Genomic DNA, 1153433 nt, shown 5'->3' with positions numbered 1-1153433 from the left:
TGCGGATTTAATTTGCCTTTTTCCTAGACACCCAGCCCCGGCCCGAAACGTCCGTCAAAGGGGTGGCGGTCGGATGGGCTTTCAACCGGGATCTCCGTGCAGGCCGATGGCAGGGTAGGGTTATCGGCCGGGCTATATCGAGTTTCATTAAGCGCATTGTGCGCTCGTTGGGGGTGGCCGAGCGACGGGAAGGGTTGGCAGAGGAGCGCGGGGCAGGGGCAGCGAGGGGGAGAGAAGGGCTCGTCACGCAGGGGTCGGAGGTGAACGTCGAAAAGGAACGGTGGAGGGGGTAGGGCGTGGAAGGGTTGTCACGCCAACCAAATGACCTCTGCCAGGGATGGAGAGGAGCCTTGATGCTCGTGGCAAGCGGTAATTTTCTCTGTTTACCCCATTGTTAACGTGCCGTGCGCTGCAACGACGCGGTGTTGAATTAAAGGTGTACCTGTGCATCGGTCTGGCCCGCATTTGCATGCGTCCGAACCCTCGCTCAACCCTCGCTACACACCCCCGCGTTCGACCGGCTCCGAGCCGTTGCTTTCGAGAAGTCGGAGCTCCCGTCAAATAGTGCGTTCGGCCGCCGTCGCCCGAACAACAATGACGATTCGACGTCGGTAATCGTTTTCCTCGAACAATGTCGATGATTTTGGGAACAGCGGAAATTCGAAGAATTAAAATTGTTGATAAAATTAACAATAGTCTTAAGTTGGGCCATCGCTGAGAACGGATTTCTTTTATATTTTACACTTTATAATGGTCTTGCTCGCGTTACAATACAGAACTACACGATAAATTTAAGACGAAGAACGTGTTTATACAGGGTGTACCGAAAGTCGTGGTGCAGCCGGCCAGTCAGTGATCCTACGTGCGAAAATAAAGGCGAAAAGCAGAAGTAACATTTTTTCATCGAAGGCATTGTTTTCTTGAAAACTGAGTTGGAAGATGCGTCAAGTTAGCGTGGATTGTTGTACTATGAGAAATAGAACTGGTATTTCATGGCCAGACGCGCCACTTGATTCTAGTTCAATAGTATTATATTTTCAATATAATCTCTTTTAAACGCGACCTTAAATAAAAAGATCTTATTTCTCTTTCCGACTTACTTGTACACGTGGAATCACCCTCTGCTCGGCTGTACTAAGATTTTCGATACGTCCTATATACAGAGTGCCGAAAAAATGTCTCGCAATCCGGAAATAGAGGGTTCCTGAGGTCATTTGAAGTAACGTTATCCTTAGCGAAAATCCGATCTCATACAAAAATAATTCATCGATCGGGAAGCAGTTTAGAAAAATAATGGCGGTCCTCGGATTCGTTGGTAATCCTAAACCTATCAAAGATTCGTCTCTGATACGGTATCAATAACGCCGGATCCTCTAGCTTGCACAGGATGGAGCGCCACGTGATCGCACACCACCCCTAATTCAATCTCGAACGATCCACGGCAAGCTGCCCATGAAAAGACCACGACGCACGCTCCGAAACTACGTCCACGCTCGGTTGAACCGGCGACATAACCGCGGAGAACTGTAGAAACTCGGAAAAATCCCGCGAACTCTATTAAACGGTTCCGATGGCAGGAAAGAACGTCGCCGGGAGTCGCGGGCACTTAACTCGCGCGGCGTTAAACGGAGCGGATACGGTTGTTCGCGTATCGTAATTTTCCCGGAGACGACGCGACGCGACGCACTCGCTCGCAACTCGCGGAGAACAAGAAGAGCGAGGCAAGCGGTTAGCAGACGTTAGTTTTCGAGCGTTTCTGAAAGGCGGAACAGGTGAATCGCGGGGCCACATCGTGGGAAGAAAGCTCGGTAATGGGCGTAGAGAGCGAAGTGGCTGGTAGAGCGCTACTCTCAATGATGATGGATCTACTTATACCGTGCGGCTGGCCGGAGTGGATCTCTGCTCGCGTTAATGGGAGCTGCGCGATGAATGCGCCGTTTCTTCGTTCGGTCGTCGGTGCAGGCCGTTCACCGGGCCTGCAGCAGCCCTGCACCCGTATCGCTCTAATTGTGAACGATGGCGGGTGCCATTCCGCCCCGTCGCGCCGTCATCGTCATCGTCGTCGTCATCGGGCATGCTCGTCTACTTTGATAAATATCTTCGCACCGAAACGCCGTGTTAACTACCCGGCCGAATCGCTGACAAATTGAGCTCCCTTCCGGAATTAATTCCCGGGAAATGGGACAATGTTCGCGCTTCTCCTTTTGCGCGCAGCTCGCCGGCGCTATGTACAGCAAACAGAATTTCTTTCAGGCATGCGAGTGGCAATGAAGTGAAACTAGGCGACGGGGTTTATAAAATATCCTTTCAGGAAGCTTGTTACGTTCCGCACGGGGATGGAGGGTAGGATCGAAATTACAACGAAATATTTCCTAGATGGGATTTCTTGTTCAGATTATTCTCTTGGAGATACAGAAAATATATAATCGGGTATGTAATAAATATTGTATGATATTTCACTTTATATATTGTTGCGAATCACTCCGTTTCTCTCGCGTCGCGGCATTTTATTTACAATATTTAAACTATAACACAACTCGATACAATTATATTTCAGATCTTTCAGTTTGAAATGTTGCTCGTTCGACGGTCCGATCTCGACTCTTCGATTGTCCGTTGGTAACACTTTTCCGTGGCAAACCCTACCTTCTATTATTTTTTAAGGAGTTGTTCACAACAGGCCAGTTTCACATTACAGCGACTTGATTTGGACAAGTCGCCGTAACAATATTCTACAATATTCTACTATAAAAGATATTTGCAGTTTTCGAATCGCGTAGAAATCTACTCCACGGAGCCGATTGGACTACGCTAAAAAAGAAAATAAAACAGGATTCCTGAAGCGGCAGCGATATAAAAGCATTTTTTGGACGATTTTCCAAGTTGAAGGGAAAGCGAGCTCTTTGCTCACTTTTTTCTCACAACGCGAGAAAAACAATTTTCTAGCGTTCGAAGAAAAGTTCAGCTTCGAGAGCAACCTGTTCTGCAAATGTCGCATTTTTTCCAAATTGATCTGAACGTTTGTACTGACACGATCAATGCGAAAGATCGCAGATCAAATATCAACGCTCGTCCACCTGCGACCAAGATGGGTTATCCAAATATCCGCTATCAAATTGTTAATTTCACAAATTTCTGAGCAAACCAAGTGTCATTTAAATCAAGAAGATCACTGCTTTCGAACGATACGAAAGATCAAGGTTTCGGCGGCCTGGTGTTTCTGGAATCGGATGGAAACGGACGAGCGCGTCTTAACGCCGCTTCCTCGATAAATAACGCAAACGCTGCTCTTAATTAATTCTTACTGTGCTCGGACACGAACCGCGGGCGGCTGTGGTCGGCCACGGAATTAACGAATGCAGCGGCCGTTCGTGAATCACGCTAATAGCGAACGACGCGCGCCGACCGTTCCCGTAATCTCCGTAATCATCGTTTCTGATAAACGGGGAACGGTAGCGCGACCGCTAATATCGTGTCGCGGCCGACGCGAAAAGTCCCCGTCGCGTCGCGATTAAAATAAATTCCCTCCTAATTGTGACAGGTGTTCGGCGAACCGGCGTTGCAGGCCGCTGAGTAAACAGCACTCTAGTCTGATAAATTAACGAGCACGCGTGGCCGATGGGAAAGAACGACGTAGGAGTCGGGAGCGTGCCGGTTGCCCACCGTTTATGGTTGCGGTGGGACCGCTATTATGGCAGCTGACTGGAAAATACAAGTGAGATGAAATCGCACAAAAAATACGATGAAATTGTTTGACACCATGCAGATCTTTTTCTAGCAATTTTTGATAGTGTGCACATTTGAACTGTTGCAATTTTGTTTCTGTACCTCCACGAGGTGAGGTTCAACTAACAATAAACGCGATCAGGCTGAGGCAGGCATTTAGACTCAGAAAAGCGTTCGTACATCTTCTAAAATGTAATAATTTTTTAAAACTCAAACAAATGACTTGAATTGTTTTAGATGATAGAGGGATTGATCTACTAGACGATGACTAAAATGCCTTTTTTTAATTCTGCTGTTACTTGGGATGACAGAAAAGAATAAGAAACTCTCGTTTCTTAATTTTTTTTATCTGAGCCTATAACAAAAATTTTTAAAATGCCTTTCGTAGATCTCGGTAAATTATATGCGTGCTGAAAATGTTATCGAGATTGGTTAACCCAGAGTCGAGCTACAGGCGTTGAAAGATTTTAAAAAACTGCAGATTTCTTACAGTTTCTCGTCCAAATCGTGATAAAACTGCGATTTTCGTCACCTTTAATTTGTTATAACTTAAAACAACGACAACTGATTTCGATAAAATTTTCAGCACGCATATAAGTTACCGAGATCTACGAGAGGCATTTTTTAAATTTCCGTTATAGGCTCAGATAAAAAAAAGTTAAAAACAAGAGTATTTTTTGTCATTCCAAGTAATAACAAGATTTAAGAAAAGCATTTTAGTCATCGTCTAGTAGACTAGTCGCGTAATCATCTAAAAAAATTCAAGCCACTTGGTCCAGTTTTAAAAAAATTATTGATTCCTAAGTTTAATTTTCTTCGTTAATTGTAAACGTATGTGACAATGTCACGTGAAACAATGGCAACACGTGTTAACTGACCATTAATTATTACACAATTCTTCTGTTATCTAAATCTAGAAGCGAAAATAAATGAAGACGCACAAGGAACAAAAATGATCTCGTCCTATGAGGGAATTTATTAAGGAACAAAAAGTGGTAAACAACCTACACCTGTAAGAAATCGTTCGTAAGAGTTATCATAAAATCCTATATTTCTCAAACCACGTAAAAGATTTAATTTTTTTTTAAAGATTTAAGTTTAAGAGAAATAAATAAATCCAAGATAACAAAATAACTTCTTTATTCAGACAATCAAGATGTTCACTCAACGAACAGAATATCCGCTAACTTTCAATCGATAGAACTTCATGCGGATGACACGATAATTATGGTTGCCATGACAGTGTGTACACAGGTTCGGGTGGCGACCGCGGCCAAGCTTCGGTTGATTGTATCAATTAGACCCCGCCCAGGGCTTCTTTATACGATTAATCTTAATGTAAAGTTACCACCGCGAAACGACCGGCTCGTTATTGTCCGAATGAAGTGTGCCCAGCGACCGGAGACAATTACGCGGGCTTCGCTAGTGCCGCACCTGCGAAAATGCCGCTTTTTCGACGAATTAAACGCGAGCTGCAACCGTGGAGGACGGACGCGCACACCGTGTACCCCATAAAGACCGACGTACAACAGATTTTACGACCGTCCTATTATTCAACCGGATAGAAGGCGAACGACGCGCGCTGCTCGATGCGCAACCCTCCGTGCTCTCAATTAAAACGGTCCGCTGTGCACCAAATGCTCGATCTAGCTCCGCGAAAATGAGAAAAATTACCGTGAACTGTAATTGCAGAAATGTGACCACCGTGGCCCATTTAGTTTTAAAGAAGTCAATTACCGGCGGAGTTGCGTCTGGCCTAAAGTAGGCCATTTTTCTAAATTAATACAGAGGAAACTGTGACACTCGAATTAGTGACAATTTTAGCGGGTTATTTTAGAGAGACATTCAAAATGTATTTTAGTGTCCCAATAATTATGTTAATATCCGGAATGGGATGATTCTTAAGGTCATTTGAAGTAACTTTTTCCTTAGCGAGAATGCAATCCGCGGCTTTGTTTACGAGTTATTAAAGAAAAACAGTGACCAATGAAAGAGCGAGATCAGGTAGCGCGAAACGGCCGAGCCAATGAACGGAACTGGGCTTCGTGCGCTCGTTGGTTGGACCGCCTCGTGCCAGTCGAGCTCGCCTCTCATTGGTCAGTGTTTTTCGTTAATAACTCGTAAACGAAGCCGCGGATTGCATTTTCGCTAAGGAAAAAGTTACTTCAAATGACCTCAGGGAACCACCATTTTCGAATATTAACATAATTATGGGATATCCTGTATGTAGAAAATAAGTGAAACTTACTTTCGTTTAAATGTAACTTTATTCTACAGATACTCGTATCCAAGAAACAATGATGTCTTTATGCTACTAAAAGGTTATGTAAGATGTTAGTGGTTGCGATCTCCCTTCAAGAAAAGACATGAACTTTTCCGCATACAGCAGTTTCAAAGAATGAAACGAAACGCTTTATTAAGAAAAGCTTCGCATGATGCGATCTATGGCAAGCATATTTAAAAGTCGTCGTATCTCAACCGTACATAGAACTTTCATAAGTAAAAGTGAAATTACTGTTGAGGATAGATGATTTCTGGGAGTACGACAGTCACAGCAGATGCACGTTGGCGATCCACTGTGAACGTCCGAAACTACGGAAATCTCTTTTTGTTCAACATTTTGCTCCACCATGCAGAACTGAAAAATTTCCGGAAGCAAAGTTCCGCCGTACTCGCCGCTAGGCTAAAAGAGAAAATCGAGCGATGCTAAATTCGATCGAACTCGGACAAGGTGTTGGTCGACAACGCGTCGCTGGACGGCGCCGCGGCGCCCGCAGAGCGCGTTCACCGGGGATGACAAAAGGGTTGAAAAAGGACGACGGTGTGCGCGGGGCGCGATATTAAAAAACGATCGAGGAAAATGAAAGCAGCGACGCGGCGTTTAGCAAAGCGTCGAAGGACACGTCGGTTGTCGCTTGTCGAGCGCGTGCTCGCGCCGCAGTGCTGAGTCAGGGCCGTCTGCCATGGCAATGGGAGCTGACCGCGGCTGCCGGCGTTAATGGATTTGACAAGATTGAATTATAGGCCGCTCCGTCGCCGGCAATACGCTCCGAAAGGGAGCGCGGGGGTAGGTCCGCGCATACTGACGGCCCATTCGAAAGTAATGGACCGGTCCCGGGTCCGGGGGAGATCGAGTGGACACGCGACCGCTGCCGATAATTGCTCGGTGTCGGAAATTCCGCGTCGATTTATCGGCGACTCGCGGAAAAACCGAGGGAACGGTAATGAAACGGCCGGCGTCGGTTTATCGGCGGCGACTTCGCCCGAAGACGAAATGGACTGGGCACGACGTGCTCGCGTCTCGATTAGTCCACGTCCACCTCAGAACAACCACCCTCGCTACAGCAACTCCATTTTTTCAGGTAGAACAGAATTTTCAAAGTTAATTGATTCGCCGACGGGGCCCGGTTGTCGGCCAATTAATGTAGGAAAACAAACAGCTCGAGCGGCGGGTGATTTTCTGAACTGCACTTTTCCGATCGTCGTTCTACGGGAAAATAGAAGTTTGATTTAAAGTAGGATTTAAAATATGATGAATTGTAAGGAGAGAAGCACGGTGTTACAGACTGCGAAAATGTCCATTTACGAGTGCAACTTTTTAGTGCAAACAGCAGAATGATATTGGATTTCTCTTAATGGAATTAATTACCAACAAGGCGGACACTTTGCCTGCAATTTTACGGTGAAGCAGAATTTCTTTCTTAGCGTTTGAGAGACGTGGACAAAAATCGGGCCAGAAATGATTATCACGTCTGAGAGACGTGGTCAAGAAATCGGGCCAAGAGGTTAACACTAAACCTGTCTATCATACCGGCAGGTTTCACGTTTTCCGTTTTAAAATTGTCGACACGTTAACTGCCGTAAATCAACGTGAAAAGATCCCGCAGAATCTCGGTAATTTGTTTAACGAAACTGAAACTAAAAAGATAAAACTTTCCATAGCGAGTGGTGTCTGAACTCTTTCGTATTCAAAACATCCTAGTAAAATTCAATTTGTTCGAATATATTACGATAAAAATGAATTTTGTAAACTATTGTAATTAAAAAGTAGTGTCACTCTATATACAAGCTGTTCAGAAAAGTTGGGAACAAACTTATACTGTATCACTCATGTCGAATAGATGAAAAATGTTCATGTAAACTTGTGTCCGAAAATGCTTTATCGAAATGATATAAGCGTTCAAAATTTATACAAGCGTTAATTTATAAAAATATCAGAGAAACAGGAGATGAATTTGTATTTAAATGTACACAATTGTATTGTACAATGTATTTGCATCTACTAATAATTCGACGAACGAATGCCTGCATTTTTGCACTGAGAGGCATTTTCGAATAGTTCTTGGAACTATCACAATAAATCATAAATATCTTCGAAAGCTTATGTCTCGTGAATAAAGCATTTGCGGACACAAGTTTATACGAAATTTGTTCATCTATTTAACCTCAATAATAACACATAGTTTGGTCCCAATCTTTCTTGATACCTTATATAACCGTCGGGACACTTAACACTTATTAAGATTATAAGTAATTCAATTCTCCAATTTTGTTAATTCGAGCATACAGTATAATAAGAATAACGTAATAAGTCCTGAATAAATTCGGTCTCGTCATTCTCCTAAAGCGGCACAGGTCAGTCGCTTATTCAGTACTGTGTAGGTTTAACATTAACAATTCGAATTACCAGAACAATCCATAAATCCGAGCGATTCGGACTGCGAGCGAATCGAAATTAGTGCCACGAAGCGCATAAACCACGGGTTAAAATTAGAGGGACCCGCACGAAAAGCGGGATTCGGTTCCCGGTGGCTTTCCGTCGCGTTTTCCGCGGGTCGGGCGTTTAAGAGGGAAACGTAGATGGAAATTCTCGGACGTCTATCGCTGCGCTTAAGCCGCCGGCAGTGTATGTATGTACGTATGTACATTTGCCATCCAATCTCGTTGCGCAACCCTTTGCTTGCTTATGAAATATCACAAACTGCTGGGGTTGTTAATCAAACAATAATAAGCCCGTGCCGGCGTGCCGCGCGGCGATACGCAGCTCTAACAGGCGGCGCGCGATGTTCCATCGGCCCGGCCCGGCTCGGGCCCGGCTTGGCCCGAGTGCGCGTCTTCGACGACGATTCAATTACGATCGCGTGTTTTCATACTTCGGCCCGTATTTTCCTCGCCCGAGGGATTACGGGATCGTTGTCGCAGTTGGTTGCGCCCGGTAAATATATTAGCGGCGGGGATGCGACGCGCGGAATAACTTATCCGGGATAAGAGCGATTTGCTCCCCGGATCGATCGGCCGATTTTCGGTAGCCGATCGGGTAGTTTAACGCTCGAAAATTAGGTTCCCATGTTAGAAAGGGGCGCGCGCCGGGATAGGGGATACATAAATACACGTGCGGTGCCGGCGTTCGAGCTGCAAGGAGCACGCCGCTCCGGGAAGACCAATTCAGCAGGCAAATTGTTTGAGGCCAATTGAGGTCAGAGCCGCCTCCCTTCTACTTTCCCGTCCTCCTAAGGCCGCCTCCCCGCCTCGCCCTCTCGCCTTTCCAGGGAGGCGAGGCTCTAATGAAAGTAACTGAAATACTGCTACTGAATGTCGTGCTTCGGATCTCATTCTCTTAAGGAAACGCTTTTGCCTCCGTCGCTCTGAGAAATTGGACGCAGCCTTCCTAATTACCGGGAAAGGTTCTAATTTCACTGGATGCGTTTCATCTCGATTCAGTCTCTCTCTCTCTCTCTCCCTCAATCTCTCTGGAAATAATTCCGCTGCACCGTCACTCTGTCGGCTCTTATCAAAAAACGTCCGCGAACATTTTTCTCCCGGGCGCTCCGAGATCTTCGTTCGAAGCGTTCGTCAGCACTTTCGACCGTTTGAATGGTAACTGAGTGGAAGCGTATTGTGGTTCCTGGATCATGATTTACTTGGCTCGCTGCTTTCTTTCCAATCATTCTTATTCCGTATTGTTTGGGCGCCCGATCACGCTTTTAGACTCCAGCGGATTCTTAAATCAAATTTAATCGTCCTATCTTATGTGCCATTGATTTTTATGCGCCAATAAGACTTCTCACGTTTACACGTGTAGTCAGACCCAATCACTCGCATTACCACTTTTGCCAATAATTACTGTCAGATAATCGACCAAGTGGTGTTTCGTTAGACGTATCAGGTAACGCAATGTCTTATTGGGCAACCCAATATTTCGCAGGTTTATTTCAGGAACATCGTCACTTCCGCGACTGTGCCCATATAAACTAATGGATTTTACCCGTTTGCGAATAAATCAATCAAAATAAGAGAAAATTTGAGTTCGCGGTTGGGGATACCGAAAGTCGTCGAAGCAGAGCTTGTTCACGCGGCTAACGTATAAAAGCGACGGAATCGAGCGATATCGAAACAAACGCGGAAGAAGGAGGCCGGGTCGCGCGACGCGGCTGCTTCGGAGGTTTTCCTTTTCAAGAACCGCGAAGTTATGCCAGCGGTTACCGGAACGATAGGATTCCGCGGCGTGGCGGTGGTGCTTGTTGCTAGGTTCGCGCGGAAAAGACCTCGTTTCCAGCTACTCCGGTCTCTCGAACCCGCCGCATTCCGTCCACGCTGGAAACTCGTAGCACGCTCGAACTCGCAAAAATCCGACCGGCACACAGAGAGCCACCGACTTTCCTCGCGTTCTTTCGTTCCTCCGGCTTCAATACCATCTTCGAGAGTCCTCCACGGTTTCCCTTACCTCGGAGCGTTGTTCGGCGAGCCGCAGTCAACCCCTGCAGCTGCATCGAACCCGACCCTCGATGTAAACTTACCGGTAAATTAAAAAGAAATTTCGCTTCTCCCGGTTTTGATGCCATTCACTCGCAACATGCTCCGGGATTGATATTTTCTTGCACGCGAAAAGCTGCTTCTTCGTCGTTGGAGGACAGTGCTTGCCTTTAGTTGACAGCTTTGTCTGCGTTTCTTAATTTTTTTTTATTATCAGCAACGATCTCGTGATACGAATGATCGTGAAAGTTTTCCAGGTCGTTAATATCTTGTTGAGATCACGAGTTGGGAATATGTAAATGCATCTTAACATGCGCTACGCAAACGCGGTACGGAAAATAGGGCACGTGCTCGACAAAGGAAGATACCGACAGCCTAGAAAATATAACATTTGAAAAGAACGTCCAATGTACGACGCTCCAATTAATTCACATTCAGACCCGCTGCACACACGCGCTTTTCACGCTGCGGCGACGCTCGGCGCGTTGCCGCGATTGTGGTCGAAATAAAACGCGTGCATGCGCGTTTCTTAATTGCGTGCTCTACAATCTAATAATAGAATAATGAAGATACTTGGATACCTCGATTTTATCTCTCTGTTCTTTTTCCTCGAAATGATAAGAAAAGACATGGCATGTTTCAATCCACGAACACGTTTTCAGTCGTGGCATCGTGAAATTCGTCGTTTGCTATGTTTCTCGAAATTTTTAAATATCATCTGTTACGCAGGATTTGAATGACTTCGCTTTTTAAAAGGAGCTGGAAAGCTATGGCTTTTCAGCGTATGTTTATTTTACAACAGTCTTATAAAATTGATACATTTAGAGTAATAACTTTTACACTGTGATCGATGTTCCGGGCCGATTATAAGAATGTCACTGCTCGCACACATAATTAATGGCCTATTTATACCTGTGTCTTATCTCTTTAAGAGTGGGGGAGGAAGGGTCATCGTTACAATACCTGTGTCTTATCTCTTTTAGAGATTAAGAGTGGGGGAGGAAGGGTCATCGTTACATCATCAACGATTATTAGAACAAACTGAATTTCGATTAAAATCGAAAATGAAATGAACTTGCTATTTTAAAAGCCGCGCGCGCACTAGATAGATTTGACAGAGCAATGGGTACTCCAAATGGAAGAGTTATACGAGTTCTCAGGAGGAAAAATTTGTTCGATGCTTGCAGACAGTGCACCTGCAGGGAAATTGGATAGGATGGCTCCAGCACCATCTTCGAGGATGCTCGACGACTTCTTTTTCCCCGCAGTATTGCTCGGCGAGTCGCTTTTCAACTTGAACGTCGAAACCGACTTTCGACGATGCTGAAACGTAGCAGCGATCTTTCGACTTCCCGCTCGCGGCCTTAACGTTAAAGGATCGTGCGAACCGCTAAAGCCACCGACGATACGCGAAACATTGCCATAGTTACGTGACGCGCCGCGTTAACGCCGGGACGCTAAGCTTCTTACGCCTCACTTTCCACTGTGCGCGAGCGCGGCATAGTTCGTTGGTAATTAGCACGGAACAACCCCTCGATCGATCGAATATTCCCAGCGATATCGAGGCGCAAACATGCACCGGGAAATGTACGGTGATGCTCGCCTCACCTGGCATACACGAAAATTCCCGCGTTATCCTAATCTCGACGGCTGGAATCAGCTTCTGTGTTCGAGGTTCGATCTTCTGCAAACGGATCCGTAGATCCGCAATGGAAATTGCTGCTTCGTCGTGCTTCATTTTGACGTTTCAAAATGTTGCGGCTGAAGCTCGTACTCGAAAATCGGCAACGTTGCGATTACGAATGCGAATGTTTATGCAAAATAAACATTTGGTGCATCAGCTCCAGGAAATAGGAACTGCATAAACATTCATTCTTGTCTGGAATAATTTGATACAATTGTAATGAATACAATTAAATTGTTAAATTGTTTTTTAACAGTGTCACTGTTTTCTGTTTCATCCACTCATCTTTGTCATAAATGCGTAACATCCGTGATTTACATAGAATTATTGATATGAATATAAACGAGACTGAGAATTTATTTTAGCCGCGTAAAGAAGAGGTACATTGTAAGTACAACGAGAAACTTTTTCCCCTGGTTTTTACTAAAAGAACCAAGGAACAGTTAGAAATGGCTGGATAAAATGTAATTCATTTTACGCATAATGGCGCACGAAAATGTTCGAATACCTTCTAAAACGGAATAACTTCTTTCAAATTGGATGTAGTAATATACAAAATAATATTGTTGATATTGTCTAGTAAACGTGTAAAAAAAATTTCAAGCTATTTAGTTCAATTTTAGAAATGTTATTCCGTTGTAAACAGTGATCGAACACTTTCGTGAGCCACTGTATGTATAATGATATTCGAGAGATGTTTGAGAACACATTGTTACGATTTAAATGCAACTAAGCTGCAAGCTTTTCGTGTACCACAACAACGGTCTGTGCTCGCTGGAAGAAATAAAAATTAAATAGAAATGTAGTTCACTTTTCAATCGTTCCAATAGCTATAACAGCTATAGAAAATAATACGACGGTATTCTTTATGTCTTGAGTACACTTTTAGCGTTTCGTATTTCATTGGCACATTTTCACTGTAAATTGCAGAAACCTCGCAGTCTTTCTTGATGTACATAGGAACGCCACACATATAAACATTTCGTAAAATATACGAAAAAAGAAGACGTTTCACGGATTCGCTTGGAAATGTTTTCGTGGCATTCGCCTCTTTTTTTAATCCAGCTAAATGCGCAACACGGGTCCTCCCGGATTCGCGCTGGCAGTACGGTGGCGGTAAGAACCGAGCACCTAGGGGCAACGTGAACGAAAAAAGAGGCGTTTGCAGGAAGCCCGGGTATTGTTAGCCAACAGGCAGACGCGTCCATCTGGTTTTTTCTCCCCCCTCGAACGAGCGCGTTGCTCCCTTTACGACACATATTTCGCCGTGAATTAAACACCGTTGAGGCGTACCGATATTTCCCGCGGCTTCTGCCACGACACGCGCGCCGGACGACCGTCTCCGTCGTCCAACGAAATAATTATGAGCGTCTTTGAGACACCGGTGGAACCACGGCCTGGAATCCGTGGTCGAAAGTGACAAACTGCGGGCCGAGGGCCGTTTTGCTCGCCGTTTTCGCCCCGGTCGAGAACTTTAAATCCCGGCCGCGATAACAAGTTGTACGTCTTACGATCCGCCGCGACAGCGGCCTGCGCGAGCCTCCTCTCGTAAATGTATCGCGCGAGTGCGGCAAACAAAAATAGTTTTGACACATCGTTAACCGTTGACTGAGCACGCACGCCATGCAAAAGCCCGCGCGTATTTCGACTTATAAGAAGCTGCCTGGCGGAGCGCCAGCCCCCATCCGGCCGATGGCTGCGCACAGATTTATGTTTCAGTAATATCTGCTATGCTTCGGCTCCTTACCCTGCGTTCGGGGACCTTTTTGCTCTGGGGAAGGTCGTCCCGGATAAATTGCCGAAAACGTAAACTGCACGGGAACAAATTCGACGGCGCACGGTGACCGACCCACCCGAGGAATGAAGACAATTTTCTTTCCGTGCTTTTTTAGCTTCCGTGGAAGCCGTGTCTACGTTCTACGCAGATTCTAAAAACGTGACTAATTTTTAGGTATTTATTAAGAATGAACGCGTCGCTAACTTTTAACTGCGTTTTGAAATTAATTTTTATCGTGATGTATTTGAACGAATTAAATGCTTCTGAGATTTATAATATGCAAAAGAGTTAAACTTGTAATAGTTATTATGATAAATTTCAACTATCTGGTTTCGGTTTCATTAATTCAATGATTCTGTGGTATTGTGGACATTTTGGGGATTGATATTCGGCACTTAATTTACCAAGAGACTATTCTGTAATTTTTTAAACAGAACCAACGAAAGGAATCGATGCTAAACTCAATGTCTAAACCTACCAATCTTTATGGAATGTATTAACCCTTTGCACTCCAAGCTATTTCAACTGAAAACATAAAATCATTTTTCTAACTCACAGTATTTCTATTTTATATGAGAAAATGCATTTTACGCATATGTGAAAATTGACTCTTGGGACTCGCGCTACAGTTACACTCTTAACAATTTTTCAAACGTAAACTTTGTTAATATCAAAATTATCTTAAAAGCTGATATAATAAATATTAATGGTGCCTCAGAGTCGCCACTCGAGTGGAAAGGGTTAAAATGTTTCTAGAAGTGGTGACTGTACCTGAAGTTACAGCGTTTTTAGCGAAGTAGGTACAAGATCGTGAAAGAACGCGGAATGGTAAACCGATTTTTCGGATAAAAGGTAAAAGGGGAAAATAGCGGAATTGCTGGATCGGTTCACAGATTTCGACGTTTTCGTCGGTGTCAGTCGGTCTCGGGGAACCGAAGGAGCAGATTTTTCGTGGGGTAAAAGTATAAACAGCGTCCGCGCCCGAGATCCTATTCTCCGTCGACAAGTGGAAATCTAAGAAATGGACTTACACCGTTCTTCGATCTCGAGTCGTTAAATATCGTCCGGGAAAGTAGGTCGAGTCGCCGGAATAAGAAGAATCGACCGTGGGCCGCCCCCGTCCTACGGAAAATAGAATTTCACCGACGTCGTAGGAGAAGAAGCCGTATCAGTTCCTCCCTGGTTGTAGAGAAGTGTATCGACTTCGGAGCGATAACGAGTCGACGATAAAATAAATTTGACGTTTCAATTTATCGATACGCTCGTCCTCGGTGTCCGGGAACACCCGCGGAGGCCCCCGTGCCTCCTCCTCGCCCCTATTCCGTACTGCTATTCCGAACCCCGTTGTACCGTTAACAGTGCTGAATAACAGCCGATGTAAAATCCCCGTCGAGCTGCCGCAAAACTTCGGCAAAGAAGTTCGGCTCCGTGTACACGTTCGACTTCCTTTATGATATTATAGAATCCCGAGGACGGGTAACGAACCAAGTACTCGTCCCATAAGTAAATCAGTGTAACAAGCCGGTCTATCCCTCCGTTCGAGCGGAAGAGCTCGCGACGACGGAACGAACGCCGAGGAGCCTTCAGCCTCCAACTTCTTTCATCACGCCCGGCCGAGTTTCCGCGATTCGATTTAAGGGCCGATCTCGTTCATGCGACGACTACGACGACGACGACGACGACGACGACGACGACGACGCTGGGCGACGAACGACTACGACGACAAACGAAATCTGGGACGATGACGAATTTAGAATTTTAAGCGCGAGCTAGACCGGCCCGGCGACGAGCGCTCCGCAATCTGAATACTTATGGCCTCCGAAGGATCCTCGGAAGTATCTTGCAAACCCGTATCGCATTCAGGACGATCCCGTTGCGTTAAGAATTCTAACTAATAAAACGCCGAATACGGGTCTCCTTCAGCCCCTGCGGCACTCTGATTACAAGGGACGTTTTTCCAATCGTTGCTGCAGAGCAATGTTTACCGTGATTAGTACACTGCGAATTGCGGGCGTTTGTGATAGAAATGGATGAGTGGGATCGTCGTGTAGGTGCGTAGAGAATTTAGGTATTTCTCTGTAATGAATTACGGTAATTTTCCTGTCATAGTCGTAGGACTATGTAATTTATTACTACGTCTATGCTAAGGGTCGACGGAGTCGGTCTGGCATTGTGATGCGACATGCAACGCGAATTACCGAAAGACAACACGAAATGGTCTGTTTGGGTGTAAGTCAGATGAGAAAAGCCGCGGAGCTACAAGATACGTTCGAATTGCCTTCGAATTGTGTCATGCGGCCTCCAAATTGCTTTTGAATCGTGGCAAAAAATTAGAAATAAAAAACTCAGCTCAGAAACTCAAAAAAGCGCGGTAAACGATGCACAAGAACGATACATTAAAGCGATAAATTATTTTAAGCGATAAGCGATAAATAAATTTTTATTTAATTCCCGTTACTTACATCCGATATAGAATATTTTTCTCTTAAATAACAGTCTGAAGCCGAGTGAGACTATTCTCCACAGCACTGTTACTTAAGTTGTTAGAAACGTTTGCATTTTATATGATACTTTTCTAGTCCGTCGTTAATTGGCTCATTAGTTACTCGAATACGTTCCGCATATATCAATCTACACATAACTAAAAAAATACATATACTATAAACTAAGTGTACTATACATATATGCTCTACATATAAACTAAATGTATTATACTATACATATATACATGTACTATATACTAAATACATGTACTATACAAATCGGCAACTCAAAATGGTACCTTACGGAGTCTAAACAATACATTTCTACGTCAAGCTACTTCAAAGGACCCGACTACAAGCCCGATAGCAGACATACGCGCGAAACACTGCGGCAAAGCCGAAACCGTTTCATTCCGTTGCTGAAAAGGTCCTAGCAGAACGAAAACATCACAGATCCACTCAATCACTGAAAGTGCTAAATAAAATCCGAAAAGAACTCCGTTGCATTCGAGATTCCTCTTACTCGCCCCAACGACGAGCGTTCTGTCCCCTGGAAACTTTGCCGATTCGATTTGCGAAACGCTTATCCCCTTTCCTCGAAATTATTCCTGTCGTGACGACCGCCGAGTGTTCCACGTATTTCTCGACGATCCATCGCCGCGTCGCGATCGTACAATCGGTGTCTCTCAGAGTAATGAGCTCGCCGAGAGTGACAGAACCGAGAGCGGATTCAAGGGTGACGCGAGACCATAATTCTCCGGCCCGGTGCGACCTTCTGATACGTTATCAATCCGGCTGGTTTAAGCCAGACGTGAACGCAACGCTCGTCCGTCGGCCGTCTGCTTAATCCTTGAGATCCCTGGATCCATTGGCCCGAATATCCAACGACCGGTGGCCGGCAAAGAGCTCCAGTATCCTTTCCTCTATTTCATATAACCTTGACTCGGGGGCTGGCGCCAGACGGCGAAAATAAGGTGGCCCCGGGACCGGTGTCTTCGCTCGTAGCCAGCCCGGCCCGGCCCGGTCCGGCCGGTTTAAGTCCACCGGGGTTGAGTAATTTACGAAGACGTCGCTTTGATCCGATTTCAAGGGGTTGCGTCCCGCTCGCGGATCTTTACCCTTTTAGCGCCACCATTTAGGCGTTCCCGTCAAATTTATCAAAGGTTGCGCCGGCCTCCACCGGCAGCACAGCTTTCTCAATCTCTCTCTCTCTCTCTCTCTCTCTCTCTCTCTCTCTTTCTGCAAGATCTTTCGCGACATCTAATTTAAGTCGCAGCCAGCGCAGCTCCCCCGTATTACTTACGAGTGTTAAATAATTGCGCTTACGCCGTCCAGAATAGATCATCACCTTTTTGTCGTAAAAGAACTGACGGTAGTGAGAACACGGGCGAATTTTATGCTCGGCCAAACGACCCGGCTATATTTGATTCCGAGAGACCACGGACTTGGTAGCGGACACGTAGACACTGTGTTTAGAGCATGCGTTTAACCTTTGAGGATGGACAGTTGCTGTACTTTAGAGCGATTCTTCATTCATTTTACTTATGGGATGCGAAGCTGTTTGAGCAATTTGTTCGACCACGAAGATCTGACCGGTGCTGTTGGTTGCAGAGGATCTAGACACTCTGGCCTGCTAGAATCTAGAAGTTGTATCGACCGTTGGTGTAATTATGATTAGGTTGCAGAGCTTTACGCGGAATCAAATAAATTGATTGCAACTTTTGCAAGTGTTAGGGACAACTTATTTGCTCCTGCCTTTAAAAATTTCGAGATATTGAGGTAATGCTTCAATACTCTTCAATTCGTTACATTAATTTACAATTTCAGATTGCAGCTGTTCATTTTTGTCGCAAATTCATCAGCGTAATTATGATACGAAGGATTGGAGGAAGCAGACTGCGGATCTTTATGCGAACGGAAATTTTCTGCTTCGATCATTCCGGTCACTTTAATAAGTTGACGATAATACCAGTATATTCTATGAGTAAAAGTAAGAAAAAGATGTTATATAAACATAGATCCGCAAACGCTTTATAAGAATGTTGCAACAAGAATATAGAACCTAAAGTGAATACCGTGTTCGTTGTTGGGACTTCGAAGTGTAATAATAAAGGTATTTATGGAATCTGAAATAATTTAACACGATCAAATTATGGAAACATCCGTACCGCTATGCCGAATAAGCGTGTTATTACGAGTACCGAAATTTCTTAGCGTGTAATAAAGCACGATAATAAAGCGTTCACAGAGTTATGTTCATATAGCATTCTCTTCTCAATTTTACTCGCGAAACATATTGGTGAAGTTTGATCGTTTAATCATGAGACACACTGCATTAACCCCTTGCCCCTATAATATCGTGTCAGACTCGCGGCTTTTAAGTCCAAATAATATATAAATACAATATAAATCCAATGCAATATATAAATATAATATCATATAAATTCAAATATAAAAGTTAGAATACAATAAATATGTCTCGCGCAGGAATTAATCAGTGACAAACAAGTTGTAATCAATGTACCTGTGAAGGAAATTTTTGTGCCAGGGATTAACACGCTATGTGCGAGAAAGGTATTAATACCTTTTTAAAGAACTTAATTTTTTTCAATTTCGTTATACAGGGTGTCTCAAAATTATGCTACTTCAGGGAAATGAGGGGTTCCCGAGGTCATTTAAAGTAACTTTTTTCTTAGCGAAAATTCAATCCATAGCTTCGTTTAAGAATGATTAACGAAATACGATGACCAATGAGAGGCGTATTTTGAGATATTAGAGGTATTTTGAGATACCCTGTATATTTGGCAGAATCCCTCTGTGAAATCCTAAAAATTCTCCCTATATTAAATGCTATATAAATTAAATGTTATATGTATTAAATGTCCTCGTTATACTATATTAAATGCAAATATTAAATATTTCCTCCGTTAGACGCGAACAAAGCTCGATCTGTTATCAACAGATAGTGTGTTAATCATACGTCTATATAAGGATTAATTATGCTTGTATCTTCACGATTTCTTCAAAATCGTGATCTGTAGTTGTAACGTACGAAGATTGAAAATCCAAGAAAGCAGAGAAATGCAGAAAGTACGAAAGGGATTATCGTTTTTAGGATGAAGAAAGAAGTCGCCGGGCGTAATCGTTCACGTTCTAGCGAACGTCGGACGTATCCGGCGAACGGGAAAGATGCAGGGCGAGGAATTTCATTCGCCGGAGTTTGGTAGTTTCAATCGCGTGTACCGCAGCCCGGTTCCGCCGCGCGTAAAACCACGAGAACCTCTTATCAAGCGTGGGAGCACGTTGCTCCGGTAGTGCTATAAGAGGTTCGATCTAATAACTTTTGATCGCGGACCCGAAAGACTTGTAAGCACCCGCGGTATGTACTTACGGTACTTACGTAATCGGGCAAGTTTGCCGCATGTGCGAAGTTTCGCCGATCGATATTATCAGGGAAACTCGTCGATGAAATTAATTGATGGTAATACCGTAAAGAGAGCCGCGTCACGGTTATTAGCTCGAGCAGTCGCCCTAATGGCATGCTTCGCGACGCTGCGTCTTATCAACACGTAAATCCAACGTCGGATAGATTTTGGTCCCATTTCGGAGTCCCTCGGAAATCCTCGGACTACGAGGTGTGATCAAAAAGTTTATGCAGTTTGCTTTTTATCGAAAAATATTTATTTATTTCATTCGATGTCTCCTTCAAAGTGATCCACGTTTGATATAAAATACACTTCTGCCAGCGTTATTCACAGTTCTGGAAACATTTATGGAATTTACTTTTCGACGTAGCCTTCAGTCCTTGCAACGATCTTTTTTCTATCACCGCTATTGTATCGAATCTTCAGGTTGGAGGCCTGTGGTATCATTACTGTGCAGGGCTGCGGAAAATAGATCTTCTGTCACATATGGAAAAAGCATTTCAAATATATTTAACTACATAATATTGATATGTAACTGCTATTTCAAAAAAACAGTTTATTCGATAAATTCTGTATTGCATGAGAAAAAATCAAGATATAGCCTATTTACTGTTACAAAAATCTATTTTTTCCCATCCCTGCTATCGTGTCATTCTTTGTCGGAATTTCGAGAATTACGCAATACAGAGCGATCTGGTGCGACGTATGGTCCCCCATGAGAAATGACAGAAACGTCGTCGAGCACGTTAAAAAGCGTGTAGAGACTAAGCTCCTAAACCAATCAGCCTAGAGTTTAGCACAGTTGTCGGAGAGACAGATGTGCAAGCACTATACTACAGCGAGTAATATGCCGGGCGTTTCTTTTACGTCAGATTAAAGAATAGCACGAACTTTTTGATCGCGCCTCGTACATGTCTATCAATTCTCCAAATTACAGTTCGCTCGTACGTTGCGCGAAAAATGGAGCGCTTGCTAATCCATGCTCGGTTCTTCTGAAAATTGATACAAGTTACTCTTGGCAAGCTGGAGGCTGCGATGATGGCTCCTTTTCTGTCTTATTGTTAGCAATCAACAGTCTTTTGTTACTTCGGTAGAACGGAAAGAAGGAAGCGAGAATCGCGGTAGAACGGCAAGCCAAGATAAAGAAAAGTAGATGCGGAATGTTGAAACTGTTGTACGAAGAGCAATATCGGGCCGAAGCTAATCTACATAATAACAGCGTCCGCGATTAAAAACGTCTGCGTGTGTCTGCGGGGGCTCTAAATTAATATTCCGCTGAACTCGAACAAGTGGCTGGAACTTCCCTCCCGGACGTACCAAGAAACTCGCCGAGTCCCGAGGGTTTCATTAAGACATTTCGGCTGAGCAAACGAGCCTTGCTTATTGCAGTTTTCGGCATTAATTAGTATCCGACGGAGACGAACTTTGGGAGCCATTCGTTCCGCCGCCACGCCGCGCCGCATCATCCTTCCATTTTGCACCGCGAATCTCTTGCATGCGACGTCCGGTCGCTGTTCATCTTTTATCTCTTAAATGGCCTCGCTCCTTATCCGGGTCCTCTTCGACCCTGCTCGTGCTGGTCCATCTTATATTTGTCAATATTGGGATTATGGCTTGGATTATTTCTCAAATAAATATGATATTAATTCTTTTACTTAAAAAGCTTTATTTTACTTTTATTTGAGAGAAGGTGTATGTACGAAGATGACTGAGCGACCAGATTCAACTGAGAGACCGGCAACTGAAAATCGTCTGCTTATATACCCATTTCGGTGTCGTCTTCTCCACCAATCATAGACGGCCATTCATCGCGTCTTACATTGTGTTTTGTCCGTACGTTCGGTTAGTCGCCTAACGTACATGCGCGACCGAACTATTGTACGCTCGATTCGCGCTTCCTACGGCAAATTAATGACGTGGAAGGGTCTCTAGTAGTCTTAGAGAACTTTATTTTTTGTGTTGTACTCTCTGCGAGCGCTGGTGGAAGAATGCTCTTCCAACGCTGGAAAGTCGTGGAAGAGCACCCGTGGATGGAGGTAGATTGTTTATTATTGGTCAAGGCACGACTCACCCCTTGGAGGGGGGTGTCTGCCTTGACTCTTGTTGGGGCCTGAGAGGGTTTCTCCAATGGTGGGACCTTTTTATGGCCCTTGTCTCTGGACGCAACACATTGTATACGCGGTACTGGGGTCATTAACAGTCAGACCATCACCGTCGGTACGCGCTGACGGAACCGGCGGAAACGTAATCTGATATTTTCGAATCTCAGTCCAAAGTAAACTATGGATTAATTTTTGTGTCCGAGGCTAAAGTTTCTTTTTCAACAGTCAATAAATACGTACTTTTAATTCTTCGTATTTTTGGAATGAAAATAATACCGAACGCCAAAACAATAAATCGATCCATAAGCTATTGCGGTTTTACTTTCGATTTAAATTCCCTGCATAATGATTGCCTAACATCTGTGTCTCGTACGTGAATCGATAGCTTTGGTTTACTTCTGGCGTGCGATTGTTTGCTTTCCCGTTGCGTGTGAGTAAAAACGTGATTCTTTTCTTTTCAACTACGGAGTGTCAAGTTAACAAGAGTAAACGTCTCCGACATGTTTTGTTGTACGATTAAATCGTAAATGTTCATTCTCATGATATAACGTGCGAGATATAACTGTTTGTGGCAATTATCAAGCGGGAAATTTACACCTTTATTTATTTAAATTTAAATTTAATTTTAATGTAAATTTATACATTCAATTTTAATTTATATTTAAATTTATATCAATTAAAGTTTAATTTAAATTTATATCAATTAAATTTAAATCAATATTATATTTCGCAGCAATTTTATTTGCGAGCATTTAAATTGAAATCGATACTTTAATGAACACGAATTTCGAATGATAAATGAATGCGTCAAAGGTGGTATACAATGTGTACAACTTTACCAGGAATCATACAATACAACGACGTAACGTTACAATGAAGTATAAATGCAGAATTTAGGGGCAGATATAAATAATGGATCAGTCGTCGGCGCGGGGTTTTTAGTGTGACATAGCAGGCGTTAATGGCGCAGAAAGGTAACGAACGTCGAACTTCGGAAGGGCGCTGGAGCCATCGCGAAGAGCTAAGCTCTTCGAGTTTCTCACAGCCCGAGCCAAGTTTAATCAGACGGCGAATCGATGGCTTTAATTAAGGAAACGTCTTACAGCACGATAGCTAGGTGCGGCTAGGTTAATACCCTAATGTATACATCACACATATATATATATATATATATATATATATATATATATATATATATAGAGAGAGAGAGAGAGAGAGAGAGAGAGAAAGAGAGAGACGTGTATATCCATATTCGTACATGGACGCGACACAGGACCATCCTCGTGGCTAACCCACAGCACAGCCCGGCCACTTCGGTCTGTTGGCAATGTACCCTACGTCTATCGACTCCAAAAACTTGGATCCCGTTCTCTATCTTGCTGCGCATGTCATGACACGAGTCATCTTCGCAGGCAACACTCGTTGCCACCTCAATCGAAGTGCAATTCTATCGAAAACGTGGACAGGAGCGTCGAAAAAGTGGTCGAAAATCAAGAACCAAAAGAGACAGAAGAACGTCGATAGAAATGTTAACAAGTTTATTAAATGAGAAATTCAGCAGAATTGAATATTGACTCGTTCTAGTTTCGGTTATTGTGAACTTCATAAATGATGACATTTGAAAGACATTTCTATTTAGGTCACAATAACTGAATAATTCAAGAATCATTCTAATGTTAATTGGTAATAATATATTAATATTGTAATATAATATGTATGTAATATTAACATAATAATATTAATATATTAATATATTAATATTGGTGATAATTATGGATCTACTTACAAATTAATCACATTGCAACAGTTACCTTTCTACGTTATCGACACGTTTCATACTTTTATTTTTAAGAAAGTATATTTGATCTTTCTCGTAAATTGGCTCCATGAATATTTTCTTAATCCTTTTACGGTGTTTTGGGTCTACGTGGCCTACACTGGGTATCAGACTCGCGCGTATAACTTTTTCATTCACCACCTCGTGGAGTTTCTATAGAATTCTGCAAATAAATTTTTCTTTCCTTCTGTGCTTTCATATTAATTATTATACCCTTTCATATGGTATGTAAAAAGTAATGTATTACAGTACAGTTTCCAATGATATGGACGTATTTTATTAGTCGGTTCTGTATATAAGTTTTTATGAACGCTGTAAGAGGGTTAAACAAGACAAGTATCTTCCTTTTAATACGGATAAATTATCTTAAAAAATTTCGTTATTAACGAAGCGAATGCGACGGGAGCGCTAGAATAAAATACACTCTTCGCTGTTTGGAAACAGTATTTCGCCACTCCATAGCACCTAAAACAAGCGGAAAAGACTGAACCCGTCCAGACAGCAAGGCATCACGGAATGAATTACTTATAGAGGAACATTTCACGGTGGGCAATAAAAAGCAGTAGGAATCGATCTTCCTTCCGATTTCAGAGCGCCTGCTAGCACTAGTGTTGCATTTTCCACCGGTCGTAAAACTATTCTGCGGCGGACTTCCGGTTTTTATTCATGCTCCCCGAAATTGATGCATCTTGCGGCGCTGCTGGAGATTTTATCGTCTGAACTTACGGAAATTGGGCTGCCATAAATAATCATTTTATCAAGGAGGTGTACGAAGATGGTTGCAAGGCATCCAGTTTACTAACATCTCGAAGCAATTTATTTCTAATCTTTTGCCGCAATTCGAAAGCAATTCGGAGGTCACATGCCTCGATTCGACGCGGTTACGTACCCTAGTACCTATCACATACTGCAAATTCTCCCTAATTGACGCTCAGAATGTACACAAAATGGATACGATTATTATGGGAATTCGATTATTCGAGCCTTGCGGCTCTTTTTTATAGTTACCGATCGTCAACAACTACGAAAACGAGCCGCAATATTCGAATAATTGTATCTCCTCTTCCCAAATAGCTCATTATTGTGCACAATCCGAACATCGATTAGGGTAAATTTGCTGTACCTTGTAACTCCGCGGTTTTTCTTAGCTAACACACACCCAAACAGACCATTTTGTATTGCCTTCCGCGAATTCGCGTCGCGTGCCGCATCGCAAGCTCGTGATGCGATCTTCCGTCGATCCTTAGCATCGGCGTAGCAATAAATTATATAGGCGTAGGACTAGCACAGGGAAATTCGCAACAACCCGAAATTTAGCACTTCCGGGAGAAATTACTGTATTTCCCGTCTTTAGATACTTGAAAAATAATCAATGCAAATGAGAATTTGCATAAAGATCCGCAATCTATTCACCGTCCCCTTGTCCCACTTACAGAACCATGCATTCACACTCACCTTCTTACGACCACGTCGCGTACATTCGGAATCACATTTTAATATAAAGAGGAGTCGTAAGAAAAGAATTATTGCTTCATGAGATCTACTTGATATCGTTCAACAACTTGACTGAAATCTACATCTACGTCGATAATTTCCGCACAATTTAAAGTCATCAGATTAAAAGCCACATTTCTCGTAAATTGATGGGTTCTGCCTACAATCATTCTGAGAATCTTGAAATGTTCACGATATACTATTGTATTAATCGCTTAAATGCTTCCTCGCGGTAATTGCGTGTGCTCACAATTCGTCGCATCGTAGGTAAAGAAAACGCGACGGGATAAAACGTGGATTTCAAAGACTAAGTTGGTGGTCACCAAAGGGTTAATGGAAGTAGCGACATAGCCGAGGGCCTCTTGGTGGACAGTAACGTGGAAATTGCCGGGCACGGGGGTGATCGACGACAGCTTGTGAACGAAGCGTTTCCCGCGTAGCCAAAGGGTCCCTGACGCGTTGTTTCCCACGAGCGTGCGAGAACGTCGGAGCGGCAGCTCTCGCCGAAGGATGGAGATGCGTGTTGGATATAGACGAAACGAGCAACACAGAGAGAGCGAGAGAGAGAGAGAGAGGGAGAGATTCGCCGAGAACGGACGAGGCGAAGTAATCCGCTTAGCTCGTCCGACACGCATACCACGCACCGATGTCTCTCTTAGATCTCTGCGTGGTCGAGAGCGCGTTCGAACTGGAAACAAAGAGACAGAGAACGAAAGAAGGAGAGAAAGAGAGGGAGAGAGAGAGAGAGAGTATGTCCCAGCGCCGGAAAATCGCGGAACATCGTGATTTGCACGCGCGTCACACGCCTCTAAGAGAGGATGATTCACCGAGGGTGCGGGCCGAGCTAATTTCGGGGGATAACTCGGTCGGCCAGCGATCCCGGCCGTGGATAATTACGATAATTGCCCCGGGAACGTGTCCTCCCTCTCGCCAGCCTCCCTCTTCCCGCTGTCTTCCCCTTTCCCCGTGGTTTTCAATCGGTTACCAGTTACCACGTTGTTACTTTCACCGTGTGTACATAACCGGCCCGTAGGAGGAGCTCGCCGGTTACATTGGCTTCGTTCCAGTCGTCGCAATTTCACAGCCGAATCGGTGAACGCGCCGCGAATTTTTGTAACTAGCGCGCGCGCGGCACGTTCGGCGAAGAACGAGGGCTGGTTTTCGAGGGGCGCGTTTATTAGCGAACTCAATATCCTGCGCCAAGGTCGCTGCCTTCGGGCCGTTCCGAGCGGTTTCCCTGCCGGATATGAACGACCGATGTCACAGCATTGACATCGACGGATGCGTTGCGCGACGGACTTCGGGCTGTTTTGATATCTCTCCGGCCGGCTCCGATAGCCCCGACACCTGTCGAAATTAATCTAGCGCTGCCTGCGAACGGTCAGGCTAGTTTTGGAGCACCGACCATGATCCCTGAACCGTGCGCCAGTTTTTACCGACCGATTTTTCGAATATTTTCGTCGAGTTCGGCTAAAAATATGGACAGCTTTTGTTATCTCGAGGGTCGCCAATTTGCCCCTTTTTTAAACCCTTTTAGATTATTTTGTCATTCCAAGTAATGACAAAATTTAAAAAATGCATCTTGATCATCGTCTGGTGGACTAGTTCTGCTGTCATTTTTAAAAAAAATTTAAGTCGCTTGGTCCAGTTTTAAAAAAGTTATTACGTTTTAACGTGTACGTACACTTTTGTGGACCACTGTATATCGTTTTATAAGCATTACTTCATATGAAAATATCACTTTTTCATTATTATTATTTATATATATATATTATATATTACATATATATTATATTATATATATATTATATATATATATTATTATTTGTCAACATACTTATGAACGAGGGTGTACAGTCCCGATGTCATCGGTACATCGACATTCGTCCTCAAAGTAATAAATTCATTCGTCTCTATCTTTTATAATCTGCCGGAAAATCGCAAATGCTATTTTTCTGCTGGTATTTTCTGACATCCTTATTGATGCATATTTCTTTCTCTGTTTCAGGTATGCTTCCACTTTCATTGCCAATTTGTACACCATGTAAGTACTAGAATTTTCCATAGTGTATTTTGTCGTGCCATCCAAAAACTACTTTTAAATTTCCATCGTAGGCATTCGTATCTTTCGTTTTAACACCGTATTCATTGTGAAATATTTGCGAACACGCATGTTCTGCAAGTTCAGACGGCGTGCTAACCTGCGTAACACAGATGCAATCATTTGCCACAAATAGTGCGATAAAACGATCAGAAAATAGCGACGGAAATCCGACGGATTAGCGTTCTTTAAACACTTTTATTTTCCATGTTTATTTACTACCGCCAAAGAGTATAAGTTCTCTTCAACCCTCGTTGGAAACAAATTCCGGCTCTTCCGGCAGAAATAGGAACACTCGACTCCATCAACTATAACGAATCCTTCAACCGTGGAACTACTCTAATTGCCTTCATTACATCCAGCATTTTATATCCAGCGTTTTACGTAATCGTTCAAAGTGGCCAGCGAAACTTATCCCTTATTAACGAACCAAATTGCGACGCGCGGTTCCATAGCTGCGCGAACGCAGCGGGAACATTATTTAAACCGATCATCCGACTCTGCCCGATCAAACGTACAGCGTTCGCGCGCGTCAGGTTCATGATGCCAGCTGTAATTATTATTTACCTGCCTTCGCGACGAGCACGCCTGCAAAATTATGATTTATCCGTCGGTGACGCAACCGCGAACAATCGCAAAATGGCCACCAACCTCGATACGCGTTGGCGAGCTCGCCTCGCGCACGGACGAGAGATCTCGTGGATCGACACACCTGCGTCGGTCTGCGCGGCCGAGGTGACGAGGCCGGTATCCGCGGGTTATGCGGGAGGGATCGAGGGGGTTGACAGCAATGCGAGCACGGGACCTCGTGTGTCCTGTCGCATCTAACCCGTCACAAAGGCCACGATGGATCGTGAACCCATCTGAACCGATGCGACGCGTGCTCACGAACCCGTTCATCCGCATTTGTTGATACACACGCGTCCCGCCGCCTAATATTTCACGGTTCGATTCACTAGGGCGGCCTCTCTGAACTAGGACACGCTATTTCACCGGCTCGCCGGTGCACCGGAGCACCTGCAATTAAAGTACCTAACCGCGACGCAACTAGTTCGAGTCCGTTTTCACTAACTTTCCTTTCGCGCGTCCGATCGGACTCGAACAGCGATACAGCGTCTATGGAAAAATCGTTATTCAACTTTCCTGGGCCAGAAGCGAAGGGGAAACTTCCCTCTACGAAGACGGTTTAAAACGAACCGCGATGGAAATTGTTCGACCTAACCATCTTGCGAGGATCGTTCGAACTTGTAAAATTTGTTTAAAAAATCGGCCGCGGCTCTCCGCCGCGTCTTTTAATGGGGATGGACCTCCGGGGAAAATTCAGTTTCGGGACGTTAAAGTAGAGACTCGGAACTTCAAAATCAACTCGGGTAGACTTTCGTGCGTTCTTCTTTTTGCGAAGTTGTACCGGTTTAAACATTTCCTGATTCTTAGAGCTTCGTTCATCGCAAAGATTGTGATGGCGACTGTTCATTCTGAAATCTGTGAAAATCAATTTTCTAATTCAACGAAATCCTTCTTTTAATATTATGATCACCGCAACAACCTCTAAGATTTTGTATATTTAAGGTACTTTATTTGATTAACGCAAAAACTATGTTTTATACGAAGAGAAATTATCTACTAAAGATTTTTATTTTATAGAACGAAAATATTTATTTCATAAAAATTGAGTGACACATTTTCATCAAAATCATCACGTCCATTTTTTCAAAATTACCTGCCAGATTTTACGGTTTTACAGATTTCATCGATTTTTGCCGCGTTTCGCCAAATAGTTGATTGGCACAACATCAATTATTTTTTCAACGTATTCTTGCATTTTGCGGACATTAATGAAATTGGGAAGGTGTAATAGTATACATAAAGTAATTTTCAAATCTGAACAAATAATTCTGTCATCCACATATGAGTGACGCGACTGTCGAAGTGTTAATTCATATTTTTACGTCGATTGATTTCCAATCTATCAAAATTCAGTTTTTAAACATTTCTGTAAGAGATGTTGCCACTCATGATTAACCGGCAGATTTTATCTATTTACGATAAAAATGATTAAAAAAAATAGCAAAATGTAAATACATTGGAAAAATGTCTCGTTTCGAGATATTTACATTGATCGATCTCTCTCGCTGGCCGAACTCTTCTGCACTTACCCTAAAATATATCAATTTTCAATCAAAATATCAAGTGGCCGATGTGACGAGTCGAGTAAAAACAGCTCGGCACGGTTCGAAATAATACGAATAATTCAAAAGACTAATTTGGGAGAAATAAGTAGACAAACTATGAAAAACCACTTTATACTCTATCATTTTTATTTAAATCAATTATTTCCCGTATGAATTCCCGTACGAATGAATTCGAATGAAATTTTATCCAGATAAATTTGTATCTACGTAAAATAATCGAATAAAATTGTATTCATTAAGTCTTCATCATTTACCCGTGATCCGAATTAAATTTCGCCCAGCTCTCGTTTCTGGAAACTCTTTACGAACGCTTTGAAAAACAATTCTCGATGATGTAGTTTTTATTTCAGATCGCTAACTAGGCATGAGTTAATAGACAGTCTGGTGCCCGCAATGAATGCGCCCCGAGCCACGGTGTTCGTACGGTGTTCGTGGAGAGCGACGCCGAGGGTAAACAGCAGGTGGAAAGTCACCGATTGCGTGATCGTCGTGATATTCCGGCACTAGACTTTCATCGTCTCTCGCTGTGTGTCGATGTGCACGAAAACGAGCTCGGGTAATGGATCCATTCGTGGCATGTAATTCGAGTGTTTCGCATTACCCCGGGTAGGAAAGCCGTGTTCGTGTGTACGCCGCGTCGCGTCGCGTCGCACCCGGCACGAACTGCATTCGGTGCAATAGTGCAATGGGCCGGGACGTCGGGACACAGGCCGGGCCGCGCCAACGCGCCGATCTTGAATCGGTAAACCGGCTGGAACCGGCCATGGATTCCCATGATTCCGCGTCGATACGTTTTATCGTACGTAGAAATTGTTTTCGCCCCGGCTAACGGCCGTCCGTCATGAAATTCCTGCGCCGGCCCGCCCGCTAAGGAAAAAGAGCCGCGATCCTCATTTGCATGGAATCGTTTCTAAGCTCGAAGCTCCGACGACCGGTGCGCGCACGTGGAAACATCCCGACGGCCATTATTTTCCGATGTTCATCACGTACGCCACGCTCGATATGGAATTGGATGACCGCCGCGATCCCTCCGGAAGATCGCACGCGAAACTTTGTATTCAAATAAACAGCGATCTCCGATTGCCGGTCTATCGTGCAACTAGTTCCGAGGGGGATCGATCTGTCCGGCAACAGTGTTGAATTCGGAAAAGCGAATCTTAGGATTTTAGGTAAACTGATTTTACTTTTATTTGATCGATATCTTCATGGCACTGGGAAGTTTGTTAGTTAATCAAGACTAGACTGCAGATCTTCACGGAGAAAAGGATCAGCAGCAGACATCTTCTGCATCGGTTGCGAGTGTACTTATTTCTCCCGTTAACCATTTTAATAGATTGCATAGAATATTGTTTAATTGGACAGTATTTCTAATTTTGAACAAATTGTCGATATATCGACTAATATAATTCCGTAAAAGCATCAATCATTTTGCTGTAACATGTTTTTGCATAATGTAACAGGTGGGAAACTGGAGACACGCTTTTTCTGGAAAATGTTACGGATTGAAACGTTTGTAAGTTTGCAGTGGAAAATTTTGTTTCACGACCGATCGTAACACATGTTTCAAGAATGTAATTTAATATGACATCTAAAACTTTGATGTACGATTTTTATTAGTCGCTCTACTGAGCTTCGAATGCCTACTTTACAGTAAAACACAAAATTCACGATTGCTTTACACGACCGAACTTGATCCTGGTTTCTGTTTAGTAAAATGATTAAAAAAAAATCGCACGCCAATGTTTGAGGGGCCATCTTAAAGCGGAAGCTTCAATCTTCAAATTCGTGGTCGATTTATTCCCGAAAGAAATTTTGCAATGGTTTTGGAGACGTTTCAATGTGTAACATTTTCGAGTAAACCGATGTCTTATGTTTCCGGTTTGCTAAGAGTTGTAAAAGCATGATAGGAAGAACTGATCGATGAATCGATAAGTAAAAAAAAAAACATGTAAAATCTGTTATCTTGACTGACACGATAGGTTTACTGTTAAGTGCATAGGATGCGTCTTAAGTCAGCAACAAAGAGGCAAGTGTTTTCGTCATCGTCCATGTCGCACACATCGACGTTTGAAACGAAAGTTCGATCGACATGAAAGCTTTCCAACGATTTGCATGAACTGTCGGGCCAGGGTGCAGCGATGAGATTCCATCAAAAAGATTATAATTGCGTATAATGATTCGATTCACGCTGCTCGTAACATCTGATGTACGATTGGCCACGACTGTAATATCTGAAGCCGGCCGAATGCATCGATCGCCACTAATCGAGTCTACGTAATCGTTGGGTGATTACGGTTTAGCTGTACGTTTATTTTTTTTTTATATATCCCGGCGTGGTAATTTCAGCAGAACTCGATTAGACGGCTAGTGGTTGCACGGCTAGTATAGTAGATCCACACAGAGGACGGTCGCAATTACTCTTCCCGGAAAGCAGCCACGAGCAACTAATATCCGTGGTAATTACTTCGGAAAGTGGAGAGGTCGCGAGAATGCGTGTACACGTGCGTGCAATATTCAAGGGTCACTGAAGGCGGTTCACTTATCGGACACGAGCATGTAGCAGGAACGGTGAGCCCAGAGCTTCACCTTAAATAGTGCTCGTGGGAAAGTCTTAATACGATCGTTTACTGCGATCCTCCTACAATTCATCGAGTACGTCTTGCTCTTGCAAACGCGAGGCAGAATATAAAGCAAAATGCAATAAATTCTCCCTAATTGACGCTTAGTTAGACAAAAATTGGCAATTTGAGAAGAGGAAATAGGATTATACTTTACAGTTTTTATACTCAACGATTGTTAACAAATATAAAAACGAGCCCAAATTGTCCATTTTATTTCCAAGCTAAGCGTCAATTAGAGAGAATTTACTGCAGTGAGAGAAATACAGCAAATTCTCCCTAATCGATGCTTAAGATTGTACACAAAAATGGACAATTTGGGAAAAGGAGATACGATTGTTTGAACCTTGCACCTAATTTTTATAATTATTGACAATCGGCGACTATAAGAATGAGCAACAAGGCTCGAATAAATTAGGGAGAATTAGATGTCTCCCAATTAGGGAGAATTTACTGCATGTGTGACTCGATCGACGCAGTTTCTTAATTCCTCAGCCATGTTACTTTATCACTACTGCATCTGCAACAAGATGAACTTTCGTTAACAATGATTGCTGGCGATTTGTTCAATCAGTTAGCTGTATTCGACGATTATACTCGTCATGAAGAAATAGCAGTATTTTCTGTTACGACGAGTATACTCGTTATGCGTAAAAAGTAGCTACAATTTGCTATTTAAATTGCAATTTTAGTGAAAACTGAAATATACAGTAAATTCTCTCCAATTCTCTCTCAGCTTTTAAACAAAGATAAACAATTTAGGATGTGGAGGTTATTCAAGCCTTGTGGCACGTTTTTTATAGTTGTTGACAATCCGAGTAACTATAACTACGAGCCGCAAGTCTCGAATAATCGTACCTCCTCTTCCTAAAACGTCCGTTTCAGTGTACAAGCTGAGGGACAATTTGGGAGAATTCACTGTATTCGTAAATGTTATGATGTTTTAAAGCATTGGAGGCCAGGGCGGAATAAAACGAAGAAATAAAATAATATAAATAATTGTTATATAAACAAACATCGTATATTGTGAACAAATGCTTGTTCTTTCCTTTGCGATACATTCTAGGTGCACACTTTTCAAAGAGGTCGCAACAGCTAACCGGTTAAATAAACAGTAAGGAATATTTTTAATATATCTGTGGTAAGGGAATTTTGATTCGCGCTGCACAATGAACCAAGTCAATTTTAATGGAAGTCCTGTACAATCAACTTTGATGAGGTATTCAGAGTAGCTTTCGATTCAGGATTGCACTTTTGCTAGGAACTTTGCATTTCTTATTTAATGGACTTCCTACGGGAACACATTTTTATGTAGCTTTAATATTGTAACAGCATTAGCATTAATATTACGAGAAGCAAGCTTCCCAAGCTTCGTGTAGCGTTGATGACCTCGGCTAAATGCATAATATGAGATTGTCGGAAGCTTTTTACTCGCACGTTTCATAGAAAATATTTCAAGCAATGCTTGCTGCACGTATTGTTGCACAAAATCATTTCTGATCAATTCCTCGGGTTCCGTTTCAAAGCGGTGGCCGCAAGTGAACGATTAAAATAAGTATGATACACGTCATTTCTTTTTTAAAACGTAAAATATTGTTGAAACTTTTCATCCTTTCCGTACGTATTCTATTACATTTACAGACACATCAATTTTTCTTTCGTTACTTTCGTATCGACGTTCACTGAAATAATAAATCTCGTTGCCCCGGTCGGCGCTGACGACCGGAGGCTCAGTTCAACATTTTTTTCCTCCGATCTGGAACAAAATATGAAACGGAGCTTTCGTTTTAACATGGAACTACGCGTCGTATGACCTGCTACATTCATAATATTAATTATTCAAACTATGATAATTGCGTGATCAAAACATAAATATTGCACAAACATCATTCGTTCGTGTTCAGAACCGCGCATTATCATTCTTCTCGAACTTTTTTAACACTAGCTCTACAGAACCCGTAAAAATGACATTAATTTTATAATATATGCTCGGATGAAGAAGTTCGTATCAAAATTTCCGAGGAAAACGTTTTCAAGATATCAGGAACTGTAAAAGGAAAAAATGAGAAACCAGTTAATCATTTCGACCGATTTGACAGTTCTATTGTTAGAAAAAGGTAGGACAAATCAAATTGACATTTTTCTTTCTCAAGGATGTGACTGTTGCATTCGCATCGTTCGGTGTATCCGTCCCGCGTCTCCGGCACCGTATGAATAAACCATTAACAAAATTGAACGAAAACACCTCTGCCTCCTGACAGATCGAACGACGTCGCTGTCTGTCGCGCGGCGGTGCTGGTTGGCTGCTGGTCGGGCGGGGGTGGAGGCGGGATTCATCCGGCGAGCAATTGCTCCGTAAAATAGGTGGAGATTGCGTTTGTCTGTCGTAAGGGGAAGGCGCAAAGCCGCGTGGGAGATACTCGCTCGCAGGTCCCGCAATCGCGTAACCGTGCTTTCGCCACGCACGCGAATGCTTTCCCCACCCTCGACGACGACGTGTCCGCCGCCTCCATCCCGGCGCGCGTCCCCGCCGAGGAATTTGCATATTTATGACTGTTTATAATGTATAATTGACGGGAATCCGCATACCATCGCGGGCAAAGCTACCGGGCTAGAGGCTACGCAGCCTTCTGCGAGCCACCAAATCAGATTACCGGCTTTGCATTTTGGCTCGACCTCGGTCACGACCACCCCGAGTCCTGTGCCCGCGCTCATTCATTTCTATCCTCCCCCGCACCTGCTCCATTCAACGGTCAACTCTTCGCGCGACCATTATCTCACTGCGAATACCCTTTCTGGCTGGCCGAGGACCGATTGCTATTTTTGCCGCCGCGTCAGGTGCGGAGAACGTGAGCTCTTATTATACGGAAACGTCCGGACCGCGGTTGAAAATGCCCTGTGTCGTGACATCCTTTGTGTCAGTCTATCGTTGGTCGATATGGCGTAGACGGTCCTGATGGTTGCAAGATGAACGCGTTGTTTCATCTTCTCTAATTTAACGCTAAGTTTGCGGGGCAAACTACAATTCATCGAGTACGTCTTGCTCTTGCAAACGCGAGGCAGAGTATAAAGCAAAATGCGATAAATTCTCCCTAATCGACGCTTAGCTTGTACACAAGAATTGACAATTTGAGAAGAGGAAATAGGATTATTCGAGCATTGCGGCTCGCATTTTACGCCGCTTCGAATAAATAACAAGCATATGTTTATTCAGGCTTCTAGCGATTTTTATTTGGAATTGTGAATTTGGTTTAAATGACAATTGACAATTTGAGAAGAGGAAATAGGATTATTCGAGCATTGCGGCTCGCATTTTACGCCGCTCCGAATAAATAACAAGAATATGTTTATTCAGACTTGTAGCGATTTTTACTTGGAATTGTGAATTTGGTTTAAATGACAATTAGCGAGTGTGAAAGAACGTTTAGAGAGAATGAAGCTTTGAGGTGCAAGAGAAAGAGGACAGTGGAATGTGGATGAATTATTTAATTGTAATAGCGTTTTGAATGTACGCCGAGTGCCGAGTGATGTTAATATCTGTTAATTAAATGTTTATAGTCCGTTGTTATTACGTTGGTTCGCGTCATTACAAATCCAGCAGAAACAAATTTAGTGAATAAATTTTCCGTAAGCGTACCTCCATAATTTCTGTGATCGTAAATTAAACAATTTGAGACGTGACAAATTCACGCGTTTCGTAAACCAAGTCTTAAAGACGATTATTGTGGAAATTGTAATGAAACAATTATAACAATTACAATCCTGGAGATCAGTTACAATCGGGAGAAATTTAATGAAACAAAAGCGTACAGAATTTTGTAGCATACAAGATATTATTATTGAATTATTATGATTATATATTATATATTATATTTCAATCAAATTTTTAACACGCATATAAGTTACCGGGATCTACGATAGACATTTTATAAATTTTCGTTATTGGCTGAGATAAAAAAATTAAAAATGGGAGATTTTTATTTTTCCGATCTCCCAAGTAATAGTAAAATTAAAAAGTAAAAGCATTTCAGTCATCGTCTAATAGACTAGTCCCTCTATCATCTAACAAAATTCAAGTCATTTAGTTCAGTTCTAAAATAGTTACTGAGTTCTAAATTCCGCCTCTTTCAGCAATAACAGCTTCTATTCCTCACGATAGTCTGACAGATAGTTTTTGCGAAGTGTCTTCCTATATTTGCCCTACGTGTCTTGTCCTGAGTGTGACACATTGTAACAATTGAAAACATTGTACAACTCAACGCAGAGGTCCAAACATTAATAAAAAGCAGTTATAGTAAACGAACATAAGCGTCACAGAAAAATCAATTTTGCACCGATTTTATTTAATGCTTTTTCCTTTCTACAAGTGTGCATGTATTAAATATTTATGTCGGTGTTTATATATAGGTACTATATGACCGTCTACGATGAAATACTGAATCAAAGTAATAAAGAGTAATTAAGTTATTAAATAATTCACATTTTTACAATAATGTGGAAGTCTGCGAATACTTCGACACGGTAGTGTACGTAAGGATTCCGGTACATCGAACAAAAGTTTCCTACTTCCTTTGCGCTTCAGAATAGGAAGAAGAAAATCGTCGAATTAATTCGGAGCAGCTTGTTGCACGGCTGCGAAAAGGCCGAAACCGTGGCGTACAGGCGAAAGTGGTCCGCCAGGTCGCTTTTTCACCTGTCGAGTGGCCGGAGGAACGCGAGTTTCGCCGTGGCCGCGCGCAATTATGCGCGGGGAAGAGGAACCGCGCGAGTCGCCGCGCTCCGGCGACGCCATGCGACGCGACGCGACGCGACGCTCTGAACGCGCTTACCGAAACAATGAATTATTCAGCGAGTTGTCGTTTAATTGTTTGCCCCCGACCCGATGCCCCGGAACGATGCCTTCGTCCGACTCCTTCGGCCCTCCGATCCACCGGCGTATTATTAATTTAGCCGCGACCTTTTGTTTCTCGAACGAGAAATGTCGCACACGATCCAGATTACGCTCCTCGTGTAGGTGGACACACCTTTGCTCTGTTCTCCAATCAGCTTATCCGGCTAAAGCCCCTCGACACGCACCGAACAGATTCACGCCCGATGTTGGATCACCGGTTCCTGTCGCTTCTTACACGATCGCTGCCGCGATTTCGTTTGCTCATGGCTACCGAACGTTCCAGCACGTGTAACACAGATGTGACGTTGTAATTTCTCTCAGAGACAGAAGGAATCTTACTTGCGGGCGAACGATACAGAAAAGGAATGGTCGAATTTTCGTGCAACGATTTGTTGCATCTTCGATACACGAAAGCGTTCAAATGTCCGAAGACACGGACAATCCTGTAATCAACGAAATAATAAAAGCGACAGGTTAATCGGAATCATAAAAAATCACTTCGATTTTGATTCTCTGACATATCTCTTGGTTTTTTCGGTGAAAAATCAATTTTCAAATATTTGCTTTAGTTTCGGTTGAATTCGGTCGAACCAACGAACAATGTGAACGAAAATGAAAAAATTGTTATATCATTATGAACTAATTGTTTATATAATTGGTCGTGCGACAATGCAGAAGTAATTTATATGAATGTAGACATTAATTTCCGAAAACATCGATGCAGCATTAGTTACGATTCATGATGTATTTTCAAAACTTACGCCAGCTTTTATTTTCAATATTTTGTTTTGTACTTACAGACCCTACTTATGCGATTTTCAGTCGAATACAAAAATTCACGCGCAGCGGAAATTCGTATAAATTGAGGGACGGGTGTATATCGCCTTTCGTCCAAAATTCTTCCATTTGACCGCACTGTGCAGCATACAATAAGATTTCAACGAAGAATCCCGTTTTATTCTCCAAGTTTACCGAGCATCATTGTATTCGATCACGGAAACAATTTAGCGTCAATTAATCCGACGAGATGAACTGCGCCGTTTGCTATAAATATTCTTAAGTGTTTCGCAAGAGTGTTCCAGGCGTCCATATTAGGTTCTCGCGTGTCATCGGACGGCTTAACGATCTCGCAGGATATTTACACCCCGGAAGTTTTCCTTCTTCGCGTTCGTTTTCCTCTGATCCGCTGTGGTAGGTCCGCGCGGGTATGGCGACGAGCCGGAGGATCGCGAAGATACACGCGATTTCGCCATTGCTCACGCGAATTTCGCGAGAGGGAACCGCAATTACAGAGCAGACCCGGCGGAAACGCGTCGCCTTCCGCTCGAGGCGCGCCGCGTCCCTGATAAAAGGTCGCAAACGGCTAATTTCCTAGTTAACGAGAACGGGCCCGGGTCGTGTGCGCTCCGCGAGCACGCGCAGCCGCCTCGCCTCGTCTCGCCTCGCCTCGCCTCGCTTTTCTACCACCTACGAGCTCTGCCCACTTTAAAGCTACTTAGAGCGTTTACGCGCTCGGAAACTTTTTCTCCGTAACCTCTGACACTAGCCGCTGCTCCCCTGCCCTGGAACCAGAGCCTGCTCTTTGACCCGCCGAATTCCCTTTTCTCGCGTTCCGCTGCAAAAATTCGTACACACGCGCGACCTTTTCGTCACGCCCTCCTTTTCGGAGCGAGATTTGCAGAGGGACAGCTGAAAAGGTGCACAAGTTCCACAAAGAATTACACACTTTGACCCGGCTGTTGCCGTTTTCAGAACGTCCTCTTTTAACGTGTCGCGCGAAATCACGTTGTATACAGCGTCAAGAATAATTCTGTGACTATAAGAAAAAACGGCGCAGGTCACAATCTCAAACAATCTAAGTTGATGCATTAATTGAATAGAAGCATATTTACGTATTCGTCAGAAAGAAGAAAACGTCGTGAAAATAGATAGGTAATATAAATTGCTAAAATTAAGATAAGTCATCCAAGAATTTTCGTACTTAATTCTTAGTTAAATCAGCACAATGCTATAGTTAGTTTGTTGCCTTTTAACAGCCAAGAAATGTAGTTCAAATATTACTTCAGTTTTTTAAAATGGCACCAAAGTGGTACCACCGGCATACAGCAGATAGTTTTTGCATGGCACCAGCGTGGTGCCACCGGACGGCATAGTGTTAAAAATGAATTCCAGAGAGAGAGTCGGATATTCGAATCCGTGATCAAACCGCGCGACTCGTAATCTGGGTTTCGATGCAGAGGATCGAGCGACCGTAAGAACGTCGAAGACGAGAGACGAAAGTAGCTCGGCGAGGATCACGGCAGACGTTGAATATTTCGCGGGCTTCCCTTTAATTATGGGCAATAAAACGAATAGTAAACCGCGGGACGACGACGGGAACATTGCCCGGCGGTGTAACAAATTTTCATGGCTGACGAGACGACGCGCCCAAGGGTGTGTTAAACCGCGCGAAGCGTAAAGCGACTCGCGCGCGTACCGCGCGTATAAACCATGCAACGAGGCGGCGCCGCGACGCGGCTCGGGAGGATAGGAGATATAAACGTGTGACGAGAACCGTGGCTGGCAGAGCGAGGGAGGCGCGGAAAGATTTCGGTAATCGCGTTTCATTGCCGGCAATATGAGGCACATTACCGCGATAATGGAATTTTATACGCAATCAATTATCGTATCGGGGCCGGGCGGACCGGCCGAGAGCACCCTCTGTATTTTTGTTTAATTGAAAATCAATGGCCGGCTGCAGCGGCGCTCGGTCGAACGGTCCTGAAAATGAGCAGGAATTTTTCGACATTAACTATGCGGCCGAACTAACACGCTCCCGGGCACGATTTATCGCGTAAAATCGCGGCGCACGCTTGTGCAATCGGGAAAACGGCGAGGACCGGCGGACTGTGGCGGGGGAAGAGGGGGGCGAGGGTGTTGCGAGGGTGTTGCGGGCGCTAAACGCATGCGGAACGCGCCGGGCGAAAAAGAGAAAACACGCGGGGGCTGAATAGCCGGTCGTCGGCCAGCCCAAGCCATGCGTGATATAACGTGGCGACGAGGTCCGAGCGTCACACGACAAATGGCGAGCCATTTGCGAAATAACGCATCGATAAACCCGCCGGCAAAACGAACGTCAGAAGCGTTTTCCTACGGCCGCTTCCACCCTCGGCCGCGGCTCGAATTCCCCGGGCCCGTTGAACGGGGGGTGTGGTCGCACGACTGTCCGGCAAGAAAACGCCGCACTTTGCATTCACCCGTGAGAAACGTGATTTCGCCGATCGGCTCTGAAACTTCCGCCGATCGAACGCGACCGGACAGAGATCCGGCGAGATCTTTCCCCGGAACGTATTCCGAGGGTTTACCGGTGCTGCTTTATTTTAATCGTTGGCCGATCGTAAATAGAGCCGGATTTGTGGAATATCTCGTAAGTTGACGGCGGAAATTTACGCGTATTTACGCTTTAAAGCCCCCTCCTCCCCCGCAGTCGGGAGAAGCAGGAATCGGATTAAAGCTTACTAGCTCGATAAATATTTATGCCGTTCGCGAAATTTGTAGTTCGATGGACTTTATTGAACGGCGCGTTCGTTAGAGATGCAGAAATATCCGCGGTCTACTAATATAGGGGAATTAATCCACGAGATTCCCGGGATCGCGCGCCGGACGTCGTTGCTGTTATTAGCTGCTGGAACGGCGACGAAGGAATCGCTACGTAAATCCGGAACGTTGCAGCCCTTTTGTTCCGGGACGGTCTCTTTATCCGATGGGGACGTTGGCCGCCGACCAAATTGCGCGGCTGTACGACGTGTCGTGATCGAGAGCGGAGGCAGAGAAAGGGAGGATCGAAAGAGTGCATGCATCCGGAGGACCATCGCCGGCGTAGGTGACGGATGAAAAGGAAGGAAGGCTACCAGGTTCCCCTGGTTCCTCCGGGTAGACATGGGCGTGCCAGCCGGTGTTTGGTCTCGGACCAGAATATATAGATTATAGAGGGTATATGAGAGTCTGGTCGCCGGAGAGTGACTGGATGCGTCAAAGTGAGGGAGGCTGATGTATATGCATGCTACTCCTGGGCCTGGGTCAACGGGATCGCCGGAATTACCATAAACACGCTAGATAGTAGGCTAACTGACGTTGTACCTCTTCATCCTTGCCCATTCCTACGCCCTTATCCTCCTTTGGTCCCGTCCTGCCTCTTTCGATTCGTCAAACTGCACCGCGAATTTCTACCCTCTCATTGTTCGGCGACCGGACAAGTTTCCCGCGACATCTCACCCCGCGTCCACGATCGCCGTCCGGACCATCTGCATCTTCGAAACCGTTCCTTGATCCGAGGGTAAATTAACCCTTTCGGTACGAGCGCGTTGTCCGCCGTGACACTCCCACTGTACGGGGTGCCGCGCCGAAAATGCGCACATAACGCAGGGTCGGTCCACTTTTGTACGAAGATTTTCTTAAGCGTTAAGTAATGACTGTGCTTAATCCGTTTCTAAAAATCTTTCTTTAAATGTTTCCTGTAAACATTCTGTAAAGGGCCTGCAGAAATATGGCTTACATGGATGCCAGATGTATTCGGCACTCGTCCATATTGGTCATCGGATGGATGCCGGATATATCCGGCGCTCGGCCACACTGGTGACCCTTAAATGTCGAGGGAGGAACCAGGCAAGGGAGGAGAATAGGAAAGAAGCTGGCGAAGCGGGTGGAGATGGCTGCACAAACGTTCGTGCAAATCTCTTCTGGCCATCTATAGTTGCGCCTACAACAGCGCTGATGTCTGTGCCATGCAGCATACATTTATTTATATCGACACGTTTCGTTTGCACTCATAAACGATGTTCTAATCCACCTACAGCAGAACTCCATTTGTATGAACTCGGGGGTAGACAACCAGTTGATAAACGAGTACAGTAAATTCTCTCTAATTTCACAATTTTGGAAGTGGAGAGACGATTATTCAAGCTTCGCGGCTTGTTTTTATAGTTGTTTACAGTCAGCGACTATGAGGAAGAGCCGCGGGAGCTTGGATAATCGTGTCTCCTCTTCCCAAATTGTTTACACGTTGAGCAACAATTGGAGAGACTTTATTGTACCCGTATATCAACTGGTTGTCTTCTCCCGAGGAATCTGTTGATCGTAACCTCTATATATAATTTCTTGTTCAAATAAAGGGAATTCGCATTCAGATCAATGAATTTAACCAAACACTTGCTTCGTTTCCCAGGTGATAACAATACCTATTCACATAATCGACGGTACATGGTTCGGAACGGTACATAGCTCAGAGAATAGGAGTTAGTAGAAGTTCGCTAGATCGGGTAATGCCAAAAATTGTATTCCAATAAATGGAGTTCAAGTAAGTTTAGTTCTACTACATGGTATTTAATTAATGAAGTCGAGAAACCACTAATTCCTGACATCGATAATACCACATTGTTCGGCCCAAAATCTTGTGCAACATCTTACTCGAACATCTTGTCTACGATAAATTCAGACTTGCTCGAAACCTCTCGTCAATCGACTACCTGTTTAAGCGCCTTAATAATTTCTTACGAGAGGAGCTTTTGAATAATGAAGAAGCAGTTGAAAACGTCTTTGAATAATTCATCGTCTACGGAGCTCGGGAATCCTCTAAAAGTTCAGATATACCGCTTCAAAATTGATAGTTGAAAAGCATGCTAACACGTTATGTTACACGTTTACACGTTACGTAGAAGTTGTTAGAGGATCGAGCTCTCGCGGGTAAAGATTTTATTAGACCTCCAGGGACGTCTGAGTGCACGGTCACACGTCGAAATTTTATTAGCCCGGAACAGTCGGAGGGCCGGAGCCGCGCAGGTATTAAATATTTGCCGAGTCCATCGTTCGGAATCACTTTGCGGGCAGCCTCTAATTACGGGTTCCAGGTCTGGAGCGGGTAGTCTAGGCGGTAACCGGAGCCCGAAGTGTTTCGGTCTATCTTTCTCGAGTTTCACGATACCCTAACTTTCGTCGTGCCTCCGTCGTCCATCGATCTTTGCCGCGCGAGATCACAGAGGACAGTCTCCCCTTGATGTTACCCCGGCGAGAGCAAAGGGCAAGGCCGGCCCCCGGTTTGCGAGCTTTATTCGTTCCACGGCCGCGTTTGATCGATCCCATCTCCGCCGGCTCCGGAACACCTCTAGTCCAGGTTGTTCTTTGAACCCTGCGGTGACCCGTGACCAACGGCGCAAGACTCTCGATCCTCGGGAATTTTCCGAGTTCGATCGAGGGGGAGCGAAAATTTGATATTCTCCGGGGCGGCTCGGCTTTCACAAAGCTCCCCGCGAGAGGATCCATCGCCGCGCCGCGCCGCGCCACTTTCGGCAAACAGGGAATCCTACGTGAGGCTAATTCGAAAAACCAACTCGGGACTCGCTGCCTAACCTGATCGGGCAACTCGAGCAAACCTCGGCAAACCGAATCTGCGGCGAACCGGAAACCCGGCCGCAAATTTTGTTACGGGCACGCTGCGAAGATGCTCGTTCCCCGCTCGCAACACGCACAAATCACTCTCGGCAGGCACTCGCGATCGCTTACTTCGCGCCGTCGGAATTTCTCCGATCGAACCGCGAAACAAATAACACCGCTTCGAACTGTTCGCCGACCGCAGAGCGTTCCCTCGAATTTCCAGATAGCCACCTCCGCGGCCAGTTTTTCAATTAAATTGGAGAACAGCTACTTTCGAAGTTCCGTTCGAATCCAGCCCGGTAGAACCCGCGGCTTTTCCGCCGGGTAGAATGCATGAAAATCCGCGAAATTTTCGAGAGCGGGAGCCGGAGAAAGCGGGGGGGATTCGACCCGTTCTCGCGGCATGCACGCGATTAGAAACTTTCTGGAGCGGAGATGAAGGTTAATTAACGCCGATCTAATTAGCCGAGCAATGCTCCGGCCGATGGACCAGCCTGTGCATGGTCACACGCCTCGCGAAATTTCTGTTGCGCTCGATTCGCGCATAGTTTCTCTCGAAATTGTTCGCCGATTTTTGCGATCTAGAATTTAGGTTTCCTTGCCTCGCGAAAACGTATTTTCAACCCGTTTCTTTCGGTAAGTGGTATTTCTGCTGTCTCCACTTGAAATCTGCAAAATTTGCTGCTTGTTTTACTCTAAAATTTGCCGAGCTATCGTCGCTTTCAATGCACTGAAAGCTGTTTTAATAAAATCTGAATCACACTGTGTTCCAATTCAAATGAAAAAAAACCACGGAGCTTATTCTTGAATAACATCCGTCGATTTGACGCTCGCATACTTCCAGCCTGAGATGCCTCATCCCACAATCACGTGAAATACATAAATAAAAACACAAAATCTTTTACTTATTAATTCCTGTAGAAGTTCACTGCAGTCCTACGATTTTTACGTCAATTCAATTCTCTGTAACAAAATCACAACTTCTGTAGAATTTTCTCCGAGTTGCTGGTACGTAGTTACATCAGAAAAATCTTCGGAACGCTAAGGGTTGAAATTTCGCTGTACACTCAAGAAGACGTCATCGTAGCGCAAAGGATTAGAATCCACATCGCTGACCTGTAATCGAAATTCTTTGCGTTACATCGCAGCGTAATGGGTGAATATTAAATTTTCGAATAATTCTTGAAATTTCGGATAACTTAGGACCGGTTCGAAGTTGGAGCAGCCAAGTTTCGGTTCGTTACGCGAATTTATCCCGCGGATCGATGGCTTCAAAGGGTCCCGGGAACAGTAGGCGTCTCGGCCGATCGATCACGAGTCCTGGTAGTCGATCGATCATCGAAATTGACCGTGCAAGAATGTAGTCCCGGTGTCGCCGATGCCGTCGTGCACGTGAATGCAATATTGATCGCGGCCTCCCGGCAGGTACGCTCGCAACCGGCCTTGACGGGAAAGTTCATCGTCGGAACGACGGAAAGCACAAAGTGCATCCGAGGAAAATTGCATTCCTTCGAGTTCCCTTCCTGACCCACTCGAGAATCCGGCGAACGCCAGGCATCGTTGAAACGCTTTCTGCACGCTTCGTTGCTCGCGCTTTTCCGCCAAGAGTCGAACCCAAAGATTCGAGAAGTGCGCCCGGGAAGAGGCAGGCCTCGGGCGCCCCTCGGCCCGAGAAATTTCTTTCGGCGCTCCACGGCATGCTCGCAAGGAAACACCGTTGCCACGGACGATTTCTCCCTCGCTATTCCTTTAATTGGCTACACGTTATGCAAAGGACGCTAAATCGCGTCTGCACCCCGGAGCAGTAACAGCGGTCCGCGCCCCGCGAATCCATTCGCGAGAAGATACGATCGAAACGAACGGTGAATGGGTAATTGAACCTCCTGCAAGTTCGACTTACCCTTACGTAAGAAACCCAGCCGCCGCCGCTGCAGATACTAGCCTCCGTTTCCTAGAATAAATTGGGAGCCATGCTGATTTTATCTCTCTTTGATTCTAACCCCATTCTTCGGTTGAGCTGAACGCTTCACTCATTGCGGTGAAAGAATTATTACTCTCAAATATTACTATTAGGTTGTCTAATAAGTCCGTTCGCGGAGCTCCGACACCTTGAAAAAGGCAAGAAAAATTACACGAATTCAAAGCGATGGTTCAAATGAATTTTGAGGTATGTTCCCGTGGGGCTATTTCTGTGCAACTTAGCTTAAATGAAAGCTGAAAGTGTCTACATTAAGAGAGGGTAGATTATATTGCGACAAAATGACGAGATCGATTTAAAGAATTAAGAGGAATCAACCTCTGACATCGTGGTGTTTGCGAGATTTAAAAGAAAAAGATCAGATCGATTTTAAGATACGTACCCGTAGAGCTATTTTTAAGCAACTTAGCTTAAATGAAAGCTGGAAGTATCTACTATAAGACGGGGTAAATTAGGCTGAAATTGTATAAGTCCGTCTGCGTCGGCGACTGTACGGTACTAATTTTCTTGCAGGAAAACGCGAACGTACTTATTACGTACTTAATACCTTAATAGAATCGCAGGGTATTTTAAACCTTTCGACGGTCCAGCCACTGTAGTGTCTACTTACAACTCGGCAAATTTGTCATGAAGCAAGAGACCGTGTAAAGTGCGCTACTGATTTTATAAGTACGGTCGTGAAGATGGCGCGAATGTTGCAAGTGTTTGTAAGTCTCGTGTAAGCAGGAGAGACGGTCCGAGAAAATTTCTGTGACGTTGAAAGCTATGAAGTGGAAAATCTTCGCGTTCGAACAGGACGTATATCAAGTACAGTGGCCCACAAAAGTGTTCGTACACCTTTTAAAACGCAATAACTTTTTTAAAACTGGACTAGGTGGCTTGAATATGTTTTAGATGAAGGCGGGACTAAAATGCGATCTATGAAAGGCATTTTTTAAATTTTTGTTATAGGCTCAGATAAAAAAGTTAAAAAACGAAAGTTTCTTATCTTTTTTCTGTCATCCCAAGTAATAACTTAAAAAGACATTTTAGTCATCGTCTAGTATACCCTCTATCGTCTGAAAAAAATTCAAGTCATGTAGTTGAATTTTAAAAAAGTTATTACGTTTTAGAAGGTGTACGAACACTTTTGTGGGCCACTGTATATCATTTATGCCAAAGGTACCAATGTACACTGTTTAGAAAGTAGAAATAAATGAAGTTACCTTCCTTCTGATTGAAGTCTCAACTGTGTTAGATTTGTACTCTGAATCGCGAGGCAAATGTCATACTTTAACAAAAAAAGATCTGTCAAGCCAAATATACATTGTAATAAAAATTACAGAAAGTCTAAATAAATTCAGTCTTATTCTTACAGAGCAACATACATTCGTCACTTTGAATGTTAGGTTTAGTATTAAAAAGCACCATTCAACAAACTTAACAAAAAAATCTAGAAACTTCGTTGACGAGATCTTTCTGTAAAAAGAATGCACTTATTAATGGATAAACATCGGCATTTTAAGTAGGTTGAACACATTTTCCCTTCATTTAATTCTCGCTCGATTATTCGAATGAATCAGGAATATAACTGTGTTCAAATAATAATAGAATAGAGACTAATATATAATAAAATAGATTAAATCTTTATTGGTTCGTCTGATAACGGAACGGTATTTGCGCTGATACAACGCTGTCCACGCTTATCCAGCTAGATTTTGGATGCTTTGCGATTCAGTTTCATTCACCCAGTGTCTCTCCTACCTTCTCTCCCTCTCTCTCTCTCTCTCTCTCTCTCTCTCCCTCTATCTCTCTTTTGCTTCATTCCTGACGCGAGCTTTGAGCGAGCACACAAGGTCGCAAAGCGGCCATCAGTCTTGTCCTCGAATGACACACGAGGCTTTGGCAGCGCGCCGAGCACGGTTCACGGATCCCGGGGCTAACGATATTAAAGAAACATAACGGCATTACCATGCTGCAGGTGTTTATGCAAATTGGTAACTCGATGCAAGGATTCCGCACAAACGAAAACAAAGGCGGGACATGATTTATTTGATCAGAGGGACTCGGCGCGCTCAAAGCCGGCGATATTTGTGCTTGAACTTTTAAGGAGCCCTCGGCAATAATTGTACGTTAATTTGCATTCACTTCAAAGCTGGGGAATCGCTTAAACAGTGGCGTCCGGCAACGTTAATAATTTCCGCGGGGAGAGTTTAATGGCCGTGTCCGCAAGATATTTCCCGAGTCCCCGAGCCCACGATTGTGCAGAGATTAAGACAAAGCACCTGGAATTACTTTTCACGAGTCGGAATCGTGGTCGACACCTTCCGGCGGCGAGGACCCTTCAGTCACCCTCAACACCTTGAATATTAATGCGGGGCACACAATAAACCGCGACAAATTCCCGTCTCGTCGACGGCTCGCGAGGATTAACGTGAAAAGACGCGTCCGCGGGACGAGGTCGTTATCCACGGAATTATTTTCGAATAAAAATAAGGGTATAAAAGCTTGGACGGGGGAGGGTGGAGACAGTGGCTGAATCTGGGAAAACGCGCAAAACGAGACAACGAGGAAGGAAACAAAGCGTCTCGGACGGAGGCAGGACGAATAAAAAGCTTCGGCCGCGAGAGAGCCGAGTGTCCTCGAGACAGGTGGGACCGAGGACGAGGGAGGCGCGGCCGAGGGAGAAGGGAAACGTGCGACGGAGATCTGATATCCGCAGGGTCGGGAACTTTTGAAAGTTATTTAAATTAAATAGACTGCTGGGAGGAAGACGGGCTCGCGGGCGCGAGGGCGGGGTGGAAATGGCGGATGAAAAAAAGGGATAGCGGCACGGAAATATGGAAGACGAGATAAGGGTTGATCGTAGGGAAAGTAAAGGTTGGCGCGGGAGGGAAAGAAGGAGAGAGAGAGCGGGAGCTACCCCGACAGTATTGATAGCGACAACACCCCCGGATAAAATATAACGCGCGTCTCAGCGCAGGGAATTAAAAGGTGTTTCTGCTCCCTTTTAACGGCCTCGCCTTCGTCCTCCTGTACAAGAAAAGCCAGACCCCTTCGAGGTCGACACCGGAAGAGGGTGCCGTGCCCCTCCGTCCCTTCGAATACCGCTATCTGGTATCTCGATCCTCGCTTCGATCCTTCGAAGGGGAAGAACCACCGATTATAACCACCCTTTATGCTTCTCCTATCTTTTCGGCACGCCGGCTACCATTAGGCAGGCATCGCACACGAGGAATTACAATCTCTTTGACTGTGTTTCGTCTCCGACGAGAAAATCCGACCGGCTTTCATCCACATATTACACTTCAACGGTATTAGGACCGGATTGATTTTTACGACTCCTTTGAATCTTGTTAGATCAGGCACTTCTCTGCTTCGTACCCTGAATGAGAAGCCTCCCTTCAGCTCTCTTAGCCGCCTTTACTAAGGCTTACATTCTGATTCAGTGGACTTCTCGTGCACTCGGTTACGTAGACTAATTTATTACGAGTTCTGAGCACTGTACAACTTTCATTGGTCCATGCGCCCTTCGGCAATTTTGAAAAGGATCACTTTGATCGGCCAGGATTTCTAACCCTTAAACTTAGAATCAGTCCCTATTCCTTCAGGTTTTTCAGTATCTACAGTTTTTCGTTTCTTTTGCCACAGGATAGGTTATACAAATTTATTACGATTTATTACGAGTTCTGAGCACTGTACAACTTTCATTGGTCCATGCGCCCTTCGGCAATTTTGAAAAGGATCACTTTGATCGGCCAGGATTTCTTACCATTAAACTTAGAATCAGTCCCTATTCCTTCAGGTTTATCAGTATCTACAGTTTTTCGTTTCTTTTGCCACAGGATAGGTTATACAAATTTATTACGATTTATTACGAGTTCTGAGCACTGTACAATTTTCATTGGTCCATGCGCCCTTCAGCAATTTTGAAAAGGATCACTTTGATCGGCCAGGATTTCTAACCCTTAAACTTGGAATCAGTCCCTATATCTTCAGGTTTATCAGTATCTACAGTTTTTCGTTTTTTTTTTACCACAGGATAGGTTATCCAAATCGAACGAAACAAAATACAGACATTTCCGAATGATTTTATAAATTCCATTTGCCTGATAAAGGGTTTATTTTGTTCTTACAGGATATACATTTTTCTTGTTGCCTTAGCTATCATTTGTTAACCCTCGTCGGTAAGGTATTTTTTTATTAGCATGGATGGCTAATAGATGGCTCTTGATCTTTTCATTGTTCTAGACTAAAATTTGAAAATTCAGAAAAAGTCTCCCTAATTGACGCTCAGATTGTACACAAAAGTGGACAATTTTGTAAGAGGAGATACGATTATTCGAGCCTTCCGTTTTTATAGTTGTTGACAATTGGTAACTATAAAAAAACTCCTGAAAAATAGCTTAAAAAACTACTTTAATGTACAATTGATGATTAAGTCTTTTTGGTGCTGTAACCATGTGTTTTTCCAGACCTCGGATATTTTTGTACCTAAAACCTGACACTGGGGTGCAACAACGACCCTTCGATAACTTATCCACCGTATCATCAAACTGTTCTAGTCACCGATCGACCGACATTATTTTATGTCCGCGAATCATTCGTGGGTTCCCATGACCTTTTCGCCAGGGTCTGGGCACGGTGTTCGGGCAACAGAACGATCCCAGAGCGTGTAAACTGTCGAGAAACGTCGTCGACGTTCGCCAATCGATCGCGGGGGTCCATTACTCGCGGGCGCGTTGTACAGACTTCGTTTTGTGCCGGCGAAATGCTCGAGGCCGTCGACGGAGTTTGTAAACCGGCGCGTGCTTAGCGAGCCGGCTAACCTGACGAATCGATCATCCATTTCGGTCCCACTCGATTCGTCCGTCGGGGTAAATAGACGGGTATTAAGTTCCCAATATAAGTAGCAGCAATTCCCCGGATGCCTTAATGCAACGCGGATCCTCGGGATCCGGTGCTCGCCAGAGAAAGCCAGACCTCCCGCGCACCCTCTCGCCGAAAACCTGAAGAGATCCAGTTACACCGAAGTTTTGGCGGCAATAATGGAGCCCGCTGCTCGCCGCGCCCGCTCCGAAACTTCGAGTATTGTTTTATCGCCTTTAATACCCGCTACCCGTTCGGTAATGCAAAGTACCCGCCGACCTCGTTCGACTTTCCCACACCGCCGAGCGCTGTTTCTCGTGCAGACGGCTCTCGCCCACACCCTTTTCGCCTCTTTTCATGACGGAGCTTAACGATAAGTGATTTCGTATGCACGAAAGCGACCCGAGGTTCCCTTAATTTCCACGCTCGTAAAACCTGGACCCTGGACCCCGCCGCGCGCACTTCCGAACTGCGACCGGACCATTTTCGGGGACGCAGTTTCGCTAACTTGCCCCACCACCGGTCGGACTTCCTCCCAAGACGGCTGCTTTCTTGCAATCGTTTCGGAGAACCGACTGCTTCGCCATATTACTCGGACCTTCTTTAAACTCTGAAATGCGCGATCTACTTGCGGGAAACGCTAGCTCGATTGATCGATCAAATGCCGTGTGTATCTATGAGTTCTCGCGACGTCGATGCATTCAATCTTCGCAGGGAGAAGACGAAGCATATTTTCCTTCGTATTTACCTGTTTATTTTAATAAATTCCTGGTATACAACGATTATAGCTACATCATCGTTCCCGTAAGAGATGCATAATGTAGAAATTACGTATATGTGTCCATAAAAAAAAACGAGACATTTCGAACAGATGAACGAACTGCGGAATTTGTGCATCTATGAGAAAAATTAATTAATATAAGCGAACGATACAAAAAACAGTATGCACAGAGAAATTATAAACCGTCGAATGGACTATCTAAATTTTGTAATATTTCCCACAAATAACACATATATTGATTAAATGACTCGTAAATGTATCTTTACAATCTGAATAATCGTAAAATAAAAAATTATTGACCCGCCATTTTGACGGGTCCCATAAACCTAGAGTTAAAAAATACTATGCCTCCTCCAAACATGTATCAACAAGACTGACTACTTTCTCTTCCTTTTTTTATAATAAGACTAACTTCAGTAAATTCTCCCCAAATGTTCTTCAGCTCATAAACAAATATGTACAATTATATGTACAAATGTACAAATATGTACAACAGCCTCGCTTCTCGTTTTCCTCTTCCCAAATTATCCACATTTCCTTACAAGCTGAAGGAGAATTGGGAAAAATTTACTGTACTTGGTTACCGAAAGCGAAATCATTTCCGAGAGCTAACAGACTTTCGCAACACTTAATCTATGATGTTTCATTTTCGGAAACTTCATTTGCGCATTCATCGATTCCTCGCAGCGTGGCACCCCGCCGGGCGCAGTAAAAATGTAACAAGAGCATCGCGGCCGACAATAGTCGTCGAGGATGAATCGTTCTGGGACACCTTGCGCACATGTGCCCTCGGGAGGACAGCCCGGATTCACCCTGGAAGTACGGTCAACCATAAAGTCAGTTAGGTAAGCCGCGGCCTTAACAATGGGAAGCCACGCGCCATATGCGGCCCCACATGCTGCGCGTGTCGCGTCGTCCTTGGTTGCATTTCCAGGACGCGCGTGCACCCTACCGAGGTTAGGGTTACGCTCCTCGAGGGTGTCTGCCCTTTTTTTTCCTCGCCGGTCGCCAAGGGTGCGCCAAGACCGTGCCAGTAGGTCGCAATGTTTGCCACGTGATTCATGAGTTATCGTCGATGATCGACGATTACGTGCCTCGAAATCGAACGCGCTGCATTATGCGCCTCTGCTGCACCCCCGGCAATAAAACACCAAGATATTAGACGCATTTTTTTGCCGCAGAGGTATGGGAACAATATTGTTCCATCAAATTGTGAATTCCTTGTTAAAAAAATGCTGCCACCTGTGATTTAAATCGTCCGACCTTAGTTCAAGGGTTCGAGTAATTACGAAATTTTTAATCACCCGTGCTTGTTAGCTGTGAACCTTGCTTCCAGCGATTACTACTCGTGCAGAATTTCGAATGTAAATATAGAACCATGAAGCTCTGCTTCTGCGTTTCAGGCGGGTTTCCTTTCGAATAGATTGAATAGGGTACCCGAAACGAGCTTGCAACGAATGGGATGAGCTCCGGTCGAAATTGATCGGTCAATTGGTTTTTCAGTTATCCGTCACGCAGATTTAGAGAACGAGGTTTCGAGAAAAACGCGTTTAAAGTTTCAAGCTGGTGTTTCGAACTCCGCCGCATCGCGCTAAATGGTCCGCGGCTTCGTTATTTTTGCAAATTCTACCGTGAAATTGCGAGAGCACACTTTTTAAATGTGCTTTATAATTTATACGAAATAAGGAATCGGTTTATTAAACCAGTTACGTACTGAATTCGAACGAACTCCCAACTTCACCGAAGCTGAGGACGCTCGGATATTAGAAGAATTACGTGGCTATAGCGCTACATTACGCCGGAATCTGTTGGGTATATATAATATTTACAATTATAAAATTGTAGAAAGAGAAGATAGGATTATTTGAGCCTTGCGTCTCGTTTTCATAGTTTGTTGACAATCGGCAACAATAAAAACGAAACGCAAGGCACGAATAATCGTATCTCCTCTTTTGAAATCGTCCATTTTTGTTTACAAACTAAAGAACAATTAGAGAAAATTTAATGCATATATGATTTATTACTACAGCAGAACCTCGTTTAACCGATCTAGATTTTCCTCGATCTTTATTATTTAGATTTTTGAATTTTCCAAGTAATAATGATGAAGCTATAGAAGGACCTCGATTAGACCTCGATTTATCATCTCATATATTGTATTGATAATTAATATTGTATCGGTGACTTGCAAAGCCAAGATTAGCAGAAACACATAATTCGAGTTTCAATATTTTTACATTTGTCGATTTTACCATCGTCACTGGAATGGAATAAACAAATTAATACAACGTAGAACATGTAAAACCTTTATATTTGCATAAGAAATTCAAGTTGACTGGACGGGCAAGCCACGTAAAATTAGAGTGGTATACAACCTGTTAATAAGATTTACATTGATATTATAAGCAGACTGCGGATTTGTTTGCTCAATGAAAATTGTCTACGTCAATTACAAAGTATAGAAACTGAATGTTCTTCTTTTCTAAATAATTTAAAATTTAAAAAATTCTTTTTAAAAACCTTTAAATTTTTTTAATTTTTCCACTATTTTAAATCGCTATTACTTGTTTTTGCTACACTCGCATAAAGACCGCAGTCTAATTATAAGTAACCTGACGATTCTATTACGACTGAGAGATCTGGCACACACAGCCACGAATATTCCAAATCACTCGCGTGCATTACAAATATGTGTAGCAAACCACTATCAATATCGACTTGTGCAATGAATCGTGTTGCTGTTTCGAACTGTTTCAAAGCGCCGGGTTCGTTATCCAGTTCGCTATCTAATATACGAGTTAGAAGCGAAATGGTTGTATTTCCACACAAACGTTTGGACACAATCTCATTAAACCATAAATCAATAATCTGAAACAAGTTGACGCACGTGTTCCGTCAATCTTCTCACTCACTTCATTCATCATGCACATACACAATTGCGGAATACAAAGCTCACTGCTACACCAACAACACTGCCTATTAGTAGATTGCAAATCTTCGTGCATTTATGGCATGTGCAGATTTTTAAAATGCAAGGAAATCTATAAGCTAACAAAGTATAATAGCATCTTTACTTTGTTTTTGCAACGAGTAACCTTTCCATTCTGGAAGCAAATTATACTCAAACTCGAATTTTTGTAAAACGACCTACGACATCGGAACATTGCATAAAGATCCGCAATCTACTTATTTCTAGACTGCGGATTTTATGCATTTATGATAAGAATGAACAGCTGAAATTTAAAACAATAAAACAGTAGTATTAATTTGACGAATCCGACACGCGATGGAGATTTCTAGGAAGTACCAGTTAAGTATGAATATTTTTCCGTTCCTTAAAATAAAAAATAAAAATAAGATTCTCTTCTCTTGTCACCAAAATTTAAGCATTCAACAAAATGCAGGCATACGATAAATACAAATTGCCTTTTTTCTTCAAAATTATTACAATCGGAAAGCTACTAATCGTTGCAACTAGAAAGAAAATGATACGGCAAGGGATAAACAGAATTTAAGGGCATGTATGTATTATTTTTAACTCACCGAAATGCATATTTCTAGCAATTGATGAAAATAATTTCTATTTCGCATAAAGATCCGCAGTGAACTTATCGCAGAGGACCAAGCGGATAGACCCCCCAATTCCAATTCGATCGGACAACACCCATTCGAATCTGCGCGAGGAACCTAAGGGCGCGTATCTCGGGGGCGGGGGTCAGAAGCAACCCGCTGCAAAACCAACGCCTTGCGGCGCGTCGGCGTCCTTTATCGATGCGACGCGACAACGCATTTAGGGACGCATATTCATAAAGCGTATATCTTGCCGACGACGCCGCAGCGCGGGTATAGGGTTCCCCTGGATTTATGAACGGAAGGTCTATCGTTGGATATCGGTCGGTTAGATCGGCTGGGTATCGGTCAAGGAACCGGTAGTCGCCGCCGGTGTCTCCCTAGCACGTCTCTAAAACAGCATCCGGTAGGAAAAGGCTCGGGGTCGTGGGTCGTGGGTCGGATCGGGTAACACGGCTGCATGAATCTCCGCACGGCTTCGCTCGGAGTCGCGTCGCGTCGCGTCGCCTCGCGTCGGCGTCGGGGGCCGAAATCGCATTTGAACGAAGCTAAACCCGACGATGTATTCATGGCGGGCGTATAGACAGGCGGAGGTGTGGGTGTACGGCGAAGTGTCGCGGTGTCGGCTACCAGGCTGAGCGAGAGGCGCGGAGAAGGGGCTGAGAGAAAGGAGGAGAGAAAGGAGGAGGGAAAGGGATAGAGGGTAAAGCAGAGAGAGGGTTCGTGAGTTCGAAGGGGTGGGCGTCGGTGTTGTGTGTCGCAGCCGCCACAGTATACAACGGTATCTCTCGCGCATGATAAATCTCCCGTCGCGGTTCGAGCCTCTATCGTATCGCCGTAGCTATTTTAATATTTTAAAGTTCTACCCTAAATGCGCAGTATATCAAAACTTCTATCATAAATTACTCTCCTCGTCCCCCTCCGGCCGGCCTCGCCCCGTCGCGTGCCCCTTCTTCGGCGAGCAACCCCTCGCGCTCGGTCGCCTCTTCTCCGGCTCGCTTTGCTCTTTCTCTGTCGGCCGCGTCCCCCGCTTGTTTCGCGGACCGAAAGGTCCACGCTCGGGAAATTAACGGCCAATGGCGTCGAGGACGCCCGCGCCCGGGCCCGAGCCCGAGCCCGAGCCCGAGGCCGCGCCGCATCCCGGTTTCCGGGGAACAAAATATCATCGCGCGGAAGCTGCGCCAACCGCGCTCCAGCCACCATTGTTCGATCCCACCGGTGGGTTCTCAATTAATAGAGAAGAGGATCGACCCCCGTGCCGCAACCGATTTCCACTCACCCTCGGCGGCCACCCCTTTCAACCCCTCGAAAACCCGAAATTCCATTCACTGGCTGTTTTCGATGGGCCGTTGTTTCGATCGGCGATCATCAATAGTCCTTTCCGCGTTTTCAATGGATCTTATTTGCATTACCGTCTACAACAACGACCACTTGTTCTCGCCGCGCCGGCGATCGTAACGCTCGATTAATTGTCCCCGTTTCGTCCCCCTTCCCCCCGATTCGTCCACCGGTTTGCTCGCGCCACGCCGGACCGTGTGCTGCATTGCGCAACCATGATGACCCACCGGGCCGCGGCCGTGTGGATAACGCTGCGAACAGTTGACCGGTCGTTAGCGACGCAATCTTTAATTGCATCTCTCCTTCGCGAAGACCCAGGAAGCCTCGTCTCCGCGCGCCAATTCCGCGATCACGCTTCTCGGATCGGCGGTAATTGTTTCAATGATTCGGAGAAACGGCCGGCCCGGATATTTGTTGTCCACGCGACGCTGGGAAGCCGATGATGATGCACTCTTTGTGGAATTTCCTGGGCTCGCTATTTGCCGGTACGTCGTTCAGAAACATTTTCATTCTTTCACTGGAGTCTAGGATGACAGAGTTTCGTAGGCTACACAATGCTTTACTCTCCGATTGTCTTGAACGACTGTTCTCGACATTCATGTTCCAGCAATCTACAAAGATAATGATCCTTCCTTTAACAGAACTTTCAATTTAAGCTTTGAAATCGCTCTTCAAAACCCATATTTTGTTTCAGCAACCATAGCAACTCGTCTACGTTTGGATCCGACAGCTTTCGTTTTCTATCGAACTGGTCAAAGTCTTCTTTAACACCGCATCAGTTATATGTGAATGACCGAATTATTTGCTTAGGTTCGAAAATTCATGTTTTCGCTAATCTATTACATCTCCTTGATTTTATCATGTCGAGATAGTGATCGATCCCGTTCAGCTTAACCCTTAATTGCTGCACCTACTAAAACTTACGAAACTAAATTAGCGGTCTCACGGACCGTAAATCTATACCGCGATTTTACAAACATAAAAGTGGTAAATAAAGAATGAAAATCGATTGTTCTTATTTTGCATATGAAGAATGAAGGGATCCAAGTTCGACCGAATAGAAAAGCAAGTGTATTAAAAACGTTTCACATTTTACCATTTCTTTTACAATTATCTTAATATCGGCGCTGACGATTAAGTGATTAGTAGCGGTTTATCATGAGATTGTTAGCGTGGCAAACAGAGTGTTAAACGGACCATTTTCTTCGGCACGTGCTGCGAAACGCGGCATTCCTTCGAAACGAAATATTCGCGTTAGCCTCGGTAACTGGCATTTGCGAAATATTCTGGAAAACGCAGCCACCCAATTTCCAGCCGAGCGTTGAACGCGCCTAAGTAACGACCGTCACGTTCACCGGGCAGATAATTTCGCGAGTTAGCTAGCTGGTCGGTGCCTACGTAACACAGAAGTATCGCTTTCGTTGCCACGGCAAAGAAAACCTTGCCGCCGTTAATTTCCGCGGCGAGCACGTTGCTATCCTCTTCGCTTTAATTGCGTGCCGTGCATCTCATCGCCGTAGGTGTCCTAACAATTGTCGCGACGTCCGCGACGGGTGGCGCGCGGTGGCTGTAAGCGTCACAGAATAAATTGCAGTTTTATATCCGTGATAGTTTTAATTTCTCACACATCACTGCCAGTCGGGGAAGCGGACAATGCCGGGATTCGGCGGGCGCCAACCTTTTTAAAAGTTCTCCGTCTGCGACGGGGGTGGATGGCGAGCGCCGAGTATGAATACGACGTCGGATAGGAGGTGGAGGGGGGGGGGCAGAGATGGCGGCTGTCTGTAATTCACGAAGAAGGACCGGCATAGCAATCAGCGATGCTCTCGAAAAGGAGCGAAACTGGGACGCGGGACATTTAAATTATGCATTCCCGTTGAAGAGTAGGAACTCGATGGGGTGGGCTTCGCCCCCACACCGCCCCCTCGCGCACCGCCCGTAGGAAGTTCGAGAACCGAGCACGCGGGTGCTAGGAATCGTGCTTGCATAACGGACGACCCCGCGAATCGATATACGTGCCGCATTCCCTCGTCGAAACTCAACAGGCTCCGCAGACTCGCGGAATCTCGGCGCAGGAACGCTGCCGAGTGCATCTTGCAGGCCGGTTATCGGGCTGCGCTGACCTGCGGACGAGCGTTTACCTCGTTACCGAATCCTCGAGAATAACGCAAGCTGCCTAACCCGACCGCCAGGTCCCGAATTACCTCCAAAATTCCGCTCGGTCCTTCTGCCATTACGCGCGACTGTTCCCGCTAATTGAGAACACCGTCCGATCCGAAGCCCGATCCGCCCGCGAATGCATTCACCGATTTTTCGGCTGTCCGAGCACATTCTTCTAATTTTTCAACCTTGGCTAGCATCCAATAGGCATCGGCTTCTTTATTGGCTCGTTGCGTTGCTAAAGCAGAATGCAAATTTTTTCCATCGAGTGCAAAAAATTGAATTTTACCTTTTTCTCTTCGTGAAAAATAGATTTATTAATACATCGACTGTCGCGCGACACATATGTGGGAGACGCAATTATTTTCCCGAATCAAAATTCATTTTTGCGTTAGTATACTATGCGTTGCAAATTTTAGGAGAAGAAGGAAGAATATTAGGAAATCGATAGGTGTCGCACGTCTTCGCTTTTCAGTATTTCTTTCGTTAAGTTACACTTTTTTTAGTTTAGAAAATGTTTGAGTTTCTTGGGTCGACAGTCAAAGTGTTAAACAATTTAGGACAGTTGTTGGATGACGAATATACTCGCCATAAATAGCTAACTGGTTAAGTTAAGTAAATAAATAAATAATGGTAAAAAATTTTGAATAAACGAATAAATAACATATAGTAATAAATTTGAATAAAATTGAATGAATGATAATAATAATAATCTCACGCCAACATAATCCTATGTTATAACAGCACACTGGTCGTTACAACTCAAAGACCCGGATCTTTACAAATTCATGGACGTTTAACGAATGATCGCGAACGTTGCGAAAGGATACAAATCGACAAAAAAAATACCATTTCGCAACACGCGAGCCCACGCAGTTTCCAGGAGCAGCAAACTGCAGCGTCCCCACCGGCAGAGTCTGCCGGTTAAAAAGCGGCGCGTTAGCAGCGATTCCAAAGTTTTCCGACCGCGTCGAGCGACAGGATGCAGGGTCCCTGGATGGAAATTCGACTTTCACGTTGCCTGGTTGTCGGCTGCCGGCCTGGCGACTCGACCGGTCGTGTTTCGAAGGTTGATGCACTTTACTTCCGGATAATCAGGCGAGCATTGTTTGCCGAGTTACGAAACGCTGTGCCACGCGAAATAGAGTTAGAGCCGGCACGTTGTGTGCCACCGCCGGCACATACAGAGAGCTACCCTTTGGGACAGGGGCAGGGACTGTACGTCGGCTACCATCACCGAGCAGACAGCCGAGGACAACCGGGACCTTTGAATTGCGAGGATGCTGGGAAAGCATCTCTTCCTCTTCTCCGCTCGGAGCGTTTCCGTTCTCCGTTCTACTCGGCGTGCTCCCCTCTGTGAACAAGCGCGGGGTTCGCGTTACTTTTAGCAACGGCGAAACGATTTCCTTCGACCGATTTAACTCGCGTTTACCGAAACGACGGTAATTCGTTTAGAGGCCTCGTTGTTGGAACGCCGCGCGTTATTCCCTGGTTTACGCGCCTTAATCGCCGGAATTACCCCCTGGAACCAGCCGCCGTGCCCAACTCCGCCGAAGTTCGGTGATACAATTTACCGGGCAGATAAGTGGATCGCTGGATGCCCCGGATAGCTTCGATCGTTTCACTTTCGCTAACAAATCGCCGGTGAAACGGGCTGCGGAAGGGGCGGAGGCTGTTTCTGCTACCGAACAGAGACCAATCGACGCGCCACGATCGAATGTAGAACACTATTACGCAGGTTTAATCATTTGCAGTTAGAATCACGGTTGTTCGACTCGTCCTGAATGAGAAAATGAAAAGATGTCCGAAGAAATCGTTTCGCACACGATTCGCACTCAGATTCGACTGATTACATCGTTTAAAGTACTCTGATATTAGTCGTTGTAATGATCAAGGTTATATTGTATCTAAAAATGGAAATTTGGCGAATGTTCATCCGGAGGAACGAACAGAGATAAAAAATTATATTATATTATTATATAATTATTATTATTAATTATTATTATTATATAAAATTATTTACAGAGATAAAAGATTATCAATTATTTCTTCCGCGAAGCAGGTTGTAACAATAAGAATGTATATAGGGTTACCCAGAAAGGTTGTTAAAAGTTAGGCATTTTCTTAATTAGGCGACGATTCTTGAAGTTAGGCGTTTCAAAATGCAACTAATTTCAGTTTGTACGTCTAAAGCAGAACGAAAAATTTGAGAATATAATTTGATCATTCTAGAGGGCATTGGGTTATTGCGGTTTCTCGATAAAGACGAACTTGTCAATTGTGAAAAACCGCACGTATTTACTGGTCACTCAATGTAAAGATGGTTCGAAAAATGTCGATCGTTTGCGGCGAGCGAATGACAGGTTTCCGGATCGTTTTGGATTCCGGGCGACCGATGATGGCGGCCCACGAGCGTTAAGGGGCGACATTGTTGTTGAAAGCAGCGAGTTAGAGCAGTCGCCATGTAAATGATCAATTTCCTGTAGGTGTCGGATGCATGTTTCGCCGTGCACCGGCCTGCGCGGCGGCGCAGCGGCCGAGGGCCGCGTTGCAGATTGCACGTTGCAGGTTGTACGTTGGCACCGTGGTCCCGCGAGGTTTCGCGGGGAACTTGCCGCCCGGAAATTCAACGGGATCGAGACGCTTTATTGTAATCGTCGCTTGACACAAATTAACGTAACTCGGGCGCAAGTTCGATGTAATCTAAACTTCGCCGACAACCTACTTCCCCGTTAATCCGGCCCACGAGCTGCTCCGCGTCATTGCGCGCGGATGCGTGCGCCATTCACCGTGCTAAAATGGATTTTGGGTAACGGACGACCGTTCCAAACCGACAACACGGAACCGGGGCCGTAATCGAATCGCAGGGAGCAGAGCGAGACGACCGACGAGCGAATAAGAGGGACAGAGACAGAGGAACGCGAGCGGTCGCTTCGAGCACACAAACTAATAATAATTCGGTATAATTTCGATTATCGATAACCGCTTTAATATACACACCCTTCCGATTGGTTTCCATAAAGCCACCGCGCGTTCCGATCCATCCAGATCGAGCCGTGCCCCCCTTTTACCCTACCAACCTCGATCAGCTAGCCACGTTTCCCGCTGTCTGACTCTCATTAATCCCCGCCGCGTCTATTATAGATATTTGCGAATATTCCCGACACCGTTCGAATACACCGCGAACCCCTTCTTATGATCCGTGCACCATGACTAAAAATCAATCGCAAGAAGCGATATATCTTCCTATTTACAGTATTTTCTCCCTAAGAGACGCGGGGTCGGAATTGTAACCGACAGGTGTGAGAATAGTAGGACACGATTCTTCGAGCCTCGTGGATCGGCATTATAGTTGCCGATATCTCGTGAGAGAAAGAGAGAGAAAAAGAGAGAAAGAGAGAAAGAGAGAAAGAGAGAAAGAGAGAAAGAGAGAAAGAGAGAAAGAGAACGATACTCGGGTCGAACGAAAGTACCTGAAAAGGCAACAGCCAGCATACATTACTATGAATACACGTAATGCTAGAATAAAAACGATGACATAACTTTTTTATTTCTAATTTTGTATACATGAAAATTTTTTTAATACATTGGTCAGATTTTTCCAATTAAAATTAGACCAAACACGACATGCTTTAGACCATATTTATTCATTATATGTAGAGCAAGTAACTTACTCTTTTTTTTACGAAAAAAAAATCAATTCCGATCTTCTCACTTCTACGAAGGAACGCACACGATTCCTTATAAATGCTCGATAGGTTCACTGTTACCACTAAATCGACAAAATTATACAGACTTTTTCCCACGAAATGATTCGATAAATTTCTAAATTCGAACATACACTGTAATAAAAATGGCGAGAAGCTTAAGTAAATTCAGTCTTGTCCATCATACAGAGCAATACACGTCAATCACTATTAATGCCCGGTAGATCGAGCGTTGAATGAAAATTAGAGAAATATCTAAATTTCGCATCGTTCCGAGAAGAATGGCCTGTTGGAACAAATATGATCAGAAACGATGGAAAAATTGGAGGGAAGCATCGATGTCTCAGCGTAGCGGACGACGCGTGTACGTGCCGATTCGGAGGGAATCGCGGATGGCGTTTTGATTCGATCCCGCGGCGTGTACGTGGATTGGGTTGAACCGGCTGAACCGGCTCCGCTCGACTCGGCCCGTCTCGGCTCGGTTCCACGCGATTCCAGAGACGTTAGACGTTAGGCGTCTCGGAGGCGTCGCTCGTGCCGATCTAATGGAGACATTTCCCGCTACGAGACTTGATTTACAATTCGATCGGACTTAGCGGGAAGTTTTGCCACCCGGTATTACCTGTCAGGTGTGTTAGCGTGTGCCGATCGGGTCTCCCGCGCTATTTGCTCGTACAAGACGAAGACGAAGACGACAACGACGATTACGAAGACGACGACGACGACGAAGATGACGAAGGGGACAACGACGGCGATGACGAAGAGGAAAACGAAGACGACGACGAGGACATCGAAGACGAGACGAAGACGAAGACAAAGATGGTGACGACGAAGACGAGGACGAAGATGATGAAAACGAAGACGAAGACGAAGACGAAGATGATGAAGACGACGAAGACGACGAAAACGACAACGACGACGAAGACGACAACGAAGTCGACGACGACGACGGTCCCTACGCTTCCAGAAGCCCGCTATACGCTGGCACTGGCATCGAACGGAAACTCGATGCCTTCAACGCGAGCTAAACTTATATCGATAATTCAGCGGCGGGAATTGCACCGCGCTATAGAGTTCCACGTTAGCTGCCGCGAAACTTGAGAACAAGCACTCGCTGCAACTTTCAAGGGAATGACCGACGAATAATCACGTTGCCTGGGAATCGCGGAGAGTGATTTTCGATCGGTTATGGTTACACCATTAATCGTTTACCTGGCTCCTAATATCTTACAGGCTTTTGGAGATTTGAGGCTTACACGGCCCTGTGGCTTTCCCATAATGATAACTATTCTGAGTAGACTGCGGATCTTTATGGAAAATAAAAATTTGTTGTATCAGTTGCAAGATACAGGAGTAACTTAAATGTTTAATTCTTTGTTTAATCATTTTGATCGGTCGAAAGTTGATAAAAGGATGTGTTCACGAAGCAAAATAATACATTTCTTACACGCATGATACAAAAGAAAATAAAGTTCTGATCTTTACGTTACAATATATGTACTTCGTTCTCTAGTTCACATATCGCGTTCTGCTGAAAGCGCCTCCTTGGTGTAACAAACCTTCTTCAAAAGTAGTGTATCGGCGTTATCGCATGTTTCTTATCTTTCTACTGTTTTATTGATACTTATTGTCGTCATATATATACATAAAATTCGTAGGCAAATTATGAGCTACAGAATTAACATTCCCCTCATCGATAAATGTAATGAGCAGCCAAAATAGTTCTCTTTATGGATAATCGTTTTCGGCAATGAAAATGATTTTTTAAGAGATGAGTATATTTCAAAAAGGGGTATTATCATTTTTTTGTTTAATAGTCGAGCTGAAATAAGACTTACGAATTATGAACAAGAAATTACCAAATTATGAACAGGAGATATGAATTATTAGGTTATAACAGTGATTTATGGAGAAAATCGAAAGGAATATTGATATTCATGTTGTCTTTATTCGGTAACCTCAACGCATCTAATTACAGTAATTAAGATCAAGATAGTTGCAGTTATTTTTTATCAGGATCAGTTTCTGTCGGGGCAAGAAACAAAACGTTCAGTATGATACCTTCGCTCTAAGTAAACGGCAATATGAATTTCCAAAGCGCAAGAAGAAATGTGAATAAATAAAAAATAACAATATCATCATTTCATTTCTACCAAAAAATACCTTTTAATTAATGAAAAAGATTTTTACTCTCAGTACAGTATGAAAAAGACAGGAATCGCAAAACAGTGAAAGTGCAGACGCGTACGAAGACTAGCAGCTCGATCGTAAAGTGCTCGCGAAATATGTCGAACACTGAAAAAACCGTACTCGCGACGAACCCGTGCGACAGGGGACGCTGCAAACCGTTCGATGCGAAAATTGCAATTGATTGATTGAAACGCGATCCGACCGATTTCCGGCGCATTACCAATTCGAGGACGGTTCTTTACCGTTATTACGCTGGCCGAGTGATACTTACGAGTTCTCGTTACACCGATTAACATTATTACACGGCCGTCGTCGGGGCTCGTGTTATTGACACGCGACTGGCTTAATTGTTCGGGGCAACGCGTTGAAAAACGAGACGCCCCCGCGGCTATCGTTCCAGCTAGCCGCGCTTTCCGATTCGCCCTTTGATCCGGCGCCGATTTCCGTCGATTAAACCGCGCGGCCGCGGCGAAATCCGCGCGCGGGTGCACGTGATGGACGGGATGGATTAGATTCTCCGCTGGTAATTTATTTATCCCGGTTTTACCGTATGAAAGCGATTGCATCGGAATCGGATAGACGTTCCGCAAAAATCCTGCAGCACCGCGAGGGGCGGTCGCATCGTCGGGGTAGAGGAAGGGCGGGAAACCGACGAAGCGATTGGCGAACGGCCGTCGTGTTCCATCCTGCGAAATTAATTCAGAATTAGCATCGACTTGCCGACTTTCGGTTGCGGTCGTGGTCGTGGCAGTGGTCGCTCGGATATATCCCACATGGAGCAGCCTCGTCACTGCAACGACTCGGTTACCGTGTTCCCGGTCGCTGTAACGTGTCACGTGCACGTACCACACGTGGCTGCCGGCTTGTCGGTTCTGCGTTTGACAGCGTACACGTGCTGGCCTTTCTCACGGACGTCGGTTCACGTGAAGGACGTCTGTCGCGATCGGGAGAAGCGACGTCGAGAAGTCCTTCGTGTACGCCTTTGCCACCTTCGCCGCGAACTGCGGAGCCGTCAACAGGCGCCGAACCGTTCCAATGACGCTGATAACGGCACCAACCGCTGCACTACGGAACAAGAGGCACCCAAAGCGGTACAAAGCACTGCTCTACTATTACTCGATCACCTTACCACAGAAGCAAATTGATACAGTGACCTTCATTAATATTCGGACACCTTTTAAAGCACGATAACTTTTTCAGAACTGGACTAAACGACTTGAATTTTCTTCTTTTTATGATGGAGTAGTCCACTAGACGATAGTTAAAATGTCTTTTGAAATTTTGCTATTGCTTACGATGATAGAAGAAAATAGAAAGTTCTCATTTTTTAACTTTTTATCCGAGCTTATCGCGAAAATTTAAAAAATACGTTCTGTAGATCTTGTAAGTTGTATAAGTGTTGAAAATTTCATCGAAATCGATTGATCTCGATATGATCTGCGAACAATTAAAGATCGCAAAAATCGCAGTTTTGTCACGATTTTTGACACGATTTCGACCAATAAATCTGCAGTTGTCAGAATCTTTTAACGCTTGCAACTTGACACTGGGTGAACCGATTTCGGTCAAGTTTTCAACACGTATATAAGTTATCGAGATTGACGAAATTAAAATTTTTTTTAAACTTTCGTTTTAGTGAGACGATTTACCAAAATTTAAAAAAAGCATTCTGGTCATCATCTAAAAGAAATTCAAATTGTTTAGGGAGCCACGGAATATTAAAGAGATGTCAGTATCGATTTTTGCATCCAGTATCCCACCGTCTAGGCCACCCTATGGCAGGTTACAACCATAACTATGTTAAACAGAAAATATTTTTTATCGATTTTTGGATACTTTCTGCCCTATAGTGTGCTGTTGAGACTGTTCCAGACGTTCGTTGATCGATTGACTCCGAATTTTAGGCTTCTTGCATTTTGGGACGTCAAGCTTGGGAAAGCTTAATGAGATTTTTGGCTTTGACTCAACTGCTAATGGAGTACCGTTCTTGCAACAATTTTTGCAGCAAGGTTGCTTACCTTTTTAATTCCCCAAATTCTTCTTTAGATTTCCCCGAATTGTTCGAACTTGACTGCTACAAGAAAAGCCAAATTGAAATGCAATTGTACGTGATCTTTCTTTTTATAAACCAACATCGGAAATTGGGAATTTGTACGAACGACCACAATCCCTGACCTGTCTGAATTATGCGACGTTCTACAATTCCAGTTAATAATGTGCTCCAGATAATGAGGTGCATAATCAGTATGATTATTATTAATACTATTATGTGATTTGTATTGAGCAGACGCTGGATAATGCTATCATAAATCAGAATAGATAGAATGCAATTATATACGTATACATAGTGTCCTATGCAACATTAAATGCCGGACTTATTTACGACAATATCGAGGTTCCAGAATAATATGATTTTAATGGAATTATTTATCGTATACAAATGTACTTACATTTTCCATAATTCATACAACAGTGAGGGTTTTGTTCTCGGTTTTGACAGAAACGTGCTATTCGATTCGAGGAAAGTCATTTTATTCATAATAGAAACACTGGCTTTCCTTTTCTATTCCAATCACTCCAACCAGATCGTTTGCAGCCATTTTCGGAGCTACTTATGACGAACTTCGACTCTATTTTCTCTGACGAATATCAAATTCTCCAGGCGAAATTAATTAATAGATCCTTTGGATACTATAATTTCTAATCATTAGTTTTTCAAAATTAGGCTAGTGGAGTCGGTTTCTGTGAGGAGGGGGGAGGGCAATTCCTGTGCTTTTGTTTTTTTACTACATTCTTTTATTAAAAAATAAACGAAATAAAAGAATAAAGAGATTTTTTTATTAAAACATAAACAAAATAAAAGAATAAGAAACGTAATAAATTTCTTATTCGATAAATACAGGGTGTTCGGAAAATCGTGGTACAACCGACAACGGGGTTATTCTACATGCAAACAGAAGTCGAGAAAGAGTAATATCATTTTTGTATTTAAGGCTCCGTTTTTGCGAAAAATTAGATTGAGAAAGTAATATTATTGAATAGGAATCAACTATCGCGTCTGGTTATGTACCAATATTACTTCTCGTCGTATTACAAGCCACGCGAATTTGACGCATCTTTCAACTCAGTTTTCTCGAGAACAGAATCTGAAATGAAAACAAAGCTATTCCTCTTTTTCGCCTTATTTTTGCATGTAAGATCATCTCCTTGCCGGATGCGCCACGAATTTCCGGAACACCCTGTATAATGTTAATTACGGCCGAAAACAAACGAAAGGCGCGGCGATTGGTCACGCGACAGTAATCGGTTCCACAACCCTATCTGAACATCTGCGAGGTCTGCCTTGTTATCGAGAGCATGAAATCCGGAACCGCAAGTAAAACTTTCACCAGCCGCAACGCAACGCGCAGAAAATCGCAAGAACCTCAACGATCGGTACCCGCGTAAAGTAACCTTAACCTCGTCGTCTCCACCAACAGGATTAGCCGTGACCTCGAACGGGTCCCCGGAACCGTGGTCAGACCTCTGTCATCGCGGTAGTCCGGCGTTATTCAATTCCCCCGTAGGGTCTGGTCCGCAACTTGGTCTCGAATAACGAAACAATGAAGGCGGAGAACCGGCCTCCCCCCTCCCTGCGCTCCGCCGATGGGAGTTACAAATTTTTCGGTAGAAGCACGCACCGAGGAGAATGGGAATTTCGGCGAGGTGTCGCGGCCCCGGTGATAAATCCTCGTGAAAGATGACCCCTGGCGGCTCCTGGGACGAGGATTTCCTGGCTCGCGTACTACCCTGGACTTCGTTCCGTCTACCACCAGCCCGAGGGGTTGGCGCGGGGGTGGTGTCGTGGACCGGCGGGGGAGGCTTTTGACTCTCTGCCAAGAGCCGGCCTCTCTCGCCCTCTGCACTTCTGGCATCCCGGCGTCCCGGCGTCCCGGCGTCCCGGCATCGCACGCATCGGGATTAGCGACGTACCGTGGGCCCGACCACGTCGGGATTTATGATTGAAGCTCCGCTCGACCGCGGAAAATGGACGGGTTGGAGGCAGAAAACCAGAGAGACCAAGAGAGAGACCAAGAGAGTGAGAGAGCGAGCGAGAGAGAGGGGGGGAAGGGAGCGTTTCCACGGAGGAAAAACGAGGAGACCCGGACCGGATAGGGATCGTGGCTTCGTCGAGAGATGGAACCGGAGAACTCGTAAAATTTGGCATCTGGCGTGGCTTCTGGTCGCCTCCGCTCTACTTCTTTCGGTCCGGTAGGCTCGGAATAGATTCCTCTCGGAATGGGTTAGCTCTCGCATCCTCCGCTTTTACGATTGGGAATCGGGAGTTCCGGTGTTCCGCGCTGTCTCAAGTCAAGTGGCCCCGGACCAACGACTTTATAGACCTCGCTCGCTTTCTGCAGAGAGGCCACGATGCTCCCTTCCGTTTCGTATTCCCTACGCAAACCGTCCCTTCGACGCAACCTGATCGAGGCGACGCGATTGGATTCTTTGCGACGATCCGATCGCTCCGGGTTTATGAGGTGGTCCCGTGGTATAGGTGAAAATATCGAACTTTTACGGACGCTATCTTTAGCTGCGAACTTTCTCGAGTCAGTGGGCGTAAGATTTTATCGGATGCGTCGAGATTGTGGAAGTTGTGGACCCTTGGGTCCAACAGGGTATAAGATGTGATGATTGCTTCGCCACATTTAGAGAAGCATGTTATTATGCTGACAAATACATCTTAGAAGCAGCGGGTATGTACGTCACTTTGTTTCTTTTTTTTGGGGGGGGGGGAATATTCACGAAGGTTCTCCATTTGTGACGGCACTTTCAAGAGTTCGTTGACTGTTCGGAGAATATATATATGAATTTTGAGAATTTTAGTATCAGTAATTAAATTACAGATTTCAATGCAACTTCTCGCACATATTTGCGTATATTTAAACTGACTTCGTGATTGTTTACGCGTCGTAACCATCGAAATTTTAAGAATTATTCAACAGCAATATGACCCACTTTATCGCGAATATCAATGAGATATTTGCAAAATATCAAAAATGATGAAATATCAATCAAAAGATGAAAATATATCAATGAGATATTTGCAAATATCTCATTGATATACGCGATAAAGCGAGTTCGAGTCCCGTGAGTGGTTCCCTCTTTTTTACCCAAGATTTTTTCACCATGCACGAGCGATTGAAACATTTCTGCTGCTAATATGAGCTGTGCCAGGACAAAATCGCTTTCTGAGACTGCCGCATTGTAAAAGAACTGTCGCAAATTTCACACAGTGTTACATCGAAACCGCATTCCCACAGTATCACGTTCTAATATGGTCGACTGTACAAAAATTTGTAAGCATGGTCCATCCGTGTAGAAACAAGTCTGCAAACTTTCGCCAAGAGAACGTCGATTCCTTCATCCAAGAATAATTCTGAAAACGCAGCTTTGTAATTTCATCAGAGAATTAGAACGTTGCTCGTGCAACCTCGATTCGTTCCTTATCATTTAGTACGGCGCTTTACTGTGTCGGCTTAGATCGTGCCGGGGCCACTCGTGCCTCGGTCTCTCGATTCTATCATTCCTCGTCTCCGACTGTTTCCATGAAAGCGACTTAAAGACTGGGAGTCGGCGAAGTCAAGTCGAGCACGGAGTCTCTGGCTGGTTAATCGCGGCGGCGCGGCAGCTCGGCGCATAATGGCCGAGTAAGTCGGCGAGCCGATCGTGTTCGAGTATTAGGGTCGGTCGTTTCACCTGGAGAGGTGTATTACGATGCGCCCCGGTAATACGTGGCCGGTAACTTGTCGTGCGAGGCGGCGCTGCAACGTTGGGAGCAGAGGTCGTAGGTCGAACTGTTCGATCAGACACTGTCGACGGAGATTATTCCGCAACGTGACTGATTACTCGCCGATCGATCGTGCCACCGATTCGCTCGACTCGATTTTATCCTTCGAGCACGGGCCGGAGAGGAACAGCGGAGGCGCTTTGCTATTCATTAACACGGAGAACGAACGAGTCTCGAGAGTGTCCCCCGTAAAAAGTAAATCAATCAGTATTGCCGATCGCGATGGAGCGGGGACCGTTCGAACCGGAACCGCCTTAATGGAGTGGCTCCAATTATTACGGTCGTTCCGCCTAGCGCCGTAGACAACCTTTATTAACGACATGCTCGTCAACGATTCACGAAGACTTGCGTCGATCTCTCTGTCGTCGAGGAAGCTGCTATCGCCGCTGGGAAAATAGCGTCGCTGCGAAATTAATCACGCCCGAATTTTAGGAGCGACTTCGTCGATACATTGATCGATCCGCGTCGATCTTCGGCGGGGCTGGATTCCGTTTTAGTATCCGGAGGATCGCGGATAAAAGGTAATTTAACGGCAACGTTCCGTGACTATCGCCGCGGAATTCGATCGGCGGAATCGATGCTCCAGACAGCGGATGCCTCGTGCAATTTGCACTTTCGGCACGGCCGCCGAGGCCTAAGCAGAATTTCGAGCGCGGTGCAGAATTTTGAAACCTGCCTGGACGGGTTCGAAAGGAACGAGAGGGTCACTGGGGCGAGCTATTTGCGCGACCGGATTAGTAGAATGAAACTGATGTATGGTTAACGGTATACGAGCTCTGAATGTGACTGACGTGTGTTGCTTTTCAAGTAGACCGCGGAGTGTTATGCACAATGAAATTGGTCTGCACCAATTGCAAGAAATTGGTGTTGCATAAAGATTCGCAGTCTATTCATAAAAATGACAAGGTTGAATTTATTTAGGCTTTTCCCAATTTCGATATAGTCTGCTCTTGAATTGAGAAGTTTGCTCAATCGTTTTTTGTGTGAGAGCCTCCATTTACTTTGACACTATTTTCAAGTTTCAGAGTATATTATCCTGCCATTTATAGGAAATTGGTCTCTTTATAACTTTTATTTCTTTAACAAGAAATATATGTCGTAGTTGGGCCAAAAGTGATCTGATTAATGAGTAACGATTATAACTCGTTAGTTATATATAATAATTTATAAATTAGTTATAATAACATTTTTCTCAGTTGGCATAAATTGATTACAATAACCAACGAGTTATAGTCGTTAATCATTAATCAAATTATTTTTTGCTCAATTCTGGTATCTATTGCAACAATATTTACATTACACACCTTTTCTTTTGTCACGAAAGTTCCCAGAAGCTCGAATCTAATACTTCGGAAGTATTTTCTGCCTGAAGAGAAATTGTTTGCCTCTTATTCTTTGCGTTTTACGATGGTATTAATTTGACATGCGAGGGACACATTAAACTGGAAAAATTAGGGCCGAATGAGGGTTGAAATAAAAAATGTAAAAGAATCAAGCGATAACGAGTATACTCGTCAAACACAGAGTAAGCGTCGATGTTAAAATATTGTATCAAAAAGACGGTTCCATTTTATAAAATTATTATTAATATTTACTTATTTCACTTAACATCAACATATACTACATACATAATAAACGAAAAACGCAAGAAAAACCAAATACTTATAAAAGTTAAAAATTCAAATTGCTGCTGTAGATTGATATTCAGCAAAGCGAGGAACGTAACGATGCATAATGACACTTTGCACGTCGAACACCAATCTCGTGAATTATTCCTCCAATTATTCATATTTTTTGTTTGTTTGCTTCTGGCCTCAAAATATTCTGAACATCTTGAAATTTGAGAATACGTTTTTGTTCTCACTAAAATTACAATTTAAATAGTCAATGGTCACTACTTTTTACGCACGACGAGTATACTCGTCGTGACGCAAAATACTGCCACTTCTCCATGACGCGTATACTCGTCAAACACAGCTAACTGGTTAAAACAAAGAGAATCGCCGAGTTAATCGCGTTGAATAAACATGACAGAAAAATTGCAAGACTAGAAAAATAACTGGCAACAAAAACGAGGCATCGTGTCTTTAGATGTCTAAGGACAAGGAGCAGGCGTTGATGGAGAACGCTTACGGCGTTCGAGGATCACTGCGCAGTTCCAGGTGAAGAAAGCAGCCATCGGCTCGGTGAGAATTCTAAGAAATCCGTGAATCTCGTGAATAACGTCTGAACATCGGTCGCCACTTCGGAGCGTAAAATCCACACAAAGGCGTATTTACGCGGTGTCCGCGCGCGGACGTTCGCGTATAATTGTACGCCACCTAAGTTGGCCCTTCGCGCGCGCATAAAGCGCGCGTTTACCACGGTTTACGTCCGCGTAAATATCTAACTACGCGGTAAGTGGTGGGACATGGCCAGCCACGCCAATTAAATCGGTTATGTGCGAACTCCGTCGAACCATAAGCTACGCCATTTTCCATCCATTTACGAACCGGCTCGTTTCGTTGCCTGACACCGTGGGTATCGCGCGCTCCTATGGCGCGACGCCTGAGCGGGATCTCCGCTCGCAATACGCTTCGAATCTCCGATGCAGAACCAGGATGGCGACGTCCTTGGAAACAATGTATGCAAATATTCTGCTCGTAGAATCATCCCAATTTTTTGGGGGGAATTTTTGATTAATTTATGTATATGCACAAAAAGTTGTGTAATAATACAATTATATTTAAATTATGTTTTGTAGTTAAAATATTTTATACTTTTTTAAAATTCCCAAATGGGGATTGTGGCAGGTTGCAGAAAAAGAGAAACTTTTTTTTATTGTATGAAAAACAAAAGACTGAGTAAGTAACACATAGTCACTATAATCTCTAAATTACATATTTACATATGTGTGTGGTATTTAATTACAATATAAAAACCAAACCAAAAATATCATGCTCCAAGTGTGATCATTTTGTTGTGTTCAACTTACAGATGATTTCCAAATTTGTTCACCTGTTGAAATGAAACGAAGGACGAAATACACAGCGTCTGCTATAAACAATATTGACCGATATGTATAAAATGACATTAAACTGTCAAACGCACCTGATATATTCTTCGCGCCAACTGGTGTACGTAAAATTCCAAAATCCCCAAATGGCGATCGTGGCAGTTAATTGATTAACGTCAAATCTATCATGTCGGTCGAAATGACCGGTTGCAGATTTTTTTATTTTAAAATTGTTGAATTCGTAGATACACATTCGTAGAAAATAAATAAATCTCCTCAAGTCAAACGTACGTTGTAATAAAAATGATGCAACGTTTAAATAAATTCGGTATTGTTGTTATTCCTATCGATGGTTCTTGTGTAAAGCATCACACGCCAGTCACCCTTGGTGCTCAGTTGATTTAGTGTTAGTATTTGGTTTGTTACTTGTCACGTTTCCTGCAATTTAAATCATGTTAAAAGACTAGCATTTTGTAAAACCGTATTTTGAGTATGGACGGAAAAGGTCAAATGTGATACCAGAAAAAACTGAATGGCATACAAATGGTCTGTTTTCCTACCACTTCACCTTTTTCATAAACGCAGCGATGCATCTAAACGACGCAAATGCACCCCCGGTTTTTGTTGAATGAAACTGCATGTTGCTTTATGCAGATCGGTTTTTTAGACTCTTGCAAAAGTGGCTGTTTTTCTGAACAACACCGCGACCAACCAATTTTTTCTAAATTCACTTACGTTCGGACAATGCGATAAGACTTGTTAAACAATAGTTACGTTTCCAACATCGGGTTCGATGTTACAACATTTACGTTTACATTCATGTTAAAGTGTTTGTAACAAGTAAATGAATGGTACAAAAAACATTCCAAAATCTGCACTTTTTTCATCGCTTACGTACCTAATTTACTGTAAAATCACGCGAGGCCCTACGAGTTTTATGCAGTCGAAAAGTGACGCCGAAAAAACTGAAATTTTACGTAAATTCGTATCGGAGCTTGATGGAACGGAGAAGCAGTTTGAAACGGCAGCTTCCGAAGGACGTAAACCGTTTTACTGCGACCTTAACTATTTTCGGCGGCGCGTCAAGATATCGCGTTTTAATCGAGCCCTCTAAATCCTGGCGGAGGATCATAAAACAGTTACGCCGCCATTAACCTCCGCGAATTTAAGGAAATTATCTTGCTTCTAGCGTGCACCTAACTGCTCTTATCACGGGCGCAGCGATGAATATCCCCTCTTATTTATCCGAAGCAGGCCGATATATTACGCCCGTTCAGCCGAGCGTGCTCGAGCGGGTCGGCTAGCTTTCCGCTCGATCCTCGATCCTTCACCGGGTTCCAAGTTTACTCTACAAAGCCAAATTGTCCTTTGATCTTTCGACATGAATCAGTTTATAAATCGAATTTTTCAAAGATTTATTTTTAATTAGATTGTACGTCATCTCTGTGGAAAGTGTTTAATCGGTAAATTGACAGACGTTGATCTTCCATGAACTTTGACGTTCACTGATGATCCTGGAAGATTTTTAACACTGGAATTACCAAACCAATCGGAAAAACTGATTTCTGATTTTCTCTTCCACAATTCCTGATATTATGAAAATGTTTTTACTACTTTATGCAAGTATATAATCATATTGTTACACAACTTTTTGCGCATATATATAACTTTCCCTGTCAAAAAATCCCCCCAAAAAGTTTAGCAGTTAATAGGTTAATTGTAATTGGTTAATTGTCTAATAAATCAAATAGCGAAAAGTGCATCAACTTACCTCAATCACCCCTATACTATAGTAGAATCTTGTCATTGTTATAAAACATCACACGCTAGTCGCATTTAGGTAGCCTAGTATTAAATTGCAAGACAAGAAAGCTTCAATGATTCACGAAGAAGGACACATACATATCAACAGTCACAATTTCCTACGATACATGAAAAAGACAAAGGAGGAAATAGGTCAGGGTCAAGAATGACCCTGCCGCCATAGAATTTGCCAGAATCATTCTCCGTGCGGGGTGTTGAAAGGTGTGGGTTAGGTGTCGAGACTCGTCCGTGACTTCCTCGGCGCTCATTAACGAGCCGTAACGGCGTTCACGGAGCAATTAACCGCGAATCGTGTAAATAATCGGGAAATTATATCGGTCGTTACTCAGGTGAGAGGCAGCGGGGCGTCAGGCGATGGGAAATCACGGGGCAAATGTAGCACGGCGGCCGCGCGCGGTTAACGTTTCTATTAATTCTATCGGTGTCCCTAAATAACGGACGAGACGCGTTAATGCTCGCGACGATGCGGTCGTTCGTGCCGCTTGTAAATCACCGCGAGATCGTTCCTCCCAGCCATTCCCATTCTCCGTTTCTCGTAAATCCAGCCGCAATTTCCCGAATTTTTTTCCCCACCCTCCCCCGGGTGGTTCCCGCGCGATATTTCAACCGCAAACCGGGGATTCCAGATTCTAGCAGGACCCGATCGTAAAGACGGCCACTTCGAAAATAGGATACAGATTACCCGGGATTCTGCGGCTCGTATCAATTGTTCGCGGCGTTTCCGGTAGTTCCGCGCGACCGTCGCAGTCTCGGAATAATGATGGCACAGTTGTTAGCGATTCGAGAACAATGGCCGCGAATTGTTTCACTCGTGTCCGCAACTATTCCGATTTCCATCCAGTCGAAAACTCGAAAACGAGCCGGCGTCTCGGACGAAATGCATGCGGTTGCAATGCGAGCCACACGAGTGCGCGAACTATTTTGCTCCCTTTGTTGCCGTTTTTCCCTTCTGCTTATGGTTCCGCCGATTTCCGGTCGGAGATACAGCGCAAGATGTTGCGCACGTGTTCGCAATCACACTGCGTCTGGAAGCATCAAGCTCTTCTTCTGCTCTGCTCCGCGCCGCGACTATAATTCCCCGTTTTTGTTGGCACCTCTGTTTTCTGACAATTATGAATATTTAAAAGATTTCTCCGGTACCGGAATGGCGCGGGGCATCGCGCAAAACGTTCCAAAGTAAATTGTGCAAGCTTGGAGAACGAAGCGAGAGTTCGCTGCGAATAAATCGGAACGAATTATGGGCCGTGGAAGGACTTCATATTTTATTTAATTTACTGCAGCTTGAATTCGCGCGCACCGGACTCCAATGTAGAGATTCCAGCGACGCAACAAAACATCGGGGCCAGCTCGTATATTCCCGCGAAGGACGAAACTTCATCGGGAAACAAAAACAATCGAGGGAAGACAAGAATTGTTGATGCAGTTACAGGATAAAGTCGTGCATCTTGATATCAGCCATTTGTTTCCCGGCAACCTAATAACTCACGGTACCACGGTATTCTCTCTCTCTCTCTCCCTACCTCTCGTTGTCTCTCTGTTCCTCTCTTTCCGTGTCTCTCTCCGCGCCGATGTATGCAAATCCTGTCTGCGAACTTGCTAAGTGCATGCGCAAGTGTATCAGGAACACGATAAATTGTAGATCGAGGGAAGGAAGTGTCGGCGGGGGTCACGGGAAATTCCGGGAAATTGAGTCAACCTCGGTTTCGAGAGTTTTATCGATACAGCACCGACACAGTGGCAATATTTTCGATGTATTTACCGATATTCCGGGCGCAGTTCGATGGCCGTTCGTACGGAAGATCGCGAGCCGAGCTCTACCGAACTTTCCCGAATCGCATTCGCTTCGTCGCGATCCGGAGAGAAAAGTGAAAAGCATGTTGCAAAGTCGACGCGGTAATTTTCCTGCGTCTCGAGTTTGTTTTCCGAGGGGACGAACTCGACGGCAACGAGCACCCATTCGAATGGAACACCCCATCGAGGAACGAGCGCCTCAACCCTTTCCTTCCGCCCCATTATACACGATTCGGCATCTTTAAAACGCGTCTCGCCGAAGATCCTCGCACCCATTGTCTCCGGATGTGTGCTGTTACCCATACTCAAGGTTCCTCTTACCAGACTCGATGGCATTTTAGACGCGGAAGATGTTGCTGGCTCGGATACTTTTAACCAGACTTTAAATCTTTCTACGTTTTCCGTATTTTTAACACTTTTACTGGTTTATCGTACTGCCATTAACGTATTATATCTTACTAATTTTATTAGAATATTGGAAATGTAATTGATATCATACAATTAAATCAAATACTTTCATTTCAAGAGGATTTTAAGGTCATTGGCATGGCAGTCGAAGTGGTGAAACAGTTTTTGATGGAACAAATGTTTAATGAATAAGAATATGTTTCATATGTTTAGCTTATTTTGGCAAACTTATTTTAGCATTTTTGGCAAAAATGTAACTAAGTATGTCTAGGTTGATTTATAATTTTATTTATTAATTTATTCAACATATTTTTTCATCTACTTCTAGGCACGATAGTGTCTACCTTTGAATAAACTTTTATATATATATAAAAGTTTAATATATATATAAATTTTAGTATATATATATATACTAGTTTAGTAGTAGTACTAGTATTATACTATAGTTTTATATATACTAAAATTACAGTCTAAATAGCCAATGGTCACTACTTTATACGCACGACGAGTGTCACTGTCACTTCTCCATGACGAGTATACTCGTCAAACACAGATAACTGATTAAAACAAGAATTCACACTCTGGGATTACATATCTTAAATCTTATAAAAGTACATCAAAAGTACATCGTATAAGACAAAGCACGAGCAGGAATATTTCTCTCTCACATTTCAAGTAACATGGAAATGTTGGAAGCAACACACCCACGAACTCCCGGCATCAATTTTCTCGAAGAGTGAGCTCTTCCTCTTGACTCACTTTCACAGAATCATCCCGTACTCCGTTGGACCCGCGCACCTAGTAAATTCGCAGAAGCGGAAATCGTTCGAACTCGCAGCTTTCATCGATGCCGAGCGAGCCTATCGGGGATATCGTGCAGAAACATTCGAGTGGTAGCTTCTTCCGGATCGCTGTCGTACATGGAGCCATCGGTAATCGCGATACAGCTCGTGCTGCAGGTCGCAGAAACCGCGCGAACTCCGCGGATCCGAGTGTTTTCCTGACCGTCGAACCGACGACCGTCTCTGCTCGGTCCCTTAATTCAATTCAGCCCTGAAAGCTTTCCGCCGCGAGGGTCTCCCGAGGACCTTTTTGATGTTTCGCGCTCTGATTCGCGGGCGGATGCAGCGAAATACCGAAACCAAGAGGCAGAAAGAGAGAGAGAGAGAGAGAGAGAGGAGGGGGGAGAAAGAGCTTATTTACATAAAGATAAACGTTTCAGTTTAAGCACATCAGAGACCGGGTCGAGGAAAGTAATTTGCGGCGGTTAGTCGGGAATCCGATTTACATTTAATGCGAGACGAAAATCCCGTGGACTCGAAACCAACGGACAATTAATGCGTTCCGCAGGTGCGCCGAGTGTGGGGTCGGTTGGAGAACGGGCGGCGATGAAGGGGGCCTTGGTAGAAGGATCGTTAAAGCGTAAAGCTTTCGCCCTCGGGAGAGCAAGAGGTACGCAACAGTAAATTTGCATCCATTTCGGAATACGTGTCGCTCTGTCGGCCTGAAAGGGACCGTTGGGGTGAACGCGGGGATGGTTGTAGCCGCCGCTACCGATGGTGGTAGCGACGCCGCCGGTGGTGGATAACGTGCGAAACCTGCCGCGCCTTTTACGGGAGACTATTCGGGGAATCGAGTAGAAAAGAGGGAGCGCTTAATCGGCTTTAATTGCAAACATCACGGCGCTTCGGGTTCCCGCGAGCATTTCACGGTGTTGAATCGTCGGCGCGCGGGCTGTTTTGGTCCACCGCCGCCGCCGCCGCCGCCGATGCCGCCACCCCCGCGCCTCTAGCGCGACTCCATTTTTCCTACCGCGGCTCCTTTTTTTTTCGCTCGCTCCTTTTTCCCTCCGTATCCGCCCGACATTCGCCATCCACGCGACGTCTGCGTCGGGTCGAACTTCATTTTTCACTTTTCCCGTTCCCGTCGCCGGCATTGGCAGCCAAACGAATCGGGCCGCGTAAATTCGCCCGAGACTCGCGCTAGATATTAATTTAATCGCAGGCTGACAGAGAGAGAGAGAGAGAGAGAGAGAGAACGTCGAGCCGTATCGATGGAAACGCACAGACAAAGAGGAAGCACAAGAATTGATTAGAACCAAGCGACCACTCATCACGATTAGTCGACCTCATCGGTGACGGTCGTTAACCGCGACGAACACGGTCAGTCCCTAATTATTTTTAATAATCGTGATCTCGCGTGTTCCTGCAGACGATTCCCTTTGACTCGGGAAACTAGATGGCGGAATCGTGGATCGATGTTGGCAACGCTCGCTTTAGCTACAACTTTGCGAAAAGAATTGGATCACGGTCTATCTAGGCTCATTTTAAAGAGTAAAATCTGTATTTTCGTCTCACTGGATTGTTTATTTAACTAAGCATGGTCTTTGCGTTAACAATCGAGAAGGAAAGCGAAGTCGATTTTTTTTTCTGAAAAATGTTGAAATCTCACGATTTTGATGGTTTCTGTAGAATTAAACAAATTTTGTTTTCGATTACGACTACACTGATCTCGCGGATTGGAGACTCGCCTTTGCAACAAGCCTTCAAAGTTCGATTTACGATCTTTTGTTGCAGTTTTATTAAATTTTGAAGGGAAACCGTGCACGAATTTTCGGCATCGATCTTGTACACCCTGGAAATTGATATCCAAAAATCATGTTGAACTTATCTAGAAATATATCTAGTCCGAAGTAAATCAACGTAAACGCAGATGAGTTCCTTAATCCAGTCAGATTGATTAACCAAGACCATCTAGTCCCTTCGGGCGCAATATAGAAACCATTTCGGTGTTAGCATCAAAACTTCCATCAATCTGGAGCGAGCACGCTTCGAGTTGATAGCCTGCTACGACTAAAGAGTCTTCAACCGCGAAAGGCTGAAGTCTGCACCATCCATGACAACTTGAAACTTAAAACGAAGATCAGCGCAGCATCAAAGTACTCGCGTTGAAACCCAATGAAACCCTAAGGGTCGTTCAGCAAGGGAAACGATTAGACTGGCGAGCGTTTTATTATCGTCGAAGCAAACTTGCCGAACGATCGCTTTACGAATAAGCACTCCCGTCGAAATACGCTTGTCATAAAACTCTCTTATTCGGCCGGCACGCTTTAACCTAGATTTCCGCTTAACGTCTGTTGCAATGAGATAGAGAGAACCTGCCTACGGCCTGCTCCATCGGTTCTGTACTCTCGATATTTTCCGCGAGATTTCACGCGGATCTATGCGACGATACGCGATGTCAAGTATTGAGAAAGCCGGCTCATTTCTCGTTCGTGGCAAGAACAAATGTTCTTGCTCTTAATCGTTCGTGTAAACGCTACAATTAATCGATGTGCATCGTCTGATATAACTAATTATAATACCAATAATATTATAATATAATACTAACAATATAATACTAATAATATTATAATACTTATAATACTAATAACTCTTTCGTACTCTTTGTGCGAAAGAAAAATTGCAACAAACTGAAGTAAAATAGTACCTTGTTTTCTTTCTTAACATGTTTAATAGGTTGAAAATGGTGTAACAGCATTTTTGAAGATTTGTAGCTAAAGAAGGTGATGCAGGTACCAGCTTGACGCGTGCTGCGATTTTTTTCGATCTTTGTTTACAGCTCATACGATGGTCAACCGATCCCAAGAGTTTTTTTAACGTCGTTTAGTCCAGTTCTAAAAAAGTGATGGCGTTTTGAGAAGTGTTCACATATTAACGGGAGTCATTGTATTTACGTTCCGTAAGGCGTGCGCGATTGGCACAACTTCAGACGTTTCGCGCAACCGTAAAAAGACTTGGCGTGTGACCGACCTTGTTTGTTATTGAAACCTAAATCGTCGGGCAAGAGGTTAAAGCGTGTTTACTCGACTGTGGCACCGCACGGACGGTATTGCATCGCGGGATAACACGTCCGTGGCATCGCACAAGCGGCATTACGCCGCAAGATATCTCCTCTGTGACCTTATGCAAACAGTATCGGCATCGCGATATATACGTCAGAGAGAGGGTGAGAGAGTGAGAGAGTGAGAGAGAGAGAGAGAGAGAAAGAGAGAGAGATATGAGAGAGAGAGATATGAGAGAGAGAGGGATATATGAGAGAAATATGAGAGAGAGAGAGAGAGAGAGATATGAGAGAGAGAGGGGGATATATGAGAGAAATATGAGAGAGAGAGGGATATATGAGAGAAATATGAGAGAGAGAGAGAGAGAGAGAGAGGTATGAGAGAGAGAGAGAGGGATATATGAGAGAAATATGAGAGAGAGAGAGAGATGAGAGAGAGAGGGATATATGAGAGAGAGAGAGAGAGATATGAGAGAGATATGAGAGAGAGAGAGAGAGAGAGAGATATGAGAGAGAGAGATATGAGAGAGAGAGGGATATATGAGAGAAATATGAGAGAGAGAGAGAGAGATATGAGAGAGAGAGGGGGATATATGAGAGAAATATGAGAGAGAGAGAGAGATGAGAGAGAGAGGGATATATGAGAGAAATATGAGAGAGAGAGAGAGAGAGAGAGAGGTATGAGAGAGAGAGAGAGGGATATATGAGAGAAATATGAGAGAGAGAGAGAGATGAGAGAGAGAGGGATATATGAGAGAGAGAGAGAGAGATATGAGAGAGATATGAGAGAGAGAGAGAGAGAGAGATATGAGAGAGAGAGATATGAGAGAGAGAGGGATATATGAGAGAAATATGAGAGAGAGAGAGAGAGAGATATGAGAGAGAGAGGGGGATATATGAGAGAAATATGAGAGAGAGAGAGAGATGAGAGAGAGAGGGATATATGAGAGAAATATGAGAGAGAGAGAGAGAGAGAGAGAGGTATGAGAGAGAGAGAGAGGGATATATGAGAGAAATATGAGAGAGAGAGAGAGATGAGAGAGAGAGGGATATATGAGAGAGAGAGAGAGAGATATGAGAGAGATATGAGAGAGAGAGAGAGAGAGAGATATGAGAGAGATATGAGAGAGAGAGAGAGAGAGAGATATGAGAGAGAGAGAGAGAGCGAAACGGTTAAATTACAGCATTAAATAAAAATACAGCATAAAAATTCAGCATTCTATTTAAAAAAAAAATTATATCACATAATTTAGTTTATATCACGTTACGTCCCCTTACCAAACAACTAACTCTCGTAATTTCCCAAATACCCTGGATTGCCGAATAAAACGGACATATGTATTCTATCTATTTTTTATCGTATCATTCGTGCTACTGTGTCAAGAAGGGGTCGCAAATGAACGGTTTTTCGTAATAGGTACTTTAACCGTAGTTCACGAGCCTGATTCGTCGGCTTGTCGTCGAACAACGGCAGCGTAACCAGCTCCGCCGGAAGCCCCGGGATCCGTGGTTGTTGGTTGAATGGCAAGTTATTCGCAGCGAATATCTCGAGGACGGTCTTAAAAGAGAATCAGACGTCGGGACACGCGGCACCGGAGGCTCCCTCGAAAAATATTCAAATTCCCCGATCCTGTTCGTTGTCGGCGTCGGACAAGGGAGGGAAATGAGAAAGTTCGACTTTGTCGGCAAGAAAAGAGATTTTCCGCGGGCAAATAGCGCGCGGGGGCCACGGTGTTTTTGTCCCGGGGCCGAGGATGCTTATTCGAGGAAAACCTTGAAGCGAGCCACCGTTCCGCGTGTGTGCTAAGAGAGCCGCGAGGAGGACGCGGAAGAAAAGAAAGTGTGTGCACGCGTGCGCGCGCGTTTGTGTGTGTGTGAGAGAGAGAGAGAGAGAGAGAAAGAGAGAGGGAGAGGAGGAAGAACAAGACGGCATTCGGAGTCTACCCCTCCTGGGGGAAATCACATGCTTCCAGGTTTTATGAGGACTCCCACTTCGCGGACGACCCACGGGAAGACTCGCCCCTATCCGCGCGGAACGGCTACAACCACCTTGCTGCCTCCCTCTTCTCCAGCTTTCTTCCGTTACCCTCTTTTTCAACCCCCGCCGCCCTCTATCTCTCGCACTTTTCCCTCCTCTTGTTCTTCTCGGGCCACCGGCGCGCCGGCTCTCGTGGGAGTACGAATGCTCGATCCCTTTGTCTTGCTGGATTATGCCGGCGATACAGTTCGATGTTTAAGACGATACTCGAGCGCGAGGACGAAGCCGAAGAGACGCGAGAAAAGGGGAGAGAGAGGGAGAGAGAAAGTGTGTGTGTGTGAAAGAGAGAGAGAGAGAGAGAGAGAGAGAGAGAGAGAGAGTAAAAGTGAGGGAGAGAGGGTTAGGGGGTTGGTAACCGCGACGACATAAACCCCGATCTTTAAGAGTACTCCCCTAGGTGAGCCGCTCGGCTCTTCCACCCCCTCGGCTTCAAAGCACTGGGATTCTGTGCGCGAAGCATAAAACAGTTTGCTACCGTTCTTACTTTGTTCGAAGCGAGCTTCTTCGGGAATGGGGACTACGCCGAGTTCGTTTCGCCGCGACGCAGAAAAGAACCTCTGATATCCGCGCTCCAGTAGTTCCACGATGCCTCCACCCAAGCTCCGGATGCCGTCGTTGTCCGATCTGCGGCGGCGTTCGACCGGCAGGACGAGCGGAAATTGATGTTAATAATTTCTGGGGGCTCTACTGCACCGTGATCTGACTTCCGACGTTGTTCGAGTGGGATTACGAAACGGGTAGAGGAAGTACAGCGACTGTTCCTTAACTTGTTCATGGGGGAATTATTTTTTGTTCAACTAGTTTCACCGTTTTCCTTCTTTTTTATTGGCTTGGAGCATCTGCAATCAATTCTGTTAAATATTCAGTGGAAGAAAGGTGTGCGAAATGATAAAGAATCTTTACAGAGAGTATTATCGTTTGTTTTATATATATATATATATATATACACAAGTCGCGCGAGCAACGGTCCCCACTTCTCCCACCATAATCCTTATTATGGTAATAATCGATAGATGGCGACGTTGCTATAAATCGGATTTTTAACAAATTCCCACATGGGATTATGAGTAAATTTGTTGACTCTTTACTGTGACATGAGGCGTAACTTAAATAGCTGCATTAGATCATCGTAGATTATAGTATAGTAACTTGTGTCTGATCGTAGTTATATTTGCGATAATATTAGATTTACTTAGTGAAGCTGTTTATTAGATTTATAGAGATGTGTCTTTTTAATCTAAAATTGCTAGTATCGATGGGGACTTTTTTACTCCGCAGTGAGAAGTTATATTATCATGCTTATAATAACAAAAAAAACTCGCTTTTCACTTCTTCATTATTTATTGATTGGATCATAAATTATAATATTGGACATGCACATAATGCATGCAACAACTTCATGCACATAATATTGGATTATAAATCAAATATTTGCAATGCTCCTAATTGCATCGTTCTTAAATTTACAAATATATCCTGTTAATTGTTACACAGTTTCCTTGATTCTATTACACATAAAAAATATTACAGCGGTGTTTAATACTAAACTGTGTAAATTCGAAGTATTACCATATTGTCACGCTAGGTTCTAATGAGACTACGAACGGCGTAATGTGCTCCACGAATTACTTTGTTAAAAGTATAGAATATTTATTGGCGGAATACTGAAATCAAGTGCTTGACATAGCCATGCAAATCGAAATTTGGTTGAAAAACGAAAAATTGCTCTCCGATCAGTCCAATATTTATTTCAGAGATAAAGAGCTTAATATTTTATTTGCATCGATGCTTACTAGACAGCAGAGTTTACGAGAAAAATTAATGGACGTGCACGGGCGATGGAAAGTAGGTATTCAAAATGAAATTGTTGCTCCACGACGTAATCCGTCGACACGGCAGTTGCATACAAATTGCATAGAGATTTTTCAACGAGCAGCCGGCTGCATTAAAATCAGCAGTACATAACGTCGAAGATCCTGTCCGCGCAGCTGTGGCAAAGTAACCATATTCGAGCGACATTGTATGAACCCGTGGAACGAATAACGCAGCGAGTTAACCGGGGGTAATTAACGAGACGATTAATCACCGGCTGGTTCGAACACACGCGGTAATTAACTCTCTCGTCGTCGAGGGTGTCGCCTCGTTTGAATTCTTACCCGGCGGCGGATCGTTTTCCTCGCCGCTTGAGCAGACATCGCTCGTCGAATCCAGGTTTTCCCTGTTAACGTCGCGCGAGACGCTATTGAGCAGCAGATATTCCCTCCCATTGGCCGCGGCTTGGCCAAGTCTCGTGGCTTGTGTACTTTCATATTCAACTTCATGCACGTTCAACCCTCCGCACTTCGATATTCAATCTTCTGCATTTGACTTATGATGATGCTTCCGAGCGTAATCTCTTAAACGAGGATACTTCCATCTGCTATGCTATTCTCTTGCCATTACAAATTCCCAATAAATAGCATAATAATCAATTACTGAAAGCAGGCTCAGAAAAATCGTTGCACTACTTTCGGGGAGCTCAAACATGTTCAACCATACTCGCACGTGTTTACGATACAATGTTATATACAATGTTTATTAGTAGAATGTTTCAACCATAAATCAATTCCAATTCAAAGCAACCCTCTAAAATTGCCATGATCTTACATCCAAAAAATTACACAAACAAAGACGAAGAACTACACAGAAGTTCCCATATCTCACGGTGCGGTTCGTTGTGGATAAAAATCGAAAAATTATTGTTGAACATCATCGATCGATAAGTGAATCGATAAGCAGAAATGGTATAATTCGAAAAAGTAAATTTCTGTATAACAACGGATGAATTAAAAGTTCTGTAAAATCCAATAACATAGAAAATTGTTACAACTCTTTTATGCGAGCCACATTCAAACTTTAACTTAAAATAATAGAGAAAAAATCGAATGAGATATTAAATTAAAAATAACTTGATAATATTAAATCGTGCCAGCAAAAAATTTGTCTTACACCACTTTTGCTTTAAATGGCTCAAATAATCTATATACAATAAATTATCTCCAATTGTCTTGTAAAGAAAAATGGATAATCGTATCTCATCTCCCAAATTGTCCATTTTTGTTTACAATCTGAGGGACAATTAGAGAGAATTTACTGTAAATGGAAACGATAAATCCCGAAAACATTGATACAGCACAAGTTACAAATAAATACAACTCGCAATATAATTACTAGATCGTATGATTTGATCATATGTTTTTCATTAAAATGACATGATTTACCTATATCATTTTTATATGTATTCGTAAAATTTTCATTACTAACTTCATATTATTACGAATATTACAATCTTTCTCCAAAATTCTTCAATTCGTTCGCACAATGTAGCATCGCGTTTCTTCACCGCCACACAAATCGAAATGATTTTTCGAATTCACAGTCGTCTCGCGTTTCAGAGAGCCGTCAAAGAATCGTCCGAAAAATTAATTATCCGTTGCCGTGTACACGACTGGATGTTCCAGTGGCAGGCTGGTAGCCAGCTAGCGCGAGCGTACCGTGGAAATGTTTAATTTCGCCGGCGGGCACGAAGCTGTCCGGCTAAAAAAGAATTTCGCGCGTTGCTATCGACTTCTCCGAGGCCGATATTACGCGGGGAACACGGGCCACGTCCGGATACCGTGAAGACAGCTGGCGTGCAGGGTAGCCAGGGTGGCCAGGTCGGCGGAAAAAGGGCGGAGAATGGAGACGGAGGCCACGGAGGTGGCATACCTACGTGTACCTACTCCATCTTCGGCGGACCGACGGCTAGAATATCGATTGACTACCGGTATCTCGATAGATAGCGGGTTACGGCTCTTCGCTCGATCCTGCCCCCCGACCCTTTTTCTCGCTCTCTCGGAATTCTTCGGCCGCTCATGCATGTCGGTCGTTCGCAGCTTTCCCCGAAGCCGGTCGGAACCCTTCTCCGCGTCGTTCCGACGCTATTATCGCCCTCCACCCTCTTCCTTCGAGCTTGCATCTTCTTACGCGGCTCGACTACGTCGTCCAAGTTTCAGCTCCTACGTATTGTAGCCGCCCGAGATCCCCTGGTCGTTTTCTGCCCTTTTTCCGCCGGCTTACGGACGTATGCTTGCGAATGGAACTCGGAGTCCATATCGTCTTGCCTTCAGTTCTTCGTTCTTCCGGTTTGGCGGTACTCTAAATTATTTTATACGGTTGGTCCGACTATTTTGTAGAGTTGTTCCGCACATAAAATGACAAAAAGTTACGTCCCATCTGTTTTAAAATGATGTGAAATGCATATTATTTTGTTACATTAAAAAGCGAACTATTTATTCAGGTGTAGTTTTATTTTTGCGATCTCGGATTCATATGACGCGAAATCCGGATTTTACCGTGGTAGCTGATTTTATTAAATCGACTGCTACACAATATTTGATTCATTTCATTATAAATTTAATAATAATAAAAACGGGTCTTCTAATTCTTCTACAAAAGTTCAACGTAATAATAATAACAATAATAATAATGATAATAGTAATGATAATAGTAATGATAATAATAATGATAATAATAGTAATAATGATATAATAATAACGAAAATGAAAATGAAAACAATATGATTGCAATACACAAAAGAAACACAAACTAAACATCCTGGCTTCTGAAAAAAAATTATATAGGTGATTATTAAATTTATTAAAATCGTCAATGAAAAAGTATCTCGTAAAAAACCACTGCTTGATAAAATCAATGAATTTTGTAATGTACACGAAACAAATGTGATGTTAAGGCAAAAGTTTCAACTACAACTGCAGCTCGATGCGTTTGGAAGCTGACTAAAACTACGAACGTCACGGTGAAAAGTAATCGTTAAATCGTCAATTAAAAAATACACGGACCAAACTCGCGTAACCTCTGAACTTTGAAAACTGCCCAGTCGTGCGTGTATCCGCTGTCGCGGCCGTCTCTGGAAGCGACACGATGTTCGGCTGCGTTTACTCTGGCTCTCCCATCAACGTGTTTTAATGAAAATTATATGCGGCAAATATTTGAAAGCCCCGTTCAAATTACAGTCCGCGGGATACATTAACGAGACATTTCTCCAAACTTCGTCGACGACGGACGCGTTTCATACCGAGAGCTCCGCGACCGTGTTGATTCGCACGATCAAAACGCTCCGCTTCCCTCCTGTCCCCGGAGCGGGCGAGAAACAAGCCAACGTGCACCGTCCTCGGGGCGAAAACGGTTTGCTAAATCTTATCTGTCTTATCAAGAGCCGTCGAGCTCTGAACGGCTCTCCGAATATACATGGGACGTCTTAATTTTGAGTTGTAATTCCAACCGAACGACGAGTTTTCGAGCGTGCTCCTCTAACAAAGAGATTCTCGCAATTTGCTTGCAAATGGAAACGGTTGTCGAGCGTTGTTTAATTTCAAGCTGAAAAACCCTCCGGACGAGAATTTGCACAATAAAGACACGGTTTAACGTGTCGACTGGCAAGCCGGCAGCCAGAAAAATCCCTCGGAATCGAGGCAATTTAATTAATGAAACAGCAACTGGAAAGTCAAGGCCCATTACAACAACCACTGAATCGTGGATCCCTCTGTACCGTCCGCGCAAAATACAGAGAAACTCGCGTGTTAACCAACATTAATATCTGCGGTTATCTCGCGTTTTCTGTTCTTCCACTTTTTCTTTTCCGTTACCATTTTAACAATGGAGTATATGCGAAGATAAAAATCTGTGTGCATCTTCGTGCATCTCGTAAGAGACATTTTTCGATCCGATAAGGAAACGTATCGATGTTACAGAAACCGATTTTAATGAAACTTAGATGAGACACAACCCTTTAAAAAAGATATTAGGTTCATATTTTTTTCTATTGGCCATCGTCAACATTGAAAGGGTGAAATCAAAATTGTATAGAAAACGAAACCAGAGACGAAAAATACGTATTCTACCTGTTTTTCTTATTTTTTTTCGTAAGGAATCAACCTATGGCAATTATTGTAACAATTAACGACACAAATTCCAGTGTTATTGTTGAAACTATTGTAAAAATGTATGTCATTTACAAAAAGAAGACCGAATATTTTCCTCCGTATATTTAATTATGCTCAAATATTGTTAGGTCGAAGATCGCGCGCACGAGTTTGCATGAAAATTGATTAGCAATAAATAAGGCTTGCAAAGGAAACTCAAAAACACGCAATTTAAAATACGAATTCATTTTTTGTCGGCCGATAGTTTGCGAGATATCTCAGGAAACGTGTTTTTGACTCCAATTTCGAGGGTTGTTTTCACCCCATCGTTGTGGACCATAGTGGATTAAAAATATTTGTGCAGAATATTTTTCGGAGAACTGTATCTCACGTACATTTCATCGAAATCGACTTCTGTAACTTTGACATGGGTGGGTTAGAATCATAGAAGCGCAACTCACATTCCCGGACATTTTGTCTTATGTCTCAAAATTTTATCTATACATGCCAAAATGTTAAAAAATGCAAGTGAAATAAATTATAAAGTTATGTCAAGGTTATATTAAATATATAAGTTATATTATAATATATATAATATAATAAGTTAAATTAATTCTAAGTTGTCTTGACAATATATTTGGTCAGAAAACAATACACGTGTTAGTAAACAATAGCACTTCTTGTTTCTCACGAAGAGGAAAATGTGACTTTACGCCAATCTGTCTCCAACCCACTCATATGTTCCCTTATAAGACGAATCGATTTTACATCCAAGCAAGATCAAGAGGAAATTTCCAGCCGGCGATGATTTTTGCGTAAAATCGAAATTTAACGCGAACGTATCAGGACTCGGAAAACTTGGTCGCCGCGAAGTTTCGAGCATCGAGGATCGTTCGCGTAAAATGTAAAACGATCGCGTTCCAGGACAGTCTGGTTCGTCTCTTTAACGACGATATAGACGTTCGCTCGTTCGGGAACTCTTAATCGACGCGCATTAAGTCCTCGTCGATGGAGGCGGCGCCGGAAACGAGACTTTATGCAGCATCGTCGCGTATAAACTTTGGCGCCGTCAGCTTCTCACCCTTATCGTCTCCTTCCCTCCGCCCTTCCGTCGACTTCGAAAATCACCGTGTACATAAGTCATGCTCCTTGAAAACTTCCGCGTCACCCCTGCGCTGGCTTTCCGAGGGGTGGCTCGCCACCGGGAGGTGGCACGACGGCCAAGATGGAACGGAGGCTGATACACGGGGAACCAGAAGAATTATTTATAAAGCCGTCGGTCTTCTGCAAATGATACGCATTTTTTCGCGGCGCGTGATCCTTCGGGATCGAAGGGTCGCGTCGGGATACTTGCGAACCCCCCCAGTATTTTTCTCGTCTTCAATTTTCACCGACGTCGGGCACCGTCTTCGACGATCATCCTGATTCTACCATCAGACTTACAGGCTTTCTGCGATTGCAAAATTCGTGGAACTATTTATGCTACATCGGCACGTTCAATGCTGATTCTATTTCATGAGCGGATATGACTTTAAATTTTCACACGAAACCTACCGAACAGAAAATGTGAATAACGTGTGTTGCCTTATAGCGATGGAAAGATTACTTACTTAGACCTTTTGTCATTATATATACTATATACGCTATATTACATCTTATATTGTATCGTATTGTATTGCATTATATTAGGTCTACCGGAAAGTTCTGTCTGATAATGTCATTGCAAATTTCAATAGATATGCACATATTCATGTGAGTCATATATTTTTGAAAAATGTTGCTCACAGATTGCCATCACGCTGGCAAGAGGTCATTAGTAACGACGGAAATTATATTGTACAATAAATATTACTAAATTTATGAAAAATCTATTATTTCCTTTCATTCCTTAAACGGACAGAACTTTCCGGTAGACATAATATTACATATTATTATTATATTATATATTATATATGAATTCGTTTAAGGCATCGCGACATTTTTAATATCGAGCAGCACAGTGACGTTTACGGCTTCCACACTGGCGTCAATCGAACGATTTATACTACTGTAAATAATGCCTATCCATTAATCGATCTATTTGAACAATCCCATCGCTCTGTTAAGCAATCGTTATATGATATATCTTTGTAATATCTCGTCAATCGTTATCCGATATCATCCTGTTAAGCTACTATGTCTACATATCACGATTTAATTTTACATTTTGCTAATGAGTCTTTTTCCTGTAAATGAATAAATACATGATGTATGCTTAGATTAAGACATTTATCCAATTATTATTATATGAATTATTATAGCGTCTTTAGAATTAGAACAATTTTAAGAGAAAAAGCGAGAGACGGGACTTTTCGACCAGCACGGTAGGTTTAGTGTTAAACAGTGGAAAAACCTATAGAGACGAAAATGGAAAGTCAAAGAACAGAGAAAATATAGTAAATTCTCCCTAATTGACGCTCAGTTTGTGCACAAAGAATGGACCAGTTGGGGAGAGAAGATACGATTATTCGAGCCTTGCGGTTCGTTTTCATAGTTACCGATTATCAACAACTATAAAAGCGGGCCGCGAGGCTCGAATAATCGTATCTCCTCTTCCCACATCGTCCATCTTCGCGTACAATCTGAGCGTCAATTACTGTACACGTTTAGTTTCATAGCTGCCTCGATACGAATATAATAAAACCCAGAACAAGGGATAATGGGATGTATACCCGCAAACCAGGATCGAAAATTCTGAATTCCGGCCGAAGAAGGTTGAACGAGGGTTAATCGAGCATTTGATTCGCGGGCCCCACGTGGCCGGAGACACCGGCTACAATCAATAAAGATTATCTTCGCGCGTGTAGTCGGAAACGTCAGTCGGGCGAACGGGGTCCCGCCTGCAGGCGACATTGATTACTCGGGATGAGGGAAAGGAAAAAAGGCGGCAGGGTATATGAGATAATCCTATCGACCTGCCGATGGGAGGACGTCAGAGGCCCGGTCCGAGGACGCGGCAGAACGGAGAAGAAACGAGGCAGAAGTTTGGGGTAGGAGGAACAATATCATAAGCGATTCGAGGCACGCTCACCCCCGCGCCCTCGGCGACCCGCCCCGTGCCACCTAGGCATCCGGAGGCTTTCATCCTTCGTCTGACCTCTCTTAATTCCTCGAACGATCATCGGAGACTCCAGAGGACACCGTGAGAATCGGCTCCAGAAGGGAGCATCGTCTTTGGGACATTTTTCTCAAGTGTCGTTGAACGTCTTGCAAAGTTTCGTTGCAATCAATTTTTAGAGCGTATCTTGGCGGAAGAAGTCTCATTAAAGTTCCGTTAAAAAATATCTGCACGCACGACAGTGGATGAAGTCACATCTTTATTAAAAATTGCAAGGAAACGTACAAATTAACAAGGTCTAATAGCAATTGTCTTCTTTTCACAATTAGTTATCTTTCAGTTAACGGAGGAAACTTTTCTTTAATGCCAATTTTAGAAAAATGATATTTCAAGATGAGAATTTACATAAAGATCCGCAGCCTAGACAGTTGTATTGGAAAGAAGCTTGCAGTGTCAGCAATGTAATGATCCTAGACAATTTAGTTCAATTATTATTGAAACAATGAAACAAACTTTTACGATTAGGAATCACGAGATAAAAATAATAAAAATAAAATGTATGTACTTATCTTTTCTATTATCTCTAATATTATTATCTTATCTTATATTATTGCTTAACCGTGATTATGAACTTAATGTGTTTTCCTTATCCTTGTAACCATGAGATTTGATACGTAACAATAATTTTAGTCGTAATAATAAGAACACTTTGTGCATAAATCGCAGCGCCATCCTATTTTGAGTCCATCCAATCCGAATCAATTCTTCATGCTCTATTACGAAATGGTTATAAGATATTTTATGATGGATTGAACATTTGAAAAATTTGCCGAAGATGACGGATCCCTTCTGATCCATCGGGCAGGATTCTCCCTTTTAAGGCTTCCAGCCGAATCGCCGTCTCAGGATGGCATTCCGAAGGGTTCAGGATTTTATTCTGATCGTCGGCCATTCCTCTTCTCCTGTCTGTAATACCGCGACCTCTCCGCGCTGGAATTCCTCAAGAAATGCCACCGGCGGCGGCGGCTGCGGCGGCTGCGGCGTCTGCGGGAGAAAAACGCGAATGAAAATCGTAATTTTCGAATGAGCGCGTTTTAGGAGCGAGCGCGCCGATCCCGTGGCCCGGCGAAGACACCCGTCGAAACTGTATTAAAGTCGAACTCGGCGAGATATCGGAGCTCGAGGATCCGGGCTCCCGATTTCCTCGGATTTCGCCCGGGGAATATTTTCGTCGACTTCCGGATCCCGCGGAAGCCTTCCCAGACACACGTAGTCGTCGCATCGATATCGGCCAGCTTCCATTATGTCGGCAGGCAACGTCCAAAAGATAATCCTCGATGCAATCGGCGCACCCGAGGAGGATAACCGTATCGCGAACGAAAGAATCGGAAAAATCTATAGAGGTACGCGCCGTAACTCTTCATCCTCCGCGACTCGTGCGTCTCTTTTTCTGTCTCCCCGGCGTTTCTTCTCGTTTCTTCTCGTTTCTTCTCGCTCCGTTCGCCGCTGTCTACCGTCATTGTGTGCAAATGCGCCCGCGCACGAGGTGCGACGAGCTCGTAAACGGTTCGTACGCGGACCCGAATCGCGCATAACAGGATACGTCCATTCCGATCCGCAATTCCGCGGCGGAGTCGCGGAGAAATACGCTCCAAATTCCTGTCGTAGAACCGAAATAAAACGACGATCCACCGGCAATGCGACTGGTTTGTATCGCCCAGCCAGACTGTGCGTCGTCCTCGTCGTCTGGTTGCATAACATAAGCTCTAGGAAATCCGGGAGTGTGCATATTCGGTCTTGGCTAAACCGCGGATTATTTGTTGCCGATTTGTTAAATTTCTTCCTAAAGGTGCTTTCCTTCGATGTGTTGTGCCTTTGGAGCTACAGTGGCCCGTAGAAATGTTCGTACACCATTTAAAACGCAATAAATTTTTCAAAACTGAACCAAATGGCTTGAATCTTTTTGAGATGATAGAGAGACCAGTATACTAGACGATGACTGAAAAGCTTTTCTTTTAATTTTGCTATAAATAGTAATGAAAAGAAAAAATTAGAAACCCTTGTCTTTTAACTTTTTTTATGTGAGCCTGTAACGAAAATTTAAAAAATGCCTTTTGTAGATCTCGCTAACTTATATTTTAATGGATTTTAAGGAAGGATTTTTTAAAAACTGCAGATTTCGTACAGTTTTGGGTCGAAATCGTGATAAAACTGCGATTTTTGCGATCTTTATGTAGAAGAACTGTTGACTAAGTTAGAAACTGTTACACAATCCTTACGAGGAATCCCTGGATTTTGCACATTTCTGAAAACACCGAACTGCAAAGACATCGGAAGAATGTAGGAACACTCTTATGGTCTTTTCAATCTATTAACATCATTTATAGAATAAATCCATGCGTAATTTTATTAAATGAAGGAATAATTATTACATTAATATTATATTAATTATTATATTATATATTATCGTCACGATGGTTGCCAATCAACTCACTTCCATCTCATTCCTTGCGCAATCGTTTGCGCTCGTTTTCACACACTAAATGTCTGTATACACGCAGACGCATTCTAACGAAACTGAATTTGAACTTTCATTCTCTGTATGCAATTTTGGATACGTTGTTATCTAACACTTAGTTTTCAGCATCGACAGCAAAATCCTTTCATTCCGCATAAAAATCCATCAGTCTACTCGCAACGCTGCAGAAAATGTGAACGAATCGAACAATCCCAGTACAATATAGCACAAGCCGAGCTTCTGCTTCTTCGGCGACTCCATCAGTCCCACAGTAAAATCCGCACAGATTTCGCAATTCGATCAAAGTCACTATATTTTCCGTCAGCCTAAAACCTCGCACCTAACATCCCCGGCGTCCCGCGTCGATCCCCGAGCTTCCCGGGCTACGTTTCCACCCCCGATGTCTTCGGGAAGCGACGGGAAAGATATATGGCGGGTATATCCGACTGCGTGCCGGCTCGATGGAATTTTCAATTCGCGGACGTTCCCAGAAAAATTGCAACCGACGGACTGGAAGTTAATTTACGGTCCCGGGTCTCGACCGAGCCTCGGATTGTATTCGCTCGCCGGCGAACTAATCGAGCGCCGCGCCACGTCGCGTCGTTCCCGTTCCGGTAGTGCGTCGTCGTCTATCCAGGTACGTCTCAACCCCCGTGCGCCCCTCGCCTAAACGCCATGGGGCTGCGATATCTACGAGCTCGCCGTCGTGGATGAGGTGTCAGCCGTGCGGGATGGTGCATACTTGATGAGTAACCACCAACTTTGCACTTCTGCACAATATCGCGGGGAATTAACCTCGCGTTCATAACCGCCCTCGGGCTACCCCCATACCGCTCTTATGTCCCCGTAACTGGGCTACGACCGACGAACGCTCGGGAGTGTTTTGTTAAAAGATTTAACATCCATTAGACGACGACGACGACGACGATCCGCGCTGACGGATTTGACGGACCCAGCGAGGCGTTCTTACACGCGCCGACTCTTCTTCGCTGTCGTTTCAGAGTTTACCCTCCAATTGGAGGAATTCGGGGTTTCTATACTTCAAATGTTGCTTTTGAAACTTTCTTTGAAGCAATATATACTTTATCCTATTGTTATTTCTTGTGGGAGAATTTACTTCATTTATTTATAAATATGTAATTGTCTTTCTATTAACACTAAATCGACCCTGCTGTTTAGAAGACTCGACTCACATTTCTTCTGCTAGAACTCTTCTATATTTACATCGATATAATGTAACAAATTCTTTTGGAATAGTGTTTAAAAGAAAATGATCCAGCTTCTCTTAAACACTGTTTAGCCATTGGAAAGCTTATTAACAGGTTTTCGGTCAATCAAATGTTAATTGAAGCATACATTACGATAGAAGTGGCGAAAGGTGTATATAAATTCAGTCTTGTAATTCTTACATTTGTTAGGTTTAGTGTTGAAATAATTTTATTATTGCATTTTTTCATTTTTTGTATTTATTCATAACATGTACATTTGAGATCGATTGTAACATCCTCGATGATAAAACTTATTTTTCATTCGTAATTTTTAACCACAATATTTAATTCACATTTCTAAGCTGCTTCTTCGAAATCATAAATATTTGTCTTTCGGTTCAACAAGCACCAAACGTCTTGCATGTACGATTCAATATTTATAACCACCCTTACGCATTGAAATTTTGCTTAACAAAACTCCTCTAATTTCTATCGTGTAATACCGAAAGTAACTTGTTCAATTTGCAAGCCAGAGGTCCAACGATTACCCTCGAGCGTCGACAAACTTCCTGAAGATCAATTGCCATCTCCAATGTTTCTCACCGTTCCAACAAGTGTCCAACAACACCAACCACCGTGCACACATACATAAAATGAAATTCTCGAGGACTTATCAGGGGCGGGGTTCCTTGGAGGGAAAAAATCGTCGAGCATCATCCGGAGTCTCTTTCACTTATCCGGACGCGGGCTATCGCAATTACGAATGCTAATGCCCCGGACAGGAGATACCGACGAACAATTAATCCCGTTCGTTAACATAATTTTGCATGATAGCCAGGCGCATTGGGCCAAGCCGGATATCAGCCGTGCCGGTGCCCGGTGCAAGTTATCTCGGGGCAGCGGCAAAGAATTACCATGTAAAACAACCCCCGTGAACTCGTCAAGCCCCGGCCTTTGAGGCACCGAGCACTTTAGATTTCGCGGTTCTTTTTGCCGTGTCCACCCCGGCCTCTTTCTCCTCCGCATCGCCGTCGACCACCAATTTTTCCGAGCCTGTGTTCTGCCGCGGCTCGTTTGCCGGCCGGTTCGACGGGATTGTGTTGCATCTCGATTGCATCGGCCGATTCGCCGTCAGGCGATGCGCCAGCGGACTCGCTTTTTCCGGCCACGTTCCAGTTTCTGGTACGTGGGTGACGGTTCCTGCGCTCCGCATGTCGGTCAAATAAACAATATCGATGGAACTTTTTCCTTCCATTACGTGTTTCGAACTCTTCCGTCCGTGTCGATGTCCAGTCCGGCGAGTCTGCCGGGATAACTCGCTGCCAGAAGTTCCACACTTACGAACCGATGCTCGGAGGTTTCGATGCAACTTCCGTGGAAACTCGTTCTTACAGAAATATCCGGCACGTATATTTTTTAACCGGCGTTGCAGAGCGGACGTTGAAAGAGTTGCGATGGGGAACGTGTTTGGACTGATATCCTGGAAACTGGAACATCGCGTATTTTACGAAACAGCGATACCGGGCGTTCTTTCATACTGAATCTGGTGTCCAAGCAGATTGATGCGCCCCGGAAATAGTGCCTTAAAAACGCTGCTTCTTTCTTCATTTTACCAGCGAATTTCTAATACCGTGGTCGTAATTTGGAACGAGAAAGAAGGAGGGTAAAATAAAGGACTTAAATTATCCTTTGTCTTGCACTGAACTTATAAAAAAATACTTTAGGGTTATAACCAAGCTGTCCCAAAAATTCCATTGTATTATCTTATTGTGTGCCTTACACAAAAGCAAAATCAGTAGGGGCTCGTATAACACCGTACTTCTATAATGTGGACTAAAAAGTTATTTATAAAGTGAAAAATTGTACGTTCCTGTTGTTTTAAAATGAAATAAAATGCACAGTATTTTGTCACATCAAAGAAAGACCACTTATTTAGTTTTATTTAGTTTTCTGCTCAGATTCGTACAACGTATATCTCGCTTTATAGGAGCTCCTACTGCAAATGTGCAACGTTGCATTAACGTTTTCTACATATTATATCGACCAATGCAAGTTGCTTTAAACTTTTAGTGTACAGTATAATGCAGCTAACTGTAACACGATCTAATAATCTAAATCTAAAGATCTAAATTATGTATTACGTGTTATGTATTATATTTGAATTACTTTTACACCGTATATGCATTAATGGTATTTGAATCCTTCGCAATAAATAAATTTGATGAAATTAGATATTTTGCGAATTTCATTACTGTATTCGTTTTTCTCGTTAAAACCAATATTGACTTCGCAACGTCAACCCAATATCTTCACTTTCCACCGAAACTGCTCCAAGATCGGCTATTAGACGTCTTTCGTTTTTATTCAGGATGCTCCTCCGTCCGAAAAACATCGATATCCCGCGGATTGTGTACGCCGCGGGAATCCGTGGAATTACCGGCCAGCTCCGTAAACCGTAAACTACTTTCCTATAGTGTTTTAACTTCGTCACTTGTTATCGGGTTAAAGCGAGGTACCGCGATAACAGGTGTACGTGAGAACGAACGGAAAAGCGCGCGAGTTGCTGAGTTTCGGTACGTTCTCCGCTCGTATTTCACCGTCAGACGTCGCGGGCCTGACGTCGATTCACGATAACGAGCTCGCCGTCGGATTAGTCGTAAGCCGTTCGACCATATAACTGATTAAAGTTCGATTCACCTGAGTGTGATCGACTCGATTCGACTCGGATGCGCGTGTACGCGTCGCGTCCGTGTAAATCCGTCTTGGACTCGACGAACTTCCGAACACGCGCCTTGGTTTCGAGATAACCGGAGTGTAAAGATAATCGATCTATCGTTAAGTTAGATCCCTGAATGTGTCGACTGAAATAACGACTCCGTTGTATCGAGTTTCCCTGGATAATTGTCGCCTCGAATTCTGTTCTCGTGTTCACGTACACGCGGTGTCCGAAAAAGTTGTGCAGAGCACAATAGCACGATAGTTAGTCGAATTTGGATAGCCGAAAAATCTGCGGATTGCCGGCAGCCTAACCCTTTCCTGTAACGCGTTTTTGGTCCCGATGATGACGTGGAGAATGAACGAAGATCGAGCTTTTAAGGAAATCGTAAGAAAATCCAAATCTTACGTATGTGTTTTCTGTCTTTGTGTAATATCTTACTTGTTTATACAAGATATTTATTTATTTATTTATTTATTCATTTATTTATTTATTTGTTTATTCATTTATTTATCTATGTATATGTACATACGGTTAAGGAACCCTTTGTTGCAGACAGTGAAAAAAACTTTACAATAATGGTTGTCAGACGAGCAATATGCAGGGTATCCCAAAATTATGGTACTTTCGGGAAATGGAGGGTTCCTAAGGTCATTTTAAGTAACTTTTTCCTTAGCGAAAATGCAATCGGCGTTTTTGTTTACGAGTTATTAACGAAAAACACTGACCAATGAGAGACGGGCTTGCCTAGCGCTAATATAACCAATCAGCGGAACAGGGCTTTGACTGCTTGTTGGCTCGGCCGCCTTGCGTCAATTAAGCTCGTCTCTCATTGGTCAGTGTTTTTCGTTAATAACTCGTAAACAAAGCCGCGGATTGGATTTTCGCTAAGGAAAAAGTTACTTAAAATGACCTCTCAGTGATCCCTCATTTCCCGGAAGTACTATAATTTTGGGACACTTTGCATATAAAACTGTACGAAAGGTACTTCGAGATATACAGTAAATTCTCCCAAATTGTTGTTTAGCTTGTAAACAAAAATGGACAAGAGGAGATACGATTATTCGAGGTTTGAGCTGATGAAAAATCACATTTTAATGCCGATTTTTTCAACCAATTTATGTAAATTGCAATCGGGGAAAGATCAGTTGCTTTGTCACTAGCCTCTATTACATTCTAAAGGAGATATAAAGATAATTGGATTCAACGATTGATTCGATAAATATCAGAATTTTGTAGAATTATTTAATAAAGGACAGAGAATATCCAATACACTCCATAATCACTAGATCTACCAAGTACCAAGTACCTTTATTGACTTTATAGATATCATAAACTTTGTCTTTCTATAGATCTTGCCAAAAATGGAATCAAGAAATTCATTTAATCGTTTCCCTTGTAAGCATCCTTACAATTTCAAGCTCGGCAACAGAAAATCTCGGGTCGAACAGGAAGAGACATTTTTCCACGAGATATTGACCTAGCTAGAAAGAGTAAACGTTTCAGTTTCCCCACACACAGAGCAGCGACGGGTAAAAATTAATGGACACTTTCACGAAAGATTCTCGTCCAGGACATAGTGGTACGTCATAGTGGAAGGACGTCCGATCCCGGCTAGGAAGACACGCGTAACGAGAAAAGACAACGTCGTCCTGCGTCGTGTCGCGTCGCGTCGCGTCTCGTCGAATCGCCGCGGAAAAAGTCCGAAGCGCGTGGAAATTCACTTATTCAGCGCCGGGAACCTCGCTGGAGACGAGAGGGCTCGAAAGTCGATGGTCTTCTTTTGTCGTACTGGCGGCACTGTTCCTCCCTTCCGTCTGCAACTCACCCTCGTCCCAACACTCTCCTCTCTCTCTCTCTCTCTCTCTCTCTCTCTCTCTCTCTCTCGCTCTCTATCTATCGCCCTCTGTCTCTGTCTGTCCGTCTCTCTCTCTCTCTCTTTCACACCAACGACGAGACTTGATGCAAAGCACTGCTTTCACGGTGCGGTAATTTCATTTTAGCAACGAACTTACTGGCCTCGCCCCGCTCGTTCGCATCCTCCGCTGTCATTTCCCTCCTCTTCGGCGCCGCCGCCCCCTCGCCGGCAAGGGTCGCTGTTAAGCGCGCAGTTTCATTTACACGAGCCCGGCGCGGCGGGCAGACGTCGCGCCCAGCCCCCTCCGAACTCCCCGAGGATCTCTTCGTCTGCGTCGCCAAACGAATCGATTACGCGCCGATTTTAATGAATCCCTCGGAGGGCAGGCGGTGTAACAATATTATGATAGATCGGAGATTCGAGCCGCTCTCTATCTCTTCCCTCTTCGGCCCTGCTCCCTCCCTTTATTTCTCTCCGCCTGCGGTTTCCTTCGAGAGAGCATTACCGGCTCGAGCACCGTCTGCTTTTTATGCTCTTCATGGTAGAAAATCACCGGCCTGCACCCGCGGGGAACCTGTTTCCGGGGTCGAATTACGAGATCGAATCAATGTAAATTCGCGTAATCGCGCGGACACGCGGCCCCGCGGTTTATTTATGGACGATTACAAGCAGCGATCCCGCGCTGCTCCGGAGATAATCGATTTCGTGGAACGCCGCGTTTATGGTGTTCCCCGATCGATCCAGCTTCGCTTCGGAAGACGTGAAACCTTCTTCTGTCTAGCAGAAGAATGTGCACGGGATTTTTCAGCGACGTTCAATGTCTGGTCAGAGTCGTGTTGTGTCTACCCGCAACTTGTAATCCTTCGATTGCCTCTGTTGCGATTCTGCTTACGGATGGAAACAAAGGCGTAATTTATGAATCTGCATGTTGGAGATCCTGGTGTAGAAACAGATGAGTCGTCGCCTGATTTTTAGCTTCGCGAAACTCGAATCCGAAACTTTGCGAGCTCTCGAAACTCTCGAAACTTGGAATGCTTATTCTTTTCCTCTCTTTTTATTTTCTAAGGAGTACTTATTTTGTCCTTTTGAGTACTTATTTATTGAATATAATTAGATGAAAATTGAATGTAGTTATAATTGAATCATTTCTCGACACAAACGATTGTAACGAACTGGTGAAATCGTATCAATTAAAATGTGTTTAAAGCCTGAACACGAACTGCAATTGGATTGGTGAAATAAAAATAAATTCATATATCGTCATAATATTCTAATTAGTATAAGTTGTTCATATTAATTATTATTTACCTGGGTTTCGAGAGTTCCGAATCACCAAAATAGCCGAAAATTTCGAGAATTCGAAACTCTTTGAGTTTCGAGGGATTTCGAGATTTCGTGGTTTTAAACGTATCATCTCTAAACTACGGGTATGTGTCTGTGTCTGTAAGCAAAAAACGCCGCATGTCACAATTTCAAAACGATTCAGTTATTGCATTTACATTTGAACCGTAGCATATAAAATTTACGAAATTTATCAGAGAAACATCGCGGAGGCAGATCCTAAAAAAATTATGCCATTTGAAACACCGCGAAGCATTAGCGATCAGAACTTCGAGCGGCAACATCTCGGAAATGAAAACGCGCGACTTGCGGCGTTCTTCTTTGCATCCACGGATGATTTCATCGCATACACGCGGCCTCCTAGAACGAAGCAGCGGCCGGCACCGGCGGTTCCGAAGGCTCGCGGAATGGAATTTTTCTGTTGTCTGTTTCGCATAGTTCCAACGCTATGGTAATTCTGCGAGGGACGGGTAGCGGGGGCAGAGGCGTCGGCATTAGCATAGCCGACAAGCTTGCGGGTTTGGATGGAGAGGCTCTCTCGCGGCGAAGATCGGCGAGGGTTGGCCCCGCGGGACATGGGGGAGCGTCAAATAGGTTCAGAATGGCCTGTCTAACGTCTGCGGCGGGGTGTGGGCGTGGGGGGATAGTGGCAGCAGGAGGCGAATGGAAATAACACGGTGGAACGCAGCCGGAAAGGGGTCTCGTAGTTACCGGTTAACGAGTCGACTGATTGTCTATAAAACTTGCTAACAAACTCTCGTCCTCCCCCGGCCCTCCACCCGCGCCCACCCCTGCTTCGACGGTTCCTCGGCTCACTCTCGCTTTCGCAGCTCTAACTGCCACTCCCCGTGCGACCCTTACAGCTAGCCGGAGGAACACCGAGCTGGAGGAATAGCAGGAGGAGGGGGAGGAGAAGGAGGTGGAGGAAGGTCTTCCCGACGATCTCGACAACTCGCTGCAAATTGGAAAATATAAAATGCAAAGTCGCCCCTCGATTGCCTCCGAGGATGCCCTTTCGGAGAGGTCGCTGTTCGGCTCCGAACCGTCCGCGTTAACTCGACGATTCCGTGCTATCTGGCACCGCTTTTTCCATGATCAATCGTTCGACCATGTTAATGGGCTACAAGCCGAAATTCGCGATTTTTTGTCGGTGGTAAGAAAATGTTCGAATGGAAACGCGTAAGTTGTACAGTCCTGTGTCATCGAATTAGGGCCACCTAAAATTTTCAACTTTTTCAACACTTTCGGAATTGGCGATTCTCTGTATCGTTTGACATTCATCGGAATTTCTCGCTGTGTTAGATCATTTCCTTTGAGAAGTATAGCGATGTATGTATGTATGTATGACTTTTTCTCAACTGGTATATCTGCTTGCTTTCCCTTATCAATCTTTTATCTGAAATCTCAACTTCAAGTTCGCTTGTCAATGATTCATATACGTCTGACTTATTTCTTAATCCTGATGCTCTCTGATCGATTTCGCACAGAAAAAAACACATTCCTGATACTGCGAATTTTGTGCAGTTATAATAAAAATATGAGCAGTGGAATCGTGAAACACTTGACACTGTTAAAAGAATTCAACAACTTGATTATATTACTTATAACTCGTAACTGTTATTACTTATAACTCATTGAAATTATTCTAGACAAGAACAAATGTACACATATTCCCTATTTATTGCAATATATGCACATCATTTTGAATTTGCATAAATATCAGCAGTATCAATGCTGCAATATAAACGCACGCTCAGTCCACTATTGTTTGTATTCGAGAATATAATTCTACACCTTTGCAGCATCAGATTGAGGAGTGACGGTAAAATATAAACCGAGTGCTGTGTACGCAGCCATTTTATTTCTAAATAAAAATTTAAGCAATCAAAGACAATGTGCAATTTGTAACACAGGATTATATTGTAGTCAGCGTTGGAGGCCAACGATGCTGTATAATCGTGCGAGACTGAGGCGCGTGGAGCGTTTGTTTTGATTTCGCGTCTTCGGGCGAAGCGCGGTCGAACGGTCGAAGGAACTGTGGACGGTATGACTCAGTCTTGAGTTTGTAAATTTGTAACCGTTCAAGCTTTCAGTTTACTTTCAGTTTCACAGGCTTTTATGCATTGTTACATCAATTATTTTATATTATATTACATTATATATATATATATATTATAATAATATTATTATATTATATTATATTATATTATATTATATTATATTATATTATATTATATTATATTATATTATATTATATTATATTATATTATATTATATTATATTATATTATATTATATTATATTATATTATATTATATTATATTATCCGTTTCAATAAACACACTATCGTAAAGATTAAACTGCAACAATTAGAGAACGGAATTTTGACGGATGCCTCTAATTCGAAGATCGAGGCAGCTATTTGTCCGAGCTCGTGTTCCGCAGAGAAAACAGCGGAGCTACGCGCGGGAGACAATTGCTCTGCATGGAGTTCGATTGATTGGGAACGGTACAGGACCCCCGGAATCTTTCTATTAGACTGGAAGGTGGTCAGATTTTTCATTTTTGTCCACCTCGATCGAGCATTCCGAGCGGCGCGCGGCGTAAATGTTTCCCGCTGTTTGCTCGAGTCGATGTTTACCCTGCCACTCGCAGCCGTCCGGCGTTTACCAAGCGGATAGACGCGAGGAAATGGAACGAGAAGCGGCGTCGAAGGAGCGCCGACCCTGTCGAAACCCTGCCAGGATCCCGGTATTTGGCAACGACGCACAGTGGTCTGGATTGAGAAATTTAGCGACGTTTTGCCGTGACGTTTGAACTGCGATTTTCAATTTAAGCTGATTTTTATTCGAACTGTTAGCTGTTTAGTCGCGCTACCAACTTTCCATTCGCGCGACAGATTGCATTTCAACTAGGTTCTAGCTTCTGGTAGCCAGTTACATCGTTGGCTCTTTGTATCGAAGTCGATAAGAAGATAAGAGAAGTTAAAATCATTGGTCCGTCTTAAAATGATTTCTTCGTGTCCCAAAATCGCTAGCATCCTGAATCCTACGCGTACGCGCTTCACCTACGTGTTCACGGTGTTACTATTTTTTTACGTGTATAACCGTGATATACATGTCTCGGTCGATAATATAGGATGAGATAGATAATAGATGATAAGCATTCGATGCTAATTAACTTCACGATGACATCTACTGACCGAATATTGACCAACGATTCTATGCGTTAACATTTAGATGCAAGCAAGTACTCGATGTAAAATGCATGCATGAAAGTGCAGTAATAGAAATTACAGCAGTTACAAAACGAGCAGATCGCGAACTGTTAAACGTCACCTCGGTGTCAGCAACGTTCCAGGTTCGTCCCTTTCGACCTTTCCTTCAATTTCCCCAACGACACCAGGAGCTTCCCGCTGTCTCGCGCTAATGGATTCGCCGTCGAACCCGCGGCCAGGTCTGATGGCTGGCAATTAATCGTGATTAAACGATAATGCGGCGCGGTGACGTCGCAAAATCTTTTTCGTCGCTGTCATCGTTCATTGTTCCGGCCGCGGTGGCCGGGGCGGCCGGCGCGAGGGACCATAATGATTTTTTTCTGTCCTATCCTCGGCGTCGGCCAAGATGAATCACACGAGCCAGCCGGACGGAAAAAGAGGCGCAAGCCAGCAGATCTTAGGAACAATATTCGGTGCAAATGGATACAAACGAGATGATTGGCCCTAGCCAATCCATCACCGCCGGCCCTGACTCTCGTCGTTCCGCTCAACTTTTTCCCCTTCGCACTCTCTCGGTTTATTCGCCGTTGGCTCATCCTTTCCTCTCGGTTCTTCGTCTTCTTCTTCGGCCCGTTCTCCTTCGACGATGCGGTTCTTTCCATTCTTTCTTGCTCGCGCTCTCGAGAAGGGAACCGAGAAGGGTTTCGCTCGGCGCCCGAAATAAAACACATCCATCATCATCCGTATGCAGTGTCTGTCGATAAACAAGCCCTGAATAACGTTATGAAGCTGCCCTTTGTTTTCGCCGTTTCCATGGATCCCTGGAATAAGCGGGGGCGCGCGCGCGCGCGCACGCGTACGCGCCGGGTCACGAAACAATAGAAACCACCACGGAATAGAAACGCGTTTATCGTTTTTTGATACGCGCTCGTTGTTAATGCACCACACGGAACTGTTTCGTTCCTCTTCTCGATTTTCGCCGATGAAATTCCATCGATGCGCGAACACCCGCCCTTCTCTCACCGAGCTTTCATCCCTTCAATCTTTAGTCGGGGAATTTATGAAAGGCGAGGTGGACGACCTCTCTGACTTTCATCTAAAGGTGCGATTGTCTTAGACTGTGGAGGTTTATTCGTTTGCATCGAATGGAATGTATAACAGACTGAGAATCTTCATTTGTTTATATACAGGGTGTTTAAAAAAGACATTCAATATTTATATGGTATATAGGATACATTGTACCGAGTAAAAAAGCTTTAGTAAACATAAGTCGAAAGGTCAACCGTTTCTGAGATATAAACATTTTTGTTTACTTACGGTAAATGTTACAATAACACTTCTTCAAAGTCGAAATAAATGTCTTATTGTTACTTTTATCAACTAGTAAAAGAACAGCTGTTTTTGTGCTCCGTAAATCTCCAGTGTTAATATTCTGTACAAAAAGCGATTAACCTATTTATGATAAAAAAATCATTATTTTAGGAGATATTTTAATTTTAATGTTGTTAGGAAGTTGTGACTCTCTCGTCAATATTATGAATTCAATGTCATATATATGTACATACGGGAAAACACCCATTAGAGTACGTAATGGAAGATATTTATGCGGTAATTACAACATTTAACAATAGAGATTCCAAAAAGATCAATTACGATGCAGTGGTCATTCACTGGGATAGTAATACTTGTTATAGGATCTGAATAAAGAGAATTTGACTTCAGGTAGTGGGCCCGGTTACTGTGGAGTTTGCAATTGTCTTCAGTTTATTCTCGGGCATAGTTTATATTTATCGAATAAGACATATAACATTTTTTATTCTTTTCTTTTGCTTATTTTGGAATACATCGTGTATATAGCGAGTCAATCAGTCGGTACTTTGAAAAGAAAAGCTTTATGTATCTTATTGTATTTATAATAACATTTTTCAAATACAAGGAAACATTAATTTGTAATCTATCACCGCTATAAGGAATTCTCTAATTTGTACATTGAGTCGGTTCCTCGTCCTGGTTCTTGTCAAATATAATCTGTAAAAATTGGAACACGTTTAAGGCAACAATATCTTTATCAGTACATAACATCACAATTATCCTGGACAAAGCAAAATTTAAAGAAACTTAAGTGATTGGACGAATCATATTCTCTGGGTGACCGAAATGTTCAAAACTCGTTTCTCTCGTTATCTTCGATACAAGAGGTAGATACAAAAAACAAACCACTCAAATAAATAGGAAAAAAAATCGCGATCATGGAACAATTCCTCGACTTCCCCGTTGCACAAAGGATTAATCAGCCATTTCTACGACACGAGCCCGTCACTTCCGGCCGGAATAAACACTATACACGTATCGCGCTCGGTTACAGCCTCACCGAACAAAACTTCTCTGGCACGTTCCCCTCGATCCGTCCCCGTCCTCCGCCCTTCCCGTCGGTGATCTATTCCTTAATGCATGAAAATGAGATGCGACGCTCGCCGGGTATTCCCGTCGAAATAGCACGGAGTGCAGTTGCAGCGCACGGGTCGTCTCCCTCTCTCTCTCTCTCTCTCTCTCTCCCTCTCCCTCTCTTTCTCCTTTCTCTCCCTCTCCCTCTCTTTCTCCTTTCTCTCTCTCTTTCTCTCTCGCTCTCTCCCTCTCTTTCTCTCTCTCTCGCTCTCTCTCTCTCTCCCTCTCTCTCTCTCTCTCTCTCTCTCTCTCTCTCTCTCTCTCTCTCTCTCTCTCTCTCTCTCTGGCAAGCGTTGCTACGAAACGACGAAGACGACGCGGCTTGTCAGCGAGAGCGAAAAAGAGAGAGAACGAGAAACGGTGAGTAGAGAATCTCGAGAAGAGAAAGACACACACCGTCCTCCCGTGGTTTCCGTTCCCGTCGTGGACGAAGAGGAGGCGGGCTGTTGGCTCGCCTGCCTCTAAGCAGAGAATGTATCACGCTCGCGCTGGGGCCGAGGTAAATTCGCGGACCACGCCGCGCTGCGACGTGACCGTTCCCGTCGGCTGTCGTCGTTTACCGGCACAATGCGAGGGCGGTCGTCGACGTCCTCGTCGTTCACCGTCGGCGACGTAAACTCCCTCGCCGCACGCCGGAACGAGAGCCGCGCTCCGCTCGAACACGCCGGACGCCGCGCCGAATGAAAACGTTCGCCCCGACGACTCCTAATTTCCGACGACGACCGGATAATGCGCCGCGACGCCGCGCCGTTTACCCCGATGCAGTCGCCTCGTTCTTCCCCCGTTCTTCGTTATCGCGCCTTCATCCGCGTTTCAAATAAGAATTGTCATTCGTTGCGGGAACCAGGGGCCGCGTGATAAAGGTATTTTCTTCATTAGCGATTTTAACAGATTGACAATTGAGCCGTTTATTTTGAAAGTGGCATAAGTCACTTTGTTTTTAAGTCGAGATATTTAAGGGTTTGCGTTTGAACACGTTTAGAAATATGGATGCTAACTTTCGAGAAGGTTTACTTGTATTTGTTATCTCAGGATACTGATATTTTTCTCGGTATAAATAATTTCGTATAAACATTAAAAGATCGACACTTTTCATTACGGTAAAGTGACTTATGCCACTTTCAAAATAAACGGCTCGATTAACAGGTACACCAGGATTGGGCGAAAAGTGATCCGTTTATGATTAATGATCACAACTAACACGAAGTCGCGTTTATGATTAATGATTGCGATTACTAAGTAACCAAGTAATCGTGATGAATGAGTAATTTAAGCAAGCAAAGCAAATGTAATGGTTCGTCGTGATTAGCATAGTAATCATTAATCACGTAATGATCACTTGTTCGATTATGATTAACTGAGAAAATTGGTATTGTGGTAGTTAATGATAATTCTGAATAGTTCTCAGAAAATCTGTGAGCATTTCATGACTCGACGGAAGACGTTCCTTCCTTATTTATTTAGACTTTATTCAAGTTTTATTATAACATATGCTTGGATGAAGAAATTTAGTAAATCATTTTTTCTGGAAACTCCTTCGTAGCTTCAATAATTTTGGAAGAGAAAATTGGAAAAAAAAATTTACAAAAGACTATAACATCTTGTCCTGAGTGTCCAGAGTCACCCCAATTATGTATACAATGTTTTAACGAATTCCATCGTAACTAATAAAATGTTATAATATTTTAAAAACAAATTTAAATATAAGTATAATTTGTTAGTATAAGTATATTTTATATTTTATTATTTTATTTTATTATTAGTATAAGTATATCTTTAATGTTTGTTTCTGTTTAATTTATACATTATTGTTACCCTATATTGTCTATACTCGTCATAATTGTATTACAAATAAAATTACTATAAATTACCTCCAAAATCCTGCTCTAATTGAACGAAGACTACGGAAACATGGCCGTCATCCAGATATGGGTGACGTGGACGTTCAACGTGTTGACGTTCAACGCTCTTTGAATTACACTGAGATACACGGATAATACACGATTATGTGCTTCTAACAAAATATTCGAATATTAGATTTTTCAGTAATTTATGATACACGAATAGGTTATAATAATAAGTTATAAATTGAACGAACAGGAATAACTTCTTTAAAATACTGTAACTATTACTATTAGAATATTATTAAAATTTTACTATTACAATATTTCACGGATAATATTTGTGGATTAAAATGATCAAAATTACGCCTACCCCCTTCTTTTCGAAAGCAGGTCGCTTTACGAACGATCGAGCGATTCAACGTTCGCAGATCATCACAAGCTTGTCTTAACATACCGCGAAACGAGATAGTCGCCGACGCTTTTTTTCGTTCGTCCGACGAATTGTTGGCGACCCGAATATAGGAAGGGCTAGACGACAGAGGGTTCCAGCGAAAGCGCCAACCAGAGAGCCGTGGAAACGCGGGTCGTAACGACTTTACCGGTTAATGGCCGGTTTTACACGACACGCGTGTCGCTCGCGTCCACCGTGTACGCGTCGAACGTTTTTCCCTCGCACGGTTCCCTCGCTTCGAGTTACACCGGCTGCAAACGGCCGCGCCAGCGTGAAACGACGGAACGGAATCAAATTAACGAGGATAGATTTACGATGTCCGTTCGCCGGCGCAGTTTTCCAGCGAAACCGATCGGAAAAGACGGAGCCGAAAGGAGCCTCGGCGGGTTGCTGTTGCACCCGTTGCATTGTTGGTTGACCCACGGGACTCTGTAAATTCCGCACGCCACGCCGCCGCGGCGGTAGAATACGGTTAATAAATGGATGAAACAAGCCTGGCGCGTTAACGACGAAGATATAATAGAATTATAATTATCCGCGTCTCGTTAGGCGCGCCTCGGTTGTCCCCGCAGTGTAAAAGTTTCCTTTAAACGTTGCCGCGGGCGGCGAAATTTCTCCTGTTTTTCATATTTTCCCCCGCTGTCCTTTTTTTCGGGCTCCATGCCACGGCCGCGGCGGTAAAGCAACAGTTACGATTAACTCCGCGGGCAAAAGTTGGTGCGCGCGCGAGGCTCTCCCTTTGGGAGACACATTTCATGATAACGACGCCGAGAAAAATTCAAATTTAATTCGCCTCGCGGTACGAAAATTACGCGGGCCGGGGACGCTGTTGGGAGAAATTAATTCCGCGTGAATTCCGGTCGCAATGGTTCGCCCCCGGCCAGCGAAACGGCGGGGATATTTTTTCGTTGGCTCTTTTTTTTGTATCCCGATGCAGCCGGAAACCATAGGTCGCGAGCGGCCGTTCGATTTTCCAGGGAAGTCGATGCACTTGCCGCTTCCGGCCGCCGCGCCGGTTGTTCGCGAGTTGATTTTCGATTAAAATTCGCGGAACACCGGTCTCCGATTTCGACAATCTGGGTCGCGCGGGATAGCTACAGAGTCCCCTCTTAACCCATCCTCCCTCCCCGCCCCTCCCGTGCCCAGCCCGCATTGTTTGTTGCTACAGCGCCGGCCGATGCTGCATCGCGGAATCGAGATCGCAACGCGATACCAGCGTGCGATTTACGAGTGGCGAACGCGGGACACCCGAAACACCGACACCGCATTCAAATATTCCGGTGCGCGGGAACAGATTGCCTGACAAATTTTTTCGCAAGATTCTCACCTCATCGTTCGGTCGCTTTACAAAAATTCAGACGAACAAAATTGCCATTCTGCAACATGGAGGTGAATGTGCGACGGTGGAAATATGATCGAGACGTGATACGGAGGACAGTATTAATTTGACGAAAACCCAAGGTTAGATGAAGCCGATCGAAACGTGGAATAACAAAATAAAATAAAAGCATGAGTTTCTTTCAATAATATTATATGAATGAATTGCGCACAGCAAAGCATTTAATTTATACAAAGATTTTGCTCTGCGCGTTCGTAGGTTTCAATACTTTTTTGACTTGAAGATTTTAACAATTGTTACATTATCCTTCCAGAGCTCAATATTAAAAATAGTTATCTTACCAATTATTTATTATTATACTATTATTATAAATAATAAAGGTAATATATAATATATTAGTAATAGTAATGTATTAGATTAACACATTATATTATTATATTATTTTTTATTATTATTATTATTATTATATTATTATATTATATTATATATTTATTATACAGATATTACATTAATGTATTAGATCTAATACATAATCATATGTATTAGATTACTAATGGTAGGAGTAATAGTATCATATATATGTATAATATTAGCAATATTAACAATAATATTAATAAAGTATTAAATTATTCGCATATTCTTTTATATAAGCGTGAACACATTCTCTTCTGCATAATAAAGCTTTCAGCTTTACAACGGTACGTTCGACAAATGCTATTTTGGCAGCAAGTGCTGTTACCCGATGGACAAAAGTTTGATTTTCTAAAAGAATGGGCGGCCACCCACCGCGTCTGCAGTTCAGTTCCTCTCGGCGCCTCACCCTCGCATTTTTCACCCCTCGACCTTCGTGCAGCTTAAGCGTCGCGTCTGGTCCGTTCGGTCGATCGAACAATTATAAAGGGTCGCAGAAGTTCCCGGTTCAACACTGTTTTCGCAATTACGTAATCGCGGGGAGCTGGCCGCGGCGGGACAACATTCAGCGACTACCTTTATTTCGAATCGGAGCGTAGAAGAGGGTAAGGTGCGCGCAGGTGGCGCGGGCGGTAGGTCGACGTTTAGACAGAGGAAAGAGGAAAGTTTTGTCTTCGGTGGAAGTTCCTTTTGTCGAAGGAATCAAGAGAGCTCGTTACCGATCTGCAGCGCGGAACGATGGAAGTCACTTCGCCGAGAATCGGTCGTCTTACGGCACAGTTCGCGACAATGGAGGCGTCTGTAGCCCGGCACAAGTTTCTTCCATGCGAGTCCTCCAAGAACGGCGGGCTGCTTGCTCTCATCTTTGTCTCTCTCTCTCTCTCTCTCTCTCTCTCTCTCTCTCTCGATTTGCCTCTCTCGCTGTGATTCCGTGTACGGTAACTTCGTTATGGTGGCCACGATGCTCGTTCGCGTCGTCGAGCCCCGGCTCCATCGAGCGTGGCTCTGTTGCGCTCCGCTTATCGCGAATCCAGCAATTATTCGATCTTATTTATCCTGACTGAGTCGCAGGCGAGATTATTACAAAACTTTGCTCGTTTCTGTGTAGCTCGAAACATACTTCGATGAGATGCACGCCCGGGAAAACAGAGACGACCTCGCCCTGGTTCCCGAAGACGCGTCTCAAATTTTTTATGCTGATCTCGAACAATAGCTCTTCCCAAACAAAGTTTGCTCGTGCAGCTACTATTGCAAGAGAACCGTAAAATTTGTTACTTTCTCTCTTTCACATTCGTTTACGAGTTTTCGCACTAGCGAGAAATGATGCGTTTGTGTTTCGACCAGACGGGATATTAGCGTTTCACCTATTCAATGCATTACGCCAGTTTTTCGCTTACATTAAATGATTGTATTGTGTAATGAAAACGATGATGTATAAAATGATAATATAAAAAATGACGCATGTCTGTTATCAACGAAGAAATGAAAATTATTTGCAGCGATTTTAAGATACAGGAACGAGAAGCAGGAACTTATGTATTTCTCTTTCTAATACTTTTAATAAGTTGTATTTAGGGCGATGAAGCCGATTACTGTAGGCTGACTATTTGCTGTTTATTAAACTTTCGTATTCTTTTATTCCATTTATTGTTGGATAAAAAAATGCAATATTTCGTATTCGATAAATATAAAGTTAATCATGCCCGTAAACAAACGGCAGACTCGGCAATTGGTCACCCCACAGTAACCGGTTCCACTAATGTATCAATATCCTTAAATTCTTTGAATCTTTCTGCTGTATGGAAATCGACCTATCAATTTTTGTCTGAAACCGCATCAAATTCGACATTCCAGTTCTCGTTGAATTATCCGAATTGGAGTGTACGCTTGCGACTGTCCGTTCTACGATCGATATATCAAGGGAAGCTGAAATCGCAGAGAATGGTGTTAGCCGCCGGAAGAGACAAACGTGACTCGATGTTCGAAAAACGCGGATTATTTTCACGGAGTCGCGTACGAGGCGCTAAGTAGTTTCCCGGATCGCCTGCACGTGCGAGCATTTCTCTTGGATCGGGAAGATCACGGCCGTCCGATAATTCCTGTCCACACGTAGTCGCTCGTAAGTGCGTTCCCGCCTTTGAACTTCATGCATATGCACGACCGCCTTGTTCGGCAGGGACCGCGTTATCGAGCCATAAAAATGGTAATACCGGAATGGAAAACCTCGGGAATCCTGGTTGCTTGGTGTCGATAGCGTCCTGGTTGGCTCGCGATTACCACGGTGTCCTTTATCGCCCGCATAAATCCGGATTCCGTCTGGAGAGAAACGATCGAACGTACGAACCGAACGAACGAACCAACCGAACGAACTGAACGAACGAACGAACGAGCACACCGAAGATGCGGCGCAGCTCGGCAAACAAAGTCAATCGACTAAAACTCTCCGTGCTCCACGAGATCGAGAAAGGGTTACTTCGATACGATCCCAGCTTCCGATCCGGATCGGTCGTTACCGCTCATCGACGCTGCCCATTACGACCCCCGTAGTAATGGCGGAAAGTCTCCGACGCTGGTTCCGGGGCTCGTCTGCAGTCTGTTCGACAACTTGGCTGGCATAAAGGAGCACGTAGAACCATCACGTACGAATTATACTCGGGGACGATCGCGCGACAGCGATAATTCCTGCCGTCTGAGAAGTTTAATCGAAACGTACACCCCCGACGGTTCTGTCTTTACGGCGTATGCAGCGCTAGATCTTGCAAACTGTAAGCGCGAGCGTCTGCACGCACTGCTTTAGCTGCAATTTCAACCCCTTTCTCTCTGTTCCTCGCCTCCTCTCCCGTCGCCCCCTCACTTTCCATCCCTTATCCGTCCTTCGCGCCGCGTTCTAGCTCGTGTCTCGGCCGTTCGGTCGATCGAACAATTATCACTGGATATTATTACATTATACCTGCTGGAATTACTCTGTTGCACACATGTGTACGCACAGTGTACACGTATAAAAGGATACGAGAGATTCGCTCATAACCTACTTTTCACGGCTTTCGTTGCTGGAACGTTTGCCCTCTGCACTTGTAGAGTTTTCTCGGATTATATCGAACAGCAACTTGAACGTATTTCCCGGCACAGAATATACTTCGGTAATCCTCTTTGAACACGTGAAAACTCGCATGAAGATCATCGGTTTAATTCAACGGGCTCGAATCGTTGCTGCCGTCGCAATCGAGAAACCACGACCCCCGAGCTGGGAAAAGGTTTCCGCATGCCCTCCGCAGCTCGGGGCTTTAATCCAGGGACGAGGCAGCGGCCAACGAGCGGCGGTTTCGTCAAGTATTTGGGTAATCAAAGTATTAATCAAAGCAAAGAGCAGCGGAAGCGTAAAAGTAAAAAGCTTGCGGTCGAGGTCCGTTTGACGCGTTCTTGCCGTTAGGCGCGCTTTAAACTGTTTACGGGAGAAGATGCGGCCTTCGCTGACGGAATCAGGGGAAAACGGTTGACCATCTCGCCGGTGCCGTTTCCACCGGAGGAAATCGTGTTCAAAGAGCGAAAATAAAATTTCGGTGACGGAGTAGTCCTGACGCGATCGTTAAGAGGTTTACCGTGTTTCATGGGGCACGACGTCGGAGGGCCGGGCGTTTTACGCGGCCGACCGGTGTACACTTGTTACCTTGTCGTAGCCGAGGCTCCGGCGGGATTGGCTTTTCGACGGGGGCCGCGGGAAATTGATTTTTCGTCCCGCCTTGTTCGCCCGACGGCTCTGTCCGTCATGCTCCGTGGAAATGAATTCCCTCGCAGCGCAACGGCGACGCGACTCGAGATTTAGCGCGATAGTCGAGCCTACGGGAACCATGAAAGATATTAAGCTTTTTTCTTTTACGACATCGCCGTGCCTCGCCTCTTTTACGACGCGACGCTGCCGTCGACACCGTTGCTGCCTCTACTGCTGCTGCTACCGCCGCCGTCGTCGTCGCTGCTGCTGCTGCTGCTGCTGCTGCTTGTCTTTACCGTAAATCCCTCAATCCCACGGGAGTCAATGGACTTTCTCGTGGGTTACGAGGTGTGGAGACCTTCGTTCCGCAGCTTCCACCGTCGAGTCTTTAAATTCCCCTTTTTCTCTTCGCTTGTTTGTTCATCCGAGTAGTTTCCGCCAGCCCGGTGTTAAGGGAACAACTCGTAAAGTCACTGCCGGGTATTGAGTTCCGATCGACGTCGATGGCTTCGCGCTACTTCGACCCCGCGTGCGGCGTAATAAAAGATGAAACGCGGCTGTGGACCACTGAACAATTATGGTTAATCCGCGAAACTGATCCGTCGCGATCTTTCAGATTTATGGTTTCGTGCTTTTATGTCTCATCCGGCCTCTGTCTTGCGACGTCAGGATCACAGACTCGGTCTTCTCTTCGAAGTTTCCCGATTTCTTGAAGTTTTTCCCGAGTCCGTCGAACGTTTCCTTTCGGCGACACAGCAACGTGTTGCACTAATTTTTGATTTCCCGCGTGTTCGATGTTCTCGGCCCGTATGCAGTAACTAGATTTCGATGTTATATGCATTTATCATGGAAATGGGTTGGTACAATTTAAGACGAAGGAATGTCGATACAACATTTCAGTTTCTTGGAACTGGCGCAGACAACTTTTATTTCGCACGAGAAATGAGTGACACCAGAATGGATGATTCAGATCCAATAACTCGTATTTTTCTACCACTTTCGATTTGTTTGCGTTCTCAACTGTCTCGTTCAAGCGACGTGAAATGAAACACTTTTAACGGCATCTTTCCTACCTAGCTACCGGCATTTCACGGCGATCGTGAAATTTACTAATTCCTTGTATTTTAATGTATAGTAGAAGAATAAATAAATAAATAAATAAATAAATATATATATATAATATATATAAGAATAAATATGTAAATAAATAAATAGGAGAATAAACATGTACATGAATAAACAGACAAATGGAATCTGTGGACCAGGAATGACAATTTTATTTCCCCTTTCGACAGAAACGAGTGAAACCAAGAAATACGTAGCAACGTGTAAATCTAAAGACAACACCATAAAAGTTCACGTGTTTCTGCCGGACAGAGAGGAAGGAGCACAGTGAAGCAAAGAGCAATGAAACTGAATTGGGTGTACAAAGCGAAGTGACATTAAGAGTCTCGAACCGCAATCAAGAGATCGTGTCAGCTCGTGGAGGAGGAAGCGAGGCGCGGATGAAAAGCGTTGTGAGAAGCTACGCCGTTGGTCCAGAGGTCAATTTTTCATACCGTTTAACTGGCACCGAAAACGACGTCGCCCCGCTGTGTCTGGGGACTTTTCAGCTGCGCGCCTCCACTGCCGCTGTTCCGCATTTCAAATCGCTGGCGGATACAAGATCGAGACGATGGGACCATTTGTACGGGCGGAGTTCACGCCTCTCCGCAGCTCTGACGAGTCGAGGCGAAGCTTTCCTCGCGGAATCGGGGTTTTAGCGTGTTCCCGTTGACTGCCGGGAAAGTTTGTCGAAGAAAAGAGGAAAAACTCGGAGACAGAGAGAATGAGAGGGAGAGGGAGAGAGAGAGAGAGAGAGAGAGAGAGAGAGAGAGAGAGAGAGAGAGAGAGAGAGGGAGAGAAAGAGTCGTCGGGAAGCTGGCAAGCGCGGGGCGATGCGTCGCGACGATCAGCGATTCCAAGGCAGGTTGCAGTCTGCCTGCTGAAGGATCGATCCATCCCTTGCCGAACCACCCCTCCAGCTATCTGCACCGATCGTAGCTTCGTTTGCTAATTTGCGGGGCCTCGGTGTAAAGAATACCGAGTGCACCACGAGAAAGATGGTAATATTGCAAACTTAATCTCTTGGTCGAATCATATTTGCGACGAAGACTTCAAAGAAAATTTGATAAGTGCAAATGTTGTTTCTTCGCTTTGTATTCTTTTGTCAGCAATGTTTAAGGGGTTCTTCCACTTTGAAATGTGTTTCCTCTTTTGGTAGGGACTTATTGAATGGGACCATTATCTCAAAAATTATGGATCTTTCTACTATAAAATTATACTTGTCTTGTAACAATATCATATAATATCATATCTAATAACACGTAATTTGAAGCCGTTACCAATTAATACGTAACTATGTCAAACAATTAATCTTCTTATGCTGGAAGGTTATATTTTTCTTCCCATCTCGTAACGTCGTATGATGTTCTGTTACTTTTGACTGAGCTTTTTTTATTCATTGCATTCGATCAGGTATTTCTTCAAGAATGATGGTATTAGCATCGAATGTGATGCTTTTTTATCATAGTAATCAAACGAGTTCAATTTTTAATGTTGTTACTACGACCTCACTAAATTTAGCAATTCGATCATACACTACTGCACATATGTTTCTAAGCCTACATTCTTTAAGAAACTTTTTTTTGGCGTTCCACAATAGTAGATTAAAAGTGCTTAATCATCAAAGTGAACAATAAATATTTTTCTTTGCCTTTTAGTTAAGTATTAGGGGTGACAAAGATTTCAATTTAAATTGAATAGCGCTGTTATTGCGCGAAGTTATTGTGTAAGTTGCAAAGATTATGTCAGCTAAAACCTCGATACAATAAAGGTTATGTCAACTTTGAAGAAACGCAATGCCTGAAAAAAGTACCTGTGGTTATATTATATTATTAAACTATAACTAAAGAGTAGACTTTGAAAAGAAAAGAGACAAATACGAATTTCTATATTTTACTATATTTTATCATTAAACTGAAAGCGGAATATGGATTTCATTAAAATTAAATCAAGCAAACGGAACTTCGAGAAACCGCGCATACCGGAAGTGCACAAGATCTGCTAATCATCGAAGTACCTTCTCGCACACCTTGTTCCCAGCAAATAACTGAATGACCCAAATAGAGAAAGGGCGCAGACTGATTACGATACGGTGATTGCAATTGAGAATCCGTTAATTTAAAATTGATTCGATCTCTGTAGAGATGCATACCTGTCAGCAGGTACCTGCGGGCGCGATTCATGAGGTTCGCTCGATCTCAAGTCACGACCACACGTGTGAAACGTCCCGGAATACGACGTCGTCAAGAGGGAACGATCCGAGGCTGCTGGAAGGAGAGCCGAGACACTGTTGGCAAAATTGGAGGAGGATGCAGAAACACGAAGGGGTTGAAGGGTAGGAGGGTCGCTGTAGGCTCGAGGCTGGCTGACTGAACGCGAGGGTGGCCCGGGAGCGTTTCCTGCGTTATAGTGGCTGTAAATTTCATATGCGCATTCCGCCTGAGCCGCTCCGAACCGCATATACATATCACCGCGTAGTCCGTCGCAGTAGCGGCCACTGGCTGGTTCGCCTCAACGAGAGTCTCCTTCCCGCGAGTGCCTCTGTTTAACCTGCTCCCTCTGGGACCACCCCTTCGACGTCCGTTCATTTCTTTTTTCTTTAGAAAATAAGGCACAACAGAATTCTTAATGAAAAGAAGCCTAAAGAAATTCGAAGATTTAGAACACGGGTGGTAGAGTAAGATTTGACAATTTTTCTTAAGGTTAAAAAAAAATGGAAAAATCGTTAGGTACCCCCCTTGATAATTTTTCTAGTTAAATTTATGAATTTTTTCAACATAGTTTTTAAGACCTTCTAGACACGTTAATTTTTCTACGAATCTTAATAAAACATGTGAGAATTTATATTAATTGTCTGATATTAGATAGTCAAATAACAATATTTGTAATCAGGTTCAAAATTATTGTTTGGAGTGGTTTCTAAGTAAAGAAAAATAGTCGGACTTGACGCAGACGTACTTTAATACAATTTGCCCAGTTGGTTTCGATGCAGTTTCGGTGTAGTTTGCTTGCTAACAAATGAGTGAAACGCAAAGTACCGTGTGCTATACGGCGGCTGTGTGCTAATCATGTGATTATATTTACGTATTGATTAATTAGTCAGGTAAGAGCCCTGAGCCCTGTCGCCGGAATGTTAAGAGCCGCATTAAAAAATCCATAGGGAAGTATTTTGGGCTAAGGCACGATCTAGGATTTTTTATACTTGTTCAGAAAAATTGTTGCATCCTATGCAATTGGACCGTTTATTTTGAAAGTGTTGCAAATCTATTTTTTTTAAAGTTATATATAATTAATCACAAATTATGATATATATCGTTGAAGAATATAATTTAAAAAATATCTCATTAACAAAAAATTAGCCTACATTACTTTTAAAATAAAAGTCCAATTGTGTAAACTTCATACCCAAATTTCCCATTTCAACAATATTTACTTTTTGTTGGACCAATCATGTCAGAAGAATCGGAGGAGTAAATTTCGTTTTCGTTTAACATCCTATGGGATTTTCTGTTGTAAAAAAGCTATAACACCTTTTACAGTAAAATTTACGACGTTTATTTAGAAGTGTTTAACTGGCACTCAAAAATTTATTTGGTTCAAGAAGGTTAACATTGATAGCACTGAATATGTACTCTCAAACACAGTTAAATTTTAAAAAGATCATTACTTAATACCCATAGCCGCGACCATTTTGTATATCGAAAATGAGAAAAAATATTAGATTCTTAATCGGCATGAGTGTAGTTATAGCGCGTACTAGAACAAAAGTCGATAATTAAAAAAATAGCGACACCGAAATCTGTTAATATTCTCCAAGAAAATGTAAAAAAGAACTCGATATTTTCAAAGATTCACGCTGGACTACCTCCTTAATACTTCTCTCCACAATTTGATAAAAATACAGTGCTTTTAAAATGAACCTTGATCTTCGGTGGAACAAGGAAAGATATCAGTTTTTAAAACTTCCAGTCCAAAACACCGTAAGACGGTCCTAAATAATTGCCGAGCGTTGCACGGGCTCCACTTGAACGATAATCGTAAGTTTCCGAAAACGATTCCAAGGAATACCCTTTTAAGGAAGCTCCGTAAATTGGCCGTCTTAATTGGCGGCTCTATCCTCCCGGTGCGCCCCCTTTCTTTCCCTTCTTTCTCTTCTTTCCCTTTCCACTCTCTTTCGTTGACCTTTCGTGCCCTCTCACCCCCACGATGCAGATGTTTCCCCCGTTCAGCAGGTAAGAATCGTTCCGGAGGGCACGAAGATTTATTTTCAGGGGTGGCAGGGTGCGGCGACGACCCTCGGGATCTATCGACGAAAGAATGGAGCGCAATTTAATCCGGCGGATTCCTTCGATGCGTGACGTACGGTCGGATCGTTAATTTTTAATTCGACCGACGGGCTTTTTTTTCATTTTCCCGTTGTCCCGACGAGCGCGCAGATTCGGCACGCGCGAGGTTATTCTAATCCCCCAGGGCGACGGAATTATTACGGCGGGAGACCGTGGCACGGGGGCGGCGACAAAAGGGTACGGGACCGGCCCCATAAATTAGGGGCACGAGGGTTGCGACGGGGGTGACGGCCGCTTTTTTTTCCTGTCGTCCCGATTGCGCCACGGTGCCGCGCCGGGAAAATCGCAGATTGAACGGCCGAAAATCAATAGCTTTTGAACGGGTGCAGATAAACCTACGTCACCTTGTCCTTTCATAAAAGAGTCCTTTAATAGTCAGATCGAAAGGATTACGTTAAATCTGATTGCATAAGGAATTATAAACGATTGTTGAGCGAGAGATGTTGAGTCAGAGTGGTTAACCACAGGATTCTATTGCTGTGGGTCAGAAAATTGATAAAGGTACTGGATGCGCTATAAAAATTAACATGATGGCCCAACATTTTTTCCATTAAAATAAAAAATGAGTTTGTAGAAACATATACATATACAGACTAATCGCGACGTCTCTTATCTGACTAATGAGTCGATATACCAATGAAATCGAGTGATTAGCATATTATAGCTCACTCCTTTCTCAGCAAATAAATTGTATGCGTCGAAACCATCCCTTGCCATACTTTGACGAGACCGATTCTAGCAATAATTTATTGAGTATAGATTTTTTATTCTGTCCTTTAAAATTGGAATAAAATTCTAATCTATTATCATCAATATTTAAGCATCATATTATATAATCATCAATTTTCTGTCCTTTCTAAGAAATTATTGCAATCGAAACATTTCTAATCGCAGAACTACGAAGAAAATGGTATGTCAAGGGGTTGAATTGTGTCTGTGTCGAAACCGATTACATTTCTTTACTAAAAAAACCACTGGAAACGACAATTTCAGCTCAAGCTGTTGAAAGAAAAATTCACGAGTACAGCATCTTCCAAAATGTGCAGCAATTGCGAAATGCAATGGTTAAATTGAATTCCTTCCTTTTAGAATAATAAACTGCTCCTAATTTCACGTATGCTAAACATATTAGTGCAAACTAAATCCCAATCCTGGTGTCTTAGACTGTATTGATACACAAATGCAGTTGAATAAAGTCTCATCGTCTTCTTTCTGGGTACAGTGAACAAATAGAAGAATAAATTGAACAATGTTGTACAAATCTCGGTCGAACGAAGTGTTTATCTTCAAACTTTAAACCAGAAAATATGCGATCGCACTTTATGGTCGTGTATTTCCAAACCATTGGACTAATATCTAAACCATGGGACAGCAGTGGTCCCTTTGTTTAACGCGATACGGTGCCGATTTTTGGGCACTGTATCGGATTTCTGTGGCGCAGCGCGTCACGTAGTCCGTCGCGAAAAACCGCGTCGCGCCGTGTCCATTTTTCCCCGAAACAAACGAATCCGACCGGCCGATTCCTGTCGGTACGTCGACCGCAGTGTTCCCCGCGTTGTTTCCTCGATGGCCCTCGCAGTTTACGCGCGGGCGAAACAAAGATTCGCCGATGCAAAACATTCGGCGGAGCGCACCCTGCAGCCCTCTCGCCGGGATATCGGAAGGCGCAGACAGGAACGAAGAAAAAGTCGAAACCGCAAATCGGGAGCGGCCGAGTTGAGCCGGGCCGGGTCGGGCCGGGTCGGGCCGGTCGAGACGATGGTAAAATTCGCGCCTCGGCTTTTATAATCGATCCGGCCGGCTGCGCCTGACCGCGAAAAAAAATTTCGTGAATATTTCATCGTTTCGTGGCCCTCGTCCTCCGCTCGCTAGGGACCGGCCCTTTTTTTCATCGTCGCGATCCCTTATTCACGATGTCTTAGCTCGCAGAGACTGTACAGGGTGTCCCGTCGAATCCCGTGGATCGTCTGAAAAACTTTCGCGACGTCGACAAATGTTGCGAGCGAAAGTTGAATGGGTTCGAGTGACTCGGAGAACAAGCAAACGTCCACTGAGCTTTCTAAATTCAATTTCTTATTTTTTTCGTGTACATGCATTCATTTCAGAGGCAGTTTAATGCTAGGGTGTATATAACAAATTTGCAGTTACGAGTGTATACATATTCTCTAAAATACAGTAAAAAGATATCTGAAGGATCATAGTCACCAATAACAAATTAAAAAGAAAAAGAAGAGTTTACGTTTCTTGCAATGTTAAATTAATTCAAGAACACTGCAATATTTATATAAAAACATCTTCTAAACTCGCGATCTTTTTTTCATAAATGTCTGAACTTCTATTTGCGGAAGATCATGCGAAAAGCACAAGAGAACGAGTTTCCATGAAAATGAGCGTGACCTGTACGCCTAACGAAATCCTATTTACGTAAAATTTCGTGCCCTTCGAGACCGTTCAGCTTTTATTCGGAGAATTTGTCGGTGTCGCTGGAAATTTCGCAGATATCCGAGGCAATTTGAACGAGACGGCGTGTATGGGGTGGCGGGCAGGTCGGATGCAAATTCCGTGGAAAAAACTGCAGCCCCATTTGGCAAACAGGGGAAAGTATTTCCTCGCAAGGCTGTTTTCAATCTTCCGACGTAGACCTTTCGCCGCGGATCCACCCCCTGGTCCCTTTCTTTCACCTTTATCGTCGCATCCCCTTACGAGCTTCTCCCATTTCGCGGTCTCACCCTTCGAACGGGCGGCCCACCGCGCCATACCATTAGGAGTTATTATGGTTTACGGTATCCTGACGGCGGTATCGGCAACCCGGGCCCCGCATTACACTAGATCCATTCAGGATACCGAAAGCGAACGGTGACTAGTATCTGTTACGTCGGTCGTTATTTGCCCACACCGAGCAGCGTATCTTTCCACCGTGACGCGAACCATGGCAGACGCGTGTGGGTGCGTGCGTGTTTAATGCGCGGGGGCGGCTAATCAAAAGGCGACGTTTTGATCGATTGCGTGAGTCGAGGCATTTATTTCTATTTTTCAGCGGTCGTCTGACAGGGTCAATGGACTGAAAGGAAAGAATTGCTTGCTGTTAGGGAACAATATTATTAATAGACCGCGGATCTGTAGACGTAATAAAAAGTTTTATCATCGGTTACATCAAATATGAATTGAATAAACGTGTATTTCTTCTTTTAATGATGTTAAATACAGTAAAAATAATTCTGCGGTACTTTTAAACTTTTTATTTATATTCACTGCTCTGTTTCGTTTAACTATTTTTGCTATAAACGCATAAAATCTGCGGTCTAATAATTGAAAATCGTTTATGATTTAGTACTGTGTAAAAAGATATTTAAGAGACTTATATGTAGTGTAGATTTTTTACACTTTGGTTTTCATTACGAGTTTTACACAATATTAATGAAATCAATTGTGGTACCCATTTTGCGACTTGGCAGAGTGTTTTACAAAACGTATCTTCATGTATTTTTCTTATGTAAGATTATATCGTCTATATTTATTATATTTATGTTATTATATATTATATTATATTATATATATATACTATATTATATTATATTATATTTATATATCGTGTACGTATCATCTAGAAGCATTTCATTATACATTATAATACTTTACAATTGCATTCTCTACTTTTTGTATAAAATTTCCTTGTCTTAGTTTACATTACAAAAATTTTTTAACAAAATCTTTTACAAAAATTTTCCCCGAGGCATCGTTAACGAGTTATTAACGAAAAGCAGTGACCAATAAGAATCGAGTACGACTGACGCGAGGCGGCCCAGCCTAGCAGCGCACGAAGCCCAGTTCCGCTCATTGGCTCGGTCGCCTCGCGCCAGCCGAGCTCGTCTCTCATTGGTCACCGTTTTTCGTTAATAACTCGTTAACGGTGCCTCGGAGAAAATTTTTGTAAACGTAAAAGTTGCTTCGAATGACCCAAGGAATCCGTCACTCTCGGATTGCGAGACATTTTTGGGACACCCTGTATAATACGTTCAGAGATGCGATGGTTTTTCAAAGTGTGCACAAAGGTGACTTATATGCACCCAGCAGCGGCGGTCGTAACCATACGAATCCGGTTATCCGGTAATGGGGGCGTGGGTAGCAAACGATCGCAGCACTGGTCCAGAACAGGAGGCGGACGCGAACACGACCGTGAAAAGTAGCGGTCCGCGTGCTACCTGGCGCGGTCGTTCCCGTCTAACGTAAAACCGCGATTAACGGTAGAAAGGTGGCCGAGCTGGTATCGCGGCGCTATACGAGCCGTGTAACAAGTATGGACTTTAAACGGCAATCGGGCGTCGCGCGTGAGTCATTACCGCGGCCGTCTCGGCGAAACGAACGTTGTTCTAGAGATTTCACGGCAGTTTGTACGGATCTGTCTAGACTATCGACGAGACGTTGATTCAGACTTTCACACTTCGTGCAAGGACGGGAATCGATAGGCCTCTTTATCTGTCAACGGAACGGCGAATTTCATACGCGACTGACTTGCAACGTCTTCTAAAAATATTAACAAATTATATGCGGGACGGGCATTAATAACTTTCTGAAAATTTACTTTCATAAATGTTGTTATACATTTAAAAGAAACCCCTTTGAAATCCTAAAAATCCTCTTTATATACTTGTTGTCGAAATCTTGTTGTTAGTTTTGAAAATATTAAATATTTTCTAGAAAGTGAATTTTTTCGAACTTCGCTGGTTTTCTTTTGCTAAACGTTTAAATAATGCTCGACCTGTGACTCGCACAAAATGCGTTAACGTTGACAGAACTACTCAATAAATTGAATCGAGTCCTCTGCAGGTAAACATTATACGAATTTATTTATTTGTGTTATACATTGCATTAAAAGCTACATCGCGCGTCAACGAATACATGTTTGTGTTTCGAAACAAAAATTCATTTCTTTCTTATGCATAGCTCTTGCAATGTACTTGTTAAATTCGCATGAAGAGATTCGTACGTTGTGCTCGATGATTGCATAATGAAATATTGCAGATGCATTTCGGCTTAGTCAACAGATTCATTTAGTATAAACTGTTTCCGATACCAAAAGCTGCTTTGGTCATTAGCGAACTGCGGATTTTTATGCAAAATAAAAAGTTTCTGCGAAATAAAAAATTTGACACTATTATTCAGTCGGAAACAATATGACAGTGCTTTTAAATTGTTTGATATGTTCACAAGTTCGTGTTTCATCTACTCATCCTTGTCACAAATGCATAAAATCTGCGATCCAGCCGTGTACGTTCAATTAATTAACGTGTACGTTCTTCGATGAATTTTGTTCAATAAAATAAATTATTTTCCTTTCTACGATTTTCCTTAGAGTAGCAAAAATTTGATACGTCGCAAAGATGAACTCGCCAGATCAAATAAGGAGAATCGTCCAGCCATAGTCAGACCATCTAGCGTGTCTGAAAGACGTTGGCGCAGGTAAATACTGCCAATGATAAAAAGGGGATCTCCAGACGCGATGTCTCAACGGAAACGGTGTCCTTGGACTTGGAAGTGCATCGGGGGGAAGTCCCATGTGGACCGTAATCTCCGCCATGTCAGTCGTTATTTCTTCCGTAACGTTCTCGATCCCAGCATCCCCAGCCTGCGGATGTTGCAGCCCCTATCAAGATCCCTCTAAAAATGGCAAGATTGGAAAGGCGATGGTATTGCTTTGTTGCTATACATTCTCTATAATCTTGCACCGCGACATTGAATTTCGTGCTCAATGGAGCTCGGTTTCTTAAATTGTCCTTGAACACCAAGATGCCGCAGTAAAAAAATATCCTTGGAACCTTTTCACCAATAATTAGTTACAAAATTGTGGCGGTTGTACGGTCACGACGATTTTTTAAATGACAATATATAGAGCCGTTGCATTTCCTTACAGATTTTCAATTAATTTATATATATATATATAGATAATATATGATATATATATATATATATATATATATATATATATATATATATAATAATATTATAATATATATAATAATATAATAATTAATATATTATATATATATTATAATATTATTATCTATTATATTATATTAATATATATTATATAGATTTTCAATTAATTAGCAATCAACGCATAATATTTATTATATAAAAAATTGTCTTTAACAGTTAGACTGCTGCGTCACCCGTATATACGGGTGACGAAATTATTTAATATTTAATCTCCATGCTAATCCATAAAAATTTCTTAATTTCATTAAGATCGATGTCATATAACTTTGCTTTGCAAGCTTAATTTAATTGATTAAAATACTTTAATAGAAGAGATCTTAACTATTACTACGCTGTAAATTGGAATGACTTTTAGAGTAAACAACTTCTGAAATAATCGACTAAAGTTACGCGATGGGGTCGAAGTGGCAATAATTGGGACATCTGCCCTATTCGATTGCAGTTGCACCAAGAACGAGGGAAACGCGAGATCTATAAACTCCATTCAATGGCAAAAGTTTCCCAACGTCGTGAATATTCGAGGAGCTTGACGTGTCGCTAAAAATACGAAACAAAAGGTTAGGATGAACCAGAACACGGTTCGCCGATCAAAGGTTACGGTTCTATTTATTACAATCTTGCACAGCGAACACCCCGGGCGGCGGTTAACGAATAAGAGACACGAATAAACAGATATCGAGCGAATCGAGGAAGCCACGGAACGTGTTTCTCGGAACAGTGAATATCTCGAGCACACGCCACTCGGTGGTCTTCCCCGTGTTTCCGGCTTCAGCCATCGGCTTCAAGCATCCTCTCGCTGTCAGTATTTTAACCGGCCGCTCTAATCGTCGCGTTCGTCTGTCAGCAGCTCGTAGAGAGGTCAGCGCGTCGTCACGAGCACGATGATACCGCGAAATCCGACGCCTCGTGGCGCCCATCCAACGTCTGGTAACGATGTCCTCGTGACCGCCGCTGGTCGAACCGGAAGCGGCGGTCGTCGCCCATCGAAAATCGACTTCCGCGGGCCGTAAAAATCCGTCGAGCCGCGGAGCCGAGCGGCCTTGAATTAATGATGGACGCGTACGGGATCCGCTCGGCCGGTTAAAAGCTTTCTATTTTTCTCCGCCGTCCATCAATGAAGTTTCCACGACGACGACTTGGTAACACCGGGGCGAATGTGAATGTAATTGCATCTTGGAGTTTATTGGATACGAAAGGGTACACTGTCTCGTTTCCCAGGCAGCGTACGTTGTAAACTTGTGGTTCCTGTTTTGCTCATTAACCAGTTAGCTGTCGCGACGAATTCATCCATGTATAACATCACGACTTCTAGATGACCTGGAGCACTATGAATCACGGTTAAAGAATAGACAATGACCTCGAAAGCTCGACTTAAAATGAGCTCGGAAAAGAAGTTGCCCTACTTATATGTATATTCGTCACATGAAATCATGCGACTTTTTACCGACACATTTTCTCCTAACATCGAGCGTGACGCAGATATCGCGTGTGCTCAAGATAAAATGAGCACACTATACATAGTTTTATTCGTTCATTTCATTCCTTGGGCTTGGACTGCAAATATAGAAAACGTTTAAAATTTGGGAATATGTTTTAGTTATTCCTGAAATTGCAATTTGAACAGCAAATTTTTACGCATAACGAGTATATTCGACACGAAATTACCATTTCTTCATAACGAGTATACTCGTCGAAAACAGCTAACTGGACGACGCGTATACACGTCATAAGGAAACGGCAATTTTACATTTTACAACAAAAATACCTACGATTTAAGTTATTATGCTTGTAAAAAGCATTCGTAAATTTCGTACATTTTAGAATAATTCTAGAACAACTTGCCGAAAAAAGCTGCACCCAGTGAGATCGATGAAACGTGTACAAAATTGATCTTAAAATTAGATCAACGTAGCCAAGTAATTAAAAAGCAGTGTTCGTGCAATCATAAGATCGTGTTTTTGGAGAAATGTAAATTCTTGTTGACTGAGTGATCCGTTCGCTAGACATTCGTTTTATGGAACGTTCTTGTTTGTTTAATGAATAAATAGGTACAGCAAGTGAATAAAATTACACAAATGCCTACCTCTGTAATTAAAATTCCTTTCCGAATAATTTTTGAAACGTACAGCGTCTCCGCCACTCGAAGAACCTTCAGCGAAGCATGATTTTTCTTCGCTGAACATGCCGCGGTGTCCGCCATCTTAGCGGTGCTGCTGCCACGCGTTCCAGGTTCATGGGTACTTGCATCCATTCGGCAGACATTTTTCGGCCCACGATCGGCGTTAACCCGCAGGACGATCGCTGTTTGTTTCGACTTTTGATCGCGCTCTGGAAGGCGCTCGTTCGACTCGCTCTAATAATTCAGGAAAGCTCTTTGACGATCGTTACGAGGAATGCGGCGAGCCGATAAAAACGGCGCCGTTACATCCGAAGAGGAAATATTCCGCCGCTGTCGTAAATAAATATGGTGACTTACGGGCTCGTCGGCGGCCGTGCATATTGCCCGGACAGAAATCGCGCAAACGACGAGGGTTGGGATCGGCTCGTAAGATTCTTACGAAATAGAATTCCGCGCGCGTTCCGCCGTTTTACGAGGCTTTATGGGACATCGGAGTTTTACGCGCGCGTCCGCCTTATCCGTACACCAAATAATTCCGCGATACCGGGCCGATATGCAGATCGGAATTACACGTATCTCCGCCCCTCGAGCTCCGTGTACACATCCGGCAGAATTATATCGTCCGGTCGGTGAATAAACTTCGGCATGAAATTTTTATTCGGAGCATGGACGCTGGCCCCGCGATTCGGCAGCGTGTATCGCGCGACTCGCGAAAAACCGGGATCCCGATTCGAATCACGCTCCGTTTCTTGCGGTACGTTCGTCAAATCGTATTACCGCATTGCTGACCCCGGACACGATAAACTCTCGTTTCGAATTCCTCGGATGAAAATATTCAGTAGCCAACATGGCCGCGCTGGCCACTTTTTCACCCTGCGGTAGCTCGTGATCCTAGAAATTGTTTAGTGGGTCACGGTGTGGCCGAGAGATACCGTGATTTAGCACTTCGAGGTACGACGTGGTCGGATCTTTTATTGCCCGGCTTGAATCTAATGCATTTTTAGTGGACGTTGCTGGAATTGTGACCAAATTGTAGGTACGCTTCGATAACGTCATGTTGCTATCGGAATTATTTCGAAATTATTTGCCATCGACGATGTTTGTTGAGGTTTATCGTTCTGGACGGTAGAACTTTAGTTTATATTATTCATTAACGATAAGAAAACATTAATAACATCGAGAATACCGATTAACTACTAGACACGTGTTCGCTGCACGCTTGCTTTGTTCTTACTAGAATGGATACATTTCTAAGCCTAACTTGTATTGCCTAATGTGCAATACAAGTAATGCACATACGTTGCATATTTACGTATCTTATAATTTTACATATATGTAATACGTATAATATATACTTGTACAATATATAATATATTATATATTACTATAATCACTGAACGTATTAAAAGTGACTTGTCCGCGTTGCCTTATAAAAATGATAAGATCGATTTTATTTAACTTTTTGACAATTTTGATAATAGTGTATGCTTGAACAAAGAAATATATTCCAAAATTTCCAGCTAGAGCAGCTTTATGGCATTAGTACTTATGCAACAAAAAACGGGTTATTCGATCTGGCACGTTTTACTGTCGAAAGGACTATCGAATTCTTCTTTCAAAAGTGCCACCGGTTTATATATATCACACAGACGCAGATCGATGTCTGTTCATGAGACGATCGCAGCTGACAAATGACCGACGATTATTGCCGGTTTAAGGGAGCGATCGCGGGGCGGTGGTGGCGTGAAATTATTACCGACGCGCTGACAAATTATTCGAGGATGACGCGTCCCCGCCGGTAGGCGTTGACATCGAATTACGAAGCTCGGAAGTCTTGTCGATCGTCGTGATTATCCTGGCGGGTAGAAATCTGATCCAGCCCGGCCGGTGTTTCGATTTCTAGCGGCGCGTTGTCGACGACGGGCCGACGGAACCGGCAATTGATCGGAGTCGGAAACGCCTGTCGGGGGTATCAATTCCGATCGTCCGTGGCTTTCTTCGCGATAATCGGTGGCTTTAATCGCGGGACCGAGGAGCAGAAGATCCTGAACGTCGGAGAGAGAAGGTGAACGCGTGCGCGCGTTAACATCTGACAACGCATTAGCCCGACCGTCATGTCAGCTCGACAGCCGTCAGGCCTCCCCCGGCGTCGGCTTTCGACTCGTCGTCTACGGCGACGTGTCACTGTCTCGTCAGGCCGACGACATTATATTTAGAATAAGCTGCCTTCTCGAAAACGCCTGGTCAACGGAACGTCGATGCCCGGGACGAATCGTGAACGAAACGTCGATCGACGACGCGCTCTGTAAAATCGTTACTGCCTGCTACGGCTTTCTCAGAATCGCTCTCGGCTGAGCAATCTAGCAACGTCCATAATAGAGCGACTGCAAATAGCTCGACGCCCCGACAATTTAAGTAAATAATGCAGTATCTCGATACTTGCACCGCCAGCGGATTGCTGGTTAGATTTGGGAGTGCGATTGTTCGAAGAATGATTTTAATAAGTCTTCGAGAATGATGGCGGTAGAGACCGCTGGAAAAGTGTCTAGAATGTTCGAAGACGATCGAAATCTTTTTTAACACTAGACCTATCGAGCACTGAGACTGATAGACGCGCGTTGCTTGATAAGAACGACAAGAATTCGTAAGAATTGATTTAAACTCTTTGACATTTTTACTAGAACGTACGCCTGAAACGAGAAATTTATCGAATATTTTCCCTTGAAAGAGTCTTTTTATAGTTTCAATAGTTTTCATTTTATAAACAATATTTCATAAGCGAACAAAAGCATGCATTTATGCATTAATCTTTTCTTTGCGCGCGACAAATTTCATAATTCCCACGTGCACTCGGCGCGAACAATCGTAACGAAAAATTCTGTTCTACGGATTTCTGAACAAGCACGCGCTTGTTTTCCTAACAATGTTAATCGGGTGGAAATAACTCGACCGCGTCTACCGTTTTCGTTATAAATGCATAAATCCCGCGGTCTAGTTATAAACATTTACGCCACCGGAACGAACGTGGACACGCAATCCCCGGGCATAATTGCCGAGTAACTCGATTAATTATCGGCGAGCGTGTTTAAAGGAACGTCTACCGGTGCTGCTGCCGGTGCTCCGTGGCTCGGAAAAGCCGATTTCTCGGTCAGCTCCGAGCAGATCGAATCACGAGGAAGGAAGAAAAATAATGTCGGAGGAAGTCCGACTCGGTGAAGGGCGAACCGATCCGACGTAGACGGACTCTTATATGTGATTGGCCGCGTTATTTCCGGGCCATCTCTCCCGGAGCTTCTGTCCAGCTTTTGCGCCGGTCGGATCTGTGCCGAGAAAATTGGAAGAGCTTCCGAAAAGAAGCTGAACGGTTGCCGAATTTGCTTCGCTTCGCAGCGGACGATTTCTTGCCCGGATTTCTTCCGGCGTATACTGTGTTTACTCTCCGAGTATAATATTCTCTGTGCCATCAAAGACTCGCAATCCCGTCGCGAAGCTCCTGCTGCAGTTTATTCGATTCCCGATTGTTACGCGAAAAGGATACCCCGTGATTCGCGCGGCGCTGTATCAATATTAATTACTCCGCTGCCTCTTCCAGACTGCGTGTCCTTTTACCCGGCAATCTCAGTATGATGCCGGTGTCCAGTTTGCCCAGCGAGATTGAACTCGTTCGTCTCGTAACTCCGCCGCTAACTGTTTGCCTTTATCGTCGGTCGCGTTCGCCTCCATTGGTATTCCAATCGTCTGGAACGTGATCCTCGATCGTTCGCCGCAACGTACTCGCTTTCTGTATCCGAAAATTTCGCTCGCCGGATTCTACGCAGAATATGATCTCCGCCGGGCTACGTGGCAGTCTGGGGCGAAGCCCAGGCCGCTACCAAATAATCCAGGAACTCCTTTGACCTAGATTCCCGGTGCCTTCGGGTGTCTCTCTGCGCGAGGATGTTTCTTCCAGGATTCTTCGGTACCCAGCTGTGCACGCGTATGTGTCTCTCTGCAGGGACACGTACGACCCATCGATACGGTCGATTGGCACGCCTCGTCGAATTCCATTGTCTTCCGTCGTCGTCGTCGTCGTCGTCGTCGCCGTCTTCTTCGTCTTCCTCGACGTCGTTGCCGACGCGGAGAAACTTTGTCGCGCGACTGTTACAACTCTCTTTCCCTCTTTGTCCCTCCGTCGTGCAGCTTTCAGCGCTGTCCGCAGTTTAGCCGGGGCTCGGCCGGAAATGTTTCGAGAATTCCCGGGATCTTTCGTGGAACGTGAATCGCGGCTTTAAGTACAAAACGTCGATAATACCACGGAATACTCAGGCTGCCGTTCCAGTTTCTTCGCCGGGGCCAAAAAGAGCAAAGTTACTTCAAAGTAATCGTTTTGCCAGCAAACGACACCCTGTCGCACGATTTTCGACGTTTATTGCGTCTGATGGCCGCTACGGCCATTAGAACCGGAATCTCCGGGAGTTTGCGCTAGTATCTAGTTGCGGTTGAATTTGTAGAATTTCTCCGGCAGTTTTAGATGCCATAGTTCACCGTTTTCTGCGACCTACGGCAAAAAGTATTCGAACGTCTTTTTAAAGAATGCGTTTCATTGAACATTGCATTTCATCGAAATCGAGTTTTCGGATTTATATCTTCGTTGCAGGTTCGGATAAAATAACGTTCAAAAACGAGAGTTCTTTATTCTTTGTCGTCGTTGCAAATAATTGGAAAATTAAGGACAGTATTTTAGTCATTGTGCAGTGAACATTTGAGAAAGTCATTCAGCCGAGTTTTTGCGTTTTAAAAGGTATTCGAATACTTTTATATCAGTCTCTTCACATCAGCCCCTTCGTGTCGCTTTTTATTTCTTTCTTGGATCAAGTAGTATTTCTTGAATTTTATGTTCACACTTCTGGGGATGCATTTATAAAAAATGAAGTCACTGAGTAAGTGTGTTTCTCCTACTAGCTCTATAAACGAAATCGTCTTCTTCAAGATATACAACATATGACATGGTTTTCTCCAAGTTGTGAAAAAGAAATGTGGATGTAGCTAAACATGTGCTGCGAGCTATCCACAGCTGGAGTGGAGAACAACTTCTAAGAATTAACACAAGAAATAGTCGATCTTTGACAGTTGTCGCTGTAATCGAATATTTTCAAATTAATACAAATAAATTATCTCATAAATTACGGAATTAAGAGTCGGTTGAAAATGCACAGCGGTAGCAAAGAATACAAAAATGTTTATTTATTTATTTTATTCATTAACGTGTATAAACGCTTTGGTACCTAAAGCTGTTATAAATCGTAGATACTATAATGTTCAACGTCTAGCTCGAACTTATCGTTCGAACTAAGAAAATCGATAGGGTTATGTTCATTTGCATTTATGAAAATCCTATTCAAATAGTTGAATATACCGAATAAAGTTCTATGTTGTTTCTTTCGTAAAAAAAGGATGACTTCTTAGATATAAATAAGATAAATTTAAACAAAACTTAGTTAATGTGTCAAAAGAAGTAGTACATCAGGAATAATATACTTCCACCGTATCGAAATGATTGTGATATATGCATAAATTATTTGTATCGAAATGATCGTCGCATTTTAAACAATAATGCTTCATTCCTGCTCTACTATTAACACTACACTTACCGAGCCCTAGAGCAACTAAGTTATATAGCTTTAAAACGATGAGAAGATTACGTTTATTTAAACCTCTCGCCATTTTTATTATAACGCATGCTTGTGTGAAGAAATATATTCAATCACTTTCTACGAAAAAATCTTCACAATTTCAGCAACGCCAGAGGAAAAAATCTGAAAGTGATCATTTTTAGCGTTAATTTCAAGGCGTAAGCATAATTTATTAAATATGATACACACAGCTGTACGAGTATAATACGTATTCATTTAAATTTGATTTTATATAATAAAAATAAAAGCTTCTATCTCGTCAAATCGATGCAAACTTATAAATCGGACAATCATCTCGATACGAAGGGAGTAAGACTTAATGCATCGGAAGAGGTAACACAGGTATACCAAGTGTTCGCCACCGGTGCCGATCAAAATTTCAGGGTCGATTTAACCGACTTAAGACCGCTAAAGGAAATGAACAGTTTGCAGTAGCCGAGCGCAAAAGTTCTGAAAAATTGATCCTCGGCCCCGTTGCACCTCAACGCTAAGCAATGCAGTTATGCGGCTGGGAAACTGGGCGACTTTCGCAGCCGGCCGCAGAACGGCGCGGTGCGGCGCGGCGCGGCGGCGCTCAGACGGACAGGCGAAAAGAATTTACAAACCAAAACGACGTCGCATTCTTCGGCGGGGCCGGCCGGAGTTTCGTTCCGCAGCGAATATTACGGAGCCACAACTCGCGCGAGATAAAATCTCTGGTATGCCTAGCAGTTTTCGCGGCGCTCCCGCCAAGGGTGCTTTCGTCGGCCACGGGGAGCCAGAGCCCCGATGCCGAGAGGGCCGCGATCGATAGAGATCGCGAGCACGCGTGAAATGTGAGCTCCCCGCGACGGAATTAATTTTACGACGCCGCGCCGGTGCCGGAACTTCGCGAAACTGGTCCACGATAATTCCCCCGTTGGCCAACCGCGGGGACAGCGCCGACAGCTGTTTATTTTTTAAAACGCCGGAGAAAGCGGTTCACGCTGCGTCGGAGACGCTGGACCGCGGAAAATGCCAGCGCGAGAGGAATTCGTGGATTCTGGACTGCGGATGTCTGCATCTCTAAAGGATTCTCTGGGGAAGCGACTTCTGATGATCTGACGCCCCGGACGGTCGAGTAGATGCAATAGCTTGTTTAAGAACGCAGATCGCAAGCGTTCCGGGTTCTAGAATATAGTTTTATAAACGGTCTGATATGTCTGTGTTCCGTGAGAATGATTTTCAGAGGTGTTTCTGTTCGATTTGTAATACAGAGATAGTAATATATATATTTAGTTAATCCTATATTTAACACTAGTAAATATCGTTGAACACACAAATAGCGATATAACAAATCAATCATTATTATTATTATTTATTATTATTACTATTTAATAATTAATTGGTGTGAGAGCTTGATACAAGAAGAATCTTAACGCTAAATGTGAGATTCCTCATATATTATGTATCATTCCTTGATTTGCTGAATACCAGTCTACAGCAGCAATTTGAATTTTTAACTTTTATAAGTATTTGATTTTCCCTGCTTGTTTCGTTTATTATGTATGTAGTATTATTATTAATGTTAAGTGAATAAGAAAATATAAGTAATGAAATTGTTAATTTTATAAAATAAAACCGTCTTCTTGTTTCTCTTGTTTCTCGCGACACATACATATATGTAAGTGCGCGCTCTGAAAAGGAAGCGCCGCAGCTAACTGGTTAAGAATCCCCGGACGAAGAAACAGAGAAAGGTGCGCGCGTGGCTGGCGTTTTTGTCCATCGTCGTGCCGATGGCCGCAGGGTAAATACGCGCGGGGGCTAATTCGCGGTGTTTGCTCGAGAATTCGCGTCGGCGGTGTCGAACGGGACAACTGCTCGGAGGAATGTTTCGGGGCGTTTACTTAAAAATTCCATTAGCGCTAGGCCCGGCCGCGAAACCCGCGAACAGTTTGCCACCCGAGGAGTCGGGCTCCGCTTTGTTTGTTTTTATTAATTAAAACGAGGCCGCCGGGTAGCAGCACCGATGTGAGATAGGGAGGGATGGGAGGGGGGTGGTTTCTCGCTGGAGCGCGTCCGATCATCGGTCCGTAAGCTGGGTAAACGTTTACAGGATTTCGAGGCCGCTCGAGGAAAATTGAATTTGACGCTGCCAAGGTAAACCGGGGAACACCTTCGTATCCGAAATAAAGTGCGCGGGAGAGGGGGGGCGGGGTGGACCGGTCCGCCGAAATACAAACGATTCTATTAACTCGTTATGCGAGCCGGTCCGCGGCGGTGCGGCGCGTTGTGCGGCAAAAGGGAAGGAAAAGAGGAAAAAGCCGCGCGGAAAGCGGAAAAACTCGTAGCTACGCAGCGTGCCGATGCGGACGTGCCTTTTATTACTCTGCATGCATTTAAATACAAAGCGTCCCACCCTTTCTCTCTCTCTCTCTCTCTCTCTCTCCCTTCCACCCTCTTTCTCTCGCTTTCTATTTGCCTGTCGACGGCGAGCTTACCACTTCTATGGAATTTGTCGGATGTTCCTGAAAGGAGCACAACGCGGAGCCGTTCCGTGGATGCTCTTTGTGCCACCTCCGTGCCCCTCCCCCCTCCCCGGTTTCCTCCTTTTTACGCGACGTTCCGACGTTATTTTTCTATCTCCGGTGTCTTCTTTTTGTTCCAGGTGAGTATTACGACGCGGGTCCAGGCCTCCTCGTCGTTACACAGCTCGCGTACGAGCTCAAAGAAACCGGCGCGTCGAGCCGCGCCGAGCCGAGCCGGGCCAAGTCCTGCTGTGCCGTGCCGTGCCGTGCGGCGGAGAGGTCTGGCGAATATTCCACCGGCGTGGAGAGGAAATCCGACGAGGCGAGAGGATGATCCGCGTTAATAAAGATAAGAGTAACGCCTCCATCCGACCACCGGGAAACGGCGAAATTAAACGGCGAGCACCGCCGTACCGGGATTCGTAACGAGCTTCTATTTTTAATCGGCCGCGTTACAAGGCGAACGACACGCTACCACGCCGGAACGCGACGATGGCGATTAAAGTCCGCGGGATACCACCTTCCAAGGCGGTCGACGCCACCGTGTAAATTAGACTCTATTCGTTACGCCGGTTGTCCCAGATTTTCGCCGGCAATCTTTTATAGTGATTGCTGCGTCGGTCGTTTCTGCGCGACACAGTCGTTACAGGGATTTAGACGTTCATTTGCCCTGGAACACGCGTTCGGTGCAATTTTTTGATAAGATTTCCGTCGAATCGCCTAGTTTCAATTTCATTAACACGACCTCGGACGTGAATGCTTGTAGCATTCATTTTCATTTATTCCGATGCAGAACGACGTGAACGCTATATCGTTCAAATTTATAAGCAACATTGTCGTGCATTCGATTCTATATAGCGTTCGTTTTTTGAATTTCTATGCACTTGAACGTAATGGCCAACTGGTTCGTTTAGTATTTTTATTTTATTTTCTCTTTCTTTTGCGTACTAAGAATATAACTATGTTATTTCGAGCATTTCTGACTAAACAAAATCTGGAATGTGTTAATCCATTTGCAACACGAAACAATGACGCTATTGGAAGAATTCATTAAAATTATTTGGAAATCAAAGCACAAAATATTTATTTTACATAAACATCCGCCGTCTAGTAATGACTATTGTTTTGTTGAGATGTTCAGGATCTGGAGTTAGACATTGCGACAAAATATATACGAAAAACGGAACAATTACCATGAAACAGCTCGAATACTGGTTAATTTTTTACATATTAATACAGAAGGGATGCCTTTTTGTCCATTTATATATATAATGTATTAATATGAAAAAAAGATTAACCAGTATTCGAGCTGTTTCACAGTAATTGTTCCGTTTTTCGTAAAAGTCCAACACATCGAATTCTCTTTCTGCTTTTCAATAATGTGTATTTCCACCCTCCAATATTTTGCAGTTATCGTACTGATACATTATTTCTTTTGTTCTGTTTCGGATTGGACGGAAGCTTTTAATGATGCAGACGGGTGAAAAATAAATTATTACATATCATATTCCAGGGAAATACAGGGTATACAGCGGACCACTGAACCGCACACGTTGCGAACTTCGATCGATTTAATTTTGTCGATTATTTGACAGTTTTATCCAAAAACAATCATTGTCAGGAGCTTCGCCGGTATCGACCAGTCTCGACAATCGCTTACAGGGTACGCTATTTCACACAACACACTATCCACCATTTTCTCCAAGTTTACTCCTTCGTTCAGCAAACTTCTGTTAATAGCCTAAGAATCTTCATGGAAACCGAGACCCATCCTGCGCAACTCATAAACTATCCAGCCGAACATAAATTAATTTGTTCGCGTAATAACGTTACAAGAACCTGTTTTATCGCGTTTCTTATATGTACTCATGATGCATAAATATTCTCAGCTCGTTAACAAGGAACGTTTCAGCGAGACGAGGAGCGGACATTATCCTCCCATGAAAATTACTACTTTTCTCAACCGGTAACGAGTATCAGTCTTCCGCAACCACTTTGCTAGATGGTTTTCTTTCCTCGATGATTCGGTGCTCAGCTGTCCACCGACTCGAACTTCATAGATCGATATGGTCGTTCCAGGAGCCGGCACGCTTTAATCCGCACCGTCTACTTCGAGTAGACTACCGCTCGAGCAAGCTTTCGAGTGCGCGACCAGCTGAGCCGGAGGTTATAGTATCCGTAGCCAAGGTAATTCGATTAATAAGGTGTAACAGACCGATTTCGGTGGTTAACGAGCCACGAAAAGAGCCCGGCTGGCTGCGTCCTCGACCTGGCTCTTTGACAATCGAACTTTCCGCGTCGCGACCTGATTTTCGGTCCAGAAACTTGCGGAAAACAAACCGCGCCCAGAAGAACCGGCTTTTTCGCTTCTAACTCTTATAAGGAGCGTGATAAAAGGGAATCGATTGAACTCGTGGTTGAGAGATTCCGTCTCACGTGGTGTTGAGGACTCGCGACTTTTATTTGACCTATTCCGATTTAATTATTCATCTCGCTGGGATTTCATGCCACAGTTTCGGGCACCTTCCAAAATGGTACAACTTTTGCTCAAACTGTACCATACGACTTTAACCCTTTGCACTCGAGTGGTGACTCTGAGGCACCACTAAAATTGTTATATCACGATCCAAGATAATTCTTATATTATCAAAGTTTATATCTTAAAAAGGTTATTAAAAGCGTAACTGTTGTATGAATCGCGAGTCATGAATGCACTTTATCATATAAAATGGAAATACTATAAGCCAGAAAGATTGTTTTAGATTCACAGTTAAAGCGGCTTCGAGTGCAAAGGGTTAATTCTTTTTGGGGATGCTAGAGATAGTAGTTTACTGTACAATGACTACAACACATTTTTCTTAAATTTTGTCATTATTTCAAATAACAAAGAAAAATAACAAACTCTCGTTTTTCAAGTTTCTTATCTGAATCTGGAACGAAAATCATGAAACCGCGTCTTGTACATCTCTGTAACTACTATTTTCTAACTACTGTAACAACTAACTATAACTACTATTTTCACGAGCTTTAAATGTTAAAAGCTCGCAACAACATCAATCGATTTCAATGAAATTTTCAGCAGGTACACAAGTTGCCGTGGTCTACAAAATTCATGGTTTTAATTATCGTAGTAAGTTCCGACGAAAACGTTGGAAAAAGCATCGTTTTTTTGATTCTTCAAACATGCCAACCAATTGGAATTTTTTCAAATAATTTTGCAGCCATTGCCTGGCAAACCGATTCCTCTAATATTCCAACAAAATTTGGATCGTTTAGCCCAATCGTAAAAAAGTTATTCCGAGTTTAATAAGGAGTACGATTACTTCGTACACGGACCGTACATTATATAGTGCGCTACAATCAAAAATTTGGTATCATCTCGAATCAAGATCACAGGTCAGAAGAATTCAAGAACGTTGTCCTGTTGTTCACCTCGTGTCGTAAACGATGCTGAGACCAGCCGATCGAGCAATGCGATCGAGTAATCGCGATCAATTTAGCCTGTTTCTAATCGTACTCTCGTTAAATCACGAGGCATACGGTGCTCGGTTGACCAGAGAAAACGGGTCGCTTTTCGTGTGAAGATCTGGCAATAAATCCCATGGCAGAGCCACGGGATCCTATGGCGGTGTCCCGATCGGAACAGGGAATTCCAGCAGGGTCAGCGGTTCGATACGATCTCTAACGGCGGTAATAGAATCACGTAGACGTCACGGTCGTCTTAGCGTCGGATCCTCGAGGCGCATCCCTCCGGGTGCGTGGCTCGCCTTGTGCGCCCAACGACCACGCGGGAGGAGTAATGCGATCTCGTAGAACTGCTCGTAACATAGTTAACGCGCGGGCAGGGTCAAACACGTACGTCGCCGGTGCTGCTAATAACTCCGGCGAGGCGCGATTGTAACGCGAGCTACCTGGCGCAGGTACGCCGGGGCTGCCTGGATCTACCTACCGGTCGCTCGCGTGTTCTCACGTACTTATCGCCCACGCCGGACCGCTACCTGATCCGCCTACCGGGTCTACCTTTGCTCCCGATGTAGATGTCAGATAGGGCCGTCGGCTGACGACTCGATGGACGTACAGTGGACCTTGCCGAACCAACGGTCGCGAACGTTCTACGGTTCTGGATGAAATTAGACACACTGATTGGCCAGATAAGGCCAATCATTTTTACATCGTTTGCCAAAGTTCCCAGAAATGCTACAAACCGCAGATTCGTGTAAGAGAGCGTTAACCTTTCTAAAAGATCTCGAACTTCACCATTTACCATTTGATATAATCGCGGACCAGAAGATTTTATTTAGACCCTAACGAGATCTCTAATAACTAGGAGAGGACGGGTATCCGAGAATTCGGGTTAAAATCGGGTTCGGGTCGGGAGCCGAAACTTTTGGATACCCGAAATCCTAAAAGCAGATTGGGGAGTGTTTATAAATCATGAAATTTGTTAGAAATTACATATCTTGTTATATGTTCCCACGCGAGACTTTTGCTACGTGTTGGACGTATTTGTACTTCACTTGGCCTTCATTTGGACGTATATGCATATTCACTGTACAACGACTTTCGATATACTGAAGACTACAGATATCGTACTCTATTTTTCCGACGTAGATGTTTGTTGTCATTTCTTAATTATCTTGGATGTGAGAATACAAAGTTTCTTCTGTTTTTCTCTGAATTGGAAGGACGCCTGTTTCTTGCGACGCACTATGTGAACGCGATGCTAATGAAATGTCTAAATAAGCCTTCCCGATCCCATTTCGAATACCCGAAAGTTTCGGGTTCCGACGCGACCCGACCCGACCCGATCAATGCCAAACGCGACTCGAGATTCGGGCACCCGAAATTTCGGGTAACCGCACACCTCTACTAATAAATTATTATTATTATTTTCATAAATTATGGCTGCTTTAGTAAAGTTAGCGTTAAATATTGAAGACAAGACAACACAACTTGATTCTGACTTAATTATTCTGATTCCGTCATAAGTCAGACTCGTCGAAGTACGGCAATGGGTTAACACTGAACTCGCGAAGAAGATACTTTCGCAGTTTCTTGCGATTTCGTTAAGACAACACGTGCTAGTCCCTAGTGCTTTCTCCTTTCAAGGAGAAATCCGCCCTTCATCCTGGGAATCCTTGAAAGTTCGGCGCTGGGAGGGAAAGCTCCCCGAAGACAGAGGATCGGACTCATTTTTTTAGCTTATCGGCCTGTTCGGTTAACTCCCCCGAATCGATAAGGGGGAGTTCTAGCCTCCAGCTTATAATCGGACGTTCCTCAGCCAGGCGATAAGACGAATCCTCCCCCTGGACAGGGTAGATTACCTGAGACCTGGGCCGGGAGCATAGTCAGACGATCTCTCTGGGCCTCGATAACGAAAACTCAGGCTCGCGAAGAGTCGACAAGGACTGTCGCATGCTCGAATATGGCAGCTGTACTTAACGTTCTGCCAGTCCGGCGAGACACGCGCTAATGGAAGACGTAGTACGGAGGAGTCTTCGCTGCCTAGAAGGTTGGTCATCGAGCGAACCGACCTCCCAACTGATAGCTCCGAGACACACTTAAGGCTTAATTGAATTCCGACCACCGGCAACTTCGAACTCCACCCTCGGACCCGCGCTCGCCTAAATCACATTGCCATTTACGGCGGGGGCGGCCGGGAGAGGAGCGAGCAGTGCCCCTAGAATATAGGACCTAGATCGATCAGTCGAATCCGCTACTCTCTCTCTCTCTCTCTCCCTCTCTGTCCCCGTAAAGAACGATCGAACACGATTTCTTAGGAGCGAAAGAGAAACTCGGCGATGACCGACGCCCTAATCGGGACGCAAACTTTCCGGGCAGCGACTGTGTTGTGTACTGTTACGAGATCTTCTTCCTCCGAAACGGCATAGTGAAACTTTGGACTCGACGAATACGTTTAAGTTGTACCCAGTTCGATTTAGATTCGCTGGACCGAGTGACTGAGTTTCGGCGTCGTTCAAGGACGACCGGGAACTCGTGGTTCTATATTTTTGCCTCCTAAGAGCAATTCGTTCGAATCGATTCGAAAGTCTAACCAATTGAAGACGTTTAAGCTAGCTGTTGCAATCTATTTGAAAAGCGTTAAGTTTGTATAGTTATACTGTATTTGTTCGATTTTCTTCGTATTTTGTTCAAATGCCACATTTTTATACGGTATATAATTTAATTGAGGATATTTCGAATTATATATCCTTCTTATTAATTATATATCCTGTTTTTGACGAGTATACTCGTCACGAAGGCGTGGCAACATTTTTTGTTATGACGAGTACACTCGACATGAAGAAATGGGAACATTTTGTGCTATGGCGAATATACTCGTCACGAAGAAATGGCAACATCTTATATTATGACGAGTATACTCGTCAAAAACAGCTAGCTGCTTAAGGACATATACCTTGATATTCTCTATTAAATTATATATTTTATAATAGTGCGATGTTTGAACAAAATATGCAACAAATCGAACAAATACAGTATAATTAAAGTAACTTACACACTTTTCAAAGTTCGCTGTTTTCAACGAGTATACTCGTCATGAAGGAATGGCAACATTTTATGCCATAACGAGTATACAAAGACAGCTAACTGGTTAAATTGTTTCGAACAGGCATTGCATCCACTAAATTAATTCTACATGACATGATTCTACACGAGACTGAAACGTTGCTACACGTAAGAAGTAATAGATGGGAGATTGAAAAATTACTATCAGCAAGATCGTATTGCTAATGAATTCTCGGGAGTGAGAACTGAAAATGAAGGATGAGAGGTAAAGCAATTTGCTGGCATTCGTGATGATCCTCGTTTACCATCATCAAAGAGAACGTAACGTTTGAAATGTAACAGATGAGGTTCTCGAATTAGAAGTTAAATTACGACGATGATGTACCGACGTTATCGTGGCTTATCGCCAAAACCATAGATCAGGTGATCAAAGAGTAGATTGAACATAATTTTTGCGGTCACGAAGCACGATCAGGTCCGCTAATTTTCTACATTTGTTCTTCAAATTAGGCTCGTACGTACCGTATAGCATCGCGTTTGAGTCTCGCTCGGCAAAGAATCGATATGAAAGTAAATAAGGCTGTCGAGCCTGTTAATCGTCGAAACCCGCAAAAAACCCGAGCTGGTAGCAATCTGCGCGGTCCCTATCGCAATTGGCGAACACATTTTTCCAAAGGCCCGGCAGAGAACACGGAATCACGCCAAGCCGCTCCAATCTGTTTGTATACTCTGTATCGTGGCAATCGCGGCTCCTTGTTGTTCCGCGAATACATTAACAGTCCCGTTTCCCGTCACGTGAGCGCCGGCGTATCGTGACAGAGGCAATTTTCTGAAATTCCTATCCAGCCGTCGTCGCTGCGTACGAAGATCGATGGGGGTGGCTTGTCAGACGCTACCCGTTTCGCGTCTTCGGGCTCGAGGACAAGCAAACGAATGATCCCGGAGCGGCGGGAAAAAAGAATTTTCGTAAATCGTCGAGCGAACGCCAACGCTCGAACCTTTCGGGATCAAAAGCTGGACTCTAGCTGCTGGGGGGACCTTCGAAACGGGCATGAACCGCAACCCTTTTAGGATTCGACCGAAACAAAAGTTTCTTTCATCCTCTCTCTCGCACGGCAATCTGGAAACTGCTGTCTTGGAGTAGGGATCCTCGTCTTATTCGTTTATTGATTTATTTATTCATTTTACGGGCAAAAAGCTCATTATTATGCATTATGAAAAAACATCAGTTCAGTTGCGAAGTTTACAGGAAAAGAAAAGAACTATGAAATTATGCATCGTATAAGATTAAATAATATTAATCCTTAACTATTACACCTATTAAAACTTAGGCCAGACAGACCGCTCTAATATTAATTGCGTTATTGATATAAAAGTGTTAAATAAGAAATAGAAATGAATTGTTCGTTTGAGCAGAAGCAGATGTATTAAGAACGTTCTTTTTTTACTGTTTTACAATTTTTCTTACAATTACGTTATTACCACAGATGAATAAGTAATTGGTAGCGGTATTACAAATCGACAATAGTATTAATTACGGGTTAATATACAAAGTTTAATCATAGATTGTAGATTGCAGATTAAGCTTGCTTCGAGTAGATTCATAGTCGTGATCATAAATACTCATGTAACAGCCAAGTGTACAAGATGCAAGTCTTAGAAATCTATGTTGCACTTGTTCGATGAGAGTTCGCTTTAACCCCTTGACATACCATTTTCTTCGCACTTATTGCGATTATAAATTTTTCGACTGCAATAATTTCTTAGAAGGGAAAAAAGAATTTTGGAAAGAAATTTACTTGAATGCTTAAATATCGATAACGAGGAGATCAGAATTTTATTCCAATTCTGAAGGACAGAATAACATCTATACTCGATAAGTTATTACTAGAAATTTTCATGGCGAGTCGGACTTGTCAAAGTATGTCAAGGGTTTAAGCTCCGCTTGTTCCGAGTGTCCGAAGATCCTTGTCAGTGAACGAAACAGAACAATTTCTCCGATTGCTCCGCTTACTTAGTGATGCACTCGGGCAGCTACCTCGATCGAAGGTGAAGGGCTGGTTGACGCGGCCGCGTGAAAAAGGTGGCCAGAACGGCCCCGTCACCCTCGGAATCGGCCGGCCGATTACTTATTAATTACGGAACAACCGATCGTTCCGGAGATTCAAAGGGAGACCGGGCTCCGAAATTGGAAGTGGACGAGCTTGTTATTAGGAGATCCATTCTCGCGAGACCGTACGATGAGTCAGCGGGATATTTCAGGGACGAGCATAGAGCCCGCTAACGACATTCCGGTCTCACGCTCGGCTACCCTTCGACGGTCTCGTCCTGTGCATCGGCGGACACTTGGTCGCGAACCAGCGCAAAACGTCCCGGAAACTTAATTAATCCGACGCCTTCGCGAACGCCGCGTAAGGTGAATTTTTTTCGAAGGCTCACCTCCGCGCGAGCCGTGCGCCGTGGACCGGCAAATGTTATCCTTCCCGGATCCGCGCGCTACTTCCTCGGATGATCCTTCACCCGTCGACCATAAATCGGCTGTCCGATTCTCTAATCCGCAAAATATTCAATTTGGACCGGCAACGTATTTGCAAGAAATTCGTTTCTTCTGTTGATGATTTTAACAAATTGAAAATGGCAACTTGCTCGATGGCACCTTTATGCAAATACAAAAAATGAATCGAGAAAAATTGATTAGCGCGTCACATTGAGCATCGATCGCATTGCGCGCGATCTTTAACTGGATTTTGTAATGTAGATTAAATATGGTTCAGTGATAAGTAACATTATATATTGGTCAAAAAAATGATATCGTAGAAAAATTTTGGATAGAAGTTGGCTAACTTTAACTGACGATAACTCCGCGAAAAAGTATCGTAGGTTGATGGTCATCCTTTCAAATTAAAGCTTGAAACCACTGCTTTAAGATATTGTTTCTGGATTTTAAGTTTGATGCACCCTCGCTGCTGCAGCCCTCTAAATGTGTGGCCATGTTTGTCACATTGAAAATTGCCAGATTTGTTAAGATACGGACTGAATACAGATGTATTAAAAACAACAGAAATGTTTTTAATGAATTATTTATAAACTCGATGTTAGCTGTAGTGCTCGGATGACGAAATGAGACAAAACTATGAACTTGAACATTCGATTTCTAGAATGCAAAGGAATGAAACTAATAGCTACTACGGTAAATTTAAACTATCTAATTTCGGTTTCATTAATTAAATGACTATGATATTGTGAATGTTGGAATTGGTCACTCAACGTGTCAAAAAAAGATAAGGATTCTCAGATAAACAACAAACGAATTCACACCTTAACGTCGTCTTTGTAATACCGTTGCATTTGCATTGACTCGTGTCAACTAGTCGTCATCAAATCTGCAGTGAGTCGGCTGAACGTTAAATCATCGCTCCGAGTTTTGCCAGCCCCCCTCCCCCCCAAGAACTTTAATTACGGTTCTTACGGTTCTTCTGTCAGACGTCTTTATCCCAGCAAACCGCGATAATGAATCCCCAATCAATTCGGTTTTTACCGGGTTCCGAGAGCGGAGCTTCCGTCATTAACCAGCAGCTATTATCGCAGCTTTATGCAACGGAAGCTGCACACGCAACTACCCGCGAACTCGGTCCCGCGAGGGATCCACGGCCACGCCTGTATCGCCTCAACCCCGTGACGCTTGTTTCTTCCACTCCTTCCTTCTCCCTTAACGACGTTCCCGCAAAAGGATAATACGAATCCCTGGAGGCACTTCTGCTTTACGATCCACCACCATTCCTCCGCTATCCTCCAGGATTTCCCATCTCCGCTTCTGTTTAGCGCCGCCACGGACACGATTGTGTATTTAGTTACCGCTGGCCCGGCTCAACGAATCATATTTCTAAATTCTCCCACTCCTGAATAGTGCTGTGGCGCCTCGATGGGGTATCATTATCTCGTTATAGTCGCGCGGCTGACCCGTGATGGAGAAAGCGCCAGGTGTTGTCGAGAAATGCTTTCCTGTACTTCTGGCACGGCTTGTTTCCGATCCTGACAAGGTGTTCGACTCTTGGCATCGGGAAGTATAGTGACATTACATCATAACTTACTATTGCCGCTACGCGAAATACATATCTAGTGTAAAGGTTCAGCTGTGTTAAGAAAGCGGTCATTCTGTTTGATTCGCGTTTTTTATCACGTAAAAGAAACTCGCACAAACTTTTCATTAAAATTTAAGACACATGTGCTACGTCGTATATTGGAATAAATGATAACAAATATCAACGAGCAGATAAGTGTGGCAAATAATCATTTATGCATAGGGTAATGGAACAGTTGACCAATTGCTGTGCCTTTGGTTTGTTTCCGGAAACGATTAATTTTATACTAAAAATTTTTTCACCACCCAACGCTTATGTTCTGATCCCAAGTTTACCAGGTGTCCGAAAAATGTCTTGCAATCCAGAAATGATTTCCTGGGTTCATTCGAAGTCACTTTTTCCTTTGCGGAAATGCAATCCACGGCTTTATTTACGAGTTATTTGCGAAAAACAGTGACCAATACGAGACGAGATCATTTGGCGCGCCGAGCCAATGATCGCCAAGCTCGTTGGCTGGGCCGCCTCGCGCCAGTCGAGCTCGCCTCTCATTGGTCAGTGTTTTTCGTTAATAACTCGTAAACAAAGCCGCGGATTGAATTTTCGTTAAGGAAAAAGTTACTTCGAATGACCTCAGGAACCTCCAATTTTCAGATTGTGAAACGTTTTCCGGGACACCCCGTATAATGATAACAGTGACTAACAAGAGGCCACTCGCAGATTATTTGCAGTTATTTCTGGCGCTATCCAAGGAAATGCCGAGTGCCCGATATAAAACAATTACGATCGACAAACAGAAACAGTAAGCAGAGACAATATATACTTAGAATTAGTGAAAAGTGCGGCCGAGTTAAACGAACTCGTACGTTCCGCCAGGAACGCGGACGGCGGTGTTTATTTGTTTGCGATGCAAAGGGAGGAGTGTTCTCCTAGGTCTAGGAAAATGCAGGTTTGGCGTTCGGGCGGCGGAACGGTCGTCGTAAAGAGGGGAAATTGAAACGGGATCGGACAAACAGGATTCCGTTTAATAACAGTAAAGCCTTTTCGCCGGGCTGGCGTGGCTCGAGTGCGGGTCTCGGCGCGCTAGGTTTTCACACCCTTGTCGCGCGATATCTCCCTCGTGATCGTTCGCAGCGAAGGAAGGCCGTGGCGCGCTGTAAAAGCGCGGGGCAAACTGTTACGCTCCGACAGTAAACACGCCTAATCTTGGCCGAGACGAGTTTACACGGGCCCTGGGTGACAGAACAGCGGAGGCAACGGCAGCGTGTAGCAGCAGCAAAAGCAGCAGCAAAAGCAGAAGCAGCAGCAGCAGCAGCCTCGGGAGCGGCTGCCAACAGAAACGACCAGCTGCTATTCTTTCCGAGGCTATTTCGTTACACGGCTCGCGCTTAGGGCGGAACAGCCTATCAAATGTTTTACGACCGCCTTTTCGGCGTTAGCTACCGGGGACAATTACGGGGACGCGATGCTGCCGACTCGTCCGCCGGCAAAAAGTCGATTCGGTCAAAAATTGAATGGCGGATTCCTACGGTTTACGAGGAGGCGGCTCGAAATAAAAGCGCGCGATAGATTCGCGGGGGAAATAAATCGTTGACGATCCCCGGCTCGGCACCGAGGAGCTGTGCTTTTCGATCCCGGGTCACGGATCCGCCCGATAAGGGCGCCAACGTGACCTCTCGATATTTGTACAATTTTCACGGCGGAGACCGGTGCGGAACTTTTGACGAATCTTCTACGACCAAACAAGATTATTCGAATCTTCGAGGGGATGTTACAGGTGTACGTCTAGATTTAGGAGACTTTTGGAGACGGCTCCTGATTGATCCGATTTCGAGCCATGTCCCTGTTGAAGGGTGTGGAATAATACGCATTAACACTTTTTTCCTTTACAGTTGCTGATATTATAAAAATATTTCTAGGAGAAATTGGGTACACTTTTCTTTATTGAAGTATATATTATAATATAAATCGTACGAAGTTTAAATAAATCTAGTCTTGGCATTGTTATAAAACAGTATATGTGAGTCGCGTTTAGGGTAGCTCGGTAGCTCCAGTGATAAGATAACTAATTACGAAGAAATTACTGTACTGGGCTATAAACCTCTGAAACGCAATCCGGATAAAATGTCGCGAACGAGGGTTAGCGCCCGCGATCCTGCAGATGGCGAGCCGATGAATCGGCAGAATAGACATTTCTAGACGGCTCGAAGCCGTCGCCAATTACCGATTCGAAAATCTCGACAGCCTCTATCTCCGTTTCACAGCTATCGAAGGAGCGATCCCTTGTTAGGGGTGGCGGGCACCCTCGAGGCTCGCACACGTAGCTCCCCGTCTCGGATGCACGCGGCACCCGCGAGGAGATACTCGATGCAGGGCGACGATATCTCGAGGCCGCACTCGAGGATCTGCAACGTGGTGAATTCGGGCCGGATGCATCGCGACGCGGTGACAGGAGCCGATGCACCGACCGAGAGACCGTAGATGCTGGCTCAGCAGGACGCGAGCTTCTCTTCTGGCCTCTTCGACAACCGGGTCTCTCTTCTTCTGGTCCGCACCGCTCCGCTCTGATCTGCTCTGCTCGGGATGCCGTTCGTCGTGTGTCGATCGCGAGCGCGGAAAAACCAGGTGAAAGAAGCTGAACGAGCAAGCCGCAAGATGGAGAGCAACGCGGCTCGCTGGGGGACAGGGGGCCCCGTCCGCAAGGCCGACGGGAGACAATGCGGGGCCATCGATCGATTCCTACTCGAGACGTCGCGATGGCTCCCCTACCCAGCCGATACTCGATTGCGACCAATACGGTCCGCGAAATGTTTTCAACGGTGATCGGGTAATTAGCGATCGAGCGGTTTTTACTTCGATAAGCAAGATTCAGCTACGGAGATACCGGCGGCCGGAGAAAGAGGATCGCGAGTCGATGCGTTATCGAGGACTGCAATTAGTTTCCCTCTTTAGTACTTGCTAGTTTATTGTAGGAAATGCTCTGTAAATAATCGTCTTGAACGATTCTTGGAAATGGATCTGTTGAAACACGCCAGAATCACATTAATCGCGGAATCTACTAAGAAATATATATATATAATAATATATACGGGCTGTTTGTATGAAATTTTTTACGTTCCAATAGCGCGTGCCATAAACAATAATAAGATCGGTCATACATCGGGCAATTCACTATTTGGCTGAGCGTTCGAAGTTGCGCAAATCGCAGGCCTATTATGATCTATCTTGAAGCAACTCTTTCCTTCGCGAAAATGCAATCCGCGGCTTCGTTTACGAGTTATTAACAGAATACAGTGACCAATGAGAGGCAAGCTCAGCTGGCGCAAGGCGACCGAGCCAACGAGCAGACGGAGCTCAGTACCGTTGATTGGTTCAGCCGTCTCGCGCTAAGCGAGACTGCTCATTGGTCACTGTATTTTGTTAATAATTCGTAAACGAAGCCGCGGATTGCATTTTCGCAACGGAAAAAGTTGCTTCGGATGACCTCAAGGACTCCTTATTTCCCTGAAACTACCATAATTTTGGGACACGTGTATACACGTGTATAGTACAATTAACTTTACGTTGCAAGATGTCTGATAAATAATCGATCGATTAATGAACATGAAAGACTAGACTGTCTCAAAGTGGGTAATATATTAATAACATTTTTATATTTTAATTTCTGAGTGAATGTCGTGCGTGTAGCCCGATCAGCTCTACAACGTCTCTGAGACGTTTTATCTACATTTCGCACGGCCAAATGTAACATCTCTGACATGACATGTTGATGTTTGGCCTAGTCAGCATATCATGTCTGCGATACGACTTGTTTATGTTTGACCCAGTCCACTTACCACGTCTCTGACACAGTATTGTAAGCTAAGGGGTTAAGGTTGTTGTATCACTTTACAAGAACGGATATAACTTATAAAATGTCAGACAGTTAAATGAAATGATAATATATGTTGCTTCATCCAAAATAGATTTTATTTAGATTAAATTACACAAATAAATTTTATCATTGGATTTGTTGTTTTAAATTGCGTTTCCGCATGTTAGCGTTCCCGACATTTTACGCGCAATCAAGAAAAGGATTATTTTCGGTAATCCGGACGGTAATGTGTTATGGTATATATTAGGTCTGCTGGAAAGTTCTGTCCGTTTGAGAAATGAAAGGAAATAATAGATTTTTCATAAATTTAGTAATATATTTATTGTACAATATAATTTCCGTCGTTACTTATGACCTCTTGCCAGCGTGATGGCAATTTTTCAAAAATTGCAACATTTTTCAAAAATATATGTCTCAAATGAATATGTGCATATCTATTGAAATCTGCAATAACATTATCAGACAGAACTTTCCGGTAGACCTAATACTAATGTCACGTCACGCGAAATCACGTGAAATCACAGAAAAAATAACACGTGAAATCCGTCCACGTGACACTATATGAACAGCATGACGTGATTCTAATCTATTTCTAACGAATTTAAAATAACAAATGTATACGCAGGCTCACAACACTTCAAATGTCACACGATTTCACGTGAAACCGCTGTATTTCTATTATTTTAAATCTGTTTAAAACAGATCAGGATCATCACGTCACGCTGTTCATATATTGTCGCACGTGGATGGATTTCATGTCATTATTTTATCATTTCTCCTATGATTTCACGCGATTTCGCGTGACGTGACATTAGTATGTTTCCACCTTTAAGATGTTCATTCGGTTCGTGTCCAATTGTCCTGCTTCTCGTTTCGACTTAGCAAACAGACGCGTGTTCAGTGAGTTTATCAATAAAGAATACGTCAAATTCTCCACGATTGTCGCTCAGTTTGTAAACAAAAATGGACAATTTGTGAAGAGAAGATACGACTATTCGAGCCTCGTTTTGTATCCCCGTTTCTCAAATTGTCCATTTTTGTGTACAGGCTGAGCGACAATTCGAGAGAATTTACTATACTTCGTCTCTGCAAAATTCCTCCAGTTCCAATGATACTGTTATTTGATATAATTTACAATGCGCATCATTTCTGCAGATTCACTTATAATTTGCAGCGCCTCGGACGTTGTGTTCTCCATCTCCAACGAAATTTCATTCTATAGGAACACCGAGGACTATGACAGTGTGAAGAACCGTCTGCAAATTTTGGCAAGATTTCATCGCGGTCGCTGGAATGCGCCACTGCAACGCAAGAACGCGTGCAGTTTTCCCCGATCCTCTGCGTGTCATTCGCAAAGTTAGCCGCCTATCTGAAGCTACGATTCGAGTTTATTACAGACGCGAGCGTATCACCCCTATCGTCCCCGGAGCACTCTATGTTAACCAAAAGCGATTTCCACGAGGTTAGGTTCTCCCATCCAGTGCGAGAGCCTTCCGGACTCCAGAATCTGGAGGACAGTGTATGTGTTTCAGGGATGGGTCGATCGGTCCTTTTTCGGAGTGGTCTGCGGGATTAGCGAGGCGTCGGTCGAGCAGGGTGTACAAATAAAACGAAGCAAGGTTTCCATTCGGTAGGACGGATCGACGAGTGTCCGGTGTATCGGCGTAATCTATCAGGGCCACTCGTTTCTCTATTTTCCCTTTGCCAGGTTTCCTGGGGGTTGGCGGGCTCTCTCCTCCGTTCCCGGGTTTTCCACGAATGCGAGAGTGGATGTCCGCGTTCCGGGATATCTCCCGGCCACTTTTCGTCCGGCCTTTGCGAGTAGGTGTCGACGGTGGATCACTGGTTTCCCGACTGGTCAGCTACGATACTCTCTCTCTCTTTCTCTCTCTCTCTCTCTCTCTCTCTCTCTCTCTCTATCTCTATCTCTCTCTCTCTCGATCGTTCCTCTTCCACAGAAAAGCGAACGGTCGCTTCACCCACGGCCGTCTAGACGGGCCCGGAGCAATCGGAAAGGTGGAGGCGAGAGCATCCCACGGGATTCGACGGGGGACTTCGGATAATCCTCGTTTCGCTTCGCCTAAGCGTCTCTCACTTATCGGACTTGTATCTCGGCTCCTTTCCCGTGGACACGTCCCCCTGGACCCCTCGATAGTCCCCGTCGCATCTTTAAAAGATGCTACACGGTGATTCGGCCGCACGAAACCCTCTCCCGAAGAATTCATTTTCGGGAATGGACGGTGCATCCATTCCCGCGCACCGAATCCCCGATTGGATTAGATCGTGCTTTTAAGAAGTTCGTCAAACGTGTGTTGCTGCATATTTCTTTCCTTTCCACTCGTTTGCCAGGATCTCTGCTGTTTGATTTTGCAACAGAAATCGCGATAGCCGATTTACGTATTGCTGCACGTTTCGCGAAAAGATCTACCGTTCCTTAACCCATTGCACTAGAGACAATTTTAACTCCAATATGAAGATATTTCTTTCAACCTACAATATTTCCATTTATTTGATATATTATACGGAATTGAAGCTTATAGAAGGCTTCTATTATTCGACGATTTATCGACTACAGAGAAATACATTAATGTGAAGATTCTTTTGAAAATAGCGTAGGAATTTTTAGCGTCGCCTCAGAGTGGCCACTGGAGTGCAACGGGTTAAGTATGTAGATAAACTGTAGATGCGATATGATCTTGACTAATTAGTGCGCACCTTGCGTTACCACCTTTATTAATCATATCGACATTACTTAAGTCGTTCGCGCACTCTATGCTTGAACAATGAATAGGTTTCGAACGGCTTTCGAGAAATATTTGAAGAGAGCCGCGATCTAATATCGTTCCCGTGGGAATTTTTTCTGGTGGCACCAAACGACGAATCTTTTTCGACGCTTCGCTGGATTATTCAGACATGTTTGACCTATATCCAGGTATTTTCGCAGCTTCGGCGTCCGCGAAAGAGGCTGTGTGCCAGCAAGATCGGGGAACCATGTTCTAAGCAAACGACGACGCGGCGCTTTGCAAACATTCCGACACCGAATAACTAAAAGCAGCCGAGCGCAAAACGGAAAAGACAATCGAAAGGCACGCGAGCCGTTGATTTATCCCCGGCAATGAGCCGAGTCTGCTTTGTAGCGGCGTTCCTCCGGGGTCCGGTAATTGCTCGGAAGAAAGACGAATTCTCCGGAACTAACGAGGGCCTCGTCACGCGGCGTACGCGCCCGTCTGCCGCGGCTAAACGATCAGATCGAGCCTATTTTCGCCTAACCGCGGCGCTCCTCGCAGACTAATGGGGCCACGAATATTTTCGCGTATCAGTCCACGTGTCCCGTCAACGGGCCAGGCTAATTTACACGATTCCCCCGGCGTCCCGGCTCGCCCTCTGTCCGCTCCGGGGGGATTCGAGAGGATTCGAAGCAGCTGAACTTTCCTTAAATGCCAGCCGAAGGGCGGACTCGGGATCGGTACGCGCGCCCGGCTAATGGGCCGAGACCCGCTCGCGTCGAGGCGATACGCCGCGAGTCTTAATAACGCCGGCTATTTGGAGCGGAATACGCGAGCGGAGAAGTTCGCCGCGCGAAACCGTAACGCGCCAGATACCGAGGATCCAGCCGCGCTAATCTGATCCAGCTTGAGCGCCGCTGTTTCGCCCCGTCGCGGACGCGAGCTTCGTGAAGGAGCTTCTCGAACCGCTTAATCGCGCCAACCAAAGGCACCGGAGAGCGTTTCGCTCGCCCGGTTATCCGGACAACTGCGCGAAACGCGGGGGCCGGAATGCGACAGCGTATTTTGTTACAATGCGGGACTTTCTCAAGTCCAATTGCGTTTGGATTGTTAATACTTCCACCGCGATCCGACCTGCAATCGTCGGTCCGGGTCAAAGATGACGCTTCTTGCGCTCGAAGCTGCAATGATCGCTGCAGTTGCCTTTGCTCGTTGTCCCTTAAATTGAGAATGTACAGAAAAGGATATCGTTGAATTGCGCGACTTTTCAATGCAGCGTTCTCCATGTTAATTGTCGCAGCTGCAGTAATTTGAACGACAATCGGACCATTTGGATCTGCTAACAGGCTCATCCCCTCGCACTACGATTTCTATTGCAGCTACGTTGATTAGCATTTCTCCGTCCTTAACAATTCCTCCAATAGAACGAGACAATTTTTGTTCCTCTTATTTCTTTACTCATTTTCATTCCTATAGGGTGTCCCAAATCGTTTGAGATTGGTGATTTTCTGAGATCATTATAAATAACTTTTTTCTTAGTGCAAATTCTATCCGTGGCTTTGTTTACGAGTTATTTAGAAATTACACTGACCGATAAAAAGCGCGATTAACTGTCCCGAGCCGGCGTGAAATATCCGAAGGATATTTAGCAAATTTTTCGGAATCGAAATAAGAAACAGTTCAACCGTGACAGCCGTTTTAATTTGCCGGTGTGTATCGCACCACGCGCGTGCCATGTGAAATTTTCATGCCTTGTGTACACAGTAAAGATTAACAACAAGTAAACCCGTCAAAGTGCGTGAAAGATATTTTTGTCGAAATAATTCCGTGTCCGAACGGAGTTTAACGAATGACTCTCAATGCTATTTTTAACACTCAGCCAACCGCATTGGTAGATCTACCCGTTTTTAATTAAGTGGCTTGATGACCGAATGGGGAAATCTCCCACTTTTACCTTAGCAATGCGTGGCCCACATTCTGTTCACTTGTTTTTTGTTGTCATCGATCAGTCTCGACCCGGAATTTTTCGCAATTCATTGAACGCTGTTTCTTCCTTTATAAAACACAGAGTTTTAATTAAACTCTGTTAACACTTTGACTACCGTGTCAGCTACAAATGGGTGACAGAATTGTTTAAAATTTAATTTCTAAAAATTAATTTTTACGCTAATCAACATTATAATTTCTTTACTTTATTAACATTTGCAAGAGGTACGAACGTTGAACAAATAATTGATGTCATACAAGTTTGCGTTGCAATTTTAATTTAATCGAATAGAATACTTTAATTTTGTGAAATCTTTTAGGTTTTTCATTAATAACAAATAACCGCGTTAACGAACGCAAAAGATACGATTTATTCAAGAATTTGATAACAGAAGAATATGTTTCGATATACAGGAAATGAATAACTAATAAATAAATAATCTACAGTAGTAAATCTCGTTGGTTATAGAATTATAGCACTAAAAAGCCCGTCGTTTCAGGTTCTTTACGAGCACTCATGGGATCACTGATTGGAAAGCACAATAAAATTCTTCGACAGTTTCACGGTTTCAACGGAGCGGAGAAACCGATCCGTCAGTTATCAGCCGGCACGAATTTCATTGCAGCGAAAGTTAATCAGTCGCAACGCGAGATAATATCTTCCATGACTGTACGGTCCAGATAATAACAGTGTCCTCGCGGCTTTCGCGAACAGGTGTTCCGCAGCCAGTGAAAGGGCCGATGCCGAGCAGTCGGCAACTCGGCTGACCGGTCTGCGAGCGTATCGACGCTGAATTAATTGCCAGGTCGAGATCATTGGGAATGACTGCCCTGTTAAAACGCTCGGAATTATCGTGCTGCGCCGAAATTCGAGCAACTACCAATGCATTTTTGTGAACGGGCTCTATCCCGATATTTATCTACAAATCCGTAATTTCTCCTTTTTGTGGATGTCCGATCGACCATTTGTCTTAATCGTTCATTAAAAGTGACGCCTGTTATCCATCAGCTAGTTGAACGAGTATTTTACAATTTATCTTGCATACTTGTTTCGGAAACTACGTTTATATTGTATACCTATTTTATATATCTGTATTGCGCACTTATTTTTGTATAATTATTTTATGCATTTCTCTCACGCATTTATTTTGCCTATTTGATTTCAGCATTTATATTCTGCTCGTTCAGTTTATACATTTATCGTAGAAATTTCTTTTGTGCGTGTTATTCTATGGAATTGTTTCATGAATTCATTTTGCTCATTCGATTCGCGCATTTTTTATTCTCATTCAGTTTATACATTTATTGTAGGCATTTCTTTCGCGCGCGTCGTTGTATGCAATTGTTTTATGCATTCGTTTTGCTCATTCGATTCGCGCATTTTCTATGCTCATTCAGTTTGTGCATTTATTGTAGGCATTTCTTTCGCGCGCGTTATCGTATGCTATTGTTTTATGCATTCATTTTGCTCATTCGATTCGCGCATTTTCTATGCTCATCCAGTTTGTGCATTTATTGTAGGCATTTCTTTTGCGTGCGTTATCGTATGCAATTGTTTTATGCGTTCATTTTGCTCATTCGATTCGTGCATTTTCTATGCTCATTCAGTTTGTGCATTTATTGTATACATATCTGTTGTATACGTTATTGTATGCAATTGTTTTATGCATAGATGTTGCTCATTCGGTTTGTGCATTTTCTACGTTCATTGTATATTGTACATTCATTGTATACATTTCTGTTGTGTACGTTATTGTACGCAATTATTTTATGCATTTATTCTGCCGATTTGATTCGTGCACTTTCCATGCTCATTCAGTTTGTACATTTATTACATGCATTTCGTTTGTGTATATTATTGTTTTCGCAAATGATTTTATACATTCATGTTGCTCATTTCATTCGCGTATTTACTCCGCTCAGTCAATTTGTACATATATTGTATACGTTTCTGTTGTGCACGTTATTATACGCAATTATTTTATGCATTTATTCTATCCATTCGATTTGTGCACTGACTCCCGCTCATTGAATTTATACATTTACTTTGCGCATTTACTTTATGCACACACACACACACACACACACACACACACACACACACACACACACACACACACACACACACACACACACACACACACACACACACACACACACACACACACACATCTATATATATAATACGAATATATGCGAATATATATATATATATTGTTTATATATATAGCATATATTCGTTTTACGCAAGCACTTCGCGCACATATTTCATGTATTTCTCCCGAATGCTTATGTTATGCCGCGGAGAATCGCCGTTTGGTCGATTTACGACTGTGAACGGATTCGAAGGAAAACTCGCGGACTCGAAACGGCAGAATCGGCCGTGGCACGATTGACACAGCGAAAGAGAGCGGGTACTTGATTCATACTTTATTCGATCCTCGGGAGAACAGGCCATCGGAATTCAAAGTTCTCCAGTCCGCTCGGCCTGCGTTCGGAACTGCACCTAGGATGTTCCGGCGAGTGCATCTGGATCGTGTCAAGCTCGCGGTTCCCGGCCCCGTTATTGGCCGAATCGTCGGAGAATTCAATATTCCCGTGTTCCCGCTGAAACTGCACTCCGTATCGAAAGTTCCTCGCATAAATTCCGCGGCGGGAGCTCGTTCGCCGCGGCGAAAGAAACCACCCGCTGAACATCTACGGGCGATCGTTTCCCTCGGATCGTGAACGGTCCGGAGCGCTTCGATGGCGCTCTTCCATTGATTGGACGAGCTTATGTCAGTCGGCAAACGTTCTGCACTCCGGTGTTTGTTATCGAGCGATGGGAACAGTGACACGATTTCCTGGTCGTCCCGCTCTGTTTCGACTTGCTCGTGGACTCGGATTGCCGTCCCACATTTGACGATTTCTGCCCCCCCCCCCTCGCTCCCAGCACCCCTATTTAGACAGCGCTCAATTAATTGATTCTGAATCATTTTGGCGACGGATTGCGCCTCTGTCGACGGTAATCGTCTCTTTATTTACTTCTGTCCACGTATTAATTAGATGGAAATACAATAGAACTGCACGAATAAACCGAAATCGAAATTATTCGGACAAGATCAGAAGCACGGTTCCACAGCTCAATTGTTCGTATCTATTTCACCGTACACATTCGGGCGAAATGGTTCGTCGTTCGTTTGTTATCGAATATATGCCGGGTGTGCCTAGCATCAGAGCTGGGAAAAATTTTATTCGGACGACGGACAAGAGATAAAGACCGACGGATAAAATTCTGTTTGACATTATCGAATAAATATTCAATCGAATAAAAATATATCCCAATAAGAATTTATTCACAAAGGAAAAATAAGCAATAAAATGATCGGATATTAAAGTGACTTTTTCATAGTTCATTGGTTTATTTCTTCCGTATTTCTTTTTACAAATGTTGCATCGGAAAGTTTGTCACTTTTGGATAGATTGATGCTTGATGCATAAATAAATAATCTTTGTACAGGTGTAGAGGAAGGAATCGGCAACTGTATAATTCTATAAGTAGTTGAAATTGAACTCTATATATTATAATATTATAATATATATATTAATATATATATATATAATATTATATTACAATATTTAATTACATAAAAACAAAAACAGCCATCGATTGTTCGCATTATCATTCGAGGATAAATATTAATTATTGAAGGATAAACGAAAGAATAATTTATAACGAACCATGAATAATCGTTATTCTATAATAAAATATTTGATTGAAAAGAATTATTAATCTTAGATAGATATTTATTCGAGAAAAAGGCTCGAGCGATGTTCAACTCTGCCTGGCATAGTGCGGCAGTTAGATTCCAGAGAAATGTTACAAAAATCTCGTAACGAGAAGATCAGATTCCGCGCAAACACCGGGTTCGCATTTCGAATACGAACCTTTCTAAACGCAAAAAGTCGCAGGGGCACAGCTGTACGCAATTTTCAAGTCAACCTGAACCGGTGCTGCCTTACGTATCGCTTCGTGACTAGGCTCGTAAGAGATATTTTATCGTTAATAATTTCCTAACGGGAAAAGAAATTATGCATTCATTGCGGTGGTAATTTCACTGTCGAGCTTGAATATTCATAAGCGCAAACCGGGCATTTCACCTTAATCGACGTGAATTAAATATTATTTATGTAGGTATAACAGTTTCTGCTCGAAGATCTCCCCTCGAGGATGACCTAATTTCGTGGAATAAATAGTCAATACGGAGCATATATATAATGAGCCAACTTTAATAGGCCGAGAATCTTTCTGGCATGTGCGAATTCGGCTTCAGCTTCCTATAATTAAAGAGACTCTCGATTAACCTGTTTACCGTGTACGACTATATACATATATCGCCGTACCAGGAAAACAACTCCAATGGACGACATTTTTCGTCATGGAAATTTGTCAAAGTAATATGTGGTGCTTGTTAGGTTTTACGTCGTTCTTATCCATTAAAAACTTAACGTGATCATATGGTAACATTTCGAATTTGCACAGCTTAATTCCAGATACCAAGACATATTAAAGAAAACTATGTAACAACTACCAGGATATGTGTCTGTAATTAACAACGATACAGCTAAGGGACATTGGAAACGTTTATCAAATATTCTGTCAAAGTAAATAATTAATAAGTGAAAAGCCATTTCTTCAAATACTTTAAGCGTGATAATATTAACCCTTTGCACTCGAGTGGCAACTCAGAGACGCCATTAAAAATTGTTATGTCACGCCTCAAAATAATTTTGTTAATCAAATTTGTTTATATTTAAAGAGCTGTTGGATGCGTAACTGTTGCATAGATCACAATATTCAATTTCACATGCATAAAATGCACTAGGAAGAACTATTTTAAATTTTGCGTCAATTCGTCTTCGAGTGCAACGCGTTAACTTCTCACTGCGGAGAAAAGAAGTTCCCATTGTGAAATGAATCGAACAAGTGAAAATTGTGAAGTGAACTCTCCAGTGAACAGACTAATGTCATGCATAATCACTAGACAGCGGATTTTATACACTCATGGCAAAAATTGATAGCCAAAATTTAAAATGGTGAGAAGATTGGAAGAAACGAACAATGTCGATGTATCAATTCCAACTTATAAAGAGTTATTTGAGAAAGAACAAAATTTCCCCTTGGCTCCCCACCGTCTTGCAATTGATGCGGACACTTTTTATTCTGCATAAAGATCCCCGGTCTAATGATCACGCGCGCAATAAATAGAGAGAAATTCGGAAAGCTCGAAAATTGGAACCAACAAATAAGATCGCGGAAACAATGCTCGATAAAACGAACGCTGCGAACGTCGCGGCAGCGAAGCGGCGACGATTACAAAAGAAACGAACAATTTCATGAAGAGAATCCCAGAAAATATTGGGAAGCAGTACGGTACAATTGCTCCGAAACTTCTGAATAAAAAGGTAAGAGCTCCGGAGAAAAGCTACGAGAAACGACGACGACGTCGACGACGCCGTTTCCCAAAGTCTCGAGTTTTCTTCGGCTCGTGCCGCGTCGCGGAGCAGCTCGAGGCTCTTTGTTCGCTCGCCGGAACACGAGACGTCGCGCGTCGGTCGATCGTTTAGGTATCGATGAATCGGTTGTTCGGCGGAAGGCCCGTAAAATTTATAGCGACGCAGATAGCGTGTCGCCCGGCCGCTGAAAAACGGCTTTCCAATAATTTTCCCGCGGTCCCGTGAACGTTGTCGGCTAACATCCGCGCGTCACGCGACCAAACAGCGTTTTGCTCGCGCGGGGGCGTGCATACGTTGACGCGCGAGTCGCTCGAGAATCGTAAAACATCGCCGGTGAACCCGGTGCTTACCGGCGCGCGGCGCTTTCAATAATTTCGCCGACGACCAGGCTGTAAAACAGCCCGGCGAGAATCGGTGAAATCGCGCGTGATATCGCCGATACACCTCGCTCGTTTGTACCTGGAAATTTGCGAGCGGCGGTGCACTTCCTCGGGTGCGCACCGCTGGAAATTGAACAGCCCTGCTCTGCCTCTTTAGGAATTACAGGCTCGGCGGCGTATCGCGACACTTATCGAGGCACGTACCACTTTCAGCGACAATTGAATGCTCGGTTGCAAAGGCGGCGGCTGTGGGCAAAGCTCTGCGATACCGCTTGGTGGGGGGATCACGCGACAGCTCCGAGAGATGGACAGAATTGGCTACCGTGCTTTTGGACGCTTCTGCACTTGCATTGGCAATTTACTGCAAAAGTACTACAGCACTTTCTTCCCCAATAACGATTTTTATAGTTATCGATTGTCAACAACTATAAAAACGAGACGCAACGCACGAAGGATCGTATCTCCCCTTCCCAAGTTGTCCATTTTTGCGCGCAATCTGAGCGCAAATTACGGAGAAATTACGGAGAAATTACTGTGTACTGGGCTAAAATGCTGCATAAAATTCTCAGATAGGATAACCTGGAATACCACTTGATGGTGGGATCACGCGACAGCTCGGAGAGATGGACAGAATTGGCTACAGTGTTCCGCGCTTTTGGACGCTTCTGCACTTGCACTGGCAATTTTTCGAAAAGTACTGCAGTAATTTCTCCTTAATTTGCGCTCAGATTGTGCACAGATATAGACAATTTGGGAAGAGGAGATACGATTATTCGAACCTTGTCAACGACTAAATTGTCCATTTTTGTGCGCGATTTAAGCGCGAATTAGAGAGGTGCATTTATGGTATATCTTAATGTTATATGAATTTCAACGAAAATATTAAATATACTTTAACCCTCCATTGTCACACTCAGTCAAAATGAATTGCATTTTTCTTTTCGATAAAATGAAATTAGCCATTCATTCAATGCACTTGGAAGTGTAATATATATATACTTAAAATGTAATATATAAAATATATAATCAATAGCTATTTAAAATATAAGGCCTTTTAAATAGCTATTGATTATATATTTTATATATTACATTTTAAGTATATATATATTACACTTCCAAGTGTTTTTATTTTGGCGTTCATCTATCCAGTGTTTCGTAAGGTTTTCTACAAGCATTACAGGCTTATTGTAGGAGTTACAAAATAATTATAATTATTTTAGGCACTTTAAGAATGTAAACGAATTGTTTTCAGTCCTAATACATAAATTAAAATTGAATTTCGTTAAAAATGAATACTTTAAATTTCTTGAAGCAAAATTTTGTTAGGTTTAAAACTAATCGTGAGCCCGCAGCAACTGACACATCTACCCTATATTTATTGCTACAGAGTTAGAAGAATTTTAATTTACACAAAAACATTACGATCTGTTACGACATTCTGCATCAAGTTATTGGTTATTTTATAAGATTTATTAGGAATACCTGTTGGCCCCAATGACGGTGGGAATGGGTCAGGATCATGGCGGGGACATCCACGGGACGAGCGACGGCCGAGAAGGCTCGGCGATCGGCCATGGGGGGGCCATTAGAAGGATCGGGCCGTTTAAACGGAATCGATTACAGTGTATTCAGTGGAAAGTTTCGGTTCTGGAAAAGCTGTATGAAACGCCGAGTCTGCAGCCGGCAGCGGCGTGGCGGCTCGTCAAACCAGCGAACTTGTTCGGAACTTTTGACGTCGCAGTTCAAGCCGGACCTTGACTCGCTCGGAAAATTAGGTTGGCTCGGGACGGAGAGAGTTTCCGGCGGAGTCGAGCGGACCTCGCTGGCTCGATCCTGCGATCTCCGAAGCGTCTGACGCGGCGACTAACTGCGCGCACTAGCAAAGACTGCCTTCGGGACTGGATTAATGTCAAACCGTACGCGAGAGCCAGTGTCTATGCATTTTGGACGGCTGCCTGCATTCGGATGCATATCGATGGATACGTCGATCATCGTCGTGCCCGTCGCCATCGTCTGGCTCGTTCGTTCCAAGTTCCGAAAGCCGAGCTTCGGCTTCGCGTCGATTCAGGTTGACGTTCCACCAACACAGCCGAAATTATTCAAAGGAAATTTGAGCTACCCACGGCCAGGGGCCCGAGGCCAGCGAAGTTAGCTCCGCGGCGTACAGCTTTAAATAATTCTCGATAGTGTCGTTTAACACTTTCCATCGGTCGATTATTGGGCGGCTTCGTCGCCGTCGTTATCGGATTTCCGATCGCGTAATCCGGATGCATTCGGTTATATAAAAAGCAATATCGGCGAACGCGACTCGATTATCGCGGCCCGCTGTTCTCCCAACCGTTTAGAGCTCGGCAATCTAACTACGGCTAGTTTCATCTGATAATGTGCTTCGCTGGAACGAATTATTTTATAATTAATAAGCCTGAGAGTGTTCAGCGGGGATACGTGGCGCAGTTAGCATAGCGTGAGACAACGAGGCTAGAATCCGTTGAGCTGTCGTATAAGCAATTTAGATAGAGCAAACGCGATCGTTGCTCTCAGCGAGGCTGATTTTAGACCGGCATTCCCCGCGGTGCTTCGCTGCGAGTTAAATCTGCGTTTTTAATCATTTATTCAGCATTTTTTTGTTACGTCACGAGAAGTCACCTGGAACGCGCCAATCAACCTCGCCTCTCATTGGTCACTGTTTTGCGTTTGTAACTTGTGAACGAAGCCACGCAGAATATTTTCGCTAAGGAAAAAGTTGTTACAAATGACCCCAGGAATCCCTCAATTCCCGGAAATACCATAATTTTGGGACACCCTGTAGAGTCTTAATGAGGGAAACGGTGTCCTGAAATATGTTCAAATTATATTCTCAATTTCTGGGTCTCAATAGTATTGTCAATTTTTGGGTGACAGTTGCTTGAAAATTGTACGACCTACGCGCTTCGAATAGGAAGTGTGACAACGTAGAGTTAAATAAGATATTTTAATTTTATGAAATCTTTAAACGACGCACATCCGTAGTACGTTAACGTGTTAGCTGCGGATCTAATGTTGCAAGCGACAGGAACGCACTGTTTTCGAAACGACTTCTGATGAATGTAAAATCGAGTTGTCGATGGGGAGTAATCTATGTATAATTCATATAAAATCGCCATGACGATAACAATAAATCGTTTTCGACAGCGAGTTAGGGGTTGCCGACTGGAATCCGCGTCACCGCGAATCGGATCCTTTTTTACCGGATGAAAATTCCTCCGCCCCACGTTCCCGCGGGCAATGATAATTTAAATAAATTGTCCTCCGACATCCTGCGGTTTCGGCGCTCTCGGCCCGCCCTCGCCGCCCCTCCGCCGCCGCTCGCGTAATTATTCTTCGGGAGGAACGGCCGTCGCGCCGCGGTCGAACGGCAAATCGAGCGGCGATGTAATTACATAATGTAACGTTCCGTCGCGTTAACGTCGCATTGAGACCCATCGAGCCGTGACATTACTCGCGAGCGACGAGTCGGACGACCTGACCTTTTATTTTTTTTTTCGCCCCCCGTGTCTCGTCGAGCCACCTCCCCCGACACCCCGTAGACCGCCCTCTCGCGTGACCCCGCGAAACAATTTTCTGTTTCCGCGGGCGCTTATCCCGCGGAGCCCCCGGATAATTTCATGCGCGATTAAGCGCTTTATTAATCGGCGGATAAATTCTGTAACAGCCGGGACCGGTCCACGGCAAAATATTGACGCGGCGACGATCGATATCGGGCAATCGAGTCGACCGTCTGTTAGCGGTTACGGGAGAACGTAGGTTCGGGAGCTCCCGTTGGGACCGGTTACCGGTGATGTATCAAATTATTGTCAAAACGGTAACATTATTGCCGCGCTAACGACTATCGATGGATTACCGACAACTATTATCGAGCTGCCCGGTACCGGTTCAGATTAATCGGTGTTCAAGCCGAACGAATTGAAAAACGCAATTTTTCTGTGACGTACGGTGCTGGACAAGAGAATATGGCACCCGTAATTGTTTATATTTAACCCGTTAGCACTCGAAAGGTTTGTCCAAAATTGCGATTCTACCGTACAAAGTTGAATCGTGTTATAGTATCGTTATATTATTATATATTATTATTATCGTGATATAGTATCGTTAGTTATATTATCATTATATAATAATATAATATATATTATTATATAATATAATATTATTTATATATATATACATAAATAGAACGTGTTATACTGCTGTGAAATTTTATAGGAATTAATAAACAGAAGATTTTATGTTAATATAATTTTATGTTATATATATATATATATATATATATTATTATATATATTATTATATATAATATAATATTAATAATATTTAAAAGATAATAATTCAGCGTCACCGTCAAAATGCAGACATCAGAAGATTAAAACGCAACAAGCTATCAGATTTCACCAGATTTAAATAAAGACACGATGTCCCGTTAAATTGTCAAGAGCTCGGCGATCACTTACGTGTTAATTTATAATACCTGACAGGTGATTTACTTATTGTCGCCTGACACATTGTAAATAAATGGGAACAACAAAGATATATAAACAATTACGAAATATGTCGAGTGTCTCATTTTTTTTGTTTTTTACTTTTGCTCCTGAACATTGGGATCTAACTGCAAGGTACGTCAATGAAAATCATTATTGATCGTGGATTTTTATGCAGATTCTAACGTTTGTGTCTCGCGTTATGAAAATTGCAGTCAGGCGAACTAAGGCGAGAATTGATACTACTGGCTGAAAACAACATTGTGCCATCTATGTATGGATAATGATACAGTATTATGAAGTTTGATGACAGAAGAGAATAGTTCGGTATAGCACTCGGCAGCGTTTAGTCGTGCCTTCATTTTCCATAAACTCGACGAACAGGTTCTCTTGACGCAGCAAGTAATATGGGTTTAAATATATTCTTCGGAATCCTTAAAATAGTCGTAATGAAACTGCGAATTTTATGCAATTACGATCTTTTTCGTGGAACTCAGCTTCGTGAAATTTTTAGAAATGTTAATTGGAGGATGAAGTGCGCAGTTGGAATTTCTAGAAATTGCTCGTAAAGATCTACATTTATACAAAAATTCACGGTCTGATTCCAACGTGTACACTCTCGTTGGCAGATTATTTCGGTAAACGCGAAATTCACTTTACACACTAGCTTCTAGAACAATATTTCACATGCACGTTTTACCAGCGGCAATGATCCATATCTACAGAGTGAAAACAGCCTTTAAAGTTCCGGATGAAAAACATATTTTTCTGAATATTTCAAAAACCATTTGTCCTAGGAAACAAATTATTCGAACGAAAATTGTACATTTCCCAATCGAAATTGCAAAACGTTTTTAATACAATTTATACCTGTTATCGGAAACTGCACGGTTCCTCGCGGGAACAATTTTTTGTAGGACGAATGGTTTTTGAAATATTTAGAAAAGTGTTCTTCATTCGCAACATTGAGGGCTGTTCCCGCTAGATAGAAATCAATGGAGATGAAAAATGTACGTAAAATGTTCTACTTTCGAAAACTATTTCGTTATCCTCGGTGAAGGTACTCTATCACGAGCAACGAAAGCCGCATTAATTAACGAAAATCCAGATAAATAGTTGCGTTTCACCGTAACACGTACAATTATTAACAAAATTGAATAATTCTTCACACAAATCATTTTTTTGATGGTTTAAGGGGTTAGGTCACTTTGCGCGTTCAAAAATTACTTGTACTTTAAAACAGCAGAGAAAACCAAACATTTTATTGATTCAAACATTTTGTTTTAAATATTTTTATTATTATAATATTATAATATTAAATGTGTTTTTAATATTACTGATCAAATAATCATTTTATTTGATCGGGCTGCGTCGATCTATTTTTAAGATCACTTCTCGTAGGAGAAGTTTTTTTGAATGTGAATTATGAATTTTATTTTAAATGCTACATATTTAAGTTTTTAACGACATCGCTTTGAATGATTTTTTTTTCAACATCGTCCGACTCTGTGCAGGATTCTCGCCAAATAGGATTACCTGGACAAAAATTCAAAAAATATTTGAAACTAGAATATATTCTCTGAGCACTGTGACGATCGAATATTTCCAATTTTTATGAAAATTGTCGAAACGGCAGCTATTTGTATTTGAACTATCGAATTTGAACGAAAAATTTGTATGTTTTACGTTTGTATTTTTTCGAAAGTATCGACAATTTCGATAAAATCGATCGTCAATGCCTGATACAGTAAATTCTCCCTAATTAATAACGCTCAGCTTGGAAACTAAAATGAACAATTTGGAAAAAGGAGGCTCGAATAATCATATCTCCTCTTCCCAAACTGTCCATTCTCTTGTACACAATCTGAGCGGCAATTAGGGAGAATTTACTGTATACTTTGATATTCTTCATTAAATTATATATTTTATGAAAATGTTGTATTTGAACAACATATGCACAAAATCAAATATCTTCATTGTAATTACAGTAACTTACACAGTTCTCAGAGAGATATCAACAGCTAACTGGATCATTGAACATTAAACCTACCGAATAAGTCAAAATGACCAATTCCACAGTTTCTTTTATTTAAAATTGTCGACTGTAAATAACTATAAAAACGAGCCGCAAGGCTCGAATAATCGTATCTCTCCTTCCCAAATTGTTCATTTTTGTGCGCAATCTCAGCGTCAATTCGGGAGAATTTACTGCACTTCTACAATTTCGCAGCGAGAACAATTTGGAAAATTTGCGAGAAAAATTTGGAAAATTTGCGAGAAAAAAAATGCTAGCAAGCCGTAAGGCTCGAATAATCGTATCTCGTCTTCCCAAATTGTTCATTTTTGTGCGCAATCTCAGCGTCAATTCGGGAGAATTTACTGCACTTCTACAATTTCGCAGCGAGAACAATTTGGAAAATTTGCGAGAAAAATTTGGAAAATTTGCGAGAAAAAAAATGCTAGCAAGCCGCAAGGCTCGAATAATCGTATCTCGTCTTCCCAAATTGTTCATTTTTGTGCGCAATCTCAGCGTCAATTCGGGAGAATTTACTGCACTTCGACAATTTCGCAGCGACAAAAACGTGGAAAATTTGCGAGAAAAAAGAATGCTAGTTAAAATAGAGAAAAAGACCGACAAGAGACCGTAGGCTCCCGTTCATCAAATCGGCACGGGTCGAGCTTGTAGATCACGACCGACAGATACTCGGTTTCCAGCGGAAACGAGCGGGCGGAACGGTTATAAACTGGGGGTCCTCGAGCGCAGATACATCTGCGCAACAAGAGAGCGTCGTTGCCGTTATTTATCCGCGACTTTTCTACATACGTATGAGATTTGCGATCTTCATAAATCCGAGATAGAACAACACGGTCTGCGCGAAGACGAAGGGTTGGGGGATGAACGGGCGGCATTGGGCGCAGTACGCATACACATGTACACCTGTGTGTACACTAGTCCGTATCTGGCGTCGATAAAAATATCCCGGATATCCGAAAGACCGGCGGGTAGGATCGATTGCCAGCCGGCTGGTCCGGCACAACGGTGTCGTCTGTTTCGGTGATTCGTTTCGAGCTGGGGAAGAAATCCCATCGGCAAAGCGGGAAATAAGAACGGGAGCGTGGCGCGCCGATCCATAAAACGCACTTTTTAAGTTTTCGTTATTGGCTCGAATGAAAAAGTGGCCTTAAATTCTTGGAATATTTTCATCGTTTGAAATTTCGCTTATAGATTTTTATTTGAAATGCACAAAATCCGCGGTCTAGTTATTAATGTTTAAAGCTGTCGGAGTCCTTCGTAAAGAATAAGATATCCATCGTTGTGTCTCGAGACTTGAACTTTTTTTAGACGATAGGAGGACTAGCCTATTAGACAACGTCTAAAACACTTTACTTCAAAATTTGCTACTACTTGGAATGACAAAAAAACATTTAAAAAATTCTACCAAATTTAAATAAAAGTATTTTAGTTTTAAACGATAGGAGGACTAGCCTATTAGACAACGTCTAAAACACTTTACTTCAAAATTTGCTATTACTTGGAATGACAAAAAAAACATTTAGAAAACTCTACCAAATTTAAATAAAAGTCTTTTAGTCGTTGTCTAATAGTCAAGTCTTTCTATCGCCTAAAAAAAAAAGAAAATTCAAGACTCGTGACGCGACGACGGATACGAAGATTGTGACTCTGACAGCTTCAAACATTAATAACTAGACTGCGGATTTTATGCGTTTCAAATAAGAATGGATAAGTGAAATTGCAAACAATGAAAATATTCAAGGAATTTAAGGCGATCCACGTATTATTTTCAACTCACCGAAATGATCGAAGAAAGAAACTTCTCTTTCACTCATCTTTCTTGTAATTGACGAAGATAAATTTTATTTTGCACGAAGATCCGCAGTCCAGAAATTAGTTCGAAAGTAGGTCGAGGTAAGAAATGATCTTTGCGCAATTGTGCAAGGTAAAATGTGCTGAAAATGTTCCATTTTGTAGAAATCTGTGACTATTTACGACTCAAAAGATATTTCTCGTAAAACGTAGGGAACGTTGAGAATTTTCTTCATGTCATCTAACTTTGTTTCTTCAATGTATGTATTTTGTACGATAAATTATTCATGTGAAGTATGATTTTTTAGCATGAAGGAGTACCCATTGTATTAGAAAAATAATGCAAAAGAAATATTCATCTGTCATCCTGAGCATAACTCGAAGAAAGGAACCAATTTTTTTCATGCGAAAGTCGCTGCCTTCAAAATGCCCAGCTTCATCTGTTTGTTTAAACCGCAGTTTACGTTTAATTGCATTCGTTTCCTAATTTCGTGGATGCATTCAAGATGTGATATAAATTAATCAAATAACAATAAGAGAATGTTGATTTTAGCGAAATTGTCGGCGAAATTCTCGATCCGGTTCACTGTGTGGCACGGCGTGTTGCATGAGCGTTGCAAGAGCGTTGCATCGCGGCGCCGCGGTTACGGTGCAGTATACCGGAAACGGCGCGATCCGATATATCGACCGGAGACAATGGAAGTACTCGCGTCAGAAGGTCGTGCCCGCGCGAAGACGTGCAAAAGAGAAAGAGGAAGAGGAAAAGAGAGAGAGAGAAAGGGAGAGAGAAAGAGAGAAAGAGAGAGAGAGAGAGAGAGAGAGAGAGAGAGAGAGAGAGGCCATGATAGAGGACTATGCTAGCTATTGAGCGGAGAATAATGCAACGACAGGGCGACGCGCAGGACACGGATTCCGGTGGGTGTCGGGGGTGGCCCGGCGGTGGCCGGCGGGCGAAGGGAAAGAGAATGGAAACGTTTCTTCGTTACGCATTATCATAGAGATGGCGGGAAAACTCTGCTGGGAAATAATAAAAAAGAATTAGAATAGGTGCCAAGTGCATTTCCATAATTCGATGACGGGACGGAAGAAAGAGAGAGCACGGCGGCTGACTGCAGCCGGGTATTGCGCTCCTCAAGTTGGAGGGGGGTAACGATGAATAATGCTCTCGGTCTCGAGGAACTCGCCTGGTTGTCCCCGGCAAACACCGAGTCTCGTCGAACCTTGCTACAACCACCTCCGCCCACACGCGGCTGCACGGTTATTGATAAACGGAACGCGAATGTTTGCGAATCCAAGGAATCTACAGGATTGCATCGGCTTCGCGGTTTCGGCAACCGTGCTGTAATGAATGTCTCGACGTTTCGGTATACGTCGCTCTTAGTAAATGCTTTCCAATCAGCTGATCTACGGAAACGTGGCGTTGCAAAGAGTTAGCAAGTTTTTACTCCTTTAAATTATTTATTATCGATCGACTATTGATCGTTAAACGGATTTTCATTTCCATGCAAGACACTCCGCAAAAATCAGAACTTTTCTTCGTCTACTGTGGATTGCCTCGCTTTATGAATAAAATAAAAATACTATTAGCCTTTGTTAATTTATACATTTCCGTAGAAATCTAGAGAAAAGCAAATTAAAAGCAACGCCGCCATCTAAAGAGCACGCTGATTGTAATGGCAAATGGTGTTGAGAATCGAGGTGTTGAGATTCGTGGTGAAATGATATATTGTTCAACAATAGAGGTATAAAATTAGTAATACAAATTAATAAAAAAATTTGTTTTTATAACTTTTCGACTGAATTTAATAAGGCGTTCGAATACTTATGTTGCACGAAAATTCGATGTTCCTTAATATTTCTTTAATTATGTAGATAACGTTTTACACTAAATCGAAAGTTTGTTGTATTTCGCGACATTTATATACTATACTTTAATATACCGTAAAGTAGTTTTTCTCTTCAATGTATATTTATTCAAATATACGGCGTAGAAAGTCGAAGTTATGCTAGTCTTCGAATAATCTCGTTACCCACTGTATCTTTTTATACAACAGAATATGTACATATAATACATAAATATATTAAACTCTCAACAGGAAGAACATAAAAAAAAGATTTAAGGGAAAACGGTTGCAGAGACAATTCATTTCCAGAAGGAGTGAAACAGACTTTTGCAAGCTTCTTCCGTAAAAAATCGATGTTCTCCTGCTTTCTCTAGTCAATTGTTTTTCGGAAAGCAAACTATTATTCTCCCGCGGAAAAAAAAGTGGAACATCGGCGTGACAGAAACGCGCCATGACATATGGCCAGTCATTCGCGCGCTGTAAAACAGAGAGAAACCGGGACAAACAGGTGAGAATTCCCGGGAAATAGGAAAGATACGGGTCGGTGGTAAAGTCGAGGAAATTAGATATCGAGGACAAAATGATCCAGCGTAGGTCGCACCCTTTCTTCGTAGCCAGAGCTCGATTGCGTCTCCGGTTACCCTACCTACTGGAAACCGCATCCGATCTGGTAGCTCTGGATCGAGGCTCGATCTCGAAATGATTTCTCGCTGCTGTTCCGCGGAATTGCTCGAAGCCAAGTGCGCGGTTACGAAGGGCTAGGACCTCGAGATAAAAAGGACAGGGTTGCTAAATTCTTAATTTTTTGGTGGTTCCGTCTTGGATTTTCATTGTAATAAATTGAACAAACTGAACAATACGGGGATTTTTCGAACGAAAAAAAAAATTGAATTAAGGTTTCTAATTTCGATTTTATTAACACCAGATTTACGCGGCTCTAAGAGCAGCTGTTTTACATTGCTTCATAAAAATAACGAGGATACGTTCATTGAATGATATAAATTTATTTATTTATTATTCATTCAATGATACAAATGTATTTACTTATTATTCATTCAATGGCACAAATTTATTTATTTATTATTCATTCAACGGTACAAATTCATTTACTTATTATTCATTCAATGGTACAAATTTATTTATTTATTATTCATTCGATGATACAAATTTATTTACTTATTATTCATTTATTTACATGTTATTCATGCGATGGAAGAAATTTTCGTCATAAATGTATCTTTATCGTTTCAATAATCGTAAATCAAAATAATTGCTACACAACACAATTTGACGTGCTCCGTGAAGCTAGTGTTAATTAGATCGCTTTGATGTTGCGGGAATTCTTGGAGTTCGTCGTAAATTCTCCACTGTTTCCAAGATTCTGCAGTCCCAGCTTTCGCTACGAGCTTATTGCCCAAGAAGCAGTCGCTCCTACAAACAAACCGACGCGAAGAAGAAAAGCTTGACAAAAGTATACAAGGTCGATCTAATTTCTCCGCACAATAGACATCAGCCGCGAGACCTCCCAGCAGCGTCGCGGCGTTCTGAAGCGAATTCCTCTGGAATCGCTGACAAATCCAGCACCGGTGGCGTACCCGGTATGCCTCGCGAGATTTTTGCCGGGCTGGAGGCCGGCTTGCGTTCGAACACGGTAGCAAGAATCCCGGCGCATTCCGCGGGGGCCGCGTCTCTCGCCATATTTAGCGGCCGAGGCAGCGGCTCGTTGAAAAACCGACAGTTCCCTCGCGGCGCAATTATAAGGCACGTTTTAATCGCGATCGAGATGCATCCTCGATGAGCTAACGGTGAACGGTCGTCGGTTCGGCTCCGAGGGGCTCTCGCGGAAGCTAGATCCCGTCCACGGAAGCGGCACGTTACGATTTTTACGCGACCTAGGCCGCGGATGGATTTTTACGGAGACGCGGGCCGCGCGCAGATGCGCGCCGAGCCGCGCCGGAACGCGGGGCTTCCTTTATGGAACATCCGTGGAGGAAGGTTATGGGAGTCCGCGGTGCTTAACGAGCTCCGGCTGTGGCCTCGTATACGTAGCAGTCGCGGATCCTCTCGGCCCTTCTCCACCCCTTTCTTTTTCGTATACTCTTTCCTGGTTCGATCGTCCAGCCTCCGCGAACAGGCCGGCCCGGTTAGCAGGCGTACCGCTCGGCCGTACACGCTCCTCGTGCCGGCATTCTTAATACTAAAAGCCGGCGCGCCGCGTATCCCTCGCATAATACACGGTGCAACAGTGTCCAATACGCTTCCGCGTGCAGTAGCTATTAAATGACTGGTTACACGGACCGATAGGCGTGCCGAGATCGCTTCCTGGAGGCTACCGAGAGGACTTTCGCCGTGTAGAGTCCTTGTCCGGAGGACGCGGATCAGCGCCCATCGCTGCAGCTAATGTCGGGGTGCTGTAAAAATCTTCGGAGATCCAGCTAATAAGCTGATAGTCGTGTGAACCGGTTAGAATCACAGTGGCGTAAGACACATTTCCGAAGATTTCAACTTTTGTCTTAAAATGTGATCCACCGTGTCGAAATGTTAAAGATGGCAAGCGAAATAAATGATGTAATTACTAGAAATTAACTGAATTCTAAATTAGCACTTAATTCTGAACAGCACACTTTGGTTCTCGCAATGAAGAAAATGTGAGTTACGCCATTATGATTTCGATCCATTTACATGCGTCTGCTCAAGTCGATTATTCATTTTTCAATATTATTGTTCTCTGTCTCTTTTATATGAGCCGTTAAGTCACTTTGTTTTTAAGTCGATATATTTAAGGGTTTGCGTTTTAACACGTTTCAAAATATGGATGCTAACTTTCGAGAAGATTTACTTGTATTTGTTATCTCAGGATACTGATATTTTTCTCATATTTTTCTCATTTCGTATAAACATTAAAAAATCACCACTTTTCATTACGGTAAAGAGTGACTTCTGCCACTTTCAAAATAAACGGCTCTACTTCCCTGGTTCTCGTTTATTCAATATCATCGAGTATTCGTCGGCTCGTAACGCATGTTCCTTACCTGCGGCATAAACATGAACGCTTATGCAATGAAACACGCCGCTCCAGGCAAACGCGAGTCGGTATTGTGCTCGAATTAGAATCCAATCTCGAAGCACGGTGCAACCGCTGAAATCACGGCCGAAATTTTCGCTTCTCGTTATCACGAGCCCTCCCTGTATCCAATATTTCGTCGATGGTCGCCGCCGATTAGTCGTGCATAATTCAAAGTATATCCCAAATAATTCGAGCCGCGGTCGGTGGTCAGCCGTCTGGGCTGGCGGTCGGTCCAGCGCACAGCCCGGGGCTTCTATTTATTGAATAATTGGTTACGTGACCGGATACGCGAACGCCCGCGCCGCGTCGCGCCGCGCCGCGCTGGCCCGAGAATCAGAGATGTTCCCGAGGGAGCAGAAGTAGCGAACTGGGAACCCCGCCGGTTTCACTCGGTTCCACGTTCGCTGGGAAACGTATCTCCGCGTGGCATCTCGAGGAAGCGTTTCCGAATCTCGAGAGCAAGGCCCCCAGGTCCGACGGTGTCGAAGATCCTCGAGACCTTTCGTTCCCGGGCCGTGGAACGTGCCGATTTTATCTGAGAAACTCCTTTCATCCCCTTCGGCCGGCCATTCGGATCACGTAGATTCGTCGGCCGTCTCTCGGTTAACGGCTCCACTCGATCTCACTTGCTCTCATTCGCTTCCCTGCTTCGTTCTTCGCTTGGTTTCTACCTTCAACCTTCCGACCTACGCGCGAGCTCCCGCTATTCACCCCGCCGAACGCCGGAGATCCGGTAGATTATATTCGAGGAGAGCCGAACCCGGCCGTGTGTCGACTAACCGATATACCAGCCGGGTAGAACCTTGACCGGACAACCCTTTCTCCGCTGGATCACCCTCTGATTCGGAATATCTTGATTCAACCTCTCTACCTTTTCTTTGCTTCCGAGGTGGTGCGTCCTCGAGCTTCTTGCTCGTTTCTGTTCACGGCAATTTGGATCGTGGCGGTTCAAAGGTCAGAACTTTCATCCGCTACAGGAGGCCTTGATTATATCGATCCGTGAAACGAAAGGTACAACAAACTAGTCTAAAAATTTTTTCAATTTTTTCCACCGGGTTTTGTTATTCTTTCTTTCGTGTTTTTGTTTTAACAACGGTATTACTTGTATGTCTGATAATCTTCCATTATAATTCCTTTATTATTATTATTGTAATTCCTTTATATAATTATAATACTTATTATAATTCCTTTATATAATTATAATACTTATTATAATTCCTTTATATAATTATAATATTTATTATAATTTATTATATAATTATAATATTTATTATAATTTATTATATAATTATAATACTTATTATAATTTATTATATCTAGTATATACTTATATCATTATATAATAGTGTAGTATATACAGGGTGTCCCATAATTATGTTAACACTTGGAAAGGGGTGATTCCTGAGGTCGTTTGAAGCGCCAGCCAAATTCGCCACTCATTGGTCGCTGTTTTTCGTTAAGAACTCGTAAGCGAAGCCGCGGATTGCATTTTCGCTGCAGAAGAAGTTGCTCTAAATGACCTCAGGAGTCACCTCTTTCCGGGTGTTAACATAATTATGGCAAACCCTGTATAATAAATGAAAACATATTAGACATACAAGTAATACTATTCTTAAAACAAGAACAGAAAAGAATTGATGAAACAAGGCGGGAAGAATTAGAAATCGCAAAATCACTTTCTTCTTTTGTAACAAAGGGTCTCTGTTATCTGTACGCATAAATAAATTATTATTATTATCACGTAATTACACGATGATGATGATGAAGACGCAGAAAACATTGTCCAGCATGAAGTCGTCATATATCAGGTCTACCAGAAAAAGTTGTGTCCGATTATTTCAAGTTTCAATACGTATGCACATGTTCATTCGAGACATATATTTTCCAAAAATTATATTTACAAATTGCCATCACGCTGGCAATAGCTCATAAGTAACGACGAAAATTATATTGAATAATTAATATCATTAAACGCATGAAAAATTTATCATTTCCTTCCCTTCACAAACGGCAGAACTTTCCGGTAGACTTAATACAATGCATCATATCAGGAACGCTTCCTTTATGCCTTTCATTCGAAGAAAGTACGTTCCTCAGAAAGTAGCTGCACAAAAGAACCTAGGATAATACTTCACCCATTCTTGCTTCATACTTGAAGTCGTCAAATCATGTTCCACATAGCGCCACATTCTTTAATAATACGTCTTATAACACGGACGAAACGAAATCAAATATTCGTCGGTATGCAAGGAAAGCGAATTGTGTGAATGTTTACCCCCCATATGGACAAAACAGACGCGATATCTTCGATTGAGAATAAATCTAATCCACACAATCACCAAAAGCGTCTGTCCTGTGATTATTAATCCTCCGTCTACTGTGCCGGAGTTACGGCGAGCAAAAGCGGGGAGGGCCGCAAATATGATTAGTATTGGGTTGGCAACTAAGTAATTGCCGATTTGTTCAACGAAATAAAAAATTTTTTTTTACTTGGAATGAAGTTTAATCTGTAATGTATTTTTCCATTTTCTCTGACAACTTGAAAATGTCACGCTCGTAGAAAGTCTGATCCTTTTCGGCCAAAAACTGAGTTAAGTGAGATTTTACAGCGTCATCGTCGTTAAAAGTTTTACCACGAAGGGAGTTGTCCAGGGATCGAAATAAGTGGTAATCCGATGGCGCGAGATCAGAGCTATACGGTGGGTGTAACATCAATTCCCAACCAATATCCATCAATTTTTGCCGAGTGTGACAAAGACGTGTGCGGCCTAGCATTGTCCTGCTGGAAAATGACACCTTTACGATTGACCAATTCTGGTCGCTTTTCCTTGACCGCTGCATTCAATTTGTCCAGTTGCTAACATTCACGGATAATAAAAAATAACATAATAATAATAATAATAATTTTACAATATATAACATTTACGGATATCATAAAAATGGGAGTGAGAGACATCTATAACTGAAATCGGCAATTACTTAGTTGCCAACCCAATAGAATATCAGTGCGAGTCAGAAACGACCCCAGCATAGGCGGCCGCGCCTCAGTTGTCGGCGGGTTAAGTACGCAGAATTTCAAATGACTTTCTCATAAGCTCGTCTCCCAGAAGGAATTGAGTAGAAAGAGCACAAGAAGTCGGTGGTCGTGGTCGGAATGAGCAAGGAAACGTTCTTTCCTGGCATCGGCTGTAACCCAGGCCAGTCCAGAAGCTGATTATTAGCGTCGTCACGACAAACTGTTTGTAGATACGGGAGACGTCCGCATCAAAGGAGAGCGAACAGGCGTCTCGGGAATGAGCACCGGTCGGGATCGATTCTTTTGATGTTGACCGGCTGCGAACGGAAGCCTGGCATCGCGACGACAACCGCGTCCCTCGCGCATAAAATGGCCGTCTGTTAGGCGTCTCCTACGCGATGTTAACAGGCGGCACGCGTCCGCATCCTCTCGACGAGTTAGGAGACCGTGCCGATGTTTTCGGAGCCCGTTTGTCGGTGTCGCGTGTCGTCAAGAAGCCAAAACGAATCGTTTTACACGGTCAGCGGTTCGTGGGGGAAAACTTCGCTGTGAAAACATCGGAGAAGTCGATACTTGCACCATTTTTTTGAGGTCCGCCTTTCACATCCAGCTATGCATGACTGTTTCGACGGAGGATTGCGGAAAATCGCATTGCCTTTTATTATTTTCTACTTTTTCGGAATGAATATCGAATGCGGCGAACACTGACAGCTTCTTCAAAGATGTAAGCGACATCGAATGGAACTTCGGGTTCGCCGTTGCTGTATTTTATAAAGAAATGTCACTTCTTTCGAATGATATAAATTACACTGACCTTTTGTATCATTATCAAGTTAGACTTGTAATGGGAATGTTTTAATGGGAATTTCTAACAGGATCGACTTGAATGCAGATGTTGTTGACTTCTGCAGAAACATAAGATTCGGTGCTGATCGCGTTATCTATTGTATAACATATAGAACCATGTAAACGCATGTAAATATTGCCTGTACATAGATGAGGTCGTTTCCTACCGATTCTCATCTTTTTATGTAATTACATTAGCGTACATTAATGCTAACTTGTTTGAAGTTGCACGGGGTCGCCGCTGCCATCGTAATCTAATTACTGCTTAATATGAAATTCAAAGTGTAAATATTTATTTACATATAGTACCATGCACAGTGACGGGATACGGTGTGAAAGCAAGAACTTTGTATCCCCCAGCACCTGACAAAAAATAAAATAACTAACTAAGAAAGTACATGCTACTTAATCTGAATATTTTCCTGAGATTACTAGATTATGTATCAAAGACTTAAATAATGATAAAAGTTAACGATACGTCTTAATCGTTTGTTATATACACGGTTAAAATATGCGCTATAGCAACTTCTACGATAAGATGTGCAGTCCTGGTGTCAGCTAAGCAAACAGTAGCGCCGCGAAGTCCAGAATTCATGGTAAACGGGCGATTATGCGAAGAGAAACACGTAGGCACATGCACGGAGCTACGGCGCAGCCATTTCGCTGGCCAGTGGTCCGATCAGCCAAAAATTCGTCGGGAATTGATTTGCCAATCGTCGTCCTGGGTAATTGGAAAATCGAAATCTAGGGGTTGCAACGGGGCAGCCCGGCGTGCATAATGCCTGCACATGTGCGCCAGTGTCCGCTCGTATTTGCGCCCGACAATGCCGAGGGGAGAGAGAGAGAGAGAGAGAGAGAGAGAGAGAGAGAGAGAGAGAGAGAGAGAGAACATTTAGGAGGCAACGTATGGCCGGTGCAGGCCGGAGATCAGGTGGATTCACAATGATGCCGTGGGGGCCTTGGCAGGGAGGTCCTCGAGCCTGGGGACATATGCTGCGGATTTTTATGGGGGTTCCGTCCCCACTCGTCGCGACGTGGCGCGGCGTGACGCGTCGTCGGGGCGCACATCCCCCTTCGGCGAGCGAGCGCGCGCGTGTGCCAGGTCCTCTTTGCCCATTGTGCCCGCACAATTCGCGTCGAGACGCGGGATCATCAGCGCTCATTGTCACCGACTAATCGAATCTGGCACCACCGGCCGAATCGCCGACACGAATCACTCGAACGTGTCCGGGGGATGCGCATAGACGCGGCCTCCGGTGCAACGGCGTAAACGAGGTGCATCGGCGTTTCGTTGCACAGGAACAGGCTGCGCAAACATTGCAGCTTTACCCCGCCGATTTTTCCTGCTGGCTACATGTTGGATGTTGTTCAATCGTGATGCAAATCGTGGGCCAAATCGTGATCCAAATTGTGAGCCATTCGCGACAGCTCGAAGGATCGAGGAATGATGCCGCGTGTTAAGGTTTCGAATTAGAACAATGGGATCTTACTTGTAATAATACTTTAACCCTCGGACTGCGATTTCCGGGTCATTTTCAACCACGGTACTTAAATTATCGTCTAATCGGTCAATTTTCGACAATTCAATTAAATAAATTATTGTTCTTCTAAGAACGACAGAAATGTAAAAAAAACTGTAAAAAAGATGTAATAAAAATTAACGAATACACGTCGTAAATTGTACAGTCGTAAAACTGGCACGCCGTTCGAGGGTTAATTACGAGAGCTTAATTATTCACGTGCTTACGCGAGGCTTGCTTTACACAGTTTGTTTGCTTTGAACGCATACATTATAAATATATTAATAGATGTCCCCTTAACACGCACAAATGTATTCGTCAATTTCCGTGATATCGACAGTTTCGATTGTAGTTCTTATTACCGCGCATGGACCGATTTGCTTTTTCGTGTTTTTAAATAGAGCACAGCTGGTACAATAATCTTGCCGAATAATTGCCGGCGATGCATTCCGTTCATTGTTCCACTGATTTGTTTATGCTTTGTGATGATCGGCTTCGGTTATGCACTAATTGAAGCAACGTTCACAAATCCTGCACAGACAGGCATACAATGAGAACCGATGCATCGTGTAATGTTCTCGTATGCAGGAAAAAGGTATTAAACATTTTCATTAATTGGAAGATACGATTCCAAATAACAATTACCGAAAACAAATTCGACTCTTAATGGCCGATTGTTCCACCCTTCCGAGTCGTTATATCCGCAATGAATTCATCAACAATATAAAACAATGGAAAGTACGTGTTTCCGTTAAAACGCCGCGCGACGAGTATCGCACGACGCGCCTCGCAGCCTGAAATCAATAACGTCGACATCAAGCTCGCAAAATGTATCCGTCCGTCCAAACAACGATGCCGAAGAACAGCCATAGAACTTTTTCTTTCGATTCCCGCGGAACACGGGAAGGTCGACAATTCGGCCGTCAAGTGGCCGCTCGAACACGGAACGCGAACGAACGGACCGATGTTCGTTTCTCCCTTTCTTCGTTCGGCGAGGGTCCGCGAAATTGCTACCGATGTTGCTCCGACCCGATACGAGGGCGTCGGCAGATATTGTGCCAGTGATCGCGCGACGAAATATCGAACCGGCCGGTTTTCCCGCCCGCGCAGGAAAGTGCAGGCGGTTTTAATTATCCTCGCGTTGCTCGGTTATGAGCAGACGCGATTCTCGTTGGAGCGGGAACGACAGCGTTGCAGCCACGGGTTGTCAGGGGAGAGAGGAAACAGATGTCCTTTCGCACATTAACATGCATGGCCGTGCCGGACCGATACCCCACTCGATCAATTGGCATAATTAATTGCTGACTGCCGCGGGGCAGCGGGGCTGGCGGAAACTGAACGAGCCGCGATCGTTCCGCTACGCGAACGAGCCTAACCCTGGCTAACCCACTTAGGGGAGCACGATCTATGACCGGAGGGGGACGGTTTGTTACCCCCAATCCTTTTTCGGCTCTGTCCACTATGAATCTTAAATTTGAGGGCCACTTACGTGTTTGTCTCTTTAGGACTCTCGCCCCCTAACGAGCTTGCCACGCGATACCTTCTACAGTAATTTCTCTCGAATTCGCGCTCAGGTTGCGCACAAAAATGGACAATTTCGGAACAGTTTTTATAGTCGTTGACAATCGGTAACTATAAAAACGAGTCGCGAGGCTCGAATAATCGTATCTCCTCTTTCTAAATTGTCCATCCTTGTGCGCAATCTGGGCGCGAATTAGGGAGAAATTATTGTATTGCTATTGAACATGATCGCTGGAATGCGTTGTTTCCAATGGTTTCAGTTAGAGAAGAAAATGTTTTAACACTCAAACGGCGGACTATTTTGATAAAAATATAACTGACTATGCTGAACGTCATGTTATAATTTTATTTATCAGCCTTTTTTTAACATATTTTTTAAGATACTTCTTCTTAGTTTAGTAGTAGTTCTTCTTCTTTTTTTTGCTTACTAGTAGATAGTTCTTCTTAGTTTCTCTATTTACCTTAAAGAAATATGTGAAAATTTCAATTGGTTATCAGAAACTTGTTAGTCAAATAGTGATTTTTAAATTCTGGTTCCAAATAGAACCCAGAAAATTCAAAGTATATTATTCGCACCGATTAGTTTACGTGTGTAGACAGCTTGCTTGCTTATATCACGTGGTAATCACTTATTGACCCCAAGAGATGCAGCGATTAGATCAATTACATGTTTATACAGAATGTTTAGACGAATACGCAGTTTCGCAGACGACTCACTTCGTGAATTTGTAGGAAATTCTCCGAGCGATGTCTTGAATCGAATGGAGGGAAGGCGCGAATTACAGTGTTTGACTTTGTTTCAAACACCGCATCTGTCCTTCAGATTACAAACAGAACTTGCCTCTTGTTAATGGATTGACTCAGCGATTGAGGAACATTCAATCTGATCGAAACATTAATAGTTAAAGGAACACTGGTTGGTTTATCGACGTACAGAGAAAATGTTGTTTGATTTAGGAATTAGGGTGAAGAACATTTTCCTACTTTCGCAAACGTTTGATACGCTAACGAAGACATTGAAGTGGACAAGTAGAAAAAAACACCCTGTAAAATGTAATTAATTTCTTAAAATATAGGGGCTGAATGCAATAACAAGTATAACCATAAATTTAAGAAACAGGTGAATTCGTCGATATACCTTCCTTGATAATAATGGATAGAATTGATAAAAAGTTATAAAATTGTATTAAAATTATTCTATCTATAACATTATAATTTCATATAATAACATAATAACATAATAACATAATAATTAAAATCTCCTATAACATTATAATTTCGATACAAACATTGTGATCAAAAACAAACGAATGGATTAAGAACAGCTAAATCTATCCTATCGTCAAGAAAAATGTGACCAATTGATACAAGTCCAAATATGAATAGCAGTACTTTATCTTAGTAGTAAAGAATTATTTATATTTATTTTTCACTCTGTCGGAAACAAACGAAAGAATGTAAACTTCGCGTACACGCAGAAAACGGCGTACGTCAAAGTATGATTACATCGGACGGCAGAGATACGATCGAAGGAAACGGAGGCAGATCGTCGCCGGAAAAAAAGACCTCGAAGGCAATTTCTAAGGCCAATGTTTCTCTCAGACGTCGACACAGCTATGTTCCCGACGTTGTCGCGACGTCGTTTCAGCGGAGTATCGTTTCGACAGCTGGATCCGCTCGCTCGTCAGGGGAAGAACTCACCCCGAGAACATTACTGGCACATGCCGCGTGGGCTGCGCCACCTGCCGCCGCCACGGAAATCACGTCCCGGTCGATCATTTGAATAATTGATCGGCCATTCAAAATTGCCAGAACACGCGCTCAATGATTCTCCTTAATGTTCCCGTTCCGATTGCGGTCGACGGCTTCCGCCAAGGCTTTATTCTCCAAATGCATCCGGATGCACACTTGTACGTTTGCTCCCGCCACTGTAATCTCCTGCAATCTTATCTCCTTTTCATTCACTCATATGTACGTCGCTTTGCAAATTTGATAGCATTGCAAGCACCACTCTCCTCGATTTGATCGCAAATCGTTCTATCGTAAATTGTTACCGTTCTCCTGTTGATTTCTAAATGAGATATTTACTCTGCGTGGAAGAAATAAATTGTGCAATAAACAAATCTTCTCGAACATATTCGCAGGATTTTAAATCCAGGTTTACAGTAGTGGACCATTAAGTTTCTTTTCGCGCAAGACGTATTAGATTTTTTTTATTAAGGAAGAAGCAAAACGAGACAATAAAAATTGTTTTATCCAAAAATAAACAAAATAAGAGAATACAAAATTTTAATAATATTTGTTATTCGATAAATATAGGGTTTTCTATTCAAAAGTAAACAAAATAAAAGAATGACAAATTTAATAATATCTGTTACTCGATAAATACGAAGTTTTCTATCCTAAAGTAAACAAAATAAAAGAATAAAAAAATTTAATATGCCTTATTCGATAAATGTAAAGTTAATTACGCCCGAAAACAAATCAAAGGCACAGCAAAATAAGTCACCCTAAAATAACCGGCTCCACTACCCTATTGTGACATACTCGTATTTGAATAAACTAATTTTCACTGGAACTTGTAGATTGTTAACAGACTGAAAAAATAGGGAGAAAAATATTACTTTAATCTTGCGGTATATTTGTGGTTTGGAGGTTCAACAGAAAATGTTGCTCTTTGCCATCTCGAGACCGCAACTAGGGTTCGGGGTACGCAGTGCTTTGATCGCAAAATTAAAAACTTCTATTAAACTCGATTATCCTAGGGACAAAGGCTAAATTGCACTTTTCCATGTCTTAGCTCGTTGATCCGAGGTAAAAAAGAAACAACACTGTGACGGTGCAGTTCATAATACACGATAGCGGAAGCATCCATCGGCTTCCTTTTCTCCGCGAGTACATATTTCACGCGATGGAGGGACGAGGGCAGGGGTGGCGTGGTGACGAGTTGCTCTCTTGTGAAATTTTTAACGAGCCACGCCGGCGAAAAGTTGGATTATAGGTAACCGAGCGAAGACAATGATTAATGGGCTGGCGGAATCGATGAGCGGAATATTAATAGTAACGCGAATCCGCATTGCGGCCGGGGGTTGGAAACTTTTTCGAGCGCGTCCCGACAAAAGAACGTCGCGCGTCGGCGGGAAGAAGTTTTCTTCCTGGCTGGGTTTCATTGCTGTCAGCGTCGTCGTCGTCGTCGTCGCCGCCGCACGGTTTTAATCGGACTCGAGGTATGGTTCGCACTCGCGATCGATTTGTCGGAGGATCCGCGTGAATGGAGACAAAACTTTCCTTCTTCAACCCGTTCGGAAACGGTTCCGCTATATCCGGCAGCTCGGGTATTTTTGGAACTGTGATTCACATTCTTCTGTGATTACTGGCCCGTTTTAATCGCGGCCTCGAGATACGTGTTTTAACGTGTTCGCTACCAGCGTCATTAGCGTACACAGCTAAATTTATTATATTTATCTTATTAAACATAATTATAGTCGCGCCCTCTTATAAAATATGATAAAAATGTCGCCAAAGAAAAGCTATAAATTCTCGAAATATCACGCTGTGCGTTAAAATTTAAAATAATTATATTCACAACATTCATTTAATGTTCTTCGCGTGAAATACAAAATCATGGTCGTCGCACATCTGTGACGCTGCTAGCGAACGGGGTTAATACCGACAGGAATTAATGCGCGCGCGCGCGCGAGCCGTATGAACATATTAAAAAGTTAATTTAATGAATTTGATGTGAATTAAACTACATAATTAAAGTATAAAAAGTAATGAACGCAAGTCACGCAGGTCAATGAGCTGAATAACTGGTAAACCGAAGATTTCGCAAAGTGTGTTTTAAGTGTATAATTAATAAGGAAAAGTATGACAGTTAGAATCATAGTAGCGAAAGTGACATTTTCGAAAAAAAATGTAGACTTTTGTCTTAAAATGTGATCTATACACACCGAAATGCTAGAACGAAAAGTTAAATAAATGGTAAAATTATTATAAATTTACTTATGAACAGATTATCTTAACAATAAATTAGGTCAGTGAACAAAACACATGTTAGTAAACTATAACACTCCGTGATAACGCTCCGATCAAATTTTCAGCATGCATATAAGTTATCGAGATCTATGAAAGGCATTTTTTAAATTTTTGTTATAGACTCGGATAAAAAAGTTAGAAAACGAGAGTTTTCTATCCTTTTTTTAACAACCTAAGTAATAGCAAGTGATAGCTGCCCTATCATCAATTCCAAGGCGTAAGCATAATTTATTAAGTATGATACAGCTGTATGAGCACAATGAGTATTTATTTAACTTTTACACATTTTATAATAAAAATAAGAGACACCATCTCCTTCGTTCGACGCTTTAGTAATCGATGCAGTAGAAAGATCGCTACTTGTAGTGGAGATACGTGTCAAGGTACTAAGTTCGTCGATAGGTCCGTGCCAAAGCAGTAAATATGCTTTTAGACTGTCCACGGGAAGATAAATTGCGAGATAAGATGATGGGCGAGTTTTAAGAGGTAAGGGACCGAACAAGAATACACCGTTTCAACAAGATACGGGAGCGGAAAGAGATTGCCCCAGAATATGCGGGCTGAAGCACGAATTATGCTCATCCGCGGCGAATAACGCTGACTAATAGCGAGAACCGGCGCCGAAACGAGGGTAATTGGCCCAGATCCGCGGTGAGGAGCCGCGACCCGGTTCTTCGGCGCGAAAAGAAACACGTATGCACCTGTGTGGAGGACGGTGCATCGGACAGACACAGGCTGGTTTTCCGATGAATTTATTCCGGGCTTGTCCGGTGACGTGGAAGGCTCGATTCGGAAAAGCGGGACGCGCGCGCGCGCGCCACTTTCCGCGCGACCGCGGTCTACGGAAATACCTGCACGCCCGAAGGTCTCCGATGACCGATGCATTATGACGTCGTTGCCTCGCTCGTAGAATATTGAATCGCGCCGGGAACGTCATAGGCGCCGCATTCGTCACGGCTTTATGACGTACCGGATCGATATCGCGCACGGGTCGTTGAACAAAAGTGCTTCCAGGAGTGTTCACGCGTCGTCGAGACGCGGGCTCGATGGAAATCGAGGCACCTGTGAACGCTCCGACGCTCGCGTGACTTTACAGAGCCAAGCCGTCGTCGCAGGTACGGTATAGAATGAATCTCGTTTATCCGAACGCGTCGGGGGTCTAGGCAGTTCGGATAACCGAGGTGTCCCGATAATAGACGCTCGCTAAGTTATCCCTACTGCCGAGTCTCTATTCATTCGTATAATCGAGGCTGCAGAGTGGATAACCGAGGTTCAAATATTTCTGACTGGAGAAAATACGTACAGTTTCCAATTTACCGTTCGACGTCCGTAAAGTAATGTCAATGGAAATATAGAACGATTTTTATAATTTTTGATATTATCATCAAGAGTTAATTCGTCTTGCTCGTTGTTCTTAAAGAGTTATTGTTTTATGTTGCTAAGAATTAATTGTTTTGTTAATAATTCGATTTCGCGACTGAATTATGCATTTATATATATATAAATACGCGTTCGTATAACGAAGAGTATGCTCGACAGCAGTCTGGATAATAAAGCATCAATTATGAGTTCGCATATCTGGGGTAGAATTTAATTAGAATAGAATTAGTTCGTATAAATAAGATGCAAATGAACGAGGTTCGACTGTATTTTCAAACGACGTCTGCGATAAACAGTTTCACCTCATTGAAGATGTATAATTTACAGATTTCTCGACACGATTTTTTTCGATACCTCGTTCGATGTTTCCTCCGTTGTTGTCACGATTTTGCCAGTGTCACTTTTCTATTCCTAAGATCTCTAGCGAAACGAGACGGCAAGAGATTAACATCTCCAGCCAATAATGATGAAAATAGTTAACGCAATTAGTTTCTCCGAAGTCGTGCGACGTTACAGAGGGAAAGCTGTAATTCGCTTCTCGAGTGTACAAGCTGCATGCAACACGGATTTCCCTGCAAGGCTTGAAACAATTCGAAATCATCTGACAATTAACTGGCCACACGGTAAATTCTGCCGTATTCTCTAGAGAGCATAAACTACAAACGAATGCTCCGGAGTCGCTAGAGAAGGGAGCAGCAGCACGATCGGATCGCGGACGACGCGCAAATATCAGTTTCGGGGAGAGCGAGCCTCGCGTTTCCAATCAGCGAACTGGAAATACGGATTAAAGGTCGTACAATCGTAGCCGGGAGCTGGATCGCGATGCGCAAGGATGGGCCTGACGAAGCGAGCAATTTTAATGTCCTTAAGCCGAGATCAAAGGGAGATCTCTTTCCCCTGATGACAACGAAGATGGCCAAAGTCGGGTAACGAGATTCCGGCGATCCGTCCGCGGTCTTCGCTGGAAAGTATTCGTCGAGTGGGCCGGGAGCGAAACACCGGGTCGTCGAAACGAACGCTGGGTTCAATGGCGGAACGTTAGCCCTGCAGGGTGGAGGTCCTGCGATCGAGGTCTTGTCGGGGGAAGAAGTCCTGCGATTGCTTAATAAGTGGCAACTGTGGAGATCGATGGAAGCTGGAAATGGTAGAACTTTAGAACAAGTATTGGCAAAAATTGCCCTAGGGTAGTGGAGAGCTGTGGGGTGAGCAATCGCTGCGCCTTTCGTTTGTTTCCGGGCATAATTAACTTTATTTTCATCGAATAAGACATATCACATTGTTTTCTATTCGAAAGTAAACGAAATAGAAGAATAATACATTTTTCTATTCAAAGATAAAAATGATAGAAGAATAACAAATCTTTTTATTCTGGAATATACAAAATAGATGAATAACAGATGTTTTCCTTCAAAAATGAACAAAACCGAAAAATAACAAATCTTTTTATTCAGGAATATATAAAATAGAAGAATAACAAATCTTTTTCTTCAAAAATGAACAAAACCGAAGAATAACAAATATTTTTATTCATGAATATATAAAATAAAAGAGTAACAAATCTTTTTCTTCAAAAACGAACAAAACCGAAAACTAACAAATCTTTATATTCAGGAATATATAAAATAGAAGAATAAAAAAGAAATCAGTAATTAGAAAAGAAATTCTGTATAAATACTAGATAGAACATAGAATCACCGATCTACGGTTTGTCAATAAACATTGCCGTTCTCCACCTCGTCCAGTGTGTGTCTCAGTCACTGACATAATATCACTGGCATACTTTCTCAAGTCCACCGCCCACAAAAACAGAATATAACACGAAGCAAGAGAACCACGTCTACCAAATACAATATTCCAAGGATCATCGCGTCAAAATCTTGTCCCTGAAACACTGCAAATTGATCGAACGTTCGAAGCACGTGCCAAAATTAGCCAACCATTTTTCTTCGTTTTCATTTCGCCCGCCGACCTAATTTTCTGCGGGGAAATATTGACCGGGTAATTTTTGTCGCGGTCCTGGGCGTACATTAAATTGTCGGGTAGGGTTGATTCGCCGACGAACTCGGCGAAAGAACAATACCGACGCGACAGATATTGCGGACACCGGCGATTCCGTGGATTAAGGGTGCGAGCGCGGGGGTGGGGGAGGGCGTAGCTTGTCACTGGGTTAGCAAAGTGTTCACCGATGCCTCGGCTCGTTCACGCTCGCAAACGCGCGCCGCGTTTATTTGCACGGGACTCGAAACAAACAAACAGGAAGCGGGGACGACGCGATACGTTCGCGCGACACGTTGCGCGCACCGTATTTAGATATCGTTAGAACAAGTTGCCGGGACCAGTTCCCGGATCCACGTAGGTGGGCCGTCGGAGTCGCTGGATGGGAGAGCACAGTGGCTCCACTGAAACAGTCCCGGTCCCGGAGTAGTTCTAGGCGCCTCGGCTCGAGACTGACTCAGCAGGTAGACTCGACAAAGTCCCTTTTGTCCACGGGTTTTGTCCGTCCATCGCCGGTTCCCGGAATCCTTGAGGAAATCTTCGAGCGCGCCGAGCATCCTCGTCGGCGGACGAGCGTTGGCGGACACTAAAACGTTTCCTCAAATTTGGAAGCTTACACTAATCTCGGCACGAATGCATGCTACGCAAACAACGGTCAAGTGCTTCCGAAGTTACGTCATCGCGTTGCTCAGGTTAAAACCGTTTCGCGCCTCGAAATGTCGGCTCTCCGGGAAACGGCGCGGCGCGGAGAACTGGCTGGAAGGGGTGAGCCATCCGGGTGGCCTGAAATTAACGCAGTCGGAGGCAAAGTGCAGTCATTATCAATTCTATAAAACCCCGTTCTTCCTGCTCTTCAAGCTCGAGCAGGCAAAAAACCTCGGCGATTAGGCTCGAAAGCCCTGGAAGATTTCTGCCGTGCATCCGTAACAAATAAACGTGACTCGCGTGCTTTTTTCTTGGGGAAATCTATCGACCATGTGACGAGAGAGATCTCCGGGATTTAATCCTCGAACGGCCGAGTCTGGGTCACATTTAATCTCGAAAGCATGTAAACAATGTTACGCTCAGAGTTGGGGGAAATAGTATTTAAAATAATAAATGAGAATACTTTATTTTAGATCGTGCATGTATTTTTGAAAAGAGGATATTTTATTTCTTCGAAGCGCAATGCGCTTTCAAAAATAAAATATTTTATTCGTTGTGAAACATTCGAAGATAATATTTCGAATAGTATTTGATTTGAAAAACACTGAAAATATTTGTTCCATGGTTCGGAGTATCTTATTTATTTAATTTCTTATCATCAAATAAAATATTTTTATTTTACTAAATCATAGTGCAAAATATTTTTATTTTTCTAAATCACAGTGTAAATTATTTTTATCTTACTTATATCGTAGTGTGAATTATTTTGATTTTACTAAATCATAGTGTAGAATATAATTATTATGGTAATCTAAAGTCTAAAACAAACGCAATACTTTTCCTCTGCATTATAAACATACATAAAAAATCTACTTTGTTACATGCGATTAGCTGCATTTAAAAAAACAATATATTTCATTTGCAAATATTATAACTTCTTACGTTATCTCGTTTTACATTACGTTAATCATTTTCACAATTTATCTTCCGGTTATGAACTATAGGAAATATTTAATTTCATGCTTTATGTTATTAAAATAAAAAGAAATGTTAGTTTATGCTTTATTGTTCAGCATCGTGCAAACAGTGAAGTACTGTTTTAAAAAGCTACTATTGTATGCATAAATTGTGAAAATAACGAATAAGGAATAATTTTCCCTATAACATCTATCGACAGTTAACTCTTTGCACTCGAGTGGCGACTCTAAAGCGCCATTAAAAATTGTTATTATCATGTTTCAAAGTAATTTTAACATTATCACATTTGTTTGTATTTTGAAAAAATCTATAAAATAAAATTCAATTTAATATGTATAAAATGCACTAAATTATATAAAATGGAAAAGGTCAGAAGAAGTATTTCGAATTTTGAGTTAAAATGGCTCCGACTGCAAACGATTAATATACAGTCAAACTCCATTTACGTGAACTCATCGGTATATAAGCAGTTTATATAATATATGTACATATAATAGGGATCTGAGTACTACCACCAAAGCAACTTAGCGTTCAAATAACTAGAGTTGACGTACAGGCACGGTGGATTCCCGGAGAGCACAGGCTCACAAAACCGTGTATCGACGAAAATTTCGTTCGCATAAATGGAGCTTTACGGTACTGCAAACTTAGAATACGTCCATATTACAAGTACAATACATCCATTTTATGTCTTTCTTGATGGCAGAATGGATGACTGCGAAGGAGATTATCGCGAGTCAAAGGAAGATTTGCCGTTTAGGCGAGCGAGTTGGAGGCTGGTTCTTCGGCGGCAGGAGAGACAAAGGGTTCGAGGGAGGGGGCAAGGGGTTGGTTCTGGGGCGCGACGAAACGGGAGCAGATTTTGAAAGGCGTCGGGCAACGAGGAGGTCGGCGAGAGAGGAGAGAGAGAGAGGGGTAAAAAGAGTGGCTCTGACCTCGTGCAATTTCTATTGTCGAATCGTCGGGAACGAATTCGAGGAAAGAAGCTCTACGAGCGGGGAACAAAAGGGATCGGCGGACAGGGGGCGAAAGCGGCGAAGGAAGCGCGGGAAGAGGGACTCCGGCTCTTGGCAGTTAAGACGAGCCAACTTTTCTGCGGCTTTCGATTGTTTTTCCGCGCCGAACGCGCCGTTGCTAAGCCAATAAAACGTCGTCTGGCCCGAGAGCCGAGGGCCGGCCCGCAGGAAGTATAAAACCGTGAAGAAAGGCCGGCTAATCCCCGGCCACCGACGAACTGGACATTGTCCCCGATTCTACGGTCGCAGCGGAAAACGCTGCCCCGCGCCGAGACGAAACGGAACGGACACTGCGACTCGCCATTATCGCGGCTGGAAGAAACGCGGACGCGGGATCGACCTATTGTTCGAGCGCCGATCAAGGACACCCCCGCAGAGTGATTGATCGAGCGAGGGAAACCTTATTCGCTGGGCCAGATTTTTTCGAAAGGCCGATTTCGGTTTCGTTATGCTCGGCGGCGACGTTCGATTTGGATATCATTTTGCTAGATTGATCGTGACGTCATTATGCGTCGAGCAATGAGCATTCGTCTCTTAACGATTGCTTCAATCGTATATCGTATGCGTCCGCAAATGAGCCAGCGGAGTTTGTAAGAGCCGGCATGATAGTAGCATTATTCAACACTTTTACTACCCACGTCATCCATTATACGTGGGTGGCGGAGTTATTTGCTCAGATTTAAAAATTATTTCTCGCGCTGTTCTATAACATTTTGTTAATTTTATTCGGGTTAGGTTTAGGGAATAGTCATAATTAAAAACCTAATACCGAATTTTTTAGCATTCAATGTTTCAGTATTTATTTACAAGTTTACGGACAAACTAAAACTTTTTGGTAATTCCAGGGGGTTGTTTTAATAAATCAATAATGCATTTAGGTGGCAACAAATATAAAATATATAAAAGAAGATTGTTAGAATAAAAATATGCGATTAAAATTCTGTGGATGTATTTTGACCCTTTCTTAAACATACTAGGGTTGAATAAGCTACTTTAATTTTATGAAATTTTTAAAATTGTTGACGCGGCAGTCGAAATATTAATTGGATTTATCGATGCAAATTATTTGTTGAACTCTAGGCGAATTTGACGATCCATTAACCTCCGGTTGGAGGGATTGGAGTACATTTGGACTTTAACCTCATTTGGATTACAAAAATCGTGCCACGATTCTATGTTTCCAATAACTAGTTCTGACCATTATTATTATTATTATTATTAATGCTCGTCTCAAAAAAAGTGGACTTGAAAACATGCAAAAATAGATTTATATTTAGCCATGGCACTATTACTATTATATCCGTTTTGTATTTTATTTTATCGTATTGTATATTAATTTCTTTCTTACTTACTTATTATCATTATTCCCGTTTTGTATTATATTCTTCTAACTTCTTCACGACCGTACTCGTGTGACTGCTTTTACATCGCCTATGTTACAAAGGCATGTATACATATGCACAAATAAATAATTATTATTGAAATGGTTGGATGCGGCCAGCTTGCGGTGGCGGCGAAACAGCCAATCGATTAAGACCCGAGGACGAAAGTTTGCGAAGGAGTCCTCGGAAAAGCCCGGCGAATTGAAACAGATCGAGGACCCAGGAGACGCATCGAGAGTCCGCAAATACCTTCGGATTACCCCGGCCGGAAACCGCGAGACACGCGAGTGCGAGCCCGGGAGGATCGATCACCGGTTGGTTCGTGTGTCTTTAAGGCGCCACGGCGCGGCGCGAGGTCACAGTTAAATAAACGATGAGACGTCGATGCATCGGTCCCCGGTACAGCTTGTAGGCGGTCCCGGGGATGCTGAATGTACTCCCGCGGGTTGTCAATCGATTACGTAGACCGGGCTGGAGAGGCCGCCGAAAATAGCGACGCTGTCATTCTCGCAGGAATCGGGCGCGGATGGTATCTCGCGCAGCGACTCTCGACATTTCCCAATCGAGGAACCGGGGATCGACTTTATTTCAGGAAACGTCGCGGCGCCCGCGCTCCGTGAATTTACCCGTGATTCATTTTGCATCGGGCCAAAACGGAGGGAACTTGCCCGGCCCGAAATACGGGGCCGGTATCGCCGATGAACTTTACGTCGCGATTCATGAATCCGCAATCAACTATTGTCGTGAGTTGGAACGCGCGCTCGCGGCTGCGGTGTCGATGGAACTTCAAAATTGAATCAGACCTTTCTGACGAGAACTTCGCCGGCCGATCGATTGACAAGAATATTTAATTAAAGGCGGCCCGAGGTGCTGCTCGGCACCGCCGAAATTCCTCGACCACCCCCGCAAGCGAAATGTCCGGATCGCACTGAATTTCGTCGAGGTTTCACGAACTTTGGCTACTTGACACCTTCATGGATAAGCGAGCGTGCTTTTATTTCTTGCGCCGAGGATTTTATCGGCTCCGCGAAGCATTCGATATCGACTTCTAACATTCATATTCCAGCGCGCCAATTTCACGGTGATCTTCGTATTGGAACTAGAACAAATATGTTCGAGTTCAACGATACGAATCGTACTTTCCGATGGAACGTTTTCGATGTGTTGTTTCTTTTATACGCATACTTTTGCCATCCATCTGGATCAGACCAGAGAAACCAGATCACGTTTAAAATGACTTCTTAAAAACATTACTGTATTTGCAAAATATTTTATATTAACCCTTTGCACTCGATGCCATTCTAACTCGAAATCCAAAATAGTTTTTCTAATTTATGGTATTACCATTTTGTACGATTTACTGCATTTTGTACATATGAAACTGAGTCTTGTCACGCATACAACTGTTCAAACAGTTTTTTTTTAATATCAATAAATTCAATAATATACATATTATTTTGGAACGTGATATAATCATTTTTAGTGGTGACTCAGAGTCACCACTCGAGTGCAAATGGTTAATGTCGTTTCTTGATGCTTGTACAAAATTTCATTTCATCTCCGAGCAAGTTGACAATCTTTATCCAATCTGAAATAGAACAGTATTACTTACGAGTATCCCCTAATATGTTGCAATTTATCACCGAATTATATTAATAATATTAATATTATATTAATATTAATAATATTATATATAATATTATATTAATTATATATTAATTATATTATAAATAATATTATATTAATTATATATTAATAATATTATAAATAATATTATATTAGTTATATATTAATTATATTATAAATCATTTCACACGTGACTGCTGGGAAGGTGAGTTTACTTGCAGAACGTTTGTACGAAATTCGTCCGAAAGGAAAAACTTCAGAGCTATTCTCGACCGCAGAAAATAATTTCTATTAACGAACAACGGAAATAAGATAATAACGGAGATGACAGAATAACGAGAGAGAGAGAGCCAACGTTCTCGTCGGTTCTCCGCTGCCTTGCCTGGCGTAATTGAAACCGTGTTCCAATGCTTCGCAGTCTACGAACGTTTAACAAGGGGTTCAGGGTAGCAATGGAATCCGTTGGCTCAGCAGCAGAAAATCATTCTGGTGGCGCGGCCGATCGAACGATTGCGAATTAATTACCGAAATCGCTGCGGAGGGGGTGTGTCGTAGCCACATCCGCGGACATCTGGCGGATTTCGCAAACCGCCGCGGGCCGGGCTGGTTTTTTAAGCCTGTTCGGGCTATCGCTGACGGATATTCGGAATAATGGCGGGCGGGCTGCAGCCTCCGCGAAGTACATTTGCCCGCGACACGACCACGACCACGGCGCGGCGGTGCGGCGCGGCGTGTCGCGTGACGCGCGCCGCTCGTCGCGTTCTGCGGCCAGGCCGTGGGGCCTACCAGCATTGTTCGTGTCCTCGTACGTCGTCAAAGCTTGTCAGCTTAATTATAGGCTGGCACCGCGGACGAGCGATGTTCTGTCGCGCGACACGCAGCCCTCGTCGCGCGTCCGCTTCGCGTATCGTCGTTACGCGACGATCTGCGATTGACGTGCCCCCGCGGTCTGTCTCCCTCGGACCTCTTCCTCCGCCCCTCTCGGCGATCGTCTCTCTGCGCGACGATGAGCATCGCGCCCCGTCAAAACGCTTATTATTATTACCATTATTAGGAGAGAACGCGACGAATTAATCGGCTCTCTCCCCCCTCTGGCCTGCGATCGCGTACGCGCGAGCCAATCGCTCTGTTCGTGACCCTTGACTCGCGGAATCGCTCGGTCATTCGTCAGTCTGCTCGTCATCGCACCCGCCTCTCGATCAGACCCTCTATTATCGTGATTATTATTATCACCGCGGTAAATAAATCCTTTAGCGAGCGACGGCCCACGACCTTCCAAATGAAAATGAATCGGGGAGCTTGTTAGCACGTTCGCGCGAGATAACGGGAAAGCTTAGGATCCGTTACAGTTTTTCTTATTTTCAGGCTAGATTGCGGCGAACGTTCCGTGCCAGACAGCGCGGTCATCTTTTCGTTGAATGCACACTGTGTGCATCGATCGAAGACGAAAAGAATTTTATATAGGACGACCTTTGATATCTCTGGTATGAAGAGGTTTTACAAACACACAGAATTTGGTTTTTTGATAATAATAATAATATGTTTATTATATCATATTGTTAAAGAGAATGTTGTAATAGCGTCGTTAGCACATCGGCGGCCGCGTCGTCGAAGACATCTCAAAATGTCGTAGAATTAAAGTATTTGAACCGATTAAATTAAACATGCGAAGCAAAGTTATGTGACATCGATTACTATCTCAACGTTTTGCCTCTTGCGAATCTTAATAAAATTAAGAAATTTTTGTGGATCGGCATAGAAATTAAATTTTAAACAATTTCGTCACCCGCATACGGGCGACGCGACAGTCAAAGTGTTTTAACGATAGTAATAGTTAAACTGTGGACCTTCGCGCGGCGCCGTTACCCTAACGTCGTCCGATTAACTCTCCGTCAGCCTGATTCCCTTACAACAATAAACAGAACTAAATCAGCATCCAGCTTCGTGCATTTCATTCGAATTTAGCCCACGCTCTCGACTCTGTCGGCCAGAAATTCTCGCCGCGGTGTCCCCAAAGGGAGCGCCTTCGATCATTCTGCGGCCGAGCCGGGCGAGCCGTCACGAGCACGGGTCTCCCGCAGCTCGGAGGCGGCGACTTAAAAACCGTGGAAAGTTGTAGCGTTTAAGATAAAGTGTAAAAGTAAAGAGGGAATAGCAAGTTGTTCCATCGGGAAGTTTCGGTTCGGAAAGTTCCGAGTCCGACCGCCTGATCAGCTAATTAGCGGATCGTCGGCGGGGGGGATCTTGGCGCCGCGTAAAACTGTACAAAAGAGGGAAAAGCGCGACTGCGACGGGTGGAACGGGGTGGAACGGGGTGAAACGGGGTGCCTCGGGAACAGGAAGGTGACAGAGCAGCGGCTCCAGGACGAGATATCTCTTGCCGCCAGTCGCTCCTATTCAGCCGTGAAGACTCGCGGAAGCGGGTATAGTAAGCTCGCGGCGTGCTCCCGTGACTCGGCCGCGATACAGAATGCCTACACGGGAGGGGAGCGGGCGCCGGGGGGGTCGCGAGAAGCGCAAAACGTTCCCTCCAGTTTTAACCCGCCTCGGAGAGTATATTTAGCCAACAGTGTCAGAAGCCAGTCCGCCTGGCCCCGCTTTGGGCTCTCGCGGACAACTCGCAACTCGCGACGTTGTTCGCCTCCGCTATCGTCGGCGAACACGGACTCCCGAGGACGCTTTTGATTCTCGTTACCGTTTACGTCGCCCCGATCCTCCAACCCGGCCCGTTAATTTGATCGCGCTTGTTTAAGCTCGCCCGCCTCTTAGCTCGTTCGAACACGGACGATGCTCTGTTCTCGCGCGGCGAGATCCTCTCACGCCAACGAATCGGGGAACGACGCTTCCACTGGCCGAATCAGAGGCCCGATTGTTCTTATTAATTTGTCGCTGCAAAAATTGTACCGGATCTAATCCGACTTTCGGCGTTAGGCTGCTCAAGGAGCGGCGATGTCTAATTCATTGGGAGTTGAAAAACGTCTTCATGTTAGGGGTATACAGGGTGTACTCAAAGTTATTGTACAAGCGGGAAATGAGGGGTTCCTGAGGTTATTTCAAGTAACTTTTTCCTTAGCGAAAATGCAATCCGCGGCTTCGTTTACGAGTTATTAGCGAAAAACAGTGACCAATCAGAGGCGAGCTGAGGAGCGAGAGGGGAACTGGGCTTCGACCGCTCGTTGGCTAGGCCGCTTAGCGCTAGGCGTACTCGCCTCTTATTGGGCAGTGTTTTCCGTGAATAACTCGTAAACGAAGCCGCGGATTGCATTTTTGCTAAGGAAAAAGATACTTGAAATGACCTCGGGAACTCCTCATTTCCCGTTCGAACAATAATTTTGGGACACCCTGTAATTCTTTGGCTGCAAGGAAGCACGCCGCAAGTCACATGTTTTCACTTCCGAGATATTGTCCCTTAAATTTCTGATCGCTAATGAAAAATTGTTTTTTTCGTCTAGAACGAAATTTGATCTTAAACGCTGAAAATTCTAAAACATCGTCTACCCGACATTGTGCTAAACATTCGTTGGAGATGATCTACGATTTGTTAAGAATGCGATCCAAAATGTAAAGTGTCGATAATATAGAATTTGACGTATATAATCTTTGTACGCCTGTAAGACGATATCTAGTATATTTATTATGCGCATATTTAAGAATGTCACTTCGAGAACATTCCGACTCCTTTGTACTGCGCACATTGTGCAAAGCAAATCTCGTGAATGCACGTGTATAGTTGGGCTCTCGTAATTAAAGTATCATTAACAGTAAAATCCACTGCTCCAGTCAACGCTAGATTTATAGAGCACCGACAACAGCTCTATGTTCCATCAGTTTATAAAACTAACAATAAGACATTTATTCCGATTTTTAACGAGTGTCATTGTAATATTTGCCGCGAGTGGCGCATAATATTCAATAAATAAATAACTCATCCGTGTGTCTTCGCGATCTGAAGAATCGTAATTTCGAAAATTAGTGAGCCGACATTGTAACGGGTTCCGCAAACCTGTCGTTAAGAACCTTAACAGAATTAACTGGCAACTGTTGCTCCCCATGATTTACATCGAACGTTCTCTAACGAATACTTTACGGTATCTCGCGGAGTGTTAGGACAGAAAATCGCCCCGGCATCGTGCTCGTACAAACCAGTGGGCAGGAGTAAAAACGGGCGTGCTGTTATCGCGTTCACGGACACGCTATTACTTAATAGATCGTCCAGCTGACACTCGGGCCAGCGGATACGTTTACAAATCGGCCCGTCGCCGGGAACAACGGTAATACATTATTCCTGATTCCCCGGCGACTGTCGTCGATCCCGTGGCGCCCACGCAAATAGTAACGCGCCGGACCGGCCGTTTACAACGTTCATTACTAAATTGTACGACACGTTTAGGAGCGAGGGCCGCGTGTTCGCGTATTCGCGTCCACGCGCGACACCACGAGAGGATTTGCCAGACACCGAAATAGCCTGGCCGAACGACGATCGTAGCGTTCTCTGTCTGTCGGAAGGAACGCGTGGCCGACAGAAAAATCTTTCGCATACGAGGCCGGGGATAGTCGGAGATCGATCGGTCCGGCCGCTGCTCGGCCGCTCGAAAAGCCGAAGCGGATCCGGCCTCGGAGAAACAGCAATATTGTGCTGAAAAAGTTGGACGGGAACGCATGTAACGAGAAGTTATTCGAGGCAATCGTTCCGAACATGTCTGTAACTAACTCTGACATGGCCGCGACAGCTGGACAGCCGTGTAACCGGTCGTCTTCTCGTTTCCACGTATCGTCATCGATCTTCCGCGGAGATCGCGACGTTCCACGGCACCCTCTCTCTCTCTCCCTCTCTCTCGCTTTTCCTCTCTTTCTCTCTTTGCACACATCGGGATCGGTGAAATCGCAGCTACGTTGCCTCTGGCTCCGGTGATTTACTGACTGCGTGCAGTAAATCAGTAGTCACTGGGCCCGGATTAAAAGCGACTCGTGTCACTTTCTGGGAAATGTAGCCTCGATAACGTGCCTCCTCGATAACTGCACCAACGATCTAATCGCCGCGCACAGAATCCAACGAAATGCAGAATCGAGAACTTCATGGTTTTTCGTTATTTGTTGAGTAGTCAGATCGAGGTGTTACAACTCAGCAGTGAATCATCGCTCTTCGATTCATACCGCTGAAATAATGTTTCAATCGGAAATAAAATTATTAGCGTAGTCCGAACTATTTAGATACGGATGAGAAGACGTATAGTTCTCGCGATAAAAAGTTCAGAATTGGATTCGCTATTCACAGAAAGTGAATGAAAATTGCTGAACACAAATCTGTTTACAAATCTGCGAACTGATGATTAGAGTGCGAATTTCACGTATTTGCCTATACAAAAATACGTGAACAATTCAATGTTATAATACTGTAACTGAAAATTACTTATGTTGTTATTACTCAAATTGCGTTACTATTATCGTCACTATATTATAATAATAATAATAATATTACTATTATTGTTGCTACTAGTGTCACTATTACCAGACTGAGTAAAGAAATTTTTGTGCAGATTAGACACTTTGCTTCTGCGACCTTAGTCCTGATAGAAAAGTATACAAAAAAAAGCATTGTCATTTATTTCCCTTTGTTTGTCCAACCAATCTTATTATTCACACAAAAAGTTAATTACACATTATCTAGCAAGCTAGACCTTCGAAAATTTCAAAAAATTTATTTTAGAACTTTTTCTATTTTTTTTCTATTTTCAAATTTATTTAAAAAATATTACTCTATTTCAAGAAGCGTCCGGATATGAAGTGTCCGCAAAGGGTTAAATCGCGCGAGGAACATTAAACCGATGTGACACGGACAATGCGATCGATGGACAACGAAAGCAACAGATTAATCGCGAATGACCACCGGAGATTCTCGAGAAAAAAAAGCGTGCAATCTGTTCCGAAACGTGGTCCGGGATAAAACTCGCAAGTTTCTTGTGGAGGCGTGAGCCGGGAGTATTCACTCTCGAACGAGTTTGCAACAGCTCTCGAGATTACCCATACATCGTCCCGCGCTGATCTCGGCGTTCATAAATCTACTTTGAGCGCGGCGAGCGTCGCGGAGAGGAACGTGCCTCGCGGTAATTTCGTTCCGGGAACATCGTCGCGAACTGAGACGTCTCGCGTCACGACGCCGAGCTGGCAAGCTTTCCACGGAAAGGGAGCCCCGGCCCGCTAACAGAGACGTCCCGATACGGTTGTCGGAAACCGTGAAAATGGCCCCGTTTACGACCGCGTCCGCGAACGATCGTCGAGCGGTTTTCTTCTTCTCTTTTTTGCGAACGTCCGGACACCGGTGACTTCGACTCGCCGATCCGACGATTACCTGAGGAAGATTGTCTCCTGATTACGCTTGCTTTCGTGTTTGAGACGTTTCCTGGTGTGCGCAAGACTCGGTCGAGGAATCTGAATCTTCGATGCTTGAATTCTTTATTATGTAATTATGTTTCATAGTTATACAATATAACATAAGGTTATTCGTGTAGATCTCGATTTATTATTAATTTATTTATTTCTAGCACTGTATCCAAGCAGCTGTTCCATTGTCTCAACGTTTATTTACGTTTATTTACGTTTATTTATGTGATTAGTATTTGTTAGAATTGAATTAAACTCGAAAATGCTTTTCGAGAAGGTCAGCCCAGTTTGAGTCAGCGTAGTTTCAACCCATTTCGAGATATTTCACGGTACTCAACTACATGATACACCCTGTATATTATGAGACGTTAAGCTATGTCAGACTCTTATCTTCTGTGTACTTGTTCTGCTGCGAGTTAATGGCCGTCGTAGGAGTAATTAGGCTAAGTGTAGGTAAAATAAGATCTTTCACGCGAATAAATTGACAACTTGAGCTATACCTATTACATATTTTTTAATTTGAATATTTATTTTTCTCAAAATATTGGATCTCTGAAAGCACAAATTTCATTAAAAAATGTAATATAAAGAAACCATATGTGTGCATATATTACTGCGATTATGTATCTATTACTGCGAGCCAAATATTGCGGACGTTTCGATATTATTGCTTGTCAAATACTGTGGGCGTTCCGATTACTGCGTGCCAAATACATACTGTAACCTAATTATTATTGCGTGTAGAACAGTGCGAGTGAATAATACAATAATTTAATCTACCTAGTGTATTACTCAGTAAAATTATATCACGTAGGTGTAATATGTAAAAATACATTATATATATATATATATATATATATATATATATATATATATATATATATATATAACAATAAAAGATATATTTATATTTATTTTCATACATGACATTATATACAATAGATATCATTTAATCATTTTTTCACCTTATATTTTTCCTTTTCTTTATGTCGTTTGATACCTTTTGTTCCCTTCCCTTTGACTTCTTGCTTTGTACTTTTCCCATTTTCTTTTAAATACTATAACTAATATATATATATATATATATATATATATATATATATATATAGAATATTAGTTATATATAATAATATATAACTAATATTCTCACTGTTGCACTTCACAAATAACGTATACTTTACCATCAAGCGTATTCGGCTCATCGAGAACTGCACTGTATAGGTTAAGGTACGCAGTTCGGTAAAGCACCGCAGTAATGTGCACACATAGCAAAAAAACTGTGCGCCAAATATTGTGTTAGTAAATAATATTTGAGGGTAGATAATAGTGACACTGTATGTCGCTAAAATGAATAGTTTATTATTAATTACCAAAATATAAATGTCTTTCGAATCACTGTTCACAAAGTCAATAAATGAATTAAAACTGCGATTGCTATTACTTGTACGTCATAAATCATTAATATTAAACACATACAAAATTACGAGATTCATTTTAGGAAGATTACACGCTACAAAATGTTAGATTTTATTACTTTTATAAAATACCGCAGCATTTAGGGCGTCCGCAGTAATACCCACACTCACCCTAGTATCTCTATGTAATAAAGCGACAGAAACGAACTGCAACGCTTACACAGACCCCCGCAGCCTTACATAATAACAGTTTTGATGCCTCGAGCGAGAAATCCGGCGGAAGTTGATTAGAAAAGCCAGGATCAGCGAGGAGGACGATCACCGAGGCATCCGGTGTATGTACTTTTCTGGCAGCTTTCGAATTTTTATCGGCTAGGAATTGGATCGCGTTTGCCGTGCAGATTGGATCGTGAATCACCCATTCACCTGGCGATTGAGTTATCCGAGTGGGCGATATAGGTTCTCCCCTCGGAGCCGTGCTCGCCGTCTGACGTCTCGAGGAACGACGGCTGCCTATACCGATTATCTCGTTTCCCGGCCCACGGAACCGCTGGAAAAGCTGAAAATTATCGTTCGCCGGGATTGCCGCGGCAGCCTATCATCCTGTCGCATCGCGTTCGCCCGTTGACATGCTTTACAATTGGTGATAACGCGTAGACGCGATAACGGGACGTTTACCTCGACGGTTCTCGGCGACACACCGCCGAGCGGTTCGGATCGGATCGGATCGGATCGACGCCGCGCCGCGCTAGCATCGGGTCGACGAGCCATCCTCGGGACGTCAGGGTCTCGTCGCCGTACCTTCTGGCGCAACGACGAGGCGTTAAACGAACAGAGCATTGATTTATGTCCCGGCCCGTGGCAAGATGTGCCACACGATTCGCGCGAGAAACGTGCGAGCCCCGTCTGACCGTGACGCGGATAGACGCCGCGAGATGTATACGTTGATAATGATCCTGCGGATGGCATGGCGGGAGCTCGCGACGCCTTCGATCGGTTAATCCTGTCGTGAGAAACCGGAAGTACGGTGCATCTATCCTTGGCACGTCGCGTCCCTCGTCAATGCTTCGAAAAATTCCGAAGAAATCTGAACAATCTTCGAACGGTTTTTTAGTAACTCGCCTAAAAGCTTTTCAAAATCGCGTAGTTTGTCAGACGATCTTCTTAGATATTAATATCTTCTAGATTAATAATATCTTCTTAGATGTTTATGATTAAAATTTCGTGACCACAATGAAATTCTGCAATAAAACTCTGGGCAACTGGCGCTCGCCAGTTGATAACCCATGAATAAGGTGGAACAATAAATAAAATTAATTTAGTAAATTCCAAAGAACGATAACGCAATATAAACGGTGGCACCGGACTGTTGAAACGTGTTTTGACGTTGATAATTCTCGTTGCACAGAGCTAATGAAACAAGCCAATAAAACGATCAGTTTATCGGATCAGATGGAACAGATTATTTCTTGAGTGTCTGTGAAATATTAAGTAATTAATTATTAGTAATCGTAGTATCTGTTCCTATGATGGTACGTTATTGGGTGACAATCGAAAATACTTTCTTGCCAATATAATATTTATAAACACGAGAACAGAATCTATACGTGTACGAAGTCTTAGCAAAATCGGCGACCCCAAGGCCTCGCGCTCTCCTTGTCAGTAGAATGTGGATTTTTATGAAACAGGGTGGCTGAACAGAATTTATGAAAGGGTGGATACAGCGTTATCGCCTTTCGCGGAGGCTAAAATTAAATAAAATATGGGATCAAGTAAAATAATGTGCGATAAGATAAAATATAGGATAAAATAGATAACGTGAATAGAAACGTAGAATAAAATAGAATGAACACGACTGGAATGGTAAGAAATGATAAAAGAAAGGAAATATGAGACAGAGTAAAATGATAAATAGATGAATAATAAATAATAAATAGGAAGAAAAGAGTGTTAATATAAAATAAAAGTGAAAATGAAATCAATTAAAATACATATTCAAACAAGTAGGAACATTCTTTTCGCACGTGGATTGCGCATCGTTGAGAATAGAATTAAAATCTTTATCAAGATTCAACATAAACGACAGATGTTTGAGTGGCAAGATAAAAATAAGTAGACCACAGTATGCCGTGCGATAGGATAAAATAAAATCAGATAGAATAAAATGAAACGAAGTAAGAGATCAATGTAGCTAAATCAACGCGGCAAAAACGTTCTGCGTCAATCGCACGAAACTATCTAGCAATTTCTTTTCATCTTCGATCGTTCTAGTAGGTCAGAGCAACGTATCGCATGTTCTCGAGCGCATAAAATCCGCATTCCGATGCATAGTCACTCTGGCGCATTACGGTCCTCGAAGAGCAATCAAGGATGTTCTCGGGCCAACTTGAAGAGAGCAGCGAGCATCCGGAGTTTCGCAAGAATGGTACGCTTCGCGTTCCGAACTTCAGTTTTATTGTGCCGGGAGTCGGCGACAAGCCGAGGCCCGCGCGCGTATTGTCGCGGCGTTAACCGGAAGGAGCGTTGATTTATGAACGGTAGCCGGTTCCAGCCGCGACGAGAGCCGGTACACGAGTCACGTCTAATCGCGACAATGCCAGAGCTCTCCTCGCGGCAGCATTGTGAGATGACAAACGCCGCAGGCAGCAGACGTCGAACAGAACGGGACCGACGACGTCGTCCACCGAAACGGAATCATTAATCCTTCTAATTGCCACTCGTAGAGCGGGTCGCGTGTTTTTCCTCGCGGTTCCGCACGGCCTACCGGCTTCTTTCGCCGCTTCCGTCCGCTGTTCTAGAACTCTGGTCCCCGGCAGCTTTGACTCGGCGGCTCGACCAATCAGCGATAGAGGCCTCAGCAACGCGGCAGGGGAGGGGGGCGAAAGCACAACGCCGCGCCGCGGTTTCTTTCGACTCGATCGGAAAGGGGCAGGGAAAAGCCGGGGTGGGGGATATATACCCGCAGCTTGGTAACACATTCGGTCGACAGATGTCGGATTGTTTATTTGATTAGCGCGGCCATTAATCAGACAGTCCGGTGCCACCCTGGAGCGGAGGTGCGTCCTATTAACGAGCTATAGGAGAGAATGCTCTTTCTTTTATTAACGCTGCGTGCCGGGGAATCTCCGGCCCCGACAGATATGAATGCAGTTTTTGCGGTATTTCGGGCTCTGGGGCTGATCGTACCGGGTGACTGGAACATCGCTGGCCAAATTTTTGGAGACTTTGGTCCTTAATCCTTCGCACTGTATCAACGAGAAATCCTTGTGGTGGACGCTTCGTGCATAATTCACTAAATACGAATGCTATTCATTTCTTGTAAATCGAAACTTTGGTTCGTCTGTTATCAAAATAACCTCGACAGGGCGAGAAAAATCTTTATTTTGCGTAAAATCAGCAGTCTATGAATTTATGATCCACGTAGGAAAATATTCTTAACCCTCGCGAGGCGGTGGCCGTGACAATGTTGACCCGGAATATTTGAATCGTTCACTTAATTTCTCAATTTTCGGCAATTAAATCAAATAAATTAAGGACGACAGAAGTCTGCAAGAAATATCTTCAAAAATATGTTTTGAAAAATTGTTGAATAAAGCTCAGAATTGTTACAAACATTGTCAATAGTACAATTCTGAAAATGGTCCGCCGTCCGAGGTTTAATCAACGTGTATCACGATAAAAATGATAACAATGAATAATAAATTCGACGCATTTCGAAGCTGTGCTCAATATCAGTGCTTCGACGTACATCGGGCCCTCGTTTTTCGCACACAATTGGTTTCTGAAAATGTGTGCGAAAGTAGAATGTGCGAAAGTCGAGGGACGCCTGTAGCAACAAATAACAAATAGTCTCTCGAAATAATCAAACTGTGCCACTAACGTTCCAACTTTCACATAAGGTCAACAACTTTCTCGTCACCCCGTACACACGCCCCAATGATTCCATCCATAGGGTGCGTCAACCTCTCGACTATCGCTGCTCCCGACAAATGAAAGTCTAGAGACCCCGTAAGATCGATTGGACGGTTTCCCATGGAAATGGATTATTATTTCCGCCGCTGTTTCGTGAAACCGAGGATCAGAGAGGATCTCCGAAGGCTCCGTCTCTGCAAAACTGATTCAGGAAATTCGAAGTCGTAGCATCGGAACTAATAGCGTTCCATTAGACTCGATACGCACGGGTAAACATTGAGTGGATAGCACGAATTCAGTCGTTCCGGAGGCAGCGATCGTTTTCTTGGCCGGGTTGCGGGAGTGTATCGGCCGATGCCGAAACAGAGGCGCCGCGGGCGACTCGTTAAACGACGGCCACTATATTTACACGACCTGATTCTCGACCAGCCGACGCAAGATTCGGCCGCAAACGAATTCAATTCGGGATGCCGCGATTCGGACTGCCCGTCGTTGCCGTGCATACCGAACGAGGGAGCGACCGAAAAAAAAATTTGGAGTCCGAGCGCACAGGAACGCCGCCGGGAAATTCGGGTGAATTTGGCCGGAATCCTGGGAACGCCCGGCTCGGGAGAGCCCGGAGTTCGGTGCACATGGTTGGTAAAAGTTCACTGGACACGATGGTTAATGAGTCGTCAACTTCGAGATCTTAGTTTTTCGATGTACGACACGGTCTCGAACGCGAGAGTTTCGGCCAACTTTCCAACTTTTTACCATCTAACCATTGGACTTCTGTGTACACTTTTAGCCGTGTTTCAGGAAGCTTCATAAAATTTTAGACAGACGAGACAGTACAATTGAAGTTGTTAGAAGTACACTGCGGATTTTATGCATTTGCCACGAAAATAAGTATATTATTTATTATATTTATGTAATATTTTATTATATTCATATAATGTTTTATAATATTTTATTTATAATATAATATTATGTATTATTTATACTTCAATAACATTATTCGAGACTGGAATAAATATCTATATATATAATATATATATAATAAATATGGTGGAATAAATATCATTTCCTGTTTATTCCAATCGATGCACAAAATGTTTATTTTGCATAAACATCCGCAATCTATTTATAAGTGAATGAGTAAATAGATGAAATAAATAGATGAATCAAAAAGTTAGTTATCACAGTGTATACCTGGGATGATATTTCACAGGATCTACTTGACCGATTTACTTCAAACTTCGAGTGCAGCTTCAGCATACTTGTAACTACGATTAGCATCGGAATCAAAACATTAAAACTCTGATTAACCCTCGAACAACAGAACTTTTCGACAAATATATAATATTTATAATTATAATTTAGCAATTTTAATTTTTAGCATTTATAATTTTATTTAGCATTTTTTTTTCTTGATAATGGTGTAAACAATAGCGACAGGTATGCTGAAGAAACGCAGCTGATTCGAAGTTATTATTCGATCCTCGAATATGGCGACGTCATCGCAGAACGTTTCGAACGTTTCATGTAGCAGATCTTCGCGAGCTTTAGAGATTCGGAGGTTCAGCTCTGGTTGCACGTTTTCCAAGTCCCATTGTTTCACAAAATCCGAATTTTTTTAGACGTCTGCGCTAGAATACCCCGTTCAGGCTGGAAACCTCCCCTCTAGCGACCCCGAGCTAGCAGACGACGAGGAAAGGAGGGAAGAAGACTGGTTCTGTGTCTGAGGCTTATATATCTGCCGGAACTAATTGTCCCATAATTCACTCTGTCCGGTAGCAGCGTTGCTCTCTGCTTATCCACGACCGGCGTTTCTTCTTTCTTCTTCTGCTTTGCTCTTTCGCTCATCCCCCCCCCCCCCCCCGTGCACGCAGCAGGCATTTGGCTTCTGCATGCGCGGCATCCTCTTTTATCGCGGAAACGCGTACGCGGCCGCGATTGTCTCTATTTCCTGCTGGTTGTCGTCCAGAGTCTAGGCTATAGGTACAGTCTGCTACATGTCCTCGTGGGAGCGTTCTGGCTGAGGAGGAAGAAAAATCGAAGCGTCCATTCCCGAGAACCCTCATAATCTACAAGATAGCCAAGCACTCGGACGATCCTCTATTTATCTAAAGTAGATATTGAACAGCAGTAGCTCACAGAACGAGAACCTTTGTTCTATAAGTCTAGACTGGGCGCGGCTTCGTACTTCAACCAAGTCAGGCTTAGAGAGCAATCTCTGTTTAGCCAATCTTTTGACAGATCATGCCACCGAGATGCTACAAAATACTCAGTCTCATTAATTCTTTCGTGTCATTTAAGGTGACTCACATTACAGCATTACACATTAAGGTAATTTACGGTAACCAACGATTTGGCATCCCCACATTTGGATGCAGGCGGACCCATAATCTTACGTGTACTAACACTTTGAACTAAAGTTTTGTTATTATTATTATTATCATCATCATTACTATTACTATTATTATTACTATTATCTTACAGTATTTTGATACCGTCCGTCGTTTATGTTAGAGCAACGCCAACAAAATCAAATGTAGCAAATACAATTGCTATTATTATTATCATCCTCATTACTATTACTATTATTATTACTATTATCTTACAGTATTTTTTGTACATAGCAATTGCATTTGCTACATTTATTTTTGTTGGCGTTGCTCTAACATAAACGATGGACGGTATCAAGTGTTGAACGATCAAAGCAGGCTTCGAGCTCTGGGTCCGAAAAAAAACGAACGTGGTACGGCAAGGGTTAAGATTACCATCGTACCAACGATTCGCAGCCGTAGATTTCTTAAAATGAAATTAAATTACGCACTCATACGTGCTCGCTATACCGTCACATCGAATGTAAAATCCACATTCTAGTAATCACTATATTTTTAAAAAAATGTCGATAAAGGAGCAAAGTAGTCGATGGTCAGGGTCAATTGGTATTTTATGGGCCAGAGGTTCCTAGATCAGGCTGTCCGTTGTATTCAGTCGATACACCATGAAGCTCTGGTAGGTGGAAACAGTTGTGGTCGAAAAATAAATATAGTTGGCCCTAGGTGAGCTGTGGCAACTTCCTCAGGAATCGCAAGCGTTTCATCGTCGTAACGTTCACTCCCCCGTCGCGACAGACCATTCCGCACGGATGTACGGGGCAATGGATTTACCGTAACTTTCGCGTCCCTTCGGAAACGTTATCACGACCCGTTACTTCCGTGAACCTGTCCAGACGGTCCGGTGCTAATGCACTTTTGCGGCTAACTGTAACACACGTGGTTCTTGCTTATCCAGAATAGCACTTTCTCTTCCTCCGAGCCGGCTGCCCAGGCCAGCCAATTGTAAGGGAAGTGTTCCAGCTTTTTCCGCAGCCGCCGCCTCGAGCTCTTTCTCTCATCCCACGCCGCCGCATCCTCTTCAGCGGCGATCGATCAGCTTACTCCGCCGATTGACCAATCTGTTTGCCTTCGTTGATTCATCAATCCGCGCGCAACCCTCCGCTGCACACCGAGTGGAACGCGGCTCGCAAAAACCATGCTTCCCGGCCATGAAGAGAGCAATGATCTAGATTAGATCACCCACGCCGGTAGAACGCTTTCGAGTTCGAAATACCCTTTTTCCTTTTCCCTTGTTCCTTTCTCCTCTCTTACGCCGAGATGGCCGTGTCGTACGTGCTCGGCCAACGAGCGTCACGCGATTCGATAAGGAACAGCCAATTCACGAAATTTACACGCTGGCGATACAAGATTTCGATCTTCACTGCTCTTAAACGTATACTTCAACGCGGACCCGCATAACGCTGCTTACAGAACCTGACATTTTCGGGTTCGATTCTCCCCGTCCCTGATTTCTTTTTAATTCGAATCATTTGTGAACTGGATACATTCCATTTTAGTTAACTATTATTGCTTGTTTCGTTATTTTCCTAATCTGATTTTGACTTTCACTTCTTCTCTTGGAGGTAAGTTGATATTGAAAATGTAGAAAATTAGAACAGCGTTTTGCAAATATTCTCCAATCTTTTCAATTAAACATTAATGCTACGGTAATGGCCTTAGAATAATTATTTCTTTAATTTGCTATCAATCTAGCTCTATCAATTTCTTCATTACATTCGAAGAAAAAATTATTTCGAACAAAATGTGTAATAATTACAGTTGTCTTCGGTAATAAACACAAGCAGTAATATTTAGCAGTAAATATCTCCTGACGGATGCATTTGCGAGCATGCTTCCAGGGGAAAAATTTGCCTGTTGTACGGTCCTACATTCATATCTAAAGTTTCTCGCTTTAATCCTGAAACACCCTGTATATCCGAAATAAAATTGTAGCATTCATTCATGTTGTCTACCACTCATTCATTGAAAGGAGATAAAGTGTCCACATACTTACGAACAAGACTATACGCATGCGGCATGTCGTGCAGGAAAAGAAATATGTTCTTACTGCGAACAGTGCGCAGAGCAAGCAAATTCAAACAACAAATAAAAAATCGTTCAGATTAAACGATCCCCTTCCCGAACAAAATCCCAGACGTCGCTTCTAGGCGGTCCGACCAAGAAACCCCTAAACGGCAGCACTGAATAAAACGGCGCATCACCGGCGTGTTCCAGTGAATGGAAGATTGCGGTTTCGAAAGTTGGTCGAACGACTGGAACTTGGTCCCCGGAAGCGTCCGATCGATCCGCGGACGAGGATTAAACGCGTGTCTTTGCCAAGTTTCGCAGCCGTCCGCGTCGCGGAGTCCCTTCTTGAGTTTTCGCGAAGTTCCTAGGCGGACAGGGTCCGCCGATGGACAGAGACCGAACCGTTCAGAAGTGGACACGTCGGACAGATACTCATCGTTCATCCACGGTGTATGAATAACGTAGAAGTTTGCTCAGAGACGGTGCATGAAGGGGGAGGGAGGCAGACGAGCCGAGGGCAGGGACAGAGGCCGCGCGGGCCGCGCAGCCCTCATACATAAGTAACCGAGGGAAGACGGAGTCTCAGTTTGCGCCACAGTATTTTCTGCGGGGTTAGACCGGCCGCCAGACACCCCTGTTCTTCGCGGGTGAACTTAGCCCCGGCGTGCCGTCGCCCGTGAAAATACGAACCACGGCCGAGAGGCTGCGGTCGTTCCTCAACGAGCCACCCCTGACCACCACGCAACCTATTCGTTTCCAGAGCCGCCGTTCCGCGACGAAAACTTGTGCCTTTCGGTCCGGGCTAGGGGAAAGAAAGTTGCACGGGTAATGCTGCAAATTGTCTCGGGTAAGCTCCAGGCCGAGCAACTTTTTTCCTGCGACAAGACTTTAATTTTTGGACCGCAGCCACCGGGACTCCGAATTAAAATTCGATGGTTATGAATAGACTGCTGATTTCACGCATTTCAGATGGAAATCAGCCGATCAAGTACGAAACGGTGAAAACATTTCATGAATTTGAAGATATCATTCCATTGTTTTCGACTCGATAAAATAAGGAACGAAAGAGATGTCTAGCCAGCTTCGGTATCTCGCAATTAATGCAGGAAATTTTTATTCTGCAGAACAATCCGCAGTCTAGTTAGGAATTTTGATTGAATAATATGTAATTTGTAGACCACGATTTTTTTGTGTATTCGTAGAATTTTAAGTACTAGAATACATCGCATTGTTTTCATGAAATGATTAACGAAAATCAATGAACAAAATTGAATTATCGGTGACGGTATCGAAAAAATTTCAGTTCGTATACCCGGCGACGGATTAAACCACTGCCTAAATAAATAACATTTTAAAACTCTGCTCCCATTTTGAAACTCTACACACACGAACCCTTTCGCTAAAAAAAAGGTAATCTCTACGGTCCAAATTTTTTACTGTGCACAGTTTGCGCTATATGTATATGATCGAACATATTTTTCATCCCCTAACTTCAAAGTGAATTTTTATCGTTTCGAAGTGGACGATTTAACGGATAGAAAAGAGTATAAATATTTTTTTCGAAGCTCCGAATCGCACTGGAAACACCTAAAAATCGTTGCCTGTCATTTGTTTTGATTTCCGGCTGTCAGCTTCGCCCCTAATTGTCGGGGCTCGTGCTCCAGCGCCGCAGCCTTACCAGTGACGGATTAGAGTACGGTACTTCCGAGTCTGGTCTAAGATTTCGTCTGGGAAGTTTGCGAGGTAAATGGATTCGAGAATCATCCTAGCCAGATTAAGGGGAATTTCTGGTCTGAAGCATGGTGTTTCAGAAACGGTCCAAACAGATGTCTGCGCTACATGCGCCAGAAAAAAAGAATTAAAAAATTCACCCAGCAATATAACTTTAATTTCGTGTATAAGGGAATACCTATTGGCCATGTCTGCTGAATTTAAATTAAATCGACCCCATAGTTCTTCAGACGAAAACTCCGCTGTTTCGTTCCTTTCATTATTCGCTATTCTGTCTCACGTTACGCTCGTCTGTACCATAGCTCCGTTAATGCCGACTATGTACTTTCGTATCAAACTATTGTGTCTATAGAGGAATATCTACCGAATACGTCTGCCAAGTTTAAATGATATCGACCGCGCAGTTCTTTAGAGAAAAAGTTGCCCAATGCCACTGTTTCATTCATTTCATTGTTCTTCGCTCGAGCGTGGCTTACGATTGTCTTTATCGTAGCTCTATTAATCCTAAATATGTATATTCGAACCAGACCTCACGAGGACATTTTATGCATTGCAATGATTACCTAATATTCCTTGATACTCCAGATATTTCACAGAAGGTCTAGCAAGAGGATCGACGTTGATGCATTATGAATGATTATGAGTAAGTAGTAAGTAACGATTTCACACACTGACAATAGTAACTGAGAGTTTATGTAGCCATGATCGTCGCGGAATCTGCAAAATGGCCCACCAGGATCCAGCATTCTTCTGTGATCTCCGAATTATTAAAAATTTATTTACATAGACTAATGTAATTTTTTAAACCGTATATCGTCAGTCACCGGTGACTTACGAGATCCGAACGAAAAATTGTTGGAACATGGAAATTAGAAATAAGTACTAATCGCAACATCAAACGTAACCAGTATTTTAAGCCTACATGGTGGGTGTAACATCAATTCTCAACCAATATCCATCAATTTTTGCCGAATGGACAAAGACGTGTGCGGCCTAGCATTGTCCTGGTGGAAAATGACACCTTTACGATCGACCAATTCTGGTCGCTTTTCCTTGACCGCTGCATTCAATTTGTCCAGTTGCTAACATTCACGAATAATAAAAAATAACATAATAATAATAATAATAATTTTATAATACAACATTTACGGATATCATAAAAATGGGAGATGAGAGACATCCATAACTGAAATCGGCAATTACTTAGTTGCCAACACAATATTTCCGTACATAAAGCATCGTGATCAAGTGTAAGAGGCTGCTAGCAAAAATACAGTGTAAGTCACCTGTGACCGACATAACGCTTAACTTGTTAACAGTCGGAAATATGATGTCGCATACGTGAAAGGATACACGTCGCACGCACACATGGTCCCCGGGGGATCTAGGCAGATCGATACGGCGAAAAGCACGCTTTATTCGTTTCGCAGGACGAAAGTCGAGGCGGAGGGACAAAGTTGAGAACAAACGATGCAAGTGTACGAAGTACGACCCCTCGGCGGACAGGGGCTCCGGCGAAACTCTCGAACGGCAGACGGACACGGGAGGCGCGGAGCGAACATTAATCCCATTGTCTTCCTTCGAAGGTGACTGGCGAGAATGGCGCGCGGGTCTTCTTTTCCGTGGAACGAAGACGTACGCGCGCATCACGTGAATATACGCGCGCGTTGCACCACGGACAACCGCACCGAGGAACGTGGTGCTACGTCGCGACTCGCGACTCAGCACTGACGGGCTAGCCTAACAGGATATTAGGGCCGTGTTCGCATTCCTTGCGCGTGCAACGAGAAACAACAATGGCGACCGAACGAGCTCCGCGGTCCAGGAAAATCAGGGGAACCCGGAGGCCTGTTCACTCGTGTTTAAAATATTTCCCTCGAATCCGTGGGCGGCGACGCAATTTTTCCCTTCTTCGAACTTCTGAAGCGAGGGTGGCTTCCGCTGATTGTCTACGTCGAAATCAAAGCAGGAGGAATCTTTTGGCAGCAGGACATTTGCACACCGGCGGCATATGTATACGCAGGAAATCGTTGAAGGGATTGAAATCGAAGCCTCTAAAACGAAATATCAGTTCTTGGAAACGTGCATTTGCTTTACGATTTTATTATAATGAACTTTGCCTTGGATTATGAAATTATCTATTGAATTTATTCAGAAAACTATGTCTTCGACGTGCACGGGATGTCACTGTTCTCGACACTAAACGTAGAGAGGCATAAAAGCAATTAAGGTGTATTGGTTTATACAAACTAACAATCTATATTTGTTTAGAGTTTTCGTCAGTTTTATCATAATGAGGAAATTCAATTTATTCAACTTTAATTTCTGTAATTTCAACAACTTTAAAACAAAAAATGTGGGACCGGCCATTTTGACTTATTCGATAGGTTATGCTCTCTGAAAAGTGTGTAAGTTACTGTAATTACACTGTAAATGTTTGATTTTCTGCATTTGCTTTCAAATACAACACTTTCATAAAGTATATTATTTAATAAAGAAAAAATATATATATAATATATATTTATTATCAAATCAATTTTTATTATGTATATATAGTAATAAAAATTCTATATTTAATTTATGTATATATTAATTTTTTATATACATATAATTTTGATTATTTTTATCATGAAAGTCCTTCTAAACCAGTTAGCCGTTTTTCACGAGTATACTCGTCGCGAAGAAATGGCAACATTTTGCGTTATCACGGCTATACTCGTTAGAAACAACTGTCTGGTTAAATATCCTATTTCACGAAGACCAAGTTTCTTGTATTCGGTGAACAATTCAAGTTTAGCTTCCCAAGAAAAGAGCTTTACTTTTAAAGTGCGAGACGGCATTGCAACGAGAAACGTGGTGGAAATGGTCCGAACACCATTAAGAACGCGCAACAACCGAGTCCGATGGCACGTCTCCGAAGCTGTCGACGTTTCCACATAATTTCGAACAGGTTCAAGGCGATCCATGCAATAACTCGCGTACGAGGTGCCAACACCTGCCAGCTACTTCGCGCGACGAGTCGCAGAGAGGCGTTTCCCTGCGGACCAAGACAATGGGATTAATGTTTGGCCAAGTGGTCCGCGCAGCTTCCGGGGCCGAGCAGCTGGGTATCGACTCGTCCGAGAGACCTGCGAACGCGTCCGGTGACGATGGACCTGCGCGAGTCAGGATTGGTTAGCTGACACTTCCTGGAACTGTTATGCGAAATGAAAAAGCTTCGCACCGCAGGACCGTGAGACGTAAACGCTTCTTGCTTCGAGCGAGGACTGAATGCGAATTGATGACAAACGGGAAAGTAGCATTTTTTGGTCTGCAGCACGGAATTGGTGAGACGTTGGTAGTTGGTGAGACGTTGAAGGCAATGCGCGACATTGCTGAACACGTGCAGTGATCTTCAAAGATTTATGAAACATAGAATTAATTGAGAAATAGACGACATTTCGTGTTTTAACCAGTTAGCTGTTTTTGACGAGTACAGTCGTCAGGAAGGAAATGCCAGTATTTTGTGTTATGACGAGTATACTCGTCACGCGTATTTTACTGTTTAAATTGCAATTTTAGTGGAAACTAAAATACAACGGCCCACGAAAGTATTCGTACATCTTTTAAAACGTAATAACTTTTTGAAGACTGAACTAAACGACTTGAATTCTTTTAGATAACAGAGAGACTAGTCTACTAGACGATGGTTAAAAAGTTTTTTTTTAATTTTGCTATTATTTGGGATGACAGAAAAAGGTAAGACACTCTCGTCTTTTAACTTTTTTATCTGAGTCTATAATAAAAATTTAAAGAATGCCTTTTGTAGGTTTTTATAACTTATATGCATGCTGAAATTTTATCGAAATCAGTTAACCCAGAGTCAAGCTACAGATTTCTTAAAATTTTTGATCAAAATCGTGATAAAGCTGTGATTTTTGCGATCATTAATTTGTTGTAACTCATAACGACGTGAATCGATTTCACCGAGATCTACGAAAGACATTTTTTAAATTTTCGTTATAGTCTAGCATAAAAAAGTTATGAAACGAAAGATTTTTATTTTTTTGTCATTCCAAGTAATAGCAAAATTAAAAAAAGAAAAGTCTTTCAGTTATCGTCTGGTGGACTAGTTACTCTATCATCTAAAAAAGTGCAAGTTATTTAGTTCAGTTTTAAAGTAGTTATTACGTTCGAAAAGGTGTCTTTTGTGAGCCACTGTATATTCGTAAATTTTAAGATGTTTTGAATATTTGGAGGCCAAGACGAAGTAAAACAGACAAATAAAAAGTATAAATAATTATTATGTACAAAAAAAAACTGTATATAAGTAGTATACTATATAAGTAGTATATACCTGCATATAAACCGAGTCAGATAATATACTAGTCATCGCATAAAATTGCGACACATTTTGATATTTTGCAAAATGGGCGTAAATGCATGAGGAACGGCTGTCTAACAACGGCATAATTACGTTCCCAGACATTTTTGACAGGTTTACTGTTTGGTATTTTAATCGCAAACTTTTATTGCAACCCATAAAATCCGCAGGTTAGTAATAACGTTGTAATTTATGCATCAGATTAACGAAATAGAAATTGTACCTCATTTCGTGCATCAGATTACGCAGACGAAAATATTTTATTCCGCACGCAAGATTGTTGAAATAAATATAATTCACTGAAATTATATATCATCGAGTAACGCGATACGATATATAAATACATCTCCGTTTAAGAAAATTACGATCGAGCGTGATTAAAACACGCGGAAACGATAAAAATGCCGTCGAGACAAGACTGTGCAAGAGGAAAAAGCGAGCGAGTACACCGCTCGCTGTCTCTCACCCCACCGCGGTGGCTGCTAAAAAAGTTAATAGACGCGAAATTGTAGGTTCGTTGCCAGCGGGAAGCGAAATTTCCCGGTGTGATGGAAACGTCGCGGACGTTATTTATAGAGAAATACAGTTCCAAAACGAGGACGCACATTCGGGCAACGCAAGAATAATATCTTGATTTATTTCGACGACGTGATGAAACAGTCTGTAGCCAGGGAGGGTGTGGGCGAGCGGCGGGCGGCAAAGAAGAAACGAAAAGAAAAATAGAGGAGCGCCGCTCGGTGAAAATCCTCGACGCGTTTCTCGCGTTACGGCGCCTCGAACTTTTCCGTGAACGAAGAACGATGGTAAAATCGAACGCACCGACGTGTAATTCGCGGCGGAAATTTCGTCGGGAACTTTCGGGTCGGCTGGCCGGACTTTAACGCGGATTAAAAGTAAATTGGTTGTTGAGAAACGCGGCGAAGTCGGCGCTGAGGGGACGAGTCGCTTTGGACGTTCCCTTCCAGACACGGATTCGGCATAAATATTGATATCAATGGTTCGGGAGCGTTCGGAGAGAAGGAGCGATAGGTTTAGCGGAGCCGGGATTAGAGTTGCGAAGTTATCGGGGCGCGAACAAGTTCCTCTTCCTCTCCCCGATAAGAAGCTTTCTCCGGCGAGCCGGCCTCGGTCTATCGAGCATGCACACGCGCGCGTTTTTCCGGCCCCGCGGAACGATCGGCGCGAATAACGCTTCCGCGTCCGAGCCCTCCTCGAAATCCCAGACGACCGGCTGAAAATCGCGAAGGCGTAACTCGATTAATCGCTCGTCCCCGGTGTTATGCCCGAACGAACTTTTCCGCGCCTGTTATTCCCGAGGAAATATCCCCCGGTAGTCGGGGAACCAGCGACGGATCCGGGAAAGAAAGTCCCAGGACAAAGCCCGTCGGAAAGGAACAGGGAGAGAGCCTCCCTCCGTCTCGCTCCCTTCCTCCTTTCTGTTCCTTCCTTGTGCATCTTTAAATCTGCCGTCGCGTCCCGTCGACCATGAAAGGATCCCTCATTGGCAAAGACCGCTCTCCGCAGCCGATACAACGTCTCTCTGTTGTGTCTTCCCAGGGATCTTCTGTTTTTACTTCTTCCTAGGCGACGCGATGCCAGCCAGCTCCTCTCCTTTGACAAGAACGGCCGAGCCGTGGCCGATCGTCTTCGCTCCGCTGTGTATCGGCTACGTTTCCACGGTTTCAGATCGGCGCACCACCCCGAACGAAATCCCCCACCCCTCATAAAGAAGAAAAGATACACCGTCGGCCAGGTGGAAAGCGGTTCTCTTTTCCCGCCGATGGACGGGGCAGACGGGCTCGATTGAAAATATCTACGCTTCTCTAGATACTCAAGTGACATCCGCCGATTGTGATGAAACTTCGACGGACAGTAGTTCTTACAGGAATGTTTCGGGCGTGTTTTCTTGACGGAGAGCAAGCTCATTCGTGGAGCGAGTCTATGTTTTGGGGACTGATGAAGTTAGATACCTCGTAGACCGGAGTTGGGCAGTGGTCGATTATTCTGTGATTTCTTTAGTAAGTATTTTACGAAAAATAATCATTAATAACCATTAATCGGTTAATCGTTACTAGAATAAATTGGTAATCATGATTACATTTCGTAATCTGTGATTATTAATCAGTAATCTGTAATCGAGGATTATGATTAATGATTAATTTATCTTTTCTCATCACTTGCTACTGGGTCTGGATAAGAGGCCCAAATAAAAGAAAGTTGAGTCATGAAATACACGCAGATTTTCTGAAAACTATTCAGAATTATTAACTACCATAATAAAAATTGATCAATGATTCCTGTGTTAATCATAATCAAGAATTGCATTTACTTTGATTGCTTCAGTTTTAATCGTAAATTAAATCAATCATAATTACTTGATAGCCTAGTAATCATGGACATGACTTCACGCTATATAATCGTCATCATCGTTAATCATTCATCAGATTACTTTTTGCCCAGCTCTGTCTTGCGCGTGTGGATCTGAAACATTTTCAGATTGTGAAAATCGTTTCAGGCAATGAATATTTGTGACATTTTCAACGTAAAGAACGCTTTAGCTCGCGTCAACCGAGCTCGCCTCTCATTGGTCACCGTTTTTACATTTTCGCCAAGGAAAAAGTTGCTTGAAATGACCTCAGGCATCGCCCCATGATTAAAAATAATTATAGGACACCCTGTACATATAGCTGCCCCGCAAATTAATTTCACACTCCTGCGTATCAATAATTCACAATTATTTCTAACTGGCGGAACGGTCACATACGACCTGGCAGTAGATTTGCGTACGAAACGGGGCTTGACCCGATGCTCTCCTAGCGTTAATTAGCGGCCGAAACCCTCGGCCAGCCATTATCCAGTTTCTGGACCGCGAAAGTTCGATGAAGCTCGGGTTCTTTTGTTCGGTCACGTCTGCGGAGAAGCGCTCTGCGAGTCGCGCTCGTTCGTCGTGCTTTAAGAGATCCTCGCTCGCGTCCGAGAATCGCCGTTCGGGCATGACGTGGCTGCCATAGTTCCTAACGAGTACTCGAAAGTTCCCGGTAGCTCGCAGGTCGGAATATTAGAGGGAACGTTAGTTAATTCACCGCAGTCTGCGGGCTGTTCGCAAGCCACGCCTGACAGGAGCGTGTGAGAGTTGGGCACACAAGTAAACACGAGGCCGGGTATAGTTGTCACGTGGCTCCGGGCCATGTCTATCTCGCAGTCAGTGACCCCGAGAGGCCGGCCAACTTCGTCTTCTTCGGGGAACAAGCGATTCCCGGCTACCGTTGCCGCCGATCGCTGCACGTTGGCTCACGATCTCCACGAAGAGAGTCCGCGGCTCGATACCTCTCCCGAGATTCGAGAGCAGCATCGATTCTGTCGAATCTCTGCGCTCGACACTTCGCGGAAAATAGTCTCGAACTCGGACGCTTGTTCCAAAAAACGAAGATTTAACGTGTCGGAACAAGCAACGATCGCGATTGAAGTTGTTAATTCGACTCCCAGCAATGGGGGAATCATTGTTTGCGTCAAAAAGCAAAGAGAATACTAATTGGTGAATTACTTGAGCCAAGAGAATACATATACAAGGTGTCCCAAAATTATGGCACTTCCGGGAAATGAGGGGTTCCTGAGGTCGTTTGAAGTAACTTTTTCCTTAGCGAAAATGCAATCCGCAGCTTCGTTTACGAGTTATTAACGGAAAACGGTGACCAATCAGAGGCGACTCAGCCAACGAGCTGTCGATCTCGCCTCTGATCGGTCACCGTTTTCCGTTAATAACTCCTAAACGAAGCAGCGGATTGCATTTTCGCGAAGGAAAAAGTTACTTGGAATAACCTCAGGAACCCCTCATTTCCTGGAAGTACCATAATTTTGGGACACTCTGTATAGTTCAACCATCCGCCGGCGGACGCGAGGTCTCGCGAGACCCGCGAGTTCAAGTGGTTTACTTTCTTCAACTACAACGCGTGAGTCAAGTACTTGAGTCACGCTTCAGTTTCTCTTTTCGTATGTAGTAAAAACTTAAACGATCTAATTATTATTTTTTCATTTTTTTTCCAAATAATTTACTGCATGTTGTAACGAACAACGCCGCTTTTCATTCGTTTTAAAATAATATCACTCTTGGATCGTATTTGACTCTGTATCCGCTGTGCGTACAAGTATCGCGCCGTCTGCGGGTTAAACAGCAAAAATCCCTAATCCTTTAATAAGGAATTCAGCCACTTTTTCAGTACGTTCATTAAAACTCACCCCTCTTCTCTATTTCCCTGGTGTTCGCCCACATCCTTTCTCATCCCTTATTTTACTTAACTCGTTTCCTACCACCCTCGACCATTTAGCTAGTTTCTCTGTTCCCTTCCTCTTAGTAGTTCTACTCTCGCACAATCGCCTCCTTCCACTCCGTAATCCTCTAACAGATGCTTTAGAGCTCCCTCGCCGTTACCACGGATTTCACATATTCTTTCGTTATCTTCCATCCGATATCTATTGCGTTTCCCCAGGCCCGGTGCGTCTTAGCCGAGTAACCTCATGATTTGTAACTCGTCGTCATCTGTCGCAATTCATACGGGTAATTTCGATAACCGAGAAACATTTAGTAATTTTGGAATTAGGCACATTAGGCAAACATGACAAACTAAAATGCCAAAATGTTGTGAAATGAATTATATAATTACTATGAATTAACTTAACTCTAAATTATCTTGACAATAAATTTGGTAACTGCGAGCTGATGCCGCGAACAAAGAGTTAATCTATCAGAGAGTTCATTCTCTTCCGATAAAAGTAAGATACGTAAATTCCGCAGTCGGACACTACGTTTGCATTTACTCGGTAGCTCAAGAATTTTATTTTAACTGTTATTCTTGGAGGTGAAATAAAGCAGAGATTTCGATAGTGAAAATATTATATGTACGTCTTTATATCAAGACAGTGCACTTCTCATATCGGTCATATAGGTCCATAATTATAGTACATAGGGTAATTGTACAGGTGTCGCGAGATGAGCGCAGATTTATTCTTGCCCTATCGATATAATTAATTACTAAAACGAATAACAAGTAAATAAAGTCACCGAACCCCGCAGATGAGGGGTGTCAAACTCGCGGCCCGAGATGAACATTTTTGATGTCAAGTATCAGGACGTAAACAATAATCTAACTTTATATATGTTTATTACAATGTACTAGTCAAAATAAAAATATTTGTTTCTATGAACATTGATTGTTTTTTGCGGCCCACCTAAAGTTAAGCATTGTTTATTTATTATTATAGCCCAAGTTAGCTTTTGAGTTTGACACCCCTGCCGTAGATCTTACCACTTGGAAATTCACCCGAAAACACCCGCACCGAAAGATCGAATCCCCACCAATATATCCGCCACCAGAATCGTCTAATTAACGCGACAATATTTCTTTCTGTTCCAGGTGAGTGCCGAGCCACGAAACACGTCCGATCCGGAGTCCCCGTCGATAAAGCGTCCGGGCCGAGGCGAAAACGACGCGCGACGGCGGTGACCAAGTGCGCGTTAAATTCGCGATGAACGATCAAACGTCTATCGGAGTATATAACACACCGTGGCCGGGTTATTAATTGACCGGACGGTCGGGGAACGCGATCAGCCGGTCGATAAGGGGGAAACGGAGCGTGTAATTATTCCGATCGGCGATTCCACGGGCGATTCGTGCGGCCGCTCCCGGCAGCGGGCCTCTCCGCTCCGCCCGGGCCTCGTCTAATAAAGACGCGTGACGTCTCCTCCTCGGGACCCGGGGACCTCGGAACCGAGGTCCGACTGGGGTAAACGTCTTATTTTTGGGGGAAACGGCGCGCCATGTGGTAAACCGGTTGCGCCCGTCCCGGTCGGCTCGCCATAAAGACATTAACACGCGAAACCCATAATTACCCGGGGCCCCGAGGAACGAGTCCGAAGGTGCCCGGGTAAACGCGACACCGATACCCGCCACTTTCACGCTGATAAAAAGCATCGGGCGCTCGCGTGTCCCAGGACCAGGTAGGACCAGGCAGGACCAGGCAGGAGCAGAGCCAGGGCTGCGACTATTATCGGCGCTCACGCAACGCGTATTTATTAAGGGCGTACTTTCGACACACTCCACCCGCTCGATACCGTCCGCGGTTCGGTTTTCCTCGAAATGCAAACGATATCGATACCGGAACGGGGGAAACGACGTTCGTGTCTCGAAAACTGCTCGCACGGGACCCTCTTTTTCGCTTTATTGCCAGGCCGCGCCGGCCATGCCGTGGCATGCGAACGGCTCCTCGCGTGCGTACGAGCACCGGCATCGAGAGTAATTAAGTGATTATCTCATCCGGAGCAGACACGTCGCCCGTTGCACATCGCGTTCCAATTGCAGACGAAGGCCAATAAGAGCCGCGTTTTTGTTCCGGTCGTTCCACCACCGTGGCTATCGACCTACGCGTTCCCCGCGCTGTGCACACGCCTTCTATCTCCCTCGTATTCTCTCGCGATCCTCTTCCCTGTCTGTTTCCTGCTTCTCCTGCCGGTCGCTTCCATTTTCTATTGTTTTTCTTTCGGGACCCGCTACTGGCCCCCTCAGACTCGTCTCCAACGGACGCAGATACGTTTCGAACATGCTGCGTGCACTCTCGCGACGCAAGGATGCCTGCGAGCTGGCTTCCGATCGCCGCCGTTGCCAAGCAACAACGTTGACTTTTATCCGGTATCCTTGTGTAAAAGTTTTTTTAACGAACGTAACATCGTTCGGATAATTACTAGACCGCGGATTTTATGGGTTTATAATAAAAATGGATAGGTGAAATTTTGGATAATGAAAGTATTAAAAGAACTTAAGGATATCTATGTATTATTTTTAATTCACTGGTGTCGTTAAAACAAGAAAGAAAGAAATTTTTATTCAACTCTGTTGCAATTGATGAAGATAAGTTTTATTTTGCACAAAGATCTGCGGTTTGATCATTACTGTCGTCTGTTTTGGAGCTTCGAGATTGTGTGCAGTTCTAGCTGCATCGTTCTTTTTGTTCCTGTAATGATGATAATGCAAATTTTGTCCTCCTTAGTTAAATTGTCCTAACTAACATTTAATAAATAATATATATACATAACATATAATAAATAATATATATATATAATAAAATGATATAATAAATATATAATAAAACTAGAATCTAAGCATGCATTTAACAAATACTTAGAACTATATAGACATTTCAATAGTATGCCCTCTATTTTTCAGGCTGTCCGTGTTTCTTTTAAGCCAGATCTCTTCGCGGATTCGGCCCGTCTTTGTCCTTTTTGGTCGAGACGAAGATAACGGCCGCGTAACGGATTACAACGGACAAAGAAATATTATTTCTAACGCGGAGAACGTCCACACCGGAATTCCAATTACCGGGGCCCGGTATTATTTCGTCCGGCTATCGCGCGCGTTTCGGACAGCCGCTGGGGATACTCGAGTTATTCCTTGAGCGGACGGTGCCAGCACGAAAAATCCTTTCGAAAATTAATATTCGTTCGACCGCGTTCGTTATTAACTGTTTCCGCCGAAGAATTGTTCAATCTACTGCGTTATTAAAAACAGTTATTGCAAACCTACAGCTGCAACGCCGACGACTTCGTTCTATTGCTCCTTGTCTGTGATTTGAACTCTCACAATCTGACAGCTGATACATTGCGTTTCATTTTGCTCGCAAGGAATCTTATGGCAATTCTTTCATTGTTTCGATTCTTTTTGAAGTATAGTGATCGAATAACTAACGAATGTCAATCGAAGCCTAAAGTTTTTAGCAGTTCAATGAATACTTTCTCTTCCTTTATAAAACACAGTTTTAACTAAACTCTGTTAACACTTTAACTGTCGCGTCAGTCATATGTGGGTGACAAAATTGTTTAAAATTTGATTTCTAAAAATTAATTTTATGTTAATCAACATTATAATTTCTTAATTTTCTTAAGATTTGCAAGAGGTGCGAATGTTGAAAAAGTACTTGATGCCGTATAAGTTAATTCAATTGAATAAACTACTTTAATTTTATGAAACTTCTGAGGTTTTTGGTGCGATCGTGAAAATGCTAAGTGGTAATATTAACAGGAAATAAAAGTCCCGGTTTTCAGAATACAGAAAACGGAAACCCGTTCGAAACAGCCATCACTGAACTCTAAAATCTTGGAATTCGATTTTCGATCGAACTCCGATCAGCTGATTCACGCGTCCCAGAAGCCCATCAGCGTGTTACGCTGTTCCTTTTGACGCGGACAAAGAAAACACACGTTTTCACTTGGATTGTGGGTTACATGTCGGAGAGTGTATCTCCTGTCGAAAGCGCTGCGAGCGTCTCGACGAGAATCTCGACCGCGATGCAGCGCGTTTAAGACACAATAGGCCGGTCAAAGTCTCTCGAGGATCCCATTAAAATTTTTTCTGGGGCGTCGCCTCGCCATCGGACAGAAAAGATCGGGCCTGAAGAGAGCAGAGAGAAGCAGGAGCTTGTACTCGCCTCGGTATCTCGATCATCTCGCTTCCGAGATAGCCTCTCCGCTACCGATCCTGCCGATCGGAGATAGAGACCGACAAATTACACGGTCGTAGCTTAGGTGTCGGCCGGTGATGTTATTATCGCGTTACCGAAACCTGTCGGGTACACCCTGCAACGATCTCGAATTTTCCGGTAGATGTTTCCCGACGCTCCGCTCGTGTTTTTTTATTTGCTCGGGTCGGTGCACGGTGGGGCGAAGTGACGAAGTTCTGTCGAAATCGAAGAACTTCCGACAGAAATGAGACGAAGCGGTGATCCTTTTTTACGTTAGAGCTTAAATGTTGCTTCAAGGGAAAAATAAAGAGAATGAACATCTTTCAACGTTGAAAGTTTATGTTGAACTTGAAATGTTACAATAAAATTGTAATTTATTCGTGTATAGTATATTATTGGATCTCTTTTTATGACACGTTATACATACATCATTTCGCTGCAGGATTTAAATAAAAAAGTCAGCGGATTATCAAATCATTTCGACGAAACAACCACGATTTCGTTAGATCTTTCACTTAAACCGATGTTTTTCAAAATCCTGAAGTGGTAGATAAATTTTGCCATTGAAATCAGCGTGTCAAACTTATGAGAAATGATGTGTAAAATGTTGTTAAAAAATGCAGCTATATATGCTATTGAATAAATCACAATTTTGTTGAAATATTTCAAGTTTAACATAAATTTTCAAGGTTAAAAAATGTTCATACTACATTCTCTCTATTTTTTCATTGTTCTGCAACATTGCATCTCTAACGTGAAGAAAGATCTCGTTGCTTTATCGCATTTCTATCAAAAGTTCTTCGATTTTAACGCAGCTTTATCATTTCACCCCACTGTGCGACGGAATAAGCGTGTTACCGTCTAGGGAACGCTCGCATCCGCTCCCGGACTCGATTTTACCTTGAGAAATCGGTGCCCGGGCGGAGCGGCCCCCCGAGAACGTTCCTCGCCGATGGAGATTTCGACGCGATACGACCCGGCCGCCGGAAAAACGAGGATGCCCACGGATCTATCCACGCGGAAACGCGCGCGGGTCCTTTGACGCTCCCGCGGCACGCGATAACACCGTCGGGAAATTTGATTTCCACGCGACACCGTCTTTCTATACGCCCCCGCAACCATCTCCGCGTCTCGCGCGCGAGCAGACGAATTTTTCTGAGCTGCTTTTTGCCTCGCAGAATAAGCTCTTGCGAGGAACAACGCTGATACTCTGCAGGCATTCGGAACGCTCGAGCTGGAAACGCTCTCGCAACGAATTTTTAACAGAATCCATGGTGGAGATCGTTCTATTCCTGCTGACAGATATTCGTTGTTGCTCTGTTCAGTTTTTGATATCGACTCTATTTTGCAACTTATTGGCACTTAGAATTTGCAGTCCGCAGATTTATTGATCAACAATTGCGGAAGCTACTGTATATACATTTTTGTGAAAATAGGTCAGACTTCGGTATTGTTTTGTATTTAATGCAGGAATATAAAAATTGCATTGTATTGTATTTATCTCACTAGATAATTCACATGGACCGATCAGAAATTAGATAAATAAGGAGCTTGCAAATCAGCTGTGAGGAGATAATGCGACAAATAATGCAAAGTACAATTTATATTATAATTAAATAAGAAAAGAATTGGTATTAATATTTGTTCATTTTATTTAACTTCTTTTATTTTTATTTTTTAATATAAATGCTGCTATCTACTATTTATTTATGAAGAAATCGATTATATTGATTTATCGACCGAAAGATCCTATAATAAAGATAGATTTGCACTGCGTAACTAATTTTCAAAAAAAAAGTAGGCTTACATAGTGGTACATGATTGGCTTCTTATCGAAATTATTTTCTCAGATCTAAAAATTAATTTTCTATGATAATCTATTATATCTTGCTAGCTTCAATACGATCCGCGAAGCATAAAAACGTTAAAAAATTAATTTATTTTATACATTTTAATTTTCAATTTCTTCTATTTATTTTTATCTTGTTTATTTATTCATTTATTTATTTAGCGATTCCAACGGGAAACCCCCTCGTTACATAAGACAAAGAAGTGGAAGCTATTAAAAGAATTCGCAGCACTAAAGATTAGGATTTTATCTCAATAAAAACAAAATTTTAATCACTAAAATTTTAATTATGAGAACGATCCGCAGTCCGAGGGTTAATTTTAATGACATATTCGAGGCTGCGGTGTTGGCAGTCGAAGTGTCAAAAATCGGTCAGTACATGTCAAGGTCCCGTACTCTTGATGAAGAAGTCAGTAACCTCGCGTGGCTTCGATAAGCGGCGGCATCCTGTGGCCGGATCGCATAAAAACAGAAAACGCAGGGTCTCAAGATCGTCGAAACAGGATGTTTACGACAATCAGCTTTCTCGACCGTTAATCGCAGCTTCCGAGATCATCGGAGTGGATTTCCACGGCGAATGACGCGTGTAATAAACGAGCGGTTCGGTGCGAAAGAAGCGGACGATTGGAGGAAACGCGAGGCGCGCGGAACATCCTGGAAACATCGAATCTGATCGATTAAATCTGCCGGGCGTTTAATCGACCGTGCGTTCGCCGAGTGGTCGTGGTTCTCTTCCGCCGTGAAAGCATCCTTCCTGAAAAGGGATCGGCGTATCGGCGTGAACTTCCTTCCGATCGCAGCAGCCCGCAGTCGTACGGGATCCGAGAAGCGAGAGATCGGCGTCCAGCGATGATCATCCGACGAAGAAAGACAGAAATTTGGGAGAAAGGGGAGCATTATGGCGAGAGAGAGAGAGAGAGAGAGAGAGAGAGACGAGGAAGCCAGAACGAGAAGAAGCGATTTGGTCACGTGCGTGAAAGCGAGAGAGGAGATTTTAGGGAAATGAAGAGACCGAGATGAAAGAGACATTGAAAGGGAGCGAGAGAGAGAGAGAGAAGAAGAAGCGATTTTGACACCTGCGTGAAAGTGAAAGATGCGATTCGAGGGCAAGAGAGAGAGGTGACACGAGGAAGCTGGAAAGAGGAGAGGCAATTTGGTCTCTAGTGTAAAAGTGGAAGAGAAGAATTTCAGAGGAAACGGGAGCGGGAGTGAGGAAAAAAAGAAATAAAATGTAGCAGCTGGAAAGAGAAGTAATTTCGACCCTTGTATAAAAGTGAAAAGGAAGATTTAACGGAGAGAGAGAGAAATGGCCAACGAGAGTAAAAGAACGAAGATAAAACGAAGGTGTTGGAAAGAGAGCAAGTAATTTTGTCTCTTGAGTGAAAGTGAAAGGGGAGATCCGAGAGAGTGAAGAGCGTAGATAAAACGAGGGAACCAGAACAAGAACAGCCGGAGGAGAAACAGAAAGGGAGAACTGGGTGGGAATCAAGGAGCAGAGGAAGGAGAGAGGAGCGGAGAGAGAAAAGAGAGAGAGAGAGAGAGAGAGAGAGAGTGAGAGAGAGCGGGAGCCGAGCCGGTACGCCCGCCATATGTCACGAGGTCCTTACCTAGGTATCCTGGACGTATCTTATCTTCCGCTTATGGCCGCGAGCGTAATCCGAGCGGAAGACAAACGCGCACGAAATAAAATCCGGACCGGTTCCAGCGAGACTTCCTCTTCTACCCCCTTTTATTTCTCGACCAGGCGAACGAGGAAACGTTCACGGTCTTCGGGACGCGACACGTTTCGAATTATGCGAGGCGACGACACCGGGACCAAATCGAACGATGTAGCGATCACTGGCAGGAGCCAGACGGGCCCCTACTTTCATGTCTCAGAAGCTGTAAAAAGATGTGAAGCCTGCAGTTATTTATAATGAGATAAAATATCGTCGGAACCCTCGGACTTGGCGTCATTTCGCACCCTCGGGAACGTACGAAGAATTCTGCAAATATTTATTGCCATACTTTCAACTTCGTAGTTCAAGACTGTAAAATTCAGATACTAAAACACATGATTCGTCCTAACAGTATTGGCTCAGATTATCAGCTCTCTAACCGCGAACGGGTTTACGATTTTTCTGTATGAAATTGCGAGTTAGTTTCATTTGTTATGCAGACGCGTCGTAAGAATTAGACGAAGAAAGGATGTAAAAATAGAAACAAAAAAATAAAATCATTTTCTAGAAAATAATAAAAAAATAATATTCTTTAAAATTTTCTATTTCGTCGGATCTACTACAAGATCACCAACAGCACAGGTCCCCTAACAGGCAGTACTAATTACAGGAGTAAATAATTTACTCATCGATTCCACACGCTAACAGGCTGTCTCGCTTAAACAGAACGCTCGGAAAACTAGATTCTCAGGAAGATAGCGTAACTTGGCCCGCGGCGGACGATTAACACGATTCTTTATTCCAGCTTTATTACTATCATTAATCGCGGCGGTTTTCGCTCACCATAATTATGTAATTTGTTCGAGAAGGCGTGACAAGAACGCATCGGAACAGAGCGTGGCCCGACGCGTCGTCGCATGTTTGCACGCGATCAGCTCCGATCAGCTGCCATTATCAACGAAAGTTGGCCCACGAGGAGATTCCGATCGACCCCGGGATAAACGAGCGAGAAAGATAAAGTAGATGAGAAAGAGACGGGAAGAGAGAAGAGAGAAGAAAAGAGAGAGAGAGAGAGAGAGAGAGAGAGAATGGTACGTGCGTGGAACTAGTGCCCCGGAACCGGTTACACCGATCCGAGACAGTTCCTACGATCTCCCCGACCCTTAAATCTGGGGCCGCGATAGCAAGCTAGCTCGTGGAATACGAAAACGCCTCGCAGGGTCAAACTCGTCGAAAGAGGAAGGGAAGGGGGGGCTGTTACGGGGTTACGACACTTTTCCGACCCGTTCCCCCCGCTGGTTCCATGGCCGGAGATCAAAAAGGCCGACCGGTGTCTTTCTCTCGGGTCGCCTAACGAGGACAGGATGTTATCGGTGCATCTGATTAGCATGAACAAGGGCCACGGTCCGGTCCGTTGTTCTCCGGACGAAATTTGTGCCGGCGACACCTGTTCGTGCCGAGCCACCGGGTTCACGGGACTCCGGTCCTCTCGACCCGCCGAAACCGGGGGTAATCGGAGCCTCGAGGAATTCCAGCAGGAAGAGTACCGTCCAGTCCGCGAGCAATTTTGCTTCCTGCCAGCGTCTCCTATAGCCCGCGTGTCCCAGGAAGGATGTTGCTCGCACATTTGCCAACCTATAATCCATGTGTCAGCCGTGGGTATTTCGAAGGTCGTCAGTTGCGCTCGGCTGGCTGCGCTCGACGATGGCAACCAGCTTCACGAGCGTAAATTAGCATCGCTCCTGGACGCGCTTCCTTCGAAGCGTATATTTATATTCATCTCGCGCAAACCCGAACGAGAAACGTAGCCGACGAACCTAGTGCTGCTTAACCCTTGTGTGCTCGACCAAAATGTCCACAATATTTGGAGCTTCGTTGTTTGAAGTATTTTCTATAAATTTCTTTCTCGCGAAGGGTTCGTCGACGTGAAAGTGGAGGAAATATAGGTATCCGGTTTTGTGATATTTCGTCGAGAATTAGTAAAACCCGGTTCTGCACACAAGGTTTAAATCGTACTCAATATTGTCAAGTAGGATCTTTGGTTTCGTTTTAAAATTGTTTCTCTTTACAGGTATAAAGTAGATCGAAAAATAAACGGCGCGCTATTCCGAACATTTTAACAATACCGATATATTGTACTAATACTAATGTATAAAGGCACTTTAGAGGTATACGATCATCGCTGCTTGACCGGAGGAGTGGCGGATGCTTGTTCTCAAATGTTTATGGTTGCTTTACTCTTGCTGCCGAAAATGTATTTAACCCTTATGTCGGTAATCAAAATTGTCAAAGTTATTCTATAACCGAGGTACCTGATTTTATTATTTTATTATTATTATTATTATTATATATTATTATATTATATACGTTATTGTATTCTATAACTTTTATAAAATTATACATTCATTTTTATTTTTTATATTTGTTATGGCAACAAAATATTATTTTCATTAATTGTCTGGAGAATTTATATCCCTCCTTATACTCCATATCCACTTCTTTTATTATTATTTTATTTATGTTTTATTGGTTTATGGTTATTTTTTATTGGTTATTGGACAAACGTGCATTGATCTTTCGAGTCTATAATTTTGTTATCAGGAAAGTACCAAAATTGAACAGTTTTGAGTACGATTTTATTATTGGAAAAGTATCAAAATAATGATAAGAAAATGTACCAAATAACGACAATTTGACCGGTTATTGAAATATTTTACCTGGAAGAATAAATATTTTGCAGAGGATGTGCAAAACAGAACCGAATTATTGGCATAAGGGTAAACAAACCAGGAGATCGCGTACAAAACAGGAGCTCCGCGTACGTAATAGAGCCCGATATTACCTAAAAAACCTACTATGTATATACTACATACTACATATCTAGAAACAGGCATGGGCGAACCATTTGGATCGCGAGCCACAAGCTCCATTACTACTGCGCCATGCACATTGCTACACACATGGACTTCCCCGCGTAAAGCACAGAAGAAACAATGTCATATCGTTTCTCGTGTCAGGTTGAGTGTGCGAAGGATACCTGAAGAGCCACATTTGGCTCACGAGCCGCGACTCGCCCATGTCTGATCCAGGAAATATGTACACTGTGTACACTCATATGTACGCATATAAATCCCTGTCGTTCTCCAGAAGTACCCAAGACTGCCTAGTACAGCCTAGAAGTACAGTAAATTCTCTCCAATCGTAAAGAAAAATAAAGTCTTGTAAACAAAAATGGACAATTCGGGAAGAGGAGATACGATCATCCGAGCCTCGCGGCTTGATTTTATGTCGATTGTCAACAACTATGAAAACGATCCACGATGCTCGAATAATTGTATCTCCTCTCTTCCGAAATTGTCCATTTCCGTTTAGAAGTTCAGGGACAATTGTAGAGAATTTACCGTACTTAGGACAGTATCTCGCAGCAGTACGGAATAGCATAGCAGATCAAAGCAGCATTTCAGCAAGCCGATTCCAATTACCTCATCTCCGATTCTCTATTATACCGATCAGCTGATTCTTCGTCCCCTCGAAACGGCCTTGCTGGATCCCCAGATATTAAGGGTGGATCTCGATAAAGGGAATTGCCCGTACATTCAGATCCTGCTGAATAACGTCGCGATTGGCGAGGAGCTAACCAGCGACCTTCGGTTCCCGGGTGCGTCCTCGGAAGAGTCCTCGGGCGAGGACACCGACGAGCATGGTCGCACGTGCACGCGCGGCGACTGCTCTCTTCTCCGCTCATTCTCCCGCTCTTCTTCGCTCCGCTCCGCTTCTCTCCGCGCCTCTCCGCTCGCCAATGACCAGGAAGAAAATTAGAAATATCTGACCAGCAGGAACCCGGGAACGTGCTTCTCGGTCGACTCGCGGCATTAACGTTGCTCGTGTGTGTACCCCCCTATGGTCGCAGTGGCGGTCCGCACGTTCGGCTCGTCGGAGAAACGGAGACGGCGAACGGAGGAACAGCGGGACAGAGGATCCAGGTACTCGTATATATTCGTACTCGCACGTGCGCCAGAAACGGCGACGTCGATACCTTTTATTATATTTTTTTACGCTGTCTGTCCCGTCCCGGCCGCGAGGCTCTCCCCCCGTCGTGTTCGACGATCGTTCCTGCGGTTCGGCACCGCGGTATGATTTAATTAAACACGCCGGTGCCGGCGAAATTAGCAATTACCGGCGGCGGCGCCGACTGCGAACCTCATCCCGGACCCAGCCGTCCTCCAAGGCTTCCATTCGTCGCGGGACGCTGCGATTTGCTCCGCAATTTGGAATCGGGCGCTACCCTCTCGCCCGATTCCCATATTTTTCGTTCGCGAGCATCGCGAAATACACCTGCCAGCATTCGTTGATCTATCGAGCGGCTAGTTTTGCTGGGCCACGAGTGAAACGACATTGGTAGAATTGAATTGCTGGACATAAATTCGGAATGTTCTTTCGCGGAACATAATATAACCATTTGAGGAACTGAGATGTGTGTGAAAGTAATGTAAATGTGACGATCGTCGCATGCTAATGTATAAGATCAACTAACACGTACCCGACTGTTAAGTATGTATGTATGTAGCTGCAAGTAGCGTAATTAAGTCAAGTTGTCCATTATATCTATTCTATCTGACTTAAAAGACTGACGCGTGTCTTTGCAATATGTGATACTTGATTTAGGATAACTTTTTGATGACACGCGTATCTTCATATTTTGCTGAATGCACCTGACAGAGAACTATTTTGTTGCTACACCATGGACTAGATCAAGTTGAGAGTCTTTAGTAAACATACGTACATACAACTCTTTTATACGAATTCAATGAAACGAACTTTCCAAACAACTGAATATATAGTTTGTATGAAAACAATTTATACAATATATACAAATAACAATATATTCCAAAACAACGTTTTGTTATAATTTAATGCTGAACATTTGCCGATTGAATTCCATTTATTAGGTTGGAAACTATGAAACGGGCGTTCAAAAAAAGTTTTACAGTAAAACAGAAAGCGCAAAAGTCAGAATCGCCCGGTGCAATTAGGCTTTCGATCGGCTACCAGATTAGACCAGCACTTTCAGCTACTACGGTATAAAAGCCGACGGTGTCGAATCCTCTTTGAGAGACGGTCGTTTCATCCGCGATCTCGTTCCCGATTACCGGCGGAACGATCGCGGGCCGACGCTACTCCACAACAAGAAGGAACGGCTCATTTAGCGGCACAGTTTATAATTACTCGTCAAACGCGGCGGCCGGGCCGCCGCGGCGCGGCGGTGGGGAGTGCCACGAGGTTCGGTGTTATTTTAAACGGGAACAAAGCCGTGCCGCGCTCGGATTTCCGCGGCTGCTACGGGTAATGAGTAGGATGAGTAGGATTTCCCAACCTGAAAATGACGGATCCATTGTTCGCGGCGAGTGCGCGGGGGCGTCGTCAGTGGCGCGCGCCAGATACAACAAAACCCGGGGCCACTTTCCTCGGTTTCGTCGGCTTGGAACACGTACAACGACTGCGAGAAAGAGAAGGAGAGAGAGAGAGAGAGAAAGAGAGAGAGAGAGAAAGAGAGAGAGAGGGGAAAGAGAGAAAAGAGTGGACGAAGAGAGGCTGCATGGCGACAAAACGAAGCCGGCGCGCGTAGAACAGAGGGAGCGCAGCCTCGAGATTATAGGTATCGGATTCGACGGCTCGAAAACGAGCCACGCTCGGATTTGGCGCCATGATTGGATGCCGGAGAGGGACCCTCGATCGCTGACCTTCCCTCTCGGAAAGAGTGATCGAGGTTATGCGGGATAATAACGGTCGTAAAAAATAATGGGGTCCGAGGTGAATCCTCGAACCGACCGGATAATACTCCGAGGATCTAATGACACCGAATTTATGGGCCAGGTGCGCCAATCCGCCGAGATTTTGGAGGAAACGATGGTCGAGGAGTGCACGAAGTCCGAATGAAGATGTGATTGGAGAACGCCATCGAAGATCGACGCGCTTTGTTTATTGGTAGGCCACGGGTATTGCGAGTTTGGGACAAACACTCGAGCTATCAGCGATATTTCGGAACATTGTCATTTTTAGATTGCGGATCTTTGCGAGCAATAAAAATTGTCTAAGACAATTGTAAGAAACATAGGCTAGACGAAAATGTATTTCTTTCTTTGATGATTGTAATACATAAAAATAGTGGAATAATATTGTTACATTCTCGTAATATTCTTAAAAATTAGACCTACTCATTTTTGCCATAAATGCATAAAATTCGCAATCTAGTTGTGTTGCTTCGACTTCTCAAAATTATTGAAAGAAGCGCATTCATATATTTATTTTATTTAGGTCTCGCGACCTACTTTCTTCTACATTTCTACACTATTCTACAACTTTCTCTTGTCTTACACCCTGCATTACTATACGGAGTGTCCCATGATTATGTTAACACCTGGAAAGGGGTGATTCCTGAAGTCATTTGAAGCAACTCTGTGCTCAGCGAAAATGCAATCCGCGGCTTTGTTTACGAGTTATAAAAAGTTACTCAAAATGATCTCAGGAATCACCCCTTTCCGGGTGTTAACATAATTATGGGACACCCTGTATAATAAGTGAATTTTAATCTCTTTATTCAGCAATGTTAGGACACAAAATTCGTTATCTCTAACATCCTTAGCGTTTAGACAGAACGGAATTGGGCAAAATGTAATTTGCTTAATGATTCACGATTATAACTCGTTAGTAATTCTAACGTAATTTATAATAATCAACGAGTTATAATACTTAATTATTGATCAAATTATATTTCGCTCAATTACTGTCTGCCCAATCATGATCAATTAGTTGTAATAACTAACGAATTATAATCGCTAATATTTAAACAGATTAAACGTTGCCCAACTCCGGCATGGAACAGAAAACGGAGCATAATTTTTTTAGCAAAACCGTGAGTGAATAGTGAAATATCACCGGAGGATCTTCGGACCACTTTTTCAGAGCAAAGGTCAATTCCGATCAAAGCCGAGCCGGCAGAGATCCGTCCAAAATTTCGACAGAGATACGTAGGTCGACCCGGGTCGTGTGAAATATTAACGAGGCTCTAAGAAAAGAAAAGAAAAAAGGGAACTGACGCAGTGTGTAGACAGTCCGTCGCCCAAGAAAAATGCGTCGATGCGTGTAGGGAAGGTCGTGTGTCCGTAAAATCGAGAATCGTTCGCGGTTCGAGCTTATCTCCTCGCCGGAAGAGGACACCGATAACTCGGTCTCGTCGAATCGAACCGACCCGCCTCGCCTTTATCCCGATCTGGCTCTCTGCTATGAGACGGTAAAAACTCCCCACCCTTCTCGAGAAAGCTTTGAGGAAGTTGTATTTATTATGGGGAGAAGGAGGAGCCACGCGTAATCCTTTCATAAATAACAAAGTATTTACGTAAGGTTTCCGGGAAGGTGAATGGGACGGCGTTTCAGATTATGGCCGGCTACCAGGGTCACGACGACGGCGCGACGAGCATCTCCTACCCTTCGACGGGCCCGTCTCCTTTCGTCCTCCGCGCCCTGCCGCCAGATTCTTCCCCTCGCGACCACTCGCATGTTATACATATTATGCGAGGCTGCGTCCACGCATGCGAGACCTTTTACCGGGTTTACCGTCGCATAATGCTTCCGTTTGAACGGAGGTCTCTGGTAGTAGCTTCTTCTGGTATGGGCAACCACGGGTCTGACCCTTGCGAACTTCTGCGAAATCTACCGCAGCGACGTCTACGACATTTGCCTGGACGCTTATAAAGGGCGAGTCATTTGTTGGTTTCTTTTTAAAATTGCTAGAAAACAAACCGTCTCAGCTTCTTTGCTTTATTAAAAAGTTAAAGCTATATTAAGACTATAACGGAAATTTAAAATACGTCTTTAGTAGATCTCGGTAATTTATATGCATGCTGAAAATTTCGGCTGAAAAAATCGGTTGACGTTGTTACGAGTTAGAGATGGCAAAAAACACAGTTTTATCACGATTTTGACCAAAAACTGGAAAAAGGTCTGCAGTTTTTTTTAAATCTTTCGACGCCTGTAGCTCGACTTTGGGTTAACCGATTTCCATCAAAGTTTCAACGCGCAAATAAGTTACCAAAATCTACGAAAGGCATGTTTTCAATTTTTATTATAGGCTCAGATAAAAAAAAGGTTAAAAAACGAGAGCTTCTTATCTTTTTCCGTCATTCCAAGCAATGGCAAAATTTAAAAAAGGAATTTTAGCCATCGTCCGATGGATTCGTCCCTTTATCATTAAAAAAAATTCAAGTCGCTTAGTTGAGTTTTAAAAAAGTTATTGCGTTTTAAAAGGTGTACGAACACTTTCGTGGGCCACTATAGTAAGCGCTTGATACTATTTCTTGTGTCGACACACATGCCCGTCGAAGTTAACATCGACAATTTGACTTCCGGAATCAATTAATGTTAAGCGTAGCGAAGGTTGAAAGTGGTAGTATTAAAAATAGCATCGAAATAACTTGTTATAAAATGTTGACATGTTAATTGCAACTTGCTAAAATGATTTATGAGAAAAATAGAATTGCGCTTGGACCCTATGCCTTGCAACTGGTGCAGACAATTTTTATTTTGCATAAAGATCCGCTGTCTACTAATTAGGATAGCCGTGTTCGAAAGCATTGGAAAGATGTACAAGTCGAACGAAATATTTTTCGGTATTACTCTCCACCGTGTAACGCCACGAAGACCCGGTAACAACCTTCGACTGGTTCGGGTCTCGAGGAAGCCTCGACTTAGCGACAGTTCGATGTCTATTAGACCGGAGCGAGGCACGAGATGCTCGTTTTCATAAAACCGCTATTCATCCCCGGGCACGAGGACTCCTCAATTAAGTTGGATCAGCGAGACGGACGATCAACACAGGGGTTTCCGCGTGGCTGCCATACTCCGTCATGAAATTTCCTGGCGACCCAGTTCCTTGGCTCTCCGTGACGCTAATAGAGAGACACACGCCAGAGGATCGTCGTCCTCGTCCCCGACCGAGGAGATCGGCCGATTAAGCGTCGCCAGCAAGAGAAGCGCGTGTACGTTTCAGCTTGCGGCCAGCTAGACGCGGTCTTTGTCGCGTCAACAGGTATGCACTTCGTTTCGCTTCTCTTTGGTCAGGTGCTCTTCCTTTGTTCCGTCTAACCCTTCTTCCTGCGTTGGTCCTCCTCTCCTTTGGCCACGTTCCTTCTTCACCGACCGCGTTCTCGTGAACCCGGCATCCCGAGCAGAGATGTCAGATCCGCCGGAGTTATTCCCGGAATGACAGACGGACGTGCCGTAAACGGAGAGGCGAATCGGCGCGGCTCGACAATCGTGCGCACGATGATTATGCTCCAACTAGACCTAGCCGGCGAATCGTAAGCCACCGCGGTGCATCATCGAGATTCGCCGGGATCGTTCGCATAGCCGACGTTTTCGGCCAACGGCCAAGAATACGTAGCGCGCCGCATCGCCGGACTTCATCATCTGGAATATTAGGCCATCGCACGCGATACGTTCGATTTCGCTAGGCTCCGAATCCTCCCCACGGTTGATAAACGGCTAAACTCGTTGCACGTGCAATTTTTATGAAAATGGGTAAGGGAGATTGAGTAAGAATTTAACCTTTTAGGCGCGACGCGCCACTATAGTGGCTTACTCTAGTAGCTCACTTAGTCATCGTTTGAATCAAATAATCGTCTTCGTATGCATTGTTTCACACTTCTTTTGTCTTCGCATCGATTTGCAATATACAGACTTATCTTAGCAATATAACTGTTAACAATACAACTGTATCTTAACAATATACAGACACTCTGTACAGTGTACAGAATCCATTGTTCTTGCCCTGCGATCCCGAGAATAGTAATCTTCGATTCTCTGGAACACTCTATTACGCGGCACTCGTATCCTGCAATTAACGTGGCCGGTTTCTGTTCCGCGGAAAAATCCGCGGCCTATTTATTCCCATAGACCTTGCAACTTTCGCAGAGAATGCAAGTTTCAGCGACGTGAAGTGACGCGGTACGAATAGCCGTGCAAGGGTCGATGATGATCGCGAGCACGGATCGTTATCGCCGGTGAAAGAATCACGAACCGAGTCACGGCTCGAATGTCGGTCGAGGATCCTCGAAATCACGGCGGCGCCGCGCCGGCCGATCCAGCTTCCGGCCGCGAATTCCCGACGGACTCCGCCGGGAGATCGATAGACCCATAAACGGTAACGCTGCGGTGGATTAAAAGCTCGTTTGCCTGGAACTATGGGAACAGGTCCGGGGCTAACGCAGTTCTCGGAACGTGGTGGAGAGTCGTTCGATGGAAGGTGGAACCCGTGTCATGGATAGAGGACGGAGGGGAGAGGCTGCGCGAAGGTGACGATACCGGCGGCGAAGCAGAAAGGCAGCCAGGACTCAAGCTGAGAGCATAATGAGCGGCCGGCGAGTAATGAAGACCGCTCAATCCGCTCTCGGTGCCGCCAGCCGCGCGCTGTCTCTCCCCAAACAGCGTACCCTCGCCACCTTCCCCCGATCCCGACAGCTAATCCGTTTAATCTTGAGGTAATTAATGACTATAACACCTTTAAGGGGCCGGACCACCTTGCCGGCGCGAAAATAATATCTGCCGTTTGCAATTTCTCCCTCGGCACATGGAAGGCTATTAAAAGTCTTTCGTTCAGGATTTTCTGCGACGACATTGACGTCGGCGAAAATATTTTATCTTCTTTATTTATCGCGTACAATGGCGACGCTGTAGGCGTCCCTTCTTTTGTCAACGACATAAGAATGCTTCGCTTTAGTGACGTACCCATCCGAAATAGCTCGATGGATTTAGCTATACATTTTTGTATGCTAAGGAAAAAGTTAATACGATATTTATACGGTTCCCTGCCCTTTTTTATTCTATCTAAACGTGTGCCGTTATGGCTATAATGAATTGATAGAAAATAAACAATATTAAGACTACGGAGCACAAAAAAACAGCTGTTTCATATTAGCTTATAAAAGTAACAATAAGACATTTATCCTGATTTTGAACGAATATTATTGTAATATTTGCCGTAAGTAACGTATAAATTGAATAAATAACTCGTAACTGTATCTTTATGATATGAATAATCGTGAATTAAAAAATTAGTGATCCATCATTTGGGCAGGATCCGTAAATCTAGTGTTAAAAACTATATTTCCAAATTTTGAAATCTTGAATTGTCTTATATTTATTAAGAGAATATTTTATAGTTCTTATATACGATAATGAATTAAAAGCAAAAGGTTTATAAACTTTGTTAACAATAATTTCAGTTATATCAAGAATTTTTTTCTTAATTTCATTGTAACTTAGAGAGATTTATTTAATATCATCCCCGTTCTGTAACAAATAAAATAGTGTCCACATTTATATAAGTATATCAAATATAAACATAAATATACTAGTGTTATTTTGTGACAAATCCTGGCATAGAGTTGCGCTAAATTAAATTGTCTTTGAAAATGAATCGTAAAGCAAGATGGTTAGCCAAATTTAATCTTGCCAGGGGATATTAAATGAAATAAAAAATTTGTTTACCGAGAATATTGTCAGCCGAAAATATTCCCGAAAAAATATTCTGTCGACTCGCTCGCGGAGCGATATCGCGACTCGATCGGGCCCGAGGCTGTCCCAGTTGGTCCAGCAGGTCGGACTAGGGAATAACAGACTGTCACCCTCGAAGTTCTCAGTTCCAGGTGTTTTGTCCGCTTTCTCCAGCGTGAAAGGGACTTTAATGGTAGCACGGCGCGGCGCGACGTTGTCGCAGGAAGCCGTTGGCCACGCAACGTTTGCACAGGATTTTCGAGAAGAGACGGCTTTATCCGTATGTAGGGCCGCGTTTACATCGGCATCGGTGTATCGGGACATGTTTGGAGAACCGACCCTATCCTAAACGCACTCGGCGTTGTTTGAGCAGACTTTGCAGGTCGGTCTTTCAACGATGAATTTCTGTGTGTATGCAAATAAGGAGCGGGCCGCGAGATACCTGAGCCCGTCGGGTCCCGAAGCCCCATGGGAGAAGCGTGGCCTGCGATCCCGATGCAGGACCCCCGAAGCCGTTTATTACCGAACCTCGAAGGTGTAACGCTCTCGTATGCATTGAACTGCGACAGCGATCGCTTTCAGCGGATAACGCGCGATCGGTCTCCATGTTTTTAAACTCTCAGCTGACTGTGTTCGCGATAGTTCCCCGCCCCCCGTCTCTCGATCCCTTTCTCTTCCTCTTTCACTCGCTCGTTCCTCGCTCCGTCTCTTTCTCGGTTATCAAAATGCAAATCGAGAAAGCGTCGAGAGCGGATCGCACGCGGAAACGTATTGAGTCTCTCCCTACAAGTAACGGTGGTTTTCAGGGGATTGGGATGCGGCAGTAAAACCGAACGCAATGTGTGCGGCCATCGACTTAATACGAATCGGGGAGAGCCACAAGATGGGGGCTAGAGGAAAAAATTGCCGCAGAACCTACCGATTATTCCAGCACCGTAATATTCCCACGGCCCATTCCGCGGACTTTGTATTGTCACATATTTTCATTATCTTACTCGAGCCCTAACTAAATTACGCCATCGAGGCAGTTTGCTTCGTGAAATGAAAGCTGGAAGCCGCGGCAGACGACGTTGCCCGAGATGTAGCACCTTTGACCTGTGTAGAAATGTTTGAGAAAGTGCTGGGAATAGTTAGTGAAACGCTCTTGTCTGTATGAAATAATGGTTCGAGATTGATTCAACATCATAGAGATAAGTATATGTCTCGAAAATGATTATTTACGTTGCGATAAAGAAATTCATTGATTGAAGTAATATTTTCTTAAGACGTGCTGCAAATAATTATTTGCAATAGTGTTTCATTTGTCCAAATTTCTGTTAATTGTTTGAGATCCTATCGCTTGCGATTAATATTTATGGGAGAAAATAAACCTACAGAAAAAGTACAAACGCTAGCGTTCGATTTCACGCACAATAAACGAAACATTTATTTCAAGTATGTATCAAATACTTGTTACATATTTGTGAAATCAATTTAGCGCTACAACTATTTCATTTAATACAAAGATAAATTACAATCATATGTGACACAGCTGAGAGGAATAGTATTTGGAGATATTTTTATTTCGTAGTTGAAATATTTTTACTCGGGTCTGCACCGCAGTGACATTTTTATTTTATTTGCAGCTTGATGAAAACATTTGACAGCGTTTAGTGAAATTTAATTCGCTTCGTGTGTCACTTTAAAAGTAGTTTTTTGAAGTGACGATTTATTTTATTATTCGTTTACTGAATTGCCTTCCTAGGAAAACGATCTCAAAGCTTTTCCAACATTACTCGCACTGTGTAAAATACGAAATAAGAATGATCACGTTCAGTCTGGCGCACGACAGCTCTACCATTCGAACAGTCGCGTTTCCATGCTAGCTCGGATAGGGTTGTTAATGAGGTACTTATAAATAATGCGACACATGGCGTCAGTCTATCAGGGCACACGAAAATAACCGTCCCCAAGTTAAACACAAAAAACTACAAAAGAATAATTTTAGAATGACACCATGCATGGGGTAAGACGGGGTGCAACTGTTTACACGTGTCGGAGACACGAGCAACGTCTTCGTCATAGTCATCACCTCCGGCACATGCACACGCACGCGAGCCTAACCTTGGCATTCTAAACACCTAATCCATCCTTCGGGGATCTCGGGCCTCCGGAACAAATGGGCACAGAAAATATATTCAGCGATGTCTCCGTCTTCCTTTCAAGGATCTTTAGTCCTTTCACGATGAGAGCCTCTTTCGTTTCGTATTATTTTGCTCGAGGTCCAGTTTTTTTTCTTCTCGAAAAACTGCCTATCATTTATTCTGAATGAAGCTGTCTGGGAAGATGTCCTTAAGGCGACCCAAATTATGACTAATTGAACGATAATACAGTTGGTCGTAACTATGAAATCAGAGAAAATATGTAATTAGTAATTAATAACATTTAGGACTTAAATAATAAAATAGGATGCGATCATTATTTCGAGAAATAAAGAGTGGCGAACAGTCATCGCTGATCCTTTATCGCTCGAAAAGCAGTCCTTTTTGACAAAAATAAAACCCAGTGAACTTATGATCATATAGAATTTTATTCGTCAATTTTTTCGACATATTGTTTAATGAACTTTTTTCCAGACACGATAGTTTTTCTATAGTCCTGAATGAACCACGTCAAAATTTCGATTAATTGTCAGAAACTAAACATTGAGATAAAAATACTCTGGGTCCAAATAGACCCGAATTGTACTGTTAATAATAACAAGTTAGTTTCACACTATAACAGACAGAAAACAATAATAGTTTAAAGCGTTCTTGTTGAATGAAATCGTGGACTGTTACCAGTCGACGTGAATCTATTAAAATTGTAATAGACAAAAACGAAAATAATAAAACGAACATTTGTGCTCACAGATTGACGAATGAGACAGGAAGATTAATGACAACGGAAATAGGTCACAGTCTGCCAGGTAATTAAATCTAGCCTCCGAACGTAACGGCCCTGTCCGAAACGGTGTTATCGCGCAAATCTTTCCTACAAAATGAATGTTCGTGATACCGGAAACGGATCTTGTTGTGCAAGCAAGTTCTACTAGAAGTCTCAAACTGTACGTCTGAAAGCATTTGTACATTTCGAAAAGTACTTTCGCTGCACGCGAAACTTTCCTTAAGTGTACACCCGGTCCTTCGATTTACGTGAATTTTCGTTCCACGTGGAATTGTTTTATGCGAATGAAATTCGCGTAGAATCTGTACATACAAAAGAAAAAATATCGGACATAAAAGCTAACATTGGTGTTAGAAATACACACTTATTTCAGATGGTTTAAGAAAAAAATAATCACGATATTACAAAAGAAGAAAAATAAATTTCTATTCGGTGTCGCTATCGCTATTGTAATAATGTAAAACGATCAACATTTTCGATTTTAATCGACGCAATCTCATCATCTTCGTCGCTTGAAATACTTCGAAGTTCGACTTCATTTTCATTGTTAACGCAAATTATTTCGAATGATTTCTTCTCGATATTTTCTTCCACTAAGTTTTCTACAAACTTGCTGATATTCGCTGCAACATTTCATTAAATTTTGTCGAGATTCGAAGGCTCGTTAAATGTTCGATCGATATCTATAACGACACTTTTCCATTTGTTGGCAAAATCAAGAGCTTCGCGTAGATTTTCTGTCCGCGCGAATTCGGATCGCGTATCAAAAATACCGCGCGTATATGCATAGCGTTATAATTCGCCCCGTTGAAAGAAGACTCGCGCAAAAAAGCGTTTCATAAATTGAAGGACGGGTGTACTAACGTTACCAGAGATCACAGGGTACGGACTTGTGGGACAGGTGGTACAATGAATCCGCCACTTCCTGAAGACGATCCAGATCCCAGCGCCCAAGACGGAAGGAGCGCAGAGCAGTGTTCATCGGCGTGTTGACCGAGTTATTTATAAACGGAGCCAATGTGCGGGGAAAAAAGGATACAACGTTCCGAAAGGAGTGAAGTCGAGGGGCATCAGCGAAGACCGTGAGGCCCCAGCCGGGCCGGCCGGTGGGATCGGGACCGGAGATGGGGCCCGGCATACCTGACCTCCAATTATCCCCGCATCTCAACCAACTGTTCGCCTCCCACCGTCGTTCGTTTTTCGGCCTCGGCAGGGGCCTCCGCGGCAGATAATTCAGATATCATCCCTTCGATACGGACGGCCGTCTCGTCTCGGATCGTTTCGGATCGGAAGGGGGTGCCCGGGGGCTCGCGTGCCAACTGACGTCTCCCAAAGCGGTCCAGATTATAAACTGCCGATCGCGCGTCCAACCCCCGGGAAGAGACAAGGACGGCGAAGAAGAAGAAGAAGAGACTGGGCGCGAGAGTGGACACGAGAGATAGAGAGGTTCCCGAAGTGAAACAAAGAATTTCGAGGTGGACAGGTCCAGAGGGGAGGCGAAAGAGAGATAAGCCCTCCGGAGCGGAGAGCTCTTTTTCCTCTCGGGAGACTCTCGTCGAGCACACCGGTGCCACGCCGAGCCGAGCGGAGCGGAGGAGAGCAGAGCCGTGCCGAGGGATTAAAGCGTTTAAGAGCGCGCGGATTGCACCGACGACGAGGCGAGAAGCCTCGCGCGAACCCGGGATCGATCTTCTGGGATTTCTCGTGCGTGGCAGCCGATGTCCTCGATCCTCGGCCAGGCTGGAGAACTGGCCGGGAACGACGAGTGGACGTCGGGCTTCCTCACGGCCGATTGAGTCGCGACAAGGAGCTTCGCCGAGATTTCGACGATCGCGTGTAGCTTCTTCTCGCTCGACCACCTAGACTCTAGACGATGCCTCTTCGATCCTGGGGGGGAGGGGGGGCGACGCGACAAGATTCGGGTAGGAAGGTCAGGCACTTTGAGATAGCACCTCCTCGGTGGACGCAGAAGTAACAGATCCTGTCGAGAAATTATGTTTCAAAGTTGCTGACGACTTCTTGACGGCCTGTGATCTCACTATTTTGAAGGCGCTTTGATTTTTATGACGAAGGCTAAGGATAATCCATATAAGGAAACCTTAAATGCAATAACAATGCAACGAAATGCAACCAAATAATGCATTGCAATTGTACCATATAATAATAGATAATACCTTATAATTTTTTATTAACTAGTTGGGCGGTTTTGGCTGTTTTTGACGAGTGTACTGGTCAATGTTGCTATTTATTCATGTGAAAAAACAACTAATTGGTTAAGAATGATATAATTTGATGTACACACAGTAATTTCTCCCTAATTCGCGGTTAGATTTCGCACAAAAATGGATAATTTGTGAAGAGGAGATACGATTATTCGAGCCTTGCGGCTCGTTTTTTTAGTTGTTGACAATCGGTAAGTATAAAAACGAACCGTAAGGCTTGAATAATCGCATCTCCTCTTTCCAAATTGTCCACTTTTGTGCACAATCTGAGCGCGAATTAGGAGGAGAAACTACTGCACTTCCATATTCTTTATAAAATTATATATTTTATACCACTCTTGTACATAACCTCTACCATATTCCAGTGGATGGTTCTTATTCGTTCTACTATTCAACTTCGACAGGAAACGAAAGTTAACCCTTTTAGTGCTGACCAAAAGAATCGTGTGTACCTGAACGAAATATACCAGACCTGTTCGACATAGTTTGATATAGTTTCGGAAAGAAATTATACAAATTTCGTAAAGCCTGATAATTAGAAAATTCAAAACGGAACAAAAATTAAGGAATAGAACTCTGTTGTTCATTAGAAATATTAAGAAAAGAACATTTTCTAAAGTGCAACAACGATATATCGTTGATCTGCACTGAAACAATTAAGCTTCCAAACGGTGTGATTAAATCAAGCTAGCAGAAAATTGACTTACACCACTTCAGGTGGTTGAAATACACAAATCGAGTAGTTTCACTTCTGAAGTGCATTCGGAATGGTACACTACAGGTGAAAGTTTCGGCTTGTATTTTAGCGGAGCCTCTCTCCAGCATTTTTTCGAGCAGCACTCGCCCGGAAACTTGCGAATCCTTTATTTTTATCGGCCCCGTGCTCCGTCGGAAGAACACATTTCCGCACTGCGTAAACGTCGATCAACGGCGAACTCGTTTAAACGAGAATTTAGTGGTTTGTTAACTTTCTAAATAACGCGTGCCAGACGTTGAACGGAACCGGGGGGTGGTTTGGCGAGCAACAGCGGCGGCGGCGGCGGCGGCGGCGGCGGCAGTAGGCGTGTAAGAACGATGGTCCAATTAAGGATGTGCTGCCGGTTACTTTCGGTTAATCCGCGAGGAGTGGGATCCCCGGGGAGCTACGGAACTCTCAACTTCCAGAAAACTTCCAAGTTTCATCGGCCCCGCGGAACTCTTCCGTTTCTACGGCTCCGGGGCCACGAATTATCCAGACCGTTTCCGCGTGTGTACTCTGCGAATATTTTCGCTGCGTTCCTCGGTGTTTAATTAAACGCTCCCCCATTAATTGCTCCCGCGTCGATCTTCGATCCCCCGTGTCTGTGCGGTGGCCGGAACGCCAAGGTGCATTTATTTAAATTCGTTCCTTTGGACCGAGAAAACTGCCGTTAGATTCCATGCATTGTTTGAATATTTCCGGTGTTCAAGACTGTACAATAATCGAACTCCTTTTTCTTTTGTCGAATAGAGACGTGCATTTGTGTCGCTGCAATTCTTTTTTTGATTGTTGACCTCGTACGCTTTTGATAGAAACCGTGTTAAGGACATTCGATGCAGTTGCAAATAATGATAATATTTAGACATGGTCGTTTGAATGGACCAAATAGAATGATGTTGTCCATTTCCCTTAAATCGAAGGAAAATTTTATGATTCCCGTTCAATCTTTCCTATTTCTGCAGTGGAAAACATAAGCACATACTGAACAGTCTATTTTGTACAGCTCATTGTCCGCGAACGTGTCAACTGTTCAACAATAAATTCAATTATTCGAGGGAAAGTCCCGAGGGAACAGTAGACGAATTATCCTCTCGGAAGGTCAATGCTGGCCAGAAGGCTTTGTATTGGCTACCTTCAAGACGACAGGGAAAGCGTCATGACGCATTTCCGACAGATTTTCCAGCAGCCGTGACAAACGCGCGCGATTCTTGCACGGTCGACCGTCGATTAGGCCCCCGTAACAGCGAATCCGTGACGAAACCCTGACACTGAGACCAAATAGAAAAGTATTGGTTGGCTTGGACCGGGGAAAAAGGTCGTTGGAAGCGTGTCGAACTCGCGCGTACCATGCGCACCCGCGATTTCCGCAGGTCTTGGAATCCGAACGCATTGTTCTCGCGCGGAAGACGCCCCGCCGCGGTACTCATCGAGACCTGAATGCTCTTCAAGACGTCCCTCGGTCCCCGGTCGATGGATTTATGAATTTACGGTCACCCCGGTCCACGGGGGGCTAATTGGTGGCAGCGTGAAGCGGGCCCGGCGTCCAGGTCCGCCACATCGGAGCAGAACTAAAGCGGATCGCCGCGCCAGCGCACGCGCGCTCCGCTCGACTCCTCGTGAAAAACCAACGGTCGCGATCATCGCCGTAATTTCCTAGCCCGTCGTTAGGCCCGGCCCCGATGCTCTGCACACCTGAGACCCATAGCGATCATCGTAAACCCGTAACGACTCGTGATTATCATTCATTAAATATTTCCATTCGGAACGGCGTGCCGCCTTCGGCTTCGAACAGGCCCGATCGGCCCGAGGCGCGTCTCTAATTGCTGGCTATGCACGTTTCGTCTATTAGGTTGACCTATAAATCCGTGCCGATTCCGTGAGAATGGGTAATAGATTTTATTTTTAATGGGAGCCGAATCATGGCCGGCGTTGTGTTTCATCGGTTTCATTCGGGGATCCTTTCGATACGATCTCTCGAAATTAATTTGCAGGAACTGAGATACGATTCTGCTAAACCACGAAGCAGATGTACGTCTCATAATATTGTTTACGAAAGCTAAAAATACTGCGAAAGCAAACAGCAGCTATCCTCGTCGATGGTCGCGGTGCAAGAAATTTGTTTTCAAGAAACATCGTTTCATTCCATGCGATAAATATGAAGAAAAACACGGTGTAAATATGTTTTTCTTTATTTTCAATAAAATATTTAGCACAAGAGAATGTTCAACTCTTATTCTTTGATTTTTCACGATGCTGTCAATTTGACACGCGATGGACACATTAAGTTGGAGATATAAGGGTCGAATGAATATTAAAAGAGTATAAGGTTAAAGGTACAAATGCATATATATGAATATATGTATTATATGTAATATGTAGATTGCCGGAATACCTGGTTGTAAGGGACTATTTACTGACTGTAGATGCAAAATCTACTGACTGCAGATGCTAAATATGTATGTAATAATGATAGGGGTGCGTAGAGGAATGTGTTAGAGGATTGTTATGATCTAGGAAGGATTGTTACGGTCTGCACTTTAAAACAGATATTAAATAAGGAAAGAAGTGAAGATATTATATTGTTTAGCGAAAGCATAAATCAAAGAAACACAAGAAAGAATAGGGAGGATGAAAGAAGAGGGGAAAAATGAGCTGTATATGTCCATTTCTTGGTCTTGAAGGTGTAATTAACACTAAGTAATAATAATAATAATAATAATAATAATAATAATAATAATAATAATATTAAAAGCTCATCAAGCTCTATCCAAAGAAGGCACAAATCTCCGCAGTCTTTCTCCAAAATATATTTCTCAAAAATACACCGAATTGGAGAGAGGGTCGAAGTGCTAAAAGTACACAAAAACCCTCTACACGTAAAATGATCCGTCGGCATTAATAACAGCGATCGAATGGCAACTTAGCAAACATTGGGACGCGGTTACGAGTTAGCCCAGTACACAAACGGAGCTTAATAAATCACCGGCCGAAAGAAACGCGGCTGCGAACCTCGAATTAGCATCGATTTGGTTGGACGGATGGGTCGCTCGAAGGGAAGCCTTTCGTCGGATCGTAGCCCGGCCGTAATTTATGCGTTCGGAATTAAAAGGAGCCGGGATCCCGTTAAACGGGGATCGATAACGAGTTATGTACACGGTGTCGGTCGATCGACGCGCACCAGGATTTTCTCTAAGCGCGGGTAATAAAAGTGGTAAAAGCTGCGTCGTGTTTCCCTGCCCGTTGCACATACTCACCGAAACCGGTAACCGATTCGAGGAGCGGAAAAAAGAGGAGGCGGCCGAGGAACCTTTTCTAAGTTGCAACGCCTAGAATTTACATGTCGAGATAAGCTAATGAGACGTCTAACGGTTGGAACTGAACACGCCAGAAGTCTCCATTTCACGAAACTCCCGGCGCGGCGGTTCGAGCGCCGATAGGGACGCCCGTCGAAAACGGACGTTATCGGCCATTCCGGCCACTTTTTGCTTATTCACCCGGGCCCCGCGGCCGGCTTTTAAACTTCCCCGTGGTGCTGCTCGCGAATGTAAAAACGCCTTCCTCTAAACGGCCGAGATCGAAATTCCGGGTTACAAGGTCCCGGCGGGAATTAATTGAACGATTCGACCCGACCGGGAAATTGATTCCCCGCGATTGTTAACCATCGGCTCGTTTCTTGCCGCGTCACTACAGAAATAATTGAGATTTCGATCGATTGGAGTGCCACGAGAGAAAGCAAGTATCCGTTGAAAAGGATGAAACAGTTAGCGATCTATTAGGATAATTTTAATGAGAATTTTACGGACGAGGGAACCGACTGAGTTTCTCGAAGATAACCGGAAAATAATCCTTGTTTAATTTCATTCTTTCGTCGACCACTTTATTGCGCTCGGACGACCGTATTACGCCGTGAAAACAAATTCCTTCAGTTCCAATATTTTGTACAATTTATCGGTAAGTAAATTGATAGAACCTGGAGCAGTAGCCCAAGATAAAAATTATCTTGCACCCGCACGGAGTGCACAATTATCACTGTATCAACACGAACGGAAGCCGCACGAGGTGGTAACAGCCGCAAGGTATGATTTTCACGCACGTAATCTTTTACGATTACTTCGTAGAAGTAATTAGGTGTTTAAGCAAAAACCAGCAATTTTCCAAGTTCATCCGAGTGCATTCTCGGCATTGTTCTTCCTATATGTTTCGGTAGATGCGGCGATAAAAGTATGTACAGTGAAGCCATGATTAACAGGAGCGTGATTGTATATCACGGATAAGAGAAACACTGCGTCGCGCAGCTTAAGATCCACGAGACAAAAGTAATAAATTCAAAGTCTATGTTTTTGAAAGTATTCACAGCCTTCGCTGAGTTCACCTATTTGTAGTTGAAAAAAAACATTGAAGTTTAATACATGAAAACAATGCATTTCTTCGATAATTAGTAGAATATTTGTTACTTTAATCCGGTTTTAATAAGTTGAATCCGGTACGGTAGAATTTAATAAAAATAACAATATATTTTTATAATTTTTCATATAAAATCTTTGTTAACCATTAAGAGACTTCAAGAGACCACGAGAAAGTGCTTTATTGACTTTTTCTATACTACTTCTGGAAACATGAAACTTTTCAGTAGAATCAGTTACATTTGCTCGAATTTGTTCGAAACGAAAATATTAACGAAAATTGTCATGAAGACGTAGAGTGTTCGATCCTCATTAGAAGACTGTGGATTTTATGCATGTATGATAGAAATGAGTCGACCAGATACAAGCCAATAAATACTATTGCATTATTTGCAGCTCAGTTAAATAAATAAAGAAATGTCCGCGTAGCTTCTGTACCTGGAAATTAATACAATGTTCATTTTGCATACAAATCTGCAGTTTACTTATTATCCGCATTAGAAGCTGTAGATCGAAAATGAATTACTTTACAAGTTATTAATTTTTTCTCAAAATTCCCTATACGATCGGACATTCTTCGTCGGGGCGCATATCATTTTTCCTAGTATTATACGTTCGCATCTCTGGCGGCGTTCGCTGCAGATGCTTTTGAAATTCGTCACAACAGCTACTTCGCATAACGTGCCGCAATGAATTATGTCGAGCCGTATCTCGTGCTCGTATCTTCGTTTTTCTCGGTCGTAATCCTGCCCGTGCGCCGCCGAGTTCGTGGTTCAGCCATTTCGATGTTTAGTCGAACGAGCCGGCTGAATTCTGCAAAATGTTTGGCCCGACGAAGAGATAGCGGTGGTTGAGCATGTTTGTATTAGGGGTATTTTGACGATATTAATATTATGCCGTCCGGTGGCACCACGCTGGTGCCTATCTGGTTGTCCTAACTATCCTAACTATCTGGTTGTATGCCGGTGGTACCACTTTGGTGCCATTTTAAAAAACTGAAATAACATTTGAACTATATTCCTTGGGTGTTAAAAGGCAGCAAACTAACTATAGCATTGTGCTTATTTAACTAAGAATTAAGTACGAAAATTCTTGGATGACATATCTTAATTTGGGAATTTATATTACCGCCATCTTCGAAATTCTTTTTAAAATCTAAAATTTCCAAGCTATTATGCCGGCGTCAAACGAAAGAATCGTATCTAAGATCTGCGGTCGGCATAGTGTTAATTTCGTGGAACTCTTGCTAACTATTTCTCAGCACCGGAAAGGTCGAAATCCTTCGATTTTGCTCTCGTGCAAAAGGAGGAGTCATGGAGAAAATCATGCAAAAATGCTGATCGCCTGCTGTTCCTCATTCTCTTAATTTGCATTTAATTAAGAAAAATACTTTCGTTGGTATACCGATACGAAAAAGCACAGTTATTGTGACAAAACTGGGTAAATTTTGGACAAATCTAAAACACGACCGTAGAAATTGCATTCTCGTGATGAATGCAAATTCTACGAACTTTTTGTCGAACAGGAATATTTGTTCGGTGCGAAATTCAAAAAAGCACCGTTTTTCACCGTGTTACGTCAAACTAAACCGTGTGAAAGGAAATTGGATTTTTACATGAAAAAAGTGTGAGACCGAAATGCGAAAAAATCTGTGCAAAAGCGAAATCGTATATGTTACAAAAATGAAAAAAAAAAACGTTCTATCATCTTTTCAATGAAACAGTAAATAAAACACGTTTTGAATCGCGATCATCTGTACCGAGGAAACGAAGGACCACAGCGTAGATATCATATAATTATAATTATTAATACTTAAATGTGAACAGTAAACGTGTGCAATATAAATTCTTGAGTTTATTTTCCCGATTCTCGGGGAACTCGACGCTTAAACAGTATGTCTCTTGAATATAGACGATTATTGTAAAATTTATCATTATATATAATAACACAATACAAAAGTAAGCAGAACTACAAGAGAATATAATATAATGAAAGATTTCAACAAACTTGCAAGTAGCGTCGTTCGTGAAACAAGAAGAAGAAGAATTTAATTATTTTAATTTAATTATTAATTCCCACGGAATGTATTCAAGATTATTCAAATATTGCCATGTAAACATCTCGCAGCACTATCTTAATTTGCATACGTAAACGTAAACGTAATTTGCATAATAAACGTATTATCATCGTTATTATTATTACGAGAAAATGAGGAATCACGTGTCGAATCGCTTGTGAAGCAAAATCGGTATGAAGACGTCGTCGATTTTCAAGCGAAACGTTCGATCGAGTGCCCGGTGATCTAGCGATCCCGCGTCGATCCCTTCACGGCTGGGAATCGCCGCGGTATTCGAACGGTGGTGCGTCTGCGGCCCGGTGCGTCTGCGGCCCAGCTGATTTATGATCCAAAAAGAAATTACGAACGTAGGTGGACGATGATTTATCGTCCGGGAATAAATTGCTTATACCTATGCCTGGCAGGGGTCGTCAATCCGCGGCGGACGACGACGGACGACGGCGCGAAGGTAGCCGGGAGAGGAGAGGAGACAGCTCAGGATCCCCGATAAACCTCGGCCAGGAAAAATCCGGCGGATGTACAAACAGCCGCGAGGACGTCTCGCCGGTGCATATATATTGTTACGAATTACAACACTTCTCCCGCGTCGCGGCATTTTATTTACAATAGAGAACACGAACTATAATACAACTGAATTAGAATATGTTAGAGATCTTTGAATTAGATGGTGTTGATCGCTCGACGGTCCGATCCCGACTCTCCGATTGTCCGTTGATAAAACACCTCCGTGGCAACCCCTCTCTTCTATTTTTCTTTAAGGGGTTGCTCACAACAGGGCAGTTTCACATTACAGCGACTTGATTTGGACAAGTCGCCGTAACAATATATTCGGCCCGGCCGGATGGTAATTCGTGGCCGGCCTCGCGCACCATCGTTTTCGTCCTGTTTCAAATTCACCATTTTCCATCAATTACGGTATCCCGGGAACGATAGGTAATTCAGCGGGCGCCGGCCGGATGTTGACAGAGTATTTTCATGGGCGTCGTGTCGAATGGGCCGCGTTCCTCGAGATCGCTCGTTTAGTCGCATGACAATTTCGAAACGGGACCGTGAAACGCACTCTCCGTTAATGAAAATTTGTCATTTCCCGTCTATTAGCGTATCTATTACCGCAACCGGGGACGAGCGCCGGCGCTGCATCTGCAATATCGTTGGCCGTGTTTGCGCTCGGTCTACCCAGTCGCGTTATGATTGCCTGCGGATCTTTCAGACGCGGCGCAGAACCGCCGTATCCGCCACCTGGTCCACGGTTTCCGGACGAGCATCCGATCGTTAACCGACTTCTACGTTCTCCCGGATTAATCCGGAAACGCGCGACCGAATAGGCTGCCCCGTATCTCTCCCCCCTCTCTCTCTCCCTGGCCCGCGCGCACTCGCGTCTTCATCCCCTAATTAGATCCCGATTAAATCCGACGAGGACGTTAAGTTCATCGCGGCTTACCCGTTCGCCTCGTTCCCAGGGACTCGCAGTCGAGCCCCAATGTTTGGATCCGCGCGGTCCAGGCCGGGCTGATGAAGCATTAGGGTCTACGGCGAAGTTCTAGAACGCCGTCTACGGTAGTCTAGGCAAATCCCAGCCGGTCTGATATTGTTTGCTGAGCTGCGTTTAATAGTTCTTCTGTTCGTCTTTGGCCCACGGATAATTTTAAGCCGGTGTCTCGACCGTTTCGTTGAATCAAGGTTCACTTTTAAGACCGCGACTCTGTCATTGAATCGTGCGGATTATACCGATTAGACGTACTTGACACAGTGGTTCTCCGAGTCAACCGTGCTGCCGCGCCTCGGTTGATCTAATTCGTAATTCATCGTTCGTTGATTGCAATTGTTTTCCAAAGTATACGTATGTCCTAAAGTTTCGTCAAGATATTCTATTTATTCGGGCCTAGTCTAGCAGCATTCGTGCTAATAGAAGAGCTATTTTCTTGTTTCAAGATACATTGAGAAAACTGAAATTGCATTTGACTGGAGGACGCTTTTCTTTTAACCCTTACGCCAATTACCAAAATTATAAAAATGGATATATGTTATAAAAATATATATAAAAACGGGCAATTTTTGGGAAGAGACGATACGATTGTTCGTGCCTTGCGCGGCTCGTTTTTATAGTTTATTTTATATTTTTTACTGCAATATTATAATTGAAACAGGTATCGGGATTAAAAAATATTTTCTAAAGAATATGCAAAACGCTACCCGCCTATCCGTTTATTGACATACGAATTAAACAATTAACTTGTTTTGACGAGCATAAGATAGGGAAATATCTTACGTTACGACGATTATACTCGTGAAGCGTAAAATCTGCCGTTGTGCTAACAATAATCAAACTAAAATAAATAAATAAAACGAGTATATAAAAAAATTTAAATAACTAAATAAATAATTACGAATAAACTGTATTGTATAATGTCCGGCGACTCATTTCAGGTACTCACTTTTCAAAGAGGTCGCAACAGATAACTGGTTAAAGAAGACCTCGTTCAAGGAGAAGCGCAGCTTCCACGATTTCAAGTATTTCAGGTTAAAGAAATACAGCCTCCGAATAACGGTGATCACGTGTGCGAAAGAGTTGAGCACGCAACATTTATCCGATCCCTTGAACAAAAAGGGCAAAGATGCCACGAAAGTGGCAGCCGGGGAAAATAGAAGAGCGCGGCAGGGTTAAAGACGGCGTACGAGGAACCGTTGCCCGCGGCTATATTTCGTTGCGGCCAGTTTCGCGTGTTTTCTCGCTTTCTCCGTGGAACGGTTCGGAAATTACTGGAATTTTGTCGCGGCGTTTATCGTCGTCGTTATCGGGCGACAAGCCCCGTCGACTAAGTGCACGCATCCTCTGGGCGGCTGGAGGAGGCCGTGGTATTGCGGGCACCGTCGCGTCGCGTCGTGGCCCCGATTACCAGCGCACCGGCAACGAGGGATCGATGGTGGCCGCCGGAGCCGCGAGCTTTTAAATAAACATGAGAGAGAGAGAGAGAGAGAGAGAGAGGACCGGTCGTCGAAAGTCACGAGGCTTGTCCGTGGCCGTGGAGTTTCGACCGCGAACGGGCCCCGGAGGATGGGACCCCGAGCATCTCGCGCGCGAGATCGTGTAAAGACGATAACGGGGACACCGATAAGATTAAACGGCCCGGGTACAAAGAGCCGAGCTTGTCCGTGTCCTCCTCCGTTGCCACGATTCTCCCTCGGACGGTGTTCGATCTTCAAAGGCGGCGCCGGTCCCTGTCCATCGGTCAACGAGAAAGTTAGTGGCGATCGGCTGTAAGTCCGAGAACCGGCGCATTAAAATATTGGTACTGTAAACACGGCCTGTGGACGAACCTGCGCACGCGTCTCCCCTTCCGCCGCTGCCCCCACACACGGTCGAGACAATAAAATTGATATTAATGGACCCACGAGAGGGACGCTCTCGCGTTAATTCGACGCGGTCATTTTCGGAGCGGTCCCTTTAACCCGTTAAGGGCGACGATCACCGGCGACCACCAGCTGGCGACCACTGTCTTCTCACACTTCGTTCCCAGCGGGGTCTTGAGAACTTCTCGGCGAGCAATTTCTCCGAATTTAAAATGTGATTTTTTAACGTGTTCTCCCGGGTGCGAGGGCGACTCTTCGAGTGGCAAGTTCGCGACTAAAGACTTCGTAATTCGAGACACCGTTGCAGATTTCACTTTCGTGAAATTGTTAGTTATTGTATATATTATATATATTTTATATATTATAGTACCTATAATAATATAGTACCTTGGACGTTCAAGAGATACTTTAGCTAAACCTATTATTCCGTCATTCGAATAAAATTTTGCCCAACTCTGATTTTAACCTCTTGCCTCGAGTCTTATTCGAGACGAAGATTTCTAGTCATAACCTGTTACCAAGTACGAATTCTGCTCTGTCTTTTAAATCGGAATATAAAATTCGATTCTATCGACTTCAATACTTAATTATTCCAGTAAACATAAGCGCACAATAAATAAATTTTCTTTTCGAAGAAATAATTACAATCGAAAAAGTTCTAACTGTTGCAACTATGAAGATAATTAATAACGGCAAGGTGTTAACACGGTTGCGGGCGTGAATGCTACAGCCATTCATTTTCATTGCGATGCAAAATGACGTGAATGCTGTAACATTAAAATGTGACTTTTTAACGTATTTCGTGGATACTAGGCCGACACTTCGAGTGGCAAATTAATGATAAAGACTTTGTAATTCGAGACACCGGTGCAGATTCCAAGGAGTTGTAATACACTTCGATTTAGGCTTTATGAGTCTACTGCAAGTCTACTGCACGCGCCGCCGAGTGGCAGCCTGTTAACAAAAGTAGCTGCGGCAAACTTGTCGTCTGACAAGGAGCACCTTTGACATGCATATTACAGAAATTCCAGCGTGCTACCAGCGCCACAACAGCAAAGGAAAATCTTAACCGCGTGTTTCTCAAAGATGCTGTTTCCGAAAGACCGCGTCGAGGATAAGCTACGCAACAGTCAAAGATGGAGACTCGAACTGAAAAGTTCAATTTGCTCTCTCTTTAGCATAATTACTGGAGAATGCGCTCCTTTATGTCTGCACCCAGGGTTCAAGTTCAGGAAGCTTTTTACGCATTTATCTGGAACTATTCTATTAGGTTGGTACGATTTATATGTCGGTTTAATCAAAATGTATATATATATATATATATATATATATTAATCGTCAATCGTTGGTCGATAGAGATAATTAATTGTTGATTTGGAATTGGTAGCATATCTGGATGTAATAATACCGTTAAGAATAATCTATTATATCACTACTGTTAATAGGATATAACGATAAAGGATTAACATAATTAAAAAAACATAATTACAAACTACGCATGTGTAACAGTGTTGGACAAAAAATTAATCGCCTACTAACGATGCCTAACTCGGTCAAGTATATATATACTCCATTTGTTTCAATACACTTTTCCCAATGAAATTTTAATGCGTAGATGCCGGTCTTAAAGAAATTATGATCTTTAAAATGAATAAACTCCGATATAGAATTTTTCAGACTGTCTTCATTTTCGTACTGTTTAGCCCGTAAGAGCTGTTCTAAATGTTTAAAAATATAAAAATCGCTTGGCGAAAGATCCGGCGAATAAGCTGGGTGCTGCGAAATTGCATATTTTAATTCATTTAATCCCGCAATTGTTTTGTGCGACGTATGGGGCCGGGCGTTGTCATGGAGAAATATTGGGCCATGCCGGTCGGTTAGCTCGTGCGGTCCAGTTATCCATTTTTTTCATCTTGCCAATTTCAGAAAGGTATCGCAATATTGTTGTATGGTCAATTTCCATTCTGGTAGCAAGTTCCCTTGTAGATACAGTTGGAATCGTTTTCACCAATGCTTTCAGAGCATCATTTTTCACAGACGTTTCGGGTATTCCACGCGGTAAAAATTTTTCCTAGGGAAAAATCGGCAGACCGAAAATTTTCAAACCAACGCTGCACTATAAGATCGTTAACAGTATTCTCCTCAAACGCCTGGTTTATATTGCGTGCGGCTTTTGCAGCATTATTACCAAGTTCATACTCAAATAAAAAAATTACACACGAATATCGGTTGAATTCATATCCTTACGAAATTCAAAGCAAATAACAAAATGGAACACTTTTGAGAAAATCTTCTTCGTTGAAATGTGACTCTGGTAATGGATAGTGCAAATATAAACGAGGTTATGTCAAAATCAAAAGCATAACGAAAACGGGGAGACAAACGTTTACATGTAAAGAAAGTTCATTTCATATGCATCAACTTAATATAATAATAATATTTATTTGGTCAATAGTAGAAAGTCCCTGTGCTAGTATAATACGACAATATGTCGCACAAGTAGCATTTCAGAAAGAAAAAAGAAAAGAAATGATACAATAAATAATATATAAGATAAAAAATAATAGATACAACAAATAATATGCAAGATAAGATAAGTGACGAAGGTGATTGAATAGAATGAAAAATGGAGGAAATAATAGAAAATAACGCAGTAAGAGGTTATTGAAGTAACAAAAAATAAGATACGATAAATAGGAAGGGCGTGAATAAGAAAGAAGCGAGAAATTAAGGTTGGAAAGGTGGTCAATCAACGGCATCGTGAAAAGAAAAAGATCACTATGCAAGGGGTTAAGAAAGAGCTGCAGACAAACGCTTAAAACGATATTAATCACGAATTGGGAAGATTAGGTAGCGGAATAAGGGAAAGAGGGGTATAGGAAAGGAAAGGGGGATGGGAGGTTGTTGAGCAGAGGATGCTCGATTTGCGACGATAACGGGGTCTTTGAAAGTGATGTACGTATTCTAGAACTCTTCGTAGGACATACAAATATTCACAGGACATAGGAAAATACTAGACAATGTCCAAATAACGGAGCACAAAAGGATTTCCCGTGACTTTCGCAGCAGACGCGCAAACATTTTGTCGGAATTTGTAGCCTGGTGTGTTTGTGGACAGGTGAGCACATAAAGATTAAAAGCTCCCAGATCCCAGGATTTTCGAGGGCGCCTGCGGTGGCGCATACCTGAGCAGCATCCATCGAAGACACGGTTCGGTTGTTCGGCATGTTTAGCTTGTAATATCGGCGCAGGTATTAGCGATTTATCGACGGGCCTTCGGCCGATCGACGGAGAGCAACGGACTTTAGGTTCCATGGTGGTTATCGCGTGTTTTCCCGTAGAACCGCTCTTCGCCGGAGATACGACAAGTTCCTCGGTCTATTTGCCCGGCTAGATACACCGGCTATCTCCCGCGTGTTTTTGAGGAAGGTTAAACAAACTTCTGACGCCCGAAAACCCGACGAAGATTACCGGTGTTTGTCGAACGATGCATCATCCCTGGCAAACAGACTGCGCAATCCTCACCCGCCGCGCTGCGAACCGGTGCGGAGCGGCGCGAAGCGGAGCGGATCCACGAACAGGGCTCGGCCGCTCTCCGAACCCATATTTGCTCGTCTTTAAAACTCTTAACCGGCGCCGCTGATTTCGATTCGGCACTCGGCGCCGACTTTGATCGCCTCGATCGACGAACTGGCTTGAAAAAAAGAAGTCAGAGAGAAGGGCATTAGTCGTCCCTCTTAGTCGTCTTAGTCGTCCCTCCCCTAAGAACATTAGCGGCCACCAGTTATCCAGCATCGACGAAAAGATCTAACAATAGCTGAGTACACATCTTTCGACACGTATGAAGTGGATGAAGTGGATGAAAGATAGGTAACGAATGGTTTGATTTAGGACGCGTCAAAGCTGCGGTTGTACTGCGATTATCTGTCTCGTTTGTTTCATTACGATTTCAATTAATTTATGCCGATCTTGTGACAAATTTCATCCGGCTAACCTGTTCGGTCGAATAAGCAGCCGAACATTCTTCCTCCGTATTTTTGTGCGAATTAATCGATTGATGAAATTAATCGTCAATCGTTGGTCGATAGAGATAATTAATTGTTGATTTGGAATTGGTAGCATATCTGGATGTAATAATACCGTTAAGAATAATCTATTATATCACTACTGTTAATAGGATATAACGATAAAGGATTAACATAATTATTAAGTAATTAACATAATTAGAAAAACATAATTACAAACTACGCATGTGTAACAGTGTTGGACAAAAAATTAATCGCCTACTAACGATGCCCAACTCGGTCAAATATTCAATATGTGTATTTTATAATTCTATTTTTGTTTATAAATGTTATTAACAAGAAGATCCTGTAATTCCTTTGTTAATAAAAAATATACTAATTTTGCTTAACTTAAAACGCAATAAATTTCTGTGCAACATGGGTCTATTTTATTTTCTGAAATCTTGTGCCTCAAAGAGTTAATAAGACCCCATGATATACAGGGTGTCCCAAAATTATGGTGCTTCCGGGAAATGAGGGGTTCCTAAGATCATTTGATGTAACTTTTTCCGTGGCGAAAATGGAATCCGCGGCTTTCTTTACGAATTATTAACGAAAAACCAATGACCAATGAGAGGAGAGCTCGGCTGGCTCTCGGTTATATTAATATAACCCTAATATAACCAATGAGAGGCGAGCTCAGCTAGCGCAAGACGGCCGAGCCAGCGACTGGTGGAAGCCCAGTTCCGCTGATTGGCTCAGCCGCCTGGCACTAGTCGAGAACGCTTCTCATTGGTCAGCGTTCTTCGTTAATAACTCGTAAAGAAAGCCGCGGATTCCATTTTCGCCAAGGAAAAAGTTACTTCAAATGATCTCAGGTACCCCACATTTCCTGGAAATACCATAATTCTGGAACACCCTGCATAAAGCCTCATTGAAGAAAATCAAAACGTTGGACATAAATATACGATTCGAGTTAAAAAATGTTCTTCGCCGCACTTGGATACTTTCTGTCCCATCATGCGTCAGGCGAAAACCAATACAGATTAAAGCAGTATCGAATTTCACGTTTCGGACCTTGCAAAATTTTCTGTAAACGACACGCGCAATCGTAACGGGTGATCGCGAGAAAAGGAGAATCCTGAGGCCCCGCCAGTCGAAGCCCAAACAGATCCTCGGCTACACAGGACGCGTTCCGTGTTCCGCGCGGCGGCGGCCGCGTCCACTTTCTCACGGAATGCATTAACGCCTTTCCGTCTCGTAGCCGTCGACGAGGATCCACTCGGCGTCGCGACAACCTCCCGGAGGATGTTTAGCAAACACTCGGAAAATTCGCTGCATCACCTTTCGGGTCGGCGTTCGGCAAACAAGCCGCGCTTGGAGCGCTTCCAGAAAAGCTGTCGCCGGTAGGCGCCGGCGTCCGCGACGAATAATCTCCGCGATCGGAGAGCCCACCTCCCCGCACCCTCTTCCGCCGCGTTCTTTTTTTCCGAATCGGTGTCTGCGGTCCCGGTCCCACCCCCGGGTCCGCATCGGCGAGCGCGCGCGTCCAGCGGCACAATATCGCCGGCAATACAATAACCACAATGGAACGTTTTCGACGCGAACCTGTTCCGCAGAGTCGGGGTCCTCGTTTGAAGTTCCCGACGCGCAGACCGCTTCCCTTCGCGATCCATCGGCCGAACGAAAAGGATTTCTAAATACTCGTTCGCGGTATTTGCGGATATCCGCCGGTAGACCCCGCCGGGTCTCGAAATACCGATGCGCGGAAGCGGCTCGTCGAACAGTGGGCTGCGAACCCGTTTATCGTGTTCAAAATTAAATTGTTCAGCTGTTACATTACGAGATAACTGTTTACGCATTTATTGGTAACCTTGACAAAGTTTCAGAATCCAAAATATCAGCGATTTTAAACAATTACATGTGCGGCGACGAAAGTCGGAACGAAACCTTGTACCATAAAAATTCGTAACCAACGGATTTTAATTATTAATACTTTATATGCAGGGCGTTTCATTTGAAATGACGCACGTAACGTAGTCCGTTTAAAAAAATGTGTCAAATGAAAATTAACCTGCTTTCGAGATTTCAGGACGGCCTTGTTTTCTTTTCGATGGAACTGTATATGTTTTCATGCGAACGGATTGCGCATTTCAGGGTCATTTTCATTAACCGATAACACTTTAGTCTCATACATATTGTTTCTCATACATACAAAATTGAATTTCGTGACGCGTGCAGCAGTTACACTTTTAACAGTTTTTTAAAAAATATAAACAAATTTGATAACGTTAAAATTATTTTCGAACGTGATAGAAGCATCTGTAATGGTATCTTAGAGTCATCATTCGGCTGCAAAGGGTTAACAGGTATATTTTTTTGACGTCGTAATACCTTAGTCGGTGCCGAGACGAATTCAACGACCTACCATATTATGACCTGAATCTTGCAATAACACTGAAATAATTTTGGACACGATAAACGGGTTTGCAGCCCACTGCGCGCCGCGCCGCGGCGTGCTGCGAGAGAAAAGGACGGCACAAGGGGTGTGGGAACGGGGGTGCGACCAGACGGAAAGCCTCTGATGGCGAAGAGTGAAAGAGAGAGAGAGAGAGAGAGGGAGAGATAAAGAGAGACAGAGAGAGAGAGTGAGAGTGAGAGAGAGAGGAGAAACGGTTCTGAAGGGAGGAGGGAACAAGCGACGGGACCTTCTCTCACGGGGCGCCTGCAATCCGATCCTCAAAGCCCATCGGGTAAATACACCCACGCTGCAGGCGGGGGAAGGAACGTTTAATTAATTCCATCCAGTGCGCTGCTACGGCTGTAGAACATAGCCGGCAATTCCGACTGCATTTTCGCGATGCGTGCGCCTTGTTGCGTTTATGCGCGGAGGAGTACGTCGCTATGGCTAAGTGTTTGCCCAGTGGCACAAAGCGGACCGCCGAGCCGCACCGTGCCGCACGCCGCTGGGCTACGGGACTATGGGGCTACGAGGCTTGCCGCGATCCGCGGAAACTGTTCATATTCGAGATGATTGACCGAGCGTGATGCGCCCGGTTTAGCTAGTGACTGCTGGACCAGCAAGACGACAGAATCCACTTGCTTGTATACCTTTGACATTATCCCGGCGCAGAGATTGATTTCATTCGGTTCATTCACTGACCGGGGCTTCTCCGTTGCCGTTGCTTTCCAAATACAGTTAAATTCTCTGCGATCGACGCTTGAATTTTCTGCACGGAAATGAATTGTCAACAATTATAAAAACGAGCCGCAAGGCTCGAATAATCGTATCTTCTCTTCCCAAATTGTCCATCTTCGTGCAGAATCTGAGCGTCAATTAGGGAGAATTTACTGTATTCAGCAACGCGACGATACAGAAACGTCGGTCCCGCGGACTGCGGTGATTTTTACAGAGAAATCCATCGATCGAGGTGGAAGATTACAATTTCCTGAAGACAGTTGTCGAACGTTTGCTGAAATATGTTTTTGTGCAGGACCGACAGTTTTGAAATGCAAATAGTTTTCTGATGCGGCGACAGGCAGGATGCGGGAGAAAAATGCTAATACGTTTGGAAAAGTCGCCGCAAAGTAAAGGAGGCGCCACTTGTCAGGCCAGGGAGGCGGGACACTCGGGGAAATTCGGTACGAGTCGTCCGCGATATTGAACTGTTCCCTATTAAGGCGCCTTTGTCTAGCATAATTGGGGCTAATCAGTGCATTGCGGATATTATGCACTTGTAGGACAAATGCCCAAAGCTTGGCATTGTCGGACATTCAAGAGAGCATGATTCCATTGTCATTTGACATTGAACCGAGATTACCGCTTAGTAGCGGGAATTGTTACTTTCGACCCGGAGAAGACGTTAGAAGAAATAATTAAGAATATTGAGAATAACATTAAAAGAAGTGTTGGAATTTGTGATTGTTTATTTGCTAATAATACAATACGAATATAATACAGTGATTAAAAAAGCACCTAGCGGATATAAAATGTATAATACGTGTATGTGTGATACAAAATGTACTTTATGTGAAGAAGAGTAACTGTATGCGAAGTCGCGGAGATACTGTCTGACTGATCGTCTTCTAGGCTGATGAACGCCTCTGTAGTCCTCTGGGAGGTGTCTTGAACTGGAACGTGCAGTCCTTTTATACTGAGGTCCTTAGATGCAATTAGGCTGCCCTCTCCACTATTCCTTTAGGTAAATTCCAGGTAAAAAAGAATCCTAATGTATACGTATTTCTCCGAGAAGCTCGCGCTTGTACCTGTATTTATTGCCCCTATGTAGACATGTATGTGTGTGTGTGTGTGTCGTTGTATATGCCAACAAGAAGGATATCCGAACATCGTTGCTGACGTTTATAAAATCGAATGTACGTATCTAGGCATTGAATTCTCTTTGAAATTTTATTGTCGAACCGTTCTGGAAAGAATCAACGGTCGCGTAACAGTCTATCGCGTGTCCGCGGGACCACCTGTAATCAGATTGCAGTCCCAGTTCCCGTATCTAGTCGTTCGCGATCGCAGGACCGCACAGCTAGTCTCGCGACCCATATCCCACCCACGAGTTCCGTTGCTTTTTCACGCTGCGCAACGTTCCCGATCTCGTCGCGACGATAAAGAGATGGATGTTCCGTTACGTACCGCCGCCACGCTCTAATCCAGTTTCCCGTGCACGCGCAACGAGACCGGATAACAGTCAACCGCGTGTTCACGCTGCGCGAAGCACGCGAGCCTTTAAAAATAATCACGTTCCACTATCTTCCCGCTAATTTGCTCGAGAATCCTCCATTAGCCTCGCGTTCCTCTTGAAGAATGCAGTTGCGAGAGATGAGACGGCTATTGTTGATCGCAATCGCGGACCCATTTTTATTAATATTGCGACAAGAATCGGACGAGCTCTGCGATTGCATCCGTTAGTCGGACGCTACTCTCATCGACTGCTACGAAAATCCTCGGGCGACCGACTACTCTTTGAAGAGCGACACAAAGGGAAAGGGTGCAAACTTGATTTATCTCTAAAATCGCCGTCGACGCACCCTTTTGCAGATCGCAATCTCGCCCCTCTTTTAGACACTTCCCTGATAACAGATTGTTACGAACGCCACTGTATAGCAATCGTGAGTCTATCGATTGCTCTTTTCGAAAAGCTCTGAAAGAAAACGATGCGAACTCGCCCTGCGAGATCCCCTCAACAGAATTACACGAAATGACTACTGCGCCCTGTGTCGACCAATTCAGCAGTGTTGATAATGAAGTAATCGCTACTGCAAGGAGGACGTAGTACGATAGCGTGCGGTATACAATAATTTCTCCTTAATTCGCGCCTTGCGGCTCGTTTTTATAGTTATCGATCGTCAACAATTATAAAAACGAGACGCAAGGCTCGAATAATCGTATCTCCTCTTCCTAAATTGTTATTGTATTCTGAAATCATTGTATTTTGGAAGATCTATTAGTATATGTCGGATCTAAAAGATGTTCTTGTTATCTTTTATATATAAGACATACATTATTATACATATATATAATATATATAATAATATATAATAATATATAATAATATATATATATATAATATTGAACATATTATGAGTCGTTCCATTATGTCCTCTTTTTACCTTTATTCTCTCTCTCTCTCTCTCTCTCTTTCTCAATGTGTGTGTTAATGGTCGTCGTACGAGCAATAAATTATCTGAGATTAACAGAGTGTTCGAAATAACCTGTAACGCTAAACGGAGTTCCACAACCCTGATAATTAGAAGCGGAACAGCAGGAAACCTCGTAAGAAATGCTCGGTTTATCGATCGCTTTCAAAAAGCGCAGCAAGGTGAAGGAAGGAAATCTACTTGTCTGGGAAATTCAAGTACAAGGAACGTCTGCAGCGGCTGCACCCCATTAAGCGGTTCCAGGATAACAGACAACAGTAGCAAGCGTGACTTCTCGCGACGACTTTGTCCCCATCGCAACCCCCGCGGAATTACCCCGTCACGGCGAGTCCTGTCATTCAAGCGCCCAGCATTGTGTCAGCCCGTCGACACGAAACACCCTTGGGTAAGTCGCGGCCGGGACGTTGGAGGGCACCATGATGCAGGGAAGCGTCGGAACCTGCTCGGTCTCACCCTCCAATCGGCGCGTTTCCTTTTTCTGTGCTCGCGCGCTCCAAAATCTAAAAGGACGAAGTCGTCCTTTCCGTTTCTCTCTCCCTCTCTCTCTCTCTCTCTCTAGCCGCACGCGCTCCCCCACCCCACGGCGATGTCCAACCCTCTCTATCGGTCGCCTGTAAAATAAGTCTGCTAGTCTGCTCGCGTACCCGCGAAGAAAGGCGACCGAGAGGGTGGGAAACTCTAGCGCAGCGACCGTAGAGAGGGGATGGCTCGGTCGGTGGAGGGGGAAGCTGGCAACGTGATAGAGGATCGTAGGGAGGGTGCGGCGGTGGGGGCAGAGACGAAACGGAGCCTCGGAGCGGTCGGGCGAAAGCAGTGAGCAACAGTGTGCCGCGCGCCGCCGACAAGCGAGCGTTGTCACTTTGGGTTTACGGGGACGCAGAGAACCGCGTGCACCTTCTTACGAAAGGATCTTCTCTCTATACGAGACAGAACGTTTCGTCCTCTCGTGTCCTCTCGGATGTCCATCCGTCGAGGTGTGTCCCGTTCGCACGCGTGTTCGGTGCCGCGCCGTTGGATCCCAGTTCGAGACACCGAAATCGGAGTTAGTTCGGATTCGGAGCAGCCGAGTTAGTTCGTCGGATCAGTGAGGTTCCGCGGGGTGCAATCGGTGCTAAGTGATCGTCAAGTGCGACTACGAGTGGTAGTTACCCCCTGGATTACCGTGCTCGTGAGAACAGCGTATGGCTCGATCTCGCGGTCGCTCGATCTACTCGCCGCGACTTCGCAGAGGATCCTCGTCGCACCATCGAGGTTCTCCGAGGGAGGATCGAGCGATTACACCGGTCGAACGACGCTGATCAAGATCATCGCGGATGACCGCGACACGTCGGCCGACACGCACGCCGAAGTGAGCAGCGAAGAAGCAAACGGGAAGTTAGCGGGATCCGTTTCTGCATAAAAAATTATTGTTTCGCGCTGTGACATACGAGTGGTGTGCCAAGGTGGGAAATGTGCTGCTAGCAGACCGGCAAGGTGTCGCCAGAAATCTTGAGGTAGGCGACTTTGCACATTGCCCGCAGAATTCGTCGACGCGTGCGAAACTTCGCTTCCGATCGCGGGATATCTGCGTCGGGAACTGGTGTTTTTGGAACGACAGGATTTGCCCCTTTAGGGTCGGAGTTGCTCTTTGGAGCACCGGAGCTTTCGCCCGTGGGCTTGCTTGTCTCTTTTGACCGTGCCAGCCGGGCACGGAAACCTTCGTGCGACTCTGGTGAAACTTTTGTGTCAGAGCGTTGCCCTTATCGTGTTGACGATAACACCCTTCGGTTGGGCCGTGTATGACTAAGCTGTAAACTTTCCCCGATGGCGTCTTAAACTATTCGAGTGCTAAAGGTCTTTGTCCGTTGTTACTTTTTAATCAGCTTGCGTCGGCTAGGGGTGGAAGACATTGACCCTGCAGGAAGCAAATCATTCTTCGTCGTTCTATCGGTGACGTGTTTTCTTTAAATTGTCCGAGATCGCTGGGCCAGCAAGACGATCGCTCTCTCGTATCTCCTTGCTAATCGTTCAAAGTGTGTGCAAAAATCGTGCAGTTCGTCGTCTCCCACGAAAGTGTTCTGTTACGCGAGATACGTTTCGTTCGAGTTGTCCGAGATCGTTCGGACAGCAAATTCGTTCGGTCCACTCTTTCGTATCTTCGATAATTTCCGCGAAGTGTTCGCACAAATTACGCCGATCGCAGTCTATAGGAATTTTCCGTGTGCCGCGTTCGAATTCTCTCAGCGTTGCTTGGCGGATGAAAGTGGAAATTACCGAGAGCGCGTACACCGTGCCGCGGACACGTGGGGTCCAGATATACATATAACTCCATTCGGCACATGGCGCGCGGTCCCGCGAGATTTTTCCGCGAAAGAGGATTATCCTGGATACGCTCCTGGAAACCGGCTGTTCCGCCGGATATGATTCCGATCGTAAAAGTGGAAAGTGACCCGGCGGGGTATCGATTTTGGATTTGCGCCGTCGGATCGAGTCGCCTCGAAAATCTGTCCGCGCGGGATTCCTTTGTGAGTTCTCGGCGAGAGCAGAATTTTGCCGAGTGAATATTCCGAAAGGTATCGGCGAGAGAGTTATCTCTCCTCTCTCTCTCTCTCTCTCTCTCTCTCTCTCTCTCTCTCTCTCCTGGTGTCCCCCTTTAACGTGGCTAGCATAAAAATGGATGCGCGTGTGGTTGAACGAACGTCCCCCGAACCTGTCGCGACGCAAAAGTCTTTTCGGTTATACCACGCCGCCGGATTCACGGTGCACGGATTTTTCCGCGGTTAGCGTAATGCGATAGCTCGGCCGCGTCCGGATTCAATTCAACGGCGTGGCGCGAGAAACGGGGCTCCGAGCGGAGCCGAGAGGAATTCCGCGTGCGTCGGTCTACTCGTTTCGAGTCGCGTCGGGGAAGCGTGGAACTTAACGCGTCGGGCAAACAAATAAAGCATCTCCGACAGGAATTGAAAAGAGTCTCGACGCTTTCTCTCTCTCTCTCTCTTCCTCTCTCGTTCTTTTCGTTCGCCGAGAGGATCGATACCCGCGGCGGGTCGCGAGAAGCGTCGCGAGATTAACGCGCCGGAATACACATGCAACCACGCTCCGTATTTTCCTTTCCGCGAGTTATCGTCCGGCTTACCGTGGTTCGTTCACCTGTTGGATAATTTCCACCGAATCGCTGCGATGTTTACTCTCGATTGACCACGGTAATGGAGAATTTTCATCGCGGTAATTAAGAGCGCTCACCCAGCCAGCATCCACTAAAACGTGATTTTTACCCCGAAAAAATTGTACGCTAGTCGGGTGGGTTAGTCTTTCAACTGCGGCGTATCAAATGTCTGAAGCGCTGACGGATGTTTGGATTAGATCTCTATTAGAGGAGCTCTGCGAACGAGAAAACTATTAAAGCGTGCGTCGGTGGTGGTGGTGATGGTCGTTTCGTACATCGTTGCAGCTAGAAATCGATTTGACCGTGATCGCCGCGCCCGTATCCTGATTTAGGAATTCATGTTCGTTGCGAGGTTCTTGTACGAGACGAATGCGATCGAAGAATATAATCATCTAGAAAGCATGATTTAAAACGGTTATTATAATTTCGTGGAATTTTTCGGTGCGTTCGTTTGAGCGATCGTCTCGTGAAACGAAGAAATATTTGGAAAGTCCCCTGGACGAACGAATCCCACAAGAAATCATAGAATTGATGCACATCCTACGCTTGTAGCGCAACAATGCCGCAACACTTTTCTGTCGCGATACAGTAGTTTTCCTAGGAAAAGAAAAGTGTTCTCGGCGACATGACAGAAAACTGCCCTGAAGCGGGTCGCGGACCGTTCTTTAAAGCGGGCTTTCCATTTGCGAAATTACGAGTTGAACGTCGCAACGCGCGATACTGTTCGTGCCGTGATATCGCCGTGGATCGATTTAAAGAAGTTTTACCGCGAGAATACAAGCGTCGCCGCAGCTGCGCGGGGGATGAAATTAGAAATAATCTCGAGACCGCCGGGAACTCGCCGGGAACTCGGTGGCGAGCGGGCACGCCTGTCGCTGACAGTTATTAGGAACTTATGGCCGGGGAGTTTGCACGGTGAAAATTCGTGGTCCGGAGTAGTTCGTTTTCTGCTCGGGACGCGGCGCACCGTTTATTTTCACGATGCTCCGAGGCGCGAGCCCAAACTCGCGCGACGACTCTCCGAAAACACACGCCGACCGAGCTGTTTATCCGATCCGTTTTTCTTTTTTTTTTATTTCATAGACGTGCCGATGTAGCAATACCACTCCCCCCCCCCCCATCACCATGACGTCGCCGAAACGATTTCGACGAAAAAAATAAATACAAAAAATAGCCCCGCAAAAAGGAAGGAAAAACCGAGCAACGATTGATACTCGACGCTCTGGAACAATTTCCGCCGGCAAAGGTCGCGATCAAATACGAAGTTCGAATGACGACGAGCGATGCACGCCGGACTAGCGTTGTAGCCGAAACGGATCGATCGGGCTCGAATTTCCAAAAACAGTTCGCTCTGAAGTGACAGGATCTGAAATTGACCGATGGAAAGAGCGGCCTCGCTGCGTTTTTACCCCGATGAAAATTGTACCGTACTCGCTCTTTCGAGCGAGCCGCAAGATTTCGTTCGCCGACCAACCGAAATCGCCGCGAACCCGCGATCGGCGGAATAAGTTCACGTCGATCACGCTCGAATCAGTCGTCTTGGCTGCGCCCTTGGCAGTGAATAGTGTCCGGAAACGGCGACAGATGGAGGCACCTCGCGGGCGCTACTTAGCGAGAATCAACTTTATGTTTCGTTCTACGATTTCTTCGAATTACATTCGAGTTGTAGCGACGGCAATTATTGCACGATAATTAGTAACTTTCTAATGACCTTTCAGCGTCGCCTGGCTCGATAATGTTGACATTTAGAAACTGTTGTGTCTTGACAGGGGGTGGGTTCAAGTTTAGTAGATTGTTAACAGTAGATTTACGGAACTCATTAAAATGACGGGTCACTAATTTTTTAATTTACGTTATGTTACTTACGGCAAATGTTACAAATAACACTTGTTAAAGATCAGAATAAATGTATTATTTTTACTTTTGTAAACTAATATAAAACAGCTCCGTAAAACTAATATTAAATATATATATAAATATATATATATATATAAATAAATAAATATATATATATATATATATATATATATATATATAGTAATATATATATAAATATATAAATATATTAAATATATGATTATAATATTATATGCTCCGTAAAACTAATATTAAATATTATACTTCTTCCTTTATTTTACAATTGTGTCAATGATTCAGATTGAAAATTTTAATCAGATAGTGTTACACGATGTGTCATTTTCCTAAGCTTCGTTAACTTATTATTTTAAATATGTCCTCGAGTTTCTTCGAAATTTTGTATCCATTTTAAGGTCCACAGGAGGCAAACAGAAATTCCCTTCTTCTTTTAACGATTTCAAGATGTTCGAAACTAATATATTGATACTCGTTTCTGTGCCCCTAAAATCCGCAGTCCAGCTATAACGAATCGCCTCGCGAACACAAAGGACGCTTACCTCGACACGATGATACCTCATCTTCCCCACCCCAAATAACTAAGTCCCCTAGAACAGCGATTAGCGAAAGAAAGTAGCTGTCGTCGCCGCCCGCAAACGTGTTGATCACCGAGCCCGGCTTCCAAGAGGTCTATCGGCAACAATTTTCGTAAACACGTCTCGAACAGGATTCGGAAAGTTGCCGAACAGCAAATCCGCCCCAACCCCGACGACCTTACGATAACTGCGAAGTGTACGTGTTTCCAGCCCGGATCGACCTTCGGCCGCGACGTCTCATTCCGATTCAAGTAAAGTAGCGGCAGTTAAAAGAGCGAGAGAGTGAGAGAGGGGGGGGGGGTTGAGGACGCTAATCACGGCAAAGTTAACGACCGATAAAACCGGAGGTTCCAGCCAGCGCACACGCGGACGCAACTACAGCCCTCGGGATCGTAAACCGGTTGAGAAAGGGAATCGCGTCGCCGGGGTTGGGTTTTCGCGACAGGGTAACGCAACATCCACGAGCCGACACCTGCCCCCCTCCCCCCACCGAATACCTGACTCTCGAAGCCGTTTCCGCGGCGGAGGAGGGTCTCGGTTTAATAAAGCACCGGTGAGAAACGTGGAACACGTGCGTGCAAAAGTTCTCCCGACGGAATACGCCGGGGGTGTAATAGCGCGGCTCGGGCGAGGGCGCGGGGTCGAAAGGAGACGGGAAGAAAGTTACGAGGGTGGTTTAGTGACGGCGCGGCGCGGCGCGGCGCGGCGGGAGAGCAGTTTTCGGCGACTGGTTGCGTTCCCTTTCGTCGCGATTCTCCTCCTGCGAGCGCGCGCGATCGACGAGCCGAGTTTTCCGAGCGGCAGGAAATTATTATACCGATCCACGGGAAATCGAGATACAGGACGGTGCCAGCTCGCGGTAACAGGGGCGCAATATCGGTAACGGGGGCAGCGGGATTTAACGGGGCGGCGGAATTCCTCGCAAGTCGCCTCGCCGTATTCGCTCGTTCTCCCGGTAAACTGGGATATTGGAAAATAGAGTGAACTTATGTCAGAATGGGAACGGTTCGCGCCCGTTACCAAGAATGGCCGAGGCTTTCCGACCCCCCCGCCCCGTACGGGAACCCCTAAATTCGTTGCGAAACGCCGTTGAGAATTAAACGGTTCTCGTGTGCGAGACGACCGGCAGCTTTCGCGCGCGACTCCAGAAAACGAAATCCGGCGTGTGCGAATGGCCCTCGTCAAATTGCGCTGCTGCTGGCAAGAACGGGAGAGCCGCGAAAGGGGATGCCGGACATTGTTTCTATGGCTGGCCGGAGAGTTTTGCGAGAGTTTCGAAAACCCAGCCCCACCCTCTCCGGCCCCGGACCGGTCGCGTTCAACTTTTGTTCGTCGCGGCGTCCGGCGATTGTCACGCTCGTGACGAGAGTATCGATGTTGCCCGAGGGGGATGATCCTGCGAGATTGCCGGCTGCCATTCTAACCCCGATCGTTCCTCTGTCTCCTCCGCGTGTCTACAAACACTCTGGGCCGTTGTATCATTGGGGGATCGATGCCAACTCGTCACAGGACAAATATTTAGAGAGCACTCGGTGCGCAGCGGCGACTCCGATTAATGCGTTTTATAAATTTGTCCGTGGAACACGGACGATCGCCGATCGATCTCGAATCGCCGCCCGGCGACCTTTCTGCCCGCGATCTCTTGGGACCGGCGCAAATGTAATTGAAAGATCGCGTATCAATCATTTTTAGTGCACCGGCGATCGGTCAACCGCGACAGAATGCGAAGAACTGGGTCTGTGCTTGTCGGTATCACCCCTGTCACGGTAACTAACGTTATCTGCTTCCTCCTGATGTAGATCAATGATACCGTGAGGACACGCGAAAGAAAGCAAGCGTTCGTCCCACAATTTTAGATAAAATGCGTTTCAGTGTTGGGCAACTGACGTTCGGAACAACGCGAATAACGTTGATTAAGTTACTCGCGAATAAGGAGCACATTTAATTTATTCGGGAATAAGAAGCAAATTTAATTTATTCAGGAACAAGAAACAGATTCGATTTATTCACGGATGAGAAATAAATTTAATTTGTTCGTCTCTCTAATATTTTCGAGCGAAGCGATAATGTTGTTAAGGAAATGGGTAAATATAATAAATAATAGTTATTTTAAACATTCTTTGAATGTAGAGAGAGAGAGAGAGAGAGAGAGAGAGAGAGAGAGAAATAGTAATATTGGTTAAACATTTTCTAGGATTGCTTTGAAATATTTGCGATTTTTTTCGTAAATTCGAGTTCTCTGATTGCACTCTTTTCACATTATAATTTTCGTATTCTTCAATAAAACTGGAATACCGATAACCTTTAATATAAACTTTCTTCGGTTCACATTTTTTACGCAATGCAGTAACTTTCTTCTTATTACGAGAAACGTCCGTATTTATAATATCGAAAAAGTGATCATACATGCAGTTAGATTGCAAGTACTCGATACATTTATACATTGAACGTCGACTAGTACTTCTTTGCCGCTGATAAATTCTTATATAAGTTGTACAACAAACCGTTGCTTAAATATTTAAATATTGATAAATGAAGAGTGTCGAATTTTATTTCGATTTGAAGTAAGCGTATATAACATTCAGATTGAGTTGATTATGTTCGATGTCTTTGTAATGAGACTGACACGGTATTACAGTGGAAGGGGTTGCCACGTTCAACTGGAAAATATTAACAGCCAGGAACTAATTGGTCGTCAAATAGAAAGTTATTATCAGTCGGAATAGATGAAAAGACATTATGAGATTTTTAGTACCAATTTCTTGCTTCAAACTCGATGCCGTTTGTACAGTAGCTCACGAAAGTATCCGAACAGCTTTTAAAAAGCAACAACTTCTTTAAAACTGAACTAAATGACTCAATTTTTTATCTGAGCCTGTAACAAAAATTTAAAAAATGCCTTTCGCATATCTCGATAACTTATATCGCAGTTCTGTCCCGATTTTTGACACTTTCGACCAAAAGCTATAAAAAATCTGCAGTTTTTGAAATTTTTCAACGGTAGCTCGACTCTGGGTTAACCGATTTCGATCAAATATTCAGCATGCACATGACTTACCGAGATCTTGGAAAGGCAGTTTCTAAATGTTTGTTGTAAGCTCAGATAAAAAGGTTAAAGAACGAGATATTTTACTTTTTTTGTCACTCCGAGTAAGAGCAAAATTAAGAAAATGCATTTGTTATTGTCTCGTGGATTAGCCATCGTTTAGTAGACTGGTTCCTTTATCGTCTAAAAACAATTCAAGTCATTTAGTACAGTTCGAAAAAGGTTATTCCGTTTTAAAAGGTGTTCGAATACTTTCGCGAGCTACTGTACGTAACACGAATGCACGAATACCGGCAATCCGGTTACAAGGAATCGCGTAGGTTTGTCGTTATGACAAACCAGTAATACATTCTGCATGCTCTCCGGTTCGTTCAGGTTCGCCGTAAAGTTCGCTTTCATGCTAATTGACGACTTCGGTTCCAAAGTTTCGGGTAGTCTGAAAGGAATACGTTCTAGATCGATCAAGTTCCGCAAGCTTCGTTGCGCGAATTGACACGTCGAGGTCCCGTATAGAAGCGATTGGCAAGTACCGATGAAAATGTTTCCGAGACACCGATGTGAATGGCAGCTTTCCACCGATCGGAAAATCCGTGGGAACGCTCGCTAAATCCTTGGGACCCGTAATTCCGAGGACGAGCGGACAGTTACAAACGCAAGAATTAAACCACCGCTCGAACTTCGTCGCCCTGACAAGCCCTGGTTCGCGTTCGCTTTATTTACGACGCGTGTCCGCGGGTTCTCGCGATCGTTACGCGGGAAAATTATAGCGCGTGGGCGGCCCGCGTATTTTCCGATGGCCGCAGATTTACGGATCGTTAAGCCAAAGCGAATTTACCGGTTTCTTAGCGACCGCTGTCCCCCGGCTTTATTATTATTCATCGCGCCTCGGCCCACGCCCTGAAATCTCGAAAGCCTGGAAACCTGTCGAACGATATAAAATGGAGGTCCTCGGTCGCGAATCGGGAATTGCAATACGTTGAGACGTCGCGACGCTGAAAATCGTTTAATGGGAGAAGCCTCTTGCAGCGGAGCAGGGAGGTCGGCCCCGGAAATTTGAGAACGATCTTCAAGATTGAAACGGAAACGCGGAAGACTCGATCGCCTCGGCACAAAGGAATCCGATAAAAAATTGCCGGGATGAGTTCGAAATAGCAGTTCCACCGATTCGTTGGGGGTTGCCCGGACGTCCAGGGAAACGCACGGTTCTCTCGGCTGTGCGCGGCCGGTGGAAATGTTCTTTTCCTTCTGTGGAAAACGTCGGGATGGGACGAGAAAAAAAGAGAAAGAGAAAGAGAGGAAAAAAGTGCGTCAGACGGCACGCATCGGTCGCAGCACGACGTGCAGCTCCGGGGGATCTTGGGAAATGTTACGAGCACGGGAGATCACCCTCCGGAGAATATCGCCGGGCTCGAAGGTTATTTCTGGATCGCGAAAACTTTTAATAGCTTTCTGATAGCTTATTGGTCGGCCTTATAAATAATTTCGTATCTCACGTCCTACCGCCGGACTGTCTCTCCTCCTTTCTCTTCGAGTGGTCTACCTCTCTGCGCCCACCCCCTCCACCCGAACTACCACCCTCGTATTGTAGGTGATGGCGGCGACCGACTCCCCGCGGAGACACCGTGCTAGAAAGGTAGCGCGATAGGGACGGGAAAGTTTCTTCCATCCGGCAGGAATTATTACCATTATTATTTATTAGACGGGACAAACTGCGCGACATGTGGGAGTATCGACTGCGATCGTGGCGTCGAGAAAAGAGTGAAATATCGCCTGGCGGGCGCACTTCCGGAAAGAATAACGCGTCTGCGAGCCTCTATTACGGAATAAAGTTTCGAGCTTTGTGCTTTTTTCTGCTCGCTACTTCGTGCGATTAGTCATACCGCTAAACAAATCATCGATGCCTCGGGCGGAACGCTTGCTACTCTTGGCCGACTTCCAAACGACGCTCGATCCGACTCGTCATAGTTCTCTCGCGCAGCGGTAAGATTGAAAGGGTCCAATTACGTGTCTTCGTACATTGAATCGCTTTGCTTGTACTTGCAATTGGAAACCTGTTTTCATTTTGTTGACCGCCGCATCCGATTACGCAGAAGTTGGACAATTCGTTAAACCTTCTCTTTAACGCTTTAACGGCCGCTCACACACAACTTGTGTGCGATGGTGCCGACGAAGGTTATTAGAAAAACAAAAAAATGGACAAAGGAACTTTCTTTCTATTTAATAAGCTGTGCCATATTTAACTCGTTTCGTATAAATGAACATTTCAATACCGATTCGATTAGGAAATTAAATTACCACGATTTTTTTACTTAAATTAGCAAGTGCGTGGATTAAAACTAATGATGGTGCGTCGTTCGTCCCGATCCAGTTGAGAGATTAGCCGAATGAATAAAACATCGATTAGTTAAAATATCAGTAATAAAAGAGGGTGTACGAAGGGATTATCGCGTTTGCTATGCGAATAAAATTAAAAAACCTACATATTTTATATGTAAATTTGTTGTATTAAATGTGTTGTTATCGATGTTGCTGTTTTGTTTTTTTGGTTTGCGTGTATGTTCGCACATGTTGAATTATTTCATGAATTTACATACAGTTTTTTCAAATTAATTCTTCAAAAATATTGCCGGCGTTAAAATATCATCGGCAACGATAAATTATAACTTTCCAGATTCAGTTTCATTAATGAATTTATTTTGCTTGCATGGGAATTTTTGGAGTTGATTTTCGACATTCGGCATGTGTGTCGACCCTTCCGTTTGCACTCGAGTTGCGGCTCCGAGACGCTAATAAAAATTGCTGTGCGGCGTTTCGAAATAATTTTAACAGCATCAAATTTGTTTATATTAAAAAAGAAACTGTTACAAGTACAAGCATTGTACGTGCCGATCTGTTCCATTTGACATGTATACGTTGCAATAAATCATGTAAAATGAAAATACCGAAACGTGTTCTGGATTTTCAATTTAAATAGCTTCGAGTGCAGAGGGTTAATGGAAAAAGAAAAATTGCAAAATAATCTTCACGAACGGAAATTCGCATAAAGATCGTCGACCAAGCTGCCGAATTAAGCAACCCTTGCTGTCAAAGCCGGTGTATCGGCGGAAAAATTAATTTTTCGACCCAGACGGATAAATACAGCGAACGTGATAGAGGGTTAAAAGCAACATAATCTCTGCGTCGCGTCGTGCTGCGCCGTTCGCACATTTAATAAACAACCGGGCCCATAAGCGAGCCGTGGAAACGTCGATCCGCGGCGCCAGGATTTCGCGTTGATCGCGAACAGGGGGTTGCCGAGAGCACTCGGCTCCGGAATTATGAAACCGTCGGTGTCCCTAATTAAAACCGAGTCGCGGCCGATTCGAAATCAAACGGGAGAGTCGCACGTGGAGGGTTGGCCGGCGCGTTGCTATTGCGGAAATAATCGGGATTCGGGATTCGCGATGACGGCCGCGCCCTCCGCCGACCCTGGGTTTCGCAAACGCGCCGCCGCCACCCTTCCCGTCGTCCATCTATAAATAACGTCTCCTACGCACGTCGGAGCAATTTTCTCGCTGAGATACTGGCCGGAAACGATCCCAGCTGCATGCATAATCGTAATGAGCCGAGCCCGCCGAAAATTCGGCCGAAATAATTGCGGCCCACCCTTATCGGATGGGAAAAATTTTCGTGGAACCTTCGTGCGCCTAAACGCGTTCCGTCGCCTATAATTCTCCCGACATTATCGGTATCCTTCCCTGTTTCGTTGCTTATTCGACGCTCTCCCGAGGGTTGAGTTCGAGAGAGGATCTTTTCTCGTGCATGATTTAGCAGCTTTAGCGACCAAGGAAAATAGGTAGATTTTGTTAGTTCGACTGGTTAGTTTAGGCGAATGCAATTTGCAATTGAAAATAGCAGACGCGTTGAGGGAATTTAAAAATGTCGACGCAGTATTTTCGATCTATTAAAGTAATCGAAGAAGGAAAGAACTTGTTAGTTAGTTTATTTTTCTCGCAATTGGTGAAGACAATTTTTACTTTCCGTGAAAATTCGCACTACGTTAGTCACTGTATTCCACAATATCTCTCTATTTATTTTGGCGTTCTAGAAGACGCGAGACGCGGAAGTTCCATCTCGTACTTAGTATTAAATACATAATGGCGAGAGAAACGTCGCGATTATCACTGGCACTAACAGATTTAATCTCAGCACACTGTTTCTCGAGAAACATGGGCGGAGCATCGACTTTATTGGCCAATCTTGTGATTCTGAACAGCGTTAAACATCCATATATGGCATGCACGATCTGCTTATTCCTTCGACATTTTCATCGAAAATGGCTTAATAGCCTCGTCAATCCCGAAATCGTTACTTAAAGCAGGTACGCCCAAGACAGTGCTTAATCGAACGAAGAAAAAGATTCGACTTTCCGAAACGGGCAACGATCACCCTCGGTCTCGTTGGCTAATAGCGTACAGGCGGCCGCCTGCGGACTGTCCCCATTAATAACCATAAAATCGTAATAACAGCAGCCGGTGTTCACTCGATAATTACGCGGACGTCAGCGCGAACCGGCCGATCCGGCAGCTTGTCTCCGGCGTTTATCGGCAATTTCAGCGACACACCGGTCGTCGAGGTAGACGCCTGTTTCGCGTCGTCGTTCTCTCCCCGAGAGTTTTCGTCCAGCCCCCTTTCGCGCGATGCAAAACCGGCACACGGCCCGAGCCCGTTTGATTCGGTGTGGTCCGACGAGTTGAGGCCGGTAATCGACGATCCTCGCATAAACGAGCCGCGAAGAGGTGGGAAAGAAGAGTCCGTGGAGAAAGGAGTCGCTATAGCAAGCACCGCCGTCGGCTGCTCCACGGCCAAGGGAAGATTAACATAGAGATGAGGACGCCTTGAGTCTTTTCCGCGTGAGTTATGTTCCCGGTGTGCGCGAGACCTCACTCCCCCGCGATCGCTGTGTTACATAGACAAAGATACTGCTTGTGTGGAATAAGACGGCGTCTACTTCTGCCCGCGAATTGCTGTCCTTTGACCAGTTGTTCGTTTGTTTAAAATATTTTTTACTCGTTGTACTCTGTAAAGCGTCCTTTGACCAGACGTTCGTTCATTTTAAATATTCTTTACTTGTCTCGTTCGCGTTACTTCTGTGTCTAAGGTGTTTTTTGATCAGATGTACGTTTCTTTGAAATATTTTTTATTTGCCCATTACATTTATCTATGTATAAAGCAAGGCTTGTCAAACTTTTGATCGCTACGGGCGATCTGTTTTTTTTTTAAATTATAGACGACGGTCTACCGCCGTGTGTGTTAAGTGATTGTAAGGAAAGCAGGAATCTGAAGCCAAAAATAAGTTTAATTTTTAAATAAACGTAAGAATAGTTACGCGGTCGACGCTTTGGTTACCGTTGGTATAAAGTAACAATTAGACTGCGTAACTTTATATGCAAAATACAAATTTCCTGCATCGATTCTACGCGACAGGAGTTAAATAAAACTGTATTTCTTCTTTTGATAGTTATAAAAGTTGGAAATACAGTCATTTCTCCCTAATTCCCGGTCAGACTGGTACATACGAAGTTCAATGATAGTTGGCGACCGTTTTAATTGGTTTTTAGGAGTGTTTGTGTCGGTATCAAACAGATCGATACCGGCCCAATTGTATAGTGGAAGCGACGACTCCATCTGCTCACCTTTTTTTAATGAGGCAACAATAGAACGATCTCGGCATTATAAGGTACACTCGAACAACAACCTTCATTTCAAACATTTGCTTCCCTCAATCCACGATTCGGCAGTTTGGAATCGTCTTCGTTGAAGCGGTGGGAAACAATCAGCGAAACTAGGTCCGACCTATCGTCCTGTCGTCTGTTCAGGCGTTGCGGAGCCTCGGGAAAATCAATTTCCTAATAATATGGAGAACTCTTTTTTTAACTTCTCCATCCAAACCGACAACAGTCTTCGAGATGATAAAGTTTAAGGATCCGATATTTCCGCAACTTCGAACAAAGAAGTTGCTGCAACACAGCGTCGTCACGAGTTTCGAGCGAGGTCAGAACGCGATCGCGCTCTCGTTCGTTACTGGGCTCTTGTTTTTCCAGTGGTAATTGGAGCCTTTCATTAGGATCGTCGCGCGTCTGCGAGAGAAAAGACTCGTCCCAGCGGAACGACACTCGGCCCGCAATTGGGGCAGAGATACGCGAGCTCCTCGAGCGATTTCACGGGGCGCGGATCGCCCCGAGCCGCGCGGATTCGCACAGAGGATTCACTATGGTCGACGAGCTTTCAAAGCCGACGACGAAAATGGATCCGCTCCGGCGTGGGTCGACCGGCGAAGATCGCGAGAGGACGGGAATTGATGGCTGCCGGTGGACACTGGCCTCGCGGAGAAAGCGGACAAATTGAGAACGATGTGGGTGGAGAACGCCGCGCCGTTCGAAAGAAAACGCCGCGATATTTCATAATCCCGGACGCGGTCTCGCGGATCTCCGCGAGCGAAACGAATCCGCCCGGCGAAACGATAAACCGCGGGCGTAGCGAGACCGTTTGCGAACAACGATGATCATTTTCGTGGCGCGTATCGGCCGCAGCTACCGACGCGTGAGTCGCTCCAGTTTGTATCGCTTAAACCGTGGTAGGGACTCGAGCGGAGCTGACGCCTAACCGGGATAATACGATGCTCAACGCCCGTTGTCCGCTCGTTGTTCGCTCGCGGTTCACGCGCGCCCACGCGCGGAATTACCTGCGAACGGATCGCGCCGACACGCGCCGCGACGCGTAACGGGCAAGCAAATAGTCTTTGGGAAATGAATCAACGGTATCGCCTGTATTTCTAATATCCTTTACGAGTGGCCAGAGCCTTTCTCTTTTATGTGATTCGATTTTCCTGATCACGGTTAGCGAGATCGAGCTGGAATCAGAGATTTGAGACTGCCCGGCCCGCCGTGATGCAGGTCTTACTGTTGAGATTTTCGGATGGAAGCTGTATCTTTTTGGAAGAATTGTCTCAACGTTTCGCAAGCATTGCAGCTGACTATATCGGGGAGTCAACACTGATATTGGCGTGAGCTAGATAGTGCTCTACTCTTAACCCTTTGATTACGGCGTACTCTCGGATAGAACTGTCAATACAGTCGCATATCATTACGAAGGCAATCGTAAAGAAATTCGATATTGATAATGAATAACAAGTTTCATTTAACGTGCTTCGCACAATGATAAGTTGATGCAACAGCGAAGATATTGCAGTCCATAAAATGTAAAGAGCGTATATTGATGCCTTTCGTACATATTGGTATTTGGTGTTCTACACCTGCTGATCGAATGTATCCCAATGTGTGTGTGTGTGTGTGGTGCCTCGGTGTTTTGATATTCCACCAAGTGGAATTTTTTGGAAGATTTTTACTCGAAATAAAATTGTCTGCATCAATTAAAAGACGTCCTTTTTGTCCGGTGATATCATGCTTTACGGGGATCCTGTGGACAATGAATGATACTGGAACATAATCAGCCGTGTCCAATGAGACAGCTTCTGATCCATTTTATTTCCATTATCCAGCGGCCATCCGTTCGTTTTCGAACACGAGCCGGTCTTGTCAGAGAGCGAAAAGCTCTCGTTGATCGGCGAATTATTCATACGTCAAATCGAGCAGGAAAACGTTCGGTGTTTCGCCTCTTTTCCCTGCTTTGGCTCGCTAATGACCGTACGCGCGGAATTACCGTGGCACTGTTACGGAAGCCCGTTTCCACGGACAGCTGCGAACGATATCAGCGACGCGACAATTGATCGCGAGTCGCGATTGTTCGCCGGGACGGGGCCGACGCGACGTCGACGTAAACGCGTCGACGACGAACAATGCATCGCGTCTAGTCTCAAGGTCTGAGATCGCTTGTATCGAATATCACGGTTGCATCAAAGTTGAAAACCTCGGTGGAATCTATTCTAGGAAACCTTCGACGTCCAAAATGATGGATCTTAGCAACAACGAAGCGGACGCTGCGGCGCGACGGCTTAACGATGATAATTAATGCTCGAACTTCGGCGCGTCGTGATCGCGTGCCGGAATACCTCGCGCGGCGCACGAAATTAATCTCGTCTACCTCCGGCTCTTCCTTACCGGTGACTTTGTAGCAAAGTTAGCGATGATCTCTCTCTCTCTCTTGAGAGAGAGAGAGAGAGAGAGAGAGAGAGAGAGAGAGAGAGAGTGGCCGCCCGGCGACCGATGGACGGCGGGAAAATTTGCTTTTTTAAAACGATTAGCCGAAACGTTTCGAGCGGCAACGACCCCCGGAACTGGATTAACGCAATTTCCGCCGCGTTCCCGAGGTTGGTTCGAGCTAATCTGATTACTTAACGTCAGAACCCGACAAGAGCGATTCGCGGGACGGCTAAGTTTTCCGCGGGATTAAAACGAGTTAATTTAAAGTTTCCCGCTGGCGGCGCCGCACCGCCCTGCGGGTTCGGGGTGTCGTCCCGCGAACGTTCGTTTCGCCAAGATTTTTCTGTTGCCGGCTAAACATCCCCTCGCGGTGATCAAGGGGCCTTCGCTATGGCTGCTTTTAATCTCGTAAGAGGTTGCCTCAAAGGTGGTACGTTTTTAACGAACTTTGTAGATACGTTGACGGCGTTGCCAGATTTCGAACGAGCAAACTGCAACTGGGCGAAACGTTGTCCGGAGGACGAGGTAGTAACGACTAATTAATCAAATTTTATTCGACACTATCGAATACAAATGTTTCGGAATTAGATTTTATTCGAATAAAAATTCGTTCGAATACCATTTCATTCGAGTAAGAATTTATTCCTATAGGAATTTATAAGGAAAATAATCGATTTGAATGAAAATGATCGCAATCGGCAATTTTATAATTTTTGTATAAGTACTCGTACTTGAACTGATCCTGAATGTATTACAAAATTACGTTAAAATCGAAACAACAATTATTCGCATTATTGCGCGAATAATTTTACAATCTCTTCGAATTGTTATTCGAATAAAATATTCGACTAAAAAATACTCATTCGGATAATTATTTTAAATAAATATTTATATTCGAAACAATTCGAAAAATACCCAATTCCAATTCAGACGTGGTACATTAATTCGATCACGCTCCAGATTTCGCATTTCATAGCTTCTAATTCGAGTCGAAGCAAGTCCAGGAAAAAAATGTACATTTTCGGAACGATTTTGTCAAAATCATCTATCTCGTTAGGTGATGCCAACTGTATAATAATAGTAGTATAATAGTATTATACTATTTATATAATGTAGTATAATAACCCTTCCACAAAATTTTTCATTTCGCTGTAAAAATATTCCCAACACTGCTGACGGTGATCCATTTTGGGGGGGAAGACGCCACCGTGCACGCATTAATTACCGTTACGCGGATGTAACTCTGGGGCAACCTTTGTTAGAGGATTGATGATCTAAGCCAACCATTACCGCCAGGAGAAACTGCAACGATCGTTCCCGGCACACGCGTCGTCTTTTGTCTCCCATTCTCTCGTCCTATTTCGATTACGTCAAGTGCTCGGTCTCTAAGAAAGTCGTTCGCCGACCGATTTCTCGAACGGAGCGGCGCGTCTCGCAAGCGCGTTAAAACGAATCCGACCGACCATAAATACCAGCCACGACGACATTCGTTTCGTAGGATACTACGCGACGGTCGCCATGAATTTCGGGGCTCGGCGCGGCGCGACAGCGTGTCCTACGGACGTTATGAAATTTCCCGCAGCTCGCGAAAGCTCAGACCTCCTGTTTCGTTCTTTTTCCAGGCTGCCGTTACTCGCGGACGTGCACTCGCCGAACGACACGCGGTCTCGTCCGGATTTTCATAATGAAATTACCGGATGTGTGACGCGCGCGCGAACGCGGCTAACGCGACCGCCTGCTCTCCCACGCGTCCTTACGCCCGACGCCCCAACACCTCGAGAAGCCCTGACTTTTGTGGTTTCGAGGGAATCGCGGAGGCGTTCGAGTGTCATTACGATTCCTTACAGCGATTCGAAAGTGTTGTAAAAGCGATCTTACTCGGTGATCGACGGGCCTGCCATCGAGGTTCGAATATTGCCATTTTTAGTCCCACTGCGTTCTCGGGGACCTCGCGCGTTTGAAAGTACAATGGAGGACAAAAGTATTCGTGCCCCTGTTAAAGCGCAATAACTTTTTGAAAACTGGACTGAATGATTTGAATTTTTTTCAGATAGATTGGACCAGTTCGCCAGACAATGACCACAAAATTGTTCTCGAAAATTGTAATTGCTTTTTTCAACCTTCTTGCCTGAGGCTATAACGAAAATTTGAAAAATACCTTTTCTACATTTTATCGAGATCGATTGACGTTGTTACGAGTGGACTGCGGACTTTTTGCATTTACAAATTGCATTGGCAAATGTGGATAGATGAAACTTAACATAGTGATAAGATCGAAATAAACTAACAAATATATGTTTAGATTATGTATACCTTATCAAAATTATTTCAGGAAGAAAATAAATCGCAATTAGTTCCAGTTGCATTTCATGCAGACGATTTTTATTTTACAAACAATTAATTAATATTTCAGTCGTTCTACGGAAAGCAAGTCGCAAATTCAAATCATTTGGATCGGTCTTCTAGAAATTATTACGTCTTAAAAGGTATACGAATGCTTTTGTCGTCCATTTTACGCAGCTCCAAAAGTACATCGTTTTTCATTGCCGAACAAATCAAAGATCACAGTTGGGGGTACGCGATAATAATTGCGTGAAGTTTGTTTTTCGCTGCTCGCATATTCCAATCTCGAAAAATCCGAGCAAGGAACAACTGCGTCCTGGTCATTGAAAGAGGAGAACGGTCCCACGCATCGGCCGGAATGTAATTAACAAAATCTTTTTGTAGGGTTCCCGATTTTTTCACCGGCAGCTAGGAGCGTCAAATTTTTCCGGGTACAATCCTCTTATCGTCGCGGCACCCGCACTGATTTATAATGGCGCTTAATTAATGGAATAATTACGGCCGCGTAATATCACGCGCGGTTTTTCGTGTTTCTCATTATTCACCGGTCCGCGGTCGGTTCGCGAGATACGACAGATACGGGAGACGCGGCTGATTAGGCGAAATTTCATTTGGTGGCCCCCGGCCTCGGCGAGCCGCGTCACGATAAAGCCTCGTTCGCGGTTTTCTAAGCCGAGAGAACCGGCCGTGCGCGGCCCGGCGCAACATTACATGGTATTTATTATCCGACGAGTGCGTACCGTAAAACGAACGCGATTTTTTCGTCCGGTCCGCGGTCCCGCACAATTTCATTAGGGGCGACGTTCGCTGGACTTTGCCGCGCGTGTCCCCGGGGCATCAGTTCTAATTCTCGAGTTTTCGGCCGTCACCGGTTCGGCCGCGGACTATTTCGAGCTGGCGGGAGCTTGTCGCCGCTCGCAGACGCGGCCGCCGCGAGATTTATCACGCGAAATCGTACTCGCACGCTTCCAATTAACTCCCGAGTAATTCCTGAACCGGGTCTGACTGCTTTACGAGGCCCCGGACGCTTCCTGGTGACCCGCGGAACAATGCCCGATGCGTTACCGCTGCATGATTCACGACCCACGACTATCTTCGATCTGGGCCTCCATGCGATGGTCCCAATTTTCGTCCCGCGATCTTTTTATCGAAATTTCCGTATCGATTTTCTCCCTTCTTTACCAATTGTCTTCGAATCCTTAATAGTTTAAAGCGGGTCGTTACGAGAAACAGCCAGTGTTATCGTTTACTAACGTGTGTACTGTTTCCAAATTTATTATTTATTTAACCGCCGCATATTTAAATGCTTAAAAACCATATGAAATTCTCCAAACTGTTAAAAAGAAATCATTACGATATTCGAACATTTCCTTGGCTTTTTTTTCTATCTAAAATTGTCTCATTATAATTGCAATGAATTCTTAGAAAATGAATAATGTTAAACGGAAATTTAAGTTCAGCTTGCAAATTTTGTTCACGATAAGAGAATATTTTGCAATTTTTATTTAATCAGTTCTATTACCGTTATAAATATATTCAATAAAAACGGAAATATTTTAGCTTTATTTTGTGATTACTTCTCGCGTAGAGTTGCGCCGAATGAAATTGTTTGTACACGCACGTTTCTATGAAAATAAAAATATCTGAGACTGAGAGTTTATCTGCGCCAGTCAGCCTGTGAATTAGAGGGGATCGAAGTCGCGCAGTCCCTGCCATCGGAGGATCGGCCGAGGAACAGAAGTCTGCATTTATTAAATCGAGGACAGACATGTTTCTCCACCCACGCGCCACTTTCTTCTCTTTTCCCGACCCCTATCTTACCCCTACGCTATTGCGCGTTCGCGCTTAGGGTAAAATAGTATCCCGATACCGTCTTTGTCACCTCCCCCGTTCCTCTATTTTCTCGTTTCCTATCTTCGTCTTCATTCCCACGAACTTGTTCCATCTTCGACGCACGGAATTCCCTTGGACGGCGTCGGGACAGTGTCCCACGCGAACTTTGCTTTCACTAAAATTCCCGGAGACGGACCGGGTGTTTGTTCGATGGGAGTTCGCCGATGTCTTTCGACTTTCCATCGGGAGCAGATGAAAACTCGTAACAATACGTTCTAACTTGGTGTCAGCCGAGGAGCCGCGGCACGGCGCGGCTGTCGGCGTGGCGAGAGGAGTTTAATCTTCAAAACGACACTTCAACACGTGGGGGACCGGTTGCCGGTCGATTATGACCCGTTTCATGAGAACAGGATTTTTAATTCATCTCTAACTCGAGCATTTTATTCGAAGCAATAAAATTTATTCGAAGCACAAAAATGTCATAAAATTGAAGAAGGTAGCTTAATTAATGGAATTAAAATTGAACAAATTAAATTGTGTGATGTCAATTACTTTTTGACGTTCTCTTGCGCTTTTCTGATCAAATTAGGAGAATGTAACAGATTAGTGCTAGAATTAATTCCTGAATCTAAGCAATTATTAATACTATTATTTATATTTATTCATGTTCTTTAACGCTATTTATTATTAAATTAGCTTTACGAATCGTTCGTTGAATTCTGTTAGGATACAAAATTATTGAAACAGAAATATCTTTCGCGTGAGTTTAACGAGATTTCTTGTTGTTAATCTTCACTGTGATCGGCTCAATTAATAATTAAAACGGCTGTCACGGTTGAACTACTTACTACATATTTCGGCTCCAAAAAATTAGTAAATATTCTTGAAATATTCTAAAATATGGGTATATTATAAGAGTATTATATTTATTATAATAATAAGGGTTATATTATATTTATTATAATAAGGTATACACGTAATAAAAAAAAATTCGAAAAGTTCACGGTCCGTGACTTGTTCATTACTCCGAACACGGCTCGAATCCGTCGCACTTTTCTGCCAAAGCCACGTGCAGCTCTCTCTCGCAGCTCGCGCGCTCGCCTCTTATTGGTCACTGTTTTTCGTTAATAACTCGTAAAGAAAGCTGCGGTTTGCATTTTCGCTAAGGAAAAAGTTACTTCAAATGACCTCATATGAACCTTCCATTTCTCGGAAATACGATAATTTTGGGACACCTTGTATATGGTCAAAGTGTTAATGTACAAGATTGCACGAACGTCCGCAATTCATCGCTTGCGTTCATTTCAAAGCATAAAATTCTAAGAATATCTAAAAAATTCTCGAAGAAAGGACGATGGAAGGGTTGGATTAACATATCAGTGGGTTAGAATCACAGTGGCGCAAGTCACATTTTAACACGATTTGAAGTTAAGGTTAATTTATAATAACCATAATTTATTTCCTTGTCTGCTTAACGTTTCGGCATGTGTAGATCACACTTTAAGACGCAGGTAAAAATTTTCGACAATATAATTTGCGCCACTATGATTCTGACAAGCACATTTAGAAGGCGCACCTTCGCGACGCGAGCGAAACGGACGAATTAAAACCGCGTGTATCCAATCACGGAGATTAAATCAGCTGTTAGAAGCCGAGCGCTCGGGAAGATAGCTAACTTGCCAGAAATCGGAGTCGAAATTGCCGTCGCGGTCGAAGAAGGGCAGGAACAAAATGGATCACCGAAATATCTCGTCGAATGACGAATAGCCTGGGCCGCGGTATCGGCGGATCGTCTATTCCGTTGGTGGAGGATACACGCGACGGATCCTCGCCGAGAAGGACGCTGTCGGGGCTCCGCGGAGAGGACAGAACAATTAATCAAGGGAATACAATCGTGTGTGCCGGGGCCACCGATAGGAGAGACGCAGACGAACCGTTGGCGTGACTGATTCATTATGAGACCGTAATTAAGTCCCCTGTATTAGCATGCCGACTACCGTGGATCGTTCCACGACGGTTCTACGCCGACTGCAACGACTCGGTACGACCCCGAAGGTGCTCCCTATGCTAACGAGACACCCGGATACCCTGGACGCGACGTGTGGCGCGTCGAAAAACCGACCGTTTAGCCCCGTTTACGGGACAAGACCGTTGTCAGGGTGCTCTCCACACTGTGCCGTCTCCTAATGGTCGCCTACCAGACGCGTATCTCTTAATTAGCCGGCGAATTCCACTCAGCCGCACTCTCTTTCTCGCGTGCGCCGCAGGGGTCCCTGCCCCGTTATCAATTTAACCCGGGGCCACGAACTTTCTCGGAGCACTGCAATTTTTTTTAAGCGACCGGCCTTCTGTCTACGCTGTTCCCTCGCACCTCGCGCCGGACCGCTCGCTGTTTTCCCTCGACGATACCCGGCCGCTAACGAGTTTATCCGAACGATGACCCCTAGTTGTTCCTTCCGTTTCCTGCGGCCTTGCAGAAGCAGAGATACAAGGCTATTGGGTACTTGGGGCTGAGTGAATGGCACGTCGGGCTGTGGAATATCCTGCGGTCCAGGATTCCGATTCCCGTGGGGCTTTTCTTTTTAGAATACAGAAACAAAGACTGTTAACCTGTTGGACCGGGTGTGACGAAATATTTAAGTGCTATTTGAGTACAAATATTGCAAGGTTGCAGAAGAAAATACTCGTCGAAGTCACCTTTTAAAGCAGCCAATATCTGCACGACTATCACTTTGCAATGTTTGCGTTCGAGTATCTCGTAAACTAATATTGTTTTGTGTTGGAACGATGATCTGAACCGATGAAGATAATCAAAATTATATTTATTATATTTGTTTATTAGATTCCGTTTGAAGGAACAAAGTCGATCTTCATTTGCCCTGTACGTATTCATTTGCAGAGAAATGTATTATGTCATCTTGTAACCCCCTCGAAGCTTTTAAATTTCTATGGATAACATTTCTTATGCAGTGTGTAATTAATGAGTTATTTTTATTAATTCATTAAAATCAGATGCCCTGTATATAATAAACCTTCCAAAGCCCATGTTGCTTTCTAAGTATTCTTTTTAAAGAAAGAAACAAATTCCCAAAAAGCCTTTATTTTCCGATCGCCGAAAGAGACACAACCCCTTAAATAGTCCGACGAAGGGCGCAGAATTATAAATGAAATAAAATTCGCCAACCCAAAACGTGAAGAGAAAGATAAAACTGAAGTATCATCCCGCATTACCATGTCCTTTATACTGCAATTTCCGGGAGCGTATAGAGCTAAGCCTACCCGGTGAATATCGAGAAGAATTGGCAGATTTCTCCGACTTTCCCCACGGTCCTCGTTCGAGAGAGGAGGCGTTGGCGAATATATTCAGCGCGTCGATCGGCAGGGTGAAAAAAAAATGAATGCCGCGAATCAGGGGCGGCTCGCGTGCGAGCGTAAACCGTGGGGGGAATAAATTACGGGGTCGGCGCGGCGGCAGCGGCGTCTTCTCCGCGCCGATTAATAGTTCTGTCAATAAGATTAATCGAGCGTTGATTTTCCGTGTGGTTTTCAGCACGCTGAGGTGGAGGATGGAGGAGCTGGAGACGTTGGAGAGCACGGAGTGCCCTGAGTGCCCCGGGCCACCCCCCGAGTTCCGGTTGCCGCCACCACCCCGGCCACCCTTCCTCACCGACGGCACCTTTTGCTCGGAGGAACCCCTCACCGAGATCGAAGATTGCGTCGCCATTCCGGTGAGTTCGATCCGCCATTATTTCGACGATTTTTCGAAAACAGACGGTGCCGTTATATGGCCGCTGCTGCCGAGGGTCGAAAGAGGAAACTTTCACCCTCGTTCACCGCGTGCCGAACTTTCCCCGCTTAATTAGTCCACGCCGTATCGGCTTTGCTTGAATATTCGATCGCGCGTTTGTTAATTCCCGATCGAACTTCGGTCGCGATTACTGTCTAATCTACGGTTCGATCTCTCGGCGGATTACACCGGATTGCAACTTGCTGCCAGGAGCCCCCTTCGAAGGAACTAGTAAGCCTTTGTCGAGCATGTAATATTCCCGGGATTTCTCGTAACGAATAGTTGCTCATCGAGTTTGCGTTATAATAATCAGTGGAGGATTGAAAAGTCTCGAGCTCGAGAGTCGTTTTTACGAATTTTCCTGCTCGAACAACGCGGCACAACTGTATAAGATAGCGGAGCTGGTTACTGACGAGTGGCCAGTTGCTATACTTCCGGTTTGTTTACGGCCATAATTCACTTTTTGTGCACATTATGCATTCGTTTACATTTTATGCAGAAATAAACGGAATACAGTAAGTTCTCCCCAATTTTCCTTCAGCTTGTGAACAAAAATGAACAATTTGGGAGGAGGAGATACAATTATTCGAGCCTCGCTGCTCATTTTTATAAATCCCCATTGTGAACAATTATAAAAACGAGGTGCAAGGCTGTATATAATTGTATCTCCTCCTTCCAAATTGTCCATTTTTGTTTACAAATTGAAGGAAAATTCGGCAGAATTTACTGTACAACGGTACATTTGCTTGCGACATTGTATACGTTTAAGCATGTTCAACCTTTGACCGGATAATGGTGGCCGCGGGCGGTCGGACGCAAGTTTAAACAAGTCATCATACGTTAATGCGATTATTTTAAAAATTCGTGTAATATTCTCTATTAACTGATCAAATTTGCAACGTTTCAACGTAAATTTACTTGCACCTACTGATTTGTCAATATGCAATATTTGCCGAAGCAATAACCGGCAATATTCGGCAGTCCGGTCAAGAGTTAAAGAGGCACGAAGCCAGCGGTGATCGGTGCAACGTTAAATTCAACTTCGAAACAGTACGCAACGTCAAAATCTGACGTTTGTGGAATCAGCGAGCATATTTCTCGTCTGACAAATTGTTCGAATGCGCGAAAGCGGCCGAGTTAATGAAACGGAATCGCAGCGTGAAATCGAGACGGCTGCGAGTAGAATAAAAATGGCTGGTCCATGGCCGGAACAGGTGGCACAGAAGAACGGCACCGTATGAAAGAGCGTAACGCGGTTCCACCACCGCGCGGCCGGCCGATTCATATCGGGAGGACGAAGGATTTTACAGCGGGATAAATTCCGGGCGCTCCCCTTATCCGGCGCCAGCGAATTGAATCGGGAGCTGCCCGGACAAAAACGATCCCGCGTCTCCGTTAATCTTCGCGTTGCTTCTTCTATGGCCGGGAGACGGTTGCCTAACAAAGCGTCGCGCGGAATCTTGGCCCGATCTTCGAGACGCTAGTGGCACAACTGCGGGGCGAACGCGGTTGGTTGGGGGGTGGAACTATTAACCGCAATCCGAGACCACCGAGATACGGCGATTCTATAACTATTTCCCTCGGTTCGATGTGATCTACGGCCGGGAGGGGCGTGGGCAGAGGGCCGCAAAGAATTCCAATTAAAGTTACCGGCGCGAGGGTGGCCCGCGAGGCCTCGCGTGCCCAAACTTTCGAATAAGTTTGCGGCCCGGCGACAAAACCTTTGAAACTCCCCGCGGATTCCGTGACACTGAAAGGCTTCATTTCGCCTCGTTACGCTGCGATAAATCGCGGCCAGCGATTAATCCCCGGGTCTTCGGTTGTTCCACCCGTTGTCAAGCTTCTCCCGACCACCCAACAATCTTCGTGCGACAAAAGTCACGGGGCTTACGACGCGGAATTGGAAAACTGAAGCTCTTGTTTAGCTCGCTGTCTGGAGATCGTATTACTTGGTAATCCCAGAAGATGATGTTAGAAGTAACCATAAATCATATCTTATGTAATATATCAATATATGTATATATACATATATTTTCAGTACGCGTATGTTTCATCAGGATCTACTAAACGCATTTTTTAAATCTTCGTTATAAGCTCAGATAATAAAGTTAAAAAACAAGATTCTTTTTATTGTCTTTTTGTCATACCAAGAAATAGCAAAATAAAAAAGGTAGTATAATCACTGTCGCTAAGGAAAAAGTTATTTCAAATGACGCCTATTTCCCAGAAATACGATAATTTTGGGATACCCTATATATATATGTCGGTAAAATAGGAGCCGATCTGTAAATATTGTACGCATGTGACATGTATTGTCTTGCATTGTCTTTTTATATGTTGCATACAATAGAGATTCTGTATGTTTTTTGTACAATAGACACTGTCCAGAGAAGGATGAGGCACAGAATATTTATCTACGTATATATATATCTATATATACCTATCGTTAAGTTTAATAAAGAGTTTTAAAATTAAAATTAAAACAAAGACGAAAGAGGGCAGCGTTTAACGATAAGAAACCAATACAAATTAACAGATAAAATTCTCCTGAAACGCTTCAAAGTGCTCGTGACGCAGGCTTTATTTTATCCGACAAAAGATTTCAAATATTAGTCTGAGCTTTCGAAGATGATCGAACTCTTAATTGATCAATTACACCGCAACCGTACTCCTTCTATCTTGTCCCGGCGATATTGAGCTAGACGGCTCAGCGAAAATATGTTCAATTTTGGGGATCTCTTGTGCACCGCCATTCCTCCCACCCCGAACGCATGAAGATCCATTTATGCGAAAGACCGCTAGGAAGGATTAGTCCAAGGCCCATCATGGTGCAAATCGAGGTGGGCCGAAAACTGGGCAAAAACTGGTAGCGAGCCCAAGAGAGTGGGATCGCGCCGTGATTGATGTTAAAAGCGGGTCGGGCCGCGGAGACTAATCATAGGAGAGCGGGAGAAAAAAAGTTGAAACAAGCTGCGAGCGTGTAAGTCGCGACGCGGGACAGCCCCGTTTCTGTTATTGTCTTTAGTCTGTCGCTTAAAAACCCGTATTTACTAGTGACAGGCGCCGTAGGTCCGACGACGCCGTCGCTTTTTCGGCTTGCTCGTGGTAAAAACGGCGCGGGCCTATTAATAGAGAACACGTGTCCCCGGGTCGTCCCGTGAACCCTGGGACCCATTATCGCCCGACGATTTTACATCATTACGCGTAATTGGAGAATCTTTCCGGCCGGCGAAATTTATCTTCCGTTTCGTTCCGATTAAACAAGCGAGACGTTCGTGGGAACGGGCCGACCGGATCTCTAAAAACGGCGCGGGCCTTCCGCGCGAAAATAACGATACAGCGATCCCGGCGAGATGAGAATAATTTATATCGGCGTAACGACGCCCTACAAAGAGCAGCCCCGGTCCCGGGGCGGTGCGGCGCACCGACGTGCCGCGGAGCAGGGTGGGCGGAAGGTGATTTCACAGGAAATCGCTTTAATCGCAGTTTCCTCGTAACACACCCGTTATTTGCAGCCCCGTTTATAATTTCTAATTTCGAGCCGGGCCGTGTTATATTAAATCACTTTAATATCGAGCAGTGTCTCGCAGCGAGCGAGAGTTTAATCTAAAATAATTATTTTGCGCGGGAGGCGCCCAGACCGAGCCGGCCCCGGCTGGTTACACCGCCACGAGACACCCACGCCCACACCCTCGCCCGCAACCGCCTCCGCACATTCGCGCACGAACGTGCTTCTTCTCCTCTTCTCTCCTCGCCTCTCCTTTTCTCCTCTCCTCTCCTCTCCTTCTCGTGCACATGCAAATCCCGCGACTTTCGAAAGGAGAGACCCGGCCGTCGGTTTTTGCGCCCCCTCGTCTGGCTTTACGGGGCGTTAAACGCATCGGGCGTCCTTAATTGAATTCTCCTCCACCCCTCCAACCCCCGCGATTCCGCCAAGCCCGCTCGTCCGACGCAGCAGTAACTACCGAAATTGCAGTAAACATTTTGTCTGTCCTCTGGCATTCCTTGACCGAGATCCCGCTCGCCGTTTCAACAGCGGCCCTTCGACTCCTTCCCTTTGCCACCCACTTTTACTTAGCTACTATCGATCTTCGAAGACGTTCCCTCAGGTGCAAGACACGTCGTAGACCCTCGATTTTGCATTTTATTTCGACGCCGCCGTAGGATTCCGTAAACTACGGTTTTTGCGCGTTTAAGGAAATGTTTTAGCCATAGTTTAAACGAACCTTTGGATGCAAGAAGGGCCTGAGAGGTAAAAGTAAATATCGAGAAGTGTCTCGAAACATTATGAAGACAAAAATTTCTTATACCTAATAAAGTTGTTTTAATACTCTTCAGAATATTCATAATTTCAATTTTTCTCCTCTTCATTTCATTAGAGTGACGACAATTGTTGATTATAGTATCCTCAGGCCCTTCATGTATAAAATTCAAAAATATGATAAAAAATGAGATTTATTAACATTATTCTTTGTTTTCGATTTTTATATAATATTTGAGAATATGTACATACAAATGAAAATTGCTCTTCAAACAAATTTAATGCCGAATGGATATTATTGTAACACTTGTGGCAACATGTAAGGACTGGATTAAAAGTCTTCTAATTACGTTTCCAAGTATCCTCCTGAGGAAGTATTCTTCGATCTGCGTTTGTAGATCGTCGTAGTCTGAACTAGAAGCTTGTCCTTTCAGTAAACTACTATTAAAGTTTTTACCATATCCACTGTTAATGCGTCTACACGTCGGTCGGGTTTCTCTCGAAGCCCGGCCGGAAAGTGTACATAAAACCGCAGTCTAAACGTAAGTTGAACCGTGTTGCGCGTTGCATTACACCTAACCGGCAGACAACGTAGCTCAAATTTACCTCTTTAAGGACAAGGCAAGAGGAACCCGCAGGCCCGCGCGGCCAAACATTTGTCAAAGAAAAATATGGTAGCCGCCGGTCTTCGTTTAGCGGCATTTCGTATACACGCGCAAGCATCCGCAGTCTATTTACGACCGCGCGGACAAAACGTTTGTCAAGAAAGAGCTGTCCGCCGCGGTTGCTCCGGTGATTTTCGAGTCCCGCGGATCCATCAGCCGGCTCGAAGCACTCGGCCGTGTCTCTCTTCTCTCCTGATTTACGCAAAGTTTGTTTTCGGGAGCGCGGAGGGGTTGTTTCGGGGCGAGGGTGGAGAAGGACGGAGGAAAGAGGACTCGAGCGGCCGGAGAAGTTCCGCCGAGAAAGAACTGGAGAGAAGCCAACGCGGAAGAGTCTCCGGGCAAAGAATCGTTCCATCTCCGACGTGGAAAAAGCTTTGGGGGCGCGAGGCAAGGGAGCGGAAGAATTAAACAGTGGGGGTTGGGGACGGGAGAAGCGAGCCGGATGATAGTAATTAAAAAGCAGCAGGAGAACACAGTCCGCGTAAGTTGTTTCGAGTTTATTAGAGGACGATACAGTCGCGCGATATTTATTAAGCCACCCTACCGCGCCAGTCGGTTGCCCCGCAACCCTTGGCCCCTGCCCGGGACCCGAGTTGTCGCGATCGTTTCCGTTTCGCAGACACCCGGGGGTTAATTTCTTCGGAGATATTTATCGCCAGAAATCCCGTCTCGGGAGCAAAATGCGAGACCGGAGTCTCGCACGCGAGGAACAACCGCCCCCGCGCCGCTGCGAAAGTTTAAATTAAGTCTCCGAGTATAATGCGACGACTGCGGCCAATCGGACGAGTTTCGCTATGAATTATGGGTCGAGCCAGATTGCGGCCGGAGGTGCAGAGACCGAGATGGGGTCGACTATCGAACGAAAAGGAAACTGGAAGAAATTGGAGGTCGCGGCGAGCTGGGATTCCTCCCTCCTCGGTAACCTTCGCGGACTGTGGGGAAGGGGGAAACGGGTGAAACGGAAAGGGCGAGAACGGGAAGAAGTCTTCGCTGATAGCGTTTTTGCGTCGGAGGGGGGGGGGGAGTGCCCAGTCTCTTTATTACGCCTGGGAATCCGCTTTGTTTCTGCCGATGAGAGGGCGGGGGCGAAGTCCAGGACGGGGCTGGCAGGGAAAGCGAGAAAAAGGACGCGAAGAAAGATGAGCAGAGGGAAAAGAATGCTGTTCCCCTAGGCAGAAGTTTGCGCGACTCGGCTCGACGACGGCGCGGCACCGGGAACTAAAAAGTGAACCGGCCTGGAAAATGGGAAGAAAAAGGGGGTAGTTATTCCCGGAGTTTCGCGGCGGTCGCGTGCACGGGGGGAACACACGGACGCGGATCCGCTCTCTTCAGGAACTGTATCGTTGCAGTTACGGTTAATTACAGCGCCGACGGAATTGGTTTCGTTTATCGGCGCAGCTCGATGGAACGTATCGTCATTTCGACCGGCCAGATAGCAAATCGATGCCAGACGTCGACGTCCTCCTCCTGGATATCGACAGAGGACCCTCGTCCGGATTATCTCGGGCCGATTGTGTCTCTTCTCTTTCGTCGATAGCCCGGATTTCCTGCCTGTCTGCTCGGGGACCGGAGGCCGGTTTGCCTATCGGCAATAACCGGTGCCTACTCGCTGCGATTCTACCGCCAGCCAATCCCGTGTAGACCGAATTTGTCCGCACTCGCCTGCTACTGTTGCTCCGGCTGATACCGCCACGCTTTCTAGTCGACGACGAATCCAAAATGCATTCGCGTAACGCGGAATTATTATCTATTTCAATTTTCGTCCACGGCCCTACAATTAAGAACTGGAAACTCGACTGGGCAAATCTGAAAATTCCAACTCCGGAACGGCAAGCTTTCATTTCTCGTTCAATATTAGCGTTCTGTAACATTTCTTAACACATCGCTTGACATTGCTTAATGCTTTTCAGAAATCTATGATCTACAGCTGCGAATTTTACAACAGAGTTTCTCGAAACGTGCCAACGAATCGATTACAATAACGCAATCGAATCATTTTCTTCGGGAATTGATTTTTAACAGTAGATTTCCAAGCTGCTTTCGAAACAATACTGTTACGGTGTAAGGACGTAGATATTATTTTCCCTAATTGACGCTCGGATTGTACACGAAAGTGGACAATTTGGGAAGAGAAGAGCCGCTCGAATAATCGTGTCTCTTCTTTCTAAATTGTCCATTTTTGTGCACGATCTGAACCCCAATTAGGGAGAATTTACTGTATTCATATCTTCAACAAACAGATCAAAGAAGGCAAAAAGTAAATTACTAAGTTAGTAGTCTATTCATTATGATTCGAAATTAAAAGATTCAATGATGTACAAAAACACGTGACCGAGTAATCAGCAGGTAAAAAAGGTCACGCATGTATTCTAACTGGATAATAAGCCATACGAAGCAAAATTCGAAAACAATTGTGAGTCATATCAACATCTTTTTTTACCTCCGTTGTTACAATCGTTCGTATTAAAGTTGTATTAAAATCGCTTGACTGATTCATTCAAAGAAACATCCATTCGAGATTAATTTCGAGCTATCCTGAAAAACTCTTTCATAAAGTGGCTCTTGAGCAACTCGCATTCTGCTCGCCCCGAAACAAGTACAGTCTTCGAAAACACTTTCGAGAAGCTTCCTGTAAGCAAAGAATTCGTATTCTTATCGTAGAACGTCGTTTAAATAGCCACATTGACGCGAAAAGAAGCACGAATCATTGTGACAGTCTGAACCATTGGTAGCCCGTGTCCGCCGTTTCTTCGGTCCGTGTCGTGCCATGAAAATAGCTGCGGAAAAATCGGAGAATTATACCGAAATGAGTTCGAGCGAGCGATACGCGTACGCGAGCAGAGACCGCGAAATCCTTTGATCCAACCGAAGGTCCTCGGTCTCCGAGCCGTCTCTCTTGTCCCAAGACTCTGTCATGCCGCGGAATAAAACGGCGCGCGAGCTCGAGCGGACAGTTGCCCGCTTTGTTCCCGCGTACGCGGAGCACCGATTTATTTCGCTCGTTCCGCGCGCGCGTAATATCTTTCCGGTTCGCGTGCGCCGCGCGGATTCCTCAACGTCCTCCTTTCCAGCTTTTTAAATCCGATTCTCGTTCGTACGCTTTCCTGGCCCCGACGAGCCGCCCCGCGATCTGCTTTGTCCTACTCGCGGACCGCAATTAAACCTCGCAAACTCTATTAACAACGAGGGGGGACGCGTTGCTTGACACGCGACGTTGATTCAAACGTTACACGCTCGCGACTGCTTTGCCAACGGCTAATTTTTCTTGCTTCGCTGTGATGGAGCTTTAATTTTACCAGTCCGTTGACGAAGAAGTCCCATCTCTGCGCCATGTTGCGTTGATTTTGAAACCGCGACGAATCGCTTAATTACGCTCGCTTCGCTGTTTATGGTTCACAGAATCTACGCTAAACTAACCGACTGCGCTGAAAGCGACTTGTTTGCGCGTATTGCTTTATAATAACGACAAGAACTTGAAAATGCTGTTCAACTAATTCCAACATAATAAAATAATTACAAAATGAAATGAATATCTATGAAGCTCCTGTATTTCTTAACTAATACGGCCAATTTTTATACCACGTGAATCTCCGCAGTCTAGTTATTGTAATTTCGACAACTAGAAAATAAAAAACGCGGAAGCAATAATTTCGACCGGCTCGGTTGGTCCAATGTGCGGTAATCCCTAGAATTGAATTTAAACCCGATGCACCGTGCCTCCGTCGCGGAACAACAACGAGCGGAAAATTCTTTCGCTGGTTAGCGGATCGAGTCGCGTCTCGTTTCACAACAGCCTCCGCTGAAGCAGAGAACGAAATCCAGCGGAAAGGCGTATCCGCGGTGCTTTGTTTCAGCGTTTGTGCAACGAAAAGGCCATAAAAATAAGAACAATGGCAGGAGCAAGCTGCCGGGGACGGTAAAGTTTGCTAACTAATAAAGACGTTACAGCCGCAGTTACAACTGCTGCGAAAGTATCGAGTTCTCGCGACAAGCCAGCTGGGCGAGTCATTAAATCGACTTCCGGCGCGAGCCACCCACCACCGCCACCGCGTGTCCGCATTGCCACGGATTAGAGTCGATATTAAATCGCAACTATGTCGGATGGCGCGGCATGATCGAGCCCGGCGTAATCGGCGCGTACGCGAGCCGCTCGTAAGCGCGTAAAGTACCGGCTGAACCATCCGGTATGCGCATTTACGTGTGTTTCCCCTGTGGGCCAACGGCTGCGGGGCGAATCGCGGCACAGAACGGCGCGGAGCGGTGCGGAGCGGTGCGGAGCGGTACGGAGCTGCGAATGCATTAACTTTCCCCGGCCAGAACGCGTTAAATCATTCGCGTCGCGCATAACGGCGCATGCCGCGCGTCTATGCAACAACCGGTGCTTTATCGGCTGGCATAAATCAGCGACTAATCCGCCGCTTTCGCGGCCTACCGTTATCGGTCTCCTTGCCGCGGTCGGGAGCAGGCGATTTTACGCGAGCACCGCTCGCGAATCGCCGCCGGTAATAAAGTGGGCGGCAACGAAGCGTGAAGACTGCCGCGCATCGAGCGACAGGTGTTTAGATGAATATACCTGGCGAGCCAATTGGAAATCGCACCGCAAACAACCGGTCTAAACGATACCTATGCTTAACCCGTCACTTCCTTCTCTCCAAATCAGTGATAAGGTTTAGAATTTTTTCTTTAGGATTTCAGACGCTAATATGGTACCGTATTTTGTGGTACTGGTAGCTCTTTTTCAGCCGACTCGATTTGTGAGGAAACATTATCAGTGAGAAGAACGTTTAGACAGAAAAATTATATAGGTAGAAAAATTATATAGGCAGAAAAAATATATAGCGAGAAAAAATTATCAGCGAGAAACATTATTTATGATGTAATCTATAGCGTCTAACAACATATCAGGTTTCCTAAATATCTTTTAGGATGATATTCTCCAAAATACGGTACAATATTAGCGTCTTCATGCGACATCATGCCGGTTCATCATCTGAAAAGGTTAACAAATATTTCTATGACAGGTTTCAAGATGAAAAGTCATAAATGCATTTTCTGTTTTCGCGAAAATAGGTGAATATAATTCAAAAAATAAAGATAAAATTGATCGTGTGTAACATTCGCGCGTTTGTAGTTTGTGGAAATTAAGTAAATGTCGGCGAAGCAACGCCATAGCAATCGCTAACCTCGATCGACAGGAAACGATCGTTTGACGGAATGTCCCGTTTACACACATTTATTCTGCCGGAGGACGATGCAAGATAAGGCGGCTGTGGCGGCTAATCACGTAAGGATCACAATTAGCCGTGCGATCGTATGCGAGAAAACGGGACGGAAACACAAAATGAAGTACCGTCCAAGTACATCGGATAGCTGATTCGAAAAGGAAATGACGCGTACGAACGAAAGCGACATATTTTTCGCAGAGAATCGATGCCCCGAGGCTGAACTCCGATCTTCGACACCCTGTATAATTCAGTTTTCCCGTGCCGATTTCCACCCTCCGGCGGGCTATAAGGGTGCACAATGGTGCACTTTCGACACGGTTTATAGCCCCTCCCGCAATCCTTGCTCAAACCCTTAAAAACGACGCGGCGTGAATATAAAATTCTACGATAGCTTAATCCGGGAGATACGCCTACGGTTTCGAACGCTGGACGTAAGGCGCCACTTAATCCGGTATATATCGCGGTGCCGTGTTAGGGGTCTTATTCTTTCGAGCATGGGGTTGAAAGGGACGTTGGATAACCCTTAGCCAGGATATCTCCGCGGCTGATACCGGTCCGCGTCGTTAGCGCCATTATTATGCCCGCGAATAACCGCGTTCCGCTCGGTTCCGTCGGTGTTCACGGGTTTTACTTCGGCATAAAGCCGGCCAATAACCGTACCGTCGTAATAAGATCTACCCTGGCCGCCCTTTGAAGGACGCGATAAATGGACCGCGAGTGCATCCACGTGAGAATCCCTTTGCCGCGAGATAAACCATCGTTGCCCAGTTCGGGACAATAAATCCTGAAGCCGAAGCTCCTCGTTAGGCTCGCGAGGGACACGGAGACCCTAGACTGCTCCGGAGTTTAGGACGGGGATTCTCGAGTGCCCGAGTTCTCGAGAAGTATTTAGTCTACGGTGGCCGATACACGATTAACACAGGACACACCGCGGGGCTCCGTGAGAGTCCGGGAGATCATCCGCAGCGACAAATTATAATTAGACCGGAGACGAGGTCGGACGGAAGCCAGACGCCGCAAAGAGGTCCTGCTTAGGCTCCCGACACCGTTCCAGACGATGCAGGCGTGTTTACATGACGTGGCCCCGTGGAAACCGGCACGTGGAAACTTTCTCGACCTTGCGAGCGTTGCATCGGCCCGGCTCGCGTGGGAGAAAGAGCATCGCCACTTCCGTTGCAGGATTTCTGGTGTCGAAAGATTAGCTAAACACTTGAGCCACCCTTCTCTATTTGTCTACAATCGTCCAGGAAAATATGCGGTTCGAAAGACATTATTGACCATCTTTCGAAGATTCTCCACATCTGCACGGAAGTCTGCAGTCTAATTGTTATTTATCGTGGATCTCGGATACTTGAAGAATGCGTCGTGATTTTGTTGGAATTTGTAATCGTTTATTTGCTAATAATGCGATACAAATATAATACAGTGAATAAAAAAAGCACCCAGCGGATATAAAATGTACTTTATGCGAAGAAGAGTAACTGTATGTGAAGTCGCGGATCTAGGCTGATGAACGCCTCTGTAGTTCTCTGGAAAGTGTCTCGCACTGGAACGTGCAGTCCTTTTATACTATTCCTTTAGGCAAATTCCAGGTAAATGAGAGTCCTAATGTATATGTGTGTATGTGTGTTTCCCCGAGAAGACCGGGCCTGTACCTGCATTTATGAAGCTCGGGCTTGTACCTGTATTTATTGCCCCTATGTATGCATGTGTGTGAGAGAGTATCGTTGTATATACCAACAGATTTTGGAACAGAATTTCTTACGAATCGAAACCGCCATGAGAGCTCGTACGTCCGCCGTTGTACACAAGAGACCAGAGAACGATCTCGACAAAGGTACACGAACGATGATATAAACACCGTAAGAAGGACATCGATCGTTACCTTCCAGTAACGATTATTTCATCATCGACACACAATAGCTATTCCTGCAATCTCGCTGTTGACACTACTTTATTCATGTTTACAGCATCGTAGTAACGAGTCGGGGAGATCGGTTCAGATTCTGCTTCTTTCTGTGGAAGTTGGACGATGTCGTTGCCTCTATAAATGACCACGTGTGTACGTCACACTCACGGATGCTATGCAACTTTCGCGAACAAAACCAGCTACGTTCGCCCGAACCCAACCAAGTTGGAGCGATGAAACTGGACGACCCACCCTACGTACAGTACAGGAGCAAATAGCGGGGCAGTGGGGGCAGCGCGTCCGTGATTGGCCGCTCGATAGACGGCCACTGCCTTTCCGGGATCGTCCAGCGCAGCTACTTACCGGTCGTCTACTGTATATCGGCCGGTAAACCGGTATCGCAGTTTGCTCAGCTTGGATCGAGATTGGCGTGGAAATTTCGTAGACAAGCTCGTTTCGCGAGTCCATAATTTACCAGAAAATAACCGGCTACACGGGATGCTGGCTGTCGGGACGACAGAATTTGCGGTCAACGACAGAATTCCGTCGGCCGGGGGTGGGGACCAGGCGGTGTGGAAGGGAAGGAAGAAGGGCATCCAGCCCTCGGAGGATCGCCGGTCGTCCAAATGTTGACGGGGTTTACGGTTTCTCTCGTTCCGCGCGACGAGTTACGTGGCCGAGGCGGGTAGCTAGCGCCGAGGCGGCAGTGTTTACGCGTATCCGGAATAATCAAGGGCTGGTCGGGGATCGTAACGAGGGTGTAGCGAAACCGCAGCCGCCGCCGCTGCTAAGCCGAGCGCTCTTCGGGGCGAGGAGCCGCGCGAACGCGGGCCAAACGACCCTCCTCCGCAACGATCTCGCTTCCCCAGAGCGTCGTTAGTCGCTGCCGACCGGGTGATGCGGCAAAAATTTGCGGTTTCCTGCCCGGCGCCCGTTCCTGCGAGAGCCTTTTCACTCGATCCGATTGCCGTCATTCATAATTGAACGGCAGGACCGACTTCGCGCGGCCTCGTAATTCGATCAAGACCACCCTTGATGGCGCGAGTTTGGGGCACGTAGGTTGTCCGTTCTGATCATTTTGCTGGCCCCGAGATGGAGGCTTCGGTGTGCCGTTTAGGGTGCAGGCCTACTGGAGGCTCGTGTATTTTGCCAGACTTCGTTAACCGTTAACACAGACTGTTGAGGAACAGCGAGGCCTCAACAGACGATCGGCGGGCGCGTTGGCTAAACCGTTTACGATCCTCGCAATCATCGCACATACGGATATCGCGTATTACAGAACCAAACGAAGACTCTTCACGAGTAAATCACGGCATTGACAACGCGAGACATTGAGACGCAACTTCCACTGACAGAAACATATTGGAAATGTTGACGAAATCGGTAAATAGTTCAGTTCCTGGTAATGTGCGAGATTGAAAGCACGTGTTCGTTTGGCTAGTAAACTACCTGATCGATTCTACAGCTGTCCTGCTAATTATTCTGACCCCACAACGACAGAAACAGTCAACGATCGCCACTCAACTTTATGCATAACAGAACGCGAAAAATCGTAAAAACTGGAAAGAACTAGATAAATCCCGAAGTCGAAAAGAACGCGGTGAACGGACAAAATGGAAACATCGCCAAATAATCGCAATCAAACGCGACTTGTAACACATCTGCTAAGTTTCAAATCATTACATCGAACAGCCCAATTTCATTTCAATGCATAATTACCAAACTCGTGAACCTCGAATGTTAACGGCTTTGTTCTTCGTTTTCTGCGTTAGACGTGTCGCGTGATCGCTGCTCTGTAAAGACATGATAAATACGGTTGATTTATTATCAGTAAGATCCGCTGTCCGATAATTCCCAACAACAGCCGCACAAGTATAATTTTAAACGAGGTTAAGTTTCTAGAAATCAATTTTAATAAATATCCGCGACCGACCGCCCCAAAGCCAGCATCCCGGCTCCGAACGAGATAATTACTTTTGCAAACGATATTCGGCCACTCTTCCCACGAAGCCCGAGTCCCTGAGTCAAGGTCACCCCTGACAAGGATAGCGCCGCGAAGACAGAAAATTAAAGGAGGGGAAGCGAGAGAGAGATCGAGATCAAGATCGAGAGAGAGAGAGAGAGAGAGAGAGAGGAGGAGGAGGAGTCCGGCGCACCGGGTTGCTTTCGGTGGTCGTCTCGCAGGAGCCAATTAACCCCGGCGTAATTAATAACCCATACTCTAATAACTCGGGCTCGCGCAAAAACGCAGATTGCGTCCGTAGCAGGAAACGATGGGCGGCGGAGGAACAGAGCGAGGGCTCGGCAAGAAGCCGAATAATAATGAGCGAAGGGCAGAAGGGGCGGGGAGTGGCTGCGAAGGGGAGTGGAAGAAGAAGAATGGTCGGAGCGAAAACAATGAAGTCGGTCAGAGGTTTCCGCGAGCAGGAATCCGTCGCGACGCGTGTCGCTTAATCGCGGCCCACGATAAAAAAGGGGTCCGGCGAAAGGGAAAGGGACATTTGGAGGGAAGCGGGGGCGAAACGGTTGCCGTCAAAACGTGCCAAACGAAGTGAAACGCATTCCCGGCGGATAAAAAGCTCGGGGAACCGGCGACGGGCGCGGGAATCCGTTGAATCCCGTCGTCCAGGAATCACGAAGGTAATCGTGTCGCGTTGGTTCCGTTTTTTCTGTGCCGTCCCCGTCGCCGAACACTCGGGAAATAATGGCATTCGAGGAACGCTTGCGCAGCCAGCCGGCTCTTGGAATCGCGCGGATCCTCGCCTCGGAACGATTACGCTTTCCTCGCAGCCGGATTCTTTGATTACGCTCGACACCCCCGGCTTTATGCGCGCCTATACTCGGCCGCGAGGTATTCCGAGCGCATCGTTAACGACGCCGGCCCCCGGGTAACGTCTAATGGTATCATTAACTCTTAATGAACACTTGCGCGAACTTTAATGACTAACGAGCCGGCTCTGTATCCCTGTTAATTCCTGGAAATCCCGGATGACTGGGACGCGTCGCGGCGCGGCGCGTCGCGTCGCATCGCGTCGCGCGCCGCCTCGCCGTAGCTGGAAGGGTAAGGAAAAGCGCGCTGGAGGGTGTGGGCCATTTACGAAGTTAGATTCCTCGGGTCTACCCTCTCCAAGAATCGGTCGCTTCCGAGGCTCGATCAAGAACCAGAGAGAAATCCTGCACCCTCGCACGAAATCAGCCAGAGATTCGATATTGGGCGGAAACGCACCCTCTTTGATTGGCGGAGGGTGCTCCGGCCTCGAACAATATCGAGGAACAAAAGTGCCGAGAGCCGTCTTAATTTTCCAGCCGGAAGCCCGACTACGCACCCTTCGGAAACGGTGCACTGCGGAAGATCGCGAGTCTAGGGGATATCTAGTTCTCTCGGATCAAAATGCTTCGAGCAACCTCAGAGCTGGGTTTCCTAGGATACGTCAGACGCATTTATGTCGACGTGACGGAAAATAATGCTTTCGTTTTCCTATAAGCGATTTCCGAATGTCTGTTTCGAAAACGGTCCGGACGCCACCATGTTGTGGTTAATTTCAACGTTTTACGTACAAAAATGTCCAAAGAATTGCTGCCGATAAGAGTTACGATAAAATTTATTTGTTCTATACTCGATCTAAAAGAAGTGCCTACTTGTTTCATTATTCGGAAAACCGGAAAACCGTGTTCATCTCCCGTTTAGTATACATCTTTAATATTATCTTTTTCTTTGTCAAAATTCTCAACAGAATTGCTTCGACATCTCTTTGTTCTTTTAACAGTGGCGATCCTAATCGCAAGCGACGAACGCATACGTCCAGCCGTTTGCGTCCGACGCTTATAGGAAATCCTAGTTTCACGCACATTTTCTCGCGCGAATAGCGAAACGATCAACGAGGGGCTGGAATATATTTTATTAAGAGGACCAGCTCCCAACTAATATCCAATTCCCGCTGAACGAGGGTAGACGAGCGAAAACAACCGGGCCGGCGACGAAAAGTGGATACCGTCGAGCTTTGTTCCGAATTCTCGGAAGTTCGGTTCACGGTCGAGCGGTGTGGAACAAGTTCCTCCGTGACGCGCCGAGGAGACTAACGAGGGTCGGTCGTGGCTTCGACGAACGTTATTTGTCCCGCGCAACTTCCCTGTAAATCAGGGGACCCGGCCAATTTCCCCCGCGGAAATAAAAGAAGCCCGCTCTCATTGGCCTGCAATTAATTTCGAGCCGGGGGAACGGTCCCATTCCGCGCGGCGAGGCGCGATTAAGCTGCGCAAGCTCCGGCTCTCGGCCGAACAAAATTCGGGCTCCATTCCGCGCTCGCACCTGCGATTTTCCTCGAATCAGAGCCCTGCGATCTTTAATGCCGCTGCGGAGGAACGTCAAACCGGAGGGCTGCTGGTTTCAACTTTAATACCTCTGATATTCATCGGGCTCTGGTTCTATTCTCTGCGCCGCTCTGCCGCCGACAAATCTCGGAATTGCACCGAAACTCGTTTTTTCGTGCGAAGCTAGACATTGTGTTGTTCCATTAATTCTGTTCACGAGCGCTGCAACTTTAATCGGTAGACTGTATCGTCGCTAGATTACGGATCTTCGTGTAAGCTCTCTGCGAAACTGTAATGGAGATTCGAAATGAATTTGGGAATATCATATGACCAGCGGGACTGACATATTGGGAAGCCTACTTTTTGTTTACAAGCTGATGGACGATTGGGGAAGATTTAATGGACAATTTAAGAAGAGCAGATACGGTTATTCGAGCCTTGCGGCTCGTTTTTATACTTGTCGGCAATCGGTAACTATAAAAACGAGTCGCAAGGCTCGAATAATCGTGTCCCCTCTTCCCAAATTGTCCATTTTTTGTACAATCCGAGCGTCCATTAGGAAGAATTTACTGTACATGCTATTCTCGTTACGCGAATCGTACCTTCTATGTATTTCTTGTATATTATTGCGAGCTCGCCTTTCTCGCACTATTTTTGTACATCCGCTATGGCGTCAACAAGAGTGTTCTTATAGCTAGTAGAATATATATGTAATTATTAACATGAAACTGTGTCGATTCTACTAAACCTCCAACAGATCCGTAGTCTCCTGACGAAACGAAGTGTCTGCATCAGTTCTCTGGAGCATCGCGCGAGATCCAGGTGTTCCCCAGCGTGCCCGTTCGGTCCCCGGCAGGTGTTGGGGTCCTCCCGTGGTGGTTTTCCGCGGGAAAAACCGCGGGCTCGGTTTCCCATGAATTAATGCCGCTTCGAACTCCGTAAACGAGGCTACTTCGGAACTCGGCCGGCGTTCTGCCAGGCAGAACGCGAGACCGCGTCATCCATTCTCGACTCGACGCGTTTCCTCGAGGGAAAGCGAGAGTTCTCGTTCTTGGCAAGGGGTTGGCTGTGTCGAGCAAGCCAGACTGGAAGGAAGCGGACGGGACGGCGCGATTAGCGGGAAAGCTTGCTTGTTCCCGAGCTTTTCCGAGGGGAAGCCCCGGTACCGCAAGAGGGATCCTGAATCCTGTTTCACGGGTATTTCGTCTTGGATCGTCCTTGAACCTAAATCGCCATTTCCTCGAACTTCTCGCGAGAGAACGGGGGAGAGCGCCGAGCGTCTTTGAACGGCGACGACTGGCCAATAAATCGTTCTTCGCTCTTCGAAAGCGTTCTCTATCTTATTTTTCTAGCCCCGGGATTATCGGGTTGTTTTCCGCATAAATCGTTCCGCGGAAAAACACGGGACTCCGATTGCTCCGGGAAAATGGAAAAATATCGGGAGCCTGGTTCGCTTAATCCTTTCGTTTATGATTTATTCGGCGACCCGCTCCGCGAGAATTATTCCTCCGGTTAATCGTTTTCTGGCGAACGAAGAAATCGCATATTCGCTGCATGTTTGCTGCAATAATTCGATATTCATGAAGACATTTCTGCCGTGTACTATAAACAGCCCGATCATCTTTATGCATTTATCGCATCTGCCCGCCTTGTGAAATCGTTTAGCCAGCGAAATAATGTTTTCCGTGAAAAACGGGGGCGTGCAGTCTAATTATACAGCAAGGCTAAACGATAAACGATAATTCAAGCACGATAAACGATCGGACAACGACACCACTAAAAACGAAAAGCGAGCGTGTAGCGGTTTTATAATCGATGATCCAGTGATTATCGAAATATTCCGGCGGAAAGGGAGCAGAAATCTGTCTCCGGTCAACCCCTCCGCAAATCGCGCGAAGCAACGAGCGCCGTGGTAAAGGTGAGGGTGCACAGGGGCAGCGCGCACCCCTTCCGATCGAGCCACCAAGCACCCGCGATGTCCGCCGGGCCCAGATTAAAGGGAGAATGTATACATTCGAAGAGAATCGCGCCCCCTGCTCGGCCTAACGATCCCTTCGGCGGCCTCTCGAATATCACACGGAAGGCCTCGTGTTCAACGACGTCGAACCCACCCCTGAATTCGTCGCGGCCTGTGAAAAACGAAGATCCGCCGGAGCCGCACCGTCTCCTTCCTCGGATTACTTCATTATCGGGAGCCGCCCACCGGCGACCCCGCCACCAGGAAAAAAATCCTAATCCCGCCGACGACGACGGGAATTTCTGCTCCTCTGTATTCGATTCTTCTCATTGGACACGCGAGTTTCCACCGTACTCGGGGGTTGGTTTCCAAGCTAAAAATACCCCGTTGGTGGAACCAACCTTTCGGGCTCCAGACACCTACGCGCTTTTCTATTTTTAATTCCCTCACCCTTTCGGGTGCTAATTCTGCCACGTACTATTCAGCGGATTTTCAAATTACGCGGCTAATTTGGACCGATCTTAAACTATTTATGGGCAATTGTTTGGTATGTTTAACGAGCTGTTAAGCGACAAAGTTGGGCACTATACTGCAGAGTACATTTTTTCCACAGTAGACGCCTAAGGGTAACATACGTTTTGGTACAAAATTTGAATAAAAATAGAAGTTGGTGTTTTCTTAAACGAAACATTTAATCCTTTTCGCTGTGAAGATTTTTCTGATGCATCTGTCAGCAACAATGTTTACAAAAATTGCGATTTTGATATACAAAATCGAATTTGAAATAAACATCGTTATACCGCTGTGACATTTTGTAGGATAAATAGAAGATTTCGTTATTTTATTTATGCATTTTACATGATTACATTACAGTATCAAAGAAGTAATAATTAAAAAGAAATGCCACCTTTACATGAATATGTGTATAGTATCGCCGTATCGGCGACATCCGAGCGCAGAGGGCTAAGTTTGGAACAAATTAACTCCGATAAATAAATAAATTGAGCTGCAGATACAATAAGTCTCTCGCCATGTACCAGTCAGATCAGTTGGAAACCTTAGAATAGAGATCTCTGAGTTCGGAACTTAGAATGCAGTTGAAGGATTATGTGCCAAATCCATAGTAATTCTGTAAATACAAAACAATATTATGAAATAGGAACTGAAAAATCAATATTTCTTACAATATGGCTTAATATTTCTTACAATATAGCTTATGTATTTTAACCTTAGTTTGCTTGTTTGTGCTATGAAACCATAGGCATAACCTTGACATAATCTTGATATGAAACCATAGGGATTTAATTGTCGTGTTTGGACAACGAAGACTCTCACCTATATTCTTACTTGATACTGCTGGGAAATCCAAGTCACCCTAAAATTAATTAATAACATGCACGCTTTATACAATTCCAAGTATTCTATATAGCAACTATTATAATAAACAACGGAAACGCGGAAAGTACGTGCATAGTATGCAGACGCCGTGTTGGGACCAACTTGCCTCAGCGTCATTACGGCGATAAATCGCGGCGTTGAATACCGACGAAAATAAACATCATTGAAATCAGGCTCGTAATGAATACAAAATTAGCCGCCGGATTTTATGCATTGATTGCAAAAATAGATGAGCGAAGAAATCAAACTGCGGACGTTGGAAAATATCCATTTTCATTTAACTTCCATCGCTTGATATCAACCCGGAGAATTATTCTCTCGCACAAAGACCCGTTTAATCGGCATTAATTTAAGAATTTCAATGAAGACTCAGTCTCCCACGGGTTAAGAGATAATTTCGACTAAATTTCCCCTCGCAACAGCTCTTAAAACGAACACCGGCGCCGCTTTTATCTCCCTCGAACGCTTTCCGCCGACAATAATATTCCGCGCGGCGATTCCCGCTAATTTACCACCTCACTAACCCGTATTTCGGTATTCCGAAGACATGCTAATTCCCGTTTGCTTTAGTCACGGTCGAAATCACGGAGCGAGGCCGCGTCAGCGAACGAGCGCGTGATTCTCGTTTAGATCAATAATAACTGCGGCGTGCGAGTCGCGGGGGTTGCTGCGGGGATCCATATTGACAGAAGTAATACACCGTTTATTGGGTCAGTGGATCGTGATCGAGGGCCACCTAACGAACATCCAGCTCGGCGTTTCGGCTCTCGAAGACAAACGAACCAACTCTCTGTCTCTCTCTCTCTCTGTCTCTCTCCTTCTCTCTATCTGCGATCCGTCTCTACGGCTCTCCGTCTCCGTCTCTGTCTCCACTGCCGCGGTACATCGGTTGCGGGGTGTATTTGCGGGCGAAAGGGTTGCCGAACGGAAAGGGAGCTGGAAAATTACGTGTTGCGTGTAACGAACGTTAAAGCCGGTAACATTGTTCACGGGGGATTAAAGCTAAAACCGCGGGATCCCTATTTCCAGGGGCGAGGCCGTTGCGGCCGCCTTCTTCTCTCCTTCGAACGCGCTTCCTTCTCGAAACGGACCGCCACCAGGTTGGATCGATTTCCAAGGGGGTGAATCCCGCCCTCTTCCTTTTTCTTCTACTGTTCCGCACACCTCTCGTGTCCCCGTGTCCCCTGGCCCCGCGCGGAGAAATTTCCAGGACGAACGGAGCCGGCAGAGATTGACGTTGAAACGATGAATCAGCGTGCACGGAATTTAAATAATGGCCGCCTCGGCAGTGTGACGAGACAAGGAGCCGGAGGACGGGCCGAAAATGATGACCGTGTGTGCCGGATCACGACCTATGCCACGAAATCCTGAGTCGCTGGAACTTCTGGCCTGGTGTACAAATTAATCCGGTGTCGTTCCCAGAGAAATTTCGCTTGTCCGACAGCGCGATGTGCCATGTTTCTCGATCCTACGGACGCTCGTCGTTCTTACTTGCTTCCGAGCACTTTGGACTGTTTTCGAGACGTTGGTACTAACTGTGTGTAATATGAAAAATATTTAAATTCGACGGATAATACGAATAATATCATTGACTTCTTCGTTCAGGATTTTCATGAATTTGAGAATCAATTAATATGTTATCAGAAACTAGGATGCTTAGTTCGTGTTTGCTTTGCATATTGTAATCATATTGTTTTCATTTCCATTTTTACTATTATTCTATTATTAACACTATGCCGCCCGGTGGCACCACGCTGGTGCCATGCCAAAACTATCTGTTGTATGCCGGTGGTACCACTTTGGTGCCATTTTCAAAAACTGAAATAACATTTGAACTATATTTCTTGGGTGTTAAAAGGCAGCAAACTAACTATAGCATTGTGCTTATTTAACTAAGAATTAAGTATGAAAATCCTTGGATGACGTATCTTAATTTTAGGAATTTATATTACCGCCATCTTCGAAATTTTTTCTTAAATCTAAAATTTCCAAGCTATTATGCCGGCGTCAAACAAAAGAATCATATCTAAGATCTGCGGACGGCATAGTGTTATTACCATTATTATCATTATTACTGTTATTATTATTCATATTATTATTACGTTGATTTTTTGTAGAGAAATTTAAAAAGCAACTGGCTCGCTCACGCTAAATAAATTAAATGAAATTAAATGTCTACGAGATCAAAGAGCTGCCGCAAAGATCCCACGATTCCTTCACCGAGGAGCACCGCGAGGATGAAAGCGGATTGCCCCGGTTGGGCCCTTAATCCCCGATTCGTACGAGTATCATTCGCATGCTGGAAATAGAAATGAAATAGGATTCCCGATAAAAGGGAAATTGGAACTTTTCCAAGCGGTAGGTGCCGCATTGGGCGTCGATCTTTCGTGAAGAAGCTAGAGCGGTCGTAAAAAGCGCTCGCCCTTTTGCTTGTCCTTTGTGCCTTCCACATGGGGATTGCGCGAAAGTGTTGAACGTGATTCTTGTTAAAACATGTACCTCTCCGAGACACAATTCCTCGATTTGTGACGCATGAGTCGCAGCCCTTGGAAATGTTTCACAACATCCGTTACATGAACACTACGATTCCACCGTCGTTATTTCGGAATTAGGCCCTTTCTCCTGGGACTAATCAAATGAAGAAATCAAATCACAGTAAAATTAATTCTTGAAAATACAGAAATGCTTTTAATGTGTTATTTTTAAATTGGATCTCGGATGGCAAAATGTAAAGCTGGCTCTGCGAGCAAAAAATACGGAACTACGAACACATCGAGAATATTGTCCCGCGAAACGTCATCCGTATCGTTGAGAACTTCAAACGCGGAGAATAATCCGAAACGTTGTTATTTACATTCGAGTGTGGTTCAATGAGATCGGCTAATGAATCAAACTTTCGTCCCTGCGGCTAAACCGGACCATTGTTGAAACACTGGAAGGAAATAACATGCTCCCCGAAGTGCGGCGACCGCGTGGAGAGTGTGCCGCTAGTGCAACCGAATCTACACAGTGAAAAATCGATGGAACGTCGCGTAGTTCGCGAAGCATCCGACCGAACTTCCACGAAGTCTCGTGACGAACGACGCGTTTCAGCTAGTTCAGCTCGCAGCGGGTTCTCGAAACCGGAACGTCGAAGTCAGCGGCACGCGTCTTCCGGCTTCTGTTCGCCAACCATCGAACGAGAAATTAACCCAGAGAAGGGATGGCGCGCGTTCCCGCGAAGATTTCCATTTGCCGGCAAATAATATGGTTCAATTTGCAGACTGCGCGCATTCTTCTCTCTGTCCTCTCCTCCCGCGTAACCTCGTTTCGTCAGGGACAGAGAGAGAGAGAGAGAGAGAGAGAGAGAGAGAAAGAAAGAAAGAGAGACAAAGAGAAAGAGAGAGGCAGAGAGAAAGAGACAGAGAGAGAGAGAGAGAGAGAGAAAGAAAGAGAGACAAAGAGAAAGAGAGAGACAGAGAGAAAGAGACAGAGAGAGAGAGAGAGAGAGAGAGAGAGAGAGAGAGAGAGAGGGAGCGGGACGGAAAGAAGTTGCGCGCAGTCGAATCGTGAGGGAGAAAGGGACAGAGAGACTTTGCATCGGGAAGGTTCATTTGTCTTCGATTCCCGGAACGCACCTGGGAATAGAAGCTTACCGCTCGTTATAGGGCTTACCGATACGGAAAGCCAGCCAGGCCACGCACGCAACCATCGTCGTTTCCGGTAACTTTGAGGAACAGAGGGCCAGGGGAGGGCTTTGACGAGACTGCTAATCGAAACGCGACCGGAGGTGTGCACGCGCCTCGCTCTGGCTTGCGAACCCGTCTCTGCCCGCGAATTTATCGCTTTACGCTTTGTTCTGCACGGCGGAACCGAATCCTCGCGATTTTACCTCGCCGCGTTTTTATGACCGTTTTCATCTATTTTACGGCGACGAACACGATAAGAATATTCGCTATTTAGTGGTGGACATTTTTGGTATTTAACGCCGGGTTTACGAAACAAAGAACGCGTATCAAATTTTCGGATTTACGACTGCTGAAATTGCACGGATACATTTGTACGGAATTTATTCAATAAATGTGTTTCATTGGACACGTGCTCTGATGAAAATCGCTAAATATCTGAATAAATATATGTATGCTTGCTATTATTATGAAACAGTGCATAATCTCTGTGATCGATGTATTTAATCAATAATGTACTGGTTTCGATTTTTAACAAACTTTCGGAGAAAATATTTTGCCAATAATAAACGGGACTTCTACGAGCATAAGGTTTCAAAGCTATCAGAAACATGTCAAGGAGTTTATTTTTACTCTAAACATTAGAACATCGTCTTTCATTTCCTCGCGAAAGAATCGAACAACTTTCCGAACGATCAAGAATTTTCGAAAATTTTACCGACTCCCTTGCGTGGTTTCGGAGTCATGGATATAGAATAGCACCTGGTAATTATTTTAGCAAATTTTAAAGATCGATCGGAAGCAGAGCTGCGTCCCAATGGCGACTGATGGAAGGGTTTCTCAAAAGCGCGGGCGTTTCAAGATAAAATAAGCTATTTCTTTGTAAGATCCATTTCCACGGCGTCGCAAATATTACTCGAAATAAACCGGGGGAATATATTAATACCACTCGCTGGCTGATTTTTTTCCCCGGCCGCGGGTTGACGTGCGGGATAACGAGTTTTTTTTTCGAAACGAAATTTTCATCCGCGTGTCTTCTGCGCTGGCGGGTTCGTTGACGCAGGATTCAATCTTTCCGGAGCATTTTTCAAGCTGCCCCGGAATCTCGGTCGAATAATATTTTTCCCCGACGACGAGCACGGATTTCTCTCTCTCTCCCTCTCTCTCTTCATCGCACACCAGGCTGCCTACTATCGCGACGGGAAGCATTACCAAAAATTCGCGGAGCGAAAACATGCTCGGCTTCTTTTCAAAGAGTTACGCGACCGAAGAATGGAAACGGTTATCAAGCGAATCGCCGTTCCGACGTCGGAATGCCGAAGTTCGTTGCATTGACGATTCCCTTCGTGCGCTATTGTACTTCGTACGAAATTTATGAAGCGTGATGGGATTCGTGAGAAAAAAAGACCGTGAGCGGCGTCGCGCGATAACCGATATGGGGGAGGAGAATGGACCCATGAGGGCTCGAATCCGATAACCTATCGAATTTTCTATTCTACACGAAACGCCCGAGAAAGGAATTTGTCCAATCTAGGGAACATACGTTCGTCCCCTAAGTTGCGTCCATTTTTATGCTCCTAGCGTCATACTAGACGAAGTAGTAATCGTTTTTAGGCTGCTCGATTATCCTTTAAAATTTCGCAGAAACAGGAAGATTCATTTGTATTTGGTGGACTACGTTAAAAATTCTGATACACTTCGCTCTACTTATCGAATGGAATAGTCTCCGTAATAGATTTATAAAAAAGTAACACTTTCCAGTCAGCCCCATATTATGCATATCAAACAATATTGGAAAACGCAGAACAATCTTCTTTGCTAATATTTTTTAGTTCACTCTACTTGAGCCGAGTGAAACAGCAGGTTTTAGTTATCTTAATTAGCATATTTGTACATGTTGAGCGATGCGATGATGTCGCTTAGTGTTATTCTTGCACTATTGTTAGATAAAGCATCGTTAAAAATAAATCTTTCTCGCTTACTACCCATACAAATTTTTCTAAAATTTTTATTATATTTTATTTGTTTAAAATTATGTTTATATCATATTAATTACCGCTTAATTAATGTTGCCCTATCGGCATAGATTTACAATTACTTCAGATATTCTCGTACGTTTCTGCAACATAAAATATCCTTCGAAAGAATCAATGAAACGAGGAATTCGTCAACTAGATGTCAAAATTAACTGTAGAAACACGCAATTACCATATTAATCGCGAGATCTATTAAGAAATATTGTACACGATCTTGTATCACGTGAATTGTATCAGGTACAAGTTATTCATTTGGTTCGCACACATTTGTCCTGCTTCTCGTCCCGGCATTGCAAACAACCAGGCACGTGCACCAGTGAGCTTACCAACAAAGAAAAATTCTAAACGTCTCTCGAAATTAAATCGTTCAGTTCCAACGTCGTCACGCGACGAGCATGGTAAAAAATATAGCCGGCTCGAAGCAGCGTTTGCAGAACGGAAATGCGAGAACGCGGCGAGGTCGTCGAACCGTCTAAGAGAAAGCTCGCCGGCAAAGAGGACCGTACAGGAAATTTTCATTATCGTCCCGATAACGCCGTGAAAACGAAAAGCTGGCAGAGCGTGACGCGATACAAGGATGCGAGTGGACCGCGGGCGAGACAGATAGAGCCCGGTAAAGGCAGGGAAGAGGGTGTAGCCGGCAAAGGGGTTGCGTTCGTTCCGCGAAAGGCGTTCATCGAAGCGGGACCGCATTCGTTCCGTTTCGAATATCAAAAACAATTCGCCCCACGGCGCGGCCGCACGTGGCCAGCCAGAAGGGTTGGCGGTTCCACGTTCGCGGCGAGATAGGGTGAGTAGATATTAGGCTGGATATCCAACGGGGATGACGGGGACCGACGAGGAACCGTCCCGAATGAGACGGCCAGCTACGCGATATTAAAGCACGTCCGGAATGTTGCTGCTCGTGTCGTTAAACACTCGTACACAGTATCTCTCGTCTTGTACCCCTCCCGGTTTTCCTTTCAACCCCCTGTCCCAGCGAGCCCCCGACCTTCATCCCCCTGCGTTATTGCGCTGTTTCGCGGAGGGGAGAAGATATTATACGGCTCGAATTGCCGTTATCCTGCGAAGCTCCTCGTAATAATGCGTCCGTCCTAATAACGGAGCGATAACGCTCCGAATCCGATCTGTTTCTCGATCTTAATCGGGGCATATCGATTCGACGAGCGGTCCCGGGCAACAAGTTTCCTCGTTCTCGGAAACTTCGCCCGTAATCGCGCTCCGCTGTTTCCCTCAATCTGCCGGATAACAAATTCCCTCTTCCGGAATTTCTTTCGGACGTGGCCCTTGAAAGAGATCCACCCGATTCTGGAAGAGACGACACTCTTCCGCCGATCGTAAAACCGTCGTCGCGTCGCGTCGCGTCTTCGACAGTCGAATTCCATTAGCGGCCGAATGATTTACGACACTCATCGGCGCCCCGATATTAAAGCGCGTCCGGAATGTTGATGCCCGCGTCATTAAACGCTCCTCCGACGTAATCTCCGTCATTTGCCACCCTCGCGGTTTCTGCGCCTCCGAACGATTCCTCCTTCTCCGCGGAATGGCGTCGGGAAATGGTATTCTGCCCGAATTCGAGGTCGCTTCCGGTGGCATTCGTTCCTCCGCCGCGTGGTCGTGGAAATTCTGGGGAATCGAATGGTTCTTAGCGCGACGTTGGCGGAAACGTATCGCTACCAATTTCCTCACACTTTTCCAAAGTGCGAAGCAATTGAAACGTTCACTTAAAACACCCGCTTTTCCCAATTTTCATGATCGTTCTTCAGTTTTTCTTTGCCACCTTGCTACCATCGACGAATAATCGTTGTTGATTCTGAAGTTAGCTTTATATCAGTTGCAAGTAAACGTTATCCGTGAACATGATCGACAGTGAAATCTAACATCGAATCAGGCAGCCATTCGAGTCATACTGAAATAAAAATTGAAATACAGGCTGTCCCAAACTGTTTCCTCAGCGAAAATGCAATCCGCTGCTTCGTTTACAAGTTATTAACGCAAAACAGTGACCAATATATCTGTATATTTACAAGGTGTCCCATAATTATGTTAACACCCGGAAAAAGGTGATTCCTGAGGTCATTTGAAGTAACTTTTTCTTCAGCGAGAATGCAATCCGCGGCTCCGTTTACAAGTTATTAACGAAAAAGCACTGACCAATGAGAGGCGAGTACGCCTAGCGCTAAGCGGCCTAGCCAACGAGCGGTCGAAGCTCAGTTCCCCACTCGCTTCCAGCTCCCCTCTGATTGGTCAGTGTTTTTCGTTAATAACTCGTAAACGAAGCCGCGGATTGCATTTTCGCTAAGGAAAAAGTTACTTGAAATGACCTCAGGAACCCCTCATTTCCTGCTTGTACAATAATTTTGGGGCACCCTGTTATATCACACATCTGTATTCATCATTCTAGCGCCGAACAGCGATATAACATTGTTGGCTACACTTGACAAAATGTTGCTACCTTAATATTTTAATAAACAACGGTCGCAATTCATATTTCTTCTTCCTTTATGGCTTATCAGGTTTTAAAAATGTTTAGAAATTTTATTCGAAACTTCGCCAGAAGTAGCAACTCTTTTGCTCGGTGCTAAAAGGATCAAACGATAAAAACCTGCAAATTTACACATGCTCTGTAAATTGTCGCCGTAACAATCGCCCTGAGCGACTTCAGCGGCGTTCAGTTTCGCAGGGAGCCTTTCGTTCGGTCCGGGAATGGGACGAAGTTTTTTAACCAGCTCCCGGAGCCTCGGTGAGCCAGTGATTTGGATTGGAGCGCGACCGAATCCGAAAGGGCCGTAACCTCTCTCGCAGAGGCGCGCCCTTGCACAGGATTCCATTAGGCGGATCAAATATTTATGAACCGCTTCGCGTCGGCGGCGGCCGTGGAAGCAGCGACAATAAAACGCGCGTGTTGTTTTATCGGGACAGGAGTAAAGGAGAGCGTGTACACGGATTTCACGCGTCCGCTGGCTGCCATTCGGCTTCCTCGGAGATAAAAAGGCTACGGTGGAACGGGGCCCGGCAAATAAACAAGCCGAGCTCCGAAGACCTTTCGTCTCGAGGATGAAAAGCGTTTCCTTCAGACGCGAGTCACTCGCGTTGTCCCTCGTCGGTGATCTTCGCTCCACCCCTGCTAATCCTTCGGCCGGCCTCTTTCGAATCCGACGGGAACGGGTCCCCTCTCGCGTCGCATCCAATTCCGATATTATCCATAATAAATAAGCCTGGAAGCGTCTACCATCGATCGGCAGAATTGTTGCGAGGATTCGTCATTCCTCAAGACCCGCGAGAGGTTTTCCGCGACAGCCGAAAGTCCCGGGCAAACAATTTTCCCTGTAAATTACTCGCCGAAGAGAGAACCCGGGTTACAAAGGGGGAGTTGGACGGAGGGCGAAAGGGAACGAGGCACCGATCGAACAATAGGTACAACCGCGGCGCGTTTTCCACGGGATGAAAGGAACGATCGATGTCGAACGGTGATTGGAAAACAATAAAGAAGAGGTGGAATGGAAAAATAACCGGGAAATATTTACTCGATAAATAGCCGACCAGTCGAAGCGAAACAACGGGGCCACTGACTCTCGACTGGTCCGCCGATCGGCTACCGTATCCAAGGATCGTTGATTTGAAAGCCGGCTGTCTGCAGCTTCCCTGCAAGCTCTAGCTGGCAACGAAAGCGGGACAGATTTTCTCCGTAGTGTCGCGCGACTTGGGAATCGATGCGAGAACCTGGGAGGCAATCGAAGTTACTTTTGTCTAGGAACGAGCGGCGATGAGAACGAGCCTGGAAGTGCTTTCTGAATTGTTCACTCGCAACTAGACTGCGAAGCTTCGTGCAAATTCGCATCAGCGTTAATTGTTCCTCGGAAAAATTAATGCAAACGTCACCGGAGGATTCTCTGCAGCAAATATAGCGCAATTAATCGTGCTCGTACTTTATTGCATTTAACGATGGATCCGAAGAAAGTAATCAATTAGCCGCTTTTTACGAGCATACTCGTTACAACATAAAATGTTGCAATTCATTCGTGACTCGCGCATACTCGTCAAACACAGTCAACTGGTTGAGAAGGATACGGTAATTTCTCTCCCAATTTTTATAGTTGTCGACAATCGGTAATTTTTTCCTAAATAATCATTTCAGAGGCAATTAATACACGATATTAGTTTAAATAGATTGTTTAAATACGGATAATATTGTTATCGTCTTTGAACAATTTTTTAAGAAATCCAAATACACAAAATAGAAATCTAAGAAGCAGAAAAACTATTTACGGACACTTTTCATATATCTAAGAAATTAGTGAAATTAGTATCGTAGATTAGGTTCGTATCTACTCTTCCCAAATTGTCCATTTTTGTGCGCAATCTGAGCGCGAATTAGGGAGAAATTACTGTACATGTTATTCTTTGTCAACGCTACTTTTACCGAACGTGTCGATAGACAACTTTGAATCATTTCTATTTAACGCTATTTCTATCGCAAGGATTCAAGGACATCTTTTAATAATTTCCAATAAAAATTTTCTGTTTTCTGTGTAACCATTTCTCGACATTAGCTATAGTCATCACGAAATTCATTCGGTAAACTGAATAATACAAAATATCGTAAAGATAGTGTCAGATTATACATTTTATATAAATATTGTATTTAAACGAAACACAAAGAAGAACGAACTTACCCAATATATTTACTGTAACTTAGGCGCTTTTCAAAGAAACTGCGACAGCTGACTGGTTAATAAATAACGGTAAACTATTGCGACTATTCCACTATGAATATAGCGAAGAAACTAAACTCGAGCAGCTTTCATCTATCGATACAAACGTACCCAAAGGGTGTTGTGACGTCGCGGCGCTACGGGGAAAATGGTGTGCCGCGCGGACCGGATCGGAGAGCTGTTATGTCTACGGGGTACAATGGAGTCGAACTTCGCGGGGGCAAAGGGGGGTAGAGCGTAGGGGAAAAAGGGAGGCCACGGAATGACGCATCATGGATTCGACGGGGTTACGCCGGCTAGAATCGTCGGTCTAACGAGACGATTTTCAATGGGACAATTTTCGTGGTACGCGAGGTTACAAACGCACAACGGCAAACGTGCCGATCGTGACCCTCTGGGACAGGAATCGGATGCTAGCGGGGTCCGGCCCGGTAGCCGTCGCTCGTTCAGCCTCGTAACGAATCGTTACGAGGCGGACACGTAAACCCTTGGCTGCGTGATGATGGCGTAACGCATGCAAATTCCTGAACAAATGCGTAATTAGCGTGTCCCGTCCGAGCGGAGACGTGTTCCGCCGACAAAAGAAGAGAAACCGGGCAGCGAGCGGAGTTGTTAAACCAACGAGACGATTTTCGATCGACCGATCCCCTCGAACAATCCGTCGTCCGTTTCCCCCCCTCCCCTCGTTCCGCCATTGTCGCGGACGTGCGGTTCATGCTAATGTTACCCCCGGCCAAATCGAATGTTTTACAAGGCTCATGCATGTTCATACGCGTTTTGACGGACGGGAATAAGTTACGCCCTCGATATGCGCATATTTATTTCGGCCCGTCGACGTTTCCGCGTGCCGCGTACGATTTCGAGCCCGAGAGCATCGAAGAAACTGGATCCGTGCACTCCGAGCCGAAACACACCGAGAGACCGCGCTGCTGCGTTCTCCTGTGACCCGTTGTTCTTTCGCGGGCCCATTGCATCGCCGGCCGCGGAGGAGGAAGTCACGAGCGAGCTTGCACTCCGACGACCCTAACGACGAAATTGCTAGGTCTCCTCGGTAAACGATACGAATAAATCAATCACGATGCCACCGCGAGTTATGGAAAATTAAACGTTGCTTCCGAGCCCAACTCCCACGACGCGAGTGTTCGTGGTCCGATAGATCCTCGGCGGTACGTGGGTTCCGAGTTTATTTCAATTTCAGTTACCCAGCTGATATTCATTTTAGGAAATATGTACATAGAATTACCTCCCATGTTGCAGCTTCAAATTTATTTATTTATTTGTTCATCTGCGGAAGTAATAGATCGATATACGCTATGATTGTCATCATGACACTAAGATTCTCTACAAAAATGGACAATTTGGGAAGAGGTGATATGATTGTTCGAGCCTTGCGGTTCGTTTTTATAGTTACGAATTGTAAAAACTATAAAAACGAGCTGCAAGGCTCAAATAATCGTATTGATAAATTTGTCTGCGGTAAATGCCTCTTGCCACATAGAAAAGGTATAATTAAAATTAAAATTGTTTGTTAAAAGTGTTTCGTTATATCATGCTCGAATGTGACAGTTCAGGATGCAAAACATCCAAAATGACACGACAATAACTATTGTTCCGATATACGCGAGTTATTGCGTCTAATATGTCGTACAAGAGCGTGGAAGTTTATTCTCGTAAGCTATTTATTTGGAAAACTGGAATCACTTTTGCAACCCAATAGTTAAGATGCGAGTTCAATTATGTTCATATAAATTCATATAAATTCTTCGCCTTAGAACATTCTTCGCCACATTGAACGCCACGTCACCGATATCTGGGTGACGGCTATGTTTCCGCAATCTTGGAGGTAATTTTTTATATTTATAAAAATTGAAAATATATAATTTATTATATTTTTATAAAATTTTGGAGGTAATTTATAGTAATTTCACTTGTAACACAACTACAACGAGAATAGACAATATAGGGTAAATAAAGGGACAATAAAGTATAAAGTAAACGAAAACAGACATTAAAAATATACTTATATTAATAATAAAATAAGATAATAAAATATAAAATAACAAATTATTAAAAACTAACAAATTATACTTATATTTAAATATGTTTTCAAAATATTATAACATTTTATTAATTACGATGGAATTCGTTAAAACATTTCAAACATAATTAGGGTGACTCTGAACACTCAGGACAATAAGTTATAGTCTCTCGTAAATTTTTTTATTGCTTCGTGGCGTCGGAAGAAACTCTACCGATTCACGCTTGGCGTTCAATGTGTTAAACGTTCGTATTTAATTCGATCAAGAGACTAAAAATCGTAAACGCATATCCAAGACGCAGTCTTACTAGCGTGCATTCGTACAATTGCCTACCATAGCTGAGAACACGAGAACACCAGGAGTTCGAATCGAAGCAGCAGCAGCAGCAGCGAAACAAATCGCAGGCCAAGTGGTTTAATTGGTCGCCAAGTGAATTACCCGACACAAATCTTCGGCCTCTTGTTTACGAGGGTCCCGGTTGATCGATGGGATCCTCGATTCCAAAGTCGCAGTCGCTTTTCCGCATGCGGCGCGGAATCCGGCTGATCCGGTGACGGTTTCGCCACCGCAGCGACGGCCGGGGACTTATCCGAAGGGAACGGGGATCCATTAATAACCGGAATCAAGTGAAATTCAGGTCGGCCGCTGAATCACTCGCATGATAAACGAGGAGAAGCTTTTTGGGAAGTGGCGGCCGTTTTAAGCGGCGAGAGAATACGTCACGGCCGAAAACGGGGGAAAGGGTGACATTAAAATATACGCTAGACGGGGCACGGTGGCGAACGGTTATTTATGCCCGGAACGGACCGCGCGCTTTTCGAATCCACGGACCGCTCCGCACACGGACAGCCCTTGTCCGCAACAACCCCGCGCCGATCCGATACACGGCGAACATAATATCCGCACGGTCACTGCGGCGCACGAGATCGCATTACACGATATCGATTCCACGGGGTCGAGCACCAGAGACAGACGATCCTTCCCCTTTTCTCCGTGGACCCCGCGAACCTCTCCCCCCGTCCCGCCCCGCCGCCGACTCTTCGTCGACCAGGCTTCATTAACCGAGGCACGCTAATTAATCGAGACACGCTGCTCCGCGGAATCAAGATGCTACGAAACCGTACCGAACCGAGCGCCGTTTGTACCGCGGACCCGAAACTCCCGACGGAAGCGAACCCAACGAGGCGCCTTTGCGTCGCCGAACGATCTGATATAGCCACCGGGCTACCTGCGATGCGCGGCCACCACCGCGGACGATAACTCTCGCTCTGTTCTCCGATCGGGGCTTCGATTTCGGCGGAGCTGATCGCCGCTGGTCCCCGCGTGCTCCCACACTTTTCTTTCTCCATTTGCGTCGATCGGCGTCGATTGCTGCTCCGAACGGTGGGCCGCGCGTCAAGTGCCGATGCTGCTTTTCGCATCGCGATGTTAGTTATACCAAGTTATATATATAACTGCTCTTAGATGACCTCTATTATCTGAGGATTTATCGAATATAGACAGATTTAATAATGTGAACATTCTTTTGAAAATGGTGTAGCAATTTTTAGCGTCGCCTCGGAGTCGTCACTCAAGTGCAAACGGTTGAAACAACAATTTAGCCAAGTATGCTTTGGATAGTTTATAATTTTATTTAGCACTCTATTTTAATGCACTTCTCGAGTGATACAGATCACTTCTATATATTTTATAGAAATAATATATTATATATATTATATATATTATTTTATATATATATATATATAATAATATATTATATATATTATATATATATATATATATATATATATATATATATATATATGTATATTATTTTCACTCGTGATCGGTAACTTAACATTTAAATCATGATTTTCATCCTCGGGATCACAATAAACGCGGCTCTCGCTGACCGAGCGTGTTAAGAACTTAATTATTTTACAAATAACTTTATAATAAATCTCGATTTGTTGACACGTGTTACTCTCCGTATCATATTCGATAGACAGAGAGTGAGAGCACGAGACGCTTCTTATTTAACTTCTATAGTAAAATCGAAATTGCCATCGTTGTAAATTATCTGTTTCGTGTAGGAATGAATTAGCGTTAATCAGCGTAACTATGAAACAAATCATGACGCAACGTGGGTTAAGCTTGTAAAAGACCCGAATCAACCGAGCACAAGTTAAGGCAACGAGGCCCGACTCGAGAGATCAGTATCTCGCAGCTACCGGGCGTCGTATCTTCGATGGATACCCCGCCAGAAATGAACCGTACGTTGCAGCAAGGCTCTCGTTCGGTCCCGAAACCCGCTTTACTGCGCCGCATCCGGAGGCAGTCATAAACCCGCGTGGTTGTAAAGCTCGCGACTATCCCGACTTTCGCGAGAGCTCCGCAGCTAATTGTCGTTAGACGCACGCAGACGTTTGGCCCCGGCTGATCCGCTCTAAGTTCTCTTCGAAGATCCGTGGCGGGCCGCGCGCCCGCGCCAACTAATTACGGAGTACTGCGAGGCGTCCGTTTAACGGTGTGTTTTACTTCCGAATTACACGCGAGCCTAGTTGCCCGAGCGGTGTACAAGCATCGCCGGAAAGGGGAGCGTATTCAGACACACGGGACACGTGCGTCCCTTCAAACAGAACGCGCTCGCGTTGGATCCCGCGAGCGGCTGCGAGAGTTTGTCGTTTCTCTGGCTCGCAATTGCTGCATGCTGCAGCCTCCTGGATGCTCTCTCTAGCATGCAGTCTCGTCACGGGAGAACGAAGCCTCGCCTGTCCTAGATAAGACCGGGACACGTCCGGGACTCGTCCGACTGTGGACACCGGGATGGTCGAGTACGCCGGATAACGCGGACTCGGTCAGTCTGCCAGCTGAAACCCGATAGGAGTTTCGAAAGCAGAAACGCCGATCCATAAACAATACCGCGATGGTATCGCCGGGCCGTTGCTCCGCGCGGCCGTGAGGGAATCCACCGATCGATCGATCGATCGATCGATCGCCACGCGTACGGCGCTCGCAACCGAGAGCCACCCTCCGATTAATTGGTATATAGTTTCCCGATTTCAGGCCGTGCCGCATGCTCTCGTAAACCGATCGCCCGCCGTTGCGTAATTTTCTTTATAGCCTCGGCGGAATGCTCGCCCGTGGTCTAAGACGAGCAAAGTTGATTAGGCTTTAGCGATCTCTCGACCGTCCGTCGGAACACCCTAGAGACTATTAACCGACCAGCATGGACATTTCCGGAGACTTTACGGCTGCTCGGATTCACTCCACCGGTTCCTTGTCTCCGAATGAATGTTTTGATACGATTCAGGTAAATCGTTCGCGCTAGACGCGATAGAAACCGTGGGGATATCATTGAATTGCAACAGATCTAGAAAAGGGTGGACTTTCGGAGCAAGCGGTACAATGGAAGATCGATTTTCTGCGATCCAGGTGGTGTCTTTAATTCGTGATTTTATGTATTAACGCTGAACTTATCGTGCCGGTGAAAATGTCTCGAATTTTGTTCTTACGAAATTGTTCCAACCCTCCATAGCATCGATTTCCATAGCATCGCGCAGAATTCAGCCGTACCTAAAAAGTTAAGAGCTAAATTATAAAGACATTGTCACCGGAAATAATGGAATACGTCTCTTAATTCCCAGCGAACATTATGACAAAATGTGGCTAAACGATTAAATAAATTCAGTCTGATTATTCTTATGAAACAACACGCGTCGGTCGCTTTTAGTACTCGGTAGGTTTATCGTTAAAGGAACGCGTACAGTAAAAGATTGCGCATCGTGCAGGACAAAAATGGACGAACTATGGCCGCAGGATCTTCTGTGAGATTATTTCTAAAAAGTCTGCGAGGACACGAAGCTTGTAAATGAAACGGTCTCGCAAACGACCTATATCGATTAAAAGTTCGCTTTCCCGCTAGAAACTGCGACGGTGAATAAAAGCTCCGTGAACCCGAAGCGATGGTGGTCAAGCAATAGGAGAGCCACGACTTTTGCGAGATCGGCAGATTATCAGCGTTTTATTTCCTCGGGAACACCTCGTTATCAGGAGCGGAAGCGAAAGAGTAACGAAGTTAATCGTCAATATTGGAAACGAGCGCACCGTGACTCATTTTCCCAAGAAACCGGTGGACCGGATGAGATCATCGGGGGGATCACTCCCTCGTACCCCATCCCCGGAGCCGGGTCGCGTATCCCAGCCCCCTTTCCCCGGCACACGATACACAATTCCATCCGGAATTTACGGCCGTTATTGCTCTCGTGGAGCCACGCGTTCAGCTATCCTCCAGGATTCCATTAATTGGATCTGGAGTCGGGTTACGGGTTTCTGTTCCGTTGATGCTGAATCAGAGCAGTCGTAAGTACCGCGCTGCAGGTTTGTTGAAACGTATGCTTTCCCGCGCGGCGAATATCGCGCTACCACCCCATCCGCCGCGTTCGCCGATATCGGCGAAACTTGCTCCGTGGTGGCCCGAACAACAGGGACCGGCAGGATGCGTCCGCCTTTGTCCGGGTTTCACGACACGCCGTTCTACTCGCGCGAACTCATAATTATTTCCGAACGTTGTTTTACGGTTCAGCCAAGCTTTGTAAACTAACGCACCTCCGGTGGCCACTTGTATCTCTCTTCGACCGATTTGAAAGCAAGCGGGCACACTCTCTCGCCGATTTGGGCTTTTGTCCTCTGGCTTTGCTCCACGATTATTATCGTGTTACGCCTGTCAGCCTCGCGCAGCGGGGCTAAGGTTCACTTTGTTCCAGAATATAAATACAGTAAAAAGAAGTTGGATTCTTTCGTTATCAAAATCTAGGAATGGAAGTACACTAATTTCTCCCAGGAATGTTTGTAGTCGGAATCGAAACACGCAAATCTGAGAATGCCAAGTCGCGCTAAGACACAATTCATCGAGCCTCGCGGCTCGTTTCTATAGAAACTCGGGGCAATCAATATGAATACTTTGTGCACATTAATATGAATACTCGAAGGCAATTCGGAGGCCACGTGCCACGATTCGACCGTCACGCATCTTGTAGCTTCGCGATTTTTCTTACCTGACTCACACCCAAAACAGATAATTTTGTATTATTGTCTTTCGGAAATTCGCGTCGCGTGCTGCATCACGCGCTTGACCGACTCCGTCAACCCTTAGCATCGAAATTTGCAGGGAAATTCGCAGCAACCCGAAATTTGGCATTTCCGGAAGGAATTACTGTATTGTTATTTTGACTATGTTAGAGGATTGATTAAAGAATCTATCTGCGCGTTGAGCAAAAATACCCGTTACTGAATTATGTAACTCTGGACAGCTCGAGGATCTGGACAATAAGAACGACCCACGCACACACGCACACACACACACACATCTACATATCATGCAAATGTTCCGAACACAAGTGGTTAGAAGTAAATAGAGAGACGTCGCGATTCATTCTGACAGACTATTTCACATGCCTGTCACATCTCTAATTAAAGTTTGTACCTAAACGTACTTCGTTACATTGTTATCGAAAAGGTCACCCCTTCGCAGCAGGCTGGTGGCTGTTATCGCTTCGTACAATAGATCCAGTGGCAAATGGTCTCGAAATTTCGTCCGCCTTTTGTGTAAGTCTACCTCTACGTAGCTCTATATCGAAAGGGCAGTTTCTCCTCTCGCAGACACTAGACTTTCCGTGCGGAGCTGACACATTTGTTGCTCGTTTCTCGGTTCTCGGTTCTGGCTCCCACGCTCAATCTTCGATCGCAGGTGCCTTCTTGTCTCTCGTGTCCACCGTCTGGAATTCTCCGGCTCCAGATATGAGAGAGAGAGAGAGAGAGACTTCGTCCTTCGTCCTGGCCGACGGCTAGCCGCAGACTCGCGGTTTTATCGAACAGAGGACGTCGGCTCCCTACGGAGTTGCGTCGGTTTCCGGGCAAAAGGAGCAGGAATTTCGCCGGGCAAGAAAAGGTCCGTGACCTTTTCCACGAAACGGAGGCGTCCGACACGTTCCGGAGCAAGCTCGATATTCGCCGGCCTTGAAAAGAATCGTTTAGCTCAACAAGCAGCGCCGGGTGTCGCCGCCCTTATCGCTCGTCGCGAGCGAAATCTCCGTCGAGGAAGGGACCATGCATCATCGCCGGCTGCCTTTATTTGCCGAATTCCTCTCGGCGGCGGGGGAGGGGGGAAAAAGCGCGAGTTAGACGAAGGATCCGGCGGAAAGGAATTCTCTGCGGTCGGGACGCTAAGCTCTCGGCTGAATCCATTAGCTGACGCCATTAATATCCCGGTAATGATGAGCGATGAGCCGGCGCGAGATGGAGCGGCGTCGCGGGGAGCAAGACAAGTCGCGTCCCTAAGTGCAGAGGGGGTTGAGGCCGGCGATTCCCTCATGGGGGACCATGAGCTCCCTGAGTCCGCGATCCTATCGAGCCACCGCGCGAGACCTTTGATAAATGCTGCTTCACTTGGCCCGTCGCCAAACACCACGCGCCACGGTATTCCGTCGGCTCCTCTATTCTGCTCGCCGCGCGACTTATCGATGTAATCAAATCGCCCTCTGCGGCTTAACAATCGACTAGCGAAACTTTGCATCCGAATTTATCTGCGGAATTGCTGCCGCGATCCTCGATCTATCGGCTTCTCCGAAGTCGTGCCCCGGTTCCGAATTCGGAAACTTGTAACCCTTTGGCGCCAAACGTTATCGATACATGTTGGTTCATTAGAGAAATTCCGTTGCTGCAGTCTTGCACTTTGTTCCTTATAAAAAGGTTCGGATAGTCGAGGTTCCACTCGACGAAAATAAGTTACCTTAAATTGTAATGTGTTTGGCTTCCTCATTTCCGTCGTAAATGCATAAAAACCGAAGACAATATTGAAGAAACGAAGTGAAATTCTTAGTTGCTAGGTTTATGATTAACACTTTAATGGCTGCTCACTCATGTGTGTGATGCTTTAATAATTATGTAGGCGATTGCTTTTATAATTATCACACAAAGGAAAAATATTAATTATGTTGTATTTTAATGTGTTGTCATTGTTGTTGTTTTATGTGTATGCTCGCACATTTTGAATTATTTCATGAATTTACATAAATATTGCCGGCCCCTGGCGACGTTTGACTGCGTAGACGTGCGTTCATTAAACTGTTAATGAATGTCAATAATTTTTTACTCAGAACTCGACATTCGTATGGCATAATAAATATAGCGTTTTATTTTAAAAGACAAAGTTGCCCGTCAAATATCCGACACACGCTTCCACTTATTAAATAGATAAATAACCATGCAACACACACACACACACACTTGTATACAAAACCGTTTCGTGCAGCACACACTTTGGAAGTTATAGATATGTGCAAGTTGCGTGGACTACCCTGTACATGTATATTACCTGAAATGACCTTTTTCTCACCTAGAATGAGCATTCGTTCCATTGTGCACCGGTGAGAACGATCAACGTCGTCCTTCTGAAACGCGGACCAGTTCCGCAATCTCTTTTTGTACACCTAATGCAGCCGGAGTAATTCCTGCAGCTAGACGCGATAACGAAACCGAGATGAGAATGCATCGCGGGGGGATCGCCTGCGTCTCCCGATCGGCGCGTCTCGCTGGCGCGGAGCCAGCCGACAGAATACCCATCGACTGACTATAATGCTCGCGGGCGTGCTTATCGATACGCATTAAATCGGCGGTCCCGAAGCGCGTCGTCGCTGCCACCCCCGGTCCACGGGTCTCGCACCTTCAGGTAAATGAGTCTCGCGTTCACAATGCGTCGCCGATCGATCTCGCGACAATGGCCACCGACGGAGGCGGCGGCGCCGTCGCCGACGGAGGAAGTTTCTCCGGCACGGAGAGATCTTTCGCTGCGAAATCACTTTCCCTTTTCGCAGGCGCGACACGTAACCTTCGCCCCGCGTTCTCCCTCCGCCACGGTCCTACGGGCTCTTTTTCAGAAGGAGGACGCGTGACGAGCGTTTTTCGTGGAGCTTATGCTCGTCTGCGCGAGTCCTCGCGACGAATCCGAGCCGACGGGACGCGAGAGGCGCGCCGAGATCTTGACGTGAATTTCGAGGAAGTTCTATTCTTGTCTGATCCGCGAGCTTCCCCGTGATCCTTTTCGAGATGATGCGGGGAAGTTTGATAAATGGAGCGCTGCCGCGATCGTTGTTAAATCACTATCCATGGATCTCGAATTGTTCGTTCGCGACGTTGTTTTAGCGTCGCCGGTCCGCTTTAAAAGCCACCATTTCGGTTTAATTGTGCTCTTGTTACGGGGATGTATAAATTTTGGATAATAGCATCAATTCGCGTGCACATTGCAATCGAGTTGTAGATAAATTTCCACCTTAACTGGTTGTCAACTTTGGTCCAATTTAGGTCGCAAAATATTAACGTGCCGTTTACCTGAACGACACTCCGGGCTTGACAAAATTAACGTTGCTGATTTAATTTTCCGTCGGCAACGGTTGTTGCTACAATATTGTAATAGCAGTCATTGTTATTACAGCGTTATTGCATCAGATTACGTAGGATTATTAAAGGTCCTAGTTGGAACAGTTTATTGCAACCGTGTCCCGTTTGCGATCTAGTCGAAAACAAATATCTTTGAAGCGGGCCGCTGTTTTACGCGTTGAACAGCTGTTTCGAAGCTTCATATACAAGATATGTTAATAATAACAGATCGTTGGGACATATCGATTAATCTTGGTTGCGCTAGTCGATGTCGAGGCGTCGATTGCGACTACCGTTCAGTCATTCGTATTCGTTCAACGAGCACTCGCATCCGCTCCGAACACCGCGATAAACGATGTAATTGGCTGGAGTGCCGGATTCCAGGGCAATATTTTACAACAACTGGACTCTCAAGCGTACCATTACTTTTCAGTGTTTCGCGGAGTTGCGAATAAACTAAGAATCTAATCAAATATTCATTTGTTTTTTAGCATTCCCCGCATTTCCATAATTGCGTAAAATCCGCCGTTTAGCAATTTGCATACCGCCCGCGGACCCGTATGCAAATTCCCGTTTCCCTGGACTAATTATTACTATTATTACGTCGCTCTCATTATGCACTTCCTAAAGTTGCGCGATTCAGAGAAGGACTCTGACGAAAATGTTGATGCGATTCGAATTAATCGCGAAAAATACGCACGCATTTCTTTCGCGACTTCGATCTATAAATCGAACAGCAATTTTCCACACTAACCGGTCAGCTGCTTTCTTTTGCTAGTATGCTTGTCATAATAAAAAAGAATACATATTGCCTTTTTTTCGCAACCAGTATGCACATCAAAAACACCCAACTGGCTAAGGATATTTTATGCTTCGATATTCTTTCCTTACATATATCTTATATAAAAGTGCTATATTTACACAAAATAAAAAGAAAATTAAACGTATAATAACACTAATTTACACGCTTTTCGAAGAGGTTGCAACAGTTAAACGGTTAACATTCTCACTAGCTTAACACTAGGTTTACGGAACCCGTCAAAATGACGGATCACTAATTTTATAATTTTATAACATAAGTTATTTATTCAATATACGTGTTACTCGCGGCAGATAACACTCGTTAAAAATCAGCATAAATGTCTTATTGCATCTTATTCTGTATTGTATATTATTTTGTGTGTTATTGTATATCATTATGTATTATGTCTTATTTTATGAACTAGTATAAAACAGCTGCTGTTGGTGCTCCGTAAATCTAGTGTTGAAACATGTGATTTGTTCCGCGAAAATTCCTATCCCCTTGAATCTACCCAACGCGTATGTATCTATTATACCGCGAAATAACCTACTACCGCGCAAAACCTGAAAAGAATGCCGCATCGGGAACCAGTCTGACGACTGTCTTCTCCTTTTTGTTTCAGATGATCGATGCGTCCTACCACACGAACCCATCGCTGCAGAGCACCGCCCTGATCATCACCTGCGCGGTGGTGTTGCTGCTTATGGCGGCGATCGTCTCCGTCGTCTTCTGGAAGTGAGTACACACCTCTGATTCCGAATTCCAGCGAGAATAACAGTAGACTCGTCGTTCTACCTCGCGCGGGACAGGCGAACAAACAGAACATGGTCGCGCGTAGCACCGTTCAGGGTCGTCGAGGCGGCGCGCGGCGCCACCCCAACGGCAATAAAGACCAGGTTTCATTCCGACTGGGCGTCGTAAGGTGTTCGAGGGCTCAGGGTCGTTCGGGTTGTAACCATATTTCAGGCGTTCGAGTGGCCGGTCCACGTGGAAGGTCTCACGGACAAAGAGGGCGCGGGAGGGGAGGGGCGAAAACGAACGATCGAGCAGGGGTGAATATGTCCGCGGCCTCTCGCCGTTCCAGCGGTCACTAAATTAGTCGAAAATTGGCGATTCCGCGTCGGCCCGCGGGCTACCGACACCGTTTGCTTAGCAAGATTACAGTCCTTTCTCCTTCGGCAATCTCCTCGACGTTGGAACCTGTATGAACTATTCAACGGGTATAGCGGCGAGGTCGGAAGAATCGTCGCAGACAGGAAGCCGGTGTCATTGTCATTCCGGGCAGCGCTAAATTAGCCGTGAATAGGCCAATGCGGAAGTTAGTGCCCGTCTGGCATCGGCCGCCCTCTAGACACGGGTCTCGCTCGCTGGCTATAATCTATTGTGCCACCGTGGAATCCTCCCAAGTGTGCCTCGAGACAATATATATATATATCCGTAAGCCGGGACACGCAGGCCCTATAAATTCTCGCGAGGTCCTAATGAACTTTATTTCTCTCGGCGCCCGAAGCCGCGGGAAGCGGTTTTTCCAGCGCAGACGTTGTTGCAGAAGCTGAACACCTTGCAGTTGCACTAGCTTGGCCATTAATCCTTCGCGAATGTTAGCCGATAACTCTATTTTTGAAGTTAGTATAACCGAATTGTTCTCGTTCTAACATTTTTCCGTCAGTTTGCGATAGGAGTCTCTATCTTTTGTTCCTTTCTTCTCTTTGTTTGTACTTGTGCGATTGCTATGTAAAATCTCTTTATTTGTTGTTACATACTTCTTCTGTAACGAAAGGTTTCTTCTAACCGTATACATGAATAAATTATTGCTATTACTATTATTAATTACTATATTAAGCTATAACATCCTGTCAAACTCGTGATGCAGATTTTCAGCAGAATCTTCTACATGTAGACGTCGTTGTTCATCTGTTTGAGATCGAAATAAGATTTAATTTGCTTGTTATCGATTCTTGATCGTTAGAATTATCGCAGACACGTTTCAATTAGAAGTGAAAGTAATCGTAGGCCATGAGATGGGTTTCGCAATGAAAGATGACCCAACTTCGGTTTTAATAACTGATATACTCACGCAAGGAGAATTACAGAATTGAGACAAACGAGAAGAACGATAATTGCGCACGGACCAAATGAACATCTTACATTATCGTGTGGATACAAATACGTAGAATATTTATTAATAAATGCTGCGATTAGTGTGGTTCTGACAGGCGAACTGATTAATAATTTCCTTGCTCCAAAAGGATCGCAAAATTAGATTACATGGTCGACCGTCACTTCGTCGTAAACGATTACACTCGCTGTAACAAAAGCTGTTGAAAAATCTTCAGGAAATCTTCAGCCAAGACTTTAAGAAATTATTAGGACGCTCACCTGAGCCAGTGAACGGTCTAAGGAACGCATCTCGAGGAAACAAGGAGGCGTCGAGACGTCGTTACGCGCCGACTAGCAAGAACAGCGCCGCGCTGATAATCTCCGACACGGTAGCTGGTCTCTCTCCCGCTTTTGCGGCCGCGTAAGCGAGCTAGATCCCCGCGAGATCGAGCCCCGTACAAGGAAGAAATATGCGTCCAGCGAGGTACGCGGCCTCGAAGATTTACAGGGTCCCGCTTTCGACCCATTCGGACATTGTCTCCGTCTGGTTTACGCGCTGCGACGCCGTAAAAACTGAGATACAATGGCGGAAAGGAGGGTTTCTAGAGCCGACTCGCTGCCGCGCGCGCGGCATCTCCTCCCGCGTCAAACGGGAAACGGACTTCCCTATTCGACGAATAATTCACGCGGGCCGCCTTTTGCGAAATGCGCGAGAAATCTCGACGTTGCCTGCGTAAGGTAACCTGCGGTTTTTCCTCCTTATAGCGTCGCGTCATTGCGGCCCCGATAACGGCGCGAGATATAAATCCCGCACGCTCTGAAACAGTTGCAGTCCCGTAAACGCGTCCCATTTTTCGGCGACGAAATTGCTCGGCCGTGCGCCCGTGACTTTCCGGATGGAGAACTGACTCAGCAAATCGGTAAATCATATTCTAACTAGATACTGCATCGAGTCTATAAATTGCGGTACCTTCCAGCCAATGGAGAACGGAAGAACCAGCGTTTCCCGAGTCAAAGGACGTTACAGAAGAGATACTATACGGTTGTTCGATTATTCGCCGGGCAATATTTGTTTCCGGGACGGGGTCTGGCTCAGACAACTGCGAGTAATCCGGCGGGCACGTTGGCAAAAGGCTGCGACGCGATGCCGATGATGCCACGATCGATGAACCCTCTCCGTAACGGAAGGATCGGCAGCGGGCCAAGACGATTTTGGATCGCACAGAGGGCCGCATTCAAAATCAACGAGCCAGCGCGCGCGGTATCTTTAGCTCTGCGAAGCTCTCGAGGCCTCGCGGGTCGCGACAATGTCCGGCCTGTCCGCCCGTGGCCCTCCTTTCGCCTGGTTATCGTAATGGCCGGTCATTATCGCTCGTCCTCGGTAACATCTCAAGCGTGGCTCTTGTACCGACGCCTCGCGACTCTCTTTTGCTCTATCCTCTCCTCTCCTCTCATCTCCTCGCGCTTCTCTCCACCGCGAGAGAAACATCGCCCGCGGAACATTCCTGCACGTGAAACGGCAACCTGCCCGCGCCTCCCATCGACCAGCTCTCGGTCGCACGATCGACGAATAATTTGTTTGGACGGGAACCGTGGTCCGAGGCTGTTTGTACAACAGCGTCTCTCTGTAGCTCGCCGGTTTTTTCAGTTTATCGTAATAGCCCGGCCATTATCGTGGCCCACGGGCGTGCGAGCGTCTCTCTCTCTTTCTCTCTCTTTCTCTCTCTTTCTCTTTCTCTCTCTTCTCTTTCTCTCTCTCTTTCTCTCACTCTCACTCTCTCGAGTGCTCGCGACGACGCCGAGTTCCCGGACTTTGTGGGTGGCATCTCATTCCTTCGGCTGTTCCACGGCTCGTTCGCCGAGGCGGTAAACGCCGCGTCCTGTCGTCCTGCTCCCCGGAACCGTCGTGAACCTCTCTTGACGCGAGAGAACAACCGTGTCTTTCGCTGTAACGGGCGTCTGCGGCCGCATCAACGCTAATGGGTTTCTCGTATCCGCGCGGTTAATAATGTGCTCGAGAGCAATCATCTTTGCCGGCGACAAATAAGTCCGCTCGAGATCTTTATAACGCCTCGGACGCCGCCCCTCGTCTCTGCAGAATCCGTGCTCCGCTGCAGATCGTTTCTTTCTTTTTTTCGGAAAAGGAAGGAGCGCGAGCAGTCTAGATTATTCTGCCGTTGGTTGCCCGATCGAAAATCTTCCAGTGCGGTGTAAGGTAATAGTCACCTGCTATGAAACACCGCGCAATCCTGACAGTTTCTTCAAACAATACAATGACAAGTAGATAGAGAAGATGAAAGTGGATGTAAAAATTCTACCCGTTTTTGGACGTTGTCACGCGACATTTGTTAATTGTGACAACTTCGATATTGAGATGTCTTTTTGCCAGGTTTATGTGTATGTGTGTCTTTGGCAGTCAGAATTCATTTCTGTTCGTAAAGTCTTAACGTGCCATTATTGGATACTGTACTAAATTGTATTGAAAATTAATGTGTCTTGTTAAATCAAGTCCTCTCTACGCTTATTTAACGCTCGGAACAAGAATGATTTTCAATGGTCGCTGGAGACGAATGCAGGCTCGTTTCGACTCATAATGAAGTTTGTGTTGGAAACTGCTCCAAGACTGCTCTTTATAAATTTACTCACACAAATATTGCTATGTAACAGTCAACTTCATACTATAAAAATTTTTTACGAGAAGTTGCGGTCCTCAGAGTCAGCGACATTTATTATCTGACATAACCCTGACCTAACTCTGATCTAACTCTGATCTAACTAACTCTGATCTATCTCTGATCTAACTCTGATCTTACTCTGATCTAGCTCTGATCTATCTCTGATCTAACTCTGATCTATCTCTGATCTATCTCTGATCTAACTCTGATCTAACTCTGCTCTGCACTTTGGACAAGGTTTTAAGAGAGAACGACTCAAAACATCCTGGTATTCTTATCTCGACAAAATCGTCGGATAGTAAATTTTGATACTATAAAAACTTTATCGCGAAAAGTTGCCAACAAAATTTATAGGCATAGCCGATCAACGGTCAATCAAAAATAAAGAATTATTTTTATGAAATCGTATAACTTTTTTATGCAGATCGATGCATCTTTGTATTTTCTTTGACAAATTATTACGGCATTTTGTTCGAAAATTGATCAGCTTTAGGAGTTATGATTTTTGTTCCGGATGCTCATATAAGCGCCGCACTGTGCGCTGGTTCGCGTCCCGAGCAAACGCGGAGAACCAACACGGCCGCGCGTAGTTTGTATGCTAATCACAGCCGTGTTCTCCCATCTCCGCGTCCTCTCGTCCTCGTTCCGTCCGCGCGATACACGCTCCTCTTCACCCTCCTCGCCGTGGTCCCCGGATCTCCCTCTTTCGCTGTGCATCAGCCGCGTGTTCCCTCATTGCCGGTTCTCTTTCTCCTCGGCACGATGCGATTTCCTGCCCGACGCCGCGCCGTCGTCGTCACAGTTCCAGCCAATTCGCGATAATTCGATGCCGTTGCTTGAAACGGCCACGCGAACGGGACGCGATTCTTCCGTTCCCTTCCTCTTCTTTGCCGCCGGCCTCGATCATTGCAATCGAGAGCTGCGACAAATTGTAAGTGGACGTAATGCTCTGCCGCCCTCAGCTCCTTTGGCGCTTCCAGCACCTCCATAGACAGTTGTTCGTTCCGTCTCGTGCCATCAAACCCTATTTGGTTTTAGTGTAGAGGGCGTTTTAACGAGTTGACGAGCTTGCAATTAGGCCTGTCCGAGATATTGAGACACGTCGTTAGCTTCTATCAAATGAGTTTGTATTCGTTCATACATACGGTTACTCGCAAAATTCAGCGTACACCTTTTAGAACGCAATAACTTTTTTAAAACTGGAAATTGAAACTTTTTAGATGATAGCGGGACTAGTCTACTAGACGATGACCAAAATGCTTTCTCTTTCTTTTTTTAACTTTGCTATTATTTGAAATGACAAAAAAGTATAGGAACTCTTTTATCTGAGCCTATAACGGAAATTTAAAAAATGTCTCTCGTCGATCTCTGTGGCTTAAATGATCTTTGTTTTGTTTGTCAAGGTTTGAACTTATTGAATGAACTCGTTGAATTCTGCACGATCTCAGTTAGAATATTATCAAGTCAAAGACACGTATAAATGTTTAAAAAATCGAGGTGACTAGTATTTCTTGTAAAACACAAATGTATGCGTTATGAGCACGAAACGTAATATAGCAATCAACGTTTACTTCTAAAAATCCGCAATATAATTAAAAGCCGCAAGAAACTGCACTTAAAAATTATACGACCATTATTAATTATAACCACAGTCTAAGCTGTCATGTAAAAGAAGTCCTACATTAAACATTTTTAAACATTTTTAACATTTTTCCTGAGTGAGCTAAAAATAAACAGTTGATATATAAATCGTAATGCACTTGGATAGTTTGTAATGACTAATTCAAACAATTTAGTCTTAATCATAATTTCATATTTTTGCCTTCATAACGTCGTATCTAATTACAGAGTTATATGAGGTCGTTAATATCGTGGATTTCAAACTTCAGAGAAATAATTATTTACATACATACGAAAAACAATTCTATTCGCATGTAAAAGTTGGCAAATTGAATTTTTGCCACAAATTATTGTTTTCCAGACCATCGTGACAGTGGAATGTCTTACGTTTCACTGGGATCGGTGTATTTCAAACGGTGACTACCGAGTTCTTTGAGTCCATTTCATTCGAAAAATCCAGACTAAATTGAACCGTTCATCTAGTTTGATCAAAATCACCCCGGGGATAAGGCAGAAAGCCAACGGAGGGGGCCGCAGGAGAAAAATCGGTAATACGGTTTTAAGGACGGCGTTTGAAGCACATCGACGCGTCTCTCTTGAAAGGGACGTTCTAAAACACGAAAGAAACGAACGGGAGGCCCGGTTGTAGACGAAAGGAGCCGCCGGCAGGGTAGCAGAGCAAAGATCCCGCAGCCCTTATTTAACCGTCGACGCCGACGCTACAGGCGATGCCAGTTCGTCTAATGTAACCTATATTTTTCGCCGTTTCGCCTCGCTATCGTTCCCTCATTCACGATAGCTATTCGGACGCGTTTCGAAGCCGCGTCTAGACGCGATGCCAGCCCTCTCGCGTTGCTTCCATTTCCGCGGCGCGACGGCCCTCTCTGAATACCGTCGATAGAGTAGGAGAGGAAACCGCGGACAACGTGTCTGGGAACGAGCGGTTGAAAACACCGGCGGGCTCGATATCGGCGAACATTAAAGCTGATCCGATACTTTGCGCGGCCCAAATTGAATCTGCCGCCGATGGAGTGTCGGCTTGTCCCCGCGCGCGCCTCTTTCGTCGTCGCTTCTTCTCTGTGTCAGGAGCGCGTCTCGCTCTCGAGGGCCGATCGATCAGCCACTCGAATCTCGACCGCGTTCAACGGAATCCGGGGAAAGCTCCCGGGAAACCAGAAATTCATTTCCTCGTTCTTTTACGTAGGTTTAATTCGCCGCGGATCGTGCCGGCCGATCCGAGCGATCTCTCGGCGGTATCAATCTTCCTTTTCACGGAGTCCTCTCTCCAAGAGACGCCCGCAGCCGCCGTTCCTCCGCGTAATTTTTGCGCCAATACGTTCGATGTGGCAAATTCCGATCCGTGAAATGCGGGAACACGGAAGTCTCGACTTTCCAGTTCTTGCGCTAAGGCTTCGTTCGCGCGGCGAATCGACGCTTTCGTCTTGGCGCGATTATTATTTGATATCGCAGTAAGTTCTCCCTAATTCGCGCTCAGATTGTGCACAAATATAGGCAATTTTTTATAGTTACCGATTGTCAACGACTATAAAAACGAGCCGCAAGGCTCGTATAATCGTATCTCCCCTTCTCAAATTGTCCATTTTTGTGCGCAATCTGAGCGCGAATTAGGGAGAAATCACTGTATTAGGCCGCGGATTGCTCTTTCACGTAGACTTCTATCACGGATAAAAATATTGAGACTGTTGTACGAATAATCGGGACTCTGTTTTAACGACGGGCTGTTCTTTAGTTTAATAATTAAAATATAGGGATAAAAGGAAATGAATGAGCACGCGGACGGTGCGGTAAGTTTCGCTTTTTCTTCACAAGAGAGGAGTGTAATAACACTGTATATTGTTCCCTATTATTAAATATATCATTTGTGTTACAATAAAACCGTTAAAACCACGCAGTGGCAATTAGGCCAAGAAACTTCAGAAATTACATAAAATTAAGGTGTTCTAACGTCTAAAGTCGACGGTTAATAGTCGAACAGTGTGCAACAGATGTAACACTGATCACAGTTGAGTGTCTATCTATTATGTATCTTATTCTACATTATCAACGGAGACAATTCCTTTGTGTGTTTTAAGTTACTAGTATTGTTAAGTTACTTATACGGTTTAGGGCTCAGACCTAGAAGCTCCATTTTCCTCTAATGGTCGTGAAAGCGGATGCATTCGTTTGGCGGCGCGAAGAGGCGGTTACAGTCGTGCAGCTAAGCAAAAATCGAGTTTCCGTTCCGGAACAGTTAGGAGCCGGCGACAGTTGTATCATCATAGCTATTCGTTAATCCGAAGATTCGAATTTGCCGGGCAATAACGATAAATGCCAGATACCGGCGAGGAATGGCCGCCGCCCGGACCGGAAGAAACATAACGAAACCAGGGCAAAAAGGGAGGACGACTCTCGGGAAATGCTCCGTTCGACGATATTTTCCAGTTGCGCGGTGGATAGCATTACTTACGTTCCACTTGCCGCGGCACAGATTCCAGACGATGTAAACGGGAAACAAGGAATTGCCAGCAGGGGAGGAAGCGAACGGGCCGGATCGCTAGTAGCCGCCATCGTCGGTCCGTTTCCTCTTCCTTTTTCCCTTCTCTGTATTTCCCTGCACCTTTCTGGCCCGCACTTTGTCTCCGTAAGCCACATTCGGGTCACCGGCGCAACGGGGATGCTTTAACGATCTGCATTGCATGAGCACTTCCCTCCTCGTCCCTTTCTCTGTCTCCGCCCCCGTCTCTCTGCACCTGTCTCCGTCGCTCTTGCCGCGACGGAACGCTGTTCTATCTAGCTGCCGCTGCTGCTCGTCTTCTTGCGTCGCCTCTCGCGAACCGACCGTTCTCTTCCACCCCCGCGACCCACAGAGTCGTCACAGTTTCGAATTCCACACGATGGTTGACAAACAAACCTCCGGTTGTTTTGTACGGCAAACAAGCGGTTACCGAATCCCTTTCCATCCACTGTTCCCTGCGTTGCCGGCAGCGTTCGTTCCGCGGAAATCCGATTACCGGGCGTCGAGCAGTCATTGACCATTCCGCGGAAACTTCTTTCGGCGCGTAACGAGATGCATTGAAACTGCTGTTTATTCGGTCGTGCAACTTGCCGTGCCCACTAATCTTGTCACCCCGGAACATCTCACGGATTCGTCGAACGACGTTTGAAGCGTCGCTTACTGTTCGCAAGTAACATCTACAAAATTCTAGAACCGGTGTAACATTTACGTCGAATGTTCTATTGCAATGTTTTATTTAGGGTTCAATAATATTCCAAGTTGAAGGGACGAAGTCATCGAGAGGGTCGAAGTAATCGTGACGTAAGTCACGTCATCCTCATAATTTGAGGTTGAATTAATTTACAGTAACTTCACAATTTGTTTCGCTCGTCGTTTTAATCATTTGCACTCCGATGTCGCCCATACAACGACACTATTTTATTACCTTTTAAGATAATCATGTAAAATACATAGATGAAAAGACGAGATCTTTTATTTAATAATTTTTATAAAATTTCGCAACAATATAATGATTTCTATCTTAATTCGTCGTTGAACAGCAGAATCACAATTTTGGCGAAATTTGCTCCGCGTTGCTGGTACGCACTTATATATCGGAAAAATCTTGCGAGCACGAAGGGTGAAAATTTTCGAAAAGGTCACTCGCTATGGTTCTAATCCATTGAAACATTGTGAACTAATGTGGCACTTGTTTCCGGCAGCAGACGCGGATGCATCGTATAAAAGCTCAAAAGCCTCATTAAAAGTCCGTAGAGTAATAAATTAAATCACGTTCAACTGGACCAACACAGGCAAAAAACGAAGAGGAAGAAATAGGAACGCGGGTCAAAAAGGAAATATAATCCGACAACGACCGGCCGTTGAAAAGGGCGTTAACCCGCAGAGAAGCAGAGTAAGACTAAGGAGAGAGGCTACACTCGGAATTAAGAGAAGCCAAAGGACCCGTTAATTAATTTCTCGCGCCGCGGGATCAAAGCAGTCGGCGCGGCTCAGCTCGCGGAATGTGGGTTTTCTTGCAGCGGGACCATCTGTTCGCAACAGCTCGTGGTACAGTTTTCCGGAGACGAACCGAAGGACGCGGAGGTCACCAGGACGTGGTCTGCGGTGTCGGGAGCTGCGGTAAAAAAATCTATTTGCCTCGGGGAATCCCCGGGGCTGTGGGACGAGAGCGCAGCGGGGGCGGCTCGAGCGGCGCGGGCACACACAGAGCGTACAATAGCTAGCAATTATGTAGAGTGGCGGACGTCTGGGTTGAGTCGGTGCACTCGGTCGGCCCGTGCACTCGTCTTCGTCGTCGACGCGGTCGGTCCTGGTCGTCGACGATGGCGTCGTTGCAGTCATTGCTTGTTAACACTGCGCCCGGGGTGTCTCTCTGCCTCTCCTTCTCGTCCCGTCTCCCTCTCCTTTTCCTCACGTTCCGCGCGCGCGAGAGATTCCCGGCGTAGCCCGGAGACATTGGTACGAAGCGCACGTGCAAGAAAATCGCGGGATGCACTTACGGATATTACCGAGGAACGCTGCAAGAAACGTCCGCGGACGGAGCATCGCCGAGGATGGCGTTGAAGTTCCGGAGTAGGGAATTAAATCTGTCGCGAGTGCTTGCGCCGGGTCGCGACATTTTTCTCCTGCTAATTAGCTGCCGGACAGGGTGGGGATAATTTTCTGCCGATCGCAAAAACCGGCTGGCCACTCGAGCCGGGGGCGTTGAACAGCCGGCTGCGAGAGCGCGAAATTAAAATCCGAAATAGAGTCGGCCAAGAAGAGTCTCGAGAGAGGGAATAGGAGCGGTTTACTCGCGCCAGACTGACTCTGCGAGGATCCTCTTCTGGAGAGACGTCGCTCTCGAACCAACCAGAGAAAGAGAGAGAGAGAGAGAGAGAGAGAGAGAGAGACCCGGCCCTACGTTAAACCGAAGGACGAATGGTAATTAAGGGAAGACAAAAAAGTCCTCTCGTCGTCCTCGGAGCCGGCGACCTTTTTTCTCATATTTACCCGGGAATTAGTTCCCGCTCGGTTTCGATCACACTTCAAACACACCGCGCTCCTCTCGCGGCAGCTCTCGGCCACCACTCGGCCACCTCTGCCGCTCGCCTTCCATTCGGTTTTCGTTCGCTGTTCCACGGGGATTCGAAGGCTTTTTTACTTACGCAGGGTTTGTTTGGAGCGACAAGAGCTCGTGTACCCCCACCGCGCGTAATCAAGGGCCCATTGTGTCCCGTTCTCCGGGGGCCATTAGACACCGCGGACAGTCGCACCGGAAGCGCATACGTGCAGTTGCACCTCGCGTGTCCATCGCCGGATAATTTCGGACCGGGGGTTCCCTCTAGCCGCGCCGAAGGGTGGGACGAACGCGCACCGGCCGCGCCATCGCGCCGCCGCGCCGTGATGGTACGGAGCAGTGAATCATGCTCGTTGTTTCTGTATACGTAGCAGAGCAGATACCGAGAGGGGAAACGGTAGTCTATGGGTAATTTAACCCGTGGCAGCCCTGAATGGGTTATAATTGGTGATGACAGGCCGTCAGGAGAGAGGCAGCATTCAACGGGAGAGAGTGTCGCTATCGAGGATGGCTGCTGCGCCCGGGCAAGACTTCCCAGACGTCGGAGACACCCGCCAGATTTCTCTCCGTGTACGTGGGGGTGACGCCGATTCAGACGGCTGACGCTGAAAGTTCCGATCCTTGAATGGCTTGTCAGTCTTTAGGCGCTAGGTGCCGCGAATATAATCGCTTCCGACACCTCCGAGACCGTTCCTTTCGGCCTTTCTTCCGCCAAGTTTAAATCGCTCGTTGCCGTTCCTTGACCCCGACTTCGTCGCCCAGGTCACAGTCCCTCGCCATACCTTTCGTCCAAGTGGATTCTTCTGTTTCGGTGAAAATGACATAACCAGCCTGAACTTGGTAGCATAATCAATTTTCGTACAGCTCTCGCTTAGGAACAGTTCTCGAAATTGCGAGTACGTTCGCTTTCCTATTAACAGTCGGATGACGTGATGGGGTAGCAAAATTTCGAGGATGAGTCTGTTTGGATCAATACGAGAGACTTACTATTGAGAGCTGAAAAGATAAAACTCTATCCACAAACTGAACAGTCTCCATCTAATCCGTTTTTATCGATCTACTTTTTGGATCTTGGGTCATTATTGTCCAAGTTACATGATAGACAGAACACGTGATCAGGTGGAGTCTGCGAGCGATTCCTCGCGTCATTTACTAAACGAATAATAAACGTCATTTTAAAACCCGGGATTTTAAGAAGTGTGTGGAATTACGTGGAGCGACTTTATCTTCTCAGCTCCCGATAGTAGCAGCTCCCAGGTGCAAACGGGCCCACCAGCGCTGACGGACCGTTAACTTGCAGCTTCGTCGTGAAACGGGACGTCCGTTGCAACCCACAGTGTACAATTCTCCTCTTCTGTCATCATCGATCCCCAAAGCGCCCTTCCCAGCAGCAAACGAAGTAACTCGGGTCGCCTAAGTTAGAATCCGCGGGACACTGATTCGTCGTGAAAGCGGGCCACAGTCCCTGGAAGAGGACCGTTCAACGCGAATTCGCAAGTTCGCGGGACGCCGGGGATGGCATCCGGGGAATCAGGAGACGGTCTCTCCGACAGTTTCCCGTGAATCAAGGGGACAGGGCCAGCCAAAGCCAGCGGGCCAGAGCCAACCAGCCAGGCAGCCGGCTTGCTGGAAGCGGTGCGGTTCGATTCAATTACAACAGCGCCAGCCTAATTCGCGCAAAGCTGGTTTTGCGGGCCACCTATGACGGTGTACCACGGCACCGGATCCTGTTCCCGGAATGACGCACCTTATACCAGCTGCTCGAGCCTCGGCGCACCGTGCATTCCCGGCTCTGTCTCTCGCCCTCTGTAACCGTAGCCTAGCTCCGCCACTCGGATGCTCCTCCATGGTGGTTCCGCGCGTAGACATAATTCCGTTCCCGTTGTGATATATCTGCGAACGCGAGCTGCGGAAGCGGTCAGTGCTTCTCAACCGGGTTTCATCTTCGATCGAGGCGACCGTCGCGGCCTTCGATAGAATCCCGTAGCGAGTCGATCGAACCAACGTCGAATTGCTCGGCGTGCGATCCCCTCGATCGGTCGCCGTAGCCTCTCCTCCTCGAGGCGCTAAGTTCTTAAAAGGGTTTAGCATCGCGGATAGAGAGGAGGCCGCTGAAAACCCCTGGGGCGGAGAGCAGCAACCTCCGCCGTCATTCTAATCCCATTCCATCGCAGCCTCGCAGCAGGGAATATTACCCTAACTGCCTATAATTACGTCATAATCATTGTCTCCGCGCATGCATCCCCGTTGAATGCTGCAGAAGCAACCCCAGCGAGGCGGCTGCGAGCCCCAGCGCGCAGACCCTCTAGCCTTTCGATTCTGCATCCGCCTCCGCCTCTGCCGCTGGTTACCGAGGGGCAGCGTGCAGCGTGCACGCGAGAGCCTGCTCGCTCGTGAACGCTCTGACGCTCGTCTCCGCTTGGTTATCCAGCGTCCTTTCTCGTCGGAGACGAAACATAGCTCCGACACCAGCATCAGCGCCAGAGCTCCGCCTCGTCGCCGGGTCTCGTTTAGCCCGCGCACCTGCGATCCTCGCGCGGCCCCGTTAGTCTCATGGTCTCATTCAGGCTGTGCTCGTGTCTCGTTACGTTTTCATTCGCGTTGTACACCGGCGGATTCGCGCGTCGCGGACGGTCGTTCACCCGTCGGCTCTTTGTGCCGGGCTTTCACGGCTGGTAATTGGGAAAGAAAATCGTCGAGACAACTCGCGGAAAAAAACGTTGAGAGCCGGCGAATGCAAGAAGAAGAGGGATAGAGAGGAACAGAGAGAGAGAGAGAGAGAGAGAGAGAGAGCCAGCCTGCTAGTCAGCTACCTAGCCAGCCGACCAGCCGGCTTTCTAGCTTCTTCTTCCGGCGAGAAAGTCGCGCCGCGACTCTCGGATACGAGGATCTAAGCATCAAAATAAGAAGCCGGGGGAAACGAGGCTCGCCGTTACGAGCCGGCTTCGCGGAAATCACGGAGGGATACGACGTGTCACCGCAACCATAACGGATACCACTGTTACGCTTATCCTTCCGGAATGGATTCGCGTTCCCTCGCCCGGTAATCCGAAAGTGAAGTACCCTCTCGCAGCTCCCGGTGCATTATCGTCCGACGAAATCCCGGCGGGCGGCCGGCCGGCCGGGACCCCCGTGCAGCGGGTAAAACGATTCCGTTTGCGTGATCCCGTGTCTCGGTTACCTACGCGAATTAATTAACACCGTGTACCTAGCCCGGGACGGCTAGCCGGCAGCGCAGCGACAAATGCCAGCCGTGCGAAGATATGTACAACCGCGCGGATACGTGCGCCTCGATCAGCTGATCCATATTCATACGCGGCGTTCACCGGTGGCCGGGCAGAATCGATGCCGGTGTACGGACACGTTTAACCTTGCGTTGGGATTGGAAATTTCGCTGCTAGGCTATCTACATGTAGAATCGATCTATCGGTGTATTTTTGTTGCACGGGGGGTTGGTCACGATAGCGGGAACTGCAAGCGCGCTGGGCACTGTTTATGAAATTATACACGAGCATGCTCACGATTCCATGATACGTGGGCCACGGTGATTGTTAGCTGCCGAGCTGTTCCGAAACGATCGAACAATTTGTTTACCGGTAACCTGTTAGCGAGCTTTTCAATGACCGAGCTCTGTCTAAGGGTTCTTCTAACCAATTAGCCGAGTGTACCCGTCATGAAAAAAATGGCAACATTTCGAGACATGACGAGTGTAGTCGCCAAATGCAGCTAACTAAGAAGGAACTTTAATATTCTGTATTAAATGATGATAAAATCAAACATATACAATTGCAATAACTTACAAACTTGATTATTGTACTCCAAATAATTCGATAAATCATGGATAAGGTTATTGTAACTGTTGAACAATTTTTTAAGAAATTCTTCAAGAATTAGTAGAGATTTCAAGCTTCGACGGAGTTGGGAACAGAAAGCGGATGACTTCTCACCGCGAGGAACTCGCAAGGGTTGAATTACCGTCTACTCTTGAGTTTCCTGCCGGAGAAACGTCAACATTAAGCGACTACGAAGCGAACGGAATGCCTTGGCACAGTTCGAAGCAGCTCGTGCACAACGCGTCTGGCGATCGAGTAAGCGTTGCACCTGCGGCCCGATGCAATCCGCTCGCATGCATGTTCGGCGCGGTGCACGGCGGGCGGAGCGCAGCGGTGCAGTCGACTAATGCACAGAGCGAGGATCCTCGCGCGTTAATGTGGGCCGATGCGCGCGTAGCCCTCGATTAGTCGACGCACGCAACGGCTCCGGGCAGCTTGCTCGCACACGGCAGACGGCGGTGGCACACGGTCTAATGCGGCGACGTTACGCCAGTTATGTTATGTCGAGTATGCGAACCGCACTCGGGGGAACGACGCGCGACGCCGCCAAGAGAGAGAGCCGGGTCGGATCTTCCCGGACCGCAGAGTCCGACCTGCGGACAAGGAGCGGCGCTCGCCGGCTGCATATCGGCCGCTCCGCTGCCGCGCAATTGCATTTCGCGAATTATTGGCGTATCGCCGGCAATTTCGCCTCTGTTCTCTGCGGCCCGCGCTGGATTCATGGCTGCCGGCGGACGTCTGTCGGCGCATCGCGACGCGGCCGTCTTCCGGCAGCCTCGAATTCCTTCGGTTATCGACTGCCGCCGTGGTCTCGACACCCGACCGCCGGAGAGTATTGGTACGGCGCGGCGCGACCCGCTAACCGGTTCCATGGGAATTCCGTCGGGATCAGCTGCGCGCCGATTTCGCTCGGACTTATCCGCTTCGATATCATTTTCACGCCGCCGATCCGCATCCTGTCGCCGTTCAGGATGCACCGGCTGCAACCCTTTTTTCCTCCAACGTTGATTGGAGGACACTGCGAGAGTTTGATAGCGAAGGGTCGGCTTCGGCTGCCTTGATTGACGCCCGCTAGTTAATTCGCTATCGTATCCATGAACTCAGACACGGTAACACGTACACTCCTCTCATTCAGTCGATTAACACTGAACCTACCGCGCGGGTCAAAACGACCGGTTCCATATTTTTGATTTTGAGATTGTTGCAATAATTTTTTTCATAAGAAACAATCGAATGAAACGTTCGGTGAAGCTCACATTAGTCATTATTAATTAGTGACTCAGACTGGTTAATTGATAAAAATCGCTTAATGATTGATGTCTCGCGAAGTCTTCATAGTTCTAACCCTTTGCACTGGGATGACGACGATATCGTAAAATACATAAATAAAAGCCAAAATCTTTTATTTATTAACCCTCTCTCTTTACACTCGAGGTTATTTCAACTCGAAAATGGTGATATTTGTATCAATCTACAGTATTTCCATATCGTATGATCGTTTTTATTGGATGCATTGGAGATTGAACCTGTTGGCTTAGAGAAGACTTTCGTTTTCTTTTCCTTTTTTTTTTTGAAGTTACCGAATACAAGCTTGAATGATATGAAAATTCTTTTAAAATATATTATAACAATTTTTAATGTCGCCTCAGGCGACAATATTTAATATCCATAAAATTTCACAGTAGTATAATGATTTTTATTTTAATTCGGCTAATGTTATAACGAACACGTTGCCAAGCTCTTTATGGAACGCTAAACGAGCTAAACTCTTTACACACGTTCTACATTTAAAGATCAACGCGCATAAAATGTCGTCTTTTGTCCTTGTATGCATATATAAAGTTGATACCGAGCGGGTCAATAGATAATTACAAGCATAACGAACCACTAAATTCGCAACGAATTCAAAATTGAAAACACATATCCATAGAAACAGACGATGCGCAAAAAATCCGAACGTCTCGCGCAATGTCGAGCCGGTCGATTCACTTTCCCGCGAAATCGGCGATTGTGGCCCCGTCGAAAAATCGTAACACCTGGAGTATCTTTAATAAACTGTCAGATTGATTCGATCGAGGCTGGGCGCGAGGGGCAGTCGGTTAACAGCAATTACCGTAGCCAGAAGCCTTCGTAAATTCCCATTAGTCGCGCGCGTATTTGCCGCGACCGCAGCAACGCGACAAATGGAAATTTGACGGGAGTAGTTCTTTGGCGAGTTACCGGTTGAATTAATGTCCGAGGCTGGCTCCGAATAGAATTCGATTACACCGATAATTACAGCTCATTGGCGGTGATTGCGGAATGGGTATAGTAGTCGGTGTCGGTCGCGCTGTTCGCCCATCGAACCGACCATTAAAACCGTTGCCACCCTCGTCTTTTGTGCGGAGCCCGGCCACTCGCGCGCGCGTTTCATCCGGGCCAACAAACTCGCGCGAGTCTCGCGACAGAAAAAAAAAAAAGAAGTACAACCGCCGTGGAACGACGAAACGGAGGGAGAACAAGCGCGAGGGAGAGAAAAAGATGGCGGAGTTCGCCGAGTTTCATAAACAGAATTATGCTAACTACTCGTGGAACCGAGGCGAGATAGAAGGGAAAATCGAATCCAGACTCGGTTGAAACCTCCCGAGGAGACTCGCTCTTGTGTTAATGCATAGTTGTTTTCCCGTGTTTCTCGAAAAAATGAAGATTCGACGATCTTCCATCGACCTTTTCCTTTTTTACGTTTAACGCATGTATTAAAGTTGTTGCGATATTTGGAATAAGATTTCTTTTTCCAACGATTCTGAACGATGCTGTAATTTTTAATTACTCGGGCATCGCGCGATAACGCATCATCAACGTAAATTTGTATAAATACAACGTAGCAAACAATTTTGAGTCGGTGCAGTTAAGCAACCTCGCACTTTACCTACAATGGGCATGACTTTTTATATGCTATACTAGACTAATATATATATTTTACACTTTTTACATTTTATATATTTATTTACTATTTATGTTATTAATTTGTCGTACGTTAAAAACATTTGGTTTGTACATTTTCTAAATATGTTATAGAATATTAACTATATATATATATATTTAATATATATTTAATTATATATATTTAATTATATTGATATATGTCAAAATAAATAATGTACAAGTGAAAAGCAACTTTTTTTATCACGAGTGTTTATAAACCAGTCTTGAACAGAGCAGTCGAATTGCCATCGAAGCATCCATCGGATTCGAAGTAAAACAAAATCTGTCAAATCGTCGTGCACATTGGAGAAAAAGGACGTGAGAGAAGATTATGTCCCGACGCGGGACACGGCCGATGCCCCGAAGTGTAACCGAGTGTCATCCGAGATAATGCGAGAGAGTCTCCTAAGCGGCGGCCGTTTCGAAAGACCTGTTTCCCGTGCTCGAGAACGTCGCAAAGGTAAAAATGCTCCCCGTAGGAGTGTTAAGAGGCAAGCCGCGGATGATGGCTGATGCTCGCGAACCTCTTAATCTCTTCCTCGCTTAATTATTCCCTCGCGTAGCAATAATGAGAAGCCTGGCAGCGTACCTGACCCCGTTTCAAAGGAGATCGTCATTTAGAACGGTGGCTGGAGCAAAGGGCGAGCCAGCGACAGCGACGGGGGTAGTTTGGTGGGGGGATCATTTAATGGTGATTTAGCTCTCGCGCGTCTAACATCCCCCGTTACGGTCTATTTAGTAATCTCGAGGAACACCGGCAAAAGTACGTCGTCGGCGCGCACCCGGCTAGACACCGGTCCTCCTCGAGTTAGTTGAATTCATTTAACGAATTTACGCCCCTACCTGGATAAAGAGCGACCGGGACGTACGCTCCACGACAATGCTTCAAGACGCTGGGCAAAACCGCGCGAATTTCCAACGAACAATCTCTTGCGCGGAGTGTTGTTGTCTCGTCCAATGCTCTTTTACGCGGTGTTTTAATTAGTGTCGCTAGACTGAGGATTTTCGCGAAAGCTTCTCGCAATTCATGCGATTTTACACTGTATATTAACGTCAATCTTCCTTATTATCATTATCCTCGTTTCTATGAGGTGTCGAAAAATGCTCATTTTTCTCAACTTGACATTCCATTTTAATGATCTGAAAATTAAAATAAATTAACTCGAACGAAAGAACAAAACATAGATTCCGGTAGAACAAAACATCCTCTTTCGAATGATTCAAAACGTTATGCCAAAAACATTTAATGACATGCGGAATGTTAAAATTTAAAAAAACAGCGGGAACTTAGTTTTGCCAACTCAATACTATATGTTCTTCTATCTTTCTCCACATAAAATCAATAGCACGATTATGATCACAAAAAAGTTAGAAGACGGAATATAATAGAAACAGGAATATTGTTTATAAGTTGTTTGTTAATAAGTAAATAAGAATGACATTAATATACAATACAATAAAATAAAATTTAAAACAAAAATAATAGTAATAGTGGAAATCAGGATATATATAATATTATTATAATATTATTATTATTATTATTATATTAATAATTATATATACATAGCTAAATTAATATTATTAATATTATTATTATTTATATTAATAATAATATTATTATTATTATATTATTATTATTATTATTATTATTATTATTATTATTATTATATTAATAATTATATATACATAGCTAAATTAATATTATTAATATAAAATCAGTTTAGTAGAGTTTTGGCTCACCTCCAATTCCATTGAATTGCTATCGTTGCAGATGCAAATTTGCTCGAGGTTATTTGCATTACCATTCGCAAGTCTGATTAATATTGTAAAACAGTCGATTTAAAAGTCGACAGTAAAAGAATTTTACGTATTGCCTTTACAAGGCAAGCAAGCAGGATTTTTCGCAACGTCTCGTACGATTCTAACTAACTAAAGGAGTATAGCTATCCGAGAATTTCCATTCAAGGATCCCCAGCCCACGAACTGTTTCCCTCCGAGACAGGTCTCGAAGGGAACGAGGCGAGCTCGCGAAAAATTCTAATTAAGAGATAAGCCCGATAAAAAGGGACCGGCCGTTATTGTCTTGACTCGCGGAGTAGCGGGGCCGTTCGGAAAGCGCGAGAATGAAATTTCCCCGCAAATAATCCCCTCGTAGGAAATTGGTTGGATGGTCTGGGCGCAGTCCACTCGCACGTCTTTGTTTCTCGCGATCTACGGCATCGATCGTTCGCAACACGCGGCGTGTCTCGCGAGAAGGAGGGGTCCGGCCGGTCGGTTCCCCCGGCTGAAATAAAATAAAACGGATATTAAAACTGGCGGCAGCTAATTTCCTCGTCTTGCGCCGGGCATAATACCGACTCCTTTCCGGACGCCTCGCAGCTCCGCGTCCGATTTTTCCCTCGGCTTTTATCGACCCGCTAAGCCATCCATCGAACGGAACCTGGCTTCTGAATATTCAGCGGACGCTGCTTGGAAAAGAACCGCGCGAGCACTGGGCATCGATATAGACGAAGAGGGGGCGCAGCGAGATCGAGAGCCGGGCAAATCGAATTCGAGGCTCGAGCCTGACGAGTGACAGGCCGCTGAACGTACGCTGCAGATGCGATTAAAGTCTGCAGGGACGTCAACGTGATGCTCCTGAAATGCGGATTCCCTTCCAGCGGGGGCCGGCCGACCCTTGACCCAGATTCGGGCAGACGCGGAGATTGAATCGCGCCCGGTGAAAATCGAGGCCCTTGCCGGCGGTCGATGGGTTTTTATTAATTCCCGGTGAAATTCGCTCGCCGCCGTGATTGAAAAAATCGTCGGTCCGCGAAGGAATCCGGAGGAGACCGTTCGAGATCGGGGAACATTACCTCCGTCCCATCGATCGCCACTCCCGAGGGATCTGCCCTTGAAATTGCAGCTATCCCGAGGGAATCCTTCCATTTGCGAGCAGGATCTCTCCTCGCGGAAGACCTCGCCGATGGCAGAGAAAGGAGTGACGGCGGCGGGCGTATGGGTAAAGCCAAAAAGGAAACGATCCACTCGTCCAAGCGTAATCTCCGTTCCCGGGAACGCCCGGAGCCGCGTTATCCTTCGAAATTGGAGGATGATGCTCGTTCGGGACACGTAAACGGTAATCGGACACCGCAGGACGTACAAGCCAGACGCAACGACACCCGATACTCCGTCCACATTATATTGGCGATGCTTTTAACCGCGACAAACAGTGACCTCTTGCCCCCCGACTCTCGATCATCCCCCGCGACGGGGGTGGCTGCGTTTTCTTAGCGAGGATCGCCTTCAATTCACGGTGTCCATGTCAGTAACGGATCAAGGGTACTGTTTGACGTCGAAGAAGATCTCCTGATCAATTTTCTTTGTCCTTGAGCTGGTTCAAGGTCTAGATTAACCTTTTAGGTACGGCTGAATTCTGCGCGAGGCTATTTCTCTGGACGACAGAGTCTGATATGTACTGTACAGAGTGTCTGTATATTCTGTCTGTATATTGTTAAGATACAGTTATATTGTTAACAGTTATATTGTTAAGATAAGTCTGTATATTGTAAATCGATGTGAAAACAATGCATATGAAGACGATTATTTGATTCAAACGATGACCGAGTGAGCTGCTAGAGTAAGCCACTATAGTGGTGCGTCGTTCAGAGAGATGACATTCGCGAAAGCCACTATAGTGGCGCGTCGTTCAGAGAGATGACATCCGCGGAAGCCACTATAATGGCGCGTCGTGCCTAAAAGGTTAAGGTTATGTCTGACTGATAGTACAATGAAAGATAAGCGAATGATAATCTAATTTACCTTATTCAGCATAAACGGGCCACGTGTCCTTTTAATTTTCCTACAAAAATTCAACATAAACTAACAATAATAATAATAATAATAATAACAGTAATAATGATAGTATAATAATTAAAATGATAACGAAGACAATATGATTACAATACACAAAGCAAACACTAACATCCTGTTTGACAATAATCCTAATTTTTAACGTTCGCGTGAAAATTCAGAAATTGTGAGATTTAAGGGAATTGGAACGCGCGACGAATACTACGGAAAACGTATGCTCGAAGAAACAATAGAAATCGTATCACGTACAGGAAGCCGCAACGTAGCAGCAAAAGTAATACAGAAACGGATAGCAGCATTGTGAAAAGCTATCATCGTCTGAAACAACTCATGTTACAAATGCAGTGCGAGAACTGTGCTTGAAAATGCGAACTACAAACTATGTTGGGATGGAACAGCTCGCGCAGACGAAACAATAATTCAAAACTCGCCAGACATAACACTAATAGACTGGATAGGACAAGTGGACACACGCATACAGGCTGAACGTTGCCAGACCGACATCGTGGCGTTGCAGAATGAAGACGAGTCGAATCGTTTCGAAAGAACCTGCTAAACTCAACGACGCGGGAAGCTATCAGCAGTAAGATCTTCCGAACTCTGACGCATCGAGTTGGAGCTTGGATCGAACCAATGACAAGAGCAACGATAACAGCGATCCCTCGGAGTAAACGCAAAGAGAGAGGATCTCTGTCCCAGCAGCCGATGAGGTCCAAAGTCAGCCGGAACGACGTTAACGTATACCGTCAAAGGCTGCCGGGCTTGGTCTACGCGTCCATCTTCCGGTAATGCACAACGGGCTCCGTTGTCCCAAGTGGGAACCACTCGAGGGACATTGTACAACTCGGTGAGATCGTACGTCGGGTCCGACGTGACTGCGCACACCTTCCACGATGTTCGCAGCTACCTTTGAGGTCATTACGTTGCTCGCTTTCATCGTGTTTCGAACTTCACTGGAGGCGAAGGCTCAGTCGGACGGCTGGTTAATCAAGCTCCGTTTCACTTACCAAGCCTGAGACCACTTGGTCGCCCCGGTCTGACTCTCCCCCCCCCCTCTCTCTCTCTCTTCACGGTTCTCTCAACTTGCGTTCACTCCCGTCTGAAAACTCTCCCGCGACTCGCCCGACGACTTGGCCGTAGAGTGCCGCGCGTCTTCGACGGTGCTAGAGCCCGCGGTATCCCCTGTAAGGTATCGGATTAGTAACAGCCCAGTGGGTTCCTCGCTCGCGCCGCTCAGAGATTAGGTGTCCCTTCGCCGATTGGATCGCCGATAAAACGGATTAGCCCGGGGGACAAGGAACCGGTCGCGGATATTCGAGTCGGAAACGGGGCCGTGGCGCGCTAATTTCCAGTCGGTCGGATAAACTCGCCTCTCCTCCCACGATTATTCGCGCTTATCTCGACGCGGGCCTCGAGATTAATAGCTCCGGACCGTGTTCCGCCGTCGCGAAATTGAAACCGCGGACAGTCCCGCCTATCGACCGGTCACCGGAACTTGCTCGTAGGAATCCCGGGGCGAAGCAATAAAAGAACGATCTGCGTTTTTCAGGTCGGCTCTCGGCCGACCGGCAAGTGTGTTTGTCCGGTCGGCCGCCAGCTCATTAGGTAAATCCGAAAAAAGGCGGGTAAACTGCCCCGAGGAGAGTGGGAGAGTGAGGGAGAGAGAGCGGACCCGCGCGCAAATTTATTCGCAAAGTTTCGCAATTTAAATATCCGCGGTGTTTCAATCAGGTGGCGTCGCTGCGGCACGTGCGCACACCTACGCGCCTTTATACACCGGGCCCGAGATTACTTTCCACCCTTAGACTTTCATCGGCCGCGACCGACGCCGCCTCCGTCGACCAACTCTCGTCGCCGAGGTATCGGCTCGCCGCTCCCCGCTCCCCGCACGCCTGCCTGAGATTTTCGTGTCGACACGTTAAGCCGTTAAATATTAAGCAGACCAGCGATCCGCCCACCCTTGCCGACGAACTTTCGAATAGCTTTCGAATTCGTGTCCCGTCCTGCAAACGCTTTGCGACCTTTAATTAGATTCCGTCGGTTTAAAAGTACGCCCCAAGTTTTTGCTTTGTTTTCGAGGTACACACTTCTGCTTTCCTCGCCGGACCGAACGAGATCTTTTCATTGTGGAAGTTCGCAGATTTGGTTTACACAGGTTTGAACTACGCTCCGGAATTTTTATATAGCACTTACGCCAGCCATGGCCAAACCTGTGGATCGTCTCAAAGAAGTGGTCTACTTTCTCGACGAATAATTGTCGCAGTTTCGTTGCTTACAAAGCAGAACAAAATATCACACATTCTACATGCAAAAATAAGTGGAAAAAGAAGAATAATATTTCTCCAATTAAAGCTGCGTTTTTTTTTTGAAGAACTGAATTAGAGGATGCGTCAAATTCGCGTGGCTTGTAGTATGACGAGAAGTAGAATTGGTATGTCATGGCCAGACGCGCCACTTGATTCCTATTCAGTAGTATTATTTATGGAACCTAATTTTTCTCGAAAACAGAGCCATAAATGAAAAAATATTATTCTACATTTTTGTCTTATTTTTGTATGCAGAATCACCCGCCACCCTCTCGGTTGTACCATCAGTTACCAACTACCCTATATATCACTATCATAGGAATGTAAAGTTTTATGTTTATAAACCGCAGTTTAGCTATCGCCAAACCCGTGGATCGTCTCAAAGAAGCGATCAACTTTCTCGGCGAATAATTGCCGTATTTTTGTTGCCAACAATGTACAAAACATCGTAGACATGGTCCACACATATATAAACAAATCTGCAAACTTTTGGAACGGTACGTTGCTTGGTTTACCAAAAACAGAATCTCAAAGTGCACCCTTGTCATAAACAGAGAAACGAATCGCAAGAGCGATTTGCTTTCTAGACGAACAGTTACAACAGTTTTGTTGCTAACAACGTATAAAAAATCACAAACATGGTCCACGTGCGTGTAAACAAGTCCGCCGAGTTTTGTAAGGATACGTTGCTTCGTTTGCCAAGACAAAAATGTCGAAGTGTAGCTTACCGGTGTCTCGAAGTTCGCGAGAGGTACTCTCTATTTCCCGGTGATGTTTGTTTCCGTTTCCCGGCAAGAGCCGAGCAGGGAAACTCGTTGCCGGGTCGTTGCACGGCTGTATCCTGTGTCCACGGAGGGTCGAACATGCGCGGGCGAGTGCGGGCGGAGCGAGCGAGAAGCGAGAGAGCAGGGCCCGGATCAGTTTGTCGCCGATAACCGGCGCGCGGCAGGCCACTTGACCGGATAGGAATAATGCTTCCAGCGTGCTAACACTTCCTGATAAGCGTGTACCCATCTACAGCCGCCGCGATAACGCCGAAACAATATCCCTGCTTGTATGACCTGGACATGGGGGATGAATTTGGTTTTGCTCGACGGCGGATGGACGGAGCACGCGCGGCTACGCTCCCGTCGTGATAAATGACTGGGATTCGTGTTCCTCCGGACACCGAATCCTTGATAGTACGATAGCCAAGAGGTACCGAAGAGTACTCCGAAAGAATTCTGCCACACGGAGCCTCGTAACCGCGAGTGCAAACGGGGTCAAACGGTCTCAAACTGGGCGTGTCTTCAAAATTCTTATTAAGTGGAAGAGGATTACAGTAATTTCTCTCTAATTCGCGCACAGATTGCGCACAAAAGTGAACAATTTGGAAAGAGGAGGAACGATTATTCGAGCCTTGGGTCTTGTTTTTATAGTTGTTGACAATCGGTAATTATAAAAATAAGACTCAAGGCTCGAGAATAATCGTTTGTCCTCTTCCCAAATTGTCCATTTTTGCGCGCATTAGCGAGAAATCTTCCTTCACATTCGAGGGCAAAACAATCGTCCTCAAACACGGTACACGCTCGAAAGAACAGAACCAAGCACAATGATCGAACGCGAGGCTCCAATGTCCAAGTTTCTCGAATGAGAAATTCCCATCTCTTATCCTACCTCTTACTACTTCTGATCGCCATTCATGCGAACTCCGATAAACAAGGCCCAACCAACGTCCAAACAATCGACTTGATAGCCACGCGGATCGCTCTTGAAATAAATCGCGCTTGTTGAGTTCATCGGAGCCTGTGTGTTCGTATTCCACGAGACGTCAAACTCGGTCACTGAACGTCAAACAACGACGACTGTTTGAACGTTATTCGTCAGCTATGATTTGCCTATTCGAAGCACTCTAATCTCGAGGTACGCGATGACGGTGCGAATTCCGGATACTATTTTCTGCTGTAAGGAAATTACGTCTTCCCCGTTTGGGCCAATTCGAACAAACACACGCGAACTCCCTCGGGAGCGGGGCCGTGTGGAACGACTGTATATTCGCGGGTACAAGGACGGAGACGCGACGATATTGCCGACCCGGTGATAGAATAGTAGTGCAATCCCAGGAGCGGGGGGGAGGTGCTGAGGCGCACGAGGTTGGGGCCAAGGGTGGAAAGTCGTTTATCGAGTCGACAGGCTGGGTGTACCCACGCGCATTGATATGCAAAATTTGTAGTTTCGAGAAGCTTACGAGAAACTCCGCCGGCAAGTAAACTTCAAAATCCGATGCGCTTGTCGGCGCGCCGGTGTGTATACCGCGATGGAGGCGGGTTTAACCGGTTCCTGCTTCCGGTGTCGGGTTCCGCGTACGTGAAGTTGCCTGTTCCGCCGGGTGAAATACCGTTGATGCGATTCCAGAGTGTGCCCTAGACATTTTGGGCCGCTTTAAACGCCCGCGATTTGGGTCACCGTGAAGTACGCCCCCTTCCATCTTCCTTTTTCCGGTGTACTTCCATTCAATTCCAGAAATATACAACGCCCGGTGAAGAGCGTCGTCCAAGTGGGCTGCCTCAGACTTTCCTGCTAGAATTTGTTGATTTCCGTGCGAATTTCAATTTCCGTAGATTATTTTGCGAAATCTTCGCCGCAGAATAAACTGCTTTCGCCGACGGAAATTACAATCGACAATTTCGCGGCGGCCAATAAGTAGCTGGGTACGAGAAGCTTCTGATATTTTTAGGTACGCGATAATGTATCTTAGCATCGTGTCTATAGTTAACTTTTATTCGAAGTTTTAAAAAATTACAAATGTGAATAGGAAGATATTTTTTTATCAAAATGAATACGATGAATTTATCGGTACCATCGTCTTCAAATTACGTGCAATCATATTGTCTATACTCATTCAAAGACTTTGTAATGACTAGACCGCGAATCTTTATGCAGAATAAACGTTTTCTGAATAAACTTCACAGTCATTCATTTCTATCTTAATTAATTTTAATGATTTATAAATAATATAATCGCAAAATTCTTCTGGTAGTGTCACTGTTTTGCGTTTCATCTGCATAAAATCCGCAGTCTAGCAATGACAGAGGACAGCGTTTTCCATCGCGAAAGTATGGAAAATCTGAAAATCTGAAAATCGAATCTGGTGTATCATCGTCGAAGACTCATCTAACCACCTGAATTCGTGTGATCGTTTTAATCTAACATAGCCGTTGAAAAATGGCGAACGTTTCGGAGATCGACGTTTCCGTGACCTATAAAATCTGGTCGCGAAGTTTCGACAGTTCCTCGGAGGAGGTGTCTCGAACTTGTTCGCAACGGACCCTGGTAAAGTCTGCTGGTGACTGGAGTCGTGTCACAGCCTCCAGGATGACGTTCGCGTGTTCGACGGCGCACGCGGCGCGTAAAATGCGACGAGCAGCCGGCCCGTGGAAGCAACTGGAACTGAGCAAAAGGTCTAGCAGCTTGCACGCGCCGAGGCCAAATAGAAACAGAAAGGGCAGTTAATTAGCTCGAGTTAAAAGCTCCGCTTAAATGACCTATTCAGCGCTGAGCGACTGCGAATTTGCTTCGCCTTGCCTTGCCTTGCCTTGCCTTGCCTCGTCTCCCGGTCGTTGCTTCTGAAGGAACGGGTCGAGGAGCCGGTTCAGGGGAGAATGTCGCACCGTGTCATCCTCATTACGCAATGTGCGCCTGGCTTATCCTGCCGTCGGCCTACGTCTTCATCACCTACATCTGCAACCTCGATTTCGATTCTTTTCTCGCCGCTCACAAATTGCCCTCTCAAATCTCTCAAATAATTACACGTAAAAAAGGACTGTTTGTTCCAGTCAATGCTCTCTCTCTCTCTCATCTTTCCATCTTTGATATTCCTGCGTCTGCAGTTAAAACAGAATGCACAATGTCTCTGTGTGTGTACAATTTGCGTGGTGAGCGCGATCCATGAATTCATACTGTCGACACAGATTCTTGTCACAAGGATGCCACTTCGTTATGTACGCTGTATTATTTTGTACAACCTCGTTCTATTATTGGATTTATTGAAGTTCACGCTTACACTGAGAGTTACATCTGATCGTGTCGACTATAAGACAATGACTGTCTGTTTTCCAGATTCCCCCTCCTCGACTCTTCCGTGCTTATACAGACCAGAAACCCATTGTCAATACACACATACATATATCCGTACTTCCAGTCCCCGCGCCGTTATACACAGACTTATTAGTTTATTACAACGTACACAATGTAATCCTCCAATGATCACCATGGTTACCACGTACTTTGAATGTTCATAGCGACCCAGTAGGTCCCCGTAGGTCCCAATAGCTATGAAAACCTAAAGAAAACCGATGAACCTACAAAAATAGCATAGAACCCCGGTTCGAGAAAAATCGCAACGATATGGGGTGGTTCGAAGGTGTAGCACGGAAGCCAGAGTCTCGATGGTCGTCGGTAGGTTTGATTAGAAGCAGCCGGAAGTTTCCGTCTGTTTCCGCGAGGGCTGTTGCGCGCTGGGCGATGGCTGGTCGAAATCCATCAGGAGCAATCTCGTGCGGGTTTTCGATGCTCCCGAAAAGTGGGGTGAGGCGGCGAAGGGGTTTGGACGTTGGGGCTGGAGGGGCCCGGGTGGTGGTAGCCGTCGGGAACTTGGCCCGTCTTGTATAGCCGGGCGTCCTGATATTCAATCCCCGAGTACTAATTGCTGCGCCATCGTGAATTTCCATCAGCGGATGGCATACCATATCGGACGGCGTGGATTGCGTGGGTCCTTGAATGCGACCGGGAGGAGATCTGGAGCTAATCCAACTCCGGTAAATCCACGACTTCGCGAGCCCGATCGAATCGCTTTTCCGGGGAGGATGAAGGGGGAGGATCCGGCGTACAATGACGGGAACCGCAACTTTCTGTTCGTTAATCCTCCGGATTTATTGACTTATCGGTTCTCTGTTTCTCGTACCGGTGGTTTCCCGGCCCGGAGAAACCGTGAAAAATAACAGACGCGGCAGAGATCGAGAAAGAGACGGGGGGGAGGGAAGAGGGAGCAAGAGACAACGGCGCCGCAACGGATAGAGGGAAGCCCTTCGTCGAACGCGTGTGCCAGTGCTCGAAGGGTCGCCAGTCCACAAAGCGCTTTATGGTCCGTTATATGACCGCAAGCTCGCGATACCATGTTTAGCACGGGTGCGCGATCACGAACACGACTCGCCTGTTCCAGGTGCATTCAGCCCGACAGTGCTTCTCATCGCGGACGCGAGCTTTACGATCCGCCCGCACCCGCGTCCACTCCACGCGCCGCGCACCGATTCGACAAACCACGGCACTCAGTTTCTTTGAAGTGACCTGGCATGGCGGCGCGCGACGGATCGGCCGCACGCCATACCGCTGACATTGTTCGACCCGCTGCCGTGCCACCGGAAAACAAACATAAATCCCGCGGATTTATTCGAGACGATGCACCCGAAGAATCGAAACGGGACAGACAGACCACCCATCCCCACGATTCGCCACGATCACACTGCGATACGGATTCCGCATAACTGGTCGCGATAACCATTGGTACGCGGCTGATCCGCTATACAGGATCGCATGGCGCGGTATTCCTTCATTAACCTCTTATCTTGCTATTTAACTCCGAGTTCGATCGTATTAACGACCGAATTGAATCGCACTACTTTTCGATTAACTGAATTAGTCAAGCTGCCGTTGGATACGTTAGTTCATCGTGCAATGCCAAAACCATCCGTGTTTGAAACCTGCGACAGACGCAATTGTGGATCTTTGTACCTGCTGAAACAGGAAAAGATTGTTGCATTTAACACGAAGCAGTCGATGGTAAGATACATCTTTCATTTCCCAAAGCAGCTGTACCATTTTCAACAGATTCCATGTTTTATTGAAACCTCCAACTCTTTCGATCTCTTGGCAAATTTGCATCGGCGCCACCGTAAAGCGTCAAACCCAGCTGCTCAACATCAAACACCGAGCAGTGTCGTCGTCGCTCGTCGGCATTAATATGTCAACAGACATTTGGCTGTCAAAGGGCAACCGCAAAACATGCTGATTGTGAGGTAGACGTCACAACGGGGTCGATTGAGAACCGGCTCGCATCCGGTACGCCCGCGAATCCGAGCGAGCGAACGCCGTAGCGGCGTGTTGCAGCCCGAAGAGGGCTCACGAACCGTGCCCTCACGCGAAGAGCGCCGCTAAGTGTGGTCGCACCATGGCTGACAGTCGGCGGCATTAGGCAAATTGAAATCTTGCCGGTAGAAGAGGCGGTTGGCTAGTTTACGTTCGCTTCTCTGTCTAGGCCCGGTCCGACCCGGTCCGGCCCGGCGAGAATCCGCACCGCGCCGCGATGGTTCCGACCCTCGGACCGTGAAACCCTGGAACACGCCGAGCCATGAACAGCCTAGCTTCGCGGGCAACGTCGAGGAACGTCGGCAGGGGGGCACAGTCGGGTTGCCGGCGAGTTCCCCGGAACACAGAGGTCGTACCCGGGTCCCTCGTTTAACCGCCTCTGCCTCCTGTTTTACGATGTAACTGGCTCTGTGCCCGCACTCGCCCGTAATCTTTTAGGACCCGGTCACCGCTCGAACTAATCTCGTTTCCCGGTATCTTCGCGTTTAATTATACTCGGCCCCGGAGTCCCGGTCGACGACGTGCGGCTTTGCTAGATTCTCTAGATCCGGAAAGAACCGGGCATCTTGGCCCTTGGTCGGCTTGACCCGACGATGCAGGCTTCACGGACGCTAGTTAGGCCGAGCAGAATTCAGCCGAGAAGTTAAGGTATTGAAATTAAGAGGACGCAGGCTAATGGAAAACCGGTTACCGTCGGGTGACCAATTGCTGTGCCTTTGGTTTGCTTTCCTTTTTTCGTTCTCTCGTTTTGCTTTCTTTTTAAGAGAAAAAAAGTTTAATACGCTTCATTTGACGAATATGAAGTATATTTATCGATTATAAATGTATCAAATGATCAAATATAACCGTAGGCACAGCAATTGGCTACAGCCAGTTTAAAAATGTAGGCTTTGAACGGTTTTCGGAAAACCGTCCGTTGTCAAAAATTGTCGATTGAACGGCTCCTTTTCGAAAACGATCTAACAAAGATCGTTGCTTCTGGCGGATTTCGCGGAACGCCATACGGACGGCGAACTTCCGCAGTGAAAACAACGATCGCCTATTCGAGAGTAACCCGTTATTCCAGTTTCTCGCAAAGAGTTTCCTCCGGCGCGCGCGAAGAGATCACTGTTCCGGCAATTAGTTCGCCGGTTGTACATTCAGGTTCTCTCCCCCCGTTCTACCTGTGCAGCCGATATCGGGCCGCTTGTTCCCCTGAGCTATTCACCTCGACGACCTACTATTGGAAGTGCGCCGCAAGTTGTTAACCTTAGTTGGCGGTTTAATTACACAGGCAAATATTATCGAACTGACGGAGTTAATTAGATAATTAAAACTTGAAGGGTAAACTACTTTGCCCGCGCGATGGCGGCGGCGGCGGCGGCAGCGGCGGCGGTGTACCGACGGAAACAGGTGAGGGCGGGGTTCTCTCGTCGGTGAGCGAAAGCACGATCTCTGTTCGCGTGTACCGGGTACACCTTGGGAAGATGGTAGAGGCGAGATTGACGGCGCGCCGCAAATCGTGGTTCTAGCCGCCGCCTGCCCTACCACCTTCGGGAACTTTCCGCAGGATGAAACCAGGATCTACCTGTTCCCATTGTAATAGCGGGGGTATCCTTAACGAGAAATTCCTTCGCGTTGTCTTTTTACCGGCTCGGGAAATTTGTCCGTCTCTCCGCTGTCGAGCGCTTCCTGTGAATTATGGCGTCGCTGAAAGGTTCTTTGTCATGCGCCGGGGACGTTTTATTATCGGTCGGCGCGGCCGGCCGGCCGGGCCCCTCTTCGGGGAAATTAAGCACCGAGGGATCGATCGAATTCGCGCCGGCGAAAGGTGCGAATAAATATGCGGCCGTCCGAAACGACGGGCGAACGCGCGGCACTCCCGATCCATTAAAGTTTACATTGAGAAAAGCTCTCCGGCTGCTACGGCAAAGCCTGTCTGAACAAACAATTGCAACGAGCTCCGAACTAATCTGGTGTGCCGACGAGAGCGAACGGTTTCGCCGGGGCGGAGACGGGCGATGAAGAGAGAGGACCTCGCGAGGGGCGGTCCGGGGAAGTTAGAACGCCACGCAACGGCGAATATCAACATAGCTCCTCAAACTCTGTCGACCAGCCGACGCTGGAATCCCCGACGCCGCCGGTTCCGTGGAACGAGACCGAAGTGAAATCGTACCGCGCGACTGCGTTCCAATTTCTTCCTGTTTATTCGACACAGTTTCGGGATCCGTTCACTCCAATCGGCCGTTTCTTTTTTTCTCCCGCAAAAAACCAGGCCGTTTCAGTCGCGGATAATCGCAATCCCCATCACATTGATCTTCTCCAGAGGACTTTCGGTTGTCTAGCCGTTGGTCACAGCAATGCGTTAGAATATCTACCGCAAAGTCGTGGCCTGTACAGTAATTTCTCCCTAATTCGCGCGTTTTTTATTGTTGCCGATTGCCAACAACTATAAAAACGAGACCCAAAATGTCCAGTTTTGTGCGCGATTCGAGCGCGAATTAGGGAGAAATGGCCAGGGGCCAGCAATATTTATGTAAATTCTTGAAATAATTCAACATGTGCGGACATACACAAGAAACAAAAACAACAACAACGATAACAACACATTCAATATTTTTCCTTCGTGTGATAATTAATAAAGCGATCGCCTACATAATTATTAAAACATATTGTTTGAGCGGCCATTAAAGCGTTAAGGTTGGCATAATACTAAACATAGACCGCGACAGTTTCGAAGTCCATTTTAGAAAGCTGCTCAATGCGCGTCGATCTTTCGCTGTTCGCGAAAGATCAATATCATAGAACCATAAACAATGACCCCTGTAAGTTTCTCCTTTGAGGATGAAGTCGAACGAGATGAAACGATCCGCGGGGCATACTATTTGTTGACCGTTGGCGAGAATCGTGTCAGGGACGCATGCGGTTGAATACTTTGGAAATTGTGTTTATCTAACGAAGTTTGTTGCGGCGTGTCTAGATGATCGAATCATCGAGTGGCCCGAGGTTTAACGGTCGGTGGGTTTTGCTTTCTGTTGCAGGCACAAGAGGAAAGTGCAGAACCTGTTACCGTGCAAGAGCGCAGCGGGAGCGGCGGCTGCGGCCGCGGTGGCGGCCGCGGGTGGAAGAAGTCGAGTGCTGGCGGACGGTCAGCCGCACGCGGGAACGGGTAGCGCGGGCGGCGGCGCGGTGCTGTACGAGGACCTGCCGGAAGCGGTGACGCACTCGCAGCTGCACAATCATCTGCCGAGCCACCATCCGGGGCAGGCGCCGACGATCGAGGTACGAAATCCCGATCATCGACACAGCCTACGGGAACGCCAGCCGCAGCAGTTGCAACGCGCGCGCGCCCCCGCGCCTCATCATCTCGACTATCTCGACTACCGGGACCCGAGGGCGATACTGCGCGTCCAGGACAAGCCTTCGAGGGCGGTCTTGGGCGGTTATCGAACGCCGCGAGCCCTGCTCGCCAAGTCCCAGGGTGTCCCGCTCTCGATAGCCACTCACACGCCGTCCCGATGCAGCAACGTGACCAGCCCGCTCTTGCAGAACGGCGGTAACGTTCTACGGAACAGTCACCTGCTGTTGGCCAGCCAGAACGCGCTGATCACGAGTCAACAACCTCTCCCGCCGGCACCGATCCCGATCCCATCCCCGCCCCCGGTCGTCGGCGGTCCTTGCATACCGAGCTGTCCGGACGTGGAGGTCGGTCTGACCAGCGAGAAGTATCTCGGGGACAGCTGCATTTCCGGCCGGCCGATAGACTCCCGGCTACCCATCACCCCCACACACCGACCCAGAGTTCAACAACCACCCTCGGACAAAACTCAGAGCTTCGCGCATCGTACCACCCCTTCCGGTCAGCAGCCCGGTCCGAGAATCCTGTCGCGGGAGGAGATGATCGCGAACGCCAACAGGCGACCCTCCGTCGACTCCGAGGGCTACTCGTACATTGACTTCAAGGACACGGAGCTCGAGTCCACGAGGTACGATCTGGGCAACCGGCAGCCGGAGACCGCCGCCTCGAGGATCTCGTCGCTGCGGTTGTTCCGCTCGTCCTCGGGGAGATCGAGCTCGGTAGACTCGGACGGTTACTCGTACATCGTGGACTCCGGGTACAGAAGGGCGCCGGGCACGGCTAGGAGGATCGTGGCCGACGGTACCGACGAGGAGGTGTGTCCGCTCTGCACGATGCAGCAGATACACAGCCTCCTCAGCAAGCCGGAGGACGTATTTCTGAGCGTGCGGGGCACGTGACACATGTCGCTCGCCAGCGACATCTTCTTATAGTGCTGAGCAGGGCTGTAAGGTACGTTCGAACACGGTGCGAACTGCCTCAGACAGCAACTTGCTGACTCTCGAAACGACCGATCGACCCTTGGACCATCGAACAGATTGCGACTCCTAGTTCTACCGAACTGTGCTTTTTTTTCAGTTGTCGAGACTTTCTGATCTCGAGACTTTCGCTTAGCCTCTTTCGTTTTAACGACAGTTTGCGCACGGTTGCTAATAGACTGCTTTTGTTTGTGTTCCACTTTCGTCCTCCCACCATGGGAGACGTTCCCAAATCACTTCTGTGTTCAAACAATCGGCAATCGTGTGCAACACAGGCCATTTCGTTCGCTTCGATCATTTTGGTGTTTCTTGTCCAGGTCGATATCTTTTTTTCATTCGATTTGATTTGATTTATTAACTGGCATAGCCCTTTATTATACGCAAGGACAACGTACGAAAAAGTTATTATAAGTTGTCATTTTGGTTTCTCGGTATTTTTACTTTCAAATTATAAACGTGCATTGTATCGTTTGAAGATCCTATATGCTTTTCTGTCAAGACTCGAAACGATTATGTTACAAAGGGCCAAGATGCCAAAGAATACTTCCAATAGTTTTCGCAAACCATATCGCGTAGAATTCAAGTCGGGTTCGAAGCAGCAAGTTGTCGTTCGAGCACCGAATTCTTACAGCTCTACCGCGGAGACAGCCCAGTCTCGGATGTTTGCCGCCTCTGGCTTGCTGCGGATGTTTCGAGGGACGCCGCAGCCAGCCAGAGCGCAAGGGCACGATTCACATATCCCGTGATATCGTCGGCCACGATCGTTCCACGGTCGTTCGAGCAACGGCCCTCGGCACGTGGCCTTCGCGTTTCCGTGTAAACTCGTCGTCGTAGCTACGTTCCGTCGTAGGTAGCTGGTCTAGTGTCTTTCCCGGTTAGTCAGCGAGCGGACGGGAGCGCGGCTGTGTTCGTTTCGTTGCTTCGAATCGTCCATGGGGTCGGTTCGATTTTTCTTCGTGACGTATTGGGTTCAGAAAGTCGGAAATTATTCTCATATTCGGAGGCTCCGCAATTTTTAACGAAGACCGGGGCTCTGTAAGCCGATACGGGGCGCGCGGACAAAGAAAATTCAATGGGAAATAGGAACGATAGGACCCCGTGCACATCGACCCAATACAACGTCGCCGATCGTTAAGTTGCATTCCACGGAGCAAACTAATGCGCATTTAGTTGACCGTTCGATTTCGTTTTGGTTTCTGTTGCTCGCAATCGGTGACGAGCCGAAGACACTAGCGCGGACTAGTCAGTATTTATTTTGTTACGCGGCCGTGCTTGCACAATCTCGCGTTCACGAGCGAGCCACTGGGGCGGAAGAGACGGTAGGGGTTGAAACATGGGGGTGTCGGAGAGGGTAGCCGAGAGATCGAGCGGGGCCTTATTACCTTTGGTTGTGCGAGCACGGCGAGAGTTTGATGCACTCCATGGTTGTAAATAGATTAGTCTCGCAAGAAATTGTAAATACTATACGTAGAGTGAGACGTGAACGCGAGAGCGAGAGAGAGAGAGAGAGAGGGAGAGAAAGGAAGCGAAAGAATCGTATATCTATATTAATATAAAAGAAAAGTATTAAAACAAGTCAGAGATTAGCTGTGCACCCGATTGAAAATGAAACGGTAACAATGCCGGACCTGAGTTTCTCAATTTATGTAGTCGCTCGAAAGATCAATTACGACGATTATTACGATTATCGCGCAGATTAATTATTATTATTATTTATTGTCGCAACCGTGTCTCTTACCGTGACTGGTGCGGCGACCGTTGTAAATACATTCGGGTTGAAAGGAACGCGAGAGAGAAAGCGAGAGAGAGAGAGAGAGAGAGAGAGGGAGAGAGAGAGAGAAAGTCCTGTGTACATTGAAGGAAGGATGATGGAGAAGTTTGAGAAAATAAAATTACTTTACTGAAAAATTTGACGAGGAGTGGTTATTGACCCGGTCCACAATCCCATCCTTCGAATCCTTCGCAACGGAATCGCTGAATCTCGGTCGAAAGAGCGCGACGGTAACATCGGGAAACGCCGGAGGGGAAAACAATGAACGGAACGCGTCGAAGATCGATAGTAGAGTCTCGGACGCGTCGCCGGCGCGAGGGTTGCGATCTCGATGATGTTCGAGGCGAAGATATCGGACAAGCGCGGACCAATTGTTTCCCGACACAACACACGTGGACACGGAATAACCACTTCTGTGTTCAAACTTTGCTAATTCTGTGCGACCTCGTCCAATGATCTCGATGTTCCTTCTCTTGATCTTGGTACCTATGCTTTCGTTGATCGAAAAGCTTCTATTGCATCGTTCGCAGGTGTTTACACCTAAGTTTGATTATGTCCAGTTTACCAACTAACCTCTTTGCCAACTACATTCTATCGTTTGAAGGTTTCCTGGGTTTCGATTAAGTTTGATGGGGTTTGCTCTGGGTTCTGGTTCGAAGATATACACACAACAGCGTTGGCGGCGGTGTGTGCTGCGTTGTTTGATGACTTGAAATGGGTTTGATGGAAAATTCCGGTTGAACTTGATCGCGTTAGCTCGTAAACTTTCGAACTTCATCAAACTTGCTAAGCATGTCAATTTTCGTATTTCAAGATGGTTGGATGTTTCGCACAATTAGCAATACTTTCTCTAAAGCAATTCAAAGAGCGCGCCCGGTCTTCGATGCTGGAAATGCTGTCGCAGCATGAACTCGTATCCGATAATCAGGGACAGCAAGTGAGAAAGTGAGAGAGAATGAAAAAGAAAGCAGGCAGTGCGTGAAAGGAAGAGATAAAGATTGCCGAGTTCGCGTGGAAGTCGCGGCAGCTTTGCTTCCTATGGGGTCGCACGTACGCGAGGGTCTCTAATTTCGCAAATGGTACCGGAGCGTCCGTCTCTGCCTTCTATGTAATTTAATTGCCTTAACACGTTTCTATTTCTCCCTGCGGCGGGGAGTTTAGCCGTCGAAGAGGGACCCCGCGGGTTGTCTTGGTTGCCGTTTTAACCGAATTACGGAGGAAGCACGGGAAGTTTGAAGCGAATAGATTCGCGAAGATCGCGGTCCCGTGGAAATCGCGATTATAAATTCCGAGCTACGGGACTCGGTGGACTTTCGAAACCGTGGTGGCAGCGTTTCAAGAACACGTTTCCGGGAGGTCGATGTTCAAAGGAGCAGCGTGGCGAATTTATTCTCGCCCATTTCTATGCTGGAACACCCCTTAAGCTGCGGTCTCGTTCGTTCATCGATCGGCCGCCGTGAATGGCGTAAATTCGAGCGCGCATCCACCGGCGGATAACCAAATAAATTGGCAATCTATGCCACCGGAAGTCTGGCAATTTAATATCCACCTGTTGTTGCCGCGATTACGTGGCTCGTTCGGTGTCGCGACACGTCGTTGAGCAACGAGGCCACCACCGCGGCAGTAAACTGCCAATCACGATGCAACGAAAACGAAAGTCCTGGGAATCTTTTACACCTCGTCGACGGAACGGTCTCTCTACCGATGATCTTGTCGATCGTTTGTCCGCCGCGTCGCGCCGGCCGGCCGGTAAACGATTTCCTTTCGTTCCACGGCTCTCGGCAAGATAAGCCAATAAACATCCAATCTTGAGGCGGACAGCCATCGATTCGCTGTCCCACCTGTTGTTGGCTCGATTACGGCCCTTTAATCCATATCCTGGCACGTCGTTAGGCGAACGGGACCGCGCGCGCGGTAGCCTTCGATATAACCGGGGATGGCCAACGGGCCGAGCAGAGATCCGACTTAGGAACCTAATGCAATTGGCCGCGTAACTAACAATTAGCAGGTTACCGTAACGTGCTGTGGCCACGGCGCCGCCTAGCACAGGCTAGCTAGCGTGCACCATGCACCAGACATCGCCCGCAGGGTGCTCGGTCTTCGTTCCGAGGAACAACCTGACGCGATTGATCAACGCGATAGCCGGATCTTGATCATCGACCCCCTAAATCTTCGGGGCCGTGTCGCTCTATAATTTTCCTCCTCATTTCCAAATCCGCTCGGCGATCTAAAATACGCCGGCGTGTAAGGGTTTCCTCGTCGAATTAGGCTGCACTTTTCTTCCGGATGGATCTACTATCTTTCAGATAAAGGTTGAAAACTCTCGCGTCAATACCCAAAATTCTCTACGAATTTCTGTAACAGTGCACTTGCCAGAGATCATCGTTTCAGAGCATACTTTCATGTCGAATTAGCCCTTTGCCGTACCTAACGCCTCAAGGCGCTCGGGATTTTAATGTTTGCCGTCGGTCTGAACGCTCCGAAAAGCTCTTTCTTTATTCGAATTAACATATTCGAATTTGTATTGCGTTTCTGTAATCGAAACAGTTAAGAGAACAGATTATTTTATGCAAGAATTTATTAAGGATCAGATGCAAAAATAATTTTAACGATAACTCTTATAGTTTATTTTTTATGATTTTTGTTTATTTGGCTAGATATAAAGTTTCATTCGGGCTCGGTAAATTTAAATAAAAAACGCGATCATCCTGTCTTAACAATGGTCCTTTAAATAAGAACGGCAAAAGGATAAATGCACCCCAGTCGTTCGAATCCTGACTGCCGAAGTTTCCAAGTTGGTTCTCGCAAGATTGACGTATTTAAGACTTTATACGAGATGATGCATATGTGATAAAGGTTGATCCAATAAGCGGCGGAGGAATTTCGTAAGAAGAATAATCAACTGAGTATACTGTAAGATCTTATAAAATGTACAATCATGACATTCGGTTTAAACTTTTTTGAAATTAATGATTTACATCAACACTAAACAACTAGGCAACACTAAGCAACTGTACAATTTGGCAAGAGGAGATACGATTATTCGAGCCTTGCATTAGTTACCAATTGTCAACAACTATAAAAACGAGACGCAAGGCTCGATTAATCGTATCTCCTCTTCCCAAATTGTCCATTTTTGTGCGCAATCCGAGCGCGAATTAGGGAGAATTTACTATATTACGCTTAGGGTAAAAATCAGCCCGGCAAAAGTCTTCGAGGGTTGAAGAAAAATTCACCAATAGTTTTCAAAATAGCTTAATAAACGTGTTTTTCACTCCAATTGCGAGGGCTGTTTTCACTCTTCCAGTGTCGACGATGGCCGATAAAAAAATTCTTATCGAGTATTTTTCTAAAAATCATGTCTCACGTAAGTTTCACAAAAATCGGCTTGTATAACCTCGACATGTTCCCCCTGCGAGCGAAGGATAGAAATGATCTTCAAATGTTTAGAAACACAGTTTTCTCTATTTAGCTGTACTCGGAAGCTTGTGTTTCCGAGACTCCGAGAGAGCAGAGTCGTGGCGGCCCCAAGCGTCGTGGTCGAAGGGCGAGAGTCTCTAGAAATAATTAAAACAGCTGATCAGGTCACGTAGATCGCGGCACGGGCACGAGAAATCCGCTCGCCGGGGAATTAGCAGGCTCGGCTGGCAGCGATAGGCGGTCGCATTCTTCGAGTGTCCGGTAATTGGAAGAGACGCAGTAAATTAGTCGATTAGAGCGACGCGTTATCGCGATACAATGTGACGGTCCGGCTAGGTGGATCAGACACGGCGGCGAACGTGGGGCAGGTTAGGCGCGTTAGGGACAACCCATTAACCTCCATGCTCCACGCTATTACGCCACGGACATATTGCTTCCTGCTGTTGGATACGATGGCTCAAGGCGCTATCTCAATCTCGTTCTCGGTCTCGTTCGCTCTCTCCGCCGACCGGTCTCCGTTTCTTCCCCGTTCTCGAGCAGATCTCTCGATCTCCCGGATGGTTTCTCGCTCCTTATCCATCAATTTATTTCGAACTCTCCGCTCCGGCTCCGCGATCTGGATACCACGAGCGAGCTTCTTTCCGGCGAAAGCAAATCACGAAGCTAGGGGAGTTTTATCATTCCATTTTTCTCGTCTCCTACTTTCCGAGATAATTATTAGATTGTGGAACGTTGTGGGCTCGTAACTCTCTTTCAGCAGAACCGAATCAGAGGACGAATTTAAGTAGGTCTCGCAGATTACTAACTCCTTTTCCGGGAGAACTCGTTGTTTGATCTTGAACGCGGGCTCCATAAAATAATTTTCGTCTGTTCTCAGTAGGTCCGATAAGATTTCGAACGGGAGTGTGCGATAATTGAGAAAACTTAAAAGAGGATCGAATAAAACGAAAGCTGACTGGGAGACGAATTTATTTATTGTTTACAGTTATAGTTGAGCAATTCATTTCTGAACTACAATAATTAATATTGATAAGTTCTTTAACACTAGATTTACGGAACCCGTCAAAACGACGGGTCACCAATTTTTATAATTTACCATTAATCATATCGTAAGATACATTTGTGAGTTATTTATTCAATTGATATGTTACTTACGGCAAATTTTATAACAGCACTTGTTAAAAAACAGAATAAATGTCTTATTGTTACTTTTATAAACTAATATAAAACAGCTGTTTTTCGTGCTCCGTAAGTCTAGTGTTAAAGAAAATGTGCTTTTGAGAAAGAAAATCCTTTAATGTTCGTAATTATATGAAATATTAACATCACACGAAAAATTACATGAAAAGTAACTCAACGTTTCAATTGTAGTTTAGTGCTGCTTCTGTCTTCAGCTTGTTGTCTGTGTCACTGAACGCGTTCGGATCTGTCGATCGTCGGTTGGATCTATCTGCTTTCCTTCTTTAACAGTGTGAAATAGCTGCAATCACGATTACCCCGCGTTCGCAATTACCCCGCTCTCCCCTACTGATTTGCTTTTCATTCTAACATCTCACACGGCGACGAAGAATGCCAATAACGAAAATGCCTGGTAATCGAATTTTATTTAGACCAAGAAGGAATAAATAACAACCACGCGTAACAAATTCTGTTCGAAATGTTCGCAAAGTATCCGACACAAAATATTATAAATAGTTAAAAATATCATGATTTATTTTTCACATTTATCCAGTCCAGCGTTTTCCTTCATTTCTAAAATAATTATCTTAAGATTGCAAATCTTCCGCTTGGTTGTTCCACCAGGAGAATGGAAAATGTTTGCTTAAAGGATCGGTTATGTATTCCCAGTCGCGGATCTGAAGGAAACGGAGGGTTAGTGTCTTGGGTGCCCGATGGACTCGCTGTTGAAGTTTCAACAGTCTCGAAACTCACGGCGCGAACCTATTATTCACGATGGAAACGCTCGTTCGCGACGCGACTCTTATTAGAAAGAACCCTCGAGCTACGTCGCCGGGGATGTGCTCGCTAAGGGCGACAATTACCTTCGTCCGGGCCGCGCGTTCCTCTAAACGAGACGCCAGTAATCGAGTGATCCTCTTTCGACAGTGATAATATCACCCCCCGACGGTGCTTCTCTGTTCACCGAGGAGGCCTCCGGGCGTTTGCTCCGACGTCTATCATCGGGCTGCATCTCGATTTTGGTAGTTAAACGGAATCGAGATCTCGACCGATAGGGATTCTTTACACCTGGTCTACAAAGCTTGTTTTACGCTGGCCTCTCCAGATCAACAGGGTGCAAAAGGGAATTTATCCGCTCCGATAGCAGGCAATTTGTTCAGGAAATTCTGACGGTGTTCTTTCAATTCGGTACTTCCGCTGCAAAAGTTGCTAATTAAAATTGTTCCAATGCTAATACTTTTCTGCATCTGTTTGCTGAAAGTGCAAATGAAACACGGTGTTTTCCGCATTTACAGGATATTATTCTGACGTTACGGTTATTGGTGTCATCGTAATCAAATGGGTTATTCATTTTAAAGCACTCGTATCGCAATCGATATATTAATATTCGCGCATGTATACGTCGGTGTATGTATTTACTCTTTCATCGGAACGAACATGGATATCGTCAATTTTTCAGACGCTGTGCAATATTTCTACCGGCCTAAATTTCTGTGTCTTTTCATCAATCTGATACTTTACACTTTTACGAGTGTATAGTAACACAAAGTGTTGTCATCTCTTTATGACGAGTATACGTCGAGAAAAACAGCTAACTGGTTAAAAACTATACAGGGTGCCTTAAAATTACTAAAATAATGAAATAAAATAATAAAATAATGCTCTAAAATACTTCCGGGAAATGAGGGGTCCCTGAGATCATTTGAAGTAACTTTTTCCTTAGCGAAAATACAATCCGCGGCTTCGTTTACGCGTTATTATCGAAAAACAGTAACCAATGAAAAGTGAGATCAGCTGACGCGAGACGGCCGAGCCAATGAACGAAACTGGGCTTCGTCCGCTCGTTGGCTCAGCCGCATCGCGCCAGCCGAGCTCGCCTCTCATTGGTCGCTGTTTTTCGTTAATAACTCGTAAACAAGGGCGTTACTCCAAATGACCTCAGGAATCCCTCATTTTCCGGAAATACCATAATTTTGGGACATCCTGTATATTCTCCATTAAATTATATACCTTGTAAATGTGTTGTATTTTTAAAAAAATATGAAGAAAATCAAACATGTACAATATAATTACAGTAACTTACTTTTCAAGGAGACTTGAACAGCTAATTGGTTAATAAATTGCTTCGCACTAATTGACGGATCCTAGAACTAAATGAAAATTTCGTCACGATATTAAACATTTATATTAAACTCCGAACCGATATTCGCTGAAATTGCGTATGATGCCGATTCTTCGGCAATCAGGCAACCGTGCCCTATATGAACAGAACCCTCGCGATCAGTTTTGCTACCTCGTTCCCCGATTCCGATTTCAATCGCGCGGCCACGGATAACACGGTTACACACTTGTCGGAGGACTGCCAACAGAGGAGGAACTAGAGCCGGCAGCAAGGAAAACGCGAAAGGGCGAGACGCGCGTGATTAGACGAGACGCGGGAAGACAAGCGTAAAGGCCGAAAGGAGAACCCTCGGTTCGACGTTCCAGGCAAAAGTAATCGAGTGATCCTCCTTTGTGGCCGATAGAGACGCCCGCGGGAGAGACTCCCGATACCTGAGGGGAGGAAAACTCGCCTCGGTTTCGTTTGTCTTGGCTCCCTTTTGATTCCCTGGATTAACGGGGTAACTCGATTCCGTCGATTCGAGGTTACGGGACCGGCGAATCGCTCCAAGACCACTCGAACGCCTGCTTTCTCGGCAATTAATCGGCGTAACAAGTGTTAAAAGCTTTGCGTTTACCTGGCTTCCTGGAAGGACACCGCGAACGATCAGTCGCCTTTCGAACCACGATCTACAATGTTCCTATAGTGTTGCAGGACTCTTAACTCTGATCAGTTTCTCACTTCCCGAACTGAATCGGTGCCAAATCGACGAATTGTCAGATCGATGAAATCACAAGGTAAACGGGTCATTTCGATATCTTTTCATTCAAATTGATAAGTAAGATTTTCCTTAGATTTTTCACAACTTTTCACAACTTTCATTTCGTTTTATCTGGAATACCGATCAATACAAATGAACTTCTTCTATCACTGACTGATAGTGGATACCTTATTTTCTTCTCCTTTGGCAAAACGCAATTCTCGGGTTCGACAGCTACTTCTTCACGAGTTGCTTGGTCTAAAAATTCCCCGCTGCTATTATCACTGTCATATTCCTCTTCGCTATTTACATTCGCAGTAGGCACAGAATCTGTATCATCTTCACTAGTTACGAATGAATTACTATCATCATTAGGATTTCGTGAGGAAAAATAATGTCAGCTATCAAGCGTCTCCTTTCGAGCGATAAGAGATTAAACTTATTTTGTAGCAGCATGTAATTGTAATCGATCGAACATCCATCGAATGATGGGTCCATCGATGATTCGATCCATCGAACATACCATGAGTAGGGCGGCCAAGCGTAGAAAGCTATGCTGAAGAGTAATCCAGTAATCCTTTAATCGGGTTAATCTGATAAAAAAAACCAGATTACAGATGCCTATTCCAAAGTACAACGAATATAGTAGTTTCACACGTATTCAGATTCTTAAAAGTCTGACTCAGTCTAAAACGCTGACAGAGATTTCCCCGACACTGAACAAACGCGAAATTTGAATTTCGACGTTCTCCTGGCCCCGGATCATCGCTAGGAACATCCTGTGCCCGGCGTCGAGTCAAGAGCAGCAGAAAATCAACCCCATCAAATTTTATTAGGAAGTACTTGGGAAAGTACTCGAGCCTCTCCTCCCTATTGTTCCCTTCCGCCGTCGATGTTGCAAAGCTGCAGTTCAGCCACTCGTCTCCCTTCCTCATGAAAATATCGGGAAAGGAATGATCAGAGGTCTCAAGGAGAAGAGCTCTCTTTCGGGGAGCAACGGCTGCGATGTTCCACCATTTCCGGTCGTTCGTTGCAACAGAAGAGGACTCCGAGGGGAGGAGATCCGCGGTTGGTCCGCCATTTGTTCCCGCTAACGCGATATGACTCCGTTTTAGAGGAGCTCGCGTGCGAATATAGAGGGGAAAACCGGAAACCGGAAACCGGCCATTGCGAACCGAGTCTCTCGCAACTGGGTTAACCGGAAGTCACTGTTAAATCGTGCCGCATGGTATCGATCATCCCGGCAATCTTGTCGCCGTTTGCTCCTGTATGTACCCGTTTCTGCTGTCGTCCGTTGAATTTTTCAACGGCTTCTGGACGAGGATGTTCCGGGAATTAATTACGAGCTGGGAGTTTTCAGAATTCACGCGGGGCTGCCGTGATTTTCCCGCGGGAAGTTTAGCCACTTGCCACCCCCCTTCTCTTTCTCTCTCCCTCTTTCTCTCTCTCTCTCTCTTTCTCTCTCTCTCTCTTTCTCTCTCTCTCTCTCTCTCTCTTTCTCTCTCACTCTCTCTCTATCTATCTATCTATCTATCTATCTCGCTCACTAGCTCGCTTTCCATGGAGATGCAGAAGTCACGAGCAAATAAAATTAGCCTCGGGTAAATCGCGCGTCAGGATCGTTCCTTATTATTCCCCGGCAGCCGAGGATCTCCGTCGATTTAAGGATTAACTTTCGACTCCCTCGTTTCCACGTAGTTCGCTGCGAGTCAGCGTTTCTCCGGCTCGGCCCCAGGCCAAAGGGAGATCGCTAGTTCTCGAGGGTCTTTAAGGGCGGAGGAACGAGTTAATCGCCCGGCCGGAAGCGCGACGAAAGCGCACCCCGGGATTCGCAACTCGTCCTGGATCACTCGCTAATTCGTATTTATTGCCGCGCAAACCCGAACTTCCCCGAGACGTGTTCGCATCTGCTTCTTCCATCGGCACTTTGTTTTCGAGGGAGAGGGTTGCTGGAATGTTCGGATTGAAAGGGAATGGTTGATCCTGATACCGTTCCCTGTTATTTATTCGTACATTCATTGCAGGGTTCTTATTGTTGCGAACCTCTCTGTTTTTCTCGCGTCGCGGCATTTTATTCGTAATTAATATAGAATATAATACAACACAATTCAATTATATTACCGATCTTTGAATTTGTAATGTTGATCGTTCGACGGTCCGATCTCGACTCTCGACTGTCCGTTGGTATCATTATTCCGTGGCATCCATTATTTCCTAAGGAGTTGTTCACAACAGGGCAGTTTCACATAACAGCGACTTGATTTAGACAAGTCGCCGTAACAATATTAAAAAGTTGCAAGAAAATTGCAGTCTAAACTCGTCCAAGTTTGTCCTCGTCAACTTTAAGACGTTAAGTACAACAAGTATGCGTCCAACGCATATGGGTTACCCTAATTTTTAACTAGGTTCTGAAATTTTATATTTATGGAATACAAAAGAGTTACAGTAATATTTCGTATGGTAATCTTCAACTTTCTAGTTTCGGTTTCATTGATTAATTGATTTTGATATTGTGGGAATTTTTGGAGTTGATATTCGGAAGTTAACTTGTTAAAGATTAATTTTTGTCGTAAAATGTGTTCGTGTAAATCAGTCGTAATTATGCTCTCGTTGTAAACGCACGTAGAAGCAGAAGTGGGTACAAAAGCATGTAGAAGTACAGTGGGCCACAAAAGTGTTCGTGCACTTTCTGAAACGTAATATCTTTTTCAAAACTTAACTAAACGACTTGAATTTTGTTTAGGTGATAGAGGGGCTAGTCTACTAGATGATTTTTTTTAATTTTCCTATTACTTGGGTTGACAAAAAGAGATAAGAAACTCTGGTTTTCTAACTATTTTATCTGGGCCACTGTATGTAAACTGATTTTCAAAGCTCCACACGTGAATTATTTCAACACAGGAATTACACCGTCGCTGGTATTCCAATATAAAATACATAGGTTTCTGAAAAGCTAATGAAGCAATCTATTAGCTACATTACTTGAATTTTGTACGACTTTTCGAGCTGAAGCTTATTTCAAGAGTTAAGAGATTTAAAAAGCTTAAGAAACGATGAAAATCTTTCGAATTCTGTGCTGCGCATATTAGAATAGCCTTAAAATAACTATCCACGACCGATTCAACGGTGGAAATGTTTGCATAAAATGTTCTATCAGCTTCGAAATAGGTATCCACGACAAAAAGCGTATGTAAAAAGCTAAAATAGTAATCCTTGGCGTAGAGGGTTCGGTAAGTTTACAAGAAGAGAGCTTCTCGATGTTAAGTCGCGAGTTTACCGCGTCGAGGGTTTCTCCTTTATTCTTTATCGTGCCTCGGCTGACAACGCGGCTCCTTTCGCGGCGACCACGTGGTCCTTGACGCAAGGTATCGCCGTCCTCGACAACGGCCCGAGATAGCCATAAACCGAGCGGAATCGCGTACAGCGGTTCCGCGAAAAATATTGAGGCCGACTAACGATTTCTCATTGTCGCAACAGATGCTGGACGTCAAGGAAACCGGCAGAGGCGTGTTCGTGTGCAGCAGCCCCGGCCCCGATCCCTACACGTCCCAGGACCTCTACAATCCCGTCTACGAGGAGCTCAGCAACGGTGAGTAATCTCATTCGCAGCGTCGACGGCCACGCGAACAATCCTTCGCGCTATCAACACTCTCTTCGCCGTGGAACCGTTTCCACGGAGATTCTCAGGGCTCTCTCTCTCTCTCTCTTTCTCGGGAGGGAGGGAGAGAGAGAGAAACATTTCGATCGCGCTGAAATCACACCCCGGTCTCCTTCTAGATGAGACTCGACTCTGAGGACTCGCCGGACGGACCCGCGATCCCCAGCCTCGATCCTGCCAAGGGAGAGCGTAGGTAGGGTCCTGTAAGCTTGGAAGGCTTGCCGCCTGCCGGTCGGATGAATTAACGCTTTACCTCGCCTGTTTCATCGGTTTCTGGGACCTAATGGTTCTATAATAGAGCAGACCTTCTTCTTATTTCTTTCATTCCTTCCGTCAACGACATTGCTCTGACTTTTTACGGAGCCTAGCATAGTGGAGCCGCTTATTGTGCCTTTGGTTTGTTTTAAATCATTTTGAATAGTTAACTTTATATTTACTTTTACTATATATTTTGCTCTTTTATTTTGTTTATTTTTTAATAGAACAAAATTTAATATATTTTACTCGATAAATATAGTGTTGATCAGCCCACGGTAGCCGGTTCCACTACCCTACGCATTCTATTTGCTGCCTTCACAATGTCCTCCGCATCCTGACTCCGCCATCGTCGAATGTCGTTGTCTTCGTCGTCTTCAGACTTTACTACAGTCATCTGTTTTTCAAATATTCCTTTCATCATTCTCTTGATAGCCATTTGCTCATCCGCCATCGCCGCCACATAACCGCGCACCGCTCTAAGTGAAACACCTTTTTGTCACATCATCGTTCTCCATCTTTCATCTGTCAACCTTTTTCCCAAGTCTGCCAAGAAGACGTTAAACACCATTGGACTAAGCGGACACCCCTGGCATTCACTTCTCCGCTTTCATGCGACACGTCTCCCCATATGTTCCCATCATTTCCTCTCGCATTCGCTCGCGTCTCTCTTGGCTGTTCTCAAGGCTGCCATTAGACCCACAAAGCAGACCACTTTTGTAATTGCTATTCGCCGCGTTTGCTGTGAAAGCATCCGAGAAATGGTAAATCAACGATTCTCGTAAAATGGTAAAGCGTCAATTCACGACGACCTTGCGGCTCATCGAGCTGGACTTCGCAGTTAACCCACGGCTAACACCGGCTTGCTAGTTTGTTGCTCTCCTCCCTCTAAACCCTCCCTCTAAACTGTCACGCAGCTCTGCAGGTGGTTTTCGTGTTTCTAACCGCTGGACCTCCCTGCATGGAAATGGATCACCAGATTCTCCAGATCGCACTGTCCGAAGTTTGTTCTCGCTTCGCAGAGGTCTCCGGGGTCGCCGCTTTCGCCACGATTTTATGAGAAAAAGAGACACGCAACCGGTACCGCTATCGCGACGCTTCTTTTTTTCTCCCCGAGCGCTTATCTCCCTATTAATTCGACGAACTGTCGGCAATGAAGTTCGCCGCCGGGCCCGCATCTAATCTCTGTCAGAACGGAATCGGAAGCTGTTCATCTTCTTCCCGGTGTATCTCGCTCCTTTCCCGTGGCGGGTATCTTGATAGCCTGGCCCCCTTCCACCTTGCGCCGCGCTCATCCCGTCGCTGCCTTTGCTGGAAGGAGATAAGCGTGACACGACCTCTGACTTATACTTCCCCATTAGCCGGACGGCTAATTAGCATGGTGATGAGACTTTCGATGTTTGACGGGAGGACGCGGTGATCTAATGCACATGCCTCGCGACGACTATTGTGAGGCCAGAGGATCGGGCTCACCTGGCTCCGGGACCATAATTTGTCTTGGTTAACGTCAGCCAACCTGGTCCTGAAAACCTTTCGCGGAAGTGTCGCAGAACTTGGCCACTTTTTACTCGAGACGCGGTCCCACGGGAGTTCCACTCGGCGTCGATGTTTTCGCGAACGTGTTTCCGAAGGATGCCGAACTTGGTTCTGCCTCGAGGAATTGCCACTTTAGACGCATTTAGCGTGGTTGGGATTCTGTGACATTCGCGAAACACCTAAATTTCGCATCTTGGCACGAGATTAGGCCGCGAAGCACTGTCTGCGACGAATTGCACCTGTGCGCGCTAGATCGTGCGGCTAAATTGCTACGAACGTCTTGCTTTAGGTTCTTTAAACTCGGGGTTCCTTCGCGGGATAGTGCACGAAGAGAAGGAAAATAAGACGATGAATCCATTGGGAAATTCGCAGGACGCTCCTGCACAGTGTCTGGAATTTGCAAAACGACTGAAAAATCTGGGAAAATAGAACGAACCGAATGGGATCCACGGCAGATTTTCTCGATGCATACGACCGTGCTCAGGCCGCAGATCTCCATGCAAATTCGCGTTTTTAAAAGTGTGCAGGCAAAAAGCAGAAACACGCTGAAGCTTACTGCCTCGACAAACATTTACGCCAGCTGATGCAGAATATTAAAACCGTGTAGCACCTTGATAAAATTTTAATCTTGCCAAAGTACATTCACCGGCACTTGCAGCTCTCCGCTTATTATAGAGGCTGCGAAAACAGGATTAATTAAAGAAAAAAAAATGGGGGAACGAAGTCCCGCGTCGCGCATGTACGTACCTCGCGGTCGTTTAAAATGATTTCGCCACGGTGACGAATTCCTATTCGTTCCCAAGGACCTCGGCGTCCTTCGGGGAGTCCTGTCCCGAGCCGGCGCGGCGCGGCGCGGCGCTCGCGCGATAAACAAGAAAGGGTACACAATGGCGGAGATTAAAAGTGCAACCACGGTAAACAGACAAGCGTTCGTTCCACTTTCTTTTCCTTTTGCAAACAGACAAGGTCCCGCGGAATGAAGCGAGGATGGAACGCCGCCGGAGATTCGAGGGATTGTCAAAGAGCGAGCTTAACGTCGATTAGAGCCAGTCGATAAACTTCCGTTCCCGGTCGAGGCTGTTCCATCGTTAAACGTCTCTCCTCTTCCTTCGTTTTATCGCCGCTCGACCTTCGTTCTCGCTTTTACGACGCCCGTTCGACGGGCGGAACAATGCATCTTTATTTTTCGCAACCGACCGACGCGTTCCACGCTCGTTTTGTCCTCGATCGGTCGTCGAAACGGTGCGATAATCGATCCCCAGGAAAGAATGCTCTGTAATCCTCTGATTTCAAACATTCACAACGTACACTGATTTCCAGATTTCGAACGTATGCGGAGAATGTTTTCTTAACGATCCGCACGAATGATAAGCGTCGATTGTCCGGGGAGCTCGCTTAATTATCCACTGGAGCAAATAACGTCAGGGAAAGAGAATCTCGATCGTGTCAAGTCAAACGACCTTCTTGCTCCCGCAGGGTAGAGTGCCCCCGGTAGGCGCAATTTTCTCGCTCTTAGCTTCGACGTCGGTGGGACTTTGTCCCAGAGGGCAATCCGTATCCTCGACAATTTAACATTAACGTTATTTATAACAGAGTGGATGTAATCCACCGAATTTCCTGGAAAACGTATCAATAATATCCAGTAGCACGTGACTGCGAAAAGGGACTATTTATTTTCATCTGTTTGTATAGAGTATACACCCAGTGGGCGTGGCTTAATTTCTCTTGGCTTCGAGCCAGGAGAAAGAGCTTAAATTCTGTCCAAATGGTTTAGGAGTAGTTCGTCGTATTCTTCAGACAAAACGTCAACAACGTCACGGATGACATGACAGCTCGAAAAGATTGTCTCTATCGATTTCTTTGTGTGTAATGCCGCGAGTGGGCGTGGCTTCGTAGCTCCTAATGTAAACAGTGGCAGGCCAATACCCCAGGTGGCAACGGGTCCCCGTGGTCCTATTAATCGGACAGTGTTCTCGTTAGCATCGAATCGATACGGCAACAGCGCGCGATCGGTTAATGATCCCGACGGATAACGACTCGCGGGAGTGACGTTTATCAATCGCGGCGATCAAAAGGCTGCGACGAAATCAAAGCAAGTGGCGCTAATATATTCGCAATGACAACGGGGGAGAAAGAAGCGGCGCAAAGTCGTCGCAACAGCACGAGAACCCTCGTTTTTCATCCTGGATTTCGATGATTGACGATTGATTAACACACTCCGCTTTCCCCGATTACTTTCGACCGCTCGCGTTTGCGCTGCATTTTGAAATAAATCTATCGAAGGTTGGAACTAATTAATCGCGGTACATCGTTATGTGCCGGGACTCGGGGGAATCGTTGTCGCCGGGCTCGTTTCGATTCCGTTCACGGCGAATTCCGTAGCATTGACGCGAGAAGGAGATTGCCATTTAATTAATTAACGGGCCGACTAATTAATTACGGCATAGGTCGCAGACGCGCGAGCACACGCGCGCGCGCGCACCCGTTGCACAAGGTTGCTTATGAATTATTCATCCGTTGCAGGGGACCATCAGGAAACGGACGAGGAGAGCGAGCTGAACGCTCGGAACCGGCTGCACCATCATCATCGGCATCATCATCGGCCGGCATCCACCTCGAAGCCGGCCAGCGAGGACGAGTTCGCCGAGGACGAGCTCTCGGTAGGTGAGCCGTCCGAAGCCAGGATGCTCACCTCCAGTGGGCCTACCTGGGGCACGTGTCCGGCAGGTGGCAGGCCACCGAGGGAGAGACGCGGCAGGAGCCCCAGGAGCCTCGACAGACGCAGGAGAGACAAGAACCACGACATGGGCGAGTTCCACGAGGGGATGCTGCTGGACGCTTTGCTTCAGCTGTATCCTAGCGTCGCTGGTAAGACGATCCTGCATTTATATTCGCTATTCGCGAGACAATTAGAATTCGACTGACACAGTTTTCATTTATCTTGAATAAATAAGAGGGTAGTGGAACCGATTACCGTGGATGACCAGATGCTGTGCCTTTCGTTTCTTTTCGGGCTTACTTTATATTTAAATTAATAATTGACTTTATATTTATCGAATAAGACGTATTCAATTTTGTTATTTAAGAATAAACAGTTTAAAAGAATACGAAAATTTAATGACTTTTAACATTAAATTAATATGTGTAATTTAATGTTAAAAGATAAATGAAAGAAAAGAATAAAAGAATTTAATATGTCTTATTAGATAAATATAAAAACTGTTCAGGGTCTTTTTGTTTCGCAAAAAGGGTCTAGCCGATTAAGATGGTGAAAATTACCCCTAGAAGTTTTTTAATGAGTATTACACACCGCTCAGTAGCTAATTCCCTAATAAGGTACTATCGCAAGCAGTGCGCTCAATTTTTCTCAAATTTTTCGTAGAACTGCGACATCGTCAAAAAAAATGAAAATGTTTGTCGACGTTTACTACTTGTTGAGTTTATTGCAAGTATAGATTAAGTAATTTAAAACGTTATTACATTGAAACAAGCAATTTTTCAACCTAGAAAATGCGATTCAAGAGAAAGAAAAAATTGTGCCGTGCACATTGCGATATATACCTAAATATTCATCCATGTTTCAACATTTACGATTGGCGAAGTGGGTTGGCACGGATGAGTTTTTCTTGGTCAGCAATCGAACGGTATAACACTCATCAAAAAACCTCCAAGGGCAATTTTAACCATCTCGATCGACTAGGTCCTTTGTTTCGCAGTAAGCGCGCGATAAATGATCGGCCAACACGAACGAAGAACCCTGAAGAAGAGTCTCTCTAAACCGGGGCTAATTTTTTCAGGCGTAGCAGGCACCCGAACGAATAGCAATCAACGACAACAGTCCGTCCCATCGGTGGCCCACAGGTTACCCTATTTCGTGCCTCCGATGCCAGCCACCCAGGCCCTGAGGGTCGAGGAGAACCCGTACGAGAGCGTGCCGGTGCTGGGCCCGCTGCACCACTATTCGAGCCAGAGCAGAAGCAACAAGGACAGGTCCCGCAAGGACAAGTACAAGTACTCGCCGCAATACGGTGCCGAGTACTACGGTCTCCAGAACCAGGACGCCGCTCCCGTGTACACGCAGGTGGGCGGCGAGTACTCGGACACCTACTCGCAGCCCACGGACCGTCTCTACAACGAGGACAAGTACACGCAACCGGTGTACTACGGACCCAGAGACGGGGACCAGATCAGCTCCGGCAGGCTGTACCAAGGCCAACCGGACAGCAGCTTCGGCAGCGACAGCGGTTACAGCCATCACACGTCGGGCACGACCGGCACCAACGGCACCCGGAGCAGCAACTCGAGGACGAACCACAGAAAGGACAAGCATCGGAACTCTCATCATTCTCACCACTCCGCGGACTACATCGTGTCCTAATGATCGATCTTGGTGACCGCGGTGTGACTGAAGAGATCGAGGGAAGAGGAAGCTGTATGGAAGCTTATAATACTTTTCGAGAAAAGTAGTGATCCCGCGTTTACGTTCGCGTATTTATTTCAGAGATCGTTTGTTTTTTCATTTTTTTTTGTTGTTTTCTTTTTCTTTTTTACCGTACACGAGAGCGAAAGTGAACGAGAGAAAGCGAGAGGAGAGAGATTAAAGCGAGAAAGAGAGTTTTATTTTTCGTACGCGAGGTGCTTGCGTTCTTTATTTTCCCTTTCCGTTTCTAATTGTTGCGCGTGATAATAGTATTTTAGTATAACACTCGTGTTCGACGAGAGAGAGAGAGAGAGAGGACGTTCGCAATCGACCGATCTCTCGGGGTTTAATCACGGGGCGGGGCGGGATGGGTGACGATGAGCACAGAGCAATAGAAAGACTGTGAACGTGATGGTCAGACTAGCCAGGGGTTTGGGGCGGGGGATGAACATTCACGGAAAAACAGTGATCTCTTAGTGATTTAGCAAGACTATTTAACAAAATAATTTGTAATCCAATGAGACTCAGGCTGGTACCAAAGGACGCTAAACAAGTACTTCGATTTTTTAGCCTTCTAGTTTGTAATTTATACACGAGTAGAGCTACCCGCGTGAGACGATTTTAAAACAGAAGAAAAAACGATAGAAACGAAAGAGGTCTCGCGCGAAACGTGCGACTACCTAGCGAGAAAAGCTGCCACGCGTTTCATTCGGGATGCTAAATTTCGTAGAGTCAAGCGAGTGAGAAGGGAAGAGAATAAAAGGAAGAGAGAAAGAGAAAGAGAGAGAGAGAGGAGGGTTAACCGATCCACTGCCAAAATAATCCTAAATAAGAAAATCCGCAAAGACTGCCCACCGACTGAGTGTAATCTGCCAACCGGTTTCGTACAAACACTTTGATACGAGTACACGCTAGATGTGATTTCGTCCCCAACTGCCCATCGATCGGATCGTAAAGTAGCGCCTGAAACACCGTCTTCTCATGCACCTAGCTAGCTAACCCTGTAGCTACACTTCGCACACGCGTACGCACACGAAGGACAGAACACAAACACACACACACACAGAGACACACACCCACGGACACACGGGCGAGCGCACCTTAGTAGTTACAAGCTAGCACATAATAAGCACCACGTGTCGAGTCGCAATCTTTTCCTTCGTCAATTATTATACAAAACGGTAATTATCGTTCGCACGGGATAGCGTAACAGGCAGGAGCAGGATATATGGAACGCGAACATACGGCTCAAAGGGCCGCTCCTATTTCTGCAATCTCGCACGAGGTCGCGGCTCGTTTGAATACGAAAAACCATCGACTCGAGAAGAACGGAGAGAAAGAGAGTGTGAGAGGGAAAGGAGAGAAAAACGAATGAGAGAGGGGAAGGGTTGCTGCAGCAGGGGCTGAGCTACACAGCAAAGTCTTGCCGCTTTCGCAAACAGAATGCGTAGTGTTCTTTCTGCGAGCCCTTTCCCGCTCGTTCTATATTCTCAAAGCTTCTCCACGGCTGCAGACAACGATCCGGCCGCGTATCGCGCCGGATTAAGCAACGATAACCCGTCGTCGTCGACGTCGTCAACCTCTCTTTGAATACGCGAGACGGTTCCTTTTGACGAGATCGCCTTTCCAAGTGTAGCTACCCACGGAGAGCCGCGACAACGAGTAATACCCTCGCAGGATACCTAATCCTGGGCCCTTTTATACCGTTCGCGAGAATAACCCACCTAGTTCCTCGCTAGGCGTTACCCGATCATAGACGCTCGACCGGTCATAGATTCTTAATTTTTTGGTAGTCGCACGGTTTCCCGCCAGCGAGACGTCTCGATCACGCTGCCAGACAAACAGACAGACCAAGGGAGAGAAGGATAATCAAGGAACAGTGTTCTCATCTGGCTGACGGCGCGACTGACTGGTCAAGGTCGGAATCGAGGCGTTAGCTTCTCCTCCTCCGGTTGCAGTTTTCCTCCGTAATGTCCGCTGGAGACAACGGGAGAAACTAGTGAAAGATATTCTTGCTTTGCTCTCATTGGCTGTAAAATATTAACGCATTCCTAGGAGATCGGCTAGACTGCTGATTTTATGCATTGACGACAAATCAGAGGGTTGGAATCGTAGTGGCATCACTCGCATTTCCGAAAATTTTGACTTGTGTTTTAAACTGTGATCTATACATTGGCAAATTGCCGAAAAGACAAGTGGAATAAATTATAATTACTGTGAATTGGCTTGACTCTAAGTGATCTTAACCATAAAGCAGGAAACAATTCACATGTTGGTAAACAATAAACCTTGAAAAAGTGAAAATATTTAATATTGAACATCAATCTAATTATTTCAGATTCACAAACCTGCTTTTTGCCTACAAGTTGAACCAAATCGGAGTAAAACGAGAAAGAAATTTATTCAAAGAAGAAACGTAAAATCACGTCTCTATAAAGAAAGGATTTATTTATTTATTTATTTATGTAATGCACAGTGTACTGTTTTGCTAAAATATTAGTTACAGCTTGATAAGCATAAAGAACACAGGTATCGTCACTAGAGTGCGGATTTTATATATTTACGACAAAAGTGAACAGGTGCAATAAAAATTTGTGAAGATGCTGGAAGAATTTAAGATTTTTTTCACTTATGAAAATTATTAAAAGAAATGGTTAATTTCTACTTATTCGCTCTTTCTCACAATTGACATAGAATTTATTTTGTGCATAAAGGTATCCGCAGTCTAATCGTCAGTCTCCGCGCTAGTGTATCCATTAAACGACTTCAAATTATGGAAGTAGGAGAGAACGCGACGTTAGGGAGGAAATGCTGCACGTGCTGAGCACGATGGAGGGGGCAGTGAGCTTGAACAGTCAGTTGCTTTGCCGCAGCTACGGGCTGTACAGGCACGCGCTGATACATATACATACGATAACAGATCAACCATACCTATATAAATATATATATATATTATATATAACATATATATGTATATGTATGTGTGTGTATACATATATATACTATATATACTGTAAGTGTAAGAATGTAGAGAACTATTCGCGAGCGACCCCGTGTAAATACAAAGCAGGAAGCGAAGGGAGGAAGAGAGAGAGAAAGAGAGAGAGAGAGAGAGAATAAAAAGGAGAGAGAGAGAAAAAAAGAGAGCAAACGAGAGAATGAGAGAAGCATTCGGATTCCTCCGGTGTGTAGCATAGCTGTACCATATCGTTATCGAAACTTTCTCGTGTGCATGTGCGCGTGAATGAGACGAGGGGAACAGAGATTGAATTTAATATATATAAAAACAAAGTATATAATTTTTAAATTATTTATAATGGGCAGTGCGCGATATATGGCGCAGGCAGCGGATACACGTGAACGACGGAGTGTTAGACGGAGAAAGAGAGAGAACGATTGAGAAAATGATGAAAGAGAGAAAGAGAGAGAGAGAGAAAGAAAGGAAATTGCGATTGAATTACTTAAATGGCTCTTCCGGACACACCGGGCCACCTCCCTTCCGCTTCTTGGTACTGTACACTCTTTAGATGCATGTAGAGCGAATACCTCACGACAAAGAACAAAAAAAAAATGATCACTCTGTTGTAAATATAATTTTATATGTACGACCCGGGGAATGAGGTGTGTAGTAGCGGGACACACTAGACAGACACGTGCTCGCGACACCTGCTCTCTCGACGCCCCTGTTTCCACGCGAATTTCTTATTCAATCTCCAAGTGGACTTCTAAAACGGACATCAAGATTGCAAAAAGCAAGATACATTTGACATTCATTTGCACCGAATTGGTGAACGAAAATCAATTTTCCTTCGCAGCATCGGAACATTCATGATTTGCTTTATTGACAATTCATTATAAATTGTTCCGATGCCGCCACTCTTTTCTATCTTATCTGTCCGATTTAATGAAAAATTCCAATTGAAATACTGCCGAGACAGTCCACTCGAGAGTCAACAATTTATCAAAGTGCTTCGGTGCTAAACAACGATTCGTCGAACGTTAAAAAGTGGATTGTAATTTTGATAAGAAGCTAACGCCAAATTCGTCGTCCTAATTGAAGATGCACATTGCAGGAAATTTGGTACAACTGTACGACGGTTGAAATCCCGCTTGCGGACCGAATCAAGCATTTCGGTCCGAGACGTTCTTGTTTTCCGCGAATGGTGGGAAGCGTTATCGATTCAGGGGTGTGCGAGAGGGGAGGCGAATTCGCGGGCGAAACTAAAGGTGAACCGTAGATCGTGTTACACGTACTTATATCGCGGGGAACGAGAAGCGCACGACCAGTCACGTTATGATCAAAGACGCGTACAATCAAAGAGTGCGGGTATGAGAGAGAGGGAGAGAGAGACAGAGGAGAGAGACGAGAGAAAGAGAGATAGAGAGAGAGAGACAGAGGCGAGAGTGTGCGATAAAGGGAGAGAGAGAGAGAGAGAGAGAGAGAGAGAGAGAGAGCGAAAGAAAGAGTGAAAGAAAGTGGGTAAGAGCACGCGGAAACGCTGGCTCGAGAACGATGTCGAGGAAAACGCACGACGGAATTAGAGGAAGGACAAACGCTTTTGTACGATTTTACGTCCATGTTAGTCAAACACGTTTTTCAAGAATCGTTTTTTATATATATGCGGCATATATAAATATGTATACACAGATACGCGTGTACAGTAGGTACGACGGAACCTAATTTATTATTATTGTTCTTATTTAACGAGACGGGGACGTCGTTGCAATCCCCCGGCAGCCTGCAATCTGTATTTCGCTACCATGTACTTTGTCGCGGACGTTCAATTGTTATGTCGACGCTAATTGCGGAACGCGTGTAACGTATTAGTTATTATTATTATTATTACTATTATTATTATTACTATGATTATTATGTTTATAATTATCGAGCGGCGACCGAAGCGGAAACCCGAAGAGTTTCGTTTCCCGTTCGTTCTTTTCGTTCCTTCTTGTGAATGTTTGGTTGGCTCCGACACACGTGAAGAAAACCCGAAGGTAAACGGAAAATACGAAGCAAAAGAGAAAAGAGAGAGAGAGAAAGAGAGAAATAGAGAGAGAAATAGAGGAAGGTTCGTTTTCCTGATTGGAACGCGTATACGAGTCGCGAGAATTTCTTATTTATTGTTAGTTTCGAAATCGGGAGAGCGGGGGTGTCGCGTTCCTCCCCACAACAAGTCTCGCTAATTTTAGCTGCGATTTAGCGATATAGGCAGAAGAAAACCGAAGGAAGAACAGAACGAAAACAAAAAAAATCGCAAAACATAGGCACTAGAGTACCTCGGAAGATAACAAGTAGCACTCTTTTGAAAGTTAGCTTGCACGGGCGTTCTCCTTTTCCATCGTGCCGCGTCGCAATCTGACCGTGAGATGATAGAGGGGTGAGGACCGGGTGAATCGAAGGGTGAACAAGCCGGGTGGAGAGAAAGGGTGAAAAGATCGATCGTCTCTAAGGGGGAGAAGGTAGGATAAGCCGGTGAATCGTTAACGTGATCGTAAAGAGCACGTGAAATCGGCCCGATCGATGGGGAGAACACCAGCTCGCAGAACAGGGTAACTAGCTCTAACATCTATCTCTTACATCACTTAAGAAGAAGATACTAAAACGACAAAAAAATAACATTAAAGGAGGAGGAAGATGTCTATCACACTCGTTCACCTTATGGTATCACAGGTTCACTCTAATCACGAATGTCGGCCAAGGCTAACTCGAGACACTATCACACCTTCGTACTAATAAACGATTTACTATTCAATTTCACAGGAACGGCTACTTCATTTCATCCCCTATCCTCATTCAGGATCCCATTACTCGTACTATTCACGTTTCTGTGATCGTTCGTGTCTCTTTAATCAAGCTTTTCATTAACGCTGTAATTACTATGAAATTTTAATTCCTTCAGAAACCAAGTTTTTCGACACTTTGCGAGGTTCGGTAGCGGCTATTTCCGGGAATAATTGTTCAAATTTATGATTGGGGTAGCGATCGCTGTGCCTTTGCTTTATTTCCGGGCATAATTAATTTTATATGTATGTATCGAACAAGACATATTAATCTTTTTATTCCAAAGTAAGCAAAATAAGATAAAATAAGTTTCTTAAAATATAAACGAAATATAAGAATAAACTTATTCAAAAATAAACATAATAGCAGAATAAGTTTATTCAAAAATGAACAAAATAAAAGAATAAGTTCGTTCAAAGAGATAGACAAATCAAAAGAACAAAAAAATTTCACGTGCCTTATTCGTATTAACCGGCTCCACTACCTTGTAGCAGAGACAGTGCAAACGCTCCTAAGAAACATAAAAACGTTCGATCGAATTTTTTCTGACCGACCGAAAAGCCGGGAGTATTGGAACAAGTCGGAAAGAGCGTTCGGGATGCTCTAGACAATGAAATTGTTATTAACCGTTTCGGTCCCTGCATTATTAATTTCGTGAAACAGAATAAAAAGGCGAAAGCGTCGCAATCGCGCGTAAAAGCGGTAACAGGCCGCGGCTCGTCAGTATTTCGAAAATAAGGAATCGTCGATCGGCGGTTGTTTAAATATTCATTTGCCGGCCGGAGGAAAACGAGCGTGAGTAATCCATGAAAACGGGGAATAACGGGTTCGCGGGTCCAATTTCGCGCGCATGTTTTCCATTAGCCGCGCATCGGTTGGCACGGATGCAAATTTCATTGGGAAATCGTTTGTCACGGGAATAAACATTTCATCGTTGCGCGAGCGCCCGTTTACGGGGAGGTTTCCGGCGAGCAGCTGGCCCTGTTCGCGTGTCCGGCGAAAGTTTCGATTCGAATTGAACGGCGAACACGTTCGAGATCGAGTCTCGCTGCCCGCCGGAGAGCCGATGTTTTCGAATTTCCATTGGACAACGGGAAGAAATTACTTGGGGAACCCAATTATGCGCGAGGTGTGTTCTGGGATTGCAGCGGGGGCCGGGCCATCGATCATAATATTCGCGGCGGATTCGCCGGTTGCAACGGAGTCGCGAGAACTTGGCTAGGGAGGGGTCGAGAGACGGCAGAACTAATTAGTTGCAGGCAGGAGGCACGAGCTAACCGAGGGTAGTCGGGAGAACGTAATTGATAATCGAATCAACCGCTTCCCTCGTTGTTTCCGCTAATTTTTCGGAAGCCTGGCCCCGCCGCCCTTGGAAAACGATAACTTGTTCCGCGGAACAGGGAGAGCCGTTCTCTCGGCGCGACTCTGTAAATTTTCATTACGACTCGGGGTCGTCGACTTCGGGCACGACGTTATTAATTAAGGTAAGACGGAAAGAAATTAATTATCGTTCCTTAAGATAACGCGAACGGTGGGAAAGGCTCGGCCCGGGAACGAATGGCCCGGCGAGGCGCGGAGGCGGCCCGCCGCGCGGCTCGGCGAGGATCGGCGCGGTGAGCCGACAGAAGGTGCGAGAAACGGGCAGCTGGATGCAAACAAGAACCGCATGACTGAGCAGCCCGCGATGATTAATATTAATGAAAATCGGACGCAACCGGTGAGCGAGACGAGCAGCATAAAACGCCACCACTTCCGGCTCCACCCTCGCAAACCCCTGTTTCGCCTTCTTTCGGGATCAACCGTAACCCCCGTTTAATTAAACAGTTTGTAGTTCCTTGCGCGATGTTTCTATTTAAATTAAACGCTCGGGCCAACTTTTGGAGTTCGAGATGCCGTATAAACAACGCGGCGGCGCTCGTCAACGGTGCCGGCTTCGTTTCCCAGGCCACGACTGAATTTTCTTCCCTAAATCGAAATCTACCCCTCGGAGCGACAGATTTCTACCCTCGCGCTCCCGGTATAAGTAGATTACGCCGCTGCCAGTTCGTGCGTCTTTAACGAGTCGGAGATCACGAAGAATTCGAGGCGCTGTATTATATCATCCCCCGCGACAACTAAGTGGAAATAATTTCATTCGGGAAAGAAAGGAGCAGCTGAAGCTGCGACAACTGCCGGGGCTTGTCGCCGCCCGGAAGAAATTAGCGGGCCCCTTAAGAGCACCTTGGGAAGGCCGTGAAGAAATTAAAAGATTCTGCAGTAATTGAACCCTGAATCATCCTGCGCGAATTCCCATTTTTATAGATGATAAAAGACCGAGCGAACGGTAGGCTTTTTGTGCTAAAAATACATTGAAATTGGCACGGCCGAGAAATTCGCAAAGACTAGCGACAACCGGCACGTTTCTCTTCGCGCAGAATAACAATGTGTTCAATGGACAACTAAACGTTTCTTTCACTTTCAACGGGACGAAAAATATTTTAACGCACAGTTTCGGTATATTCAGGCGGACTGTGCTATTATTTTATAATCAGCCTTCCAAAATGTATTCGCATCGTCGATTGATTAGACGGACTTTCCGTTACATGAATTCGAGACCGCAAAAAACTTTAAATAAATAAATTGTCTTTTTTTAATATGACAAAATAATATGCATTTTATCTCATGTTCACAGTGAATTATAGTTAGAGTAGTGAGTTATAATTGGTCAATGTTTAGTTTGTAATTGAAATGAACTCATTTTTTAGATAACGCAACCAACTGTGCGCAGAAATAACTTCCATATTACACACAGCAAACATTTCCTCTTTATTGCACGAGAATTCATATAAAACTGAATTACGAGTGAATTCAAGATCCACATATTTTCATATCGGAAATGCGTTAACTTTTTAATTGCGTTATTACGGAGGCAGTGGTACCATTTTTAGTCCACGTTAACTCTTCGGGGCACAGAATATCAGAAAATAAAAGTTGCTCGTTTCAATGTAATAACGTTTGAAATTACTTAATCTATACTTGCGGCAAACCCAATATATAATATATATTATATATATTCCTCGCAGTAAAAACATCGGCAAACATTTTCATTTCTTCTTTTTTACGATTTCGCAGTTCTAAGAAAAATCTGAGAAAAATTGAGCGCACTGCTTGTGATAGTACCTTATTAGAGAATTAATTTCAGTGTTGTTTAGTATTTTTGTTATCTTCAATTTTCCGATTTCTTTTTGGTTTTCCATTTTTTATAAGCACAGCTTGCAACCGAAAAATCTGAAAGAATTCTATAATATGCGGCTTGATGTTCGAAATAAGCCACGTTTCTTCCAAAATTTTTAAAAGTCACAGAAGGGGGAAAATGGAAGGAAAAGCGCCAAAATCTAATTTACCCTGTGACTACCCAAGTTACGGGGTAGTTACGTATTCCGTTTTACACGGATGAGTTTTTCTTGGACAGCTATCGAACGGTATAATACTCATTAAAAAACCTCTAAGGGCAATTTTGGCCATCTTAATGAGCTAAGCCCTTTCATTGCGTTTTAAATTAAACAAAATTGATATATTTTCATTAATAAAAGCATCGCATAATATAAAAACACAAAAAAAAATAAAAATAATTCAATTCAATTTGTTGTTATAGGATGGGACTCAAATAATCCCACCGTGCCACATGAGTTCATGAACGCGCATGCAGCTATTGCAATATTTCCGGGTCTAAAACCATCCGACCATGCATCGCCGTGTATCAAAAAGATGGGACATTTTTAATTTCACGGTGCCCCAAAGAGTTAAAGGGAATCCTGCTCTACCTTAATTTCGCGATGATCTTAAACATTTGATAATTAATAACAATCTAAAACGTTGTTAGAATGATCTACAACGGTAGATTTGACGATACGAATGTCTAGCACTGGCCAATGCGAAAAATCAAACACCACGATCTTCTCTCGACTACTTCTGACGAGAAGATCATTAACAACTTCAGCCGTATACCAAGCGTTCCTCATATCCCTAAGAATAAAGGAGATTCTGTTGGCCGTTCGGACATCCTGAAAAGACGTTCCAAGAGTGATCCTCACAAAACCCACCCCAGAAAGTCCGGACAGTTGGTCAGACCGGCAAAAAGATCTAGGTGACACGCTCCGGTTCGTCGCAATCAGGATGCTTTTCGATCAAGAGCGCAGATAAGGATGAAAGAGAGAAATCTCAGGATTCAAACGTATCTTGTAGTGCTTTCAGGGGCGGAAGCTCCATTTCCCGTGTCGCCGCGCGGCACTCCGATCCGCGGCGCGGCGCGGCGACACGGCGGGACGACTTTTTCGTATGCAAAGCCTCTACATTTTTGAGAGCGTGCGGTCCCGGCACCGGTGTGGCCTAGTTCTTTTTGTATTTTCGCCGGTTCGCCTTCAACCGCTCGGAAGATTAGAGCCGTTCGGTGCGCCGAGGGGGGTTGGCCCTGCAATTAACGCGCGCGCGCGCGTGTCACCGCGCCGGTGTGTACACGCGCTGGATTCGCGCGTAAAAGCGGTCCGAGAGAGAGAGAGAGAGAGAGAGAGAGAGTGAAAGAGAGACGAACTCGAAAACTAAAGCGACAGAGAGGGAGAGTTGGACTACGAAAAAAAGACGAGCCAGCGGCGACGCTAATTGCGCAATAGGCGAGAGAAGAGTGAGGGAAAGAGAGAAAGAGAGAAAGAGAGAGAGAGAGAGAGCCGAAGACCCTTCAGAGCCGCCGAGGCTTTCTCGCGTTCTAAGGAACGAACTGAAAAGGAAGGTGACGCCGCTGCCAGACGCGTTACCGTCAGCCTTGCGGCCCACTGTGCTCGTTCCGGCCGTTTCAAGTGCCGTACATAATGTAACCGCCGGTGTAATGAAGCTTTCGTACGTTTTCCCGCGATAATCACTACTCCAGGGAGCTCTCGGCCGCACGCCAAAGAGAGAGAGAGAGAGAGAAGCACGTCCCGTGGACCCTGGCCCCTTTGTTCGTGATGAACACGATCCTCCGCGGCGAATCTTCCAGGGATCCTGCTACCGAAATCACTGACCACTGTCGCGATAAAATTCTCAAGTGTCGACCCATATTCTCCTTCCTCCTTCACTTTGCTAATCTAGGCCGAGACAGATGCCCTTGAAAACATTATCGATCCAACTTTGTCCGCGATAACCCCCGCCCCAGCGAACATCCCTGTGGCTGCAACAGATTCACAGGTTATCTCCTCAGCGCGGCGTTTTCATTCGCAACACGTTTGTACATATCACTCGGCTGGACCTTACATGCATACATTCTACGTCGCGCCATAGCGTTGCTCAGCACCGCGTCGCACTATGTAAACTGTTTTGTATTTATGTAATCGTTGCAGCAATATCGCTGAACCCTTTTGAATGTACATTTATTTATTTTCGTAAAGACGTCTTTAAGACGTTGCGGTATCTGGGTTGCGTTACCTTTTCTGGCTATTATCGAAACAACGTAAATGACGATTTACTGTTGAATAGCAAAGAATGAACAAATCGAGAAACACGGATCACCGATTTTGAGATCAATTATTACACGCACGAGTTTACGTTAAAATTGATTCACAATGAATAACAGAAATTGCCTGAATTTTCCATCCAGAAGCACACGATTTAATCCGTAAGGGCTTCCGCGGTAGATTTCTACCCCACGTGGAATATTTGTATTCATAATATAAATGTAATAAATGCAAATAAATTCGAAATTATATTATTACGTTATATTATATATATATATATATAATAATTGCAATCAGGTATATGTATAATATAATACACTAATACTATATATACTATATATACTACTATATATATATATATATATATATATATATATATATATATATATAGAGAGAGAGAGAGAGAGAGAGAGATTATTAGTGTATTATATTATACATATACCTGATTGCAATTATATATTTTATTTATTTACCCAAATAACAAAGCAGCAAAGTTACGAATACAAATATTGCGTGCAGGGTAAAAATCAAGCCCGCAAAAATCTTCGAGGGTTGAAGAAAAATTCACCAATAGTTTCCGAGATAGCTTAAAAAACGTGTTTTTGACCCCAATTTTGAAGGCTGTTTTCACCCTTTCATGATGATGGCCGATAAAAAGATTCTTATCGAGTATTTTTCTAAGGACCATTTCTCACGTAAATTTCACAAAACTCGGCTTGTATAACCTAACCTTCAAATGTTTAGAAACGCAGTTCTTTTTCTCTAGCGTCTCAATCAGCAGCAGGCCAAGAATATTATTATCCACTATTATTATTATTAGAAATAAGGCACTGGGATTACTATTGTTCCATGAGCCAAAAATACATCGCATTGTCATATTACATACTAACATACAACTATGTTCCGTTTGCGTCTCAGCGTGTCCCAAGCACCGAGCAAGGCTCGCAAGGAGAAATTATAAAAAGCGAAACTGCGGAAGAGATACAGAGCAAGAAGAAAAAGTCGACGAAGATTACATGGGAAGACATGCCATTACAAAATGAAAACAAGAAAAGGATGTACAGCGTAAAGGTGGGACGAGCGTGAAATAAGGAAGAACGTGAAAAGTACGGAGCAGTGGGTAAATCAGAAAAAGGGAAGGCGAGGATGAGACGAGACCGGAAACAGAGGGCAAAACGCGAAGAGGGTCGAAACCCGAATGTGGACCGTAGGGAGACTTCGATGAAACGCGGCGAGGCGCGACGCGGCGCGGGCGCGATTTAATCCCCGGCTTTCGGGACGTTTTAAATTTCAATTACAGAGGATACGGTGGCGCGAGCCGCGCGTCTACTCCCGCGTGTAAATATGCGGCTCGATTGTCCGGTCAGTCAATAAAATGCTGCGTTCTGAATACATACATATACATCCCCAGGAATCGAGCCGGTGTCAGGCGCGAATGGGGCTGCCGGGTAGGAAGCGGGGGTGGCGTTACTAATAATTAAATGCCAGCCGGATTGGTCGGAACGTTGTTTTAATCCTGTCATTACCCGCAACGGCGCGATAGTACCGCGTGCCGCGGTCATTTATTGAGGCGAGTCAATTACGGGAAAGCATTATCGAGTTCCGAAGGGTGTAAAACGGGGAATAATGATATTTTGATCGTGGCTACCCTCTCGACGCTTTTCGATCGCGTTTCACCGTTGCGAAACCCTTTGTCAAAGTGACGAAGCAACAGAGGACCGTGTGCATAGCCCACGCCCACGCCCACGCCGTTGATTCATGCCGGGCGACAAGTGTCCGACCGCAATTCCGCGGAATTGCACCACTATATCCGGTCGAATAAAGAATGACCCTTTCGAATCATTCATTCGGCAAATTTGGATGACCATGCAATCGGCGGTTGACCCTCAACCACCGGGCACCACGGTGAAATTTTTATGCCCGCTTTTCGAATTGATTCCACGAGCCAAATCAGCATTTGGTTCGCTGGTTTTTCTGCAACAGCTGCGGGAACGAGGAATTTCCGCGAAATTTTCTCGGAGGAACTGTCCGCGATGCGGAACCAAATCTTTTTGGGATGCAAACAGGCAAGCTCAAAATATTAGGTGGGCCAAAAAGTTCGTGCGGTTCTTAAACGGATGAAACGCGATAACTTTTTGAAAACTGAACTAAATGACTTGAATTTTTTTTATAGTTGACGGAGAGACAAGTTTACTAGAGCATGGCTAAAAAACTTTTCTTTTATTATGCTATTACTTGGAATGAAAAAATGTCTGCAAAAGACATTTTTTTAAATTTTCAATCATCTAGTAGAATAGTCCCTCTATCATCTAAAAAAGAATTCAAGTCATTTAGTTCAGTTTTAAAATAGTTTTAAAAGATCACTGTACATTTCCAAAAATCGCACGAACTTTTTTGATCGAGCTAATATATCTGGATATTTCTTTAGCTTGATACCTAGTTCTCATTGTTATCGAAGTGGAAGATTTTAGATTTCAGATTATTCAGATTTGTTACAATCGTTACAAATTAACACATCGAACTCCACGCTAATTTTACATGACTTGCCCATCTGGGCGACATGAATGTCTTATACGTTACATATATTACGGTGAAACATTATAACAAACAAGTTAAACTATGCAATCGTATGTAGCGCATTCATCTTATCAACGGTCATCGCGCCATTTTACTGACGATGATAATATTGAAAACTTCCAAAACATTGAAACTTACACGAATCATGTGTTTCTAGTATGCATTCTTGGGTTCACCGTCACCGGTACCTTCGCGACGTCCGACGTGTTAAAAAATGAAACATGTACACGAAGCTAAATAATTTAAACTGCGATCCTTGCCTTCTATTCGAGAAGGTACTCGCGTATTATCGTGTCAACGTAAAGACAACGTTATTATGTGGAAACTCGAAATAAAATAGTTCCCTTTCGCCCAACAGCACCTAATCATATTTCCCCCTAAATGCTGACCAACCCGATAGAAAATCCCGCCGATGCCGGGGCTCCCATAGGGTCCTGTATATCAGAGACGAGTTTCGTCCCTGCGAGTCCAGCCGCAACGACTCGGCGATCCCGGCAGTACGTCTTCCACACGAGCCTCTTGTTTTTATTGGCCTCGCGCGGTGGTAATTAATAACGGCGCGATGCCTACCGACGGGCCGATGCGTATACCGTGCATCGGTCATGATTTATGGGGGCGTAATGAAGCCTGTTCCCCGCAGGAGCCCTAAGAGCCAAAAGTACGCGTGCGGATGAAGGGCCCGCGACGAAAGAGGAGCCGGGAGCAAGACCCGGGCCGAACAAGGAACACCGAACAGTGAACACTGAACACTGAACACTGAAGGATGCCCCTTCCCGGCGTGCAATAACGCGTGTCCCGACTTAAGGAGGGAGATCTCCGTCTGGTAAAGATGTCTGACACTGTAGGGCGCGTATTGCCTGTCTAAAACTACCCGCCTACTTCAACCAACAACCAACGGGGGTGGTGTCGCCACGGCACGAAACTTCGCGCTTCGGAGCCGAGCCCTTCTGCGACCCCCGCATAAATTACAAAGAGCCCGACGCCTTGTTCCAGCGAAAATCTACAGAATAATCAAAGACACCGCGCGCTTTCGACGATCGAAATTTGCATTCTTATCGTTCCCGTGAAACTGACGAGACGCACCGCTTAGGGGGGAACACCGCGCCCATTATTTTTCACCCCCCATCGGAACGAACGTTCAATGTTTAATGGCTTCTTGATCAATAATTCCGTGGGCGCTTCGAGTTTATACGATTCATTCTGGGAAGATATTCTTCGACGACTCGCCCATCGAAGATCTGTTTAACGCCGTTCAATGCTCTAGATATTCCTTTTAATGATATAGCGATACCATAATGTTTTAGAGACACCGTAAAAGCGTTTATGCATCGCTGTTAAATCGCAATTATTGCTTTTAGAACGCAATCAATTTTTTAACGCTGGAGTGAGTTTTTTTATTTCTTCTCTGTCATTTCAAGTAATAGTGATAAATTTCTATCATCGGTCATCATAAATTTCTATCATATATTTTTTTATCATATATCCTTCTATCATCTAAAAAAGAAGTTCAAGTCATTTAGTCCAGTTTTAAAAAGCTTATTACGACTTAATAGGTGTACGAACACTTTTGTGGGCCACTGTACGTGTCAGAAAGATCTCGCTGGATTTTAATTCTGTATACGGAGTGTCCCAAAAATGTCTCGCAATCCGAAAATGGGGGATACTTGAGGTCATTTGAAGCAACTTTTTCCTTAGCGAAAATGCAATCTCCGCCTTTGTTTTCGAGTTATTAACGAAAAACAGTAACCAATGAGAGGCGAGATCAGCTGGCGCGAGACGACCGAGCCAATCAGCGGAACTGAGCGCACCGTGCGCTCGTTGGCTGGGCCGCCGTCCGCGAGCCGAGTTCGCCTCTCATTGGTCAGTGTTTTTCGTTAATAACTTGTAAACAGAGCCGCGGATTGTATTTTCGCTAAGGAAAAAATTGCTTCAAATTATGTCAGGAACCTCCCATTTCCAGATTGCGAGATATTTTTGGGACACTCTGTATAAGCTTGTATGAAACACTATTTTCCATCAGATACCTCAATTTTTATAGAAATAATTAGAAATTGTGTAGATAGACGTTTTAGTTATTACTATGTTGTACCTGCGAATGAAATTGCCGTTGCTATTAACAATTTTATCGAGACAGCTGTTAATTTCTCTATCGTCAGAAGACCGAGATTTTTTAATAATCCGAAGGATTAGATTACCAATAATCCTAGGATATTAGAACAGTTCTTTCAATGTTAACTCATCATGTTATCCCATGTAGAATGCTCTGGAATATAGTTGTCCGATCTGAATTTCATGCTGCAAGAAAGTGTCTCGTAATTACAAAACAATTACAACACGGTAATATGAGGACAATGAGAATACGGGAAAAGCTATTTTAGACAGAGAAATTGGAGCATTGCTACAAATGCTGGAGGTAGTATTGGCCAACGTAAACGATTTTGGTCAGACTGCGCGACAAAATTAGACGCTCGAACGTAATTGAAGCATGTTGAATTTTATTTCGATGATTTCAATTCAATTGATTGCAACAATTCGCGCACAGAAGAAGCAACCTACATGTCAAATGTTTAACCACCTGTTCATCGATCATTCTAATCCAATCGTTGACAATATGAGAGATAATCAGCCTCTTTGTGAATCACTGTATCTAAACTGGCTATTTTCCTCGCGGTAATCTACAGCTCATTAAAGGCGGATGTTCGTCAAAAGACAATTCCCGACTGTTTTACTTCACCGAGTTACGACATTTTCTTTTCACGATTCCCAGCGTGAAAACGACGGGGGAGAGAACACGCCGCACGAAACAAGGCAGCAAAAATGCTGTCCTCCGAGCCGGGAGCAGTCGGAAGAAATTGGTCTGACGAAAAATGTATGCTGGGTCGAATGGCCGGACGCGACGCGACGTCCACCAGCTTGTTTTATATTCCGTGGCTGGACGTCGGCCCCTTTCCGTCTTCTCGCCGACGAGCCTCCTTAATAATCTAGAGAACCGTCGGTAGAATCGATGCTGCTTTCGTTCGAACGACGCGGAGATGATATCGAGCTGGTTTCGATAGGCGATCAAACTTTCACCTGCCGCGTCGCGATTCGCTTCCGAGTCGCGCGGACGAGATCGCAAGAAGATGGAGAAGAGAGAGAGGGAGAGGGAGAGAGAGAGAGAGAGAGAAGGAGGACGATAATTTCGCAGCTGGGGCGAACGCGTCGAACATTAACGAGAGGATCCCGTGCGTTCCGCGTCGAAATTACGAGGCCGAGGCTGGCCGTCGTTAAGGAGCTCTCCCATTCCTCTTGGGGGGGCCGGGCTAGCAAGAAAATTTACATCCTCGAAAAACCGGGGCGAACGCGCGATGGGCGTTCTCGTCCTGTCCGTAAGGACTCGATAAAAAAGTCATTTCTCGCGGCCGGCAGCCCGCCGATGAGTTCCGTCGAAACTTACTATACTTTTTACGGGGTTGTCCCGCAATTTCGCCCGGGACAGGGGCCCGCCCGTAATGGACCGTATGCGTCATACTTACCGCGCATGAAATAACAATTAAGCGCATTAATTAACAATAAACGAGGATTTCGACGAGCCGAGACGCGGAAATCGTAGCTCCTGCTGGCAGAGACCAGGAAAGAATCGTCGCGCGCAACGATTCCGCGCGGAAAGACTTTTAATACCGTTTCAGACGGTGACCATCGAGGCAATGACTTTTATCGCGACGCAACACGAAACCCGCACCCCTAATTGCGCGACTCGCTTTTATTCGTACGTTTTTATCCCGCGGCTACATCCCGCCGCGCCCCTACCACTCGCGCGGCGGTCGAATCGTGCTTTCCGACGAGAAATAATTATTGTTGTTCCTTGAAACTTTCATAAGCCAGATCCAATCGAAATTGTTTACCTCGCTCCTCTTAATTGCTTTTTCTAACGTGTTTCTTTGGAACATTTCGATTTAGAAAGCGTCGTTATCGATACGTGTCGTCATCGTGTAGGAAACCTATTTCTTAATCACACAATAAAAACAATAGTGTGGCAATTTTTAAGAACGCTGACACCGAAAGGGTGTTGTTAACGTTTTAAAGCTGTCCTATGAAAGCATACAGATTTTGTGATGCAAACGAGAAGCTGCATCGATTATATTTTTACAGCAATGATATACAGGATGTCCCAAAAATGATGTCCCTCAATCCGGAAATTCGTGGTTCCTGAGGTCATTCGAAGTAACTTTTACCTTTGCGAAAATGTTGCAATCCGCTCGTTGATTGGACCGCCTCGCATCAGTCGAGCTCGCTATCGGTCAGTGTTTTTGGTTAATAACTCGTAAACAAAGCCGCGGATTGCATTTTCGCTGAGGAAGAAGTTACTTCAAATGACCCCAAGAATCCCCCATCTTTGGATTGCGAGACATTTTTGGGACATCCTGTACTATCACAAGTATTGCGCTAGAATTAGTTCAGATTCTTTTATATAGTCCTTCAGAACACAAAAATGTGCACATTCCGATTTGTTAGAAAGTTCTTCTCGTAAGAAAGATTTATTCTTGCATTTCTTGCATCAACTAAACTTGTTGAACTAATACTGTTTGCGGACTGTAAGGATACAAATGATGCAACAAAACCACAAATGAATCAATAAAATCAACGAGAAAATGAATCGCCTATTTGATTACACCGGAATGGCGCGACGTCAAAGCGTAATTGCAGAAGTTGAGCATGCAGCGGCGTGGTCGGGGACGTATACGTGTCCCAGATTTTTTTTTCAGATTGTCGTTCCTTGAACAGCCCTATAATTTCCAGTCCACCAAAGTCTTCATAACCCCAATAAACACCCAAAGGTAACGTAGAAAGTCGTTGCATTTTAGAGGGTGAGTTCGCGCGGTACAGAGATAGTTTCGAGCGGAACGCGGTGGTGCCATTTTGGCGAACAGAAGCAAGAAACGGCCCCGATGCCGTGGTTCGCTCCGGGCCGTCCTGGACTAATTTTTGCCGAGATCGCGCCGTTTCGCTTGTCCCCTGAATGCGGGCATCAGGAAAGGCATTAGGTAAATGGACAGTTGCTCGCGTTCTTCGCCACCGGCGATTAAATTCGCCTGTCCCCCCCCCCCCTCGCCCCCTTCCCTTTCGTTTCTTTTTCTCTTGTTTTGTCATAGCCGGAGAACTTTCGAACGTTCGAATAATTAGCGGACGGTGGCCGGGCGAGTTCTTTCCGGGACGCGTCGGGAAAAGGTTGAAACAGAATTGCGAAATTACGGAGTCGCGGTGCACGACAAGGAGGCACGAAATTGCCGAGTCGAATCGGCGCCCGCGACCGGAGAAATAACAGGCCCGGTTCGTGGGCTCCGCGAAATAAAAGGGCAATGGCAATTCCAACTTCTCGATATCAATCTTCGGGGGCGGGGAAGGTTCGGTGGGGGGGATACTGTGGTATCGCGGTGTCGGTATCAACCACGAACGCGGTGGCGTCAGTCCGGCTGGCGAGAATGAAAAAGAAGTCCTACGTTCCTCTGTTCAAGAAACCCATCTTCGATGAATCAAGCTTGTGGAGTAGTTACATTGAAGATTATCTAATCGGACAATTTTTCATAAAATGATTAACGAAAAGTTGTCAGCACTTTCTTTGGCTGTTCCATTTCGCTCTAAAGAGTCAGGGTTAACGCTGAAAATCAGGCTAGTTCTTTCAATTCAAAGAAGTTACTTTTCAGAATAAAATTGAGGAACAGTCACATTGTGAAGAAATAAAGCCGAGATACGACGGTAACCGATTCACAAAAGTGTTGAAATTATAAAGGATTTTTTGCAGGAAACGATTGAATAAATTTCTTAATTCAAGCACGCGTTACAGTAAAAATAGTAAGTTCTATAAATAAATCCAGTCTTGTTGTAATTCTTATAAAGCAACACACGTCAGACATCTTCGATGCTCGTTAGGTTTAGTGATCTTAAAATCTTAAAGATCTTAAAATTAAAATAATAGGCACACTTCCATGCTGTGAAAAATCGGAATGAATTAGAATGTTCACAAACAGACTGCAGATTTTACGCAATTACAACAACATCGATAGCTAAAACACAAAAACTGTGAATACATCGGAAGAATCACTGAATGTTATTCATTGATCATTCTAATCGGACTACAAAATTCGTGATTACGACAACGAGTTAGACGGGAGAGGGGGGAGGGGGGTAAAGACTGCTTGAACAATCTGCGACCACTGAAAGATTTACTATCTTTCTAGGCAGCAGTATGCTCCACGAAGTCTCAATTTTACATCTCGAAGGTGGGTTTCGACTACTCGATAGCAATCTTGGAGTGGAACAGGGGTTGTTTCGCGTAGGTTGTTTGGCGTCGGTCAGGCTGCGGTGGACGTTGAAAACGAAAGAAAAAGACTTCGAGCGGAGTATGGTGGTGGCGAGACGCGGACGTGAAACCACTCCGTTTGTCTGGAGCGGCCGGGACGCCCTCGTTATCGACGTCCCCGTACGCAGAACTCATTTGCTTAATTGCCGTGATTACCGGTCGCGCGGCACGCGGCCGCTCGCGGAAGCCCGCCAGGAATTGAAGGCGATTTCAGCAGCCTTTCCCAGACGACGGGTCTACGCGATACGTAATTCGCGAGGACGAATGGTCGGTGAAGCGAGTACGCGCGGCTGCCCCCCGGGTGCAGCCTGTGCACGAAGTGCATTCGGGAATGCACGGCACGATGGAACGGGGCCGACTACCTGGAGCCGCACGCACCCCTTCGACTCGCGATCAGAGGGTGGCTCGCAAAAATAATCAGTCTCCATCGCCGTCGCGACAAAAAAAATCCGAACGGGGATCACGGCATAGTCGCACGAATCATTCGCGGCTACGATTGACGTGTCCACCATCGCGGTTTTTGCATTCCCCTCCCCGGAAAAAAATGTGCCGCCAGTCGCATTAAAATGCAAATCGTGATGCGCTCTAAAGGTTTTATGGAACTTTATCGGGTTGTGCGTGTTTTTGAACCGTTTGGTTGCTCGTCTCGTCGGCAGATCACGGATCGTCGCGCGAAATAAAGATCTTAACTAGGTGCAAAGAACGAGAGCTGCTTAGAATGCAAGATCTGCAGTGTGCCAGCAATTGACACGTTAAGTGCCAAAATAGAAGCTCAAAAGTCTCGCCAGATCAAAGTGATTAATGAAACCGAAACCAGGAAGTTAAAATTTATCATAGCGGAAGATATTTCAATTCTTTTGCATTCTAAACAGCTTAGTATATATACAAGAGTCAGATTTTTCCATATTCTAATAGAAATGAATTTTAAAAATTAGTTAGAAGTCAGTGCCGACTTAACGTACTAAATGCGAAAACCTGTAGAAACAGGAATAACAATGCAACAAGTAGAAACATGTACAACAAGGAATATTGAACTGTAGATTATTTCGTTCGCGAGATTACCAAGCTCGAATCGTTTTAACGCCTTAGGCAGTTGTCCAAGCAGCTGGACCGGTACTAAATTGATCGCATTCAGTCGTCGTAGGTACGATCGCTTAATTGCACGCGTTTGCACTACGATGAAAGTTCGACGACAAAGCTTTTCCCGCGCCACAGCAGCGGCTCCGCGTCGCATTCATCACGATATAATCGAATAACGAACGAAACAGAGGTCATCAAAATACGATGGCACCGTTCATTGTTGTTGCAAACAATTGTTAGCGATGAGCGTGATTCGATACGACGCCGCACCGCCGCGGAAATAAAACGAATGTTGCGGATTATTATGGTGCCGCTGCGAATCGTGAATCACCAACTAATACATTCTATCGCGAATGCTCTATTGACAGCTTTTAATCAGAAAAAAAGAGCACATAGAGACGTTCACATTAAAAAATGTGACGTTCGATTTTTCAATTTCGAACCGCTGCGATTGTTTTTAATGCCATCTGTCACAATATTGTGTCTGTATCTCCATATATACGGTGTCCACAAAAGTTTCCGTACACCTTTTAAAACGCACAATGACTATTTTAAAACTAAACTAAATGACTTGAATTTTTTTTTTAGATGATAGAGGGACTAGTCTACTATACGATTTTTAAATGAGTCATCATTGTTATTCATGAATATGGAGGCTGAATAGTTGCAATACACCTGAGACAATATAAAATTAAAGTCTCAATAGTTAGAAACAATACGAGATCAGTCTCAATAATTACACTAACTGAATAAATTTCAGCTAGCTTCTTTTATTTATGCAAAAGATTTTTAATTGTAAAGAAATGAAGAGCTACAACGAAGCGATGAGGAGTTATATATAAACGAAGAGAGAAACAACAATACACAGCTGGGTGATACGAATCTTTATTAGAAATGCAGCTTTTTCGTCAGAAGCGATATAACCCTATACGAAGATGACACGAGGGAACCTTTATTATTCGTGTGTCTCATTAGCCGAGCATTTTCTCGGTCGGGCCCGCCGGTTCATGGCCATATTAGCCGGAATAATGGAGGTGCAGTGATGCACGGTCGCCGGCTTGCTTCTTTTTGCATTAAGCATACGATCGTGCATTAGAAGGGTGCATTACACGGTGACCGAAGTGGGCCGACATCATGAAACTGTTCCAATTGCTCCCTCGTTTATTATTCCATTAGGTAGCACCGGTAGTCTTCCCGTTGCAGCGTCAAGTTATGGGAACCGCGCATTATTTACGGGGCAAACGTGCCCTTAACGTTCGCGCATGCAGATTTACTGGGGCTACTTCTGCTCATTATCGCATACGAAATGCCAGACGCCGTCGGTTTTTGAATAAATAAGTGCATTATAGCCGCGGCGCTGACCACGGAACGATCGTTAATAGTTTCTCGATATTTATAGCACCGACGGGTGCTTAAGCTATCCGCATTTCCCCTTATGGGGGTGCTCCAGTCGTGGCCCCCGTACGATTTCAATGAAATTTCGTGGCACGATACGTCTACGTCCATAGCAAATGCAACCATTATTGCAGCCTCGACCGGCCAGCGTGTTTTCAGAAAAATGCCTTCGCTATCACTTCCCCATTTCATCAAAGAACTAGGTCAAAATCTTAAATACTGAACAAATAAAAAATATACTGGTCCCTTGATATGTAAGCATTTAAATTAGCTGTTTTCAATTTCAGAGTGAACCCAATGTCGCCAATATGGCAGCATTCGTTCTCAAAGTCTTAAGAGTCTGTAAGTTAAAATTGTTAGGAACGTTTCAATACTTCAACCCTAGCAATTTGAATAATGGGCATACTAATAATAAGCATTCTGAATAATGTAATATAATCTACCATCTTCTTCTGAATCATAACACAGTATCCAATTATTAAAGAGTTTCGACCAACCAAGGCTACAATCGCAGTGGCTCTTCAGATGAAGCTATCGTGCCACCAGATTTGATCCAAATCGATTAGGTCTACGTTTAAATCATTCCGAGCTATATACGGAATTTAATGGGAGTCGGGACAAAGGTCATGAATTTCTTCGGGATTAACATCGTCCAGGAAAAAGCATTTAAAGATATCGTTGTAGAAATTGGGGTAGTACTCGCAGGCCCTTTTGCAGTCTGGCGAAAAGTTGATCTCCAGAAGAATCGGTTGCACACCGGCTCTTCGGTCCAACTTATCTTTTCCCCACTCTAACATCAGATCCGCCGCATACACGGCTCTGCTCTGAGGATTTTCTGCGATCCCCTTCGGTGGATTTACCGATACTGCAGCCTCGAAAACCTCCCTCAGCATTTGGAAGATCTTCGGCTCGACCTGGTCTCTCCAAGGGAATTCTGGGTATTGCCTCTCCCATTCGAGAATGAAGTCCGCGCACTTCAGATGGCAGAGTGGAGAATCCTCTGAGTAGTTCATCACAGTAAAGTGTTGTTCGTACTGATCGAAGTTATTTAAGGCAAATTCCTTGTTTGCAAATCTCAGGAAGAAATTCTTGTAAGCGAATACTTTGAGCGGCTTCACAGATTTCAGCATCACGACGTAGCGCACGTCGAACTTGACTTTGCCGATTTCCGGTCTCTCGTACAAGACCGGGTCTGCAATGTACTTTTGGGCAATCTTTGGTCCCGTGCTGGGCAACCGGAGAATGTGGAACAAATTCTGAGTTACGTGAGTATCTAAACCTCTGGCTAGATTCCATGGTTTACAGATCCAGTGGTTGTCCATGTTTAACATTCGTCTGTTCTCAAAATAGGCGACAAATTGCACCAGCTCTGTGCTTAGATTGTAAGTAGTTGGCAACCAGATCGGGTTGGACTGTAAATTCTCCGAGTCCGGTTCTTGGCTTGCTTTTCTTCTACAGACGATAGACAATAGATCCTTTATGGTCACAACATGTTCGAATGGAAATTGGTTTACGAAAACATGTGGAGAATTATTTGCTAGCTCTTTAAATTCCTTAAAATGGAAAGTATACCACAGAATGTCGGCCTCTGCTTCGTTGTCTGTTATCTCAAATGCTGGGTCATTTAAGTATTCGTTTACGAATGAATACTGTGAATAAACCTTTAGCTTCGAGCTTCTGTCCCTTAAAAGAGCTTCGGGATTTAAATCTTCCGGTAAGCTTTCTAGAATGTGACCGCTGAGAAAGTAACTTTCGTCTGACTCTATTTGCACAAAGTTTTCATTTAGGAAACATTCGTTTTTCCATGGTAGCAATAATGCTTCCCTTTTTCTTGGATCATTGGTTTGACCTTCAACAAAGTCTCTAGTGACTTCTTCTCCCTTTTCCACATCTTCGATGGGAAATAATAAAGTATAGGTGACCCCTTCTGGTAAATATAAGAAAGGCACAGTTCTGAAGTTGGGAGTATCGCTATGGTTTATAGCTGAACCTACTTCATCCATGATATACCATATCGGCATTCTGTCTTCCACAGAACCACTACTGAGAGAATACGACTGATTGTACCTCCACATTTCATTGATTACAAAATCTATCTTTTCATCTTGCTTTCCTTCTACGTCAAAACCCATTAATATACACATACGATCCAAGAGACCTGGTACATTTGATAAATTCTGTCTGGCACTATTGGTATCATAAACCCACGCATGATCTATCAAATAAATATTATTTGGATCATTAGCATGAATACCTTTATCGGAAGAAACGAAGAGCTTCCAAACAGGATCCAATGGGTCTTTGTTGTCATCACCATAATCAATACGTATTAGTTGAAATGCAAGATCTGAATCAAATGTCTGGTACTGTAGTTTTTTAAACAAACTCTCCCAGAACAATCTTGGCACATTAGATGATTCTAACTGAGGCTGATGACCTTGAAGAAAAGTTTTAAACAATCCTATTCCGTCCATCGTGTAAAAGTGTATATGCAATCTGCAAAATTAAAACAATGGTCAAACATATAGTCACATGAATATGACATTTCCGATTTATAGTGTTGAATAATAAGTTTCAGAAAACCATCATTATTATATAATACGATGTCAATACAAGATTTGTGATATTATTAAAATGTTTAATATATTAAAGTCGTATAATACTTCTCACCTGAAACGTCGGAAATGCCAGAGCAAGAATCTTTCGAAGACATAACCTATCCCTTATCACTAAAATGTGTCACAGTAATTTTATTGTTATACTCATCGTTACATGCTAATGCACGAATTTGATTTGGATTATAATTATTTATTCTTGAATACCAATTTAAACTCATTGTTGTCCCGGTATAATTAACATTTCTCGTCATAGGGAAATTGTAACATACACTATATCTAGGGAATATTTTCAGGGACTTTTAATTCGACCTGGAAATATCTCGGAAATATCGATCTTCCGGAAGGATGCATACATTGCTCATGGCTGATCTCGTCCTTCCTGTTGGCGCTTAAAGTCTTTCGTTACGAGCCGGCATTTTAAAAGACGATCAAAGTCGTGACGGTTGGAACTGTACACTTCAATTTGTGGTAAGTGACTTATAACATATGGAATTCAAGTTTATTTAGCAGTTAAAGTTGACTGAAATAGTGAATTTTATTTCTGATACTGATTCACTATTAATTAATCAGTTATACAAAATATTGCACGTGGAATGTTAACTTTGCAAATTATGGTGTTCGTGGCTTTTGAAATATCTTCGAAAATAATGTATTTATAAATCGTTAATTCTGTCTTTCATTTTCTCTCAATAGATACTTCTTTACAAGGGAATATAAAGTTTTTCCAGAAAGATGGTTAAAGCTACATCAGAAAGTAAAAAAGATCACGCAAACGAACTGCTCCATACACCAAAGGATGGATTTGTACAGAAAAAGAAAAGTAAAAAATTTAAGCAAACTCCTGCAGGCAAAATTGCTCTAATTAACGGATCGAAGGCATCGAATGATAGCAATGATGCTAAACAGCAACAGTTGAACAAGCAAAAGAATTCAGCTTCGAAAAAATCAATGGAAGGCAATAAAGAACAAAGAACACAAGATTCCTCCAAGAGTGAAAAGAAACTACAGGAAACCCCTAAGAAAATTAAAGTAGAGCCCAAAGAAGATAGTTGTGACAATGATGATGATATTAATGAGGGAGTTGTTTTAGATGACCATAGTTTCATACAAGAAAGCAGTGAAGCTGCTAGTGAAGATGATGACAATGATTCTGATGAGGATGAAAGTGAAAATGAACAGAATCTGCCTAACATTCTTGGAACAAGTCTTGCGGATGATTCTGATGAAGACGACGATGATTATGAGGGAGACGAGGACAATTTAATAGTGAATAAAGGAGTAAAAATGTTTAAAGGAGTGAAATCCAAAGATACCACAGATACATCTGAATCTGAAGGCAATAGCAATGATGATGGTGAAGAAGATGAAGAGGAGGAAAATGTCCTTGATAGTGATGACGATGACGAAGATGAAAGTGATTCAGACGAAGAAGGTGAAGAGTCTGATGATGAAGAAGAAGACGATGAATCTAAGCTAAGCTGGGAGGCAATCCTTAGTAACAGTATTGTTGAGGATGATGAAGATGATGAAGATTTTAGTGAGCCAGAGAACATTGATGAAGATGACGATGATGACATCAGTGAAGAAGATGAAGAAGAGGATGAAAGCAACAGCAAAGCTAATATAAAAGAGAAAACTAAGAAACAAAAAGCAAGCTTAGATCTTTCTTTAGAAGAAATGAAGGAAGACAAAAGAACAATATTTGTTGGAAACCTTCCAAAGGAAGTAACAAAGAAACAATTGCAACAGCACTTCAAAAAATTTGGTAATATCGATACTGTACGTTTGAGGGGTATAATAGGAAAATCCATGAAAACATCTAAGAAAGTAGCAGCAATAAAGAAAGACCTTCATCCGAAATTAAAGTCTGTTTTTGCATATATTAGATATAAGTCTGAAGAATCTGCTAAAGCAGCTCTGTCCATGAATGGAAAAGTATTTGATGGAAATCATTTAAGAATAGATTTAGCTTCAAAGTCAGATGAAAAACATGATGTGAAAAAGGGCGTATTCGTGGGAAATCTACATTTTAGTAAGTATCTCATTTGATTGCATGGAAAATGATTCATTGTATTGATTCGATAATTTATTGTATTTTTTAGATATTGAAGAAAATGCAGTTAGGAAACATTTCAAGGGTTGTGGTGAAATAGAATCAATACGTATAATTAAAGATAACAAGACTGGAATTGGCAAGGGATTTGGATATGTTAATTTCAAGACTGAGGATGCTGTATCATTGGCGTTAGAATTAAACGGAACGTCACTTCAAAATCGCGAACTTAGAGTAAAACCATGTTACGAACATCCAAAGAAAGAAAAGAAAGACAAACAACAGAAGAAGAGATCAGGTTCTACAAGTGAAGATCAGAAATCAAGTAAAAAGATAAAAAACAATGAAGAAGTAGCTGTACCCGTATGTATTTCTTATCATTTTATTTATCCTTCAAAAGTTACGTAAAAACAATTAAAATATTACCGTTTTTTCAGGTTCATAACAAGAAAAATGCTACAAAGAGACCGAATGAAAAGGGACAAAAGTCTGATGTGAAACAAAGTAGTCCGAAGCAGTCAAAAGCATTCCAAGGTCAAACTGCCGATGAAAAAAAGAAGAAGAAGTCGAATAAATTGGAGAAGAAGAAAAAAATAATGGCAGAGAAACTGGCTGCCAAACCCAAGAAGCCATAACTGATACTCTCTAAGATACGCGTATTAACTTAAGATTCTTCATTACATAATTTTAATGTTCAGATTTAATTTATATCTTTTTAAAGTAATGTAAAAGTGCGAATATGAAGGCAGGGAAATGATAGGTTTGAAGTATAAATCGTGATATAGCACTTGTGAATGGATTTATTAAGATATTTTTTTAAATATAAAAAGTGAGAGTGTGGGCAAGTATTTAATATTGAATAAAACACTATTTTTTATCAGTCAGTACTTTTTACTAAGTTCTTTACTTTCATATGCAGTTGTGACGGAAGATTATTTATATTGCTATTGGCGCATTTGGAACAAAATCGTTTACCGAAGTAAATGCTACATCCTAAGCAGACAGATTTCTTACAAAAATTACAATCGGCGCCAAGCACTAACACCTCACCCTTATTCGGCAAACTGAATGGATCCTTCATAATATAACACTCTTCTAAATAAGTTATTTGTCGCGCAAACGGAGGTTTCGCGCCTTTGAAGTCAAAACGCTCTTCTAATGTACAACACGAACATTTGAACACGCCGCTAGTGATTTCCTTACGCTCGTGAGACGACGAAGAACTCCCGCGACTAGGCTCACTGATCCCAGATTGATCAACAGATGTGCTAGGAACAGATTCCATCCTATAACGTAACAAGGATGAGAAACAGTCTGTAAGTACTTGCCATAGTAAATTTATTTTGCATTTAAATATTACAGTTGTACAATTATGAACACTATAAAAGTTTCTTTACTTTCTATTAGCCGAAGCGCTTTCAGTTTGTAATTCCTGCGGCCACCAATTAGGCGTCGATATTTTTAATTTCATACCTAACACACTAAGGGATTTGGCATTAAGAGATTCCTTGATTCTCATCAATCCCAAACCATACTCTTTTTCGCTTCCCCTAAATTTACCTATCACTTTGCCAGATTCGTCTACAATTTTTTCGTCGTACGAAATAGATTTGTTAGGAACCTGGTCGAACAATAACGGCATTAAACGTTTCCTTACCACGCCGGTGTGATAAGTACGTGCCGTTAGTTCTTGTCCGATGTAACAACCTTTATGGAAATTAACTCCATGCAAATAATCACAGTTTACTTCTAAGGGTAAAGGTTGCCCGGGTGGTAAGTCATCAACACCTTCAGCTATACCAAGTTTATAGCGAAGTGCTTTATAACTTAATGCGTTATCAGCAATTATTACGTCGGAATTCAAATGTTTCTTTATATCATTTTTCTCGAGACTCGATACCGATAGTATTCTGTTACCTAAATCCAGAAGTCTCGGGTCCTGATAGATCATAACGTTATCTATCACTTTGCTTGATTTGCTATCGAGGGTGCCGCACGGAAATATTTCACCCTCGAGCTTTTGCCTACTAATAATATCAGATTTATTTAAATACGGGACAGGGTCAAATAACGCCCAAACCTTTATTTTATCTCCTACATTATCTATATCTAGCTTCCTTCTAACGCGATACACTTTTAAATGCTTCTGCAACGGATCTGCTGCTTGCGAATCACATTCAATATAAAATACATTGTCTTCTTGACTTTTATATACAATAACATCATAAATCACTCTACCCTTTATATTAAGAAACAGAGCATACAAATTGGCAGCACCTTCGTCAATATGTTTCATATCGTTTGTAATTAATCCCTGCAGGAAATTCGAGGCTTCGTTTCCTCTAATTTGCAACAAACTCCTATTTTTCAGATGTTCTAAGACTTTGGATGAAGCTTGCGAGGAGCCGTGTTTTACAAAACGCGTATAGATTCTCCCAAATTTGTTCATCTTGCAAAATGGCAAAACGAATCTTTTGAGGTGGACAATCATTGCATCGAATTTCATCAAACTAACCATACAAGTCCAACCTTTGCAAAGAAAAGAAATATTTACACGTAACCAGTATGTAATTTGACCGGTTCTAACCTTGTACAATGTTTACAATTTTAAAATGGAATAATGAAAGATTGATCTTACGTTCTTATTTGACTGCAGAATGACTGATGCGATTCTTTTCCAATTGTTTGTACCAATGTCGTGAAGATTTATTCAGAAATTGCTTCAAAAAATTCTCAAGTCTTCATCTTTTGTACTCTGATAAATACCAATGCTCCAAAATGATTTCACCGGTCCTCGATAGGCTCATGACAAAACTTAGATGATTATGGAAATAATAGGGTAAGTTGTGATTAAATGTCTCTTTTAACTATGCTAGAGTGTGTACCGAATTCTTCTGACAAGATTTTGAGTACTAACAATTCGTTTCAGGCAATATTACATGCATGATATTCGATTACTTGATGCATGCGGACAGATAATACAGAAAAGGAATTTCTTCGCCATCTGTGGTGATATGCCAAAGCTATTAGTCATTTAGTACTGGCTTTCTGGACTAGATAACGCACTATGTTAGTTTGGAGCCACAACACAGTATACATATAATATAAGCATGTTCACACAAACGAGGTGTCACAGTAAATAATGGGTAGTCTATTCGAAAGAGAGAGAGAGAGAGAGAGATATTTTGCCTGATCGGAAAAATTTATTTCTGAATTTTCAGCTACAAACTTCGCCTCGATGATTCGACGAACACAACACATAAATAACAACACAATTTTGCCTTAACTGCATAAAATCCGCAATCTAGCAATGTCTTGTCAACAATCGTAAGAAACGTTTGTTGAAAATTTTCGTATAAATTAATTATTAATGTAATGTAATCGTACAAAACGCATATTATGTCGTAAGAGGGTTTCATTTAGACAACAATAAAAAAAACACTGATCATGCATATTTTTATATTTTTAATATAAATCCTGAAATAGGATCAGATTTTAGAATATGTCCGTATTTCAGTGTCCTCTTGTATTAGACCGCGTAATCGAAACTAACCTCATTCCATTCAAAACAATTCAAAAAGTGTGCATGAGTGTATCCGAGTCTTTATGAGTTGTTATGAACCTTTCTGTATAAAGAGATAAAATTGTAAGTACACATTCAATATTGAAAAAAATTATTCTATATAGTAATGATCGATTTATTACTATAATCGCATTGAATTTTTCTTTGTAGTAAAAGAAATGAGCGAATCTTTGAAAAGAAATTATGACGAGAAGGATATATGCAAAACCTTGGAGGATGTAGAAAATAGAATTTTTCAGTGGATAATAGACATGTCATATTTTGGATTCCCAATTACCAAAGAACATCTGATAAATAGCTTGGCATTACAAATTAAAAATTCAAACATACCCAATAAATTTATTGATGGACAACCGAATCATCAATGGTTTGAGGGATTCCTTAAAAAACACCCAATACTAACACTGTCTAAAACATTAGTTTCAGAACATTTTGTTCGAAAATGGTTTCAGGATATTGAAAATTATTTAAAAAAAGCAAACCTTTTAAATATCGACAGTACCAGAATTTATAATACAGATGATACATCTTTAACATTAAATCCAAATGGAGGTCAAGTGTTAGCAAGGAGGGGATTCAAAAACGTTGATAACATTGTTAGTAATAATGAAAAACAGAATATCACTGTTTTAGTTACCGGCAATGCTGGAGGCCAGTTGGCTCCAACACTGGTTGTATTTGATTATAAGGAAGTGCCCAATTCTATTTATGAGAAACTCCCTGAAGGATTTTGTGTCGGCACATCTGAAGAGGGCTATATGACAACATTTCTTTTTTATGATTATATTGTCAATAAATTTTGGCCATGGCTAATTGAAAATAAAATTCAAATGCCAGTCATATTATTCTTAGATGGTAATTTTATGCACTTTACGCAACCCTTGAGTGAATTTTGCCGTGTACATCAAATAGTGCTAATACCGTTGCCTCCAGACACAACGCATTTCCTTCGACCAATGGATGTCAGTATGTTTTCAACACTGAAATCCCATTGGAAGAAAAAAGTAAATCATTATCGTATTGAAAGAGAAAATTTAAGTATTAGTAAAGAAGATTTTGCTCCTATTTTGGGAACAGTTTTCAGAGAACTGAATCTGAAAGGAATATTGTCTCATGGTTTCAGAACATGTGGCTTAGATCCATTTTCAGTGTATCCAATCAATTTTACAAAAGTTTTTAATCGAAAAAACACGAGCAACTGTCAACCTGTAATAAGAATCTGCAGCCAGTCCTGGCTTCTAGAAACAATTGAGAAGTATATTGGTGAAGCCACTTTACGAACATTTAAGTGTGAAAAAAGTGAAAAGTGGACAGGACGAAAAGAAGATACAAGCTTGTTTTATCTATGGAGAAGGATTTGCAATGATTGCAGACGAAGCAGAAACATTACGATGTCTACGGACAGTGATAACACTCATGTGGAATCAGTTCTGATACCTGATGTGTCTAATAGTCAATCAGATCAAGATGAATGTATAATAGGACTATAATATAAGGTAGATTTCCATATATTTAAACCAATTTTTGCTTTGCTGAAACTGTCATTAACTCGCAGAGAGGAAACGGGATTTTTCGCGATTCACACCGATATTTCACTAATAAATGCTTGGGGCCGTTTGAGCTCGAGACTCCCACCCCTATTCCACCCCTGATACACGCAGCTTCCTCACTGTCGATAAAATGGAAAAGTCTCTTTCATTTAATACACTAAAAATATATTTCACAGCCATTAGCTCGATGTAATAATCAATTTCGAATTTGTTATAGAATCATCGAAGTTTCTTTCGATTTATAACCGATTGGAAATTGAAAATTACATCGATTGCCCGGGTCTCACTATGAGGAGGTTACCGAATGGGAGTCAGAACGAAGCTAGAATTCGTTGTGGCTCCTTTTCTTACAACAAATTTTACTTAATAACTAACGCCTTAATCCTTTGCGCTCGAAGCCAAATTAATTCAAAATTTGAAATAGTTCTTCCGACGCACGGTTTTTCCATTTTATACGACCTAATGTGTTTTATACACATGAAATTTAATTTTGTGACTCATGCAATAATTACGCTTTTAACAGTTATTTAAATATAAACAATTTTTAATAGCGCCTCGGAATCGCTACTCGAGTGCAAAGGATTAATAACTAAACACATGTCAACGAATTATTGCGGGCCAAAAGTGAATCAAAAGTTAATAATTCGAGACATGCGTAACAATTTTCAACATAAATTATTTAGAATTATCTTGCATTACTCTTACACATTATTACATTATTATATTCTTACATTATTATCTTACATTACATTACTCTTACACATTTAATTACGCGTCTTAACGTCTTAAGTATTAAAATTACGCATCCATCGGCGAATGAGACGTCTTTGTACGATAATATCCCGAAAATGAAGATCGAAAGGAACCCAAGCGATTATGATTCTCCTGCTTACATTATCGCTAATCACGAATACGAATATGAATTTTCGAAAAGCAAAATTATCTACTATATTCGATACTACGATATTAGAAGATATAGAAGAAGAACTTTTCGAGCACAAATATTTCGAAAAGTGATTTCGTTAAGGTTTAAGTTAGGTTTATTAAAGTGAGAGGGAAATAATTTTTCCCTTTACATTATTACTTAATGTACTTTAATGTACTTATGACTAGACGCTCTTATAAACTTTTTTGTACAACATAGTAACAAAACATAAGCTGGTATAATTTAATTTTTGGTGTTCATAATCTATTGGTAATCTGTGTTATAACGCAAGCTTGCATCTACCTCCGATTATAGTCCTTTTATTTAGGCGCCAGCTTATTAGCACCAGTGTAATTAATCTTGTCAAATCTTTTGCTCTATATTATCGATATCATGAATTCTGATGCCAAAACAATATGCTTTTCCACACAGGGATGATACTTAACTACCTTAAATTAGCATCTTTTTCGATGTTTATTGCTATCATTCGAAAGAGGTAGGTTCAACGCAGTGCGCGAATGTCAGACTTTCATAAAATAAAAATCATTCAATGACATGAAATTGCTTGGATTCCATCGCTTCGACACCATCAACTTTCACCTTACTTTCTAAGAATATATTAATATATTAATATATTATATATTATATGTAGAATATTATTATATATTATATATAAAATATATGACCAAATATTTGCATAATTCTCATAAAGTCTGAGATTGGCGCACTGCATTGAACCTTTCTCTTTCGAGTAATATAATAATATATATTAAACAACGAAAAAGAGATGCTGATTTAAGGTAATTAGGTGTCACTCCGTAAACCCATGTTTTCGTCTCATTTTGTCGGTAACCGTGGCCTCTATCTTTATCTTCTTGGTAGGGTGTCTAGTTCCTTAAATCTCCTTTGTTGCGCACACATTTCGAAGTTCGTAAAGATTCTCTCTAGCTCCAGATTGAAAAGAATCGTTTGAATATACACGGCGTATGAATTTGTGGCTTTCAGATCATAAAACATGCCGTAATACGAACGAGGTGTACAGAATACTCGATTCTCGCTGAGAAGCTTAAGTTTCTGAAATATTGGTAACGGTGATCACACCAATTTTTGGGTGACACAATGATACATTGGGTGTCAAATGTATAAAGACGTTGGGTAGCTCGTCTATGATAATACATTGGCGGACAAGTCTACTTCCATACCTCGTTTACAATTAAACTACTCCGAGTTTTCGGTACTGGTTGTAGTTAAAATAGATCAGTCTATGCATCACTGATGAAAAGGACCATTATCTCATTGTTCAACGTGAACATTACACACCGTACACTGAGATGCGAAGACGACGATGGTTAAAATGCTAGATCAAACGTTTGTTATCGGCTGTAGATAAAACTGATCGATCCACGGATCATAGGCAGTCGGAAATCGATCGTTAAACGTCCGCACCGGGCACCGCGAATTTTAACGCAATGTCGACGAAAGCGCTTTCGACGATCCGTATCCTTGTCCCCTAGTTGAAAATCAATAAACGATTACCGTCGCACCGTAACCACCGCGGCACATCGAGTGTTGGCTCGTCGTCTCGTCGCAGTTATCTATTTCACCTAAACCGATTTTTCCGTTGTTTGTGGGTGGTCTGCTCGCGGAACGACTGGCACAATTAACCGGCCAGCCCATTGAACTGTAATGAAACCGATATCCTATCTGCGAGCAGAACGAGAAAATAACACGTTGCTGCGTTTAAACACGCCTCCCGTTTGTTTGATAATTCGATCGCGACTGGCCCGATGAGTCCGCGAAAACTGCGTCGGTTAATCGAGTTTCCCCGCGAAACTCGTTTTCCACCGGAGGCGTTTTTCACTGTCTTCGCCCTCCACCCTCCCCTGCCGAATATGCATCGGAAAGATCGAAGTTTCACCGAAAATTAAGGCGCAGTTACCTCGCTGTTGAAATCGAGTTATACTCGTAGACAGTGTTCTAATTAGCCGGGATGAGATAATTGCCTTCAGCGATGCTGCACGGAGAAAGAGAGACCTTGCAGGATCCGGTTGTGCATTCTTCGCGCGATCGCTTCGTCGTTCGATTTTCTTCATTCGAAAATGAAAGCTGCTGGATCATCGCGGGAATCCAGTTCTTTCGTCGCAGCCGTTACATTCTTCGACGACGTGTTCTCCCACTGCTACGGCGTTACGAGTCGAATTTATGCGTGTAAAAAAACTCGCGTCACGCAATAGTTTCAAATTAACGACTCCTCCAATGCATAATTTGCTCGTTTCTGTTTCTTCTTTTCGTTCATGTATATCATCTATTTCTAAGGTTCTGTTCGGTCTCGAAAAGTATGCTCGACGGACATTACCTTTATCTTCCAATTACTATGATTCATTACGTGAATCTTTATTTGTACACACTATTTCTGTCTTTTCGTTTGGAATTCATATTCGCTTCATTCGAGTGCAGCACAAACTTCGAAGCGTTCGGTACTGTTTGAGTAAAAAACAGCCGACTTTCGATCATATGAGTCACACGACGGTATCGACGGCGCAGAATCGCGATCCGAATGATTATGTATGTACTCTCGATAAATTACAACGAGCAAATAATAGCCGTGAGGCAGTCTCGTGCTCGAAAGGAGTGTCCGATCTGTTTTTTTTTTACACTTGTTCGTCGCGTTCGATGTACCGGGACACGATGTAATTACGTTGAACGAAGAAGAAGAGGTCGCGTACGGAAGCGTACCGTCAAGGAAATCGACTGCGGAATTACTTCTCGCCGAGAGATATGGTACGCGCGGCGAATAGACAACGCCGGAGTCTCGTTTCGTGAGCTGGATGAATAATTATATTCATGATCAGGTCCGCTTCTTTTTTTCTGCCGGCGCGTTTCCAAGAACGGTTCGTCAGACCCTGATTCCTATGTACACCAACTGAACTCGGAGATCGCAGTCGCAGTCGCAGTCGCAATCGCAGTCGCAGCATCCGTCGTCGTCTGAATTTCGTCGTGCAACTCTCCTGGCGCTGCGTTTAAATTGGCTCCGTCCGAGAGCTCGCGAACTCCGACGCATTTTTAATTCGGCTCTGGATCGGTCCGCAATCATTCGATTAACTTGTTGATTCTTCAGCCGAATAAACGGCGGCCTGCAATTAAATTTCTGTCCGGCAGATCATCGTCGGTCATTTATTTCTCCAACGATGAAAAACCGCGGCGATACGCAGTGCCGGATCACGAAACAACTTGAACAAGCTGCGAAAGCGAATTATCGACGACCGCGAATCCGCGGGGACGCACATTCTTCGGCCGATTTGTCGAATTGTCTCCCCTGTTCGTTCGATTGCAAATTGACGACGAAACATTGATCAGCCTGCTGGCACAAAAATGCAATTTCGCGAGTGTTTAAAACGCAAGTTGTTTAAAGCAGCAGTGGTGGAAGTCAATTTTTTGCTAGGCTCATCTCACGTTATTAAGTCATATTTGGTTTAATATCTTGTTCGATTTTGATTTTATTTGATTTTAAGTTAAAACTCGAAAGTAACTTACATCAAACAGATGCAACAATTTCATATCTTATTGCATCTTATTATTATTAAATTAGCTTTATTGACGTACACCATTTCCGCTTTCGCAAGTTGCGTATTCTTCGAACTCTACTGCGTCGATTCAAATCTGTTTACGTAAAATAGTTCAATTACAGAAGCAGCAAACTTATTTGTACATTCCGGTTTTCTACGCAAGAGTCTTCTGATCATTAACGCTGAGTGCACAGAGTATTGAAAGCAACTGTTTTATATAATTTCGTAAAACTAATTATAATCGCTCCATTCGAATTTTTAGCGAGTTTTATTGTAATATTTGTTCGAAGTAACGAATTTATTGAATAAATAACTCATATATGTATATGAATGTTAAAAAAGTTCTTTGTTCATTGTCCAGTAAACCGGCTCTCCTGACATCTCAAAAAAAATTGAAATCAGTTAATCAAATTTGAAGGAAGTTATTCGCTTTTAACAGGCAGACTTTTTTTCTACTGACTACGAACGTATGTATAAGTGTGAGTATAATTTCTAAAGAATGCATCCTTCGCAGACGATGCGGGCGACATTGATAGAATGTTTCTTTCAGATCGAATTGATATAATTTTCTCCGATTCTCTTTGATCTCGAGCCTCGAACACTCTGTTCGATGATGATACAAAAACAGGAGCGAGAAAGATGCCGAGCATCGTCATTGACTAGCAAGGAATTCCTCCTCTCCGATCCAAGGTTACTGTCACTGACAATCCCTCGTTTGTATTCTAGCCGACTTCTTATTTCATGCGTCGCGTTTCGAGTTCCTCGACCACGTGTGTTTGCCGTTATCAAGCGCGAAACGCGACGCGACGAGATTCGCGTCGCGGGTCGTTCATCGTCGATCACGTTCCGCGTTCTATGAAATTGTATCAGCTGGCTGCGAATGTTTATGCGAATTCGCGTTCTCATCGAGGAAAAACTTTCTACCGTTCACCGATGCTTTCAACTGCAAAGCAAACGACACCGTATCGACTTTCCCCGAATCTGCTGCTCCGTCATTTTCTGAACACTCACGAATAGACCGCGGATTGTATGCATTTATGACAACATTGGCTAGTTGCGATTGAAAATAGCGCAAATATTAAGAGCAATTTAAAACGTTGTCATGTTACTTTTAATCTATTAACACTTTGACGGCCGTTGTCACGTACACGTGATTTCGCGAAAATTTCAATGATGAAAATCGATTCAGCGCAGCTTTCTAAAAAATGTGTCATAATTATATTATTCACAAAATATAACCTATTTGTATTATTAACAAAATATATCATAATTACGCTATTAACAAAGTATATCATAACTACGCCATTAACACTTTGGCTGCCGCGTCATCCATATGTTGGTAACAGAATTATTTCAAATTTACTTTTTAATCATTCCTTTATATATGCTGATCTACTACAACTTCATAATTTTATTCAGATTCGCAAATGATAAGAATATTGAAGAAGTAATTATGTTACATAAAATTTTGCTTTGCAATTTTAATTAAATTGGATGAAATACTTTAATTTTTTACGAAATATTTGTGGTTTTTGGCGCGGCCGTCAAAGTGTTAGGATGATTAAAGGAGCAATGATCTCGTTACTTGCATTATAGTCTTTGCAATTGTTGCAGACAATTTTTATTTTGCATAAAAATCCGCGATCTAGTCAAAAATATCCAAGAATTGGTAATCTTCGTATCATGTTTGCTAGAATTGGCAGCAAACAATGGGTTAGAAGCGAAACGAACGGTCGGGACAATTAACAACCTAATATGTGTGATTTGATAGATAAGAACACCACCTTTGGAACGATCCGGTAGCCTAAACAATAACGTTGGCACAAGTTAGAATGTCGTTGGAACGCGTCGAATCTCGCTCGTACCTTTACTCTCTGTTTATATCCGTAGTCACGGTTATGTGATTTCAGTGAAATTTCGTAACTCTGTTAGCGTGGCTCTAGCGGAACGAAGGTCGTGCATGTATTTACCGTTCCCCGGGAAACGATAGCGCGGGCATAATTACTTTTGGGATGACGAGTTTGGTTTACTCGCGCGCCGAACGTGATTCATTTCACAAATAATCGTACCGATGTCCTGTTGTCTTTCATTTGCTGCGTACAGCTATCATTTGCAACTATTATTCACGGACAGCCATTCAAGGAACTGGACAGAAAGTAAACTCAGACACCTCTGCTCAGTGGAGTATTTGTCCGATTTCGCTGGACGAAATAGTTCGTCTCACTTAACGTGTCTAAGATGTACATATCCACTCGATTATTTACAATATTTTAACTTCGAACGGATAGCTATAAGCAAATAAAATAGTAATTATAATTATTATTTATTTATTATTTTAACGTATTCGAATTGTTGTCCGTATATTTATTAAAAACCAATATTATTATTATTATTATTTGCATTGTGCGAAGGTTATATAATTATTCGAAAAACATAAAAGAATATAGATACAATCAAAAACAACTTAAAGATTATGAAAGAACTATGTGTGAAATTGTTGAAAAGTATAAGAAACTATTGCAAAGTATTAGAAATGATTAACAATGGTAAAGGAAACAGGGAACAAGTAAAAATTATTCAAAATAATTTATATAATAATATAATAATTATATTATAATAATATATATATAATATTATTTATATAATATTAATATATATATATATATATATATATATATATATATTATATATATAATAATAACTTCATATTTCTCTCTTGTCTCGTTTAATAAGTTACAGTCTTATATAATAGTATAACACATCATCAGCTCCATACATCGCAGTACAGAAAATAATGTAAAAGCCGTGTTGGCACGTCTTGTTAGCCAATTCTTTTTGCATTGTTAATAGAATTCTTTACGATTTCCAATGACGCAAGAAAGAACATTACTCTCTCATGAGACGGATATAACAGGCAATCTTCAAACTTGATTAATTGTAATAATACAAACAATAAAAAATTGAAAATTGCTGAAACCTATAACGTATACCTGCCTAAACACTGTCTGCAAATAAAAATAGGAATTCCACAACTTCATCGTTTATGAACGATCTTAACAACCGAGCGATGCTTCAGAGACGTGCGATGAAAAAAATGAATACTATACAAGACTTTAATTACAACGTAGAACAACACTACACGAGTATATAAATAAACAAAATAATACGGATACACCATTGTTCATATATTCCAATAGCTCATGCAACCAAAATTTTTCATCTCACTCAAGATTTGAAAAATCATACTTTGCCTAGCTTTTAGGATCTAATATTCCGCTTGTGCTGTACTTCACTCGTCTTGTTGCTAATCGTGTGCAGAAAAGACATTAATTGTTTCAACTATTTTCGCCGCTCGTTGCAGGTACCAGGGCTGGGGAATAATCGATTTTTGATATAGTATATAGACTAGAAATATTTTTATCGTCTCGTGTAATACAGAATTTGACAAACAAACATTTTTCTTAGAATAATAATTACACACAGAAATAGCTTTCAAATATATTTAACTATCAATGTGTGGTAGATAAGAAATAAAGTAGAATTATAAAAATTCCGACTAATGTTCAATGCGAGCCAGAGAAGATAAAACGCGACAGTCGGTGTTGGGAGCCAATTGCCGTTTTCTTTCTCGAGCGATTCGTTGCTTCAGTTCTTTCGCGACTTCGGCACGAAAAACCATTAATTGAAAAGTGCCAAAAGAATCTTGTCGCGTTTCCGTAGCCCTGCGTCCGTCGAACATTGTTCCCCGGCACGGTATTCAGGAGGATTCTACGTTATCTTTCCATGTGAGACAAATTCGCGCGGTTCTCATCGTTCTCGGGCAGAGCGTTTGCGAGTCTAAAAACTGGACTTTCTCTCGGAACCGGGGCAAAGGTGACGGCGAAAAACGGTTTCAATCAACCGCTGGTTATCGAAACGCGGAATAGGTGTTCAACAATGTAGCCATGGGACACGGCCGCGAGATAAAAAAAAGAGAAAGTTCGTTTGCGGGATGGCTGGAGACGCGAGATGATAGCGTTGTTAATTTCCTGGCCTTTGTTTCTCGCGGCCAACGCGGCGCGGTCCGTTTCATTTCCGTTCGGACATACGAGCCACCTCATCCGCGGCCGTCGCTCGACGAGAAGGCGAACATCGAAATTAAAACAATCGCAATTGGAATCGAGAGACGCCTGTCCCTAGCCACGAACGACCTCGGAGCACCGAATCGGGGAGATTACTCGTCGCTCTTCCTGGTGCGTGCGATCAATTAACAACGACCGATAGAACTTATCTTTTGCACGCGATTCCGCGGTCGGTGCGCTCGCACTCGTCGTCACAACTTTATAAAAAATACGGGTACAGTTGCACCGCCGACGATCGATGTGTGTCAAACAGACGAACAACGGTGGAACATTGTGTCTGGTTCGAGGGGGTGTCTCGAGATTAGATCAATGGAATTCGAACGAACTTTCCGCTCGACCCGACAACAGGTTTTCGATACCATTAAGCGTCCGTACAGCGGCGCAACACGACAGAATTACACCTGTGCTTTTCTTTCCGACGCGAATGTTCTATTTCCATTACGGTATTGGATTCGATTCTCGCCTAATAAGTTCGCGCAAATCCACAGTGCCGAACTTGCCGCGATCCGATCTTTGTATGCAGCAGGGGCGGGCATTATTCTCGAATTGTTTCGAAGAAATGTTTATCTAAGATCACTGTCCGAGCGGGTTCTTTTCCGTCCAATATTTTATTCGAATTATTCATTATTCGGATAAATTATTCTGTTTATTTATTCGGATAAATTATTCTATCTATTTATTCGAATAAATTGTTCGAGTAGAGATTGTAAAATTATTCGAATAAATTATTCGAATAGAGATTTCTGATTGTTTTTTATGTAATTTTATAACAATATATTTATACGAATACAATCAGGATCAGTTCAACTTCAACCATAAGTACTGCAAAATGTTAGTGTAAGAATTATTGAGAAATTTCAATACAAGATGCATTATATTAATTAATTATAATACAATTGCATTACTTTTTCATTTCGATGCGATCGTGGCAAAACAAGCATTTCCACAGCCAAAATTCAAATCAGAATGACTACATAGGATCGAAGTAAAATACCATGCACGATTGTATGCAACGATTGAAACGGTTGTTGCAAAGGAGCAGGTATACGTGAAATGTATTATTATTAGTATAATTATATATATATGCTATTTATATATTATCTTAGGATAATATTTTTTATTCAATTTATCTAGCCTCTTTTTATACAGCCCCAATTTCGAAGGATATTGAAAGCACGGACGATAATCTCCTCGTATTTGAACCGTCAATATCTGAAAGCTGTAATCGTGTTTCTGATAATGCAGAATTGAAAGTAACAAAATGCGTGTTTCAGATAAACGCCGCGGTCTGTATATTTTAAATGAGTATGCACTGATTGCACACGTATCTTGTTCGATATAACACGCCGATGCCTTCGTCTGCACGTAGAAAGATAATTTAGTTATGCATCAATGATCAATCTACCCAGAAATAACAAACCACCCGAGGCAACGTTTGAAGAAACGTTAACTGTTGAAAATAATATGGAATAAGTGAATCGATAAACTATGAACAAAAATCTTTCAAATGAAATGAAACTTTTATGCCAGCAAACAAACATTTTTATTCAAATCGATTACTTTCCGTATGAATTCCTGTATAAATAAATTCTTATTCGGATACATTTTTATCTAGATACATTTTCATTCGATCGGATATTTATTCGATAGTGTCGAATAAAATTTGACTCGTTATCCTTCATTTTGTCCGCATTAAATTATGTATTACACAATGTATTATGATACATTAAATTATATATCCAGCTTATGTGACTAGCTGCGGATCTTCCTGTAAATTTCCATTATCACGTCGATCATTATAAAACGTATCTCTTGATGAAAATTGTTGGAATCCGACAACACGAATGACACTTTATGACTTAACATTATCGACACGTTCGTAGTTTTCTTTCCAATAACATGATAATTATTGAGACCTAAACGCGAGTAATGTACATTGTTTTATAACAATGCCAAAACTCCGTGACTCGTCCCTTACACAATCACGCGACACGAGAAACAATATGACATCGTTTTTTCGTGTATGTGTATCAATGTGCGTGAAGTAGTAGTAGTAGTGGAGCTTGTATCCCGCGGTCGAAATGACCCGCCCGTGCCTGATTTATATTATAATATAACATATTATAAAATTATGAAATATATTATATTTCAATAAAGAAGCGTACCTAAAAACTTCTCCCAAAAATGCTTTTCCAATATCAGGAACTGTAAAAGAAAAAAATCAGAGACCAGTCATTTCGACTGGTTTGGTAGTTCTTGTGTTAATGAATAATTGTTACTCGAACACAAAATATTCGACTAGAAAGTGTTCATTCGAATTCGAATGATGCTCGACTTTGGTGCAACATACACACTTCCTTCCTGAAGTGTTGCAGCCGTTGCAAGCGTTCATTCGCAGAAATCGGTAAATTAATAGCGTATAGAAAAATGGTTGGGCACGTGTAGCGTGTATGTTTTATGAATTTACAGAATCCCTTCCACCGTGGTACGACGTTTGCCCCTCATCCCCACCCGCGAGCCCCTCTCGCCTTGGCAGGGGCTCCATTTAAAGCGAACTTTGACGAATGGCCAGCCATAACGTTGCATCCCGCGGCGGCTCGCAGTCGAGAGTCCGGTTTGGAGCTGATTGGAGCGTGCGAGGACAGCCGGGAGCTCATCGCGCACAAAATCATCTCCGAGGACACACCGCAGTCGCACTTTCACCGATATCGCCATGCTGAGGGAAACGATTCTCGTTTTCGCGGTTCTGGTCGCGGTGGCCAGCGCCACGCAAGTCTTCGAGTGCGGAAGTGGTGCGTAGAACAATAAAACTTTCTCACTTTATCGTGCGGACCCACGAAACTATCAGTCGGATTCATTGAAAACGCAACAATTGTCTACGTTGTTCTCCTTCCTGGAAAATCCGTCCGACTCGGTTGCAAAAGTTAAGACGTCGATTACAAAGCGCTGTAAGTGACTACAGTAATTTCTCCCTAATTTTATCGTTCACTCTTGATTGCGCACAAAAATGGACGATTTGGGAAGAGGAGGTACGATCATTCGAGCCTTACGTTTCGTTTTGATAGTTGTAACGGGCCCGCAAGGCTCGAATAATCGTGTCTTCTTTTCCCAGATTGTCCACTTTTGTGCGTAATCTGAGCGCGAATTAGGGAAAAATTGCTGCATTTTGCATGTGCAAAAATAACGAGAGTATTTCTGCTCGCAAATGTGGCTCTCTCTCTCTTTAAATTGTGTCTACCGAAACAATGTCCGCTGGAAAGAAGAATGTTCTCACCTTTGGTGTCCCAACGGTCGTAAATTACGAATTTGGAACGCGTCGGTGTTGACGGTAGTGCCGAAGCAATGCCCGCCTCGGGAATACACGTTCACGGCGTGGTTACGCGAATGTTTATTAATTGCGAGTTAATAAAATGGCACGCGAGTCTCGTCGGAACGTAGACCGAGGCCTGTTTCACTTTCGACGGCCGTTCAATGGAGCCTGTAGAATCGAGGAGGCGGAACAACCTTCGACCCGCCGCGACGAGCACCAGCATCGTCGGAGAAGACAAAAAAAAACGTTCTCTCTGATCGTAGTCGTAGGTACAGGTTCGCTAAAACTACAAGCGTCGAGATCCGCAGGAAACGATTTCACTTATCTCGGCCTGCAATCTTCCTCGCGCTCTGCCGCGGTTTCCATTAAACGGTAGACAACGGACCGCGAAAGTGTTCGCAAGCCAAGGATGAAGCATCTCCGGTTTAATTGTATCTGTCTGTTTCAATAATTACGTGTTATTAGCCGTTGAAACTGCCGAGCACCGTCGTGACACCGGGGTTTTTCTAAACGATTTGTGAAAATCGCCGGGTATATCGAGACGTTGGCAGCTCTTCTTTTTTTCTCTTTTTTTGTTACGTAAACATGGGTGCACCGATTCAGTCGACGATTTTGCGGAAAAACGTACTCGTGACGGTAATGATCGTGAAATAAAGAGTTCGTTGTAGTCGCTCCGACGGTTTCGGTAGCTGCCGGGGCTCTGGAGTGGACTTTTTAACACTAGATCTACGGAGTACAAAAAACAGCTGATTTATATTTGTTTGTAAAAGTAGCAATAAGAAATTTATCCTGATTTTTAACAAGTGTTATTGTAACGTTTTCCGTAAGTAACGTATAAATTGAATAAATAACTCATAAATGTATTTTCACGATATGAATAATCGTAAATTAAAAGATCAGTGACCCGTCATTTTGACGGGTTCCGTACATCTAGTGTTAATTATAGTGGACTTAATTACGACGAATAACTAGACTGCGGATTTTATGCATTTATGGCAAAATTGGATAATTCTAATTTAAAATCGTATAAAAGTTAAAGGAATTTTGAATTGTCGTCCTATTATTTTTAATCCATTGATATGATTGAAGAAAGAATGAACTTGCTATTTGATCTCTCTTTCTTGCAATTCATGCAAACCATTTTTATTTTGTATTAAAATCCGCAGTCTATTAATATCTTCAATCTTATGAATAGACCGCGGATCTTTATGCAAAATGAAATGTGCAATTTTGCAATTTATGCAAATGAAAAGCAATAGTCAAATAAAAACGTATTTCTTCGTTTAACAACGCGAACACACAAAAACTGATATAACATAACTCTGAAATTCTTTTGAAGTCTTCACCGGTTTGTATTTTCACTCATTTTTGCCATAAATGCATGAGACCCACAGTCTAGTTATTAAATAACCAATAAAGTTACATCGAAACAAATTAATCCGTGCGAACGAACTAACGATGACCGCTACGAGTAATTAACTGTTGCACAGAGGGTTTTCTACAGTAATGAAATTCTCGATGAGAATTGATCGGTAATGAAGCCGGTTATAGTGCGCACAGCACACCAAATATTAAATAACAGCGAATGATCTTAAAACGAACTGACAATTCCTGTGCATGCGTTAAATGGCGATCCATCAAAGATAAATTAGGATCGATCTCGTGGCTATACGTTGAAAACGAGCCCAATTATGGAACGCGTGTCGTATACAGGCTGTTCTGCAACAGGTGGCAACAGAGTCAAGGGCTGATTCTTCGTGACAATGTAAGATGCGAGGCCGGTGTAAAGACATTGTACTTTCGACTTCGTTTTAGAGTTATTAATAGCGAAAGTCCGTCAATAAGTCGGTCGTTGTCCCCCTTCCCCCCTCTTTCTTTCTTTCTGACCTAACATGGCCCGACAATTATTGACGGATCACAGTCACTTTCAGCCGCCGAAGACTAGATACACAAACCAGCACACTATACTTTTTACAAATACTCAATTTTACGGAGGAATTCACAGAACAATTTTCCAGAGGAATTCAAAGAAATGCTTAAAACGCGAAGTGTCCCCTAAATTTGGTCTTACCTGTTGCCAAACACCTATGCCGGTTAACCTCTAAACCAGTTAGCTGTTTCCGATGAGTATACTCATCGTGAAGGAATGGCAAGATTCTGCGTTATGACGAGTGTACTCGTTGAACATATATATAAAACTGGCTTCAAAGGTTAATCGGCATAGATGTCTAGAAACAGATAAGGCCAAATTTAAGGGACACTTCATTTTAAGAATTTCTTTGTATATAATATAATAATATAATAATATAATAATATAATAATATAATAATATAATAATATAATAATATAATAATATAATAATATAATAATATAATAATATATTAATATATTAATATAATGATATAATACATATACTTTGATATTTTTCATTAATTTATATATTTTATATCGTATTTAAACAAAATATGAAGAAAATCAAACAAACGTATACAGTATAATTGCAATAATACTGTTCAAAGAGATTGCAACAATTGTCTGAATAAAAATTGCTTATCGTATTTTTTTTATTATTCAATGGTCTGCCGATGGACAGAGACTCATTTCTTCCTTTAATAACTTCGATAAGTTTGCAAACAATGGAACGATATCTCCAAATTCTTGTAAAGTCCGAACAAAGCATGTTTGACACATATCGATTTTCGTCACAAGTGTATAAAGAACTGTGAAAGACGTATATAAGATAGAGGCTGCAACGCGTAAACTAGACAAACCAATTCGTGGAAAACGTGTTGGATTATCTCGCTCCGAACGATAACATTTCGAAGAAACGAATGATGATCGGCGTTTTTGCAGGAGCACCGTACACGGATTCCAGCCAGGTTAAGATATCCGGCTGCGACAAGCCGCCGTGCAAGCTGAAACGAGGGACCAGGGCATGGGTGGAGCAGAAGTTTGTGGCCGACCACGACACCAGCACCGTAACCAACTCCGTCTTCGCCATGGTGCTCTCCGTGCCGTTGCCGTTCGTCGGCGTCGACGGAACCAGCGCGTGCGAAAGCATCTTCAACGCTGACGGCACCCCCGCCTCGTGCTCGCTCAAGCAGGGCACCGAGTACATTTACAAGCGCGAGTTCGCCATCCTACCAGTCTACCCTACGGTGAGAACTTCCCCCTGTAGCCGCGCGTTCTCCCTATTTCGTTGCCGTAACGTCTCCGTGTCCGATGTCTTCGACACTTCGACTGCCACGCCAACCATCTCGAAAAGTTGCATTAAATGAAACCATTGTATTTAATCGAATTAAAATTGAAAAGTTAGGTCGTATCACCTCGATAACTCTGTCGTTATCGTATGAGTGACATGACAGTCGAAGTGTTAACCGCAGACTTTCATCGCACGACGATTCTAAAAATTCTTCAACAGTTTCGCAAGATATGTTCAAGCATACAGTTCAATGTTGGGAGATTCAATCACCCAAACCGGGTCAACGCTTCGACTGCCACGTTCTTACATGGCTGACTCAATACTTTTTATCGCACTCGAAGCAAATTTATTGTTACCAAAAATTTGCCGAAGTTTAGCCGAATCTACGAGGTGTCAGAGTTGCACCGTAAATGTTGTCGCCTCTTATACTGCATTACCAAATAAGGAGTTCCATTTTGTGTGACTCGCGTGGCAGTGAACGTGTAAAGGAACCGTGACGTTCGTGATTATTTCTCAAGTACAGTAATGTCTCTCTAATTGACGCTCAGATCGTGCAGAAGAACAGAAATGGACAATTTTGGAAGAGGAGATACGATTATTCGAGCCCTGCAATTCGTCGTTATAGTTGTTGACAATTCGTAACTATAACAAATGAACCGCAAGGATCGAATAATCGTGTCTCCTCTTCCCAAATTATCCAATTTAGTGGACAATCTGAGCGTCAATTAGGGAGACATTACTGTATATACAGCGTATGCTGTACACAGTAATCTTGTAGCGTATGTAATAACATTTACAAAAAATCGATCTACACTAGCACCCCAATCTATCAGGAAATCCATCCTACTAGTCTCAGTAACTGGTCCAAAATTTTGCTATCGACATAGGGGGACCAGTTACTGAGACTAGTGGAATTCATTTTCGGGACAGATCCGAAAAATCCAGAAAACCAATTCCACTAGTCTCAGTAACTGGTGCACCTGGGCCCATAGCAAAATTTTGGACCAGTTACTGAGACTAGTAGGATGGATTTCCGGATAGATTGGGATGCAAGTGTAGATCGATTTTTTTGTAAATGTTGTGATTACTCTTGCTAAAAATATCCCAGTTCCGCCCATTGGCACGGCTGATCTCGCCTCTCATTGGCCACCGTTTTTTCGTTAATATCTCGCAAACGAAGCGGCAGATTGCATTTGCGCCAAGGAGAAAGTTACTTCAAATGATCTTCGGAATCTCTCATTTCCCTGAATTTCCCATAATATCGGCGCACCCTGTACATCGTATAAACAGCAAACGCTGTATATACAGTAATGTCTCCCTAATTGACGCTCAGATTGTCTACAAAAATGGACAATTTAGGTAGAGAAGATACAATTATTCGATCCTTGCGGTTCATTTGTTATAGTTACGAATTGCCAACAACTATAAAAACGAACTGCACGAATAATCGTACCCCTCTTCCCAAATTGTCCACTTCTGTGGTCAATCTGAGCTTCAATTAGAGAGACATTACCGCACCGTGACAAAACTCGGTACACAGAGCCGAAAGCTTTCGAAAGACTGTCCTACCGCGGGATCAACAACATTGTCAGGAAAAAAAATCGGTGCACGTGTTACTCGAACACTGGTGTCCGTCCACGCGTTTTTCGGAAGGAAGCACGCCGGTTTATCAGCTCGATAACCGAAAGTTTATCGAAAGTACTGGACAGAGCAAGTGTCGCAACTGATGGGTCAGCAGAAATTGGCTGTGTCGTGGCGGTTTCGCAACGCGTGTACACGCTCGGTTCTGTCGCTACGTCCGTTCCGAGCCACCGGAGCAAAATTCACCGATACAACGAACTCGTTGTGACATCGTGCGATCTTCTTCCACAGATCTCCTTGACGATACACTACGCGCTGAAGGACGGCGACCGCCATATCACCTGCTTCGAGGTCCCCGCGAAGATCACGAACTGAGAGAGGAGGCTGGCCGCTCGTCCTGGGAAGGTTTAACACCTCCGTGGAGCCCGGAAACCCACGAAGCTTCGCCTCTTCGCCCCATGTACAAAATTTCCAGGTCACCGTGGAGGAGAGCGTGTTCGCGAGACCGAACACTCACATTCCCGCGAATAGAGCTGCCTCCCGGTAGCCTGCTTTACCGTCGAGCTTAATCAGTATGTAGCATAGTCACCCGTTATCTTAATTGTTAATAAAACTTTTCTATCATCTACGCATACTTCGAAAGATTCCCGCCTACAACGATCTTCCCAATTCGCTCGGCCCAGACGGATTTCCTAACGTTTCGATCGAGCGATTGACAAACGAGTGGTTTAGAATCATAGTTGAGAAGAACAAGGGATATAAATGATAAAGTTACAGTAAATTAACTTAACTCCAAATTCTCTTAACGATGAATTCGGTCAGTAGACAATCACGCGTGTTTGTGATTAATAACTATACTGCGGATCTTATGCGTTTATGACAAAAATGAATAGGTGAAATATGAGCCGTTTATTTTGAAAGTGGCATAAGTCACTTTGTTTTTAAGTCGATATATTTATGGGTTTGCGTTTTAACACGTTTAAAAATATGGATGCTAACTTTCGAGAAGATTTACTTGTATTTGTTCTCTCAGGATACCGATATTTTTCTCAGTATAAATAATTTCGTAGAAACATTAAAAAATCACCACTTTTATGCCACTTTCAAAATAAACGGCTCATATACGAATTGTAAGGTCATTAGTAGAATTTGAGGATATTTATTACATTATTTTCAACTCTTATTATAATCGTTAAAGGAAGAAAGACATTTTCAGCTAATTTATGTTTCTTATAGTTAACTAAAATAATTTTTGTTTTGCATGAAGATCCGCAGTCTAATGATAACATATCTCGTTTCACTGAATCAGGAAAATACGATTTACGTCACTATGAAGAATCACAGTAAGAATCAATCTTAGAGTTCGCAGTTTAAGTCCATCGTCTGTGTTTGTTTGGTCTCTTTCAAATGCAAATGAACGCAGTGGAAAGAAAACATAGCGGTGTTTTTATTAAAGTTTTTATTTAATTCGACTACAGTGTGTACCACGTACTATACTACGAAGGCTTGGGATGCGACACAGGAACGATTCGTCGTTCGTTTTGGACACTAACGAGAAGCTCGATAACCATGGTGACTGAAAATAGAGTCTGTAACGTCGAAAATAGTACTTTAAATGGCTTTGCTCACAAGATTGTCGCTAGAAAAGTTTGAATAAAAAGCGAACTCAGGAGAACAAAGTAACAATTTTTGTATTTAGTTTTTATTTGAAAAATATTTGGAGGAAGACGCGACTCCTACGAAGAGGTCAGATCAAGATCAAGCTATAGATCCGCCGGTAAGGTAGAAAAACTGGCGCGATTGGTAGCTACTGCCACGCGTGGTCGATCGCGAAAACATGTCGACGCGTGGAAATCCGAGACGGTACAAAGGGCGAAGAACAGATTTTTCCGAGAAGCGAAGAATCGCGATTCTGAATTTTTTATCGTTAACTTCAACGTAAGTCGGAAATCGCATAAATTTTTGAAAGAATTTTAAAAGCAAACTGCATGAATTATGAGTTGTTACATACCTTAATGAAATAGTAGCTTCTACGTAAATCAGTTTCATTATTCACTGATCGATGGAGTGCGGAACATCCCGGGAATATGCATTTTTTTAAATAAATTGAAAGCATCGAGTGCTGTATTAGATTCAGAATTGAGCATTATTCTAATTGTTTCGTATACATATCTAAGATAATTATTCGGATGAATTCATTTCAGTCGAATATTTCATTCGAATATCAATTATTCATTATTCGCCAAATTATTTTATCCATTCATTCGTATAAATTACTCGATTAGGGATTGTAAAATTATTCGGAAAGAAATTGCAAAATTGTTCGGTTAATAATGCTAATAATTGTAGCCGGTTTTTTAACGTGATATTTTAGGAAATACATAAATGAGCTGTAAATATGAATCCTGATGATCTTTTTTTTGTACCCGGAGAAAGATTATTTAATTATGGTTCAATGATCAGTCTACCTAAAAGTATTGAACTATTTCTGAGGCAACATTTGAAGTAACATTAATTGCAAAACGTAATATGGAAGAAATTAATCGATAAGCTATGAAAGGAGCTCTATATTATATAATTTTTCTCAAAAAAAAAAAAATCCACAATACGAATAAATTCTCATTCAAATGAATTTTTATTCGATTCACTCGATAATGTCGAATAAAATTTTGACCCTTATTTCTTATCCGTCATCCGAATAAAATTTCGCCCAACTTTGATTACATTTGATTAAATATCTCTTTCTACATTTTAAAAGAGCCAGTGCATAAAAGTTGGCAATGAGAGACGATTTCCGTAGATCAATCCAGAAGAACTGGCGTGGTAGAAACATTTGCTTTTCCATCGGAGGTCCCGTCGTTCTTTAAACTTTTCGAAGCAATTACAACGAGCTTTGTGTGCTCAAAAATGCAGAAAATCGCAACATGGGCCGGGTCGCGTGAATCAGTAATTAGGACACTGCCTCCAGTGCTGTATCCACGATTTGATAGAACGTTAAACTAAAGAGTGCGATATACGCGAGCGATTCGAGGAAACTCGATAAAATTAATATGGGGGTAGAGAAAGGTTCGACGTCAGCTAGTCGAGCCAGCGAAATAAAGATCACGCGACTGAGTACGTCCGAGAAAAATTCAATCTCGGAACTTTCCGCGGCCCGATCGATGAAATAACATTGAATTAGTAAACGTTCGACGTCGATGTTCATAGCGGGAACTCTGGACGATCATTTTCGGTCGTAACGCGGTCGCGAGTCCTCGGCGAAAGCTAGAGTCGGTCATTTTCGGTAATTGCCGCGTTCGTGCGAGCTTTTTACAAAGATCGGGTAAACGACGTCGCGTGAAGGAAACTGGCACCGCTTTAATAGCGAGCGCCGATCCCAGCGAACCGGAACATTCAGGTTTAAAACCGTGTGCACCGCGATTGGCGAGCCCGCGCCCGGTTTCCCACGTGTGCTTCGAGTTTCATAGCCGACGCGAGCCACGAAGAATAGCTTGAAACGTCCCCTGTCGTTCGTGCTGCTCCCACTCTCCAGAATGCTGCTTAACGCCCTCGTTAATAGCAGAGTTCTGCGAACCGGAGCCGGCACGAACCGACCCCGGCTCGTGATTTTCGCGCGACGCTGCAATGAGTTCGTGCTCCCTGCAACCCCCAATTAAACGCGATTTTTCTATCAGACCCACGGAAATGCGCGTTAAACGGTCAAACGAACCGTGCTCGGGTTTTCACAGCCGCTACTTTCGTCTTCCCGTCTATCCATTTGCTCGCGAGCGTCGAATTCTTTAACCTTTTGTGTACCAGGATTTTAACTACCAAGCATGTTCTCCTCATTTTATATTTTTAATTATTTCGTTTCTACGTTTCGATGGGGCGAAAGGTAAAGAATTGAAAAATAGAGAAACTAGAAAAAATGGGAAACTGGCAAAATAGAAAAATGAAAAAATAGAAAAAATAGAGAGCGATAACTGTGTCGGATAGACAGGTAAGGTGACGAATGGTAAGAAACAGGACTCATTGTCGGTACGATAGAGAAAGCCAATACAGAAATACAGCCTAAAGTTACGTACCAATGTAATTAAACATACCAACGTATTATTTAATATTTCTTAGATACGATTCTTTTGTTTAACGCCGGCATAATAGCTTGGAAATTTGAGATTTAAAAAAAAATTTCGGAGATGGCGATAATACGAATTCCTAAAATTAAGATAAGTCGTCCAAGAATTTTCGTACCTAATTCTTAGTTAAATGAGCACAATGCTATAGTTAGTTTGTTGCCTTTTAACACCCAAGAAATATAGTTCAAATGTTATTTCAGTTTTTGAAAATGCCACCAAAGTGGTACCACCGGACGGCATAGTGTTAATATATACATAACTAAATATATCACGTGAAGTATACACAATCAAATTATATTCTCTTCGTCGTTGAGTATGGAGTTCTTTCGATCACTGCCCCGAGTGACGCAGCGACTAGATTGCTAAAATTTGATCAACGATAAATTTGCGTTGCAAAGACGAAACGGTAATAATTTCAGCATCGATTCACCCATGTTAACAATTCGTTCGCCAACAGTTCAACCTTTCCCGTTGCACGTACGCGCCTCGGGAAACGTCTAACAGGAGTGCCGTGTCCGAAAATGTCTGATGCGCGGAAGCAAACGCGATTAGAATTATCTGCGCCGAGAAACGTAGTCGGGAAATCGATAAAACGTATTAAAAGTGGAATAGAAAGGTACTTGGCATCGATGGCTATCGAAAGCTAGGAAATAGTAGCGGACAGATAGCTGGGCAGGTCCGGTTAGGTTCAAAACGGCAAAATTGTGGCCGCGGTCGGATAACAGGGAAGATCCGGATCGATAAAGTAACGGATCGATCGCGGCCGTTTATCGCATTTGGTAGCCGAAGGTATTGCAACGTCAAGCTGCAGATTTAATTCCGACGATGCAGCACAGACCGTGTCTGAATGAAACGGATATATCGAATGGGGGATCGAGGGCAGTAGCACGTTCTCGTACGAGAGCTTTGGAATTCGGTTATTAATTCGTCGTGGGGTCGCGGTCGGCTCCTTTATCGAGGAAACACGCCGCTGATAACAAGTAACGCGATTAACCGGACCAAGAGGGGAGGAATGCTTTCGCGTTTTTTTTACAACGCGTCGACGTAATCGGGGACACGCGTGCTCGCAGCATCGGGCGAGCCATCACCCGGCCATCTCGCTCCCGGAGATAGCTTTGCGAACTCTGCCGTCTTTCAGGGGCTTTTAAGATGACCATGATCCGTGACACAAGAATCAGGGAGCATCTGGTTCCACGGCCGGCTGTTTCGCCCCCGAGGTCTCTCACCCTATTTCGATCTACTCCATGGTTGTCCCGCAGCCCTTCGGCCCCCGTCCCGTTCTTCCGGCTCCTCGGACCGCCATAAACCGTCTTCGACGCCGTACAGAAAGCAAGCACTTGTCCGCGGACGACCTAAACGCGACTATCGAGAGAACCCTGTTCGATTCGAGCGAACGTTTCCGTTCTTCGCTCGCCGTCCTTCGTTCGTTCGTCCCGCGTTCTTCGTTCTACCACCGGGCTACTCGACTTTCCATTTTGCTCGTCCCTCCCACGCCCTCGTTTCGCCGGGAAAATTCGCCCGATTAATATTGCAACCACGGCTCTCCTTTCGAAGCATCGGGTCTTCGAATTTTATACGCGGTACACCGAATTCAATCGCATCCGCGTGCCCCCCCCGTCACCCCCGCGCGAAATGTCTTCCGGAATATTTGCGCAGAGGAGTCCCGGTGTAACGCGAATCGGGAAAATATTTCGCCCGGAAAGGAAACCGGCGACAGAGCTGTACAAACGAACAGTACAAACTAGCTGGGATCCTGCCGGAGATACACGCGCGTGTACACCGTTCGCTTTGCGTTATTTTCGTCGTCGCTCCGATTTATCCCGTAGAATCGAATCTCGACCGGAGAGATGGAAATCAAATTTCGGGGCTTTATACATATAGTACGATCGTATTAAGTCGGACAGCTCTATCCGGTTTTAGTAAGTTACGTTTCTGTATTTTCCATTATTTGTATTTTCATCTGTATCTTCCATTATACCAAGGGGTTAAACTCATGCGTAAATAAATAAATAAATGATCGGCCGCGGAAGCAGTTTTACAATCTTAACATCATTGCGTAGTAAGGATTCCGAAATCTGTGGAAACAACAAGTTTGGTATTTCTATGCAATGTTAATTAATAAATAATGTAATATTAATTTAAGTGGAATAAGTACGAAATGTTGCTTAATAAGTAATGTAATGTTAATTTAAGTGGAATAAGTACACAATGTTACTTAATAAATAATGTAATGTTAATTTAAGTGGAATGAGTACGCAATGTTACTTAATAAATAATGTAATGTTAATTTAGGTGGAATTAGTACGCAGTGTTACTTAATAAATAATGTAATGCTAATTTAAGTGGAATAAGTACGCAATGTTACTTAATAAGTAACGTAATGTTTCTTAATAACTAATGTAATGTTATTTATTAAGTAGAATAAGTACGTAGTTTAACATTACGTAGAGACATTAGCTTGTTGTTTTCATGGATTTCGGACTCTCTGTCACACAATGATTTTAAGATTGTAAAAGTGCTTTCGTGCAAAATTATTTATTTATTTATGAACGGGTTTTACCCTGTAGTATAATGAAAATACAGGTGAAAAAATATCACACAGAACCGTCGTAGGAGGCTCGCGCGCGTGCAGGTCGCATAACATTAATTCCAAAAGTGAGAGGGAAAGTGAGAAAGTTTAGTGATTTGCGAAACCTGTTTATATTCTGAAATATTCTGTTCAGGCTATTACAATCATCATAATCGGTTTGCCTGATTGAATTCTGGTCGAAGCATTAAACTGTGTCAAGAGATGCATTTAAATAGAACTTGGATAAAATATTACGATACCTGTGGAAACCGTTTAAAACTTGGATGCATCGAATTTCTCAGATATATTTTGTTATGAAAATAGTGAAAAAAATATGGTCTTGAGCAATTTCTTTTTATTATCATAACTAGACAGCGGATTCTATTCAGTCATGAGTAAAACGAGTAGAAATATACAACAATAACAAGATTAACGTTTACAGATAGCGACACGTTATTCAAAACTCATTAAGATCGTTAGGGGAAGAACGAAACTTTTATTTGACTTCTGCTTCTTACAGATGATGCAGCCTAATCGTAACATTTTTCCCTTTAGATCAAACAATATCTTCCTTTGATATTTTTTATATTATCAAGAATCCGTAAACTATTCGAAGTGATCAAGTTATTTCGTTCATCCTGCGTACACTATAGAATTCGATCTATTTATTCGTCTCTTCCACTTTGTCGCCTCTTCCGAACATTTCTTAGCCAGACCAGTGCTGTCTCGTGTATCCAATTTTGTACTACTTCATCCAGTCCTAATCATCATCAACCCTTTGCACTCGATACCACTTTAATTCTAAATCCAAAATAGCTTTTGTGACTTACGATGTTTTAATTTTACACGACTTAGCACATTTTAAACATATGAAAGTGAGTTTTGTGCCCCAAACATAGTCACACTTTTACTGTCAAAGGCTATGTGAAAATTTCTCTAACACCAGGTTATTATGATACGAATTTTGACGTGAACTTGAATTTTATCGACATGAAAATAACCTTGATATGTCAGTTTGACACGTTCCAAATTGTCTACTTCACGATTATCGAAATTATGAAGACACAATCTGAAGGGAATACGTTCAATAAATTTGTTTCATTGTACGTACAATCACGACAAAAATAGTTAAAAATCTGAACAAGTATACGCGTGATATTTCTACGAAGCAACGTGAAATAGCTACTTTCAGTGCTCCGTAAACCTGGCGTTAAGCATACGCGAATCGGTCAACGAGAAAATGATATCCAAACGTGTTCCAACAATTTCCCGTAAAAAGAGATCCCACGTTCCGAAATCTCCGAAGAAATTCGCGCAAACGAATGCATCGACGATGCACTAACCATCGTTATCAGCCCACGAATTCCAAGAGGAATTTCGCCATAGACATTAACACCAAAAGAAAAGAGCAAGGTAACAACGCGAATCCGGCAACCGCAAAAGTTCGACTCAACCTACCACGTGTTCGTTTCATCCGGCAATCGTGGCACAGCGTTATCCTAGCTTCGAAAGAATACCATAATCCGTTTAAACGTTGAATGGAGCCCGGCTCTCGGCGAGATCTAATTAGATTTGCTACTTGCCGGCCGGAGTGGCGGGGTGGTATCATCGTGCGCGGGGGTGCAGAACGCATGTGCGTTCGATTACGTATCGGTTTCGCCGGTGTTTACCAAACGACGAGTGTTATTCGAACGGGTATCCCGCGGAGCTCGGCGTAGGGCAAACATCTTCCGACTTGGTCCCGTGCCGGTGCCGGTGAGCGCAGGATGCGCGTAACGGTGCAGGGCGTGCAGGTTGCACACAGAGGGCGCGGAGCGGGTGCAGCGGGCGCGTAGAGGGTGCAGCGGGCGCAGAGGGTGCACGGTGCACGGTGTTCGGCCGGTCCGCTCCCCTCTCGTTCCCCACCCTCTGGGCTTTTCCTCCGATACCACCGCCTCCTCGGGAGGCTTTGCAGGCTGCGCGTCCGTCGCCGCGCCGTTGGCTCGTCTTCTCCGTCAGTGTGCCGTCCGCCGTCGGTCGAGGACCACGTGTGCTTGCGTGGCGTCGACAGGGTCGTGGGCCGTCAGGGTTGCCCGTCACGCGCATATCCGTCAACCCCCTGCGAGTCCGAGCGCGGCTCGCTCGCGAAGGAAACCGGGAATAACAGACACTGTCTCTCGTGCTTCGTGCCTCGTTGCTCCGGCAGCTCGTTCGTTTCGGTCCGCTGGTATTTCGCCGTCGACGAGGAGAGAACCGAATCGGTGGCCGCGCGTCGCGCACGTGACGCTCTCGGCCAGCGGAAACCGGAGCTTCTCTGGAACCAGTGCGTTTCCGGATTATCCGTACCGAAGGTGCACAGGGAAAGAGCGGGTGCTCGCGCTCACGGACACAGACCGCGAGGTGTCCGGCGCGCGGTCGCGCCGCGGATCGGTGGAAAAGCGCGGCAAGTCTCGGCGCGGTACAGAAGGCGAGTGCTTTCGGTGTCCCGCGCTTTCGGATATTCGAGCCCGGTTGAGTGATCCAGTGACGGTGTCGCTCGCGGTGCACGCTCAATTTTCGTCCGGATCGATTTCGCGGTGTTCGCGGCCATTGGCGAGAGCGAACGTGATTGCAGAGCCCGCGCGCGTGTCCCGTTGCTTGGACCCCGTCCAGACGAACCGGAAATCTGTGGTGACCCGGCGTGATCGAAGATCTCCGCAGCGAGACTCGTTTTTTTTAGCCGGGCCGAGGTCGGCCGCCCCGATTAATCGGGACACCCTCCCCGCGCCCTCGTCCTCTCACCCCCTCGCCCCGACGACACTCAGGAGCCAAAAAGAGCGTCGCTCGCGTTACGCTCCGCGGAGCCGAGAATGCCTCGCGAGAATCAATCCCGGGGATCGTTGACCACACCGTCGCGGCTACAGCGTCGTCGTCGTTTTCCTTAACTAACCCCTCGGCTAATCCACAGGCAGCAAAAGGGAGAGAAATCGAGAGAGAGAGAGAGAGAGAGAGAGAGATACAGGAGTAGAGTTCGCAGGAGGCGAGGAAAATCGCGGTTCGATCGCGGAGGATCGAACGGCGAGAGGAGAGTGCGGGAAGAAGGAAGCAGAAAGCAGAAAGCAGGAAGCAGGTCCCTGTGCTCGTTCGTTCCGCGTCGTCGGCAGGCGAACGTGAAACCAGTCGGCCAACGGCATCCTGGTGTACCGCGGGGGCGGTAGGGCGCGCGGACCGGGGGTTATTTTCTGAACGAGACGGTGGCCGTTGGTGCGGTAAATTCTGCGGCCTCGGTGGACATACCATGGTCACCGGTGATTGCGGGTATCATGTTCGTCGTTGCAGGTTATTGGCTGCAGCAGCGGCGCGCGGTTAGATCGAGAGTGCGCCAGGTTTTCTAGCGGGCCGGAGGCTACTACGCGTGTCCGACGCTTTAATAACGGAGCGTGGAGTGGATGAAAGGCAGGCGGAAAAAAGGAAGCAAGCAGAGCGGAGCGGAGCGGTGCGGGCTCGGGATATATCCTATCGTATCCGCGTCGCGTACCGGCGCGAAGCGTCGCGGCGCGGCTCGGCGCTCTGGATGCGGTCCCGTTGTGGCTTTAATTAGTGTTTAACCGTCGACGGAAAAACAGGAGGCCGAGTCCCGAGGGGCAGGGGAGCGAAGGAGCAGCACCCCGGAGCGTGCGGTAACGCTTCGAATCGTGTGCCGGAGCGTCGAGCGCTCGGCTCTCCTGGCTCCAGGCTCTCTAGGCTGCACTCTCTCTCTCTCTCTTTAGGCTGCAGTCTCCCTCGGCTCCGGTCTCTCTCGGCCTCGGGCTCACCTAGTACGCGTCGCCTAGAGGGACGAGATCTCATGAACGTTCCTGCCGTTCCTGAAACGAGCGCGGCGTGCCAGCCATGCCGAGATAGGCCTGCGATGATCGCCGACACAGCCAGGAGCTGCCCCGAGAGCGAGCCTACAGCGCGAAAGATCGCCAACCATCCCTGCGCCGCGCGAACCTCACTCGCAGCAATCCCATCCTCGAGCTAGCTACCTGATCCCAGCTCGCTCGGTGTCCGCGGTACCTCGAGAGTATCCGATCTGATTCAGCTCGCTCGCTCGGTCTCGGCCTCGCGAAGTGCGGATATTCGTCGGCGAAACTGACGTGGAATAACTAGTGAACATGTGGAGTGTACTGGTGGTGGTGTTCGTCGGACTAACCAAGGCTGTTTCCTACGTCGCCGGGATCGCGACCGCCGTCGACGAAAAGTCTGGTGAGTCTCCTTGTTGATCCTCTTTGCTAGGTTCCAGTTTCGCCGAGTACAACAACGACGGGATATAACGGGGACGTTTTTCTGGAGGCGTGTGCGGGCTGCTAAAGTTACACGGCGGGATCAAAAAGTTTGTCAACATCGCGCCGCAACGGGAGCTCCCCTGTAACAGGGGCACACCGTGATTCGTCGGGCAAAAATAAAGCGCGGAATTACTTCTTTCGGGCGGAGTTTAACCCCTTGCCCCTGCGACTTCTTCCTAGGACCCGCTGATTGGAACTTTTTTTTTCTTATTGTTAATAATGTCACGCGGAACGTATAGCTGGCTTTATTATTCATTCTCGCGAGAGACCGCGGGATTATTCGCGGAATCTTCGTAACGAGTTCGACACCAGTTATCGCAGGGCGAGGGATTAAAGTTGAACGGGGACGCGTGTTTAATCGTAGGGGAAAATGGCCGGCCACGCTCGGACACGGCAGCTTCTGCGATACGTGTTCGATTAATTAGCAAATGGATTTTATTTCGGAAAAATAGATCGTGCGGGAGGCGGCAATTTTCTTGTCGATTTAAGACAGGTGTCGTTTCAACGGTGACGATTCGCGATACGATGTAGCAGCAATTATAACGCGATCGATACGCTCTTGTTATTCTTAGGCAGGTCCAATGTTAAAATTATCGAGATGATAGGAGACTATTTTACACGTCGTGTTGCAATTAGTTATAAATAGTGCTTGGCGAAGATAGGACGATAATGCGATTTTGTTATAGAATTTTGCTATATCGGGATAACGGAATATTAATACATTGTGTGCCATCGTATTTCGAGTATTTTACAAAATTCATATCTATTCTAATATATTCGCAGAAACTCAATTTCACTTAGATTGTTGAAATACGGAAGGACTAAAATACCATCAATTAAGATCAATTTGATTCTTCTAAATTCGGTATTATTATTAACACTAGGTTTACGGAACCTGTTAAAAAATTGGCTCACTATGTTTTTCATTTACAATTATTCAGATCAATTATTTACGAGTCATTTATACAATATACGTGTTACGCGTTATACGTGTTATTATAACTGTTAATATAAATGTTAATATTAAACAGCCGCGTTTAGTGTTCCGTAAATCTAGTGTTAAAATTGTCTTGCTTTCATGGGAATTTTTAGGACTGATTTCCGGCGCTTCGCCCTTACCCACTGCGCCTATTAACCCTTTGCACTCGAGGGGTGACTCTGAGGCACCACTGAATATTGTTATATCGCGTTTTAAAATCATTTTTAAATTATGAAATTTATCTATATTCAAAAAATTGCTAAAACTGTAACTGCCGTGAAAGTTGCAAGACTCAATTGTATATGCATAAAATGGACTGCATAAAATAAACTGTAGATCGGAGAAACTATTTTGGATTTAGAAGTAAAAGATAGCTTCGGGTGCAAAGGTTTAAAACTTGCGCAACCACTATTAACGATCCCACAGACGGCTAATGTATTATTGACGCAATAGGATCGATTAAAAAATTAAAATCAATTGTCCTTACTTTACACATGAATAATGAATGGACCCAAGTGTATTAAAGCGTTTCTTCCATAACAATTTTACAATTTTTCTTACAATTATATTATCACTACAGAAGAACGAATAATATAGTAACGGTCTGATGGACCGGCGGTGGTAGTTAATGGTTAACGAGTCAAGATATTCTGTACAGAAATAAGTCGAGTTCAGAAAAGGCCGACGTCGGAACGTGTTCGAGAAAAATGATCCGATCGGAGACTCCGGTGGCGGGTAGCCAGAATTTTCGAGAAACGATCAGACCGTAATTCCTCGTCGTCGAATACCCGGGCTGCAAAAATCTGGGAAAAATCGCGGAGGATCCCGTATTTTCGCGCTACTATTTCCCCGGTTTTATTTACCACACTCGCCGGTATCTAGGACGCAGATTCGCCCCAGGCGGCCGCCGCAGTTTTTCGGCGGGGTGTACGTACGTAATAAATCGGCGAATCGGAGCCGCGTGCGTTCAAACACAAGGGTGGCTCGGTGTATTCATGGTGGAACCGGGAGCCGAGTCGCGACTATACGGTGAAAAATAATCCGAGTAACACGAAACGCTGTTTTTCATACGAGGCTGAGTTCTCGTGGAAATCGGCTTTGAACGTTCCCGGACATGGCCGTCTAAGCGTTCGCCAGAAGTGGACAGGGTCAGCCATAATCAGGCACGGCTGCCTCCACGGTCATTTTCAATCTCGGTTTTCGAGGAAATGGAATATGGCACGGAAGACCTAATTCCGCAAGCTTTTTCGTGTAGAATTTATTCGGCGCAAAACGATGAACAAAGTATGGTTAATGGATTGGGGGGTTTTGTGCACTTATTTACAGCTTTCATGTATTTTAAAAATTCTATATAATATTTTAGAAACTTTATTTAGGTGTCCCGAATTTCTAAATTCAGCGAATATACCAAAAATTTTCAGTTCACGACAGTGTAACGTTTCATTTAAATATCCGCACTCTACTCATTAATAATGTGTATCTTCCCTCTTAGGTAATCACGAATATAAAAATACTCGTATTGCACTAATTTTTGATTATTCATCTAGCATTACGTCGATGACTTCTGACTCGATTTCCCCACGAAATTGATCAATGTCACTGTTATCGCTTGGAAGAAGTACTAATTAATGGAAGAAAATCAGATCTCTTTGGAAGATCTTTTAAAGATCAGTTCAAATCGTCGTCACACGTACATTATTCACTAGGGTACCAATTACAAGTCTCTGTCGTCGAAATTATCCCAAGACGGATTTTCTATGATTAGCAGACTGCGGATTTTTATGCAGTTATGGCATGCGCAGAATTTTAGAACGCAAGGAAATTTATAAATTGACAAGGTCCAATAGCATTTTTATTTTCCTCGTACAATGAGTAATTTCTAAAACGGCAAAGAAAGTGTTTCTGTCACTCTGATTTTTGTAAAATAGTCTGTGAAGGTAAGAATTTGCATAAAGATCCACAGTCTAACAGTATACAGTAATTTCACCCTAATTCGCGCTCAGATTGCGCACAAAAATGGACAATTTGGGAAGAGATGATACCATTATTCGAGCCTTGCGGCTTTATATTGGATTGGCAACTAAGTAATTGCCGATTTGTTCAATGAAATAAAAAATTTGTTTTTATTTGGAATGAAGTTTAATCTGTAATGTATTTTCCATTTTGTTCGATGACCTTTTGCCATCTCTCTGACAACTTGAAAATTCCACGCTCGCAGAAAGTCTGATCCTTTTCGGCCAAAAACTGAGTTAAGTGAGATTTTACAGCGTCATCATCGTTAAAAGTTTTACCACGAAGGGAGTTGTCCAGGGATCGAAATAAGTGGTAATCCGATGGCGCGAGATCAGGGCTACATGGTGGGTGTAACATCAATTGCCAACCAATATCCATCAATTTTTGCCGAGTGGACAAAGACGCGTGCGGCCTAGCATTGTCCTGCTGGAAAATGACACCTTTACGATCGACCAATTCTGCTCGCTTTTCCTTGACCGCTGCATTCAATTTGTCCAGTTACTAACACTCAAGGATAATAAAAAATAACATAATAATAATAATAATAATTTTATAATATAACATTTACGGATATCATAAGAATGCGAGTGAGAGACATCTATAACTGAAATCGACAATTACTTAGTTGCTAACCCAATAGTTACCGATTAATAATAATTATAATAATAATAACAATAACTATAAAAACGAAGGGCAGGGCTCGAATAATCGTATCTCTTGTTCCCAAATTGTCCACTTTTCTACGCAATCTGAACTAGGAAATTAGGAAGAAATTACTGTATTGTAAGACACTCGTCGACAAGAGTTGCGGCATTATCAGACGACGCGACTGATTTACGCGCTCACCAAAGCCGACGTCAAAGCCGGCCGTTTGGACCGCGAGAAGAAGGGCCGACGTGTATTCCCCCGGTAATATATAATGTACCGAATACATGCACGAGATGCCATATCGTCTCTCGCTCTCTCCGCTTGTATCGCCTGTACTCCCAAGACGGTTCGCATACATCCCGGCGACGTCGAGTGCAGAGCTAGATGTAATCAAATTTGACGGATACGTAGGATTTGAATTTTCCAGCAGCGTGGTTAGACATTGATTTCACCGCACGTCTTGCATCGTTCGCGTTACAACGGAAGCTGCGACGCTTCCAGACGCTGCGAACCTTCCTCGGATCCCCCAGATGTACGACAGTCGATCCAGTCGGCGAGCATTTAATCGCGAGACTTAATAGAGACTGAGACGTCGCTCGATCGAACCTCTTTGAGACCGATCTTTCGCATATTACGCTAGAATTTATTTATTAACGCTCTGCAGTCCAAGACATTTTAACATTTTAACTCCGGAACACGAGACGTTTCTTCCGATCAAGAAGATTTCTATTTTTTCTCAATGTTTATTCTCTCTTCATTTTTATTCTCTTTTTGGCCATTTCAATTTTTAGCAATTTACTAAGTACAAGCTGCAATATAAAAATTGTTCGGAAATACAGTATGGTAAATTTTATTGGTTCCTTTTTTATCTCATTCATCAATTCTTTGAACATACAGTCGGCTCGGAAAGTATGTTGACGCCTTTTCAAGTGGAATAACTTTTTTTCAAATTGGTTCGAAAGACTTGAATATTTTGGAGATGTTAGACCGACTAGTTTTCTATGAAGATTGCAATTGATTGGAATGATAAAGAAATTGAAAAGTAATGTCATTCAAACTTTTTTATTCGAGCCCGTAATGAAAATGTAAAAAATGCATTTTGTAGATCACGGTAACTCATATGCATGCCGAAAATTTCAGACACAGGACAGTGAAAGAGCAACATTTGAACGCCGAGTTCAAAACTTACTAAATTAAGTTACACTAAAAAAAATTAGGTAAAGAAAATATTAAGTTACACTTACAAAATTCGCAACGTTTTTGAGGTTATTGTCTCAGTCAGACAATAGATTTCGAAATAAATGAATCTAGTTTCAATATAATAGAACAAAAAAGATGCACATTTTTTTGGACTCGAATTATAGTGGCGTAATTCACATTTTTTATGACTTATGTATTAAAATGTAATCTCTATAGGGTAGTGGAGCCGGTTACTGTGGGATGACCAATTGCTGTGCCTTTTGGTCTGTTTTTTTAGGCAGAGTTAGCTTTATATTTATTGAATAAGACATATTCAATTTTTTAATACGAAAATAAACGGAATAAAAGAATACTTTTTCGATTAACAAATAAAGAAAATAAAACAATAATTTTCATATTAAACAATAAACGGAATAACAGAATAACTTTCGTATTAAAAAATAAACAAAATAAGAGTTTGAAAAAGTTATTCGGCGAATGTAAAGTTAATTATGCCCGAAAATAACCAACATGCTAAAAAAGACGAATGAACTTAATAATATAGAACTACCATAAATTAACTTAACACTAAATTTAGTCATTAAACAGTACGCATGTTAGTGAACAATAACACTCGTTTCTCACAATGATGAAAACGCCACTACGATTCCAACCGGCGCATTTTACGTAAGACGACTCGCGAGACGATCATTGCACATTGGACGTGTTTAACGAGGAAGAGGAATCGCTGCAGAAACGGAACTGTTAACCGGATCGTGACTACCAAACATTCTCCGCTTGTCGGGTCCCGCATCGTCGAGGCAGTAATAAATGCACTATCGATAACTAACCGAGCGAACGTGCACGACAGCAACCGCAGTCGCGTCGGATTGCGTCTAATTGGATTGACGCTTCAGTTTCCGGGTAAAATGGGGATTCCGATGGTCGCGAGAGGGAAAGGCTCGCGTTCCGTCGAAGATAGCCATGGGATCGGTCGCAATCAAACTCGCGTCACTTGTCCTTTGACCTCCGCGCATTGTCTTCGCCGCCGAAGTTCTCCGACTTGCAGGCGGGGTCCGGCGAACATCGCCGGGAATTCGATTAAGCGATGTCCCGATGGCACGGAGGCGTTCGCTCGATCCCGAAATCGTACAATCGCCGGCATTCCGGCCGTTTGCGGCCGTTCGGTACCGTTTGCGGCCGCCGTCGACGCCGGACTACGCCGATTTCGGTAATTTTACGGCACAGCTCCTCGGGGCGGGCTGTTTGGCCTCTATTTGATCTCCCCGAGTGGTCCCGAAGTCGGCGAAAGGCCGCGAGAAGAATACGCCGGGACGTGGAAAAGTTGGCTCGAGGTCTCGCGCCGAGTTTCCGAAGTTAGGGGATTCGAGTGCGAGTTTGGGGAGGCACGGAGCCCGTTTATCGAGAAGTTGCGACGCGTCCTACAATCGCGTAGGTGCTCGAGCATCATCGCCGGGGCCCGGGACATTACCGACGCTTCTCAGACCGCCACGTACTCCCGCAACTCGCTCGAAAGCTCGACGGCGAACAATCATTACGCCTCTATCGGGGTTCCTCGGCGCACCCCGTGCCCCAGAAACCGGTATTTCGGAGACACAGCCTCGTTTTTCAACGCCTAAATGCCGGCAAAATTTCGGCTTCCTCGCCGCGGGCCCAATCGTTCCATAAAATCGAAGTAGTTTACTTGTAATTATTATCTATTATGTATTGGTAAACGGGCTGGAAGCCCTTTGTGTACAGAATAGTTTATACTGGGTGGGTGGAAGATCGTGGCAGAATCGGCCACGGGATGATTCTACACGCAAAAATAAGTCGAAAAAAGGAATGATATTTGCTCATTTGAGGCTCCGTTTTCGAGAAAAAAATAGGTTGAAAAAGTAATACTATTGGACAGGAATCTAGTGACGCGTCTGGCTATAGTATACCGATTCTACTTCTCGCAAACTTGACGGATCTTTAAACTTACTTTTCTCGAAAACGCACTCTTAAATGAGAAAATGTTACTCTTCTTGATTGATTTATATTGTCATGTAAAATCATCCCCTGGTCAGTAATACCACGATTTTTCACCTACCCTATATAGTAAATTCTCCTTAATTGATGCTCACGTTGTACATAAAAATCGACGATTTGAAAAGAGGAGATACGATTATTAGAGCCTCGCGGCTCGTTTTTATAATAACCGATCGTCAACAACTATAAAAACAAGCCGCAAGGCTCGAATAATCGCATCTCGTTTTCCCAAATTGTCCATTTTCGTGCACAGTCCGAGCGCCAATTAGGGAGAATTTACCTGCACATGTATAGGAGCAGGATGTTACACTTATTATGTGATTGCACTGGCGATAATAATATGCAGTTGACATTTGAAGGTTTGCAGGAAACTGATAAAAGGGGGCGTTCCATGCCCACACGTCTAGTGAGCGTGAAACTGCCGTGATACGGTTTATCGGATTACGTAAGCCGTATTCAGATTGAACGTTGTATACATAGAAGCAGAATATATATGTAATAAATACGAGGTTTATTTATTTATTCGATGAACGGGAAAACCGTTTGGAGTAAGCATTGCGGAGTCATTCGCGGGCAGATAAAGCACTAAGAAATTGCTGTTTGAGACGATTAAACGGGGAGAATACATCAAATGCTTCACACAATTGGCATTCGCAATTGATGTAGACGCGATTTGTACAATTCCGTTCGCCATAAAGCGTACGGTGGGTTTCTTGTCGAAGAAGCATTTTCGATCCGGTAGACGTTGGTGATTAACTTGATCAAAATAAAGCCAGTAATTCCTCGCAGGCAATGAAGCCATTAAGTATCTTGCGAGTAAAAATAATGTTATATATTTATTAGAGCGGTTTTTTATTAGAGCGGCACATGGTGAAGCTTGGTTTGAAGCAAACATAAAGGTCCTGAGCAGACATTTTTTTCACAGTATATGATCACGGTACTGAAAAGGGTTATATTGGGTGGGTGAAAAATCGCGGTAGAACCGGCCACGGGATGATCCTACAGGCAAAAATAAGTCGAGAAAAAACGGATATGTCAAGGTTAAATTTAAGATTTTCTCATTTAAGGCTCCGTTTTCGAGAAAAAATACGTTGAAAATATAATACTATTGAACAGGTATCAAGCGGCGCGTCTGGCCATATCATACCAATTCTACTTCTCGCCATATTACAAGCCATGCACAGCTGACGGATCGTTAAACTTATTTTTCTCGAAAACGCAGTCTTAAATGAAAAAATGTTACTCTTCTCGCCCGATTTATATCTCCACGTAGAATCATTCCTTGGTCAGTTGTAAGGGTTCGAATTTCACGCTCCGATGATTTTTTTCGGAAAAATAAATTCTTTTCTTACGTAAAAAAATATGTGTACAAAATTAATATCAACGTGCTTGAATTTGTCGTGAGAAGTGTTATGAAAACACGTATTCTCAAAATTTTACTTTAAATATTACTGGTGGTTGACGTTCACCGAGTTGTTCCTTTCTTAAACCGAAGGAAGAAGGAAAGAGAAAAAGGAGGTGCAATCGGACGTCACATAGAATGGAAGCAAAAATAGTAATACATATTTATAGTACTTATTGTAGGATAGAAGTCGCAGCCAAAAATAGGAGTAAGACGCGAAATTTAAGATAGAATTGGAAAACATACGACGGAATGCATTGGAATACCAACTTCCTTCTTTCTTGAGACTGAAAATAGAGAATTATAAGATTTTTCTATTTTTCCTATGATTATTCATTTATTCGTTTATTCACGGAAGAAACCCTTTAGCACAAAAATAAGGTAATAAGAAAAGAAAAACAAAAAGCAAAGACAGATATATTAAGCAAGAGAATATTATCGCTTATATAAATGTTAGTAAAAATAATTATTGTAGAAAAATATATATGCTGCAACGATTCATTTAAGACTTCTTAGAGATTGTTCAATTGTATCTGTTTTTACGTGTACAGAATTAGCATGATTAATCATTCTACTTATCCAATTGTGAGATCCACACGTCGCGCGATGCTTTGCAGAATAAAATAGAGTATGGTTCCTTGACCCTTTCGTAGGCACAATATGAATTTTCAAGATGGCAGCGCATACCAACAGCGGGAATATTTGAGCCTGGTGGTTCACATGAGCACTGAAAGTGAGTGGGAAGCATAGTTTCCGGTGCCTACGAAAGGGTTAAATATTTCGATGACAGCAAGAAACGTCGCATCACACCCGCAGGTTATATTACACATTACGCCCACGAAACAGTTGAACAACGATCCGTTTCGGATTTGCATTGCCAATCAACCATTGTAGATTTATTACAGCAGGGATTTTATATCTCACAGCGTCAAATTTACGTTCTGCCGTTTTTAGTTCGCGGATAAAAGCACGAACGGCTTCTATTTTCGCTACGCGGTATGAAATAATCTCGACTGTGTTCGAACGAGTTACCGGAGCTAATCAAATTGTGTCGCATACACCGGCGACGTTTAACTCGTTGTAACCTCGTGGAAAAAAGCTGGTTGGCGATCCACCTGGGCTCGCTCGGAAAGGTAAAGCCTCTATTTTCGTTTTACCGAGCAGCTATCTGTGACAAAAACACAGAATGATAACGCAATTAATTCCCGTTGATACGCGTGTTTTATTTCCACGATCGTGTAAAAAGATCTTCCCCGGCCCTTTGACGGCTTGTAATATCCGTCGAAAAAACGGTCGACAGGAAGATGTTTTTAATTTCGGCGAGAGCGAAACGCCTTTCATACCACAGTGCGGTATGGCGTTGCGCTCCCACCAGAGGGCTGTGCACCGGTGCAACGGTGCATCGCGCAGCAGCGCGGCGCCGGGATTCTCGCCTCTCACCGCGCCAGGACGCGCTCGGCACCGACGGATCGAGCTCGTTATTAATTATTGATACCGCGGCAATAACTCGACGCGGTAATAATGGTCGAAAATATGATCGCGCGGAGGATATACGTGGCGACGGGAGGGGGGAGGGGGGGTCGAGAGCGTTTCTCGCGCGAAACACGGTAAATATATTCCTGTAACGCAACAATTATCGACGCAATCGTTTATTATTGCGCGTGTTCGTCGGCCCGGCTGCCTCCTCTCCGCCCCCCCTCCCCGCTCCACGCGCTGTTCTCGCTCGGATAAATACCGATGCGAGAAGTATCATTGATAAAGTTATCCGCGATAATAATGAAGTCCTTTCATTAGCGGAGGCGGTTCGTTTTCCAGCGCGCGCAAAGTCGCCGCGACGCCGCGTGACACGTCGCGCCGCGTTCTAGGCCCGCACGCGCGCCGCACCGCTCCGCTTCTCGCCAAAGATACGCTGTTTACCAGAGTGAGAATTAATCGCGTTCCCTCCAACGAAATCGCGTTACCGCAAATTAGAGTCAGCAGCGCCGCAAGTTTCGCGGCGCCGCGCCGCGCCTCCCCCGCGTCTCGGTTTTCGCTCGTTTCGCAAGCCCACAGCATCTCTCTCTCTCTCTCTCTCGCTCTCTCTTGGTGCTTTTGATCGTGCTCGACCGGAGAAAGAGACGCCTCCGAGAGAAAAAGCTCGAGCGTGTTTTTCTTTGTTGCTTGGAGCCGTGACGAAACGAGAGCCCGCGGAAATAGTCGCGCGCGAGGGCACGTAGACGGCCGCGCGCAGAAGCCTGGCTAGAAGCTGACTGCAAGCTGGCTAGAAGCTGGCTGGAAGCTGGCGAGGAGGCACACCGGAGCGGCGAAGAGGACCCCGGCATACCACCGTATCGAGAGCTCGTCGACTTTTCTTTCTCCGGGAAGGTTTAACGAACCGATCCGCCGCAGTTTCCTTTCTGTGCACGGACTTGTTCGTTTCGCTCTCTGGTTTTTTCTCTCCCCGACGCGCCGGTTCTCCTTGTCCGCCCACGTTCTCGCGCACTCCCATTCGCCGTTCGCCGTTCGCCGTTCGTCCCGACGCGGCACGGCGCTACCTGTTTCCTAGCGCCGACTTCCTCCCCGGTTATTCCATTTCTTAATTTACTCGAGCCACTCGCGCCCGCCTCGTCGGACCTCCGCTTTTTCCCTTTTCCCCGTGAGCTACGTTCTTCCGCGCCGAGCCGGCACGAGCTCTCTCTCCTCTCCTGCCAATAAGACCCCCTTGTTTCCGCTGTCTTTCTCTCCGTGTCTCCCCCTTTCCCGAGGCAGATTGTTCTGCGTCGATAAATAAGACAAGAGACAACCGGAGCCACCCCTTCTCTCGCTGCCACGAATCAAACGCACCTAGCGACACACTGCAACGGTTCTGTCGGATGCGTTCTGCTCCCACCGTCGCGCCAAAACGACTCGACTTTTCATTTCGTTGCGATCACGCGTCATATTTCTACCTTTCTTCCGGAACTACACCGTGCGCTTCGCGGTTACTATAATTGCTTCAACCGTTTGCGAATTACTGTGGACGTTTTCTTCATTATTTTCACGGCCCTTTCTTTAGGCATATAGCTACTATTACGGATACGGTTCACCATTTTATAATCGAATTTTTTTTTCCTTAATTTTTCTTTGTATCCTTTTTCTCTCATTTTTTTCCTCCAATGGCAACTTCATACTTGTGAGTTTGATAAATTCTCTCTAAAATCTCTCTAAAATATCTACTGTACAGGGTGTCCCAAAATTATGGTACTTCCGGGAAATAAGGGCTTCCTGGCGTCATTCGAAGTAACTTTTTCCTTTACAAAAATTTTCTACGAGGCATCGTTCACGAGTTATTAACAAAAAACAGTGACCAATGAGAGGCTAGCTCGGCTGGCCGAGCCAATCGTTGGCCCGGCCGTCTAGCGCCAGCTGAGCTCGCCTCTCATTGGTCACTGTTTTTCGTTAATAACTCGCGAACAAAGCCGCGGATTGCAATTTCGCTGAGGAAAAAGATACTTCAAATAATCTCAGGAATATATATCTATTACGCTCGCTTCACTTCTTCGTATTTTATTTTTATTTTGTATTATATGCATATATATTTTTTCTTTCTCCAATTTTTTCTTTTTTCTTTGCTTGTATTCGTGCGATTGTTATATAAAAACTTTCTTTTGACTACTTCTTTTGTAGCAAACGGTTTTGTTAACGATATACACGAATAAATAAATTATTATATTACAGTTTTGTCCCGTGTGTGCATCGAGAGCGTCATCTAATTATTGAATACGAATGTTGCGAACCACGTTCCGTTCATAATTGGATGGATTGTCATCGCGAGGTTCTCACACCGACAAGAAACATTACGTACATGTACTCCAACGATTTTTTCATTTTTAAATATGTTTTAGTACTCAAAAAGCTAACCGACCCGTGTCATTTTTATATCGACACGGTAATTCGGTTTGACGGGATGAAATCCATCCCCAAAAGTTCAGCGTGTAACGAGAATAATTGGAATTTAGACACGCGTTAAAATTCAAGAGAATTTCGTATTTCCGCGAGAAATTCCAATCATTCTCGTCATAGGATGAACTTTCGGCGATGGATTTCATCCCTTTATACCGTCGTGAATTACCGTCTATATAGGAAAACGCGTGTCGGCGGAACTAAAATTGCGAAATTCGAGATTGCGAGACACTCCGAGAAACATATCCACGATTTTAGAGCGGGACGAACGGAGCCGCTTAGCGAAAATTGTTTCGAATGCTGGAGACGAGGTCGAGGCAAGGATAGTGGAATTCGTCTGGCGCGCGAGAAGAGGGCGACGACGCTTTGAAAGAGAGCCGTCTCTCGATAATTCGAGTAGAATCGCGGGAGCGTATCGACTCGTCGATATCGTTGCGCGGGAGACAGACATTTATTTACCGGTTCGGATCTCGCGATACGGGGGGATTATTTCATAAAAGCGAATATAGACTTTATTCAAGCGCGTCGACTTGTGTCGGATATCGCGCGCAGTCAAGGGACAAAAAAAGTAGAAGGAGGACAAGGTGGCGGGGAGGAAGAGGAGGAGGAGGAGGAGGAGGAGGAGGAGGAGGAGCACGTTCTTAGCCGAGAGTAAATTCGAATCCTGGCAGATCTGTCGGCGCGGGGCGGCGCGGCGCGAGATCGGGCCACTAGCTTATATTCCCTCTCTCCGTCATCTTCCTCCTTTTTCCTCGGCGCGGGAAGGCGCGGAGGAGAATCGGTGATAGGAAATAACCTGAAATCGCTCGACGAGACAACGCCGGAAGCGAAATCGGTTCTGTCGACAAGATTCAATCCCGCCCCCGCGTCAGCTCCCGCTGCGAGATCCTTACGAGCCGAGATTGCATGTGTCGACAATACGATCCTCGATCTGTCCGAGCACTCTCTCTCTGCAAACGGATGCTGCACGTTTCAAGGACGACGTGGTTCTCGAGCACCTCCAATTAATCGTCGGCCGACGATCGATCGCGGGCCACGCGAATCTCGAAGGGCGCTCGAGAGGCTCGCCCTCGCGCCCTCGCGCACCCTCCGCCGCCTCGCCTCTCCTCGGCGGCCCTCCGGGGACCGTGTCCGCGAGATTCCCGGCCGCTGACAGTTATAGGACGTCTCGTTTGTAACTGTCGACGCGACAGGATCGAGCTTAAGCCCCCGAGATGCATCCTGCGAAAATCAAGCGGCCGAAGGGACGACAGCCGGCGAGATACGCCGGGAAATATTGGACCGGAAACGTCCCGCGAGACGATCGGCTATCCTGAACGCGGATCCAAAGAAACGAACAAATCGCGAAAAAAAGCCGTTCCCGCTGCGCTGTTCTTTAAAGCGAGTCATTTTCGAGAACGTGGCCGATCCGAGCTGCGAACTTCAACTAACGAGCCAGCGCCTTCTGGGCCACAGAGACATTTTTTAAGAACTCGCGAAAGCCCATTGGTCTCCGCACGCTGTCACCGACACTGCTTTCTCGTCTCGTTAAATGGCGAAAACTCGGATCACGGCGAACGAGTTCGCGCTGGTCGCTTTAGAAACTGCCGCAACGCGCCGCGCCGCGGCCGTTCCGCACCGCGCCGCTGGCGGCAGAGCGTTTGACGACGCTCGTGGAAATTTTTCATCGCTGCTTCTTTGCGCGGCTACCTTTTTTTTTCCGGTGGAAACGGTCGATGAAAACGCCGCGGTGTTTTTCGAAACCCTTCGTCGAGAGGCGGGCGGCGGAGGGTCGCGGACGCGTTGAATAGAGAAAAAGGGTAAATGACGCGGGGAATCAGTGTCGCGAGTCGATGGGATCCGTGGGAGCGAGCAAGACGAAACGACGAGCGCATTAACGGGCCGAAGCGATGCGACGGCCAAGTGCCGCGAGATAAATAGCCGTTGCCCCGCGGACGCGGGCAGAAACGGGCCGGCAAAAAGGGACACGTTAAAAGGGCCGGGGATGGACAAGAGACCTTTGCGCCTTTTTCCTTGCTGTCACCGGATCGGCCGGCCCTGGTGGCGGTACACGCGGTGCGGGGAAACTCGGGAATGGAAATTACACGAGCCGCGAAAGGCATCAACGCTGGCTACAAATCGCGAAGCCGCGATTACACGCGACGTGTACCATACATGACAACACGTATGATAACACACAAAAGCTGCGCCGTGATTTACGATAGGATATAATTGTTGACGATACCGTTCGATAATTTGACTCCGGATTCTGTGCGTTTATTGTCGACCGCGCGCGATGTCACTGTTACTTGTTGGAATGCAACGATTACGCTTGTGTGCAGATTTTGGCGTTTAGACGTAAGGGGCGGTTTTGTCTCGCTTCGCAGTTATTGGCACAGTTATTCATAGTTCATTATCATAGTCATTCGATTTTTTGCACAAATCGTAAACTTGTACAATATTAAATAGATTAGTGTAGCCGGTTACTAGAGAGATGATCATTTGCTGCGCCTTTGTGCTTCGTTTTCGGGCGTAATTAACTTTATTCATATGTTGTGTTTATTGTTTATTTCTATTATTACATGAATATAAAGTTAATTATACTCGAGTTAAGCCATCGACACAACAATTGGCTATTCCACAGCTATACTACTCTACTGTTACACGCGATTATACAGCACCATCTTCATTAGTTTCACAGTCATACATTATAATAAAGCATATATTATGTATAGACTACGGATTTTATACATTTGTGGCAAAAATGGATAAGTGAAATACAGAACAGTGAAAATATCTGAAAATTGTAAGAATTTTTTAAATTATTTTCAATTTGTTAATATTATTAAAAGAAGATATATATTCTCATCTGTCTCTCGGTTTTTGCAATTGATGAAGATACTTTTCATTTATATATATATATATATATATATATATATATATATATATATATATATATATACATAAATGAACGTATATACTAATTATTCTTCCAAAATACAATAATTTCTCCCTAATTCGCGCTCAGATTGCGCACGAAAATTTGGGAAGAGGAGATACGATTATATATACATATAATATAGATAAATAAATATATATATATATATATATATATATATATATATATATATTTATATCTCCTCTTCCCAAATTTTCGTGCGCAATCTGAGCGCGAATTAGGGAGAAATTATTGTATTTTGGAAGAATAATTAGTATATACGTTGGATCTAAAAGATGTCCTTGTGTATATATATGTAGTGTATAAAAATTATAACTTACTTTCGTTTCATATATTTTACATATCATAAATTTTACATTACAACTGTGGCATAAAGCAATGTAATGATCACACGCGCAAGGATACATCATAATCGGCGTGTATCAGTCACCGTGGTTCCTTCGCAGGTAACCATCGATCATTAAAAAGGAATTTGATGGACGAAATAGAAAACTGTAAACCGTACTTTCCATTACTTACGAAGTTACGCTGGAACTGGCCCAGTCTGCCGATTTCTCTGGCAGAAACTCTCCGCCGATAGCCCCGCGTTGGTTTCCCGATGGACACGGAACGCGGGAGACATATTGTCTCGTTAATCGTCGGGACACTTGCGCGGCAATAAAAGCTAGAAATCCAGAAATTAGCTAACGAAACGGAACAAAACGAAACGGTGGTACCGTTAGCGGAGCGGTTCGCGCGGTCGGCGGGACCGGGATCAGGAGGAGGAGGAGGAGAAGGGATCGGTAAAAGCATCAGTCCCTAAGGAGTCATCTATTCGGCAAATGGATGACCGGTGGAGCCGGTGCAGGGTAACAGGCACGCAAGAATCCTGCGGGGATATATCGACTCAAACGTTACACTGTATCCGTCCTGTTATCGCCAGGAGCAATGACTGCCTATTACGCGACTCTCCGTATCATTTTTCATTATTATCGTAGGTCATCGGCCCGTTCTAACGAGAGGAGGCCTTTCCGTAATTGCGAATTGGTCCCTCCCCTCTAACCGCCGCGGCTAAACCTAATCTACCGAAAACATTTACGTCCCCCTTAATCGTTCCGCGCGTAAATCGCCTCGATTATACCGCGAGGATCAAGATCGTCGCGAGCTCGGGACGCGCGCGCGCGCGCGCGCTCGTTTCGACGATCGTTGGTCTTCTCGAAAGACGTCGCAATCAACTTATTAAGCCAGATAAGAAGCGGTGCACGCGCGCCTCCGTTCGCCGCGCCGCGCCGCGCCGCTCCGCTTCCAGTCAAGTCGACTCGCGCTATTCACCTCGCGGAGATATGAAGTCGTTGGAATTCGTGCTACGTCTTCGGACTAGTACCTTCGGTTCGTGACTATTCCGCGATGTAATCAGATATCTCGGGCCGTGCGTTCCGCGTCGGGATGGAGCGGGCCGAAGCGGGCCGAGAGCGCGGGAGCAGCGAGCAGGGTCGTCGGCCAAGTCAGCCCGTACCGGGATCGATATCGAGGCGAAGATTGCACACGACCCTCTCGCCCCGAGCCACGACCGCGCCGCTCCGCGCCGGCTGGAAAAAAAACACGTGTTAATCGTCGGGTAACACGCGCGATAACGCGTGCCGATTAAAGGAAAAAAAAGCGGACCGGCGTCGGCGACCGGCAGAAAAACGGCGGGAGGGGACACGTGAGAACGGTCTGTCATGCCTGGCGCGAGTAACTCAAAAATTAGCAACCCCGACGCTCGTTCCGGCCACCTGGAACCCCGCGATAACGATCCGGGACAAACCGCTCGACGGTCGCGTTCCGATTATAGCCCTACCAAAGATCGGTCGCGGAATGAAACGCGATGATTCGTGACCGGCCCGATACTCGCCGCCCAAGCTCGTAACTCACGGCCACCCCGCCATTAAGACGATCACCTGAAACGGGGACCCTATCGTCCCTGACGAATCGGCGCTCAACGTTTTAATAAACGCGAATAAATCCCGCCGCGATCGAATCTCTTCCAGGATCTATCGCCCGCGAAAATTGAAAGGGGATAGCCGGATAACATGGACGAATCTGCACCCTAAACGGATTGATTCTTATTTAAACCGTTCCACAGACCACGCAAGGAAAACTCTCTCGTGTTTCAAGCCCGTTCCCAATCTACTTGTACTCCAACAAGGAGCAGTTTCAACTGTTCTGCTCAATGGAAAATTATTTATTTATTTATATAGGACGATTCACGGAACTGTTGCTTTGGTTCGAAGTTAGGAAAAAATATTGGAAGAGAACGTGTACTGAAAAGTGTAAGGAATTGTGTGCTGGCGCACCATCATGTTGAAAATACTTTTTAAATTTGATCTCGATAGTACTATTCTAGCCTTTTTTTACACAGAATAAAAAGGAAGGATTTCATATATGCGAAAAAATCTAAGAGAGTATTCATTTAGAAAAAAGTCGATGATCTTTACATGGTCTTTATGCATACGCTTATGGGAAAATTATTTATTTCACATTATAATTTCTTTAAGAGCATTCATCTCCCTCGTCTAACATTTTTTCCTAACTCGAACCAAAACAAAGATATACAGTAAATTCTCCCTAGAATGCCAAATTTCGGGTTGCTGCGAATTTCCCTGTTCCACGCTTGTGTAATTTATTTCAACGACGATGCTAAGGTTCGACGGAGTCGGTGGTTATTAACCTACGCTTTAATAACTTGCGGTTTAACATCTTGTTAGATTCGTGACGAAGATTTCTTGCATAATCTGCCACGTGCAGATGCTATTCGTCCATTTGAAGTCGATGTAAGATTTAATCCGTCTTTTGTCAGTACTTGATCATTAGAGTTAATGCAAGCACACACTAAATATCCTACTTTTGAAAGGATTTATCAACCAACAAGAAGTTGTAATTGCTGTAGAAGCGACAGGAAACGTGGATCAAGGGGCAAACGACTTTCATTTAGGACAACTTACAATTAGTAGCTGGCCAGCAATCTTTTCGCGTCACGTCGGACGAGAGAGTCCGAGCGCTGGCTAGATTAACCGTGTCTCCGTGGAGAGGATGATCGAGGGCAAAGGGCTAATAATTAGTTACGAAGCCGGGCTTTTACGCAAAGGCCTCGCAGAGCTAATAATAATAATGAGACCGTGGATGTTGTTTGACCGCGTTTAGGTTACAAGTAAATTTAGCGGAACCGGAATTAAGCGGAGCTGCAGCTCCACAGATTTCAGCGAGACGAAACTGAACTAAGACGGAATAACATTTTATAATAATTCTCGGTCCCTCGGAAATTTTTACGAGCTACAAATCCGTTAAGGTCGCCGGTCTAATAATAAAAATGCTTGGGCTTACAACACGCCGAGTCGTAAAAACATGATGAACGCGTAGAAAGGGTACAGACGGCGCGCTTTATCTAAATGCGGTGTCGCTGAAAGTAGCCCGGCGCGAGAGGGATTTAACTGGGAAATTTGGAAAACTGTGAAACTTCTAGTGCGAGCGGAGTAATTCGTCCGTAAGACGGACCGATTTTTTGCTCGTGTCGCAGCACACTTTTAAGGGATGAAATCGCCCTTGGAATAGAATGCAGAATTTTCTTCCCGTGGAATACCGTCGAGAAGATGGTGTTTCCAAGCAGCGATTTCATCCCCTAAAACCATATCGGGACACGAACAAAAAATAGGTTCGCGTTACGGACGAATTACTCTACTTTCGGAGAAAGTTTCACAATTTTCGGAGTTTTTGGGTTCCACCGTTTGCTCCGTCGCGTCGACGGAGAATATTCGGAATTAAATTGAAAACCTACGCTCGCGCATTTGTTATTCTCATTATCTTGCACGCAGTTTGCGACATCGCTTTAATAACTATCTTCTCTTGACGATGAGGCCACTTACTGTTATTATTGCTGCTGAAACTTGATATTTTTTTTTTACATGGTTATTGTAATAATGGGTCAGAATCACAAGTGACTTACGTCTGAACACTTTAACGGCCGGAGTCACGTGCAATCGATCGTCCAATCGATGCATTGCAGGTTTTTAAAAATTGTATCATAATTATATTATTAACAAAATTTATCCTAAATTGCGCTATTGAAACAGCGTATCATAATTACACGATTAACGAATTGACTGCCGCGTCACCCATATGTGGGTGATAGAATTATTCTAAATCTAATTTTTTACAATTAATTTTTACGCTAATCCGTTATAATTATTTAGTTCTACTAATTCAATAAAATACTTTCATTTTATGAAACTTATTAAACTTTTGGCGCGGCCGTCAAAGTGTTAAAATGTAATCCGTGCGTGCCAAAATGTTAAAAATGCAGGTGAAATAAATTGCAAAGTTACTCTACACGTATTACCTTAACTTTAAATTATCTTAGCAATAAATTTGATCAGTAAATTTATCTCTTGCAACCAAAAAAATGAGACTTGCGCCGCTATAATTCTATATAAAATACTGAATTATTTGTTAAAAAAAGAACATCGTCTCCTTACGAAATAATAGTATTCCAACAGTACGCGAATAATGTCACGATTGCGCGGAGATGTGACATGAATTTTAAAGTCACACGTGGGAATACGATTGAATGTCAAAATATTCCAGGAAATTCTGGTGTAAAAGAATGGGAAGAATATGGATTGCAGAGGGTTAATGACCAGACACCGTGGGTCGTCGCTCGTTCGTAGCTCGTAAAAGTTTTCAAGATTCCCAGGAGTGAGTTATTATAAAATGAAATATGTATACGTCCAGATGGAGATGTCGGCACCGAATTCGTCTCCGTTAATTAATTCGCATATATGTATCGACAATCTGTTAATTGGCTGTAAAAATGTCCTTACACAGTGTACTCCGCGGAAAATGAAGTTAATGTCGATACCATCGTTTCTATATTAAGAATCGGGCGGGCATCGCAGCGGGGAAAATAGCTCAACTGTCACACGTAAAATCTTTATACGCAAATAAACCCGGCGAACATTTAAAGTTTATGACGGCCGATAGATGCGACGTCGGAAATATGCGCGTCCGATCGAATATTCGAGAGCAGCTCGCTAATAAAACCACCGTCGCGGTTTAAAACGCGCTTATGAACCACCGAACGGACTAGCCGGCGGCGATGCTCGGCGATGGTTCGACCGCGATACGGGCGTAAGTGGCCTCTCCGAGTCCCTTGGAAAATAATGCTTTTGGCCAAGCTGCGAAAGCTCGTCGTATATCGAGTTACCGGGCTTATTCTGTCCAGTTTTACGTCGCTCGACCATGCCGCTCGTAGCTTACCCCGAAATTTCTTTCCCCTTTATCCGAGGTTAATTTATCGCCGCTTGCGAGAGCGCAACCTTGTCGTCGTCCTCGTCCATGTCTTCCTCGTTGTCCTCCGTCGGCCGCCGTTCAAATATAAGCAGAAATATAGATCGAAATGGATTTTCATCGGACAGATATCGGCTGCTATGATTTCTATTATTTCCATCTTCCATCGACGAGCTGTCGTCCATTAGTCGATAGAAATCCTTCGGAGCCAGGTTTCCCCGCCCCTTTGCTATTCTTTCCTGCATTCGGGTCTGCCACGTCCGACTTTGATATATCGTCCGCGGGCAAGTTGACCGACGCTCCCCATTGGTCCCCGACTACGCTCCGTTTCTCTTTCTGATACCCAATTTCCTCTGGAAAATCGCGATTTACTTTGTCGCCGGCCGCTCTTCCGATTCGATTGACTTTTCATCAACTGGCGTGCCGTGAAACCCGTCACGCACTCCCCTTTCCCTCTATCTCTTCCTCTATCCTCCTCTTCCTTCCTCGATTAAACCGTTTCTTATCCGACGCTTTGACCTAATTACACGAAACTCATTTAGTATACACAATCTGCCACGAAACGAGGACCCGCTCGACGCGTATACTAAATAATAAGTTGTGACTCCGGAACACAGAAGTGTATCTCGTATTTTTGCCGGACCGCGTTCTCATTAAAATTTATTATTATTATTATTATTATTATTATTCTGCCGATCTTTATGCAAAATGAGCATTACCAATTGCAACATACATGAGTCAAACAGAAATTTCTTCCCTCTTCAAATGAGTTCAGTGAGTCGAAAGTAATACACAGATGTCCTTAAATACTAATAATAGTTTCATTGTATTCAATTTCACCCATCCGTACGTGTCGTAAAATCTGCAGTCTAATTATTATATAGATTAATATTTTATCCCTTTCCGTGTTTCGTCCGTTCGGCTATTCGTTCGTCGAAAGCCAAATGCAAGCGATTTTCCGACTTGGAGTCTTGACGATTTTCTTCTTAACTGCTACGTCATCCATACGTGGGTGACGGAATGATTTGCTCAGATTTGAAAGTTAATTTTTACGCTAATCTGGTACATCTTCATATTTTTATCTGGTTCCGCGAAACGCGAGAATGTTGAAGAAGGAATTGATTAACTTTTCAATTTTAATTTTATTGAATAAAATACTTTAATTCTGTGAAATCTTTGAGGTTGCTTGATAAATTCCTAAAGTCTCAATTGTTCGGGACACTCGACGATCGACGACAGAAAGACATTTACACCGACTGTTTCCTACTTTTCTAACTGAGACGCCTGCAAACATCGATTAGAACATTCCACAACTGCCACACAAAATTAGGACAAAAAAATAAACGAACCGACAACAAAAGCGGCAGAAGATCTCGGAAGAATAAATTACAACTCGATAGAGGAAGTTGCAACTCGATAGTATAAGTTACAACTCGATAGAACAAGTTACAACTTAATAGAACAAGTTGCAACTCGATAGAACAAGCTAGAACGCGATACAAAACGCATTACAACGCGAACAATCACCTCTTGTACTATGCGGAAACTCTTGTAGTTACACAGGAAATTGTTTTAAGTTTCGGATACAATATTATTTTGTTATTACCAAGTGTACAAATCGTTTAAACTAGCTCCTCAAATCATCGTTGCGAACGAGTGAAACGGGGATTTACGAGCCGCGAGATTTGGCGTCAGATAGTGGAGCCGGTTACTGTGGGGTGGCCAATTGTTGTGTCTTTGGCAGGGCTGGGAAAGGATAGATTTTTCAAACAGTAAATAGATTATAAATATTTTGATTTTCTCATGTACAATACAGAATTTGGCAAATAAATTTTTTTTCGAAATAGCAGTTGCATATGGAAATAGCAAATATATTTATTTAACTTCAATATTAAAATATATCATTTCAAATATATTTAACTACGTAATATCCATATGTAGCTACTATTTATAAAAAAAGTATGTTTGCAAAAAAAGTATATTTTCGGGTATAATTAACTGCATATTTACCGAACAAGACAAATTCAACATTTCTATCGAAAAATAAACAAAATAAAAGAACCAGTATAAAAATATACAAATTTTGGTATATAAGACCGCAACAATTACTACAGTACAGGAATGTAAGAATGGACGTATGAATATATTTGCTACAGGAAAGAACATTACATAACACTCGACATAGTAACAAATAGTAGATAAGTGAATCCTTGCCTCGAGGAACGCGTGCAGGATACTGCGAAGAATGCGAGATGACGTATGCAAGCATCGAGATTCGCGGATCGAGCTGTCATTTCGCGTCGGACGGGTACGTCCGCGGCAATAAACGTCTTCTCGCGTCGGAGAATCGAGCGGCGGAGGGTCTTCTCTCGCGGAACCGTGGAATTCGCGGGCATTTAATCCGCACGTTCGAGCGACGGCGCGGGCTCGGGGCGGTAATAGACCGGCGGAGATTTATGCGACGCGTTGCAGCTCGCATTCCGGGCCGCGGAAAACTTGCCGGCCGGCGAAACTTTTTTAAATCTTCTGAAAGCAAAGTTCAGCCCGGGACTCTATTAAATATCAATTACCGTGCGCAAACGCGAGCAAAGGGAGCGAGCCAGCCCGAAGAGGCGGCCGCGGCTCTCGCGTCGCATCGTGCCTCGTAAAAGATATCGACAATCGCCGACCGTTCGTTTCCTTATGAAAAGTTACCACCGGGCAACTTCGGCAATGTACTGCCACTTAATTTTGCGCGCGGGAACCGAACGACAATGGAACCGTTACAACTTATCCAGGATAGGATCTCCGGGCCCGCTATCAATTACAGCGACGGCGAGAGGGTCTCGCCGGGGGATGATGCGGCGATCACAAAGCAACTGTCTCGGAGCGATGCTTCCGCGGGACAGAGGAAAGAAATATTGCCGGCGAGATTTGCGCATCGCTGTGCATCAGCGAATCGTCGCGACAAGGAATGCTGCGTTTTGTTTACCGGAGCTTCTTCGTGGAACAATGGGCGGAGCGGCGAGCCGTCAAAGGACAAAGCTCAATTAGCAGCCCCGGCGAGGCGTGCCCGGTTTTATCGTCGAATATCAAAAAGAGTTCTAAGAAAGGGACCGGCTATCGCGCTTCCTCGCCGGGCTGCCCGCGGTTTATCCCTCGGCAGTCAGGAACTGTTGCTTTTCGAAGATCTTGTAATTTCGTTCCACCTCCTCGTATTCCCTCCGCGCTTCTCCGTCCTTCTTTCTATACCTTTCCTTTCAGCTCCGCAATCAGTCGCCGGTCCTCGGGCCACGACTCTCTCTCTCTCTCTCCCTCTCTCATTCTCCCCCACCCCCTCCCCCTCTCTCTCGATTAAATATGTTCGTCCATCTGGCGTGGGCGGCGAGTCGAAAGCAATTTCCGATCGCGATCGACATCGCGTACCGATCGATGCCCGCCAGAGGAATCCAGGAAATCCCCAGGGTTTCGGGGAAATATGGCTCGCGGATAGAGACCGTTCGCAGCTCCGCTCGACGTCGACCCGCCCGCCGATCGCTGTAACTGACAGCCATAATTAATGCACCACTTTATTCTCATGAATTTATAATTTTCTGTTATGGTAAATAGTAGCCCGGCAAATACTTGCACACGCGACGCAATAATTTCATTGCTAATTTATTAGCGCTCGATATTGCCCGTGCACTAATGTTTCGGGGATGTCGGGCGAATATTGCGCGGATCTCTGCCTCCGTGTTACCGCGATACTCGTAATTTCCATGGATCCCGTTGTCCTCGCAACAAGGACCGGGCCACCTTTACCGTATACCCGGCCGAGATATTTCATCGGGACCGGTATTCGTCGTGTCTTTACCTAGAGCCGTTGGCTTCCGACCAGAGATATTAGGTTGATGATGTAATGCCGGTCCCTGCAGCGCTGGACAAAAGAATAAGAAAATTGTGTACCGTCTCTTCAGACAGCGTACAAAATCTTAAGCCCGGGGGTTGTACACAGTGTGTGTGTACAGTGTGTGTGCATGCGCGCGTGGGTGTGTGTGTGGTATCGATTGATTAGGATTTTTCATTCAATTAAATGGTTGATGAAAACCATGGAAGGTGTATCTATCGTCGAATTAATGCTTTTAATCGTGGAAAAGTCGATGATTGGATTAATCGTTTGATGAACGCAATGGTCAGTTGTTGATTAAACGAATTGATGAAATGAATCGTCAATCGCGGATTGAAAGAGATAATTAATAATTGTTGATTTTCGAATGGAATTGGAAGGATATTTTGACGTAATTTCGTTAAGGATTGTATTTATTATGTTTGTTATTTTATTATATCTTTGTATTGGGCGTGGGAGGAGGGTTTCTGTTGCAGTCGTTAATCGTTACAAACGATCGGAAGACATTTAATCGTTAATTTTGATTAGCAGTGGTAATCCAATTGTTCGTCGTCGATTCATTTTTCGCCGAATTTTGGTTACATTCGAATCGTGGTATGTGGCCTCCGAATTGCCTTCGTGTCATGTGTATACGAAGAAGTTAAGTCACAGTTTTTATTCTAGGATTATTATGTACAGTAATTTCTCCCAGAAATGTTCGGGGATCGGAATTGAAGCTGGCAGATCTGAGAATACTAAGTCGCGATTCGTTTTTATAGAAATTCGGGGCAATCGGTAAAAAAAGGCAGCGGCCAGCATGCCGGTGTACTTAATATGGATACACAGTAATGCTAGAATAAAAACGATGATGTAACTTTTTTATTTCTAATTTTTTACCACGATTCGAAGGAAATTCGTAGGTCACGTCTTTAATACTCAGACTCAGACTCAAATAGCCCATTTTGTGTTGTCTTCCGGAAGTTCTCGTCGCGTGCCGCGTCACACGCTTGACGTAAGATTAGCACAAGGAAATTCACAGCAACCCGAAATTTGGCATTTCCGGGAGAAGTTACTGTACAACAGAAAAGTTTGAGAAAGAAAAGTAAGTGCGAACTGACATGGCTTGAACAAAAGTGCAAGACTATAAATGAAAATTACTATTTATTTTGAAGCAACGCAATATAAAATATAAAATTAATATTTTGTTACATCTCCTTTTACTTGTTTTTAAATATGTCGAGTGTTAAGGTTATATTCTTTCGTCCAACATCGAATAGACGCTAATCAAATGTTCAGCTATTTATTGGAGCCTGCAAGGGGGGGATTGGAAAATTTATTATAAAATTATTAATACTACTATTATTATCATTATTATTATTACCAGACTGTAGAACTTTATGCAAAATAAAATGTTTTGATGTTAACTGTAGGATTATTATTAGGATTAGATTAATTATATTATTATAATATAATTATAATTTTGTTTAATCAGACAAAAACTTATTTCTTGATTTAACCATGTCAATATATTAAAAATAACCTGACGGTATATTTAAATTCTTTTAAAATTTTCATAGCTTTGTATTTCACCAATTCGTTTTTGGTGTAAATGCATCAAATCTGCAGTCTAATTATTACTATTATTATTATTATTACTATTATTACTATTATTACTGTTACTATTACTATTATTATTATCGTTATTAACGAACGTAAGTAGTAAGTAATACGGTTCAGTGCCCCGACCATTTTAATGTAAATCTGGAAACTACAGGCACGTCGTGTTAGTATAGGTTACGTAGTGCAGTTAGTATAATATGTACAGGTTGCGGCTGAACTATCATATGCTGTGTGCAAGGAGCTAAAAAGGTGTTGCTGCGCTCGGCTTTATCGCAAAGACTTAAATTCAAATTCAGATCTACAATCTAGATCCTTGAGGAGTTTATAATACATGACACCTAATGCCATGCTGGAGTTTAGAAACGCTAATAATCCGAACGAGAGCTAGGCTACCTGTACCCTGGCGATCCTTATGCAAACTCGTGTTTTTTTTATGGGCAGCTTAATAAACAACGGAATGGGAGATACATATTTTCGATAACAGGATGATTTACATATTCCTTAGTATTTTAACAGCTCGCTCGTGACACAGTCGCATAAAGGTTTGCATGGCAACGAGGTGATCTGTATAACAATTAGACCGGGGATCTCGGAAAATGTTCGATGGAAATCGAAGCATGACACAACACCGGTTCGCGGCCACTTGAAGGCTCGACGATATTAAGGGCGTCGCGTAGGCGGTTCGAGGAGGATCGATCGAGAGGCCGAAAGACGAATACGTCGCGTCCCGTCGGTGTGACGGGCCGAGCGCGCGGGCCGTCTTTATACCGTTTCCCCGGGGCGGGCCATGAATCTCCGACGGCGGCATTGTTACCAGATCAGGAAAAACGAGCCACTAAACTGGTCCGGAATGGCCTCTGGAAGAGTTTCTTAGACCGAAGCCGAGACTCCCGCTTCGATATCTGAAGAATGCGGAAACTTCGCGGGAGTAACGAACAAAAACTGCAGCGGAGCCCTCTTCGACGGAACGTATAGAGAAGATACCGAACAAGACAGCAAAGAATCAATGACCGGCGAGCTACCGGCACCAACCCCTCCTCGAGGGCCGCGCGGCCTTGCAGTTTTTGTCCGGCAACTTCAAATAATTGGAGTACCTTCGAGACAGGTAACAACGTCGTTCCCGACGGGAGTAAATACAAAGACCACTCGACGCGATCGAAACGGAAGGGGGATTAGTAGCGAGAGGGACACGCGGCAAGTGCTGGAAAACAGAAGGACATCTCGAATCGCGTGAACAGACCCTGCGGATCGAGCATGAGAGAGAGAATCGGTCCGGTCCCGTCGCGTTCCGTCGTCCACTCGTCGTCCTTGCCTCGCCTCGCCTCGCCTCGCCTCGCGTCGCACGGATCTCGACACGGAGCAGTGTTTGCCGATGAATAAACTTCCGGCGAAATAATCAAGATCCCGGTGCCTGTCCCCGGAAATTAATCCGTCGTTCGGAAACCGTGACAACCACCCTCTTCTCGGGCTATGACGACGCTGAATTAATTAAGGCTCGCCCAAGAAGCAGCGGCGACCCTTAAACCGTCAAATCTATATCATATTCATGCCGATAAAGTACGTCGCCGTACGTCTATTATCATTGGCTGCTACTAACATCTTGCCATAACATTGTAGTTTACGATTTCTGGTGATAGGAGTTGATAAAGCAGATCGTGGACTTTACGCAATTTTCGACAGAAACGAGTTTCATTGTTACACAGTTTCGGCTGATTAACGCTGAACCTGCCGAGCTTCGAAAGTGACGAACGTGTGCTGCTTTATAAGAATTACGGGGCTGAATTTATTTCGACTTCTTTGCTATTCTTATCGTAATATAAGCTCGAAGAAAGGGATTTATTCGATCGTTGCGCTTTAGGGAGAGTATTCGTAACGTCTCAGCGTAACGTAATTTGAAAATGTCAAATGTGCGATCGGTCATTTTGATCGACATGGTAGATTCAGTTTAAACTTAGGTCAACACGGAATAACTTTTTTAAAATTCAACGAAATGTTATTTTTTCTTTTGTTTTTAATGTCCAGAGAGAGAGAGAGAGAGAGAGAGAGAGAGAGAGAGAGAGAGAATTTCTTCTTTATAGATATCCCAATTGATTGAAATGTCACGGGAATAAGAAACTTACGTTTATTTGCTCATTGCTATCTGAGCCTGTGATGAAAATTTAAACAATGCGTTTTGGTCTCTGTGACCTATATGAATGCTGAACATTTTAATAAAATTAAAATGAAATTTTGGCGATTGTACAGTAAACTAGTCCCTCTGAAATCTTCAAGAAAGGCGAGTATACTCGTCATAACACGATACATTGTCATTTCTTAACCCTCGGATGGCGGGTGTCGGGTCCATTTCGACCCAGAGTTACAAACATTCCATCTAAATTCTAATTTTGGTCTGAACAAAGAGGTTTTGATAACATACGAATGAAAATTAATCGTAAAGATTTGAATGGATCTATGACGGCGTGGTTGTCATAAATGCTCAAAAATGTCCGCCGTTATCTGGTCAAGCGAATACAATTGCGCGATCTTTCATTTCGACGTATCGTGTCTTCTCGCGTATCGTGCCCGCGGCCGGAATGAAGCGTGGCGAAATCGAGGCGTCGCGTCGGAACGTCGCGACACGGCGCCGATTCGAAAAAGTAGACCGCGGCCCTCGAGAGAGCCGTTCGAAAGTTTTAATCGTGGTGCAGGATCCGTTAATCGGCGGCCATAACTTCGATTTCGTCGAGTGTACCGACGCCCGCCACGATTTTCCTCATCGAACCAAGAACTACTTGCCGTTCGTCGTGGCTCGCCGTGAACTTTTCCGAGCCGTTGAATTCTCGCGCATGGAGGCGGGGTGGGTGGGGGAGAGATATGGGGCGCACGTAATATAATCCATTGATTCCCGGGGTCGGGTATCGATATCGCGACCAAGATCGCGAGGGAGGGCGGCATATTTATATACGCGGCCGGCCGAATTTTCTAATTGGGGACCGAGAGGCTCGGCCAAGTCCCGGCGAAGGCCGAAACTTTTCCCATCGTGCTACTTTCCGCGAAAGTCGATGCAGATTGTATCGATGCGGGGACGACGAGGGCGCGGGGGCCGGGTTCGGCCGCGACGAAGGGGAGAGGCTCGTTTTTAAGGGAGATTCGTGCTCGCCCGAACTTTATCCCGCTGTGGTTCGCGCAACCTCCATCCCGGCGGAATCGCGTCCCGCTTATTTTCCGCGAGTCTCGCATTCACCGCTACCTTTTTGCCCGGCAACCAAGGGATCGGACAAGAAGAAAAAAAAGGGAGGAGGGGCGAGGAAGAGAAAGGAGGCAAGGAAAAAGAGTAGCGCGTGCGAGCGCGAACGAACCGACCGGGAGAAAGCGGGATCGTCTCGCTCGCGGGAAACGACCGAATCTATATTGCTCCTTCTCTGGAACTCTCCGAGAGAACGATTTTTCTATTCCTTTCGCCTGGAAGTTTTCCCGATTTTTTGCCCGACCGTTTCCTTCCCTGATCCGCGTTACGAAACCTCGAAGAGCTGCGAATCTGCGAGCCAGCTACGCGCTCGCCGCGCTTGGAAATTTTCGAAGGGAACGCGACGAGGCCGGGCCCCGATATTCCTTCGCCTCTGGCCATTATGCGGGCTTTCCGACGGACGACGCTGCGATTCCGCTGCACACCACAGGCCAGACCATTTCTCCCTCTCTTCCTCTCTCTGTCGCGAATCCAGGTTTCGCGACGTATTCGTAAACCGGCGGGAACGCGAGCAGAGGAAAACGGCGCGGAGGCAGACGCGGGGCTATGAATACGTCGTTCCGCAGGTGCGAATTATTCATGATGCGTAAGGCACACACCGTTTTCGATGGATCGATGTTGACGGTGCCGGTGAAAGCCGGCGTAATATGAATCTGGTAATATCGGAGTCGGCGGTGGGACGGCGGGCGAAACGCTCGCCATCGGATCGGTACATGGCATCGGGCGTTTTCCTACTTTGCCGCGGCGCAACGGCGACCGCACCGCGCCGGATTGATGTTGTAGAGAGACTGTAATATCGGCAATTGCACCCCCGGCTTAATATTATACGGGGGACGGTAACGAGCGAGCGACATTCGGCGGCCGCCCGTCGAAAATGCGGCCATTAGAAACCTTCCACCGGAAAGGGAAACCAATTCGCGTCAACTGCAAGGTTACCGTGCCTCAAACAGACTATCCGGATCGATTAGCCCGCCCAATCACCGTTTTATTCCACCCGTCGAAATTCCCTGCATTTCTTCTTCGTTGTCATCGACACGTTCGACTCCGCGTCCCGCGCACGCCGCAACAACGACCGAAATATTCGAACGCAGGCCGCTCGGATCTTCGCGCGAAACTGTAAGTTTCCAAGTCGATTTTGAATGGAATGATTTAATGGAATAATCGTAATGCGAGTGAATCGTTGATCTATCGATTCGGAAAATGCCGTGATACAAAGGTAGTCACATCGAACCTTTTCTATAAATAAATTCATTACAACATCAACGAAGGAGTCATGATTTCCTAACAACATTCAAATTAAAATATCTCCTTTTTAGACATAATTTTTTAATAATTTTTTAACATAAACAGGCTAATACTTTTTTAATATTAAGATGCATCAACTGATGTAGTAAAAAATATATGATTCGATTTAAAAAGAACGTTAATGCCCTTCGTATGTCCTCCACACGTCCACCTACCAGAAAACTAGCGTCATCAGAATGATGACGTTTTTCGCCACGCGTAATAATAATAACGTAAATCTAGATGGCAATATGTGTTAACCCACCCTGTGTATTCTGCAAACGGGTGATCAATAAACAAGTGAAAGCAAGCAATTATCGCGACGATTTTAAATGGAACGTTCAAAAGCCGACGGAAGAGTTGGTCGAGAAAATGTGTTGCTCTTCTATCGAACGGTAGAATAAATAGCACGCTGCTGGAAAGAAGACATTACGTGCGCCGAATCGACGATTATTTTTCCCCGTGTTATTTTTACACGTCCCGCCTCGCGCGAAGAACTAGATCCTCCGCAGGATCGAACGTTGTGCTCCAATTTCATTCGTGAGATACGGACGTCCCAATTTGCCGAACAGTGCACACACACAGGGGTTAATGAAACCAGGCTTCGGGAGAGGAAGCCTCGGCGAGGATCCCAGCGTCGAATAATCAACCGGCTCGAAGTATTTACGCTTAACGACAAAGTCAACCCCGAGAGACGGGAGACGAAGCCGCGGGCGGTTAAGAATAGGATGTACGACGCCGGAGGGTCCCGATCGGTAAACAAGCATAAATCGAGGGGACGGGCTCGAGGTTAGGGGGTAAATCGTGCGGCTGAAAGCAGCGGTAGGTTCGGTAATGGAACAACATTCGCGGCGCGTGAGCGTGCGGAGGAGGGTACGCGTATCCGTCTACGCTACGCTGCATAATTCATGGGGTTGTCATAGACGCGAGAGGCGGATAATGGTGCCGTACTGGCCGTAGTCCTATTGTCCATGGTTAGGCGGCGTCAACCAACTTGAATCCGGAGGATGACGATTACGATGTGGACGACGCCGCGTCGCGACGCGTTGCACCGCGCCGCGCCGCGCCGTTGCTGTCTCGTCGTCGCCGAATGTCCAGGATTCACGCACCGTGCGCCTCGCAGATTGCCTCGCTGCCTGTTTACACAATGCGTTATATTCCGCGCATTGTCATGCGAAAATCCACGGTCACGCCGTTCCTCTGCCTAGTCACAACTGTGACTCGCGGTATCATCCGACTTCCGAGTTGCCGGGGCCTCGTGAAATCCCGGAACGAAATTACCCTTTTCTTCGGTCGCGCCACTTCAATTTCCTATTAGCTTTCTGCTGCTCGCGTGACCGAGCCGCTGCGTTTCGAAGATAAGTTGGTGAATTGTAATGAATCGTTCGCGCTGTTTAAGGATCATCGACGCTTTGCTCGTCAAGAACACAATACGGCTCGTTTAAACGTTGTGGCAACGCAGAAGCGACGTCGCACAATGATACTTTCTTTCTCCAAAAATTTGGCCAGAAAACAACTTTCGTACCACAGCTGATTAAAGCTGCTGTACGAGTTGTTGTCACTGAGATCAAATAGATGAAAAATGTTCGTATTCATAAGAGTACTTATGTTCAGAATTCGTGTTTGAAAGGATATGAGCTTTCATAATTTGTATAAGCGTTGGAAATGTACTCAGAATGCTTTTACAATAGTAAATAATAATGCATAATAATGTCCAATACAGATGGAATATTTGAAAGTGATCGACAATTATTAGTTCGACGAATGCAAGCCTGCAATCTTACAGTGAGAGGAATTTTCGAACATATCTTATAACTGCTACAATAAATCATAAATATCTTTAAAAGCTCGTATCTTTCCAATAGAGTATTATATTTTCGGACATAAGTTTATGTGAACATTTTTCATCGATTTGATATCAGTAACACACATCGTGTGTTTCGTCCCAACCTTTCCGGATACCCTGTATACGAAGTGTCCGATTACAATAAATAAATAAAAATAACTCGTTAATTATACGCTACAGGGTGCCCCTAAATGATTGCGCAAGCGAGAAATGAGGGGTTCCTGGGGACATTTTAAGTAACTTTCTCCTTAGCGAAAATGCAATCCGCGGCTTCGTTTTCGAGTTATTAACGAAAAACAGTGACCAATCAGAGGCGAGCTCGGCTGACGGCCGAGTCAACGAACGGTCGAAGCCCAGTTCCGCGAACGAAGCTGCGAATTGCATTTTCGCCAAGGAAAAAGTTCCTTCAAATGATCTCAGGAACCACTCATTCCCTGCTTGTACAACAATTTTGGGACACTATGCATATAAAAAATGATTTCAGCAGAAATTGAATGCTTTCGAGGGAGCTACAAGACGAATCCATTTTCCTGCAAGTGGACGCGTACAGGGCAAGTGAAAGTCGACTTTGTTTTTCTAAACGCAATCGCGTAATTTTGAATATTCTAATCGATTCGGTTCATCGTTCCGCACAAAAAGATATTGGATCACATACGGCAAAAAATTATACGAGATCACGTGCATCAACGCAATATACGTTAATCGATTAACTTTCTGTTTTGGTAGCTACATTTTCCGGCAAAAGGCGGGTTCCTCTTCTGCCGTTACAATATTTCACGGATGATACAGGTGTATTGAAACTAACGGGTAGCCGTACATCACTCGATTATTTCGATGCAAGTGTGCCCGTGCACAAAGAAGTACGTGGGTGAAAACACGGATAAATTCATTTCGCGCGTACGCGCGGTTCCTCGATATATAATACGTACGTTCTAAATCGTGATCACTAATTCATAGGTCCATAAGCACATCATTTACAAATAATAGAGATTTAAGGATAGATCGAAGCGGACGGTAAGCAACACGATGTAGTGAATTTCGAACTGGAGGATCGGATTACTTGATTTTTGTTTCGGCTCTCGGTAGGATTAACGTCTACTTCACAAACCCCCCTCGCCGCGAATTGAAATTCGAACCGCCTCTGTCCGTTTCGTGGAATATGAACGGCTATCGGATTCGCTCGAATTATTGGCTCCCGTCTGGATGAAAGTACCGAGCGATATCTCGGTCGATGCGGCGGCGATACCGGGTGCCTTTCTGGCTGGCGTCGTTTCTCATCTGGACGGATCGCGCGCGCCGCGAGTTATCGGCGACAAATCGGCGAAGAAACAATGCCGCCGCGCGGGATAATGGCGGCGCGGGTTCCGCGGACGAGCCACGGGGGAAACGGTGAAATATAAAAGGTAAAAATTAACGCGATCGCGGAAACGGGGCGCGAGAGGGGAGGCGGAGAAATAGGTGGACGGAGCGAGCGCCGCGGAGCGAGCACACTGTCCTCGGCGCGTTTAACGCGGCGAAGTTGAAATTAGTTGGACGAGTATCTCACGTTCGTCGAACAAATCGCAATTAACCGTGCTCCGCGGAGCGGGCCACATATTAAATCGCATTAAAACGGATACCGGCCGCGACCGTGCGTCTGTCTCCCGGCGACGGCAGCCGAGAATTTCCTGTAATTTCATTCGACGTCGCAGGGCGCCGCATAATTTTCGACCGATTGTTTGCGAATCGGGGATTTCGCGATGATCGCCCGCGGCAAGAGACGCGCGCCAATTCGCGCGCGGCCGCGCCCTCGCCCGCCTCCGCGTCTCTTTTCTCTTCTTTCGGTAGCCGCGGCGTGTCGCCGATCGCGAATTTATCGCCGATAAATTTAACATGGTCGTCAACTTATAATTGAACGTGCTCGTTCGAATGATAATGCGGACGCGGGCCCGAGCGCGAACAGGAATAACGTGCGAACGCGCCCGAGAAGAATCGTCGAGTGTGTTCCCCATAAAATATTCCGACGCGATCGGAACTTTATCGGGAAGATAATAACGACGAACGCGCGTCGCGCCGTGTCGTCTTCAGCCAACTCGAACAGTCTACTGCATACCATCTTTTCTTGACATTCTTCTTTAATCCTCCCCCTTTAGTGTCTCCCGCGTTCCCTTCTCCGTCTACCGTTAACTCGACGAAAAAAAGTAAAACATATTCTTTAATACTGCGACGAATCGAACGTTCGGATGTAGAATCGCCAATGCGACGAATGAAATGTTCTGCACATTGCTGTCTTACTGTTACTATTTTCGGTTATTATTTGACTGCGGAGTTTTTGCATCTGGAGAATTTAAAGACATTAAGGGAATTTGGAAACATTAACAGAATTTATAAACATTGAGAGAATTTACAATATATAGTAATTACGTAATACGTGTACAGAATTTACATGATACAGTAATTTAAAGATATTTCAAGAGAATGTAAAAACATGAAGAGAATTTCGAGACATTAAGAGAATTTAAAAATATTAACGTATTATTTGAAACTCATTCAAAGAAAATATATAAATGTTTCTGTAGCTTCTGCATCTTGCAGTTCACGCAGACGATTTCTATTTTGCATAAAAATCCGCAGTCTAGTTATTATAAAAGGAAGATATTTTTATTTTTTATTTTAGTTAAAAGAGTACATTGGGGAACGAAGTAACTGAGATATATTATACCAACTAAATTTTATTAAATATAATACGTGACGATAAGTGTAACTCGTTTGCACCCCTAAAGAGAAACATTATTCAATAAAAAAGAAAAACACTGCTATTTTAAACCTCAAGGACTTTCGCTGGGTAGATTGTTACCCCACGCGTAATAGTTAACGTAATCATCAGCGTAAACGTAACTCCGACTTTGTCAAGGTTATATTTCATTCGGGTAAATAAATAAAATATATAATCGGATATATAATAAATATTATGTTATATTTTATTGTGTTCTTTTATTTTGCCTAAGACAATAATTTCTAAATATAAAGCCCAAATAGAAATCTACCCCACGAAGCCACTCACGTAAACCTAAACAGTCCTTGGAGGTTTAGCACCATCGACTGTATGCAATAGTCATCTTCGACGGATCAACCGTTACGCCAACCATCACAAAAATTGTATAAAATTAACATATTTTATTTAATTAAATTTTAGAATCAAGAAGTTAATTCTTACTCTTTGCAAATCCTAATAAGATTAGGAGGACATGATAGATTGCAAATTAATTTTCAGATCTGAGCAAATAATTCTCTCAGCCACATATGGGTGAAATGGCAGTCAAGGGGTCGATCATTTATTAAGTCTGCCGACCAATCTCTCTCTGAGCTACTCCCACAACAAACTGTCGCCGCGCACAAATTTTTACGACACTGGCGAAAGAGAGTTATAATTACGTACTTTATGTCTCCGGCCCCGATAGTTTCTATAGCGATCTTGCAAACACTTTTATACGTATAGAGCACCAGCACCGGGATAGCATCGAGGCCGATAAACGCCGACAAATTTTAATCCGGCTGCCGAAAGTTTCGACGCCGCCGGCCGCTCCAGTTTAAGTTATTCGGATCGTTTTATTTAGTGTGCAGCTGCTGTACCACGTTTCATATAGTTTGGTGTTTGCTAATATTTATGCGTTTGTGTGTCCATTGGTATTTATTCCGACGGAAAATTTATTCTCCACGAATGTCATATTTCTTCTCACCCTCCACCGCCGCGTCTCTCTTTCTCGCCGTTGCACCGTCCATCGGTCCGCGTGTTGTCATAGGTCCACGTGGACGCCCCTGGCAGCCGGTTGGTCGGCGCCAATGGAAAACTCGCGATGGAAAGTGCTTGTAAAACGATACCGGGGACAGCGCGACCGGCTTCGTCACGCTTCGAGCCTGGTAATTATTCACAGTCTCTTGGCCAGAGGTAACCGAGTGCGAATTTCCACGTAAGGCGCGCGGCGTGGATTTGTTCTCTCGACACTCGATGCCATCTCACCCCTCTGAACGTCGCCTGTACAAGCATGCCTAAAGAGGGTGACGAAATTTCATTTTCCTCTTTAGCGCCTCCACTCGCAGCCCGAGCGGCTCGAAAATTTCACGAAGTATTTTTATTCGATGAAATGAAAATTTAGAAGTCAAGATTTCTCAACCTCCTCACGTTTCGCGTATTCTAATCGCGGTTGGAACGCATAATATATTAATGAAGAAATTAATTTTTAAAGGGAAAATAATTCGTTCATCTCACGGAGATCGACGCAGTTGTCGGTCAAATTGTATTCTCCATTTTCTTTGTTTTCTGCGAGCTCCATTAAAAGTCGTCCTGTATCGGAAAGATTAATCGGAGCACGTGCACGATAAAATTAACTTCTCGGACAGTATTAGTCTTTTTACGGTTTTCTGCAATGTAGAGAATTATTATTGAACGCGTTCTAGTTTCGTGTTAGCGGCGTTCGCCATCAGATTGACAATATGTTATAATTCGTCAATATCGAAGTTTGAAAACAAATTGATACAATGTGTGTACATGTTCGATAATAATGGCGAAAATATCCTGAATTACATCCATTAGTAAAATTATCCAATTACTGTACTGCCATGCAGGTGTAATACACGTATTTGTATTGGATTGTGCGTATTTTGCGATCAAATGAAAATACCAAAACAGATGCAGATTTATTCCAAGCTTTCGTTCGAAGAACTTTTCCTTCATTTTGTCCCAACCGCTCGTATATTAATTACTAGACTGCGGACTTTTATGCAAAATAAAAATTGTTTGCATCGATTGTAAGGAATAGAAATCAAGTAACAAGTTCATTCTTCCCTTAATCATCTTAATAGATTAAAAATAATACATTGACGTTTTAAAGTGCTTTTCATTTTTACAGTATTCGAAACTTTTTCCGTAAATGTATAATGATCCGCAGTCTACTAATTACTTTAATCGGCTAATTCCTATATTACAGGGTTGTTTTAATATTCTGCGCATTTTTTGCGACCGAGTAAACATATCAATACTTCGAAATACAGACGCAGATTTATTGAAATCTTTTATTTAATGAACTCGTACAGTCGCCTCGGAAAGTATGTTTCGTTATGGGCTCAGCTAAATTAAAATGACCTGAGCTTTTTATTGCTTTTGTTATTCGAAGGAAAATTAAAGAAAAGTATTTTAGTCAATGTACAGTTCTTTTATCGCCTGAAAAAAATTCGGGTCATTCAGTCTACTTTAAGAAAGTTATACCGTTTTAGAAGTAGACCAAATACTTTTTTTACCCGTTGAGTTTGTTTTCCCGATAAATTCCTGCATTCTTTGTGTAAGAGTAAGAGCACCAAAATTTCTAAATACAAATCCAGATTTCCCAAAATCATTAACACATTATGTGCGGGACACATATACCTTCTCAAACATTTAATTTTTTTAATTTTCTTGTATACTTCAAAGAATCCCCCTTCGAAATCCTAAACAACTCTTTACACACTTGTCATCGAAATCTTATCGCCTTAATTCCTCAAGATGTTAAACGTTTCTTAAAAAGTGGATCTTTTCAGACTTCACTGATTTACCGAACGCGCGAATAAAGCACGATCCGCGCTCCGCGCAAAATGTGTTAATCCCAGGAACTCCTGTTTCGCTTTTACCCGGGATCTCGTACGTCAAAATAGAATCCGGAAGAACAAGCTCCGAAAGACAAAAACCTTTCCTGTACATTAGCTTTCAGGGGTTCCGTTCTCCTCCCCCGTAGAGCGGAAGCCGAAAATTGCCAAAAAAAGCCCGATAAACCGAAGCTGCCGTCGATTCGCGGGAGGGCTGCAACATGGTAGAAATGCTCGGATGATGGTTCCCGTTCCCGGGAAGGAATGCATTATTGAAATCGATCTGTCTTTCCGGGCTGCGACGGCGTTTCGCCCCCGCGTTTCCCAGGTTCTCGACGCGTCGCCGCGAGGCTCACGGGATTCGCGGGGCCGTTTCGCGCCCGGCGCGTCGCCCGTCGAGGATCCGAAAGGGTAAACGAAACTCGTCGATATATAGTCGTCCAATTTCCATTTCGTCACGGAGAGAGAGTTCAGCGGAAAGATCTCCGATTTTTCCGCGGTGGAAATTGATGCTTTTCTTCTGGCGACCGCATTCACCCGGCCCCGGAATCCGCTCCGCTTATTCGTCGAGCTCGGATCCGCGCGATTGTGAGACGCGGTGTCGTTCGCGAAGTAATAAGCGACGTTGATCCTAACGGTATACATATCCGCTCTCGTGCGCGCTCGCGGCGAGCTCTCGCGTGATCTCGACGAGCCGGGACCGCGGTCCCTAGATTTTACGTCGAATAATACGCTCCCTCCCCGCCGCTCGCCCCGGCAAGACATCGATGAAATTTCGTCGAAATTAATAATTTTTCAACGAAAGAGATTACACGCCTCGGAACGTATAATCTCCGGGGGCGCAGCGATCCGCGTATCGATCGGCCGGTCGAATATTGTTAACGTATCGTAAAATTCGCGCGGCAACGATATTTCATACGCGTCGCATCGTGTCGACCTAATAGAATGCGCGTCCGATATTCCCCGTAAAACGTAAATTGAATCAACGCGAAATTGTAAAAGGGATCAAACGATCGTTCCAATTACTTGTTCGTTTCCCGCGATACAAATTGTTTTCGTTTTCCTTTGTTTTTTTCTCCCCGGCGAGCCCCCGCCGCCATTCTGGCGGCTGACAGCCAGGCGGGGAGGGCGGGGACCAGACTTGTTTAATATTTGTCGTTTGGATCCGCGTCCGTCTGCCTATGTTGGCTGTTTTCAGCGGGACATTAGAAGCAACGGTTATACCCGCGGCTCCTCGTTTTCTCGTTTTCCGGTTTGCGTCTTGTTCGTGCACGCCGGTTGGTTACAGTATAGGCAATCTTCTGTTTGTCTGCCAGGAGATTTCGTCCTTTTCCAACGATCGCTCCACTGAATTCGAAATCAGGCTGCGACTGCCTCGTCGTCCCTTCGTCTCGGGTTCTCCTCCCACCGAAACCGGGAGCCACCGAAATACATATTTAACGTATCCGGTGCACGAATGGCGCCTCTCCTCGCCCCGCAACTAGCTCGTTCTCGTTCTCGTTCGTTGGTTCGCTGCTAGTCGAGTCGCCCCGGTTCGGTTCGGTTCGGTTCGGTTCAGTTTGTCGCGGCACGGGAAATCATGAATTTCCATGGCGAGAGCGATACGCTCGAATGGAATTCGAACCCGTGGAAAAACAACTGGCCACCGCGAGCCGAACCAGACCGGTGTCCTGTCAGAGTTTATCCCGACGCGCGGTTCATCCCCGATCCGCGCAGAGATCCAATTAAGTTTATTCGCTCGGCAAAATCGATTGGAACGAAATATTCTTTCCACTGTTTTATATCAATTAATATTTCGTCTGCGTCGGACCGCGCGAGCCGGTCGCCGACGGAATTCCCAAAGAGAGAGCACCGCTCTTTATTTTCCCCTCGGGCGCCAACCCTTACACGGAAGCCACCCCCGCGAGCTCGAAATTTGCTCGATCGTTTCTGGGATTACGGAGCCGCACAAGCGAATTAAACGTGTCGCGCATACACTCTGCGGCAGAAGCGTAAGACACTCTGCCGAATACGGCCAATAATTCTGCGGTTGCAAGCAGGCACTGCCGCATGCCACGTGTTTTTATTTCCGAGATATTGTCGCTTAACGTTAGAGACGACGAGGTCTAAAAGCGACTAATGTATTGGGTTGGCCAATAAGTCGTTGCGTTTTTTTTTCTTAGTAAATGGAAGACAAATTTTCAGTGAAAACATAACCTATAAACGGTGTAACCTAATATGTAACCTGATCAACGGTGTAGGTATTTTCCATTTTGTTCGATTACATTTTGTCATCTTTCAGGCAACTTCGTGATTCACATAACTTTTTATACGTTTGTGCAGCATTTTTTCCTTTTCGAAAGTAATAGGGCGAACTGTGACGAAAATGCTTTTTGGAGTTATCCATATCAATCTCTTAAACAAAGAGATCTTAAACAAAATTGCGGCAGACTTTTTTGAAAACAAGCTTAAATTATAAGCTGTCAGGGAATACAGCAAATTTTGCGATTTGAAATGTAGTTAGTTGCATTGCCATCTATTGGGAAAAACCGAATTATTGGTCAACCCAACCCATTGTTTTATAACAATGCCGGGACTGGATCTATTCAAATGATCTATGTTATATATATATATTAATTGATATATATATAAAACAGTGGAAAGATATATATATCCAGTCCCCAGATTATAATACATATATATATGTCATAATATGATACATTTATATTATAATACATACTTTGATAAAGAAGTGCACATAAAAATTTCTCCTAGAAATATTTGTATAATGTCAAGAACTGTAATAGAAAAAATTAGAAACCAGACAATTTAACTGACTTAATGGTTCCTAGCGTTAAAGTTCTGATCACTCATGCTTCGTATTAGTAGTCTTTCGAACTTCATAACTTTTTTCAGTCCATGGAATTTGTTTTCGCGATGTCTCTTTCTGGCAAATACGTATATCTTATATGACGCAGTTCTATTGATGCGTTAACCGAAATCTTTGGAAACTGTGACACGCGCCGTTTTTCCTTACAACCACAAAACGATAAGCCGCAACGTTGCTTTTATTTAAAATGGGATTTCGCGACTCTTTCGACCGTTTCGCCGGCGTTTAACGCGTTCACTGTCACGGCACAACTAATTGTGAGCAAAACGCTCCCAGAAACTATGTTAAATCGTTCATATCATTTTGTGCCTTTTTTTGTCCCTCGCGCGAACGAATGTGCTGCTCACTCGCGCCCGCGTGATTTCACGCTCGACGCATTGGCTGCAAAATTAGGAAAAAACGAGTGCGGCCTCGTTCATCTCGCTGAACGTATCAGGTAATAAGTAATTCTTGTCTCTTTGAACTTTTTAATAGGGTCCTTGTGCCAACTGAAAATTGTTCCGGTCAACTGCTACGAACAAACGTCAAAGGACAATGTATCGTTTTAGAGAAAAATATCCTTTATACCGGGTGGATCACCTAATCTGAAGCATCTCAGATAGCTTTGCTGCTTTTTAAAGATATGTAAAATATCTTGAGGCTAAACGATAAAAATCTTCCATTGAAACTTCTCAATAATTCTTCCACTAATATTTTACAGTAATGCATTCTTTGGTCACTAAGGTATGTGGTTGAAATTGAACTGATCCTGAACGCATTTGGTAAATATATTCTTATAAAATAACGTGAAAACAAAAACGGCCAAAACGATTATTCGCCTTATTATTCGAATAATTTTACAGTCTCCATTTCAGTAATTTATTCAAATAAATAGAATAATTTATGAGGTAGAAGTAAATAGAATAATTTACGAGGAATAAATAAATAGAATAATTTACGAGGAATAAATAAATAGAATAATTTATGAGGAATAATGAATAATTGTTATTCGAACAAAATATTCGTTTAAAACGTATTCATTCGGATGATTGGATAAATATATTGGATGAATATCCGAACGATGCGCATTTAACGGCTAAATGTCGGGAAGAATATTTGCAAGGAAAGTCGACGTCGTTTAAATGAATATTCTTTTTAAAATCGTCATCGCGAGGTTACCTGTTCGTTGCAAAACAAGAATGTTTACGACGTTAAAGAATCGCAAGCAACGAAACGATACTCTCGAATTTCCATTAGACATCGGAATAAGCTAATTGCTTTTCGATCGAGGCACCGGCAGTAGGTGTCTCGCAGTTTTGTTGCGCGAAGTATGCTCGGAACGAGCTCCGCGCGCGGAAAGAAGAGAGCGTTTCGACGGATTCTCGCTGTCCGACCGAAGAGGCCAATTAAATCCAGGAGCCGGGCGGGCACCGAGAATATTTCAAATTGATTGGGATGCCGGAATTTATGGTCGTGTACGGATATCCGATTATTAGTGTTAAGGCGAAGTTATGCGGCGCGGGCACACGTGTACAGCACGTGTTTACCGGTGCAAATATGCGCGGCAGCAAACCGTTCGAAACCGACCAAATATTTCATTAGCCTTGATCTTGCGCCGATGAAACGTTCGTTCGCATCGCATCGCATCGCATCGCATCGCGCGGCGATGATGCTATTCGTTCGGACTCGTACGTCGTGTAATGCCTTGTAACGATGCATGCGAATACCGGCGTGCAAACCTGCCGGCGGTATGGTGTATATTTCCCGTGGGCATTAGCACCACCTCTTGTTTTCCCCGAAAACACGATGCGTTCACTGGGGGGGGGGGGGGGGAGGAAAGCGAGCCAGTCGTATCACGGTTTATTCGAGAATGATTTCCGCTCTATAAATTTCATCTTGGACAATGGAATTATTCCCCGAGGTATCGCCTGCGGAGGAAACTTTTATTCCGGATAATCATTTTAACCCTTGCAACGCCGAACAACGATATATCGTTGCTGGCTACATTTAAGAGACGTTTAGTTTCTTAACCCTTTGGCACTCGAAGTACCATTTCTTTTTAATTACTATTTTTTTGTTCGATATATTGTAAGGTAATCATGCAAGATACGCGAATGAAAATATGATATCTTTTATGTATTAATTCCTGTAAAATTTCGCAGCGGTGTAATGATTTTTCTTTCAATTCGACTTTGTACAGTAATCACACAATTTTTGCAAAATTTATCAGAAGAATCTTGCGAGTAAATCTTTCTAACGAGTAAATCTTTTATTCTACTTCCTAGTGTGCTCTTTTATGGATTTCGCAGTCATTATTTTTCTAAAAATTTGTACAACTATCTTCTTAAACCTTCTTAAATTACATCGACTTGGCACGGTATTTTTTATTTAGGTACTTTGTACCTAACACTAGCAATATTGTTGAGACTCAAAATTTTGGGAATATGGTTTGAACATCCTAGAACATCGTTTTCATTATCAGAACTCGATATGATAATATGACAGTATCACTTTTTTGAAACATTATGATATTTTTATTTATTGTCATTTATGATATTTTTCAAACGTTATGATATACGAGGTGTCATCTAACTGGTGGTACAACCCGGTACACGCTGATTCTACGTCGAAAAATAAGTCGAAAATATAGAATAACTTTTAACCTTTTCCTTCAACTTATTTTTTATAAAAAGAGGAAAAGAATAGAAAAATATTATTGGACCTACAATACATTTTCGATAATGCTTCTCGTTATTAGCACATCCACAGAGAATTAAATAAATTTGAGAAACCGATAGGAAATTATTAAGACGTCTTCAATTTATTTCAAAGTGAGTCGTTATAATAAAAATAACGTCGATCTTATGAAAGAAAATTCGAATTTCTTTCCGACGATATTTCCTTAACGACACGATAGTTTTTTAATTACTTCTCGGCTGCCGTTCCATTAGTTCGTCCATTATTATTCACGCATCGACGAACCGCGGTCCGGAAAATTTAAAACGGCAATAGCAATAATTCGTTGCACTGTCATCCGGGAAGAAAGCTTTAATTCGGTACGGTAAAATTGATGACGCATCCAGAGCCGTTAAAGGTAACTAATCCTGCGGTGATGGTTAATTAGATCGTCTCGTCCTGATGAAAATAGCAAAGCAGCGGGAATAATGCCCGCTCCGCTTCCGACAGTAAATAGCATCCCAGACAGTTATCGGATTATCCGATTCGCGTTCTTTTAAGTGATAACGAAGATCGCGGTACGCAACAGTCGGATCGGCCACGGTATATCGGACATTTCCTTTCAACTTCCGTCTGGCTGCCCGCATGCCCATGCACGTACCCATACCGTATGGTATAAACCCATACCGACGCCGTGGAGAGAACGGCCGGCGAACGAGCTTCCGGTCTTTTTTCCCGGGCTATCGGCAGGTGCTTGACAACGAAAGTGCACTTTGAAACGAGTGGAAGCGGAGCCGATTCGACGCGATAAATATCGATTAAAGTCAAATTATCGGGAGAACTCTATCCCGTACGTACAGGCATTCTCTCTTCTCTCTCTCTCCTTCTCTCTCTTCTCTCTCTCTTTCGGTCTCTCTTCGCGGAGCGATGCGTCGATCGAGAGAAAAAGAGAGAGAGACAGGCAAAGGATAATTCGGTTAACGGAAGTACGTAACGGGCTCGTAAACGGACGTCTTACGGGGCGGCACCGGCTCGTATCGGAGACGTGCTCGCCGGAAGGGAGTAACGAAAGGAAATACGGTCGGACGAAATCAAATGATCGTCGGGGAAAGAACGTAGACGTATTTAAAGTCTATTACGGTCCGAGAAATCGAACAAAGTACACCCGGTAACGTCGTCGTTCGCTCCTGCACAACCAACAAAGAGAAACGAATGGAGACTCCGTCTCGGCCACGGGGACGCTCTTTCTTACATTTCGCGTCGTGCTGCGCGGCCACTCTTCTCATTTCCACCGGAACCTATCTGTTCGGAATCTACTCGCATGCTCTGCCAAATACATACGTGCCGCGCGTTGCGTTTTACAACCCCCTCCAAAAGTATTGGGACATCTGCTGATTTAATGTGAATTGTAATTTTTCATTCGATTCAGCCGATGTTTTATATTTAGTATCAAGTTCAGATGGCATCGTATTGTCGAATGTACACATTAAGTTATATGTGTTCGTCACTTATGCGATCAGTTCACCCGTTTACCGCATTTTGTCGACTGAAAACATATGTGTTGAGTTCGTTTCTTTGCGATATGTTTTCGAAATGTTCTCCAAACATAGCTTTGAGGATACTTCGTGTTGTTGTTCATATCTATTGTTCCTAGTGTGATACCTGTTCATTTAGGACAATTGCCGAATATTGATGACGACGTCGATTTTTGTAATCGTATCTTTCGCATTCCTTATTCTTGCCGTAACTTCTCAACAAACCATTTATGGACATTTTGTTTCGACAAATGCGGGACAGCCCGTATATTAATAAGCGGCAGGTTAAGTTTACGATAATGTATTGAAGGATACGTCATGGTATCACGCTACTAGAAGACGATGGCCTATCATACTGTTCACGGTTCTGCAGGATGCGTATTATGCTGTCTGCGATAGAACGAGTCGCAACTAAACAGTTCTGCTTCCCCTGCGAGCGACGTTAAAGGGTCATTCTCGAACACGTAATGCCCGCCGTTGCATCGGCACGTAAAATAAAGAAGCACTCTGTTATAAATAATGCTGGAGCAGCCAATGATTATTTCGACCAGCGATAAAAGACAGAAGCTCGCCCCATAACCGTATCCTATGGGTAACTGCTGTAGGATGTAACGAGCCGGAGTTTGTCGCGAGGAGAGCTGTTTATTTGCGAGCGCGTATCAAAACGAAGACGGCGATAAACTGGGAAACGGCCGTTGGAACTGCAGTTTGCCGGACCGAAACCGGTTGGTTATCTTGCGCTTGTAACGTTTCGGCCACGGGACGGAAAGGGACGCGAGGAGGGGGGACGGGGTGCTTTCGAGGGTGACGAGGAGGCGTCTCGTCGCGTCGCGCCGCGTCGTTCGTTGCCGGTTGTTCCGCGGCCGTTGTAAAGAAGCAAGAAAAGGATCAGGGGAACAAAAGCCAAGCCGGCGAGAAAAGAACCGGGATAAAGATCGTTAACGGGAGCACGACGCTGCGGAGGTCCTGCAGGACGACGACGACGACGACGACGACGAGGCGCGAAGAATAGAGGCGAGGAGACGAGATAAGCGTTTACGAGACGGATGCCCGCTCGGACAACGATTTCAAACAATCGTTCGAGGCCCTATCTACGCGCTCCGACGCCGAGCCCTTTTCTTCTCCGCGTGCCATTCCCGCACCAACACCGAAAAACCGGGCGTACCTATTTCCATCTGGCTCTCCGTATCAATTTATTTCTTATTTATTACATTACCGAGAGCATTTGCAATCAGTCTGCTTGCAGCAGATTAGAAGCAAACGTGCTGCAAGTTCGGGCTCTTTTAAATGAGAGTAGTAACGCTTCTGTGTTTCTCTGTCTGCTACGGATTTATGTTATTGGAAAAACGATAAGTCTAGGGTTTGTATTGTTACGAGCCGAGGGCCAGGCAGTTTTGCATGGCCGAAGGTTGGATGCGATTTTGAAGTTTTGGTAAGGGAATTGCGTGGAATAGCCGATGTCTGTTTCATCGTCGGGGCGCCACTAGATAGGGTAGGTTTTCGTGGACTAGCCGATGTCTATTTCATCACTGGGGCGTCACTAGTAGGATAGCGTAGACTAATCGATGTTTATTTCATCACACGATTAATCGTGGACTAGCCGATGTCTATGCCATCGCCAGGATGTCACTAAATACGGTAGGATAGAGATTTAGAGTTTGGTTGCCTCGTAACTTTTACGTTGAAAGAAATGAAGACATACTGCGAGCGATAAAAGTAGATCTCTGTGGGTTTGTACCAACTACTGCTTCGAAACAGGAAATGGAATAATTGAATTTGACCACTTGATAGACTGGTAAAAGATAGTATATTTCAAGCTTTCAGTCTAATACTATCGTACAGTAGCTCACGAAAGTATTCGAACACCTTTTAAAAAGCAATAACTTCTTTAGAATTGAACTAAATGACTTAATTTTGTTTCTTAGATGATAGCGGGACTAATCCACGAGACAATAACTGAAATGCTTTTTCTTAATTTTGTTGTTTACAACTTCTTCCCAACGTTCAACAAGATTTTCAATACCACGTTGACAGAAATCGCCCGGTATCGACACGAAAAATCGTTGATTTTTGTTGTTGTCACTTAAAGCATGTGGGACCCACGCTCCACACTTCTGAACCTTTCGCATTCAGTGAAGATGCTACTCTATAGCAGTGTGGGAGCATTCTGATTTCTGTGGCAGTTGCCTTGTCGTTTGACGCGATTTTTCGTGCAAAAGTTGGCTTAATTGCTCTCCAGCGAACTCAATTGGCCGGCCAGAACGAGATGCGTCTTTGAGGTTAAAATTTCTATTTTCGAACTTGGCATACCAATCGCGAGCGGTTTTCTCAGCTATGGCACCCTCTCCATACACAGCACAAATGTCGCGAGCAGCTTTTGCGGCCTTAGTAGCTTGGTTAAAAGCAAAAAGAAGGAGATATCGAAAATGCTCATTTTTCTCAACTTGACATTCTATTTTAATGATTTGAAAATTAATATAAAAGAACTCGAACAAAAAAAACAAAACATAGATTCCGGTGGAACAAAACATCCTCTTTCGAATGATTTAAAACATTAGATCAAAAACATTTAATGCCATGCGGAACGTTAAAATTTAAAAAAATCTCGCTAGCGATCCTTCGTCAGTGATTGATTTGAAACTAAGCCCGCTTTTTAGTCGCGTTCGGGCCCTTTATATACCCAAAATTTCCTCGAAAAACGATAGCGGGGGTGTCCGTATGTGCCCCAGTTCCTGAAGGTTCGTCATCGTACCCCTTCGAAGGTACTCGACTCACGACATACAGAGCGAACCCCGCCGAAAGAGCAAGGAAAAACACGTCGGAAAATTCTCCGTAAGTTACACTATGAACCGACAATGCCCTAACCTGCACCATTTGACCGGCATCGATCTCGCCGGCAATATTAATTAATCGACACGGTGAAATCACCGACAATGTTTCCATCGACACTCGTTTAATCGGCATTGACTTTATGTTTACCATGTCAACGATAGTAGGATTGGCAGGTAAACATGTAGTCAATGTCGGTGAAACGAGTGTCGACGTAAACACGTAAACATTGTCGGTGATTTTACCATGTCGTTTAAACAATATTGTCGGCGAAATCATTGTCTAGCACGCGGTGCCTCTTGTCCAGAAGATTGACAGCTTCTATATTCGGATGAATTTTTGGTCCGGTAGTTCGTTCTAAATCTCGTGATTTCTTTTTTCACAGCTTCTATTCCAAGGTTTTGATGAAGCGTCCCGTTTGACGTACGTGTCAGAATTCGTTTGCGATTACTCTCTGTGTTTTGGACCGAAATCTCCGAAGCATCTCTACGTTCGAAGTGCCGGCGAATCACCATAATTGTATCTCGTTGGTCCATATACCGGTTCTGTATCAATTGAAAATGAAAAATCCGGCCCGGCCCCGGCTCCGGCGCCGGTGTCGTAACTCTCATTACGCGAAAATAATAACGAAGTCGCGCGCGGCCGCCTAAAATGTAAATGCATCGACGCGCAATCAAAGTTATTGGCCAACTAATTATTCGCCGCAAAGTTATCCACTGTTGCGGCGTGCCGCCGCGCCCCCGGCTGCACTGTGAAAATATTTTTTCTGCTTTTTTTTTTTAACCGGACCGCATGATTTCCCTCTCGTTAAATGCCCATTGTTCCGGTCGACGCGGAAAGTTTAATCGTCACCGACAAAGAATCGTGTTTATGCGGCTTCGTTTGATAAATGCTAAATACTCAACGCGGTGAATAGAATTTCCCGGCCGAGCCGATCCGATTCGATCCGGCCCGATCCGATCGCGGACGGGCTCCCTCTTATTGACATAGCAGTTCCGGCAGATTGGTTTTGGCGTCGGTTATCTTTCTCTTTGTCCTTGGTCCGAGCTCGACGCTTGTTCAATCGTGATTTATCGTTGCGCATACCATCAGCGCTTCGGTTTTTCATTCGCCCCGCGACTTTTTCTCGTTTTCGCGGCAACCGCTAAATCGACATTGCGGATTATAATGCCGGTATATTGGCGGACCGGCGTGACAAATTTCAGTCTTCGAGAAATACGCTGACCGATGACACTTGATTCATAATTCTTTCGGATTTATTATTCTCAATCAGATTAACACTAGAACTACAGAATTACCACAAACGTGACTTAACGTGTATTGTTTTATAACAATGGCAAGATTAGATTTATTTGAACTTCTTACGATTTTGATTATAATATATGCTTAAAACATTCTTATAGTATCAGGTATTGTAAAAGAAAAATCGGGAACGAAGTTGGATTCGATTCATAGTGTTGTTTCTGTTTCATTATTATCATTATCTAGCGGCTCACGAAAAATCTAAGTCTCCGAGTTCAGGTGGCACTTATGGCGAAAAATCCTGACGAAGTCGGAATTTGATCTTGTATCATTCTTCCTGTTTTGTTATTCTGCATTAAATGTTGGTGTCTATGGACGCGGAGGAAATTTTACCAGGTACTATTATTCTTATCATTAATAGCCAGCTCACGATTCCTTCCACGCTTGCATACGTTCGCTTTAATGTAAAACACTGCGTAAATTTCTCATTTTTTTCGGACTATCCTTTTTAGAACGGATCTTGCACAATGTGAACGTATTACACGGATCTGCACTCTTGCAGATTCTGTATCGCAGTTTGTTGACTTTTTCTTTACCTTCGTAATTAAAAATCTTAACTCCTTCTTTATATATATACAGGGTGTCTCAAAATTATAGTACTTCCGGGAAATGAGGGATTCCCGAGGTTATTCGAAGTAACTTTTTCCTTAGCGAAAATGCAAACTATTGCCGCGTCACCGTAAATATCCCATTGTTCATACATCATATGTATAATAATGCTTGTAACAGAAAATTCTTTTTCCGTCAATTAAATGAATGAAAAAATGATTATTAACGAACGTATGTAATACGGTTCAGTGTTTCCACCGTTTCGATGTAAATCTGAAAAATACTATCACGTTGTTCATGGTATCGGTTGCGGTTGAAATATCATATGCTGCGTGCACGGTATCAAAATCTGCCATGGCCGAAGGTGTTAAACAAACGGGACACGAAAAATCCATTTGCGAAGTCATGAAGATCGGATAACCTTTTCACAGACACGAATGAAAAGTATTTTCGAAAGGCTGCGAGAGAATAGAATATCTCCCTCGACGGCGCAGTCTTCGAAAAATCGGCATCAAAATTGAATTATCGTCGATCGGAGAAACGAATAGCAGGAATACGCGTCTCCGTTCTCGGTAGTTATTAAGTAATTTCAGAAAAAACACGAAGTTTCGAGGGGGCAGGGGATCGGCTGGTGTTATTTGATCCGCAATGCGATCCGCAGAGCCTTTGCCGGCGCGGCGGTAACACACTATTTTGGTAATGGGTGGTTCCCGCGTCGGCGGCACATCCGCGAGGCTCGGGCCAAAAACGGGCCGACGCGCCCCGCTGCGATAAATTCGGCCCGTCGACCGCTTATTACACGGTTTTAATTAACCGTCGGGTTTTACTAGACCAGCGGCGTAACGTAAAGTTCTCCGGGTCCCCGTAAAAATCGCATTGTTCGGGCAAAGCACGGGGATCAACGGAGGGCGGTAACGGAGCCCCGGGGGGTGGCCAGGCCGGCAAAAGGGTTTCCTGCGGCTCGAGAGGGGGGAATCGTGATGCGGTAGGGGGGAGGGAGGGAGAGGTAGACAGCAGCGAGGTTAGCGCAACAATCGAATCGATCGATCCTCGTCGATGGTACACACCCGCGACCCGATAGCCCGCAACGCTCTCCTCCGGTTAGCCATCGGGCCACCGTCGGGCCACCGTCGGGCCACCGTCGGGCCGCCGGCTGCTCGGTATCGATCAGCGTATCGAATTCCCTGGCCGCGGGGGCGGCCGCGAATAAATTCGAAACCGTTCACTCGGAGGCATCCCATAGGCGGCGCCGAGGCGCAGCGCCGGAACCACGGCCAGGTGGCCGCGAAGTCGTCGAAAGTGGGGAATCCGCTTCCGCCGTGAAATTAGCCGATACGTTATCAAGAAGCGCGGAGACCGGTAATGCGAGCGACTTTAATGAAACCAGACGTTCCTCCGCCCTCTTCGCTCCCCTTCCCGCCCCAAGTCCGTTCCCGCCGGCTTCGTTCCGTTCCCTTATTACGATGCTGGTAATAATAATAACGATAATAATAGTAATAATAGTAAAAATAATAATAATGATTAGCGGCATTATTTTTATTATTAGCCGCGGTAATAAGGAGAATGCTTTCACGGGGGCGCGAGTTCGCCGGGTGTTCATTAATTAGAAAGGTACCGTGGGCGGTCCGCGCGCGATGCATATACGCCCGCACACCGGCAACCGTGGCATGTAAAAGAACAAGAAGCTGCGCTGGCGGCTTCCCGCGCTCTCCAACCGTTCCTTTTCGCCCCTACGTTTCAACGGTTTTATTAAAGTACGAGGGCCGGACGGAATTTAAAAGTAAACCGCCGCGAACCGGAGGGAACCGCCTCTATCTCGAGGTCCGCTCGCGATCGCGAGCGCGCGCGCACCCGCGACCCGCTATCATACCGAAATAACATCCCTGCCGTCCCGTCGATCCTTCGTCTCGCCGATGAAAATCCGCCTTTTGTATGGTATAGGGTCTCTCTCGGCAAGACGCAACATTTGAATTTTATTTTCCGAACGTATCCTCGTCGATGTTCTCGTTCGTGGTTCTTCTTCTATGTTTCTACGGTGCTTTCTTCCTCGAGAGTTGTGCACGTACTGTCGGAACGGTTTGTTCCAGGACCTGTCTCTTTATATTGCATTTGGTTCTCCAAATAATGGCCTCGGCGTCTTCAAATCGAAATTCCACTGTTTTCGCTTAGTTGTTCCTTTCTAACAGAAACCATGATCGATTGTCACTCATCCGGTTAGCTATTGCTGTCTCTTTCAAAAGTGTGTGCGAGTGATGGCAATTATACTATATATGTCTGGTTTTCTTCACAGTTTGTTTAGATACAATGCTTTCGTGAAGTGTACAATTCAAGAAAGGGTATCGAAATATATGTTCTTAACCACTCGGCGGTTTTCGACGAGTATGCTCGTCCTGAAGAAATGACAACATTTTCCGTTACGACGAGTGTACTCGTTGAAATCGTTTCATCCGCGTGTAGTTTTTAGACTTCGTAGAAATCTCGGCACGAAGTCGACTCGTTTCACAGCATAGCGCAGTAGTAGAAGCATTCGAAATTAACGAGCAGAGCCGGCCACCGGCGAGTCCTCCGAGAAATTTGTCGTTATTGCGGCATACCGGAATACCTGGAATCCCGTAAGCCCGAAGGAACCGATCGACCATCGACGTAGTCGTCGTCGACGTTGTCGCTGGCCGCCGCTGCCGCCGCCGCCGCCTTCTCGTCGGAGATCGATCAACGTCGCGCACCTTTGACGGACGCTGAGAGGCCGCGCCGGCGAAATTGTTCGAGCGTGCTCGATCGTCGCTCGACACCCCATTAATTTTCTGAACGAATTACCGCGCAACGAGACCCCGGGGTAAAAATGGATCGGCGTCGGCCAGCGGAACCGGCGTAACCGCGGCACGAACGAGGACGAGCACGCGCGTGTCCCGGATGACATCCGCGAGTCGCCGCGCGACGCCGATACCTCGCAAAATCGGCCGCAGTGTCCTGAATTATCGGTCCGGTCAAACACGCTGATTCGCGCAAATTTGTAATTTCGAATTCGTAATTATTGTCAAATCGGAACACGTCGAACCACAGGCTGCGGTCGGGGCTGCGATTCGATCGCGTCATCGGCGTTTCCGCGGCACCGGCGACCCGACACGGCTAGCGAAGCAGAGTTCTCTAGCTCAATCGAGCTATCGGGCGATCGCTTTTTGACATTCGACCGCTCTTTTCCTCGAGAACAATGCTCCTGGCCAATCAGCTTCGATAGTAACCAGTCCGCAACCGATTCTTTTGCTCTTTCCGCGTAGCGTAACCCGAGTAGGCGTGGCTTCGCTCCGAGAGGGCGTGGTTTCGCGGCTCTCCGCGTAGAAACTCTGTCGGCGCTGTGCTCCACGGGACAACTCGTGCTGAAGCCATTCATAGACCGAGGTTAATGATTGCACAAGGAGAAGAATGAAACAGTGTTTGCCTGCTGTCTTTGTGACGAGTGAACTTAGTGGGCGTGGCTTCGTTACTCCCGATATGAAACTCTGTTGGAGCAGTGCTCCGTGGAGCAATTCGCGTTTCTCCTAACTCTAAACCGCGATTTCAACGAATGCAGTGAGGATGGTAAAAAGACAATTTTCTTGCTGTGTCCGTGTCGAGTGATCTTCGTGGTCGTGGTTTTGCGATTCTCGATGTGTAAACACTGATAGTGCTCTATGAGACAATCCGCGATCACAGCAATTCCGGACTGACGCTTCAGGGTAAATGATCCTAAAGGGAAGAATAGAAGAGTGTTTGCTTTGCTGTCTCTATACAGAGTGATCCGAGTGGGCGGGGCTTTATTGCTCTTGATGTGGAAATGCCGTTGGAGCACCGCCCCATGGGGCGATTCGTACTCGTGCCATCTCTAGGCTGAGGCGAACGAGGTTAACGATTGTAAGAAAAGTAATAAAAACATGTTTGCCTTGTTGTCTCTGTATTGAGTGATCTCTAAGCGTGCGTTGCTGCCCATTTAAACGGAGTCAAACATGTTCTGCCTCTTTGGCGGCTTTAACCTTTTAGGTACGGCTGAATTCTGCGCGAGGCTATTTCTCTGGACGAATCTGATGGCAGAGTCTGATGTGTACTGTACAGAGTCCGATACTGTATATACAGGGTGTCCCAAAAATGTCTCGCAATCCGAAAGTGGCGGGTTCCTCAGACCATTTGAAGCAACTTTTTCCTTTACAAAAATTTTCTCCGAGGTACCGTCAACGAGTTATTAATGAAAAACAGTGACCAATTAGAGGCGAGCTCGGCTGGCGCGAGGCGATCGAGCCAATGAGCGGAACTGGGCTTCGTGCGCTGGTTAGCTGGGCCGCCTCGCGTCAGCCGTACTCGATTCTTAATGGTCACTATTTTTCGTTAATAACTCGTTAACGGTGCCACGGAGAAAATTTTTGTAAAGGAAGAAGCTGCTTCAAATGATCCGAGGAACCCGCCATTTCCGGATTGCGAGACATTTTTGGGACACCCTGTAGACTGTTGTAAATCGATGCGAAGACAAAAGAAGTGTGAAACAATGCATACGAAGACGATTATTTGGTTCAAACGATGAGCGAGCGAGCTACTAGAGCAAGCCACTATAGTGGCGTGTCGTTCTAAAAGATGACATCCGCGAAAGCCACTATAGTGGCGCGTCGTGCCTAAAAGGTTAATTGTTGAAGCATTGACCCAATAAAATTGAACCAGCTGTCATGTATTTAAAGCTCGAAGAATGGACAAAAGCTAATTGACCATGGAATTCTGTCACCGTGCGAGAGGTAGTTGCCGCCGGGGAGTTAGATGAAACAGTGCACCCTTTTATTAAATATCTCTATTTATTAGCGTTCGTTGTCCCCGGCTGTATGTCCCGTATATTGCAAAGAGAGTGGGAGCGTGGGACGGGTTCGCGAGCGCCGGTAACACGGAGGTGTGGGTGGTCCGAGCGCGCGGTGTGGTAGGAGCGTAACTTGTACCAGTGCGAACGCAAGCCAGTGTCCGCTCCAATTAACTTTTCACCACTAATTTATGCGGCAGCCACTCCCTCTATCTCTGAGCCTTCTTTCTCGCTCGCGCGGACACCCGCCGACACCTGGCTGCTAGTCGAACGACCGACCGACCGACCGAACGAACGAACGAACGCGCCCCGTGCAACGAGAGTTACCCGCAGCACCCTCCTACCACACGAGGTCTCCCTGCTCCACCCCGTGTCGACCCTCCTCCACCCACGGTTCCGTGGGGCTTTCACGAAATTCCAGACCGCTGGAAGTTCCGTGCGTCTGAAAGAGGCCAGCGCCTTATTTCCTGGTTACGTGTCACATCCCCGTGTCCTCGTCGTCGCCGCGGGAACAAGGCGGGCGCGGAGACGGGACGCGCTAGTTAACGTTTGCAAAAGTTTCCTCGACCCCGGGGTTTGTTTTTCTTCCCGACGACGGAAAAGCGCGCACCCTCGAGCGACTCGCCGCGCCGCCACTCGCTGTGGTATTTGGCTCCCAAGAAAGGGACGAAATAGTTTCCCCACCGAAATCACGTATTTATCCTCCCGTTTTTCGCTCCAGTCGATCCGAGCCCGTGCACCTCGGCTTCTTGGCACGGAATAACTAAAACGGTGGGCCTTGCTCTTTTAGCCGTATTCATGAATAAATCGTTAGGGAGTAATATCGAGCCGAACCGTAATTATACAGTCCGAGTTTAGTATGCTTTAGAAGCGCACGCAAACCGGCGCACACGGTTATGCTAGAGCCAACATTTTTCCATTCATTTGGCCGGGATGTCAAGATGAAAATACGTGGAACCAGCGAGCACGGTTGAAACCGCCACGAATTAAGCAAACAACGGGATCGAGGTGGATCACTGTCGCGGCGTGTAGCCTCGTTAAAACTTAATGAGTGCGAACAAAAAACTGCGCGGCGTACGGGGTGCCCTCGGGGGTGGTCCACTCGACTCCGAGGAACAATTTGTGGATCGCACAGGGACGCGTTGGCGAGTAGGATCCGGTCCGTTGCGGCGGGGGACGCGTGATCGCGGAAAGGATCGCCGGAGCAACGGGGCAACGAGGCGGCGAGAGGCTACGGGCACCGAATCCAATCGACGTCTCCTGCGACATTATTAACGGGGCGATAATTAACTGGCTGATTATACCCCGGGATCGTTCCGGCGCTGCCGGCGAACGCGCGGAACGTATTTGATCTGCGCTTTAATCGATCCCCGGGTCGGTAACGCTGGCTGACGTGACGTTCGTCAGGATCAGCGGCGAGTTGTCGCCCCGACTCGGCGCCGTATGTTGGAATTGAAACAGGAAACGCGCCGGAACGCTTGTAAAGAGAGAGAGAGGGAGAGAGAGAGAGAGAAAGCGCGAGGCAGGACCGACGAGGATGCTGCCGGCGGGGGCGGATTCGAAAGGGGGCTAAAGGATAGAGGGTCCACGCTGTGCTGGAAAGTGGACGGGGATGGAACGTTCGATACAACGACGTCGGCTCGTTCACCGTGGTCAGACATTTCGGTACTTGTTTCCCTATTAATATGCATGTCCTCGTCCTTTGGTCCTTGCTTCCTCCCCTCGTACTCGGCCCTTGTCCTATTCGCTCCACCGACGCTTCTCTCTGGCCCTGTACCTAGGCGTTATCCATGAAATCCGCGCTCGTGCGCGCAACCTCTCTCTCCCGCTCTCTCTCTCTCTCTCTCTCTCTCTCTCTCTCTAACAAGCATCCGCTCACCCTCGCACTCGCTGCGGTAAAGCGACGCTGTTTCCTGTCTGACCAAATAAATCCACGACTACTGCGCGCCCGCCGCTACCGTGTAGCAAGCACGACCAGGCCGCCTGTCCGCCCATACAAGGGCCGTTACTACTCCAATACGGGACGATTGATTGAAAGTTTGCCGAACGCTTTTTGCGCCCACTCGATATTACCTATACATAGAGAGAACGCGCGAGCCAGCAACCGCCAGACGAGACAGCTCCATGCGTCGAAAGGATTTACCGGTACGCTACCCTTTCCGCAAGCCAGCAAGGATTTAGTGCCCTCTTCCTGTGGCTCCTCTTTCAACTTATCATATTTTCCTCTATCCGACCACGTGCTTCCCCAGGTGATTCGAGGCCGAAAGTCGACGTACGATCGGGTCTTGGTTTGAAAAAATGGACGGTTTCTGAAGTCGCTGGGGACCGTTTCGACACTTGTTTGTCTAACGGTCTGACGTTTTCGATGCTAAATTACGAATATAAGAAGATGAAGTGTACACCTTTTCTCTCTCTCTCTCTCTCTCTCTCTCTCTTCCACAGTATAGCCATTTATGTGTACGTTTTCATGCGTTGTCCTTTTATGTAATCGATCCCTGTTTTTCTATGTTCAATAATTTATGCATTTTTGAGAGTCTGTTGTTTGTAACGTGCAGCAATTTCTCCCTAATTCGCGGTCAGATTGCGCAGAAAAATGAACAATTTGGGAAGAGGAAGTACGATCAATCGAGCCTCGCGTCTTATTTTTATAGTCTTCGGCGATCGGTAACTATAGAAAACGAGCCGCGAGGCTCGAATAATCGTATCTCCTCTTCCCGATTTATTCATTTTTGTGCGCGATCTGAGCGCGAATTAGGGAGAAATTACTGTACATTCTAGCCTGAGCACGAATTACCAATTCCTCTTCAGAAGATGGAAAAATTCGCGAGAATTCGCGGAGGCCCCGTCTTCGTCCGGAGAATTATACCGCGCGTCCACGATATTCATAAAAATTTCCTCCTCCGTTTCGTGGTTGCTTTCTTCCATTATTATTATTTGCTTGCGAAATAATAGCGCCGGCATAATTTACGTATAGACTCGCGCGAGCATTCCGACCGCCGCGAAACATTTCCGCGAAGGCACGCGTACGTAACAGGGCTTGTACCGTAATGATATTATTTCACGGCGGAAACAATAATAAATAATATATTAAGCATACGATAAGCGAGTAGACGGCGATACCTGCAGCCAGCAGGACCGAATAAATAATCTGAAGATAAACACAATAAATAAAGGATTACGTGTAATGAAAATAAATTACACGCATGAACAATGTGACGGCATTATTACTCTATATGCAAATCAGTGGCTGCGATGAACAATACTGTTCGTTCGTAACGCGTTAGCCACCAGCGTCGCTGCACGTTATTGACTGGGGGGGGGGGGGGGGAAGTCAGATCCGTTTCGCGCACACTTTTATTCGGAATTATAAAGAATAGCCTGATGTTCGGTGAACGAGAGTGACGCTTCTTTATTGATATTTGTTCGTGTTTCGCGGAGGGACCAGGTTGCGGTCGGGGACTGTTATCAAAACGAATGGCGAAACGAAACGCGCTCGATGAGTCGAAACGGCAAGAAAATCGTTCAAGATTTGTCTTCCGATTTACTTCGCTGTCGGAAGAATTTATCTTCGCCGAAGATCGAAGCGCGCGATACTAAGAGATTGTTCAGGGATTCGTGCAGCAATCGGAACAGACAAAACGATATTAAGTTCGCGTAGCGACGTCACGCTGAAACGAGGAAAGAATGCGAGTAATTATTTCCGCGCGCGATCCCAACCCGAAAATCGTGCGACGCGGAATATTCGCAGCGAACATTCCCGTCGCCCCTTAGCCCCGCGCAATATCCGGCTCGTTCGAAAGACTCGAAAGAAATTGACAATTTCGGGTCTCTCGTTCTCGGCCAAAGCTGGCCCCCTCCCCCCTCGTGAAACAATATGCGCAAGCATTCCGCGATAAAATACAGACGACGCACAACAACTGGGAATTCCGCCGGATCGCTGGAACACCGTGTTGCTGGCCCGGCGTTTCAGAACGGCGTTATTAATAATAATAATAATATCAAAGCGCACGAAAGTAGATGTTTGCGCGGAGTTTCCTGTGTCCGAGCGATACTTCGAGTTCCGCAGCGACGATAGAACAAGCGCTGCTCGAGCAAGCTAGCCGACCAAGCTGGGCCGTTGAACGTTGCTTAGTATCGGCTAACAGTCCGCGAGGGTAGCGTGGCAGCGCGTACTATACCGCCGCCACTCGCGTTTATTGTCGTATAAAATTACAATGCGAATCGACGCCTGTCCGCGCGGCTCGGGTTTCCCAACGGGAGACGTTTTTGTCTAGCGCGCTTGTCACCAAACCGAACAATGAGCATTCTTCGATGGAACTTCCTCGGGTTCCATTAACCGCGACAACCATCTCGATTTACGATTACCGCGGAAAGGCGTTGCAACGGGAATAGTGGATCGAATTAACTTTACCGCGATCCTCAGAAACAGATACGCGGCTGATCTTCGCCGTTTCGCCCGTTATCGCTTCACGCTGAATTACCGTTAGATATCTCTGTTACATCTAATACGTTTTATCGTATTTTCGAATTAACCCCTTGCGAACGAGCACTTTTTAAATACTAAGAATCGTTTACTTCGGAAAGCTAGATTATGTACCAAAGGCTTTGAATGACACGAAAAGTGAACAATATGTTCTGATCCATCGTTATGTACATAATTAAGTTATATGTATGTTTATACCTTCTGCAATAAAATACATAGTTCTGATTTCGTCGATATGCCGACATTCGTACTCGAAAAGTTAATACACGAATCGGTAAATATACCTATCGACGCAAGGAAAATATTTTATTCATTTATACAGGGATGAGAATCAAATAAATAGAATAATAATAAATAATAATAAATAATTAAATAATAAATGAATATTAAATATATAATAATATATAAATAATAAATAAATAATATAAATAACTAACATAAATAATAATAAGTAAAATATTCGTTTATTCAGTCTCATTTAAATGTGACTCCGCTATTTAATTTTAATTTTAGTGTTAATTTTATCCGCTTCTTTAATTTTGAGAAAGTAAAATATTTTTTATGTGTAATTTGAACGATATCGCGTGGTTTTTCTTCTCGAATGTTGCTTTCTCACTCGTAGTTTTCAAGATCGTCTATGTTGTTTTTCAAATAACTCCACATATTTTCGTGTTGGATCACGTAGCTCATAAAAAAAAAGATGAAGAGAAAACGAGAATAACGTCCATATATGGCACATCGTGTTCCAAATATTCATAACGAGTCCGACACAATTTTACAGGGCAGAGGGTTGAATTTCAGTAAAGTTGATTTATGCTTAAATTATATCTGAGTTTCAGAAAATTTTTTGGATTTATTGCTTTCTGGTGTCTGCCATTGATGCTACACTGTTCACCAAGCATAACTGCATCATCGAAGACGAGTATAATACTTGATTACTATTTAACGAGAAGTAACAAAAATTCATCGATGCACGTCTTTCCACCAAGCATAACTGCATCATCGAAGACGAGTATAAGACTGGATCGCTATTCAACAAGAAGTAACAAAAATTCGATTCTTTGTGCAATTTAAAGGTTTCTATTTACGTCCCTTAAAATTCAAGAACAATGTAAGTCGTAGTTCCGTGTACAAAAATTAAAAGAAACACATTTAATCTTCGCGTTGCTACACGAGAATCGCCCCTCAAGTAACGATACTCCCCAAGGACGGGAGCCGGGTAGAAGAGATACGTTTCCCACCCGGGAAATGAAGAATACCTAGCCTTTATAGAAAAACGTTGCCGGAAGACCGAACGTGTCTGCGAGCGTAAGCACGTTTTTACGCATTCCGAAGACTATTTCGAGCGCGGAGAGGACTGTGGCAGGCCCTTTCCCAGTTAACCTCTCTTCTTCTATACAGCTCCGTCGGCACATTTTCGCGCGAGCACTCGGTTATTCCCTCTTCAGCCACTTGTCAGTCAGCCGCAGCTATTTCGTAGACCACGCCGGTTATCGAGAAAATATCGAAACTTTTATCCCCGGTTGTCTATCGGCCGTGGAATCGTGCTCCTGGCATTCCGTTGTTTCCTTTCTTCGCCGGATACTCTGGGGGATCAGGTATTCCGATCACAGAATATGAGAACCGGCGCGGAGAGTCGACGTCGCCGTCGCTACGTTTCCGAGGCCGCGCGTCTCGCCGCGAGGACGGCACAAATTTAGAGACACAGCGACGATGCAGTCGTGCAACACGTTTCGGGAAAACGGAAGTTGTATTGGGTTGGCAACTAAGTAATTGCCGATTTGTTCAATGAAATAAAAAATTTTTTTTTAGTAGGAATGAAGTTTAATCTGTAATGTATTTTCCATTTTGTTCGATGACCTTTTGCCATCTCTCTGACAACTTGAAAATTCCACGCTCGTAGAAAGTCTGATCCTTTTCGGCCAAAAACTGAGTTAAGTGAGATTTTACAGCGTCGTCATCGTTAAAAGTTTTACCACGAAGGGAGTTGTCCAGGGATCGAAATAAGTGGTAATCGGATGGCGCGAGATCAGGGCTGTATGGTGGGTGTAACATCAATTGCCAACCAATATCCATCAATTTTTGCCGAGTGGACAAAGACGTGTGCGGCCTAGCATTGTCCTGCTTATCGATACTTGTATTGTACACCTACAAATGTCTTGAAAGCGTCATTTCATGTTTGCTTCATATTTGATTTCGCGTTTCATTTGTTTAATTAGTAATTATCTTAACGTCGTTCCACGCGTTCAAGGCAAAGTGTTACTACTTGAAATTTATAGTTTGATTTCTATCTATGGTTTCCATACATCTATGATTGCCATCTATAATTTCTAAATATAAAATCTACATTTGTACGTTCAATGAAGCTAAGATAAAAATATATAATTTCGTTGATTGGAACATTACTATTTGAATTACCGTTATGTTAGAAAATTCTGTTCGTTCATTGATCGTTTGAAAAAACGAAATGCTAGACCTGTCGTTCAGGAATGCTTGAAGTTATCAAGTCAGACAGCTCGTTCACGATCGTGTTCTCAAGGGGATATTAGCAACGTTTTGTGTGGAGATCATCGAAGTCAATTCACAAAATATATAACGCATAATCGGCTAGCGGTCGTGTACGCAGTCATCAACCAGTAGAGAAGACGAATGTTTTAACAGTTTTTAACATAATTTCAGTATTAGAAGAACTCGTCTAAAAATTCGTGCACTGAAAATTCGCAATAAATCAATAGTTTTTTTTCTCATATATATATATATATATTCTTATTATATATATAGAATATATATATATATATATATATATATATATATATATATATATATATATATATATATATATTCTTATTATTTATATATTTATAATAATGCCGCAACGATATTGCTTTCAACGTAAATAAAAGAACCACTTTGATGACTTCATCTTTGATAGAACGGAAGTTATTGAATTTCGTGCGAAAAGCGGGCATTGTGGCGCGCTGTGGCACTATGTAGGAACAGGCGAAAAGCCTACGAACCACGACTAAACGCGAACGTGTTCCTAATTTCGAAGCGGAACCCGGCATCGACCCGAACTCCCTCGATACTCGATACTCAGGATCACGTACTCGTAACTCTTCCTTAACCAACCCCTCGATGTAAACCGTCCTTATCGAGGCCGGTGTACTCGGGCCCCGCTCGAAACCTGCATTAACGGCAGAACGTGTTGACATGTCAGCCCACCGATGCTCCCGACGACACGATCGGTATTGGACTCTAGGCGCTGGAATCTAGATGTTAGATACCGGGCATCCCCGCGTCCAGAATCGCGCCCACGCATCGTCTACCCCGTTCGGCCCCCGAAATCTCACGAATAACACGCGTGGCTTCTCCCAATTTTCTTCGTGTTCTATAACAATATCGTATCGCTGCTGCGTTGTGTTTACGAACAGCGATATCGTGTTTCGGTTTATTAGAATCTTCGCGCCCTTATCTGCTCGACATTGTTCCCACCAGTTCGTATTCGGCAGTCGACGCACAATGGAACATTTTGCCAATAAGTTAGCGAAAATGCAACTCCGAAGTGTGTTCGGCAATCCAAAGAATCGAATTTCATGCACTTATGGCGTGGTTGAATAGTTGCGATTGGAAATATTAGGAAGATAAGAAGAATTGAAAAATATGAGTGCATTATTTTTCATCTATTTAAGTCATTAGAGAAAGAACGAACTTGCTACTTAAGTAAGCTTTTTCATTTAAGTAAGCCTTTTCTAGCAATAGCTTTAACGTGTCGAGATAAAGATTAAACCTTAGAAGAAGCTATTTGTAGAACATTTTATCATTAAAATATAAGTCCCAGGGATTCGCATATGAGCGATGCGAAATGGTTTTGAGTGAAATTTTATGATTCCCTCCTGAATATGTACTAAATCGATGTCATATTATGTTTTGCATTTGACAAATTTTTCCCGTGTTTGCAGCAAAAAATCTACTAAAAGAAACTCTATAAATCTTTGTCAACAAAAATAAAGGCCGTTATCAAATATAAAAGAGGTGTCACGAAATATTATAAGCATTAAATATTATTCGCTGATTTTTTCGTCATACATTATTTCTAATTAAATGTGTTATCATTTTGTCCCACTATACAGTAAATTCTCCCTAGAATGTCAAATTTTGGGTTGCTGTGAATTTCCCTGTGCTAGTCCTAAGCCTGTGTGAATTATTGCTACGTCGATGCTAAGGTTCGACGGAGTCCGTCAAGTGTGTGATGCGGCATACGACGCAGCACATAACCTTTGACTCGAATTTTCGGTAGATACAAAATGGCGGAGCTACAAGCAAAACCGCGGAGCTACAAAGTACGTGACCAATCGCAACGACATTTGATGGTCAAAGTTCTCCTTCGAATCGAGGCATGTGGCTTCCGAATTGCCTTCGAATCAAGGCATATGGCCTCCGAATTGCCTTCGAATCGAGGCATGTGATCTCCGAATTGCCTTCCAATCATGGCATGTCGTCTCTGAATTTCCGTCGAACGTAGGCCCGAATAGCATAACCCACTGATATTTTCTTTCGAACGACATAGGTAACTTCTTTGACGTTGTATTTAATGTTTTACTAATGCTTTCTTTGTTGTAATTATAATTTGTGAACTGGAATAAAATAAGTTACTTGCTATGTATAATGAATAAATATGGTTTAAAGCATGTCGTGTTTGGTTTCATTTTAATTGGAAGAATCTGAGCAATATATTAAAAACATTTTCACGTATAAAAAATTAGAAATAAAAAAGTTAAGTTATCGTTTTTATTCTAGTATTTTACTACGTATTCATATTAATGTACACCGACATGATGGTCGCTGCGATTTCTTTCCGACTGCCTTCAGTTTCGTTCTCTCTCTCTCTCTCTCTCTCTCTCTCTCTCTCTCTCCCTCACTCTCACGAGGCGCCAGTTACATTAATTACACGTGTACCCGTGTACCCGTGTATTAATAAGTACACGTGTTAATACACGGATATATTAACTACACGTGTACACGTGTATATGCAATACGCGTTCAAAAACGACATGCCTACACGGAACGGTTCGCTTCCGACCGAATCAGGGAGCGTATGCACGGTGTGAATCGGTGCACACCGCGAGCGTCAATCGGTTGCAGTCGAACCGTTCCCAGTAACGCGAGCGAAAGGGTACCATACCAGTACTAGAAATATTAAGGAGTAGGGGAAGATGGGCGGTTCGATCCGAGCTACCTGATCGTGACCCTGCGGGGCAACCCCCTCCTTCTACATGTGGCACGTGCCTCGTTGCATAATCCAGTGCGTCTTTATGGCGTTTTATTAAGAGCTTCAACATTAATTATCTCAGAAAATATAAATCGTCTGCCCCTAAAGTCGGGTATCATTGGATTCAGCTTAACGAGCTCTATCACTGTACCAAATCTCATCGAAGAGTGAGCGTCAACCCTGGGGACCTCAATGTGTAAATCTGTGTAAATCAATTCGTAAGAAATATAAGTGACATAAAAATGCCTCTTCTCTTTTAATCGTCATAATAAGTTGAAAATAATGTAACATTATCCTCGGACTCTTTTGACGTCGTTTCAGTTTTGTATTTGATATACTCATTTTTGTCACAAACGCCTGAAACCCGTAATCCAGTGATATCGTGCTGCGGCCCAGCGGAATATTCGCGTCTTCACCAGCTCGACGTTGTCGCTGTGCTAAATGTTTAATTTAAACGACGCTTTTGTGGTAACGTGAACGAAGATACGTTTAATTATGGGAAAAACGATTAACATGAACTATACAAATGAAACAACTCCCTCTCACAGTTATTCTACGACATCAAAGACACGCACAACCTCCTCACGTCCCACATGGATCGCGCATTCATGACCAACCCGTTCCCACTGCCGGCATTCTCATATTAAATCACACTCGTACAACGAAAACGACTGTCACAGTTAGTATCAATTGTGATTCGACGCGTTAAATTATTTTACAATTGTTATCGGATCTGTCGAATGAATGGTATTAAAGCTAACCGTCACGGATGAAAATTGTATCGAATCGCCGCCGGGGAAGCTACGGCCGGAGGGAGGGGTTTCTAAACTTTTAAAGGGTTTACCGGAACCAGCCGACGAATCCGGCGGCTGCATGCTCGATGTCTAATTTATTATTCGTATCCATTGTTATCGATTCGGGGTCCGGTGTATCCAATTAACATCGCGGGCGCGCTCATTCCGAGGCTCGAGTGATCCGTGTATTTAAGGGTAAGAGCATCGCCCGTACAATTTTAATATTGAAACGAAGCAAACCAAAGTGTTCCCGGGTTGTCCCGGGCTGGCGGTTGTTTGCATTGCAATACCATGCCCGCATCGAACGAATTTACGCGGCTTCGAGAGGCCAGAGAAACTATCGGCGACGATGCGGTTCGCTGATAAACTCGTATTACAGTCGAATTTCAACTTGTTACGGTGATTCGATGATTAAACATCGACAAGCGGCCCCGTTTCCCGTGTGTTTATACGTTTATATGTGCGCGCACACGCGAGCGCGCGGCAATATATACGCATATTAACGCGGCATTTACGGTAATTTGCGTTTGGTATTCGATAATTAGTCTTTGCGCTTCGTTAGTGCCAGGGAACATTGGCTTCCCCGTGGGTCGCATCATCGCGGCGCCGCGTCCGCGCACGAAAATTCTGTCGAATCGTTCCTCTACCGTTCCGTGAATGCCAATCGCCGTTATTCCCGCGAACGTCAACGAGCCGGGCTCACGTGATTCGCTGAAAGTCGAAAGTATCGGCCGATGCACGCGGGCCGAACAACTTCTTGCCGTGTGCCCGATCCTGTGCGGAGCGAACGCGAGCGACCGAGCGGGCCCGGCGTCGTCGTCGCGCCGATCGCGTGGCATGACCGCGGGCTATTAATAACTTTCCTTAATTTATTGCAATATCACATGTGGCCGTCGAGTAAATTCGGTCGAAAATAATACATACATACATTCGTTCCCCGTTCGTAACATCGCTCGAACATGCTTATTAATAGCGTTACGTAATCGCGTGCTCTCTTACGACCGAAAGCCGGCCGATTCAATTGAATCCGAGTTTGGCCGGGCCATTGGAAAAATCCAATTTCTCCGATCGGGTCGATTGATGGCTGCTGGGAAAGATGTTGCGACTTTCAACGAGCGGTACGGTTTTCTCCGATTGCCGGGTGCCGCGCCTTAAAATCGTTCGAAATCGCGGAGATATCGTGCCTATTAGCTCACAGTAAACACAGAATTTGCCGAAACATCTCTACTCCGGTCGGCCCATTTCCATGGTGATCGAAAACAAACAATGGAATGAAAAATATTGTTACGGAGGTTCCTGCTTTTCCTCACCGGTGAACACCGACCGGGGATAGCGGAGCCGGTTTTAGTTTGCTTTCGGGCATAATTAACTTTACATTCGTCGAATAAGATATATATTCAATTTTGTTATCCTTTTATTTATTTTTTCATACAACATTTAATATACAATTGTAAATGTATACAATGATCTTGCCCGGAAACGAACCGATGGCACAGTAATTGGTAACGAATAAGGTAAAAGTAACTATTATGGAACGTTTCTCAGAGGATACAAGATTATCATCGATTTTATCACAATTCAAAGTGTTTACCGTCGAATATCTATACGTACCACTCTTTGATACATTGATCCAAGTGTTGCATATTCAATGTCCCTATTTTGGAACGAGTATTCTTCCCTCAACGAACGACACATTCATACGTATTCTTAATTGCAATCTACTTTCTTGTTATATTATTTGTGCTACCGTTTCAAGAAAGAGTCACAATTGGGGCGGTGTTTCGTATTCGGTACTTTCACCTAACTCTGCCATAATTAAACAACAGTCTCAGACAGGACGTACACTTTTTTTTATACACGAATACGTTATGTTATTTTATTGTATTTATTGTATTTATCGCATCAATAAAATTTGATGAAGCATTAAGAGATACAATTATATTTATAACGTTTATATTAGGTCTACCGGAAAGTTCTGCCCGTTTAAGAAATGAAAGGAAATAATGGATTTTTCATAAATTTAGTAATATTTATTGTACAATATAATTTCCGTCGTTACTTATGACCTCTTGCCAGCGCGACGACAATTTGTGAGCAACATTTTTCAAAAATATATGTCTCAAATGAACATGTGCGTACCTATCGAAATTTGCAATGGACATTATCAGACAGAACTTTCCGGTAGACCTAATATTATAATACGAGACATGCATTTCAAACATAAAGAATATATTTATAACGTCGAGCTAAAATTATAAAACACGATGGGAATGTCGTCAAAGAGAAGCTATATATTCTGTAAATATCATGCTACGTGTCACAATTTTAAACAGCGACGTTCATAGAATGAATTTGACGTTCTTTACGTCGTGTATGTGCGACGGGTCCTGAACAGATTCGAATAAGTCGTTACGGTTGAAAGGTCGCCGTTTCGGGAATATTAACGAGGGCGGCCGTCAGCGACAAATAAACGAAACGTTCGCGTTAATGTCTCGTTTCTGTTTCGATCGGTGATAAGATATCTGATCGGGGTCGAGAGAAAAGTAGCGGGGATCGCAGGAAACTCCATTGGCTCGTATCGTCGGATCTTCATGGTACTCTTCCAGACACGATTTCCAGTCTCCGACCTGGTTCTCGTGCTCCTCGCCCTGGCCGATCCTTGAGCGAGTTTCGAGCAGCAATCTCTGCGCGGTACACCTAAATACTAGACCCGTAGGACAAGAGAGGGAGAGAGAGAGAGAGAGAGCGCGTCTCTCGTTGATTGGAATCCCGCAAGGAGATATGAGAAGCTGATTAGTTCCATGGCTGAATAAAGGACAATGGTTTAGCCGCGGCCTGAACAAGGAGCGCACAACCACCGACGCAACAAGCACATGGAAAATAGGGCTGGCTAAAACTCCCGGTCGCGTCGCGTCGCGCCGCATCGCGTCCCATCGCGACCGGCTGCTCCATTGCCTCGACATGTCCATACCTGCTAAATATAACATAGCGCTCCGACCGTGATCAAACGTCTGTTCAATCACCCAGCGATTCGAAACGGCCGCTATCCGACTCACCCTCTTTCCGTTCACAAAATGGGAGCCATTGTTTCGTTGTACAAACGTCGACGACAACGGCTAATTATTCAGTAGTCATCGCGGGACTGATCACCGATCGGCCCGATGAATAATGTCTGTCGCGGCCGCGGCCGCGGACGCCCCCGCACCACCGACAACCCCGCGGGAGGGAAAATGCTTTTTCCGGGGCTACACGGTTTCCCCGTCTCCCCTGTTTTCGATATTCGCGGCGTTGTTTCGGCGACGCCAGCGTCTCAGGAAATGGAAAACGGTGACTTACGATCCCACGAGCCACCATTCTCTCGTAAATTCCATGCCTCCACCAGGTTCCCGATGCAGACTTCGTTCACATCGATATCCGATCCGCGCGCGGACGTGAAAAATCGAAGCCATTTTTGATACATCGCGGTCGGCCCCGTCGATATAATTGCGCGGATTCGTTTCGTAACGTCTTTCGGCACCACGGAATTGTCCAGAAAACGATTATTCCAGAGACAGCGGTTCCCAATTTTCCTATTCAATTGGTACGCGATTAACTCGTTGGATTGAAGTTCGTTCAATTAAAGCAGGATTTTGGAACTAATTCATAGTAATTTTATTTGTAACACGACTGTGACGAGTATTGACAATATAGGGTAACAATAAGGTATAAAATAAACAAACACAAACGTTAAAAATAATAAATGAAAATAATAAAAAAAAAATGAAATATACTTATACTACAATAACAAATTATATTTACATTTAAATTCGTTTTAAAAGTATTATAACATTTTATTAGTTACGATGGAGTTCGTTAAAATATTGTAAACATAATTGCGATGACTCTGGACATTCAGGACAATACGTTATATTCTTTTGCAAATTTTTTTTTACTTCGTAGCGCCGGGAGAAACTCTACCGATTCGCGCTGGGCGTGCAACGCGTTAAAGTCTTGTACCACTAAACCACTTCGTACACTTCATATTTTGAAAAAACGGTGCAGAACAAAGCAAATTAGCTCGTTAAATACAATCAACAATGATTACATATAACACATCAATCTCTGGCCGAAACATCAAATGTTCCGGGCGGAAGGTCGAGCAAAAAAGCTCGGCACGGAACAGGTTAAACGTATTACTTGCATTTTGTCGAGGTTATTGGCGACCGACGACTGTTCTCTTCTCGTTCTTCCACCGTAAACACCTCAGAAATACCGACTCGTACGCTAAATTGGAATTTGTGGCCCGATAAGCTCGTTTAGAATTTTCTATGAAGCGGTATTATTAGCGATAAAGACCCTGTCTTAAATCAACTCGCTCGAGTTGCACGAAGGTTAATAAACGGCGGATTAAATAGTTGCGTGACCTCTGGATCACCGTGCACCTTTGGGAAAATAACAATCGCCGTCTATTTGCTCGCGCCCAGGCGTGCGGCGGTGAATGCAGTGGCATTCACGATGCAAGAAAGGTCGCAGAGAAATTGCGGGGGTGTGGGACGCGCCGCGCGAAATCTCGCGGCCGAGCGATCGCCCGGAAACCGGAGAGAAAGCAGGGAGAATGACTCGAAAGCGCAAAGAAAACGCATAGGTCATCGGTCGGCGAGCGTTATGTGCGGTTACTGTGTACGCGGACAAAACCCGGGGCCGGTTCACTGGCATTAAAGCTGTTCCTTTTTTTCCCTGGGAGCGGGCGCGGGAACGGGAACGGGAGTGGGAGCGGGAACAGGGGGTGGAAACGGGAGCGGGTGCGCTGATGTAGGATCGTGTGTGGCTCGATCACACGGCGCTGCGCTTTTTTATTGCCCGAACGAGCAACGTCCCCAGCGACACGCCCCCTAAGGTGGTAAAAGCACGTAGTCAGCTCCCTTTATGGGGGCTAGCCGTAAAGCGGAAAAAGAGGACAGCGTGGATAATTACCCCGGCAATAACGCCGTCTATGTAAACCTGTGCCGCCGCGCCATATCGGACGGGCTCTATAAGTAATCTCGTTTCCATATGTAATTTTAACGCGGTAAAATTGCCTCGCGAAAACCAACGACTCCCGGGCATCGATAACAGGAACCGGTTCAGACGATTCGAACACCGTCGTCTGCTTCGAATATATTCGAACATCCTCGAACGTTCTAACAAGCTCCGCGAGTTTTTGGCTTTTCTTGTTCGGCCATCGCGAGACGATGGATTGGTCAATTTTGATCCCGAGTATCTAAATCGTTCACTGAATCGCTCAATTTTTGGCGATCAGGTAAAAGAAGTTGCTGTTACGTTAGGAACAACGGAAAGGCTATATGTAAAAAATATCGTGAAAAATATATTTTGAGAAATTGCTGGATAAAGCTCAGAATTGTTGTAAACATCGTCAATAATAAATACAGTTGTTGTTGCGAGTATTTTATTCAATTAAATTCGATTTAAAAAAATAGGAGTACATTAGTCAATGTATTAATCTTCATAACATAGAAGTGTATCTTATGAAATTAATCCAATTTCGTAAAATAGGAGTATTTTATTCAAATAGATCAAAATTCCAAAGTTATACCTCATCAATTACTATTTACAGAAATTCTTTTTTTTTAAATTAAATTTTAGGTCATTCTGTCATCCACATATATGTGCCGCGGCACTAAAAACGGCAAGCTTGCATTGATTCCTAACGGTGACAAGAGATTGAATTTATTCAGATCTTCCGCCATTGTAATTTTATCGTACGCTTGGAATAAGAAATTTATTCAATTGTTTTCCAAGATTGAGCCCGTGAAAATCAAATTTCTTGGGTTAATTTATCCTTTCCGTCAGAGGTCGTCGTTCTTTTAATTAAACTGGAAACGACCAAGAATAATCTCAGTCCGAGATCATTATCGGGAAAAGAATTGCCTTCGGTTATTCGTATTTCCATCGTATTGATTTTGAGGAGAATCAAGTTCCAGATATAAGAGCCGGATGATGGGTAGAATCTGCGCGGATTAAAGATTTGTTTGGAACTTTGCGAGCTTAGTTTGGAGATAAGGCTGAGAGCCGTTAGGTGGTTTTTCCGGAGTTTTTATTTGACGGTGAAAAAACGAACGTTCTCCCGGGCCAAAATCGATATTTTAGCTTTTGCGGCCGACGCCGTGTTCCCTACCAATTTTATTGTTTTTAGACACGAAAGTCTCTCGTGTTTGTTACATATGTATTTTATAAGATCCGATAACATTCGTGGAAAAAAATGCTCGCGTTTCTCTGGAAAAAATTCCGGAAGCTGCAGGTACCGGTGAACCGTCATAACACCGGTATCGGTCTTGCAGTTCAAACTACAATGTCCAAAATTTCTATAAAGCAATCGGATATTATTTTGCTAAAATCTTACAATTATTCCATGGCAATCGCGCATGAATAGCATTTTAGGATTTGTAATATAGAAACCGTATATAGTATACGCGGTTACATCTATAGATATAACATTTATTTATAAACAAATTCATGTTATGATTCATTCACGACAGATTAGTGCTTTTTTATTGGCTCTGAATGCAGTTTAAATAATTAACGACCCACCACCGAAGTTAGGACTCATTGGTTCCTTTTCTTAAATTAGTATGCACTGCGACAATTTATACTAATCGATATTTCTAAATCATTATTCATAAATCAATATTTATTAATCGTTATTTATAAACCGTTCTCTTGGTATAATACTCTCGCTCTTTAACAAATAAATATTATATTATTGAAAGTAATCGCGTATACAGGATGTCCCAAAAATGTCTCGCAATCCGAAAGTGGCGGGTTCCTCACGTTATTCCAAGCAACTTTTTCCTTTACAAAAATTTTCTCCGAGGCACCATTAACGAGTTATTGACGAAAAACAGTGACCAATGAGAGGCGAGCTCAGCTGGCGCGAGGCGACCGAGCCAATGAGCGGAACTGGGCTTCGTGCGCTGGTTGGCTAGGCCGCCTCGCGTCAGCCGTACTCGATTCTTATTGGTCACTGTTTTTCGTTGATAACTCGTTAACGGTGCCTCGGAGAAAATTTTTGTAAAGGAAGAAGCTGCTTCAAATGATCCGAGAAACCCGCCATTTCCGGATTGCGAGACATTTTTGGGACTCCTGTATATGGTTTCATTTATTAATCCCAAGATGCTACTCACGAACAACATTTTCATTGCTATGGAATAATTATAAGATGTCGGCAAAATATTAGGTGACATCACAGAAATTTCAGGCACCGTATTCGCATAACCAAAGCCTTCCGAATAGCGTTCCAATAGCGACAAGACGGTGCAATTGATTGAAGGCTGTCGCAAGCTAGTTTCTTCCAAATTGCTCTAACAGTACAAAGCGTGTTTCCGAGACAGCGATCGCGGATACAAATCAGAGAGATCCGAGCGACACCGGACGAGGATCGCCGGCGACGTGCGTAGAAATTCGAATCCGCGAAACAGCAAATAGCCAGGCCTGTAATTCGATAACTTGCGAACGAGCTCGTCGACAGAAGATTGCTGAACACCTTTGAGACGTATTGGCGGCGGTTTCTCATTATCAAAGAAGAAATTCCCGGCCGGGGATAATCGGGAAATATAGCGACGAATAGGGGGTGCAGTAGGAGGAGCAGCAGGTGGAGGGGTGAAGGAGACGTCGAGGCATAGCTTGTTCCCGTTCCGTCGATAAATTAGTTCTGAAAGTAGTCAAGGCACGACCGCGAAACATAACTACATACACTAGGCGGCGCAGAAGAGTTATTGGCAATTTACGGGAGAGTGATCGATGAAGCAATCGAACGGGTGCAGATTCACTGATAAAATTCCGTCCGACGTTGCCGGGACACGCCTAGAGATATTAAGTTCTCGATGAGACCGACTTTATAGGCAAAAGCACACCGACCGGAAGGAAAGACGGCCATAGACAGGGAGAAAGAGAGAGAGAGAGAGAGAGAGAGAGAGAGGGGATGGAAGGAAGAAAGGAAGCACGGAAGGAAGGAAGGAAGGAAGGACGGAAGGAAGGAAGGAAGGAAGGAAGGAAGGAAAGGAGGAGGAGCAGGTAGATAGGAAGGAAGTAAGTAAGGAAAGTTAAGAAACTCGAGAACTCAGCATCTTCTCCGTACAGGCTAGGCGGGGGAGCCGAATGGGCTCGGTGGAAGGGATAAGGCGACACCACATAACTTCTACCGCATATTGGTCGACTCGGGGTTACGAAGAGAGTCGGTGGTTATGTGGGCGGACGAGTACGGGGGTGCCATATCCAATATTATCGAACGAGTTCAGGGGGCCGAGGGTGTGCATGGGACTTTCGACGAGGCAACCCGGGCCGGGGCAGGTTCGGGGGAAGGCTCGCAGAAGGCTAGAGTCGACTCGAGTCGACTCGACTCTACTCAGGGAAACTCGCAGTTTGACTCGGGGTGCGCGCGTCATGTTTAAGCGGCAATTTTGCCTGACTCCGTCCTTCCTCCCTGTGGTTCTCTCTGGTCCTTCTCTGCCTCCCAGTCAGTGCCACCCTTTTGGTTCCTTATGTCCTCGGGGCTTGCCTCGCCTGCCACTGACAGATAGGACCAAACTTGCGTCCCCGACGCCGACGCCAACGCCGACGCCGACGCCGACGCCGCCGTGCCACGCCGCGTCCCGAAACCGACGCGTCTTACTCGTACCAATACATCTCGTGCATTACCAGCGGCATCTTACTTACCCTCCCCCTTCGATTAACCCCCTCGATTTTTCTCTTAGCTCCGCGCGGAGATTTCGCCTATCGGGCCTCGGCGGCTCGAACGAAATTTTTAATTGAATCGCAATGTGCCTGGAAAAGTTCGTAAGGTGCCGATTGGTGCACCGTAGATGTCTGGTTATTTGGGACACGATTGGGCCCGATTAATTCGTTCACATAGAAATAAAACGGAATTTAATGCGTCCGAAAAATACTATTTATTTTGGCTCAACGATGTGAAATCAAACTCTTATACATATGTACGCGTTTCAGCAAGGCTATGTGTTGTAATAATAATAATAATAATAATAATAATAACAATAATAATAACAATGATAATGATAACAATTCAGTGAAGAGGTTCAGTTCTGCTATTCGATTCGCTTCCGGTTTTTCATTCCCGTTCCGAGTAACTGCTGCATTTTGGCGGAGCAAGAGAACAATATAGTGCTCGAGACTGTCATCACTGGCTCTTTAGGCTCGCGCCGGCTGATTGTACACGGCGGATTAGAGTCGAAGGAGATCGGCTCGAGATAGCAATCGACTTAGCAGCTCGGTCGGATTGTGCTTTACGCGCAGACGAACCGGTAACCGCCGCTTCTCGGAGCTGGAAACGGCGGGCCCGTAGCCCGGGTAATGATCCCGCGATCGGCTCGCGACCGAGTTATAGAAGATTCCCTGTAATTGGATCATCGGAGGTATATAATAAGGGATTAACCTAACAGCACTTTACTTTATACCGACTATTCCGCGAGGCGGTGGCGGCAGGGCCGGCGGCGATCCAAACACTCGTCGGCCGGGTCATTATCCTAAACAATCCTTTTGTCGATTACCGCTTAAGCCGTTTAAAGCCCGGCCAACTGGAGCACTGGCGGATTAAAAGTCCGGGCAATAAAGGTTAATTTTCCTTAAGCACCCTGTTAACACCGCAATAACATTGAGCGGTACGCGATAAAATTGCCGAGGGAATGGGTAAGGGCGAGAGGGAAACAGAGGGAGAGAGAGAGAGAGAGAGCGAGGAAGAGGCAGAGAGGTGGTGGGAGGGAAGAATCCGGTCGATGGCTGAGGGGGAAAAAAAGAACAGAGGGAGGGGAAGGGTCGACGGGTCAAAAAACAACGATGTCGCAGGCACGTCTTACCGGATCGCCGTGAAATATATTTCGCCGACTCAGCCCGCGGTACGATCGTTTTGCCGAAGGAAAGAATCGGACGATCCCGTTTCGATGGAATGGAACTTCGGGGGGGGGGAGGGTGGCGTGGGCGGCGAGGGATGGAAAGCAAACCCCCTCACCAGAGAATTCAACCAGGGCTCCCGGACCGATCGAGACACACGACGTTTACACACAGTCCCGCGAGCCGAAGAAACTACGACCACGACTCGGGCACGGTCCGGAGAGGAGAGAGAAGAGGGCAGAGAGAAGAGGAGAGGAGAGAGAGAGAGAGAGGAGCGATGAAATCGAGGAAAGTGGACCAGCTCGCAGCTCGTGCTTCTCCCCTCGGACCGAACGCGTTTCTCTCGTCGTCGGTGTCGCGTTTTTCCCCGGCCCCCTCGGCCCTGCTCCATTGTATCGTTACAGAGACAGATTTCCCCCTAAATGAACTTGTAATATACACCGTTGCCCGTAAGTGACTGTCCACGGCCATTTGCTACACTTTATTAACCCTCGTTCGTCACGCGCTCCCCTCGGCGCGTTTTCTGATGTCGAATTGACGCAACGGCGAATCGATTCGATGGAACGAGAAATATTGGAGTGAGTCGCAAGTGGACAGTGCACCTTCCGCGTGCGTGGGATTAACGGGGGTAATCTAGTCCGAACGGCGTGTTTCTTTAGCTTTCTTTGAGATTTTTTTGCGAGGAAACTTTTATTACACCTTTCGCAATCTTCGCAGGGTTTGTTTCTACATGTTCCAATTGCATTTAGAAATGTTTTCGATTAAGGGAAGGTGAAATTTGTGGTATTGGTTGCTTCGAAACGTTCAGCTTGATAAGCATTGTCCTATGCTATCCATGATTGCGGCCATTTTGTGTATTTGAAATGAAAAAAAGACGCGCAAGATTCTTCATAAGTGTGAGTTTGTCTATAGCATGTACTAGAACGAAAGAAGAAAGTCGAAAATTGAAGAAATGACGGAGTTTTGAAACGTGATTATCGGTTTTTCCTGTTGATTTCTCAATGTTGGTAGCCTAAAAGATTCAAATTTTGAATTGCTTCCGGTACGGGTTATAGGCATAAGTATACTAACTGTGCTTCTAAATTTAAAACACAATTCGTTAAGTAGTGTTTTTTTAGATTATTCCTATTATCAATATCATACTCACTATAACTTTGTTAATATTAAGAATTCGGTGAGTTTGAAGTGGACCGCGGACCTTTGAGCATTCATAGTATTCATTTCTATTAATTTTTCTTTTATTTGTCTGCCAACGGCATTACTTGTATGTCTGATAAAATCTCTCATGTATTATATTGTTCTCTACTATACATTATACACTTTTACTACATCTACTACATACTTATTATTAGACAGCGAATCTTTATGCAAAATGAAAAGTTTTGTTCATAAATTGTACGAACTAAATAAGACCCTCTCTCTCTCTCTCTCTGTGTATTTTTTCTTTTAATAATCTTAATCGATTGAAAGTAATGTAACGGTGTTCTCATATTATTCCAATACTTTCTCTACTCTATACTTCACTCATCAATTTCTGCAATAAACGCATAAAATCCGCTGTCTACTCTTATGTTATGTTATGTATATATTTTATTCTTTTATGGTACTCGAACGATGGCTATATAAAATCTTTTTCAGCAACGGTTTTTACCCGTATACATGAATAAATAAATTACTAGTACTATCATTGTTATATTCCAGTTAATAGACTGTATGTATGTTTGCGGGAGTCATCCGCAGTCCGGTACCACAGTGTCTGCAATGATCAAGATATAAACAATGGCGCCCGCGAGTTTGGTTCACACTTCCACGGATCCGGGTCGCGTTGGGGTGGAAACAGAGTCCGACGATGGGAACGAAGCTAAACAGGAGGAGTGCGCAATTCTCTCGGCACTTTTCGTTTCGGCGACTAATCTAACTCGATTCGGCCGGTCGCGTTCTCAGCGAAACTGGATTGAAAAGCATCGTGTTCGGAGCGGAGCCCGGCATCCGCTCGATACGTAACAGGCGTGACCGAAATAAAACTGCTTGGAAATTGAAAGCAAAGAGCACTTTTATCGCGTCGCACGCCTCGTTATATCTCGGACCTATTGGACCAACTACCATCGAACGACCGGCGATGGTGCTTATTTCGGAAATAAAAACAGGCGAACCTAATCCCTCGGTGCAGCCAGGGTGCTCGAGCTAAAGAGAAAGAAAGAGAGTAAGCGAGAGAGCAAGAGAAAGAGAGAGAGAGAGAGCGAGAAAGCTTATTCTCTAAAGAATGAACTCGATCCATTGATCATGCGACTCGCGCCCGCCTCGATTTTCTTCGTTTTCGAGTCGTGCTCGAGAATAGAATATCTCTCGAGGCCGCTCGATCTCGGAATTACATCGGAACCATCCATCGATCCGTCCGATCGACGCGATACACTTGCGAGAGGTCGAGTGTCGCTTGATTATAGGGCGTTCCGAATTCTCTTGTTACCGATCTACGTTCACGCTGGACGAAATACCCGACCACTCCATGGTCCGAATTTATACGTATACATGCAACGAATATTGGCAAGTGAAATCGCCAGAATAATGGTAAAACATGTGCGCTACACTTTGGACAGCCCGTATTCGGTAACCTGTTGGCTCCGGCTAACGATGTCACGCCGCGACAGCACATCGCGAACCTTGAATACGGAACAGTTCATCATACGGCCTTTGACAACCCTCTCCGTCATGGAAATTTTTAAATGTAGTATGTGGAGCGCATGACGATCTTTTTCGTCATCAAAGTTTTTTGAAAGTACACGAAACGGGCCAATTGTCTTCGTCCACAAAAACGGTATCTAGCTTTTAAAATATCATCATCAATCATTAAGTCATTAGTCGAGGTGATCGAGTTAGTTTAAACATCCCGTCTATTTAACAGCGAATCCTTAAATCAAAGAACCTGTAAATCGGTGAACCTTTGATACGGTGAACCTTTGATACGGTGAACCTTCGAATCGGTGAACCCTTGAATCGATAAATTCTTATATCAATGAACCCGTAAGTCGGTGAACCTTTTAATCGACAAACTCTTGAACCGTCGAATCCTTAAATCAGCGAACCTTTGAATCAGTGCTACCTTTGAATCGGCGAACCCTAGAATCGGCGAGTCCTTAAATCAAAGAATTCATAAATCAGTTAACTCTTTCATCGACAAATTCTTGAATCGACGAACTCTCGAATCGACGAATCCATGGCTCGAAGAACCCGCGAATCGATGAATCCTCCAATCAACGAACCCTTGACTCAAAGAGCCCATGAAATCTCGTACGATTGAACCCTCAGATTTTGGAATCTCGTGACTGGAATCTTTGCGTGCGACACGAGGAGAGTTCGATTTTCGACGGTGAGACGAGAAATCCCGAACGACCGACATACTATTTACGGACGCGACATACGATCGCGAGTATTCTATGGCGAGAATCGACGGTATTCCGGAGCCCAGGGGAGCAGAGGATTCGTCGGTAAGAGACGCGTCTGTCGGTGACTTTGACGAAGCTGAGGCAGTTCGAACGAAGAGCCAGGGATCTTGCACTTTTTCTCTACGAGGCAGACGCTTTTGTCATCGTGGAATCAATTTTCACGGCGGCGGGACGGTAACCGGGGCGAGATCGGAGCTTTTTTCCGATAGCATGCGATTTCGATACTGTTACGTCCAGCTGAAGGAACGACTGGCCGCGTGACCTGCACATCAAAAGACGGTTTCGTTCACGGCAATTGTGTCGGAGCGAAAATCAAAGTGTTGTTACCGGATTGCGGATCTCTCTGCACGCATAGCACCTGCTTCCAACGTCTTCATCCTTTCGATATTACACGTGCGCAGAGTGGAAGATATACAGCGTGTCCAATTGGAAATAACACACCAAATTATCTCCTAAGTTATAGTTCGTTTCGGAAAAATAGTTTCAAATAAGCCTTATCTTGTTTCGAGAGGAACATCCTGTAATGGTCGCAAATTATTGCTGAGCGGACGTGCTTCCGAGATATCAAGGTTATAGACCTTGGTGTTTTTTTTAATGGAACTGAACTCTTTTTTTATCTCAGCATATAATGCGTTTCAAGGTGAATTCATTGACCTAAATACTTTGGTTTTTGAAGCTCGTCGAAGGTAATTTAGACGCCACGTACTTAGGCACAATAGAATCCTCCGCGGAGGATACAGCGAACCAAAGCAACCTAACAAAAGCAAAAAATTCGATCTCTCGCGGCGCAGACATTTTTCACGTTATCAATGCCGTCGGCAACAATTTCGGATGACTTACGGCAAGTTTCGCGCACGCCGGAAATCGGCCCGCACGGTCGACGCTACGGTGAAATTTCATGGATTTTCAAAGAGGTCGAAAAATTTCATTTAGCTCACGTTTCCACGGATCCGTCGTGCGTCGCGCGACGCTCGCTCGCCGGCTCTTCCTTTTTCTTTCGGCTCGAAGCGGAACAAACTCTCCGGGGCCGGGACGATCCGCCGACCGAAGGGGCAGAAAATTAGATAGGGGCAACTACTCGAAATAGAGGTGATAAAGCTCAATTATGGAACGATGGAGCGGCGAGGATTCGGCGCGAGAGAGCACCCGAGCAGAATCCTGTTTAACCCCGCTTCAGTTCCGAGTCCGTGTTCGTGCCACGGAGTCGTGCTACATATTCCGCTTATTTCCACCGGCTCCGGTGATACTGGCTAGCCGAGCGAAATCCCCTTTCCGTCTCCTAGCCGCCAGCGCGCCTCTCCTTCGAGCCACCGCTTCTCCACGGACGTTAATTAGAGGAATATCAAATTTTGACTCCGGCCACCGTCCCTTATTTCGCGTTCGGAACTCGCCCATTAGCTGGTCCTAGTTTAACGGAGGCCTGATTATAAGACGATTCTCGCGAATTTTTCGACAGACGAGCATCATTAACCGACATTCGCGTCTATGGTTGCCTGCGCGAAGATAACGAGGCGCGACGTTCCCCTTATCACCGCGGAAGCCATCGATACCGTACTTGTAGCCTGTTGAGATTATGCGAATCAAAGTGAAACACGGTCTTGTAAACACTGTACACGTGTAAATAACCGGTCTCGTATCTTTTATTTTCGAATTGTCGAAGTTACGAAGATTCTTTCTTAACCCATTACCGTCCGGATGACTGAAAATAGTCGTTTTCTTGACTGCTCGTGGAATGCCGGAGAACCTATAAACACTCGAAGCTCGATAAAACAACTTAATAGTTGAAACTTTAATTTTTGTTTGATAATAAGAACCTCCTACAAGTTTTTGCACGAACAGTTCCGGATCTTATTGCAACATACGTTAGTTACTTTTAGGGCTCGGTAGGTTTAGTGTTAATATACTCTGAACTTAACCACCGCTGTCTCACACTTCCTACGCGAGATACGTACACTCCCGTCCATGAGTACGAGGGCACTTCCTTAATTAAGATAGTTATCTACAAAAAGTCGTGAAATCATTAATGAATATTTTTATGATTTTCGTATTTACTTCGAACTACGTTAAAGAATATATTTTACCAATAATGTATTTAATATTTTTCACCAACAATAACACCGTCGCGTCCACTATCAATCATACACATTTAACGTGTATGTATTATAATTACCGCATTACATTCTCGTTAGCATTAGTTTAATATCGTTAATGTTACGCGTGTGTCAAAGACTGCAGAATAACCAGGAACAGCGGTTCCTAGGTGTCGTGTGTGTGTGCGTGCCGGTAACGATTCGGTACATTTCGCGATCACGCCACTCTGTTCGTGACAATTAGGGTGTGTGATAGGCCCCGCAGAGCCGAGAAGTGTTCCGCCAGAGCGAAAAACGACGGAAGGTGTGCTGCTCGCGGCAGTCTCGTTGGTAATCAGTCGAGTTCGAGAAAACAAGCACTTCGATCGCAAATTGTAAGCACTCCAGGCTGCCGTAAATTGTAAGCGCTTCACGCTGCCTACTGTCAGGATTGGTTCATCTCGCTCGTGTCAACCCTTTGTTCCGAGCGTTCGTAAAACTAGTGTTAGAACTGCCAGCACCTCTGCGAACTAGCAGATTCGTCTCTCCGAGCAGGAAACCGTAACGCGTTATTCGATTGGGAAATTGACGGTAAAACCGCGTGTCCAAGCGAATTGTATCGGGTTTTCCAACCGACGTAGCTCCTCCATCGCTAGACGGCATTGTCTCGGTGAAACTACATAACGGGGTCTCTTTTGGTTCACGCGAGTAGTTCTTTCGAGGGGCGTTTCCGTGTTGTCGCGGCACCCAAGATCGAGAAATTACTCGAGATTCGGTCTCTGTGCTCAACTTACTCCAACGGGTTCTCCGGTAAGTTAGACGCACGAGACTCTGTCAGTCGCCTAATCTCGCGCGAGTAGAGATCGGTTCACCCTTTGATTCAAAGTTCGGCGTCCAAGCGCGTTTCTTAACTTGCTTTTTCGCCCGTGCTCGTTTCGCTCGCGGCCGGTCTTTCACGGTATCTACTCGGTCGATCGATAGTTTCTAGTTAATTACGCTATCAACGACGCTTCGTTCGGGCCGACAATCACGATATTCGATCTTGTGTGCCGAGTGTTCGGCGTACGGGTGTACGCGGGTTTACGCCTCGTTATATCTCCTGTCTCGCTTTTGCGTGCGCCGAGCTTTGGTAGTTCGCGCGTTCTTTCTTGCTCGCATCAGCAGCGAGATTCTTTTTCGGCCGACATATTCGCAAATTTCTATCTCCGTTGCACCACGTTGTGCCTGTATGTGCTTCGCGTGCGTCACTCGCTCCAACGCGGTGGGTTTTCTTTCTTCGGTGAACTACGTTCGACGTTACATTTTTCGTTGTAGTACCACATCGTGCTTCCTTCGTTTCGCGTGCGTTCAGTATTCGTTACCCGCGCGCGTTCTCTCGCTCGCTCTAACGCGGCGGGTTCTCTTCGGTCGACTGCGTTCGATATCTTCGTCTTCGATATCTTTGCATCGGGCGTGGGAGGAGGGTTTCTGATGTAGTCGTTAATCGTGACAAACGATCGGAAGACGTTTAATCGTTAATATCGATTAGCAGTGGTAATCCAACTGTTCGTCGTCGATAAGAAATGCTTGCTGCTTGCTACTTGCCAGTCTAACCTAATCGAATCTAACTAGTAATTACCTGATCGTCCGATTATTTTTATCACTTACCTCTTGCTCCCACTGCGAACAACATCGACACGCGTGCCGGTACAGTACAGACTGCCGTTATTGTCGAATATTGTCAAGGCGCATAACATAGGTATCAGGTGGATAAACCACTTCCAACGCCGCGGTTATTCTGAAACGAGCGATGGAGGAGAAAGGGACACGGCCGAATGAAATTCGCTTCGGCTGAAAGCTGAGCCATCATATGGCTTTGTCCTACGAGTTGATAATGTTTCGGAGCGAACGCAATTCCACGGAGGACGAGGAGCGAATATTTCCAGTCGCGAGGGAAAGAGAAATCGGTGCGGCCTGCAACGGTGGGCGCGGAACGAGCGAGAAAACAGAGAATTATCGTGAAAAGGGGATGAGAGGGAGAGAAAGAGAGAGAGAGAGAGAGGGAGAGGGAGAGAAATAGAGAGTGAGAGAGAAAAAGAGAGACGGAGATGGACGGACCACCGGAGAGAGGTAGAGAGAGAAAGAGAAATTACCGACGGTCAATGACAGAGTTTCCTGCGGTTTTCTCCGTTCGTCCGGCTGCATTCACGGCTCGGTAACCTCGCAATAAATCCACCGGCTCTCGCTCCTTCTTTCACACCCTCGCGCTCTTGTTGTTTCCCTCGTCTGTTCTCGTTCACTTAGCCCGCCTGCATAGATATCGCGCATGAACGCCTGAAATTCGGCGCCAGCCCGTCCGCCTGTGAATCAACGCGAATGAAACGGCTGATTAACCGCGCCGAACTTCCCAGGATACCGATACCTCGAGGATACCATCGTTTTTTTTCAGCGGTCCTACTCGCGGAAGTTGATCGCACCATGGACGGACAGCTTCGGCGAATCTATGAAAAGTGCACCGGCGCACGGTGGATCGATGGTCGTCGATCCACTCAGATTTCGAAGTCGAATCGTCGCCAGGCAAATGACGCTTCGGCTTACCGCCGCCCCGTCGCGCCCGGGAATCCACGCTCGGGAACCGCCGGGGTAGTTAATCATCCCCATTTGCCGACAGTTTCGTTCGGATGAGTTCGGTCTATTTATAGGGACCAGCTTGTCGAAAGTTTCTCTTCTTTCTCGCAATTTTGTAATCTTGTCTGTCGGAAGTTCAGTCTTGTCCCGCAAACGCGCAGTGTCCGATCCCACGGAGGATTTTCGCGAAAAATTAATAACTAGATTGCGGGTTTTACGCATTTATGGCGAGAATGAATGAGTAGATCGGAGGCAAAACGATTAGAAAGCGTTCATAGAATTTAAATATGCTACCGTGATACATTCGATTTATAATATCATTAGGAAACGAAATACAGTAATTGCTCTTTAATTCGCGCTCAGATCGCGCATAAAAATGGACAATTTGGGAAGAGGAGATACGATATTTCGAGCCTTTTTTAAGAAGCAAATAAAGATCAATTGATGAACAGAAACTGATGAAGATTAATCTTAATTCGTTCATATTAACTGAACTGTTTCTTATAAATTGCATTATTGCAATTTGTTGTCGTGTAGTTATTGAGCAACTTTCGCTTCAATAATTTTTTTTGTCAATTCGTCATTGATACGTGAAAAATCGAGGCGATCATATAGAAGAATAAAAATGAATTAGTAACTTCCACCTAAAGTAAAACTTTTGTAAAATATGCTTACTCGAAAGATTGTTCAAGCAGAAGTCACCAATCAATAGAGACTAATTAATACGACAACAAATCGTAAAAAGAGAATTGACACGGAACTTTTTACTTCAGAGATGAATTGAAGTTACTTAAACTTTCTCCTGTAGTCCTGAATTCAACGTATAAAAACCAGATTGAAGTAACAGATATTGTGCCAATAGCACGTGGTCCAAGAAACGCATTGATTTTCTTCGTTCAACATCAAGTTTAAGTTCCGGCTACAAATTTGTGTACTAAGCAAAAACTGCGGGTAAACTTAAAAAAAGCTGCATTTTCCCACTATAATATTTCTCATTAACGTTTCGCGATAGAAGACACTTTTTATTTCTCGCGTTTCGAATTTTTGGCTTTTATCCTACATTCCAGCGAGCGAAACGGGAGAACAGCGCTCAACAGTTTCGCGCGGTAATTGTTTAAAGCCGCCGGAGTCGATGCGAAATTTTTCAGGCAGTCGACAAAGGATGCGCACGAGTATTTCGTTTGCTCGCCCTCTCTTGTCTCCTTCGGCGAAGATATGTATAGTTCTTTCAGAAACGAGGTCGGTCGGTGTCGAAATCCGGCAACACGTTCCTTTTTCCGCTGCGTGTCGAGATCGCAATCTTCCCAGCATTCTTCCACGTCGCTGTAATGAAGCTTAATCGGGACACGCGACAACCATCGGTGTGTCGCGGCGCTAATGTAATCATTGCAATCGACACGAGACCGGGGACTCCGCGTCGCTTTTCACAATCAGACAGCGTTAACGCTGTGGCGTTGAGCTTGGCCGTGCCACGGACGAGTCGGAAGACAGAACTCGAATCACAGGAGTGATCAAAGAAGAATATATTGTTGAATCACCGCAAATTCTATTCGCTGACTCGTATGAAATTCCACGCGTAATCGAACGCTCGTTAACGAAGCGTAATCATTAGACAGGGGTTCTTTACATAAACTCCAATTTTCAATCTTCGCTCTGTGAAACAAAATAACGAAAATGATGTAATGAATCTACGCGTCTCGTGTTACAGTAATGAATAATTGCATTCGGCTGATCGATAGGAGTCTCTGTCTCGGTAAGAATGAAAACCGATGAAAATATTCCAAGAATGTACATGTATTTCATTTTATTTTAGAAATTTTCATGAAGATCTGCAAAACAGCGATTATAATTACTAGACTGCGGACTTTATGCATTTATTGTGAAAATTAATAGATAACATTTAAAATATGTCAGGCAAATTTTAAAGATTTAACATTGCTTACGTATTATTTTCAACTTACTAAGATGTTTAAAGAAAGAAAGAAACCGCTACTTGGCTCTTATTTATTGTAACCGAGAAAGATCATTTTTATTTTGCATAAAGATCCGCAGTCTAGCAATTACAGAGCCTGAAATTTCCATAAAGTCACTTGATTTTTCGGTGAAATCTTATAATTATTCCATAGCAATGAAAAGGTAGTGCTTTAAATAACATCGTAGAATTTGTAATGAAAATGGTATACATCATTATAATCATAGATTTAAGAGAAAAAAATGTACAGTAATGTATTTTACGAAAAAGCAGATGCGAAAATTCGGTGAGAATTATAGAAGGTTGATTTTAAGCCAAACCTTTTAAATATGATGTACAAGAAATTATATAACATTGTTCAAACATTTTGTTTAAGCCTGACAAGATTCGCTGAGAATTATAGGAGGTTGATTTTAAGCTAAATATCTTAAATACGATACACAATAAATTGTATAATATTGTTTAAACATTTTGTTTAAGCCTGAAGCTTTGACAAGATCCGCTGAGAATTATAGGACATTGATTTTAAGCTAAATATCTTAAATACGATACACAAAAAATTATACAACATTGTTTAATCATTTTGTTTCGATATCATAGAAACTTTTATTTTATTTATTTCATGTGTCATATAAAAGGATAAATAATATACGTAAAATTAATGTCCAGTTTCGTGCAACATTTTCGCTCTTCCGTAAACGAAATCCTAGCTAGCCCTTGAGATGGACGGTTCCGGATGCATCGAACTTCATTGACTAGTAACACGGAATCGCAGAAGAAAGGCAGTTTGTGCGTTAGCAGGCTCGAGAACGATCGTTGCGATCATGGAGTCGGAAGAACGATCTTAGCTGGCCCGATAAAGTACGTACTCTGATCGGGGTCCATTCGAGCTCAGCCTCGGCGGGTGATTTGTGCTTGTGTACCTCGCAGCTCGGCTCCGGTGTGTTCGTGCACCGTTTCACCGGTGTTCTCGCAGAACGATGCACGTGAACACGTGAGTTAGCCGCGAGTGGGTGCTCGAGAGCGCAACGCTTTATTAATGGTTCGCAAAGGGCCGAGTTACACGAATTTCTCTCCCAAAGTCCGTTATTTCGAGCGGCCACCGTTAAAGCCGGTACCAGTGCGATGCAGGCGCGCGGAGACGCGGTCGAGCATTAAATAAAAACAGAGAGGAGAGAGGAGAGAGTGAGAGAGAGAGGGAGAGAGCTAAACTACATGCGCCGGGCGGCCACGCGTAAATTAGACGGCACAATTATCGCAGCGAAGCGAATTATCCCGACACCGATTACGGGGGATATACTCGCCGCAAACGGAATGGACGCTCTCGATATCTCGGCAGAAGAATTCCTGAAGATAGAGACTGCGATCACTGGATTGTAGATCTTTGCTTGTTCGTGGAACACGCAAATGTCGAGATAGACACGAGGAGATACGTACAATTCTTTGGAATGTTTTCATTGATAGTGATTTTTATGCAGAGAAAGACTTTTTCTATTGTTCAGCCATGTGCGATCGCTGGATTGCAGATTTTTGTACGCTTATAGCATACACAAATATCTAAAATATCAGAAAATATGTGTATTCTATGGAATATTTTGACAGGCTAGAGTTTTTATGAGGCTCTTTTTCTATTGGTTGACTGAGTGTGGTCGCTGCGTTCCAGATATTTGATAAATAACGATTTATATAAATCGTGCCAGTATACAGAGTGTCCGAAAATTATGGTACTTCCTGGAAATGAGGGGTTCCTGAGGTCATTTGAAGTAAATTTTTCCTTAGCGAAAATGCAATCCACCGTCTTGTTTACGAGTTATTAAAGAAAAACAGCGACCAATTAGAGGCGAGCTCGGCTGACGCGAGACGGCAAAGCCAATGAACGGTACTGGGCTTTGTCCGCTCGTTGGCTCGGCCGCATTGCGCTAGCAGAGCTCGCTTCTTATTGGTCACTGTTCTTCGTTAATAACTCGTAAACAAAGCCGTGGATTGCATTTTCGCTAAGGAAAAAGTTACTTCAAATGATCTCAGGAACCTCGCATTTCCCGCAAATACCATAATTTCGGGACACCTTGTATACTGATTCAAGAAAGCAAACCAACGTTGCAACGAGTCGTAATTGCGATGGTGGTTCGTTAATGATTTTGACTGCATTCGGAGCCAATGAAAAAAACACCAATCTGTTGAATGAATCATAAAATGAATTCAACACAAGCAGAAACTCGGATTTTCAACGTTACTCGAAAAAATGGAAATTGTACGAAATATGAAGAAACGTGTGATTTTATGGAAAGCTAATTCTTCTTGTCTACTGTATTTCCATTTTATACGAGTGATTACGTTTTCTGCATATGAAATTAAATCTTGTGCCTGCAATAGTTACGCTTCTAACAGTTTTTGAAATATAAACAAATTTGATACGGTAAACATTATTTTAAAACGTGATGTAATAATCTCTAGTGGTTAATACTACAACTTCTCCGGCGCCACCATCGCGATTTCGATCAAATTGTCAAATCTACAAAAGGCATTTTTTAAATTTTCGTTACAAGCTCAGATAAGAAAGTTGAAAAACAAGAGTTCCCAATTTTTTCTTTTAATTCCAAGTAATAACAAAATTAGAAAAAAGGCTTTTTAGCCATCATCTACTAGACTAGTCCTTCTATCATCAAAAACAAAATACAAGTCATTTAGTTCGGTTTTATTGCGTTTTAAAAAGTGTACGAACAATTTGTGGGCCACTGTAAATATATTCGACATTCTTCGCGTGAAAAATATACTTTGGACCCGGCGTTATGTAAACTCGAAGCGTAAGTCTTAAACCGTGACTTCGAAACGTCGAAACTGAGAAATGAACATACCGGAAGATAGACGGAACCCAGCATTCATAGGGTCAAAGCGAAGCTAAAAAACAACGAAGACACAACGACGGCGTTTGATGGACGAGCGGTAGATAATGGAGAAGAAAACGACAGGATCGGATATCGATGCGAAGAAACGACTTTGTTACAGAACCTGATTGAAAAGCTGGACTCCGTAGCAGAACGTGGCTGCGCAACGAAACGTTGTTTGCGGGTTCTTCGCGTTGCCCGAGTCCGAAGCGACTTTCGTGTCCTCGCTGCGCGCGGCCGGAATAGGCTCGCGTCGAATTTCGCGGAAGTCACGATTTACCTCCGGATGGCTGACACGCGTTATCTTCCCGGCCGCGGCGCTTCGTATTCCCCTTGCCCTTCCCGCGCCACCTCGGCCCTCGCGCGACAGCTTTCCTCCCCGTCGGCCGCCTTCTCTACGCGATTAATCCGACGGGCTTGCCCTATATCCCGAACGGCTGTCTCTTCGTTATCCCCGAATTTATGATATCGTTCGTACAACTAATTCGTTAAAGGCATCCTCGTTCTCCAATTTCACCGGATCCGCCGGCTTCTCTCGGTCTCTGTTTATCCGCGGTGTTCCCGGAGCGGGGCAACTATGCAACGAGTTTCCGAAACGTTGGAATAACTGTACGACCGCAACCAACGATGTCTTCCTCCGCTTTGAAAATTTCCACGGGCAAATCCGTACACTGAGAGAGAGAGAGAGAGAGAGAGAGAGAGAGAGAGAAGAGAAAGAGAGAGAGAGGGGCGGGAGAGGAGAGAAAGAGAGAGAGAGGGCTGCCGTGCTCTCCGAAAGAGCTTCGCGATACAGAAACAGAGACTGGTCGGGACGCAGGGCTGCTCGAAGCTCTTCTTGCCAGTCAGTCGACTAGCTAACATAGAGAGAGAGAGAGAGAGAGAGAGAGAGAGAGAGAGAGAGATAAAGAGAGGGGGAGAGGTAGCCTCAGCTACTCCTCTCTCGACGATCGTTTATCTCTTTCCAGCCGCGTTTCGACCTTTTCTCCTCCCTCTGCCGCTTCATTCACCCGACATACATCGCGATTATTCCGGCAGCCGAGCGCGAACAATCGATTAATGTATTCATCTTCGCCTGCTCGTTATTATGGCACACTTCTCCCCCGTAATATAACGAACGACGATCCGTCTGTTTAACTCGGCTCGCGAGCGTCGACCCGACAAATTGCCGATTAATGCCCCTCTTCGTTCCGCTTTGTTAATTACCAACTGCTATGGAAGAAAATCATCGGGACACCCGCAATCGCCGGCGAACTATCGGAAAACGGCCAAGTATTGCATAAGTGTCGCGAGATGCAATTTTCCACTTTATTTATCGACCCGGCAAGGCGCGGACCGGCGACAGGGGACCCGAAAGACGCGGCAGCCTTGTTCGGTGCTCTTCTCGTTTCGTCGTCGCCTCGCTGCAACAGGACGAGTTTTCGTTGTTTGTTTTTAGTCGTTTGTTCCTTTCTTTATTCGGCCATTTCAACGGGAAGGCGTTTAGCGAACAAGACAAACAATTGACATTTTGAAAGAATTAATAGATTAGTTAGGCTAAGAGCCAGTACTAAGACGGCTGAAACGATACTATAGGTCACGCGTAGTGGAAGAAAAATTACCGACACTTCGTTTGCAAGTAATGTAATCAGAGGTGATATTTTACCTGCAATAGTTATTCAATTGTTCTCCTTGCATGCATCGTGAAAGCATTTAAGGAATCGCGCACTATTTTATTCTAAAAAGCATCGCACAAGATATGCACCTCAAAATTGTATTAATAGAATGATTAAGCATGTTAATAGATATAATTGAACAATTCCTAGAAAGTCTAAAACTATCGTTGCAAAATTAATATTTTACAAGATATTTCATACACAAGTTCCTACATAGAATCTTCACTACGCGACGCGGCGATGCTGTCTTATTTATCATCATCGTTATGCCTACCGTTAGAAAAGTAACATATTTCATAAAATATTAATTTTTTTGGTATCGTACCTTAATACCTTTTTTCACTGAGAACGTTCTAGGGAATCGATTTATCTGCAAGCGAATATACCGTTCTATTTAAGCAAAAAGTGCAGTTGCACCTTGCAGCTGCACCGATGCACTTGTAAATAAAATCGCACTATAGGAGAATAGAACTTGTTAAATACTGTAAAATTTTCCTCTGCAACTTTGTTCCGTATTTACCTGAAACAGAGCGACAGCTCGGCCCAATTACTTAACTCACCCTGTATCGCGACGCGAGACGAAGAAGAGAAGTCGCTTTCAATTTGTTCGATGTGACATTTATAGCACGAAGACCAGATAGCGGGCCCGTACTCGTGTACAGCACAGACTAAAGAGTTATAGAGGGTTAAGAGTATAGTAATATTTGAGAAATGCTAGGAGGTGCGATAGATGAAGTTGAGCGTTTTAAACGCAGACACTACTATGTGGTGGTAACGATCTCGGAAGGATAGGGAATTCAAAATGATGATACTAAATCCTTTATATATTATATATAATTATATATATCTTATAAAATTACAATATAAAATTACATTATGTATATATATACGGAAAGTTATCCATTAGTTATAAAATTACAAATAAGATATATTATTTGTAATAATTTATTTGTTATAATTTATTTTATTTTATTCTTTTTTATTTATTGAATATATACGTGTGCATATAATATATAATATAAAATATAATGTAATATTAGAATATAATATAAAAGAAAAAAAAAATGTATATATAGATAATATATATTTATAATTTTATAACTAATGAATATAGCTTTCCGCGTATATTTCACATTATATTCTAATATTATATTATATTTTATATTATCTATTTTATGCACGTATATATTCAATAAATAAATAAAATAAAATAAAATAAATTACTGCCTACACATTCCAAAGAGAGTCTGTCAAGATTATGTTAAGTTGATTTTTTCGTGGGCAAACGTTCAAGAACCAATGTTCGAGACTCCTGGTTTCGTGGTCGTAAGAATGGCGCCGATGATTCGAAGTATCCTACGGTCCCAGCATTTTTAGGTTAGGAATGCATCGAATTCCCGAGTCTCTCCTCTCGCGGCGAGCGTTATCTACAGGTTTGCGAGAGCACGTCTCCTGTATCGGACGTGTCTAGCGTTGACGGACTGTAGATTCTACAGAATTCGACACGGTTCCGCTCTTACATAAAGCAGGTCGACGTGCATCCGGAACGAGGCGAACGGCAAATGGATTTAGAAATCGATTTATAGAAATTCGTTTCCTTTTCGTCCCGTCTGTTCATCGAGCCTCCCCTCCGCTCCAACGAGTCACGCGACCCTTCATTTTTTTTTATACATCGATCGGTACTGCAGCTTTTTCGTGGTCCTTTCTTCGGTGCAGTTGCATTTCCTGGATTGGCGTGGTAAATATGGAAAGGCAAGAGAAAGCTCAGCTCGCACAGACACTGATTACTAGACTACGGATATTCGTGCAAAAGAAAAACTTTCGAACTCAATTGTGAAAAACGAGAATGAAAATATAGAATCGTATTTCTTCTTTCAATGATTTTAATAAACCGAATCGAAAATAGCAATGTTATGAAATTTCTCGAAACTGTTCACATTTTGATATCTTTTCTTGTCATTTTTATCATAAGTGCATAAAATCCGCACTCTACCGATTACTGCGGGTAGTATGTGTGTTTATATTAAATATAAATTATCCTTTTACGTACACAATTTTTTATACATTTATGGCAAATTTGGATAGTTGCAATTTAAAGTAGTGGACACATTGAGAACATTTTTAAATGTCGACGTGTTATTTTCAACCCATTAAAGTTATCGAAGAAAGAAATAACTTGCTATTTTGTTTATATTTCCTCCAACTGATGAAAACAATTTTTATTTTGCATAAGGATCTGTAGTCCAGTTACGACATCCGTTTCGATAAACGACCTGTAGCCATAACTTTTCAGTAATACAACGTATGGCAATACATTCGATATCTAAAAGAAATATAATAATAATAATGATGATGATAATAACAGTAATAATAATAATGTTTATTAAGCCAACGGAGCTTTTACAGAGAATGTTATAATAGCGAGCACACGAGAATACGATGAAAACAGGATAGAAAAATGGAAAATAATAACAAGAATTCGGAATTCTTCCAACCAGTGGATAGTACTAGTACCCTAATGGACTTTCACTGAACATTCATTACTCCTTCCAACTGTAGGGTTAACTTCAGCCACTGCAATTATAATACTGAAGGTAATGAAATGCGTTGATACCATGTAATTTTTTCTCGAATCATCATTCCATTTCACAAGCAGTTTGCAAGTAATCCAACTGGCACACCTAGGTCAACGACCCTGTATAAACGCATAAACTGTTCTACAATAGCCGTGCTCGGCTCTCATTGGTCACTGTTTTTTGTTAATAACTCATATAAACAAAGCGGCGGGTTGTATTTGCGCCAAGGAAAAATTTACTTCAAGTAACTTTAGGAATCTTTCACTTTCCGATTTTGAGTGACTTTTGGGTCACCTTGTACAAGAGCTATCCGCATCACTTGTAGATATCACACTAATCAACGACACCTAGTGATTTAAAACGTACACAACTAGGTTTAAAACTGTATCCTAATGAGAACAATTCGAGCCATCACGTGTCTAGACAATCGTTATTGTCGTTATTATTAGATAAATAATATCAAGTGAATTCACACCGCGACCAAAACCATAATTGCTCAACATAAACGAATCGAATAAATTTCGAATAATTTTCAGGTTCTACCTTCGGCGCGATTTTAATGCGTGTTCGTCTTTTTGCCCGGGTAATAGCCACTGCGCGATCGACAAAACTGACAGGGAAAATGCACGGGGAATTGTGGCGTCTGCGGATTGAACTGTGACCCGTCATTCATCGCGACCCGGAGCGGCGCGGATGAAACGATCGGCAAGAACGAACGTGTTTCGCGACTTTGGCGGATGTCAATGAGATGACGGTTCCGCCGGAAACTGAAATGACAGCCGTGGATTTGCCTCGCGGATTCGTCGGCGCGTCGCGTCCGTGAAACGGATCGGGAAACACGGCCGCGTCGGCGAGGACGCGGCGCGACGAGCGGTTTACGTCCGAGACCGGAAAATGGGCCGAGAATAAAAACCGGCGGCGGTAATGAGATTTCGAGGGGACCGTGATACACTACGTGACGGAGACGTATAAATAATACGAAAGGAACGTACCGTCAAGCTGTTTCGCGGAATTAGAGCGAACCTCTCGTTTAAACGGGACGCGAACTTGCAACGTCGCGGCGTTCGACTGATTCTTGTGGCGTGGCGAACACCGATAAAAATGATACGTCGCACAGCGGAGAGTACCTTTGCTTCGACAAAAGACGATCTCGTCGATCCCGGATAGAAATAACAAAGTTCTGGGTCAAGATGCGCGGAATATATCTGTGCAGTGAATAATTCATTCAGCAACTGCATTCTTCCTGAAAACATCTTCAGAATGCCTCGATTTATACTGGCCCTAATCAGTCGATGTTGTTCTGGGACAAGGACAGAAATCATAAACCTTGGACTCGACACACTTAGAACGTAAATTTTTGAATAAATTTGTTCCGTTTAAGAGTACACACGCGGTAATTTCTCTCTAATTCGTGCTCAGATTGCGCACAAAAATGGACAATTTCGGAAGAGGAGATACGATTATTCGAGCCTCGAATAATCGAATTATAATTACTGATTGTTAGCAACTGTAAAAACGGGACGCAAGGCTCGATTAATCGTGTATACTCTACCCAAATTGTCCATTTTTGTTTCCAAGCTGAGCACCAATTAGGGAGAATTTACCGTAATCGGTCCACACTTTATTTATCAATAACACATTAGGTAATATACACACCGTGACAAAATTATAAGACCCCTGAAATTCTAGTGTTACTGTTCTACAATGTACATGTGCATGGTTTTTGTGTAGGAATTACTGAAAGAATGATACGAGATTATTTCGAAGACAAAGTTATTATAGGTATTTTTTGCAATATTTAATACTTTGATATACGATTAAGTTCTCCGAGGAAAATACTTCTAATGGTTTCAAGATCCTTATCTTTCACGAGTGAATTAAATATTGTTACATAGTTTTATGCATTTATAGCAAAAATGGATAAACCAAACACAGAACAGTGAAGACGAAAGAAGAATTTAAAAATACCGTAGCATTTTAATTTCACTGAATTAACGTCATTACAAAGAAAAACGCGATTTTATCTAATTTTTGTTTGATATAAGAGATGATGACAATTTTTATTCTGCATACAGATCCGCATATTAACATTATGTTCAATGGAATCGTTGAAGATCGTACACTACTATCCGCTGGTTTTTAGAAAATTTGAAGCCGAGTTATGCCAATGTACATGTACCCATAGATACGATGCAAGCTCTTTTACTCTGACAACTTGTGTCCGCGTACGTAGTTGTCTTCTTCGTCGCACTTAACACAAACATAACCCAATCATAACACTAGGACGTCTAAATCACGGTAGTTTACTCGAGCAACTTTGACATTTCAATTACACGATAATTAACACATTTTCATTGTTTAATCGAGAAGCAGCGACTATCTCCACCAGTGCAGGCGCACAGCCATTTCTGAATCTCCGACCACGTGACACTGAAACCTTAAACATCAAAACTAAGAATCTACACCGTCAACTTGAAAGCTCGAAATCATAAATTTTGTATTTCCCAACTACTTTGTAGACCGGTCGGGAAACGCGGATCCTCCGAGATCCCGCGAAGTTCCGCGAAATAATTCTGCTCCCCGCGATACGTTCGATTTGTTCGATCGAACGAATCGGCGACTACCGGCGCGAATTTACTCTGCCCGAATATTTATGTAATGTCTCGCGTCCCCGAACGGACTGCGGACATATAATCGGATAACCTGTCAAGTGGTAGTTTACGCGAAATATTTACGAGCCGGCGAACACGCGTGGCGCGTCATCGACCAAAAAACCCATTGCGACTAACGAGCCGCGTTCAAATTTCAAATAACTCTGCCATCGATCTGTCGATGCCCGATTCACCAAGGGTAAATCGTGCGAACATTTGTCAGGATTCAGCGAGCTCGCGGGAACAACTATGCGACAGACACCGCGGTGCGTGGCTCTTGTTTATCTCGCCGGAGGAACAGCTTGCGGTAATTTCTTTCCAACAACAATACTGCTGCAGTTTTCCAGGGAGCCGAATACCGATCGAAATTACCGATCTGCTTCTTGATCGCCCATTAATCCTTTGAAGATTAGCGTTTTCTAATTACTGCATACTTCACGATTGGAGAGAGAGAAGAATCACATTTAATTTTTCTTTACTCCTTTTTCTTAACTCTTATGCAGGCGACCAAAGCTTCTTCGCTTCTTCGAAAAGCTATTCGGGCACCGGATAGTTTTAAATTTTAACTATAAAGCAATTTCTTTGATTCTATATTTTTTTGTTATATCGAAATTCGCAATTTTTGTCTTCGATAATATAAAAGATCCGATTTGAAACAATTCAAGTGAAAAATGTGTCTGCGTTGCACAATTTACTGATTTTTTGTTCTTTTTTTAATTCATTGGTTTGATTCTTCAAGGTCGATCGTCTATGTTCACACATACATGTGTCCCAAACTACACGGGGTGTCCCAAAATTATGGTACTTCCGGGAAATGAAGGATTCCCGAGGTCATTTGAAATAACTTTTTCCTTAGCGCAAACGCAATCTGCCGTTTTGTTTACGAGTTATTAACGAAAAACATTGGTGCTCAGCTAGCGCGATGCGGTTGAGCCAACGAGCGAACTGGCCTCTCATTGGTCACTGTTTTTCATTAATAACTTGTAAACAAAATCGCGGATTGCATTTTCACTGATCAGAAATTTACTTCAAATAATCTCAGGAATTCCTCATTTCCCAGAAGTACCAATTTGTGTACTTCAAATAACAGAGAACTGCGAAAAAATATTTTTGCTCGAATTGCGGCGAGAACTTTGTCCTCCGACAATTCAAAGCTGTTTTTTAAATTTTAATATTATGGTAGACTGCGGATTTTATGCACTTATGACAAAAATGGATACCTGTAACCTTAAAGAGAAGAAAGATTAAAGGAATTCAACAGTATCGATGCATTGCTTTCAGCCTGCTACAATTATAAGAAATAAAGAATTTCCTAAGCCACTCCTAATTCTTGCAACTAATTTAGTCAATTTTTATTTTGAAAACAAATCCGCGGACTACTTATGAGCCACACATTATGAGCAACACTTCCCAGCCAGAACAGGAAGAACGAAAATGATCCCATCAAGGAAACGATGATCCCTTAGTTTTGGAATCGGACTATGAATCACGTGGAAAGACACGAAGTCGAACCGTAAAAGAGGCAAAGGGGGAAGAAGGGAAAGGGTTCGAATGTCGCGCGAAACTGGGCAGAAGTTTCGCGAGAGGACGAAACGCAGGGTGCAGTTTCCGGACGAGTGTGCATGATCGGCGAGCGAGTATTGGGCGAGCTGGCGCGGAGAGGTGCGGAGAGGAGAGGAGAGACAAAACGTGGCCGAGGCAAAGGGGAGAGGACAGGGAAGGATACGCGAGACGAGACGAGACAAGATGAGACCAGGCGGGAGAGAGGCGAGAAAGAGAGCCGAGAGAGAAGCGAGATGGAAGGGAAAGGGATGCGAGGAGTGGCGAGACAACACGAGCGGATTCGGTGCGCTGGCCGGGAATAAGGGGTGGCAGAGGCAGTGATATACTTTGGTCGGACATGCAATTAGTAGTGCTAGCGTGACTACGGGCCGGCAGCCGTCCGCGTACTCCACAGGGGAATGGCGCGAGGGCGGAATCGGGCATATACTAGCTCGGCCACGATACTGTCTCGACCTGCTTTCGCGAGGCAACCGGGCCTCGAAATTTCTTCGAATCGGGCGATTCGTCTTCGCCGTCCTGCGATTTCCTCTCTTCCTCTCTCCCTATCCCCTTCTCCTCTACGGGCCCACTGCACCGACTTCGCGGCAGATCCTACCACGCGTACTCGTTAACGCTCGAGTGTCAATCAACGGTTCTTTTCGTTTCGCCTGCGACCTGAAATCTCACTCGCCCAATTCTGCGGCTGCATGGAAAAACGTCGCAAGTCACGATTTCAAAAAATGTCAGTCGATGCGTTAAGGAATGTGTTAAATGTTGTACTACAGAAATTAATAGGAAGATGGGAGTCGTGATTTTATAGCAAGATCAAAGCCACATTCAGAATGTGATATATAAATTCATAAATATAAATCGAATAAAAGAAATTGTAAAGGAAATTAATAGAAATAAAAATAGTAAAATTATAACATTTTCAATAATGATATATATTAAATTTTGAAGATTTTTTTAAAGTTGAAATTAAATGTAATAATTATGCTATATACATATCCAATGATTTCCAAACTCAAAATTGTGATAATAATCGTTTCTGCTAATTGAACTGAAATTTCTCGGTTCGAGATCACCCGAAGGTCATACTATAGAATGACGTTGAATTCGTCTTGACACAAGCTACATTAATGTGAAGTGAAAAATATGCAATGCCATTTAAAGAAAATTAAGGCGACCCCGATTTTTTATTGAAAGAATGACAATTTTTAAAATTAAATGTTTCGTCGTATAGCAAACAGGGAATCGATAAACATTTGTTCGAAATATTTTTTTGTCAAATTAACAGAAGCGTATAAAATTATGTGGGCAAAAGTTAAGGAAACACCCTGCATGTATATGTATACATATGTATTCGAATAAACTGGACGTGAATTGGAGTTTTGGTTTGCAAAAGAGTTAAACTAATAGTTACTATGGTAAATTTTAACTTTTTAGTTTCAGTGTCGGTAATTAAATAGTTTTGATATTTATTTAGTTACATGCTGCATTTTTTATAATTATATATATTTATGATATATAATTATAATTCCTTTGCGAGAAATATATTCCTAGGAGATACGATTATTCGAGCCTTGCGTCTCGTTTTCATAGTCGTTGACGATCGATAATTGTAATTCGATTATTCGAGGCTCGATTAATCGTATCTCCTCTTTCCAAATTGTCCATTTTTGTGCGCAATCTGAGCGCGAATTAGGGAGAAATTACTGTATACTGTTAGACTGTGCATCTTTATGCAAATTCTTACCTTCACAGACTATTTTACAAAAATCAGAATGACAGAAACACTTTCATTGGCAATTGAAAAATTACTCATTCTGCGAATTAGGGAGAAATTATTGTACTTTCAAAATTTCTGACCGGAAAGTCGTGCGCTCAGACTTGAAAACTGACGAAGGTGTTAACAAACGGTCCAATTCTGGATAAACGAACCAGCATAGGTGTCTCGATCCGGCGAGTATCTCGAGCGTGAAACTCGGTAGCAGTCGCTCGAACCTGATCGAGACCGCAGCATCATCGTTCCAGGTTTTTATCAGACGGCCGATTCGCGAGCCGCGCAAGGTTAGCATCGATAATTCATCGCGGTTACCGATAAAACCGGCCAACGCCAGAGGCACCTAATAGTATTCCGCTATAATTTATAATAGAATAGCCGCGGTCCACGGGCCACGGGCCACGGCCAGACGGCCAAACAAGCCGGGAAATATGGCCGAGCCATTAAAAGCTAACGATTAATTAAACACGAAATAAATATTTGGCCAGCGAATTACGGGGATATTAATCTCCGTTTTGTGCGGGGCCGACCGTTTTGCGCGTATTATGCCGCGGCCCCGCGCTGCCGCATTCGCACCCCCGCATGAATGTCCGCGTTAAGCGGAATTTCGGCCGGTCTTCCTCGCGCCCGGACGAAAGCCAAACTTCCGATCGAAGATCCGCGATGCTGGCGAGTTTCTGAATTCTGTACGCTTGGCATTGATTCGATTGTAACGCAAATTTAATCCTTTCGTCCAAGGTTTAACCCTTTGCACTCGAACGGCGACTTTGGGACAACGCTGAAGCTTGCTACATGAGTCTGTAAAGTAATTTTTACGCGATTAAATTGCTTTATATTTAATCAGCTGTTAAAATTGTAGCCGTTGCGAGAGGAAGCAAGTTTAATTTCATGTGCATGCGATACGAATTAATACAAAATCAAAGTACTGATGGATAGAATATTTTTTAGTTCTAAAGTTAAAATAATTTCGAGTGCAAAGGGTTAGTTTGTGGACGGCTCAGAAGCCGATCAGTGTAAGTTCGTTTCCTTTAAAATTGAAATAGATATGGGTTTTCTAAATTAGCTGTAAAAAAGTAACAGTTCCACTAATACTGCAAGGCACAATTTTTATTCTAATTAAATAAAGAAAGCGATTAATATTAATATTTAATTATCTTATATCTTGCGAGCTTATCAATGTAAGTAATTTATACAAGGACTATATTGATTTATCGTCCGGAAGATCCTATGACAAAGATGTGTTAGCACTGCGTAACTCATTTTCAAAGAAAAGCGAACTTACACCGATCGTTTTCTGAGCTGTCCATATATTCAACGCTCGACCTTCCATGCTCTTTTTGACAAAAATATGCGAAAAATATGGTTAAGATTATTTACAATTCGATGTAACAATTTGTTCAACGCATTCGCTAAAGTACTCGTTCTATACACGTTAGCTATTCTATAAACAATATTAATTAACTGTCAGTAAGTAGATAGTCGAATAACAATATTTGTACTCGGGGTCCAAACGGACCCGAGAGCTCCGTTGTCCGAGTGTTACCAAGGTTGCTAAACAACCGCTCAAGGGCTTTTCGGGCTTTTCGTCGAAGCGAGGAGAAATTTGGTGGCACGGTTCCCGGCAGATCGCTGTAACAACACGGTCCGGAGACGTCGAGCTTCAGGGTGTAAGTGCTTTGTAAGAAGCCTTAATGTAAATGGACACATGCGCGGACGGGTCTATGGAACGATCATAAACCGGGCTCGGCTCGGCTCGCCTTTTGTCGATCGCCTTCCATTATGCCTCCATTGTGCTGCTCGTTCGTGCAAGACGCTTTATTGCTCGATGCAACCTCGATGCTCCGGTATCATTAATTAACTTTAAACGATTCCATCGGATCGGGCCATTCTTCCTGCGATCTCGCTCGTTATTCAACGCTGGGCTCTCTCTCTCTCTCTCTCTCTCTGGCTCTCTCTCTCTGGCTCTCTCTCTCTCTCTCTGGTTCTCTCTCTCTGGCTCTCTCTCTCTCTCTCTCTCTCTACGCTCGCCTCCGCTCGGCGAGTTAACTCGACCGCGAGAGCGTATCGATCGTCGCTCCGCTCCATTCCGCTCCGAGCCGCGCGAGCTCTCCCGGTCCGACCGAGTGAAATGATTGATAAACCGGGACGCGTTACACCGAGGACGCGTCCCGCTCCGCCGGACGAATTTATCGGCCCGGGAATCCGTCTTCGGCTCGAACGTGTTCCGAAAGAGGAAGCTGTCCGCTGAAAATTTCATCCCAGTGTTAGGCGAGGCACTCCCGAGGCCCCGGCCGAGGCAGATCGATCCTCGCCGCGCGCGCGGCGCGGTCCAACAACGCTCGGCTCGTAGCGAAAGCGCGGGAAACAAGGCCGACGCGGCGCGACCCGTCCACGAAATCGACCCGGAAACCCTCGATGCCCGATAACCGCGTGGTCGCCTAAACGAAAACCTGAAAACTGAAAAGTAACGAGACCGAACGCGAGCGCGCCTCTAAACCGGCGGTCGCTGAATCAGACAGCATAGTGCTGCCGCCAATATGGCCCGCTCCGCGCAATTTGCGTCTCATTCACAGGAATCTATGCTGCTTCGCGCTTCCCAAGCTGAATTAGAAACGTCCGGTAAACGGCGCGGTCGCCGATGCGTTCTATCGCGATGGTTTTACTAATTTCTAAGCGTTCGCTGGAACATTTGATCAGGCCGACCGTTTTCTTTGAAATTGTTCTCTCCAAAGCGGAGACCAACAGTTGAGCATTTCTTAAAGAATTGATCGCTGCAGTAATCTGCTTCTTTCGTAATTCATTTGCTTCGTTTAAACGCTCTGCCATCATTATTGTACGCAACTATCCTTAATCCCTTGCAGTGCCATTCTTGTTTCGCAGTTATGACGACCAGAAGTTTTTCGATTGTAATCGTTTCTTCGAAGAACATTTGTATTTATTGTGAGCCTGAATACTTAAATATTGTGCAGAAAGGAATAGAATTTTATTCCAACTTAAAAGAATGGAATAATATTCACACTTAACAGGTTCTTAATAGAAATCTCCAGCAAGGGATTAATTATTGTCTTACTGCCATTATTGTCACTGTTACTAATACGATTATTATTCTTATAATTGTTTTACTATACAGGATGTCCCAAAAGTGTCTCGTAATTTGGAAATGGGGGGCTCCTGAGGTCATTTGAAGTAACTTTTTCCTTATCGAAAATGTAATCCGCAGTTTTGTTTACGAGTAATTAGCGTAAAACACTGACCAATAAGAGGCGAGCTCGCCTAGCGCTAGGCGGCCGAGCCAATCAGCGGAACTGGATTTCACTTCTCATTGGTCACTGTTTTTTGTTAATAACTCGCAAACAAAGCCGCGAATTGCATTTTCTCTAAAGAAAAAGTTACTTCAAATAAGCTCAGAGAACCTCTATTTCCGGTTTGCAAGACATTTTTGGGACACCCTTTATTCTCTCACCCATGTACCCGCTGTTATTTCGTATTGTATAACAAAGGGTTCGTCCCGTTTACGAGTAAACATTATTATTATTATTTTCTCATCCGTAGTCCACCGGATTATTTCGATTAACCATCCGCTGTCACAGTTCCTATGCGAAACACGTATACTGGGTCACCCTGATCCAGTTCAGTTCTGAATTAACTGGCATTAAAATCTAGCAATACTATTGAAAATACTATTGATTCGATAATTTGAGAATATAATTTGAACATTCTTTAATATCGTTTCCTTTATTAAAATTCGATACCTCACTTCTAAGTAGATTGAATTAATTGTTGATTTCATTCTTCTCATGACAATATCATTTTTTCGATAAAAGAATACAAGACACTTTGATCTAGTGTGACAGTTAATATAATGTAACGAGTCCTTTTGATATTGTTATTTAAAAGAAAATTATCGAGTACCACTTAGATACAGTTCAATCATTGAAAAGCTTGCTAACAGGCTTCCGGTAAATAAAGTGTTAAGATGGACTTTTTATTCTATTTTATTTTATTTATTTATAATATGTACAATATATACAATAGTTTCTACATTGGATTATCTGCATTAAACACTGTGGCTTCAACATTATCGTTTTAAGTTACTATATAATTTCACTGAGCAATTTTGACTAAGCAAAGTTTATTCTAAATAGTACAGAACTTCTGCCGACCAAACATTCTTTGATGGTATTGGTAAATTTGTACTTTTTCCTCGACATTGTTGTACGATCGGCATTCCATTAGAATTTAACTGAGCCAGCTGAATGTTACAGTTGTTACAAAATGGTTTATCAGTTTTTGAGAGTACGTACTGCTGGATTATTTTAGTAATCGTTAGTCGAGATAGTAAAATTTCAAAAAATTTTCATTTTCAATTAAAATACGAAAAAGTGAGTCCGTGTGAAACTCGATACCCGCGTTTCCAAGCGTGTTGCATTTTGCCAGGACTGGGGAAAAAAAGATTGTTGAGATAGTAAATAGATTACGAAATATTTTTATATTTTTATTTTTCTTTTCCTTTCACCAACTACCGTTTCAAACAAAGTTTATTTACCAAATCCTGTATTACTTGAGAAGACACAAATATTAGCAGTCCATTTACTATTTCGCAAATCTATCTTTCCCCAGCCCAGCATTTTGCAAATGTTGACCCCCGATGCCAAAAGCGTTCAAGCGGACAGAGTTCGTGGGACAGCCTGTATATATCGGCGAGTCAGAGGGACAATCGAGTGTTTCGAGTTTCGATCGGAGTTTTCGGAGCGTCCGATCGACTCGGGCTCGTATTATACCTTTAATCACCCGTGCGATAAACGTTGGGATCCTGGATGCGACCTATCCTCCGGATTGAAAAAAAATACTCGATTTCATAGATCGCGCGCACACGTTCGGGCCCGTTCCCGCGTAAATACCAATTTCCTTTTTCCCGTCGGCGAGGGAAGCCGATAACAAGCTGCCTGTCGATACGCGGACACGTATCCTACGTCGGTCGCTATTAGTTTGAAGCATCGACGGGCATCGACGTTCCAGCCAGGAAAAAGCGATTGCCCTTCTCGTTTTAATCCGGCCGGCAGCGGTTCCGTTCTTTTCGCAACCAGAGGGGAGAGACCATCGATGCCAAAACAGCCGTCGATGGCTCGGACGACTGCGAAGCGCCTAGTATCGACCGCTGTCAGCCTGAGACCACCGGCGAAAACCTCTGCCTTTGCCTTCGCTTCGGCTAGGGTCAGCTGTTAACCGTCACGCGGTTAACCCTCTCGACTCCTATTTATTTCTTCGTCTTCTTAACTCTCTCCTCTTCCCTCCGGCGACCCCTCTTCTTGCGTTCCCAACAACGGATATCGACGACAACTTCTGCTGTCACTCGTGCCGCTCGAGTTGCTCCAAGGGGACGGTGGAATAAATCGATGATTCTTATAGCGGCGGAATCTTCGTGCTTCGATTCGCTCGAGTCAATGTCCCGCGTTCACCGGTGGAAAAAATAACGCCTTTATATTCGATGTCTTGTGTATTAGAAGCCAGAGCCTTCGTCGATACTCGTTCGCTCGATGCCAAAGGTTCATGGATTTTTCGAACTCTTCGACGAAGTCCGGCACGGCAAATCGGTTCTGTAGAATTGACAATACGTTTTACATGATACCATGCTAAATGGTTAGTATGCAACTTGAACGACTGTATTAGAAAATTTAGTTTTTTAACGCTTCCACGACCGTGCCAAAAATCTCATAAAATTAATATTAAATCTTATAATATTATTCATTCGATTCAGTTAAAATCGCGAAGCAAATTTATGTGGCATCGTTTAGTTAATCAACATTCGTGCCTCTTGCAAATCTTGATAAAGCTAAGAAATTATAATGTTGATTAGCGTTAATATTAGTTTTTAGAAATTAAATTTCAAACGATTCCGTCATCGGACATACGGCTGACGCGGCAGTCGAAGTATCGACACAGTTCGATTGAAACTGTGTTTTATAAAGGAAGGAAAAGTGTTCAACGAATTGGAAAAAAACTTCAGGTCAAGATTGATCGGCAACAAGAAACAAGCAAGCGGAATGAGGGCCACGCGTTGAGAAAGGTAAAGGTAAAATCTCCATCATTTCTCTGTATTATTAACCCCTAAGAAATTCCTATGCGAGACGGACAATTTATATTTATTTAGTACCAAGGTTTAATTATAACACATATAAGTTATAATACACATAATATAGTATGTATGTATAATACACATACATATAGTTAACCCCTAAGAAATTCCTATGCGAGACGGACAATTTATATTTATTGAGTACCAAGGTTTAATTATAACACATATAAGTTATAATACACATAATATAATATGTATGTATAATACACATACATATAGTTAACCCCTAAGAAATTCCTATGCGAGACGGACAATTTATATTTATTGAGTACCAAGGTTTAATTATAACACATATAAGTTATAATACACATAATATAATATGTATGTATAATACACATACATATAGTTAACCCCTAAGAAATTCCTATGCGAGACGGACAATTTATATTTATTGAACACCAGCGTTTAATTATAACACATATAAGCTATAATACACATAATATAATATGTATGTATATAATACACATAATATAATATGTATGTATATAATACACATACATATAGTTATAACACACATAATACACGGAAAGAATTTGATTTAGATTGAAACAGCGCGAGTAAACATTCGTGTTTTTTGTAGACCATGTTTCAGGTGTTTGTAACGAGACCGACACGATGTCGTAGAGCAAGGGGTTAATAAAAAGCGGGGTGTTCACGGTGTTGAACAGAAACGCGCATGTTCTTGCTGGGATCGTGGCAGATTTAGAAAGGTTCCGCAGGAATATAGAGACGGCGGGCGTCGTATCATTTTGTCCGGTGCGGTGTATGTGTCGCGTCGAAACGGCCGGTGACACCGATCGCGCGGAACAAATGCGCAAATATTGTCGCGTTTCGTAAATCGCAAAAACAACGGCGCTCGTCAAGCGGCGGATTTATGCATGGTGGTGGTTCCGTCGCAGTGACCAACCGTGCGTCCATCCGCGGGTCGACCCGACGCGACGCGACGCGACTCGACGCGATGGCTCGACGTCCCTGCGTGATTCCCGGTTACCAACCCTTTCCATCCTGTTTCCGCCGTATCCGGTTCCGGTCCCGCGTAGATGCACATGTGCATCTGCAAACCTTCTGTCTCTCTCTCCCTCGCTCTCTCTCTCTCTCCCTCGCTTTCTCTCTCTTTCTCTCTCCCTCGCTCTCTCTCTCTCCCTCTCGCTTTCTCTCTCTCTCGCTCTCTCTCTCTTTTTCTCTCTCGCTCTCTCTCTCTTTCTCTCTCGCTCGCTCGCTCTTTTGCTCGCTCGTCGACGATTCCGCTCGTTTCGATCGTTTCGTCTCTCCGCTCGGTCCCGCTCGTTGATTCCTCGCCGACAGGAGACGCAGGAAGCGGTCATTTCGCCTGCTCGCGCGTTCGCGAAAATAGAAACGATGAAACGGGTATAGGGATTCGAGATCACGGTTTTTAACGTGTATCGAGGATACACGTGTACACGTGTAATTAATCCTCCGTCGGCAAGGTACAGTAAATTCTCCCTAATTGGTGCTCAGCTTGTACACAAACATGGACGATTCGTGTAGAGGCTCGTTTTTTTTTCGATTCTTTATCTTTTATTAGTTGCGAATACGATGCTGGTCCGATGTCGTTCTGGTGTTTGCCCTCGGGTGCTTGGATTGATAAAGAAAATCTGTATTCTTTCAATTTTCCTCGAACCGTCTTGGTGTTCCCAAGGGAATTCTTTCCTTGCTCGCGCCAGTCAGTCTTATGCATCGAAGCAATTTTATGCAGTTTCGTTATGTAAAGAAGACCCGAGTTTATTATTACAAATGTCGAGAATAAACATGATTAGATTCGTTGGTTTCTTTTCATGTACCGGAGGACCAAAAGCTGTTCAGAACTGTCTCTAGAGACTGACGATGAAGATCAAATTCAATAAGCGACAACAACGACAAAGTAGAAATATTTTCAGCCAATATTAGAAGATTCAAAACAAGTTTACATAAACTGTTTGCCTAACTGCTGACTCGCTGATTCTCTGTCGGTATTAATATTAACTTTTGTTCTTTATTGTAACAATGGGTTATAAAATATATAAATGTATAAAATATATATAAAATACATAAATCTATAAAATATATAAATATATAAACATTATATATAAAAAACATAAAATCAAATAAATAAATAAGTGTAATCGATCGTGAAACGGTCGCGCGTTAGCAGTCATCGTCCTTCAAATAACTCCGATAAAGAACTGCGTTAACGAACACGTTCATTTCGATCGTTTCATATTTCTGGCATAACGATCAAGATCGTTACCGCAAATTAAACGATGAAACGATCTAACTAACACAGTACAATTTTCTACATTTCGAAACAGACCTTGTTTCCTTCATCGGCAAAGTGAAAAACTCTGGTCCCCGCTTGGGCAAACACGCGGGACACACGACGCGTTAACTATTAATTCTGCATCGGATCGCTCTATTTCAACGATCGGTTATTTTTCACCGTGATCCCGCTTTTTTTCCCCCGCCGCGAGCACTTTTTCTAGTCTACATTTTCGTTTAATTCGCGACGGCCGGAGGGAACCGTCAAAGGGAGAACGTTAAAGGTCGGGGGGCCGGTTGTTTTTAGCTCGAAATATGGATCGAGCGAAGAATAGCTCTCGAGCAGATCGATCGTTTTGATACGCAGCTACCTGCGATTAAATGAAATTCATTCGCCGGAGCAACGACGAGGGGAGCATGAATTATGAATGCCTAGTGGATCCGTGGCGAGGATTCAATGAACGAAGAATTTTCGAGAGCCACGCGATACCTTCGGGCTTCTTTTCACTAATTTCCTCTCGATCCAGGCCGCCGCCCTCCATCGTTTCGATCACGCTTAATAATTGAACGCGCGTACCCGGCCAGTGCTGCTCTGCTCTCTAGGACGCGAGTCATGAAATCATTACCGCGCACTTTTTCATTAAGGAGCCTCGCCGTTCGGTCGAAAAATAGTTGACGTATGAACTTCCATCTTGCTGGATAGACGCTTGCTTCCCGACGAAAACATGGCACGTTCGACGAACATCCCCAACGCTTTCGTCACTTCGAGATAATAAATCTTCTCTTTCTTGATATTTATACGCTCATAAGCAAAGTTAAGGGATGAGTAAACTTTGATCGAGAAATTGCCAATGTTTGAACTCGCTGTAACTTCGTTAAGAAAAAAATCAAACGGAGATGGATCTCCCCTCATTTTAAAGAGCAAAGTCTCGACTTTTTGAACCTTTGCTCCAATTTTATTTCGAGACGCTTTCTTACTCGAACGCGAGATGAAAATGCGAAGGTACTTTCACTTCACATAATTTCTTCAACTTCAAACGTTTGCACGGAGTCTAATAAATTTTTCTCGGGTTTCTTTCCGTGCTGATATTGAAGCGGGAATCCTCCCCCTTACGTCGACCATTTAAAACTATATTATAGACATATACGTAGACCATCATCACGTATGATCGAATAATCGTATCTCCTCTTCCCAAATCGTCCATTTTTGTTTACAAATTGAAAGAAAATTAGGGAGAATTTATTGTATCATTTTCTGTAACTACCTACCGAATTATGAAGCAGTAAAAGCGGTAATGGATTTTAAAATGTCACCCTATTATTTTCAATTTGTTTCTATAAATTGATTACATAAATTAGCACTAAATATAAAAATAAGTTCGTATCCAGCGTTGCTTGCAATTAATTCAAAAATGCAGTTTGTTCGATGTGAAAGTTCGTAGTCTTGTTGCAACGTTTTTGTACAATATCGTTGCGCCGCGTTGAAGTTATTTATCAATCAAATTCAATGGTTATGTCACGTGCAATTACTAAATGACGAATCGAATTGAATTGAATGAATCGCCCTTGAAACGGCAAAACGAGAAGAACTTTAGAAAGTCGCGATGAAATACATCATTTCCCGAAGCCGTAGGCGATTTTGTTCAAACGAAACGATACGATGATTTCAATCGGATGCGATAAGTTCAAACTATATGCGTCTCCATTTAGCTCGTTGAATGCGAAAACAATTTCTGGAAATGAAAATAACGAAGGGAGCTAGGATTGCGACGCACAAAAAGCTCGAAAAACACGGATGAAGTTACAGTTTATTGATTTTCGAGCTGCCGGGCGAGTAACCAAAACGTACAAATAAGTTCGGAGCTTTAATATTTAAAATTTCTTCCGTAAATATCCCTTTCGGATTGTGTAAAAAAAACGTATAAATCGATAGCACGACCGTTCGCCAGCGCAAACGCTAGTAACATTTTTATGCAATATTCTTACCAACAAAAACAACGCCGCTAGTCGGCGTACCTCGACGAATAAAAGCGTCGCTTCGATTACACGCAATTATTAACTGCGAACCAGATTACGGTGGCCGCGGCGGCCCACGCAGATTTAAACGAGCCATGCGTTAATGTACGTTGTTGTAGTTACTTAAAAATTCATGCAATCCTCTATTAACTCGTTAAGTTCGCAATGATTCAACGAAAATTTACTTGCACTTACCAATTTGGAAATATGCAATATTTACGGAGACAATAGGTACAGTGACCTATAAAAGTGGTCGTACACCTTTTAAAACGCAATAACTATTTTAAAACTGAATTAAATGACTCGAATATTTTTTAGGCGATAGAAGGACTACTAGACGGTGTCTGGAATGATTTCTTTTTTTATTAAGCTATTACTTGGAATGACGAAATTATAAAAATCTCTCGCTTTTTAACTTCTTTATCATGGTTGTGAGTTACAACAAATTAAAGATCGCAAAAATCGCAGTTTTATCACGGTTTTGACCGAAAACTGGATAATCGATTTCGATCGAATTTTAGGCTCAAATAAAAAAGTTAAAAAACAAGGGTTTGTAATCTTTTCTTTTCATTTCAAAGTTACATGAAAATTGAAAACAGAAGCTTTTTAGTCATCGTTTAGTAGACTAGTGCCTTCATCATCTAAAAAGAAATCAAGTCATTCGATTTAGTTTTGAAAAAGTTATTGTGTTCTAAAAGATGTACGAACACTTTTGTGGGCCACTGTACACAATACAAATGTAAATTGAGAAAGAGGTTCCGCGGGTTCTTGAGAAAATCGATCGGCTACGCGATGCGGAGGTCCCGCGTTTGAGTAATTTCAAGGTTAATCATCAACGATCATGAAAACTCCGGAAAAAGTGACCTTGGAAGAAACCTGGTCAAATTCCATATAAAATGTCTTTTGCAACAGGCGACTTGGCATAGACGGAACACCCTGTACAATAGGCGCAACCAACGTTAATAGATAAAAAGAAATATTCTTACACAATATATAAAATATATAAAAAATGGTCTTCTAGGGTCAGTGGGACCGAAGCTAGTGTAAAGAACCATTCTTCATGTTTGTAATGGTAATGGGCAGCACGGTCGACGGTTAAAAAGAACACGAAAATTGGGTAAACTCCTCGGCAGCAGATGGCAAAGGGTTCCAAGAAGACAAATGAAAGAAATGTTTCTGGAAGCCAGCGAAATAAGGAGACTCCTCGGCTCCTGTTCGGCGCCGGGCCTCAGACGTCAACTTTGGGTCGTTGTTCGTCAGGGTTATATATTTGAAGAAAGCGGGGTAGTTGGTGAAATTATTACAACGAGGATTTTCGAGGATCCCGGGACTGGGGGTTCTGGGGGCTCGCCTTGAAAAGGGGAGCTTTTCACGAATTTTGCCGGTCGCTTAATTTCACCGAGGTTTCCCCGGCGTGGACCCCGCCAGCCCTCGAGTAGGTTAGGGATCTCTCTTTCACCGGGGATCCCTGAAGGGTCGCCTGGATAAAGTAGCGCGCCGCTTTATTTATTTTGCCAACATTTTATCCCCGGCCCGCGGGCAAATGGCGAGGCCTGATCCCGAATTGGGGCGAAACCCGTCCCTGTCGTTCGACGAATTGGCCCCGTTTCTGGCAACACGATTCCACCCTAAACCGTTCCCTCCACTTATCCTCCTTCCGACCAATCGAACGTTAACCGTACTTTCGAATTCTTTATTTTTCTTACGTCCCGGCGAGCGCGCCGGCGAAATCTGGCCGGGGCAAAGCCACGCCGCCGACGACGTCCAATTGTTTGGAAAACAGAGACGAAGATCGCCGGAGCATCGGAAACGATTCCGCCGCGACAACGCGGCGAAAGCGCCGGTCGATTTCCTCTCCGGCAACTGTTTGTCCCATTTAATTTCTTCCGCTTAATTTGCTCTTATTACGTTTGCTCTCGGCGTTGTCCACAGTGAAGAATATCGCAGTAACTGCTTCACGCCGATTTTTATGAAAGTACAAGCGGTCGGCTCGGAAGCCAATCAGCGTAAGTTCATTAACCTTAAAATTGAGATAAATGAGGATTTTGCGGATCAGCTGTAGAAAAAAGCAGTGCCGCTAGTAATGCGAAGCTCGATTTTTATTGTAATTAAATACAAAAAAACAATTAGTATTAATATTTAATTATTTTGTAGAATTTTTATTAGCATTTCTTTCTATAATTCTTGACGACACGATTCGACTCCTGGGTTAACTAATTTCGATCAAATTTTCGGCACGTATATAAGCTACCGAGATCTACGAAAGGCATTTTTTAAATTTTCGTTATAGGCTCAGATAAAAAGATTGAAGAACAAGGTTTTTTAATTTTTTTCTTTTCATTCGGAACTATCGCGAAATTAAGGAAAACTTTTTAGCCATCGTCTAGAAAACTAGACCAGAACGAACACTTTTGTGGGACAGAGTAGATATTTTCTCCGTCTCATTTTGACCAGGTGTTAGATAGATCGTCGACCGATTACTAAATGTTCGGCGATTAAATCGAGTAAATTGCTGTTGCACGAGCTATCAAAGGAACGCTAATGGCTCTACAAGAAAACTCTGCTTCAAAAGCGGGTTTCGAAAATGGTCCTAAATATCAGTACTTGTACAATTACGGAAATGGTCCGTCGTTCGTGTGTTAATAAACAGTTGTGCGAAGTTCCATCAAAATCGGCGTGTATCAGTCACCGTGGTTCCCTTGTTAGCCAACAAAGTTAGAAGATACACCGGAAATGCATCATATTTGGAATACTGTTGATGATATGGAATACCACAGATGAGTGTAATTTGGGATATCCTCGGGCGTATCTACTTCACGAAGAACGGCTAGATGTTCACTCGAGGTGAACGTATATCGACATTTCAGATTACCTGCACATTAACGAAACCGTTGCTTTCTTTCCATTTCTCTTCGCCGAAATTAAAGTGTAAAGTACTTTTCGTCTTTTACCCTTATTGAGAGTTAGAAACGAGCCGTTTATTTTGAAAGTGGCATAAGTCACTTGACCGTAATGAAAAGTGGTGATTTTTTAATGTTTATACGAAATTATTTATATTGAGAAAACTATCGGTATCCTGAGATATAACAAATACAAGTAAATCTTCTCGAAAGTCAGCATCCATATTTTGAAACGTGTTAAAACGCAAACCCTTAAATATATCGACTTAAAAACAAAGTGACATATGCCACTTTCAAAATAAACGGCTCAAATATAAAAATCTAATTGTTTGCCTATACAATATATTCTGCCTAATTGACGCTCAGATTGTACACAGAAATGGACAATTTCGGAAGAGGAGATACGATTATTCGAGCCTTGCGGCTCGTTTTTATAATTACCGATTGTCAACAACTATAAATAAACGAGCCGCAAGGCACAAATAATCGCATCTCTTGTTCCCAAATTATCCATTTTCGTGTGCAATCTGAGTGTCAATTAAAGAGAATTTACTGTATTACTATGCAGTTCTCTTTCTTTTCACGATTTTCTGTAATTTCCGTACACGGGTTCTATTTGAATACGTTTCAACTGCTTGGTTTTCAGTGACTACACGATTTGTTACTCTATTCTAGTGAATAAATTTGATGGATTACGGATGAGATTATTGCAATTTCTGAACAATTTTTCAAGAAATTCTTACCCGCGGATATTTAATTTTTAGCGGACTATTCTTAATTTTTTGAGACTCTCCTATTAGCGCGTTGGATGAACATCAGAAATTATATAAATCCATATTTTATTACAGAGAGACTAAGAAGAGACTATGTTGTTCGTTTGTTTCGTTCCCCGCGTACCGAGAATAATTGGTTGATGTACCTTGTACATCGAACCACAGTAATTTCTCCCTAATTCGCGTTCAAATTGCGCATAAAAATGTACAATCCGAGCGCTAATTAGAGATAATTTACTATATTACTGTGCAGTTCTCTTTCTTTCCACACTTTCTATTTGCTATCGTTCCAACTGCTTGGTTTTCAGCGACTACACGATTTGTTACGCTATTCTAGTGAATAATTATGTTTTCTTCAGGTATATCATGGAGCTGTTGTTTTCGTCTTCTGCGAGGTTCTCACGTAGAGTTGAGCAGATTTTGCAACGTTCGCAGTGGTTTCCGTGTTACGGGCCAAGTAGTAAGTACAGTCGGTGTACAAAGTGTTCGTACACCTTTTATCGTGTGAATCGATTGCAATTTTTACAACGAATTTTTTAGGCATTGTACCGTAAACTAACCCCTTTAACATCCCAACAAAATTTAGATCTCTTGGCCTAATTATAAAAAAGTAATTCAGTTTTAAAAGCTGTACGAATACAGTTTGTACATGGACTGTAGATGTTCTATTGCCGTTGCTACGTTGCAGAATTGACTTCGTGTGCTCCATTCTGATTTTAGATACAACTACCTGTTTTGTCATTGTTAACACATATTCGTCCGGTAATTTTTTGCACCGTCATTCACAAAATGCCGGAATATTTTTACACTATCGGTAGAAATGATATGGTTTATATAAAAGCAACGTAACTTGTTAAAAATCATATATTTTTCAGTGATATTTTGGATAATGATATAAAACAAATTTGTCTTTATATATATAAATTTGTAATTTCTTTTTGCTTTCTGAAGTTAAAAAGTAATTAAATCCACAAAACAGTTGAAATGAATGACTGAAAACACAAAGTTATTATTCTCTTTTTTCTTAGATGAAGTAAATTATTTTCGAATCTTTAATTTTATAAATAATTAATATTTCTTCAGCGAATGGTATTGTTCGAAACATGTTCCAGTATGAAGGGGAATGTTGCATTTAATTTATTTAGAATTAAAAGAACGAGAATCAATTATTTTCTGTAATATACAAACGACGAATTTTCGTCATGCGGACGAATATGTGTTAATTTATTGTGGTCTCTTTGTGAGTTTTGAATGTATTCTCTGAGAGAAGAGTCCTTCTTCATTGATTCTTGTTTAGTCTGGTTTATCAGGCTTCGAAGGGTAAGTTTGTGCACGTGACTGTTTTTGTATTCGATTCAACTGGAAACCGGGTTATTAAAAAAAAACATTGTGAAATAATTCTCAATATAATTACGACTTCATTTTAAAGAAAAATGAATTTTCGAAATAGTGAATAGACTAAAAATATTTTTATCTTCTCATGTAATACAAAATTTGACAAATAACTATTTTTTGTAGTTACATATGAATATTACGTACCGAAATTCGAGAAGATAAAAATATTTATAGCCTATTTTTTTACTGTTTCAAAAATCTATTTTATCCCAGCCTGCACATAAATCGCACAATTTCACAGAGATTAGTATTCCAACTACGCTTGCACTTTCTCTGTCGAACGAAGATTGTAAACATACACAAAAGCAATATTGGCATAGCGTGCAACACGTTGCTAAGAGACGATCAATCCGTTGCCAAAGTTTGCTTTGTTTACTAATTACACGCGCTAAAAAAGTTGGTACCCGGGATGCGGCTTCGCGATTACGGTTAATTAAGAGCGCCCTTCGAGAAACGAAAAAAAAAAACAGCTGGGAACTGTACCGCACAGAAGCTTGTTTCTCAGTGGCGGTATCGGCGATCGAGGGAAATCGCGACGACCGCGAAGAATGCCCGATAACCGATCTGGGATACGCAGAGCCCGCTAATTGCTAGCTGTAAACTCTCGCTGCAGGTTTATGTAATGGCCGCATATATTCCTGCTGCCATTGTTCCGGGATGCTCGTTATTTTCCAAGCAAACTTTCGTAATAGCGATGACCTCTCCCCGGTGTTCCAGTCGCGAAACCGGCTAGCGTTAATGCATTTTATGAAGCACAGAAATCGTCCTGTTTTCCTCGGACAAGTGGATCCGACGAACCCGTCGAATTGACCGTGGCTGAACATAATTGAAGTAACGAAACGCTGATCGCGAGAGAGAGTAAGAGAGAGAGAGAGAGAGAGAGAGAGAGAGAGAGAGGAAGCGAGAGAGAGAGGGTGCGAGAGAGAGAGAGAGAGGTTACGATAGGGAGAGAGGTTATGATAGGGAGAGGGTGCGAGGGAGAGGGGGTGCGAGAGAGAGCCAGAGAGAGAGAGAGAGAGAGAGGGAGAGAGGGAGAGAGAGGGAGAAAGGGAGACAGGTATCGGCGAAAAAAGCTGCGCCGTTTCCAAGCCACTAACTCCGAACGATAAGCGGCGCTGCAAACGACCCACTTTTCTCGGCGTTCCATATATAACGAAAGGCGTACGCCCCTCGGTAACTTTACTTTCCTTCCGCTCGGCGTAACCTCCGCCTCGTACCCTTTTTCTCGCCCCAAACGAGCCATTCTCTTCGTCATTAACGTGCCAATTTTTTTCTCTCGCTTTTTCCGTTCCTTCCTTCCTTCCTTCCTTCCTTCGTTTGCGACCCCGATCGCGCCGCTCCCTTCGCGCACCCCCCCGAGAATCAAATCGGATTATGCATGCGACCAACAATACCGCTGCTCTCCACTTCTACCGGCGACCCGCGCGTCAACCATTATATCGAATGCACGATCCAACTACATAGTCAGAAGTCCGCGCCGTTCAATCCGCTCCAAGGCAAAATCACTCGATATCCGCGGATGCTTCGCAAATGTCAACAGGCTACCGCGCAGCCATCTGGTGCTCGATCCCTTTGCAATGTGTACGTGTTTTTTTCTTTAAACCGTTTTTCGCGTAATTTTTACTGTACTTTTTAAATCTACGATATTTTATCCCAATACAACAGTTTTTCCCTAATTCGCGCTCAGATTGCGCACAAAAATGGACGATTTCGGAAGACGAGATACGATTGTTCGAGCTTTGCATCTTGTTTCTTTTGTTGACAAAAAAGCTAACTATGGTTAGATTTGGTCGAGCGGGTGCTCGAACCGACAAGTCATTCAGTTGGCAGGTAAACGTAAAGTCAATGCCGATGAAACGAGTGTCGATGTAAACATCGTCGGTTAATTAATATCGTTGGCGAAATCAATGTCGGTCGATTTAAGACGACTCGTAAACGTTAACTTTCAGCTCGATGTCTGAGGGAAATGAATATAACGTCCGCACTCGTGTCTCCGTTTCGAATAAATGCCGGTGTCCTCTTCGATGCTTCACGGGTACCACGAAGAGAGATCGGCACAAACCATTTTCATGCAAAGAGGTCCGTCGCAATCCATCGGGAAAAGTATGTCGATTTACAGAGTGCCCGCTCCGATCTTACTTACTACATTGAACACGAAATGATGCCCGTTTAAGTCCGTTGCAGTCTAGATCGGATCCCGGTACCGAGAGGGCATTCCTATCGAGTGAAAGACACTTCATTTCAATTAGTTCGCGCGGCGAAAGTCAAAGCGAAGAAAAGAAGCGTCACAGTGAATCGCGCGCGAGTGGAAGGACACGGAAGAGACAGAGACGCTGCAGAGAGAAAGAGTGAAAGAGTGAGAGAGAGAGAGAGAGAGAGAGAGTGCAAAGAGAAAGAGGGCAAGAGAGAGAGAGAGAGAAAGGATGCAGAGAGAAAAAGAGCAAGAGCAAGAGAAAGAGAGAGAGAGAGAGAGAGAGAGAGAGAAAGGATGCAGAGAGAAAAAGAGCGAGAGGAAGAGAGAGAGAGGGAGAGACCCATCGAGATTGTTAAGACGCGCTATTGCGTTTTCCATTCGACGATCACGGCCGCTTCAATAATTGCAATTTGATCGGAATCGAGCGAGAAGCGATTCCGCCTTTATTCGCCTCCTGTACCGTCCCCTTTCTTTCGCTTTTCACGAATGATTCGCGCGGTAGCGGCGCGGCATAGCGTAACGAGATTGTAGTTGCCGAGCCCGGGATCCCAGGAATTTGTTAATTGATAACCGCCAGTCGTACGCGAACCCGCGCCGCAATATCTGCTCCAGTTTTCCGCGAGAATGCACGGCTATCGGCGCCGATAGTTATCATCGGCTCACCGCCCCCGAAAAATAATTAAAAGCCGGCCGCGCGCCATCGCACTCGTAGTTTCATCGGCAGTTCCTGCGCCGACATTTTCGGCGAAGCTTCTAAAACGGACGTCGTCGCCGGTTCTCCCAGCAGCAGCTATTCCGACCGGTCTCGGCTAGCAACGTGGCCGATGATAAAGCACCCCGGCTGATCAGCCGTCTCCCTTTGAAGGATTATCGAAAATCGATCGGCGCAACGGCGAATCAACCTGCAAGTCATTACCGGTTGCAATCATTCCGATACAGATCTCAGAATATCGCGTTTCACTCGATAACAATAATAACGATAATGAGCTAGCTCGTAGACTGGCAGTGCACGCCTAGTGTGTGCTCGTCTAGTCGACTCGATCCTCTATCCTCGGAACGGCCTAAAAGCGTCGTTGCTTGGCCGGGCTGAGCAGCATCTGTCCATTTCGATGCCAAATCTGTCCGTCTCGGCTAATACGTTTCAATAGACGAGGAACCTGGGGAGAAAAGGACGCAGAAGGGCTCTAAATTCTGAAAACGTGGTCTGAAAACTCAAAAATCTCGTAGGTTCATTTTAAACGTTGTTTAGGATACTTTGCTGGACTGCAGGAATAAATGATTACACTTTTCTATCTGTGTGACGATCGATGACATAAATGCGAGCGTTGTGTCGTCGCAAATATGAGCACAAGTGTGACTTACTCGATGTAAAGGTTATTATTGCAGATGAAATAGGATATTCGATGATAAATATTGCATTTTATTCTATCCTATTTGATTTGATTTTATTTTCTTGTTTTGTTTTATGAATTCTTCCTTATTTAATTTCGCCTGTTTTATTTGATTGTATGGTGTGTGATGTGCAAGGAGATGGACCACTCATAATCCGAAATCAATAAAGTTCACATACACAGGAAATGCCAACATTGACTCCCGGAAATGCAACATTTTGGGTTGCTGCGAATTTCCTTGTGCTAGTCCTACAATAAAGTTTACATAAACAAGAAATGCCAACATTGACTGATGCGAAGCGTGTTCCACATGGCACAGGGAAGTCTCATTTCCAGTAATTTCATTGAGTGAGCTATAATTCTTTAAATTTCAATCTCGCGAACAAAAAGCACTTATCTCGAAAACGAACAGTTTTCGGACCTACGTTTATACGACCTTTACTCATCTCGAATGACTGCGGAATACTTTGTTCACCGTTTTCGGGGACAGCCTGTATAAATACTGTTATCGTTGATACCGCATGGAGGGTAAAATCATTTATTCACCACCATAGAAATTCAATAATCGGGGGAATATTTAAATTACTCGTGCCCGAGTCGACGGATGCGTGAAAGGATCGCTAAATCGATCCTTCTCGTCCACGCGCGTACGGGTCGTGTCGTGAACCTCTGGCTCAAGAAACTTCGACCAGCGGCAATCTCCTGCCGGCGTACGCGGATTATTCCGGAACTCGTTACGCGATATCCTGTTTTTCGACACAACACTTATCTCGTGATTAATTGCGGCCGATTGTTTCAGCGTCGGCGAGTTCAGCGAGTCGCACGCGACGAGTATCGCGGCCCGACGAAAAAGAAAAAGCTCCGTTACATAGGGATCGGCAATCTCGGCGAGGCGGGCTGACCGGTTAATAACCATATCTCTGATTCTGGAAATCTTCCCGCAGTCCCCCGGCGATCGTCGCGATCCAAGCAGCAAGGTAACGTCGAGCGACAAGCCTTTGGTCACGCGATCCTCCGTTTGCTCTCTCCGCTCTGGCAGCGGCTATCGTCGTTTTATCCGCCGGCAGGAAATTTTCTCGAAATCGCGGCGGCTCGCGGCGGGTCGCGTTCTCGCGTGCTCCGCTTCGGGAACGTCTTTGTTTCCACTTCGGAGACCGGAGAACCCGTGACCGGGATTAATGAGGCGAGATCTCCGTGTAGCATTTACTCCCGGCTCCGGAGAGCGACGCTGCACGCCGAGAACCGTGGAGAAACGCGAGAGGACGACGACGACGACGATGTCGCGTCCCGTCGGCCGATACAGCGCGACACGCGTAATTGCACTTAATGATTCCTGTAACGAGTAATTAGCTGCGACGTCGGCTACCAGGCGACGGGGCCCGGCTTCAACCGAGACTCGATGCAAATTTTCTCGTTGAAAGAAGCTTTGTGTAAGTAGGCGGGGTACTTTGCCAAGCTACTTTCCGCGCTCGCTGCACTCTCCGCACCGATGGAATTCGATTTTGCTACCTCGTAGTTCGCCAAGTTCGTCAAAGGAAACCTCTCTGTCCCCGGCCGCGTCCCCCCTCCCGCGCCGCGCGTTTGCAAATGAAAAAAATGGTCGTGAGAACGAATGCAGGCTGATAAGAACGCTGTGTTATTGCGGCGATCCGGCGGGATAAAAGCCAACGCGTTTCTCCAGCAATCTTTGAAAACACGATACGGTCCGTTTCTGGAACGTCGATATCTTTTCAGGCCACCTACGCCGCGCTCGAGCGTGTCAGAATTATATTAACGCTCGAATGCAAGGAACAATTGTTCCGCATCGAGGGTATTAGAGTCATATCGAATTCAACCAGTTGCTCTCCACCAGGGACTCCGAATCAGCGGTTCAAACGGTGCCCAAAATAATTGTTTCGAACGGTTATGCAGGGTGTAGCTTAATTCTAAAGTAAAGCGAAAAACAAGAATAAAGCTTTTTCATAAGATGCTTTGTTTACGAGACAATTGAGCTTGAAGTTTCGTCATGTACACGTGCGCTTGACTGTGAAAGAACGTAAAATAGATTGGCATCGGTCCACAACTCTTTCATGCGAAGAGAAAGAATGTGTATGCTTCGACAAGAATATCACTTTCGACAAGTAATTCAATAATTTATGTGTAATACGATACTACTGTTAGTAAATGTATGATCACTCCCTAATTGACGCTCAGATTATTCACAAAAATGGAGAATTTGGGAAGAGGCGACACGATTATTCGAGCCCTGCATCTCGTTTATGTAATTGTTGAATTAGCGAGAATTTACTGTATTTATTCTTCCGTATGTAGCCTGTACTTGACGAAACCTTAAATACAATTTTTTCGAGAACGAAGCATGTTACGAAAAAATCTTATTCTTGTTTTTCAGTTTATTAACATATGTAGAATCAACCTCTGCCCGGTTGTACTACGCGTCATTGTAAATCGAACGGATGTATTTGTTCTGGCTTATGTCTGTCTCGATTATGGTTCTTCAGAACCGATATTATCGGCTCTGTATTCGGTGTGCATCATCATATCGATTTCATTACGGTTCTCGGTTCTGATTGAATTTGTAAAAATGTTAATATGCATAAATATACACATCCACATATCCGTAACAGTTGTAACAGTTTTTCGGTTATCATAATTGTTTCACAAATCGAAACCGATATTATACCCGCTTTCAATCCCTGCTTCAAACCAGCGTAATTCTAACGTCGATATTGCACTAATAAGGCTATATTGAAATCAATACATATAATATCGAAATCGTTGCAGCATCGAATTGCACAAATATCGATGAGTAGCGAATGTACACGAGTACCGAAATGTATAACTATCGAAAATGATACAACATCGAATTGCATAAATGCCGAAATCGGAGTAAATACCGCTACTTTAATAAGACGATCGGTAATTTTGGTAATACAAACCTCATTAATTATAATTACAAGCAAACACGGTGTGCGCATGCAATCGAGGACAAATATTATATATCTGGACAGCTTTGTGAAACGTTATAACTTTCTCCAAATTGGACCAAACGATTTGAAAATTTTTTGAGACGATCGAAGGATCAGTTTTCTAGACAACGCATTTTTTGCAAACATTGTCACCGGGTGAAATGTAAAACACAAAACAATGCACTTTTTAGGTCTCGATGACATACATGCATGCCGGAGATTACGTCGAGATTGGTCGACGTTGCTATGGACTACGAACAATTACGAATTGCAGAGATTTTATCATCTCCCAATGCCAGTCACTTGTCTCTGCGTTCACCGATTTCCATGAAATTTCCAGCATACGTAATTTCCGACACTTAAACAATTCGAAGTTTCATTACGTCTATACTCAAGTAAATAAGTTAAAAGACCTGCGGCTCTTTACATTTTTTCTCATTCCACCGAATTGCTATTTTTGCAAACTACTTTCACGCGAACTCGGTTTACACACTATTTAACAAATTAGACCTCCAAATCTCTAAAGAAAAATTCAAGTGGTTCGGGCAAATTTGAAAAAAAAGTTGCTCCGATTTAAAAAGCGTCGACGGTTTGTCCACGGTACTGTATATTATCGTCAGACTGCGGATGTTCGTGCAAAATAAAAGCTGTGAGAATGAGTTGCAAGACGCAAGAGCTATGTCCAGATTAATGTCACGTCTTAAGAATATTAATTAGCTGAGAATGATACAACGGTAGTTTGAAATTCTTCGCATCGTTTCGCTATGTTGCATTTGATCCACTCACTTTTGGCATTTATGCATAATATCCGCGGCCCAATTATCATAAACATACCGATAACTACTCCGAGACTCCTAACACGATATTCACGGTGAAACAATACTTTGAAAATTATCCTCTTCCATAAGAGTCGATATAATACCGACAATTTGCACTTCGGTCGTAGTCCCCTTGCTTTTCAGGTGAATTCGCCAAACGATCGCCAGCAAACGCGTGTTTCGTGTCCCGCGATTGAATCGTTAATCAGGGATCGTGCAACGCCGACCCGGCTCGGTTTCCAACGGATCGCGGACGTCGCGAATCTATCAGGCTCGACTAATGGACCCTGAGACTAATTACGGGGGCCGTACTAATCCGCTATCGCGCTACTTTCGAATGGGACTGGGATTATCGCGGAACATATCTCTGAAGGAACGATGGTGACTAATTATGGTGGAATGACTCGCAGCTCGGCGCGGCGCGGCGCGGCGCGGAACAGCTCGGCGGGACGCGCGTTTCGTCTTTCGGAGGTCGACGGTATGCGCGGCATCCGCGACGGGACGGGGGGCCGCGCTCTCCACCGAAATTATGCGAATACTTAATCAAGTTCGGTCCGTTTGCTCTGGGGACGGGTCGCGATATCCGTGGAACGTCTTTTCGCCGGCGACGACTGCGCGGCCGGTAGATTCAATTCCATTCCGGTCTCGGATTCTCGTCCGAACAGAAATGTGTATCGGGAGATAAACGTGATCGCGGCCGGAAGTTGGCCCGCGCCCGTGTATAGAGGACGCGGATATATCGGTAGGACGGGGATCGCGAAAATACTCTCTGGACCTCTATACACGGAGTGTATCTTGGTGGCATGTTGATCGACTCGATTCGTGTCACGTGTCCAACCGGTCCCGCTCCTCGGCCGACGTTTTCCGATATTTGCTCCGCGGTTATAAGGCATTCGCGTGTATGAAACCGCAAATAAGAAGAAGGCGAACGCACGGAACGCCGGAGCACCCTCCGCAACCCTCCCCCTCCCGTCCCTGTTTAACCTCCTGCGCGTCGTGCCGAGCCAATTACCCGACTCACTCCTGGCCGGTCTGGCCTCTCCTCGTTTTTGTATAAACTTTCGCTAAACAAACTTTTCCACTTAACGCCGTCACGTGAATCGAACGGATCACGATGCTAGGGGCTCGCATATTTCCCGAAAAATCTAGCTGCCGAACGCGGCCGCCGATAGACCCGCGCGCGTTCGGCTCGCTCTGGAAATTAGCCGCGATACATCATACTTTGCGCCGTTATTACCAAACTCCTGCCGCTAAATCCTTTTAAAGCGAGTCATCCGGGGACGTCCGACCGCGCTGAAACTCTTCCGCCCGCCGTCGCCGCCGCGGCGAAACTTTCGAAACCCCGGCTCTTTCGCGAATCCCCCGAAGCGAACCGCCACTCTGTCTACTTACAACCTTTTCGAATAAATATTATCGGGAGCTGCGTGAGACTCGTGCCAAGAGCCGCCGCCATTACGTCGATCCCATCGCCGGCCAATTACGCATTATTTCCGAACGCTTTGCGCGGCGAGCTTCGCGACACGATCCGCTCTTGCCGCCGCGCCGCTGCACTTTCCGTGTAACAAGCTCTGCCGCTCTTGCCGGGGCTTCCGGAGAGCAGCTGAAAATAACAGTTTTGTTTTCGGTGCGCGGAAATATTTTTCTGGGCTCAAGCCAGTTCGGTCTATTTTCTAACAAATAACAGCTTAGGATCTATGAGATTGCTAGGGGGGTGAGGGTGGGGGTGGTTGGTACTAGAGATACCAATTTCGCGTGTACGGTATAACCTCTTCACAAATTCTGCATTGGACGAATCAGAGTTGTGCACAATTTTATTCGGACGACGAATAAGAGATGATATGATGACTAACGAATTAGATGTTATTCGACATTACTAAATAAATATCCAATTGAATATAATTTTATTCGACACTACCGGAAAATTCTGGCGTTCATATCGAAAGTGGATTAAGTCCATTTATTTTTAAATCTAGATATTTAATGACTTTGCGATAGTTGGTAATTGATTTTGTGTTTCTAAGAGTTGTAGCATTCTAGAGACTCTGCTGAAATGAAATTGTATATAACGCAGAAATTTTTGTAAGAGGAGTTAGGCTACTCTCAAAATAAACGGCTCAATTGTCGAATTGAATATAATTTTATTCGGCATTATCGAATAATTGTCCAATCGAATAAAATTGTATTTGACACTATCGAATAAATGTCCAATTGAGTGTAATGAAAAATTGATTCGAATAAGAATTCATTTGTACGTGAATACGTACAAATCGATTTGAATAAAAATGATAAAGTATAAAGTATTTCGTTCACAGTTTGTCGACTTATTTCTTCGATGTTACGTTTTACAATGAACTTGTTTTCAAGTGTTAGATCGGTATAGTATGCACACATGTTTCCCTAGCTATGTATTGTACGCGTTTACTCGAAGTCGCACAGTGGTCAGTTTCCATACAAAAAGCGGAAAGAAGTCAATTTTATAGTAGTCAAAGTGAAAGTAGTCAATTGAACATGTGGCTTATTATTTACTAAGATCTTTCTTACCATTTGTTCATTTTGGACACTACATTTATATCACCGTTTATAATTATTTTGTTCTTTGAAAATAAATAATTTTTACAAAATTGAACGTACCTAGTATGTACTTAACTTATGTCACAGGACACTTTTTTTATCGCTTACATTTTTTTGAGTTATGTCCAATCGAATATATTGAATTTTCATTTAATTTTTTAATTATGTGTTCGTTGGAGTTCGGTGTTCGCTTTGAACGCATTTTGAAGTGTGATGCCTGACATTGATAACAAAATAAAAATTGGCTGCTATTAGCTGTTATTGGAGAAATCATCTAATAATAATGCCATTATGGCACGTGCCACGAAGCGTATACCGTGATACCTATGGACTATCGATTTACGCAAGATATTTTTAATAGGTTGGGCAAAATATCAATACATCAACCGTTCACGCTCCGATTAATCACAGATATCACAATATCAAAATATCAATCGATTCATGGCAATTTTTTCTCCAATACCATCTAAAGGTCAACATGTAGCAGGTCGTTGAATTCGTCTCGACATCGCCTACGATACTGTGAAGTTAAAATGACTTAGTTTCGTTTAAAAATATAACGATGACCTTGTTCTTTTTATCGAACATCGATTTGTTTTTAAATCTAAACAATTTCAATTTCTTCTCGGTCGAATACTAATCAACTTTGATAGGAAACATATTTCTGTCAGACCGCTGGAAGAGGTTGAAAAATCGTGGGGACTAATTTGTGCCTCGCCCTATTTAGATACACGTCCAAAATCTTCATCTCAGTGAGACTACTCGTCTTCCAATTTTGTTCCACTTCCTCGGACCAGATCTAGAAGTGTAAAAGCAGCGGTCACTGCGACGAATTCCAAGTTTTCTAAAAATCGCCGCAGCGAAAATGTTCTAAAACACGGTCCAGAGAGCCGAGAATCGTTCTCAGCCGCGTTTCTCTACGCTCCCGCTCCTTTCTGAAAGAGAAAAGCCCGGGGAGGCCGCGACGCGCGACACGCCACAGTGTATCCGGACGCTGCCGTTGTCTATGGAGCGACGACGCAAGTTTCCGTGGACGACGCAAGTAGCCCCGGAGGAAGATAGGATCGGGCCGAGTCTCTCGTCTCGTCTCGACTCCGGCTCGTCTCGGGCCGAGGTGTGCGGCGAGGGGGCCAGGGGGTGGCTTAAGGGGCAGCATTCATCCGAGCAGATAACATCGCTTGTTAAATCCACCGTTGCCACCGGTGTAGCCACCCGCTTACCTGCGAGGCCTCCGATGCTGCTACTGCCGTCGCGACGCGACGCGACATCCTACCGACAAGAGATAGCGAGTCGAGTCGAGTCGAGTCGAGTCAAGCCGAGTCGAGCCGAGTCGAGTCGAGTCGAGTCGAGTCGTTGCTAGATCGTCTAGAGCCCCCTTCTGTCCTCGATTGTCCCCAGTTGCTCAGACGACAATGATGCATCGTTCTCAAGATTTTCACCCCGCCGACTACTTTGCAGATCGGACCATCTGCCTGCCGAATCTCCTCTCTCGGCCACGATTCTTGGTGAAATTGTTTTAAGTCGATGACACCAAGGACCTCCACCGAAATGCAAAGTTTCAGTATTAGACCGGTATTTCTCGGTTGCACCGTGCGAAATACTTGTCGGGTATTTTCACGGTTCCGCTATTCGATTATAAGACGAGTTCAGCGGAAACATGACTTCTTTGGAAACACCCTGAGCCGTTTCACTAATTCCATTGGATTTGTCGTAAAATCTTGTTCTGTGTAACGTTCATTTTGTTCAGGATTTTTATATGATTTAAAAATTCTAGCTACCAGTGGATTTAGTGGATTTATGAAAAACAATGTTCAAAAATATCGGTGAACTTTTTACATCCGCTATTACATGCTCTATCTATTTTTTATAGTATTGTTTGTGCTATTATTTCAAGTAGTGCAGATTTGGAATCGGTATCGATTCATTAACGCGGTTCAGTCACGTTATGTTTCGTTAATATTGTAGTATCTCTAATTCAATCAGTTTACATTATTTTTACCTTATTGATATGAAATAGATTTTATCATCTAATTAACACTGAAACTACCAAATCAGTCAAAATGACTGATTCCCGATTTGTTCTCTTATAATTCCTGATGCTATAAAAATGTTTTTGTTAGAAATTTTTATACTTCTTCATTGAAATAAATCCAGTAGTTCTAATGTTAATATCTGTCACGTCACTAAAAGAGAAACCGAACAAATACGTAGATAAGTATTATCATTAGTGCACTTCGGTCATCGTTCTCGACGAAGTCGACCATTGTAGACGAAATAAAGCCAATTGACGCGAGCAATTGCCTTGTCGAACCGAATCGGTATTGTGCAGGAAGCAATATCTTGGAAGACCCAATGAACTTTCGAAATGTCGCAAATTCCAAAAGTCGTTGATTAGTTTAACAACCGTTACGAAACAACGATGGTTCAGGAAAGAATCGTCGAATACGATGGTCAAGAGACAAGCATCGAATCCGTCACGCGGAATCTGGGCAAGGGAGAATGAGCGGCCAGGGGCGGGGAGGGGGGGACGGCTCTCGCGGTCCAGGTCGAAGAAAGCAATTTCGTGGAACGATAAAATTTTTGGACGGAATTTCTCAAACCGACTTATACGAAGGATGAAATCGGGGTCGTAAAGAGGGATGAAATGGAGTCAAGTATTTCACGGGTCGGCCGTTTGTTTCTGGAACAAAGAAGAGCCTGAAAAGCCCTGGCCAACGTCATCTCGAGACAACGTAGGAAACACCCGGGCTCCCGATGAATAACGACATTACTCGTCCCTGTTACTTTCATCGTATTCTCTCCTCTCCCTTCCCTGGCCTCTTCGCCTCGCTTCTCCTCGCTTCTTCTCGCCTCGCCTCGCCTCGCCTCGCCTCGCCTACCCGCGACTCTTCTTTTTGCCTTTTCAAATATGTGTATACACGGGCGCGTACACAACGCAAATTTCTCACGCGCGACGCACCCCGCTCGCGGGTGGGGGTGAAATGGGGGAGGGGTGGTAGGACGAAGAACGTTAACCAAGCCCATTAATCTCGGTGCCACCCTGAAGTTTCTCGTTTCGGAGTGCATCCACGTGCCCGGACTCCCCGCGCGCCCCCTCCTCCAGCCCCCTCTCGGCCCAGCCGCCTCTCGCACCCCACTCGCGCCCTGCTCACCGCGCTAGAGAGCCCCGGGACGGTAATTAAAGCGTGAATAAATAAAGCTGCAGGCGTAAATCCCGCGGCATAAAAAACTCCAGACCGCTGAATGAAGACGGAGGAAAAGGGAGAAAAAAGTTCGGCTGCCTCTCCGCCCACGCCGCGCCTCTCAAAAACAATAAACCATAGCGACCGACCACGACAAAGACTCTCCCTCTCACTCTTTTTCTCTATTCTCTCTGTCTCTCTCTCTCTCTCATCTCGCCGAAGAGAGAGAGAAAGAGAGAGAGATCTTAATCGTCGATGCTCGCCGCGTTCCGCTCGGCGAGAGGACTGCGGTGCCGCGCTGATTCCGCTTCGGAACGGGGAAATCTTCTTCGAGGCTCCAGAATCTCGTAAGGATAATTGATTCTTCCAGACTTCCTGCGAGATCCAATCACGATCATCGCGCGGCTTAATCGGCCGGAAGGGATCCACGCGCGATTGCCGACTCCACGCCGTTCGCATTCCGGACGAGCCGAGAGACCCAATCGCGGCCGGATCGATTTATTTTTCCATCCTCCCAACAATACACTCCCTCTCGCTCGATTACCGATCGATCCTCTCCGACGCGGACCGTTCACGAGAAATGAAGCATTTTCTATCCTTGCGATGCTCCTTGGGACGGCTACAAAATTCCTGGAGTTTTGGCCCCGGCGATTTATCCGCTGCCGTTTAGTGAACTCGTCTTATCGTCTAGCACTGGTTAAATAATTACAATTGAGCCGTTTATTTTGAAAGTGGCATAAGTCACTTTTTTTTTTAATGAAAAGATACCGTTCAATTGTAATTAGTGTTACCATTAACTCGATTTTTTGGAAAAAGTGACTTATGCCACTTTCAAGATAAACGGCTCAATTTATGGCGTAACACTCGGACAGCAGACCATTTTCATAACTGTATTATTCATTTATCGTTCACGATGTTTGTAACAATTCTGAACTTTATTCAGCAATTTTTTAGAACTTAGTTTCGAAGATATTTCTTGCAGACTTATTAGCCTTTCTGTTGTTCACAATGTAACAGTAACTTCTTTTGTTTAGTCGCTGAAAATTGTGTAATTAAGTGAACGATTTAAATACTCTGGATCAAAATTGACACAGCCGTCGCCTTCGCGAGCGTTAAAATAATTTCGCAACGTTCTCGAAATCTGTATGGATTTAACGTATTATATTAATGTGAGGAATTACGGTTATTTTACCATTTTTCATTTAACCTTGTTCCTATCCATTCTAAATCTGTATTTTTTGATTTTATAAGTAATTGGTCATATTCTCGTAACAAATTGAACGAAAGAATGAAATAAATGGAAATATCGGATAGCAAAAACACCAGAAATGTTTGAAGCTAAATAAATTGAGCAGAATACAACTTGCAAACTATCTATGTTATTTGTTTCTTTATCCTGATAAAAAATTGTATCGTTCTGTTGTCGATGGTTAACCATTAGTGAAAATATGAGCATCAATTTAATTCATAGGGGATGCACACAATTTTTATTATGTCTATTCAAACTGCTTCTGAGACGTAATTTAACCGCGTATGTTCGATTTCTCTCATATTTTGTTTAAATACGACATTTTTATAAATTATATAATTGAATAAAGAATATCGAAGCTTCTATCCTTTTTAAGGCAAAAGGTTAAACACCAGATACACCAATGTTGGTCAAACTATTTGAATACCAAGGACTTCATTTTAAGGACTTAAGGGAAATGATCGAATGAATTTTTTAATTGAATCATTCATTATGATAAAACTGGCGATGCGTCTAAGTATATTCAGTACATATTGCCATTCTTATAAAGCATCATTTTGAGCGCCATTTTAAAGTGTCCGGTTACACATTTGTATTTTAAGATTGTTGACATTAGAAGGACTATAATTTCATAAAGGATGATACAGTATATGTATTCCTTTATGCTGTGGTATACGTTATAATAAAACTGTCTTGCCGTTCTACTAAAGCAAGACACGTCAGTCACCTTCGGTGCTAGATACGTTTAATGTTATTGGTCGTTTGCAATTCCGTGATCCGCAGCTAGAGACCTCCGCATCAATTTTTCAAGAGCAGCTGCAATTGACTTACGTCCAATCGCAGGCTTCGGACAGGCCAGGACTTGCCAATGTTACGGAAACACGTTTACCTTGTTTACCCCGGTAAACGGCGATGATTTGAAGTCCAGACGAAGTTCCGGCAGTCGTCTTCGTTGCCAGGTGGTCCCGAGTAATTGCGGGCGCAGAGAGCCGCCGCGGCGAGCACGATGTAACGCGTAAACGCGCTTTGCAATTCGAACGAGAGCTTCGACGCCGGAAATTTAAATACCGTTTGTAATCTCGATTGCAAACGCTCGCGTTGCTTCCCGGCAGCTACGTCAACGATTACCATATCCCGTTGTCAATTAGCGAGTCCGATTCTCTGCAGCCGCGCAACGTCCGCTTTCTTTCGCGGTCCGTGCATCTCGAAGCGACGCATCTTGATTCTGCTAAGCAAACGAAACTCTCCGCCCGACAACGTTAAGATTAGTCGACTCGTTCCTATTCGGAATCCTTGGTTAGATTGTCCGACCTGATCGTGGTGATCATCCAAGAAACTATAAATTAATAATATCATTTCTGAATAAGTGGAAACGAATACACTAATTTCTCCCTAATTCGCACAAAAATTCCGCACAAAATGGATAATTTTGGAACAAGAGATATGATTGTTTGAGCCTCGCGGCTCGCTTTTATAGTTGTTGACGTACTGGTAATTATGAAAACGAACCGCAATGCTCGAATAATCGTATCTCTTCTTTCCAAATTTGCCCATTTTTGTGCACAATCCGAACGCGATTTATAATTAACATTCTTAACCAGCTTCCTTTAATCCTCGTAAGGCGGTGGCTGGGTCAATTTTGATTTTGGAGTGAATAAATCGGTCACATAGTTACTCAGTTTTTGGCAATTAAATATAATAAATTGTTTGTTGCCTTAGCAATAACAGAATGGCAGGTCAGTCTGCAAGAAATATTTTCAATAAAAATGTTTTGGAAAATAGTTCAGGAATTTGATATAGTTGTGGAAAGTCCGAGGGTTAAAAGGTAAACGGCACGCGATGTTCCGGATATAGGGTGTTCGTTTTATCTGGAGCACACGTGGTATCTCTGTTATGCCTGACGTTAGGGAAAAAATGTGTAGATGAAAAATTGCAGGATTTCACGGGACGAGTATAGAGGTAGGACAACATTTTGTTACATAAATGAATATTACTATATATATTATTATATATTATTATATATTATTATATATATTATTATTATTATATATATATTATTATATATTATTATATATTATTATTTGTTACATAAATGAATTCGTTTCTTTGCGAGCTACGATATTGCATCACGATTTCCTAACAACATTGAAATTAAAATATCTCCCAAACTAATGATTTTTTAACATAAATAGATTCATACCTTTTTGTAAAGAATATCAAGCTGAATCAACTGATGCAATAAAGAATATATAATTCCACTTAAAAAAATGTTAAATGACCTTCAAATGTCTTCTACACATCCACCTACCAGAAAACCAGTATCATCAGAATGTGTGCCCCTCGAAACCATTCAACTTCATCTGAAACGTTTTTCGAGGTGTCATTTGGCAACACGCAACCAGCAAAATGTTAATTCATTGACACAAGAACCGGTATCTAATGTTTCATAGATTACCAAAAAAATGGACGATTCGACTTTAGTTCGCGTTTTCGTGGATCCGTGTCACAGCGCGACCGCGGTATTGTCACCGGTGTTGGAAAGCTCGTTTCGGTGAAGGGCAGAGACAGGAAGCCGACAGCGATATCGACGGGAGCGGTTTGATGTCTATGATTTCTCGACGGGTCGCAACGACCGTACAATAGCTCTGTCTAGTTAACCGGCTCGTCGAGAATTCCACGAACGAGTAAGACATCAAACGCGATACACCTTTTCATCAAGGTTGTTAGCACAACTTTTAAGAGATTAGCTCATAGTCGTGGGAGTCTATAGACGGGTCTGCTGCTACGCCGCCTCCGCCGGCGAAGCCAAAGGAAATATTGAACGGAAGGTATTTCAACATTGACGAATTTCCGATCGGAAAATCACTCGACGGAAGCGTTTCGAAAATTGTTTCGAAAGGCTCGCGCAGGGGTGCACTTTGAAGTCAGCCGGAGCGGGTATTCGGCAACACGGGTAGCAGCTAGCAATTTTACCGGGACGAGTTTCGCGAACTTTATTATCAGGGCTCGCGCCGCGCTCGGATCGGTTACCGAAATTAAAGGCACGAGATAACGCGGTGGAATTTTATTAAAAAGCACGATACGAGGAATACAAAAGCCGCCAGTGAAAAGGGCGAGATCGAATGCGGCCGGTCGCTTTAGTATTCCCGGGAAGAGCGGCGGGAAACGGGATAGGTAATTAACCTGGTTACCGGCGCGGCTGCCGGAACGTGCGTACGTTCTTCTTGATTTTCTTCTTGCGCGAGGCGGACGCGAGTAAACGCGTGCAAATACGGCGTTACCATCTCGAAATTGTTCGGACCAGGCAACTGCGCGGGAAGACGGGCAGAGAGCGGTCGCGAGAGAAAGCAAAGGATAGAGGGATATCGAGGGAGGAAGCGAGCGAAAGAGAGAGAGAGAGCGAGAGAGAGAAATGGAGTAACCATTACCGGCGATGGTCGGGCTCGAGGGAACGGGTTCTTACCTACCGCGTCAATAATGCAAACGCGTGTAAGCCGTGGGGTATAAGCAAGGCCGTAAATATTGCGCCGCGACGCTGATGGCCGCGGAAACCTCGGTAGTAAAACCTTCGGTGAAGGGCGGGAGCGGATGCCGCGGGAGGGGCGCAACCAGGAATCTGGCCACCCTGGAGACGCTGCTCGCGATCACCACCCTCCCTGCCAGTCGCACGCGCCTATTTTTCAAAGCGTTTCAAGGCTTTTCCGCGGGAAACACTGTTCTCTCGGTGTAAAGCAGCCGTAGATTGCCCTGTGGGGCACTGAAATACCTCCAGAAGCCGCGGGACCACGCCTACTCCACGACGTAGACAGAGAAAGTAATGTATTACCGGCACAAAAACGGCGTCTCTTCTTTAGCTCGCTACAAGATTATTTAACCCCTTGACATGGAAACATGCCTCGCGTATGTCCGCTGTTTCTAATGCCACCGTACACATTGCCACGAAGTACTGTTTGTCACTTTGACTGCCGGGACAACGATCTCGTAACTGTCCTGAAATTCAAGTGCTTTGTGTTTGTCAGATATTAAAATTGGAAGATTAAATTGTGTAATATATATATATATATATATATATATATATATATATATATATATATATGTAATGCATATATGTCGTAAACTAGACTGCGGATCTTTATGCAAAATAGAAATTATAGATATAAGATTATCAAGGTCGCGTTGTATAAGTACAACACTGATAAGATAGCACGAAGAAACTTCTAGATCATCAGCGAGAAGCAGAATGTACGAGTAAAGGAAACATTCATCAGTGTCATTAATGAAAAGGATAGAAAGTAATGGACCGAGATGAGAATCCTGAGGAGCTCCTGACGTTACACTAATGACATAAGAAAAAGAGCTAGCAATCTGTGATCCATGCTAACGAGTTACCGGTGATTAGCTTTAACACTGAACCTATCAAGGTTAAAATGACCGGTTTTTAATTTTGCGATACTCTAGAAGCTTTAGAGACTTTCTTTTTTGTTTGAATATAAGTCGCTTAATAATATTATTGGAGCTAGTTTTATAATCAAAACTTTACAAAATCGAAATGAATTCTATCTTTTCAATCTTATGAATCGGTGCACACCAGTCACCATTACAGCTCGATAGATTTAATACTATATTAATATTATTATATATTATTATACTATAATAATAATATATAATATATAATAATAATATAATATTATTATACTAATATTTAATACTATAATAATTCAGTAATAAGTTTAGTTCGCAAGAAGGATAGAATGACTAAGCGAAGTTACTAATCGGGTTAGTAGACGAATATTTTAAATCGAATGACGAGGTTCAAAGAATATCCGAAGCTGTTGTGCTTTTACAACGACGAGGGTGGCGAGGGTGGCCGCGAAGTGCCATAAGATGGCACGTGGAGGAAGCGAATGAGAAAACAGTGAGTTTCAAACCAACGACGATGGAGTCGTCCGCAGTCTCGATTCTCGGCCGGGTAGGGATACTCCTCTTCTAAAAAAACGAAAGGTTCCCTCGGTCGTCACGATCGCATCCGGCGCGCGTAATTTCAGCGTCGTCGTTTTGCGCCGTCATACCGCATCCGACCGTTGAAAAATCTTCGCCGCGCGCCGCCCCGCCAGTAATGCCGGTTATTAAGAATAATGATTGTCGAGCGGAAGTCTAGATACTGGCGCGGGAATACATATTCATGAGAATAAGTGAATCGACCAATATCTTGCCGGCCGTGCCGCGCGGCGTGGCGCCTTGCAGCGCCTCGCAGAGTCTCGGAGCGCCTCGAAACGCCGAGTCGCGGTCGCTTCTCTCCATTTATGCGGGAAACGTACACAGACGGCAATTTCTCGAGCGTGCAACGCCGTTCACCCGTTTCAGCTCGGCGCTCACGCGGTCAATACGAAACGAACTCCAACGGCGGGCTTCCCGCCGCGCGAAATTCGCGCTGGCACACGTTTCGGGCCCCTTCGGGAGACGCGAGACGGCCACACGTCCAGCGAGTCCGCTCTGTTGACTCGCGACAATGATCCTGACTCGGGTCGATCAATCGGAGATTCTGGACACGGTCGTAAAGTAGACTCGTCCGAACACGAGCAGGTCTCACCAATCGATTTACAATTATCGATGCTCGCTAGGGGATCGTTTACACGACTCCATGGCACGGAATGGGACACTTTTATTTAGGATTACAAAAAAGCTGAACGTTCTCTCTGATTCTTGTTCGAAATGTTCGAAAGATCAGTCCCTTTACTATAAGAATGTATAGCGTCGATGAGATTTTTCTATATCTACTTGTTTTATTTTTAATTGTTTCCAGAGTGTATTTTATCCAATTCATCGATTCGTTGCATCGTATGGGACAGTGTAACGAAATACAGTAATATTGGTATTAATTATTATATATCATTATTATATAATTATTGTATATCAATCTTAAATTACATAAATCCTTTTACATCTTTCGATTAACATCACGTTTCAGTATTTTGTGAGAGAAAATAATCCTTTGAATAACAAGAAACTGACGGGAGTTAACAAAAAATCCTTAACTTCTTAATTTAAACATTGGCATGATAAGCAGAGCAATGTTTAGGTCATCTTTTATGCCGCATGTTTCGTTCGCGTATTTATTATACAGGATGATCAACGAAAAACAGTGACCAATGAGAGACGAGCGCGGCTGGCACGAGGCGGCCGAGCTCGCCTCTCATTGGTCAATGTTTTTCGTTGATAACTCGCGAACGATAATCACGAATGACCTTTCCCGGAAATACCATAATTTTGGTACACCCTGTATATTCTGTATGTCCCGTTCATAAACTTGATAACATTGAATATTTATCTTGTTTGCGTTATGTCAACATTCATGAAGAAATACCTTACGGATACAGTCACGATGAATCGAAAGAATCTCACAATTGTTATAACAATAACAATAACAACAACAACAACAACAACAATAATAATAATAATAATAATAATAATAATAATAATAAAAATAATAATAATAATTGTTTCGAGAACCAAAACCGATATCAAAACTGTTTGCAAACCTTGATTACAAGACTGCTAGAAAAATTCAGAAATTAGCATCGCGAGACGCAACGTCATTAAACGAAGAATAATAGAAACAGAAAGTTCGTTTTGACGATACCGCAGTCCGAGGTAGTGGGCACTCATCGAGAGGCCGGGTTTATTACACCCACAGCGCGCGTTAACTCCTACCCCGTACAAAATTTGAGGAAAACACTAGAATCTCGAGAAACAACGAGAAAAATTCGTCCGAGTAACATCGCGCTGTTTTTACTCAATCTCCCGCGCATTATGCATTACGCAAGGTTTCTATTATCCGAGGACGTTCACAAGGAGGTAGGAAAATGTTCCACGGTACTCGAAATGTTAGCTTTCTCAAAATGAGTTTCGTCCGGTTTAACCCTTTGTACTCGAACCAATTTTAACTGTAAATCTAAAATCATTTTTCGGACTTGTATTACGTTCATTTCATACGACAAAGTGCATTTTGTGCGTACGAAATTGAGTCTTGTGATTCATGCAACAGCTACACTTTCGATAACGTTTAGAATCTAAACTTTGATCATATAAATTAATAAATTTATATATAAATTATATTATTATATATTATTATATAAATTATATATAAATTAATAAAATTATCTTAGAACGTGATATAACAACTTTAGTGGTGCCTCAGAGTCACCACCTGAGTGCAAATGGTTCAAGGATACTGATGTATTTGAAGACAAAGCGACGTCCGATTTTTATTGTCCTTGCACTCGCGGCTTTGATAAGCGGAAACAAAGGTTGAGCGGTTTAAGGTGACCGTTCAAACACCCGCGACGACTCGGCAACCATGCGATATGCAATTTAAAACCGAACAAATATTAGGAAATAAAAAGGAAACACAGCGCAACGATTCCAAGAGTGTACAGAAGAAACAGCGTGCACCTCGAAGACATTCTCGAAGTAAATAATGTAAGCATCCACTTTGATAATCCAAGGCGGAGTTCTTTGAAACAAGGTCGCTGGACAAATATTTGCAGTCCCGAAAGAAAAGTTCTGTTATTTCTCGGCGTCCGGAGCTTCGCCGGAGTTTCTGCTTGAACCGCGTCGTTTAGATTGGTCGTGCGCGCGATCCGACCGATCCTCTGTCGCGATCGCTCGCGATCTTTCGCGACCAGCGATCCACCGGAAAGCCCCGATAAACAAAGCGAATGCACGCGTGACGGCTCGCGGGATCGCGAGTTGTTACACGCGGCCGGGATTCGCCGGATTAAAGCCGCGCGTGACGTCACGCGGATGAAGCGGATTCATCGCGACCATCCTCCGATCCTCGAAGAACGCGTTCTCAGGCCCGTAAGCTTCTTCGCAGACCCTGTAGATCTTTCGAAGTAACTCGAGATTCCCTCGTATCCTTCCGTTGAGCTACCATCGAGGAAACAATCCGAGCAACTCATTTTGTGTTTTTCCTTGGGTTCCGTTTCACTTCAATGATCCTAGTGTTCTTTGGACTCTACGCTATTTTTTAATTGGACGGCTCGAAAACGATCGGTCTCCACTAATCTTGAAGTTGAAATAAATATTATTATTATTAATATAATAATATAAATTATTTTATATTATTATAAAATAATATATAAAATGTCCCGTATGTATATAAGTGACAGAGATCAACAAAACACATTTTTAAATCTTCGTTATGAGCACAGACAAAATGTTGAAAGAACGTGAGCTTATTTTTTTTGTCGTTCCTGGTAATAGCAAAATTGGAGAGTCTTTTAGTTCCTCTCGTATGTCCAAAAAATTCGTGTCATTTAGTCCAGTGACAGAAAATGTTAAACAGTTGTGTCACTACAGTAAATTCTCTCCAATTGTCCCTCAGCTTGAAAATAGAAATGGATAATTTGGGAAGTGGAGGTACGATTATTCGAGTCTTGCGACTCGTTTTTATAGCTGTCGACAATCGGTAACTACAAAAACGAGCCGGCTGGAATAATCGTATCTCCTCTTCCCAAATTGTTCATTTTTATTTCCAAGCTGAACGTCGTTTAAGGAGAATTTACTGTAAATAGGCCCGCTAGTTACGCTTGTAATTCTTCCGCGCTTGCACGCTGGTTCCGCTTGTGACACTTAGTTAACAATCTTTGCACTTGCGACTCTTGTTACGCTTGCAGCTTATTATTCGTTACGCTTGTAATTCTTCTGCGCTTGCGGTCTAGTTCGCTCTAATTTATTGCGCTTGCAAACTTCGCTACAGCTTTGTAATCATACATCGATCGCGTGTTCGTATCTTTCGTGAGCTTCACGACACATCATCACATTTTATCATTCTGTTCTACATTTGTACCAATTTTATTGGTTAGAATATATTTAGTTTTATTACACCAGCGTTTTTTACTATCCACTATCCAATCTTTTCATTCTTCCAATGTAACTAGAGTTCTCAACAAGCACAAATAATTGGACTAAGGATTTTTGTACAAAATAAAAACTGTTTGAAATAATAGAATAATAAGATAGAATAACAGACTAAAAGAGAATAATAGAATAATAGAATAGAATAACAGACTAAAAAATAGAATAATAGAATAGAATAATAAAATAGAATAATAGGATAATAAAATAGAATAATTGAATAATGAAATAGAATAATAGAATAATAAAATAGAATAATAGAATAGAATAATAAAATAGAATAATAGGATAATAAAATAGAATAATTGAATAATGAAATAGAATAATAGAATAATAAAATAGAATAATAGAATAGAATAATAGAATAGAATAATAGAAATATAATAGAAATAATAGAATAGTATTTTCAAATTCTTTCAATGTTTTTACTGTTTTATATTCGATACACTCACCTTTTTCATAAATGCATGTATTCCGCAGTCCTCCAATAATGTGAAGCAGAATTTTTATTATCAGATGTACGATACACTTGCACGATACATGTCGCGTACATTTTATATTCCATTGAATTTCTTCATCATGTGTACGTTACATTGGACTTAAAACCCGTTATTGCAGTAAATAAATAAATTCGATAAACTTTCGGCGAATCGATCGATGCCGAATGCCAAACGCCGGCTGCTGTTTTTAGCGGAGACCGGCGCGTCGATGGACAGATTAGTTCGATTCCCAGCAACCCGTCCGGCAATTAAATGCCCTCTTTCATTCGACTACTTTGCGTAATCGATGGTTCCAGTCGACCGGCCCGTCGAAAACTTCTTTTTCCCTCGACCTTCCCTCGAGCTCTCGAACACGGGCCACCGTACTCGCCCGATTTCACCCCTGAACTTCGAGTTCGAAGTTTTGATTATTATTATCTCACCGACATTCTGTTCTCTCGTTTTCCCGTATTAATTACCGCAAGGGCAATTGACGCGGTGAAAATAATCAATAGGCCGGCTGAAAAAAATTCCCTCGAAGCGAGTTTAATTAACGACGCGCCGTTCGATCGGTTATCAAGAAATAACTTTGTACGCGAAGTTTTCATTCATCCGCCGTGATCGGGCTTTAGTCGATTTTTTTCTCTCTATCCAATTGTAGGCAAAAGTTCCGAAAAACAATTTATCACGTAACGAATACCGTAACGCATTTCCAGGAATTTCCCCCAATTTTTTGATCGAAAATCCTATTTGAAAAAAAAAAAAATCAAAAATCCGGAAAACTTCGGCGGCGAGCCGGCCTTTTGTAGAGGCTTAAAAGTTGCGTCCGATTTATATTTTTACACTAACAGGATAACGTGCTTAAAATAGAATCGCGAATTTATGTGTTTTTATTTGGACATTTCTGACCCCCTTAGTCGGCCGTTCTCCCACTGTTTCGCAATTCCAGAAGTTTTTAGCAGATGTAAAATGTACTGTAACTTCCAGGCAAGAGCAATTGTGTATCCGCTTGCCGCGTAAATCTCGCAACATTGTGTTTCAAGAAGAGGAAAGTTACGTTTGTTTAATTTGCATCGTTTACGAAGTTTGGCAAGGCCGTGCCATAAGTCTATGGTCGCTGAACCCCGTGCCAAGGTTAACACAAAGTAAAGCTACAAAGTATTTAATTGTTTTCCTGTATTATGTTACATTTACCGATAACATCGGTATTAACACTATGCCTATGCTTTGGTATTAACACTTTGGTGCCATTTGAAAAAACTGAAATAACATTTGAACGATATTTCTTGGGTGTTAAAAGGCAGCAAACTAACTATAGCATTGTGCTTATTTAACTAAGAATTAAGTACGAAAATTCTTGGATGACTTACCTTAATTTTAGCAATTTATATTACCGCCATCTTCGAAATTTTATTTAAAATCTAAAATTTCCAAGCTATTATGCCGGCGTCAAATAAAAGAATCATATCTAAGATCTGCGAACGACATAGTGTTAATACTAGAACTAACGACTAACATATATTTTATACAATGGCAAGATTTATTTAAAATTTCTGCGATTTTTATTATAATGTATGCCTGAATAAAAAAGTTCGTACAAAAATTTCTGACGAAAATATTTTTACCGTGTCAGGGATTGTAAAAGAACAGGTCAGAAACCAGTCATTTCGACTGGTTTGTTAGGAACGCACGAACCGCATAAATTTACAATCTTTTAAATAAATTCACTGAATTGCACAATGTTAAACGCAAGTCTCAAAGCAGATCGAGAGAATACTTTTAAACCCTTTGACCGCGAAAGGCGTATACGTACGCACTCACAAATCCATCAATGTGTACGAAAGACGTAAATATACGCCACATTTATTAACGTTTTATATTAAAATACCAATTATTATCGAAGGAATGTGCAAGTAAATTAAAAATGGCTTATAAAACTACCCTTGAAATAAATTAAGAACTGGATATTTTTTTTAGTTTATTTGCGATTATTTATTTCTTTTTAATCCCTAAGATTGGTATTAAATCTCCTCGATGATTAACGATGACACGATGCAGTTTAACACTAAATGACAGACATTTTGTAGACACCTATTTCTACCGAATGCGGTGAAAAGATTGCTTTTTAAATAAACGTTATATGCTTTATCAGTTGATTAAAAGTGATACACAATTTAGCATCGACAGTAAAGCACAAAATATTGTTTACGTAATAATTAGACGTATACGTTCCCTAGAAAGAAGTTCCGAGAAATTGAAAAATTTGTATTTTACTTCTGTTATTTAGATATTGTTATTCAAATTATATAAAATGTTTCTCTCCAGCGAGTTTCTTTCCCAGAAACGCATTTTTTACGCGTACAACAGACATTTGTAGTTTTATCTCTTTTTTTTTTACAGTATTCTATAAAACACGTTTATATCATAGAAACATCGAGCTCATCTTAAAATTTCACGTAGGAACATTTTTATAACATCGGAAACTGTGTGTTAAAGATCGGTCATTTGACCGCTCTGGTTAAATGCTTGAGAAACGCGCGAGAGCAGGAAGACTGCTTGTAAATACTTAGACCTCGATTCACTTGATCGCAGGTTAAATAGTCGCGGGAATTGGTCAAATTGATCCACTCCCGGCGTATCTCTGTGCTGCTAAAGGGGAACGTACGATCGGCCACTGCAGTCTACGGGGCTAAATGATTTCCCGCGCCTAAACGCTGTTCGTTTCGTCCTTAGTGTCCCGGCACGAGTGTCGAGAGGAGAAATCGTTGTTATTTTCCGGATTAGACGGGAACTTCTGTAAATTTGGGAGCATGGAAAGAGAGACGGGAAGGGAGAGGGCGAGGGAGAGAGACAGAGCGAGCAGGGTCATGGGAGGCGTTTGAAGTCGTTGAGTCTCTGGGGTAAACCGCCCGCCATCCCACCATGAATTCATTCGCACCCTCATGAAATTCAAAGCAGTCGTTACGCTGCTGGCACGACGACAACGAGTCGTCGACGACCAAGAGGACGACGGGGACGAGACGCGAGGCGACTCGACTCGACGCGACACGACGGGACAAGGCGGACGCCGTACACCCCGGTCGAGCTGTTACTCGCTTCTCCGAGATCTTCGATGTTTTATTTATAATTTGTTTACGTTACAGTCTACACTGTCGGCCGTCCCGCGCCAACCCAAGCCCGCCAATTTGCTCCCCGACGACCACTACGCGCCTCCTCGACACGATTTTCGATGGCAACGACCGCCGCTGATTTTAATACACTATTTCCCATATACATGGGTTGGCTTTACATGCAGCTCGGACGCAAATCCGCTGCATTTCGGATGTCCGGAAAGCGTCGTGTTGCTTCGGCGCATGGAAATTTGACCCTTTGCGGACGATGATTTTTGAAGTGACGGAAACTTCCTCGGGGGAACCAGATTAACGAAGACAGAGAACGAGACAGAGAATCGGATCATCCATCAAAGACCGTGTTCGCAATTTTTCGGGTAAGATGCAGTGCACTAAGAAAAGTATAGTAAATTCTCTTCAATCGTCCGTCAGTTTGTAAAGAAAAATTGACAATTTGGTAAGAGGAGATACGATTATTCCAGCCTTGTGGTTCGTTTTTATAGTTGTTGACAATCGGCAACCATAAAAACGAGCCGCGAGGCTCGAATAATCGCATCTCCTTTTCTCAAATTGTCTATTTTTCTTTACAAGCTCAGGGAGCTCTTTAACTTTTCTATCACTGGACTAAACGACACGAATTTTTTGAACATACTAGAGAGAATAAAACACTTTTTTCAATTTTGCTATTACTCGGAACGACAAAAGAAATAAGCTCACGTTTTCTCAACATCCTGTCTGTGCTTATAACAAAGATGTAAAAAAATGTGTCTATCACATATATACAATGCGGAACACATTTTATATATTATAATTATTTGATAGGATAATAATAGTAATAAAGCTTGTAAAATTTGTAAGTCGATTTTCGTTTTCCTGAACTCGATCTTTCCGTTTTAAATTTTTCGTTACTTTTATTACAATATATGTTTCAATTAAGAAATTTATCGGGCCATTTTATTATGAAACAAATTGTGAGAATTTTCTAATTCCAGCAATTTTAAAATAGAAAATCGGTCATTTTGACCGGTATGCCAGGTTTAGCGTTTAAAAAAAGCTACGAGCGTCAAAGAAAGCTAGAATTGTGTTCAGGAACGCATGGGTTTATTAGTAAAACAACTCACTAATATCATTCAGATTAGCCAATTTCAAGTTTTCACGTACAGGGAGCAGGCATCTAAATCGGACCAGCTGAGAAACCCCACAATCCACAATTTCAACAGATTAAAATTAACGCATTAATTATATTATAACATAAAGGATTCACGTATCTATCAGAAAACGAAACATCGTGGAAACAAATTCGATAGACTGACAAGAATTATGCAACTTGAAACACTACTAATACGAAGCATTAGCGATCAGAATTTTAAACGACAACATCTCGATAAAAATGAAAACATGTGACTTGCAACCCTTTCTTGCAACCACAGAGATTAAATGCCTCACCTTGCGGATCGCGTGGAGCCGCATTTAGAAGGTACACGGGGTATCCCGTGGAAGTGCAGTTTTATCAGAAGCGGCAACCGACGAATGAAGATCGAATTAACGAAGCGGTCCAGGGCCGGTCGATCGACGCGACCGCCCGCGTCGCGATTCAATTAAATCCCCCGACAAATACCATGACTGCAGTCACGCCGAACGATTCGAACGTCCAGAATTTTACGGCGCACTGATCCGGCGATAATTAATGAACAATGGTGTTTCTGCGTCGTCGAGGCGCCACTGGCATTGGACGTGCCGGTGCCGGTGCCGTTGATTTGGCCGAGGAGGCGACCGTATCCGATCAAACACAGACGCCAATCCTCGCGAGGAGATTTGCTTTAATAATTCCATAGTTTCGAGTTAATAGATCGTCTGGGGATTAAGCGTCGCTTACCGGAACGCGCGCGTGCTGCTAATTAAATGCTGCCGCTGAATTTGCGACAAATTGGACGAAATCTGCGTCAAGTGGCCCACGCTTAAGCCACACTCGATACTCGATTCGATCAAGCCCCTGATAAACCGCGTTGCGTGCCGAAAACGAGTGCCGGCTACGTTTCATTCTGTGAAGTCTCGCTGCGTTCCGATCCGATCGGCTATCGTCGCTGGTGCATTAACGAATTCAGTTCTCTTTAGATCATTTCCATAATTTATTCTGTCCTATATATCGGCTCGTGATTTTTTCATCGATTACGAGCCAGTTTTTTTAGAACACGTTGAAGCATTGTGCAGAAGTTTATAATCTTGCGACGACCGTGATCGGCAGAACGAATCAATGAATGCAGGACATTTTTAACTTTAGCGTATAAAAATCAACAACCTTGCAACAATTGTGATCAGTAGAACGAACTGATCGACGCAGAGCACTTTGAACTGGTGCGTAAAAACCCACGATATTGCGATAAGTGTGAACAATCCGGTTTCTGTTTGAACCCTGGCACACATAAGGGACGTTCAAAAAATATCCACGGGATTTTCAACGCGTTCTTTTGTTCTAACAATGGTCTTCCATACATTATTTATATTTTTGTTCTTGCATTAATTGATACCTAAATGTATTACTTAATACTGAGTTTACCGAACCCGCGAAAATGACGGATCACTCATTTTTTAATTCACGATTATTCAAATTATAAAGATACATTTATGAGTTATTTATCCAATTTGTGTATCTGTTATTATTTGCGGGAGATGTTACAATAACACTCGTTGAAAATCTCAATAAATGTCTTATTGTTGCTTTTATAAACTGATATAAAATAGCTGCTTCTAACGCTCCGTCAATCTATTGTTAATATTATTAATATTATTAATATATATTATTAATATTAATATATATTCTATAATATTATATTAATATATATTCTATAATATTATATTACTATTATATTATATAATATTATATTACTGCTGTATTATATAATATTATATTACTATTATATTATATAATATAATAGTATTATAAGTAAATAGTAAGAGAAGGTCATTTCGCATTTATGAACGAGAAAGTGTTACAAATATTATCTTTATTATTATCTTATTATTAACCTTTATTATTAACCTATTAACCTTGACATAACCTTGACCTTCCCTTGAGCAGACCTTGAACCTTCGAATACCTTAAGCGTCCTAGAATCAAGTGGAACCTGTTCGAACTTTTACGGTTGCTGTTGCGTTAGTAAACCGCACAGAGAGATTGATATTTGAATCCAGACAAATCGTTGCGTTGCAACGAGGTGAAACTTGAAGGTGTTGCGTCGAGGATGGGTGAGGTTCTGTCGGTGGTCTCGGATCGGCGCGATGGAAACCGATAGCGATCTCGGGAACAGCTTCGCAAGAAACATTGATGGGGCGATAGCGAGCAGGCGTCGAACAACTCCGATGACATTGGAATTGCCTCGGTGAATAGGCGGCAGAGCGTACGCGATATTCCGGTAGCGTTAGACCGAGCCCAGCTGCCATTTTCAGAGTGAATGTAAAAGCAGGCGGTTCACCGTAAGGCAAGCAGAAATCAAGGACTACTTTGCTCGTTGCCCTGAATGCATAAACTTTCCACGGATTAACGTATTCGCAGTCGACTTCGCAGTCCCATATCTCTCGGCGCAGCCCGTTTCTTTCCTCTCTCGCTTTCTCTCTCTTCTTCGTCTCTCCCGCTTTCTTTCTCTCTCTTTCCATCTCTCCCTCTCTCTCTGTTTTTCTCTCTTCTTCTCTGTTTATCCGACGCAACCTTTTTCGGTGTTGGCTATTATCGAGCGAACGTGTACGCGGCGTATATATCGCGCAGCACTCAAGCCGACCGCAACAAGAAGAACTTCTCGTTCCGTACTCCTTCCCCCGAATGGTACTAATTAGTTTCCATTGACGAAGTAATTCCAGGGTTTTCGGCCACTCAAAGGGATAGTTTCGAGCACCTGCTAACGACTGTCAACGGCCGCGACTCCTTTACGACTACCGCGCAAAGAAATTTCAAGCTGAAATCCATAAAGCCCGCGCGCGTTCTCGTTCTCTTCTCCCCGTTTCACCCTCTTCGCGATTTCCTCGGGCGCCGTCGCTGCTTTCACCATCTACTTGCCCATTTTTCTGAACAAATTGCTCCGATTGATATTTTATTTTAGGATTTTCTGATTCGGCATTTTTGGTCGCCGCGCGCCAAACCTGGACACATTTGGAATCACATTATTTGCAACACTGTTTCGAATAACATATTTTAAATAATATGTTATTTTATTTCATAATAACACGTTATTTTGCGTTATAGTTATTCCGTATAATTATCTCAAATAATCGTGACGTTCTTGTTGGATATTGCATATCCCCAGATATTACACGATGGCTTAAAGACGTCCGTTTTACGTCCATTTGAGATTTCCATTGAGATTTCCAACGCCAGACAGATAATTTGTGTTTGTGTTAAAAGGATAAAAGGGTAGAATTTTATTTCGACTTGAAAAACTTGAACAACCACCATATTTAGTACCTGAGCTTTTTAATTTTGTTGTCATTTTAAGCAGTTGCAACTTCTGAAAATAATCTTATTAGCCATTTTCTAGTAAACTGATCCCTCTAACATCTCAAACAAATTAAGATCGTTTGGCTCGATTACGAGAAAAGTTATTCTGTCTTAAATGACGTTCCAATACTTTCCTGTCTCAATTATAGTGTCTTTATAATGAATGCGAGAAACTGGAATGCGGATCTCATCGAGCTCATGCATGCCCAACCCTATCCTGGAGTCTAAATCCAGGTCTTTCGACACTGAATCATCGATGCGCTCTACTCTCCACGGACTTCTGAGAGCCCCGAGTCTGGTCCCCAACTAGGTGGTCGAAAACTCGAGCACGGTGTCGAAAATATTATATCTAAGCAAGACGCGTTGCATCGAAACACAGTAGCGCATCCGTCGCGTTTCGATGACGATTGGTTTCGTCGCGGTCTAGTCGTTGTTGGAGCGCATTTAGCCGCGAAAAGGTTTAGCCGGTCGAACAGACACCGAGGTCGGGCGATGCGTCGTGAAATCGGGATGCAGCTTGAAGCCGGCTTGCGCGTCCGGGAAGCGAGCGAGCGTGTAAGCGCGAGCCGCGCGATTCCAAGGAGGTCAAGTGCGCCTCTCCTAGCTCTGCCGTCGTTCTCGCGGTTCCACCGGCTCCGCACGGCTCGACTCGGCTCGGCGACCTGACCTCTCTTTCTCTCCTTTTCTTTCTCCCCCGGTTTCTTCCACTCCTTTTCCCTCTGTCGCTCCCCTTTTCTCTTAATCATCCTTCCAGACAATATCTCGCGCGAGTGGGCGCCCTTCAATTTCGGATGCATTCAGCGGCCATTGTTATTAGTTTTAATTAAATCGCGTTATTACGTTTTATTGCGCTTCGGGAACGGATCGACGAAATTAGTTTCCTCGTTTCGGTCGGCCTTCGTTATGGCTCGCGAGCTTTTTAGCCCGCCGGATCTGCGGCGGTCGTCGATCGTCGGTCGTCGGTCGTCGGTCTTTGGAATCCCCGGAAACGAAGCGGCGTCTACCTGCCTCGTCTCAGGGCAAATATGTATTCGCTTTCGAATGCAAGAGTTAGGAGTTCGAGATTCTCGGGGAATCTCCCGCGAAGAGGGGCTTAAGGTCTTCGAGTTTCAGTGTTTGACGAACGGTAGGTACCTCTCACGGTCGCTGCCGTCTTCGTCAACGGCGGCGGCGTCGTCGAAGCGAGAGAACTTTTGCTTTATATCGACTACCCGGAATGGATAAGCACCGTTTACGGAATAACTTAAGACACTCGGACGTGCTCGTAATGATTTCCCTTACAGCGTTCGACCCTACCCTCGAACCAACCCTCTGCTTACACAACTAGGTGTCAAAAAGCGTCCTGTGCGTTGCTTTATCGTCCCACAGTCTCTGATACCTTTGCGGCAGTCAAATATCTCGTAGAATTCTCTTTCCGTCCGTTCCACGGACGAAGCAGATTCGTAGACCCTGGAATCTGCCACGAAATCAATGCGATCATTAGACTGCGGATTTTATGCATTTATGGTAAAAAAAACTGAGCAGAGCGAATAGAAAACAGCGAGAACATTTAAAGAATTTTCATATTTTTCGAATTCAATGGCACAATTGGAGAACGAACGAAATGTATATGTGGCTGTTTCATCTTGCAATTAATGCAAGCAATTTTTATTTTGCATAAAAGTCCGTGGTCTAGCGATCATTTTTACTCTAGGATTGCGGAATCCGTTGAAATTACGTAAATTGTTTGATTTACGAGTATTCAGATTTTAGAGGTGCGTTCATGAGTTATTTGTTCAATGTATGTGTTATTTGCGGCAAATGTTGCAGTAACACTCGTTCAAAATCAGAAGGAATGTCTTATTGTTACTTTTGTAAACTAGTACAAAGTAGCTTCAATTAAATCAGCTAAAACTGACTTCAATTTTAATCTCTGACTGGTTGAGTGTCGCGTCGGTCACGTGTGGTTGATACTAATTTTTTTTAATTTAAACTAATTTAAAACTAAGGTTTTCGATCAAAGTGAACGGAACTAGCAATGACTTTTTTAATACTGGACTAAATGACTTGATTTTTTATCAAATGCTAGAGGAACTGGTTTACTGTCCAGTAATCAAAGTATATTTTTTTAGTTCTGCTGTTGTTTCTTGGAATGCCAAGAAAAGTATGAAAAGCTCTCGTTTCCCAACCTTTTTATCTGAGCCGATGACGAAAGTGTAAACAATGCGTTTTGGAGGTAACTTATACTCATACTGAAAATTTCATTGAAATCGGTTGACGCTGAAAGTCACTGAAAGATATAAAAATCGTTTTCGCTTGGAATCCGTGAAAAACTACAATTCTCGCGACCTTTAATTTTTTTCACCTCACAACAATATCAACCCATTTCGAGGAAATGTTCAGTATGCATATAAATTACCGAGATCTATAAAAACATATTTTATAAATTTTTGTTCCAGGTTCTTTTACTTTCTTTATCATTCCAGGCATTATCAGAATTGACAAAAGGTATTTTAGTCCCCTTTTAGTCCCCCCCCCCCCCATTTAAAGGAAAGTTGAAATCAGTTGGTCGAGTTTTAAGAAAGGTAACTGTGTCTTAAAAGGTGTTCAAATATAATACTTTTGGTTAGGAGTAGTACTATACTGCGTTATACTATGGCAGATGTTAACTACCCAGTTTCGGTTTCTCATTAATAAAATGTCTTCGATACTGAGTGAATATCTGGGATTTGATATTGGGAAGAATCAAGAGATCGAGGACACGAACGACGCCGAAGCAAATAAAGCCCAATTCTTAATGCTGGTCAAAAAAAATGATTTATTCGCTCGCAGTCTTCGAGTGTCCAATTTTCAAAAAATATTTACGTATTATCATTTGGCACATATTTCGATTCCAGTTCAGTCCGATTGGTCATTCCAATCTTGTGTGATGAAAGCGGCTGCCCGTTCTCCGATCATGTTGATCACCGCCACAGGGTTACCGGATATCACCTGTTATAAACACAGAGCCAACGTTAGTTCCACTGTCTTCCGCGGAAACGGAATTCTACGGACGTAATGGGTGCTAGACTCACTTGAGGCATGATAGAGGCATCGGCCACTCTCAGATTCTCGATTCCGTGAACCTGTAGCCTTGAGTTGACCACCGCCATCGGGTCGCTGGAAGGACCCATTTTGCAGGAGCCGCTCTGGTGATTCTCGGGTCTGGTCTCGTAGGTGATTGCGCAATGCCAGTAGTCATCGGAGTCCATCTTGTGTTGAGTGCACTGCGGCACGCGGTCGTCGTCTCTTTCCAAACCGGCCTTCTTCATGGCCGTCGAGTTGGCGAGATTCAGAATCACTTTGACACCTTCGACGACCACGTTCCTGTCATGCTCGGTGCCCAAGTCGTTGCTCCAGATGACCGGATGGCTGTGAGGGTTCTTGTTGCGGAGCGAGATGCGACCTGCGAACAACAAACAGGGATCATCGAACAGTCGATTCTACAAAACGTATGATACTGGTGAACTCCAATCGAGAGCATCATCTGCGATATGTGTAGTTAGGGTAGAGGAGCCGATTACTGTGCTCTGTTAGCAGACTTCAGGAGTTTTCGCTATGAAACAGAACTTTAAACATTTAAATACTTAGGGAATTTAAGGTCCGTTTCAAAGTTTCTTTTGTTCACAATACAATGAACATTGTGACATCTTACCTAGAACGATTTTAGTATCAAAAAATTGGAATAATTTTCGTGGTATTTTAAGTAGTAGTTTATATGTTTAATTTCAAGAAATAAGTAATTAATCGATATAAAATATCAATTAATTACTTATTTATACGATAGATATAAAATCAGTCATGCTTGAAAATAAAACAAATGGCACAGTAATTTTGCTACACCACAATAATTGGCTCCACCGTTCTAGTCCCTTGCTGTACCCTTTTCTGCATCGGCGCCTGACGATGCTTCCCAGGTCTATATACACAGGCCAGGTGTCTATATATACAGCCGCACTAGGACTATTTTGCGCTCTTGCGCTTATTAGAAGCCGTGCTTCAATCATCTGTATATCTTGTTGTGCGCGTGTGTTGTGGTCGTTCAAATAAATTATTATCAATCCACGTTGGACGCTTCGGTTCATTCCGTCGCAACCTGACCACCGGCGATTCCTCGTATCATACGAAACAACATTCGTGTTCAACAGATTACCATTAGAAATCTCCATCGCGAGTCAGACTGTCCAAAGCATGGCAAGGTATTTATATTGGCTGAACTCGGACGAACGCTCGGCCGAGGTAAAGTCTAAGGTCTGAAGGGCTCTCGAACTTACCCCTGCTGGTCGGACGGACGTTCACAGACGTGAACCTGACAGGCATCCTCGTTTGGTCGTCCTTCAAGTCGACGCTATGATCCTTGCTTGGGCACACGGCCTGGAATCCTGCGAAGAAGATCTGGATGTCCGGATCGTCCGGAGTGGTCAGTTTCGACGACAGGATGGCCGTCACCTGGGCCATGCCTGTGCCCGATAGGGGTCCGGTTTGGTTGGTCAGATACTGTATAGCGCTGCCCTCGTTCAGCTCGCTGAATTTCGCCACGTTCACGGTGAAGTCGATACCGAACGACTGATGATTGTGCAGATTCTCGCCCACGCCGGGTAGGTCGAGCACCACGGAAATATTGTGGGACTCCAGGTGATCTTTGGGCCCGATACCGGACAGCATCAACAGCTGCGGGCTGTTGATGGTTCCTCCTGATACGATTACTTCTTTGTTCGCTCCAACGTAGTGGGAAACTCCGTTCTGCACGAAAATGTTACTGTTAGGAATTTTCTACAGGCTGTTCCATAATTATGTTAATACCTGGAAAGGGGTGATTCCTGAGGTCATTTGAAGTAACTTTTTCCTCAGCGAAAATGCAATCCGCGGCTTTGTTTACGAGTTATTAGCGAAAAACACTGACCAATCAGAGGCGAGCTGTGCTGGCGCAAGGCGGCCAACGCGCGGTCGAAGCCCAGTTCCGCTCATCGGATGGACCGCCTAGCGCTAGGCGAGCTCGCCTCTTATTGGTCAGTGTTTTTCCTTAATAACTCGTAAACAAAGCCGCGAATTGCATTTTCGCTGAGGAAAAAGTTACTTCAAATGACCTCAGGAATCACCCTTTTCCAGGTGTTAACGTAATCATGGAACACCCTGTATATCGAGACATTGATATCACTCACAATTTCGATATTGACACCGACAGCCTTCTTGCCTTTAACATCGATTTTGGTAACCAAGGAATTGCTGATCACTTGCAGGTTTTTGCGATCTTTGAACGGTTTGATGTACGATTTTATGGTGCTTTCTCGCACGCCGTTCTTGCTGATCGTTTGGGCGATCGTGAAACCGGTGATTTGCTCGCCGACCATGTCTTCGGTGACTCCGTAGCCAGTCTCATTGGCTGCTTCCAAAACTGTTAGGGCGAAGTCAGGATGCCAGGGAAATCTGGGAGAGAAGATCGTACGCTGATCACCAGACTGCGTCAGACGCACAATCATAATCTCCAACGAACCATCTGTTAGGTCGAGTCATAAATAACTTCCGTTTCTTTTTTATTTTTTGTTTTCTATTTTCGGTTTTTATTTTCTTACTGCAGCACCCGGCTTGTTCGCCGGATTATTCGACTTTCATTTTCTTTAAACATTTAGAACAGTTTGTACGGGCTAAACAGTGCGAAAATGAAGACAGTCTGAACAATTCCATATCAGAATTCATCGATCCTAAAGATCAGAATTTCTTTAAGACAGGCATCTATGCGTTAAAATCTCGTTGGCAAAAGTGTATTGAAGCAAATAGAGCATATTTTGATTAAATAAACAGCTTTTGAAAAGAGATATGCAGTTCTATATATTTACCTAAAAATATCCGTCATATCATACGCACCAACCTAATACCTAGCTGCATCGGAAGTTATTTGTGACTCGACTTAAAACAAGAATGGGAGTTCGAACCTTTCGACCGTCATCAGGCCTCCGACACCATGGAAATCGGCGCTGACCCTGCCGATCTCTCGATTGTTCTCCAATTTCTTGAAGGCCGGTATAACCTGGAACATAGGAACGATAAAAAGACTGCAGTTTTCCAAAGGATATTGTTGGTCAATCCAAGGAATACAGTACGTCGTCCCAGCTCCATCCGTCGTTGCCATCGTTCACCCATCTCTCGTAATCCTTGGCGTGGCCTCGATGATAGGCCATACCATGGTGCACCGTGTTCCCGCCTAGATTCTTACCACGTGGCCAGTAGCAGCTACCGCCAGTGCTCAGACAGGCGTACGACTCGTCCTGAGTGCGATACTTCCAATCCAGATCACCACCTGCCAAAACAAGAGGTTACCACTTCCTCGAATAAATTCGGCTGAACTCGAATCAACGGATAAACTCCTCTTACCGAGATAAAGTAGAAAATTACTGGGCACTTGCGCACCCGCCGGTTCATCCGGACCAGCTTCCACCAGCAACACCGACCATTTCTCGCTCAACCTCGAAGCTACCACTGGTCCTGCTGCCCCAGCTGCGCAACGATAGATTCAAATGTACAACCGTTTCGCGGAATAAACGGAAAAGAAACACGTGACGAGATGGTTTACCGCCGACGACGATGAAGTCGTAATTGAGCTTCGGGCTCCCATGTGTAGGGACACGTCCGCATGGGTCTCCGATCTCTGGAGACGCGATCAGGAGCGAGTTCAAAACCGTCAGAAACACCGACGATGTGCCCGCTGCGCAGACATCCGTCAGCTGGGGCCCACCCATAAAGGGTCGGGCGCACACTGGCGCGGGAACAGCGTCGTATAAGCTCACACTCTGCAACAGTTTCCTTTCAAACGCTGGTTTTTACCCAACACGCATACGGGGAAACGCGGTACGCGATATCCCTGAATCAAGTTGCCCGAACATCCCGCTGTTTCGCTGGAGAACGGAAGTCGATTTTTGAAAAGAATGTAAAAATATTAAGGGAACCACGCGTGATCCGGTCGGTTCAAATTCGATTTGTTCCGTCAAATTAGTGCAATTCGGAGGTCGACCGTTTTCTGGTGAAAATATTCGTTTTATAAAAATTTGGCGATTCTACGGGTTTACGGGAAAACCTCTTCGAATTTCGAGCGCAATTTACAATTTCTTGTACAGTTACTCGTACCGAAAAGGCTGATAATTATTCAGCGATTCTTTATCTCTGCCCGAGCAGTTGACGGTAATTTATATTACAATAATTTATGTATGTATACAATTTCGGAAAAGCAGACACGATTACTCGAGTCTCGCGGCTCGTTTCTTTTTCCGATTGTCAACAACCTCCCAAATTGACCGCGAATTAGGAAGAAGTTACTGTAGTTCTCTGTTCAGCCCTCGAAATTTGTGCGACGAGCAAGCGTTCGAATGTTCGGCCGACACCGCGACTGGTGTTCCGCAGTGAAAAAGCAACGACGTACCATGGTGCTGTGGGGTCGCAGAAGCCTGTAAATGCACCTGGCCTGACTGACAATCTTCCCTCGCTGTTTTCTTTTTATACCGACGAAATTCGTTGGGACGTGCCGGGCGGGGACAAGTGTGAAGACGATAAGCGCGTATAATTGTACGAAGTGTCTCTCGTTATCTAGTGTTTCACGGTACTGACAAATTACTCGTTCGATGACGTGCGCATGGTAACTTGGTGGCTGCAGGGGAGGAACCTTGTCACGTCGGCGGAATGAAGGATGGCTCCGTGCCTGATATGCTCTGCCATAAAAACTATTTATTTACAATATTTTGATTTACAGTCGCACGCCGTGCTGGCGATCCGCGGAGTCCGTCGTTCCCTCGTGTTCCCTCGCGTTACGCTCGCGTTACATCTATTTGCTAGAGCTTCCCAGTCCTGACACTTCGGAATTATAGCTAACACCTAGTAACGATGATGATAGCCGATTTAGCCGTAAATGGCGGAACGTGTCGTTGATCGCGAGGGAGTCGTTGCAAACGTTTCACAAGTATTAGATAACGATTAACAACTGATCTTTCATTTGGTGGCTCGAGACGACGCGTAATTAGGATCGCGCGGTGACTGGACTAAGTATTTTTTCAGCAGTTGGTCGAAAGTTATTGTTCTCTGACAACGTTATATCGCGGGTAATAAATAACAAACGGTATCGGAAACGCATTTAATGTCGCCTGCGAAGGTCTGGAGCGTACCGTGGAAAGTGGAAAGTAGATATTCACAGACAATATGCGATATATAGAGAAAAGACAGGAGTTCTGTACCGTGAGAGAAAGACTAGCAGCAATAAGTTAGAGAAATTTTCACATTTTTTCGGGCAAAGGTTTGTTTCATTGTAGCACCGGCATTACGGAAGTGTTGTAATACGAGCAGTAATCGTCGTAATTACCGTGAGCTGTAGCGCACTTTATCTTACAATTAACGCCATTACCTTCTATCGCCGTAATTTCATGTGTTCCGGCATTATGACAACCGACAATCCCTAGATATACATTGGTGGACAAAATAATGAGGTACATCAAGATTTTTGGGCACGAACATCTTATTTGTACGTATACAACAAATTCAACAAAATAAGGTACCAGTTTTGGCATAGTGTACGAAGAAATTAAATAGATCGTTCGATCCATTCGTTATTTATACAAGGAAGAATGAAATTTTGTGTGGACAAGATGATAGGACACTTCGAATATGAAATAACAAAAGCATTAAAATGAAACAGAATCACATAGTTTGTTTAAGTTTTAGTAATTTGTGGACTGTCCATTACGTTGTACCACTTCAATCATTCTTCTTGGTAAACTTCTGTACAGATTCTTTATATACTTTCGATCCAAGCTTCTCCAAGCTTCTAAAATTGCAGATTTTAATTCGGACTGTATTATACTGCTTTTCGTCTTCGTATAATGTTCGGCTGAAATTTCCTCAAACATTCTCGACATATCAGATCTTGCTGGCCAATTTAAAACTTTTACATTTTCCGTTTCATCCTGCTGTAATATATATTTTATATTTATTATATTATTATATATTTATATATAATAATATTATATATTTATTATATTATTTTATATTTATTTTTCCAGCATTATTTCTATATTATATATATTAATCCTATCCTAGCATTTTGTCTCCATCTGTTCCTTGATTAAATTTAAGTAGACAGCACTATTCATACGGTCTTGAATAAATTTGATTTCCATCTTTCCTCTATATCCGATACTTGCCCTGATCATTACTGTACCATCACCATATTTTCGACGTTTAAGTTTTGCAATAGAGCATATTCAATGGGAAAAGCAATGGAAACGTATTATATTCACGGATGAAAAAAAGAAAGCTGAATTTGGATGGTCTAGATGGATATAAATACTATTTCGACGATTTAAGAAAGGAGAGCAAAGTGAGCTAAGTTGCCGACAATATGACGGTGCTACGATAACAATGTGGAGCAGGTATCGACTGCAGAGGAAAAGCGAAAATAAAATTTATTTGAGGAACGGATTCAGACTTACGCTCGCAGAATTGCTGGGACAAAATATATATTTCAGCAAGATAATGCAGCTGTGCATACCGCGCTCGCACAGTAAAAAGTTATTTTGAAACGGAAAATGTGAAGGTTTTAAATTGGCCAGCGAGGTCTCCTGACCTATGCATTATCGAGGATGTTTGGGAAAATCTCAGCCGAACATTTCACGAAGGCGGAAAGCAGTTTAATACAGTATATTACAGTATGTCCGAATTCAAATCGGTGATCAAAAGTATGTAAAGAATCTGCATACAAGTTTACCAAGAAGAATAATTGAAGTGGTATAACGTAACGGACAGTCCACAAATTAAACAAACCATGTAATTTTATCTCATTTGAATGCTTTTGTTATTTCGTATTCGATGTTCCTTATCATTTTATCCTCACAAAATTTCATTCTTTTTTGTATAAATAATAAAAATGGATCGAACGATTTACGTAATTTCTTCATCTATTATGCCAAAACTAGTATCTTACTCTGTTGTGTATTTATTTGTCACGTATATATGTACAAGTAGATGTTCACACCCAAAAATTCTTGAGATGCCTTATCATTTTGTACACCAGTGTACATACATCTGTAATAATATCTGCGGTGAAGAGAGGTGTTTGCTCTGTACTGTTGACAGAAATTATGTAATTTTCGGTAGTATCGGTCAGATTCAGAGCACATACTTTTCGTTTCATCGATCAGCGGTAGCCGGCGGGAAGAAATTTCAGAAACAGCGTAGACGTTCTTCGCAACGATGATTATTATTAACAAAAATCGGCCAACGTTTCCGTGCGCAGCACGGTTCAATTTGGGATGCAGTTCACGGGAGTAGATAAAAGTAACGAAAAATCTGCTTTCGTTTCCGAAATGCAAATGTTAGCTACAGCGGATGGTAAACAAGTTTGGATTGCGTAAAACACCGTTGATAAGAATCGTGACAATTATCGCCAACCAAGTACAACAGAATCCTCGACTCGTTCTGATAATCTTAGCTACATAAAAGCCGACGTGTGCAGATTACCGAGCATCCCTAGCTAGAGCAAAACCAACAATAACTGGTTTACACAACGCTCACGCTATAAACCTCTAAATCATCGGCTACGTTATTCTTTGCACACCGCGACATAATATATAACGCGTTCGCAAATTTATTTTATAATTCCCTCTTCCGACGACTCTGGATCCTATGCTCGATCGAAAGAAATACGAGTGATCCGAACGACGCGAAAATCACTTGGTTCCCGGTCGCTTACAATTCCTCGTTACTGGACCGCGGATTTAATGCGTTCATCGCATAAACGAGCAGCTGAAATATAAGATTATGAAGACGCGCGCGCCAGAAGAATTTGTTACAGCATTTTGAACTTAACGGTTATTACCAAAGGAAACAATTTATTTTGATCGAATCCCCGTTTATTACAATCGTCTCGGAAAATTGGGAAAAAAGTCGCAGTCTGCTCGTTCCGAATTCGCGATAGAAGCAGAAATCGGTGTAGGAACGGTAAATGAAATTGCTGGATTTCGCAGACACGCTTTCGATCGAGATCTATGGACCTCTGTAGATAGCCGGACAATCGGCCACGCATTTGGCTCGCAGCAACGCATGTTGCAAGAAAACAAAAATAAGGCAACGATAGAAGTAGGTTGGATAACAACGTCCAACGGCTGATGCGAATGTTCCCTGCAGTTCCGTTCCACGCGCGTCGATTTGTCCCCGATCGTGTGGAAATAGTTGTGGATCATGGATCGCGGCGGCGAAGAGAAAGGCCGGCGAGCCACGTGTGTTCCATCGAGCTCGCCTCTTTGGTGACTTTACGCCGCCATCTTGGCACCGGTAAACACGCGGCCAATTCGAGCGAAACTCGCCGGAATATCTTGGACTAGATTCACCGGGGATCTTGATTACCAGGCACCCTGGTCCCAGTCGACGTATTTGATCCCCCAAAGCAACAGATCCAGCGAGTTGTCGATCGTAGAACGGGAACTACGGAACATGGCAAATTGCTAGTGACTTTAATTATTGCGTATTCCATGGGGCTGAGTTTTTCCATGGAGGGCTATACGTGCCCATACGGGTATGGACGTGGTAATGCTGCCCGTACCATTGCGTTTCGCCAACGCCCCAGTCCGCTTTGATGAACGCGGCTGCTCTTTCGCCGATCATTATCGCCGGGGCGGCCGTGTTGCCCGATATTACCTTTATCAAATAGAACAGATTCGATTAGGCTTCCGTCCGAACGGCGCTCAACCTTTTCGCCATTTAATTGCGCAACCACCTTCGTACCATTCCGAAAAAACGTTCTAGATTTATCATCCGAAAACCCGAGCTCCTCGGTAGCTTCGTTCGATTATCGAAACAGATAATCGAATGTATTCATAGCGAAATAATAGTTACGCATCAGGGCCACATTCTGCATGCTTTTCAGCGTTCTCAGGTGGCTCGCGGAGGTTCGGAAAAGACATTTTTTGACGACTTCCGTAGTCGAAATCGTAATTCGAATCGTATTCGATTCGAAAGTTCTCGAAATGGCATTCGGTGGCAAACAATCGTTATTCTCTCTCTCTCTCTCTCTCTCTCTCTCTCTCTCTCTCTCTCTCTCTGTCTCATATTGCGATACGTTGCTAGTTCGTTCAATCGTTAATGCTTAAGCGAAATACGAGGTTTCCGCTATCTTATAATAGGATATATTAACCAAATTTGGACTGGCATTTAGATTGAACCGCTTCGACAAATATTTGCACTGTTATTGGCAGTATTAATTACCTACATATTATAAATTGGGCACAATTTACGAGCCGGGTCCAAATTAGACTGGTATCCCATAATCGATACAATTTAATCGAACCGGGTAAACAGATAGCCGTGCTTGCGACCGTTTGATCGTTTGTCTTTTGAATGAAAAAGCTGAATCGCGAGAAAATTAAAATATAATATTGTACCGCAAATATAAATACACCGGAATCAATTAACCATTGATCAACAGACATCGTAACGCGGACGAAGGGAAAAGGAGAAACTTGGCCTGGAAATTACGTTTGCCTGTGTCGTTATATTAAAAGTTTTTAATCGCGTTAATTAACTATCGCGACTTTTCGACTGAATGCGGCAAGAAAATTTCAATAAACCTGCAGCCGGGCACGGCAAAGTCCAGCTGTTTGTAAATATTCTAAGAACATTCGCCTCTCATTGGATCGCATTCTCGCTAAGGAAAAAGTAACTTCAAACGACCTCAGGAATCACCTCTTTCCGAAAATTAAGATAATTATGAGACCACCTGTATATTATATTCAGCAATCTAAAGGGTATGTTGCCCGTTTAATTGATAAACAATAATAGCAATAGTAACGTGTAAGTGTTCAATTCTACATGCAAAAGGAAAATAAAAATCGAGCAGTAGAAATCTGCTAAGCCGAATGAAACGTCTAGAATTTTCTAGATAAAATATCTTCGAGCGCAAAGTGTTGCGAAACTAGGCAATACAAATATGTACAGAATGAGTACGATGATTTTACAGATACCTAAAATCCTAATGACGTTGCCCGTGCTCAGCTGAAGAATTTAAAATGGCGTAGGGCCATGATTCCCGTCGCGAAAACGTCTAAATGTAATTGTGCCTGCTATTAGGTTAGCCAATGAGTCGTTGCGATTTTTCCCAATAGATGACAATACAGAAAAAAACGTAACGACTTATTGGCTGATCGAATATAACCTCAAGAAAAAATTAATTTCCACAAAAATAGGAGTAAAAAGTGTGTTATAATTTGTGTCCGAAAGAGAGAAAAAGAGAGAAAGAGGTAATGAAACGGCGCCGAGAGCTCGCGGTAAGAAAAGTTGGCATACCTGCGGCATGATGGACGTGTCGGCGACCCTGAGACCCCTGATACCGTGCACCCTAAGTTTGGGATCGACGACGGCCATGCGATCGCTGGCGGGACCCATTTTGCATGATCCCGCTTGGTGATTCTCGGGGCCGGTGTCCTGTCGCACGGCGCAGCTCCAGTATTCGTTACTGAGGAACCGATACTGGGAGCAGGCAGGCAACGGCGTGTTGGCAAGCGTCATATTGTATTTCCTCATGGCAGTGGTGTTGCCGAACGACAGGGCTATCTGAATTCCCTCGACGAGAATAGCCACGTCCAACGGATCGCTCAAATAGTTTCCATGGATTATGGGCTTAGCGAGGGGATCGTTGCTGGCCAACCGAAGTGTCCCTAACGCGGAAAGACGGTTCGCTTGTAATATTGATTTCGGGAAAGCTCGGACGATCGCCCGTTCGAATGTATACGATCGTTGCTGCGATAGCTACCTCTGCTCCGAGGCTGCAGGTTCGTCGGCGAGATACTGATGCCGCGCGGCCCGTTGTCCATCACTGCTCCCAGCTCGCCCGTGATGCTGCACGCGGCTTGGTACCCGCCGAAGAAGAACTGCAGGTCCGGGTGGTCGGGCGAGGTGTACGAGGACGGAAGGATTCCCGTCAGTTGGGACAGGCCCGTCGAAGACATGGGTCCCTTTTGGAAGGCCACGTACTCCAAAGCCGCGGCCCAGGTCAGGTCGAACTCGTTCGGCTCGTCGATGGTGTAGGACACCGTGAAGGATACGTGGTTTTGGAGATTCTCGCCGACACCTGCGAAAACCGCACGCGGATCGTTTAGAAGCATCCTAACTGGCCGAAGATAATTTAACGAGTAAACCTATCGAGCCGGTCAAAATGACCGCTTTCAGATTTCTGATTTTAATGTTGCCGAAATCGTGAAGATTCTTTCATAGACAGTGATTGAATAAGTTTTTTCATGCGAGCATACATTATGGTAACGATGGCGGCAGGTCTGAATAAACTTTTAAGGCTCGGTAGTGTTAAGCCTTCACTGTCGCGTTTCTCTCAGTTCGGTTTTCGAACGACCGCCGCTCGAAAGCTAGCAACACTATCGAGACCCGAAAAATTGAGAATATAATTTTGAACATTCTAGAACATTGTTTCTTTTGCCAGAACTCGATATCTCACTTACAAGTACGCTACCGTACATAAGTATTTGGACTCTGGGCAAGATACGATTGAAAATTTTATAACTTTATTCTATTACTCTATTATTCTATTATTCTATTCATTCTATTTATAACTTTATTCTATTATTTACGATCGAACAATTTCGTAAATGAATTAATGAAAATTATAAAATATTGCGTTCATCTGTGTATCCGCCTCTTTGAGCAACGACAGCTTTTGTAACAATTAAAAATATTGTACAATTTAACGCAGATGTCCAAACATTGATAAAAAGCGGTTGAAAAGCACTTGTAGCGAACAAACTTAAGCGTCAAAATCAATTTCACGCCGATTCGAATTCATGCTTCTCCCTTTCAACAATTGTACATGTATGTGAAATATTATAATATTTATAGGCATTGTATGACCGTCTAAGATGAAGTCTAGAATCAAATAATAGAGGGTTGTGCTAACAAAATAACTAACATTTTGACAATAATGTGCAGGTGCCCAAATTCTGATGCACGATAGTGTATATCGAATTAATTGTTAATTTCATTTCTCTCGTGACGACATCACTCCTTCGAAACAAAATTGTGAGACACTTTGAAAGTGCCAGCGAAGGGTTAAAACGATGCCTGTGTAATGCTTAAACGACGTCGGTTTTCATAGTACGAATTCCAGAAGAATAATCTCCGAAATTGTTGACAGTGCTTTGAGTTGCTGTGAGCAGGCTGGATAGACGCTCGTCGAACAAATCGAGTGCCAAGAGCAATTTCGGTCAGGTAGACCGAGCAGGCCGGCTCAAAGTGCATCCGCGTAGCCGAACCGCTTACCCGGAAGATCTTTGACGACGCTGACGTTCACGGCTCGCAAGTGTTCCTTTGGCCCGATCCCGGAGAGCAACAACAGCTGCGGCGAATTGACAGCACCGCCAGAGACGATTACCTCTCGATTAGCTCTAGCGACCCTAAGTTGACCGCCCTGGAACAGGATCGCATCGATTACGCCGAAGTCGGAACCTTGAGCCCTCGCGGAGGTCCCACGGAGCCTGTACACGCGGCAAGGAGGAAAGCGCGTGCAGACGATAACGCGAAAAATACCGATGATGGATTTATGGGCCGGAACCGGCGTCGGTGTAATCGGACACGGCGCGGCGCGGCGCGGCGCACCGGAACAATTTGTCATTGAAGTTATGACGGTGTTACGCGAACGTCGCCGGCACATAACTTTGCGAGTCGTATCGCCCGCGGAGATAACGACGGCCGCGCGAGGCCAATTGTACTAACTTGGATGTATTGGACGCCGACGGCTTTCGAGTTCTCGACAATGATCTTGGTGACGGTGGCGTTCAGCGCGACCTGAAGGTTCCGTCTGTGACGGATCGGCTGGAGGAATGCCGTCGAGGCGCTCTGCCTGACGCCGTCCTTGTTCATCGTTTGGGCGATCGTGAACCCGGTGAACTGGTCGCCGTTCAGGTCCTCGGACATCGGATAGCCTCTCTCGGCAGCAGCTGCGAGGATGTCGTCCGAGATGGCCGGTTTCCAAGGGAATCTGCCGACGTTCAGCAGGCCGTCGGTCCTGTGGTATTTACGGCCCACTCGATTGATCTCCGTGTTGTTCTCCGAGCACGTGAAGTATGGCAAAACCTGCAACGTAGCACCCGTGTCTCGTAAAACTTCTTTACGCCGCGCGGTGCATCAAGTTGCGCGGCACCGATCAATCTCCGTTTTTCCACCCTAACTCGTCGCTATCCTCGGTCCACGTCAAATTCGATCCTTAAGCGAACTTTCGAAATTCGTTTAGCAAATGCGGCGACCCGGGTTACACATTTTCTGCTGCACCGAGAGCGAGCTTTTCGGCATCGGACACGCGTGAAATATGTAAGAGAGGACTGTCCTGTGAACATCGGCTACTAGTAATTTTTAAGATAAATTGTATGTAAAAAATGGACAATTTGGGAAGAGGAGATACGATTATTCGAGCCTCGCGGCTCGTTTTTTATAGTTACCGATCGTCAATAACCGTAAGAACGAGCCGCAATTTACGTGTTTTTATAGCATTCTTTACGATACATTCGAATATGCACAAATTAGTTTAGCAATTAATTTAATACTCTTGTAAAGGTTATAACGTATTTCATATTACTATATTGTTTAAAATGCTCCCTGCGGCGTATATTGAACCTTTTCATACCTGTAAAATCTTTTCAACCATAACACGGAATCGTTTCCAATGGTCGTCTCTGCTCGTCTTTGCGACGTTTTCGAGATAATCTTACGTAATTCAGCAATATTAAAAACGTTATAACTTCCACACAAAAATAAAGTTTTTCAGCCGAAATTTGTTATATCAGGCTCCGATGAATTTATCGAAGAAACAAATCTTTTCCTTACGTAGAAAATATATTTACAGAATTAATTTCTACGTATTCGAAGTTTTCGCGATATATATATAAACACGTAATTATTATATATATATATAATATAATTATTAATAATTTAATTTAATAATTTAATTTATATATAATAATAATTATTATATATATATATATCGCGAAAACTTCGAATACGTAGAAATTAATTTTGTAAACATATATATATATAAAAACACGTAATTTCAAAATTTTATCTTAAGAATTGCTGATGACCGATGTTCACGGGGTTGCCCTACCTCGAGGCACGCCTGTCCAAAGATCGTCAGAAGGAATTCGAGCGGCCCCGATCTGTCTAGTTGCAGAGTCAACGGCGTTTGCAGACGACGAAGAAAAAGGAATCGGTGTCGCGCTCGTAATTCCAGATGTTTATGAGCATGAATCAGACTGACGGATTGGCAAACGATTTCTCGTGAACGGCACGCGATTCTGTGTTGCACAATCCGTGGCCGGAGTCACGAAAGTGCGTGCACTTGTACAGTTGGCTACTGCACTCGCTGCGACTCGGTCTAACCTCTTCCCAGCTCCATCCCGCGTTGCCCATCGCTGCCCAGTTGTTGTAATCTCTCGCGTGTCCTCGAGTGTACATCATGCCGTTGTGCGCCGAGGTGCCCCCAAGGTTTTTTCCTCTTGGCCAGCTGCAGGAACCCCCCATCGCCAGGCACGCGTTCTGCTCGCCCACCGTTCGATACTGCCAGTCGATCTCGGTGCCTGCCACGACGACAATTACAATCGATTATCGATCATCCCTCTGCAATCTCTACTTCTACCCTCGCGATGCATAGACGGATTCGTGATTTTATTAAAAAGGTGTCGTTGGAGACGTTCACGAGCGACTTTTACCGTTTCATAGAAATACTTGCAATAATTTTGTCGCTGTTCTAGTAACAATTTCGCATTCCTTACCGTTTGATGAGTCAGTCCAAGACTTTGTGCTTAGGTAGGTTCACCGTATTATCAAAAAGATATCGTTGGAAACATTGACAAGCGAATGCCACAGTTTCGAGGACATATTCTTGCAGCTATTTTACAAAAATTTTGCCAGTGTTCTGCTAACGATTTTTCATTCATCGCGCCTTCATCGACAGCCGAGGCAATCGAAGATTTGATGTTTAACCCTTTCAGCTCTATGAACCCATATACGCGTTCGGCAAAGTCGTTCACCATCGGCTATGAACACATATATGGGTTCGCGCATGAAATTTTCAATTTAAAAGATATAATTGAATACTTTTCATATCGTTCGTGTTATTATTGTTCAATGAAATAAACGGTTTCGTTGTTCTTGCAGTCACTATTCAAATTATTTCAATTACGATCAACATACTTCGCAATAAAATTTTAGTCAGTCCAGCAAGCGCTTCGTCGTAAAAAAATGGGCAGCCCAACGTGTGCTTTGTAGTGAAAAGTGAGCAGCCCACAACAAACGCTTAGCGTCGCACAACTCAGGGCTCAAAGGGTTAAATAGATTCGCCATTTCATTAACCCATTGCCGTGCTTCAAGCAATATTTAAACATTCAAGTAGACGCGAACACGCGATAAATATAAAGTTTCTTTTTCTTCGAAGAAATTATCGCGGTCGAAAGCCGTTCTAATTAGTGTAATTGTAAAGAAAATGGCACGGCAAGGGGTTAAAAAGATATCGACGAAGGTATCAAGATGCGACATGGAGCATTTTACACAGATACTCTCGTAGTCCTCCTACAAACTGTCGTTTACCAAGAATTTTTCTTTTAACGCTCTTTGAGACATTCCCATTCGAGATGTTAAAGAAAAACTGAAGCCGTTTTTTTGGCGCCAAGGGAATTGAATTAGCGACGTACCTAGAAACATTGCCACCATGCTGGGAGCCGCGGTCCCCGGCGGTGCATCGGGCCCAGCCTCCAGCACCAGGACCTTCCATTGCGGCGCGTCGCTGAGTCTAGAAGCGACCGTTGAACCGGCTGTTCCTCCTGCAACAAGAGACACCGGCTATAGTATCGTCGCTATGATAATTTCGAATAGATCGAAACGGTGGGTTCGCGTTCGCTTCCGCGATCCCGCGGAGGAGCAGAGGACGCTTTCAGCGGGAAGTTAATTATCCGTGTTCGAGCCGACTTCTGGGTTTACACGCGGTTGCATTTTATTCGCTTGTTACGAGAACGGAGAAGCGTGCACGCGATTCTTGGCCGAATCGTTTCCTCACGAGACGATGATTCGACGTTTTCACGCGTACAAGGCGATCCGGTTAAACGCCCCGCGACGGCTTGACTGAAGCGGGACAAACGCGCGTTACACCACGTTATGTCCCACGGCTCGAACAGATATCCGTGGAAAGGGGATCAATTAATTTGTTTGCCGGCGTGAAAGCAGGAATTTATTAAGCACGACGCCGGCGATCATGTTCTCGAGCACCTCCGATACGGATTTCAGAAAGTCTTTTGGAAAGTCTGCTGCGATATCTATCATCTATCTGCGCGCGGTATTTGCGCAACCCGGCGCGGACGTCTGCGAAACACGGGATTACGTCTCGCTAATTTCAGGTTGCGAGCCCAGGATGCTCGGGATTTCCATATTCGTCGTTCGGCTCCCGCTGCTCGAAATGCACGCCCATATTTTCGCGTCGGCCTCCCCCCCGAAACAGATGCACACGCTCGCCTGTAAGAACAATTCAAAGAAACGCGAGCCACTTCCGTCGGAGCGGCTTTCAAGACGCACGCGCTATTTGCATTCGTTGGTAACTTTTCGCGCATCGCGTGCGTCGCGTTCTTTCGCGAGCCTGCATCGAGCGAGAGATAACTAGTTGTTCGAAGTATTCCTTGAACCTTATCGGCCGCCAAGGCGATAAGACGTGATTGCGATTCCGTCGCGTCGGTAACGTGAGAGCGCATAATCGATCAACAGGACGCTGTCCGTTTCGAGAATCGCGGAATTTCCGCGATCATTTACGAGAATCCACCGAGTTCTTCTGTCTCGTCGTTATGGGTCCTGATATCTCTGCACCGAGGATTCTCAGTTTGACTGAGGATTTACTTATATTAGCGACACATTGACTTGCTTATTAACATTGGAACTACCAAGCTTTAAACATGATCAATGTACATTGCTTCGTGACAATGTCAAGATGAGATCCATTTAAACTTCCTACATATAATATAATATAATAATTATATAATATTTAATATTATTTATTATTATATAATATTTAATATTATTTATTGTTATATTATAATTATATAATATTTAATATTATTTATTATTATATTATATATTATATAATATTATAATATTATTTATTATTATATTATAAGTTCGTATAAAAATTCCTGGCATAAACGTTTTCATAGGACCTGAAATTGTAAAAGAGAGAGAGAGAGAAAGTAACCAGAAACTGGTCATTTTAATCAATCTAAATCTCAATTGTGTAATATTACATTGTTTTTGTTTGTCTTTTATATTGTAGTCATGTTGTTTCGATTATTATTTTCATTTCTATTATTATTTTATGACCATTACTATTATATTTATAGTAGTGGATTCTCAGCGAATTTTCTCTCTGGTAAGTGACGACCAGCATGAACGGACTATGCCAAGTTCATATCAGTGCTTCTGTTCTAGGAAAGGCGAACGACGCCAGGTACAGTAATTTCTCTCTAATTCGCGCTCAGATTGCGCACAAAAATGGACGAACAAGAGATACGATTATTCGAGCCATGCGACTCGTTTTTATAGTTACCGTCTGTCAACAATTATAAAAACGAGCCGCGAGGCTCGAATAATCGTATCTCCCCTTCCCAAATCGTCCATTTTTGTGCGCGATCTGAGCACGAATTAGGGAGAAATTACTGTATTTCGCGTCGTGTGTATCGTAACGCGTTTCCCTTTCGAGGATGAGATAACGATCTCGATCAACGTTTCCGCTTCCCTCCGCACCGTGAACTCGCGAACCGCGCGAACTCCGCAAACACGTGAAAGGTGCACGCATGGCGCAACCGCTTTTACCTGGCACACCATGGCCAAGGCCTTATCGGTGATTCACCATACCGGGGCGCTGTTACGACTCCTACGTCGCTCCGATATGGCGTTCGTTAATCCCTAATTGCTCGGACGATTTCCAATAAACGATAAAAACACCAAGGAAACTCGACGCAGGAAAGGATATTCTTTCAACCCCGATCCGTCTCCCGCGCCAATTAACACGATTTTCTCTGATTCTGACTGAACATGCTGCATTCGTTAAACCCTCCGTTTCTCATTTCCAAAGGAGGAATTCGCAAAGTTAGCTCTCGGTTTACGGTGCCGGAGTCACTTTTGATTTGTCGCACAATGGGGTGCAGTAACGAAGCTGTGGAAAAAACAGCGAACTGATTGATATAAATTGATATAAATTGATATAAATTGATATAAATTGATTGAGATACAGCGATGCTATTTTTTTGTTTTTAAGTTGAAGCTGGAATGTTGTAGATTAACACTAAAACCGCCATCGCCGGTAAACTGACCGATCTCGCACTTTTTATTTTCGAATCGTTGAAATTATGAAGATTCTTTCTTAAGAAACGATTGAATCAATTTCTTCGTTCAAGCATGCGTTATTATAAAAATTGCGAAAGGTTTAAATAAATGCAGTCTATTCATCGTTGTAAAGCTGCATACATCGGTCCGTAAATTTAGTGTTAAGGGAAAATAGAGAGATTGCGGTATAATCATTTTCTAACCTTAAAAATTTATGTCAACCTTCGACTGATGACGTATGTCAATTGGACGTCTTATCAGTTTGCAAAAGAAGCTATCAAAAATTTTGTCATCACTTGAAAGTGTAATCTTGAAGATTATCAAGTCATTTGAACAAAGAAATCACGATTTCGTTAATTTTTCACTTGAATCGATTTCTCTTCATAATCCTGATGTGACAAGAAATGGTACTGAATAAATTACAATCGGGAACATTTCAAGACTGAAATCAATTTTCAATGTTTAAAGATGCTCACGCCGCATTCTCGCTATTTCTTCCTTATTCTGCAACATTTCAGCTCTAACGTAAAAAAAGATCATCGCTTTATCTCACTGTGCGCCATTCCGAGACACAAATACAATGACCAATTCTCGCAACAATGATATATACTTCAACTCCTGCACGTTTCTTGCGTTAAAAATATTCAACACTAAACAAAAAAATTATACGCTTCCAACACGAATGATTAACACGAATATCATCTCTTTTTACAATTCATGAAATTATACTTTCCTAAATTTAAATTTTTCGCCATTTTTATTTTAATTTAGCTTGCACGTAGGAATTTATTCAATCGTTTCTGAAGAAAGAGTCTTCGTAATGTCAACTATTGAATTATATTTAGTTACGGAAATAACTGTAATATTATTCACTATTTGCACTTTCAATTACAACTTTTATTTAATTAAAGAAGCTATGAAATATGTTCTCTCTTTATGAGACGTCTGCGTTAACTGACACGATTCAACTCGGTAAAAACAATAACGATTAGAAAAGACAAAATCGTATAAATAAAAAGCTATTTGCCAGATTGATTTTCGTATTCAACCTGTTTGCCGAAATTCAACATCGACAATTTGACAATAAAGAGCGTGAGATCGGCCGTTTTGTCCGCAACGATAGGTTTACAGTTAAATATTACAATAATTTCTCCCTAAATCGCGCTGAGATTGCGCACAAAAATGGGCAATTAGGGAAGCGAAGATACGATTATTGTTGACATACGTTGACAATCGGTTGCTACGAAAACGAGCCGCATGGTTCGAATAATCGTATCTCCTCTTCCCAAATTGTCCATTCTTGTGCGCAATCCGAGCGCGAATTAGGGAGAAATTACTGTACTAGGAACTCGGGCTCGAGCGACCGTCGTTGCGTCAGTATGACATCGATGCGAAACTCAGAGCCGATTCGAAGTGACTCCGGCATCGGACGCTGCATTCGGTAGGGCGAGGGTTAACGAACCATCTATTCGATAATAAAGGGCAAACGAAGTTGAGGGAAGGGGGACATTGAATTAAAGATCGTCGGAAAGTATAAACTGTTCTCGGGCAGGCAAGCCATTAATCGGGGAGCGGGGAGTTCAACGTCCCTAAACGAGACCGTCGGGGAAGCTCGAGTGGGCATTTTCAATTTTTCAAACGCGACAGAATCGACGGAGGTGAACGTCGTATCGATCAGCTCGCGCTCGCCGCGAAAGAACCGCTCGAAAAGAAAGGAGTTTCCCCTTGTTGTCCAGTTTTTTCCCCCAGAACTCCGGCGAGCACGGTCTGTGTCAGTTTTTCGCGGACGCGAGCGCACAGCCGCCGCAGTCTAGATCGGGAGAAAACGGTTTCGCCGCGCCATGCCGCGACAAAAACGCGGCCGTCACGGTTGCGTAATCGTATTGCGGCCGACGACGAAACGAGTCTGGATCGATGTCGATCGATACGTGTCCACGCCGCCCCCGCTCTCTCTCTCTCTCTCTCCTTCGTTTTCCTCGATTTTCCGCGATTTCCCGTTAGCTTTGTGCGAACCACCGGCATCCAGCCACCCTCTTTTCGAGATCGACTCGTCATTTTCCCTGAGAAACGCATTTCGATACGCGCGCGTCCGGCGCGGTTCGTTTCCGTTTCGTCGACGCGGCCACAATGAAATCGTAGCTCGCCGTGGCGCTAACGCGGCTACGTTATTTCTGTTGCTCCACGGAGCACACTCGACCACAACGCCACGGATTTCTGCGAAAAAATCTAGCGCGCTGCTAGATTGATATTTCAGGGAACACGTTCGTGAACAAACTTCGTGTCCGAACAATGTTCCCGGAATTTGTGAATAATGTACGAACGACTTATCCGTCCAGCAAAATTAATATTAGGTCTACCGGAAAGTTCTGCCTGTTTACGGGAAAAAGAGTAATAAATTGTTCGTACATGCAATAATATTAACTGTACAATATAATTTCCTATATAATAATTAGTTAATAATTTCCTATATAATAATAATTTCCGTTGTTGCTTTCCGATATCTTGTCAGCGTAATGGCGATTTATAAATACAATTCTTGATAAATATGCATACGTATTGAAACTTGAAATGACATTATCGGACAGTACTTTCCGGTAGACCTAATATATATAGTGGCCCACGAAAGTGTTTGTATACCTCTTAAAATGCAATAACTTTTTTCAAACTGGACTGAGTGACTTGAAAGTAATATATTGAATAAACAACCCATAAATGTATCATCAAAATCTGAATAATCGTAAATTAAATCGTCATTTTCACGGGTTCCTTAAAAACTAATTTGATCGCATTAAGAAAGTTGAAAATGTAACTCATGCAATGAAACGTAACTTTCCAATTTCAACTTCATGGAATAAAACACCCTAATGTTACGAAATTTCTCAAGTAGTTGACGCAGCAGTCACAGTGTTGAGAAACGATCGAATAAATTCTTTCGTTGAAGCGTATACTGCGATAAGAAAGGCGAGAAACCTAACTAATTGAGTCACGCCATCCTTATAAAGAAGCTGGCGTTAATCACTAGACCGCGGATTTTATGGATTCATGAGAAAAACGAGTAGATCAAATACAAAACAGGAAACACGTTTAAAGAATTTACAAATTAGATTCTATTCCTTAAAACTTATTAGAATTGTCAGAAAGAAGTAATAAACACATCTGTAGTTTCTGTATCTTGCAACAAATGCGGATAATTTTCATTTCGCACATAAATCCACAGTCAATGATCACTCTCAGTGATCATTCGGTGAGTTTGGTATTAAATGTGTCGAATAGATCAAACGAGCAGAACATTCCCTTCAATCTGTGCATCATGCTGCATTTACGTACCGAATTTTCATAGTATACTATATAGTATATATATAGTCGACTATATATATACTATATATATACTATTAAAATTTTTTTTATAGCACAGATAAAAAAGTTAAAAAATGAGAGTTTCTTATTTTTGTCTATCGTCCTCCTATCGTCACTGAGAGTGAACTAACTATATAGTATATACTATATAGTATACTAGTATATATTTATATTATTCTACATATATATATATATATATATATATATATATATATATATATATATATATATAGAGAGAGAGAGAGAGAGGGAGAGAGAGAGAATAATATAAATCACGAGCGAAAATCGATAATAAATACCAAAAAATGTCTCCGTTGTTTCTGTTATCGGAAACTTAATGTTTGCACTGAGATCGACGGACGATCAATTACAGTGGCAATTGGCTGATTGTCGCGAGGAAACGCGTAGGTCCGGTCCGAAGTCTCGGAGGTGCCGAGAAACGCAAATGGTTCTCGCAGCTCGCGGCGACAGAGAGCGGGGCATTAAAAGTTGCGACCGAGGAGAGGACCGCCGCGAGGAAGGTTCCGAACAATGAAATTTTGATTGAGCCCGTTGAAAACAATTCGCTTGGAACTGCGGAGGGTGTGCTCGAGGGTGGCCGAGGGTGGACGGGGTCGGACGAGTCCGCGGGCGGCCGGCGACGCATCGATTAGCCCGCGGCGAAAGAAAAACGGGAAAAATCGGGTATAATCGAGCAAAGTGTCAGCGGGCAAATAACGTTTTCATCGCGCGATACGCTGAATATTCGGCGAGATTATGCAAATACAGAGGCTCGCCGGACCGTAAACTATTCCGCGGTACGCGCCTCAGCGAATTTCATATTTTATCGTCTTTACCGGGGTGGGACGGGGGGGGGGGAGGCTGCGGACGCGATACGGACACCAACGGTTCCGCTTGCTGCTTCGGTAACGAGCGAACGATGCGCTGGCGTTCGCGAATCCGCGATCCCGAGATCTTTCGTTCGAGCTGCTCCTCCGCCAACTCCCATCGTTTATACTTGTATATATATATTCCCCTGGCATCGGCATCGGTAAGATTTACGGCCGTTCGAGTTTCGACTTTGACGCTGCCAAAAATACGATCCCGGGGTTGCGCCCGCGAATTTTCATAACAGAGATAAAATTATTATTGAAGTTACCGAATATTATTCGGGATCCAATCATACATATATCCCGCCAAATGCCACGCATTGCGTGACCCCAGCATCATTTTCTCTGATAATTTATCTCTCCGTGCACGTTTCACTACTAGGGTAGTGGTAGGCAAAAAGTAATCTGATCGGAATGATTAACTATTACGAGCACGTTAGTTATTATAAATTAGTTATTGAATTATTATAAATTAGTTACTAAATTATTGTACAGTAGTTATAATAATTAACGAGTTGTAATCGATAAGCATTAATCGGATTACTTTTTGCCTAATTATTATAAATTATTTGTGATAACTAACGATTTGTAATCGGTGATCATTAATCGGATTACTGTTTGACCAACTCTGCTGTAGTGTGACCAATTGCCGTGCCTCTGATCTTTTTATCGGACGTAATTAACTTTATGTTTATCGAATGAGATTCTACATATTTTCGTCAAAAATGAATGGAACGAAAAAATTTACTATGACTTATTCGAGAAATATAAAGTTAATTATGTCCGAAAACAAAACAAACCACTACCCTATTACCAGTTCTGGCTATCGAGTCTATATTAAACTAAGTTATTGTTCATACTTATATTATTATCGGCCACGAAAATATTCAGACATTTTTTTTATCACGGAATAAATTCTATAACATTTGAACCAAATTACTTGGACCTTTTTGAAATGTTAAAAAAATTTTGCAAGGAAAAATGATATTAAAATCAGTTGAAACGGCAAAAAAAATTAAAAAAGCATCAAAATCGGTTAACGTTATTTTATAATAATCTATCATATAATAATCTATCTCATGATAGATGTATTGAAAGGCGAAAGAATCTCCAGATTTTCTCCAGTTTTTGGTTCGATGCAGTTCAAGCTTATTATTTTCACAATTTTTAATTGTTTACATCTTATAACGACGTTAACCGATTCCGATGAAATTTTCAACATGTATATAACTCGCCGCAAAGTGCAATGTTCAAAGTTCAATTGTTCACTCAAATAAAAAAGTTAAAGAATACGAGTTGTTTTTACTTTTATTTCTTTTTCTGCCATTTCGACCAATTTTAATTTTTGCCGCAATTTTTCTGCTAATCGAATAGTAAACTAGATCCTCTAACGTCCAAGTGATTTGGTCGAATGTTTTCTTTATCCCTTGTTAAACAGTGCCCGAATGTTTTCACGGCTGATGCCGACCGTATCTAGCGTTAATGGTGCTGTCGCGTTTAAAATTACAATACTGAATACTTTTGTTTAGAATGTCGGGAAAACTTGCTGTCTAAATGCGAAAACAGTGGCAGATAACAGGCACGCTACAGAATTAGTTACGGTATCGGAACAACAATGCGCCAGTCGTCCCGTTGACACTAGTTGTCACGTGATTTACGAAGCGCGGAGGACACTTTTCCGCTGTCGATAGGGGTTAGGTCCCTATCCTAGGCGAAGCAGCGTTCCTTTGTACGCCGACCTCGCACAGCGGTATCCTTCCCAGCGATACCCATCGGCAAAAAGAAGAGATCGAATCGCCGCGGCTGGAACGATTGTTCGCCGCAGACTGTCGCCCGGACTTTCCATTGGCCTTAGGCAGCAGCGCCTTCCTTTCTCGCTGATTTTTTTCCATCGTCGCGCCGCGTCTTTTCCTTTCGCAGACTCCAAAGAACTGTAGCGAAATCTCCGCCTGGCACGAAGTAGCATCTTCCAAATCCAAATGATTCCACTCGATGTACAACGGTTAGAAAGGATTGAATTGAAATGAACTGTTCTCTTGCTCCGATTTGTAGAAAGTGACTCGCGGAAATTGGATCCTGAATAAGAATCCTCTAATTACTAGAAACTTACCAGGACTTAATCTCGTTTGCCGTTCAAACGGATCCGACACCGGGCCAACCAAAATTTCAATTACCATTCGACGGGATAAGCGTCGTCGTGTCGCGCTCAAGCATTCTGCCACGTCAATTTACCGGACGTCGTCGTCAGACGTGCCGCCGAGAGTTTCCAGGGGCGACCGGAAGTACCCACCATCGAAACCTTGCCTTTCTTACATCGTCGCCACGGCTCGGCCAATTTCATTTGACATCTCATTATCCAATTAATGGGACGGCCGTCAGTTATTAGCGAGGGCCGCGCGCACCGTCTGCTTCGAACGTCGTCTAAAGAAGATTAATCGAGTTTCAAGACCTCTATCCGGCCGGATAATTCAATTGCGATCGCGAAAGTTTTCGGTGGGACTGATTCCGCCGGTTGAATCGTCACCGTTGCCTCGTTAGAGACGCTTCTCCGTCGGCGTCGGCGTCGCGACGCTGCTTCCTCTTCCTCTGTGCCCGGGTTTCGCCTTCGACGATTCATCTGCACGCGTCTTCCGCTTCGAAATTCTTACGGGCGTGTTGGCGAAGCGATCTTCAATTCACCGGTGGCATCGGTTAGAGCGAACCTCTATCTGCTGCCTCCGATAATTGTTTCGTCGATTTTCGTCGAGTGGTTTGTTTACGAAGCTATGGTAAATCAAGCGCGACTCGTGTAATTGTTATTAAACAAAAAATCCACGATCGAGTTCCGTTCCTCAACTTTACCGGAAGTACAGAATGTTTATTATTTTGCTAAGTGAAAGTATGAAAATCCTTTCGAAAGATGCTTTCATTAGGGTGCTCTGTACTTTGACCAAAGAGCACGCGACGTCTCGAAGAAGTCCATTTTACGTCCATTTTAGGACCGGACGTCTCACAACTTAAACTGGCCGCATCCGAGACGTCTTACCACTTAAATTGAACGTTCTAAAGACGTTTCGACGTCTGATATAAGATGTCTTAAAGACGTCCCGAGAAACATGGGCTACAAACGGCACCTCCGAAAAAATTTGACGAAGTCCGTGCATTTCGTCGAACTTGGCAATTTTCAATGTGACAAACATGGTCTCACATTTAAAGGGTTACACTAGTGAGGGCACATCGAACTTAAAATCCAGGTACAGCATCTTAAAGTGGAGGTTTCAAGCTTTAATTTGAAAAAAATACCATCATCTTACAATGACTTTTCGCGGAATTGTAATCAGTCGAAGTTGGCCAATTGTTATCCAAAATTTTTCTATGCTATAATTTCTTGGAGCAGTGTATAACTGACGAGTATACTTAGAATAATTTAGAATTTTATTTATCAATGTTTCCCAACGTATTTTTTCAGACACTTCTTTTAGACACGATAGTTTTACGATAAAGATCTTAATGCAAGATGTGGAAGTTTCAATTAGTTATCAAAAATTAGATAGTCCTAACGTTAAGGTTCGAAATTTGCTATATACCTCGTTTAACCGAACTGAATTTTCCACATTCTTTATTATTTAGATCATTGATTATTCCATGTAATAACGATGAATACCATAGAGCGACCTCGATTAAACCTCGACCAATCACCTTAGACTATTGCGTTAATAATTTATCGAAAATAAAAGGAAATTGTCTATCGATTTTCAATTCGGATAATCGAAGTTCTATTGGACCAAGGTAGTCTCGCAATCGGGCTACCAGCAGTGAAATTTGATACGCGAACAAGTCTGGACTTTATTTGGCGTCGGTTAGGGAACTTTTCGAGCGCGCTTGTGTACACACAGAGCGATGCAACGGTGCAGCGGGGCGGGAGCCGGAGCCGGAAGGGTGGCTCGTTCGGGGCGAACGACGATGAAGCGCGAACTCGAAATGAAATTAATGACGCAATAATCACGCTGGCCCACTGAATGAATAACAGTTCGTATTAATATCGCGTCTAAACAGCGGGGCGAGCGAGTGAACGAGCGATCTGCCGTCGAATTGCGTTTCCCACGGCAGAGCGGCGTCCGCGCGATAATCGTCGAATTACCGTTCGACCCGGTGCGATGCGATGCGATGCGATGCAATGCAATGCAATGCAATGCGATTCAACGCGATGCGACGCGATGCAATACGATGCGGCGGGCGTGGAGCCGATCCGCGATAATTCCGTTTGTCCATCGAGTAAACGCGTAAACGCGGAAACACCGCCGCGGAGTTTACGAACAGTAAAAATGTTTCCGGTTTCGACGAACGAGAAAACACGATACGAGCAATATTCGCCCGACGCGACGCTTTTCATCCTCATCCGCCGGAAAAATAATGCCCAACCGTTGCGTCGCGTCGGATCGCGTCGATCCTCCTGCAAATTTCAGAAATTCATTCAATTTGTAGCGCGAACTAGATTCGGAAGGCGTGTCGCCGTACGCGTACCCCGGCTATCAACGGTTATTGTCGCGTTCCAGTATCTCGAATCGGTTTTTCATTTCGACCAAGTTATCCTTGACAGTAAAACGTTCGTCGAGCTCTCTCGCCGGGTCATTACGATTCCGTAAAAAAATCGAGCCGATTAATGCACAGATAGTAGTCAAGCGGTACATTAAATTCTTAATATATTAAGTTCCGTTCGCCGTTGAATCATGAACTTTCTAACTAGTGATCTAATCAGCCATCCGATTGACACTGAGAGCGAATAAAATTGTTCTTACGTCGGTCTCATGGACGGCGGATTTTATGCGTTTACGGGAAAAATGGAACGCATCGGAGCACGAAGCTATAAATACGTTAATTGAATTTAAGGATGTCGTTACTTTCAACTAATTACATGTATCGAAGGAGGAAAGACATTTTCATTACACTAACGTTTCTAGAATTGACGTCGTCAATTTTTACATTGCATAAACATCCGCGGTAATAACTAGGTCGCTGCGCTTTCGAAATGCTTCCTTTAGTTTCGTTCGGCTTACGCGATTGCCTGCCGGAAGATTATTCTAACAGCGCGCGGTTCCTTTATCTTTCGTCTCCGGCGTACTCGTAAAATCTCTTCCGAGTATTTATTTCACTTATTTGTTCGCGCCGGTCGCGTAGAGTTCGACGGTCTTTCGCGGCGATCTTGTGCGGGGGCACAGATTTTCAAAATCGACAATAAAATTTTGAAAAGTATTAGGACACTCGCACAGAATCAAATAAATTTGGAAGTGAACCGTTTTAAACTGTAACAAGTGTATAAACTATATGTTTTTTTTTACATTATGACAAAAATAACGGCAATGCGTGAATAATCTCGTTCGCTGTATCGTTGCCGAAACGATTTAGGCTTCTTTAAATATAGCGCAGTCGTTTAGAAGTCTATTAATAGAAAAACGAACAGCACGATTTCCTTGTGCCAGGAATTTGCAAATTTCAAGCTTGATCGCCGTCTTTGAAGGCCGCGAAGCGGATCGGAGCTGACCGGAGCAGAACCGGCAGCCGCTCGCGGTGTCGCGCGAGCGTAAAAACGGCCTTCACGGTTGCACCGGCAATAATCATTGAAAGAGAAAACGGGGCAGGATTAATATTAACAGACCCGCCGGCTAAATGGTCTAGATAAAGGTTTCACGCTGCGATTTCGCCAGCCATCTCGTAAAACATCCAATTACTAGGCTCCCGTTTTTCCGGTAGGCCTGTCTCCTTTCCTCCTCCGTCCATTGATCGAGCAAGGCGTCGCGTCGTCGTCGACGTCGTCCTCTCCTCCATGACGAGTTAACTCGTCGCCGAACTTCATTAATTACGGCATCGCCGGTTTCTTTCATCCCCACTTTCCAATTAAGTCAAATCGATCGCGTTTAACGCAACTAATACGCGGGGGGATTCGACGTTGCTCCAATTACCATTCTCTAATCAATCAGGAACGCGTTTCAATGAACTGAATGAAATTCCCTTTGCGCCGCGAAACTATAAATTACAGGTGAAATAACGATACGAGGCTCCGATTAGCGAGAACAGATGCGCTCGAATAAGAGAACCCGTGCTTATGATACCGGAAAATCAACGCTCCGCGGATGAAATACACCGGGTGTCCGTATCGCTGCGAGATACCAACGATTCGTTGATTTCCTCGATCTTGCGAATTTGAAATGTTAGATGACTCTATATTGCGTGGATCTTTAGGCAAAATAAAAATTTGCAGTAATTGTATGAAATTAGTGCTAAATGAAAATGTATTTCTTCTTTGAATAGTTTCAATCGATTAAAAAATGCAGCGTTCTTAAACTCTTTCCATATTTTCATTATCGTGTATTTCTCAATTTTTGCAATAACTGCACAAAATCCGTTATCTACTAATAACACGCAGGTTTAAACCTTTGTTATTGTTTCAGATCATAAATCCGTAGATCCTCTGCAGAATTTACAGGATTTTAATAAATACTGAAGGAGGAGTCGTATTGAAATGCCGAAATTAATACCGAAATAATACCGAAATTTCTCTAATGCACTTAAAAAAATCTAAGGTCTACATATATAGCGTTCTTCGAGGCATTTATCTTTCTTCTTTGACATTATTTTGATAAGTGCATTAATAACGAAATTATTTCCTGAAACAATTGCGTGGATCACTCTGTATAAGTAAAATTTTCTTTATTCAGATCCCACGACAAGAATTACTATCCTAGCGATTTACTGCTGTACCATAATTGATCTTTTTGGTATCCTTATTGTTAGACGTCGAAATTAAAAGAGAAATCTGTTCTTACCGCTGCAGTAATATGTTCTCTCATGCACGCCAACGGGTTTTCCATTTATAATTAAATAGATTAATAAATAACGATCAATTTAATCCGTCGCTTTCTTCGCTCCAGAGTTGATTGCAACGGCTCGAAACAGCAACCCGCGGCGTAGAGATCGAAGAATATTAGTACAAACAATATCACGCGCCACGAAGCTCGCAACGATGTACTAAACACTTGCCACGATACACGCGTGTTATTACTAATTGCAGAATTAACGAGGACCCTTGTGATGGTGCCCGTACGCTAACACATATTTCGATCGTTGCCGTACGTGTTACAAATCGCAGCAATTTGTGGGAGCGTGATCGACGCATAAAGAAAGGGAAATGCAGAAAGAGCAAGAAAATTGGTAACGAACGCGATTTCTCGAGCCAGACCCGACTGGATTGCAGCGTAGTAAACCTGCTTTGCATAACGACGCGTGTAAAATATGTATCTGTCACTGACCTTTACACGAAAGTAGAGCGATAGGTTCATATTTAAGGACGAACGTCTGTTTCGCTTTTCGCTAGCCAATATGCGATCCTCGCGAATCTTCGAATGCAAACTAAATTTCCATTATTTACGGTTCTTTGCGAACAAAACGAGTCTACCGACATTGACAAATGAGGCATTGATAAATGCATTAATTGACGGACAAAAAAAGTTTTCCATTGTAAGTACAGAAAATTCTCCACAATTCGCGCTCAGCTTGCGCGCAAGAATGGACAATTTGGGAAGAGGAGATACGATTGTTCGAGCCTTGCGGCTCGTTTTTATAGTCGTTGACAATCGGTTACTATTTTTTATCGGTCCATTTTTGTGTACAATCTGAGCGCGAATTAGAGAGAATTTACTGTATATTTATGAGCATTAGATATGGGATTCTGGAAACCTCGAAATCCCTCGAAATTTCATGCTATTTTTGCGATTCGAAACTCTCGAAATACAGGTAAATAATATAGTTTGCATAAACAACTTACGAGAATATTGTGACGTTACGAATTTATTTTTATTTAACTAGCAATGATCCCGTTGAGTTTGCGTTCAGATCCTAGACGCGTTTAAATTGGTACCATTTCATCGATCCATTATAATCGTTTATACCGAGAGAAAATAAAATTATAACTACATACATGTAATTTTCATTCAATTACATTGAACAAATAATTTGATTTTCTGAACAGAATTTTTATCAAGATTTTAGCTGCTGACAAAATACGTAGATACTACTTAGAATATCGAAAGAAAAACGATAAACATTTCGGGTTTCGATAGTTTCGATAGTTAACACGTTTAGGCTTGTTAAGATAGACATACGATAGGTAGTCGTAGGGCAGGTTTCACCTAAGTGAAACAAGGCGTAGGAACATGTGCTGAACTCGTACAAGGAGTATCGAAGGGAAAACTAGGGCGTTATATGGTTGGGCTCGTGAACATTTTTGGTGCGACGGTGAATGAAACCTAGTAATTTATAAGCTAAACTAATAATATTACCCAGCATTAATATATTGATTATTGCTAATAGTATTAATATGTTCAGTATTACTAATATTACTAATATATTGGATACTACTAATACGTTAAACATTACTAGTATGTTGAATATTACTAATATTATTAATATGTTGGATATCACTAATATTACTAATATGTTGAGTATTACTAATATTACTAATATGCTGACTATTGCTAATATTACTAATATGTTGAGTATTACTAATATTACTAACGTGTTGAATACTACCAATATTACTAATATGATGAGTATTACCAAAATTACTAATATGATGAGTATTGCTAATATCACTAATATATTGGGTACTATTAATATCACTAATATATTAAGTATTTCTAATATTACTAATATGTTGAATATTGCCAATATTACTAATATGATGAGTATTTCCAATATTACTAATATGTTGAGTATTGCTAATAGTACTAACATGTTGACTACCAATATTACTAATATGATGACAACTACTAATATCGCTAATATATTGAGTATTAATACGTTGAATATAACCAACACTACAAATATTATGTTTGAAGTAGGTCACAAGGCAAAGCGTCTTCATTAACGACAAGAAAGACTAACGAACCGTATTCACCACCGGTTCGATCGTCTTTTATCCTCGTTAGCGTCGATACCTCTGCGAATTGGTTTATTCGAACTCGTCCTTAAACTCCTGCGAAGCCCGCGAGACGGGAGATTACCATCGCGAAGCCGATTAATTTGAATGTTTGATTACTTTACCGCAATCAGCCGCGTATCGCGACCGCTACATTCGTTAAAACCGATCGACTCGACTGTTTTGCTTGAATCGTCGCGTCTCGCCGCTTCGTTAAACGTCCCAGAATTATATCGGCGGCCGCGTATAATTGTCGGTCGTCGTTAGATCTCGGCCGGAGATAAACGAGATCTGTCGCGCGACTTTTCGTGGGTTACGCGAACCGGATTACCAGGCGAATGCGATGCGAAACGCTCGAGCGATTCGCCGATTGGAATGCAGAGCAAAACATTCTCTCCGGCGTTCTCTTTCTCTGTCTTTAATGCGGTTGACAGACTTTTTCGCGAGATGACGAATAACGCGCGAGCCCGTGTATACAAAACGGAACCATCGATGTGTCCCGCGAAACATTCGGTTCTTCGCGCTGCATCGATCGATGACATTTGAGCCGTTTATTTTGAGAGTGGCACAAGTCACTTTACCGTAATGAAGAGTGGTGATTTTTTAATGTTTATACGAAATTATTTATACCGAGAAAACTATCGGTATCCTGAGATAACAAATACAAGTAAATCTTCTCGAAAGTTAGCATCCATATTTTGAAACGTGTTAAAACGCGAACCCTTAAATATATCGACTTAAAAATAAAGTGACTTATGCCACTTTCAAAATAAACGGCTCATATAAATTCGGTCCCGCGACCGATAATCTTTCGCTCGCCGCAGCGCCGTCGTATTATTTCATAATGGTTCGCGTTGAATCGATGAGCTAACCCGGTTAATTATTCTGGGACTGACTTTGCTGGCACCGCAAGTCATTATGTCGCGACGTTTTAATATTTTATATAAAACGAAATCTGCGAATGCCAGATTAAGTGTAGTTCTCGCGTTGAGGAAGGAAAATGTCGACCGTCGCGTCATCTATGTATGGCGAACTATTTTCCCAAATTCGAAAGTTAATTTCCACGCTAATCTATTACATCTTCCCAATTTCGCTAGAATTTGTTTAGAAACCGAAAAACGTACGAATGTTGAAATCACAGTTGATGTAACACTTTGCGTTTCAATTTCATTGCGAACGGCATTAACGGCGGCCATTTTATGTTGCTTCGTAAAAACCAGTATTGGGCATCGATCGATTAAAAGTTTTGAAAATCGAATGATTGATGAAAACGATTACAAGGATTAATCGTCGTTAAGTCGACGATTGAATCAGTCGATTGACGAACGTAATCGTCAGTCGTTAATTAAAGGCATTAATCATTGAAAAATCGGCGATCGAATGAATCGTTTGACGAAATTAATCGTCGATCATCGATTGAAAGAAAACATTAATTGTTGATTTCATAATCGAATTCGACGGTTATCTTGATACAATTCCATTAAGAACTGTCTTTATTAACGATAATTAATTAAAAAGGTGTCAAAATGATACGTTCCGTGAATCCACTGCTAATTCGATTAAACGAAATGTTCGAATTTGATGACATTTTCGAGATTGTCAGCGTGGCAGTCGAAGTGACAAACCGATCGGCGATTTTCAACGTGAAAGTATTCGCGGGAACGCGTTCTAATATCAATCACCGATTCTAACGAGACTTTGCTACAATCTAGTTTCCGCAGAAGTGTTTTACATTTATCATTTCCAGCTTGTCATCGCGGTGGAGGTCTGCGAACGTAACCGAGCACTTTTGCTTTGCGTATTTTGTTTCTTATTGTGAAATCGGTAGAATTATCGCGGAAAGCAGAATGAATTTCTAAATTACGAAAGAAGTACGGCGGGGTATCCTATAACGAACTAAATCGTTCTAGAATCTTTTTCGTTACAGCACCCGATCGTAATAGGTTACATTGATTAATATTGATATATGTATACAGGGCGTTTCCTTAACTTTTGCCCACATTTTTTCGTGCACTTCTCTTAATCTGTCAAAAATATGTTTCGAACCAATGTTTGAACAAACATTTGCTCGTAACATTTTTCTGTCAGATTAACAAAAGTGCTCAAAATATGTGGGCACAAGTTAAGGAAACAACTTGTATATATATACACATAATATAATATAAGATTTTGATTGTATTCCTTCATCATTCTTACTGATCTTAAAAAATGTTTTTCATTCAAGGACAGAGATACATACACATATACAATGTATATATAATACCAAATATTAACACCAAATATACAGCACAGTTATTGCTGAATACAGCGATTATATAAGAACATGCATATTTAAATTTTATACACTAGGCATATGTGTATTTGTAAAGAAGAAATTTGAAGAATTTCGAAACGATAAAGAAAACGAAGGAAGTCATAAATTCTATTTTTATTGTATTTTCTCGCATTCGTTGTAGCATCTTGATTTAACGAGAATATCTGTTCGATGTAGGTTACCTCTCTGTACAGTGTGTTTCGAAAGAAAAAGGTGCACAGTATGTACTCACCGCCGATTACGATAAAGTCGTAGACAGGTTCTGGCGGATGGACAGGCCTGACCCGTTCGCACAGTTGGGAGATCTGATCGTTGCTGCGGATGAACGTGTCCAGGAGGGTCATGAAAGTCAGAAACTGCGGGCCGGGACAGGAGTTGGCGAGACTAGGCCCGAGGTACGGGTTCGGGCACGTCGGTGCGGCGGTGACGTTGTACAGCGACGTTGACATCCTGTGACCGAGAAAACAGCAATTATTCGGCGCTGTCGTTCGCGGTGTCGGCGATCGAATAACGCGAGGCTTAATTGGCCCGATCCGTGCCGAGACAACGCGTCACGCGAGCTCGCCGCGGCACGTTTTCCCAATCTAGCTGGCCGAAAGTTTAAAAGGCGGCCGTCGCGTGAAATGTACTTTTGATTGCAGTTTTCTTCCGTTTACCTTCAAACACGTCGAAACACATTTAGCGGTCGAATGGTGGGAGTCGTTTTGACCCGAAGTTACCCACCTGCCGTCTACAGTCTACTTTTCCAACAGCCGGATCAAATTATTAGCTGTTTCTGTCGGGTCCCGGCGAAAGATCAATGGTGATCTCAATAAAAAAGAAAAAAAAATACAGTTGCGGTCGAATGCATACAGTGCTGCGAGATAGTATTGGCACGCCTTTTAAAACTGAATAACCTCTTTTCAATTGGGCCAAACGACTTGAATTTTTTTGCGATGTTAGTCCGACTAGTTCGGGCGATTTCTATTGGTTGGGGCCCTAAGAGCATCTGTTTTATATTGCCTCGTAAGCAGCGTACATTTGTTGCAACAATTATAAGAAATAGAAGCTAAATAAAAATTTATTTCGTTTCTGTAACGTTTTAATAAATTGAAAATAATATGGTAACAATCTTAACTTTCTCTACTATTTGTACTATTTTTCGTTTCATTCGTTCATTTTTATCATAAATGCATAAAATCCGTGGTCTAGTTATACATGTACAGAGAAACAAATTTATTGAATGAATTTTCCATAATTGTTTTTAACTTTTGTTTGCCGTTCCACTCGATTGTAATTCTTGCAAACATTCGTCTGTGAATTGTCTATCAATCTAACCCTTCTATCATCTAAAAAAAAACCTCGAACCGTTGGATCCTATTTTAGAAAAGTCGTACCGATTTGAAAGGTGTCCACAGAGACATTTGTCCACGACTGTAGATTGAGAAATGTGTAAAAGAAATTGATGCTTAGGAATTCGAATGGCTGCGGCGGCGAGGGTTGATCGCGCGAATTTTTCACAATGCGGAGCAACGTCTCGAAGTGACATATATCGGCCAATGGACGGCTGGATCGGGCAAATTGGCCGCAGGGTAGTGGCCGTGGGGGAAAAGCGAGACCATGGGGAGCATTATGGAGCCGTAAGACGCGGGCAAAGATCCGCTAACGACTCGCGAATCGACAGATCGACGGATCATTTCCCCGGTGGCGATCGCTTAGCGAACAAATCGTGCCCGTACAAATCTATTCGCGTTTCGTTCGGTCTCCGGTTTTTGTCGGCCGTTAATGTCCATATCCGGTGCTGGCCGATCCAAGTCAGGGCCGTATTGAAGTCGACTGGATCGCGTGCATACACACACACACACACAAATCCACGATCCTTACTCTAACTTTCTCGCGGAAAAAAGGAACAGCTCGCGCGTTCCCGATCTTTGATTTCCGAGGCTCGTCGGGCACGCGCAACACCGTCGATTCTAATTTTCATCCGCGTTCCGCTCCCCTCGGCCCGCGCCGGCAGTTTTACGTAAACCAGTGCCGCATTAAAATCACACCGAAATAAATATTCGCATTAATTAGGAAGCCGAGCGAATTAATGCGCATCCAACTAACCGGCCGTGTTAATTAATTTACCTCTAATTAACGTGGCCGCTTTTCCCGTGCCGAGCGGCGCGGCGTGCGAGAGCGCGTGCGCCCGCGCTCTCTCTCTCTCTCTCTCTCTCTCTCTCGCGAGCCGCGCGAATTAATATTTGAAGGAACAAGCCTGGAAAAAGTGTGTGCTCGCGCGGCCGCCGAGAACGTTAATTATGAACTCGCGTTTCGCGTTTTCGTTGGCGACGCGAGGCAACGGGACGACGCGGCGCCGACAGTTTGAAAATCCAACGATCGCTTTATCATCCCCGGGCTCGGGCTGTGCCGGCAGTCGAAGCGCGACGTTAATCACGATTTAGTAATATTTCATTGTTTGCCGTTCTCGGAGAGCGCCGCGCCGCGCCGCACCGCACGCGGACCGACCGCAAGGATTCCACGGGCGCGCTTTTCACGGACCTCGCATCGCGAAAAAAATGTTGTGAATTTCGGGACCGGAACCGCTTTGTTTCGAATTCCGATCGTTGACGGACAAACAGGCTGCGATGGAGCATTGTTTCCCGACCTTTTAGAGATTTCAGCGACCCCCGGCTCTGCCCACGCCCTCTCGCCCTCGTTCCACTCTGCCACGGTTTCGTCCAAAATGATTTTTCATCGAAAACATAAAGCCGCGTTCGCCGTTCCGATAGTTCCACGGCGGAACCTCGATTAACCGGCTTCGTCGGGACCCGAGCAGCACGGATAATCGAGGTTCACTACTTATCTATGGCTGCGTAGGATTACGGTGCTCCTCGGAACACGTTATACTTGTTCCAATAGAATCCGAACCCGATAACCGATATTCGAAAGATGTCAGAACACAATGACGGAGGCCTGTAAAACTTTATGGGCACTTAACACTAAAACTACCGCACCGGTTAAAATGACCGACTGCACGTTTCTTGTTTGAAAATTGCTGAATTATGGACATTTATCGGCGGGAATTGATTGATATTTCTTAATGCTTGCGTATATTGTAATCAGAATGGCACAGAGTCTAGGTGAATTCAGTGTTATCGTTTTTATTATTATTTGTTATCAATTATCAACGCATGTCAGTCATTTTTAATGCTCAAACTGTACCGGTCAAAACGATCGGTTTCACATTGTTTAGTGAAACAGTTTGAGTGTTGACATTCTGAAGACCCTTCCACAGGAAAAGAAATTTAATAAATTTCGTAGTTCTGGCATGCATTATAGAAAAATGTCGAAAAGTTTAAATAACTTTAGTATTGTTGTTATTGAAGCAACACACGTCTATCATTTTTTTAGTGCTTGGTAAGTTTAGGGTTAAACGTATCTAAGTGCTTGAGGCGATTGGAATACCTGTCCCCTGACAATTATTTTAGGTATTTTTGTTTTGATTCGAAATCTGATATATCGCTAATTTGATCGCATGATGCAGCAGACAGTCGTGTCGGGGACAGCAGCGGAGAAGCTTGTGACCTATATCTTGTTTTCGATTAGAATGCTACATTGTCGGTGTTCGTCGATTATCGGAGTTGTGACTTGAAACTTCGCGACTGTGTGTTACCAACGATCGACTCCGAACTGTTCTTAATACTTGATTTGATCCAAATGTGTTGTTACCAGACTGCGGTTCTTTATGCAATATAAAAATTTTGACGATTGTGAAGAACAGAAATTAAATATAAATAAATCGTTTCTTTTTTTACCACGGCAGTAAACTGAATATAGTGTAACTATATTAATAAATCATTACTAGACCGCGTATTTTTGTGCAAAATAAAAATTAGCTGCTCCGATTGCAAGACGCCGGAGCCAAATGCAATATTGTTTATCTCTTAAATAATTTCAATAAGTTCTTATTGACATGTCAACATTTTTAGTCTCCTTTCATTGCTTTTAGCATTCTATGTTTCACCTATTCATTTTTCCTGTAAATACGTAAAAAATATATATATATATATATATATATATATATATATATATATTTTGCTGTGTAGCAATTATTAACATTGATATAAAGAATAGTTGTAATAACTAGACTGGGGATTTTACGTATTTACAGGTAAAATGAATAGGCGAAACATAGAATGCTGAAAGCAATGAAAAGAGACTAAAAATATTGACATGTCAATAAGAACTTATTGAAATTATTTAAGAGAGAAACAACATTGCATTTGGCTCCGGCGTCTTGCAATCGGAACAGCCAATTTGTACGTATATATATTAGGTCTACCGGAAAGTTCTGTCTGATAATGTCATTGCAAATTTCAACAGATATGCACATATTCATTTGAGACATATATTTTTGAAAAATGTTGCTCACAAATTGCCATCACGCTGGCAAGAGGTCACAAGTAACGACGGAAATGATATTGTACAATAAATATTACAAAATTTATGAAAAATCTATTATTTCCTTTCATTTCTCAAACGGACAAAACACTTTCCGCTAGACCTAATATAAAAACAAGCTTAGATAAAAATCCGTTCTGCCCATGAAATATCCGATCCAGTTGAAAACAAAATCAAATTGTAACTAAATACTCTGCTGCGCCAAAAAACACAAACAAACTGCGATATCCGCAGAGAACCTGCGCTCTGCGACTATTGATTCTCAACGTGTCGAAATGACTCGTTCACCGTGTAAATAAAATTTAAACATTACCGCTGACGAGCGAACCGGATTCTCGCGTGCCGAGCGTAATTTAACCCTCCGTAAAATGAATAACAATATCTACCGGTCACGCCGGTAACGATATATCCGAGCACTGGGGGAGGGGGGACAAGGTATTTACGGTATCACGGTGACAGTATTAATTATGGTCTCCATCGCGTCGGTGATTAGGGGTTTAAACGGCGAACGGCCGCAGAAACGATCACAGGATCCCCACAAGACACTTCGCGGTTTCATCATAAATCGGTGTCCGCAGAAACGTTGCTGGCCGCTATTAGAATCTCGCGATCCCGATCCGGCGGCACTTGTCGGATTGCATAATACCGGCGGGCCGGGCGTTCACTTTACCTGAAAATCTATCACCGGTCGGTCGATTGACTAGAATACGCGTGGCGCTTGAGGATCGATCGGACGCTATTGTGTATCGCACTACCCGAGTGCGGATGGGCACACCAGATAAACACAGTATGAGCGCGTGATAGGGCAGGTGATCGCAGGCGAGGTACAACCTCGCAGCCAACGAGCGCGCGACTTGTAACTGTAAAGCCTCTCACCGTCGAACGTCTTTTTATAATTCGACTCCCACCGTGTTGCCCTTTTCCGCGTCATAGTCGGGCTCTATCCGCCGCCTCCCCGAGGAAATCGGCCAGGACGATTTCGACGACTCCACCGGCTATCGTTCATTCGTATCGATACAACCGCGATCGTCATCGCGCCGCCGTGACCAAGGTGAAGATCGCCGTTGACGCCGCGTAATTTCCGCGATGACCCTCGGTCCGCTCGTCCTCTCCCCACCTCCGCCAGCTCGGACAGGATCGACGTCGCGGGATCCTTCCCATTGTCTTCCGCGCATCTCTGACAGCTTAATGGCTATCAAACAACTTAATTAAATCGGCTAATCGACCGCGGCGCCTTCGATCATCGGAAACAACAGAATCATCGATTGCCGGGAACGAGTCACGCTGGACATTCCCCGATCTGAGTTTTTCGTAATTTTCCATTGTCTTGGGTCTTGCAAGATTTTGGTAGTGATTTGCGCTGAAAAATGCAGATTCGTCACGAACGTAACCGCATGAAACCCGGAACGAAATGATTCAGGTGTTTGCCGGAACGCGGCGGAAGGTAGTCGTGGTGTTTCGTTTCACTGTTCGGGGGAGAGAACTGCCGCGAATGGGACACGTATCGAACGGAATCTTTATATGACAAATTTATACTCGTTTTGTAACTGTTAGGTCGTGTCATAAGTTCGTGCCTCGAATGTGTTTTCATACGTCCTGTGATATGTTCAATTAATTTCGTAAAGGAAATTGTTTTGAAGATCGTGCATGTTCTAGACGTACGACTGACGGATGGCTGAAATTTTGATGATCCGAAAATTATCTGTCCACAGAGATTTCAAGAAAAAAGGGAGAGAAAACAACACGAATTCGTGAGACTAGATATACGCATATCCAGTCGTACCTAATTTGACAGCCATTAACGGTGAACACGTAGCAATGTCAGACAATTAATTCTTTTTATGCTTGAAATATGTATATGTATATATACATACGCTATATATGTGTGTGTATATATATACAATACTAAATATATAATATATAATATATAAATATTATTATATAATAAATTATTATTATTATAATTATATATATAATATATATAATATATATAATATTATTATATATATTATATTACTATTATATAATAAATATATAATAATAATAAAATAACAATAGTAAAAACTCTAAAAAACTAAATAAAACTAGATAAAAAACTAAATAAATAATAATAAAATCTCGATCAAAAATAACAATACTTCGTACAATATTACGATAGAAAATATATCGTAATATTGTACGAAGTATTGTTACTTTTGATCGAGTCCGATGACATTAGCATTTGATCAGGTATTTCTTCAAGAATGTTGACATATAGCTTCGAGTAGTATTCTTTTATCATAGCAATTGAACAAGTTAAGTTTTTGATGTCTTCGCCAAGTTTGAACGAACAAACAGGATATTAGTGGTCTACAATAAATGTGTAAATAGAGCGCACGGCATAAAAGGTGTCATAAACTTGTTTTTCCCTTATCGTGTCATTAATTTTTAAGGCATTTTTATTGCCAGAAATCTTTGTTCATTCTTGCCGGGTTCTCTTAATTGTAAGAGGATTATATTTCGTCGTGAAATGCTAAAACGCGACATTAACCCAAACATGTAAAAATGTTTTATGTAATTTAAGGTTAGCGTACAATATTACATGTACTTACAACGAATAATGAAAAAGTATTCGAAACCATTTTAACATAGCTTTCCTGACCTACGTTATTTCCACTTTAAACGACTCAGTGCATTCTAATCATATGCAACAGTCGCGTAACTGATACAACAGTTACACTCTCTACAGTTTTTCGAATAGAAACAAATTGAATAATCTAAAAATTGTTTTCGTATGTGATAGAACAATTTTTAGCGGTGCCTGAGAGTCACCGCACGAGTGCAAAGGGTTAATACCAATATTACTTTATCTTGTTACACTCTGTCCCATTCGATGCAATCAATTAATGTATGGAAAACAATTTTTTCCACGTTTCAAAAAGATTAAAAATACAGCCAGTAAACGTAGGAGAAACTCATTGACTCTGTGCATTCTGACAGTGAAAAAACTGATCTTTCAAATGTTTCAAACTGGAATTAGATAGGTCGTTTATGTTCTTTTTTGTATTTTTTTTTTATATTTTCTTGTCCTAAGTAAGAGTGTCACATCCACGACAGTGCTCTTTTGTTTTCTTGATTTAAACTCGAATTTGCGCAAATAGTTGGTTCGAAGCGATGCGAGCGATTGGAATATTTTCCATACGCGATGTGACAAATGAACAATTAGAGCGATACGATATCTGTGGCGAGGATACAGGTCACGCGTAGATCGCGCAAGCAAAATTTAAAAAAGAAACGTCCAATAACCATAATAACATTTACATTCTCGCGCAGTTTAGACGGTTTACCTAAATGTATTTCTTTGTTTACTTTTCTATGACAAAGCCGAATCACAAACTCAGGCTATTTTTGAGACACGCGTGTATCGATCGAATAGAAATCAGTGACCGTAATGATCATTCGGCTTGTTTCATCACTCGTTAATGTCTTCTATTACACAATAAAACTCGCCGCTGGCTCGTTAGCAATATTAATATTTTCTATCCGGAGATAATTGAAATTTCCGGAAGATTGACTCAGACCACGGCACATTAGACTTTCGTTCGCGATCTAAAAATACGGTATGAAAACGTCAACGGCGTCGGAAGATGCGAAACGAGGCTGTATCCGCGTCGATAATGTGCATGTGCATCGATGACGTTGCAGGAACTAGAAAACGCGTGCGAAAAGTTGGTTAACAGACGCCAATTATACGGTGAAAAGCAGGCAGCCGGCGCGCGCCTTTGAGCATTGCCAACCTTCGGAATCGTCAACCAAGCGCAAAAGTAAACATCTTCGGTTATTGAACCCAATAAAAGTATATGCTTATGCAACATCCAAAACAATCTTTAGCACTAGATCTTCATTCAAACATGGATTCTCATGGACTTTGTAGAAATTTCTTATCTCTTCTAAAGATCCCAGCTCGTTTCATAGGAGGAAGTACTTCTGAAACTGTTTTTAGACATTTTACGACGAGTATATGAATGATTCCGCAGATATTTGAGGGGATTAACACTAAATCTACCGATATTTCGTGTATGCCTGTTTCTGTCACAGTGTGCGAAATAACCTGTCTTCAAAAAAATCATAGAGTTTACGATGTTTGCATAGCAAAAGTACACCGTTTAGTACAATTTCGTGTACGAATAAGACAATATTGCCCAAATAACGATTCTAATATGTTGGTCATAGAAACAAGACGTTTTGTTTCAGTTACCGAATTACCTTAAATAAAAGAATACACCTAAGAAGTCGATTATATTATCGTTTCTTTTGTAATTTAGACGAGTTTTATGAATACAATAGTTCATACTTTTGTATTTTATACTTAATATTATTATTATTATATTATATATTATTATTATTATTATTATATTATATATTATTATTATTACTATTATATTATATATTATTATTATTATTATATTATATATTGTTATTATTTTATACTTTTGTTTCGTATTTTATAAGTCTCACGAATTTTACAGCCCTGATTCGGCTGTGAAAATAACAGATCAAATTTTACTTAAAAAAATTCAATACCCTTAATTTAACCCTTTGCACTCGAGTGGCGAGTCTGAGGTGACGCTAAAAATTGCTGCACTATTTTCAAAAGATCTTTCACATTATTAAATTTGTCGGTATTCGATAAATTGTCAAATAATATAAATTTTCTATAAGCATACACTTTCAATTTCATACGTATCAAAGAAAAACAATCGTACAAAATGGAAATACTACGGATTGAAAGAAATGTCTTCATTTTTGTGTTAAAATAGTCCAGTGTGCAAAGGGTTGGTAACGTTGTTTTTAAATATAAGCAACACTATTTCAAGGGCACGTTAAACAGAGAGTGACACGGCTATTGACACGCTTACCCTACCGAAGTGCGAAAAAGACGCGAACAGTTCGAACAGAGATGCGATCTCGCGGTAGTTTCTATCGCGATGCGTTGTGATGCGGGTCAATATTTATGATCCGGGTCTTCGCGTTCCCATAATGCCGGCGCGGGGCGGCACGGCGCGGTGCAACGTGCACGGTGCGCACTGCACACACCGGCGTTAACGCGTTCAAACGGTTCGATTCGATCTCCGTGACGGAATTGCTAACGACAGGAACATTGTCCGCGAGAAAACGACGATCGTCCGTATTCTCGGCGCGTTAATAAACCGTGAATCGCCGGTTATTTCGTATCGAACACGCCCGGAATATAATAATACGGAAGCACGGTTCCCCGTACGGGCCGATAACAGTGTTTCACTTAGCTCGACTGAATCGGATTCATTGATCCCAAATACGTGACGCACGATATATAATACGTGATCCGTAATTTTTGCGCCCATTTATCTGCGCTTGAAATAACCACGAAAACGGCCGTCGCCGAAATTACTCGACGATTATGGTCGCCGAACCTCGTCGACTCGACGAATTAGCAAGGCCGAAGGACGAAACGAATTCTTTCAGGTCTCTCTTCGTATTCCAAGCGACGCACAATGCGGCCGATTGTGGACGAAAATCGAAAAATTGTTGTTCAGTTTTGAACTAATTTTTTCACCATCATATATTATATTGTATTATTTTTTATATTATTTTACCAATTATATCACCATCGATAAGTAAACATATAGAAATGGAAACATTAAGTCCTGAAACAATTGATAGAGGTTTAGTTACAATTAAATATACCTCAGAAATTACTATGAAATCAGCTCGTTTGTTCAATGTGTATAGTTATTTGTTGTCGTGTTTAAATAGTATCTCTTCTCTATCTATATATATATATATATATATATATATATATATATACTTGAATATAATAATACAATATATAAATATACAATAATAATATAATTATAACATATATGATATTTATATAAATATGGAGAATTTTAACACAAACATGTATAATTTTAAATTGCAATTATGGAATTGATTTCATCTTAAAAAATTGATGTAAAAAGAAAATGGCCCAACGTGTCCTGTAATTTCGACTGTTTCAAGACAGCATTGCATTACATTGCTTTATATGTATATCTTTTCTGCGAAATACTACTCCATACATCGAGAAACGATTTCAAAAAGGCCAATAAAATTTTTCCTGAAATTGAACACTATACAACACGATACATGTAGATGAAAAAGGAAATTTAATGCAATCAAGAATTTTCTATGAATCCGAAAATACTGAAACAGAAATACTGAACCGGAAAAATTAAGCGACTAACTTTTAGAGGTTTGCAAAATTTTAATTGCCAATTTTGATTAATTACTGATACGTGAGCAGTTCGTTGTTTGCCAAAAATTCTTCAATTCGGCCGCACCGAGCGACGTGTTCGATGAATTTTTTTACAGCGAAGCCTGTATATTCGATCGAAGTTTGATGGTCGAACCATAGATCGATCTCCAAAAGGCAACAATGTCGTCGAACAATGAGTACCGTTCGGAAATTTACCCCGACTTCTCAGAGGGAAGCTTCTGGCTCTATCAGCCATAAATTGCTTATCTCGAAAATTAAATCTTTCTGGGAATAGACGATCCTCTTCTATACTGAATACCGAGCTTTGTCATCGGCGGAGAACAGGATTTAATAGTTCTTGGTATAGATCATAGTTCCAGAACATGTCTCATCTCGCAGCTGCGTCAGAAAAATTTCTTTTCGTTCCGCGTCGTTGCTTCGACGAACACAAAAAACGGGAACATTTTCGAACGGCGATAATTAGACTGCGAATTTAAATGGAAAATAGAAATTATCTGCTCAATAGACACTCGATAGCAACGTCATTCTTTTTTGAAATACGTACTTTTTTGTATATAATGCATACATTCTTTATGCATAATGCATACGTTAATAAACATAAATACTATGTAAAACATTTAAAACGGTCGTATACGTGCAGTCGAAAAATTGTTCGAAAGTATAAAATCTGTACTCTCAGACTGTGCTCTGACAATATTTTAGCTGCACCGATTGTTAGCAACTTTTGATTCCCATATAAAGACTAATGGGTGGTCGTTCAAAATTAAACTCTCGTCGTGCCATTATCTTCGTAGTTGCAATGATTTGAACTTTCTCGATTGGAATAATTTTTTTAAAAAGCAAAGCGAAACATGAATTATTTTTTAAATATATTTATTTGAGTACTTAAATACCGATGAGAAGAGAACAGAATCTTATTGCGACAATTAAAACAATGGAATAACATGCATACTTATCATTAAACCTAACACGCCAATTATATTTATTTTCTTTCTTTTTAAGTTTTCGAAATTTCGAGGACATTTTCACAGATAATAATTGAATAAATTTCGTAATCCAAAGATACATTATCATCAGACGATGATAATTTTTATGCAAAATTAAAATTGTCTGCATTAATCACAATAATTTGTTTCTGCTTCTATTAATTTTAATAACCAGCGAATAATATATTAGTATCTTCCAATGCTTATAAGATTTTGACTACTGTAAATTTGATGCATTCATTTTTTGTCATAAATGCATAAAGAACGTAAGTCTTGTTATGATACACGTGATAGTCACTTTTAATGTTCGGTAAATTTAGTGTTTACTTATTGCTGGTGTTTTACTAGAAATGTCCTTCTCTCGAGTCAGACTTGTTAAGCTATGGGAATCATTTAACACTAGATTAGGGTCACTAATTTTTTAATTTAGGATTATTCGTACTGTGAAGATACATTTATGAGTTATTTATTCAATTTATATGTTACTCATGGCAAATGTTACGATAACACTTGTCAAGAATCGGTATAAATGTCTTATTGTTACTTTGATAAACTAATGTAAAACAGCTGTTTTTTGTGCTCCGTAAATCTAGCGATAAGGAAGTATTTAGGGTTTCTCGTTTTCACGGACATGGTATAGACGAAGGGGGCAATTGTTAGGCAACCGATCCCGAGAACGAGGAAGCCAGCCATCCGATTTGGAACAACAATAACAATCGGGAAAGGTAGCCGTTGTAAGACCGACTTTGAGCAACCGCGTTTCGTCTAGCAGTCGGTTGGTTTCGCAGACACGGATTCCTAGCAGCGCCTTAATCGGCGAGCCATTTCTCACGCTAACGAGCCGAAGAATCGCCGCGGATCCGTGAAATGGCATTGTTCTGGCTTGGATTGCGCTCAGCCGGTTGAACAGGAATCATATTTCCCGCGAAACTCGTTGCTCCGCTGGACAATAGCGTCTTCCGGGTTTTTCTCGGCCGTTAGGTTCGTCGACAGGGAAGCCAGACTCTTTCCTCAAAATCGTCCAATCCCGGTAGGTGCGAATGATTCGGGGTCCTTGGTGAGACACGTGCTCCGGGCGTGGAACAGCGAAACGGAAGACGTCGCATAATGGGCCCGATCGAGAAATTCACCGACGAATTGCTATAACATTTGAACCGTTAGAGATATTGCAGTAAAATTTTCACTAGAAATATTTAAAAAATAGTAGTTTTCAACTACAGATAATTAAATATTTTTTCGTTTGTTAAAGAATAACTTTTCATACATTTTCATTGCCATTTTTGATTTAAACAAAGATTGTTTAAGTACGATTTAACAAATTATTTTTGCGATAGTGCCTGGAAATTCGTAGCGACCGTGTCGCTGCGTGGGTTTGAGACCGGTTACGGCTACGTATTTTGTTAACTAACTCGGAAGATCGCAACTTTTCGCAGAAAAACTTTTTATAATAAAAAAAGATGTACTATCCTACGTATATGTCGGAATGAGAGTCCCGGGATATTTTGTGTAATTTTTTCTTCTTTTTAAACCTTAGATAAAGTGTCGGAAAATAAAGCAAACTTAATTATCTCGTTTCGGGTTAATTATTATATCGCATATAAGCATTACGAAATTTTTACAGATTAATAACAATCGTAAAGTGGCCTTCTATTCATAAGACAATGTAAACGAACTGCTCTGTGAACTGACGTACTATTTGATCTTCCTAATATTTGCTCGGAGAACTCACTTGAAATTAATCTTCTGTTGAATTTTCTAGACATTTCGTAGTTAAATATGATTGTTTGGACATCTGAACGCGTCGTACACATAGTTTTCAAATAGATACGAAGCAGTGACTTTCTTTTTTCATTTTGCCCATTAACGGCCTACTAAGCTGTAAAATATCGTCGCAGTTGTCGCCGCGATTGCTCGCGGTTGCCGAGCGGTAATTCGTGCCGGAGCTTGTTCAAACAGTCCGGAGCTTGACGCAATAAGGCCGCGGAGCCGATAACACGAAGCATCGTAATTTCATTTGCAAGCTCGGCGCGAGACTCGAGAGTCGCGGCCAGGCCAGCTCCCAAAAGGGAATAAGACTATTATTGGTCCTGTCCCCGGCTAATAAGTTGCGCCGCGTCGCCTCGACTCGTCTCGCTTCGCCTCGTCCCGGTTCGTTCCATTCCATCCCGTCCCGTCCCGTCCCAGCATGCTTTCTTGCGTGCGCTCCCACGCCAAATTAAATATTCGTTCGCCTCTTCGCCAGCCGGTTAACGTCGAGCACTCTCGAGGCTCCCGCGCGCTGGGTAAACGCCGAATTAGTTGATTATGCCGCGCGACGCGGCACTGCCAAATCTAACGCCACTCCCGGTTTCAAACTCTCCTGCGTTCCTCAGGAATTTCGTGCGGATTAAAGGACTACCGTTATTCGATCTCGAGCAAACCGAACGCGAGATTTGTTGCGGCCGTCGGCCACTCGAAAGTCCCACAAACGAATACCTACCAGAGTCGAACACCTACGTTATCGTTCAGAAGTATTTGGACAGTTTTTATGGGTGTTTCGATATTATTGCTAGTCTTTTATGAATTTATTATCGAAGGACTGTGAGTTATAACGTACTTATTACTTATACAGTGTGTCCCAAAATTATTGTACAAGCGGGAAATGAGGGGTTCCTGAGGTCATTTGAAGTAACTTTTTCCTTAGCGAAAATGCAATCCGCGGCTTCGTTTGCGAGTTATTAACGAAAAACAGTGACCAATGAGAGGCGAGCTTGGACCGGCGCGAGACGGCCGAGCCAATGAGCGGAGCTGGGCTTCGACCGCCCCGCGCCAGCTAATCTCGCCTCTCATTGGTCACCGTTTTTCGTTAATAACTCGTAAACGAAGCCGCGGATTGCATTTTCGCTGAGGAAAAAGTTACTTCGAATGGTCTCAGGAATTCCTAATGTCCCGGAAGTACCATAATTTTCGGACGCCTTGTATATTCTACTGTTTATGTTGTCTTTCGTAAAAGAAGAAACTGGTCACGTTAAAAGACTATGGCAATAGTTAATATTACATCTTACGTTCTGAAACTACTTGTTCATCTGAAAAGATTACGCATTTGCCATTATTGTATCACTTCATTTATTTTCCATGTTACCAGTGCGACAAATCGTCAAACTGTTGTAACGCAGCTATGTTCCCTCGTTGTTCAATATAACCAGTTATTATTATTAATAAGACTGCACTGAAACCAAAATTATAATACGGAAACGTATGAACATGAAAATCATTATAATACCAAATTATTATAATACCGAATTGTTATAACCTATATGTATGAATATCGAAACCGACATACGACTAAAATCGAAATAAATACCGGTATTATGCCGATTTCTTCTTTCAATGGCCTGGCAGATATTAATCCTTTGCACTCGAAGCCGAATTGCCGCAAAATTTAAAATAGTTTTTCCGACCCACGGTTTTTCCATTTGATACAACCTAGTGTATTTTATGCATATGGAATTGAATATTGTGACCCATGCAACAGTTACGCTTTCAACGGCTCTTTAAATATAAACAAATTTGATTAATAAAATTATCTCGAGGCGTGACATAGTTATTAATGGCGCCTCGGGGTCGCCACTCGAGTGCAAAGGGTTAATAAGATGATCGATTTCAAATAATATTCATTCAATTATATAAAAATTATATAATATATATTATATATATAAATAATATATAATATAATATATATAATATATATTATATAATATATAAAAATTATATTGTATATATACAATTATATAAAATATTCATTCATTAATTTTAACCGTAAAAGTACTGATATGATATTGTACCCTAACATTGGAATATCAACATATTTCAGTGTAATAAAATCGTAGCTGCAGTCGCATAAAAGGATGCGATGTTTCGTTTGTCCTTATCGAAGCCTAGCGGTTGCGGAAGTACTGATTGACAACTTCGTACATATGTATGTGTAAGATACGTCAAACTATTCTACGTTGTAATACTTTATATTCCCTTACATTTGGAAACGAAGTAAAGATATCGTAAACATGCCAATAATTACTTACCTTGAAAATTACAATGAAAAATGAGGTGATCGAAAAAATTACCGATATATAACAATAAATATTCCGCCATTTCTGTGTAGCGCGTTTGACGTGATACCGGTGTTTGTTTTTACATTTCGATGTAAATTTCCCGAAGAAGGAAACACAAACGGTAACCTCAGAATGCAAATGTTAATGTTCCAAATACATTAACTATTTTTGTTACATTGCAAAGGGTCGTCTCAAACAGCTCTTCAAACCATCGAAATAGTATTTAGCACCTCGCGATATTCAGTGTAAGAAGATCGATATTTGCGTGAGTCACATTTTCCTCAACGTGAAAAACAACAAGTATTATTGTTTACTAACACGTATATCGTCTACAGTAGCAAATTTATTGTTAAGATCACTTAGGATCCGAGTAACTTTATCATTTGTTTCACTTGTCTCTTTAATATTCTGAAATGTATAGATTACATCTTAGGAGACAAGTCAAAGTGTTCGAAAACAGGACTTAGGCCACTCTGATTCTGTCCCATTCATTAATCGAGGACGCAACAGTCGTCGTTGCGCCCGCGACGCTGTTCCATCGCCGAAAGTATTGTTTCCGGTGAATGTCTGTTCGGTCGATTTAATAGTTTTTCGACGACGGTTTCGCGACGGCGGGCAGCGGGGCGGTTCTTTTGATCGTCATCTCCTAAGTGGTTCGCGGGAACAAGTTTTCTTGCCCTCCGGGGCGACGAATCTAAACGAGTTACGCGATTGTTTCGCGAGACGATACCCGAACGCGGACGCCCCGCGGGAGGGTGGCTTCCAAGTTTTTGCCAGAACCGGACGCAGCTCGCGGGGGACGCCGCGACCCATTAATACGTTCATTAATCACGGCTCGCGGGAGGCAATAAACGCCGGCGATTACTTCCTATTTCATTTTCTGCAGCACACGCGGTCCTCGCGGGGAGACGCGGATCTCCGACAATGCTCTTCGATGACTCGCGGCCCGATGACTCGCCACCGTTTACGCAAGGTATTTTCCGTTTTGTCAATCGGGCATGCTCCCTATTGTTCCCGGCACCGCGGATTGTTCGCTCGGCAAACAGAGGAGGCTCTTCATGGGAATCGATACCGTATGATTTCGCGTGCCGTTTTCCATCCGAACGATAACGATCGGCGAGCTCTCGACGATGACGCATCGACGCATCCTGCGCCGATCAAACTACATAGTCATGTAACAATCAATAAGCATCGGTACTATCGATCGCGGATCTCGGGCCTCGGCGCGGCGCTAGATCCGCGTCGGAAACCCGATATCCAGTTTCCGATACGCGGTTCCATGATTTTTCCCCGGTTCGCGGCCCTCGATACCGTTCGCGAACCGAAACAGAACTTTTATCTCGTGCTTCCTTCGGTTTTAAATAGCGAATTCTCCGCGGACGATCGCGAGATTCGAGCCGTTTATTTTGAAAGTGGCCTAAGTTCATTTTTCAAAAACACACCGAGCTAGCTGTTTTAATATTCACATTTCTACGTTATACGTATAATTTCATACCAGCAAAGCTGAAAGAACGCGGTGATCCTTAGGAACACGAAAACATTATACCACCGTGTTATCAATTAGCAATATTTTTAAATTTATTAAAACATAAAAACCTCGAATATCTGGATTTTCAAGTAAATGGACTTAGGCCACTTTCAAAATAAACGGCTCAGTTAATTGGTCGTTGAAATAATTATTTTACGGAATCGTTTGCGGTTTATCGAAGAGAGCAAACGTTCTCAAGGTATGCGACAATTTTTGCAGTTTTCAATCATTCATTATTCCGAAATTGCTTTCTTGCCGATCCAATAATATATGTCCGAGCGATGAAGTTCGCATAAAAATTAAGAAAAAAAAAGAACATTTTTATAGTATCAGGAATTATAAAAGAAACAATCGGTCTCTGGACTTGATCTTGCAGAAAGCCTAGGAACAAAATATACATAGAGTTATCTCTGTCTGGTCCATTTAGCAAATTATATATAAATGTAGTATGATATAATATAAATATAGTATAATATGCAGTAAAATTAATGAACGACCAGACTTAATCAAACACAGTTATTAATATTTATATATACTGAAGAATATACTCCCATATACGAATAACCCAAAAATTAATTCAGAATTGAAGTGCTTCATTAATCTGCGGCTGGCGACATAGCAATGGTCACCGCGAAACGGTTTTTTCCGAGACGACGCGTATTTAAGAACGTATCTGGAAACTGAAATTTCAGATATTTCTCGAATTCGTGCTCTACAAGATCCAGTAACGTTCGCGACGAAAGACCCGTCTGTTTTCCTGGAAAAAAATCCCGAAATTCGCTTCGCTTTAAATTCGTGTAGCCGCATACGATTCTCCACATACGATTAGCCGCAGCTACAGAACGATAATTTGATTCTCTAGAATTCTATTGACACATTCGCGCACATCTGGCGTGCACCTGCACTTTGAATTAGCCCGAAGATAGTCGAGTTCGATGTTCGATGCTAAGCGATAAGAGTATTTGACAATTAGATCTCGCGATCCAGTCGCTCCAAATTTCCATCGGCATAATTTCGCGACAATCTTGTGTGCACTGGCGTCGGAGATCAAACGGCATTTAGGATGCGCTTCCGAGAATGATTCCTATACGTCAAACGGGAGCCCCGGTGTGCTCGAGCGTAATGTTATCGACGGAAGCATTGTTGGCCGGGTTAGACGGGATTGCGAATTACAGGCGTCCAAATGGAATTAAAATTAATTGTTTAATATAGTGGCGGCGGTTCGTATTGTCCGTATGGCGGTTAGGCGAAACGGATGGAACGGACGCAGCTTTATCGCTTCGTTCTACCGTGTGTCGTTATTTAAGCAACGCCGACCGATTACCTCGTCTGTGCCGGCGCATCAAATATGCAAATGCGCCCGTAAGATTGAACGATACCGAACGTTGCTTTATCTCTAAATCCTTATCGCTTAACATTCGCGAACGACGAACGCTCGGCCGTGTGCAGCAGTTTATCCGCGTTGCTGCGGAATCGCCGTGAACACGCCGCATTGTTCCGAGCACTTGCACAAAATGCCGGAAGTCTCGGACGCGGCCGCATGCGAACGGCGCCGGATGAATTTTTCACTTTTCAAACCGACGACGGTTGAAAGAATTTTATTTTTCATCGGGCGAAAAAGCATCCCGCGGAAGGCAGAGACAATTGTTGTGCCGCGATTCGTTTATGCGCGCCGATCGGTCTGCTCGATTAAATAATTTCATGGTCGCTGAGAACGAAAAACATGATTCTCTGTTCGACTTGCCGTCGAGAATATAACTTCGAAACAAACCAATCTAATATTTGTCAATGCGATTGATAGAATTCTGTTTGACCGTGATTCACCACCGAATTACGTTTGTGTGTGAATAAAACTGCGGATGTGATTTTATCCGTTGCGGATATTTGAACGCAAACAAACTTTAGAAAACATTCGCACGATTTTATTATTTTCAAGCGGCCATTGTTGATTCGAGAAGTATATTCTCGCCGGTTTTGCGAAGTAATGCGAATTAATCAATGGTCTGTTAGTTTAGTGTTAAACGCCAGGGTGAAATCGACCGGGCTATGAAGTAATCATGTTCGGGGGTCGGAACAATGGACATTTACAAAGACAACGTTCGCCGGAATCAAATTCGAATCAAAGTCCATTGTCCCGGCTACCGCAACATGATTACTTTATGGCCCAGCCGATTTTACGACCTCAAAATATCGCGACGCCGACTAGATCGATTAATGTTATACCGTTCTGTACCAGACGATATGACCGGTTTTCATTTTTTATCTTCCGATTGTTGAAATTATAAAGACTCTTTTTCAAGAGTCGATTCATTGAATTCCTTTATGCAAGCTTAAGTTACAATAAAAGTAGTGACAAGTCTAAATTAATTCTAAATAATTATTATTTCTATGGAGCATCGCATATTAGTCATTTTTAGGTAGGTTAAATTGCTAACAGCTGAGCGTGATTTGCCATACTCTGCTTCAGAAACAGTCTCGATACAAACGCGGTTATTTTCAAAGTTTACGTATAAAAATGTCCAAAGAATTATTACCAACAAGTGTTCAGATAATATTTACTTGCTTTTTGCAACATTTAGAATACTGCTTATATACAATTTTCGAAAACAACTTTTTTGTCTGGTAACATCTCCCTTTAACATCTTTAACATCTCAAAAAAATTTCAGATCGCCTGGCTCAATCATAAAAAGTTATTTCGTTTTAAAAGGCATTCTCCTCATTATTCGGTAAATATTTCCTTATTCAGATGCTACAATAATTCTCTTCATCTTTAATATTCTTCCTCTATCCTCTTGTCAAAATTATGAATATCTTAGGTCTACCGGAAAGTTCTGTCCGTTTAAGAAATAAAAGGAAATAATAGATTTTTCATAAATTTAGTAATATTTATATATATTGTACAATATCATTTCCGTCGTTACTTATGACCTCTTGCCAGCGTGATGGCAATTTGTGAGTAACATTTTTCAAAAATATATGTCTCAAATGAACATGCGCATGCCTATCGAAATCTGCAATGACATTATCGGACAGAACTTTCCGGTAGACCTAATAATTTTCTTCGTCAGCTTCTTCTTTCGTCAGTAGCGAAAGTGCAAGTCAATTGTCATCCATCTCAGAAAGTTATTTCACCTTCTCTACACGCGCTGTTCTATCTGATAGTTAATAGAAAATATCATCTGCCTATATGAAGACGTTGCATCCAATCGCAAGCGGCGGACGCATGCGTCAAGCTGTTTACGTCTGACGCTTGTAGGAAATCCTACCTAAGAACCGTGTTCGATTAGCGCAGAAGATATTATTCCGCTGAATTCTACTTACAATCGAGTGGGTTTAGAATCACAGTGGCGTAAGTGAAATTTTTGAAAATTTGACCTGTATCTTAAAATATAATCTATGCACGGTAAAATGTTAGTGAAATAAAAGATGAGGTTACTATAAATGAACTAAACTGTAAATTATTTTAACAACAAATTTCGTCGGAGAACAACGTTACCTTTCTTAGTTAAATTGTCCTTACTAACATTTCCGAACGTCCAAAAACTAAAGCTTCAAATTAATAAAATCATTTTTAAATAAACGAAAGCAAATAAATGAAATTACATTTGAAACTCTATGAAGTATATAAAATATTCCAGCTTCGCTTGAAACGTGAAAGGCTTGCGATGGTTCGAATATTTGAAAATATTCTGAAAAGTGGCGAATTAGTAGATAAAACATTTTAACGCACTACGTACGGAATGGATATTAATTCTTTTTAGTTTCGTTATATATTTTAAAGTAATCCCATCTATGAAATCCTGAAAATTCTTGTTACACACTTGTTATCAAAATCTTATCGACAAGCTAATATTAAATGTTTTTCTAATTTAAAAAATGTAAAATTTTTTAAAAAGGTATCGCACGTAGTATGTCAATTAAAGAGGGCAGAACAGTTAGCAAACGCTAACGTCCGTTGCTTCTCGCAACGAGAAAAATGTGACTTACGCGACCGTCATTCTAACCCGGTCAATTAATGGAATAATATTATTTCGATGATCTGCAGTTTTCGTACGTAACTCTCAATGAAATCAAGGATCACCATCCACGGTAAATGCAGCTGCGTCGTCGGCGGTTATACCGTTTGCTCGCGGCGACACGGAGACAATAATTAACGACCGGCCCGTCCGCGGGATTTACTTAACGTTCCATCGGACAACGAAACGATATTAGAGGCGGGTCCAGCGGACGGGTTGCGTAATCCGTGGACAAACGGAATAGCTGGAAGCGTCTTTTCCGCGGGTGCCGGTATGCGTATATGACGGATAATCCGCGAACGCTATCCGACACGATCGCAAACTCTCGGATCGCCGCTGGTTCCCAGTTTTTACATGATGTCATCGCCAGTTTCCGCAAACGGGCACGACACTAAAACAAGCTGTGCGCGACTATAAAGACGGCGGAAGAGGCGCGCACAGTGGCATGCCGGTGCAACGCCGTCGTCGCAGCGGCGCATCGCGCGGCCACCGATATTCGGTACGAAAACATAACCGACGGCTATTTGCAGTGGTCCAGCGCTGTGCGACAGTCGAGTCGCCTTAATGCTCGTAACGTGCTCCACTAAACTGGACGAGCACCGTGCGAAACGTACCCGAGACGAATGTTCGCGAACGAGCTGCGCATCTACCTACGCTGCACCGTGCACACAGATTACCGAATACGCAACTCAGACCCGACAAAGCACGCGATCGACCGATGCTAGGATCTGTTGACGGCGACACGCTGATAGACATGACCTGGTACGATTGATTTTAACCGGCTTATCTCGTGATGCCTTTCGGTGACTCTTCAGTTTCTTCTTGATAGGGCGAATCTTACTTAGGAACTCAACATTTTTGATCTCTTTTTACCTCGCATGAATCGACTGTAATATTCGTCGATTTTACGGAGCTGTTTAAATCAGCTGCTTTCTATTAGTTTATAAAAATAACAATGAGGCATTTATTCTGATTTTGGGCGAGTGTTATTGTTATGTTTGTCTCAGGTATTTGTTTATTATTGCAAGTAATATTGAACTATTTTATTGAACTATTGAACTATTTTTGAACTAAGTTTATAATGTGAATAATCGTAAATTGAAAAATTAGTGAAACCATGTTTTCAGAGTTTACGTACTTTTGCCTTTCTCGACCATTTTTTAGTTAGTTAATAATTGGGCATCATCGGTGAACGAAAAACATTCGTAAAAATATTAAGTTATACAAGTTTTTTCCATAAATAAGACAATTTTTACCGTGAGTTTTTCGAATTTTCACTTCTTCCGTAATTTTGTTGGTTCGTCGACGACAGAATTTCGTGTAGAATAAGAAAAATCTTTGTTTTTTGTGATTCAGATAGAAATTGCCGACGATGGACGATTATGGCAATATTAAGAGTTGACAAGTCCCGTTTCTTAATATCTGAAAATTGAACGTTTGTGTAATACTTCATAAAAAAAATCAGAACAGATTCTAGCTGTGAGAAAATAAAGCGAAAGAATAGTAATTATGTTAACATCGTTTAACACTTTGCCTGTCACACCAATAATCTCAAAACACGTCATAAAATTGAAGTAATATATCCAATCGAATTGAAGTTGAAATGTTCTGTTGTACGACATTGACATAAAATGTTAACGTGAAAATACAGAAATTTTCATTTGCAAATAAAACCACTATACTTAATACTAACTATTTTCACAATTAAATCATTTCTCATCATTTTGGAGTCAGGGCACTTGTCAACTAAGAGGACCAAATATAAAGTCAATTATTTAAATTATTATGTTTATACATATTATATCAATTATATCAATTATATCAATTATTTAAATGCTTATAGAAGTACAGCAATTGGTCACTCCACAGGAACCGGCTCCATTATTCTACGTCTCCGCGAAGAGCTGTTACACCTGTGTCCATCTATTTGACAAACCAAACACAATCGCTAATATTAGCCATAACGAACGCGAGTATGTTGCCACTCGAGAGAAATGCATATGGCATCAAAACCGCCCTGCCTGACCAATTAGAAGCTGTTCCATCCATTGGTTTCGATCGAACAGCAAACTTCAATCCCCCTTTCAGCTGATCCTTGCAGTTTCACCGTATAAATACTCGTAGGTGCTATTGAAAATCTCCTCTCCCCTCGGCGATCACTAGCATGACCGGCCGTCGATCTTATAATTGCCAGCAAATAACTGATTTAAATTCTGCGAAGCTCGAGCAGGAAATTGAGTGTCGTGGCCGAACGAACAATGGCTAATCGTCCCTGGTCTCGCAATTGCTTCGTGGCCTCGGCCACGGAATCAATAATTAAACTTCAATTTTCACGGCGTTACCCGCACTTCTGATATCCGCGACCCGGCGCGTTGTTCTCCGGCGCGGCGGGATACGCGCAGCCTAGCTTTTGCATAAACTGTGGAGAATATTGTCCGTGTGCTTTGGTAAGTCGTCAAACGAGAGGACGCGATATCGTTGCGAGAAAGAAGAGAACGTGTGAGAGAATGAGAAAGAAAGAGAGAGAGAGAGAGAGAGAGAGAGAGAGAGAGAGGATGGGAGAGAATAGGACAGGAGAAGGAGAGTTTCCTAACGGTCGCAGTTATCGTAAAACGAATATAACGCCGTTAAGCAAAGACAATACACTTTTCTCGGGCGGTTCGCGGTTCAGCGAACTAAGGGACTATAATTTTCGTGTCCCCGGATATATTAACCGTGCTTCGTTTATCTTTCCGACGGGTCCGCCGGCTCGCGATAATGGATGGAAGAGAAGAAGCTCTACAGAATTACGGAAATCCATTCCCCCGTTTTAAAAGGAGCCGAGAGGGACAGAACGAATGGAAAGCACACGGTGAAATCGTTGGGAAAGACAAACCCGGCTTCGACGTCCCATAATCCTCGCAATCCTTGATCTAGCTGCACAAAAATCTAATCCATTCGTCCATACTTGATTAGCTGAAATTGCGTCGCGACGGGGTTCAGCAGCTCAAATCGTACTACTTTAGACATTTATCGATGTGCAAATTGAACGGCACCGTTTGCAGATTTCATAATTGGTTATATATAGCAAGTTGACGTATCTCTGCGAAATTATTATTTATTCCGCGTCCATTTCAATAACACAGCTCGTTGGCTATAAATATTCATTTAAGACCATGCATTCATAATCGATACCGTTCAGGTTTAGATCTCCAAAATCGTACTTAGATTTCACTGATGACAAATAGTAGTCTTTTAATAGCAGTATTAATAGTAGTATTTTCTGTTATACAAGTAGTTTCAGAACGTAAAATGTAATATGCCTTTTAACGTGACCAGTTTCTTCTTCTACCAAAGACAACATAAAGAGTAAAATGTACAGGGTGTCCCAAAATTATGATACTTCCGGGAAAGCTATCTCTTTAGCTATCTCAGAAAAATCTATGGTTACAAGGAAGAACACCGCAAGTCGCACGTTTTCACTTCCGAGATATTGTCGCTTAAAGTTCCGATCACTAATTTCACTTCGTATTAATAGTGTTTCAAATTGCATAATTCTGTTGACTGTATAGAATTCGTTTTCACGATGTTTTCTTCTTATAAGTATGTAAATCCTGTATGCAACAGTTCAATTAATGCATTAACTTTAATTTTTTGGAACTGCGACTTGCGTCGTTTTTTCTTATAGCCACAGAAATGATAAATACTGTCTTCTTTTAAAATCCCACCACAAGATTCGTCGAACCACGATTGACAAGTTAAGGAATCGCACCAGTACGATCTTAGAAACATTACACTGGTACAATTTTGGAAACTGATACATTGTTTAACAAAAATTAATATAATCCATAAAAGAATTGCGATTGTTATGCAAAATAAATGTAGACGCGATCGCATTGAATCTAATAGTAAAAATAACTTAGCAACTGATAATAAAATGTCATAATTCGAGTAACATCTTCTATATAAGTATAATCAAAACTTACATCGTGTTTATCTAATTTTTGAAAAGTCCTTTCAACAAACAAGCTTAACGTTATTGAATTTTTGGCCAGAAACTCAACAAACGGTATTAATCACTCACCGTATTCACCAGATACGATTCAGTGAACGGTAGCCGGAAAAGTGAAGTAGATTTCAAATCGATGGGGTGGAGGTGGATATCGTGACGCGGCGGCACTCGTTGATTCGCAGCGCGCAGCAGGGTGGGTAGCATAATGGGTGTCCCAGCTTATTTGTCGGTCTACCATGGCTCCGCATAACTTTTTCCTGTTCTGTAAACTCAAATTATTACTTCGGAGAATTATTACTTCGAGTCGATCGAAGCCGTAAAAGAGAATTCGCAAAATGAATTGAAGGCTACATGTATCTACTTCAGCGTCCGAAAATTGTTTCGGAAACTGGAAGAAGCGTCGGCGTACGTGTATTTTGCCTCGGGCGATACCTATTTCGCAGGCGACAAAATGTTGTGTGCATAAATAAATAGTTCGCGTGTTATTTACAAATTCCAAGTATATATATATATATTTTTTTAGACAACATATCCTCCCCGGTTCATTTCTCTGGCGAACGGTGAAACTGCGAATTTCTTTCGCAGTGAAAATTCGCAGCGGCTCCCGGTTCGCGTTCGATCGAGGAGACGACGCACGGAGAGTATCTCTCTGCAGCACTGTATTTATTTCGCGGCAAGTTTTCTTGTTTCGAGTGAGCGAGAGCACCGACGCGGCGCGGCGCGGCGCGAAGCGACGAGAGCTAGGCGAGCGTAGCTTCAAGTCGAAACGAGGGGAAAAAAGATAAGCGCAGATTTTCATAAAGACGACGCGCGTACAGGTAATGCTGTTTCTTTTGAAGTTTTTAATTTAGACACGAAATTTATTCCGAAAGTATTCATCTCCTTCGGCCGGATAATCCAGAATTTCCCGCTGAGAGGAATTAATAAGTTTGAAACTTCGTTCCGACCCGCAAATAAATTCGTGCTCCATCCGGGCGACGTATTTCATCAAAATTATACCCCGGCATTCGGACGCCATCGTTCTAATCAATTTGGACCTTCGACGTCCTTCGAGGGACGCTTTCAATTTTCACAGCGTTACTTCGGTTAACAAGGATTAGAAACTTTACTCGGCAAGATATTACGACGGGTTTGTCCCTGGCTATTCTATCTTTCGCAGTGACTCTGTACCCCAGCTGGCGGATAGTAGATTCTGTCGCAACATAGAGCAACGAAGCCACGCCCACTCAAATTATTCTGTACCACGGAAAGATGACAGGCAGCAATCCTTGTCGAACGTTATCTACTTTATAGCAGACGCACCCATAGATTGTCCCTTAAAGCACCGCTCTAACTCTCTTCCGATGGAGAACAACGAAGCCACGCCCACTCGGAATACGTTACAAACTTCTGTCTACTTCCTCGACGTCATCCATTCTGTACTGTTACACGAAGAGACACGTGTAAGCTTAAATTGCCCTATTGGGCACAGGCCCGGCTCTTTCCAAATCGAAAGCAACGAAGCCACGCCCACCCGGAGTCAGATAACGTGCCTCTATCTCTTCGTTTGACGTAATTTCCCCTGAATCGTTACATTAGGACAGACGCAGGCATAAATTGCCCTATTGGGCTCTTTCAGAAGCAGGAGCATCGAGGTCACGCCCACTATGAGCCCACGCTATGCATAGAGACCAAGATAATCTCCCGTCTATGCCTAACTCGATCGAGCGTCGCTTCCGCAGGAAACTCGACACCAGCCTGGTAGAGCAGAGCAGAGAGAGAGAGAGAGAGAGAGAGAGAGAGAGAGAGAGGAAGAGAGAGAGAGAGAGCCCTCAGGTTGAACCACCGTCGAAATACTTCTCGCCGGCAGTGTACACGTAGCTTCGATCCTTCGATCGAGTCCCATCCGAGAGCTGCGGACACGACAGCGAAACATTGAAACGTCTGAAACGTCTCCCGCGCGGAACCGTTCCCAGTGTCTATCGATAATAGCATTAACGACGGCATTGACGGTGCATCTTGTACCCGCGTCGCTATTCATCTCCGGTGGTCCGTATCGTAATGGGCTGGCCGGCGAGTCATCGATTTCGGCTTGCCGGTATAAACGGCGCCTCCGTGTCTGCGTTTATTAGAAGGGCCGGGCCGGACCGCGCGCCGGGCCGGATCGGCCGAGGTGGGCGGGTCCGACGAAAAACCGTTCGAATCGCGGATCGGTTAAGCCGAGAATGATTGCCTCTAATTTCTCCCGGGTTGGGGCCGGCAAGAAACTTCCTAATGCTTTCAACATGTTCGCCGCTAGTCGGTATCAGAGCCCGGTTTTTGCGGGCCCGCCGCGCGTAGAGCGTGGGCGTCGGTACTCGGCCGAGCCCGCGACGCCTATTAGAGCCCGCCGGATTCAAAAGCTGTCGCCCCAACGACGCCGACGACGATTCGGTCGTCTCTTCATTACCGTCGGGTTAATACCCGAGCACTGCCCACTATCGCCGAGAGATGTTTTGTCCTGGAATCCGTGACATTCGCCGGAAAGTTAACGGCCCGAAATTAACAACTTGGCCCCCGCACGTTTCGATTCAACCTACACCCTCCGCACTCGTGTTCTACCGTTCTACACGTACCTACCTACCTACCTCTACCTATCTAGAGATATCCGGCTACCTACCGGCGACCCTGAACCCGCGTATTAGCCTGTCGCCATTATCACCACATTTGCGGGAATTTGCTGGGCGTCTCCGCTCCCTGGAATAGTCCACCGTCAATTAACTCCGGAGGGCCACGCGATGAATGAATTATTTCAATGTTAAACACGGACATCGGTCCCCAATTACATTTTTCATGCTTTCGTGTTCTCTAACTGGCTTAATTTTCTGCATGTTGGAAATGAGCCTAGCACGAAATGTACACCGGCACTTTCTGATATAAACTTCCCTTTATTAATCGGTGGCTTATGACATTTTGATTTGTTATCAATTTGCGAAACGTGCTGTACGAAATTCGGTCACCGCTAGAAGGCTAATCTTCGGCTACGGCTGACTTTGGAACTCCAGAAGGAAAACTGGTTAGGATTATCGGTCCCAGATTGGAGATACATAAATCATGGACACATTCGATGCTTCCTATCGTTTTTTTAACCCAGCAGGGAACAAACAAACATATAAACATATAAACATGCAAACATACAAACGTACAAACGTACACACATACAAACATATAAATAATATACATATAAATATATAATAAATAATGATAATATATAATAAAAATATATATATTATAAATAATAATATACGCGCGCGTATAATATACATATAAACATATAAAGTTAAGAGATAAAAGTAGCTACGTGGGGACCCTCAGCAATAAGTGATGTTTATTGATAATAATACTATACTATGTATATGAATACCTGTATATATCTAATGTCTATTACAATTAGTATGACATAATGGTACAATATAATTGATATGATACAAGGAGATAAAATTTCCTAATGGTTGGAATCCACTTGAAGACGGTTCTGAAAGCATTGAATGGTTCCTGGACTAGAACAATCGGTTCAGTTATTATAGTTACGTATTATAGTTACGTATTATGGTCACGTAATTATAGTTACGTATAATAATCCGATACTTGCAGACGTTTTGGATTGTCTTTTGCGAAACTGGGCTGGTTGCGATGGAAGATGCGATCCGGGAAATACCAGACATATTTTTGTGCGAAACAGGAGTTAGCAGAATGCGAATTCTTATGTAAATTTCTATTTTCGTAAGTCGTTTCATAAAACTGAGAAGAAAGTAACCGTTTGTTTCGCCGAGACCGGAAGATTTCCCGTGGCAGAAACGAAGTAGAAATATTCTTGATTTTTATTAACTTTCCCTGTCGTATACAACGGAATTTACCGAATCGAAATTACCGGAATCCTATTGATAGACTTCTTTAATCACCGAGTTGCATGTAAAAGAGGTTCGATAATTTCCTTTCAGAGAACAATTGTCGAAGTGGTTGTTGCGTTATCCGAATACAAATAATTCATTGAATCGTGGCTGAAATCGCTCTCGCTTTCGGACCATTCTTCAACTAATTGATAAACGTTGAATTGCGTTTTCGCTGAATGGTCAGAAAACTGCCGGCACGTTAACGCGTTAATTGGCTGGCTTCTCCTATTTCCGCGAGCCAAAAAATCGAAATAGCAGCGTGATTTCCGCAAGTTCGGAACTCCGAGAAGCCCGGGATCGGCGTGCCCGCGGAATGCAAACGGCGGCGGGGCCGATTGCGCTCGAAAGTTTCGACGACGGGAATTGTAGCGAGTTTTAATGAAATTTATTTTTCGTTTAAAACGTGCCCTCGTAAACCGCGATCTCCGTTTCTACGAGCTTTATCGGCGCCTCGAAATTTCCTACAAGAACAGAGTCATATCCGGCGCGATACACCCTCGCGACTACGGCCCCTCACGAGCTCTCGAGCCCCGGCGCGCGGGCGCGCTCGCGATTATTTACATAAAATATCAATGATAAAATCAACCCGCTCAAAGCGACGGATGCAAATACGGGGAAGGGCAATTTCGCGAGATAATCGAGCGAGCGCTCGCTCGGCCGTGTTTGCCGCTCCTCCCGTTTCTTCCTCGTTCCTCCCGAGTTATTCGTATTTAGGGAGATGCACCGTCGCATCGAATAAAAGAGTCCTCCACCGGCACCGTGTATCACGCTTTCGAATTTTCTCGCATCTCTGTAACCGTCGCGCGGAATTAATCCTCGGTCTCGGCTGCGTTTCGACGTCGTGCCGCCGCGACTAAACGCGCGACGTATTTTATTTTCTTATCGGCTGAAATACTCTTAGCAACGAAACAAGCTGTCGCGTCGTTTCCAGTTATGTTCTCGGCCCGGCAAAATCCCATCGTCTTCGCATTACGTTTCAACTTGTCAACGGCGTCAGCGACAAAATAGGCGTACAGTAGAAAATCGATTATCCCGACCTGCAATACCAGAATCATCTATTATACAAATATTTTTCTTATGCAATCGGTAGACTGCAGATTTTAGGCATTTATGCCAGAAATGGGTGGACGAAACTGGAAACAGTGGAATGATTCAAAGGTCTATACCAATTTCAATTTATTCAAATGATTAAAAAATGATTCGTCCTACAATCGACGCAAATTCGCTATCTATCACAGCTCGCAGTCTTTTTGGTATACCACTGACTAAATGTTGTAACACGCTTTTTGGGAAGGCCATTTTTCTTGCAGAGCTTACCAAATTGTTTCCTCGTTATGTAGTTCGAGTATTGGAAGAGAAATACGCTCGTCTAAAATATCCAGAGATTCTCAATCTGATTCTGACCTGGTGATTAGTTTCAGTCCATGCATAAATGAATCCTGCAATGAAATTTATTGTTTATCTCATTTTTATCTTTCTTGTTTAGATTTTTGATTATTCCAACTGATAACAATGAAACTATAGAAGGATTTCGATTAAACCTCGATCTGACATTTTATGCTATTGTATTATATTAACCGTTTGCACTCGAGTGGTGACTCTGAAGCACCACAAAAATTGTTACATCACGTTCCAAAGTGATATTTATATTATCGAAGCTTAGATATAAGAAGATTGTTAAAAGTCTAACTGTTGTATGAGTCGCAAGACTCAATTTCATATGCATGAAATGCACTTTGTCGTATAAAATGGAAATACTATAAGTCGGAAATGTTAATTTAGATTTACAGTTGAAATGGCTTCGAGTGCAAAGGATTAATAATTTATCGAAAATAAAAAGAAATTAAGTATCAATTTCGAATTCGTGTAATCGAAATTCTACTATATAACCTAAAATGTATTTCTCAAGTAAATATAACGATAAAAGAAATCTCACAATGTCAACTAAAATATATGTATATATATAATATAATATAATATAATATAATATAATATAATATAATATATAACATATATTATATTAACATATATTATTATATAACACATAAATATAATATATAATAAACAATATAAAATAATATTCGATAGAATATTAGACGGAATATAAGAACATTGTGTATATTGCACAAAGTTAGCTGCCAAAATGATTGAACATTCTTTGGAATCGATCGGAGCCGGATCGTGACTGACATGGACCGGGAACGACACGTGCGATGCGAACACTATGATACCGAATCAACGAAAGAATATCTCTGTGTTTCGCCCCTTAACAGTATTTCCGTGGTGGCGAACAATAAAGTTTTCAATAAAAGCCTAGCGGAAGCAACGTCTTTCATGCCGCAGCTCTGATAATTCGATCATCCACTATAGTTGAGGGTTACGGCGTTGAGTTTGACTGCGACCGTGCGCATCTTCCCTAACAAGAGGCAGAGCCGTTTATTACGAAATTTCACGGCAGCGCGGTAATACTGGGCCGGGGACGCGGCCAAGAGAGAAAAAAGAAGTTCGATAATGAACCAATTAGAGCGTGAAACGGGTTGGAGGGAGAGAACCGTCGGCGTCGCCACGATCCGTGGCTCGGAGGGTTGCAGGCTACGAGGAGAGCAGGGAGATCGGAAGAAGACCCAGGGATAAAGCTGATGGGGACTACTGGGTTCCTTATTCACGCCGACGGGACTACGAGAAAAGGTGTTCCCGTTAAATGTACGCGAGAGGGAGTAAAAGTGGCGCGATCCCGTCTATGGTACATGGCACAGGGCACACGTACAGTAAATTCTCACGAATAGTCCCTCAGCTTGGAATCGAAAATGAAGAACTTGGGAAGACCAGAGAGAGAGAGAAAGAAAGAGAAAGAGAGAGATATGGAACGAAAATTGCAGCAGTCGGCAAACTTAAAAGCCAGCGACCTGAAAGATCGATATACATTAATACAAATACACAATAATGTTAGAATAAAAACAATATTTACTATATACTATTTTATTTCTAATTCTGCATGCATGAAAATTTGTTTAGCATATTGGTGAGATTCTTCGAAATAAAATGAGGCGCGCGAGACGCACGGCGGGAGTCGGGAGATGTAGCCCTCGCGATCCTCGTGTTGCGTGCCGGTTAATTCCGTGCCCTGCCTTAGACCATACAATTACATCGCGATTGATTTTATTTTAAATATATTAAAATAAATATATGATTATAACTATAATAATTTAACATAAATAAATATATTAGATTCAATTTTATTATATCAGTATTATGTAATCAGATATATATCCGTTCAAACTATACCATGTTTGGTCTCATTTTAATCAGAAAACTGCCAGCAATATGATAAGAACATTCAGTTTTAATGAGTTTTATGAGTTGTCATTCTGGGAATTCTAGGCTCTCAAAGGAGCCGCGTCGTGTGCCGCATCGTACAGTTGATCGACTCCGACGAACCTTAGCATAGACGTAGGAGTAACGCGTACAGGCGTAGGAATAGCACAGGAACAATGTGAACAGACCTATAACAGGGACTCTGCGCGGGAGAATTTACTGTACTTGTACGTTGAACGCAGCAGCTACGCTTCGTACCGCTTCGTACAGGTTGGTGCAGCTTCGTACACGCTTCGTACCCGGCTCGCACCGTGGCGTTTCAAACGGGCCACTCGTCGAACGAGAGAAACTCGACGAGGTTGGAGCTCGCCGAGGAGGAACGAGAAGGGCCGAGGCTTTCTTCCAGAAGAAACGAAATAATGCGAGAGCTTTCTGGCACGTCCTCGCAAAGTAGACCCCTCGAAACTTTCGTCCGAAGAAAGCCCAAGGAGAGAAAGAGGAGAGTGACCGACTGAAAGCGGAGAGAGCCAAACCGAATTAGGCTACTAGAGCCGAACGGACCGGGTCAACGGAAAAATTACAAACGACCGAGATTCCTCTCTTCCGAGTTCGAATAGTCGGTCCTACGAGATGCCATCCCATTTACTCGGCTTCGCGCGATCAACCTTTGTACCAATTTAGTTGATCATTCTGTGGGAAATCAAGATCTTCTGCAAAGCCGGAATGCGCCACAGTTGCCCTTGGGGCCCCATTCGCTCGTTCATCCACTCAAGGGATTCCGCTTTTTCTCCCGATCCTTCTGGTCCTTTTTGCACGCGCCCTACTACCCTGCTTCACAGATCGCAGCGCGTGCCTTTCCGTTTCGCGTGCTTCTGCCAATGGAAACGTATCACCGATCCAGGGAATCTCTTTTAACGTTATCTTTTTTCCCATCGTTTCAAAGTCCTGTGCATTAATCTCGGCAGTTCGAACTTATACATAGTTGGGGTAAACCTCTGTGCTTTACTTGAATCGGTCCACGCGATCGATGAAACATGGCTGGATTCTCCTGGCTTAACGGAACACACGAACAAGCTGTTAATTATTAGGTCGGGTCGTAAATAAATTCCGTTTTCTTATCGGGCATCTATTTCGTTTTCTCTTTTTCCATTTATTCCTGCTGTCTTTTTATCTCATTTATTTCGAACCCTTATGTGTTTAGTGAATGAAAAAACTCGTTCGCTCCGGCGACTCATAGCGGATAGATACGAACAATAGATTCTACGTAGCTGCACCTGAAGTTATTTATGGCTCGACCTAATATCTTTTTTAGAGCATCCTCATCCGAACAATAATCCGTACTGTCTGGAACAGCTTTCCATTCTTGTAGCCGCGAAAGGAGACTATCGGTAAACAAGCGAGCCGCGATAGATAACACTGCCTTTTTGTTACGGAAACTGAATTTATTCCAGTGCTTAGCGATGCGGCAAGCGAACAATTTACAAATTAGCGGAGCTTTTACCGTGGTCGGCACCGCGGAGAAGCGCGGAGCGCGCCGAGACGAATGGGGAAAAAGTCGATTCGTTGGACAGAGCGATGAATAAGCGAAACCAGAACAAGTGAGAGGGGAAAGCGAGAAGGTGAATGATCGAGAGCTGAATTAATTGCTTAGGCTGGTGCTCCTTCCTATTCAGGGAACTTTGAACTCGAACCCTGCCTGGCCGTAATTTCTTTTCACTGACGCGGATCGGGGAAACTCGTTTAATGAATTCCTTGTACGGATGTTTGCTGTCGTGGAAGCTTCCTGTCGATAAATGTACGACCGATTTTTTTTACGCCGTGACGTTCCTTGGTCATATCTCGTCGATCGGTCTATTGGAAACGCACGGTGCTTCGAGCAGTGTATGCTATTCGCCAAAATTACACGTTTCTTTTGCTATTACATAGTTAGCTAATGACAGTCTTAAAAACGTTACTGCAACAATAGGACCCATTTTGCAGGACGGAATTTAACCCTAAAATGATGGTACTCTTTTTTCTCATAGTACGAAGCGTTTGTTTGTTTTTTTGGATCTTTTCATCGATGACAGAAAATATTTACTAAAATCATTTTATATATATACGCACGGCTCAGAAGCCAATCAGTAATTTAGAAACTAGCATACAAATGAAGTCAACCAAACGAGAAGCAAGAGAAGAGTGTCAATATTTTTGTTAGAATAACTAAAAAACAATTCACTCTGAACAGTTTTGTTTAATCATTCCGTGGTCAATACAAGTGCTGCTATCTCTTGTTTATTTACGAACAAATCGACTATATTGATTAATCGACCGAACGATTCTACGAAAAAGAGATATTTTCACTAAACTAATTACTAAGAAAAGTGTACTTATACTGAGAGATTGACTTCTGAACTGTTCATATGTAATATGTAATATGTATTATGTAATATGTAATATGTAATATGTAATATGTAATATGTAATATGTAATATGTAATATGCAATATGTAATATGTAATATGTAATATGCAATATGCAATATGTAATATGTAATATGTAATATGTAATATGTAATATGTAATATGTAATATGTAATATGTAATATGTAATATGTAATATGTAATATGTAATATGTAATATGTAATATCGCAAAGTATTTCCCACCTTGTTTCCAGGAGCAGAATCCAATTTGCAGAATTTCCATAATTTAGTTTTCTTAAAATATTCGCTAGTCACTTGACGAACCTTGAAATTCGACGAACGTCAAGGGTCGAAATTCAACTGTGACCATTTCGTGAGTACAAATGACAAAACCTTCCATAGACGCATTATAATTTTCGAGCATTAGACGCCGTATTGTCGTAGGTTCACAGGATGTTCCCGGAACCGGGTGAAAGCGTCCCCCTTGGCGGAGTTCCGCAGTTTATAGTAAAAAAGTAATTAACCCTTATCGGCTGCCGGTGGAATCGGGTCGCGTGGAGTCGTCGATACGCAGATTAAGCCGAAAGAGGGTCGCCCCGTCCGCATTCCATTAAACCAGTCGCGGCTCAAAGGAAGAGTCGAGCTCGAGTTTCGTGGCGTCTAGCGAGCGGTGCGGCGCGGGTGCGGCGCGGAGAACCAGTTAAAAGGCACGGACGATGTCGCTGCATTTGGCTCCTTTACCGGCGTGTTTCCTGGTTCGTGTTTTCTGCCGGGCCCTCGCTCCCCCGTGGGAGTCCCGCTCCACGATTCCGACAAACAATTTTCCCTCCGACTACTCTACCCCGTCTCTCCTCCCTCATTGTTGGTTCCCTTTCTAACGCGAGCATACTCCCTCCCTCTCTCTTTCTCTTTATCTTTCTCTCTCTCTCTCTTTCTCTCTCTCTCACGCGCGCGCAGGGTACGTAGCTCCATTCAAAGTCCACGGGCAAAACGGTTACTGGAATCGTACTTGTTGAGCCGCTTAATGGGTCTGAGAGCATCGCGAAAGTTGCTCCTGCAATTTTTCACTCGGCTAAGTCTCCGAAACTCCATTCGATTCCAGATTGCTCGACTTGTTCGAAGTTTGTCGCGCGCTCCTATCCGCCCCCCCCGCCGCCACCTCCGCCGTTCGTTCCTAACTCTTGCTCCTTTGCAACTGCGTCCCATGTCTCTGGCCCGACGGTCCTCCCGCGCTTCCTCCTGCCTGGCAAATGCACGGTCCTGTCGCTGCCTTATGTCGACAAGATCCCCGCTCCTCGATCTATGTATTTCGTTTCCTAATAATCACCTCGGCACTGAGACCCCGAGCTATTTCGCGCGTCGGAGATTTCAGGCTTCCGCGGACCGATGGCAGACAATTCTCGCTGTTCAGGCACTCGAATGGAAACTCTGTCTTTTTGGAAGTAGGATGGATGTGCCGGTTGGGGCCACGTTCAAAATTTATATGAATATCAACGCGAATATTCTTAAAGCGTTGTGTCATGGAAGAAGCGTGCAGGTTTTAATAGATTATTTAATACCTATAGCGTTGACATTTAACTTTCAATAGCGGGACAAAATTATTATGGAATTGTTATCTTACAAAAATAGTAAGGTGCCCATTTTTTACCGTTTTTGGCCACTTGTACATCGGTTCTGGTAGTACCATTTCTGTCCACCTAAAAAATTTCGTATTACGAGTGTCATAAATTTGTAATAAAGAAGGCATAATTATCAAAAACTTCGCTTCTCTATATTTTACTTTATGGTATTTGAAAATCTTGATGTTGTAACGTGTAAAATAATATGCAGGATGTCCAATTTCATGTGGGACCCACTTCAGGAATAGATCTGAAACGTGAAAATAATAAAAACAAATTCATATAAATATACAGTGGCCCAATAAAATGTTCGTACACCTTCTAAAACGCAATGACTATTTTAAAACTGAACTAAATGACTTGAATTTTTTTTAGATGATGAAGGGACTGGTTTACTAGACGATGATTAAAAAGCTTTTCCTTTTAATTTTGCTGTTACATGAAATTAAAAGATACAATTGAGAACCCTTGTTTTTCAACACTTTTATCTTCTATAACGAAAATTTAAAAAATGTCTTTCGTAGATCTCGTGTACTTATATGCATGTTGAAAATTTTATCGAAATCGGTTCACGTTGTTACGAGTTACAACAAATTAAAGATCGTAAAAATCGCAATTTTATCACGATTTTGACCGAAAGCTGTAAGAAATCTGCAGTTCTTAAAATTCTTCAACGTCTGTAGCTTGATTCTGGGTTAACCGATTTCGATCTACAAACCTCACCGAGATCAACAAAAGGCATTTTTTAAATTTTCGTCAGAGGCTCGGATAAAAAAGTTGAAAAACGTTTTTAATTTTTTTTTTTCATTCCAAGTAATAGCAAAATTAAGAAAAAGCTTTTTGGACATCGTTTAGTGGACTAGTCCCTCTATTATCAGAAAAAAATTCAAGTCATATAGTACAGTTTTGAAAAAGTTGTCACGTTTTAAAAGGTGTACGAACAGTTTTGTGGACCACTGTATGTCTTGTTGGAATTCGCTTTCGAGTCGAAACGAGTTGTTGCGAATCTGAGCAACTACAGTGGCGTTATCAAGATATTTTGGTATTTTGGTATTTAGCACGCATCGTTTTATACCCACATGGATTTTTTTTAATCCCGCGGCCACTGAGTATTTTCCAATCAAAACTAGAACCTGAAATATTTCCGTCATTCGTATATGAATTACACGCGTCAACGATCGATTGGACCGAGGAACAACCCTGCGCACGATTTTTGGGCCCCAGAAAATCGTGCTGTACGCGAGTCCCGATTGGACCGTGAAAGAAAGACAGGTTTAAAAGCAAATACGCAGCGCTGCGGCTAAAAGCGGACGCGGCCAAGTAAGCGGGAAGTGCGCGCCGCGCTTTTCACTCGTCGACGCTTTCGTGTTTCACAGCGGAGGACGTCGAAACGACGTACTTTGACCGGTCGCAACGCGAGTCCAACTTCTCTCCGCAACAACGCCCGCGCGGGCGACTGTTCTTGCTTTATGGAAAGAGTTGGGAAGGTTAGGCTTGCCCGAAGTGCTCGCTCCGAGGATGCTCGTCGCTCGTAAAGCCTCGCGGTTGCTGGTCCCGTCGATTAACCCACGGATGGCGGGTCCGATTCGACCCGGAATTACAGGCTCCTCTTCACGTTCCTTCCTGAACAAAGTTCAATTTTGTCTCTTCTATGTTCTTTCGTATCATTTTGATCGGAAGAAACGCATCGTTCGATCGAAGCGTTTTCCCTGATTTCGGTTTCCCAAGAATCCACAGTCTAATAGACCGCGGATCTTTATGCGAAATGAAAGTTATCTTTATCAATTGCAACAAATATGAGTCAAATAGAAATTTCATTCTTTCTTTCTCTACTAATTTCAGTGAATTGAAAATAATACATTCATCTCTTTAAATTCTTTTAATAGTTTCGTTCTTTTAAATTTTTCCATTTTTATCAGAAACGCATGAAATCCGTAGTCTAATAATTATTATCACAACAAAATTCGATGCACGGTGATCCAATGAATTTTTCAATTTTTTAATTACAGACGTATTCCAGATATTTTATTTTCGCTTGTAATTTCTTTCATATCCTATTTATTTAATCAGCAGTTGCTTTCACCACGTTATATAATTCGTATTTTAAGGTGCGTTCGCTGAGATACGATTTTGTTTGTACAATATTCGTACAGCGTTCGTTTATTAAATATTGCTGTTCATTCATGGGCCGTTCGTCGTATTACTCACAAAATCGTAAATTACAATGTTTGTGTTGAAAGATATGCGAGCTTTTACAAATAAAATTGCTTACCTACGACGATATCATTCGGGAGATTAAATAACTATTTTTCTGAATATTTGATATTAAAATCAATGAAATTCAAGCTATTAACAATTTTTATTTTGCGTAAAGATCCGCAGTCTAGTAATTATAGCTTACATATTCGATGTTCTCCATATTTATACTATACTTATATATTTATATATATATATATATATATATATATATATATATATATATATATTATATTCTATTAAATATATATATTATATATTATTATTATTAAATATATATATTATATATTTATACTATACTATACTATACTTATATACTTATTTATAATATATAATTTAGCACGAAATACCAAAGTACACGATCCTTCTTAGCCGGTTAGCTAAGTTTTTAAGCCGGCTTTTTCACGAGTATACCCGCCACACTGGACGTTTCGGTAATTATTTCAAATACCCAGGACTTCTTCTTACTGAAAATTGAACGCGCACACGCGGAATTAGGCCGGGATTCGACGCGGCAGAAATCAGCGTGAAAGCAGCGAGACCCTGAGCCCCAGTGTCTCGAAGAAGTCGGTCGCAGGGGATAATTGCGTGGCCTATTAGCTTGCAGGCACTCGGGTTGTCCAAGGCATCGTTCACGGTTGATATTCTACGGCGTGGCAACGGGAGCGATTCTGCCAAGCATGCCAGCTGCAGCTGTCGAGATTGAACCAGGAAAACTAATCGTCGATTTTACACTGGGTCCAGACGTCCCTCCCACCACCTCCCCCCTCCCACTCCCGTCCCGAGAGAATATCGTTTTGTTCCTTAGTTCCCGGGCCGTGCGTCAACCTGCATTTTCCATTAGACCGGATATTAATTAAAATAAATTGACACAGTCTATCGGTTCCGCTCGCTCCGAGGATCGATTAATAACTCTAGCGGTCTAGCACGAAGCGTTCACCCTCCTGGGCACACACGCGGATTATAATAAGAACCGTGGACCTCCTGAGTCGGGCAAACTTTGTCGTAAGCGCGGCGGTAAGTGGCGCGAGCTTTTTTGCAAAAGGCTTCTTTAGCATTTTTCTTGCTACTGTGATTTCCTCTATGTGGATCTTACGACACTGTGCAACCTCTGGTCTAAGATAGAATGACACGAACGCTCGGATAATGTTGAACAATTGTTTAGTTGTAGCACCAGATTTCATCTTCGTTAATTCGTACAATAAATCGTTTTGCATACGGATCGCTTTAGATTGAACTGGATCACGTGTGAAACGTATTTGGACCATAGAGAATTCTAATGTCGGAGGACTGGATAATCGCAAGATTTTATTGTACACTGAAATTTCACGGGAATCGAGGCGTTCGTAACTAGACCGTGGATTTCCATGGAATATTGAAACCGTCTGCATTAACTGGAAGATACAGAAGCCACGTAAATATTTATTTTCTTTCCGGATTATTTTCGTCAGTTAAAAGTCATTCCACGGTACGTGTCCTTAAATTTTTTATACGTTCTTGCAGTTTCGACGCGTTCAGTTTTGTTATAAATGCATAGAGCCCGCAGTCCTTTTACACGTACACTGTGGATTTTATGCAATTACGAGAAAATTAGGTCGGCGAAATATAAAACAATGAATCCATTGAAAGAATCTAGAATTACCAATTACGCTACTTTTAACTCTGTGAAATTATTGACGAAAGAAAGAAATTTCCACTTGTCCCGCGTTTGATGCAATCGATGAAAATAATTTTAATTGTGCATAAAGGAACGCGGTTTATTCGCGACCAATTTTGTCATCGGACATGGAAATTTCTGTATCCTGGTACCGTTCTGTCTATTATTATGACGCGATAATTACGGTAAGATTTGACGCGACCAGTTTTGCTCGCGTAAAGAGACTTTATTCGAATCGGAGGCGAGAACGTAATTACGTAAATCGAGAAAGATTTTATTTATTTATCGAGCCGGCTTTGCAGAACGCGGGAATAAACGATTCACGCCAATAACAGGCGTAGAGGAACAACCGCTAACAGATTTGTGCGGAAATCGTCGCGCCATCGGCGCGGGGACGCGTTTATCCGCAAAACGCGATGATTATTAATAAATCATCTTTATTAGTAATATTCCAGAGAGGCCGAGACTCGCCTCGGGATAAATCGGGAGTCCCGTGATCGCGTTATTGTCCATCCCTCCGATTCATCGGACTCTTTCTCTGTTTACACAAAGCGATAGTAATCGGCGACTACGCAAACGCGGAAAATACTGTCCCGTTTGTTTCGCGCGGATTCGCGCGTACGGTTGAACCGAACCGTGCCGGTACCCAATTATCGTCCGCATGGTAGTCGGCAAATAGCCGAACTATTTCCTATTTCTATCGACGCCGAGTGCATGTTCGGGTGAAATCGCTCATTGTCCCGTTTATTCGCATAATTCGTCCGTTTCCAGCATTCGAATCGCTCGACCGTCGTACAAAAGACTCTTCCAAGGATGTGTGAACAAAAATCTGATCAGTCCCATGGGTATGGAACAGCGGGGTTTCAGGATCGACGTTTTCGCTGACCACGTTTTTATTCAATTTAACGTTTATTGATCGAGTTGCTTTTCATCGCGATTAATATACATCACCTGCCGACAAGCGTGTACATTCATCATTCCTTGGAAAACAATCTGCGTTTCATCGTTCCATTCGTTTTTCAATTTCTGCTTGCAATCGGCTCTATTAAAAGGAACCATGTCTGGCTGCGGATTTCATGCAGTTTATTAACACCGAACCTGGCAGAGCGGTCAAAACGGCAGCTTTTCAAATTCTATGTAGAATTGTTTAATTTTATGTTCTCGCTTTTCCTCAATTTAAGGCGTATCGTTTTTCGCAACTGTTCCATTTCGACGATGTTTATAACAATACCGAGCTCTATCCCGAAATTTTTCGAAACATATTTTTCAAGATATTTCTTCCAGACATATTCGTCTGTTTTGTTTATTTAATTCAAGAAAATTGAGCAATTAAATTAACGACTTAGATACTTCAATATCTTCTATCTATTTAGATATTTCAATATCTATCTCTCCTTTTTTCGTTTCTTTCCGATAGTCCTACGTTCTCTATCATTATTTACTGTGAGCGGAATTGTTCGTAAACAGTTATTCAAGATAGCAGAATTAGTTACATACTTAAGTCACTTAGTGAAAATTAGTTCGGTTGCATATCGGTAGCATGTCGTGCGATAAAACTTTCAATAGAAAAAGAAGTAATGTTACGGAATAAAGATGAATTGCCAAGCGTTTGAAGATAGGTGTGTCAACGGTCGATTTATCATGCTTTCGAACAAAATTTAATTATCGTCATTAATATTATCTATTACGAGACAGAGTACAATAGAACGTAACTTTCTATTTATTGCTATTAAGATGCAGAATAAATTTGTCATCGCAATGTTTATTATTACGTTCTATTGTGCAGAATAAATATTTTGCATTATGGAAGCGAATATAAATTATCCTGACAGAAATTATGTTCATATACATGTACATACATACGAGTCAAATATGTCAGTTGAGCCACATAAAATACGCCTTCGTAAAAGATAATAGGGGTTTATACCTATAGATAATAGAGGTTCACTTGGGTGTTCAAATAACAGAAGACCAGCCTCGAGTCGTTCATATAAAATCAAGGTTCGTATTGTGACGGTTATACAGTAAATTCTCTCTAATTGACGGTCAGCTTGGAAACAAAAATAGACGATTTGGAAAGAGGAGGTACGATTATTCCAGCCTCGCAGCTCGTTTTTATAGTTGTTGACAATCGGTAACTATAAAAAACGAGCCGCAAGCTGAGCGTCAGTTAGCGAGAAATTACTATTTACTGTATATACCTTTCCTGCAACTATAGTCCTTGCGCAACAAGAAGGCATCATTGTGTTTACATTCCCCCTCTTACTGGCTGCGGCAATGGGTCAGCTAGTAAGAGAGGGGGAGCGCTATAAACACGAAGGTGCTTTCCTGATGCCCTTTCCTTTTCTGCCACGCTTACATTATTTGCAACGCCGTCGATATAAAAGAAAGTTTACAGTACAGCAGTCTGTACTCTCTTATCCGAACGTTTATTTTCGTAATATCCTGACAGCGAATCTTCGATTCTATTATCTATAAATATATCATTCAAATTCTTCACTAGGTGATGATGTATCTAAATAACGCAATAATTAATAGAACGGAATACCGGGATATACAAATATATACAAATTTGTGACGAAAATAATGGTGCACCGAGAGCGTCGCGAACGCGGCAATTATTCTCCAGAGTTCTAAGGCAGAGACGAGACCGTGTTCATCGCCGGGAAACGGCAACGTTCGCAACGTGCAAACATCAGCGATGCGCGAGTGCAGTGTCCGTGAAAGATCCTGCGAGTTCTATGGGTCCGGCATCGAAATCACTCGCGGCAACGGCCGATAAGCTCGGCAAAGATAATATTTCCACGAGACGAGTCCTCGAGCTTGTCCTGTCCCGCGGAATAACACGAAGATCGCTCGATTCTGCCAGCGAGATTTGCATCCGGCCGAAAAATTTCGCCGAGAAAGCGAATATGACGAGCCCGCGTAATTCCGCTAACAGTACACTCGCGTGTACTGCTTACCGGCGCGGTGACAAATGCGCGCGTTGAATAATTCAAGGTGTTTCGAACGCGCGATATTCCGCGGGCACCGCTGAACGTTCCCGGTACACACGGTGTTTAATGAGTTCGTAATCCCTGGCAAAAGGGGCTTACCTGGCGGCGAGAGCTCAAGCATCGCGGCCGTTGCTCCAACGAAATTCCTCGGTGGGAACCGATGCGTCGGCGGCGCGGCAACAAACCGAGATAAATAAATCGATTCGATTCCCGGACGCCCTAACGACGCGACCGCGGAGTGCTTGCATCCAGCTTTTGTCGCCGCTTAACGATCGATTTTAATAATACCGAGCTGATAACGACTGTTACCTCCTCGCCGCGAAAACGACCATTTTCTTTTGCATTCGTAATACGTGCTCGGTTACGATTTAGAGAACGCGGACTTCCTCCTACAATTCATTCCACGCTGGGATGAAAATTTCCTACGAGTGGCTTTCTAATAAAAATTTACGACTACTTCGAATAATATTTTGACTTTAGTTAATACTTATTTATGCTAAGGACGTCGACTTGTTCGCTGATGATTTTAATCAATATAAAAATCAACTTTACGATGTTCCTATTCTTAACACTTTTTGTAACTATGCTTTTCACTTTATTATTATTTTATTATTATTAATATTATTACTATTATTATTATTACTATTATTACTATTATTACTATTATTATTACTATTATTATTACTATTATTATTGTTATTACTATTACTATTATTACTATAATTACTATTCTTATTAATATTACTATTACTATAATTACTATTCTGATTGTTATCATTGCTATTATCACTATGTTGTATTTTTATGGAGAAATTAAAAGCATGCAAAATAAACAAATGAAAATAAATAAATAATTGATTTTCCACAGAATAATTCAGAAGTATACATCCTATAGGGAGAATTGTACGATTCGAAGGATTACGTTTTAGATCGCTCCACGGTACATGGATCGATTTTCGGTGTCGATCGGTCGCTGCTTGGTCAATTTTTAGTCTAATATGAGGATGAACAGTGTTTCGCCGCGATGAAACAATTCCGGGATCCCCGAGGGTACGCGGAAGAGCTCTCGGGCGACATCGTTCGGCCATTGGGGCGGATGCGTTCCCGCGAAATCGGAAGCTCCGGCGACCCCTGCGGTAAGATTTGTACGATACTTCAACCTGGTCTTCTACCTCTAAGTGTACTTCCTTGTATACCGTCGGGCTGAGCTGACAGCACCAAGTCGTTCGGCACGCTTCGCAGGAACACCCTCCTGCGACGTCGGATCCCGAGCAAGCATAGCTGGATCCCGAGCAGCATGACTGGGATCCTGGTAGAGCAGCAACCGGTGCTCGTATTATGTTGCCGGTTGTTTCGACACAAAATATTCACCGAACCAAACCGAATTCTGTCACGGTCGCCGGGCACCCTCGCACGCTTCGATGAAGAGGACGTTATCGAACAATTGACCCTCTAACGGTCTTAATCGAATCGCGCCGCTTTGTTACATATTTATCTTCTTTGCATTTCCCATTGTTTCAATGGGAAATGATTCTACAGGATTTTGAGCTATGTTTTCATCGCGATATTCTTTTCCTAACAATTCTTTATTTTACATTTTAACCGTCGCGTAACGAAGTGCAGCAAATTCTACCTGATTTTCCTTCAGCTTCTAAATGAAAATGGACAATTTGGGAAGAGGAGATACGATTATTCGAGCCTTGCACTTCGTTTTTATAATTGCTGACGACCGGTAATTATAAAAATGAGCCGTGAGGCTCGAATAAGCCGAAGGAAAATTAGGGAGAATTCACTGTATTTGATCTGAGATGATGAGTTAAATTATTTTAAGTTTACCATTATTTATTTTATGTTTAACATTGTTTACTGCAATTTCGCCCCCCCAAAAAATGGAAAAAATGGAAAAAATTTGCAAATCAGTTCATAAATGTTTATAAATAGTATGTCTTCGTGTATATTATTTTATTCTAATTAAAATTTTCATTCGTGATTATCGATTTCAATGCATTGGTCTCATTCTTTATCGAACTCGCATATTTCTGAGTCGTCCGCCGTGTTTCTATTTGTCCCATGTATTCTAAATTCATCCTAATTAACCCTTTGCACTCGAACTTAACTGTAAATCCAAAATAATTTTTCTGACTTGCATTACTTTCATTTTACACGACAAAGTGTATTTTATGCGTACGAAATTGAGTCTTGTGATTCGTGCAACAGCTACACTTTTCAGTAATGTTTAAAATCCAAGCTCTGATAATATAAAAATTATCTTAGAACGTGATATAACAATTTTAGTGGTGCCTCAGCGTCACCATTCGAGCGCAATAGATTAAAATCCAGCAAGCGACTATAGAAATTGTACAAAGAGCTAATGTCTATAGTATCGTAAACAGAAAATACTGTACCGATCTCAATGAATTACTACGTGAATCGCTTGCAATAGATAGGCTTTTATATTTCACAGTGGATTTTTTAAATCGGCTTTTGGATAGTTTTCCAATTGTCAAATACATACTCCACTGCGCGTCGATACGTTCTCAAGCCTTGAGTCCAACTCTTTTCACTGCCCCGAGAACGCAAAGCTGTTCGTAATTACACGACGTAGAAGTAAGTAAGAATTAAACGCGATAAGGGAAATTGGATTTTTCGCTAGCACGGAGAACGCCGAATGTTTTCCGTGCTCCCGCATCAATCCGGATGATCAATTTTCACGAAAAACCGGCGGAGTGGATCGCGCGGTCGATCGCGCGAAGGGGGTGGTTTTCTACGGTGGCGACTGGCGGAATCGATAGCGGAAGTCGATGCAATTTACGAAGTAGCGTAGCTGCATCCAGAATTCGGGGAAGGGTCAGTTTACACGAGGGATACACGCCGTGCACGCGTATGCACACGGATCGAAAATTACGGTAGTTACACGGTCGGAGGGCTAAGTTGGAAAGTTCGATCTTACGATTGGTAAATTGCAGCGTTGCTCAACGTCCCGCGTTCCCCGGGCCCCGGATCTCCTTCACTCATTCCGGCAAGTTCGAGAGCTTTGCTTAAGCCGAGCTTAAATAAGCAAACTGTCGCGCGCGGCTATAGGCTTCGAGCTTCGAGGTTCGAGCGTCGTTCCAGCCGAAGTTCCTCATCCACGCCGCAGAAAAACTTTTTCGCCGGCTGGCTCTCCGACGGCCGGCCGCCGCGGCGTCCTAGAAAACCGCGGGGAAAACCGAGAGGGGCGGCCAGAGAGGGGGGGAACGACGTCGTGTTCCCAGCGAATCCCAGAATTTTCTGACTTGCGCCCGCCGCGTCGCGTCGTTCGGAAACGTTTCCCGTCTATTTCCCGTGAAAATAAAGCGGCGGTAAGTTAGTTCGCCGGCTCTGTTAATCTTGCGGCGGCTCGAGGACTCTCGGAATATTCAGCCGTCTATGCGTATCCGCCATCTACTGTAAATATCTAATAATTTGCCCGGAAGAAAGTTGGAGACACGGTCTCGCGGCAGACGAGACGCAGTCAACGACGTTTGCTAAAATAAATCCAAAGAGCGAACTCGAGACGAGAGCTGCCGCGGATTCTTCCCGCTCTCGTTCACGGTGAAATTATCTTGGTCTAGTTTGCGGACACCAAAAGGAACGATCGGACCACTCGCGGTCTCTTAGCCGGGAACCTAATCGCGAGACGCGACGACATCTTTCAGCGAGACAAAATTTTCTCGGCGCTCGTTTTCGAGTGCCGCGACATTTCTTTTTTACATTTCAGCGGGGAATTTTAAACAGTGTGTAACCTTATCGAAACTTAATTCCACGCTGCTGGAGTTCGCCAATTAGACAGAGGCCTCGTTCTTCCTTTATGGCGCATCGAAGTCGTTTGTTGTATGAACGTGTCTCGAAACAGACGTCTTAGAGACGTCTCGATACAGATGTCTTTAGGACGTTGAAACAACGTCGTATTTCAGACGTTGAAATTCGCTCCAGTAATTTTCGTAAAGTTCCTTTCGTTGAAGCTGTTCTTCTTCTCGCATAAAGTTATATTTTTTGTAGTCATTGTAGTTAGTTGTCATAGTTGTTTTTTATGGTCACGCATGCACATTCATTCGCGTCCATAAATATGCGAACACTTTCTTAATTGAGATAGTTATCTGAAAAAATGATGTGAGATCATTAACGAATATTATTATAATTTTTGTATTTACTTTGTACTATATTAGAGAATATATGTTACCAATAACGTATTTAATATTTCAGCGGTAATAACAAAGAACAATTACATATCCATTATACAAAATTTTTTCATTATAAATTTTCATTCGGCAAACAATAAATTTTTTCACGAAGAAGTATTCTTCCATTCAGCTTGTAATAATTCCCATAAATGTCTCTCAATTCGGAGAAAGTATCCAAAATCTGTCTAAATGATGCACAGTTTCTCTGTATTAAATATTCTCTTAATTACTTGAAAGTCTTATATAATAAAATCACTCCATTTAATACTGCTAGATGTCACTGAATATACATCGTTTCATAGCTTTAATTCATATTCATTAAAAGTGTAAATGTCTGCATGATACATATGTACAAGGGTGTACATACATCGTATTAAAATATCAGAATCATCACTGTGATAATTGTTTCTTAAATAAATATCCTTTTATTTTCCAAGTAATATTAATCCGACATACAGTTTTTAGAGATAGATCGATTCGGAAAAGATGAAGCGTTCCTCAAATTAAACCATTCCTCGGGTCTTAAGCGAAGACAAACCTTAAAGTGGTGCATTCATAAATGGATTCTGGAACGGTGGTGCGTATTTGAATTGGAGAAAGTGGCGAGGGAAACTAATGTTCCATGGCGGTTAACCGGGACGTTATAGTTTGAACAACGGGCGGCTTAAGATGTCTGGAAAACCGCGCGGCCTGTTTGAACTAACGCGGCAGAACGTGTCAGTTTGTAAACGACGCGTTCTCTCCGCGTCTAGACAAAACAGGAACTCGCGCGGAATGCTGGAAATTGAAGGGGTTGACGCACAGTGCCACGGACCTCGAAAAACGTCGACTAAATTTCTGCTTTCAACTGCTGAATCGCAATCCTCTATACTTAATTTTCATGATATTTAGATACATTACAAAGCAAATGACTAATCGAATAGAACAATAATTTTTTCAGATACAAACAGACGATTTGAAATTTGTTAAGACGTTAGAAAAACGTTAGTTTACAAGACAATGTCTAAGAAACATTTTTGCAAAAAGTTTTTAATCGGTCCATCCTAATTGGTTAGAAGAGCGAAATGAAATTAAAAAACGATTTTCTTTAACTTCTCTATTTCAGCTAATATTACTGAAGCAACGTACATAAATTTCCATACAAAAATCTCTTGATTCCATCGAGTAATATTGCTAACATTAGTAATAATAACGGTAATAGTATCACGATTTCAGTAACAATAATGTAATTAATTTTGAGCAATAGTAATATAATATTCAAGTGATCATATATTCCATATATATATTCTCTTTAATACTAGAACCACTAAATCGGTCAAAATGACTGGTTTGCGATTTTTTCTTTTACAGTTCTCGATATTATGAAAATATTTCTAGGAGAAATTTTTAAGTACACTTCTTTATCGAAATGTTTTATATTACAATATAAATCACACGAAGTTTAAATAAATCCAGTCTCGGTATTGTTATAAAACGCTATACATTAGTCGCGTTTTGAGCGACTTTTTAATTTTTATACCATATAGGTCAGGCAACTGCTCGGTCTCGACGCAGCTCCGGCCGCAAAGGGTTAATAATTTCCTCCGAGAACACGAAAATGAATCCCGTCCCGTACGTTTACATTTACGACGATAAAGTTTTTAAGAGGTAGCGTTCATACTAAGTAGATCCCGGTCGGCCCATGGCGAGTCTGGTTCGGTGGCAGGGGGTTAAAATTGCATGGATTCCCAAAGTGGCCGACTTTCATTTAGCTTTTACGGATTCGGCGGGGGCCGCGTCGGGGAGAGCTCGAGAAACTCGAGTAAACAGAGATCGATCGTGGCCGCGCGGCCGATTATTTACTTCGTAATTGTTAATTGAGTCGTCGGGGAAGCTTCCGACGCGCATAATTTCATTCGGGACGCGATGTTATCGAAGACGTTGGGCGGCGCGGCGAGGCGGGGCGAGGCGGCAAGAGCCTCGGAAAGTCTGAGCCAGCTCTCGACGCCGTTGCCGAGCCGTTGCAATTCTTGGCCGACCTGAATCGTTGGGAATATTAGACGAATCATTGTAATTAAAAGTAAACATGCCGGTAACCGAGCGGCCGCTAGACAAAGACGCCCGATGGAGAAGTCGACTCTGTCTCGCCGGTGAAAGAGGACGCGGTGGGGGCCGAAAGAACCGAGAGAGGATCGGCTGAATAAGTGAATATCCCCCGGACAATAATTGCGAAGCCCAGGAGCCGAGCTATAATAATAATAATAGTACTAACAACGTTTCCAGGCCAACGGATTGATCGTCGGATCATCTCGGCTGATTTTACCAGCCGATTTCAGCGACCGATGTAATTCCGTTGAAATTTCAACGTAATTACAAAAGGGGGAGCCTTTGGTTCGATATCCCGTCTAACTGCAATTCGGTTAAAATGCGCCCGGAAAACCGTGACACTGTTCGGTCGATCGTTCCTTTACCTAATCGGCGGAATCGCCGACGTGAACGTTACGAGAGGACGAATGGAATCCCGCGCTAGCAGGCCAACCCCTTACAGAACTAATCTCAAAAATGGATTCGCTATTTTCATTGAGAGATTAAAAAGAAAAAAGGGTCTGCGTTTAACCTCGTCGTCGCGCTCTAAATTCCAGACGATTTCATGGTTTCGGATAATCAACGGTACAATTTATTTAACAATAACACACAATGGACGGTGTACTCCGTTACGATACAGCAGGGGTGTCAAACTCGCGGCCCGAGATGAACATTTTTGATGTCAAGTATCAGGACGTAAACGATCATTTAACTTTATATATGTGTTTATTACAATAGTCAAAATAAAAATATTTGTTTCTATGAACATTGATATTTTTTGCGGCCCACCTAAAGTTAAGCATTGTTTATTTGGCCCAAGTTAGCTTTTGAGTTTGACACCCCTGCGATACAGTATTTATAAATAAATTGAATAATTAATTTTTGTCAAAGAAGGTGTGACGCCACGCTCGCAATGAATATCGATAGGTGTCCGTTCATATTCTGTTTATCTCTCACCTGTCGCAGGATTATGTAGTTTGGCAAACGAATCTTACACGGTAGCGTATCACGTTATCTAACATGTACACCTGACTGCCAGGTTCCTAGTTGTAAGTAGTGCAATTAATGAAGTCGAGTTGGTCATTACTTTTACTGACACGTGCCTTCGCTGCGGTGTGTTATATAGAGTGGCCCACAAAAGTAAGTGTTCGAACACCTTTTAAAGCGCAATAAAATTACTTGAAAACTGAACCAAATGACTTGAATTGTTTTTAGATGATAGAGGGATTCGTCCACTAGACGATGTTTGAAATGCTTTTTCTTAAATTTTGCTATTATTTGGATTGACAAAAAGAAAAAAGAAAAATATCTCGTTTTTCATTTTTTTAACTGAGCCTATAACGAAAATTTAAAAAATATCTTTCGCAGATCTTAGTAACATATATGCATGTTGAAAACTTACATATAATATTAATAATAATTATAATATTAATTAATAAACTCACTAATACATTAATTGAACTGTATCATATAGGATTTACATACTTATAAGAAGAAAACATAGTGAAAACGAATTCTGTGAAGTCAACAAGATTATGCAATTTGAAACACTATCAATACGAAGTGAAATTAGTGATCAGAACTTTAAGCAACAATATCTCGGAAGTGAAAACGTGCGACTTGCGACGTTCTTCTTTGTAACCATAGATTTTTCTAAGGTAGCTAAATATACCGGGTGTCCCAAAATTATGGTACTTCCAGGAAATGAGGGATCCCTAAGGTCGTTTGAAGCAACTTTTTCCTTTGCGCAAATGCAGTCCACGGCTTTATTTACAAGTTATTAACGAAAAACGATAATCAATGAGAGTCGAGATCAGCTGGCGCGAGGCAGTCGAGCCAATAAGCGGTACTGGGCATCGTTCGCTCGTTGACTCGGTCACTTCGCGCCAGTCGAGCTCGCCCCTCATTGGTCAATGTCAACTTAACCTTAACATAACCGCTCATTTCCCGGAAATACCACAATTTTAGAGCACCTTGTATATTGTGTTCTCAGACCATGAGACGGATCAAACCTAGAGTCTTTAACGCTAACTTTACGGAGCACTAAAAGCAGCTGTTTTATATGTTTATAAAAGCGTATAATTTATAAAACTAACTATAAAGGCGTTTACTCTGATTATTAATAAGTGTTATTGTAATATTTGCCACAAGTAACGCATGTGTCGAATAAATAAATCATAAATGTATCTTCAGAATCTGAAGAATCGTAAATTAAAAAATTAGTGACCGGTCATTTTCACGGGTTCCGTAAGACCGGCGTTAATGAATACATACATTCACTCGCGCAACAATGCATTCACGATGCCACCACCGTCTTACCGCATTCATACATGCACACCCACATTCTTACACAAATAATTTCGCTCTGAGATCACGAACTCTTTGGACGCAAAGTGGAAACACTTTGGCAGAAAGACACAAACTTGCTTGTTGAAGCAGCCAGACCGCGCCGGTTGTAATTGCGTCTCGCGAAAAGTCTGCTCCCGGGACAAAATAGTTAATTTCATCTTCTGATTGAATTAGTAGGGCAGAGCCGTCGGCATCCCGCCTCGACTCCTCTCGGCGCGGCTCGGCTTGGCGAGATTCTCCTCCTCGGCTCGCCACCCCCTCTCTCCCAGGGAGGGTTTCGCAGAGTAGGCGGAGCACTTTGCGATTAAATGGAAAGTACTTTCGCGCAGGAAAGCGATCTTTCACGCTTTCCCGGTTTCCAGAGGCAGTGGCGGGGGGCTTCTTTCGTTCCGTCATAATCTGCCTCAGTGACGAGCTGTAACGTCCAGCCTTTATTTCCGGCTCGTTTGTTCCACCGGTATCTTTCTCGTTACCTCAGCGTCGCCGGAACGTTGCGTCAGGTGTGCAAGACACGAGTCGCGTCACCGACGATGCTCCGTTTATCGAACCGGCTCGGCTCATTAACGATCACGAACTGCTTGCCGCTTAATCAGAAATAGCCCCCGGACATTTTTCGGCTCTGAAACTCTGACCCTTTGAACTACTTTTTTATATCTTACTTTTTTATATCTTTTCTATATCTTAAATCGTCCAGTCACGTAAACAATTCGGTTCAAAATGAAACCACTTTAGTCAGCCTGCGGTTAAATTTGAAAAATTGAACTTTTGACACAGAAAGCGAATTCCCAGATCACTGTGCGTTGTTTGGAGCCAGCCTGTGGAAACTGTAGATGGACGGCCGTGAAGGCGTCTCGGCGTGAAAGGGAACGCAAAGAGCGAGAGAAAGAGTGGGGAAGAGAGAGAGAGCAAGAGAAAGAGAGGGAAAGAGAGAGAGGGACAGAAAGAGAGGGAAAGAGAGAGAGCTAGAGAAAGAGAGGGAAAGAGAGAGAGCTAGAGAAAAGAAGAGAGGGAAAGAGAGAGAGGGAAAGAGAGAGAGCGAGAGAAAGAGAGGGAAAGAGAGAGAGCTAGAGAGAAGAAGAGAGGGAAGAGAGCGAAGAGAGGCGAGCAGGTGCCGCGGAAGTAGAGCGAGCGGCAGGAATCGGGGGCTCTGGAAAAACGAGGAGAGGATCGAAGCGAAGAGGGACGAGTCGCTCGTAACTCGGCAGGAGCTAGGGGACACGAAATATGGTTCGTCCGAAGGGTGGCTCGGCATTACGAGCGATAACACAAATTATCGTGCGAGCTAGTCCACCGTAGGACAAGTGTGCCAGCTCGTAAACCAAGTGTTCCGCACCATCTAGGCGCATCGACGCCTAGCGACCGGACCCGGCATGGCGCGGTGCCGGCGACCCTCCCGATTCATGGCTATCGCGACCCGTCTTTCGGGTCTCGCGATTACGCATCGAGACGTTCCACCCGATCGCCGATGAGACCCGGCATCCTCTAATCGCGCGTTAACAATCCGCGGAAAGCGTTCGTGCGCGAAGCGTTCTCAACGCTCACATCACCTGCCCAGCACCTAGCTAAAAAACAGAGTTGGTCATTTTTCTGATTACGGTATTCTCTCTCTCTCTCCGAATGACGAAATCTTGCTATCCCATAATTGACGCGGTGCTATTTTGCCGCGGACCTGTAATTTATCGATTTTCTCGCCAAGCCGATGCTAAGGTTCGGTGAACACGTGTGTTGCGGCATGCGCCGCGGCTCCTTTGACTCGAATTCCCGGAAGACAACTCGTAATACATACAATGACATAACATTTGTTAATTTTAACATTTCAATACCGATATTTTTATGTATTTCGAATAAATATTTATTTAAGACAATTATTCGAACGAATTCCCTTTAGCCGAATATTTTATTCGAATAATCTCCATTATTCGTCATAAATTGTTATATCTACTTATTCGAATAATTTGGAAAATGTTTTATTCGAATAAATGTATTCGAAATAAATCGATTAACGATAAAAACATACTTTACATTCTATAATTTTTATTCAGCTAAATTATTTTCCGTACGAATTCCAGTACGAATAAATTCTTGCCCGAATAAAATGTTATTCGAATGAATTCTTATTCGAATATAATTTCATTCGGATAAATTACGATCTAGATAAATTTTTATTCGATTAAATATTTGTTCGATAGCGTCGAATGAAATTCTATTCGTTAGCTTTTATCGTTCATCGGTCATCCGAAAGAAATGTTGCCGAACTCTGCCACGTACTCGCGAAAACGGATATAATCGAACAATTCTAAAGAAGTCCAAACCTTTGGTATTAAACGGTTTTCCAGCGAACGAGTGAATACATAAATAAATGAACGGATAAAACGCTTTCTGATGCATGTATAATCCACGGTTTTCTGTCGACGATCTCTATCGCGTTCTAAAACAAAAGACTCGCGACTCCGGGTCCGTCTGACGCAGAAATTTGTCCGAACAGGAATTTGTCGAATCGAGTCAGCGAAACGATCGAGAGAATCTTCTGTAAGATTAATCCGCTTGAGAGATCAACGAGGAACTTGTACACGAATTACGCATATATCATTTAACGAGCAAGATGATTACGGACTTCGAAGGATCAGTAAATTCTGTCGAATTCGACAAATTGGCAGATTTACAGGATCGCCAGGACAGGAACGGAGAATCGGGATAACGAGGTCCCGACGCCGACGAGAAATCAGCTCGCGATATATGAAAATAACCGTTCTCAGTGGCGCGATGTACGTAATTGAAACATATTGTGCACTACGTGGGAGAGCGGCGGCCCCCGCGTCTCTTGCACAAGTTATTGTAAAACGGATACGTCAATTTGAAATGACACAACCGGTGTATCCCGTCTAATTACCGTTACGTCGCATCGCGTCGCGTCCCGTCGCATCGGGGCGAGTGTCCTGTTTATTCGTTCGGTCGCGAACGAGCGCGAGGAGGGCGAGGGAAGGGGGGCTGTCATTCGCGAGGGAGAGAGCTCGTCTCGCTTGATAGTAATCGCGATCGGGATCGCGATCGTGTGCCGCGTTCGTGTGCCGTGAAAAACTTGAACGCGGGGAGCGAGAGCCACGCTCAACCGGACCGCCTTAATGGCCGCATCACTGCATCAACCGAGTTTTTCGCGCGACGATGAACCGCGATCTGGATGAAATGCGCGCACGTGCAGCCATGGCTCGTTGACTGCTGGCTGGTTGACTGTTCGTTGTGGACGCGGACGCATCTGCCGCGTCGCGACGCCAGCGATACGGAAACGAGCCAGAACGGAGACCCAGAACGAAGAACCGCCGCGGCCGAATGCAGATGCACTCTGAACGCGAGCGAATTGTTACAGGCTGCGCCAACGATTGCGGACCGAGAGCTAGCGGCCGGTTACTGTGGGCTAGCCAGTTACTGTGCATTCAGTTTGTTTTCGAGCATAATTAACTCTATATTTTTATCGAATAAATCATATTTGATTTTTATATTTAAATTGAATCTATCCTTTATGTGTTAACATTAAACACGTGATGGATGGAAGTTCTTAAATTACCATAGAAGTTAGTTCAATCTTTTGATACTGAATTCGTGAAGTTTTCTGTAAAGTTTATAAAGCAATTTAAGAAAATACCGAACCAGTGTTCGGTAAATTAAATGGTTCCAGGCAAGATATCACAATCTTAATTGTAATGGTAAAACGTGTCAAGATTACAAAAAATCGAACAGTGATTGTTTATTTGAATTATTTGTTTTTAATTTTAATTTCGGTAGTTATATATTATTATATATATATTATTTATATTACTTATATATAATAACTTTGGCCCGAGATTAAGACTCGAGATATTCACGTCTGGCCTGAAATATCGATAACGAGTCTGACTCGTGATATTCAAGTTTGGCCTCAAATTTTCATCACTGGTCGGACTCGTGAAATAGTGCAAGTGGTTATGGAACGTCGATTGAGTAAGGCAAGGCTGTAATTTGCCCCTCTAGCCTACAGCGTTCCGAACGTTCGACATGTCTCAAATGACAGAAACTTGTAATCACGAGGAGTTACGCAATCGAGGAAAGTATGCAAATCCGGAAAATTCGTGGCGAAGCAGTCCACTTTACCCTGAGCTTTTGAAAAATGGCGTGACGCTAATTGGTCGCCGAAGTTGCGTGTCGACGCGACGGTGTCAGATTTCTTTCCGCGGGGTTGCGAAGCATCCTGTTTACGAAGCTAACTCGCAAAACGTTAAGGAACTATTCGATCCCCACGCGCGATAGGAATAAACATATTCCCTTGGTACAGGCTGCATAAAAATGCCGAGAAGATTAACCTTGGCAGTGCCCAAGGTTAATCCCACCGTAGATGGCGATCACCGTCGTGGTAATTGGCGGGTTACATGGTTGCGAAGAAAATGCGCAGCGAAGCGCGACGCGAAGAACCATTTTATTCGTCCATAGAAAGCGAAGTGCAGCTGACCGGCTGAAAACAAAGTGACCCCGTAACTAGCGTGGAAAACCTATTTCGCGATCGATTTCACTCGAATCTCGAACAAAAGACCGTTTCCGTGCGCGACGCGGTCGCTCCGAACACGCGCGTCCAACCTCCGCGCCCGTCTCTCTCTCTCTCGCTCTCTCTATTTCTCCCCCTCTCTTCCAACGTTGCGCAGGTTTTCGCGGCGAAAAACGTCGATCTCGAATCCGCTGCGGAGATCCATTGATCTCGGTTTCGTTAAACGCTTCAGCGAAAATATCGCGTCGATGCGATGTCAGCCACTTTTTCGATCGGCGTGTTCCGCGCGCGTGCACGCGGCCACCAACGCGCGCGCACACATACAGGTATGTATATACGCGGCGGACTAGCGGGATCAATTTGCGCATCTGCCGTTATCGCTCAGTTTCGACGGAAGTTGCAACGAAGCGATGGCGCGCGCGCGACATAGCGGCTCGTTTTATTTCGCGCTAACGAAACGGTCGAGGCAAAACGGAAAATAAGCGCGGGGAACGTCGAAACTCCATTTGACGCGCCGCACCGCGTCGAGCCGCGTCGGGTCGTTCGGCGTCGCTCCGCGTCGGATCGGGGCGGATGGAAGCGGATGGTGGCGGACACCGGTCGCGAGGAAGGGAGGCGATTTCCGAAGTCGGTCGGCTGCGAGGATGTTCCGCGCGGGTGACATTGTAGCGCTCTTGGAAACGACAACGTTCGATCGGCCGACAGAAGCGGTCCGTCCGACGCGGCGGTGTGCTAATTAAAACCGTGAATAATTGACCGTTCGCGCTTTCCGATAATTAATTCCATCACCGGTGATAACGTCACGATTCATTCTGCGTAGGCATAACGCGAATAACCGGGCAGACTAGAGTTCGCTCGCTCGCGCGCGCGCGCGCGCGCTGCTACACCCTCGTCGCTTTGCGTCGCTTCGCTTCGCAACGCTTCGTGTCGGTTGTGGCACACGCGCGTCCCGTCGCGTCGGCCCCCAACACACTCAACTCACCGGCGCTTTATCCGCGCTCTGATATTCCTGACACGGCGTGACGTTGTACGCCGTTTGTACCGTGCGATTTCCCTACGTATCGACTCAGCTCTCGCTTGTTATTTCCATAAACTAATACCGGCGTTTAACGGTCTGTCAGTCGGCATCGAGCTGCCACACTGAAAATTCGTCAACGGGATCGCTCTCCAGACCGTTTCCCGCCGACACCATCCCCGCATCAGAATGCACGGACGAGTCTTTTTTCTTCCGTTTGGACCTCGCGCGAACCGCGCGCTGTCTATGAGATCGTTGCGGTTAACGCGTCCGCGCAGCATCTGCGAACTTCTTCGTAAGCGAGCTTCAAACTTTTTCAGGTGGAAAGGTGATGGGATAATATCGTTCGATAAATAAAAGACTTTTTTTTTAAACAATCGTTACAATGTTGATTCGCGAATCTTAGCGTGATAATAAAATTGCGGATCTTTGTGCGAAATAAAAATTGTGTTAATGAATTGTGAAGAGCAGAAGTTCAATAAAAATGTACACCTTCGTTTAATAATTTCGATAAATTAACGAGTGTGTAAGAACATCCTTAAGTTCTTCTAATGTCTTTATTGTTTCGTATTTAACCTAGCCAATTTTAGGATAATAACTTTTTTAAAACAATAACTTTTTTTAAAACTGGAACAAACGATTTGCATTTGTTGTTAGATGATAGAAGGACTAATCTACTAAATAATAACTAAAATACTTTTTATACATTTTTCTGTTACTTGGAATGACAAAGAAGAATAAAAACAACTCGCGTTGTTTAACTTTTTCATTCGAGCCTATAATGGAAATTTGAAAAATGCATTTTGAAAAATTAAAAGAAGGTATTTTAGTCATTGTTTATTCTCCTTGTGTGATCCTCCTAGCATCTAAAACTAAAATTCATGTTATTTGTAACGAAGGCGGTTACTGCGAGGTTACCAATTGCTGTGCTTTTGGTTTGTTTGTAGGCATAATTGACTTTATATATATAGACGTTATATTTAAAATTTTTTATTATACGTTATTATTATTTTATTACGTTATATTTAAAAAATTGGCCACTCCACGGTAACCAGCTCCACTACCTTAGTCCAGTTTTCCTAAAGTTATTACGTTTTAAAAATATTTTTGTCCGGCCCGGTATATACATAACTGTAGAAAGCCAAATATAACTATATGAGAAAGCCAAGTTTAACAGAAAAGAACTTTAAAAGGAATGACTCGAGGACCCGCTTTTTCCGGACCGTCTGCCTGGTTTCGTTGCTGGGGTTCGTTTAGTGGGTCCTCGTAGTCAGTGGAGCTGCAATAAAGTGCAGGCCTCTGAAAAAGGCCTCTACGTTCTTCATCTAGTTTAAAAGAATTTTCGTTAAAAAGAATTGCAGAAGTTGCATTTAAAAAATACGCAAAATCCCTCCCTCTTTCGCAACATCGGCGTTTCATTTCCGCCCCCACTCCTCCCCCCAAAAATGTAAAGAAATACATCTCGATCCCAGCTCGCGCGCAGAGTATTTCTGCAAGGATTCGAGACTCGCATCTTTGTCGGCCTCCGGCAATCCAATTAAAACGCACGCACCGTTTTCGAAATCCCGCCGCGATGCAGCGAAACGTAAAATAATTTCTGCCGCGGCGTAACGCGGCTGCTGCCTCGTCGTTCATAAATTAAACGCGAGCGTTCGAAAAGTTGCGGACTGTTCTCCCATCGCGAAATAATGTGACACTGTTAATTAACGGCTCTTAATGAAAAACGCTGATCCGTCTTGTCGCCGAAGTCGAGGGTGGTTAAGTACTTCGCGCGGGCCAGCTAGACGTTGATTAACTTGTTATCCCGTTAAATCGCGTTTTAATTGATAAAACGAGTACGCCGGGGAAGTTCCGCGACGCGGCGCGATTCGCCTGCGTGCATCTAGGTCGATCGAGCGACCCGCTTTGCGAACAGAGCGAGCTTGGAGGGCCAGGACTACGGGGGATAGTCGCGTCCGAACGAAAGCAATTAACCGATCCTCGATTAGTGGACGTACATACGTACGCCGGCCGACGACATATTGATATTTGCTTGTTGCACGCGTCAATACTGTCACTTAACAAGCAAATACCGAAGCTGAGGCGAGCTAGATAGGGGACCGAATCTGCCATCAATGGACCACCACTACCACTACTCGCCGCGATCAAACCTCCTGCCATCGACAATGGCTACCCGTAGTCCTGCGAATCCTATCTGCGGAATGTCTGCTTGTTCCCCCGCGACAACAGCGAACGCCGATTTAACGAACCGCTTACAATCCAGGACGTTGTAAAACCATTAGGTCAACCGATCGCCGGAATAAGTGCGGTTCACAGTGTCGGGCTAAAAGGAACGCCGCCGCGTCCGGCACAAAAATGGCCATCGAATTGCTATTGGTAATTGTTTCGCAACGGTCCGTGATAACCACCGCGTAGGTTGTACGTGCGTGGACGGAGGGGATCGGTGTATCGAACCTTTCACACATCCGTCATTTCGGATGCGGTTAATTAAAACGTTACCCGATAGTCGAGCTTCGACGCTAGATTTACGAAGCACTGTGAGAGCAGTTGCTTCGTATTGCTTCATCGAAATAACAAGCACATATTAATGCAGATATTTAGCGATTTTTATCACGATACGTGCCCAATGGAACGAAATCTCAGTAAATTTCCTATAAATGTACTTTTACGATTTCAATCATTGTAAACTGATTAATTTGATAAACGCCGTTTCGACGCGTTCCGTAAAACTAGTGCTAACGATGAGTAATTTTGACGCTGAACGTATGACAACAATAACGACCGAATAGATACGTCAAATTTAAGCGATTGCAGTATGTTGATTGAAACCGTGGTGCAACGGGTTAACGAATTAATGACCCAGATCTAGACACCAGGTGGTCGAAAACTCCAGCATCTAGTTCATTCTGCTGATCTCCAGCATATTTCTTCTCTTTTTTTTAAATTATTTATTTAGCAAGGTCGCATCAACAGCTAGATCGTTAACGATCACGGAAAGAATACAGGAAAATTGACGTAAGTTCTACATATAGTATCGATCGGCGGGTGCGGTATTACGGTTATATTTCATTATACATTATAAATCTGCAGCTTTTGAAAAGGTAAGAACGTTTATTACATTCAGATATTCGCTTCTGTAAATCTTTTGTTAATATCTACCCACACAGACATTCAGAAAACGCTCGGGAGCAAGAAATAGGGACATTTTGAGGATTTTTTATAACGAAAGTACATAAGCTAATATCTGACTTATTATAACAAAAGTGGATAAGATGAGACCTGATTTTTTATAGTAAAAATAGATATGAGGCAATGAACCTACGAAATTATTAAAAAATCGTTTCTCGAACATCACTTTTTTCATCAATTTGCCACAATTCCACATCGCTTAAAAATTTGTAAGTTTGTACAAATTTGGGATATTAAAGGTTCATTGCCTGCAGAAAAGTATGTTCTTTAATAAGGAAAAATTTTAACGTATTTAATGTCCCGCGTAATGAAAAAAAAAACTATGCACTTGACACTTAAAGGCCTGCAGCTTTGGTAATGTTTAGCATTTCGTTTCCTTTTAAATGCATATTCTCGAAGCATCGTGGCAAGTGAAAAACGTAAGAGAAAGAAATCTTGTCTTCTTAAAGTTTTCTTCCAGAACATCCCCTTAACCCCTCGCCGTACATTGACGAGTACAAACTCGTCATGAAAATTTCTAGTAGAGACCTATTGAGTATAGATGTAATCCTGTCCTTTAAACTTGAAATCAAATTCTGATCTCTTGTCATCAAAATTGAAGCGTTCAAGTAAATTGAGGTACACAATAATCATCAATTTTCGTTCCCTTCTAAGAAATTGTTGCACCAACAAATTTCTAATCGCAGCAACTGCGAAGAAAATGGTATATGTCTAGAGGTTAATTTCTCAAAATTGCCAAAGAAGCATCTTCTTTCGAAAAGGAAAAAAAAAGTAGAACATCACTGGTACCGCATTCGGACAATGTCCAAATGGATTCCGAACCGAGGTCCGAACCCGTCGTCGCCGGTCCCTTCGTCGGGCCATAATCGTCCGTGAAAATGCGGCATTATTTGACGCACCGGTTGGGAAACTCGATTCGCCAGCACTCACCGCGAATTCCGCGAATCCGGGTTTCTTGCGCGAATTACTTTGCCGGGAGTTTACAAACGTTATTTAAAGTTTCGCGAAGAACATTCGCAGCCGGTCTAGTCTATTCGTTGGTCGTCTCGTCCCCGGTGTTCGTCTTGCCAGCGGAATTTCTACCTCGTCTACCGGCTGACTCTTCTATCCGGCTTGCTCGTACTCTGCCGACATGCGCGCGCGCGCGCGAGCTCACTCGCCATTTCTTAATTCAGGATTAATTCAATTTCACGGTGTCGGCCGACGTCCACGTTTATTTCGCCATTGATTCCGCTTGAAACTTACGCGAACGTCGCAAACAAAATACGAACGCAGCCCCGGATTGCTCCGGAGAGTTTCGTCTCCTGGAATCGACTTTTTTTCCAGCTCGAAGCAATCCACCTTCTTCTTCTTCTTCTCCTTTTCCTTCTTCTTCTTCTTCTTCTTCTTCGTCTTCTTCTTCTTGTTCTTCTTCTTCTTCCTCTTCTTCTTTCTTCTCTTCCATCACTTTCATCATCTTCTTCCTCTTCTTCTCCGTTTTCCTGTAGACAATTTCTCCACGGAAACGAGTGGAACGTTTCGATGGCAATTCCTCTGTCCGCGACGATAGACGAAACGTTCCTCGAAGAATAGTGATCCAAATTTCGTCGAATGTTACGTACGGAGAGAAATCGTTCTTAAAAATTTCATCCGAGAGGGGAACGTGTTCGAGAGTCGACCTTGTCGAAACTTGAAAGATGGCCCGGAGAATATGGAATAGGTACAGTGCGCCACAAAAGTGATCGTACGCCTTTCAAAACTAGATAGCATTTTTCAAACCGGTCCAAACGACTTGAACATTCATTAGACGACAGATGGACTACTAGACGATGACTAAAATGCGTTTCCTTAATTTCGCTGTTACTTGGAATGACGAAAAAAAAAAACTAAAAAAGGAATCATGTTTTTTGGACACTTATATCTGAGGCTATAGAGGAAATAAAAAAAAATGCGTTTCGTAGATCTCGGTAACTTATACGCAAAAATCGCACTTTTGCCCCGATTTTTGACAATTTCGACATTTTAGTCATTGTCTAGTAAATTGGACTCTCTAACATTTGAAAAAAAGTTCAACTCGTTTAGTCCGGTTTAAAAAATTATTGCGTTTATTGCGTCTTAAAAGGCGTATACTTTTGTGGGCCACTCTACGTTCTATCATCGATGATAATCCGCATTAATGTAAAACCGTTAGAATAGAGATGATTCTCGGCAATTTTATAACATGGACGAACGCGTTTTCGCCACTTTCCATACATACTCTTTGATATTTCAAGATCCGTTAACTCTTTTCCCGTTACATTTTATCTGTGTTTACTGGAATAATATATCTTGTACTTCACGAACAACACGGCGGACGGTGTCGATCGACGCGCAACCTAGCATTATTTTCCTTCGATCTAGAACAGAAAATAAAACGGAGTTTTCTACGTAATAGTAAACTACGCGTCGCGCATGAACCTAACTCCTCTTTAATAAAATACACAAGCAACGATAATACGCGGTTCCGAAAACAAAGGCGTGACTTTTATCGAAATGTAAATTTTGCGCTGTTACACATCACCGTTCTTTTCTCATTTTTTAAGACAGGATTTAGGTTCGCACAACGCGTGATTCTATTACGAAAACAATAAAAAAGAAAACGGTATCCAATACACGTCGCCAAAATGTAACCAGAGAAATATTTATGTATCTTGATATATGAAAGTATATGTATGAAAAGTAACGAAAAGTTTCATCAATGTTTCAGGCTACGAAAAAATTGCAGACGATCATTCTTAGTTGAACGGGTCTGACTTGAGGCCGGACCTTTAACCTTTTAGGCACGACGCGCCACTATAGTGGCTTCCGCGAATGTCATCTCTCTGAACGACGCGCCACTATAGTGGCTTGCTCTAGTAGCTCGCTCGCTCATCGTTTGAACCAAATAATCGTCTTCGTATGCATCGTTTCACACTTCTTTCGTCTTCGCATCGATTTACAATATACAGACTTATCTTAACGATATAACTGTTAACAATATATCCGTATCTTAACACTTTATCGTCCGGTCGTGGTTGAGGCTGCCACTCAGTAAGGACTGGCTTAGTCGCGCGCGCATTTGCTCCCAGTATCGGCTAAATTTTCGCTATTCATTGTGTTGTGCTTATTCCTTTAAAAATAATAATAAATAATAATAATTATTATAATTATAATTCATAAGGATATGGGGAGGTCAGCATACAGGAGGTCAGCTACTAACAAAACAGTAAAGAAGCGAAAACCGTCGATAGCTAAAAGTCGATTAATAGGCTATCGGTCGATAAGCATTGGCAATCGAAAAGCCGATTAATAGGCTAGCGATCGATAAACATTGGCAATTGAAAAGCCGATAAATAGGCTAGCGGTCGATAAAGTGTTAACAATATACAGACAGAATGTACAGACACTCTGTACAGTACATATCAGACTCTGCCGTCCAGAGAAATAGCCTCGCGCAGAATTCAGCCGTACCTAAAAGGTTAATGTTGCGAGACGAAAATACATTTTTCCTGAGTATTAATCAAATGAATCGCTGGGAGACTTTTTGTAGCTGCCGTCGCGGGCAAGGATAAACTACCGAACGTGGTGAAACGGAACAGGAATTAGCCGAGCTAATAATACTTGAGAGCACGAATTTCGGGAGTATTAGCTATGAAATATTCTCCGTTCGTAACTCAATTTGAGGGGATAAAAATGGCGAGGATATTTTCCGGCGGAGAGCCTAACGGGCCGGTGAAACGTCCGTGCAGCGTGGCCGAGTGGTTTAGCGATTCCATTGGCCAGGTCGTTACCGTGGAACGTCGAAGGACAAACACGGGATAACAAGAAATTTCATTAGGCGCGTAATCCAGGAAGATCGGATCCGTCGTTTAAAGGGTCGCGGCCGGCCAGGATAATGCTGGGTCGGACGTTCGAGAGGGAGCGACGCTTTGATCCTCGGTCAAAGGGCAACGTCTCCGAAGGGAGAGGCGGCGTTACGTGGGCCTCCCTTGGCCTATTGTGGCTCCCATTGTTGCGCAAACTGCATTACAACCGGAAGTGGTCGCGACCTCCCTTCCGTGGCTCGTAACTCAGTGTCTCGCGGCCGGGTGCCGGCTTTGCACAATGCAACGGCGAATGCACAGCCTGTAACACCGACGTCGGACATCCACGCTGCGGCACACAGCTCGCCTCGCCTCGCCTTGACTGGCCTCGGCTCGCCTCGACCCGAGTAGACGCAAGGCGTCGCGACGCGTTTCGAGACAGGCTGTACGTCCTGCCGTCGCGACGGAACACCGAGAAATCCCGAGCAACGTCTCGGCCTCTGCTTAGCGGCTCCTTCCCTCGCAGCTCCCTGTTATGCCAGGGACAATTCATTTTGCTGATACGAATTCAATCGACGGTGTACGGTGCTTGGTTAAACATCAGTTCCAGATGATAAGAATTCAGCTAACTGACCAGGCTAATGAACCGTCGAACCGTTCAACTTCATCCTTGAAACATTGCATGTAATCGATGCCATAGAACGTAACTCTTCAATTTTAATTCGATTAACTAAGACACTCGAATCATATAATTCAGGTATTTTAGAATGAAATTCGAAATATATAGATTAATAAATTAAATAGAAATGTATAGATTATTATAAATAAATTGTAATACAATTTTTAGAATGAAATTCTGTTCTGTTCTCTCATCAGTATTTGAACGTTCAAGTAAATATTTGGATGTTATTGTTATGATTATTACTGTTACTATTCTCACTAATATTATTCTTATTCTTATTAATGTTACTATTACTTACCATTATTCCTCCTATAGTTATTAGTATTGTTAATATTACTCATATCACTACACTCCCTTTATTATCTAATTCTCATATTAGCACTGATTGTTCCATTTTAACTCCGCTCATTGTTGTTATCTTATAATTATCACTCCTCTGTCTATCTATACTCGTATCGTGCGCTCCGCGGGCCCATCTCGTCGATGCAATAAGCATTATTATTATTATTATTATTATCATTACATCAAAATTATACAGCACAATTTCGACAATTTGCTGCAATAATTAATATTTGTTTATTCGATGATTAAATTGACTGCACTTTATGTTTCTCTACTTGTTTTTCGGAAATGCGTTCGATCGGTTTAATTTGAAATTACTTGTTTACGCCCGCTTACAAATACCGCGTGCACTCATTAATTTGATTTTTGTTAATTCGCACGATTTGGATTGGCTGCACTGCTGTTCGGCTCTCATCGTGTTGCACCGGCATCGTTTCACTGATTTCCGAACGGAACGAAATTTTCTGCTAAAAGCGTATTTACAACTTATATGCATCGATTCGTATTTGTTCGCTCGTGCCGCGTATTGTATTACGGCAATCGAATTAAACGAATGTATAACTGTTGATTGTTAGTGCCGAAACCTATCCTGTTCCAGTACTTTCATTTTACAAATATCGGGGCTCGTCGAAATAATAACGAAAAGCCGGCCGCTTTACGTTCTCGATATAACTCAGAGCGCCGACGTTGAAACAAAACGCGACAGAAACGAACGCGGCCGCGCAACGATATCCCCGTAAAAACCGCGCGGATCTTTTTGCCGGCAAGGTATGCGAGGAAATACGTATGCGCGCCGGTGGAAATAAGGTTATCGCCGCGACGCAACAGAGGAAAAAGAAAAGACGATCGAGGGAGCGATTCCCCCCGCGCGGGACTCCCGTGTCGCGGCATTAATAGCTGGAAGCCCTAAATAGGATAATAAATGTGTACCCCCGAGTTGAAAGGTGCAAGCTTCATAATGACGCGTTTCGCACGATCCTCGCAGCGGGCTTTCACGGTGTACAAACAAGCTAAGAATTCTCGGAAGCACCGCTCCCGGAATTTGGTCTGGAATTTACCCCTGGCTTTATCCTCTGGCTAAACAATGACTCGATAGCAAAACTGGAGGCACGGGCGGGGGGTGGTGGTTGTTTACATCGCGATTAACCGAGCCCTCAGTCTACCGTCGGACTTCGTGACATCGTCGACTGTTCTGGTGTTCGCGTTACCATCGAGACCTATCCCATCCTTAAACTTTAAGATACTTAGCCCCATTTATTTATTTGCCCCGCGTCAGCAACAATGAATTCATTGGGAACAATGAATGGGCAAAGCGCGAGGGAATTACGACTATTTTGCTAGTATTCAGGAGTCGCGTAACATCTGTTCTGCGTTGTTAAGTTCCGGAAACAAAGAACCATAGGTAAGCGTGATAAAATGTCCAGGCTTCATTGGCAAGCTACAGTCGTTCGCAGGAAGAGCGATGGCGAACAATTTTAATTAACCAACTGCTGTGTTACTTTTTCGCGGTTACGATCGTAGAAGTATTTCGACTGTAATCACTTCTGGACTTGTTAACTGGTTGCGACGAGTACACTCGTTGTAATAACGCAGAATGTTGTCGTTATACTCGTCATGACAACACAAAATAATTGTCATTTATTCGTGACGAGTATATTCGTCATAACAACACAAAATAATTGTCATTTATTCGTGACGAGTATACTCGTCATAACAATACAAAATAATTGTCATTTATTCGTGACGAGTATACTCGTCATAACAACGCAAAGTGTTTCTCATTTCTTCATGACGAGTATACTCGTCGCATCACAAAACGTTGTCATTGCTTCGTGACGAGTATACTCGTTGCATCACAAAATGTTGTAATTTCTTCGTGACGTGTAGACTCGTCGTAATCGAAACCACTGTTATTTCTTCATGACGAGTGTCCTCGTCGAAAACATCGAACTGGATAAGAAGGATATATACACGGACATTCTTCATTAAATTATATATTTGATAACAGTGTTGTATTTAAACAAAAGTACGAACAAAATATCAAGTACAAGCAGTATAATCACAGTAACTTGCGCACTTTTCAAAGAGATTGCAGCAGCTACAATTGCATAATAGAAAAAGAAAATATGCAGGGTCAGTCTCCTAACATTTGCACCTCGAATATCTTTGTTATTTTCAAGGATACACCAAATGGTTTAAGGATGAATTGAATGATTCAATGGGGCATACACGATGCCATAAAAACGTTAGTCTTTATGTTATTCTTTTTCTTCGAGATATCAAGGTCACCTTCGTTACGAGATATAAAGTTAGGTAACTAAGCTTGTATATTTCTTGTCTGCCTATATCTACTTGACTGATCAAATATTGATGAAAAGAGAACACAGAATTTTAGTCCACAATTGAAGTATTCTAGTTAATCAAATTAAAATTGAAAAGTTAAGTTCTGTGGCATCGATTACATTGTCTACGTTTTTATGTTTCACATTCTTCTGGATCGCAATAAAATTAAAACTATACAGTATGTTATTGTGAAAATTAATTTTCACATCTGAATAAATAATTTCGTCGCCCACATATGCGCGAGATTTTCAGTCAAAGCGTTAAAAGAGTGGAATAACGTTCGCACTTAACAGATTATGCGGTATAAAATAGATAGGATGCGTTGATAAGATTTTCCGAATGGATCGGCGAAGTCTCGCAGAAAAGGGAGAGGTCCTTGTGTTAAATTCCGCATTGTTCCAGGGAAAAGGCGGCGTCGCGTCGGCTCCTGAAAGACGTCGCGACGCCGCGCGCCACGCCGGCCGAGTACCGAGGGCTTACGCTTTATTGCGTATTTACATATTTTCACCGAATCCCCTCGACGTTTCATAAAATTCAGCGTCTTTACAAGGGTCGGCGCGATGGCGTTCCCAGGACGCTTCGTCGACACTTTATGCCTTTGAATTTCCGCGACAAAGATTCCTCCCTTTTGCTGGCGGTACGTCTTGAGCTCGCGAGTCCCAGGACCGGTCCCCGCCCCTTATTTTTCGAGCGGATCGTTTCAGCCGGAGGGACGAACGAGACTCCTCTCTGCTCGAAGGAACGAACAGACTCACGGGATTTCGGCGAATTTCAATTTCTTCGACGTCTCCACCCTCCGTTGTGTACAGTTTCCTTGGTAATTTCGATTAAATTGGTGTTCCTCTTCGCCGGAACAAAAGTCGATTTCTTTTTCTGCTTGCACACGTTCTGCGTGTCTTGCAGCAGATACGTCTAATGAGACGGATCGCTATGTTTAAGATGATGAAACCGAGTTGGAGTCTGTGGACACGACACTTTGATTGTCACCTGAACAATCTGACAATTTTCATAACATTCGGGTATCTCAATTTAGTTAACAATTAATTGTTAGTTTTCAATAACAATAACAAGGCATAACTTATGTAGAATGACGGAATAACGGGAATAAATCTGGTGAACCGATCACCGATCTGCGAAACCGTCTAAAGCTATAATTTCAAGTCTGAGAAATACGGCTGACCACGCGTGTATGCGTTCAGATTGAATCGCGTCAAGCAAATCGAGGAGATCGATCTTTAAAACGGGAAAAACACGTGAATTCTCGCAGGAGCGAAGAGCACGGTCGCTGCACAGTTGGCGATTTCGCGGTCGGTAAACTCGATCGACCATTAAAATCAGAGTCGCGCGTAGCTCGTTGGAGCAGCGGCTCGACGTCGCTGGAAAACAAAGCGGAGGCGGTATAGTTCTGGTTCGCAGCGGTGTAGTTCACGCCGCGGGGATTAAACCACGGGCCGATGCCGAAGATCCAGGAATTGATCGAGATCCGCGAGGAAGCCGGCGGAATTCGAAGGAAGCCGACGCGACGCGGCGCCTCGCGCGTATCGCTGCTCCCTCGAGTCGAACCGTGTCAAATTAATTGGGACGTTTACGAGCGTGTCCGCTCCCGTCTCGGCAGGGTCCTCGTAAAATTCGTCGGAAGGCCGGATTAATTGCCGGCACTGTCTCGTACCTCGCGTAAAAATAATAGATACGTGCCAGCCGGTGTCTCCAAATGAAACATTAACCTCTTTTCCAGAATTTTCGGGTGCTCGTAAACGTGTTCGATCCGCCCGCGAAGCCGGGGCTAGCTGAAACGAGCCGGCGCGGAGCGAGAGAGTAGCTGCGCGAAATCGTTCGGCGAAACGATTCGACAAACTCGCTGCTCGCCGCCGTTTCGGCCGTGTAATCGCTGGAGTAATCGCAGTCGCAGGCGAGCAGGCTAATTGAGAGCTCGGTCCCCGGAGAGTCGGGCGAATCGCTCGACTTACCCCACTTCCGTTTCCTCGCCGATTCTCGCCGCTACTCTCGAGGCTCTCCCTCGCGCGCGCCGAGCGTAACGACGTCGCTTCGAAATTATTAATAGCACCTTATCCCTCGGGAACGCCATTGTTGTCCGAGGACCGGTCCCTTCTCGGCTCTCCTCGAGTGGGTGACGACTGCCGGCCTCGATAGTGCGAAACGCCGCCGATGGGCGCGAGATTCCATGGGGGAGAACACGGGGTTGCGCGACCAACCGGTTTGCAGGGGATGCACAATTCCGCATCCTTGTAGCTTGCGATCGTCTCTGGGTAAAAATAATCTCTTTCGCGACCGAGCGTGATCGATGGCGAACTTCTTCGTGCGCGGGTTGCCCGTGGAAATTCTCTCCGTATTCGGGGGGCAAACAAAATAGTGATCCCAAAAATTAGCTGTTTCGGATCTTTCGATTTTTGAACTGAATTTCGTGCTATATGATAGCTTACGATGCAACAGTAATCGCTATAAAATTTCAAGCTGAGCTGGCAATTAGATTCCAAGATATCGTCAAAGAAGTCAAACTGTCTTTGTTGCAATTTAAATATCTTTCTTGTTTCTAAAGTTACGTCAAAGGACAAAAAAATGAATGGTTTAATGTAGCTCACTTAAATTTTTCATTTTAATTAGACCACCCTTTTTAATCGTGTACTATGACAGTCCCTTTCATTAGGAATTCGGTAACTATGATTATTTAACGTCAATCAAGCTCACGGATACAGAAAATCACTATACGTTTGTCACGAGTGAAACTTGTAGTGGATGTACTATTTATTTAATTATTTATTTGTTCAAACGGTTAGCATAAACCCAATAGAAAGTTGGTTGCTATTTAAAATTTGTATACTATGGTATAATACAATTTTGGTACTATATGGTCCTCCAATGTTATTGTATGTTTAATTTTATAGTATGAGACCTGGCAGAATTATAGTCACTGAATTTCTTATAAAAGGAACTGTTACCGTGCGTGTTCACAAATGTGTGGTTTCATGTAAAAAATGCAGATAAGACATGTGACTTTAAAAACATCGAAGGTTGGATGACGTTCGAACGAATAAATGAATCATAGACTCTCTTGCGCAAACATTGATATAATTTCGCGAACCGTGGAAGAATACATCGGGATCTCGTCGTCACGATTGGATGGACGGCTCTAGGGTGAAAAGAACAGAAAAATATGTCCATTTGAGGCAACGCGTTTCCAGAGCTAATATTAAAGTTGGCGACGAAAAACGTTGTTGGAGGGTTCTTGGAGGATCGGCGGTGGTCGTACAAGTTTCGCTAAGCGTTCGCCGTGTATCGGGGTCGCGGTGCATCGCGAAGGAAGAGCGAGGCGAAGTTTACAAGAAGCATTCGTCGCGCGCATTAACGGAGGGATGCATCGTGCCGTGCAAGATCGATGCTTTCAGAGCGACCCGCGCTCACCCGAGGACCATTCATCCTCCGATGTTTTCACAGGCCGAGTCGGCGAGACAAGAGAAGAGTTCTCTCTCTCTCTCTCTCTCACGCTCTCTGTCTCTCTTGTTCTCTTATTCTGGTTCGCGAGCACTGGGCGTCGCGACACCGAGGGGATAATGGGGTTCATTGTAGCAGTGCAAACGTCGCGATCGTCAAAGCCTGGGCTCGTCGGATTGCCGGCAAACTAACTCGAGCAGAGCGGGATCGGTTGTTAGTCAGACATTATGGTGGCAATTCGCGAGCTCGGATGGATTTGCGACAGAATGTGCGAAGAGAGGGCCTGAAAAGGGGCGCGGATAAGATAGCGGAGGACGGTTGAATCCGTTATTTACGGAGAGTTAAGTGTGCTCAGTGCCCCTCCGCCGTTTCTACTAAGTTCCCAGGGTTGGCTCTCTCACCAAGTTGGCTACCCCTCGCCCTCGCCCTCGGCCTCGCTGTAACCCTCGGCCTCGCCCTCTTCCTTGTCCTCGCCCGCTTCCGTTTACCTCGTGCTAAGCAGCGTATCAGCAGCGCCATTGTCTATGCTCATTGTCGCCCTGGCCTGCTCGACTCGACTCGACTCGACTCGACTCGACTCGACTCGACGAACGAAGCAACATCCCTTTCTCGACTTCTACTCGCGCAGCGTTAACTCGAGGGGCATCGCCAGCGGACGCAGCAAATTAGAAGTCGCGTTAATCGGTTCTCCAGTTTCTTGCGCGCGTCTTCCCGGAACGCGAACCGCCTCGAGAGCCACGCTCCCGCTTTGCCAACGCGTTCGAGTGTCTCTCCCGCTTCGGCCATCCGGGACGGAACCGTGAATCCCGCGCGGAACTCGACCGCCGCGCCGGTCTCGCTCTCTCTTTTATTTCCCAGAGAAATTCGTTTTACACGAGGAATTCCGTAGGAACGCGAGCAACCAGCGCGCAACTCGAATTTTCCTCGGTATGGGGTAACGAAGCTGCTTACTCTGTGGTGACCAATTGTTGTGGCTTTGCATCGTTTTCGGGCATAATTGATTTTTTATTTATTCGATAAGATGTATTTGTACGAGCAAACGAACTTACCTGTAAGCGATGTTCGATCGCAATTATATCAAGAGCCTCGATCGAAGAGATTAAACATGCAGTGCCCCCTTTGTATAATTGACTTATTTACCGAATAAGATATATTAACACTTTGACTGCCATGCTGAAATCATAATAATTTTTATTATTCGAAGCATATAATGGCAAACAAATAATAAAATGGTGATATAAGATAACATTAAAAAATTCGCATTCGTTATTTCGTTATAAAACGTGCAGAATATTTTGTTGAAACTTTCCGAAGAACTCGACTTGACTGGCCAGGGATGTACCGTCATCCCAGCCGACGAGTTTCCGAATTGCTAAAGGAGAAGGAGATTCGTTGCCCTTGAAAACGAAGGGAGAATTAATTATCTCTCATAAAACAATTTCAGAAAAGGTCGTCGATCTGGAATTCATCACTTTTACAATGGGTCGCGTACGGCACGCACACGAGAAGGTTAGAATTTCCGCGTCCGAAAATTCCTTTCCTCCACGTTGCGGGTCCGCTAAACATTCTCATTTCGTTTCATTATTTCACCCAATCACGATCTCCGCAAAAAGATTTTTCCACGTCGTCTGATAAACTAGCATTTCGAACATCTGAACAAATTCCAGGTCGTTTGATTCAATTATAAAAAGATTATTGTATTTTCCGCGATACTGCGAGACGTTCCCAGCATGTTGAAAAACTGGTGAAATTCGAGACGCGTTCCGTGAGCACCAGTTTATTTTGCGAGAAGGAATTGCGGGCCGGACGGTAAAACGAAATGAAACCGGTCGGACGAAATAATTCCTTAAACTTTTCGATCAGCCGAATAAATAACAGGTTACATCGGGAAGTTGTTACCGAGCCGGCATAAAACCGTGCGCAGATCCTCGCGGCTCGGCGCGGCGTTCCCGGCGTTCTGCTCTCGGGGAATCGAAATATTCGGATGCGGACGCGATCGAGCCGGGGGATGATTCCGGGGCAGTGATATGTAAAGCGCACTCGGTCCGGGATTAAGAGATCCGCTTATGAAATTCGGGTTGCTGCGGGCTGCCGTAAACCGGCCGCAGCATCGTGCTTGCGGAGACGATCGGCTCCGAGCAGGTAAGTGGAAAGCTCGAGGGTTTGATATCGCACGGGAAGGGCAATTCCTTTGAGAATTTCCGGTAGGCTATCTCGAAGAAACGAGTTTCCATTCGATTCGGTCCGCCGCTTTCGTTTTCTCCACGGTGGACGACCGAAACAAGAATCTAACCTGCGAGCCACCGACCGCCTCGTGAGTCTTGCCCATACCGTTTCCACCACGGCCACCTTTCGGCCACCCTTCGGCCACCCTTCGGCCACCTCTTGGCGCTCGCTTGGCCAGAGGACTTTTTCGTCGGCGATCTATCCGTTGGAAACAGGGCTGGGTCCCGCATCGTCGAATCTGATTTGTCGTAGAGAATTTTCTCTCTCTCTCTCTCTCCCTCTCTCTTTCTCGCGCGCGCCGTTACCTCGTCTCGTTCCCCAACCAGGTCCGTTGTTTATCGAGCGTAGCGGAGCGCGCAAGGAACGCGGAAAATTTTCGTTCGCCAACCACACGAATCCCCCGACTCCCGGGCGGCTCCGAGATTCTCGCCGGAGAATCCCTGCCGCCGCTTTGCTACCGCAACGTTCGAGAAGACAAGCGCAGGGATTAGCATACGTTTCGTATCTATTTTCAAGGGTGAACCGACCCCGCCTCGCCGACGGTTATAAATATCGTTTAAGGCGGTCTCTTTATCATATAAACGCCGCCGCCGCGCTAACAGCGCCGGCTCATTTGAATTTCTGCTTTTTCCGTGTCGCCAACGACTCCGACAGCAACAAGCAGCTACTTACACCGACGGTTTCCATCGCGCGACCCTCGGTATTCGCTTTCGAAGCGGAACGAGATCTTGGAACGGCGCCGTATCGTTCGCGAAATTTTGACTTCGAGCAGCACGTCGTTCGATCGGGGTTTTTGCAATTGGCTAAACTGCTTCAAAGCGATGGACGAAAACAGTTATAGGGCCGCGCGTCCCATTGCTCGAAAAGTGATCGGACTTTGTGAATCAAAATCGTAGGAGATTCTCCCGGGCAGATTTGTTGCGGGCAAAGGCTTTACTTCCGCGCTCCCGAATGGATTTTTTTTCCGAAGCCCGCTTTGTGCCTGGGGAAAAAAAAACGGAATGGAGAAGTGACACATTGGTTTTCGTCGAAAATATTCGATAAACTGAAGCGATTTTCGAGAGTCGGAAAAACTTTTTTCGCGATCCGTTTTTAAATGGCTTTGCGGACCGAAGCCTACCCTTTTGCGACGATTCATGAAAGGTTGATGTACGACTTTTTGTCGCTGTTTTATCGCCGCGTTGCGCGAGAAGCGCGGCGAAAAATGGGAGAACTACAAAAATCGGATATTCCGTTCTATGATCTCCTTGAAGCGATGTAGAATTCGTTTCGACCAACTTTTCTCGATCTCTCAAAGTTGTGCATTGAAAACCCCTATTGAAAAGTGACCTTTACCCCGGTCTTTTTTGCATTTTATCTTTCTGTATTTCTTTGTAATTCGTTCATTATTATTGGTAGAATGAAAATATAGATGAAAAAGAAATATTACACGGAGCAGTCGCATAACGCTAATTCTAAAATGTAAGAGATGAAATGGAAAAGTTTAGGGATCCACCAAATCTTTTTACATCGTTAAATATTCTGTTGAGCCTGTTGAAATTGCCGTAATCGGTTTTATTATTTTTAGTGAGTAACAAGCGTTGTCGTACGAGAATCACAACAAAGAATTTATTTAAATTTTTCACAATTCTTATAATAATATGTGCCTAAATAAAGAAATATATTCAACAATTTTTAATGGAAGCAGCTTCATGACTTCGATAATTACGGAATAAAATGTGTGAAACCGGTCTAGTCTTTAGGATATACAGGGTGTCCCAAAACTGTCTCGAAATCCGGAAATGGGGGGTTTCTGAGGTCGTTTGAAGCAATTTCTTTCTTAGCGAAAATGCAATGCGCGGCTTTGTTTACGCGTTATTAACGAAAAACACTAACCAATAACAGGCGAGGCGGCCCAGTTTCGCTCATTGGCTCGGCCGTCTTGCGCCAGCTGATCTTATTTCTCATTGGTCGTTGTTTTTCATTAATAACTCGTAAACGAAGCCGCGGATTGCATTTTCGCCTAGGAAAAAGTTACTTCGAATGACCTTAGGAACCTCCATGTCGGGATTTCGAGACATTTTTAGGACACCCTGTAGTTATATTAGTTATATTTAGTTATATTCGGTACATCAGTCGTAGGTTTAATGTTAAATACAACATGGACAAAATATCGAGGCACCTATAGAAATCATTTAGAACTTTGAAAACAAAAAGTAAGCCAAGAAGAATTCTACCGAAGCGTGTATCGTTCGATTGTTATTAGCATCGTAATTCTCGCTAGTCGTCTGTCAACAAATGGCGTCAAGTCGTTCGACAAATGGCAAAACAGCGGGCTATTAGAGGCAAAAGCTCTAGTTGGAGGACCCTGTAATTTAGACGCAGAGTTTGTTTCGTTAGCACCAGGATTTTCTTGGATTCGTAATAATTTCATGCCGGCATTTTGTGTAGACCACGGCCGCGATTTAACGCTCGGTTTTTGCCCGCGGGCCGGGCGAGAGCCCCGATCTCACCGCCTGGCGGTTTTTCATAACCGTCTCGCTTCTTCTTCCCTTGAAACCCGCGTAATCTGATTAGTCCCGAGCCACCGCCACCATCCCCGCCCGTCGTCGTTGCCGTTGCGTTGTCGCCGCCACCGCATCCGCCACTTCCGTTTCCTCGAAATTAACTAGAAAACAGCTCGGTTTAGCCAAACGACCGCGAAATTAATGGAGGCTGGTTCTCACGCCGCGCCGTAAGAACCCCGTGGACAATGGGATCGAGTTAACGACGAAGCAGCCGGTTCTACGACGCCGTAGTGCGACGGGACACGAGCTCCTATCGTTCCTTCCATTGTCATTCTAATTTTCCAAGCTTCCGATTAGATACACTTTTCTCTTCTTGTTCCGGAAGTTACGGTACCTGGACAAATTTTTACTACTGGACGCGAACCTACGGTCCAGTTTGATTAGGGTAACGTCTCTTTCCTATCGTGCTTAAACCACCACCATTTGTACGCAACCATTTTAATTCTTGTCTTACTGCCTTTATTGTTACCGTTATTATCATAACTGTTGTTAGTTATTATTATTATTCTTACTATTGTTATTTTACACTCGTACTCGTGTACCGGCTATTATTATATTTTCTGTAACAATGGATCCATCCCGTTTACACAAAAGTGTTTACACAAAAAAGTTGAGCGATCGTTTTTATTCTAGCATTACTATGCATTCATATTAATGTATACCAGCATGCTGGCCGCTTTCTTTGTTTGCCGACTGCCCCGAGTTTCCATAAAAATGAGCCGCGAGACTCGAAGAATCGCGACTTAATATTCTCAGATCTGTCGGTTTCAATTTCGACCTTCGAACATTTCTCGGAGAAATTACTGTATTGAGAGAACTCTATGAAACCTCTTTCGAAAATCCCAACACAAACTCAAACAATCTTCTCAATATTACTTGGTTACTTCTGTGGTAAATTTTAGCCAGTGGCGTCTCGTCTCCCGCCGAGTTAAAGACACCAAAGATAAGAGGACCGCAAGCGTTACAGTTTACACTCACCCTCTACAAACTGCGAGTCTGCAACGTGTATTTTGCACTTGATCCCAGTCGAACAAAACAGATCAGTTTGGTTATAGTTTAATTCGCATTTTTCGGGAGGATATAGCAAGCCAAATCCGGAGACTCCGCGTCGCGAGACGCTTTGGCGAACACGCTTAAAATCGTCCCGATGCGCCGGGGACCAGGGATTTCGGGGCTGCGGCACAGCCGGACTCGAGAGCAACGCGGATTCGATCGGGCTTTGTCGATTTTAGTTATTTAGACGGCGGCGTTTCCACGCCGGTGGACACGAAAGCGAACAGTCGACGAGCATCGATCAGCGGCGAATAAGGCGCGCGTGTCCGCGTGTAGTTTAAATACGAGAGAAGCCCCGAAAGCCGTTTCGATTAATGGAATTCCGCAACACGTCCGCAATTAACCCTCAAAGACCCGAGGTGCCGGTGGCCACCGGGCCGCGCCGCGTCGGGCCACGTCGGGCCGCCGCCGCCGCCGCGCCGTTTCGGATCGTCCAGCGGCGTGCTAATGGCGGGTCCGGGGCTCGTGTAGCATTTCAAACGCATTTAATGTATTCGTTATCGACCGGAATCGACGATTGCCCTCTGCAGCCGCGTCGATGGTTCCAAGATGACTCGACAAACCCCCAGGATTTGGCTCTCGAGAATTTTCGAGAGCCCTCCATGTTTCCGGAACATCCTGAGGCGGGGATGTTCAACCCAAGTTCCGCTAGACTCTAGAACACGGGCCCGAACTGGTGTTTGTCGAGTTGTGTCCTCGTAGCCTAAACAATCCATTCAGTTTTTTTGACCGAGTTAACTCGTTGTTTGAATCCGCGAGCAGAATAATCAGCGCGCCGTGATTTTCAAGTGTCGCGATCTTCTTGCAGAGTTGGGCATTGTTCGTGTAAATATTCGGCTAAGATAATTATTCCTATGAATTCCATTCAGTTGAATAATCTGTTCGAATAAAAATTATTCATTATTCGTAACAAATTATTTTATCTAATTATTCGAACAATTCTGCATCTTTTATTCGAATAAATTATTTTAACGGAGATTGCAAAATTTTATTCGGATAAATTCTTATGTGGATACATTTTTATTCGATCGGATATTTATCCGATAGTGCGAAGTCAAATATTATTCGTTTCTCCTTACATTTTATTGGTTTTCCGAATAAAATTTTGATTAACTCTGAACTTAACTTACTTAATAGCTATTCTTAAGAACAATTAACTAACTGATGACAAGGTCCACAAATTGTGGACAAGGTAATCGAAAGGATTAAGGTGTGGTTAAAGCAGTTATAATATAATATAATATAATATAATATAATATAATATAATATAATATAATATAATATAATATAATATAATATAATATAATATAATATAATATAATATAATATAATATAATATAATATAATATAATATAATATAATATAATATAATATAATATAATATAATATAATATAATAAACTAGTTCACGATATTTTTACCGAGGACAATTCCCAGATACCTGTACAGTTGTTTGCAGATATTTCTGCAAGTCTGCACCGTAGCGATAGCGATTTCTGAACAATGCAATACCGACGATACCGTCGGAAACAATGGAAATAAAATTTCACATTACATATCGTGCCCCTCCCTGAAGAGCAACTGTCGCAAGTAAATTAAACTCGCTGGACGTTATCTCGGAGATGGTTGCACACGTCAAGAGAGAGTCTCTCTAGCGCAAAAACAGTCGCAAGTTGCACGCCAGTGCCTTCGCACTTTTTAGCAACGTGTCCTGTATTTTTAATTCCGTTGTCTTCCTCGCGTGACACACCTTCGCCATTCGTTCTCAGGCATCGTACCTAACGTCGCCGGCTCCACCTAAATTGCATTCATCGAGGCGTGACGGTGATTGTTAATGCCGGAAAGAAGAAGACCGTTCTCTTTCCTAGCCTTTCGTTATCGAGCAGTTGGGCGAGTTCGCGGTGGACATCTTAGAGAGAATCCATTCCGTTGTTCCGGAGGATCCTGGATCTTCGGAATCGCGGGTTAATTGAACGGGGCCGAAGTTGGTCTTTTCTTAAACCGAGAGCCAGAAGTTTCCCGGCCGACTGCGAGAATTCCTTGCGTTGTTCCTGCGGGATCGTGAGCCGTGGGTGCGTGGAACACGCGCTCGGGGAACCGCCGGAGGGTCTTCTTTTCCATTAGAGTCGGACGACACACGTGCCACGGGTAAGATTGAACAGAAGTTGCCGAAGTCACGGGGAGAAAAAACGCGAAACTCCCGGGCGACGAGCACCGGGAAACTTCGCCGTCGAACTTTCGGGCCGCCGAACTCATCCGGAACTTCTGGCAGTGTGTCGTGTCGTTGATCACCGCGACACGACAGCGTGACCAAGTATTTTCATGAATCTTCCGCGATGACGCGGATCGATCGCGTTTTAATCGGCCCTTGTCTTCCGCCCCGGCCGGCTCCGCTTCGGAATCGAATTCGAAGCGGAGCGGAGCCCGGGTATATACTCGCGACGATATCGACGCGCGGGCACCGTTTCGGTGGACGATCCTCCCGCGGTTGAACGCGCGCAAACGACTTCGCCTGACTTTTATAGCCCGGAATCGTCGGCGGAACGACGACTTTGCGCGTGGATCCGTCTTTATGATATTTTCATGCTCGATAGGTAACGTCTGGCTTAACGGCGTCGATCGTAGCCAACGAGCATAAACCGCGGCGCGGCGGGAACCGACGCGGCCCGGAACGGGCTTCCGCGTTTTGCATCGAAAGCGCCGCGCGATCCTCCGGCCGGGACTCCGCGGAACGGAACCGTTTCGAGTTAATCAACAAAAATATCGAATCCCGCGTATTTCCTCGGAATCGCGAACGCAGTCGACACTTTCGTGTTACGGTTATTGCGCGAGCCCGGCACGACAAGACACGATTGCGGTGCCGCTTGTTGTAACGCCGGGACGTGTCGCGACGTTGATTACGGTAATCGCAAGCTTGTTTGTTTTAACGAGGACACATGTTCGGATAAGACATCTACGTGTGCAGCTTGGGAATCGAAGATAACGTATATATTTGTCCGGAGAACCATAGTTCACCGTTCGTCAACGGAGACGCGTGTGTTCGCAAGTGTTCGAGCAACAAGCTGGATTTCGTTCAAAAATTCGTGCATGATAGAGTAAATAAATGTTTAAAATTGAATTTGCTTATATGAAACGATAGAAATACTGTGAAATACGTATTATTATAAAAAAAAGTAAATATATGAGGATTAATTAATGATTTTGCAGCGTATAGTATGCTTCGAAACGTTTTGGAGAACGGAACGGCGCATAAATTAATGCAGTAGACTATAATAGGACGCAGTTCGAAATTAGTTCGAGAGAAAAGTGTCATAAATAGCTCCAAATTAGTCTGATAGAAAAGTTTCGTAAATGACTCGAAATTATACTGAGAGAAACGGGTCACACAAATAACTCTTAAAATTATACCGAGATAAACTGTCAGAAATAGCTCAAAATTATTCCGAATGGAAATGTCGCAAATAGCCCAAAATTAACATTGCATGATTTAACCCCGAGATCTTATCGTCTCTAACGACCGAATTGTTGTTGCAGTTCCACTGGTGAATGTCAGCGTAGTGGAAGGAGCGCCAGCGGAATTACCATGCGACATCACTCCACCAGGAGAGGACACCCTGCATATGGTTTTCTGGTTCAAGGACGAAGCTGGCGTACCCCTGTACACGTGAGTAACCAGTTGTACCGCTGTTTTGGCCAGCCAGGCCTTTTCTCGCGAGTTCGCGATGCCTACCAAGCTACCTATCCTCGACGCTAATTTATGTATCGAAGTGTGAAACTGGTTTACCATTCGGATCATTAAGGGAATCCACGCAATCCACAAAGCCGGTGCTCGACTTATTTGCTCTTTACCAAGAAGAGGCGTCTGTTGTAAGGCGATTCTTCTTTTCGACCGTCGGATGACTGGAGGTCATCGGAAAAAAGTCGAAGCCGGGTCATATCTCACCCAGAACAAAATTTCTTTCTCGACAAAATATTAATATAAATATAATATTAATATAAATATAATATTAATATATATTAATTAACTAATATATATTAATAATTATAATATTAATATATATTATTCTCGTGTCAAAATATCAATTTTTCGACTTTATATTTAAATTCATTTGGTTACATGTTTACAGTAATCTTAAAAAAAAATGATTTTATATTATAGTGAATGCTAGGAAAGGAAGCAACGGATACGATAATTTTAATGAAATAATTTATTTATAGGTAGAAAGAGTACATTCTTAGACTTTTAAATACTTCTTCTTAGTATACATACATGTACACAGCCAAAGCAAGTACATAGCTACCTCTTCTCTTTACACAATGCTTCTTGAAATGACTTTCCCTCTTCCTACTTCAAGAAATGCTAACAGTATACAGAAGTAGTAGGGGAGCAAGTAGGAGAACTCAACCAACTGCAGACACCTTATCGATAAGTAGACTGCGGATTTTTATGCAAAATTAGAACTTTCTTTATGAATTCCGTCAAACGCAAAGAAGAGATTAGATTCTTTAAGTCTCTATACTGTTTCAAATTTGATCAACCTATTTTTATCACAAATGCATCAAATCCGCAGTCTACTGATAAGCATTCGAGTCACGTAAACAATTCGAGTCATACTAAACGCAGCTTAGTCGACCTACGGTTAACTCGATAGGAGACGCACCCCATGCTGCAACACAGGTTCTCGCTACCGGGTCGAAAATACCTGCACACGAAATACTAAAAAGCATACCTTTCGAATATTTTTCTTCGACTGTATTACCTTTATATCAAAGTACAGCGTTTTAAAGTGCGAACGAAAAATTTTAAATATATCTTAAAATCTTTATTGAACCTCTTCCAAAAATCCTAACAGAAGCTCAAACGGACTTTTCAACCGTTCGGGTACAGATTTATTTGAAAAAATTCTTGCGTTTTGAACGCATTTAATTTGCTGATGATTTGAATTTTTTTTAGATGACAGAGGGACTGGACGATGACTGAAATGTCTTTTTTCTTAATTTCGTTATTACTTGCAATGACAAAACAATAAAGATCTCTCGTTTTCCAAATTTTTTATCCGAGCCTATAACGATAATTTAAAAAATGAGTTATAATAACTTAAAGATCGCAAAAATCGCGATTTTATCACGATTTCGACCAAAAACTGTGACAAATTTGCAGTTTTTAAAATCCTTCACCGATTTCCATCAAATTTTCAGCATTTTTTAAATTTTCGTTATAGGCTCAGATGAAAAAAGTTGAAAAACGAGGATTTTTAATATTTCCTTTTCATTCCAAGTAATAACAAAATTAAAAAAAGAAGCTTTTTAGCCATCATCTAGTAGATTAGTCTCTCTAACATCTAAAGAAACAGTTATTGAAAAAATTTGAAAAAGTTATTGCGTTTTGAAAGATGTACGAACACTCTAGTGTTCTGGTGTTTAATTACTACTGTACGTAGTAATTAGAAGTTTGATTGACCAGTTTGAATGACGAATCAGATTCGTAATTTCGGCAACACAAGCGCATGACGAGTCTCAGTCGTCAAAAGTACCAAAGGGATTAACCCTGCACCGGGCGCATCAGTTAAAGTTACATAAAGGTCGCGTGGGGTGCGCGACAGCCCAAACAAAGCCACGTTACCATGGCTCCTAATTAAAAGCTAATGCAGCTAATGACAGCTGGATCACGCCGGTTAACATTTCGCTAAGGAATAAAGAAACGTCGGTGATAAAACAAACGGCTGAGCGTGCCAAACACCCTTCGGGGTCAAACGGTCAAACGGTCAAACGGTCAAACTACCGTTCCAGAATTAATTTTACATGGTTACATCGCTGGTAAATTTTACGCAGCAGCGCCTTCGACCGAGTTAACGAGAACGCGATCGAGTGTCGTAGAGAGAACTCGCGAGAGAATTCGAGGAGGGAAAATAAGGTGGACCCTTGTATTCGATTCTCGTCGGGTCGGCGTAAAAAATCCGCGACGTCCGAGGTATTCGTGGCCGGGTCTGCTAATATGCAGTTGCACCTTGGCCGGCGCATCGCGTTCTCTTTTCCGTGATATCGCCCCATCCCCGCGCTACATGATACAGCGTCCGTTCCGCGATATTAAACGTACGTCACTGTTCGTTGGTGCTCGGGCCGGCGCTCGGCACTCGCCACTCGAACTCGAAATTCCTTTCTGCATTCCGTTTCGCAGACGCGCGGCCCGCGATGTTCTCCTGTTTCCGAGTTGGCCGCAATAACAGCCTGCCGGGCGGCGGAGTCCCTCTCATAAAGGGATTCTCCGAGCAGCGGCCCGTTCTTTTTTTCCTTCCGGCGCGGCGGCCAGAATTTCCCGGCCGGATTTCCTCCGACGAGGTCCTACCGCTCGGCGAAGAGGGTCGACGACGACGACGACGCCGCTCGAGCGCCGATCAAGAACGATTATTAATCGAGTCGATCGCGGAGACGCGCGCGCGGAAAACTTTTAATTGATAATTATCTCGCCCCATCGCGCACCTATAATTCCATTCAACGAACCTGAAAATCAGCCGTCTCGATTTAAACGTCGCTACACGGCCGCGCGCCGACTCCGATCGACGCGCGGCGCCGATTTTTCCGTCGGAGAAACAATGACCGTGCCCCGCTGAACAATACCGGCCGGAGAGTTTCCTCCGGCGAGATGGGATCGGACCCGACTCGAACAAGAGTCCCCTTAATTGACAATTATCTCGGCCGATTACTCGTTATGATTTTTCCAAGCGCTGTGCCGAGCCGAGCCGGGCCGGGCCGAGCCGAGCCGAGCGGAGCGCTGGTCGCCCGAGGATTCGATTTAAATTGGACTCTCCGCGGCTTTCGCGCGATAATTTCTCTCGGCCCGGCGCAATTAAAGCGCACCGTCTTGAGAGGGAGACTCTCGAGCCGGCGAGAGCACCGCGAATTCCCGATCGGCACAAACGGAATGCTTTTGCGACTTTCGGCCCGCCGTCGTGCTCTCTGTCCGCGAGATTTTCCTCGAATTTTATGGTCAACGTCGAAACGGAACCGTCGTTGCAAAATATTACGGTGGTAATTGCTTTTCGACGATGTTCAGTGCCGTCCACTCTGCTTCCAGCGATTCATTTCAACGTGCTCTTCGATACGATCGCGAAGTTTCAAGAGAATTGATAATTATGGGCAAGGGTTTCTCTTCTCTCGTAATGTTGTTCCGAATGAAAATTAGGTTAGCTTTGACAATGCGATCTGATACAACAGGGCACTGAAATATGGACATATTCTAAAATCCGACATTATTCCCGAACTTTTATCGAAAATATAAAAATATGCACGATTTGCGTTCCTTTTATCGTTGTTGAAAACCTCATGTACAGGGTATCCCAAAATTATGGTACTTCGAGGAAGTGAGGGATGCCTGAGGTCATTCGAAGTAACTTTTCCCTCGGCGAAAATGCAATCCGCGGCTTTGTGTACGAGTTATTACTGAAAAACACTGGCCAATGAGAAGCGAGCTCGACCGCCTCGCGCCAGCTAAGGCTCTCGTCTCTTATCGGTCACTGGTTTTCGTTAATAACTCGTAAACAAAGCCATGCATTGCATTTTCGCCGAGGAAAAAGTTACTTCAAATGAGCTCAGGCACCCCTAATTTCCGATCTTTCACAAGACATGCTAATTAAACTTGTCAGAACTGCTGTATAGCATCGATTGAAAAAATATTTACTACATTTTAACACATAAACGATGCATTACTTCTCTCCAAGTCTTCTATGTTGATAGGCGAACATAATAAAAAGAAGCTCATCAATTTATACATATATAAAACGTTCCTTTTTCTATACGTTTTTAGTCCGGGGGCACAGAAACTGGGGCACCTAGCTCTACATCACTTTTATAAAATATATAATTCAATAAAGAATAACAAAATATACGGGGTGTTTCATAGGTCATCGTAGAAATTGGGTCAGATAGATTCTATGGCTGGAAATAACACAAAAATCAAGAACAACTAAATTGCGTGTGAGTGGCTTAGCTTTCGAGTAAATTAAATATAAATATCAATCGAGTACACGCTTCCCCGATATTTATTATTTATAGATCACTACAGAATATGTACTGTGTCAGAGTACGATCGAAAAATACATTAAACGCAGGCTGATACAATAGTCAGAGTATTATCCGTTGAATTCAGTTTATCATTTTCAGCCAAGATATTGTTCAATATGCGTGCAAATTCAATTTTCCCGAAATCGTAGCGTCCCACGCAACTTCGTTATTCTTGATTTTCGTCTTTTTTCCACCCGTGGAATCTATCTGACCCAATTTGTATCATACATTATGAAACACTCTGTACATCCTTTAGCAGTTTTCGACGAGCATATTGTCACAAAGAGATGGCAACAGTTTGTCTCACGACGAGTGCGTGTACTCGTCGAAAACAGCTAACCGGTTAACGGACAGAGCGTCGAAAGAAGCCTGAAACGAAAGTCGCGCGCACGTTTTGTAATAATGGCCGAGCCGATACAAACGTCGGGCACGAGCAACGAGGAGAAAAATTGACTTTCCGGCGAAATGTCGGTAAATCCTGGGATCGGAGCCACAGTGCGGTCTGCGCCGATGAAATAAAATGCGAACGATCGCGCTCGCCGTTGCACGGTCGCGGGCGCGTGGCATCGCGAGAACGTTTCCCCATTTCCATTCCCGTCACGGACGACGTATCGGTAAATAAGCCTGCCACGTAACCAACGATTAATCCGTATTTCGAATCCCTTCGATATACGAATCCCTTCCGACGAGATCCGCGCGCGGAGGACAGACACCGTGTTCACCGAGAGGACGCGACACGACGCGACGGAGCGCAAATAAACGATGAAAACGCTTATCCCGGTTCGCGCGATCCCTAGCACGCCGTTTCTCTGCCATCGTAGTAGTAACTGGAACGGCAACGGCGCACTTTTAACCCCGTTCGAGTTGCTATCCTTCCGGCAGTCGCACCTGGAATGTCAACGCGACGGGTCACGCGTTGTATATTCCAAGCGACATGCTCCCGTTCCTGTCCCAAACTTGTCGGCCATCCGTGTTCGACGATAGAAAATCCATACACCGCGGCCCCTCCACCTATTCCATGCTATGCCATAATTTTACGAACAAACAGCCGGCGACAGTTTGCTAGTTCATTCATAAATGGATGCCAATTATTCGTTGGGAGGTGCTGTGGAGTAATGGGAAATAACACAGCTGACTACCGCTTACAACCCCCACGGCAAAAAGTATTCGATCACTATTTAAATGAGATTACTTTTTTGAAACTGGACAAAGTCGTTTGAATTTTTCTCAGATGATAGGAGCAATGTACTAGACAATGACTGAAATACTTTTTTTAATTTTGCCATCAACACGATCAAACGCTAAGCCTGTTTTCTAATACTCGTTAAAATTTTGATTGGTAACAAGTAATATTTAGGTACATTCCTTTATAATCACCAAATTTTGTATAATTTATGTAGTAGAATATCATTTGTTAGATCGTATATCGTCAGTCATCAGTGGCTTGATGCGTTAAGCGTGAGTATTTTACTTTTCTTTGTCATTCCAAGTAATAACAACATTAAAAACAGTATTTTAGAATTTATTTTTAAAAAAAAACAGTCATTTGATCTAATTTTAGAAACATTATCGCGTTTGAAAACTGTTCGAATCAGGGTTCTCAGACAAATAAGTCACACTGTATTCCAAAGGATAGGTGACGCATGCGCCGGGAGTCCCGTACTGCGGCGTGGCCCGTCTATCGGGTGAACATTATAATTCTGAAATAAGCAGTGAACTGATCATAGTTCAGAATTATAATGTTCACGCACCTATCCACACAACTTCGATGACTTATCTGTCCAAGAACCTTGATCCGAATACATTTGTACGTTACAGTCAGACCTGTTTTCGTGCGGTCTTTTCAATACGACTATTTTTTATGCGATATATAGGGACCGCAGAAAAAAACGCACAAAAAGATCGCATAAAAAAGACCGCACAAAAATAGGCTCGATGATACTATATTCCTAGGACAGTAAGACTCGTCACGAATCGAGACTAATCGCCGACGAATATCGTATGAAAAACATTTATGGATACCCATAAGCACTATGCAAAAATCTAAAAATTTAAAAATATTTAATCGTAATATACAACAACGGGACAAGGTTTCCCGAGGCATGGTAGCGACCGAGTCGCTGCAGTAGCTTGAACCGTTGCCGATTTAACGATCTTTATTTCCACGAATGCGCGATAGTTTCGGTGATTCGAACTTTCTAATTGCAAAGACTCGGTCAAATTGCTCTACCGATTCCGTTTCGAATAATTTAGACAGCCGGGCCACGACGGAACGGCCGGCGATCTAAACGCCAGGCAGGCCCGATATTACCCTTGGTTTTTCGATATTTTCCGTAATGCGTGATAGTTCGTCGAAGTTTCGCAATTAAACTAGCACGGTTTAGACGCCGCTGCCGTTCTCTGTTCTTCGACGAACTGGCTGGCCCGGTCGGCTGCAGTTTTCGGTCCAGCAATCCCGGCGAAGCATTTTTCAAGCGAGGCTGCTTGCGATGTTCCGTTGCCTGGGAATGGGCAATACGTTCCGTGTCCCTGGGTTTCCTCTATTTTCTTTTCGATTATGCAAATTGTACGCCGTGCCACCATAATTTCGAAGGTCTCGGCGCGTTAATGTGGAGCAATTAACGCTGCCGCAGGAAATCATTATTTCTGTGGTTTCCCATTTCGATTTCTCTGACTGTAGCCTTTGTGTCTCTTCCGGTTCTCGGGTATTTGCATGGTAATACTTTTTTGTTGGAAATGTGCGAGTGCGTAGTGTACGTGTTACATTGTACGAAACTACTTCCCCCTCTTCGCACCGTTTAGTTCTCTAATCAGATTTATTACTATTATCATTATTAGAAGTATTATTAACATATTGTTATCATATTATTATCATATTATTAGAAGTATTATTACCATATTATTATCATATTATTAGAAGTATTATTATCATATTATTATCATATTATTATCATATTATTAGAAGTATTATTACCATATTATTATCATATTATTAGAAGTATTATTATCATATTATTATCATATTATTATCATATTATTATCTTAATGCTATCATTATTTATCGTTATTGATATTGCTAGTGTTAATGCGATATTCAACATCGGTATTTCCGCACACCAACACGATCAATCAATACAATCGAGGCACATTCATCGTCACATCGAAAGTTTCTTGCATTTCAACATTTATATACACTACTTTATACCGTAAAGTATATTTCCCTTCACTGCATATTTATTGAAATATATGGCGTAGAAGTCGAAGTTACACTTGTGTTCGAATACTTTCGTTAGCCACTGTACTTTTCACAACGCAGACAAGTTATTTAACCAGCCCTCCAACATTTAGTGTTGAAATTATTTAAGAACGAAACAAGACTGCACTTGGCTCCTGTCTGCATACATAATGGATGTTTGAAAATCGTGGCCGATTAATAAAAATATAGCTCGAAACTTCCCTTCCAATAAGATCCCCGACAAACTTTTACGGTTTCAAATAAAACGGAATTTAATCGTAATTAACAAGACTTAGCGTTAACAAGACGGTACCAAACAAACCGACACGTTCGCGATTTCGAGGACAGTACAGCGGTTCGCACGCAGTTGTGCCTGCGGAGGAACATGCACCTGCGACTCGGCCTGGCCTCGCAGTTCGATTCTAATGATGCGTCCGTTTTCGGGGCAAAGTCAAAGAGACGACTTGATACTGTCGCGTCCGTCACGCTCCTCGGCAAAGCGGTTCGGTGAACACGCCTAATGAGGATCGCAGCGACGCATAATCGAGTTCGTGGCACGTAATTATAGCGTGTCAATAAATTTCAATTGGCGGTCGTAGGGACACCGTGATGAGCGGGAGGCTCGCGGGTACTCGCTGGCTCCCGAGATTCTGAATGGCAGCTTTATCGGGGAATAATTGATAACCGTCGCGACACACTTCGCCGTTCCCGTGCAACTGCATCGACGTAACTGCAACGTCGGAAGATCCGATCGTCCTGCGGCGTTTCCAGGCGACGCATGATTAATTGATACCTTCTCGACTCCTGCAATTAACTACCATCCAAAAACCCGGCAGCCGCTTACTATAATCCGCATCGAGGCGCTTGGAAACACAATTCGTACGCTCCTATATATAAAAGTAAGACACAAAATTTGCTTAGAAACGCTAGAAATTGTTCAGCTGTCAAATTTTTCATTTAAAATAGGCACGATACCCCAGCTTACATTACACTGTCCGACACGATTTTTGATTACCTATAGCCTCCACGATATTCTTGTAGAGCTTCATTTCCTGAACAAGAATCCGAGAACCGAATTGCTCCATCATCCTCAGTTCTCGCAAAAACGAGCTTTTGTGAAAATTCAGAATTTTCGACAAAAATGAGTTATTGCATGAAAAGTAATAACGTTAGAAAGTTCTATTCGGTTTTGAAAGATAGAAGAGAGTTCGCCGAATACAATGGCATAGAATTTATTTATTGTTTTTGGTCCTAACCAGTTATAAATTAATGTCAAAGTTTAACAAAGTATCGACGTGCGTAGTTTCTCCGCAATATTTTTGTATTTTTACGAAAAATTCCTTATCCAGCACGAAAACTCTACCCAGGATCTGATTCCGTAGACATTTCTGAAGAAAAAGCACCCCGAGAGAAGTGCCGAAACGATTTACATTTCGAGCAGGTGTAGAATTTCGTTTCGCCGCCCTGAGCTCTGCTGCCCACTTCCCTCGGCACGGTAGGTCCGAAGTTACGCGTAATCAGCGTATGATGAAAGAATCCGAATGCACTATATGTAAATAATATTAAAATTTTTTTTAGTACTTCGATGTTCCGACTTGTTTCATATATTTCTCTGGATACAAATGACTAAGCGGCGAGACTGACTTTTACGCCATATATTTCAATAAATATATGTAATTTATAACATTATAGTGTATTTTTGGTTGATTTCTCCCATATTACATCAATATTAGCAGGTAAATGGGCCGACAATGCGTTCTGATTTTACAAAATTCTTCAGAAGCATTAACAAGTTAAGATAACAAAATATATTTACACGTGTCTTAGAATGACTATACTAATGATAACTATACACATATTATAATCAAAATTCGTAGGAAGCTTAAATAAATCCAATTTTGTCATTGTTATGAAACAATATACACTGGTCACGTTCAGGGCTCGGAAATTCCAGTGTTAAAAATGGTTTTTCCGTAGAAATTATGTACTATTACATATTTAAAAGGATAAGCAAAATGCGAAATGCAGAAAAATGATTTTTCAGTCGTAATTCACACAATTTATACGCACAATGGTATATCCTTAAATCACCTCATTGTGTGTTTCACAGTTCCTTAAATCAATCTGAAGCACTTCATTGTTCCACTCTGTGCTGAATACAGATAGTAACTGCGTTCAGTGAACGTAACATTGTTTCCACACTTCATAGATTAAATTTGACCCGGGGTCGGGCGGCAGGCCGAGGGTTAAAGATCCCTAACTTTCCGAACATGTGTCAACGAATGCGCCCCATCGGATATCCGGGAGAACTTCGAGTTGCTAGCCATCATCTGGTGGTTGTCGTTGGCGGCCCTACTCCTTGGGAGTTTGGGCTAAACCTTCGATCCTATCGTAAGTTAACCGAGAGCAGAGTAAGCAACGTCGCGCCATCAGCGCCCCCGATTTCTTTTAAAAATGTCCGCTAACGATAACGAAAGGTTCGTGAACGATTAAACGCGAATCCGTCGGCGCGAGCAGAAATTTGTCGACGGATTGAGGGTTCGAGAAAGAATGAGGAGAAGGATCCCGGGTTTTAGGAGAAAGGGAAAGGATCCGGGAGGAGTTGGGAGGATTAAAAAATAGGGTGGAGGGATCGAGGAGAGGGTGAAGGATTCCGGAGAGAACGGTAGGGTTCCGGAAAGGATGGAAGGGTTAATGAGAGAGTGGCAGGATTCGAAGGGGATAAAGGGATTCAGGATGCTCCGGGATGGAAGGAAGGGGAAGAAGAAAAGGTTATCCTTCAGGATCTCCGCCGAGGTTCCCCCGAGAGACTCCTTCAACGAGTACTCCAGGAATCTGGAAAAGCCTCCACCGAGCCCCAGGTGGCGAATCCCCAGGACTCCTGGGGTCTTGACAGATCTGTTGCGATCCTCATAATTTCATACGTACAGCCAGCAGACACCTTCGGAAAATTGACTCCCGTAATTAGACATCGCTGGCTCGCAGAAAACGCAGTCGTTTTCATCGTACGATCGACAGGAAGAATACGCGGATAATCGTTGAACGAATCTCTAAAATGAAATTCAAAGGGCCGCGAACCGATTGAACCGCTTCCTCCGCTTAAACTCTCGCCGGCCCCTCGATAAAGACATCCAGTCAGCGGGAGAAGAGACGCGGCAGGGTGCTTTCTCGCGTTACCGGTTCGCAGACCATCGAAAGTAACGATTACGGCCGAAGAAGCGGCAGCTTTTCCTCGCCGGGTCGAAGTGGTGGGACGGTTTAATCCGCTCTTTATTCGTCCCTCGACGGTTTTCACGGGAGATTATCGTTGTTTGCACCTTTGTTGGATCGCGCACTTGTGGATCGTCGCCTGTCCGCCGGAGAAACGCAAAGCGAAACGGCGCGGCGCGGCGTGGCGCGAAAGCGGAAACGAGGACGGCGGTCGAGGCTCGGCGATGAAAGCAGCGGGTACCGTTCGAGCTGTGTTTGTCAGTCATTTCATAATTAATGTCCTCGGCGATTCGAGCCGGACCAGCGGACGCCGCCCCGGCACCGTCCGTGTCGCGGCCGTTTCTCCGCGTTGATTGTCTATTTATGAAAATTTCAATCGCCTCTCGTAATAATCGGATCTCAAAATGCAAATTGCATCGCCGCGCGATTTCTTGTGACGGCGCGGCGCGGCCCGACCGGCGCCGACCCAACTCGACTCGGACATCAAAGAGTTGCCCCGATCAGTCGAGGAGTAGCTGGACAAGCAATTTCCTGCGGAATATTAACCGGTTCGCTGCAAGCGGAACAATGCCCCGCGTTTTACTTTCTCGCTGCCGCCGCCGCCGCCGTTCGGTGGTGCGAACGAAGCTTCGTTTCTCCATCCGCTGATTCACCTCGCACTGGAGTGTGATCGATCCACTTAAGTCTTTTCTTCTACAGTACCATAGACCTTGTATGTTAATAGAAATACAATTTCATTCTCTATTGTTACTGCTGGACACTTTGCTGCTTTACGCATTGTCCCGGTGTTTCGTACATTTCCCGACGAACAGAAATTTTGGTACGCTTCATTATCGGTTCGATTAACCGCAATTGAGTCACGATTTTTATCGTAGCTACGTTGATTGCCGTCTCTTTGTTGTTCATAAATTCATACGCGAGAAAGAAAATTAATATTTACTGTACGTTCGCGGTATAATTAGACTGCGGATTTTATGCAATTTTGGCAGAAATGGTCAGGTCAGGAACACAAAAATCCGCGGACTAATTATAATTGTAGTTCAATTCATTCAATTCATTATGAATTCAATGCGACAGCTAGACTGTGGATCTTTATGCAAAACATAAATTTTCAAAGACGATTGTGAGAAACAGAAATCGAATAAAAATAAATATTACTTCAGCTAATAATTTTGATCGGTTGAAAATAGTATAACAATATTATTAAATTCTTCTTATGTCGTCACAATCTCATATTTCGGACAATCGTTTTTGCCATAAATGTATATTTACATTACACGACACTTTCTGCATCGATAACACTTGCGGTAACACACAGCATTAAAGTTAACATAATCTCTTAAAGTAAATATTTTTTAACGTAAAAAAATATCAAGATGCATCAATCGATGCAATACAAAATATATGATTCCATTTAGAAAAACGTTAATGACCCTCGTATATCCTCTACACGTCCACCTACAAGAAAATTAGTATCATCAGAGTGTGTCCTTCTCGAAACCATTTAACCCTTATCGGACGTATGCCGCGTCCCACGTGACGTTATAAATTAGGCCGGAATATCCGTCGTCCGATAAGAGTTAATCTCATCTGGGACATTTTTCCCTAAGCGTACTAACAAAGACGCAAACCCGTACTCGTCCCCCAATATATGAACATTCGCGTTAACTCTTTGGGGCGCAGAATTTCAGAGGATAAAATAGACCCATGTTGCACAGAAATTTTTATTACATTTTAGATTGAAACAAAATCGGTGTATTTTTATTAACAAAGGAATCGCGTAATATAAAAACATAAAAAAACAAATAATAATTCAATTTAATAATTCAATTCAATAATTCAATTTGTTGTTATAGGGTGGGACTCGAGCAGTCCCACCGTGCCACATGGGTTCATGAATGCGCCTGCAGCTATTGCGACATTCCGAGGTGGGTATAAAAATGTCCCACAGATGCATTACCGTGCATCAAAAAGGTGGGACATTTTTAATCCCACCGTGCCCCAAAGAGTTAACCGTTCTAAGACCGATCGACGCGTTTCAACGAAGCCAGCCGTGTCGGACATCTCGAGCGATTTCGAGTGGGCGGGACGGGAAAAAGAGGGGATCGCGGGGGTACAGGAGCACTTGACCCGTTGTTTGCGAGCCCATCTCATTAGGGAAGTATTCGGAAGCTCGTGGACATATCAATGCTGCGTGCGCCCGGTCGCTTTCTCGTTGGCTCTCGCAGCGAGCACTAATTATAACATACCGGTAGCGCGAGGAAGGGTCGGCATGCGAACTATGCTCGCCAGCGAGCACACAGAGAGCCAGAGAGACACGAATGGGGGCACGGGGGAAACAGGGGCCCGCGCTCTTGGCAACCTGGTAAACGACACACGCACCGTCCCGATGCGATGCCGCTCTCCATCGCGTCCTGTTACCAAACATTTGCGCGTACCCCCTCGGCCAACAACGCGGAACCTTTGTCCGAATAAATCTAACCGGCGCGGCGCGGGGGGTCGCGGGGGGCTCGAGCCCCCTCGAAATAGTTTCGCGATTGCTCGCCACTTTAGAAGCCCGGTTTACGTGCCGGAACCTGATGAGCGCGCCGACTGCGATAAACCGCTGACGCTAAATGCGACGTCGACGAAAACGTCCCGCCACGGTGCTCCCCTCCCCCCCGGGCCGGCTCCGCTCGTACAACCATAACCCCCATAAACCATTCGCTCCCGTCCTTTCGTTTCCCCGTCGAATCTGCGTCGCGACAGTATTAACCGACCGATCGCTATCAAAAACGCTGATACGATCGTCTCGCAGCTCCGAAACGGATAAGTAAACACCGGATACTTGAATAATACGTTTTTCATTGGTCTACCGATATTTCTAGACGACGTCGGGTTTTACTGCCCGTCGTAATGCGCCCGGCAGAAATATAGTCCCGTGTATGTACAGCGTGTGTCCCGTTTATGTCGCCTCCGCCGAGATAGCTACGAACGAACGTCGAGCAGCTATTTAGGTTGACATTTATAATGGCGGCGAAACGCCGCCGAATAGACGGGGTAACAATAACGAGAGAAGGTCGTAAGACGGCGGAAGCGTTCGAATCTTAACGCGCCGGTGATACGAGGTACCGAAATCACGGTGGTTTTTCGTGTACGGGGAAAAGGCCGCGCGTTCCCCGACGGAACGACGGCGTGTGCCGCGACCGCGGTGTAAAACGCGGCCGGCCCCGACGAGACGCGACGTGTACGGAAAACGTATGGCTCTCGTGGCGGGAGACGCGTTTTATGGGCGGGACACGTTAATTTACATTTTCCTAGCGCCATTTACGAGGGCGACGCGGCGGCCGACGTCGTTGAATATAGCGGCAAGAATCGACAGCGCGTCCCATAAACGCGACACCGGTTATTACCCGCTGCGAATAGCGTACACGCATCCTATGTAATCGAACGATATCATAAATTTCGAGTTGCAGCTTATCCGCCATACTTTCTCCGAACGACGTATCCGCGGCACAATGAAATTTCCGCCGCGAATACGTTTCCTATCATCGCGAGATATTAGATTACCTTCCCGTTCTCCGTTTCTCTATCCTCCTCTCTCTTTCTCCTTCTCTCTCTCTCTTTTTGTCTGTCTGCCTGTCTGTGAGCTCCCACGGGATTCTTTCCTCTTCCGACCGCCGCAAAATGTTCATTATATCGCGATACATGCGTTTCATGGTTACTTTCCTCGGATAGCTCGCGGAGAAATTGAAACGATATCCACGGAGGCGTTTGGAAAAACATCTCGTTCGGGAGATAATACGCCGATCGAACGGCCGCTGGGTTTAACGCGCCGGGTCGGAACAATTTCGAAGATGTAGTCTTCGTCTCTGTTAGCCCCGGCTCGGTATCACGGAACACCGTTTACTATTTCGAAACAAGATCTACAGCGTAATGTACACACGTACGCGCGCGGCCACGCTGATTAGTCTCTCGAGCTGCTGCCATTAACGCTTCATCCAGCCTAGTTCCAGTTCTGAGTTACACGGCTCCTAATCAACCATTTCCACGATCCACGGTTTGATCCTGTTTTCGACGCACGCCCGTTTTCTCTCCCGCTTTTCCGGCGCGCCTAATCGATCTCGGTTTAACTGCTTCGCAGGGGAACTATGCGTTTAGCCCGACGTAAATTATGGGCTGGATGCATGGACCTCGCGGTCGGGTTTCGCAAGGTGACCCCTCGAGATCCTAATCCGCGTCTTGACCCGGTAACACTTCCCGGCCCCATTTGCCCCAAGTGTTTAACCATACTCTCGATCCCGCCGAAGTATAGGCTCCGGAGAACCCGCCGATCCTTCCGGCCTTAACCTCTGACCTCTCACCTCTCTCTCTCTCTCTCTCTCTCTCTCTCTCTCGCTCTGTCTCTTTCGACGGATGCACTTGTTTTCGGCTCCGGCTGCGAGCCGACGAACAAGTCGCCGAGTCACCGAATTCGATAGAAAAATAAAGACTCTTTTACAATATCTGCGTCGACAACAATTTTCGTGCTTTACGAATAGGAAGATCATTGGAAGATCTCTTGAGGTCAGCAGCTGTGTGACATTGTCGTATTGGGAATTGTAATCTTTTGGTACAGATGTTGTGTACTGAATGTGAAAGAACGTTTAAAGGGAGTTTAGTTTGAGATACGAGAGAAAGAAGACGGTTGAACGTGGATGAATTATTGTTTTTGTAAATTCAATATATGCCGGGCATCGAATGATATTGATATATATTAATTAAATATTTATAGTTAGTAGTTATTTGGTATACGTCATTACAAATCCAACAACATATCAACGCCGAGTTCTTCTATTTTGTTAAAAACGAGTACTTATGGCTTATTACAGATATTGAGTATATTTTTTTACGTATTTATTAATTATTCTTTAGAATTAATCGTCTATAGATGAATTATATAGAAAACGGGTACTTATGGTTTATTACAGGTAATGATAATTTTTGTATGTATTTGAGTCCTCCAGCGGACCGCGGACGAAACTCTCTCTCTCCCCCTTTCTTTTTCCTGGCAAAAACCTCAGTCTTTTCAGCAGCCGCCAAAGTATCTCCTCTTTTCATATTCTTCATTTTCGTGCGCGATCTGAGCGCGAATTAGGGAGAAATTACTGCATTCCTGAAGCTACGTGCCAGATAATTTATTTACACTTGATTCGAACGAGATTCGATCGGAGGTGAACAGTAGTATTCGTAAAATCTAGTGCCACTTTTTCTCGATAGGCCGTGGAACGGCGAGTCGGAGATCGAATGCGGTTCAAAGGCAGGCATTTTTGACCCGGTTATTCGGCCGAGCCCCTTGCGGCTAAGGTCTGAGGTCTGAGGTTCGAGTAGGATCGAATGCAAGAAGAAAGTTGGAAAAGGGAAAAGTTTGTAGCGGAACGAGGGAAGATCGCGTTCCGCTGGGCACACGCGATCTCCTCGTGACGCGATCGTTAAATGGCAAAGATAGAAAGAAGAGTGGTCGACAAACAGAGTGGGCGCAGCGCGCGGCGAAATCGTTTCGTTGAGAACGAGAAAGATAGCGAGAGAGCGAGAGAGAGAGAAAGAGAGAGAGAGTGAACGAAAGAGAGAAAAAGAGACAGCGAGAGGTAGAGGGAGGGAGGAGAGTGGGTCTGCAGTTCTACGAACCAGTTAGGAAAGGTCGAACGGTCGACGGAGGGCTTCCGGTGAAACCAGACCGTTGATCTTGGGGATTCGTCCTGGGATTACGTGCCGGGTCGAAACTGGCCAGGGATCTTTGCCCTCGGTCTTGGCCCCGGATTCCTAGGTCGGAACCCATTGCCTTGCCGAGAACTCCATTCCGAAGTCCCGATCGAGAGAATCCTAGGACGCCAAGGCCGAACCGCGCGAAACTATTCTCGCAGATCGGACATAAATTTCGTTCGTCCTGTACCCGTTTTCATTTTCCACCGGTGGCTTCCGCGGCTCGCAGACGCGGTTCCACCGTGTCTCCGAGATTTATTCGCTCGCGATCCACGCTTATGGAGCCCGCCAACCGGCACTCCGAGATCTCCGGGCTCCCGGATCTCTCTCCGTCGTACGAAAATCTCTCGAGGACCACTCTCTAAAACTGTACGACGAGCTGCAACGTCGCAGACGGCTCCGGATTATTGGGTCCCATAATGGTCAAAGGTCGCAGATTATCCTCCTACCGTCGATGAGGATTAGTCCGTCTACCAGTACGGTAGAACTTCGTTTGTTGCAACGAAATTTTGGTCGGCGTCCGATGTAGTGAACTTTCGCTGAACTCCAATTGGAGCGTAAAGCCGCCGCAATGTAAGGCCAGAGTCGCACGAGCGCCGAAAAACCGGACGTTGAACATCTTTCTTTGTTTTTCTGTTTAAATACAAGGACAAATTTGTCTTGCTTTCCATTAGTAAAAGAAGGAGAGGCGACCAACGTTCGTCGATTTGACGTTCGTGCGGCTCTGATCAAAGAAGGATAAATGGGCCGACTTTGTACCTAAAGATATACAGGGTGTCCCAAAAAGGTTTCGCAATCCTGAAATGCGAGGTTCCTGAGGTCATTTGAAATATCTTTTTCCTTGGCGAAAATTAATCATAATAACAAAGCTTTAATTCAAAATGTTTGTATACATAAAGACCCAATCATGGGGCTTCGAGTGAACGCTCAATTTCCGGTATTGCGAGGTTAACACTGTGATATGCGATTAAGTACTCGAAGAGTTTTTCCGATTGCACGATATTTGTCCTTGACTTGACAAATTTTTTTGCGATCGATGAAGTATGTTCTTGGAATATGACGGGGCGGTTTTCTATTGAGAGGGTGGGGGGGGGGGGGTGATCTCGAATCGTCCCAGCGGCGACAAACACAGCTAGACTCGTGGGCGATCAACAATGGTAGGTGCAGGTTTGCGCTGCGTTCGCGCAATAATTTGTACTCGGCCAGAATCGGGGTTGGCGCGTTTACAGAGATTTAACCATTATTATACCTATGTACCCAGATCTAATCAGATTTATAGTTAACAGGCATAAATCTGATTAATTGTAATTACTGTAATTATCGGTGTTCCGTGGTTTCGCGCGGTTATAAATCACTCGCGCGCGTTACAGAATACCGGCTCGGCGCGGCTCCGGTGGGCGCCGCGATGGAAAAATAAATGGACGTCGCGGCACGGAGGCACCGCCGGAAACTGCGCTGCGTTGCGCTCGATTTCACCAAGATCAACAAGGGAAAAACCGACCCTTTGTTTGCCACCGGCACGCTGCAACGGAAATTTCGTTAACTTTTCATTTTAATTCGAAGCGAAATCGAGCGAGAGTCGGCTCTATTTTTAAAAATCCCCGACGTTCGGAACGAATGAATTGCCCGGGAATCGCGCGTCCAGGCAATTTCTGAAAAAAAAGGAGGGAACAAAACCGGGAAGACGGAAGACGGTCAGTCGCGAATCCGTGTCCCCATTAAGAACCCCATAAATCAAGTGGCCCCTGTCTCAGCCCCGTGTTCATCCCCGCGCGGTCTATTTCTCCTGCCTCAGCTTATCCTCTGCACGATGGTCCGATTCTATGAATCATTCCGAAACGAAACGTCGGAATCGATTGTTCGCGATTCTTCCATATTTCATCGGCGAATTAACTGTTTAACCATCTACGGTACCCGCGCGGCTTTGGAATCTTGGCGTAATTCTCGCAACGTTACATCGAATTCTTGAATAAAACGTTCGACCACTCATTGGACAGAATCGAAGAGTCGTTGAAAAAGGATAGATCTTTAAACTGTTGCACTTCTACAAAGAGAAATCGTATCATACTTTACTAAGACTTACAAGTGTTCTTCATCTAGAACATTGATTTCAGTGCTACTTGCAGAGTAACGAAACTTTCTCTCTTCTTCGGGTCTTCTTTCTATTTTATTGGTGTTGGAGATGACGACCCTTTTCGTCGTATCCGCACACTCGCCAATAATTATAACACTACAATTCGCGCTACCAAGTTAATAACTTCGCTATTAACACTTTAATGGCCGTACGTGTACGTTGTTAAACACTGCCAGGGGTCGGCGATATTTTTGGAGAATTAATTTATGAAAGCTTTATGTAAATTCATCGGTTTTACTTCATAATGTTCGTCGCAATCGCCCTTCAGAACCTCGTTCTACTTATCGCGATTCAGTGCGATTGACCCTTCTAACAGGACATTTCAATTTGCGAATAACAACGTTGATCGAATAGGCATATTTTCAACCAATGTAAACAAAATTTAAAACAAGTTCTCATCAACTGTTTACCTAATTTATTATAAAAATTATTATAAATTATTACAAATTTACCGATACATAGTGCAACCAAAATCATCCGGTGCTGCAATATTAAAATTTAAAGCAACCTATATGTAAAAAAATTGACAATAAAGATCGATAAATACCAAATCTGCCACTGTGGCATAATCGAGGTTCCACTGTGTAATAAACGAATTGAATAAATTAAATGCAAAAACGAGCATTCGCCCGCAAATAAATAAATAAATAAATAAATAAATAAATAAATAAATTTTACAGGACAGAGAGAACGGGTTTCTCGTCTAACAAGATGTTGCAGAGTACAGGGTTAACGTCCAAAAAATTACATCGCCACCCTATTCGCGCGTCGGTGGAGCTGCGTGCCGATAAGAGGATTTCGCGGAGGTATCGAGTAAGGGACAACGGCGAGGTATCCTGCGCGCCGGTATCATCCGAGACGCGTGAAACCGTAATCAAGAAGGTTGGAAGCCGTGTGTCGGCCGCGCGGCTGTCTGGGCCGATTGGATTCGGGCCGGGTCGGGCCGAGCGCGGAGGGTTGCGCGAACCCGATACGGGAGGGTGCTTATTGGTGGGTGGTGGCGTGCAAGTCGAACGAGGGTACGGGCCGGCATGCAACCAGCCCTAACCGCCGTTGCCGACACTATCATCCCACGGAATAGATTATAGAATAATACCGAGATTCGAATCGCATAATGCCCGCGAAAGCTCTCTCGAAATCGATCCCCACCCCATCGCGTCACGCGTGCCCCGCCGAAGCACGAAACCCAGCCCCGAGCACAACCATTCTGGTCTGGCTCGGGCTCTATTCTGCATCGGCTCCCGGACTGGCCTGCCGCGGCTCCGGATATCTACCGAAGCGATCGACCCTTGCCACCCGATTTTCTTCCACGTTCTCCAGATCTTCGCTGAGATTACAAAGTTTCGCAGCGCGCCGGCCACTGCGACGCCGACCGCGCTACCCGTATTATGCCGGCTCTAGCGAAACCGCCATTGCAGCCTGGCTCGCGATCCGCGAACGCTTCTGCCTCCTTGCCCGCTCGGCCCAAATGCTCCGCGATAAATTCGCTGAGCCGAGCCGTGCCGAGCTGGCTGGAAATTGATGCGATTCCAGCTTTTTTCGGACGATTTAGACACTTGCTGGATAGTAGACGGACTTTCATCTACTCCGCGCTACGGCAACTGTATCCTTTCGAGCAATTCGTTGCTGTTCCCAGGCGATAAGCGATACATCTGATACAATATTAATACGTCACCCACAATGCGTCGATGAGAACAGGTGGTCTACTCAACGCGAATAAATCAGTCTAGAATCGTCTTTGACCATGTTTTTCTTCACCTCCACCTCGACTCGCGGTCTCTCTCTCTCTCTCGCTTTAACTTGTACTTAAAAGGAAGATTGCTTTGGTTCCTGGATATGTTGTACAGAGTGTCTTAAATTATGATATTTCCGGGAAATGTGACGTTTTTGAGGCGTTTCGAAGTAACTTCTTCCTTAGCGAAAATGCAATTCTTGGCATATGCAGTATGCACTGAAGCGATTAGGGGTAGTTTAGCCCTAGTGTCAAGGATGACTGACAACAAGAGCAGTATTCGCCCACCCAGATATGCCACAAATTAAGTTTATAACAAGTTTGATAATAATAATCCTTCAACTAACTTTAAGCGATTTTTAATATTCCGTCTTATAAACTTCGAGGGGTGGTTTCTCTCCCTAAATATGAGATTGGGCCGACATAAAAAAATAGGTATCCATTATTTTTCCCTCTATAACGCGTCCAAAAATCGAAGCAATCGGAGACGAACACCTAAAAGCCTTTCCTTGATAGTATAAGAAACGTAAATCACAATTATCCCTCACCGATTTCGCGCCAGAGTTCGCGTGTCGACCGATCTGGCGTTCAACGACTATATATGGACGGCTCAGAAGTCAATCAGTGTATGTAAGTCCATTAACCTTAAAATTGAAATAAATAAGTACTTTACAAGTTAGCTGGAAAAAATAACAGTGCCACAAACCATGCAAAGCACAATTTTTATTACAAAATGACATGCAAATGAGCTTAACCATAACCTCATTATGTGTTTTGCATCATAGTGTTCATTTAGTTCATTTGGTTTCATAAATCTGCTCGTATCAAGAGTTCACACCCGTTAACCAATAAATAGTAATAATAATAATAAATTAATTAATAAATTTATATATATACATTTAAATAATAAATTAATTAATAAATTTATATATATAAATTTATATAATTTAATTTATATGTATACCATTAGACATCCATGTTTACAATAATATAACAGAAACAAATCATTATTCGGTCCTCTAATATCAGAATTATCTATTATGCAAATACTTTTCGCATGTGGTCCAGTTTAATCTAAAGCAATCCATATGCAAAACGATTGACTGCGCTAGTAGTTAATAAAGATGAAATTTGGCACTGTAATGAAGTAATTGTTCCATTATCCGAACATTCGCGTAACACTGTTTAGCCCCCGAATAATCGAAGTTCTACCGTATACGTAAACTAACAGAGAATCAGCAAATTAGGTGAACAGTTTATGAAAGCTTGTTTTGCATTTTGCAACACATCAGCTGCAAACACGTCCATTAAATCGCTGCTGTTGACAAGTCGAAATATCCTGCAAAAAGTGCTAAATAAAAGTAAGCCCTTGCGAACGACTATTAGATCCTCTTACCCCAGAAATAAGCTTCCGATTTTTCGTCGCGGACAATTTGGTTATAGTCGACGCTGAACGTGAAAATGTCGGCGCGCGGAGAGATCCGGAGACCGCAGTTTACGGTTCTGCGACCGCGACGGGGACGCCGATCTTCGGCTCGATGGAATTCCGAGTCCGCAACTGGGTCCTCAGCCGGCTCTACGGGATTAATGGAAAAAGTTGGCGCGGCGTCCATCGGCGGAGCACCGTAACGAAAATTCCGGTCGAAGCGAGATGCGCGGTTACGGACCGCGAATCGCGTGATCCGCGGCCGCGACCGAGCCGAACGGAGCGGAGCAGAGCGGAGCAGAGCGCGACAATGCCTCGTATCCGTGTGGATTTCGCGGAACAACGGTTCCGTCGCCCGTTGTAATTGTAACGCGGCGTGGATTGTTTTAACGTGGCCGCGCGCAGTTTGTATGGGTCGCTCGTAAAACGTTTTACTGCCCTCCTTGTTCCCTGCGAACCGCGAAACAACGCGAAAGATCGTTGACACTGTGTAAACCGACTGTTCTGGCGGCCGTTCCTCGCGACAATGCGAAAAGCATTCTCGATTCGACTCGCGCCCATACCCGCGGCCATACCTTCGCTCTCGCGCCCTCTCGCACCCTCTCGCGCCCTCTCCTACACGGCTATCCACCGCGCGCCGTATGCCGGCAGTCAGCAGAACGCGTTTATTTTTCTCTCGCCCCGCGCGTTTTATCGGCGAATTCGAGAGTCCCGCCACGCTCTACGCCACTCGTTTCGTCTAATTGGCAAAGAAGAAACTCCCGGTGAACTCGTTTCACCTGTTTTCCGAAGCTTATGGATTTTCGATGCCCGACCCCGTAATTCATCTGTTCAAGGCTACTGGACGTGATCCACTTCCGTTCCTGTTCACTGTATTTTCTACGATATTTAGAGAGCCTCGTGTATCGGGAACGTAATTGCGGGATAACCATCGGAGCAATTAGTCGCGACGATGATTACATCAGATGGTCGCACGTTTTCGGGCGTTAGCACTAGCTCATGCTGTTCCAATAATTCGTGCGTTTCTTTTTTGTTTATTTAAAATCGCATTAACACCTCAGGCCGTGAGCGACTATCGATCGGTGTCGTCTTTTCTTTTTTTAATTTTATGGTATATATCGATGTCTTTCAAAAGTAGGATTAAACTCTTTACGTTATCATTTGAGTTCATTATGTCGCTCATATTATTTATTCCTAATCTTATATTTGTGTCTGCTCTATGTTGGAGTTCGTTGTATTAAAAAATAATGTGTTTTATACCGAGGTTTTCATTAGAGTCTGAGCACGTTGGTGTATCTTGTCAGATTTATTTTATTCCTATTTTTTACTTTATTTATTAGATTTTATTAGATTTATTAGAAGTTTGGTATTATAACGTTGCATTTTGTTTGGTGAAAATATTCGAAGCGCAGCCTGTGCGTTCTTCTTGTTATCGAAAATTTAGGACAGTACAATTTTGCTTCAGACATGCGGGTTAAATTTTCGATAATTTTATGAATGCGAAAACTTGTGAAGAATTGCGAAATTTTTACTACGATTGATTTCTCGTTGTCTCGTTATAGTACTTTCCTCCGAAAATTATTCTGATTTCTGGCTTTCCGTTGACTTGCACTACTTGCACTACTTGTACTACTTGTAAAATTTGGAAGCATTCGACGAGCTTCCAAGCTTTCAAGTGGCACAAATCAGTGAAAAATCAGGCATCGGAAAGTTTTCAAGTTATAGTAGTATGATTGAGTGGTACTATTAAATACCTTGAAAATTTTTGGATGCCAGACATTTCACTGATTTGTGCTACTTGAAAGCTTGGAAGTTCGTCTAATTTTTCAGAATTTTGCAAGCAGTACAAGTAGTGCAAGTAGTCAGACTATTTATAATATTAAGAAAATTTTCGCAATTCATAGAATTATACTAACATTATAGATATATACTAAGCGATACTGACAAATTCCCCAATAAAAAGTCACGTTATTATATTATTTATTTTCTGTGGGGTGTACAAAATTCTTTGAACTATTAATCGATTTGTGCTACTTGTAACTTTCTTAAATATTAACCTCCGTACCATATAAACTGACAATCTGTTTTCGTGTTATATTTTGTCCCACTGTATTTCCATGAAAAATCTTTGTTCAAATAAAATTGTTTAGACGATGCAGTTATATGAAATGCAATAATATTTCATTCGTGTATATTTACAGTGGCGTTTCGCATGATTGTATAGAAACAAAACCGTGGTCGTAATGTTAAATAAATAAAAATTCCGTTAATTTCGAAGTGTGCTATCTCTTTGTACCGGAGTGTACAAGGATGTTCAGAGTTACTTTTCTTTAATATTATAGGTCTACCGGAAAGTTCTGTCCGTTTGAGAAATGAAAGGAAATAATAGATTTTTCATAAATTTAGTAATATTCATTGTACAATATAATTTCCGTCGTTACTTATGACCTCTTGCCAGCGTGATGGCAATTTGTGAGCAACATTTTTCAAAAATATATGTCTCAAATGAACGTGTGCATATCTATTGAAATTTGCAATGACATTATCAGACAGAACTTTCCCGTAGACCCAATAGATCCTGTTTCCTTCACTACTCGTAGCGATCCCAAACTTTTGACCGACAGTGTACGTAGATTCTCCTCGGGATCGGCGACCGTGTTCGGGGCATTCTGTTGAAATGGATCGTGTTATCATTGGCCGGATCGAGATGAGACGTGACGAGACGATCGTCGATGAACATCCACGCCTTGTCCCCTTGTCGTCGTTGCGTCGCTATAGGGCACCGAGGCTGGCTCGATTTTCCCCGAAGCGAGAATTCGGGACCAGCTGAATATCGCGGCGATTCGAGCGAGTCACGTCTGCTCGGGACCGCACCGCATCGGAATTTTAAAGATCGGCATAAATTTCGCCGGTTCGCGATACCCGACCGATCCTCTCTCTTTTCCCGAAATCCTGGCCGGGACACCGTGTTTCATTCTAAGCGCGTATTAAATATCAATCCCGTTGCCGCGACGCGGCGCGGCGCCGCGCAACGGAAAACATTATGCCGAGCACCGGTTCGTCCGATGAATACGATATATTGTATACGTCCGCATGTTTAATGAATTGCGGCGGCCACGCTTGTAACCGGAAAGCTCGGCGCGCACTTTAAACCTCGGCATTAGCTTTCCGCAGGAGTCCGCGGCCGGCGGTTGCCCGGGGGGTGGTCGTGGGTGGCCGGGGGATGGATTTCGACGTGCTGCTTAATTTCAGAGAGCCCGTTACGCGACGCAATCCGACGTCCTTTATACCGGCGTCGAGCCAATATTTCCGGTCGCTGGAACCAGTAGTTTCCAAGGTTATTGCGAACGTCGCTCGACCAATGTATTACTGGATTCATGGCTGTCTTTAGGGCCGTTCATACCGGCGCGACATAACTTTTGATTGGAATACGGTTTTACTATTCCGCCAGGAACCGACGTCGAACAACTGGCGCCCTGAAACGCGCGGACCATTCCGATCTCCGGCTTCGTCGATCGATTATGGTCGGGGACAAGCGCTGTCTACACTTTCGATCGTGAAATCTTCCAAATATCCGCGAACTAACGTTAACTGAATTTTTTTTCCGTCCTCGAATGGCACGGCCGCGCGTCATTCGAATACAATTTCATTCGTACAACGTTTCGAACGATCTTCTCGAATTTTTTATTTGGACGATCTTCGAATGAAAACGGCGAATAAACGAGGTTATTCGAAAACAACGGGATTTAGTTTTCATTCGAGTGGGAATATATTCGGATAAAAAGTTACTCGAACAGAAATTTATTCGAACAGACATTTGCTTGGGCGGAGATTTATTCGAATAGAAATTTATTTGGATAAAAATTTGTTCGAATAGGAATTTATTCGTATAGAAATTAATTCGTGCAGAAATTTATTTGAATTTCGCGCAGAGACATTTATTTGGAACAAGAACGTGTTCGAATAGATATTTATACGGATGAAAATTTATTCGAACAAGAGAATTTATACGAATAAGTCTTCGAATAAGGGTGCAGATTTATTCGTAGCTGACGAGTAATTTCTCTTCGAATAAAATCGTTGTTCGTTATTTCCGGATAAATCTGCTGGATGCTACGAATTGTTCGTTGTGTACGGATAAAATTTGCCCGATTCTGCTCGCCAGGCCGCGACTCGAGGCGAATGAAATAAATTTGTTCATCTTCAAACGACCGACCGAAAATGCCAGGAAAAACACACGATGTGAAACCGATCTGCAGTTACTGTTTGCAGACGAGCGTGTTCGAATATTTCACGGAACAATCGTGGAACGCGTTTGCGAAGTTCGGGGTGGCTTAGTCGTCCGGAGTCGATCGAACACGCGAGCTCGAGTGTTTGCGGCGTCGATTCCGAGTGGCTGCGATCGAATTTACCGGCGAATAATTAGACGATCATCGACGCCGCGACCGCCGCTCGTCCGCGTAAACGTTAATTTCAATATCTCTCTCCTTCGCTTTCCATTCCCGATTTATCGATTTCGTCTGGCCGCGGAGACAGGAATTTGATATCGGGTCCAATGTTACGCAGCTGTTATTGTTACTGCACCTGCACACACCGCCGCCGGCCCGTTGTTATTGCAGCCGACCTGCCATGATTGACGCCGCCAAAAAAACCAGTTCGCCGCAATGAAATCACGGAGAAATAATGCCCGAGACACGACGCGACCAAGCGCGCTCCCTCTGTTCAAGGCAGTTTCAATATCGCGTTACGTCTCGGCGTTGTGGAAGACGCTAAACAACGGTTGCCATTCGGCGACCGCGTTTCTCTAATATTCATGGCTCTGAAATGAATACCGGACTGCGGTTTTTTTATGCGTTCGCGAGAGAACCGAGCGATTGCAATTTATAGTAGAAGAAAGATTAAATTGCTGGTTACTTTAAAGTGTTGTAGCTTAGCGACAAAACATCGCAGCCATTTTTCTGGCTTTTCTTTTTTATTATTAAAGAGGAAGGATCGAGTTTCATTCCGCTGCAAACAACGTCCCCGCAAACAAATTTACAAAGTCCGTGCGTTTCGATCAAACTTGGCAATTTTCAATATGACAAACATGGCTTCACATTTATAGAGTTACAGTGGCGAGGATGAGGCTGACTTAAAATCGAGAAACGGTATCTTGAAGTGGAGATTTCAAGCTTTAATTTAACAGAAAAATCATCTTCGGTCGAAGATTTCTGGCGGAGTTGTCGTCGGTCAAATTTCGCCAATTTTTATCCAAGAATTTTGTTAAAATATTTAGTTATTCGGAAGTGGGAGAAAGTTCCAGTTGGACAGTAACGGTTACAAAATAAATATCTCTTAAGAACTTTTATCAATCAAATGAAAAATGGCTGTTAAAATTGAACTTTTCTAACAAAATTAAACTGTTGATGTAAAATATAACTTAAAACAGAAAATAATTTAAAAGTTAAAAGTTTACAATACGGCTTTTTCTTGTTTTTCATTTAGCACCCGTGATCTAGCCGGAGATTCACATCGGCTTGCAAGGAAATGCAATCCATAAAAAACGATTTAACAATGTGATACATACAAATGCAACGTTTAAGCCAGATGGTATATTACATTTTTTGAAAAATGGATCGTCCACAGCGTATCGAAAACACATATTCATCTAAAGAAGATTATGCTGTTAATACGGCGAGATTTCACGGGAATTGTTTACTTTTAATTACCTCCAAAAACGAAACCATTAATTCGGATGTATACTGTCACCGACTGGATAAATTAAACAACGCCAACAAAGAGAAGCGTCCAGAACTGGTGAACCGCAAAGGTGTCATGCTTCAACCAAGATAATGCTGGACCACAAGCAAGTTTGGTTACTCGTCAAAAACTGGTACAGCTTGGATGGGATTTGTTACCACATCCACTATATTCGGCTATACCCGGCATCATGCGATTATCATTTATTTTGTTTTCTACAAAGTGAACGATCGAATTGAAATGTCTATATAGTTTTAACACTTAGCCAACCGAACGGGGAGATCTCCCCGTTTTAAATTCAGTCGGTTGACGACCGAATGGATGATTAATGAAAAATTAATTTTATTAAGATCTGCAAGAGGTACGAATGCTGAAGAAGTAATCGATGTCATATAAGTTTGCTTCATAATTTTTGTTTCATCGAACGAAATATTTTAATTTTATGAACATTTTTGAGCTTTCTAGCGCGGTCGTGGAAGTGTTAATATTTGTTAAATGCATGCTTAGATTCTCGTTTTATTATATCTTGCGGTATGTGACCCTCGGAGGATCGTACACTTATAGGTCGGCTCGCCGATGCGACGTTCGAGCCGGAGACGACGATGCCAGGACAATAAATGCACAGGATAAGGATAGTCACTTGCATGCGTTTGTCCTGTGTCTCTGGCAATTTTAGAAAGAGGGACTGCGCTGCCCAGTCAGTCGAACGACAGCCATCGCAAGAGTAATCGCATTTACTCTGTTGTCTGCTTATCCTATTCCTTTACATCTTCTACTCACCTTGTTTCCGTTAACTAAATAAAATACTATTTTGCTCTAAAATAACAGTTTGAGTTCCTTGCTTACGCATAAGCACCGATACCCAGCAGATCGTTCTGTCAAATTGTTCTCGGAACGGTATTTTGCCGAAAAAGATCAGAAGTTCTTCGAACGCGGTGTCATGAAGTTTGCGCCTGAATCGTGGCAAAATGATGGAAAAATGTAATCGAACGCGAAATGAAAAATGCATTATTGATTAAAGGTTTTCCTTTCACGAAAAATTCGTCTCTCATTTACGGTGAAAGAAAACGCAATGAGTTATTGGCCGATCCAATACGATGTCCCGTATTTACGGAGCTCGCTATTATATTCCATATTGTGTTCCGTGTTTACCGTACCGTAATGTATGTACGATTGACCGATGCAATCGAGTCGAAGCTTGCTGTACACAAACAATAATATCGCTTAGATACGTGCACGCGGCTACAGAGGTGGGTTCGCAGCCGGCCGCCGTTTGCGACGAAATCTTTGAGCGTCGCGCCGCGGGATCCGCGCTAACGCAATTAAACGGGCAAACGGGAGGCAACTTTTCGCGAAATCTTGTTATTGCTCTCGCGTAAATCCGGTTCACGGGGCCGGGCGGCGGCCGCCGGCCGTCCGTTTTCCCCTCGGAAAAAGGAAAACGCGGGCCGCGAGTACAAGGTTCCCGGCAGGGCCGCGCAGCTTTTTCTTCCAGGGGACGGTTCTCGCGCGTTTTAACCGCGTTCCGCAATTATCGTCCATTGTTGCATTTATTTCCGTGCTTGGAAAGTAAAATGAAGGCGGTGGACAGCCGCGCACGCGCTCCTCCCCCTCGAGCGTGTGGCCGGCTTTTTTCTATTTTCAATTTGGCCTGGTTGCTCGACCGCCCCGAACTCGGTTCTCTCCTTTCCTGGTTAAGAACACGGCAAGTTTCGCCGGGATTTTTCGGGGTCTCGCGTTTTCTTAAAGCATCGCCCTCCGAAAAATATTCCCAGGCGGCGGCGGCGGCGGCAGTGGCGGCGGCTTCGAGCCAATCCGGCCGAAGTTGAGAGAAACGCGTGCTCGCGAACATCGGGCCGCGTCCGTTAAATAGATACTCCGAGGTTCCCGAAAGAAGAAACTCCTTTCGCGGTTTCATACATTTTTCACCGATTTCGGGAGTGCCTCGTCTTGCCGCAGTTTTCCGTTACCAACGAGGGAAAACCGAGGGTGAAATTCGAGGAGGTCTCGGGGTGGGCGGAGCGGAACAGTTGTCGCGAAGTGTGTCTCTGAAAGGCTGCCGGCCGAGCTTGGGAGCTTTCCAGGTCCGTAAATACCGAGTTACAGCCGCGCAAACACCCGGATTCCGTGGCGAAATCGTTCGTGATTAGTGGCCGGGCCCCGATACGTTCCCATAACGAGAACTTCTGACCTCGTGGCCGCGCGCTCCGGGGTCGTGGAACTTGCGCCGTTATCTCCGATGGTCGCGGCAGGCAGCGAGCTTTTATTCTTGTTGCGTGCCCGGATCGATCGAGGAAACAACCTGTTGGCCGTGCAAATATTTTCGTTCAAATATATTATTGACGTTAGTGCAGGCGCGAGTTTACGTTCGCGAGACCGTTTCAATCTGTTCGCCGAGAGAGAAAGAACGAGAGTGAGAGGGAGCGAGTGAGAAATTGAGAGAGAGAGCTTGAGAGAGCGCGGGAGAGATCGCGAGAAAGCGAGAGTGAGAGAGAGCACGTGAGACAGCGAGAATGAGAGAGAGAGAGAGAGAGAGTCAGAGTGAGAGAAAGAGAGCGCGAGAGAGAGCGAGAGTGAAAGAGAGAGCGAGAGTGAGAGCTCTCGCGAGAGAGAGAGAGAGAGAGAGAGAAGGATATTGGAAGGGGGAGAAAGCGATACCTCTGAGACACGGCGCTTCGTAAATATCGAGTTACGGGTGCGCAAGGATCCGAGATTTCATCGGGGAATTGTCCGTTATTAGCTGGCAGCCGGGTACACGGCAGGTACGTGTTCCTGCGAGTGGAACATCGCGCCTCTGCCAACGGTTTGGTTACTTGGAACTTATTCGGCGCACTTACGCGCCCGCGAATTCCGGCTGATAGTTTATGCGCCGAACTTTCGCAATTATAATTCTCGTGGAACCGCATCGTATTTTACCGGTGCGCGCGATACCGGCCCGAATGTATCAACTGTAAATTGTCCCGCCGTTTCGACGCGGTTTGCGGCGGCGAACCGCCTCGATTCCTACTACTCGCCCCGGCTATCCGCGCGGAGGATAAACTTGCCAGCCCGACGACAAGAGAATTCCGCTCGTCCGTCGGCCGGCATCCTACGTCCGACGTTTCCAAAAACTGTCCTCGATCTCGAACGTTCCCGCCGAATATTACCATCCTGAACAGGTTCCGTGGCGAATTTCCTCGACCTTTCACTCGGGCCAGTTGACGATTCGGCTAGAGATTGATACATTCTATGTAATTATTAATTACTGTATTTAACAAGCGTGTTTGCTTCGATCCGGTGGATTTTCGTTGTACCGTGGCAATGTATGTAGTTACAGTGCAGTAAAAATTCACGTTAAGAATGAAAATATTAATATTAAAATGAAGCATTAAGATGTACAAAAATGAAGCTTCCAAGCTAAAATTTTTACTGTGTTTGGTGTACATAATATTGAAGAAGACTATGTACGGTTATTTCAATCCGATAATTTTTTCACACAGAAATAATTTTTTTCTAATAAAAAGTAAAGAAGTCGACGAATTATTTTCTACCCAATTCGATTCGTCGTAATTTTCTCTGAGAAATTACTAGTACATACTTAGCTCTCAGCTAGATGTCCTTCCCTTGAATATTTTTAGATACTGTCGGAAGATGCAACACGTGCAATCAAAATTTAATCTATTGTAATACCGATTCACACTCGGTGGATGATTCATTTTATACAGTTATTGTGAGCAGACAGAGTCTAGTAAGATCCTCTTATGAAAAGATATTCGTATCTCGAAGACACAGACCTGATATCCGCAGTTTAAAAAGATCCGAGATTTCAGGGCTGTCATCATTACCATTCGGCACTCCGCGGATGACTTCGAACGCAGCGGTTATTCTAATGGATGCCTACGATTAACCCGACGGAATCACTTTCGACGATGGCTCAACGGATCAGTGTTTCGAACGTTTACCGCGGTTTTAAGGTTCGCGCCCGGCTGTCCCGGTCGAGATATCTCCGATCTTTGTGCTTTATAGGGAGCGATCGTCTCGCACGGTGGCATCTCGCGACCACAAACTTCGACATACCGTCGGCCATCACGGACGATAGAGAGCGCCGCGGTTAAGTACATTTACCCTTATCGCGAACTTCCTTTCCTTCCTGTCGGCTACGGCGAACATAAGCTACAGGATAACCGTGGCCAAGACGAAAGAGGAGACGAACGGGAACGAGGATCGACGCTTCTCGTCGGACGTCGGTAATCGCGCGAGGCTCCTTCAGTTTTTCCATTGGTCGTCGTTTTCCTCGATCACCGAAAAAACTTCGCTTGCGGACAATGGCGACCGGTGCATCGGATCGCTGGTAATTACTTAGGGCGACTCAATATCGTCCGCGATTTCGTCAAATCGTCACAGATTTTATTCGAATAATATTACTACAATAACCAATTAAACTAGTATTTCTTTCTCAGCCAGGTTGATTAGCACACCCCGTCGTCCTTAACAATTTCATTAATAGAAGCAGGAAATTTTTTTATAGTAGAGAGGTTCAACTTCCATTTGACTGTCCGTTAGAATTTCCTTAAGGGTTCATTTACCAGCAGTTTTCTGCAATAGTTTTTTTAAAAATTGTTTTAATTGGAATGTGAGAATATAATATAATATAATATAATATAATATAATATAATATAATATAATATAATATAATATAATATAATATAATATAATATAATATAATATAATATAATATAATATAATATAATATAATATAATATAATATAATATAATATAATATAATATAATATAATATAATATAATATAATATAATATAATATAATATAATATAATATAATATAATATAATATAATATAATATAATATAATATAATATAATATAGTATAATATAATATAATATAATATAATATATTAGAATATAATAGAATATAATAGAATAGAATAGAATAGAATATTGTCTTAATTGAGAGATGTTTTGAATAGATTGAATAAAATATGAATATTTCAATTGTTCGCTCTCTATTGAAACTAATGAGTATAATTATAAAGTACTCTTTTTGGATTATATGCAGTTTCTTGCTGACAATCGACTCGTTCATGTCGAGGATGAGGAATAGAACTATTTCTCAAAGAAACAATCGAACTACTGGTTTCGGAATAATGTTCGCAACATGAAAATGGAGAGGATGTTCAATTGAATTGAATTGAATTGAAGACAAAGATCATATTTCCAAAAAAAACTTGTTTATAAACAATTTACAAACACTCCGTACAATGCACAGACGTCGTCTCTGCAGGGTTAATCGACCGGCCTCGAGTCCCCCGTTTCGTGGAAATTCAGTGTTGCGGCTGACTTAGGTCTAATAAGAACAGATCGTTTCTGCCAATAAGGGAAACGCGTTTACCCTACTTCTGCGAGGACGTTAGAACGGGTGGCTTGATTGGAATCGGCCTTAAACTTTTCTCAGCGGACTTCTTCCGAGCAACGGATCGTAACGATGCTCTGTCCTCGCGAATCCTCCATTCTTCTAAAGGAGCTTCAATCGGCTAATGATAAAATTGAACCCGCCTACCCGTTCCGAAAGCGTTATCTCGTAGATCGTTGGAATCCCGAGGTCGGAAGGTCGAAAGAAACTCGGTTACCAAGATGCGGAAAGAGATCGGCGCGAAAGCAAGAAAATCCAGAGAAACGTATCGCCGTAAGGAAACCGGTGTTCGCTGGAAACGACAGAAGCTGGACCTTCGGAGGACTTGGAGGCTGCACGGCCGAAGCCTTTCGCTGGTTCGCCCGTTTCCGGTTTCCGCGTGAATGCGAGAGGAAGTATAACCGCGGGGGTTAGCGTTTTTCTCGGGGACCGTAAAGCTCGCTGCCTTCGGAATCTGGAAAGGTTACGCTCGGCCGTGCCCGGAGATCGGCTCTTATCGGTAGCCGGGGAACTGGCTGGGTCTCGTTCATCCATCTCGCTCCCGGTAAGCAAAGAAATATCGTCGCCGACGCGTGGCATTGTTTGCCGAAAGGGCCGACGTTATCGCGCCGGAAATAAAAGGGAGTAGTCGCGCGAGTTCGCCCGACCCGACCAAGAACTTTACGCCCGCAGTGATTTCAGTCCTGGCCACGTGGATAAAGGCTACCTTCGTTCGGTTCTATGAATTCGATCACCGAGATCCCTCGCGAGCGAATCGAAAGAAAAATCAGCTTTGCCGGAGTCCCGAATCTTTCGTTTCTACCGCGCACTCCTTCGATCTCGGCTCGATGCAATTAATACCCGTTCGAATGTTTCAGATCGATCGATTACTGCTTTATTTTCCATCCCCGATGAATCCGACTTCTATTTAAAAATATATATCGAATCGTTGGATCGTATACGAATCGATTAATTAACGCGGTTTACGGAGCACCGGCAGCAGCGGAGGAACATATGTTTATTGAGATATTTAGAGATATCTATATTTATATAGATTTCTTTTATTATATGTTTGTCTAAAATTTATATTTATTTTATATTATTTTATTCTTTTTCTTCACAATACACGTTAGCACAAAATTTAGTGAAAATAATATTTCATTATTTTCGAAAAAACCAAGTTGTTATTAGGAAAATAAAACTTTATATGGCTTTTCTTTAAACTTCGTTATTTAGACATATTATATTATATATTATTATATAATATATAATATATTATAATCAGTATTGAATTAGAGCAGCGACAGTAACATTCAGTGATACTAAATTCAGTGAGTTATTTATATTTATGTCATTTAAGTAGTTAAAAGTTTCATACAGAAACTATTGGTTCATTAATGACAGAGAAGTTCGGGCAAAGGTATCCAAAATCTGATAGGCATTTATGGGAATTATTAGAAGCTGAATGGAAGAATAGTTCTTCGGATATAATGAAAAAATTGGTGGTGTTATTTTATTAATTAATTAAGCATCAAGCACCACTCGCCGCTATAAGTTCCCACGAATCGGCCACGCTTTGACTGATTTAATTAGAATTTCGCATTCACGATTGATCAGGATATTCTCGGACCGATTTCCGCTTTTCCATGGATGAAAGGAGCAAGAGGTGTCTTTCGGCTGATGGAAGAAAGGTGGAAAATTGTTTATTCACAGCCCGAGTGTGCAGCAGGAGAGAGGACGCGCGTTGCCGTCGGTGTGATCCGGCGTATTCTTTCCACGGCACCGCAGAGGGCGGAGGAAGGAGGTTGGTTTCGAGGAGCAAATGGTCGAGGAAGATGGGAAAGTATACGGGCGACGCGGCGGGATGCATAGCTCAGCGTTACCCTCGCGATTCCTTTGAGGATAAAAGTCTGAACGCCGAGTTACGTCTGTGCGACTGCGGGTTCCGCATCCTGGAGGAGGATAGCTCGCGCAGGAAGCTCTTCGAGGAGCCGCGTCTGCGGAGGACGTCGTCGCGTGACGCTCCCTCGTCGAGGGAAAGCTTGACAAATTAATCGGTCCGATGGAATCGTTAATCCGCGGCCGATCTCTGGACTCATCTCAACCCTTGGCCGACCGTGCCGGGGTCGCTTTTGACTCGCCGACAGGCATACAGCGACCAAGTCTCACTGCCACCGCCGCAATAAGCTCTACAAAAGTCTGGTCACCGCTGGAAGGTTCAACCTTTGCATCACGCTCCGGAATAATGTTCAAATCGCCAAAATTCTTCACATTTCAAAAGCTGTTAAAAGCGTTGTACGTGTCACAAGATACAATTTGGTCTGCATAAAATGCATTAATTGTATATCACAGAAGATGGACATACTCTGGTTCAGAAAAAACTATTTCGGATTTCGAGTTAAAGTGTCTTCGACTGTAAAGGGTTAATGTTGGTGCGAGCCAGAAGTGAGTCTTCAGTAGCGCGAGGGTTAAGATCTCATGGCTGCCGAGATGCGTCGAAATATACAGGGTGTCCTAAAATTATGGTACTTTCGGGAAATTAGAGATTACCGAGGTCGTTCGAAGCAACTTCTTCCTTTACAAAAATTTTCTCCGAGGCGCCGTTAACGAGTTATTAACGGAAAACACTGACCAATGAGAGGCGAGCTCGGCTGGCGCGAAGCGGCCCAGCCAACGAGCGCACGAAGCCCAGTTCCCAGTTCCGGCCTAGCGCCAGGCGAGCTCGCCCCTCATTGGTCATTCTATTTCCTCAATAACTCGTAAACGATGCCTCGGAAAAAATTTTTGTAAAGGAAAAAGTTACTTCGAATCACCTCGGGAACTCCTCATTTTCCGGAAATGCCATAATTTCGGGACACCCTGTACATCTTCCCGTTTGCTCTCCTCCTTTTTTCCCTCTGTTTCGTCGTCTCCGTCGTCCTCGGTCGTTCTCTCTCGGGGTTTCGGGATCTCGGCGACGCAATATCGGTGATACATCAGGGGACAGAGGGAGAGCAGGAGGGCGAGGGGTGAACGTGCGACGAAGCCAGAAGAGGAAGAGGCAATTACGTATTCAGGGAATCGACCGAATTGCCCCCGACCGAGGAGTTATGGATCTCCGCATTGGCGAGATGCAGGTGCGAAGAGGGCCATTCCCGGTCCCGGTTACATTTTCCATTGGCGCGGGAACAGGGACAGGGACTGGTGGACCGGAACAGGGGGAGGGCGTTGGCGGCGATGCTGAAAAAAAAGGAAGAGCCGCCGAGTCAGGCCGAAGGAGGCAGCCGGTTAAATAAACGGCGCTATGCGAACGAAATTAAATGAGTCCGACGAATGTATTTGTAGCGGGGGGACAACGGTTCGAGTGCGTCAGAAAGATATACGGCGCCGGCGTGCCCGCGATAAACGCCTTCGGCATAAATGTACTGGCCGGAATGGGGCTGGAACCAGCAGCCACGATGTTCCCCTAAAGAATGATTAAAACTGCCTGCCCGGCAGTCGAAATAACTGCGGCAATGCCCTCGCGAGGGCTTTCTTTAAGAGCCCGTTATTTTTCGTTATGATGTACAAAATAGGGATCGTTAGGTGAAAACATCGCCGGCGTTCGTGTTGCCGTAACTTCGCGAACAATAGTCGAACAACGATTTATCCGATCACTCTTTAAAGGCTCTTTAATACCCTGGAACTGCTTTCCTTCTGGAAAATATCTTTGAACATTGGAACAGCCAGGAATACGAGGCCTGTTAATTACTCGAGAATGACACGTAGTGCGGATTCAAACGTTTTTCCAGAACTTGAAAAATTTGTCCGGGATTCAAACTACCATCAATTTGAAGATAGAGGTTCCTTCGTTGCATCTGGTTCATCAAATTTGGTCGGAGATTTTTTTCTTGTCCCATCGGTTTTTCGTATTGTTGTAAAAAGGAAAAACCGAAGTATGTTTTCGTATATTTTTTATTAAACAATTAGCTCTGGTGCAGATTGTACGAATCGAAAAGTGAAATCAGCTTATATAAAATCGAAATGTGGAATCAATTTATATGAAATCAAAATGTGAAATCAATTTATATAAAATCAAGAAATGAAATCAACTTACTTAAAATCAAAAAATGAAATCAACTTATATTAAAATCAAAATGTGAAATCAATTTATATGAAATCAAAATGTGAAATCAACTTACATAAAATCAAGAAATGAAGTCAACTTATGTAAAATCAAAAAATCAAATCAACTTATATTCAAATCAAAATGTGAAATCAATTTATATAAAATCAAAATGTGAAATCGACTTGCATAAACACGAAAAGAGAAGTCAACTTACACAAAATCAAAATGTGACATCAACTTGCATAAAATCAAACAGTGAGATCAGCTTAGCCAAGGGGATATCGGTCTACCCAAATCTCCCCTATGCCAGCGAACGACGCAAGGCTAAAGCAACAATGGCGCAGTTGATAATTGGGATATGGACCAAAGAGGACCTAGAAACAGTTAACAAGATAAGAGTTAATGCCGTCGATGCTGATCTCGGCGAAACCACCTCGGTGGGAAGAAGCGGGTAAGCCAATGTCGGTGACTCGGCTCCCGTGGAAAGTTCATACACACCGATCGAAGAGATTTTATTTCCGCTTCGCTCCGGGGTAAACGCTCGCCGGGTCTGACTCGGTCGTACAGCGAGGGGTCGTTACATCGAGCCGTCGGTACAGAGGAGTCGTTGCGAGTTTTCCAGGGGAGCGGAACGAGAGAAGCGTTTCTCCCAGCGAGATGGAGAGAAATCGAGAGATCGACGGGAGCGGAGGGCCGCGCAGGGCCGAGGGAAGAGATTCTAACGAAGAGAAAAAAGGTGTCCGGGGAGGAAAGAAGCCGGGAAGAACGAGCGGGGCTGCGGGGGACGGGAGAGGGTTGCGGTGAAGCCGGTCCACATCCGGCAATGGCCTCTCGTCCATCTCCATTTAAATCGCGTTGCTTGGCGATACTTAACTTTAAAAATGGTGTCTGTATATTACCCGCTCGAAACAGCCCTCCCTCTCGCCGCCGGCCTCGACCGACTCTTCTTCCGGTCCGGTGTCCGTGGCCCAGCCCCAACCCGAGCCCCAACCAGAGCTCGAGCCCGTTCTCGTGTCCGCGTCTGGTGGTGAAGCAACCCTTAAACTCTCCCTCTGCGGCGGCGGCACGCCGTACGCCCACCGAGTGCATCGTTTACGCGGCAATAAGGGAAAATTATTGCCGGCCGGCTAATAACGAACGATTCCCACGCGGGATATCCATGGTCTTTATTTTCCAGCTACGGCAAGTTTACGGCCCGCGGTGCCCACCCCACGGATCCCACGCATTTCGACTCCCGTTACCCAACACCACTCCACTTCACGCAAAGGACACCGAATTCTTCCTCCGACACGCCACACTTAGGGTCTTTTGCTTCTATATGTTGACACTTTCGCGACGGGAAACGTGGCTCCAACGTCGTTTCGGAGTCTGTATAGTAATTTTTCCCAGAAACGTTCGCAGATCGGAAGTGAAACAGTCAGATCTGAGAATACTAAGGGGCATTCGGCGAAAAAAGGCAGCGAACAGTATGCCGATGTACATTAATACGGATACATAGTAATGCTAGAATAAAAATGATGACTTAACTTCTTTTATTTCTAATTTTTTGCCATGATTCGATGACAATTTGGAGACCTCATGACACGATTCGAAGGCAATTCGGAGGGCACATGCCACGATTCGAAGATCACGTATCTAGTATCTACAAAAATGGATAATTTGGGAAGAGTTAGCTACCAATTGTCGACAACTATAAGAACAAGCCGCAAGGATCGAATAATCGTATCTCCTCTCCTCAAATTGTTCATTTTTTTGCACAATCTGAGCGCGAATTAGGGCGAATTTACTGTACCTTGTAGCTCCACAGTGTTTCTTACTTGTCTCACATCCGGACAGACCATTTTGTGCTGTCTTCCGAGAACTCCGTCGACCCTTAGCATCAGCGTAGCAATAAATTACATAGACGTAGGACTAAAACAGGGAAATTCACAGCAATCCGGAATTTGGCATATCCAGGAGAAATTATTGTATTTGTGAAGACGGACAACGAGTTCTACGTCATTTGAAGTAAGTTTATGTGCCTGTAAATTCAACATGACCATTGTGTTGTGAATTTAATGTGATTTGCACAAAAGTAGACCTTTAAAATATTAACTCCTTGTTTTGCGCTTTAGTTTACGATACTTATCTCATTTAAATCAATTCAAAAAATTTTGATCAGCCTAAATAAGCAGGAAAACATTGTGCGATGAAAAGTGCACTATTTAACAATCAGAAATTTTTATTTTAACATAATATTATACAAAATTAAATATTCTAAAGAAAAGTTGTCCGACGAGAACGACTGAATTCATTGCAGCGCCAACTATAAATACGTATTCTCGCTATGATTTTAATCCGTAGCTGAGTAAACCTGCACAGATGTGATATACTTAATAAAAAAGAAAAGAGGCTAATCAACGTAGCCGTGAAAGAAATCGTAGTGCAAGGGTTTTTACGTCAATGAAGATGAACGCGAAGGGGATGCTCGTTGCACTTTTAAACAGACAGAAAAGAAAACACATTGCTTCGCAAGCGGACCGTTGAACTTGATGCAAAATGAAAGGTTCACAGTCTATCGATAAGGAATTTTCTGAGACGCGTTTGGTGTAACAGATCGATCCAGGAGAAGCCGCGATTTCTTGGGCAAACGATGTTCTCGCACGGAGGAGCGCATTTTCCGAATGGAAACAGTTCTCGCGCCAAATGACCCGTTGCACTTATTGGACGCGTCCCATTGATTGCATGGTAATCAATTGGCGATTCATTATCCAGGGAACGATAATAGACGTTTATAAATGTAGATACGCGCAAAGTGTTTGATTTGAATACCAAAGGCGGGCCTCTATCGATAGCACTATTTGTCACTCGTTCACGCGTGGAACGCCGTGGCTCGCTCGCTCGGCAACGCGCTCACGTGTGTACGCGTGTACGTGTGCCCCGTACCTGGACGCGTGCACGTGTGTACGTAGGTATAATACAAACATCGTTAACAGTGCAAACCGCCGGGACGAATTGTAATAATTTGCCGACTGAAATTACGTAATAAAGCGGGTATATAGACGCATCCAGCGGTACAATGAACTGCACACGGCGCATTGTAATTTACCAGTCGGATGACGAATAGTACGCGTGCACGCCTCGCGCCAGCTATACTTCTTCGTTCGATCGGACAACCGCCGGGATCCACCGTGAAAACCCGACGGAGGAGCCGCGATCTATTCGCGGCGAGTCCTAGCCATTTTTTATCCAGTTATTCTACGACGAATCGATCACTTTTTTTATCGCGTTTGATCTGCTACGTTTCACGATGCAGCGGCGAAGATCGATACATTAGAAGGTCTGGTGGCTCTTGGTGGTTTTCTGTTCACTTTTGGAAGAACTATCTGTGCCAATGAATTGTTCCGTTTAACACGAAAGCGAGTACAATATGGTTTATGGTAACAGTAAATATACCATGACGTTCAGTGAGGTCGGTTTAACAGTTTTTATTCTCAGTTTGTTGAAATTATGATGACTGTTTCTCAAGTAATCGTTGAACAAATTCCTTCATTCAAGTATAATTTATAATAAAAATGGCGGAAAGTCTAAATGAATTCAGTCTTATCACTCTTATTAAGCTTGGTGGATTTAGTATTGATACGGATGATATTGTAGCTCGATTTACAGCGAAATCTGTAGCGATAATAAATCGCCCTTTTAAACGCAAGTGAAGGTACAGTACGATTTTCGTTGATAAGGATGATATAACTCGTCGTGCTCGGATCGAATGGGATATATATTTGTCTCTTTTTTATTTGAAAAATAGACATTACTCGATCCTTTATGCAGCATATCGATCTCGGATTTTCAAGAAAGTCTGTAGTGAAGAACAATGAATTGTTCTTCGATCACTTCGACTGCCACGCCAACACAACCTTGAAAAATGTCTCAACGTTGAAGCATTTCATTTAATCGAATTAAAAATTGAAAAGTAAAGTTACACTACGTCAATCGCTCTTTAAACATTCTGATGTCAAGGTTATATCATCGTGTCTCAGCGTGAAAATTCATTTCCGAAACTGTTCCATTGATTTTGTCATACAAGTGCGACGGAATTATTTCGAATTAATTATGAATTGAATAATAGATTGAATTTATTTTCAATTAGTTTGAATCTCATTTCTAATTTCAGTAGGATCAGCGAAGCGTATGAGCGTCGAAAGAGGAATTAATGTCGAGGAGCTTAATTTTTCGATTTCAATTTGGTTAAGTAAGTTACTTTAATTCTACGAAATTTTCGAGCTTGTTAGCAGCGCGACAGTCAATGTGTTTCGCGCACATCGAATTAAAATCCTATTCTCATTCGAGTAAACTCTCTTCGAATTTTCGAATTTTTCGGAAACACGTATTTTATTCTTACTCGAATAAACTTTCTTCGCGGGTAAATGTAGTTGTTCGCCGATCGAACGAAGGTTGCCCGACACTGATTGCGAAACGATCCAAAATTGGTACGTCCACTTTAGGCAAAATATAATTTGCGTTATCATGGATGGTACAACTTGTGTCCCTGGGAGTTAACAAGTGCCGAAAGAACCACGAAAATCGCCGCGGACGCGAGCGCCTGTTTTTAATCCGATGTGGGTCGACGGATCCGGGGAATTACGCGCCGGGACGGGTCGCGTCGCGCTGAAAGAAATCGCGCGTCCGCGGTCGTTAATGAGCGTCCGCGAGACCGGGTCCGCTCATCCGAAATTCTATCTCGCGATCCTACCGCAGTCACGGCCGTCGGGAATTGTCGGGGACGTTGATGGCGCCGTTTCCGCGCGATTCGTCCACGGAAAGGACGAGGAAGAGATTCGCAATCAGGAGGATCTCCGTTTGCGAGCCGGTGTCCGGTGTCAACCGGCGGTCGCAGCGACCGGCCGACCGCAGCACTGTCAAGCTGCGTAATTAATCCATGTTTCAGCGAGCCAGCTACGCCCGACAGCAGCCTAAGATTTACCGCAGTCCAATTTTACACCTGTCCGTCATCCGACCTCGCGACCGGTTATCTTTGGCCCGATGAAACTCTGCCGTTCGGTAATTATCGGCGTTTCTATCACGGATTTAGCACGCCGAGGCAATCCGAAAGAGTGCGGTCGTTTTTAATTCAGCGGGCAGAATCAAGATATTTGCGAGACGCGAGATTTCCGAGGCTCCGGCAATAATGCGTCTATTTGGTCCTAATATTGTACGCAACACTCTCTCATCGTAATTCGCTTCTTCTGCTCGATATGGTAATTTCTCTCGAATTCTCCCACAGCTTGCAAAGAAAAATGAATAATTTTAGAGAATTTACTGTGGTTCGAATTTTTCTTCATCACGTTCGGATATTTCCCCGAACACTGAGCCAGCATGTTCCGCGATCCTATGTATTTTAGCACGTTGAATGTCATTGGTGTCACCGGTGATCGGCACTGACAAGGAACAGTATTTAATGGACTGCGGTTAATAAGCTATTTTAATCCTATTTCTTCGGCAATTCAATTAAATAAATCGATGTTACAGTAGGAACTACTGACTACATGAGGTATCTTAAAAAATACGTTTGAGAAACTTAATGAATATTGCTCAAAAATGGTTTAAAAACTAAAAATGTGGTTTCAAATTATTGTAGCAACGAAAGCATTAAATAACAGATGAAATTCATGACATAGACAATAATTGGGGTATTGGTATAAGCAACTTCTTTCAAATCTGTTGGAATGAAACCCTTAAAATCTAAAAATAAAATAGATGAGCTCCCTCCCTTATCGATTATTGTTGTCTCACGTAATTAGTAATTATATTTACTATTTATATTATCTATATTTATTATCTATTATTATTACATATTATTATTATCTATTTATTATCTATTTCATTATTATTATTGTTATTTTTATCATACACTGTGACTGCATCCTATAATTCCTACGTCTCTTCTTTGATCATTACCTTGCTTGAGAAGTTCGATTATACTTAACTTTAAATCGTTTGAATAAAGCTTACACGATGGCATATTGCACACGTTCGTCTTACTTACCTACCGACTGAAATGTTTTGTATTTCAGATGCGTCAGCGGTAAAAGCGTGCGTTTACATTTTCACAGGCACGATTTGCATTTACGCTTGTTTCCTCCGCTTGAAATATTTATAGATCTGAACACCATGATCGGAAACGTTTTTTCAACATTTGTGCTGATCGGAAGCTTTTTTTCCACGTAACATTTTGCTTTCTCTGCGGTTTCTTTTTGATAATAAATGAAAAATTGATTATTATTTTCTATTTATTTATTTTAACGGTATCCACCTGCAGGTAAGACGAATAAAGAACGTAGGTGGGAACCAAATAAAGTAAATAAATACAATGTAACACGATCTTTCAGCGGTTTATGCATAAAAGAACATTTTATAATTCTAAAACGCGAATATTCTTTGTACATTTTGTATAAGTGTATATGATCGGAAATTTTTTGCCGAACTATTGGATCGTTGCAAAAGTAATTTCCGTGTTTTCGTAAGCTATCTATTCGGAAAAGCGAAACTACTTTTGCGGGAAAAAGGCGGGAAAATATTGTACGAATCCATTGCACGCGTTCCTCCTGCGCTAAAATAGCCTCAATTTGGTCGGTGCTACGCAACGGCGGTGCTACAATTTGTAGATGCGAGACATTAACGAGATGACAGCTCCTAGTAGCGCCGTAAATAATTACTGTTACGACAGTCGTATCCGGCGAGATCGCCGAACGAGCCTCCGCGTACCCGTTATCGTGTCCAGTGTCCGTTCGCGGACCTCTTGCCCTCTCCGTTGAAAGTAGGAAGGCCCTGGGTGGTCAGATGGAGGCTCCGACGCAGTCGTTACCGTTAGAACTTCGTGGTCATTACGCGTTGCGACGATAACCGCGGTACGCAAACGTCCTAAGTGACGCTTTCGTCGTCGAGTACTTGCAAAGAGGGTCGTTCGAATTGCTAGGTGCCCGCGTTACCCTCGCGGCCGATTCCTCCTTCGCTCGCGAAGACCTTAGGCCGAAGATTTCGTCGGTTCGGCGAGCGGAACGCTGCCGGTTTCTCACTTGCACACCATTTATTTCTTCCATCGATAGTCCCGATTGTGTTTCACCTATGGATTTTGGCTTCATCCCTTACGGAGCCGAACAACTCGCGTGTCGTTGCTGGCTACATTTCAGGAAAATTTACTTTCCTAACACTGAACCCATTATGCCGGTTCAAACGATGAGTCTTTTCGAACGTCGAAATTCTGAATAAACGACAACTCGTCGCGTCGAAGGGGCAAGCGAGAACGAACGAACCGTTCCTCCTAGAATCACTCGCGCGAGTATTCCCCGCGAAGCAGAAACTATTTCTTGGATCGAGTCGCCGAATTTCCGAAATAAGAGAACGGAATAGACGGGTCTCGGGGGCGAATCGAGACGCGAGCGTCCCGCAAAGCGCGGCGGAGCGAGAGCTCGCGGCAGTGCACGTGTCAGAACTCGACGTTAAAGCCGACTTTACTTAGAGCGCGGCTCGTACGGTCGCGATGCATATTTATGAATCACCGTCGTCGACGTCGTCGCCGTTGTGTCGTTCGTCGTGTCGAAAGAACCGCCTCCGTTCCAGACGATAGCATCGATTATACGTCGGCCGATATTTTCTGGCTCGGAATACCTGCATCCGCGCTCTCCTCCCGGCGCGGAGTCGTCTCTCGAATCACGGGTTCGACCAACCTTCGATCCGACCTTCGGTAATTTTATCTGCTCCGGGTTTATTGACTCTTGTCGTAGCCATTCGTGGAACTTCTTGCTCTGTATGTTTGTTCCATCATTCATGGACGGATGTAAGCGTTCGCGAGTGAAGTGACCTGGTCGAACATCAGGAAACGACAAAAATTGATGGAGAACGTTTCTTTTCTGGGCAAAACGACCCGCGGTCGACTCGTGAACGTCGATGATTTGAGAGAAACTCGATAGAATTACTCTGTTTAATTCGAATTTCCATACGCGACTCTCTGTTGTGGGGAAATTGCTTTAAAAATATGATTTAAACAATGGATAAAGTAATCGGAAACGTTTATCATCTGAAAGTTAACCCCTCGTTGTACCATAATCTCCGTAGTAACGATGCTTGAAGCTTTTTCGATTGGAAATTTACTTGTATGATTAAACATTGATGAGAAGAGAACACAATTTGATTCCGACTTCGACGAAGAGAACAACGTTCATATTTAACAGGTTATTACTAGATCGTTATTTTTACAGACTAATATGAAACAGCTGCTTTCAGTGTTCCGGAAATCTATTAAGTATTTAACAGGTTATTACTAGAGACGGCTGAGATTGACACTAGAACTAGCGAGCCCTAAACGTGACTAATATATATTGTTTCATAACAATAACGGAATTGGATTTATTTGAACCTCCTACGATTCTTATTTTAATATATATTTGATCGAAGAAGTTCGTATAAAAATTTCTGGAAAAAACATTTTTGTAGTATCAGGTCATTTTGACTGGTTTCGTAGTTCTAGTGTTAAGAGGTTATTAACCTCTTAGGCACGACACGCCACTATAGCGGCTCACTTTAGTAGCTCACTCGCTGACCGTTTGAATTAAATAATCGTCTTCATATGCATTGTTTCACACTTATTTTGTCTTCGCATCGATTTACAACAGAGTGTAATATATATTATGTATATTATATATATTATATATTGTATATATAATTTAATATTTTAATATATTATATATATATATTATGTAATATATATACAGACGGTTATATTTACAGTATCAGACTCAGTGCTACAGTACATATCAGACTCTGCCGTCCAGGAAAATAGCCTCGCGCAGAATTCAGCCGTACCTAAAAGGTTAATTAGAAATAATCATGACGAGCCAGACTCGTCAAAGTACGGTAAGGCGTTGTTCATGGTCGCTCTCACAATCCAGTAGGACAACACAGTCGCCAAGAATGTCTGCTCGCCTTAACAGTGGATTCGGAGCGAACGAGAGGGACCAAGAACAAGGGTAGGATGTAGGTCCTTGGAGACGTTTCGATGCGTGTCACTTTGTTAGATCGAGTCAGTGGGCAGTACCTAATTGGATTGGCCGGCCCTCCGCGGGTTGTTTAGGCAAACGTTGCGTGCAGAATACGTGGTGCCTTTTTCCAGGCTGACCCTGCTAGCCCTGGTAGTTCTGGTAGCCCTGCTGGCCCGCCGCTGAATCTCTCCGAGCCCTTATTCAGAGGCAACGAACGAACGAACGAACGAACGAACGAGTGAACCGGTCTCGGCCGCTCGTTCGTTCTTTCTTCTTTCTACGGCCAGTAGCAGCCTCTCCGACCCTTCAGCGCCGCTTCGAGCCACTTCCTTTGATCTTAACCCCGTCGAGGCAGGCCTCTTTTCAACCGTTTCACACAGCCGCCTGGTAATAGGTACCCTTCGCGAAAAACCGAGCCACGAAGAGAATAATCATCCGGAAATCGTCGCGTCGCCCTGGAACGGCCAACCTCGAGAGCGACTTCCACCCCTCGCGCCCTTCGCTCTCTCAGCCACGGCCTCGGCTCCCCTTTCCCTCCAGACTTTTCCGTTTCTACTCCGCGTCTCTACGCCTGAATTTCCTTATTTCCTTTTTCTTTAATTTCCTTTGCCCCGGACCCGTTATCGCCGTCCTCCGAGAACGCCTCGAAGACCGACCGACACCAAAATCGCCCTCCTCCGTCTCGCAACGTCTTCCTAAAACTTCTTCGCGAGCAAATCGGTGTTGCACGAGTGCGTGTAATAGGCGAGAACGCGGCCTGAAAGATGATCGTCCCCTTCGATTCCCGCGCCATCCGACGCGACGTCCGAGACCGAGATTCTTGTCGTTTCCGCCCTCCATCGCCCCTCGGAAATTAATTCCATCCGTCCACGCCCGCGCGAAATTACCGCCGACGTCTTCTTCTTTCTTTCCTCCGTGTCAATCCGATGCTGCTCGAGACACTCCCACAAATTCATGCCACGTATAAGGCAGTGGGGCCGGTTACTGTAATCTCGCTAACTTACGGGACGTCCTAAAAATGGTGGTGTGATTTATAGTTTAAGAAAAATCACCTTCGTGCCTCAGTATTTTTTAAACCAGTCGGCTGTTTTGGACGAGTATCCTTGTCGCGCGTAACAAGTAACAGGTCGTCAGGAATGAAATTTGTAGAAGGGAAGGCAGAGTTAGTTGATTATTTTATTAGTCAAAGGAATTATTTTATTAGTCAAAGTATGACCCATATTGTCTATACACTTTTGCCATTTAAGCGGCAGGTTGTTCAGGCCAGTGATATAAAACCCTGGCGGAAGAGAGTCCAAGAATTCCTGGAAGGCTAGTTTTACAGCATTGCCGGAATTAAATTGTTTTCTTATTAAAAAGTTGTCCAAATTGTGGAGGAAGTGGTAGTCGGCGAGGGCTAGATCTGGTGAGTATGGAGGATAACGAAGAAGTTCCAACTCCAATTCCTGTAGTTTTGCCACAGTCATTTGTGCAGTGTGTGGTCTAGCGTTATCATGCAATAAGATAGGTATCGATCTGTTGACCAATCTAGGCTGTTTTTCTTTAAGTTTTTGCATCGTGTCGTCCAGTTGGTTGCAGTATATTTATGCTGTGATCGATGAGCCGGGTTTCATGAAATCATAATGGATCGCACCTGCGCTAGACAGGTGTGATAACCTTCGATTCTGGGTGACCGCGTGGCTCATTCGTGAGGTCACAGTTACCTGGACGATATTTGACGAACCAATTTGGTACTCTCTGCTGCGTAATAACACTAGAGCCAAATACGCTATTAATGTTTCGCGCGGTCTGCGATGCTGTAGATCCATGTAAGAACTTCATAATATTGCGAATTTCCGACCGTTCCATTTTCAACAAAATTAAGTTTCAAAACAAGTTTCTAATATTTCTTAGAGCTTACAATGATTTCATTAAACACACGAGATGTGCTACTTTCCAAAAAAAAAAACAGAACGGTAAAATATTAAGCCAGTATCAAATAATAAGTTGTTCAAGTTGGCATTATTATTAACTACAAATTTCATCCTTGCCAATCTAATAGTCACAATTTGCTGTTTAAATCGCAATTATTTTAGTGACAACTAAAATATATTCGTAAATTTTAAGATTTTTTAGTATATTTAGAGGCCAAGAGGAAATAAAGCGAAGAAATAAAAAAATATAAATAATTATTGAGAAAAACTGTATGCATACAGGGTGTTCGCGATAATTGGTACCAGTGCTTCATAATCGTCATTCATATCGAACACGATATGTAGCCTTATTACCTCTGCTCTCGTATAACCCTGAAGACCACAATATACTACATAGTTGAATTCCATTTAACGCACGCTTTCATACTATGTACAAATCAATGTAGCATTTCATTGAAGAAAATGGAGGTCATCCTCGTTCCTTCTCAAGATATTAAAAATACAACAAATTGAGAAACACTGTCATATTGCCAGTGAAATATAGTACAACACGCTCCTCTTCCGTTTTTTCCCTAATGTTCACCGTTCACGAAGAAACCACTGGTATAAGTTATCGCGACCACCCTGCGCGATGTGAACAAACAGTCGTCCTTTCCTTCGCGACAAATTTCAGGTACGCGCTGTTGAACACGGATGCAACATCAAAGGATCTTCCATTGTTCGCGGACAATATTATCGTCCCGAAATAATAAGAACCAAAGCCTTTAAAAAAGCAATGAAAGCCCGGCGAAATCGTGGACGAAGAGTGAAATGTTCGCGACCGGAGCGCACGTGGCTCGTAAATCCGAGCACCAATGTTGTCTTTAATAGCCGGTAATTCACGAACGACTGTGGCAGCCGATGAGTTACTATCGTACGCGATCAGTGAACCGTTAAAACGAAACGTGGACTGGGAACCGTGGGAGTTTGCGGGGACCCGTCGACGTCGCCCGTTTAACGAGCAAGGCGTCGGGGTCGGTAACGAAGACGAAACAAAAGTAGGGTAACGATGCAGCGTTAAAACCGGCGCGGGGCGGCGGTGTGGCCAACATCTGTGCCCCGGTGATTCAGGAATTCGCGACCCCTCGGAATTCCCAGATAGAAATATATTATTTAAACGGGGTCAAGCTGCTTCGCGGAACTTATTTCGTTGTAACAAGGGTGGCTCGGGCTTTCCCGTCTCCGGCCGGGCGCCGTTACTCTTTCGTCGTTACCCTTGTTCCGGCTGGTGTACGTTACGAGAACGGGCAGAGAGAAGCCGAGAGACAGAGAAGGAGAGCGAAGCCGGAGAGCGCGAACAGTCTATGGTTCCGAGTCACGAGATTTCGTCGGGGCCGCGCCGCTCGCGCGAAAGACGCTATCGCGCCACCATTTTTTTTCATTCCATCGCGGAGAGAACGAATCCCGGGACAGAGAACTCGCTGGGAAGATCAAAGGGAGCGCCGAGGAAAATGAAAATCGCGGACGCCCGGCCGGAAAAGTTAAAGACTGCTGTCTGGCAACCGCGTTACATCTCTTTGGGAACGAGCCACTTTGAAAAAAATCCTTTTCTCCGTTAGCCGCTGTGTCGCGACTCCGCGACGTCTTCTAACCAAACGATCGTCTGGCCGTGCTGTGCTGTGAAAGAAATTGCGAAATTTCGATCGTACTCTTTCCCATGGTAATAATTAGAAGAAAGCTTTCGGAGAACGTTGTATTAAAAATGAAACGATTCGCGCGCGAAATATAATATTTCGCTTTAGCCGGCGAGGTTTCACGCTACGAGAGTTCTGACGGGAACTGTTCCAAACTGTTGCGTATCGGTTCCAACAGTTACGGACAACCGGAAAAATAACCGTTATAAAGCATATTAAATCCGGCTTATTATTAAGCATACTTATTATTAAGCATACATACGCTGTTAAGCATATTATATCATGCATATCGCTAAATAATGTTTGTTAAACATTCAATCGTGCACAAATATATTGTGCGTCGTTTTATTCGATCTGTTTCTTCAGTTCTCGTTAAATGGAAGAACATACATCACGCTAGGATATCGAAACGAAAACATCACTATTATAATTGTTTGTTGAATAAACATGTTTTATTTACCAAATAATATTGTTCCAACATATTCGGTTTTGGCAAACTAAAACCGAAACCGATGTATCTTGTAACTGGACCGCGAATCTTCATGCAAAATAAAAATGTTCTGCATCCGTTGTAAAAAAATAGGAGTAATTTATTAATCATGTTAGTAGATAGAAGATAGCGTAGCGACACTGTTAAGTAATCGTTCTATTGTTCCACATTGCGGACACTAGTTTTTGTCGTAAAAGCGTAAAATTAGTTAAGTAAAGAAATCAGTTACGAGACTTTCTCGGTTCTCCATAAAATCTCGATGGAACATGCCATTACTTCCTGTCAGAAACATCATCGTGAAAAGAAGCTGTATCGAAGCAGCAGAAATCTCAAAGAAGCTATTAACCAGTTAGCTGCGGCGCCTTCTTTTCAGAGCGCGCACCTATGTGTGTCGCGAGAATCAAGCGATGACAATAATTCTTCTTCTTTTATTTTATAACCTTAACAATTTTATTACTAATATTTACTTATTCACTTAGCACTAACATATGTTACATACATAATAAACGAAAAACGCAGGAAAAATTAAATACTTAGAAAATACAAATTGCTGCTATAGATTGGTACAATAATGTCTCTCTGATTGACGCTCAGATTGTCCACTAAAATGGACAATTTTGGAAGAGGAGATACGATTATTCGAGCCTTGCAGCTCGTTTTTATAGTTGTTGACAATCGATAACCATAAAAAACGAGTCACAAGGCTCGAACAATCGTATCTCCTGTTCCAAAATTTTGTTCATTTTCGTGGACAATCTGAGCGTCAATTAGGGAGACATTACTGTACTCAACAAAGCAAAGAACGATACATAACGGCACTTTGCACGTTGAATGCCAATATCGTGATTCTTCTCTAATCTTATTTTTATAACAATGTAAACAGCTTCGTGTAGGATTGGCCTGAAAATATCCTAAACATCTTGAAACTCGAGAATATGTTTTCGTTTTCACTAAAATTACAATCTAAATAGCCAAACGGTCACTACTTTCTACGCACGACGAATATACTCATTATGACACAAAATACTGTCGCTTCTCCGTGACGAATACACTCCTAAAACACAGCCTTCTTGCTAAAAATGGCAAGTCATGTCGAAACGTTATAAACATCTCGAGACATGTCGACTCACATCGGATCGCGGTGGCTAATGACTCTTGAGGGTTGGTGCAGCCATAAAACTGAGAAAAGAACAACCACAGAGAGACCGATGCCGTAACTGTTTCCAACCCCTGTTCCAAGCCCTGCGCACCCGTCTGAGCGCCGAAGGGCTAAAAACGGGGCAGAGGGATGAAGAAGCAGCGGCGAGGATCGCGTCGCGGATGAATTTCGCGACGACGGCGGCGTGGGGCGGGTTAAGTAACCGGCTTGTACGCGAAACCGAATTGAATTAGGAACTTTCCTCGAGAGCACATGCTCGCATTTGCATAAACGTCGCTAGCCTGACTCCGGGACAAGCTCGAATCCTAGTTCCCGCTTATTGTCACGCGCGCCGACTATACGTGACGCCGAAAATTCCGTGAATCGCGCTTCCAGGCGGGCTCGCAGCTCGCAGGACCGCGGAGCGGTGCGGTCTCGCGGCGCGTATCGCTTTTCCCCGGCGCTCGTCGCCGGGCGAACGCAAAATTAATTAGCCGGTTTTTGCAAACCGCGCGCGGAAATTAGCGACCCGGCCACTTTAGCATTCCATCCGACGACGGCGACGACGACAACCGCGGAAAATTTACGCTTGTCCATTAGAGCCGTGTTTCTCGTGTTTCTTCCCGGGACGCGCCGCTCCGCTCCGCTCCAAGCCGGCAACAATGAACCGCGATCCGGGTAAAGTTTAAACGCGCCGCGGTTTATCTTTTAAGCGGCGCGATTTTCCCGAGCTGGATTAGTCGGCCGCTCTTCTTAACTACTCGTGTCGACGCCCGCGGTGACGACCGATCGGAACATCTCGTCCTACGCGTCCCGTCGTCCATTATCTCGAACCGCGATTCCCTCAAACTTTTGCGAGTTTTGGAATTTGGACCAGGTTAGTGGATCCGGTTACTCTCGGACGATTAATTGTTGTGCCATTCGTTTGTCTTCGGTTTGTTTGTCTTGATAATTAACTTTATCTTTATCGAATAAGATATGTTAAACTATTTTTCGTGTCTCTGTTTCATTTATTTTCGAGTAAAAATATTATCGCGATCGATTGCTGTGCCTTCGATTGTTTTCAGGAACAATTAACTTTGCATTTGTCGAATAAGTTGTATTAAATTTCGTTGTTCTATCGTTTCGTTTATTTCTGAATAAAATAATTACCGCGACGTAATTACTGTGGCTTCGGTTAGTTTTCCGGCATAATTAACATTGTATCAACCGAATAGGATACGTATGTTGAACTTTCTTCATTATCGTATTAATTTCGTCCGAACGAAAAAATTGCTGCGGCTGCGGTTTGTTTTAACGTTTATTGTCCCAATCTACCTGCATAATTAACTCCATATTAACTAGTGATGACTCGACGACTAATTGACTGCGTATCTGTTAGCATTACCAGTATTTCTATGGAGCCAGTTTGACGCCAAGTCACCATTATCAACATAAAGTCAATCTGACATCACGTTACCAGCGATTATATTAACACTTTATACACTGGAAATTTTCTAACAGTCGTCTTAAAATCGAAGATCAACAGTTAAAAATTTCGTTAAGAAAATGTTCAAAGACGATAATAATTTCATTCATAATTCGAGGAATGAACTGTGCATGAAATTGGTAAACGTGTAAATGAATAGGTAAACGTGTAGCGTCGGAAAATTTAGTTCGAATCCTTCGATGTCCGATTTATTTTTCGTTAATTTGCGTTATATCTGAAGTCAAGTTTTACGTACATGTAGAAGACCGATATATTCGTGTATTGTGTAAAAATGGGATTCATTTCTCCCAATAGGTGTACGAAATACATAGGTGGGACACATATGTCTCGATGGATTCCAAAGGGTTAAAGAATCATCGAAACCGGCGCGGATTCGTCAGCAATTTACCCTCGCATAATGATTCCAGACCCCAGAAAATTGAAAGGTAACGATGAACAGCCTCGCTTTTCAATGAAAGCTGTGTATGAAAGAAATCAAGTACCGCTTCCAGCTTGAAGTTCTTAGCAACGGTGCACCATCGACCGGGTGGAACAAGTAGCAGCGCGGCCGATGAAGATCTCCCAAGCGACAGATAAGTAATTACCAGTTATACGCGGAGCCGTTTCGATCCGAACCGATCGTGCGATAGCGATGATTTCTCGATGCGGCGAATAATAACTGTTGGCGATCGCGCCTCGTTTCGTCGCGGGATTTCGTTGGACGGTCGCGGCGTGGCATGGCATGGCATGGCGTGGCGTGGCGTTCAGATCACGATCGTTGGACAAGCTCGTCCGTCACGCTGTCCGCTTTTTCACTGGCTCCGGGCGACGATTCTCTTTTTTCTCTGGTCGTTTTTTTGTCGCGGGCCTGAAACCTCTCACGAAAGAGGGAGAGGGCAGCGGACGACAAGTGTGACGGAACAGCGTCTATATAACACTTTTATATTGGAATCCATACGAGCCTCATAAATCTATCGAGCGAGCCGCGTTTCAACGGTCCGACGTACGAGCGAATAGAGGTAAATCTGCCGTCGTGAGGGAGTTTCGAGCCGCGATCGTTGTAGCGTGAAAATCGTCGAGAAATCACCGGTGTCTCTCCCTCTCCCTCTGCTCTCCCTACTCACTCTCTCTCTCTCTTTTTTCTCTCGCCACGCCAGCCGACCGTCCTCCTCTTTCTATCCATGCATCTCTCTCTCTCTCTCTCTCTCTCTCTCTCTCTCTCGGGTTTACATGTCGGGTTTCTGTCGGGCACGGGATGGTTCACGCGATCTTGTATGCGTGTTTTGATATTGTTGAAAAGTATCGGCGATGTTTCGCGACGCGGCGCGACGCTGCGGCGTCGGCGTCCTCGAGAAGCAGGCGAGTCGTGAAACGCGCTCGGCGCGCAAATCCGACGCGCGACTTCGCTCCCGTAATTTATAGCGCACGTTAGACACTTTCAATGGACAAGACGAGAGCTGCTTTCAATGAAAACCCACCCGCACATCCACCCATCCATCCATCCATTCATCCATCTATCTACCCGCCTGCCTGCTTGCTTGCTTGCCCGACTGCCTGCCGGCCGGACGAGTCTCTCTTCTCTTCGCTTCTCTTTACCCTTCTCTCTCTCTCTCTCTCTCTCCTCGCCAAACGCATCAACCTGATTTGCGTTCCCGTGAAAAGACCGCGCAACAATCGATGCCATCGATCGATCCGAGCCGGATGAGCGTCTTGGTTCTCCCAGCGATAAGGGATATCCTGACCTTGTCGCGACACGATCCTCGACGTTTGCGTTAGGTGACGAGTGCTAAGACAGTTGCGCGTGGCCGAAGGCTTTTTTGGTCTTCGAGTATACAGGGTGGATGAAAACGGGATGCTTCTACGTGGAGGAATAGGTCGAAATAAAAAATGGTAACACTTTTTTCATTTAACCAGTTAGCTGTGGCGCCTCCTTTTCAGAGCATGCAGCTATGATATATGTGTCGCGAGAATCAAGCGATAACTCTTCTTTCTCATTAGGTTATGTCAATTGAAAACATTTTTATTGTATTTTAAGATCTTCTGCCTTTAACATATTTAACTTTGACAAATAAATGATTAATTGAATTTAAATAAAATGATTCGATACGATTTTTATACGACAAATATGAAATTAATTATGCTTGGAAATAAACAAAAGACACAATAATTGGCTGCCCCGCAATGACTGAAACCACTACCCTCTATAACATTTGATAGGCTCGTCGCTGTTCCGACATCGAGCGAACAGTGTCAGCCATCGCAACCTCGGATTTTCCTAAGATTTCCCAACCGCCGTGTTCCGCTTCGAAACGAGCCCACCCGATGGAAGAACGTTCAGCCCGGCAATTACGGTTTAATTCGCGCATCTCTTCGCGCGACTTTTCTTTCCTAGCTCGCCTCGAATTTTTGTTCCGCCGCGGCGCGGCAGTGCGACGAGCTCGCACGATATTTCACCAACGGATTTTCCAAACCGGCAAGAAAACAGCGACGAGGGAAGCGGAAAGAGGGGCGGAGAGAGGCTCGCGTAGAATGCCCTTGGGCAGAAGTTGCTCGGTTATAGAGCTTGCGGAGAGCCGAGAAAAAATTGCAGGTGCGAGAGCTGAAATTACGATTTTTCCGCGGACGGCCCCCCCCCCCCCTATCTCGCCGCGCTATAAATTTATGTGGCAACTTTCGCCAGGAACCAAATGCACGCAGATCCGGATATTATATATAGCCGGGCCGAAGTCAGCGAGAGACGGTAGTTTATCCCTCGGCAGACACCGGCTAGACATTACGGTCGCGGGAATGTAGCCGGCTCGTCGTTTCCACGATCGACTCTCCGATGCTTCTGAAATCCTCGGAGTCGCCTCGCGAGAAATTATTTACGAGCGAGCGATCGAGCCGGCGCTGACCTGCGAGAAATCGAGGCTCGAACGTTTCATGGTTCGTGTGGCACACGCTTCGAGACCACGGTCTTGAGTAACTGCGAGGCGATTCCCAGAAGAACAAGACCCGGCCATCCAGCTGGAAAACACACGGAAATGTCCAAAGTGCATGAATCAAACCATCTCCAGCAGCCTCGATCTTCGCGGTTCTTCTTGGATCCCGACGATGGCTCTTGGAATTTTGATTTTACAATTATTGCAAAGACGATTTTAGCTGCTGTCGCATCTTACATCTTACATCTTATCATCGCATCTTATTCACAATTATTGTGAATATTATTACTAGATTACGGATTTTTATGCAAATTAAAAATTCTGTAAGTTAGTCGCAAGAAATATGAGTTGGACGAAAATGTTCTTCCACTTTTAACGCTAGATTTACGAAACCTCACAACATGATGGGTCACTAATTTTTTAATTTACGATTATTTTTATCGTAAAGATACACTTATGAGTTATTTATTCAATTTATATGTTACTTACAGCAAATGTTACAATAACACTTGTTCTTAACGCTAACCAGTAGAGCCTTGTAATATCATTTTACCTTTCTTTTCACATCCTCTGAACAGTCAACATCATATCATTCGTCTCCCATACACATTTTAACCCTTTACACTCAACTGGTGACTCCGACTCACCGCTTCAAATTGTTATATAACATTTAGAATTAATTTAAACATCGTCAAATTAGTTTATATCTTAAAAACTGTTAAAAGTGTAATCGTTGCACGAATCACAAAAATCAATTTCATATGCGTATATATGTATATGATACAGAATGGAAATAATGTAAGTCGGAAAAACAATTTGGAATTTAGAGTTAAAATGGCTTCGGCTGCAAAGGGTCGATTACAGTCGCCTACGTTTCAAATATACAATTGTTGTTATTGCTATACATTCCGTGCTAAATTCGTTCAGCGTTATCAAATTTTAACTATCGAGTAACGTTTTTAACCCCATGCACTACGATTTGTTTTATAGTTACGTAAAATAGTAATACTTCGTTCTTAATAATTTCCCTAATAGAACGAAACAATTCGTGTTTCCTGTATCACTTCGATTTACTTTCATCGTTAAATTTTGATAACAGGAGGCTGAAACTTTATATTCTATAATGAACGGGTGTAGGTAGCAATTGACGTTGGTCATAATTTCAGATGAAACGATTTGGGAAGGCATATTGCTAAGGGTTGGCTTGTTTGAATGTGTGGAATATATCGTGATATTAAGTAGTTTTCTTCGGAATTTAAGTGCGGGTTCGTTTGCTTCTTTTAAAATCGTTGATGTAGGGCTAGTTCTGAAGGCTCTGATTGCTATTCTTGTGGCAGTGTTGCGTACGGGGTCAAGTTTCTTTAGGATGGACTGGTTTGTTCCGATATAGAGGAAATGGATAGCATACATATTTAACAGATTACGTTTGGAATTTTCGTCACGAGTTTGACATGCCATTAACGCGAAACTTATCGTGTCGGTCGCACGTTTTCCATTTCAAAATTATTGAAATAATACAGCTTTTATTATAAAGCTTAAATTATGTCGATAGCACGTGGCGGAGATTTAATTATTCGCCGTTTTATGTTCAGCTTATAATTAATATCGTTCGACGCGGGTGTAAATCATAAATAAAACAGTCACGAAACAAATCGTTAACTTTTTCATAGCAAAATAAACTAATTGCTCTTTGACTTTACCGTTGTTTTTCCTTAGTTCTTTCATTCTTCACTTTGCTCTTACCATTACTTATATTTATTGCACGCACGCGGTTTTTACTCACACATTCTCCATACCAACTTTTTCGAATTAATCGTAATCAGCAGATCGAATAAATTTTTGTATTTGAATGTGCGTTATCTTGTAACACTTCTGAAGCAGCACATGTCAGATATTTTTATCGTTCGGTGGGTTTAGTGTTAACACTAGGTTTACGGAAACCGTCAAAATGACAGGTTATTTTTTTAAATTCACGATTATTCATATTCTAAAGATACATTTACGAGTTACAATTTTTTTATGTATTTAATTATTTATTTATTTATGTATTTAAACCAGATGGTTTATTTAGCTGATAGAGGATTCTATACTTTTACGGAACATTGTTTAAGAGAATTATAAATAATTTTACGAGTTATTTATTCAACATATGTGTCACTTGCGGCAAATATTACAGTAACACTCGTTCAAAATCGTAATAACTGTCTTATTGTTACTTTCATAAACAAATAGAAAACAGCTGCTTTTAGTGCTCCGTAAATCGAATGTTAACACTAAACCTACCACCGCCTGTCAAATGACCGGTTTCACATTTTTTACTTCGTAATTATCGAAGTCATAAAACTGCCATCATTAAAAATTCTCGAAGATATTTCTTTACCAGGACACACACTACTATAAAAATTGTAAAAAATTTGAATGAATTCTATCTTGAAATTCTTATGAGACAATATCTGTTGGTCGCATTTAGACCTCGGTAGATTTAGCGTTAATTAACCGCATCGGATACCGATCCTTTTCCGTTCAAGCATTAGCAACAAGCCGACATCTCGCGTTCCACCCCGGCACACCGACTTTTGATTTTACAAATAAAATGAAGGCCAGCAATTTTTAGCTGACGGTGCCGTCGAACGAGGAAAGGAATAACCACGAAATCCAGAGAAACAAATTACGGGCGCAGCCGCAGCCTTGTTAGCGCCCAACTACGAGTAGGGTTAAACGCCGATAAAAGGGAGCACGAGAGCGCCCTCGAAGGTTCTCGGGGAGTCACCGAGTACCATGGTAACGAGGAGCGACTGCGATCGTCGACGGATTTAAATTGTATATCGCGGTATCGGCTCGGGACCTCCATTATTATACCGAGACAACCGTGGCTCCGAAACGATGCCACCCGGAAGATCCTCCGTGTTAATTAAACGAAAGTTCTCTCTTTCTCTCCCCCCTGTCTCTCTCTATCTCTCGCGGGCGCTCTTTATCCGGTGGGTCGGAGCCCGGACCGATTGTTATTATCGGCGCTAACGAGTAATTTGTTTATCGAGGACGATATAATTTAGAACGTTCCGGCGGATCGGATAATTCAGGACAGTTCGGCCGGCGCGGCGCGCCGCGGGGCCGAGGGAGCGAGGCGGAGCGGGCGCGGGTGCCGCAGTGACGTGACGGACCGCAATCGCTTTACATATTCATGATGTAGCTTCGTGGACGTGCGCCGCGAAATCATAGAATTCGCCGATCTCATCGTCCATTCAGGATCGTTGAACGGCCGTCCGCGGCCTATCCGCATCCGTGTCGCTCGTTTCCTCCGGCCCCGTTTTTTTCCGCGTCTTGTCGCGAAATAAATTCCTAGGAATCGTTAACGGCGCCGAGATCGAGAGATAGAGAGAGAGAGAGAGAAAGGGGGAGAGCAAAGGAGAGGAGTGCTGCTCGAGAACGGAGGCTCTGAAACGATTACCCCCGGCTCCCGGGGCGAAATAACAGGCAAGACGAGAAAACGTTCCCCAAAGTATCGCAATCTCTTCGAATATTTCCTTAAGTAAATTGAGAGAGAGAGAGAGAGAGAGAGAGAGAGAGAGAGAGAGAGAGAGAGTGGGTAAGGGAGCGGTAGGATGTCGCGCGACGTCGACCGTGTTATATAAAACCGTCCGTCCCCGTTCTTTCCCTTTCACGCTGATTAATCCCGGCGTATTAATACGGCTTTAACGAGCCGGTTCTCCGAGGCAAGGAGGGTACGAGGGCTCGAGGTTTCGAACGCGCGACACGGTAATTCGGCGAGAGCAGCTGAAAAGACGAGAAGAGCAGGGGTGTCGCGGAGGATAGGAGCTAGAAAGGGATAGAAAGAGAGAGAAAGCGCGCGAGAGAGAAAGTGAGAGAGAGAGAGAGGTCGCTCGAACGAACCCTGCGTTGAACCGATCGCGCGTCTGGATCCGAGCCACCGAGATATCGATTCGGTTCCCCAAAGCGTAAAACGGGTCGTCGACTTTCATCCTTTTTCGTTCGACGCTCGGGAATTAGGGTCGACGAATCCTTTCCGAGCGAAGAAGTCTGGAAGGGCCTGAAAGCCGAGAGAGGACTCCGGGGGCTCTTTTTTACGATAAATTTCACCGAGTGCCGGGTCAATCGTTCCGTCGTCCCCCTTACACCGTGCTCAACGACCCCCTGCCCTGCGGCCGACGAGCCCGCGCGACCACCACTCGTCGAAAGGGCAACCTTGTACTTAACCGAGAATCCGTTCGATCCCGTTTAATAGCCGCGGATGGACGCGGACTCCTGTGCCGACTGTAACAGGCGGTTTCGATCGGGCTCCGGTTATGTTGCTCGATGGACTCGAAAGAGAACTGTCCCTTTCAATGGATCTAACCGCGGACGATCGCGAGACAAGTTCGGAGGCTCGGCACCGCGACCGAAACCGTGGAATTCCGTTCGCCGGCTAGCCTTTGAAGATCCGGATATTCAAAGGACCCTGTTAAACCTTTGATCGATGCGACCGCACGTATGCGCTTCGAGGAAGAAACTCGCTTTGCTTTGAGAATCCGAGACCAAATTGATTAACGCATAATCTGTCGTCGATTATTCGATAATTTTCTAAAGTCTAAGGGCACGCGGTTGCGTTTGGTAACTGTCGGCTCTTAACGGAAGCGGAGGTTCGGCGTAATGAAGTATATCGGAAGGTAATGACTTCGTCTGATTTAATTTTATGTATACAGGGTGTTCGGAATATCGTGGTACAACCGGCGACGGGGTGATTCTACATGCAGAAATAAGTCGAGAAAGAGGAATAATATTTTTTTATTTAAGGCTCCGTATTCGGGAAAACTGAGTTGAAAGACGCTTCAAATTCGTAGTAGAATTAGAATTTCGTAGTAGAAGAGTAGAATCGGTATATCATGACCAGACGTGAAAGTTGATTCCTATTCAACAATATTATTTCTTCAACCTAATTTTTCTTAAAAACCGATCATTAAGTAAACAAATGTTATTCCTCTTTCTCGACTTATATATATATAATAAAAAAAATATATATATATTTATATATATTATTTATATTATATTTATATATATATATATATACATATAAAATATAATATTATAACATTATATTATAATATTAATATAATATATAATAACACACACATATATAAATATGTTATATAAATATAAATATATATTAATGTGACATAAACTGGAAGTATACAATCGGTAATAGTAGTCACTCATAAGCAGACGTGAAGAAGACTGTGCCGTGTGTATAAGTCTCGAGATGTCTCTTAAGAGAGTGCAAGGGATTGAGGCCACCTATTTTCTTGAAACTTTTTCTACTTATAGATCTCGTTCTCTTTTTTTTCACGAATATATACCATTATAGGGGTAGACACTCAAAAGTTTTTTAGATATTCGAGCTACAAAGTTTCATTATTGCAATGAAATTCTGTTGGTGGAGGTAGCCGGCTCGTGAAAAGGAAGCACGTGAGCACCGGTTGCCCAGAATTTCATTGCAATAATGAAACTTTAATATGATTTCTATATGATATTCAAATATCTAGTTTCTGATGATTCATTAAAATCGTTACATGTTTTGTGAGGCTCGAAAGAAACACGAACATATTTAGGAAAAATATCTCGAAGAGTTGCTAGGTTAAAACTATAAACTACCCTAAGCATACTCAGCTACATTGTTCACGAAAAGGTCCGTCGTTCGGTTGTAATTGATTTGTAATTCTTTCCTGTGTTCTATATTCTCACTCATTGTAACGAAGATTACAGGTTATCCCGTTGATAAATAAACTTGTTGCTATTATTATTATTCTCTGTGTAATCACTTCTCGACTTTCGCTATAGTCGTCACAAAATTAATTCGGTAAATTGTGTCATACAAAATACCGGTAAAAATATAGTATCAAACTTAAAAATACAGATAACAAAAGGAATTGTTAAAACGAAATAATAACTGCGTAATTGAAAATAGCTTCGTGCTTTTCATAATTTTCTTCAGTTCTCTTCACGCTCTTACGCGGACACTTATCTTCTCTGCAGCTCTCGGTCAACCAACTATTCAAGATGGCTCTCTCTCTCTCTTATACCAATTTCGCAATCTTAAAGTCTCCTAAAGTCTCCTAAATTATTCTAACATAACTTGCAACACTGAAAGCATAGCCCTAACGGCGGGACAAGGGATAGAGCGGATTCCTCGGAATGTCCTTTGGCACTCTTCGAGATCTATCGGTTGATCGAACAGAGTTAAGTCGAGCCAAGTCGAGTCGAGTCGAGTCGAGTCAAATCGAATCGAATCGAATCGAATCGAATGGAATCGAGTCGAGTCGGACTGATCGAACCGAACGTAACCGAGCTGAAACGTGGCCACGATAGTCGGAGCCGGCGGAACGGCGCGGCGGGGCGAGAGAGCCAGTCGTGGAAAGGTGGTGCCTGAAGGGGGACCAGCGGGGACCAGCGGAGACCAGCGGGGGGTTCGACGGAAAAAAGGAGCAGAAGATGAAGATGGTGGGCGTGGGCGTGGGCGGAATGGACAGAGGAGAGGTCGGGGAAGGGGGGCGGGGGGTGAGGCAACAAAAGAGCGAGCTGTGCGGCTCCCCTTTCAAAGTATTTCTATGACGTTGCCGCGTTTCGTGGTTCATTAGTGAAAAAGGGTTTCCCCTTTGTTGGCCGCGATACCATTGCGAAATGCTCTCGGTGCGATTCTATATCGCCGTCTACTCAGCCTTCGCGACCATTAGCCGGTTATTCGAAGCAACTACTTTGTCAGACGTTCGCGAGAATTTCGATGATAACGGCCCGGTCGAACCGTTCGTCGAAACCCACTCCCCCCTCTCTCTCCCGATAGCTATCCCTATCTCTATCTATCTCTCTCTCTCTTTCTCTCTTTCTCCTTCTCCCTTTCCTTCTCGAGTCCGGTCGCTGCTCTCGATCGATCGAATAAATCGAACGAAACGCGTTTTGTCACGGCACGATTGCGTCGTCTTTGGTAACCCAAGACCAGAGTCGCACGAGCGTCAAAAAAACGGACGTCGATCACCCTTCCTTCTGTTTCTAGTCCGACGATTTGTCGCTCGTGTGCACCAAGTCGCAGACCGTGTTTTCAGCTTGAAAATCTAGTCGGCGTCCGAGCGAAGCCACTAAGTTGCATCGATGGTTAATTCGTCATTTCGGAGGCGGCGGTACAGTTATACTTGCCTCGTCGGCCTATAAATTCAAGACCGGTTAGACGACAGACAACCGAAGAACTTATTCCATCCACGGAAGAACGAGGATTACCGTTTTACGAGCACCGTGGTCGGACAACGGAAAGCGAACTTTCTGCTCGTAAATCACACTCGCGTACCAATAAGACTATTTCACAACCGCGAATCAACTCCACGCACGGCGGATCAGGATGGAACCGGGCCGAAGGCGAGCACGACACGAGCAGCATCGGACAGAATCGTTTGCCGAAGTAGGAAAAATGGTGTTGCAGTTCTTGCTCGAAACGACGCAAATAGCATCAGCGTTACATACATTGTGACCCGACTGAACTATGAAAGAGAATCTACTACTGTCGCGTGGCATCGAATTAGGATCACCCGTAGCTATTCAGTTTTCTAACCGTAATCCTGTGTTATAAATTCTGCATTGTCTTTGATGGCCTTTTGTTTTGGAAACTAAAATACAGAGTGTCCTAGTTTTTTTCTGCAAAACTACGGCATATTCTGCAAATAAGAGAATTAAAGAGATTCGAATGGAATCAAATCAGATAAAATTAAGAAAACAATATTATATGAACATTGGCTTTTAAATGCTCTATAAATGCTGTATAAAATTGCTCTCTATATAAAACGCTATATAAATATTCTAATAAAAATACAAATTGACGACGGACTGGTATTTCTTCGACACAGCGTATGATCGCATTGTCGTTATCTATTTCGTGTGTTCCCATAAACCGTAATGTTTACCATGATGCTTCCAGCTCATCTTGGATTTCGCTCGTATCTTTTTAACGAAGCTTTTAAAACTCTGTGTTCATATATGTTTCTTTATTTCTAATTATAGGATATGCTGGTTAAATTTTGCGGGAAAAGTGGGTTATCCCGTAGCTTCCACTTTATAATTATCTGTCACTTCTCAATCTGTGGTGCTTGGTGAGCAGTGGCAATTTAAAATAATAGAAATATTGAAAGAATTTTCAAATGTCAATGCAGTATTTTTAATCTATTAAAATTATTAAAAGAGGAAAGATTTTTCTATCTAGTTTATATTTCTTGGAATTGATGCAGGCAATTTTTATTTTACATAAAAACCCGCAGTTTAGTGATCAGTGACAAAATGAACATATGAATGTCATGGTTGGGGAAAAATAGATTTTTGGAATACTAAATACTCTATAAATATTTTGACTTTCTCATGTAATACAGAACTTGGCAAATAAACTTTTCTTTTCTGAAATAATAATTAAACGTGAATACAGACTGCGTATAGATTACTATATATGGATATAGATTACTAGACTGCGTATTTTATGCACTTATGGCAAAAATGAACCGCAATGACATTAGAAGAATTTAAGGATATCGTTACATTTTTGTCAATTTCTTACGATTACTACCACAAAATTCACTTGGACATTATGTATTTTGCATAATGATCCGCCGTCTAACAATTACTATTTCAATAAATGTTTATTTGCAAAATTCTGTATTACATGACAAGATAAAAATATGTATAGTCTATTTACTTATTTACTATTTCGAAACCTATTTCTCCTCAGCCATGTTAAACGTGTAACACGTATCAGGAATGTATTTCCTCTGCGTGAATTCGACCAGAGAGCAATAGGTTCGAGGATCAAGTCATTCGTATACGGATCATCAACCCCTTGACGTACTTTCACGAGTCCGACTCGTCATGAAAATCTAGTATAGGCATATATATATATATATATTTAGGCACACAATAAGCATCAATTTTCTTTCCCGTCTAAGAAATTATTGCAATCGAAAAATTTCTAATCGCAGTAACTACGAAGGAGATAGTATCTCAAGGGTTTAAAGAGCAGAGATTTGACGTAAAAAATTGACACGAAAAAGTAAACAGACGTAGCAGTTTAGAAGAAAAGCATAAATTACAGCGAGAAATAGAGCGATCTGTGCAACAAAGGTCAGCCTTGCGAGAATAACTGAGAAGCATACCGGCGATTCGCGGCAAACGGTACAAAGAATCGCGAATCCGAGAAGTATCGAGAAGGTTAGAAATTTTGAACGGTCCTAATTCGACGGCATGGAGCTGCTCGCCGCGCGTTTCCGGCGTTCGGGGCCCCTCGAATCCCCCGATCGGGGAGGTTTTCAGATATTCCGTGATTTCCGAGGCGACCGATTCTCTGTTGCACGCGCAGCGGATAAAAGAATGACTCGCGCGGAATGGATGGCGTTCGCCGGGGGGGCTGGGCTCCCGAAAACGGGATTTCCAGGACTCGCCCGAGTTCGAGAGTATCGGCGGACGTTGAAGGCAGTGCGCGGGAGCCGGTTTTTTGCAATTAGCAAAATGAGAGGAGGAACAACCGAGAGCCTGCCGGAATGAATGCAACACGCCGAGGCATTGTAGCTAGGCGAGCTGCGTATCCGTTGCGCGCGCGGAACGGAGCGCCCGCGCCGTTGCGCGCCTATCCATGATAATTTCTCGGACGAGCGCCGCCGCGCTTCCTACCCGGTTTTCTATCGCCTGCCGTCTGTGAAAGCAGCCACCGGCTGGCATATCTGGCACGTCGAAAGCGCTATCTGGCCCAAGTGACGAGCCAGCATCCGAGAGCCTCGAAAATTCGAGCCGAGGCGGAGCGAGAGCAGCGAAGGGAAGCGGAGGGAAGCGGAGGGCCCCCGAGAACGGAGCGTGAAAGCGCGGAAAATCGTAAATGAGACAGCTACCGGCGATGCCGGACTTTTCAACCAGAAAAAACTGGCGTCATTATCACCGGCGAAAACCATTTACCGTCGCGTCGACGATAAATATTCACGGGCTACGAGCCACGCCGCGTTCTATCCCGCTCTGCATCGCGCTCTGCATCGCGGTGCATCGCGGTGCATCGCGCCGCGGGCCAACCGGGGACGGGCTGTTCGCGATCAAACGCGAAATACAATTTGCGAGGTGAAAAAGGGGCGCGCGCGCGCGCGCACGCGAGCAGCTCGACGCTGATCCAGGATTTGCGGCAGCCAGGCCGAGTCCATTTTTGTGAAATCCACCTCGCCCGGAGAAAGATTGTTCCCGCACTCGATTCCGCGGCCGAAGGAAACGATTCGATTCAAGCTAAACCGGGGCTCGCTCTTCTCTACGGCCCACCGGACAGAAAATATCAAAAATACGCTGGTCTTCTCGTTCACGGAATATTCTGTCGAATTATTCGCCGTTCCGTGGACCATCGATGCCAAACGATTCTGATTTAACAAAGATCGTTGGGACGTGTGAAGAAATATAGTTGGAATTGTACATCGGTAAATCTGGATCTAACGGTATCGACAGCACGCGAGTGGGTTGGAACGATAGCGGAGCAACACATATTTTTCTCGCCGTGAGAAGCAATGGGTGCTATTGTTTACCAACATGTGTATTGTTCACTGGCCAAGTTTATTGTTAAGATTATTTAGAGTTCAGTTAATTTAGAGTAACCTTATTATTTATTTCATTTGCTTTTTTAACACTTTGAGCACGTATAGATTACACTTTAAGACGTGACTCAACATTTTTGATAATGGATTTTATGCCACTATGATTCTGACCCGTTCACTTGTTGCAGGCACTATGTATGAGTGCATAGGCATTATACGTAGACATAAATAATTGTGTGCGAGTATAAATGTTGCGTTGTGTATTACATTCAGTGTAAGATATGATATATAATGCTTCCTACAATTATAATCTCATTATCAGAGATTCGAGTGTTCAGACATCAGGTAATAGGAGGAGAACGTTCGATGTTGTGTTTGCGAGCAAGGGTCTTCGAGGGTCTAATTCCCTGTCTCGCAATGATTGAATTAATCTCATTCAATGTAACTTCCAGGCGAATGTGTAATTTCTCCCCTTCACGTGCTGGATCACACCGGACAAATTATGCGTATTTCAATTGTATCAATGGTATGATTAATAATGTCAACCTTTGGCACGTGTATATTGACATTTTCGGCAAATTAGTTGTGTGTTTAAAGCAACAGTTACCAAGATCGCTCGGCTAATTAATCACCAGTTGATTTATCAGATTATTATCCTCTACGTGAACTTTTATTCATATCTCTTCTCCTCTTGTATCCTGTTTCTTTCGTAACAAACGGTTGATCCGGCAAATAAATTTGTTTATTATTAACACCATTTACTCACCGCCGTCGAACGTAAGCATCGGCTAACATTTTAACGCAAAACGGTTCGGACTGTTTGTACGAAGACTTTCGCGTGTAGCCGGCATATTTTAAGGTTGTCGAAGACTCTACAAAAATGGATATAACGTAGAAAATATTGGACAGTTAAATGAAATTATAAGATGTCTTGCCTCATTCAAAATAAAATTTATTTAGATTCAATCGCGCGAATATATTTTACGATTGGATTTTTTTATTTTAGACTGCATTTCACGAGCGATCGTAAAAATTACTAATTTTAATCATCCGCGGACGGTGGTAACGTGTATTTATCGTACGAAATAAATCGTAATACTCTTATAAAATGTGATAAAAATATCGTCGAAGAGAAGCTATAACTCGATGTTCTCCACGCGAAATACAAAATCGTGGTCGTCGCACGTGTGCGGCGCTGGTAGCGACCGTGCTAATTAATCGCAGCCGAAGTAACGGACGTGAGAAAGGATCGCTGGATCGATCTTCCCGTCCACGCACGTATAAAGTTTTTTTGGTGATGCCCGATGTCGAGTTCATTCCCGTATCTCGGGGTGGCCGAGATGTGCGAGACAAAGGAATTACGCGGCTCGTGTGTTTCGCCCCATCCGACCGGCCGGAAATGGGCCGCGCCGCTTTCTGGTCGGCGCGAATCGTTCGAGTTCGAGTTAATCGGAATTCCGTAAATCGACGGGAGAATTACGAGAATCCATTTGTCGATGCCGTGCCGAGAATTAGAGCCGCCCGATCCTGGTGCGAACACGGCCAAAATTTCCGTAAACGAGACTTTAATTTCAACGTGAAAATAACAATCTACCTCTGTTGTTCGCGAGAACGCTTCGAGAAACAATAGATCTCGTCATAGAGAGCTGTGGAGTCCTAGCGAAACTCGTACCCTATGAGAATTGATAATAGAAAGTTCGAAGGTCAAAAACTCTCGAAGAGGGCTTTTGACTTCTTAGTTAGTTAGTTGATCCTTTGATTAGTTGGTTTATTTTTGGTAAAATAGTTATCATTTATAATTTTCATCTTACTCCACCGGAGGATACGTACCAAGGTTGCCGTTTTTATTTATTTATTCATTATACCGGCAAAAAACCCGTTAGCACATAATGTAGAGTGATTTTTATTCAGTTATCACAGAGAACAGAGTTCACAGCAGGAGAAATCAATGTGATCAGAACTACGAAATTAATTACGCATCGTATAATATGAAATGGACATTAATATGCAGGGTGTCTTATAATTATGTTAAGGTTATGTCAAGGTTATGTCAAGGTATCAATCTAAAGTAGGGTAAAAATTAAAAGCATTTTCAAACGTATTATTCTTAATTTATTAAAAAAAAAAGCTTATTATTTAGTCCGAATTTCTTGCAACTAATGGAAGCAATTTTCATTTTGCATAAAAATCCGCGATCTAGTCATAGATCTTAAATACTTGTGTAAGAGTCAAGCTTGTAAGATGCAAATCTTTTATCGGCGCTCCTAGTTCGTTCCTCGCTCGAACGGAAGGACCATGCTACTATTTTTTGCGGATCTCTCGTTGCAGTCGCTTCGAAAAAGATAGTCGGATTTATAAAAGCATCCGGAAAGTAGCAAAGCATCGGCAACCGTGTATTTGACCGGGACATCCGGTCGTCGATGATGGAACACGCTTCTACGAAATAAACGATATCCCGGAGAGCCGACTGGCCAGGCCAGCTATGTGTGTTTGTTTGTGTGTATGCGCGTGTGCGCGTGTATGTATGCTCGGAATGAAATCCACTGCGAAAGGGATCGTTCTTCGCGCGACAAATATCCACGGAGGAATTGAATTCATCGACGTTAACCGGTCTCGAATTTCGCATGTTTGCAGCGGTGAGCGCGGTGTCCAGCGTACCCTATTCCCTTGCGACAACACCGCGCCAGTTTGCGCCGATTTGGCAAGGCTGGAAATTGCCAATTACTAATGCGTGACCAATACCATGAACAACTCCCGCCAACAACCGTCGCGCTACCGAGCCGCAACAATCTGAGCTGCGCGATCGAAAACTCGATCATCCGACGGACGAGCCACCGGACCGATTTTCGATTTATTTCCTTCGATTCGATTCGATTCCGCTGCACTTTCTTCGGCCAATTTTCATGTTCGTTGGGAAACATCGGCTGGCCCTCGAGCTTCCGAATTTCTTCGCGATGCGGAAATCGTTTTCTCTCGCGTACGGTTGTAAAACGATCGAGGTCTCTTATTATATTATTTATCGCAGCGATCGCGGAGATTGAACGTGTATTAAAAAACTAAAAGACTGTGTTCTCGACACTGGATTTACGGGGTATTAGAAGCGACTGTTTCCTATTTGTTTATAAAAATAACGATGTAAGAGATTTATTCTGATCTTTAACTAGTGGCATGGTAATATTAATAATATTAATAATATTAATAATATCAATAATATTAATAATATCAATAATATTAATAATATCAATAATATTAATAATATCAATAATATATTGAATAAATAACTTATAAACGTATCTGTGCGATAAGCTTTAAGCTTAGTTATTCCATCGTACAACACCCTTTATAAGAACTTCATAAAATGCATTATAAACGAACCGTTAAAAATCAACAATTATTAGTGTACTGTCAGATTAGCCTTAGAACTCTTAAGGTATTAGAAACTTTAAAGTCTGAAGTATATTTATTTATAGAATACTGTTAAATAATACATTTAGGTATTTGCAAAAACAAAATGCAAAACGTTTATAAAAGAACATTTAAAAAAATTTTTTTTTAAGGTTATATCAACCCGAGGTTGTAAGGTTATATCGGTTGCCCGATCATTGGCAACCACACAGTTAGAGTAGCTACTTAATGTACAGTAATTCGTAGATTGCAGATTTTACGCATTTGCAATAAAAATGGACAGATGAAATTTCAAACACTGAAAATATGAAAAGAATGTAAGAACGTCTGTGTATTACGTTCAACTCGGTACATGTTATTAAAAAAAAGAAAGAAATTTCCTATTTCACTCTTGTTTGTTGCAATCGATGAAGTTCATTTCTTATTTTGCACGAAAGTCCGCAGTTTTTGACAATATAACCTTGATATTGTACTAATGTGATATTATACTCGTCGAACTGTGCCAATAGACTTAAGAAATTCTAATAGTTCGTAACATAAGTCGATGAACATCGTCGGAAGAAAAATACGCGTTCGAAATTCTGTGGACGTATTTCGACCCACCCTCGAGCATTCCACAGGGTTAACAGAAGGGCTCCGATTCTCGAAAGTTCAAGGCGTCTTCGAGTGAACGAGAGGGAATTTTTCGCAGACTGGAAAGTTGAAAAATGGGAATTTGCTTTCGGACGGTGAACAGCGTCGGTCGCTAACAGACGGCCTCGGCTCGTATTTCTCAGGCCGTGCGCTGCGGCAGTATTTTTTCCCGTTTGGGCGGAAAGTTCGCGGAGCAATTAGAGGAGGAATTGTCTTTAAGGATCCGTGGCGAGAGGCGTGCACCGCAGGATTGAAGTGCATCCGGGAGTTCGATAACTGCAGCGCCGAACTGCAAACTCGAAACTCGGAACAATGCCGCGGAGCCGCGGATTCGCAAGCGTCGTCGCTTTAATTCACGGCCGAGAAGCGTGATGTTTCGCGACGCTCTTCTCCGCTTTCCTCCTCGCGCTCGGCTTCGCTTCAGCCTCGGCCGCAGAGTCTCGGGCTCGGGCTCAGCCCCGGTTCGGCCGGAGTACGTGCATCGGGATTTGACAAACGGGCGCCGGGCCCCGCTGCGACCTTGAACAATTATTTTCTCACGGCCCGAGTCAAGGCTGCTTCATCTTCCGATTGGAGCGAGCGGGTCAAAGCGAACCGACCGGTCTGTGTCGCCGCAGCTGCGTCTGGACAAACGAGATTAATATCGACGGGACAATCGATATCGCCGCGCCGGTCCGCCGAGTTCCACTCGACTGCTCGGATCTCGTTGCTAGCTGTGGCCCGCTAGATCTGCTAGATCTGCTAGCCCTGCTAGCTGCTGCCTGCTACCGCTGGTCAACGGTCCATTCTCGCGCGCGCCACCGACCTTTGACGAACGCATTACCTTAATGAGAGGCGGCATCGATTCCCAGCCGCTTTGCGCGGCGAATCGCGGTGCCGTTTTCAATGGCAGAACACCCCATCACCGACTTATCGCTCCCGGCCGCGTCAATCGTTCACCTCCGCTCTCAAAAATCCCGCAAACTCGTCAGAGGTGTTGTGCAACGACGAAACGTCGTTGCATCTTCGCTCGCATCTTCGCTCCAGGACACAAAGCTCGCGCGTTCTTATCCATTTCGATCTCAGCGCGACGCATGCGTCTCGCAAAGATTTGCGTGTCGCAAAGATGCGTCTTTTTTTCGCACTGTTCTAGTGGGTCTGAATGTATACTACTATCTTTGATCGACAATAAAGACGATCGGTAGTGTAGCGACATGCCGGATAGATTTGATTTAGAAATGGTTCGGGATCGCAATGGCGCAATGGTAATAACTTCGTTTTTTACACAGATAAGTAAACAATTTTTCGTAATTTTCGCATCGTAGTCTTTCAGTTTATAGTGCAAAGTAATGGTTTCGTATATTCATCATTTCGTTTCTGATTGTTATTTCTTCTTTATTTATGCTATTGAGCACCGAAGTGACTGAACAGATTTTTGATTACTGTAAATAAGTTAGACGGATGATTGAACCGTTTTCGTACACTCGCAGAATTTAAATGAAAAGAAATGAAATTTCTTTTATCGAAAATCAACTTATTTTTAAATTTAAACAATTGCAATCTTCTGCACTGAACGCCAATGCATTTAAACACTAATTAACTTTGATAGGAAACATTTTCTTGTCGTTGGAAGGGGCTGAAAAATCAGGAGCACCAATTTGTGACTAACCGTGTGTAATAAATAAATTTACTTTAAAATCCCTAGGAAATACGTCAGAGTGCAACGATTACCATCGTAACAGTTTGGTGCCGAGATTTAAAGGGCCGTTTTCTTTCTCGAGCGATGAAAACGATCATTAACAGAGCCGTAAAACTAAGGCCGTCGTCAGCCCGAGAGAAACAGATGACCAAGAACAATATACCCTACGGGTTACAATTCTTATTTCCGCCATCCGATAACGTATTCGTTATATTCGTGTAAGCGCGATTAATTATTTCAGGAGAACACGCGATTACACACGGTGTAATCGGGACACGCGTTTACATTAAACGGTATCGTGTAAGAAGCGGCGTTGCGTGCCAATTAATTTTTCTCGCGTTCCGGAACGAAATTCATTCTATCCATAATCGTTAGACGAAATTGCGGTTCTAACTCGACGAAATTCGCCGATGAAAAACTTCGCCGCGGCAACATGTAATAATTAAACGTGCAATGAAATTAAATTGGATAAACTTGGTTTACGAACGGTTTACCGGACCGGCGCTCTCCAACCACGCACGAGAACATCCACCGGGAGAGTTTCCCTGTATCCGAGGTTGCCGCGCGGCGTGTAACAACGGCCATTGAAAGTTTTTACGTTCCGCTGGTCTAAGCGGGATCGAAAAACCCGTCGAAACCCAGGGCGAACGTTAATCCGGGGGCATAAAGAGTGGGTCGCGCGCGAGCCGAGCGGAGACGAGCGGAGGCGAGCGAAGGCGGCCGGAGGGGTACGGAGCAGGGCAAGGCGCTCTGTAACGCGTACTAAGGGAAAATAAAGAAGATAACCGGCCGATGTAACGAGCAACAGCCAGTTAAAATATAATAACGCGCGGACGGGGAACTCGAGAATAATTGAGAGAGCGCGGCGGTGCGGCGCTGCGCTGGCTCGGCCGTAGCCTGGCCGGAGCGCGAAAGTGAACGTTATTAAAGTCAGTCAGTCAGTCCCGCGAGCGGTGGAACGTAATTAAAAATCTAATTTCATCTCAACACGGCCCGGAACTGAAATTATGCCGTCGTAATCGTTCCGTGCACAAATATCTAAATAATTGTGGCTTATGACGCCCGCCGCGCAAATTGCCTTTGTTAGTTCGTTCCCGGCAAACGAGCCCGCCCCTGATGAATTCATTTCGACGGGCTAGCAGCTCGCGTATCGTTTATCAATTGCATCAGAAACGCACGCGTTTCAAACTGTCTCTCGTCTCGGCATCTCTTGAACGTCGACGCATCGTGTACGAGCTCGTCTTCGAAAACGTTCGTTGGTTCAGAAGGGCAAATATTATGACGGGGAAAACGGTTTGTTCGATGTTGTATCTTTTGAGACTTCATCGAAGTTTCCTTAAATGGATCGATACAATTTTATCATCCGCGTTAATGACCTACCGTGATAATAAAAATATGTCATTCCGTTTAAAAATACTTCGCGATGACCTTGAAGTCTCGACAGATACAATCTTTTCGCTGCCTATCACAGTATTTGTCTCTCCGAGCCAACCAATGTTTCCTCCGACGTTTTTTTCTATCATAAAAGAGACAAGCGAGATATTTTACATGCTCGAGTTGGGCGAGACACCCGTCGCATTATATTCTATAATCTAAAGGGCATTTCGCCCGTTCAATTGATAAATAAATAAAGATCAAAGTACTCGAATCGAAGCAGCCCGCAAAGCTGTCCACCGGCTCTCCTGAAATCTCCCGATTTCCCGGGATCTGTCGAATCTTTGACAACGGATCTTCAGCCGGCTGTATCATCGCGTAAGAAATTCTTACGACCCTCTGCTTGCGCGCGTTTCGAACAGCGTACGCCCCAGTTTTACACGCAGGGCGTGACTTTTTACTGCGTGGCGTCTCTCTGGTCTGCGCATCCATACCGCGTCCGTGTGGATAGTATAAATCTAGTTTAACGGGGACGCTTGCGAAGAAGCGGAGATCATTAGTCGGCCGGCGAGTAAAAAACGAATTGACGACGCGAGTAGAAGAGATGTTGGCAAGGCTTGCCAGGCCGCGTTACGAGTGCGCGTCGCACCGCAGAGGATGTAAACGCGGGTCGCGATGCACACGCAATACGTCGCAGCGCGATGCATCCCGATGCAACGCGATGCAACGGGATGCTCGTCGCGACGCCCGCGGAGCTGAGTAATACGTTGCGGCAGCAAATCACGAAATAAAATAAAAGCGCGACGACGAAACGCGTTACCCATAAAATAAGCGACTGGCTGGCTTGCTTGCTGGCGGACTGGCTGGCTTGCCGGCTGGCTCCGAGCTATTGCTCGTTTTGAATATGGCGAGCCGCAGCTCTGCCGGCTCCATCGTGCGACTCAAGCTCCGGCATTCTCTGCGCGACCGTTCGCAGCGCTGGCAACTCGGCTTGCAAAACATTTCGAGGAAGGTAAAAACCGAAAAAGAACACGCACCCTCTCGCGAACCCGTCCGTTTGTTACGCGCACGCGTAACCGGGCTCCCCTAAGTCTGGGACCCGGGTACTATACTTGGAACGCTCGAAATTCCCCCGGTAACGGAGTCAATGCGATGCATGACCGTCAACCCCACCGATGGTTCGGCTACACTCGTTAAACACGCTTTTAGAGAGGTTATTAACGCTGTGTTCACGAATCCCGTCGAAACGACGGGTTACTAGTTTTTTAATTTACGATTATTCAGATTGTAAAGGCACACCTTTTGATACGGTATAACTTTTTTAAAACTGGTCCAAATGACTCGAATTCCTTTCTTTCTTTTTTGTAAATGTCAGAGGGACTAGTTCACTGTACAATGACTGAAATACTTTTCTTTTTTTTTTATTTTGCCGTTACTTGCAATAAAAAGAATGTAAAAAACTCTCGTTTTCCACTTTTTTAATGCGAGTGTATAATGAAAATTTAAAAAATGCATTCGGCACACCTCGGTGACTTACGTGCATGCTGAAAATTTCATGGAAATTTTGTGGAAATTTGCGGCAAATGTTGCAATAACACTCGTTCGAGATCAGAATAAATGTTTTATTGTTGCATTTATAAACCAATATAAAAGCGTTACTTTAGTGATCTGTAAATTTATTGTTAATCGATGTCACGTAACCGAGATCGGGACAGAAGGTCGGGACGGACTCGAGCCGCGTTCGAAGTATTGAACAAGTCACGAAGCGTGAACTTCACGGATTTTTTTTACTACGTAAAAGTGATATTTTTAAGAAAAGCGCTGTTCACCCTTAGTTTAGAACGTCTAAAAAATATTTACTAATTCTTCGAACCAGAAATGATATGTAATTCAACCGTGACAGTCGTTTCAATTTTCTGGTGTGCATAACACCTCATGTGTACCATATGAAATTTTTATGCAAGGTGTACAGTGAAGATTAACAAAATTCGTAAATGATATTTTAATTTAAATAATTCCGTGTCCGAACAGAATTCAACGAATGATTCGCAAAGCTGATTTAATAATAAATAATCGCGTTAAGGGACGTAAAGGACTTGTTTATTGGAGAAATATGAAAAATATTATGAATAAGAAACTCACCTATTTAGTTGAGGATGCATTTCAATCCTTAATTAACGGTCAACGATAATATTTCAATCGTTAATCGCGATTAATTTTGCGCGCAAACGGCAGTGTTCGCCGGCATCATCGCGCAAATCCCCGGCTTTCCTCGAAAGCAGTAGCTACTTCAACGATTTTCCTGCATACAGTTCCATTTTTTCCGAAAGGTTCCCGGTATTTCGGGTTCCGTCACGATCGTGAAGTATAGACAGAGTCTCGGGCGTTGCAGAGGACGAGCATCGTCTGTTGACCGAGCTCGACAAACACCGGTGTTTATCTGGAAAATAATAGGGCCAGGACAGCCTGTTTATCGTTCGAAGAACAGTGGGAAGGAGGTGGAAGGGGAGGATCGGTGACGGAGAATCTCTGGCATCGAAATCTAATTTCAGTCGGAGGGATAGGGAGAGGGAGGGAGAGAGAGAAAGAGAGAGAGAGAGAGAGAACTGGGTCTCGCGATCGTCCTCGACTGGTATCGTATCGCAACGTATCGAGCGTCGAAATTACCGGGACCGTTTAGCTTCCAAAGAAGTTTCCGTCCATCTTCGGATACACTCTGCTTCGTGGGCACCGTGTATTTTGCACCGTGTACCCTGGGTGCCTTCTCCTCTTCTCCCTCTCCCTCCTCTCTCCTGCCTAGATCCCTGTATACAGTGTACATACGGGGCAGACAGAACAAGCACAGGGGGTATCGTCCTCCAGCCTGTTTAACCGGGTAAATAGGAATGGCAATAATACGCCGTGTCTTGCCAAGTATCGACCTGCGGGACGCCTCTCCCGGGGCCGATATTATGTGTAGCACCAAGAAATAAAAAACGAAACGAAACTCGACTCGCTCGCGTTCCTGCGACGACGAGAGCACACCGAGCCTTTCGGTAACCGGAGTCGAAGCGGCCACGGAATTCGCCGGAAAATCGAAAACAACTGCTGGAATACCGGCTCCTCCAATTTAGCTACACTCATTTTCCTTCGACCCTCCGACATTCCGCAACAATGGTCGCGCAAAGATATTTACCGTTTTGCACGTTCATTCGAACGATTACGGCAAGTCCGAATTTTGATAACATGGAGCAGGACGAGGGTTCAGGGGGCTGCGAATAGAAAAGGACTACGATGTTCTTGCAAAGTTGCGAAGTGTAGTCCTATCTATTTTATTTATTTATTGTTAATAGCCTCGAGGCCAAGGAATGGACTTATCTTTGCACTCTTCACACACGTACAATTTATTCTAATATATACCCTATATATACACCTTATATCTTATACCTATATTAGGTATATACCTATATACCTAATATATACCTTAATATACCCCTCTCCTTTTATCCTTCCCGTTCTTTCTTTAATTTTTTGCTCTACTTTCTCCAACCAGTTTACTTGTTTCTTGTCTTTTCTAAATTAATTGGTAATAATTTATTATTATTTATATTTAAAGTATTAGTAATAATGTATTATTGCTAATATGGAAATTATTAGTAATAATTAGTAATACAATTGCGGTAAACCCAACACAAGTAGTAACTTTCTTCCTCACGGCATAAACATCGACTCAACTGGGCGAAAAATCTGAGAAAAATTGAGTGCTTCTTTTTTGTTTTCGAGAAATCTTTAATTTTCCGATTCTTTTTAGTTTTCCATTTTTGACAACCAGAGCTATTACTAAACCGTTTGTATTACATTTTATATCGCATCTCGAACAAGATGGCATTTATTCAGACTTCTCATAATTTTTATTATAGCGTATGCTTGCATTAAGAAAATTCAATCATTCCCTATGACAGAGCAATTCCTAGACTGCGAATTTTATGCATTCATGGCAATAACGAATAGATGAGACACAGAACAATGACGTTGTTAGAAAAATATAACCGTACCATTATAATATTTATAACTCGTTAAAAGTATTCAAGACTGGAATAAATATTTATGCGGTTCTTGTTTCTTGCAACCGATGCACAATCTTTTTATTTTTATTTTTTTTTGCTCGGTCGGTTCAGCGTTGAGAGAGCTATAAGTCAAAAATGACTATGATCTATGAGGTATTGGTATGTGGTGCGACATTTTTTTCGGACACGCAGCGGATTGTGCGATTATTGATTGATTGATCGAGTCGGCTCAAGAGTTTCTTCAAAAATAGGACGGGGACAGTGAACGGATGCGCGACCGAGCGTAAATTCAATTTTACTAGTAGAGACGGCGAGGAATGCCGGAAACGTTGAATGGTCCTAATTCGACGGGCATGTGAAACGATTTTCTACGATGGCGGATCCAGGACCGGCTGCTGGATCGCCGGGACCGGGATATTCCTCGAGGACAAACGCGACAACCTAGATACTGGACACCGATTTCGCCGCTCACGGCTGACCCGTTTCGGCTCGTACCACTTACCGCACGCCAGCCGGATTCAGCGGCGGTCTACGCCGGCTACGATGGACACCGCCTCATCGAGTCTAACGAATGTACACGGATCTCTCAAGATTAGCCAGGACTTTCGAAGAATTTTCAATAATCTGTCGAAAAACTGCTGCACCAAATCTACCGTTCGGTATAACGATTTGCGGATTAGGATTTTTCGAAATGCTAAGGAAAGGTAGATTATTAGATCGTGGATTTTTGTGCAAAAGAAAAATTGTCTGCATTGATTGCAATATACTGCAGCTAGATAGGCATTCATTTTCCTTATTAACACTTTAATGGCCGCACGTCTACGCAGTCGAACGTCGCCAGTGATCGGCAATATTTACGTAAATTCATGAAATAATTCAACATGTGCGAACATGCACATAAAACAAAATAAAAACAACGATAACGACGCATTGGATACAACAAATTTAATATTTCTTCTTTGTGTGATAATTATTAATGCGATCACCCTCATAATTATTAAAGCATCACACACATGTTGTACGTACGGCCATTAAAGTGTTAATAATTTTATCGAATTGATAGAAATGTAACAGTGTTCGTAAATTCTCTCGGAAATTATTATTTAAATTATTAACTAGGAAATTATTAATTATTAACTCTAGGAAATCTGCCGTTGCAGAGTAACCCCATCCACAATTTATTTGTCAATAATTCACAACAGAATGATTCTTGCAAATGCATTCGCACGTCCACATCCACATTCTTACAGTACCAAAGATTTCTTAGCTACTTTGATTCACTACGTGCTTAATAATTTACGTGATAGATCAGAACCATTTTTAGGTAACAATAAAATAACAGAAGAATCGAATTTTATTTCGATTTCTGGGAAATAAATAGCATTCGTAATTAGTAAATCGTGTACAAAATCTTCAACAATCCTCTTTCCAACGTTCACTTTAAAGTGCTGAAACTTTACGAAAAAAATCGCAGCCACGTTTCTTATTTTTCAATAAAAGAGAAAAGATCGAGCAGTTTTCAATATCATAAACATGATCCCACATTTAAAGTGGTATAGCGGTGAGGATGCATCAAACTTAAAATTCAGAAATATCATCATAAGATAGAGCTTTCAAGTTTTAATTGAAAAAATGTGTCACCTCACGATGAACTTTTTTTCAGGGTTATCGTCAATCAAAGTTGGCCAATTTTTATCCAAAATGACCCCGTGTTGTTACTTTGTCGAGCAGTATATGAATATAATTAAAGATCCTTAAAGTTAGTTAGATCCTTAAATCAATTTGTCAAATATATCAATAAGCATATATACTAATAAATATATATAATATAATATATCAACAAATATATTACGCGTATTAGTGTTTCGACCTCCGGTAGAGTTGTTTTCGCAAACCGCGACGGTTCGCAATTACTGCAACAAGATGAGCGGCTCTGACGTCGACAGTAGATCGATATTGGTCGACAAAGGGATAATATCTCGCGCATCGGTGCTTCGTAAGGTGTGCTCCGCGGCGAATCAAGATTCTCCTTTTTCGACCGAGCGTCGAACGACATTTTAATTTCGACTCGGACGAACGGGCCGTGTAATCGGATCGCAACCGTGACACGCGGCCGCTGCCGTTTGCCATGCCACGCCGGAACTGGTGTGTCGATCGTCCAATTTGGTTAACGAGGACCCATTCACGAGGAGAAAAACGACCGACGGCGTACGCGTTGATTGCCAAGATTTATCGTCGGACGCGGCAAAAATTAGACCGGCTAGATTGGGAAAGCCTGGCAAGAGGGAAAACAGCATCGAAACAACCGTGGCCCGTCACGGCAGATATTTTTCGCTTCCTTTTCTCGCCGCGGCTTTCTTCGACTAAAATTTATCGGGGCTTCTTCGCATCGATTCGAGTCCAATCGTCAGCCAGGCGTGCAATTAATCGAAAAGAACAATGCAATGTTGTGTGGGTAATAATTAGACTGCGGATATTTATGCAAAATTGAAATTATCTATCAATCGTAAGATACACGAGTTAAATGATAATGTCCTGCATCGTTGAACAATAATGTAACAATATCCACAAATTCTTCCAGCGTCTATAATGTTTTGCACTTGATCCGTTCATTTTTATCATCAATTCTAAGAAATGAGGACCAAATAAAAATCTATTTCTCCTTCTAACACGTTAAAATCATTTAATCTACTGAAACCGAAACGAGAAAGTTAAAATTGTACCGTAGAAAATATTAGTAATAATAATACGAATAATAATAAAATCCTAGAAACATTGAATTCGTTCGATACATTACAGTAAAGATGAATTTCGTATCCTAGTTAAAAATTAGTGTCACCTATAATGTTGTTAAATTCTCCTGATATCTTCACTGCTTGGTATTGCATCGATTCCTTTTTCCCACAAATGTAGAAAATTCACAATAATGATCGTGAACGAAAAAGAATGATCGACAGATGATTGGCTGGCGCGGTCGGTCAAATCATTTAGAACCATCGCGTTCGCAATTCAAACATGCGGACGTCACTTTTGCGACAGACCTGAACGAAGAAGAATTTCTCCCTGATTCGCGACCAGATCGCGCACAAAAATGGACAATTTGGGAAGGGAAGATACGATTATTCGTGCCTCGCATCTCGTTTTTATAGTTGTTGGCAATCGGTAACTATAAAAATGAGCTGCAAGACCCGAATAATCGTATCTCCTCTTCCCAAATTGTCCATTTTTGTGCGCGATCTGAGCGCGAATTAGGAACAGATTACTGTACAGATTACGATTAAATCGTGACATTTACAACACTGGAGACATCACACACAGTCGATAGGAAACGATCGTCTATAGGCTAACACGAAACACTCAAATATATTGGTAAACAACGGCAAACATAAAATGCAAATACATGAACGTACCAATTTACACAAATAACATAAAAAAGTATATTTAAATGTATGCACATGTATAATACTTTACTTGCAATGTTTGCTTTGCCGCTGTTCGCCAATATATTCGAGTGTTTCGTGTTCGTCTATAGCATGTTTGTTCAGCCATGACGTATTCCATCAGGTTTTTCTTTACTTTCTTCTGTATCTTGATCATACTGCCGATTACACAGTTTTTACAACAAAAGCGTATCTTTATTCACACAGTTATTTCGTTATACTGTTTATCTTCTACAAATATTGTATCGTAACAGTTTTTTGCTTCTTCGACACTAGAAATACCGAGCCCTAAACGTGACCAATTTATATTGCTTTATGAAAGCGGCAAGTTTCATCTAATAAATGATTGAATAAAGAAGTTCATGTAAAAATATTCTCGCGGAAACATTTTCATGGTATCAGGAATTGTAAAGGAGAAAATTAGGAATCAATCATTTCGATTTGTTTGTTGGTTTTAGTTAGCGTTGACTATAAGACGATTTCAAACGCACCGACGAACCACTTAGAACAGGGGTGTCAAACACAGGGGTGCCAAATAAAAATATTTGTTTCTATGAACATTGATTTCTTTTTTGCGGCCCACCTAAAGTTAAGCATTGTTTATTTGGCCCAAGTTAGCTTTTGAACTTAGAACATTCGTTACCGAACCCGCGACGAATACAACACAGCGAGAATCGACAGCAAACCGTGGCCGAAAATCGCGCGAAATATGCAACGCGCGAAATTTCCGATGTTCGAGGAAGAAGCTTCGAAACTTTTTGGGAAAGTCGGTGACCTCGAGTGGGTCAGTGCTGAAACGGCAGAGTGCAGCGGAGAATATTCGACCGTTCGGAAAGTTGTTTCGCGTTCTTCCGCGAGAAAATGAAAGACGATCTTTTAACGTTTCGTGTGAAAAAAGCGGGAAACACTTTGGACGTTTTCCTGGTAGCTTTGAAATCTTATGCTCGCAGAAGCGTCGTTTCTTTTTTTTATTGGCGAACTACCGAATCGAACGGTACTTCAACACCCTGCCGAAACGGCGTTTCTTTTTTTTGGAGAACGAAACAACTTCCGAACGAGCCGATATATTTACGATCTACGCGTACTCGCGTTGTGGACTATTTCCACAGCCGAAAATGCCCGCGATGCGCCTACGGCGGGTCGCGTACCGAACAGCATGCAGTATACATCGGGGAGAAAAACAACTTGCCAATGAGACATCGAGGGCTCGGTACGATAGCGTGTAAACCGTACGTCCTGTGCTGTGTTTGGATTCGACGGAAACGCGCGTAGTCCGCTCCGCTGTACGAGAAGCTGAAATATTCATCGGCCCTTTCCCGTGTCCACTTTGTCTTCCCTTCCTCGTCATTTATCGATCCCGGCATACGTCGCGGATAAGACAGTCCCTCTATCGAAACAGACCGGATACTTAAAGGCTGTCCGTCATTTATTGGCACAACATTGGCAGACCGTTTAACGAGCAGATACCCGTTGGATTTGTTGCTATTGAATCAGGCGCAAAAGACTAGCAGTGGAATTCCGTTTTCTGTATAAATGTGTGTAGATTCTGAACGATAACACCTTTTTCTGTAGGGTAAGGCAGGGAGAGTTCGGCCAGCGGGAAAGACCGGCCGGTGGAAATATCTCGAAACGACGACGCCATATGGTGTTGTGCTAATGGTCGGAAAACACTTTAATAAATTGATTGTTGATCACGTATTGCAATTGGCGCGAAACTGTATCCTAATCTTGCAAATTGCGTTTAAATCTTTAGGCGGATCTGAAGGTTTTTTCACTAATGTATGTATATTCTTAGTAATAACTGATAGATAGGTGAGTTTATTTAGGCTGTTTTAATTTTAAGGGATAAATATATCCCTTTCCAACCCGAACGGATTGCGCAAATAATACCGATATTCATTTCGCTTTTCGTTAGTATTTCGGTTTCGGTATTATATCGATTACGGTATATCTTTGCTGGAATAATACCGGTATTAAAATTATATCGGTACAAAGTGCCTGGTTACGAGTCTAAGGTGAATAAAGATATGTGTTGCATAGAGTTAAATTATAATTATTTAATAACTAAATATAAAAGCCTTACGGTGGACACAAAATGTGATACAGATCTTGTCGGATGATTAGAGCATTCATCTGTACCTGAGCCAGATTTTCAGCATTTAATTAAAGAATTTTACAAATGATATATTCATAATTATACGAATGGTTAAAAATCGAAAGACAGCTTGTGAACAGAAAGGTGCATTCGTGAATGCGTGTCCATCTCAAATGCCTTAAATTTAGTTTGAACACGGGAGCCGCAAAAATAACGTGTCACCACCTTTTTAATTTCTGATTATACAGATTATAAAGATACATTTACGAGTTATTTACTCAAATATACAAATGTATCACTCGCGAGAAATATTATAATAACATTCGTGCAAAGTCCGACTAAATGCCTCGGAAGAAACGACAGAAAACGATTACTTGTATAAACTAATAATGGTTTGTCGCAAAAGTAATTTCGATTTCTTAGTAAGCTATACGCGTATATTTGGAAACTCGAAATTACTTCTGCATCAAGCCAGCATAAGAACCAGCTGCTTTCGGTGCTCCGTATATATAAATCCAGTGTTAAATAATCAATCTATCCACCTCGTATCTTCACGGCGGCCATATTTCGGAAAAATCGAGCGCCCCAAATTCGAATTGCCTCGGCGCAGCTGGGGCCGATTTTCCGAGGGCCATCGTAACGGGGAATCGGTAAAAGGAAGCCATTCGCGGCCGCCCGATTCCAGGACTGGCCCGGCTGAATAATTGAGCGGAGGTGGCAGTAATTCAGGCCGCATTAAATAGAGCCTCGGCGGCGCGGCATGCACGCTGTCCTGCGACTTCCGGCTCGAACGATGGGCGAGCGGGGGACGGGGGCAGACGTTCCCTCGTGTCCGGAGGCAGCCTGCAACGAAATCGGCGGCACGATCGGTGCCCCCGTTCCTCGCCCCGTGCACTTCGCCCCCCCCCCCTCGCCCGACCTGGGAACGCCGGCCACAGATACATAATGCATACGCGGCCGATATTATTTTTCCGCCGGTAGTATATCACGCGAGGAAATTACAAGACCGCTTCAATAAGTAATAAATAACCATCCGAACAAAGTGGTTGGTGTGGGGGCGTCCCGTAACCCGTAACCCGTAACCCGTATCCCGTAGACCGTGGCCCATAGCCCGTGTAGCCACCGGCGGCGTTTTCCCTCCTCTTTCTGCGCCCTCCCACGATTCTTCCCCCGCTTCCTCCTGCCGCCTCCCCCCTCCCTGGTATTGTTAGCACGATGATACATTGGATTCCCCAACGTTCAGTCCCTTCGGATATACAAGCTCGCCCGCCGCCGCTGCTGCGCTCTAGCACAGTATGTAGTTCTCTCATCGGGCGGAGAGGACGAGAGAAAGCGAGAAAGAGAGCGAAAGAGAGAAAGGGCGAGAGAAAGGGGAAGCGAAAAAGAGAGAAAGGGCTCCGCGCCGAGAGAAGAGAGAATCCACCGATACCAGGCGGTCGGAAGCGTTCCCGACCCGACCGGCTCTCTCGACACGCTCTCTCGCGTTCTCGAATTTCACCCCCGAGGAGCAGGAACGATTTTTCTTTCCCCTTAGCCGCGTCCTCTTCGCTGACGCTTCCTTCTCCTCGACGCACACAGCTCCCGAATCCTGAAAACGTAGCCAAAACATAAAGGCGACCCGGATTTAATTGGAAATTTGTGATTGACGGTGTTCGCGGTCCTCGCTAATTACGTGTCTCGGTTTGCAATTTCGAAAATTTCGAGAAACAAAATGGCGGATGAGGGAACGGAATAGGCGGGTACTTGAAAGAAAAAAGGGATTTGATTCGCAGAAAAATTGGTAATAGCGTCTGTTATACCGTCTGTGAATTTTAACGCTAGATTTACAGAACTAATTTTTTCATTTACGATTATTCATATCGTAAAGATACACTTATGAGTGATTTATTCGATTTATATGTTACTTCCGGCAAATGTTACAATAACACTTGTTAAGAATCAGAATAAATGTCTTATTGTTACTTTTATAAACTAATATGAAACAGCTGTTTTTTCTGCTCCGTAAATCTAGCTTTAAAAAAGTCAAGGTGATCTGACATTTTTCGAAATTTCTATTATTGCTGTATGCTCTCTTCAAAGTGCTCGTTGATTTTTATCGCAAACATTTGTTTTGTCAGATTGGTGTGAATGCCTCAAAAATCGGCGGGACCGTCATGATGAACACCCCGTATTTAGAGAAATTAATAAAGCAAAATAAACGAAGTTGTTATGCGTGTATCACTAAGCCCCTCGATTTTAAAAAACAGAAATGTGGATCCAGTATTTACGTTATGAAAAATGTTTAAACGTTGTTTAAACAGAAATATAACATTCGTTCGCTGTTCACTGCACGTTTGGCTTGGAAAAAACTCTCCAAAACTTGTGTAACTTTACTCGGAAACATCGTCGAATATTATTCATAATGTTAGGAACAGACGTAGCGTAAACTGCTAGCATGTAACCGCTACTAACATACGTTGCATTGTACGAAGAGACGGCGCGAGTGAACCAATAAACTAAATGTCAACTTATCTATACCAACGGCATGCATTTCGCACAATTAACTAAACTATGGGATTGTTGCAAAAGTATTTTCGGTTTTTGCAAATAGATAGCTTATGAGAAACCAAAATTACTTTTGGGACAATCCAATATTTTCTGAGAAATGTTATCGCCTTTACACTGAATAAGTATCACCTTGTCCTCGTTTTTACAGCTGCTTAGCCGGTGTTTACGCCATAATTGTAGTATAAAATAGTATAATAGTATGATATAATAGTAAAATTATAAGTAATATAAATAACATATAACTTTACTATTATATCATACTACTACTTTATACTACAATTACAGCGTAAACACCGGCCAAGCAGTTGTAAAAATGAGGACAAGGTGATACTTATTCAGTGTAAAGGCGATAAGTTTTCTCAGAAAATATTGGATTCTTGCGAAAGTAAATTCGGTTTCTTATAAGCTATCTATTTGCAAAAACCGAATCTATTTGCAAAAAACCTTGTTACTTATATTAAGTAATATAAGTAACATAATATAAGTAATAAGAAATGATATGAATAATATAAATCAATAGTAAAATTGTAGTATAAAATTACGACCATCTTCTCCTGCATCCCATCCCAGGGACATCGATAAAACATCTTAGTACCAATCAAAAGCGACCGCTTGCATATTTTCTGTTTTCTAATTGTTAAAAATATAAAGACATCTTCTTGAGAAGAATAAATCCCTCCGTTCAAGCTTACACTACACTAAAAACAGCGAAAAGTAAAAAAAGTCTCGGTCGTGTCATTCTTATAACAACAGCACGCGTTGGTCACTTTTAGTGGTCATAAGTTCAGTGTTAAATAACGGTTAAAATGAACCTACGAGAAAATTCATTTTCAGGTGTTCTGGCCAGGTTTCCAGGATTTGGGACCACCGTGCGCGGTGTCCGCCGGTTTCCATTCTCCTGTCGCGCCCGACTGCTGTAACGCTGTAACGTTGTTATACGCTTAATTGCCGCTGCTTCGGAGCAATTACGCCGTGTACAGGTGTTTCGCGGGTAAACAAATGTGCGAACGGCGGACGCGCGGGGTCGAAAGCTCGGTAATTGACGCGCAGGCGGCAAGCTCAAGGATGTTCATTGGAATCTTTCGAATTCTATTTTAATTCACGGCTACTCGAGCAAATTACGAATGCGTCGCGGACAAACGCGGTCGTCTGCTCGCGCGGTCCACGGCGTTCCGGCTTACGTAAAACCGAGTTAACGTTACGGCCAGTAATCTATGCATTACATGAGCCGGGTACGTGGCAAAGAAGTCCAAACACGTGTCGAAAGTACAATCGGCCTTTCTAATTTTAGCGTGCACCATTCTGCCGCTCGATACAGAACCTCTGTTTGCTCGCCGGGAGTTTCGTTGCCGGCCTCGATAATTCCCGATTCATTGTTCCTGGTGGCAACAGCGTCAGCCAGAAAGGAGGGGCGGAAACTGGCAGCTGCGGTCGTCCTCGTTTCGCGATTTAAATCTCATAAGCGTGATTTATCGTAAATACTCGGCGCCCGGTCGAGCCGGCGCAGCGGCAAACTTTACTCTCGTCTCCCTTGTTTCCCGCGGAAAACCGACTTGATACAACCTCGATCGCGTTTCCAGTTCCCAGACGACAGAGAGTTCAATCTCTCGCGACGTCCAGCTTGCCGGACTCGGCCTTGATATTGATAAGGTAGTTGGGTCGGTTGTGGCCACATCGAGGATTTATATGTATTTCGAAGCAAGTTTTTCTTATATCATGCATCGCGTAAGAAGTGTAAAAAATTTCAATAGATTATTTAATACCTTCTGTTTTGATATCTAAATTGCAATAGGGTAACAAAATGATTTGTATGTAATAAAATAATTTATTTCGGTACAAGAATAGTAAAATACGCACTTCTCACAGTTTGTATTTATATTTTATATTTATTAACTTTTTATCCATCGAATAAGACATATTATGATTAAAGAATTATTCCAGTGCAAGTATAGTAAAATACACTTTTCACAGTTTGTATTTATATTTTATATTTATTAACTTTTTATTTATCGAATCAGACATAGTATAATCAAAGAATTATTCGAGTGTAATTACAGTAAAATACGCACTTTTCACAGTTTGTATTTATACTCTATATTTATTAATCTTTTATTCATCGAATAAGGTATATTATGATTAAAGAATTATTCCAGTACAAGAATAGTAAAATACACACTTCTCGCAGTTTGTATCTATACTTTATTAGCTTTTTATTCATCGAATGAGATATATTATAAACAAAATAGAGGAATAAAGAAACGTGACGTGTCTTATTCAATAGATATAATGTTAATTACGCCCGAAAACAAATCACAGTTGGTGAACAACCACAGTAGAGGTGGAGAACCATCGATAGTCGGCAATATGAAACGTTTCCGATAGTTTGCAAAAAGTATCGATGACTCTCGATATTGCTACAGTTCTGTTCTCTATAGTATCGCACATAGTTCTCTATCTTTGATAATACAATGAGAAATACGTACAATATTCGTTCCACAATATAATAAAAATACAATAATAAAAGTGCAGTACAATGGAAATATCTGCAATAGGCTTTACAAGTTATGGCAATAGCCGAAGGTTTTTTCATTTAAAAGAATGAGACTGTCGCTATTTTTTGTTTCAGCCTGGACCGCCTGACGGATATCAATCCTGCTTTGCTAAATATTCTTTCAGACTCTACTTCCTCTGTAAATGGTAGAAGTATTTAAATAACTATGTTTTATCGAAATGGTATAGAAATATCTAAAAGTTTATTCAAATAATCTTCGAATATATTGACTATTCTGATCGGAGCCAGTAAGAAAAACAATCGATACTAATGATTTATTTTTCAATTTATGTTCCCCTGAAATAACAGTAGCTTCCCGGGGCTGAATACAGCAACGTTGCCATTCGTGAAGATTAACATCAAATATAATATAAAATTTAAAAGATATAAAAATATAAAATTTAATAAAATATAAAATCAAATATACAATAGCGTACAATACGATAAAATATGTACAGACTAAAACAGATATCGTGAAATGGACAAAAATAAAATGTAATCGACTAAAATGGTGTAGAATGATAAAAGTGGATGAGAATAGTAATAGTTAGTGGATTGAAAAAGAAAAGAGTTTCTATATAATAAAATAAGATAAAATTAAAAGACTTTCTGAAGTCTTCTAAAACTTTCTATGTTTTCTAAATACATTATTGCTCATCACTGACGATAGAATTAAGATTAAAATCAAAACGCAGCATAAATGACAGACGTTTAAGTCGCGAGATAAAAATAAGCAGTATGCCATGAAATGGGCTGAAATAAAATAGATTGGATAAATAAAATACAATAAAATGAGACAGTTCTCCACCTTGTCCCCGCAGTAACCGGCTCCACTACCCTATACGAGAATAATAATACAGATGGCCATAAACGGTGCACCGCAACCGGTACATCCACCCTATCAGCCTCGGTCCCGGCATCGGCCTCGGCCTGCCTCCCTTCCGGTCTTCCCAGTTCCCTCATTTTTTCTCTCGTCCCTTGAACCCCGGTCCTCCCACTCGACTCCACGCTCTACCCTTTCAAAACTTTTCTACTCGACGTCCCCGAAACTTTCAAATCACTCCCCCGTTTCCCCAGGAGCTTTTTAAAAATTCATCCCCCGGCGCGGCGCGAGTCGCGACGAGGCGTGGCGAGGCGAGGCGAGGCGAGATGAGGCGCTGGCACCCGAGGTTGCAAGAAGGAATCGCCGGAAGATGGTTCACGATCTTCGCCCGGGACGAGCCGAACGTTTAATTTGTAATTGAAATGCCAAGGAACCGCTCGGGTCCCGGGGAATGGACGATCGAAATGGCGGCTGCGATGCCGTAGGAGAGAGGTCTTCCTTCGTCGGTAGGAATTAATACTTCTGGAGGGCAGAGCGAGAGAAGAAGCGCCACGCGGTTATAATGAATTCGATGAGGAACGGCAGAACGGCCGCTCTAGCCCGTGCCCCTCGTTCGAGTGTTATCGATTCGATTCATTATCAAGGTTTAATTGCGCCATAAGAGCAGAGCAGCGCGAGAATTATAGCCGGCGTTATTAACCTCTCTTAGTAACCGTTTATAATTTCACTTGGACCAGCGGCTCGATATTAACGGTTTGATATCCCAACCCCCTGTTATTCCTCTTTAACAGTCCTCGTAGAAATTCATCGATACCGCGATATACTCCCTCGGCCCAATCGTTTCTGCCCCTCGCGCGCTCTTTTTTTCCCCCCCACCCCTCTCTAATTTTCGCTCTCGCTCGTTCCGAATACGCGCGATCCTATAATCGACGAGCATATTGGGACGCGCGAACGAGATTGTCGATCGATCGCATGCCCTCCTGCCCTCTCGCATTCCCGATCCTCTAACGCGTCGAGCTGTTTTGTTCAATTTTTGCCACACCCTCCTCTCTCTCTATCTATCTATCTATCTATCTCGCTCGCTCGTTAAATCGCTGTTAACGACACTCGAATCCAGACAGCGGGCATTACGTGTAAATCTAATTCGATCGTCGCCCGAATCCCCGCTCGCTATTTTCATTTCCTCGAGCCAGCTTCCCGGAATTTCCTGTGGTCGTTTGAAGTTTCTTCTCAACAATTATACAGCCTGCTTCTCGCCTAAAGGAATTTGCCAGAAATATTTTCGTAAAATCAGATAAGGGTGTCTCCATCGATTCGTAAAACCTGGCCGAGCTAAAATACGTTAGACTATTTTACGTTTATGGAAGAATTAGATTCTTCTTTTATAAACTTTTCAATGTTTGGAAGATATATATGAGGAAGATACATTTGACGTGTTTTTTAACTTATTTACGGGTAACCATCTGGTTTTACAATAACAGAACAAAAACGTATCGTATTTGGAACAACAGAGAATCAGCGAATCAGTAAATTAGGTAACAGTTTATGAAAAATTGTCTGTTGTCACTGATATTGATTGTCATTGATTTTGTAGCACAGTAGAACCTCGGTTGACCGAACTAGATTTTCCCTCGTATTTTATTATTTAGATTTTCGATTATTCCAAGCGATAACGATGAAACTATAGCAGGTCCTCGATTAAGCCTCGACTTATCATCCCGTACTTTTGTATTAATAATTTATCGTAAATAAAAAGAAATGAACTGTCACTTTTGAACACGGATAATCGAAGTTCTCTACTGTATTTTTTACCGTATCCATATGAAATTCGGCCTATTCAATTCAATAATATAAAAATTACTTTGATAAATAATATACGATATCCCACAAAAGTGTTCGTACACCATTCGAAACGCAATAATTATTTTAAAACTGAACTAAATGACTTGAATGATTTTTTAGATAGAGGGACCAGTCTAGTATACGATGACTGAAATGCTCTTTATTTCTTAATTTTGCTATTACTTGGAATGACAAATAAATAAAAATCTTTCGTTTTTTAACTTTTTTATCCGAGCCTATAATAAAAATTTAAAAAATGTCTTTCGTTAAAATCCTTCAACGCCTCTGGTTCGACTCTGAGTTAACCGATTTCGATCAAATTTTCGGCACGCGTATAACTTACCGAGATCAGCAAAAGGTTATTCTTCAAATTTTTCTAATAGGCTTAGATAAAAAAAGTTAAAAGACGAGGGTTTTTAATTTTGTCTTCCCATTCCAAGTAATAGCAACATTTAAAGAAATGCTTTCCAGCAAACGACTAGTAGACTAGGACTGGTAGACTAGTAGACTAGTCCTGTTATCATCTAAAAGAAGGTTCAAGTCATTTGGTTCAATTTTGAAAAAGTTATAGCGAACACTTTTGTGGGCCACTACAGCTATTTACAGCGGCGCCTCGGAGTCGTTACGCCAATGCAAAGCGTTATTACATCGTCCTACGTGCAAGACGGTGAACCAAGCCTGCGAGTTTGCTACGGCCGTTTTCGCGATCGAGAACACGAACGAAGATACGGCGGGACGATTTCTTGACTTTTTCTAATCGCGTCGGCGCGCCGGTCGATCGCGCTTAATCCACGATTAAACTCCGCTTCAGGCGCCATTAAGCCGGAACGAAAGGACACCGGATCCGGCATCGGGATATCGGGATATCGGGATATCGGGCCGAGATAGACGCGCGATCGATTCTCCCTTTAAGCCGGGCCTTGACTCTTCGGCCATTCACCGGTTCGCATCGTCCTCGCTGCGTGAGCGCGAGCTTTACCACTGTCAGCCCGTCGCGTTCCTCTCTGCGAACGGTTTGTAACCTAACGTGTGTATCCCTCGGTTCCAGCCGATACACGGGATATCGGAGGTCGGTGCGTCCGAACAGATCCCGGATTAGATGGAAACCGATCTCCGCAGGATCGACTATTTTTGCCGGAAACGGCGGCACCGGAATCTCTGGCCCGGCCTGTTTGTCTCTGCCAAGTTCGCTTCCACGGTGACCGATGGTCCTGCGGACCGATCCGATTCGTCCTCCAACTCTTCATCCTCGAACCGAATTTGTTTCCATTGAAAAGCTTCTTTTTAACCGGTCACGGCACCGTCCGTGTCCCAGCTGCTGCACGTTTCCACGTTCCTCGAAATCACGATGGTTGAGTCACGGATAGGGGCACCCGACGTTTCGGATTCGGGTCGGGTCGGGTCCGGTGTTCTGTTCGGGTTCGGGTCGGGACCAGGGTACGCAGGAAAATAAGTTACATCCGAAAAAGTTCTTTGATTCTGACACAACCCCGTTTGGACATTCGAGGTGATAAAAGACGATAGAGGAGCAACTAAAGTTATAACAACATAACTTTCCCAATTAATATAAGTTCCCTTTGCGATTAATTAATCTCCAATTGTATTTACGCGATCGTTTCGTGGATACGAATAGAAAAATATCAAATTGACCTATATTTATTTTGCATGAAATTCCGAAATTTTTCTAATATCGACGGTTATTATTAACCACATTCATAAACATTACATTATTTTAATAATTATGTGTTTCACTCGATGCAGCCTGACGTAAAAAGGACAGATACGTTGTGTAAAACATTATATCGCAAAATTGAGATAATCCTGTGATTACTTCGACCACTGTAAATAAACTCCACAAATTATTTATCCGAACTGCTGATTCGCTGATATTCCGTCGGTCCTGGTATATACGTTTTTGTTCTGTATCGTAAGAATGGGTGTTTACCAGTGCGTACAAATAAATTAAAATACAATTAAAATGAACTCATAAATAAAATTTGAGTCGCCTTGAATGGAAGCTGATGGCGGTAACTACCCCCAAGCGATTTAAAGCAGCGATAGCGCGAATCTTCTCCTTGCCGGCGTTCCAATGCCGCCTGAATTACGAGCATCGAATTCTACGTGTTCAAACGCATAAGAAATTGGAAGAGTCTCCCATTGATCATCGGAGCGCAGTGAGGAAGCCGGGATTCGTCGGGCAGCCTGATCAGGGTGCATCGTTATTGGCTAACTAGACCAGGACGGTAGCAAAGTAGCTGTTCGCCGGAGGCGGAAGCGAAGCTGTCGGTACCCGATAAGGCCTATCCCTTTGCCTTTCCGTTCCGGCACGTTGAATGAAGGCCTCGTTTTCGGGATTGTCGCGAACGCCACCACGGAACGGCCCTCCTCTTTTTTTTGACGAGCCGCGCCCCGTTGCCAAAGGATACAAATCACCCGCGGTCCGATGAAAGAACCGCGGAAGAATAATTCCTTTCTCTCGCGTATAATAATCTCGCCGGTGATCTCGTTCCCTTTTCTTCGCCGCGGCCCCGACTGCGACTCCGACTGCGACTCCGACTGGGACCGTTGGACCGGCGACGAAATTAATACGCCTCGTTCGCGAAAGGCATCCGGCACGGATTCCTTCGCGCCGTCTTTCAAAAGAACTATCCCGCGAAGACGTTAGCCACAATGGCCGGGGAACCTCGTGTTCGAACCGCCAGCCGGCTTTATTACGAAATCCTCGGCCATCGAGCGAACAGACCCTCGAGACGGGAAATATTTATCCGGGCTGTCACCGGCCGGAATTTCTTGCCGCCGTGGAACGTATTAACCTCTTGGTCCGCGATTTACTTTACACCGATTACGCTGCTGGAGAAAGATGTTCCGACCTAGAGCATTATTTCATGTTTGGTTTCGTCGTTCGAATGCCCCGCGAAGGGATGATACACGCGTCAATCGGACACGCAAAGCGTGTTGGTATCAATCGCCGATTGCGACGCGCCCGTTTATTTATTTGTTTACTTATTTATTTATAAATGGGTTAAAACCCTTTGGCATATTGATATGGAGATATTGATTGTATGCAGAGCTGTTATTAGAGGCGAGCAATCATGTTATATTGCTTCTAAAATTCAGAAGAGAAGCGAACACATTTTTAGAGAGACGCGCTGAATCTATTTATATTGAGAAATATATTGTTTAGGATGTCGAACTGGCCATAGTTGGTTCTGTGGAATTCTACCAGGAGCATTAACCCCTTGCCATACTTCGACGAGTCTGACACGCGATGGAAATGTCTAGTAATAACCTGTTCGGTATGAATGCCATTCCAATCTCTTCAGTCTGAACAAAATTCTGATTTCTTCTCATCAATATTTAAACATTTCAGTTAAATGTTGACGCACAATGAATATAACATATCTTTTCAATCGAAAAACTTTTAATTATTGAAACTATGAAGAAAATGGCACGGCAAGGGGTTGAGTGAAGTTCTCAGCGACGTCCAAAAGGTGATTACCATTTGCTATTAATTAATTAAATAATTGCTATTTAAGTAAATAGAACTGATCAAATATCGGGACAACGATAGAGGCCGTTTAATACTTTGAACGCGAAAAGTAGGTCAAAAAGTATTTTACGTCTTTCATACGACGTTATTAGAAAAACCATGATTCGATAAATACGATTAATATTACCCTGACATGGGGTATTGGAGCCAGTTACTGTGGAGTGACTATTTACTGTGGCCATAATCCACTTTATATTTATCGAATAAGACATATTACATTCCTTGATTTCTTTATTTTGTTCAGTTTTCAATAAATAAATGTAATAATGTAATATAAATTTTTTAATAATTTAAATAAATGTAATAAATCGCGTTAACGAAAATCCGCATAAAAGTTTTCATTCAATAAGAAATAAAGGTGACAACAATTTTTTGTTATGAAATCATATAATTTTTTTATGCAAATCGATGCATTTTCGCATTTTCTTTCAGAAATTCTTAAGGCGTTACGGTCGAAAATTGATTAGCTTAAAAGTTATGATTTTTGTCCCGAACGCCCATATAAGCGCCCCATTGTGCGGCGGCAGTGCTATAGATCCGACGCGAAACTCAATAGTACCGTGCGCTAGAACGAACAAAAAGAATGCGCTGTTGTTTTTCGAGAGCCTACAGAATCGCGTTATGAGAGAAACATTTGTGTATCTCCCACGGTTAACCGTTCTTTCAGCTGCACAATCGCGCGACACGAATTTAATTTCGGCTTCTCCGCGCGCCGGAAGAAGAGAGAGAGAGAGAGAGAGAGAGAAATGTAAAATAAAATTCTGTGATCGCCGCGCGCCTCTGAGCTGTGCAATTACATTATGAGTCGCCGTCGGACGACGCTCGGCCGGAAGTCGACGATGTTTCGGTAATTCAATTGGCGACCGGTGAAAGCGAAGCAAACAGGGTATCCAATAAAATTAAAAAGCTGCCGGAATTTTCAATAAACGATCGCGCGGCCATGCCAATAAGTGTCCCGATCGAAAGGTCTAACCGCGTTAATTTGATTGCACGGCTTTTTTCCCCGATGCCCGCGCCGTTCGCACCCCGGCGAACACATCGACGTGCCGGCAGATTTTACGATCACCCGTGTCGGTGTGGCCGCTATCAAGGGCGTAATTTAAATGAAAAACTGTCCACGCGCGAGGACGACGCGTTCCGATTCCGCACGCACGAAGCGAGCCCTTTCGGCCTGGATTCGACACCTCGCGCCGCGCGATGCGACGGGAATCGCGAAAAAATCCGTCGTCGCGGACGTAACTGGGTTAGCTTCCCGATTTATCGGCTGCGATGAAAATATACCGCAGAGAGATCGATAATAATACGGAAACGGGCCGCGCGAAGTACTAGAAGCTGGCACTTCGCCGCCGCGGTGCTCCACGAGGCAAAAGGCACCCGAAAGCGGTAAAAAGACCAGTATCGTGAGTAGACTGCGGATTTTATGCGTTTATCAAAGAAATAGGTTGGTAAAATTTCGAACAATGGAAATATTAAAAGAATTTATGGACAACTATGTATCAGTTAGTCTACGGTATAGTTAGTTTACCGTGTCTCAATAAAAGAATACAACTACAGTGAATCGCAAAACGGTTCGAACACCTTTTAAAACGCAATAACAATTTTCAAACTGAACTAAATGACTTGAATTTTTCTTTTTTGAAATATCAGTTTTTGTTAATTTATATGCTATTTAATATTTTTATGTTCATTCTTGATTTACAATACATATTTAATGGAATTAGATAATTTAATTCGCGCCATAAGTGTTCGGTACAGTCTTATCTTTAATATGCAACAACAAAATAAGCTGCTACGAGGCTCCAAAATTCTTTTGTATTGTATATTAAATATTTGTTCTTGCACATGTAATATTTGTGTTTTATAATTGGTTTGTTCATTATAAATGTTATTGAATGAATTGCTAGAGAAATTGGGCATAATTACGGAATTTCAATTATAGCGCGTCGGTGAGATCACGTGCGTTTCTTGACGTTGTCTTAATGACGTCCATTCTACGTCCATTTTACGTCCATTTTACGTCCGAACGTCTCACGACCTAAACTGTACGTCCACCAAGCGGACCATCGAAGTGACCGGTTCTATATTAATTCTACAATTAGATCTCGCAAACATCGCATATAATGTTGTTATTATTTTAAAAAAAAATCAAATATCCAATTCTTCGACGTTTTCGTCCTTTCGGATAGATTTCGTGTTGAAAGAGTCTAATATAACGTTAGACGCCGAGGGATGTAAAAGAGACGATGCGTTCGAAAAGATTAATTAAAAGCACAGCCTTTAACAAGATCCTGGGCAAAGATCCTCTCACATTTTAATTTCTGCAATCGTCACGAAGATCGTGTAATTATTTTCCCGCAATTCCTTACGGTTTCAAGGCCGTCTTTACATTCGTGGAAAGCTGCAGAAAATATTCAGCGAAAAGTCCCGCGACCGACTTTACTCTCGCGACGGGTTCGTTTCAAACGCGTTGATATCATTTCGAAAGTACGACCGCCGGCAAACACGGATCGCGGTAATGGTAAAGATAGTTTTCCATGCTCGAGTGTATCAAGGACCCCGGCGAGGAAGGTCGCCTCGTAAAAGTAGCACGATCGGTCGACCGGCGGAGGGGCGACACTTTCATCTCGGCGATGCACAATTCAAGGGGCACGCGCGTCGCGACGCAATTAAAAATACGACGGCCGTTAAATAAATGACGTCCACGTAGAAAGCCCGCGACATCATTGCCGCGAAGGCCAGCGGTTCCTTTCCTTTGGCGAGCTTCGGTAAATAAGCTGTGCGCGGCTCGCCGCGCGGAGAAAACCGGCGCGAAGGCGACGGTACACGGCGACGCCGCGAAAAACAACTCCTCCGAACGGAAACGAGCTCCGGCTCCGCCGCTTTGGCGCGGGAGGGCGGGCTGTCGACCCGACCTGACCCGAGTCCCGAGCCAAGTCGAGTCCCAGTCGGTACGAATCGGGTCGACTCGCGACCCTTTACTCGAGATGCGTGAAATTCGTAATAAGGTTTCGTGGCTTGACTTGCCGTGACCCGGGGGACGATGAAGTTAAACAGAAGTGGATACGTCGAATAAACGAACGAAACCGAATCTAGGCCAGCCGGGGGAGGGAAACCAACCAGCCGAGCCGTAGCGAGGCGAGGCGAGGCGAGGCAGTCAACCGCTCCGCGGTTCTGGGCGACGACGTCGAGCGACGTCGGACAGAGACCGAAACAGACACAGCACGATCCGGAGAAAAAGAGAGAGAAAGAGAGCAAGAGAGAGAGAGAGAAGAAGGGAGAGAGGGACAGGATGAAGCGACCGCGTGAAAAGGGTTTCGCCGCGAGACGATTTCATCGTAATTACTAATTACTCGGGGAAAAGCGATGGAAACTCGTTTTGTCTGGCGGAGCGTGCGCGAGAACAATTAACGCGATCCATGTTAATTTGCGGCCTCGGCTCACCCCGTCAGCTATCTTCGGGGCTTGAACCTTCAATTGGATGCAGGGAAATAAATAAGAAGGTCGGCCCGGCCCGGCACGCCGCGGAGGTCCGGGTTGGTTACTTTTGAGGGAAAGAGCCTCAGAGGGAATCGAGAGCAACCGCGAATCTGGCCGTTTCAATTTCAACGAGTTCGCCTGAACAAATATTCTTAGATAAAGAGAGCTCTGGAGCCGTCTGCACGAACGAACCTGAATGCCTAATGGTGCCGGAGTATCCGAGTAACTATCTGTCCTCCCCTCTTCTCTCCGTAGCTTCTGCTCGCCTCTACCTCTCTCCCCCCTCCCCGCCGTTTTCATCGTTTCGACGGGGTCGCGACTGCGTGCGCCTTGTACATCGAATATATCGCCGAGGTTTACCGGCGACACTGAAATTCAATATCGACTCCGAAACGATTTTACCGTCGCGTCCCCGAGAATATTGAAATAACAAAGATTGCTCCCGGCCCTCGGCTGCCCCCCCCTCCTCCCGCCGGCCCGGCCGTTATCCTAAACGGACCCGCGTTCTTCCTTTCTATTTTTTGAGCCCTCAGACTCCGCGTCTCCCCGGTCCTCCTCGCGAGACCCCCCGGAATTCGACGGTCCGCGAGAACAGATTAAAAGGCTTTTGTTCCGCGGATTTTCTCGGCTCGGGAAGTTCGTTCCCACGGCCTTTTGATATGGAAAGATAGTTCTTTTGAAACTCTAACCGATTCGAACTCCTTGTCATACGGCATTAAGGTCGTTACAATACGGTTTCTAATAAAATAGACGTCGTTACGAGTCGGTCTGCGCGTACGCCGCCGTGCAGAAGTATTTGGACAGTGTGTGTATAAGGTGCGAGATTTAAAGTTTTATAACTCTATTTTATCGCTACGCACTCACGTACGTGGGACGTTCGTATATGCGATCAAAGATATGTCTGCGTCAGGAATTCCTTGATAATAATTGTTGGGCTATCTAATTAACCCTCGTGCACCAAGTAAGAAATTGTTTCGAGAGTGTATTCGTTTCATTTGCCTAAGATTTTCACATAAAACATTGTTACGGTGACTCGTCCGAATCGTGCCGCTGTAATGTAAAACTACCCTGTGATGGACAACTCCTAAAGAAATACTAGAAGATAAGGGATGCCACGCAACTGTTGTATCGACGGACTGACGTCAGTCGAGATCAGACCATCGAACGGTCTACCTACTATTTCATTTATATTTATTTATTATTTCTAACTACGACAGGCTTAGAGAGAGCTTTCCAATAAGTTTGTTATATGAAGTATGTCAGTTCTCTCGAGTCTTCGTATATCAGTCTTTTCATTGACTACAGTAACGTCCCTTTAATCGACGCTCAGACTGTTCACAAAAATGGACAATTCGAGAGGAGGAGATACGATTATTCGAGCCTCGAGGCTCGTTTTTTTACCGATTGTCAATAAACATGAAAACGAGCCGCAAGACTGGAATAATCGTATCTCCTCCTCCCAAATTGCCCATTTTTGTGCGCAATTTGTGCGCGAATTAGAGAGAAATCACATGATCCAAATTAACTCTCCGTCTCTTTACCGCTTTCGGGCGCCTCCCGCCTCGTACCGGGTCGCTCAAGAATCAAGGCAGAGCAAGAAAGAATCAATTCTTTGACTCGTCGAGAGCAGGAAACGCTGTTAAAGCAATTTCCATTGGCGACGGGGCGGCGCGGGCCGAGTGCCAGCGATCTCAAAGAGTTGGCAGTTGTTTGTATTTGCGCGGGGTCTCAGGGTTGGCCTCTCAGATTCTCGCGGAAGACTTCCGGACGGCCGTCAAAGGGAAGTGGATACGCGTTTATATTTGAACGTAGAATGGAAAATGATTTGTCGAGCGCGGTCGGGATAGGAAGACGGCGCGGCGCGCGGCGCTGTGTGCGACGGTGCGACGGTCCCCGAAGTAGAAAGCTCTCCGGGAAAAATAAGGTAAGTGGCGACAGCCGCGGTCCAACTACTACCGGGTTTCGTTCCGGGCCGCCCGCGCCGCACGGTTTCGAGAAAATCGAATTTCCCGGCGAACGTGCGAAATCGATAAACGGATTTTACGAGGAGTTTAGCACGGAACTGGGTCGACCGTGTCTAAACAGTCCCGTGACGCTTCGCGGCTCGTATTAATTCAATATTTAATCGACGGGTCCTTGTATGCTCGAACCGGAACCACGTCTGATTATTTCGTCGATTCGACCGCTCTGCGAACCCGGTTTCTCCCATACACGCGCGCGCTTCCACCTGCAATTGAAGCTGCGACCGAGCGTTGAAACGTTCGACTACCGTTCCCCCCGATTAGCTTGTATTTATTTTTCAGCCGAATCAGTAGAATCAACTGCAATCGGATACACTTTCTACGGCCGGTTTTTAACGGCGACGCGATCGATATCGATCGCGATAGACGGCTCCAACAAGCCGAAAGAAACAGACGGATATAGATAGATAGATAGGTAGATAGATAGATAGATAGAGAGAGAGAGAGAGAGAGAAAGAGGAAGCCGTAGAACTGTCGAGGGAAAATCTGTAAAAGATTTAGCCATTCCATAAATCGGTATTGTATCCGCGTAAAACGATGATGGACGGGACGCGAAAAGAGTTCGGTGTTTTACACGCTCGTAAAATTCGCCAACGTTTTAATAAATTTTCGACATTACGTTAGGACGATGGGGCCGGCGGGGGCCAGTGCCGGCAAAGAGTTACGAGTGCGTTTATCGATTACCGAAACTTCGTCTGTACATTCACGGCGAGCTGAAGCCGGGTCCGCATATAAAACAGGTGATTTATCTCTGGCCCGCCTTTCTAACGAGTTACTCGACAGCGTCTTATCCTAGACCTCCGGCAAGACTTTTCGCAAACTTATTTATCGATTAATTCCATGAAACGCGCCGTAATTTAATCAAACTATTATTAGTGTTATTATTCGGCATATACGGATCCGCCTTTTCCTACGGTATTGGGTTGCTCGATTTCTACTTGAACCTACTTGAACCATACTTACGGCACGATTATACAAGGTGTCTGGAAAATGTCTCCCAATTCGGAAATGGAGGGTTCCTGAGGTCATTCGAAGCAACTTTCTCCTTAGCGGAAATGCAATCCGTGGCTTTGTTTACGAGATATTAACGAAAAACCGTGACCAATAAGAGGCGAGCTCGAATGGCGCGCGGCGGCGCAGCCAACGAGCGCACGAAGTCCAGTTCCGCTCACTGATTCGACCGTCTAGCGCCAGCTGATCTCGCCTCTCATTGGTCATTGTTTTTCGTTAATAACTCCTAAACGAAGCCGCGGATTGCATTATCGCTAAGGAAAAAGTTATTTCAAATAACCTCAGGAATCCCCTATTTTTGGATTGCAAGACATTTTTGGGATATAATGATAACAATAATATATAGAGAGAAAGTGTTTTGTTTAAGCGAGAACAGTGAAATATCTCGGAAAGAATAGTAGTTACAAAAAAAATGTTTCTATTAAAGTTGTTTCGTAGGACGGATCACATCATTTAGTATCAACAGTCTTTCTTTGTGAGCGAAGACGCGACAGAGATTTCTAGCTCAATCGTTTTTACACGGAGTGGAGTATTTTTTTATTCAGAATACAACAGCTAGCAATATTGAGGGTTGAAATGACTTACGGATCTCGCTGTCGGACTGTTGGCTATTTTAAGTTAATGTATGCAAGATGTGAACGCAGACATGGCAGTTCCGTGGGAAATGTGGTTTTCTATACATAGCGGGTGGATAATATAGTTCTAAATATACGCATACATACAATAAGTACGTTGAATGTAGAAGTAACATTAACAATGACAATGATAAATGATAATCGTACAGTGACATTGGTTTAACGATAACAGATTATCTTAACAGTAATAATAATAATAATAATAACAGCAATAACAATAGTAATAATAATAAGAATAAATCTAATTAAAACTAAAGTAGTGCGGTAAGACGTAACAATGGGAATTCGTAAAAGTTACTATAGAAAATATACAATAGAATTGCATACCCAGGTATCTGATTGCACACGCAAGTGTTAACCTTTAATGAGCATACCGTTAATGTTCATTGTCTTATTGTTGACATAAAAGTGGTGAGTAAAAAATTCAAATCAATTGTTCTTAATTTGCACATGAACAGTGAAGTGGTCCAAGTTCGATCGAATAGAAGCATGTGTATTTTTTAAAGACGTTCCTTTTTCGACGATTTTTCTTAACATTATATTATTGTCACAGCCGAATAAGTACAGTAATTTCTCCCGGAAATGTTCGGAGGTCGGAATTGAAACCGGCAGATCTGAGAATACTAAGTCGCGATTCTTCGAGTCTCATAGTTCCTTTTTTATAGAAATTCGGGGCAGCATGACGGTGTACATTAATATGAATATATAGATATTAATGCTAGAATAAAACTTAACTTCACTTAACTTCTTTATTTCTAATTTTCTTTTCCACGATTCGAAGGCAATTCGGAGGCCACATGATATGATTCGAAGGCAATTCGGAGGTCGCGTGCCACGATTCGAAGGCAATTCGGAGACCACGCGTCACGATTCGACGGCATCGACGTAGCAATAAATTACATAGGTGTATGACTAGCACAGGGGATATTCACAGCAACCCGAAATTTGGCATTTCCGGGAGGAATTACTCTAAGTAACGGCGGCCTCGCGGACCGGCGATAGCAGTTAAGGGTTAAGAGAGAAAAGAACGTTGCTGGTTCGGTTGCCGACGGACAACAAAGACAGTGAAATCTCAATGAACGTTTTAATGAAACATCGCGGCGATAAGAGTTAATTCCGCCGGCGTATACGTTCGAGATAGCGACATCATTTTGCAAGTCGCGTCGCTTCGACTTCTTATTTGATTCTTGGCTATGTGCTCGGACCGTTCCGGCGGCACGTACTCGCAGCTAGCAGCCAGCAGCTCCCAGCACCGTCGTAAAAACGTCCGCGAGTTGCGTAACGTTGGCGGTGCTCGTCGGGCCAACGACCCCTGGTTCCCGTTCCCGTTCCGTTCCGGCGGCAAGGTATGGGATGCGCCTTGCAAACGAACACGCGTACTCGGCTCGGCCGAAAATTGCAACCGGGATTGGTTCGAAACCGCCGGGTACCGATCGGCCACGTTCCAGAACGCGCACGTACCGCCCGAAATCCCTGATTTACCGCTCGAGGACCGCGCTCGCTATTCTCGCCAGGCGGAACGTGGCCCACGCACACACCGTCCGCTCGATAATCTGTGTGCCATCGAACACGGCCTCGCGTAGGCGCGTGCATCTACTTATGCGCGCGTGCAACGGCCTCCTCTCGCCTCTCTCTCTCGCTCTCTGCTCTCGGTTCTCTCAACACCGTGAGAGGGTGCGCACCCCGCCGCGATGCGTCGCGTTGCGTCCACCCCCGAACGCGTTCCTCGCGCGCACGGTGCTTTCCTCTGCAACCGAGCTGTCTGTTTACCGCTTGACTCGCGCTGTTTACACATGTGCACCCAACCGCGGCCCTCTTCACGATCTGCGGCCGGTTTGCCCCGTTTTCGAACTTTCCAAGAGGTTCGCACCTTCGCGCCGATCGACGGTCTTCCGTGGTCCAGGTACTTCTCTGGATCCAATTCCGACCTCCGACATTTCGAGAAGTAATTACTATATATACCTCAATTCTTGTACACACCAATAACAATAATAATAATAATAATAACAATACTCGAAGAAGCAGAGTTCCCACGTCACGGTTCGCGAGAGGACACGAGGCGATCCGCGGACGATGGGAGGCAGGAACGGTAAGAGGCCGCCGCGCGTCGAGGCAGTCGATCGAATCGACCGGGCCGGGCCTCTTCTTTAAAGCGGGCCGCGAGATCCAATTTGCGAGCACCGTGGGCGTTCCGCGATCAAAGCGAGCCGAGGGAGAGAAAAAAAGGAGGCGCGGGCTGCGCGGCTCGACGGCGGCACAACGAGCTGGCAATTGCCGCATTATATAGTTCCCGCTGCTCAAGATTACAAGGCACGCGAGCTTTAAGCTCGGCAATAATGTTCGCGTTCAGCACAGCCGGACGCTAAGGGCACACGCGTCTCGAATGCTGCACACCGAGACCTCAAATTATACGAACGTGGGCATTACAGCCTTAAATTTCGGTCTCGTGAAACCCGGGTAAATTTTACGGCCCGCTCGTACCAGCCGCTCCCCGGATTCTAACCTGCCGGAGGAGGCCCCCTTCTCGCGCCCCGGGTGTCTCGCAAAAATACCCGCCGGATTTATTATAGGGACCAAGCTTGTCGCGACCGAGATTCTCCTATTCTACTTCCGCGGAGTCTGAGCCGGGCATGACTCAATTCCTCTCCCGAATTCGAGATAGCGCTGTCTATCCGGACCGAGGACCCTATAATTCAGTCGCACGCGGTGCGAACTTCCGTCTGCCTTCCGAGAACAGGCAATTTTACGTTTGTTTATTCTTGATAGTTTTCTCCACGCTCTAGCTCTGCTGGAATCTTTCGTGCCAAAAGCATCGAATGAATCGCGTCGCGGTTGAAGAAAAAGAAAGTTTCACACTTGTGGTTCAGTCTTGCTGGGTCTGCTACGATCGTTCACTTCGAAAGGGTTTGACGAATCCTGTCTGTGTCAAAAAAAGACAATTTATCAATTCTTTATCCTTTGGCTCTGCTGAGTCTGCTACAATCGTCCAATTCGAACCGCATCTGCCTCCAAGAAAAACAAAAGGGCCTAGCCGATTAAGATGATAAAAATTGCTCTTAGTGGTTTTTTAATGAGTATTATACCGTTCTATAGCTGACCAAGAAAAACTCAACTGTGCAAAATTTCAACCCTGTAACTTGTCCATTAGGGTAGTTACAGGGTAAATTAGATTTGGGCGCTTTTCCGCCCATTTCCCTCCTTCGGTGACTTTTTAAAATTTTGAAAAAAATTCGAACCCTAGCGTAGAGTTCCCATAGACGGACACCTTACCCATTCCGCCAATCGACGATGTTTTAATACTCATTAAAAAACCTCTAAGGGTAATTTTGGCCATCGTAATCGGCTAGGCCCTTTCTCATCTGTTTATCTTTCCTGTTGTCACCGCCCGTGGTTCGGCTAGCCTGGTTTTCTAAATAGAAAACTTTCCAAATTATCTGCACATGTTTTCTTATAAATCTTATCCTAATAAAGTATTCGATTTCGCCGATTCGCTTCGTGTCGATCGTTTTCCATCTTTCATTCTCTGTATACAGTTGCTCGCAATTTTGGCTGCTACAATATTCCGAATTAAATGAGTTAATTAGTCACTTATATTCGTTAAGAGATGCTTGAAAATTCTTCAACACATTTCCCCCGTTCGCGCCGTAATCTCCGTATCGAAAACTGTCGAATTAATCGCACCCGCGGCCAAAGTAAAAGTAAACCCATTTGTTTGCCTCTGCTGTTTTCGGCTCCGCCACGTCTAAATCACCGGGCTGAAACGAATCGCGCGTCGGTATCGCAAACTCGATTGAGAAACTCCGTCTGCAGCGCTTCCGTCTCTTTCGTTGGGAACGCCGTTGAACGGTTGGATTTGCGCTGTCGCTCGCGTTAATTCGTTTAATCCGTATCACCGCGAAGAAGTTCGGAAGTTTCCGAGCTACGGCGAAACTTTGTTCCCGTTCCCGCGGCGAAAAAATCCCGGGTCGGCGGAGCGGGTCGTGGCGGGGCCCGAAGAGGACAACGCTTGTTCGGGAGGAACGCGGCGCGCGATGCTGCGCGACGCGCGCGGACAAGGATCTAAAATATTCGAATCGTCGAGCGTGTTGAACGCATCAGCCGGCGACGCGACGGGACAAAAGAGGAGAGCGAGTGGAGGCTAGGAGGCGAAAGTACTCGGAGTGCTCTCTCGCGCGAGACAACGAGGGTGACGGAACGGGCGCGTGCATTTACGTCCGTCGTGTAGTGCTCGAGCGAGGGGCGGAGCGACAACAGCAGCCGCGGAGGGGTAGGGGCACGTGGACACAGAAGGAGGGAGAAGAGGAGAGGGCTCGCGAGAGAACTCGAGAGAGAGAGAGCGCTCGACAGTGGGAACACGGTGGGAGAGATTAACGAGTGGAAGGTATAATTGCCGGGACACGCAAAACGTCGAGCCACTCGAGCCGATCTTCAGAGCGTGGAAGGAGGAAGAAAGGGAGCAGGGTGAAAGAAGGCGAGAGTCAAGAGGGATGAACGAGGCGAAGACACAGGGGCCGAACTGCAGGCCTAGAACGCGGAGGAGGAGGAGGAGGAGGAGGAGGAGGAGGAGGAGAAGGGACGGAAGAGAGAAAGAAAGAGAAGAGGAGTGGCGGAGAGAAAGGTCGTTACGCTGTGGAGAAGCAGCGACAATGCAACGACTTTAGATCCAGAGAAGGAGAGAGGAGCAAAGAGCGAGAGAGAGAGAGAGGCAGCACGCTCGCGAGCGCAGCAAAAGAGGATAAGATCAGCGAGAAGAAATGAAGAGAAGAGAAAGCACCGTAGCGTAGATCCGTCTGTCTGTTCGTTTGCCTTCGAGCGCCGGTGTTTTGTAAAATTTAAGGAGTTGTTCGCGAAAGAGTGGCGGCGCGGTGCGGCCCGCCGCGCTGCGCTCTGCTCCGTTCTGTTCCGCTTTGCTCCGCGGCGTGGCGTGGCGCCGGAGAATGGGAATGAAAAGCGGGCACAGAAATTCTCTGGCCGCCCGGCAGTGTATGCACCGGCGTAGAAAAAAATCTTTACGCCTAAGTGTCTCTTTAAATTCAACGTTAATTACGCGGACACAGGCTTCTCGAAAGCTCTCTCCTCTCCTCTGCTTCCGTGAAAACGGGACAATTTTTAATTCTCCGTATTGTCGCGCGTAACGACCGACAGTAAAAATACTCGCCAAAGATCCGGCCCTTGAATGCGTAACGTGTTTTCCGAGACACGCTGCACTCGCTGAATCCACCTAATCGTCCTCCGTCGAACCTAAACCGTATCGCTGGTCCCTCCGATTCCACGCCGCTGCACTCGCGCGATTCTGGCGTACGGCTGTGTGAAATGGGCCACGGCTCCCAAGGGGCCTTCGAACCCACTGGGCACAGCGTTGACCATTCTGGATCCTTCGTTCGAGCCGATTTTGAAATTTATGGCACCACTTTAACGCTTTCTGCCTCCTCAATTAGAACATCTCTTTGTTTTAATAGCTTGTATACTATGATCTTAACGGTTGAGCTACTTCACCGGCCTACATTGCTCCGAAGAGCGATTAAACCAACTTTTGCGCGAAAATTCGCGTCGAGCGACAAGGGATCTAGCAGAGAAAATGAAATGCTCCTGCACTGAATGGGAAAGGTTCAGAAGAGTGGAGTAGAATGGAACATATGGGTTCCGCATGCTTTAAGTGACAACAACAAAAATCAACGAGCTTGGTTGGATGAATTTTTCGAGTCGAAACCCGGTGATTTCTATCAACGAGGTATCGAAAATTTTGTTTGAACGTTGAGAAGAAGTTGCAAACAACGAGGGAGAATACAATATTGATTAATTAGTCGTTAATTTTCATTGAAAAATAAACTTTTAAAAAATTAAAAAAAAACGGCGGGAACTTAGTTGCGTTAACCCAATACAATACCTTAAAATCAAAAGCTTGAACATAAAACTCGCGAAATGATCGCTTCGATTCGCTTCGGAATGATCGTTAATGTTCGCGATCTCGCAGAAACTGTCGAAATTCGGCGCACCGTAAACCGCGATTCTGAATCGAACCCGTACGAACGAGCACTCGTTAATTTCGCCTAAACGCGACCCGAAGAACGCCGCGGAGACCGGCGTCTGACCCGCGCCGGCGCATTCTACTCGAAACGTGGAGAGCTCGGAACTGTTGAAACCCTCGGAGGAGCCCTCGTCGAAACATCGCGCGTTCAGCGTTGTTTTTATAATTTCGCGAATCGGATCCCCGGTTCGCAGCGAGTAAATCAAGTAGCCCGCGGCGATTTTTCGAGCGGCGTCAGCTATGATTAGATGGTTGGCGTGAAGCCATCGGCTGCGTGAAAACAGCCGCAATGTTCGAGCGCCGCGGTGTTCGAGGCGAGACGAGGCGAGACGAGGCGAGACGAGGCGAAACGAGCCACTGGAATCGATTCACAAAGACCGTTCGCGAAGCAAATTACGCGTCCGATAGATTGTAGCTGTTCGGTCCGCGTTTACACTGCGAGCTTTGAAAATCATTACGTAGCTGCGCTCTCGATCGGTGTTATTCAATTATTCGTGGAACGAGAGACTCGGAATTAACGGGGAAAACAAGGCCTGTCCGGATCGATAGCCGGCCCGAAACCCGATCAACAATCGGAACGCTCTTACTTTTGTCACGAGCATGATTCCGTCGTTGCGCGCGATACATATTTAATGCAGCGCCGGCGTTTCCGCGCTCTTTGCCCGCCGCGAACGAGATCGAGCGAGGGAGAAACAGCAAGAGAGAGAGAGAGAGAGAGAGAGAGAGATAGGACGAGAAAGAGGGAGCAGTTCGTTTATGCCGGTGAAGTTGACACGAACTATCCAATATTGGAAAAACAAACGCAGCTATATATTGACTCGCCGTTAATAAAACGACAATATTAAATTATTGAGAACACAATGTTACGCCGATATTGGGTCAATGCTTAATATGGAGATGCCGGGCGAGTCGATGCGGAAGAAATAAAAAATCTAATTTCGACGAGTTATGCTTTGCCTCCGGTGCACCATCAACCAATCAGATCCCGCGCGATCGTATTAATCCTCGGACAGCGGACTTGTCGAGGATACAGGGTCGACTGTCGCCCAACAATGATATTGTTTCGAAACGTTAGAAAAACAACGACGTTTATTGTAGTACCTAGTAAATTGTTGGCAAAAGGAGAATTAAAAATTTTTGACTTTGAATTATTTAATCTTTTAACCCTCGGCCGACGGTGGCTAGATCAAATTTGAGCTAATCGTCGAATGTTTACTTGAACGGAGATTGCAATAAAGAAATCATTTTCCGTCGAATCTCGCAGTTCAGTCTGAATCATCGAGGAGGGAAAACGTGTATGCAGTTTTGGTAGTTCTTCTTTATCTCGTTCATTCGTAATTTCTCAGTTCTTATGGTTCAATTGTGATTAGCAGTTTTATTATAATTGCTGCTTTTACATTATTATAGTTATAGATAATATATGAATAAATGTATTGTAAATAAAACATTAGTTATTAGTGAAACATCTACAGTTGTCCTTCTGCTTCTATTTTCTATTATTTTATATAATATTATAATATATATCTATACAATATAATACAAAAACAGCTAGATGTTTTATTTGTGTATAAAATAAACACAGTAATGCTCGTGACAATTGTAAAGAAACGTGTTTTGTAATACGCTTGCAACAAACGAATGTAAAACTTAATGTGATGGATGAAAATAAATTTTTCTTTCGAATTTACATGCAAGGAATCTTACTTCGTGTTCCTGGGGAATAATTACGTTTTTATGCACACGCAAAAAGTAAAACTGCATATGGTATTTCATAGTAAACGTGAAGTAGCCGCACGTGTCAAAGTATACCTAGCCATCACTCGTCGACCGAGGGTTAACCCTTATCACTCCAAGAATTTTACAGGGCGATTTGTAGCCAACTCCAGACAAATTAGATATAATAAAACTAAATCAAATATTTTACTTGATGTTTCCACAGGTACGCTGTGCTTACAGTGAACTAAATAATCATACCACTGCGAAATTCTGGCAATGATACTGTCGGTTGGAGTAGAACGCTGCGTAAAGCTTGACAATATTACACTGCCGTTTGGAGTGATAAGGGTTAATACGTAGAAAAAGGGAAGAGCAAGCGTATTTGATTTGCTCGTCGCAGTAGAAAAAAATAATAGTAAAAACGCAATACTGACTCTCGCGGGTCTCGCGAGACTCTGCGTCCGCCGGCGGAAGATTAATCGGTGCGACACTCTCTTCGTTTATGCCACGTTTCGAACTACAGTAAATTCTCTCCCATCGTTCCTCAGCATGTAAGCAAAAATGTAATGGCTCGAATAATAGTATTTCCTCTAGCCAAATTGTTAATTTTTGTTTACAAGCTGAGGGACGCTTCGAGAGAATTTACTGTAACCCTGTTTCCGGTCCAGACACCGTCGAAATCGTCGCCGAACCCGCTTCCGGCTCCGAGCCGCCGTCGAACTTTGTCGCATCGGACTACGACCGCACACGTCTCTGTTAAATGTATGAGCTTATCGCGTCCCGGGGATGAAAGTGAACGAAACGGGACGAGAGCGGCGAGAAGGAAACGCGGCCAGACGAATTTCATCAAACTTGTCGGCTGGAGGCAGGCTAGCCCAGATGTTGTTTTTCGGAGACGCTCTTCCGATCCCATTTCGGTGACAAATGCTCCTACGGAGCGACAGATGCTGCCTGTTGGGTCCGATCGAGGTCGATTGTCGAGAACTATCCATCCTCCTCCAAGGACTTCCCGCGATGAACGGTGTCCATTAGCTCGAGAGGCTGGACAATTAACTTTCGACGCTCAGAAAATCATTTTTCTTCGTGATCCTTGGCTTTCGATTTCCGGGTCTTCTTTTAATCACGAGACATCTTTGTTTTCCTGTTGCGAGAGATGTGCAATTATTCTCTGTGCGGAACGATTCCACCACGAGATTTCCGAAATTATTTATTGTTTAGTTATTTACGGGTCGGATACCTGTCGATTTACACAAATGGATTAACAAATATGTGCGGTTGGAGTACTTCTACAAGAAAGTGCTAAATGCAGGATAATATAGTGGAGGAGATCGGATTGATCCGGTGAAAGATGTACATACGAGGTGTCCCAAAAATGCCTCGCAATCCGCAAATGGGAGGTTCCTCGGGTCATTTCAAGTAACTTTTTCCTTTGCGAAAATGCAATCCGCGGCTTCGTTCACGAGTTATTAACGAAAAACACTGACCAATGAGAGGCGAGCTCGACTGGCGCGAGGTGACCCAGCCAACGAGTGCGCGAAGCACAGTTCGGCTTATTGGCTCGGCCATCTCGCGCCAGCTGATCTCGACTCTCATTGGTCACGATTTTTCGCCAATAACTCGTTAACGATGCCTCGGAGAAAATTTTTGTAAAGGAAAAAGTTGTTTCGAATAACCTCAAGAATCTCTAGTTTCCCGGAAATACCATAATTATGGGACAACCTGTATAATTCTCGATGGGTCATTGGCGACGCACCATTTCTGTCGAACATTCGTCACTCTCGCAAAGAAGAAATTGTGCCACGTAGGCGAAGGGTGCGTCGAAGTCTCCCGACATTTGATTAAAAGTACCGTTTCTTTAAAAGTTCCGCTTCAGTTCCAGCGAAACGGCGGACTCAAAAGAAGCAGGTCCGACAGACGCGGTATCGAGGTAAATACACATCGAGACCAGCACCGCCGCCGTCGGTTACGGGGAACGTTTTGTCGGCGGCTTCCTTTTTTCGATTCCCCCCCCCCCCTTTTCTGGCGGTGTTGAACCGCGGACCGGACATCGGCGTTCGCCGGCTACTAATGAACTCCATTGAAATGAATCGCCGAACCGATAATAATTAGCGTTCTACGGACTTTCGTTGCCCGGCTTCTGTCTTTCAACGAGTCACTCTCCTTCTCCTCCACCTCCTGCCCCGCGCGGCCCCTCGCCGTTCCTCTCCATTTCTCTCCGTGCACAGCCTCGGCCCTGGTGTTCCCCGGCCGGTGAAAATGGCGGATCGTAATTACAAAGCGGTGAGCCCCGACGGGAAACGTAGGTGGTCGGTTTTCGGAAAAGGCCGGCTTTGCCACTGACAGCTAGATGAAAAGCCTCGTTAAAATGTCTGCGAGTCTAAGCGGGAGCCCGGGCGACGGCCATGGGACTCTGTCCTATCCTTGCCTCGGTTAGGGTATGCGAGCCGAGTTATATATCGGGGAGTTGAAACGTCGCGTCGGGCCGCGTCTAAGCATCGAGGACTAAGTTACCGCCTCCGCAGACGACGAGCTCGATGCCTGCTCGCGGAACTAATTAAACAGAAATTTCATACTCGGGATTAATCCGGTCGATATGATACGCTCCCCGGGAAATTCAGTCGGCCGATGTCTTCGAGCCTCGTCGACCAGGCCGCCATTCGCCAGGCCACTTCTCAACATTTTAGGAGGCTTTTATTGAACATTTAGACGGTACAAAAAATATCTTTGTATCAACAATAATGTTTCTTAATATTGCTACAATTGTCCATGTTCGTAGCGCCGCGCCTTTGGAGTTTTTTAGTCTGCGTATTCCATTTTTGTCTGAATCACAGAAACGACGATATTTTCATACCCTACGTGAAATCACGGAAGCTGGTAAAATCACGGGAAAAGTGTAAGAAGAAATTACGATTTCCAGAGTAAAGATGCAAAAGAACTTATAAATCAAATTGTACACATTCGTGATAAAAATCGTTAGTACCATTTAAGACTAGCGTCTGTTTTCACGAGACGCCGCGGCTCGGCTTCTCCACGCCTCATTAATTTACGTCGTCGGGAATTAACATTACACCTCGCGACACCCGCTTAGCCGGGCAGCTTTCCCTTAGAAGCATCGAAGGTTCCTCGTCGACGGCGTCGTCAACCGAGAAAACACCGCGTGCCTTTGAGCCGAGTTGGGCGGACGCGGCTCGCCCGAGCACAATAGCACTCGAGGAAAAAAGAAAGAAAGAAAGAAAGAAAGAAAGAAAGGAAGAAAGAAAGGAAGCAAGAAAGAAAGGAAGAAAATGAAGAGTGGAAGGCGATGTTTTCGAGAAAGCGGCGCCGAGTGCGGCCTCGACGTGACGCGTGGGCGCGGCTCCCGTAATCTGTAATGAGAAACTGTCAGGGAGCATAACAAGAAAACGTCGGCGCCTGTGTAATCAGAAAACAGTCCTGAATGGTCGTGTTTGCGCGAGCGACGCTCGCTCGCGTCGTCGCGAGCGGGACACGGACGTTTGCCGGTCCGTCCGGCACGTATTGGAATTCCCGGATTCGAGATTGAAAAGGGACGAGAAAGACCGAGGGATTCTTGGGAGGGCTTTCTCACGAGTCGGCCCCGCCGTTCACCTTTGAATTATCGACACGACGAGTTAAAAGAGGACGGGGAGGGTGCGGGAGGTGTTCGCATTTGCCTGCAGACGTTCCTCGCTCCCGTGGAAAGCCGGCCGAGAGAAATTGCGTGCGATCGAGGGACCTCACGTACACCGATTTCCTCGGTCTCCTCCTTCTTCTCTCTCTCTCTCTCTCTCTCTCCCTTTCTCTTATACCATCTATCTCTCTCGCGATACCCTAGGGCGAACCACGGCTTCTTAGACCGCCCCGCCGCTCCGTGGCTCGAGGACGCCGGCAAACAAACACTGGATGGACAATACATCATCGGGCCAGATTTAAAACGGGACGGGCGAGACCCGGTCGCTGGCACGGACACGCGGAACGCGAATGCGATGGGAAAAATGTATAAAGCGTGGGCGGTTCGGGGCGGAAGGAGGGAGCGCAGGGATGAGATCCCGGCACGGGTCAGGTCGGCACCAGATACGTGCTACGTGTGCAAAGCGGGAATCCCGAAAGGGCAGGGCCGAAAACGAGAACGAGAACGGGAACGACTGCCGTCACGACGAAACAGGAACGCGGCGGACGTTCCTCCTCTCCTCGTACCTGCCACGGGATAAAACCGATCCCTCAAACGAGCAGAGATATTTCGTCGAACGGGATACGGAAAACGATTGGCCATGATCTAACAATCAGACCGCCGCGCCGGAATGGGATATTAAGCGGACACGCTGCTGCTGGGGAACCCATGAAATTGAAATGATCATTTTGAGGCCCGGGGGGGGGGGGGGGGGAACTTTTACTCCGCCGCCGTTAGACAGCCGGTTTTATGCGTTTATGGGGGAGATGAGTGCTCGAGACACGGGGCGATAAAAACTTCCGGAGACTCGCGGAACGTTGTCGTTTTATTTTGAAGTTATTAAAAGTTTTAAGACGAGAAACGCGGTTCTGGCTAAAACCGCTTTTCCCCCGATCGCCTCGGAGAATTCTCGATTATTATAGTTATCGAAGCACACACACACACAGGATAGGACACTGCGTCGGTTTTCTGTTTTGTGTAATAACTTGTTCACCGTTTCCTTCGTAGAAATCACTTTTATTTTCGGACACTCCCCGAACGATGTTTTCCAGTCGCATCCGCAATACGAGCCGCAAAGTCTCTCGAACTTTAGGATTTATCTGCGAAGCATCTAGGTGTTACGGTGGATGTGCTTGTTGCACGTTCCGGCTAAAATTATTTACAAACCGCTTTTTCCCGATATGTTTAACGTACACGTTTTCGTTTGTAGTATAAGATCTCCGATGAGAGCGAAACACAAATTAGTTTGAATTATCACAGCGGCGGATAAATTTATTTCAGCGAAAAATTTGTGTTTATCGTTTCAATAATACCTCCTTAAAAAGCATAAAAACTATCAAATTTTTAGTATAACTATTTTTTAATTCACACAATTCAGAAGCTGGAATAGTCGCTCGTAGATTCTGTCAGATTTCGTGCTGACGTTCTACAAGGTGTTCCAAAATTATTGTACAAGCGAGAAATGAGGGGTTCCTGAGGTCATTTGAAGTAACCTTTCCCTCGGCGAAAATGCAATCCGCGGCTTCGTTTACGAGTTATTAACGAAAAACACTGACCAATCAGAGGCGGTCGAAGCCCAGTTCCGCTCATTGGTTCGGCCACCTAGCACCAGCCGAGCTCGCTTCTCATTGGTCACTGTTTTTCGTTAATAACTCGTAAACGAAGCCACGGATTGCATTTTCGCAAAAGAAAAAGTTACTTCGAATGACCTCAGGAACCCCTCATTTCCCGCTTGTACAATAATTATGGGACACTCTGTATACGCAGTTTAGAGTTCGGCTCGCCAAGAAGAATTCGTTTCGGGGTACCCGAATGCCGCGGCGGAGGAAGTTGCGGGGCTCCGGTTGCAAATATTATCCTCGTTGAAACTTGGCGAGCGCATCGTCCATTATACGATTCCAAGGGTGACTCCGTCTGCCGCGGGTCCCGTTTAATTACAAATTAACAGGTTTAATCAGGAAACTTGCCGGGGCCGGAGTAGCCCCGTATTTTCGCGTCAGCCAACGGGGGCCTCGATTCCCGCAATATTATCACTATCGGCGCGGCGCAAACACGACCTATAGTCGACCGCATCGTTCATCGCCACCTTATTGGCTAAACTTGCCAACTAATTTTATTAAAACGCCCCCCACTCCCTCGAACTCTCCATTCAGCCGCCTCCCAACGGCGCCTCCCCGAGAGTTAAAAGACGCTCCGTCGCTTTAGCGCCCCGAACGCTCCTCGAGTTATCTACCCTCTCCAATTGACATGCTCGCTTCCACCTGCACGCGCGTTACGAAAAGAACCACGTCTTATTTGTCTCGCGAAAAAGAGCATGCTTGCCTCCGATGCGATTTCAGATATCATCTCCCGTTTCTTTCCGCGAGAAGAACCGTCTCTGTACAATCTCCAGCAAAATAACCGCGTTATTAACTTGAAAACTGACATATTTCCGGATTCGTTGCAGAAAGCAGCGCATTTCTGTTGCGGAACATCTCGTCGGTGCAACGCGAGAGACGAAGTTATAATAGAATCGGAAGAAATTCTCATTTCACCAGACCATTATCTTATTATGCGTTATATTACGATCATTACATTATACCTGGAAAGAGACATTTTTGTGATCGCAAATAGTTATCCGCGATTTTAAATAATTCATGAATGTGAATTATAGATCGAATTTGAATATATATTTTATTTAAGGCTTTATCCATCGGCAATCTTCTAATAATCATTTTGAAATCGAAGATCGACGATTCCTTTAAAACATTGTTCATGGACGATAATAATATCATTCATAATCCAACAAATTATCTGGATCAATATAATTTCTCGAATGTGAATTATATTTCGAATATGAATGTATATTTTATTTAACGCTTTATCTACCGGCAATTTTCTAATAATCATTTTGAAATCGAAGATCGTCGATTGGACGTTCCTTTAAAAAATTGTTCATAAACGATAATAAATATCATTCATAATCCAACGAATTATCTAGATCAATATAATTTCTCGAATGTGAATTATACTTCGAATACGAATACATATTTTCTAATAATAATTTCGGAATTGAAGATCGGCGGTTGAACGATTCTTTCAAAAAAATTATTCATAAGCAATAATAATTTCATTCGTAATCGAATAAATTATTTGAATTAATATAACGTAACCCGTTCTTTCGAAATTATTATTTAAAGAAAAATCGTGTATCGATGTTCGCATACGGCTCAGTTATAAACAGTTCTATTTAACGCGCTTCCGGTAAATAAAGCGTTAAGATAAACGAGTGTGCATTACAAATTCCAAACGTTTCTTCAATGAAACATGCTACTATCCGCATATATTCTACTTCACGACACATCGATACGCGCTTCTCGTCGCGAGCGAATGAAACTCCTTTCTTTTCGTAACGCTCGTCGCGACGCGATAATGTAAACATTATCCTGCGGAGCCGCGATGCGCGATGCACGCTAATTGTTACGGAGATTTAAAAGGCTACTGAAATACGCGGTTTTAGAGAATCTGAAATAGATAGCGCGCGTTCGTAGAAGCAAACAATGTAAAGTTCGCCGGCGAGATCATGTTGGTAGATCGCGGCACGCTACTTTTGAAAAATAATGCTTGCATTTTCTGATGGAATGGATACCCTCGGATTTTCTACATTGAGATTGTTATCCGAAATTAATTATGTCCACCTGGATCGCTGGAATACCGGGCGGTGCGACCGCGCGGTAGAAAAACCGCATCTGTTTAAGCAAAAGTGCCGGCTCGGACGGCGGAAAAACGTTTGCAAAGAAACGGAGGCGGCAGGTGGGTAAAAGTTCGCGTGCCGAAACGCTACGCCGCGCCGCGCCGCGCCGCCCCGGCCGATGTTTATTTACTTTCGCAGAGAGTTCACGGCGGGGCGCGCCGCACGGAATATCGTAGTAAATTACGGTATTTGGGACGTTTACTGCTACGTTGTTTCGCCGATAAAGATCCGTTCGTTGTGAAATATCTCGCCTGTATCTTTCCCTCGGACGTGGGCCGGAATCCTTGCAAATCGTTTCGCGGGACGAACCGTGACGATCGCCGACTCCTCCGCTTCGTCCGATTGCTGTCGGCACGGCTATCGCGCGTAGTCGTCGTCTTTCGGACGAGAATTTCATCGCGACGATGATCGTCGATCGTTCACCCGGCAATAACAGCGCCGCGACGCCGTGCGCCAACAGAAACAGCCATTAGCGCGCGGAGTACGGCCGATTCGACACTGCCGCGAACTTTTATTGAAACCGTAATTTATGGAGAAAACACATCTGCGTAATAAAGAGCGGGTCATTAATTTTTCTGCAGCGGCAGCCGTTCGCGGAGCGCCGGAGTAATATTTTCACGCGTTTTACCCCCGCTCTCGCTTACGAACTTCCCGCTGCCCCGCTCCGACGTTCGCTGCCCGCGGCCACTTAATGTTCCGTTCCATGGCCGAAACGTTTAAACCCGTGCCGCGGCATTCTCTTCGCTGTTGCTGTCATTCGAGTTTGTTCAATTCTGTTGAAATGCGACGGTAACGTGTTGTCTGTGTTTAGAATTAGGCGGTTGAGGCGTAAGGGGCGGTTTTCTATCGCAAGAGGGTCTTCGCGTTGGTGTAAAGCAGGGACACGGCTAAAGTCGGCTGCAATCGGCTGAAATCATTTATTTCCATTCATTCGTTTATTTAATCATATGTACGGATAAAGAGAAACCTTATGTTACATAAGAAGAAATGAAAAGGAAGAGATTTTTTACAGCCTTCGCACGTGTGCAATGAAAACAGTTGAATTTATTTATTTTCATAGGTCATATACTTTATATTGTACGTATAAACACGACTACATATGTTTTATAATTTATATGCTATTATTGAAATTAATTATTAAATTATTATTAATAATATATAATATATTAAATAATTAATATATATATATATATATATATATTAATATATTATTAAACTATTGCTGTTAACTATTACTATTATACTATTATTATTATATATAATAGTATATATGATAATACTATTAATAACATTTATATTATTAACATTAATCATAGAATTGTAATAATAAATTTAATAATATTAATTCAATATTAATAATAATTTAGTAATTAATTTTAATAGTATAGTATAGTATATAATAATAATAATATAATAATAATAGTATATAAATCATAAAACATATATACTTTATAAATACAGTAATTTCTCTCGGAAATGCCAAATTCCGGGTTGCTGAGAATTTTCCTATCCTAGTCCCACGCCTATGAAATTTATTGCTACGTCGGTGCTGAAGGTCGACGGAGTCGGTCAAGCGTGTGACGCGGCACGCGACGCGAATTCCCAGAAGACAACAGAAAATAGTCTGTTTGGGTGTGAATCAGGTAAGGAAAACCGTGGAGCTACAAAGTACATGGTAGCTACTAGGTACATGACCGCCGAATCGTGTCATGTGACTTTCGAATCGTGGCATGTGGTCTCTAAATTGTCTTCGAATCGTGGAAAAAAATTAGAAATAAAAAAGTTGAGTCGACGTTTTTATTCTAGCATTACATATTAATGTACACCGGCATGCTGGCCGCTGCCTTTTTTTGCCGACTGTCCCGAGTTTCTATAAAAACGAGCCGCGACTTAGTATTCTCAGATCTGCCGATATCAATTCTGACCTCCGAACATTTCTCGGAGAAATTACTGTGCATACAAGTGAATCGAAAAGAGGTCGAACCTGAAATATCGTGCAGGCCAGTACAAAGATGAGATTTCGAAGAAAACGCGATTAAAGTTTTACATAGTTACACGTTACGTGGACGGACATACTTATACTTGCGAGCGATCTGTCAATCCAGGTCCGTAATTTTGTACATACTACGAATTCAAGGAATATCTGATGCGAACGTATTTTTGATCGCATATACGTTAAGAAAATATTGTATAAAATATCGATTTTATAAAAGCTCCAGGCAAGAGTGCCCCCTTAAATATCGACGGCAGAGGAGAACAGAATTTTATTTTAACTTGACCGGATAGAATAACATTCATATTTAACAGTTTATTAGTAAAACCATCCATCACGAGTCTGCCGAACTTCGGCAATTTCACGGAATTCGCTTGTTTCAAGAGGAAATTCCTATCGTTTCCCAAATTCTCCGGAGATCTCGAAGAATTTCATAAACGTCAAGCTAAAATTATTAAAATAAAGAAACGCAGTCGTTCAATTAATTTTCGCTGTTCTCGATCGTCGCTGGCCTAATCACGTGTACAGTGGTCCACGACGCCCATCATCTCTTTTCTGCTGATTCCGTTACGCGGAAGAAAATCGGTCCGGTCGGACTGCATCGTGATTCCGGTTGCGGTGAGAGTTCCCGCTAAACAGTTTCACGATTAGCTGAACTCCCGATAAATAAAGAACGCCGAGCAAAGCGAGCGTGTTGGGAAGTTGCGCGAATCGTTCGCGGGAGAATCGGTTTTCCTGTGGACGGATGCTATCGTCTGAACGTTGAGGCCGCGCGCTTAAACAACGGGAACGTTCCACCCACGAGCGTTTAACGAAATTACTTTGAAACACGAAGAAGTACGCTCGCCCGATGTTCCGGCCACTTCCATAGCTGGACCATGCCTCTCTTCGTCTCTCTCTCTCTCTCTCTCTCTCTCTCTCTCTCTCTCTCTCTCTCTCTTTCTGTCAGTCTCTCTCCGACTGAAAGTCTGCTCCCGTCTCGGACGTCCTCTTTTCCTTCTCTGTTTCTTCCATTCGCCCAGTTTTTGTCCCCGCCCCACCTCTCTCTACATCCGCCGATTCTCTCGGTCTACGGGCTTTAAAAACGACACTCTTAAACCCGTTAGAATTACACTGGTCTCTGGTTTCCCTCTCCTTCCCTCTGCATTTCTTCCTGTCCTTCTCACTCTTCCTCGCTGTACTTTTCTCATTCTTCCTCTCACTCTTTCTCTCTAAACTTCTGTCTATCTTTCTCTCCCTTTTTCTCTCTGTCTCCGACTCGCTCTTTCTCTCCCGCTCGAGCTCGCGGGTCCCTCGGCAATCCCCCCCTTCCCGCAGTCACCCTTTCCATTTCCTTTTGGCCGCGACTGTCTCCTCCCCGTTCCTCGGCCGAACCCGATTCAACGTTCATCCTTGCTCCCTCGCCCGAGCTTTCCACGGAGTAAACAGAGCCCGAATGGCCGGCTGATGCTACGTAATTATCGCTGCGTGGGCGGAGAAAGCTTATCTGGTTAGTCGACGCTCCTCTTTCGCCCGTGGAAGACGGTAGAAGTCGTCCTCCAGGAGGATTCCTTAAGATGGAACGACGACGACGACGACCGTCGCCCTGCTCCTCGTATCCGTTCCCGTAGTCGTCGACGCCGCTCGGGAAAGTCGGGCGAAAGCAGCCGGAAATCGGTACGTCCGCCGCGAAACAGTCCTTCGAAAATTTAGTGGGACATTTTACGAGCGACCAGCAATTTGTCTGCCACGACGCGCAATCGCCGGGAGAATATCGTCGACCGGTAAACGACCGCCGACTTTCCAACCATCGCCCTCTGCGATCGCGTTTAATTCCGTTTCGCTGTCCGATTTTGTCGGCCATGGTGGCGCGACGCGACGTTCGTTCATACCTAAGAGCGTCGTGGACCACTGTACACGTGATTAGGCCACGAGAACAGCGAAAATTAATTGAACACTGCGTTTCTTTATTTTAATCATTTTAGCTCGAAGTTTATGAAATTCTTCGAGATCTCCGGAGAATTTGGGAAACGTTAGGAATTTCCTCTTGAAACAAGCGAATTCCGTGAAATTGCCGAAGTTCGGCAGATCCGTGATGGACGGTTTTACTAATAAACTGTTAAATATGAATGTTATTCCGTCCGGTCAAGTTAAAACTTGATAAAACTTTTATAAAATCGATATTTTATACGACATTTTCTTAACGTATATGCGATCAGGAATTCCTTGATAATAATTGTTGGGCTATCTAAAATCTATCTCGAATGTTCGTAATATCCGATATCTTCGTGGGGGGAAAAAAATCTCCGTCGAATTAATCGCCCCAACGAATGGAACATTGTATCTCGTATAAATTGTTTCCTATCGTCGAAAGCGATGAAAATATTTCACACGAAACCGTTGCCGCGATTCGCTTCGACTTCTTTTTGTCCGGTGCTCGAGATCCAGTTTTCAGCTGAAAAATCCCCGACTTTGATTCGGTTTTACCAGGAGAGATCGGTTGATCCATAAAGATCCTCTATGCTTGTTAACACTTCACCTATCGGGAGCCTATTAAAATCGACGGCGGGTCGGCCCGGGCGTTTGTTACGGGAAGCTTCCGGACGCGGCGCGGAGAAATAGAAGGTTGAAATAGCGGATACGTGCTCGAAAATTCAGGGAATGATCAACGCGCGGCGCTTATCGGCGTTCCATCTGGAAAGCGGGGAAACAATCGGAACAGAGAGATAGAACCGGCGAAATAGCCGGTGCTTATCGCCGATACGATGGAGAACGGGCGCGGTATGCATCGATTAAAAGTAACTGCGTTCCCCGGCTATTCAACGTGAATTATCAACGCGAGTTAATTGATTCCTAATCACCAGGAACAGCAGCGAGTCATTTATTGAAACACCCCGGCTCGTATCTCTTTTAGCCCCGGTTTACGAGCTCTCGCGGGATACAGAGTGGAAAAGTTGACGCCGCGGTACGCCTGCCGGATATGTCACACTCTCTCTTTCTCTCTTTCTCTTGTTCTCGTTGTCTCCGTTTCTCTCTCCCCTAACCGTTCGCGTCTTTCATCGACTTCTATTTTCCAAATTGCCGATGCAATTTCGTTCGGGGCACAGCAGAGTCAAGGGTCAAAGTCGGCGGACCGCCGGAACGTTGCGTGGCGGCACGGCGAAACGTCAAACGAACGTTTCAGCCGCGAGCCGGCTCGCTCGTTAATATTCCACCTACATTTAATTCAGCAGCATAATTAATTTCGTGGTGCGGGGGACACGGCTCGAAAGTAACACTGGTTTTTCTTTGTGTCAGCCGCGCCCGTAGCCTCGGGAAAGTTTCGCGGGGCGAAAAGCTGGCTCGAACGCCGCGAACACATTGAATCCACAATCGTTCGGGGTTGCGGGACGTGTGAAGCTGACTCCTCTCTATCTCTCTCTCTCTCTCTCTCATACTATCTCGTGCTCTTTCACACACTATCTCTTGCTCTCTCAGCCTGATTCCGGGCGATAGGGAGAGCAAGGGGCGAGGGCAGCAGCGGAGCTCGTCGACGCGCATTCAGGGACTCGCGTTCACGAGGAAAACGCTTTCCGATTGAATCGAGTTATGCAAAGGACGGCGTGAATTTTACGCGGAGCGGCGGTTTTAGGCGGCGAGGCGAGAATACCTCGGAATCACCGTAGCCACCCTTCGACGATCTCTTCCTGAATAACTTTCTAACGATTCCAGCGCAGCCGGGATAGCTCGCGTCGCGTGGTCGCGCCACGATTCGTCTCGCCCCGTCCCGTTACGTCGCGCCTCGCCGTGAAGCGGCCTGATTCGCGAGCGCCGCGTTTCCGCGACCTGATTAAACATCATCGCTCAAAGGAAAACACCGAGTCGAGATTTCCTTTCTCTCGGGGAACTGTAACGACCGTCGGCCGTTTTAATCACAGGCGCGCGCGTCTCTTTGCCACTGCGCGCCGTTCGAATTAATTAACGGAAATGAAAAATTCTCGTCCCGCAGCCGAGCTCGGCCGAAGCGGACCTGTTTCGACGCTCCAGCCAATCGCAGCTACCGCGTTATTGTCAATTCCGCGGGACTCGTTTAATGTTCAAAGTGGCCGGCTACGGGCGCGCTCGAACTCGACTTCCTCGATTGTCCTCCATCTTCGCGAGAATACAAATTAATCCAATTCGTTTCAGTTTTGCTGTTTTGGAGAATTGCCGGGCACAGAAAAATGTGCAATAAAAGAGCCGGCAATTTGTAAATAAAACGAAAAACTACTCGCTTATTTATTAGCCAGAAATTGTTCCATCTCGTAGCCGTTACGAGCGAAGTAATTTTATTTGATCGCATCTTGAACATCCGTTGACTGCCACGCCGAAATCACATGTTTCGCTCGGGGCACCGCGGTTAAATTTGTATTATTCAAAGCATATAATGGCAAAATAACAATAAATTGGTGATAGAAAACAACATTAACAAAATGCGTCGCTAGATGTAAGATTTTACAGAAATTAATCTTTTATTTTCGATGTTCCAATAAAAATGTTCAATTGTTCAATGGGGCACTTTTTATTTCAAAGTATCTTCTAATTAGCGGTAATGTTTAAAATTCGCTAACTGAAAATTCTCATTCAACTTTTACAATTGTAAGGAGTTCAAACGCTCCGGAGTAGTTCTCCACCTCGTAAGAGAGAGAGAGAGAGAGAGAGAGAGAGAGAGAGAGAGAGAGAGAGAGAGAGAGAGAGAGAGTGAGAGAGAGCATATTATTCACAATAATGCTAAAATAAAAACGAAGCCTTAATTGTTTTATTTCCAATTTTTTCTACATGATATGTTTTAGTACATTGGACAGCTTCTTTCAATTAAAATGAGACTAAACAAGACATGCTTTAGACCATATTTATTCATTGTACGTAGCAAGTAACTTAGTTTATTTCATTACGCAAATTCTGATTATAACAAAAAAAACATTAGAAAAATATTAAAGGTAACTACGAAGAAGCTATGTATGCTGTTCAAAAGAAAATATCAGTGGAGTTATGCTATCCAGGCCTCCGTTCGACGGAAATTCGGAGGCGACATGCCTCGATTCGAAGGCAATTTGGAGGCCACATGTCTAGATTCGAAGGCAATTCAAAGGCCACATAACCTCGATTCGAATTCAATTCGGAGGCCACGTGCCTCGATTCGAAGGCAATTAGGAGGTCACGTGTCATGATTCGAAGACAATTCGGAGGTCACGTACCGCGATTGGAAGGCAATTCGGAGCCCACATGTCTCGATTCGACGGAGAACTTGACAATCGACAGACCATTTTGTCTCGTCTTCCAGGAATTCGAGTCAAAGGAGCCGCGTCGCGTGCCGCATCACATGCTTAATCGACTCCGCCGAACCTTAGCATCGGCGTAGCAATAAATCACACACGCTTAATACTAGCACAGACAAATTCACAGCGACCCGAAATTTCACATTCTAGGGAGAATTTACTGTACTTGTTTCCACATAATATATCATAGCCGCATATTTGAGTTTCCAACGAACCCCGACGTTCCATCAGGCATCGTATATCAGCAACTTTATCGATACATTAGGCTATCATAATCTTGACGCTCGATCTTCCGATTCACCCGTCGGGTATTCGTCGCTTACGGCGTTGTCCAGGTTCGAGACGAAATCGGACGCCCTCGCATCGTCAACGAGAACCGTCTCTCTCTCTCTCTCTCTCTCTCTCTCTCTCTCTCGCTCGGCACCCGGCGCTGACACGTTTGTTCCTGTATACACGCCTGGCATAGGTTCCACGGAACCGTTGTCGTTCCCTTGTTCACCGTTCGCCGCAACCCGAACCGAGATAAAAAGTTTCTCCGGTTCGGCCGGCCCTGTTGTCGCCAGAATATCCCAGCACCGCGATCGATATTACACCGAGGCACACGTGTTTTCTCGCGAGCGTGTTAACGACAAGATATTGCCGCTAATACGAAATCAATGGAATTCTGTCGGTGAGTAACGATCGACGGTCACGAAGATAAAAAGAGCGTTAGGGAACTGGTCTCGATAGACGGAACGAAAACACCGTATGCTTCGAAAACCGGACACAAGCTATTTATTATTGTTATTTATACGCGGCCTGGAAGTGCTTTGTATACGTTTATTGAAACGTACATAGTTTATTTAAACACAGGAGCACTACCTTTATACGATTGTACATTAGTAGTAATATTTCGCAATCGACATTTAAAGCATTGTAGGCATCCGGTAAAGAAGATCGACGTTGATATCTGTATCATAATTATTCATTATTCGTCATAAATTATTGGAATAGAGATTGTGAAATTATTCGAATGGAGATCGTAGATTTATTCGGATAGAGATTGTATATAGAATTATTTGAATAGAGATTGTAAAATTATTTGATCGTGATTTAAAAATAATAATGTGAATAATAATAATAATGCGAATTATTTATTCTGTTTCACCGTAATTTTATAAGAATCTAATAAATTCTTATCCAAGTGAATTCTTATTCGAATAAAATCTTGTTCGAAACAATTCTTATTCAAATGAGTCCTTATTGGAATAAAATCTAATTGAAATGAGTCCTTATTCGAATGAATTCTTAGTCGAATAAAATCTTATTCGGATAAATAGTTTTATTCGATACCGTCGAATAAAATTACATTCGTTAGCCTTTATCTCTTATCCACGCATCCGAATAAAATTTTTCTTCATGACATATCATTTCGAATTGTTAAAATTCATATCGTACTCTTGATACCATATGTATATCGAGTCTTGCAAGATCGACTTATATATTGTGAGTATCCTCGGGGGTTAGGAGATGTAGCAAAAAATGTTAACGTCATCGGCGAAGAAGAGAAACATACAGGGTGTCCCAAAAATGTCTTGCAATCCGAAAATGGGTGATTCCTGAGATCATCTGAACTAACTTTTTCCTCAGCGAAAATACAACCCGCGGTTTTGTTTACGAGTCATTAACGAAAAACACTGACCAATAAGAGACGAGCTCGACTGGCACAACGCGGCCCGGCCAACGAGTGCAACGTAGCCTAGTTCCGCTCATTGGCTCGGCCATCTCGCTTCAGCTGATCTCGCCTCTCATTGGTCACTGTTTTTCGTTAATAACTCGTAAACAAAGCCGCGAATTGCATTTTCGCTAAGGAAAAATGTATTCCAAATGACCTCAGGGATCCCCCATTTCCGAATTGCGAGACATTTTTCGGACACCCTGTAGAATGAGAAAAGACTTCCGATATAAATTATTGATGAATATGATAAAGAGAAGCGGGCCAAGATGCGAGCCTTAAGGAACACCAGACGTGACATGTATATAGGGCGAGATCTAGAATTGCGGACACGTACGATTTGCAAGGGTTCGGTGAGACAGCTGTTGAACCACGCTAGTAGTTTACCTTTGCAGCCGAAGGATGACAGCTTATCTATTAAAAACGTATGGTTCGCGGCGTCAAAGGTCTTGCGAAAATCGGTGAATATTGCGTCTAGTTGCAAAACCGTTTCCAGGCTATTGTTTCCATGCTATTAGAATAGTGACTTTTAGAGAATAGCTATATACTATTTATTATATATTATTTATTTTATTATAATACAACTATACTATACTATTATAATACTATTATGTACTATTTATTATATATTATCTATTTTATTATAATACTACTATACTATACTATTATAATACTATTATATACTATTTATTATATATTATTTATTTTATTATAATACTACTATACTATATATTATAATACTATTACATACTATTTATTATATATTATTTATTTTATTATAATACTGCTATACTATATATTATAATACTATTATATACTATTTATTGTATATTATTTATTTTATTATAATACTACTATACTATACTATTATAGTACTATACTAATACTATTACAATAGCAATAGTGACTTCGCTTTAAAAAACGGAGAGTGTGTCCAACATGGTTGGTGGAAAGAATCTCCGAAGCCCAGGGAATTTATTTAATCAACGGAGAACGGTGTAATCTTTGATATCGCGGAATGAGTCGCGGGGAGAACGACGAGACGCGTCATCTGAGCGTCGACGCGGAGCGAAACGAGCCGGCTACGAAAATCGATATTATTCGCGATCGTGGCTGTTTGATCATCGGAAATCCAGCTGCCTCCTCGGATGGGAAGCCAGCCGAGAAGCGATATACGCGACTCGACGACGCGGAACATCGCCGATTCCCGTTCGCATTACAAGCGCGTCGAGCACAGCAGGAACGATCGCATCGACGCGTAATCAAGTTCCATGCTCTGTCGATTCTAAGAGGCCGAGCGAGACAGAAACGTTCATCCTCGGCCTGTCTGCGACATTGTCCACTGACCAGATCCTATAAATTAATTGCCGCAGCGATACCTATACGGTAAGTCCTCTTACAACGCAAAATATGCGATTTTGCGACGTCAACATTGAAATCGACCTCCTGCAACGTCTTAGACTCGCGTTTATTAAGCGTATAATTAATTCGATCCGATGAAATTTTTGAAATTGTGGCGCTATAATAGGTATTTATTTATCGTAAACAGGATCAAGTCCCATTAGTGTAGACACAACTACAATTAATTAGGCCAAACTTCGTTTCGGGGGACACGAATTTTTTAACTCTTTATAACACGTTCTCGTAGTTTTTGTCGAGGAAACTCCTAATATCCAAGTCTCGAATCTAGGAATTCGTTGATTCAAAAATTATGCGTGTTCAAAGTTGAGGAAAAATTCGTGTCCCGTGAAACGAAGTTCAGCCATCGCGTTGAGTTGTATATCAAATTTTTGAAGCTGCACGCATTGCTCGAAAGAGACACAATTTACTGGTTTCGATACAAGCGCGATCTGTAGGGCGGGGGTGGGGCAGAATTACTTTTTGCATATTTATCAGATGAAATAACATTGTTAAAGACATCTGAGCAATATTAATGTGTCCACTTGTACAGTTTTCTAAAGAAAAAAAATAGCGAATTTCTGTATTCGAATCAATTAAATCGAATTCGGACGCCGAAAGGTCGGAGCAGCGACCGATACGATCGATTTTCTCTTCTCGCGCGCGCGTCGACAATCCGGAATCACGGCGCGGCGTGTTGACAAACGGTAATACACAATTGAGCGGTCTCGAGGACGCTGCCATCTTCGCCGATCGCGTTCGAGTCGAATCTCTTGCCGTTTTCGTTTCGGCCCTCTCTCGTCGCGAACGGGGACGTTTACAGATACGTCGGCACGGTGCGCGGAACGGTAGGCCAATATTTTCAGTAGTATCACTCGACGTCCGAACCAGCGAGCAGAAGAGCACCCGAAAAGAAAGAAAAACTGCGGCCGAACACAGGCGAGGACACGAGAGGAGAGCCGTGTCCCGTGTTTCGGGGTGAACGGTCAAAGAAGAAGTATGTGCCCGGAAACACGTGAAAGATGATCCACTGTTCGGACGTGTACGCGCGCGCTGTACCTCCCTGGACCACCCTTACACGTGGTTACGTCGAGAAACCCGCTACCGGCGCGCCGTTGAATTTATATCGTTCGCGAACACGCGCGCCGATTCGACATTTACCTCTCTATCTCTCTATCTCGCTTTCTCTGTACGCGGATTATTAACACTAAAGCTACCAGAACGGTCAAATGACCGCTTTTGTGACTTTAATCAAAACTGTTAAATTCAAGGTTTTCATTTTTCTTGAACTCACTGCACGACCTTTTCTACAATATGTAGCTACTTAATTTTTCGATATCTATCTCTTTTCTTCTTATGTTTTTCCTGATAAGCATGTGAACCGATTATTTTGAATGTAGCCTAAGTCCATTTGTCAATTATTTCCGGTTGCCCGCGGTTACATGTACAACTTATAGTTATCTATCAATAAATCATTTGAGGTTACTTATATTCCGAGTAAATATGATAATTTTGGACACATAAGTTTTCATAGTTCAATAATTGAGCCGTTTATTTTGAAAGTGGCCTAAGTCCATTTATACTTAAATTGAGATATTTGTTATTGATGCATAATAAAATTTTACTACTAGTTGGCTCGGCCGCCTCACGCTAGCCGAGCTCGCTTCTCATTGGTCAGCGTTTTTCGTTAATAACTCGTTAACGATGCCTCGGAGAACATTTTTGTACAGGAGAAAGTTACTTCAAATGATCGCTGGAACTCCATATTTTCCGTAAATACCATAATTTTAGGACACTCTGTATACCCTGTATACCCGAGTTTCGTTCTCTCTCTCTCTCACGAGGTGTCGACGACTATATAATTTCATTCTTCTAAACTTTCTAATGTTCCTAATTGCAACTACCCATTTTTGCCATAAATGCATAAAATCCGCAGTCTACTAATGATAATATAGCTCATACGAAGCACGAATTAATCCACTGTTGTCATTGCTAGGAAACAATGCATATAAATTAGTAGCTTTATTAACCGCTAGTCGCTAAATTAATCGCTAAATCCTGCTTCTAGCATGAGCTGCTCCGACCATGACGTTCGTCTAACATCGAAGCGAGACTGACGGGCTGCTGGCGAGATCGCGACGCGATCGAGATCGTTCGACGAACGCCGCGACGAAGTGTCCGTCGACGGAACGTGTGCCAACAATAACGTCGGGGCACAAAAGAAAATATGTACCGCGGTCTCCTTATCGAGCGCCGTCGACCCTCGAGGGCGCATTAAACTTGAAAATCTCGCAACACCGTGTCCGGCGGAGGTGTTCTGAAAAAGTGTGCGCGCACGGCCGGGACAGATTAAAAAGTTCCGTCGTGCCGATGGCAGCAGGTGTCTCATTAAATGTGCACGAGCCGGCGTTCGAACGGCACTCTTCAACCGATACTGTCAACGACGGAAGTTATACGCGGCCGAGGGGGGGGGGGGGTTTATTATTGACCCGAGCCTGCTGTCCGAGGCCAGAGCCCGAGACCGGGACTGCGGGACCCGTCGACCGACCGAATCCGACTGCGTATCGACAACAATTACTCGGACACCGGGACCAAGTTTATCCGGCGAGATACGAATCCGGCTAATTTCCGAATCGTTGCATCGACGAGCAAATAGTCCGACACGTTTCCTCCGATAAACTTTATCGCTCGCTGTAAACAATCCTGTTATGCGATAAATATTCGATTCCACGAGCTGCCTTAAGTGCGGCACTGACGGAATTAATTTCTGCTTCTCCTCTCTCTCTCTCTCTCTCTCTCTCTCTCTCACTCTCTCTCTCTATCGCTTTCTCTCTCTCTCTCTCTCTCTCGCCCTCGCTTTCTGTCTCTATCCACTGCAACCGTTAATTCGAGAGCCATCGATCCAGCGCGAGAACTAGTTTCGACGGAGTGAACGAAAACGTGCGATGATTCGAGAAGGTACGCGGCAAAGGGAACAGATTCCCCGGACATCGAGAAGAACTCTCCAATTTCCTCGCATTCACGGGCGGAAGGCTGCGAGCGCGGTTGCACCGGGCTGCAGCCGGTCGCATCGCGTCCCGTCGCACTCTCCTAACTTCCAATTTTCGATTCATGCCTCGTCCATGCCGCGCTCCGCCCCTCGCCGCCCCTCGGCGATCGACCCCGAAAATATTTATTATTATTATCAATGCAGGAATCGGAAGGCGGACCGTATACCAGTATTTATGCGATACAGCTTGGTCGACGTTATTTTATCGGATCGACGAACGCGGAAAGAACTCATTTTCTATGAAATCATTTTACTGCACCAGCGACGTCGGCCAAACGGGTATCAGCATATTCTACGAGCGGAAATAAGAAAAAAATGTCGCGTAATCGTAGTCCGAAAAATGCTTTATTGAAAATGCCACGAAATGGCGATGAATCGATTTATTGTTGCTCGTTCTTTTTTTTTGAAAATACAACGTTGACATCTACGAAAGATTGAGCGAATCAGAAAACATAGCTTAGATAAATACATACAGATAAGAGAAATACTACTAACATATTTCTATAGCGAACGAAAATCGGCTCATTTGATTTCGTACTCTGTTTTTATAATTCTTTAATCAAGCATTTTTCTGCCTACGATAATTACTGGACCGCGAACTTTGGGTATTATTTGCGAAATTCGATAGTTGCGATTTGAAATACTAGACGGATTAAACAAAAATTGAGCAATGTCAAGGTTATGCCAAGGTTATGCCAATCTTAATCTATTGAAACGATCGAAGGAAGAAAAAACTTTGCTACTCAGCTTCTATTTCCTGCAATTGTCTAAGTCGCGGTCTAATAATCACATAAAGCTAGAATTAAAGAAAATATATTCCTTCTGTAAATAGTTCGTCGTTTCTGCGACACAGTAAATACGAATATAATAAATACGAAGACATTTCTGATCGAAAATTCGATAATCTCATAAAGCGCATATTAAATAAACTGCGCGCCTTCTTCCAATAGTCCCGACAAATGGAAAACACTGTCAAACTATTCACAAACTCCCGCGACGCCTTCACCGTTCCGTATTTCTCTTATCAATTTCTGCCACGAATGCATAAAATCCGCACTCCAGCGGCAATTAGTCCCGAGAACTTTCTTATCGAAAATTTCCTTGTCCGTGGTTTACGGTCGTCCGATTTTTGTCGAGCACGAGCGTAAAACTACACAAAAGTGGCGGGGCGTTAAATTGGTGATTCGAGTTTATTAAACCGCGCGGCGCGAGAACCGTGGTCGCGATAAGATCGCCTAACAAAAGGACAGCGTCGCGCGATGGTGGAAGCGCGTCGAGTGCATAAACAGTGAATCACTTTGATTGTTACGGTCGGCGACGCGTCGAGGAGGAATCGCTGCCGAAGAAAGAACACCGAGGCGTATCGGTGATTCTCCGGTAGCATCCCCGAGCAGCCCGCCGTTCGCCTAACTACGCGGAACCGAATTCGAATAATGGCCGTGGGGGGACGAGGCGATTCCCATGATTCGGTGAACGAGCTCGAAAGAAAAGGGAGAGCTCGCAGAGACGGCGAAGGAAGGAAGGCAGCGCGCGGTAACCAATAATCGTAGCGGCGTTGCGCGACGGCAGTGATCGTAACGGTAACGAGCCGGATCTGCCTCGGTTTTGTCGGACGGGCGTAACATTATTATAAAGGTCCGACGGTGGGCGCGGGAACGGGCGGGGCGAGACGCTCGGAACAGCTCGGATGTCCCGTTCGGAATAAACGGCACACGTGTTGCGGAGATTTCGTTGAAAAAGTTTGCCCCCGTCGCTTTACGACGCGCGGCTCGCCCAGAAAAATAACCAACAGAAGGGAACAAACGTTAACGTCGCTCCGTCAGAAGTAGCGAGACGGCGCGCGGGCGAATTTATTCCCGTTCCCGGGGACACATTTTCTTCCGCTTTAATTTCGAGCCGTGCATACATTCGAAAGAGGTCGGGGCGCTTTTTGTTGCAGCCGGGGCTAACCGTGTTTTACGCTCGCGACTTATGCAGCGGCGCATGCGCGCCCGCCTTTCGTCAGACTTATCAGGAAAAACATTCTCTGCCGTGTGTACGCGCGGTTCCGTCGTTAACGGAATTTTACAACCCGATGTGCCGTTCGGGCTGCGAGGCTGCAACTCGACGACGCACCGCCCCGAAATATTCTGATATTCCGGCCGGAAGTCGAACGAAAAACAGCCGAAATTACTTCGAGCGACTGAATTAAATTGCTATTTAATAATAGTAAATCAATTACTATTTATAGTAATATACTATTTATTATTATATATATAATATAATAGTAATATAATAATTATTTAATAATCATTATATACTATAAAGTAATATAATAGTATATAGTAAATAGTATATTACTATATAGTATATATATACTATAATATATACTATAATATACTATATTGTATACTAATAATACTATTATATTACTTTATAGTATATAATAATTATTAAATAATTATTATATATGTATAGTAAATAGTATATTACTATATAGTATATAATATAGTATATATATTATAGTATATATAGTATTTATAGTATATATATACTATATTATACTATATTGTATACTATGTAGTAATATACTATTTACTATATACTATTTATTAATAAATTGCTATTAGTAATAGTAATTATTATCACTATTATAGAATTTTCTGACATCGATAGCCCGGTTAACGAAGGTTCAATTGTACCGCTAGCTTCGAAATTGACGCGAAACAGCTTTTGATTGCTAATTTACCGATAGCAGGGTTTCACACGATGTCCCGAGATTGTGTATCATGAACGTGTATCATCGCCGGAGTTGTCCGGAGTCTCGCGACGCAGACGATTAGCTTCCGCGCCGGTAACGAATCGGAGGCAGAGAGCCGAGCTAATTCAATTGGCCGACAGCTCGGAAACCGTGTCCCGGCTCAGATTTCGCAATGAAAAAAAAAAAGTCTCCGCGTCCGGCGTCCGGCGTCCCGTCCCCGCCTGGCTGCGTTCTTCCCGTTCCGGCTCCGCCGGTCCTTTTCGAGGGAGCCGAGGAGGATAGAAGCGAGGATCCGTCTGTCCCGCTCGAATTCATTTCACGCGTTATAATCTTTAATTAAGGCGAGTTTTCTACGGCGGCGCATAATACGGGATCGTTAGACGACGCCGGATTCGCCGAGCAGTTCGTTCTCGCTTTTCCTGCGCTTCCTCCAATTTAGACGCCGCCCTCGTTCCCGGGTTTTTTTCCGTCTCGCCGGTGGCTTCGCCTTCCCACCGTCGCCCCCTTGAGAGACGGGAAGACGCGATTCGAGCCGGTTGTTGGTCGAATCGCAAAAATTTCTCGTCTCCGGTTCCGGGGAATCGGCGGGAACCCTGTCGCGCCGGAAACGGCGACCGTCCAGAGATCAAAGTTTCCGTCGCCGGCGGCCCGTGCCACCGGGTTTCCATTAGCGAAACAAATTGCTCGAGGCCGAGGCCTTAATCTCGGGACGGCGACGACGGCGATTGCGTCGGCCACGGCGACGGACCACGCGCGACACGCTCGCTCTCGCTCCCGTCGACGCGCGCGACGCGACGCGACGCGACCCGACGCGGCTCCATTAGCCCGTGTCAGTGCATTCGGCGCACGTGGCATGCCGACGCGACGTGGCCCACGCTCGCGAGCAACTCGTTACGTGGCCGGTCACGTGACGCGCGATGCAGTTCCCTGCTGGCCCCCGTGGGACCGTGGATTACACCGCGAGACTACCGCCTCGCGTCGACCTGCATTCCGGAATGATAGGGCTCCGTCTTGCAAAGTGCTATGCAGAAAAGTCCCGCAAATATTTCATAACGGCTACCATCTAGAATTCTTTTCAACAAAAGCGGCTGCCAAGGCTCCAAGTTTACTACGCTCAAAAAGACCTCGTTTGAAAGAGTGCAACTTTATGAATTTGGAATATTTCTATATTTATATTTCTGTATTCTACATTTCTGTATTTCTGTATTTCGGTATTTCTGTATTTCTGTATTTCTGTATTTCGGTATTTCTGTATTTATTTCTGTATTTATTTCTGTATTTTTATATTTCTATATTTCTATATTTTTGTTTCTATATTTCTATATTTCTCTATTTCTATATTTATTTCTATATTTCTATATTTCTATATTTCTATATTTCTCTATTTCTATATTTCTATATTTCTCTATTTCTATATTTCTATATTTCTATATTTCTCTATTTCTCTATTTCTCTATTTCTATATTTCTATATTTCCATATTTATTTTAAATACCTTAAAAAATCATTTCATTCATTTTTGCTGTCACAATATTTCTCGGTTGATACACGTGTATTAGAAATAACGGATACCCGTTTGTTACCCGTTTATTTCGATACACGTGTATCCGTGTACGAAGATGTATGTACACCGATGAAAACTATTTCCACCATCATATATTACCATGTTAACCGCCATGTCAATCACCGGTTACTGACATTATACTTTCTGTTCGTACCGCGTCAGCCACCGCTGACTAACGATATGGAATTTAAAAACTGATATTCTTCCATACAAATAACTTTTGAATGATTTGGAAATTATAAAAGAATGTACCTAAATTGTATACGCTATCAAAAACCATTATAACGAGTGTATCAACACCAAGTTTATGGGACCCGTCAAAATGACCGGTCAGGAATTGTTTTATTTACGATTATTCAGCGTGTAAAGATAGATTTATGAGTTATTTATTCGATATGCGTGTTACTTGCGGTAAATATTACAATAGCACTCGATCAAAATCAGAATAAATGTTTAATTGTTACTATTATAAATTAATATAAAACAACTGATTTCAGTGCTTCGTAAATCTCGTGTTAAAACACGATATTCGGAGGTTTCGGAGAATGTTATAACGCGTGCTAAACAAAAAGAGGGACAAAACAGGCTCAGCACTTGACATGTTAACATTTTATACGTCGGAAGCTTTTTAATCCTTGGACGATAGACATTTTTGCGTAGTTACGGCAGCCATGGCTCGGTTCATTCAAATCTTTACGATTAATATTCATTTGTATATGTTTGAACTCATTTTATTCATTCATACATACAGAAAATTTAAAAAATGTCTTTGCATGTTGAAAGTTTTATCGAAATCGGTTCACGTTGTTACGAGTTACAACAAATTAAAGATCGCAAAGACTGTAAGAAATCTGCGGTTTTTAAGACAAAAGAGTTAAAAAACGTGGGCTTTTAATTTTTTCTTTCCATTCCAAGCAATGGCAAAATTAAAAAAAAAGCTTTTTACTCATCATCCAGTAGACTAGTCCCTCTGTCGTTAAAAAAAAATTCAAGTCGCGTAGTTCATTTTTCAAAAATTTATTACATTTTAAAAGGTGTACGAACACTTTCGTGGGCAACTGTATGTAGTAAATTCTCCCTAATTGTCCTTCAGCTTGCAAACAGAGATGGACAATTTGGGAAGGGGAGAGCCTTGCACCTTGTTTTTATAATCGTTGGCAATCGGCAACTATAAAGATCAGCTGCGAGGCGCGAACAATCGTATCTCCTCTTCCCCCAAAAACAGAACAAACCGAAGGAAAATTGGGGTGAATCTACTGAACACGTTCTAAGTCGTAATCTGCAGTGTGAACCATCCGCGTTGAAACAGCCTAGGCGCGTTCGTTAGGATCGAAAGAAGCCGCGAAACCTTTAAAGGAACGTGTCCTGCTGGTGTAAGGGCGTGGTAATGGAGAAGGAACGGCGAAACAGAGATCGAGGATGGATGAGAGGGTTTTATTATGTCTGCGAACGAGTCACGCCGGGCACTAGCCGGGAAAGAGACATACCGTGCGAGCAACCGCGAAAGCGACAGCGGATAGTTTCCGCGCTTCGGAACGTTCTCGCGGAGTAACGGGTAGATGGCTGCTAGAGAAAAAGGGGTTGTAAAAGAGGTTTTATTATGCTACCGGAAGGAGAGGTGACTAAGAGCGGGAATAAAACTCGCGTTACCTTTATTCTCGGACGGTCGTTGTTGTCAAGGATAGAGGCAGCGAACGGGACCGACGAATTTCTGTGGTTTCTTCCGTCCGCGAGCCACGACAACGTTTTGCGAAAGCGAGCCTTCGAGATAAACAGCTGCGCGGTGTTTCTTAGCACATCCTGTCGGACCATTCGATAACTTAACGGTCCAATCGCGGATAACGTGGAACTCGCGTTCTAAATGTTTCGTAAAATTTTAGCGAAATGAAAACAAAATCCAACAAAATATTTTATTTCCAATATAAAAAGATCTTTTCATTTGCTTTTTGCTTCTCTTTTTATATCCTTCCGAGGGAGCATTTTTGCATAACAAATAAACCTAGTCCGGAATTTCATACCGAAAAATCAAAAATTCGTCCGCGTTTAGAGGGTTGAAAACAATGCTTTAAATAAAAGGTTTTTTTATCGAAGCCACTTTAACTCTAAATCCAAATTCGCTTTTCTGACCTGAAGTATTTCCATTTTATACGACTCATTGCATTTTATGCAGATGAAGGTTAGTCTTGTGACTCATGCAACAGTTACACTTTTAACACTTATTTTAAATATAATCAAATTTTATATTATTAAAGTTATTATGGATCGTGATATAACAATTTTTAGTGGCGACTCTAAGACACCAGTAAAAACTGTGATATCACGTTCTAAAGAAATGTTAACATCTTAAAATTTGTTTATACTTTAAAAAACTGTTAAAAGCAATTTTCAAATTATCAGAGAGATGGCAAAAGATCATCGAACAAAATGGAAAATACATTACAGATTAAACTTCGTTCCAAGTAAAAAAAATTTTTTATTTCATTGAACAAATCAGCAATTACTTAGTTGCCAACCCAATAAAATCATCCCTTGACCGACTGCACCACGATTTTCCAGCCACCCAGTATAAACACTATCGAATGGCCACGCATCGATGGGAACCCGAAGGGTGCGGAACAATACGGAAGAGAAGCTCTGGTATGCTATCGGAATCGCATAGAAGATTCTACCCTGTTTTCCGCATCGAACAGCTTTATCCGGTGTCCGTCACGCGGGGTAGCGCGCCCCATGGGCCGCAGCGCACGGATTCCCGTAAGATTAATGTTTCGGAAGATGCACAAGCATTCTCGAAGGATGATAACTCATAGCGGAGAGCCGAGGCTGGCGTGCGAGCTGCCACTAAATTGTTGCCGCGGTGGCAAAGTGGACGCGCGTCGTCAAGCTCGTCGTTAACCGAGTATTTAGGTAAAACGGTAAATCAATGGCGACCGGGGTCCGGCTATTCTTTCCGCAGCCGTCTCTCTCTCTCTCTCTCCTCTCTCCTTCTCTGTCACAGGAGAGAAACAAGGTTTCGGGTCTCGGGACTGGGGAATTAGATCGGCGCATAGCTAGGTGTACCGCTTAACGTCGTCGCCGGCCGCGCATTCGATTCTCGAGCCAATGAACTCGGGGTCTATTGCGGAATTGCGGTGTCACGGTACACCCTGCTCTCTCGGCCGACTGGCTCCTACAACGGAAATCAATATTTAGCGTTCATCGAAGCGAAAGCCATAAAACTTGGCCGGGCGGGCGGCGAGCGCGATTAAGGAAATGGGCGGCAACCAGCCCCGATACTCTATCAAGGATATGATCTCGGGTCTACGGGAGCCAAGGAGATGGAGATTAACGCGTTAGTCGATCAACGCGGGGTTGGGTTCGACCGGTCGAAAAAGAAGTTGCAGAACGGGGACCGTGCTGGTTATTAACGCGGGGAGCCGGGACGGCTTCCCAGAAACAGCTGCCAAACTGACGCGGCTGCGATCGCCAAATTATCTGCCGACGATAAGTGGATAATCGCATCGACTCGGCCCGAATGAAACGCGTTTTATGTTTCATGCGGGAATCGATCGCGTCGAACCGCCGAAGCTGCATTCAGATCGGCACACGGGCACTTAAGCACGCTGTTTATAGTTACCGATCGTCGACAACTATAAAGAACGAGTCGCAAGGCACGAGTAATCGCATCAACTCTTCCGAAATTGTCCATTTCTCTGCGGAATCTGAGCGCGAATTAGGGAGAAATTACGGCAAAAAAATCAAACGAATGCTCGGCAACGCACGACTGTCGTATCCCTCGGCTCGCAGCGCGCTCGAAAATTTCTTAATAGAACATTTCGTAATAGAATTCTACCGTTCCGCTGCCAGCAGCGCTGCGTTAACAAGGCCGACAAAACTGGCAGCAGCGAACTCGTTGGTCCTCTGTCTTTTTTGGTGTAGAGACAAAAATCGGAAAAACTGCGCGATTTCCACCGACTTTCGCCTATTTGTAAACGAAGCGGCCGTCGTGGAGCGGGGAGGGGCGGCGAGGGGCCTCGGTTCGTTAAAACTTAACGCCGGCCACTTTCGAGGACGCTCGAATTCCCAATTGGCCTCGTTCCGCCCGGCGCAAGATAGCGGCGAACAATTAGCGACGCGCGAGCGAAAATACGGGGGCGGGGGGTGGAGACACTCCGTCACGGTTCGCTCGTCATACCACGGTAATTGGAAATATTCGGTGTTTTTTCGGCGCGATGCTGTGCGCCGCGAGCGGTCCCCAAATGTCGCTTTTCGGCACGGCCGGGAAAACAAAGCTACGGCATCTCTTAACGAGCGGAACGATCTCTCCGGCGCGCAGCGGTCTGGCGAAACGGTGATCCGTGGTCGAAATTATTTTAGCGTTGTTCGAAGGTTTCAAATTATAATATAATAGACCGTTGAACTCGCGTCTCGACACCGGCTAGAATATTATCGAGTCAGGAATATGTTATTAACGTTTAAAACGTCGAGGCGACCAGCATTTTTTTATAAAAGAGAAACTCGATTCTGCAAGTTTTTATATTCCGATTTGTTGGAAAGTGAATGCCGAGCAACTTTTGTTGGAAACAGTTTTTTGCCAGTTCATCGGAAATGTCTGAAAAATCATGCTTTGTTTTCGAATTGGATGCGAGCGTTGTGTGCGGAGCGCGCTTACCGTTTCACTGTTTGCGCAGACGTCGAAATAGTTCGCGAGATTCATTTTTCGAGTATCGTGGCGCCGAGGCATGCGGGGGGCGGGGTGCACTTGAAATTTGTACGCTCTTAATAGTAATTGAATCAGCTTTCGTATAGAACGAGTCTGATTTCAACAAGTTTTGACGGTTCTTCTGTAAGCCTTTCTATGGTTTAAATTGTTATACGCGTTGCAATGTTTACATGTACAATAAAAAAATGGGTACATGACAGATAAATTATGAATTATGAATTTATTGCAAAAATGGGTGTGCTGAACTGAAAACCGTTTACAGATTAACACGTTAGGTGCCGAATATTAACTCAAAAAGTTCACACAACAACGAAGTCATTTAATTAATCACACCGAAATTAGGAAATGAAGATTAATTAGAATTATTTTGTATTCTACAAATCCTAGTAGCATTCAATTTGTTCAATATATTACAACAAAAATGAATTTCAAAAATCTAGTTAAAAATTAGTATCACCCACACGCGACTCACGCGGCACTGAACATATTACAAGAAACTAAAAAGTTTGCTATACTAACTTCAACTTATTAAAATGATCAGGGAAAGAAAGAAACTTATACGTATAGCCCATCTGTTTTGCAATCGGTGCAGAAAAAATTGATTTTGCATAAAGATCTATATTGATATTTTGCATAAAAATCTATCTATAGTGATACTCTGTAATAATTAAAATTTAAAGAATTGATTCCTTTAAATTTTCACTATCTGGTCTTCTTGTATTATATCTTATTACAGATTTACCAATATTTTCAATTCTAAATCCCTGCGGAGTCGTAAACCCATTAGGAAAAAAAAAACAATCGTTCAAAATATGGAAGTTGTGAAATGACTTTCGGCCGCTGAAGAATTCAATAACCTCCGTTCTGCTTATGATAAAGACATGAAACAAATTTCCGCGCGCGCTGCTTTCGCCCCGCGGAGGAAACGCCGGTGTTCCCCGCGCCGCGCCCGGAAACGGATTACCTCGCTACGAAACTATTTACCGATTTAAACGTCCTATAAATCTCCCGCTCTAGTTTAACGGAGATTTTACTCGAGGGCCGAGGGGACGAGCCGAGGGGATGAGCCGAGGGGACGAGCCAAATTTATCGCTTTATTTAAAGGGCTGCGGGACGCGTACTCGGTTTTGCGCCTCGCCCGGTATTTACCGTCTTCACGCACGCCAACCGTACTCCGCGAGCTTTCTCCGCCTGCCTCGCACGAGTCTTATCGTACGGCTCTAATAGTCGCCGGGACACGGCCCCGCCGCGGAGAACCCTATCCCCGATCAAATATTTACGATACCGATAGCGAACCAGGAGCCCGGAGCCCGAAGCTCGGCCGAGGACAGGCTAATAATTGCCTAGCAGACAGGCCAGACAGACGGACCTAAGCGAAACCAAACCTCGTCGACCTTTTTTCGTTGTCGATCAATCGCTCCGCGCGTTTCTTCCTATCCTCGGCGACACGATTTCGCTGGGGATCGTTTCATTAACGGTAGATTTACGGATCCCCGTCGATTCGACGGGTCTCTGATTTCGATACAAAATTCCGAACGCGTAAATGTTATTTTTTCGATGTTATTTATTGATTTTTAATGATATAATGTAGGAAAGGACGTTCTAACCGGGTAGACCGGCTTTTCCTCCGCGGGGCGAAAGCAACGCGCGCGGAAATTTGTTTCGTGTCTTTATCGTAAGCGGAGGTTATTGAATTTTTTATCGGCGGAAAAGAAGACAAAACAGGCTTGGCGCTTAACGTGTTAAAATGCATGTTCGGTCCTAGTAGATCGTTTGCGTAGAAAGATAGTAAAGTAAATTCTCCCTAATTGATGCTCGAAATGCGCACGAAAATGGACAATTTCGGAAGAGGAGATACGATTATTTGCGACTCGTTTTTATAGTTGTTGGGGACAAAGCTCGAATGATCGTATCTCCTCTTTCCAAATTGTCCATTTTTGTGTACGGAGCGTCAATTAGGGAGAATTTGCTATAACACGTCCGCTACCGACGTCACTAGCGTGCATAGTTATATTTATTGTATTTATCGTATTAAATGCATCATATCCTCTTAGAAAATATGACAAAAACGTCCTGAAAGAGAAGCTTTAAATTCTCTAAATACCATGCTATTTGCTACAACTTTAAACAATTGTATTCCCAAAATCAATTTTTTGTTCTTTACGTGAAACACAAAATCGTGGTCGACGCACATGTGCCACACTGGTTAGCGAGGTATTAAAATTGCAAATTATAGTTATGTAACATCAATTACTCTTTCAATATTCCTACCTCCGGCGAATCTTGATAAGATATTTGTATACCTAACCTCAAAAATTTCGGAAAATTAAATTATTTTCTGCGACGTGATAAATTAAAATTGCAAAGAATAGTTATATAACATCAATTACTCTTTCAATATTCCTACCTCCTGCGAATCTTGATAAGATATTTGTATACCTAACCTAAAAAATTTCGGAAAATTAAATTATTTTCTGCGACGTGATAAATTAAAATTGCAAAGAATAGTTATATAACATCAATTACTCTTTCAATATTCCTACCTCCTGCGAATCTTGATAAAATAATCGCCCTTAATCTCAAAAATTTCAGGAAACTAAATTATTTTCTGCGAACGTATTAAATTAAAATTGCAATGCAATTTATACAACATCAATTACTCATTCAACATTCCTATCTCTGGCGAATCTTGGTTAAATACTCGTATCTAGTTTTAGAAATCTCGTAAAATTAAAGTATTTTAATCGATTAACACGTTCGCTAATAGCGTCATTAGCGCACATAGTTAAAATTGTATTCATCGTGCTAACTATATCGTATCCTCTGAGGAAATATGACAGAAACGTCGTCAAAGAGGGGCTATAAATTCTCTAGATATCACGTTGTGTGTTACAATTTTTAATGATTATATCCACAAAATCAATTTGACGTTCTTTATATGATCGTCGCACATGTGTTTCGCTGAATAGCGAACGCGTTAACCATTTGTGGGGCACGGGATTTCAGAGAATAAAATAGACCCACGTTGCACAGAAATTTTATTGCGTTCTAAATCGAACAAAAAATTGAAAGGAATCACATAATATAAAAACATAAAAGAAAGATAATAATTTAAGATATTAATATAATAAAATAGTCCCACCGTGCGACATGGGTTCACGAAGGCCGCATGCAGCTATTACAATATTTCGAGATAGGTCAAAAAATGTCCCACCATGTATTACCTTGCATCAAAAAGGTCGTACATTTTTAATCCCCAGCCCCAAAGAGTTAATGGAGAGAAGCTCACAGGTGCGCGGAAGCCTCTGAATCTGCAGCGAACCAAGGACAACAATCGACCTTGATCGAACAAAATAATAAAATGCATATTGCCGATATCGCAAGGTTCCAGCGCCCGAGCACAGCCAATCGACCGAGGATCGATGCTGCAAAGGCTCGAATCGATTCGCCAGCGCGGACCAGCGCGGACGGCGAGAGATTAACGGCCGGTAAAATCGACGCGATAACGACCCGGGAAAATCGAAGGGCCAGCGTCGCCGGTCACAGAGACATATCGTTCCTTAACGATGCCCTTTGTCGACGTGGCTCGGCGATCGAACTTTGTAAGGAGCTTTTACGAGCCGGCGCGGCGGTCGCGCGCCAGTAAAAAATGTTGACGCAAGTCGCGGCTTGCCGCGGAGGCCGCAAACGTGCGCGCGAACGGAAGACGCTCTGCCATAAAGTCACCCTTAACGTCGTTGCTCGTGATAACGTGCGAATCTCGGCGCTGATCCCGCACCATTCCCTCGCAAAGCGAACAATGTTATCCTGAGTCTGCGACACGCGAGGATCGAACGTGGTTCACGAACTCTCTCTCTTTCCCTCTCTCTCTCTCTCTCTCTCTCTCTCTCTCTCTTACACACGTACACACACACATTTTTCTTTCTCCTTGTTCTCTTAGATTCGTTGCTCGCAGCCATGACGTAGACTTTTCAAACCTTGCAGGCTGAAGGCAGTGCGGCCATAGTTCATTTCAGGATCTGTGGCTGCAATAAGCTACTGATAGGACATATACATGGTGTCCAGAAAGATTGGGACCAAATGTGTACTATGTGTTAATGAGGTCAAATAGATGAAAAATATTCGTATAAACTTTGTGTCTGTAAATGCTTCATTCAAAAGATATAAACATTCAAAATTTATGTAAGCGTTGGTTTGCAAAAATACGATAGAAACAGAAGATCACTTTTTGTGGAATGTACTTACGAATGCATTTACTATTATTAAGTTATTGAAAGAGTACGACAATCACCGATTCGACGAATGAAAGCATTTTCGGAAACAAATTTACACGAACTTCTTTTCATCTATTTGATCTCAGTAGAACGTACTATAAGATTGGTCCCAACCTGTTCGGACACCCTGTACAAAGTGCAATGATGTGAGAAGTAGACGACTAAACTGAATTCAGAGTCGGTCAGTAATTCAGTAGAGTGCCGTGTAATTCAGTAATTTATTGTGTGTGGACGCTAGGACTTTTGGTGAAATAGGTTATTAAAACAATTCAGCCAAGCAGATCCATTTCGATGGATCAATTGTACTAATTCTGACGCTTCGCAACGCTAGAACTGCCGAGCTCGAAACCTGCGTAACACGTGTTGCTTTATGAGAATGACATGATTGATTTCATTCAGAAATTGTCGTCTAGAATTTAGAATTTAGAATTTAGAGTTGTAGAATTTAGAAACTTAGAACTGTCGCTGCTTTTATTATAACAAATGCTTGGTTCGGCAGATTTATTTAATCGTTTTCTATGCGAGAATATTTGTAATTTCAGTAACATCTGTACTGAATTATTACAAAAACGTTTCTGTGGAAAATGATGTACTAAATTTCATTATTCGCACAAAGTCTGAATAAATCCAGTCTTGGCGTCTTTTAAAGGTAAATTCCAGTTACGTTTAATACTTGGTAGATTTAGTATTAAAACAAAGTACGTTAAGCCGGACAATTTGACAGGCTCGGCAGATCAAATTTTAAGTATGATTGATCGCTAGACTGTCGATTTTTATGCAAAATAAAAGTTTTCTGCATTTATTGCAAAACATAGGAGCAAAACATTTCTGTCTTTCTTTAATTATTTTCACTCGTTGCAAATTTTACATTATTATTCAATTATTTTAATTTAATAATTTGCACTTATTGGAAATTTCACCTTGATAGCATTAAATTATTTTAATTTAATAACTTTCACTAGTTGAAAGCTTCATACCGACAGCGTTAAATTATTTTAATTTAATAATTTTTACTAGTTCAAAATTACACGTTGATAGTTTCAAATTACTTTAATTTAATAATTTTCAATAGCAGGAAATATCATGTTGATAGTAGTAATTTATTTTAATTTAATAATTTGCTCTAGTTGGAAATTTCACGTACAGCGTTAAATCATTTTAATTTAATAACTTCTCCTAACTGGAGATTTCACATCGATAGCGTTAAATTGCTTCAATTTTTCTACCGGGTCGGATAACACCTACTCAATTTTCTCGTAAATGCATAAAACACCTAGTCTCCCGATCACCAATTAGAAGCACCTGCAACGGTTCGCGTGGATTCTAGGATGACGAGAACCCGGCAGCAAGTCAGCTGCCGACTTTCGAAAATGTTCCGCGTCTTTCAGCCGAGAGCGTTGCTCCGAAGGCGTCAGCTGCGATCGCGTTAAAACAGCCTGATTGCGTAATGCGTCTGGAAGAGGAAACGAAGAGTAGCGCGAAGGCGGAGCCGTTCGCGATTTTATGCGAATCGCGTAGTCGATCGAAGCCGACCGTGGAAGGGCGAGGATTTGAAAGAGCGCGCGTGTCGCGGCCCGGCCCGATCCGGCCCGGCCCGGCTCGGCCCGGCTCCAATTCCGCTCGGCCGTAATCCGAGCGCATAAACGTTCCCAGTGAAAAGACACCTGGCTGCTAGGCGAATCGCCGACCGGCCAACCAACCCGATCTGTTCCGCGCAACCGTGCCGGCTCGGCCTGACCAGAGCCCAATAAATAACCGGCTTTAGAGGCCGCTGCGGATACTTCCTTCCGATTGTCTGACTTGCACTTACTTTTACTACTGCCGTTAACGAGTCCTCCCGGAACGGCCGCTTTCACTCGAACGCGAACGCGAATGCAAGAACGTCGACCGAGGATGGAGGAAGGGGAGGAGCGCGGAGGGGGAGCACCCGGGGCGCGAGCACTCGTGAAATTTTATTGAAACGCAGAGTCGCGTCGCGTCGGTTTTACGAACGGACCTCCCGCTCTCGACCATAGCCCTCTCTCCGCCCTGATCAAACACCCTCGAAGCGGCCCTCGCACACCCGGAATCCTTTGTCGAGTCTCCGCGGCAATTACACGGATTTTTGCGGAGACTGCGGTTCACCTGCTTGCCGCGCGCGACGTTGCACGCGAGCCAACGAACTTCGACCAATCAAAGCTGTTTTGATACGCTCGAGATCGGGTCGCGTGATCTTCAACGATCGCGAGATAAAAACTTTGACTTAATGGGAAACGCGGCTTGCAGACGTAGAAACGGGTCTCGCAACTCGTTAGAGAATGCATACAATGTTTCGTGTCGAGTGTTCAAGCTTTGCCTTGATCGAGGGCGCGATTTTTTATTCGTTTTTCCTACTCGATGGATAATTTGTTTCTACTCGACTGATGTGCAGGGTGTTCACCGTAACGGTCGCCACTATTTTTGAGGCATTTAGGACAACCTGACGAAAACACGTTTCGAAGAAAAGTTATTCGGTACTTTGATGGGAACAATGTGCATTCATAAAAATTGCGAAAAATTTTTGTATTCGATAAAAAACTAAGGTCAAGGTGACCTTAGTTTTCTACCGAATAAAAATGACTAAAATGCTTTTCTTTATTTTGCTGTTACTTTGGATACCGGCAAAAATAAAACACACTCGTTGTTCAACTACTTTATCACAACCTATAACGAAAAATTAGAAGTTGCAATTGAAAGATAGAATTTTAAGTTGGAATTGAAAGAATTATAAGTCCGAGCGTTAACATAATGATGGGACACTTTGTATACATGGCAGAATGTTACAAAGACAAGTAAAATAAATGATAAAGTTGCCGTAAATTAACTTGACTGTAAATTATCTTAACAATAAATTTGCTCGGTAAACGGTACACACGTTACTAAACAATAACACTCATTGTTTCTCACAGTGAGGAAAATGCGACTTGCACCGCTATCATTTCAGTTCGCTCTCATACCAACCCAACTCTCTCGCATGTCATGTGCATACTCGTTGGCTTGGAAGCCTATCCACAGGTATTAACCCCCGCATGACGATGACCGGGTCCGCGGTGACCTTTATGTATTACAGCCGAGGAAACAATGTAATATAATAACTGTATTAATATTACTAATTGTATTGTTATCGTGAAAATGAGTTTCTTACCCGTACATAAAAATTAATGAATAACTAACCAAACAATGAATTACTTATTACAAATAGAAAAGATAAATAGCTTTTTAGCCCCTATCACCTTTCGTGACGGCGATATTAGCAATGATCGAAAAATAAATGAAACAGTGAAAGTCAAATGCGATAGATGCTGGTATGGGTCGCGCGTGACCCGGCCACCAGTCACCATGATTTTCGCTTGCAAAGCATCTCCGTCAGACGCGCAAAGTGTCTGCGGAAGATCGTTTCGCGTTCGTTGATTCCGTTATGCCATTAAACGGCAGGAGGCTTGGCAGACGACCGAATGGACATCGCGTCTCGGCGAGCGGAAGAAAAGCGAGCAAGCTGCACCGCGCGCATGGCCGGTCAACAGAAGGAATACATGTATCGCGTTGTTGTTCGGGGTCCGGGGGAGAGGGGAGAGAGAGAGGAGGCTGACCGACTTTCCGGTCGTTTTCTCGGCCGTTCTTTCTCCGACTCCTCCGTTTCCTCCGGTCGTCGGCTCGCGGACGTTCCCGCTCCTGGGAAAGCTCTTTGAGTGACCGCGTGCGGCCACGTTTTCGTCCGGGAAGAGTGCTTTTATGCCGGGAATTCATCAGCGAGCAGGAAGCGAAACGTTCGGAGAGCCCACGGAAATCGGTAAATGTCACGCGAACGTAATTTATTTATGAGACGAGGACGGGGGGGGGGGGGCGACGGACAACCGACTGACTGGCATGCCGGCCCGATATAGGAAATGCTATGAAAAATCATTCGATCGATCTTATCGGGGCTGGTGTGTCGCACCGCGTTATTGGCCTCGCGCATGGAGCGAGCCTGCAGCCGTACACCGTGGACAAACCTCGCAGACTTTAGAACTCAGAACTCAGACGGCAGAGAAACTCCAGACAAATAGAACATTAGTCAAATTTGAATCGCTGAGACTCGAATCAATAATTGAATCACTATAATCGAAATATAACAACTTCGTTCATATTGCTTTGACAATATCGGTAAAAGCATATTAGTGATAACAGATATGTTATCTGATAAGTAAGAGCATATTATATAGATGCTATTATATTATTAGATATTATTATACTAGATATATTATATAGATATAGATATAAATATAAATATATATATATATATATATACACACACATATATACAGAATATATTTATATAATATATGTATACATAAATATATATGTATATATAAATATACACATAAATAGATAGATATATTATTACAGATATATCATTAACATCAGTAATAGCATATTAGTAATAACTAGACCGTGGATTTTATGTATTTGTGACAAAAATGATTTGCTCAAATACAAAACAATAAAACCATTTAAAGCACTGGAAAATACTCTCGCATTATTTTTAACTCGTTAAAATGATCAAGAAACGAAATAAATGTCTATGTAGTTCTAGTATCTTGCAACTAATGCATGTCTGTCTGTATTTTTGTGCATAAAAATCCACAGTCCAGTGATAACACATCAAACTAGAAGTATCCAACACTAGGTTTACGGAACACGTGAAAATAATTGTACCAATTTTGTTAAATTTGCGATCATTGACATTGTGAAGATACATTTATGGGGAATTTATTCATTTTTGTTTCATTGGACACGATAATATGGTGAATGGAGGCCGCGTAAAATAGTTGTTCTTAGTGCTCCGCGGACCTAGCTGTTAAGAACAAACCTTGTAAAAACGCATTCAGATCCAAAGGAAATCTCGGTCACAGGACATCACGCTGACCGCCGACATAACGCAGACAATCCAGCTATTTGAATAAATCCAGTACACCAACAACGGATCTCAATTCCAATCTTCCAATCTCATCGAGTAGAGTTGGTATAGTACACTCTACAAGAGTTTGCTTCGCCGTCCAACATACTCCTCTGAACTATCAAGCGCCCCAATAAACGTGGAATCAAAATTCCGGATCCTGGACCCAGCGATTCGCCGAACTCGCGAGGAGAGCAGACAACAAGTAGAAACGATAGCCCAATAGTCAGACGCTCCGGCTGAATCCCAGCCTTTGGACTTTGTTCTTCTCGTCTTTGGAATTTTTCATTGGTTTCTTTACAAATTTGCAGAGACGCTTCGTGTTGCCACGGAGGGTTTCCTACGATAATTCCTACAAATAGTTCAGAAAATAGAAGTTCGGTAGGAGTTCGCTAGACCGGGCATCGCCGAAGATTTCGTTGGACTAAACAGAGCACCGGTGTAATACGAACGAGCGTGATTGCAATTTCTGTTTCCCTCGGAAAACAGTCGACTCTCCGCGGACTTATGGACGTCGGTGTATACACAGGCAGATTAGTATCAGCTGCATTTTTCAAAGCCTGGGGGTCGACATCGCTCCGGGAGAATTTAATTAATTATTCAGGGCGCATAGAGACACAGCCAGAGGAAACGAGCGCGTGCACACCTGTTTTCAAAGGTGGGACGCTCGCTAAAGGACGAAGGAGACTTGGAGAAACGGTTTGCCGATCGGTTATCGGACAACAATGAACGAAACTGCTTTCCGAAGGGACAGGAATCTCGCTACCGGCTCAACGTATAGGAGAACAGAAGGGTGATGGTTGGATTTTTGAGAAATACTGCGGGACAAGTAGGTCGGCGACTGGAGGAGCGATAGGAGGGGGAGAGGGAGGAGAGAGAGAGAGAGAGTGTCGCGATATGGCTCTCGCGAGTACGGACGGTTCATTACGAGCCGGGCTCGTGCTTCACCGGTGGTCGAAAGCGCAGCTTTGCAGAAAGAGAGATAGAAAGAGAGTGTGTGAGAGAGAGAGGAGGAACAGAGAGTATAAAAGAGAGAAAAGAGAGAGTAAGAGTGAGTAAGAGAGAGAGAGAGAGAGAATTAAAGAGAGAGAGAGAGGAGGAGAAAGAGAGAGAATAAAAGAGAGAAAGAGAGGGTAAGAGTGAGTAAGAGAGAGAATGAGAGAGAGAAGTATAGAGAGAAAAAGAGAAGTTCAGAGAGAAAGAGAGAAAAATACAAAGAAATACAGAGAGAAATACAGAGAAAGAAAGAGAGAGTAAGAGTGAGTAAGAGAGAGAAAGAGAATTAGAGAGAAAAAAGAGAAAAGAGAGAAAAATACAGAGAAATACAGAGAGAAAGAGAGAGAGAGAGAGAAATACAGAGAAAAGAGAGGGAGCGGGAGAAGGAGACAGAAATAGAGAGTAAGAGAGAGAGAGAGAGAGAGAAAGAGGGCGAAAGAGAGGGAAATGGAGAGAAAGAAAGAGGCGACTCGCGCGCGCACACAAAAGCAACGCGGCGCCGCGCGCGCGAGCGCGAGCGCGAGCTTGAACGCGGCCAGAAGCGGCTACGTAAACGACGACGGAGCGCAGACGACAGCCAAAACCCGCGAGCGTTTTAATCTACCGGCCGGCAAAGCTATTACCCGCTACCGGTGGAAGTCATTTCGAGATGGTACATACACGTTCGTCCGACTTCCTGGCAGCCGCGGTTCCGCCGCGAGAAACAATGGAAATTAGGACTTTAACCGTCGACCCGTCCCGTCCGAAATCCATATGTTATCGCTTTATGCGGGGTAATCGTCCGGCGTGTTCTCCCTTTGCGGAAACAACCGGATAAACGAGCGACGTTTTCTCTCTGTGTACCATGTTTCCCTTCTGCCGGCGATTGAACGAGATCAACGGAAGCAACGGGGACACCCTCCCCTATAAAACGCTATGGCGGACATACGTAGCATGTACGTATATATAATATTATACTTGGTCGTTGTCCGACGGGCAGAGCCAGGCGAGTTCGTGCCGCTTCTAGGTTGTGTCATTATCGAACTGTGCATGCACGCACCGTATCGATTAAAAGAGAACTTCCGTAGGCTTATACGAGAGCTTGTCCAACAGAGGGCCGAACTAATGCAGAGAGAAAGCTGTTGTTCGATCCACTTTGATTAAACCGGCACGAACTTTCCCGGTTGTCCGATGATTTCGATCGCGAGAGCGCTGCTACGACGCGACGAACGAAAAAAAAGGACGAGGCCGATGTTATAGTTTCGGTCTCCGGCAGCTGGATCCCAGGGGAGGGGGGGGGGGGGGCTAGGAGAAGAATTCTGTGTTGCCATTCGGCTCGATCGAACCGACCCCGCTCGAGATCCGGCATACAGAGATCAAACGTTAGTTGGTATAAACGGATTAAAACCGTGGCGTGACGCGCGGCCTACAAACATCGAAATATTGATAGATTTTAAAAGCGAGAGCTCGCGAGCCGCGCAAAGCGTATCGGATCGTAGCGGAGCGGAGCAAAGCGAAGCGTCGAAGGTATCGCGTCCGGCCATCCATTATTTATGTACGTTTCACGAGCACTAATCAGAGATCGAATGAAATTCAGCGCATTAATGTAGTCGCGGACGCGCCGGGAGTACGCTGTGTTTAACATCAGAATCCATTACATGAATTACACGGAATCCAGATGGCACACGGCGCGCGCGATGACTAGACGGAAAAATGTGTCGGGAAGCGCACCGGCGTGAGCGCGCGCGCGCGCGCGCTCGAGTCGCGCCGACCGAAGCTTTACGGTTTAATTACGGTGCGTCACGAGCCTCGTTAAACCGATTACCGATACATTCGATATTTAAATAAACTCCGCATCTACGGAACCGGTGAATCATTCATCGCCGTCGACCGCCGTGATTCCTCGATCCCGCTCCATCATTTTCGAGTTCGTTTCAATCAAAATTCCAACCCTGTCCAATACACCTCGGCCGATGTAATGATTATTATGATCATGGCTAGACTGTGGAGTAATATGCGAATCACGAATTATCTGCGTCAATTGTAAGAAACGCGAGCCCAGCGTTCTCTCTTTAATCATTTCAGCAAGATGAAAACATTACAGTAAATTATCCCTAATTGTCTAAATTCTCCCCAATCTCCCCTAATTGCCCCTCAGCTTCGAAACAAAAATGGAAAATTTGTTATAGTTGTTGATAATCGGTAACCATAAAAATGTGAAGCAAGGCTCGAACAATCGTACCACCTCTTCCCAAAAATTGTCCATTTTTTTGTACAAGCTGTGGATCAATTGGAGAGACTTTATAATCGATATTCTTCAAGTTTTCACATCTGAAGGATCGATGAAAATAATATTTAGGCCGTTTAAAGCGAAAGCGGTGTCAGCCAATTTTTTGCTAGATAGATTTAATATTATTAAATCATATTCGATATTTTGCTTGATTTTCCTTTATTATTATTATTAATAATTCTTTATTATTATTATTATTATTAATTCTTGTATTACTATTATTTTAAGTTATAGCTGGAATGTGGTTTACACAAAAGAATTATAACAGTTTCTCATGTTATTGCATTTTACAAAACATTTAATTCGACCTGTGTTTCATTTTTTCGTCGTTTAAGTAGGAATCTCGGTTTAAAAAGAAGAGATGGATGACTTCATGTGATCTTGATGGTATACTTCTCATATAGTCCGACAGGTGTTCTAGTGAAACTTTCGTAATATGGATGAGAGTTTGTATTGTGTGTGCGTGTGCGTGGTATCGACTACAGTGAAGATAAAAAGATACTGTCACGTCCGGTGAAATCGCGTGAAATCGCAGAAATTAAATCTGTCCACACGGTGACAATATATGAACAGCGTGACGTGATACCGATCTGATTTTAATGGATTTGAAATAATAGGAATAAGCAGACTCGCACTCTTCGAATATCACACAATTTCACGCGACACGACATTAGTATATTTCTACCTTAACACACTATGTGTGCGGGAGAGGCATTAATATCTTCTTAAAACATTTAATTCTTTCAAATTTCGTTATACAGGATGTCCCAAAATTATGGTATTTCCGGGAAACGAGGGGTTCCTAAGGTCATTCGAAGCAACTTTCTCCTTTACAAAAATTTTCTCCGTGGCATCGTTTACGAGTTATTAACGAAAAACAGTGACCAATGCGAGGCGAGATCAGCTGGCGCGAGCCGCCTTGGCAGCGTGGGCCGCCTTGCGCCAGCCGAGCTCGCCCCTCATTGGTCAGTGTTTTTCGTGAATAACTCGTGAACGATGCCTCACAGGAAATTTTTGTAAAGGAGAAAGTTGCTTCGAATGACCTCAGGAATCCCTCATTTCCCGGAAGTGCCATAATTATGGGACAGCCTGCATATTTGAAAGAATTCCTCTATGAAATCCTAAAAATCCTCGTTATATACTTGTTATTGGTAATTGTCAGTTTCGCAGGTATTAAACATTTTCTCAATTAAAAGAAATTAAATTTTTGTGTATGCCGTAGTAATATCGCGCTTAGACAAATCTAATTCAATGCATGTTCTAATGTATCGGCGAGCACCGACGTTTCGCTAGCGCCTCCCGCGAGAACTCGCGGAAGTAAACACTTAGCGTCTCAGAAATTTGATGGTGAGGGAAACCGTGGTCGGGGAAGGGGATTCTGTAAATCGGTCATGGATCCTTCGCGTCCGCGAAATAAGACGGTCCCGGAATTCGGATACCATCCGACTTTGCACAGTTCGGTCGGACTTCGCGTGCCCGCCGCCGAGAGACGAACCGCACTCGTCTACAGGCTGCCGCGTTCAATATTTTCTCGAGTGGAAGCGGGTCGAGAAGTTTACGCCTATCGTATACAACTTGTACTCCTTGACTCGGTGAATAATTTCCCGTCGCCGCTCCAACGCTGCTTCGGATACCACCGGCATAGCTGCCGCCGTCTGTCTGCCCCCTAACTTTCGAATTCGTCGAGACAGTCGAGTCATAATGGCGAAATGGACGGTGACGCGCGCGGGAGTCGCTGCGAACTTTGCTCTCGGGCTTCTTCATCTTCGAGATGCACGCCCGGGGACGTCGAACCGGAAAAATCGGCCACGGATCTCTCGAGCTACGCTAGTACGACCATAACTTGACTATACATCATTCAATTCCACTTTTTGCTGACGTATACCGAGGGTATAAATGTGATAGATGGGTGCATGATCTTGCGCGATTTTAATTTCGACTGGTAATAAATGTTTCTTGAATTATTAATAGTCATATATTGCATAGTGATTTTATGACGGTCGTCGAGTTTATCACTTCGTTACTTACGAAGGAATTTTTAAAGCCATTATTAAATGGAGAATAATCAATCGACTACAGAAGGAACCAGGAAATTTTAATCACGCTCATACGTTTCGAAGTAAAAATTATATCAATTTTTATTTCGAATTATTATAGGAGATTATAGGAGAGTTGGGCAGCCGGGAAGAGCGCGTGCAAGTATTCCTCTGAATTTCCCCGCGAGACAAAGAACGATTGTGAGCGCGCCGAGTTAATTAACATCTCGACGACGCACCGAGGCCTTTCGTCTTTCCTATTTTAAAGGGGGCGGGGGTGTGTTCGTGCGTCGCTTGGCCGGAACGGTTCGGAACCGAAATCTCTACGTCGGTCGTTCGTTCACGCGAACTTGTTGCGTGTCCCGCGCGATTAGACGGCCGCGGTCGCACGGAACCGAAAGGAACAAAGGGTGAAACGAACGGGATAGGCGAGCCGAACCGGATCGAAGCGGGATGTGTTTCGTGAAAAGGATCGCGGGCCGGCTGCCTCGCCGCGGACCCGAGCCGGCCCGATAACCGTGACGCGTTTCTCGTGGACGGGCATCGCGCGTCCGAGGCGCATCGGGGTTACTCCGAATTAAATAAAACCCGTAATGGTGCTCGACGCTTATGAATAATTCAGTTATCGAGCGGGGACACCGGCTCGCCGTAACTTCTCCCTTCCGGCCGGCAAAAACCGTCGTCGGAAATACGCTTCGAAAGCGTCGAAAGAACCGAAAGAGCCGAACCGACCGTAGGAAACGTCAGGCTTTAAGGAGCCCGCCCATTATCGCGGTCCCGAACAATAACAATTATCTTCTTGCCATCGGATGCTGTTTAGGGTCCCGGGGAACCAATTCCCCAAGTTTGCGAACAGAATTCTCGGGATTACCAATGATACGAATGAGTTTTAACGATTCGAGCGATTGTTTCTTTTTCTAGTAATCGACCACGGTCGAAACCCGTCACTTCTACGCTATCGGGACTGCGAAGGATCGTCACTTTTACAGGAATTGTATACGTTGATCTTGAAATCCGATTGGTCCTGTACGTCCTACTCCACCAGTTTAATTCTAATTGGGTTTATTCTGCTTCTTCTTCTTCTTCTTCTTTTGCTTCTTCTTCTTCTTATTTTTATTATTACTGTTATTATTATTACTAGTATCATCACTTATTATTGTTAATGTTATATTGTACGCCAACATCATTCCGCGATTATCGCTTATCATTGTATACCAACGTCATTCCATTGTCTTCTTATCGAACATCCTGAAATCTTCTGTAAGCCATGATTTCACCCTTGACTCATCCCCAAACTCTGCCTCATCCTCGACCTCATTTCAATTTTAATGTTGTTAGGAAATGGTGACCCTCTCGTCAATATTATGAATTCAATGTCTTATTGGACCATACTTTATCAAAGGATCACTGACCGGACCAAAATATGCACATTTTTTCAACAAATACTGTATGGACATTTATATATATACAAACATCATCTTTCCCTCGGCCAGAGCCTTTCAAAATCTGCACCAGTGCAGTTTCCTTTTTTCATCAAAACGTGCGCCCAACGAGATACCGATCCTCAGTTCTATTCGCATCGTCAACACGCTCAGAAATAATTACTAAAATAAAGGAAGTTAAACGCAGAACGAGTTCTTGGTAAATTCTCCGATCAGAACAAGAACCCTCGCATTTCATGGGAAACTCTCCCGTTGTGTCGTGACGACATAACAGTCCCTTAGAAATCCGATCTATCCTTACTTATCATACGCGGTATATCACTGGTCGCAGCAGAGAAGCAACGCGTGTTAGGAGGTCGTTCATTCGTAAAGGACTAGCCGAGCGGATTTTCGCGAAAGTCGCGAGCGCATAAAAATGACGGGTTTCGAGCGTGGTACAGTGAACGTGGACGTATAAATAGTTGTGGCAAATATTATAGTTGTGGCAAATTATTGTATCGTTCGCCGCGAGAGCGATAAAAATAAAAAGCAACGTAAGTGGGCAAGCCGTTTTATTTGTCGGAACGTTAAGAACTTCTAACTACTCTGGCAATCTTCTCGCGCCGGTGCACGACGAAGGAACATATGTCGTTCCAGTAAGTTCCGCCGCTAAACCTTATATACACGCCGTGAAGCCATTAATACAGTTACTGTTACGGGTAAACGTTTGTCGAGCAACTTAAAATGGATTGAAAAGAGTAAAGTTTTGCGGGAATCGTTATCCTATTCAGTATAGCAGCCGTTTTTACGAGCACTTTGGCCGAGAAGCTATTACGGAATGATGACAGGAACGTGACTCTGATATTTCGCATACGCGTACAATCTTACCGTCGATTTCGCCATTAGGGAATTGGTTGCACGAAAACTGCACCAGAGTAACCTTCAATTACACGACCGATCGTGCATCAATTCTACATTTTTTTCAATTAAACCGCGCACCTTCGCGCGGACGGAAAGCTCTTATCAGCGCCGAATTATTCATTCGATTCTATCCAGCGGCTAACGAAGAAGAAGAAGAAGAAGATGAAAGCCGAGGCAGATACGAGTCGAAATTGCTAGAAAGTACTTTCAGCGTTAACTGGTCGCAGATACATCGCAGATATCGCGAACGTTAAGAATATAACGTTGAAACCGCGGAGCTGTCACTCCATTAGCCCCGCCAAAAATGAATAGTCGATAGAAGATTCTCGTTAGTAAAGCAGCGGGAATTCCAACTACCATCAGGGGTACTTGCTACAATGGGAACGTTCGAAAACGGGCAATTTTCGCGCGGTGTGGAGCAGATCTCTTACGAAATGGAAGAATCGGGCGTTAGAAGGGGCGGAAACTGCGGCAAGGAGGAAAGTTTCGAGCGGAATTAGCCGGAACGAGAATCCCTTTCGCCATGGCAAAGTCGAATAGAGTACGTGGTCGGGGAGGATAAATTCGGGGTTGGCCGCGTGAAAGGACCGTCCTGCGGCACCGATATTATTAGTTTACGGGAACAGTGACTAAACTATAGACGGCCACTAAAATGAACGGAGATAGTTGGTTAGATGGAACGTGGGATGGGACAGCGGCGAGAAAGAGAGAGAGAGAGAGAGAGAGAGAGAGAGAGAGAGAGAGAGGGAGGGAGGGATTTTCGGTGGTTAGGACGCGAGGTCGAGGCACCAGCCAGCACCCTGGTTGTTTATGCCTCATTAGCTGCACTAGTTACGTCAGTGCCCTTAACTACCCTACGAATTGAACGGCGCAGCGCGCGCCCGGCCGGCCCGGCACACACCGTTCCCCTTTTAGCCCCTAACAACGCGCAATAACCTCTCGACGATCTATAACGCATCCGACCGAGCGAGTTTCCATCGCGTCCGACGGGATACGCTCGTCATTCGATATTCCGATTGACCGTTTTGCGGGATCGCCCGCGATACGTATACGCCCTGCTTGCGAATTCACGCGCATCCTCTCTCGAACGTTCACTTCTCCGTCTCTGCAAATCTATTAAAAACGGAAGGACCGCGCGCGCTGAATAAGAAACGGGGAACACCCGTGGCTTGCCAATTCTCGCGAGCCGCGGGCGCTTTGCGTCGATGTGTCTCTTGTTCGAGCTAGCAAACCGTTGCCGGTGCTACGTACCTTTTCTATTGGCTTGGTAAAAAAGTAATTTCGGTCTGCGCCAATAGGTAGCGTTATGTTTGCATTGTCATTCTTTCGTTAAGATTACAATTTTGCTGTCTTCAGCTTTGGTAGTTGGCACGTTTAAGTTACTATGGAAACAAATTCCATGTAGTTTTATCAGTTTACAACTGACGATTTGCTGTCGATTTTAACATGGAGTGCAAAAATAAACATTTTCGACACGTTTCATTTTTTTATTTTCACGAAGGCAAGAATTCATTAAAAAAATTTCGTTCTGCAGATTTTTTGTTTCAGTTTGCTTCAATCAACGGTGACGATGATAATTTCGAAAGCATGAAAGGATGCATCTAATTATTACTTGTTAACGAAAAATGTTTTATTGAATATTATTGAAATACCGTACTCGCGATTTTCACAGAAATATCTAAATTGAGGAATTTATGCATTTATGACAAAAGTTGATGGGTCGAATACAACGCATTAATTCCATCGATTAATACATTTTTGGAACGAAAATAAGTTTTTATCGAAGTCCTGCTCGTTGTAATCAAGGCAGAGAATTTTTATTTTACTTAAAGATCCGCAGTCTGGATAACGTGGGCCAAACAGGCTTGGCACTTAGCGTGTTAAGAGGCCTATCTTGTCGTTAAATTCGACCCAATCTTTTTATTAACACTGTTATTACCGATATTTTGTGCTATACAATTTACCGGACTAATTTTCTGATGACGATAACAAAATTCGAGAAGCGATTACACAGGAGACGTAGAACATAGGAAATAACTTGTATTAAAAATGATTAAAAGATGTCCTTTAACCCCTTTGATTAAAATAGTCTTAAATATAAATTATTAAAAGGTGTCTTCATAAAGGTGTCTCCATACATGTATGGATTTGTTTTAATTATTGTCATTTTTTTCGTTTCGACGACGATTTGAAGTTTTATCACGCATTTGTGGGGCCTGCAAGCCACACACTTTTATTCAATGCGATTTACTGAATCCTGAACAATGGTGTTGCGTTAATAGTCTCTTAACCCTCCACAGTCACACCGGAGGGGAGTCACAAATGTCCCACATTCTATTCCTCAAGAAAGAATTATCAAGAAAAATTAATTCAATATACTTGAAAGGGCGAAATTCGGTTCAACTAAAGGACACGGTGTCCTAGAATGTTCAAATTATATTCTCAAATTTTTGAGTGTCAAGGTATTACTAAAGAAAATTTGTGTAACGAACACCGCGTCCTTTAGTTGAACCGAATATCGCACTTTCAAGTATATTGAAGGTATTACTGAATTATTATACTATTTATTATACCATTATACTGTATTATATTATTATACTGTTATTATACTATTCAAGGTATTACCAAAGAAAATTGCGTAACAACTACGATATGTATATTTAACAACGATGCAGCTAAGAGACGCGTTGAAAAAAATTTAATATATATATTTCCAAAATACATCGTAAAACATTCTGTCAAAATAAATAATCAACAAGTAAAAAAGTGATCTTTTTTTTTATTACTTTAATCATGATAACATAACTTCTCACTGCGAACGTAAATGTTCCCATCGTGAAACGAGTTCAATAAAAGTTAATTGCCCGGCTAACAGCTTGAGACCGACCAAGGATTCCCTCTCGCATGTTACTCGCGTCGCTTCCAATTGCAGATCCTCCAAGAAAATCGGTGAGAACTTCGACCGCGAAACTTCGAGGTCGTATGAGATTGATCGGCGTCGTAAACGCGGGTTGTTCTTATCGTAGCATCGAAAAGATTGATCGTAGAAGGGAACGGGAGAGACAAAGTCCGCTTGTCGGTCGCAATTTCCGGCACAATAATTCAATTACGATGTTCGCGGAGACGATCGCTGCACGCGTTGGCCGGATACGGATCTGCTCGTTAGCATTCTCAAGAATCGGCCGCCGCGGAACGATAACGCGAAATCTGCTTTACTCGCGGCGTGAGAGGCCGGAACGGGCCCTTATCCGAATTTCATTGTCTAATAACAATAAAGGACGGGATCCAGCGACAAGAGTAATAAAGGAGCGGTTGCATCGCGGAGAAACGGCGCTCGGTATACGTGTAACGAACGCGTAATGGCTTCAAGTGGCCGTGTATGGAAACGTCGTCGCGTGTCCCTCACCCCGCCCTTCGGGCCCCTCGCGAACCCCCTGGAAAATAGCCCTGCGAACCGTGGCCGCACTTTGCCAGCAGAACACCGCGGTTATCTGTTCCCGCGCACCGTCCGGAGTCGGGCACTTTTCGGGAGAACGCCGACCAGAAACTTGCTCGCCGTTATCCCGACCTCAGCCTCGACCACGACCACGACCACGACGACAGAACGGAGCGACGAGCGCGCGAGGACACGCGCTTCCTGCGGCGCGGACTTTCGACAACTTCGCGCCGCTTTTCCTGACACCTGACGCTGCCTCTTCCGATCCCCGATCTCGACCCCTCCGCACAATTTTAACATTGTTATCGTCCGTAGAGCTGTTCACGTTTCGTCCGCTTCTAAAACAGCACAGGGTAGCGCGTTGACACTTTTTAACGCTAGATCTATCGAGCCTTAAGCAACGATTAACGTATATCGTCTTGGAATTGGAACGCGGATTTTACGCATTTGTAGCAAAAATTGATTAACGAAACACGAAAGAGCGAAGACGAAAGATATATTTGAAAAATACTGTAGCATTATTTTCGCTGTGCCAGCATCGTTAAAAGGAGAAATATATTTTTGTCGAATTTCAGTTTGATGTGATCGACGATGAACATTTTTATTTTGCATAATGATGCGCGGTTTACTTATAGTAATGTCGAGATTGGATTTACGAATGATTTTTATTACAATGTATCCTTGGGCAAAGAAGATCATCTATCTAAAGATTTGTCACAGAAACGTTTTTGAAGTGTCAGAAGATGTTAGAAGAAAAAATCAAAACTTGGTCATTTTTTTGACTGGTTTGGTAGTTCTAGCGTTAAAACGCGATAACTTTTCTTAAACGTTCAATAAAATTTCCAGTACGGATATTCACTTGCCGAGATCTACAAAACGTATTTTTTAAATTTTCGTTGTATGCTCGGATAAAGAAGTTAATGAAACGTGAATTTTTTTGTCATTTCAAGTAATATCAAAATTTAAAAAAAATTTATTCTAGTTACTGTTTAGTAGACCAGTTCTACTGTCATCTAAAAGAAAATTCTAGTCGTTTGGTTCAGTTTTAAAGAAGTTATTGTGCGTTTTCGAAAGTTGTCAGCATACTTTCCGACGCGACTTGTAGATTCATCACGCTCCGAACGAGCTGTCATGCTCAGCGTTGATCGCACAATTGCATGACAAAGTGTAAAGGGTAGAATAAAGCGCCAAGCAATATCACGCAATGTGCTTTAACAATTTTTATCATCGCATATTATTCTCTATACACAGGGCGAGTCATCTAACGTTTGCATCTCAGATGTCTTTGTTGTATTTAACACTAAGTTTTCGGAGCACTAGAAGCAGATATTTTATGTTCCTTCGTAACACTAACGAACGTATGTATATTCTTATATTTATCATGGTATACGTTAAATGTGAAACCAATTTATTAAATGAAGTTCCCACAAACGAATCTCTTCAATTTTATTTCATCGAAAATTAGTAACGTGTCATTTCGACGGTGTTCCGTAAATCTAGTGTTAATTCTACTTATTATTATTAATTATACTTTTATGTTATTTTTGTTAGGAATATCAAAATCACTATCGTTCCTTTTATGGCTAACATACAATAGCCCACAAAATTATTCGTACACCTTTTAAATCGCAATAGCTTCTCGAAAACTGAACTAAATGACTCGATTTTTTTTGTAGATAACAAAGGAACTAGTCTACTATACGATAGCTTAAAAGCTTTCATTTTTAATTTTGCTTTTACTTGGAACGAAAAGAAAAAATTAAAAACCAGTTATCCCAAGAGTAATAGCAAAATTTAAAAAAGTAAAGAAACATTTCGGTCATCGTCTAGAAGGCTAGACTCTCTATCATCTAAAAAAAATTCAAGTCATTCGGTTCAATTTTAAAATAGTTATTGCGTTTTAAAAGGTGTACGAACAATTTTATGGGCCACTGTATACGGATAAATATTACCAATCGGTCCATTATTATTTCGTATTTTAATGATCATTATTTAATAAAGCATTTCTGAGCCTGCAACATTCCGTTCGTATTTTCCATTTTCCTGATACTGATTTAAAATGGCAGCCGCAGCAAACAAGAAGAGACGAAAGAAAATTGTAAACGAAGTTTCGAACCCGACGACTCGTGGCACGGATCAGGAACCGATGGAAGAAAGGCATCATCGATGATCCATCGGAAACGGTTTCTCGATTCGGCGAGTTGGGAAGTTGCGCGGGCTACTTTTTGCTGGCGGCTCCGAGCTTTTTCCACTCCTGGTCTTTCTTTTCGAGCGTTGTTTGCCGGGAACTCGAGCGGAACGCGAAAGCCACGGCAAAGCTTTCCGCGGCGTGCAAAGCGAGCGGCACCGCGCCGCGCCGCTCTGCGCCGCGCGGCGCAGCGTTTTACGGCCGTTTCGTACTAATGGAGTTTGAGCTTAACGCCCGGCGAAGCCCGCTGAAAAGCTCGCGTGGATATTTTAAACGGCGACGCCGGAGCGCGCGCGGGTATCCGATCGAACTTGAGCGTAGACCGGCTTCCTCTCGGCTTTTTCTTTCTTCGTTCCTCGTTCTTTTTTCCCCCGCCTCTCCTCTATTTTCCAACAAGTCCGGCGGACGCGTTAAAGCTTCCGCGGCCACTCTTAAACCCGGCCGAACGAGCCGCTAACGAAGTAGTTTAAGCCACGAAACGGCCGTTCGTTATCGGCCGCTCGTAAATCGAGCGTCGCGAATGGAGCCGCGTCGCCCTGCCCCGTTTAATCGAGACGTTCACGCGAGACGCACCACGCGAGCAGAAGCGAGAGACGGGAACCGTTTGTGCCGGAAGCAAGCCGAAGCGAGACAGAAACGAGCCGAAGCGAGACAGAAACGAGCCGAAGCGAGCCGAAGCGTGGATGAAGCGTGCCGAGGCGAGGCGAGACGAGGCGTAGCGAATCGAGGCGACGATGTGCGAGCGATCGTTCGACGCCTCGTCCCCACGTTCGCAGAGACCTCGCCTGACCTTATTACTCCGTAGCCATGAATATGTGAAACGGTGTTCCGCGACGAATAAACACCGGCCCTGTTCAAACGGTCGGAAGCCATCCGGGGACCACGATTGATTTTAACACGTTCGTCGCCCCGTATACGGGCCATTCTAACACCGAACCGAACCGACTCGACTCGACCCGACCATCCCCCGTTTTTATACAGGATGGTCTGCGCAGATACCGCTGCTTTCCTGGTAAATGCCACAGCGGAAGGTCGTTCGAGAGAGTCTTTATTAGATAACCCAGAACAATCGACCTCGTTTTTGGCATCCATTAGATTCGGGGTGGCTCACGATCTCTCGTACACCGTTCCACACTTTCCGCCGCAATATGAAAAGAATCCGCGAATAACCTTCAAACTTTACGAACGTTCGTTTCGATTGCCGCGCGAGTGTGTATCCGAACCAATTCAAATGCAAACGGCGACGATTCCGTGGCTATAAGGAGGAACGTATAGGATGTCACGGAAATTCAGAAAATTTCAGTTTATGCGTTAATTGAGCAATCGAGTATTGGATTCGCGCATTTGTCAGGAGGAAGACACGAATAGAAATTCGATATGCTGGAAAAATGGGAAAACAAAGGAACGCTGGTAATAGGATGCAATTAGTGATCAGAGATTTAACGAAAACTTTTACGGAACGCCGGAAGCAGCTGTTTTACGTTAGTTTATACAAGCACCGATCAGACACTTATTCTGATATCGAACGAGTGCTATTATAATATTTGAAATGTAATATATATGTACCCGAGAAAATGACGGGTCACTAATTTTTTTAATTCACGATTATAATTATAATATATAATATTATCAATATAATTATTTATATCAATATAAATATATTTATTATCAATAAAATATATTATTATTTACATTATTTATATCAATATAATTATAATATCACGATTATAAATGGTAAAGATACCTTTATGAGTTGTTTATTTCAGTATATTACATATATATATATATATATATATATATATATATATATATATATATATATATATATGTGTGTGTGTAACTCATAAAGGTATCTTTACAATTTGCGTAATCGTGAATGAAAAAATTAGTGACCCGTCATTTTCTCGGGTTCCGTAAACCCAGCGTTGACGATCGTATCGATTGTTCGCCTTTGTTTGGACAGATCAATTTCTACGCTCCGATTGTCACGCTTAGATCTAGATCGTGCATTGACGTATGCAATGTTAAAGCCAAATAGCGTCTACGTGATCCGATTAATCGCATCACGACAGTTTCACGCACGCTAGACGGCAACGTCGATGTTTTTACCGGCTTCCTACAAACCTTTCACTTTCAGGCTTGCGGCATGATGCCATATCGAGTACGCTGATATTATACTGTATTTTGAAGAATAATTAGCCCTCTTTCGTCCGACTCGATTTGTGTGAAATAAATATTTAGGAAACTTAGTACATACTACATCGTTGGATGGCGTAGATTACACCGTAAATAATTTTTCTCTGGAACTACGTATTCTCCAAAATATGGTAGAATATTAATGACTTGTCATATTAGTAAACGTATAATGCACTTGTTAGATTAGTAAACGTCAGTTGCACAATATCACCATTAATACAATCATATAACGTCTATAACGCACTGTCCCTATATTTGTACCATTGTGTATACAAAGAGCTTCCAGCGTATTTGCCAATAAATAATAATACCACGATTGTTGCTACTACTAATAATAATAATCCAGTGAATTTGATTTCAAATCATCGCCATCGATACGGTGTCAATTTTCCGTCAAGCTACTATTATTGCAGTGATACGGAATCAACTGGTGCATCATCAGCAATATTGGCAGTTAATTTGACGCGCGTCAGCACTCGAACAAGTGTAAATGGATCTAAGCATCGTGACTAATGGCGGAAAAATAAGCAATCGGTAACAGACTCCCGCGTGGCGGCTACCAAAGCAATCAGCTTATTGCGCGTGCATTTTTCAAGACCGTCGAGCAAATGGAGCTCTCCGTTTAAAGCTACAGATCAGGTCGATATGGATCGTACTCGAGCCGCGTCTGGATGTCAGCGCGGGCTACGAGGATTGGCGGGAGATCGCGAGAACTCGAGAGAATTCGCGAGACCCGTTCGCTATTCGCTCGGCATGTTTGCCGAACCGTAGTTCCGCTGGTAATGAGATTTCGCGGCGACTGGCGTCGATATTAGTAACGCGCGCTCTTCCTCTCTCGCTCTCCTTTAGGCGCAAGAAAGTTTCCCAATCAATCAATTTCTCGTTTACGCTGCGTACGTCAACGTCAGGCGTCGTCGGCTCCGAAGTTCTGTCGTTGTTCGAGCTCTCCCGGTTTCCCCGGAGCTCGGTATCGGATCACGAAATCTTGCTAACGAGCGACCAAAGTGTGTGTAAGAGAGAGAGAAAGAGCAAAAGAGAGAGAGAGAGAGAAAGAGAGCGAGAAAAAGTGTTCTTCGTTTCTGGCATTCGTAGGGCATGCAGCAGCAGCCAGCCTGGCTCTTTTCCGTCGACGAGAGAACTGCGCGCGGATCGCTGGTAATCAGCCGGCCGATCCCGCGATTAACTTAAGCGGTATTTGACAAGACGGAAAGAGCCGTATCAGTCGTTGTAGCTTCTCAACTTTAACCTCTTAATACCTTAATCCGCTTACGTCATGACCAGATTCCACGTGCCCGGCAGGATTACTTCGTATACGTCGCTTTAATCGTATCACTTTATTCCGGTAGTGCCCCCTAATTTCGTCTTTCAATTATCTTTACGACATCGCCGGCCGTCCCTGCCCCGTCCGGCTTCTGATTTCACCGAGATCCCGTTCGGGGCTACAATCTTCCCTCGTGAATGACGAGGAGCCGGAAGAATTGTCGGTAAATGACCGAAGTCCTCGTAGAAATGAAAGAAGACTAAAGCTAATAATATAGGGCACGTGTATCTGTTGTAATCAGCGCAGCCTTTCTGGCTATTTTCATTAGTCAATGCTTTGCTTATTGTTCGTATTTTATTTGAAGTTGGCCGGAGTTCATAGCGGCCCACGGAACTTCGAACTAGTAAATGTGTACAGGGTGTCGCAAAATTATATGTATATGTATACGTAGATACGTACAAATCATGAAAAAAACCATTCTTTCTTCACGGTACAATAAACATGAAAGTTGCGCATGGCGAATAGCTACGTTTAGAATTGTAGAATTACGAGATTTAAAAAAAGAGGAAAGAATTTAGCGGAAAAAGTAATAATACAAATAAAATGAGTGGCGGAAAGGAGAAAACCAGGAGGAAGCACTAGAAACGAAGAGAAACAAATTAGAAGCAATAAAAGTCGAGAAAAACATAAACGAACGAAACGCACAACATTTTTTAAAGAAGGTAAAATAAAACCGCTTTTACGTTATAATTGTATATCATTGTGCGTTATAAAAACCAAAGTATTCGGATACCACAATGTAACATATAGAAAAGCGAAATTTTTTGAAAATTATGCTGCATTTTAATCGATCGTACCCTCTATTGGTAATTATATGGTAGTATGAAATTTTTGAGGCGTCCAAAAATGTTACCAAACACAGCCAGAACTGGTGTACAAGTGGCAAAAAACGATGAAAAATGCATATCATACAATTTTGTACTTCATCGTTATGTTATCCCATTTATCAAGTTCGACATGAAAACCGAGGGTATTGAATGACCTATTAAAATTTCCACATTTTTGATGCGATGCAAGACTGTACGAACTGGTACGTCCAACATATAACGATTTATTTACGTAACAAGCAATCGATGAACGACAGAGAGAGAGGTTAGTTTATAGGTGAAACGAGAAGAACGCGAAAATACGCTGGCTAATCCAGAAATACCTGGTTGATGTCTGTCAATTAATTATACAACTTGATTAGTATCGATTGGAAGCCTGTTCATATTGAAATCAGTTTCAATGAAACTCACCTGGCATCCGTAATTGAAATGCTGATAGAAAGAATATTCCTAACAGTGCCCCAGTTCTATTATTAAACCTCGCAGTACCGGCGGTTGGACGTTCACGCGAAGCCTCACGTTTGGGTCCAGACAGGGGGTCCATGACCCTTATGTATACAAACACTTCGAACAAAAATGTTATTGCTATTATTACTATTATTTTATTACTATTATTATAATAGTAATATTAAATAATATAATAATATTATAATCTATAATATTAATATAATAATATTAAATAATGTTATTACTATTATCATAACTATTATCTTACCGTACCTTGAAAAAGCTACGTCATTGTATTATAAATTGTCTTCCGGGGAATTCGAGTAAAAAGAGCCGCGCAGCGCATGTCGCAGTCCACGTGTTCACCGACTCTGTCGAACCTTAGCATCGGCGTAGCGAGAAAATCGATAAATTACAGAGCCGTAGCAATATCACAGCGCGAATTCGAGAATACTGAAGTTCGACGAAGCCCGGAGAAATTACTGTAATTACATTTATTACACTTGTTCCTGTACTCGTCGTCGTTGCTCTAACGTAAGCAAACGGCAGACGGCATCAAGTGTCAAAACGGTCATGGCAGGCCCCGAGCTCTGGGTCCGGAAAAAAAACACTGACGTTGCACAGCAAAATCTTTGTATTACCAATACATAATACGTTCGACTCTTTTGCTCTTCGTTTACGCCTATCGAAGTAAGAAAATTCTCATTGTGCTCTTCCAAAGTCCATAGAAAAATGGAAGCACGAGCCGTTTCTTATAGCCGCAGCTGTTGCCTCGTGACTCGCAATATATACATATTTTTAGGACCGCGTAATAACCCACTCTTTACCGAACGAGAATGTTGACTAAAAAGAGACAGAGAGAGAAAAAACGGAGAAAGAGAAAGAGGGAAAAAGAGGGAGAAAGAGAAAGAGAGCAGGAGAGGGAGAAAGAGAAGGAGAAAAAAAGAGAGAGAAAGAGTGAGAAAGAGAGAAAGAGTGAGAGGGAGAGAAAGAGAAAGAGAGAGGGAGAGAGAGAGAGAGGGAGAGTGAGAGAGAGGGAGAGAGGGAGAGAAAGAGAGAGAGAGAGGGAGAGAGAGAGGGAGAGAGAGAGGGAGAGAGGGAGAGAAAGAGAGAGAGAGGGAGAGAGAGAGAGGGAGAGAGAGAGGGAGAGAAAGAGAGAAAGAGAGAGAGGGAGAGAAAGAGAGAGAGGGAGAGAGAGTCGTCTGGCGTCGGTTGTTCGGCGTCCCCGCAGCGTAACGCCATAATATCTGGTTAGCGCGAACAAAGTGGCGCAGCTTGTGTCAAAAGACCGGCCGGCGCGCGTATCGCGCGCTTTTAAACGACCGTGCACTTTACCTTATCTAGTCTTTTTTTGTTCGTCTCGGAGCGACGTGTCCGGAGCGACGCGGCCGCGGCGGTTGTCCCGCCGACCGACCGGGAAAACTCGAATCGAAACGAGAAAGAGGGAGGGCCGAGGAAGCGCGACCGAGCGGGAGAGCTCAGGAGAGAGAGAAGGAGAGCGGGGGGCGAGCGAACAACTGCGAACTGTCGCGAGAGGAAAATTACGAGGGGCACGAACGCGCCGGCCGTTAAATTAATAGTAATTAGTTAACCGGACGTTTCGGAGCAGCGAGCCTGGGTGAAAAATTGTAACGGCCGGTGATAATAACCGACGGCAGTTCGGGACGATTTATAAATAACGCGACAGCGTCGAAGAGAATTACGCTCGCGTTCCAGCCGTATCAGATATCCGTGGTCGCACGCGACACCGGACGCCTGTTTGCTCTAAATCGAGCGTTTCAACCCTTCCTTTCTCTCTCTCTCTCTCTCTCTCTCCCTCTCTCTCTCTCTCTCTTTCTCTCCTCCGTTCTCTCGGCCTGCTACTCTCTCCCGCGTTCTCTCCGGCGCTCTCCCGCCCGCCGGGTTTCACCCTCTCTTATTTCCCGTAACCGCTTAGCCGAGCCGCACTTAACTCTATCGCACACGCGAAACGTGCGCCAGGCCGCGCGGGGGTGGCACCGGAGAGTCTGATGGAGGGAGGCTGCACGGGCACACCGGTGTGTCCGGAAGTAACTCGTGCCACGCTACTATTACTGTAAATACGCCGAGTGTGTGTTTCGTCCTGCCCCCCTAAGCGAGCGGAACTTTACGTGACGCACCAGCGATGAAAACTGCAGACCCGTTTTATGGAATCGGCCCATCGGAGCTCTTCTGCTGCTTCTGCTACCTCCGAGCGTCCTCGCGCTTCCTCCCTTTTCGTACCTGTTCCTACCTTCTTCCACCTTGTCCACCCGCTCGCCTTGCCTCGTCCCGCCACGCCCCCGGCAGGCCGCGTTTTAACGAATTAGAAATTAATGAACGGACCGGCTGGAAATCGCCTGTGATGGGATTACGGTAACGCCGCAGGGGTACGAGCTGCGAATTCAACTTCGCGCTTGTACCTACCGTCCGAGAGATTATTATTATTATTATTATTATTATATTCAGCACATACTGGCGCGCTAGTAACAGGTAAGGTGCACTTGTTCGGAGTGACGAAAATATTATTCGGCAGATGGAACACTGGCGAACGTTGCTCGCCTCGGTCGTGATTAGTATCGTAGAGTATAGTATGGTTAGTATAGTCGATCACTCAATTAATTTTGCTATTTTGAAGGAACGCTCTTGACATACAAATGTATCTGACGACGCTGCGCACGTTAACGTGAAATAAAAGGACTAAGGATTCGTCACGTTGACGAATAAAGTTACTGTATTTGTTATGAAACAAAATTGAGGATACTGCCGGTAAGCATTATCGGAAACGTGACGGTTTTTAACATGTCCGTTTTGAATTTGTAGAAGTCGGAGAGTTAATGAAATCATTGATCGTGTCGAATTTCGTTAAAATCGCGTCTGTTTGAAGAGATTAACTAAATACAGCAATTTCTCTCTTCTCTCGTTACTTGCGAGGATCCCTCGTATTTCCGAGGAATACGCAGCGACTCGCATTAATATTCGGAAAGCTTTTAAAACAGAAAGTGGAAGAGAAAACTTGTATTTTTTCGAAACGTTAGAGAGACCAATCTACAAATTAAAAAAGAAAAGATCGTGCGGGAATGGGAAAAGATGAGAAACTCTTTAGAATATGTCGTTGTAAAAAAGTTAAAAATTTTGTTACAGATAAAAAGGTTCGGAAACGCGAGTTCCTTACTTCTTCTTTTTTGTCGCTCCAAGTAATAGCAAAATTAAAAAAGATATAGTATATATATATATATATATATATATATATATATATATATATATATATATATATATTGTGCAGTGAACTGTATATACTCGTCCGATTTTAAAAGGTGCTCGTATAACAATGCGAATCACTGTAGAAGCTTCAAATTTTCTGTCATTTCGTGGTAACGGGTTGGCATATTCCGGTGGCGCGGCCAGCATTTTGTAAGAAGTGTTGTTTCGCGGTGGTGCGCGTTTTCGGAGGCAATCGTGGACAATTTTCGTGGGGCCAAAACATAGACAGTTACACCCTCACCGGAAGCGACGTTCAGTACATCGATCCGCAGCATAGCGAGAATAATTTGCGTCCGTTTCGGAGCAGTCGACTCGCGGAGCAGCCCGCTTGGAAATTCATATCGCGTAGCCGGCCAGGAAATTTCCCACGCTTGTTGCCGGTGACTCGATGTATCGTGATTTTCGTCCGGGAAACGACGACGCCGCGGGATTCCAAACGAGAAAGAGTATGCATTTCGGAGCTTGCGTGTCCTTCTGGTTGTTATTACGCGGCCGCGTAATAACCGGCCCCGTGCCGGGTAGTCTTCGGCTCGGCTTTTCGAAATAACCTTCTCTGTGCCTTCCCCGAAAAATGTCGCACAGAAAGGTATTGCCATCGATAAATTACGGTATCACGGTATATTCCAGATGTAATATTTATTTAGCTACGCTTCGAAACGGTAATTTCGCCGATTTGGAGATTATTTTGCGACTTTTTTTTTATCGCGGGACTACGAAACCTTTGCTGCACAATTTTGCCCGTGTTTCGAGGCATGCGCACAAATTTCTCGGCAGAGGAAAAATCACAATTTTTCATCTCACCTGATCAGATTTTATCGTCGCTAGACTGCGGGTTTTATGCATTTATGACAGAAAGGTGTAGATCGAATACGAAACAGTAAACGGAGGAGAAAAATTTGACAGTGCTAGTGGATGATTTTACAATTATTAAGAATGTTAAAGATGAAAATAAATTTCGATTTAATTCCCGTTTGTTGCAGTCGAGATAAAGAATTCTTATTATCCATGAAGAAAAATTCGTTACTGCACGCTTTCTCGATTTTTCCGACGATCTTAGATTAGTACACTCGTTACAGAAAGATCTACACTCACTCTTAAATCGGTGCACAGTAAATAATTTACAACTTAACATTAACAAATGTCACTTTGTTTGTTAATGTTTTCAAATGTCTAAGGAGAGTTGTACTAATCGTATAATCGAACGATACAAGAGTATAAAAAATTCGTTATCGCTCTAACATAAACAAACGGTATCAAGTGTCAAACTGACAAGTCTGGCCACGAACTCTGGGTCCGAAAAGACCCGGTCGTGGTACTACAGCGCGTGTTAAAGACCGACCACAACTATGATCCTATTATGACGCACGCCGTGTACGTTCTACATTCCTTTAAATTTCTTCGTTACATGTACGTTGCACTTGTCTCTTATCCATTCCAATAAATAAATAAATAAATAAATAAATAAAATTGTGCTCGTTACGAGCGATTAAGGGGTCACTTGAAGATCGGCTGACGAGCAATTTAAGATGGCGGAGTCAGCCGGCTGGCTTTCCAATATGATTTTGGAGAACGATTTCCCTCGGCTGGGATCGATGAAAGGAAATTCGACTTTCCTCCGTGGAAGCCGGGACGACGAACTTGGAATCAAATAAGGATCGTAATATCTGGGGACCGGTCGCCGGGAGGGCTGAATTACGTCGTTAATTTATTAAATGCGCCGGCGCTGCGCACACAAGCTCACGAGTCTCGACGCGCAATAGAAACGTACGATTTCACGGTAGTCCAGGCATTTACCAGCGGAAGTGGGAAGCGGAAACAGATACGCGTCTGTGTCGATCGCCGGTCTTTTAATTAAGGTCCGGTAGTCGCGCGGAGTGGTACATCGAGAAAGATTCGTTTCGAAAATAGACGCGCGGCGCTTTAAAAGTTCGTTTAACCTTTAAATTTCGCGAGCTCCGGAGAAGCGAGGCCGACGCGCCGCTGTTCCGGATCGCATTTAACGTCCCGTGTACATAGTGTCCCACTTAAGTAGTGTATTTTCGAATGCATTAGTCGATGTTGAAAAGTACTGACCCACTTAGACCCGGAAACCATTAACTCGGCGGTTATTTGAATGCAATTAAACCGTCCTGAAATTTCAGATATCTCTCGAATTAATGCATCCGCGACACGAGCGTCCCGGCACAACTTTTCGATGCACGTGGATGCACCGCATTAAAAACTACACCTTCCGCCCAAAGCTGCCTACGAAAAAGAACCACGCGGTCCCGCGGAAGCAATCAATTTGTATTCGAAACATTTCCCGATACGACCGACCGCTTCAAAGCCATTCGATGTTTCGCCCGCTATAACCGGGACACCTTGTATAGATCGCGTCCGAATATACCCGCAGGCTGCAAGCGTGTCGCGGCGATTTAAAACGGTGCATCGACCCTCTGAAATAATGCAGATACCGATCGGGCCCGATTTGCGCCGATTCCGCTGTCATTCGCAAATCGCTGTCACGAGGAAAATAACCGGCGCTGCTCCGCGGCCGACCCCCGCCTGTTAGCGTATCGTTGCCAATCTCGGGGCTATAGTTTCTGTCGCTCGATGAGCGGGAACGCTAGGTCTATCGAGTAGCATCGCAACATTTGCTAGGGACCGATTCGACCTATTAAACTTAACAAGGAAGAACTGGCGTCGCGGTCTTGTCTCTTTCGACTTCTATCGCTTTGTTTCTCGGGTCTGCAATCGTAACCTCGACGTGGCTGACGTCTGGAAAGTACGGCCAAAAATGGGAGCGCGAGCGTTATTGAAAAACGCAAGTTCCTGCCCTCTCCCATCCTCGCCCTCTTTCTCTGTTCAACGAGGGTTCGAGAAGGACGAGAGGAGGGGCGAAGGCGAATGGACGAAGCATCTTAGTTTTTCGAGGAACGGTCGGGGGAAAACGGTGCGTCAGCTCGCGTCTTGACTGGGTTTACGAGGCACCATAGCCGCGAGTGTATTTGCTCGTCGAAATCCGCAGGACCGTCGGTTTACGGGTGACGTAAACGGGTTCTACCAGCCGACCCGGTGTGCTCGACCCGTCCTTCCGCCCTGGCCTCTGGTGGTTTATGGTCTGGTTATTCGGTTGACGCGACCCTCGCCACTTTGCAGGATCCGTGCAAAGCGGCAGAGTCACGGAGAAACGCATAATAAGGTTACCCCAGGGGTCCGGAGGTCGGATCATCCGCTGCGACCTCGTTTCGGAGCACCGCCTCGGTCCCCGAGAACGCGCCGATGGCCAATCGCGTTCCTGCTCCTGCTCCTGTTCCTTTATTCTTCGTTCGACGCGTCGAGTCGCGTCGCACCGCGTGCTTCCACTCGTTTCCACTCGCTTCCACTCGCTCAAGTTCGAGTAATTACAAAGTTGCTAACACGTCGATCCGCGCCCTTTTCTTTCGATCCCGATACTCGGTCAGCCAGGGATTCGTGACGGTTACGATCGCGTGCTTCGTTCGTTCCTCTTTCTTGTGGACTCGCGACATCCGTGACACAGCGATCGAGAAGGTTTCAGGAGAAACGACCCATAAGCCAAACGAGATGTGCAAATCTCAGCAAACGTTTCGGTTTCAATTACCGCATCGTTTAGCTGCGTGTAAATTGTTAACCGAGTGATTCCTAACGAACGTTCTTGTCCTCCTCGGATTTTTCCTGTCCACAGGGTGTCCGTCGGCAGCTGCCGTTTGAATAACTGATAAACGGTTGACTCTCTGAAAAAAGCGTCGAATGTATTTTTCATGTTTTTTTTTTACGTAACACGTATTGACAGACACGTGATAGACAGAATATCTTTTTATTTAATTTTTTCAAGGTCCTTCGAAGGTTATTTTAATTTTTTTTAATGGAATGCCGCATTTTCGTTTCGGTTCACTTTCTGGAAAAAGCGTCAAATGCATTGTTTCTGTTCTTTTTTTAGGATGCGTTAATGTAAGACAAAACATTTTTTTACTAAATTTTTAAGGTCATTCGAAAGTTATATTAATTTTTTAAAATATAATGCCACATTTTTGTTTCGCTACAATGAAGGCCCTAAAGAAACGAATACAAAATCGCTACTTACGAGGCACATTGAAGCGACCTTCCAAGATGAGGAAGGGCTTTTGTGTCCTTTTTAGTTACTTTGTCTAACGAATGTATTGAAAATTCCTTCCTCCGATTGCTAAACATTAATATAGTCTTCACAGATACGATTGCTATTGCTCTAAAAATATAAATCGTTTATTTTACGATTATAGACATTGCACAGATATCTGCGAAGAATTTATTTAATAAATGTGTCATGATAAAAATCACTTTACGAAGCAACATTAAATAACTGCCAGTGCTCCGTGAACCTAATGTTAAACCGTGAAAACCACTCCGAAAGTTGTGGCCTATTTTTAGATCGAGTGTCACGATGGCTTCGGAACAAAAGTAGCTTGCTTTCGATCAAGTTTTTGGCAAAATTTGATACGAATTCTTTGCTCTACGCGTTCGTTTATTACAGAATGCAACGAACACGAGTTTAAAGATTACAAGTGCGTGCCATCGTCGAAGGAAACTTAGGAGGGTGCTCTTGCCGGGAACACTGAGAAGGATTTTCACCCTAAATGGCGAATGCATTTTTTGCAATAGAATCCACAGGTGCGGAGATCTGTTTGAAAGAACTTCGTAATTCCTCGATTGTTCTACAACTGTTCCGCGACTATTCTCGAGGCGACGTGTTCAATGTAAAGTCGCTGCACGGAATATTGACTTGTAATGAGCAACCCTTAAGAAATAACAGAAGAAAAGGGGTTGTCAAGGAACCGTTGTGCTGTTAGACAGAGGCCGTTGCTCTCTATCCATTGTCCCGTCCTATCACGACTGTTCAAACTTCTTAGCTCATATTTCCCCTAGAACAGTTACTTAATTCTCAACGTCGTACAATTATCGATCGTCTTTATTCCTGTCTCGAAGATTCCACGGCACGGTACGTTATCGATTCGTTCATTGCACACGTCACCGATCTAACTAACCTGGAGATCGATAAAAGGACGTAATGCAATGTAGCGTACACAATGCTCTCAGTCGAGAACAAATAAATAAATAAGTACGGAAGAGTGTGTAAATTCTCCCTAGTTGACGCTCGGATTGTGCACAAAAATGGACAATTTGAACCCTAGCATGCTTAAGGGATGTTACAAAAATATCCACAGAAATTTAAACATGTATTGTTGATCTAACTATGTTCTTTTATAAATTCTCTATATTTTATTTTTGATCTTGCTATATTCTTTTATAAATTCTCGATATTTTATTTTTGATCCAACTATGCTCTTTTATAAATTCTCGATATATTATTTTTAATTTAGCTATGTTTTTTTATAAATACTCTACATTTTATTTTTGTCGGTATCTGATCGTATTAATTAACAGTATTTTATAAATAAGTACCTCGAACAGGAGAAACAATATTTATAGGACTTTCTCTTACATGGATGCATGCATTACTTGCAATACCATAAGCGTCCTAGGGTTGACAAATATCTTCGAGGTATTGGTAATATTGTAAATAATAAACATAGATATATTTCTAGCAGAAGAGGTTGAATTGTTTTCGAGGTTGAATCGCTAACAGGTGTCCATGTACATATCGTAGATTGCACAGTCGCAGATGAATAGTTCGACAATTTCAACATCCATCGGATCTCGTTACCGGATGCGGAATTGTTCTAGCGCGCCAATAAATGCACAAATCACAGCGATACGAAGCAGTTCCCAGGGAGCGTCACGTTTCGCGCGAAAACTACGGCGCGCCGGGTTTCGCGAAGCTGACCGTGCGAAATTGGGAAGAAAGGGGTGCAGTGGATGCAAGGTAATTTGCAGCGTCTTTGGGAAACGAGTCCCCGACGAGCAATTATTCGGAATCATCGATCGTCTCGGGGGCTTCATCCGGTTCGTCGCTGCGCGGCTCGGCGCGGAACAAGGGGCCGACTGGTAACAAAGAGCGCGAATTATTATTATTCCTGGGATCCCTCGATCCAGTCTTACGTGCTCAATTTGTAAGTTCGTAAGGAGTAATGAGTAGTCGCGAAGGGGGCACGTTGAATCAGAGCCGAGAATACCGTGGAACTCGGCGGAAGTTCGAAGGCGCACCGCCTTCCCCTCTCTCTCTCTCTCTCTCTCTCTCTCTCTCTCGCTCTGCATGATCTCTCGCATCTCTCACCGGTGCCCACCCTTCACGACTATTTCCTTAATGCGAAACTCTACTTCCCGTCATTGTTCGATATCTTTGCCGCGCAGGTGAAGAAACAACTCCGGCTCGTCGTCGCTCGTAACCAGAAATCGTCGGAAGAAGCTTTACGGTTCGACGTTGGAAGTTCGCGGCGCTGCGAGGCGGCCGATTAAAGGGGAACAGAAAGAGAAACTGCCGCCGCTTCCTCTCTCCGTCGCGTTATCATATTTACGCGGCCGTTAAATTTCGAAGTGCCCCAGACACTGGCAGGAATTCAGAGAGATTCAGAGAGAAAGAGAGAAAAAGAGAAAAAGAGAAAGGGAGGACCGGTGGCTCGTTGCCGGCCAACAGGCGCGGCGAAAAACCACCAACAATTACGAACGTAATTTTTCGATTTCCAACCGGCTAACGGATGACCCCGACTACTACTGCAACATTTATAACCGGCAAGCACGGTAGAATGAAAAAGAGGCTTACGCGTGTCGGGAGAAAAAAAAATTGCAACGCTGGTCCCTTGCTGCAGACTTTGGACGCACTTGTACATACAAGGCGACGGGCAGAACGCGTTGGACGTTGCAGCTGTTCGTTCCCTACCGAAAAGTATTAAGGGGCTATTCTGGTGAAAATTGCGTTTTTGTTTATCTTCCTTTCGGATCTTTTTGCGAAAGAGACTGCAACATCTTTCGCAGTCGCATTTACAAGGTTCATTTATGCAGGCTAGGGGGATGAACAGACTTTCGAAATAGTAAAGAGGCTATATATATGTATATTTTTATCACTTTATCAGTATTTATAGTCTGTAAATATTTTATTAGTTACACGTGGACATTACGTAATTAAATTGTATTTTTGGAATTCTATTTCCACATGTAATTACTATTTCAAAAAAAGTTTATTTGCCAAATTCTGCATCGCACGAGGAGATTAAAATATTTATAGTCTATTTACTATTTTCTCTCTCTTTTTATTTACTATACTTCAGAGTACATTTAAAAATTATTTATGTTCAAAACAGTTACGATCGATGACATTGGCTACTCTGAAACACAGTCTTATTTCGGCAACGTAAAACTCTGTATACTTTCCGAAGAAACTCCTATCCTTTCCATGTTATGAACATCATTGTATAACGTGCTGCACCAAAAAGTAAGACACAAAACAAGTATTAGTAAAAACCCAGCTACGGGTCAAAAGTGGCCCGGTGTCGGCCCGCCGCGTCGCTCGTTTACGTCGGCCACACGAGGGTTAATAACAGCTGTGAAAGAAATGTTGGCAGAAAGATTCGCAAACATCGCGCGGACCTCTGGAGGGACCACTAAAATCTGCAAATGATGAATTATCACTCGCGGAACGTTTTATTCCCACTTTTCCGGGGAGAGAAGAATTCTCGCGTTACTTACGGGATGGCCTGATATTTGCATACATGCCACACGTAATTACCGGCCGCAAACATTACGCAAAAAAGTTCCGCACACACGCGGGCCGTATGTTCGTTGATGGATAGAGTGGAGGTCGAGCGTGGGCGATATTTCACGAAGTTTTTTTCGGGACATCGCGAGTCACTTCGCATCGCAGCGGCGCGACGGCGCACCGCGACGCACGGTGCGGACAAATGGCAAAATTGTGGACAAAAATGAAAATTTGGTTACTAATGTATATTTATACATGTATCTGAATTTATTTTTAGAAAAATTTATATGCTAAAGGCATTCATTGAAAAGGAAAAAGTGAAATTTAACAAAACTTTGAAAAATAAGAATTCGAAATATTATTTAAGAAAATTAACAACTACAGTACGAAATTAATAATAAATGAACTGCCAATAAAACTAGCAATGATAAATTTGGAGAAATTGTAGTAGTTTTTTGTTATGTGCATCAAACATCATTGATATATTATATTATTATGCATAAAGACTATTGATGCATTATTATCGCACGAATGTATTGTACATACAAATTATTGATAAATGATTGATCACAACAATTGCCATCCTTGTAAGGATTTTTTTAAAAAGAAACATAGCTCACACATATCGTGATAGACACGACTGTAGCGAATTTTGCCGATGCAGTCCGCACTGTGCGACGCCCCGAGGGAACCCCAGGGTGGCGCACGCGTGCGAACGGGTACGAAATCTGGCACGATCGAGGCTCTTTTTTTTCGGCTTGAAATCATTATCGGCCCGTTACCATTAATAATCACGGTTCCCGTAACAACGTCCCGCGAGACAACGATCCGGCCGCGAGTTTCGCTGTGCGCGCTTTTTTGCTCCCTTCCGTGCCAAAACCAGCCCCCTCTCTCTCCCTCTCTCTCTCTCTTTCACTCTCGCGCTCTCTCCGGACGTCTCGTTGCCTCGTTGCCGCGGTGATGCAACCTCGTTTAATTGCGAAACATTTCCGGCACAATACGAGGCGATGAATCAACGGTTCGCGGACTCTATTCCTGTTTAATTACAAAATATTCGCGGTATCCGACGACCGCTTCGTCTCTGCCGTCCTTTGACGCAGCCGTAATCACGCGGACTCATTATTTTTCTTGTCCGCGCGCGAAATGGTGCAACTTTACCCGATGCTTCGGGACAATCGCACGGTGATCTGGCCAAGAAGCGTTCCATCGACGACATTCAATTTCTCGAGTGTAACATATTGAAAAAGTTTCCTTTCCTCGAAACTGAGAACCCTTTAACTCTTTGGGGCACGGGATTTCAGAAGATAAAGTAGACCCATGTTGCATAGAAATTTTATTGCATTTTGAATTAAATAAAATTGGTGTATTTATATTAACACGTAAAATAAATCACGTAATACAAAAATATAAAAAAATGATAATAATTCGATTTAATTGTTTGGTTCCACAGGGTGGGACTTAAATAGTCATTTAAGATCGATTAGAACTTTCTAACGTTCTTACTTTTCATGCAATACCTCACGTTTGTTGAAAATTCTAGGTTTTTACAGAAGCCGGTTTTTTTTCGAAAACTGAGGGTGATGGAGCAATTCGGTTTTCGGATTCTAGTTCGGGGAATAAAGCTCTACAACAATTTCATAGTGGCTATAGGAAATCATAGAAGAAGATTATTTTTGTCGAACAGTGTTATCTGGGCTAAAGAAAGTGACGCAAATGTTCGGATAATAAAACAATTACTTTGTGATACTATCAGATTTCGTTTTTGTCGATTGTTATTTTAGGTCGTTTCGCATACGAGTTGCTTTAGATCGAGTTAATTATATATGAAATTTGTATGGACAATAAAAATTCAGGTACACACTACTGTATACTATAACAGTAAAGCTTGAAACAACGCTAAAATAATTTTGATCACAGAAGTGAATTTCCAGACCACTGTGATTCGGGGCTCGAGCTGCGGCCTCCGCCGCTGCTAGTAGCCAAACGGCCGGTAATCCGCGTGGCTTGCATATCCGGCGATTTCGATCCGAAAATTCAATCCGGAAACGCCGCGTCAATATCATTAACCGTCGAGCGACCGGAAGAAAATATGCGGCCGACCGAAAACTCCGATTCTCTCTCGGCTGGATGGCTCGCGGCCGAGATACGAGCCCGCGAATTTGTTTAATTCCGAGGCATCGATCGATCCAGCCTCGACTCGAGTGCGACCTAAATTAACTTCCACCTGTCCAGGAAAAAGCTGATCACCCTGGACAGGTGCAAGCTGCGATGAAACCTCTGGCCCATTTTCCGCCGGTGCCAGAACGTTCGGTTCGCTTTCTTACTTTTCGAATATGCGTACGTCCTTTCGGCGCTTGCTGGAACGGGTGTCTTTTTTCTTCGGACCATCTTCTCTAGAAAATCTGATCCGTCCTCCGGCGTGGTATTCACAACTAGACTCCGGATTTTATACTTTCGACACAGCAATTAGTAGGACAAATGCAACACTGTAAAAGTAAAAAAGTTTCTGGAACTTTTTAATCGGTTCTATTTATAACAATTATTGTGGGACACTTTTTCAAAAAAGAATGGATGCAAACGCAGCTTCGATGTTTCCGGTAGTTATCCTCTTGCAGAAACCATTTGCCTTCCATACTCACGATCGAAGTTACAATTTTTACAGACACATCAATTTCTACGGAGATATCGTCAATATGCGTTTTCGGGACAGGCTGCACGCGCAATTTATCGCGGAGTACCGGATCATCCCGCGAGCAACAGCGATGCGAATATTCTTTTCATGTGCAGTAAATCCCCCCCCCCCCCCCCAGTCCCAATTGTCCTTCAGCTTGTAAACAAAAATGGACAATTTGGGAAGAGGAGATACGATTATTCGAGCTACGCGGCTCGTTTTTATAGTTACCGATTGTGAACAAGTATAAAAACGAGTCGCGTAGCTCGAATAATCGTATCTGCTCTTCCCAAATTGTCCATTTTTGTTTACAAGCTGATAGACAATTGGGGTGGGGGGAGGGGATAATCGTATTTCGTAAGAAATTAAAGATCGTAAAAATCGCAGCTTTGTTCCGAATTTTGACACTTTCTATCAATAAGTGTGAGAAATCTGCAGCATTTAAAATCTTCTGATGCTTGTAACTTGACTTTGCGTTAATCGATTTCGATGAAATTTTAACTAACTTTAATTTACTAAGATCTACAAAATACATTTTTTTTTGAAATTTTCGTTACAGGCTCGGATAAAAAAGTTGAAAAACATGAGTTTCTTAATTTTTTGTCATTCCAAGTAATCGCAAAATTTAAAATAAGTATTGGAGTCATTATCTAGTAGATTGGTCTCTCTACCATCTAAAAAGACTTTAAGCCATTTAGTCCAGTTTTAAAGAAGTTACTGTTTTTCATGTGGTCTTAAATATACATATAACATGTCCGCTACTGTACGCGACTGTCGAATCGTGTTATGCGGCCTCCGAATTGCCTTCGAATCGTGTCATACGGCCTCCGAATTGCCTTCGGATCCTGGCAAAAAATTAGAAATGAAAGAGTTAGGTCGTCTTTTTTATTATAGCATTACTATGTATTCACATTAATGTACACCGGCATGCTGGCCGCTGCCTTTTTTGCCGACTACCCTGATTTTCCATAAAAACGAGCTGCGAGGCTCGAAGAGTCGCGACATAGTATTCTCGGATTTGCCGGTTTTTCTATTCCGACCTCTGAACATTTCTGGGAGAAATTACTGTACGTATGTACAATGTCTAAAGTTAGGTGGAATACTCGTAATCGCTGACTTTTCGCGATACGTATTGGGTACACACATTTCGAAGAGATCGAAACAACCAGCTTAAACCCGCGTCGTCTATACGTTTCGGCTACGTTTTGGCGATCGGGGAACACTCTACGTCGAGGAGCGTCGTGAGACAGAAAATTCGCGTCGGGGACAATCGCCGGCCTTCGCTAAAGGCGACCGGCGCTGCGGTGCGGCACGGCGGTGGTTCTTTGAACCGGGCCGATAAACCACCGGAATCATTTCAGTTCTCGGTTTTCCGCGGAATTCCCACGCGGCCGTCTGCTTTACGAGGTTTCGTCGAGCGGCTTTTTAACAGCCGCCTAATTCGTTTCCGCGGCGCGTTCTCGCGGCCATTGTGCCGTGGCCTTTGCGCGAGAGAAAGCGCGGCTGGTTTCGCCGGGAAAAAAGTTTCTAAGAAACACGGCGTTTCACGAGTTCGCGGGGCCCTTTATTTCCTCGCGCTCTTACCTTCGAGTACGAGTAATCCAACCCCGACCGCCCTCTGTTCCCTGTTCCCGCGTCTTATTTCCTCCCCTCGGCGTTGCCCGTGTCCTCTGTTCGCCGTCTCGTCCGATTCCTCCGCCCTCGCCCTCCTTTCCCTCCAATTTTCTCTTCCCGCGAGTTTTCTTGGCGCACGCACACGCGACGCTCGATAGAGTTTACACGCGACTCTCTCGCTCGCTCTCTCTTTCTTTCTCTCTCTCTCTCTCTCTCTCTCTTCTCTCTCTCTTTCTCTAACGCTGCTTTGTCTTCCGCTAGTCCGTTTTTTCCCTTCTCCGTCGGTCTCCTCCACCGCAGTTGCGCGAACTCGATACTTTGTTCGTCGTCGGTTACATTTTTCGTTTCTTCTCCCATTGCGGCGCGGCGCGCGTTTTCTTGCATACTCGGTGAACCAGGTCGAATGCATACTTATGCGACGCGACGCGCGAGCCACGCGAGTCTGGCCCGCGATACCTTTTTAAATGTACGCCTGTGTGCACGATGCAGACGCGCTCGTTGCTGCACAATTTCCCTGTGTGTCTGCGTCCGCGTGTGTGCACGCGCGGCTTTCAGTGGCTGCCCGGCATCCGTCGCGGCCCGGAAAATACGCTCCGCGGAGAGGCGGTAGTCCCGCGTTGTGTTGTTCCACGGGCGTATTTAACTTAAATGTCGCGGCCCCGATGAATAAACCCGGTCTCGCGCGACTCCGTTTCTCGAACCACTAATTCAAACGATCGTAAACCGGGACGGGCTTTTTCATTCGCGACCAGCCGCGCGGCCGACCGCGTTTATGTTTCGCCTATGAAAGGGAAACGACGAAAGGCGGAGCTCGGCGACGCGATAAGCGCGCCCGCTTCGAGGCGAGCCGCGGATTTATCTGTTCTGCTCGTCAAACCATCGCTTAGATTCTATCTGCTCTAGCCGGGTCGATCGGAAATCTCTTTCCTTCGAATCAGATTCCCCGAAACGATCTCCTCGTACTGATAGCGCCGCGTTTCTATCGGCACAGCCTTTACGGACTTGTCGATGCCCGGACCTTCTTTATGTCTTCGTCCACCTTTGAAACGGAATTTTTTTACTGGCATGTCCGTAGCTTCCCCGAACGTTGCACGATATTAACCCACTTGGTGCCGATCAAACGAGGTCTGTGCACCTGGGCGAAGTATTACAAAAATTCGTGAAACCTGGTATTAGGGGGACCGGAAATTAATGTCGTTTCTTTACGTTCAATTCGAACGGATCAATTTTTAACTAGTTCTTATTTTCAATCAATGATGTAACCATCCTCGTTATCAACTAGCTCACCGTCTAGCGAGCAAATTTTCAATGGCGAATCGATAAGAATCACTTGGTTTTTTGAGAAAAATATCTGGTGATGGCATTTTGGACATCACTCAAATTTTCAAATGTTTTGCCACTTGGAAAATGTCGCAGCGATCGGAATAAATGAAAATCTGATGGCGCAATATCCGGCGAGTATGGTGCGTGAGCCAATACCTCCCACCCTAATTCATTAATTTTATTCATGGTTCGTCGCCGAAGCAATAAGTTGCATACGGTGGATCGGTTAGCTTTGTTTTCTTCGGACAGATTTTATGCGGCACCCAAACACCCGCTCTGCTTACTTTACAAATCTGCTGCAAATGTTCTTGGATGATCGACCAAGGTTGGTTAAGAGTGTTTGACAGTTCCTCAATTGTCTGACACGGACTTGCTTCCACTTTCGCCCTTAACATGTCATTGTCTAAAGTTGTTGGTCTTCCTGACCGATACGAATCTCTCGGAAAGATCAAAATTACCGAATTTGAACATAGAAAACCACCTTCGGCATTTTCGAACGTCTAATGCGCTTGGATAAATATCGCAAATGTTTTTGGTAGCAACTGTTGCGTTGCTACCCTTGTGAAACTCAAAAAGCATGCCGGATATGTACTTCTTCTGGTATTTGGCTGACCATTTCACCATAAATAGCAAAAAAATTTAAGATTTAATTGTTTAAGAGAAAACAAGTCACTCTAACCTTAAAATGTTTTTGGCACGACTGAGAAGTACACGATGAGCTTGATAAACGACAAACGAATATCAACGTGCACAGAAACGACAATACTTTCCGGCGCCTCTAATATTTATTATTTATTTATCGATTAATAGAAATGTTACTCTGCACTGGTGATTGCAATAATCGGAACGACGTCTGTTAACGAAAACTATATAATCTCTGGGTAGTCCAAGTCCATGAACTTACTTTTACTCTTGTCATAGAATTGAACTAGACCTTGCTCTTTGATCAGGACGTTGGTGGTGACACTTTCGCTTGAACTTCGAGGTCTCCGGTTAGATCGGTAATTAGAAAATTCAAAAAGAAAGAAGAGAAATAAGACCACTCGTTGCGTAACTTATTTTCCTGCAAACACTGGTCGACGATTGCAATGGTTTGTTGGCCGCATAGTTGGAGATCTTTTGCCGGGCCTGGACAGTATCGTAAACCAAGTTCCGTAAGGGTTTGTAGAACCCGAAGAGATTGGAAGAACAACCGCTAGTACAACTTTGGTTTCAAGAGACTCCTCGAAGCGACGATTCGCCAATTGATAACTCGGCAAGCATTTCGTGCGCGACGAGTTGCAAAGGGAACTAGGTCCAATTTGGGATTGCTAATCAGACGGAGGGTCCAACGGTCGAGCACGAGGGGCAATCTAGGACGGGGTCGTCCCTGTACGTGCCACGGTGTCGTAATCGTTTATTATTTCTTTGCCGGTGAAATTTGGATAGTTGGGTCCGCTACAAGGAACAGAGAAGTTTTCAAGTACTACGTCGTGCCAGGTTTCGACTTACAATTCGAGCGTCTGGTCTCTTCTCTCTCTCTCTCTCTCTCTCTCTCTCTCTCTGTCTCTCCTCTCTCTGTCTCTCTCTCTCTCTGTCTCTCTCTCTCTGTCTCTCTCTCTCTCTCTGTCTCTCTCTCTGTCTCTCTCTCTCTCTCTCTGTCTCTCTCTCTGTCTCTCTCTCTCTCTGTCTCTCTCTCTCTCTCTCTCTCTCTATCTATCTATCTATCTCTCTTTCTGTCTCTCGCTTTGTCTCGACTCAGTTTTCGCTACGTCGATGCCGAAATCGCGGTGTTCCCACCCGCACCGCCGCGTTTCGGAAGTATCCGGGCAACTTCTAACCACCGTTGTACACATCCTAGTTCACTCGGGGGACCAAACAATTCCCTGCTATCTCTCCAGACCGACGCACGAGTTTGAAGACAGTTTCAGGCCTGGCAAGATAAGATGCATCTAACGCCACGAGCCCGCGAGAGAAGAATGCGGCAGAGAAACACTTATTTGCCACCCGAATACAAACGGTGGTGTGCGGCGGTGTCTGGACGCTGCTGAATCGTATCGCGTGAAAATACCGCGTATTTTTCGCGCGAGCTCTGAAATGTTCACAGGTCGGATAATTAGTGTTTATCACGGGCAGAAATTGGAAGCGGTCGGTACGAAGGATCCCGTGTTCCATCAACATTCAAAATTGTCGAAATACAATTACACGAGGCGATTTGTTGGCTCGCTATTGCAACTGCTGTTTCCATTGAAAATTGATCTTGAAACGAAAATACAATCGTGAACGAATGTACGTGGACACCTTTTAATCGCAACAGCTTTCCAAAAATCGAGCCAAACGATTTTAATCTCTTTCGGATGACGGGTCTACTAATTAGCAATACGATGCATGCAAGAATCGTTTCTATAAAGTATGAATGAAAATAGAACGGATGTCGACTCGGATAAAAAAAGATGCAAATATGATAAGTTTAATTTTGTTCGTCATTCCACCCAATTGCAACTTTTGCAAAATTTGTTGAACACATTGTCCGTTAAACTAGTCCTTCCTACATCACGAAAAAGAAAGATCAACTGGTTTGGTCCAATTTGAAAGAAGTCATTCCTTTTTCAAATGGTGTCCACTAGTATCTTGAGAAGTTTTAAAAATGTCATATCGCTTCGAAAGATGCCAGAATAGTTTTGCACCCACCGTAAATTGTATTTGTCCGCTACTGTGCCCTCGATCGAAGGCTTTTCTCAACGGCTCCTGAAAGAAATTGCTTCGAAGAATAATTGCCGAGTCCAATAATTCCGGTTAAATTGTTAAGAAAAATTGCATCCGTTGCATCCGAGCGACGTTCGGCGAGGATAAAAATCGTACTCGGCGGATGACAGGGCAAGGTCCCGGAGAGCCTCGCAACGATTTTGTTATCGGAAGAGACCTGGGGGTCCTTTGAGAGACGTTATCCAGTCGCGGATAGCACCCTAACGAGCCAGGGTCCAGGAAAAAGGCGACACAAAGGAAGAGAAGAAAACGAGCGCCGCTTAATCAACGCCTCGTCCTCGACGAATCTTAAAGAAAGTTGCGCGCGCAACCTCCCCAGCCTCGTCTTCGTCTTCGTCCACGAGAAATTCGGACGAAGTATGGAAATCACGTGGAAGGCTTCTCGGCGAAAGAAGTTTCGCGGTCAGGAAACTTCGGGGAACGGTCGATCAACTGCGCGAACCGGTGCACGGACACCGGAACTTGGAATTTTCGAAAATTCGGACGGAAATATTTCTGGAACGACGGGTCTCCGGGATCTCCGGGAGACGAATCTTCTTCGGGAGACTAGCTTTCTTCTTCGTGTTCGAGAATATATTAGAAACGTTCAAACGTTCGCTTTACTCTTTTATTTCAGTCTTTAAGATCTCATCAACTCTCTTAGGTTGTTAATAGACGATATTAATAGGTCGTTAGGTTGTTGTTACGATATTAATTAGGTTGTTAATAGACGGTTGTTAATAGGTTTCTATGCATTTATGGCACAATCGGGTAGCTGCAATTTGAAATAATGTAAAAATTAAAAGCATTTTAAAACATCAACATGTTATTTTTAACCTAAATGATATTTATATTTTTCATATAAAGATATTGATATTTGTTATTTTGATATGAAGCTATTGATATTTATTATTTTGATATTTATATTGATATTTGTTATTTTGATATAAAGGCATTGATATTTATTATTTTGATATTGATATTGATATTTGTTATTTTGATATTGATATTTTAGAATTATCGAAATGATTAAAAGAAGCATGAAGTTGCTACTTGGGGTTTTTATTCCTTGCAATTAATTCAGGCAGTTTTTATTTTACATAAAAGTCCGCAGTCTAGTTATTAGAGACCACGTTGGAAGGGATTATAATCGCTTTCGAATAATCCTCGGGAGAAATTTTCATCTGTTGATCTTCGATTTTAACATGATTGTTGGAACACTACCTATGGATAAAGCGTTAATTAACTCTCGAACCGCGAGCAACGTGGAATCCGCGTTCTAAATATTTTATAAAGTTTAGCATAAGCAACCTGAATTGAAAACATTTTTAATATTTATTTACGCGTTTCGTTTCCCATTCGATATCCTTTTTAATCTAATTCAATTATCTGTAATTCTCGATGTATCTGCGTATAAAATAAAACTGGCCCGCGATTTCGCATGGAAAAATCAAAAGCTCGTCCGCGGATAGAGAATTAAGTCCGAAAACCGTGAATATTACGAGATGATGATACCTCGGCGGGATAAAATAGCGGTCGTTCGATCATTTCCACCGAACACTGGACATTTTAATTAATTCGTCGGGGGAAACGAGCACGGTATAGGACGTGGCTTATAAAAAAATTTCAGGAACCAACGCCAGCTGTCTGATTGAACCGAGAGGAGCGTTCGCCGGTCGGGGCAGTCTCTCGATCCTCGCGGAATCCATTAGCTTGTTAGATCGCGACCGGGCACCGCGGTATATTATCTTTTTATTTGCCGGATATCTGTTCGGGATGAAACTTTGAATTTCATCGGCCTCGCCCCGTCGTTCCATCGGCGATCGGCGATGGGGATCCCCGATGGAACGAACGAGCACGACTGCGGGCCGCAGCTCGAGGAAAGTGGGCTGGGAATCGAAGTACGTCACGTCCGGCATACAGTTTACCTTGAGAAGGATCGATTCTCGAAAGAGTTAAGTGGCTGCCGGTTCTTCGAAGAAGTATACCTATCGACTCGCCAGTAGGAATCACGTTCGCGGCCGGCCGTGCTCGATCGCGGCCGCGCTGTCATCTTAATCCCCGGGATCCTTTTTACACGGCTTTCTCATTCGCGTCCTCTGTGTACCGGGCGGCTCCTTGTGGACTTTGCCAGCGCCTCCCCGGCCCGGCCCGACCCGGGACCACCTTCTCTCTTATCCGGTTGAATTACGGCGAGGCACGTCCGCCCCTAGTGGACGTCCTGCTCGAGGCTGGACGTCGTCCAGCTTCCACCGAACAAGAGGAACCGGCGACATCCAATGGTCGGGCCCGGTATTAAAACGGCCGGGGCGCGTACGTGAGGCTGGATTTTATTTCGCCGACCAAGATATCCTCATCTTCGCGACCATTTCCCCGAATCACCCGCGATCCCCAATCATTTTTCCGACAGCTCGTCAGGGTTATTTCATCCCGGACCACCCCGTCCTCTCCACTCGGATCGATCCTGTCTCCTTTCTTCGTTCCCGTAGCCGCGATCGTTATTAGCGTTATTCGTTCTCTTCTATTAACCCTCGGACGACGGACACACAATCGTACTATACAATACACGATGTTCATAACGATTCCAAGCTTCGTACGGTAATTTTTTCAAAACTGATTTTCGAAGATACTTATTGCAGACCTGACAGCCTCTCTGTCCTTTCTAATGTAACAGCTATTTATTTTATTCGTTGGTCGAAAATTCAGTAGTCGAGCGAACGATTTAAATGCACCGGGTGAAAGTTGACCCGGTCAACGCCTCACGAGGATTAAGCTTGTAGAACCTGGTCGGAGATTCGCTGCAACTGCATCTGTCGCGCATCGGGCAGGCATTGCTAGACTGCATTTATGAGAAAAATGGGTAATTATAATTTGAAAGGATGGAACTATTAAAAGGACTTAAGGACATTTACGTACTAGCAGGTCGTCAAGGATGAAATTTGTAGAAACGAGGGCAAAGTTGGTTGATAACTTACAAATATAAGGAATTATTTTATTCGCCAAAGTATGCACCCATATTGTCTGTATATTTTTGCCATTTAAGCGACAAGTTGTTCAGGCCGGTGGTATAAAACCCTGGCGGACGAGAGTCAATGGATTCCTGGAATCGCATCTCCTCTTCTCAAATTATCCATTTTTGTGTACAACCTGAGCGTCAATTAGGGAGACTTTACTGTAGTACGAATTTTCGACTGTCCCATTTTCAACAAAATTAATTTTTAAAAACAGTTTTTAATATATTTACAGCTTACAATGATTTCTTTAAATAGGCGTGATGTGTAACTTCCAACAACAACAAAAGAAGACAACCGTAAAATATTAAGCTAATGTCAAATCATAAGCTGTTAAAGTTGACAATATTATTAACTACAAAATTTCATTCTTGCCAATCCAATATTTTCAATTTTCACATAAATTGTTATAGAAAGAAAGACGCTTCTATCCGACTCCTTTTTGGTGCAATCGTCGAAAGTTATATTTTATTCTTGTATTATTATTCTACGCTCATCGCAAAAAATTTTCCCCACGGTGTGAGAAATCTTTTCAGATTTTTATCAATAAATGCAAGACTACGGAAAACGCATAAAGGATCCGCAGTCTATCGTTGTCGTCACGGTGTCTGCGATCGAGCTAATAAGATTCAAAGCGTCGGCCGTTTCAGTACGTATTCCAAGCGTAAATTCTGACTGATCTACGATCAGTTTCTTTTGTTTATAAACGTACGCTTCTGTAGACTCGAGTTCCACGCCAGCGTTCGCCGAGCACGCTAAAGCTCTGTTGTTTTAGCGCGAGTCTCTCTCGTCGGGTCCTCATCAATGTGAATAGCTATTGTGAAGCGTTTGATGTTTTCTCCCCGTTTAATCGTCTTAAACAGCTATTGTTTTGCGCTTTATCTACCTGCGAATGACTCTGAAACGCTTACTCCAAAAGGGGTTCTGCCGTGTGATGAATAAATAAATGAGTAAGTAAGTAAATAAGAGCCGAGACAAAAAAACCGTGATGTTGCAACGGGACGGTAACAATCGGAATCATAATAATCTAAAATTGAAAATTATCCAAGTATTTCCAGCGGGAAAATATCCGGTAATCCTGGACAAAATCGTAGAAGATCGCTCGTCGCGTCGTGGTGTCCCAATTCCTGCGGTCGACAGCACGCGCTCGCGCGTGCGACTGTTTGTGTGTGCACGGGCTCGGACTTCATCGACGAGGCGTCACGTATGGCAAAGATGGTGTCGCAATCAGGCGAAAATCGATCGGCCAGTCGATAAAGGCCAGGAGGATAGATATTGTCCGGGCGGATGATAAGTCTCCCGTGATACAGAGCGCGGACAACAAATGGCCGAGCGCCTTAGACACGTCCCGGTGCGCACGAACTATGAGGACTTCCGATTGTGCAGACCATCCGGTAAGGTTTCCCCTTATTCTTGGCCTTGATGCTGATCACCGGACAAAGAACGCCCCTCTCTTCCCTCCGCAAACCGTCGAGACGTCGCGTCGTGTCGCGTCGTTTCCTTCGCTTTCAAGAATCCCGCTGCGATCTTTATGGACAGCATAATTACATTAACCGGATCGCTGTCGATGCGAATCATGCCCGCAGCGAGACGTCTTCTTTACCTTTCTTATTATACCGCTTGGCTTAGACGCGTGCAATAATTTTCCTTTTTCTCCTCTTTGCGTAATTTCATTAGTAACAAGAATCTTTGATTTATTACATAAATATATGCCAATCAACAGATTCGATAACGTCAGTTGATCTCGGATATTTTATGTAATTTCTGTCATGCACCGAAAGTGGATTCTTGCCACTTTACCGATAATTACTTCATCGACAACGCGATCCGCCGACAATGTTTATTCATCGACACATTCGAATCTCTGATCATATCATCTCATTGACGATAATTTCGCCGACACGAAGTCACGTCGACAGTCACTTCATCGGTACCTAATTTCGTGTCATTCTAACTCACGCCTAGTCCATATTTAATCCGGACCTAACCGACACATAATGTTCGGATGTAATAAATAATTCTATGTCGGCGAAACGCGAATAATTCTGTTCCCGCGAAGAATTTCTGTAACTCCGTTAAAAGCTATCACAAAATTGTGACTTATATTTAAATTAAAGCTTGAAATCTCTACTTTACGACAACATATTCTAATTTTTAATATCACGTATTCCCGTGTTTGTAGTAACCTAAATCTAGGAGCATGTTCATGATACTAAAAAAGTGCAAAGTTTAACGTCGTCCACGGACTTGGGAAAAATTTTTTTCGAGCATGCCGTTCACAAATTCGTAATGCTCGAACTTTCCCCTTTAATTTAGGGGCCGAATTAAGTCGCTACGATTTTTTCTCGCAAAGTTACAGAACTTCGAGTGATAAATGTGCCGCCGGCATTGGAATAAGCCAAGGCACACCACGAGCAGGTTACACAGACTTGTTGCTCGCGCGTACGTGTTTCGTGCGTGTTCCGTGTGTCTTTAGCGTATGTTTAATGTAAATCGAGGTTATGACGATTAGTGGCGACCCGATGATGGGAGAAGCATCGACCACTCCACGCAGTATCCTCTAAACCTAGCGATATCCGGTGATTAAAGAAGTATCGGCTGGTCTACGCAATATCCTCTAAATCCAGTGGCGACCCGATGATGACAGAAGCATCGACCAGTCCACGCAATATTCTCTAAACCTAGTGATATCTAGCGACGAAAAAAACATCGGCTGATCTACACAATATCCTCTAAACCCAGTGGCGACCCGGTGATAAAAGAAGCATCGGCTAGTTCACGCAATTCCTTACCAAAGGCACTAAAAATCGCATCGAACCTGCGGCCACGCGAAGCTGCCTGGCCCCCGGCTCGTAACAAAGTCCTGGAAGAAGGGGGTTGAAACGAGCCAAACAATAAAGGTAACGTTGAAAACAAACTCTTTTCCATTGAATATCCGAGCCGATCGTGGCCGGGGAGGGAAAATAAAGAAAGCAAATGGAAAATCTACGGGGATTAAGGGACGGCGGGTAAAAGGTTAATCGTAACGCAGGTTCGCGCGCTCGTAACAAGAACGCCAGGGTGAGTCGGAGTCGGGAATATCGGCCGATAAGCCGACTGGTCGGATTGGCCGGCAAGGGCGAGAGGGCAGTGGGGGCACAGAGGCCACAGAGGGCAGAGAGGGCAGAGACGGGTAGGGAAGGTTGAATCGAAGAGCGAACGTTGTAGAGGGAGGCAGGCAGGCGAGGAGCAAGGTAGGCGGGAGGGAGGGGTGGGTTCGGGTGGAATAGCTGCCGGCAATTATAACGTTGTACGAGGCCCGAGCAGTAAATAATGGGTTTTGGGCTTGTCCGGTATTCAGCCAGAGCGTCAATCACCCTCAATCAGTTAGCGGGCCTGGCTGCGACCTAAATCAGAGGGCGGCCGGCTAGAGAGGGAGGCTGGTGAACGAGAACACGGCCGAGAGATCGAGATAAACGCGGAAGGACAGAGGGACGGGCGAAGGGGTTGATATCGGGAGCCGGCCGCGATAAAGCGGCTCGGCTATGACAAAGAGGGAAAAGCGGCGAGAAGACAGCCCCGGAGGATGATTGAAAGGATCGAGGCTGGCCGTCCGTGGCGTCGCGTCGCGTCGCGTCGCGGCGCTGCGCGCGTCCCGCGGATCGCCGACGCGTTCGCCGGAAAATTACATTTTACGTCGGGAACGTCTCGCCCCGATAAATTGTACGCATTGAAAATTCTAGAACGGAGGCGGCGCCGCGCGACCGTCGGTTAATTGCGAGTTCGAAGCTGACCAATTAATTAGCGCGGAGCGAGAGCTGCCGCGATCGTGAAACACGGCCGTGTTCCATCCTCGGCGTCCCTCTTCCGTCTAATCTCCAGCCCGAAATTGTATGAGCTACGAGCGGATCGCATCTGGCGAATGGAACCGTACGAATTGGAGCTCTATCGCGCTTGTCGAGCAATCGCTCGCCGCTCCGAGCCGCTCCGCGCCACTCCGCACCATTCCGCTCGCCAACACCGCTCCATTCCGCTTGCCACTCGCCACCGCCGCAGCTCTCGCCGTCGCCATCGCCCTCGCCCGTTATCATTACTCGCGCACGGCGTATTCAATGCGAGTGCCAGACATCATAGCGTCCCACTCCCCCCCCTCCCGTCGGTTCGACAATTGAGAAAGTTGTCGGCGTCGTCCGACGAGGCAAAGGGCGGCCTCGATTCTCCCGCCCCGGCCTCGGCACAATGCTCGTTGTTATCGGCGACGCAGTTTCTGCCCCGAAAATGGGCGACGCCGATGTAGATTCGTGGCGGGAGCGACGAGACGGGACGGGACGCGACGCGACGCGAGTCGCTTCCGGAGTCGCGACCGTTTGTTATCAACTTCGAGACGTTCGGGCTAGAATTAGTCGCGCGGCACGACGGGCAACTTGTTCCACGATCAATGACTGCCGGCCGCGTTTTCCTTAGCCCTCGGCTCTCGGCCGCAGAGAAAATTGCATTCGCCGCGCGGCGATATCGAATCGGGCCGATACAACTCCTGCACGGTGATCGATAGCTTTCTAATCGTCGGTGCTCATATTTCTCGTGGATGTTTTTTTTTCTATGCCGTAAATGTTAACACTTTACCGATACCGTGTTCGATATTTTACGCGGTGATCGATTGGTCGGTAGTCGTCGCAGTTTGTAACCCTTCGGTGCTCCTATCGGCGAAAATTGTGGCAACCCTTTTTGCTGAAGCGCTGATTCGAGTTTATAAAATGTCTCTGTGCACGGCGATATTAACCCCTTAACACGTTGAGCGCCGCGACGGTCACATATGGGTGACCCTGATTTTTCACCAATTTTGAGAATATATTTTCATTGCAATAATATTCGAACAAACTGAATTCGATTAGGATGCTTCGGATGCGAAAGCGTTGTAATGTCATCCACTGTGATCAATTTTGACTTTCTAGTTTCGGTTTAATTAATCGAACTATATCACGTTCGGTCTCATTTGAATCAGAAAACTATCAGCAATATGTTAAAAAAAAGTCAGTTTTAAAATGTTGAAATTAAGAAATGTTATGTCATTGTATTATGAGTTGTCTTCCGGGAATTCGAGCATCGACGTAGCGAAAAAATCGATAAATTACAGGGCCGTGGCAATATCACAGCGACGGTGACGGTAGACCAAAATGACGTCACTTAGGGAGACACTACCGTATTTCTCCTGTTAAGAAGGAATAGGATGCATTATCAAGGAACCAAACACCTTCCAAGATGTTCGTACACAATTCCTGCAAAAGCTTCGAGAATACACAAGAATTCTGGGCCGCGAGGGATTTCATTCGGTCGGTTCCCGCCGCTCGAAAACGAGAGACTTTACAGCGAGTTGATTCGAGCGCCGGGTTGTACGTAAAATCGTTGCTCGTCGAGAAGATTTGGATCCACCGGTCCCATCGATAACCGCGTCGCAGTGCAACTTTCGTGAAAGTATACGCGTCGGAAAGGGCAGGGATATACTTCGGCGACGATGCAGCGCGGCGCGCGGCGGAACTCGGAGACCTAAAACGAAGATCGCGCGGCGCGGCGCGGCGCGCCGCGACGGAAAGTGTACGTTACATTTCCGGGAGGGTATCGATTCGGCGATTCTCGCCGGTCGGACGTGTATAAGCATGCTATCGAATATCCGGCGTCGCTCTGATTGGCGAAAAGCTTCCTTTTCACGGGGCCGGGGACGGGGCCACAGCCGGGAATGGAGAGAGAAAAAAGGAGAACCCGTGGGAAAACCGTGGCGGGTAATACCTGAAACGGATTTAAACGTGTCTGCGATTACCATCGGCTGGCCCAGAAATGGCCGCCCGCCCCCGCCGACCGCCCAAAGAATACTTCTGCCGGACGAATCAAAGGGCGAAACGAATTTACCTCGACGGCCCGATGTATCCGGGCAATTGAATTCGGATTTATGCGCGCGGATTGATCGAGGCTGCGAAACGAACGCGGGCGTTGGGGAAAGGAGCGGATACACGCGCGTAAAAGTCGATGGAAATCGATGGTGCGGGGTTTCACCCGAGACTCCGAGATTAAAGAGTGCTTTTTAAAAGCTCCACCCCGGTCCCGTCCCGTTTCATCCCGTCCGGTGTGCCGTCTCGCGTCCCATCAAACGTTTTTACATTCTGCTGCTTTACGTTGAATAATTCGACCTTAATGTATTCTCGTCGAACGACACGCACGACGCACCGGTAAGTGTGCCCGACGTAGTCGGAAATTGACCATTCCCGAGCGCCAATGAAATTATTATGACGACTCGGGACAACGCGCGATGCCGCGCCGCGGCGAACGCACAACGACCCGGCCGATTTTTCGCCCGGCGCGATTAATCGGTCGCTTTATCGATTCCGCGTTAAAACGCGCGAGCGAGCAGCCGGCACTGAAACGCGACGATCCCGGCCAAGCGCGAGCAAACGCTTCCGCCGGGAGGACCCCGAAAGAGAAATCTCGGGGAAACAACCTTTGGCAATCTACCAACAAAACAGTCCGCGAACGAAACCGGAAACTGCATAAACGGCATCGATCCGGGAAAAAGAAAGCCCGAAGACGAGGTCCGGCTTGCCTCGAGAAAGACTGCTGGCGTGGCTCGCGGACAACGGCGATCGCCATTTTTCGGAATTTCGAATAATTTCGGCTTGCTTTGCGAATTTATCGGTGGCGAAAGTTTCAATGATCCTGAAAGCTTTGAAGAACATTTTTAATTTTTAACTGTCCTATGCCAAATCGCATTGAACAGTGGTCATTGCAATGATAAGCTTCTGTGATAAATGCAGAGTTCTCGGAAATGATTGTAATTGGACTGCGGATTTTATACATTCATGGCAATAGTGAGTAGTTGCAATTTAAAATAGCTGGAAGATTAAAAGAATTTCAAAATGACAATGTATTGCTTTCCATCTATTAGATCTTATCTATTCGAGAAGAAAGAAACGTTCTATTTACCACAATTGGTGCAGATAATTTTTATTTTTTATAAAAATCCGCGGTTAAATTATAATACGTAAAAGTATAGACGGAAAATTCTGAGTCGGATTAATAAAATAAATATTTCTCTAAGATGATTACCCAAGCGAATTTCTTTTAGTCGAATATTTTATTCGAATAATTCAGTATTCGTCGTAAATTAGTCTATCTATTTATTCGAATAATTCGAATAATCTTTTTTCGAAAAATTCTTTATTCGAATAATTTGAAAAAATAATATAGTAGAAATAAACCAATAAGCAGTGAGAAGACATTTTATATTCTATATCGTTTTCATCCAAATCAATTACTTTCCGTACGAATTCTTGAACGAATAAATTCTTATTCGAATAAAATCATATTCGAATGCATTCTTATTCGTATAAAATCGTATTCGATTGAATATTGATTCGACAGCGTCGAATCAAACTTAATTCGTTAGTCGTTTTAGCTTTTCCACTGTAAAAAGGAAAATTTATTTATCTTCTATCCTTTGTCCGAATAAAATTTCGCCGAGCTCTGTGACAGATGGACCAACGACTTGCATACGAACACCTGTCACAACCAGCGGTAGAAGAAGCATTTAGTTTAGCCGCGAGTGGCTGATTTGAAGGGAGCAATTCAATTTTCCCGGGGTTCGGGCCCCGGTCTCCGAAAAATAAGGTTGTTACGTGTTTTGATCAGCGTTCTTCGGAAATAATTGCAGCCGTTACGGTTGGAACGTGTCCTCCTACTATTACCGTGCATGCGCGCTCGCCTCCGCCTCCGGTACGAACGTAAGTCGACGCGCATAGATTCCGGCAGATTCAAGCTTATTTACATGCAAATGTAAAAATGCGACTCGCTGGTGCTGGCTCATTCTTGCACGGAGCCTGGCACCCTGCAGGAATGCCAGTTGTTCCAGCGAGCGGAGTTCGGGCAGGGGGGGAGTGGCGGCAACGCAGCGGGACGAAGGTGTAGAAGGGGGCAAAAGGATTCGGCGGAGCTTTCGCTGCCGGATGGAAGCGAAACAGGTGCTCCGAGAACACACGGTAACGAGAATCGATAATGGGGCTCGAACGAAATCGTACCTTCCGCGGGATTCGAGCCCCCTTCCCCACCCCGCCCCCTCCTGCGCCGCTGCCGGGTTTGACTCCTATCAGTCACCCGGCCGCTCGGATGCGATTCCAATCGAAAAGAGATAAATTGGACAACGATGCCTCGAACGAGATTCTTTTGATACCGTGATTCGTTCTTTGAACGCGAAGGATGCCGAAACTATGACTATGTCACACACTGTCGTCTCCCGCGATATACGATTCTGTCGCGGAACCTCTGGCGGCGGTGGCTCTGTCAGCTACCGATTGCATCTCGTTAGAGAGTGGCCGAATCGACGCGACGGAATCGATGGAATCGATGCTCTATCCGGGCCGGAAACCGATCGAGAATTAATCGCCGATGGATTTTTGTCTTGTCGGCTTGTCAAATCGGCTCGTGAAACTCTCTCCTAAATTGTTTTCTACGGCTTTCGCAACGGTCGAGCACAATTTAATTTGAACTGTGCTTATCTAATCGACGGAATACAGCTTTCTTTCCATTGCGAGTAAAATCATAAATATTATATACGACGAGATTAGTACGAGAGTATTAGTTCGTACGAGATTGTACGAACACTTGTGTGGGCCACTGTACATACTTTCTTCGACGTTGCCTTTAATATTTCGATTGCTAAGAATCGGCTTTCACTAATACTTTCTTTCGCAAATAAAATAAGTTACTTGCTACGTATAATGAATAAGTATGCTGTAAAGTATGCCGCGTTTGGTATCATTTTAATTGGAAAAGTCTGAACAATATATTTAAAAAAATTGCATGTATAAAATATTGGGTATAAAAGACAAGTCGTCGTTTTTATCATAGCATTATATTATTTTCATAGTTACGTATATCGGCATGTTGGCCGTTGCCTTTCCAGGTACAGTAATTTCTCCCTAATTCGTGCTCGGATTGCGTACAAAAATGGACAATTTGGAAAGAGCAGATTCAATTAATTGAGCCTTGCGTCTCCTTTTTATAGTTGTTGACAATCGTTAACTATCGAGACGGGTCGTAAGGCTCGCATAATCGTATCCCTCTTCCCAAATTGTCCATTTTTGTGCGCACTCTGAGCGCGAATTAGGGAGAAATTGCTGCAGTTTCTTTCCCTCTCTCTCTCTCTCTCTCTCTCTCTCTCTCTCTCTCTCTCTCTATCTCTCTCTCTCTCTCACGAGGTGTCGGCAACTATAAAGGCGAGCTTCGAGGCTCGAAAAATCATACTTTACGATTCTCACTAAAAGTATCTGCATCGATTCCGACTAAAAGCATCTATAGGAGAAATTAATAAATATCGTTTCGCCTTGCGCTGTGATAGCCCTATTGTTTTCTTATTCTATCTCGTCGACATTGCACTTGTTCAATCAATTTCACAGCTCGAGCTGGAAATACCAGTCCTATCGTTTCACTAATATTTTGTTTGATATTCTATAAAAGGACACATTGCAGTTGATGGAGCGTTACATTTAGGAGAACAGCTAGTAGAATAAATACGGGTAACGCTTGTATTGTCCAGTGCGCTCGAATTCTTCGAAACAAATGTGTATCGTAAATTTGCGTTGGTGCGTCGTGACACGAGGGGTCAAACTATCGCTCGCGGCTAAACGATTTCTGTCCGAAATCGACGCAGACGATAACTATGTATGACGACCGTGACGAGCCGCTTCAGCGTGAACCGAACGAACCGATCCGAGCCCGAAATTCGACGAGCCTGTCGAAAACCGAGGATTCTAGTTAATATATCACGGGGTTTTTTTCGCCGTCGGTGGCCCGGTGCCGTCACGGAGCTTTGTTTTCGCGGCTAAACATTGTTATGCAGATGGGACCAGACGGCATTGTTGTTCGGCTAGAGCTCCGCGTACAGCCGCGGCGCTATTCTCATGATAATTTTCGGGGATTATTTTTCGTAATTTCTCATGGAATACGTTGAACATCCCTTTCGCCGTTTCCTATGGTCGCTTTGAAAAACAACGAACAAAACGAACAGAGCGGCGGGGAGGGAAAAAAAGGAACACGGGAAAGAAGAACGAGAGTCCCTGTCCACCGAGGGACGCACTGCCGGCGCTCGTGCTTTAATGTCGCCGCCGGGTCCGGGGACGGGTCCTGGACCATGAGTTTAATTTATTTACTAAAAACTGCCTTATGTTCATTAGCATTGCGGATGCCGCCGTATACTCGCGAGAGGAGTCGCGGGAGCGAGCCGCAGCGTTCCACGTCCCGATGAGTTCCGCCGCAAACTTTCGCCGTGCTGTAAGCCTATCGTTTACGCGATCCTTCTGAATTTATTTAACAGCGATTGTAAGCTTTGCATTCGCGACGTTTCGTTTATGGATTTCGGCGCGTTCGAATAGCGACGCGCAAAATTTGTCGAAGCGAATTTCGTTCGTACGAAGCGCTAGCCTAACAACCAAACTCTGTCAATTTTATGCATTTATGACAAAATTGAGTAGCTGAAATGTAAAATTGTGAAGATGCAAGAAGCATTTAACGACACTGTTGCGTCGTTTGCAACTTGAGAAAATAAACAAAAGGAACAATTTAAGTTTATTTAATTTCTGTCACTTATAATCGTTCTGGAAAATTTGTGTTCTGCATAAAGATTCGTAGACTATTAATAACATCAACAAGGAAATTTTCATTTCAATTTTAATGAAACTCGCGTGAGTGACGGTTACTCCAAAAATATTTCACGCATAATTTTCTATCGGTCATCGTCAACATTGATGGGGAAAAGACAGCCCACAAAGTTGGCGGTTAAAAACACAATCATTATCTAATACTTGCATCTCCTACTCTGGCCAACAATGGAACAACTAACGATATTAAGCTCAGTTTTATTGTACAAAATAATTGTCAAAATTTATTTTATCTTCTACAGAACAAACCCGAATATGTACTTTCCCTCGCGCGAGAAGCAAGGACGTCGTTCATTATGCATAATTGTTGTTAAACGATAAAACTAAAATTCCATTAAAAGCGGTTTGTGAAAGCTGCGTATGTTCCATCGTTAGCAGCATTCAGTTAATGCAAATAATTAACAACCTATCGATTGAAAATATCTAAAACTCTATCAACTGCGGATAATTAACAAGCTATTAATTACAAATAATTAAAACTTTATTAACTGTAAATAATTAAAACTTTATTAATTGCAAATATTTAACAACTTCGTACGAAGACCGCCCATCTCCACTACATACATATGTATTGTAGTACCTATGCGCCATTAGGAAGTTTGTAACGTCCTCAAATCTCTTTTTTTTTATGTATCGTTTACCACATTTAAAGATCAAACGAGTGCGTTGGAATCGTAGCGGCGTACTACAATTGTATTTCATTCTAAGAAAATTATTATTTAACAAAAAAATTAATTTTCTATTTTGTCACTAATTTTCAATAAACTTTTCGGAAATCTGACTTACGCCACTACGCGATTCTAACTCGCTCAATTTATCAATTCCTTGTCTTTTCTCCTCGGCGCTCAAATTATGTAATATATCCACTGGCTACTTCGCACGATGTAATTATGCATTTATATACATATGTATATGTACTCAGATGTGTATAACCCGTAGATAAGTTCCATAATAAACATTAAACATTCATGAAACCGCAGCACTGCATATAAGAAAAAGTTTCCGAGTTGCATCCTCTATTGTCTACAGTCTACGTAATCCTTCATAATTTATTTAACTGTGTCCACAAGTTTCGCGACATTTCGCATAATTTTTTGAAGCGTTCCCTTCGACGAATCGTGGAATCGGTAAACAAGAAAACGACCTGCAGCTTCTTCCCAAACATCGAAGAATCGAATACCCAAGAGATCGTCCCAATTAATTTATCTCCGAGCAAATGGATCAGATTCATTGTCGCCTATTATGTACGTACATATGTATGCGCATATGTACGATACATATACACGTATGTATCGTGTATGCCGAGAGCGTGTTGCGCGCGCGTAACGCAGCGTTGCGGAGCGTAAAGGTGCGCATCGATCGTCTAGGAAACGCAGCGCGGTCAAACGTCTCTGTTATCACGTCTCGGGGGCTGGGTTCGGCCGCTTGTGTCTACGAGACAAGGAGGAGAGGCCCCTTTAATCGAGCTCCGAGCAAACTCGAGAACTTTCCGCGTATTGTCGTTGCACCTGCAGCTCTTTCCTTCGCTCTCGTTGGCCCCGTAACTTTCCACGAGAACGACCGTGCCTGCTCCTCGCGCGTCACGCACGCTCTCGTCGCGCGGAATTTTTCGAGTTTCGCCGAGCTCCCGAACAGAGAGACGCCGAGAAATGGGGGGGGGGCGAAAGGAGAACAATGCGGTGAAGCACAACGAGGGAAGTCGGAGCGGAGGAAGACAGAGAATGCGGAGAGAGAGAGAGAGAGAGAGAGAGAGAGAGAGAGAGACGGAGAGAAATAGAGAGAAAGAAAGGTAGAGAGAGAGAGAGAGAGAGAGAGAGAGACGGAGAGAAATAGAGAGAAAGAAAGGTAGAGAGAGAGAGTGAGACGGCGAGAAATAGAGAGAATGAAAGGTAGAGAGAGAGAGTGAGACGGAGAGAAATAGAGAGAATGAAAGGTAGAGAGAGAGAGAGAGAGAGAGAGAGAGAGACGGAGAGGAATAGAGAGAATGAAAGAGAGAGAGAGAGAGAAAGAGAGAGAGACGGAGAGAAATAGAGAGAAAGAAAGGTAGAGAACGATAAATATAGAGGCACAAAGAGAGAAAAAGAAATACAGAGAGAAAGAGAAATAGAAAGAAATAGAAAGAGAGAGAAATAATGTTGCAGGGCAACGATGTGTACGATCGTGTGACTGCGAGTCGCGTGGATCGTTTGTTTTGGTTCGAGTCTTTTGCGATGCCGCGCGGTCGAACGGTCGAAGGGACTGTGATGCAGTGAGTTTGTAGCCGCCGCTTTTTCAGTCCCGTCCGAGCCGCAGAGCTGCGTGCATTTCGTGTTTTCGTTCTACGGTCTTTTATACACAGGGTGTCCCAAAAATGTCTCGCAATACGGAAATGTGGGATAGCTGAGGTCATTCTAAGTAACTTTTTCCTTTGCGAAAATGCAAGCTGCGACTTTGTTTACGAGTTATTAACGAAAAACACCGACCAATGAGAGGTGAGGGCGCGAAGTTCGAGAGCCCGCAGCGCGAGGCTTTGACAGAAGGTCGCGACGGACTCGAACCGCGTTCGAAGTATTGAACAAGTCACGAAGCGTGAACTTTCCGGATGTTTTTTTACCACGTAAAAGTGATATTTTTAAGAAAAACGCTGTTCACCTTTACTTTAGAATATCTGAAGAATATTTCTCTAGTTACTTTACATTATATTACTATATCGCTGAATACACGAGTACACATCGTGCTGTAATTGTTCAGTTTGAATAAACATTTTATTACAAGGATTAAACTGGAACAAAGAGGAAGAGAGAAATATATGAGAGGAAGAGAAATAGAGAGAGAGAGAGAAAGAGAGAGAGAGAGGGGGGGAGAGAGAAAGCGAATTAGAGGACAGAGAGAGAGAGAGAGAGAGAGAGAGAGAGAGAGAGAAAGCGAATTAGAGAGGACACACATACAAAGAGAGAGAGAGAGAGAGAGAGAGAGAGAGAGAGAGAAAGCGAATTAGAGTGGACAGAGAGAGGGAGAGAGAGAGAGAGAGGGGGAGAGAGACTGCGTTTCGCTGGTGTACGACGCCTTCCGAGAATACGTCGCGTGTAATGCGATAATACCGGACGTAAACGGTCGATGGCACACGTCGAGGAAGCGTATCCTCGAATTTAGCGTCTGTGTTATCGCGCGGCGTGCTCCTCTCCTCCCGAATTACAGCCACGGTCTCTTTAATCGGGCACGAAGCGGGCTGCATCGCTGCATGCCGCGCGGCGAGCTGCATCTTCGTCGCGCGAGCAACCTCTTAGATTGCTCGTGGCGAGCTGGCGAGCTGCGAGGCCGATCGTGCTCGTTAATCGTTATCCTAGTCGACATTCTATCCGACGTGCGTAATTTCCCTCCGCCCCGAAGCGCACTCGAACCTCGGCTACAGCCTCGTGCTCGGTATTCTTCGAAACCATTTGATTCTGATACAATTTCTCACGCGACATTCCTCGAGATTCGATAAACTTGGACCACGTCTCGTGAAATCAAAATACAGTAGAACTTTCATTATCCTGAGTAAAGTAACGCGTTCGGATAATAGAACAGTTAGTTGCTAGGTTATAACGTCAGAATGACGTTATTATTATTATTATTATATTATTATTATATTATACAGAATTATTATTATTACTTTATTATTATTTCATTATTATTATTTTATTATCCTTATTTATTGATAAACGGGCAGTATTTATTGGTAATAGTTCAAACATAGGAGCAGTATGTACATTGTACGCATTAATACGATTGCACCTGTGGTAATATTATGCAATTGACGTTTGAAGGTTTGCTGGGAATCGGTAAAAAAAATCGACGTTGCTATCTAGTGCGCGTAAAACTGCCGCGATTGGATTCATCGGATTACGTAGGCCGTTTATTGGTTTATACAGTGGAGCAATTTGCATATGGGTTGCTTAATCGTCGCCCTGTACTCATTGTTTCTACCGATGTTATCACTATTTTATGCACGGTTTATTCATTTCTGTCGCAAGTACGGTAAAACTTAATAGATTACGCACGTTCGTAAATAGAACAAGTTAACTACAATGTCAGACCGAATTTTTATTAACTTACACAGCGAAGTAATTTTCATATGGGTTATTTCAATGGTCTCCTGTATCGATTACTTGATAAGATGGTTCCACACTGTTTTGTGTATTGACTATTTATTGTTGAAAATAGTACAGTAGAATCTTGATTGTCCGAATTAAATTGACTGACACGAATGGTCGGATAACAGAATTGTCACTTACAATTAGCTACAGTGTCAACACGTAATCTCTTTATTGACTTCTACAGCGAATAAATTTTCATATAGGTTGTTCTAGATCGAGCTGTTGTAAAAAGTGTTTGGACAACTAAGGATCTGAGATTGAAGTTCTACCGGAGGGGTAGAGTTCGCCGAGGATAGTAAAACGATTTGACAACATAAATGAATTGAAAAATTGTGTTACAGAAGAATAGGGACAGTTTATCGCAGACTAAATTCAGGATTTTTACAAATTGTTGCTTAATCAAATGTTTTTGTTTTGTTTTATGGAAAACAAAGAAACCACTCGGTCAAACAATAGGAAGGACTCATTCTACATAGAACATTAATAATAATTATAAATACAGTGGAACCCTTCGTAATAAAGTGGAACGTGGGAGAACAAAAATAACGAGTGAAGCCGATGTGAGCGGTACATAGTGAGGCAAATTAAAATTGATCCCGAAACCAGTGTTCCAAAATTAACAAAGGATGTGTTTTCAAGAATTAAACAAACCGTCTCTACGGAAACTGTCCGCAGAGACCTACGTGTAAAGGGTATCACGGTGGAATAGCGAGGGTGAAACCTTACATTTCCAAGGTGAACCGACGCAAACGTTTGGAATTCGCAGAACAATATGTTAATTGCAGTGAAGGTTTTTGAAACAATATAATATTCTCGGATGAAGTTAAAATTAACTTTTTTAATTCAGTTGGTAGAATAATTGTTTGCCGAAAACCGAACGAGGTTAAACCAAGTTTAACAGCAAAAAAGCTGGTCGAGTCGATGTTTAGACGTTTAAAAGCAGTTATCGATGCAAAAGGTTGCGCAATAAAATATCAAAATTGCTTAAAATATTAAGATTGTTTAAATTCGTTATTTTCGTATAATATAATATCTGTTCGCTGAATTTTATGACGACGAAATAAGAGTATTTTTACGTTTACTATTAAATATAGATAAATAATCCATTTTATTAAATTTCCTTTTAAACGATTTCGTCTATCGATATATCCGAATAAAGTACATATTGTGGTTTTTCTTTTGCAAATGTCCGTTTTCGTTTATTTTCCCGCTAATCGTCATCGACAACTTAGGTGTACGCTCGATTTTGCGAGTAACCGTATGCACTTACAATTTATATGATGTAAAATATATGCCCATATTTTCTAAACGTGCTGTCATTCTGTCCGCGTCGATTCACAACGTTCTCATTTCTCCTGACGGAACTAATTAACCGTGCAGAAAATCCCAGGTTGGTATGCTTATCTATACACGGCGGTATTCTTTACAAGCATTTCAAAATTTCCACTTTATCGTAATTGTTTCGCGAGAAATTAAAGATAACACGGCGTGCGCTGTCTCTTTGTCCGGGAGCGTGGACCTGCAGTTTCGTTCTCGCGATAATCAGGTTCGTTCCGCTGGAAATATTATTTCACAGGTTCTTCAACGGTCGAGAAACATTTGCCGGGATAGTTTCAGTCGACGGAGCTCTGGTGCGATCGTGATCCCGAACTGGATCGGTTTCGAGGAACCGACGTAGTTCCGGTGCTCGATGATAGTGCTTGTCCTTGAGGGGCGGGCCGGCCCGATGAATTCGGGTCGATAACGAAATTCAATATTTCCACGGTGATGGCCGAGTACGGGGTGGCGATGGTAATGCGGTGCAATTCGGCCGCTTGGGGCCCGTGTTAATATTTAGGGTTACTGCCCGTGAACACGCCACCGGAGTGCATCACGCACTTCCATGCAATTCTGCCGCGGCCTCCGTTCGCCGCCGCTCCGCACTCGCCGCATCGTAACTTTTTCGGGCTTTCAGCCGTTCCCGAAATTATTGACCATCCAGACGAGACGATGGCTAACTTTTAAATGGAAAATTCGCTCGATCCGTCGCCTAGTGGTTTTACAATCTGCGTGACCGGTCGAACCGATTCGCGTTCTGATAGGCGAGAACTATGGATGGGACATTGATATTATCGTAAAAATTATGAATCTTTTTACAATGAGATTACGCTTGTTTCGCAACTATATTATGCGTATCCAATTACACGTCATTTAAAGCCGTTACCAGTAGTTTACCTAATTATGGCAGACGATGAAATTTTGTTACGCTCGAAAGAAGTATCTTTCCTTTTCTATCCATTTTCGTTGTATGAAATACTGTTACCTATGACCGAGTTCTTATTTATTGCATTCGTTCAAGAATGTTGACATATATTATGTCGAGTCATAAACAACTTCCGATGCAGCTGGATAGAATCTATTGTTCGAATTTATCCACTGCGACTCACCGAGACAAACGAGCTTTTGCTTTCACTGAATAGATAACGGTTCGAAATGAATAAAATAACGAAACGAAATAGATGAATAAAAATAAAACGGAATAAATGTCTGATAAAGAAACGGAAGTTATTTATGACTCGAGCTAATAGCATCGAATGGTCTTCTTTTATCATAGTAATTTTTTCAACGTTGTTACCAAATTTATAAATGAGGCACAGAGAATATTTATAGATAGGATGAATGTTTTCAGACGCAACCACTTCTCTGTACACAAAGCTTTCTAAAATAACGTTGTCTCGTCGTTGATTCGGCAAACGGGGTAACACGTATAAACAATTCGGGACAAGATAAACCCAGCTTGGTTTGCCTACGGTTAAATGGAAAACCCTGGCGATCCCGTCGCCGAGTGATTTTACAATCTGCGAGACCCCGCCGAGCTGATTCTCTCCCGGTTATATCGGATGTCGAGACGCCCGTTCGGATGGCATTCCGAGTGGCGCTATCGCTCTTTACTTTTTGGCCACGCGTTCGCGTTTCTATTCGAAGAATAGAATGTCTCGCGATCGCTGTCTGCGATATTTCCGTACGTTTATGTAAATAGCGTACGCGCTCGGAAGTTGGATAATAGAATAACCAATAAAATGACGGCACCCGGATATCCGATCGAGAAGAATAGGATCGGGCGACAGCGGAAACGAAGTTCCATAGTCGTAGGAAAGGGAAGGGAGGCCGCGCCGGGTCCGCGCGAAGCCCGTGATTTCCCAGCGAGCCGATAAGTTTGCGTTCACGGGGACCCGGCGCAACTCGCGTAGATTTCAATTCGCGACTTCGGTTACGCAACGGTAAAACTCTCCCGAGGCTGAACACAATTCGAGCGAATTGGTCCGCGCGGCAACAACTCCCCCCACCCCTTCCGAATCCGTGGGGGAGAGGAGGCACAGCGGCGGCCCGCATGTAAATAGGCTTTAATATAGTGACGCGTCGTAGTTGTATAACAACGCCTCGTTCCCGGCTCGAGCAATTCCGAGCGTTTAACCTCCGCCGAGGGTTTGAATCGTTGAAAGGGTTCGGGAGGAGGGTCGAGAACCAGCCACGCCGCGCCGCGCCGAGCATCGTCGGGCCACGGCGGGCCACGTCGTTCCACACCGCAGGGGAACGCACGGAAATTTAAAGTCTTCGGAAAACAACGCGCCGCGGCATTGTTTGCCCTCGTTAAACCGGTACTCGCGGGGCTATTAAACGCCGCGTGCCTAATCGGACGCGGGCGCGCCGAGAGAGAGAGAGAGAGAGAGAGAGAGAGAATCCGATTACCGGCAAAAAAAAAGAAAAAAACCACCACCTCACTGGGAATTCATAATAACAACGATTAGACTCCGGATCTTCTGCGAACGCTGTGACTCCGACCTCCTGGAATTTTGATTGGACAATATTTATTGCCCGATAATAAATATTAATAAATATTAATATTTAATAGGTATATTTTAAATCGGAATTTTCCTTTGCTGTTGTTGAATGATTGATGTTGAATGATTTACCTTATGATTTACCTTTTCAATTGTAATAATTTTGTCGAAGAAAAAGAAAATTTATATTTATTGCGTTTGCCTACATTTACTTAAATACTTCATTACAAGAGGACAGAATTTCATTCCGGCTTAAAAGAATGGAATAACATTCATATTTAACAGGATATTACTAGAAATCTCTAGAATGCTATAATGGAAGAATATTGCTATTTATACTATTATATATAATAATATAATAGTATAATATATATAGAATATTATAATATATAATATAATATAGTATAATATAATACAGTATAATATAACATATTATATAGTATAATATAATATATTATACAATGCTATTATATAAATATTACTATTTATATTTAGAATATTACTAGAAAACTCATCAAAGGACGACAATGGGTTGACACTAGATTTACGGAGCACTAAAAACAGCTGTTTTATCTTAGTTTATAAAAGTAACGAAAATGATTAGAAAATGCCGCCTCTATCTTATTGAATTTTTAACCGACTCTGAAAACTCCCATTTTAGTTTGAAAAAATATTATATTTAGCCTTCTTTCGAGATTGACAACGTCCCTTCTCCCGTTAGAATTCGAAGATGAAGGAATCTGTCGCGCGCTGGTTCCATCGTGACATCGCTTATACGAATTGCAGTATTGTCTTAATAGTAATGTCTTATTGTTACTTATCATAACGAAGATAAATCCAGCGTCGAAAGTAGTTCACGATGACGACAGCGTTTTTCTCAACGGCTCGAAAACTGAACAAAAGTTCTCAAAAAGATTCACAAGATTGAATCAACGTCCCGTTGCGCGTACGGAGTTAGAGGGTGCACGCGCCCCTTTACAGGAGGCGTAGATTAGTACCCAGAGGAAAGTGTTCGCTACGGCAACCTGATCTGAAAAAGAGATCGTCTGTCGCGCTGAAACTGGATGACACAGCGGATGGGGAAGGGTGCCAACGCGTCTGCCGGTTTATCGAATGGCGGCGCGAGCTCTCGGGGTGCATCGGTGCCGATAAATTTTTTACGAGTGCTCTCGAGGATCGAAGCGGCCCGAGTATCGAGGCTTTGACCTTCGCGAAATAACGGCGGCGAAGTGCGAGGAATCGGCTTCCGGACGCGTTGCGTCGCGCCGATAGATTATCACCGGTGTCTGCGCCCGCCTCGCGACGATCGCGGCAAAATACAGCAATAACAGGGAGAAGGATCGACCTGCTTTCTCGTCACGCTTACATTATCGACGCGCTCGTCAAAGAACAGTATTTCCCCAAGTGTCGTCGAGCCTTCCCGCGGAGAACAGCTGCGGATTCAATTTACGTGCTTGCCGTCTGCCGATTCGAGCGGAGCCGTGCCGAGATGAGCACGGTTTTTCGTGCGACGCGTCGGAGCGCGAGTCGCTCGCGTGCACGAGATCTCGCGGAATTTCTGCGAGAGAGCCGAACGGAAGCCGCGAGACGGCTGATGAGCAATCACAGAATGCCGAAACCACGTGTGCCGAACAGCCGCTGCATTGTTGTTTCTACGTCGAGAAATGCCATCGTGTCGGATCGGTACGAGCATAGTCTTCCACGAGGAACTGCTGCGAGAAACTTGCACGGCGAATTACATCCGAGCGATCTTATTCCATTGTTTCGCGTCTTTTCTGCTCCATCGTCGAACCCCGTGGGAATACAGTTGTTCTCGAGAATTTTTTGCGGCGACGCTATACACGCGAAACTTCGGATATTTATTGTTCCCGTTTTTTTTCGGCGGCGAGTTTGTACGCGCGTGTATACGACGCGTATAGTGACAAATGCGACGACACTGTATTAATACTAAATCTAGTTTAGTTGACAGTAAACGAGCATTAAAAGTGACCAATGCGCGTTGCTCTGTGAGAACGACAAGGCTGAATTTATTTAGACTTTCCGCAATTTTTATTGCAACGCATAGGATTGTTCGTTTTCGGGAGTAATGAACTTTGATTGATCGAATAAGACATATTGAATTTTTTTATTCGAAAATAAACGAACAAAGTGAACATACACGAAGCGAATGTGGTGGAAGACGGTGGTGGTGGAAGAAAGTGGGATAAATTTTAATGAGAGAATTTTGGTGGACGGCTTTTCGAACTGATGAAAATAGTGGAGAAGCGGAATCCATAAAACTGTTATAAAAACTGCGACATGTGTGAGAACTGTATGTTTTTGGGTAACGTCTAGACGGTAGACTCTTCAATGGGATTTACGACCCGATCCGATCTCTAATCTGGTGGTCGAAAATCCGAGTCGATGTCGTAAACATCTTGCGATCGTTGCGTCTAAACAGTACGAGACTCTTTTATAGGTTTATTATAATGGCGATGAAACTTCTAAGGAACCTTAACCATAAACATGATTAACAACCCTTCCCTCTCCCCCCGTTTGTAATCGCTGTCGTAGGTTTATAGAGTTGCCAAAATTGGTGGCTATTATATATTTTATCGATGGAAGGTCAAGTTCAAGGGAACGAGGAGACCCTCTGGAAATTGGCGTTCTCGAAGCTATCTCGGAAGCTATTAAAGACGAAAATATGGTTTGAACAGCAAAGCGGTGTGGTCCTTCGTGTATAATAACACGGTGGAGATAATTTCGTAGAAAATTAAAAAGTGCACAAAATAGAGGGGTAGCCGCACGGCCTTATCTTGCGACCAACCCCTTTGATGATAGTGCTTGGCGTGCGGTGGCACCCTTTAACGGGCACGCACCGAATCCATCTTTGTTTATTCGTTAATGTTCAATCTTTTGCAAACCACCGAGTTCTTTCTGTAGAAATTCCATCAGCGCCGAAATCGACCAAAAGTCGCACTCGTTCAATTTCGCGAAGCGTTATCGCACGTCAAAATTTAGGCTATCGTTTAGACAATAAACGCATGAAATCCGCAATACATTCACTGTATCGTGATTTTCAGATTAATAGCCGTGAAATCGTACGAATTAACGCGATTCCATTCGCGAGAGATTCTATTTTATATTAAACGTCAAAGCTGGTTTTGCAGGATATCAATAAAAACGTATAGAATGATTCTCGTCGTTCTCGGTGTGATCAAAAGCTTTGCCAATTTTATTATAGTTTTGGCTTCTCTTCGTTTCCGGCAGAGGTGGGCATTATTTGCGAATATTTATTTAAGATAATTATCCGAACGAATGTTTTTTTAGTCGAACGTTTTGTTCGAATAACGATTATTATTCATTATCATTCATATCGTTATTAAAATTATTTCTTCGAATAAATTATTCGAATAATTATTTCTCCTACAAGTAATAATTATTTTCGAATAATTACGTCTTCGAGTAATTATTTCTACGTGTAATAATTTCTCCGATTAAATGATTCGCATAATTCTTTATTCGAATAAGTTATTCGGAAAGAAATCGTAAAATTATTCGGATAACAGTGCGAGTAAATCGTTGACCGTTTTTGTTTTTACGAAATTTTATAAGAGCACATTTATTCTTCCTCTGCAAAAGCAACAGATTTTCCGATGCAACATTCTAGAAAAGGAATACGAAAGGAATAAATCGATTGGAAAGACACCATATATATTCCATCGTATTTATTTAAATTGATTATTTTCCACGCGAATTCCAGCACGAAAAAGATTCCCATTCGAACGAATTCTTGCCCGAATGAGTTCCTCTTCGAATAAAATCTTATACGAACAAATGTTTATTCGACTGGACATTTATTCGATCGCGTCGAATAAAATTTGATTTTTTATCTCTTGTCCGTCACGCGAATAACAAAGTTATCCGTCCTCTGGTTTCGCGCGAACAAACGCTCGCGCGAGCTTTAGTAACAACTAATTTTCGGTCATCGGAGGGGCGAGCGTAAAGGTAAACGAAACGAAATGCCAAAGCGAGGAAGGAGCTCTACGGTTTCCGAGCATAGAAAGGGAGAGAGAGAGAGAGAGAGAGAGAGAGAGAGAGAGAGAGAGAGAGAGAGAGAGAGAGAGTGAAGAGGGGAAAGAGAAAGGAGAGAGAAAGCGAAAGAGGGGCAACGATGCGAATCTACGCGGAGAGCACTCGGCCGGCAGTAGTACGTCACGATAGCGTCAGCCGCAACTATGCGTCCCGTTCCGATATGTCTGACTGCATGTCGTTATTTCTACTGAAATCCGTCGCGCTATCCGTGGACCGGACCACTCGCAGAGCCTGCACCGCGCGATGCAGCACGATGCAGCGCGATGCACGTGTGCGACCGCGCCGTGCCCCGGAAATATTCACCGAAACCAACTTCCATTTCGACGGGACTCATTGTCGCCGACAGCACGAACACGAAAACAAATAGCAATCGTCGGGGATACGAGTTAACGTGTACAAACAAATGTTCCTGTCGTCCATGCCCCGGCGGAATGTCCTTTCCTGGCCTTGACGGACGCGAACCCGTCGTCGTCGCTGCCAAAAAACGCCCCCGTTACCTTGCATCGGAACGATTAATCGGGACCAGACTGTAATCTGTCTCGGATTCTCCGTTTACTCGCCACGCGAAGAAGATTCATGGCTGCAAAAGTCGAGTAGAAGCGGAATGTTCCACAAAATTTGGTTCAAATATGATTCCTTCTTTCTTAGCGGAATTGTTCCAACTAGCATTTCTGATCATCCAAAATATGAATGCTGCAAGTTAATAAAATCATTTTTAAACAAGTAAATTCTCCGTAATTGACTCACAGCTTAGAAGCAAAAATGGACAATTTGGGAGGACGAGGTACGATTATTGGTTACCGATTGTCAACAACTATAAAAACGAGCCGCGAGGCTCGAATAATCGTGTCTCCTCTTCCTAAATTGTCGATTTCGTCTTCCAAGCTGAGGGTCAATTAGGGAGAATTTACTGTAAATGGGATTACATTTGGAACACTACGAAGTTGTATATAGAATATTCTACCTGAAAAGTGGCGAATCAATGGATAAGACATTTTAACCAAAGACGCCAGAATTTTATTCGACAATCGAAATTTACCTTCATACAAAATACAAATAAAATCGTCTTCGAATTAGAATTCATTCGAATAAGATCTCATTTCCGATAAGAATTTATTCGATCAGGTATTCATACGAAAGATAATTTGTTTCAATCAAACTGATAGTATACAGCGTTTTCTCACAGTTTATCGATTTATTTCTCCTGTATTATTTTTTCGAATTATTCGAACAACGAATTTTTCGAATTATATTCGAATGAAAACTTATTCCAATAAAGATTTATTCAGTAAACAAATATTTTCTCCATCTTCGAAGAATCGTTACACTAAAAAATAACTGGTAATTACACTGATCATGTCGAAGAATGGTGTGACAAGGGGTTGTCGACGCGTTCATAAAAAGAATCAAATCGTTGGAATGTTCGGTTGGTTGAGAATGAAAATCCAAGATTATCCGGGGCGTTCGAAACTAATGGAACAATGTGAAAACCGGCGGGAATTGATTCTTCGAAACGGCAGACAAGAGGCGACAGTAGAATTATGGCGGGAGGGAACGTCGCGTGCAATAATGCAGCGTTGCGTTCGCAGCGTCGCGAGCGAGCGTGTTAGGGGCGCGATTACGAGCGCAAAAATCCAGCGGAGAGATTTAAGCTCGCCGATATGAGAGGGAAAAGTGGCGCCGCCGCCGCTGAATCGGGTTAAAGTTTCCGGGTGCCGCGGAAAGTTCGACGTTAATGCGACACGACGTGGCAGGCTGTCGCGGGAGGAACAGCGGAATTCGCTCCTCTTATGGGTCTTTTCGTATATGGCCGTGCGGTGTCGGATAAGACACCCGGACAGAATTTGGTTACTCCGATCTTATATCCAGCGTTCGTATTCGCGCGATCCGATGTTCTTATTGCGTATCTGTATCAATTTCTGTGGCCATTAAAGTGACATCCGGAGTTCTCGACGAATCGAACAGTTTATTTTTACCTATATCGAACTTTCTAAAACATTTCAATTGTACGTCGATGTCTTTTATGTAAGTACGAAATTTTTTCGCGATCGAAATACATAAACAATACGAAATATTTAACAGAAACCTGCCACGGTCGAAATGACCGATTTTTAATCTTACGATACTACAATCTTCAGCGACTTCTTCGTGGAAAACTGTTTAACCCTTTGGAGTCTGATTTATTTTTCGTTAATTTGCAAGACGTGGAAGCCAAGTGGAACTTTTGATCTATCTCAAATCATTTTATAAGTTAACATGAATACATCAACATTCTTCGTTTCTTCCAATCTTTTTACTATTTTATATTTTATCTACCAGCGTTTGCCATAAATGCATAAAGTTCGCTGTCCAGTTATTATGCACTCGTACCCGTGTACAATAAATTCCCTCTAATTAACCCTCGGCTTGTACACAAAAATGGACAATTTTGGAAGAAGAGATACGATTATTCGAGCCTTCTCCTCCCAAATTGTCCATTTTTATTTCCAAGCTCAGGGTCACAATTAGGGGGAATTTACTGTACTCGTTATTATTATACTTTACAAATAAATTAAAATAAATTAGATTAAATTATATTAAATTATCTTATCTTGGATAAACATTTATTCGAAACAGTTCGAATAATGCACAACTCTGTACTGTGCCAGCATTTCGAGGGCCTCTTAATTGGCCCTAAAAAAGCATAACGATACTCTTCCGAATCGGAGAAAAGGGCCCGTTGACTGGCCCTCGGCTCTTACCGACGCCGCGCGGCCATATCCGAAATGATCCGACAAGGGTGCGGGCGTAGCCTCGCATAAGCGCAGGTTTGCGCAACGTAAAACCGTCGAGACAACGGAACGAACGCTTCCGTCGTCCTCGAATTAATTTTAGCTGGCCGGATCGCCGGGGCTACCTGCTGCTTTTCATGGCGCTCGAAACTTCTCGCTCGACTACCGGTCGGGATTAAAAAGCGATCGTAAAAGACGGTCTCGCAGCTGCGTCCGCTGCGGGAACGCCCGGATCGTCCGGATCGCCGAGCCGTTTCAAGATTACGGTCCCCGGATCGCAAGCATTCTCCTTCGAGAGGATACCGAGCGGAAAAAGAGCGCCGATAGATCTCGCGATCGCGTAAACGGGTCCGTTCGTCTCGTCGATCCACGTCTAGTCTTATTTTACCGGCGCGGTTATACCTAAAAAGTTGTCCACCGGGGACCTTGTTAACCCTCGTACGCTCTTGGAATCGAAATTTGTCCACGCTCATCGTTTACGTTTTGTAACTTCGACATCGCAACGACTGTTCAGACTACAATCTAGGGTCGGGGAAACATCGATTTTCGAAATAGAAAATAGACCATGAATATTTCTATCTTCTCGTGTAATACAAGATTTGACGAATCAATTTTTTCTTTTCTTTTTTTTGTAAATAGTTACACATGGAAATAGTATCTCAAATAATTTAGCTACGTAACAACCGCATGTAATTACTATTTCGAAAGAAGTATATTTGTCAAATTCTGTACTACATGAGAAGATAAAAATTGTACGGTTTAGTTACTATTTGAAAAATCGATTTTTCCCCAGTCCTGCTACAATTAAGTACAAAATAACTGAATAAATTGAACTTTTGTGACAGAATTAATGTGTAAATGTAGAAGTTAACTTAAAACAGAGAAAGAAATACTTCGGGAAGTTTACAGTTTAATCGCAGCGAAATTCACGCAGTGACTGCGAATAAGAGAAATATTTATAGCGTTGTTGGTCGTATTGATCGACTACGAACAGTAAATAATAGAAAGGAAAGGTTCGGGAAACTTGAATGAGGTTTCGCGGGATCGACGACAGAAATTCTCACAGTTTCAGATGCGTTTCACTTTGATGAGGAGTTGCTCTCGAAAGTCGCGTGTTCCGAACAGCATACATCCCCTTCCAAAAGTATTAGGACACCTGCTGATTCAGAGTACAAGGGTGTCCCAAAATTATGGTACTTCCGGAAAATGAGGGATTCCCGAGGTTATTCGAAGTAACTTTTTCCTCAGCGGAGATGCAACCCGCGGCTTTGTTTACGAATTATTAACGAAAAATTTGACACTTTATTTATAAAAATTTTGATAAAGGAAGAAGTTACTTCGAATGACCTCGGGATCCCCTCATTTCCCGGAAGTACCATAATTTTGGGACACCAGGTATATCGTATTATTTTATTCAGTTTTGATAATATCAGCGAGTTTTATGGCATATCGTATTGTCGGAAATAGATATTAAATGGTAAGCGTTGATCACTTACGCAATTAGTTTACCCATTTATTCCATTTTGGTAATTGAAAACGAGCACATTTCTTACGATCTGTTTTTTAAATACATGGAACATGCTGCAAAATGCGTGGAATCAAATAGGAAGTAATAAAAAAAAACTAGTAAAACGGATGCCGAAATTAGTTCAGAAAAGATTAGAAAACGCGATGGATATATCGACGAAAAGAGAATTTAATTTTCTTTCATAAAATTCACGTTATTTTTATTATATTGTAATATACATATATATTATATATATATATATATATATATATATATATATATATATATAATAATAATATAATAATATAATATATATATTCTCTAAATATATAGTAATATACACAGTTTAATACAATTAACTTTGAAATAAATTCAAGAAATCATAACAACTTCCAAACGATATCTCGAATTTATTTAATTTTCTGTAAGTGCCCTAACACTTTTGGAGACGCGCGTGCATAGCCAGCGAAATTGAAGAAATTGTAACAACTTCCTATCGGTTTCTCGAATTTACTTGATTTCCTGTAAGTGCCCCGACAGTTTCGCAGGGGAGTTTACATCGCTCCGAAATTACCGTACGTCGCTCTCCGTTTCGTCGCCGATAAGCCGGAGACATTCTTGCGGCTCTTACGCGGACAGGTTGTTGTTCGCGGCCGACACCGCGGTCGGAATAGAAAAATGCGGCTCGTAAAAGCGAGAAAGGTGAAACGGTGATGCGTTGGAAAAGGAAGAAGCTGGGGAACGAGGGGAAGCTAGAAAGCATCGCGTCCGGCCACGGCCGGGGCATGCATAAATGTCTGAGCCTCGAAGACGTCTGCCGGCGCGCCGCGGTGAAGGACACGCTGCTCGTGCGGCCGCACGGAAACGTCTCGGAAAATTAGCGTGGCCATAAATAAACAGACATACAATATTCTCGAAGGAAACGCGGGCCCCGGAGTAAACGGTGGATGGTCTCCATTTATTTCGTCGCTATTTATTCTTTGCCCGAAGAACGTGCATCATTTTTACGAGGGGGAAAACGCGAGCCGCGTTAAAGCCGAGCAAAAAGAAACGACAGCGCGGGGCGGCGCGGCGCGGCGCGGCTCGCTCGAGCTCGCGGATAGAAGCCAGCGTCGTAAATGGGGCAAAATACTTAAAAAGGAAAAAGCGCCGTGCGGAGCTAGCACAGGCGAGTGGAGGCGAGTGGAGGCGAGCACAAGCGGACCGCGCCGCGAGCACCAAAGAAAAGAAGAACGTCGTCGTCCACGCGTTCCCCGCAATTACGCAGCGTTCCATTGCGCAAGCAAACGAGTCGAGCGCCACCGCGCCGGAAGCGTATTGTAATTGACAGGAAGTCGAGAGCCCGGGGAAATACTCGACCACGATTCGACGAAGCGTACTGTCGAACTCGACGCCGCTTCGCACAGCGATGCGAGCCAATGGAGAAAAATCGAAAATCAATATCTTTTTTTTCTATGACATAATCGAAAATTTTCGTGCGATGATTTACTACGACTTTCGGCGTGGATTATCGCGACAACAGTGCATCGATCAACTCGCTTCGACTTTTGACGATGAAGCACCATCTAAAAGCACTGTATATCACTGGTTTAGTGAATTCGATCGTGGCCGTCGTTCGCTCACGGATGAATTTAAAGAAGGTCGTCCAAAATCGGTTGTTGTGCCAGAATACATCGATGCTGTGAGCGAACTGATAATGCAAGATCGTCAGGTGACGTACCGTGAGATCGAGGCATCCCTGGCCATTAGCGTGACAAGCACACGAAAGATATCGCATGAACATTTAACCGAAGATAAGAGAAAAAAATATTCATAGTTGTCGAGCTATTTTGTTCAGCCGGTATAAATTCGACAAGTTGGTAGCGATTATCTGAGTATTGATATCGCATAACGCAAATTCCATTTCCTATCATCCCTGTCTCTATACTAGATATAAAAGTCGAGCGCGATACACGCGTGTAAGAAGGAGCCTGTGCAAATCTGCAATAAATCCGTGGGATCCTGAAAGGCTTCTATTTATTCCGGTCTAACTGGTTAAATCCCAGAATAACTTCAGCGGATACGCACACATACGTTTTATATCCCTTATGTTTGCGAAGAGTAGAACTACAGGACCAGTTTCTGATTTCTTGTTCAACAGTTGTTGAAACTATGGAGGTATTTGCGCGAGACATTTCTGAGCGAACTTCTTAATTGCATCGTAGGATAGTGGAGCCGATTACTGCGGGTTGACCAATATTGCTGTGCCTCTGGTTTGTTTTCGCGAGTAATTAATTTCGTACTTATCGAACGCGACACATCGTGTTCTTTCTATTCTTTTATTTTCTTTATTTTTGATTCCTGCTGACGCACGTAGCAACGTATCAAAATATGTCATTCATTTTACCATTATTTAATTGTGTAATTAATATGCCCGTTCTATGGTACATACTCTAGTTCTCTGAGGAAAGTATTACTGTTACTTTAAAAGATCCTCGTCCGCAAAGGATGAAACGCCACTGGCAGACAGTGCTTTGTAATACTAATCGTGAGACCGCGTTTACACCGACTGCAACGCGTTTATACGAACGCAATCTAAGCATTACAAAGCAATGTCTGCCAGTGACATTTAATCCTTTGCGGTCGAGGATTTTCTAAAAGATCATTAATACTTTCCTCAATAAATTAAATTATATATATATATATAGTACAATTTTTTTGTATCCCTGCAATTAGAGGAGATATTTAGGTGGCATTATTTAGATGGACCACCCTGTACATTATATTCTGTAATCTAAAGGGTATACCAACCGTTTAATTAGTAAATAATAGTATAGCAGAACCTCGATTAACCGAATCGGATTTTCCTCGATCTTTATTATTTAGATCTTTAATTGTTCCAAATAATAAAAAAAAAACTGTAGATGGACCTCGATTAATCCTCGACCTATCACCCTACAACATTGTATTAATAATTTGTCGGAAATGAAAAGGAATTACCTATCAATTTTGAATTCGGATTTATCGTAATAATAATATAACTAATAATAAAACTTGATTCTATATATATAATCTAATAAACTTATAATAATATATATATATAATCTATATATAATCTATAATCTACTAATACTAATAATAAAACTTGATTCTCAGCCAGTGCGTAAAATAACAAAAACACGAAACATTAAAACTCTGATTTCGAAACGATATGGAAATACAACGTTGTTGAATCGATCCTTGCGACCAGTACATACACCATTTAAGGGTCGAAATTAATCGGCGTGCGAGCAGCCTCCGCGCCGGTTGACCAACGGGCTGCACTCGGAGCTGATTCTTCGTCACGGCGACGAGCGGGAAACCGTGTACGACGGTCGATGTACTCGTTGACACGGTAAACGTGCCGGCGCGCGTCATTTTTTAGCGAGATAGACCGGTTCGATGAAATTTTCCCCGGCGAAGTGGCCGGCGCCGAGGGCTGACAGCGGCGCGTACAAGGCGGAAGCGGATCGCGAAATAAATGATGGAGGATGGAAGACGATGGGGGATAGACCGGCTAAAACGACGGAGATTGATGAACGGTAGACGTCGTCGCGCGTCGACTATCGCCGCGGGATTAAAACGCGGCGAAAATTCCCGCGCGTCCTTCCTCCTACCTTAGGGAACGGAGGGCCTCGTCGCGCCTCGTCGCGCCTCGTCGCGCCGTTGGGGAAAGAAAATATTCCGTCGTTAATTCCCGCCGGAAAAATTTACAATTCCAACGGCGGTGCGGCGCGGCGCCGCGGATTAGGCGGCGAATGCTCGCTGCTCCTTCTCCGTTTCTCCTCTCTCTCTCTCTCTCTCTCTCTCTCTCTCTCTCTCTCTCTCTCTCTCCCTTCGCTCGCCTCCCGGCGCGAGAAACTTTTTCATTCAAATTTTATTCGCGAACACGTCACGCTCGTCGCGTTAGACGTTTCTAGTGCCGGACGAAATCCTGCAATTACGCGGGCGTTAGTTGCCGGTATACCGACGGCCCCGTCTTGGCGATTCAATGAAACTTTCGAATACCTGCGTGAAGCGACGTTAATAAACCCCCTTTTCGCGGGGGCGGGCGGCGGCTCTAGACGGCCGTGGCGAGGAAATTCCTAGCCGCCTTGCTTCTCTGATATTCATTAACGGATACCGTCGCTAAAAACGTCTGGATCGGAGCCCGTGTTATAGCCGGCGATAAAAAAACGAGCGCGGCCGCTGGGGGAAAAAGACAGGCAAGAGGAGAATGTCAAGTGAAATACTATTATGGAACGAAGGTTTAATGCGCTATAATTATGTAGCATTAGCTGCTACCGTATAATGCGGCCCGCCGTAATTACCTGCTCGCGATTCTTCGTATTTACGACACGGTCGTCTTGACGGTCCATAAAGTTAGCCCAAGTCCCGTTGGATCCGGCACTGTCTCTCCCCTTCGGGGTCTGTTTCCACCCTTGCCGTTCGTGTCCGTGACTCCGAGCGTCGCCCCGCAAGAACTCGTAACAAGTCGACTCGATGGACTCGAGATAATCCATTAATTGCTTTAAATGGGGCATAGGTTGATTACTTGTTTCATTCGCTTGTATTTGTTCAGATATACGGGTGAACGATCGTCTTTACAATAACAAAAGCTCGTAACGAGTCGATCCGATGGTCTCTCGAGATTATCCATTAATCGCTTTAGACAGGGCATAGATCGTTTATTTATTTCATTCGCTCTTATTCGATTAGATTTACGGGTAAACAGTCATTTTTTTAATAACAAAAACGAAGCATAACTTCGTGTTGAACGATGGAAAGTCGATAAATTAGGTAAGCAGTTTACAAAGACTTGTTCTAGACCTAGCAGATATGTCAATCTTTTTGCAATTGTTTTTAATGAATTTATATGTCTTGTAAAACGGGACAATAATTTATTCTTCGTTTAGAAATAGAAACCCTTCAGTATACAATGATTGATTATCAATTATTTACAGGTGGATGGATTAAACATGTTTCGCCTAAATTACGTTCTGTTGGAAGATGCAATATACAATGCAATTAAAATTTAATCAATTACAATATTGAATCGCATTGCGAATGATTCTATTAATACAGTTATTATGAGCATACACAGTCCGGCGAGATTCCTGCATACGGAGAAAATTGTGTCTTCAGGACGAGCGAGATACCCTCATTTTAGAATGGTCACAGTATAATAATAATAATAATAATAATAATAATAATGGTAATAATAGTAATAATAATAGTAATAATAGTAATAATAATAATAATAGTAATAATAGTAATAATAATAAGAATAAGAATAATAGTAATAATAATAAGAATAAGAATAATAGTAGTAATGATAATAATATTAACTTTTTATTTATCGTCGGAATGAGAGCCCATTATTACAGTGAGAAAAAGCAATGATAATGCAGCAGTCGCACAAGGACGGATAAAATACAAAAACTTTGAAACGAAAACTCCAGAGAAAAGGAGAATTAAATACAAAAAAGAAGACACTAGAGAAAAGGAAAAAAGAGAAGATATATATATGAAATATAATTTGATCATGTGAGCAGAGATGAAAGCGAACGGAGAATAGCATTTACGGCAGAGTAAGCTCGAAGGCAGAGTAAGAGCAAGACCGTGCACCGCTGGCGGATTCAGAAGTTCATAAATTCTGTAAAACGCGATACGTGTCGCATTTTGATTGACAGTTAATTCCAGCGTCGAAATATTCGAGCCGGTTCGACGCGCCGCGCCGTATCCGATAATCATTATTGTATCGCGTCTTCGGCCAACGTCGAATAAATCCATCCACTTTGGCCGGCCGTGCGGAATCGATGTTGGTTCGAACAACACCGTTCCCCTGTGGGTTAGTCCGACAATTCTACGGACATTTATTTCTTCCGTTCCACATCGGGGGCGATCGGAGAAAAACCGGTTCATCCTTTCCAACCGCTGTGCTGCACCGATTCGAGACGATTCGATTCGTTATAAAATCGAAGGGAGTTCTTTCGAATAGTTGTCGACAATTAATGAACCTCGTCGGATTGGATTCCGCGATTTAAACATCGACGTTCTGTAATTTCAAGTTTCGCTAGCGATGAAGCCTCGGCCCGTTTCCTCGCGCTCGCGAGCGCTCGCGAGCGCGAAACTTTCGCCCCCCGCCCCCCTCCTGCGAGAGAACTTTTAAATCTCTCGCGGATTCGTTCGGCCGAGCAAAGCCGGATCGACGTTTCCCGATTGTTCCGTCGGAGAGCTTCAAGATCGGGGGGACACGCGGAAATCGAACTCCTTTCCTTTTCAATTATCCGCCTTTTCCGGTCCGCGTCAAGGGAAGCCGAAAAATCTGTAGCTCACCGACGAATCCGAACGAATCCACTAGTCATCCATTCCGGTAAAGATCTTCTAATTATACGAGAGAGAATTGCTGTTTGTGCGAGGTAAGGTGGATCTTTCCAATGAACGAACATTTCCCGTATCATATGAGAAAATTGCGTTCATCATACATCAGATACAGATGTCTTACCGACGTAATTTTGGTTTTGAGTAATTAATTTCTTCCATGTTTCTTATTGGTTTAATTAGCTGTTGTTCTAAAGACGTCGCCTACGGTTAAGTCGCCGACGGCTCCATAAAATAATAATGAATTTGTTAGGAGCGTAGGTCTAACTGTCAGCCTCTTTCTCGATAAACAGGTCGACTGTAGGCAAATTAATGGACAAGCATCGATCTAGATATCGATCACATTTTATCACACGCAATACATATTTCATAAACAATGTTTATGATAACCGTGAAATGAACACTATCCAATTAAAACCTTAACAGTACTGTTCACTGAAATATTACTGTTCACTCGTTAGAAATTTGTGTCCATTCGTTGGTCGTTTGACGTAACTTTCACAAAATCTTACATGCTGCACTTTAAAAATAAAAACTGCTTTAAAAAATGAACTTTCTAATAAAACAGCTCGCTTACCGCCGGAAAGAGAATTAATTATTTGCCGGAAGAGAAGTAGATAATTATTTCCAAAGAGTCTGTTGCATTATGTTAACCTAAATAGTTTTGTAGATTGTACAATTGTAGATCTTGTACAATTCATTAAGAAATTTTTACCTGTTCGTCTTTAATTTTTAAGGAACCATTGGAAAAATAAATCTTCCGACGCAGTTTTCACAATGTATTTTCGAATGAAATCACTGTACATATTATATTCTAATTAATCTAAATAATTCGAATTAACGGATAATAATTAACTATTAAGAAACTGCTGGTAGATAAAGCATTATTTATTAAACAGATAAGTATTCGTCGAAAAGCCATTCCAGGATAAAATCAGTGATAGACGAAAGGATTCTCGCAGTTTCGTCGAGAAAATCGAGCCGCGCATCTTCGACCGCGCGGCTCCAGCGTTAATAGATCGGAGGAATTGTTCAGCGGCCGCGAATTACATAATTACTCGAAGTCGCTCGTCCGATAAATCGGGATTTTTCTCGTCGCATCGGCGAAATCGACTGCAACGCGGGATTGAACGTGCACGCGTTATAAATATCTAAACGCGAACGTTTCCGCGACAAATCCAGTCCTACTCGTCGTCTGTACTTTTTTCCTCTCGGGAGATTCTGCTAAAGCCATGGTAACGTTTCCATCGGCCCGTCTCCAACCCCCTCAGCAGCCGCTCGCTCCGTCCGACGAAGGATTTTCTCGATGGCTTGGACGCCGCTGATAGACGGGGGATGAGAACGAGGGAGGAAAAGGGCCGATAACAACACGGCTGCTCGTCGCGATTATTTAGAAATACGCGGACTCGATGATTCCTGTCTTACAGTCAGCTGCCGGCTTGCGCAATCATCGGAGCCATCTTGCTTCCATTCCAAACGCGCTCGAAGTGCTATTTTCTCTCTTTCTTCGTCGCTCCGCTTTCTTCTCTATTAAACGTCTGCAAAATCTTCCGTCGCACGGTGGAATACGTGGCATCAAAAGACTGGTCAAAAGTCGATTTCAAAAATCTCGTGTGAAATATGAAACTTTTGTTTTCAGAGATATTCGAATGTATACAAAAAACGATATTCCTAAAACGGTTAGTTTTTTTTTTTAGTTTACTCTATTCTTTTATGAAGCGGTATGCTTTGTCAAAAGTGATGAATTTCCCTGACGCTCTCTCTCTTTTTTCTTTTGATTTACTGTGCAGTTATCGATGATTTTTGTGTACTTCATTTTACGTTAAATATTATATTCTACATTGCCTGCTTTTTCGCGATTAGCCATGTTAAAAAGTTACGAATAATTCAGTGAAGCACGTTACATTTTTAACAATTTACAGCGAGTGTAGAAAATATTTGTACAGCTTTTAAAACGTAATGACTTTATTATATTTGGTCCAAGTGGTCTAAATTTTAGGGGGAATATTAGAGTGACTAGTTTACTAGACACAAGGACTAGAAAATTATTTTCAAAAATTGCAATTTGTTGGCGTGATAAAAGAATTAAAAAATAACGTTTTTTCAACTTTTACATCTGAGCCTATAACGAAAATTTTAAAAATTAATTTTGGAGATCTCGGTATATATGTATGCTGAATGCGATTTTCAATAATTTACAACTCGTGTTAAGGTTAACCGATTTCGATGAAATTTTCATTCATTTTCATAATTTGAAATTTCTAAGGTATTATTCTCTGTCCTATTAGATGAAGTATATTATTTTCGAATCTTTAATTTTATAAATAATTAATATTTCTTCAGCGAATGGTACTGTTCGAAACATGTTCCAGTATAAAGGGGAATGTTGCATTTAATTTATTTAGAATTAAAAGAACACCTCGTTTTTATACTTGTTGACAATCGGCTACCATAAAAACGAACCGTTAGGCTTGAATAATCGTAACTCTTCTTTCCAAATTCTATTCTTCTTCCATTTTTGGTTACGAGCTGAGAGACAATTGGAGAGAATTTACTGTACATCTAGTCCGTCGTGACGTCACACAAACGATTCGTCTTCCCTTCAGGCAAACTATCCGAAGTCGCGTCGATAGTTACGTATGGTCTAAGGTGCACGCGATAAATCTCGGAACAACGTGTCTCTTAATTTGAAGAAGTTTCGTCGGCCTCGATCTCGTATCGTGGAAAGATCGACGATCATGGGAAGATCGAGGATCATGGAAAGATGCAAGCGATCGAATGCAATAAGGAGCCGCGTATCTTTCTTGCTCAGGCCCGTTGGACTGCTCGATCCACGTCGCGTAATACGGAATCAATGTCTGTTTTATGAAACGTTTTATCTCGCCGTGCAGCCCGCCTTCCAATATTTCGCCTCGTTCTCGCTGCAGCACCTTCGCGACCCTCTCGATCCTTTCTCGATCCGCTTGGCCCCTCTCGACCCCTCGGCCGCCCTTCGGCTGCTTCTGCCGGTGGTGGTGCTTGTGCTCCGCGTGCACCGCGTGCTCCTCGACCCCTCTTAGACCGTGTTCTTTCTTCGGCGCAGCACGCCAGTCGGAGCTCCCGGCTGCTCGGCTCTCTCTCTCTCTCTCTCTCTCTCTCTCTCTCTCTCTTTCTCTCTCTTTCTCTTTTTCTCTCTCTCACTCTCTCCTCGTAAAAATGCTACACGGCCTCCAGGCACAGGGTAAATAGCGACGGCATAAATATATGCGGCTCCGCTGCCCGTCGTCATTTTACGAGCCGCCCTCTTCCCGAGCATTCTCCTCGTTAGTTAACTTCTCCGCGACGACTTTCCACTGGGCAGCCCCGCTACCGGACGATAACGAACCGGCACGGTCCGACGCATCGAAGATTTTAGCGGCGTTTCGTCGGCAAAGCAACTTTCGCGAGTCTAACTCGGATAAAGAACAAGCTTATTCGGGATGTCTTCCTGACACCTTTGCACTCGATTGTCACCGATACTCGTGTCGAAGTGACATTTCTTATTATTGGATTGGCACAACTAAGTTCCTGTCTTTTTTTCTAATTTTTTAAAAGTTTATCTTTCGATAAAAATTAACAACTAATTAATCAATAATGTATTCTCCCTTCTTGTTTGCAACTTGTTCCCAACGTTCTCGACAAGATTTTCAATATCTCGTTGGTAGAATTCACCCGGAATCGACTGGAAAAATTCGTTCAACCAAGCACGTTGATTTTTGTTTGCGAAATCCGTGCTCAACACTTCTAAATTACAACTACATTTAATTTTACGTTTAATTATATTCTACAGATAATTTGATTTCCTGGAAAGAGTTTGTCAAGATTTTAGTTCCTGGCGAAGCAAACGTACCTTAGAAAAAGAGTTAAAAGAATAAGCATACCAGGTTTCAAGTGTTCCGAGAGTTTCGAGAGTTTCTAGACCTCATAAAGTTTCGGATCCGAAACTTCGTGCGTTTCTTAACGATCATGTGTCGACCCGTCTCGAACAAAGACGCAAAATCTTGATTTATTATTTCCTATTAAATTTCACGGCAGTACAATTAGTTTTATCTCCATTCAACTCTGCACAGCGAAATTACAAGTTTTGTAAAATCTGATCCGAGTTACCAGATCAACGTGTTAATCGTTTGATTTGAGTTGACGCAGCAATAAGATCGATATTCAGATAAAACCGACAAGGAGGCGATCCTGCATAAAAAAACAAATCGAAAATAGGGGATAAAACTTTTTCATTCGAGGCTTCGTTGTCGAGAAAATCGACTTAGAATCTTGACAGAAGTCATACGTCATTTATGAACGGTACTAACATCATTCGCGTCGACGATGATGTCCCGTGTTACTCGTTCCTGCCTATGCATTTAGAGCGGACATAAATCAAAATGAGACGCGTAATCTATTTACTAGCTTACTTTATTAATGCAAAAATTGCCGAGAATGCCGAATATTCGGAAATCGATGTTCGCGACAACGAAATCCGAAACGAACGAACTTTATTCCTTATTTCCGATATCATTTTTTTCCGCGTATAATCATCCGCGGTTGTATCGCCGTTGCGGGACAGCCTGCGCTGGAAAATGTGACAAGAGAAATTGGGAAATTTTGTGCACCGTACCCAGAAATCGTGTGCTATCGTTTCAGGAACGCGGCCGTATCCGCAATGGCGCAGTAGTTTTTCTTCGAATCGGAAGCGGGACGTAGCGGCGCGCAAAATATCGGATAACAGGGCCGCGATTCAATTGCGTTATCTCGTCCCATTCGCTCGTTGCACTCCACTCCCCGGCAATAATTATTCCATCGATTCGAAATAATTATATTCTCTGGTGTCGCGAGCACGGACAAAGCCGCGGGTGCGGTGTGGCTCGGCCGCCGACTCGATGAATCGCGATGAAACGGAGAGTTTTCCGGGCCGCCCTCCGGACCGTCCGGCATCCCCGCCGTTTCCCCTCGGCGGCGGGTGTCCCTTACAATGAAACCTCGGCGCTCCACTCGAATTTCATTGGCCGGAAATTGCGATCGTCTCCTACATACATATCGAATACCGCGGCCCGTTCCCCGAATTCTTGGGATTTCCCGTGCAAGTCGAACGGTCCCGCCGGAAGAAAAAACGGGAACGGGGTTGAGAGACAGAGACTGGGAGACAGAGGAGAGCGAGAGCGAGAGCGAGAGAAAGAGAGCTGGAGAGAGAGCGAGAGAGGGCGGGAGAGGGAAGAATGGGGCCGGCGGACCGACAAAGACAAAGACAAAGCTCGAGAGCAAGAAGTTTCCGCGGAAGTAGCCGGGAATGCGAACAATGGTATTGAGTATCTCTTTCCGTTCTCCCCGAAGACTCGCCTCTTCGTTCCCCCCGGCCCACGGTTCTCTCATCGAACGTGCTTCCGTAGACAACGGCACGAGGCCGGGGCGAAGACGGTGAGGCGCGCGAGGGGAGGAGAAGGATCTCCCGAAGGGACCGATTAAATGATAAAGTTTCCGCGCAGCTCTTTATATTTTTATTAGCTCACCGGATAAAAGTGAGATTAGTCGCAATTGGCTGGCCGGGTATCGATCGGCCGGCCGGCCCGATTGCTGCCGGACGTGTCCGCGTAATAACGTTTATTGCGTTTACAAACGCAAAATCGCATCCTATTTGCCAAATATTACCGGGCTCGGCTGCCTCTGCCCGCGAATCTCTCGGTAAATGGCAAATTACATTTATATTGCGTTAACCGGGTACAAAACAAGCACCCTATATACAGTCTGTTATTGTTTCCCGGGCGGCTCGGCTCGACGCGAGGCGACGCAACGCGACGCAACGCGATGCAACGCGACGAGCCGACTCGGATCGATTTCATTGTGCCGAGTGAACGACGATCACTGCCAGATAAACGTCTGTTCCGACTCGTTTGATAATTTCATCGACAGCGGCGCTTTCCAATTTCGTTGCAGAATCGACGCGAGGGAGAAGCCGGTCACGAAGGCGCAGCACTCCTCGGACCAGGGGGTCTTCGGACCCAGGGCGTACTTTCGAACCGCGCCGCAGAACCCCGCGGTGCTCGTGATAGAGGACATCAAGAGGCACGACGCGGCTACCTATAGGTGCAGAGTCGATTTTCGCAAGGGACAGACACGGAGCTTTCGCTACAATCTCACCGTGATCGGTAAGTGTCGACGGCGTTCAGTTTTAGCGTTGTTCCGGTGGACGTTGATATTACAGGCGGCCCCCGACTTTCGCACATTCTACTTTCGCACGATTTGCTATTTCGCACGTTTTAAAAAATTCAACTTTGTACGCCTTTGCCGTCGAATGTTCCCTCTGAGCGGACATCGTGAGTCGAGCAAGCTGCATTGTAATTGGTGCCCCCTCCCAGGGGCAGAATTTAGCCATCGGATTACAATGTTGTTCCGATCAAGAGGTCAAGACTTTGATGATTAAAAATATGAATGAAGCCTTTATGCTTCTAAACAAGTTTTTAACTATTATGGAAAAATGCGATTCCAATGGGGAACGTACATATCAAGTACGTAGGGCAATGCAAAAAGACATTGCGTGTTATAGAAGTCTTTATCACGAAAAGAAAGAAAAAGGAGGTACTCGACTAACTCTTGACAAGTTTATCATCATTACAAATAATAGCAAAATTTTAAAAAGACATTTTGGTCATTGTCTAGCATACTAGTGCGTCTGTCATCTAAAAAAAATTCGAGTCACTTAATCCAGTTTTTAAAAAAGTTATGTTTTGAACGGTGTACGAACACTTTTGCGGGCCACTGTATTTTAAAATAGCGAATTAGATGTTTCGCAAAATTAATTGCATAAGTGTAACGAAGTCAAATTGATCGATCCTGCTGATTATTATGCAAAATTTCGAACTGCGAATGAGTTTATTTACAAAATTAATTGCACAAGCGTAAAATAGAAACGCGTTATATCTGCGATGTTCGGGTCATTAGGACCACCGTGCGATTGGAACAGCTTATTGCCGGCGATCGAAGCAGCACAGCAATCAGCAGCACAGATCGAAGCAAACAGCTCTAATCGACGCTCAGATTGTCCACAAAAATGGACAATTTTGCAAGAGAAGATACAAACGAGTTGCAAGGCTCGAATAATCGTATCTCCTCTTCCCGAATTGTCCATTTTGGTGCACAATCTGAGCATCAATTAGGGAGACATTACTGTAGATCGGTGAAAGACGGATCAATCGGATAGCCGTTCCGATAACCGATCGCCTGGGCTTTGTCTCGCAGAACAAGCGTATTCCCCTGCGATCGCTCGCACGTCGTTCCGCGCCCGTTCCTTGGCCCACTCGAGGGAGAATAAGCGGCAAGCGGAGAGGAAGAGTTTAATCAAGATCAAAGCGACGCTTTTATGAGCGTCTGAAAAGGCGCGGCGTAATTCCTGGTGTCAAACAAATTTAGCGGCTCGCTGAAAAGGACCCTCGAACGGCGTATTAGCCTCTTCGGGGGCCGTGGGCGCGAGGGTGCCGCACCGGCTCGAACAAAAAAATCGATGAGCGGGCCGGAAGTTCGCGCGCGCGTCCCACGAAAGTGTGTTTCTTCGTTTTCGAGGATGAGAGCAAACGTTAGGACGGATAGTTTGCGGCCGGGCACGGGGTGCCGTGACGGGACGAGGACGAGGAGAGAGAAGAGGAGGAGAGACTGCCGAGTTTCTCCGGCTCTCTTCCGCCGGAACAGGCGTTCTCGCGTTTTCATGGGACGCGCGCGCAAACACACTCTCGCGCTTCTCGTGCATCGCGTCTCGACTCGACCCGTCTCGCCGCGTCCCGACGCTACTCGTCCCTACGCGTCGCGTCGCGTCGCGTCCCGCCTCGTCTCGTGGCCCCGTCTCAGGAGGTCGAGCGAAAAGTGCAGTTCTCAGCAAGCTTTAAGTCTGATCAAACAAATGGCGACTGTTGAAAAATGCATGAGCCAATCGAAGACGCGTGGCAACCTCTGCTCGCCGGTTCTTCCGCTCGTCGCGGCGGCGAGACGACGAGTCGGAGCGAGACGAAGCAAGCCGAAGCGAGGCGACACCCGCCGCCACGTGGATACCCTCCATCGACTAGCGACTGTTTACGCTTTTTCGTTTAATCCCGGGAACGTGCTCGCGAGTTAAAGACTCCTCGTGGAGGCGGAACTTTGAAAACCCTCCCGAGAGACAAGGAAACTCGAGGCCCGGCCACGGCGTTTCTATAATACTTCGTTCGCTCCCGATTAAGCTCCGTGGATTTCGCGAAAGAACGCCGGCCCCGGAAATGGCTTATAATCCGGTCGGCGAACGAAGATGCTACGGCACCAGTGTTCACGACGTTGGATCCCGCCGAACCGTGGACGAGTTTTCGAGAGAGTGCTACGAAAATCAGTCGTTTACAGTGAGCGTAGAAAGTATTCGTACACCTTTTAAAACGTAATAATTTTATTGTAATTAGGCGAAACGATCTAAATTTGGGGGGGGGGGGCGGTGTTAGACCGATTAGTTTACTAGACAAGGGCTAAAGAATTATTTTTAAAAATTGCAATTTGTTGGCGTGATGAAAGAATTAAAAAATGATGTTTTCTCAACTTTTTTATCAGATCCTATAACGAAAATTTAAAAAATGCATTTTGTAGATCCCGACAACTTATTTGTATGCGTGCTGAAAATTTCATCAAAATCGATCGACGCATAATCAAGCTACAGCCACTGATAGATGTAAAAATTACTTGCTTTTGGTTGAAATTCGTGAAAAACTGCGTTTTTCTCGAATGCATTTACTCTACGAAATGCATTTTTTAAATTTTCGTTGTAGGCTCAGATAAAAAAGCTAGAAGAACGTCATTTTTTTTATTCTTTTGTCACGCCAACAAATTGCAATTTTTGAAAATAATTCTTTAGCCCTTGTCTAGTAAACTAATCCTTCTATCGACTTAAAAAAATTTAGACGTGGTCCAATTGTAAGAAACTTATTCTGTTTCAAAACGTGTACGAATACTTTCTGCACTCACTGTATATATTTATTCATTTAACCCTCTGAAGACGAACGGCTTTTCGATGATCGAAAAATCGGCAATTGAATTAATCGATCGTCGATTTAAAGGGACAATTAATAATTCCTGATTTTCGAATGAAATCGGTAGGATATTTTGACGTAACGACTAAATAAATAATAAATAAATTACGGATCACTCCATTTCCGTCTTAGCTCCAGCTCGAAATACGCTCGTGCCGATGAAATGTTTCTCTCTAAATCCGAATTATTTTCAAGCGACTCGCATAAAGCGGCAGAAAATTAATAGCAAGCAGATTACCAAGGAAATTAATTTAAAATTCGGGAAACAAGGACGAGTTTGTGTTTCACCGAAATGAGTTCCTCTTCGTGAACGATCGAGCAAGAAACAAGAAATCCATGCTACCTTTTCCGCGGTTGCGTAAGAGTATCTTCCCGGAGTTTCATCCTCGCCGCATCTTTCACTTATTACTGGTCGCAACTCGAACGGATTCTCGGATAAGTTGCGGACGCGAGATGTCGGCGAGGCTCTGCGGATCGGTCGATCCCGGGTACAATCGATCGTAAAGCCCTAGGTACCAGCAGCCAGCAAGGGTTGTAACTTTCATGGACGCTCTTCAAAGCAGTCGCCGGCGAAGTACGTTCGAATCTCGGGATATCCCGTATAGCTCGCGGCAGGAATATAACCAGAAAAATCCTGGCCCCGATCCTTCGATACCGGAATCCATCTTTCGCGGCAATCCCGCAGCTTCTTCCGCTCCTGAGGGAGCGGCTGCGGGAACGGGAGCCGAAATCGGGAGAGCGGCGAGGGGGAGAGGCGGTTCCTGCGACGGGGCGGGGAGGGTGGAAAGAAGGGATAACGACGGAAACAGGCAGGGCGAATCGAAAGAAGCGGGAAAAGGCATAAGCCGAGGGTGAGAACGGCATAAATGTCGCAGTGCAGGTCCCAGGAAGAGCTCCGGGGCTAACCTGGAATTGCTCGATCTTTATCTGTTCAGCTTTCCTGCGGATTTCCCGCGGAGAGGAGAGATAGCTGCGCGAGCGAGCTCGCGTGCTCGCGAAATTCCGCGACGGTTTTTCCTCCGCGGAGACCGGGTAATAAACGATGAAAAGGAACGGGCGATATCCGTGTTTAGAGGCTCCACTCGCGGCGGCAAAAACGATTACACGGCCCGCGAGCGCGGAGAGCGCGGCGAGCGCCGCGGGGACGCCCTTTGCTCTCTTATCCCCACCCTCGGCCAGGAGGAGATCCTCTCGTTTCCGAGAAAATTTTCAAGCTAGTCAAGAGAGGAGAGAGGCGGCTCTCCCTCTCTCTTTCTCTGCTTGCGCGCGATACTCTCCAAAAAAGAGTCACGAAAGAAATTGGCCCCGACCGGGGAACCGTCCGCTTTGAGCGAGGTATTTTCATCAGAGGAGATTGGTTCCCAAGAGTTCCTAGATTGCGTCCGTTCACTGGATTTTCCCTCGTAACCGGCGACCTTCCGCCGCGCCCCTGCCGCGTCGACCCACCTTTTTATCGGTCATTTCCCTTTCTTTCATATCGCTGGACCTCCCCTTCTATCGCCGATGATACTTGCCGCCGATACCCTACAGGCCCTACACTCTCTCTTAACCCCCACTTAACCTCTCTCTCCCTTTCTCTCTCTTCCTTTCTCTCTCTCTCTCTCTTCTCCTCTGTTTCTCGTCTCGGTTCTTGCCCCGGTCGAACGACTCGGGAACTTTGTTGGCCGGACTGGATCCAGTTTCCATTTCCCTTTGCCCTACGGGCTTATTTTCGACGCAACGAAAGGAGCGAACCTTCCCCCCTCCCTCCAGAAGAGGAAGTGCGGCGTATCAGCTTTTGTTTCAGCAAATCGTGGTCCGCTCATCCGCCACGGCGATAGCCAGCCGAGAAATCAGTGATCTCACTGTCCGAACGATCGAAACTAATGGATTTCCAGCGATTCTTGAATGGCCATTTCCAGAAAACGAATGATGAACGATATCTGATTATATTCGGCAATATTGGTGTTCTCTCTTGTTCGGGACGAGTCCCATGCAATTCGTCGACAGTTTCTGCGACACAGTTTTCAACGCTGATATTTCACCGACATCAGATTTGACCGGCAACGACTGTGAGCGGCAACGACCAGGGAAAAATAGATTTTTTCAAATAGCAAATAGATTATAAATTTTAGACTGGCAGGAAAGTAATTTCGGTATTTCGAAAAATACCGAAACTCAATTTTTTTTCTATACAAGAAACGAACTTGTTGCCGATCAACTCTGGAGTCGGTGGAATACTGTCGGCGATGACTGCGTCGAAGGAATTTGTGTCAGTGAATTCCAAGGGAAACCATTCGTGGAACCTATAAATTTCATATTTCACGCGCGTCAATCGGACGAGGCCCTCTAAACAGCGCCAAGTTCCGCTTGAAATGTTTCCCCGCGCAGCGAACAATTCGGGAAATAATTGCGCGGATGGAAACATTCGCGTGCCGTATACGTACAAACGATTCACAATTTAAATTTGTTCAGCTGTGCGCCAGCGGCCGTAATTGTAATTGGATATATCAAACGTAATCGATACACAACATAATACCGGTACTTGTAATTGCAATTGAATACGTATGAACCATAAATCGATATTTAAAATTGTTTGAAAACGCACTCCGCGATAGATTAATATACACAGGTTATCAATTTGACGCATAAATGTATGGTAACGTGTACAAGTCGCGCATTTGGGTCACGATAACTTCCCTTAATAGGTTTATTCATTTCACGCAATCCACGATGGAAAACACGGAGGAGAGTAGAGGACTACTTGCGCTCATTCGACGTTCTCTTTATATCACGGACTAAATTCTTGCATAACGTCAACGTGTTTACTGTTACAATATGCTGATTAGAATTGATTTGACGTTAATAAACTTCTACAAGATTTTTTATACGTAAGACGTTTTTAGAACGCTTTTTATGCATATGTATATTTAACAACCAAGGTATATTGGAAATATCTGATTTAAATATTTTCTAAATATGCCATCGGTAGACTATCGTAATGCAAATTCTTACTTTCACACGTTATTCTACAAAACTCTGAATTAAAGAAACGCTTCCTACGTCGACTAAAAGATTACACATTATAAAAAGAAAAGCAAAATGCTATTGGATCGGTTAATATAAACGTTTTCTAGCATTTTCAAAATCTGAACGTACCATAAATGCATAACAAATTCGCAGTCCAGCCATCAAATATTTTGTCAAAATAAATAATCGACGAGTGAAAAGCGATTTCTTTCTCGATCACTTTAAGCGCGATAACATAACTTCTCGTTGGGTAAAACGGAAGTCTCTGTGGCGGACCAGACACAAAAAGACACGTCCTTCAAAAACGGGGTGTACACATGCCTTTTTCGGGTTTTCCCGACGCAAGGCGTACACCCCGCAATAAAACAATAAAAACGTTGGGACACAGCTTCGGACCATAGGTCCCGGACCATCCCGGTCGGAAAATCTTCGGGAAAGGCCTTCGCCCTTCCTGAGGACTTTCCCTTACCAATTTCAAGGACTTTCCCTACCAATAAATACGAGGACCTCTCGACCGAGAAGTCAGTTAGCAAGTTTTCCTCCGACTCTCAACGTGTCCATATTTCTGTATCATCCGTCACTCGTTTACCTTTACCTTCTACACACTGTATCTCATCGCCTTTGTTACAAGTTATATTAAAGTTCTCGTTATTTAAAAACCAAAAAAACTCTCGGATTATTTTATACAAACCGTCGCAGTAACCCCTGCGACAAACTGGTGACCCCGACGTGATCCGAGAGTACCGCGAGTGCGTGATAACCGAGAACTTAGTAACTCTTAGTGACATTCCGTTCGGTAACATACGAACTTCGCGATCCGAGTGGTGTTATACAAATTGTGTGAACCTTTTTTTTAATACATACGAAATGACGGACGCCAGCCCCATCCAAACTACTGCCTCCGGTGTAGAGGTAAATCAAATTAATATACGCGTACCTAGCTTCACACCCGAGGTGCCAGCTATGTGGTTTGCACAACTGGAAGGACAGTTTCTCATAGCGGGAATAAAAAGTGAGAATAAGAAGTTCTGGTACGCAGCCTCGAACTTGGAAACCAAGTATGCAACAGAGGTACAGGATCTAATTATCAACCCTCCAGCTGAAAATCCCTTCAAAATTTTGAAAGAGACGCTCATATCGCGCCTCTCGCAGTCAAACGAATCGCGTCTTCAGCGACTCCTGGAGCAAGAAGAAATGGGAGACCGGAAACCTTCACAGTTTTTGCGGTACCTAAGGGGACTGGAAAATTCAGTGCCGGACAATATAGTTCGAACTATATGGCTCAACCGGTTGCCGACGCATGTACGAGCAATCCTCGCTACGCACACGGATACGACGTTGGAGAAACTCGGCCTACTCGCCGACCAAATAGTGGAACTCGCACCGAGAGCACACGTAGCCAGCATCGACAGGACACCCGCCCCGGACAACAATTTGGCGCAGCAAGTAGAAGCTTTAACGCGTCAAGTAGCCACGCTGACAGCAAGATTAACCGAAAGAGAAGCCCGACCACGCAGTAAAAACTTCACGCGAGGCAGATCACGGCAACGTAGCCATAGTCGTGGTAAGCAAGGTATGTGTTGGTACCACGCACGCTTCGCGGATAAAGCTGTAAAATGCATTTCTCCGTGCACCGCGAATCCGGGAAACTCAAATCCTCGTCAATAATCGCGGCAACATATGACGAGTTCCCTACAAGCCGCCTTTTTATCACTGAAAAAGCGTCAAGAATTCAATACCTCATTGATACTGGCGCGGACGTGAGCGTTTACCCTCGGACGTACCTATCGACGAACCCGCCGCGCTCAAATTACGAAATGTTTGCGGCAAACGGCACAAGGATCCCCACATATGGGACAATTACACTGAGAGTCGACTTCGATCTACGTCGCGAATTAATATGGCGATTTATTGTAGCGGATATCGCTAAACCAATCATCGGCGCGGATTTCCTAGGTCATTTTGGGTTACTCGTCGACATCAAAAACAGATGTTTAGTCGATGGCACAACATCGCGAACTACGCAAGGCTCAATAGTACGGGACAAATTTGTCACAATCAAGACAATTCACGGCGATACGCAATATCACGCCTTACTTTCACGATACAGCGAAATTACACATCCCGCGGGCACGCCTAGCGCTGCAAAACACAGTATCGAGCACCATATTGAAACGACCCCCGGAACGCCTATCTCTTACAAAGTCCGACGACTCGCACCGGACCGCTATAAAGCAGCAAAAGCGGAATTTGACCTGCTGCTCAAACAAGGGATTATTCGACCTTCTAAGAGCCCATGGTCATCACCGTTGCACATGGTCACGAAAAAGAACGGAGAATGGCGCCCTTGCGTCGACTACCGCGGGTTGAATAAACGAACAATTCCGAATAGATATCCCATACGACGCATCGAAGATTTCTCACAAAATCTACACGGGAAAACAATCTTTTCAACCATCGACCTCGTGCGCGCTTACCACCAGATACCGATAGCTGCGGAGGATATTCCAAAAACCGCCGTAATTACACCTTTTGGTTTATTTGAATATTTATACGGACCCTTCGGCCTTTGCGGGATAGCTCAAACTTTTCAGAGATTCATAGACGAAGTTACGCGAGGTTTGGATTTCGTCTTCGCCTATCTCGACGATTTTTTAATAGCTTCCGCAAACCCGAGCGAACATCTGCAACACCTCGAGATTATTTTCAAAAGATTTAAGGAATATGGCATTGTCATAAACCCAAGCAAATGCGTATTCGGAGCCTCTCAGGTCAAATTTCTCGGCTACCAGGTAGACGAGAAGGGCACTCGCCCACCCGAACATAAGGTCGACGCCGTAAAAAACTTCCCTCAGCCGACAACCGTAAAACAATTACGCCGTTTCCTTGGGATGGTTAACTTCTACCGTCGATTCCTGCCAGCAGCTGCGACACGACAAAAGCCCCTTAACGGCCTACTGACAGGCCCAAAAATGACAGGCAACAAACCTATCAATTGGACCGAAGAGGCCAAACAAGCTTTCGTCGCAATAAAAGAAGGCCTAGCCAACGCCACGCTGTTGGTACATCCAGCAATAAATGCTCCATTATCAATAACTGTGGACGCTTCTGACCACGCGATAGGAGCCGTTTTGCAACAAAGGACAAACAACGATTGGCAACCCCTTGGATTTTTCTCTCGCCCCCTGACAAAAACACAAGTTAAGTATAGCGCGTACGATCGCGAGCTTCTCGCTATTTACGAAGCCATAAAGTACTTCATTTACGCTGTAGAAGGCAGAAACTTCACCATATTCACAGATCACAAACCGCTTACTTATGTTTTTAACCAAAAGAAAGAAAAATCCCCAAGGCAGTTTCGTTACTTTGATTACATTTCACAATTCACATCGGACATAAAACATATTTCGGGCATAAATAATGTAGTCGCAGACGCTCTATCGAGAATCGAAGAAATCGAAGAGATCAATTATTCAGCTCTCGCCGCAGCACAAACCGATGACGAAGAACTACAACATTTATTGCAATCCGATACAAACCTACAACTAAAATCTATTTTCTTTGAACCGTGTAAAGCCAACATCTACTGCGATATTTCTACACAGAGAGCCCGCCCTTATATTGTACCGTCATTTCGCAAGAAGGTTTTCCAACGGATCCATGGATTAGCCCACCCAGGTACACGGGCCACCATAAAACTTATCTCAGAAAGGTTTGTGTGGCCATCCATGCGGAAAGATTGCACACAATGGGTTCGAACATGCATACCATGTCAAAAAGCAAAAATAACTAAACACGTGTCTTCACCTAGAGGCACTTCAAACGTACCAACGACAACACGTTCCGGTAGAAAAGTAAAATTTCCAGACTTCTTCGGAATGCCGTTAGCTCACGAACATACTTATTAATATACTCCGATATATCTTACGTACGCATATTACAAACCATGAAAAGTGCTGTCCACTATTAATACTCCCATAGGTATAATATTTTTTTTTCTTCAACCAATTTTGTACCTTAGCGTTAATCACTGGAAGGGGGGTGAATGTGGCGGACCAGACACAAAAAGACACGTCCTTCAAAAACGGGGTGTACACATGCCTTTTTCGGGTTTTCCCGACGCAAGGCGTACACCCCGCAATAAAACAATAAAAACGTTGGGACACAGCTTCGGACCATAGGTCCCGGACCATCCCGGTCGGAAAATCTTCGGGAAAGGCCTTCGCCCTTCCTGAGGACTTTCCCTTACCAATTTCAAGGACTTTCCCTACCAATAAATACGAGGACCTCTCGACCGAGAAGTCAGTTAGCAAGTTTTCCTCCGACTCTCAACGTGTCCATATTTCTGTATCATCCGTCACTCGTTTACCTTTACCTTCTACACACTGTATCTCATCGCCTTTGTTACAAGTTATATTAAAGTTCTCGTTATTTAAAAACCAAAAAAACTCTCGGATTATTTTATACAAACCGTCGCAGTAACCCCTGCGACAAATCTCCATTGTGAAATGGATAATTAATTTGTTAATTTACGATTATTCAGATTGCAAAGATACATTTACGAGTTATTTATTCAATATACGTGTCATTTGCGTCAAATATCGCAACAACACCGGTTAAAAATCAGATGAAATTTCTTATCGTTACTTTAATAAACTAATACAAAACGGCTGATTTTCGTGCTCCGCGAATCTAGCGCCGACAGGTATAACGAAACAACAGAATTCGACCAAATCTTCATTTCGATCCCAGTGAAACGAATAGCATTCGCATTTAGCAATTCGAAAGTTTCGTTTCGAAGTCTAGCTCGATATTATAAGGCAACGGGTTAATCTTGCTAATGTTACAATCTAATAGTACTCGGGAGGAGCATGATCTGTTCAAGCATCTCTCGATAATCTCGGGGCCGAGGAATCTGCGTCGCTTCTTCCAGACTTCGCGATCCGGCTATAGAAGCAGAACTAATTGCGCTGTATTTAATTAAGCCGCGGATTATTTCCTTAACGAGGGCGGACCTCTATTCTTCCTTCCGACCACTTCACCGGCAGCCTTCGCTCCCATCTTTTACAGTTTTCCATCTCCGACTCCGGGCTGAGTCGCGCGACGAGCCCTCGTTTTGTTATCGCTCTCCCTCGCCGGCTTCTGGTTTCTGTTACCGTCATCATTATCGCCCCGCAGAAAACCACTCGTCGATGCGTTGCACTATGACTTCCGGTACATCGGACCCGGAACATCCTGCTTTCCGTTTCTCCACCGACTCACGCGTGTCCACAATCGATTGTTTGTTCCGCGGGGCCGCTGTTATTATACGCTGCACCCTCCAGCCCCTCCCTTCGAGCCATCGATAATCTTCGCGTCGCGATAATCATCGTCAACGTACAACTCCTCCTTCCGAATATATCAACAGCGTGACGGCGACTCCATTCAACCCTAGAACCACCCCACAACGTTTTCAATTTGTCTGCGAACGCGTGAATATAGCTATAATATACTTATACTAAAACATTGAGGATTTCATGAAGGAACGAATAAAATTTTTTCTTTTAATGCATTGAATTATCGTCTTTCTTTTTATATTTGGAGAATAATAAATAGTATTTTAATTATTAAGATTTTAGTTTAGGTCGTCCGCACCGCTTCTTATGCCGAAAAATGGAAGGGCTGGTACTGGGATTAAAACCCCAGGATTTTCCTATCGATATCTGTTCCGAGTCTACAATTTTATTTGTCAGAAAACTATTAAAATTGGACGCGTGAATACAACTATATATATATATATACTAAAACATTGAGGATTTCATGAAGGAACAAATAAAATTTTTTTTTAATGCCTTGAATTATCGTCTTTCTTTTTATATTTGGAGAATAATAAATAGTATTTTAATTATTAAGATTTTAGTTTAGGTCGTCCGTAACCTCGCACTGCTTCGTATGTCGAAAAATGGAAGGGGCGGTACTGGGATTAAAACCCCAGGATTTTCCTATCGATATCTGTTCCGAGTCTACAATTTTATTATCAGAAAACTATTAAAATTGGACGTTAAAGTTTGATGTACGTTTGTTCAATAACCGTGCACCGTTTTGCACATTCTTCTGACGATAGATTTTGTTCCCGGTAAAATGTTTCAATATCCGGCCAGATCGTCGTTATTTGGCACATTTCCTATCGATATCTGTTTCGAGTCTACAGTTTCTGTTATCAGAGAAGTACTAAAATTGCACGTTAAATTTCGAATTACGTTTGCTCGATAATCGGGGTACGTTTACAGAAGAAGAGGACGGGGAGTGTACGAAGGAGTAGAAATTCTGCAGAAAATTAACGAAAATGATATTTCATCGCGCTAATAAATATAAAATAAATAAAAATCAATGATTGTATAATTATACAAAAGTTGCATAGAACGTTATCGTAAAGTAGGTATGTACCTCGGTTTTACAACAACGTCGACGATTTATTATCATTAATTAATCCTTTTCACTCGAGAGGTGACTCTAAGGCACCACTAAAAATTGTTTCATCACGTTCGAAAATAATTTTCAAATCGCCAGAGTTGTTTATATTTCGAAAGCTGTTAAATTTGTTGTATGTGTCACAAGACTCAATTTTATCAGTATAAAATGCACTAGCTATAAATCACAGAAAATGGAAATACAGTAAATTCTCCCCAATTTTCCTTTAGCTTGTAAACAAAGATTGATAATTTGGGAAGAGGAGATACGATTATTCCGGCCTCGCGAGTCGTTTATAATTGTTGACAATTAGCAACTATAAAAATGAGCCTGGAGGCTCGAATAATCGTCAAATTATAATAAAAAGTTTAATTTGTCCCCAAATTGTTTATTTTTGTTTTCAAGCTGAAGGAAAATTGGGGAGAATTTACCGTACCGTAGTTCAGAAAAATTATCTTGGATTTAGAGTTAAAATAACTTCGACTACCAATAATGTTAATAATGTTAATAATCATTAAAATTCACTGGACTTCTTTATATATGTATGTTTACTCGTATATCTGCGCCTTGTATTATTATCTATGCGTATGCAATAAATGGTATACTCACGTATATGAATCAATTCAAATTCAAACAAATTCAAATAAATTCAAATTCCTCTATTTAATTTCCACGCGAACCAGGCGAGTCATCCTCGCGGATCAGACTCACGGCATCGAATAATTTAAGCGGGTAAAAGTACCGCTGGCAGATCTGTTTGATCGGGTAGAACCCGGATTATTGTGTCACGTGCACTTAGGGTTGCAAGACGTATGGGATACGCCTGACTAGGTTGAACCAGGTCAGAAAGAATAAATACATGGTTCATTTGTCGCAGCAGTAGGGTGAACGAAGCCCTGGAAGTCTTGTGAGGCGACTTAATTAGGTGTTTTATCTTATGTATGGTTAACATGATTCGAACGATTATTAGCAGTAGGTGTGACTTTCTAGAAAATAGTATCTATTGCTTCCTATTTGGAATTTTGCGTATTTTCATGCCAAATTTTGTTGCAATAATATTAACACGTTGAGTTCGAAATTCATTTTCACTGCAACACATAATACTTGTACAAATTAAATTTTACTAGGATGTTTCGAATGCAACAGAGTTAAAGCATCATCCACTATGATAAATTTTAACTCGCTAGTTCCAGTTTTATTAATTCAGTTACGTAAATGTTAGAAATTTAAATTTAATAATTTGACATAACCTTTAGAGAAATTTAAGATTACGTAAATGTAAAGAAAATAAATCTATTAGGCTGACTATGATCTAATTATTTTATTATAAAAGTGTTATTGTTACAAAGAATTATGTTAGAACCTATGTTCGAACCGGAATCCATGTTTTATAACATGTCATGTTAGATAGGTTATGTTACATGCTACAGCAGGTCGTTGAATTCGTCTTCGAGCTACATTAATGTGAAGTAAAAAATATGCAATGCCATTTAAAAAAATAACAATCGTATTGTATACGAATTTTCTGGACTTCAACAGTAACGAAAACAAAGAAAGATAAAGCACTGAAGAACTATCGCAAGCCCTGTAAAATGAAGTTAATCTAGAAAAGATCAAACTCTAGTTGAAGTAATGGAAAAGCTGTAAAGCGAATGTAATGTAAAATTGCGGTACCTCATAGAAAATAAATTGAGATTTTCGATTTCTTACAAACAGGACTTTTAATTTAAAAATCTGGAAAATTTGCGGAGTGCACGTTTGGGTGCTTGACATGTCTCAGATTTTTCTCAGAATTTCTGAACACCATTAACCAGGAAAAATTGGCAAGAAACTGATTTTTCGATCTAACACCATAACCACCCTCCCAATCGAGATGTGGAGCTAAAATCGTACACAGTGTGCTTTTCCTTGACGCTTCGTCGAATGGTGCATCGGCGATATAATTCGGCTGAAGGGCACTTTCGACCCCCTCATCCGGCTATACTCTTTCCACTTGCGCGGACCTATCGTGATCGCGCGTTTCGCGGATGAGGAGACGCTTCGACCGAATGAAATCGCCGAAATCGTCGAAAACGGGAAAAAGTTCGGGATATACGTAAACGCGAAGGGTTCGGTCCGAATATTTTTTCGCCGAGGATTTGTCCGGACTTCGAGCTGGCGTAGGGACTTTCGTTGCCGATAATTCGAGAGTAGAGGATCCCGATCGGTGGAATCGTCAACCGGCGAAAATGCCCCGTCGATTATTGGCAATCCCGGAACAGGCGATTGGGGGATCGTGCGCCGGGAGCAGATCGGGGAACGGAAGAGTCTCGAGTGTAGGCTGCCAGGGGTATGGCACGGGGGGATGCAAGGGGCTGGCAGGAGCTCCGATACGCGGCTGGATGTCGCGCAGACGGTATTCTTGGTGAAATATTCGTGGGCGGTAGTACGGCGCGGAAAATTTTGTGTACTTATCGAGTTATGTACTCGCTCCACGTTCGTCGGATGTATCGAGCCAATTTAGGTGTCTGCAGCCAGATCGCCGCGTGGAGGAGGGGCTGAAACGAGGCCAGAACGGGGGCGGGACGTGGAAGAGCCGATTTCTACGTCAATATTTGCGAAACATTACGCTACGGCGACGCAGCACATACTCGCGTCGCGGTGCCGCGTCGACGTCGCGAACCCTCTCACGCCAAACATCATTCTCCTGTGTTCGCCTCATCGCGAGTCATCGAATCGTCAAAGGCTCCGCCTGGTTGTCTTCTTCCGCGAACCTGCCCTCTCGGATATTCGAACCGCGAGACAGTACGAACTATTGGTTAAAAACTTTCCCCAAGTGGGTTTTCACTTCTTCAACATTGTTAAAGCTTTTACCTCTCTTAATGTATGCTCTAACGATCTGAACATAATCTTATTTACCAGATCTCGCGCCGTCGGATTACCCCTTTTTCAGATCGTTAGAGCATACATTAAGAGGTGAAAGCTTTAACAACGTTGAAGAAGTGAAAACGCACTTGGAAAAGTTTTTCAATGCAAAATCGAAGGGCTTTTTTTAAAAAAGGAATCGTACAATTGCCTGTACGCTGGCAAAAGGTGTTAAAAAATGATGGAAATTATTTCGTTGATTAAAATGTAGGATTTCTTTAATAAATAAATGTTTTTCGTCAACGAAACAATATTTTGATTACTTTTCGGTTCACCTAATATTAATGAAAACGAAAAGACTGGACTTGTTAGGATATTAATAGTATTTTAATTAGTATGCGTTTATAACAAAAGTGAGTAGATCAAATTGGGAACAGTGAAAACGTTTAATCAGTTTCAAGATACTGTTGCATTACGTTCAATTTGTTAAAATTATTTAGAAAAGAAATAAATGTCTGAGCAGCTCCTACATTTTTGCCACGAATAAAGACAATTTCTATTTTGCACGAAATAGTAATTCGCTATATTTTCTTGCAATTTTTCTTTTTACTTTGTTTTATAGATGTATACAGTGGCCCACAAAAGTGTCCATACACCTTTTAAAACGCAATAACTTTCTAACTGACTTGAATTTTTGATTCCCTTAAATTTTGCTATTACTTGGAACGACGAAAACGAAATAAAAACTCTTGTTGTTTAACTTTTTTATCTGAGCCTACAACGGAAATTTCAAATCCACAAATTCAACATAATCCACGGTCGAATTGCCAGTTGTTGGCTCGAAAGGTGTTCTTTAATTTCACGTATCTCCCAAAATTATCGTCGCGCCAAGACAAGATCTACGACCGATATTCATCGAATAAATCTCGATATACGACAGCGCGACGGTTATTCCGTCTTCTTTATCGTGCTTCGAACGAGCTGAACTGTCTCTGCACGCGTACACCCGGTATCATAATTTCGAAAGAAAGACGGGGACATCCGTAAAGCGGATCGATCGCCGCGGAAAGAATCGGCGAACGCGGCGCGAAACCGCAAAATACGTTTGCATATGGAACGAAGCCAACTGCGAGTTTACTTCGGCGACGCGCAGCTGTTGTCGACGGTCGTTGAAATTAGTAATCATAGAGTCCGGTGTTTCACGGTCGAGCTATGGAACGAGGCCGTGCGCGCGTGTGCCGCAGCTTTTTTGTCACCGCGACGAATCCATTCGGCGGTTTAGATCTCCGCGAACCGTCGAACGAATAAAGAAATCACGCGATCGATTCGGGACCCTCGATGCCGGCCATTAATCTTCGGGACATTCATTTAACCGCGCCGGGGCCTGCCCCTCGTTCAATTCCCCACTAATTACATTCGCATTCGAGAGCGGAACCGGTGTGGCAGCCCGGTTACAGCGGGGAGGCGACTGCGAGCACGGCCAAACAGGTGGCAATACTCGCCGTGAGTCTCACGGGTCTTCTCGCGGGGAACTAACGTGATTACCGCTCGTTTTTGGCTAGCTACGTGTACACACTCGAAGCAACCGATGCGTCCAATGCCGAATACGTACACCCTGCCATGCCTTCTTCCCTCAAAGGCTCCATCTCGAACGCAACTTACAACTCCCCTTTCAGCCTATGCAACATAGCGAGTCGCTTCGACTGGAAATTGAAACACGAACATCTGCTTCTTGGAGATTTACTCGAGACGGCCGCGGTTTCGATCTTTCTTTCTTTCCTCCGTCTTCTTTTCCTACGTTCTAGAAATACCGGATCTGACTGGAACACTACGATTTTATAATAATGTAATATTTATTTATTTATTTCTGATATTTATTCTAGAAATATGAAATGTGATTGGAACACTACAATTTTATAATAATGTAATATTTATTTATTTATTTATTTCTGATATTTATTCTAGAAATACGAAATCTGGTTGGAACACTATACTTTTACAATAATGTAATATTTATTTATTTATTTCTGATACTTATTCTAGAAATACGAAATCTGATTGGAACACTACAAGTTTATATGATAATGTAATATTTATTTATCTATTTATGATATTTATACTAGAAAATTCGATGCTAAAATTTTATAATAATATAATATATACTTATTTATTCGATCAACGGGAGCAAGTCTCTCTGTGTTACAATAGTATGACGCACAAGTAGCAAATTGAAACAAAAAAAGAGAGAAGTGTTAAATTGAAGAAAATTGATATAATTTTGTTAACAAAGGAATCGCATAATATAAAAACCTAAAAAAATAATAGTAATTCAATTCAATTTGTTGTTATAGGGTGGGACTCGAATAGTCCCACCGTGCCATACGAGTGGAACTAAAGTGGCACATGAGTGGGTCTAAAAAATGTCCCACTATGCATTACCATGCATCAAAAAGATGGGACATTTTTGATGCCATCGTGCCCCAAAGAGTTAAACGACCGCAGGTAGATCGAGAGCCAACAGGTTCGCGAACGGAGCCCAACAGCATCGTTGAACCAGCTACTTTAGTAGCCGGCCACGGGTAGCAGATGTACTTTCCTATTCCCTCTGTGAAATCGTCGGAGATCCGCGTGGGCTTAACGAAGCTTTAAGAAAACAAAAGGGGGTCTATACAAATTAAGATCGAAAAGCGATTACTCGGGATCCCATTTATTTAATTCGGTTCGGGTAACGAAGTTCCCGGGCCCCGAGCGTAGTTCGGTTTTGCTCTTGGTATTTAAATTATGCGAGCGCACGAGCGCGGCGAGGGGCTCCTTCGAATTAACAGGGATTTCTTTCGACCAACCTAATTATACACGCTCGCCCCTATCGCGGGGAATCTTTAGCGTCCCCCTCCCCCCGCATTAAGCGACGCGGACGGAGAAAAGCCTCGATTAAAACGAACGAAACGAGGAGCCTCGGAGCACGGCGGACCTGTTTCGACCGTTTAGAGGAGAACGATCGGTTTTTAGATGACACGAAGGAATGTTCCGCTCGTTCCACGGGGGGTGGGCACGGGTCGAGAGATCTGCGGGCAAATTTGTTCGGCAACTAGCGCGAAGAGGCGGGGGCGATGAGGCGAAGAGGCGGAGGCGGCGACGTCGTCTACTTGGAATAATTCGCGTAGTTAGCGGCCGGCAGTTTATCACGCCGCGTTGTCGGCACACGCATAGTTCAGCGAGCCGAAACCAAGATCGCTGCGAAGTAAGCGCTCTCCTCGCCTACAAACGGCGCCGATGTCCCCTAAACCGAGTCGCGCGCCATTCACTCGAATGATTAATAACCTCGACACCTAGCTGACCCACTCTTCGCTGCATGTATTCAGCTTCACGAGCCACTTTTTTTTTGGTTCGTCGAGTGTCTTTGCCACGCGAGACCGTCTTCTTAGTCCTCTGACTTGTTCGTTTACGGCAGCGGAGCCAATTACTGTGCCCTGTTAGCTGCCTTCTGGAGTTCTTGCTATCGAACACAACTTCAGCGATTCGAATGACGTTTCTGAAGGGCTCGAAGATATATTATAAAGTTTCTTTTGTCGACAGAAAATTGTCTCTTGACACAAGTATCAAATCTACTTTGGATATTAGGAGAAGGAAAAGAGCAAGTTCTGGAGCCAGTTACCGCGTGCCTGTGATCTACAAAAATCGGTTACCGAGCCTCGAGTAAAGATAGTAAAATTAAAGATAATCGATAAGAGTAATTAAACCATTTCACAATCAAAGTAACAAGTGTTTAATACCCTGTGAATTGAATAATCCATTCATATTTATATTTATTACCGTGTACTTTGAATAACTCGATTTAAGAAACGCTGCGACATAGCTTATATTAGAGTTTAGATTATAGCTTAATACAGCTTAGATTATAGCAAATGCTTGAGGAAGCAAAGGCAAGTAGATCGTGGTCCATACTAACGTGTTTCCTGGGTGTCGAGGGTTACTCTTTTATTTTTTTATTTTATAAATTGTTTACGTATGAGTAAAGACTCTTGATTACGATTATGGTATAAAAGAAAATATTGATTTTTGTTCATTGCTCACATCACTGTGCGATGCGACGATTTGATTGAGGCGTTATGGTTAGACGTGGTTCAGAAATGGTTGAGAAACACTGCTCCAAATGAAAGAAGGGGGGAGGGAACGTCTTTTCACAGCATAGAAAAATAACAGATTGCATTTCTTGCGCTTGTTAAACAATGCGGTAGATTCGGAACGCCGAGTGTCTCAGCGAATGAAATTACCTGTTTGTTTCTTCCACGCTCGAAAAGAAGGAAGAGGGATGTTCTCGCGCAGCGTGAGCAAAATAATAGATTGCATTTCCTGAACATCTTGATCTACTCGGTCAAAGACGAAGTCTGTAGCTAACAAACAATTGTCGCTTCCCGCGCGCGTCTCGAACGTTGAAGGAACCTGTGCAAAAGAAGGATGGACTAGACTTGGTCTAGCTGGTAAATTCTAGTATATACGGGGTGTCCCAAAATTGTGGTACTTCCGGGAAATTAGAGATTCTTGAGATTATTCGAAGCAACTTTTTCCTTTACAAAAATTTTCTCCGAGGCATCGTTAACGAATTATTAACGAAAAACACTGACCAATGAGAGGCGAGCTTGGCTGGTACGAGACGGCCCAGCCAACGAGCGCGCGAAGCCCAGTTCCGCTGATTGGCTCGGTCACCCAGCGCCAGGCGAGCTCGCCCCACATTGGTCGTTGTTTTTCGTTAATAACTCGTAAACGAAGTCGCGGATTGCATTTTCGCTAAGGAAAAAGTTACTTCAAATCACCTTAGGAACCCCTCGTTTCTCGGAAATACCATAATTTTGGGACACCATGTATAATTACGGATCCGCTGCGGATCTGCTGCTACTGGGAGGATCCGTCGCGCCTTGTGCTGTCGTCGAAGCCGAGGCGAGAGGAGGCCGTGTCGCGGCTGAGCCGACATCGAGACCAGCGGGAAGAGAGACGGGGAACACCGAGGAGACAGCGAAGACTTGGGTGGAGCCGAGTAGATTAGACGGTGGAATTAGAATTTCAAAAATCCACGGGGAACTTTCGGCGTTAACTCGAGTAAAAGTCGGTCGACGGAAGACGGAGGAGGGGGCAGGGAGCCGCGCATAGAAATGGACCGGGCTGGACAAACCCCGTCGTTAAGTTTTCCCTTAATTAACCTCTGTCTCCCTTTTGCTTCTTGTCTCTCTCCTCCGCCCCCCCCCGCTTCATCCTCCGTCACATCCTGCGTTTCATCCACCGCCTTCTTCCTCGGCCTCTTGCACCTTCGCCGTTTCTTTCTCGCTCGCATCTCTCCGTCTCTCTTCCGTCGATCCTCCCTCCGCTATCCATTCTCTCGGCTAACCCTCTGCCACCCTTCTCCGAGCCCCGCACGCCGTTGTGTCTCCCTTGTTCCATCCCGTCCAACTATATTTCACCGCGCGCCACGCCGCGCCGTCTTCCGGTTGCATTAGCGTTTCCTCTGGAAAATCTCTGTTCCCGTTCGCGGCGCGGAAAATCGTCCCGACGTTTTTTCCGAATCGATACGTCTTCCGACCGTGGGATTAATCAGGCTCCTCCCGCCTGTACCGTCGACGATTCTAATCGGGAACATGCCAAAGGAAGTAATTAGCATCGAGCGGACGAAGAATATTGGGCGGCGCGCGAGGGCCGCGAAACACTCCGATGCGGAGATCAATCGTTGACGCGTTGGCGACCACGAAAGGTGGATAGGAGACGAACTCCGAAGTGCTGGAGCGGCTCTTCAATCTTTCAGTGGTTTTTAAATTTTAGTAGTTTGTTGGGAAGTAGCTCGGCGTTTTCTTGTGAACAATCAATCGTTTATTTTTCAAATATCAACGTTCGTCGTATCGAGGTCCGTTCTTATTACAAAAACGATGGAACACCATTCTAACGTTTATCCTTATTGGTATTTGCCGATCAGAGGTGGACATTATTCGAATAAAATTTCATTCGATAAATATTTCGAATGAATTCGTCGAATAACATTTTATTCTGCGAATAAAATTGTATTTATTATTCGTTATTTGAATAATATATCGAATAAATTCTTCGCGTAAAATTCTATTCGAATGACATTTTCGCGTAAAATTTTATCCGAATAATACGCCGCATAAATTCTTCGGATAAAATTCAATACCAATAATATATTGAATAAATTCTTCGAATAATATTCTATTCGAAAAATATATCGAATGACATTATCGCATAAAATTTGGTCTGAATAATATACCGAATAAATTCTTCGAATAATATTCTGATCGAAAAATATTTCGAATGACGTTTCCACATAAAATTGTATCCGAATGATACACCGAATAAATTCTTCGGGTAAAATTCTATTCCATTAATATATTCAATAAATTCTTCGATTAATATTCTATTCAATTAATATTTCGAATAAATTGTGGACAATGTCCAGATACAATTGACCCGTTGCAGTACAATATCGCAACAGCGTCGTGTCCCGAGCAAATTACAATAAGCTTCCAATTGTTTATCTCCGACTCTTAGGCCGGCGTCACACTTAGCCCGACGTTACGGGACGCGTAAAATTAAACGTTGCTCGCAGCAAGATGTGCGCCATGTGGGGTACGTGATGTAGTACGTGACGCGTACGCACCGTGGTAACGAAACGTTTAATTTAACGCAACGCAGAACGGTGCGCGCGTAAAATAAACGCTCGTCTGGCACCGGCCTTAAGGCCCATGAAGTACATACGCGGTTTTAAGAGAGATCGTTCGCGGTGAATAGCGCAGAAAAATTTGCTGGATCGATGGGCGAGGAGACGTGGGGCGGGGGCATCCGTTTCGTTTCGACAAGCCTCGGGAAGTCAGATTTTCGATTTTGGTGGACTCGCGGATCGATCGTTCCGCGCGGCGACGTTTCGTTAAACAACTCGTCTCTCTGCGAACGAGCAGCAATTTCTCTTGAAAAGCGTTGGGCTGCAATTTTTTCCGGGCTTTTACCCGACGCACACGCTCCCCCGCGCACACATACCGGAACGGGGGTGGTTTGTCTCGAGGTCGGCAACCCTTTTCCCAGCCAGGGGCTGGCGTAGGGTTATGTTCTACGCGTCGACTAATGGGGAAAAATAGTAAGAGAGAAGTCGCTGGGGAAAAAGTGGGCGACGAGGCAGCGAGATAGAAAGAGAAAGGGGGAGAGAGACGGATAGAGAAAGCGAGAGAGAAAGGGTGACAGCGAGAGAGAGAGAGAGAGAGAGAGAGAGAGAGAGAGGGAGAGAGTGAACCTGGGAAAAAGTTGGCTGCGCTCTATTGGCCACCGGATAGCTGTACATAATCGAGCCTCTCTGTGGCGAGGGTAATTAACCCCATGCGCGCCCCGTGGCAAGCACTGTCCTTTCACGAGCCGTATAAATTGAATCGCGAGTACTTCTCCCGGTTCTATGCCGGGTTCTTCCCCCTTTTCACCTGGCTCTCGATAATCCGGCTCAGGGGCCCGCGGAATTGCTAATGCTCCGGCTCCGGCCTCGGCTCGTGCTCCAGGAGACACGGCGTGCTACGCCGCCGTGGAAATCGAGTTAAACCGGCGATTATACGCGCGTTCGCATTCTTTCGGCCGGGGAAAAAACGCCATTCCCGGCCCCGGAACGCCGAGAAGAATGGAAACGAGGACGGGCGCCGGCCGGACGGCCACCAGAGACGAAAAGTCGCGCCTAGCGCGATGACAATGGATTGGAAATTTTCGTCCGAGATGGGCAGGGGCGGCGTGGGGCGGCCTGGAAAACCGCACCAGCCGCCGAGAATAGCCGGCGAAATGAGAATGCGGGAAGATGGGCGAACTCGCGCGGAATGCGACGAGAGTAAAAGGCGTGAAAGCTTCGGTCGGCTGCCGGGAACCAGGCCAGGGGCTGAAAGGGGGGCTGGCTGAGGGCTGGCGAACGGGGTCCGAGATCGGAAAAACGGACCGCGGAGTCACATGAATTTATGAATCGCATAAATCCGCGCCGCGCGGTCCGCGCGTACCCGCGATTTTCGGAAGCCTCGGACAGCCCTTTCGCGGATCCCCTTCCCCGCGGCGAAATTACAAGAACGCCGGCATCGCGATAGAATCCCGTCCCCGCGGTCCATTCCTCGGGAAGGATTGTCCTCGAATGCCGCTCCTACTCGATACCAATGAAATTTCGTGACCGCGCATTGGGGTCGCAGCACCGAAAACCTGGTTATAGTTCATTCTTAATGTACTTCTATTGTTGATAGAATATTTTTTATAATTTATATGATTTTATGAAATCTTTTAGGTGTGCGAATCAGATTGTCGGTCTAATTTTATATAGTCGATAAACACTTTATATTGTCAGTCTAATTTAATATAGTCAATAATAATTTTATGTTGGCAGTCGAATTTTATATAGTCAATAATAACTTTATATTATCAATGTAATTTCACATAGTCTAGTTTCATGTAGTCGATAATATTTGTATGTACTCAATAATCACTTTATATTGTCTATCTAATTTGATATAGTCAATAATCACTTCATATTGTCAGTTTAATTTAATATAGTCAATAATAATTTGATATAGTCGATAATAACTTTATATAGTCGGTCTAATTTTTCATAATAATCATTAATAACGTTATATTATCGGTCTAATTTGATATAGTCCCACAACAGCGGATCATCGTTCGAGGTATACGATTGCAATGTTTCACGAGTTTCGATTAATCAGAATCAAGTCGTCAACAAAGCGAACTCGTAAATTGATACCGTAGCATGATGTATACGTCAGGAATGCGAGGAAGTTGTGTAGAAATCGTGAGAAGGCATATCCGGTGGCAGCCGGTGCAAGGAGCAGCGAAGAAGACCGTATATTACGCGGATCATCCATTAAGAGAGCTGCTAGGAGCAGCAATGAAAGGACGGACATCTTAAATCCTAGGAAATGTACACATCGCAATCTCCGCTGAAAAGATTAAAGGGGCGGAGTAGCCGTACCGCGGCGTGCGTGCGTGCGCGCGGAAGCTACGGAAAATTACAAAGCACTTTACGATTCGCTCGAGGGAGAGCGGGCCAGCCGAGGCGGGAATACGATTTTCGCGATCTAAATAATTACCCAATTTCGCGCGCCGCGGAAAGCTAGTTGTGCCACGGATTCCCTGAAAAATAAGATTTGCTTTTCGAATCCAGGCGAAGCGCAACTTTCGGCTGCGAGCTTTGCCGACGTGCCACTCTACAAATGTACCACGTTCATCGACGAACCAGCAAAGATTGTTCAGCAGAATCTAAGCCGTCGTTTACGTCATTTTCTAATTATCGTCGTCTTTTCTTCAACGGACTCTTCAATTTCTCCTGGAACGATTGTAAAATTAATTTGGCGAAAGTGCGCGTTGAAAATACCTGCAGCAAAGATTTACCGTCACTTCGATCCCGACAATTACGGCAAACGTACGCGGACATCACGTTACGGTAACCATAAACGAACACCCTTCGCGTATAAATCACGACATTGCTACCCCACGAAATATTCACCGAGCGGTTCACCGCTCCTCCAGCTAATTGTAAGAGGACGTCGGATGAATCTACAAACCAATTAGAACATTCGAAAACCATACGCAGCTTCATAATGAACTGACGACGAATATAACAGAACCGGACCATCGACGGAACAAGATAATTCAGAAAATCAAAAAGTACGCGATAAATGGGGAAAGTGAAATGATTCCGTCGTGACTGGCCTGTTCCGCGTCGTATCGTGTAGCTGTATCGTGGCGCGGTGTATTGTGAAATTAATTAACGTTGAGCCGGGCTCGATCGGGCCCCGAGACTGATTTATTCTGTCCGGCGGAGTTAATCGATATTTCCATAATGCACTCTGCCGATGAACGCAACGACGGAAAATGTAGGACGATCCGGATCGGCGAGTCGCGTGATAGAATCTGGGGACCGATCATTGTAACGGGCCCGGCTTGATTGCTGCCTTGTCCCGGACAATCGGAAGGTACAAAGATTGATACTAAAGGAAAGCGGCTATCAATTTTTTAGAGTGTTTTTAAGGAATAATAATCATTGATTAAAATACGAATACATTTGGAAATAAATCAACATTTATCATTATGAAATTATTTAATAATAATAATAATAATGATAATAATAATAATAATAATAATAATAATAATAATAATATCCGTAAGATATTTATTCACGGTACATATTTATATCGTTAATATCAAATTCGATGTCAATACTATAATTTTGATTATTTTCGTAAGAGAATTTTTATTGCAAATTTTAACTACATGTTCTAATTGAATTTCGCTGGCCTGTTAACTGCTAACCCTTTGTGCTGTCGAACACAGTCTACTATAACGTGTATTTTACAATTTTATTATATTCTGATGATATTTTTCCAAATTTAATTACTAATGTTTCAAACCAGATGGCATATTTCACGTGATTGTGTACAATTATTTTTACAATTTTATGTCGAGCACGGTCTTCTATTGATACCGTGCTTTTACAGTTTCATTTTATTCATGTGGTTATACATTTCTATCATTTTATGTTTTATTTATATCGTGCACTTACAATTTTCTTATATTAATTTGGATTTATTTTCACAGTTTTACGATATAAGTTCAATTTGAACATCCTTTTTAACGCTGGGATACAAACATGTTTCACGATCTTTTTACAATTGCTTTACAATCGCATCATTCCACATAAACCATTCTCGCAGCTTTGTGTCTCAAGGTGTCCCATTTTTGAACTAACGTTATATTTGATCCTTCTAATATTCGCTTGGCGCATTCACTTAAAATTAATCTCCTGCTGATTTTGTTTTTGGATATTCTGTAACTAAATATGATTATTTAAACATTTTAACACATCATACACGTAGTTTTGAGAAGATATGAAGCAGGGGCTTTTTGTGAGGCTACACTGTGCGCCGATTGAAAATTTCCGACGTGCGTAGTTGAATGAGAGATACTGGGGAGTGAGAGAGAGAGAGAGAGAGAGAGAGAGAGAGAAAGAGTGAGAAAGAGAGCGAGAAAGAGAGCGAGAAAGAGAGAGAGAGAAGAGACAGAGAAGAAAGAGAGAAGAGAGAGAAGAGACAGAGAAGAAAGAGAGAAGAGAGAGAAAGTAGAGAGAGAAGAGACAGAGAAGAAAGAGAGAAGAGAGAGAAAGTAGAGAGAGAAGAGAGAGAGAGAGAGAGTTCTCCTCCTCTCACTGCTGGTACATTCGTCATAGTCATATTTAATAAAACAAATCAAAATCGTTGGTATCACTTACACGAATAATGAACCGAGTATACATATAATGAGTTTATAAAATATGAAATTGGCTATGTAATAATAAAATAATGCATTCGACATATTTCATATGCACATAGTAATAACTCTGACATTCTCCTAATTGTTCTACTTTCTGTTTCACTTACCCACGTACTTCATAATTGCATCAAATCATACATATAATTTTAACGAATGACGTGCACATAATTAATATTGCCTTTCTTTACGTGAAATGCAAGATTGCGATTGTCACACACCTCTGACGCTGGTATCTAGAAAGATTGAGTTTCTACGAAACAATCACTAAATTGCATTCTATTTTCCAAGAATGATGTACTTAGATCAATGTACCAGAGCTTCTGGAACTGAAAGAATGAAACTCGAAAGAATGATTTCAGTTTCTTGCGAGCTTGCGATGCGACGCAAGGCGTCCGGATCGGATACCGGGACGCGGCCGGTATCGACTCGGTTGTACGGCTACGATCATTCGCGGATTAAGCTCGACGATATTTTTGCCGGGAATATTCGTTCTCGGCCCGGGGACTCGGATAAGCCAACCTGGATATTCCTCTTGCTTTTTCGTTATTTTGGAAGTTCGCTGCATACGTCCGTAGAGCGTGCTCGATGGTTTATCAGCGAGGTAACGCCGCGCCGGGTCACACCTACGTTTATATCCCACTTCCTGCCTCCCACCTGTGCTATCGCTCTGTTTAGTCGATTCGTCGTTTTGCACTGGAAAAAAAAGCTTGCGCCCTCCGCGAATCGTTTCGATATTTTTTTCGACCGGCCGGAAACGTGGCGTCGCGCCGCGCCGCGTCGTTTCGGAACGCAACAGCGTTCGTAAAATCGGCCCTCGCGAGCTTCGACGCGCGTCGAACCGCGTCGAAACGGCGCCGAACTGCGTCGGTTTTCACGCAGCTCGCAGCGAAAACGCCGACGGAGAAGTCGTTCGTCGTTACGTCGAGCCTCGAATGGCGTAGTTTTGGTGCAACGCGGACAGCCGCAACGGCGACCAACGTCCGCGGGAAAATAAAAAAAATATATCGTGTCGTATCGCTGAACGAGCCCACTACAATGCAGTCGGTCGTCGAACGGCCCGGCGCGATCGGTCGTACGCCACTCAAAAAATTGCTCTAAGCGGATATGGAAGCGATCGTTCGCTTCTATTGAGTCGCCGCGGAAAAACGACGCGCGATCCGATCGATTTCGAAACTACGTTACGACCGTTTCGTCGATCGAAACGATCGGTATTTAAGCGTTTCTCCGTCGGCTTTCGGACAAAAGGACGACGTTTCAGTCTCCGCCTAACGTAAGATCAGTTTACAGGAGACTTCGGAACATTTTCCTCGATACAGCAAATTCTCCCTAGAATGCCAAATTTCGGGTTGCTGTGAATTTCCATATGCTAGTCCTAAGCCTATGTGATTTATTGCTGCGTGGATGCTAAGGTTATGTCTCGAATTCCCAGAAAACGACACAGAATTGTCTGTTTTGGTGTAAATCAGGTGATTAAATCCGCGGAGCTACAAGATACGTGATCAATCGCAACGACCGTTGATGGTCAAATTCGTCGTCGAATCGAGGCATGTGGCCTTCGAATTGCCTTCGAATCGTAGCATGTTGCCTCTGAATTTCTGTCGAACGTAGGTCCGAATAGCACAATTCCAGTGATATTTTCTCTCGAACGACATACAGTGGCCCATAAAAGTGTTCGTACGCCTTTTAAAACGCAATAACTAATTACCTGAATTTTGTTTAGATGATAGCGGGACTCTAGTCTATTACATGGTGATCGAAATGCTTTTTTAAAGTTTTGCTGTTATTTGGATTGACCAAAGAACATTAAAAACTCTCGTTTTTTAACTTTCTCATCTGAGCCTATAACGGAAATTTAAAAAATGCCTCCCGTAGATCTCGGTAACTTATATATATTATCGTATATATATTATTATATATATTGTGTGTTAAAAACATAAAAAATACATTTCACACTTCTTTTCACAACGTCAACCATTTACCTGTTATTTCAAGCGATCACTACCGGCTGAAGGATTTATCAGAAAAAATAGCAGCCCTTTAGTGACAGATTGAACCAGATGAAAAGTACTCGAAATAATTTTGTTGCGTACTTAACCGCCACGGAGTTGAAAAGCATCGAACGGTGAACACACTCCGCATGTAACTACATTTATACGTGTAAATACCAGATTTACGTGCAATTTAGAAGATCGGGATCGACTGCGCGACGATCGCGGCAGAATTTTCGTTGATGTTGAGCGGTCGGGAATTGAAGAGGAACACCATAAATCTTTGTGAATACTTTACGCGGCTTCGAAGCCGCGCAGTGCGGAATGGTGCGGAGCGGCGCGGAGCAAAGAGCAACGAGACGAGCGAGAAATTTGATCGCGGTCACGGGAAAGGGTCCTCGATGGAGTCGGTGGAATTGAATTTACGGAAACTCGGCTCGCTTGATTAAGCTGCTTCGCGACCGGCTCGTCGATATCCCTACGATTTTCGAGGGGCTACCGAACCACCGGACCCGTGTCGTTAACCTCGTGATACTAACGCGACTCGCATGTAAAGTCGGATCCATTTATATCGAATTCTCTGTGCAAAAAAAAAACGAAAGAGGGATGAGAGAGAGAGAGAGAGAGAGAGAGAGAGGGAGGAAAAAAGGAGAACTCTGACCAAACGCTCCGGGCAGCGTCACGAATTCCGAAAGCCAACCGACCGATCGTATTCACGTTACATCCTTTGATTTTATCTCGCAACGATACGAGATGCAATTCTCGCCTCGCGCGTATGCAATAATTACAATATTTCGTTCTTGCGGCACCTCGGCCATTGATCAAATATTTCCCAGGCGGTGTAAAGAGAAATGTTTATAGCGATAAATATATTTTTCTTTTTTCATCTTCTAGTTTATCGCCGCATCAACTGCTATGGTTATTAGCGACTTCGTGTTATTGTTACGTTATATTTTTTCTATTATTTTTGTCTCCTTGATGTATATGTCCTCGAGCAATGTATGCGTCAGGTTATATAAGATATCAATAATTTTAAGATAACTTTTTTAAAGATATTAATTTTATAGGTATCGTTGTTAATGAATGTATATGCGCTGTGAAATGGGTGAGTCGAACTAAATCTCGATGAATAGCGTGAGGTTCTAAGGGGCATGGCTGCCCTAGCCAAACCATGTGGAGCATTAAAGTTTACAAGCGAAGTAGGGTAGAGGAGCCGGCTAAATGTAAACAAAATAAAAGAATAAGAAAATTTAATATGTTTTATTATGAATATAAACAAAATAGAAGTATTAGAAAATTTAATATGTCTTATTATGAAAATATATAAAATAAAAGGAAAAACTAATACATCGTATAAATTATACAAAATAAAAGAATCAAAAAATGTAATATGTCCTATTCGCTAAATATAAAGTTAACTATGCCCGAAAAGAAATCGAAGGCACAGCAATTGGTCACTGCAAGGTAACCGGCTCCACTACGTTAACACTCTAGGATTGTTCTTCAAATTGAGATCTACGATGATTCTTCAAGATTCAAGAGAACATAAAATATTCATTGTGAACATCGGTGGACCACAGTCACGGTCCAGTCCCCAAAATGATTGATAAAGGAAATATATCGAGAGAAGAAACATTCACTCGGAATTTTTTAAAGAGCTCGGGAGGGGTTCCGCTGCAGAGAACACGATTCCTCGAGTCTCCAAGGACGCGATCCATCGAATTGAGGGAACAGCGGGGAAAGAAGCGTTGCCCGGTTTTCACGGGGAAAAATTCGCACGCAATAACGTCGCTGTAATCTGTTAGATCGATCGGTCCGGGGTTCGTATATTTGTCGGGTTTAATTTTTCCAAATAACGTTTCATCGGTCCCGCATCGATTCAAGTTAAATACCCACCGGGTTGACCGGCGGTTTTTTCTCTCCCATCCGGCGTTTGGTACAGCACTCCTGAATATTTCAACGGTTAAACAACGTCGATTCGCCGAAATTTCGTTTGAAAATGTTTATGCCGCGCGTCGCGCGAAGGCCAACCTATTTCCAATTTGCAACGATTGATCGTGGGGACGGGGGACAGATTTCCCGCCGAAAGTAGATTCGACCGACAAACCGTCGACAGACTGGAAATCTAGCGCGCCGGGTCGATCGACCTTTTTTCCGAGCTCTCTCGTTTATTTTTTTTTTTTACCGAGAAATATATGCAACTTGAACTACCTACCTACCTACCTACCTGACCGTTACACGTTACAGTGTTATTTTGTGTGTCAAGAATTTTTATTTCAATAGTGTGCTTCCCCCAGGACCCAATCACATTTACATATACTGCAAATAAATATAACATAAATGAGGTTAGGTTGCATATGGTTTATTTCTAGATTCAGGAATACATGCGGATTTTGTCTGTTATTTTCGTGCATTCTCATTTAGTGGACAAATAAATAAATTCGAATCGTTATTTCGACAAAATTATTTTATTCGCACACTAAATCGTACTAAGTGGTGTATTTTTGCTGTACACAAATACATTGTAAAACTCTACAATCCTATTCTATACTACAACGAACAGTTTTTGCCATCAAATTACTAACATTAAATCAAAGTGCTACAATGAACTATACAATACAATAAATACAATAGACATAGAATTGATGACTCATCTCCTTCCTCTCATTTATAATTTTTTATAAAATTAGACATATGTATATCCAGTTGCATAAAATTTAAACATAATAAAATAGTATGTACATTCGTATGTTCTTATATTTTTTTATTTATATCCTGCTTTGTGTGAAATCATTGTATTCAGTAATAACTGTGCTGTATATTTGATAATACAGTAAATTCTCCCTAGTGGCCCGGAGCTCGGAATCAAAACCGGTAATTGGCAGATATTGAGGCACGATTCTTCGAGCCTCGCGGCTCGTTGTTACAGTTCCCGACACCTCGTGAGAGTAAGAGAACGTTCTTGAGGCGTTCTTTTTTAAATCTTATCTAAAGTATAAGAAAATATAAATCAAACTCAATTATTTCATTTCGAGTTAATTATTTTATTGCATACAAGTATTATAAAATTTCTCTAGATTAATTAAAATCGTATAGAGTGCCTGCCATCGTTTTCTATAAAGATTACTTCGTAAAACGGTCTGTTATCTCTAAGACAACGTAAAGACGCTACGTTGCGAACTATATTGTTTGATCTTTTTAATATTCGCTCGGAGTACACGCTTGAAATTAACCTTCTGTTCGATACGTTGAATATTCTGTTGCTAAATATAATTATTTGGACACGTTATCACATCGTACACGTAGTTTTTGAACAGATACGAAGCAGCGTCTTTTTTTAATATTGTCCATTGCCGGCGGCACTGTGCGCCGCGCCGCACCGCGGCGAGGAGACACCGGTGGGGAGAATTCGCTCGAGCGAAGGGGTGCCATGCCGCCGTTAGGTAGGGAGTTGTAATGGCAATTACCAGTGGTAATCAATGGACCTCGCTCAGACCGCGCCGATAATTTCAGGGCTGGCTGGAAAATAGGCGGCCCTGTGTAGCGTGGCCGGCCGCTTATACGCGCGCCTATACATACATACGTACATATATCTCGCTCGCTGCCACCCTTGCTACCGCTACCAGTGACGGCCATTCAATTCTCTCTGTTGCGGGCTTTCCAGCAATTTACTCCCCCACATCCCGACTACCATCTCCCGGCTCCGATATATCGCCGGGGTTTAAGTGTCGGATATGTTTTGCAAACGCCCCAGAAACTAAGGAAAAGTCGCTTGGCAATTAGCTGGACGGACCCCGTGGAATCCATCGACCTGGTTTCTTCGGACAAAACGCTCCTCGTAGCACCGACTCTTCGAGCAGACTCGCGATGGGCAAAGGAGTTATTAGCAGATCGTGGATTTTTATGCCGAATAAAAGTTGTTCGCTTCGTTTGCAAGATACAGAAAAAATTTACACAGATTTCTTTATTTTATATTATTATTTCATTGCAACTAATGCAATAGTATCTTAAAATTCTTCAAATATTTTCATTGTTTCGTATTCGAGCTACTCTCATAAAATGCATAAAATCCGCGGTCTCGTTATTAGCCACGAAAAAAAGTTAAGTAAACGCAGCTCGTTTAACCCTTTCAATGCTGGCTAGAATGAAAAAGTACAGTAAAATATCTACCTATTCCATGTGAATTTATATTATATTTAGTGCAAGTCAGCGCAGGATTCGTGAAGGCCATTGTTGTTATTCAAATACTGTTAACCTGTAATTAGCTCGATCAAAGGCGAAACATTGTAGAAATCAACGATGTAGAGGCTAAGCGAAGCTTATGTTTCTTCAAGTATCAATTCTCTTCCGTGTATCCAATAAATGATTATAATTGCTACAAAATAGGTTCTACAATGTGTTAAAGATCTTTTTCAAAGAACAAACAACACAGTTTCGTGCGAATAAAAGCTGATGCAATCGATCCATGGCGGACCTATTTGAAAGTACTTCAACAAATAAAGATGACATGTAAGTGCTTTAACCGAGTAACTGCTCTATTATCAGAACATTTATGTCACTCTTCTCAGCCCGTATAATCGAGATTTGACAGTAACCAGCGAAAGAAATGACAGAGCAGAGGGTTCGAGCAGCGAATTGGGGAGAAAATCCGCGGGAACGAAGTAGCGACCAGTGAATGAAATATTTGCCTAAACGTGTTCTCGGCGAAATCTTTGAGGAACGAGGGGTTCTGGGATCGTTTGCATCGTAAACCCGGTTCCCATGGGCTCGTACTGGAACAGATAGAGGCGCAGGGGGGAGGGAGGGTAACGCGTGTCCAGCTCGCACGGGGTAGCCGGAGTTGCGGCACAGCCTCGGCTGGTGAACTCGGTTTGTCAGAAGGTCGTGAATTAATTCGCGCCACCGCCTATTCCGCCCTCCCACGTTCCCTTCCGGAAAGTTAAATTCACGACTCGCGCGGGCTACACGAGTTTCCACTATCGTTCTAAAATTCAAACGAGCCACCGGTGCACAGGGGCGGCGCTGTTTTAAAATACTCGACCAGCCGCCGACAACACCTGCCTGCTTGTGCTACCTGGCTCTCGGTCTCGTTCGACCGTACGAAACAATATACGCGCGTGCATGTGCGGCCGCGGATTGCGACGACTTCTCGCGATTATGGGGGTATTTTACTTTTTTTGTTTCTTTTTCTTTTTGGTAGCTTCCCTTTATACAGAAACTATGCTACTTCTTGCGTCGACGGTTTTCGAATACATTTGTTACTGTTTTAAGGATATTTTCAAATCTTCGCAACGAGAAATGCTCAAAATCGACGGCACTGTAGGACCTCGGTTAACCGAACGTTGAATTTCCTCGATCTTCATTATTCAGATTTTTGATTGTCCCAAGCGGTAACGATGAAACCACGGTCGAGAACCACGGTTAAACCTCGACTTATCATCTTATGCTTTTGTTGTATTAATAATTCATCGGAATTATTGAATGAATTATCGAAATTATTGAATGAAATTAACTAACAATCGTGTATCAAAAGGATTTATTAAATCTTTTTAACACGCTACCAGCGTCGCACACGCGTGTAACGCGGCCACGATTTTATATTTCACGTATGAAACATCAAATGAATTTTCTGAATATAATGATTTAAAATCGTCACACACAGCATGATATGTATTTGGAGAATTTATAGCTTCTCTTTGACGACATTTTTATCATATTTTATGAGAGGATACGTATGAGAATTATTTTCATTGTACGAGTTGTGAATTAGTATGAGAATGACAGTTAGTATGAATGGGTTGGTAACGAATGCGTGGATGTTAGGTTGATAGTATGCAAGAGTGCGGAATTTATCTAGAATGCGAGGTTATGTGTGTTTTCAACGTTTGGTAGTGAGCGAGCACGTGCCACGTTTGGCCGAGAGATACAAGAGAGAGTTAATATTAACCTTTGTTTGCCATAAATAGATACATTCTCATTCGCGTTAACATAGAAGTGTTGTTTATTTAAATATTTAGCACAATACAGTGTATTTAACATGATAAATAACTATATGCACGCTAGCGACGCTGCTAGCGAACGTGTTAATATCATTGGGATCCGCGAAGCGTAAGACCGCTGGAAAAGTAATTGACGTCGTACAACTTTTAATTTAATTCGATGAAATACTTCAAAGAGAGAGTTATGAAATTTTCGAAATTCTTGCCGTGGCAGTGAAAGTGTTAAATCGTACAAGTCCTGAAGGGTTTAAACAATCATTTACCGGCAAAAAAGAATTGTTAAAGAAAAACGAAGAATTGTGACGCGCTGTGTGTAAACGACGTTTCATTCGCGGCGATAAAAGTGAAACGCGCGCGGCAGAACGTTTCACGCTCGATTCCTGTTTGGACGGTACAATATCGACAACTGTATGGTGTCACTTGGAGCCGTCAAAGGGTTGTTCAGCTCACGTTGCAAACAGGATCGTCCTATATTGAAAGCGTCTCGAAGGTTTTCGAACCGCGTGAAATTGTTCTTAGATTCGAAAGCTGCAAAAGCTGCAATGGTTCGCGGTCGCGATACGTTGTTTTCTGGAGCGCCGTGCGTGGCTTTGCGCGCGTTTCCGGCGGATTCAGCGACGGGCCGGAGGTCGGGCTCGCAAACGAGCCGCTCGGCGTTCCGGTAATTAGCCGAGTTAAAGGAAATTTCCATAACAATGTAAGAATTATGACGTTAAATCGAGCGGGCCATAACTCTGCTGGATGACCGGACGTCGGTGCGCGAGAATATCGCCGGTAACGAACGCTTTGAATTATTATAACGATCGTCAGGCCGATCGGCCGAATCTATTTAACGGGTAATCCCTCACATCCGCGGGCCCGTAATTCGTATCAAAACAAATCGAACGCGCATTGTAACGCGTCACCGCGATATTTGCTTCATCGGCAACACCCCCTCCGCACCTGGCCTGCGCTCGGGACGCTATTAAATCGCGCGACGAGTCTCGAAATAATTCCCGGAGAACGACGGACACACGGTTATATTCCATCGTTGTGTGACGGCACATTTTTCGACGTCGAATATCCGCGAGAATTACAAGTCGTTTTAATCGGCCCGCTGCAGCGACACTGTCCCACTAAAGCAACGCTCCACCAACGTTGATCTTGCTCGACGTTTCAACCTTATCGTTGACGCATCGGCAGATCCACTGACGTGGATCTTCGTTCGATCGACTCCTGCATGATATTCGTACACAAGGTGTTCATTCGGCAACTTTAAAGCGAAATAAGCAAGATAAAAATCGTCTGCATCAATTGTCAGACATTGGAGTCTAGCCCAATATTTGTGTATTCTTTAATAATTTAAATAAGATTAAATTAACACATCGACATTCTTCGCTTTTATTGATCTTTCCATTGTTTTAAATCACGTTCTCTCGGTTCTAACATAAATGCATAAAATTCAATAAAATATTCAAAATTCAATATACATATAATATAATAAGATATTATACAGGAAGTCCCAAAATTATGGTACTCCCAGGAAATTAGAGATTCCTGAGGTCATTCGAAGCAACTTTTTCCTTTACAAAAATTTTTCCCGAGGCATCGTGAGAGGCGAGCTCGGCGGTCGCGTGGCGGCCAAGCCAACGAGCGCGCTGGGCCCAGTTCCGCTTATTGGCTCGGCCGTCTAGCGCCAAGCGAGCTCGCCTCTCATTGGTCAGCATTTTTCCGTTAATAATTCGTTAACGATGCTTCGGAGAACATTTTTGTAAAGGAAAAAGTTGCTTCGAATCGCCTCAGGAATCCCTCGTTTCCCGGAAATACCATAATTTTGAGACACCCTGCATAATTTATAAGATTAATTAATCATTCGTCCGCGATTACAGATTACCAAATGTAATCGTGATTACTGATTTATCCCAGTAACGATTAATTGATTAACGAATTATAATTGCCACGATCACTTTTCAATTTGCGAAGGTAATCGCAAAATAATCGATTACTGCCCAACTGCGGCTAAAACGGCCACCTCGACTGCGAACACCTGTTAAGTTCGGATCTTCGTGGTTCCACCGCGAAGTGCAGTGACCGCACTTACGCGGGACTTGTAAAACGAAACGTAAACTTGTCAAAGCCGCGTTCAGTTCGAGTCCGAATTAGACCAATCAAAAGCTTTCGTATCTATTTTGGAAAACGTTCGCCGACGGATTGCCGATAGAAAAATATTAGCGGAAACAGGTTTTCGAACGCGGGAACCCACCCTGAAACGGCAGCGGGGGCGGGTTCCCTTGTTAGGGAAATCAAATCCGCCCCACCGCAGGTCTGCGAGTCTAATCGGATCGAAGAGGGTCCCGGCAAACCGTCTGCGTCGTTACGGTTCTCGAGTGGTTCCCGAAGAACAGACGAAACTTCGCCGAGGCCGCTGGAAAAGCATCGTCGAAGCGTAAAGTAGTTCGGCGCACCCGAAGAGGGCGAAAGTGCTCCACCTTTCTCTCCCCGGTGTAATCTTTCTCGTTATTTTTATCGGTCTCCCGACAAAGTCGACAGTGGAATTCGGGGCACGGTGGTCGTTGGCTCGCGACGGCAAGCCGGAGGTCGGGTTTTCATAGAAAACCAACGGCAGCGGTTGCGATCGACTCTCCAGCGCCGCGGGTAAAGAGAGCGTGAGAGGATCACCGGCGACGAGGCGGCGCGTCGTCGCGGCTGACAAGGAACATGAACGATGGGCCGGCGACGTTTCTCCGGGACGAATTTGAAAATGAAATTTGACATTTTTATTGAAATCCAAGGACCGAGGCGCTGCGTCTTGTCGGCGCGTGACACGGGCCGCGCGAATGCGAGCGCGCATCCGGCGATCCGTCAAGGAGGATATTCCACGAAAGGTTTAATAGTATCTACGAGTGATGGATTTTAATCCGAGGCACACGGCCTTCCAGCGGACGTAATCCATTAGGACTTAATTCTTCCCGAGTGCCGCCTAGTTCGTTCATTCCGCTCGTTCGCCGAGTCCCGTCTCGTCGCGCCGGTTCGCTCGTCAAACGCCGCGGAAAACCAGTTAAAAAGCCCGGAAATTTGGAATTTGCCTGTCGACCGGTTTTCGGGAAATTTCAACGTCGACGACCGTCAGCCAGAAATCAGCCGGCCGACAATTCGCCCCGTCGCGTCGCGTCGCGTCCCGTCGCGTCTCGTCTCGTTGCCAGGACAAAATCATTATTAATCCGAGGAGGGCGAACCTAATAATTGTATAATGCCGTTTCGTAAAGCTCGTTAGACAATGGGGTAATACCGCAGCCTGATCAAAATATAGCGAGTTCAGTCCCACGTGGGAATGATAGGAAATGAGGATGATCATTTCAAATTGGGGTGCATCTCGTTGATTTCGATACGATAATAACGTTATAAGCTTAATAACGTTAACATTACGTGACTAATGAAAAATTATAAGCTTTATTCATTACTGTATGGTATAATTCCAATACGCTATTAATTAAGTATAAAATGGGTAGAGTTTATATTATAATTATAAGGTAAATGTATGCGTTTCATACTTAATGATTCGACTGCGGATTTCATGCATTTATGGCGAAATAATAGAATCGATCAAATACAAAATTGTAAAGGAATTACAAGAATTTAAGAATACTGTTACGTTATTATTAACTCGTTGCGATTATTAAAAGAGGAAACACGTTTCCATCTGACTTATGTTTCTTGCAATCAACTTGGACGATCTTTATTTTCCACGAAGATCCGCAGTCCGTTAATGACCTAACACTTTCGGCATAACTAGCTTTACTTATATGGCCCAGACGTTGAGAGGTTAAGGGATGCAACTCACGTTTTTCGCTCAGCATGATCTCCCGAACATGCTAGCAGAGAGTTCGTCGGTTTCGATCTGGGACACTCTGTACACTGTAATTAAAAACTAATCAAGTTGAAATAAACCTCCGCCGAGATTTACAATGCTAAATAAGAAAGAAAATAGGGATTAATTTACCGCAAGATGGACGACTTTGAGGACTTCGTAGACATCGACCCTTTATGGAATCCAGCATCGACCATCAACAATTTTATTCTAAACAGTCTGCCCGAAAAGAGAATCGTTTTCCGAAGCATCGGAATTACAAAATTTCGGTTCCTCGAGGGGCGGTTTCGGGGACGAACGGAGCACACTTGGAATTAGGTTCCCTCCTCGAGGCGCAATCGCGACGATTAAACGTATCGACGACGCAGAGTTATTCGTCCGACGCTCGCCAAACGTCGACCGTCATAAATTCCAGACGACGAAGCCAAAGGATGACGCGAGGCTTCTACTCGCGAATCGTCCTCGCAAAAACTGCTGGCCGTAAAAATTTAACAAGCAGCCTGTGCACGTGGTAGAGGGCCTCCGGAGGAAGGAGCCGAGCGAGAGGAAAAGAAGACGATCGAGCGGAAAGAAATCGACTGCGCGCCGGAACGGACAAAGAGGTCGCTCTCTTCGTCGTCTCGTCGTCCTTGTAGCCTCGAAGTTTCGACGTCTCGTAGTCTCGTAGTTTCGTCGTCCTCCGCGTTGTCGGAGCCGTCATCGTTGCCATCGGTGACACGCGGACCGCGAACGAACCGATCCGTCGGATTCGTGTTTAGCATTTTTTTGTACCGTAATGCACACTGTACCATTACACCGCGAATATATAGCTCGAGTTATCTAGGAGACATCGACGTTTCTTAAACAAAAATACCGTGATACCGATTCGATTCGAGCTGCGCCTCGCCACGACTCGATCGCGCGCGTCAGCGAATTTCTGCAAATAGACTGATAAAACTACGGGAATAATTTCGGGGACGTTTGACAATCGAATTGCTGTCGCTAGATTTAATTCGAGATCGCCGCCGATCCGATCGATAACGAGTCGGCCGAGCTATTTCAAGGAATTTCTGAACTGACGTCGGTTGAAAAGCTCGTCGATAATGACACCAGACAAGCCAAGTTAAGCGTACTGAGAATCATAGAATAGCAGGAAATCACAGCTAAAACCGAAAGCAATCATTGCGTTCCGCCGTTTCCAAAATAACGTCTCGCAGCACTGAACATTCAGACGCACATTAAAATTTAAGAGAACATCGTATTTTCCACGAGAAATTTCAATTATTCTCGACACACGCTAAACTCCCGGGGGTGGGTTTCATCCCTTTAAACCGGATTACCGCCGATGTAAAAAAACACGTGTGGCTTAGTTTTTCGGGTACTATAACATATGTGAAAACGATACAGAAAAGGAGGGGAGAGGGCACCTGGCTGTAACAATTTCAAAAAACTGCAGTTATTCCATTAATCGAACTGTAGTAGCATATGTTATACAGGGTGTTTCGAAGGTTAATTCTAGGAACTTTAGATATGAATTTAGAACCGCGAAGCAAACATGTTTTCCCTTCGGAAGTATGCGCGCAAATGCTTCCTTCAAGAAATATTTACCACTAAAGTCGCAGGACATAGTAATGTATGCTATCGAAATAATTCAAGTTTAACACGTACATTACCGAAGAAAAGCGTTATATTTATTAATAAAGACAAAGTGACTAGCTCCAGCTTGCTCCACTAAACAACGTGAAAAAGTACTACTGTTATTAATTCATCGGTATTGAGTCATATGTAAAGAAATTTTTCAATATATTAAATAAAATATATCGTAACATAAAATCTGATCAAAAAATGTCCCATACAAAAGTTGATTCTTTTCGTTTCAAATCGAGTAACTTTCGTTTCCAACATTTCCCCCGAAAGCGCGTTGTTCTCGAGACATTCAGATTCCATGTTTTCGAATGATCTTGAAATGAAACTATCTCGAAAACGAAGGCCGATTTCGACGAATCCTATCAGGCTCTTTTAATATTAGGTACGCACTGTAACTTTAACCACGCTCGCAAGTTCTCCTCGTAAGTCCTACAACTTTCGCAGTGAATATCGCTCGACAGGAGCATTTGCGAGCATTCTTCCAGAGTAAACATTTGTCTATTACACGGTCCCAAATTCTTATCTAAAGTTTCTCTACTTAACCCTCGAACACCCTGTCCGTTAAGCGAGAACGAATCTCGGAAGCGATAACTTTTCACACGCGGCGTTCTTCCTCGCAACCGCAAAGTTGTCTCGACCAGATTCGACGAATGCCAGCGATTCGACCGGTTCGTGGATGAAAGAGACACCGCGCGGGACGATGGATTAATTGGAGCGTGACGGACGGAAGACGGCCATCTAATCCGAGCGGATTCTTAAATATTTGAAAAAAACGGCGGGGAAAGGTGGAGCCGTTTACGGTGCTGATCAAAGCCGGAGATCAATGGGACGAAGGTCTTGCGCGCAACAGAAAGCGAGACAGAGACGAGGAGAGATAGCTGGAGGTCCGCGTGTCGATGAAGAGGATAGAGGCAAGAACCGAGAGAAGAAGCTCTAGAGAGAGAGAGAGAGAGAGAGAGAGAGAGAGAGACGCAGGCGAGGGATAGTCTACTCCAATTTCTACTCGGTCGGGTCTTAAAGCTGGGCTGTCCGACCATGCCGAGTCTCTCACCACTTACGATAATGTTTCTGCTCGTCTGACACCACTCGGCTATTACTATTGGGGAACCATTCCCTTGAAATTTAACACGCCTCCCAGTTGTCTGACTTAATAGTCGCTTCTACTGTGAACGCGCGCCGCGGTATTTCTCTCAATAGGGTCTGGCAATTGACGCGGAGACTTCCATCACGCGAATCTGCCGCTACGTATGGTAATGCCGAGAAATCGAGCGAGCTAATATATTATAACGCTTCGAGCCGAGTATAACGTTATATCGCTGCGTGCCGACGCGGTTCGACACGGCGCGGAGGAGCGCAGAGTGGAACGGCTTGGAGCTGAGCGGCGCGAGCTTGCACGCCATCGCTCCGAAAGCTCCCGTTGCACCGCGATGGAGAGCCCACTGAATAGAAACGATCGCTTCGAACGACTTCTCCCGGTGCTAATCGCCCCTCTCTCCCTCCCTCTCTCCCTCCGCTCTTTCCGCGTTAACGCGCGCCAAAGAGAAACGCCCCGCGTGTCTCTGAACCTACGATGCCTGGCTGAAATAGTCACGAGCGTTATTTCGGGCCCGGGTAATCGCCTCCGTGCCGGCTCGCGGCTCCCACCGGAGACGCGACCATCTCTCTCTCTCTCTCTCTCTCTCTCTCTCTCTCTCTTTCTGCCGTTCTCTCAAAGAAGCAAGAACTCGAGAAAATTGGAGGCACGATCCAGGAAAAAAGAGAGTCTTCTCTGCTCTTCCTCGTCCCGTCTCGATGTGGCTCCGCTTCGCTCTGCTCTGCTCTGCTCGCTCTGCTCTGCTCTGCTGGGCTCCGCTCCGCTTCTAGCCGCCGCTCACCCTTGCTCGGACAATTTGAATAAGCCTCGCAAGCTTCCAGCTACGGCGAGTTGAAAAGCCAGCCGGGATGTTTACCGAACGCCACTTCGTATGCCGGCGATGCAACCGGCGACGTTTTCAGGCGCGTGAGGATTTTCCGGACGCCCGACCACCGACCATCCTAACCCGGGATCTAACCTTTGTCTCACGGTTCTGCTACCGGTACCGGCGAAATCATCCGTTCTGCCCGCTCCTGCGTCTCGCGTAATTACTGGCAAAAACATTTTGTCTACACGGTTACATACTTCCAGCGAGCGCGACGAGTCTTGGTTTTACAGAATTCATAACGTGCTGCTACTCGTACGGAAATATGAAAACGTGGAACGATTTTGTTTAGACTGGACGGTGGAACGTTCGCGGAACTTGTTATAGATTGTCATTGTTCCTTCTTTGTTACCGTTGCATGCGAGCTAGCCGCCAGGCAGACGCTTCATCTTGAGAAGCGATCTCCTAAGGCTATTATCTTGAGACACGAAACGACTGTACCACGAAGCACGAGATACGTTTACCGCGGCTGCAATGAATAGAAGTGGAATGAAAATATATATCCTCTGTTAATAAAATTAGTGACAGGAAAATATTGCGGTAGTATTTTTAATCATAAAAATATTCGCTCATTTTTCATCGTAAAGATATTCACTTATCTTTAACCATAGAAGCATTCGCTCATTTGTCTCATAAATGTTCACTTATTTCGGTCATAAATGTTCCACTCATTTTTCTTATAAATGTTTACTCATTTTTCTCGGCAATGCATGAAATCCGCCGTACAGCAATAAGGATTAGACAGTTGATATTCTTGCATAGATATCAATTTTTGTGATGCAAGAGTCGCTTATCGACGTAATATTGAATTTTTTAAACAAAATTTGTTTTGTAATCTTTATAGCTGAATAAGAACTTTCATTTCTTAAGATCCATAAAATGTGGATCCGTTAAGATCCAACAATCGTTTGTTGCGTTTCTACCTTGATTTTGTTAAACAACTTAAGAAACACGATGCAAAAGAAGATGAGAAAGATACGAATATTTTCAAAATAAAAACAGAAGAAAAGCTGCTACATTCATAAAACTCCTGTAAATTACAGAAAAACGGTAATATATAATCGACTTGTTAGATATATCTTTTTATCTAAAATAATTCAACAACCGAAACAAACAATTATCTTTTCATCTCTTTAAGGGCACAATAACTCGCCCAAAAACTGTTGTGTACATTTTATTAAATATTTCGTATTGTTCACATACACTTATCACATCACTTATTACTTATCATACTACTTTACTTTTATTACTTATTACACTATACACTTGTTACATCGCTTATGAAACTTATACATTTGCATATGTATAATTTACGTATATAAAACACGTCAACATATAATTCAAATGTTTCAACAAGTGCGATACAGGTGAAAAGACGATTTAATTTGTCGAGAACTTCGGATGCCACAGTAATTGATACACACTTGTCCTATTCGTAAGAGCGTCGCGTGTACAATCTAGGGTATCGCTTCTGAAATTTCACGGGCGGCCTTTAACGAAGGTGAACGAGGAAAATCCGCGACCCGTTCGGCTAGGAAAATGTTCGCGCGAGCGTCGATGCGGCCCGGATACGCGGCCGGCCATCCCCGGTTGAATTTATTAGAGCGTTTATTTAGCAGCGCATTTGTCCGCTCGTCGGTCCTGTTTCCAGATACGCGGGCCGAACAATAAAAATGCAAATAAAGAATTGTTCGCCGCGCGGGCGAACGGCAATCATTATGCGCGGAAGTGTATTCCATAAATCCTAAGCCGGTCTCCCGCGGCTGCCGCCGATGAATAGCAAAGCATAACACTTTTAATCGGTTACGTGAGCGACAGTGCGCACCCGGTCGCCGGTATCGATCACAGATTACCCGGCCGGACGCGGAACTTCTGTCGGGACTTTTCGCGGCGCTCGTGCCCCCGTTTCCGGCGACCTTGGGTTTTCAACTTGAAACGATCAAGCATCTGTTCTATCGCACAATTGCGATCGTCGAATTCGAAGTTATCGTGTAACCTAACGAGCAATCGAATGGCGTGACGTGCGTTGCTTTGTAACACCGATAAAGCTGAATTTGCTTCGATTTACCGCCATTTTGATCATAACGTATCTAGGCGCGGATCACGAAATTGGTTTAGTCACCTGCTATGAGAGAGTTTTTATGGTTTCCACAATTTTTAAAGGAACAATGTGAAACCGGTCGTTTCGAATGGCGTAGGTTTTGTGATGGAAACAATTGCGGTGTCTTGGATTTTTTGAGAACAGAAATTACACTTTATTGTACATTGTAGTTAATATAATAATGTATGATGAACGGTATTTTTTCTAGAAAGGAATAAATGTTGTTCGGTAAAAAGAGATAAAACAGGAGAATATTAATTCGTCGTTGTTTCGTAACTATCGAGCTAACGGTATAGAACACTTTATCACATAACAATTCAATGCAAAATACGATAAAACGAAATTGTAACAATAATTTAGCGATGCACGGGTTCTCCTCTATTTTCGAAGAGCTCAAATATTCGATTTTGCATACTTCCAATCAGACTTTGTTCTACAGTTATGAAACACTGACAAATCAGTGTTTTGCTGTTTTCTTTTTTTATTTCAGGCTAAACATGATCTCCTAAAAATTCTATTAACTCACTTAAGTATAAAAAAGTTGAATATTTTTGGGTGATTTAATAGTTACGAGTAGACTGCGGATGTTCACGCAAAATAAAAATTGTCTGCATCGAATGCAAGAAGTAAAGACTAAATAGTAAGTTTATTCTTTCTTTAATCATTTTAATGGTTTAAAAATAACGAACCGACGTTGTAAAGTTTCTTCAATACCTGTACGATTTTATATTATAAACTTTAATTTATAATATTATTTTATAATATAATTTTAATATAATTTAATATATCAATTTTATAATATTCCTTTATAATATAATTTTATATTCTAACTTTTTTTAAAATTTTGCCATAAATACCTAAAATCTAGTTATGAGGCGCAGTATATGAGTCTGAATCTGCATAGTTGAACCTGTTTCAGCAAATATTTTACGATCTTGCAGAAAAGATCCAAGAACCCGCGCTCTCGCAAAAAAAAGGCACCTGGGCCGATTCCTGTGCCGATGAAAATATAAATGGAGAATGTAAATCTTTCAAAATCCGAGCAATACAATGAACTACGTTTCGCTTGCATACTAATAATTGTAGATTGCGAGAGTATAAAGCGTGTCCTTTAAATTGAATTTCCAAAAAGCCGGCGAGTCTTGGGGACAGAAAGATAGGGTTGAAATGCTTGGAAGAGAAGGAAGGAAGGGAGGAAGGAAGGAATGAGGAAAGGAGAAAAGGAAGGAAGAAGGAAAGAAGGAAGGAAGGAAGGAAGGAAGACAGCGGCCAAGATAAATAATCTTGCGCAAAAATGTGGCGATACCGCTCCCGGAAGCCGAGAGCGGAATAATAAACGAATTTTTTCGTGACATGTAATTTCGTTTGCGAATGCCATCTCGACGCGCGATCTGGCCTGCCTGCGGGGACCGAGCCAGAATCTCGATAACCGCTACCAATCTGCTCGACTCCCGGCTGGGTCACTGGGTCGGCCGCCTACAATTATTTAGCCCGACTTTAGCCGCATCGATTCTCCCCCCTCGTCGATTTCTCACCGACTACGGCAATGCCCCTTTTAACGCTTTATCTACCGGGCAGCTGTTTCGCTTTTTCAAAATCTGCTGCGCGGAGATATTCACCTCGGCAGTTATGCCAATCTGCCGTGCACGGTGTCAGTTAATTGACGAAGCACGGAACGCTAAAAAAATCTTGCCGCGTGTAACAATTCTTCTCAGCAGGTATGCCAAACGTCTGTGCGCATGCGCGACGTAAATTAACCAGTTAGCTGTTTCCGGCGAGAGTATACTCGTCACAAAACGAAACGTTGCTACTTCTTCTCATGACGAGTGCGTTGAATTTCAACGGATTAGGTTCAATTTGATTATCAATCTGGCAAATAGGCGTTTATTTCCCGCCTAATACGATTTGATCGTGAACGAGGCATACGACGATGTATTGTATTTTGCCTTCTCCGACGGGCGTATCGTTTAACCGAGTTGAATCGAGTTAATTAGAGAGTACGTAAATACGTAAAAGGAATAATTAAATGTTGAACATCGAAAAGTGTAAATATTATTCGTGTAACTGAATATAATTATAATAGAGTATACTCGTGGAGAACAGTTATTTATTTATTTATATATTTATTCAATATATACACGGGAAGTTATCCATTAGTTATAAAATTACAAAAATAAAATAAAAAATACAGAGGTTTAGAATGACTTGATACATAGTTAAAGTAAACAAAAAATAAGCTATGTAACTGGTTAAGAAGAATATATATACTTTGACATTCTTTATTAAATTATATATTTTATAAAAGTGTTGTATTTAAACAAAATATTATACTAACTGGTTATAAGGATTTCGATTGTAATAATTTCTTAGAAGAGAAAAAGAAAATTTATATCTAATTGAATAATTAAATGTTGGTGTGCAGGGAATTAATGGGTTTGGTGAATTAAAATTAAAACTAGCTACCGATTTAAACTCAACAAAAAGGGAAATATATTTGATCTTCGACGTTACACGTTTCGTCGTCGAGAGTGGACCGGAGACTACTGTTTTCGTTATAGCTCTCGTAGGTTTTTTCAACAACGCCCGCACTCGAATGTGAGAAAGAACCTTCGAGAAAGGTAAACTTGGATGACTGATCTTTTGCGACGAAAAACACAAGGCAATGGTGATCGCCGGAAACGTATCGCTATAAATGTATTTAAAGCGTATAATATATAATAAATGTCCATTATTTATCTCTATAATAAAATTCACTCAATCGACATTACCCTCGATTGAAATCAATTAAATCTCAACGAAATTGATTCTAGTCAATTGTATATGAAAATCAGCTGAATCATAAAATTGTGTGATTATATTAAAAATTATATTTAATCTAGAATAATCTTTAAAAGCTCCTTGATCGAAATATTTGGAAGCAACAGAATTTTCTTCGGGCTTCACAGAACGAGATAACATTCATACTTAACTGCCGGATATCGACGTCATTTAATTCATATGAAACCGAAACTAGAAAGTTAAGATTTATCAGAGTAAATATTAATTTAACCAATAATGGCGAGGAGTTGATCCAGCACTGTAACCAATCAACTGATCTCGAATGTTTCGCTGTATTTTAAGAACATTTACAAATTGCGCAAAGATCAGCGATTCGATACGTAGCGATATTTGCAGCTGATGGAAGCAGACACAGATCTCGGCCCGACTTTTCCAATTCCGCTGAATGGGTTTAATACCGAGAAAGACGATGTTCAGTCCGCGTTTCATCGTTGCATACGCCGGAGATAAATCGACGTCGCCCCGGCCGTCATTGTCCGTGGCGGTTAAGACGACGTACCCGAGCCGTTCGATGATAAATCGATTCCCGAACAATTACCACCCCCGTAATACGGGACTCTACGGCAACAGAAGTCACGGCGTGCTGTGCTGTGCTGTGCTGTGCCTGTCTGCCATGACGTCCACGGTCTCCTGGTTTTTGCGCCACCTTCCCTCGCTATCCTCGCTCGCTCTGCACCGTCGTCTATCTGCGCGCGCGACTTTTCATCCCTGTTTTACTGTCTGCGGCAATCTTGGATTATCTTCCGGCGCGACGGTTTCTCCGAACGAATGAGCCCCGCAGCGTCGTGCTATATACGATACTGGAAAGGACTCTCTCGGAGACGCACCCGAATTTTGTCTCGCCGCGCCACGGAGAAACTATCGGTTGGCTAATTATGTCGGTTTTTATTAAAATATTGAACGAAATGGAAATGGTAAATGAAACTAATTGGAAACGAAACCACGTAGACTATTCTAAAACTGCTAATTAGTACATAGTAACTAGTATAATATTATAATAATAATACTATAATATTAATAATAATAAAAATTATATATATATAAATATTATATATATATATATTACAATATATGAATTATGAATATATAGTATAATAATAATAAATATATATATAGTATAATAAGGTAACTGCTATATTAATAAGAACTTAGGACAACTTTAAAACAAGTTAAAACTACTTTAAGAGAAAATCAACTACTCTTTAAAACAAAACAATTTGAAGCAAATGAACTTGCTCTTCACGCTTGCCTCGTAAAAATTTGTCAAGCGCGATGCTTGACAAATGAATGACAAGTGAACGCCCATCGTTAGTCGATTTGTTATTACGGAAAAATGTTGAAGCATACGGCCTCTTTGGGACCAGATTCGTGAAAAGTCCGCTTGTTGAAAAATTGTACGGAGTAGCTGGGGGCTCCGGGTGTGGAGTCAATTAGCCGTAATTTTGTAGCAGCGGGCAATCAACATTCGACACCGTTGAACGCTGCACTCGAGCGCCGGCACACAGATCATTATTTAAATTCTCGCATTTCCATTTCTATAATTGTAATTGCAAGAACCGTAACAGCAACGAAGCTTTATTGTTCTCTCAGCCGGCTTACAATTTCCTAGGAACTATGTGTTTGCGTTACTCTTTCATCTCCGTGCCACGCATCCATTAGACCCCACTTTATTATTATACGTTAATTCTTAATTAGTCATCCTTTCTGCAACGGCGCCGTTCCCGTGTTTCTTGTTCTCGCAGACCGGACGAATGCCCACTCCGGTTCTCATTGGTGCTGTTGCTCCGTGTTTAATCGTGATTACGATATGAAACGTAATGCGTTGCGAGCAAGCTCGACAAACGCACGTCGAAGGGTAAGTGTCTGAATTGCTGTGCCCATTAGTTACCGTGCCCGCGCAATAATTTCACATATTTAAAAGCAACATCATTCAATTAAAGATATCGAATCTTTTCAATCAAATTTGATCTGAAATTTTCAGAATCGAAACAAAAGTTCAACTTCTTGGGACCTATAAAATGCGAAAACTGATTTTGTCAATTTTCCTGTTAAATCCTGTTAAAAAAACTTAAGAAACACGTCGCAAATAAAGATAAGAAAAATACAAAAATGATGCTTTTCAAAACAAATGTATTACGATTCATAAAATTTGTCTAAATTTACGGAGAAGCAATAATATAATCGACTTGATAGATATATTCTTTTATCTAAAGTATATTTTTATATTTTGTGAATATATTTTGTGTTCTTTATATGCATATTTCAATCACGAACAAATTCGTACTTACATCAAAGACAGCATATCAATGTTTCAAGAAGAGCAATATAGGTAAAATAAAATTAAAAATTAAACTCCAGACGTTGCTCTAATGAGCATAGTCATTGACAGACTAACTCCCGATTGCTCTTCACCATCCAAAATACGTACCGCGAAATTGTCGAGTTCGATTCCGCAATTGCGAAAGCCTCGGTTTTATTAGATTTTCGCCGGAGACTTTTCTGGGCTTTTCGTGGCGGGTGTGTAACGAGGCTCGTTTCCGCGTTTTTCCACAAAATTTCAGAAAGAAAGAGCATAAAGGAAGTGGATGCGGTTTTCCGCGGAAAATGTTTTTTTTCGCTCGCTCCTTATTGTCGGCGCGGTACGTGCAGAGTCGCAACGGGTAAGGACTGCGAAGCGTGGGGAAACGCGGCGTGCAAAGTTGCGCGATACATCTTTATTCTATATTCCAGGCGCACCAAATATTTATAGTACACTCGTTGCACGCTGTCCAAGCCGCCGCATATAGGCATAAAATGTGGTCTTGGAGATCCTTTCGACACGAGCGTGGCGCAACGGAGCGCAGGTGGGACGGGGCCTTAACTTCCAGCACTCTGTTACACTTTTTCCAACGTCGAACCGTCCATTATTTCCGCAAAAACTTATTATCGTTATTATCTCGAAACAAGCGCCAAACATTCCCTTATTTTCTACTCTTTTCTTAATCGTTCCCGTTCACGCAATAACCTCCGCATTTATTTCTCCTCGCAATAGTTGAAGTAGTTTTTCTATGCATCGCGAAGATCGAGCATTTCACTTTAAACTGCCGGGACTTTATCGTCATATTTGTGAAGCATACCTTCCATGCGTCACGTAAATTAAACATTCCATTGGGTTGGCGGGAAAGTTCTGTCGTATTTTAAATGAAGCATTTCAATCAGTTTTAATAACGTTTATCTACATTTTAATCAATCATATAATATTCATTATTTGCAACCGCTCGTTGCCATCTTTCGGACAGCTTGTCGATCGACCTTGGATGGCCGCCCAGATCGACGATCTTCTTTGACACTGAAATCACTGAGATCTCCGGAACGAAATTTGGCGCACCATCTTTGGCAGGTCCGAACATTTCAATTCCGACAACTTCACTTGCCAACGTGTCACATAAGTTCTTACAAGCAATCGATGCGTTGCTTCCTTTCTGGAACTCGTACCACATGCAATGACTTCTCTCTCTCTCTCTCTCTCTCTCTCTCTCTCTATATATATATATATATATATAGTCATTGCATATGGTACGAGTTCCAGAAAGGAAGCAACGCATCGATTGCTATATATATAATATTTATAAGTTATATATATTTAAGTTTGTCTTTTCGCTAATTATAGCTTGATATTAAAACTAAATATATATACATATATTATAATATATATATTCATGATAAAATTAACTTCGTAATATCAAACTATAATTAGCGAAAAGACAAACTTCTTAAATTGCACACGGTAACCGTTTCTACCCTCTGCAACGCACACCCTCCCATCGGACGTCAGGTCAGCGCTCATTAAACGTGAAATACAAATGTACCTGGACGTATCTTCACGTCTCATAAAGTAAGAAAAATCCAGGTGCCATGAACTACGATCGCTCGCGTATCGCGAGGTATGTGCAGTGGGGGGGGGGGGGGGGACGTTTAACATCGAGCGGCGGGTATCGATATAGGGAATTCGGCGTCGAAGACCGCAGACTTTCGCCAGCTCGTGATTCTTTCGGGATCGATAAGTCAAACCGGCGGACATTTTAATTATGGCGCGGCCGGATATTGCAAGGCACACGAAAACGAAGGTAACACGCTACAGATTCCCGTTAATTTCAGTGCACCGCGCCGTTCCGGCTTCTTCCCGCGGACGAAATCGAATCCGGGAGGGCTCCTTCGGTGTTTTTATCGGCCGCAGAGATTTGAATTATGATCGGTGGACGGTCGCGTTCCCGCGCGGTATCGGTGGCCGATTAATCTTCGATTATCGCGCCGGATTTGGTCATTAAGGGACGGGCGCAGGCAGCCCGAAAGAATCGTAAAATATGATCGGCTTTTTCTCCGTGAACTGCCGACGGGAACGGGAGCGGCTTTGACGGCGCGGCGGGGCGCGGCGTGGAGAAGGGGCGGGGAGGTGCAGAGAGACGCGAGGTCTTCCTCGCTTCCGTTCGCCCGGGAAAAATGGTAACTCCGACACGGAAATAATTAATGTTCCGCGAAGATAGGAGAAGCTCCGTGAAAATTTGATTCCACCTTCCTCTTACTTCTTCTTTGCCTTCCCCCTCCCTCTCTCTCTCATTTTCTCTTTCTCTCCAAGAAGGAGGAGCAAGATATATCCAGAGGAGGCGGAGGCGCCAACAATTTTTCCAACCCCTCGCGGAGAGGCCGCGGAGATCGATCGATCACGGTTTAATTACAGTGGCGTGCCTTCGTTTAAAAGTTAGGCCAACTCCGAGAAACGACCAGCGCGCCGCGCACCGAGCCTAAGTGGTCTAATTCTCGGCCAGAAAATGGCTGTCCTCGGGCTCCCCGGTAGCTCATTAATCGAGCCCGTACCAGAACCTCGGATCTCCGCGGCTCTTTATCTGCTCGCGATCGTGGGAAAACGAGTTCGCGTTACCCGCCGACGGCAGGGCCGTGCTGGATCGTGCCGGCGATCGATCCGTTTCACAACCCTTCTGAGGCGTTTCTGTCGATTTGACACGTTTTTCGACGGTCCCGAATAACAGAGAGTCGTCGCTGGATTTTGAAGTATCCGGTTCTGTATACGCACCAGCGGTAAGAAGCTTTTACCAATTCTTTGCTTCTTTGGTTCGCCTCTAACGAGGTAAAAGTCATATCGAGTCGCTCGAATGTCGAACTTATAACTTTGGCCCGAATTATATTACGTTACTCGCATCGTTAAAGCGCGGCCGAATGTTTACGCATCGATGCGGCTTCCTCGAGAAAGCGTCGTTTGTCGATGATACGAAAAAAGAAGAGGAACGATTGATCAGATAACTGCAACACACGCGCGTACCACTTCGAATAATGCTGTGCAAGAGAATTCGCGATAGGAACGATATTATGCAACGCAGAGGAAGTTGTGTAACAGAAAAAACGTTGGCCGAACAATAAGGTCTGAAAGAATAGCTGAAAGAACAATGAAAATTTTCAAAGTACACGAAGATTGTTAACATCGATTGCAAGGTGCTGGAACCACGTAGAAATTTCTTTCCCCCGTTTAAATTCATCTCTATTGTTCCAAGCCTCGAAGCGCATAATTACGATTCGATGATAATAATTTTGCTGGCGGAGTTGCTCCGTCTTTAAGTTCGTCGCGAACCTTATTGCATGGTTGATGATAATTATCAATTATCACGTGCGCATTATTTCTCTTGAGAACGGAATTCGGTCAGGCAGAAAAGTACACGCGTCGTTCGTTCGTCGCTTTCTAGATTTTAAAGATATACGGCGGTGTCGTGCAACTGGTGGTACCATAAATCGTGATTCTCCATAAAAAATAATAAAAAATATGGGACACAATTTGTTTCATTCGGGCCACAGTGTTCGTGAAAGATTAACTTGGCGAATCAACACCAAACGTGCCGAGCACTAAAAATAATGGACGCGCACTGGCTCATAAAAAATAACAGGATTGAATTCACTTTTCCGTCACTTTTATCGCATCGTATGTACGAATTAAGAAATCCGTTCAATTATTTGTGTGAACAAATGTGTGACCGGTCGCGTCGAACGGCTGTCGCGTCCGACCGTGGTCGAACAATTCTACCGTGTGTAGAATATCATGGCACGCGAGCGCAACGAGTCCTCCATTTTTTTTCTCTCCAAACCGGAGTCCCAAATGAAAAGACGTTATTACCTCGATTCCATTTTATTATTTAACCGTCGTATCACGATATCTCGCGCAGTCTCCTCGACGTTTCAATTCCGAAGAAACTTCGGCCGCGTGATCGTCGATCTGACCGGGATGCGAGGGGAGGCGTCGCGACGCGCGTTTCACGTTCGCAGGAGCGTTATCCGACGCCATACGTCGTCCGGATAACGCGAAGGGGTGCGAGGGTCGGCAAGAATAATGCGGCCGTTTTCCAGAAGTCGTCGACGAGAGACGGCGCGGCGCGGGAAGAGGGCGAAATGGATTCCCGCGAGTTCCCATCGGTTATGGGGTTACGGGTCGGCAAAAGGGGCATAACCGGCGAACAGGGGGTCCGCGGCGAAGGGGAGGGACGCGGCCGGGGGGACGGCTCGGGATACGAAACGACGGGCGAAAAAGTGGCCGCGATTCGTATAAAGTGATTTTAAGTGAGAGTCAGCTCGCCGTTTCTCCCGGCAAAAGTTCCGGCCCGGCTGAGATATGGCTGCAAATATTAAAATCTGTTGGCCGGTCGTCAAGCTTTCCAGCCTGGGCCGCGTGCTAGCGAATCAGTGGTTGCCATTTCTCTTGGCAAGTCCGACTGCTTAACGATTTTGTAACCCCGGCCTTTTTCGCGCTGCTCCGTCCTCCCGGGGATATCCGTGGTTCATTTCGACCATGAGATTCGCTTTCCGCCGAGAGAAACGGTCCTTTTTCGGGGCTTAGATATTCCGGGACTGTTCATCTCGATCGTGGCTCTTATATAAGGAGAACTCGCGTTCAACGATGCTCCTGTAGGAAATTACGGAGTTTTATTTATTCGACTGTTGTCAAACTCCGAACAAAATTGTAATTTCTGCGGCGGCGGCGGCGGCGGCCGGCGAGTTTCGAAAGTTATAATTTCGAAGCTTGAGGATTTCGACGGCTCGGGAAACAGGGAAGTTGCAGCTTTCGCCTTCGGAGCCGGGGTAACGAACTGAAAGCCACTGGAGAAGAAAGTTGGCGGCGGACAGGCGCGACGATGTCGGCCACCCTGGCACGAGAGGGAGGGGTAGCGACGCGAAGGACCGGTGGAAGAATGGCCAAGCAGTTTTTCCAGTAAGAAACTTGTTAGGTCAGACGTATTAGCAGAATCGAAGATATATTGCTAGCCGTGGAAGTGCTGCAATCGCGAACTCCTGCAAAACGGCTCTCCGATCGTAATATTCCTCCGAACCGGGCCGGAGCGGTGCGGAACGGAGCCAGCGAGCGGACTCTAATATTTCTGGAAATTATGACGGCATATTTGTTACAGCCGAGAGAGAGTCACGATTTTCGTTGTTGCCGCGTGACGAAATTTCCACGGACCTCTCGCAATTAAGTTCGACTCGGTAAATCCCGAAAACTAGAGCGTCGGCCAGAGAGTTCTCTCTCTCTCTCTCTCTCTCTCTCTCTCTCTCTGTCTCTCACTTTCTCTATTTGTCTCTCGCTCCCTCTCTTTCCGAATCTTTTAATCAAGATTAAAGCAATTACGAATTCCGCGGCGCAGGAGAAACGCTCGAACTTAAATTTCAATGCTCCCGGGAATTTCAATCGGAACGTCCTTGGTCTCTTGGACGAGGACGCATTCGAAGTTCGTGGAAAGTGCACTTTGAACTTCTTATTCGAAGGTATTCGTGCTTGGGAACATTTACGGACATCCGGAGACTTTGAGTCGGGAGTCCTGCCGGGACGTTCGACATTGTCGATCCTGTTCTTCCTGGAGGACTCTCCGTTTCTACGGAAAACCTTGCGAACGACCCGCCGCGATCCTATTTCTCCGGGCAATAGAGAAACGCACTCGGAGTCCGAAACAGGTCAGGTTTAATTACTCGGAAATCGATTGCACCGGGAAACAATTGAGAGGCGGGTTGCTTACAAGCAGAGGCCACCGACTTCGTGGGTGGCATTGTTGGCGTACAGTGGGGCTGCGACAAGTGGTAGTTCACGTTGAAATCAAATCATGCACGATATTAGCGCGCTATTGTCGGGAGGGGTATTAATACCTTTTTAAAAGATTTAATTTCTTTCGATTTCGTTCAACAGGGTGTCTCGGCTAAAGGAGGCCACCCACGTATCTCTGTTATTTTTGGTGGTATCGAGAAACTTTGTGAACAGAAGTTTTTCAGTTCAGAGTAATGTATAATACGAACGTAATGATTTTTTCGCAGCTGGAGAACTTCCGGAGATTTCTAGATCATCTTCACTTTTTTAATTACAATCATGTATGTATTCTTTAAACATTAGTTGTTGCAACTCGAGATTTTCTATAAAATTTCAGCTTCCCATTTAAATCGCAGAAATTCTCATATTTGGAACATCTCTTGTGATACCAACGACATTGTTCAGATTTCATTTTCCAAGACGGCGACGTCAGCTATCACCGCAAAAAATTAGTAAAGCTCTATTTAGAGCAAAATTTTATTAAAACATTGAGATTGCCTGCGAACAGTCCCGACTTGAATCCAATCGCGAAGATGTGGGTAACATTAAAAAAATTGATTCATAATATCAACATAACAAGTATATAACGAGGATTTTTAGAATTTCTCAGAAAATTTATTATTTCTTTAAAATATATGACGAAATTTAAAGAAAAATAAATTGTTTTAAATGGTGTTAATACCTCACATAGTGTGTCAAACTCGTTGAATTCGACGTTGACTGCTCCATTAAAACATCGAAAAAGCAGCGTAATGTGCCAGGAGAATACTCGATGGGACGATTGACAAGGCAGAAATTGACGACGCTGTGTGTGTACACAGTTCTCGTGTCTTTTTCTGGTATCGCATCGGGGAATATTGAAATCGACTTGGATTCGATCGAGTACTTACCGAACAGAATCCGATCCGTAGACCGGGTCGACACGGGAGCCAGATACTTCGGGCGATGTTCGATCGAGTTAGACCCTTGTATAGCACCGATGCTACGGCTTTGCCAGTTCTGACAAGGATTTTCTTCTCTGTTGCAGTACCGCCGGAACAGCCGACCATTCTAGATCAATGGGGAAGGATAGTGAACGGGACGGCTGGACCTTACGAGGAAAACGACACACCGTCCCTGACCTGCCGCGTCACCGGGGGTGAGTTCGACCGATTATTCTTGCCCCTCGCGGCGGTTGCTATTACTCTAGCCACTAGACGGCTAACGAGCGACCTAACCAACCCTTGCACGCCCGTTTCGATAGCTAAACCACGCTTCTTTGTGCGTTTATGGCTACCACAAATTTTCTAAACACGTCTGCATCAACTACGACTGTTAGTGGTATTCTAAAATTATTGTTAGTAAAAGGTGTTCCATCAGAGAGAGAAAGGAGAAACAATTAGATTTTTTAATAATACGCCGAGTACGATTCTCCGAAGTACTGAGAACATATTTTCTTCAGTGAATTAGATTGTTCGTCGTAGGCTTAAATTATGATGGAAATAAAAAATACGTATCGTTCGTTATGTAGCGAATTTTATTTGAAATGAGAAATAAGAAATAACCGTTTGAAATACTTTATTTCGAACCGGTTATTTTTAATGCTGTTATTTGAGAGTAAAAATACTATCGACTCATTTGAAACCGTAGAAAGCTCACTAATGGCATCGTTTGCTTCACTGTTTTTTCGATACAATGTTGAGATAGTATTTCAAAAAAACGTTATTTGGAAAGTGATCACAGACGTGGAAATATACTTACGAAATAAAGTAATATACCGTTTGAAATAATACTTCAAGTACTAACATTTAAAATAATATTTCAAATAATATCATTTGGAAAAATATTTCAAATAATATAAATATGAAATAAAATTTCAAATGCTGTCATTCGAATAATATTTCAAATAATGACATTTGAAATAATATTTCAAATAATGCCATTTGAGATAACGTTTCAAATACCGTCATTTGAAATGTTGCCCAGGTTTGCTCAAGTCACCTTCGTATCACCGCAAAAATGCGACATAAAAAGATAGAAAATGTGCTCGTTCGATGCGTCAGTTACTACATATTTCACCAAAACGGTTTTTCAATCGGTACAGTTCTTAGTAACTCACCGAGTACGTTTGCAACTTCTGCAATAAGATATGCGTTTCTGGCATCGTCATTCTGTTCACGCTCATCCTCAAAAATGCTAAAGAGTACAAAATGGGAGAAGAGAATTTTTCTACGTAAGAAATTTCTTGATGAAAATTTCGCCAAGCATTATTTGCTTAATTTCGATCGAACAGGTCGGGAACGACTTAACGAGCCGACAGCGGATAGAGCCTAAAATGTGCGAAGATCTAGATCGGATCCCGTCCGTGTAGATCATTGTCGTCGTAGTCGGCCATTGTCGCCTAATTACGGTTAATCGGTGTTGACGGAGCGTCGTCGAGAACGCCGGGAAATATTTATCGTTCGGTGCGCAGAGCAGAGAGAAAGCCGCGCGTATTAGCGCGCCTCCCGTATAATTAACGCTGCCTGTACGCTTCAGTTTTCCAGGCTGAACCGGGCCCCGACGAATTTTAAATGAACGTCGAAGGGACGGACGCCCGGCTTTTAATGCCGGCCCCGGCGTTTTTATTGCGGCGCTCGCGCGACCCGACGCGACCCGACGCGACGCGACGTCGCGCAATAAATCTGGCACGCCGGAAACCGAGCGAGAGATCGTTAGAAAGAATACCGGTTTTCGTTTTCGTGTCTGGTACCACGGCCGATCCTGCTTCTCCGCGATTCTCCTCCACTTTATGAAGATTAGACTGTCCGGCTCGGCAAACCCGGGCTAACCTGCTCCTTACGGCTGCCCCGATACAGGCTGCGCCATAACGCAAGGATTACTCCGGCAATTTCTACTTTTTTACATTTTTATGCCGCCCCGCCTCTAGCCGGCTTTCCTCGCGCGATCTTTACTTTTCTAACGAATCCGCTGTGTACACTCGGCTCTTTTCCCGGTAATTACCGCCCCCGGAGCTCCGCCGGTAGCTTCGCATTGTCTGATAATCATCGATATTCCATTCTACGTTCATTTTACCTCCTCGATATTCTTCTGGCAAAATAAGCGTACAACGCGTTATTTCCTCCTTTATTGAAATAAACGGAATTAACGCTAAACCGTTGACCGGTTTTACATTCTCTGTTTTAACACCTTCCCGCTCCGAGCATTCTTTCGGATTATGTACCTGGCAAAAACTCGGACGTATTTAACGCTGAATCTACCACGGCCAAATGACCGGTTTCCCGTTCTACGATTATGAAAATTTTAAAGACGCTTCCATGGGAGCTGATTAGATAAAATACGTTATTAGAGAATGTACTACAATGATAAAACTGTACAAAATCTGATTAAATTCGATCTTCTCGCTTTTACGAGTAGACCGCGGATCTTTGCGCGAAATGGAAATTTTCTGCATTGTCTGCTTAACAGATCTCTATTATCTTTTTAACAAACTTGTCGAAATTGTACATATAGACACATGGGAAATGATCATAGGGAATATTTTAATTCCATCATTCATCATATTATAATAAAAGTGGCGAGAAGTCTAACAAAAAAAAAAAAATTCAATATTAATTATATTCATTATATCCAATATAAATAATATTCATGACTTATTATATTTTTAATTATTATGTAAATTATATATTATGCATATTATTATATATTATTATATAATAAATGTACACAAATTATCTTCTGTATTTCTTCTTTAAATTTTTTAGATAATGCAGCAAATTTGAAAGCCACATTGTCATGCAGACAATTTTATATAGCATCTATTTTTCGAAATTAGTACATAATTTAATGTAATGGCTAACTGGATCACTGGCTATTTTCATTTTATTTTGTCTTCTCTTTGCATATTTATATTTTATAAATATTTTCAGTGGCTAGCACAATCTGATATTCTGAGCACTCCAGACAAAACGAATCAAAATTTGAATACCACAATTAGTTTCAATTGTGATTCCTGCACGTCTATTTCTGCACCTCATTCAAATTTTTACTGCGGTTGTATTGAAAAATATTCAAAAGTGTTTTATTTAATCTCCGGACGACTGACCATTTTCAGAACTGTACTACTACTGACAATGTTTGTAACAATTCTGAGCTTTATTCAGCAATTTTTCCGAATATAATTTTGAAGATATTTCTTCTTGCATAAACACAACTATGAGACCTCTATATACAATTCTCTATATTGATAATGTAACGAACAAAGATTTTCAACATGCATATATGTATATTACCGAGATCTACGAAAGACATTTTTTAAATTTTCGTTATAGGCTAAGATAAAAAAGTTCAAGAACGAGAGTTTTCTATATTTTTTTGTCATTCCAAATAATAGCAAAATTTAAAAAAAACATTTTAGTCATTGTCTAGTATACTAGTCCCTCTATCATCTAAACAAAATTCAAATCATTTGGTACAGTTTTGAAAAAATTATTACGTTTTAAAAAAAGGTGTACGAACACTTTTGTGACCAACTGTACATATGTATATGGAACACTTGTCTAACGCACGTGAATACCGCTGTAAATGCTACCATAACCTCTCACGCTCAGTCACGCTTTCCTCTCCGCTATTCTGTCTCACACTAGAGGGCGACACACAGACACACATCCGTGGCATAACACAAACGTACCTTACATCTCCCTCATTCAACATTTCCTGCAGCTTTATGCACTATTTTCAACCAGTTAAAATTCTTATCAAAGAAAATAAATATCTCTTCGGCTACTGCACCTCATAACTAGTGCACACAACTTTCATTTTGCATAAAAATCCGCAGTCTACTTAATTAGCCTTTCTATTGCTCCGAACGTAACAGCAATTTATTCTATTTAATTACCGAGGATTGAATAATTAAGCGAGCGATTTAAATACTCTGGATCAAAATTGATGCAGCCATCGACTCGCGGGGGTTAATAGCCCAATTTCCAATAGGTCGAATGGAAGACGAATTTAGTCACCTGGGGATATTGATTTGACCCAGAAGTTACGTCCATGTGTCTTGGCGCAGGCTGTAGGACACCGTTGTCTCGCACGACAACGTTTCTTATCGCGAGAGAAAGAGAAAGAGAGAGAGAGAGAGAGAGAGAGAGAATGAGAGAAAGAGAGGAGGCGGTGAGAAGGAAAAAGAACGTAGTCCGCAGCGCAGCGTCCGTGGAATCGCGAGAAGCGTAGAAGGCCGTGGTCGATATCGAATTCCTGACGGAGCAAACAAAGCGTCCATATAAATATTGCGAGCAGCGGCCTCGCAATAAAACGCGGGGTCCGCGAATTTTTTACGAGGCTCAAAGGGCAGAGAATGGAATTCGTCGTTTCTCGTTTGAATAAGCGGATCTGGTATCGCGCGGCTCGAAATCATTTTTCTCGCGTAAATAACCTCCGCCCGTCGATACACGTGCGCACACAGAGCCACGCAAACACACACAGACACAGAAAGTAATAGAGAGAGAGAGAGAGAGAGAGAGAGAGCCGCACACTTTCACACAGGGACGAGCGCGCGAACGATCTTACAGAGGGCGGGAAAAGCCCGATAAAAAGGCAGAGGGGACTGGCGCGACGGCGGCGGCGGCGGGCCAGGGGGCAAAAGTCGCCGGTCGTGAATTAACATTTAATCGGTGAAGTATACGCCGGTGTAATTTCACATTGGCGACGAGCGTTTCCGAGGTTCGGCCTTCGATTGAATTGCAAATCTTCGGCGAAGTGCCGCGAGCTCGGGGATCCCGGGACGCGGCCGGGACTCGCACAGGGTGCCCGATAAATCCTCGAATATACGAAAGTCGGGGCGTTGCCCTGGCCGGCTGGAAAATTTCGCGTTATTTCGACCCGTGTCGAAAATCTTTGCTCCCCGCTTTCCGCGGAAAATCCGCCGGCTGAAACGATGGGGACGGAAGAGTTTATCTGCCGGGAGCAATGAACTCGGTTTTCCACTAGTTACTTTGGAATTAATCGTGGCGGCGTCGCTGCCCCGGTAATAGAACAATTACTTGGTCGCAGTTTTGCGATAAATCCTTACCGACATCCATATACAGAGTGTCCCGGCAAGAATTTAATGCTATACGAAGTTTGCGAATTAATGCTTCGCGATACATTTGAGATACAAACAGAGATAAATGGTTTATTATTTTACCGAGTTCCAGTATTTCAGTAATTCCTTTTCTTATACGCTTGTATCGGTTCTCGTTGACAACATTTTCAACATTTTTTTTGCATTAAAAATCAACTAAGGTATATCTCGAATGAAAAATAATAAACATGAATTTCTAAGCTCTTGCTTATTAACCATTTATCTTATCGTATATTTCATCGACTTTCCAATGGCACGATCAACCCTCGCAAGTCGGTGGCTGCGTCAATTTTGACTCAGAGTATTTAAATCGTTCACTGAACCACACAGTTTTCGGCGATCGAATCGAATAAATTGCTGTTAGGCAATTATTGCATATTAGTCACGACAGAAAGGCTAATAAGTCTGCAAAAAATATATACAGAAAAACGTTTGGAAAAATTGTTGAACAAAGTTCAGAATTGTTATAAATATCGTCGATGCAAAAATCGTACACTCGTGAAAATGATCCATCGTCCGATAGATAAATGCTACGCATCGTAATAAAAAAGCTCAATGTGACAAAAGTAAAAATGTGAAAAAGGTGAAGCAGCAGAAAATTAATCGTTGTCATACCTGCTCCTCTTTATGCATTCGTTCGAAACACGTTTTTAAATAGAACATGTAGTTCGCCAGAGAATTTAAGGTTATATTTAACCTTAAAGGTGAAAGATTCAAACGATTCCGGCCTGTACAGGGGAGAAGAACGAGAACACGTGGGCGCGAGGGTTGTTGGCGACAGTGTGCCCGCGATCTTCCACGGCCTCTTTAAAGATGATTTACAATTAAATGAAAATTCTAGGCTCCCGTTCCGGCCCGGGATCGTTTGCAGCGGTTCCGCGAGCGTATTGTTAAGGATAAGCCGATCTTCTCGATATTCAATTTATACGCCGCAGTGCGTATGATCGATGCGCAGCGCCGATGCAATTCCCATCGAATCTGCATACGGCAATATTCCACGGCTTCGAATTTCGATGTATTCATCGAGCACCGGCATCGACTAGAAGCATTGGATCGTAGTACACACCGGTATTTGTACCATAGTTATCCGGGCTCGGCCATAGTTTGGATCGACGGCGGTTTTCGCGTTTTCGGCCGGATCCCGGAGACTCGTTTTTCATTGTGCCCGCGCCATTTTCATCGACGCCCGACCGTTTCCCCGCGAGCCACGATCGACGATTATTCGAAGATACGCCCGCGAGGATTTGTTCTGGACCGGTTAAACGCGCGCGGTATTACCGATTAACCGGCTTCATTTCTGACTTTGTCGACCGATGCCAAGCACGCTAATATATCCACCAAATTCGCGCTCAGATCGCGCACAAAAATGGAGAATTTAGGAAGAGGCGATACGATTGTTCGTGCGTTGCGTGTCGTTTCGATCGGTAACTATAAAAACGAGCCGCAAGGCTCGAATAATCGTATCTCCTCTTCCAAAATTGTCCATTTTTGTGCGCAATCCGAGCGCGAATTAGGGAGAAACTACTGTAATGGGTGTTCGAAATTCGACGTTTGCGATCGACCTTTCAGCGGCAGCATGTTACGGATAATTTATAATACCGTGAATGCGAAATCCGACGGTGATTGGCATTGTAAAGATGCCAGCGGATAGCAACGGATTTATCGTAGTGCGGGATATAACTTATCAAAGTAAAACAGATATATTCATACTCGTTAAGCCCGCTCACTTACGTCACACATGCTGTTCTTTTTTTCTCGTTGCACAATCTGTTCTCCTCTGTTTCTCAATGAATTCATTCACGCTCGCTTTTCGACGAGAATCCCACGGTAATATATCACAAGAGCAACTAGGACGACAAACGAGTTCAGCGTTCTTTGGCAACAACCTGAACCATTTTACTAATTCCACTGTATCTGTCGTGAAAGCTTGTTCTCCGCATTGTTCTCTGTATCTATTTTGTTCCGGTTTGTGTGTATTTAAATTTGTATGATTTAAAAGAGTAGCCTGTAAAGAAATAATAATAATGATGATAATATTATTAAATACGATGGGTTGATTTATTAAAATATTATCATTACTTTTACGATATCCTGGTATTCAAATCCCGGTATTCTATTATCTAAATATTGTATTATTTAGCATTTGATATTATCAGCTAGCAGAGAACTCGATTGAAATATTTAAATGATAAAATGTTTTGGTATCAGGATATCACAAAAATAAACCTTAAAAATAAACCTCTCTACTGTATTCTCAATACATTTGTTCCAGTTGCCAATCGTCACATGTTCTAATGACTCATGAAATAATTTTTTTTCATTTCTATCTATCTATTATTACTATATATACTATTCATTTATATCTATCTATTTGCTGCAATATAATTTTTAACTCGCGACCAAATCATCTGTATTAAATATCGTTCGCAGGAGAGGCAGTCGAAACACCTTCAATATCTTTTCTATTTCATTTATCGCATAGGTTATCTGTCATGATTTGCCGTTTGACAATTGGCAAAAAATTTGAAAAATTGAAAATGTGCTAACACGCTGTCCAAGTTAATATTGACGCAATATAATACTGAACGTAATATTGATACATTAACTGAATCGTTTATAATTCATTGAAATTCTGACAGTTCCGACACAGAAACAGAATGAATTTGATATGTCCTGTGTAATAAATAAATTAATCAAATGTAAATTGCGTGTCGCTTTCCATACCTTATTTCGTATTTTCGTTTGCCTAATTATCTACAGTGTTGTATAATCATATTATTATTTCATTAACGATATCACGGTAATATTGAATTACGTTTCGGCCTTCCTCTGATCACGTCGTTCGATTCCAGTTCGTTTATATTCGTCCTGACAATTCTCGTTGAACCGGGAATAGAAGAAATACGAGGCTTGTAAAGTAGCGCAACGTTGCACAGTGGGGCAGTTACGCCGAAAACACGGTGAAACACATTTTCTGACTAAAATCGTGTATTTATGTCGGACTTTTTAATATTTCACGATAACACATTTCACAATATACGTGTACTTACGAGCATTGCATAAGTTGCAGAATCTATTTTTTAACAACGTTTATAAACAAACGTATACAAGAATTCAATCAATTGACAACCGATGAACAACAAATTACCCACTAATGCACAGCAAATTATTGACAAATTATTTAATATTTCCGGCTCTGCTTGACAATTTCGAACGAAGCTCTGATTGGGGGTGTCAAAAATTACAACAAAACTTCTATCTAGTCCAACAGCACCCTCTCCCCCCTTCACCCCTTCCCCATCTCGCCCTCTTTCTTCTCTCTCTCTCTTCTCTCTCTTCTTCATCTCTCTCTACTCTCTCTCTCTCTCTTCTCTCTCCTCTCTCTTCTCCCTCTTCTCTCTCTCTCTCTTCTCTATCTCTTCCCTCTCTCTTCTCTCTCTTTTCTCCCTCTTCTCCTTTTCTTCTCTCTCTCTCTCCCTCTGTCTTTCTTCAAAGTGTGACCAAACACACGGCGCTCATGACTAAAAGATAAAATAATAATTGTACGTACAGGGTGTTTCATAATTTCCGATACAAATTGGGTCAGGAAGATTCTATGGCCGGAAATAGGACGAGAATCAAGAATAACAAAATCGCGTGGATCACACGATGATAAAATAAAAACCGAGTTAACCCTCCGAGTATCGGGTCATGGACTCCCGTGTCACGATTCACACGGATATTTCACTGATACAGACGTGTCCACGGTTCCTCGAGGTTCCCTCACGTGCGAGAGTTCGAGCCGCATCGAGATATAGGTGTGGAAACGCAGACAAGCGCCTTTCCGCCGCAGAAACGGTGAAAGCGTCGGTGGTGAGCCCGAAGCCAACAGGTCAAAAAATGTCTCCGGCACAGCAGCCCGCGGGTTAATTCATTAACAAACGTTTGGAAAACGCAGGAACGTCGAGAGCAGCGCGATCGTTGACAGTGGCTGCGTCGAAATCGATTCGCGGAACAGGGAGACGTCTACGGGAAACTCTGGAGAGGGGTTGGGAAAGGGTGGCCGCAGGGCCAGAGGAACTGGCGGGAGGGAACCGGAGGGGGCCGGAGAGGAGGAAATAATCTTTTAAGGCGGACGAAGAAGTTGCCGCAGTTATAAACAGAAATTTAGATCCAGTTGCCAAAGTAAACACCGGAACCCTGGTAGTTCGGCGCTTCCTCTCCCGCCTCGCTCGGTAGAACGCTTGATCCCCCGTACCCCGTGCTTCGTTCTGGCCCACTCTCCGCCCTCTGCCATCTCTTACCGTCCCTTTCCATCGGCTCTTCCGGTGTTCCGCCCTTCCGCCACTCGAGGAAGGACTTCCTTTCGCGTCTCGTCGCGTCGCGTCCGCCCGAACGTGGAACTTTTCACTTAGCTCCCGCTCGTCGATAAAAAGTTGCCTGATCTAATAACTGGCGACACCACTGACTCCGGCGCTCCAACCCGCGCCCCCTTCGCCGTCGAACAGTCCCTCACCCGGCCCCATTTTCAGATCGAAGTCCCTTCTAGCCGGCGATTTCGCGGCGAGCTAAAGAGCGGCCGCGTTCGATCGCCGCCTCGCCTCGCCTCGCCTCGCCGCGCTCCGCGACAGAGTGATCCCGAACGAAAAGAAAAAGTTCCGTTCCCGACGAGCTGATCCCCGGCCCCCTCGTATTTGCCCGGCTGAAACTACCCCCGACGCCCCCGCGCGGCGTCGTTAAAAACTTCCCGGAGTTGCGGCCGTTTACCCAATTCCACGTATCCGCGTCCCCGAGAGTTCTTCCCTCAGGAAACCGTCGACTTCGACTTCGGGCGACTTCGGCGCTCCGCCGCCGTCTCGTTATTATCATTCCGCCCGCGATCTTCCCCGATATTGCTGAAATCTCGTCTTAATTTTACTCGTCGCCCCTGGCAAACCGTCGAACGAATCAGGAGTCCTGTCAGTGTAACTAAACTTGCCGGTAGTCATGCGTAATCCAACTTGCAACTTCGACCATAGTATGTAGTTCTATTCGCAGTAAAAACGTAGCCTTTAAGATTTGATCTTCGTCGTTCAACTCGCTGTATCACGACGAGTCGCGACGGAGATTTTAACACGGATCCTACCGTGCAGCGGAGAAGTCGGACGTGCGAAGAATGTATAAATGGTGACATTTAGAAGAATTACCAGGTAGAAATTTATGTAGACATTTTGCTGCGCCTTTAATTACGGTTTTATTATTTATACATACGTGGGACGATTTTTTTTATTACGTAGACGGCATAGAAGCAATCGCACGAGTGTAATCGTAAGAAAGTTAGAATATAGACAAGGAAGAATAGAGACAAGGATAATTGATAATAAGTAAAGGCATTAGTTATAAATACAATAAAATAAAATACGAAACAAAAATAATAGTTATAGTGGAAGTAAGGATAAATGTAAGGAAATAAGGAAGAATAGAAAAATAGAGAAATAGAGAAATAGAGAAATAGAAAAATAGAAAAATAGTAAAATAGAAAAATAAAAAAATAGAAAAATAGAAAAATAAAAAAGTAGAAAAATAGAAAAATAGAAAAATAGAGAAATAGAGAAATAAAAAAGTAGAAAAATAGAAAAATAGAAAAATAGAAAAATAAAAAAGTAGAAGAATAGAAAAATTGAAAAACATAAAAACAAAAAAATAGAAAAATAGAAAAATAGAAAAATAGAAAAAAGAAAAATAGAAAAATAGAAGAAAGGAAAGGAGGGCGATGAAGAACGAAGTAGAATATGTACTGTAACGGATTTTGTGCATGCATATTTGAATTAAGAAACGTATTCTTCTCTTTCTATTTCCTAGAAAGACTCCTTATAATTTCAACAATTTTCAAACACAAATCGTAGAACCGTCTAAGCAGAATCTAGAGAATGAAACTGTTATTCGCCCCGTTTAAATCGAAACGAATTGTTCTATTAGCGAACTGCTAACGATAAAGAAGTTTTAATCGTTGCAGCTGCGAGAAGAAAAATCCGGAAAGGGGTTAAGCCTTGTCAGACCAAGGACAGGCTAAGGAAAGTTGAATCCAGGTGGCGGAAAGAGGGATATCGTTTTTCTAGAGGCGCGGAAAAGTTAATAAACAACGGAGGCGCTGCAATCGATCAAGCCGGTTTTCTCGCGGGCGTCTCGGTCCGCCCTGTCGGACATCCGTATCATTCTCTCGATCGCTCTATTATTCGCGATTTACAACTAAGCCTAACTCCGGCCCTCCGCGGAGCTCGGTGTTATCTATAATTTATGGCAATAGCGGCGAGAAAATTTTACGACTCAGCCCGGCCGTGGAATTTATTGCCAATTACTTGACTTCGTGCCCGGAAAGAATCGAGGGTCCTCCTTCGAGGATGTATACGCGCGTAAAGGTGAGATGTTCGCTCGCCTATCTCCGTGCGGCTCTCGCCGACGCGATGGTGCACCGGACCAGGATCCACTGAAATTTCCTTTTCCCTTTTCGCCTTCCGCATACGGGATCTCCCGGCGTGGAAGCGAACGAGAAAGAGGGCGTGTGAAAGAGAAAGAGAAAAGAGCAATCGCTCGTACCCGGAATCGGACCGAATTCAACGCTCGGAAATAATATGTCAGAAATAATAAAAGTGCGCTCGGCCTCTTCACTCCTTCCTGCGAACTCTTGAACGCGCTCGTGCGCTCGAAATCGCGGGACATTTGATTGTTTCCTACGACGAGCCGTTCTCCCTCTCGCCTTTTTTACTTTCAACCCTCGGAAAACGAAAGTTTCCCTCGATTTCACTCGCGCCGGTCCCGGGGCTCCTTCCAATCCTGGTTCATAAATTTTTCCGAATATATTATCCTCTCGTATCGAGTGCAACGCAAACTCTTGCCATTCCGCTTTTCCATACGGTGGGACCTCAGTGGCGTTCTCCACTATCCGAACACGTTTCATCTATAAATAGCACTGTCTTGGTCGGGGGTGGACAAACTTTTGATCACTACCGGCGACCTGTTTTCTTTTTGATTGTTTTTTTTTAATTATAGGCGGCGGTATACCAACATCGTATGTGTCGAGTGACCATAAGAAAGATAGTGATTTATAGCTAAAAATAAGTTTCACTCTTTTCACGCCAAGAATTTTACGGAGTGATTTGTAGCAAACTGCAAACAAATTAGGAATAATAAAACTAAATTAAATATTTCACTTGAAAATGACGGCAGATATTTCCACAGGTACGATGTGCTTACGGTGAATTAAACGCAATAATGCGAAATTCTGGCAGTGACGCTGTCGGTTGGAATAGAACGCTGCGCAAAGCTTGACAGTATTACTGCCGTTTGGAGTGATAAGGGTTAAATTTAGAATAAACATAGATGATATCAATCAGGCGGGCGACTAGGAATAGTTATCGACGCTTTGGCCAGCCCTGATCTAGGCGATCCACGCATAAAGCTATTTATTCTACAAATCAGTGATGATTTAATCTAACAACGTTACCACGTAACTGTTCTGTTATTTAACGCTTATATAGGCAAATCAAAATTCCTGCGGTTGTTCGGCAACCGGTGTACTCGCGTACCTAATCTAGTTTCTTCTTTCCATTTTTATTATACGATCTCTTTTTATTTTATAATATTTTCTTATTTTATAACTTAAAAATATGCCTGAAATGCAATTTATTGACTTGACTCCTCGAAGTGAATCGTCATCACATTGTCGGCGATTGTTTTGCAATAGAGCATATTCAATGGTCCGAAAGGTCAAGTCTCGTCCCACATTTTGCGAGCTGCACGCGCGCCGAAACGGCGGGAATATTTGATTATTTCCGAGCGCGGTGTCCGCCGAAACGAGAGAGCCAGTTTACTCGAATAATTATCTTGCGGGAACAGGGAGGAGAGAAACGGCCCTCTCCACGGCTCTTTTTATTTTCATCGTCCTCTTTCGCGTCATCAAGCGCGATGCACTTTGCCTATTTCCCCGGGGGGTACGCATAATGTCGCGGGATCGCAATCTGCTCTCGCGGCGTATTGGCCTGCCGCCGGAGGGGGGATATTTATTTCTCAATCCCCTCCGCGAAGCCGGAACTCGCAGCACCATAAGAGATATTAAAAATTATTCGAGAGAAAGAGAGAGAGAGACAGAGAGGAGAGAGGGAGAGATCTGCAGCGTGGACTGTGCGGAGATGACATGCAGGGTTGTGCAGAGCGGCGCATCCGGCCTTGTATCGGCGACGACCTATTCCAGATTGCACGGCTTGCCGCGTTTTGTCCATTAGAAATATTGCGAATTTCCTCTTCCGCGGTTCGCAGACAAACCTGCTCGCTCCGTTCTCGCCTGGCTACTTGAGCACCCGAATGTCGGCTGTTGTAGACGGCGTCGCGCTTCCACTGTCAAATCGCCCAGAATTCGCCGCACAGTCGCCGAACTTTTTGCGGAAGTTACCCCTGATACTCCAGCCGACAAACAATTTTTGCTTGCAGCCAGCTCGAGGCTGGAATTCAAGTAGTCTTCCGTATAACACGAGTCTCAACGATTTAGCGGTGATATTACATCTATATGTAAACTTCGCGATAATTTAATTAACCTTTTCTGATATGGTCTTCCCCTAACTTGAAAGAAATTTATTCAACGACATAATGAAATGCTGTTGCGCCGAGGGTCATACTTTTGAAAGACGTTATGGAATTTGTTAAATACATTTTTGGCATGTGCCGATGAAAATATGCTACTGATTCTTTCAAATTTTAACGATTGTGATACGGTTTTAATGATTGTTTAGCACAATGATCCGCAGTCTTGTGATAACACTACAAAAGTCGCGTCGTACACGAATGAATTCGTTATGGCACGCGTTTGCAGATACGTGACGTTCCTCTTAAACAATTGAAGGTCATCTTTATTTAAAAAAAAAAAGATAACACTGATAAGAGAAGAGTACAGACATCGTTGCATCGCTCGCAAGAAACAGCGTAACTTTTTCCCCCGTCATTTTTCTTCCAACGTTCACCGTTTGCAAGCAGAACGTTGGATAAATTTAGCGCGGACACCCTGTATATTGTTAGTATAATTAGTATATATGTGTCTAAGAGATGTCCTTAGATAAGAGGTATCTTACATGTATACATTTATCGTATATATTACGAGTCGTTACGCTGTGCCGCGTTACTCTTCTCTTTGTACTTGCACTCTGTGTGCTAATGGTCGTCGTACTACGAGCAATTAGTATTCTTGTATAATAAAGTGTCTGATCCAAACTGTACCGTTTAAACGGACTCCGACAGCCTTAATAATAACAAATTTATACGGAACAAACTGTTTCGTCGCACAATATTCTTCCGTGTTCTAAGAGAAAAATTTTGCTTGACACGATCTCTTATCACACGAATTCGTGGATTACGATATCACGCGTACTGCGAATTTTCTCTTCTTCGGTTCGCAGAAAAAAAAACGGCTCGCTTCGTTCTCGCCTGGCAACTTGAGCCGCCGAATGTCGAACTGTTGAGTCGGCGTAGCAATTTCGCAGTGTAATCGACAAGAATTCATCGCGCAGTCACCGACTTTTCTGCAAAAGTTATCCCCGATACGCCGGCCATCAAGTAATTCTAGCTTGTAATCAGTTTTAAGCTCGATTAACCGGTTAGCTGTTGCAATCTCAATGAAAAGTGTGTGAGTTCCTGTAAGTATACCGTGTGTGCTTAACATTATGTTCATATTGTCGTTTAAATACAACACTTCAATTATAAAATATATAAATTTAATGAAGAATATCAAAGTATGTGTCCTTCTCAACCCGTTATCTGTTTTTTTTTCGAGTATATTCGTCACGAAGAAACGGCAACACTTCGTGTTACGACAAGCAAGATGATTGAGATTACCTTGAAATCAAAAACAGTTATTTTAATGATAATGTTCTCATCGACACGATTTCAACGACACCGCGTTTCACCGCAAATGTACAAGAAATGTATAAGAAATGTGAAGATAGAGACAACAATGATATGAGAGCCGTTTATTTTGAAAGCGACGCAAGTCACTTTTTCAAAAAAATCGAGTTAATGGTAACACTAATCACAATTGAACGGTATCTTTTCATTTAAAAAAAAAAAGTGACTTATGCCACTTTCAAAATAAACGGCTCATATGTCTATATTAGTACTTTATTAACCAACATTTTTATTAATTGTCATACATTGAACGTCGATTTTATCAAAGATAAAGCAATTTCAGCTGACGTTTATTCATACAAAATATATCTTTCTTAACGTTGATTAGAACAATTTCGATCGTTACTCGTTAAAAACAACTACATAACTGGTTAACATAATATCATAACGAGAACGTGCGCGTGCACTGTTTCCTCTTTTTGTCCATGTGTTTCGCATCGATGACAAACGGCGCAGGCACAATGAAGACGTAGTTTCCAATTAGCGTATCCGAGACCGGAGTTCCCAATAAGATCGCTATTAAACCCGAGGATTAAAATTTCCCCCGCAGATCGCAGTCGTACATAGAAACTGGAATATCTCAGGACATGTCTCATCTTCCGCGCAACAAGTTAGTTAGCGAACATGGTGCTTTGTTAGCGAGAACAACGTAAGTTGTTAGCGAGAAAGTATTTCGGTTCTCGTTATTTTTCATGCGACGGGCGCGGCGCGTGCATTCGGAGCAAATCTGTATTCATAGTTCGCGGCGGCTGTTGAATAAATGATCGCGCAAGTGGATCGTAGTTGTTAATGAATAGCGTGCAACGGAGACGCGGGATCATTACGCGTTGTTCCGAGTTCCGAAGCGGAAGTTCGGCTGATCGATTGATCCCGAAATCAAGCATCCTGAATAGGGACGATTGGTGGCGAAAGAGGAAAGCAGAAGCAGGAGGAGCCGGGGCGCGGGAGGATAAAGCGAAGGGTGGATGAGTAGACGAAGAGGTTTCCGAAGGGCGTTGTAGGGCGGCCGCCGTTGAACTCCAAGGCGGAAATCTGGCAAGGGTCTCAAGCCCTACCGAGAAGGGTATTTGCCTTAAGCAGAGTTCGAACCGACGACGACGGTAAACTTGTTAGATGTGGCCGAGTAGCTGCGGACCTCGCTTAATCCTGCAAGATATCGTCCGGTATCCGCGGATTAAAATCCGCACTTTAGTGCCTCCTGCCGCGTAGATAGCGTCCGTGTTGTCGTCGTTTTAAGCGAGAGGGGAGTTCGAATATAGTCCGACAGTTAAAGTCAACGCCGGGGGCGTACCGAAGCCATTCCCAGACCTAACCCGGACCTAACTCAAACCGGAGAGAAAGAGAGAGAGAGAGAGAGAGTGTGAGAGAGAGAGAGCTAAACCCGAGGAGAGATCGCCTAGTCCTTCTCCCTTTCTGCAGCCACGCGTCCTCCCCCTCATCCTCCCCCCTAAGCACTCGTGCAAACGAGCTCACGGCTCCGCTCACGAATTAACTACCATCCTACGCTCTCTCATCCCGTCCACCCGATGAAAAATCCCTTGCAACACGACCGAGCAACCGGCTGACCTTACGCGGGTCTTAATTCCTCGATCATCGATCATCCACGAGTTGAAGTCGATATCAACAATTGAATGCAACCTCGTCTACATTGATACGGATGCTGCGCTATTAGTTCGAAGGTTTCCTCTGTAGAGCAATGTAACTTTTAAATTATACATCAATTTATTATGCTTTATTAACTTATTTTCAGTTTTAATTGTGTTGAAACATTCCGATGTTTCATAAATGTTTCTGCTTCATAATCGAGAATTTTATTATGTATGTCGCATATGCGTGAAATTTATTATATATTATACATATCGCGGATTTTATAGACTTACGCCAAAAATTAGTAGAATCGATCTGGAACAGTGGAGAGGTTAGAAAACATTGAAGATGTCAACGCATTATTCAACATTTATTGAAATTGTTCGAGAAAGAGAGACATTTCTATCCGGCTACTGCTTCTTACGATTGGCGCAGACGTTTTTTATTTTGCAATGTAAAATGTAAATATTTACATTGTTTACGATTCCAATGTTGGTCGCCATTAAAATGTTGAAACTCTTCCTACTTCCTTCTCCATCTCCGCCATCGAAATCACGCCCTTAGAATTTAACATATACGTACCTCGAGGCATCTTGCACAGCGAACGAATATCATTTTTCTTTCATTTTCGATACGATATACAGTATTCTTCTTTCATCTTTCAAACGGTACGGATCAATACTTCTATCATTTTCGCAATAATACGTACGATACAGTTGCCGAGGTACGAATATATACTTTTATTATCAAGTCTTAATTCAGCACCGTCGACACTCAATCATCGGATAAAATTTTCATTAATCGCACTCGATGTGGTCCGATCTAGTCCCTCAATTATCTAAAAAGAAATTCAAGTCGCTTGGCTCAGTTTTAAAATAGTTATCGCATCTTAAAAGCTGTACGAATACTGTTACTTGAATGCTGTATGCCGCATTTAGCGAAACATTTTGTCCGTTGATTGACGATCGCGAAATTGTTATCATAGAAGAAATTGTTCCGATGCACGCACCGCGGTACGTGCATACCTTCGAATGAGAAATGCCGTTTCCCTTTTCTCTCCGGGCATCGCGGCGCCGGCTAATTGCGCGAGCTGAAACCTTCTGATCGATGATAAAGTGGCGAGAAGAGCGGAGGTGGACGGTGAGTAAAGCGAAGTGGCAGGAAAAAGGAAACGAGCGACAGAGGGCTGGGGTGGTGGTGGTGGTGGCGGCGGGGGCGAGGGGGACGAGAATCGGAAACAACGAGACGGTTAAAACGCAATCTAGATCGCGAGAGCATCGTGAATAACAATGACGGCCGGAGCTAATCTAGGCGCGCTTCCGTCGGAGATCAAGGCTTGCAATTTTAAGTGTCGCGGCGATGTTGCGTCGTCCTGATTAAATTGCGATTCCCAGCACCGTACACCATCGTGAATAACAATGAAAGGAGGGACGTAAACCGTTCCCCGGCCTGGCTGCTGTTCCCGGTGCCTTTTCCCTCGCCGGGAATTTCACCGTTCCGCGCTCGATAGACGCGGCGCTACGCTCGGCTCCGCTCGGCTCCGCTCCGCTTCTGTCCGCCCCGTCGACCCTCTCGCCGCCGCGCCGTTTCAACCCCTCGGTGCCGCGCTTTTTCTCGCTTTATGATTTCTGACCCATTACCGGCGCATACCTGACTCTTATAATGCCCGTATATCATTCGAGCCGTTTTATCACCATAACCGGCAGCTTTTTCCAATAAAAATATGCATCTGGCCACGGAGCCGAGGTATTATTCGAGGGAGATATGTAAATCCGTGATATAATACGGAGTCTATCCACGGAACGTTCCTTCGAATGGAACTCGATACGATATACCCGGAGCGGCCTCTCCTCGTCGAACCATTTATTTCCAATAAACGTTGCTCTCTCTCTCGCGAGCCGCCCCCGCGCTAAGAGGGTCGCACTCCTCGCCCGCGTCGGTTAAAGAGATCGGCTACCGCCACCCCTAACCGCCTCCGAACCCTTATTTATTAGGCCGCCGCATATGAAATGTTGTTTCGCTCTCGATAACCGACCCGATAACCCGTGTAAACTCGCGCCTTCGATCTCCTCGAGATATTTACCCCGAATCTTTGTTCGATCGCGATACGCTTAACCCTTTACGGATCCTTTCCGGCACTCGACACGTTGGCGATCATTAAAATTATTTAATCGAACTGAAACTGAAAAGCTCGCTGGTCGAGGAATTTTATGCATTTATGAGATAGATGGATATTGTTAAGACGTTGGAACAATTTGAACAGATCGCTATGTCATTTTTAACTTATTATTATTATTTTATTATTATTATTACAACATATTTTTTGTTATTACTACAACAACTTTTGTTATTATTACATTACATTATCCTGTACAATTGCTAGCCGCATATTGAGATCCGCGGTCTAATTGTTTCTCGGTCTCTTCAGTTTTCTTGTTATTGTTCTTTACTTATTATTATTTTGTATTCATCATTATTTTTTACTTGTTATCGTTTACCGGTTAAAGAAAAAGAAATGTTGGCGACCAGAACGCATTTATTCAAGAAATAGGCTCAACAGTCAATGTATTAAAAAGCAATGACATTTTTTAAATTAGATTGAACGACTTGAATTTTTCGGCGATGTTAGTGTGACTAATTTATTGTAAACTGATTAATATATTTCTTTTGAATTTTGTTATTACTTGGAATGACAAAAAACTAAGAAACTCTTGTTTATTAACTCTTTTATCTCAGCCTACAACCAAAATTTAAAAAACTCATTTTACAGAACTCGGCTAATTAGTTGTAAATTGTTTTCCATCTCCCATATTTAATATCTCCAAATTCAATATCTCATATACTACAATTGCAATTACATTTACAAATGTTGTTACAAAAATGAATCTGGTTACCTACGCTGTGTTAACAAGACATTGAAAACTACGATAAAATTGAACACAAATATGAGATTTCGATGAGAAAATATTTGTTCCCGCTTCTGGGCGCTATACGGTCCATAGCGGAGCGCAATGTTCCGCGGGAAACGATTTTTCCAGGACCGAAAGCGGGAAAACAGTTGGAGGCGATGGCTCGAGTGGACAGAGCCATGCTTCGACGGAGCTACTAAAAGGTGGCCCGTCAGTTTCCCCGGGAACTTTGAAATTAACCGATACCCCAAAGTTTTCGATGCTCCGGACAAAAACTGCTCGGGACGACTTCGCAGCCCGATAACTGAGCGCTGTTATAGTTTCTACGGCTTCTCCGGGAGATCGATAAATATCAATTATAGAGAGACAGGACGAGCCGGGCCGGGCCGGGCCGAGTTGCGGGTCAAAGCGGCTGAAATATTAAAAGCGAAACCGGATCGGCTGCAATTTAGATGACTCGGCCGGATTCGAAAGTTCGGGCTTTACGGACCAGCGAAAATACTTTTAACCGGTCGCTGCCATAAACGTCGAATCTCTTCCGAGGATTGGTCGATGAAATGCTTCGCCGTGAATACGTTCCTCCTTCGGCGTGACGCTTGCTAAACTGTATAATTTGTATAAATTATGTAAATGAATTTTGAAAACATGTAATCGCTGTATTGCAAAAGATTACCGTACTACAGTGATTATAATTGGCGACAGTGATTATAAAAATCACTCGAATTCGATCCATCATTCGCTGCATCGGAAGTAGCAACAAATATTTTCTCATCGAAATCTCATATTTGTGACCAATTTTATCGTATTTTACAATATCTGAATTAACACAAAATAGGTAACAAAATTCAGTTTTTAACAACACTTATAAATGTAATTGCAATTACAGGATATTAAATATCGGATATGAAGATATTAAATATGGAAGATGGAAAACAATTTACGACTAATTAGCAACTAAATATGAATTATCTTTAGGATTTATTACGGATTCCGATGAAATTTTCAGTATGCGTATAAGAGTTCCATAAAATGTATTTTTTAAATTTTAGTTATATACTCAGATAAAAGAGTTAGCAAACAAGAGTTTTTTTAGTTTTCTTTTTTGTCATTTCAAGTAATAACAAAATTTAAAAAAGTATTTTAGTCAGTTTGTCACTCAAATGTTCGGTCAACTGCCTGCTACTTTCTATCGTTTTCGGGTGTCTTTTGACCCATGACGTGCTTCATGATTCGTTGCGACGCAATTGCAACATATTTATGAAACGTTTGAGTCGAGAGAATTTTTCTCCGGCGACATAACCTCGAAAATCGGATGACACAGAATGCCAAGATTTCAGGATCCTGGGAATTACGTTGCCCGGTATTTCCATTGTCCCTCCCGAAGTAAAATTTGCCGTGAAAACCACCATCTTCGTATTATTAATGGTTTTATAATTCCCAAAAATAAGTCCGGTTTACTTCGGTTTACTTTAAGTATAAGTATTCCACCGCCTTCCACATTTAAGAGGCTCTCCATACTAAATTTCTAAAGGGTCCTCCCGGGTCTTATCCCCACTAAAGGTCGACCGGGCGACATCCTGAAGGAGCAATTAAAATAAACGCGATGCCGGGACGGTGGTTCCCGAGTCACCCAAAGACGGAGAGCCAATTTTCACGAGCGCCTTATAGACGTTCCCCAAGATGCGACGTTGTAACTCGCGCCAATAGTTTCCCGATAGAGATCATTTCTACTTAAATTATTATTACGCCGTCGTCGTGTTCATTACAGTTTGTTAATTTACTTTTCCAGGTAAACCGGAGCCCGTAGTGCGGTGGCTCGTTAACGGCGAAGTCAAGGACGAGGAGTACGAGAAGAACGCTGGCGACGTCATAGAGAACAGGTGCGTTTCGATCGGCCCCCGTCAGATCTGAGTAAAAAATATGTCAAAATGTATTCGAAATACGGCAAATTCTCTCAAATCGTCCCTCAGCTTGTAAACAAAAATGGACAACTTGGGGAGAGAAGATACGATTGATCGAGTTAAATTTAAAAAACGAGCCGTGTGCGAAATAATATTTCAAGATTTATTTTGACGATACATTGGGAGTAGTCATTTACTTTGTTGCAAAGCAAATTATTAATTGAAATTGTATTTTCTTACGATGTACTGGAGATGATTATTTGAACTAGTATATTTCACGTGTATCTTCTATTTGAAATTCTATTTAGTACGATTTGTATTTCTGAGAGAAAATCAACCTATAGAAAAATAAGCTTCTTCTTACATTTATCTGAATTAATTAATGTGATGAAATGACCTCGAGTCCATTAACCGTACGATCGACGACCGAACGCATCGAGATCTTCGAACTATTCAAAATTCTTGTAACACTTGCCACAAACTGCTGAAAGTTCTCTCTGTAGTTGCCGGCGGAATCGACATTTTGCATTTAATTACGAGCACGGATAGTTCCCCTTGTTCGGCGAAATGGCGCAACGGAGCGAAAATTGGACGTCTTTTCCGACAGGTTGACCCTGCAAGCGATCAGGCGTTCGGACCTGGGGTCGAACTTCACCTGCCAGGCGCGGAACACAGGCTTGATCGAGCCGAAGGTGTCCTCGATCACGCTCGAGCTGAACCGTGAGTAACAATTAACCCCTAGCGATTCCCGTTTGAGCCATTAGCCGCCGCGCGGTGGGAACGGTTAGGTCGGAGGGGGCCCTGGCGAGGGGCGTGGGGCGGAATAAGGGCGCGGGCGACAGGTCGAAGGGTAAACGGAAACGGTCCAATCCCCGAAGGGCCGTGAGCGACGTCGGGCATAGGCGCCGATAAAAGAGGAACGAAATAAAGACGAGAAGTAGATACAAATTCTTATCGCGGCGGCCAACAAATCAGAAGCCTCACCCGGGCCCTATCTTGTCCCGCATTAGCGATAAAATCTACGAGACAGCGAAAGTGGGCCAACATCCTTTGCTCCCTCGCCGCTGTGAATCGCCTTTAAGGGAAGATAAGGCTAGATAAGACGAGAAATATATTAAATCCTGCCTGCAGCCCCACCCGGCTCATCCATCCCACCCTCTCTCTCTCTCTCTCTCTCTCTTTCCCTCTTTCTCTCTCTCTATGTCCCGTTCTCTCTCTCTCTTTCTCTCTTTATCTCCCACCCTCCTCTCTCTGTCTCTCCTTCTCTCTCTCTCTCTCCCATTCTCTCTATCTCTCTGCCTCTCTTTCTGTCTCTTTCTCTATCTCTGTCTCCTTCTCTCTCTCTCCATCCAGAGCTGCTAGAAGCCGAACCCGGAGCAACCTCGAGCTTTCTGAAAATTAGAATTCTTCGTTAGATCGCGACCGCCCCATAACCCGGCACGACGAAACACTAATTTCGAGAGTAAACTGAAAAATTCATAGATTAATTATCTGTCGCACGCCGGTGGCTTCGCCCGCCATGATCAGAAGACGGGGACAGCGACACGCGGATGAGAAACGATTCGCTTAACGCGCGCAAACGTCCGTGCAACACCGTTGCGACATCGCATCGGCTAATCCAGATGGATCTAGATGAATCAATATCATTCTGGGAGGAATCGATAATGTTCTTCCTGATTTTCTCGATGACTTTTTGCCATCTTTTCGGCAACTTCATGATCATATAACAACTTCATTCACTTCGTGCTCGCGTAACTTCTGGTACTTATCAGTAAAAAAACGATCAAAACTCGATCAAGTACGATTCGAAGCTATCGTTATTATTGAAATAACGCCATAAACTTCGCATATCTCTTTGCGAGCTTCGGCCGTTTTCACGTCTTTGTGAAAATAAAAAAGTAAAATGTGTCGAAAATGTTCATTTTTGCACTCCATGTTAAAATTGACGGCAAACTATCAGTTGTAAACGAAACTGCACGGAATTTGTTTCTATAGTAACCTAAACGCGTCAACTACCAAAGCTAAAGACAAAAATAATATAACCTTAACGAAAGAATGACAATACAAACATAACGCTTTCTATTGGTGCAAACCGAAATTACTTTCTTGCCAATCCAATATTTCAACTTAAAAGAACGGAATAACACTCATACTTAAGAAGACACAAAAATTATAACCTTAACAAAAGAATGACAATGCAAACATAACACTGTCTATTGGTGCAAACCGAAATTACTTTCTTGCCAATCCAATATTTCAACTTAAAAGAACGGAATAACACTCATACTTAAGAAGACACAAAAATTATAACCTTAACAAAAGAATGACAATGCAAACATAACACTGTCTATTGGTGCAAACCGAAATTACTTTCTTGCCAATCCAATATTTCAACTTAAAGGAACGGAATAACACTCATACTTAAGAAGACACAAAAATTATAACCTTAAGAAAAGAATGACAATGCAAACATAACACTGTCTATTGGTGCAAACCGAAATTACTTTCTTGCCAATCCAATATTTCAACTTAAAAGAACGGAATAACATTCATACTTAAGAGATTCTTACTAGAAATATCCATTACAAGTTAGAGTCGTCAAAGTAACAGAAAAGGTTAACATCCATTTTCATTGAACCTCTACTCCCCATGATTTCCCTGTTGTTCTAAGAAGCTTTCAGTTTGCTTCCAGCAAGCATCGAAACGTTTCCGACGAATGATTTAATACTAACCGCTAGATGATCGGACTCGTTTCGACGGGTATATACGTGGATTCGTATCGATCATTTGGAGGATCCGTGTTCGGGGGTCTCATTTTGGAGCCGGATCGCCGGGAACTCGTGTCCTCTCTCGGTTCTCGAAATATTTACCGCTGTCCCGTTGATTTTCCGCTTTCTCTTTATCCCCGCCCACGGGATCCGACGAAATTGCCGTTCGGCAAAAAGAAAATACGCGCGCGGCGAACGGTCGATCCCGATCGGTCGAGAGCCGTTCGACCTCTCTCGACCGGCCGTGATTGATCGCCGCTGAATTATCGGTGCTTCCGAGAGTCACGAAAATTTCGACGAAGCGAACAACGAAATTGAAGATCCGTTATTGGCGAACGAGAACACCCATCATAGCGGTGAACGAACGGGCAAAAAAAAAAATCTCCGCGCGTCGCGCGCAGAGATAGCGAAACGGAGGGCGAAAGAGGATGCGACGGGACGGCCGGGCGAAAGGGGAACGGAGACCGAAATATATGCACGGGGTGTCCGATCAGTTCGTGACCAGCTTTTCCCACGTAAACGGCTGACGAGAACGAAATTTGAGCCGGTCAAATAATTCTGTGACTGCGAGGAAGAACGCCGCGAGTCACGTTTTTTTCGCTTTCGAGATATTGTCGCGCAAAGCTCTGATCAGCGGACCACGGATTTCACGCATTTACAGCAAAAGTGGATGAACGAAACACAGAACGATGAGGATTATTGAAGTCTGTTTGATTAGTCGAGTTGAAGTCGACTTGAAGCCGTTTCGATTGGAAATTGTCGAATATATTTCTTTATTCAGACACACACACTGTTATAAAAGTTGCGAAAAATTCAAATAAATTCCATCTTGTAATTCTTATAAGGCAAGATTTGTTAGCCGCTTTTAGGCCTTGGTAAGTTTAGTGTTAAAAATACCACAGCATTGCGTTCACATCAGCGGTTCACCGATCGCTAATTTATTTATTTATTGAATGCGTACAGCTACCCGTTAGCTATAAAACCACAAAAAGGAAATTAAAATACAAAAGTTTAGAATGAGTTGATGCAGAGTTAAATAAAACACTATCTCAGATTGCATAACTTTTCGCGTCTGTACAAATTGTTTTCACGTTCAATTTTCTAATAATTACGTAAATCCTATATACTTCATTTATGGGTCGGACAAATTCTTTTTATGAAACTTGAACGCAGAATTTTTAGCACAGTCTGTTAAATGAGTCAAAATCGTTTCGTGTCTACAAGATTGAGAAGTGTTACAGATGCAATATCTACGATAATTCTCGTCTTCATCATTGTTAAAATATGAAATAAATTGTTCTGATTTCGTCCGATTTTTACGTGTTCGTTTCCGTAACAGTCAACGCGTTGCTGCATTAACTGCAAGTATTTTCGTAACCGCGACTTGCGGCGTTTCTTTTCGGACAGCCACCGAATTAAAAGGCTCGATATTTAAAGCCCGTTCTCCATCGCAGTTTGCAAATTAGGAAATAAAGTAAAAGGGCAGTAAAAGTTTGAAGGGTCGATTTTAGCTTCTTCGGGAGCAAACAAAATGTACACGCTGCAGGTGTCCCCGAAGTTTCATAGTTTCGTGATTCTCCGGGCGGAGGTTTCTGCTTCGCGAAGCTCCGTAAGATCAGCGAAGTTTCTCCGGCCGAAAAGCTATGGGAATTTAGTAAATTTCCATTACGAGCGGGACGCTTGTATCCCGACGAAGCTCTGACACACCCTGTGCATATAGAGAGAGAAAAAGGGAGATAAAGAGAGAGAGAGAGAGAGAGAGAGAGAGAGCTGTGGGGAGAGGGAACCGGAAAGAGAGGAGCTGAAAAAGCGACGGTCGGCCGAAAAGAGGCGAGGGGCAGAGAGGATTGATCGATGCTCGCTCTTTGATTTTCGCGACCTGCGCCAAGTGACCATGCATCCAACGTGTATTCATCTCATGGCCGGCGGAACAAAAAACAGAAGAGAAATTAAAAAACCCTCTGAGCGGTGACGAGGCGAACCGCTGCCAGCGCGCCGGAGGGACCGACGAGAGATTGCGGATAATCGAAAAGGCCGGCGATTCCGAAAATCCGGGAAAATCAAATATTTGGGGGAGGGGGGGAGGGGGCGCGCGCGATCCCGGTACCGACGCGGCATTCGTTCGTTTAAAAACTTGTGACGCGCGATGCGATCGGAATCTGCGATCGGGAGATCGAAGCCGCGTTTCGCTCCAAGAGTGCCGCCGCGCCGCGCCGCGCTGGGCTCGTTAACATAAAATCGAAAAGCGATTTTCAGCCGGCCCTAACCTAACGAGGCCGAACGATACGAATAAACGAACGAAAACGGGCCGACCGGAAGGAATCGCCCGCGCTGAAAGAACGAACGAGAAAAATATCGAAATTCTTTATCGACGAGCCGATTCGACGCGTACTAACGGCGCACGGTGGTACCTTTTCCCAAAAAGCTGACCAAAACAAGATTCTCGTATGTATGGCAGCAAAAAATGATTTAATTCGATAATACATAGTGTAAATTACGTTGAAGATTTAGGAGGCACAGAAAATATTGATGTTGTTCCTGTAGGAGTTTAATTTTGTTAAAACAATATTTATTTATTTATTTATCTATTCATTCATTCATTTATTTAGTTATTTGTTTACGAGCTTCAATTTCCGTGTAGACAATCTCGCACAGAAATAAAAATGTAAGAAATATTTCTATAAAACACGTAAAACAAGATAGCAGACGTACGCGATAATTATAAACTCGCGTAAATTATGTAAATTGTAATTTTCAGCATGTAGACTAATCGAGGCCTGAAAAATACATTGTTCGAATTTGATATGCAACATAAAATTTTACATGCAGAGATAAAAAGGTTGAATAACGTGATATTTAAAATATTTGTTGTCATTTCACCCAATTTATATTTTATTTATTTATATTTTTATACTGTCAAATTGGATATTATTTCCATTCTGTATTAAAAGATATAAGTTGTGCTACACAGAGAGAGAGAGAGAGGAGAGAGAGAGAGAGACCGGTCATTTAAAATAAAGACTCACATGAAGACCGGTGTTAAAAAAGTGTCTACATATACAGTTGCTGCCTTCAATATTATATTTTAATAACATTTTTCAAACTAGACTCAACAATTCGAATTTTTTTTAGATGATAGAGGTTGCTGTTGTTTGCAATGACGAAAGAAAATAAAAAGTTCTCGTTTCGTAACCTTTTCATCTGAGCCTATAACGAAAATTCCAAAAATATGCATTTCGTAGATATCTCGGTAAGTAATACGCATGCTGAAAATTTCACAGAAATCTCGAGAAAACAGTGTTAATGCCCAGTTAAAGACAAACGAGTTGTTCGGGTGAGACCAGTTTTAAATGCCCCGCCCTCTAGATTTCTGGAGATCGTTCGACCACGCGTTTCCACGATCAGCAACAATTCGCGCGGAATGCAAATTTCGGAAAATCGCGGAGAAGCTGAACGATCTAAAAAAGAACTGCGAACGGTGCTACAGTTACGCTGTACAATGCGGATACTTCGCGTACCCGAATCGCACGCGTTTTCCGAACATTTAAAGGACACGCGAAAAACCGATTTTTCTGTCTTCTTGCCGGCGGGCAACGGCGTCCTCGTGGTTTTCATATTTCACGCGCGAGCGGATCGTATCTGGCTCGGTATTGGCCAATTCGGGGCGCGGATTTATCGTCCGTCAAAGCGATCGTCGCCTGGCCAGTGGAAACTAGGGGGAAACGGCGTCGTTCCGGGCGTTTACACGCGCCCGGAAAAATCAATGTTTACCGGCGAATGATGATCGTTATCGCGGGCTCGGCGGCCGCAAAGAAATCGTTGAATAATTCGCGAGCTGCTTTCTCCTTCTCCGTTCCTGATACCGGGCCCGAAGGGTTGGGGTGGGAATAGGAGACCGAAAAATAGCAGCAGCGGTTTTTCCGCGGGGGTGGAGCACACGCGAATCACGCAACAAACCAGAAAATGACAAATGACTGGCAATTGATCGATTACTCGCCGGTTTTTCAGCGTCGAATCGGCCGCACACGATTTGCATCGAACTCGCGTCGTACCTGACCCCGCCCCGACCGACGAGTTTGTCCGCCTTAATTATCGGTTCGCTTTAATTATCGCGGCCGATTAGCGTCGTTGGACCGCGTGATTGCCGGACTCGTTGATTCGAGGAAAACGTTGGGCGGGGGAGGGGCGGAGAGGGACAAGGGACCGTATTATATCCGCCGAACAGATCGTCCGTGTGCCGGTAGACGCGACGTGTCCGCGTGTGCGTGCGCGAGTGTATGCGCGAGCCCGTCATCATCGATGACAATGAATTAACCGGCGGTTCGACCTGTTCCCAGTGAAACCGTTGACGGCCTTTATAAGGAGGCCCGGAAAAAAAGGAGTCGGCAACGAGTCCCTGTTGGCTGGCAAACGGTACGACGTCGAGTGCGAGACCACCGGATCGAGGCCTCCCGCGGTCATCACGTGGTACAAGGGAAGGAGAAGACAGCTGAAGCACACCACGGTGAGTGAGCAATACCTTTCTTTGCGAAACAATTAACCCCTTGCACTCGAAGCCGTTTCAACCGTGAATCTAGATCAATTTCTCCGACTTGCTGTATTTCTATTTCGTATGACAAAGTGCATTGCACGCGTACGAAATCGAGTCTTGCGACTCGTGCAACAGTTACACTTTCGACAATTAAGTCACAATTAAGTCTTATTAATACCACAGTCAAGTTAATGCAATTTAAGTCTAAACTACGAATGTATAAAAATTATGTTGGAACGTGATATAACAATTTTAGTGGCGCCTCGGAGTCGCCACTCGGGTGCAAAGGGTTAACGCGTGCCAGGCGCGAGGAACCTGGACATTTGATAATCTCGATAAAGATTGAGATGTTATATGTAATTTTACCAAACCGCGGATTTTTATGCAAAATAAAAATTGTCAGTACTGATTATTCAGCTGCCATTTATTTCCTTTCTTAATAATTTTACAACATTATCTTTAAATTCTTCGATCGCTTCGAATGTATTTAATTTGATCTTCAGTCTTATTGCAAAACTTGTAAAACTACTGTAAAACGTATTTTAAAATAAGCGCGTTAAATAAAAACATGTAAGGGTGGCAGAAGCGGCATGAGTGAAGAGTTTAACGAGTTAAAAGTTTTACCAATTTACATTGGTAGTACATGTGGCAGGGAATGTGTCGAATAAGACATTTTTTTTTTTCAAAAATAGCCAAATAAAAGAATACAAAAATTTATACAAGTGAAGTCAATTATGCTCGAAAACAAGCCAAAGGCGCAGCAATTAGCAGCGATGTGACGAAAGGTCTATTTCCAATCAAATGCAACATTGCAACATCGCACGCCAACAATTGGTCGCCCCACAGTAACCGATCCCACTACACAAGTATGCTTAGGACTTGCATTTACAATTTTATTTAACAATTTTTCTTCAATACATTTGTTAAGGTGCTCATTTTAATCGCGTAAATTTTTCTGCGGACTTTAATGAAACAAAATTTGACGAAAAATATCAATTTATTGTCAGAAACCAGACGATAAAATAACATCATCTACGCTCTGAGTCCAAATGGACCCGAACCTCGTTCTCCGAGCGCTGAAGAACATCGTTCAACCGACCCGCGGAACGAATTTTTGTAGAAAAGACTCAACATCGTAACGATACACGACGAGCGAGTACGATTTTCTGGACAAGCAACGTCCGTTCCAGCCGAAACCGATTATCTTGGCGTGTAAAACCGGCGCTGGTCGGTGTTGTGCGATTCTTTGTCAGCCGGTCTGCTGAAATTCAAAAGGAGAGATCGCGTGTGCTTTTGACGTTAATTGCTCGCGCAGAGCTAGGAAATAATCGTAGAGAACCGTCGGCAAAAAACTTCTCGCCGGTTTTGCCGTCGGTGTAAAAAAGTTTGATAAAAATTTAACAGAATATACTCGCGTACCGCATAGTTGCAGGCTGTAAATTTAAACGTTCGAAAGAAAGAAAAAAAAGGTAGCCGTCATCGCGGAGCGGCGCGGAGCTCGCGAGCGCCCGGCTTTTGAAGTTTCGGGGGCATGCCGGGAAACCGCGGCGGCGGCGGCGGCACAATGCGCCCTTCCGCCGCGAATGTTCTTCGGCTGGCTCGAATTTGGTGTCGCGGCGATTCGATTATCCGCGACAACTTTACGACACGGGGTTCAATTAGCGGGATACTGACGCTGCGGCGGGCGAGGCAGGGAAAAGTGGGGCGAGGCGGGGCGAGGCCGGAGAGAGGCAGGGCCGACTGGATATAACTTGCCGACATCGTCGCCGGCCGAAAATATTCCCCTCGGCAGCGAGCAAGCAGGCGGGTGCGAGCCGGACCATTATACTCGGCCGACTGGAGCCCGATAATCCGGTCGCCTATCGCTTTCTAATTATTAGCGCATCACCTTAACGAAATTTGTCGTGTCCCGGCCGAGGAACAAAAGGCAGCGCGGCATTTAATTAACAGCTAAGCTGCTTATTATAGCCGCGCGTTCGGCCGGTGCTCGTTAATTAACCAGTGCCCGCCCCCCTCTCCCTCCCTGCCTCGCGCCCTGACACCCTTCGCACCATGCTCCACGGATCCCACCCTTCACCCTTCACGCTTCCCGGCCCTGCTCGACCTCCGCGCGGCTCGAGGGCTGGACGCGGACTAGGATGAAATACGGCGACGCGTCCTGACACTAAGGTATTCCAATTTCACTTCCTTTAAATTTAAATCAGACTGCCCCGTCCGTCCGTCCGCCCGTCCCGTGAATTACGCCTGGGTGCATCTGCGCGCGCGAGGCCCGCGATCCAGCGTGCAACCGGTGACGCGAAGTCGCCGCGGGACACCCGCAGAGTTATGCTTCCCTGCAACAGTTTACAACGATCGCCGAAATCCCACCGAATTTCACCGTCCTCGAATCTTTCCGTGTTCCTCCGAGACTTTTGTTCTGCCGATTTCAAATCGGAACTTTCGGCTTTGGTTTCATCCTCTTTCAATCGTGGAACGATCGCGTGAGGTGTTTGACAGTCCAGCCATTTGTTTTTGATCATTGATGTTCGATTGTCTTTTTAGCGAAATGTCAAGTGGTGTCACCTAGCTAGTCGATAGTTGCATCAGTTTTTAATTAGGAGCCACAGTAGCGTGATTTTGTTCTCGGTATTACTTTTACAGGTCGAAATGGCTGGTTCCTGAATGGCTGGTTCCTTTTACAATTCCTGATACTGTAAATATTTACTTGAATAAATAAATGGAATAAGCTTGAAACGAGCACAAAAATTCGATAACCTAATTTTGAAGTGCTGCCAAATATTTTCTCTTCAATGGTTTTATACAATTTTGGTACCGGTGATAGTCGCTACTAAACTAGCTGTATCTCCGACGATTTTAAACATTTTTTCATCAAAAAAATAACGTACACTTCTTCAATACAGACCAAAATCATGCCACAAATCCCGATGCAATAGCGTCTTTATGATTCTTTAAAAAGAATCCCAAATAGCGCCTAAAAACTTGGCCTCTAGAATAGGATAGTTAAATGATAAATGTGCCCCACAGACCCCGTGTGTACGTGTTTCGTGAGTATTTACTGTGTTTTTAGTGTATATTTAATTAAAGTTCACTGTAAAATGAGTCCATGCTCTAAGTGCGCTTTGCCTAAATTTAACGAACTCATCGCATTCGGCCAAAAAGCGGTATCGATCGCGCACCGTATTCACCAGATACGACGCTACAAAAGAGAATTCGCAGGAATTGAAGACTATACGTCGACAAGCAGAGATTTCAAGCTTCGATTAAAAGAAAACGTCGCAATTTAATGATACCTTTTAACGGAGTTACGACTGTTCGAAGATTAACAACTTCTCGTCCAGAAATTAGTGCTGCTTTATTTTTGCTGTTCAGCGTACGCCGAGTATGTTATTCTTTCGTCTGGCACTGCAAACAAGTAAGTAGAGTTCCCTCAAAGTTGCGAAATCGCCGGCAGCATCGTACGCCTTTCTACGGCGTGCGAAATACCTTTTTTTGGCTGAACGTTCGCGGTGGGGAAAATGTTGCAACTATTCTCGTAGTGGAAAGGCAAAAGAGTGCGCCACGCACATTTGCCTCGCAGTGTCGACGAAGGGTGGAAAACTGTTATCCGACCGGTGAAATTATATCTCTCTACTTTTTTCCTGGACACTCTAATTTCCGGCGCTCGAATGTTCTCGCGACGACTGCGAGCGACAACGACGACCCGGTTGAAAGCAAACGGGAGGAATGCTGGGAAGATACGAAAGAGAGAGAGAGAGAGAAAGAGAAAAAGAGGGGAGATAGAAAGAGAGAGAGAGGGCCGCGTAAAGCTCGTTGCGGAATTTCATTTGGAAATATTTATACGGTCTTAAGCGCGCCGATGCGGCGGCGGACAGGGAATAAAGATAATATATCGCGTGATTATACGCGGCTCCGTCGCACAGTTTTCTCGGGGCCGCTAACGAAACGCTTTCTGGCCGGGGCCACGTAATGCGAAGCTCGCGGTGAACGCCTAAAGACAGCCCTCGGATGACTATATAGGATAATCAGGATGGTAATGCGATAGAAGTGGTCTACGTGTTCCGCCGCTCGTAGGATCTGCTTACGTTAATATCTGTCCTCGGCTATGCTCGAGCTCTCCGCGCCTCTCTTAACCAGCCAGCCGGCTAAAGGCAGCTAAAGGTCTCGTGGCTCTGCGCCGTAGAATACCCTTTCTTTCCAAGGATTCCCGGGGAACCAACGATCGTCCGTTCCTCTTACCATCGTCGCGTCGCCTCGCCTCGCCTCGCCTCGCGTCGCGTCGCCTCTGCAGCAAACGCGAACCCTCGGCTATATTTTATTATCTGCCGCTTAGAAGCCGCGCCGCTTCACTCCGCACCGCGAATTTTAAGAAGGCACGTCGCCACCTTCATCGTCACCGCGAAAACGAGCAACGACGTCCCCTTATCGTCGACCCCTTTAACAGCTTACCGTTCCCCCTTTATGTCTCTCGATCTCTGTCAGCGCCGCCAAATCCGCCGCCGTGCTACCTCCGAGAGTCGTCGATCCACCTGGCCGAAAATTCCAAATCTGTGCACCTCGAGCTTGTGCAAAAGAAATTGGTTACGGCGTCCTTCGGAGTAATAGTTCTCGAATATATATTTATTTTTTCATTTATTCAGTCAATATCGCATCTACTTAAGGGTAGTACTACACACACGCAGAGAAAGAGAAAGAGAGAGAGAGAGAGAGAAGACACTCGTACAGGGTGTCCATTTAAACCCATTTAAATCGATCCAGTCAAATATCTCCGAAACGGTCGATGATACTAAAAAATCTTTCAAACGAAATTTGAACGGTTTTAGGTGTCACGTAATCTGATGGTAACAAGATTTTTCTAGATGAACGCGTCGAGGGCATATAAAGCTCGACTTTAATTTTTTAAATAGAATTACATACTTTTTATTATACCAGTCACTTCTCTCATCTCGTCATTCACTTCATAAAATTACGAAGAGATTTATTGCAAAAAATCATTTGTGAAGAAGATATTTGATTATTAATATCTTTCAGAGATCGAGTGAATCTTTTCATTCAGGCTGGAGGTCGTATTTTTTAACACCAACTGTAGATAGACGAGTGCTAATACTAGGCGTTATTAAAATATTATTTAAATGGATCACCTTGTATACGTATTACAGTTCCATGGATTTGGCTTTATTCAAATAGACGCTTCGATATCGAAGTTCAGGAGTAGAATATTCCGTTTCCTGAAAGTCCAATCTACGTCTCGGTAGCGTTCAAAATGCCAAATTTTTCCTTACCGTGGATACATTTTTTTCTGTTTTATTTTTTCTCTCCTCCGAGTAGAATTTTATGTATAGCCATAACATAACCTTGACATAGCCAAAGAACAAAAATTATAAATTATAAGTTATCGTTACAATTATCTTTTTATCCGCATCTTAATACATTTTTGTATAAAATAAACTACTTGCAACAGTGCTCAGTGTTGCTCAGTGCTCAATCACAGAGCGCGATACAAATTCCAATATACCAATTCGAATAAAGCAAGAGCGTTTTTTCAAATTCAAACCGGCATTTAGATCCTTAGCGCCTTGGAGCGAAGGGTTGAAAGCAAAGGGTTAAAAGCCTTCGAGTGCAAAGGATTAAATGACTTCCAGCATAAAGGGTTAACAGACGAATCAAATTCTCTTTGGAAATCGAGGAAACGAATCGCATTTATATTCGGTAGATTATGCGGAAAAAAGTCTTCACCACGAGTCTCTGGCTCGTTATCGCGCATGAAACAGTTAACGCGAAAATGATTGTTACCTTTGAAACGAAGAAACCTTATAACCTAGCAGTTTCGATTGTTAAAGAAGCAGTTACACATCGAGGCACAGCAGTGCCATTCGTCCGACCATAGGACATCTCAATTCCGTCTGTCCATACCCCGGGCATTCCACATTTGCGTAGTCATAGTCGGCCTCATTCTACTTGCCGGACCATAGACCGTCCATATTCCACTTGCGTGAGCATAGGCTTTCCGTATTCTACTTGTCTGGCCACAGACCGGCCCACTCCGCTCGCCTGATCGTAAGCCCTCCATATTCCACTGGTTCTAACCATAGCCGTCCCTATTTCGTTCGTCCTATCACAGGCCGTACATATTTCACTTGTCTGATTACAGATCGCGCGGCTCCGCGATCACTTCGATTTCAAAAATTGCACGTATCAACGAAGCACTACCAACGATCAGACACGACTCTGTCTATCTTCTGCCGGCTATACCACCGTAACAGTCTCGAACGTCCATCGCGACCGTACACACATTTCCATCGAATTAATTGCCTGAAACTTATCATTAGCGACGCGTCGTTTAGCTATGATCCCTATGATCGCGTGCCCGGTCGCCGCTGCTAAACTACAAAGGGCTCGTTCGCCCGTGAATGATGCCAATAGTAATCTGTCACGTGGAATTCCTTAAGCGGGCCGAAGCAGATGGACCGTCCTCGCGATAACGTGTATCGACGGAGAGCTATCGAAGCGTCGTGTGCGTCAGAAATTTTGGCTGGATTCTAGGAGAATATGAGTCGAACGTCCGCGGATAGATCGGGACCGCGATTCGAACCCGGATCTTTCGCTTGCTGTAACTTCGGCAGAAAAAATCGTAGCGACTCGAGTCGACCCTCAAATTAAAGTAGAAAGTTTGAAGTTTATGATATTGTGAACGGCATGCTCGAAGAAAATTCTTCCGAGACGATTTTTCCGTGGTCGTTTATAGGCGCCGTTGGACTTTGCACTTTTTCGGTATCGCGAACGTGCCGTCAGGTTTGGGATGTTACAGTCATGGGGATGCGTAATATCGAATGTTAGAATACGGTATCGTAAAGTAGAGATTTCGCGCTTTAATTTAGAGGAAAAGTCGTCATTTTTATGATACCTTTTTAAGGAGTTACAGTTGATCAAAGATTGACAATTTCTCGGCCAAAAATTAGTGATGCATTAATTTTGCTGTTGAGTGTATAGTGGCGCGTCGTTCAGAGAGATGACATCCGCGAAAGCCACTATAGTGGCGCGTCATGCCTAAAAAGTTAATGCGAACAGCTAGTCAGCGTTGTGAACAGCGTTTGCGCGTCTCGCCGATCATCGGGAGATATCGTCTCGGCAAGATCCGCGGGAATTCATTAAAATTCCCGGTGTTCCCTGAATGTTCGATGCCGCTTTCGGCGGCCATCGCATCGCTGAATCTTCACACGTATCCTCTCGCTGGTTGGCGCTCCCTAGGACCGTAGAGCTAGGAAGCGGGTCCGCGTCAAAGAATTTTAATTTGGTCGCGCGAAAGTTCGTTCGGCGGGTTCCAGCTGGTTGGCCCCGTCGTCACTGAGACGGCTGTTTTGCTCGAATTAGAATTCCGCCGCGTTTCCATCGGTGGCTGTCGTTTACTCCGTTAATCAGTCCGTGTAACGGAGTCTCGTTCTCTTCGCGAGAGGCGCAGAGAAGCGGCGTGGCGCGGCGTGGCTCGGCGCGGCGCGGAGCAGAGCGGAAAGGGAACGAGCGAGAGAATATTGCGACTGCTGGAGCACGGGATACGGCGAGCGGAGGCGTCGAGAGGCGAGAGGAGAGGAGAGGCGAGGCGTCGTTAAGCGTTGCGGCCACGGCTTGTTAATGAACTACGCGAAATTAATTAGGGCCGCGCGTCAGCGTGCCGGAGACAACGGCAGCTCGGCTCACTCCGCTCCGCTCAGCTCAGCTCAGCTCCACTCTGCTCTGCTCTGCTCTGCTCTGCTCTGCTCTGCTCTGCTTTGCTCGACGTGCACGTGTGCCGCAACGTTACATCTGTGATTCCGGATTATCGATAATGCGTGGCGCCCTCGGGCCGCGACCTCGCGCCTACCGTGATTTAGGTTCGTGCGTATCTGCTCGCTCGGCCGAACGGGAGATTAGCTCGGACAGCGGCAAGATTACGAGCGATTCCCCAGGCCTGCTACAAGTCTTCCCAAGTGCTAACATTCCGCTCCCGTGCCCGGCTTTCGTTCATCTCGATGATTGCGACACTTTGATACTCGCACGTGTGTGACCGTCGTAGCAAATTGTACGTGTTTTCCATCGGGAAAGGAATCCTTTCAATTGGTGTGCATATCAGCTAGTCCTTCCTGGAAATCAAAGTCAAATCAGTTTTTGTCCAATCTATGAGCGGAACGGAGTTGAATATTCTTCGAATCGTTCTGTTAACGATTTTATTATATTGTTCTTAACAATCTTATTATATTATTAAGCGCTGTCGCGCTTGCTGTGCGAACCACCTGTGTCATATATATAATATATAATATTTAATATATATAATAATAATATATAATATATAATATATAATATTCAAACAAAACTGTCGCTCGAAAACTGGCAATGCTATTGAGACCCAAATATTTGAGGATACTCAAATTACAATTTGAACATTCTAGAACATCGTTTCCTTTATTAGAACTCGAAATCTCACTTGCAAGTGTATTTAATTAATTGCTAATTTCACTTGTTCGAAAAAAGAAATGCAGACCACTTTGTCTTGGTGCGTTAGTTGAGGGTTAAAAGCAATCAAATCATTTTTAGTATAGTCTATTAAATGAATCAAAATTGTTTCGTATCTACAAGGTTCGATAGTGTATAATAATTCTACATAAATCTACAATAATCTTCTAATAAATCTACACTAATTCTTGTCTTCTCTATTGTTGCAATACGAATCAAATTTGGCCTGGAAGCTTTGAAATAACTCGCATACATTTTGGACGTCATTTGATGTAATACTTTTTTACGTAAAATTCAACGTTTCATCCGAATTCGAGCAGAAATATTAACTATGCCATTTTTAAAATTGATGGCGATCTTCGTATCTCGATAAAAAATAGCAAAATAACATAATATTGATTACAATACTATATGCCCCCCTAGAAGCCCCCGCAACTTTTAAATGAAACATTTTCTCGTACAACAAATATTTTATGCGCTGTTTGACGTCGTCATGTTACGAGACTCGCCCAACACATGTAATATAACTGATATGTTTATTCGTCATTAACGCATATACTACTACCGAGTGCAAGTTGCAACAAGAATCTCGAAGTACTCTGCAGAGGCGTTTATACATCGCTGGTTCGAAGAAGACGAAGATGATCGGGCAAGCAGACAGGGTGTTGGTTCGATCCCAGATTGAGATTGATTCGACAGCAGCCAGCCAGACCGGAAGTACTTTTAGCCCCGAATGCAGCTTATCCGGAGCATTCCGGCAAATAAGCGTAAACGCGTGGCTTTCCGACACGTACATACATTATCGGAGCGCGTCGAATATTCCCGTGTCAGGTTGGACGCCGATTTTCGCGCATTTCGCAAGTACCCCGGTCCGGGAACAGGCTGAATGGGCTCCTCTAACTTCGTAACGTATCGCGTCGGGATGGATGGAAGCTGGTAGTTACGGCTCCGCGAACCCGTCCAAGCACCGAGAGTCTTTCTCCTCATCGACGTTCCATTTCCGCGGCGCAATTTGTGCTCCCGCCGATACCGGATCACCGGGAACGGTTATCAGACTCGACATTCCTGAAACGATCTTCTCCCGGCTAGCCTCGACCTCTCCGCTGCACGGCTCCGACACAACTCGATGCAAAGACGCGTTGCATCGCGCGCATAGTTCTGCGGCTCTGAAGAAAAACGCCGCCACGATTCAAAGGAATCTCGGTTAATGGATTTAACACGTTGACTTCGCATGGAAATGTCTATGCAAATCGCGCGAAATCGGAACAACTTATTTCATATGGCAGCAATAGAGACGACAAGAATTAGTGTAGATTTATTAGAAGATTATTGTAGATTTTTATGTAGAATTATTATACACAATTTCGATTCATTTAATAGACTGTACTAAAAATTCAGTGCCAGGTTTGCTAACACCGTACTAAAAATAGTTATTTAGCCCGTGAAACGCCGGATGACTAAAAGTAGTGAGCATTTTTAAGTTTTTGGATTTTTTAAAAAATTAATGGCGCAAGCGAAAAGTTCTGCAAAAATTCGAAGAGTTGTGCCCCGTGGGATAGAAGATCGTTGAATTTTTTCGTAATTTCTCTTTGCACGGAACAGAAGCAATAGAGCATGATCTATTAATTCGATTTAACCCTGTCACTACCCTTGTGGCGGGTGTATTTAAAATTTGGCTGTGAGGGTTTCTTTAAGTTGGCTATCTACCACGAAGAGATCGGCAATTCCATCGAGTAATTTCTTCGAAATTTCTTCGACGATGTCGTCCCGCGTGGAAAAATGCAGATTAGCTGTCCGCAGGCTGCTAGTAGCAGCAGTCTTTAGGTCGCTTGTACGAGCCAGCCTCGGATTTATCATCTTTGTCGCCTCGCTCGTCGGGACCCTGTCTGCACGACAACGTCCTATCTCGGAGACTTATGTACTACGTGTAAATTGTGATTTTCATCAAAACTAGCGAATCGCCTTAAGACACCTTGAGCTCGAACCTTCAGTCCCGACTCACGAGACAACGGAATTTCGTAGTTTATTGAAGTTCGCTGTTTCGGCTTGTTACAACGCCGTTATCTTCGCCCATATTTTGTTACCACTTTGCAAAAATGCCGAAACTAAACGATTCGGAATCGTGTAACGGTTTATACATTAACGCGGTCACTATAGGTTCATTAGAAAAAGGGAAAGGAATTTATTTATTATCTGTTACTTCTTATTATTTTTTATTTGTCTTCATTTTTTAGTTGTCATTATCTTTTACTAACTTAGTTTTTAGTCATTATTATTTTTTACTTATTGTTAGTTTTTATTACTACCTTTTACAAGTAAAAGGTAATAATTAAATGTAAGGTATAATAATAAGTATAATAATAAAAGGTATAACAATATGTAAGAGATAATAGTAATAAGTTACTATTATCTTTTACATATTATTATATATTTATCAATTTTTTCAAACATATTTTTGAAAATACTTCATGTAGACTTATTAGTGGCCTGCGAATTTTATGCATCAGCGGCAAAAACGAGCGATTGGAATATAAAATTCTGAAGACATAAAAATAATGTAATAATGTCGTTAGGCAATTTTCAACCGATCGAAATTATTAAAAGAAACAATTTACTTTTATCGAATGCCTGTTTCTTAGAATCGTCATTGGAAATTTCTATTTTGCATAAAGCTCCGCGGTCTACTTATTAGTCTTTCTGTTGTTCCTAGTATAATGGCCATTTACCGAAAATTAACTAATTAGATGACGATTTGAATACACTGGCCAGTTAAAAGCCTCCGCGGGCCCATTCAACGTCGGTTCGTAAACATTAATATTGTCGTTTCGAACACGCGCGCTTGAGAGAAGTGCAAACAGTAATTATTATAATGCGAGGATAGTAACAAAGGTATAACAAGGTGAGACTACACTGCACCCCCATTCCAAATTATTCTTTTCACCACATTGCTGCCGCGTTCCAGTTGGTGAAATAATGAGGAAGCTAATTTTTATCGGCTTCCCTCGAGCTTCCTTCTCTGTTTCATGGACGCGAAAATTTCTGGGTAGATTTCCCCTCGATCAGTCCGTTATCCACCTTCCGCCGAACACTGTAGGGAGCGTAAACGATCTTGACTATTCTCTGTTTCTCTCTTTCTCTCTCTTTTTCTCTTTTTCTCTTTTTCGCGACGTTTGCTGGAGCGTCCGATGTAATTTTTGAAAATAATAATTTCGCGACGGTGTATCGTGCACGGTCTTTCTCTCTCTGTCTCTGTCTCTCTCTTTCTCTCTCTGTCTCAGTCTCCCTCTTTCTCTCTCTGTCTGTCTCTCTCTCTCTCTGTCTCTGTCTCTGTCTCTGTCTCTCTCTCTCTGTCTGTCTCTGTCTCTCTCTTCCTCTCTTTCTCTCTCTCTCTCTCTCTCTCAGTCTCTCTTCCTCCCTTTTCTCTCTTTGAATCCGGGCGTCGTCGCTCGGTCCAATTCCGCGAGGCGCAAGATGGCGAGGAACGAGAGCCGGGACAGCAGGGGGCAGAGGTGGAGAGGAAGAAGGGTGGTCGACAGAGGGTGGAGGAGATAAAAAGGGAAAAGAAGAATATGGCGGAACGAGTTCGACGGCACGGGGGTATGGTTAATTTTGGTTATATTAAGGTCGAGAGGCGGACCGTAAGCAACGTCGGCAACATCTGCTGGAAACTCATTCCTGCTAGCCCGGACTCGAAAGGACCTCGAGTCCTGCTAACGCTCTGGAATCCTTTCTAAAGAGCCGCGCCGGATTCCACCGAGCGTGAATTTTACCGGCAGCTTCTGACGCCGCTCCGCGCCGCTCCGCAACGCTCCGCGCCGCGCGGCGAGACTCTCTCGCGTCTCCGTCCCGTTTTTCTATTTATCTTCCACCGACGCGCCCTACCCATCCCCTGTCCCTCTCCCGCGCCGACGTCCCCCGGTCCCGTCGCCGACGGAAAAAGAGCAGCCGCCGGTTACTTCAACCCGGAATTTCGTTTCAAAACGTGTCAACCGATACACGCCGGTCCGCTGCGGGGAAATCCGGCGCGGCGTCAAGTGGTCGATGTCGAAACTTTCTTCTCCCTCCCCCTCCTCGGACCCTGGCCAGGTCCAACGGGATATCCGAAAAATATTGAATCCACTGGACACGCGCATTCTTGGCAGAAACGCGAATCGAAGGGACCGTTGACTTCTTGAAGTCGCTTTAGCTGCCGGAAGTCTGTTAAAAGGCTTCGTAATGATCGTGATAAACGATGTCCAATATCTTGCAGTATTTCGCGCTTGAACGATTGACTTTTTTCACGAAAAAGGATAAAATAGATATACTTAATCCGACAGTATATACATGAACTTTCAAAACTATCGATCAAAACAAAACGATCGCTAGTAAAAAGTGACATTTATTGGTAATAATTAGACTGCTCATCTTTATGCAAAATAAAAATTTATTGCAATAGATATAAGAAAAAGGAGTTAAATAAAAATATACTTCATTTCTTACGTGTTTTAATCAATTGAATATATATATATATTATATAATATTATATAATATTATAATATTATATTGCATAATATATAATAATATTATAATGCATAGAATCCGCAGTCTAATAATAATATATGAATATCTATGAATATTCTACGTCTCTTCATTAAAATTAGTACAGTACAATTAATACAATATAATGAACATAATACAATTAACATAATATAAATACGACAAGGAGATAAGCCTTCCTAATGGTGAGAGTCTACCGTACACCCACGTGTGTACTGCCCGGTCAAGTTCGCGAAATGTTTAAGGCTGTTGGCGTGGCAGTCAAAGCGTTAATCAACATAGTAGAAAGCGAGGAAAACGAGACTACGATCCACATAAATTCAGCACACGAGTTCACGATATCCGAGGAAGCCACGCCGTACAGACTTCCGATCCTTTAACGCGTTCTCTCTTTCCGTTTCCCTCGATTTTCGCCGGGACACGACATTAGCCGACGTCGACCGAGAGACCAATCCGTGGTCCCCGGATCGTTGGACGATTGTTTTCGACGTCTCCCTGTTCCCCATCAACGGCTAGTTGGCCCGATACTCGTCAGCGATTCCGTGGTTCTCGCGATTGAAAAACGATCGGCTCCGCTAACGAGCCTCGTCGACCAGTAACGAGGAGTTCCGCGACTCGACGCGACGCGACACGGTTACAGTGTTCTCAAGGACACTATTAAATCGTGATCGGCTCGATTTTTCGCGGAGAAAACGAGACGCGATCGATGGGGAGAAGACGTCTCGCCAGCGGATAGAAAAAGGGAAGCTTCGCGGGAGACGAGAAGGGGTTGCAAGAGGGGCTGAAAAGGTCGAAACGCTCCAAGGAACTGATAAATACACCCCTCGGCGGCGAATCTCTCCCTTGGGAGAGGTTCACGGCGCAGAAACACGGCGAAACCGATTCGGTCGGACGACGATAGAAAGTGCCAGCCGAGCCGAACGGAGCCGAGCCTAGTCGAGCCGATTCGAAAATGAAACCGACACTCTTTTAGAATTCGATTCGACCGGTTCGATTCTTGCGTCCGAATCTAGACGTTATTTTGTCACTGTGACATTTTTAGCTTTTTTTCTGGGTGTCAGGGTAGAGGAGCCTATTACCGTGTCCTGTTACCAGTCTTCCGGAGTTTTCGCTATTAAACACTATTTTAGCAATTTAAATGACATTTCTTAACTAGTTAGCTGTGGCTCTTCCTTTTCAGAGCCCGCACCAGATACATATATCTTTTATTATTTACACTCGTCCATTCATCGATAGATATGCTGAATTTTTTGTTGTTTTTTGTTGTGTTCAATTACACAATTCTTTAAGCGATAAACTGTGTCTTATAAATTCACTTTTAGTGATTTGATTAAATGAAAATCGATCAACGGCTGACAATTTCGATGTTATTCCTGACAAAATTGATCGTGTAATAAATTTAAAAAATAAAAAATGTTCATACCACGCGCTCTCTATCCTTCCCTTATTCTACAACGTTTCAACTTTAACGTAAAAAAAACTGCACCGCTATATCTCATTTCTATCAATATTTCTTTGATTTTGGCACAACTTTTTTATTTGTGCGACATAGTATTATGACGCCCTGGCGATGAAATAGACACCGACTAGTCCACGATCGTACCAGTGACGCTCCTAGCGATTAAATTGTCATCTATTGGTCAACGCATTTCCTTACCAACGGGAACTCAAACAGATCATTGGCCTCGGTCAAATGGTTTAGCCCTCGGCTCGTAATAGATCCATGAAATGAAGATACCATTGGAGAAGCCCGAGTCGACCCGAGAGGCCCGACCCGAGCCGAGCCTATCCGCTCCGAAAGTGAACCCGGATATTCTTCTCAGATTCGATTTAACCGGTTCGGCTCGCAGCCGATCAGGTCCGAATGCGCCCTATCGCGTCCGGTTGTAGGATATTCGAAACGCGGACGGCCAAAGCGGCTTGAAAGATACGACTGGAGAGGCCCGGGTCGGCCCGAGCCGAGCCGAACCGCGTCGATTGAATTAAGCAGCCACACCTGTCGACTCCAGATATCTTCATCGACCGCATGCTAATTGCCAATTAACCGATCCCTGATTCCCCCTCCCCGGCTCGCCGACGCCACCGCCGTCATCCCCGCGCCGTAACCACGCACTCGCTTTGTTTTCCGTGAATGAACAACCGATACGCAACAAGCGCCGCGGATTAGTCGTCACGCAATCACTACAGTCCTGCGGACACGTTTATGTCTGCCGATTGGCTAATTGCGCGGCTGTGATCCACAATCGCTGCGAATATGGATTATTCCGTCGACCTAGGGTTGCTGTGCCGATTACTGTGGGGCTGACCAATTGCTTTCATTCATTTCTTTTTATCAATGCAATATATACATCTATAACTCGCCTTGTTTTAGTTTCGATGTAGTCTAGTACCAATCGACGATTAGCAATCAACAATAAGAAAGGTCCAACGGTTTCGTTCTTTCTTCCGATATCTCCTTGAATTAACCCCTTAACGTGTACGCTCGAGTTAATTCGAGCGCGCTAAACAGGCCAAACTGTGCACACTCGAGATAATTCGAGCGGCGTTGTATTTTATGCTGTTACAATTTTTCACACTCGGATATATAATCGAGAATTGCAAATAACAATGCGAAAGCAAAGAAATAAGATCGTTTTATTGATATTTATCATTTACATGAGATTGTAAGCTATAACACTTGTTTATTCAAGAACAAAACATAGCTTTTTTCCATGGAACAAAAGCGCGGTATATCAAAACTCTCCACCAAAAATTGATCTCTTTTTGCCGGATTTTTTCAAAAAAACTGTGCGTTAAGGGGTTAAACAATTTAATATGTCTCATTCGATAAATACAAAGTTAAGTACTAAGTCTAGTATTAAGTCTAGTACTCTAATCAACAATTAGCAATTAACAATAAGAAGGGTCCAACGGTTTCGTTCTTTCTTCCGATATCTCCTTGAATTAAACAATTTAATATGTCTCATTTGATAAATACAAAGTTAATTATGCCCGAAACCATGCCGAAGACACAGCAATTGGTCACCGCACAGGCTTTACTAACTTAGATCCGCTTCGACAAGTATCAAGTTCTCCATAATATTGTGCAGATGCTACAAAGTTTCGCTTACGAGTAGACTCGGCAACGCTTTAATCGTCGAACATTTCCATGAACATTTCCATTCGCATAAAATGCACCAAATTACCGATGCATTCGGAGCAACACTCAAGCCCTCTGTTATTAACAATCTTCGAGCGGATTGGTTGCGGATCGAACTGGTTTTCCTAGGCGCATTATCGAAAGTCGATATCAGTTTAAATAATCATGTTATTATCAAATAGAAGCTTCAAGATAATCTTGAGTTTTTTTAAGCCGGGGTTTTTTTCCCGAGGAACACTTTCCTGAGGAACATTTTGAGATATCAGTTTAAATAATCATGTTATTATCAAATAGAAGCTTCAAGATAATCTTGAGTTTTTTTAAGCCGAGGTTTTTCCCGAGGAACACTTTCCTGAGGAACATTTTGAGATATCAGTTTAAATAATCACGTTATTATCAAATAGAAGCTTCAAAATAATCTTGAGTTTTTTTTTTAAGCCGAGATTTTTTTCCACTTTCCTGAGGAACATTTTGAGATTTTTAATAAGATTTAGCCGGGAGAAGCTAGAGCGTTATTAGGTATGGCATGCATCTGTACCCTGGTAATGCCATCTATCTTCAAACTATGTTAGTGTTACGATTAGTCGCCAAGGATAGAGGGCGTGAAGATCGCGTGACGAAAGAGGAAGCTAGTCGCGAAGAGAATAGAAGACTGAGGGGGTTGTTGAATTGAGGGGTTGAACACGTGCGGATAAATGTTGAAGCATTAAATAAACAGAGCGTTAATAAACTTTTATCACATTTATTCAGCAAGCATTGCCATACCACATGGTTTGAATTATGGGAGTAGAGGCAACAGTTGCATAAAGTCAGGATTGTTGAGAAGTTTGATTTTACAAAGGGATTCGTTAAGGAAAAACATTGAGGCGAAGATCAGCTAACAGTAATTTCCCAGGTTAAATTTTGAAAATATGCTTTTATATGAGAATTGTTATGCCAATTAATTCTCTTGATAATAAAAATATATTTTTATGAAAAAGAAAACGGATTGAAAATTCCGTACGCGTTGAAAAATTCCAATTCTCTTCGACATCACGTACAAAACTGCGGTAAAAATTTCAAAAGGAAAACTTTATTATCGTCCGAGTTCTTTCAACTTCGGTGATAATTATTGTCACAAGATTGTATTCGTTAATTCCCATTTCTTACCCGTCATCCGAATAAAATTTAGCCGTACTCCGATAGCCATCGATCGAACGATCGAAGAACGATTAAATTTTCATACATCGGAGAGCTCTGTATTCAACGTATCGATTGTTGTACTATCGGAACGGTTTTTCGCGAGTTTCGGAAACGCGAGTTTGGCAATACAAAGGGGGGCGGTTTGCGACGTATGATTCCTCGATGCCGGTCGAATTACGGTTGGTTCCCGACTAGAAATGTCGGACTTTCCTCGCGGCCGAATAAATCTTTGGTAAGAACGCCATCGATTTCCCCGTGGCCGGGAACAACGACGACGTCCGCCGCCGCGCCATTGTAATTTCCGTAGCCATACGGCGGACTTACAGTTTCTGCTCGAGTACGATCGAAAACCGTATCGTACCGCGCCGACGTCGCCCATTTTGTTCCCCGTTGGGCGAGGGGCATTATTGCCGCAAGATTTTAAGAGGGCCGTTGAAATATTCAATTGTTACGGAAAAATGTTCAGCCGGCCAACAGAAACTATATGCGGCATTCGTTTCCCTCGAAGCGAAAACAGGCTCGATTCGAGCTCGCAACTCGTGGGATCAGCGCCGGCCGCGACTGGCTAAATATCCTGACGACAATCCTTCTCTCCTCACCTCTCCGCTGCTCTCGTGCATTCTCTTCTGCTCATTGTCTTTCTCCCTCCGCGAGCGGCGCCCGCTCCTCCGCGAACGCCGAAATTAAATATCTCGCGCGGAGGACGGCGTGTTTTTAATAAACGGACATAAGCAGGGGGATGGTGGCTAATACTAGGCCTATTTTTCTTTTTAAATCCTAATTTTCCATTAAAAATGCTTTCATCAAAAGTAGATTCGAGTTTGACGCATTTACCGACAAGCCTGTTTTGAGGAAATCTGTTCTAGATACCAGCATTTCTTTCTTTTTATAATAAATAAATAATGATCAGTAAAAAATAATAAATAAGTCCTTGTTTTTGCTAGTAATGCATAGACTGCGGATTTTATGCGTTTAGGAGAAAAATGAACAGATCGAATACAAAACTGTGAAGAGATTAGAAAATTTCAAGGATGTTGTTACATTATCTTGAATTTGTTGCGGTTATTAAAAATGAAAATACACCTCCACCATACTCGCATTCTTTACAATTAATTAATGATAAACACAAGTTAGTAATTATTGCCGAGAAAATTCCAGGGCCGAATGGAAATTAATTCGAGACGAGACGGTTTTGCGGTTGAGACGTCTCGATCTCGTATTTCACACCGTAAATATATTATTTGAAAAAAACGCGATTTCTCGATTCCTAGTCGAATCGATGTTTCACCGTCGCGCGGCCACTCGAAAGACGCAGCTTTCTAACGCAAAGCTTTCTAACGCAGGAGGAGCGATCGGAGAACCGAACGGTGAGCATAGTGGAGTTCGAGCCCGGCGTGGAGGACCACGGGAAGTCGATCACCTGCAGGGCCGAGAACCCGAACGTGACGGGACTGTTCCTCGAGAAATCCTGGAGAATCGACGTCGTCTGTAAGTAGCCGATAAATATACAGGGTGTCCCGAAAATGTCTCGCAATCTGGAAATGGGAGGTTCCTGAAGTCATTTGAAGCAATTTTTTTCTTTGCGAAAATTTTCTCCGGGGCTTCGTTTACGAGTTATTAACGAAAAACAGTGACCGATAAGAGGCTGGCGCGCGGCGGCCCAGCCAACGAGTGCACGGAGCCGAGTTCCGCTCATTGGCTCGGCCGTCTCGCGCCAAATGATTTCGCCTCTGATTGGTCACTGTTTTTCGTTAATAACTCGTTAACGGTGCCTCGGAGAACATTTTCGTAAAGGAAGTAGTTGCTTCGAATGACCCGAGGAACCCGCCGCTTTCGGATTGCGAGACATTTTTGGGACACCCTGTATATTCTATCTTCTATCCGTCAGTGTTTCCGCGGCAAAATTCTAGCTCGACTCGGCCCCGCCCCGCGAGCCCCGCTCGGCCTTTTACGAGCGGTACGTGACGTTAAATGCATATTCGATGATTCTAGCCGGGCTTGAAACTTATTCCTCGTTCCGGCTGCGATCGGTGCCTTAATGCATGCATACGCACCAGGGCAGACAGGCCGGGGCGCGAGTCGAGCCTCGTAAAACGAACGGAGGCCGGCGCGGGGCGTCGGGGCGCCTCGCCCCGTCTCCCGGAGCCTCATCTTCCATCGAGCCGCGTCGTGAAATCGGCCGATTTACGAGCCTTTTTACGTTGAGTACGCGCCATCCACCGGCATCGGTGCCCCGGCGACGGCATCGCCGCTCCTGTTCTCCTTTTTTTTACAGCGACAATAAAACGGCCTCCGGCCGGATTTCCGGCGAATTACTGCCGAAATTCAGCGGGACCGATCGTTGCGCGCCTACGTGGAACCTGTTCGGTAATCTGGTTGATCGTAAAGCGGCCGGGAAAAAGGAAATACACGCGACATACGGGATAGGACGGCTCGTAAACCGGACGAGTCCCGGCCGATGGATTCGCAAGCTGCCGATCTTCTTTTCGATCACCGCGCCGATTTCTGCGGCAGCTACAGCCACCCACGCGGATACAAGGTGTTTCGGGGCTAAACCGACGAACTTTAGACATGAATCTAGAACCGTGTGCTCGGAAATGGTTATGTCAAGAGGTACTTACTATTGAAGTTGCACGGACTTGGTATTTGCAGGATTTCGAGGATTTTTGCGGTTGTTGCCGAAGATAACTGCAATTATTACTGGTCCGCGGATCTTTGTGCAAAATAATTATTTGCGGAGACGTGATTAAATAGAAAAAAAGAAGCAATTAAGTAAAGAGATGAAGTAATTGAATAAAAAGAAGAAGTAATTAAATAAAGCGAAGAAGTAATTGAATAAGAAGAAGAAGTAGTTAAATAAAAAGGAGTAATTAAATAAAATTAAATTGTTCCTTTTAATCATTTTGATGAGTCGAAAATGGTTTAACAATATTATAAAACTGTTTTTACATTTTCGCAATATTATTGTATCGGCTACTCATTCCTGCCATAAATACATAAAATCCAGAGTCTAATTATTATCTAATTATTATTGTCGTTCGAAATGATCGCACGAAGCGTGGAGACAAGCATTGCACCTGTAAATGATAGGAAAAGTGGCCGATTGACATTGGTACGTCTGTCATATTTCGTTACACGCTTACACTGTTCTCGATTTGAATGTTTGAATGTTATTGACAGGTTGCTCGTGCACGTTTTGCTTCGCTGCAGCGCGTGTCTACGAAGCTTGAGGTAGTCATTCCGAACAACATATATAATAATTACAGTTATCTTTTGTAATAAATACAACAATTTTCTTCGACAATACACGTGACAAAACAGAATCTATTTCGATAGCATACATTACTAAATCCTAGAACTTTGGCAGTAAATATCTCTTGTAGGAAGCATTTACGAGCATACTCGCAGGGAAATGCTTTTCTTCCTTTTACGAAAAGCGAAAACGTTGAACATAAAAATGTTGCGCGAAGTTTAAGAAGCGGTCGTTCGACGGCCCGGTGAGTTCTGTGTGTTAACACTGGGTTTACGAAGCACCGAAAGCAACAATTTTATATTATTTCACGCAAGTAACGATATTATATTTATTCGGATACTTAGCGATTTTTATCGTAATATTTTTTCCAAGTGACAAATTTATTAAACAGATTCCTCGCCAATGTTTCTTCACCCGCCATGTTGCCGAGTCCGGTGAACCTAGTGTTAATGGAATTAGATTCCGCGAAATGTAAGAACGATCAAACTGTAATATGTAACTTGACCTTCGAATCTCGATTTCACTTAACAAAACGCTCTAATTTTTCGTTATAGTCACGTTTTTACTTGCTTATTAATCATTAGAAAAGCTAGAAAAGATACCAATAAAAGTGCTTCATTACGTCACGCTTGAACGAGGGAGCGAAGGTCGCAAAATAGTCGAAACCCCGGCGAGAAGAACTTGCGTTCCGACATACACGAGTTATACCAACTCGGTGAACTTTCGGGGGTCGGTGAGACGGCGAGTGGAAGTGTCAAGAAATAAGGAAAATTCCGGGGAAAGTTGTCGACGAGCGGGCCGAGGCTCCGGGGCCCGAGAAGATCGGCAAAAAACCTCGATTATCGAGAGCGTCGCGGCAAGATGGCCGGCCGGGAGGAACGAGGGTAAGACGACGTCTCGTCGCGTATCCAATTACGTTGACCATCCTGCAGGATCGTCGAAATTACGCATCGTCCGCCCGGCGAGAGCTGGTCCAGGACTTTTTTCGTGCGCGCTTCGTTTCCCGTCCGTTGCGAAGCCTCGATCCGCGAGCTACGAGGAAGAAAATGAAAAGTCGGAACGAACAGGATGCCGGGTGGAGAGCGCGCGCGCGGAGGTTTACGGAATTTATTGCGATCCCGGAGGAGGAATATCGCTCGCCGAGCTACACGAGCTACGAAAAACAATGGACGGGAGAGAACGATGCAGCGAGAGGGCTTGAGGGTTAAAAAACAACGGAAGGATCACGAGGGACGAGGCTGGCGAAGACGCGATCGAGCTAATTAATACTATCTCCTGGAAGACCGTCTCTCGCGACGAGTCGGCGAGGGAGCGTGAGAGAAAGTAAGAGAAAGAGAGTAAGAGGGGGGGATGGTAAAGAAGACACCGGGAAAGGGGGAAAATTTATCGTGGCGCGCGATTAAATCCTGCGAGAACGGCCGAAGAATAAACTCTCCTCGAAGAGAAAGCGGGATAAGAGGGGGCGCCGGTATGATTAAACTAATGAAGACGGTAAATGAGAGATACAAGGAGCATGGAAAACTGCCGGCAGTTCCTCGAGGACCTAGCCAGCATCCTCGGCGTGGCTTCGAGAAATTTCGAGATCCGGGGTCCTCCGCGTTGTCCCGCGAACCAGGCGAGCACAAGACCAACCAGCCCAAGGATAAACTGAGCTCCCGCGAGGAGGAGCACAGCGCTGCGCCGCGCGCCTAGCATTTCGGATTAAGATAATTCCACGGCATCCGGTCCGCCGTATCTCCCTCGACCGGAAAAGAATGAAGACGCTCTCGAAAGCTAATGGAGAGAAATTATGCTTGCTCCGTCTAGAAATCGCGAACGTATAGCGGCCGAAATGAACCCGCCATTCGGGTCGCACGTTATGAACGTTCGACGCTGAACGTCTGTTAGAACGCTCCAGCGCCGGTTCGACGAGACTCCCAAATGAATTCTAGTTAAAAGTTCTTCTTCGTCCGCGACTGGCCCGCGACGTTCCGCACTTGTTAGAGAAACACCGAGAATTGCCAGTTTGTCTCTTCTTTAGTTCGCCCGAGTTTCGAGAGCGGCGTCTACGAATTAGGCTCGCTGTACGCGCGCGTCGTGCCAACCTGCAGCGTCTCTGCGAAACGAGGCTGTGACGCTCGAAAAAGTCCTAATTTCGTTCGTTTTCTGTTACGTAAATAGTTTTGACCTTTTTATGCTTCTGTTGGATGTGCTGTAAAGATGGAGGATTGAAGGAAAAGAAAAGGAGAGTTTCGTTCTTGGTTCGCTCGACACCTAAGGTTTTCCGGATATCGGAAGGACGGTTGGTTGGGACGGTACAGGGTGTCCCAAAAGTCACTCGCAATCGGGAAATAAAAGATTCCTCATTGGTCGCTGTGTTTTTGTTAATAACTCGTAAACAAAGCCGCGGATTGCATTTGCGCCAAGGAAAAAGTTACTTCAAGTGATCTCAGGAATTACTCATTTCCCGATTGCAAGTGACTTTTTAGACACCTTATGTATACAAATCGGTGACGGATCAGGTATTTTCTTTTTCAACAAAGTATCTTCCAGTTAACGATTATTTTTAAGTTCTCGGAAGAACATTGTTCATATATTTAGTGTTTTAGCCACCTGAATCATGTTCAATTTCTTCCACAATGTTAAATTTTGCACTGAATATCGTCTTCACGTAGTCTCAATTTAATCGCATACTCAACGTGTATCGCGCAGTTGCGTGCGATGCTAATAATTAGACGCGGCGGATCATTATGCGAAATAAAACTTATCCAACACGCTTGTTAGAAATGGAAATTGAATAAAAATAAATCGTTACTTTCAATCATTTCGACAAGTTGAAAACAGTGTAAAAATATTGTTAAATCCTTCAGATGTCTTCAAAATCTCATATTTCAACAATACATTTTTGCCATATGCGCATAAAATCCGCAGTCCACTAATAATCCTGCAGAGGGCTGCATAGCACTATAAAAAAGGAGAAAAAAGGAGAAAAAAATACTTACAGAAGTATCTTCGCGTTCTCGCGTGACCAGCGAAGCCGCTGGATCCTCGAATGCTCGCAGAGCGACCGGTTTGCTTAGGCGACGTCGCAATCGAAATCGTAGCCTAAATCGCAATCGAGATCGCAGCGGAATTCGCAGCCGAATTCATCGCCGCGCGTAAAAGCGGAACGCTGTGCTCCGCGCGCGGTGCGCTGCTGTGCGGGATCACGGGACCATGAATATATACGTTTTTTACGAGATTATTTTTATTTATTACACCGGACACACCTGCTGCGCGGAAGCTGGCCGTGCCCAGGCTGATGGCCAGCTCGGTTTATCGGCTGGCCGGGGAATTTATTCGGCCCCGTTCATATTTGGCAGCGACGGGTTCAAGACCGACAGCGCGGGGTGCCGCCTGGGATTTCGAGGGCAGCTTCGAAGCACCCACGGTCACCGGTTCAGATCTCTGTCTCCTGCTCGAGCGGAAAATTAATCGATCAACGGCCGAGAAAACGACGCGCCGCGACGTCGAAGCTATATTCGGCGGTTTCGGGCTTAGACCATACGTTGTACATATGCAGGATGATCTACGCAATTGTTTCAGGGAATAACTCCGTTATTAATGCATTTACGAAAAAATATCACAGGACAAATATAAACGGTATGAAGAGCGTTATATTTGTAGGCCCTTAGATCTCTTTTAAGTGCATCGGTGCATATGCAATTAACAATTGCATCGTTTCTTTAAATTGAAATGTATATTTCTTTTATTCCGTAAATCGATTTCTCTTTTTATTCCACGTAAAAAACTGTTAGGCTGTCATGGCAAAAAAATGATTAGTTCTCAAGATATTTCCAAAAATTGTCTTTACCGAAGAAGATGCACGAACGCATAAATATTATTAACCAAATTTGTCCTATATTATTAATAAGGTATATCGTAACTGCACTATGAAAAAAGGGTATTATAATTACACTATTAATACTTTGACCGCCACATGTGGGTAACAGAGTTATTTAAAATTGTATTTTCGAAAATAAAATTTCTTCGCCGGTCAATTATAATTTCTTCATTTTATTAAGATTCGCAAGCCGTAAGAATGTTGGAAAAGTAATAATGTATGTCAGATAAATTTGCTGTGCAATTTTCATATATTTCACCGAATCAAATATTTTAATTTTATGAAACATTCGAGGTGTTTGCCGCGGTCGTTAAAGTGTTAAAAATGAATAGTTCCACCGTGTATATATGGCCCCTGACGTTCCGAGCCGGCGAGTCTCGAATCTGTTAAAGCGCAGTTAGCTGTCCTCGGAGTCTTAAACATTTTTCAATCGGAGCCGCTTGCCGACCGACTCCGAAAGTTTTCCGAGTTTCCGCGCGGCCGAATTATACCGAAGCCGGCAACTCGGCGAGTTCGGAGATAAAGGAAAAACGGAATCGACTGTCGTCTTAGTTCCGATCGCACCCGCGCTTCCTCGACTGCCACCGGCCACTTACCAAATTGAAGTGGACACGAACAGACCGGAAACGAAGTGCATCGACCGTCCACCGAAAGAGAACTGGTTGCAGTTCAACGATTTCCTTCGCCCGCCGCGGGACGAGGAACGCGTCGACGTACGAACGCGGAGATACTGCTCCGCCAGCTTTTTAAAGCGTTGTTGTTGTTTCGTTCACGATGCGATACACACTGTGCGGTGTGACAGACACAAAACTGATAAACTCAACGTATTTAAATCAGAAGCTATTCATAAATGTACATAGTGCTTAATATTATTAATTGTTTTTCCTAATTTTACCAATAAATTGCCAAGAATTATACCAGAAATTTATTCCAAGTTTCCGTGCATTTCATGAAATCGCCAGAATTGTTATCCCATAAATTTCTCGTTTACAATATGTGTTCAGTGTTATAGCATCTTCGCGAAGATACTAAATAGCTTTTGTACAACGTTTATTAATTTATACTGATTTTTTGTGTTTCTTTGTTTATCAACCTTGATGGGGCTTTAAAAAGAAACACAGAAAAACACCGCTCTGATGTTTTGTATGCTACTTCGAGGAACCTTAAACTTTTCTTTTAGCATCGATTTTCGATGCCCAAATTGATCTGAAACGAAGAAAATAATCAAAATCTGAAACACCCACGCATTCCGAATAATAATATAATAATATAATGATTCGATGCAAATATTCTTGTATCCTAACCCTTTGCACTCGAAGCTATATATATTTTAACTGTAAATATAAAATCATTTTTCTAACTTATAGTATTTTTATTTTACATGACAAAATGCATTTTACGCATATGAGATTGACTCTTGGGACCCACACAACAGTTACACTCTTAACAATTTTTTAAAATCTAAACTTTGTTAATATCAAAATTATCTCAAAACGTGACGTAACAAATTTTAGTGGTGCCTCAGAATCGCCACTCGAGTGCAAAGGGTTAAAATATAAAAAAGCAAGAGAACGTAGATTTCAATATTTTAATGCTTTGTACGTTCTTTTGAATCCTAATTCTAACCTAATAATGTCTCATAGAAACAAGCATGTACATACAAAATTTTGTTACACATAAGTTGATCGGCTCTTGATTTAAAAATAATCCAAAAACAGATATTGCGAAAAGATTATCAACCTTATATTATCAACCTAATACTATCTTATATATATCCTATATATTATATATTATAATATTATCCTAATATTATCCTATATATATATATATATCCTATATATATATATATATCCTATATATATATATATATATATCCTATGTATTATATATTATAATATTATCCTAATATTGTTCTAATATTATCCTATATAATATCATCAACCTAATTTTAAATATCATTGTACTTTTCTTGCACTAATCTATGCATCCATATGTGTCTCCTTTTAAAAAGTGTTAGTGTACTTGTAAACCGTAGAGACTATACACTGTGCGATGACCAGAAAATTGAACAATATTCAGGACGAGCTAATTCCACAGGGCTCTAAGTATCTAACAATAAGATACGTTGCATCCAAACAACAGTTGATCATAGCGCCAATTGACTTTGGTCGAAGCTTTCGTTGCACGGGTTCAAGCTGGCTCGAGCCGGTTCTAGCAGCTCGAAATTGGCTTAAGCCGGCTCGTGCTGCTTCACAACTCTAGCAGCTCGATCCCGTCGCAAAGAAACAACGCTCTGTTGTTCGTTACGGAACCGGAATACGTACTCGCGACAATGGTCATTCGACGTTGTTTCGTTGCTTTGCATCGCGACCCTAGAAACGTTTTGTAGACAACGGCAAAGAACGTCGACGGTTCGCCGAGTTTCATTCAGCGTTTCATTTTGGATAACATAATGAACGGTAACTTCTAGTCGACAGCTGGCTCGCAAAAGTGTGCCCGTCGTTCAAAATTCGTTTCGGAGCAAACGAACGCAATTTTCCAGGCGAGAGGGTGCTCCTTTCGCGTGCCAACTTGGAACGCTCAATTACGATTTTCATTAAATTTCATTCGCCTCTTTCGCGTAGGTGCGCAAATAAACGAATGCCTGTCTGTGTATCGAACGAGAGCGCCGCGTTTCTCTTTGAGGAACAAGCGAATTAAACGCAATGTTGCTCCATTCACGTTTCACTTTGGAGTCGGTGATACGACGAGCTCGCGAAGAACCGCATAGAACGCGCCGCGAAGGAAAGAAATTTCGACATCGTCCCGTCGCGCGGAAAGTTTCGAGTAGAGCGGAGCGGTAGGATCGCGTTCGCCAACGAAAGGTCAAAAGGTCCCAGCTAATTAACTCGGTTTCCGCTTGCAGACCCGCCGATCGTGTCGCTGAACCTGGGATCCACGCTGAGCCCGGAGGACATCAAGGAGGGCGACGACGTTTACTTCGAGTGTCACATAAGGGCGAATCCGCCCTGGTCGAAGCTCACGTGGATACACGACGTAAGTGCCAGCCCGTCGAAATCTCGAACAGCGTATAGAGGGACCGAGAATAATCGCGGAACTAGAATCGCGAACACGGGGTCGCGAGCTCTCCTGTATCGTCGCCGTTTCTTAACAAAGTTTCGCCACGGTCCTCGAAGCGGAAGACCGTTTCATTCCGCGCGTCCTATCGCGCAACCTTATTAAACCGGAGCGCCGCTTCGCGTCGGGACGCTATACAAATTCCGCGCAGTTCCGCGACGCGGCGTCCCCCCCATAACACACGAGATTCGCGGAGAAGAATCCCCGTCCCGAACAAAAACCGTGCGCCGCAACCTGCCGCAACCTGCCGCAACTCTATTATTTACAAGCGAGTCGCGTTACGGGTAATCTGCGCCCTCCGACCCTTATTCAACGGCAAATTGAACTTCCCGTTCGCTTCCCCTCGGACCGGCAAGACCGCCCTTATCGCGAGCGCTGCGATTTTTAATAATTTACTCTCTATTGCTGTCGCGTTCTTGAACATCCGAATCTCTGCGAGGTCTGCTCGAAAAGAATCCTGCTTTGTCGCATGTCTTTTGTGACACAGCTTTGCACTCGAACGGTGACACCGAGTCATCGTTGAAATTCTTATATCGCGTTTAAACGTAATTTTTATATCGTCGAAGTTTCGATTTAAAAGATCATTAAAAGCGTAACGTGTTCGAAGACTCGATTTCATATGCATAAAGTGCACTTTGTCGCGTAGAATGGAAATACTATAAGTCAGAGAAATTATTTTAGATTTACAGTGAAAATAGCTTCCAGTGAAAAGGGTTAATCGTCCTCGATAGTAATCGTTAGACTGCGGATTTTATGCATTTACCCAAAAAATGAGAAGATCGGTTACAGTACGGTGGAAATAATTGAAGAATTTCAAAATACTGTTGCGTTATTTTCAACACAATACCGTGATTAAAGTATGAAAGAAATTTCTGTGCAGCTTCTGTGTTCTGCAATTAATGCGGGTAATTTTTCTTTTGCATAAAAATCCGCAGTCCAGTAATTATGTTCTTTTCGATACACTCTCGTTGGGATACCCCACAGCCTTTTTCCAGCGAAATTCCCACACACGGAAGCACTCTTGATAATTCATTCCTCTCCATGGTGACTTAGGATTAATCAGATTGAAATAGAGCGGCGGGCGAATATATCATTGCAAACATCGTAACTTTTTTAAAGCTGAAGTAAATGAGTTTATTTTTGGCGGATAGAGAGACTAATATAACCTAGACAATGACCAAACTACTTTTTATTAACCCATTAACTGTCAAATTTTCTTTTCTTGAATTTTTGACGGGCAAGGTTATGTATATGCACGAAAAGTTGTGTAACAATATAATTACATTCAAGTTATGTTTTGTTGTTAAAATATTCTACATACAGTGAGTTTAGAAAGTATTCGTACACCTTTTAAAACGTAATAACTTTATTATAATTGGTTATAATAATAAATAATAAAAATTGGTTATAAACGATCTAAATTTTGGGGGGGGGGATGTTAGAGAGGGATGTTTACTAGGCAAGGGCTAAAAAATTATTTTCAAAAATTGCAATTTATTGGCATGATAAAAGAATTAAAAAATGAGGTATTTCCAACTTTTTTATCTGAGCCCAGAACGAAAATTTTTAAAATATATTTTGTAGGTCAACATCGGTCGACGCATAGACAAGCTACAGCCACTGATAGATGCAAAAATTACTTGCTTTCGGTTGAAATTCGTGAAAAACTGCGTTTTCCGCGATCTTTAATTACTTACAACTCATGTTAAGGTTAACCAATTTCGCTGAAGTTTTCAAAATGCATATAAGTTACCGAGATGTAGAAAATGCATTTTTTCAATGGTTGGAGCGAGAGCGAACGCGCGAACTGCAAAACTCGGCGAACGCAAGAGCGAGACAGGAGATACCACCAACGTAATCTCGCGTATAACTGCACGCGGGGCACTCGGAACAATAGATCAAATATCACGATTGTCGGTCCCAACGAAGTATCGTCGATGGCGTAATTAACTACGAACTATCGATCGACCGAGCAGGACCCGCGAAAGACTGACCGCGTGCGAAACTAGTACGAGCGAGAAATCGAGCCAAGATTCGCGCTTGGGCGCGTTGAACGTTGAATCGAAAAGTAAACTGAACTCGACTCGCGTTCCGGTATTCCAAAGCAGGTTACGCGACTGACAGGCTCTCGTGCGTCAAACTTACCGGAACACCCGTAGTGTAAGTCGAGCGCAGAGACCGAATCTCGAGTAATTTCTCGATCTTGGGTGCCGCGATAACACGGAAACTCCCTTCAAAAGAGGGAACCTCGCGCGAACCAAAAGAGACCGTTATGTGAGCCGTTTATTTTGAAAGTGGCATAAGTCACTTTTTTTTCTTTTTTTTTTAATGAAAAGATACCGTTCAATTGTAATTAGTGTTACCATTAACTCGATTTTTTTTAAACGGCTCATGTAGTTCCAGCGAGACGACGCCGTCTAGCGATGGAGAACTACGTCGGTTAGGAAACCCGGTATTCGTTTGTTCTGTACCGTTTGAATTTATGTCTACTCATTTTTGCTATAAATGCACAAAATCCGCGGACTAGTTGATTATCATCGTTATTATTGTTATTATTGTTATTATACACACTCGTACTAGTGTACTCGCTATTGCTACACTTTCCATATCTGAAGGCCCCCTCTATTTATACAATGAATACATTAGAATTAAATTAGCATTAAATTGAAATTAAATTGAAATTGAAATTGAAATTGAAATTGAAATTGAAATTGAAATTGAAATTGAAATTGAAATTGAAATTGAAATTGAAATTGAAATTGAAATTGAAATTGAAATTGAAATTGATATTGATATTGATATTGATATTGATATTGATATTGATATTGATATTGATATTGATATTGATATTGATATTGATATTGATATTGATATTGATATTGATATTGATATTGATATTGATATTGATATTGATATTGAAATTGAAATTGAAATTGAAATTGAAATTGAAATTGAAATTGAAATTGATATTGAAATTGAATATTTTATTAAATAAATCTTTGGAACTCGCAAACTGCACAAAATCAGGACCTAAATAAAATATCAGAAGTCGGTCATTCCGCGTTGCAACAATGAAGTCAATGTTAAGATCTGCATCCGTTGAATGGGGAAGAGCGTCGCGAGTTGACCGAAAAGCCAAGCCCCGGCATTCCGCAGGAACGAAGAAGGGCCCGGAACGGCTGCTGCCGCGGAATGAAGTCGGATCATATTTTTAAGATGCAATTTCGACGGGAATCTCTTACGATGTAACAGCTGCCGCCCAGGCCACCGTTAACTCTCGCTCTCCTCGGCATTTCCCGTGAGCTACGACGCGTATCCGCCGAAAGATCTTCCAACTAAAACGTAAAGAACGGGCCGGGCGGAGAGAGAACGAATGAGATTTGGGGATCAAAAATCGGTATACAGAAAATTCTGCCGGGTCTGAGAGAGATTAAAGTTCGAAAGTCTTCCGATGTGAAATGGAATAAAACGGAGCGAAATGTAATAAAATGGCATGAAAAATGAAATTAACTGGCGTAAAATGAGATTGAATGGAATGAAACGGAAAAAAGATATGGAACGAAACGGAATTAAATGGAAAAACTTTCTGTAGTTACAATGATTTTTAAGTAGCCAGCAAAGTCTACTCTGGGATGGGAAGACCTCGAAGAGCCCAGATATCCCGATGCCACGGCGATTCGAAAATCACTGGCCGGAGCAAATGAACAACTTATTCCTGCGAGAGCTTTCGTCCGGAACATGATCGCGGCAGTCTGTCGCGGAAAAGATGACGGAACGCGGACCGACCATAAAGCCGAACCTCGCAGTATTGCCTCTCGATCGTGTCCACGCTCGAGAATCCCCAAAGGCGATCCGCGAGGTCTCGTTCGACGTCGTTCCAAGAATCGAGACTCGGCTTTACGATGTCGCTGTAGATCGACGCGTAACGGCGTGTCGGGACAGCTCGAATAGGTCTCGACACCGGCGCATCGTGCTCCGGCCAGGTCTGGGACGAGTATCGGGGCTGCAGGACCCTGCAAAAGAGGCAGGGGCGGTCATGCACGGGGCCCGCGGATTTGTACAGCAGAAAGCGATCAAAGTACTCTGTGAAGTACCCGGTGTCTTTGTGCCGGCGGAACGCGCGGAATTGCATTTATCAGAGAGAATGAAGAGTCCGTGGATTTCGTCTCGTTAAACGCTGGTTCGCGAGACGGCAATTGTTCGATAAGTAATATGATTCTCGTGATTCTCCTTTGCTGCCGGTTTTACCGCCGATTGTCGACCGACGGAAATACAGTAATTTCTCCCTAATTCGCGCTCAGATTGCGCGCAAAAATGGACAATTTGTAAAGAGGAGATACGATTATTCGAGTCTTGCGGCTCGTTTTTGGAGTTACCGATTGTCAACAACTATAAGAACGAATCTCGGGACTTCAATAATCGTATCCGCTTTTCACAGATCGTCCATTTTTGTTTGGGGATCAAAAATACAGTAATTTCTTCCTAATTCGCGCTCAGATTGCGCGCAAAAATGGACAATTTGTAAAGAGGAGATACGATTATTCGAGTCTTGCGGCTCGTTTTTGGAGTTACCGATTGTCAACAACTATAAGAACGAATCTCGAGACTTCAATAATCGTACCCGCTTTTCACAGATCGCCCATTTTTGTGCGCTATCTGGGCGCGAATTAGGGAGAAATTACTGTACTTCGTCATATGCCAATTCGCGTGCTCGAATTGTGCTCCAATGTTCAAGACCAAAATAAATCAGGAATACCCGAGCCATCGGGGTTCATCCGATATGCACAGAACAGTTGGACTTGCGGAACGATCCCATCTGTTTTTAACTCTCGATCTACTATTACCGGGTCGATCTGACCCAGTGCACTTTTAATCGTCATCCAATTACTCGATCTACGGAAATTGGATAAAATAAACTGCTGTTACACTAGGTCACCCTTGTATAGGGTGTTCATTTCTATCTGCACCTAAGAATGATACGATTCGTGTTTTTGCTCCGTCGAGGTCGTTTCTCTTCTAGTATCGAAGGCCATCGCCATTTTTGGCACATCGGCGCCTATTTTTTATAACACAGCACTGCGGTGCACATCAAGACGAATCGCTGTTGCACCAATTTATCGTTGTCTTGTACACGTTAAATGAAATTTGCTGTTCATTATTAGACTGCGGACGTTTATGCAAAATAAAAATGTTGTGCATCCGTAGCAAGAATCAGGAACTGCGTAAACATCTATTTCCGTCTCGAATAATATTTCTAAGTTATGAATAACATAATCGAACAATAAAATTGTTGCAGTATATATATATAGTGACAGCGTTTTGTGCTTCATCTACTCATTTTTGTCGTAAACGCATAAAATCCGCGATCTATTCATTATCGATACCGAACATTTCTATGATCATCTTCGCAACAATATGCGACAGCCAGTCACGGCGGTTGATTTGTCAATTTTTCGCTTCGTTTGCATCGATGGTTCTATCCGAGAGTACGCCGCAGTCAAAGGGTTAAATAGATATTAAGAAACGCCTGAGAGAATTTTTGGAAAGAAGGAGAGAATTTTTCGCGTGAAGAATTTCGCGTTGAAAAGCGAGGATTCGAGGAACGAGTTCCGCGAGGATGTAATCCACTCGACCAAGATCGCGAATCTGTCGGGCCCTCTTGGCGGGTTCCAGCGATACGGATGGCTGTGTCGCAGGAAAAACTCGCGACGGTCGTTCTCTCCCGATTAGAAGGGCTTGCCTAGGAATTACAAGTGCCCGTTGGCACGTTCTATCTGGCAATCAATCCCCGAGGTAGCAATCGAGCCAGGATTTCGAACTATCGGTCTTAAAAAAACGCTTGAAGCTATTGCCGGCGGCAGTAACCTTTCGAATGGCGATCGTAAAGACGAAGAAAGACTGGCGAACGAGCGGAACGGGGGCGGATCGGGTGAAACGGTGCTACGGAAACGGCGGAAAGAGGAAGGTGGCCGGGAGTATGAGGTTAGCGGGCGAAGATGGCGCGGGAGGGGGGGCGGATGGAGGGCGGCCCGGTGAAAAAAAGGATCGCGGAGAGATACCGTCTGTAATAGGGTGCAGTGATTAGACTGGCTCTGCCATTCACGGGGACAATAGAGAGATTCTGTAGCTGCGCGGACCATCGACGAGCCAATCGGCCGAGCCCGAGCTTCCACGAGCTGTTCGTCTTCCTTCGCCGGAGTGGATCGACCGGCTAGACAACCGGAAGAACCCTATTAATGTCTCCCGCGTCCACCTAGACGCCAGACCGAAAGATCAAATGCTCTCTCGCGGAGTGGCTGCTCGTAATCTTGACGTCGTTGCCGGCAAATGGACGGCCGCCCGCTTCTCACGGGCCCCTTCGCCCTCGCCGAAAATTCCCAATCTCGTTTGGAGAAGCGCGGCCCGATACAGTCGCCCGTGTCACGAGCTCCAGTTTCTTCGACGCCAACTCGAGGCTCGCGCACACTGCTTGGCCGAGATCGTCGACGAAAACCGAGCTAACTTTCTCTATGGTGCGGAAAAATCGCGTATTTTTATGTAATTTCTTATACATTATAATTTTTATATAATATTATAATATAATATTATATAATTTATTTTTAACATTATATTATAATTATAATATATTATATATATTATATTATAATTATATATAATATTTTTATATAATTTTTATATAATTTCTCAGGCAAAATCGTCCGACACGTCAAGTACGAATGTTATTCCGTTCTTTTCAGAACAACGAGACTGAATTTCTGTAAAACTTACCACAGTTTTTATCAGAAAGTAGTGGTGTATGCTTTATTGTTTTCCATGAATGAATTACAACGTGTTTCGACTCCCATACCGTACCCTCGCATTTTAGAATTCAGCATTATTCGAATTGTTTCGAATCAATATTTGTCGAAGGTAATTATCCGAATGAATCCATTTTAGCCGGATGTTTTGGTCATAAATCTATTTATTCGGACAAATCATTCGCATCGTTCGTTATTCGTCGTAAATTATTCCATCTATTTATCCGAACATATCATTCGCATAATTCTTTAGTCGAATAAACTGTTCGAACGGAGATCGTAAAATTATTCGAACAATAATGCGAACAATCGTCAACTGTTCGCAACTGTTCTCGCCTTCACCTAATTTTTTTAAGAATATATTTACGCGAGTACGTTCAGGATCGGTTGAATTTTAACCGATAACAGAATCATAAAATTCGAATAAAATCATGCTCGTATTAATTTCTATCTAGATAAATCTTTAGCATCGAATAAAATTTGATTCCTTCTTTTCGTATAAGATTAATTCGCTCTAATTTTATTCGATCTCTCGTCCGTCCTCGGAATCAAATTTCGCCCAACTACGCGTTTAGCACAGGTTGCACGGAACGTGTCGAAGAATTAAAATTATTCCACAACGTCTTAATCGATCTGTAGCGACGATTCTGTCGAAAATTTGTCGGCGAACGGAGGGAAAGAGTGGGACGGAAAGAGGGAAGTCGAACGAAAGTTCAAGTTCCGCACGGTTGCACCGTTATATGATTTTCAAATCGACGTTATTGCTTCTGTACACGGATCGGTCGCCGGGACCAAGCGAGGGTAATGGGGTTCTGCGCAATGAATCGGCCGAGTGCATTTCCTGCTGCAGGCAGGAAGAGAAAGAGAGAGAGAGAGAAGGAGAGCGAGAGAGAGAGAGAGAGCCGAGACTTCGACCTGACAAGTCTCCAGACTTAATGCAGAGTTCGAAGGAATCGAAAACGCGGAGTGGTTACGAAGCGTGGGAGGTGTAACGGGGGCGGGCAGGAGAGCGACGTCGGATTCGGCAGGCGGTACATCAATCAATTTCAGTCGGTGGGGCTGCGATCTCGAGCTGCCGTGCCGGAATTCCGCTTAAACTCGTCGCCTTCGGGAGAAGTCGTGACGGGGCGAGGCGAAGGAGGAAGAGACGAGACGCTGGAAACGTAACGTTTCGCTAGAATTCGATCTAGCGAGCTCTCCCCGGCAGAGATAAGGGAATTTTCGGTGGAATCGTGTAGCCGGTCCACGGTCAACGGAATTCTTTCGAATCATTTGGACTCCCATCCTCGCTTTTACCCCGTGGAGCTTGTCTCTTCCGCTCGAAGGCGCTCCGGGACCCGATCGAACGCCCCTCGGAGTCTCGCGACTTTAAGGACCAGCTGCGAGAAAGGCTGAACCACGGTTTGCTCCCGGATTAATAAAAATTCTCTCGAAGCCACGAGCATTTTTCAAGCCATTACACCGATAAATATTAGATTGGCCAGAAAGTTCGTGCGATTTCCGGCGATTCTTGAAGTTCGGTTACGTGGCACGACACGTTCTCACACTGAAAGAACGAATAAACGTAGACTCGTTTAACAATGGCATACCAACAACGACTTCTTTATTACAAGCAAACGTTGATCTCCTTCTTTGCACGTGGACACACGCTCTCTATATTCATACATTGTCTCTATCCTAATCTGCAAACTACGCACGCGTATCCTCGGTACTTCAAGCGCTCATCCGAGGTCGACACGCTCTCTCGGGCCACAAAATATAAATATACATGTACAGTCTCTCACAAAAGTGTTCGTACAGCTTCTAAAACGCTATAACTTTTTTAAAACCGGACTACGTGACTTGAATTTTTTTTTTAGACGATAGCGGGACTAGGCTACCAGGCGATGAGCAAGATGCTTTCTTTAAAATTTGATATTACTTGGAACGACAAGGAAAGAATACACTCGTTTTTTAACTTTTTTGTCCGAGCCTATAACGGAAAATTTAAGAAACGCCTCTCTCGTAGGTCTCGGTAACTTATACGTATGCTGAAAATTTTATCGAAATCGGTACACGTTGTTATGAGTTACAACAAATTGAAGATGGCAAAAATCGCAGTTTCATCACGATTTTGACCGAAAACTGCAAGTTTTTTCAAATCTTTCAATGCCTGTAGCTCGACTCTGGGTTAACCGATTTCGATTAAATTTTCAGCACGTCATTTTGTGAACACTATCTTAAGCAAAAAAAACACTGCGATAAGATGGACAAACTTTACAGTCGATTTTCTCGAAAACCGAGGCCCGGATAAAGAAATGTTATACCAAACATTTTTTTCTTATTCTTTCACGTAGAATTCCGCAGACCTTGCTGGGTTTTATTATGAATTCCGACTCACGCAGTATAAAGGAAAAGCTTCGCAATTTGCTTGTCAACTGATAAATAGCGAAAACGATATAGACAACGAGCAATCGCAGTATAAGATCTCTGCAGATTCGGTTCTGTCGACCGAATTATGTCGACTTCGGTTATATCCGGTAATGATTAGGCAGTGAACGGGTCGCAGGGGTAAGTCCCCCGCGAACAACAGCTTCGACTTCGTTCCACGTCGGCGAGTATTAGGTGAAACATAGCGCGGGGATTTGCGCCCCGACGCGAATAAAACCGGGATAGATTCTTTATCATTGCGATCACGTCGGCCTAGGGCACGGATCGCGCTGCTCGATAACTTTTACGATCATAGATATCACGGTTCCCGTCTTTATTACAAATTTATCCGTTCCGGCGCGGCGTCGAGCGTCGTCCAACCGAGGACACCCGAGAACACCCGACGCCCGCTGGCGTAGGACCGTAAAAACACGCGAAACGTGTCGTTCAACGTCTCGGTGGTTGTTCGAAAACGACTCGCGATCTGCCGCCGCGGATCGTCGGACAATAACGCGCGGGCACTCTTTATGACCACGGGGGTCGTTTGACTACGATACTCCTTTGTGAGGATTGACAACATTCCGTTGGTGGGCCAGGGGGGATGCGGCGAGGGCCGGCAGAAATGAGTCTGACGGCTTATCAGAGCCGGATCCACGGTTAAGGACGGCACCGGTGGCGACGCTTAGTTGTTTAATCAGACCGGATGAAAAGAGCGCTAGTTTCGTTATCTTTTGTGCCGTATCCCTTTTGTCCCGGCTAACGAGGAGACAAAACGAATGCGTTTGGTTCAAGAATCCCCGGGTCTCTTGGACAAATTAACGCGACAGCGCGGAGGAGAAGCCCGGAAAAAAAGCGAACGAAGCGCGACGCTCCGAAAAAAGGGAGCGAGACAGGGACGGACGAGCCGGAACCGGGCGGATCCACGCCGATCCAGGCGGAACCGGGTCGTCGAGATAGGCCTAGACGCGCTGAAAATCTCCGGGAATGTTGTTCCAACTGTCTACCGTCTACCATTTTATTTAAACTACCTGCTCGCACAATCTAGACGTCGGAGAATGCAGAAGGAAACCTTACGCTTCTATAAATTAACCCTTATCGCTCGACCGCGAGTTCTATTCAAGAATTTAAGTCCGAACTTACATACGAGCCGTTTATTTCGAAAGTGGCCTAAGTCCATTTGTCAATTATTTCCGGTTGCCCGTGGTTACATGTACAACTTAAAGTTATCTATCAATAAAGCGTTTGAGGTTACTTATGTTCCGAGTAAATACGATAATATTGGACACATCAGTTCTCAGAGTTAGTTCAATAAATGAGCCGTTTATTTTGAAAGTGGCCTAAGTCCATTTGTGCTTAAATTGAGATATTTATTATTGTTAATGTCCGAAGGCAGTGATGAAGGTAATTTTAATTAATTAGTATTTAACAATATAACCTCAGTTTTTGGACAATTGCTTTAGTTGAATAATCGGTACGTTTAATTAATGCAGTTAATAAAGAAATTAACGCAATATACATACTTACAGTTAAATATAAAATATACTGTACCTTTAAAAGTTTTCCAAAACAAAATATAGATGAGCAGTAAATTGTTTTGTAATTTATGCAGTTAAACAATATTTCTGAAGTGTTGTAAAGATATATAAAATAAATTGAGTATTGTTTTTTTTCAATTTGAAGTGATTTTTATACGCGCGAAATGAAAAATCCAAAGGTTTTTTCTACTTGTACGCGTACGAAGTTCCCTTATAGGAACATTCATAAAAATCATTGAATAATATATAGTTTCTTTAATTCTTTTTATTTATTCTCTTTACATATTATTATCGTTCCAATGCGGTAACAAGCAAATATCTATTTTGTAACCCGTCTGAAAAAAAACATTCATGCGACAGAGGGCTAATTAAGAATTCGAAGGTTAGAATTTTAAATTGGAACAGTGGTAAACTCGGCACGGGAACGTGTTAGAAACTGGCAGGCCGGTCATATATTGAGAAGAAGTCGTAGTTGCCGGTCGATAATCGCGTCAAACGGTCGGAGTTCATTCATTGGGGTACACGTGGTAGCTAACGCGGTCGTAGGGGTAATCGTAGCGATCTTTGATGGCAATCGTGGTAAGTTTCTGGGAAGCGGGTGCAGGTAATCTCGAGGACAGGAGGAAACCGGTGGCGGAGTCGTTTCACTTTTCGCGTGGCGGGGAATTCGACGAGAGCAGCGTGTTTCAATTAGCAAAGGGATCGGCGCGGCCCGCGGAGGGGATCGTTCACGGGCGGAGTTACAGCCAACAAGTAGATAAAACCGGGACACGGCTCGCCGGTAGTCGGTCGAAGACCTTGCCAAATGCAGCCGCGTCCGTTTAATCGGACGAGAGACGTCCCTCGAACTCGTTCTTTGTCTTCCGCCCAGGCATTCTGCTGCTCGGTAAAAGTTCCCGCGGTCTTCTTCCCCCCCTCCCCCTCTTTCTCTTTCGCTCTTTCTCTTCTCTCTGTCTGTCTCTCTCTCTCCCTTTCTCTCTTTTTCTTTCTTCCCCCTTCACCCTCCACGCTGCTTCCGTCTCTCGTTACGCAAGTTTTTCTTCGTCTCTCAACCATTTCCTCCATTACACCGACAGACTCTCCCTTTTATCCCATCCCCCCGGGGCGAAATCCGTTCGCCGAAGATAATTCGAAATCGATTCGGAACGAGGCCATTTGAATACTCGGGGAGAAGGTGGCGCGGAACGACAGACCGGATCAAGATTTCTTCCCCTGCCACGACGATCTTCTCTCTCCCGATCACCGAACTGCCGCACTACTTGGCTCCGTGGGCTTCCCATAGGCTGCCTCGATTGTTCTAAGCTCCTCTTCGTTACGCCGCAGAGCATGTCGGAGATGCTCGGTTTCTTCCATTTTACGGGAAGGAATTGGTAGATCTTCGCCGTTCTTTGACGATTCCGACGGTGATGTTTAGTAATGATATCGATAAAATCTTCAGCATGCATTCAAGATATCGACGTATCTACAGAATGCATGTTTTAATTGCTCGGATGAAAACTAGCCGTTACAGGCTCGGATAAAATAGTTCAAAAGCACGAATGCTTCTTTATCTTCTTTTGCCGTTCTAAGTGGTGACATAATTAATACAAGGTATTAAAGTTATTGTCTAATAGACTAGTCCTTCTGTTATCTACAAAAATTCAAGTCATTTAGCCCAGTTTTAAAAATTGTTATATCGTTTTTTAAGTGTCCTTAACTGCTTTACTCCCATGGACGTATACGAGCGAGACACAGTAATATATACCAGAAATATTCGGAGCTCGGAATTGAAAACGGCAGCTCTGAGAATACTAAGTCGCGATTCTTCGGGCCTCGCGGCTCCTTTTTTATAGAAATTCGGGCAGCATGCCGGTGTGCATATATATAGATAGTAATGTTAGAATAAAACGATGACTTAACTTTCTTATTTCTAATTTTCTTTTCCACGATTCGAGGGCAACTCGGAGGCCACATGCCACGATTCGAAGGCAATTCGGAGGTCATACGACACGATTCGAAGGCAATTCAGAGGCCACGTGCCACAATTCGAAGGCAATTCGGGGGCAACTTTCCACGATTTAAAAAATACATTTTGTAGATCTCGGTAACTTGTATGCATACTGAAGATGTCATTGAAATCCATTGACCGCCACTATAAACACAGAGCAAGCGTCTATTCTGAGATAAAAGATTCGGTTTTGCACCGAGGCCTCCATTCTCGAGGTGCATAAATGGATCAAATCCGTCATTCTCCGAGTAACGAACTTAGTAGCCGACGATAGGATACGCACGGCGGATCGTTTGAATCGTTTAGATCGGTGTATCCGAGCGATTTCCATTCAGGGGAGAGTCGTGGTTCCGTGGCGGCTATCGAAGACTGGTGGAGATACGACGCGACGGACGGATACCCGGCTCGAATCCGATTAAACGAGACGATTCGGAGCTCGGATCGATGAACGGACCGTTCGCGGGCATCGAGAAGGCGCTAACTCGATTAAGCTCGCATTGTAATCTATGCGAGTCGGGTGCCGAACGAATCTGCGCGGCTGGGCCGAACGGCCGGGCGCGCGGGACCAGGTTCAGTCAGCTTAGCATAGGTTAAGCCTCGGTTAAGACCGGAGCTTTATCTTCGATTTAGCCGCTCGAGAAGTCCCGCTAAACGGTCCGACGGAGTCGAGGCGTCCCGGAAAAATTAATAAGAAACAGGGACTCTCTGTTCTTCGCGGAAATCGTCGTTTATCAAAGCAGAATAATGAAGCCGGTTGCTGTGGGCTGACCAATTGCTGTGCCTTTGATTTCTTATTCTTGAATAATTCACTTCACATTTATCGAATAAGACTTATTAAATAGTTCGATTCGGAAATAAACCAAATGAAGGAATAGTGAAACAATATCTGGCTCCATTATTATTGTTATCTTTCTTCTAAGAAGAAATCACAATTGAGACAATTCTATTGTGTTGGCAACTAAGTTGCTGTCGTCTTTTTAAATTTTGACATTCCGCGTGTCATTAAATGTTCCTGGCATAATATTGTAAATCATTCGAAAGAGGATGTTTTGTTCTAGTTCAGGTTGAGAAGAATGAGCATTTTCGACATCTCCTTCCTTTTGCTTTTAATCAATCATTTTGCTTTAATCAATTTTTTAAATGTTTATCTTTCAATCAAAATTAACAACTAATTAATCAATAATGTTTTCTCTCCTGTCGTTTGCAACTTCCTCCTAATGTTCGACAAGATTTTCGTTGGTAAAAATCACCCGGTTTCGACTCGAAAAATTCGAGTTGCTGTCTTGACTCCAAAATCGCGAAACGCCAGAACTCGTAGATTTTAGGAGTTGCACGGGTTTAGGATCCTTGAACTTCGACCGTCCCTACAACGAAAACCAGCCCTTTGTATCCAAACTCCTAATCTATACAGTAGAACCTCGATTATCCCCAGCTATATGTATATACGCGTTCAACGTTTTGCTAGAACGCGTACATATAAGAGCTTCATTTCGCTTCCATTGATTTATTTATTCTTCGATTATTTCTAATATTTCCATAATAACAGTTAATAGGTTTAACAGTTAATATTTATTCTTTCCATTTATAATAAGTAATCTATTGTGTTTTTTCCCCATATACATGCAATATATGTATGTAATGGTCACCGCAGACCTAGCCATTGTCACGCGAGGGTTAAACCACCGGTAAAGTCGCCGTTCTTGGGTCCGTTTCGCTACGATCAAAATCCACTGCCGTCTAAGCGTCGACAGAAATCCTGAATTTCGGTCATTCGGCTATCCTTCGGAAACCAGCGAACGATGTCAGGGGATCAAGTCCACAAGGACAATAAATACCGTTGGACGATTGTGACTCGCCGCCATAACTGTCCCGTCGCCAACCCAGGGCCGTCCAAACGTAGTCCCTTTCCTTACGGTTCTTTAAACACAAACAGAAAAATCCAGGTGAAACATAGCTCCGAGGACAATCTGTGACATAAATTTCGTGAAAATCGGGTTCGATGTGCCGCGGTTAGCCCGCGGGCGACCGGTTCAGCTCTTGCTCGACTACTTCGCGAGTATGGCAGCGAAAGCAGCAGATAGCTAGAGAGAGAGAGAGAGAGAGAGAGAGAGAGAGAGAGAGAGAAGAGAGAGAGAGAAAGAGAGAGAGGAATGGGAGAAGGGGAGGAGAGAAAGGACAGCGACACCAGCTATATCGGCCGATCTGCGGGACACAGGGTCGGGGATTCATCCATTTCCCGTCGGACTTGGTTCCGAGGGAGCTAACCTTGGAAGGGTGCGTGCGCGGAATATCAAGGGTGGCGGAGGCGGTGTACGAAAGGACGGTTAACACCTACTTTATGTAACGGCGACGTGCGAGACAATGCCGCGGCCCATTGTACCGGCACGGTTGTACGTACCACGTGCTACGAGTAATTCCACCCTTATTCCGGATTCCGAATATTCTCAAAATGAAGCTCCCGGGCTTTTGGGCTCCGTTCCAACTGCCTCTTCCTGCGGCTAGACCCGTTGCATAAAACCGTGCTCGTCCATCCCACCCACCCCCGCCCCCCGCCCCCCGCGCGCACCCTGCTCTCTCGTTCCAGCCCCGGCAAACCATGTCAGGCTTCAAACGGAAACTTTTAGCATCGGTAGCCGGCTGCCAGACCGGGGCTACGTTCGAACTCCCTTCGTTATCGACGACTTTGTTAATTGACGTGTCCCTGCTGCCGATCGTTCCCGCTGCCGCCGGGGCCCCGATACCTTGTATCGCGTAATCGCCGATCGTTCCCCGAACGGTTTACGAGCGAACGACGAGTTACACGCCCGGGAAACGATATTTCAGACTTTACCTCGCTCGGCGAGTTTCGTCGTATGGACTGCCGCTACGCGGGACGGTAAAGACCGGATCCGAGAATTTCGAACGCCACCGCGCCGATACCAGAGCTCGTTCGTAGTTTCTACTTACCGCGAAACGCCGTAGAAGCGAACCTGGAAGCAAAAGTTATTCTCGCGGCGGCGCCGAATCCTTAGCTTCCTGATATACGACGACCCTCCGCCTTCGCCGGCACGCCAGCTCCGCCGAAATTCGGAACAACCGTTTCGGCCGTCTCACCGAGTAACAATCATCGGGACTGACACGCCGGGAATATTTGCGCATTCTTCGTTAACTCGATTACGAGCTTTATGCTGACGGAACAACGATGCGCTTGATTCGATCGCAGCTTGAAAATATCTTGGTCGAGAGCAAATTTGAGAATATAATTTGAACATTCTGGAACGTTCCTTTATTAGAACTCCGTTTCACGTGAATTGTTAGTTTCGTTGTTCTTGTAACGGTATTTTTTCGAGGAGGAAAATGCAAGACATTTCAATTCGGTCTGACAGCAAGGGGGGAGGGTGAATTAACTTAACGAAGATTGACAAATTAATTTGGATGACATCGAACACTTCTTCAAACTACTTGCATTTCGTGGATCGGAACTTTTAATAGACTGATCAAATAAACAGATAAACGTCATTTTTAACATTAAACCTGCCGGGGTCTAGAAGCGAACAAAAATTGCCTCGTAAGAATTATAAGACAGAATTTAATACTAATTTTTATTTGTAAAATGTTTTCGTGTTTGTAAAATGGAGTCTGCGTGATCGATCGCTTTATTTTTCAACATTAAAGCTGCCGTGGTGCGAAAGCGACCAACATGTGTTTCCTTATGTAAAATAACAAGATAGATACTATCTAAATTTTTCACCATTTTTATAATAGTGTGTGCTTGAGTAAAGAATTATATTTAATGATTTTTTAATGGAAGCAGCTTTACGACTTCAATTTCCTCATGAAATAAAAAATGTGAAACCGGTCATTTGACCGACGGGGTGGTAGGTTCAGTGTTAAACCTGATGGAATAATTTCGCCGCTCGTGTACAGTCGAGCACAAATATTGGGTTGCCAAGAAAGTAATTTCGGTTTTGAAACAACAATTGCAACGCGTTCTACGTGCGACAACCGAGAATACCTTTTTGCCAACATATCTGGACGCCTTTCAAAACGGTATAACTTTCTCAAAATTGCACTAAATTACTTGAATTATTCGTTTAATGACAGAGGGACCAGCCTATTATTACACAATGACTATAATACTTTTTTAAAAATCCTTTTCACTCCAAAATCAAGACAGTTTTTCTAAACTACGTTATCATTTACATTCCCTAGCCCCGTTTTCATTTGATACGTACAATGTTAATCCCAATTTGTCCATACAACACTTACGATTCTAACGATTCGTTGCACATAGATTTTGACAACGCAGAAATTCTTTTTGGAAAACAATTCAGCAATTTTTCACCATATATTGGAATGCAAGGGACTAATTACGCCGCTGTTACTCGATTAAGACCAGGAATATTTTCACATTCTTCGTTAACTCGATTAACAAACTTTCCGCGCCGTGTTTGCGGAACAACGGTACTCCCGATTCGATCGGAGTTTGGAAATATCTCGTTCGGGAGAGCGTGCGTGATATATTTACCGCCCGAATTTGGAAACGACCGAGCCGAAATCAAAGCAAGGAGGAATGGGCGAATTAGCATGAAGCTCTAGGAGGCTCTGATAAATAAATAAATAGCAAGCAAGTTTCCGTAGACGTTAATTGGGCTCTCTCGTCCCTGTGCTCCGAAGACGGAGTCAAAGTTGGGCAGGGCTGCCGGTCTCAACACCGGTCGATCCGCTAACTTTATCGCGGGTATGTAACGAGCCATTTTTCTTAATCATCCCCTCGTGCCAGCTGTAGCAGTGTACATCCGGTACGGTAAAATGCTCTTTCGAGAAGAATGGTTCCAGCTCGGTCGGAACAGCATGCCGGCTTCTCTCCTCTCTCGCCGAGCTATTTATCCCCGTCCGCGATCTTATTCCCGAGACTACATCGAATCGACGGGTGGCAGGGGTTGGAGGACGGGGAAGTCGGTTACCCGTCGGTTCCGGCTAGGATTCGTGCGGCGAATGAATAGCAACGTTGTCGCCATTGTGGCCTCGTTACGCAAGGATTGTTGCCGCCATTCGATATGCGCCCGCCAAGCCGGAACACGCCGATCACCGTTTTATCGCGGATATCAAACCCGATACCTTCTTCGGTTCTACTTGCCCGTTTTCCCATCGATTTACCCGATGATTTCAATACGGGACTCTCTCTCTCTCTCTCTTTTTCTCTCTCTCTCTTTCTCTCTCTCTCTCGATCGCTCGCTCTCTATCAGAGCTCGAAAGGAATTTATTCACGATTATTACCCGAATTTATACGAATTCAGTACTTGTCGTACTATTTCGGGCGACTATCGACCGGCAACTACAACTTCTTCTCGGTATACAGGGTGTTCCACGTACACTGGCTGTCATTAACACTTTAATGGCCGCAGGTCTACGCGTTCAAACGTCGCCAAGGGCCGGCAATATTTTTGAAGAATTAATTTAAAAACACTTTATGTAAACACATGAAACAATTCAACGTGTGCGAGCATACATATAAAACAGAAAAAACAACAACAACAATAACGACACATTTAATACAACAAATTTAATATTTTTCCTTTGCGCGATAATTATTTAAAGCAATCGCCTGCATGTAACGGTACCTGGCAAGTCTTACACATAATATGTGTAGGTTTTCTAATTTTATTCGCATAGCAAACGCGGCAATCCCTTCGTACACCCTTTTTTATTACTGATATTTTAATCAATCGATGTTTCATTCCTTCGGCTAATCTTTCAACGGGATCAGGACGAACGACGCGAGATATTGCAGGATCAGCAAAAAATTTGAGAACATAATTTAAACATTGTAGAACATTGTTTCCTTCATTAGAACTCGATATCTCACTTTCAAATGCATCGAATTATTAATTCTTCGAAAAAGAAAATGCGAGACATTTTGACTCAGTCTAACAGCGGAGGGTAAAACTAACTTTATTGAATGAAAACAAAAGTTGAGAGGTCAACTTGGCCGACTCCGAGTACTCCTTCCATCTTCTTGCATTTTGTAGATTCAAACTTTCGGTACACTGAATAAGTAAACGAAAAATCTCATTTTCAAATCCGGAGGAATAATTCTGGAGTGTATAATGTAAATCGTGGACGTTATAAATGGCATAGAGAGTCTACGGTTTAATAATTCCCTACTTGAGGAAATTATGGCAATTACAAGCGCGATCGACAGCACGGTTCTACTAATGAAAAATGCACAACAAATCGGCAATTTCGGCGGGAGGAAGCTACTTAATCCTTAATTAGGTGATCAGAGCGAATCCGGTGGTGGTAGAAAGCGAGACGGGTGAGATAAGATGGTTTCCTTGGCATCTTTAGCTGTGGAAAAAAAGCTACTGGTGAACGAAGTCTGTCACGAAGAGAGGTAGAACGAACAGAGGCAGGAGGGAAGGAAGGAAGAAAGGAAGGAAGGAAGGAAGGAAGGAAGGAAGGAAGGAAGGGAAGAAAGTAGAAAGGAATGAGGATGGCCACGAGTTGTTGGCAATTTTTCAAGGAATCAGTGCGCCGTCTGACCGGAATGAACGCTCGCCTCTCTAGCCTCTTTTCTTCAGTGGCCCACACGGCTCGCATTTTTTCTCCGTCTGCCAGAGGACCAGCAGCAACCCCGAAGAGAAGAAGCCGGCGAGCGCGAGCCGGCCTCGAATTCTCATAGAATTTCGGCGTGCCGTGACCGTGGCCGGAGCTGGACCACGAATCTTTCCGGGATCGAAATGCGAGAAGAAATTCGATGAATCTTTCGGATAGCCGCGCCGGCTGGCTGACTCCGGGGGGCCGAGATTGGACGAGCCAGATATTTCAGGGTTTTGTTGTCGGATCCGCCCCGCAGGGAGGAATTCCTCGTAATCGGGTGTCGCCGATAGCGATCTCGTTCGGCTCGACCCAGAAAAGAAGCTTAACGCCCCCGGGAAAAAACAATGTTCGAGCGGTCGCGCGTACTCCGACGGACATTTTCTCCTGGCCGGCACGAATCCGCGGTGAAAAACGGCGAGTCGCGGCGACGGACGCGTTCACGGTCTCGCCAGGGGATCCCCGAATCATTAGTTTATAAAGGTAACAATGTAAGATATTCATCGTGATTTTTAGCGAGTGTTACCGTGATATTTGCCGTATATATATATAAATAACTTGCAAATGTATCTTTGCAATCTGAATGATGGTAAATTAAAAAATTACTAACCCGTCGTTTCGACGGGTTCCGTAGACGCAACGTTAAGCGCGGTCCGGTTGGCAAGCTGAAGATCCGCAAGAAATTCTCGACACCGACGGAACAACGAACGTTTCCATCTCGTATCATCGGACGTAGTTGAAGAGCAAATGCTCGGGCGCGCGTTAATGCGAATCACCTTAAGGATCGCGTCGCAGGCTTTGGTTTAGCGTTATTAATTCGATTTCCGAGCACAGTCTCCCCGAAAGCGAGCTGATCCTTTGATCGTTCGCATCGAGGATCAGCTACGCGGAGCACTTTCCTTCTGCTAATCAGGTTTACTCGGGTTAAACGAGAATCGCAACCGAGCCCCCTGTTTAATCCATCCCCTGGCCGCGACTAATTGCATCGTCGAACCGAAACAGAATCTCCGCGATAGCTAATTTTTCGAGGACCCTTTTTTCAGCAGTGTTTGCTCAAGCCAGACCAATCTTGATCCACGTCTGGCACCGACGTCCATCTCCATGATTGGCAACCTCCAATTAAAGACTTTGCTTATTGCATATATTCTTATGCTCCCTTCTGCCGACTTATTTCCTGACATTTCGAGTATATATATATATATATATATATATATATATAGAGAGAGAGAGAGAGAGAGAGAGAGAGAGAAAGAGAGAGAGAGATATGTATAGTTATTATAGAGTTATATTATATATACTCGAAATATCAGGAAATAAGTCGGCAGAAAGGGGCATAAGAATATTATATATTTATTATTATATTATTATTATATATAATATTATATATATATAATAATTGAATCGTTCGATGAAGCGATGCAACCAGATGCAAGACCGGGAAAAATCGGTGCTCGTTGATGGCTGATCCGTTTCGAAATCTTTGACAATGTGCTTGCGCCCATCGCTTTTCGCGCCGAATTAACACGTTCACGGGCAGCATCACATGATTATACAATAATTTCGCCCTAATTCGCGCTCAGATTGCGCACAAAAGTGGGAAGAGGAGATACGATTATTCGAGCCCTGCGGCTCATTTTTATAGTTGCCGATTCGTATCCTAAAATATGATAAAAATATCGTCAAAGAGAAGCAATAAACTCTCCGAATATCGTGCTATGTGTTACAATTTCAAATAATAATATTCACAAAATTCATTTGATGTTCTTTACGTGAAACTCTAGCAACTATAAAAGAACTCTTATATTTTATATTTCACGAGTTTGTTGTCCATTTACAAAACCCGCGATCATCTTATCCCACGCAACGATCCTATGACACCTTGCCTGTCAAATTTGAAAATTGACTTGTACGCGTAATTGCACGTAATTGCCCGCAACTCGTACCTGATCTACTATATTTTCCTAATTCCATTAGGTTCCGTGAAACGTAAGAATGTCCAAAATGTAATTGATGCCGTACGACCTAGCTTGTCAATTTCAATTAGATTCAATAAAATTCTCTAATTTCGTGCAATCATCGAGATGATCGGCGTGTTAAATGGGAGCAGCAAAGGGGGCGAAGAGAGCGAACATCTGTTGGCATAATAGCAGAGGACCATCCAGAGTCTTATTACCTAATTATTATCTTATTACCTAATTATCTGTGTCATAAAATTCGGGACAGTGCCCGCGGTGTCTCGAACGAATAGAACGGCAACGATATGTCTCGGAGAGCAACAGTGGTCAATCATTTCCGAAGGGGCTTTGATAACTCTGCTCCGGTCGAGGACTCGACGTTCCCGAATCGCTTGAAGCAAAAGTGGAGGGAACGCGGAACGGGCCGCGAGCGTGTCATAAAGCTTGCCGGAGGAGTGCGGGCAGGGGCTAACAACTATTACCCTGAACGAGGAACGTTTCGGGATCGTTCTCTTCGAGCGGCTGTATTTCGAACGAACCGCCTCCTCCCTCCGCACACGTACTAATGCGTCGAGGGCGCGCGAGCTCAGACTCGCCGCCAAAGAAAAGAGTTCGAAGGTACGAGGGAGGTTTAACGAGCACGAGTGCAGCCAGTATTCTGGTCGAGTAGGTTGCACGGTGGCTTGCCTTGGGTTCTCCGCCCACCCACGCGCTCGCTCGCCTCTAATTCTTTCGTTTACTCGTGGCTTCGAGCGCGGCGGCGTCGGCGGCCTGATGTGTCGCAGACGGGCCGCCACCGCCGCCGATAAAATCCAATTTAGTTTTTTCTCTCCCTTCGCAGCCCTCTTCCGCGGCTGGCACGCCGGCGCGAAATATTTTAATCCTTGCGCGGCGCTCCTTGATCCCGGGAACGCTCGGAGGACCTTTCGCTCTTTCGCCTCGCGAGAGAAAGCTCCCCGAGCCTTTCGATCCATTAACCCCGAAACGGTCCCTTGTTTCGTTCGGGCGTCGTCTTAACGCGTTCCCGACGAGGCCTCGTAAATTCTGACGCTTCCACGAGGGCCGCCCACCTCCATCGCCGTGAAGAAAAAAAGGAGCTTCCCGAAGACGCGTGGGAAACAAGCTGCTCCGAGGACTCCCCCGTTTCGTTTTATTTCTTTGTTTCGCCGCTTTTATCCTATGGTTAATAGCGGGTCTTCGACGGCTACTCGACATTTCGGGTTCGGCTCGGGTATTTTTCTTGGGTTCGCCACGGGTCCGGAAAGTTTGTGATACTTAACCTTTGGACGGCGGACACTTTTCAGTATTTATGGCAGTCGCGGCTAGATCCATCCAAATGTTTTATTTTTATTTGTACATTATCAGAACCTCTTTCTTGAGATCGAAGTTAACCCTTTTTTTATTAGTTCCAATATCAATGGCTGATAATTGCATATGACTGCCGCAAAATTAGAACTTAGATGGAATGTTTGTAACTCTGGGTTCGAATCGACTCAACGTTTGTCATCCGAGGATTAATAGAATTTTAGGGTTCTCGACTCCTCTTGTAAGCACCACCACTTGGCTTGACTTCGGTGTTAGACATCCGAGTATCACAAACATTCGGGTCCGGACTCGTCCCGACTCGAATCACGTTCGACCCGATTTGAGTCGAAATGTTAATAGATCCAGTCTTCTAGGATCCTCTTTGATCCTCACTTTGTTTTTAAGTCGATATATTTAAGGGTTTGCGCTTTAACACGTTTCAAAATATGGATGCTAACTTTCGAGAAGATTTACTTGTGTTTGTTATCTCAGGATACTGATATTTTTCTCGGTATAAATAATTTCGTATAAACATTAAAAAATCACCGCTTTTCATTACGGTAAAGTGATTTATGCCGCTTTCAAAATAAACGGCTCATTTAACAGATCCAGTCTTAGCGAGGACGACGAAGAAAGAATCCCGCGCGATTCGGCGAACGATTGCCGAGAGAAAAATTCGCGAGCGTGATGTAAGCTGCCCTCTTAATTTCAGTGGTCGTTTTAGCGTGGAGCGACCCCGGTGATAACGCGAGCAACAGAAAAATCAGTCAAAAAGACGTCGCGAAAACGCTGGCCGCTCGTTTATTGCCGATTCATCTTGCACGGTAACGAGGAACGAAATCGCGATCGCGATCTCGCCGGGCATAGTCGGTCTAAACACGAAACAATAGACGGTAAATTGATCGAAGCCGACCTGTCGCGATAAAAACCGGCGCGGTTAATCTTTTCCAAGTTTTTGTGCTTCGTTTAGACATGCATCAACAGCCGAAGCCATTCGCAGACTGTTTGCAAAGCAGTCGATGCAATCATGCTGTCGTTGAAGGTTTTCGTCGCAAATCATAGCGCCGACTGCGCTAAAGTGCATGTATCAATTCCAACGTGTTATCGTTTAAACTGCGGAATTTGTGCGTTCAGGACACAGATGGATAGCTAAAATTTAAAACAATAAAAATGTTAGAGATGTCTGCTTGTGACTCGCGTTTGTTAGAATTGACGAAGATAAATCCGCGGTCTAGTTATTGTTTGCTTCGATACCACGTCATTCGTAGGCGAATCATATGCAGTAAAACTCCATTTATGCGAATTTCGTCGAAGCAGTTTATATAAGTTATACGAGAGGTTATACACTCGAAGCTTTTGCACTCATCGCTTTTACACGCTCATGACATTTGCGAAATTCCGGTTGGCTAGTTTACGAAAAGACGGCCTCCTAACTCTCGCTACTTTTTAGCTGCCGACCAATAATACATCACATACAGTGACTCCCATTGATATTCGGACATAATATGACATAAATGACACAAGATGCCGCAAAGATTTATACAATTTCCTGTAAAAGGACAGTTAGCAAAATGAACGTTCGATAAAGCGATGGAATTCGGACCAAGAAAAGAAAAGGCTCACAATAAATCAATCATTTCAGCTTTTCCGAAATTCTCAGTTTATCGACCGACGGTTAATACCGATCCGATAAGCAATAACAGTAGCGCGTATTAGAGAGGGTATTACGATCAGGCTCGAACAAAGCCAGTTAGTCGGCGGAGAAGGATCGCTCGTAGTTGTGTTGAAACGGGAAACAAATACTCCAGAGTATCGCTAAGGTGTGTACATTATTTAACAGGTTGACGCCGCCGGCGTTGCAATTTGTTGAACGTTGAAATGGAGCCTCTTGTAATAGCGCGTTAATTGTCCGACCCGTTAAACGTCGCAGCTTTATATTTAAACAATATCATCTGGCGAAGCGCATTTAGAAACTACAAGAACCGATTATTGGAATCCGAATTTCCGAGATCGCTATTTTAAACAAAAATTACTATTACAACGTTTTCGCTGTTACAACATTTCGATTAAATAATGGCATTAATTAATAACGGCAAATATTCTTTATTTTTCGATCACTTCTCTTCGAGTCACTGTGTCGAAGAGGAATCACCGTTTTCCCAAACTACTGTGTAAAATTAGCTCGCTTGGAAAGCAAGAGAAGGATTTCTCAGTTCTGTCGCATAGGCAGCGCAATGCGGAAGAGTGTTACGGTCAGTAAAATGTCGGAATTGGTGGTTTCAGAATCAAATCCTGGCGCACAACACGACGGCGAAGATAATCTGGTCGAACCAGAGCCTGGTGCTGCAGAGCGTGACGAGGAGCAGCGCCGGCAAGTATGTCTGCGCAGTGACGAACGACCTGAACGAGACGCGGAGCGAGCCCCTTCATTTTCGCGTCAAGTGTGAGTACACGTCACGAGAGTGCGACGAGCTAGGTGGCCGTTCGGGGGCCGCAGCTTTATTTTAATCGGGCAGAGTTAATCGAGGATTTTCCATGGCACTCGTTAACGAGCAGCCCCTTATTCACCCGAACTGCGACGGCAGCGTAGCGCCAGCTGCCCTAGCTACCTCAGCTACTTAGCTACCTAGCTGCCTTATCCAACCATCTAGCTACCTAGCCACCTAGCCACCTAGCTACCTAACAGCTTAGCTACCTAACAGCCTAGCTACCTAGCCGCCTAGCTACCTAGCCACTCAGCTAGCTTATCTAACCACCTAACCACTTATTCACCTAGCCACCTAGCCACCTGACCTATTCACCAGCTGCCCAGCTACCCAGCCAGCTAGCCAGAGAACGAGCATTTCTAGCCCGTATAACGTAACCGGCTCGCGTATTTATTCCGAATCGGCTGCACCCGAGGATCTCGTTTCACCTGAATATTTCAGCCGTACTTAGTTCCAGCTACATTTTTGATATCCAATTCCCCGGGTTATGTCGAGCATACTGTCGACCGCAGTGCGGCTCCGAGAATCGTCAGAGATTCCCGCCCTCTCTCCGTTCTCCGGACCCGTATACAAATTGAATATCCCCAATTTAAAAGACGATCGTCGGAGAATCACTGTCCTTCCTTGGTCATCCCGCTCGAACACCGAGACCCAGCAATTTCGTGCCCACCCGAACAACTTCTCCACGATGAACGTGCCTGCGTTCCGCGAATGACTTTTGCCCCGCCACCTTTTAACCCAGAGATCGTCCCAGAGATTTTCCGATAGGTGCGCCGACGAGGAATCAGTGGTTCTCATAAATTGATATCGTTCGTTTCGGAGGGTAGATCTTTGGCCGAATGTTTTTCGAGACGTTGGAGCTTAAATGGCGGTTCGAATGGAAAGATTATGTATTTTAATAAATAAGGTGAATAAATAAGGGGAGCTGAGAAATGAAAAAAAAGAAAAGCAGGTTGAAATGGGGTATTGATTACAAATTGATTTGATAGAGTACGTGAAATGATTATGAATAAAAGGATCGTGAATTTTTTACCAGGATTAGCTATCAATTACAAATTAACTTGATCAAACACTTGTCAATTACAAATTAACTTTTTTCTGTTATTAAGCTGTGAAACCCTTATTGCGATTTATTAGCAGCATCGACATTGCTGTGCATTCTTGTCAGCAAAATGTAAAATGTAAAGAAAATCAGGGTATAATTAGACTTACACACTTACTTTTCAAAGAGATTGCAATAACTAACTTATTGATAGGTGTTTGTCGTCAAAAAATATCCAGCCTTTTCGTATGAAGAACCACTCAAGGTCTAACAGTCTGCAAGACACTCGACGAAAGATTTTCATCCCTTCGGAACGAATGGTATCAAGTAACATGCATCATTAAATTGCCCAACTCTAGATTTTAAGTTATACATTGACGAATTTAATGATACGTTTTACTTGGTATCATTCGTTCTGAGGGGATGAAAATCTTTCGTCGAGTATCTTGAAGACTGTTGGACACGTAATATTTTACGTGTATAACTTAGAACCTAGGGTTGACCAATTTGTGTGTAAGTTACTCTAATTATACTCTGATTTTCTTTACATTTCTCTTAAACACAACACTTTTATAAAATACATAATTTAACCCTTTGCACTCGAGTGACAACACTGAGGTGCCATTAAAATTGTTACACCATTTTTCAAAATAATTATAACGGTATCAGATTCGTTTATAATTTTTGTAAAACTGTTAAAATTGCAAGTATTGTACTTGCCAATAGGCTGAATTTCACATGCATAAATCGTAATAAATCATATAAGATGAAAATACTGTAGATTAGAAAACATGTTCTGAATCTCGAATTAAAATAGCTTCGACTGCAAAGGGTTAACAGTTCGCCAACGGTGCCGGGTCATTTCTGACAACGAAAACTTTTACATTTTATTTCATAATATTTGAGATACGCTAATTTAGCTTGGGTCAAACGTGACTCGGCACCGCCTTCCGACTCACCGTCCGCTATTTAACCGTTGTTCGGACTCGTCGCGAAGAAATGTCAAAATTTTGTTTTACGACGCGTATACTAGTCGCTAGAGCAGCTAACTGGTTAAAATCACGATGAAAAATGATCGTAGGGTGAGCAGACCCTTAAATCTTAACGAGCAATCTACAACCGGTCATAATTCTGCGCGAAAGCCCCCGATTTGTGAAACTTCGATTCGATGGCATGGGACGTTTAAACGGTGCTTGAGTGTTAAGAGCCGTAAAAATTCGACGACGTCGGAGGAAATCGTCGCTGGACGGTTGTACCTACGTCTACATGTCGACGAAAACTAGCCTCTCGATATTTAACTGCGGCCGGTGACGGCCTCGTAAAGGTCTCGGAAACGAGCCGGGGATAAGCAGCAATCTCTCGCGGGTGTTTCTCGGATCGAAGCGAGAAAGATAGAGAGTGAGAGAGAGAGAGAGAGAGAGAGAGAATAAGAGAGAGAGAGAGAGAGAGAGTGGGAGAGAGCCCCGTGTCCGGATTTAGTTTCCCGGTTATTACATCGTCGCGCCACGTCTGGAAATGACATTTGCTTTAGGCCATTCACGTCCGCACGGGGAAACGAGGTTTTCCCTTCTCGCGGTCGGGGATTTAAATCGATTCCGATCGAAGCTTTAACGAGAAAGTGCCGGCCGAGAATTGCCAGATTTTTCGAGCGATTCTGTCGAGGAGCGACGAGAGGCAAAGAGTGTCGGGGCTCTCCTCTATCCATCAGCGCGGGCTTGTCCAGTATAAACAGACTCGAAAATCGACCGGACGCACGGCTCTGCTTTTTTTTCGTTTTCCTTCTTTTTTTCCGTGAAACGCGCGTTACAAAGCGGAATTTACACCGTCGATGGCAATTATCGTGCGACCGGCAAAAAATTTCGCGGAATATCAGAGGGTGCGAGGCGCCAGCGGCTTTATCAATCCCGCGTCCGCGTCGTGTCGCGTCGCGACGCTACGCGACGCTTCCTGTCACGGATGATAATTAAATTTCATACGCGTCGTTTAAAAGCGCGGGGACCAGCGGCGCCGCGGTCGCCGATCCTGATCGTTAATTTCGAATTACAGAGCACGAGCACCCTCCCTCGAACGGCCGATGACCAACGCGCCCACTGCCGCCCGTTAATTACGCTACAAAATCGGACACTCGACCAGACCATAGACCCGCCGTCGCGATAAGACTTCTTTAGCGATCACCGTTTTTTGATCCTCCCCTTTACAATTACAGTACGCTCTCATGCAACAGTTCGCTTCCCAATACATTACATAGTTTGCATATTCTCCTGCGTCGCGTTCGGACGCTTCCCCTATTACAGTAAATTCTCCCTAATTAACGCTCGGCTTGGCAACAAGAATGGACAATTTGGGAAGAGGAGGTACGATTAATCGAGTCTTGCGGCTCGTTTTTATAGTTGCCGATTATCAACAATTATAAAAACGAGAGGTGCAAGACTCGAATAATCGTACCTTCTCTTCCCAAATTGTCCATTTTTGTTCTCAAACTGAGCGTCGATTAGAGAGAATCTACCGTACTACCCAAACATGTTCGCGTTTATTATATTACGGCTTGTTTTCATTTTTATTTATTAGCCCTACATTTAACCCTTCGACCGCGGCGCACTCCCGGATAAAACCATCGATACAGACGAAGTGAAATAAGCGTGCCAGTCGCATAGCATTACAAAGATAATCGTAAAGGAAGAAATTCGATGTTGATAGCGAATAACAAATTTCATTTACCGCGTTTAAAACAACGATAAGTTGGTGCAACAATGAAAGTGTGCACAAAATGTAGAGGGGGTATGCTTGCGCCTTTCGTATATATTGGCAGACTTCTGAGGACGTATATATACGCTTTTCGTAGTCGAAGGGTTAAACGAATATAGAACCGGTGTAAAAGAGTGACAATTGTAACACTCAATTAAATTGAACACAATTTAACCCCATTTTTACCCTCGACGGTCCAATGCTGGCATGGCTCTTTCACTTATCGAGTCTTTTATCGTCGTACATACATTTATCTATCAAATCAATTCGTTTACCTATACCGATGGAACCTTTTTCTTCTATTCCTATTTTCATGAAAATGGAAAATAGTGGCAAACAATGGGAACTAATACGAGTTAAATGTCGACGAGATTCGTATTGTATTTCGCGATCTAAACAGCGCGTCTTGCCCGTTTAATTAATTCATAAATAATAAGTAACAAAGAATTCCAACGTTCGAGGATCGGATGGCCGAGATCCTACCGTATCGAGAAGTCGTGCGAGCTGGATTATACGGATAAGTGCGCGGGACTAGCAGGCAATTTGTTCCACATGCTCGAAACGGTTCGCTCGGGGAAGACGTCTTTCATTTCGGGGTTGTCCGCGGCACTCGCGAAAGCTCATTCTACTTGGCGAAATTACTCGGCCGATTATCGAGCCGAAATACGGTCCTTGATATCATCTCGTTCCTCGGCTCTCCGCTCGGGAATGCTTTCGTCCTTTCTGCCTCGTGCCGAGCCGAGCCGAGCCGAGCCGGGAGTCAGGCTGCACGACGCCGCACCGCGTCGGCCCGATAAGATGCCGTCCGTCTATTTATCTCTCTTCTGCCGCAAAGTGAAAAGGTAGACGGATGCAAAGAGAGATAGATAGCAGTGGCAGCAACGGCTGATGAACGAGGGGAAATATATATCTCGCGGAAAACGCGGCACGGAGCCGGCAATCCTTCCGCGTCGGTCGCGAAACGATTTCATTCCGGGAGAAGGTGCTCTCCTCCCTCTCTCTCTCTCTCTCCCTCTTTCCCTCTTTTTCTCGCTTTTTCTTGCACACTCTCCTTCTCCCTCTCTCTCTCTCCTTCTCCCTCTCTCTCTCTCCCTCTTTCCCTCTTTCTCTCTCCCTCTCTATTTCCCTCTTTTTCTCGCTTTTTCTTGCACACTCTCCTTCTCCCTCTCTCTCTCCCTCTTTCCCTCTCTCTCTCTCCCTCTCTATTTCCCTCTTTCCCTCTTTTCCTCGCTTTTTCTTGCACACTCTCCTTCTCCCTCACTCCCTCTCTCTCCCTCTCTCTCTATTTCCGTTCCGTGACAAAATTGCGAGACGTGCTTCGACATTTTTCGAGACGAAGATCGGCCGAATAAACGTGCCACGCTCCTCGAACGCGACGTCGTTCAACGAGAAGCACAGTAGGATAGGCAGCTCGAGTTCTCTCGAGCTCATTGTCGTCGAAGCACCATCGAACTTGCGTGCTTTTTTGCTCCCTCCCGCGGTTCTTCTCAGTCCGAGCATGTTTGCACTTCAACGGTCGCGGAGCAGTCCCAACACGGTTATTCCAATAATATTTATTTCACGCGTGAGCGATCGAATTATTCCAGTTTCAAACGATCTTTAACGCTTTACAGCAGAATGTCGCCGATACGGCAATGCTATCTACAGGCTGCCCCATTCGAATTAACGCACTCAATTATCTCCCAAACTGTAGCTCGTTTCAAGAAATCTGTCAAATGAAACTTACCCTGTTTTTCGAGGGTAGCATCCTGTAACGGTCGCTAATTTTTGCTGGGTGAACGTGCTTCCGAGATCTCATGACGACCTTTGGTGCTTTTCATACAATTGTATATTTTTGCTTGTCCATTGTTTACGACCGAGTGGATTTCCGCCGATTTCAGCGGGTTCGAAATATGTTGCAAAAGTCATCGTTTTGAACAACTTTTTCCTGTACACGTTACCGCCGCTCGTTTTTAGTTTCCGAGAGACCAACGGTCGAAAACAAACAAAAATTCGTAAACATTTTGAAACGGAATAGTTTTTTTCGTAGTTGGGCCAAGCGATTTAATTCTTTTTTAGAGAACAGACAACGGCCAAAAAATTGTTCGGGAAAATTGCAATTGGTAAGAGTATTGAGAAACGATGTTTTTTACAACGCTTTTATCCGAGTCCATAATGGAGATTTAGAAAATGGATTTTGCAGATCTCGATTAAATCGATGAACTTTCCCGTAGTGGTAGCAACAATGTTTGCGGAATATCTCGGAAACGAAATGCGAGCGACGGTAACATGTATAGGAAAAAGTTGTTCGGAACGACGATCTTGACAACATATTTCACTGTCACATCGAAATCGGCGAGGATCAACCTGTCGTGCACAATCACCATTTTCTTTTTTCTCTCGCCAGCCTCGAAACTCGAATATTTGAAACGCGTGCCGCGTATCTTTCGCGAACATTTGCTCGGCATCGGCAAGCAGATCGCGAAAATATCTCGCAGGAGCGTTCGGGCGCGCGAGGGTCGACCTTTGTCGATTGTCGTCTCGCCAGTTTCGAGCGAAACTTTTTGTCGGCGGCACTGTTTGCGAACTCCCTTGTATTTATTTGCGTCGGACTTGACGGTCGAAGCGCGCGCGAATTAATTCGTTCTGGGTAGCGCGTGCGCTCGCGAGAGCGAAGCGGACGCTTTTCACATCGACGCGGCGCGGCGCGACGCGGCGAACCGAATGGAACAAAAGCGATCGAACGGAGAAAGAACCGTGCCCCGGCGCACTCGATGACGCTTTTGTACTCGAAACCTGACTTCAACTGCTATTTACCGAATTGAGCGCGCGGTAACTAAATAAAAGGAATAGCAAACAAGCGAACGTTTATCGCCGCCGTGGGGGGAGAAAAAAACCGGGGCAATAAGCTGACCGCCGCTCCGCGTTGCTCTCTGTAGCTTTCATTTGCCGCAATTTCCATCGTAACGCCGCGCCGCCGCCGCCGCTGCTGCGAGCTCTGCCGTCGACTGCGAGGGCTCGCTTCGACCTCCTCGAACGAATAAAACCCGAATGGAACGGTGATCAATCGGCCGGCCAACGATCTACCCACGGCTCGTCACAATTTCGTAACGATCGCCGTCCCCGTCCCCGAAACCCATTAACGACAACATGCCATCCGAACTGTCAACGCCACCGCCGCCCTCCGACAAAGTTATTCCCGAAGATTGCGTTGACCAACGAGCCACCGACCTGCACCGTCAAAGGCACGATCGCTTTGCTCCCGAGACACGAGCTCGTCTTCCCGCGCGCACGACTTCCTCGCGTTTCTTCCAAAATCCACCCCCGCGCGCCACCCAAAGCTTCCTCTCGTCCACTGGCGTTATTTACGATTCTCCAACAGGGCGACAAATGTCACGACATAAGATTCTTCATTCCTTGCATTGGCAATGGTAGATCACTTTCTAACCGCTTAGTTGCGATGGTCTATTTTTAGGATTAATTTTGTACGCGTTTTTTTCAACCATGCTGGGTGCAGTTTTCTGCGGCAAGTTGTTCTAGGATTATTCTAAGATATACGAAATTTGTTCTAACTTAAATCGTGGGAGACGTATTTTTGTTGTAAGACGTGAAATTGCCGTTTCTTTATGACGTGTATACACGTCGTCCGCAGCTGAGAGGTTTACCGATTAACCGGGGAATATAGTATAATATAATATAATATATAATATAATATAATATAATATAATATAATATAATATAATATAATATAATATAATATAATATAATATAATATAATATAATATAATATAATATAATATAATATAATATAATATAATATAATATAATATAATATAATATAATATAATATAATATAATATAATATAATATAATATATAATATAATATAATATAATATAATATAATATAATATAATATAATATAATATAATATAATATAATATATAATATAATATAATATAATATAATATAATATAATATAATATAATATAATATAATATAATATATAATATAATATAATATAATATATCTATGTATATTAATGTATATACATTATACACATACCACTGTACGTATAATTGCCTATCATAACTGTCTACGTACCATATATACAATAAAAAAGCGATACAGCTTTCTATCAGAACAGTCGAAAGTGAGTAAATCGTGGCACAGAAAAACGATCTACGAGTACTGTCGCAATTTTTGCGCCGCGTAATCGCGTGCTGTAAGAGGGTTTACTGTACCATTGTATTATATCTCTATCAGTGGTGCACAGACAGTTAGTCGCAAAGGAAATATTGATTCAATAAACACCGGCGCGCCGGTGTGCACCGTTATTACAAGCATCGAGATGCAAGACTAACTAAACTCGTCTGCGCATGTAACGGTTCGGCTAGCCGTTTTTACGATGTACGTTCTTGCAAGCCGCGAACTAACAACGATGTGTCGTGTGAATTGCAGTCGCCCCGGTGTGCAAGGAGGACCGTATCATCGTGGTAGGCGCATCTCGGGGCGAGTCCCTGGACATCGCCTGCAGGGTGGAGGCCGATCCGCCGGCGCACAATTTCCGATGGAAATTCAACAACAGCGGGGAGACGCTGGAGGTCGCGCCCGGCCGTTTCTCGATGGAGAAGTCGAGCGGCGTGAGCGTGCTTAGGTACACGCCGGCCACCGAACTGGATTACGGCACTCTGTCCTGCTGGGCGGACAATTTGGTCGGTACACAGGCGAGACCGTGTCTCTTCCAGCTGGTAGCCGCCGGTGAGTATTTACCGGATCGAGGGTAAACGTTACACCGGCACCGACGCCGTGCACGGAGAGGGGTGGTGACCGTCGCTTTCTGGTGCTAGCCACCGGGCGCCGCACCGGGTGCAACGAGGTCGCGCCTCGCCTGGCCTCGCCTGGCCTCGCCTCGAGTCGCCCGGCGGTCGCCAAATCGAGTTAAAATCCTTTCTGGGGCCAGAAACGAGCCTGTTTACGCTCAGAAACTATGACCCGCTCTCCGCGCCGCGCCGCGCAGCGCGTTTCCGTCTCGTCGGTGTGCCCTTGTAAACACCGAAACGCGGCAAAGCGTCGGGAAACCTGCCGGCGAGGATCAACCGCTCGGAAAATACCGGCTGTTGAGCAACGCGTGCCACTCTCGAGACGACGTCCGCGGAAATCATCTTTCGCACCTGATGAACTGCCGCGCGCGGTGGTCCCAAGTCTTGAGAACGTGGTCAAAATCCTCGTAAATGAGTTTTCTCGCGGATTCATTGTTTAGGATTATTCATCGATGAGCTTTCATAGCTGAGGCGTTTTTAGGGGAAGGTAGTCACGTTTTTATACCGGAGTGACAATTACGATGTAAACATCGGTGAACACGTTCCGCGCCACGTGTTCCACAGATGGTGCACGGTAAACTTTCCGTTCAGGCCCCGTGTACCAGTGATGGCACACGTTTACATATTTATTTGATACGGTAAACGACAGCTGGATTCGATATTTCAAGTGCACCAGGTATTACAAAACCGTCATTAAAATCTGTTTTCAATATTCTATTACTGGTGCGTGAATCGATTAATTTTACTTTGATTTGTATAATTCTCTGTTTATAACGCCGTATCTCGGCGCAGAGCCGTCCAAAGCGAATGATATTTTGGATTTGGGAGCTACAAAGAGTTTTCGGTTTACAACGAAACAAACGCTTTCGATATATGTATGCTGCTCAAAGAGATTATAGGGTCGAAAAATTTGGGACAGAAATTGGCCAACTTTGACTGACGATAACTACGCGAAAAATCATCGCAGGATGATCGTTTTCGTTTTAAATTAAAGCTTGAAACATCTACTTTAAGGCACTGTTCCTCGATTCTAAGTTAAACGCACCCTCGCCATTGTAACCATTTAAATGTGAGGCCATGTCTGTCACATCAAAAGTTGCTAAGTTTGACAAAATGTGTAGACTTTGTCAAATTTTGTACGGAGATACCGTTTGTAGTTGCATGATGTTCGATCCTTCCCCTTTAATTTGAAAAACAGAAACGTGGCTGCGAGTTTTCTCTTTGCAAAGTCACAACGGTTCGAAGCAACCCTTGTTTGAAAACGTCGTTGGTTTATTTTTGTCACTACTGACTTAAGATCGAGAAACAGTATGTTAAAGTAGAGCTTTCAAACTTTAAGTTGGCCTAATTTTATGCAAAATGTGTTATCCAGCTGTGTATTTTATAAGTTTTGGGGTGGTCGATATATTTCCATCAAACGAATAGGGCATTATGAAAAATAGGATACGGAGCAAAGCAAATATATAATAATTAACAATTACTTATCAATGTTCAGTTAAATCGTCAAATAGCTAGGCCAAGCAACTTGAATGAAAAGTCGAGCAAAAACTGCTCGGTACGGAACGTTTTAAACAATTGTAACGTAAGCCTATGATTTCTTTTAAAAAATATTTTATTCGCTTCTGCGATGTGGATGACGTTTGCGGAAGCAGAATACTTTTTAGTTCTAAACTATGCCCGGCGAGATCTAAAGATCATAAGGGCTAGTATAGTGAGGTCAAAGTGTTCGGAACAGCGTAACTAGGGTGAGGTTCGCGTACAATGCGATAACGATGGAAACGAAAGATAAAACTTGGATCATCCACAAAATGACACTAAATCGTAGATCGAATACTAAGACTCTAAGCGCAAGAGCGATTTGTTAGAACAATTTGGCAACGAGCGCGTCGACTCCGAGGCACGAACGAAATCATTGCGGCGAAGCTAATATTCGGTGGAAATAAGACGGTGTATTGTCTGCGCCGTTTCGAGATATCGAACGTGGGGGGGGGGGGGGTCGATGGTAGGAGGGGGTGAATAGATGTCGGCGGCAGCTCTACTTCGACACGAAAGTCCTCCGTGCGTAAATTATTCAGGGACCGTCGAATTCCTGGCACCCTCGAGACCGAACCAAGCCACCGAGACTATTAACGCCTCAATTATTTACCCTTTCGAGACCGAGATTGTCCCGACTCTAAAGATCCTTCCAATTAGTTGGAAAGCGATCTTTAATCAAACCTGTCGCGCGATTGTTAAGCCACCGGGTCCTTCGGAGCACCTCGGTCTCGTTTTCCAGCCGGCTCCAAATAATAATGAGTCGGTCTGTAAACGAGCGTAACGGGTGGCCGGGGTACGCCGGGCGTGGCGCGGCGTATCGTCGATAAATTAACGAAAAGTCGCGTCACGTCGCGGTTACCGGGCTGGCAAACATCAGACGGCCGTGTTTATTTTCCGTGTTTGCGCTCGCGTTCGGACGGGGCGCGTTATCAAGGCTGCCGGGCAAAGCGAGTTAATTAATATCTCGTTAATTACCAAAACTCGAAACAGATTAACCGCAATATCCGTGTTCTCTTCGCTGATGGCCTGCGAGCGAAATTTTCGCGTTCTCCCGGTCGTTCCTGCCGCTCTCTCGTTGTCCTCTCTGCCGCTTTATTTTTCTTCGTCCCTTTGTGGAACCGTGGCCGGGGAAACGCGGCTCGCTTCAGCCCCGGTATTGTTCCTCAAGCACCGGCCAATTATCCGAAGGACCCGGGCTTTTTTTTACGCGTCGAACGCGGACGGACAAAATCCTGACAGATATGCGGGAATTATCGCGGCCGCGTACAATGCCGGCGCAACCAATCATCGCGCGGTAAACCGACATTAATCCCCGGCCGGATTTTACGGGACGCGCTCCGCGTCGCTCCTCCCTCTCTCTCTCTCTCTCTCTCTCTCTCTCTCTCTCTCTTTCTCTCTGTCTGTCTGTCTCTTTCTGCTACCCTATCCACGTCTTTTTTTTGGAAAACAGTCCCCGACCCGCGGCCCGTGATCGACAATGACGTTGACGGGACCACCTGCCGAAAGCGTATTGACGTTGACGAATACGCGACCGATGCGTACAAAACGAGTCACGTGTTAACTCCCACGAAGAGCGAGAGTCCGCCAGAATATTTGCCGAGCAAAACGAATTTGTTGACTGACAACGGCGAAACAGTTTGCTCCGAAGGAACGGACGACCGATGGGCTCCGATAAAGCGACAGGAAAATAATTCACCGTTCGCAATAATATCCGATCAATTATTAATCCGCCGGATGGATTAAGATGAACGCGTTAAACGGCGATAAACGACGCTCGGGGCTAATACTTAACGGGCACGACACGATTAACGCTGCGACGGCGGAGAGCGTTCGCATGCGTACGAACGCGGTCTAATGGATCAACATAGATAACATTAGCGGGACGTTCCCGGGCCGTTTGTCCTTCGTTAACGTTTCCTTCGATCGCGGTGAAAAGGAAAAAAGAATAGGGAACGAGAGGAAACATCGCGAGTCGACGGACAGAAAGAAATTGTTTCGCGTTTCGCGATAGTGCTGACGAGTTCGCGAACTGCTACTTATACAGGGTGTCCCAGGTTTTAATGTTCAAACTTTGTCAGTATATCCTATATGGCACAAAATAAGAAAAGAATGCTATGTAAACATAGGTCATATAGAGCTTTATTAAGAAGTTATAACAAAAATTCAGAATAGGAATAGTAATCAATGTTGAAGATGATCGATGATGATCGATGTCAATCATGTATCGTCAACAACGGTTATTAATACATTTCGAAATGTATTAATAAACACAGCTTACATAAACACGGTATGTGCTGATCTATTCAAGCCAATGCTCGCAGTAACAGCAAGTTGATTACTATTCCTATATTCTGAATTTTTGTTATAACTTCTTAATAAAGCTCTATATGACCTATGTTTACATAACATTTTTCTTACTTTGTGCCATAGAATACACTGACAAAGTTTGCACATTAAAACCTGGGATTATATAATTATATATATAATACAGATATTATAATACATATTATAATACATATCAGATATATAATATATAATATTATAATACAGATCAGATATCTATTATATACAACACCACTATTCTTGATAAAAATTTAAACAATTTTGATAATACAACGGAAGGAATGCTAGGGAATAATTGAGGCATAACAGAAAGCGGAAAGTTAGTGTACAGAATGGAAAAACATTGTTTACTGTCAGCGCGACTAAAATAATACAACTTATTGCACAGAAATGTAGCGAAGTTTGCATCAGAACGGTTCCTTAAATTTATATGGAAAACTCTAAATTCGCAGGTTAATAACTAGTACCACCGCATTTATTCTTAATTCGTTCGTATGTTCTATTTTTCCTGCTATTAATTAGTTTCTCCAATGTGTTTTTCTGGATTTTATCTCTGTTATATTATCAAAAAGTTTATTAAAAATAGTAGTGTAAATATAAAAAATAAAATATACCTTTTCTCGTATTAACTCGTTTTCATATTTAGGGGATGAAACCACCCCTCGAAGTTTATAAGACGAGATATGGAAAGATAGCTTAAAATTTGCTCAAAAATGATCATCAAACTCGATATAAATTTAATTTATGGCATATCTTCGTGGCTAATTATCACGATCCAAAGTACCCCTAATCGATTAGTTGTACGTTTAACACGTTCCGTGCCACGTGTACCACCAATAGTGCACAGTAATTCTTGAATTCTTCTCACATCCACGCAGCGGATAGTAAGCTGCAGAATTTCGTGTGAAATCGAGAAGCACAGGGTGGTCTCCGGATGATTTCGTCGGTTTCGTTCGCCGACGTGGTCGCGGGAGGAGCTCCGACGGGTCTTTCGTCGGCAGTGACCCGTGAAGAGCGACTCTCGACGGAAGAAAATTATTTTCAAATCTGTCGGCTGTTGGTATTGGATGTTGCGCGCGTCCGGGAAATCGTGTACGGCGGCGGTACTCGCACCGAAGAAGAAATCGCGGCCCGCGGAAAAACTTGAGCCAGTTATTTACCGGTGGCTCGAGCATTGTTCGAACCACTTTCTCCTCTTTCTCCCATTCTCTCTGAATTTCCATCCGCCTCTCGCTCCCACCGCTTCCGATTTTTTCCCCGGGAGGCTTTTCGAGAAAAACGCGGAATACGTTATATCGAAATGAAATAAAGGAGTCGCCGGAGCGGAAACGTTGTAACAACCCAATGTTGATTAAATAACGCGCCGCGGAGCCCGCTGCGAGGTGCCTTTGAACCGTGAACAAAAAATTCGCGAAACAACCATCGCCGCGATTCCATTTTGCCCGGTATTGACTCGAACGGGGTGAAAAGAAGGGGGCCGGTTTATCGAGAATACGATTTCCAATCGACGTTGAATAAAAGGCCGGCGCGAAACATACATTACCGGACCGGATGAAAATAAATTGAACGATGCGACGGCGTGGGGGGCAGACTGCAGAGGAAAATGCAACCCTCTCGATACATCATTTGCAAGTAACTGCGACTGTCGAAAATGCAGCCGGTTCCTTCGCGTGGAAATACTCCCGCGGCCATCGAAACGCTTCGACTAAATCATAGTTTCTCAACATTGAGTCTGCTTTGGACACGACCAGCAATTTAGTCGAGTAACGAGTAGCTACTTACTACTGAACGGTTCAGCATTTAATCGTAGGCCAATTTACCCGGGGTTTATCTTGAGCCGAATTGTTCGGGTGTTTGTATTTACTGAATTAACAGAAAGAAAAATCAATTTTAAAAGCTCTGTATAAAACTAAATCAATTTTTGTAACAAAATCAACGTATCTGTCTTCTTTCCATCCATTTACTATGCTATATACTATAATGTATTCACTATATCATATACTATAATTTATTCTATTAATAATTACTATATAATTTATTTTATTTTGTAAAAAAAACTAGTACATCTTCCGTCTTTTTACCCATTTACTATTTTAATACTGAATCGATTGCTTTTTAAGATTACTAGAAATATGCCATCTAATAAATTTAAATATAAGTCTGGCGAGATATTGATTCTCTTGTGCATAAATAAAAAGATTTTGTTTAGATTTGTTACATTAGTTGCCAGTACCTGGTCGCATTGTTTAACATTGCTAAAGAATATAACGTTTGTTCCTGGAAGATCTAGCCATGGAGTGAAGAACGTGATATATTTTTCATAAAATTCAAGCTAATTTTTCACTTACATTGAAAAGATTATTTAGGAAGCCTTTGGTAAGGGAACTGTAATGTGATAAACCTCACAGCACCTAACCCAGAGCCTCAGAATGGCACTTATATAGGATATCCCAAAATTATGGTATTTGCAGGAAATGAAGGATTCCTGAGGTCATGTGATGCAACTTTGTCCTTAGCGAAAATGCGATCCGCGGCTTCGTTAACGAATTATTAACGAAAAACAGTGACCAATGAGCGAGCACGACTGGCGCGAAGCGGCCGAGCCAACCAGCGGACGAAGCCCAGTTCCGCCCATTGGTTCGGCCGCCTCGCTTCCTATTGGTCACTGTGATTCGTTAATAACTCGCAAATGACGCCGCGGATTACATTTTCGCTAAGGAGAAAGTTACTTCAAATAACCTCAGGAATCCCTCATTCCCCGGAACTGCCATAATTTTGGGACAGTACTTGGTTCGACCGGACGGAATACAAAAGACTCTAACACATGAATGCCTAAGCCTCGAAAATAGTTGCGCATCAAAAACCGTCTTGCCCGAGCAAGTCGCTAATTGAGAAGCAATTTGGAGTCGTCGCATTCTTTCCACGCTGCGCAGAATAATCGAATCGTTTTCCGCAAATTTACTTACAATCCAGCCCGAAGAACTGGTTGCGAACACTGCGAGTCGATAAAAGGAAACGAGTCTCTTAAAACGATCAAAAGGTTGCGACGCGGGGACGGAAGAGTAGGGAAAAAGAGAGAGAACGAGAGAGAGAGAGAGAGAGAGGAAGGGAGAAAGGGGAGGGTATGATTAACGGGAACCAGGAATCCGCCAAGCGGAGCGTGGCGAGGCAGCAAGGTGCACGACGCATAAATAGATTGGCGAGAGGAGAAACACAGAGAAGGGACGAAGCGGGGGAGGGGAGGGAAGCGACGCGAAATAAAAGCGACCGAAGGATTCGCTTTCCGCGTCGTCGGAAGAGGCGAACAATATTTATTTTCTCGGAGTCTCGGCATGGCTCCGGCTGTCTGCTTAAGGGAAAGGAAATTTTATTTCGAACAAGGAGACGGTGTGGTGGGAAAAAACGTACGGGGCTGGAAGACCGAGGAGAAAAATACGCGGCGCGATGCAGCGCGCGGAGGACCGCCCGCGCGTCGAATCACGACTACAACGGCGCGCTTTGACTGCCAGAAGGGGAAAAGAATTTCGTGTAGAACGCAAACTGCATCAGCGCGGCAGGAGAGAGCGGCGGAAGACAGGGGGTAGGAAGATACATAGAGAGACAAAGAAAGGGAGAGAGAGAGAGAAGGTCGAGGTGTTCCATTTGAAGCCACGCACTCAATTATCTCATAGACTATAGTTCGTTTCAGAAAATATGTCAAATGAAAATTACTCTGTTTCGAGGGAGAAATCCTATAATGGTCGCAAATTTTTGCCGAGCGGACGCGCTTCCGAGATTTCAGGGTGACCTTGGTTTTTTAAATAGAACTATACATTTCTACATTTTTATAAGCCGTGCAGTATATGAGCCGTTTATTTTGAAAATGGCCTAAATCCATTTGTCAATTATTATCTAATGATATTATCATTAGATCACTCAGTTGCTTTACTCGTGCGTCGATTCTGGTTCGTTTGCAATGTTCAAGATGCCCCACCCTCCTACTTTCTCAACAGTACCAATAACAAAGTTGCATCCACGAATCAATAATCCAAATTTCAAAATAAAACATTCGCTTGCTCAGCTTGCACATTAAATAGTATTAAGCCAAATTAAATAGTATTTTTCGGACGCATCAAATTCTGTTTCATTTGTATGTCAACGAAGGTTAAGGAACATTCGAACAGCATTAAATGATCTTGAACGAGCTTCCAAGATCGATGTCACATTATAGGTCAATGAATCGACCATAAAACGCGCGATCCGTTTACATAATAAAACATACAGTTGCATAAAAAAAAGGCCAAGGTTATTTTGAAACGTGGAAGCACGTCCACTCGGCAATAATTTGCGACCATTACATTATAATGTACCCCTTGAAACAGGGTAAGTTTCATTTGACACATTTTTCGAAACGATCTATAAGTTTAGGAGATAATTGAGTGCGTTACTTCAAACGAAACATCCTGTAGGTAAATAGAGGGAGACAGTGGAGAGGGAGAGAGAGAGAGAGAGAGAGAGAGAGCGTGGGGGAGAAGGAGGAGTGAAACTCGGCGGAGGAGTCAGAACGAAGAGAGGAGAGACCGAGGGGGCGAAAAACAGCGGGACACATCTCCGTGACCATTACTATCCCGGTACACTAAATCCTTGCCACTCGTAGACGCGTAAACATTTTTCACTCGGGACCCAGCCGGAGCTTGATTCCCAGAGAGCGGGAGAGCGGGACTCTCTCTCTCCCTCTCCCTCTCTCTCTTTCTCTCTCGCGTCGAGTCGCGTCGGGGCGCGTCGGGGCGCCCTGCTCTCTCAGCCCCAACCTGTAGAGCGTGGAGCCTTCGAGGGCTACAAAGTACTCGGGAAATATTACCGGACAAAGACCGACAAACGAGGCAGCGCGATAACAAAAATCGCGGCGGATATCAGCTTAGACCGGTCAGCTTCCATCGAGTTCTCAGGTGACTCGCGAATTCGCGATGCCGGCTGACCTCCGAATGGACTGGACGAGAATCCCGATTATCCGCTTCCTAAGCTATAAAACCGGTGGAAACCGTTGCTATTCTACTTATGTTAGCGTTGTCTGCTTTTCGGATGGTACCAAGAATGACTAGAATTTGTGAAAACATATACAGTAAATTCTCTCTGATCTCCTCTTTCAGCTTGTAAACAAAAACGGAGAATTTGGGAGGAGGAGATACGATTATTCGAGCCTCGCAATTCATTTTTATAGTTGCCTATTGTCAGCAATTATAAAAACGACGCGCAAGGCTCGAATAATCCGAAATTGTCCATTTTCTTTTTACAAGCTGAAGGAAAATTAGAGAGAGTTTACTGTACTATGGTGGAAAATCCGTTCGGATGTTCTTCAGGGATGATCCTTCGCGCTAAGATTTTTGAATACAGGATAGAATTTATATTTGTAATTTGATTTGTATGGATTTAGATACGTTATTTAATTTTATTATTATATGTTACGATCATAATTTAAAGTTTATTAAAAATGATATCAAATTTGATTTGTGAAGAGAGCTTCTTATACAATTGTATAAATTGAATTTAAAATTTGGTAGGATCTTTATTTAATTTAATAGTTTTACATTGTTTCGACAATTTATATGGGGGTAGAATCGACACTATGAATTTTAATTAAAAATCGACATTAGTTTTGTGTGGGTTGAGTAAATTTTTCATCGAAACAACAGGAATTTTATGACAGTTTGAATAACAATAATAGTTTACTAACGAAAACAACGACGAGTTTCCACAACGTTACAACTTCCGAATACCCCGACTTTTTCGTCCCACTCTCCTCCACCCTTCAAATACTCTATTCCTTCCGGGTCATTCCACGCAACATTAGGAAGGAAGGGATTAAGTCATCATTCTGCTAATTTCGAATTTTGTTTCAAGAATGCAGTATACATGCCAGCAAAATGCCGGGAAAATGATTCGGTATTATTGTAAATTTCCTGACCAGCTAAGAAAAGTTGGAATATTCGTTCGTCCACCGAACGTATGCCAGACTAAGAAGGAGTGTCAGAGGAATAATTTACGAAGCCGGAGAGCATAGAAGGCGGGCGATTAAAGTACGTGTGGAGGGACAAGTTGGGGATTGGACTTTGCGCGGCCGAAACACCTTGCTTATTAGAGTTTTCCGAGTCCACGGCAGAGACGAGCCTTGAGTCGAGGAATCGGTCTGAGGCGGCGGGGGTGGTTTCGCGGATTCCGGCGTGGGCGGTGGAAAAAGTTGACGTTCCGGAAGTTCCCGAATATTAAAACGACTCGGCGCGTGAAATTGCTTCGTAAAGGATTTCAGTCTTGGCTGGCTCTTTAGAACGTTACGATTGTGAACGGCCGTGGCTCGACCGCCGTCGGTCGCTCTGCAATATTCCACGGTTACTTTGTGCGAATCTCACCGCTCCCGGCGAGCTTCCCTAGAGCTCTCACTGCCTCTCTCTCTCTCTCTCTCCTTCTCTCCCTCGGTGTAACACGAGTAAAAGAGGAAAGCCCGTCTAGCGTTGAACCGACCCGCTCGTAACGCGGCCGACGCGCAAACGATTATCGTTCTAGCGTGGCCAGGCCACTGCAACCGGCCGGCGAATGAGCGTCGAATCGAATCACAGGCGAGCATTATTTCCCCTTGTCTTAATTCCAGCTGGAACGCGCGATCGCGGTGCCGCGGCACGGGGCTTCTCCGTTCATTAAAAATAGCCCTCGAACATTGTTCGTTCCAGAGGTCCTGGGATTTTCATAAGAGAGTAGCTTTGTCTTCGAGAACCTTGGCCGGGTCGTCTAGAATAGGTGTGAACGTGAATCGCCCTGGGGCCACTGCTCTAGCCCTCGTCGAGAGCAACAAAGCCACGCCCATTCAAGGCGCGGACAATAGAGTGAGAGAGAGCGGTCTTGGAACCTAGATGTTTTGAGAATACCGAGTTTTGATGAATCGCGGGCACAACCGTGACTCTCTGTAAGCCATTGTTCTTGTCCGATCTCGCCGGATCGAGGATTATCACGCGGATAACGCGCGGAACGGTTCGTAAATTCTGATCGAAAGTATGTTTCTCCTCGGACGAAAAGTCTGCTATACCCTGTGGGGATGCGTAGTTCCAGCTCCGTTGCGATCGAGGGTACAGGCGTGTATATTCCTGGCATTCTGCAGAAAGAAAACAAGATGAATAGACTTTGAAAGTTTCTTCTTTTTCGGTCGTCAGTTGTTCTTGAACAGTTCTGCCCCTGGGAGCGATTCGAAGTGCACCGAAAGCAAGGAGCGCCTGTTGCCTGCGTCCGCGGAACAACGTTCTAGCAACAGTTGAGCTCGAACGGTTTTATTAATCGAGTTCCTTTAATTTCGCAGGAATTTACTTGGTAATCGTTCGTAGAAATTCGATGATTAATTCCAGGATGATTAAGAGAGTCGGTCGGAGCGGCGAGACTGGCTGCCTCGTCGTTTAATAATGGCGAACGTTCGCACGTTTCAGGGAGACCGTTCCCGGTACGAAACTGCACGCTGGCGAACCAGACCTCCACCAGCGTGGAGGTGAAATGCGTCGCTGGCTACGACGGAGGCCTCCCCCAGAAATTCATCTTGGAGGTGTACCACGGCGACGCGGACTTCTTGTCGAACAGTCAGCCGCTCTACAACGTGTCCAACGTCGACGAGCCGAGCTTCTCTCTGGCAGGATTGGAGGCGTCCGTGGAGGCGGGCGTTCACGTCGCGGTTTACGCGATCAACGCCAAGGGACGAAGCCACCCGGTCATCGTCAGCGAGGTCACTTCACGAGACGCTGAGAAGCGAACCGGTGAGTCCTCGATTGCCTCGTTTCTCGCTCTTTCGAAGAGATTTTTGATTGTCGCCAGAGTTCGGCGAATTTAATCTTGAATCTTAAATAAGAAATAACAAATTACATTAATATTTCATTTTCAAATGAAATTCTCATATGTCGGACGCAAATTAAATCAATATGTATCATTTGCAAATTAAATCGAGACGTCTTTCGCAAATTAAATCATGATGTCAGATGCAAATTAAATTTATGTATCAGTTGAAAATTGAATTTGTATATTAGTTGCAAATTCAATTAATATATCAGTTGCAAATTCAATTAATTTACCATTTGCAAATTTATATTTCATTTGCAACTACTAATTAAATGTTTTATATAATCGAAAAATCATTGAAATAATTCTATAAATAATGTATTTATTATTTATTATACGGAGAAGGTGTTATATTTTATTTGGATTCTGGGGAAGAAGAAATAATAAATAGATTTTGCTTCACTTTCGTCTCTACTGTATTGTAACGTGTAACAGAGTTTGAAATGGTTCGTATTGTTTGCAATACTTCGAACAATGAAGAAGACAACGAATTCTGTGACTTATCGAATGACAAGCATATTTTCTGTCTTCATCGCGAATGCAACACACTTCCACGTCAAATATACGAATAATAATAATAATGCTGGTATATGTTTGATCAAATCAGAGTTGGGCAGAATTTTATTCGGACGTTGGGTAAGAGATACAGACAAACGAATAAAATTTTATACGACGCTATCGGAATAAAAATTTATCTAGATCAAAATTTATCCGAATAAGAATTTATTCGTGCAGGAATTCGTACGGAAAGGAATTGATTTGAATAAATGTGATATAGAATATAAAGTGTGTCTTTCCATTGTTTAATCGATTTATTTATTTCATACTCTTTTTTACAATTAACCATCTTTCAAAAATTGAAGATTGAACTGATCCATAATGTACTCGTACAAGTATATCCTTATAAAATTATGTAAAAACAGACAGCCAACAATTATTCGCATTATTATTCGAATAATTTTACAATTTATGTCGAATAAATAGGCAGAATACTTTGTGATGAACAAATAGATGAAATAATTTATACGAATAAATAGACAGAATAATTCATGACGAATATGTAGGTAAAATAATATAGTCGAATAAATAGGCAGAATATTTTGTGATGAACAAATAGATGAAATAATTTATTCGAAGAAATTGATAGAATAATTTATGACGAATAATAAATAATTTCCTGTAGTATCTACATTGTTCTTCTCGCAATAAAAAAACTTAGAAATTGAAAAAGAAAACTTCTGTATAATTTCTGTTGACAATCCCAATATATATAATCAAGTTACGAGTTATATAGACACCAAAACATAACTCTTGACGACAATATTGACATTCCAAGAAATAATAACGAGATAAATGTAGACCTAAGGCACATTGAAATCCCATTTGAGGATGCTCAGAAATTTTTAACAAAAAATATTTAGCATAAGTGGAGCCAAGAATGAATACATTCAAACTCCTCTCTCTCCTACATGAATTCAGAGAAAGTAAATATTCTCTACCAACCTCGCAGTATATTTAACAAGAAGGAAGCAAATTGTACTATCTCGACTAAGAATTGGACATACTAAAATAACAGATCAGCACATACTCTCTAAAACAGACAAAGCAATTCGTAACAACTGTAACACTGAGCTTACAATGAAGCACGTCCTAATAGAATGTCCAGAGTACAACAATACCAGAAAAAAAGTAAAAATGCCCAATACCATCAAAGAATGGAACAACCACAAATAAACAGCAAAAGTAATATCATACTTAGAAGAAAGAAAATTGTTTTGCGAAATTATATAGTAACTTAAGAAGCCTAGATTAAGAAAATACTGTAAAAATGTAATGCAAAACTATTGTATATTACACTACATGTAACCTACAAATATTATCCCGCAAGTGATCGCTAATTGCTATCAAAAATATAAAAAAATAGACTAAATAATTGTTACTCGAATAAACAATTCCACTAAAAGATATTCGTTCGGATAATCACCTCAGATAAATATTTTTTCGAAACAATCGAAATAAAAAAAAATGCCCAATTCTGGATCAAATACTTCTCGCCAGAAACTCTGCCCTTCTTCTGAAGTAGAGCGTCAGATCCGCTCACAATTGTTAGGTAAGCATGTAAAACAGTGTTAAACTGTTTAATCAAATAGGGAAACTGCCGGCAAAAATCTCAAGCATTGCAAAACCGCCCAAGGAAGCTTCATTGCGCACTAAAATCGTTAGCAACGACAGAAATATTTTCGGCAACGATGAATTAACGATAGCCATCGATAACTCCACGATGACTGGAACAATTTGTACCCGCGGGAAAACTCGGGAGCACTTTGGCGCGTCAATTTATCGGGAAATCATGACGTCAGCTGGGCGATCAACGCGTGACCGATCGCGCGGGAGTGCGGCAACGGTTCGAGGTTAGGTTCGACGTACGAGTATCGCTCGTGTAGCAGGTTAATCGGTGGCGGAGCACACCGCATAGTTTGCATAGTTTGTCGCGTCCTTGATCCACGGACGGAAGAGTGTGTTATTCTCTTGGGGAGCGGGCGTGTTGATCCTTAGGGGAGAAAAGTTGATGGCGGAGGAGAAACAGAGGAGTGGGGGGACGCGCTAAGCGACAGAATGAAAAATCACGTGTCACGCGTGAGTTTAATCGAACGAGAAACGCGTTCAAGGCGAAACGGGCCGCGTTAGGCTGACCGTTGATCGATACAGTGACCAGCACCGATTGCCCAGAGATTAACAATGGTTCGGGGATCCAGCGGGCAAGGTCGTTGCCGGGTTTCCGGCTGCGGGTTCCTAACCGGCTACCGAGCGGATGGCGGCTGTTCCACCCGCGTGGGTGGTGTCAGCGACGGGGCTGGTAAGCAAGACGGATCGCCACCCCCGAGACAACACACCGAGACGAATGCACCACGCCCATTACCAGTCCCTCTGTGTGTACGTCACGCTACTTAGGTCGCACCGTGGCGGCCGTGGCGGCCTGCATCACTGCAAGCCGGTGCAGCCTCAAGGTGCGCTTCTCGAACCGCTCTCCATCGAGGACCACGAACAAGAGCTCCCGACGTCGCTTCTAACAACGGATTGAAAAGCTTTCGAAAATAACCGCGTCAAGATGTTGTACAGAGCGTTCCCTGTTAAATCGGCGAACTTCATTTGGCAATTTTGGGTCGTAAAACGAACTTTCTCCTCCGTAAGTGTGTGCTCGTAGATGTCATATATTATAGTATTATTTATTATTCCCTCCGTATCGAAATGATTGTACTATTCGCGTTAATAATTTGTATGGAAATGATTGTCCCATTTAAAAAATAAATATAATGCTTTATATCTGTCCTATCATTGATTTCAAGGCGTGAACGTAATTTATGAAGAATATATATGCGAATACAGCTATGCGAGTATAATAAGTATTTATCGAACTTTTATTTTACATAATGAAAATAAAAGCTTCCATATATTTGATTCGATGCGAATTTATAAATCGGACAATCGTTTCGATATGGTGGAAGTATTGTTTACTGTAAATGTTGTGGGACTTAATCATCCGCAGTCGGAGCCATTTTAACTCGAAATCAAAAATGGTTCCTCTAATCTGTAGTACAGTAAATTCTCCCCAATTTTTCTTCAGCTTGTAAACAAAAATGAACAATTTGGGAAGTGGAGATACGATCATTCGAGCCTGGCGGCTCGTTTTTATAGCTACCGATTGTCAACAACTATAGAAACGAACCGCAAGGCTCGAATAATCGTATCTCCTCTTCTCAAATTGTCCATATTTGTGCACAATCTGAACGTCAGTTAGGGAGAACTTATTGTATCTCCATTCGATATACAACAGTTACAATTTGACAGTTTCTTAAATATAAACAAATTCGATAATGTTAAAATTATAATACTCGCAAGATAAACCAATAACCAAAAAAGAAAAAAAATAACACGTTCTCGGTTCTTCACAACTGGACCGCAGATCTAATGCATTCGCGACAGAAAGAACTCTGTCGAAAGAATCTGAGGATATTGTTATATCATCTTCAACTTATCACAATTATCAAAAAAGGAAAGACATTCACCTTATGTTTCTTACAATTAACATGGATAATTTTTATTCCCTATAAAAAAACCGCAGTCTATCCATAACTGTTTCAAGAGCCCAAATCAATTGATAAACTGTTTTCAACCCCTGCGTTTAACCCCCGACCGAGAGTGGACTCACAACTATACCATATCCAGGTCCGCCACAATGCGTTCCACGTTCCGAACGTTCCCATCTAAATTCTAATTTTCCAGCAGCCAAATTCAATCAGTTCGACGAACGAAATAATTGCCGTCCCGCGTCGTTCAATTAACGGTGACCGTTCTTAATTGCGCTCGTCGAATATATTTTAAACCGAAGCACCGACGACGCCTTAAAGTTGACGGGTCGAAACGTGGTAGTCGATCCCGAAGATCGGTTGCAAACGGGAACAAAGAAGGGGGGATGGGGGAGAAGTAGCAACATTCTCTAGCCAGGCCTGTGTTATTCTTCTTGCCGAGAAATTCCAAATCCGCTGCGCGCCACGGGAACTCGAGATCGTCCGGCGAGATAGAAAAGACGGGACACGGAAGAGCACGGTGGGTGTGGGGGTTCGGAGAAGCCGGCGTATTTAAATGCCGCGAGTTTCCAGCTAATGTCCTAATTACGCGCTAATCGACTTTCGGCCCGTTCATTAGGGAACCGGTCGTTTCACCGATCGACTTCCAACGAGGGGAGTTTTAATGGTAAGTAGCCGTGACTCTCTTCGGCCCCACCCCGGCGCCCCCCTCTCGGCAGAAGGGCGAATCGAAAGATAATCAAATGCGGTCTGAGAGCTGGATAGACGGGACGAGGGAGAAACAGGAAGACAGAGAGAGAAATAGAGACAGAAATATATATAGAGAGAGATATACAGAGATACAGAGAAAGAGAGAGAGAGAGAGAGAGAGAGAGAGACGTGGGAGGAAGGTGGGGGTAAGTAATGGTCGTTTGTTCTTGAACGTCGAGAAGTTGATGTACGAGGAGTCGTGGCGGCTGGTAGCTCGCGCTTTGGCAAGGCTATGCGAGGGCTCGCCTAAGCGAGCCTAGGCGAGGCCGATGTACGCGCGCGTCGTCCCACGCTCGCTCGCTCGCTCGTTCGCTCGCTCGCATCCCCCGACTCGCAAATTGATAGACGCCGCCGCGGCCGTAAATCACTTTACTGACAATTGATTTGGTGCCCTCCGTTTTACCTCGTTGTAAACTCCACGCCAGCCTGATATTTACGATCCCGCGTGTACACACGACGTCACCCAGTGACACACTACCCGCTCACCACGACAAATCGTTTACATTTTTACGCCCACGCCGCTATCACACTTTTCTCTCGTCTACGACCACGCTACCGAGGTTTATACAACCGATGCCTGCCAACGGTTTCACGCGTTATTAGTCTTCTTCTCGGCCGAACCCTGGCAAGACCTTCGCCGATACGTGGTTTACTGTTGGCACAGGGTTCTCTCTGCTTCTGGCTTTCGACCAGAGATCACGTTCTTGAACCTGTAATGTACGTAGATGCGCGTGTAATTAATCCTTCGAGGGCGAAGACTTTTCGGAGCACCGAGGATATTTTCCTTGGAGAACTAGATCGCGAGAAATAAACAGTATATTACGGTCTCCTGTTATAAAGGGTTGTCCATTTTTGAGTGTTTCTTTTTCAATTTCGATGGCATTTAAATTTGTTGTACCAGAAAGTATTCGTACACTTTTTAAAACGTAATAACTTTATTACAATTGTGCGTAAATTTGTGTACCAGAAAGTATTCGTACACTTTTTAAAACGTAATAACTTTATTATAATTGGGCGAAACGGTGTAAATTGTTGGGGAGTTGTTAGAGTGATTAGTTTACTAGAGGGTTAAAAAATTATTTTCAAAAATTGATGAAATTGTTAGCATGCATATGAGTCATCGTGATCTACAAAAAAAATTTCGACTGCGTGGTTAAATTATAAAAAACTGATACTGTTTCAAAAGGTGTACGAACACTTTCTACACCCACTGTATGTTATTTAACATTTGACAATGGAGAGACATTCGATTCAACAACGTCTCTGTTTATTATTAATAATTAATACAAATTTGGTGGAAGTTACGCAGAAGTTCGAAGTGCAAGTCGAAAGAATAATTAAAAAATTTGAAGAAAGTAGTTCACTTGCAGATAAAGTTAGTAAACATAATCATCGTAGCGTTTCCTTCAGAACGAACTCTACAACAGATTTAAATGGCGTAAAATATGAAAGTAACACTCCAAAATGGACACCCTTTATATGTACGTACTCGAATTATATGTTTCCAACGTCTGAAGTAAGATACGCAGTCCTGATGCCATCGCTGGTCCGCGGATTTTACGTACTTGCGGACAAAAATGTGCCAATCAAATGCAAAACAGCAAACTTGTCGACTTGTTAAAATTATTTAAAAAAGGAAAATAAATGTCTGTGTAATTCGTGCATTCTGCAATGCACGTGTGTACACGTGAAACGGGTATCTCTACTTTCGACTATGCAGACGAGCTAATCAAGTGTTCTTATTTAGACATCTCGAAGATATTACGATAAGCAGCAGCGGTACTTTACGCAGATTCGAATTTTTATAGACGAACTTAAGAAAGCTGAAAATTTCAGCGGAACTTTATATACTTCGCTAATGGATCCGTTGAACGGAGTGTGTAATAAAAGCGTGCTTTTCAATTAACTTTCGCGAGTTCCCGAAGACTCTATCGCAAACGATCGTTCCAGAGAAAAGAGAATCAGCGCGTTTATTATTCTAATCTCATTCGAAGCATCACTTCGAACGGTCAATGCCCGGATCCGCCTCTGACGGGCTAATTCCGTCGCTGCAAGGAAGAGCGCCGCATGTCACATGTTTTCGCTTCCAAGATATTCTCGCTGAAAGCTCCGTTCACCAGATCGGTAAAAATTTAATACTTAAAATACTTAAAATACTTTCGTGAATTTTATATTCTATAAAAAAACATCTAATATAATAATAAGTCATTTAAAAGTTCGCATTAGAAATGACTCGCTTTAACAAAAATTCACACATTTATGCTTCTTCTCTTTTTAAATACGACAGAGATGATTTGAGATTTGAGGTTATGTAGGCCTAGCCCGTGGTAAGCATTGAGTGAAAAACAGATTCGCTTACTATGCACAGTAATTAACGCTTAGTTAACGAAAAATGGGTTCAGTTACTGTACACAGTAAATAAACATCTGAAATTGAAACTGAAAACAAAAATTCAAATAAACGATCACTGTCTCGTTTTTTTTCTGTAATTTGAATACGTTTTACCAATGCAATTAACATTGCGTTACCTTACGCTATTTATTTTACTGAATATTCATCTCCATTCGTTCAGCACTTTCTTAAGCATTTCCATAAGCTCTACAGAAAATTTCGCGAATTCAGTATCGAAAAGTTTGAAACGATCTTTGTGTTATTTTAAGAACGTCCGCCTTTTACATGCTTAATTTTAACGAAACAATAATTAATCGAATTAGAATAAAAAATGCTTCAAAAAAAAAAGGCACAGTAATTGGCTGCCCCGCGGTAACCGGCTCCGCCACTGCCCTAATGCTCCCTATCAGCAGTGTTTCTAGTTGCACAATTTCTTCCAGTCTACGGAAACTGTTTTCACGACGTTTCCTCTGGTAAATACGTAAATCCCATATGCTATAGTTCAGTTAATGCATCGATTTAAATTTGTTGAAACTGTGACTTGCGGCGTTTTTCCTTATGGCCGCGGAATTATGCGAGCTTAAGGAGCGCAAGCGACGGTGTTCGGTCGCCGACGAAATAAGTTGACAAGGGGAGAACTCCGTCGTTTCGCGACGAGAAGACGAGCGAAGGGGGGGAGGGGAGAAACAGCCTGCGTAGCAGACTTTGGCGACCGTGGGGGATGAAGCAGTACGGCGGCGTGGTTGGGGCAGAGAAAAATGACGGCGGGGGGTAAACAGAGCTAAGTGAAGTTAACGACGGAGCAAGAAGAGCGGCAAAAATGACCCAGGGAAAATTACCGCACGCGAAACGGCTTAATGTCCAAAAAGACGAGCGAACGGTGGGCGAAACAGAGAGGAGTGGAGCCGAGAGAATGTGAGAGAGAGAGAGAGAGAGAGAGAGAGAGAGGAAGGGAGGAGTAGGAAGGGATGGCGGAGAAGGCGCAGCCGCTTAATGACCACCCTGTACATTCGTATCTTTCGTGGATGGGTTCTTCCCCCTCGTTTCCTCCGCTTCTCCCGATTCCCGACCCTCTTTCTTTCTCTCTTCCTCTCGCGACCGCGTTCCCTCTGACCCCTCGGTTCGCTCCGAAGCCGACATCCGCGCGGTTCCGCCGGGGGTGCCGTTGGGACCATTATCTGTAATTGCTTTCCTTAATTCGACGCTCGTTCCGCTGCGTAGCGAACGGAAAAAAATTTTTCCCAACGCACCGGCTGAGAAAAGGGGTTAACTAGCGGCGTTCGGCAAAAAGGAATACGAGGCGCCCTTCTCTCGAGGGCTCGCGGAGGGTCCGATGAAATTTTTTGTCCGCAACAACACCGGCCCCGATGACCTCCCGATCGTTATCGCGTTTAGGGTCGGTCGAAACGTTGGGATTCGCTCCTGGGGCCATCCGGTCGCATTCCACGTGGCCGAGAATGACCCCGCGTGGCACTCGCAACACAAAGTTTAGGGAACCCGTGGAATTGGCGGGTCATTAATTTAATTCCCGATTGTTCAGATTGGACAGATACATTTATGAGTTATTTATTCAATATACGTATATTATACTCGCCTCGGAAAGTACGTTAACAACTTTTCAATCGGAATAACTTTTTTAAAATTGGTTCGAAGGAATTCAATTTTTTGGAGAAATTGGACCGACTATGAGTATACAAAAAGTTATGTAGATTGCAATTGATAGCAATGATAAAGATGATGAATGACTATACTAATTAACCTAGATACCATATATACAGTTTCTTCATAATAATTATTAACATCTTTTTATTCGTTCGTATTATTTCATCAAAATGTTCCAAACATCTCAAAATTTATCAGAACAAATTCTCCCTAATTAGCGCTCAGGTTGTGCACAAACATAGACAATTTGGGAAGAGGGGATACAATTATTCGAGCCTTGCGGCTCGATTTTATAATTACCGATCGTCAACGATTGTAAAACGAGCCGCATGGCTGGAATAATCGTATCACCTCTTCCCAGATTGTCCGTTTATGTGTACAATCTGAGCGTCAATTAGGAAGAATTTACTGCACTCGTTGTAACACAAAATATCGACATTTCCTCGTGACTAGTATTCTCGTCAAAAACAGATAACTGGTAAAACGAGATATCTCTTACGGTTTTTTATCAACGCCAATGCTTTCTTCTCCGGCACTGAAAACCGTCGATCCCGGAGAGACTTTCGATCGATGAAAGATGACGGTCGACCGCGGAACGCCGGCCGGGCGATGGCGGATGGAAAACACATATAAAATTATACGAAACACGGGTCGTCGAACCGCGCCAGCTGAAATTGCCGATGGAGGGTTCGTTTGGCCGATAAACGCGGCGGCAAAATCGAATTCCGCGATTCCGGCTCGCGGGACCGGAACGGGTCCGGCAGCTCGTGGATCGTGACACGTTCGTGTCGGACAAGTGCGTGCCGCACCAAGCCCGAGCCCGAGCCCGAGCCCGAGCCCGAGCCCGTGGCGGCGTGTCGCGCGGTTAACAGAGAAGCGACGACAGTTCGTTTGCAACGATCGCGCGTGCCGTTTCGCGTGTTTACGCGTGTCGTTAGCGTAATCGAACCCCGGTTGAACGTCGGTGTAATTCATCGCGCGCGCGCGCGCGCACACACACAATTCTCCTGCCATCCTCCCCGCGATTCCACGCGAGCACGGGCTTCAGCCAGCGTCGTACGTTACTTCAATTAAAGGCCGATCAAACCGACGCGACGCTATGCGACGCGCGTTTCCGTTACACCGGAATGAAACATCGCGGACGCTGACGCGCGACGTTATCGGACGATTCCGAGCGGAAACAGCGAGCTTCGGCCGGTCGGTCGACATTTCCGGCGAACCGTCATCCTCGCGATCGTGGAAACCGCTGTTCGTTCGTTTGTAACGTCACCGAGATAATTATCCTATTAGTTAACGATCTTTTGCCGCGTGCCTTCGATCCGCCATGTCGTAATCCAGTGCTACAGTGTCTGGAATCCCGCTTTCTGCGACAAAGAATGTCTAACACTAACATACTTGTACGTCGTACGAAAATCAGTCCGCTGTTATTTCGTAATTGTTTTATAATTATTTAATAAAGCATTTTTACGCCTACGTTCATATGACATTCATCCTTAAAATATGCTGGCACGGTTTAGTCGGAAAAACCTAAGACACCCAGTACGTGTACCTGCGGCAAACATTACAATAATAACACTCGTTCGGAATAAATTATATATATTATTTTACTTATATTATTACTTATATTATTACTTTTACAAACTAATATAAAACAGTGTTCCGTAACTAGCGTTCTGTAAATCTAGCGTTAACGCTAGAATGACCAAACTAATCAAAATGACTGGATCCTAATTTTTTCGTTCAAAATTCCTGATATTATGAAAATGTTTCTATGAGAAATTTTTAGATGAGCTTCTTCTATTCGTGCATACGTTATAGTCTAAATTATACAAAGTTGAAATAAATCAAATCTTGACATTGTAATAAAATAATAATAATAATAATTCGCGTTTAGGGTTCGATGGTTCTGTTGTTAGAACTTACACGCGTGCACGCCGTGTCAATTAAAATCGCAAGGCGGAGGACGGGACGGGGTCGGGCCCGTCCGCACAGCCGACCCGACCCGACTCGGCTTAATTCCGTGAGCTCGAACTCCGCCGTTCGAAAGAGAAATCTGAGCGAATCGATTCGTGCGCACGGCACACTTCCCAGCGACGGCAATCCCTGACGAGACGGTATCGCGTCTGAAGTTGAGGCATGTCAGCTGCATCGGGACTTCGCTCCGAATCAGATTAGAGAGGATCGCGGGATTTGCTCGGGGTGCAGCCGCGCAGCCTCGCTCTTTGTTTCCACGGCGTCGCGACGCTGTCCAGGAATTCTCTGCGGCTCGATTCGATTCCGGAACGACGGCCGTCCCGGGTTATCGGCGGGTATACGCAGGATGGAACGTTCTCCGGGCTGATTCGATGGCTGCCGAGGAGTCGCTGGAATCGAGCAGTGTCGCGGTTTTCGGGACCGAGTAAGGGGGAGGCATAATTCGGATATCCGGCGGTAGCCGTCGCTCGCGCGAGCTCCCCCGTGTGCCGGCGAATAATTTTCGCAAAACCGATTGCCCGCGGCTAGCCGAATTAAAGCGAAATCCTGGGAGAAGCAGAGAAGAGAGCGACGCGGCGGCGCCTCGGCGCTGCGTTAGATAAAGGGTTCCCATCGACACTGGCGAAATTTCGGGCGGATCGCACGATAATTGAGATTAGGGTACCTGGCCTTAAGCCTTTCCGAGGCTGCGACGATCGGCCAATCCCCTCGATAAGCGTTTATTATGGACGAGACTCTCAAGATCCGCGAGTATATCGCCGTTGGCTTCTCCCCGCCGTTTCGCCCTTCTCCTCTCGCCCTTCCCGGACTTCCCGTCGCCCATCCTCTTCGGGTCACGAGATTGCGCCGGTAATTGCTCCTCGATTTCACCTACGTACACACGGCTTTCTATTGTTGCACATGAGAGCACGATCTCTCGTGTGTACACACGAGAACGTACTCTCTCTCTCTCTCTCTCTCTCTCTCTCTCTCTGTTTCTCTCTACTCGCGCCTGTCTCCTCTCTCGCGCGAGAGATAGAGACGCGCGCTGTGCCGCGCCGGCAATCACCGACCAACTCTCGAGACTGTTCCGGCTGATTGCAATTAAGTGGATACCAAACCGTCATCGACGTTGCTACTTGACCGTTTCGCATCAACATCCGGAGAATCGTCTAGCTCGTATAACGAATCCACCTTCGAGCCGAAACGTAGACCCTCTCGACGAGTTCGGAGGTCACATGACATTATTCCAAGATAATTCGGAGGCCACGTGACACGATTCGAAGGAAATTCAGAGGTCACATGACAGGATTCGAAGGCAATTCGGAGGCCACATGACACGATTCGAAAGCAATTCGGAAACCACATGACACAATGTGGAGGCAATTCGGAAGCCACATGACACGATTCGAAGGCAATTCGAAGGCCACATGCCACGATTTGACAGTCGTGTACCTAGTATTTACCACGTATCTCGTAGCTACACGGTTTTTCTTATCTGACTCACACCCAACAGACCATTTTGCATGCAATTATTCCATTAGCAATAAATTATATATGCGTAGGAGACAGAAAGAGAAACAGGAGGAGAGAGAGAGAGAGTATGTGTATATATAGGAACACAGTGTGAGAACAGTCCAACATTATTTCAGTGAATGTAATTATAAATTAATTTACACTCATACACTATTATTAATAAAAACCGGCTCGATAAGTTTAGCGTTAAAAGTGTAAAATACTTAACTCTAATGGAAAGATTATCAAAATTAGTAACTCCCGTGACCAAAGCTATACATTGAAGTCTGAGAAAGTAACGTACCTGTTCAGAGATTCGAGGCTTCCGCACCGACAATTTTTCTTCCGCCCTGAGATCCAGGAACAACGATGAAACCCCGGGAATAATTGCCAGCTTCGTACGCAGCATAATCAATTAACCATTTTTAGAAGATCGCGAACGGGCCAGCCGAATGGGACAGAGTCAGCACGGAGCGCCGGGCTCTCGGGTTCGCGCACCCTCCTAAGCCCGGACAATGTCTCGTAAAAGTTGCGATGGAAGTTTAATCGAGTTCCACGCGAAGAAACGTCTGGCGCCGGAGCACTAAAGATAAACCGGTCCTTACGCCGTCGATCCTCGGGGCTGGTCTAACAGGACCCTCTTGGGCCTGAGTCGGACGGGGATCCCGAACTCTCGAGTTCATCGAAGTTTAGATCGCTAATCGGTCTTAACGTGGAAAAAAAGCCGTGATCCGCGGCGGCCGGCCGAGGTCGGAAGAACGCTCTCGAACTTCTTAAACGGCCCGGCGTGGCCGCGGTGCAATAAAAATTGCAGGTTTTTGCGTCCCGACCACTCCGCCCCTCCCCCCCCCTCCTCCCGCGGGATTTGTCTGCGGGAGTCGTCGAAGGATCTTTCGGTCCGCCGAGCCTTCGGCAAACGTTCCCTAATCCCCGGTCATCCGGCAAATGCTGGAATTTACCGGGAGGACCTTGGGCCGAACGTTAGGCGACCGTTTCCTCCGCGAAAGTCGCCTCTCGTCCTCGTCTCGCCTCGCCTCGGTCGGACTGCGGGGTCGGCTCGCCACGTCCTTCGACTCGCCGCCGCGTATATATATATCCGGTCCCGGCTAAGACGGAGATTCGGTGTCACGTGGCCGGCTAAGTCACCAAAAAGCCCGGCTTAGCCGAAGCCAGATCTAACTTCGGCTCACCTGGATTAATTCGAACGTAAGGCTAACCCCGAATCGATGTTACCCCCTGTCCATCCCGCGGCTAAGACGACTTACGTTCCGGCAGCCGTTTTCAATTAATGAAACGCTCACGCGAGACCGTCTCTTTTCCGACTGCCGGTGATCGATCGATCTCGCCGCGGATTAGGCGATAAGGCGAGAGAGACTCGCTGCCCCCGAGAATTACTTCCTCGACCCTGGACCTGGAAGATATTAAAACGGCCCCGTGGCACCCGTGGAGACGGTTTCGGCGATATTGCTTGTCCGTCGCGAAACTTCCCGCCGCTCGAAACTTTGCTTCATGCGAAATTATCGATCGGTCTTTCATTCGGAGCTGGCATCCTCGAGATCCTGAACCGTCCGTTTTATTTTCGGTCCGTTCATCTCTCCGAGCCTTCTGTCTTCCATTAACAATTGTTTTATATTCTTGAATGATACATCCGGCGGACGTCCGAGAATTCTTGGATCAATAAGCACTGGGAAAATAACAGCTAGAACGGTAAGATGTCAGTCGTTTCTTATATTTAACTGTTTGCTGAAAAATGTCGATATTGTGACGATGTTCGAACTGTATTCCTTATTCAAGAAGCTGAAAACGTAGGATTGGATCAGGTACATAACAATAGGTCAGGGTAATTTTTCTTCGTTCTCATTGTTGCAGTCGCTGATACACAAGGTTAAAGTATCTATTATGGAACGGCTTTTAAGAGGTAGAAGAGTGTCATCGATTATCATCGTTACAATTAAAAATGTTATTATCGAATATTCATAATACCGTTCGACAGATCGATGTTTCTAGATAACGTAATGAACTTTCAAATATTTATTTAATATGAATAGAAAATAATAACAGTAAAATAGTAGAGTACGAGCGTGTACCTACTGCCAAGACGTTTATAAATACTCTCAATTGTAATTATTAATTGTAATTAATCGTCTTGAACCGTCCATAAAGAACAATATTCAAAACTATGAGTGAGATTTTCACATCCATTTCCATATGCTTTATCTATTTTTTATTCCATTATCTGTGCTATTGTTTCAAGAAGGGGTCACAATTGAACACATCGGTACCCTCATAATAGCAACTTTTATCTTAGTTCACTTCTCTGGGAAAAATATTCTCACTACAATAGAGGCTCCCTTATCCGAACATTTATTTTTACAATATTCTGTTATCCAAACGTTCTACTATCTAATCATTGCGTCATTTAATTACATGATCAGCTAGTAGAGAACTTGAATTAAATTGTTATATAATAGAATGTTTTTTCGAATCATCGTATTATTTAGATCCACGATCAGCTGGCAGAGAACACGAACGAAATTGTTAGATAATAGAACGTTTTGGCATCATGATATTACGTTCGGGTAACAAAGTCCCTAACAAATTCATGTCGGCCAAAAGTTAACACTGTTTCCCGGTTTTCTTTTTCTAAGAACGAGGTGTCATATTCTCGGCGAGCTTCGGTATCCGCTCGCCAGGAAACCCTTTAAATTGTGCATGGAGTTACCTGGTATACGAACTAAAAAGAAGAAGCGGCGTACATTATACAGAATATTCGTTGAGGTAAATATTTTAAGCGGTGATTCCAGGAGCTATCTATACTGGGGTGATTCTACGACGTCTTATTTTACCTTGTAGAATCAGCCCGTTGCAATATTAACCGCGGCTAGTCGAACATTCTGTACGGGCATAAAATTTTCACTAAATTCGTGCACACGCGGGGTCACTTTAGCGACAAGAGTAAATTATTACAGGGCCCAAGTAGGCCAGGAATATTTTTGCGAACGTCAATTTTTATGATCTGGTTCGTCGAAGCTGGTATTAAATAGGGAATCAGTTTTAAAAGCACACAATTGCATTTGAGGTCGCAGTGTTTGAAACGAATAATATCTTTCCGATCTGTCGTTTGAAGGTAAATTTTCACGTGTTTTCTCGAGAGAACAGAACCGTTAGTGTCTTTTGACGATAGCTGAAGCATGAAATGTATTGAAATCAGTCAGTGCGGGGCCTTATAAATACGGTTATAAATAATATTGTATTCATTAATTGCAAAATGTACAAACTACATAGACATTTATATCTTTTCTTAATCATTGTAATGAATAGGTAGTTGACAGCGATACAATATTTTCAAATTGTATGAACTTTTTTGCTATTTTGCATTTGATCCATTGATTTTTCTCATAAATGCATAAAATTCGCAGTCTAATCATTACTATATGAATAATATATAATAAGTATAATTACTTAAAACTATATAACTATACTATAGTATATAAACTATATAACTAATAATAACTATAATTAATTAAAAACTATACACATAATAAATATATAATAACTCGTAAACAAAGCCGCGGATTGCATTTGCGCTAAGGAGAAAATTACTTCGAATGACCCTCAGGAACCCTTCATTTCCCGATTGCGAGTGACTCTTGACACTACCTGTACATGCAGGGTGTCTCAAAATTATGGTATTTCCAGGAAATGAGGTGTTCGCGAGATCATTTGAAGTAACTTTTTCCTCAGCGAAATTGCAATCCGCGGCTTTGTTTACGAGTTATTAACGAAGAATAGTGACCAATGGGAGGCAAGATCGGCTGCCGCGGGACAGCTGTCCCAATGAGCGGAACTGAGCTTCGTTCGCTTGTTGGCTCAGTCGCCTTGCGCCAGCCGCGCTCGCCTCTCATTGGTCACTGTTTTCTGTTAATAACTCGTGAACGATGCCTCGGAGAACATTTTCGTAAAGGAAAAAGTTACTTCGAATGGCCTCAGGAATCCCTCATTTCCTGGAAGTACCATAATTTTGGGACACCCGTAGATTCAAAAATCAAGTAACCTCTTCCGAGTTTATCGTTACAAAAAGATTGTACTTTATGCATTTACGACAGAAATTGTCATTCGAAACAAAAACCCCAAAAGAATTGAAAGGTGTGACAATACATTTAAAAAATTGATCTTATTGAAATTATTCACAAAAGAAGAAAATATCTCTGTGCTTGCTGTTCCCTAAAAACGATGGCGGCTATCTTTATTTCGCCTAGAGATCCGCTGTCTAGTCATTACCATGTTAACCTCGCCAAGCTCCTTCAACGGAGCAAAATCGTAAGCCGAAGCGTCGAACGTATCCCAATTGGCGGGTGTACTCAGAACTGGCGGTTGTTTTCGCGCGGATATCCCGTACGATCGTGCTGGAGAACGGAGGGAATCGGTTGTCGCGTTGTACAGGCGGCCGAGATCGAGCCACGCGATGAATCTTTTCTCGGGGATCGTTCCGCGGCGGAGGGCGGTCGCGAGTGGGGCTGCTTTAAATTCCATTAAAGCGACAGGAGGGTGGCGGTGATCCCGTCGGATGTGAAACGATTATTATCGCCGTGTGCGCGAGCGAGTCACCGCTAATACCTTAAGAAATATTCTCTGTGACGCGTAATATATTCCGGGTGTAGATTATACCGTCGCGCGGTGACTAGTTATCCGGCAATTCAAGCGGCGCGGCGCGGCGCGGCGCGGAGCGGAGCGCGTAGAAATTCCTCAAACGGTTTGGCCAGCGGCGCTGGTGGCCGCCTCCACACCGGTGCGGTGTGCGCCGAGCCGCGTCGTTGCCTAACCGGAAGTATCATAACGACCCATTCTCGAGTCCTCTAAGCCCGTCTCTAAATACTGTCCGGAATTAAGCGAAAACGGTTGGTCGTGATTACAGGACCGGGCGGGTGCGGCGCGGCGAACCGACGACCCCGGCGACCGCCGCGCCGCACCGCGCCGCCTTTGAACGAGGAATCTTTCCGTGGACTCCGACATAATACCGTGGGACCGTTTGCGTCCGGGCGGTTACCTTCGCCGCTCGGAGAAACCCATTTGTTTGAACGCGGACGGGATGCTTCGCCCTCCACCCTCCACCCTTCAACCTAACGGCCTCGAGCTCACGAAAACGACCCACGCACGACCACCCCGTTACGCGTCGTTTCGGAACAATCACTTTCCGGCAGCGAATAAAGAGCATTCTCCGCATCGACGTTTTTTCTCTTGAGTCAAGTTTCTCGAGTCAAATTTCGAGCATCCAAAGTCGCATCGAGGTCATGCTGGAATGGCCCCGTCGAATTCGCCTCGATTTTGGCGATAACTCCCCGGTTACGATTTAACACAGTGCATCGTTTTATTAATTTAACATTGCGACTGTTCTGCTGCAATGTCTTGACAACTTGCGCCGATTACGTGGATTTCGAACGTAATTGAATCTGGGATTTAATCTTAGTTTGTGTTTGTTTTGGGTATTGTAATGTGTGGATTTGATGCATTTGTGAAAAGGAAAAAACGAAACAGGGAACGATAAAGACGTTGGGAGAATTTGAGGACTTTTGTTACATTATTTTCGATTCGTTACCATGCTTTGTTGTTAAAAAATGAAACATATTTTCATCGAATTTATACTTCTTACAAATAACTTAGATCATTTTTATTTTGCACGAGAATCCACGGTATATCGATCATATTGTTCTTCTTTCTCATTTTTATTCTTATCTTGTTTTGTTATTATTGTTAATATTATCATTATTATTGTGTAAAACTTTGTAGAAAAATTAAAAGGGCATCTGGCACGTTTATGCTAAATAAATTAAATTAAATAATTCCTCTCCTCAATTATCATTATCTAAGTATTAAAACGAAGACTGGCATACAATAAATATAAATTTTCTTTCTCGTATAAGAATTTTTTTAACTACAAAGAAGTACTAATTAACGTAATTATAAAGGAAATCATAATGCAATTGGTTAAACTAACACGATTCAATAAAGTATTTTATTGAAGCAAGTTAAAATTGAAAAATCAAGTTGTATGACATCAATTACATTTCCGTCATTCTTACGTTTTGTGAATGCTAATAAAGTTTGAAAGGTATCATAGACTGGCGAATCTGTGCAAATAATACCGTCATCCACGTATGCGTGACACTGCAGGCCAAATGTGAATCCATTTGCCTAATACAGTTTCAAGATAGCATGATTTACTAATTTCGGACTACTTTAACAGGATAACGTGGCTCGCATTAATTCTGCATTTTGTTTAATATGGATCGGATAAAAGATGGAACGAATCAAACGTGTTACAGGGTAATTAATGCCAGGCGAGACGACTCTGGCGGGGTCTCGGATGCAGAGACTGAGAGTTCGCTGCACTAACCATGCACAGGATACATTTCGCATATAACGTAATATTAATATTAATTGCACTCGCGATGAAAGTTTCATTACGTTGGTTATGAAGGACATATGAATATATATTTGGTTTCGGACAAATTAATATTTCAGCCCAGAATTATAAAACTTACAGCCGGAAACTCTGTAACGGGATATTTAATTTCTAGTCTTGGCTCGGGCTTGAATTTTTGATAAAATTCTCTCGGCAGTTAAAATTCTCGCAAGACGGACGTCCGGGAAACGTCCGGCAAACAGTCTATACAAAACGTGGGATTGTAACAATTGAGCCGTTTATTTTGGAAGTGGCATAACGAAAAGTGGTGATTTTTTAATGTTTGTACGAAATTATTTATACTGAGAAAAATATCAGTATCCTGAGATAACCGCCACTTTCAAAATAAACGGCTCAATTCGTGCGATGAAAAATAAATACGCGGCAGCATTACGCTATAATATAATATTTTCACGTATCGACCCTTCGCGGACGAAACTGCGTGTGTGTAAAGCGTGCGTCGCTGTGGACAACGGGTTGTCGGCACGCGTAAAATGTGGCCCGTACCGAAGGGGTCCCCGAAATCGCGAAATCCAAGAACCCCTGGTCCAGAGAAGTGGAAACTGCCGGAAGATCGGCAGTCCAGCGACCCCGAATGAAAAAATCGCGACAGGTTGACGACCATTGGGTGCGGCAGGGGCGCGGGGGTGAGCAACTATCTAGCTGATTTAGGGGAATACCGTCTGGGCGTCGTGAAACGCGTCGCGTCGAATATATTTCCCCGTTGTTCCAGCAGGGAAGAGGCTCCCCGTGCAACTTTAACGAGAAACCGTCGCCGCTCTCGAAGAATATACGGTCGCGAGCGACGGTGACGGGGCCCGCGCACAGCTAAATCGCGGTAATTAATCGGAGAATTATCGTTACAACGTGCCAGCTAACGGCGCGGTGTCTGCCCGGGCGTGTTTCCTGCGCCGCTGGCATCATCGAGATTATTTGTATCGGTAATATCGCCCGAGCAAATTTATCGCGCTCTTATTGCCGGCACGCCGCCGCGTCGCGCCGCACTCGCGCGGCGCCGCTGTCTTTCCCGGAATTATTATCATCTCTCGCTCCCTGCCCTCTCATCCCCCCGCCCTAGGGACACGTGGTACCGGCTCCAATAAATCTATCTATCCATCTAGCTTCCCGACTAAAACCGTCTTGACTCGGTGCGCGGCGCGGCGCGACGCGACGAGACGAGACGCGACGCGGTGCTTCTACGAGAACTTTTACGCCCATCTCGAGGACTTTCCTGTCACTCACGGGCCAAGGCGGCTCGTATATTCCGACGACGCTTCCCCGGACTCGCTAGATCCCCCTGCACGATCCATCCGTGGATCCTCGCGAGGGTGTCTGGGACGATAGCGCGCTACACCCGCCCGATAAAACACGGGATTCGTTCCAAAGATGCTCCCTATGTTCCCCGCTTCTTTTCTGCTCCTTTTTCCCCCCTCGTAAGAGTTGTCGTGTTTCCGGATTCCGCGAACAGCCGGCAACCACATTCAGCGGGCTTCCAAACCGAAGCCGGTCCCCGTTCCAGATTATTTAAAATTTAAATAAATGCGAGACTTTACCTTAGGCGGAGCAACGTTTGTTTATTTATTATGGTATATTCCCGTAGATATGGACGAGAAAACAGCGAAAATTTCAATGTGCGGAACTCCATTGGTTCAAAAGTTATATTGGGTTGGGAAGAAAGTAATTTCGGTGTGCACCAGTAGACAGTGTTACGTTTGTATCGTCGTTCTTCTGTTAAGGTTATATTTTTGTTGTTGTCAGATTTGGTAGTTGACACTTTTAGGTTACTATAGAAACAAATTCCGTGTAGCTTTATTTTTACAGCTGTTGGTTCGTATAAATTCCTTTAAATACATTCTCTTCAAGCTGCAGTTTCTTATATCCAGATTCTTCTGAAAACATCCCCCTAAAAAATACGATACTACATGCGTACAACTCGTGCGATCCGACACTTACCTGGCGTTCCAGTTCGTTTATCGGACCGTGCAGTCCACGTTAGTTTTTAAAAGCGTGGACTCGTCGGCCTCTCGTCTGATTTTCAAGTTCTCGTCGGTTCTTGCGGGGCTGGCGGGATTGGCCGACAAGGCCGGCTGGGAATTGGGGCGAGAATCGGACGTACGCGGCGCGTGTTCGCGTACGTACAACTATCGTCCCTTGTACGGGTCCTGCATAATACAGGTGTGTTTATGTATGCATGTAAATAGATTGCGGTCAGGCGGCTGTGTGCGTGTACTTAGACGCGGCAAGGCATTTCGCTGGGACGCGTAATGCCCATAAAACCCATGGTTTAATCAGCCACCCTAGGCACCGGTGCCCTTGCTTCCTGCCTTCCCTCGCCGCCCTTCTTCATCCAACGGGCGCGCAGCCCCGCGCCTCTATCGTTCCGTTCCGTGTCTGGCCGTAATCTGAGGAACGTTCGGTCGCACGCGCGCCATTACGCTCGACGTGTGCCTTACAGCACGCCCCGCGGATCCGAGCTGAAAGCTGGCTTGCCGCGATCCTTATTGAAACTGAGCACCGTCTCGACCCGCCCCTGCCCTCGTAGAAGGTGTTAACAACAGATTCGTGAACATTCGACGCTACGCGCCGAATCTTAACACTTCGACGGCCGCAGTTTTCGTTTAAAAAACTTGTCGCCTTGTCGCCGGCAGATTTTGTCAGCTTTGTGGCAAATTGGCAGGAGGTTGGTGAAGGCATGCTGGTGACATACTGTCACACAATTCATCCATAAAGAGTATTAGTGGAATTGGTTTTCTGGATTTTTCCAATATGTCCCGAAAATGAATTCCACTAGTCTCGGTAACTGGTCCCTCTAGGTGGATAGCAAAATTTTGGACCAGTTACTGTGACTAGTAGAATTCATTTTCGGGATTTTTGTCATCTGTCCGGAAATCCATCCCACTAGTCTCAGTAACTGGTCCACCTAGGTCGATAGCAAAATTTTGGACCAGTTACTGAGACTAGTAGAATAATTTGTTTTCCTGATTTTTGGGATCTGTCCGGAAATCCATCCCACTAGTCTCGGTAACTGGTCCCTCTAGGTGGATAGCAAAATTTTGGACCAGTTACTGAGACTAGTAGAATAATTGGTTTTCCTGATTTTTGGGATCTGTCCGGAAATCCATCCCACTAGTCTCAGTAACTGGTCCCTCTAGGTCGATAGCAAAATTTTGGACCAGTTACTGAGACTAGTAGAATTCATTTTCGGGATTTTTGTGATCTGCCCGGAAATCAATCCCACTAATCTCAGTAATTGGTCCACCTAGGTCGATAGCAAAATTTTGGAGCCCTGCTACGCCTGAACACTGCATCATCTTTCGTTGGCCTCTAGTCCAAAGAAGTCCAATCAGTTTTAGGCTCGCAGTTATCTCGCGATACGAGCAACTTTCCAAGCGGATCGAAAATAATCCGGCCGAGAAGGGCCAAAAGAGGCACAGAGAACGTCGAGGCAAAGCCTGTCCTCGAAGGGAACGATAAACGGTGCTGGCACGAACGTAGCCGGAAACGGCTCCGGATCGAAACAGTGTTTACCGGAAATTCGAGAGAAAAAACTGCCGGGGAAATATCTACACGGAGAAGCTGAAGCGTGGTCGGCGCTAAAAGCCCGAGAAGTTATTTCGAAGTTTGAATTCCGACGTGCAATAACACGGCCGGGGCGATTCTTGGTCGCGATTTATTCAAGATTCGGGTTAATTCTTGGCTGGTTCGGGCTTGGCTCGGCTCGGCGCGCCAGTTTCAGTCGATAGTGGCCGAGCGTGGGATCGGGCCTGCTGCTTTCGTCGGATAATTAACAAAACTGTTTTCTTGCAGTGCGAGCCGGCCAGCTGCGCGCCACTCGCACTCGCACGGCAATTTAAGTGGGACAGCGGAGCCGGGGCCGGCGCGCTGCTCGTTAGCTTTCCCCGGCGAGCCTTTTTAATTCACGACTCCTCGAGCCCGCGACCGCATCACAGAGGACTTGACCAGGGGCGAAACTACCCCGTTTTTCCAGAATTTCCGCTGATTATTACGCGCGCGTGCGCCACGCGACACGCTTCCGCTTTCCTGTCCCCGGCGCTGCAACTTCGAGACGAAAGCATCGGACACGGGTACAAGAGGAACCCGCCTAAACGGCGTGTTCCAGTCAAAGACGTGATTCTTTTGGTATTTTTCTGTAAAGAGACTATGCAACTTCTTGCCCCGGCGGACCGCAAAGTAATGTCGTTTCCGTGCATGTCGATATTCGCTTGTCGTTTATCAAGCTCATCGTGTACTTCTCAGTCGTGCCAAAGACATTTTAAGGTTAAAGTGACTTGTTTTCTTGTAAATAATTAAATCTTAAATTATTTTTGCTATTTATGGTGAAATGGCCAGCCAAATACCAGAAGAAGTACATATCCGGCATGCTTTTTGAGTTTCACAAGGGTAGCAACGCAACAGTTGCTACCAAAAACATTTGCGATGTTTATCCAAGCGCATCAGACGTTCGAAAATGCCGGAGGTGGTTTTCTATGTTCAAATTCGGTAATTTTGATCTTTCCGAGAGATTCGTATCGGTCAGGAAGACCAACAACTTTAGACAATGACATGTTAAGGGCGAAAGTGGAAGCAAGTCCGTGTCAGACAATTGAGGAACTGTCAAACACTCTTAACCAACCTTGGTCGATCATCCAAGAACATTTGTAGCAGATTGGTAAAGTAAGCAGAGCGGATGTTTGGGTGCCGCATAAAATCTGTCCGAAGAAAACAAAGCTAACCGATCCACCGCATGCAACTTATTGCTTCGGCGACGAACCATGAATAAAATTAATGAATTAGGGTGGGAGGCATTGGCTCACGCACCATACTCGCCGAATATTGCGCCATCATATTTCCATTTATTCCAATGGTTGCAACATTTTCTAAGTGGCAAGAAATTTGAAAATTTGGATGATGTCCAAAATGTGATCTCCAGATATTTTTCTCAAAAACCAAGTGATTTTTATCGATTCGGCATTGAAAATTTGCTCACTAGATGGCGAAAGGTTGTTGATAACGAGGGTGATTACATCATTGATTGAAAATAAGAACTAGTTAAAAATTGATCCGTTTGAATCTAATGTAAAAAAACGACATTGCTTTTCCCAAAAAATTGGGACTTTTTCATCTATAATCTAACTTCTTGCATCTATTCGACCCGAGTAACAGCTAGTATAAGTTTGATCCCAACGTTTCTGGACAACCTGTACATTTGTTACTCTTCCAACAATATTTACAAATTGTTACGACAAGAACTAGTGAAAATCGATGGTAGTACGGAGCCTCGTTGGCAAGCGCGTATCGAAAGGATGATCTAATTGTTGCCATGATTCCGGCTCGTCTGTTTCTTTGAAACAAAAAACAAGAAAGATTCGCTAAAAATAATGTTAAAGGCGCGTGTTAAGAGGCAAAACGAGACGCGAGAACAAATTCTATAGACCGAAAGAAATTATGCAATTTTAGAGACTGCGGCGTTCTTGCTTGCAGCCACAGAAATAGATATCGGCTGGTCCACGAACATCCAAAATTGCGGAAAAACCGAACGAATCTTGGACCACGCACGACTGCTGAACCCTTCTACTGTTAACACAGGCGACAGACAAAAGGGTCGATCTTTCAGAGATCGCGTGCTGGGCCGGGGTATTCCGATCGACCGAAGATCAACCGCAATTGGATAGTCAACAGTGCGGGGAACTTTACTCGCGCGACCGACTATTTGCAGAATCGTTTGATAGCACGGTTCGCCGGGGCGGGGTAGGAGGGGAAAAAATGGGAGACGGTAAATAACCGTGGAGGGTTGTAAAGTAGTCGTTGTCTCGGCGCTGCGTCGCGCCCACGCCGTGGTTAATCCTTCGTTCTAATTTGCGTTTCTTCGCGCTCGCCGGCTTTGCGACGGATTCCGGTCTGCTTCGGTCTGAATGCGACAAAGCGGGAAAAAGGGCTGGCCCGAGCTCGCGTGCGCTCCCTTGTGTACGCGCGGTATTTAATACACACGGAAGGGTGCCGAGGGAGAAAGAGAGAGGGACAGAGGGGAGAAAGAGGACCGGAGAGACACAGAGGGAGAAAACACTCGAGTCGACGCGAAACAAGAATGGAGACGTATGCACGTACGTTTGCCCCGCGCTTTCTCGCGTTGCTTCAAATTAGGTGGAAGCTGAAGGGGGGAACTCGAGAACATTCCCGAAACCCGATTATACCGGGCGCCGAGTGTTTTCCGGCATTTTCCACGCATCGTTTATACCGCGCCGTTACACAGTTAACGAACCCTTGCCGGATCAAAGGACAAGCGTTTCGACAACTCCGCGCACTGCGGGGGAATCGGATCGTTCGCAACCGCTCCACGAGCTTCCCGATACTTCGCCTTGCCACCCGGAACCCGTTAGCTACCGCACAGTTTGCCCAACTAATTCCTTCGGAAATTCAACCTCCGATTTCCCGCGTAGACCGACGCGCCTCCGCGGAAATTCAAATTTCAGGATTAAAGTTTCCGGTTTAAAAGTTTAGGCTCTAGCCTTTAGACCAGGGGCGTCACAAACTCGCGGCCCGAGATGAACATTTTTGCGAGAGATGTCAAGCATCAGGACGTAAACAATAATTTAACTTTATATATGTGTTGAGTACAATGTACTAGTCGAAATAAAAGTATTTGTTTCTATGAACATTGATTTCTTTTTTGCGGCCCACCTAAAGTTAAGCATTGTTTATTTGGCCCAAGTTATAGCTTTTGAGTTTGACAACCCTGCTTTAGACTAAGGTCACCTGACAATCTGGTAGACGATGCGCCCCATCCTTCAACGGATTTATGACTTGGCACGGTCCCTACGGGGTGGCCGAGGAGCCCAGTCATAAAATGTCGGTGTCATAAAATGTCTAACAATAAGACACGTTGCGTGCAAACAACACGTTCTATAACTGTTACGTTTGTTTCCTTTTGAAATCTATACATAGATGCATGTTTCGTATTTTTCCAACACACTATGTGTGCGACAGAGGTGTTAATATCTTTTTAAAAATTTAAGTTCTTTTTAAATTTCTTTATAGATATATTTAATAGAATCTTTAATAGAATCTTATAAATTATATACTTCTTATCAAAATCTTATTGTCAGTTTCACAAATATTAAATGTTTTTAGGAAGTGGATTTTTTCAAAATTCATACATTTTTTCATTCACACAAATGTTTCAGAAACTTCAGTCTAATTATTCCTATAATTTATTTATTAAATATACACGGGAAGTTGCCCATTAGTTATGAAATCACAAAAAAGAAGAGAAAATACAGAGGCTAGGTATTATAAGATAACCGTAATATCATAAATCTCTGCAGACTATAATTATGATTCTATTAAATAGTAATTAAATGATATTAAATGATACGTTTTAAATTTCATTTGAAACAGATTGAAAACACGATTGTTAAGCAATGATAAACAAATCAATTCTGGACCAGTTAGAAGACAGTTGGAACATTTTCAATGAAGACATTATCAAATGAGATTTGCATCTGCTAAGAATCATAAACATTGGTCAAATCAGGATTGGTAAAGTAGTATTATTCTAGGACGAATCGAAGTCCAATCGTATTTCTACCGATGGACCGCGATGCGCGAGACGTCGCTCAAGAAAAGATTTGCAAGCACAGTGCAGTTTACCAATTTCTTTCTTCCGTTTCGCCTTAGTCCTTTTGCGCTAAAATTTGGTCGTTTCTGTGCGTCGAACGAAAGATCCGCGAAACTGTTGTATTTTCAATGACCGCGTTTCCCGATCGATTTCTTGGCGGGCGTGCAACAAGAAACCGCAAAGCAGCGGACAAGAAGAGCAACCGCAAGAAAGTCTGGCCCGCCTAATTGCCCGACAGGGATTTGGCGGCGGCGTGGCTCATGCTCGCCGGTGATTTTATACCGTGGCACGCGAACGCCCGGCGGAGTCGCCAACTCGAAAAGCTTGTCGGGCCGGTTCATAATGATTATTATCGCGCCATTTCGACGGTCCCCGCGATTACCTGCTTAATAATGCACGGACATATTACGATTTATTCGCGGAGTCGATCGGCCGCGCGATTATTACAGGTCCCGTGCATCGTTTAATTATCGCCGGTGATAATTTTAAATAAATTGCCGTTGTTCATTTGTCAATCCCCAGGTCCTCGTAAATTTCATCGGGCGCTGACTGAAACTGCGCGACCGAGCGGAATTTGTTAATTACGCAGGTCGTTTAAGCGTCGCGCGGCCTCCGAGCTGTGAGAGCCCCGCCAGCAACCCGTTAGTCTGCGCCACTAATCGTCCCGGAATTTATGTTTGTTCAAGGACAAGACGACGGGATCGTGCTCTCGCCCCTGATCGGTGTGGTGGTTGGCGCTCTGGTCACCATGGTGCTGATCATCCTGGTGGTGGCGGTGCGGGTGCGCCGGGACAGGGTGTCGAAACCGAGACACGAAAAACCAGCGGAGCTCAGCGAACTGCCGCCGCAACAGTATCCTCTGCAGAACACGCAACAGACCGTGGAAACCGATCCGGACGTTATCCCAAATAAATTCGGTGAGTTTCGGGAGATGCGGGCATAAGTTGGACAAATATTAGGTTATTCATTCTTTTCGTTTTATTTTTCATTTTATTTATTTTGAACCCTTATTTATTTCGTGAAAGCAAAAACTCGTTTGTCCAGGTTAATAATATATATAATAATATAATATTAGAATTAGAGAAAATATAATAATAATATTAAAATATAATAATATAATAATATAATAATAGAATTAAAGAAAATAATATATATATATATATTATAATAATATAATATATATTATATCATAGTGGATAGATGAGAACAATAGATTCTACCTAGCTGCATCGGAAGTTATTCATGACTCGACTTGATATAATATGAAGAAAGAGTACCCGGAATTTGATATTTATTTGATATTTATTCATTCGCGGAAAGAAATCCCTTTGGATGACAAACAAAAGATTACGAATAATTGGTTAACGTTAGGAGTCTACAACGCCTGGCGATAAGTATTTAGGCCAGAAGCAAATGTAACGAAGTAATTTAAAAGAAGAAAACGAGATTGTTCGCACCTCAATTTATGCTATTATAATATTTATAGTTATATAGAGGGTATCCTAAAAAAAGTCTCGCAATCCGGAAATAGGGCGTTCTGAGGTCATTTAGAGTAACTTCTTCCTTAGCGAAAATGCGATCCGTTGCTTTGTTTTCGAGTTATCAACGAAAAACACTGGCCAATGTAAGATGAGCTTGGCTGACGCAATGCGGCCGGGCCAACGAGCGGTCGAAGCCCGGCTCCGCTCACTGGTTCGGCCGCTTCGCTCCTGCGAACACTAGCCAATGAAAAGCGAGCTCGGCTGACGCCAGGCGGCCGACCGAATGAGCGGGACTGGGCTTCAGTGTTTCTCGTTAATAACTCGTAAGCAAAGCCATAGATTGCATTTTCGCTAAGGAAAATGTCACTTTAAATTACCTCGGGAACCCCTCGTTTCCGGATTGCGAGACATTTTTGGGACACTATATATTAGCGACTCTGGACCGAGTAACAAATATAACGGCGCCTCTCGGTGCCGCTCAGTGGCCGATGTCAGGAAACTGTCAACATGGCGGCACGCTAACCTGTCAAAAACGCTGAAGTCGTATAACTTTGAAACCAATGAGTTCCGCGCTTTAAAACTTGCATTTTCGGCGTTTCCTTGTCGATATCTATGGAAATATACGTCGCAAAGTCGACAAATTTTGGTCCCCTAAGGGAAATTCTAACCCCGACTCTGTACCGTTGGACTTTAGAATGAGAAATTCCGGGTGTATTTCGTACTCAATATAAATATAGGAACGCGTGTAGAAATCGATGTACCCCGGCGGGAGCCCGAAATTGATTTCAGTATCCACTTCTGTTAGTTACGCGATTCCGTTCCTAACGCCATTAACGATCGAAGGGAAAACGCTCGACGCCGGATCGACTCGACAATCGTGAATCTGTATCGGGTACTTGTAGGGGTGCGCGCAGGTTCGCGTGCAATTGCTATGCGCGTTTACCGTAAGCAATCCGGTGTAAACGATCAACCGGGCACACCGTGAACTCCTCGGAGAACGAGGTGGCCGTTATTACAGGGAAACGTAACGGGAACGAGTAATTAATCTAATCGCGGGATTCTATTTGTAGACGCGGGCCGCGTTGTAGATTCTATTCAATTACCGGGGCTTACAAGGTCTGCGGCGCTCGGCGTGCTCGGCACGGTGTAGAAACGCCGCCACGCCGCGTCGCCATATTTCATCGGGACAAAAGGGATCGAAGCAAACGGGGGCGCCCGCCGAGATTCGCTGCGAAAGCATTTTCTGTCGTCGCGGCTGCGGATTCGGCGCGCGATCGCGCCCGCTCCCGGACGGAACCGATCCCGCCGCCCCGGAGAAAACAGAAAACGGAAAGGGTACGATGTCTCGCGATACCCGGAGCCATCCGACTTCCGGAAGGAATATTCCAAACTTATCTTCCGCAGCCGGTGCGGCTTCTGTCTCTATTTTTGCGGCGACTCTGCCCCTATTGTGTCCTTCTCTTAAACGCGGAGTGCACTCGAGCGGATGAACGCTGGCTCGCGATCGATTACGGACTGCGTGGTTCTCAATAAAAAAAGAAAAAAAAAGGGGACTTCTCTTGCCGTCGTCGGAAGTACTCGCTCGGAATATTGCCGTCGCGAACCTTCCGCGCCCTAGAACTCGCTCGAGCTTCGAGCTTCTTGATCCGCAACCCCGGTCGCGCTTCCTTATTTATCATGCGCAATGTACAGGGTGAGTCGTATAACTTGCACGCCCCCCCCCCGTATAACTTTTAAATTATGCATTTAATTAAAAATTGTTAAACGCGAAAGTTGTCGAGCTTCGCGGGAGGAGGTGACGGGGTAATCACCTTTTTGCGTATAGCATAGTTCTCGAACTTTCAAGGTTAACTTTCTTCTTTTATATTATTCATAGTGGATCGTGTCCGCGAACACGATGGCAATGTTCATCCAAGCTGAAAGAAAATATAAGATAATATAAGATAATATAATATAAGACAGTTATGATAACCAGACTACGGATTTTATGCATTTACGATGGAAATTGGTGGTTCGAATACGAAACCATTTAAACATTTCAAGAATTTCAGAGTATCGTTTTGCATTGTTCTCAGCTCATTAAAATGAGTCTAAATGAGTCTAACTCCTGCATCTTGTAATCAAACCGTTCGAATATCATTTCGCGTAAAAATTCGCGGTCTCATGATAACAAGACTGCGAATTTTTGTCAGAACAGTATCAAAAGCATAGATCGAATGGAAAATAGTAAAAACATTTGAACAATTTCATAATATTATATTGCATCATTATCAACTAATTACATTTATTAAGAAAAAGAAACGAACGTTCACGTAGTTTCTGCATCTCGCAATCAATTCTCATTTTCAATTCAAGACGATTTCGCGCGAACATCCGCAGTCTGATGATAACAGTTCCCAGAACCGAAACCTACGCCACAACTGTTATCAACCACCGGATAAAAGATGGCGATCCGATTAATCATGGAGAGCCAGAGTCCCTCTTCGTGAACCGGCAAACAAATCCCGAAAATAATTCCGTACGGTTCGCTGTTGCAGAGGGCAACCTGGTGGAAGTTAGCCCGCCGAGCTACCCTGGAGGCTACCCTCCGGGACACTGGGTGACGCCGGGCCCCACGCCTAGCATAGACGAGCTGTGCCACAAGTTCGCCGGAAGACCGACCGAGCTCAGGTTACCATCGAGGAGCACGATACCCAGCCTGCAGAACATGCCCATGGCGGGAATGATGGTGGGCCCGGGCCAGGGGATGGTGTTGGGCGGCAGTCAAGGCGTCGCGATGGGCGCCGGCCAGGGCGTCGTCGTCGCCGGGGAGTGTCTCGACGGCGAGGCGATCAAGCGGCGACTGATGGCGAACAGGCTGCCGGAGAGTTGCGTCTAGAGCAGGCACGGCCGGCAACCGACCTTTGCCCCGGGAGCGCCGCGATTAGCCCCCGGGGTAAGTCCCTAAGAACGAGAGACTCTCGCGAGTTCGGCGTCGTCGGCGACGCAACACTGTCTCGCTCTCCCCGCGCGGGACACTGTCCTCGACCGAGAGCAACGGGCAGGGCAGAGTCTAGGGCCTAGGTTGCTCCAAAAGCAACGTTTCGCGTAGGTGCCGTTCAGAGGTGGCGAGAAGGCGCCCGCAGACGACGCGAGCGCGTCCGCGCCGGAAGCCTCCTCGCCAGCTCTGCGCTGTGCTTCGCGCAAAGATCGCCGTCGATGCGAGTGTCCTCGCTGTTCACGCTCCGTCGCGAGCCAAGGCGGAGAGCTCCACAGGGCAATCCGAAGTGATTCTCCGGAGGACACGCCGCAGAGAAACGCGTTACTCTTCGACCACTTTCCGAGCAAGCTCTGATCGGAGCCACGGCGAACCGCGTCCGCGCCTGGTCTAGACCTTCGAACTCGCCTCCTCGGCGCGTAGTTCTCCCGCGAATCGGCCGCAAATTGGCAGCGAGATTCGGGATCCCCGAAGAAGTCAATTGCGAGACGACGACGACGACGACGACGACGACGACGAGTCCACAGACAATCCAGCGTCGTAACGAGCGCCGCGTCCGCCGCGGAAACTTCCCGGTCGGAAAGAATCGGCCGACGAAACAGTTTCGAGAGCGTTTCCCTCACAGTGTCCGATGAAATGTTGTTTCTTTCTTCTCGGCGCGGGTGTGGGGAGGGCCGCGGCTGCGAGTAGAATCGGCCTGCGGAAGAATTAGGTGGAAACTTGCCGGCTCTCTCGAGTTCTCTCCCCGGCCGACGAGCACGCCGCGAACTCGCGTTCTCTCTTGTCCGAGAAACTTTCTCTCTCTCTTCTTCTCTTCTCTCTCTCTATTTCTCTCTCGCTCCGTGCTCCAGCGTTTCTTCTAGAACCGAATGCCGATCTTCGACAGTGTCCTCTTCCCGCGCGTATATTTCTTTCCCGAGGTACGTGATGCAAGTTTCGGGGAAAACCGTCCGTGCAAAATTTTTCGCGGAGAAATCCGGGAACGAATGGCGACAGTAACATATCGGGAAAACGACAAATCGAGTATAATAACATATCCAGCGGCGACGCACACAGTGTTCGGGAATGCCGAATAGCTGGCCGAAATACATTTTTGTTTTTCGGAGTACGTAACCGATATCGTTTGCCTGAATTAGACGGAACTGTATTAACGCTTTGCACTCCGATGTCGCCGTTATTCGAGTCTTGCACCTCGTTTTTATAATCGTTGACAATCGGCAACTATAAACGTGAGCCGCGATGCTCGATTAATCGCATCCCCTCTTCGCAAATTGTCCATTTTTCGTTTCCAAGCTAAGCGTCAATTCGGGAGAAGAATTTACTGTACTGTGAAGTAATCATGTAGAACAGGCAAATAAAACCACGAAATCTTTTATTTACTAATTTCTATGCAATTTTATGACAGTAGAATGATTTCTATTTCTATTCAACTTTCGGTGTGTTACAATGAAATGTGTGCATGGTTATTATATTGGTAAGTGTATCAGACGAAGCCTCGAAGTGCAAAGGGTTAAATAATGGTCCAGACTATAAGAAACAATAAAGATTACTCCGAAAAGTTGATTATGATAAATTATGATCTTAGTTCTGTGTACCCCGGATAAAGAAATTTTAACTGTAACTATTTATTTTAACTATGACATCGTAGCAAATTCGAACGTTTTGATGCGTATCTGTTTTTATTGATAAAGATTCTTTGGTAATATTTCGTTAATAATATTGGCATTATGATGGCATATGTGTATGCACGTATACATAGATATTAATGTATACGTTATTCATTTAGTCCAACTTCGATTTTGAATTTAAAAATACCAACAGGACGTATTCCTGCAAAAAAATTCCGAAAAAAATTTTTGTTCCAGGCGATAGCCGCTTCTCAATGCTGCAACATGTAGCATTTAGGCAATTAACCAATTAGGCAATTTAGTCTTGCAATATTATGCAGCATCACATAATTTTGTTGATCTATAACATCTTAAAAATCAATAAATAGATGCCGCTTTGCCTGCGGTAAATAGATAAACGATAATAACAATTACTTATTCATTTTTCTATTCTCACCGATAATGATTATTCATCGATAGATATATCGGGTCTGAAAATGAAATATAATGCAAATAGAATAAATGAAAAATTATTTCCATTTTACTACTCTTAACCCGCCATTGTTTTCTTATTTCCTATCGCCGTGTTTTGCGATTTCCAGGCAGCTTGACAGGCTTATTATTTCCGGCTAAATACAGTGGACTTCTCGAAGAATTGATTTTTTACACGAACGCTAAATGAAAGCAAGGAGTTAACATCAAATTCGTGGTCGTCGACCTCGAATACCATAGAGCACGGTGTTCTTAAACGTTCTCCCAGTGTTCATAATTATCGGCCAGCTTGCCGGCTATTTCGGAATACTGCGCGACGCCGCGCCGCGACCCGAGCCGACCCCGAATCCTTATCGAGGCATCGCCGTAGAATATTAGCGTGCTCCCCGGCTCGGCGCGGCTAGAGACCGCGGCCCGGGGACGGGGAAACTCGAACGACGGCGAAGCTATTCGCCGATTCACCGGTCGGCGAATTGGAACGGACGTAAATAAACCCGCGTCTCAGCCTAAAGAAAGAGGAAAAGATCCCCGAACGACGCGCTCCTTGGCTTCTCCACCCCCTGTCGTTTCTCTTCCGGTCGCTGCAATGAAGATGGATGGGGGAACAGCAGGGAAATACGCGATGGAACGAGCGTTAGGGTAAGCCGGCGAAAAAATAAAGAAACGAGGGGGGAAGGGTGGGAGGACGGAAAGACAATGCGATGGTACTTTGCCGAGTTGTTCGCGGGGGCGTGAAGAGCGGCCTCGGGGCTGATCAATCAGCCACGGGGCCGGAAAAAATATTCGCGACGCGCCAAGGGGATTTTCTAGCACCGATAAGAGCCAGGTGTCTGCTGGTGTTGCGACTCGCGGTAACGGCCGATGGGCGTCGTCGAGGAATCGGCCGCGAAATATCGATTCGAGGGCACGCCGTCGTCGCTCGGAGAAGTCCTCGTACACTCTGGCTTTCTTCGAGATAAATTAACGCGTAGACAGGCGAGAGCCCGCGAGAATCGTTCATTGAATCGAACGGGAAAGAAACTTGATCTGGTCTCCGCGACGCGGTGATTATTTCGACCACGTTCCACTTATTATTTATTATCATTAGTGGACTGCGGATCTTTATGCGAAAATACAAATTTCCGAACTCGATCGTGAGAAACAGAACTTGAATAAAAATATATTTGTCCTTCCAGTAATTTTAACAAGTGGAAGAGTAGATGGCGTTGTCCTGAAATTTTTTGAAAAAATTTCCTTACACTTGGGTATCTTACCTACCTATTTGATGCACTTCAGTCATCTAGAAAAAACCGAGCGTGAAAGACATTTTTCGTTCCACTGTCGGAGATGGCGCTCTTAAACAAGGATCGACAATAAATGCGAGCATCTTACGGGGAATCGTGTGGAATCCGTAGGAGGACAGTTGCAGCAAAGCGAAGGAGATGGGTAAATTTTCGAGAAGAAATTATTTCGTGCTCGAATCCATGTTAATAAATTCGGTTTGAATAAACGCACGAAATTGTATTTAAAGAGGAAGCAGCAATCTGTTCGGGGAAATTAAAATATTTTCCTTTCCTGGGGGGCATAAAATAAACCATTTTTATATCCTGTTACATTAAATAAAATACTGTGATCATGCATTTCAAATATTTCTTCGCTGAATATAAATTGGGGGAGGAAGCGCGGTTATAATTCGTAGCAAAATTTCGCTTCAGATTTATAAAATACGATTAAAATTTTCGTTCAAACAGATCCCAACGTTTTGGTTCGACGAAAATATTCCGAAATAAAGCGACGTTCCTATATTGTCCCTTAAAAAAAAAAAAAAAACATTATTCGGGACCTTCGGCCGGTGCTTCGCAGCTGAAAGCTGTTAAATAAAATACCGTTTCGAAAACAGTTTCCATTAACGCGTCGGTCGACGCGTCGGTTGCGTACCAGCACAGGTGAGCAAATTGTCCAGAAAAAACACTTGAAATAGTAACTGATATCAGGCGAAATAGTATATCAAATCGGTGGACAAAATGTTCGCTGACCGAATATTTTATTTTGACATTTTCCGTTTTGATAGTCCAATGCAGAAAATTACACACTTTTATTTTACCGTCGGGATCCGCGAAACGAATGATTTTTATTTTAATAAACTGACGCGTCGAATAAAGTATCTCGCAGACTACTAACAATCAAATTTACGTATTTCGGAGGGAATTCATTTTGATGTGCGCCGATAAATGATCTTCATAAAAGAAATAACTCGATCCGCATGTTTATTTAATACACTGATCAAATATAAAAATACTTTGAATATCGCATTGTATTTCCTCCTTGAAATAGTCGCATTTTCAACCCTTAACTACTGTTACCGGTATCCGTGGTGACGGTTACTAATTACTTATTTATTTGTGGTGATAAGAAAAAAATCATGAAAAAGGAACGTTTTTTATAAGTTTGCTTGTATTCGAACTAACTTGGACTCCTTCATAATTGATGTACAACAAACTGAGAACAATTGATTTTGATTTTCTATTTCATTCTTGTATATCAATAATAACGCAATAAATATTAAAAGTCTATGAGACCGCTATTAATTACTTATTCGTCTGTGGTGATAATATAATTGTATAAAAAAGATGCTAATAAAAGGAACGATTTTAATAGTCTTGCTGCCATTGAATCTTATTTGGACTTCTTCATCATTGATATACAAATATATAATATAGTATATAATATATAATATATAATATATAATATATAATATATAATATATAATATATAATATATAATATATAATATATATTATATTATTATTGATATATATAATATATAATATAATATAATATACAAATAATTAAACTGCGAATTTTATGCATTTATTACAAAATAGAGTAAATGCGGTTTAAAATGCTGAAAAAATCCAACAAATTTAAAAATACTACTATATTATTTTCAATCCATTAAAATGATCGGAGAAAGAACAAACTCGCCAATTAGTCTTCCAATCGACGTAGACGATTTTTATTTCGCAGAAACATTCGCTGCTAGTAGCAACAATCGATTCCGATCGAACACATTCGCGTCAATAATAACGCAACAAACATTAGCAGCCCGTGGGACCGTTGACAGCGGTCGCGTGAGTTCGAATATATGTACAGTAGTCAAGGGTTAATCGAAGTAACGTGGCTGGATTCGCTAATTTGCATAAAGATTTAGAGCGCGGTCAATTATTTCGGTTGTTGTTCGGGACGCTCTAACGACGGTCGGACGGCCGAGGGATTTAAAGGAAAATATTCCGCTTCGAAAACGCCTGGCACGATTTCGAATAAAACCGACTGCTATTCGCCGCTCTCGGAACAGTATTTCACCGATCTCCGGCGCGGAGACAGCTCGACTAGCTGTAAATAAATGTACGTACGTGTTCATAGGCGGCAGCCATCCGAATCACTCACGGAGGATAGGGAAGGAATGAATCACTGTCACCGCGACTGCCCTCCTAATTTGATTCGATTCCCGGGAAACGAACGGGGGTAGAGAAACAAGAGCCGGGGGGGCCAGACGAGGGGAGGCGGCGCGAGGCTCGGGAGAAGCCTTTATACTCGGGGTGAAAAATTCAATTTATAAGGTCAGAAAAACCGGGCTTCCACGTGACGCTTCTCGGCGAGGTCATGAAGCTTGACGGCGAAACTGGGGGCGAAAAAAAAAACGAAGACGAAAAGTGACAAAGTATATTCCTAGGAGAACGAAGTGACGCGAACTTCGTCCGGGACGCCCTATCTCTCTCTCCTCCCTCTCCCTCTCCCTCTCCCTAGCGCTCCACGAGCTCCACGTGGACGCGTCGAGAGGCAGAGTCAGGCATTAACCGATCGAAATATTCGCCTTTTGACTTACCGTTCGTCGACGAACGATTCTGATCGTCGAAAGATCGACGCTCGATTCGAGGGATGGTCGCGTTCGGGATCGAAGGGAATTCAACGATTTTGATCGACTCCGGCGGCGACGGCGCGTGGAGAACCCGTGGGACTCGCGGGAGAGTGCGAGAGGATTTTCAGAGCGCTGAGTGGGGATGGGGGGTGTGTGGGGGTGAGAGGCGAGACGATAAGGGACGAACGTATGGCGTGCGTGATCGCGTCGCTCGTCGCGACCCGTGGCGTCGACGAGCGTGTGTTTCTTATTTCGGTATTATTCGGAGGAAAAGTGGAGCGAGGCGAACGAAAATCTAAGGAAATAGGATAACGAAGAAACAACCGAACACGAATAAAATGATAAAGATAAACAAGACACGTTCACACGGAGGAGACAGACAGAGACACAATGGTAAGCTACAAGAAAAAAAAACACAAGTCGTTGCTCGTTAGTTAATGTCGTATCGTTGTACAGAAGTATTGTATATCGTTGATGAATTCTCCCGCGCGTGTTGGACGATCGCGCGTGGCGAGTCGCGAGACGACCCGCGTGGAACGAGCTGTGTGTGTGTCGGCTGTGGCACGCGTGTTCCCGGGGATCGAGAGCCGATCGCGATCGATCCCCGTGTTTCGGAACGGCGACGTTGTCAGGTCGTTGCTTCCCGGAACGCTCGACGATCGTCGCCGATTATTAGAATTCGACTATCGCCGCAACGTAGAACTTAGACACGCTTTACGAATCCGAATTACGAAACGAACAAATAAATCACTTAACTAAATAAAACACTTTTTCTATCGAACATCACGGTCGACGAGCGATCGCGACGCTCCCGCGTGGCAAGAAGCGACCTGATCGACGCGCGATCGCTATTCTCGGTTCTCGCGGGGATCCGGACGCGTACTCTGCGATTTCGATCACCTCGAAGCATGTACCGGAGATCGGAGCCGGGCAGTAATCGGATCATTTTACGATTACTTTTGTAATCGGTTGCGAGATAGAATCGTGGTAATCGTGATCGTTGCACAATTAATCGCTATTAGAATAAATTCGTAATCGTGATTACATTTGGTAATCTGTAATTATTAATTAGTAATTTGTAATTGCGGACGAATGATTGATTTATCTTAATTGCTATTATATAAATCGCCAGATGTTTAACAAAGATACCCGATAATTGGTACACGCCGCTTTTCACGAAAACCTGCGCAAGTGATCATTAAACCTGTCTGAAAATTTAGCTGTATCTCGTTCGTTATTGCAAAGAAGAAATCAATCCTTTCATACCCATCGAGCCTTGTAATTTACAAGCGACAAATGGTATCCAAAAGTAAGACATCCAAATAAAAGTTACGCTATACCTTCCAGCCTATGAATCTGTGCAAAAATGTTTCGTCTTTCAAATTATCTTTTTACGTAAACGAGAGAAACACGAATTCCATCAAATTTTCGCACAAAATACGAGAATTGAATTGACTTTAAATAGCTTTCGTCGTTCGTGATTTATAAACCGTAGAAGAACCGTCTAAAAAACGGGCACGATCGAAATAGGTCTAAATTTTTGAATAGGTTTACCGAACGTTTCTGCAAGGTTTCATGAAAATCGGCGTCTATCCGTCACCGAGGTTTCCTCGCAAATAAAATCAGTTCCCGTCTGTTTTACGAAGCGATACACGCGAGTCATTTTTAGTGCTCGACAGATTTAGTATTAACGGTGCAGTAAAAATGAAAGGGTAAATTCTATCGCAGGCGATCAATTTTCATGGGCGCCCTTTAGTTTCGGAGGTCTAAAAATCGTGCGCGTCTATTTTGCGACGTAATAGCGTTGCCGTGACAACGGAAGCATTTTTACACGATCGAAAAGTTGCTCGGTATTTATAGCAGTCGATCGTTGCAAGATGTTTCGAGGCGATCAGAATCGTCGGAGTACACCTGCGATCAACGCGATCACCTAATCTTTTCACGTCCACGACGAACTCAGCCTAATTCCTTGTACGTCCGGGTGTCGCGATCCAATTCCGATCTTTACCGTTTCTCGAAGTGAGACGCGCGCACAAGCCGAAAGTTCTCGCGCAAAAACGCTCAAAAAACGTTTCGTTTCATCGATCCCTGCGAATGGGAACGTTCTGTCGCACAGAGAAACATTTACCCGATCCAGGCTCTATCCAACCGATTTACGATATTCAAAGAAATCACTGCCATTTATTTTCTTAATCGTTTCGCATATCGAGTACACATATATACATACCCCCAGGTGACAAGCGTGAACGTGAACAGACGTGGGTAAAAATATTTCAACCTGGAAATACAAATATTTGCGAATGCTGTTGCTGTCAGCTGTGTTACATATGCTTCATTTCAAATAGTAATTTATTTCTGTATTAAATGAAACGACAGCTGAAATATTTAATTTATTTACAAACATATAATAAGTATTTGAAATATATATTTTACGCGATACGAGAGAGAAAATACTTCATTGAAATCAATATTTTCTTTGCTGTGCATGAAAATAAACACTCGAATATTGTTTCCGTGCAATTTTGCCGAGCGTGTCTTAACATTAAATCTTTCAATTACGTTGACTAAGAGAAATCTAAAAAATAGAATGTCTATTTTTCGAAACAATATGTGTTCGCATCTTTCCTATAGGCTCATCTTTTCTCTAAATATAAATCGTACGAAATAGAATTATTATTTTTTACCTATTAAATTATTACTACTAAATCATTGCTTACTAAATTGTTATTTCTTTAATTATACGATAAATATTAATCGTAAGAAATAGAATCTCAGATAATTAATAAAAATTCGGACACACGAAGCACAATTTAAGAGAAATTATTTCCAGTAGATCTTAAGCAAATGCTATTTCAAATTAATAATTTTCTTTACAATAAAATACAGAACTATTTTCAATCAATTCCTACAAACCACAGTATTCCATTAACTATTTGCAATACTTTTTGAAATAATTTCACCCACGCCTGAACGTGAACAGCGGTTTTTCTAATTTGATCTTGACCAGTGTTCTAATGATTTTCGAAGGAACTTCGCGTCATCTGGATCGTGGAAATGTATCGCTGCGTTACGCCGAGAGCCTGAGACGATTCGTTTCCACCTCCGTTCTTTTTTATAGTATCTTTACCTGTTTTCTGTCGAAGCGATTCCGATATCGTTATTGTAGAGAATTGCAACCGTGCGAGTGATGCGCGCGTACGTGTGTGTGCCCGAGTGTGTGTACGCCTGTGTGTGTAAGTGTGTGCACGCATATGAACTTTTTGGAGACAAACGAATGTACATAATCAGCATGTGGCACGCGCGAGGTCCGTGTAAATCGACGACTATATTTTAAGTTCACTGTATAGGTGATTTCATATCAGAACTCCATATCGTCTACTAACTCATATGTATATACTACGTAACGTTTCGATCTGAATAAACTGTTTAACTGTCCAAGAAACAATTGCCTCTTCGATTTCACCTGCCTACCCAACATCATCCTCGGACTCGAATAATTCATCAACGATTCAAACTAACGATTCCGTTTCTCTTGTTCATTCGAAATCCCTTCGGCATTCCTATACCTTATCATTCTCGGATTAACAGCAAGTAATGGCAAAATACCCGCGTTCTTATTTCCTTTCTTTCACGAGTAAGTTTGATATTGTAATATTGTATTCAATTTGGTACAAATAAAGAATATTTGTGACGACAACATAAACGTTTTCTTTGCTCACCCTGTACGGTCAATCTTAGAATACATGTTTGGCATATTGAATAATTAAAAAGATAATTATATAAATAATATAATATATAAATAATAATTATATAATTATATATAAAATAATTAAATAAATGTTTTGATCATTTTTAGTATGCGAAAAGATAACGGTGTCAGATCTATCCTCGAGTTCTACTACTTTTCCCTGAGAATTTATTAACGCCTAACTGTTTATTGACTTGCACCACTTGGTAAATTGCGAAGAATTCGACTAAATTTTACGAAATTCTTCTATTTCTGCGAGTGGTATAAGTCAATGAAAAGTCAGCCGGCGAAAAATAGTCCGACGTTTGACCTTCCGTTAACTTGTACTACATGCAGGAATAGAAATTTTAATTTAATTCATCAAGTAGCATATATCAACGAAAAGTCAAACGTCGAAATATTTTCGAAGAAATTACGAAGAGGTTTGAAAATTCTTCTATTTCTGCAAACGGTACAAGTCAATAAAAAGTCAGCCGGCGAAAAGTGGTTCAGTGGTCTCACCAATCGTTAGCGTGTGTTATTTGCAGAAATAGAAATTCAAATTTAATTTTTCAAGTAGCACGAGTCAACGAAAAGTCGATCTTCGAACATTTTTCGCCGGCTGACATTTTGTTGATATGTATTACTTGCAGAAATTGACAAATTTTCGTGAATTTCTGCAACTTAGCAAATGATACAAGTCAGTGAAACGTCAGCCGTGGGAAATTATATCAGGGGAAGTAGTACAATTGAACGACAAGTCGGACAGCGTGAAATTTTTAAACATTTTCGTAGGTTTTGGAATCTTCAATTTATTGAAACTTCTGATAAAAGTATTTTACACAGATGTCCGACATTTTATTGACTCACGTTAACTGATAGTAATACTATTTCCCTAATTAAAGTCGTTAAATGGCATCGCGAGACGAAGGAACTATAAAATATAGGACTACAGATAAAGGATGTCGGAAAGTAAGATCTTCATTAACACATTATATTAACCCATTAACTGTCAAATTTTTTTTTTAATTTTTTCGGGGAAAAGTTATGTATATGCACAAATAGTTGTGTAACAATACAATTATATTCAAATTATATTTTTATGTTACAATATTTTATGTTTTTAAAAAGTCTCAAATGGGGATTGTGGCAGGTTAAAGAAAGAAAGAAGTTTGTATATTGCATGTAAAACAAAAGACTGTGTAAGTAACACATAGTTACCGTAACCTCTAAATTACATATTTATATATATGGTATTTAATTACAATATAAAAAGCAAACCAAAAATATCATGCTTCAAATATGATAATTTTGTTGCGTTCAACTAACAGATGATTTCCAAATTTGTCCACTTGTTGCATAGAAACGAAACGCAAAATACACACCGTCTGTTATAAACAATATTATTTGATATCTATAAAATAACATTAAACTGTCAAACTCATCTGATATATTCTTTGCGCGAAGTGGTGTACTTAAAATTTCAAAATCCCCAAATTAAGATCGTGGCAGTTAATAGATTAATAAGTCGACAAGATTTACATTAACACACATTGCATTAATAAATCCACAAGATCTTCGTTATCACATTGTATTAATAAGTCGACTAGATCTTCATTATCACATTGCATTAATAAAGTCGACAAAATCTTCATTATCACATTGCATTAATAAATCCACAAGATCTTCATTATCACATTGTATTAATAAGTTGACAAGATTTACATTAACACACACCCTTTTGTATTAATAAATCCACAAGATCTTCGTTATCACATTGTATTAATAAGTCGACAAGACCTTCATTAACACATTGCATTAATAAAGCCAATGAGATATTCATTATCGTATTACTTTAATAAGTCGACAAGATCTTCATTATCACGTTGCATTAATAAAGTCGACAAGATCTTTATTATCACGTTGCATTAATAAGTCGGCAAGATTTTCATTACCACACTACATTAATAAGTCGACAAGATCTTTATGCTCGCACTTTACAAGTTACATTCTATTTAACCAGAATATAATAAATCCTAAACATCCACGTTGCTCGCCGACTAGTAATTAGGAAGCCCCCGTATCGATCGACGGTAAGGAAGAATGGCCAGATGTCACCACGGAGAGATACCCGGAGGAAGGACCCGAACGTAGGTAGACAATTGGTAATATCTTGATCCAGCAGCCGGATCAGCTTGAGATTTAAAGGGGTCGGTGGCTGGAACCGGAAACGGCGTAATTAACAACCTCGAGGAAAAATGCGGGGAACTACTCATTGGGGAATATTTCCGCGAAGATTTGTTCGCGTCCGCGAGCCGTTCGTATCGGTCGCTGCACGCGCGATGCCCAAGCAATCGAGCGGTATACATCACTTTTTATCGCCGGATCCCACGGGCTCGATATGCTTATTAATAGACACACGGCCCGCGCCCTTAGATCCTCTTTCGAAAAAAAATATGGTCGCGATTACGCTGGTAAATGAGAGAACCGGCGATCTACGAGGAACAGGGACACCTCGTGATCGGTAGCGGTTTCGACGGTGGGGTGGAACGGCGAAGGAAGGGCGGTCGAAGGGAACGAAGGGTTGAAAAATCGATCGCCTCTCGGTATATCGAGCAGGCCACGCGCGCTATCTTGCTCGCGCGCTGCGCCGCGCCGTAGTAAAAGCATTTCGTATCGATAGGGAAATAAATCAAACGTTAATAAATCAACTTTAACGTACCGAGGATCCCGCCCTACGAGAGAGAGAAAAAGAGAGAAAGAGAGAGAGGGAGAGTGAAATAGGCAGAGAGAAAGAGAGAGACAGAGAAAGAGAGCGGCGTGTAAAAAAAGAAGCACCGAGACAAAGCCGCTAGGAATATCGTTTCCAATAGCGACCGGCATTTCCGATTGATAAAATCCGTTTGATAAGCGTGCCCTCGCTCGTCCATTAATTCAGCCGTTGAACACGTGAGAGCAGGTTCGGGGGGCCGTGGCCGAGGCCGAGACAGAGGCGCAATTGTGCGCGGATCCTATCGAGGAGTCTAATTGCCGCGTACTTTTCATTCGCGAGCGGCGCAATCATTTTGGATTCGAGCGGACCGACGAACGACGCGACGCAATGGAGCGATTTACAGAGGACACCTGCGCGCTACGAGCTGCCGCGTTCTTCAAAATTAATCGGGTACACCGTGTTCGAGAACGTTGCAGCAGCTCCCTTGGACGGAGGCTCGCGAAATCGGGTAGTCGAGCCAGTTACTGTGGCATAGCCTTCGATTATTCTGACTTTAATTGTTCTCATAGTTCGCTTCGTATTTATCGAATAAGACGTATTAATGTTATTTATTTCAATTCGATTAATAATTTATTTGTTAATAATTATTTCGATCTTTTCGATGCTGAATTCGCGAAATTTTCTGCAAGAGAAAGCTTGAGAAAGTATTGAAGGAATCGAGATTAATAAATCGTTAAAACAGTTAAATAAATCGTTCTAGGTAAGATATCATAGTAACTATAATAAGATAAAATAACTAGTAAGATGTCAATTGTATTGGTAGAACGTATTAACCCTTTGCACTCGAAGCTATTTTAGCTCTAAATATAAAATCAATTTTCTTACTTGTAGTATTTTTATTTTATACGATAAAATGCATTTTATGCATATGAAATTGACTCTTGGGACTCACGCGACAGTTACACGCTTAACAATGTTTTGAAACAAATTGATGTAACAAATTTTAGTGGTGCCCCTGAATCGCCACTCGAGTGCAAAGGCTTAACACTTTATTTACTGGAAATGAATGCAACCAGTGCACAGATTTCGTTGACAATGAAAACCGGTGTTCAACCAGTGAAACGATGTAATCGCTTCATCGTTCGTCCTTCACAATCGCCACGAATTCATTAACAGAGACGCGCATCCTGGACGCACATCCAAAGATCTGAATTCACCTTGAATTCGCCTTAAGGAACCGTTCGACCGTACAGCGATGCAGCAAACTGCATTACGATTCGATCAAAATAATATCGAAACATTTCACCGGGGCCGAGAGAAATATTTATTTCAATTAACCGGGCCCGAACTCGACGCTGGAAAATCTATAATTGAAACGCGCGTTGCACACACCTGGGATCAAATGAACGGTCCAAATAGTGTTCCGCGATGGATACGAAAATAAATTATTATTTCAAATTAACCGACATAACACGATTTGCAAACACGACGACCCGCGCAGTTTTTCGTTTTTCCTTTGAAATGTCATTTTCGCGGGACAAACGATCCGGGGATCCCCTTTGTTCCCGATCGAACACACACACACACACACACACATACTGTTGTCTGTTCCGCGCTTGTTTCTTCCATTATCGGGAACGTTTGTTCGCCGGGTTCGAAGATATCTCGCGACTGACCTTTGATGTTCGTGTTCCGTGCTGGCGGAAGTATGCAAAGCAGCCGGAGGGTCGGCCCCGGTCTGCGCATCAACTTCGTCTTCCATTAAATCCGTGGAAATCGAATTTATGGGCCCCCCCTTCCCCCCTCGCCCGATCCAATTTACGGGGGCGCGGGTCCGTGCTTTAATCGCGGAACGTGAAAAAATACAAACTGTCGAGCGTAACGTATCTCCCGGCCACGGAAAATAAATTTGCGGCTCGACTAGGTTACGCGGCAAGACACGCCATAAAAATCGCTTAAGATGCAAGCCTCCCCGCGCCAGAGAAATCCCCTGTGCGCCCTCGAGAGAGAGAGAGCCTGCCCGCCAAGAAAAAAAATGAACCCTGCCTGAACGGAATTTTAATCCGTTCGTGTGTTTCGTCGGGGCTGCCGCGCCGCGAAAATGAGAAACATTCCCGCGAAACGGCTTCGTCCTGCCTCGCGAATGCCATATCAGCTAGATCGATCGATGCTTCCACGCCAGATTTAATCAACTTTAATTGCTTGTACTTTCCTTTCTCCGGCTAATCGTTTTACCCTTTTTCTGGCGTATCCGGTATATACACGATCGAGACCGTGTTTCAAGCTTATAGAACATTTTTTAATTATCGCCTGTAAGACGTAAATTGCCTGTAAGAAATCTAAGTTAAATAAAATTTCCCTATTTGATAATCGTAATAAGTCGAGTGTAATGCAACAATATCCTTAAAATTTTCCAATGCCTTCGCAGTTTTCGATTTGACTTATTCGTTTTTGTCGGAAATGCACATAATCCGCAGTCTAGTAATTACTTATAATTTTCTCTTCGCAGCTAATTACTTAAATACCTCTTTCTCGCTCCGTGAATGCATACCGGTTCCACCGATCGCTATTTTCACGGCACTCGACTGCAATTGCTGATAACTAGACCGCGGTTTCTTACGCAAAATAAAAGCTGTTCGTACTAATGACAAGAAACAGGAGTTACGTAGACATTCATTTCTTTGCTTAATAATAATATCAATAATAATAATAATAATATTTTAATAAATAATTCACGTAATTTAACAATAATTTAATTTAATAGTATTTTCAAACTTTTCGAATGTTTTCACAGTTTTGCATTACGTTGTACGAATTTTATCTCGTAAGTAGATATAAAATCCGCGGTCTACTTGTAGTAATTCTCTTCCCTTATAATTTCTCACCAAAGAACGAGCCCTTTCAGGACATCGACACTTTACAGTAGCACATCGGCATTTACAAAATCACGGAGACGGGTTAAGCGGATTCCATAAAAGGGGCCAACAAACGACACGCGATACGTTTTCGAAGCCCTTCGTCCATGAGCCCGGTGGAAAGGGGCTAGCTGTCGTCCGACGACGCCTCTTCGGGATTCTCCTCCTGTTTGGGCAGAACCCTTTGAAGTTGTTCTCGCAGCACGGACGAAGCGGCCGCGACACACCTCATCGTCGAGAACACTGCTCGATTGTAATTTTGGACCAGGTTCTGTTTGAAGAGCTCTACTCGGGTCTGGACGTCCTGTAACGGAGGAAAGAACCCGTCATTTATTTCAGAATTAACGTGCGGGGCCGTACGAATTATTTCTTATCTAGACAATTATTCAAATAATTTTATTCGTCGATGGTCTTTTATTTAGATAATTATTCGAATCATTTTATATCTAGATAATTAGTCGAATAATTTTATATCTAGATAATTAGTCCACTCAATTTTATTCGTCAATGATCTTTTATTTAGATAATTATTCGAATCATTTTATATCTAGATAATTAGTCCAATAATTGTATATCAAGATAGTTAGTCGACTCAATTTTATTCGTCAATGATCTTTTATTTAGATAATTATTCGAATAATTTTTTAGCTAAAGTCGAATCATTTTAATCGCGAATAATCTTTTATCTAGATAATTATTAAAATAATTTTATTCACGAATAAATATCGATTCGAATAACTTTATTCTTAAATTGTCTTTTATTCGCAGAAAAGATATATCCACAATTAATTTATTTGTAAATTGCTCATTCACGAATAACTTGTTTCCGAATAGTTCATTCGCGAGTAAAATGTTATTTGCTTTTACGAATAAAACTAATTTATCTCTAAGCCATTCTATACAATCATTCCACGCGGAATCAGACACCTTTTCGAGTACCGTTTTAGATTTTTTGTGAAATTTGCATTCGCCCTAGTCTTTAAGGGTACATAAACGAATCTCGAAGGATTTTTCGAGATTTTCTTAATTCTTGATTTTACAGATCCGCAAACTAAAGTGTCAACTTTTCTCGTCACTAAATCATAACCACTGAACTACGAAACCGATAAAAATGAGCTTCTAGATGAATATCGTACAGACGTAAGAGTATCCGAAGAAAAAGTAATTTTAGTCAAGAATATTGATTCGTTCGCTATTTATTTTGCGACTGTTTTAAACGAGTGCGACGTATTTATACTTCGGCGCAAACTTGCTCGTCGGTGACGGTCGGTGCTACGGTGGCTAATATCCGGTGATAGAGATCCTCCACTTCCTCGCTGGATCCCCATAATCCCTCGGCGTGGGTCCAGTAAACGAGACCGGCCGCGACGCTGCTCTTCAGCAGAAACAGCAATGTTCCGCAAAGCTTTTGTCCGAGTGTCTTCGGCGGTGGTTTCGGGGGACAGTCGCAGAGCTGTGAAATCGTACAATTCCCGTGAACGCGTGTGTTCCGGAAGATTATTCGCCTCCGTGTCCGCGAGAATCGCTCGAACACCGCGCGAAAGACTCTAAGCAAGCGCGCGAAACAATGTGTGCCCACAGCGCTCGAACGGTTAACAATGTTACGACCGTTTGTCGGGACGATTGATTCGCTGGCCTCGGCAGCTTATCCGGGTCCTGTGTTTATTACGTGAACTGCAACGTGCCGTTGTTACCACTTTGTCACGGTGACAGCGTTCGTTAGCGTATAACCATTCGAAATTCCGAATTCACGTCCGTTTCGCCGGCGAATACACCGGCGGCTAGAAAAATGTTTCGTCGCTTGCCCCACGAACGTTCGATTCGAATCTGTCGACGACGAAACTCGCGCGGATTCTTCGGCTTGCTTAACCCTTAAACGCATATTGTTGTTAATAGTGCACAGCACCAATGTCTTTATGACACGAACGTGCCTAGCCGGGCTGTTTTTGAGCTTAGGATTTTTGGGACTTCGCTTCTCTCGGCCTCGATGGCCAGGACGAGTTATAAAAAGGGAACAGTTCCGAAGGGTCAGCATGACATTGTTTTATGACGGTGATGCAACGCGTGTCGCTTTGTAGTATTCATGCATAGACTGTGTGGATTTTTATGCAAAAATTGTAAAAGTTAATTGCAAGGAACGTAAGGACTAAGGAACCACATTTTTATAATTGTAAAATGAGGAATCAAATTTGTATAATTGTAAAATGATTAATCAAATTTGTATAATTGTAAAATGAGGAGCTAAAATTTGTAATTGCAAACGGGGGAATCAAATTATAATCGTAAAACGAGAAGCCAAATTTTTCTAAATGTATAAACTAAGGTACCAAATTATTATAATTGTGAAATGGGAAACAAAATGTTCGTAATTGCAAACTGAAGAACCAAATCTTTATAATCGTAAAATGTGGAATCAAGTTTTTATAATTGCAAACTATTCAACCAAATTTTAATAATCGTAGAATGAGATGTTTAATAAAAATCGTCGCTTGATCACATAGTCGGTTGAAAACGCGGCGGAGAAGATTAACAGCGAGAAACCCCTGGAGTCCGGGTCTCTTCTGGGCGATAAGGGGGTTGCAACTAGCTAAACGCGGTGCGTCCCTCGCCCTGGGCTCGTGAGGTCACGTAGGTACGTGTCCCTAACAAGTACGGGAACTCGAAACTGTCCTCCTCCATTAGAGACCCATCGGCGCCGCCGTACCTGTGTACGCCGGACTGTCGGGCTAATTTCAGGTAAACGCGGCTACGTATCGGCTAACCAATTCCGTACAGGTGCTGGAGCACCGTCATCCCCCTTGGCACGGCACGTCAATATCGCGCAAAGACAGCCCGTGCCCGCGTTGATACGGGTGCTGGCAACACGGGAACCACGCCGTAGGTCCCTTGTTAACGAATCGACGCAACACGGACGGAATCTCATTAATAGCAAATACCCCATTTCGGTCGAGTAGAAACTCCCCCTCTCCCCCCCCCCTCCCTGCAATAATCCACGGAGCTACTTCCAAGCTAAGCAGTCGGTAAGATGATCTCGAGAAATCGTTCCTTCAAAGTTGCCTCTCCAACACGGTAACCAGGAAGAAGGGCTTATTTCGAAGGTAAGATCTTTTACAAATTTTCAATAATGCAGGAGTAACGACTGTGGAGTTCAGCTGGAAAGATTCGGATAGAGGACGACAGCAATTACTCTCGCATTGTCCCTGATGCTGGAATCGAAAAATTGGCGTACTTGGTGCGAAGACCAGACACGATTCTTTGAGTCTCGCGGTTCGCTTTTACACATGGTGTTCCAAAAGCAGTTCAAAATCGGGAATGGAACGCGAGGACACGCGTTATCTAGTGCGAGCTCCACGCTATGTTATTTCTAAGATCATTTTGTGTTATTGTAGTTTATAATATATGTAGTCGAAATTGTACCGTGTTCGATTCTTATTTTAATCGGAAATATCTGTCCGAACAATATCATAGTCGGTCTCATTTTAATCAGAAAACTATCGGCAATATGCTAAAAGGAAATTCAGTTTTACAATGTTAAAATTGAAAAAGTTATTGTTCAAGTAAGAAGTAATTTCTTGAGTCTTGGAAACCCTGCATTTCAGGATGTGGAGGCTTCTGCAGGCGACTGCATTGTCGCCCAGGCCTCTCAGGTTCTTCCGTACTCTAATACTGTGCGCTTGTTCACCGTGTCTCCTTCACTTCTTTCTTAAATATAGTTATTTACGCGTGTCTCATTCTACACCCTTTTATTTCAAATAACCGCCTCAACAGTTACGTTATTGTATTACGATTCCGGGAATTCTAGTCGAATGAGCCGCGTCGCGTGCCGCATCTTACGCTCAACCGACTCCGACGAATCTTTGCATAGGCGTAGGAATAACGCGTATGGACGTAGAAATAGCACAGGGACAATGCGAGCAGACCTCTAACGGAGAGAATGCGGGAGAATTTACTGTAATACGAAACCTCTCGTTTGCTCGCTTTCGAAAGGTGAAAGGGCTCGTTACCTTCGGAGGACAGGTCCTCTGCATATCCTTCCTGCTGCAGACCCTGACGGGCACGGGCCTAGGGGTCCAAAAGGCCGAGGATCCTGACGGCGGAGGGCAAGGCTGATGCACGCTGTCCGCGCCGACCAGCTTCTGGATTTTCCGCGGCCGCACGCAGGTCTCGGGATTCGATAGGTTGATGGTTTGAGCGATGCACTTGCTACCACGCTTCATTTTGGGGCTGAATCGAGGCTGATCGCAGGCAGCCTGGAAGGTTCGTGGCCCTGAGCGACGAGGATTAGTCGCCGCGACGGCGGCGGACCGTCAAAAGACTTTCAATAAGGCGGCCTGCTGCTGTGGCTGCGACCGGGTACAGGCGAATCGAGCATCGGTCGGAGCAAGTTTTCCGGGTTTCGAGGTTTTGAATTTTTCAGGGGTGGGAAGCTCGCCGGTCCGAGAAAGGGCAATTTCCTTTGGCAGCAGCCGCCGCGCCGCGATCGCCGTCGCCGTCGTCGTCGTCGACGCCGTTGCCGTTGCCGCCACCGCGCCGTTGGCGTTCCTTACAAACTTACGGAATTTCGAAAGATTACGTGCATTCACTTTGCATCGTATAACCTCCCTGGGAATAATTTATCGCGGCCGGAAAGCAGCGCGAGGGACGAGCTCTCCCGCGATTCTCGTGCACAACACCCGACGATTTTGTTGCGACGGTAAACCGACCGTCAGCCCGCTACCTCAAATTTTCATCGTTCCCCTCCAGCGCATGTCGGTGCAATTTTATCCCGTGCCGAATGGTATCGCGGTTAACCGGTCTCTTTAGCAACAATCTCATCCAGCCAACTTCACGGTCGACCGATCAATCTTGCGCGATCGAATTCGCGTCGAAGTTATGCCGTTCGCGTGTACGCAATGCTTCGTTACGTACGGAGATTTTCTCGCCGTGACATTTCGGGGATTTGAGATCTGAAAATTGGACATCGTTCCGTTTAACGCGTTGAGCGCGGCGTCAGTCCCGGGGGGCTGACAGTGGACTTTCCATTTTGGGCGGTTTCTGTACGTCTCAAATGTATCTGTGCATATTTGTTGAAACTTGAAATAACAATATCGGACAGAACTTTCCAGTAGGCGTGACACATCACATACCGCGCAATAAAATAAAATAGATAAAATGAAACAAGAAAATAATATGAAATAAAATAGAATATTTTATTTTATATTATTTTATATTTTCTTGTTTCATTTTATCTATATATATCTATCTATATTATTGTATTTTATTTGAGTTTGATATATTGAATTTTATTCTATTCTATTTTATTCTATTCTATTCTATTCTACTTTATTTTATTTTATACTATTTTATTTTATTTTATTCTAAAGTAGAATAGAATAGAATATCAATATATCAAAATATCAGAATATCAATATCAATATCAATATCAATATATCAAACTCAAATAAAATACAATAATGATCCGCAGTCTAGTGATAAAATAGGCATCGGCCAGTCCACGGCATACCTAAATCCCAGGAAATCCAAAACAAAGCCTTCGGCCACGCACAGGTGCCTTAGCTCTCGGCTCGTAACAGCTCCGAAATCCGAAACGATCTCGGACGAAATACACGCGAGCTGAAAAAATCAGCGACGTCGACAAGAAAAGCCCGCGGACGATCGGGGATGAAAACAAAGCGAGGTCGGCCGGGGCGCTTGTAAACGGGGGAAGAATGTACGAGCGTGTCGGATGCAAATTTCACGGGTTTGTCCGATGGCGTTGATGAATAAGGAATCGTGAGGTTGCCGTAGCTCGTGGCAACACGTAGCAGCAGGAAAAGTGGCGCGAAGCTCTCGTCGGAAACTCAGTTTCATCGAGTAACCGAGCCTCTCCGACCCCACCCTCCCCGGCCCGCCCCGTCCCCTTTATTCCCCGCGCCTCCTCCTCGCTGGTAATCTCGCCCCCTTTATATCTTCCTTCTTATCAGCGGCCCGCGAAACCGGCAGGAACCGAACGAGGATTCCGCGAACGAAACTTGACAGAGTATCCGCCATACGTAACGCTACCGTGGGGTTCTTCGTTCACGTCACCGCGTATCTGCGACACCAGCTTCGGCATCCTTCTTCCGTCTCTCTCGACCCCCACCCTCCCGTCTTTTGCACGAGCATCCAAGCAGTCGCGATTTTTAAGCTTCCTTTTGCCTTCTCGGCCCTCGCGTACGGCGTTTCTTACGATAATAGAATTTTATTGGATGTCGATCTTATATTCGATTCTCTGCGTTTCCAGAGAAATCGTATCATTGTTTATGCGATGGTCAGTCAAATACCTGTACGTTCTTATTTGGATAGTATGTATTTCTTTGAACGGAATTCGATCACACGTTGATGGACAACGCGGGTTCTATTAAAGTCTTTGTCGAACAATTTATTTATTGTAAACGGGATCTAGTCTCGTTTTTTAGTGCATACGGTATAAATGCAATTAAAACATAATACATTATTTGAATGAAATTTTATTCGAACATTTTGAATAAATTTTTTGAATAAGATTTTATTCGGATAATATATCGAATAAATTCTTCGAATAAAATTTTATTCGGATAATATATCGAATAAATTCTTCGAATAAAATTTTATTCGGATAACATATATAATAAATTCATTGAACACATTTTATACAAGTAATATTCTTCGAATAGAATTTTATCTAAATAACGTTTCGAATAAATTCCTCGAATAAAATTTTATCCGAATAACATTTTATTCTTCGAATAAAATAGTATTCGTTATTCATTATGTGAATAAAATACGCCCAACTCAGGTTCCTAACGTTATTAATTTATATTAATTACTCGACTCTTCACTGTTCATTTGATATTTTACTAAATCTTGATATGTTATATGTAATTATTAATTATCGTATATATAACAATAAAACAAACTTATTATGACAAATTCTAGTGGTGGAAATTAATTCTTTAGTTCTAAATTTGCTATAAACTACTTTTTCAGCGCATTAAATAAACATATAAAAATAAAGTAAAAACCTCTCTACCTGAGAGGTTAAATGCACACAACAACAAAAAATAAAAATAAGGCAAGGAGAAACAACTTCGACAAAAGTGTCCGAGCTTTGTGTACAGCACGTGAACAAGACATCGAATTCGACGACGATCATCGATAACGATGGGAAGATCGAAAGGGTTGAAAGTTTACGAAAGGGGAGCGGCGACCCCACGAGCTAAATAAAACTGCCTGGATCTTAGAGGGTTCGACTGACAGATTTGATTCCCCCTCTAGCCTATCCTGTGACTAGATTTGATCGAATTTGCACAACCACCCGCCCCCCGCACTGGACTCAACACCGGCGATTATTGTTACAGCTACCGCTAAATGCGAGAAGCATTCTCAAACGTGTCACGGTAAGTAACATTTAAACATTTATCCGGACGTGTCGTTCCTGCGAAAACTAGGGCGTCTCTTGATCGAAGAGGGATCCGATGGAACGAGAAAATCTGATCTGCCGGTCCCCTCGAGCGAGCCTTCGCCCTCGACCTACCCTCGTTCCGAGTATTTTTTTCATCGCCGCGAAATATCCCGCCCTCCGAGCTTTTATAAATTTTCGATTATGCTAAACGATATTTTAACGGTCTCCCGAGATCATTTTGGATCATTCAGCTGACTGAATTCGCCCCCTGGATCCGCGCCACCCTCTTCCTTCGCTACAGTCACAAAATTGCAGGTTCACGTGGCCCCTTTCAACGTTGTTTAAATACGCTCGCAGAATTGTAAAGTAATTTTGGAGCGGCTGTAACAACGACCTGTTCGAGAGATTTCGCAGAATAATTTTTAAAACTGGTGGACGCGCAAGGGATTCGGGCTGATGAGAAATGTTAACGCTAGAATTACCAACAGCTAAAACGAACTGGTTTCTACCAAAACCAGTCAGAATGACTGGCCTTTAAAAAATACATAATAGAATACTTTTATATTTATTGAATTATTACTATCTTACAAAAGGAATTCCATGTTATGTTACAACTACTGTACCATTAATGACAACTATAATAACTATAATAATGTATACTTTCACTTTCGTCTTCAGAACTTGAAAGCACACAAGCACGTCTTCTTTCACGTAAATTCAAAATATTTTCTAATTCACTTTCCGAGAACTACCGAACATTTTCTTTGTCTATAATCTCATTATCACTGTTATCACTATTATCACTATGAAGTACAATTTCATTCTCTTCTAATTCTCTTTCTTCATGCTCATACAATTCACCATCCTCGATATCAAAGCATTCCACTGCTCTATCGTTCACTTTTTGCAACAATCCAGAGATTTTCAATCGTTTTGTTATTTTTAGGGCTCGTAAAATATCGTTATATAAAAAGTATTTAGGTCCTATTCCGACAGTCCTATTCCTGTACAAAGTGACCGCGTGAAACAACATCGATAACTACTGCCTGGTGCTCAGAAAACGTCAGTCATTTCGGCAGAGAAGCAAGGGGGTGCGGGGTATTCCGCTCGTTCCAGCTCACCTGCACGCCCGAAGTCACCACTTTTCTATGACCTCCCGAAACCACTTCTATCGGAGGATCGGTCGTCCGCTCCACCTAATCACGTCTCTTGCTCAGCACGTCACTTGACCAATAATGATCGAAAATCTGAAAATCGGAAGAGGCTAGATAGAGCGGGCGACCGATTACTTTTTTGCCTGAGCCTAACGAAAATTTATATAATATGATATAATAATATTATTTATTTATAATATATTTATTATTATTATTTATTATTTATTATATTTATTTATATAATATAATATAATATAATATAATATAATATAATATATAACGAAAATTAAAAAAAAATGTCTTTCTTAGATCTCGGTGACTTATATATGCATGTCGAAAATTTTATCGAGATCGGTTCACGTTCTTACGAGTTACAACTCAAAATTAAAGATCGCAAAAATCGCAGTTTTATCACGATTTTGACCGAAAACTATAAGAAATCTGCAGTTTTTGAAATCCTTCGACGCCTCCTTTAACTCCGAATTAACCGATTTCGGTCAAATCTTCAGCACGCATATAAGTTACCCGAGATCTACAGGAGACATTTTTTAAATTTTCGTCACAGGTTCAGGCAGAAAAGTTAAAAAACGTGGATTTTTAATTTTTTCTTTTCATTCCACGTAACAGCAAAATCATAAACAGCAAAAACAGCTTTTTAGCCATCGTCTGGTAGACTAGATCATCCATCATCCAAAAGAAAAATCAAATCGTCTGGTTCAGTTCTGAAAAAGTTATTGCGTTTTAAAAGGTGTACGAACACTTTCGTGGGCCACTGTATCTAAACGTCTGATAAACGATTTCGGGTTCGGTAAACAGATCATAGGATACTTATCCACATCGAGAAGCACCGGTCGAAGCGACTGGTACGAGCACAGCCATGATACAATATTATTTCAATTCCGAATAAATGAAACAAAAATCAAATTCGTTGTGCTACGCTTTTAGTTATCGCTGCAAAGGTCGTCGCGGACAAAAAAAAAGAAGTGACACGAAGTAAGAACTTCAAAATGAGACTGTGGAACCAGTCGTTCCGACTGGTGTGGTAGTTCCAGTGTTAATAACGTCTGCGCACTCATTCTTGCGCGCTGTACAATCTCTTCGAGACGGAACGGGCTAGAACATTGGTACCGAGAAAGAGTCCGAGATTCGTAGAAAGGACGCCAAATACCGAACGGAAAGAAGAAAAATCGAGAAACGTAAAACGAGTACGGAAGAGGACGGCGAGCTCGAGGGCCGAGCGAGTTCAGACGATCTCGAAGTAATTACGACGGGAAAGGAACCGAGAATCGGACCATAACTCGACGAATAATTAATTTATAATTAAGAGAAGCGTAGACGTCGCGCGCGTCGCAGGGAACGCGAACCGCTCCGAAGAGAACGCGGACCCTTCCGGCGGGGTCTTCTTTCTTTTTTTTTCTCCCTTTTCGGCCGCATACTCCGGAACGAGAGACCATCATCGTCGGGCTGAAGGTAGACGCTGATTGCCGGACGAAACGCGAATTCTCCCGTGAATAGTTTGCAGCCGGGAATTGAATACGATGGAGATGGATGTCAAGGATCTTGGTCCAAAAGAAACACGATGTGGCGCCAAATTAGGGGATGCTCTCTGACTTGTCGTCCGAGTGGATACGATTTTTCTTTACAATATACAATCGAGAGCAAAATTAAGACGACACTGTTTTTCGGCCGAAATGTTGTCGGCCATCGAGCAGCTGTAACACCGTCGAAAACTTTCATGGAATTATGACATCTCCTCTCAATTAACCTTTTAGGTACGGCTGAATTTTGCGCGAGGCTATTTCTCTGGACGGCAGAGTCCGATATGTACTGTACAGAGTGTCTGTATATTCTGTCTGTATATTGTTAAGATACAGTTATATTGTTAACAGTTATATTGTTAAGATAAGTCTGTATATTGTAAATCGATGCGAAGACGAAAGAAGTGTGAAACGATGCATACGAAGACGATTATTTGATTCAAACGATGAGCGAGCGAGCTACTAGAGCAAGCCACTATAGTGGCGCGTCGTGCCTAAAAGGTTAAAAAAACTGAAATCTCTGCTTTACGATAGCATGTTTCTAATTTTTGTTACCACGCATCTCGATTATGCTAATATATTAAATCTGAAGGCCACGCGTGCGATGCCGAAAACGTGCAAAGTTTAACGCCCTCCATGGGCTTGGAAAAATGTTGTTCCGTTATGCCGTTCACAACATTGTAAATTTTGGACTTTCTACTTTAATTTGAGGGTCGAGTTAAGCCGCTGCGATTTTTTCCTCGCAAAGTTACAGTACTTTGAATGATAGATGTGCCGCCGGGATTAGAATAACCCGAGGCGCGCCACGAGGAGGTTGCACCGACTTGTAGCTCGTGTGTACGTGTTTCGTGTGTGTCATTAGTGTGCGTTTAGTGAAAAAGTTGTAAAGCGAGTGAATGTGATCCAAGTGGGTTTCGTCTAAATATAATAAACTCAACAAACTTAACCAAAAAGCGGTATCGGTTCAACGCGAACTTTATCGTGAGTCAAAGTGACCCTGCATTCGTCTGTCGCTACCATCGAGAAACATTCGTCATCGGAGAGTTAAATAATAACAGTTAATTTATCTTAACACATTACCGCCCGGACGACTGAAAATTCTGATAAGTCATTTTCTCTTGACTGCTCGTGAAATGCAATTTGAAATAAAAAAAGATGCAATCATAAAATTCATTTGTGCAATTCGACCTGAATAAAATCTACTTTTAATGAATATAATAAAATAAATACAATATAATAAATATACAGTACAATAAATATAACCTTAAATAGCCTTAAAATACGCCGGCTACACATTAAATACATCCTCCAATGATTTGAACGCAGAACAGTCGCTAATATGTCGCTAACCTGTGACGTCGATGCGACTATAAGCACACGAGAAGAAAAGGAAAAGTTTCAGCTGTGAAAAAAGAGAACAAAGTCTCGCGTGATCGAGTGTGTCGTAGCCCGTCCGTCTCGAATATTTCACGCCGGTAAATCCGGACGACGCGGATTAAAAGCTGCATTATCGTTTCGCGGCGGAACAACAGAAGAAAAAAAAAGAAGAAGAAGAGCGCAGAGGCGACGGTGGAAACAACGGTGCACACCGCGATGAACGATAAAAGGAGAGATTCACGATCGCTCTTCCGGGCCGATAGATGGACATTAAGAAAACCATGAGCGGCGGCGGCGGCGGCAGCGGGCGCGTAGCGGCCCGAAGAGCAGGTCGTAGACCTTGTAACGAAGGTTATAGGTACAAGCAGGGAGAGAGAGTATAAGGAACGAAGGACGAGGGAAAAGGGACCCCGGGAAACTAATTTTCGCGATATTAGTCTTACGAAATTGGTTATTGATGTTCCATTCGTCCGCCGATAATGGCGGACGGAAGCGATTCTCCGGTGAAAGGTCGTAAGTCCAGGAAGGTCGAGGATCCCGGGGAGGCCAGGCCGGGGCCACCCTTGCCTCCCAGGCCAGGCTCGTCCTTCCTAAAGGAATTGCTTCCTTAACGGGCGTTAAATCGACTTTCCCGACCGGTCTTCCAGGCACTCGCGATTGACAAATATTTCGTGGTTGTCCTCCTCGCTCCGCCAGGCTCGCTACCGTGTCCTCACCCCCCCCCGTCCCTCCGCCCTGCACCCTTCGCCGCCTCCTCGACGTAGCCAGGCTTCGCCAGGCCAGCCTTTCTCGCCCCCTTTCTCGCGTTACCCTCTTTTTCCCCAGCGAATCTTTTGCTCGCCGCGCTTTCCACCTGGAGTAGCGTTTGGCCTTCTGGCGACCTTCCAACAATCCGTATACCTCTCTTCGCCAGCCAAGAATGCCCGAGGAAAGGAACCGAACGAATCGATAAATTCGTGGAACGACCGAGGACTGTCCGCGAACGAAGCACACCGGTCTTCGCCCGCGATCGGAGTGACACCGGCAAGGGGACTGTATTCAACCGATGAGAAAATCTCACGGATCCGAATAAATAGATCGCGAAAGGATGCGCTACGAATAGACCGCCCCAGATACGTACACAGAATCCCGCATTAACACCGGC

The 1153433-nt window shown here is 43.8% G+C and overlaps 10 protein-coding genes across 19 annotated transcripts in view; 5 read left to right on the top strand and 5 right to left on the bottom strand.

Annotated features, from left to right (window-relative positions):
• pxb (putative Hedgehog signaling attenuator pxb) overlaps positions 1–391930 on the top strand; it is a 508778-nt gene extending 116848 nt beyond the window's left edge. The window contains exons 1-7 of one of the 2 annotated variants that reach the window (XM_033468231.2): positions 266902–267560; positions 290576–290753; positions 332833–332945; positions 365779–366019; positions 379781–379892; positions 384276–384620; positions 385550–391930. In XM_033468231.2, coding sequence (XP_033324122.1) covers positions 290592–290753; positions 332833–332945; positions 365779–366019; positions 379781–379892; positions 384276–384620; positions 385550–386130 — 1554 coding nt within the window. In that variant the 5' untranslated portion in view covers positions 266902–267560; positions 290576–290591 and the 3' untranslated portion in view covers positions 386131–391930. Of the gene's footprint in view, positions 1–266901; positions 267561–290575; positions 290754–332832; positions 332946–365778; positions 366020–379780; positions 379893–384275; positions 384621–385549 lie in introns of those variants that run through there. The other variant, XM_033468232.2, reaches the window with a different exon arrangement.
• Positions 391931–408285: 16355 nt separating this feature from the next.
• Positions 408286–411716, bottom strand: TTLL12 (Tubulin tyrosine ligase-like 12). The gene is made up of 2 exons (XM_033468468.2): positions 411482–411716; positions 408286–411307 (listed from the first exon to the last, which is right to left on the bottom strand). Exon 2 carries the CDS (start codon positions 411283–411285, stop codon positions 409414–409416), a length of 1872 nt encoding a protein of 623 aa, XP_033324359.2. The 5' UTR covers positions 411286–411307; positions 411482–411716; the 3' UTR covers positions 408286–409413.
• A 37-nt stretch (positions 411717–411753) lies between these two features.
• Positions 411754–414366, top strand: LOC117219361 (uncharacterized). Its single transcript, XM_033468469.2, has 4 exons — positions 411754–411897; positions 412123–413461; positions 413532–413845; positions 413920–414366. The coding sequence occupies exons 2-4, from the start codon at positions 412162–412164 to the stop codon at positions 414115–414117; spliced, it is 1812 nt and encodes a 603-aa protein (XP_033324360.2). The 5' UTR covers positions 411754–411897; positions 412123–412161; the 3' UTR covers positions 414118–414366.
• A 437-nt stretch (positions 414367–414803) lies between these two features.
• On the bottom strand, positions 414804–416258 carry LOC117219363 (iron-sulfur cluster assembly factor IBA57, mitochondrial). Its single transcript, XM_033468473.2, has 2 exons — positions 416121–416258; positions 414804–416011 (listed from the first exon to the last, which is right to left on the bottom strand). The coding sequence occupies exon 2, from the start codon at positions 415998–416000 to the stop codon at positions 414876–414878; it is 1125 nt and encodes a 374-aa protein (XP_033324364.1). The 5' UTR covers positions 416001–416011; positions 416121–416258; the 3' UTR covers positions 414804–414875.
• Positions 416259–416517: 259 nt separating this feature from the next.
• On the top strand, positions 416518–430023 carry LOC117219362 (uncharacterized). 5 transcript variants are annotated; one of them, XR_013032656.1, is made up of 4 exons: positions 416518–417128; positions 417216–418561; positions 423468–423585; positions 423657–425425. XR_013032656.1 is itself a non-coding variant. In XM_076518581.1 (3 exons), the coding sequence occupies exon 2, from the start codon at positions 417224–417226 to the stop codon at positions 418553–418555; it is 1332 nt and encodes a 443-aa protein (XP_076374696.1). In that variant the 5' UTR covers positions 416518–417128; positions 417216–417223; the 3' UTR covers positions 418556–418561; positions 429697–430023. The 5 variants fall into 5 exon arrangements, 3 of the variants coding, with proteins under 3 accessions (XP_076374696.1, XP_076374694.1, XP_076374695.1); XR_013032655.1 differs by lacking the exons at positions 423468–423585; positions 423657–425425 and adding an exon at positions 422393–423431 and having other exon boundaries at positions 417216–422321; XM_076518581.1 differs by lacking the exons at positions 423468–423585; positions 423657–425425 and adding an exon at positions 429697–430023.
• Npc2b (Niemann-Pick type C-2b) lies at positions 429884–435948 on the top strand. Its single transcript, XM_033468475.2, has 3 exons — positions 429884–430019; positions 433391–433695; positions 435612–435948. Exons 1-3 carry the CDS (start codon positions 429941–429943, stop codon positions 435693–435695), a joined length of 468 nt encoding a protein of 155 aa, XP_033324366.2. The 5' UTR covers positions 429884–429940; the 3' UTR covers positions 435696–435948.
• An 8050-nt stretch (positions 435949–443998) lies between these two features.
• Positions 443999–1134908, top strand: LOC117219237 (kin of IRRE-like protein 1). 2 transcript variants are annotated; one of them, XM_033468215.2, is made up of 15 exons: positions 443999–445642; positions 445733–446210; positions 708801–708930; positions 936717–936928; positions 992955–993065; positions 1014222–1014312; positions 1014941–1015053; positions 1021439–1021605; positions 1040317–1040461; positions 1048994–1049124; positions 1074056–1074215; positions 1082484–1082783; positions 1094173–1094493; positions 1121696–1121926; positions 1125028–1134908. In XM_033468215.2, exons 2-15 carry the CDS (start codon positions 446120–446122, stop codon positions 1125366–1125368), a joined length of 2544 nt encoding a protein of 847 aa, XP_033324106.2. In that variant the 5' UTR covers positions 443999–445642; positions 445733–446119; the 3' UTR covers positions 1125369–1134908. The 2 variants fall into 2 exon arrangements, with proteins under 2 accessions (XP_033324106.2, XP_033324105.2); XM_033468214.2 differs by having other exon boundaries at positions 443999–446210.
• LOC117219240 (glucose dehydrogenase [FAD, quinone]) lies at positions 593892–598698 on the bottom strand. The gene is made up of 9 exons (XM_033468219.2): positions 598554–598698; positions 597711–597927; positions 597512–597634; positions 597241–597437; positions 597073–597167; positions 596302–596566; positions 595414–595882; positions 594175–594545; positions 593892–594091 (listed from the first exon to the last, which is right to left on the bottom strand). The coding sequence occupies exons 1-9, from the start codon at positions 598554–598556 to the stop codon at positions 593999–594001; spliced, it is 1833 nt and encodes a 610-aa protein (XP_033324110.2). The 5' UTR covers positions 598557–598698; the 3' UTR covers positions 593892–593998.
• On the bottom strand, positions 598836–633305 carry LOC117219239 (glucose dehydrogenase [FAD, quinone]). Of its 4 annotated transcripts, XM_033468218.2 has the most exons (10): positions 633118–633305; positions 628255–628472; positions 609859–609987; positions 608549–608745; positions 606890–607249; positions 606437–606584; positions 604923–605240; positions 604457–604827; positions 602718–602812; positions 598836–602599 (listed from the first exon to the last, which is right to left on the bottom strand). In XM_033468218.2, exons 2-10 carry the CDS (start codon positions 628469–628471, stop codon positions 602518–602520), a joined length of 1917 nt encoding a protein of 638 aa, XP_033324109.2. In that variant the 5' UTR covers position 628472; positions 633118–633305; the 3' UTR covers positions 598836–602517. The 4 variants fall into 4 exon arrangements, with proteins under 4 accessions (XP_033324109.2, XP_033324107.2, XP_076374693.1 ...); XM_033468216.2 differs by having other exon boundaries at positions 598836–602812; XM_076518578.1 differs by lacking the exon at positions 633118–633305 and adding an exon at positions 630652–631221 and having other exon boundaries at positions 598836–602812.
• A 5696-nt stretch (positions 1134909–1140604) lies between the features above and the next one.
• LOC117219269 (uncharacterized) lies at positions 1140605–1145603 on the bottom strand. Its single transcript, XM_033468269.2, has 3 exons — positions 1144823–1145603; positions 1142056–1142271; positions 1140605–1141122 (listed from the first exon to the last, which is right to left on the bottom strand). Exons 1-3 carry the CDS (start codon positions 1145033–1145035, stop codon positions 1140946–1140948), a joined length of 606 nt encoding a protein of 201 aa, XP_033324160.1. The 5' UTR covers positions 1145036–1145603; the 3' UTR covers positions 1140605–1140945.
• Positions 1145604–1153433: the final 7830 nt, after the last annotated feature.

Source organism: Megalopta genalis, chromosome 2 (genome assembly GCF_051020955.1).
Source record: "Megalopta genalis isolate 19385.01 chromosome 2, iyMegGena1_principal, whole genome shotgun sequence".
Classification (NCBI taxonomy): domain Eukaryota; kingdom Metazoa; phylum Arthropoda; class Insecta; order Hymenoptera; family Halictidae; genus Megalopta; species Megalopta genalis.
Note: the sequence above shows the minus strand (reverse complement) of the source record. Positions and strands in the feature narration are given on the sequence as shown.

Bases quoted from the DNA above. Each gene is read 5' to 3' on its own strand.
- TTLL12 (XM_033468468.2), bottom strand. From the start codon at position 411,285: ATGGACGGAATAGGATTGTTTAAAACTTTTCTTCAAGGTCATCAGCCT.
- LOC117219361 (XM_033468469.2), top strand. From the start codon at position 412,162: ATGGTTAAAGCTACATCAGAAAGTAAAAAAGATCACGCAAACGAACTG. The intron at 413,462-413,531 runs GTAAGTATCTCA...TGTATTTTTTAG, and splicing joins CGTGGGAAATCTACATTTTA to ATATTGAAGAAAATGCAGTT. The intron at 413,846-413,919 runs GTATGTATTTCT...CCGTTTTTTCAG, and splicing joins ATGAAGAAGTAGCTGTACCC to GTTCATAACAAGAAAAATGC.
- LOC117219363 (XM_033468473.2), bottom strand. From the start codon at position 416,000: ATGGTTAGTTTGATGAAATTCGATGCAATGATTGTCCACCTCAAAAGA.
- LOC117219362 (XM_076518581.1), top strand. From the start codon at position 417,224: ATGAGCGAATCTTTGAAAAGAAATTATGACGAGAAGGATATATGCAAA.
- Npc2b (XM_033468475.2), top strand. From the start codon at position 429,941: ATGCTGAGGGAAACGATTCTCGTTTTCGCGGTTCTGGTCGCGGTGGCC. The intron at 430,020-433,390 runs GTGCGTAGAACA...GCGTTTTTGCAG, and splicing joins AGTCTTCGAGTGCGGAAGTG to GAGCACCGTACACGGATTCC. The intron at 433,696-435,611 runs GTGAGAACTTCC...CTTCTTCCACAG, and splicing joins TCCTACCAGTCTACCCTACG to ATCTCCTTGACGATACACTA.
- LOC117219237 (XM_033468215.2), top strand. From the start codon at position 446,120: ATGTGGAGTGTACTGGTGGTGGTGTTCGTCGGACTAACCAAGGCTGTT. The intron at 1,021,606-1,040,316 runs GTGAGTGAGCAA...TTTCTAACGCAG, and splicing joins GACAGCTGAAGCACACCACG to GAGGAGCGATCGGAGAACCG. The intron at 1,074,216-1,082,483 runs GTGAGTACACGT...TGTGAATTGCAG, and splicing joins CCTTCATTTTCGCGTCAAGT to TCGCCCCGGTGTGCAAGGAG.
- LOC117219240 (XM_033468219.2), bottom strand. The intron at 596,567-597,072 runs GTTCGAACTCCC...CTTCTCTCCCAG, and splicing joins GGCCTGATGACGGTCGAAAG to ATTTCCCTGGCATCCTGACT. The intron at 594,092-594,174 runs GTGAGTCTAGCA...TGTTTATAACAG, and splicing joins ATGCCTCTATCATGCCTCAA to GTGATATCCGGTAACCCTGT.
- LOC117219239 (XM_033468216.2), bottom strand. From the start codon at position 628,471: ATGTCAACGTCGCTGTACAACGTCACCGCCGCACCGACGTGCCCGAAC. The intron at 608,746-609,858 runs GTACGTCGCTAA...TCGTCGTGGCAG, and splicing joins CATGGTGGCAATGTTTCTAG to GCACCGAGATCGACTGGCAG. The intron at 607,250-608,548 runs GTTAGACCGAGT...GCTACGTTGCAG, and splicing joins CGGGATGGAGCTGGGAAGAG to GTTTTGCCATACTTCACGTG.
- LOC117219269 (XM_033468269.2), bottom strand. From the start codon at position 1,145,035: ATGAAGCGTGGTAGCAAGTGCATCGCTCAAACCATCAACCTATCGAAT. The intron at 1,142,272-1,144,822 runs GTAACGAGCCCT...ACGATTTCACAG, and splicing joins AGAGGACCTGTCCTCCGAAG to CTCTGCGACTGTCCCCCGAA. The intron at 1,141,123-1,142,055 runs GTATAAATACGT...CCTCCGTTACAG, and splicing joins ACGAGCAAGTTTGCGCCGAA to GACGTCCAGACCCGAGTAGA.